General features: G+C 35.1%; 17 protein-coding genes, 3 long non-coding RNA genes and 1 pseudogene across 32 annotated transcripts; 13 read left to right on the forward strand and 8 right to left on the reverse strand.

Moving 5' to 3' along the window:
* The first annotated feature begins 71,970 nt into the window (after positions 1–71,970).
* On the forward strand, positions 71,971–74,711 carry LOC146722527 (uncharacterized). Its single transcript, XM_085484638.1, has 3 exons — positions 71,971–72,091; positions 72,702–73,071; positions 73,770–74,711. The coding sequence occupies exons 1-3, from the start codon at positions 72,029–72,031 to the stop codon at positions 73,880–73,882; spliced, it is 546 nt and encodes a 181-aa protein (XP_085340764.1). The 5' UTR covers positions 71,971–72,028; the 3' UTR covers positions 73,883–74,711.
* An 11,741-nt stretch (positions 74,712–86,452) lies between these two features.
* Positions 86,453–87,481, forward strand: LOC146722528 (histone-lysine N-methyltransferase SETMAR pseudogene; annotated as a pseudogene).
* A 3,977-nt stretch (positions 87,482–91,458) lies between these two features.
* On the forward strand, positions 91,459–112,618 carry cysu (peroxidase homolog). Of its 2 annotated transcripts, none has more exons than XM_029302422.2 (17): positions 91,459–91,678; positions 97,041–97,232; positions 101,530–101,609; positions 101,817–101,910; positions 102,055–102,246; positions 102,941–103,137; positions 104,528–104,780; positions 105,623–105,768; positions 107,497–107,738; positions 108,019–108,151; positions 108,325–108,452; positions 108,519–108,628; positions 109,008–109,100; positions 109,264–109,433; positions 109,564–109,672; positions 110,090–110,180; positions 112,272–112,618. In XM_029302422.2, the coding sequence occupies exons 1-17, from the start codon at positions 91,668–91,670 to the stop codon at positions 112,416–112,418; spliced, it is 2,388 nt and encodes a 795-aa protein (XP_029158255.1). In that variant the 5' UTR covers positions 91,459–91,667; the 3' UTR covers positions 112,419–112,618. The 2 variants fall into 2 exon arrangements, with proteins under 2 accessions (XP_029158255.1, XP_029158256.1); XM_029302423.2 differs by lacking the exon at positions 112,272–112,618 and adding an exon at positions 110,248–110,914.
* Positions 112,619–117,631: 5,013 nt separating this feature from the next.
* On the forward strand, positions 117,632–120,243 carry Eh (Eclosion hormone). 2 transcript variants are annotated; one of them, XM_029302424.2, is made up of 3 exons: positions 117,632–117,684; positions 119,722–119,814; positions 119,921–120,243. In XM_029302424.2, exons 2-3 carry the CDS (start codon positions 119,724–119,726, stop codon positions 120,085–120,087), a joined length of 258 nt encoding a protein of 85 aa, XP_029158257.1. In that variant the 5' UTR covers positions 117,632–117,684; positions 119,722–119,723; the 3' UTR covers positions 120,088–120,243. The 2 variants fall into 2 exon arrangements, with proteins under 2 accessions (XP_029158257.1, XP_085340763.1); XM_085484637.1 differs by lacking the exon at positions 117,632–117,684 and adding an exon at positions 118,147–118,203.
* A 2,402-nt stretch (positions 120,244–122,645) lies between these two features.
* Positions 122,646–132,315, reverse strand: Cep290 (Centrosomal protein 290kDa). Its single transcript, XM_029302367.2, has 23 exons — positions 132,043–132,315; positions 131,817–131,901; positions 131,693–131,739; positions 131,528–131,614; positions 131,317–131,452; positions 131,081–131,217; positions 130,759–131,000; positions 130,537–130,669; positions 129,874–130,064; positions 129,639–129,780; positions 129,243–129,483; positions 128,817–128,982; positions 127,347–128,687; positions 126,966–127,263; positions 125,559–126,676; positions 125,201–125,399; positions 124,907–125,118; positions 124,612–124,759; positions 124,140–124,538; positions 123,817–123,983; positions 123,521–123,725; positions 123,167–123,424; positions 122,646–123,089 (listed from the first exon to the last, which is right to left on the reverse strand). Exons 1-23 carry the CDS (start codon positions 132,220–132,222, stop codon positions 123,015–123,017), a joined length of 6,207 nt encoding a protein of 2,068 aa, XP_029158200.2. The 5' UTR covers positions 132,223–132,315; the 3' UTR covers positions 122,646–123,014.
* A 750-nt stretch (positions 132,316–133,065) lies between these two features.
* On the forward strand, positions 133,066–135,046 carry LOC114930566 (uncharacterized). Its single transcript, XM_029302376.2, has 6 exons — positions 133,066–133,218; positions 133,374–133,448; positions 134,219–134,334; positions 134,407–134,525; positions 134,619–134,797; positions 134,882–135,046. The coding sequence occupies exons 2-6, from the start codon at positions 133,407–133,409 to the stop codon at positions 134,939–134,941; spliced, it is 516 nt and encodes a 171-aa protein (XP_029158209.1). The 5' UTR covers positions 133,066–133,218; positions 133,374–133,406; the 3' UTR covers positions 134,942–135,046.
* A 558-nt stretch (positions 135,047–135,604) lies between these two features.
* Positions 135,605–138,121, reverse strand: LOC114930541 (multiple inositol polyphosphate phosphatase 1). The gene is given in 8 exon segments (XM_029302334.2): positions 135,605–135,925; positions 136,011–136,205; positions 136,487–136,596; positions 136,689–136,789; positions 136,905–137,049; positions 137,144–137,269; positions 137,341–137,651; positions 137,747–138,121. Coding segments are annotated over 8 exon segments (1,341 nt in total). The 5' UTR covers positions 137,925–138,121; the 3' UTR covers positions 135,605–135,750.
* A 78-nt stretch (positions 138,122–138,199) lies between these two features.
* On the forward strand, positions 138,200–140,569 carry mip40 (Myb-interacting protein 40). Its single transcript, XM_029302335.2, has 8 exons — positions 138,200–138,316; positions 138,405–138,474; positions 138,760–138,835; positions 138,960–139,101; positions 139,182–139,385; positions 139,633–139,816; positions 139,997–140,145; positions 140,231–140,569. The coding sequence occupies exons 3-8, from the start codon at positions 138,760–138,762 to the stop codon at positions 140,250–140,252; spliced, it is 777 nt and encodes a 258-aa protein (XP_029158168.1). The 5' UTR covers positions 138,200–138,316; positions 138,405–138,474; the 3' UTR covers positions 140,253–140,569.
* Positions 140,570–140,809: 240 nt separating this feature from the next.
* On the reverse strand, positions 140,810–146,842 carry LOC114930540 (ankyrin repeat domain-containing protein 13D). 2 transcript variants are annotated; one of them, XM_029302331.2, is made up of 14 exons: positions 146,609–146,842; positions 145,201–145,336; positions 144,956–145,080; positions 144,652–144,697; positions 144,313–144,456; positions 144,083–144,154; positions 143,562–143,742; positions 143,251–143,476; positions 143,027–143,155; positions 142,728–142,878; positions 142,470–142,631; positions 142,270–142,370; positions 142,054–142,142; positions 140,810–141,733 (listed from the first exon to the last, which is right to left on the reverse strand). In XM_029302331.2, exons 1-14 carry the CDS (start codon positions 146,705–146,707, stop codon positions 141,499–141,501), a joined length of 1,896 nt encoding a protein of 631 aa, XP_029158164.2. In that variant the 5' UTR covers positions 146,708–146,842; the 3' UTR covers positions 140,810–141,498. The 2 variants fall into 2 exon arrangements, with proteins under 2 accessions (XP_029158164.2, XP_029158166.2); XM_029302333.2 differs by lacking the exon at positions 144,083–144,154.
* A 965-nt stretch (positions 146,843–147,807) lies between these two features.
* ksr (kinase suppressor of ras) lies at positions 147,808–153,407 on the forward strand. 2 transcript variants are annotated; one of them, XM_029302292.2, is made up of 16 exons: positions 147,808–148,181; positions 148,736–148,867; positions 149,021–149,168; positions 149,251–149,511; positions 149,839–150,007; positions 150,140–150,339; positions 150,418–150,681; positions 150,838–150,947; positions 151,164–151,290; positions 151,377–151,570; positions 151,672–151,848; positions 151,939–152,124; positions 152,318–152,451; positions 152,569–152,706; positions 152,888–153,017; positions 153,143–153,407. In XM_029302292.2, the coding sequence occupies exons 1-16, from the start codon at positions 148,038–148,040 to the stop codon at positions 153,293–153,295; spliced, it is 2,667 nt and encodes an 888-aa protein (XP_029158125.2). In that variant the 5' UTR covers positions 147,808–148,037; the 3' UTR covers positions 153,296–153,407. The 2 variants fall into 2 exon arrangements, with proteins under 2 accessions (XP_029158125.2, XP_029158124.2); XM_029302291.2 differs by having other exon boundaries at positions 147,809–148,181; positions 151,359–151,570.
* Positions 152,393–157,013, reverse strand: LOC114930520 (lys-63-specific deubiquitinase BRCC36). Of its 3 annotated transcripts, XR_003819474.2 has the most exons (8): positions 156,802–157,013; positions 156,245–156,375; positions 155,947–156,151; positions 155,767–155,855; positions 155,383–155,487; positions 155,193–155,295; positions 154,829–155,034; positions 152,393–153,284 (listed from the first exon to the last, which is right to left on the reverse strand). XR_003819474.2 is itself a non-coding variant. In XM_029302297.2 (7 exons), the coding sequence occupies exons 2-7, from the start codon at positions 156,356–156,358 to the stop codon at positions 154,889–154,891; spliced, it is 762 nt and encodes a 253-aa protein (XP_029158130.1). In that variant the 5' UTR covers positions 156,359–156,375; positions 156,802–157,013; the 3' UTR covers positions 154,744–154,888. The 3 variants fall into 3 exon arrangements, 2 of the variants coding, with proteins under 2 accessions (XP_029158130.1, XP_085340786.1); XM_029302297.2 differs by lacking the exon at positions 152,393–153,284 and having other exon boundaries at positions 154,744–155,034; XM_085484660.1 differs by lacking the exons at positions 152,393–153,284; positions 156,802–157,013 and adding an exon at positions 156,656–156,704 and having other exon boundaries at positions 154,744–155,034.
* A 217-nt stretch (positions 157,014–157,230) lies between these two features.
* On the forward strand, positions 157,231–166,024 carry spin (lysolipid transporter protein spinster). Of its 3 annotated transcripts, XM_029302294.2 has the most exons (11): positions 157,231–157,577; positions 157,681–157,916; positions 158,058–158,254; positions 158,468–158,619; positions 158,692–158,895; positions 159,110–159,244; positions 159,355–159,616; positions 159,709–159,807; positions 159,890–160,100; positions 162,243–162,335; positions 164,357–164,421. In XM_029302294.2, the coding sequence occupies exons 2-10, from the start codon at positions 157,715–157,717 to the stop codon at positions 162,293–162,295; spliced, it is 1,515 nt and encodes a 504-aa protein (XP_029158127.1). In that variant the 5' UTR covers positions 157,231–157,577; positions 157,681–157,714; the 3' UTR covers positions 162,296–162,335; positions 164,357–164,421. The 3 variants fall into 3 exon arrangements, with proteins under 3 accessions (XP_029158127.1, XP_029158129.1, XP_029158126.1); XM_029302296.2 differs by lacking the exons at positions 162,243–162,335; positions 164,357–164,421 and adding an exon at positions 160,198–160,455 and having other exon boundaries at positions 157,232–157,577; XM_029302293.2 differs by lacking the exon at positions 162,243–162,335 and having other exon boundaries at positions 157,233–157,577; positions 164,357–166,024.
* A 35,826-nt stretch (positions 166,025–201,850) lies between these two features.
* Positions 201,851–795,376, reverse strand: MESR6 (misexpression suppressor of ras 6). The gene is made up of 8 exons (XM_029302390.2): positions 794,914–795,376; positions 793,803–793,948; positions 792,820–792,969; positions 474,366–474,492; positions 426,151–426,345; positions 320,654–320,769; positions 203,888–204,106; positions 201,851–202,058 (listed from the first exon to the last, which is right to left on the reverse strand). Exons 1-8 carry the CDS (start codon positions 794,974–794,976, stop codon positions 201,923–201,925), a joined length of 1,152 nt encoding a protein of 383 aa, XP_029158223.1. The 5' UTR covers positions 794,977–795,376; the 3' UTR covers positions 201,851–201,922.
* LOC114930576 (uncharacterized) lies at positions 358,026–420,127 on the forward strand. Its single transcript, XR_003819482.2, has 3 exons — positions 358,026–359,546; positions 368,003–368,082; positions 419,509–420,127. It is a non-coding gene; the product is annotated as an uncharacterized LOC114930576 (long non-coding RNA).
* LOC114930575 (uncharacterized) lies at positions 616,170–672,131 on the reverse strand. Of its 2 annotated transcripts, XR_014925116.1 has the most exons (4): positions 671,669–672,131; positions 670,818–670,944; positions 652,223–652,299; positions 616,170–617,223 (listed from the first exon to the last, which is right to left on the reverse strand). It is a non-coding gene; the product is annotated as an uncharacterized LOC114930575 (long non-coding RNA). The 2 variants fall into 2 exon arrangements; XR_003819480.2 differs by having other exon boundaries at positions 670,818–672,131.
* LOC146722529 (uncharacterized) lies at positions 628,568–630,613 on the forward strand. The gene is made up of 4 exons (XR_014925115.1): positions 628,568–629,049; positions 629,428–629,583; positions 629,711–630,045; positions 630,119–630,613. It is a non-coding gene; the product is annotated as an uncharacterized LOC146722529 (long non-coding RNA).
* Positions 795,377–795,930: 554 nt separating the features above from the next.
* On the reverse strand, positions 795,931–801,205 carry LOC114930543 (uncharacterized). Its single transcript, XM_029302336.2, has 7 exons — positions 801,098–801,205; positions 800,635–800,831; positions 800,375–800,548; positions 800,072–800,273; positions 799,605–799,800; positions 799,433–799,518; positions 795,931–799,347 (listed from the first exon to the last, which is right to left on the reverse strand). Exons 2-7 carry the CDS (start codon positions 800,819–800,821, stop codon positions 796,359–796,361), a joined length of 3,834 nt encoding a protein of 1,277 aa, XP_029158169.2. The 5' UTR covers positions 800,822–800,831; positions 801,098–801,205; the 3' UTR covers positions 795,931–796,358.
* A 175-nt stretch (positions 801,206–801,380) lies between these two features.
* LOC114930544 (uncharacterized) lies at positions 801,381–804,021 on the forward strand. The gene is made up of 7 exons (XM_029302337.2): positions 801,381–801,584; positions 801,700–801,825; positions 801,913–802,010; positions 802,120–802,291; positions 802,400–802,653; positions 802,737–803,277; positions 803,494–804,021. Exons 1-7 carry the CDS (start codon positions 801,521–801,523, stop codon positions 803,925–803,927), a joined length of 1,689 nt encoding a protein of 562 aa, XP_029158170.1. The 5' UTR covers positions 801,381–801,520; the 3' UTR covers positions 803,928–804,021.
* Positions 804,022–804,867: 846 nt separating this feature from the next.
* On the forward strand, positions 804,868–810,050 carry LOC114930563 (double-stranded RNA-specific editase 1). 4 transcript variants are annotated; one of them, XM_029302371.2, is made up of 8 exons: positions 804,868–805,142; positions 805,587–805,601; positions 805,678–805,727; positions 807,406–807,970; positions 808,604–808,773; positions 808,934–809,474; positions 809,551–809,648; positions 809,773–810,050. In XM_029302371.2, the coding sequence occupies exons 1-8, from the start codon at positions 805,109–805,111 to the stop codon at positions 809,797–809,799; spliced, it is 1,500 nt and encodes a 499-aa protein (XP_029158204.1). In that variant the 5' UTR covers positions 804,868–805,108; the 3' UTR covers positions 809,800–810,050. The 4 variants fall into 4 exon arrangements, with proteins under 4 accessions (XP_029158204.1, XP_029158206.1, XP_029158205.1 ...); XM_029302373.2 differs by having other exon boundaries at positions 804,869–805,142; positions 807,508–807,970; positions 809,773–810,042; XM_029302372.2 differs by lacking the exon at positions 805,587–805,601 and having other exon boundaries at positions 804,869–805,142; positions 809,773–810,042.
* Positions 810,051–811,484: 1,434 nt separating this feature from the next.
* LOC114930571 (intraflagellar transport protein 22 homolog) lies at positions 811,485–812,648 on the forward strand. The gene is made up of 4 exons (XM_029302385.2): positions 811,485–811,724; positions 811,856–812,025; positions 812,108–812,307; positions 812,420–812,648. Exons 1-4 carry the CDS (start codon positions 811,686–811,688, stop codon positions 812,581–812,583), a joined length of 573 nt encoding a protein of 190 aa, XP_029158218.1. The 5' UTR covers positions 811,485–811,685; the 3' UTR covers positions 812,584–812,648.
* On the reverse strand, positions 812,554–815,463 carry Ppat-Dpck (Bifunctional Phosphopantetheine adenylyltransferase - Dephospho-CoA kinase). Its single transcript, XM_029302384.2, has 5 exons — positions 814,343–815,463; positions 813,858–814,201; positions 813,458–813,712; positions 813,182–813,364; positions 812,554–812,995 (listed from the first exon to the last, which is right to left on the reverse strand). The coding sequence occupies exons 1-5, from the start codon at positions 814,944–814,946 to the stop codon at positions 812,795–812,797; spliced, it is 1,587 nt and encodes a 528-aa protein (XP_029158217.1). The 5' UTR covers positions 814,947–815,463; the 3' UTR covers positions 812,554–812,794.
* Between the last annotated feature and the right edge of the window lie 4,968 nt (positions 815,464–820,431).

The raw sequence follows: 820,431 nt of genomic DNA on the forward strand, positions 1-820,431 counted from the left end.
AATTTTCACGGGATATATATGTCGATTGCATATACATCGTGTGACTTTCGATATTATCGTTTGACATTTATATAAATATATGTGTAATGTATATGCAGAATTAATATTCAATATACCTTGCGCGAGAATATAAAGCGTCTTTATGTAAAATTCTTTGTACTTTGTACAACATTTCACGGATTTATTTATGCAGATTTTATTTTACTTGATAATTTCAAAATAATTTACGCTGCTCTTGTGATTAAATTATTAAATCGTTATTAAATTTCTAGGTAAAATAAAAATCTGTCAAAGTTTCTCGAACACTCGTCACTTTGTGCTTTAATAAGAAACGCGATTCACCGTGTAAGATCTTCCTTGATCGCAAAGAATCTCCGGAAGGACATCGAACGACCTCGGAAAATATCGGGATACCGTTCGATGACCTTCGACCGAACGGCGATCCAATAAATCCTTCGGCATCCGGCAAGTCGATCTCGATGATGTGATTGTTTCAACTTATAGTAAAATTGCTCGCCGATGTGCAAACATATAGTTGAAGCTCGACACATAAAAAAAGTTCGAGAAATCAATATTCCGAAAATTAAAATATCGGAGCAACATATCATTTTTCAGTGATACGCATCACTGAAAAAAAAAAAAAAATATAAAAATTCTTTTTTTTTAAATCAAAAATAAAGCGCAATTCCGATTGATTTTACGAACGGTTCTTGACAAGAATAACTCTCGTTCGTATATAAATAATTATTCATATAATAATGGCAGTAATGGTAGATATAAATCCAACAGAGAGATCAGAGATTGCTACGACATGCTTGTTGCTGTTTATAACGTATCAGCGATCGTTTGATCTTTGTTCAACCTCGAACTTTCCATCCGTGGGACTACGTTTTCGCGAGTGACACTCTCGCGAATGCAACTCTCGACGGAAGTTTCCCACGGGCCTATCTCGCTTGCGAAGGAAACGCCACGTGACCGACGTAACTTTACAACCGCTACACTTAATCTACGCTCGTCCCAAATTATTAACAATGTCATGCGAACGTAGTGCGTCATCCGGAACACCTGTACAAGCTAATTCGAAGCGCCAACATGTCACGCGACGCTTCGAAATCAATAGTGTAACATCAATTATCTGTATTAAAATCCTATTACGCCTGGTTAAATAATCGTCGAATAGCCTTCCTAACTCTATTATTCTGCAACAGTACAAAATTCGACCATCAAATTATCTCTTAGTCGAGTTAACGAATTAATGTCATGTATATATGAGAAAATTAGCAGACTGTTTTTTTTTTTTTTTTTTTTTTTTTTTTAATAAAATAATACTTTTTTAGAAAAATTATTACACGATGGAAAATAATAAAAATTCGAGACGCCCGGGGAGAATCTTGACGTTCTGATTCTTCTTAAAAAAATGAGAGGGGGGAATTCACACATCCGATTTAATATTCACACGTCCCCGTGTAATCAGCTGATTTTGCAAGTGGTATAAGGTTTTACAATTTCGAAGACAATATAAATGTCAAGGTGAGATATGACGCAGCTCGGAGTTGACGGGCGCATCAATTTTAACGAGAAATTTTCCAAGCCGGACTTATCGCGTACCGTTCTTAAACGACTGTGCGCAATAAAACGAAGACCTCGGAGAAGATATACCGGCAACGGGACCGAGAACGCATCGAGACATGCAACGTTACCGTCATCGTCATCCTTCTCCGAGTCGTACTCTCAATTCGGCATTAAACGCAGACCGCGAGAGATATAAGAGGAACGAGGACGAATAGATCCCTGTAACCGCGGGAGACGCGAACGCGTTCCCGTACAAATACGCGACCGGCATACTTATATCGCTGGTATATATACGCACATACGTACGTATGTAAGCGCGCGTTCTCTTACGAGCGAATGATGCATGCGTCACGTGCACACCAGGAAGAATCTCGCGCTGGACCGCGGCTATTTCAACTACTCGCTCCCTAGCCGACGAGACCTACGACGTGATGTACGTGTGGACACCCGGTACCTCTTGCCAACGGGATGTTTTAGAGGGTAAACAAAATCGAGGAACTTGTGATGCGAGAGAATCACGTAGTTCCATTAACTCGTTAAGAAACCATCCGTACCTTTAAATTATCCTTATACTAACTGTACCCCGACTCTTGTCTTAATACTGGAATATCATTGTCTCGGGACAATAGTTCACCAGCTTCTTTCTGCGTTAGAAATATGGTTGGAAATTTGCTTGAGAAAAATTAGTGAAATACAGACTTCATCTCTTAATTAGATTATGGAATATAACGTTACTTTTTCAGTGACTTATTCGCGATCAATCTTTCGCTATCTTGTTTTCTTATCTTTCTCGGATCATTTTTGAATCTTGAAACTTTGAGATATCTCAGTTCAGTAAAAACATCAACTCATGAACAAAAAAAGTTAGCTCAGGGAGAGTAAGAGAGTTCTATTTCTGTATGTAATTCGCGATTAATCAAATACGATTTCCACCAAATGGACTTTTAATAGCCGCGAGTTGTTTTTTTTTTCCTTTTTCATGGAGGATAACAAACTCGTGCCTCGAAGCAAAGTTCCGGTATGCAACCGGAGCGGATAAAGCCCAGCGGCGATGCAGGCTCTAATGCGGGCTCGACAACGTGTAACGCGTTGCTCGAAATCAGCCGCGTCCGCGACGAGACGCGCCGGCGTTTTCGAAGTTCGAAACCTCGCGCGTCACCTCGCGTCGAGCCGGGCCGGACTTTCACTTTGTTCTTTCTGGAAGTGCGCCGCCGTATCCGATTGTTCGGATTTCAATAACCCCGCGCTCACAAACGCGGCGGCTTGGCCGAAACGGTACACAGCCGGGATATACACACGCGCGCGCGCTCGCTCGCTCGAGAGTCGCGCGAAATGATGTAACCGCGTTCCACGCTCCGGCGTAGCTCGAGACAGGGGTGGTCAACGAGCCCCGAGTGATCGGCCGGATCTCTTATTGTTAGCGACGCTTTTAATCGATCTACCTACGCACTTGTCATCGCGCGATTATATATCCTTTGCAATATCTTTCTCGTTATTTCTCAATTATTTCTGATTTATTTCAATATTTCGCTGCACAGAAAAAAAACTGTAGCTGTAAATTTTAGCTGTCTCTATATTACAGATAAAAAATTTAATTATCGTGCCTTTAAAATTTTCATCACTAAAATTTAGTTGTGGAGGCTAATTTTTTTTCCGTGTGAGATATGCTGAATAATATTTTTAAATTTCAGTAAAAAGTAATAAACTATTCAATGTCATTAAATAAACATTAATATTATTTATATGGTTAAGAATAATAAAAATTTTCTACGTATTTTACGAAACATATTACACAGAGAAAATTTTCTCTTGGAATTAATTACCCTAAAATCAATTAAGGAAACTCTTATAAAACTCTTGCAATACCATTTTTTCCCATACGATTATCATGATTTTCAGACTAAATTTCAAGAGAAAATTCTCTCCGTGTACGTATCTATATATTCGCAATAAAAATATTCCACACACTATTACGTGAATCAATTATTAAATCGCTAGCATTATACAATCCTCGTCGTATATACAACAGTCGCGATGATTATTAGCCGCGCTTATCTAAGACAGGCGAGAAAAAGAAAGAGGGAGATGTCGCGTGTCGCGAAGCTGCGAAGGCGAGACGACGCATATCATATCTCGCGCCTTCCGTTCGTCGTAACGTTACAAACGACGCAGTAAGAGCATGGCGTAACGGGGAGAGAAGGCGCAAGACGAACGAAATATATCATTGGCAACTTTCTCGGTTCAGAACGAACCGTAATGCGCCGAATAGTCGTCGTCGTCATATCCGTCGAGTTACGACGATCGCGATAGCGTCGATGATAACTGATAACGTTATCCGTCAATATAGCATATATGCTGCATACCTTACGGAAAATCGAGACATCCGGCAAGGACGGCGAGTTCGACTTATGTGAGAAATTTAAAGAACGGCCGCGCATATACACGTGCAATGTGCGTTGCAGATGACATGTGTGGGGGAAGGCAGTGCATACGCATATACCTTTATCGGCTAGTGCAACCTTGACGATCGAGAGTGACGATATCTGCGCCGCGGATAATCCTGCTTTGCTCCTCTCCTCTCGTCTCCTTAATTCCCGCGTGTCCTTAAAACGCGACCTTTTTTCCATAAGAAACTTGATCGACGCACGTGCGCGCACGCGTATGTATGTGTACATGTACACGAAGAGAAGGGCGCCCACGCGTGTTACTCGCGTTGGATCGATTTCACAATTATTCGAAACGGAGAGACACTTGCGCGTGCGTTATATATTCCGCGTAATAATAATAGAATCTCTAAATTACTCTACACCGCCGATATTAATGCCATTAATATCCAATTGGCAATTAAATAATTAACTAAATGTCAACGAGACGCGTTATACACTCTTTGTCTCCCAAGTTATCGAATGTGACATATAACAGCTGATCGCCGTTATATTATTTAATCTCCTCAATCGCAGTATCGCTAATTCATTTATTATCGTCATTTGCGTTTGCGCTGTCAAAAAAAAAAATATATATATATAAGGTGTTTTTAAATTTTTTCTAGATTTTTTCACAGATATGAAATTCTCGATCCGTGAAAAAGTTTTCGAAAGCTACATTTTTCGATTTTTCATTCATCTTTAAAGGGGCTTTAACTCGGAGGGAAAGCATTTTTGGGCCCATGTTTATATAAGAGCTTTTTAACTCCTAGATTACACTCTCAAAATCTCTGACTGTTTTAGAAACACCCTGTATATACATTGTATATACATATGTATGAATGCGTTACATGACTCGAGAAGCTGCGGGAAGAAGATTCGGATACATCACGCGCGACAAAAAGGTATAGGTATGTATCAGCAGCCGTGGTCTGCTCGCACAGCCGGAGAAAACGTTGTCACGTGGCATCGCGTTTCGACCTGGGTTCTCCCCCCTTTATTCCGGAGAGGAGCCTGTGAGACTCGTTGAGGTCGAGGAATTTAATAACGGACGAGGTCGAGTTGCGCGCCAGCGCGCACACACCTCGGGAACGAGGGAGCCAGCGCTTCGAGTGTTGGTGACCGGCCGGAGGTTGCGCTCATTCATAGGAATTTTACAGGTTGTCAGGCAGGTTTGACCGGCCTTTGTCATGGGAGCAACGCGGAGGAGAGCCATCCGGCAGAGATATCCGTCTCTTCTCTCCGACTTTGGTGCGCGCGGCGACCGAATCACGGAATGAATTTAGACGTCGCGCGCATACATGCATATATATATATATATATATATATATATATGTATACCTAGCTATCTACCTGTGTGGTAGGTAGACCTCTGGTGCGACCTATGCGAGTTTCACCTCGCCGTTATTACGCCGATGTCGATCGATTCGCGACCGATCGGAGATTTTAACGTCACCTTTGTTGTGACATGCGAGAGTAGAGCGAAGCGCTAGCACTTGTGAAAGAGAGAGAGAAGAGAAGGGAAAGAAAGACACGGCCGACCACGAGGATCAAGCAAATCAAATAAGATAATCGCGCTCGGGCTTCGCGATGAAAATGGTATTATATCGAGAGATACGTTTTTTTTATATTAAATACAAAAATCTACTTCAATATAAAATGATAATAATATACAGAGAGAATTTACCCTGAAAATCGACGAGTTTCTCTGATTATAATATTTACCGTAATAAAAATATGTTCGATTAATTTTACTATGTGTACATATTAATATTTTTTATTGTAATAAATATTAATCAGAGAAACCCTTATAAAATTCTTCCAATACCATATTGTCTTACGGTTACCATGATTTTCAGGGTAAATTCTAATTGTAAGAGAAAATTCTCTTCGTGTATAGATATATTTATATAATATACATATATGTATATAGAATAGTATGCGTATATAGAAACAAATGTTTTTTTACTGAAAATACAAAATGTCGAGACTTCGTATATCGATACCGATTCGATGCAAAAAAATGTAGTGAAAAAAAAAAATCGATAGCATTGTTATCTTATCGTTAATATCCCACGCGGATGTAAGTTGCCACTCTGCTGTCCGATTTAACGACTGGAACCAGGAGGAATCTCTCCGTTTAGAAGCAATCATTGGATACGTGTGTAGCACGATATATTACATATGTGCAGTTCGTCAATTTTATTCGTGCGTGTATTCGCCGTGAGATCCGTGAATTTTCAAAACGAAATGCGGAAACTGACTGTTCGACTAAAAATATTCGGTGCTATATGGCGCGATAACCAGCGTGTAAGATAAACTGCGCATAAATTTTGAGGCGCGATACGGCAGGAATAATTTAGATAGCGTCGTTCGTCGCCGAATAATAACGCCGCGAAAAAATAATGCGGGAACAGATACATATCCGTCACTCCGAATATTGTCGCACGATATAAAAATTTGGTCAATTTTAAATTTTCGACGAATCTAAAGGTTTTTTTTTTTTAATTCAAAAGATTAAGTACCGAGAATGGATTTCTCGACACGTTTAATCTGTCTCTGCACACATGTCTAAAACCACGATTTCCTAATCTCTCTCTCTCCGATTTCATCATCGGTGCCGAATAAGCAAAGTCTCAGGCAATGATCGAATAGGTATCGACACCACGTGTACACGTGTGTGTATATGTGTGTGTACACACACACACATATATATATGTATATATATATATATATACATACGTCATATAGACGCACAATATCTCGCGGGCGTCTCGTGGAGGACTTGTGAACCGCTCTTTTATTCGGAGCGCAATTGAGTCGCACATACACACAGTTATATATATATATATATATATATATATACACACACATGCACACATACACGCGCAAAACGGCCTTTCGAAAGAGAGACAGAGAGAAAGAGAGAGAAGTAACGGTATACGATTATTACCGAGTCTATACTCACGAAACTGAAACATTCGCAGCGTTGGTTTATAGATACGTAGACTATAGGTATATATCGTTTTGACAGATCGCGGTGACAAATCGGCACCTTCCAACCGATTCGCCAAGTGAAACGGGACCGTATAACTCTTTCGACCGACGTATCTTCCGAATACTCGCAGAAAATTACATCAATTGCGATTATTATTGCGAATAAATGTTTTTTAAGGGGATAAAAGCGAATAAATCAGAGTATGACGAGAAGCTTAATAAGCTCCGAGAGATGGAAATCTTTGCTAATATAGGAAGGAATGCGCTACTTTCACGAATCGCGTGAAACTAGGGAAAGAAAGTCTATCTCGATAAACCCGCATATTGTATGTACATAAAGCAAATAAACAAGAAAAAAAGAAAAAAGAATCTCGCCTAAGGCAGAATGAGAGTTATTACTTTCGACATATACGTGCTTTTTCAATATATCTGGCGATTTCGTCTCCGCTGGGCAAATATATATATACCGTTTTCGTTCAGCTATCGCGCGAACCGTTGTATTGTTATCCTCATTGTATGATCGCGATATAGTCGATGACTGCGAGTAGCCGTGGAGCGAAAGGGGAAATGCTCTCAAACTGCGCGGAAAAAAAGAGAAATCGACGGCTAGATGAGAGATCGATGTCCTATAAAGAGAAATATCTGGCCGAGAGTTCGGTGCATGCGCGTTTTTCATACACGTCATTAATTCATCGTGTCGTTTATTTTTTATTTTCAGATTTTCAAGCGAAAAAGACTATATTTTTCTCCGTGTGTACATTATCGATTTAATATGTTCGGATAGAATTTCGATCGATCAATCCATAATGTTTGCGCGCCGCGTTCAAGTTCTCTCGTTCTTATCTCGTATTTAACACATTAAATGTGTTTAATATTTTACCGTGTGCTATTATCCTCGTAAGCTATTTTAATTGTTTCTAGGTGCACTTATATTAACAGTGAAATTTATTTGAAAAATTATTAAACTTGTGTCATCATCTAATAATGTAATGAATGTATTTATATGCATTTGTCAAGAATTTATCTCGCTTAATCACAATTAAAAGTAATGAATAATTAATACGAGAACGATGAATAAAAAATGCAATGTCTATTCGAACGCTATTAAAATCCAGCGATCAATTGAAACGATCGAGATCCATCGAAAGTGTGTCTCCTCTTCATCGAGCTTACAAAACCTGTTTCCGGCTGAATCGGTTTTATCGACATTCGAGAGTCGTGTAAAAATCTGCATGCGATAACGCGCACTTTTCGAATATAAAGGATCGCACGGAGGAGCATATAAGGTGTATTACGCTCTGTGTTTGGCATCGATCCTCTCTGAAAATCGCATGAATGAAATATACTCGTAATCTTCCGCGCCTTTATTCTTTCGCTCTCGCAACGCCCTCGGAACGCATTCCACGACGCCGCGCGCCGACGATCTGCATTCGCAGAAAAGGACGAGGCAGCCGAGGAAGCGAGCAAAACGAATTAGCATCCCGATCGTCCCGAGCTTCTCCATACGGCCGTTCTTCCCTTCACCCTCTCCCTCGACGCCCTCAGTCCCCACCCACTGTCCCTGCTGCTTCAGAGGAACGCACAGTTTCTTCTTATGTACACGTAAGAGAACGTGTACACCAGGCGTAGTCGCCCGGGCAATCACATAAATCACGTGATTTCGATGCCTCGTGAACGTGATTTCTATAGATGGTAATAATATGCCTCTTCTCGGGGGAAAAAGAGAGACAGAGAGAGATAGAGCGCTAAGGATTTAAGTGGGATGTTATTGATTTGGGAGATATCGAATTTGGTAGCGCACTATTGATTCTAGAGTCACACGCATATGTATTTCCAACAGTCCCGTGAAAATAGCAACATTCCCTAGCATGTTTAAGGGATGGTTGCATGTAGCTAACTAACAAGTAAGTCTATAGATACGACTATATAGTTAGAGCTTAGTCTCTGAAAACTACAGTTAGGTTCTCTACCTGGGATTATAATCTTAAGTAAAGACAACGAGTTACTACTGTGGTAATACTAGGGGGACCAACCTGGTCTATCAACTGATCTTAAAGTGATTATCAAAAGAGTTAACTTCAATTGATTTTTTCATTTGAAAAATTTTGTTTAATAAAAGTTTTGGCAGTTTTGTACATTTCTATTAGAAAAAGTGTGAGTTGTTAGAAATATTTTGCGCGGATGAGATATATCGTACATGGTTTTACTGGGAAATATTTGCGATCCGAAACGACTCTTGTGATGAGCGAGCAGTACGAATACGAATTCGACATGCGTGTGTTTCATTTTACGAGTGGATCAGCAAAATATGAAATAAACGTCGGTGAATACATATACTTGCGCTAAGAGGTACTTCTGTATAAATACGTTTTCGAATGCATATGTCATACCTATGAAAACTTGCTACACGTTCAAAAACAGTTGTAATTTTATATTCAAAATAATCTTTATATTCACAAGGATTGATGGTGTACGTGCGAGATTCTAAAATCTTTTTCCTTTTTTCATTTTTCGAGAGCTGAATTTTCCATTTGTCTATCTTGTGTATTTGCAGACTTCACCCACGCGCGAATTCACTCAGTATTTCAGGAAACGATATATCCTACGATATTTTTTCATTCAACCGTGATGTAAATCGCAGTTACATCTTTCGAGAGAATATTGGAGGAAATTTTATTTTAAAAAATATATCTATTTTATACATTTTTTTTACAGAATGTCTGCGACTAGAAAAATGTTTCGAGTTGTTCAATTAATTACGTATCAAATTCCTAACAAGAAATCTTTCGGATAATCAATAATTCACAGGCAGTATCACAGATACACGTGATAGTTAAATGTGCAAGCTAAAACTAGTATAAGCTACATTTACAACACGCCCATCGTGAATTTGCCTGTAAGCGTTGAGCACATATAGACGATAAGTTGGACGCAAGTTGGACTATAACGATTCTCTCTAGGAACACACTCGTACTTGGATAAATGCCCGACTGATATACACCGTTGATTCGAGTATGCGAACACAGCGAATGCGCCTTGACAACGGTCTATGTATACGAAAGCACCGAGATTCACGTTCGATGATCTCGCACGCGGCTGAGCATCGTCTTTCACACGGTGAAATATCGTAAATAATATATACACAAATTTATGTAATTTATAGCAATACATATGTAATCAATTTTCCTATTTTTCACAAAAATGTTCAAGCATCAATAGTATTCCGGCAACTGAAAATAAGAAAGTTCTCATCGAATAAGCTTCAGAAATGTATAAATAACTATAGGAGAATACTATACATGTTCTTTAATTCATTTTAAGTAAATTATACTTTCGTAGGAATTTCAATTGGCTAAAAATAAACAAAAATTACGCTCGTTTTCTTTCAACATTTTTTAAGGAAATAATCGATTCCGGGATTGACGAAGGCTGATGCCATTGAACTCTATAGTACGCAATGGGGGGAAACTCCGTATAAATAAATATATTTTTGTATACGTGACTTTGTACACACACTTGTTTGTGCATGTAAATTTTTTTTTTTTCTATACATTTTACATATACATAATATTTACTACGTGCTATTGAGTGCGCAAGCGTTGACGCGTGTAGTGGCGCGTCGCCGACAGGACAGGCGCGCTCGGCTCGCTCGGCCCGTTAGCCAGTGGTCTACGTGCGGTTTGTCCGTGCGCGGAGATCACGCTCCCCCGCGGGACGTGTAAGTGCTCCGAGTAGGTGTGAGAGCCGTGTAGGTGGCTCTCTCGCTTAGGCGGAGGTCGAGGAAGCGGGGTCGCTGACGTTCCCAGTCTGACGCCGGGGCGACCGATCTCCGACCGAACGCAGGAGAACCGCACGGCTACGTAAGCGGTGGTAAGGACGAGAGAGGAGAATATCGGGCGCGCGTCACCGACGCCGAGATTGCGAGAGATCCGGTCAAATTGCTGGTTCGTTTCGCGAACGTTTCCGCTCGAGCGAGTCGCCGACAGGTCTATTAAAGTCGCGTCGAACGACGTTGACGAAGAAGTTGCTAATATGCTAATGACACGCGTAATTTTTATCAAGCATAAGTGTTACCCCTCGTGGTACTCGTAATTTTATTAAACTGAGAAGAGAAAAAGATATGGAGGAGAACACTTAAATTTTCTCACGATTAGATTATCTACCCATAATTAGATTATACACGGAGAGAATTTTCTCTTGGAATTTACCTTGAAAATCATGGTAATCGTAGGATAGAAGATATTGAAAGAATTTTATAAGAGTTTCTCTGATTAATATTTACCACAATAAAAAATATTAATATGTACATAATAAATTTTGCTAAATAAAATTCTTTCAATACCATACTGCCCCACGATTACCATGAGATTTTCAGGATAAATTCTAGGAGTATGAATTCTCTCTGTGTATAAATTCATGAAAAACTTTTTCATCGCAGAAAATGATAAATCATTTTTTTAAATGAGATTGTACATAGAAGAGAAACATTAATCATATACCTAATCTATATTTCGTAGAATTTATACTTTTGCTGAGATGAGAGATAGACGATAATGATTTGAGAACTTTAATTGTGATACCATGTAGTGAGTCGCTGTTGATTAATACTATCGTGAAAAATAGATATATCGACAAAAAAAAAAGATGAGTTTTATTATATGATAGTATGGGACGTCACAAATAGTCAGATGCTTTATTTTAGGCGATGTTGTTTTTACTTGCAACTGGGCATGTAGCTTAAGCCGCGGCTGATCGGAATTACGAGAGAGAAGCCAGACCAGAGTTGTCGGGCGAGTATTAATAACATGAGGAGTGGGTACGTTGAAATATCGGTTGGTAGTTATTGTGAAATGTGTAATATTAACCCTTGAATAAGGGTATCCCTATATATATATATATATAGGGAAAATTTTTATAAAATTATAAAATTTTAATATAATTATGTATACATATAAAACTTTGTGTAAACACACGCGTATATATTAAGCCGATGCGCTTCGGATGAAATGTGCAAATTTTTTAATTTATCCGAAGTCATACATTTTTACGGAAAGAACTTTTCTCTTCAACATTTTCAGTAAAACTTAATGTTAGACTGTCGTAGTATCAACTATTGAAATATTAATGTTTAGAAAAACTTTTGAATCTTCTAAACATGGATTTTCATTGAAATTTTTTAATTATGACGTCTATCTTACATATGAAGTAATATATAATATATATGTGAGATAAGGTCATACATGTTAATTATAGTTAAGTATAGAGTATTACAAAATTTTCTGATCGCTGCTATTTTATCGGCATTGAGATTCGAATAATGGAAATATTAATTAAATGATATAGTATAATAATTTGTTGTATTAACAATTCAATAATGTTATGACTGGATGTTGCAACGCGCTTTCGCACTGTGGAAAAGATCGATGACGTGTCGATAGTAACGCCAAGGCGACCTGAGACCAAACGTAGCGAGTCACGTCAGAATGCAAGCAAGGAATTCGACCGTATGAAGGTAGGTACTTAGGTACGCAGCCATTACTCGCATTGCCAAACTGTAAGCAATTATGGATATATGGTGCATATTTGAACACGTGGTATTTGATATTGTAATAAGATATAATAATTGATCAATTGATGACACAATTTTTTGGCTATCGCGAAAGAGAGAATTTTTCTTTGCTTCATAATATATATTGAAATTTATATATTGATTTCAAAAAATTATTCACATCTATGAAAGTGTAAAATGTAAATATACATATTGAAATAAGTTTGAAATAAAATATGAATTTAATTTGCCAGGATGTTAAGGATCGAAGAGATTGCGACCATAATCCTTTATTTGGGTTTAGCTGCGTTATTATAACTGTCTTCAATTATACAGTTAAAATGAATGTCATGCGCGATGTGTGGGATACATTTCATCGTCGCAAAATAAAAATGAATTTTATTACCAAAGCGGCAACGGATATATCGGACGTGATTTTTTGCGAACTGTTACTCATTGCATAATTATCAGGGTATTCCCATAAAACCGAACGACTATCCGCGGCACAGGCCGTATAAGTGACCTACCTTACGTCGTTCTCTGCTGCAGTATCAGACTTGACGTCCCTCGTTAAACTACAGAGTACTGTACGAGCGAGACGCGAAGGAGACTGTCATTCTCATTCGCGATTTTCCTCGCGAGACCAACGCGCGTCTTCTGTACCCGGGGTACATCCTGCGAGAAAGAGAGAAAAAGAAAAATGGCTTGCGGACGTGAGGATTATTTGTAGAATCGTAAACGCGCTGCGTTCCCGCGACGTGTCGTCCGCGATGCCTCATCATCCATTCGTTGGGTACGAAGTGCGAGAGAGGCTCACGGCCGCTTCATCATACACGACTCCTCCGCACTCGGCACGCCGGGAATCCGCGGATATTACGGTGCGATATTTACCACCGCGTGAATGCCGAATAGCAGCATATATTATACGCGCGGCCCCGTAAGTGACGTTCCGCCAGGTAACCCTTCGCCTTAAGGTTCCTTGGATCCCGGTGTACATGCGCTCGCCTCTATCGCGGCTCGGTCTAGAAAACTATCGATAAGGAGTGCTGCTCAAGGATGGACGGAATGTGGCGAAACCCGTGTTTGCATACATAGAACACGTAGCGCGCATGAGAGAAGGAGGGAGAGAGAGAGAGAGAGAAATTCCGGAGCCGCGGCAATAGCTTGTTAAGTATACGATGAAACATGGCGGATGTGGGAATATTTTTTAGGGGTGCGGGGATCGAATAGAGGGATAGCTAAGCCTCATACTATATGATACAAGAAAGTACTTTTCCTTGCATATTTTTCAATATTTTGGTATACATTTATGGATATTGATAAATCGTGTCGAAATTTTGTTAGCAGTATCGCTACTTTTTTTGTGGCTGTTCTCTGGCGAATTTTGATATTAATACAAGCCATTTGAGAGACCTCGATGTATACAAAGGGGAGCGATATCTGGATTATACGCTTATAATACAATCGAATCCTGAACAATAGGCACACATGGAGCAAGTAGGAAGATGATTCATGATCGCAGAATCAACGCGGCCTTGACAGACGTTAGAGTGAAAACTAATCCACCGTCGAGATTTTCCCTTATATTATATTATAACACAATCATATATAATTAGGAAAGTTTAGGAAGCCTTTAATTTTATCAAATTTTCGTATCGACAAAATATATGTTACGTTTTGTATAACGCATAATATTTTTTATTAGATTTCCTAAATATTTATAATTACATAATGATAAAGAGAATGGATACAGCTTTTTAATTTTGCGATTACAAATGAAACTTGCAAATCTGACATAAAAATATTAAAAAAGTCAAATTATATTTTTTAAAAACATTTCCTCTCATCTCATTTATAGTTGCATCTCCCTTCTCTACGTTCTCCACCAAGATTCAATCGAAAGACATATTCTTATTCACATGCAATAATCGTACAAAGTTAGCTCTGGAATGTAATACACGTGGTATATATCGAGACAGATACAATCATCATATATATAATCGCGATTGACACGACAGCTTTTCAGGACTACGACGGTCATCGTCCAAGAGCTATCAATAAACACGAAGAGAGGGAAAGATTTTTCCGCTCGCATCTCTCGGCGTCTATCTCACACAACACTCGTAGGGACAACTCTTGACAGGTTTTCGGACAGATTTCTCCGCGCATCGGTATGTATATTGAGTGGACTTACGCGCTCGTTTGCAGGTATGCCAGGCATGTAACGTTCAAACGCCGATCGTTCGGACAAGACGAGTGGGAGGAAGGGCTCTCTCGCAGGTCGAAGAGAGAGAGAGAGAGAGAGAGGGTGAACGAGGTGGGAGAAACCGAGACACAAGGGGGTTACGAGAAGGAAGGAACGAGAGGAGAAGCAGAGAGGCCCTACTTCTCCGGTCCATGCCTTGAACCATGTACGTGTGTATGCATCGCATACGTGCGCTCGCACCCGCGCGAACATAAACGTATATCACGAGGTGCATCTGTACCCTGTGTCTGTGTGTACAAGGAAGGTAGACCCATACAGAAACGTTCCCGTATACGTATAGTTACGTGGCCCGGCTCTGACTGTCCCGTCTCGTACTCTGGCTTCACGACACTCTTTAAAACTCGACGTAGAGATACGGAGTGAGAAGAGACGGAACGGAGAGAACAGACGGGGTCGGGGAGGTAAGAGAGAGAGAGGAAAGGAGGACGAGAGGAAGAGAGAAGGATGAAGAGAAGGAGAGGAGATCGCGCGCGATGCATACGCTATACCTAGCCAAGGGAGAGACGATGCGATGGGAAGAACGGCGACCGGAGTCGGGACAAGAGAGACAGAAGGGAAGAAGGAAAGAATGCATTTGTGGATTGCTCGATAGAGTAGGTGGGCGGGTAAGAAGGCTAGGTCGCGTTGGTGGGAGCCTGCTCGCACACATTCATGCACACACACATATATATTCACACACACACAGAGAGACTGGACAACCTGAAGCGAACCAAGGAACGAATGCGGCGCAACGAGCAGCAATTCTGTAAGTGTGTGTGTGTGTGTCTACTTGTACATATTATAGAATACATCGTCGAGAGAGGAACTTACACCCCGCACGGAGACACGGTGGGAATTCGCTGCTCTCGCGCGTATGTTAAGTATGCTGGTGCGTATATGCATATATATATATATATATATATATATATATATATATATATGTATGCGTGCGTCTCGAGCACACACGTGTGAATATAAATATGTATATATATATATATACGTGGTGTATGGGGGAAGTCGAGAGATGGTCGGTCGGGTGCGCGTATACCGGTCCATCGGAGGCCAGAAAGCAGATCCTGCAAAATCATCCGCGGCTTCGTGTGCGCTCTCTAATGAAGATGTGGTAGGTGTATGAATAAGCGGTCGCTGCCAACGTGCGCGTACAGCTTTCGCTCCTTCTCTCTCTTTCCGCCTCGATCTCTCCCGATCTGTCAGATGAGAGACACTCGCGATTCCCTTTCCGCTCTCGGTGGTTTCGAGCGCGATCTTTCGATTCCTCGCTCGACGAACAATAATTGGGATTGTTATTTCACTTTTACCGACTTGACAATTTGCACTCGACTATTTTTCCTATTGGCGCGCAATCGCTTGTTTAATTCAATTTTCTATTTGACTTGAACTTTAGTCATTTATTTTTTTTTACCTCTGTTTGTTTACTATTATTTGTAATGGTGTTTTAGAGGATCCCACAGTTGCCTATAAATCTCTCTCTTTCTCTCTACCTTTGCTTCCCTTCACTCCCCCTCCCTTCCGATCTCTCGTCGTGCCTCTGAAAATCGCGGCGCAATGTCGGAGAACGGCAGGTGGCATGGTGAAGGGAAAATAATGCCGCGGTGAGAGATATCGCGGCTGCGAAATTCCTTTTGCTTTCTCCGCGGTGGCTTTAGCCTCGCGGTGGGTGTAACCGCCTCGTTTGTGTTTAGGTCGCGCATTTATTTCACGACGTGACGCTTTAATGGCGAACTCTGATTTCTCGCGGCGCACGCCGGCGAATCTCTCCCTCGCCCTTTCCTTAACGGGGACAATCGGATCGCCGATATTAACCGAGCGATACGACCACATATTTTTCCCAGATCTAACTTCAATTCAGGGTGCGATTCAGGGTTGCGCTGTTATACCGGTTTTGCAAATGTCCGCTCCGTTGGAGAGCAGAGGTTCTTCTAAATGACATATGTGTTCAAAGATATGCGAATAAATCGTATTTTTTTAAATATTAACATTTTCGCAAATTTTATCATACGCGATGGTCGAGCAAACTAAAATTTTTAATCGGTTACGAATCGTGCGTTGCGTTATTTCATTGCGACGTCTTACATTGTTATTCATAGATAGAAAAGTATCGAGATAATAAAATGAAACAAAATGCCCTAGAATAGTCGAAGAGATTTCTACATAACACGAAATATGACGCAAGAATTTGACCTAAAGAAATAACGATGAGCGCCAATCGATTAATGACGCGAATTTTCGAAACGACCAAACGAATTTTGACGCGACCGCGAGATTCGCTCGTGCATCGTTTCGCTCGCAACAGAGCCGCCGTTTTACAACCAACGTCGCGAAGAATGTTCGTCTCACGGTTGCGGACCAGAAGCAAAATGAACGCACACGCGGGGTCGACCCCCCCGAGATAGCACAATCTGGTTGTGTCTTTACTCCACGCGGGAATGTAAGGGGAAGAGAGAAGGAGAGGGAGAAAGAGGGAGGGAGGGCAGCTGGGTGGCGTAAGGTTCTCAGGTAGGAACATTTAGACGGACGTGCACACGTCGAGATTCGTGGCCGTTCGCCGATCGTTGACACGGAGGCCCGGAGTGCTCGACTGCATTATCGTTGGCGTGCGAACAGGTAACTTCGCGATCTCTCTTTTTCCTTTTTGTTCCCCTCTTTTCTCCCTCCTCTCTCTCTCTCTCTCTCTTTCTCTATCCTTTTCCCTCTTCACCCTCTCGTTTTCTGTTCGCGCGCGCGCGCGCGCATACGTGCGCAACTATTTTGTTACGCCTCGCTCGTCCATGCGCTCTGCGCAAATAGATGGCGAGACCCCTTATCTTCTATGATACGCGAATGGACAATAATCTATTTTTTTTTTTTTTTTGGTATAATGCTTGGCGAGATAATGCTTGAAGAATTTGATTGATGGATCGCAGTTTATTAATATTCTAGAATTTCTATACCGAACGTTCCGAATCGACCGCGCCATATTTACGCTATCGAATCGTCGTTCGTCTAAATGTTATTTTAGCGAGTGGTTGAAAAAGTCCGAAGTATCCAAAACAACGGGATTGCGTGATACAGATTCGAGTTTTTGATTGAGCTCAATTCCTTCGCAACATGTATATATGTATGTGTAGATGAGAGATGTGATTTAAAATAGTGCAAATTCAGCGTTGATCACGAAAATTATAAATTTCTGTCAATCTGATAATTCCTAAATTAATTTTATCGCAGTAGCCAACATTTATTTTCTCCTTTTATCAATTTTCCCATATTTATAATAAATGAACGAAACTGAAATCTTTCGCGAAACTGGGACAAAATGTACGAGAAAATTTAAACAATTTATATTTGTTTGCATATTTACGTTCTACGAATATTTTATTCCGCAAACTCGTTCGCGCGTTGTATTTGACAAATTATACGTATACATATCTATCTTATCTCCGTGCCATCGAATGTACTCTATAGAAGGAATGCGAAAAAAAAGTGTAGTCGATACGCAAATGAGCAAAGTAGAAAGTCAAAGCATGTAAAGCACGTAGGTATAGTACATACACGTCACTCGCGACACAAACGACCGCGATATACCGCGTTACATCATAGCATCTCTTTCCGCGCGTTGCGTTATGTATTACTGTCAAAGCGTCCGCGACGAGAGATTTCATGCCCAAACGCGTCATTCCCACGCGCCAGGGTGGATAATATCCCCGAGGGGGATGATGATGCGCGATCGCGAATTTTCGCGCGGTCGAGAAACCGATTCCGCGCGCGGTGCATCTGGGGGATCTGCCATCGATCTCGGCCGCAACTCTAGGCACGCTCTCCAAGTTTCTCCCCGTTCCATTTTCCCGGATGTCCTTTCACGCGGCCAGCCAGCCAGCCGGCTCATCGTCCTTCCAATCGGTCTAGAGCGGGCTAGAGCGCATTTCGAGGCTGTGTGCGCTATCGAGCGCGTGCGCTGGCTGCACCGATCCGATCCCGTCGAGCGGGAAGCGACGAGAGAGGCGGACGCCTCGTGTGGCACGGGCCACATTCGACGAGGGACGTCGAAACCGGAAGTGGTCCATCGAGAACGGGAGTTGCCTTGGCAACCACGATCTGCTTTAACCCCCGGTCGATCATCGGTCTTCCGCGTCGTTCAAAAGCGTTCTATTATTCGGAGCTCTTTTTCTCTCTCTTTCTCTCTTTCTCTCTCGCTTTTGCTCTTTCTAGTGCGCGTTTGAGGGTTTCGAAGGAGAGAAATATTTTTATAAATGTTGTAAGAATCTTAGTGCAAATTGTTCGAGAAAAACAAATTAACGAGGGTTGGATTGATGACATTGTATAGTATAAATACATTGTATGGTATACGAGTCGTTTGTTGATCCACACTTCATTAGGGTATAAGATTAACAGGGATGGTAAGATAATAAGTAACCAGGAAACACACAAGTTATAGACTGCGCGGTAAAATGTTAAAACCATTACAAAGAGCTAATTTATATCTCTGGTATGATTGGGAACGTTGTAAAACAAATGTAAACATTTGTTGGAAGCAAGAATTACGGTAACGAGACGAACATTACAGATAATTGCGAAAGCGAGATATAAAATAGGAGGAGAAATTATACGAGAGACATACATATATACATTTCTATATATAAAGAGACAGATTTGACAATCCGCTAAAGGCGTGTGTCAGTTTGCCACAAAATAGTCGGAACATTCACGTGGCTCCGGAAGAAAAACTGCAGATTGCATTTGTGCAGCGCTTATGTAAAAGCGAGTAAAACAAACTAAACGGAGATGCAAGTATAAAAAGGTATAATAATGAAAGAAACGCGAAGAGGAGGAGGGAGAAAAGTGGGGAGAGATGTGTGTGTGTGTGTATGTGCTATTCGTTCGTGATACTCGACGAGAGGACGATGCACATAGCCGAGTCGAGCAGTCACGAGGATGCACGAAGCTGTGCAACGGCGTCCCACAACGCGTCGTGTTACGTCGCCGCGCTGACAGGATCGTCGTAAACGCTCATTGAGCCCGAGTCGATGTCGAGTCGTACTTGATGATCGATACCTGTCGCCGAGACAGGACTAATTATTTTTCCAACGATAAGCTCATCGAAAATTCCGCCTCGTAAATTACGCAACTTTTTCACCTCTCCAATTATTTGTTCATTTATTTAAATTTCAAATTTTGATTCACGTTTCTCATTTTTGCGCACTTCTAAAAGGAATCTCTCCGAGAATCTCTTCTAGTCTCCCCGCTCCGAGAATACATAAAGGAAAGTTTCTTTCGGCTGTTACAGAAACACCGCACCCACACACGTAGAGATGCTGGGCGAACGAAGATTGTTGCATCGCGAAGAGACAGCGTATAATTCAGTCGAGCCCAACTATAACGGCTGAAGGAGAGAGAGAGAGAAAGAGATTCCGCCTAATTTCCTAGCGCACGGGCAACGCCATGGAAAGCGTTCTTCGGGTTCTCTCGCTCCACGCCTGCGCCAGGCGTGGATCAATCCGGCGGAGAACCTCGAACATTTTTTTTGTATTTCGCCTCTATCGAATTTCGAAGATTCGTCGGAGGAGAAATCGCACGCTTCACCAAACCCAACGTTCGACCTTCGAGACGCAAACTACTCCGCGTTGCATATATATAAGGCATATATTAAATTCCAAGAGCAAACTTTAAGACTCTCTCTCTATCTCTCTCTCATTTGTATATTCGGAGGATTTAATTGTGGATTTAAATTCGACTCGGTATATAATAATCGATTCACAAGAATCTCTCCGTCTGTCCTCTCGTGGCTGATTATCGCGGTTCCCAAGGGCGGCGATGTCTCGCAGTCCGACACTGTACGTGTGATGCGGCGTCTTGTATGTGTGCGCTGGTGTGTGGTACGAGTACCGTGTATTGTGCCCGATGTGTGGGTCGCTGTGTTATAGGAATGCTGTCGGCAGCCGGCAGCAGGGTCGCCCACTGTTACTCGCTCGGACTTGCTTTTGCTCGCCTCCTCCGGCCTTCCCGCTTCGCGTCTCGCCGCGCGCGACTCGCGTTCTCGCTCGATTCCGTTTTAAAACTATATTGGCGTGCCCCCTTTGTACTCCCGGGCGCACACACACACACACACACATATACTCTCTGGCGTGGTTCGCGAACACGCGCGCGCATATCGCATTACATATTTGTCCGCGAGAAGAGCGAAGAGGAATCGTCACGATTCGCGCCTCTCGCGATCAGCGACTTTCTAGACGACGATTTTTCTCACTCGTATTTCAGTACAGACGAATCGACGAGTTTCCCTCTTTCTGGAATGCGCGTTACGCGATTGGAGAGAAGCGGGATGAAATCTCGAATAAATGGCGTACGGTTGCACGTATCTCTTTCACATATTTACCTTTGTAATTTTTCAAAAACTGAAGCAGCTAGAAGAATGACTAACGATACTAAGAATTTTTTTTTATTTTCTTCCGATATTTTATTATTAATCGGATTAATTGAATTTAATTTGAAAAAAATTATAAGAAAATTCAGTTCATTAAAATATGCGAAATTGTATAATGGGAGACGTGTACTAGGAAGTGAATAAAAAATACACGTGTCGAAGATTGTTCATTATTCATGCGAACGCATGTTCAATCAGCCAGTGAAACAAGATAGTTTTAGATAGCGGGGTGTACAAGACGATTATACAAAAACAATATCATTAACTGCGATGATAGCCATAATTATTAGTTTTTTATATAATAATGACAAACAAATAAAAAAGTTACTGAGTCATACGTGACGCAAATTCTTGACCGATAAGATTTTTATACAAATTAATATTCGTTTTTACATATCGCTCATTTGCTGCAACAATGACTAACTCAAACATAAAAAAATTTTTAATATACGGAGAAAGATTGCTACATGTATTATTAATGTGCAACTATTAAAATCTTATTGGTCGAGATTCAAAACGTTACTCATATCTATATTAATCAAATATCTGTCTCTTTGCGAGGGGTTTATTGTCAAATATTTACTTGCCGTCACCTATCATGATTTGTTCACAAGCGAATCATGATTCGATAAAGAAAATATGAATTTTAACATGGAAGATTTTTAGAGTTAAATGAATTTTATTTGTCGGCTACTGCGTTTGTTTCGCGATAAATTAATAATTCGTTTCATTCTCTCTCCAAAATATTCAGAAAATTAAAATTTATTTAGTACATTATTAACTAAAAGAAATGCTCTTTAATAGGATTACTGTCAACTTATTGCAAGTATTTTAATTATAATATACGGGAAGAGCGCGTGCAGCAAAATTTTGACAGAATTATGGTTTTTGGGAGATAATATTTTAAATTTTTCTAAAGATATTATTAACGATACAAGCTGACAATATCCATTAGCAATGTAACGTTAATAAACAGCATGTTTCGAGCGTGTATATCTCTTATAGGCAGACGTATAAGGTGCAATACACCCGCATGAATCTCGCGTCTGGGGCTTCCTCTCCCTCCCCGAATTAAATAATAAAACCGGATATGTATGGGGACGCGGATATATATGTACATACGTGTATCGTGTTACTTATTTGTCCGGAAGAAGAGGAGACTCGTCTCGGCATTACTACCGGAGTGCCTTACGTGGAGATGCGCTGGTTTAGCCTGCGCGTTCGTTAAATTTTAAACAAAGAAAATACAAGCGACGCATGTTTTTTTCCGTTATGCCGTCTGGATGGTCCATTATTCCATTTACCTCATAATTGTTTGACAGACGTCTCATTTACGATTTGTGCATCAAATTGCGGTGCTTTCGATCTAGCTTCCGAAAATGTGTATCTTTTCAATTTCCTGTCAAGTTCCCGCTAAAGATTATGTAATATTAAAATTATCTATGTAATTTTCATCCGTTAAACATATAAGTATTTTTACAGATGTGGAAGGATATAAATATATAAATTAAAAAAAAATGGTAAAATATACAACTATAAAAGGTCAACGTAGAAGAGCCTAGTAGAAAATCCAACGAGCTCTTAAGTAGTACTAAGCAAGATACAAAAATATGTGTAGCATGAATCGATCGATGTTTTAAGAGCGAGCATCTCCTCTCATTCAATAGTTTTTAAATAAAGTCTTTGTGCTCCTACACGTCTGTTTGTTCGTTCCTCTGCCTCGAGCATCGGATTTAGGAAAGATGCGTTCGTTCCACGATGTCTCCCCCTTTTTGCCACTGCTGGCGCGGCTCGCATTATAAAATGTTGAAAAGAGGGCTCCTTTTCAGCGAGCTTGAATTTGAGAATGTGTTTCATTCACGGAACTCGATATCGTCGCGGACCTGCTACTTGGTAGAATCGAAAACTAAAGGCTATATACCGCGGTCGCCAATATCTCTCGGGAATTCCCAGGAAATGCCTGGGAATATTGTAGAAAAAGAGTCTGAGAGAAGAAGTTTTTGGTAAGGTCTTCGGTTCGGGATTAAAGCAGGTCTCTCTCTTTCTTCCCGGGCTCTTTCCACGAAACTCATCACTGTTCAACGGGCTTTATCCTGCCTCTTGTTTGCCTTTTCTTACCAACCGGCGCATCCCGGGGTCTCCGTCTTTCGCTCTCCCTCTCTTTCTCTCATCTCCCCCTTTTCCTTCTTTTTCTTTCCCTCTAGCTCTCTTCCTCGACCTCTGGTCGTCGTTATATTTTTCTCTCGCTTTCTCTTTCTTTCTATATATCCCTGACTATATCTCCCTGGTTCCCTCCACGAAACCTTTTGCCGAATGGCGTGCCTTACGGCAGGTCTCCTTCGGCCTGTCTGCCAGAGAGGAGCATTTTGGTCGTCGTAGTTGCTTCTCGATGGCGTGGCTGGCTGGGCGCGTTCTTGATAATCGGTCGAGTCCTACCGAAGAGATCTCCCGAGAGTATTCACCATCTGCCCCCCGCCACCGAAGCGTCGCGCTGGACCAAAATCTCGATGCCGACGCACACGCTGATTTCACTCTTCCCTTCCCTACTCAGAGGCTCCGATTGTTCGCGCGCGCGTGCCGGATACGAGATCTCGTCCTGGATTTACGAAATCGATTGCCGATTGTATAATCGCGATGCTAGATAACAAACAAAATCGCGCCAGCCAATTCGCGAACGTAACGTCACACTCTAATACTAGCTCAAAAATATAAAATAATTCTATATTTGTAAAATACAAATTATTTAAATTTATTTCAAGAACAATACGATATATCATAACTTCAATTATTATTCAATTTTTCGATCTACTATAATTGAAAAACGTTTCGAGATATCTTGTATTGATTATATATATATATATATATATATATATATATATATATATTAGCTCTATATTGTTAAGCGAATAAAAATGCAAGTAAGAGAGGAAGAGATTTGAATGATTCGAACGGAAAGCGTAAGAATCGAGGTATAATTGTGGATGAGCATGCGTTGTCCTGGCTCGAGCCGAAGGCCCAGCTTCTGAGTAACGGAATGTCACGAGACGTCCTCCACGTCTCAAGGCTGCGCAGGACAAAGTGTTACAGGGTAATACCGCGCGCTTGCGAGGATATCAGTTTCTAATTATTGCTCGAAGGTGCGTAGTAGATCGCTTCGTTATCGCAGAGGAGGGCGCGTCTCCTTCGCGAATGGGAAGGGGCGTCTCGTAGCCTTCGAAGCTCATGCATTTTAAATCGTTGCCTGTCGCGACGCAATTACGCTCGACAAATTATCGAAGTCACGTGGAGATAAAGCCTTATAGCTCAGACAAAATGACATTTTCATCGAACCTTCCACCGAACGAATTTTAATGGAAGATTTTTTTTCTTCGCGAATATACGTATACATTGGCCTACATTAAAGCGAACGATGTACAAACGCATGGATCTTCGGCGCGAGCCGAGTGAACGCAAGAATGATCCTTTGAGTGCGTCTGCACCGCGCGAAATAATGCAGTACAGTCGAGTGCATTAATTTGTCGATGCAAATGCACGGAACGAATACGACTGAATGCGCACTGTTAATGATATATTAATGACATATCATCACTATTAGATGGCTACCGTCTAAAGATTGAGGCTGCTTTACTTCGCAAAAACCTCGTTTATTTTATACAGCATTTCTGCTCGAAAAAATTGTTAACACTTAAAATGTGTTGAAAAAATCCAATCGTGTCTTATTTTCTCGCCACCTTTTGCCGCTTTATCGAATTGATTTTAAATTAATAATGGAATTTTTAAACGAATAAAAAATGGCGATAGTTTTAGAATACGAAATATATATATATATATATATATATATATATATATATAATTGATTTGATGCAAATAGATATGGAATATTGATACTTTGGTCTCTAATTTTCACTCGAGCGAGTAATTCGGTTTGGCAGTATTGCGTTAACGATTGATATCGTCTTTCTCGATTCTGAATAATTTGAGATCCAGAATTACATTTGGATAAGTGCACATGACTTATATCGATTTCACTACTATTTTTGCGGTCGTTTCGTGCGAAGAACGTTAAAGGGATTTATGTATATTAAAAAGAGTACGAATACGAAATTTGGTAGCGAGCGTATTTCAGTTCGCAGATGGAAACCCGTTCGATAAAACGTGCTCGCATTTGGAAATTGCATTACGTTGCCGAAATCAGCTCCATCGTTTGAAAGGTGGATTAAAATTCGTCCGAGCCATAAATCCAAGTGGGAAATCCCATAAATGTCGCGCGCGGTGGCGCGCGTGATCGATGAGTGCAACGATAGCAGATTTGACGTATAACTTCCAGTTAACTTTATATAATGTTGCTCAAATAAACCAGAAATCTTCTCAATGATTTCAATACGTAGTTAAAGCAAGAAGTTTGTATCATAAAAAGTTTGCGGGTATAGAATTGTGTTCGGTCAAACAGGGTGTATATTTCAAAGATGTTTCACACATCGCTTTTCTAAAATTATAACTTTATAATAAGAAAAAAATCTCAGAGAATTGTCTTGAATATTTAGCTGGGACGATTTTTAATTACGTATACGTATTTTATTCGTTTAATCTAAAAATGGAGAAAAAATGTCATCTTGACGAAATTTATCCGCAAACTTGGAAATTAGGAGGACGAGAGTTTTAATTACGACGAAAGATCTATTTCGAATGATTAATCGTAAGAGAATGATGCGTGGTGGATAAAACACAGGCCGCACGCTTTGCATATACGGTCCTGGACATCTGTCGCTCGTCGGTGCAGCTTGGCGCATGCGGTTACAGTTCGAACAGGAAAGAATGCAGTGCTTCCCGAAGCTAATAAAACAGGTCGCCCCGTAACTCAACCTCACGATATATACCCGGTCGTAGGTGCGCACATAGCGCGCGCTTTCAGAAACGTCCTCTATACACACACTCACCCCTTGTGCAAATGCATCAAGCGTAACCAACCTACAAGGGGTTTAACAGATCGTGTTAGTTAATCTCTTTCGGGCGCTGAGCTGCGATTAAACAATACACACTTCGCAATTTAATAATTTACTATTTTTTTCCGCGTAACTGCGATAACCGCGTAATTAATTGGATCGTATAATTATTAAAAATATTATACGTTATTAGTATTAGGATAATTCAGTGATGAGTATTATTAATGTTGCCGTAATATAAATTATTAAGATCTTATTAGCGACACGAAGATAAATCAATCGTTTATCCAAGAATTTAGAAAAACTATTAAACAAATGTATATAAAATTAAGAACGAATTTGTTATATTAAAAATTAGAAATATTGCACGCTTTAAAATATTAATAATTAATATCAATCAATTATATTCATTACATATAATATTATTTCAAGCTAAAAAATATAAGAGAGAAAAAAAGAATCATAATTAATTTTAAAAAATAATTCTTTCAATTTGTAGCTATATAATAATTAAAATTGAGGGTAAATCCCTAACACCACTCACAGAGGACATCCGAAGGACATCCAAAGAATATTTTACATTCTCTGGATATCCTCTAAACGTCTTTCGGAAATGTGTGCTTGGAGGTATATCCTTTATGAAAAAAACTTTATTATTTTATATATCGTATAAAATGCGCGAAGCCTATGCATAGAAATTATTTAAATTTTAAAGGGAGATATAGTCGTTTCACACAAACTGCTTGAAAAAAAAAAAAAAAAAATAGACTGCCACAAAACGGTTTGTCGAATTACATAAAGGTTTACCAAGCAGCTGAAAGCTTCCCTCCTTCGTAGAACCACCGGCGATAAGAGGACGCTCCTTTCGACAAGAAAGTCCGTCGACGGGGGCGCCCGTCAGCGAGTTAGTCGATGCGGCGACATCGATGTCGACGTGGGGGGGTTGGAGGATCGCGTGTCGGCGGTGTACCGTCGACGGCGGGAAAGGGTTGCGGGAGAGACTTCGGGGCGCACGTAAGAATCCACGCGACGCCATGCTCGTCGGGTGAGAGAGACTCGGAGGCACGGCACAAAGAGAAAGCGAGAGAGAGAGAGGGAGAGAGACAGACACGGTGGCGGAGCTGGTTGAGAGACGAAGAGAGAACGGATCAATACCGTGCGATACACGCCGAAGTAATTTCATTGTCCACTGTTAGCGGCGACTCACGTGTCGCGTGGCGGCGCGATGTTGGCGTGGCATGGCGTGGCGTGGCATGGCGTGGCGTGGCGTGGCGTGGTATGGTATGGTATGGTATGGTATGGTATGGTATGGCATGGCATGGCATGGTATGGTATGGTATGGCATAGTATGGCGTGGCGTGCGCGCGCGGTGGCCCTGCTCGCTCCATCTCCCTTCCTCTCGAGCCCTCTCGTCATCCGTCTCCTTCTGCGTGTATATATACATATATATATATATGTATATATATATATATATATATATATATATATATATGTTTGTATTTGTGTATGTATGTATGTGCCGCCTTTCTTTCGCGTTCTCCACCTCGACCGCTCTCGATCGCCCTCCGGCCCGCTTTTACGGCGGGGGAGAGGGGGAGGGGGTGAAAATAGAACCCTTATGGCGCGCGAGTGATAGCCCGTACGTCGCTACTAGCCGTATTGATCACCCTTCGCAATCAATGTTAACTACGTCGGGATCTGTGTGGTTGAGGAGTGTGATCCTGAAATTCGCGTGGCTTTGTTGGAAGAATAAACTATCGCGAGAAATTAAGTGTGTGTGTGTATCGAGAGAAATGAATATGTATGTGTAAACGCGTCAATTTTCAGATTCGCTCATTACATTTTCAGCTTTTTCCTAACATAGAAAATCCCAAGAATCTCGATGATTTAATTGTATCTCAATTAAGAATACATTTTTAGATTTAGATTTTTAAATTATTTATTGTTCTTTTATTTTTCCTTTTTTATTTTTTAGCTACTAATTATTTACTTCAAGAAATCATTATTTTAATTCTAATATTATTCCTCATCGAAACAATGCATCAGAAATAGAAAATGTGTAGAAATTTTTAGAATAAAAATTGAGAATATACGTTTAAATCTTTCCAAGTATAATTATGTTAGCATGTTGATAACAGATTCAAAATCAAAATCGATTAAGCTCTGGAGATAATAGATTTTTTAAGATAGCTGTTGCTTTGCTTTAAATCCCGTAAAATTGTCGGATGTTACGCAAAGATTGTAGAAAAAAACTGGACCAAAATTCAAACGTAGATAAAATTTAAAAAAAATAATAAAAATAAACAAAGTGATACGAGGCAGCTGCCAAAACTTTGTTTGCTCTAACAATAGAAAATTTCCAAATGGCCTTTGTTCGAAAGACATGTTTTTCTAATATGAGAAAATAACAGGCAAATTTTTCTCGTTCCGTTTGAAGATATGCCGCCTCTGATTTAGACATAAATATTTTCGTTATCCGATGATTGTGATTGACGAACGAGGTTTTATCACGACGAACCTTTGTCGGTTGTCTATACCAAAATTATATATAAACGACTTTGTTAACCCTAGCTAAGAATATCTGATGCACTGAGAAAGAATGTATTAAATTCGAACAAAGATTTATTTCAATACCGCATAATAAATTATTTACTTGAAACTAACAATAATTTATTTTGATGTGAAAAATATTTAATTGATATAAGAAAATCTTTTTCAAAATAGATAAATATTTATTTGTTTCAAATGAATGACTTATTAGGCGGTATTGAAATAAATATTTTTCTTCAACGTGCGAGACATCGAAACGCGGCGAACTCGAAAGTGCGAAACTTTAAATGGACGAGCTTCTCGCAGCGCAGAAATTAGCGCGAGCACCTATCGAAATTGCGTATCTATCACGGAGCACGAAAAGAACGGGGGTTCGACTTGGCGCAATTCTCGATCCATGAGAAAAAAGGTAGTGGACCGTAAAACACACCGCTTCCACTTTGTTGCGGGCGTTTGCTTGCATAGCGCGAGACTCTCCCGACACGAGGAGGCGACTCTCTCACGGGCGATCTTTCACTCTCGGACATTTAGAGCGTTGACTTTCTCCCGTATCGAAACTGTCGATCGTGCGAACCGTGCAGATATGACGAGCGGGGATGCCCACATCGCGCTACGATTTTTTTTCCCGCGATATTTTCGCAACAATGATATATATATAATCTCTCTCTGATACTCTCAAAATTGTATCACATACTTTTTTGATGTCTACTGTGATAAATGGTGACACCTTTTCTCATCTTCTAAAATTCATTTGCAAATAATTTATGGGTTTCTGTCTGAAATAAATTTAATTAAACTGCACTGTCTTATACGATTGCATTTTCAGAGGTAAAAGTATTTCTTAAAGATTATTATTATTTTTCTTAATTTTTCTTCTCAATTATCAAAGATATAATAGGTATATTAAATATCGACAAAATGTCGTTCAATGCGCAGATAATTATTTTTACGTCGTGACATTTGTACATGAAATTCCTGTATGTCGATGTTTAAAAACGAGGAGAGATGTTTTGCAAAAAAAATGGCGATTTCTGCTGACGAAACCTTCGCGATGACAACGGCACGCGATGATGACCTTGTGTTCACGCGGATTGATTATAATTCAACTCGGCAGCGTCGAATGCAATAACGCGGTGTCGCCGTCTTATCGAGACAGACCTTGATCGCTGCACAACACGTATAAATATTTTTCAGCTCGCGCGTTGAGCTTCTACGTCATGATTGAGGAAAACTTTCCTTGTGCCCGATTTGAGCGGTCGACTTTTACGGCGCGGGCCCTCTCTATAGCTTTCCTAAGGTGCATCTTCGACATTGCCGAGTGCGATAATAAAATTTACTTCAATTCTTCCAGCTGTCAGAAGAACGCTTCTTGTCATACAATTTTTAAATCTGTTAAATTATGAATTAATATCTGGGTACGAACATTTATATATGACCGTATAAAATTACAATGAATCTGAACGCGTATCGATAATCATATTTGTATCGAAAATCGAATCTTCTTATTACCTTACTCTCGCTCTACTGATGATTCAATCCGTTATTTAATTAAAAAAAAATTATTAACATTTTAGCGAATTAAATTCTCAAGAAATTTGCATCTCTTTTGCGCGCTGGATTTTTAGCACACATTTCTGAAACGTTCGCGAAATAATTACACGATCCTCCGAGCTGAAACATTTTTATAAACGTAATGTGATTTTGCATTCTACTGCCATCGAAGGCAATTTGCGTGTATTGCGTCGAATCTATATTGCATAATGGGGTCCAGTTTGTAATATCGAATTATCTTCGCACTGTGCTATGCGATGCCATGTTGGCTGGCGGCAATCATCGTGGATGGCGATCGATTTTCTCGTTACGAATAGCGACATGCATTGCGAAACTAACTCGCCGGTCAGAAGATTTTAATTATCCATACGTATAATATGTATAATTAAAATCTTCTCATCAGCGAGTTAGTTTCGCAATATATTATATATACCTATATATATATATGGACAATTAAAATATGGATAATCTGTACGTATATATACAGATGTCATTGTGCGCGCAAACATCGCATCGCGATTCGCCGTGACTGGAAAGTTTCGCGGCAATTACATCGAGCATGCCGAATGTTATTTCCGAACAAGCCGCGTGTGGGGACTTTGCGAGAGAGTCGGCCTCGGCTGTGGGATCGGTTATCGTGATCCTAGCCTAGGCTCTCGCATTAGTTGGACGGTAGTTCCTACATGGAAGTATGCATTTTCTACCACGCGCGCGTAACGGCCCTGTATGCGTGTGTGCACTTGCGCGGATGAAAATGTTCAAGCGCAGCCTCGCCGCTACATGTCGGAGCAAAGTCTTTTGCTAGCCGCTGGCCAGCAAACCGCGATGGTAGCAACCACCCAGCAACGGTCATTTATGTGTTAACGGCGTTGTACGCTTACGCACACACACACACACACGTCGCGAATGTGCATTCTGTATGCGCGCGCTAACAGCGAATCTTAAGATAGGGAGAGACGGACGACCGACACGACGTTGGGATCACGAAGAAAGAATCCCTTCGTTGGACACATCGCCGCACTGACTGAGTCATGACTCTGATGAGCTAATGACGAACATATGCGCGCTCGCGTACATTCGAGGAACGTAAATAAAGTCATCGGTATGTGGACGCGCGCGGTGCGATAGGAATGTTATCAATCGCAGACCCGTAGATTGTGTCGGAAAACATTTTTTTATAGCTTGAAAAAAAATATAGTTCAACCCCGTTAATCTATTTAATTTTATACGAATTTTCCGAAGCAGAGGAATCACGAATTTTCCTGAAACAAGAATCGATATCAGATTTCTCAAAGGATCGCAGCGAACTCGATGCGATAAACATGAAACACGATACGTGTTAATTATAAGAGCTAAAATTATGTAATTGGACGTAATTTGCTATGAAATTTCCTCGATATTATTTTTTCTTTTATTCCGTTATAGTTTTGTAAGAAAAATAAGCAGAAGACGAGATGAAGGGAAAAGTGTACCACTTAAAGATTGAGTTTCGAAATCACGTGGATGACGGAAAAGAACCTATATAAATGCCAATTAAATCGTCATTAGATTATCTCGACGTCGTTACATTACCCCTAATACCATCGTATATCTAATCTATCGTATTCGGAATATTATGAAATTGATACATTCCTTGCCTTCTCGCGGGTCGCATTTTATCGCTCACTGTCCAATTATATCCAGGCGATCGAGCCAATCCAGGATATTACGGCGAGAGCTATTCTCGCGTCTCGTGGATCAACTCGATCAGCTACTCCGGTTACAATAACTTCTCCCATCGATGACTCCCGCGCCTCGCGCAACTTCATTGTTATTCCGATAAACCGGCGTCCTTTCTCCTCGATCTCGCCTCTGGTCATTTTCATCTCTCACCCTCTCCGAGAGCGAGGGAGGGCAATGGAATTCGAGTCTGCGGATCTCGGAGAAGCATCCTACTTCTCCCACCTTCTCGGCTCTTCCTCTCGCAGCATCCAGCTCGTCCCCTGTCGCTTCCTCGCGTTTGCGCTCTCTCTCGCACACACACACACACACACACACTCTCTCTTTCCCTCTCGTGTCATGTTGTGAGGAATAGGATACAGAGAGGGGAGACGACCAGATAGAAACGCTATATTATTTAAATAGTGTGGCGACTACGGTGCGTGACCTTCTCGTCGACGTCGCGCCTGATTCCCCTCTTTAACCTCTTCGGTCCTTCTCGCTCTTTCCCTGAGAACGAGAGAGTAATCATCCATCTCGCTTTTCTCTCCCTCTTCCCGCTCGACACGAACCCCACTACAATGCCCGTGGCTCACCCCTGAGTTTGTTCGGTCCCCTCCAGGTCGGCGTCGAGCGCACGAGTGCATCCCTTCCAACCGGGTTCCCGTCGATCTCCCTCGCACTCGTCAGCCTTTGCCTCGAAAGACCGACGCCGGTTCGCTTCTCTCTCTCTCTCTTTCTCGGTCGCGCTGCGACGCGATGTTGCACGCTTGTGCACGATACAGGGTGGCTCGCAAGGACGAAGAATTAAACAAACTCCTTGAGGCGGTGACCTGCCGTCACCGCCGTTGGCTTATGTATGAATAAATACGTATGTGCGCGAGCGTGGTATAGGAGATCTATATAAGTCGCGAGACAACTGAGAGATCCAGAACGCGAAGACGCGATGCGCGGGAGGGAGAGATACTCTTTGTTTGAAAAACCGTTTCTCTCTCTATAAAAGAACCAGGGTTGCGGGATCAATGAGCGAATCTTTCCCTTTTATTAAATACGATTCTAATTTAAGAGAGGGTTACGAACACAATGCCATCGATGGTCGGAGTTGCCAATTGTTAAAATACATAACTTGTAGGCACCGTAATATTTCCTAATACATACCTAAATATTTTTCATTCTGCAGATATACGAAGCAGAAGGAAAACAGAGAAAGTGAAAGTTTTTAGATATTTCTTTTTTTAAAAAAGAGCACTTGTTCGAGTTATGCGAAATGAGCTTGGCCAACGCACAGGAGAAAAGCTATTACTTATAAACCCGAAGCATCTCTTAACGATCGGTTCTTACGATAAGTGAGCGTGAAGATTATAGCGGGCTTGAAGGCGCGCGTCCTTCCGGCCTTTCAAAATGCGTTCCCTTCCATTGCAGGCATTGCACGCACCGCAAACGCTTGGTGCATTCATCGTCAGATAGCAGCACGTTTCATCTCATTTATTCATTCAAAAGATTTCGCGGTATTTAATAATCAAAAAAACAGTAATATATATATTTACTATTTATTTATCTATACAACAGTTCATCTTGTATCGAGTTATTAATTTCATCAATGAGAGAACATATTTAACAATTCAAGAGATCTATGATTTGTATCGACACGAAAACAATTTGTCTATAACCCAATTTTCTAGCACGTAGTCTTCCAACTCGCTAATGTGTATTCTTGAATAATGAAGGGTTCAATAACATCTGAATTTTTCTCAACGTCTCACACGTATAAAACAATCATTACTTTTGGGAGACATCTTTAAAATTCGGTTCGGTGTTTGAGGGTAACGCGATAAACGGATTGCCATCGATTGGAACACCCGCTAGAGGGTTGAACGTATACGAGTGGAAGTGCTTGTAAAGTGTACTCTAGGTACTCGTGTTACCGTCTTCCTTCACCCCCGTCGTTTCCGCAGCCCATCCAGGTCGGACTCTCTTCCACCACTTCCTGCTCCGCGCGTTCTCTCTTTCCCTAAAACCATCTTTCGTCTGCTCGTATATAGAGTCAGCGCTCTATCAGCTTACTTCCTTTCGGAATGATACGCCGTTGTAGGGGTTCCGCGCTCCCCTTTCCGTCGAATCGTATCGCTCATGTATTCTCAGTATAATTGTACTCCCTTGCGTTCGCCACTCGATGATTTAACACCCCTTTGATCGTTTCTGTGACGGAGATCATTTTGGAAAAGAAGACCATTATAGCGACGATGAAAGGAAATTAGAATACGTTTATAAAAATAATCTTCCTAACTGGTACAATTAAACAAGTATACTGTCAATGCCTTTTTATCGACTATTCAATTGCATCGCTCCGGCGACCATAGAGAAACCATCAGCAGCGGCCGCTTCTCATCTCCAGCTATCTTAATTAATATCGTAATTAATTACTCTATGTCAGAAATGTTATTAGACGCGAGAGATCGCAACACATTGTACTGCCAACCGTAGAGATTATCATAATATACGCGTGCATTATACAGATCGATCCTATATATGTGCGTATATGTGTGTGTGTGTGTGTGTACGCGAGAGATACGTTTATACCAATTCCGGTAGCGAGCCGCCTGTCTTCCGCGTAACTTTGCGAAACTCGAGCAAAACTTCTCGGCGCAAACATCAAGTTATTTCCTGATACGCTCGGCGCCCGCGGCTTACCCCTTTCGTTTGTCCCTCGCACCCTATCTCTCTTTCTCTCTCTCTCCGCGACGCACCCCTTCTGCATCGGCGGATTACTCTCTCTCTCTCGGCCCGTCGCTCTTCTCACTCCTTCTCACCCTTTCCGATCCGGAGTAGTAATGCGCCGAAGCGGCGCTGTCGTCATCGCGTGTAGATGCCTTCCCCTACGCTCGCAGTATACAACGCTGCTGCGAGCGGAGCCTCCAACTGGCTTCGCCTCCTGTGCATCGCGTCGGTGGCAGGCGATAGCGGGTGGTGGCGGGCGTCGGCGTTGCCAAGTGTCCTCGACCATCTGCAACCTCTCTCTCTCTCTCTCTCTCTCTCCTCTCCTGTTTATTGGTTTAATATTCAATACGCCTCGCTAGTTCAATGTGTAACAGCGACAGAGCGAGAGAGAGAGAGAGGCACACGTCCGTGAACGTATGCATCGTGCATCAGTCTGCGCACGGTTGTTCCCCTCTTTCTGCCTCCCTTCTACTCCCCTCCGTATATACCTTTGTGCCCCCCTTTGTTCTCCCTCTTCCCCTATGGCCCTTCGGGATCCCCCTCTACTTGCCCTTCCGTAGGTCTCTCTCTCTCGCTTCACCCCTATATTTTTCTCTCCTTCTCTCACCTGGTCTACCGGCGCTTTGACGTCCTTTTCCTCGTCCTCTCCATCTCACCTTCGCGCGTTCCCTCGTAGATAATCGCGCAGCATCTTCTTTTCTCTCTTTCCGCTTTGCTTTTCTTTCATTCTTTACCCTCCCCTATTCTCGTCGTTCTCTCCCATCCTTCCGCGACGTATACAACGCTGTTGTTGTAGGTACGCGTGAACACGAACGTGTGTGTGTGTGTGTGTATATATATACATATATATGTATATATGCTGGGGGAACGCCAGCGCGCTGCTGGTCCCCCTCGGGGGTTAACTACGTATAGTCAACTAATAGAGTTTGTCGCGAGTCGACATGCGCCCTTCTTGGCCCAAGGTGTCGGCCTTGCCCCATATTTCTTCGAAACGGCTGGAGTGACGTTCGATATCTCGCAGACGTCGAGCAGCTATCGGCGTCGATACGCGCATAATCCGTCGTCGGCAGAGACTATATACGCACACGTACCGGATCGTCTAAGACTGTCCACGATCGAAAATGTATATATAACGTGATTCCTATACGCAGGTTTTACGAATGAATACGACGATGAAGAATCTCTGCGTGATATAAACATCACGGTATTCGCTACATTAATGATACTCCAACGTCGAATCGTTTATGTAAATAGTGATCTAATATCCGTATATTTATATATATATGTCGTAAGAGGGAGAGAGCGTTGTGCAATAATTATTTATCCCGCGCGGACGGATCGCTCTTTGGCGTTCTCTTTGGACAATAGATTTTTAATTACGCGCATCCGCGGTATAATTGCATGTATATGCGTTTTGAATAGCGAATGAATTTATTCGCCTCTCGCCTGTTATTTATCACCCGGGCACTCCGAATATGAAGAGAGCGTTTCGATAATGCAATTTCGTATGCCACGTACGTCGGCTATTTATGTTTTGCAAATAATGCCCAGGCATACACGAGAATCGCGGCCGCACTTGCGTACCTTCTCTATCGATTCTACCGGGCGAATTACGCGAAATAATGATGGTTGACGGTGATATACGTGTAACATTGATTTCTGCGTTACGTCAGACCGATGATGCCCGGTGCGTGAAGTGCTATTGATTCACCCTGCAGGCAGAATGGGTATCCATATTCGATTGTCGAGTGGGCATAGTGGTATCGTTTAGCGTCGGCTCTGACCCGGCATCGAGCTCAAATCTTGATTTATTTTCCGCGATGTTCGAATCGAGTTTCCACGATATATATCAATTTTCATCAAATTAATTCGTTTAGCCGGTAATATAGTTTTAAATGCAATTCTTTTACTCTTTACGTGCGCGCATGTATATAGTTTCTATCTTTAAAGAATTATTTTGGACAATTTGTTCAATTTCCGACTTGATAAATCAAACTTACTTTGCTGCGAGTACAAGAATTTTTATCAATTGTCTCACAAAAATTTTCAATTTTTATTTAAAAATTATTTGTAACTTCAATTTGTTTATTAATATATATATATATATATATATATATATATGTATATTATATGACGCAAGTCATAGTATAGAGTCGATTAAAAGCAATTTAACATGCAACATGGCGATGGTTAAATATAATTTATTCATTCAGTCTGCGCAACCAATAATAGGTCAAACTGAACATGACATAGTAATCAAATTTTAGTAGGATTAGTGATAAAATATATTCATTCAATCATTCAATAGATCTCTATATGTAGATCGCTAAAATGAGAAAAAAGAATAAAGAAGCCAAATAAAAAGAAATGTAAAAAAAAGAACACAAATATAAACAGCAAAAACAAATAAACCGATTCACAAAATATTCTGGTACTCTGTGGTATTCTATGTACCTGCGTGTGCTTGTATGTGCATGTAATGTACAATGTTTTTATAGAATCTAAATAATTTGTCAAATGACGTAACAAATTTTTTTAATATTAAATATTTCAAATCCTGCTAAAATATTATACAAAAAGAAACATTAATCATATTGCTTGAAAGAATACCAAAGAAATCAAAATATTTATTTTAGAAACAATTAAGTCGCTTGAAAGAATTTTCAATTTTTAATAGAGATATGTCGAGAAATTCTTTTACGACATAATACTGCGCAGATTGTGTGCGTGTGTCTGGAATATCCAACTGATGTGAGATGAATCAAGTCGTACTATTTTTAATTATTTTTGATGTTAAACACATTTTTTCTGATTGCACGATAATAATACAAAATCAGCATAAAGAGAAAATTCGGTACATAAAGATTATATAGATAAAGGATCAGATTGATCACTCTTAGGAATAGTTCAAACACTTCGCTAACGGGCTGTAGATCGGTTGGCAGTAGCGGCTAGTGACTGCTGCAACTACGAATAGTCGAGGCGGGAGCGATGACCAGATGTGCGGATAGCACACAGAACGGCATGGATAAGCCGACGAAGTGGTGTTGAGACGGCTAGTACATATTCGGTCGCTTGTCTATTATGTCCAGATTATGCTTCTCATTCCTTCCCTCTATTCTTTTCGGCATGTAAAGCCGTCCCCCAGCTGCCATCGTCGCACCGGCGACGCAACTTATTTCCGAAAATCGTCAGCAACCCATTTACCCCTTGGGGTGCTGCGAGAATTACCAAGGACAGTCGTTGAGCTGTCTCAAAGTATACGTGCTGTGTGAGAATGGTTATGCGAAACCATTTTAAACCTTTACCCTTAGGTAGACGATTTTAAAAGATTTGTCTCCAAGTCTCTCTCAATGAATTGGAATTTATTACCAGATTTATATAATCTCTTATAATATGTATTATAATATATAATATAGTATTTACTAAACACTTAACGCGCTTACGTTTGTTGTCAAGAGAGCAGTCAGTTGGTCATTAGTTTGCGAATATGTATATATAGAAGAAACGAATTTTGTCCATAGAATTTTTTTTGCTACAAAAATATATCTTTTAAAAGATATTATATTATATATATATATTATCATTTAAATATATATAATATATATCTTAATAAAATTTTGATAATAAGAAAAATATTTGTGCTGCTTAAGCTGACTTGTTCTGTTATATCAAATATAATGTTACAGAAAAACTTTTCTAATATATAGATTATAGATAAATAAAAGGAAAAAACAACGCAGTTATGCCATTAAAAAGAAATATAAAGAAATCGTTTCATATATTTATATCATAATTTTATAACTATTAATGATTTTGCGCCGCGATTGGACAATAGGAGCATTATCAATTCCTTTTATTTGTATAATTTCATCTCGAATTTGATGTGATCATCTCGATATTCTACTCGCGCACTATTTTAAAGCCATTACTACTTTTTAACAATGTATTAAGAAAATGCTCAAAGGTGACAGCATTCATTGGCAGCGGTTAGGGGAGAAAAGGTTCTCGCTGACTTATGTTGACAATGTGAACGACAAAGGTGGATATTTTAGTCATCTTTGCCGCCTTTAAGGGATTTATCCAAAGGTTTGTCAACAAAAAGTTGTTTGCAAAAACCTAAAAGGTCATCGAAGGAATGCATCTAGCTTTTCTTTGTCGTTCCACTAATTTAAAAACAAGGAAATACGACCGGATGTGACCGTAATAAATAATTTACTATTGAAAATACTGTAAAAGAAAACTAAACTTTCTTATTTAAGCATGTCAAAAAATAAGAAATATCTAAGTAAAAATCTTTAAGTTTCCTTTATAGATCACAAAAGAAATGCTTCCTTATTGTTGTCCAACGTATTGTTGGAATGTCGCAACCTTTGGATCAACAAAGACCTAACATTTGAACATTCAATAAGATTTAACATGAATATATATATATATATATATATATATATATATATATATATATATATATATGGTAACGAAAATATTTTGAAAATAAATGTTAATTTATTTTATACAAATTTTAATGGCATTTGTGAAAAGAAGCAAAGGCAAAAGATGACAAATTTAAATTTTCAGATAGCAAAGAAGTATAGCATTTAAATTTTCAGATAGCATAGAAGTAAATTTGTTAGAAATACAATAATGAATATATAAGGATATTTGTATACAGTCTCATAATCCACAAATGCACGGTTAAATTCAAAACGTACAAACGTTGATTTAAAAATTATTAACGGTGACAATCTAAACTTAACTTATTATCTCCATGTTTATAGTTTAAATTAAATATTCTGGAGTAATTAAGTTCATTAAATAATATGAGGTTAAAAGAATAATCAACTGTAGCAAAGCATTGTTATCAATATAACTTCATAATAAAAATAAGAATTTCATTAAAGAAAACATATATTTTTGCAAAAAAAAAATGCATAGAAAAACGAAAGAGGGAATTGAATACTAATTGGGTTCTGGCTTAATATTAGCGAATTTAAAATTTTCCAAAATACAAGTATTTTGAATTGCTTGAAGAATCAGAATGACTATTTTCACATATATCCTAACAAAACAACCTTCATTCATTTAACATATTTGTAGTTAGACGATTATTTGCAAAAGCTACATTTAAATATCGAAAATTTAAAGTTTATCATCACAAATGACGACTTCTTTGACGCACAATCTTACAAACGAAAAGTTAAAATTGAAAGAAGGCGTTCTCTTTCATAAAGTACCATGCGGTGGTGACTGATCACCCTGTGCGTACCGTTATGTCGACGCACGTCAAACTGGGATGTGTAACGCGAAAGTAAAGTGTAAACACCGTGTAATGTCGATCTTCTGGTCTCGAAAGGAGTCCGCGGTGAGCGCGAAACGGCGACGCGCGATCGAGCGGAATGCAGGAAGAGGAACAAACGGAACACTGCGGCACGGCATCGAGGAAGAAGAGAAGATGAGAGACGGAGAAAGAGAAAAAAGAGAGAGAGAGAGAGAGATTGCAGCGTGATTCGCGAAGCACGCCATCGATCGCGCTCGGAGAGCGCGCCGATACCTATATACGCGTGTTATATGCTCGGGGCCCAACGCGGGCGAGGAACTATCGTCGATACGTGCCTGTCAGTCGTTAACCGAATAAGGCTCAGGTGCCGAAGCGGTAATCTTCATCGGTGAGCCTTGCCGTCGTTTTGCCATGCTGTAAAGAGGGCCGTGCAGCTCGGCGGCCAACCGGGACCGGCGCAGTCATTGCCACAACGAGTAGAAAATATACTTTCAAGCCTAACGGGATAATGTCGCCATAGTGACCTGGCCGGCCTATTATCTTTTTCCGTGAACCATAATACAGCGGTAACATAGCGCATAGCATAACACGGTATTAGCATTACCTAGATAACTGGTTAATGAAGACGTCCCACCTCTCCGGATGTACACGGGCGTGCGTTTTCGCGAAATGCCTGTGGATTCATTTGCCTGGTTACAATTAATATTTTTTTTTAATCTCACATTTAGTATAAATTTGAACATTTTTCCTGAAAATTTTTGTGTTTATTATATGTAAATCTCTCATCTTTTGCTTGATCGTGTAATATTGACAATAAGATAATAATGATATTTATATGAATATTGCCATTTTCCTTTACAGGATTTTTAAAAATTATATATATAAACTTACAAATCTTTTTTTACATATAAAATTATATAGATACGTATCAAATATTGTATATAGAAGATTTTAATATTTTTATAGTGGATAGAAAAGAATGAGTTAATGCGTTTTTAAAGTAGCTGAATTTTAAATTAGAACTTTGTAAATATATCATATATTTATGTCAATGATTATTAAATGTAACAAAATTAATATTTATGAAAACTTGAAAATTGTTTGAAAAATTTTTATGGTATAGTATTTAGGTGCAGTGTCGCACAATCGTCTCAGTGAAAGGAATCGGTAAAAGTAGGCAAGTCTAATAAAAGAAAGCCTACTTTTACGAGCGAACTAAAGCTATTTGCATTTTCTATAGTATCGACTATTGTCTTTCATATATAGATTTATACTCATCTCATCACAAGCTTACAACTGTTAAATATTGCGCAGTTGCTTTTGCTTTGTACCAAAGAATTCCAAAATCCGATTATTATAGAACGATACGAAAATTTATTATAATTATACTAAACTTTACAATTACATAATGTAATATGTCGTTTAACTTGATCTGAAAAATTTTATATAATTAAAAATAATATTAATATAATTACATAAATTACCAATGGACTTGAATTAAGTTCGAGAAAAATGTTTCAATGCGACTTAAGCTTTCAAGTATATTTTTATAAATACTTAAATTTTTTATTTTATAAATAGAGATAAATTATTTTAATTATTTATCAATATTAATTATCTAAATTAGCCAATTATTTCCTGATATTTTTAAAACACTTTTTATTTACACGATCAAATCGTTAACTAAAAATAGAGATTTGTATTGAATCAAATTATAAAAATCGACAGTATAAAATGTTTCTAGATAATTATACTTTCTTTTTATATAAATTAGATTATATTTTCATACAAAACATAAAACGAAATAAATTTTCGTTTAGAAAAAATTTAATTGAAAATGAAGTAAAAAATCCACAACTAAAAGACTGCGTAAATTCGACACACCCCGTGTACACGAGCCGGATTTCACAAACGGTCCGTGACATATACATATATAGATCACTTCTTAGATCGGCGAAATTGTATCGATTGGAATGCGCACCTGAGAGAGAAAGAAAGAAAGAGAGATAGAGAGAGAGTGAGAGAGGGAAACAGAGATATAGCGAAAGAACGTGCAAGAAAACGGACATGCGCGACAAGTATCGCACGTGTAACGACGAGGGCACGCGAATGCCCTCGAATGTATGTATGCTGGTGAACGATGAACATATTTGCGTTATTATTAGGCGCGCGCCATAAGGCGTCACCCTCTCCGGTGTGTGCCGCACGCGCTTCTTTCTCTTTTTACTCCTGAAAGTTGTTTATAGCGCAAGGCCACGCGAGGCGACGCCTGCGAGCCTGCAACCTTCCTTCTCGACTTCCTGCGCACTTCCTCCTCTTGCATATATCGCGCATTAAATGCCCAATCGACGATGTCGCGGTCTCCTCGTGGTTCCGGTTCGCGGCGAAACGTGCTTCGCTTCACGAAGAACCAGGAATGTCTCGCCACCCCGGTTTGCTCCCGAGCAACAACCCTTTTACCCTTCGGTTACCCTTCCCTCTCCCCTCCCTGTGCGATGTTTCTATTAGACTTAATACTAAATTTAGTAGTAAACACGTGTTTCTCGTTAACTTCAACGGTTACGATGTGGGAAAAGATCCGTCGGCGATGTGAAAATAGTCATCGGATGTTCCTAAAGATATATACAGTGAATGTGTCGTCGTACATGACGATCGCGTTGATTTGTATTGTAATAATCTATTTTCTCCGTCGAACACGTTGAGCTAATTTAGTCTCATTATATAGCAATGATATTGTAAGACGTACATATGTGCAGACTTTTTAATGTATTATCGAAGATAAGTTCTCTATTTTTATATCGTTTAATCTTTACTCAACATTCAAATCTAACATGGTAATAAATTATTTAATTTTTGAAAAATTATCTATTAAAATTTAGAATAAATTTAAGAGAAATTATAATTATATATTTTACTCTTTCGCATTTTTTAAACTGACAATGAGAAACATAGATCAATAATACGATTTCCTTTTTATTTCAAAACTGGCTATTACTCTTTAATTGACCTTTATTTCAAACTAATCTATTAAAATCTTTAATGATTAAAGGTATGATTTTAATTTTTGCTAAAGGATGTAATAGCCTGTCGATATAAATACAAATAATTTTGATACATTTTATATATAGCTCTGAAGCTTTTATAGGTGCTAAATATATATAAAAGTAAAATATTTTCTAAATATTTTGAACAGTTATCGAAAAGATAAAAATAAAAAAATAAGAGATTATAATATATAATTAATTGTCATTCTAGATATTTAAAACGTCCTGGTTTCTTAGATCGATGCAAGAACATAGAACGGACGTTATTGTAATCGATATGAAAGCTATCATAGATTTTCACAAGAGAGAGAGTCGTTGTGCGATGTTTCATCTTCGCTGGCACGGATAGCGAATCCGGATGCTACGAAAATATTGTTTCTCTGCATTGATTGGCAATGCTAATCGGGAATCAAATATTTCACATACTTTCTAAAGCGAAATTTTGTACAGATGATAGCGATAAACAGAATTCCTTTTCTTTGTACGCTATTTATTTCATCTTACATAATTTAGTGTAAAGTTGTTGTATATATTGTATATATATATAAAATTAGCGTGAGAGAGAACGCGAAAATCTTCCACGTATCCGTGAAGCTATGCGTAAATACGGCCTCATTGGCGCCAAAATTAATTCTGGAAGGGATTTCGTTGATCACCGAAAATAAAGTGGATGCTCCTACGCAGGCGCATTGTGCGAACGCGATGTAAGGGAGGTAAAAATACATACATATACTCGGCTATATACACGTGGTAGAGAACGATGTCTCGATTCTTGTCCCATGATTATTCGCTTCCTTGGTTCCCCGAATTGAGCCGTCGCTCTCGAGGGGTGCATCTCTCATCCCTTGTGATGGTACACATACGAACTGCACCATTATATTCCCGCGATCGAACAGTGCTATGACTAATATGGGGGACGAGTAGTGAAACGAGGTCGCAGTTTCTCTTTACACATTTGATTATATCATCTTATATATTAATTATCTCGTCTAAGCTGCGAGATGTAACTGTTTTCATTTCTACACATATATAATCAACACACGTTTAAATGATGAAGTTATTCTCTTAACAAAAGTTTAATTGGACACAATCTTTGCCTATTTTTTTAATTACCTCTATCTTTCTAATTATTACTGCATTAAATTTCTGTAATATCCAATTGACAAGTAAATAAAAAATAAGATGGTTATTTATTTGTTCATATATAAATACTTTGATATAGGATAAAATTACACATAATGACTGAGAAATTATCTATTAGACATCGTTACTTTTGCACAAAAAAATTAACTATGCATACATTAAATTAAACGTTAAACATATTAAACGGAAAGGAGATTTTATAAATAAAAAGAATTACAAAAAAATTGTAAACGTGTTATCTATATTATTTTAAATTGGCATTTAAGAAAGATCTCCGGTTTGATAACGCATAATTAAACCCAGATTAATTATTAAGATATGTATAACCATTATCCTGAAATTATTCTAACGAAATTTATTGCGTCGTAATGAATAAATGTAGAGAGTAATCGGCGTGAAATCAATTAGCTTTATGAGTTTGCGTATTCGGAAGTGTAGCATCGTGATTGAGAGCAAGATCTATTTGTCGAGAGCCCGGCGTGATGTTTATAGATCAGGTTTCTCAGCTCGTGCGTCGGATGATGCAGGTTAATTTGACGATGAACACCTTCGTCGATGGCCGTGACGCGTTCGAATTAATACATCGTAATGAATAATTCATGCCGATCGTTGCTTATCGATCGGCGATAATGAAAAACCCGCCATGTCGGAGCATCGCGGCTCGTGCCGATCTCGTTTAATGTAAACGATTCTATACAAACGGAGGGGACGCCGGCACACACACATTAGAGAATCGAATAACTCGGTTAATCGAATGAATCGAACGAATTGATAACTATTATCCAATTATCGCGATAATTACCGGCGAGGCTTGATTGTTTGCTCCCAGCCATACGAGGCGAAGCAGCGAAATAAAAATTCCGTTCACACAAAAAAAGATACTTAATTTTATCAAATAAAGTGTAAAGTAAAAAATAAAAATATAGGTCTTCTGGAAAATACTTTTTTTACCGAAATTTTGAAAAAGGTCCTTCAAATATATATATATATATATATATATATATATATTGTCAATTTTATCAAATAAAATGTAAAGTAAAAAATAAAAATATAGGTCTTCTGGAAAATACTTTTTTTACCGAAATTTTGAAAAAGGTCCTTCATATATATATATATTGTCAAGCAAAAGCCAACAGATCTCGATGTATAAAACGAATAACACAAAAGTCGGCGTACGATTAATTGACGCAATAACCAATTGGTACACGATTGGTGAACATCGCAGATAGAAGTGACGGAACGATTGGCAGTGGAGCGCATAAGTCGGTCGTCGCATTATTAATTAAGATCCTCCTCGTAACCCGGATTCGCCGTATGTAAAAAGTTTAGGCGTAAAGTCGGGGGCACAGCCAGTGAAACGGTGGAAGGCGATTGAGTGAAAAAAAAGGGAAAAATGAAGATATGGGAGGAAGAGGGAGAGAGAGATTGGAAATCCACGCGGCTTGTATATGTATGTACGAGCGATGGGCCTCTCGGATGCACCGGCTTGCAGTTCCGCCACTGATTGGCACTGCGGCGGAGAATGGCTGTGTCACGTGTATATGTATATACGTGCGCATATATATTCGCGCGCAATGGTACGCGGGCACTCGAGCGCGTGTTGGTAAAGCTTGGCGATGTGCACACGCACATATATGCATACATACGTATATATGTATACGTAAGCGGTTTGGCAACACGGCCGGTGTAAAGCCCGTAACAGCCTGTTGGCCAACATCGCTCTGAGCATTGCGCATGCACATGCGCGTGCACGCCTTCGTGACACTTTAAATAAACCATGGTGGGATGTAAAAGGGGGGCACCGAACAAAAATGATAAACCGCTATAAAAATACCGATATAGACGAGATCGCGCTGGCGAGTGCGCGAGCGCGCGCGCGCGTGCGGATGTGAGCGCGCGCGCGAACGCGATGATTGGTCCAGCGGCCGTTTGTCCGTCGACGTATTTATGGACCGAGTACTAAGGGCGCAACACGATGTAGTCCCTTCGCGGAAAATCTGTGTCACCTATTTAATCAGCTCTTTCCCTCTTTCCACATCTCTTCCTCTACCGCGTATACCAATTAGATCTGCGATCATTTAGAAAGATAGATATGTATTTTCACTTTACACTTTATAATAACTGTGTATTTATCGGAATTTTCACAGACTTATTGCTGAAATGTCAGTGATTTTTATCGTTTATATTCACGCATCTGTATTAACAGAAATATTTCATATATCGTATGCTATATAGCGAATCGAGGGTAGCACGTGACCTCGTAAAGTCAAGCGACCTCTTCATAAGGCATAGGTTTGAGAGAATAATAGATTATTATCAGGCTTGTTTGGTCCATCTATTTACATAGCTTCAACTGGCAATCAAGGAATGATGAGTTAATTATGATTGTGTTTTTAATCTTAATTGTATATGGAAGAGTAAGAATAAACATGTTTGTTATATAGTTAGACGTGTATAATTTATATATTTTATTACTTTTTAACTTAAATAACAAATTCAGTCATCTAATTGCCATATAATGCTACCTCTGGTATTCTACCAGAAATACATCTCTCTTAGAAATGTTGCTGATGGATGTTACTTTACACTTTTAAACTGCATTAGCTATGCATATACGCGTAATATATAAAAAGCTCATAAGAGATAAATTAATAAAATTCAGGTTAGAAGAGAGACATGATATCAAATTGAAATTTCATGTTTTCGTAAGAGATTTATCAAGAAATCAACAATTAATGAATTCACTTATAATTGATGAATATATATAATTTTATATATAATTTTAACAGTTAAAAATCATGCGGTTTTAATATATCACATAAAATTAATTTTATCATTTGAATGATAAAATTGAATTGACCGAAACTAAATTTGATTGATAGTTTTCTGTTATACGTGTATGATAAAAAGAATGTTCATAGTTTTATCATGAGTTGAGAGAATTATTGTACAGCTACATTTATATAATGTTAAATAATGGGAATATGAGTTTGGAATAATTATTTGAGTAAGTGAGAATGAGGGAGATAGAGAGAAACAATTTTACGTAATAATTTTAGTCATTTAAAAAACTTCACACACACACAAGTTTAATAATATTTTTTTAATTATAAGTCTAACTAACCCAACGATTACGAGAATTATCAAGTATATAAGAATTTACAAACAAGATCAAATAAATTTGCATCTTTCTCGAAAGTCTGCAAATTAGAAATAGATAAACAACAAATGTGCCGTCATCGAGCAAAATGATAGATCGTATTTAGAAAGTACTCTAGCATACACGCATCACGCAATCGTATCAAATCTATGAAAGTCCACCTACATGTACCCTATGCACGTACTATTCGCAGTTTCACCTCAAGTAGTGAAACCTGAGATGTCCTCTCGTACTGCACTTATATATCATGATTAAATATGAAATGCATTTACAACCGGCTGTATATTCGATCCTCCCCTCAAAAATCACAATATTAATTAGTCTCGTAAGTATAGTCACTAAAAGTAATTTTATTCTGATATAATTGCTTCTTTAAATTAGAGAGAACTACTATTTGACAAATACTATTCCATTGCTTTTAGCCTGCTAAGAAGAGACTTAACTATTTAGGTTTTAGTTATTGTTAAGAGCGTTATATGTATTCTGTGTAAATAAAATTTGTATCAGAGAGAGATAAGATGGTCAATAAATGTCACATATTTGAATGAGTTTTCTTATTATTAAAAAAATGAATTTTTTAGTTTTTATTTATTTGATCATTGAAAATTTATTGTATTTTGTGTGCGTGTTTCTGTATACTTTACAGTTTAAATTATACCGATTGCATCATCTTATACAATTTTTTCTTGAGAGAATTCTATGTGAGAGAAAAAATATCTCTAATCAATTATTATCGTCACTTTCATACAAAATATCATATTGAAATGGAAATTTAAAATTTTTATATTTTATCTTGAGCTTCCGGGATGTATAAAAATATTCATTATTATTACGAAGTGATAGATTCTTTATAATTCTTTTGCACGATATAACTTAATTTTATTTAAATATAAATTTAACATATATAAGATAGGCAATAAGAGCCAAATCGCGGATGACAGTGCGTTATTCTAAACGAAACTAAATTTTTTTTCCCGTTAGAATTAAATACCTGTGCACAAGGCACCAAATTTTTACTTGGACGCGGCCAAGATATAAAATTGGAATAATCTCTACAAGAGATTTTTAATTCCATGTATCCTCTATTCCCCCTAAAGAAATAAAGTGCGAGAGAAAAATATAGATCCGAAAGTCGCAGAATCGGGAATCGAACCCGAGAAATAATTTTATTTATAAATTGTTAAGAAACTCTCACGATCGTATAAGGTATCAATTTATACGGAAACGTCTCATGGGAACTATTGGCATTTCTTCCGAACAAATATTTAATCATATAATTCTCCCAGATAGAAAATATTTTACAAAGAGTCAAGGGGTTGAAGGAGCTAATAACTACGTATGCGCATCGTTATTAAATATTGTTAGACAATTATTGATATTGTGTTTGAAGCACTTTACATATTATGTAACGTAGGATTATATTTCCTTCCTTTCCCCGTATATAAAAGCTTTGCAGGTAAACGCCGATTTGGGATGCAGACAAGCGGTGATTTACGTCAATGGATCAACACGCGGATCAGGTAGAACAGTTAGATCGTGTGATGAGTTGTTGTTTGCACAACGCGAATAATACAGCTAACTTTCACGCAAAAGTTAACCCAAGTTTTTCTGTCAGACATAAAATTTGTTATTGTCATTATTGTCTAATATTACAAAAACTCCCGTATTATCTTACATCCGCGATATCATATATATTACATCGCTGATTGCAATTAAATACATGAACTATATTCTCAATACATCAAATATATTCTTCGCTTTCTTTCGCTCTTTTTATATAGAATTTGTATCGACGTGCGCATATCGGACATACCTCCTCTATGTGTCAATGTTTGAGGACAGTGATATTTTCAGCAATTTGAAAGGTACGTTTTACGAACGAAGAAATGCACTTCGCGATTCTGCTTATAAACGATCGATTACAGCGGTGGTTATCGTGCCACATGTCGTCCTATTGCCACATACGCTCCACGTTCGCGCGGTTCTGTAATTTTCTAAAGCTATCGTGCGCGCGAGCGCGCGATGTTTGTTACGTGTATTAAATGTCGACGCAACCATCATGCAACGCTTGCGTCATTCTGGTAGAGACAAGCGATTGATTTAGATGCGTCGATGAGTCATCACACAGACAGACCATCAAAAGATATTCGCGTATCCCCGCAATCATACATGACAATTCACAATTTCCTGTATACGCAGTGTCATATAAAATGCGAAAAGTATTGGTAGAATGAATTTGTACAAAATCTATATAAAAATGTGAAAAAAAATGCTCGTATAAATATGTATATTTTCTTAATTTTGTAGCTTCGCATGTAGTGCATTAACCGGTAAAATGTTACGTCCGTCGAATATAATGAAAACGTGCGAGCGAGTTTTAACACGATCGACTGATTGATTGACTGTCAAAGATCTCGGTGTTGACATTCAAATGTCAGAGTTCAATATCATTTTTAATTCAAATTATTAATGCGAATCAGCGTATACACGGTTGCGATTGCGATAAATTTATTAGATATTCACTTCGATCATGTAATGGATTAATGATTTAGTAAAATATATATGATATAAAGCTTGATATGATGGAAATCATCTATATGTGCTGTGCAACTGATATTTTACGGCTTATATAGAAGACACACAAAATTAAATTGATTCATCACTAATTAAATAGCCGTGACAGTCTATTTTATGCGTTTAATATCGAATAAAAAATAGAGGGAATATATATGCGTGTATTTAAAATAATATTTCTTCCTAAGTCTATTAAAAATTATACTGGTTTCTATACTCGCGATATTCCGTATCCCTTAGATCGATTCGCGCGCGTAGGGCAGGAATTTCCGCGTTCGAAATTCGGCATTTGTTGCACGTTGCGGCAAATGTTGATACAATACGGAAGCAATTCTCGGCGATTTGCGTCAGCAGTGAAACAATAGATTCTGTAGCTGGCGTTTAAACAGCCGCGCGCGCCAGTATCGGTGATGTAAAGAGAGCGGGAGAGAAGGGGGCGAAGAGGGGGAGGTGAAGGGGGAGGGGTTGCGCTAGGGTGGATATTGGTTTGTTGTCATTATCCTGTAATACATTAATGACGCGTCAAGTCAGCGCATGACAACGCGGTCACCCTCTCTGGCGCAACGCAGCAGCTGAGGTCCATCCATAGTCCTCTCCCTCATCTCTCTCTCTCTCTCTCTCCGCTTTCCTCCGCTCACTCTATCTCAATCCTCTCTGGAATCACCATCTTCTTCCCTCCGTCGCTCTTACCCACGCGTCAGTCTCTTTCCGTTGCTCCCTATCTCCGTGCTACAACCCCTCCTCCCTTTTCCTCCCTGAACTCTCTGCCACTGGCTCCGAGCTCTGTGAGGAGATCAATAGAGATCCTGCACCCTGTACCTTCTCTGACGCGGTGGAGGAGGACAAAGGTACTCACCCTGATGTTCCACTCGCGTTGCTGCCTGCTCCCTACGATACGTACGTACATATGTGTATACGTACGTATGTGGAAGTGTAAGCGCCTCCGACGCAAATTTCGTACGAAAAATGAGAGGAAGTATATAGGAATGGTAGGTGTGTTATATATGTGAGAATTAAATTTTGCTTGAGCATGAAATTTAGACAGTTAACGTAACAGTAGTATCGACATTTGTCGCAACTATACGCTATCTTTTCAGTAGTATAAGTCGATTGTACGATAGCTTCATTTAAATTTATTAACGATATAAAAAATTGTTTACGATTTCCTTGTAATAAATATGATTCAATAATTTATGTGACTTTTACAGATTATTTTTTTATTGAAAAATAATTAAATTTGAGATATTAATTACAGCTAATTAAAGAAATTTAATATCTATGAAAAGCGTCTGTAGCAAAATTATTTTTGCAGAAAATTAATATAAATTTTTTCAAAAGAATAAAACCTTTTCAATATAAAATACAATTAAAGTTACACTTTGAATATGTATATAATGGTACATCGCGCGGTACACTATTGAAACTGGGCAATAATATTACAATAAAACAACATATATTTAATACAGTATAATAATACGCTGTTAATATTGATAAACTTCATTTGTCCTCGTTCAGAAATATTATATTATTCCAAATATAATTATTTTTTACTATTTGTGTATGTAAGGACTGAGATATATTACATGAGACGCGAAATAACAATAAATTTTCCTCGGTAATTTTAATACTCACGATTTTAAATAAATGATAAACGAATCCAACATTAAACTTTTTAATTTTTCGAGTTTTATCTTTTCCGTGATGAAAATAAAGAAGGACATTTTCTGGCACAATAAATTAAACACTAAAATGAGACTTTGTAATAATTTCATCAATATCTCGAATATACAACGAGGTACATCATGTATATGTAATTCTAAACTTCTAATTATATTGAAATTATAATGTGTTTTAGTCTATATTGGCATCGTGGGTAGGTGTAACAGGGGAATAATTGTTTAATATGCAATTGATAATATGATTTTATATTATTTAAGATATTCATTGCGTCAGATGGATTATATTTAAGTAAAATATTTTTGACTTCACATCGGTTTATTCGATATGTATACATATATTTCTTGTGCGATCTATCTATTTATTTTGTACAATTTTTTTAAACGCATTAATTGTTTCCTCTTTTCTCTCTAAACTATTGTATCTATTACTATAATTAGCAGTCTGTGTTATGAACGTTAGATATATCTTATTAATTTATTTATATTAGACGCGCGGCTCTGTAATTTGACAAATATATAAAATCGCGAATTTAAAAAAGTAGCCGCACCTGGGAGATTCTCTTGGCGAGTCTCCTCTCGTATTTTCTAATTGGATCGTTCGGGATTAGAATGCCGATCGCGAAAGCATGATACTCCGCGAGTAGAATTTTCCGTTGAAGGTTCCAGCTGGTAATCTGTCATGCGGAATTCATTAAGTGCTGCGACAAAGTTCGCCGCTCTCGGTTGGACGTCGATGGATGGACGAACACGATGATTCGACTTTCGATCCGTTTGCGCCCGCGGTGGGCCGCGGTTTTGTGGAGCACTCTGCGGAACAAACCGGTGCGACCGCGAATGCACTTTCTTCTCGCTCCCGCGTGTGCGGGCACGTGTGCGCACACAGATTCGGCGGTTTTAACAGACGCGCGGGCGCGCGCTCTCGCGTTGCGTTGCGTTAGCACGCTCTCACAAAATTTCACCCGCCGCGCCGCGGCACACGACCGCGGCACAATGTATATGTATGCCGCCTACTTATTGTCGGGCGCCGCACGCGAGAGAGACGCCCGAAGGACATCGATTATATCGAAGACGAGAGAAAAAAAGAAGTCTCAATTGTGTTACCGCGGAGAAAGTTATTCCCGTTTCTTTCTTCTACGTAAGACAACGCCCACGGTTTTCCGTTCGTATATAATCGACCGCGTTACGTAAAAATATATAAAGATGTATAATAGTTCTGTCATTCGCGATAGAGAGAAAGAGGGTGCTTTCTTTTTATTTGAATAATCATTTTATTAATCTTTGAGCTTGCTCATTTTTTCTCAGAACCAAAAGATTGAGAAGAAATATTTTATAATGCGACTACGATCTCTGTTTATCCTTATGCAAGTGGAATAATTCGAACGTGAATGGAAGAGAAAACGCATCTTAATTCAAGTTCAAAATAATCGAATGACAAAGTATAATATAAGTTTTTTTTATTTGAATAATCATTTTATTAATCTTCGAGCTTGGTCATTTTTTCTCAGAACCAAAAGATTGAGAAAAAATATTTTATAATGCGACTACGATCTCTGTTTATCCTTATGCAAGTGGAATAATTCGAACGTGAATGGAAGAGAAAACGCATCTTAATTCAAGTTCAAAATAATCGAATGACAAAGTATAATATAAGTTTTTTTTATTTGAATAATCATTTTATTAATCTTCGAGCTTGGTCATTTTTTCTCAGAACCAAAAGATTGAGAAAAAATATTTTATAATGCGACTACGATCTCTGTTTATCCTTATGCAAGTGGAATAATTCGAACGTGAATGGAAGAGAAAACGCATCTTAATTCAAGTTCAAAATAATCGAATGACAAAGTATAATATAAGTTTTTTTTATTTGAATAATCATTTTATTAATCTTCGAGCTTGATCATTTTTTCTCAGAACCAAAAGATTGAGAAGAAATATTTTATAATGCGACTACGATCCCTGTTTATTCTTATGCAAGTGGAATAATTCGAACGTGATATCTGAATGGAAGAGAAAACGCATCTTAATTCAAGTTCAAAGTAATCGAATGACAAAATATAAACGGCGTCGAATGGACAACGAAAGAGACGTAAGGGCACCTTTCGCTACCCTTATTATCGATGTTGCATTCCGTGTTCTCGAACTCCTCGCAGGAGGAGATCTCAGTTGATCGTGAAAACGGGTGACTTCTCACCGTGACGTTTACACATGGCGCGCCTATGCACGCCCGTTCTTGTCTTGTCCACCCGATTCCTCTGTCTCAACGGCCACCTGTTCCCCTTTCAGATGCCGGGCACAAATAAACCGAAAGAACCGCGACAATGTGGCGTGTGTGGCATCGGTGGCTGATGGTATGAAACGACGGCGATGTGTTGGTGTCGGTGGTGACTTGGGATATAAGGTGGTCATAATAGTCAGCGGCACCTGTCTCAACGAGTCAAGCATCTGAGATCGGAGCTGATGCAGCCGCTGAAGAAGAAGCGCGGAGAAAGAGCGGGAAAGAGAGACCCTCCAAAAAAATAAAGAAGAGGAACAAGAGCGTAGGAGGGATGAAGACGAGAGGGAGGGGATTGGTGAAAAAGAAGCGGAGAAGCAAAGGATGCGGAGCGAGAACAGAATGGAGGAGGGAAAGAAAGAGTCAAAACGAGAACAACGAGAACGACGTAGGTGAAACGAGTCAGGGAGAAAGGGGTGGAAGGGAGGGAGGGATGAGGATCTCCGAGGGCGAACGTGGCAGTCGCGTCGGTAGGGGAGATGATACGAGGAAGAAAGAGGGAGAGATAGCGGAGAGAGTCCTAGAGAGAGGAGAGATGTTCGAAAGAAGATAGAAAAAGAATATGCAGGAGGGAGAAAGAGAATACCGGTGCGAAGGAGCGTGCGCGTGCCACTGTTATATACCGGCACCTGCCACAAAACTTGGCTCTACCTTTTGGCACACACGCGCACCCACCATATCCGTTCTTCCTGCTACTCGCGCGCGTTTATCCAGCCTTCCTGCCCGGCGCCGAACATCTTGCCACAAATTGCGTAAAGCGCGTGCACGATTTTGAGTGGCGTGTTAGCGGATTCTAGGGACGATCCTCGAGATACGATTAACCATTCATTATGTCTACGGCGATGTTTTCGCAAGATTTGCTTTGCAGAGATGTAAGATATCGATACTAAGCTCGATTCGTTTCGCGGCAACTGGGATTTTGTTAATAAAAATCGTACTAGGGAAGATTATGTAAATCATATCAAAATCACAATTTTGATTAATCTTAATAATACAATATAATATAATAGATATCTAAACACTGCTTTACAAAATAAAAAAAAAAAAAAAACACTCCGTGCGCGCCTTTTATACAAAATTACATAACAAGTTCAAATTGATTAATATTTCTAAAATTATTACAAGTAATATAAAAATATTACTAATCTTAGCATATACAGCCAGAAGTCGAAAAATTTTATTCGAAAAAGCTCTTCGAACGTCAAGAAAAAAATATAGATAAAAAAAAAGATTCAATATATAAAAGCCTAATCTATTCGCTCGATATCCCGTCGATGTGTGGGTGCATAAAATACCGTTCTTCTTAATACAGCAGCGCTGTTGAAGAGCCCGCAGTAGTCAATGGACAACGTGTAAACCACGAAATAGCCAACAACAGGAGGACCGTTGCTGGAGAGCAGTGGCGTCGGCCGGGGGGGTTGCAGCGAGCGGAAATTTCAATTAACTTTATGGAGGCCGCGATGTAAATTGCGTAGGGGTCAACGGCGTGTCGGTAGGGGCCAGCAGGGTAGGAGCAAGGGTGCCGCTACTGCCGCTGCTGCTATCACCATTGGTGGAACAGGGGGTGACAGCTGTGTCGGTGGTAGTATCGGGGGTCGAGTGGTGGTGGTAGCGCGGCGGCGGTAGCGGTGGCAGTGGTGGTAATGCCGAGTTCAGGGGTGGTTTAGAGGTGTAGGTAGATACGGTCCACGGCCCCGTGGGCTTAGGGCGCAGGCAGAGGGTTGGATGGGTATTGATCAGCCGAGCGGCCAACAAGACGCCTTTGCAGGATATCTACTATAGCCGCCGCCGCCGCCACTACCACCATCGTCGCCGTCAACGTCCGTGTCACCCACACATCACGGACGCACCAGCACGCGCTACGGATGTCTACAATATATCTACTACCACACGAGCCAACATAAGCTAACACCATCATCCATAACGCCACCCGCACAGACTCGCTCGCTCCGCTACGTTTATTCCTCGACGCGGCGTAGGCGGAGAAGCGAACGGGGAGAGAGAGAGAGAGAGAGAAGCGAAGGGCGGATAGACGAGGATGACGAGATTGAGAGACTGGCGAGAGGAGAGAGAGAATCAGAGGAAAATTTCACGATGCTAGACGGCCGGCAAGACGCTACTGCAGAGTGGTACCAACACCGAGACACCGTTATCAACACCAGTGTCGAACGCGTTGTACGCACACTTGTAACCTCCACGGGCGTAAACTATCGTCGTTGTCTGTAACGTTACCCTATGCCGTCGAGACTTTCCACATGTATTTTGCGATAAATACAAGGAGACGCGAATGTCGGAGTGTTAGACGTTCGAGAGGAGGGTAGACAGAGTTTCTGCTATGCTAGACAATCAACAGACTTTGTCCTCGCAAAGATGTCAAATCACGTACGCCTTTCATCTAACATATGCACGTTTATATCAACAAATCCGCGATATATGTATATAATCACGATATGATAAAAATTATCATCATATATATATATATATATATATATAATATCCATGTCATTCGCAAATTTCCATATAAAATTTGAAAGATAAAAAGACGGTAAGAAAGAGAAGAATTTTCGAGGGAGAAAGAAAAGAATTACGTTGCTAATTAGACAACCAATGAGAGAATCCCCTTGCAGATTAGACATTATACGCATTAGAAGTATCAAGCACCCGCATCGGTTGACCATCGGGTATCCCGTTTTCTCGCTGGAACTGAGAAAGCGGAGAGGCAAAAGTATAGAGAGAGAGAGATAGAAGGGAGAAGAAGACCAGAGAATGTGAAGGGTGGATTTCGGAGGGTTGGTAAGAACGAGACGCAAGGAGTTTCTCGTTGACGCTACCAGCGCGGTCGACGAGACGCTTTCGTAGGATCCTGATTGTTTTCTACACTATCGCTATTTCTCTTTCTCTCTCTCCCATACACACACACACACACACACACTCACTCTGTCTCTCTTTCTCACCGCCGTATCAGAGACGTCGAAGACACGCATAGAATGCCAAACAGAGACGGAGCACGAGTAAGTGGATCGAGAGAGTGGAGTTTGCAGGGTTTGATGCGTGGGTGGTAGGGGATCGACGGGGGAGAAGGGGGAGGGGGAGGGAGAGACAGAGTTCACGTCGACAGAGCCACCGCGACATAGTGCCCCCGATTGCGATATATATCCACCCTCTTTTCAGCCAACCCTATGCTTCTACCACCCACGCGTTTCGAGCCTCCCCTCTCGTTTACCCTCCCGCGGCGGACCCACCCCTCACATCGACCCCCTACCTTCTGCCTCTTTCACTACAGCCATTCCTCTTCGCGGCCTCTCTCCGCCGCGCTTTCCATCTACGGAGTCTCAACCCCTCTTCTCGCCACCCTTCGCCACCATTGCGCTTTTGCCACCATTCCGCAATGCTCTCTCGGACTACGCGCTGGTGTGGGGGTTCGCGAACGCGAGAATCAGGCTGGTGGGCGACTCTCGGCACTACTTCTTCCACGAAGAAGTCTGTATATCGTACTACTACGGCAAGAGGAGTGCTTCTTTACGTCGTTTTTTTTCTCGAGGGTTGGTCGGTCGGCATTCGAAATCCCGCCGACGATTCGCGATGCGATGGATCGGCGCTCTTTCGCGTTGATACGCGCGCGGTTATCGATACATCGAAACTTTTTTTTGTTCCACACCTCCGCGAATCTCTTTCTAATCTTAAAAAAGAGTTTCCGAATATTCTTGGGAATTAATCACGCTTTACCATTTTTATGTAATTTCTTATATAAAATATTTGTTTCGTTTAAGTCGAATTATTTTTTTTTTTTTATTTGAGAAAGAAGAATTGCGTGCGATCATTTTAATATGATAAAAAAATTTTAATTTTTCTCTTTATCCGAAATTATCATATAAGAGAACAAATAGATTTTACATGAAATGTTTCTGTAAAATTCTACTCACTCCCCCCAAATATTCAATTCTTTTCAATGGTTTATTTAATAGAAGGTGCGAAGCCGCTGTTTAAGAAATCAATGACTCGATCTACTGGTATACTCCGCTTCTCGTCCGTTATCTCCGAACGACAAACCCGCTTCCTCCTTCGACACTTCATCGCAGCTGTGCTTGTACATGCATTAGAGCGTCGAGCAAATGCCGCGATAAAGGCGAAGAATTTCCGTAATCGGGGACTTTCTCGTTTCGGTTTCCCGAGAACGGGCGGCTGCGGGATCATCCTCCGCGACCCTTCTTTCTTTCTCGAGCACGTGTATTACACACATGTATACGTTTGTGTCGATAAAGCGGTAGCAATTGGCGGGTTTCACGAAGCATTCCCACCTGCCGTCATATCGCGCAGACGGACGCCGCTGCCTGTCCACGAAAAGACTCTCCTCTCCCGCGAGAAGGTGCACCGCGAGCGAGCAGAAGTCGAGCGCACCTTCGAGCAGCCTGTTGAAGGCACCTGTACACGCGCCACCGTGCGCGCAAGATGTCTCGTTGCCCGATCATCGCCGTCATATGTAACCGTGCCTCTCTCGCATTTCTCCCGGTGAAACGATTAATCGACACTGCCGACACCGTGAGTCTTATCGGGCGAGAAACGTCGTCGGCGTCTCGCGATTGCGGCGAACAAAGAGCGTCATTGTTTTCCATCCCCCGTAACAGATTCGGTTATCAATCGTATATATGTATGTTTGATCAGGTATTAAAACTGATTGGGAGACTAGAACAAAGCCTCCGTTTTATTAAGTATTTTTATTTAGATATATGAGATTTGCGGGGATTAGACAAATTATTTCTTGTATTTTGAATGTATATTTTTTTAAATAAATAATATATGTAAAAGTTTTTTGTAATTCTCTTCCGAGTAATCATCAATTTTTAATTGTTCGTGTACGCCCATATATTTAGATAAAACTCCTTAATAGCGCTATGACTATTGCTTACAAATGTACATAACAATATAAATTATGAAATCTTATACTTGAAATGACCGAATGAAATCGTATCATAGTTATCAAGGGGAGATTCGCCACGCCTGTTCCCAAAGTCTGTCTTTTCCTTTGGAGGAAGTCGTGAAACGAAGAGAATCGTAAAGCACGGATAGAAGTCGCATGAGGGAGAGGGAAGGAATAGAAGATGAGGGTGAGGTTCTAGAGAGCAAGCGAGCGAGGGCGAGATACTGCGGAGCGAATGACTGAGAGAGAGAGAGAGAGCGAGAAGCAGAGGGAAGAAGAGTGTGTATGTGTATGCATATATATGTGTGTTTGCGTGTGAGAGCAAAAGAGAGAGAGAGAGAGAGAGAGGGAAGGGAGGGAGGGAGAGAGAGATGAGGTCCGCCGCAAAATACAAGTTGGTAGGATATCGACCAGCCGGAAGTCTGAGTAGTTGTTGCCATGGAGACGCTCAAGTCAATTTGACCTGGGCCAACAGTCACCGGCATACTGATGCACGATATGCCATCCCATTATTCATATGGTTTTTACATGATAAAACATATTTTGCGGCGCGATTCTCCCCAACGGCATATATAGCGTTTCGCGGAAGCCTTGAAACTCCTGCCGCAAAATGCGGCGATCTTGGCACGAGAGCGGATAGAAATCCCCATCACTTAAAAGCTGCCCTTTAAAAAAAAAAAGGTATAAAGAAAAAAAAAAGAAATTGCCTTCACCTTTTTTTTAATTGTCATAATTGCGTACGTTCAAAGTAATACAATGTTTAACACATTTTTATAAATTCGCAGTTATAGCACGCAAAATTATCGATGTGCGATAAAAATAGAATTTTCTCAAATTAACATGACAACAACTATCCTTTCTTCCTCGGTGAAAGCTTCATCTTGCACGCAGTTCTTCTCTCTTGTACATGTCAGCAAAAGATATTACGCTACGATAGAATATTGATTCGATTATTAACAGCAATTTTAGAATGGTCGATATTCTCTCAAAATGATTCAAACTCCCGTGGTGTGCGTCGTTTTGAACGTATCGCATACCACGCGGCGCAAACGACGCTAAAGAAGCGAGGGAGGATGACCGATTGAACAAACTCTGCAGATTCGACGGAGGGTCGAAGCTACTGTCCGGAAATAGTCTTATAGCTCGATGGTAAGTGCGCTCCAAAAATAGCGAAATTCCGCGATCCTGGTTTTTCGTTTTTCAGTGTCTGGCTCGCGAGTAAGGTTGGCACGTCCTCCGAAAGATTTGACGAAAAAAATTCTTCTCTGTAAACGTGAATATAGACAAGCTCGCGCGATCTGAGATTTTTTTCTGTTTATAAACGCGATTTATAAGCCGCCATAAGAGGATCGAAAATATGTAGTAGACGAACAAATCGATCAGGAAACTTTCTTAGAATTTGCGGCATTAATGGACATCTATCAGACGCCGATTAAAGATCAGTTTCGTCCGAAATGGCATACGTGATGCCAAATTTAATCAACGATCCGATGATTTGACGCGGCATATACGTGGGACGTGTCGGTCGATCTCAATTTATTCTCCGCTGCGTTTGCCCGCCTACATCGTCCTGCGATTTCCGCTTTAAGGTAACACATCGAAGTTGACAACCTTTGAATATTATTAGTACCCTGAGTGAGTATTACAAGATACCGATGTCGGAACCGTTAGAGTGAAAAGCGGCGTGAGATCTCTATTTATGGAATCGAATTTTCTAAAGCATTCACATTCACGCACAATGTAAGTATATGAGAGAAATTAAAAAATTGCAAAATTTGTATTTTCTTAAAGATAGAAAGATGAGGAATTATTTTATAATTATTTTATATTGTTAAATTCTTCACATATCACACATATATGCTATCTGTAAATCAAGGATTTAACAAAATATATTTATATTTTGAAAAGTATCTTGAAGTTATCATTTCAAATAAAATGAGATAGCTATTAAGAAAATAACAGAAATTATATAAGAAAATATTTTATAATTCATTTTTGACTAGTTTCTTTTCTATACACAACTATATCCTAATAGCATATCAATACGTATTTAGGATTTTATTTCGAGAAAGGGGGCTAGAACTTTCTAAGTGATTACATTAAAACAAATTTACTTGACATTAAGCAATGGACTGTAGTTTTATTTGCTTAATAAAACTGTTCTACAAGTGCGAAAATGCTAACAACTTAGTCATTTGGAGCTCGGATTTCGGGAGAAAGAGGGAATTCTGAAATACGCCAGCCTGATAAATTAATTCGTGAATCCTAATTATAAAGAATTATTTTGAGGATTAAATTACAAGAATTAATTAAATAAATAAAATATCATTCTTTTTTTTTATTTAATACTTTTCTATAATTATATCCATATTGTTTTTTTTAATCCTGTAATATATATGTAATATATTCTAATACATCGTAATTGTTGTTAAATACCAAGATTGTCGCCGAATTAGAGCTGATAAGTAAAATTAAGATATATACCAAATAAAGCTCAATTCTGCTGCGGTGAGTTCATTCGATGATCTTGCTTGGTTAAATTAACCCCGCATTAATACGACATAGGAACCCCTCGAGCACTTCGCCTTCTCGCATGAACTGCTGGGTAATACGAATGTATAACTGACATCCATGATATAGATATGTGCATGCATGTGCGCGTGCGTCTACATGATCAATGTGTGATGAAGAGCGAATCCAGTATATACGAATGGTGATGTAGATTTGATCTCTATGTATATAAGTACGTATTTATGTGTATATTATGCACACGCATATGCATTTATACATAGTGCGCGATCGCGTCTTTGGTTATATTTATATTCAACTAGAATGCATGACACATAAGTCGAAAATAACTCATAGAACGTTCCATTAAACGAGCTACGTGATGAAGTGCTGTCAGATTCGCATAAAGCTTACCGCTATTTTGATTCGCGCGAACGTCAGAATTACTGAAGTTGAGTATGCTCGATTTTCGAAGGAAACATAATCATTATCAAATTATTATGTATAATAATTAAATAATAAAATATTTAATATTTAAGAGATAAAAAATTCTTCCTTAATTTTAGATGAAGAAAGTACATTTATATTTGCCTAGATATAATTTAAAATAATCGTGTCCATATTTATGTATATATGCACAGAAAAACAGAATAATTATATATGTATTTAAATCAATATATAATAGAAGATTTTAAGTAATTTTATACACGTGACCTAAATCTTCAAAATAACCCATATCTATTAAAATTTGTTTTGCTTGTTTTTACAACAATTGAAATCATAATTTTGATTAGAAGTAACCACACGAATTACAATTTGTCCTTTATATTTGATGTTCCTTTATATTTTGCGAAGGGAAAAGCACCTCCCTCTAGTCTTAACTTACTCATCACTGCTACGCATGTTCGAGAAAGTAATTTTCGTTTGAGCTATTCTATCACCCCTCGAACGAATGATTACATCATCCAAGAGGGAGGCATCGTTCTCGCACCCATCTAGCGATGGATTAACTTAATGCGCAATCGCGTCACTAAAATTCATAAACCGGATAGACTGTACAAGAAATATATATTTGCAAAATGGCTTACAGATTTAAATTTATTATTTTTCTTCTCAATATATAACATCTAAGACTAGCTTATAAAAAATTAAGTATACCATAAATTTTGACAAAAGTTCATGATTTAAATCAACACTTCTGTGTCGAATACAAATATTAGTTTTGATCTCTTTTTATTAAAAATGTTTAGAATTTATTTTCTTTAATACAATTCTAAAGTCGTTCTCGTAAAAATTAAATAATACAATTAAAATAATGAAAAAAATCAATTAAAGTTGTTTTAGACTTTTTTTTTTCAAAAAATATGATATTTAAAAGTTAAAGAAAAATTAAAGTAGGTATACTTGGCGTGTTATGACATTTTCTCTTAAATTTTAAAAAGCATGAAAGAGTGAGACAGATCTCGCAATGATATGTTTATGGCGATGAGAAATATTTGCATAACTAAAATATATATGATACGTATGTGCGTTGTGTAATCATCAATGTATTCATTTAGTTAAATAAAGAAAAATGTGTATGTATCATGAATATATTCTTCGCAGCTTTTACGCTAATAAAAAAAGTGAAATATCTTGAAGAAGATGACATCGCGCAGTACATGCACAAAGAGTAGATATAGAGCATTCTGCTGCTCTTTACTCAAGAAACTATTAGGTTACCGAATAATTCATACTGGGTCGCAACCCGCCAATCCGGTAGCGCGCAGCGTATACGACGACGACGCCGAATCCAAAGTTCGTGCAGGATGCAACGAAAGTGGAGAGGGGGATGGCGAGATAGAAGAGAGAAAGAGAGGACTAGGAGAATATAACAAAGAGTGGAAGGGAGAGCAAAACTGAGAGAGGGTATACTCTGTTGCCAATCTCACCCTGACACCCTATATCCTGTGGGGAGCATAGCCACTCCATAATCGTCTCTCTCTCCTTCTGCACGCTCTCGATACAGAGAAGGGTAAGAGAGAAAGAGAAAGAAGATAGGACCGAGAAAGACAGAAGGAACGAAAGAACGAGCCAGGAGTGAGAACGAAGGGTAAGCACCGAAGCAAATGGGCAAAAGTGAGATAGCTGATGTAAGAAGAAAAGAGAGAAATAAAATTAGGAGATAGACGCGAGTACCGCTGAGAGAGAACGCGACGAACAGCGAAGGGCGAGCTCTCACGAATGTACAAAAAGAAAAAGGAAAAAGAAAAACGAGAGAGAATGGATGGAAAAAAAAGGTAGTGCGATGCAAAAATTGGAACAGTTCAAACAGATGTGCAAGAAAGAAGGAGAGAGATAGGAATAAAATCGAATCTAGAAGTGAAAGGGACAAGATTAGCAGAGAGATAGAAAGGAGTATGAAGAAAGAAAAAATAGGCAGAGCGAGAGAGAGAGAGAGAGGATCGAGTATAAGGCTAGAGCTGTTGGCGTTCCGACCCATCCCCATTCCTGTCTCCACCCACCCTTCTGGAGCACCCTTTCGCCGCACTACCTCGCTTCGCCATGGCACAACCACCCACCTATCCAACCCACCGACCAACCATACCACACAGTAACACCCCAACCGACAGATCAATACCTACCAACTACCAAGCTGCTCCCAGATTATCATTCTATCCGACTACTTTGAACGGCCCCGAAAATTGAGTGACCACGCGCGTCAATCGAGGATTATACTTGATGCGCGTATAAACAACCTTCATGCGAATACTAAACGTTGTCTATGTGTAACAAACTATGCAGATTCATCGAGCGCGAGAGAACATCAGTCATCGTCGTGGACGTTCCACGAATTCGATGCTGGAAGAAGTTTGTAAAATGTTGTACAAATATTCTATGTCAATTATTAAGCTTAATAAAACATTTTCAACCCTGCATTCACACTTATTATAGTTGCAAAGTCGAATAATGTAGAATATCAAATTTAGTTTTTCGTAGAGAATTTTAATTTTCATTGAGTTCTTTTTTTCAGTGAAATTTTAATTCAACATTTGATTATGAAAATGTTTGACATAAAAAATTAGGACGAAATATTGTTTGATTATAGTTATTTCTCCGTTTAGAGAAAAATTTCATTTTAGATTCGTCAAATTATCTAGGATTCTAACACACTGCATAAAACCGAAATGTTTTTTTATAATATTCCATAATTAAAAAAATAATATATTTAGATAGCGAAAAATAAGAATATTTAAAATTTCACGCGATCAGGTTAATATAATAGTAGACTGTAAGTATGGCGATATAAAATTTTATTTATATATGAGTGTCATTATTGGTTCGCGATAAGAGTTTATGATGTATATACAAGAAGTCTCGGAAGTGACCTCAACTTCAAGCTGTGGAAAGTAGGTCGAATGTCCGAATAAGATTCTCCATTTACGAACCAGAAGGGGAGCGAACGTGCGATTCATCAACGGGAGCTCTTTATCCACTTTTTATCGGCGCGATGAAATTAATCGGATTCCCCGGTGTGAATCGCTTTGATGAAGTGCACTTTTGCGTTCTATGAACTACGTGATTTGGTTAAACAGCGGACGGACGGGGAATTATCGTGCTGGAAACGCTACGTGTCCTTTATTGCTTTTATTTCTTGCCGCTCGTTGTATCCATCCGTAATGAGCCGGCAATTTTTCAGAGTCGAACGACCTTATGATCGCATACGCGTTACGTCCAATTAAAGAGCAACAGGTGTCTCTGCTGATCATCCGATGTACTCCGCGTTAAAATAGTAGCGGTATGACGGCGCCGGAATATATTCATTCAGACATCGGAAAAAAGCGTGTCGGAATATTATCATGCGGAATTGGATCCGCCAATCTAAGCTACTGTTATCGAATATTCTGTGATTAATCTAGATTTGGAAAAACAATCGATCTGTCGAAAAATCAGTTTAGATATTTCAGTTATATTATAAGACAAATTTAAGTAATTTAAGTGAATAATGTATTTCATTACTTTGATTGGAGAGACGAGAAAAAGAGCATTATATGTATATAGATTTCAATTTCAAGTTCATAAATTTGCAAAACCTAATATACCTATATGGAATCCTTTTAAATTATAATTTTGATTAATTTGAGAAGAATATAATCTACATTAAATCAATTCTTTGATTGCGTCGAGTTTAATCTCGTTAAAGAAAGATAATCCGCATTTATCAATATCAAAATCGATAAATAAATATTTTTACGATTAAAATTTTTTACTTTATGTACTAAAAATAATATGTTATTTTGTCTGCAATCGATTTGTACTATTTCCGAATGCTATATTACATACAGTTCTCGATTGTTGAACTCCGGGAATAAAGTAATCTCGCTATCAGAGTATTCTGAGACGAATTCGTTATCGATCCTGGCTACAATATAAAAATCGCGTACACGCACAGTGCGTAGGAACGTTAAATTACTCCGACCTTAACCATTCTTAGCAAGGACGCTCACCGCGAGAAGCGCAATACGTCACCGACAGAGTCGGCCAACGTCACGGGGGCGCCTCGGATGACGTCAGTGGCATGCTAAATGAGATTAGGCTTCCAAGGGTTTATTTGCGGCCCACGTATTTTCCTTCCCTCGTGGCGTGAGGAAATGTCGTACAGTATGCAGGATGTATCTATGTACTTTCGCGGAATTGTGAGGGCGTGCATTATCATTTTGGCACGTATAAATACAATAAATGCTGCTCTTTCCGACTCAAAATCAAAATCAAATTTATTTTCGGATTTACATAATCCATATTTCATCCATTACATTAAAAAAACTTGGTTGATGTATAAAAATAATATAAGAAAAAAATGTATAGAAAAGAAAGTGGCGCGCAAAGATTCGCATTTAAGGCATAGTCTCACTTTTTAAGATTAACTCGACAAAAAAATATATAGTAATGCTGAAATTATATCGGACTGTAAAAGATTAAAGGAGAAATTAATATACCACGAGTTAGATATTTTATCATCGTAGTCTCACTATATTTATATACATGATGGAAGATGCGAAGGTCCAAAACAAAATATTAGACAAACAAAATAACTAGGGAGAAACGAAGAGAACGTAGAAAAAGAAATAATGGAAAGTTAACAAAGGATTGGCAGAAACTAGACAGGGGCACGAGAGAGGGAGAAGAGAAAAAAGAGAGATGCAGGTGAAAAAAAAAAAAAAAAAAAAAAAAAAAGAGACTACATCGTAAGGAGAAGAACTTAAGAACGACGAGGAGCAGAGGCCGAAGGATCAGAGAGACCGAGAAAGAACGAGATAAAGAGCGGCTTTGGGAAAGGGACGAAGATTTCCTGGCGGCAAAGCGCTCTTCGCGCCGTTGCAGGCGGCGGCATAAATCGGCCAAAGGGAAAAGTTTTTGGGCGCGGAGTTACATACCGGTCGGTATTCGCGCGCGTTCGCGCGCATGTGTACGTATATACACATATGTGTATGCGGTTTTATCTGACGGTACTCGGGGATGTTGCGGGTTGATTTATCGCCTGTCGTTGCCATGGAAACCTCGGCGTGACCGGCTTGCGCGACACCCTCATATCCGAGTCGACTCTGGTTTGCTCTATTCCCCGCCGTTCGCTCGCTCGTGCTTTCAGCCTCTCCTGCTCGCACCCCTGTTATATACGCATTACTCCATCTCTTGCTCTCCCTCGCTCTCCTTCTCATCCCCTTCACCATCTGGCTCTCTCTCTCTCTCTCCGCTACACTTTACCCTCCACCCTCTCTCTTTCTCTCTCTTCATAGTACATTTTCCATCTATGTTTCTCCTTACCATTCTATAATCTATCCTTCTTCGTCTCCATATCCTCTGTACGTTCTTTTGCCTCTCCAAACGAGTCTTTCTCTTCAATTCCTTCGTGTTTCATTCTTCTGTAAGGTCGTTTCATCTCGTTTTCTTTTCGCTTCTCCTCTATCTCACTATCTCTACTCTCGTTTATGCTGTTCCTCCTATGTTACGTCGTCTCTCACTCTCTCGTGTCCTCTAGACATCTTTCTCTCTTCTACCTTCGCTTCCGCTAGTTTCCTCTCTCGGTCAATCTCCCTAGGATCCGTTCATCTCTCTCCATCCCTCTGGACTTCTCCTCATTCATTCCCTCCCGTTCCCGCAATTCCTCTCGTCCCTCAGCAAGAACCAGTACCATCACACACCTACGCCACCACCCCATCACTTCCCCGATCGCCCTTTTCCACGCTTCTGATTGGGAGTGCGCCCTCAACTCTCTCTCTCTCTCTCTCCCTTTCTCTCATCCCGACTCGCTCCGTCCTTTTTCCCTCTTTCGCTGCTCCATCGCGTCTCTTCATCTATTCGCTTACCCTTCCTCGCTTCTTTCGCCCATTCCCATCTTTCCTTCGATATGCACCCTACGCCGCTATCACCCTCCGTAGCGAGACCGAAATTCCCTGGAGGAACGTCAAGGAGCCGAGTATCGGCGGAATCTTCCGCAAGGAACCGCGCATCTTCCATCGATGTCTTCAATCACACATTTACGAGCTACAATCTTTCTATTAAGTCTCTCGCGACTGACACATGTCTGTGGATGCGAATAATCGACGAGTCTCTTATGCTCGATTGTACGTGTTAATTTTTCAGTTTCAAGTGAATGACATAATAGTGCTGTTGGCATTACAATATTGCGTGATATTACGAAAATGTTCACATTTGTTTATATTATTTATTTTTTATTGCGGATTTTTTCCATTTTAAAAGAGTGAACAAAATCAAGTTTTTTAGATAGACATTTTTTCATGGATTATAAATCCTTTTTATCTTAAATATATTTTTTCTTTTTTTTTTCTCCAGTTGATTTATTTAGATTTTTATGCCTTATAAGACAACATATTTCGCGATATTATATTAATAATATACAGGTCAATTATTTATTTATATAATAAATAATATAGTTTTATTTCTCCTTCATTTTCAGAAACATCAGAGTTTATTTATTTTATATGCTCTTATAATTTTACTTTAATAAGTCGTATTTTGATTCATTAAACTAATTATCGATAGCAAGAAAGAAAAAGAGAGTTGTAGAGAATTGAAATAATTTTTTAATTATTTTAAAAACATAAGATAATGATATATGGAGCCCTCCCGATTTGTAATATATGTGAATACAATATAGAAATTTAAACCTAATCAAAATAATATATTTTTTGTACAATTTTATGTAAAAGCAACATTTTCTATTTTGTAAAATATTATATGGAACTACATTGATTGATTTTTACATTGTGCATTAAATATTTTATATAAAAGAAACAATAAGCAAAATACAATCAAATTGTATTTTATAACGTACCATCATTAATGGTTCAACTGAATCTACAGTCAAAATCTAATATCAAAAAAGATTCAAGACCCTTAAGGATAAGTAGACATTCAAATTCGCGGTGGTTGGTTTTTCGATTTATCGATCGCGCGAACAACGAAAGATTCATCTTTTAAATATCAAGCGACAGCCATCTGTGCATTATCCTCCCACGATTTCAGCACAAGCGAGTGCGTGACTGAAAGAGGATCGATTGGCATATGCAGACCAATTAGGGATTCAGCCGAGAATTACGAAAGTACCTTACACCATCGTTAAATTACTTTTCTTGAGAGAGACGAGTTTCATAACGAGATCCCAATTACTTTCGCGAATAATTCCGCGCTATTAGAAGCGCGGTCGATGATCGTGTAAAACGTTTAATCGAGCAATTGCGCGACATAGCACAAATTTCCGCTGCAACGATGGCCTCACGATTTTTTTCGGAATGCGATTTAAACGCCGAACAATAAGAGAGAGAGAGAAGGACGAGATTGCGGAATACGTGTATAAGAATATTGATGCCTTTCGTCATCGAATTTATCGCAAATGTCATCAAATCTAACTAATTTTATTTTGAATTAAAATCATTTTTGAATTTACATTTCAAAGTCGCAAATGTATCAAGATTTAAAAATGAACAGTGATGAGATAAATATGTGTGATGATAAACTCTTAGATATAATTTCGTTTATAATTTGATCAATATTTTGATTACATTTTTGCACGTTGTATAAACATCGAAAAAGCGTCTAACTTAATTAAGTTCAAGTACTTGGAAGTGTCGTATCTTTTGTAAATAAAGTGGAAATTACTATTGAGCGATTAGCCGATGGTAAGTTTGCCGAGGATGTTTTTGCATTATCGACGTTAGAATGAAAGTTTAAATGTTCTCTATCGAGATATATCGATTTATCGATATAATTTCAAAACTTATTCAAACATTTCGAGAGATGCTTTTTAGCGGATAGATTTCTTTTGGCTTTTTCCAGATGCTGCGAAAACGTAACGAATTGCGGATATTCTTTTTACTGCTGGCATTAACTAATTGAAATAGGAGGGTGGATCGAAAAAGATTTATACGAAGAAATATAAAAGCAAAAAAGAGTAAGCAAGAAAAAGGTGAGCAGGAGAAAAAGCGAGGCGCCCGGATTCTGGGACGCTCGTTGTCGGTCTCATTGTTATCGACCCGCTGGGATCTCTGGCATCATTGCTAACGTGATCACGTCGTAGCCATCACCTTCCTACCACACAAGCAGCACCTTCCTACCATGACGTAATTTCGTGCTCTGCTGCGAACTGTCATAACAGTCTCGAAATGCATTTCGGTTTAAAAGAGAATTTTTACTTTCAGAAAAATCATTAGAAAAAAAACCCTGATTGAAATTAGATGTTATTTCCTAACATACTGTATAAAAAGTATCTATTAAGTTCGGAAATTGTTCTTTAATTCACTTGCATCTCAAGACTTATATAAGCAGATAAATAAATTTAATTTAAAACGAAGGGCAGAACTTTTTTAAATTAAACACTCGATTATCTTAACTTAATGGTTTCAATCATTGCAATGTATTCTTTTGGTATTTCTTTCTAGATAGTTACAAAACAGTTATTTTTCAATATTATATAAAAAATATATATTTCCTTTTATTTAATTCAGCCTCATTTTTTATTTGCTGTTTCTTTAAAGTGTGTCATCATAATATCCTATTGTAATTTGAACAAGTTCCTATTTTTTTATTTGTGTAATAGTTTTTTTTACTTAATTAGATATTAATAACTTCCTATTTTGCATCCTAAATAACATTTTTATTTAGGCATTTTTTCAATAATGTACACTAGCTATATTTTATTGTATTTTGATAATCTTGTTTTAAAATAATAATAGCTTTTTCAATATTTTACTTAATATAAATATTTGAATAATAAAAAATCTAAAATTGTGAAATATTTAATTTCGCATACAAGTTTCATGTTTCTTATCGTTTCAGAATAAGCGGAAAAAAATTACATTATACTTGACCACGGGAAGAACGGGTTGCATATAAATAGGCTGCGCCTATAAAGATAAATACGCGATAGAGCAATAACTTTCTTGTGCTAATTTGACTAATCGGCAAGACGCGTGTTAGAACACTGAAGATAGTAGATAAAAATAGTTTTGACCTTTTCAATCTTTACAGCGATGTTCTTTTTTGCATTCTAGTCACGTATTGTAATTTTTTATGACGAGATGAAGGCCTGATAATATCACTAACATAGTCACTTTCGTAGTTTCGAGCGATTATGACTATTACACTTATAATGCTGCATATATGTATGCAGGATAATACTTTTCATTAATATATATTGCTTATATAATTAACGTTTTCTTTATAATTTCTAATCGTTTATAATTTCTATACGTTTTCATTTATAATTGCTATTATTTCAGAAAATTTAAAAAATGATCTTTTTCTCTGATATAATAACGTTTAGAATTTTATTAAAGACGTGTTTTGTGTAATAATATTAAAATCATTAGTAAAGTATATATGATAAAAATTTTATTAAATTATTTTGTATTTAATGTGATTTGCTTAGGAATCATTAAAAAAGAGATATCCTTACAAAATATCTTATTGTTAGTTCATAAAGCATGATAAAAAATGTATATGTATATGTATACATAAAGAGTAAGTATGTAAATGTAGATAATTTCTATGTACAGATCACTGTGTAATTGTATCAATAAATTCGAAAATACTGAATAAATATCAAATAAATATCAAGATAAGATATAAAACTGTACTTTCTTTGAAAAATATTTTGATTCATTTTGATTACGGAAAATGTATTAAAGAATTTTAAACTACAATAAATAATAACAATATTTTTAAAATAAATTGTCTAATTAGGAAATATTAACACAATATTATTTGTATAATAATTTTTTTTAGATAACGAAAAATTCTTATAGAAATTATTACAAATTCAAAATTCTTTTATGGAAATTTTATCATTACATATGATAGAAAATTTGATTTACTTGTATTCTAATTTGTTAATTTAATGGGTTGAATTAACTCTCTTTTCTCATTTAATATTAAAATATGATAAAATGCGTAAAGGGTAAAAAGATTAAAGAATATGCGAAAAAAGATTTAAGAGATTTAAAAGTGGAACATCTCTGATAATAAAACATATCTGCATGTCATGAATCGCATTGTAACGTCTTCAGAATATCTAATACATGAGATAAAATACGTAGGCAATCTGTGAAAAAAATCCCGAGAAGTGAGTAATATGTTTGTATGCAGCTTTTGTCACGTTTGCATTTTTAAAAATATGGATTCCTCGTCTATATAAATGAGCAGAAAATTTGCACGAGAGCATAACGCAATCTACGCAGTAAAGTGCGTTCGATTATATTAAAAAGTGTAATAAGTTCAAGTCTAGTACAAAAACATGTTACTTTTCAGTATTTGGGTGATTACTTTGTTGACTTTGTTTAGTACAATTTCAACGGAGGTAACGTAAATTTGCAATGTCTTAATTAATTTTAAGTATTTATACAGATATCAATAATACATTTGTGTATGTGTGTGTATATATAAAGACACGCGTATGTTTGTTAAATAATATATTTCAGAATTTAATTCAATAAGTAATAAGTATATTCAATATTTGTTATGCATTACAAATACTAGTTTATTGTAATAACTTATAATAATAAAGTTTAAATATTTTTCAAAAAAATAATTATTCATAAAATATAATAATTTGCATTATCATATTTTACTTTTTGTCAAATATTTCTTTGTAATTAGATATATTTTTGTATTATTAGTGTTAGAGATTCTTATTGATAAAATAAATGAGAGCTTATATTCAATATACAGTATAAATTTGGTCATACTTAAGATTATCAATTTAAAAAATTTGCCAACATAAATATCTGCAATCAATTAATTTATAAAAATTTAAATGAGAAAAACGTATTTTAAGTAATTTTACGATATTGTTCCTATAATTATTATGATTGATCAAATTAAAACACACACACACACAGACATTGTTAAATAAAATATATAATTTATTTATAAATACTGCATATATATGTATTGTATATATTATTTAGGACTCACTGAGGTATAATAAGTTACCTCATTATGCTTCAAATGATCGTGTTCACACTTTACGAACCGGAAGATTTGGCTTCAACTTTCTAGATTATTTACGTAAACAGATTTGTCAGTCATTTTGCACGGTTCCAGAAGCAAGAGAGAGATATCCATTGAGTGTCATATTTCTTCTAAAATGTCCCGAATTATTTTTCTCAAATTGTTCAAAAACTACAACACCGACACCAACACCAACTCCAATTACAACACCAACATCAACTCCAACTACAACACCAACATCAACTCCAACTACAACACCAACATCAACTCCAACTACAACACCAACATCAACTCCAACTACAACACCAACATCAACTCCCACCCCAGGTATTTAAAAATGTGTATTCTTGCGTGTTTGTCGTAAAAAAAGAAATACCTATCCTCATATATCCAATATATACATATAGATACAAATGGGATATAATGATTAAAACAATCATGAAAAAATTAAAAGTTATCTCTTATATTTTTAAGATCTGTTATATTCCATTTAAACCTATTAATTATTTATTAAATATTAGCACGATTTTTTAATAATTCTCTCTTTCTCTTTTTCTCCCTATTTATATATGTGTGTGTGTACATATATACAATATATATGTATATATACATTGTATATAATGTCTCTATCTAATAATAATATACTTAATAAATATGTCTAACAAGTGTATCTAACAATTTTAATGTTATATGCAGTACATCGTTTATACTACGTTATTGCAAAAGAATGGATATAATTACAGATTTCATTATATTTATGTGAACATTATACAATTGTGAATTTTTATAATGGATGATAACAATAAGCATTTATTAATATCAAGTAATTTAATGCTTTTATTAATTATAAAATAAATTATATGAAATCAAATTTGCAATACTTATACGATGCTTTATATAATAAAATTTAGCAAAATCAGAAATAAAATTGTTATATGTATTAATTAAATTAAAGAGAAGTGTTGATAAAATATTTAATTTTAAAAATTAAAATCTAAATTAATTGATGATATTTACGTTAACAGTGCAAACGACACCTACATCGACACCGTCACCTATGATGGGAACGCAGCCTGCAATAAATCCATCTAATGTGACTAACATGACTATACCGGGGACTAACATGACTTCGGGATAGATATAATAACGAAAGATAAATTTGATGCTATATTTAAATATATAGTATATATATAATACTAATTATAAAATATCATCTATCTACATAATATAATTAATAACAATGTATTAAATATTTGTTGCCGTAGAATTATTAATCGTTTCTCGAAAAGAAATATATATAGAATATTAAAATATTTTATGTAATTTATATATACATATATGTATATGTTATGTGTTGCATTTATCTAGAATTTAAATATTTGAAAAAAAATTTCAATCGTTTCTTTATCGTTTCTGCAATGTCTATATGGTTAACAACCATCGAAATTGTGTATTATTTGACTGTGTAAAAAAATATTTATTAGCCTATTTTCTATGATGATTAAACAATAAAATAATATAAAAATGCACAATTTATTGTGTATAAATACGTTCTTACTTTATACAATAGATGTCGTAGTATTATCTTTAGAGATTGTAAAAGATTTCTTCTGTGCATCAGCATAAGATCACTGTTATAGAACGTTGATAAAAATGATACTGACATTGTCGGCGTTATTGTTAATATTTCTTGCCGTTGATAATATTTAGCAAGTTTTTTGATTTAAAAAAATTAGTATTTTTACCTTTTAAGATATATGTACCTAAATTCATTTTGAATATTTAAATATAATATATTCGACATAAAATATATTTTTAATTAAGGGATATGTAACAAAGAATTTTAATAATAATATGTATGTATACACACACGGATGTATTTAAAAAACTTAACTTCAAATAATTTTAACAAATAATATTATTTTATGTATATGTATATGTACGTCTTCATCTGATTTTTCTATTTTTGAATTTACGCAAATATTGTAATAAAACTTTTGCAAATATTATCAACATCTTTTAGCATATTTTATCGTATTTTGTCATAATATTTTAAATTCAATATATAATATTATACTTAAAAATTGTATTTCTTTTACATTTAGATAATTATTATAAATTTTGCATAATATAAGATTTTATAATTTATATATTGTAAGCATTTCTTTTTTTATAAATTGGATTTAAATGCATTTTAATTTAGATCAATTATTCACAAATTAAAAATTATTAAATATCTTAAATCGTCATGATAAGGAAATTAAAATTTAATATGGTAATATCGGAAAAGGAAGAGCGAAAGTCATCAATGTAGAAAATAAGACCTTGCTCTCGTTGTGAAAGTAATGTCGAACCCTATTACGAGAAGCTTACGTCCTCTCACTTTCTGCGTGCACACACAATGAACTGTTGGCGAATTGCAACAAATGCAGTTTAATGCCATAAAAGGTAAGCCCTATTAACACATTACGTTAGTACAATGAAAACGTGTAATATTTTCACATTTCCATATCAAAGATACAACTCAAAAAGTTCTTGTTTTTTTTTATCGTCTAACGATACCTATAATATACACATATTTATTAAGGTGGGATAAGTTTATATTAGATACATATATAAGACTATTTATTTATTTACATATTTTTTCAAAGCAGCATTTTTATTAATAATTAAATCCACAATCTCCACTTGATTTTATTAATAATTAAATGTTTATGCATTTCTTTCACATAATTATTTTTTATTGACGCAGTAAAATCATTTAAGATCCTAGAATTTAACAAATTTAATTTTATTTTTAGGACCTAATGTGCTTCTATTAATCTATCAATTAATAAATTGATAGAAAATATATTAATAATATAATTAAAAATAATCATATTTGTCTCAATAAACAAAAGAATTCTTAATTTAATATATAAGTTCTTTATAATTATCTTATTAATTTTAATCTACGTATATATCCAATACTAATTATATATGAAAAATGTTCGCAAAATGCTGTGCTGTTGAAAAAAAATGAAAATAATACGTGTGTATAAGTTGCCTTATTTAATATAATATAAATATCATCTAATTTAAAATAATAAATTAAATTACGTGAGAAAAATAGAATTTTTATAAGATTTATTGCAGGCGCCAAAATGCCTTAAAACTTTGCAATTAATCAATCTTAGCTTATGCTATGAGTCACTAAGAAATGAGCTCTTAACATGCGGAGCAACTAGGATACAATAATGTGAGTTACAGACCAGTCTCGACTTGCGTGAATCATGACGGTCGGCATGCGAAAGAAATGGGAATACTGGGCTACAATAGAATACAATGGCAAAGTTTAACTGATATTGCCAGAAGAAGAAAAATATGATTATGTAACAATTATAAATTAAAATAATAATACTATAAAATGGAGCTCGTATAAATTAAAAAATAAATAACGATATAAATTAATAATGACGAATATTCTTAATATTTTGGTGCAAAAAAAAATGTTTTCACTAATTTGCTAATTTAGCAGACGACGGTGATATAGATCACACGTTAAAGCAAGATATTTTTATACGAATTAGTCGATCAGAGTTTACAATTATATATTTAAATTGAATAAAATACATATGGATTAGAATGATCTCGTTCGTCCTATCTAACGTCTCGGGATTACTGATCATTCTTTTACTATTGTCTGCATCACGTTTGGGGATTTACTTGAGACAAATAGTCTATTTAGATTCTTATCGATCAATACGTGCGGATAAATGTGTTCTGTTTCCTTTTCTTCAGCCGACACATACGAGAGAAAGCTTCAATGAAGAATTGCGTGTGAAAGCGTTCACGGTACAATTCGAAGGTAAGGCTGACTATGCAAGATTTCGTGAATGTACGAATTAAATAGTTGGATTAAATGTGTACATATTTGTTGCTCTATCAACCGACAGAGAAAAAAAATTTCTTGGTAGCCTCGTTAATAGATCAAATCACACGACAAACAAAACGTCGAGTGTAATAACATTTTAATTATAAACAAATCAATATAATATTAATGTAATTAAATTTTTTAATTAAATATTCTTTCTAAAAATTTTTTTAAATTGTGCACGTTTTATAATTAAAATATTGTGATAATCGAAGTATTGTGTCTATAGTTAGTATACTATCTAAAAATTAATAGTATTATTATTAATTTGAAAATATTTGTTATTCGTCATTTATAGATAAGATACATATATAGACAAAAATGCAAGATCGAGAGAAGACAGAGAGAAAAAGAATTGTTAGTCTCTTATTTTCCTTTTTTCTTCTCTCGTCTTTATTTATCCATCTACCTAACCACCTACTTAACTATCTTTTCTCTCTCCGGTCTGAACTAGATTAATTCGCATTCTACGATCTTCGCAATAGACACGCGCGCAATTCAGTTCAGCTGCATCTGAGTGTTAGGGAAAACACGATTCCTTCATAGAAGTGGGATCGCACATAAGTAACATCAAGATGCAAGATTGCACAGAGCGCATGCGACGATGGACGGAGCGAAAGTCGATGCATACGAGTCAGAATGCGGTTCTCGACGGCAGCTCGATCAGGGTCGGTCAGCCGACATATCCGTCGATCAGAAAGACTCGGATTAGATTGCACGAAATTAACGGGAATAAACGTCACGGAACGAGTCGCAATTTTTTATAATTTCACGAAAGAAAATTACTGCAAAATTGCAAAGACGTGTGACAACTCGTCGTTGTTCGATTGCAAAATTTATCGTCTGAGAACACCGATACTTCGCTATTCAAAACACATTGCGAGATAGGTAGGTGATTGATATGATATAATCCATGTTCAACTTTCCGACATCTTCTGCGATATAACGATGTATGATTAATTATGCTGCGTAATTAATCAATTATGCAATACCCGGCTGTAATACATCTTTAGTATTATTTTAAAAAGAAGATAAATATTTCACATGTTATTCTGTATGTTAGGTAATATCATCACGATTTATCATCGCGATATTATATTTCTATGAAACCGATCCGCGAAATTCTATGTTGATAATATACCTATTCAATATTTTACGCACTTATGATAAGATAACGCATTCCTAATATACAGAAATAAGATTTCACTAATAATTTAATTGATTGATTTTGAAGAGAAAGAAGAGCAAATATTGCAAGAAGACTGATTTATATGTTTCTTTGCCAGTTATATAGGTATATAAATCTATGTCATGGTTCAAGTCAATATCAAGAAAGAATGAAAGAATATTTCTAGATAGTTCACATAATTATTGCGAGAAACATTGAGAAAGTGTTAGATTGAGTATGAGGTAATTATTAATAAAAACGATTATAAAACAAGTGTGAGATTAAATCATGTAGACTTAACAGCCAGGGATAGTTCAATATGCGTTTGTGAGAAAAGAAAATAATAAGAAGATGCGTGCAACATATTCACTTTTATCTAATAATGCATCGCGTTTAAATGCATCGATTGATATTTCTAGCTTTCAATTAATTTCGATGCAGTTTTGATTTCTTTTCATCGCGCGAAATAAAGAAACATTCCACAGTGGCATTCGTAAAGAAATTCATACATAACATTACGTAATATAGTATATACCGCGTCTAATAATACGTATGCTCATTGGTTATATATTTCGTAAACATATGCGTTATATAAAATCGATTTCACGGACGAATCGTGGGAATAAAAGCTACTCATATAGAGTTGCCCCAACTATTTAAGCACACATTATGTACCATTGCGTAATGTGTTATGGCAGTATCCGAACATTGGAAATTCATCATAAAAAAGTGTGATAAAAGAAAAAAGGATTTGCAAAATTTTAGATCGATTAACCATTTTTTTAGATTAAGTTTTTTCTCTTAAAAAAATATCACGCAAATTTTCTATTACTTTTCTCTGATTTTCTCATGGAGATGTAAGAACAGATTATAATAGTGTAATATATCTTATGTCATTATTATGTCATTGCTTAAATTGTGCGAGTTTCTAAAAGGACTAGAGACGCTTTAACTCCTTTTTTCGTCGCTATACCTTCCCTTACGTTTCACCGTAAACCGTTTCACTTTTTCGCGTCTGCATACTTTCGAGACGTTATCTGCGGCTTTTGTCCCTATTATCATACGTTAGAAGTTACTGCTCTCGTATACGCAAGAGAGTAAACGCTGTAGGCGGCATTCCACTTTTCCAAGCATCGTTACATTATGCCCTCCTCCTTTCGCGAGCTTTACATAAATGTAATAGATGTACTTCTGTCTCTAGAAAGAGTCAACGTAATTATCTAACATCGCTAATTGCGTTCGAGAGCGCACAAGGGGATGATGTTCTCAATTTTTTGATACATTAAATTTTTAATCTGAGAAATATGTATGTATACATATGTGTGTGTGTCTGACGATTTCATTATAGTTGCATCTTTCTTAAGAAAAGTTAAATACAACTGCAATATAATATGGAAATATAATGTATAATTTGCAAATCAATACGATTTTACTTAACAATGCTATTTCTTCCAATATTACAATAAACTAATTTAATCGAGTAGATAACCGACTTTTTAAATAAACATTATATATTCGTTAGTTGTAAAAAATTTAATAGTCTATATTAGGGCAATGTTAATTTTAATATAGATGTTATTTAACAAAACAAGAAAGATAACACTCACTCATTTCGTAACATATTTAAATTGTTATTGAAATTTGAAAAATGAAAAAAGTCTCAAAGCGACATTGATAAAATAATGTGTCAAAATATTTTACTTTTTAAGATAAAAATTGAATTGTATTTAATCATTAAGTATATTTAAATTGATGTTTTTTCATTAGAAGTTTTTTTAAGAATTAGTTTTTTTCAATAAAAGAATTAAGATTTTAAATTTAGATATCTATAACTAGTTCTCACATCCGACATCATATATATATAAATCACATATTTCTTGTTGACGTATTTGATACTAACATTTTTATGACATAAAGGATATAAGAAATGGCGACAATAAAGCGTTAAATTATTTTTGCGACTAGATCTCCACGCTTCGCGTTACACTTCTACTTCTTTTATGACCGTAGAAAATTATGAGGAAACACTTTTGTTTTATTTCTTTCATTGCCACTTTCTTTACAGCTATCTCTCCAGTTAAAGATTAAGCAGGTTGCAGTCATATAATGTGTAAAAGTATACAAATATTACAAATCTAAGAAAATTAATTTAGCATATTATATGCTATTTAATAACCTATTATGTCATGATTAAGAGTAATTAATTCAACAAACTTTGAAAATAATCGATGTAAAAAAATCATAAATAATTTTTTTTTAATTTTATCTCACAAATTGTTTCACAAGCTTAAGAATATATGCCTTCTAAAAATTACGTCATACTCTTTACTGCAGTATTGCGTGTAATGTGTACACTTTATAGTCAATGACGACTATAAAGTATTCGATAATAAATTAAAAATCGCAAAAAGATGAGATATCGTAAGACTATAATGACTTGCAATCGTGATTGCGTCTGAATTTGCAATGATCTGACTCTGCATGGCTGGAAAGTAACACGCAGAATCCGGAGTCACGAAAGCAAGGTAAGAGTCATGGAAAGGGAGAATTATTATTCGGGTCACAATCGCGGGGAATGCCAAGGTTTCACCCTTTTCGCACTTACTCTGCCCGGAGGTTACCATTCTTTTCTTTTTTTACTAATAATAAGCATAACGTAAGTCTTTAATAATTATTTCGTATATGTAGGTAGATCGAATTTTCAATAATTTTGTAACTGCAATTGTGCAACATGTAGGCGTATTTCGAATAAGAACAGCTCACGGATATCGTACAAATTATCTTTTCAACGCGGTTGTATCTTAATGAATGTATTCTATATTAATGTATTTTTATGCTAATTATATATAAATTTTTCATTGCATAATAATCCGTAATTAAAAAAAGAAAAGAAGATATTAAAAGATATTCTCCGGGTCTATTAAATATTTATTTCTAAAAGTATGCTCATAAAATCAAATTAAAAATAAAGATTCATAGTATATTAAATAAAAGAAAAATATTTCAGAATTATTTTCTTATTAGATTATATGAAAAGCAATTTTACATATAAGATATGTGTAAAACCTATTATATTAACTTTATATATTGTTAGAAATACAAATTATAAATTATATATATATTAAGATAGTCTTTATATCTCTTTTATATATAAAACATAAATATTCTTTTACTCAATAACTGATATATGCCGGTTTAAAACTGACGTACAACACTCATGCTGAACATGAGAGCTGTTATAGCATAGTCGTCTGAATTAATTTAAGTGTGAGTGAGAGTTTCAAGAGAGCGAGAAAATTTCATCGCAAATTAAATCTGTCATTCTTTTTTGTCAAGCAGCATCGTTTTATAAGCGATAACATCTTAATTGCCCGCCCGCATTTTCTGTAATCGTCACGTGTTTTAATGAGCAATAAACACGAATATTTAACTTGTGCAAATGCATAACAATTTAAGATGAAATATTTGCCAAGATATTTATAATACACAATTTATGGTCACGCGAAACAGTTAAAGTTGCAAAGTTTTCTTTGATGCATTATGTATTATGTATAATTATGTCATCGAGAACGTACCTATTATGCATTGAGTATTCAATTAAATATTATACCCAAACAAAATTATAAATATCTTATTACTTAATTTATTGAATGTGCATACAGTTAAACGTACCTTTCTTGTAAATCAACGTATATGTATAGGAAAAAATATGATTAGATTAAATCGATTAAAATTAAAATATTTAATGCGTATCTTATAAGACTTTCTCTTATGTTACGTTAAAAGTAAGGAATTCCTATATCATTTTATATCATATTATTACCTATTATATCTAACATTATCTAAGTTATAACATCGAATATATATATGTATATATGTGTTTTAGACAATCGCATTTATGTATATCGTTCCTATAAGTGCAATAGACGTATATGCAAATCTAGTGCTCACTCGTGCGTAAGATTTGTTCAGCTGTATGTACGTATCTATGAACTATTTATTTATATAAGTACGCCTAATAGCCATGTTCGATTACGGTTAGAATATTTGCAACTCGACACTCGTATGAATTGTACGAGTCTTCAATCTCGTTTCTTCTTAAGATTTAAAACTATTAACGTTTATATTGAAACTATTAAAGAAGTATATTAATTTATTTTATTTCCTATATATTCTATCTAATTGCCAATAATAATGCCGACAATTTGCATTTGATTTGTTCTCACAGTCAATATATAACCATTACTAAATGAGCAAATAATAATTAAATTTTTTAGAGTAAAAAAGATTGACTATATATAATATATAATTAATATATTTTAATAATATATTAATCAAAATATCTTTTTCCATATATATATTTTCTACATATTATTTTTATTATTTTCTACATATTATTTTTATTATTTTCTACATATTATTTTTTTTTTTTTTTTTTACTAAATGCCCTATTTATAATAAAATAAAATAAAAAATAGTATATATACGTATATACATAACTTCATTCAAAAATAAATCCCAGTATAATTATTTTAATTTGTCTCAGTGATGAATAAAAATATTTAAAAATTAAATTTTTATTAGCCTCAAGTGTGAGTATATCTTGATATCACATCTTTGATTTCTGTCAATATCTACTTTGATCATTATGCTTGCGTTATATTATTGTCCCGGATTCAAGTACTCTCACCAACGAACATATTACCGTTCACGTACGTAACGATAATGCTTACACTGGTCAAACCTGTTTAAAAAAAATCACTGGGGGCAATTTCCGGCGCCGCCTTGACTGGCATCAAGGATATACATTTCACCAATCAGTTGGCCCACTGTCGAAAAATGAATTGATTGACGTGATTAACTTTGACGGATTCGAGAAAAGATGACGCAATATACGACAGCCGATATACTATGTACATATGTTATGTAATAGCTAAATAAGAATATAAATCAAATCAATAAGCGAGTAATTAAAAAATTAACAATTTTATATATCAATTCCAAAATCGTATATTTGTTTTGCAATTCTCATTTTTTGATTATATTAAATTTTATTTTTGTATAATCTTTCGTCAAAATATTATGTTTAAATATTGTAAATATTTATAACTTTAAATATTTAGAAATTTATATAGATTTAAAATTTAGAATTTTAAATATTGAGAGAGAGAGAGAGAAGCAGAGAGAAAAAATCTGATATATAGGCAACGTGATTTTTTATTAATAAGATATACGATTCACATACACATATATACCTAGTTGACCTAGTTTTGCAGTTTAATTTCTAATTGATACAAATTAATGCAGTATATTAATTTTAGCAAAATTTGCAAAAGTTTAGTAAGACTTTCAATATTTAATATTGAAACAATGTATTTTTATTATTTTATGTATTTCTTTATTAGTTTATATTTTGCACTTACATACACAAATCGTAACTATTTAGCAATAATAAACTTCATATATTCAGAGTATATATGTATATGCATAGTGTAACTTTCGCGACTCACTTCGAAATGATTGATCAAAATCAAATCGACGAAATATGGCCTCGGGCGACAATAACGTTACTCAATGATGAATAATTTATCGTTCTATGATTTTATTTGACGCGAGGATTGATAAAGACAGTACCGTTTATATGATCCTTCTTTATCGTCCTTTCTGTTTCATTTTGTTACAAGATTGTATAAATGATTGTATAAATACTGTATATATATAAATGATGAATGACATTTCAACAACTTCGCTTCTCATCATTTAATATATATATTAAACTATATTAAATACAAGTTAATATATATTTAATATATATTTTCATAGATAAATTCAAATATATTTTTATAACAATAATCAATAATTTAGAGAATTTATAATATCAGTTATGTAGCTATCGCATTTCTATATAATCATCTAAGTATTAGAAAGAGAAGTTTTATTTATATTTATTCATTTATATGTTTATTTTTATTTATTCAATGTTCATACATAAATCAATTCTTTATTTTTTCTTTAGATGCACATAAATGTAATAAGAACCTAATATTATATGTATATGTTTGTCATTATATTTTATTTATTTTTTATTAAATCTACATTTAAATATATTAATTTGTCCCGAAAAATGTTAATTGTAATTGCAAAACTCTATGTGCATACTATTAATATTTTCATAAATACTTTGTAACTGTTATAATATTTAATGATAGTAATTTTTGTACTACTAAAGAATTGTTAAAATGTAATCTCTCTTGTAACCCAATTTATCTCTCTAAAAAAACACATAAAAAAATATTTAATTTGAAAAATTGTAATAAAAATCTATTAGAATTCTCCAGTCAGAATTTATCGTTATGTCATTGCGTAAAACATTATATAAATTCAAATTAGTTTTTCATAATAATGTAGCAGTGTACATGGATAACGAAGACAACAAGGTGTGATAATTCAAAGAACTTTACGAAATAATGAGTGATGTTGAATATACTGAAGGCAGACTGCGTTGTCTCATTCTTCATATGCCATCAGTAGGATCTGTAACGTTTTCATATTGCCCGCAGATAAAACCGTAAAAATGAAGGCCAGAAAATTGCTCATACGGGCCAAGAGAACACCTGACGTGCCAAGTATTGCAAGTTGCTTGGTAACATGACCGAGAATTGTATGGAGTGTTCAAAGCAATTTTATTTCGTCTTCGTGAGATCATGAGTGAAATGTGTTTCGTGATTAATGTAGAAAGCGCTATTAAAAATGAGTGTAGTGATAATAAAACATCTTGTTTGTGAAAAAATGTGTTATTCTTGACACGATTTTTAAAGATATTATAATACTGACATAGTCATATAGTTTCAATGTATTTTTTTAAATTAAATAATTAAATAAAAAATACATTTACGCAAACAATTTTAAAGTGATATTACATTGAGATTCATAATATGCATTTAAGTATAAAATATCTTAATAATATAAATATTTTAAAAAATGTGTTATTGAAAGTATGCCAAAATAACAAAAAATTATATTGCAATTTCTATAGTTTCCAATTCTTAATTATTGTTAATTTATATAAATTATATTTATCTAGAGAATTAGAAATGTTCCCTTTAAAAGATCTCGAGTATATTTAAAAACATTTAAACATTCAAAATGACGCGAAATTTAAAACGTTAGCTTCAACAGTGATTGTCCACTCTACCATGACCTCGTGACATCTGAACCATTTGTCTGCTTTCCAGTGTGACAGAGAAAGTATGTTTTTTTAGTCACCGTCAGGCAGCAATGGCAGTTACATTCGAAGCAAAAGAGATTTTATAGTAATATTATAGTGATTTTATGATATTGCTGTCAATAAAAATTCTATTTGATTTTGTTGCTACACAAAAGAAAAATCTAGGGTACACGCACATAAAAATTTAAACAGTTATTATTTTTGGAAAAACAGTCACAAAATTATTTTTTTTTGTGAGTAACCTATATGATTACACACATCGAACAATTTATAGAAAAAATTTTTAACAATATCAATGTCTTGCATATTTAATACTGTCTGATGCACGCTATTTGTGTTACATTAATTTCTTCAATATTTTCTCTCCCTTCTCCGCATAATGCTTTTTAAAATATATAAAAGTCTCTTCGAAACAATAGTATTTAATATTAAATCTCTATATTACGCAAACATGAAATGCAATTATTATATAATAATCTTTAATTCTTTAAGATCAAGGAATGATGGCATGATTAACTGCCAATATATTTATTTATATGTCAAAATAATTTCGAAATAGAAACCAAGATCCATATAAAATGTTGATTGTGTGAAAAGAGGGTAAGACCACCCGAGAGCACATCATAACCCTGTGATCATGCAAATTCTCGCACACGCGCCCGCGCGTCAGGCGTTTAATCAAGTATAGGCTTTCTGTCATTTAAATTACAGACCATACCATATTTTAATCGGAAGAATATACATCAAGTGCTTAAGTTTTTGCGGCGATGATACGATTAACCTGGTTTTCGTCATAAAATAAAATATAGTAGAATAAAAAAGATAAAACTTTATTTAGTATCGAAGTACGAAAAAGAAATTATTCATAAAAAACGCGACACTATAATCACTGATGCAACATGCGCAAAACGCAAGTACTCTCATATATTTCGTTTGTATTATTTTTTTCATTATATTTGAAATGAGATCAAATTGTAAAAAAAATATGAAATAATATATAGAAAAAATATGAGATAAAATAAAGAGAAAATTTTTAATATTAAATATGTATCTAAATATTTTAATTTTTACTACTCTATTGAATACTATAATTATTGTATATATCTATCAAGTATATGTATTATGACCGAACAGAAGACAATGCAATTTGCAATAAACCTGTTTTTCGCATCCTTGAACTTAAGTGCGATTTTGTCACAAGTTTTTTTAATCTATTGGGTTGTTCAAAAAGTCATTGCGTTTTTTTCCAATAGATAGCGCTGTCCACATTTATTTGTATCTGAGCGTGCCATGAATGTCAAATGTTTATGCACATTTTGTTGTTGACACTTAACCTAAAAACCAAAAAAAAAGTTGACGCAATTTAGTCGAGTTTTGTGCTTGCAATTGTAGTTTAAACATGGAGAATTTTGAAGAGCATATTCGCCATATTTTGCTTTATTACTTTAAAAAAGGGAAGAAAGCAACTGAAGCAAGGGAAGAGTTGCGTCAAGTTTACGGCAGAAATGTCATTGAAAAACGTCAGTGCCAGAACTAGTTCGCCCAATTCCGTGGTGGTGATTTTTCGGTTAAAGACGCTCATCGCTCCGGTAGGCCTTCCGAGATTGACGACGATAAAATCAAGGCATTGGTGCAAGCAAATAAGCATTCAACGGTTCGGGAGCTTGCTACCGCTCTAAAAGTGTCCATTGGAAGTGTTCATGGACATTTGAAATCGCTTGGTTTCGTGAAGAAGCTCGATATTTGGGTACCGCATGAGTTGAAAGAAATTCATCTGACAAAGCGTATGAACGTCTGCGATCAACTCACCAAACGCGAAGAAAACGATCCGTTCTTGAAGCGTATGATCACGGGCGACGAAAAATGGATTGTCTACAACAATGTGAGCCGAAAAAGGAGTTGGAGTAAGCGAGATGAAGCACCGGAAAGGCAAGCAAAGGCGGACATCCACCAAAAGAAAGTGATGCTGTTAATCTGGTGGGATTGGAAGGGACCAGTCTTCTATGAGCTGCTTCCACAGAATAAAACGATCAATTCCGATGTCTACTGTGAGCAGCTACAGAAATTAAGTGATGCCATCGCACAGAAACGTCCCGAGCTGATCAATCGTAAGGGTGTGGTGTTTCACCACGACGATGCGAGACCACACACAAGTTTGGTCACTCGGCAAAAATTATTGCAGCTTGGTTGGGATGTGTTGCCACATCCACCATATAGCCCAGACCTTGCGCCATCAGACTTCCATCTATTTCGCTCCTTGCAAAACTCCTTGAACAGTAAAACGTTTGCTTCTGAAGACCTCATCAAACAGCACCTTGACAAGTTTCTCGCAGAGAAAGATAGGAAGTTTTATGAACGCGGTATTATGAAATTGCCCGAGAGATGGCAAAAGGTCATTGAACAAAACGGCCAATATATTATTGATTAATGTTCATTACGTATATTAAATAAACGCACCTGAAAATCAAATGAAAAAAACGCAATAACTTTTTGAACAACCCAATACTTTTCGTAACTATATTAGAGTACTCTTGTCAGAGAATCTGACATTTTCGCCAGGCTTCGATGTATATCGAAATACTGTTAATGATGTTACGTAAAAACAAGTTTGTCGAATTAAGGTAGCACACGTTAAACTTTACACCCCGTTTCACATTCATACATTATTCACGTGCGCGAAGGAAGTCAACGCACCATGTAAATTCTCTCGAAAAGGTGTGCGGCTCTCACTTATTATCCGCGGGAATACTACAGTTGCGTCAATCGTTTATTTGTTCTCTTTTCATTATAAAAGCATATGAATCTCTTAGTTTGACATATGATTTCGCCACGCAAACACGCTTGTTTGTTTAGATACGTCGTTCCTTCTTCTTACAATTAGAGCGTACCAATTACAGATTAAGATTTTTAATCCACTCAAGTGATTACGCGGCAGAGTAAATATTCATGGTAGAAGATCATTACGTAATTTGGAAACAAACGTACGAATGCATTTGCATACATCAGACAATTAATATGTGTATATAGAACGTTTTGCGAAATTGTGATAAATTAAAAAAATGTTTTTTGATCAATTTTGGGACAATTTTTCTTTTAATTAATATGTTAAATTGAGGCTTAATTACATAATAGATAGTAATATTGGAAGTTAAAAGTCCTTTAATTCAGTAAAGTTTCAGAGAAACAATTAAACTAGTTGTAAGAGTAATTTCAAATAAATTTTATGATTGAAAATATATGTCACATTTTTTATCAGAATTTATAGTTAAAAAACAGTTTTAATGACTAAATCTAATTTTACTTCTAATGAATTAGTTTTTTTTGCTTTATGAAAGAAATATTGAATATAGTCCATTTCTTGTTTATTATCGTATATTTATGTGTGCATATATGTGATAGAAAGGACGCGAGTTAACATTCTGGTTGAATTATTTATTCGCGGACGAGGTCACGGAGAAACGAGATATTAAATCGAGAAAAGGAAACTGCAATTCTCTCTATACAATTTTCTCGCGTATGCTATTAGAACAATTCAATTCTGTATATCAATTCAAGACTCAATTATATACAATTGGTCCCTTTGCACAATGTACAATTTATCGTATAAGCTTAATTAATAAGTGATATTATAGAATGTCTATTTCAAAATAAATCCTTGCTTTATTTACTGTATAAATTGCATAATGCGCGCGCATGTGTAAGTGTGTGTATGTAATATTTGCATTTCATTAACTTGTAAATTAACTCATAAAGAATTTGAAAAAAATATATAAATATAAACGTCCAATATATATAGCTATAGAACTTGTTATTTGCGTAGACATCGAATTAATTAAACTGTATTATTTACATATTTACATATCAAATTATTATTTTTGCACGATGGTATTTTCTTCAACAAAACATTATAAAAATTTAAATATTAAATTCTGTTATTTTTGTATTTTATTTGTATCTCTATATTATTATGTTATTTTAATGTTTATTTTCACTGAAAAGACTAATAATGCTATTTAAAAATGTTTTCTAACATTTTATATTTCTCGACAAGTGTAAAAAAAGTTATGCTCAAATGTTGATAATAATATAAAAATCAATTTAATTAATAATTTAATGCAACTGAGAAGAGCCCAATCATTTTTCAAAACTTGTTTACAATTTTAAATGCTGAGAAATGGGGATTTCATAATCTATTGTAAATATATGAAGTATCATGAACCGCCACATGTATGAAATCAATTTTTTTGCAATGAACGATATATCTATAGCCATACATACATGACGTCTCTTTATTATAGAATGAAGATAGATATGTCGCCTGGGGGAGTACGTTCTAAACATCTCTCTTTCGTAAGTCGTGGACTATCGTCCCGGAATGTGATCTATATACGATGGCAAAACTTTTGAGTTGAAAAGAAAAGTGAAAGGCAAATAAAAAATAGATCGATTGTTATATTTTATAGATATTTTATAAAGGGAAATATAAAACGTAAAGGATGCTATAATGAAATAATTGTCCATTAAGTATGAATCATTTTTTATATTAATTATATATATTACCAATTTAATCACATTAAACTGCCTTTTAATTTAAAAACTTATTATTGTTTGTGATATTAAATATAATTATTTAATTAATTGGAGTTTACTATTGTTAAAAATAATATTTTTATTTAATCAGAGTTAATCTAAACAACCGACATAAAAGATAAGTAAAAATCACGATTGATAACTGCTGTAGTGATATAACCATTAAGAAAAGTTTAATATTTTATATCTAAAAGTTTCAATAATTATATAGAGATATATTAATTCATAAACAAAGTTATTGTATATATATGTAAGTGTATTCAGCTTCTGTACATAATGCATTTTCAAATGTATTTTAGAATACATTAATTGATTTCGCGTTAGTTTCCACGTTCAATATACATGCATTAGCAATAAAATGCAAAGCGTGCAAATGAAGTAACTATAAATAATGTAAATTCTTGTCATCAAAGTTACTGTCACAGTTTCTTATGGTATTTTATAATTTCTGTGATTAACCATCGCAGAATAAAATTGATTCCAGGCCAGAGAAAATGTGCAATACTTTTCACTGTTGCGTTATCATGGTCTGCTGCTTGACAACCGAGCATTATCGACCATCGCAATCAGGAATTTATAAAAAAAAATAAAGCGCAACGAACTAATTACTGTGTGATATGAACGCGATGTGAATGAGATCTTATACCATAAATTATCGATTCCTCATGCATGCTCGGTCAATATCGGCCAAATATATGTATATTATACAAATCAATTATGCAATCAATTATAGTATCTAACAGAAATCTAGTACGACTTTCATAACTTATGTAATGTAATAGAACTAAATACTATGAATAACTTATTGCGTAACAAATGCAAAATGCAATTGAACCTTTTACGATTTCGTGCTGCGCATCTCGTATACAATTTTGTAAAGGAAATGTAGCATAAAGAGTACTGCAATGCGCATTCATGCGAGCTGCAGTGCTCAAATGATTTTACTCGAAAACGTATGCAAGTTGATTTGCATAACTGATAAACAAATTATAATCGTTTAAGCTTGAGAAAATTTATATTATCTAAATGTCGGGATAATGATAATGTACGATTTTTTTTTCGGACACCGAACAAATTTACGACACTTGTCTTTCGTATCCTGCAAATATTGATTCTCTTGCAAAAAAATCTCTGAGAGAGATCGCGTGCTGGAATGATCTTGCCGCGCCGTTGTTCCCTTTGAAAGCGAAATGTGACAAAGAGAAAGAGAGCATTCATTGTCGGATTTGCCGAGTGGCGAATTTTCGGCGCGTATTTCGGAGACCGGCGGGATGTCTCGAATCGAGGGCAACAAGCGTGCGGCTCGTTTAGAGAAAGGAAAGTAAGACATGGACGCGGGAGCTGCGCCTCCTCCTTCGTCTCCTTCTTCTTTGCGTCTGTCGCTAACTCTTCGTGGTTCTCGCTCACCTGGCGAGCACATAACGTAAGATAAGATAACTTTCCTCCACTTCGTTCTTTCTCTCTCTCTCTCTTGTCTCCTTTCAACTCTCCCTCTCCCGACTCCCTCCCCTTCTCGTTTCCTTTCCACAAGTCAGCACCATGCTTTTGGGGAGCTTTCCACCACCAGGACGGTGCACACTCTGCACCTCGATAAGGAACTGTGCGGCACGCATGGCAGGATACGATCACGAGTATCACGGTAGGTTGAGGTAGTCGATCAGTGTGAGCCGCTTTAAAACAACCACTCGGGAACGAAACTAAAAGTGGTGACCGATCGCCGCAAGCTGGACTATTCGGCAAGTAGAAGTGGTCGATCATTGTACGAACACGATCGAGGAATCGTCAAACGCGGTGATCATTTTTTTTTTTTTCTTTTTTTTTTTAATATCTCGAACGCGTGCATTCGCCGGCAGAAATACACAACATTACACTATTTCCGACTGTTCCTTCCCGTTTGTCGCGTGTGTTGAACAAGTGCATTCCAAAGATCGTATAAATCGACAATTTCAACCCGGACGCGGCAATTTCGTCGCCAATCGCAAACCGTCGTGGAAGTTCAGCAACGTGGAGCGCGCGGTGGTAGAATGCACGACGGGTAAGTATGATGTAATGGAATCGCGTATTATAAGGAATTCTATGCGTATCGCGCGCCAAAGTACCGTGGGACTCTTGCCAAGATAGAGCATCGCTCGGGAGAATTTTAAGACTCTCATTTACATTTTTTTTTCTCGATTTTGTAGTTACTGATAAGAAAGAAATTATGCAGATCTATAATTCATGGATTCTTGTATATGCAATTGTGATATTCTGTGATTGTTTTGAAGGAGTACTAAAATGTGATTTTAATTTAAATGTTTTAATAATTCAAATATGCGATAATTTTTAAAAGATACAATTATAATGCAATACTTGCAATTTTTATATAATGATATGTATTGTATATTACTATATAAGAATTGTTTGAGGTATCAATTTCTTCATTGCTATTGACTATGTATTATTAGTTTACAGATATAGATATTATTGCGTTCCTATCTCAATCTATTCGTATATGCGGTATCTTAATATTAACAGCTTTAAAATTAACTGGAATCTCTAGCAAGATTTATCTATATCCATTTGTCATACTTCACTAGTAAAAGTTGATTTGTGTCAGAGGTATTACAAGTAGATACTGAATCTTATATTCCTCAAACTAAAATAGAGGGAGAAAGCGCCACTTTGTGAATAATAAAGTTGACCGCAAAATTGAATACATTTTTTAATATAATAGATACAATTCTTATACTTTGTATTTAATATTTATATAATACGTGTAGCATACATATCTTATTGTAGCTAATTACTACATGTTTATGTTATATAAAAATTATGAAACATGTTTTAATTGCATACAGATATGTAACAGACATATGCGTTCTACTTTATTATTTCTTAAAATAAGTAGATCAAGAATATAATGTAACAGTTTCAATGTCACGAAAATTATACTATCAAAGTTAAGCATGACTAGTTTTTGTCTATATATCGTACTATGGAGCTAGTAATACAAAATATAATGTTTAATGAAATTAATTTTGATCTTTCTCAACATTCTTATACAAATTAAGTTTTTTCCCAGATGTGTTAAATGAACGATTAAATGAACGCAATTAAATGTCATTGATAAATATAAATTTCTCACACATTTGTATAGCTTTCCAAGATTAAAAAGACGCGTATGCGACGCTATAAATCTCTATAATCATTTTCTATCAGCTTTTCTAATCTCCTGAGCATCTTGAACGTGAGAAAGAGGAGTTTATGAAGTTCCTTGAGAAAAGCCTCGAAAAAAATGATCGCGAGTAATTATGAGAACTGGGTCGGGGTGTAAAAGAGGGCGACGTCTCGCAGGAGACGTGCACGTGACTCTTTTCATGTCTATCAGCATCGCGCGGATTGAATGCTACGAATAGTGAAAGGAGAATCCGCGTGATGCGCGGATCGAGAAAGCAATCCGCGCTTTATTTCGATCAACTTTATCTCAGTCGTCCATCACGCGCGCAACTTCCCTATCCCTAGGTAAACGCACGCGAGATGACACACACGAAACCAGAGTAGAACTTTGAACCGCACGATATGAAGATGAGATGAAATGTTTCGTAATTCAAAATCGTTCTTTTGCAAGCCTCGGGTATATATATATACTTTTACCCGCTTTCGAATCCTTTCACCAAGCTAGTAAATCATTTATGGTTTTTAATTGTCAAATAAAATACCGGTCTGTGTGGCGGCGATTCGCAGACATTCGGGACGGTCGATCACTGTCCGCCTACTTAATGGCAATTATTGTATCTAATCGAGATGCTGCAGCACGATGTTAAGCCGGTGCAATGATGGTAGCCGATTAACGAAGCGTATCGCGAAAGCTCTCATTATAATCTTTCAACAATTATTCCAATTTGTTAAGATAGACGCTAGCCAATTGCATAATATGGATCCTTGTAATTTGTTTGTATAATCAACATAATATCGCATATTTTTATCCGAAATTTCAGATTTATTCTTAAATTGCATCACTCATGAAAATTAATGAAACATTTTTATAATAATTTCCATTGCTTTTAAATAAGTCATACTTTGATTTAAATAAAATAAGGCGCGATAAAAATATGTTAATATATTTACATACTCTCTTTGAAAAAATCACGATTTTTTTCTCTCTATATATCTTTCTTCCTCTCTCTCTCTCTCTCTCTGCATTTTCCTAATGAACCGATTCACTTCATAATATATATGTTGCTGTATGCATATAAAATTAAATAAAAATAATACTTATGAGTTGGCTTATGACTTATGATGTTGAATAATTTGGAAGAATGACAATCAGTTCGACAATCGTGACTATAATTATGTTATAACATAAGACACACATACATATGCAAATAATTAAATTTAATTATTATTTGCTCATCTCTACTTATAGAATGAAGATCATTTATGCAATTAGTTAGAATATACTTATATAAATCAAAATATAAAGAAAAAATAAATGCATATTTTTGCATTTTTAATGCTATTGTATATTGTATTGTAATCTATCAGTATAGGAACGGAAAGTATTGCATAATAATGGGAAAAAACTTTCTTGCGACATTTTACGGCAGATCTTCTGACGAATTTTCACTTTTCGTGCACTTCCTGATCACTTTTTCGCACGATCGAATTTCACGCGATTAGATACGCGGAGTATCAATCCAAATTGACGTAATTCATCAGATAAAATCGTGGTTTTTATAAAAACCAATCAACAATATATAGCCATTTAATTAATGAACCATGATCCATTCAATGATCGCAAAAAAAGTAATTTCTCCTTTCGATTTCGTAAGATATTTACTTAGCATCATAAAATCAGTAGATAGTTTTAATTAATACTGAATTACGTGTCTGATAAAAAGAGAAATATATATCTTTTTTCATAAAATCACAATGTAGCAAGAGTATATAAAATATATATGACATTTTTTTTCATTTCTTTAGAGAGACAATTAAAAAAAGTGTGCTTAAATCAGCTTTAGATTAAACATTAATTTTATATCTAATTAAAATAAGAATTAGAATATCTTAATACATATTTATTTCAAAGTATTGCTGGTAATTATTGAGAAAAAAAACAAACTTCTAATAACATAAATTATTGTACCAAGCACAGTTTTACTAATTTAAATATGTAAGATATCTTAAAAAAAAATAATTATGCGATAATTTGCATATCAAAGATATTACCCTTAAAATCACAAGTAATTCTCATTAAAATCGATTAATTAATTGTTATAATTAAGATTACCGAATATATATGAGGACCAGTTTACCGGGTTATGTTGCTCACGACATACGAAATGTTCGAGATGACCAAGAAAAAAGATTTCATATCGCTTTAAGTGTTGATCGATTTTTATCTTTTTATTATGTGGAACGAAAGGTACTTTCATCACTAGCAAGCTACAAAGCGACCGCGAATACTCGTCAATCATTTCTAACTTCTAACATCTTCAATGTAAACCGCACATTAATGTAATTTCACGACAAACGGTGAATGGAGCACAGATGTACGACACTTAATAATCTTAAAATTATACTTAACTAAAAAGTTCAAGGTGAAATTTGATTCATGGAAACTTATATTAGCCTCTGTAGTATATATATATATATATATATATATATATATATATATATATCGTATTTTGTTATATATTTTAACATGTCTAAAAAAATTCCGAAATACATGATCATAATATATCTTAAAGAGTATGCAAATAGATATTTAATGGCGATTAATATTCAAAATCTAATTTAAATGCAAGAAATCATTGAACAATAAAATTAATAAAAAAATGTTTTCTTTGTAAAATTCGAAAATTAAGAATAATATTCATCACAATATTGTTAGAGCAGCACAACATTTGTAAATATTACATATACGAAATGTGTTCATTATCGTGCAATTGTATCAATTTCACGCTTACATATTATGTAAATGTGTTCCAGACGTGAGATTACAAAATATAGAAGTAACTCTTATGGAGAGAAAAGACGTCCGCGATACTTTTTCGAGTTAAAAGGAATAGTGATTATGGAAGAATTTCGACGTTTGTATCCCAGTTTCTCTGCTGCTCAGAATGCACCGAATGCAATATGCTTAAATAAGAACGCACGTACCGTGAAAGAGATATTATCAAGCTATTATGCCAGAAAATGTTCAAAGAGAATTCATTATGATGAACTATCAAAACATTTTGTGACTTCGCGACAGACTGATTCTACCGAAAAAAATTCATTTTTTCTTTTTATCATTTATTATTAATTCTTTATAGAATTTAAAATTATTAAATTCTTTCGCTATATCATTACCAATAAATAATCGTAACGACAGAATTGATTAATTTTTTTACGATTTTTTGTATTATTTTATTCTTTATTGTGTATGTATATCGCAGAATTAAACACTATCATCTAATCGAAATATTAATATGTAAAAAATTAAATTATTTTTACTTGTAAGTTTTCCAAGAATTCATACCCGGAAATTCTACACTTAATTTCATAAAATAGAATAAAATTAAAGAAAATTTTCACAATGTATAATATAATATTTTATATAACTGCTATGTATTGGAAATATAATATATTCGATCATATCTGACATTTGATAATCATATTTTCTTTATTGAGATTGCAATTCTATTGCGCTTGCAAGGCAACCTAATCTACTGCTTAAAAATCTAAATGGATATATATATAATATATATTAATCCGATATCAATCAAATCATTATTTCAATGAAATATTGGAGTTTACTTGCTTATATTGGTATTAGATATTCGAACTATGATCATAAAACCGAACTGAATGTGTATAATTAATAATGTTAATAACAATAAAGAAAGTAATATATTTTTTTCATTTTTTTCATATTTTTAATTTTTCTAAAAATGCATTGTTTATAACCTATCTTTTCTATTAAAATATGAAAGAGATATGGAATAGCAGATCTATTATAATACATATTTCATATGTATAATATTATACATTCACTTTGAAGTATGAATTATGCAGAAACTGTCAAGGCTTAATTAACTGCTTCAATTAAAATTTGCATTTGCAATGAAATATATGATTCTGTTCGGCAATTTTAGCTTCGTGTATTATTACGACAATTTTTCTAATCTTTTTATATGTTATGAGCGAAATACATAGAAGAAAGATAAAAAAATTCTACGTTGATTTACAAGCGCATTTCATTGTTTCAATATAATAGTACTGTCATCTTTCGAGTAGATTTTAGATCAACAAGATACGAAACAATTCGTGCATAAACGATTGTCGTGATTTAAGACAACATTGAGGGCGAGCGGCCTTTTGCACGATACTCTTTGACGTGAGAGAGATAATTGTTTGCGCGGGGAATGTTGCAGATTCGCGATAACATGGACGCGATCCGCGATAATCGGATCGCTGCTGCTGCTGTTGGAAACGGCATATTGCAACGGATTGCAATATCAGCCTTTCGACTCTTATGCAAACGGAGAAGAGTGCGCCTTGATCCTGGATGCTCGCGGTAGAACCAGCGTTTACGACTACACCTATAATTTACTTCGCGGATCGTTGTAAGTATTCCCATTAAGATCGAATATGAATCCGCGCGACGATAGCGATCTTAATTTAGCGAAAGCCAATGCGAAGGTAACACGACGTATTTCTCCGAAGTAACTGGAGTGAACTTTCGTAAAGTAACATCGCGCTACCTGTGAATTTTCGCGTCCTACTAATGTAAGTGAATTGTATTTTTACGGCCGATTAGCTGGTTTTATTGCTGTCTAGTGTCTATAACTATACAAGTATCAAGTTAATTAAGACAGCCTGTATACTTATCATTTCATCAATATGTATATAATTATTATGTATTATCAAAATTATATATGTAGTTCGCTGATTGATAATCATTTAAATGCAATAATGCTTTATTATTACATTGCGGTATGGAAAGAAAAATATTAACTATACCATAGATAAATTTTAGATATTTCTATATTATATATACTTGAAATTTAGGCATAATAACTAAATTTCAGATGTAATATAGAAACATCTAAAATTTAACTATGGTACTTCATATTTTTTGTCTGTGTGATTATGAAGGTATCAGAGAAGCAAATAAAAATTATATCTTATCAGTTCGATATCTATCCTGGATTATGAACTATAAAATGCATAATTAACATTATAAACCGTGTTTATCAATTTTATCGAAAAATTTACGTTTATATAATGAAATCTTCGACACATTCTAAACTTTAGAATTTAAAGGATTAGAGAAAGCGGGAACTTTAGCCGCCAGGACTTTCACTATCATCTTATTCCTACAGGACTGGTGAATTCCAATGCGTTCTTACCGGTTTTCTATTTAACATTTGTACATATGTACAGTACGTCCTACGCGAACTTCGAGAGGAAGATTGTACCACGTGTTTAATATATGACTAGATAAAGATTGCATCACGTGCATTTTCCAATTGAAATCTTGCTCCTCTTTTCAATCCATATTTTTTATGTTTATTATATAACAATTATAAATTCTGATAGATTTTATTTATACAGTAATTGTATTATATTAAACCCGTACTTTGTACTTCAAGCTAATAGTAAACGAAAAGTTTTTCACTTAAAAATTTTAAAAAGTACGTTAAAAAATTTATTAACTTGACTAAATTTGTCAACTAAATATTGTTTTGTTAATTAAATTTATAAAAATATTTAAATTAAATATAATATATAAAATCTAACAAAACATACATTTGACTTAAATACTAATATATGTTCAATTAACAAAATAGTAATTTAGTTTAGTCAAGTTAATAAATTTTTTTAGTGTAACTTTAAAAAAATTATAGATTAAATAATTTAAAAATAAGGTGACCTGACTGCTTAAAGTGTCAAAATAAATTGAATATTAAAATCAAAATTGGAAATGTCAATTGAGGTTAATTGGGGACCAACTGTAAAATAGGTTTTCCTTTGAACTTTTAAAAGCGGCCATTGCCATGCAGGTAAAGGATCGCGTTTATGGTATTGAATCGTAAACGCGTCATGTAACAAAAGTAACAGTTACGTGTCGTATAGTAAAGCCCGTTCTGTCCCATTCATCGATCGTGTAGAGAATTGTATTTATCGTATCGTGCCACAGTTATAATCTTTGCTTCCAGGTGCCTCGTGCGAACGAAACACGAAACCTGTGATTATCTGCCGTTTTTCGCGCCCGGTAATCGACGAGAGACGGCCGTATTTATCGTTTGCGTGTGCTCTCATGAAATCTTCATAAGAATCGAATTCGACCGCGGCGAGGTGCTGATTACGAAGGTTACAGTTGCGGTTACGGTTGCCAATTATTTACTGAACACAGTGAGAATTGAGGAAAAAAACTTAACAAGCGTCAAAATCGAGTCAACTTGCGTGTCTTGTTCTTGTTAGAAAAAAAATGCATTGTTGATGCATATAATTGGTTATAACGTGGCTTTCGTAATAACTAGAGATTCGATATATCTAAGTGTTCAGATACACGAGAATGCGAACGGCGGCAGTTATCAAATTCTAGACTATTCGTTTATACGATTAAGCTTGTACGCACAAGAATTTCACTGTTGCTAATTGAGCCTTCTCAAGGCTCGCAACTAATGAAATACAAGAGGGTCACGATAAAATCGCTTTAAACTGAATTGCCAAAGATCGTAGTAGCCGAAATAGTTTTGATAATGATGGCCTTATTATCGAGGAGAGTAATCAATTAGAATTACATGTCAAAGTATCTTATTACTGCTCTTAATTGCGCGCGCTTTTACATTCGAACAACTTGTATAAATTCAATTTATTTTATAATGTGAAACATTGAATACATTATTTATTTAAATATTATTATTCACGAAAATATTAAAAAGGATTAATTAAGATGTTAATTATTATCTGCTTTACGCAAAATATAAATAAATCTCAACTCAATTTGCCCAAATCTTTAAAAAGACAATAATTTCTCTTCCTTGAATAGAAAGAGAAATAATTTTCAATTTTCATTTATTCCTCGAAAGATTTAATAAAAAATGGATGCAACTATTTTTGCTTATCTGATAATCAAAATAAACAAAAAAAAACAAAGATTAATTTTTAAATTTATTTATAAGATTCTTTGAAAAAAGGAAAATACATATATTATTATAAATGTTGAAAAATAGAATTCAATAGATGCAGAAAAATTCATGTAATATATCGCACTCGTAGTCGTATGAATACATTAATATATAGCCAGCCAAATAGTTACTCAATAAAATGAGAAGTGAATATAGTCAGGCATTCGCGCGTACGCAAGTCGCGTGATCTGTGTCAATCGTTTAGGCGGCCGGTATACGACATTGTCGCTGTCCGATTAGCGATGTCACGCACCTGACTTGGACGAAGGCGCTCGGAATGTCAAGCAGGTGCCCGGGGACACGACATAACGAGAGAGACGCATGCAATTGCGCACGAAATGACACCGCTGAGATATCTGGAGATCGAAATTGCGCGTGCTGCCTGTCGACTGTGAAAGCGAGTCTTGTTTCGAAAAAGATTGCATTTAAAGAGCGCAAAAAGAGGTGGGAATTCAGATTCGATGCGCGAAATGATCCCGACTCGTAACCGTCAATCTCTGCGCTTGAAACGAACGTAAGAACGTGATCCGCGAAACGATCGCGGCGAGAGAATAAGGCGCGATTATTTTCGAGAGCCGTGGATACCTCGGTGTTGCTCGCGACAGCGAGTGATTATTAAACGTGGCATATTAAAGTACGAATGCTGCGAGCTGTAAAATGTAATTTATGTGTATATCGAGAGGGAGAAAAAGGAATTCCTCTCTCTCTCCTCGGTTCTCCCTTGGCTTGGCGTAATTCGCATTTATCACCAGGCGGCGAGAATGGGTTTATAGACGTTGCTCGGACCAGTTATGGTAAGTGCGTCGATGCACGGCATCATTACAGAATGTTTTCGTTATTATTATCGTCAGTTGCAGCATAACGGTTGAACCGCTCGACCGCAATTAGACACAAAAAACTGTCTTTCTCTCTTCGCCGCTCTCTCATTTTTACGCATCTTAAGTACTTTATAATTAGTAATACGCGCTGTTCGGATCGGATTTTCAGAGCATTTTGCCGATCTCTAGAATAAATTAGTCGGTATCAATGTTTTAAATAGATTAAGTTACAAGGTCCTTATGCTAAATACTATGTTCGGAGAACGTTTACGGAATTTAATTACGTACCTATACTTCAAAGTAATTGTATATCAGTAAAAAATGTCACGCACGTGTGCGATAGGTGATAAGCATTTTTAATATGTATTTATATTTATTTATTTTCCAACCATTTACTGTCGAACATTTTCTTAAAAAGATTAATTTGCATTCATATCTTAATAAAATATGTAGAAATTTTGAATTTGAAATTAGCAATTAAAATACAACTGTAATAAGCATATAGAGATGCAAGAATCGAAGGCGGAAGCTGTGCGGATAAAGAAACGCGCAAAATCGTTTTAATCAACCTTCGTCGGCAACGAAAGGCATGTCAATGCCAATACATTTCACGATGGAAACAGGATATGTGAAAGTCAATTCGCCCGCGCTCATAAAGACAGAGAGCACGTTCTAGGATAGTTTTGGCTTACCTTAATATGAAATATCTGCAGGCATATAGACGCTCGTCCGCAAATCTCGTGCAAGGCTTTCGAGAGTGTCGACTTCTCACGAAAGTAGGCTACAAACGCGTTAGGTAATTAACCCGATGATATGGAGAAAAAGGCGAAAAGGAGGTGGTCGCAAATAATACCCGCATTGAAAAAGAGCGAGCATGCGGTTTAACTTTCATCCTTGTTCTTTCGCAGCCCCACCGCGGGAGGAGTTCAAACCTGTATCACGTACGACGCCGTAAATCACGCTTACATCGAAGCGAGGAAGCGCATTAGTGAGTATATTAAGTTTTATTTGAAAAAATTAATTGCACGCTGTCTACATATATAAATTATCGTCGATAACTATCAATACAATATGTTCGCGAGTGTTGCTCGTATGATCGGTCGGATATAATAAATTCATTACGACATCGATCTCTTATGTCATTCATTTATTTCCTTACCTTGTTATGTCACTTATACGTAATCATCTCCCGTAGATGTCGCGAGACCAAAATCGGAGATGTGGCGACCTGAAGATCTGGCGACGATCGGCGAGCTGCTTCTCGATATTACCACGAATCTCGCGCAAACGTAAGTCTCCCTATGACGATAAGTCTATATCCAATGCTTATGCAACAAAATTTGCTTCCTCGCCCTTTCCTATTTCCCGGTCGTGTTTTCTTTCTCTTGTTCTCGTTTATATTTTTTTGATCTTTTTTAATCATCGGTATTTAGATATGGACTGACCTACGACGAGATAGACAAAAGTCTACCACTGATCGATACTTCGAAGACGCTTATCCAAGAGGTCTGTCCCGCTTTTCTCAGCAATGTGGAATGTAGGCCGGGCAAATATCGGCGATACGATGGCCTCTGCACGAATTTGCAGAATCCCACATGGGGAGCTACCTTGTCGCCTTTCACAAGGTAATTATGGTCTCTTTTTTAAGTACAAGGGGAATTACCGCTATAGAAATGTTATAACAATTTCTCACTCACCGATACCTGCGTAATAACGGAGTTGTAGTATACAGCATACAGCACATTGGATCTGAAAACAAAATATTCAAATTATGTATATATGTGTGAGTGTGCATAGAGTGTTTTGAAACTCTAGAAACGGTCAAATATTTTACAAACAATGCAGTTTAGAAAAAAATATTTTTATTTTGCATATACCTCACAGTTGCTCCGTTGTTGCCCGAGCCTCCCTGGGCCTCCTCCTCCTCTCTTGGTTCGTAGCACTCACGACACTCGTGAAAACACGAATAATTACGATCGCCCGACACTTTACGGCACTCCCGACGCGCGAAACTTTACACGGCACTCCCGACAAGACGCATATTTCGCGTACATTGCACAACGAGAGAAAACGATGAGAAAACTATAATCAAACGAAGCAACGATTTATTCGGCACTCGAGAATCTTGCGGTCAAACTCGCGCACAGCTTATCAGTAGTGCTGTCTGTAACAATTAAAAAATACATACATATATTAGAGAAATCTTATTATTTTTTGCATTAGAATATACATGATGTAAGAATTAAGTTTCTACGAAATCAGACTTCAGCTTCACATACACGATAAATTCAACGCCTCCTTTACTTCTTATTCTTGCAGATTGATTACTCCGCGTTTCGCAGATGGTTTATCAGCTCCAAGGATATCCGTGACGGGTCGTAATCTACCATTATCCCGAATCGTGTCGCGAACCATGCATCCGGACGAGGGTTATCACGATCATGCCGGCACGGTTATGGTGATCGCATGGGGGCAATTCATGGACCACGATTATACTTTAACCGGCACACCTCTAGGTATTTTGTTCATTAAATTTTTGATACATTTGCGACAGGTTCTTTTGTCGCAACAGTTGTTGATTTCGTACCGCGATTATTACATCTTCGTTTTCGTTAGAAATATGTTTTTCTTCCCGAAATGATTTGATTATATTAATGAGATGCGAAGCTATATATATAATCAAATAAATAAAAACTCGGAATTTTATATTTTATATAATTTGCAAAATATAATAAAAATTAAAAAATCAAGTTTTTTTAGATTATCTTTAGAAGCAATTCTAGGGTCAATACAACAAAAGAAAAAAATGAACTCGAAATTATACATATGTATATAGTATGTATTATTAATTAATATGATTATTAATTCATATATCTATAAATATATAAATTAAATAATACAATATAATTAATAATTTATCTAATTCTTTAAATAGATGAATAATAAATTATAAAACATTCAATCACATTAATGCCGTAAAAATTTTTCTCTGTGAAAAATTATCTTATAAATTTATCGACAAAATAGTTGAATTTTCAAATAAACATTTCTATTCTTTACTAATGTGAATGAAGAAATTATTAATCAATATATGAAATTTGTTACAATATATAATCTCGTTTCAATCATGATATAACGAATCTTATGTTAGAGAAAGCAACAATGAAATGTTTAATGACATTTTCGTCAGCTTGTGAGCTATCACGATTGAAGCCTGCCGATTCAATCATGCAACTAGAATAGAAATTAGAAAGCTAGCCTCGAATGAATAAACTGACTGCTCATATTGCGTCGAGCAACTGTATCGAGATATTTGATATATATATGTTCTCTCACGCGCATCTCTTAGGTCGTTTGCTCTCGCAGGCCCTTCTACATTTACCGTATATATCGAAAGGAGGGTAACTACGAGAGAAAGCGAACAATCATTGTCGGATAAACCACTCACGTGTCCGTCCATAACGTTTCCGAGCAGCAAAACTCGTTGGTTTGAGATCACATCGCCGCGAAATGCGTCAACCAGAATTGGCAAAACGCTGATTTGTAATTGCAGTCGCACTGAGAAATGAGTGCGACAATTTACGTCAACTATTAAATCGTTCTCGAGAAAAGAGAATAATTTGGAATGCAATTCTGTGTGTTATATCGCCCCTTCGGGCGATCCCACGCACATGTGTGTGCGTTTCCCGCAGAAAAAGATATAATTAATCGACAACGTCGATTTTTCCTTCGTCTAACACAATTGAGATTACGACAGAGAGAATAGTCGACATTTGTAGTGTGTTCCATTCAATCGAAAACTGATATTCCGTCGGTTCGCCGCATGCGGAATATGTATGAAGTGTGCGTAATAGGAACGCGCTATCGCTCTTTGCAATCATAATGTATCGATCATCGCGTTTGCAGACCCCTTGAACCGAAACGACCCGGAAGAATGCTGCGGCCGGCCGCCACACCTGAAGAATCCTTACTGCAACGAGATCCTCATACCAGAGGATGACTACTTCTACAGATTGTTTAACGTACAATGTATGGACTTCGTTCGCGCTTTTCCTGCCGTACGACCTGGCTGCCGTCTCGGTTCTCGAGTGCCTTTCAATCTTCTTACAGGTGTGCTGGATGGTAATACCGTTTATGGCATCACGGAAGCTTTCGCTAGGTAAATTGCAACGATTTTCTTTTTATTTCGAATACTAATAAAAAAGTAATTATTTCCAAGTATTTGTGCAATGAGAAACGCGCGCATGATCGATCCTATTTTCATCTAATTGTAAGACGAATATGAAAATTATAATTGCGCGAATTTTTATATATAACACGCGTATATACATATGAAGTAATTATACTGTATTTATGTAGAGAAATTGTGAGCATATTAATTTTAACAAAAATAACAAACCAAAATTAATTAAATAATAGTTATAGTATTTTATAATGATGTAAACATAACGACATGAGAAAATGTATAGAGAATAATCGCTAATTATTCTCTGGAGTAAGTAAATTTTTTGTGCGCATACATTTGGTGCGAAAAGCGGATTTTATTCTCTTTTAAACGATATAGACATGTTACATAATCGACGACAATAAATCAGCGTTGCGTTGTTCCTATTTTTTACAACATAGACACGTGCCTTCGCACGTTCGTCGGTTCTTCGCACTTTCTAGCATGTAATGGGATGCAATCTACAAATCTTGAAGTTGCTCAATCTTTGCTATCTTTTACGGTCCTTCATGACATCACATACATATACATATATACATATACAACACACGGTCTATTATGTATATTTCCTGTTTCTAATACGTATCTTTCTTTGTATCCAGATACATATAGGTATTGTATTATATTCAAATGCAAAGTTTTAAGAATGCGCTCGTTATACATTTTCATAAAAATTTCTGAAAAAAGGTTTATTTTATGGATTCTAAAGATTATTGCATAATAATCCTAAGAGAGAAAAAGAAATATTTATGTAATGTTTTTATTTTATTTTTTAGAAAACTTCGAACGGGTTATGGTGGATTACTACGAATGAATCCAGTTTTTTCAGAGTACGGTCTTAAAGATCTATTGCCGCTGAAATTGGATATACCGGATGAAGGATGCACTCGACCAAATCGATCGATGTATTGCTTCGAAGCCGGTAATTTATATTTTATATGCTTAAAAAATATGCAAAATCTAGTAAAAAATATTCTTAATCCACAGAGAGTATATTTTTCCATTCATATATATATATATATGTATATATATAAAAATCAAAGTTTTAATATAAAAATAACATAAATGTTTTAATATTGAGCACTAATGCATTCGAATTTTATCAAAAAATGTTTAAAATTTAAATGAATAACAATTAATAATATTTTAAAAAAACAATACAACTTGCAATTTATTGTTAATTATTTGGATGTTTTTATTATTAAAAATTGTCTTGCTTGTTCTACGAAAAAATTAATTTCAAATCTGTAATTATTTTTCAAGATATCTATGATGAAGAAAAAATATTCAATCGGTATGAAATGTCTCGTGTAATATCCTGTAATATTTCCTAGCATTTTTGCCCGTATAGTTGCTGCATGTACTTATGATATATTATGGATGATGGTCGTGACAAATCAATCGCTTCGTTATTGCTTTAGACTAGACCGGCACTTTCGCGAAGTAGTAAACGTAACTTTAAAATACAGCGTACAAACGCGCGGGGGCGAACTATCAGGTCAATTGTATTCATTTGAATTTAAAATGAGCGATACATGCAGTCGGCGTGAGTCGAATGTAACCGTGCTAATGTAACTATTCTAATTTCTGCGGATTTTTACGCGTCTGATGATACAAGACAATGGAGCAATAAGTCACGCTCGTTACTGCCTTCTCGCGCGGCGCCGCTTACTACCTATATGCTTTCTTGAGATGACCGTGATCGACGTCCGATCACCCTCATAATTTTGCCCGGCACCCACGTCTTTCTCTTTTCCTCGCGTTTACTCGCCCAGAAATTATTTTCCCACGTCAGTCCGTCGATTATCCGGGAAACTTCACCGCAATGTGCACGAGGAATCCGATCGAAGATTTGGTTAGACAAAACAATTCGATCGCGGCGATAATTGTATGCACTTATATCATACACTTCTATGCGGTCCTATAAATCATGCCTGGAGCCGGAATATAGACAGAAGCACTCTGAATCATAAATCTTCCTTTCGTATACATTCGCGTGTGAGCATTCGGCGAGGCATCTCACTCATATACCCTGTACTTACATTAATCGCGTGTTACGGAAATATCAATTGCTACACAAAATTGGCTGTTATTATTTCGGTTTTTGTTTCTTTTTCGGATAACGTGTAATTGACTTAATGCTCGTTTTAACTATCATCGGTAGGCATCGTACCTACATCGCATGATTATCAGTACGTCGAGCGATGTGGGTGAGAAAGAGAGTGGTTGCGATGCAAGGACATCGACTTCCATAAAGTAGAATATTAGAAAAAAAATAGTATAGTCTACGATATTTGTGAACTGCTTGAAAAGTCCGTTTATACAGCATGCATATAATAAAAAATTATTATGCTTGGAAAGTTTATCCTTCATAAATATCTCTTCAATTAGATCCGAACGAATTAAAGTTGATCGATATAATAGTTAATAGATTAATAAATTGTCTGCATCATAATTTATGTGTTTCTTACGCTATAGAATAGATTGTCGTCATAATGTAAAATGCATTATACAACGGAACGAAAGAATTATCTGATTCTTTGTGAAAGTATCGCGAGTTCCTTATCTTCGATCGTGCGTGAGAATTAATTACTTTTTTTAAATTCCAGACAAGATTAATAGTATCAGTCATCTCTGTCCTTACTTTCAGGCGAGATTCGTGTGAATGAACAGCTGGTACTTACTTGTATGCACACTTTAATGGCGCGAGAGCATAACCGGATTGCCAAAGCGTTGGCCATCGTAAATCCGCATTGGGACGATGAAACTCTCTTCCAGGAAGCCAGACGCATCGTCATCGCGGAAATTCAACACATCACTTATAACGAGTTCCTCCCGATATTACTCGGCAAAGATGTCATGGAGAAATTTGGACTTCTCCTCGAGAAAGATGTGAGTAGCACTGATGATTCTGAAATAAACAGAAAACATAAAACATGAATTATTTATAATTTATGCTGCCGCATATAAGTATAAAAATAATTTTACTTAGAGACTAAATAGATATTTATATAGTTGTCGTACAACTAAAAATTTCTAATAACCGATTGAAATTTAACGATATATAACATTTAACGACATGTGTCTCCTGTGTTTATTTTTTTCCGTTCGTCAGACAGTCATTAATAATCAATAATAACCATGTTGACGTTAAAGTATTAATTTTTCGTAGAATTACTGGGACGGATACGACCCGAATATAAATCCAGGCGTAATAGATGCTTTCGCCGCTGCTGCTTTTAGATTTGGTCACTCGTTATTGCCCACGGCTGTAGAACGATGGAGTAAAGCTCACAAATTTATTGGTAAGCGACATTGCACAACAAGATTACATTGCATACAAAGTATATCAGAACTTGTGTGTATGTTTCTTTTCATAAATATATCATCAATAAAATTAATAAGATAAATTTTACAGGAATTGTCTAATTATTTACGATTTTCCCTCAAACCTAATTATAAATATTTGTTTTGATAGCTTCAAAGAGATTGTCAGACTTGATAAGACGACCTTATGATCTGTACCGCGCCGGTGTGTTTGACGAATATTTCATGGGCTTGATGAACCAAGTTGCTCAGGCTATGGATGATTCCATAACACAAGAAGTAAGACAATGATTAAATCGATAAAATATATAATTATGCTATATTATATGACTTATTTTTTTACAGGTAACGAATCATCTGTTCAAAAAAATAGGGGCAAAATTCGGATTGGATCTGGTGTCTTTTAACATGCAACGTGGTCGTGAGTTTGGTATTCCAAGTTATATGGAATTCAGGTGAGCAGAATTATCACAGATTACCTTGTTTAACTAACTATAATTGCACATCCATGTTTTGCGCAGTTATAATCCTTTATACCTATAGTGAGTAATATAGTAAGTATTATAAAGAATAAATGCAATTGGAGAATAAAATTGAATGCTAATAAAATCGACGAAGAATAAGCCATGCAGAGCTATGTATATAAAATTAATTATTTCTTAATAATCGACAAAAATAGAAAAATTCAAAATTTTTAAGTATAATTTAAAAAAATATAATAAGCGTCAGTTAACGCTAATAAATACATGAAAATTAATTTTAAACAAATTATAAGAGATTATTTATTTGCATTTGAATAAGACATATAACCATTTCGTAATTTGATAATTCCAGAAAATACTGCGGCCTTCCGGAAGCGAACAGCTTCGAGGAATTGTTCGGTTCCATGCCGAACGAAACTGTCAGACGATATAGTACTATCTTCGAGTGAGTATAATATATCTGGTAAGCGCCAGCGGCGAAAACCTTCGGAAAGGCCGATCGATCAAATTTTGCATCTCATTATTCAGTTAGTGGACCGATCGTGCGGCGGTTCTAAATATAGCGTATTCAAAAGTAACGGCTTCATCTCGGCCGCGCTCCTTTTCAGACATCCTGCAGACGTCGATTTATGGTCGGGCGGCGTATCCGAAAGACCGCTTCCGGGTAGCATGCTCGGGCCAACCTTCGCCTGCCTGATTGCCACGCAGTTCAGTCATTCGCGTCGTGGCGACAGATTTTGGTACGAGCTGCCGAACCAGCCATCGTCCTTCACTCCCGGTGAGAAAGAACCCTTTCGAATCCGTGGGATTCGCGAGTCGCGCGATCCAAGGACTCGATTGATAATCGATCGAAATATAACGAAGTGATATTGTACCTTCTAAAACTGCGCTTGCTTTCACTTTTCTAGAACAACTCAACGAGATTCGAAAGTCAAAGCTCGCCAGAGTAATCTGTGACAATACCGATCTTATTGATACGATACAAATCTATCCGATGGTCTTACCCGATCATGAAATGTAAGTATGAACACGATTTATACATGATGAATAAACGATTTATTGAACATCGTTAAATATCATAATAATCGTAATAATTATTCCTTATAAAAATAATGAATAATAATGAATATTCTAATTGTATATAGCTGTGAAAAATATGGAAGCGAATAAAAATTATATTCGTAATCAAACATGCATATACATCAAACTTGAACTTTCATTCACTATAAAAAATCTATAAATGTCTATATATTATTTTTATTATATTATTATATTTTATTTATATTACTTATTTCATTTAATATACTAACGAATTAAAAATGTGTGTCTCTTGTTTAGTAAAAGTAATTATTTTTCTGTTCTAACGTGCTCGATTATAAAAGTTGATTTTTTAAATTAATTAAAAATCTAATTTTTACAATTTTGTCGCAATAGAAACCCTCGAGTCCCGTGTCGAAGCGGTATTCTACCCAGCATCGACTTCTCAAAATGGGCCGATTTCCCGACGAGTCACGCCACACAATACGTGAGTAATCTAGCAGACGAATACGGGCAGTTGGGGAAATAAGAAAGGGTCTGTTCCATCACTCTAGAAATAAACAGAGTGCCCTTAGACGAACACCACCACGTAATCAACCGAGTCACGAGCCAAGAAGCCCAACCCTTAGGCACTTTAACCCGAGATCACCCCGTAGACATGCACGTGTTGAAGTAGAGCAAACAATTCAATACATTAAGAATCCACGTTTAAGTCAAGAGACTCGATTCAACCATGTAGAACATAAAAGTGAAGAAGAAACATAGAGTTGATCAGTGTCGATCATATATTCAATTATCTTATTTATATATAAAATGATTCGGAATTTCGATTCATAAACCATGACTTGTGACACTCGATAATGGCTCATAAACGTCAATGCAATTATGTTATTACGATAGCAAGATCGATTTGATCAATACAGATTGATCAGTTAAAGATACCGCGTTAGTTAAAGATATCGACGCTGGACAAATTAAAGAATCCCTTTAGATTCCACAGTAATCTTTCTCGAAACAAAATGTACATATTGCTTCTCTTAATAGAAGTGCGTTCTATTTTATCTACATTGCCGTATAAAAAGAAACAAAAATTTCATATATATTCAGAAATTTACTTCAACTCTCTGAAACCGAATGTCATTTATGCATCAAGTTTTTGGTCTTTTCTGTGTAGAAAAATTATTTGTTACTGTGTAATATTAAAGTTTGAATAATACATATGATTACACAGATTTTAATATTATATAATTGAGAATTTTTCCTATAATTTCTATAAAATTGTCCATTATTATTTTATTTTATTTAATGTTATATTTATAATAAATATATAATGATTTTTACCTATGTCTACAAATATCGCATTTTATTTATACTACATGTGACAGATAACTTTGCTCAAATATTTAAATATTTGTCACAAAATTTGGCTATAATTTGTATTACGTTATATCACGTATATTGATCATTGCAGATTGCGTTTAATATATTTTATTATCAAAATTTTCTTAATATCAATAGATTTTCAAAATAATATATATTAAACTATTTTTTTCATTTGCCATAATTTTCTTTATTTTTTAAATAGTATTTCATGTCCGATTAAACATAATACTGTGTAACTACACATACATTACACACTTTGTATATAGTAAATTACAATTCAGTCGAATTATTTTTTGCACGTAACCGCCTATTACATTATCCTCTTTAATATCACGGATTACTATATAATATTTAACATATTACAGTGCTTAATATCTAGTCCTTTCAATACTACTGTGGAATAAATACATTTTGATTTTTCGATCAAAACATTAAAAAAATAATCTACGTCATATTTTCCGTCATATTATTTTTTAAAAAATAAATTAAAAATATATTGCTTAATATAAAAAAATTTTCCGAAAAAACTAAAACTTCTGGTTTTTTTAGTTTAATGCAAAGCGCGATCATTTGATTATGTTATGTATACTCGATTACGAATTACGAATTGCGAATAATGTATTTTTATAAGTTGAAATCTAAACTCTTCTTATCCGAAATATACTACACAATTTGTTATATGCGAAATTTGTAAGTGCCATCTTTTTAAATATAATACTTTAAACAATGTTTTTTATTATTCTGTTGTTTTATATATTTTGCATGTTTTTTATACGGTTTTCACATTGTCAATTAAGAAGAAACTCTAAATTATATACAGACATTATTTGTTGAAAATGCACAAATGCTGAAACTGATATAAAAGAAACGCTCGATTTTTAAAAATATTTTTTCACACTTTTTAATGCTATTAAAATTTCTCATATCGAGTTTATTTTCATTATTTGTTCACGGTTATCCCTTTGTTTTTTACATTGTCTTGTACACATCCCTATACATCGGTTCCCTAATATTCAATACCGAGTAAAGTATATCGTATGTGCTTGATTTTTTTTTAGAATCAGATAATCACGTTTGTTCCCAAAAATATGTGATAGAGTATAGAGTGTCATTTGAATTCCACTCCCTATTTCTCCGCCAACTGCCACATATGCACCACATTAGTATCTACCTACAATTACCTATTGTACTATAGCGATGGGTGGAGGAACAATTGCTTGACACATCGGGAGATTCGGTGAAACCGGCGATACCGCAGTACTACAACAAACAACAAGCTTATCGAATCTTCTATGAGAATATTAATGGCATTGCTTCATATCTGGGCTTCTCGAAAAAATAACCGCAGAGAACCGCAAGAAGATAAACGCCTGATCATAAAATATCCACCATCTTCATACTTCATACGACTCTAAGATGCTATTTAAAGTGCAACACACGAATGGAAATTACGGTTGATCTATACACGTGTGTATGTATAGCAAGATGTATATCGTGTAATGGCATACGTACGTATTTACGAAATATTTTTAATGCACTTAAAGAGACTTGATATTAAAAGAATTGCGATATTCTAGTAGAAATTTTTTTATCTTCTTTATAATAAAGTATAATAAAATATTTATATACTCATAATGTTAACTATATAATAATTGAAATAAAATTTCGCGCAATATTTATATTTATCGTGCTTCCATAACGATGACTGAGCTTCAATTAGTTATCAAACAATAAATTATTATTTTTCTATTATTATTTTCTATATTATCTTATTGCTTTATAATATATATTTAATAATAATAACTTATATTCAATAGTGATAATTTTTTAACGTAATTTATATATGTATTATATTTTTATATATAAAGCTCTTTTTTCATTCTCTTTTTCTCTCTTAAACGATTTTTTAAGATGGATTAATACATCATAAATATCAATTGCATCATATAAATGTATTTGCTTCAATATATTGAAGTGATATAAAATTTAATTTTTATTTGTCATTGATAAGCTCGCGAATAGAAATATATTAATAAAAATGTACATTATTTTATACAATGCTTAATTATTGTTTCAAGTATTATTGTAATGAGCAAGACTGTAAATACACAATGACTCGGAAATTTGCACGGTGTTGATATTTCTTATTGTTTCATACAAATTTAAATGAATCTATTTATCAAAATCGTGATTTTCTGGGCCACTGTAATAATGTAGGTATCATTTTGTATTTTGTACATAATTGCAATTAAGAAATAAAATCACTTTAATAAGAGTGCCATTTAAAATTTGTATGTATCTTTTTCTGTATTATCTTGGACATGCAAAGCAGAAATTGCACGTAAGTTGGTAGAAGTTGGAGGTTCATTACACGTTACATATTAAAGCCATCACATGCTTAGCGATCTATTGAAATCAATAGCATTGTATAATAACGGCACAGTGGTCTTATGTAATTTTTATTATATTTTATTATATTTTTATTCTATATTTTAACAGAATTATATAATAAAAATATGTATAAAATAAATATTTAAAAAATATATTGTCATCGAGAAACACGGTAATGTCTCGCACCAAATTCAAGTGCAGCAAAACGCACTGTGTATAAAACAAATAACGATAAAAATTAGCATTTATATGTAATTAAATGCATTTTTAATATTATAGTTATCTCGTCTAAAAATGATTTAGACAAACAATAATAATATCTTATTATTTATTATTTAAATATATATTGCATAAAATATGTAATATATAATTAAAACGCGTAATATATAATAGTAATAGTATTATTGTTTTAAATTCTAAGAATTTGTATTTTAAATATTGCTTTATTCATAATTATAGTATAATTTTAGAACTATAGTGCTTATCGCTGCTAATTATAATTCGGTTATTTTCAGGACGCCATAAAGAAAACTGCATCAGAAATTAAACCTGTATTGCAGCGATTATATATTAATTTTAATCATAAATCGAAAGATTCGCCCATGGGAAAACGTATAGCAAACAATTTAAAAAAGAAACCGAACAAGCTTTGGTGGATATATCCACGTCATGCTAAATGGGAAAAAAATGCACAGAGCTTAGAAATGCATAAAAAAATGTTACAGTTGCAAGACAAATCTTTAAATAAACAAATTATGTCGCCAAAGTCCTCTCCTATAAATGATCAAAATAAAAATATAAATATCTCGCCTGATATGGAGATTGTTAAAATTACAACGATTGTTGAGGCTATTCGACAAAAGCGGCGAAGAAGCGCACAAATATCAGAAACAATGAAAAATATAAAGAGAATGATTGGAAAGAAACGTTTAAAACGTTCGTCTCATAAATCGAGATACAGCTCGATGATAGCTACGGATTCAGGGCATGATCGAAAGAAAAAAACTTTCACTTCGAATAAACGAGCGCATTATCCAAAATCTCATTATCGGGATCAACAAAAAAAGTCTTTGCCAACGAGAAAACGTGCAATTGATCTTAAAGTACCGAACAATATCGCGATACCGAGTACTGTATTTTATAAACGTATTTGGGAATACATTAACGGTACTCGTCCTCATTCCGATATCATCAGCGACTACAGTTTTTTGAAAAATAATTCTGAAAATAATTCAACGTGCGCTAATAAAGATCAAATTATAACTTCACAGTCGCAGAAACTAAATTTACAAGTAACAACTCCTAAGATTAAACCGGAACAAGAGTTTTATAAACGTATCTGGAATATAATCAATGCAACTCAATCGATATATGGAAACACGAAAGCTCGTTCTAAACGAAATATCTCGAAAAGTAATACTCAATTATGCATGCAAGAAGGAAAGGTTAATCATACAGAAGATAAACAGCTGCAAGCGATAAATGATAAAGTGACACTTGAAACCGCGGAAACGACAAATTCGCGAAAAATATCTAATCCTTATATATCAGGCTTTACTAATAAAACTCAATGGCAACCTACAACTCCAATAGTGAACATGATAAAATTAAATAATGATCTGATCTCGTCGTCAAACGTAAATACTGCAAGCGCTTCCGAAGTAGATGACTTGAATAAATTTCCTGATAATGTCGAAACTAATATTGATTATTTGTCTTCTGATAATGCAACGGAACATGAAAAGCATAATAAATCACAAAAAGTCACAATTGAGCCAAGATTGCCATATTTTTCTAAAGAACAAGAAAATTCTACCGTTTCATCTTCACTAATCAAGCACACGATTGATAATACTTCGGAAAAGGAAGATCAAATAAAATATACAAATGATTATTCAATCAACACAACTCCGATTTATGATGCGGTAAATATTCCTTACGTAGAGGTACCAGATTATGCTGAGCAACAAGAAGAGAGTTTAGATAAAGACAATCAGAACTCAACTGCAGCAAATTATAAAGTATATGATGACAGCGATTATATTGATTTTAAAAGTACTTACAATCCTGTTGAAATCTCGTCGAAGTCGCCAAACGCTGAGATTAAAGTATTACAGAATATTCAAACCGAAAATAACGAACCGGAGATTTCATTAAATGTAAATACCTCGCATTCACGTTGCACAGAAAATAATAAAGATTCTATCGAATGTACTGATAAGTATGATGTTGAAGATACTAACAAGTATGATATTAAAGATACCGAATTAAGCAATAATACCGAAATTAGCGACGATGTTCAACATTCTAAAGAAGATTCCGTAGAATCTATGTTATCCAACGAACGTAAAAATTCTGCTACAGATTTTATTGATTTTGATATAAATGAATATAAAAAACCGTTTAATTTTGATGATTTTATTAAAAACGACCCTATATTTGAAAGTATACAAACTACTCATGGCAAGGAAAACAAGAAATACAAGCAAAAACCCGCAGATCGCAGCAAAGAATCTGAAGAGTTCGACATATATGCCACGGTTCCAAAAGAAAAATCATACAATTATTTCAGAAAGAACGGAAATTACGATGATGGAATCATTTTTGATGATAGAGATGAGGCAAAAAAGAATATTCACTCTTCGACGGAAGAGAAAGCGGAAGATAGTGACGTAATCAATGAAGATTATTATCATTATGACGATAAAGATTTCCTTAAGCATATTTTCGGAGAGAACAATGATAAAGAATCATCCGAATCGATCGACACGGAGAATGAATTTTTATCTCGTTATTTTACAAAGGATATTTTGGATCAATTGCGAGATAACTCAACAGCCGAAGAAGAGAGACAAAAAGAAGAATCGAGAAAAAGAGAAGAAGTGCATAAAACATTGTCAAAAATTTTGGATAAGAAGGACCGTTTCTCTAGATTAGATGAGAATCTCGACAAAATGATTGAAGAAGGTGAAACGGTGCCGATCAGATATAAAAATTTCTGGAGCTTAGAATATGAGTCGCCTCGTAAGAAAAATGAGACGAGTGAAGAAACAGAAACTTAGAAAACACAAATTATATAAAATCATGGTATCATAATATATTATGTTAAACCTACATCCCCTTGTTATTACATGTTTATGTTTTTCAGAATTAGATCAAATAAGCAATTGTCATTATTATGTTATGCAATTGGATCAATTAGCACAACAGTTATCTATTTTGTTATATTATTATAGTAATAAATATTGATTATAATGCACAATGTTACTAGAAATTAAATATAATTAATATACTCTGTAATAATACTTTTGATTTAGTAGTCATTTTAATTGCATGATTTATAAATAAATAAATATAACGAATTAAAAAAATATATAAATAAATATCCTTAAAACAGTAATAAAAATATATAAGGATGTATGTATAATATCTATATTTATATAAAGCTACATATATATTTAAAAGGCTATAAGACATTTATTTTTGTAAATGAAATACTTGTAATTCATATCATATATCCAAATGTAGCATGTGTCAAAATTTTATATGAAAATAATAATGAATTGTATTTTATATGAAAATAATAATAAATATAAGCTTCAAGAGCAAAGACAATATAAAAATATATATAAAAAGAGTAAAACATAGAATATATCGTATTCAATTACTATACAGAGAGAATTTTCTCTTAGAATTCATTCTGAAAATTATGGCAATCGTGGACAATATAGTATTCAAAAAATTTTATGAGTCTCTCTCTCTCTGATTAATATATTTACCACAATAAAATATAAAATGTGTTCGATTAATTTTACTATGTAGGTACATATTAATATTTTTTATTGTGTTGTAAATATTAATTAGAAAAACTCATAAAATTCTTCCAATACTATATCGTTTCACGATTATGATTTTCAGGGTAAATACTAGAAAAAAATGATCTCCGTGTAGAGCAATTATTTTAAAGCTGAAGAAGTAATGCATAACTTATTATGTGCAAAAGCACTAATAGAAATAAATAGATAACTTCGATGCACTGAGTGCAGGAAATTGAAGAAATCAAATTAAAGGAAGATAAGCAGCGGGGGTTTCCTTAACGCGAGGGTTGAATCCGGCGTTTGCGGATATATAAGACCGTCGAGTAGTCTGTTCAGTGTCATTCGTCGGCGTTTAACAATTCCAACAGTTTCGCCTTCTCAAGCTGCCGCATCGATCAGGTAAATAAATCGTACAAAGAATCTTATTTTCAAAAACGTTCCTCTCGAAATTCATAAACCTTTCTTTTTTTCACCTCGTGAAAATGCGCGCCTTTCCATCGAAAAATTCATTGATTCTTACACGTGCCTAAAAAGATCCGTTCAAACGTCGTTGATCGATCGATCACATTAATCGATCAACGTCATTGTTCGTGCAACATGCGTTAATGTTGGTATCGAATGCTGTCTCCGCGATCCTTGGTCTTGAATCTTTAAGTGCTTCCTGGACGGCGAGAAAGAGAAGAAACGGAGAGGGAGAAAGAGAGAGGAAGACGGTAAATCAAGATACCTTCCATCCATATTTATTATGTTTATGTGTTCACAATGTGGACGCTAAGACAAACGCGGAAGCGCGATTAACAGAGAAAGATTCCGGTTATAAACGACTGTGTTTATAAAAAAAAAATAGTGACGAGACGCATCTCTTCTCGTGTACAAGGCACGAGAAAAACCTAGCAAAGGATATTCGGCAACGCATCGGTTATTTTATATTTTAATCAAAGAAATAATTACATCATATCCGGTATTAGATTTTTCTTTTTCTTTTTTTTTTAGATATTTGTTGTTATCGAAATATTTCATCCGGGGTGATTGACGTTTCATAATGAATTAATACGAGTACAAGTGATTTTAATAAATTTTTTTATCAATTTTTTATCCATCTTTTTTCTTTTTTTTCTAAAAAAAGAGATACTTTTAACATCCGAGTTATCCCTGAAAGTTTATCAAGTTCAACCGCGGCCATCTCCCTCTCTGTCCTTCCTCTCAAGCGAGTGCTAATTGCAAACCGGAAATGCAAAACGACGGAAAGAACATTTTTCGTGTTGTCTCACTCTTTTCGAAGTATTTTTTCTTAAAATATGTATATCGGCTTTATAATATGGTTAATATAATTTCGGTTTTAAAATTTCGGTTTTAGAATTATTATATACATGATTAGATAACTTTTTGTGGAAGATTCGGTTAATACATTTTTTTTCGATATTTGGAAATATAAGCCTTAGTTATATATTATAATATTTCGAAAGGAACGAATAAGAAAATAGATAAATATATAAAAGATTAGCAATAAAAATATATAAAATATTAATCATATATTCTTTTTTTAAAAATTATTATATTTGTTGTTTCTATAAGAATAAAAAATAGATATCAAACTTATTAGACACACATGTTAGAGACACGAGAGAAATATTTCTAATTTTTTATGTATATATTGTATATATATATATATTAAAAAATTAGAGAGATATTTCTCCCATGTCTCTACCATGTGTGTTTAACTAATAATAAATTTGATGTCTATATTTTTTCATTATTGTAGAGAGAACAAATATAATAACTACATGATCCAGTAATCATGATCTAAATTATCAATTAAAGATTTATTTAGATTATATATTAACATTCAAATGGCATAAGGATAGCTTGAATAGAATTCAGAATGTAGTTTTAATTTCACATCGTATAATGTTGCAAGACATCATTTATATATGTTCACTGGCACTTTCTATTCCATTTGTTTTGTGTGTGTGTGTGTGTGTGTGTGTGTGTGTGTGTGCGCGCGCGCGCGCGCGTATGGTGTGTGCATAATATAAAATCTTTTATATTTTTATAAATTTTTATTATCTAACCATTAGATAAATTTTAATTGCAACATTAGCATTAACACATTGCATAAATTTATATTCAAAAGTGTAAACGATACATAAGCAATAATTTTGTATAAATTTTTAAAATAGAACCGTATCATGCAAAAATTGATATATCTAAATAAACTTTAATAAAAGAAAATCTGTAACTCTTTAGCTGTGATGCATAAAAAAATCTTTTCGATATTATAAATAAAATTTACTATTATTACGTCTCTATGCTGCCTAGATATTTTTTATTTTTTATTTATACTAATCAACATAAAATTTTATTTTCTTTCCTTGCAAAAATCTTTATGGTTAAAAATTAAGATATAAATCTTATGTATATTTATTTTTGTTTCAGTCATGAATTTAAATCGTGTCATTGCATTATTCGTCGTTGTTTTTGCCGTTTTTTGCTTCACGACATCTATGGCTGATGCCGAACGAAATATTGGTAAGTAAATCTGTAATAAATCTCTATAAAATTATATCATTATAAATTATTAATCAAAATCTTAGTTGACCGTAATATGCTCCTGTAATCAGTTTTGTACATACAGGTGTTTGTATTCGGAACTGTGCACAATGCAGGAAGATGTTTGGCTCATTCTTCATCGGCGAAAAGTGTGCTGACTTTTGTTTAAAATACAAGGGCAAACTAATTCCGGACTGCGAAGACGAGTTTTCAATTCGTCCCTTTTTGCAGGTGCCCGAGAACGATTATTAATCTACAGAATAAATCAAACTTCTTCCACTCTTTCTCATCTTTACGTCATTATAATAATAAACTTCGTAATTGCGCATCATAAAAAAATACAAATTTTAATGAAATAATTGTTGCTATAGATTATAACTTATTAAAATTTATTATAATCAATACTGTAACTGCAAATTTTTATTATTATTTCATGAAAAATATATCTTTTGAAAGATGTAACTTAAAAGTTTGAAGAGATTCTGAGGTAAAATCTTTCAACGCTCTATCACATATTACAAATTATTTAAAATTGCTGATAAACAAAAGAATTGTATGAAAATATCGATTAAATAATGTTTAATCAATTAACCCTAAATTAATAGTATTATATCAGCAATCGTTATTGTTATATAATTTTATGATATTATTTATTTACTAATATATATTTGTATAATATATATTAATATATATATATCAATATATATTAATATATATTTGTATAATATATCTATATTATTAATATATATATATATCAATATATATTAAATGTAAATATATTTTTTCTTAATCAGAGAGATATTAAATATGTAAGATATTAATTTAATATTATAAGTATATGTATACGGCACTTTATTATCTAAATGAAAGATTTACTGACTTATAAAATAACGAATTTGTTTAATAAATTATGCATAATATTACAAAAATGTACGGTTTTGATTTAAAAGGGAGACATAATTATGAAATCTGTCAATATTGATATCATCTCTCTATTCATCTAAATAAGTTAAAAATATTTCTCTGCATACAGTTAGATTCTTGAAATTAGTGCGTATAAATATACTTTGATATTTGATAATTTTAAAAAATATTTAATTATGTAGACGAAAAAATTAGTCTCACTTGCTTGAAAAATTGCAATTAATGTAAAAAAATAGTCTTATTTTTTCGTATCAAACGAGCCATAATTATTTGGCAGTGGCAGTATATTAAAAATAAATAAGAAAATATAATTTGAAAAAGCTTCAAACATATATATATATAAAGATAAAAAAGATAATTGTTTCAGATACATATATAGCAATGCACAGACATATATAAAAATTCTCATGTATTACACTGCTTGTAAAATTCAATATATATATAATTATATGTATGTGTGTGTAAAAATAACATTTTCAAAAATATTATTTTTAATCCTTTCCACTTGTATACTGTAAAAAATGATTGAATTAATAAATATTTATTTCAATACTGCCAAATAAATCACTTAATTGAAATAAATAAATATTTATTTGTTTTGAAAAGAATTTTCTTATATCAAATAAATATTTTTCATATCAAATATTATTAGTTTCAAATAAATGATTTATTTGGTAGTATTGAAATAAATACTTATTCGAATTCAATACATTTTTTTCAGTGTATGTACATACCCTTAATTTGCTAAATTGCCACTTTCGGAGATTCAAATTATGCCAAGTACAAAAGATTAATAATAAAAAATGCAAAAAATATAATGTCGACATCGTAACTTATTAAACAACAAGTATAGTCAACATACCTGGCACAATAATTGTGTATCAATCGCAGCGAATCAGTTTGGCGGGAAATATTGGCGGAAAAATGATGAAAAAAATTCGTTAGAAAATTCCCGCTTATTTCACTGCATATACACAGACATACACACACACACATACACACATACGCGGACCGAATAACCGACACGATACTTTTACCATTTTAGACAAACATATCCGACTCTTTATATGAGATATTCGGAATAATTTTTCATGCAGTCTGGCAAGAAAATAACGACGCGAAGTAAATATGAGGCAACTTGCATCTACAATCCAGACACACACACACGTATACATACGCGGTCGAATCACCGACACCGGAATCACGATATAATAGCGATCGTACGCGATACTTTTGCTATTCTAGACAAATATCCGACTTTTATAAGAGATATTCGTAATAGTTTTTCGTGCAGTGTGCCAGGAAAATTGCGATGCGAAGTAAATATGAGGGAACTTGCATCGCCAGGCCAGACACACACACACACACATACGCGGTGGACCGAATTGTCGACTGAAGTCACGATACAATACGAGCGACTATGAGCGATTCCGAGCGATGCTTTGTGCTTTAGGCAACCGTCTGCCACTTCATGAAAGACACTTGTAACAATTTTTCGTGCACGAGATTTTTAAACAGTATAAATTACCTGAGAAATACGGAGCGGTTTGAACGCGACTTCACCACACGTAGAGGAACTTTGGTTCGAGTTTCTCAAGCGATAGTATCGAAATATCGAAATATCGAAAGGCGGCACATTCAAAAGTAATTATTTAATTTCGAGAGAAAACTCGAAATTTATTTTGATATTAGAATGATGTATTAGAAATATTTGAAATAATAAATTAATTGTACTAATTAATTTCATATAATATATATATATAGTGTCTAATATTTTAAGTATTAAAACATGCGATAGAAAAATGCGAACAGCATAATTTTTATTTAGATATAAGATTGTAAGATTAAATCTCTCTTACGATCATTTTTTTCAACGAAATTTAGCTCATATTTATTGTAATAAAATCAAATCTTTTTAAAATGTCTTTGTTATATGAACGTAGAATATATCAAGAAAAATATTATGATAAGAAAAATTCAATTATTATTTTAAGAATTTATAAATAAAGAGAGAAGTGACGATATTTTTAAGACACTATGTTACATCGATAATTGTGATGAACATTGTGCACCTGCGTGTACAAAAATTGACATTTATATGAAATTATTATACAACAGGAATGGAGACAAGGCTTTATATAGTCCACAAATTCTTAATTATAGGACGTATATAAAATAAATATATTTATCTCAATATAAAAATGCTTTTTTTACCATAAATCCATAAACAGTTTACTCCCAAACATCTTATCATCTCATTCTGGTGTAGGTAAAGTCACATGATATTCTGGAATTGTTGATAGGCTTTGCTTTGATTCTAGTTGTTGTACCTAATAATAAAATTATATACACATAAGAATTTTTAATGTTATCTTTTAAATTATGCATTAATTATTTAAATTCTTACACGTTGCCGCAATGCCTTTTCATTGATGGCTGCTCGAGTCAATAACTGTTTCACTTTTTCTAAAAGTTCGGATTTATGTATTAATTGTTGCTTCAAGATATGAAAATCTCCATTATCATCATCCTTTTGAGCCTTTTCTAACATAGTTATTCTTTGTTCAGCTAATAATAAGTCTGACTCCAAACTTATCACACGTTTCTGAGATTCCTCATATTGATTTTGAAGTAAAATGTTTCCATCGATAGTATTTATCTTTCCCTGTATTAAAAATATAATAACATATATATATATATGCATATGTGTGTGCGTGTTACATAAAAAACATATATAATATCGAAGAATAGATTAATTTACTTGATTGGTTAAAAAATGATTTTTTTTAGAATTTAATTTTAGTCTTTTATTCTCTGCCTGAAGTTTCTCAATGATTCTCTTCAATGTAAAGATTGTTTTCTCCATTTCAAAGATAGATTTTTTGTTGTTCGTTTCTGGCAATTCTTTATCTGATGATCTAGGAGTAGAATCTGAAGATTTTTCTGCTTTTAATAACTTGATGTATCTGTAAAAATAAAAATGCAATAATATAAATCTTTTTTTATCGATATTTTCACAGTATATGATAATATAATATATATTATAATTAAACATACTTTTCCAAATGTTCGACTTTTTCTCGTAGTCTCGGAGTATTCGAATTTGCCTTTTCTAGTTCCAGTCGTAATTCGAAATTTTCACTTTCCAATTTAATATTCATCTTCTCAAGAATATCTTTAGTCATTTCTAATTTCTCCAATTGACTAATTACACATGTATTACCCTGTAATATAACATCTAATATCAATAAAAGTATTTAATATATACATATACATAACATATGTATAATAGAAATATATAATAATAAATCAGTATATAATATCAGTAAATATTTATTATATAATTTGCAAAGATTAAATAACTTGCAAAACATGCTAACCTGAGAAACTGCTTCCAGAGCCGCATTATGCCGTTTTAATTCTGTTATTTCTAGCATCAGATGTTCATTACTTTCTTTCTCTAAACGATCAGTTAATTCCTTAACACGTTCTCTTAATATTCGACATTCTTTCTCCAATTCTTTTTCTACTGCGTTAAGTTGGATAGTTGAAACAGGCCTTATTGATAAATTGCCGGATACGGTATCACTCTCAAGTTTAAGCTTGCTTCTCAAATGCCATTTTTCTCTTTCCATGCACGAAACGACAGATCGCAGCTTCTCGTAATTCGTAAGCAATTTTTCATATTCATTAGTCTTTTCTTTAAGTTTTTCTTTTAGCTTTTCTGCTGTTTGTTGCCACTTTTTTTGCTTTTCCCACAATGAAAGTTCCTCTGCAGTCTATTAAAAATAAATACATTAAGTACAGTATATTAGTAAAATAATGTTTTGTTATAGATCATCCTTTTTATACCTTAGCTTTTTTAATTTCTTGCGCCAGATATTCTCGATCTAATTGAGTCTTAGCTTTATGCAATTCTTCTTCTAGAGATGTTACTTTGCGCTCGAGTTGCGTTTCACGTTGTGATATTTTTTTCTCCTGAGTTTTTGTCGCCATATATCTGAAATAGATCAAATATCTTTAATTCAGATTTTTTTTCACAATTAATCAACTTAAAAAGTATCTTTAATTCATATCTTTTTCACAATCAATAAAATCAATTTAAAAAGAAATAAAAATTATCATACTTATAAATTAGCCAATTTACCTGCGACTGAGTTGTTGTTTTAAATCAGTTATTTCATACTTGTACGTTTTTTCCTTTTCCATTAGAGATTGAAGCTGCCGACGTAAAACATCTACTTGATTTTGTTGTTGCATTTGATCGCGATAACTTTGATGTGGCGTTTCATTTGCTTTTATATCTCGTACTGTCATTTGCTGAGCTCGATTTACAGACTCTATCAATTCAACTTCATTCTGTGGAACAGAAGAATCTTTTAAGAAATTGAACAATTATATACAATATTATTCAATAATAAATCTAACAAAATTACGACACCTGTAATTGTTGACACGCAAGAGTTAGTTCATATATTTTATCATCTTTTTCTTGTAGCTCCTTCATCAGGGAAATGTTTCCTTTTGTAAGTAACATACGATTTTCAGACAATTGTTGTCTAAGTGTGTCTGCTTCAGATTGCCACTTATTTGATTCGCTACGATAACTCTCCAATTCAGTTTTATGTTGTTGCTCCAATCTGCAAAAATATAAATTATTTATATCTCATAATAACCATTTTTTATGTTCTTTTTAATTTTACAAAATGTTAAGTTATTTATTTTCAATTTTGAGAAGTTGATTAAATTTGAGTGTAATATTGAGTGAGTATAATATTTTATATTATTGTGAAACAAACCTTTCTCTCATACGATCCATATGCTTCAATCTTTCTTCCGCTAATCGATGCCAACGTTCGCTTAATTCCTTGCTGATATTTAATTCTGCTTCGAGGGTAGATACCTTCTCACGTAGTCTTGCAATTTCTTCTTCTTGCGCGGCACTGTTTCTCGGTACTTTAGCTGCAATTTCATTGGATGTTTTCTCAAAAATATTTTTCACACTTATAAGTGGTTCTTCATTTTTTCTGCTCTCATTTTGCATAGCCAAAATACGATCGTGTAAACCTTTAATCTCTTCTTGAAAACGACTTGCTGCCCGACTATGTTCGTCTCTGTCTTCCTTCAACAAATTTTGATATCTCAAAATAGTCTCCTCCTTTTGATTAATTAATTTCTGCAAACTGTTTATCGTCGATTTCAAAGCCAATTTGTCGGTACAATCGATATTCGTGACATGCGGTTGGCTTACTAATTCATCGAGTACATTTTGTTTTTGAGCAAGATGTGAATCCTTTTCTTCGATCGCTTTGCTCAGAGTGTCCATTCTTGTTCGATACTGTAAATCTTTCTCCTCGATCGCTTTGTTCAGAGTGTCTATCGTTGTTTGATGTTGCAAATCCTTTTCCATTATTGTTTTATTCAGAGCTTCCACTTTCGCTTTATACTCCGTTAATTGTGTTTCACACTTGACAAGCATCACAGAGCGTTCTGATGCAAGTTTCAGCGCTTGATCCAATTTTTCATTAAGGATCGTCGAACTACCATTTTCCTCTGTATTATTTCCCGCTTCTCGGAATGTCTTTTTTATAGTTTCACTTGGTTCAATAGATTTTTGAATATCTTTAACCACTACATTTTCTTCAGTTGTATCTTGTACCTTTTGATCCAAGCAGCAAGTATAAGAATCCGTTTGAACACTGACCACTTGAGTTTCCGTTGCTGCTTGAATAGACTTTGCCTCAACATTCGGTATATTAATTTGAGGCTGATTATCTTTTTGTGGATACCAAGCTCTCTGAATATTTAACATGTCCTGTTCCATATTTGTTATTACTGATTCATATTCGTTGAATTTACTATTGGCAATTTGCAGTTCATGTTCCAAATAAGCTATTCTTCGTTTGTATTTAAAATCCTATAATTAGAAGAATATAATAATGTAATATACTTTTTATAATTACAAATTCAACTAGAAAATATAATGTTAAAGGTATTAAAGTCTATTTTATTATAATTCTTTAAATAAAATATTAAATTTAATTAATAATTTAAATGCATTAATGAAAGTTATAGAATAAAAGCTAGAATTAAAAATAAAAATTTTGTGCGCGTTGCGCTAGTTTAATATTATTTTACCAAATTTCATTACTATGATTAATTTTTATATTTATTTATTTTACAAATTATCATATAAAGACACTTACACTTAGAGTCTGTTGTGAAGATTCGGCAAAACGTTCCATTAAAGTTTGGACGCTGCCAGTGCCGATTTGTTGTTCTAATATATCTTTCAAACGTTCGATAATTGCAAGACGAGCAGATAAAAGTTGCTGTTCGTGTTTAACATCTTCATGACATTTTTTAGTTTCTTGCATTTCTGTATCCATATTTTGACGATCTATTTTCAATTTTGTAGCAAGTGTAATTACTTTTTCTAAAGTGCTTATAGAAGTTGATCCCACATATTGACATTGTAGAAAATATATAATATCTGTATAATACCTGTAACACACATATACATATAACAATGTATTATAATATAAGTTTCATATACAAAATAATATCTAAATGCAATTTGTTCATACTTGCAACGATTGTCACATTGTTTTCGATAATCTTCTACATAACTGCGCATCTCTTCATATTTTCTTCTTGAACTATCAAGTTCTTGTTGTATACAAGATAATTCGTTTTGCAATCGCGTTTTTTGCGTAGTTAGTTCCATTTCTAACATCTTTTTACTCGTAAGTTCGAAATCGAGTCTCGAAATAGTGGCCTTGTCTTCACTTACAGCCTGCAAATCTAATATTTGATGCCTAAGACTATCCAACTCTAGTGTTTGTAATGAATTCAACGAATATTGCAAACGAGCTTCATCTTCAGAAATGTGTAGCTTTTTTTTTAAACTTTCATTCTCTATAACAAGCTGCATTTTTTCCTTTTGTAATTCCTGTATGCGATTGTCATCCATTTGTGTAGTTTCTTGCAACACTATTTCCTTGGACAATTTTTTATGTATCTGAATCAATTTCTCTTGATTTTCAGAATTGAGAATAGAGAGTTGTTTAACATTATCTTCGCACTTTGCTAATTGCTTTTGTGATATTTCATATAATCTAACCATCTGATCAGCTCGTTGTTTTTCAATTAATTCCCTGGCTTCTACTTCTTTTAATTTTTGTTGCAAATTGTCGTCATTCTTGGAATTATCCATTTTTCGCAAATCTTCCACGAGTTGATACTTCTCTTGTTTTATTACTTCTATTTCAGCCTTCAAAGATGATATTTCGTTGGAATCATGAAATATTATTACATTTTCTAACAAAGTATGATGACGTATATTCAGTTCCTCATATTTCTCTTTCAATTCGTTATGCACAGTTATGCTCACAGAATTGCATAAATTACTCTGTAAGAGCGAAATTTCAGACAATAATGTTTTATTATATTTATTTGCATCAATTAGGGCTCTATTAAAATCATTCTCTTTTTTAATTATATCTTTTTGATATTCATATAATCTGTCAGTTTCCTTATTAAGTAACTTATTAAGACTTGCATTTTTTCTGTTCGTAATTATTATTTCATAAGCAGCATTCGCATATTCTTTCGTTTTTATTGCAAATTCTTTCCGAATTTCATCGTCTCCGTCTTCTATAATTTGCCAATTTTTCTTATAAACTTCTAATTGCTTTTTTAAACCATCTGTCTCATCTTTTAATTCATTACTCTCTTGAATCAACAAATCTTTCTGCGTTTCCCATTCCTCTGCCTCATTTTTATATGCCGTTTGCAAAGCTTTCATTTCTGCAAGACATGTCATTATCGCTTCATCTTCGCTATGTCTTTCGTACAACTTTTCAAAATCGATATTTTTAATTGCTGCTAAATCTTGTAATATTTTATCCTTCTTTTGCAATTCTTTTCTGTAAATTGAGCATTAAAGTATGGTTTATTAATTGTAATAAAGATAACATAAAATAATTAAATTGCTGACATATGTATATGTTGTGTATTCATATAATATTATTTAACAAATTTTAAAAATAAAATACCTCAGTAATCTAAGTTGCGATCTTAATTCGGTATTACTGCCTTGTGTAACGTTAAGATGTTCCTGTAATCTCATAGCTGGATGATACCAACCAGCTAAATGTCTAACATCCAAAGCTTCTAATAATCGTTCCAATGTACTAGATTGTATTTCCACTTCGCTCTTACCTAAGATACACAAAAAAATATATTATTTACTTATTTTAAAGAAATTATTAATATAGTAAAATTACAAAAGAATATATAGCAATGTTTATTATTTGCTCAAAACGAATAGAGAATGTGAGAAATTAAGTAAATTTAGTGGAGAATTTTATTTTATATATTAGATAGAAGAAAAAAGAAATCTAAAAAAAAATCTAAGGTGTCATAGAAATGGAAATGTGTGCAATACCAAAGTACCATTAAAGTTAGCGAAAACCATTCACCATCTTGATTGCGTATACTGTCCATAATCTCATGCATGCCCTTTCTAAGTGCCTCATTTTCTTCTATAATTATTTGAATATTTTGATTAACTTCGAAGGTATTAGTTTTAGAAGATACTTGCATATTTTCTGATTCCATCAATTTAGTTGAATGTAAAAACTGATTACTAGAATCATCTAAGTTATCTGAAATATCTAGTATCTTTTCAGACTTGCTCAATTTATATTTCAGCATTCTTATCTATAAAAAATAAAATAAATATTTAATAAATTTATAATAAATATTCTCTTAATATTAATAGATATAAAATGTTGCAAACATCATACGTGTTATGTGTGCTTGTGTGTGTGTGTGTACATTATATGTGTACATATATATTTTATAAATTATCTTACATCTGATTTTAATTCTAAATTTTCTTCTATTAGGTTTTTATTTTGTCGAATAAGTTGTTCCATTTTTCTTGATTCTTCTTTACGTTTTGCTACAACACTCTTAATCGATATTGATTCATCCTCTGGAATCCCTAACTTTTCTCTGTTATAAAAAAATAATGTTATTTTTTCATTTCTCAAAAATAATTTATTTTCTCATTTAACACGTGCTATAAACAAATTATAAAAACTTTACCTAAGAGTTAAGATCTCCATTTCTTGATACGAATTTAACATTTCTAATTTATTAACAACATTGGCTAAATCTTCAATATGTTCATTCTTATGTTTTATTTTGATTTTCAATTCATTAATTTCATTCAATGCTTTAGCTAAAGTTTGATTTCCATCTTGATAATTTTTTAAGGTAGATAATACCTCACACAGCTATATAAAAAAAATATTAAAAAAAGATAGTTATTATTTTTTTAGTATATATAATTCAATAAATAAATACAATATTTTAGAATTATTGCCACTTTTTGATTTGCAGATTCATTGATACATAACTAATTTGTAATTGAATTTTCTTTAACAAAAAGACAAAAATATTAATGTTTTGAAATTAAACGAAAAACTTAATAATTAAAAATATTTTTATTCGTTAAATTTTCTAAATGTAATCACATTTATTTATTAAGTATAAAATATTTCATACCAAAAAAACAAAAGTTGTAAAAAACGAAATAAAATTTTCATATTTTTACTTTGAAGAAAAATTAAGTCTGTAGATAAGATTTGCAATTAAAATTAATCTGATAAGATTTGTAATTAAAATTAATAAATGGTGGCAATAATTCTGTAGTAATCTATATAGAGTTCTTAACAAACTATAGATATAAAAATATGAATGTCTAACTTTACTACTCTGTGATTTGGCATCATCTTGTGCTTGAGATAATGCATTTTCCAAATTAGATATTTTTTCATTTGCAATTTGTATTTTTTTCAGTAAACTTTTTTGCTCTTTCCGTTTGACACTTTTTACCGACCTGTAAAATACATCATACTTGAAAACAATCACTAAAAATTATGTGAATTGTGCAATTACAAATATACATATATAGAAAATATTACTTACTCCTGAGCTTCCTGTGCTTTTAATTTTTCTATAAGTGCAGCACTCTCATTTATTTCAACAATTGCATCAGAAAGTTTAGTTTGCAATTCAACTATAATCGCATCCCGACGAGTTATTTCATCATTTAAATGAATAATCTGTGATTTGTTTTCTTCTTGGACTGACGTGACAGAATGCATTAAAGACTGTGATACATTTTCTTTCAAACGTGCAATTTCTATATCTTTTTCATCCAATATGCCCTTATAATATAAATAATTTATATGTATAAATACGCCTTCATTTGCTAATATAAATATTTGATTAAATTTATGTAAAATACCTTCCATTCAAATATTCTGGTGTCAATAGCCACTCCGAATTCATCTAACATTTTGTCTCTATCTATTTGTTGTGTTGTTATCTCTTCAATTTGAATAACCAAAGCTTCATTTTCTTGCTCCAATTTCTGAATCTTATCTGTAATAATATATTTATATAATATTTATATAATTTATAAAAATTTATAAATATATATATATATATAATATACAAAATCTATATTATTCGGATAAACACCTTTACATTCTGTAACTTTTACTTGAGTTGAATTAAGTTCTTGTGTCATTTCATTCATTTTCTCTGTCGCATCCTCCATTTCATCTTTCAATGTTGTTAATTGTCTTTTGAGAATTCCATTCTCCTTATCCAAACCCTAGAAAATCAGTAGTATTGAGTAAGTTTTACTTTTTTTTATTATATAATAAGAAAACTATTTTTTTATTGTTACCTCTAACTCAATCATAAGTGTCTTAACTTTTTCATTTGTATCTGTATATCTGGCTTGTGTATTTGGAGTAGGATATTCTCTTGTACCCTTTACATAAAATAAAATTGATTGTAATATAAAGTACAATATTTTATTAATGTTACAAATAATGAAAAAAAAACTTACTTTAGTAAAATCATCCCTATCTTGTTTTATTGCAGATACACCATGATCTGTCAAGAAAATTGTTATATAAATATGAGTAAATTAAAAATTGTACAAATGATCATATAAACACTCAACAAGCTACCTTTGTGTTTTCGTTTGGCTACCTCTGGACGTAATGAAGCTATCTTTTCTTTCAATTCACCGCATTCAAGAAGTAAGGCCTCGACCTAATATCAATAAAATTATCTTACATGCAATATATTATAAAGTGAGGCAAAAAGTTTATACTATATACATTTTTTCTTTTTAATATTAATAAGAAGAAATTAAAAATATTAAATATACATAATATGTAATAGTTTCTTTACATGATTGTCTTTATAAGTCAACATTTCCTGCGCTAATCTCACGAGCGTTCGCAGATTATACACGTCAGTAATCTCATTTACATCGCATCGGACCACTGCCGGGAAAAGATCCTCGATTTCATCATCAGTTAAAGACGAAGCATTTACAGATAATATTCGATCCCAGTCGGTGCGACCCATTTTTCGGAGTAATAATTAAACCGAAATAGAAAAGAAGCCGACAGAAATTGAATGTTTTTTTTCTCCGAAAAACTAAACACAACAAATCTTGTATGAACACCACGCCATCTATACACACGTTCACAAACTAAAATGATAACTTTTTTTCGACTATCGATATATCGATGTCACAAAATTTGCACATATATATCTCTTTCTACGAGTTTGCTTTTATTAATTTAATAATTAAATTAATAAAAGCAAACTTGTAGAAAGAGATATGTGAGATATTAGAGATAAGATAGATTATAAGATTATATAAGATTAAATAAAATATTATAATACATTAATATTAATATTCTAATAATAATATTATAATATTAATAATATTATTATTAATAAATATTCTTATTATAAATATAATTATATATATATATATTATATATTATTATTATAAATATTATTATTATTATTATTAATAATAATATTATTATTATTTATATTATAATATTAATTATAATATTAATATTAATATTATAATATTTTATTATAATATTTTATTATTATAAGATTATTAAGAAATATTATAATTTAATTTAATTTAATTTAATTTAATTCGCTTTTATCGAAATTTGTATAGGTTGCCGTCAGTGACAAATGTGTATAAATAATTGCAAGTGGAACACACAAGATGGCTGCAGCCAATCAGCGCGTCAATATTCTACAGAAGCTCACATCATCGACCAATCACAAGCTCGATCGAAGTCGCTCGAATTGTCCAAGCGACAAAAATTTGATTGGTTGATGGTGCCGGCTTCTGAGCTGAATTAACGCACTTAACTTCGTATAAACCTTGATTGGAATTTTTCTAAATTTTTTTCATTTTTTCTTCCCGCCAGTTTCGGTTTCGGTGTTTCCGGACCGAACAGCTGATTGTATCATAAACGTGATATTTCAAGCCGGATTAAGATCCATAATATATATCCAAGAGATATTCATGAAATAAGAGAGAAAAGAGTGTGTATACGTGTGTGAATTAATCAATTAGTTTGAAAGTTAATTGACATTTTATCTAAATATAGTATTCTAATCGTGATACTGTATATTATGAATAATATTTACATAAATAATAAGCTTTTCGTAGATTGAATAAATGTTATTTCTCATTTCAGATTCTTTCTCTTGGATTACTTACGGCCTGCAGAATGAAAACGGTTACTGGCGACGAAAAAACTACCGTTTCTGAGGTTAGTATATTCTTTTCTCACATACAAGAAATTCTTAAGAAATGCGATGCTAAAAATAAAGTTAAAATGATCTCTCTTTCTCTCTCTGTTTAACCGATAAGAAAAAAAATATATATAAATATATATATATATATTTTCTCTTTCAAGTAAAGGTAAATATAATTAGAAAGTCACAAACACATTTCTTGTTCAGTGAGACACAGTTTTTATGAATATTTATGAGATGATATCTCACAATTAGAAAGAGAGAATTTAGAATTTAAATTACATACATAACCTTGAAATAAGATTATTTGTTGTATCTCAATACAAGGTTGAAGATGTTATTTCACCAACCGGTGATCAAACTAGAAAAATCCTTATTTGTTGGACTATAGTTGTTTACATATGAAAATTGAATTTTGTTTTATTATTATTAGTTAATTATCAATGTCTATTTAACAATTTAATTTATTAATATGGAAAATTATTTTTTATGTCAATTTCAAAAATACATTTATGTTTAGACATAAAAGAAAACTTATATTTGATTATAAATCTATTATAAATTTTTTTTAATTATTACATGATTGCAATTAAATTTTGATATATGTACATATTGAATAATATATAAATTTATTAGAAAGTTATATATATGTTTATTATTGTGAGAAAAATAAAAAATAATAAAATCATAATTAAAAAATAAAAAGAGTTAAAATAGTATTAATGCATGTGTATAATATCTCTATAAATAAAATAAATTAGTAATTTTTTTTTTATTGGAACAGGATAAGATTAGAAAATCTTTACATGAATTGCAACCATCAGCCACTAACAAAGAAACATTAGTTGGTGCTGATAGGATGATCAAATCTCAACAATTGAAAAAAACAAAATCAAAAAGGTAAATTATTTTCATAAAGTTTATCACGAAAATATTATAAAAGAAATTGACTCCCTATATTATATATTTTAGGAATGTATCTCAAATAAAAGATGGTTCTAAACATAAAAATGTAAAAACCAAAGATATAGCTGTCCAAACTATACAAAAGGAGAAAGTACAGATTGAAGTTGAAGATTTAACATGCACAGGTATATTTAAAAAGTAGCATTTTTTATTCTTTGTACTTTTTAAAAAGCATGTAAAAAAATTAAATTTTCTTCTAAAATATTTTTTTTCATCAGATGCAGCTGGTCCGAGTGAAAATTATTGGCAAGTAATAGCTGAAAGGCGTCGAATAGCACTGAAAGATACTTTAGAAAAAAATGAGGAACTTGTACAATGTGTTAAAAAGTTAGAAGAAGAAAATCGTATCTATAAAGACATGTTAAATGAGACAAGGGCACTTGTTGAGGTGTTGCAGGTAATATCATCTTTATATTATAAATGGATACTGCATTTAGTATTAATATAATTACTATTTTAAAATTATTGTATTTTATTGCAGGAAATGATTGGAGATGACAGAAATGGCATAAATAATTCATTAGAAGATAGTACCCTTTAACATACATATCTATTTTTTAATAAAAAAATAAAAAAGAACAATGTAAAAAAAATTAATAAATTTCCATGTAAAATTTTTGCAAATATATGTTTTTATAAAATTTCATTTTTTATTTTAAGAAATCTCCCTTTGTAAGATATATATACATATATGTAAAATAGTTTTAAATAGATATCATTTAGTAAGAATTAAAATTTTTTACATTGTTCTTTTCTGATGACTTTATTGCTAGTGAAATTAATATAATCTCTAACATGTTTTTATTGCATTATAGTATAAAACTCATAAAAAGTATTATAATTTTTCAAACTTGTGTTATATATATGACTTGTCTAGAATACATAATTAAAAGCATTAATTAAACTCACAAAAATTATAAGAATTTTTAATTTCCGTACAAAATGATAAAAGTTTAAAAGTGTAGATTAAAATCGTTATTCATTCGCTATATATTCTATATTTACCTCTTACTGATTATTTTTATATATCAATAAGTATATTACCATGCTTAAAAAAATTACACATTTATAATAGAAACAAGTGTTACATTTAAATAAAGAAAAATTAATAAATTTGATTTAAAAAATCACTAACAATTAAATATTAATTTAATTGAAGGTTTCTCTTATAGATTTTCCTACATTTTAAGAAATAAATTGTGGATTAATTTCATAATATTTTTTATTCAGAATATTTATTTTTTGTAGCCAGAAAAATATTTTCTTTTTTACAATTACTTTTATATTTCGATTTGAATATAAGTAAATAAAAATATGTATATACCATCTGTTATATAAACATATTGCATTTTATGAATTATTTTTTGTTATATGACACATGATGTCAAATTGACATTCTTCGTCACGATCTGGATATGCTTCTTTCATAATAGATATTGGACATGGCATATTATGTGGACAACCTGACAAATATACTGGTCGTTCTTGAAGCATGAATAGAATACTAGGACCTTGGGTTTCACAACTGGAAAGTATAATTAAACAATTATAATTATGAAAATGTATAACACAATTTCCTAATTTTATATAATTTCAAAGTAGAAACATACTCGTATAAAACAAATGCCATGTTAGATGCAAATGTGTCAATAATACTGCTTCTCCAAGCTCTTTCATCTTTGTGCAGTATAAAAGAATCGTGCCTCAAAGGATGTGTGTCTTTGGCTACTCCAAGTAAAGCTAATAATTTGAGAATTGTTCCAGAATGTGTAAAATAAGCTGTTGTTGTTGCTTCTTCTTGAGGTCTATAAAATAAATAACATTTTTCTCTTTTAATATATTCTCATTTCAATGAAATTAAAATATATTTATTTGCAAAATTACAAAATTAAAACTACATAATTTCTGTTATATCTATTTAAACAAATCTTTTCTTTAATGATATTTTTTCAGATTCTAAAAATAAAAGGTTTACAAAAAAATATAAAACAAGACCCATGCTCTTTGTAAAATATAAAATGTTAAGATCTTACATCTTAGAGTGGATTTATTATTCATTCAATATAGTATATAAATTTATACATACCCAAAAAAATTAAACATATCTTTTAAGGCAGGGCATGCTTGCTCATAAGTTAATGGATAACCATATCCATCAACCCAATAAAGTTCTAGATCTTCTGCATATTCAAAGATCTGTAAAACAAATTTATAATTTGATGTGCAAGTGAATTTTTACATTTGATAATTTGGGATAATTTAGATTTTATTTGAATCTAAGATCTCACCTTGAAGTCATTCAATGAAAATATTTTACACCAAGGAGATACTGTACTCTGATTCCAAGCAGTTTCAAAGGCACATATACTATACATTAAATATGCAGTTTCTGGAAACATATATAATAATTATATTTAATACAATTAGTAATAAAATATTGACAGTATAACAATAAATAATATTTATATATATAATATGCATATATATTTGATAATAATGCTAACCGTAATCAATATTGTAGCCAATACGCGTTTTAATATTATTTAACATATTTTTAACAATTTTGCTATCCAAAAATTTCGTTTTTTCTAATCTTGCATCTGAATTCTTATCAACTTCTTGGCGCCAGCGAGGACAAGCCTTGTAAAACTAAAGAAACATATGTTAATATAATAATCTAAAGAGAGAGAAATAGAAGAAAAAAGTGATCATCTAAGTATTGAAAAATAATAGAGTAAATTACTCTTATGATCGGATCTCGATATACTGGTGCTGGAAGCCAAATATTTTTGCTATTACGCCAACCAAATAAACCAACAGCAAAGTGCTTTACACTCTCCTCTGTACGTTGAGTGGCAGTATATTTGAACTAAAATTCATAGTTGGTAATCAAAGAACACACATATGTAACAAATATATCAAATATTTTGCTATACATACTCTATAAGTTTGATTGTTAAAAGTTTCTGGCATCAGAGATGGAAATCTTGCCTGATATCTTTCTCCCAGATCAATCATTTCATTCTCTCCTTCTTCTGCTAATTTCATCATGTCCCTTTGAGCAAGTGGCAATTTCCATTTTTCAAATAAAGCTGCATTATCAGCTGATAGATTTGTTCTATTATTTTCATAATTTTTTAATATTATACTTTGTAGCTGTGGTAATTCATTTATCATACGAGGTACATCCTTCTTTCCTGGATAACGAGTCCCATGACGCAGAATTAACCAAATCTTTTTTTCCACACAATCTATAAAATAGATACCAATAAACACATCTATTAGTACAAGTTCAATCATAATAAATATATATAAAAAGTAACTGGCCATATATACTATAGGATACCTGTATATTGCAATGAAGAATCATCATAATTATCTACACATCTGTAAGGAGTTTTTGTTCCTAATTTACATTCATAAGTATCATTACGCTTGTTATTTGAATAATTATAGACATAAGAAGCCTTTGGATTCTATTTACAAAATTTAATAATCTTAATATTAAATAATTTCTTATACATTTTTTATTTTTTATACACTAATCAAATAACTTTTCTATAATAATCGAAGATATATATAGAAACATATTACGCATTTCTCGCGCACAAGCATCTTGCGCATATATGTATATATACAAATAATAAAAAAATTGTTTCTAACAAAGAGTTGTTTCCCACATTTTTCCATCAATGTTATTGTTCATGCCGAAACGTTTTCCATCTTTGAATCTAATGTATCGTCCTTCCGTAAGTGGCGTTGATTGTCGTATCGATTAGCAGAAGTAGAACGCACATCTATAGATATGACCAATCATAGACAGACTTTGTCATTAAATGAATAGTTCATAAACATTGGAGCAGAAATTGGAGTAGGTTAGAGACGCTTTGTAAAAAAGAAGAAAAAAATAGAATTGGTGAGAACTAAGAACTGGTTCAATTTTATTTCATATTTATTAATGCTCTCTTTTTATCCGATATTTTATATTATTTAATGTGTTACAGGTATACGAGAGAAAAATGTATCTCAATATCCTGATGACTCAGTTAAAAAGCTGATTGATTTAAGTATAATGTAAGTACAGCTTAATTGTGTTTTAATAATTATTCTATGTAGTTTGAATATTACATTAAAGAGTTCTTTTCTTGTTTATAATATATACAATATGATAATATATTTGGTATAATATAAATTTTATACTGATTAATTAACCACTAAAATAAATCACAGTGTTATACCAAAAATTATTTTAATAGCTCGTATTATATATTGCATTATGTTTAAATAAATTTGTATAAATAAATTAATTAATTAACATTAATATATTAACTTTAAATGTTGATGATACGTGATAATTAGATGGGGAAGAAAAGAAATATTCAACCCCCGCCAATAATGCCAGGGCGGATAAAAGTGGAAATAAAAGATGAAATAGGTAATATGCGAAAGTATGATAAAATAAGGAAAGTAATTTAATAAAAAAGAAGTACAAGCTATTAAAAATGAATAAATATTTGTGTTACTAAATTCTGAATGTATCTTTGATTATGTTTATATAGGAGATAGTGAGGTTTTGGTAGCAAGGGATCGTTTGAAAGGTGCTCTTCGAGAATTATTACAACATAGTGACACAGGTTCGTCAGCAGACTCAGGCGAAGAAAGTTCTGCTCAAGATTATAAACATTCTACAATGAGAAAGATGTAAGTTAGTTCACAGTATTTTATTGCATAAAATTATCTCTGTTTAAAATTATTAATTTTTTAATAATTACAATATGCAGGACGAAATCTATTAATCTCCAACAAGCGCGAAAAGTCAGACGTCGTCGACAGGTACAGGCTGATACAGCATTTCATCATACATATGTGATGAAACTATTTGATCGCAGTGTTGACTTAGCTCAATTTCGAGAGGATACACCACTCTATCCTATATGTCGTGCTTGGATGGCTAATCAACCAAGAAATCCTAATTTGGTCCCTAAGTAAGTAAAATTATAGGTATTGTTTTTATTTATATTTTATATTTGCTTATATTACATTCAAGTTTTGAGTAATATCTTATAAAATATATTATGACTCACATATTACATCTTTATTATAGCAATAGCAATAGCAATAGCAATAGCTAAATTATCACAAGAATATTCTTTCTTTTTCTCTTTTTCTTTTTGTATACATAACTCTATATTTTTTTACAAAAATAAAATATATATATTGATTTATATATAGAGTGCGTAGCCCAAGTCCAGAAATAGTTAATGAAGTTAACATAACAAATAATTTAATTGATGCTAATGGAGAGCTAAATGATGTCCATTATTTGCCAAATCCTTTACCTCGTGAGGAGGCTATACCAAGAAATCGCATTCCATCACCTATACTGGGAGCCAGGGATGATCTGAACTTAGATTATGTGAGTCAACAATTTTGATAAATGTATGAAATTAAAAGTTTTTTTTTAATATAAAGATAATATCACATAAATTGAATTTTTAAAAAAATGCAAAAAGTATATATATATATATATATATATGTATATCACATATATTCTATTATATACTTTAATGGATACAAATTGCAATTGTAACTGTAGGAAGGTCAAACTCTTAAATCACGGGAACAATTAATGAAAGAACATACTACACGGTGGAATGCTATTCGCAAAAAATGGCACCAGCAAGCGCATAAAAATGAACAACGTTATGTACAGAGTGCTACTATACTTGGCACCATATTTACAAAGTTTGTACAAATTTATTTGCTAATATAAAAAATCCGATTTTTCTTTGATAAATTATACTAATGTTATTAATTTTAAATGCTTTAGGGCGCAAGCAGAATTCGAATAGCAGAGATATGGCAGTCCAATGACTGCCAATTCTTGCATCACTGATAATTCCATTTCTGATCATTTTTATTACGTCATCAAGGAATAATTTCTTATTTTTTCTATATAATTTCATTGGTAAATGGATGCATAAAAAAATTGGGTAAATATATATTTATATATGTCTTATATGAATGCAGTTTTTATTTATAATGCCCAGAAAAAAGTAATCGTGTTTTAATAACATTACAAAAATAGCGAATTGTCTAGCTTGAATACAAGAGAACATTGTAAGACTTGTAACTTTATTATTTTAATAAAAGTAAATGCAATATATAATCAATTACTTTTCTTTGAATCACCATGTTTTATCAAGAGTCTATGACATACAAACACAATCTTCTAATAATGTATCAATCAAAAATAACATAAAAATAAAATTTACTTATTCCAAATACAAATAATATATTATTAATCTATGCTATGTATAAAATCTTGCATACTCTATTTTTGTATGAGACTTTGGAAGGGGATGAATATACATAATGATAAATGCTTATTATGTGTAATTCCTAATAGTTCATTATATATACCATTGTATTGAAATATTACATATAATTGTTATTGTAGATATGAAAAGGGATCTTTGTAAAAATGTTTGATTTGATTAGAGATGTTTTTTCTGTATTATCCTAATTGCAATTATTATTGTGCACTTGCAAATCCATAGAGATTTAAAACTGAGGAGAAAGGACACGAATAATTCTTGAAGGCTTGAGAATTACATGCTTTTTATTGTAGATATTAACAGTCGTAACTTACATTATTTACTTTCAGTTAATAGGATTTACACAAACATTGTTTGATTGTTTGTAAATTGTGACTGTATTTTTTTTTAAAGAGCAATTGTAATTTTCAAGACTTCCCTATATACTTACTGAATTATCTAGATTTTATCGAAGAGTTCATTTCGTTTTATATAAAAATGTAGCTAAGAAATAAATAACATAATTTAAATTATTCACTTGCTTAACTATTACTATATTATTTTCATCTTTTGACCTGCATCAACTATTATACTCCAATAACAAATGTTCGTCGTAAGCAACATTATTATTTCTTAATGCACTTTGCAATCTATGAAATGTATAGGAAATGATTTTTCATACAGTCTCCAGATGAGACTGGAAGATTTTTCACATTTCTGGAAGTATACTGTATTAAATTTGTTTTCATCACTATTGCACATGCACTTTGGAAGTTTGAGTTTATTTATCTGTCAAAGATAGTTCTAGCACTTGGCGAAACGTTTCTTCTTCTAACAACCGTCGTTGTTCTTCTTCTATTTGTTGTTGCTCGGAAAGTTTCAATGCTAGTCTCAACTGTTCTGCTGTGCCTTCAAGACAGTCACTATCTTCATTTTCATTTATACTCGCTGAATTCGTAGTACCTTCGGCAGATCCAGCTGTTTCTTGATATAACACCAAACTAGCCTGAATGGCCCTGATAAAAAAAATTAATTATTTAAACATAATTCATATTTTTATGGTGCAATTTGAAACAATTTTTTCAGGTTTTTAAAAATATTTTATAATGTAATTTAAAATATAATCAGAATGAGATTTATATTAGTTACAACAAATCTGTTGAACATTTTATCTGGAATTAATATTTACAATAAAATCACCTACCTGTCTGAACATTAATTGTGGCACGAAAATACATGCATAAAATTAATAATAAAATATATTTTCTCAATGGACACATTTACTAAAAACATAACACATCAATAACATACTCTTTAGTATGTATTTATTGCATACCTTTGAAGTTGCCTTTCTTCTTCTGTGATCATATTAGGTGTAGTTGGTCTAGATGGTTTTTGCGCTCTTAATGCTTCCCATATATCAACCTGTGTAAAATAATATTTTTCATGTAATAATAATAAACAAGGAATATTATAGATATAATATTATAGATATAAAATATAGGTACAAGAAAATTTTGAGAATTGTATAAAATAAACGTAAAAACAATACCTCATCACGTTCACTGCCAGCTTCTAGAAGACTTTGCTGAATAGCAAACTGCAACAAATCGTCTTCTTCTTCAATACTAAATTGTGTCCTGACTTCTGCACCTATATTCGAAAATAATATTAAAATAAAATATATAAAATGTATTAAACACAAAATTGATATATTGCATATAGAAGATAAGTATTAAACAAAAATTTTACCCAATTTCGCATATCCACTAGGTGCCTCAAAACAAACATCGTCGACTAAACAAGTTATACGATTAGTTTCTTGTATATGACCCACATTTGGTACTTCTTGATCCAAACCAAATATATTTCCAAATGTTATTCTTGCATTAAGAATGTGAAACAGTGGAATTTCTGAAAAAAAAATTTGATTATTAGTATATTTTATATACAACTATTATATGCAATTAATACTGTATATCTATCTGATATAATGAATCAAGATTTTACCAATTTTAACAGGAAAACCAGCTGGAAGTTGCATTTGAATAAAATCTTTCAATTTTGCAAAATGTGAACTAGATATAGCCATCAGATCTACAATTGGCATAATTTGTTCTTGAAGACTCAATGGATAATCTTCACTCAACCATAAAGTTGCCTAATTGAGAAAAGTTTAAATTAATATATAATCTTATCATATGACAAATTCATTAAACTAAATTAAAAACAATAATTTTTAATTAAAATATATTTTTAAATATATTTTTACCTAATAGATTTTCATAATAATTTTATATTAATAGTACCTTAAATTTTTGAATTTTTGTATTAACTTCTTTTGGTCGACCTATATCTCTCCCATTTAAATCAACATCTGGATCAAAGTATTCCTCAACAGTGATATTAGAGGGATTACCTACATTATTAAATTCTTCCTAAAATGTATAATTTGATTAGAATGTTTGTTTATATATATATATATATATATATAAAATTACTGAGTAAATATTATAATAGGAAAAAAGATTACACTGGTAGTGATAGTGCTGCAACTCTCTTGTTGTTGCTCTGCAATACCAAGAAATGATTGTAAAGGTGTCCTCGGTGCCCGAGCTCTTGCTTTATCTGCTTCAGATAAATGCTCCAATCGAGTTTTAGTTATTAATTCCACATTGCTCGCGCTAAAGACTTTACATTCGTGGCCATTAATTACTTCACTCTTATCAGAACGCCATCCCCAAAGACCTGCTTTATTGCTAATTTAACATAAATAATATTTTAAAAAATAAGATTGAAACATATATATATATCATATATATATTATTATAACAATAATTATACCGTTCAAAACTAATTTTATCCGTATCTATGTATGTCGTAACTATAGGATTAGTAAGCCGAGCTATGACGCCTTCTTCAGACGGTTCCATCAGTTGTATATTATCATCTCCTATAAGTTTCATATGTTCGACATAAACTTTTCTTGTTTCATGGTCTACTTCCATCATTGTTGCCCCATCATCTACAAAAATATCATACAAATTTCAATAAAATATTACATACGACATGAATAATTCATAATTATAATAAAATATTCAGTTTTTCAAAAAGAAAATTTATATTGCATATTGTACAAACATGTTTGATAAAAAAATATATCATCTTATATTATTTAATTGCCAATTATTAGATTATAATCAAAATATAAATAGGAACAAATAAGAAAAAAACACAAAAGAAATGAAAAGAATGATACAATATTCATATCTCTAAAAAAATATCTTATATTTATGCATCTTTGTTTTTATTTTTTTTTCTATCTAATTATACAATGCCTAAATTAAATGTTAGAATTGTATCACCTGTGTGATGACCACCCATACTGAACACATAACTGCGTTCACATCTAATTGCCATAGGTGGATTTGATGCAGCTTGCGTTAATACATAGAACTTAGTAACAAACAAACAAAATTGTGGCATTTCCGAAACATAATAATCAATCGCAATTTAAAAGAAAAAATAAAATTATAAAACAATCATGCACAGTTAACAATCTTACAATATCTATTAAAGCTATTGATATGCTTACTTTGTCCTTTGAAGACATAGCTACGATTGCCACGTTGCCAATTTGCATGATCAAAGCCTAACAAAGTAGTATCTATCCTCACATTACTACCTTGTTTGTAAACTTTATAGGTATCGCTTGGACACATCCGAGATGCAAGAGGAACTGGTCAACAAAAATAATGACAGTTAATCACATGTGTTATTAAAAAAAAACAAAAAAATTAAAATGTTTTGTTAAACTTATTAGTTGAATTCAAATTAACGTCTAGTAAGTAAATTAAATTAATTAATGATACAAAATAAATTTTGAAGATTACAATCACAAAAAATTAGTATCATTAAATTATTTGTTTCTCACCCCAACTTGTAAACTCCCACTTCATTTCTACATAAAAATCAGGTGCCTGAAAGCAATTTTTGTTATTAGGACTAATTAAATTAACAAGAATATATAAAAGAAAGTCAATATCATCAGTTCTCACATAATAATCCATATAAGAAACACATAAGTTAATATTAGCTAACAAAACTTAAAAAAAAAAAAAAAAAAATTCTTTAGTAAGTAGTCTTTCAGTTATAAAAGTCATATTTGTAAAAAATGAGTATATATTAAATCCCAATAATATATATTTTGTTATTAGTTAAATTACATGGTAACTGACCTGTTTAAGTTTGTGAAGTAACTCTGGTATACCAGCAACTCGATTACAATACCTTTGGTAATCTCTCCTAGCGAGCACCAATTGTAGCAATTCGGGATTTCCTGTACCCACTGCTTCTTGGACCACTGTTTTAAACCAAATTAAACTATTTATTTTTTGTATATATTTTCTGATTACAGTAAATATAAATTTATCAAAAATATAAATGTTCTATTAGAAGTAAATAAAATATAAAAGCAAATTACCACTCCATCCTTGAGTGTTCTCTGTATTAACATTGGCTTCATGCTGTAATAGAACTACAGCAGAATCTATATGATCTAAAGTTACTGCTAGCATCAGTGGTGTCCTTCCTCGATTGTCATGTTTTTCTCTATCGTGCTAGAAAACACCCACACACATGTAAATACTATATAAAGAATATTTCATATTATATCAATGTAATCAACAAAAAGAACAAATGAACATGTATTTTAATCATATGTATATATTTATCATATTATCTAAAATAATTATTACTATAATGATATTATAATAATCTCTAGGTTCTTTTATTGCATATTTGTCAATGTTATAAAAAATTAAAATAAGTATTATTACATATCTAAAATGTGTTATATTATAAAGTATAAAAGATTGTTTGATTGTGGTTCAGTAATGTAATATCAAGAGTCACAAGTCTCTACATATCTAAGGTTTCTCCTCTTTTTATGAAAGGCTTCAGACATTTTTTAAATATAAGATACTATACAGATTTAACTCAATTGTACAATCATACATTAGAAAAATATAATTATGAATTTCAAATTTAAAACATAATATATTGTACAAAGCATTATATAAATGCAATGCTTTGTCACATCATAAAATTGTAATTGATAAAGCTATCTCTACAAATATTATAAATGTAAGCATTTAATCTTATTTATCTTATCTATAGATATAATTAATTCACTTTATCTCGAAAAAACATATACTAGAAACGATTTTTATTTGTATTAACATTAATAATACTTTTTGTAACATGTAGTTATTATATTTGATTATGATATGATATTATTATAATATTTATGTATAAAAAGAAAAAAACATTAATTTCATCCTAATATATAAAAAAATAAGATGTATAGTTAGTATAATTATTATACAAGTGTCAGTATGCAGAGTAGAAAAAAAATAGTAATATAAAAAAATCTTCAATCCTCTGACATTAATATTATACTTCATAGAGAGCTATAATTATCGTGATCAGCTGACAGATTCACATAAAACCGTTATTTTTAAAGTGTTGTGACACATTTATCTAGATACATAATAAAAAGAATGCACTAAGTAAAGTACTTTGAAGTGATAAATATGTCGTCCAAATTGCCAAGAAATGAATATACACTAGTAATATGCATCTACGTTATCCATCTGCATCGAACAATTACGCAATTATCGTTTTACTGTATTAATTATGACGTGACAAATGCGTTATCATTTTGATAATCGAACTACTAATACGAAATACATACGCGAAAATAAAAATCACAGTCAGCAAATGTGATTAAATTATATCTCATTAATCGTCCGATCTTGCACGATTTACGAAGAATCTAATGTCAAATAAGAAAGAGTTTTAATTGAACGGCAAGAAGGCTTGATGCAAACCTGATTTGTGGCTAATTCCTTGTCGAGTTCTACATAGCTGTTATGCCAAACGAGCCAGTGTAGTGGATAATTCTTTCGTATAGTATCTACATTCACCATTTCTACAAGATCTAATTAACATTAACATACAACAACGTTTATTATAACAAACACCACGAGTCGAGCGTGCGAGGCGAAATTTTGACAGCGGAATACATGACATTAGGCGAAAGAAGTATCGGTCATTGAATAGGCGGTGTTTTGAAGAGAGACGTCAATATGTTATGTCAGAGAAACAATTCTGATAGTGAATTTCGATAGTTTAGAATCGACTTATAGGATTAGAGCAGCGCTCGATTGACCAATCAGAAAAGGAGTCTTTGCTCCAATTTTTCCGATTGGTGGATCCAATTCAACTCAACCTGGACGACTAGTTTACGAACGCAATCGAGTGGTGTTAAAGGATAATGCAACGAGCGGGAAAATTCAAATATTCAAATAATATTTATGGATCTTTGCTGTAAAATCTGACGATTAATGCGATCTAAGAATTGTTTTTTGTACTTTATTTTCTGCATTTAGGATTATGCATTAAGAAATATGCATGTTCAAAAGAACAGAAAAAGAATAATCATATAAGGTAAAATAAGAAAAATGTAATTTTTCTCTTCTAATCATTTTACGTGATATGTAAGAAATTGATAGCAGTATATTTCAATTGTAAACATTTTTCATCGTCTTTTTATTCGCAATTCCAATTTGTTGCAGACATTTTTATTTGCAAAATATATTTATTCATTTCTTATAAAAATGTCAGTCTACAAGATTTATACATAGCTACATTTTACAAAAAGCATCGCAAAATATATACATTACAATAAAAATTTATACTTATATGAATCTACCAAAAAAGTAGGATATTCGGATGCATACATATTTCATTTTTTTGGGGAACATGGAATTACACATGTAATTACACATACAATCATATGATAAAATTAAGTATCACATGTATACGCTTATGTACACGTATGTGTATGTATCGCAATAATGAGAAAAAAAATATTTTGCCCTCCTAGACGATAGTCAGGGGTTGGAGAGGGCGGGGAAAGAGGAGGAGAGAAGGACAGCAATTTACAACTTACAACATGAACTGAAAAAGACTGTCTTTACGAACACTTACTTGTGAAGTTACACGAATGAACGCGCCGAGCTCCCGGATCGCCGGGCAGCACCGATTGACGTCACCGATAGAGGCGACCAAGATGGTTGTCAATGTTGATAAGTGGTTTGGTTACACGGAGGCGCAGCAGTGTTAACGTCGCGTCCTGACTGCGGGGCCGTGCCTCTCGCGGCCGGCCAGTTATGCTCGTGAAATAAAAGCGAGGCCTCCGTCCTCCCCGGTGAGGATCCGCGCGGTTTTCGGAGTCGAGCGTTGCGCGTGCGAGGAATGGCGGACGGCGAGAAGGATATACGACGTTTCCTGGACGACAATCAGTCTATGATTGACGTCTACGTCGAACGACTCGAGGGCCTAAGGACCCAATGCTCCACCAGCGCGGAGCTCACCCAGCAGGAGATAAGGACGCTCGAGGTAAGAAGAGGACGAGGAGAAGCTCCTCCGGCGAGTTCGCCGACCTGGGGCCCGAAAATCGTAGGGCGCCAATGATCTTCGTCGCGGTGCCTCTCTGTTGCTTGTCAACAAATTGCAACTTGCACTAATCGCATACATATATCGTTTATAAGTACTTGGTGGATTTCTGCATCTTCGTCTTTTCCACGAAGAGTTTTCCCTGAAAATTTAATTTTACTTTATTTGCGCATTTTGCTCTACCTCAATTTTTGAGAATTGTTCGTTTGTTGTTTTTTGTAATCTACGATTGAGAAATTCGAAATTTTTTGGTCATGTGTCACTCTGATAGAAAGGCTGATAATATTATTAGAAAATTTACAATTTTTCTGGGATTACAATATCATAAGCTTTATAATAGTTTGAAAGTTTCTCTATAATATATATACGAAATTTAATTTAAATATTATAAATATTATAACTCTTTTTATATATTAATAATATATTTATAATCTATATATTATAGCTTCAACACAGAGAGAGAGTAAAATCTATCTATATTTAAATATTATTTATAGGGGAAATTAATAAAATTATACTCTGGACAACTTGTGAACAAGGCCAAATTGGCCGATTTGGCAGAGATGAGACAATATCCGTCATTACAACAATGGTTGCGGGTAGTTGGTCTCACCCATGAATCGATTCAGGTAATAATAAATACAGAAATATGAGCAGACTTTTTAAAATTTATTTGTTATACAGTTTAGAGTATGTGTGTGTGTGTGTGTGTGTAAAATTTACATATCTAAATTCTAAAATCAAGCCATAATTTTTTAAAAATGCTTTATTAATAATTTTAGATGGTTTGTAATAAAGCCAGTTCCCTTGAGGCTCTGAAAGAGAAATCTGAACGTGAATTAAGCAGCATGCTAGGTGAAAATAATGTGCGTCGTGAGGAGGAACATCGTAGGCTCTGCAGAGCATTACATAATTTACGACGATATATGGGTGAATAAAATTTGTTTTACAAAAAGAAAATTAAAAAAATGATTAGCATTATATATTTTATGTATTATGTTTTTTTTTTTAGATGTTCTTATAAGAGGAGAGAAGGAGAATAATGATATGAAATTATATTGGGATTCTTGGGATAGACATCATTTACGCACTGGAGCCTCTCCTAGGCCCATTCGATCTCGTACTACACGAAGTTCCGTTCCATCAGAAGAAAGCTTTCAGTATAATAATAACAATAATCTCAACAGCGCTACATTGGCACAAACTTCTTCTGTAATATCTTTGACGTCAACTAGTCCTCCTAGTACCCCTCTATTGCAAAGACAAAAATATGGTACGTAAAATGAAAAGATATACCTTTAAGTATATCTCTTATATTTTGTAATGTTCAGTTTAAAAAAAAATTATATTGGTCAGTTTTTAATATATGACATAAAATACTACTAAAAACATATATTTAATGTACATTTAGGCATCTGTGAAATACCTTACAATTTAAAGTTGAGCATTTAGAAAGTATTTGAATCATCCATATTTTGTTCGTTAATGTACTTCTACTAAATGTGGAAGGCATTCCTGACATTTAAATATACCTTAGCATTTATAATTTAAAATATAGGCAATTTATATCTACTGTACAATACATTTTTCTCAATTATAGGACATAAATTTCCAACAACTCCTCCTCCATGCAAGAAACATCAGATTGGTATACAAAGTAGTACATCACAACCTGAAGTGTTTCCATTAACTAAGTCAAAATCTCATGAATCACAATTAGCAAATCGTCTTGAGAATATACAGCTTGATAATGATGATACATCATCTAGGTAATATTTAGAATATTTTACTATACAATCTATTTTATTTTCATTTTATGATCAATTTTACAGATCTAATTTAATATCAAAAAAAAGTATTTTGTAGTTTAAATATTCTAATGTATTATTCTATACTTTCAGTTCTGGCAACGACTCTTCTGTAGGAAAAAAAAGTGATTCCACTATAAAAAGAAGAAACCGTCTATCAACAGAACCAAGTTCATGCTGTAGTACGACAGACTTTGTGAAAGCAGAGAGTTTCTTGCCAAACAGTAATAGTCCTATTAAATCTCCACCTTACACTAATGCAGAAAGTGATGATAACAGTTTTAAGGGAACAGGTATATATAAAAGAAAAACTATATCTTAATGTTATATACATGAAGTTAATGTAATATTTTCTATTGTGTTATCTTTAGTATCAAGTCTCCAAGTGCCAAAATCTCCACGTACTCCGACTGTGACTCGCACCATGGGTCATATAATTACTCATCGATTTGCCAAAACTTTAAACAGTGCACCTAGATGTGACTACTGCGAAAAATCGATGGGATGGACTTTTTATATGTTAAAATGCAGGGAGTGTAAATATAAGTGCCACAAAGAATGTGAATCCAAAGAACCCCCCTCGTGTGGCCTACCTCAGGAACTCTTTAACGAGTTTAAACGAACTGTACAAGATGGTATGTAGAAACTCTGCAACTTTCTTTAATAATTCTCATCATAAAAATTCCTATCTTCCTCTTTCATATTTTCTTCATACTTTTTGAAAAAAAAACCATATCTGATATATTAAACAATACATGATATATTAAAGTATGAAACATACATTCTTTTAGGTATGAATGTTTCTCCAATATTAAGCAAGCCTGGCATAACATCCCCGAATCACCATAGTTCAAATTTATTAAAAAAAGACCGAAGACGATCACATGTATATCCTTCTACGGTATATTATAATCTACATTTAATATTTCTTTTAATTTTCACAAAACATAAGTAAATTTATTATACATATATGTATATAAAAAATCATGTAAATGACATTTTATATTATATATATATATATAATGAATTAATTTTTATAATTTTTTAAAATATAAATAAAATAATAGAGATACAAAATATTTACTAAAAATTATATAAAATTACTTTTATTTATTAGAATGCAGATTCTAATAGTTCAAATACCTCGAGCTGTAACAGCTCAACGCCTTCTAGTCCAGCATTGCTACCTGCCAATATTAGCCAGACTTCACAGGCGCCTGTTAAACAACAGTTCCATTTTCCAGGTAAAGAAAAAGCATTTGTTATAGTTTATAACTTTATCAGATCGAACAATTATTTATTTCACTTGCAGATGTAACGATTGAAAAAGGAGTGATACACGAAACGCACAGATTCGAAGGTACAACTATGTCGAGTGATAGTGATAGAACAGTAAGTGTTTCCGGATCTGGTAGCGTCAGTACAGATTCCGAAAGGACACCAGTGAGAGTTGATTCTCAGGATTCTCAAGTTTCTGATAGCGAAATACCTGGGGATATAAATCGTTGGCCTCGACAGAATAGTGTATGCGTGTTATTCATTTAATTGAAAAAAGAATTTTAACAAAAATAAAATGTCTATTATAAATAAATTATTTTATAATTTATATATTTTTTAAATCGCAGTTGTCGATGCGAGAGTGGGACATTCCGTATGATGAATTAAAGATTGGAGAAGCAATTGGAACAGGAAGATTTGGTACAGTATATAGAGGCAATTGGTATGGAGATGTTGCAATTAAAGTCATAAATATGGATTATTATTTAGATGATGATAAGATATTAGAAGCATTCAAATTAGAGGTAAGAATATATATGAATATATATTTATAGTTACATTAACACATTCGGATTTTGATAATGATGAAAAATATTTTATTTTGATCATTATAGGTAGGCACATTCCGAAAAACACGACATGAAAATCTAGTTTTATTTATGGGAGCTTGTATGAAACCTCCTCGATTAGCTATAGTGACTAGTATGAGTAAAGGCATGACACTTTATACTCATATTCATTTACGGAAGGACAAATTTAATATGAATAAAACTACTATTATAGCTCAACAGATTTCTCAGGTACATATCATTTGTATAAGTATTTTTAGATCATTATATTTATTTATGTGCATATTATGCTAGCATTTGAATAAATATAATATTTAAAAAAATTAAAAATATATAAATATATATAAGTTTATACAAATATAATAAATGTTATTAAATTTGTTATTATGTATATAGTATATTCAAGCAATAACTTTTTTTATAGGGTATGGGATATCTTCATGCTCGTGGTATAGTACACAAGGATCTTAAGAGCAAAAATATATTTTTAGAAAATGGAAAAGTTGTAATAACAGACTTTGGTCTGTTCAGTGTTACAAAGTTGTGCTATGGAAATAGGTAAATTTATATTTTAAAATAAAATAAAATTTATTCTTGCTAGATAAGTTATATTGTTATGTTACTTTTTAAATACAAGTTTATTTCATTTCATATATACATGTATTATGTGTTTAGGAAAGGAAATGGATTGAATATACCACCTGGTTGGTTGTGTTACTTAGCACCTGAGATTGTTCGACGATTGAGACCACAACGGAATCGAGATCAGGAAGAGTTACCATTTACAGCTGCTTCTGATGTTTATGCATTTGGGTTAGTATATTTGTTTTATGAATATCATGAAACATAATATATTTAAATACTTATAATGAACTTTAACAATCTAGAAAAATATATCATAATGAATTGTATATTCCAAAAGTATAGCAAATGTGTAAATACAAAGCAATAATTGATGAAATTGTTTAATTTAAAAATATATTTTCTGATGTAGGACTGTCTGGTATGAGTTATTATGTGGTGAATGGCCATTTAAAGGTCAACCTCCCGAAGCTATTATTTGGCAAGTTGGGAAAGGAATGAAGCAACCTTTAGCAAATTTGCAAGCTTCTCGTGATGTAAAGGTATATATATGTGTCTTTAAAATGGGTATATCTATACACAATATAATTATATTTCATTATTTCCACAAATTCCATGTACTATTTACAAAAGTTGTAGAGACTTAATAATTTTTTTTTTTTTTTAGGACATTTTAATGCATTGTTGGTCATACCATGCAGAAAAACGTCCTGATTTTGCAAAGCTGTTAACTACACTCGAAAAGCTGCCTCGCAAAAGGTTAGCACGTAGTCCCTCTCATCCTATACATCTTTCTCGTTCTGCAGAATCTGTGTTTTGAACATTTAAGTCTATTTAAATACGCTGTTGTTCTTGTAGTGTAAATATAGAACTGAGCAATTATTGCCAGGTCTTTGTTCGTGAAGAGTAAAATAAAAGTCACTGAAAGGGTTTGCTCTTGTTTGTATTATTAATTTATTAAAATGTGCAATGAAAGAATATTGATGTTAAGAATTGAGATTGTTAATAAATCGTTGCAAATTAAATATGTATCTTTTATTGTGAATAGAATCATGATATTAAAAAAACAAGTCTAGAAATATATAAGTCTATACATATTTATTATATATATAATCTATACTTAGATGTATGTAAATGTATACATCTTTTAAAATTACAAAAAAATCTTTAAACTCGTAAACAAATACATACTTTTCAACAAATTTCTTTTATATGTAGTCTATGAAATAATTCTTCAGTGCACGTTTTAAGAAATATAAGTTTAACTTTTTTTAGATAATGTTGTAAATATATTTATTGAGAATATAGTGTAGGTTAATAAATAATTTATTTTAAATAAATTCTATATTATAAAATTATATAAAGAGGAAAGAGAGAATTGTCAAGTAAATGTGTCGTTAAATCCAGTTATTTATATATATAATAAAACAAAATAAATATAATTTTTCTCTCAAAATATAAAAAAAATAATATATAATTATGCAATATTATATTATTAAAGATATAATATACAAGGATTTCTTTCATATTTTAATTCATTTCAAAATATCTTTGCAGAAATTTTGGATATTAGTTTCTACAAATTATATGCATAAAAAGTAAATATTCTTAGTGTCCTATTTGTGCGTATGGATATAATATATAATTATGCAATATTATATTATTAAAGATATAATATACAAGGATTTCTTTCATATTTTAATTCATTTCAAAATATCTTTGCAGAAATTTTGGATATTAGTTTCTACAAATTATATGCATAAAAAGTAAATATTCTTAGTGTCCTATTTGTGCGTATGGATAATCGTGATAAGAGCAAACGTTATACTTTTCGCGTGATTTTTTTAATTTAAAAAAGTTTTTTACTATTATCTTAAAAAAAGCTATAAAATGGAAGATATATTTTATAATATAAATATATATTTATACTGTAAAATAATTCTTCCATTCTTCTTATAGCTTTATTCAGCTAAATGATAGCTGATATATTTTTAACAGTATGTATGTATATACATATATATATATATTGTAGATAATTTTACTTAAATAAAATGTTCTTTATTTATTATATCTTATAAACAATAAATTTTTATTCGTTTAAAATGAATGAACATAATAGGAACATAATAGGAATAAACATAATAGAAAATATATCTATTGTATATAACGAAATACTACTTTTAATAGTAACTTAAAATAAATTATATGTCTATATTGCCACAATTGCTTAATTCTATTTATATCAATGTAAAACTATTTAAATATATGTAATTTTAGTTTAGTAAATACTTTTATTTCAAATCTTATATTTTATATTACATGGTTTATCAAAGAATAGATTATTCATACTCACAAATAAATTGTAATTTATATCACGATTTAAATTGTCATACTTTCTCTTTCTCAAAAGTTTTTATCCATTACACATCTTCTGTAACTCCTGTAATTGTCTTTGAAGATGCATAGCACGCAATTTATTCAATGCTATTCTCTTTTCAAATGTTTGTACCAAAGGCTTCGTAATAATATCTGTTATGTGAATCAACGCACGTGTTCTGACTGTAAATGAAAATTGTTTATATTCCTCGATTTGTTATTTACTTTCATATTATCAAATATTAGACAAAAGCTGTTATTTAAATAAATTATTTTATTCTAATATATATTATCCTTTTTACTTTATACAATATATATACAATAAACAGAATGATACATACCAGCGTTATTATGAATGCTGGCAAGGATATCTGGATGATCTTTACAAGTTTCAGCCATATCTTCTTCTTCTTGTACCAAAATTTTTGACAGATCTGTCATTGTCTGCAATAGTATTAATTTTCAAGATAGCATATATATATTATAGTTTTTTTCAGCAAAAATAAAATTTTCTAATACAAAAAAGCTTACTCTCAAACATCTATCCGAAATATCTGGAGTATGTACAATTTCTAATGGTATTTCTGTGGCTTCACCATTATCTGATTGAAAGCAATTTAAAAATATCTCGTGTTCCTACAAAACACAAAATCATTCGTACATCATTTTTAATTTTATAATCTATCTATATGAACAATTTTTAATATTACACAGACCATTTGTCAATATGTGTGTATGTATATATATAAATTTAAAAATTACATATGATACCATCTGATTATATTTAATAATAATTGACTGTTAGATAAAATTAGATCAACTTCAACCAATATGGACCATTTTAGTGGTCCATATTGGTTTTATGTGTATTCTATGTATGTTGATGCAAATATTGCAAAAAAAATATATATATACCTTTGAGTCTTTGCCTTCTGAAAATACTGAAAATATTAAGCCTACAAAACTATGATCCATTGTTTGATAAGTAGCTTGAGTTCTCACATCTACAAAATAAAAATAATAAATGTAAGAATTTTTATATATAAAAAATTATATTAAATATTTTGAAAAAGAGAAAGTATTTTTAATACGCACCTACATGTGAAGGACAAACTGTAATATGTGGATGGGAATGATACCAGCCAAGAACACGCATAGGTCGATTTAATTCCACTGTTAATCGCTCAGCTTCGCTAGCAGCTTTCAGTAATTGTTCAGAAGAGATTTCTACCCTGTCTTTCTTTTTGTCTAAACGTCGTAAAATGATAACAGCTGATATTTTTGCTATTCCACATGCAAACTAAAAAATACGAGTGATTAATGTTCGATTTGTCTTATTAATTAAAAAGGAAAAGAAACATTAAATATATAAAATAATAAAGGTTTAACATACATTGCCGATAAGTAAACCCATCACTTCAAAGTTTTCTGTTGATAAAGCATGTTGTAAACACACCATATAGACATCTGTTTGCAGTTCCACTTTTTGCAACGGAGAGTTATCCATTGTTTATAAAGACAATCCTGTAAAAATAACAGATACAAATTATAATTATAAAATGTAACTATTGCATTTACACACATACATACTGTAAAAACATGTTTTATAAACACTTTATTAAATTCACAAGATCAAAACAAAAATATATTTTAAAATAATGACGCGAATGATAAATTAATGATTCCGAGTGTAGCGTCTGATTTTAAAATTATCCTCTTTTGTGCCAGAAAAATGTAATGTTACATATCTCACGTATGAAACATATACACAATTGATTTATTAAAAGATAACATATAACATAACCTCCATTTTGCATTGACGCCCACATATCGACTATTTATTCGATATTAGATTATTGAATATATATTTGATATACATATTTTGAGTCATTTCCTCTGCCTCTGAGCTAATTATTACTTCAAATATATTACGTATGTACATATACTTACTATTCACCGATGCTGTTTTTACAATACTTGACAATTCCGAACTCCGAACGGCTAAACGATGCGATGTTTCCTCCCCCTCTCTTACGTCACAAGAATCGTTTTCTCGATTCAATAATTTTTCAATCTATCTTTTGATTCGATTTTACACTAGTCAAATAAAAAATAATCGCGCGACTTATTTAACGTAACATGCTGTACTGAATCTCAATCAGCGAATCATAATTCATTTATTTATTTATTATAAATATTTATTAAAAATAAATATAATAGTAAAAATAATAATTCGCTAAAAGCGAATATAGCATATTTGAAAATCCGAATTTTTCCCTCCGTGCGTGACGTAGAATATATTTTATTTGATATATATATATATATATTATATATATATTCTGCTCCGCGAGGATGCAACGACAAGAAACTTTTGTTGACAAATCAATCATCTTATTAACTCCAAATTGATCTCATCTCTCGTTTAGGTCGCTAGACACAATAACGTAATAGTTATATCATATACGCCTGTCGCAATTTGCCGCAGCGGCGTGCGATGCATATTTTATACGCACACATGCACGCATACGTACACGCATAAAAGAAGAGGAATATTTAGCACGTATCCAGTGTATACGTGTCACGAGCGCCGCACACATATGTCAGAATTGTACTCTTCTGATTGCTTTCGATCCCACTTTGGAGTTCAATTAGAGGTGGTGTGATGCGCGTGGTGTGATGCTCAAAAGATGCCCGTGATCAGTTTTTTGTCATCCTACTGTAGCGAGGTAATTGTCATTCAATTATGCGAGGTTATGTCGGGTTACTGCGGGAGAGTCAGCTAAGTAATTAACAAACTTTCGAATTATCGTAAATTATTTTGTAACATAGATAACGACGGAAATGTCAAGGACTTTGTCGCGTCATGGTGGACGATAAAGCGTCGATTACTGCGGAAACCAAATACCGTGCGGTAGATGCAGATCGGGACGACAACTCCAGGGAGACGCGCGTAGAAGCAACGATGCCTTCGGAGTTGAGATCAGTCAGTGCGAGTGACTGGATCACAGTCGCCGTGCTATGTTTCGTGAATCTTATCAATTATATGGACCGTTTTACGGTCGCCGGTGAGTCTTATCTTACGAAAATATGATTGAGTTTGATAAGAGAAGAGATACTTGAGAAAAATTTGTTATTTAATGTAAAATAAATGTAAACGTGAATATAAATGTTGTTTTCTCAATGTATATATATTCACTTTTTTACAGGGGTACTGAAGGACGTCAAGAAGGACTTTGATATTGGTAACGATATGTCAGGACTGCTACAAACTGCATTTATCCTGAGCTATATGATATTTGCGCCATTGTTTGGATACCTGGGAGATCGCTATAGTAGAAAGTTAATTATGAGCGGTGGGGTATTCTTATGGTGCTTAACAACATTTATTGGTTCTTATATGAAGGTGAGGTACAATTTCTTCTATATAAAGTAAATCTTATATATAGAGAGAATAAAAATAAATTTATGTTCAAGAAATAATAAATGATGTGTAAAGTTTTATATACATTACAAATATATATGCACTTAACAGATTTAACTGCACAATAAAACCATATGAAGCGTATGTAATACTTGAAGTACATATAATATATATAATACTTTTATTTTATTTCAGACATTTGGATGGTTCCTATTTTTTAGAGCACTTGTTGGTATAGGAGAAGCGAGTTACTCTACAATTGCACCAACAATAATTAGTGATTTATTTGTGAAAGATGTACGTTCTAAAATGCTTGCCCTGTTTTACTTCGCTATTCCAGTTGGAAGGTACATTGATTATACATAATTAGAGAGTATATATACATTATGTAATATACTTATACATTTTTTTTATTCTAGTGGTTTGGGATATATCATAGGAGGTGAAACAGCTCGTATCGCTGGTAACTGGCAATGGGGATTACGCATTACTCCTATACTAGGTATTATAGCAATTCTACTGTTACTGACCGTAGTCAAAGATCCTATTAGAGGCGAAAGAGAAGGTGGCGTTCACTTGACGAGTACGACGTGGTCGCACGATATCAAGGAGCTATTAAAAAAGTAATTATTATATATTATTTTCATTATTAGACAATTATAATTATTTATTCTTTTTGTTTACTAATATTTTTTTTATTAAAAGCAATAATTTACATTGTTTAAATTGCTCTATTTATTATTCTATTATTTATTGTTCAAATAAAACAGAATATATTCTTATTTATACTAATTTACAGTTCATTATTTAATTATATTCACACATATATATTTTCAGTCCAAGCTTTATGCTGTCTACTGCAGGATTTACTTGTGTGGCGTTTGTCACTGGTGCTCTGGCATGGTGGGCGCCGACATATTTACAATTAGGTTTTAAAATACTTCCTTATGGAATCCATGTCGATTCAGAAGAGTAAGTTTCTTGTAATTTGCCATAATAATGTGCGTTTATTAAAAATTAATATTTAACATAAAAATATACATGTTTTAAGAATACTACATAAATATATCTTAATGTTTCAGAGTTGCATATAAGTTTGGATTAATTGGTATGGCATCTGGTTTAATAGGTGTACCATTAGGTTCTACCATAGCACAAAAATTACGAACCTATTGGCAACAAGCTGATCCTCTAATATGCGCCATAGGTCTTCTAATAAGTGCACCTTTATTATTCTTCGCTATGATTACTGCCAATACAAACTCCACTCTCTGTTACACATTAATATTCTTTGGTCAATTGTCATTAAATTTGAATTGGTCTATTGTAGCAGATATGTTATTGGTAAGAAAAAGAACTATAAAAGATAATTATATTTTTATGACTATATTTTAATATATAAAAATTTTTAATAATTTTTGTATTATATATTGCAGTATGTAGTAATTCCTACAAGAAGATCTACAGCAGAGGCATTCCAAATACTTATCGCACATGCTCTTGGAGATGCAGGCAGTCCCTATTTGATTGGATTAGTATGTAAAAATAATTTTATTATTAATATATAATTAAATTCATTAATAATATATAATAACTAATTGTTTATTTTTGTTTTAGATATCAGAAGGATTAAAGTCCACTCTCTTACCAGATTTAGCTATAGGAGGACACTCTGCCAATGACAATCAAAACACAATTGTCGAGTTTCGTAGCCTACAATATGCAATGTTTCTTACAATGTTTGTAGAAGTAATTGGTGCTCTGTTTTTCTTCCTGACAGCACTACACATACAAAAAGATAAAGCATTGGTCGATCTTGCTATTGCAGGTAAGTAGAGGGCTGTGACTAATAATAGTTAGGACAAAATTTATGTTTAAATAACGCACTTTGTTTTGCATGTTCCACAATAAAATTATTAATGCAGCTTGATATATGTTTGACATTTGACACACATACACACACTGTTGCTGTTATGAACGATATAAATGTCACTAAAAACTACTCTTTTTAAGTGCAGTTATTATGCAAAACAAGTTTTTCAAGGATATTTTTTAAGAGTATTTAATGCTAATTTATATAACACATGACTACTATTATTAAATAAAATATTGAAACAGTATTCACACATATAATTCACAATATAATTTGGTAAGTGGAATACACACAAAACATATATATATATATATATATGTACTTATATATATATATATATATATATATATTTGAAATATTGAGATATTGAGAAATCTAAGATGTATTATTTGTTGACATCATTATTACATAATGATGCTATATTCGTAAAATTTTTTTTAAAGATATATTCACATACATATATGACATACATAATATGTATATTACCCCTATAGTATATTCTGGTTGGAATGTGAAATAAAAATTTGCAATTCTACTAAAACATTCTATTTCTATACAGTACATGAATTGTTCTCAACTTTGGACTTACAAGCACAAGTTTTGGGATCAAAACGAAGGTAGTATGCAATTGCGATATCATTTAACACGTTAAGCGCCAAAAATTATTTATTTTATATTGAAATATATCAATATAATAAAAAATATAAAATTAATATTTAAAAAAATATATTTTGAGCATTTGAAAGATATATTTCGATTAAATATAAATAAAGTATATAAGATCAAGCAATATAAACAAAGTAGTTTAGAAAATTTTGTGGGGGTAATTTAAAAAATATTTTTTTATTCACATATTTTATTTTTATTTTATATAAATTTTTATCAATTAATGAAATGATTAAGTTAATATTAAATTAATTAATACTTATTTTTTTAGCAAAACTTATTAAATGTATAAATATTTTTGTATTGGTTTTAATTTTTCTAGAAACAATAATCTTTTCAACATGACTCTTTGTATCATTTCTTCTTAATTTTATATATATTTAATATCGTGGCGCTTAACTTGTTAAAATTCAAGATTCTTTATATTTTTTTTTTAATTTTGTGATCAATTGTATTCTACAGGCAATCATTAATCTTGAATCATTTATTACACACAGTTTTAAATCTTTATTTTATGTTCCACCAACATTTTTAGAATGGAGTAACATTTTTTACAATAGATTTATACATGAAATTTACTTTAATATTAGAAATGTGTTGTCTATGAAAGAAATTATTTAAACATGTTTTATAACGAATATCTCTATTTATATTTGTAATATTGATCTATTAAAAATGGTGCTTAACGTGTTAAGAAATGCAAAAGATATTAATAACAATTAATATTATAGCAAATATTTTTATATTAATATTTTAGCAAATAACATAACTATAATGTTTGCACGTGCGCGGTTGATACATGATATGTTTCGTAGATATTGCAATTCTTTCTATATTTTCTATTGATATTTTCATATGCATATAATTACATACATGAATTATTGCATTTATTCATATCTATAATAAATATCGTATTGCAATTGTCTTATTATATTAACAGTTACACTATAACTAATAATTATATTTTTTATTATTTTGTATTCATTTATTTTTGTATATATATTTTTTGATTTATATATGAATGATTGAAACATTCTACATCCCTTAGAAAATATAGCATGTACTTTACTCCTTAAGTTTTTTTTAATATAAAATATGTAAAAAGTTATATTTAATTTCCTAAAAAATACTTACATTTATAAAAATACATTTTGCATAAAATGTTTTAATTTTAAATCTGAAAGTATATTATGTGTTGAATTTTTTCTCATACTACAATCTTCACAATATAAAATTTGCATTTTGATATTTCAGTAATTATTAGTTATATATTGAATAATGGAAAATTTATCATTTTCATCATTATATTTTACTATTAAATGATTGAAACATTTTTCAGAAACGGGCTTTATTTATTGTAAACAGTACATGGTCTAGTATGGAATGTGCATGTAGTTATTTTTATATAACATACAAACATCTTTCTTGCAGACAAATATCTAGATACTAAGAATAATGGGCAAGCTGAATCAACGCATTTATAGATCATCACTGGGCCTCACCTGATAGTGTGCTGTGTATCTGGTATATAATTTATTTTCATGATTTCATTATCCTTTTTTTATTTAATTTGGTAATCAATTTAATCGAATCTGACTCTCTCTCTCTCTTTATATATATATAAATGAAACAGTTTTCTATTCTATTTTTTTACTATACTTGTATATATTTATGTTTATTTAAACAGTATTTAAAAAGACTCGATATTAAAAAAAGGATACTCAAAAATTTTTTTTTAATTATAAATTTGTTATAAAAACACAATCACAGTACATGAAAAGTGATGCTTAATACATATTATATAAGACGTACATGAGAGTTATATATATATGTATTATATTTTTATATATCATACAATCGAGAGTTGTGTTTATTTTTAATTCTTGAGAATTTAATTTGTGTGTTTGCAATGATAATATTAATAATTATTTATTAAATAATAAGGTTTGCGTTTATATATATATATATATATATATATATATATATATATATATATAAACTTATTAAATCCTCGAAAAGATTTTCAAAAATTGATTGATTCTATAACAAAATTTGCGTAATTTTTATTAAATAAATAGTTAAATTGATTATCAATTATATTTTCATTATTTTATATTTCTTAATGAGATTTACGAATCTCATATTTTTAGTTTAATCCTTTCAGTATTATTTTTTTTATGAATAATTGAAAATTGTTTCTAAAAAATATATTTTCTTTTCTTGTGATTTATTTCAGTAAGGATGCATGAGGATGAGGAGCTTTTAAATTTAGAAATATAAAGATTTTTTTTTACTTACATTATATTTGGTCTGGTTTTATATTTTACTTGTGGGGGAATGTCATAAAAATGGGAAAAATAATGCATTAAGTAATTTTAAATTTGGTTATATTTAAGGACTTTAAAGAATTACAAGAAAAAAATAAGAATAAATGTATTCTTTCAATAAGAAATTATAAGGAAAATGGACTTATAATATTCTTATCGAATTTGATATTTCTCTATTATTAGGTGGTTGATATTAACATTAAGATTCAACATACTTTCATAAATATGTATTATGGGGAATTAAAAATTATATTATGCAAATTGTGACTAAATTTAGTATGTACATTGAAGTGATGTGATATCTCATCCTTTGAACAGATGATGAAGCTTGCCTACATATTTATGTATGTAACGTATTTAGTTGTAAGACTTTATGTTGTGAATGTATGTGTGGATACGGAAGAATATTGCATGCATATTTAGAATATTAAAAAATTTGATATATTGCCATTAAAAAATAAGGAACACTAAAAAACATTAACACTTGGTTAATACAATCTAATTTATATTAATTGTTCTTTAGGTAGTCATATATATTTATACGTCTATATATTTATATTTCTGTCTATATAGTTTTGCTTTAGAAAATTTATATTTGCATAGAAGACTGAGTAGATGAAATTTCAAAATGCATTTTACACAATTTATGTTTTATATTGCACAATATTATTATCGCTATAATATTTTTAATTAATTTACAATAAATACATTTTAGCATTTTTTAAAATCATAATACCTGCTTTGACAAGCTTTTGGGATATTGTTTATTTATTGTCTTTCATGTATATGTGTTATCTTTTTATTAATGGATATATATATTTGTTGTATATGTGTGTTTTATCTTGTTTTACTACATTCTATAAATTTCATAAATTTTATTGTGTCCTTTAGACAGAAACATTTTTCTTCCATATAATGTTGTTTTTTAATGCTATTTGTTGATAAAATATATTGTGATTGGGGTAATATACTTTATATAGAAATTCATTAATTAAATACATCATAGAACAAATTTTTCTAAAGAAAAATGAGATTTTATTTGAAATGAGAATTGATTTTTAATAACATTATATATATTTAATATTGTAAATATATTTATAATTTACATATGTAAATTAGTTATTATTATTTATATTTGCCGAGATTTATCTGTGTGACTGGATCTATATATTAATATATAAAAGATATGTTAAAAAAGCTTTTTTATATTATTTTCAGGTGGAAGTATTTCAGACTCAGTATGTATTTGCAACGATGCAGTTGATAGTGAATTGCAAAATGATAGAAATACGATATTAGAATATAATAGGCATTACGAAGAACCGTCTTCTCATATATAAAGTTTTTATAGTCTTCATACTTTAGATAAGTTATGATTATTACGATTGTACAGTACGGATTTAACAAACATGTATACTGATTTGGTTTTATAAAAGAAAATGTGTCATATATTGACACAAAAATATATGTTCTGTATACAGAACGTATTTATATAAAGAAAATCTGCATATAACCATAACGAAGAATATCCTCAGAGAGGTAGTTGTGCAAGTCACCACTGTTAATAGTGTACAAAACAATTGATTCGAAAATAATGAAACACTTAGGATGTGGATAAAACGTCGCCTATATAAATTGTAAAATATTTTTAAATTATATTTTTATAATCGCTCATTGCAAATTCACATATGTAGCATATTATTGAAATCATAATATGTGCAAATTACATGAACGATAAGGCTGTATTAGTAAATCATTTGCATATGAGATGCATAAGTAATTTTCAGAGTAAATTGTCAGTAACATTCACACTGCTTCTGTATTAAGCTACTATAAAACTATTAAGAATTATATGATTCTTAACATCACATTATAACATCAGAAACTGTATTCTATAACATTAATTATATAAATATATATATATATATATATATATAAAATAATAATAATATGTATTAATTAAGTTTGCCGATGTGTAATTAAGTAAATGTAGATAGACATTTTGATAATTACAAGTATAAATATGACTGTATTTTCTCTCTAGAATTTTAAGATATTTTTCAATTTTTTTCTGGAAACTATATATCACAAATGCATATCATGCAATGGATTGAATTTAAAAAGTTAGTTATATAATGTTATTATTTCTATAGAATTAATATGCTCCTCTCTTCTTTATTTCAATGATATAAAAATATTAGTTTTTTGCACAATAAACTCTTTTAATATTTATCACTATACCATATACGTATGTAGATGAAGATTTTCTCTTTTTTAATATTTATAATATATTTTTTTCTAACCATATAATACTTATAACTCAAAAATATTAAAAACTTTTAAACAGCAATTTAATAATCTGTTATATGAAATGTATTTTAGAACAATATTAAAAGTTAAATATAAAGATATCTGTCTATAAAATATTTATCTTGTATTATTATATAATTATTATACAATTAAAAAATCTATAAGATCTGTACATTTACATAAAAAGAAAGTAAGCACAATATCATTGTAAAATTAATGAAATTAAGCAACATTATTAAATTGATTAGCTTCAAGTTAAAGAATTATAAAATTTATTATTCTTTATCAAAAAATAGAGATAAACCTGAGAAATTATATATTGTATGAGCTATAATATATGTATATTACGTATGAGTATGAGTATAAATAAATGCATTTGCACAAATATTTTAGCGCAACATGTACAAAAATTCTGCAATATGATATGAAATGATAAGTAGAAATGATAGATTATAAAATTAATCTATATTTAATTGTTTTTAGAAAGAAACTTCATTATACTACATTATGTATTATGCAAATAAATTTTTTTGTACATAATCCGTCTTCAGTAATATATTTTTTATTAAGCGATAATTTCTTTTTATTACAAATCTTTTTCGTCAAAATCAGGATTTCATAAAACAATTTTTTAATAAAATTTTTAAAATTTAATTTGTTTGCAGATTTTCTTTACAGATTAATAAAAAAATGTTTTCAATAATGTTTTTTGCTATATGAATATTTTTGTCTAATTTCATGAATATTTTGAGCATTTTCTTAAATCACCATGTATACGCAAAATACGTCGCAGCATCATGTAACACATATATACAGATCGCGATTGCGTTACAAATAAGCGAACGAAATTGGTATTTTTAATGGAAAGTCGAAGACAGGCTGAATAGAGTGAGTTATCGGAGAGGGAAGCGACACTCGGTTTTCTTTGATCAATAATGAAACTTCTCTTCACCATCCTCACTGTCTCTCTCCCCGTTTTCCTCCTCTCTTTCTTTTTCATTGTACCTTTTTTTTCCACGGGGGTCTCTCACTCGATTCCCCGCTTTCTCAACCCCCTGTACACTCTTACGCGGTCTCTTGTTCACCCCTTCCCAGCTTCATCTCGTTGCTCTGTCTTATCTTATACATTTTTAACCCTTACTTCGGCCCCCGCATAGACGAGGAGAAAAGCTCAAAGCGAGAGCCAAGTTTTAACAACCCTTAAGGTGTACCCCCAAGGCCGCTGATCCTCTTTCTTCTAGATAATCCACTCGGCGACCCGTTCGCGCGTAGGCCTCTATGCAAAAGGACTTGGAAGCCTGCATCTTTCAAAGAGTGGCTATGAATCCACGAGGAATTTGGGTCTTCCGTAAGAAACTTCCTCGGGAGTCAATAAGATAGTTAAGATTTCGTTTGGACGCGAGATTATCGAGAAGGAGAACAAATTAAATTAGAATTTGATCGAAAAAAAAATTTATTTGAGCAAGAGTCAATCTATTTCGTATTAAAAAACGTGATTTTGGTTCATTAATTTGGATCATTTCTATATCTCTGTTGCAGCTTCGGAATTTCATTAAGAAGAAATCGGTTTCACATTGATCAAAGACTCATTTTAATTTTGAAATTGAATGAAATAAAAATAGAACACTATGCCGATATTTAAAAATGACATAAGCTTGGTAATTTCTTTTAATGCTTTCTTGTAGAAATTCCTAATTATTACATATGTAATTAATTATAGCGATTTTGCAAACAATTCCATTTTAATGAAAATCGACAGATTGAACAATCAATACTTTCTTTAAAAAATAGTAAAATATCACAATATATATATTTGTATTATATATAACTTTTTCTTTTTTTATCGACTGCTCCATTTTTGAAAGGCTCATGACGAGCGAGGCTATCGAACAAGATCGACTTTTCGTCGTTCCTTCGCAGTTTTTCCGACCATTCCCGTGTCAAATAATGGGGACAGCGGAATATGAAGCAACACTGAGAGGGAGCACATCGGGGTGTAGCTGGTACAAAGAAAAGCGCGGAGCGTGGGATGAGAAGAGACCGTCGCGGTGTGGGATAATGCTTAACAAGCCGAGCCTTGAAAGGACGTCCGCCATTTTGAGTCAATACTTGAAAGTCTTTGCTCATTAAGAATATTTTACGTCTACCTTCTGCGCGCTACGCCGAACGACGTCGCCGCGCTGCCTCCCTTATAAACCCGATGCCATCTCCGCTCTTTCTTCCCACCCTCGCGTTCGGACTTTCTTTTTCTCCCTCGGCTTCAAGAGTTGTTCTCTTCCTCCTTCCTTTCCCTCTCATCTTCCAGCTTCGTCTTCTACAGAGGCGAACTGCACCCTCGAAGATGGAAGTTATTTACGCGGCACCGTAGCCAACCCTCAACCCCCAACGTTTCGATCTGGTCTTCCCTTTTGCCACGCTAACACGGTGCCCCCGCCTCATCGCCCTCGTCCTCATCGGGCACGCAGCATTTACTGGGCAAGGAAGGGTGGCCAGCGCCCAACCCCCGCGACGAGGGATGGAGAAATCTCCGACTTCGTCATGGGGCCCACCTTCGCGCGCCCTTCCAGCGCGGCGACGGGTAAACACCGTCCCATCTCTCGTGGCGTTTTTCCTAATTCCTACCCAATTTCGGTTTTAGCATTTCAATTTCTATCTCCTCCCCTTCCGCCAATTTCCCCTGCTCGCCGTGTCGGGATGACGGATTATCGTTGGACGAGCGAGGAAAGAATTCCGTGGGTGGAATAGATGAGCGAGAATGACGGATGGATGTTTATCACGAATGTAAACTAAGACAATATTATTGGGTTTGTTGAGGATGTACTGCACATATGTTATATAATGCTTGTCAATTTTTAGAAAAAAGATGTAGGTGAAACAATCATGGGAAGAGACGAACATTTATTTATAATGCGAGACATGTGTGAGGAAATATATACATTTTGTGCACAGAACAGGTTTGCGAGAATATTTGATAGATGTATATGTACGATCTGTCACAAACTCAGGACAAATGATTCGAATCAAAAATTATATTATTAATTTTATAAATATGATCAAGTATTCATATAGAGAAATATACAAATATAATTGCTGTCAGCATAAATCTTTAAATACAGATAAAGAGATACGATAATATATGAATTGTGCTAGCTAAATGGAATAATTATAAGACGCGAAATAAATTATACACATTTTAATTACCCGCATAACAGATTATCGTTTGATCGGAATAGAGCAGTTGTAATAATATTATAATTTATTTACGTTTGACAGGTATATTTCTTTGTAAAAAAATCATCATATCATTGTTACAAATATACATATCTCGCGTTTCGTATTCATACGTGTCAACTAATGCAGCATGTCCAGGACGAAATAATTTTCTCATTACAAAACGCTTCCGTTAGTTACGGGCAATGATTCATATTACGAAGCCGTGCCTCGCATTTTTAAATCGTCACGAGGTTTTTTTTCGATTTCGCTTTCCCGCGCCGGAAAAACAATGGACCGCGATGTTCCCGCGCGTGAAGACGGGGTCGGAAGGCAAAGGGGTGACTGCGAAAATAAATCAGGCGCGTACCGACGCGGCGACGTTTCTCGTTCAATTGTATCAACTTTAACCCCTTCATTGTCTCATTTTTTTCTCGGCCATCGTTCTGCTCTCGCGCCGTTTGACCGGATCCATTCGACCCTCTTTCGCTTCTTTCTCCGCAACGCTCGCAGCGAATCAGGTTCGAAGTCTAGCCCGTGCGAACAATCGGCGTGCACAAACGGAACGCTCGAAAGCGCATATAATAAGCCGTAAAGAGACAGAGCGAGAGAGGGAGAGAGAAGCGAAGAGGTAGGCAGAATGAAACAAAAACTGGTCTCGCTGTATAAAACAATAGGGGGTTCCTCCGACGGGGATGTGAGAACGAACGGAAGATCGGGAGAGAGTGACAGGGAAAGGGAATGTGCAAGCAGCGAGGAGAAGAGCCAAAAGCAACCCTATCGCGCGTGCTTCGGCGTGTGTGAAATTCAAGAACCTGTAGCGCCAAGAGAAGAACAAAACAGGCCGAGGTACCAGCTGTGCGGTGCATACGTTATTAATGCGCTCTGTCCTTCTTATATAGGTCCTTTCTTAGCTTCAACTGCAGTCTCTGAGTTAACTAACTTTGAGTTAAGAACAACCGGTGTGTTTCGGTAAATATATTCCAGAGAAATATATAATCTTGGGGTTTCTTCTTTCCTACAATCACGAATGCGTGGGGCTGATAGTGAGGTACTAAGTCAAATAACAAGTCACTCGCTCACCCCCTCATTACGTTTGATTGATGAAGGTAAATAAGCAATTTGTTACTTGAGATGTTTACCCACCTACATTAGAGTTTTGTGTAAACTTGACGTAAGGAATGACAAACTGTCTTTTTGAATAATTTCAAAGGGCTTTATTTAAAAAAAAAAAAATACATGTTAATGAATAATATACATATATTATTAAAATCTTTGAGATCAAATTTTTTGTATAATAATAATTCGACATAAATTTTTAATGAATAAAAAAATAGAAATTTTCATCTGCACAAGTTTACAGTGCTCAGCAGAGTTAATCAAATCGTCTTTCGACGAAGCTTCGTATATGTTGCGTGAATGTACATCACACATTGAAAGATCGTCATAACCGATGAGATCTTTGCATATACCAGCAGCTAAGAAAAAAAAAGGTCCTTTTTCTCAGCTCTGCATTTTCTCTCCACCGGTGCCTTCTTCCCCTCGTCCCTGCCCTCCGCGAAACAGGTTCCACTTCATTCGGGCCGCTTGTTATGTAACTTATTGTTTTCATTCGAACGCGAGAGAGCCGTCAGAAGTGGTCCTTCGGCAAGAAAAGAAAAACGAGTCCGCGAGCGTGTTCTCATAGGCGATGTCGCGATTATCATACGGACGTCGGTCTTATTGTGCGCCCGTTTCTTTCGCAGTTTCGTCGCGATGACGAGGATCTTTCTCCGATGAGGAACGAATTAAACCCTTCATCCCGCGACAGCGTGCGAGAGTTCGATGCAGGATTTTTTTTATGCAGAAAGATGCGATACTAAAGCGAGTTTCGGTACTATTTTTAATTATTGAGCATTGTGACATTTGCATATATGCATATTTATGTGAACGTGCTTTTGGTCCTAAATATTTTCAGAGAAAGACTGTCATCTATATTCGATTAAAATTTTTTAATATTGCTTTTTAATATCTTGTTAATTAAATTTTAAATCAAGACTTTGAAAAGATAAAGAATAAAGTGAATTTTTAAGTCAACATTAAAGGTTTATTATATATTGATTTGTACTCTCCATTAGCGTAAGTCGCGAAAGCCCTTTCATTTTCAATCTTTATCCGGAAACTATTGACAGTTCGATATATTATTGATAATATATAATATTATAATTATAAGAATAATATATTTAATATAATATAATAATAAATGATATAATTAAAAAATAATGGATTGAGTATTAAAAATCTTCATAATTAAATAATTTGTCACAAAGCAAAACTTGTTTGACGTTTTATCAAGTTTCACAAGTCGGAACTAAGCATGTTTTGTACATAATTACGCGAACGTCAGATATATATCCGAAAGCGGTCCATCATCTTCTCGCTTGCGGTACGGTGGCCATCGCGGCAGATGTCCAAACGCAACGAAAAAGGATTGTTTTTTTCGACCAAGTTTCCCTGGGCGCCGCCCAGGTGTCCATTGTGGGTCCGAGCAACAATTCTCAACCCTTAATCCTTAACCCTTTGACCGCGCGTATCCGCCGGTATAAGCGCCCATTTACCGATTCTGAAACAATGGTGACCGGACCGCACCCCGGATGCGCACGTTTATTAAGTAATGTCCCCCTCTGATTTGGCGCCCGGCAGCTGCCCGTGCAAAAAAGCCACTGTAGCTATTGTCTATCGTCTCTCTCCTGGATCGTTTCGTCTGGTCGGTTTCGTAACGACGACTTTGAACAATCATCGCCCAGAAAGAACGAAGAACTTGGGGCGATCTGTCATTACAGGTACTTTGGAACGTTATTGTTGCCAAACTTTTAACTCTTTATAAGTTTCTAACTTCATGCATGTGATGGTTCTTTTTTTCTGATTGATATTTTAAATGAAAAAGAAGACTGATGTATTCAATAAGATGAGGTACAGAAATAGAGTAGTAAAAAAAATAGATACAACTCGAATTATCACAAAAATTTACAAGTCTAAATCATGGATCTAATTGTGTAAACTCTCTCAATCATGTAAAATTTTTCCCTTCTAATTAAAATTCAATATTTTTTATTTTTAATTATGAATATCTTTTTAAATTGTCAGAAAGATTTTCCCTCTATTAATTAGGAATGACAGTGTAGAATTAATTCACACAAATAATACATCACTAAATAAATACAAATTCAGTTAACATTTTAACTCACACCCATGTCTTCTTTATATTTATCAACGTCCAATGGCTAATAAAATTGTTTAAATTAAAAATGTCATATATGAATTGTGAAATCGAGATCAAAGATAAACACGTTGCTCAGCTTTGTGCATTTTAATTCTGCAACATGCTTTTGTAGTCAAAATAATTCTATATTTTCTTACCGTATATAAAATTTTCGAGATATCAACTTGTTTTATTTAAAATTTTATTTTACTCCACCATCCACTAGATTATAAGTCACACTACACAGAGAAAATTTTCTCTTAGAATTTACTCTGAAAATCATGGTAATCGTGGTAATCATAGTAATCACAATAAAACTATTAATATCTATCACAATAAAATATAAAATATGTTTGATTAATTTTACTATGTGCGTATTCATATTTTTTATTGCGGTAAATATTAATTAGAAAAACTCTGATAAAATTCTTCCAATACCTATACCATATTGTCCCACGATTATCATGATTTACAGAGTGAATTGTAAGAGAACATTTTTTCTGAGTATAAGAATATAGTTATTATATATATATTTTTATATAAAAATTATATATTGTGTATATAACTTTTTTAGATAAAAAAATTGAATCGTATGTTAAATAGTTGAATCAAAAATGTTTCAAATCATTACTCACCAGTGCAATCCGTTGACTGAGTCCATGAACTGAATCCAGAAACTATTTGAAAGTCCAGTTCTTCTATGACGTCCAGGGGAAGTCCCAGTGGTGTTCTTAAGGGATCACGTGAAATCCGAGCGGGTCCACCCCACTACGTGGTCGACGAAAGGGTGGCCCTTGGAACGGGTCCTTCATTCACGCAATACGCAAGAGGCCAGTTTGAAAACGGCCGGCCATCAAATCTCCACGTTGCTTATTGCGTCTGCATTATTTTGATAATCGTGCAACTAGTGCGGCAAAACGCGGCGGAAGGAAACGCATCGCCACAATCGGTGAGATCGAGAAAAAGACACCGACTTTTACAGTCAAATCAATCAATGACTGTGCCATCATTTCTATCTGACAATTAAATTAATTAATAAATCTTTTCTTGTTTGTGATATAGTTACTAAAAAATTTTCACTTGTATTATAACGCATGTTAAATTAATGCATGTTTTAATTGGTTTTGAATTGATATTGTATAACAATAATCGTCAAACATAACGCGTGATTAATTTTGATTAATTTTATAATTTTCATAAACTAAATGTTTAAATAATTTAATAATAATTCCAAATAATTTCTGTATATATAATATAATATAATTTAATGTGTATGATATTGATATATAGATTTAATATATGTTTCCAATATTAATATGCAAGATTTGCGTGCGCGCGTTATTACTTAATTACATGAAAATATATATATATTAATAAATTAAAAATAATTTACTAAATAAACTTTAAGTATTTTTGTATATTTAAACACAAATGTTTTATAAGTCATTATTAATATATTAAAATATTTTAATCATTTTTATATTATTACTAAATAGTAATTAATTAAATACTAATTATAAAAATACTTAAAGAAGTTAATTATATATATATATGTAAATTGTTTATTCTTAAATTTTGTATAAATATATGTATAACTTAAGCATTTAGTTTCAATTTACAAATACACACTTTAAATTATTATTATTATTATTATTATGACAAAACAATATTTTTTTACCTCTTTCTCTTTGCTCTAAACTTTGAAAAAAATTATTCAAACAGATTATACATGTTTTTACAAGAATTTAATTTATTGTCACTTTATTCATCGCTTTATTCCACTCGATCGAGTTAGCTGTAATTCTCAGCTGCTCATCTGGAAATGATGTCATTAACCTCAGAAAGATCAATTAGTTACCAGTTAATTCTCATGAAATACGTCTTCAATCATTTCCTCGTCGATTGCTCGTGAAATTATTACGCATAACTCAACTATCGATTCACAATGATCAAGCAGATTTTATACTTCTCAACTTTTATAAAGTTGCATCTGGTTTTTGTTTGCGTGATTAATTAGGGAAAGATTGAAAGTCCCAAATAGCATAAGCTCTTAATATCTTAATAATTCTTTTCTTCAGTTAGCGAAAAAAAAGAAAGAAGAAAAAAGAAAAAAAGGAAAAGAGAGAAAGAGATTAAAATGATCTTTTTCAATTTCGGAAATATTACTATTATATTATAAAATATCCCATATAAAATTTAACTTTAAAATAAAATATTATTGATATCTAGTACGTATATTTATCAACACATTTACTGGAATTGTGAATGTTTCGCCGATGTAAATATTAAATTAATAATAATTTTTAACTAATTAGTGATGATATAAATAATTAATCAATTAAGGTTTTTTTATTTATAATTATTGAAAGATAAAAGATAATATTTTTAATTAAACCAAAGTTGAACAAAAGCGCTTGTAATTAAAATTGTCCACAAAAATTTTTTGACTTCCTTTCACGTTGTCATAAAAATGAAATAGATATTGATATTTAGTACATATATAAATTAAAAAGTTATGTTTACACGTTTAAGCGGGACTATTATTGTATGCTTACCTATCTTCAATTAATCTTTCCATTTTGTGGTTCATTGTGTAGTAAATCAAACGAGAATTTAAAAATTAATTTTGTTTTGCATTGTATTAATTTATATAATATATTTCATTGAAATGTATATATTTTAAATAAAAAGTTAATAAAAATGATAGAATAAAAAAATGAAATTTCGGAACTTGAAATGTTTTCAATAGACAATATAAAACAGACGAAGTAAAACGATGAGGGTATAATTGAAAAAATACTTTCCCGAGAATAATATTTCAATTACAAAATATAAATAATTAAAGTATTTCATGCAGGATTTCCCAGAAACCCTGTTTCAGATGAATTGTGCCACTCGGAGATAGAATGACTTTGCTCTTCGAAGCTAACATCCCTTAAGATTTAAGAAGAAGGTCGAAATCCTTGGAAATCGCGAGACTTACGATAGAAATAAAAGAGACGTCCAAGAAGGGAATTAATTGGTAACGACAATGCGGTTGCTTAAAATGTCGGCCGCGGAATTTTCCCCGTCCATTGCTCTCCCAACCACCCTTTCCTCCCCGATGCGGAACCCCGGGGGTCCGATGTGGAAGGAGGTAGATCCCACCCACCACCACCCATCCACCCCGGTTCGTACGTCGAAGGTACGGAGCCATTGATTTTGAATATGTAATCCGAGGCATTTTATTATTCCATCGTACTTGGCAGGGTGAGAGGTGGAGGTGTACGGGGGAGAAAAAGTAGTGGAACGGGGCGGTTCGACCTCCACCGCCATCGACCTTCGTCCCCATCGTCGGCAAGGGGGATGACGGTCGTGAGGGGGCGATTCGATTCTCTTTCTCTCTTTCTCGGTGGTGGTAGTAGAAGACTACTACCACCACCGTCGCCGGCCGGGTTCTTGACGCGTGATTGAATATTTTTTCGCTATGTGCGATTGGTTCGTCGTAATCGTGGCAGGCAGAATGGACGAGTTCGAAGGAAGTGGGGAGCGTAGAGAGGGTGGCCGGCGGCGGCGGTAGTGGTGGTTGCAGCCACCTGTCAAGCAAAAGAATCGCCATGGTAACCAGGCTCCGCCGCCATCGGCCGAAGGGGCTCGTTCGCCGGGGGTGGCGACCCGGACTCGTAGGGATGCCCGCAAGGCTCATATTGAATTTTAAGAAAGTTTCCATCAGTGGCGGAGAAACGAGCGGCTACACCCGGACACAAAGCGAGAAAAGGGGCGCGGAGGTTGCCCCAGCGAGCTCCCCGAGATTCTTGCAGCTTTGCGACAAAAATTTATTTGCGATGGAACTTTCGATGTAACGTTGCCGACGCCGACGTATCTTGCACGGCTTGCCCATGATATTATTTTTTAAGCATTTCTTCTGTTGATCAATCATCAACTCTGTTTTTCTATTCTAGAATTGCTGCGAAAACAGATTTGTTTTCTTTTAATTTAAAATCAAGTGTAAAAGATGTGAAAAGATCAAAATAATTAAAGATTATAATGTATTAGATAAACAAAAAATATTACGAATTTATTAATTATCCCTCTGAATGTATTTTGTGATATAAAAAATTATTATCTAAATATTTCCACTAAAATTTACGGAGAAAAACAGAAACTGTTCATATGTATCTTTCCATTATATGACCATGTCTTTCCATACGTAGTATATATCGTGTGTCCATATGGATATGTATATTATGAAAGCACGACTCGTGTTCTTTACATATATTCGGAAAAGTCTCCTTTTCCTCAAAACAATATTTTAAATTATTTCACAAATTAAGTGGGGTATATTTAAAAATGTATACTAAATCATTTGAAGATGACGCAATTTCCTCAATGATGATTTGCAAAACTGCAAGAAGCATTCATTAGAACGTGTTTGTAAGAACAACCAAGTCATGATGCGGTTACAACGATCCGCATTAGTCCGCATAATGAAGGAAATGAATAGGGGGTAACTGTGGGTCGCCGTCTAACTTTCTTTCCTCTAGAAATTTTCAAGAGGTTGAATCAGAGAGATTTGCTCATTCAAGAGTGAAAAACGATAAAACTTTATATGATGCTTTCAAAACTATTTTGTACTTTATATCCGCGTTATGTAGATTCAAATAGATTCAATAATATATGCACATATAGATATTTATAATCCACTGGACAATTTGGAATCTTAATCAGTGTCGTTCATGATATATGCGAATATATAAATTATTTATCGCTGATATTTTAATTAGCTTCTATATGAACGCAAAAAGAACCTATTTCTTCATTATATTTTTCTATCGAGTTTAAAAGATAGGAAACGTAAATAAGTTTATTTAGAAGCATATTAATTTTCAGAATATTATGTAGTAATTTGAATTAAAATTTTGTGTTAATATTTTTTTTATGAAATAAAAGCCGGACAAGAAAACGTCTCTATCTTTTTGTCATTTAACTGTATTTTTAATCATATTTCTTCATCTTCATATTTTTATCTTTTCTGTGAATTTTTAATTCTCATGTCATTATGTAATCTTGTTTTTTAGTAAAGAAATGTAAACATTTAAGACAAGTTAATCGAGCGTTTTCTATCGAGTTTAAAAGATAGGAAACGTAAATAAGTTTATTTAGAAGCATATTAATTTTCAGAATATTATGTAGTAATTTGAATTAAAATTTTGTGTTAATATATTTTTTTATGAAACAAAAGTCGGACAAGAAAACGTCTCTATCTTTTTGTCATTTAACTGTATTTTTAATCATATTTCTTCATCTTCATATTTTTATCTTTTCTGTGAATTTTTAATTCTCATGTCATTATGTAATCTTGTTTTCTAGTAAAGAAATGTATACATTTAAGACAAGTTAATCGAGCGTTTTCTATCGAGTTTAAAAGATAGGAAACGTAAATAAGTTTATTTAGAAGCATATTAATTTTCAGAATATTATGTAGTAATTTGAATTAAAATTTTGTGTTAATATATTTTTTTATGAAACAAAAGTCGGACAAGAAAACGTCTCTATCTTTTTGTCATTTAACTGTATTTTTAATCATATTTCTTCATCTTCATATTTTTATCTTTTCTGTGAATTTTTAATTCTCATGTCATTATGTAATCTTGTTTTCTAGTAAAGAAATGTATACATTTAAGACAAGTTAATCGAGCGTTTTCTATCGAGTTTAAAAGATAGGAAACGTAAATAAGTTTATTTAGAAGCATATTAATTTTCAGAATATTATGTAGTAATTTGAATTAAAATTTTGTGTTAATATATTTTTTTATGAAACAAAAGTCGGACAAGAAAACGTCTCTATCTTTTTGTCATTTAACTGTATTTTTAATCATATTTCTTCATCTTCATATTTTTATCTTTTCTGTGAATTTTTAATTCTCGTGTTATTATGTAATCTTGTTTTCTAGTAAAGAAACGTATACGTATTTAAGACAAGTTAATCGAGCGCGTCACGTCATGTGCGACGATGTCGCGATGGCAAAATTAATGGAGACAACAAGACTTTCTCCGTCTGCGGGATCTTCGCGGGGTTGAAAAACACGGCGTCTGAATTCGCCGGGCAAACCACGCGCGTGGGAAGAGGCCACAACCCCCGAAGAGCGAGAGCCAGAGGATGGAGAATAGCGGGAGGGATCGGAGGCCCTGTAATGATCTTACGGCCACGGTAACTTTTTTAATCAGCGCCCGGTTTAATTATACGGTCGATGAGGAGGTACTCGCGCACTCACCTTCCCGCCCTTCGTCGGCCGCTCTTCTCGGCTGCTTCAATCTACCCCGACTCGTTTCGAGGTTCACCCTCTCTTGTTCCTCTCGCCGAGCCCTCGACACGGCAGACCCGGTCAGTCGTCCTAACTAGGCACCGACTCGCAAACAAGATTTGACTTATTGCGCCCGAGCGATTTCTCCGGCTCTCTCGCAGACGATAGCTCGGAGAGAAATATTTCCCCGAGACGAGCCACCTCGGGAAATTTCGAAATCGCCCTTAATTGGGAGACCGCGCGGCTTCAAACCGATAGCGTGATCATCAGAGTGCAGGATCCGCGCCTCTCCATGGAATTTTCTGAAGAAGAAGTGCATTATCGCTAATTATAGCGAACGCATCCGAGAGCCCGATCTCTTTTCCTCTTATTCCTTATTCACGCGCGCCTCGAGAGAAATTCATTTTCAGAATTCATTCTCGATAATCATCCTATTTAATACGCTTCCGGTATGCAATGAGAATCTTTATTATTTTTTACGGAGTTCTGAACCCTTATCTACATATAATTATATACATGTATCATGGATTCAATGCATACGTCAGTCAATCAATCACATAGAATTCTGAAGGAATAAAACGATTAATTATTTTTATATTTTATTATATGTATTATATCAATAATATTATTATATATTATATATTAATTATATATTACCCTTACTGACAAATAGTGAATACGTTACATTAAAAGCAGAATAAAAATAATTAATTGTTCTAATATTTTATATTTATACAGAATTTTATGATGCTTCTTAATGGGCTTTTAAACACGTTAAGCATTCTCCTAAAATTGATAAGAATAGAATTGAACAAAAAATTTAAAATTGATAAAAACAAAATTAATATTTCTTATAGATTTTTCTTTCATGTTGAATAACACATTTTATCTAATATGTGATGAAATTATATAGATTCATACTACTTAAAATTCTCTCCACAAAAAAGAAAACTATTCGATTTGATTGACAATCGAAGTTTATAATAATATTATTCAACAAAAACAAAAAAATTCCCTTTTATAATATTTCTATTATATTAATAATAATGAAAAATAGATATCTTAAAAACAAATTTTTCTTTATAGAAAGATAGTTACTTTATTCTCAATACATATTAATATTTATAAATATTTTTAATATATTATTTTGTGTAAATAATATAACTCTTTTTATGTTTTCTTGTGTTAAGAAAGAGTTCTTATTTTTTTTCAAATAATAGATATAAAAATAAATGCAATAATGCTGGATATATTGTTAAAGTAGACATCCACAAATGTTTGTTAATTTTCAAGTAATAGAACAGCATTGTATAATTTATTGTATATTGAATTAGGGCGAGAAGGGTGGAGTTTAGAGGATGGTCCTTCGACCAAAAATGCAATTCGCATTTCTTGTTCGCGCAATGGCGTCTTTCGTATCTCTTTACAATACTCGTATTAAATATTACAACTGTTAGAACTTTTCTTATCTAATAGATGTTTAAATTCATAAACAATTAACGATTAAATATCTAAAAAATAATTGAAGATCATAAATTTTGAGAAAATATAGTTCTGTCTAAAGTTTTATTTCTCGTCTTCGTTTATTTCAATTCGTCGTGTATTAATTTAATAATAATTAACAATTAAATATTTAAAAAATAATTGAAGCTCATACATTTTGAGAAAATATAGTTCTGCCTAAAGTTTTATTTCTCGCCTTCGTTTATTTCAATTTGTTGTGTATTAATTTAAGACATCTTGTTTTGATGTACATAAAAATATCTTATCCTCTTATCTTCATATCGAATATTATTTTGATAAATATCTGCGTAAAATGTGATAAAAATATAAGATAAGATTACTGAGCTATCGTAATAAGATTATTTCTTTACGATATTTAAACTGCAATTTTATTATTTTAAATTTTAAATACTGATTGTGCAAAGGTAAAAATGACCTATCTTCAATGTATAAAGAAATTTATATTTCGCGAATAAAATTTCTAAATATAGCTAGTGAGTTCTAAACCCACGAGTATTTTAGGATATTAAAGCCTAAAGGTGAGATCATGACACGTGAAAAAGTTTTAGTTGTATAAGCAGAATCAATCAATCAATCATAGTGAAGGATTCTCACAACGTAGTGAGAATTTGACTGTGATTGAACGATTTGCCTACGATTACGACTACAATTTTTTCACGCGCAAAGGCCTTAAGAAATGACGTCTAAGATTATTGATTGTTGACGTTTCGAGTGTTGCACAACAATCATGGTAATCGATGTCTACCTGCAGTGATTTTTACCTGAACGCGTGTCACGTACCTGCCACGTGAGGGTCCAATCGAATCGATGGCGCGAGGATAATAGGGTATCAATACCTGTTGCTGTGAAAACGCTTTCGGTTACCTGTTTCAGTTGACCTATTTATATACCTATATATATATACCACACAAGCATTGAAACCCTCCCCAAAAGTCACCGTTGACATTTAGTTTGACATTTTAGCCTTACAATTAGTCCGCGTAAAATAACACCTCGAAATAATTCAACATTAATTTTGCTCCCGGAAATGATTTATATAAATAAGTTAACGCTTTATTAATTATCAATCTTTCCAGTTGTAATATAAATGGTTGCAAAAAATTTTTTTAATAACTGATTTTAAACAGGAATTTAAAAAATTAGATTTTACATATTGCAAACTTTTTGTAAAATTAATCTTTTAAGAAAGTTTAAGCTCTTGACAAAACATCGAATCTTTCTAGGATTCCAGGTTATATACGAAGCCTAAACTTAATACAACATACATATGTAAAAGCTTAGACTCTTTTATAAAATTTGGTCTATAAAAATTATACATATATGTATATCTCTCGTTCTCGTTCTATAAATGTAGGATTTTTAGATAACATATTTTTTAGTAAACTTTTATATAAGGATATAATTTTTTTACTTGACACATATTTATTATTATTAATCATAATAATAAATTCTCTAAAAAAAGTCTAGCATCAATTTTCTCTTAGCAAAAGCAGCTTTCGACATTTTTGAGCTTCGATTAGAAATCTTCAAAAACAAATACTTCAAATTAACAATAAGATTTATTATACGCTTTAAAAAGTCTTTGTTTTCCGAAAGCTCCTCATTCTCAATCACTTACGACAATTTTAAAATAAAGACAAAATAAATTATGTTTGAAATTTGTAGCGGAAGGATTTACGAGTCAAGCTGCACGTTGACAAATTTGTCAAAATTGTTACACATCAAAACTGATGTGGCCCGCTTATCGGGATCGTTAAAAGTACAGGCGAGTAACGGGCATGAAATGAAGTTTTAATGGCGTCGGGTTGGAACCAGCAACGTCGTATTTTGTTGCGTCTTTTTTGGGGGGGTGCAGGGTTGGGATGTAGGAGGGTCGATAAACGCCATCATCACTTTTTATTCCACGTCGATGGCGGCGATTCGAGCTTGCTTGGGAGATTCTGCTTTAAGAAAGTAAAATCGCGCTTCATCGGCTTTCCATTACTTTAGCTTCGCATCTGATGACACCGAGACAAGGACGAGGAGAGTTAATTACTGCGTAATTAACGTGTAAGATAATCTGGGACTTGCGTTTCACCCGAACAAGAGAACAAGGACTCGTAATTAGCGTCTCATCTGAATATCTTATGTCTTTGAGCGTGTCGAAAATATTTAATTTTCAAATGTAAAAGTATATTCTTTTACTAATTTATGTCAATTTAATATTGTTTTCAGCGCAATATTAATTCCTAGTAGTCGATTGTAATGTCAGTATAATTTAAAAATATCATCCAATTAAAACATAGTATACATAATATTTACAGTAACTATTTTACTTTCCGCAATTTTTTCACTTTATCGATACGATGCGTCGTATCAGATATAAAAAATAAATTTGAAAAATAGTTCCATATAACTTCATATAATTAAATAAAGCTTAGATGAACAATTTAATAAATTAATCACAGATTTAATAAGATGAAGTTAATTGTAACTTTTAAAATAACTTTCAAAATTAAAAAATTGCTCAACAATATGATGTAGTATAAAGTGTAAACAAGTAAACTTTTTGTTTAATATAGTCTCGGAAGTAAATCTTTTATATGAAAAATAAAAATTATTTATTTGTCATACATTTCTTATATTTTTATAAAATCTAAGTAAGATCTTTGATTTAGTTGAATTATTTTCAATAAAAAAAAGTTATTGCACAAATAGCATCCCTTATTCTTGTTACACCCTATATATTCTGCACATAGAAGTATTACCGACTACAAAAAAATAAATAGGTTTCAGGCACCCCTTAATAGAGGGTACGCGCATCGTTCATCCACGGATTGGATTCTGTGGACAACCCTTACGTTTACAGCTTCCCTTATTATCGGCTACGAAATACAGATATCTGTTTTGCCACCCCCAGTGATTCTCAAAGCTAACATATAATGTTCGCATTAAAAAATATCTCACGTTCTCGATTACGGTGCGTTAAGCCGTTTCTAGAGATTTATAAACGCGATAAAATAAGTCTCCGTGCCAATATGTAGCGGCAATGATCAAATTGCTGGAATAAATTAGAATTTAGTATCATGCCAGGCTGATTGCTTTCATATATTTCCCGTGAAAGGCGTTCAGGATATAAATGACCCTCCCACAAGTTATCTAATTCTAAGATACTTCAATATAATTGCAGTTTTAATATAAATTGCCTTTTACCGATTTATCTGATATTTATATAAAATAATTAAAATGTACACGATTTATATTTAGCATAATTTTTTAACTCTCGTTTTCTCTAACCCTTGAGTCACAAAACAATTTATGTCTTGTTAGATATAATGCATATATAAAAATATATTATATACAAATAAATATATGTTTATACATTTGAAAATATAAGTGAAAGATTTTGGTTTTTCGGCCACCAGATACTACAAAATAAGTGTAAAATTTTATTTTAATATTGATAAATAATTTGCATATTATAATTATTATATAATTGCTTTGTTTGAAAAAAAAAATTGTAGAATAATTTCCATGAATCACCGTAAAACGAATTGACGTTTAACATGGGACCACAAAGGGTTAACGAACTTTTGACCTCGTGAAAAGTGCTCTCAGAGAGCACACTCGAAATTTGCCGATCGACCTTGCAGAGGAGGAGCCGTCTCTGATGTATTCTCTCTGCTGTAAAAACAGTTATTATTTTTCCGACGATTGTTCGACGCCGGCAGATGTATACTGAAAGAATCTCTCCTCTCTCTCATTTTTGCCCGACACGGCCGTCTCTTTCTCCCGTATCGACGCGTATCCGATATTTGCATACGCGGGAACGAATCGCGCGGTCCGGGTACGGAAGACCGGCAGGTAGGAGACGACGTGCACCGGCGTGCCGTAGGGTGAAAATGAAGTGGCCCGGGCGCATTAATAACTGCACAAAAGGGGCCTCGAAGATCGAGGTGGGGCGCGCACGCTCTCGGGCCGCGATGCATAAATTAAGTCGAAACGAGTTTCGCGGGCCAACGGCTTCTCGTCGTGACGACGACCGACCGGACGCGCAGCTTGTGCCGTTTTGTTCTCTTCTACGACTCTCGCCGCGGAAACTTCCCTCCCAAAGACGTCGGTCGCGGATTAAGGTAATGCGAGTTTCGATCTAACATCTGTTATATGAACTTTCCTTTGTCGAATCAAAATCATCGAATTCCGTGCCGCGATGCTATAAATTTCAGTCAACGTGAGTCTTTTATCTTATATGATTTCACGTCTTTGTATGATTAAATAATAATAAGTAAGAATTCATCAGAATATCATGAAAAATTTATTTGCATACTATTTGTAAGTATTATTAAAATTATTATTAAACAAAATTGGGCAGAGACTTTTTGATAAAGTCGCTAATTGGCATTTGTGAAAATTTATCAATTTTCTTGTTGGTCATAAATAAACGCATATTGTCTCATAATGGAGAACAAATTAAAATTAAATAATTCTTTGTAATGTTAAATAAAAAAAATACATCTCTTTCTTTCTCTCTCTTTTTTTATATAATTTATAATTTAATGAGTATTTTATTATATTCCAATAATTGTACAGTTTCAAAAAAAAGAGCATCCTGTTTTTTGTTCGTTCAATAGAGTAAATGCTATTGAATTCTTGAGACATCGCGGTAGCTCATCTTGCGCTTTTCAGTCGACCTGCCTGCGCCACTCCAGACAGTTTTGTTCCTTTCTGCAGTACAGAAAGCAATTGTTTCATGTTAGCAGTCCGCCAGAGAGAGAGAGAGAGAAAGAACGAAGAACGAAGAATGGCCGTGGGGTGGATTGGGGACAGAAATTATAAATGCGCGACTGCCGGCGACACCCCATTACTCGGTTAGGGCCCTTCTTCCTTTCGACGCCATTGCATCGAGAATGCTCGTACGATAAAAAATAAAAGGTAACTGTTTTGTGCGAGAAGTTTTATTCAGCTGTATGCTGCCATAAATAAGCCATATTGCAATCTTGCTTAATCAATTTCGGAGATGTTAATTGTATATTTATTTCATTAATTTCTATTAAAGCCAATAAAACGCGAGAAGTTTACCAATATTTATATAAATTTTTATTTTTATTTATGCAGCCTTTCATTTAGCTAAGTTTTCTCGCAAAATTAGAGTAATCATCAGAAGCTGAGAAAAAGTTTTGAGAAAAAAAGAAAACACAGAATATTTTTATTATACTTTACTCGCGAACAACATTAAACATTTCTTTAAGACACACATTCAGAATCATTAGAAATATATATATATATAAATATCAAGTTATTGTAAAATATATTTAGCTTTTCATAATAAAATATCCATATTTTTATATTGGACTACCTTTTTAATTCGATTAATTCTTGTATAATCATTTAATACGCTTATAAACACGGCGTTTGCATAATGGCAAATGGTAAAATTTTCTGATACAAATTGCTTGTTCTTTTCATAACATTCACGAGCAAAAAAATGTTATTTTGGTAGCGCATGTAAAAGAGAGAAACCAGGGGGTTTTCCAGAGTTAATATGGTTCTGTTGAATTTATGCGCGTAGCTGGACACCAGCGTGTTCGCGCGTACAAGTTTATAGGGCGAAACTCGTGTTTTTTTTTTTTTATACTGTGTTCTCGTTTTTTCCACTCAATTCAGCCCCGTAAATCCGGGTCCATGTTGGTCTGGAGTTGAGCGCGCACTCCGATCGATCCAAGGCGTCGCGACGCCTACCTCTCTTTTCGGATTCTCGGCATATGTTTCTCTCTTCGAATCGACTAAGCCTATACCTTCTATCAGTTAGCTTTCAAATCGAGACGCGCAAATCTATAATTCCAGGCACAGAAAGATCAAACGTACGTACATGCGTAGGGTTGACTGTGCACACGACAACAAAAATTCCGATACAAAACTTATAATAATTCTTCCGATTGCTTATAGTATTGAATTTTTAAAAATAAATTTGTTCCCTTGTAAATAAAAATATATACTTCTCACGCAGATGCGTTATTTAATAATTGCACATTGCAAAATAAAGAATTCTATAAATAATGAAAAAAGTAATGCTTGATACCTTAATAATTGAATTTGCGTTTCGAAGAGAGGACATGTATGATTTATTTAACTTTATGGAAGTATCATTTTCTGAAACGGTTTTGCGTAATTTTGAAAAGTGGCACTCTCCTCTCTTTTCTTCCCTTATCTGACGGGTTCTCCCTACATTTCCCATATCGCGTTTCAAGACGCACGAAGGTGGAGGTCTGGTCTCGCGGAAAAGATGTTATTGATGACAGCGTTAATAATGGATCGGGTTCTCAGCCGATAGATATCATTAACGATCATCTGCCTGAGCTACAGCGGCTTCGATCAATCATACGAAATGCCGACGTCGTCGGCAGACACTTCTCCTCATGCACCCCCGACCGCTCGTGTTGTCGTTTCTTCTTTCGGTTCTCCCACCCCTGCAACGTCATCGTCTTCGAGTAATTCGTGCATGGGCTGGGATATCTTTTTTCCACCCGCCATCCTGGAGATTCGCCAAGATTCATTCATCACCGGCATCCGAGGGCGCGAACAGAACGTCGCAAAAACCAGCTCGCAGGAAGAGAAAAGAACTCGCGAGAAAGTGAGCCGAAGCGAATCAAGGTGGAGGATGATCGTTATCGCTAAAGAGCGAATGGGTATTTTCGAGAATTATATATATTTATATCAATTATATCATTATTATTAATATGATGTGAGATTTTAGAAAAAAGGACTGGGCAAAAATAAAAACTGAAATTATCGATATACAAACTTGCCATCATGTTTTGCGATTACCAATTGACATAATTTAAACAGCAATATCAGTAATATAAATGCACAAATTGCAATTTCATGAAAGAAATGATAAGTTAATTGTGGAAACTGGAAAACATGAAATTGCGTAAATACGTATAACTATGCATGTGTGCAAAGTAAAAATGCGATTTACATTTCGCGCAAGCTTTCGTCAGCAGAGGGCAAGCGTATAAAAGCTCGAAAGCTGGAAAAAGCTTTCGGTTCGGTGATGCCGGTAGGATAAAAGTTCCCACTATAGTTCCTCGTCCTCGCTTCTCCTCCATTCGTGTTGATTTTTCTCCCTTTTCGGATTTTCCCTCTTTCTTCACGTACGTCTCACCCTTTCGCTCTTTCGCTTTCTGCTTACCGTCGCGCGATGATAGGCAAAGACAAAGATCGAACGTTATTCTAATTTCATCTGTATATATTTTAATTTTTCTTGCTTACTTTTATGCGTAAAAGTAAACAAACACGTTACCTGCGCGAACGTTCTCCTGACGATGCAGTAAAGAATATATTTTCAAACAATTAATTTTGTTTTGTATTTTTTAAGAATATATATATATATTTTTTTAAAAAAGCTGCTTTCTCTCGGACTAAAATTCTGTGATATAAAAATTATTTATGATATAGTAAGATACGTATGTTGAAAGCATAGACATTTTCTTTTACATTTTTGTTATTTTTCAGGAGAGAAATAAATATATAGGTACATAATTTAATTATCTAATAATTTAACTAACTAAAAAATATATGTACAACTTGATTTGCAAATAAATGACAAAAATATTAACACAAAGTTTTGATAAGGACACAACTTTCAATTGTATAAAGAGCAAATCGTTCTGTTCGTGCGTCTCGTAATAATCTTGCGCGTGCAACTACTGTTCCGTAATGAATTTCATGTCAAAATTAATTTGAATTTACTTGCGAAATTGGTTATTATCAGTAAAATCAGTAATTAGGATATTTCACATTTCTGGCGAAACGTACGAGCGTAGTCATATACGCATACACGCACACGTATCTGTATCTTCTCTTTGGATACAATGTGTGCGCGTCAAGAATACACACTATTGATCGTGGGTGGATGCGAGAGAAAGAGAGGAAGGGGAAGGAAAAAAAAAGAGGGAGAAAAAGGACGTGGAAACGACGGAGAAGGGAGGAAAAGAGACAGCGAGCGCCAAGAAATACAAGGAACCAGACTGAAGAAGGAATTTTTCTCCTTCCCATATTTTTCATGTAGAGAATTATGCGATATTCTCTAATAAAGTTTAGCTATGTATCTTGTCTCTCTCACAAATAATCCTAATTGAAAGTTGTTTTTTTTTTTTCTCAACGTAATAATATCCCACCTCACATTTTCACTCTTTATATAAATTAATACGAGGTATGAGTCATAATTGAAATTATAATAATAAGCGTTTATGAAAATTTAATGATATAAAAAGTAAAAAATATATATATAGTTCCCAAAAAAGAAACAAATTAATTTATGCATCATATTAAATTTCTGGTCGTAATTAAAATAATATTGATTTCAACCGAATAATACTATTTCATCGCATCTGATTTATGGATCAAACATTGTATTTTACGATTTCAATACAATTAATTCTTCCTCAACGTATGTACATATATATATGATTATGAAACTATTAAGCTGTAGTGGGTAAAAACGTCGGCGGGATCCGGTTTGTTTACCGATCCTGGACATTGACAAAGTATCGATGATCTATAAATTTGCCTAAAAATCGAGTGCTATTATTACGCCGTGACGTCGGTGTCCCTTATACCGCACGCGTTCCCTTTGTACGAATATTAATGGCCATCGATACGTGTCACCGTCCGCATCGTTAAACACCTGCCCCACCTTGACGCGGGTAAGGTAGACTTATTTTCACGAAGGTACCGAACGTGGGAAAGCCTCGGCGTTTTCTTCGGTTGCCCCTTTCGTTTGCGCGCGCGAGGAAGACCGCATAAATCTGCATATATGCATTCGCCGAAGTAAAAACTTTGACGCCCCGCGTGCAGACACAAAGGCTGTTTTTCCTCGGGGAACTTTTCGAGGAGCATCGCTTCGGGGTTGAGACGGGAAGAAGTCGGCGACATCCGGCGGCTAGATAACTTTGTTTAGATTTTATATCCTAGGGTTACTATTGCCAGTTTTTTTTGCCATGTTTCTGTTATTTTTATTTCTATTGTTGTATCGTTGTTAAATGTGAAGTGCGCTAGGTGGTAAATTAAATAAAGTATACGTAAGCGTACGTACGTTTATTCAATTCTAAATTCGTTTGCAGCAATGTTTTGGACTGTCGTAGCTGTAGCAACTCGTGATTGTAAGTGTTGAGAAAGGCGATGATATTTTAATTAGAATTTTAATATCTTCCAAACGTGGACTGAATATGGGCCAAGGTATCGAACCTCGTTTTCCGACGCGGGAGCTTCTTTCAGAAGCAAGAGAGAGAGAGAGAGGACGAGCAACGGGGCAAAGGGAGGAGATTAAAGACGCCTACACCCACCTGTTGAGACGTTCTCATAATTAATTTCATTTCACACCGCCACGCGCTCGCCTTTCTCGGACAACGATGGAAAGAAGACTAAGAGACTGGGATGGGAAGTAAGGAGAAATTAGAAGAGTGCATATTCTTTCCGTAAGAATTTCTCTTGGAGAATTGCGGAGTAAGGCGGTACATTAATTTCAACAAGTTTCAAAAAGTTATAATATTTAAATAACAACTGTGCGTGTATGATAAGTTATTTAGAAAAACATATAACTTTAAATTGTATCATCGCATTATAAACTTGTTCGCTTATTAACATTTTTTTATGGCAATCTGCGGAAAATATATTATTATTATTATTTACTTATGCATGAAATACTCCAAGTCAATCCAAATCTTTTTTTGTAATTTTACATTTGCAAGCAATTATGAGAAATAGTATTATAAAATATATATATAGCCAAGTAACATTAGGTAACCGATAAAACCGATAGTTCCTTGAAAGTTTTCCGGGCACAAGAGCGCTGTATATCCCTTACATTTCTATATGTTCTTTACCTTAAAAACGTATCATCCGAAACTTGGTACGGGAAAGCTTTCAGATATTCTGGAATCGGTAGCCCTCCGGTTCGGCCGACGCATAGTTCGGCAATGCAAAAGGGGTCGCATAGTAAAACTTTCCTTCGCATCCATTCGGTCGCGTTTTAATCTTTCGCCGGGTTCGGAAACCCGCGGGGCCGTCTGTTCCTTCGGGTAGTTCCATTTCAATTTCATCCACTCCCTACCTCCTCCCAATTCGCCCGTATTCCAGAGCCACCCGCCCTCCGAAACTCTCGGAAGAAGCAAGGAGTTGGTATCTACATTATGCTGATACGAACCAACTACGTTTCATCCACCTCCCGATGTGAGGGGCACCCTTCTCGCCACCCTCCCGTGCGTTTCTCCCTCTTGACTTTTCATCCCTCGCGTTCGCGTCGCGCCGCTTCGTTCTTCTCTCTCACTTATGACGTCATGCATTGATGCAGGAGAGACGTGCGAGATAATGGAAGAGATTCTCGCGGAGAGAGCGCGTCGTTGTGCGAGGAAACGAACACAGTTCGCCGCGGTAAATGTTCTCGGGACCCACTGTTGCGAACCGGAGAGCTTTCTTTTTATGCAGAATATTCTCTCCAGAGACGATTCGTACTGAAGATTAATTCTTTATATATGGAAGATGCCAAATGAGCGTAAAATCACAAGTGGCTATAGAAATTAGCATGAAATTGAATGAAAGAAGTATTTATTTCGATAAAACACATATGCTCTACTATGACAATAAGATGAAAAATACATCTACAATCCCCTTCGTCCAACAAGTAGTAAAATAATATAAATAAAAATAACAAATTATGTATGTAAAAGATTGCAAAATATTTGTATATGCGTTACAAGTTAACAGCTCTTTAAAAATTAATATACATATAAAAGGCAATAATTAATATTTATTTGTGGAAAAAGATTTAGAACATAAAATATTAAACGTTTCGGTTGCCTTTTTTAACCTTCTTCAGCGCATCATTTAAAATTAGAGATTAATAGAAAAGATTGATTTCAGAGATGATATTCATAAAAAGGCAAAATAACAGTCTTAATTTAAAAACAGATATTGACGGCTTGCCAGTAATTTATGACGATATAATACATAGACTACCTAAGATATGAAAATTAAGAAACATAAACAACTAACTATTTTCTCCGTTGTGTGGTCGTCTCTCTGAGAGATAAAAATCATTCGTTATTGTAACCTCGAGCAATCAACATCTGAAAGCCTTCACGTCACGATATAATATCTTACTCGATTTAATTGTAAGTCTATTTTTATTAATTTACTTATCTTTCAATGTTGATTTTTCGTATACAATGATTTTATAGAAATATTAACAATTGCTGTTATCGAGATTCGCGACAATTACATAGAATGACGATTCGAGGAATAGAATATATAAAAATGCTCATGCTTTAAAAATGCGTTGATTTCGTTTTTTAAAAAAAATAGCTTGACATAGTTTTATGTGAATAACTGTGTTTCTATATAGTTTTATTATATTGACAGTTATGAATAATTGATTGTTAATTTCTATTAATCTTTAATTTTAAATGATGCGCTGAAGAAGGTTGAAAAAGGCAACCGAACCGTTTAATATTTTATGTTATAAATCTTTTCCCACAAATTAATATTAATGAAAGAACTTAATTAGCTCTTATTGTCTTTTATACCTATGTACATTACAAATGATACTTGTCAAGCGCGAGGATACATGCAACTGACAAGTACAATGGATGAATAATATGAAAGAATAAATCGGATAATTTATAAAAAATTCGTTTATCAATTTACCTGCACGTATTTAAAATTAGCGTTTAAATGTTAATCCAAAAATAATTATTCTTACGTAATAAAATATTTTCTTGAACAATATTGTAAACAAATAAATTGATCTATTTTACTTTTTTCAGCTTAAAGAGTCATCGTTATATGTATATTTGACAATTCGAATTTTCTGAAATAAGGTTGCTATTATATTTCGTTCCTTGCATTTTAACAAGCGCCTGAAATTTGAAAGCACGAGGAGAAAAAATTATGTAGAATAAATAGAATAAATATGCAACAGCAGGTACATATTTATTAGTGCGATATCCTTATTGTTGAATATAAATATACCGTAATTTTATATATAGTGATTTATACAGTAGTTTATTCCGTTATATATATATATATATATATATATATATATATATATATATATATATATATGTTTGATTTATATAATAAAAACCGCACTAAGGAAGAAATTGAACCACGCGGAAAATTGATACAACGGAAGCCATTGCGTCCTTTTTCCACGAGAATTCACACGAAATATCGATTCGCCGTTTCGGCATGAAGCGCATAAATAAACGTGCGTTTTATTGCTTACGTTGCTTCTACCTCGCCTCGGCGACACGATTTCACAATTTATGCCACGCTCTTGTAACACGCGGATTTATTCGAGAATATAATTTACGCAAGCTTCTCTGTAAAACACAACATACAAGAACGAATCAGAGAGTAAACACGCATATATCTCTCTTTTCTATAAATAAATTTTTATAAATAAAATACATGTGGCAGAATACTTATTACATTTGGAAAAATATTCTCCGTCATGTGAAAAAATGTAATATCTATATTAACATTTGCAAAATGTTTAAGCTTCTAGAAATAAACAAAATTGTTATTTTTATTTTGTATATTATGATATTCATCCTACACGTGTAATGAGCGCTTTAATTGCGTTATGTAATTTATCTAGCAAACACTATTTAGCAGGCTGAAAATTTTTAATTGATTAAAATTTAAAGATTGCATATTAAAAAAAAAAAGAGTAGCAACTTTTCTACGTGTCTTATCGAAATATATATTAAAATATCAATTAAAATCAAACTTTATACAAGAAATATTCATATAATGACGTGAACGCGACGTTCCACCCTAATAAAATGAACGTATATATATATATATATATAATGATTCGGGAGATGATTGAAATAGTCGAACGAATTGAACAGCAAAAACTTTCTGCATCATCGAGTGTAAAAAAATGACAAAGTGTAGCCGTCAACGTTGGGCGGAAAACGCGAAAAAGGGATTTTCCCGATTTTCCTGTTTCTCCACCCCCTCGTACGTCGGGAGAATTCACGCGATATCGATTCGCCGTGGCAGCATGGAGCATATAAATAAGAAGAGTTTTCCTGCGTGCACACGCGTCACTGCCCACGCCACGTCTTTGCAGCCCCTCCAGCCCATTTTTCCGGCGTTAACGTCACGAGAGGCTGGGCAGAGCGGGGGTTGTACGCGGCCGAGCGTACGCGAGGGATGGCAAAGAGGGGTGAACGAGAGGGGTTGATGCGAGGAGGGAGAGAGCAAGAGAGAGAGAAAGAGGGATGGAGATTATCCTGCGGGAGTATCTCGCTGGTGGGGGAAAACCTACTGCCAACGAACGAAACATCTCCCTCAAAAAGCGTCCTCTCCCTCTCTACATCTTCTATCCTCCGTGCACCATCGGTGCTTGGTCGGACACATCCCCGCACATCCACCTTTCGTATCGATTCACTCGCGATCTTACCACGAACGGCGTGGATGTGCTCTTTTATTCCGCGGAAAACGAAGAGTTCTGTAGCGGTAGAGTCGTAGGTGAAGCTACGGTTAAATGTCGCTTTGGAGATTTTTTTAACCCGGAATCAACTTGTCTGAGTTCGCGTTCGCCCGGCCGAATTAATAGCGAGAAAATAATCCATTAGAGATTCTCGTCGAGATAATCTCAGGGATCGGTAGAGAGACTTTGAATCTCATTTCGTAAGATAATAACGCGCTCAGGGTGAGAAAAATGCACTAAATCAATCAAATTTGCACAAACTGTTTCAACAATAATAAGAATAAATATGCGAGGGTTTATTTATTAATACCATTTATTAAATAATTATGCTTACTGATCATTATTTTTATTATTTTTTTATGCTCTTATGAAAAAATTAAGTGACACCAATTGGTTCGTATATGAACGAGTCAACGATAACGATAGTTTGCAAAATAATGTCATTTGTAAATCGTGTTTTAAACTTCATTTAAGAAAGTATAAATTGACAATTGTAATAACCATTAAGTAATTTTCACAGAAAAAAATTCCCTTGTTCCTTATCGTTTATTAAAGGTAATTACGGTCACCCTGTTGAACGGGGGTATTATATCTTTCTTACTGCTTTGATACCCTTTACTACTTTGATAGCTTTATTACTTCGCACCTATGCTAAGAGATAAGATCTGACACATTTCGTATTGCAGGCTAAAATAGTACTTCATCAGTCAACTTTTATATAATAATACAAAAAAATTGTTTATCGAAAAACTCCTTTCAATTTATACTTCTAATATTTATATTGCCATTGATACTACAAATAATATAATATTGGAATAATGTATATTAATATCGATAATATTATAGCAAATTGCAATATTATTGAATTAATTGTATAATTATTTAATTATGATAGTTTGTACAAAATTAGCAGTCAATCGTTGTATCTTCGAAAGAATAATCGCCAGCAAAGAATGAGCGAGTTCGAAATAATTTTACGATCCGATCCGACGATGTGGGAAAAAGGAAACGGAAAGGGTGGGAAGGGGTGGCATTCGCGTGGCCGGACGAAAGTTCGCCAGAGGAGGCATAATGTTCCCAATTAATCGGCAAACTCAAATTAAAACTTCGAGATTGCCGACGGTCACCAAATGCGACACTCGATTTCGTAACAATGCAAAGTTCGTCTCGTTCGAGGTATTCTATTCGCAAAGAGGGAGAGCGAGAGAGAGTAGTAAGAAATTATCGACTGTTTCCTTCACGGTGGTAAGTCGTGTAGTGCCGCTGTTTGCGGGAAGAGAAGAAAAAGAAGAAGAAGAAGACATCGTCTATTTCTGCTTCATCGTTTGTTCCCAACTTGAAAACTTTTCGTCTCATCAATTACGCCGGTCGTTAGAATCAGAAAGATTTAATCGAGCGAGGTACACACACACACATGTACTGATTTTCTATTTTGTCAAAATATATAAATGTTATTTCTTCTTAACATAAGATATCAGTATTTTATATTTTTTTTAATGTGTAAAAAATGGCTTGTATTTCATTACACACACACACACACATACATTAAAGAATTTCTGTAGACATATCTGGGAGCAACCTTAGCAAAGTAATTCAGGATAAATTAATGATTTCGCGCACGTGTGTTAATTAGTTTAAAAAGGAAAAATTTAATACCTACACAAATAACACTATATATATATACATGCAACTGTTAATAGTTTCTCTTAACGCGATGCGAGAAGACGAGGCGCTGCGGCGTGTCGACTTAACTCTAGCCAGCTGTGTTGAAAAAAAAAAGTAAACGATTACCTTTTAGCGGCAGATCCGCGGACCGAGTTTGTGTGTAATTTTCCGCAGGAAATTTACCGCGGTACATCATTACCTGCCGCAGTCCCTTCGTCGGTGTCTCCTCTATCACGTGGTTCGGGGGATCGCGCGCGCCCGGCTTCTGCCTTTCTCTCCCCATTTTTTCCACCCACCCCCTCCCCTCGCCACCCCCGCCGCCCTTCCGCACCCTCCTCCTCCTCTCGAGAAGCGAAAGAACGTCGTTAGTTCGCGTACCGTTGCCGGTTCTTGCCATCCCTCTATATAGACGACGCGAAAGCTAAAGGAGAAAGGGGTGGCTGACGGTGGGGGTCGGTTGCCGAGGGTCGTCGTCGACCTTCTCTCTCTTCCACCCCCTCAACTTCCCCGTTCGCCCCTCTCGCCCTTCTATCGCCGTTGCTTTCTCGCTTTCTCCCTCGTTCCCTCGCTGTCGCCTCTACCCTCGCCGCTAATATATGGGTGGATGGGGAAGGGGATGAGGGGGCTGAAACGCGAGAGAGAGAGAGAGAGAGAGAGGGTGGGATTGTATGTTTGAGATAAACCACCCTCCTCGTCGCCGACGCGCTGCCACGTGTGCGCCGACCATTTTGCTGAAACATAATGTAACTCGGAACGATGTTAAAATATGGCGCGGCCTTGGAATTACACGCGTCCCCGCGTGTATTAGAAGCGCGGACCGCTCTCTCTTTTTTTTTTTTTTTTTTTTTTTTTACCTCCCCGTCTCTCACCCTTCTTCTCGCCTCCGCGTCTCCTCTTATCGGGAATGAATTCTGGCAGTTTCGCCGGGCGCGATTGAATACCATGAGTAGCGTGACGGCTAAAATAAAGAAGAAAATAAAAAAAAAAATAAAAAAAAAAAAATGAAAAATAAAGAAAGAAAAAAAAAGGAAACGACGCGGTGGCAGTTCACGACTTTTTTTCCGCTCCGATGCGCGACACGCGGAATTCGCCGGTGTTCCCGAGAAGCGACTTTGTGTCATTGTAAAATAAAGCTATACACGCGAGCTAACGTCACACAACGACAGGCCGCGATAAAGTGAGCGATTGTATCCCGTTCCTGCACACTGTCCTTCTCGTCACGTGTTATCCAACAAACATGCACACAAACAGCTTATAAAGGATTTATGAAAAGATATATTGTACCGACTATTCCGAGTTAGACGTACAGATTATTTTGAAGAATAAATACTATACTTTTGGTAAAATATAAAAACGAATCGCATAATTAAAACAAGGTTTGAAGGTTGATTGACACTTACTTCACTTAGGCTAAGTTATTGTATAATATAAAAAGTAAAAAAAATATATATATAACTTTAATTGTTAAAAATTAATAAATGGATCAAGTTTTTCGTCGGTACAATTTTGTACTTTTTAAAAATATTTTCTTAGCTTCGATTTTCTCTTACTCATCTAAATGTATCACGCGCACAGTCTATTTTTCATATATCTCTAAAATTCAAATTATTTTCAAACCCATTCGACCAACCATACACATAATGATCTCAATAACAAGTAATTGAGATTATTATCTTTTCTGCCTCAGGTAGCACCAAAATTCGCTGGAAAATGCCGCACGTTTGCGATTGAATATTTATAACAGACCGCGTTATATTCGTCATATCGAATCCTTAGCCAGGCAACTCGTTGTGGGGAAACTCTATTATAACGTCGTCTTTATTTATGTGTTATTAAAACTTATGGTATAACTTGCGCTTCCTTTCTTAATCTGTGTCCACGAAGAGACTGTCACGACGCCTCGCGTTGTTTCGCGCACATCGCGAGAGAATCTTCCGCTACAAAAATTAATTTACATACGTATTTGCATTGTCGCGTAAAAAGTTTCTTGGAAATTTGTAGAACGATGTGCGATTCAATTTGATCTCATTTCTTATTCTAAGAGATATCTGTTTGTATTATTTTTCTTATATTTATTTAATGAAAAAATAATGCAATAATGAAAATAAAATATTGATTGTGCATGGTATTTGTATTCTTGCAACTCACATCTCTTATAAAAAATCCTTTATTGCATCCTTTATTGCATATATTATAAATATATGTATGTAAGTATGTATGTATTATAATATATGTAGTTTTTTATATAGTTGTATTATATTTTTAAATTTATTGGGACATGAAAAAAATGTTCACTCAATTTTGAAATATTAAGACACGAAACGCTTAAATGCTTGACATATTACTTGATTTAGCTCATTGTACTAATACAAAATAATCATATCGCGTAGTGTCAAATTAATTAATCTTTCTCCAATTTTTCATCGATATCATATACATTTTGTTTTGAATAATATATCATAACACTTGGTTTGCAACTCACGCGTAGATTAGTTATTTTCACATCTATACATTCAAAAGGTCCATCTGTCACTGATGAATTTTTAGCCGAGAAACGTTTCGAGCAAAATGCAATTAAAAAAGTTTATGACGCGACGAGGGCTACTTTTTTTTTCCTCGCACACCACTTTCACATCGGAACACGACGAGAGATGCACGAAGCGGTCACTCGGTTTGCGAGCTACTGACCACTCGCAGTTGCATCCGCTGCACGAGATGCATTCACACACACACACACACATACGCATCCACACACCGGACCATCTCGTCGCACACTAACACCAACGAGCACGCGAAATTTCCCCACCGACGGGACGAACGCATTTTCGCAATTGGATGTTCGAATCCGGTCGGCCCACCTTCGACCACGTGCGAAGTTTTTGCCCTCGGAACTTCCTTTCTCTCGATCGAACGTTGCAAAAATTATAGAACATACGATGCGATTGCGCGACAGAAATATCATCTAAAGTGTTATAAAAAATGCAGGCAACTTGGAGATTTTCGATAAAACCGATTCATTATAAAAGTTGTTCTATCACCGATGTTAGAAAAAGATTAAAGTCGGTTTAAAGTGTCGCTTTTAACGTAAACAGTGTGGCCGGGTCTCTCTCACACATGATTAATTGCTGTTTTATTTTTATCATACTTACAATCATGCTGCAACTTGCGATAATTTGAACTTGGTTCTTTACGAAACACAAGTACTTTGTGTGTGACTTGGTTTGTACTTTTATAACTTCATGTCACGATGTCTTTATGTATGATGTTTCAAGAGATGTTTCGCCCGCAATTATCGCTCTTTCATGCACAAACTTTGCACGAGCAATTTGTCAATTTTTTTAAAAGAACTCGTGTACGAAGATGACGCTGATAATTATTAAAACACCCTACATTGGTCAAACTATGCAGTGTAACTACAGGAATATAACCAAGTCACACATAATGCTACGTAATGTGTATAAAAATGTCATAATTGAAGTTAAACTCTACTATGAAAGATAATGGAAAAAAATTAATAATTTTTGCTAGTCCTCTTTTTTAGCTTTGTATGTCGCAGAATAAATGTACTGATGATATAGGCTTGCTACCTCTCTCGCGTCGCGTATTTTTTGTTTCATCCGAAACGTAGAGTAGTTTCATAACGACTAGTGGACCTCTCTCACCCTTTGCCTTGTTCTCCGAATAAATTCTCTCTCTCTCTAGCCCCACCTTCCGCCCCATGAATCTCTCAAGGCTCGAACAAAGGACCCAAATAAATACAAATAGCGCTTTCGAACAATGGCCACCGATGCAGGCCTCCGCCTATATGGCGTTGTCTATGCGGCCCTCTCGTCTCATTCCTTCTTTCGTCTCGTTCGCCGTGCACGTTTGTACAATTGTGTCGAGAGAAACAGAGAAAGAGCGAGATTTTTCGGGGACAAGCTATGTATGTGCAAAACGGTGGATCGGGCACGATGGGTCTCCGCGCCATAATTGGCTTTGCCACGGCGAATCGGCCTCTCGCATTATGTCGCCGCGCGCATTAGCATACTCGCTTGAAGATCTCTTTCGTTACGCGCATAATTCCATAGGTAAGCCGCTCGAAGAGACGCTCGCGCTGATACTACTTCCATTTCGCGATTAAAATCCGGATGTCACCGAGATTTTTTAAATGACATTACCGATTGCTTAATATGCGCAGCTCGCTTCACTTCTTCGCGACAATTCGCAAGTTTCTTTTATCTTGGGTACTATTCGTGAAATCGATATAGGCACAAAAGTAGCATCTCAAATGCAAATTAATAATGAAATAATAAAATTTATAAAATAATAATAATAATAATAATAATCAATAATAAATTAATACGTGTGTGTGTGTGTGTGTGTGTGTGTGTGTGTGTGTGTGTGTGTATTAATTTCATTTTGTATTAATTTATTTTGCAAAGAGCCTATCAAGCAAATTTCACTGTGCTTTTGTTTTTTTCTGTGCAATTTTTTTTATTCTTTTATGCAGATCAGATACGGGTATGGGATTACAGTTCCAGGGACGGCTGCACTTTTGCCAGTCAGGGCTGGTTTTGAATAATTCCCTTAGAACCCACTGACACGGTGTCACCTGGATGAATGAAATGCGAACGACCGTGAGAGAGAAGAGAAAATTGTGAATTATAAAGAGTCTGCGTGATAAAAAACAATATTTACATTCGCAGTACTGTAATTCGGAATGGCAAAAATATTAATAAAAATTTCTAACTAAAATTTATTCCATTATCACTGGTTAAAAATTCAGTTTGTACTAAAACTAAATTTTTCAATCAACATAAGATATTTAGTCATAGTAAATTGTACAATGCTATCAATTGAAAGATTGTTTCGTAAGTAATTTTATTTCTCAATCTCATAAATTTACTCAAAATAAAAATCTATATCTCAACTTTCAACTCTCGATATTTTCCAAGTAATAAATTCTCCTAAGAAAATATATCTTGTCTTTTTCAATCAAATAAGCGTAGCACGATAATAGAAATTCATATTCCTTGAAGAAAACATTTCTTCTAAAGTAGCACATTTAAAAAAGTCACAAAATTGGCGCTTTTATATTATATCTTTTTCTCGTATAAGATCCACCATCCGAGATGATCGTATGTCCGCGAGAAAAAGTGCAAGATGCAAGGGAGTAAATAAGCGAAGGTGTTACATTACGTGACGAAGAGTCCCGTTGTAAAATTTCCGGACGGGACGGTAGGTCGCACCCGGTTTTTAATTCGAGGTCAATGGCGCTCGAGGGAGACTTAAAACTCGGGTTAACGACGGGTCTGTTGACCCCCAAGATTTTTTTGCCTTGGATGAAATCGGACCACCCTGTCATTAGCATACAAAAGTCGAGGCCGAGCCGGCGCAGCGCGGCGGTTAACGACAATCATTACTCGGGAGGTTAGTGACTCGTAAACTCTCTCTTTCTCCTCTCTTCTTGCGGTTATCCCTTAACGTTCGCCCCTTAGTCGCGCGACCACACTTCCGCATTCGCCTTCCTCGTTTAATGTTTGTTCCGGCGTTACCGTTCGACGTCAGGCAAAAAGACGAAAACCGTCGAAATACGAAGCGTATACGAAATGTTTGCAAATTTTTCACGCACTTATTAGATTAAAAAAAGAAGTAGAGAGAGAAAAGATTTGTGTAAGTAAAGCACGGTTCCTGTAATTTAACGCCTCTGTGATTTAAAGTATTGTAAAATCCTCTTTTCCAGAGTATGTACAATATGTTTTATTCTTTTATTCGAAGATATATTGTATAAAGCCATGGGATATATGCATTTGACCGCAAAATAGGATGTCATGGATGCTAACGAAATTTCCCTGAATTTGTAAATTGCAAATTTGACGATTATATGATTAAAAAAAATGATAAAGCAAATAGCTAAAAAGTATTAACTGAGAAGTTATTAAAATCCTTTTTTATTAATACTTTCAACTTAATATCTTGATATACATATATAGGTATGTATGTTATTCTTCATAGAATTATTATGAAGAAATTAGTTAATAATAAAGTAAAAATAAAACATCACTACTTAAAAAATTATAAACACGCATATAAATGGCAGTTACATATTTCTAACGATATTCACTGATACCTATTAAAATCGTATGTTTGATAAAGATCCAGACCGAGTAGGCTGTACAGAGGGAATGCTCGCGTCTTCCGTTTCCGTCAATCATTTCAAATTAGCGTGCGCAAAAAACACATCTATCCCGAATTCGTTATGTCCTGTCCACAATAGACAGGTCTTGCGAGCCGTCTCGCCAGGAAACGCCATCGTCGTGGGAGAAGGAAGACGTTAAGGTTTTTTTTTTGGTACTCCCGCGTTTTTGTCTTCGTCGGCAGTTGAAAGGGTTGCGCGGAAACGTCGGAGAGGAAGGTAGGGACGAGAGGGAGAGCGAGAGATAAAGTGAGAGAAGAGGGACCGAGACGAGACGGAAGCTGTTGAGACGTGTGGGAAACTGGCCCAAGGTATGCAAATCCGGGACTGGTGCTACGAGGATCGACAAGGATCGAGAGGGGACACTTTGCCCCCGTTGCAAAAAAAAAGCGACAACCTTCGCATATCGGCATTGTATTCGCGTCCCACCAGTGGACCAGTGGCACCGATCCTATGTAAATCGCCGATCAAAGACTCGCCACGTCCCTTCTTCGTGTCGATCTTCAGATCTTCGAGAGATTCACGCGAGAGACGCGCTTCGAATAATACGAGCCGTCTGAAATGTCGTGGTTGCTACGAGAAACGAATGTGCGATCGCGCAAGAAAACCTCGAATATCGGTCTATAGATTAAATATTGAAATTTTTCTATTCATTGAATAGTAAATGACATTATCTGTCTTGATTTATTTATAATCATTAATATTAACTTGTTATTAAATTCTTATAAAAAATTGTGATAAGCATATTCAGATTAAGATATACAGATTTGATACACGTTTATACTTAATTGTAACTGGATAAAATATCCCCCACATGTTGATATGAATATATATTTTTATTTGAAAAATTGAAATTTCAAAGCAATAGCATATAAGTTCTTTTCAGGACTTACTGTTGTTCTTCATCTTGTTGATATATCAATTTAACATCTATTTCCGGGCCCAGTCGTTCGCGAAGTTGATCGAGAACGTCAACTTGAATTTGATCGACGTTTTCGAGAGGAGTATAATCATCTTCGCTAGATCTGCAAGACAAGAAATATTATCAAGTTATTTAAGGCTACAGCTAAGAATAATAACTTGTTAGACTTTTAGAAAGACTTAAAAGATTGGACTTTTAGAAGATTTAAAATATCTTATCACTTATGTGATAATATGCCATTATTCCGAATCTTTTAATTTTAAGAAGCTTTATTATAACTTTTCCTTTTCGTACATTTTGAGAAAAAAATCGTCCTCTTACATAGCTATTCTCGTTATTATTTTTTTCTATGATCATCAATTCTTTTACTTTCATCAGTTTCACTTTCCTAGTGATTCAATATTTCTTTTGTTTTCTCGTCCTCGTCAATTTTTGTCTCTTAATCGCCGTTTGGCAAACTACGAGAGAAACTGCAAACTGTCCAGAGGCGATATCCGGCGGCGTTACCGCGTCTCCCCCGGAAACTAATGTGCTGAAATGAGGGTTGGGGACAGCAAGGGGTGGCAATACGTCGAATGGGGTAGAATCGATTTTTTTTAGTCTCTGCCGGAAGTTTCAGCAGAATCTCCGTGCATTTATCACGAGATGGCGCCAAGTTACCACTTACAAGATTATTTCTCTCTCAAAGTTTGTTACTACTTTTATATACATATATGGAATTAAGTATATATATTATATAACAATAAAAAAATGTTTTACGATAAAATATTATCTTTAATATTTTTTTTTTGTATTTCACGCGAGCAAGACATTTCCGTTAAACCTTGAAAATGAAATTCTAAAACAGCCGTCCAATAAACTTAGTACAAATAGTTATATAAGTTTCTGCTCCTTAATTTATTTAAACGTATATTCTCTCATATCAATGTTTATATGATTTTTGTCGTATGACGAGGCAGTTTTCATTGTCCATTTATATTTATTTATCATCATACAGTTAATGCATTCATGAGTACTGTACTGATATACCTATGTCGTAATCTGTAATCACTAACATGTATTTTTAAAATAATATTTAGACATATTAGCCGGTCTTCATAAATATCAAATATTGTATATTACTATTCTTATACAAATAAGTCCGTGTTTAAGGATTCTATTTACAACCAAATTATACTGAATTATTCAATTATTTTAATTTCAAGAGAAATATCGTCGTGCTAACTCGCCTTAATTTTTAGAAGATGACGAAACAAAATAGAGAGACAAAAAAATACACAACATCTATTTCAGGAAATCAAAAGCAGGGACATCTAGTTATGATACGTGAAAGTTGGATGGTTTGATTTTATGCACCCCTATGTGGAACCCATCTGGAAGGTGGGGCTTAACGGTATACCCATGATCCTAAACCCACCCCTTGGACAGCCCCGCTATGTCGCTTCTGTAAGCCGCCCTTCTTCTCTATTTCGTGCCCTCCCAGCATCTTCTTCCGCGCCATCTGCGGTATTGCGGGCTTCGGTTTCACGCGTGTAAAAGCAAGACAATACAATTTCAACCGTTGAAACCGTACATTAAAATCAATTTGTACGAGTCGAGCATTTAATCGTCAGTACGCGCATGAACGTCACCTACTGCGATTAACACAGACCTTCCATCCTTTTAAAGATGCTGTGCAATCCTCTCACAACAATTCTTGCACGTGCAATTATAATTACCAATACATCGCTAATTCGTATCATTATGAGGTCATATTTTCAGTAAAATATGATGCAACATCTGAGACATTAACACGATTTTATTAATTTTAATAACAGTAATTTTTTAATATAAATCAAAATATTACATTCAAGAAACAAAATTTTATAAATCAGCTATAAATATACTCATATAAAAAAAGAAATTTTGTAATTGTTCGATGAAGTGACTTACCTAGCTATGGTGACGATTGTTGGAGACGTGGGAAGAGCCGTCAAAAATAGTCTGAATGTTCCATTAATCAAGCGATCGAGATCGTTGGGTTCTGTTACGTGCTCGGGTAGAGTAGTATCATCTATAGTGCAACCTGCATTGTACACTAGCATCCAATCGATCTCAGAATCTCTATAGGCGCTCGTTACTTCTTGAAAAAGTCGATCCACGGCTTCGTATCTGAAATTGTAAAACATTTACATGACTCGTGAGGATAGCTCGCTAGAAATTGTAATCGCGAATCTTACAATTAGAAAAAAAACATGATATGGAAAGCCTCCTTTTCTAAGGAGAATTTAATTAAATAAATACGCATAATATATAAAAAAATATTACAAATATATCATATAAGAATGTATTGTATAAAAGTATTTATATAATATTTCGTACGTATTTTGCTTTTTTCTTTATTCTTTGTGCCATTCGTTTGTGAAAGTAACACGTCGCGAGCGGACTTGGCAGTTGCGGGCTCGACGGCGAAAGCAACACGCCGCAAGCAGACTTGGCTATGCGCTCGACATTTTAAAAAATGTCAAAATATGCAATCTCTGTGGTAACAGTGTTTCAGCATATTGTTGCAAACTCAAAAGAAGTGTATTATTGATTTATTCCGTTCTTTAAAAATAATGATAAATATCTAATAACGAATAAAATTACTCGTTAACTCTCCCAATATACAAACTATCAAATTGCACATTAATTTTTGATTAATGGCATTTCGTATCCTTATCGAGACTCATATCGAGATAATCAATTGCGGAAAGAAGCAATAATAAATTTCGATATTTCTGAATAACCATAACATGTCTTTTTAATAGCGAATATATTTACAAGATGTGTATGTGTGTGTTTTGTCAAGCTAATTAGTCATTTGATTAAATATTGATTGTGTAATTATTGCAATTGCAATAGAGGCCAATGAGACTTATTAAAATTATTATAGAATATTAAGCATTAAAAAAACTTTCTCAACGATAAAGACGTGTTTGAAAAAAGTGATTACACAGATAATTTATAAACTTCATCATAAACGCGCGCGCGCAAGGAAGGGCTAAGGAAGGGCTAGACGGAGGACAAAGGTGAACGATGAAAAGTTTATAATGCTTCAACGATAGCACGTGGCTGCAAAAGTTGAGGTATTTCCCGAAGGCACGCGACGAAAGTTAACACGGCCACAAGAACGGTTCCGGGTGCCCGTAATTTGTACTTCTCCGTTCCTCTCTACGAGCGCTCTTTATCTCCCTCCCTCCATGACTCCCTTATACCGCCCTCTGCTTTTACTCTTATCTGATCACAAGTTTTCCTCGTTTTCTGCAGCTGCAATTCCTGACGCGGCACGATCGAACGATATCTCCGTTGACAAGCAGGGGCCGATCATCTGTTTTTTATTTAGATTACCGATAATGATATCATTGGGGATGACGGTACGGGAATCGCGATGGCGAGCTCACATCGTAAACCTGTCTCGTGGTGGGACAGTTTGATCACACTGCAAAAAACCGGCGTAGATCTTACCATAATTATCATTAGTATTTCGTAGATATATATATATATATACCGAGAACCTTACAAAGATATCGCGATGGAGCGGCAGAAAAAAAGGTTGAAATGAAACTTGGTTCGCTTTATTCAATGTTAATTCAAATATCATGGGGTATTTGATAATAAATTCAAGAGTTGTGCAAATATATGTATTCGAAATTATGTTCGTTAAAAGATTTTCTACGAACATTATTTACTACAAATTAGGAAATAGAGAGAAGGAGAAATTAATAAATATATAGTCACGTTTATCGATGCAGACTTTGATAAGAACAGATCTCAAGGTTCTTTACAAGATAGTATACTATAAAGCGCTCTACCATCGACATAAATTAGACGATGCATGCACCAGAAGGCTAGGGGACACCTCCGGTATTAATAACGGAAACACACGCAGGTCCTCCACGCCGTATCATTTCACCACTAATGCATGGCTGAGCGCATAATTTTCGAATTAAGTTAAGCGGTCTCGGGTTAGGTGATCACGGTAACCGAACGTCCGTCCATAATGGGCGTAATTGCTGAGAGAGAAGATGTGTTCTTGCCTTTTTAGTTTCTCTTTATATACGAACCAGTAGAACCAGGTGCGTGCTGGCTAGCAAGCAAGCGGCTCGTCTCAGTCGCTAACGCGTCAACTGTTTATAAGAGGAGGCCATCGTCGGCCTTTCTCGCCCACTTTTTCCTCGCTGAATATTAATTATTCTCCTGAAAGTCGCACCTGCCCTATAGCCGCCTCCAGGTCAGGCACACGTGAGCCCGCTTCTTCATATCTATCACAGCTCGTGATTCTCACCGCAGATTATCCTGACAGTTGGTTATAATGCTGGTAACGATCGATCTCGAAAAAGCACGGACGGTTTTGCGTCTTTGCGTGAGCAACTACGCGAATAATACTGCGAATGATACAGAGAGAAAACCATGTCTCCTAAACATGATTAGCTCAAAATATAGATATTGTAATAAGAATAATAAACTGTTATTATTTCATCATATTTAAAATAAAATGCAATATGCATTTTTATATAACAATTTTATGATATTGTAATTAATGTATATATTTATGTCTGTCCACGCAAAAGAGAATTTTTTGTGGACATCCTGTTTACTTGATATATTTTTGGAATATTATAAAAATATTGAGAGAAGACGTTCCTTTTCTTTTATTTTTTCTTTTTATATGTGTAACGGAATAAAATTCTTCGCGCTTAATATTTAGAATCTTAGAGATAAGTTTATAAAAATCTAGTACAAATTATTTAAGGGATACATAAATACAACTGCAATATAAAATGAGAATATCGCTCGTTATTATAAATGTAATAATATGTGGATAAAATTGAGTATATTATTAATCATATTTTTTGTTACACAAACAACGTTTTAGCAACTAAAACATTTCATTAAAACCTTGAAAGGGATGAAGTATGATCGATGATGTTTAGGCATCGTTGATAGATATAATTACAGATGAGTTATTGCACTCATCACAGGAATATATTATAACGACGCATGTTTCGTAAACATTCAATCTCGAGAAGCGATTTTTCAGATCGCATCGTTAGTGCGATCCATTAAGAATCTCGAGGTTTGCGAGAAATTACTAGGTTCACATAGCCCTATGATTTCCTTCGCGTAATTCAAATTTAATATCCGTAATTTAAGATGCTCGAAAGCTGCAGGTAATCATAAAATTTCGATGTTTAAATGCCAGGTGTATATTACATCAGAAACTTGTTAATAATATCGATAATGCATTAATCGTAAAAAATACTTTTATGTAACTGGTTTTAATGGAGCTTATTATGCGTGCGCATGCGTAGACTTGATAAATAAATTTTCTTTTAATACATTTTGAAGCAGGCCTAATTAAAAATATTTTATATAAGAATGTATGCACAAAATAGTCTTTAAGGTAATGGCTAATGATTTATTTAATTTTAATTAAATTTTATTTTAATAGAAACTTATTTTAAATGTTTCTATCGAAGCACTTAACATTAAAACTAAAAAATTGTGACAAATAATAATTGTGATTACAATATTGTCATTCATCACAAAAACAACTTTTTACGCGTTGTTATTGGATATTTTGAAATCTCGCTGAGAATGAGAGAATGAAAATAACCAAAAAATCCGTATGTGATAGTTTATGATTTGTTAGGTCGAAGGAAATATTTTATCTTTCGTCTTTTATTACTGACGATTATTTCTGGACAAAACAATCGTAGCGGCAGGATATTATCTACGTGCTGTCACGGCTACAATTATATACGGCTGCAAAAACGATCGCGAGAACTCTTTGTGGACTCTTTTTTTTTTTCTACCTATTTCAGGAAGCAGATGTCACGAGAGACTAGTGCCAACGCATACCACCTCTATCTCTACGATTCATATTTTTCGACATGTGACCGACCAGTTTTGTTATTTTCCACCACTCCTCTCTCTTTTTTTTTACACAACCTACGTCCTCGTATAATGAGAGCAAAAGGAATACGAGCAAGAAAAAACGAGAGAGAAAGAGAGAGACGGAAGGAAGAAGAGAGACAAGAGTAACGAGGAAGAGGAAGTGAGATACTACTGGTCCACACTGTCCCGACGAATGAGTTAACGGACAATGGCGGTCCACGTTGAAAAAATAAAGGAAAGAGGGACGTCGAACGAAGGGAAGGGGCCCTCATTACGAAGGGCGCCCCCGGTGTGTTTGTCGATAAGGGGGCCTATATGCAAATGGCCGTCCGTCACCGGGCGCGACGGGAAGAAAAAGTTTCCCTCTCTCACCCTGTCTCTTTCTCTCTTCTTCTCTCTATCTGCGCCGATACTACTTTTCTCGGTGCAGGAATAATGCCCTCCGACAATACGCTAAAGCAGAAACGGAGTAGGGAGGGTATAATGTATCGTAATCAGATGATCAATTATTAAGAGCGCGGCAAAAAAACAACGAGGGTTGACGTACGAGCGACAGGACAGGAACGTATCCGGATGCAAGGGATCCTTCGTCCTTTTTCTACTTCTGCGATCCATCTCGGGATCTCCGAGGCGACTGATACTCGATACGCGTTTTAAGCTTGCATTAGAATACTGCGGGTTCACGTGTCCTCTTATCGCGAGAAGCGCATCATTATACAATTTAATACCTGCATACGTTATTAAGAATGCTTTTATAATAATGTTCGCTTCAAATGATCATCGAATTCACATATATCTCAGACAACAAATGTAGAATAACAACGATGCTCATTTAAAAAATTGTAAAAAAAAAGTAATAACCCTAAAATTGATCCTTCGCAAGAAACGTATCGCTTTCTTCGAGGTCGACCTTTCCTCTGACCTGATGTAACCGAACTTGTTTTACACGAATGTTTGCTGAGCGTTAAGAAAATACATCGATATCGAGTTACCGATCTATAATGGATATAGACTATAGACCCAGCTGCGTTCACGCGTGTGATCGAAGGCAAACGTTCATTATGCGTGACCCAAAAAATTTCCGTTATCTATTACCATATGCTCTGAGATGATAATGAAGTGAAAACTGCTTGCAGTTGGGTATTAAATGTCAGCAATCTATATCATTTTTCTTTGGCCAGAATATATAATTTCAATTAAACTATGGATATCAAATTCAATAAGTAATTGTTGTAATTAATCGATATTTAAAATAACATTATAAAATGTAATATATATGAAAATATATGAAATATATATGTATATATAATAAAAATATATTTGAAAGACTATGTACACATTTTATTTAATTATTGTATATTTGAAAGAATTAATTGAATGAATCAATGAAACAAAAATTTTTCGATTTAAAGATTAATTTTACAATGTATGTATTTCATAGTAATAATATAGAGTAGAAAAGATTCGAAAGAAATTACTTATCGTATCATATCATAACAAGAGAATATATTATATATTGATATTTCATATATTATATATTGATACCAAAAGTGATTTTTTAGTCGAAAGAGATCTAATAGAGCATAAGAAAGTAATAACATCATTTTGAGTGATTCTTAAATCAAAATCTAAAGTTATACAAATTGCTGTTCTGCAATTAACAGTACCCATTACTGAAAGCTTTCATCGAGTTGTTGATGTCATGCGGATACCTGTCATGTGACACGTGCCATTCGGAACACGATAATTTGGCGCATACTCGCAGGTAGAATGGGATGTGCTTGGGGCCGCAGCAGGTACACGTCTACATCGAGAAACGATCCTAAGGGGCCGCCCCATACCACCAATCAATAGATGATATTCATCCCCATCGAACGGTTCGGATGTATTGTCGATACTGGATGCATTCAACTGCACTGTGGGACAGGCAGGTTGCACTGTTGCCACCGATGTGTCGCGGCAGAAGTTGAAAAGACCATTGACATTGTGTCAAGCACAGGTCAATCTTTTTTACTACGATTTGTCTTGCACGGAATTTGTTCGCAAAAATTCATTTCGACAGAAAGAGAAAGAGAAAAAGAGAGCGCGTCCGATATATTTTTTGATAGACTGTATTTTAAAGTAAAAAAAAAAATTGGTATAATTGCTGATAAATTTTCTACAATGTAAAGAAGCGCGATATACTTGCAAAATATAATTACATAAATATCCACGTTTCAATATATCAATCACTTATTAGTGAGTCTATATTACTTATTTTCTTCTTTATAAATCTTAATCTGGTTCGATTAAAAAATTTAATTTAATTTAAATAATGCAGTTTCTATTGAAAGATTGTACGCAAAATCTCCAAAGGGTTGAGAGTTATATAGAAGCTCAATTCCTTCGTGAATTATTGACTCGTTTGTGCGAACAGCCGGGGATTTTGTAACGGTATTCCACCAGCAGAACCCTTTCTCCGCAAAGACTTCTAATTAATTAACGGTCGAATTCGCGTACAATTGCGAATGCGTGCGAAGCCAAAGTCGACGGTATTGTAACACGTTGGGGCGCGACAGTAGAAAGAAGAGAAAGGAAATAAGACGATGGGGGTCGGTTTCAACGCGCGGCGCGTCACGCTGCGCGAAAATTTGCATACGCGTTCCGGACTTAATTAGGTTATGCGTCGAAACCGGGTCGAAGTTCACACACTTCATTAGAAATTCCGGTAGTCCGTTTTGTTCTGATGTATCCTATTCTATCCGCCGTTTTACTTCCCAGGTTACGCCCCTCTTCCGTATATGTTTTTCTTGCCGTCATTTTTTGCATGTCTATTTTATACTTTGATTTAGCTTCGCGAGTTTCTTTAATCGGTTAAGAATAATTATTTTCAATAGATTATTATTAATGAAAAAAATTATTTGACATTTGTTCGTAATTAGTTATTACGATTGTAATAATTATATTGTTAAAAAGGATTAATTAATTAATTTTAAAAAATGTTATTAAAAAAAGAGAAAATTAAGATTGTTAGTAAAGAAAAAAATAGCTATGTAAAGAAACTTTTTAATTATTTATTGGCTTCTTAAAATCATATCAAATGCTGTTGATCGCATCTAAATATTCGTAAAGATTACAAGTTGAAATATGACACACCGGATAAAATATCCGCGAGATATATTTCAGCTACCATTACAGATTTACATGAAAACAGCCCTTTCTAATTATAAAACTTGCGTATTACTCAGGCAAGGGGAGCAATGTTGCTCTCGGAAAAGTAAAATGATCAAGTTAGCCTCACTCTATATGGGGCCTCTATGCAAATTAAACCCTGCTGCTGTATCAGCATCAGCTGTCTTAAAAGAAACTTGCGACGTCGGCTGGAACAGGAAGCAAAAGGTCTCACGCTGTCTGATTAATTCACTTTCGTTAATAGAGATATTTATTACTTATTCACGTCTTTCTTAATGTTGTTAAAGTTATAAATGAGTTTCTCGCACTTTATCTCTGTTATTTTACAGAGAATACACCAAATATATGATTTCTTATTAATGATCTAATGCATATTTTATTTTAATAATCTAATATATAAAGTTATAAAATATAACTATTCAATACAAATTATTGATAAAAAAAGTAAAAATCTTTTCGTAACTTTTCTCTCTTCAAGTTAAATATAAAAAGATTTAATGCTGTGAAAATCAAAATCAAAGTTGTGCAACAATAATTTTTTCGGAATATATTAAAAAAAAAAATACAAATTATTTTGAACGCATTAGTCATTAAAATCGAGATTGAAATAATACTGAAGCATATATGTACAATTTCTTCATATTTTGAATTTAATAAGCTTAAAGGAATATAGAATACCCACGAAACGACTAAATAGACAAAAGTTTTAATTGGTCTATCGGGAAGTCTTCATCTCCAAATTAACGATTAGCGCGATGGCGTGGGCTCTTCGATCAGCGGCTCGCCTCGTAATTGCGTACAATCAGCGGTTTCTAGAGGAACGAACGGCTTAACGAACCTCCCTTTTGTCGCTCTGTGCGCGCTCGATTATGATTCGAGAGTCAGACAGGCCGTAATAACAGTTTTAAAAAACTCTTGAATATTACTCGCCATATCGGCATAAACCTCTACCTACAGGCCGTGATTCGTGCAAATCGCGATTTAATAGTGTCAAGGAGCGACGGCGGGAGGTCGGGCGCGTTTTGCTCCTCCAGGAATTTTATCGGGAACCGTAATCCCGGTGGGGTGATGGTACGGGGTGGCAGAGTCCTTTAATAACGTAATTAGCCCGGAGGATCTAGAATTTCTGTGGCGGATCGGGAATAAATTAATGCAATTATCCTTGTGCTCTGCAATGGCCGTGACTTGACGGAAAGGGTGGAGGTGGAGACTTCCTCGCTCTTTCGCCTCTTTTCTTTCGCGATACGGTTTTGTCTCCAACAATCGTCCTGGATATTTATACTCATTCTTACTCGTTCTTTCTCTTTTTCTCTAAAATCCTTTATGTCGTGCTCATATATATATATTTTTTACTTTATTCGAGAATAAAACGGCAATAAACGTTCAAGTTATTTTTTCATTTATTCCATATCGATTTTACAAGTGTGCTTCATCAAATATCTTTGAAAGAAAAATGTGAAATATGTTACTGTCCTTCGAGGGGCAAATGATATAACTAACACAGATTTCTTCCCAACATTTTCGCCCCAGAACAGTTGCACAGTATTCCAATGCTCGGCGGGTGGTTGCTTTAATATGCTAAATATCCCTGTCGTTTTCTTCCCCTTCAAGGTGAGCGAAGGTTCGCAAATACACGATGAGCAATTACTCATCTTTGGTTCTTATTAAGAAAAATTAATGCCGCGCATATTGGATCCCGTGTGTGGACCACGAAAGCTTTTATATCTAGCGAGTGTCAGCCCCCGGTAGCGACGTGACTTCGCACGAATTATCGAGCCCGTATATCAAGAAAGAATTCTCGCGCGTGTGTGCATACGTGTTACAAAAAAAGAAATAAGGAGGGATCCGGATATTGTCGCTCAAAGGGTCTCATCTTCCGCCGTGCTTTCGTAAAAGTATATCGTTTGAATTCTCAGGCACGATCGCGAGTAAGTATGCAAATGAAATAAGAAGCGAACCAGAACCGTAACTGAATGACATCGGGGCCTTCGTATGTATGTATATTGCTCTCAAATTTTTTATCGTATTCTTATTTGAACTACGTTTATGGTTGTACATTATTCGTGTGTTCGATCAAATTAATATAATATTTTTTTATTAATATTGTTATTAGTGATATATAAAAAAGTAAAATAAAATAATATTAAGTACATCCAATCTAGTGTTATTGTTGATATATTAGTAACTCTTCCGGCTACAATTTTTTCATACTTCAACATTTTTTAAAATTATAAATTTGGTACAATAATTTAATTTTCATACTACTTTACTGCATGGAATAATGAGGATTGCGTAAATAAGATTTCCGGACGTTATTCTTAGTTACCCCCGTAATCACGGTCCTGAAGGAGACGCGTCCCGATGGTAGTCGTATACAAGGGGCCCATTACACGAGCCAGCCGGAACAGGAAAAAAACGACACATTGTGATGTGATGTATGCACGAGGGGTCGTGTCGTAGAATTAGAACAAAGCGTCGCGATAAAAACTGGGCATGAATCCAGGCCCCGGGAAGGAGGTAGCGAAGGGGAAGAAGCGGGCCAGTGGGGGCCTCATGCTTTCGAACCTGCTGTACTTTCAGTTCGACACGCGTATTCGAACCGCGTTTCCGCTCGTTCTTTCGCTCTGCTCTCCGTGACATTAGTTCGCAAATTTAATTTTGATAATTATTACGATATAAATAGTATAGAAAAAGACTAAATTGCAAAGTGTTCGAGTGCCGAGAATATTATTCTGAAGATAATTATTCATTATTCATGCGTGTAACATTTTTTACTGATAAAAAAAAGCATAAAATAAAATTTTTTATGGTTTTATCGAATAATATCGATAATCTCGAATAATTGTAACAGTTATAAGTATAATCTGCATAAAAATATCTTTATGAATTCTTAAAAAATTTTGGATTATTGATTATTAATTATTTAATTTTAATAATGTGTGCATATTAATCATGTATTCTTTGCTATAGATAAAATTTATATATTCAAATATTTAATAACTTTTAAAAAGTATCAACATTAAGGTGCATTAAAAGCACATTTATAATTCAATACTCTTGGTGATATTATGTAAAAATTATTAACAATATGTATATTTTTGATACATATTAAAATAAATATATAACCGCATCACATTATTTGATGAATTTTTGAAAATGTAAAATGAATCAAATATATTTTTCAAAAGATTTATTAGTTTTATAAAATATATAATGCAGAGCGTGTTATATAATTAAAATTTCCTATTCAGCTGTATTTGACATGCAAAATTATCCATATGCTTTTTGAAGCTAACGTTGATAATTTGAAATAAACGTGGGAAATATTCGTGCGCGTTTTACTTCTTCGTGAAATTATTTTCACGTCTTGTTCAAGTTGGGATATCGAGCGAATACTACCAGGATACAGACTTGTGCGTATCCACCTGGATACGGAAAGAAGAAGGAAATCCCCTACGAGAATATCTCGAGACAGAGGAGTGAGGGTGGCCGCGTATGGATTCGCTCTGGGCTGTTCCAAGGGTGAAGTTAGGACGGTTTGGAAATGATGAAAAAGCTTCTTGCGTCACTGTCAGCCGCCGCCGGTCCGTATTACCTCCCTATCTCCATCCCACATCCCGGGACTTGGAGTCCCGTTCTCTCTCTCTCTATCCATCTTAATATTATTATTTCATTCCGCGCGAGCTCGGTTTTTAGGGCATCCTCGTCTCTCTCTCTCGCTCCCTTTTGCTCTCTTACTTCTCGACGACCTAATCGTACGATCCGCGCTCGCAAGAGTTCGATCTCCCTGTTTCCTCCCTTGTGAAAACCACCACCTTCCCCGTCCCGATCCACCCGCCTCCGTCACCCTCCACCTTCCGGGGCACCATCACTTACGGATCAATAGGGTATGGAAGATAAACGCACCTAGAGGGGATCTATGGGGTGGAGAGAACGCGTCAGCGCGGGTGGGACAACGGAAAGGGGAAAAAGAAGGGCAAAATGGTACCCATGCGGAGGTCCCGTGTCAACGAGATACGGGGAATTTTTTTGCTGAAAAGCGAGACGCTATTTTTCGAAAAATCGCTCGAGAATACACGAAATAATTCATTAACGGAATTTGCGATGGAATATAATTATGTGAATACATTTTTTTGTAATATATCATTTTGAAGTAATAAAATTAAACTCGAATATTGGCGTTGACAAAAAAAAAATATATACATATTTCATATACAAATATGTTTTTAAAAAGACTCGCGACATAATTTAGGCATCTCGTGTAGTGGTTTATACCTGTTCAATTGTTGTTTGGGAAGTAAAATAATTATTAAAATTATTATTTAGGAAACACGAGCGAAACATTTCAATAATAAATAATGCAATAGAATCCGCTAAGTATAGGTATTACACAAAAATTCGTGAGGCTTTCTGTAATTTAAAATTTTATTTTCACAGAAACGAGATGAATTTGACCGGCGTTAGAGAGAGAAGAAATTTATATAAACCGTAGAATTTAAATCATTCGGAATTCGGTGGGCATAAGCCTGTAAGTAATAACCTGTCGTGTTGCAAATCTTGCAATCTGCCGCGGCATTATTGAAAGTATCTCGCACGGTAACGAAGAGGAGGCGTTATTCAACGTCATTTCTTTTATCGATAAACGAGATGAAGCCCGAGTTCTCTCCTCGAAGGAGGAAATCGTTAGGAGAGCGACATGCAAATTCGTTCGAAACTTTCGCCCACCTCCGGCTCTAGTACCCTCTAGGCGAGAAAAGCGGGACACGGAGGGATGCAGACGCGACTCTCGAAGAAGACGAAGAACCGGTGAAGAAAGAGGAACAAGAGATGGAAGAAGACGGGTGTTTTCTGTTCCTGGCTCGTGGCGATTTATGCGCCCGAAATCGCGCGGCCCCGCTGGAAATGAAACGTCGCGAGGAAAAAGGGTAGAAAGGCGGATGGGGTGCGAGAGAGAGACGGAACGCTCGGATGGCGAAGGCACGTGAAGGTGAGCGAGCGGATGGATTTTCTACGTGAGGTGCTTTCGCATGACCTCGTTGTCGCGAGAAAAATCGAGGATACGGCTAGAATACCCGGAGAGTTCGGATGAATGCCGAAGCGAAGATCGGAGCAGGTTCTGAATTCCTTAATCAGGCATAAGCCACAGTACGTAACAGCATCGTATCTCTTTTTTTTATATCGCACGGATACAAATTAACAATTGTCAAATTAGAAAAATAAAAGGCAGATATATATAAATATTTGTTTACAATTATATTTACTATAATAAAAAATATAAAGAGTATATTATTCTCTTTAGTTTGATTAGCTTTCGTGAATTTGTTGCAAACATTACTTAGCTAGAAACTATTACACGTGCAAACTTTTTCAATTTTTTACTCGATGTGTAAGAGAGAATTACACGTATAAAGTGTAGCCACGCCTTTTATTACCTTATCTTCCGGAGGTTATCTCGAAACCAGGCGGACCTTTCCATAAACGTGCCAATAACTTGGCTACAATTTCGCCGATAAATGTATCGGGGTTGCGGTTTCGATCTTTCGATGTGGTGGCCAGCGCACGAGTCATTTTTCAAGCCGCGTGAATTTTTATCGCGCCGCGACGCATCCGGCCGATAGATTCTAAACGGGCGCGAAGAAATATTGTCGTAAAAAAGGACTGCAAAATAAAATGAAAGCGAAGCACGCAACACCGCGGTTCGCCCCAATCGCTATACATCGCGCTACGTCTATTGTCTCTCTTCGTACCACTTCTTGTCCTCCTCGCCACCTCTCTTTAATCGGCCGCGTGCCGCTCTAGCGAAGGGGCGGTATGGCAATATGCGAAACGAGCCAAGCCCGTTTAATATCGCAGATCGAGGCACAAATGAATATTCATTAAACACATTTTTCCGATTTTAATTACATCCCCTAAGCGGATCTGGCTCAAGCTTACGCAGCACTTCTCTCGCTCTCCTCTCCGCTTTCCCGCCTTTCTCCTGTCACTTTCTCTTTTCCTCGCTTAGTTCGCTTCGCTACCCTCTCCCGCGAAACCTCACCGTTTCTTCTCTCTTTCCCTCTCCGAGATCCGCACGCTTTTTAATGAAATCCCCATGGTATAGGAGCAACGAACGCCATTATTAATATCACCGGTCTATCTTTGAGCGCAATAAAGAATTACTTTGTTATTAATTCCAATGTCCGGCCCCTTCGGCTTCTCTTCCGCAACATTCGCGTCCCTGTCGCATAAAATTGCCGTATGACGTTGTATAGCGTGTTGAGATATTCTTGTTTAACTTCGACGAGACTCGCCCGATGATACGACGCCGTTGAAATTTAATTTAGGCACACGACGACGTTTTTCTGCTCGCGATGTCGCGCACGCGCTCGTTTCAAGTTTAATTTTGCTTCGGATTTCAGTGTACCACTATTGGAAGACACATGGTGAGATGCGGCAATGTTTGCAATATAGGATTGTATATTATACATACAGAGTGTTGAGACAATATTGTAAATAAATCTATAAACTTTATGTTAAGTCTGCTAAATGAAAAATTTAAGAAATCAGTAAGAATTATAATTGACATAAACTACAAATGTGCTTTTCTAAAATTACAATAAACTCCATTTTCAAATAATATAGTGACGAATCAATTATAAATTGATTACGATTTGGAATATTAGGAGCAAGTTAAACTTGTTTTCTTTCAGTTTTTTCAAAAAGAAATGTCGTCGAAAAGTTTATAGATCATAGACACTGTGTTTGAAATGAGAGAACTCTGCGAGAGCTAACAGAGAATTCGTAATTAATTCATCAAAATGTGCACAATTCGCGACATACATTCTTAAATCTTGGTAAGCGTGAGCAGTACGGTTCAAAGCGTCTCGTTAAACAGCCATACAGACCTCTTTCAACCCCCGCATGTTTTTTTCGCTCTTTTTCTCTTTCTCCTCCCAGCTCCAGACACCCCCGAATTTTTCTTTGTGCCTTGCCTTCCCCCCCATGTGTCCTCACCCTCGCCGCGAATCGCGCACACATGACGCGATGGCGAACGAACGACGCATGCGCCCTGCAAGATATTTTTTTCTTCTTTCACGGCATCCCCACCCCCATTCCGCCTCTTGTAAGGCGAGGGGTGGCTTGGTGGTCGAGAGTACGGGTCGACGAAGTAAGGGTGTTGCCACGGGCAACGCTAACGAGCTCCATGAGCGTCGTCAGATAGAGCAACACACCACCATGGTATCCTCGTGCCACCCCTCACTTACCCCCGTACACCCCCGCGGCTCCTACGACGCTACGACGACAAACCTCATAGAAAGTTGGTTATGCATAAATACGGTCGCTTATGTGGTTGTCAACGGTTCTAAGGTCAGAAATGGGACGTTGAAGATTAATCAAATGCGCATTTTCGCGAAAATTTCAAAAGATTCTTTTCTACTAGTTTATCTAAATAGAGGATTTTTCTTATTTCTCATTTTCACTTTTATTTCAATAAGCTTTAAAATCTTATTGAAATAAAAATATATTTTTTTATGTGCATATATCACCCGCAATGTACTAATTTAGTAATTTTTGAACAATGAGTGATATAATTACGAGCAATATACCATACATGCCATTGTAAATTTTTAAAACATTTATTGCGTAGAAATCAAATTAAAAGTGAAAAAACACCATTTTTTATCAATTGTATTCAAATTAATTGCATTCGTTTATATGTAGCGAAAACAAAATTTTAAAAATTCTTTTTTCACACATAATCACCTTTCAATAATTTTGAAATTTACACAAGTATTTTTATCTGAATATTCAAAATGTCTCTATTAATATACAACGATGAAATGAAATTTCAAGATAAGAATATTTATAGCCAATTCTGTTTAATTGTTCAGCTAAACATTATGAAACAATATACATTTTTAGTTTACTATCGAATAATAAATTTAAAAATGAATTTATATAAAGCATAGATTTATAAAGTAATTTCACAAAGGATTAAAAAAATTTTGTTAATGCTATTTAAATACATTTTCATTTTTTGTAACGTTCATAAGATGTTCATTCAAGATAAGTAGGATAAAATTAGAATTGCAAAGATATAAGATAATTCTTCGAAAGATTAATTTGATATTAAGGGAACGAATTTTATTTTCGGGAGGATTGTTAGGACGAGGATCACGCGGTTAGGGATGAATCAGTGAGGGTTTGTCGACCACGACGGACCGCGGGAGGGTTGCTGTCAGGGTGGGGAGGCAATTACGTAATCAAGTAATTAGTCCCTGACCTGAGATAACAGGTTTCCTCGTAGTATTCAACTGTCCTGATTTTCTCCGTAACCTTCTTCGAGTTCCTTCACCTTCGTGTATATATATATATATATATATATATATATATATATATATATATATATATATTTTTTTTTTTAACAATATTTATTTAGCAACTTTTATTGCATTACTTAATCATTATAAAATGTTAAAAGTGTATACATGAAAATATTTACACATATATAAAATATTAAATTTATATTCACATTATTATATTGACGAATTATTATTAAAATGCTAATTCAGTATCTTTTAAAATGTATTTGGCGTGTTTTCTAGATATAAATTTTTTCGTGCCATATGCAGACAATATCGCGGACGTTTTTCACTCAGTGAAAATTTACGAGGGTGAGGGTAGCATTATGGGTGGCGAACTGACGTCGATGGAAGGCAGTCAGAGAAGACCGAGTAAACCTTACTTATTGCTATATTTTAATATAACGATGGTATAAGAACGTTCCACCTCCTGCCGTAACATTTATTTCGATGCCATCCTCTCTCGTCTCTGTAATCCCTTTGCGGTTTCGCATTAATATTCCACGAGCAATGTACAAGCCGCCATATGTATTAGTGCACGCTCGTGATATATGAAACATCTGCGAGATCAATTTTATTCCAAGTGCTCATAAGAATCATTAAACATGTGAATGAAAAGATATTACATTCTTTATCATATTATATTCTTCATTTCGTGCATACTTAATATTTAAATTATTCCTATATTTTTTAATGTTGCAAAAAAAAAAAAAACAGTATAAATCTGCTACATATATAAATATGTTATTGATGGTGTGCAATTATATATGTTGAAGAGAGCAAGTCTTATACGTGAGAGAAAGAGAGAAATATAAATTAAAAAACATATATTTTATAAAACTCCAGAATGTTAATGCTTATGTTCCATTTGTTTATATTTTATTAAATACGTTACTTTTTCTATAAAATATCTTATACTGTTCGCGACACGAGGATCCAAGAATAATATCACAATCTACAAGAGCGCGGAGTTGCGAAGAATGATCAACGAAACGTGAAATGAGTCACAGGCGTCGAGTTGTTCGCTCACGATTATTGTTCATAGCACAAAGAACGCTCTTTTTTATTTCTTTCTACTTCTTCCCTCCCTTTTCTTTTTCTATATCAGTCGGTCCCTCTCACCACCCTCATCTTGATAGATAATGCCAGCTTGGATATAATGATGACTCCGCGCAAGAGGTACAATACGATATTTTCTTTTGCTAAATTATCAGCGCGCTACTTTTCCCAGCTTCTGCCGCTTCGCTCCACTTAAGAAACTAGCGGCTACCTCCCTTTATTTCTTTCCCACGACTGCCGTATCTTTCCTCGCATTTATCGTACTGTTGTTAAATATCCGTTAACGATATAGATATCGTTACGCATTCTAATGAGTTTAAATTAAATTTGTTGAGGAATACTTTGAAATCGTTAGTAAACGAAGGGTTATAATTTTTTTTAATTTCCTGTAATTATTTGATTATTATAGATACGCATATATAATTTCGTTCAAAAATAAAAAAATACTCATCGTCTGCAAAATTCCAAGCGCAAGAAAATGCCTTCGCAGAAAAATATGCTCGGTGGCGTTCACAATCATGATAGGATCAATGACGGGAATTCTGATGGCCGAACGCTAACGCGCTTCGGGACGATAAGGAAATTCCCATCGCCGTAATATTCACCAGATCTCGGTTTATTTTCGCAGGCGGGCGACGGTTGAAGCAATTCGCGCGTAAGCTGGAGACACAAACAATCTGGCGCGCTCGCGGATGATAAATGTTTTCGTTTCGCGGCATCGCTGAAGTGTAGTGCTTTTAAATCCAATTCCCATAATGCTCGCCGCTTCCGTCCCTTCGTCCAAGCCATCCCGATTCTCGTCATTCCTTGTCTAACCAATGAGGTGAATTGGGAGAGAGGTGGCTGGGAAGAGGGAGGATGCGAGATTCGCCGCAAGCGCGTCCAAACAAACCCAGACCAAGGGATTTCAAGTGCCTCACGTTCTGAGGGATTTCGTAAGCGCGCGCGCATCGTTGTCTCATTTCCCCAGCGCGCAAAGTCCTTTTCCCGAAAAAAAGACGCTGAGATTGCACGCGTATGCAAAACGAGGGCCCTCTTTCAGTCGCGCCGTACCGGCGATTGAAACGCGCCGGAATACTCTTCCGATCTTGCAAAAGCACCGGAGTGATATTGGGGCTCCTCACCTCCAAATGGATGAGTCCTTTTATTATTGAGCGGGAGGATCAGAAAGAGAGATATTTACATTTTATATGAATATTTGATGAATATTTTTCAAAAGTAAGGGCATAATTATTCTTGATTTCATATTATTAAATCGTTACAATAATACTTTAATTTTTCTATGCATTGTAATAAAAGTGTGATAAGATAAATTCTGTATACTATGACACATTAATATATTTTATATATTAATATATTAATCCATCTTTTACCAAAAAAATAGAATATTTTTATAATATGACTAATAAGGTTTGTAAAAATTATTGTCAGCAATTGTTGTATGCATTATTTAATGCAGTGACGTTATATCAAATATTTATTGTTTCATCATTAATTATTTACAATATCACACTAATTTTTTTGATATAAATTTTGATAAGGATTCGAAAAATGTCTTCGTATGTACCATTAATGTAAACCTCTAGTGTAGATACGCACTCGCGAGAGAACGCGCGCGCATATACAAAAAAGTCATGCCGCGAAATAATCCCCTATGCCGGCTTATTGATCAGATCACAAGTCGTTGGAACACGCTACCCAATTCCGCCCACCGCCCTTCAGAAACGGGGCATTTTTATTCGTGCAGTCGCACCCTCATCGCTCCTTCCATCTCGCCTAACCTCGTCGCACTACCCTCCCCCATGGCACCCCTCGCGGGTACATCGGGGTGGCAAAGTCGCGAGAGCGCCATTTTTTATTTCACCTACGTCGAGAAATAATAGCATGTGAAATCATTAATAAAAATGTTGATTTTTACGAGGATTAAAGAGAAAGAGAGAAAGAGAGAGAGAAGCATTATGATCATTTCCATGTGGCTGCAATTATTTTCTCAATAAAAGTCAAGAAATAAAAATGTATACATGTATATTATCTTTGAAAGATTAGTGATCACGTGGCGATGCGATAAATTTGATAGAAATTAGCTATAAATTATGATTATATCTGATTAGTTTTATATATTTCTTGCTCAGTTTTCGTTCATTATTTGAAGCCAAGATAAATTTGAGAAGAGACAATAATACTTGATAAAATAAATATAAATTTGACATTCTAATATTATATATAATATTTAATTTTTTTTCTATAACTATACATATAATTCTATTCAATTATAAAAACGTGAACTTTACTAATGAACAAATAATAATAAGATGACTTTATATTTTAATTTAAATAGTTGCGCGTGTTTAAAATTTCGCGAATCATGATTTTTATTATAAGATCAATTGCAAGATTTCTGCCATTTTGTCATGTATATTTACAACATATATATCTGCTCCATGCTTTTCTCTCCTCCTATTCAAGCAGTTCTTGGTCCCCGCTCAAGGATGGATTCCGCCGCTGCATCGAAGAAAGAGGACTTTCAGTGTTTCGCTGAAAGGAGGCTGAAACGAGGAACGAAGGAGGACGGAGAATAGCTAGTGGGGACTGGTTAAATAAGGAACAGAAATAAATAGGAAGGGAAGAAAAGAGCTCGTTAGGGGGTCTCCGCGAGTTTCCGAGTACCCAACTACCTAACCAAACCACCCTCCTGTTTTCCGTCCCGCTCTCCTCTTTCTGTACTTTCTTCTTCAGATTCGTCTCTATTCGTTTCGTGCACATACAGCGCCATGCTTCTGCATCGCGACTTTCCGATATATCTTACAACATGTCTGCTTACTCGTGGCAGAATTGATTAAAGCAGTCGGAACATGATGATAGGTTAATCTGTGCTCTTTCATTATGCAAAATGAATTAGAAGTCGCGTTTCTTTGAATTATAGATTGAGCATATATATAAGCCAATCGTCAATATTGAGATAATGCTAATTTTGATGTTATTAAAACAAAAAAAAAGAATTTCATGTTTTTAATATATTAGAAATACAAAATTCTTCTATTTTTATAAATAGATAACAAAAGTTTATATTCCTATCTATTTAATATGGTAAAATATATTTAATATAGTAAAATTTTATAATTCAAATATAGTTTTAAACATTCTATTTAAATTACTATTAAAATATTAATTTATTTTGAAATTATATAAAAAAAATAAAAAAAGAATTATATTTTAGAATATATTTCTTACAACTCTGCATTATATGATACAGCTAGTTTGTTCGCATAAATGTTGACAGTTTACATATTGCCATTAACTATTGCGTTAAAGATGCAAGTAGACCGCTATTGAGAGCAAAATCTCTTTCGTAGTATGTCCTTTCACACAACTGTCAAAATAGCGACACGGTAATCGCTAGTGGCTGTGTCAAATATTAACGGGTTAATTTCTCGCAAGATAGTCAGTCCATCCTCGTGGCTAAAGGGCGGCCAACCCTTTCATCAAGGAAGGAAGGAAGGAAGGAAGGAAGGAAGCAAGATCGTCGCTCCCGATGAAGGGTCGGCTAGATTCCGTCGAGGGCTTTCGCTGGCGAGTTTAATGGGGTTTTGTTGGTCGCGCTGGTCTCCGGTTCAAGCCAAGCAGATGGACGAGGAGGATGAGGACTGAGGAGAGGGAAGGAGGCGTTTTAGCGAGTTACGAGCAATTGCCCACCGCCATTCTGCGCCATCGCTTCGTTCTTTAACCGGCCCTCTCTGTGCCCATCACTAGAACCCCTTTCTACCTCCTTGCACGAAGGGTAAAAGCTTGATAGGAACCAGGAAAATTGCGTGATTAACCGAAACCGTCTCCCAGTCTCATTAACACGCTTCTGCGACCGCGAGAATCGGCCTATCTTCGAGTTATGTGGCTTATACCGTTCTAAAAGATCACGGGAGATTTCTTTCGATAGGTCTCTCTTTCCCTCCACGCCCTCAAGAAAAGTTGAAACTGATCCGTTTGGTTCGTAAAATCGTACAATCGTCGTCGGTGGATCGTGTTCTTAATTTTATTGTCGACGATATAATTTACCGGTAGACCACTAAAGATTGTTGTGGAATTAAGGAATTGGTCGATTATTGTAACCATATAATGACGGAGCGACGTGTAAATAGTGCGGTTTATTGATTGAATTACTGGTTGAATGTACATAATATTTTAAATATTCTTTCGTGATTATGTAAAGTTTTTGATGAGTATAAAATCAAGATTTAGAAAATAAGATCATTATATGTTTCAATAATTTAATTTGTCAACATCTATTTATTTCTTAAATTGCTTATATTTATATAATTCAAAACCTATAATATATGGTTGCAAGAAACGCTAATTGTTGAATTTTTCGAACAGTATAAAATTAGCAATAATATATGTATAACAGAAATGTGATGTATTTCATTGTTTAGAAATAAAACCGACAAGAGCAACATCAAAAGTATTTTCTTATGAAAAATAAGTATTATATTTTGTTTTTAACCGAAAATGATTATTTAAAGACAAAAGTATCGATTGCATTTGTCTTTCGCTTTCTTCCCTCTTTCTGTTTAAATTAGACGAGGATCGAATTATCTGGCAGTCCTGAAATTACACGAGCAGAATCAACGTAAGCAGCAAAACGATAGATGAGGCTTAATATGGATAATCCGCTATTGATTGACTCAATTAAAGGCGTCCGAACAAATCTAGAGAACGAATCAAGAGAATGAATTTTTGCTTCCTTGTGTTTAGAAACGAAAAAAGTTTTCAAGTTGTTTGTACTGTGCATATCTTCGTATCCTTTTATATTTTTATAATTTATCATTTTACATTTTTATATTTTATATGCGTGTTTCTATTAAATAAATGTAATTATGGAAATAAATACTAAAATAATAAACAAAAATGGGGTTTATATCAAGACAGTATAATTAATTTTCATGTCAGCGAAATAAAGTTATCCATTTTATATGCAGTGTCTATAGTAGGTATATGTCTACATACGTCTATGTATTCAACACTTTTACGAGATTTAATAAAAGTTGAAGCAGAATCTCTAATCAAATCTGCTTTACATTTTTAGTCACTATGAGAGGGAAAATTTTTTAGAGAAATGTTATTGTAACAAGTATTCAATAAATAATTATTTTTTTAAATATCACGAAAAAGAGAGAATAATACATTTTGAAAACTATTAAACTAATGAGTAGATATATGTCATATACAATAAATAAGTTAGGCTTATGTTTTGCATTCGGTAATACATAAATGTAGCAAAAAAGAAGATTTCAAATATTAATAAGATATTAAAAAATAGAGAAAATTGTAATATTTTGTTTTTAAGCCACTTTTGTAATTATGACTTAATGAATAAATATAATAGATATATGTATACATATACATAAATGTAATAAATATTTAGATATTTATGAAATTTATATTATTTTATAAATTTATATAAAAATATAATTGCTCTCTTTGAGTATTGGAAAGAATTGTCAAAATAAAATCTTTTCAGTCTTTTTTCAAGATTAAAATAAAAAATAATTTAGTACTTACTTGTGAGAGATGCGCAACGATGTAATATACAACATTGTTTTATAAAACATAGACATTCAAATTATATGAGCTAATATTCAAAATAAATGATATTTTAAGATGTAATTATTACGTGCAATCGAATTTTTCATTGCTTTCATTGCTTTAAAATCAATATTTTATCAAGAATTAAATATTTAACAAAGAAAAAATATTTTATTGAATATAATTTTATAACAAAATTGTAATTCTTATTAAATAATTACATAATTATTAATTTTGAAAAATGTTGATGTATCTATATGTGTAATTATTATGTGCATATATTAAATATTTCAAATGTTTTGAAATAAAATCTATGATATTTTATGTGTGTGCATTTTATATTACACAATATTACAGAACGATAGTATAGAGACTTCATAAGAAACAAATTTTACAAGTAACCTATAATCAATAATTTATTAATGTCTAACCTCAATTGCCCCTTTGAATTTTCTCCTCCTCTCTTGTTCCTCTTTCGCTCTCTCCTTCATAGCGTAAACACAACATTCACTCGCGAAAATATGATTAATTACTCGCGCATTGACTAACAAGCTATGACGATCGCGGCACTTTGTACGACACTCCCGTTAATCGCGACATTTTATTATAAACATTCTGTTAGGAAAATACCGCGAAAACTATTAACATTCGCACGACGACGTTCGAGTCTGACACAAATCGATTCTCACGAATGAAGTTCGATTCTCGACAGTCGAAAATTGCACGCGATTACGCGCCACATTCACGGCGGTCTCGTTAACCTGAATTTGCTACTAATTTAACAGATAAAATATATGCTATTTTAAAATATACTTTTACACACTCTTATTCCGTATTCTCGATTCGAAAATATAGACAAGCTATATTAAAGTAGATAAGAAATTGCAAACGCGACATGCGAAATACATTCGGCTGTAGTTAATAAAATAATTATTATCAAAAACATCAAAGCGAAGTGAGACAAATAATTTGTGATTCTTTCGATAGATTCGTACGACTTTTAATACCGCTAATTGTAATAATCTATTATAGCAATGAATAAATGATCGTCTCTTTCGTACTTGTCGCGATCGTATTTCAAAAGATAATACATACATACGTGTGTGCGGATCGACTCACATTACTACCTGCTCGCTCGAATCGCGTTGTGCGAATGTCGCATACATAAACAATAGCGCGCACTATATAAACGCACCGAATAAATACCATGACGTAACGCAATAGGCATTGCCACCACAAAATATTTGACATACTACTGAATAAATGTATATAAAATATTATCTTTCTGTTCTACGTTATACTATTTTTATTCGATTTTATTAGGTTTATTAACCAAAAAATTATTAAGAAATTACTTCTAAATCGATAGAAAAAAATCAAAGCGCATGTTAATATACATGAAAATTTAAACGTATTTAAAGAACTAATTATTATTTTTATAAATATTGCAATAAAAAATAATTTATAATTATAATTAATTATTTTTCGCAATTAATGACATGTACCAACATTGTTATTCAAAGAAGGCATATTGAAGTAGAAATCTAAGTGATAGAAATTAAAAAAATTATCGCGTTTAATTAATTACATGCGATAATTGCGTGTACGATAATTATTTCCATAAATTTGCTTCGATATAAAAATGTACAATTTCATCTCACATTTAAAATCTTCCGCCAATTTACATGTATGTACGTACTCATTTTTGTATTGAGAATGCGCAATAATACATACATACATGTGAATATAGCATCAAAAGCACGCGTACTTTAAAACAACGAAAAGAGTATTAAACCACTTATTAATTGTTAATTTATTAATTCAAGCGAAAGATATAAAGTATTTTCGCGTGAACTGATTTTATAGTATGTCACAAATATTTCGTTGCGAGGCAATAAAGTGACAATAATGAGTGATAAACGTGGCAATAAAGTGATAAACACGATAGTTCGGCGCGTGTTTTGCGAAGTATGTTTTGAACGCGCTGTGTTTACGCGCGCGCGCGCTCGCTGGGTCATTCGCTCAGTGGGCGTCGAGCGGGAGGCAGCGACGCGAGACGCTCCGTGTACCATTGTATTATCTCTCGAGATAATAGCGGAATACGATCGCGCAAGAAGTATTAGGATGCTAAACGCGATCCTCTCTGCGATTAGCAATCTATTATATATCTGCGCGATTGAGACATTCTTGCTATTATCTTGCTTTGAGCCATTAATTCACGTAGTATCGCAAGATGTATCAGGTGCGTAAAATTTATTGATATTATTTTCCAATTGTTCGATCAATGAAACGAGTATGCGACTAAAGAACAGATCTATTACGCGTTTCAATTAATACACGTACTTAATATATTAAAATTAGAATCGTACATAACTCTTAATATATTAGTTTATTTGAGTTTCAACATTTCATGGCAGTATCACTGAACGTTGGATAAGGATGACGATATGGTTGGCATTACTACTAGTGTGAATTCCGCGACATAACTCGCGTAATGAAATTGCCGCGTAATTCAGAGCGTCAAGCGTCATAATCTCGACACGTTACCAGTTTTCGCATTGTTTTCCCGTCATAGTACATGCGTATAATAAAGTGCGCATCGTGATTAACGTCGGGAGTGCCGTACAAAGTTAATCGTATTTTGTTAATTAGTGCGCGCGCGATCGCAATTAACTGTTTTCGCGATTGAGTGTCGTGGCATGTGTGGAATCCCAAACGACGAACAAGAGAGGAGGACGAGGCTCGGGGAGGCATCGGGCGACGACGGAGCAGCCACAGGGTACTGCAACTTGTTTCATTTATTTATCTTTATTACTTGTAAAATTAATTTCTTCATTGTCTTCGTGTACTTATGAAAAGAAAGATATTTCATTATAAAGAATAATATAATGCATAGAAAATATTTTAAATTTTATTTATATTTCAAAATGTACTTAAAATTATTAATAAAATATTTATAATTTATATATATATATATATATATATATATATAAATTATATTTCAACATTTTATTTAAAATAAATTATTTAAATTATTTTTATCGATTATTTTTAAAAATTAGATTTTTATTTATCATATTTTCTAAGAATTTATATTTGACGCATTTTAATTGCACTTAATAATTTTTTCTTGCAATAATAATTATATATTGTAGAACATTGCATTATTTACATTTATAATTTGGATGTTATTTTACAGATCAACTTTGTGTATTAACTTTGCTGTTGCACATCGTACCGGTGAGTCTTATTTTTTATCTTGAAGAAACTCTGTTGTTGCACATCTAACCGGTGAGTCTGATTTTTTATTTTCACGAAACAAAAGATTTGTGAAAATATTATATAACAATATATAAAAATTTAAATTTGCAATTATAACAAAAATGCAAATATGATAACTTATGAAGACTCTTCCATGATATATGCAAAAATTAAATAGTATAGGTACTTAGAATCACAATTTGAAAGAAATCGCAGTACTTCTAAATTATCGTTTACATACAATAATTAAAAATTCTTGGCGATTGTCTCCACGTTTGTATAAAAACATACTGGATACTATAAAAAATGTGTAAAAACATATTACTATAAAAAAGTAGAATGTTAAAATAAATAAGAAATTAATTCAGTCCGAATATTCGAGCGCAATTCTATACATACTTGAAAATTCATCATTTTTTTATTTTATCCAAAAATACATGTTAAAAAATTTGTTTTATATTAATTATTAAAAAACACGAAATTAAATGTGTATTTATGTATATGTATTTGCCTTTTGTGTAATAGTAGGTAATATAATCAAGTAATATAATCCAACTTACATACGGGTGCATTAATTAAAAGGCACTTTAGAAGATATCCTATTATATTGCAAACTATTTTAATTGTCTCTCAAATGTCATGGTGTACACAAACTAAGGTTTTTTTAAATTCATCTTTTTGTGTACACAAAATTATATTCTGATATGTCACTGAGAGCAAATACGAATATCAAATTTCGTTGGGAAATCGTACATTATTATAGACGGAAGTATTCAGAATTTTTTTAGAAAGATATATTTGTTTTATCAATCAAAAAATATATATATATTTTTATCAATAATTTCTTATTAAATATATTATATATTATACATAATTATATATCAATATCTATAACTCTTTTCTAAATAATGTTTTTAATATAATTATAACATTTTATATAATTATAATTATAGCATTTTATATAATTATTTTTTATTGCGTATTAGTTGTTTTCTGTTATTTAAAAATGTTAATGCTAAAAAATTCTCTTTTCTTAACATTTACGAGAATTTTTATCGACATTTCTATTGATAATATGCGATCTATCGGATCAATACATTGGGATAATTGGTAACTACTATCAGATCTAATAATGAGGTAAGTGATACTGTTAATTCGATATCTCATTTCGATAATTGAGACTGGTCCGAGTTTACTTTTAAGCGAACGAGTCGCCCATTCTTTTTGAAATGAAGTCGTTAATTAGGTTGTCCTTCATTGTAAGACTTGACTCGATATCTCAGCGATCGATTATATTCTCTTGAAAGAAAGTGCTTAAAGACTGTCCTCATTATTTCTCATACTAATAATTGAGGTTGATCAAATATATATTCATTTGCTTGTACATTAAATCGAAACTCATCTATCATTTTCCCTCGATTCTATATTGTAATTCGATATTGTACCTTCAGTACAATTTGACAATAAAAAACTTTTTTTAATTATAAAAAATAAAGTTTGAAATATAATCTGCATATAATTTCGTTTAATTTTCAAATAAAAAGACAATTTTATTATTGTCTCCAAAAACTTATATTTATTGTATTGTATTTATGTAGATTATATAAAATTTATGAATTTTAAATATTCTTTCACTTTTTAATAGTGTAGCAAATTCAACGAAATATTTTATTGAAAACAAATAAATATAATATATATTTAGAGTAATAATCTCTACGATATATATTAATATAATATAATTAATAAATGTAATATTTTATTTTTTAACGTCTAAAACGACAAGAGTTTTTTAAAATTGTAAAATAAAAATAAAATGTTTTCTCTGTTATTTTTATCATGGCAATTATCATGTCATTTTTATTATTGTTTAAAAATTTACTCTGAATCTTGGGAAAATGAAATTAATTACATGAAAAAATAAATTTTTGGGGGCATCAAAGTTAATTCACTGATCAAAGGAATCAATCATGTGGTTACAAAGTCGCATGAAAGTCTTCATATATCGCCTGTCAATATATAAAGAAAGATAAGAGCCAAGAGAAAGGATAGGTAAAGGGGCTATAGAGAACACGAGGATGGGAAAAATAACCAAGTCTTCTAGCGTGATATGAACCATAAACCAAGGCAATCTGCCGGAATCCTGAAGAGCGACTGGCGATGTTTCAAGACCGGCTTGAGAGCAAGCCGTCTGGAAGATCGTCTAGCAAAAGGGTCAAACGCAAAGACTGACGCCCATATACACACGTCTACACGTCCGCATTAGACATCCGCCAATCTAGCTAGGCTTCAAATACGAATACATGAATTAGATTCACGCATACACTCGCATACACCCGACAGACGTCGATCAACCGTGAGAACATGCTTTGATAGAGTCTGAATTCCTCGCGCTTAATTGATCCGGGAGTCAATTTGGGCCCTAGAAAAAGAACAGGAAGTTTCCTGTATCCATAGCTCCTTCCGTTCCCAACGATCGAGATCGATCTCTCGTCGACGGCAGGTAGAAATGCAAACGTGAGTCAAGGTCGCGGATGCACTTAATAGGAGTTCTTGGGCATTTATATCGTACTAGTTCACGCCAGCGATTTTTTATTTTAACATTTTTTAAAAGAGAAAATAGCGAGAAAAATAGAACAATATTAACGTTTTAAAAAATCCGTCATAGAAAATTTTTAAAAAATTAACAAATTATAATTAATAAAACACTCGAGAATAATTATCTACGTGTATAAAATTTTGATGCCAAAAAGTGTAGATTTATTTATAATATTTTTTCGTAAAACTGATATCTTTATAATAAATATCGGAGAATATTAGTTCGATCAATAACTTAGAAAGAAATATTAATATTCTGTTTTTTTTCATGACAAATTATTTAATATACACATGCACAAAGAGAACTTTTTCTTGGAATTTACCTTGAAAATCATGATAATCGTAGGACAATATAGTATATTGGAAGAATTTTATAAGAGTTTCTCTGATTAATATTTACCACAATAAAAAAATATTAAAATCTACTACAATAAGATATTTAAAAATATATTCGATTAATTTTATTATGTAGTAAAGTTAAATTAATCAATTTTATATCTTATTGTAGAAATTAATATTTTTTTATTGTGGTAAATATTAATCAGAGATACTTTTATAAAATTCTTTCAATATTGTTCTATGATTACCATGAGTGTCCGAGTCAATTCTAAAAGAAAATTCTCTGTGTGTAGATCGACAATATTAAAATTGTATTAATTCATAGCAAAATTAACGATTATAAAAACTTTAAAAAATATATTAATGTTACGTGAACGCATAACAAATAATATTAGAATGTGTATGTAGATAATTTATCAAAAATATGAAAAGACAAGAAAATTTCCATCTGAGAAAATGAGGAAAAAACCTCTGTTTCTGTATTCTCTTCTACAAAAATTGTGATTCACAGCCGGGATAGATAAAATGCCAAGGTCCCTGTTGCTCGGTCATAATTTGCAAAGATATCGCGCGAACATCGCCGCCCATCACTAAAGTTCCCATCTCGAAAAACGAACGAGTAGAGCAGGAAAAAGATGTCCTACCGCGGGCATCGGAGAACGAACGGACAGGAGCGAGCCCGGTGTCGGTCGGGCGATCCGCCTGCGGGCAGCATGTGGACAAGGCAGCAGCAGCAGCAGCAGGTGATCCCGGTATAATGGTACGTGTGCACGGGCACTGCATGTGTGCGATGCACCCACGTGTCGCACCGTGCCCGGTGTATCGCGTTCGTAGTCGATAGTCGGTCATCCGGTGCGCCACATTGCGACGGACGAGACCGAAGAGAGGCGGATAAGAATGATGAGCGATCTCGTTCTCCGATGCCCGGCGTGATCCCTCAAAGACAACCCACATTTGCATACGTCTGCTTTCGGAACGAAACGTGTGCATCTCGAAGTAGACGGTCTTGTAGTTGCTTACCGCCGTGAGCGACATTTGTATACTTGCGAAAGACGCGTAACGCGGCATATCAACTATTCATTTTTTTAATCGTTTCCATTCAAATTGTTTCCATTCTTTTGATCAACGTTTCATGGAATTTCTTGCAAGATACTTTGAACGTAATTTTGACGGGACAAATTTTCTAAAAAATATCTAAAATCTCAAAATATCAAAAAAATAGAGTGCTTACTATAAGTAAATACATATAATAATATGAATTAATATTTAAAATTGTTTGAACATTTTCGAAAACCTCTTCTAAGGAGCATGAAAGATGAATAATTGGCTGTATCGACTTTCGATTTATCAAAAGGTACGCACAAACATGGATCGTCTTTCTGTCTCGTCTCACGATAGAACTGGTACACAATCAAGACAAGCGGACAGTATTTACAAAGTGTCGCGCCACTGACGAGCTAATGGCTCGAAGACATTAAGTTAATTGCTCGGCACGTCGTACCTGTGTACTCGCATTTGCGTGCGCGACGAGCCCATCTTTCTTTAGCTATCTGCTTTCCACCCTCTTGTGTTCCCTACCCCTTGCCGCCGTCACGTAATGTTCACCGTAATGGAAGTATCGTAAAGGACACGAGTGCCCCCCGTCGAGTGATATTCCCGCAGCAAGGGTCTCATCTTTGTCGCCCAGTTGTCCGATCCATTAAAATAAAAGTCCGCGAACATACTATAGACAGGCTGTTACACCTTACGAATTTAAAGCAATTAAATTAATTAATCAAAGATATCTTTAGAATAATATCATTTCTTTTAAATTAAAATATCAAATTTAAAAATTAAATACAGCAAATAATAATATAAACACACGCACAAAACATTATATAGTGTTTAGGAGTGTTTAGGATTATTACAAACAATTGCATTTTATTATAATGAGACATTAAATTACGTATAAAATATATCGATGACGTTAATACTCTCAAGTATTAGTTTCACAAAATCTTAGAACACAAAATGACAAAAATAAATTTGGTTAAATCTGTGAATAGACACGCGCATGTTTACTTTTAAGAAATACGAATCTTTATTAGTAATCGACGATCTGTCTCGCCATCTTAAAAGTTTTCTCCAACCCGATAATATCGTTCGAGCTATATGCTACATGCCAATAGCAAACATTCTAAACTCGCAAAATAGGAAATATGTAAATAGGATGTCTAGTATAATTTTAGTATGCGCCATCGCGCTTGCCCGCGCTCGCCCCTTTACGCGTAAAAGGAAAAACAACCCCGCCGTAGTTGGAGGGGTATTACGGCACCTCCGTCGCTGATTTTTCCTGCCCGTCGAACCGTCTACGTGTATTTACATAAAATGGCGAGTCGTCGGAATTTTTAAATCAAATTCCTTATCGAACAAGCACGAGCTCGTGCAAAAGGGGAGGGATGACGGGGTGGGTCGGCGGTGCGAGAAAGGTGAGTCTCTATCTACCACCAGCGAGATAACGAGCCCGTTCCTTTTCCACGATCCTCTGCACCCCGGGGTACTCGTAACCCCCGCCGGAGCTCTTCTCTCTCTTTCTCGCTTTCTGTCTCGCAGTCAATTCCTTCTTCGCTTCCGCTCGCTCTCTATTCCTCTTTTACTTCGTGACTTTCCAAGCCGTGACCCAATGCGGGAAATGAGAAAATGATAAGAAAATATACCCTTGGAAGCTAGGTAAGAGGAGACTCGGAGGTGTGAACGAATGGAGTCACGTGACGATTTAGAAAGAAATATAATATTGAATATTTTTATATAAGTTTCACCAAAAATTAATATTTTATTTTACAATATTTATATAATATTAATTATACACTTTTTATTTTTTTATTTCTTTTTTAATCCTTTTTAAATTATATATTTGCAAATAATTAGATATGTAAGTCTTCAAAATTTCAAAACTATTTGATTTATTCAGTATTATTAAGACGGATTTGTCACTATATAGTCATTAAATCTAACATCATATATTAACGTGACGTTTTATATGGTCTATCTTAGAGACGAGCAGAAAAAAGAAGCTAGTATTAGATGATCAAATGATGTTTTAGAGGGCGCGTGTGGAATTATTACTTTCGTATAATTCCCTTATTACAATTCCACTGCGTATAAGCTTGCCGCAATATCTTGCGCGATACGCATCAAAGTATTCGTCGAGATGAGCACAAAGGCGGAGCGGAAGATCGTGGATGTGCGCGAGCGAAAGAGACCAAGAAATCGGGGATGGAGGAAAAGGAGGGGCCATCGAGGACATAAATCTTCGAAGCTTCCTCCTTATCAAAGGTACTCCACCGGGAAATGGCGGCAATCTTCTAGGTTCTCGTTCTTGAAATAAAGAAGCCAATCGCAAAGCTGATGTGGCTATAGTACTGATCCAGAATACGAAATAAATTTATTTTTTAATTTATCGTGGAATACAATGTTCTGCGTGTATTCTTGTACTTTCATATCGTGAAGTCTTATCCGATTAGTAGTATACATACATATATAACCGACATTTTTCGAATCAAAGTTATATCAAGCTGGTAATTATAGCAATTGTAAATTAGATTATATTTTTATAAAACATCTATAAATGGCATCTAAATTATCTATAGCATTAAAATATCAAAGTTTTATTTTATACTGAATATTTTAGTAGTAAAGAAATTAATTTTATCGTCCAATTCTACAGTAATGAAGTACCGTGGAATTGGACGATAAAATCAATTTTTTATATTTTGTAGAAAATAAAAATTTGGTATATATAATCAATGAGAGAAAGAAATAATAGATCAATCGCGTAAAAAATGTAGGTGATTTATGAATATTATTACAAATATTACGTACTTTCCATTTTACTGTACACTATACGTAGTAGATAATTCCACAGAAATACAATAGCATTTTTATTGGTGAACACGTTAATCGATTAAACGCGGTGAATCTTCTCCCCGCGGCAACAGTCACCATCGCATAATGCATTTCCGCACGTACAGGGCATAGTCGTTATCTTAGTAGTCGGTCTCTCCTTCAAGAGCTGTCAGGCAGGAAGAAAAGAGAGAGATAGAGAAAGAGAAAGAGAGATCGCCCTCAAGCCGAGGAAAATACGAGTGCTATCGAGAGGAGAGAGAAAGAGACGGGAAAGGTAAATGGGAGAGACCTGGCGAGAGAAGAGAAGAGAAGAGGACCCTTGGCTTTCGCGAGTATTATCTTGTCAGCGCGGATAACGACACCTCGGCGTCGTACCTACGGCCCTCCATCAATTATAAATCCCACCCACCAATCGCGATATCCCGATCCCACGGTCGCAACCGCGGATCGAGACGTCTCATTATTTCGCTAGTCGGACATCGCGGTTTCGTCGAGCCATCTCAAGGAGGAAAGAAGAGGGACTGGTTTAAGAGAGGGAATATTTCAAATACGAGGCAGTGCAGACAGCGAATATTCTGCTTTAATGACAAGATTTGTGTACAAATTTTAATCAAAGTAAACATATGTATTGCACATTGCGTAGAAAAGAAATAGGATGAATATTTTAGAACATTATGGAATAAGAATTTTTTACAGATTTGTTTTTAATTTAGAATCAAAGATTTTTTAAAATAAATTTAATGCAAACTTATACTCAAAACTATTAATCGACATAAAATGATTCATAATTATTAAATATTGAAAACTGATATTAGTTCATTCAATGAGTGCTTATATAGAACAATTATAATTATACGCATAGTATTTAATACGGTTGAATTGCATTTAAATATATTTTAAAATAATAGCTAAAATAGAAATATTATTATTTTAAAATATATTTAAATGTAATTCAATTTTATGTTATCTAAACCTAATCACCTAATCCTATCTAAATTTTTTATTTTAAACGATATATCTAGTATTATACTTTTACAGCATCTTACTAGAATTAGGAAATAAAACAAAAAAAAAACGTGAGTTAATGCGGAAAGGGGGTAAATATCAAGCTCCGTTATTAGAGTCCAACAAGTCCCTCATTAAGAAACTCCAGATGAATGGTTTGATCGAAGCCTGCGAAACTATTATGTCCCGCTGTTCCCGTAAAGAATTCTTCGATTTCCTCGATCTCGTTCTTTTCCAACGAGATTGCAGCAGTCTACCCCCGATGGACAAAAGGTGTTTCGTTGTAATGAAGGGTTCGAAACGGCCTAATAAAAAGCGGATGCCATTACGCCTCTTGTCCTCGGCTTTTTGCTCGCCGGGCCTGATATGTTTTCTTGCCGGGGCCCAGCAGCGGAAGCTACCTTCGTGATGATCATGGCGATATCTCGATCTTGTCCCTAATGACGCTTAGTAATAATGCCTTGGAATAATACTGTCGACGAAAAAACCGCTCATATTTCAGGATATCGCTGACGTTAAATTATATGTGGGTAGAATGAGATGATCGAGGAGTGTTACACCGATTAGAGAAACAATATAATGTTTGCTAAAACGGAAGAAGATGAATAAATTGCGAATAACGATAACACTCAGTTCATGACTTCTATTTATTATCGTATTATAGACTGATTATAATTTATTGAATTACTATCCTTTAGAAATCTAATAATGAACTTATAATTGTAGATGTAAAGAAAAGTTGAGTATATCTAATAATGTATATATTACATTATTATAATATTAAGAGGTACGCAATATAGACTTTTTTTAAATAAAGAGAAAATACAGGGAAAGAAATAATAATTAAAAAAAATGTAATGTACTTTATTAAAGATGTTCACTTTTTTAATAAGATAAACATGATACTTTGATATCGTACTTATAAAAATATCACTAAATCTAAATAAAGTTCACGAATTATTTAAGTTGTAAATTTTTTCATGGCGTGCAAAAAATAAAAATCAAAAGCTTAAAATACTCTCCTATTAAAATAAATTACATCAATTAAATTTTCTTGTCATAAAAACTTAGTTTGAAGGTAGTAACATAATGTGATCGTACAATTCCCGAAGGGTACCTACTACAAGGAATAAGCATTATGTGACCTGTTTAACCCTTTCACCAATGTAAGCCTGAAAATCATTGATGAAAATCTGGTTGCATGATCTCAGGCGTTTCCAAAGTAACTTTTTTAACATAGTATACTTTAAACATAATACTTTTAAAAAAATATTATTTGTTTTATAGTAATATAACTTATTTAATTCATAAAAATAAAATATATGCAATTTATCATGCAAAGAAATTAAAATTAATTTCATGAAATATGTTTATATATACATATATATACATTTGTCATATGATATTAAAATTTGTTAAAGTTATATTTCTATCTATTTATTAGTTTCTAATTGTAAGTAATATTTTTTCAGTCAACTTTGTGAATGTTATTTAAATATAAATGGAATATTCATAGACACTTCTAGTGTCATGTTTCTTTAAAGTATCATGCTTTAAAAGACTTAAAAAATATTAATTTTTTTTAAAGATACTAAAATAACAATAATAATGTACTTTGCTCAACGTGCGCGCGCCGCATATGTCTTTATATTGCACATAATTATATATTTTCAGATGTGAATTAATTTACTCAATAAAAATTATTTTTTCTATATAATTAAGTTCATTAATTATTATATAAAAAAATTTATTTTTTTTATATATAGTATATTAATTTTCATTTAAAAATATAATTATGTATATGGCGTAAAGACATGCGGCGTGCACGCGTTAAGCAAAGCATCTAATTAAATAATTAATTTATAAAATTAACTAATTAACAGTAAAATGAAATAATAAATAATAAAAGAATTACAAATTTAATAAAACATCTTTTGGCATACAGAAAGAAAAGAAGGATCTTAGAAAGTAAAGCTTTACGTGACAGTACCAACCCTGTCCGAGCACGTCGCTGTCTTCGAAAAAAAAGTTACCCCTTAGAAAGAATTCTACCACATCGATGTGCTAGAGGGGTTGAAAAGGGTGGACTGCTTTATCGACCCTTGCGATTCACAATTCGTTCAATTCTTTATGTTTCTATCACTAGATTGTTCTGCAGTCGTCATTATTTTTATAAAGTTTACCTTTATCAAAATTTTTATCAAGTTTTTATATAATTACAATAGCTTCCATAAACGTTGGCGGGTAAAATAAAATATAAAATATATACATTATAAATTGCGTCAAGATATTAACAAAGAATATTTTAAAATGCTTATGCATTAATATAAATAATATAAACAGTAAAATATTAATATATATACCTCTATTTTTTAGTTACTCTATTAAAACAAAATTATAAGTTTATTTGATTTTAGACGATAGATTTTGATGTATGAAGTTTTAGAAATATAAATAAAAAAATTTTATTTTATTTTAAATTTTTGTAATCTTCTCAAATTTTTATTCTAATAGAGTTTCCTTTCTCTCTTTGAATTATATTTAAATATTGAAAATAAAAAAATTGCGGAAATATATATATATATATATATATATAACTCGCGTTTAAATTTTCGTTTCAAAGATATTATTTATACATTTCATATGATATGTTTTTGACACTTGACGCATTTTGTATAAAAGAATCGCGTGTAATATTATTTAATATGATTCTTGTTATAAATATTGCCACAATATTTCATTTTTATATTTTCTTCAGTCACTTACAAGATATATTTTAAATCTTAAAGATTAGAAAAAATGGTATATCTTAAAGATTGTAAAAAATTGTTCAATATCATTTAATACAAATTATGAGTGACATGTCTTATCGTATATTTTTGAAAGATATTTCTAAATTAATATTACGACACGCGATTCAATCTCCTTCTCTTTCTTTCTCTTTCACTATTGATATGTATTTTCGGACTATACTCGCGATACACGCACGATATTAGAGATATACGCGTACGTGTCCCTGCGAGCATTCAGGACCAACATATCGCAGCGGAAATATCTCGACCGTGTAATAAAGCACAGAGAAAAATGTCGAAACTCGAAACCGAGACGAAGCGCGAGGTGCATAATGTACGGGTATCATACGTCACAATCAACTGCACGCGGCGCTAAACGCTTATTTCTCCGATGGCGCTGCCACGCTATGAAATTACACCAACTTGACTTACGTTCGTGAACGACAATCTGACGTAGTCTAAACTCGGTTTCGCGCCCGGGAAAAATAATTTTCCCGTATACCTCTAACGGGGGTGTTGTACCGACGTCAGTTACAGTCCGGAATTTTCGGAATTTATTGGTAATGGCCAAAATCTTGAGCCGAACTAAAGAGAGTGCTATATACGAGAGGGACTTTGAATTATTGACTTTTACTACTTGTTTTGTTTTCAACATTCTATATCGCTACTGTAAAAATGTATGATAACATCTTTCATTAATACGTAATGATTTAATTATAAAAATTAGTAATATTTAGCTAAAAATGTTTTTCTCAATATCACATTGTTAGATTGTAATAATGAAATATCAACAAAAAGATGCAAATACTGGTTATACTTTTTAATTTAATAATCTTTAGTTAGTATAGATTTTTTAGTGAACTCTGAGGAGTACTGTCATGTTAACTCGCTTTCATTAAATTTTATCTATGAATATTTTCCCTGAAAACTCTTGAATCTTTATGTATTAAATTAATAGTTTAAATTTTTCTTCTCGCAAAAATCAATAATATATACATACGTGGTACTTTTATAAACTTTATTATACGTATAATTATTGTATTATTGGACATCCGTATTTTACTTTGAATACTTATTCGTAGAGAACAAATACATAATGTGTGTTGAATTAGAAATTGTTACATGTCGAAGAATTACTCCGATATTTCCTCCTCTCTGATCTCGACGAAATTCGGAATTCGCAATTTTCAGTGTACGGGTAGAATTACGTACGCATACACGCGCGTTCCTCTGTAACCACACGCACAAGCGGACTCGATAATGTCCTTTGATATTGTCCTTGAGAAATCCAGCAGGGAATATCGATATTCCACGGGTGTACCGTACGAAATTTCAAGCATGGCCAGGCCGTTTGATGACAAGCGCACCCTCACACGCAGGGGGAGGAAACCGAAATGCGTCCACCCTGTCCATCAAAGGGGGATGTGAATTCGACCAATTGATGGGTTTGGAGAGAGAGAGCCAGCGTCGATCAATCGACAAACTCCACGCTCAAAGCTAGTGGCCATTCCTACTCCACTGACCCTATTTGTTCGCTGTTCGTTGATAGATTTCATTTTTTTTCCTCTTATACATACACTACTTCGGATATGTGTTGAAATTCATACGTTCCTTATATTACGTTATTCTTCATTATAAAGACTGCGTAATCACATTTGATTCTAAATTATGCTTTTAATTCGACACATACATATCTGGAAATAAGTATTTTATTTATCTTAATTATTTTTTCTCATTTTCTCTCTTTTTTTGCTCTTTCAAAAATACAAATAAAGAAAGTTTTGTGCATAATATAATAAATAATTTTGGAAATAAAAAAAAGTTTAATAATTAAAATATGTGATATAATAAAAGGCCAACTTAACGAGCTTATATGCTAATTAATTGAAAAATTTATTTATTAATTTACGTCATACTATACAAAAGTTAAGATAAACGTTTCGACTGTACGACAGTCTTTCTCAATATCCTAATAATATGTTAAAAAATTAATTTAGTCATTTCGACATCATAAATGACTAAATTAATTTTTTAACATATTATTAGGATATTGAGAAAGACTGTCGTACAGTCGAAACGTTTATCTTAACTTTTGTATAGTATGACGTAAATTAATAAATAAATTTTTCAATTAATTAGCATATAAGCTCGTTAAGTTGGCCTTTTATTATATCACATATTTTAATTGTATACGAGCCGAAGTTTAATTTATATAATATATATATTTAATAATTAAGATATTCGCAATGAGTTAAATCAGAAGAGATTATAAATATTTACAAAATTGTCGTGCATAATCATCTTTGACGTTTATTTCGTCAGAATTATTATATTTTTTAATAATTTTTAATTCGAAAAATCACAAGTATCTTTGGATTAAAATGTTTCTTGTTCGAATCCCAATAAAAAAATTATTTATATGATTAGATACATCATATAAGTAATTTGTATATGCATTTACATATGCATTTAAAGAGATAGCCATATCACAAATCCTCTAAAAAAATAAGAAAAAATAAATTTGCAAAGAAAAGAATAATGGAACCATTCCAGTCGAAAATATGCGTTTGATAACCGGGCGAGACAGATAACACGCGCGGTTGACGAGCCCTTGGCAGAACTTGCATGCGGATAAGTTTGCCTTTCCGCATCGAGAAATTGGTGAAACGAGGCGGCCGCAAATCCGATCGGACAGCGGAATCGCAGGTACCAGACTGGGTTACGTCCGTCTGATCTGCCAAGCGCGGCAACCCTATCCGACCTCAGTTTCGCTCCTGTAACGTTTAAAATCTTACCTGACACATAACGTCTCTCTCTCTCTTTTCCCCCTTTTTCGCTTCTCTCTTTCTCTCTCGATCCTTCCTATATTTCGTGAACAGGATCACGTCGTATCACAATGCAAAACACTGCTTTTATTCCTCCTTCCGCGAATATAATACGGATCTGACGTGGTTAAGCTTAGATGCGCGGTCAGCTATTTTTTATATCGATTCGTGCGTGAGTTATTAGCATATGGCATAGTATATACATATACGATAGGCCTGACAGATAATGACGCTTCGATGATTTTTGAATGCATTAATGCAGCCGGAAATCAGATTACGTAACGTTTCTTTCCTATTCGCATACTAACAATAAGTACATTGTTTAGCTGCGCGGTTTCGGCGTATATCAACAAACATTCATTTTATATTCCTTCATATAAATATTAAATAGAAATAATTTTCATATGAATAAAACTTTTCAAATATTCTCTGCAGATATATATTCAAGAATAAAAGTATTCCTATTTTGAAATGTGACAAGATCGTGCTGTCGTTCATATAATTGACCAATTATTACACATTTTTATTATGTTAACATTTACTAGAAAAAATATAATATATATATTAAAGAGTCAAGATTTTCCAATAATATATCATTAATATTTTTATAATTATTTTATAAGAATTTAGATTTGCAATGTTCATATTTTTTTCATATACGAATAGCACGCGATAACACATAATATAAATAAATATAACGATTTGGCCATATTCTTTCGAGGAAATAAGAAATACCGGTATGTGATGTGGAATGAAAAAGACAACGTTGAGTCAGAACGAGATTTTTACGAACTAAAGTCTTCTCCGCGTTGAGAAATGTGTCTTACCGCGGCGCACCTCATTCTCGGTTCGAGAGAATCAGAGCTCGTACCCGCACAATGTCCCACCCTCAAGGAAATAAATCTTCGGCCCCGGGCTGTGCATCACTGGTTGGCAAGCAATTTGGGGCCCGGCGATAACTCATACGAACATCGATAGTACGCCCTTTTATCTACATATATATAATGTAAGAGGGGCTTTCTCGCACATGTATGTCTAAGAACTCGCATACATAAAATATAAAAAAATACTACCTTATATACACACATATCTACATGTTTCTGTCATGCGTATAAGCATGCACATAGTTTCGACTGTAAATTGAAATGATTAGAACTAATTGAAAACAAAAATATTTAATATGTTGGTTTTTATATAAATATATAATTGACAAATTTTTTGTAATTCTTTGCAATTATTTTCGCATACAATTTTTTTTATTGGAGAATATAGTGTCTTACAAATATTTTACATTAGAATTATATAATACAACATACGGGTTCTTGGTTTATTATTTTTAATATTTTTATATATTTTATGCAATTTCATATTTTTATTATGTAAAAACATATAATAAAAAAGATGAATACTTTTGGATTTAATCATTGTAAAAATATTATGTCAATTATTAAGAGATGATATAAATATTATATAAGTCAATTTATAAATTAACCATAGCAGTAGTTAAAAACTCATAATAAAAAAGTCAAGTGCTCTCAACGATTTACGAATTGAAAAATGAGTAAAATCTCTCTATCTTTATAGTAAATTCCAATTTCAAGAGACTAGATTTTCGTGGCGCGTTACATAAGCGAATCCTTAGGTCGTCTATCGATAGTACATGGGTAGTAGTCGTACGTCTTTGCATATAATTAGAAGAGCATTGAATCGACCCTCGTTGAACGCCTTTTCATCGTGAAAAAGCAGGATGGGACAAGGGAGGGGTAAGACTGCTCGCATCCGAGTCGAAGGGTCTCCTGTTTTTTTGTCCTGTCAGTACGAAAAAAAAGGTTTTCTCCTCTCCAGGAGAGAAAGGGGTTAAGGGCTCCTTCCGCGATCGGCAGGTACATGACGGTGACGTGTTCTAGGGCATATGCATATGTGCTTCACTAGGAAGAGGGTCGATCAAATTAAACCAGTGCCGTATGAAATTGATCGTTGTTAGTATTCCTCAAAGGCTCGTTTGCTTTCACATAAGTATTATTTTAATGGAAACAGAAATTCTCTCTCATAGATATGCTAACGTGTGATTGAATTTGTGTAAAATGTGTATGCTGTTTTAAATTCATTTTATTACACAATTAAGTTCTGCTTATATTATTAGAAATTATTTCGCTTAATTCTATTATATTATATAATAATTATACATAAAATTCTATATATAATTCAGAATTTACATTCGAGTCTGCAATTAACTGATTAAAATTTTTAAAAGATTTGCAGAAGGAAACTATAAGTTTATAAAATTGTCCTCTATAAGATGAAAAAAATGGTTATACTTTTTTAAGAGTCAATATCATGTTGCAAAAGGCGAAGGCTATTTATATTACGGTCCTGCCGAGGCACCAACCCTTTTCGGCCTTGGGCCCCGCTTCCTTCCTTAAAAATCATTCGCATAAATTATGCATGCAGGTAGTCCGTATTGTACGGTCGCTCACCTCAGCAGGGCCCGATGATAAATTATCGCACATTGAGAATTTCCGAGCTAACGAGGGTTGGAAATTTGAATATCCTTCCGCGCGCGTCTTTCATTCTCACGGCTCTCACCCTCTCCGTCGCTCTTCTCGCGCCTCTCTGGCGGGCTTTCGGCGATCTGTACCTACCTGAGGACTGCGCGTATACAATAAGTCCGTGATTTGATTTATCGAACGATTTCTCTCGCGTATGCAAAAGTTCGCGTGTATAGAAGTACGTTATTATGTTTGATTCGCGGGATATCCTAGAAGCGATGAATCGGTGACACACCGTCGATTGTCCAATAATTCGAAGCATTTAAAGCTAAGCGATTCGTTTTTCTGTAAATTTTACTTAACACCATAAACTCATCAAACTTATCAATGTAACGATTATATTTGGAAATGAATAAAATGTCAGCAATAATTTTAGGCATAGTAATATAAATATAAATTTTGACTTTATTCTTATCCATATCAGATGCAGCAAATTGCATTGTCTTGAAACAATTAGCAGTTAATTAATCGAACTATTATAAAGTGTTTGCGTATAAATATCATTCTTCAGCTGCATTTACACGAAAATGCGCGGCATTGCGCTCATCGCAGTCGAGTAAGGAGTTAATCGCACACTTGTTAAAACTGTCCGCAATTACCGGCGATTACATTAAGTATAGGGAGAGACGGCGGATCGCGCAATTTCGCGGCGCTGATAATCGATCCACTTTTTTATGGCGAGAAAATTACGCGCTCCTGATTCCCCACGCGGCGTGCGCGAGCTTTGAGGGTCACCGAACCGAACCGCCCATCGGCGAAAAGTGCACCCTTACAAACAATCGCAGGGCCGGGCAGTGCGATTCATGATGGCCGCCAACGAAAGCCGGGACCCAGTGCCCCTATCGTGGACGAAAAAAAAAAAAAATATAATGAGCTTCCCCTCCCTATCAACTGGGCTCTCGTTACGGAACTTTGTAGGTACTGCGGTAAATGGATAGTCGAAAAGATTGACGAGGACAGAGGTAGGGTGAATGAGCGAGACGGAAGAACACCCCACACGAGTGATTTGCATACACGGTCAGCCGGCTTTACGGTGTGACTCAGTTTTCGTCAGCGTGGGGTTAGCTTGAATCGTCTCTCCGCTTTAATGAAATACCGCGATCGAATCGTCGACCGACGTTTTTTTTTTTTTGCTATCGCAAAAGCAAAAGCTAGTGTTGTGAAAATGTACGATGGACCACGCATGTACTAGTGACCATTTCACTCGGATGCAATCGTTGCTTCCGAGATGCACCGGATTAATGATGTTTAGTGATGTATTTGATTATCTTTTCTTACCCTATAGCGAGAATGTGATATGGCGATTCATAAAAAATAATTTTGTTTCTGTTCAAAAAGAATTTTATACTTCTAAAGTATCGCAATATATTTTATAATAGACTAATGAAATAGATCTTTACAATAATAAATTTACCAAACGATAAACTATAGATCTCTTTTACGATCACAATGTGACAGCATGAATCACAGGTTTTTGCACAGAGAATTATTTTAGATGTTATTAAAAGATGTTATGGATCAAGAAAAGAATGAAGCAATTATTACGTTTATACATTTACAAATTCTTTATTTGCAATAAGTTAATTTTATTAACCATAAAAATATTAATTTTGAAGTGTATGAGATGATTATATTTAATTAAAATTTAGATAAAGGATACATGTAATGAAAGAGAACTATTGCATTTATAATCACAATTTTCTATTTCTTTCTACAAAAAATTAACATTTCTGAGTTGAACACATTTCTTTTTTTATTTTTAAATAACAGAAATCATATATACAATCAAAATGAATTTCAAATTATTTTCACCACTGTTTAGATGATAAAACTAATAAAATGAGAGAATTGTCATATTTATATTTTTTACTTGTAATAAAAAATCAATATGTTCTCTTAATATGAGAAATGTAACATTTTAAATTGTAAAAATGTTTTAAACTGTGCTTGAAATGTTTGATATTTTAAATACCAATATGACAAAAAACTGTTCATGAATATGTAACATATTTGTTTCGTAAATTCGCGTTGTGAATATTTTCATTCTTGGGAGAAATAAATAAATCACAGTTTTAGAATCTAAAAAATAAAATTATTACAATGAATGTAATAAATTGCTTCATTATAGCATTTACACTTTTTTCTATCAGTAAGTTTTTATTTGTCACAATATTATCAAAATTTTAATTTTCTTCACAGAATGATAGTTTCTTGTTGTTATTCACGCGATTGATTATATGCAAAAGTATATTACTTAATCGCATAAAATATTAGATCAAGAAATAATAAATAAATATGTGATTATTGATCGTTGCGTCTTAACCGCCATTGCAAAACTGTTCACTCCTTTAGTCAAAATTTTGCCTAAAATATCGTCTAGGTGCACACCTTCATTATCAATAATGAACACTTCACAAGAGATGTTAATTGAGTCTTACACGCCTCACAATATGCTCGCGCCAACACTTTCATCTTTCAAGTCTCGCAATCAAATTCCTCTGCGAAGCTTCTCGTTTTACACGATGAGACTTAACGGCGTGTTATTAATTACTGATACGAGTTAAACGAAGGAGAGTCAGCTCGACTGGATGGAGTCGTCGAGAGGTGGCCATGTTGACGCCTGCGTACGGCCACGTCGTGGCATCTAGGGGGTGTGCTTTGCGCCGGAAGGAAAAGTATTGACTGAGAAAAAGTAACGAATCGATTCGGCTTTTGCACAAATTTTCTGACATATGCGACTTCTATAAAATAGTCGAAAAGGCATTATCTCATTCTCCTCATTCGTTATCTACTTAAATCATTTTCACGTTTAATATTTTGCGAGAACAAAGATATGAACAACTTTTTTTACATTACGAAATTTTATATAATTGTTAAACGATCAATTGACAGATTAAGTAATTTTCATATATCTCAATGCACATACCTGTTTTAAATATCAAATTCAATCAAAAAGTGATGAATACTATTTATAGAATATTGATCATTATAATTATCAATTAATTATAAAATTAACATTTTAAATATTTCTCTTTTTAAGAAATTCTCAAATAAATAATCAAAAATAAATTAGATGACTAATTCGAATAAAAATAAATTGATATGTATTCTAAAGAAAAATATTTTCCTTATTATTTATGAGATCTTATAAGAAATATTATATATTCTTCTTTATAATTTACACTAAAACAGAGAAAGAGAGATAAGAATATTTCCTATTGATTTATAATTATATAAAAAATCAGACATAAAAAAATCAATTTCAAAGGTTAAAGTGTTTTTTGCACATATATATATATATATATATATATATATATATATATATATATATACATATTACAAAAAACTTAAATCTTTGAAATTAATTTTTTATGTTTGATTCTCTATACATATAATTATATAAATCAATAACATATATATGTTACTCTGCGTTATACAACTATATATTCGTATGCGTGTGTTGGCATTCTATTATACAAGTTGCATATATCTAGCTGCGCATATATGTATAGGCAGTTGGGACGCAGACGCCGGCGTCGCGACGTTCGACGGTACAGTTCCCGTCGGACGGTCCTTGGAGATGGCAGGATTCGGTCCTGGATTCTCTCCCAGTCCTTTCTGCGCACTCGTCTTCGCACGTAGTCCATCCTTCCTCCCTTTCGTCTTAAGATCAAAGGAAACGAACGAGATCGGGTGAATGCGTAAAGATACTGCGAATACGTTTCCGCTTAGGCACAATACAAATTAAATCGCGTACATTACTGATATTAAAAAGTTTTATTCGGCGTAGATCCGAAGTGAAGTGTTTTTCGGTTTTTCGAGTGAGCTAACATTTTAACACATGATTTACATTTCAGAGAATAAGATTTAAAATTAATTTTACAAAGCGCGCGCAAAATTTCTCGTTTGATCGATGTAGTTATATTGGTTACTTTGTAAAATCATGTCCTAATGTCAAAAGTATATTTAATCGAATTTGATGTTCAGCTTAGGAAAATATTATAGCAATTCCAAATTTATGTGACTTGCAACACGTGAAATTGTTTGAAATAAACTTTACGCATTTTAAGAGATGAAAACATTAATCAGTATCTTAATAACAAAAAAAGTTGAAATCTTTTTGTTTAATATAATTGCAGGAAAAAACAAATTGTACTTTTAAAATAAAAGGATTGTATTCTGAAATTTTGACAGCGACCCTTCTCGCAGAAAAGAGTAACGATAAAAGAGTGATATACTAAAGAATTCCTTAAAATATTTGACACTTTGCACTCGAAATACATTGTCACACATACGATTAATTTCCTCGAAACTTCTCGTACTTTTGCGGTGTAAACTATTTGTTCGTCGCGAAAAAATCGAGATCACGAAGCGTCTTCGTAGACAGCTAGCAGCTGATTGTTTCCTCTGGCGATGGCGGGCCTTCGTTTCGATTTAATTACGTCAGCGCCATCCCCTCTCGCGCGCGCGACCCTCTCCACATTCTTAATCACCACCCCACTCGTCTCTACTCTCCTCTTCCCTCTATTCTACCTTCATTCATTTTCACTTTCGCTTTCCTCTTCTGCCTACACATTCATGAAACGATTTCCTCCTTCCTTTCTGTTCTGACGGACTGAGTTTGTGCGCGTAATTCATTTGTACACATTAACTTGTGAAATTTTATCATAATTTACGATTGAATAATTTTGCGTCTTTCTCTTACTATTTCTCGTCGCGTGAAAGATTCGATATATTCTCTCAGCGAAGAAAGGGCAACACGCGATGACATTTATGAGTAAGTATTTTTGTATATATTGTCATTTTTTGTATGCACGTATTTCGTGTTAGATTTATGAATATCTATGTCTTTCTCAGATATATAAACCTATGTCTCTATACTAACATGAAGATTAAATATTAAGTATATGAATATCTATTAAATATATTTTTATAACTTCTAAATATATTTCTCTCTCTCTCTTAGAATGAATTAATTAGAAAAGTTAGAAGCCTATATTCAAGTTTTATCCGCGATAACAAAATGCCGACAGAAAACAGGAATAAATGTTATATTTTAACGTTACTAATGAATACGATTTTCTGTGGGCGAAGCGAAAGATGAGATCAAGAAATTGGTAAACGCATTATGGGAAACTCTAGACGAGAACGAAACATCATTTAGAAATCGATGGATTAAGTGAGAATGTTATAAAAAAATTAGATTAACAGATTTATATACTGCATAATTAAATGCATTTTAATGCAACAAAAAATTCTGATATACAAAGATATTGAAAATATGCAAAGAAAAAAGTTTGTTCTTGTGAACGCTATTTTTTTCTTTGAATATTTTGACGTTTTATCAAAGAAAAATTCTAAGATATATGTTTTTCATAATGTATTTAAACCTTTTTAATATAAATTAATTAACTGTATATATGTATATGTATATAAAATCGTATATATATAAACTTTTAATTTCCACACAAATATTTCCACTTCTTTCTCGAATCTAATTTCTTTTCTTACAATTAGTTTTATTTCTATTGATTATATCTAATCTTCAGTACCAATATAATCGATTTAATTAACGCGTTAGAGATCACCAACAGTTCTTTTTTTTTACACCAATAAAACACCAATCGCGTTTTCTTGTTACTTGATTACGCAGATCTTTATTTTCTGCGCATAAAAAGACACCCGAATTCTATTTCTTATAGCTTTCGAACTTTCTTCATCGAGATTTCGTGTTAAACTGACACGTTTCCGGTGACAGGAATCCGCGAGGCTGTTTTACCGTCTAGCAAAGTCAGAGGGTGGGGAGACAGACACCGGTTGCACTCATCAACCCCTCTCTATCGTTCTTTCTTTAACCCTTTTTGCCCCACCAGTCTCCTTCTTTGTGCTTTCTGCATATATAATTACGATCCCATGTCAGACAACTTTGAACAAGACCATTTTGCCTGGTACCAAAGAAAACTAGAAATCCGAAAACGTATGTCACATTTTTAATAGAAATCTGAATACACATTATATATATTATAATAAAACACTAACTTCATTTATTCTATTATGAGAAAAATATTTACATACAATTAAAGCACATTTATTCACTTTTAAATAAACATTCACAGATATGATAAACATATATAATTTAAAATTAAATAAAATATAATTTTGCAAAGATGCAATTGCTATAAAAATATCAAGATATTTATAAAAATATAATCTTTATTTATATATCGCTGTTTAATATTTTATGTTTAAAATTATTACTTCATTTTCATGTACGTATATATATATATTAACTGATAGAAGTATTTGTCTCGAAAAATTAAACAAACGCAAATATTATATCTGTGTGTACAACAGAAAGAGTCGTGAAAAGTCTGTCTTTGAGGCTCATACTTGCGAGAAAAGCAGGATAAGATAAAATATAGTTTCTTTCGTCCCGAATTGGCCGACGATCCTTGTCTGACTAGAACGATCCCCCTTCCCTCCCGTCATTTTTAACCCTTTTTCCTCCCTGGGAGGCGGGCGGATTCACCCATGCGGGCACCCCGTTGTCGTCCTCTTTGTATACCCGCTGGAATAATGAATTATATTTTTCTGTTCCAGCCAAGCATAGATTATAATATTTTTTACTATCTATACATAAAAAACGAGAGAGAGAGAGAGAGAGAGAGAGAGAGCTTCGAATCCGTTGGTACAACCTATAAACCATCATCTCTTTTCCTTTCTCTTTCGCGAGCTCTGTGTCTATCCTCTCACGTTCAAAAAGGGGGACAATGAAAAAAGGGGTAAAAAAAGGGTTCTGGTGCGATCTTCACATAAATAATCAGGGCGGCTCTTCTTTTTCCCTCTCTCTATCTCTCTCTCTGTCTTTCTACCTGGATGAGCTTTGCATACACGCTAACTAACTAACTCCAGCCTGCCAACCGTCACGTAGACCGAAAAGAAGTACAGTGCCGCGACATATGCAGTGGGTTGACCCTATTTGTGTTTAATGACCCGCTGATACGCCACTCTTTTTCGTCTTTTCGTTTAGCGCGCACATTGTGTTATTACTTTGATTTTTGTAATTTTTTTGCGATAAACATATTATTCCTAACTCTCTAAAGCACCAAGATTTAATTACAAAATTATTTGTACATTCTAAGAATTTACCGTGATAATAAATTTATATATATTACTATAAATAAAATATTCCATAAGTATACTTTCTTATATTTTACATCTTAATTATTTTCGATTTACAATTCAAATTGTTACAACATATACTGATATAAATAATTATTAAATAATGCATGTTATTATATAATATAAATTTTTGTATGTATACGAAAATATTTAACAATACTAAATAACTGATATAAGAAGGATTAAAGCTGAACTCGAGCTTCGCGCCATTTATTAACGGAGACTGCTTTACTTCTGTTAAACATAAAATAAATAAATCGATGGAATAATTGGCGTATATGATATATATCGTATTCAAGCGGGTTTATCGCAAAATTTAGCGGACGATTCTTAACAGCCGTGCACCGAGTTCGGCGGTAAGACTAGATAAATGTACGAGGCTGTAAACTCTTTTTTCAAAAGAGGCACTCTGGCTCGTATCCCGTTCCACACATGGCGCCGCCAACCCCTTCCGCCGGTATTTCGGTCTCCGTCTGTGGCAAGTCGGGGCAATGTTTTAGATCTTATCCCCGAAATTATACGTCTGTCTGCTCCTGGCCCTCAGGACGTTGGCACGCGGTATCAAACGCTAATCGCATGCCGCGCTCATCCCTCCTACATTAGGTACCCACCACCCCCACCTCTTCCTGTCTGGCCCGCTTTACATCCTCTCTGTCCTTCCGTCTTCTATCCCGCAGGATAACGACGACGTTCATTCTTTAAACACGAGAAGCGGGGAATAAAAGACCAAGACATTCTCTCGATGCGTCGCCAAGTTTGAAAAATCGCGATATATATTTTCCTCAAATAACGATTCATGTAAATTACATTAACGATTATAAGAGACAATGTATTGTGGAAAGCTTTTAATTGTTTAAAAGCGACTCAAATTTATGATTTATATATGTATGTATTTTATACAAAATTGCTCGAATCAAATCTTTAGAGACCGTAGAGCTCGCAGAGTATTAAAAATTAAAATATAATGCAATGTATTTGTTTAACTTATCAAAAGCTTATCTGTCACTTTGACAAATTGAACGATTTATTTGTATAATAAGCTACCAAAATGTCAGATTAAACTGAGTTTTCGAGATGCGCAAGCGCGGCTATCGCGCAGGACTAAACTCACAACCCTATCTTCTAGCTATGTTATTATGCAACAAGTTGTTTCGTTCATCTTTTCCATCTCTCCTTCTTTGATCACCCGTTAGTTATTAAAGACGCTTTTAGACGAGTGAGTTTTAATCTAATTATATGCATACTCTCTTCTAAAAATATCGGAAATGGCCGTTTCACTTCCCTTTATGCTACTCTTCGTTGACGCCGTAACATTTTTGCCCCGGATGAACGCGCGCGTTTCCTTGCTTTTTCACGAATCATATAACGCTTTTATGAAGCATATAACGCGTGTATCTGCGCGCCGCCATTGTACGACGCGAAAAAGGAATTGTGAAGAGGAGAGGAGAGATCGATAATCGAAATTTATTGCACCGTTATGCGCGCGTCACGGTGCTTAGTTTTGGCAAAATAACGCGCGGTATCATCCTCTCTCTTGAAAAAAAAAACCCACGGTTGAAACCCCGTAAAATGCATACGATTACCCTTGAGTTGTGTCGAGAATGTATATCCTGATCCTTGGGGTCGAAAGGGTTAGGCGCGATGCTACGATCACTCATAAATCAAGATTTACCCCTGTCATACCTACTCTTAATCGAGCGTGCAATTTCAAGTCCAGGTCGAATACCGAACTCAGACTGGAAATAATGGCTATTCACATTTATAAAATGCATATAAAAAATGTCTAACTATTTAAAAAGAATTTAAATATAATTTTAAAATTAAGCGGTTCTTCTTGAAAATATCTTAAATGCTTCTTATATCTCACACATATAATAATGACATATATTATTTGCAAATTACATTATTTAGAATTAAGACAAATTGAATACAAATACACAATCGATCTTGAAATCAATCGGTTAAGAAGAATAAATAATGAAACGAAAAATTCGCAAAAATCCTTTTCAATTATCAAGCGTGCCTAGTTACCTGCCAGTTGAAGTAGTGCAAATATTTAACAACCGGGGAGAACAACCCTTTTCGTCTACAACGCATGTGGAAAACGTGTTTGATTAGTTGACTCGATGATTCGATTGCGATTCGAGATCTTGTAATATTTTATTTTCATGATTATAATAATATTTCGCAATATTTGTATTAATATCGTGGAACGAAAACAAAAAATATATAAGAAAAAAGAAATACATTCACTATTAACTTCAAATTACAGATCAATTTAGCCGCGCGACCTAAAATATCAACTTAAAAAAAGTAAGATTGTCGCATCAACAAGTGTTTATTAATATCTGTCACGCTTTGCTTTCTCAAGTATAAAACAAGTAAGATAATTTGATTGCTTGAAATATATGATTGCTATATATAAAACTATTCGATGCAACGTAACGTTGCGTCTCGTCTCGTCGAAGCTGAGATGCCAGTTAATGATGATTTCATCCGCGTTCACGTGGTCGTATATACACATACCTTATTACAGGTGCACGAGAGCCGTAATGCGGGGGATTATTACACCGATACATCGCCGGTGCATCGGTGTAACCGAGAGTCACATTCGCGCGTTCTGCGGAGAAAGGGAGGAAAAGGAAAGGAACGGAACGCGAGGGAGGGATACGTCTTCGTGCACGTATAAAGCTCTCGCGAGTGTATATATTACGTACGTTGTTCAATTTCACGACGTCTCGCTTCAATTCAGACACGACGGATTTTCCACCATTACCCGACCATATTTCTCTCTCTCTCACCCTGTCCCTCCACGTTCATTTTACCGTCTTCTTTCCTCTTCTCTTTCTCTCTTTCTTCCTCTTTTCCGGTTTCAGGGACGGCGCACCACTTTGTGAACCAAGACAAATTGGAAATATCTTGTCGCGGTACTGGATTCGACTCGGCGGAATATATTGGGCGACAACGGTATATCCGGTCGTACCGACTCGTTATTAAATATCCGCTTCTCCGTACACATACACGTTGACTACCTATGCTGCGCCTATACATTCGTTTCCTCGTGTCGGTTATCAAATAGTTCGCGGTAATACGAACAGGATATTGTAATGAAGTAATCGTGTACGAGCATGTAATAGCTTGCAATTTCTGAAACAATTCGAGTTTATCACAATGATGAGGTAACGAAAACTTTATCTACTAGTCGTATATATCGATTAACGCAAAATTTAAATTAATAAACTTAAGTAATTAATGTGCCGATTAAACGACAGTTACAGTATCAATAACCGTTAAACTTATGTCAGTGTGAAATTCTGATTATAAATCTCTTCAGCGTTTTGTCATCTTCTTTGTACTTCCCGAACAAGAATTTCGCAGTTGCCGATTATTAGATAATCGCGTATCACTCTTTTTGACACACATACAGAGGAAATAATAAGTATCATTACGGGATAATACGTCCAGGGGCTTAAAGATGCGTTTAGGCGCATATTGGCCGGATTAAAGAGCGAAAGATCGCGATGCTTTTCGAGCGCATTAAGGGAAGGGTTTCGTTCGTAGAGCTGCGAGAAAGACAGCGGCCATTAATAATCCGCGTCCAATATAATGCCGCATTAGAAAGACTAGTGCTGCCTGGTCCGGAATAAGTCCCGTGAAAAGATCCCGAGGGGTGCCGCGAGTATCACCACAAAAATGTTTGTAACCATCGAAACAGCAGGTAGACGGGTCGCGCGGGTCAACGCGTGTATTAAACGCATAGGGTGAATTTCCAAAGAGTGTTTCTTTTTTTTTTTTTTTTTTTACGCAAACTTTTACGTAAAAGTCTTTTTCATCGAAGACCCGTTTAAAGCCCGTAACACGAGTCACAGGTGCTACAAGTTACTGATGTTAGAAAATTTGAATCTTTATTTGATTTCGAAAATTTATTTTATTTTAAAGATTAAAAAATTTGTTATTATAATGAATGATTTTTTATAAATATAAATATCGGTCTTCGAATGAAATATCAAGGGTAGAATAAAGTAAAAAAAAGTTATATTTATTCTGGGGAAATTACACGATTTTAATGTAAAATCAATTTTAAAAACAACATACGATAAAAATCGTTTGTCATTGCAAACTAAAAGAGTCTGTTTCTCCGGTTCGTTTCCAGCCGATTTTACATATCAAATCGTGTCTCGTACCGGGTTGGAGGACCCAGGTAAACGGGACCATCCCACGGAAGGGGTTACGTAACCCCAGAATGAGTACAATGCATGAGAAATAAGAGAGACTGGCGCGCGGGTCAAGAGAAGAGGATGAGAAAGCTACCTACTGAACTGTCGGCACAATGACACCAAATAGGCGGTTGATTGCACAATACTCCGATGTTTATCGACCCATCATCGATATACGTGCCTCTTTCGCACGCACGTACAACCGGGGTACACGTGTGCACGCGCATAAGTGTCTACGTGTGTGTATATGCGGAGTCAACAACCGAACGTTACGCCCAATTTAAGACAGCGAATACAGGACCGTTCGATGCGCATTAAAAGGCGAGAGAATGCGATCGAGCTATCGAGGATTTTATTCGATCGTCGAGCGAGTCGCGCCGATGATAATCCGCAAGGTCGGCGATTTCATTGATAGAATCAATGACGTAGAAGCAAGAATCTGTTTCAGACGTTTAGCAGAATAAAAATAAATTTTTACGATTAGATCATTAATTGCCGATATCTCGAAAAATTATGTAACGTTGAGAGTGCGATACTTGATAAATCAAAAAAGGAAAAAAAGAGTAGTTAGATATAAAGTAATTACATATAAAAGAGAGTTATAATTTAGCGCAATAATCATAATGGATTTCTTTTAATACCGTAGTAATAAAAAATTTAAAGCACAGTTTAATTGCACCGCAAATGCTTGTTTTAAGTTTTAAGAGAGATAAAAGAAGTGGTAAATTAAGTTTTAAGCTGTTTGAAGTTTGGAATCAACGACTTAAGCTTCTTTAGGCGAGGGCTACTTTTAAGAGAGTTTATACTTACAATATATTGTATAATATAAAAAGACATTTAAGATGCTTTTCCCGTTTTGCATAATTATTCCGCGATACATATAACCAGTACGAAATTTGCACATAAAAAACCGGGAACTACAATATATAAGATGAAGAAAATAAAATGATGACGTCATATATTAACTTGTATCAAAATTTTATTCCAATTATTACGAGCTATCTTATCGGGAATGATTTCGAAGACGATAACATCAATCCAATCGTTCTCGTCAAATTAAAATCAGTGTGGAAATCGGCGAGCAATAGGCCGTGTTCGCTAAACGTCGCGTTGGATAAAAGCAAGGAGAGAAGGAACGCGGGAGGAACGAGCGAGAGAGCGACGTAGAACGGAAGAAAGAGTGCGCCATGAAGGGAGATCTCACAAGGGGGTTTTAGGGATTGGTTGAGGGTGGTGTGAGTATGTGGGGGCTGAAAGGCGTTGCCTGGCAACCACCCCCGGCTCTTCGTAATGGCCGCCACACACGTCACACACATACTCCCCCTTCGTCCTTCGTCGCGTCCTTCTCTCTCTTTCCCATCTTTCCTGCACCCTACTTGTCCTCCTTCTTCTTCCTCTTCTTCTTCTCACCGCGTCGGGGGTGCACCCTCCATACCCTCCCCCTGCGCATAATACATATCCTGCACCCTATACCAGCCGCGTGCGGGGTAAATTCTTAAATTTTGCCCGAATTGAAAATTTCCATATCTTATTCCCGCGGCGGCGCGAAGCCGCTCTAGCGCTGCTAGCTGCAGCAGCCAGTCGTCGCCCTCGTCGTTCTCGTCATGCGACAGCTGCAATCGAATCGAAAAATTTCCCAAAGCGATACCTTTCCATCCCGCATTCCCCCGCATTGTTAGTCGATCGGAGACAACAACGCGAAATTTCGGTTTCCGGCGAATTAAACGACGTACGCGCCGAAAGATTTGATCCGATATTCCCAACTGTGGGGAAAAAATTGAATTTATTAAAATATAGATGGTATTATTCTTCTCTCTCATGCAAAATCGAAAGAAGCGTCGCGTTCTGCGCGACTTCGACTAACATCGCAGCGTTACTTACAAACTAATTTGCATACGATATTTTCTTTCTCTCTCAGTCTCATTAAAAGTCAAGTTTACGTAGTAGAAAAAAAAAAAATATGCAAGAAGCTAACAAAAATATTAATTCTCCATCGAAAAGCTACCTTTACGTATTGCAGCGAAACAGACAATTTCCGACGAAGAATTCCCGCCAATATCACGCGGAGCTGGTAGCGTAACACCCGGAAGCAGGAAGCAGAGGGTCGCGAGTCCTTTAATCGGATGTCGGGGCACGTGTTTCGCGGTGGCAATGCTCGCAGCTGCCAGGACACTTATGCAAATCGTGCCTCGAGCCGGCTGAGCTTTCGGCTTTATGCACTCCGTTTTAGTTGGCGAATTTGCATCGGTTGAATCGACTCCCTTTCTCTCTCTCTCCTCTTTCCTCCAACCCATCTTCTCTTTCTCTTTTTAGTCGCGGATATATACCTGGCGAGTATACGCGAGTGCGACTGCACGTACGTATGTATATCGGGCTGCCACGTAACGCACGACAATATCGGCCAATTTGCATACGAGAGGCGCCCCTATAGGCCATTTCAAAGCTCCGTATGGAACATTAGCGTCCGCGACGTCGACGGGTCTTCTTTGAGTCGCATTTCTTTGCGTTTCGTGCTTTGAAAAGATGTACTAAATATAGGTTACTCTCCGAATATTGTTGCATTGCGTATTGCATTAATATGGAATTGATATTTTCAAAGCTGTCGCCCCAATTGTGGATATAATTGTGGTAATTTATTCGTTTTTATTCGCACAATTTTATTTTACATAAAAAATGATATTGCTATAGAAAGTTAAAGAATCAAATCCAATATCGCGAAAGAAAATGACTTGTTATCGTATAAGTATTTCAACATTTGATAGTAAAATGGTAGAATAATGTTACGATGAGGCAATAAAACTGAGAAAGCCAAGGTACCGTACGGGAGATTTATGAAACATTCTGTAGGATAGTGTTGATGATAAAAAAGAATAACCAATCCGCGTATGACTGGAATGGAAAATATTATTATGCATATACATCTGGTATTATATGCGTATTGTATATGCACACATGCGCACGAGTTACACGCGCATGACGCATATGTGCCGTATTATTGTATTACCAGATATGGCTGCTGCAGTGATTCACAAGTAATTGTACACGCAATTTGTACGTTTATATGCTTATTTATTTGCAAATTTAAATCGCTTTCGTATCAAATTTAGCGATTATTTATTTATTTAAAATGTAATCGCGCGCTATAAAAATTGTGTTGGTATATCGTTTGTGAAAATATATATCCAAGATAGATGCGCGATAATGTAGATATGTAAATGCCGTATAAAGAAATTTCAAAATTCTCTACGTTTAGGAAGAGCGCCAAGATAGAATTCCAAATAGGTAAACAAGAGCAGCTATTATTCTAAACGAGCGCATTGAAATCATGATACCTAAAACGCATCCGCGATCAAGAAAAAGGGTAACCAATCCGCGTATGCTATAGGAATGAAATAATATTGTTATGCAAATATATCCGACGATGTATATATATAGTAGCCGCGCAGTGATTTACATACACGCATGGACAGAAATGGAGATATAGAGAAGCAGAAAGAGAGAGAAATATATATGTGTGCTGCTTTACATCTACCTGATTATTCGTTCGAGGTCTGGGGGAGGAAGAGGGGTTGCCCGATGGCAAGAGGGTGCGCGAGTACGAAGAAACGAGGGATAAGAGCAGGCATAGATCGCGGCGTCGGGGATACGTACATATTTGCAAATACATTTAGCCCCGGATCTACAAGGCTGGAAAGTTAAAAGGGCAAACGACGCGCGCTCGATACCCCGTCCGAATCCGCTGAACCGCAGTCAATTTAATGATTTCGTCCTACTCTTACCGCGCTCCTTCTTTCTTGCTCGTTCAACGATCTCCGAAGAAGATAAGATATGTGGGTAAACCCGGAGGCACATGGGGAAGAAAATGTTCTTCGCCCGGTGATAGTGTATATATACTTCGAGGATGGACGCTCCAGTACTCGGATGACATTCGCCAAGTTGCAGGGAATATTTCATGATGAGATGTATAGAGTGTACGTATATCGTTAAAGCTCTATAGTTCAAAGATTTTACAGAATTTGGAAACGATGAAATTGTGAGGTTCTAACTACTTCGTGGTAAGATTGTATTAAAGTTTTAGAATTAAGAACTCTGATTTTGATTCAATGTATATTATAATATATCATAATATACATTGAATTAAAATTAGTTGAGTTCATATTTATATAATAATTTTGGCGCACTATAATTAATAGAAGTACATTGACAGACGATATATTAACTGTGATATTAAAAATGTATGAAATGAAATATATATCAAAAATTAGAATTTCTCAAATGCACAAAAAAAACTCGGTTATCTAAATATAAATTTTTTTACTTAAGTATTTAAATATTTAAGTAGAAAAAATTGACATATATTCTCTCTCTTTCTCAATTACTTGAAAAGACATATAGAACATATTTAAATATAAAATTATTTTCCAAATTCGCAAAAAATATTTTCTACAAATAAAAGAATACAAGTCTTCTCTTTTTGAACGAGAACATTTTTTTAAGTCTTCTTCTTTTGAATGAGAATATAGCCAATGAGGCACGATGCAGGTAATCGCGAAATATTATAGAAGGGGTTGTGCGATCCCGCGGTAGGTTTAGAACGCTGTGGTGAAAATCAGAGGGTTAGTTTCTTATAGGATATGGTACAGAATACATGGAATGTGTAATAGTGAAACGTATCATAGTGGTCGTCGATAGCGATCCTATATTCTGAGCGTATACGATATAATCAGTAGTGAAATGAATAAATATATTATAAGTGATATATTAGTGTTCTCACAGTAATTAGTTTTTTTTACGATATTTGTGCATACTGAAAATATTATGAATTATTGATTACAAATTGATTTAACATCATTTACTCCGTGTCAATATTGATAAATGTTTCAAATCTCTCAGAATCACCTTCTTTTTGATATATTAATCCAAAATTTATTTTTGAAATTATATATTAATAAATTTACTTAATTTATTTTTGGGGGGATAATAAATAGTTGCAGTCTTCTGCTTGGAAAATTATTTCAATGTACCTATTACAAACGTAACATTTGTTTGTCATTACATTAAATTGGTTCTCTTCTTTCGATAATATTTGAATTTAACAACGGGCGACAATGATATACGTATATAAAAATTATTTAATATATCCTATCTTTTCTAATAATGCATGAAGATATTATTTAATTCAACGAAAAAAGAATGTGCCTTTTCGTCCCGGCTAAGTACATTAGTTATTTGTTATCGCTAACGAATCTAAGACCGTTCATCTCCGTTTATTCGCAGGTAGTGCCTGAAATCTGACGCGCGGGTAAGTGACATGTTCCATTCGCAATCGAAGCCTCGGCGTCAGAATTCGCGCTCCCGTCGCGTCAGACGGCGATTTTCGAAGCCGGGCTTAGTAACCGGGCACGTACCGAACGCCTCTGCAACTTCTGGCAGATACAAATCCTCCTGACGTTATTTGCAGTACCGCGCGGCGGCGTTAACCCCGAGCGTGTGCACTCGACAAATCTCGATATGGAAAATCCGCGAAACGTATAAATGTAGCTGTCAGTCGCAGCCTGCACCCTAACACCTTTATCCTTCCCCGTCGAGGGCGGGAGAGGATGTTCTTGACGGTAGTAATGTCAATTCTTCACACACGCGCGTATAACCGAGAAAGCACACCTCGGTGTGCGAAATATAGGTACGCGCTTTTCGTTTATTTTATTATCGTTCTAATGTATCATCGACAAAGTAAATATCGGCTGCGTTTTTGAGCATCCTATCTTGCCACTTAATGTACAATTGAAGCAATGAAAAGAAAAATGCGAAAAATTTTATACTTATACGACATTCATTTTATATTTTTATATATAAGATTATTATATCTTTTGCAGTTACATGTCTGCATCATAAAGTTAATTTTTAATATTGTATAATAGCACATTATAATTTCGTGCTTTATATTCTGAAAAATTTTACCATTTCTTATAAAAATTGGATAATTTATATAATTTACTTTTGTGATGGTTCATATTTATACAGAATGCGAGTCTCTCTTTTCGGCATAAAATCTAACAGTCGTAATTTTTCGCTACATTTGCTGGTAAACTTTACTCCGCCTAATTCCAAATTTTCTCCTTCAGCGACTCAAACACAAATTACCACTTTTTTATATTTCTTCCACCACTATTCATACTTCATTATTCATAAATTTTAATCCTTTTGAGTTACGATGAAAAATATGCTATTTTTAATCAACATAAATACTCTCATTTCTTTACACAACGTGTATAGTTAAATATACACAGCAAAGTAATCCGTGTTCCGGACTTATACCTATTTGCTTGTTTCATATCTTTCCCGAAATTCAGCTTTAAAAAATTATATGTTTTATAAATATTTTTTTAACTTCCTCAATCTCGTTTTAGTATTAGATAAATATCTGCAGAAGTGTTTGGAAAATATTATCCGATTATTAATTATTTTTAGAATTAACGAGAGAAAAATGTTACATTAACTTTTATGTCAAAAAGAGAAATAGCGTGTAGTCTATAGTGATACGGTCAATATATACGAGTACTTTATCGAGTGGCTAAAAATACGGATTCTTCCTTATCGAAACACCGAGTAGCACATAGCGTTTGATATATTCCGCGCAGCCTCCTGGATCCTTTTTATTGTGCGCGCTTTAACCCCACTTCCGGGCCTGTATCGCGTGTCTATTTCGTCGTGTCGACAGAAGAATTTTCTAGAAAAAGCTTGCGACTTTCCAGGAGCGGCATCGAGATATGAAAATTCCTGACATCCTATATTCGGGCCTTGGTTGGTCGGTCGTTTTCCTCTCTCGTCGTGAGCACACTCCCCCCTGGGGCCGTCGCTCTGATAGGGTTGCCACTGGCTTTTCCATATCCGCGTGCGCGCACACACTCACTGACGCACATCCTAGCTACCCTTATTACATATTTTTGCATATCATATCGCTGTTCTCGGGGCCACACCTTCTCGTGAAAAGAGGAGACAGAAATCGCTGATGCGCTAGCGCGCGAACGATCGCGAGAACGAATGCGACGACACGAAGATTCGATATGATGGAGAAACTAAATATTATTGTATTACAAGATTAAGAGGCAAATAATACAATGCAAATATTTTTTAATTCATCTATTAAAAAAAAATATATAAATAAAATAAGTAATAACATTTTTCGAAATAGAATTAAATTGGTTGGTTTTATTTTCGAAATATTTCTCTTCTGATATAACTAGCATTACATTTATTATTTTAATTATTTGATTTAGAAATTAAACTTTATATATTAGAAATAAAAACAAATAGTTATCTATATGTATAAAATGGCGTTGATTTGTTTACGAAATTAATTTATATATATTATTATCAAAATTACTCTTCTTTTTGATTGTCATTTTAGTTGACGATTCACGGATGTTGCTTCAGAAAACATGATTTTCAATGCAAGCGTTATACATGCGGGATACATATATCGTGACAAAATATTTTTCACCATAATCACTTAAGTAATGTAAGCAGCTGTCACAAGACGACATAAGCTTCTTCTCACTATATACTTCATTTCTGAATGGCAGCGTAGTCTGCGCAATGAATAATAATATTATTGTACAATCTACCATCATCATTTATATCTATTTACTATATTATATACAAAATTTTTTTTTAAATCGGTTATCATATACAAAAATTATTTAATTGATATTTTTATTTTTATCAAACATATCGCAAATTATTTCATAATATCATGTATTTTAATTTCTGCGAAAATATTGCTTATTCACCATCGCAGACAATGGTTCTTAAAAAACGTATGAGATATTTGGGAAAATTTCGGAAAATACGAGAAAGTGAAGAATAAAATTGTCATATTTTATATTTGAATGAAGGACACTCATACCTAGCATATTTGCAAGTACGTATTATCTACCTTAGGGGCATATGATATTTATATTATTAAACATTGCAACGCACGGTTCATGCATACATTCCAAATCCTCTTTTTTACTCGTCTTCTTGCCCACCACTTTAAGTTCTATATATTAGAAATATTCTGCTACATAGCATGTTCTCTATTCGAGCACATTCTTTTATGGCCATAAAACATATAATTTCATTTCAGAGACGATAAACGGCAAGAATGTTTTAATGAACGGAATAATCTTATTTTATATATATATACATATATATTATAAATATATATATATATAAATTATTACATGAAGTTTTCGAATAAGAACTTAATTCGTGAAAATTTCGATTTCTGTGAAAATAATTATGATATATTAAAGTATATTTAAGTTATGCTTTTCTAATCGATATATTTTTATACATTATATATTATATATTATGGCTTATATGAATATTTATAAATGCGTATAAATATTTATAAATATCCATATGAGATCTTTGTTATATTTTAAATAATTTTATTCTCTGTGTCAATTAATCCGGATTTTCATATTTATCCCTGATTTTAAAAAAAGACAGCGCACTTGAGGTATAATGCATGCACGTGCTTTTGTCGTAAACTGGGACTACTCTAAAACACGAAGTATTGATATTCTTATGAAAACCTTGCGAATGTGGATATTCATTCATACGTTCTCGTATTCACTATTGCCACCCTGTCTACACCAGTGCGCTATTCACTCGAGACGTTTCGCGGGATCGAGCCGTGGTTCTTCTCGTCTCTTCTTCCTTTCGCTCTTTTATTCTATCTGCCTTCTACAGGGCACCATAGGGGGCGAAGATAGGAGAAGAACCTCCCGGTAGCTGGGTGCAAGGGTAGTTTCCGGAATCCAACGGAGATAGTTTTTTCCTTTCGTCTGCCCGCAGAAAATGGGAGAGCCGGAGGACGATACGAGAGTGTCTTATATGCGGGTACAACGGCCTCTTATATGAAATACTTATACTCGAGGATATTCAGCAAGCTTATATTTGACTCGCATGCAAATCTTCTCCATACTTGATTTCTCGTGGATGCGACGCTCCGAGGTATGATGGCTCGTTTTATGCTGCAGCCGTTTCTTTTTCTTTTTTTTTCCAACTTTATCCTTTTTCCCCCGTCGACTTTTATTCGTTAAGTTCGGCCATCATATTTTGAATGTTTTAGAAATAAACTCGCGGTGACTTTAATAATTGATATTTTATTCAATGTTAGCCATTAGGGAGGGAGGATAATGTAAATTATCTACTGATCTTATAGTAAAACTATTATGTCACATTTTTACATTTGAGCAAACATGTAATAAATTTAATAAATTAAATTTTGAATATAATTATTTTTGTAATATGTATATTTTCTAAAAGTATGAAAAAGATATATATAGAGAGATAGAGCCTAAGAGTTCGTAAAGGTTATATTATATAAAAAGTGTTATATTATATATAATGATGTTAAAATAGAAGAAAAGTTGGAAATTAATCTGAATATCGAGGTGATTGGAATATCGTGCAATATTGCGAATGTTGGAACATCGCGAGAACAGAATGGAACGCATCGAAGCCGGGACAATTTTCGTGGAGAAAATACGCGACGACCTTCTCGACCACGGGAATAATATAATCTCGCTATTTTACTTCAAGCCACTGTGCGCGCCGTGGAAACGCAACGAAACGCGGTAGAGCGAGAACTATAGGACGAGCTCGTGAAAGAGTATGGAACTAAGAGGGGTGGTTGCATCTGTAACTTACTACCCGGAGGGTGCACGCAGAGGACGAAGAACGGTGGCGAATGGGACAGGATGGTCTGGCTTAAAGCGCCAAGACACACTGTCTAGCTGCGAAATTGTTTGGCGAAATACGCCGAGACTTTGTCACTTCTTTCGGGGTACATTTTCACCCGGCCCCCGTGCATCGTTGCGAGCTAACACATCCTTATTTTGCACGCGCGCATTCGAGCCGGAATAACTCCGTTGGAAAAACAAAGGTTTCATTCACTCCTCGCGTGTGAAAATATTCCGCGGGATATATCCTGAGGGTCGGTAAATAATTTTTATTCTCCGTTCCTTTTCCCTTCGAGGACTGTCTTATCAGCGAGATATTGAATTGAATTATTATGCTGTGTTAGCGACTCCGTGATCCGTGTAACGCTCAAATTGCAAAGACGGCGGCATTTATAACACATCTTTAAAACAAAATTCTTTCATTATATTTATACTTGAAGAATTTTGTTTTAAAGATGTGTTATAAATGCCGCCGTCTTTGCAATTTTAGCGTTATACGGATAATATATATATATTAGGGTGGTCGTTATATAGGTTTTTTCAAAATTTTAATGTTGGGTGGTCGTAAATCAGCTCTAAATGTAGAAAAAAAAATCTCTAATTTTTTCAGATTTTTATTTTGAGTCCTGAGTCTCCCTGTTGGCATGTAATTTTATTAATAATTTTATTAATACCACAGTTCTGCAGCTGCTTGTGTCATCAATTTTTGTTGTAAATAGTTTGAAATTTTAGTTAAAAAAAGTTGAAACTATTTGAAAATACCAAAAATATAGTATAAAATAATATAAAATAGTTAAATAATATAAATAGCGGAATAGCCCATATAATATTTATGACTATCTTTTATAAAAAATTAAATAATTTTGTTCACTACTTTTGCAGCTGACTCCATCTAGAACTGAAGTAAATTAAGTATTTTTTCAAATTATAAAAAATATAATATAAATAATATTTAAATAACATATAAATGAATAAATAAATGAACTGATAGAAGAATATAACATAACACGTGTAAACAGGAAGACTCAAGGCTGAAAATAAAAATCTGAAAAAATTAGAGAATTATTTTTTCTACATTTGGAGCTGATTTATGACCACCCAACATGATGTTCAATTTAACGACCACCCTAATATATATATATATATATATATATATATATATATATATGTATATATATAAAAATATGAATATTTGCTTTAAAAAAAATATTCAAAGACATTAAAAATGATTTCAAAGCATAATCGCATCAGCAATAATTTGAAAGAAAGATTCGAAGGATGCAATATGGAGCTCACATTTTTCTTCGTTGGCGTTCGTTTACTCAACGCTCGTGCAAACCCTCGTGTATATACATATGCGCGATATGGCGAAGGCGGGTGTTACGAGGACAGGATCCCGAGGGAGACGCCTCGAAAGATAGGCAGTCCGGTGCCTGCGAAATATGTGTATGCCTCCAAGGATCCTACCTCGATCTTACCAGAGTCGAAGACGCGGCAGAAAGTCACTCTGCATATCGCGGCAACTTCGTCTTACTTCTTTCCTCTTACAATTCTTTTTCCGGACAGAAATAACAAGAAAGCTTACGTAGAAGCCTTTAGTTATGAAACTTTTCACGGTTAAAATAAAATATACGAAAGCTATTAAGTTAGATAATCATTTAATTAAATATGTGAATTGTCATTTATTTTATACTACGTATAAATTTCGATCATACACAAAATAAATTATGTGCATTTTTTAAATGCAAGATTAATTTTTTATTGTGCCAAAAAAGCACTCGTTCGTATTAATAATTAATTTGTAGTGAAATATCTTGTTAAAAGTTTTAAACACATAAGCTGGAAAATTAGCGGCAAATTGTGTACAAATAAATATATAATAATATTTAAACAAAAATTGTAGGAGTAAAGGTTTCTTTATGCAGTGAACAATAATTTTTACGCTCTTCAAGTTATTGAATATATATATAATTTAGCTAATAGCTTAAGTTTATCATTTTCAAATCAAGGTTTCACATTTGAATCAAAATTTCTCAAGTTGCGTTTAAATTACATAAACAAAAAATGAAAAATTAACGTAATCCAATGAGTAACGCCACCGCCACTCATGCACATAACGGGTTCTCTACTTTGCCCATTACGACTCGACGAAGTCCCTCTGAAATAACATCGCGCCGAGGAAAATCCTGACCTACCTTAAGAAGTTTCGCAAAGTACTCCGCAGTAACTTTCACTCTCGTTGAATGAACTTACCTGGATCTTAACGCTCGAAGTAACAAGGAACACTTTTCCTTCTCCTGTGCATGCGAAGCCAAGAAAAATAAATATGCGGCAAAGAGAGGGAGAATAACTTTCTTATATAAATTTAACGTAGCAACAAGAACCGCGGTTGCTGTCTCTATAATATAATGTAAACTTTATGTAAAAAAATGGAAAAAAATTCTTTCTTCATAAAATATTATTTTATATTTGATATATATGATTATGATGCTTATGCTTCCTGATTTTTCTTTCTTCTCTTTCTATTTCTTTTGCTCTGTCTTATAAATAAAAATAAATCTATTCAATTAGTCTATTCGAAATATAACTTCATTCTATGTGACGAATTTCATTTAACGATGAGAGAAAAAAAGTAAAGTAACTTACTAATTTTATTGAAAATATTAATATTATTTTTATTTAGTGTAAAGAAATGCACACGTACCTATACCAAATTAAATATTTTATTTCTTTTAGTAGAGTTTAATTCTTATCTTAAATCTTATAATTATTTCGTGCATGTGTAGAATCATATAGTAGATTATTATTAATAATTTCGAAATAATATTAGTATATAAATTAACGATAAGTTGTTTACAATTTTCATATAGAAGATTATTGGCTAAGATTCAACGATGCGAAATGGCTAATCTGTGTTCACCTTAGACTCTTGGGACTCCGAGTATCGCATCTATCGATTTTGCGTTTCCAGTAATTTTACGTTTCCAAGGAGTCGAGGCCGGAGAATACGGGAGACCGTATATAGTCGTATGTATGTATATCTACGCATATAAGCATACAAGCATATATACGCCTATATGCTCCGCATGTCCCCTGTACGAGCACGTGTCCTATTGGGGGTAAAAAGAGGGCGACGTTGCGACGCCATGACGGATGCGTATAACCGTAACGGGAAAAAAGATGGAGAACGTCTATATTGTCACTATTTTCCATCGACATATAATTAAAAAAAAATGATATGAAAAAAGAAAATATATATATATATATATATAATTATAATAAAAAAATTTGTTAACACACTAAAAAATTGTTTTCGCGGCTAGTAATTATTTCGCTATAAAATGACATTATTACGTAAAGAGAGCAATTTTTCTCTAAGCAAAAAAGTCGCGTCCCGAAATTATTTAAGAATGATTATGATAAGAATGGAGGAAAATGACAATGTCGGATCCGCGAAAGATGCTTAGGAGCGTAGATTGAAACACATAAATGATGATGCCTGATATTAGGCAGACGCAGGACATGCTATCCTACCAAAGTCGCGTAGCGACGAGAAAGGGGCAAGGACGAAGCGAAACGGGCGGGTGGTGGGAGCGAAGGGTGGTTGGTTGGCAAGGATATAAGATAAGGATATACGTGTGCATCGCATCCAGGATCCTTGATCCTTTATCCCAAGAGAGCGCCGTGCTGGAGATGGAGCTTTTCGAGTCCGCCTTTCAACCGAGACTATGCGTACAGGTCGTTTCAAGATCGGAAAATAACACAGTATCATATAAATTTTTGATAATATTTCGCCAAAATTCATTCGATTGTTGTATATATCAATACGCATAAAACAAAAATAAAAATAAAAATTTTTGGAAGATTTATGCAGATTTTAACGTGCTTCGAATTATATAAATCTCGTTCAAACATCAAGTTTGAAGGATGCGCGAATATCCTTCGGAAGATATCGAAAATTTCTGAAACGTCTTGTATAAGGTCGGCAATGCAGACTCGCGCTCCAGCATGATGCGAGATAGACCGTAAAAGATTACTGCGACATACAGCGTGCTGCTTTCTCCTTCTTTCTACGCGCCATCCTACGAAGAGCCACACGGTGCCACCTATCCACCCTCTGCGATCCCATCCTACGTTTTTCTCTCTCGACGCATCCCAATCTCCCATATCATATTATTCGCAGCGAATCCCGTTTTACATTTGCCTTCCCTACCGGAGCCTTCTTTTTGACATCAAACTGATTATTATGCGCGTATTGTGTTGAGACTCTATGGGTGTCGATGTCAGCGAAATGTTGCAGTATACATATATAGGACATTGACGCGTGCTTTTCGCGTCTTGAATGTCACGAAGAATTCGACGATGTGTAAAAAGCTATAAATGTACAAGCAAACATACAACACGAACAACAGCAGACAAATATAAACCAAAGTCTCTCTCTCTCTCTCTCTATATATATATATATATATATATATATATATATATATAATAAAATGCAAATCCTTACATATCTATTTAAAGAAATAATTAAGTCGCTTAATTTAAAAAAACAATGTATACTATATACATATATCTACCTACACATTAGTTTGTATCAGTATCTCATTGAAATTCATAACATGTCAAAATCTAGTTTACATCATTTTCAAAATACTAGCAGTCGATGTAAAATTTACGATGTAGTTGTGAAATAATTCATTAAAAGAAATCCATTGAAAGAGAATACATTATATCACGCAGTAAATAAATACAATGACTTAAGGGAGCATGATAAAAGAATGCACAAATTTAAAAAATATATCTCTATAACTTTTTCTTACAAAAGTTTTGTGAAGACTTTCATCATTATAGATGCTTTACTTTCACATACGATGTTTCTGCAAAATGCAACCTCTCTAGCACGCAAGAAGCTAGCTGGGTGCATCTTCGTCGAGAACTCTTGTTCTCTTGAAACTTGAGGAGAATCAGCCAGAACTTCACATTTCTTTCTCTCTCTCTTTAGCTCTCATTTTGTCGTCCGTTCTATTCTCCGTTCTTTCCTCTCTCGTGTTTCATAGATAAGAAGGAAAGAGGAACTAGTGCCTGCGACGCGAAGAGTCGCAATAGGATTTCGCGTATTTCGTCAGACGTCAGGACCATTACCGAGTACGGAAACAGAAGAGAGGAGAAACCGAAGCGCATCAGACGCTGAACTGAAGTAGAAGCCGAAGGAAAAGAAATCGGACGAAAAGAGAAATTGGAAAAAGATGAAGAGAGGTAAAAGGAGGGCGAGTGACGCGAGATTGTTATTTTCAAAATTGATACGCGACAGCGCGGAGGGTTAGACGGATGGTTTTGCGAGGGTGGCTTCGCGAGGGCTACGCGGGAGATGATTGTGTCACAGAAATGGTATCGAGTCCCCGTCATTGCAGCATGTGTCGGATATATGCGGCTTCTTTCTGAAGAATAGAGACTTGTGTCGACTAATAATAAAACTCGAGTGCAAAATTAGGTCGACAATAATGATGATAATTCGAAATGAATTATTATGTAAAAAATAAGAGGATAAAAAAACAGGATAAATATAATAAAGCCAAAATCAAAATTCTACACACAGAAACTAATATTATCCATTAAGAAATTCTAATGTATTTTTAATGCTACAATTCGTAGATTAATATTAACTGTTCGTTTTCCTAAGTAATATAATTAATATGATAGTTTTAATTTTAATTTTTAATTTTAACTCGTGAGCTGACATTTATTTTTATTCAAGTACTGTGTAATATATCAATATCTTGGATATACTTGTTATATATGTATAAGGATATGTTGTATACGTTTAACTTATTATGGGAAGCTCATCTATTGGTGACTAACGCAATTCCTTTCTCGAGAATAAGATCAATATCCTGCAAAGTCGGCTGAATGGACAGTTCAATTAAACTTTCTTTTGAGCCCATCCAATGGATCATCACTGTAAAGTAGGTAAACTCACCGTTGAAAAGGTCACATAACAACTGTCTGTCTGAGCGAGCTATACGATTCAAAAGATCGTATCGGAAAATCTGAACATAATATGACTTCCTTCTGATGCCTCACATTAGCTTTACCTCGTCTGAGATGTTTTGTAACAGTTCATTCCGCTATGTATATTGAGTCTTATAAAAGTACTAAGAAATCGGTAAGACATGAAGTTTTTCAATACGAATGTTATATATTTCCATATATAAAATTAATGACAAGAGATTATGTAGATTATAACATTTTATAAGATAGTAAAATAAATAAAAAAAAGTACGTTTCTTCAGTAAATATGTAATAATGCCGTCGTGGCACACAGTTTAAAAATTTCTTATTCATCAAGAAATTTCAGCACATGTTCGAAAACAATAATTTTCTTCATAGCTTTGTAAAATATTAACTCTTCAAAAAAAAAAAAAAAATAGTACAGATACAAAGCAGCAAAGTAGGTACAATGGAACAAGATCCACAATATTCTCAAGTTCTTAAACTACATCATACTCGGTCTGTCCGCGAGCCAAAAGTACATCGAGCATTTAATTGCCATGAATAATGAATTCCGACGAGCGGCTTTCGACGACGATGTCTAGATAGAAAAAGAGAGAGGGAGAGAGAGAGAGAAAAAGACGTAGAGGGGCTGGTCGTTTTAGTTGAGGGTAAAGGCGAGGTGGGGGAGGTGTGGGGGCGAGAAGCGCAACAGGTTCCACTTAATTATTGAACACTATAACCGGCTGGCTCAGCCGTCACCGCCGTTTTTACGCCCCTCACGGCGAGCCGTAATCAACCACCTGCCCGCTATTACGAGTAGGTTGAAGTCGATCGTTTTGGTGGAAGCGCCGCGATTTTTTTTTTCGCGTCTCGGCGAACGGGATTTTTCACTCCGTTCGTGAGCATGGTACATTTGTGTTTTGGAGTATCGTGGCGTTGTTCGAATAATCTATCGCATTCTCGTTTTCGGAAACCACGCGTATCTTTGTCTGACACGCGAGAAATATTTCTTCATGTAGAATTTCGTAGTGTGGTTTATTTTTCGTCCGTAAAATAACAAGCAATGCGCAATAACGTGGTGCACCATGTAAGACGCGCGAAGCGCGCCGAATTCTTTATCCGACGAGGAGTATATTTCGTTTTGGTGCACGTCTCGCATCTCGTTGGCAGCACTGCATGCGGCAGTACGGGAAATGGGCTCAGAGACGCTGAGACGGTATTGATTTTCTATCCGACGTATGAGAGATGCGTGTTTCGGATGGTCTTCTTACTCTTTGTTTTCCCCATTCTCGTCTATTTAGCGTCAGAGCGCCTGCCGCCCTCGGCAAAACGTACTTTAATAAAAGATTCCGTTCTGTCGCTTTGAAAAAACATTGCGCGCGAGCCGACGAACGTCTTGTAAAAAGTGAAGCGTTAAATGTATCTACGTCGTAGAACGACGATCGGCTATTTTTATATTCCGCATTGTAGCTCGGATCGATTATCATTGTCTTTGTTACAATATATGTATATTTAGGAAGTGTAAGGTTTTCCCCAAATATTCTAAAGCCATTATATATCCCCAAAATATCTTTATTCATTTATAATTTAGACGATTCTCTAGACACATAACGAGAAATTAACAGAATACTAATTTCTATCTTAGAAGTTGTCAGATAAAGTAATTTTAAAGAAAATATAAGATTATATGTCTGATTTGAAAAACGACGATTTATTTTTAAAAAATAGACTGGTCGTCTTTAATCGAACATTTTATATGTTAATTAAAATTGAATTTAATCAAATAATAAAGTTATATGTATTAAGAAATAAAAATATGAGAATTAATTGTACACGACTCGTGCTCCGACTCGGTGTTTTGACACGGTGATTTTATTGAAGGTATAGTCACTGCATTTTTGTAATGTCAGAGAGAGGGATGACTTATCGCGCGCCGGTTGGCGTATAGGCACGTAAAGGCAACGGCGCCTCTCGCGAGGAATGAATTTTTCTTCTCGCGTAGGTTTTTGTTCATCCCCCGGGAGGGAGGTGGGAAGAGAAGTTTCATCCCTCTCTTTCTCTCTCTCTCTCGCAGAAACGTCTGACGTTGACGAAACGCTATTTGGAAACAACTATCGAGAAACTCGCGATATGAGTAAATACAGCGGTTGCCGCGGGCAACGTCTCACCCTAACACAGGCGTCACACGCGTTATTCACACGCATGTATGTACATACGTACGAGTGTGTAATCGCAGGTGCTACTATGTATATGCATACATCGTCTCTCTACATGCATGAGAACGTCTTCCGGTCCCGCGTTCGATGCAGAGAAGAACGAGGAGGAAAGGAGACGAAAGGAAGGAAATGCGGTTCAACCGCTGACTGAACTTGACAGATTCGAGAAAAGTTGGGAAAGTGCGGTGGCCTGCTCGCGAATCGCTTTAGAGCATCAAATAAAAAAGAAGAGATTTGCGGAGACATGTTGGCGCGCGTAAGAGTGCGATGAAGAAGTATATAAAACTATTAGAAGATAGACTGACGGAAAAGACGGAAAGAAATCTGGATATTGCAAATCTTTCGATTTTCATAAAAAAAAAAAAAAAAAAACATTAATTATAATTATTGAGAGCATATAAGTTCTATATAAATTACATGAAAATCTAGTAATATAGAGACGATAAAAAATATATAAGCAATAATTTTTAGAAAGAATTCTTTTCAGACAATTGATCTTGAATCTTTGACAAATGCAAGAATTGTTCTTCGTTCGTTACATTATCGAAGGATAATGAATGTTTTCTGCAACGATAAATATGCGCCGCGTCTAAATTCTCACGCTCATTATTTTTTCGCAATATTGGGGCATGTTGTTGATTCAAACTATTATTATCATTATAATCGTGGCGATTTTGCGACTGCATCTGCTCGCGGCGACGCGAAAGATTGCGGCACGACATCGTTTTCGCTTCAGGTTTTACCGCGCCAGTAGTGCATTTCGGCGACAAGCGAGCCGGGAAACGACGAAAGAAGGCCACGCGGCGACGAGATATCTCCGGGCAAAGCTCGCGAAATTAGCGAGATTTACACGGAACATAAACGCCGCGAGGGTGTCGTAAAAGTTTTCAGATGCGAGCTCTTCACACGGCATCTCGTGCGTACGTGTGAGAACGTCCGACGAGTTCTTAAACTCACCCTCGCCGTATGTATGGGGTGGTGAGGAGGAAGGGCGACATTCTTCGAGTTCTACGATTCGATGTGGCCGCGTCTCTCTCTCTCTCTCTCCTCACATCCTTCCTATCTATCGTTTTCCGCGCGAACCATAGGTATCGCTGCCAGAACGGTAACGGCACCATAAAAATTCCGAATCGCTGCTACCGCCGAAGTTTCGTCGTTCCTTATAGGGAGGGCAGGTCGGGATAAGAAAAGGGCAAACTGGCGGACCATATCCATATCTTCGCCTTCGATCGCTCGATCGGCTATTGATTCCTATTCGCGCTAGATGTGCGCCGAGAATACGCCTTGTGATAACAGAATGCACTTGAGTGTAAACTTCACGTATGTAATATTATGATAGTTTGTATGTACCTCTGATTAAAAAATAACTCGATAAAAGTTCGTTTTTTTTTTTAAAGTGAGATATGCTCTCCTACTGAATCATCTTTAGAATCGAAGAATGGAAAACATCAATGTAAAAATATTAAATTAAAAATACGTAAAATTATTAGTTAAAAATATTAAGAATTTTGTTCAGGAACGCATACGTTTATACCCTTTATAACTCGCATACATATATTAATTTAAGATGACGTATTATGTTTACGTTAGTACACGGAGATAATTTGCTATTAGAATTTACCCTGAAAATTAAGGTTATCGGAGAACAATTTAGTATTGAAAAATGTTATAAAAATTTCTTTGATTAATATCTTTTTATTCTTTTACTCTTATAAAATTCTTCCAACACCATATTGTCCCTCGATTACAATTTTTAAGGTAAATTCTAAGAGAAAATTCTCTCTGTGTATTATCTCTATGACTTACGATTGATTATACCAATGCAAGCAAATTATAATTATGTAATGCAAAAAAGATGCAATTTCGCAATTTGATAAAGAAGTCAAATTTTTGGGAGAGACGTCGACGCTCGTTTATGAGACACGAGGCGATGATTCGCAACAAGCTGCTCGCGCTATATCGAGCCATTTATTCATGCTCTATCTACATCCACGACGTGCTCGGGGCTGCGCGATGAAACACGGCTGCCTCGTTCCCGAAATGGCACTTCGCGAAAACGAATTTTCTGGCTTCCGCAATCTCCGATCACGCTGCGCGCTCGAGGAACACTGCAGGCGATAGAGACTGCGGCGCAAGACGTTGTTTCGACATAACGAAGGACTCTCTCGCAACTTTTGCGAAATACAAAGTACGACAGTAAAGCGGTTACAAAAGCCATCCGCGTCGAAACTCTGAAAGTGAGCAGCTGCGCATTCTTTGTCATCTTATTCGATTTAAAGAGAACTTTTGATTTGCGAGAAGCTACGTATCAAATAACAGTCCCTTTGCGGAAACATCACGTTCCGAATATAGAGATATATCTAAAATCTCGCATCATAATTGATCCTGTTTATCGTTTAGCTTTCAGAAATAAAAAAGAAGATGTTCAGGATTTTTTTCGAATTTTTAAAAAAATTACAAAAGAGAGAATGTCAAAGTAATCTGAAAATTTAATAAAACAATAGATATTGTATAAAGCCTAAATAATAATTGACATTTCATTGTTATTGGTGACGAAATTTTTATATTCGCATAACCGAAAAATTATCTAAATTGACAAAATAAATTTCTTTGATGATTTAATAAGATTTTCTTAAATACTTGATGAAAAAAGTTAATACATACGTATTAATCTAAATTGTTTCGAAGAAAATATTTGAACGGAAGTTTCTTAAAAGTTGTGTTTCGAGGGTAATTTCTGGTTTTTCTAAAAAAATTTAAAAAAGATAAAGATATCTCTCTCTCTCTATTTTCTTTTTCTTTCACTCTCATATTTTTCGTAAAGATCGCCAATGTCTTCCGTCATTTACACCATGTCGGCTTATCGTTTGTCGACCAGGTCGTCTTTAAAGATCTAACGCGCGGAACGTCATCAGAAAGGATAGGGAAGGCAGAGGTTGATACGGGATGATGCCTCTCCTTTGCGACACGAAGATTATCAATATCCAAACACCGTATCTCTCGAAGGCGCGTATATACATGTATATATTTTGTACACGTATGGAAAAGAACGTATCTATGAACGTGTAAACGCTCTGCGCTGGTTCGCACAAAAACACTTTGTCCCCCTTTCTTCTCCCTCTTTCCACGGATTATACGCCCACTGGTCCTATGCATGCTATACAACGTTCTCAACCCCTTTTCATCCCTTTCTGTACCAAGCAAAACTATTTCGCGGTTCGGTTTTTAAAAACGCGTCTGTCCTCGCGCAGCAAAAGCCATTATCAGACATGTAACAAATCAATCTGAATCGTTCGTTGTTCGCTGTAAACGCTGTGATGTCAAAAATACAAAAAAATATTGATTAATTGTAGTCATTGAATCATCTACCTGAATTATAATTTTAATACCAGAAATGCTTATATCTATGTTGTGTAAGTCTCATTCTGAAAAAATGTAGTCGCTAATTTTTGAAAATGAGTTATGTGACTGGAAGATACATACATACCTGCGTGATTTTTATCTAATAAGAAAAATTATTACTTCCTCAAACTTTTCTACACGCTACACAGTTCCATTTTTAGAAAGATATGACATTAGGCCGAGAATGGGATTAAACTATCCGATTATTCCCCAGACCCGTTTCTCCGGGCGAAGAGATAAGACAGCGACTCCGCGAGAAAGGCGGGCAAGTTTGGCGCGTTTAGACTTGGGGAGACCCGGGGGTTGACGGCGGGGGTTGGCTGTGGATGCGAGATGGTCGCTCGAAGACAGCCCCGATAATAAATCATAGGATGATACATTCTATCGTTCCATCGCCGAGCGTTCGTTCCTCCTCAAAACCAGATCCCGGAGAGAAAGCTCGAGCTTTCTCGAAAGAGATCACCTCTGCTGCCGGGAGAGAGCTTGCCTCGTCCTTGCGAAGGAGGCAATCTATCACCCTTGCTACCCGTCCCCCGCGACTCACCTTCTTTCTCTCTCGCATACCCGACCCTCCATCTCCCTCGCCGCAAACCATCCCACACATCCACTTATACTCCTGAACCAGCCACCGCTTTCATCCTCGTCCGTTCGTTCTTCCTCTTCACGACGTTGCCGCAGATAGCGCCGATCTCGCGCGCGGTAAACTTTATTTTTCCACGACATTTTTCCCTCGACGTTGTGCCGCGCCGCTTCGCATCGACCCCTTGCCGTGCCCCCTTTCCACCCCCTCCCTCGCCATAGTTTATCGATATTTGAGAAATTATAGACTGAATTTTATGGTTATCTCGCAACTGTGCTCGTTCCCTTGGATATTTTTAAGAAAGTCATGAGAATTTTTTTATTACGTATACACAATTTTTAAAATAGAAAGATAGACCAGCAGATTTGATTATCAAGTATACGCTTGTCACGGCGAAAATATGTCTCGTTGTTAAAAGTGTTTTACATTTTCGATAAAACTAGCAGTTGTATAATGATGAAAATCTAAGGCATCGTTAGGAAATTTTATTACAAGTACAGAAGAAATAATTTTAAATATTTAAAAAACATTTTATATTTTTAAATCATATTTTTTTGTGTGATTATATGTTTATTAAATATGTTTCGATCACTGACAATTTGAGAACTTTTTACATGTTCTATACAAAAACTGATGTAGAAATCTTTCAGAACAATACCGCAAATGCTTGCAATTATTATAATTGCCATCTTTATATAAAAATCAGTTTGTGAATGCAAGTAATTGGGGCTTGGAATATCTTTATTGACATAACTTGCAACATTAAGTATGCAGAATTTATAAATATTTTGATAAATATTATATAAGCTACTTAATAAAATATATAAAAAAAATTTCCAGCAGAAATAAATGTATTAGTTAAATAAGTTATCATATTTCAACGTTTAACATTTTTCATACAATGTATAATCATACACACACAAGCATATCTCTACTATTAATAAAGTTTAAAAGAGGGAAAATTTATAATGTATTTTAAATTCTTAAAAAATTATAAAAAATTATAAATCGGAAATATTGAATCTCCCAATAATCTCGATATTTATATTTATACATATATAAAATATTGTTGGCAAATATAATCATATAGAAACAGGTGAGAAAATTCATTCAATATCTCACACGAATATAAAGTTTTCAAGGAGAAACAAGAAAGCAAAAGAACAGAGAGGAAGGAGATAGGGAAAAGAAAAAAAAACATTTAAAAAACGCTGAATCAGGCAGCGAAACTGAGAGTCTAGTTACTGGCGAAATTTATGACCGGCTTTTAGCTGCTGAAATTGATTCGTTGAGTAAACTGATACGTAATGGAGTCTTTTACATTTCTCGTTTTGTCGCTTGCTTCCTCTATGCGAAACTACGTTGCGTGATACTTCCTTTTTTTAACTCAAAGATATTCTCTATCGTTTTATATAATTCCAATCACATATTTATTATAACATCTAATGTATTTAATAAAATCAGATCCTACGATTATGTATTTGTACGGGCCGTGACATTTCAAATATCGATCATATGGTATTAAAAAAATTTTTACGATAACTAAAAATGATGACAAAGATTTATTTATTACAGAGCCTTGTTAAAACTCTTATATTTGATACACGCTGGCTTAAAAAATGCGTTTGTTTACCAACATTAATATATATAACAGAGAAAAGTATAGAATCGAAAGGATCTGAATAGCTCAGCTGGAAGAGCAGTCGCCCGGCAAGCGAAAGGTCTCGGGTTCGATTCCCGATTCAGCGATTTTCGGATCTATATTTTTCTCTTGCATTCATTTATTTATTTTCCGTAGGGGGGTTAAAAGGGGTATTGAAATTAAATCTCAAAATATAAGATTATTTCATATTTAAAATCTTGGCCGTGTCCAAGTAAAAATTTGGTGCCTTGTGCACCGGTATTTAATTCTAACGAAAAATTATTTAGTTTCGTTAGGATAACGCATTTGTCATCCGCGATTTGGCTCTTGTTGCCCGTCTTATACGTTAAATTTATATTTATATTACAGAGCCTTGTTAAAACTCTTATATTTGATACACGCTGGCTTAAAAAATGCGTTTGTTTACCAACATTAATATATATAACAGAGAAAAGTATAGAATCGAAAGGATCTGAATAGCTCAGCTGGAAGAGCAGTCGCCCGGCAAGCGAAAGGTCTCGGGTTCGATTCCCGATTCAGCGATTTTCGGATCTATATTTTTCTCTTGCATTCATTTATTTATTTTCCGTAGGGGGGTTAAAAGGGGTATTGAAATTAAATCTCAAAATATGAGATTATTTCATATTTAAAATCTTGGCCGTGTCCAAGTAAAAATTTGGTGCCTTGTGCACCGGTATTTAATTCTAACGAAAAATTATTTAGTTTCGTTAGGATAACGCATTTGTCATCCGCGATTTGGCTCTTGTTGCCCGTCTTATACGTTAAATTTATATTTATATTACAGAGCCTTGTTAAAACTCTTATATTTGATACACGCTGGCTTAAAAAATGCGTTTGTTTACCAACATTAATATATATAACAGAGAAAAGTATAGAATCGAAAGGATCTGAATAGCTCAGCTGGAAGAGCAGTCGCCCGGCAAGCGAAAGGTCTCGGGTTCGATTCCCGATTCAGCGATTTTCGGATCTATATTTTTCTCTTGCATTCATTTATTTATTTTCCGTAGGGGGGTTAAAAGGGGTATTGAAATTAAATCTCAAAATATGAGATTATTTCATATTTAAAATCTTGGCCGTGTCCAAGTAAAAATTTGGTGCCTTGTGCACCGGTATTTAATTCTAACGAAAAATTATTTAGTTTCGTTAGGATAACGCATTTGTCATCCGCGATTTGGCTCTTGTTGCCCGTCTTATACGTTAAATTTATAAAGATTTATTTATTAAAAAAAAATGCAAATCTCAAAGAAATGTTGTTTTTTATTAGTAAGTAGTTTCTTAAAAATTGAAATTATATCAGTAGAAAATTGCACGTCTTCAATATCGATATTTACGACATAGACGTCACAATGCTTTCTGTTTAGAGGCTTAATATTCTTCCGGATATAAAACGATTTCAAGAACTACATCCAGTGCCAAACTCCGCTCGTTGCCGCCAATATAGAATCATAAAATCATTCGCTTCAATAAAACTTTTTTTTTTTTCGAACTGCGCGCGATCTCGACGAAGGTGTATAACCAATAATACTCGTTCGAGCGCGTTTTTTTGATTATTGCGAGCGTCGTAACAAACGCGACCTCGCCTTCTTTCTCGGAGGGTTATGGGCTTCCGGTTGGCTGAGTTCAATATTTTTTACTCAGTCAAACCCGAGCTCGCGTCCGCGTTTTCTCTCTTTCTCTTCCCTTCTCTCTGTGTTCGACACGAGGCAAAGCAACGGCCGCTCTTTCATGTCGTCGATTTTCCGACAGACTGCCCATGAGACCGCGCAGCATATTTTTGCGTCGCCTAATAATTTCATAAAACGCTGCGCTTTCGGAAACGCTATCAACATTCCGACAGCTTGCTCGCGCGATTAGGATGCAACGTGTTCAAGCTGTTGGGGATGGTGGCGAATCTTATGGGGTTGGATTTTGTATCTGGGGAGAAAGCTGCTGCTGCTGCTGCTCTTTCGTCCTCGATGTGAAGCGTCGCTCTTTTTAAGCATGGCGTCTTTGAAGTATCATCCGACAAATTTAAGCCGCTTCTTCTTGGTCAGATAAAGCCGCGCTTTGGAAAATCTTACGGGTGAATGATTTGCGCCGCTCGAATCTCTTTGGTAGCGGGAGAATACGTTGATCATTATGACAATGCTGAGATTGCTAAATCAAATTCAATCATTTTCAATCAATGTGAAATTTTTCGAGTTTGCACCACGTTTAAACGTTGGAATAAAAGACTTTGACAGAATTTCAGTGACGCGATGTTAGAAAATCGAGTTCTAAAAAAATTGTCGAATTAAAAAAAATTGTCTTATTGCATCGTTTATGAAGAAAATTGCACAATAAAATCTTTCTTCATTAAATGACGGAAAATAGTATTAGAGAGAAGAAAGTTGGCAATTTGTGAAACAAAATCCTCCACTCAAGCGAAAATTGTAAGTTTCCAACTATAAAAATTAGCCGAGTCGAATTAAAAAGACCTCGGATAATTCGAGAGACACGATATTGAAGAATCGAAAGATTTGATTAAAGCACGACGTTAATCTCGGGGGAATCCGTCAATATTGCATATTGCAACGGTACTCATCGGACGTATCTCACGGAAGTTGGCCGTCGTGAAATAATAGAGAGTGAGCAATGTTACCGCGCGCCGACGTGTCTACGACAGATCGCGAAGTCCCGTCGGGTGCCTCCTCATCCTGCGCACGTTAGGAATAATAGAATTTTGATCGAATACAAACAATCGAGCGAGCGGCAACAGGAAAAAGGCGCTCATGGGAATATGGAAGAGGCTCTCTGTAAACCGCCCGTCCAATCATCGTGTCGTTCTGTTCGCGTATATTCCCTTCTACCTCAGAGGTATCTCTCTCTCTCTCTCTCTCTCTCTCTCTTTCTCTCTTCTCTCTCGCGACTTTCCTTCGTCTCTTTTTTTTCCCCTCGCAAGAGCGTCTCCATTCCTTTCTACCCCAGTGATCCTTCGTTCCTCGAAGGATCTACCGGTGTACTCCACCTACGTCGACGAGACGATATATTCCGCCCTGTCCTTTACGGTGTACACGAATTCTGACGTATACATATATACATATATCTATACCTATACGTACGTAGACGCACATCGGCCCGATGGCGGCGGCATCGCCGATGTTGCCGAGGAGGACACGTACGTTTACTGACTGACGTTTCTCTTATTTGATCGTTGATTGTCATGCTAAAGCCCGCACATCCTATTGATTGGGGGTCCTTTCATTCCACCCACTCGTTCTCGGCGCGCGCGTGTGTCTTCCCGATCTAGAAACACCACGGGAAAATATACATATACACACGCGCGGGTGGTCTGGCTGTGTGTTCGGGTTCACCGTCGAAGCGTAGGGAAAGGGATGAGAAGAATGCCGGGACAAATTTAGGGATCGTTCGAATGGAGATGCCGTGTCGATGTTACTCGCATTTGCATTCCCGACTTTCGATACAAAAGCTTTGTTCCTCCAACTCCTACATATATATATATATATACATATCTTTCTCTCTTTCTCTCGACTCAGTCTCACTTCCCTCTTGTTTTGGGGGGAGCTTTTCGTGACGTCCATTTCAACCGACGATTGGAATTCGTTCGTGAAACCTTTCGCAATCATATCTCACGAGCCTCCTCGATCATCGTGAGAATAGCGTGCGCACTATAACGAATGCGAAAAAAATTGTCCCACTATCGTGTCGCGTTACAAGCCGCCTGAACAACAATTTCGAGAGAATGCATTCGAACACGAATATATGAGATTCCAGGAAATTCCTCCTTTCCGTAATTCCTTATCGATTCTACACGTATATAACTCCGTTGCGGTGGAATAATTGTTTTTATACATTGTCGAAGGAGAGTTCTATAAACGTAATATACGATAGTATTTTTGTATGAATTTTCATCTGTACGAAAAGTACATTAAAACTCGCGAGCTTTTTAGTTCGGGATCTGGTAAACCGGGTCAGCGAGATTAGTCGATGGATCTGAAATGCGAGGTGATCTCCAGGGTAGCGGGAGAGCCTAGGTAGGAGAGAACGAAGATGGAAGAGAGCGAAAGCGGAGAACGGGTGAACCCGGAGTGATATGTACGGGCGTCGGTATGCGGGGTGAATATTTCACGAGGAAAATTCAGTTACGACTCGAAGATTCTCAGGACACGTAGAGCCCGACCGTCACGGCGGAGCATTTCGGAGTATTTCAGACTTAGTTAGAACGTTTGCGTTCCTATTTAACGTCTGATGCCTGCGAATCCCGCGGCGAATCTTCCTTTTTAGTTTTTGTTGGCGCACATACCGCATTCTCATCCAAGACAATCAAAGCGGGAGCATTTGACGTTGCGCGCGGAGTTTCATGCATCTCTCTAAATGAGCTTTTAGTTGATTGCGAGTAAATAAAATTGCAAACCTCTCGTATCGAAGTATGTTACTGACTTATTAACTTCGTAGTTACATGTACGTGTTACGTACATCTTTAAGATTCTTATATCTCGCTAATGTAGAATAAATGACACAAATGATTCTGTGTGAAATCGAAGAATGTTGCCCGATAAAATTCTGCTGAAAAATTAGAGATTTTATTCCGGATCTACCGCGGTATTACAGAATGTATGCTTATTTCACCGGGCTTCCAGCATAAATATCGATCAAGAGTTCCTAGCTCAACGTCATCGTTCGCGAGACATCGCTCTCGGTGCGCCCTCTGGGATAAAAATTCCTGCTTCTTCTCTTCCACACATCCCGTGCTAGGAGTCTTTCGAGCCGGTACCACAGAATCGAATTCTTTGCCTCGTACGTAGGGTATGCGAAAGAAGGAGGAATCGGGTGGGAGGTGGGTTGCCGAAGGGTGGAATGGAAAGAGGGTTGGAAGCTGAGTCGACGTCTTTCAGTCGATATAACCATGGAGAGTGCACGGGTACGGAACGAGTAAGAAAGAGAAACAGGGGAAGGGTACGAAGAAAGGCAGGAGAAGAGGACAGGAACGACTAGAAAGAGGCGCGGGATACGAGATTTCGTATGCCTGCCTGTCCGACCGTCTGAACCTGAGGGCACATCAGCAGCCGCCAACCTCGAAGAAGAACTTGGCAGAGAGACGAATACCTCTGCGGGAGAAACGACGCGACGGCGGGAAAGGAAGGGGATAGTACGAATAGTAGGATAGGATAGGTAATCTAATAGAAGGTGGGTGGTGGTTGGGAGGATGGCTGAGTCGACGTCATTGGCAGAAGGCTGTCGACTCGGTTGCGAGCAGTTTAAGGTCGAATACGGGAAAAAGCGGAATCCTCCAGGGTAGAGCTGGTTACGTCGCACAGACACGCGTAACCTATATACACGCAAGCATAAAATGCACGTCCTTCCTTCTTCAAATCGTGAATCCTCGATCATTTTTTTTTTTTTTTTTTTCGTGTTAACGTTATTAGCATGCGTCGTATCATCGTATCTTTTGTGATTCGAGGATGGTAAAATATAACATATCTGCATGTAAGAAAAGTTTTGAAACGAATCGAATGAAAAATGTTATTACTCTCTGAAAAAAAAAAAAAAAAAAAAAAAACGTCGAGATCATCGAGCATAAAAGACACGAGATATTCCAATATTAATGTTATACTATACTTGGTATTTTATATACGATTATATTTAAAAAATAATATAACTCGATATTATCCTTCTCCAAATTCGTCCAGGAAAATATTCCAGATTTTGGATATGTAATAAGAAAGAATTAGATTTCGATCGCGACAAATAATAAATTGATAGTTATGCTTTTCCAAGAAGCATCTGAAATATTCCGACCGATATCAAAAATGCAGGCGAGCGTTTTTGAAATTTCCATATTTCCGCCCGTACTTCAAATACCAGTATCTCGGCGTATACACATCGGGGGAGAGTGCGTGCACGTATACGCGCAGAATATAGAAAGCGATTTGTTGGCGGAGAACGTCAGAGCGGGAGAAAGGAAGAGGAGGAACGTACGAGCTTCGCGTCACCGGCGCACCCTTAGACTCCATCCTATTCCGCGATTCTACTCACTCATTCCACTCCGCTCGCCCCCTCCCCCTCCCCTCCCCCTGGGAGACTTCTATTCCTCCCTTCGCATCTCGACACTGACGTCCCGACATCCACAGCCCTCGCGCCCCTATCTTCCTTCATCCCCCTCTTCTCTCTCCACGCTTTCGCGCCATCCAGTTTTCTCTTTCTCTCTTTCCTCGTGCTTGCTCGAACTACCCTCTGGTTCCTCTCTTCAGGTCGTCGCAGCAATACCCTCTCCCGGGCCGCCCGTTCTGTCCCCTCTTCGTCACCCTCTCCGCGACAGCCACGAGAGCACATAGCCTCGTTCGTATATCCAGTGTTGTAGATACGTCGCAGTACTGTCTGAAGAACCGCGCCAGCAGATACGCGCAGGTGTATAGACAGATGCGCGTCGACGGCGACGTCAGATTTTCGCTCGTGTATATATATATATATATAGTTTTTGGGGATTCGATTTATAATGTTTCGGTCATAATCGAACGGTGACCTAATTATTAATGTCGCGTATAAAGATGTAATAAAGGTTGCATAATTGTACGTTTTCTAGGAGATTATTAATATAGTTCTTGAAACTATTATATTAAAGAATAAAAGAATTGATATTTAACAAAATGTTGTATAGGGAACTTATTTTAAATTATTATATATATATATATATATGATGTTAATTAATTATTTCTAATTGTTTCGTCATTTTCGCATCAAAACGTCGCAATTTGGAAACAAATGAAAAAATGAATCGGTAGATGGAAATAAACTCAAACAATTCAGCGGCGCAATTCAATTTTCAAGTGCAAACTTAAAAATAAAAACATATTTTACAAATTAGAGAAAAATATCGCTTGGAAATATTTTCCATATTGTATATGAAATGCTGTTATGATATAGAACTCGGGATTATATATTTTTTTTTTTTTTTTTTTCATTGCAGCAATAAAACATTTTTAGATTTCAATGTTAAAATTATTTCGTTATTTTGTGTTTTTAGCGTACTCTATAAAATCATTTTTAATTAACAAAAATTATTAAGCTATAGATCATTTCTCTTTTTCATCTAAAGAGACGTCTATTAAACAAAATAATTTATTAATATTATTGCATGTACAGGGGAATTGGTGACAAATTAAATGCATAGTACGATTATTGTAAAATATCTGTCTTCTCGTCCATGATTTCGTGTACATCAGTCTTAAGCAAATTCCGCTCCGTATGCGTATATATGTATGCTCTATATCCGTAATGTTTACCACCCTCTCTCTCATTTAAGGGTGCACACGGAGTCAAGGTCACGAGAAGATGTGAATGAAGGAGAGAGGAAGGTAGGCGTATATAAACGGAGAGTAAGCGAGCGAAACCGAGCGAGAATGAGATAGGAGAGATGGGAAAAGCGAGAGAGAAAATAGGGCCGTGTAAGGAAGATGAGACCAGAGAAAGAGAGAGATAGAGAAAAGAGGGAGGTGCTTCCCCCTTATAATTAATGTGTAAGGGTAGGTCGTGGTATGCGCGCTTCTGCCTTGCTTCCAAGGGAATTAAATTACATCAGCTGATTCGAGAGAGAGAGAGAGAGAGAGAAGGAGAAAGTGAGCGGAGAGCTATTCCCACGACTGTTCCGAACTTCTTTTCAAGCCCTCAACTTCTTTTCTTTCTCTGCTACTTGGATCAGTGATACCCAACCACTTGTTAAGTGACTTTTTAACACGCCATTCGTGAGATCGAATTTGTTACAAACAAAATCAGTGACAATTTTCAAACTTTACTGAAATTAAAACAAACTTTATACAATTTTATGATATCGCAATCCCAATATTTAATTAATCAGCATTATTTATTATAGTCATAACTTGACAATCTATTATCTTATTCCACAAATAATAAGATGCAATTTAATTCGACCAAAAACTGGCTATTCATTTATTGAAAATAAGCACACACTATACGTTTCGACCCACATTGTGGTCCTTTTCAAGTGTTGTTCTTATTCAGCAATTACATTAAAAACACTTGAAAAGGATCACAATGTGGGTCGAAACGTAGTGTGGTACTTATTTTCAATAAATAAATAGCCAGTTTTTGGTCGAATTAAATTGCATCTTATTGTTTGTGGAAAAAATTTATCACTGGCGATCAACAATTAATTGTGAAGATTTATTATCTTATTTACCCACACGATTTTGTATGTTACATAATTTCTTTGCCAAAGGTTGTCTTCGGTCAAAAATAAAGGTGCGAATGAAATAATTAAAATTCCGACAATAATCATTTCGCAATCGAACTCCACGCATCGGCAAATCGCGTCTAATCACGATCGAGGCTTATGTGGATCATTTGCTCCACCCTCGCGCATATATGTTGCTCTTCAGGGATTCTTCCGCGATCAAGAGGATCTTCTCGCAGACCGAGACACTCGTCTCCCAACGTCGGAGGGTGGTTCGGGAGAAAAACGCGCTACGGGTAGGACGCACGTTGGTAACAATGTCGGATAAGGAATAAAGCTCGAAAGAGCCGCGCAGGAAAGAGAACGGAGGATGGGTGAGTATAACGTCGGAGAAGAGGCGGTTGAGAGAGGGTAGCGAGGACGGAGAAAAGCCGTTGGAAGAGACGTAGGACGCCGGTGGAAGGCAGAAGGGTGTGGTAAAGCGGGAGATGTACGGAAAATAGAAAGAATTCAGATCACGGGATATGTCGAGGGGGGGAGGGGGAGGGATTGGTAGAGGCGTAGGTGAACGACGAGGTTGGTTCTGCCCAAAGAGTAACCGAGAACGCGTTACGAAGAAGAGCGAGAGAGAGAGAATCTCCAGAACGAGAATGGAATCAATACGTGGAGGCAAGTGTGTGCCTCTGGCCCCACATGCGTGTTTCCATGCCTGGGGAGGCCAAACACGCGAGTTTCTACGAAGGGGGTGTCCCGCACCCTTCCTTGGTCCAACCCTCGGAGCCACGCGGGTGTGTCCCCCCTCTTTGGATGTGTACGTAACATCCGGCTATGTGAAACGTTACTGGAATTCTTCGTAGGTGTCTTTGAAGCCATGGCTTTGAAGCTATAGAATCGGCGAAAATGAATTTGTCGCGAAAATCGCAATTTCGATCGCTAAAATAGTATAGCAATGTCGCACGAGGCGCGAATTAAAAGGTCAAAAATGTGTTTAATATTTTTCAAGAAATTGGAACGTTCTCTTTTAATGTTTTCGATATATATTTAAATAAAGAAGGAATATATTATAAATATTAATTGTCGATTGTGGTTCCAGTTTTAAATTATTGAGAATATATTATTGAACGAGAAACATTTTTTTAATATTCATGGAAATAAATAATATTTCAGCTGAATATTATATACTGTGCTTAGAGTGATACACTTATCTATCTCAAAACATAAATCGAATCCCCACGCCAAATGGAAAAATCCTCGTGCGAATTCTATCTGGAAATCCACATGGAGCGCGAAAGTGAGTAGACGGAGATTTCGAGAGAAATGTAACTCAATACGTTGCTAATACTACAAAAATATCTTTAGGTGGTGCTTTCAAACGAACAACATACTTATACGTGATCAAGAGATATAAAAAAAAAATGTCATGTCAAACAAAGGTATTAAACAGTATCGAATAGAGAATCGTTTGAAGAAAAATTGGACAAGTCGAGAAATAATATTACATCATTACAATTCATATACATATAATATAACTTTATCTAATAACAACAGTGAGCTCGTTTGCATGTTTTTTGACATATTCAAAAGTTACCATCTCAGTTAAAAAATGGTTAGCCGATCAAAAACAATATCTAATTTTAATAAATGATATAAGCGTCACCCAATATAAATTAAATGACTCATCAAACCAAAGATTTTATTACAAAATAGACTCTAATGCGTAATATTTCTTAATTTTATTTTTTATATATTTACTGAAGAAGGCTGAGGTAACAGCCGAAACGTTTATTTTTGATTAATATCATTGTATATACTAACAAATAAAGTAATTATGTGTTGACATTACATCTCTAACTAATTTAATATGCTCGTTATGGTTGGCCCTGTCTTTCTAAATCTTATTTTTATAATATAGCTAAGGTGATAAATCTCGCGGTGCGAAGTCTTAATATCGAGCGATGAAAAAAACAATCTAAGGGATGACAAAGCGAGAATAGGCTGTTTCTGGAATAGAGAACCAAATTGATTGATGTTGCAAGTCTTAGCGAAGGACAGAGTGCCTTGGATGTTGTACAAGGACTATCGAAAGCTCTTTGCCTGTATCCCTCGTCCTTCCAATAAAAATGAAACTCTCATCACGTATGATCGATTCTCGTCTGCCTCGAAAGGGCCGTACCATTATTTTCCTCCTACTACAGCGATCCTACCTATCACACGAAGACGCGATAGAACGCGTACAAGCAGGTTTATCGCGGCGGTCGGGGGTATCAAGAGGGAACGTTCCTCACTTTGTCAATTCTCAACGGAGTTGGGTTGCTACATATCTGCGCGTTGCTTTGACGCGGATAATGTCTGCAATCTTATTCGTGTTTTTCGTTCGCAATTTCAGCGCCAACATTCATCGCAATTAATCCATACGATCGGATATTTTATTAAATCAAGAAATTGTCTCTCGAGAGATTTATTAATTATTAATATTTATTGATTATTTATAAAACGAGATATGTGTCGTATTTCATAAACAAGAATTTCCATAAATCGAGAGAGAAATGAAATGATATATCGTATCGGTGTTATTATTCCAAGATATTACGTGTGATAGTTTTCATATTATAAAGTTTATTTTTACGGAAAATTTTTTACACAAGAATCGCACGATTATTAATCGATATACTGTATTTTTTCTTACCATTCTTATTTTAATGCGTCGAACGGAACGCTAAATTTTGCTTTGCAATCCGGATTATAATGGATGCGCGCGAGCGAAATTTGTCCATTGATAATTTATATCTGCCGACAATTTGTAAAAAAGATGTTCCACGATGTTAGATAACGGGAATCGAGTTTAATTTCATTCCGATCGCATCTCACAAAGCCGTGCGGTATTTACGAGTGTACGCGCGGCGCCTCTCGATAATTCCACTTGCCAACTCAGCCTGTACGAATACAGGATCGATGAAAATGTTCCTGCATTTAAAACAGTGCATCCGCAAATACAATCAAAGTGAGAGTCAACAATGCTTGGAATAAACCTGACTAATATCAGAGATCTTTTCGCAAAGGAGTGACAAAAAACATGTGTATTATATGTAGGTATACTGTTGTGTACCTATCATTTGTATACGTTCTAAACAATATTTGATTTACCTATAATCATATTATAGATCATGTTTTAAATATTTAGTTAACTATTTAGTTGACTATTTTTTTTATTAATTTTCAGTCATCACTATTTTTTTAATATTTTGTAATATTTTTATATAATACTATATTTCTAACAAGAGCAAATGAAAATCTTTTTTGGAAAATTCGTATCATCTCTCGATCACGTAGGCCACAAGGATAGTTCCCCATCGTCTTTTCGTTAGCAAATCACGGTCAGAAGATTCGCGCGCGAAAACGCGCGTAGATTTCCGATCGCATTAGACGAAGGATAGAATAGAAGTGGAGAAGAGACTCCCCCATGAACATCCCTTGGCAAGGAAGCATGGGGTTGCTATGGCGACCGCTTCGAATTCCATAGACACACGTAACTCCCTCCAGACCCCGCCATATGAGAAGCGTTGCACGCGTCCTACGCGATCCTGATTGGGCGTTATTTTTTTCCGATAAGGGACACACATGTCTCCTACGAAATATTTTTTGAACATGGCCGTATGCGTGGGCGAACGCCGATGTGTGCGTGCAAAGGGTAACTCGAGGGTAAAGAGCCTCTCTCCTTCATGTCACGTGTAACCACAGTTCGTTTATGATCCTCTATAATATTCTATCATATTTTTCGATTTCCAGGAAAAAGTAAAATTACCTACAAGAATACGATGTATGGTTTCCGCGAGTGCAAGTGTATAAGTATCTATAATTGTGCAAATGATTGATCAATGCTATATTATTCGCGTATCTTATTAAATTTTAAAATCTAGTGAATTGTTTGTGCGAGCCAATTATTATCATATTTTAATTATCGCAAATTAATTCAGGGAATGAGGGATTGTAAAATGTATATACGAGTCACTGGATGGTAAGTGTTTAAATAAAATTAATTTATTTGATTTTCACTCTGAAATTCAATTTTTAAACAAAGACAAAGCCATTTAAAGCCAGACATATATTAATTATTATATTTCGAGATATTCCACGTGTGCGAAATATATGAAGCTTCAATGTACATATAAAACGTGAAATATTAAACGTGTATATGATAAACGTAGGAATAACATTTTAAAATACGTTGTGTATTCACGATTGGATAAATATGATAGATACACGGTGGGATAACATGTCGTTTGGGCTTATGTTAATTTTGTCACTCTCAGGGGAAGTGGTACCTTTATGTTTGTGAGACCAGACGCCCTTAAACTCGACAAGAAAGGGCTTCGATTTGTGTAAACGGATAAGTATCTTTCTAAGGCTTGACAATTTTCCAAAATAATCTGATCGGAAATAAAATCTCATTTCATAAAATAAACTCATTTTCGATAAACAATAACGAATTTTAATATCTTCGAGAGACAAAATAATTTATGTATATCGATATACGGAACATCGAATAATTTTTTTTTATATTACGCATACTCTTTCTAACAATTTTTAACACATTATACTTAATCATTATCAATTAAATTATTATTTATAACTTATGTTAAACGATAGAAATATGATTATATAAATAAAAGTTAGGATTTCTATTTTAGTTTCGTAATAGTTATGATTGTGCAATTTATTCCTGAGAAAAAATTAAAAAATTAATTTTATTGACGTAAAATGTGAGCCGAAGCTTCTCGGATATCCGAAGCGCGGCAGACAAATTACGGAAACCAGCCCGCGGCGGAATGGAATTAATTTTGCCAGCCCATCAATGTCGATTGATTGATCGACGGTGCTCACACATTTTCCCCTCCTTGACGATGACAAGGAGCTGGTCGTCAGCTGGGAAGAGCCCGATTCTCGCGCGAAAGGTGGCGACGCCTCCGGTCCATTTCGCATCCTGTCACTCGCGAATTCTGCGGATGCCGAAGGCACCCTCGCACCCGCAGGGCGTGTTTATTTGGCCGGAAGTCCGTTCATAAATCTGGCTGTTTTCGAGCCTCAAGCTGTGAAATATGATAATAGATGTGAGAGCGATGGAGAACCGCCGCGTAAGCGAAGATAAATTCTAGCGGAAGAAAAGAACGCGCGGACAGCCAGAGAGACTTCTACCTTTTGGCGATACAAAATTCGCAAAAGTAACCACCGCGATAACACCTTCCTTCCTCCTCCTCCCTCTCTCACCCCTCCTTTTTTCTCCATACATCTGGTATAACATCCAGTATCTCGCGAGTTTTTCCCTGGAAAAGTTTGCGGATTACTCATGCGGAGACTGCGATGCGTTGTGCCGGATAGTGAACTCGCGGTGATGAATATGTTTCGCGGTTTGTCGCGAGTATGTCTTTTTTTTGCATCCAATTTTTTCGAACTCTTTTTTAAATAACTATTGACTTCGATAGGGCGACCGATTCTCGTTTCACTTTATTGAACTCGGACAAACTTTTCTCTTAATATAATTTTTGTATCACATGTTTTTTCATTCCTCTATTTACTCTACCAATTTTTAATGTTATATTTATAATCGACAAAAAATCACTTTACATTAATCCCTATCGTTTTACTGACACCAATATTCATTCGTAGTTTAAAACAGTTACAAAAGTCCTTTATATTTAATTACTAAAACTATGCTACCTTCTCAAATTTGATTTCGCATATACAGTTATTGACCAAGTTGTCTTTCTTGTCTCTCATTTAAGAGAGCCAGGCACTAAGTAGAAGTTGAGTTAAGGTAGGTCGTTGCTCGTTACCTCGCTTAACCAAGTTCCTTCGTTCGCTCCATCCCTTCTTTTTCTCGTTCACCCAAATGACGGGCACGCGCTTCTCCTTTCGCGTCCTGTCCCGCGCGCCATTCCTTCCGCAATCTTCTTAAGACTTTAGGGCGAGCATGAGGGAAGGTGAAGCCAGCAGATGGGGTAGAGTATTAATAAAAACTCGCATCGCATCTTATCATCCCTCGAGCGAGCCCTCTCGACCGCCGTGTGAGAAACGCTTACCGCGCGCGCCGCCGCCACTTTCCCTCTTTATCTCTGTCACTCCTTTCCTTAAGGAGAATATTGTTTAACCCCCGAATAACTCTCCCGCTTGTGATTTACGCGCGACGTCCTTCATTTATTTACTTATTAAATTCGTGTCATTCCCCGCGCGTTCCTTGTCTCTCTATGTAAGATGTATGTAATGGAAATATGTTTACCCCATTATCTTCTTTGACGCAGTGTCACTTAAATATCGTTGATCGAATAATGATACATTTATATAATTACGATTTACATTTAATAATAAAAATAACAAGTAATCGTATTTTGGAAATTAAAATCTTGCTTTAATCGAAATCGAAAGAAATCTTTATCTTATATAAGTCTTAATGATAAAAAGAATTGTTAGTTTCTTCGAATGATAAAATTTTATTCCTCCGGGGAGAGAAGAAATTAGAATATTTTTATAATAAATATTTTTTGTAATAATTTTCGTACTATTTATGTAGAGAATGTTTTTAATGTTTAAAATCATAATACCGTGAAATGACAATTAAATTGAAATGATAAAAACTAAAAAAAGAATCAAACTATAATAAGATATAATTCATAGAAAATGCAGCTAATTCTCCGATTTCAAATCTTCCTTCTTGAATTGTGTATTTCATCTATCGACAAATATGTTAATTAATCAAATCCATCCATCTAACATGAAATCGCAGTGTTCGTTGTCGCTAACGGATTCCTCTGAAAATCATGTGACAAAATTTCAGTATCGGTCGTTTTATCCTACGGATAAGATAACGATATCGGCGTAACACCACTCGTCGTAGGGGTGGCTTTCGTGGCGCACGTGCATCTCAACTTTAACGGACTTCCATTAAGGGAAAATTCTCGCCGGAAGCGGGAGGCGGTTTAAGCCGAGAGGGCTGGATGAAACCGCGCGGGTGACGGCAGTACTAAAGAAGTGGCGATAAAGATGAAGAGTGTGCGAGCAAGAGAAAGAGAGAGAGAGAGAGAGAGAGAGAGCAATGTGGTGGAGTGAGATGGTCGGCGGGAACGGAGAAAGTGGATAATGGAATTTCGAGAGCGAGAGTCGAGGACAAAATGGCTGGCACGCTTGCTGCCTCCAGAGCAAGCCGCTTGGAGGGTGGTGCGACTGCACTCGGGAAAGGGTGGTAGGTTAATTAATTCCGGGGCATAAATTCACCCTTCCGTCTCTCTCTCTCTCTCTCTTCTTCTCTTAAGCAGACTGCGAGCTGTCGTATTGCATAGAGAGAACGGTATGGCTTCATAAACTATTATCAAGAGCAAGGTCGCGCTTAAACTGTGCCATCCTGTACGGTTTAAAGGGACCACGCCAGGATGCTTAATAAAGACGCTGTGTTGAAAGAAAGAATAGAGCACCAAGGGTGCGCATGTATGTGTTTATACAATTTCAACGATTTTCTTGAAATGTATGAAAAATTTGGACGTTTATGGATGCAGACTTGATATGATATTTTTATACATACCTAATGAAAAAATTTCGTATATATTTCATAAAAGTAATTGAAAAATTATATACAGGATAAAATCACGTGATATGCATTATACGATAAAAATATTCTTAATACACGTACATGGAAATATATTAAACACTGAAAAATTCGCTTACAAATATTCTAATAATATATTTTTGTGTGTTAAGAACTTTTTTTGTTTGCCTATAAATATATGTAAAATTGAAACATCATTGTTTCAGTGTAGCAAAATAGATAATTTTATAACAAATCCATAAGTCAAAGTCTTATTAATATAACATTAATATTTTTTATTAGCTTAATTAAAAATGATAGGAGAATGCAACAATAAAACAATATTGTCGCTAATTATGATTTGTTCTAACAAGCGATAAATATTCCGCGCTATTCAGACAAGCCAATTTCTTTCGTGGACCATTACGTCTTTGCATACTGCATTTGCTATGTAAATGTATACGGGCATTCATCAGAGGCAATTGTGTGACGCGTCGCCACGGTGCTCCGCACGCGAGAAAGTATTTTCCTTTCAGAAACTTGAGAGGTACGCACGCGGAATTATCGTTGCATGCTTGTGTTCGCGAAATACTCGCAATTTTCGATGGTGTGGGGCACCATATGCTATCGTCGTGGCACTAGCTCGCCACGGCGATGATTGAATGCGTAATCTGCGAGTAAAATTCTTCGCGTTTTGGCGGGAAAGTTGGCGGAGGAAATTCGTTTCACGTGTGAAAAACGCTAAACTATGTTTGCGGCAAACGTGAAAACGCGACGCGTATCTCGCTTATTTTGGACGAGGACGTAAATATTCCAAAAACTGACATCTTATATAAACGATGCGAATATGTCTGTATAAAATACGTCTGTAGAAAAACATAAGATAAAACGAATATTTAGTTGAATTTTTAATTGAAGTTTATAATTGCATGCCTAAATATACTGTGATTATTATTAGATCTGCAAATGACCTCATCTTCCAAAAATTTGTCAATAGAAAAATGTTTTAAATTAACTATTATAATATATTAATACAGTGACAGCTACATCTAAATGTTGGTAAATTAAAATTGTTTAAATAAATTTTAAACATTGTTTAGAATTCTTGATATTAAGTGTTTTAATTGAGTGATTTGTGATATTTCGATAACGACCGATTTCATGAGTCGAACATTCCCGACATTCTCAGCATCTGTCGTAAAAATTCTGTCTCGGCGGAATCTTTTCCAGTTGCCCACAATAACGTCGAGAAGCGTGAAACCGTTACACGCGCGTTAGACTCCCATAATGGACGCGATTTGCATAGGGGACCTCCGCTCATTATTCAAATCGAATTATGTCGGCCGATTGACACGTTCTCAGGTGGTGGCTTTTCAAATTCCCAAGTCGGTCGCCACAACGGGGGTTCCTAGTGTGCGCGAAATGTCGTGAGAGAGGGACGAATTTGCATACGGAATTGAACTCTTCCATTCTGGCACTACGACCCCACCGGGAGATTCGCGCGTTTGAAAAACATCGACCGAGCGAAAGAGGTAAGGGAGGTCACAGGGCATGTCTCGAATTCGGAAATTTCGTGAATTAATTAGTCTCGTGTGGTGCCCTCCTCTATTGAGAAAAGAAAATAAACCGACATAATTCCCTACATATAAATCTCTCCTTGCTGTTAAGTAGTTATACTTTTTTGACTAAATAAAATAAGTTTAATGGTGCCAAACAAATATTTCTGACTTCAAACATACAATGATAATTTAGTCAATTGCGACGAATAATAAGCTATAAATAAACTATAAATAAATATTTGTTGCATCATAGATAAAATAGACGCGATAAAAAAATTAATTATGTCAGCAAAATTTTTGAGAGATTCTACGTATATGAGCGTGTACGAGTAATTTAAATTTGATGCGTGACAGATATAATCGACGGATTCTTTTAATCGTTTTATATTACGGTACGGATCAAGAAATATGCACGAACGATAGACATGTTGACATATGCATACATTAGAACATCTGCTGGTTCGTAATGCGTGGTAGATGGGCCCTAAAAGGGCCGTGTAATGGCTGGGTGGTACCTTGGAAATATTGCGAACTGAGTTATACGTAGTACGTTACCCGGAAGTACTTTAAAGTCACGGATGAAATAATGTAAGTAGGAAATTTATTTCGTTGTTGAGAAAATGACATTTATGGTAATGCAATAAAAATTAGCAGAACGGGATAAACATATTTAATGGCTTATAAAATTTACAAGATAATAGTTGTTTACAATCTACAACTTTTTAAGAAATAAAACCGTGCAATGTATACTTGAGAAAAGAAAGAGAAATGAAGAAGAGAGGGAGTCTTTTGTTCTACTTTTAAAAGAGAATATAAGTACGATCGTATTTCTGCGAGTACGAAATATTTCATATAAAATATTGTGAAAAATTTATGTACACTATTCGATTCAATGGAAATAGTCGAAGGTACATTGTTTCAATGATTTATTTAATAGATATTATTTTTCTATGTAATGCAAGATGAAAATAATCTTGTTTTCTTGGTTTAAAATAAAATAGATATAATGTACCTTCTATTGTCATATCACATATATAGCATTACAAAATAATATTTGTAAAATTAATTAAGACATAAGGTATCTCTGAAATAAGATTTAATTTTAACAATCAAAAAATGCAACAATAATGCACAGTCTTGTAACGTTTTAACGAAACGGAAGAGAGACTGTGACAGTTAAACTCTTACACAAAAGAGGCGGTAAATAGTTTCTATAAATTAACTTTATTGGATAACTCTGTTGATAATACTCCGACTCGACGAAGAGATCGATGATTTCTCTTGTTGCGATTTCTTTTTGCTATTTTCCTTATCGAAATGCGAGAAATCAGAACGCAAGGAGTCGAAATAAATTTATTCCTCGTGGAACAAAATCCTCAAATTTACTGCTTCGATTTTACTGGTCCTCGTGAAATCCCCCGGTAAACGAGATTCGATGCGACCATGTTTCGATGAGATCGATAGTCTCTCCTTTGCTGAAGGTATAAGTGCTCGTGCGCCCGTAAGCATGCAACTGGATCTACATCCGTGTATAAGGATTCTTTACCCTTGAATGTGAATGCTGCCATCTTACAAAGCTGCAGCGGTATTATCATGTTACATGCTCTATTTATATTTGTTTCAAAATAAGCTTACACGTCCGTAAAGCGCGATAAGAATTTTAATGTTTAATGCCAAAATTTTTGCGAAAGAAAAGCTATGAATATAATTATCTAATCATGCATAATATGTATAATCAATTCAATATTGATGTGATTAAACGATTATACGCCACAATTATTTTTATGGCGTATAATTTTTTCTTCAAGAATTTGTAAACTAGTATATTTCAAACTTTGATCTTTATTTCAAATTTTCAATGAATAATTATATTAATTGTTAAATTATCAAGCCACTAGAATATTTATTTCTACTAAAATATGTATATATTTTTTTTTTCGAAAAATGCAATCCGTTTAATCTACGATTCAATAAACCCAGACATGAGAGCTTACCATAATATCGCTCTCGAGCACACGCGTTGCCTTCGTGCACGCGAAGGGGTTTTCGACGTTGTGTTCCGCTCGATGTCCCCCGCGCGGTCTCGCTGAAAATTGAAAAACTCGAGAAAAATCAGGCGCAATCCCGGACGCGCAAGCCGTTCTCCGGGGACAGCGGGTACAACGGAATCTGGACGAATCCGATTGAATTGTAGGTTGTTGCATACACACGGCTGAAACGCGCACAACAAACTCGGTTAGCCTCGAGTTACGAGGAATTTCAGTTCTCTCTGTATTCACGTCTCCTTCTCATACCTGTCTGCAGGCTACGCGAGAGAAGGTAGATGAATATACTCGGGTAGGTCGGAGGGGCTGTTAAATCGTGCGGTAAATTCGCTTGCATTTCACTCTCTGGCGAAGGAGTTCCGAGTAATACGTCGTCGTCATGGAGGGCGTAAGACGAACTCGAAGCTATTGGAACCGGGTCGAATCGAAGGTCTTGTCGGGGCTGCAAGGCGAAGAGGGGAAGGGTGGTTGGAAGTCTGATCAGTTTATAAGCGCACATTGAGTTATTGGTAGCTCATCTGCCTCGTCGATATCCGACTGGATGGCTCCTCCTCTTCTTTTTCCACACGCAGAGAAAAACCGTCTGTGCACTTTAGCGAGAGCTTCGCGAAATATTTCGTTCTTATACTCGTCCGAAGGCATGGCGCGCGTGTATCCCGACGATATATTGGGAGAAAAATACACGACGTAATGTGTAAAAGTAATAAGACTCTTCAATCCAGAAACATCCATTTTTATATATAAACATTGATGGTGAATTGATTTGGAAAATTCATTGCACATTTATACAAAAATATATACTCAATATACCAGAAATTTGATGAAATATATATTTCAACGCTAGACATAAAATAACAATTAACATATCTCGTTTATAAAAAAAACTTGAAATCGATATATGGCATATATATATATATATATATATATATATATATATATGCGCGGTTTTCTTTGATTTAATGGGAAATATACGTTTGTTTCCGCTTGGAGCTGATTGCATATATATCGGCAATTATCAGATAATTCTTAACGCGTTGCATGTAATTTATCGCGCGCACGTTGCATTGACAGGCGACAGAAAATAGGAAAAAAGAGCGCGTATGCATTGAAAACAAAACACGCCGAGCAATAGCAACCGCATCAATCGTGAACGCGACTCGACAATCACATTTATAAGAATGATCGTCGCGCGAAATAGAACTTTTCTCGCGTCAGGCGAGCGCACGACTCGTTTGACGGTTCGCGTTATTAATGGATCGAGCGGGACTAGATTTTTGCAGACTTACTATGCATGTATAGATCGCCGTTTCTAAGAAACGGACGGGTTTCATCCGTAGAAACTGATGACGATCGCGACTTTAACAGATTAGACAACTTGTTGGAAGATATAGACGCGCTATGAATATATTCACCGCAATAGAAAGTTTCGATTATAAAGCGTGGAACTTTAAACCGGTCGTGACTAGTGGCTTCAGCGAAAACTAGACGTTCGCCAAAGTGAGATTATTTGTCGGAGATTACACCAAAGATAAGAATAAACGTTCGGATTACTGTTATGTATAAAATAAAAAAAAAAGATGGGGTATTAACAGCAAGCGAATCGAGAGAAACGATAAATTTGTTGCTAAAAATATCGTAGATATGCAGCCTGATTTCCGATATGAATATGTATACGGTATCATTTTACGATAAATATGCGCAGCAACGTATAATCCATCCGGTAAAGAGTTCAGACTGAGATAAGAGTGAAATTTATTGCTTATGACTGGTCATTAGCTTTTTTCCTCACGTATGTAGGTATGCGACACACGTTCGTGGATAATAGTTTCTTCTGTAAGAATTTCGTCCATTTCACGCACGACAAAAATAATTTTTAACTAACCGATTTTGCATTAAAAAAAAAAAAAAAGAAATGATATCGAACGACATTCATTCAATACGATAATCAATTTTGAACGATCGGAAGATAGATCGATGTATCCTGAAATTGAGGGTACGACAATTGATGTATCGCAGGCATGTCGTGGATAAAAGAATTGCGGCCAAGTCTAAACGTTCGCTCATCCCGATATCGCGAACAACACGCGAGGGGATGAACGACTGGAAGACGATCCTCGAAGTACTTCACCGAGATTGTAAGAAAAGTGGAGGTGGATAAGGCCCGGAGAAATCGAGGGAGGGACAGGAGAGACAAGAAGAAAGAATTGCCAGTTTGTCGGCTGCCGGAGTTATGTGAATGCAACGACGTAAATACGCGCCTTTGCCGTTCCTCGATGCAACGCTTGCCGAAGGGTGGATGCGGGCGGAAAGATTTCGCAGACAAGTCGAGAGAAGGCCAGATAAAGAGCACCCGAGATCTTCGTACGTAGATACACGCCGGTCGCGACACAAAGGGCGGCGGTTAGGAGAGATAGTCGTAAACAACTGTCGAACACAATCTCCTAATGCACGCCTCTCTTTTGGCACACGAGACACCCTTTCGAGCTCGAGCGATCCCCTTCCTTTCTCCAGTGTTTCATCGCACATCGCTCGGTAATAGGAAGTTATATCCGCGGGATTCGCGACGACCGGAGGCGCCGAACCTATCACCGTCGCGCTCTCGTGCTTTTTTGCCCGAGACTACGAGAATTCTCCTCGTAAATGGGGATCTGTCCTTCTGACGTCTGTATTGGAATTCATGGCTGTCTAGGTCCGCTGTATCGGCTTGTAACTTTGACATCGAGCGAGTTATTTCCGCGAGCGCGACTCTCTTCTTCCGAGCCTTTTTTCGAACCGGTGACTCGTAAGAGGAACGCGACTAAGGTTTCGTATTTACGGCCGTCTATTTCTTCAGTCACGGTTTTAATCAAACTTAAGTGCGATTAGGATAATCTGCGTAAAATGTCTTTCTAACAAGAATTTCCTATCGATAAGTGAAATTAAATTACAACGCGAATTGCTTGGATGCGACTGGTTGCTTTCGAAATATTTCATCCGTCGACGCGCATAAACGTGCAAAATCAGATTTCATATCATTTGTTAACTTTTTAGAACGAGAAAATATATGACTCTATATCCCGCTATGATATACCATTGAGTTCCCCCGGCTTTATCAATTCAACTAATTTTCGCGCGTTCGATATTCCCCATTCATTAATTTAATCGCGAAATTTATTTCTCACATTATTCACATAATTTATTGAACGCAATCTAATTATCGTATGCAATTCTTCGTGTTATGATAATCGTCGCGTATCATTTTAATAATATAAACTTGTATATTAATTTACGCGCGATAAGATAAAACTCGCATGGTGTGTCGCGCATTCGTTAAATATGTATGTATATTCATAACCATATCAGATATATTGATGATCGTATTTTTCCATATCCCATAATAAATTGCACTCGTGACATTACTCTTCCGTTTCGCTCGAGCGAGCACTCCTGATTGTGCAACCGTTTCTGCTATTTAAATGGATTTAATTTGTCATGATCGGCTTAGAATTAAACTTCGTTCTATTTTCAAGTACACTTGAAACTACCGTTTCGCGAACGTCTGGAGAACCTAATATCGCGTCCCGCGTTCCGCGTAGTAAGTGCGCGATTACGCCGAGAAGAAAAATCTGTTGAAATATATGCAGAAAATAACAAATAATAACGGCACTTTTTTTCCCTCTCTTATCAGACACATACAAATTGGATTTATCCCCCTTTTCGTCGAGTAGTAGTTTTAGGAGAGCAGTAGGCACTTATTAGTTAATAATGTCGAACATTCTTATATATATAAAGCGGTACTTTATATCAAATGTTTTAACTAACGTAATTGAATGCTGTTAAATGTGTAAGATGTTAGAAATATTATAATTGATAATACATATTACATTTAATAATTTTATATTATTTCTTGAAATTATTTTAAATAATATATGCAAGTTAAACTGTAGACAAAATTATATGTTAATGATATAAGATTAATAAAGAAATCACAATCGTTAGAAAAATTAATGAACGATATATAAATGCAACGATAAGAGAATTACATAAATATCGTGTGGATTATCACACAAATAACATATTATATCAATGTCTATATTATAGTCGTGTAATAAGTGCAGGGTTATCAACAAAATATAAAAAGAAGTACATATGCATTCATATACATAATTGAAGCACTTAATAAATATTTACGGAAGCAGAAAAACATTCTTAAATTTGAACTGCGGAAATTTGGAGTGACATTCGATTAATTAGAAACCAGCTCTGAGCACTCTATTCTGCATCGCTCTTACGAATGCAAATTGCACAGATCGAGACGCATGTAGTAATGCGTCTTGTAACATCATGCTGTTAGTAATCTAGTATATGTCGACCAACGAGAAATATTGAGAAAAATCGATAGAAATGCGACGGAGCCTCATGAAATACGGAATCAGAATAACAAGAATAAGTAAGGCGTTAAACTACCTCATGAACAGCTTTGAATTTCCTAGCAATTGGTGCATATATTATTTACAAATGACATAATATTTTGCTGCTTCTGTCAGCTTGGGAGGTCTTAATGCATGGATAATATGTAACCATATTTGCCGACACTCTTTCATTATCCGCTTCAAAGTGGCTATAATGTCATATAGAATGATTAAGCAAATTAATTTAGATGTATAATAGAACACCGCATATATATTTTAACACAAGTTTCTTTGAGGCAAATGTGTGCTGTAGTGTTTTCCAATTAAAAGTAAATAAATGATAAAAATATCAACTGCAATATTTTACAAGTATATACATACATATGTATATACATTTACGTATCTTTTATATACTTTTATACTATAAGTTACTTTTTTGCATATAATGGACAATTTATTATCTCTATAAAATTTGGTAATATCTAACATTTATAGCAATAAAGCTTTAGAATATATCGTGCAGATAAATACTATACACTTTAATACAAACATATAAATAATTCTACAATTTTACAATATATTTTATAACTCACAAGAACGCGCAGAAAATGTTAATTATTCAATTGTTGAAATTTTCAAAATAATTTTTTATGAAATTAATATAATATATGTATACATATAAAAAATAAAATATCATATTATATAATAATTAAATATAATAAAATTATATTCAAAAAATTAAAATATTTTTTTCAATCTTGCATAGAATATTACAATAAAAATAATAACGATAAAATTAATGAAGTCGTCAGTGATGAGTAAAACCGTACAAATAATTTTTAATAAATTAAATATAAAAACATGTTCTTTGTTAAATTCAACAAATGTAAGAATAGTTCAGAGATTAATTTATTCGAAAGCAAAGCATAATTCAAGGCGAAGTAAATCTCTCATTTTGACATGGATTCTGTACGGCATCCTCTTAATTGAAATGATATCAGGGAACATGTTCTCATAATTAATGCAGTTTTGCTTTGAACATACTGCGTATATATGTGACAGTATATACACTAATGTCATTTACAGTCTTACGCGGCTGGTAATCAGGAAACATTTGCATAGCGAATTCTGCGTATGGAATTGATTCAATTAAATTGAAGAATTAATTGAAGATAAAATAGATAAGCCAGGACAAGTAAGCAAGAAAAGGGGAGACAGAAACAGAATGACGATATAAGAACGATCCAATATCTACAATTTATCAGATTAAGATGATTTATAATTCACTCGAGAGACCGAAAGACATCTTCGATGTCGAATGAAGAGCTTTGCAGATTGAAAACCGTTTCGGTAGCGAAATAATGAGTTTACATTCAGAACCATATGGTTTCATAAATTTTCATAAATTTCAAATTTCTTTATAAAGTTCATTAAAATTTATTGTTATTTGGGCGAGCGTGTGTAGCTTAGTTCGTTAATTATTGCTCTATCAATATCGCGAATCGGGAGAGGATCGTTAAGACGGAATAGTTAATAGGTGTTATAATTATATTGTCTTTTACTGCGATTATTCGGATTATTAAATACAGACTTTTACTCTCCACCGAGGAAAACCGTGTATCGCGAGCGCGAGTCAAAATCTATCTGCCCTTCGAGGCCGCGTATCGTCTTGCTTCTCTCGATTTTTCCACGACCTTATTTTTATTTTTAGGTGATTAGTCTATCTATTATTTTGAAGACTTTCGCTTTTTATTCTATTCGGAAATCATAATCTACCTTCGTCATGCTAGACGCTTATTTATTTATTTATTATTTTGTGTCACCGGTCGCGATATCCTTAACACTCGTCGCTTGTCATATATTTTTATTTCGTGTACATTTTTTATTTTTTATATATTTTAATATTCTTGTGGCATTTATCGCCACAGTACCCCCCTTCTAGTGGTTTTCTAATTTTTACCGCGTGTTGATGCACAATTATTTAATCACCGCCTATTCGTCGATTCGAGTCGTCATTAGTCACCGCGTCAATGTAAAATCTCGCGTGGAGAGATAATAAAAAAATAAATAAATAAATAACAATATAAATTAAAAAATTTTGTCCGACACGCCGCGTTACATCGCATATCGGTCCGGAAATCGGACCCTTCGACCGCTCCTTGTTCGTGTCTCTCGTCCTTCCTTTGCTGGCTGCGCCTTATTCGACTGCTCCGGGTCCAGTCTCATTTCTTTGTCTCCAGGAGTCCTTGCCGTCGGCGACGTTTCGTTAGCCTGTTTTTCTGAAATCAAATATGCTGGTTTTAAACGGTCGATGGATATTGTTTGCTCTTTGCCGTGCATGCGCACGACAAAGGTTTTTTCGCCGCGTCGAACCACCGTGTAGGGCCCATCGTATGGCATCTGCAACTGTATTTTCGGCCCGTCGTGCCGAACAAACACGCTCTCCGTGGTTCCCAGCTGCTTGAATACGAACGGGCGTCGTTCTCCGTGCTGCGTGATCTCGATCGGCCGGACCTCCTCGAAATGACGTCGCAACTCCTTCACGAAATTGCTGGCGTCTCTCTCCTCGCCGGGCTGCTTATTCAAAAATTGTCCTGGCAGTCTGAGCGTCTCTCCATATACCAGCTCGGCCGCCGTCGCCTTCAGATCGTCCTTCCACGCCGCTCTTATGCCCATCAGAACCGTCGGCAGCACATCCGTCCACCGGTCCCTCTGATGGCACTTGATCGATGCCTTCAATTGCCGATGCCATCGTTCTATCATGCCGTTGGCTTGGGGGTGATAGGCCGTCGTCCTCAGGTGGTTAGATCCTAGCAATCCGCTCAACTCCTTGAAGAGATGCGCCTCGAATTGCCGTCCCTGGTCGGTTGTTATTCTCAACGGCACGCCGAATCTGCTTATCCAGCCGTGGTAGAACGTCCCTGCGACTGTCTCTGCTTCCTGGTTCTCCATAGGAAACGCCTCCGGCCAGCGCGTGAATCGGTCGATGCAGGTCAAACAATATTTGTTTCCGTCCGATATCGGCATATTAATAATGTCCATGTGCACATGCTCAAATCTTCGACTCGGTAACTCAAAAATGCCTCTCGGTGATTTTACGTGGCGTGTAATTTTCGCTCGCTGGCACTCGATGCATGCACGTGCCCATGTGTTGCAATCCTTTTTTATAGACGGCCAGACGTAACGTTGTGTCACCATCTTCACCGTCGCTCGTATCCCCGGGTGTGCCAGTCCGTGTAGTAAATTGAATGCGGCCCTCCGAAAAGGCCTTGTCAGAAATGGTCTCGGAATCTTCGTTGTTGTATCGCACAATACTGTCGTGCCTGCGCCTGGAATCTCTATTTTTTCCAATCTTAATCCGCTCGTGCCCTCGATGTACTCGTTGCACTCCGCATCGTCCTCCTGCGATCTCGCGAGTGCCTCGTAGTCCAGCGGTGTTTTCACTTCCTCGATGCGCGATAGCGTGTCCGCCACCACGTTCTCTTCTCCTCTCAAGTGTCGTACGTCCGTCGTAAATTGCCCGACAAAATCAAGATGCCGAAATTGTCGCGGCGTGCATTTTTCCGGTTTTCTCTGAAATGCATACGTGAGAGGTTTGTGGTCCGTGTAAATTGTGAAGGTCCGTGCCTCGACCATGTGGCGGAAATATTTTATTGCCAAGTAGATCGCCAAAAGCTCCCGATCAAACGCGCTGTACTTGGCTTCCGTCGGGCTTAATTTTTTCGAAAAGAAGCCCAGCGGTTCCCAATCCTTTTCCGCTCGCTGCTGTAGTACGGCCCCCACGCTGCTGTCCGATGCGTCCGTAAATAGGGCGAGCTCCGCGTTCACCTTCGGGTGCGATATCAAGGTAGCTCGCATCAGGCTACTTTTCACGTCCTTGAAAGCCTGTCTTGCTGCCGGCGTCCACTTGACGAGCGCTTTTCCTCTGACATCGCCATGAAGTAATTCATTTAATGGCGCCTGAATTTCCGCGGCTCTTGGCAGACATCTCCTGTAGAAGTTGATCATGCCAAGATACCGCCTCAGCTCCTTCGCTGTCCTCGGCTCCTGGAACTCCTCGATCGCCCGTACGCGCGCCGGCAATGGTCGCGTGCCGTGTCCGCTCACCTCGTATCCGAGGAATTCGACTTCCACTTGTCCGAACACGCACTTTCCCGGATTAATTACGACGCCGTATGTCTGAAGACGCTCAAACAATATTTTCAGATGTTCGCTGTGCTCTTCGGCCGTCGTTGACGCGATCAGTATGTCGTCAATGTACGCGTAGCAAAAGTCAAGTCCTCGTAGGACCTCGTCGATAAACAGCTGGAAAGTCTGAGCCGCGTTCCTTAATCCGAACGACATAAACGGGAACTCAAACATGCCGAACGGCGTAGTGATCGCGGTCTTCGGAATATCGCTTTCCGCCACCGGTATCTGGTGGTACACGCGCACTAGGTCGATCGTCGAGAACACCCGCTTGTCTCTAAGCTCCATCGCGAAGTCCTGAATGTGCCGGACCGGGTACCGATCCGGGATCGTCCGCGCATTCAACGAGCGATAGTCACCGCACGGTCGCCACTCTTCACCTTTCTTCGGCACCATATGCAGCGGGGACGCCCAACTACTTTTCGACGGTCTCACGATCCCGAGCTCCATCATTTTTTCGAATTCTTTACGCGCTGCGGTCAATTTATCCGGCGCAAGTCTCCGCGGTCTGCACACTACCGGCGGCCCCGGGGTCGTTTCAATAAAATGTTTCGTGTTATGTCGCACCTCTTTCGGGCGTCCGTCAGGTCGTACGATGTCCGGATAACGCGTCAAAAGTCTGTGATACGGCGTCACTCCCGTCACTGTTCGGACACTCGGTATTCCGCACTGCGCGCTACGTCCCCCGGCTACGAGTCCCGTCGCCTGATCGACTAGCCGACGATTCCGCAAGTCCACCAGGAGTCCGTAATACGATAGAAAGTCCGCGCCGATAATCGGTCTCGACACATCTGCGAGTACGAATCGCCACGTGAAATTTCTCCGTAGTCCGAGATTTAAAGTTAAAGTCTCGGTTCCGTACGTATGGATCACCGTTCCATTCGCTGCGGATAATTCGTACGTCGATTGTTGCCGCGGCCCACGCACCATCCTGCGAGGAAATACGCACAGGTCTGCGCCCGTATCCACGAGGAAGTCAATTCGCGTGTCGCGGTCAGCAACGAATAGACGGCGCGAATCCTGGCCTTGATCACCGGCCGTCATCAGTGTCGGGCCATCGCGTTTCCCTGCGGCTGTCCGGCACACGGGGGTTCACATCTTCGCGCGTCCGGTCCGAATCTCCAGTGGAAGTAGCATAAATTGTTCGACGCGTGACCACGGACACGAGAGCGCGATCGCGAACGCTCCCGCCTGCGACGACCACCGCCGTCGCTCCGGCGAGGTTCTCGCTCTCCTAGTGCCTCGATGCATTTTCGTAAGCCGGTCATTTGCTCAGCGAACTCCTGCTGCATGGCCATACGCATTTGCGTCATTTGGACGTTGATTCTCGCTTCCAACGCAGCTATGCCATTTACTTCGGCACCCGCGAATGCCGTCGGCCGAGCCGCTTCCGCGACGTGCACCGCGGGCGCTCTCGTTGCCTCCACGATCGCGTCCGCCATATCCGCGAGAGTTTCCAGCGTATCTCCTACGCGCGTTACGAGATGCGGCTGCAAATAAACGGGCAGTCGACTTAACCAAATGGTTCGCAGGACTTCATCCCCGACAACATTACCGGCGAGACCTCGAAGATGCCGCAAAAACTGTGACGGTTTGCGGTCGCCTATCTCCTCATGCTCCAGGAGCCGACGCGTCTTGTGCTCCTGCGACAAGCTCAATCTCTTTATCAGCTCGCATCTTAAAGTTTCGTACGCGCGTTCCGCTGGCGGGTTCATTATAATATCGCGTACTTCCATCGCGTGTCGTGGACCGATCGCCGTCAATACGTAACCGAACTTGGTCGCGTCCGTAATAATTCCAGCGGCCTGGAAGCTCCGATCTATGATGTTGAACCATAATTCCGGATCTCCGGAAGTAAATTCTGGCATTCTCATGCCTACGCGATTTACCTCGGCGCCCGCCATGAACAGGCAAGGTCGTTCTGCTCCTTGTTGCGACGTCCCTGGCACAGGCAGTGCATCTCGTCTCGGCTGCTCGATTTGTATCAGCGGAGAGGCAGCTCCATCGTCGCGTGTCAGCACCATTCCGTCACTTTTTAAAAAATTCACTTCAAGATCTGTATCACGATTCGCGGCAATGTCAATGTCCACAGCACTTCGCGTCACCCAGATCACGTCGGGGTCACCACTTTGGGCGAGCGTGTGTAGCTTAGTTCGTTAATTATTGCTCTATCAATATCGCGAATCGGGAGAGGATCGTTAAGACGGAATAGTTAATAGGTGTTATAATTATATTGTCTTTTACTGCGATTATTCGGATTATTAAATACAGACTTTTACTCTCCACCGAGGAAAACCGTGTATCGCGAGCGCGAGTCAAAATCTATCTGCCCTTCGAGGCCGCGTATCGTCTTGCTTCTCTCGATTTTTCCACGACCTTATTTTTATTTTTAGGTGATTAGTCTATCTATTATTTTGAAGACTTTCGCTTTTTATTCTATTCAGAAATCATAATCTACCTTCGTCATGCTAGACGCTTATTTATTTATTTATTATTTTGTGTCACCGGTCGCGATATCCTTAACACTCGTCGCTTGTCATATATTTTTATCTCGTGTACATTTTTTATTTTTTATATATTTTAATATTCTTGTGGCATTTATCGCCACAGTTATAAATATTATATTTATTTAAAATTAGAGCTATTTCTTTTTCCACTTAATATTCTTTTACTCGTATTCATATTATCACAATCATATAATCAATATAAGATATTAATGAAAAAATTATTTTAAATTAAAAATTATTTAAAATAATTTAATAATATATATAATTTGCAAAAAGTATTAGCAGATAATAAATAAATACACAATACAAGCTATACATGCATAAAAGAGTCTTTATCATGTAAAATAATTAATTAATTCTGTTTTTGAAATAATATAAGGACATTCTGCAACAACTTTTATTTGAATAAAAATGCTTGTGCATTTTTCTAATTTATAAGAATTTTCACGGTGTGAAATGTTGTCAATCCATATTGACATGCTTTAATAAATGCTATATCGATTGGCATTTGATGTCCTTAGATACGAGAAACGAAAGAAAAATATTTCTTCCGTTATGTCGATGGCCAATCATCCGGAATGACTTTGCATGGTACTGATACTGATCCTATCGTGGATCAATTATTATGGTAACATCGGCATGTGCCTGGATGTATCTTTCGAGAAGACAAACACGCCTTGGATCGTTCATGCATTCGAAATCCATTCGTTCCTACTGCACATCTGCCGATCGGTCCGAGTAATGTTTTTGTGTAATTTTAATCGAATGATCTCGTACAGGACGCGGCTGGCGCATAAAGGGCCGGCGATTATAATCGGTTGAAATTGCGTTACATTTTGATTCCGAGAGTGCAGTCTGTACTTACGCCATTTTCATATATTAGCGGTAATCGAATCGTTATTTTGACATGATGCAGATGCTGCAATATGCTCGCAGTTCGTAAACATGAACGTGCACGTACATCCCTCGTATTTTATGGCTATCGTACCAATCCTTATATCGTCGTATTCATTTATCCAAATATTAATTCGAGCAAATACGTTAGGATTGATTAGGATGCGTGCACTTTTAACGAAGCAAAGTAATCATTACGATTTTGATAACAATAAAGCATTAGAGTTATATCAATAAATATAATGGAAATATATTTTTAATATATAAATATACACAATAAATATAATAGAAATATATTTTTAAGATATAAATATACACGCGTGCTACTTTTCTCATTAAATATGAAATCATAAATTTTAATTTTCAATCAATAATGTAGTTGTACGTTTAGTTTTAAAATATTTTCAGTGAACTGAAAATATCTTTTATTCGAGAATGCAATTTTAATAATGAATAGTGACTGATTTAATACAAGAAGTATGCAATTATAATTAAATTAAATTATATATTAAAATGAAAAATATAAAATTACCTTTAATTATTGTAAAAGCTCGTAATTGTATTTAAAATTATATTAAAAATATAACTCAGTCTCATTTAATATTATTTAAATGAAAAGCAATGCGTATAATGAATATCATTAATTAATCCGTATGTATATAGTATATGCCCACACGTAGACATAATAATTGCATAACTGATATTTTGTTGATTCAGGAACGGAATTTTCGAAAAGGTCTTCCGATATTGCGAGATATGTAGGCGTGCACCTGCAACATCGGTATATCTGATTTACGAGCGAAAAAGTTAATTGTTCAAATTGAAAGCGACGTGGAAGTTGGAAGCGAACCGAAACGTATTATTAAATTAATCGCTGTCATGTAATCGCGAAGTTAATTAATACGGTCGAAACTGATACATCGCGTTGGAGTCGATAAAATCTTTCCTCTAATTTTTCGCCATACGGGAACCATTTGTTTCCTAGTTATTCAACGATGAAAATCAAACAAATTAATTAAAAACTTTAAATAGGTTGTATTAGCAATATTAATATTTATCATATCTGAATATGATACATACTGCAATTTCTTCGATTTGAGATTTCTACAAATTAATTGCAATATCCTAATATCACTAATATTATGAAACATGCAAAAGAGAGAAAGCTTTCGATATACGATTTCATTTTTTTAAGAATCATTATTATTTAATATAACGCAATTTCTGTTAATAGAGATTTTGGAAAACCCCCTTAATTCATAATCTACTTTTACTTTATTATTTGCAATCTCGAATGTTCGGAAAAACATGTGTAGGTTTAAAGCTGTTATATCAAGACCACTTTGTAAGTAGTTAGATATAATTTGTATTCTGTTTCGACATCACAGTTTTTTATACTTTTATTATCAAGGAGCAATTATATACGGTATGAAAATTGATCCGAAGTGATTTTCTGATATTATTGCTACGAGTATATTTCGCGGAACTTGCTCAATTAACGTTAGTCATATATCGACGACCGCGACATTACGAGCAAATTTACATTTCTGTTGATCACAAGTCGACGGAATTCGGCTCACAGGTATTTAACGGAATCCTCGGGAAGGCACTCTTCGTGCGTGTCCTCCATCTGTCGAAGAGGCAGAAATACCTCGGTGCCTCTCATCTCGATGCATGTAACGCGCCGAGGAGAATATAATGTGTTGTTTACGCGGTTGCCATCGCATGCTAACGCAACCCATTCTCATTAGAAACTCGCAAAACCCGGGGACGTTCCTTGTGGCGAGGATGGAGAAAGGTCCGACGTAAGATCTAGGAATGAGAAGGCGAAGGTAGAAACCAGTTTCCTGGGCGTTACTCCTTCGAGCAAAGAGGAGTACCTTCTTTCCAATATGAAAACCCACGTCACGGACAAATAGATACTGCTACAACTTGCGACCCTTTCATATCGGTCGCTTCGTGCACAATCGTAAAAGAAAATGCGTCAGCACGTGCACGGTTTCCTATTTCACAAGCATTTTTAGAATAAATCATAGAGTTGTTTACTATTTCTGATTATCGTCGAGATTAACGCCTCGCTTCGGCGAAACCATATTACACGCTAATTACATTTGTGCCTGTCTGTTTAAACTATAAATCTGTAGATTAGAAAATATTTAACAAATTTGCATATATCTTCATTTGCGTTTGAAAAATCAAAAAGTCAACAATTAGAATTTACATTTTATACTATTTTGGATATAGAAAATAATTCGCTGTTGATATTTTTATCATAACTCCCCATATTTTTATTTCTCTGCCAAAACTTATTTGATAAAAATAATAATGAAAATATCTGTAAAATTTTAGAGCTTACAGTGATATTTGGGTAACAATAATTTATATTTTTTCTGCGAATTTGTATTTTATTATTTGTAATTTTATCGTTTAAAAAAGGAATCACCGAAGAATATAGATAGAGGGAGAGAGAGAAATCAGGTAGTCAAATATATTACGGGGTCGAGTATGATTTGTGGCGTAAGGGTCGATAAGCGGCGAATAATAGCGCACGCGAGATGCAGATTTATTAGAAACTGTTGAAAGCCATCGATCTCGCACTCGGCCGCGCATTACGCCATAAGGGATAAACCGAAGTATAATAAGAGCCCGACGGGGAAAAGGTCAGTTCTCCTCAAGCGATGTTTACCGGGTCCGCTATATGCGCGTGCAGTTCTCCGTAGCGGCAATCCGATGTCCCTATCTCTCTTCTTCGACGTTTTGCATCGTAAAAGAAAGCAGAGGGACGGGAAGGAACGTAACAGGCGCCAGGTTCATTAACCCGTCGTATGGACATCGTTGCAAGAAATGCAATTCGCCAGCTGACGATACGCTTAACTGCAACGAATTAACCATGATGCAGGATGTACCGGATAAGAGGATGGGAGGAGAATCTCTAATGCCGGGGAAACGCGCCCGATAGAGACGGCTAATACGAGGGGGAGTAGATGCAGACACCACGGCGCTTACGATTTTTTAATTTCTAATTATTGCGTAATGACCCTGCACTCCGACCTCCGACACCGGCGTGCAGACCTTATGTCTCGATGGAACGGCTAAGACGGCTTTAGTTATGGGTTGCGATAATTGCCAATTTCCATAGGTTCTCCTTCTAGTTTCCGATAGAGCTCACATGTGTCGGTCGATTCCGATAGACTACGCTCACAATAAGAACTACTCGATGCGTAAGACGCTAATCTCTTATAAAAATCTATTACCCCGTTGTACATATGATACGCGTCATTCGCTCTTTCCAAATATGCGCGAGTAATTAATTTGATTAAATGATATAAAACTATGAAGTCACCAGATGATAATTAAAAAATGGTAATAATTCAATCGACTAATTCTGGCAAATAAGTAAATTTATTATAGGCGTCTGATGGGCGTGAGAGAGAGAAATAGAATGTTTCTCTCACCGTTTCGATTAGGATATCGTGTTTCAAGGAATAGGCCAAAGGTTTAATTTATTCCAACGTTAAATGATAGTATGTATATGTATAATGTGCAATTGTGAATATTACACGTCTTCACGTCGACAATTCTTCAGAGTCGTATCTTGCCGTTTTCGCCGTCGTTCGATGTTTCGAGGAAGAGAGATATGATCTGTTCTGTTCGGTTCTCTATTGTCTCTCGATTCCCAAAAAGTCGGCATATTTATACCCGGTGTTAAAACCTTCCCTACCCGAAACATCGGACCAATCAGAATTACCTTTGTTCATCGCGCAGAGATGTGTTTTCGGTTTTCTCGACAAACAAAGGATCGCTTAGAACGCTTTCAATAATAAATATTACAAATAAATAAGTACCCGGCACGAGGTCGACAAACAAAACACGTAAATCAGCTAATCTCATCGTCGGTTAACGTCTTTATAAAAAATGCCCACATTATTGAATTTTTACAACGTTTCGGCCCTTGTCAAGTGCTATGTTCTTAAATCAAAGTAAATCACAACTTTTTTTAAAAAACAAAAATTCGATCTTAGAATATGACATCATATAATAACATGATAGTATATGATGTCATATTCTAAGATCGAATTTTTGTTTTTTAAAAAAGTTGTGATTTACTTTAATTTAAGAACATAGCACTTGATAAGGGCCGAAACGTTGTGAAAATTCAATAAATTTACTTATTTGCCAGAATTGGTCGATTGAATTATTACCATTTTTTTAATTTGATTAAAATTGAAACACACAACTGAAGAAGTGAGAGAAATAGACATAGAAGAATAATTTTGGAATTTTGCGAAGGATTATTATTTTGCTACTTCGATAGTCGCGCACTTTTCGCGTGAAATTTTCTACTGGCTCTCGAGTGAAAAATCGCCGTTGTGGAGATACCCTTAAACCTGGTCCATCTGCGCTACGGCACAGATCATAGAGAATGCAGCTCGTGCAGCCAATATCCACTTTGTAATCTGTGCACAGACGCTTCCTACACGGATGCACGCGGAGAATCGCAGGTAGGATAGGTACAGGCAGGTATGGGTACGCGAGCAGGATAGGTGGATTCCTAGGTATGCGCATCTCTTTTGGCCGCGTTGCACATGCAAGCCGGGTATCTGATTCCCCGACGGAAGTCCCGTTCTTGCTCAATAACGCAGACGATCTGCCGGGAATAATGATTGTTTCACGGGCAACGGATTTGTACGTACAATACAACGGACGAGAGAGAGAGAGAGAGAGAGAGAGAGAGGCATCTCCCGTCAGTCTGTGTGTATATTCGCTAAAATTAATCTCCCAGGTAAAGAACGGTAACACACACGCTCATTTCCTCCGCGATGGAAATCGTTTTCACCTCAAAGGACTTCGGCGCGAGGAAATGGAATTTGATTTTTATCACACCGCGGCAAACTATGGTCCCGCAATAACATCGCACCTAATGCTAAGCCTCAGCGGATGTGAATAAATTCTACTGCGGTCTGTCGGGTCGCTTTGTATACTAGAACGATCAACGATAAAGAGCGATACGGATTCTTAATTAGGAGTTAATTGTCGGTTATATTGCAGCTGGAATCCGTTACATTCGCGTCTTACACCTGTGTGTACTCGCGTATCTCCAATGTGTGAGAAAGATGAGAAAATTGCATAATCATATTACGAGAATTGGAAAGAGAATGGAAGAATGCGAGTGAAAATTGAATAACGGAGATGAGTAAAAAAAACACATGTATATATATATGCACATCATTCCGGATATTCCAAATTATGCATATATGCATGTGTCTTTTCATGCACGTGTTACTTTTCAAGTGTTTATAACCAACGATGTGTGAAAATCATTAATATAAATACTTTTCGATGGAGAAAGATATTATGTACATTATGCAATTTTCCTATATCTGTTTTTCTACTCAAAATAAATCAGCATTTTTCGTCGAAGATAAAACAATCGCTTCGATCGTTTATGAACTTTAGCGATTAATATACATACGTCGGCATAACACGTGTAAGATTTGTGCCACGTCGGCGCGCGAAATAAAATACTCGGAATAAAATGATAACGATATGATATCTGTAAACATGTGTAATGAAGAGGAGCATCGAACTTTGACGCCAATGTGTATTACGTCAAGGGTAGTTCATCAAGATCAATTCTAGATCACAAAGGAATAATTCCGTCGGCAATCACCTGCTCCATGTGCGCAGTTATACCCGACGACAGGTATTGCACCTGTAATACACCTGCATCCGATTCGGAAGGAATTTATCGCTCCGCGCCGATTATCTGCATTGTCGGATATTGCGATGCAAGATTTATTATCAAAATACGAATTGGCACATTTAAGATAATCAATCACGTATTTAATACAATTTTCATATCGCGTGTTGTTCGCCAATATTATTATACTCTTTCTGAAAACTGTGATTAATTTTTGAATTAATAATAATTATTATTTGATTATATATTAGGATTACTATCAATTTGATATCATTTAGACGAGATAACAAAGATGCTGTAAATATATAGAAATGGGCATCTCTAAAAAAACTGACAGAGAAAATGACGGAAATAAGACCAGACAAAATTCTCACGAACTGGTGGTTTATCAGCTAATTATCGATCATTATACCATGAATAAAGTGAAATTTATGATGACCACGGTTAATTCACCGGTGGCCAAAAATAGGAAAAGTGAACAGGAAATGAGGGCGAGTTCAATTTAATGTACCCGGAGTTTCGTTTAATTGTTATTTACGCCAAACGATCACGCGATTGTCGAGAGAAAGGAAAGAGACGCCATTTGTTCGGCGATAAGTGCGAAAGGGGCAAACTAAGGCAGAGAACGTAAAGACGTACGGCTGATCTAGAGGACTATAATCCGCGACAATTATCACCGCATCGAGATATGGCTTCAAGTCACGCAGGTTTCTATATTTATCGCCTCGTCTAATATTAAAGCGCACGTATAAAAAAAAGAGAAAAATTTCATTTTTTTTTTTTTTTCATAATAAAATCGTCGTGAAAATCAACGATAATAAATGATTAATTTGCGCTCTTATATACAGTCGCGATAAGTCAAACCGATACACTTTCTACGAATTTTTACAGACTGGGAAAATAAATACTTATCTATAATATTCATTTAATAGCCATTAATTAAAGAAAGTTTCATAGTATAATTAAATATTATTTTTCAAAAAATATATCTCTATTCTACAAATACTATATATTTCATAATCTACAAATCGTTTTTTGCCACCTGCGTTAAATTTCTCTTTCGAACTTTGTTTTGCCTGTTTATACAGTATATCTACTAATAAAATTCCGAATACACAGAAAATTATACGAAAAGAAATCGAGACATCCATAAAGTCGCGTAAGCAAGTTCGTACCCGTAAAACGGAAACACAGTATCGACTTTACGACACGCATCGTAGAGCCACTCAACCCGTTAAAAGAACATCGTCATGCACTTCGGCAGGCTAAATTCGAAACGGTCTGTACGTTACGGAGATATGCATTTATACCGCATCTATGCGTCTGGCGCGCACACCGCGCGTTCGACACGCCGTACGTTATGCACCTTGCGCACTCTCTTCTCAGGGGCCTCTCCCTCGCGCATCGCTCTTTCAGACGGAATGCCGGAAGTTTCGATATTTTTATCCAGGAGGCGTAAAAGCCGCGACTACAATCCGCCATGCAATAAAATCGGCGACAAGCCGTGAATTCGTGACACGACGCTCATAAAGGGATTTATGCGAACATTCGAGCGAGAACGAGATATAGGGGAATGGACTGGAGAGAGAAAAAGAGACGAGACAACGTGGCTGACGTCGAAAACGTTATCAATGACGAGGACGTTTACGCATACGCGTGCATTTAAATTGCATGACCCGGCGAAGAATTTTTATTGCATACTTGTGTTGCAAAAGTCAACGGTTACTGGGCAAAATAATTTATTCGAGAAGATATTTATATCTTTCAAAATAGCTGAGTCAACAGAGAATCGGAGAATTTTGTCGTGTAGATAATCGTGTAAAGATATTACTATCGTAATGCTTAAGTGTTTAGAGATTTCTATGAAATGCATTTTGTATTTTACACATATTTATACATTTTTGAGATCGTTTTAAAAATCTGCTGCACGCAGATAAAACACACGTGTATTTACGTTTTCGAGACTTATACTGGCAGCGAAGAATTCATATAGAATTTTAATATATATAATAAATTAAATAATCTAAAAAAAAATGCGATGTGCAAAAATGCATTTTCATATAAATGCATTTATTGCATTATATCTTATTGTAAATTCCAGTTTGACAGCTTTATAACTCTATTGTTCTTATCATACAATCTTGCAGATTATAAGCGGTATTGTGTGAGTAAAGACATTCCAGGCGATATATAGTAATAAACCTATTTGTAGTTATAACTTTCGCATGACACAGAAATAATCAAGCCAGATTAAGTCAATATGTATGTTTAAGGAGAATTTCCACTGTGTAATAAAGACACAATACAAATTGCAAATAATATAGTATATTTTATATCAATTTAGAATCTTTTATTTTTACTAAAGTAATTTAACTGCACTCGTACATATAAATAAATCAAATTTTGATGATTTAATTTGAATTTTATTGTAATTAATTTAACGACATCTGTACATGATTTAAATTGAAATAAGTGGAATGTTGTAATCAAAATGTGGAAACCCTGCTTAAAACATCTGTACAGCTACGTTACGAAATATGAGGAAGCGAAATATTAGAATTAACATGATAGGAATCATATAATTTGAATCGCGATTTTTTAAATGACTTTTTACCGTCAACAGCTTTATCAACGATCTACATTTGACGTAAATGTCAGACACGTTTAAATCTCCTGTACTTTCAATCTCCAGATTATCAATTGCATTTCGCGCATAATAGAGATTATACCGTTGCCGGAAATAGATTTATGATATCTTTTATAACAGAGATGAGTCTGCCTTGATAGCGATACATGAGCGCAATTAATTGATATTAAATAAAGCAGGTGATAATATCAGCAATTTTGGATTTAACTTGTTATATATAATCTCGAAATATTATAATTATAAAATAATTATTTTTTCTCGAGTATTATTGAGAATTATATCGTAAACATCGATTTTAAAATTAAAAATATATTATGTTAATAATTATACTTTTTATAAATTTTTGTTTGTAATAATATTTACAAGTCTATCAGCATAAAATGAAAGATTAATGTTTAAATTGTTAAAATAATTAAAGATTGCTCTAAAAAGTGTTTAAATGCTTCTTATTATAATTATTTTATTTTATAATAATTTTTAACTGGTCATATTTGATAGTAAAATATTTATCAAAATATTTCACTACAAAATTATCGTAAAATAAAATAATTATACATAATTATTATATAATAATAAGCATTATAAAGTATTAATTTAACAAAAATTTAATGATCGATGTTATTTAAGTTATCAATATATTATACAATTAACAATAAGAGATATATACATATATATAAATTTTCCATTTATATTATATGAAAAATATCATGCAAACTCACCGTGATGTCTTCGAGCCGTCGTAATCTTTTAGGGAACGATGTTCTTCTAAATAGCCGAAAAGATTCTTCAATTCAGAGAGTTGCTGGTTTCTTTCTATCATGGAGTCTTTCAGAATCTGAAACATATAGAAATACATACATGTATATATGTGTACATGTCCACAGAAAAATTGCAAATCCACACATATGACGCTACAATTTCTATATAAATAAGTACTTATAAATATAAATTTATTTAAATTTTATCTTTTTTATAACTATGCAATAATATATTCTCAAAACGATACATTTCTTTGCATATCAAGTGCGTATCAATTTAAAAGTAAATAATATATAATCACAGTTATATATGCATTAAAATTATTCTGTATATATTGCTTGAAATATAAAATTTCAAAATTAAACAATTATTTCAAATAATAATAAATTATTTCCAATTCTGCCACTAATGTTCTATTATTATATTTAAATGCATTATCACAGGCATAAAAAATATTTTATTATAGCTGCGGAGAAATATTCAAATATTTTTTGTTCGCATTTAGGATTTAAACTATGGTTTAAAGTTGAAAGAATTAACAAAAAAATATCATACAGTTTCATTTAAAAAGAGAATTGCATTCATTCAACTTTAATCGTGCCAATCTTGTCCTCCACTGTTCACGGTATAGAGCAAAACTAAAATACAAAAAAAAAAATAAAATAAAATAAAGAAAGACCAGAGAGCGAGAGATAGAAGAAGGAGGAGGTGAGTCGAGTAGCGTGGATGAATAAAAAAAAAAGGAAAAAATCGGAACCACCGCGCTCCTCCTTGAAAATAAAATCGGTTTTCCGATAACTGGTTATTTGCTCGCACAAGTGGCTCGCTGACTGGGCGAGCACGTCGGAAGCGGTTTTCGCGTGTAATATTATCGAGTTATCGGTAGGATAGGAGAGCATTGATCGTGCCGGGTAGAGGCCGGGGGAAATGGACGAACGCGAAGAAAGAGATCGGAAGAGGGTGCCTGCGGGGTAGAAGAGGGAGGGGGAGGGAAAGATCGGTGAATAGAATAGCATGAGGAGAGAGATGTGCAGAGGGTAGACGAACGTGCATTGCACGAGTACAATATATCCGCGTGATTACAATATGTCGGGGGGCTCGAGAGACCAATATCAACCTGAAGTCGGCTCAGCCAATGCTGATAATCCCTATTGTTGATGCCTCCACTCGACTGCCTCTCGCGAATGGATACATCTTGTTTCAAAATTTCGAATGGCTCCAGCGTAGCGAAATACATCGACGGAGGTGAATGCTGGCGCGATAGAAAATTCCTTCTGAAGTACCTCCGTAATTTCGGCAAGGATTTGAAAATTACTGAAACACACGATGTGAAGTTTCCTCGATTTCGAGTGAGTTGCGAGGAATGCGTCGGAAATTTTAACGAGAGAATCTATCTTTTCCGTTTTTGACCTCGGAGGTTTCCATACAGTTTTCAAGAACGTCTCCGAGGAAAATTCTCGTTGGAATTTCTCGACTAGTAATAAGAAGTATGCCAACTACGTTCAATTCAATTCAATGTTATCTGTTGCCAACCATTTTGAATTTCAAAAACTTGTATCTTCATCACATTAAATGTAAAATTTTTATAAGAGAAATTAAAGACTTCTTTTCTCAGCATAAAGATATATTTTGTTATATTTATCAAAAAATGCGTTATGACTTATTTTATTAGAAGATGAAAGAAGATATTAGGTTTCCACAAATTGTCAACATTTTACTATTAAACGTAAGACGCTTGAAACATAATAAATATATTCGCTTTTATCGTCGACTCGAAGTTTAACTTGAAAATAAATTGAAAATTATGTGCATTGCTCGTTCGATCCATTATCGGACCAGCGGTTTCTGCGCTCAAAACCGCATTAGAAGAGAGGTCGACATGGCGGATACGTGGACGGCGAAAGAAACGAAACCTGTCCTCATCGTTTATGCTCGATGTCGGCAGGCTAGGCCGCCTTTCACACATCCCACACGAAAGACGACGACGAAGCTCAGTTCTCTTTCAAAACAATTACACATTCTTCCCTACCAGAGTTCTCCCACGTTCTATCGTCTTGTCGCAATATTGTCCGTAGTGCGCTTTGCCGATGATGGATCATGGCAAATGCGCGCGATTTACTTGAAGAATTAGCATAAAGAAAATGTCGCCACAGGTGTATTCTCATTTGTCGTGGCTGATTTATCGTCCTCGATCGCCGACGATTACCGTACTTGTAAGAGTCATCGCGAATGTCAGCAAGACAGTCTCTCTCTAGAGAAATTAGTACTACATTACGTTCACTCTGATTATATAAACTTATACTTGCACAAATATATATTACTGTGCCTTAATTACAAATTGCTTGGAAAATTCTTGATATTAATTATATTCATTTATAATTTCAGAATTGCTGAAGAAAAGCTCATCCGTCTACAGATTCGTAAGTTTTATGTGCTTTTTAATGCATGCATCCTTGCACTGTTGCAATTTTTTAAAAACAATGTTATTTTATACATAGTATTATATTTACAGTAATTATTTTTGTATACCTACTTTATTCCTGTTAAAGGATTGTCCGAATATAATATTACACTTTACCAAATTAATAATAAAATTACAAAGATATAATACATATATGTATATATGTAAATTTTTTGGTATAATTTAACAATTTTTTTATTATGCGAATTTCTTTCAAATAATTACAAAAATTAGTAGAAGAATAAATTCGTAAAAAATCGAAAAAATAAATTAGTAGAAGACTGAAAATAAGTAGCTTAGGCCATCAAAATTGTTTTTTCGTTGCACCACTCTCTTACCTATGCTGTCATATACCTCATTCACCTAGAAGCAGCCATCTCGATTTACGATCCCTCCGCTCTCATCTTCGTGCACAGAAGAGCGCACGACAGGTTTCCCATCTCGCGCCTCCACGGAAAACATTCCGCATTCCGATAAAAATGATGGACGATGCAATTTGAGCGCCTTTCTTGCGCCAGAGGAATTAAAAGGCTTCATCGTAACTCGCGACGTGTTTGATACGATAAAATAAAAAAAGAACTTAAAAATGATTTAATGAATTGAGTGGTATTGATAACAGCGACAAGAAAAATTTGACCTTATTATTAATAGCAATCGATCAACGATAACGAGAACAAGTTTTAAAGCTGTTTAAAGACACAGCACCCATGTGTTTGTATATCCAAGAAAAAAGGAACTGTACGGTTCGTAAGAACGTGGAAGGACATTAACTTTTTGGACTTTAATAATTATATATTTATCACATCATAAACGCAGAATAAATGGAATTCAAGTAATTATTATTACTACAGATATTGTAACTAAAATGTGAGATTTTACTCAAAGATATCTTCGCCTTCCGTTCTAACCGTTTAATCCAAAGCTATCGCTTAAACGTGTACATCCCCGATCTCGCGATAAACGATCGATTTAATCGACTCGGAGTGTGTAGTAACTCGAAGGTAAAAGAAAAACTTATACACCCGGATACAACACGCACTCTCGTAATATCGATCTAAATGCGATGTGTGAAAAATATATTCGGGGCCGGTTTTAAAACAACAAGTGCACCGTGCCCTGTTTGCATCGTTATAATTAATATCGATATTTAATTTCGAGACTTCTTTGGATCGTTATAACAGCAATTATTTCCATTTCATCGAATTCGAGCGCGCGATGCCAATCGTGTGTGATGCTTATCGGCGAATATACGGCCTGATAAGACGGTGCATCTGACTTTGTAATCGTTCCTTGCGAAAGAGGCGTGTTCAATTTAAATGCGGCGACAGAGGCTACAATATTAATTAACGGGACGAGAGCAGATACGTGTACACGTGCACGCAGTCCGAATTGCAATTTTAATTCTCTACTACTTATATCATTGCCGTATAGAGGCTGCATATTTCGTGCTGTCATTCGGTAAATTACGTGCATTTCTTTAGCAAAAAAAAAAATTATCGCAATTTCGAAACGAAACTACGCCAATACGCGTAAAAAGGGTTATATTCTTGGACGATTTCGGTGAAATTGTCTTCATATTCACTTTATCTCGAGTATTATTCGCATCATAGAGAAGTTTATCTCGCTTCGAAACGTACTTGCTATTTCGATGAAAGATATATTGATCGTGTTTATCGAAGCTCGCGATTATTTTTAAAATATAAACGTATGCAATAATTTGATTTAACATCTAGACAGAATAAACTATGCTATACTTGATTTCTCAAATATTCAACATTTTTATAATTATATAAAATTATTTATATATCATTATTCTGTCTTTTTTTATATTTTCGAATTTATTCGATTTCTTGTAAAATAGCTAAAAATATATATTTTTGTATATTACTCCAAAATTAAATTAATCTCTGACTGCTATCAGAGTTTCGAAATTTTTCGAATAAAAATGCAAAAATGTCATTATATGTTAGCAAAGTCCGAAATTTCTGATTTAATTTCGACTTATTCCCGCTGGTATTCCCACGATTCTTATCCCTCACGAATTTTTGACGCCCCATCGACCTTATCCACACGCTGTCTTAGTGTCGTTTAAATTTTACAACAGAGTAATATGTACCTGTCCGGACTGCAGCGGAAACTGCCTGAGATTTCTTGAATACGTATTCGTATTTCTGTGCCCGCAGTATGCACGTAGGCGCCAAAGTGGATGCGCGCATAAATTCGCTCGCGGTACGTTAAAAGATGTGAAGTGATTTCGAGCGTGCGCCGCATAACAGGGCGAGAAAAAGGTACGCGTCTTCGCGGAGTTACATCCGAGTAAACGCGCGCACGCGAGGCCCCGTGTCTCTCTTTCCTCTCTCGTCTATATATATGTATATGTATATCGTAAAATATACTTAGGCAAATATTGAAACTAAATATACACACACACTCACGTGATCATATATACTTCATCCCTTCCCACCCTCGGGTTACGCACCGCGAAACGTTAATAACGAGTTGTTATAGCGATAATAAGTATTTCCGATAAATTTAACTATGTCCTCTTATTTAAACGGCGACGGTATTGTGTTCTCTCCTTATGTTCTACGTGCCTTTTTTTCCGCAGACACACGTACTGCGTAAATTACAGCCTGCCGAACGCTCGCGATACGAAAAGTGACACGAAGAAATTGGTGGCATTGTAACGTTTACTCTCGCTCTAAGCAGCCGGTTATTTCCAAAAGTATACCCGGCGCGCATAGCAATTGCCGAGTTGTGACGGTACGTTGCCCAACGAAAACAGCGGTTCGGCTAAATCTTACCCGTGTCCATTGTTGAGTTAACAGTAATTGCAGTTTACGGAAACGCAACAACTCCCCGCGTGCGGCTACCGGCGACGTATAAAGTAATTACCGCGATTCGCTGTTATGATTTTCGTGGGGAACGAATACCTCCGAAGTACGGGTCTTCCGAGCGGCCATTCATGTCCGACTTCCGTTCGTATAGCGTGTTCGGGGTGTATCAATCTACCAAATAAATTTCACAATATTGCCACTTAAGCTCTTTCGCTCGTCTTTCGCCCTTTTCCGTCACACTTAATACAAGCGTGTGTGACTGAAACTTCCTTTTATTTTCATTCTAAAGAACTCGAGACTCTGACGACACTCGGAATTTAAAACATTTTCAGCTAATATATACTTTTATATAAATTCGTGGTCATATATATATATATATATATATTTATACAAAACAATATAGAATAATACATATATCATTTTTTCATATTTATGAGAATGTAGGAATTTAGAATTTTTGTACACAGATCAAATAAATTCTGTTACATATTTTATTCCATATATAAAAAATAGAAAAAATATAAAGTCGAAAATATTATGTCAAAATAATTATGTGCTGACTGCAGTACGTGTAAGAATATTGTTTGAACTACTTAATTATAGAAAAATTTAGACTGATTAGAACGAGGCGGATCCTAAAATGTCCGAGTTAAAATTCGCCTGTGTTAGATGTACGGGCACCTCTTGAAAGCCGAGTGAGATTGATGGGTCATTTCCGATAATTATTGTCGATCCGCAGCGCGATGCGGGGGATATCCTAATACCGCCTTCCCTCGGCCGTATTGGCCATTAGCATAATCACATTATGTGAGTGCATTCTGAGCGCGTGTAGGTCGATCACGAGTGGGATAAATAGACGGGTTGCGTGCGAATAAGCTGCCTTGGAATTTCATCTTACGGCGTCGAGCGAGGGAGATGCAGAATGAAACACGGGAAGAACGTGATTATTTCTACCGTTTTCCCATTCCCGTCGCGTATAAGGGCGTCGCCCTAAAATTTGTTATTATAAATTTAAACGCGAACACAGCCACGCAGAGGAATTAATATGCTAATGTAATGTTCATTAATTATCCCAGACTTCCGTATAACCGTTAAATCGCTGTCTTCAAGCCTTTACATATACGATACAAATACATTATATATGATACGAACACATTACGTAGTCTGGAAAGTGCAGATGAACTTTTTTTTAATCCTTTGCGTAATAAGAAGTTACTTGGTTAGTTTAACAAATTACAAGGCTTTTAACGATAATCTATATTCAATGGTAATGATCGCCACATAAATATTATCCAACTACTATTCTCATCTCGTAATTATGTTCTATAAATGTAAATGCAAATTACGAAGCGCATAAAAACTAGTATTCGCGTCGTCGTATGTATACGCAAGATTTTTAATCTTCAATGGAAAATAATCTTATATTACGGCGGTTAATAAAGAGCAATTAATAACAAGAGAATCTCAGGTTATACGCAACAACAATTATCCGTATGTTCGCTCATAAACGCGTTATTTCTTGTCCAATCCTTCCGGGCACTAAAAAATTAGGCAAGGCATCTCTCTCTCTTTCGCGGAGAAAGTCGGCGTTTAACAAGGGCTTTGAAAATCGCGCGCGGATAAAAGGTTAACCGCGATAGAGAGGGATGAAGGATAAAGCGGGGAAAGGATCGTTACAGCTCATTAGCCTTATCGCCCTGTCCATCGCTTAACCTCGCGCCTTTTTGCACCACGATATAAGACAAGCGAAGCGTCCGCGCTTCTCCTCGCGCGGGAGATAGATCGCGGAATTTTAATAGAACGTCAATTTAACGACATCGATGTTGTGACGATTTCGTGACGACGAAGAGAAAAAAAAATCCAATCAGGTAACAAAGACGCGTTTTGTACACGCTCGCTCCTGTCTGACGTAAGACAATAAATTCCGCAAACGAGGGCTCGATCGAAAGGTCGATCGGGAAAGACGGGAACGGCCACGGATATTCTCCTCGTGATTTATGCACCTACGAAAGATCGTGAAGATCGTCGTGACTGATTCGAAAGACAAGTGGAATAAATGCCAGGATACCAGGATCAAGTTCCACGGAAATCTGTATCGACGTTTCCCCACGTTTCTCTCGCCGGAGATTCGCCCTCTCTTTCTTTATCCGTTCGCTTCCATTCGTATCCTGGCGGGAGATTAATTTGCGACTGAGTTTCATCATTATTCCGTATGAGTAACACCGTATATAATTCGTATTTTCACGCATTTTTCTCGTAAATATTTTTCGAAAATTATGATATATGAAAGCAATACTGGATGAGTAGATAAAGCTAAAGAAGCGTACGAAATCGATACACCATATATCTATATATATTAGAGGTTTAATGAATAAAAAATGTACCAAATGTTATAATTTTTATATAATTTTGTAAAATGTTAGATTACGCGTAGTAATACGCAATCAATATCGTGGGATATTCTTTTTATATTTATGTCACGCATTCTAAAGAAGAGATTGAAACCCCAATAATGTTTCGATGAATTCAGATTTCCATGACATAGGCACACGAAAATAATCTCTCCATATTTATTCGCGGCGATGGAAACGTGACAATCGAAACGTAAGGTACATTTTTTTGTGTCTGTGGCGTGAAAAATTAAATTTATCGAAGTTATATCAAATTCAATTTAGCATAACCTCTGACGAGACACTACGGAATTTCAATATTTAAATATTTCACGTCATATATTTCGCGCCGTTTTAAGCAATATTAACAAGTGTGAAACAGAAACAATTATTATTAATTGGATAAAACGGTGTCAATTTATTTTACGAAACCAATAATCAAGCAACGTTGCACAAGTATGAAATTATGCTGGAACCACGCATACGTCACCTTTCGAGATGTTATGAAAATACATGATATTGCACTTATTTTCCAACAGTTTATTGAGAGCGAGAGAGAGAAAGAGAGAAAGATTTACTCACCAGCGTGAATAAGTGTTTACTCAGCTCTCACAATTTCAAACGATTGCTCCTCTCTCTGCGGTCTCTCCCTATCTCTCTAATAGATATCAGAGTCGAATTCACTCGAAGAGTTTCACACACTCTCGAATATCGTTAGTTAAATCTATTTTCGTCCTGCGTGGGTGTCGCCGGTATTCCGATCTACGTTTCCACGTGGGCTTCGGTTAAGTAACCATCGTCTCTCATGTGCAATTGTCATGATTATTTGACTCCAATCCCGTACGGCAATCATTTTTCGAACGAAAGCCATTTTCTTGCATTGTGCTTGGCATAATATTTGTATATCGCAATCTCCTAGTTGGATATTCCTTCGCGCAACTCTCCTATTTCTGCCTTTCCCGTACCATAAACTCGTTCCGTACGTTTCTCTTTAATGTAACGTCGTACTCCGACTCTAAAAACAGACGACGCGACGCAACGATGACGTTTGTCGCGGAATATATTTATGCAATTTCACCGATATATTGGCCTCTATTTACGAGCCGACATACAAGTCCTCGTAATAATGGACATACGATATATTACAGAGAACATTTCTTATTTCAAACAGTATTTCCTTAATAGAAACCACATTCTTGGCAAGACTCACTTGAGTTATCAATCTTTCTGCTATCAGTTCAAATATAAAATTCTAAATATGAATTCTATATATATCGTATACTTCGATATATATATATATATATATATATATATATATATATATATATAGGTATACGTTATTATATTTTTATAAAGATATTTGTTCACATATTATATCGATTAATCTTTACAATTAGCTCAAATGTTATCTACTTTATTTAAACTGACGTTACCGTTTCCAAAACAAATCGCGAAAAAATATTACAATTTTCATCAGCTTCTTTACCTCGGATATTTGCGAATTCGAGGATGCTATATGCAAGTTGCACATACACACAAACAGAGAAAAGTCGGCTTACGACGCTCCCACGGGTTCCCAGGACGAAGATGAAAGAAGAGCGCTGATACCGCGTGCAGGAGAAGGCAATCATCTCTCGCGAAGGAGACTGCAGAAAGAGAGAGCCTTGGCGTGTAGCCTCAAGACGCAGCTACAGCCGGATGATTCGATTTGATGGCATTAATCAGCGACGATCTGGCGCGGATTAAAGTCGCGCCTTCGAGCGGTATAACGTTTCAATTTACCGCACGAGCATTCGGAAAGGTACGCGGGTCGAACGGCTAATACCGTCGACCATCTATAATTTAGTCACCTTCATTTGTACTCGCAAGTGAATCGCGCCGGTTCGATGTGAATAGCGCCGGTGTCGTTTATTACCTGAATTCCGAGAGCGCTTTGCAAATTATTAAGTTAGGGATAGCTATACGGATTTTTTTTTACTCTAATCAAGTTCACTTTGTCCCAAGATATAACGGTTAACTATCATATACGTATATTAAAGAGAACGAGAGAGGAAGAGGAGAACTAGACAAGTGATCAAATTTCATTTAATTAGGTATTTAAAGATTATTAATTCAAGAGAAATACAATTTCTGTAGTTTACTTTAAAAATTATATATTAATGTATATAATGCGCTATTTTTTCATACAATTATAATTATTATATATTTCAACGAAAAAACTTATGATTGATTTTTTTGATAATATAGATCATTTATGATAATTCTCTTATTTCCTACATGACTAATTTTTACTCAAATCTCGTTACTTGATACACAATAAAAATTATAACCGCATCAGTTTTATTTTACGCGATATTATCGTAATCATTTTCATTAAAACTTTAATATCTAACTAGTTTATATCAAAGCGGATTAAGAATGATCGATAAGAGCATTGTGAAATGGATCATTCTCCACGCCGGGTGTTTCATCGATCGACGATAGGTGTACTTGAATGTATTCCATTCGTCGTTTTTATGCGCTTCATTAAGGTGAGATATTGCAAGCAATCGCACGTGTAATATGTGGCATAGTAAATTATAAACCGGCTATTGCCTCACTAACACAAATGAAAGTTTCGTATTGGGGGCGCGAAAATGACGGCTTTTTCCAATGGAGTTGATGTAATTTCTAATTAGTAATTAGTGATCTCGCCATATGTGTAAATAACAAATGGCGCAATCATCATTACGTTTGAGTATTGCATCACGCGAATCGTTGGTTTTACCTTCGGTTACTCTAACAAATGCTTTGCTTGCATTATGAAAGATCAATTACTCAATATCGACTTTTGCCATAAAGAAATTTCAAGGTAATTCTTCTCGTTTCATTAGAATTATGAATATTAAAAAATAAAAATAATCTACTTATAATTAATAAATATAACTAATTTTATACAAAAAAATTGCACAGAAAATTTAGATATATTAGAGTAATTGGTTTCAAAATAATTTTCGTAAAACAAACGGAGAATGTGTACTTTCGAGTTCCGTTTCTTTTGTGACATACGACTTTCTTCGCAAGACTTTCCAATTTTACGCGCGACAGTCTGTTCATGCAGCTGCTAAAGGTGTTAATGAACTTCTTTTGTTCTCGAATTTCTTATTAACACCTCGATCGTTCTTCGACGACGCATGATAGAATCGTTACTCATCAAAATTCGGACGCAGCTGTGCAGAGGCATCATCGGCGAAGCTTCCGCCTTTTCTCTCTTCGGTCCTCTCTTTTTCATCCCTCCTGCACTTCTCGTTCGCGCGCCAATTCATCAGTATCCATCGATCCGTCGATGTCGCGTAATCGCGTCGTGCAACTCGGTAGACGAGGCATAAAAGGAGACCGCGTGTTTAATGCACGCTGAAATTTTCTTTTTTTCTACTGCGCGACTTGTCTGATCCACCTTCTCGTCGCGCGCGTCAGACAAAATGAAGAAAACGTAGAAAAACTTTTCCCGATGAAACTTGAACCTGAAGATTCCTCCCTTCCCTGCCCTCTCCGATATCCGTCTTCTCTGATCTTCAGGAACGCGGTTAATACCCGGATAATCTGTGCGCTTGTTCTCATAACGAGCCTGACCGAGCGGAGTCGCGAGAGATTATTCAAATTAGACGCAACGAACCGTTCCGCGTACAGCTTTCGAGAAAATTATTTTCGATCGCTATTCTCACGATGAAGGAAAAGTGGAGTTCAGATATAATTACTAGTATAGGAATGATAGATGTAATCGATAATATCGATGATATTGGAACATGTTGACATGGAAGAGCGTCGAGAATCAGGTTTGTTTTAGCGAATCAAGAGGATGGGATTTTGATATAACGTTGATTATGTAATTACAGACGATACGATCATCCATACGCCTTTATCAAGCAATATATATACATATATTTAAAAAATTATAGATAAAAATAATGTTAAACGTGTGTGTTTCTTAAACGAATATGTATGGGTGAATTAGAGCATAAACTATCGATTTCGAAGAACGAGTTGACTCACTATTTATGATTAGAACCTGTCAACTAACTGAACGCGTATCCTTGCAGTATTTGTTTTTTTCCGCACTCGGTAATGGTTGCTTTTAATTGCATATATTAGCATCACCCTGTGATAGGAAAGAGAAAACTTAAGTATACGAGCAAAAGTTAAAGATACGTATTCTCTTCACACGCAGTTCTTTTGTTCTATGTAATTTCAGTGATAATAAAATGTTGCCTGTTATTATAAGTATAAAATATGAATATTTATAATTTGCAATTAATCTCAATATAAATGAGTCAATAAAAATTCTGTTTGCAAATCACGGATAGAAAATATACGACAATAAATGCTATTTATTATGATTTATGAAAAATTATATCTATAATATTTATACGACTTGTATTATCTATTATTATCTAAACGACTATTTTCTACATTTTAATATCTGATGGAATACAAGAGTATTATAACCCGTAATCAACAAGTTTCTTTAAGCCTTGAATTTATTAGCTAGCTATTTATAGGCAGCGTTAGTTCATGATGGATATTGGTGAGCGCCATAATCATAAATTGCATCGTAATTATTCATTAATTGTTTCCTTCAGCTTCCTCCATAACGATGCATATTTAACGTTGTTATAAAGGAAGATTTATGTTTTGAAATTATGTATACGATCAATAGCGCAAATTAGAGGAATACGCATGATCGATTTCCATCGTTTATATTAGGATTATTCGCGCATTATCGCTTTTGCATTTGTAAACGTTAATTATCTTTTATGAGTCTGTTGTTGTTACATTATCTTTTTAATAAGTACGTAAAATAAGTAAATGTATTAAATAAAAGGCAATATCAATTATCTTTTGTATACAATTCTTTGGATATATTTAATATATACGCACGAGTAAATTATTTAATAATTTCAGACAACTGCAAAACTATTTTAATTTAAAAAGTCCCATTTGTTACTTGACTTTACAATTTATTTTTTATTGTACATGACATAACATTTATTTACAAAGATCTGCACAAAATTTAAGTATTGTTCTATTACGAAGGATCTATATACATATATGTACACTTATTTTGAGAAAATATTCAAAATTAATAGTAAAATTACTTAAATAAAAAATAATGTCCTAGTTTTTGTTTTTATACTTTTTAGAAAAAACATAAAATATAAATAATTTTATATAAACTGCGCATATATTAGATTTAATTAGTTAATAACATCTTAAACTAACTGTGATATTGTCTTTGTCAGATGTAAAACGTCAATAGTACACGGCACGCAGCTTTTGTTTTAGCACATATCGCAATATTGTCGACATAACGGTATTAAAGTCTTAAGATACGCTTAAGGTTTTAACTTTGGGTCACCTTACGATGCGCCATTGTGTTATTAATAATCACACATAGGCGCGTTTACCGTTCTCTTGCGTGGCGGAAGCCTGGGATTTCTGCGATTATCGTCGGTATAAGCTCTTCCTCATTTTCAATTACACGGGGGTGTGGAGAGAGAGAGAGCTCGTGATGCTATTTCGTTCCATTTTCCCCCGCTCTTACCTACCAGCAATTAATACTTTATAAATCAATTTTGATCCAGTGCAGGCACGGCGCGATTCGATTAGGCTCGCCTTTAACCAACGCGCCGCGATTACGCGGACCACGACCGCTCCTCCGGGGGTGGAAGCCCTCCTTTCGGTGTAATAATAGCCCGAGAACCGAGGATAATTGCTACTCTTCCTGCGAGTAGAAATGGCCATTCTCACTCAAGATAATCGATCACAGTCGCACGATTAATAAGCGATAAAGTCGCTGAACTCTGCCCTTCGCCGCCCACCACTTTCCTCTCTCTTTCTCTTGCCATTCTTTTTTCTCTTTTCATTCTTTTTTCACTCCAATCACCGTGATTCAGAAAAATTCCAAGAGTGCAAGATACTCGTGCATTTTTTAAGACAGCGGGAAAATTCGCCGAACACGTGTTTACCGCAAATTATTACACGCAAAAAATGTTGGATTTTACAGTGTTTAAAATACAGAGAGAGAATTGTTAACTTAATAAATGTTTCGTATATATCACAGACGATTCAATAATAACAGATTACTTTATTAAAAATATATCAAGAGCATATGTCGTGTCAAAGCAACGATGAATCGGTTGAATGGATGTATTAATTTATATTTATATGCACGTTATAGTTTAATTAATAGTCCATCGTAGGAATTTCTTATTGTTCTAAAGATTAATATAATCACAAATTTCATTTTAGATTACGTTTTTTTGTTATTTCTTTGATATGAAATAATTGATGATTGATGAAAGATTTAAACAGGTTTAACATACGTTTAAGATATTTTATATGATACATATAGTATTCATATTAGATATTCTATAAGAAAAACAAAAATATAAAAACAAAAAACGAAATATCTTCAAATACTTATCTTTCTATAGAAAACACCTATGAATAAAGCTTGTTTTCACGATTTCAGTTTGTAGTTTTTGCAAAAAGATCTTGTCGTGAAGAATAAAATTATTTATTTTATTTATCTGAGAAAGTTGAAATTTCTGCGTTATATTAATGGATAAAATATATCTTTTTTATATTAATATATATATGTATATAGTATATGTTAAAATAAATTCAAAAAATCTTCTACCCATTAACCATCTATCGATGTTCTCTCTTTTCTTCATAATTAACATTTTTTTTTAAAGAAATTACTTTGATTTTTGGTTGTGTTACATTTTCTGGTTTACTTTATATATATATATATATATATATATATATATATATATATTGTATATGCACTTAATTAAGTGCGGCAACTTTTAAAGTACTGTCGCGCGCGCGAGTCCAAAGGGTATAATTATACTTATATTAGTAATGAGGACCAGTTTTTCTCGGACGGCTAATCGATCACTGTCGTCCCATTAATAACCTGTAATATCGTTAAGTCCTCTGTTCGGCGTGAATGCACTCGCGACGTGCGCGTAATCAGTGTTGTATTACGCACCCCCCTTCGTTTATGAGCGCATACGAACGCTGATCGGTGGCAAGAACCCGGTTGCAGGTAAAATTAACGACGTTGATTTGCAGACTCGCAAGTGTGTTTTATAATACGCGATGTCGTGCATCATGACGAAGATATGCATGATAGTACTTAGTGTTGCGAAAACATCAACTTCTGCATGCTGATAATCGATTGTAAACAATATGGTATGATGATGAGACAGAATCATTTGCTGCTATTTAATTTTATTCGATAGGTATTATGAATGATTCAGCTCAGAAAAGCAATAATATCGTACATCTTCTCGTAAATAATTGTTATATGAAGTAAAAGGTTGTTCAGTAATAAATATGTACGTATCTTATTTGAAAATCGAGATATTTCAGATTGAATTATATATTATTTCATAAAAATTTGAATGTCATATACAATTTATATCTAATATTAAAATAATTCAAGGATTTATTTACTTGAACATATTTTAATATTACAAAATATATCGAGTGAAATAAAGTATATTAATTTAAACATTTAGGATTATACACAAAATTTTTCTATTATACACACTGTATATCATATGCAAATAAAATAAAAAAAAAACATGGTGTTAAACGTATTTAATTATCTTTATAATTGATTATATTCTGTCAGAATGAAGGAAAAGTGTATACAATTTATGCACATTATTACACTCTACATACGTAAATTCTTATATATGTTTTAGTGTGGTAGACTTGAAATAGTAGCAAGAAACTTATATTACGTTTGGAAAGAACATGTTCTCTCTGACAACGAGTGGATAAAATATAAAACGATTGCTACTGATGAGCGACAAAAATTATACCAAAGCGCATGTGCAGTAATGCGATACACGAGCGCATCGACAATGTAACGCTGTGCAGCATAAAATGTTATACGAGACGTTATTCCGGGAATTTAATCGCGCACATATGTACAAGTCGGTGGTACAAGAATATTAAATTAACCAATGATAATTTACAATTGTAAAAACTGGAATAATTACCATAGATTCTTTATTACAATGTGAATGGGACAAGAGAATCACTGTTTCAGCTAATGCATATTGCATTGATGACAAATTCATTCTGAAACTTTTTCTGATCTTATATTGTAATTTATATTTACACAAGTATTTAGATAATTAAAAAAATATATATATATATTTTTCTAATTCTCTAGATATTTTAGATATACATACCAACATATTTTTACAGAATTATAAAGTAAGAAATAAAAGCACACAAAAATACATGATATACTTATGCGTGCATAAATTTTTCTGAGAAAAGATGCAATATTTTTTGGAAAGATTATACATATACACGAAGTAACAGGAGATCTGATTAGTAAGCAGAGAATCTTGTATGCAACTTATTGTTAGTGCGAAATTCGAGTCTTCGCGTTAATCAACTTTGCTGTCATATTAATGCGCACACTTTTCCTATGGAAAACGTTGTTTTATCAATTATGACAGACGAATAAAATATATTCAACCTTTCTTGCATACGAAAATATTAGTTTATTTTTATTCAGTGCAAAACAATATTCATATATGATAAAGATAATTAAAAATTTCTAGAAATTGTTTAACGCGATACTTTAATAAAAAAACAAAAAAAAACGTAAAAATTATGATGACGACTATTTCTCGTTGCTTCGATTTTTCTATGTCAAGCCGCAATGTTTATCCATTGATGCTTATCGGCGATTCCCAGAAATTTCGGAACGATACATCGTTCAAAGTATTCATTAGACCTTAGCGAACGATAAGACGCGAACGGTAGCGCACAAGTCCCAGCTGCGGCGAGTGGATTTGCAACGATAACGAGGGGATGCTCGGAAGTGCCGATGCATTCCGCGATACGTACACGACGAAGAAACAGCGAGGAAGAGACGAGGCCGGAGAGGAAAAAAGAAAGAAAAGGGAAGGAGAAGATATAGAGAGGCGCGAAGAAAGAGAGAGAGAGAGAGAGAAGAGAGCGAGATGAAAGAGGGCGCTGGGAAAAGGGAGAGAGAGAAAATCCCTTGTATGCATTCGTGTAACACTTTACCATGAAGCGATTGCACAAGTGGGAACGCGACCCCCATAAACCACCGTCGACCCCGCTTCTTCTACGGTGTGAGAGAAGAGAGTGCTCCTTATTACCGTCGGCTTGGCGAGAAAATCAAGAAGCCACGGGCATGTCGGCATCGACGTACCTTTTCTCCAGCCGGAGATTTGATAAATCTTTGAAAAAAATCACGAGGGCAACGATGACTAAGATACTTTTTAAAGAGTAGTAAAACATCGTATTTAAATGCGTTCCTAATTGAAACGAAATTTGCAACACATTCATACATGAATATTTTATCCAAAAACATGTGTTTTTTTAATAACCAAAATTGAAAAAAAATGACAAGATTAAAAAAAATAAAATTTTAAGAAGACAGAATATTGAAAAAATAAGTAATGCATGAAAAACGACAATAAAATGCCAGAGATATAAAGGAAGTTAAAAATTAGATTAAAATATCTAGTAATGTATATAATAGCAAAATCGCATCCATTGACATAAAAGAGAGGTTGAAAGGCTGTGTGATAGATTTAGATTTTAAAATCAAGATATCAAGCTGCGCAAAACGTGTCTAGATACTATAAAGTGATATCTGAGACGTGACTGCCGCTCCTAGAGATGATGAATGAGACCATTACATTGGTGTGTCAAATATCTCCCATAATTAAAAATTGTGCCAAAGCCGTATATCAAATTTAGTTTTGTTTTAACGACACGTTGCAGCTGATATCGATATTAATCTTTGTGTGAACACACCTAATTTTCATAGTGCAGGGAATAAAACTCGGCTGTATATGTAAATGTCGATCATGGATTAGTATTATTGGTTATCTCTTCAAATAGATACTATTCTTTTAATGTTTTCTACTTGTAATGCTATTAAAAATGTCATTCTATTAGAAAATTTCGTAAAAGATTGAATAAATAATTCTTACATGTTAAAATGTTATTTATCTTTAGCATCAATCGCATTGATGTCCTTATCTCGATTTCTTGCTATGCAATTAATAATTCCGTCGTCGCACAAGAGTACATGCTTTCATGTCTACAAGTAAAGAAATTTGAAAGAAATATTTAATTGTTTGTTCTCTTTCTCTAATGCCGCGATGAAATGAGGCGTGGTTATGAAAGGATTTATATCGCAACGATATCGATCCGCATTTTCAATAAATCGCGATACTATCTGTAGACCAGCGCTGAAACTTCTAGTAGTAGTTAAACGAAACATTCAATGCATTCGCATAATGGTGTCATTTATCGTCTCACGCCCCATACAATCTCTTCGCTTTCGACGATTTATCAATTCTATATTCGACTGTATCGATGTATGTATGTATATGGATGTCGGTTATGGAATATTTTGATAAGAGACTCGATGCATAGAATTTCACATGTATAATTAAAACTGTTTATCACACAAGTTAAACATTTTTAATAAAAGAGTATTAATTGCTGCAAATTTAAAATATCAAAAAACTTGGTAAAATTTTAATTTATTTTAACAATTTGACCAAAGTACATGTAAATACAAAACGACAAAATTTGACATGTACCTATATAATACATATACATGTAATAGGTAATAAAATAAGAGGATAATATAATCAATATCATTAACGGTAGCAACTTAATCTTATTCAATAATTAGTCACGATATATCTATGTAAGAAATAAAATGTGTCGAATATACTTTTAGTGTATTGCGCGATATAATTGAATCGAGATCAATAGATTAACTACAATTTTAACTTAATCCTAAAAAGAGAGGAGAAACATTTTCGCAATTTTAGATTAAACATTTAGGCAACTATAAATTGAATATTTAATAATTACGTACGCAATTAAAAAAAAAACGGAATTTTAATTGCGACAGCGCGGGATGGTTCCCGTTACTGTAAAAGATTAATTCTTTGCTATATCCAATAACGGTCAAGCAAATCTATCAACGACCGTGCGCAACATTGGCCTTTGACGACCGCACAAGTATCGCAATTAAATCTGCCTCACGGTCTGCCAGGTTGATGTAGCGCTTTGCGCACATGCGTCAGTCCTACACTACCGTCATTATGATTGTTGCCATTGCACGCCAGTCGTATCGGCGCGTGAAAAAGAAAAAACCAAAAAAGAGAATCTTCTCGCGCGCGAAGGTAAGATCCTTATTGCGCGCGCGTGCAATGATTACGCTGCGAGCGCGTGGACAGCTCGCAGCCTGACGTCAACGAGCATTACGACACGCTGAAATTATGCTGAGAGATCGCTGATTTCTGCCGCGCGTGCATAAACTTATCCGCGATTTATCCCACACGTCGACGAATGTGCGCGCGCTTAGTGACTTCATCGGCTTTTCCATTATTATTTCATTATTTTCGAGGCCCCGAGACGCGACCTACACGCGTGTTTACACGGTAGTAGACGGTAGTGAATGCATATATATTTCTACGTATATATTCGCGGGGCATCATTAGCCGTCAACGTGCCAAGATGGAACATCGTCCGAAAGACAGATGCAGCCATTGTGATGCAAATCAAGCTTTATCGTAACATTTCGCACTGCTACCACGCGATATCGCATTGCAACACACCGACGGGGCCATTAAATACTTGTTGGGTAGCGCGCCTTATTCGCGTCCGACCTTTCCATGTTCGAGTGTCGTGTGAAACGCGCGAGCCTGATCGTTTCCTGAAATTATGTATGAGCAACTTGAATTGGGTCGGCAATGATAATTAAAACGTGCCACCGGTTTGTAAGAAACGGCTGTATAACTTTAATACCGTTCTTCAGAAATTTCTTTATCGAATTCTTGAGCGGAAATTATACAAGATTTTATTTTGAAAGCAAACTATGCAAATAAATTTATCGAATTAATTTACAATACAATTTTTGTAGAAATTCTTCTCTCATACAAATTCAAAATAATTTTATGATATATATATTTTTATACATATATTGTACATCAATATTTTCATAATTTTGTAAAATAATTTTAAGATGCAAATTTCTCTGCGTATATGATGATTTAAACAAATTTTTAATATGTATAAATATCATACTTTTTGTTAAATATATTATTTTGTATATCATTGTGTCTTATATTCATTATATTCATATATTATTATGAACCATATCGCGAGCAAATAGGTCTGCAATAGCGAACATGTTAATTAGTTTCAATACCGAAACAGTTATTACATAATACTCATAAGGCGCGGTTCATTGACATATAAAGCATGCAATTAGCGCCTACATCTGTTATAATCATTACGTATAAGAAGCGATAATTAACACTCGGCGATTGACAAATTGATCATCGCTATTCGCGATCACTCGCTCGATGATTAATCGTCCCACTGATTTTTCAGGGATGCTGAGCAGAAACGAATCGTTTCATTGAACGCTCGCGGCTTTATAATCGAGGGCTTTATAATCTTCTTACCGTATGCATTCATTACTTTCATTTTCATTTTCAACGTGCTAAACGTAACTTCATAATGTATGACAGATATCCATTTATTATATTGCATGTATAGCGGAAAGAATTGTATCTAATGAACAGGTAATTTCAAAATTAATTTTTATCTCCAGCATAGAAATGTTAGAGAAAATTAAGGATAATACGAATTAAAGTTTAAATTTCAAATGAAATCCAACATCAAGATTAAGATAGAAATCTGCATCAATATAAAAGCCTTCTATCGTTTGATCTGTTCAAGTCGCAACATCCGTTTAGCAGAGAATTGCAGTTTCTTTATCTTTCATCGAAACAAGAACATGAATTGCAACATTGCTGAAAAAGGTGTACAGATAGTAAATACGCATTAGAGCTCGTTTTAATCAGTCAACATGATGTCAGATACGCGATTGTTCAAAGATCCACTGGTTTATCACCAGAAAATCATGTATGAATCTCACGAGCAATTTATGTTATCGTTATAAGTAGATACCTAATTTAGCCCATCCGCAAATATATACATATATATCGTGAGAATTCTGCAAGTATATATAAAAATACACATAAAATTTCAAAATTCGATAAAAATAGATACATATCGACTCCGGAAATTCGCCATCGCATATTAAATAAATCCCATAAGTCGTAATAAATGATCTTTGTGTGCTATATAAGTATTCTAACATTGCGGCAATTCAATATATCGAATGTTAACACATCCATTAAAGTCCTCAAGAGACATTTTCTCTTTCTAAAAGAAATAAAAAAAATATTATTTAACAAAAATGTCGCTCAGTCGGCGAAGCGGCTGTTCACTACATGTAGTAAATCGTGTTCGGGTGCAAAAAGCGTACGATCGAAAATGATTGTCCGACCATTTATTGAATGGTCGTTATAAAACGTTTGCACCGCGTGCACGTTCGCATTGTAGGATGCGTTTCGATGAACACTTTCATGTTTTTTTTCTGGATTTGATCCTTCCTACACGCAGACCGACATCGTCTCCTCGTGTCGCCAATAATATAAATCCGTTACCTGGCCGCTTGTTACATGTATATACACGCGCATTCATCAGGCTTTCGTCGATAAGAAACGCGCGTCTCTCGGTTCTTATTCTCCCGGTCGCTTATTAATATCGACTTGAATCATGCTCGCTATTTTGCGCGCGGGAACAGATGGAGATATTTAAATGTCAATATTTCTGTTGGATACACCGGCTGCTTTTTTACGATCGGTCGTTAGAATCGATGTAACGTAGGTACCGCGTGTATATCCGGCGTTTACATTTTACAACTTCTTCTTTTTTTCTCTTTTCGAGTGTTTTCTTACCGCGTGCACTGAAACGCCTCGATATTTTTTTTCTACCGTATTCATAAACGCCGATATGTAGGATTACATGTTCATTTACTCAAAGTGAGATCTCATTTTGCTACGAAAGAGAAGAACGAAAAAAGCTAGAGAGAGAAAAATGACACATTTTGATTTCGTTTGATGTAACTAGAGATCTGTGTTACTTCAAGCAATATGAAAAGTTTATCTTCATAGTCTGATTTTTTAATTTAAACATTGCGATTTTCTCTAGATTATACGCCAGAGCTAAAGTATATTATGAATCCATTTTTATCAAATATACTTTTATATGATCGATACATTAAATATTTGAGGCTTTTTAAAATTTTGTAGAATATAAGTTTTATGTATAATATTGATAATAATACTAAAATAATATAAAAATAAAATATAATAAATGTATAATATTAAATAGTTATTATGTCAAAATTTCACATTATTGAATATCTATCGTATATTGCACATTCTTGTTGCATTTTGCGGATATGTCCGAATATAATAAAAAAGATCTACTTAAATTTTAAATTCTTTCTTCTGCATAATTTCAATTTTGGTATTAAACACTTTAAATCTAAGATACAGATACACAATATAAAAAATTAACAATATGCTTATAATTGGAAAGGAGGGACTGCTTTAAAATAAGATTAAATAAAAAAGATTAAAAAAAATAACTACTAAATGTGATAAATAAAAGATTAATAAATCCATAATATATAATAGATACATTCGCGGCTAGAAATTATGACGTATGCCTAATCAAAGTCTTCTTTAAAGATATTTTTTTAGACAAAAATAAAACATGCCTTGTGATAATCAGAAAAATCAAACGTCATAATTATTCGTTCTTTTAATGTTTGAAAAGAAATTTTTTGAAAACCGCATAATGGCCTCTATGTCGCTCGTATCCAGTAGCAACAAAGTCGGCGAGCGAGGTCAGTGGGGCTGTAATTTATGGCCGTCAGGATATCGGCAATGCCGAGTGGCTCTTTGTGGGTTTTATGACTCACGGGATTGCCGGGGGGAGGCTTCTTCTTCTTCGAACCGATGGTCCGTGTGGTTTCTCAATGACCCGCCCTCGGTATTCAAAAAATTTTGACGACCCGCACGAAATTGTGACGTCCTCGTAAATACGCGTTACTATCTCTCGTGTGAACTTTCTTCTCCGTTTCTTTCTTTATGGCACTATGGCATGTGCAAGACCTGACATTTTCGTAATAACCGTTTTTACACTCAAGACATTCAGATATTACTCTGTAAGACGTCCAATAAAGTGATATGTCAATAAGCGTTTACATACAAAAATGCATTACAAGTTCTGTACTTTCTCTTGATTATGCACGCAAGAGATGTGAGAAATATTTAAAAGTTTTCTCTTACAAAAAATTAAATAATACGGATCTTTATTTCTCATCTTTCCAAATTTTAATAATAATTAATTTCATAATCAAGGAAAATGGGAGAATATTATTCGTAAAGAAAATACAATTTGAATATTTAATATAAAAATTTTTAATTTTTTACTTTAATATTAAAATAATAAACATGTTATTTGTTAGTTTATTTCGTAATATCTATAATTCGTAAATCGTAATAACTATAATTTCAGAAAGATATTTGCGGATATTTCATACGAAGGCATCATAAACATTTTTTCAAAAATATTAAAATTATTACTGCTGCGCATATAAGCGCTTTTAAATCTTACGTAAAATTAATATTTTCATAAAATGGAATCATGTGTATACAAAAAATCGATACGGTGCGGTGTAAAATAAGCACCTGCAAATAATTATTATATAGGCAATTAAGTTTTGCAGACTTTTTTGCATTTTACCACTTCGAAGTCGATCATGTTGCGAATTCCTTTCCGCATTCGTGATAAACGCGCGAATAAATTAAGATAGGTTACCCGTCGAACATCTGGGATCGTAACACCTTTATCGACATAAAAGGATTCGTAGAAGTACACGAGAGAGTACGATTACGCCTTTATTGCTCATTACTGACGGCATTACTCATTAACGCTCTAGTACGCATTATTGCACGCCGTACGCTTCTCTCGGCAGCGCAGCAATGTACTGATACAATGCCACGAGTGATTATGCAACCGTAGCTTTGTAATATTTTTCCGCGATGGCCTGAGCACACCATTGCATTCAAGAAAGACTGTAATTCACCGAATAGAAAAGCAATTTGCAGAAGACCTCGATGCTAATCGGCGAAACTCACCGACGGGCGTACTCTCTCGCGCATTTTTTTTCAAGGATCGCGTAGACTGAAACACTGCGAGTTTTACACGGCTCGCTAATTACAGGAAGGCGATCCCGTCTGGCTTGAAAAGGTCACGAAGTGCTGAGAACTATTATCACCAAGTTTAGTCTTGCCGATTAAATTCGAAGAATGTGTTTGCGCGTTCTCAAGACAGTGTCTGTGAAATCGTGCTTGATAAAAGAATCTCATTATTCTTCAGAAAAACATTTCTTTAAACATTCACAAAAGTTAATTTTTAAAATAAAAAAAGACTTGTATCCGTATCATTTATCCCCATTATTTTCCAAGTTATTAATGTATAAAAATTAAAAGAAATAAAGTACTTATTATTTTGAGTACTTATATTATTTTATTATTTTAAGAGAAATAAAGCACTTATACTTAGTATTTTAATTTAAACAAAAAATATTTCTTCTATTTGTTTGACGAGTGTAATACGAAAAAGCGCTATAAAAAGGATAAAAAGAGCTGTTTGACGCATCGTGTTGTATCACATTGCGAATAATAGCCGGAGTCAATGACAGTGCACGTGTATATATGTGTATATTTTTTCCTGTAACTCAATAATTAGTCAAATTACATTAAAGGGTGATGAGAAAGCAATCCTATAAGACTCACAAACGTGTATAAGCACAGTGCATCGGTATGTAATGCGACCTTTCGTACTCCATTGTCAATTTATACGCTTTATATCGTTAACATGCCTATCTTTAATTAATTCCAAATAGCTTAAGAGTTCTTGCGCTTTCGTTCATGGGTAATGTACTATGGCATCGAATTCGTGTATCTGCGTTACACAGAATCATCAACATTTGCACGCTAATTCAACTCACAAGGTATGTGCATTCTTTTATAAAGGATGTTGGAATATTCTTTTATAAAAGTTTAAATACATCATTTCACATATAAATGATAAATAGAAAAATTTAAATCTATTTTCAAGTCAATAACTATAAATACTATAAAAATTGTCAATGACAATATCAATATTATATGTAAAATATAATATATAATATTGATATATGAAAAATTGATGTATGAATATATCCTTGTGTGTAGCTAACAAAAAATTAAATATTTCGATATATATCTGCAAAATAATATTGTATACTTTCCGTTAGAGTTGTAATAATCATTTTTCTAACAATGCAAAAAAAGGAAATATATAACTATATCACACTTCTTGTATTTTTAAGATATGCGATGATATCAGGATGTCAATTTCTAATTATTAATTCTGAACTTTTTCGCTAAACGTTAAAAGCTAAAAGTTTTGTTGTAGCATAAACTCTGTACGCGCGTGTTTATGTTAATTATGAGAAAGTTTTTTTTCCATGAAACATTCATTCAATCGTTAGAAAACACTGAATGAATAAAATTTCATCTCACCGTAGACTTTTGCGCGATGCTTCTGTCTAGCGATTTGCGATTTATACGATATAACGCGAGTATGTTGCATTACTTAATTTGGTCGGTATTCAGAGCAGAACGTGAATCAGAGTTTATATTCCCGCACGTTTTTCACTCATTTATATAAGAACTCCTCCACACGTCGCGTTATCTCAGGATTAGATCTAAATTGTTGTAAGGAACCACCGGAAGACGCCGGAATTACTCGCAATTATAACAACCACAAAAGTTTCAATTTCTCCCATGCGACGCGATCCAATGCGATTGCAATGCGATATAGAACCCTGATTGTTTCTCGGAATAATGTGGTCGTAAGAATTTAATCGGTATTAACTATATAATGTAGATCGGTATCATGTAGAAATTAACTACAATTACTGTTTAATTAATTAATTACGGCAGTCTAGTTTCATTATATGAAGTATATAAAAACCTATGTAATTAATGCTCTTATTTGGTCTCGGCATTGTTTACATATAGAACACATCCGCTACATATAGTAATTAAATACATTTACAGCATACAAACGTCTCACATAAATGCGAAATACCATGGCAATTCAATGCTGTTTTATTAAAAATACGTTAATAATCTCGTTATGGCTTACTCCATTAGAGCATGCTAAAATTCGCATGCTCCAATTATTATTACTCACCTCAATAATGGCATGTGTAGTCGTCAAAACAAGCCAATATATTTCAAAGGAAGTATTTCCGAGAATTCTTGCGCTTTAATTTACGATACCGAATTCTTCGACGCTTGTTACGAATTGCTCATTCTCGTTTAGTTTTTTTTTTTTAAGAGAACAAGGGAGAAAAGTGGGGTCTGTGCAAACTCGCAACATCCTTCTTTTTCACGCCGCAAACTTTGTGCAGCGCCGCACACATTGAGATGTAATGGAATTTGTTAGGAATTTAATTTCCCACTGCAACATTTCCGGGATGCTCACCAGCGTTATCGCTTCGAGAATAGCAGAAATCGTTAATAATATTTGCTAAATAGATCACGATCTGTGTCAATAGAAATATATGTACATATGCATCGATTTATTTCAATTAGAAAAAACATCTTGTTTCTAAAACATCTGACAAAAGACTAGAATTAATTATTCATTAATATATAAGATTAATTTAAGAGTGTAATTTCTTAATTTATATTTAATTAAAAGATCATTCCGTAAAAAAGAGAGAAAACAAAGAAAAAAAAATCGGCAGGTGCTTGCTTTTCTTAATTTCGGCTTAATTTTACATTCTCTTCAAATTTTTCTTGAGCGTCACCGAGAGACTCAGAACTTTGCATTTAATTGAATTAAAACAAATAAGTCCCAATTCTAGGATGTTTATGTATTACATGTGCCAGCTGGTGTTTCCACCGCTCCTGTCTCGCACTCTTCTTCTTTGCTTCTAACTTTATTTTATCTTTTTTCCCTCAGCTATTTTTTGTTGATCCACCTGTGCGACATATTAGAAGAGACGGTACAATTGAAAGAAATACAGACAGATGGAAGCGGCACAAGGGTGACGAAGAGTTTTGTTATGTCTGGAATGCATTTCCACCCTCAACTTTTGCAGCGCGCGAGCGCGTTGCGTTACGCCTTAAAAGAACATATGTGGCATAATATAAGCGCGAGATATGTATATGCTATATGTATGTGTGTCTTTCTTCCCATCCCTCCGTTCTAAGACCGTTCGCCGTATGTGGATGACTTCGAGATTCCAGGAGGAAAAAAAGGAAGGAATAAATTATTTAAACAGTGATGGGAGAGAGAGCGGAGGTGAAGGGAGAGGAGAGAGTGCAGTTAGCTTTAAAACCAGCGGGAGCCCAGCTGGATTTCTGGAATGTTTATCCCGTGTCATGATGTTTCCACGATGTCTCCACACACAGCATCCGCTCTTTTCTATCTTATATATTACGCATTCCTAATGTATAAGTTTATAATCGATTTGACGTGCCAAAACTTTTTCAAAATTTGTTTATATAGTCATTTAAATAGTTATAAATTTTTTGATAGATTTATTTACCTAATGTGTGCAATTAAATTTTTTATATCATACGCGTGTAAAAAATGATTAATATAAGTCTAGGTGAATTAAAAGAGGATTGATATCAACTTGATAGGTTAAAAAATTAAAAAATTGAAAAAAAAAGAGAATAAACTATTTCTCCTTTTTTCATGAAAATAAAAATAAATTGTCAGCATTATATTTTTGACACCCGTTAAATAGCAGGTATCTATGCGTTACAGGCGGTATCCACCTGCCAGACTTGAACGGGTAACCCTATTCCTTCGATATCTGGAATCTACAACCCTCTCCCTAGACGAGGGAATGCTCTCTATTTTTGGGGCCCGGCCCCTAGAGAAAGGGAGCCCCTTGTAAAATAAAGTTTATGCGTCTTACTAACTACGAATTCACGGCGAGTTAAGCCTCTTAAATCTCGGGCAGCGTTGGTCGTGCTACATCGTTGCACCTTCTTTCACTCGACGATTCTCTCTATAAAGATCAGAGATTTAAAGTTATTTCTCAGAAACGAGATAAGATTCACATCGAATAATACTGAATTTTAAATAAGTCTTTACGCGCGTGGAATTAATATCGTTGTAACAACAACGATTAACGTCTGAAAAATTATTATAAAAATGTTGTGTATTATAAGTTTTTTAAAATTATTTTTCTTTTTCATATATAATATAATTAATAGATAATAAAGAAAATATAAATTGTCCCATACATTATTTCTTCTGATTTGATCAAATTTTTAAAGAAATTTCTTTCATCAAACTACTTCTCTTATTGTTAATATAGATTGTGTGCACTCTAAGATATACATATATTGTACAAATAAAAATTATATGAATTTTTTGATTAAATCAATTTCGCAAAAAATTATGTTATAACACTGATTTATCGATAAGCAAAAATTTGTTTATCAATACGTATTTTATTTTAATTGTATTATCGCGGGCAGGCAAGAGAACAAACAGGAAGAGTATGCCTCGAGCCGATAAAGTGTCGGATCGTTTTCCGGTCGTTGAAGAGCTCTTCCGTCATCCCGAAATCGCCGATCGTCTGCCAGGCGCTGCTGTTAACCGGGCTTTTACGATCTTAACCGAAAGTACGAAGGGAAAAGGGAGGGAACAAGAAGGCGTACGTATAAGAGGACATTTCCGTGCTGTTGTTTGTATGCCGTTTGCGATAGCGATTCGTATACGGTAACGACTCCTTCGTGTTTCCGGTATGTGTGTTTTGCCATCTTCCTTTCGCTTCCATTCGCCGCGATATCGTTCTACGGCAGTAGTGTTTTTCGTGTCTGCATCTTAACTTGAGAGTTTTTCCATTTCATTGGGTAGCTATATAGCCGCTCGCGGATTTTTACGATATTGATTGCTTATTATAGCTTGTTGACAAAAGAAAGTCAGACACCGCTCAAAAACTTTAATTATGTTATGAGTCTTGCGAGAGTCCGAAAAATATATATTTCTCTTGAAATATTTATCTTGAAGATAATAAATCAGTTTCAAAGAAATTATTTAGAATATTTTAGACGAATTTTTGATAATTTCAAAACTTATTTTTCTCCTTTTCTCACTTTGCCTAATTCGATAACTTATCAAATAAAGAACGGCATAGTAATGTTTGATTTTCTTATAATTTTTGGATTGCAATTGTATCTATCGTATTTGTTCAAAAAAATTCATATGTATTAATAGATTTGCTAAATTTATAGAAAAAGGAAATAACGATGTACGACGCGTCATCGCAATAAAAATGCAATGCGCCGAAAAAGTTAACACTGCACTTTCAGATCGCGTTTCTAAACAAGGGGTTTATCTCCAGCATTACATTTACAAGCAATAAAACTCGGATGTCTCTGTTGGATACCTCGCGTCTTCTCGGATCCTTTTGGAGGTTTTCCGCGCACGGCATCAAAAACGTCCGGTTCTCCATCTATTTACACTTTATCTGTTGCACCGTGATGCAACGCATTAAAGAGGCCGTAGCGGTAAAACCAACTCTGAAGAGCCTTAGAGACGAGATAAGTTTCCTAAAGGCCGGTTTTGACGCGTCGCTCCATTCCCGAGTAGCGTGTATCGGATCGAAAGGAGATTTTTTTCCCTTTATGAGTGTATCCCCTTATGTGTATGTGAGCGTGTGGGGGCGAAAGAAAAAACCTACGAGGAACCCAGTGACTCGGAGTTCAGGTCAGTTTTATGCCAGTGTCATGCGTTACGCCGTTCGTGGAGCTACACACGTGTGTGACTAGAAGCATGATGTTAGAATATTATTTTTTTTTCTCCGATTGTGTGCAATCTTGGAAAAGTGTGATGCTGAGTTGAGTGGAAGAAATCATTGGGTGTGTATATTCATATGCAAACTAGTATAGAGTCGAATGTATTAATTATAATTTTTTTCAATATTTTAATTTTATTCAACAATATGTACCTATATTGTTTAAAAATTTTGATAATTATGACTTTATTAATATTTCTATAAAGATCATAAAATCACATATTTTAAGAATTGTACTACTTATTTATTTAAAATCATATCTAAATGCTTTAAGAAGCCAAGACTAAAATTTTACTTATTTTGCTTGATAAATATTAATAATAAGTTGGATATTTAAAGATATATCCGTACATATTTTCCATAGAAAATATTTTACGGGAAAGGTATATAAATATTTTATAGATATTTTGCATGCTAGATGATAGAGATAAAGATCGTTTAGTTACGTTGTACAGTGCTCTAATGACGTTATCTCTATAGAAGTACCTAGGAAACACTAATGATTAATTCGCGTTTCTGAATCCTAAGATGAATAGATACAACGTATATTCTCAGTGGGCAATTAAAGCCTCTGTTAGAGCATAGCCATGCGGCGCTCAGCAATTCATGTGTGGTAATCATCGCCATTATCTACCAATAACATGCAATTAGACAAGTACTTGATTACAAGACGTAACTTGGCAGGAGACAAATGTACCTACGCACGCTGTCTGTTACACAATTTATATACATTCCCGTTGTGCAAGCACGATGTGTGGGATGCACACAAGATATAGTTGCATTAAACGTTTCTTAATTCCATATTGCAGGTTATACTCAAGTAAAAAAAATTGCCGATAAATATGTAAAATATATATATAATAAAGTTTGATGGATTTTAAGTGTTCTCTTCATATAAAATATATATTTCTTTCTCTCTATAAAGATTAATTTTTTAAATATTCAAACACATCAATCCATAAAAATTAAATATGTAAATTAAGAGTTTAACAAGGCTCTGTAATATTAAATTTGGCTCTTATTGCCTGTTTATACACTTTAGATTTATATTAAATATGTAAAATTTAAAGTAAAAAAATCGTAAGTTCTCTTGGTTCCAATGTATTAATTATATATAATGTTTGCAGAAAGGGAATGTATATAAATTGTGTAACAGACAGTGCGCGAAGTATTTCGAAGTGTCTCGACAAATTAAAAAAACAAGTTCTAATATATTAATTATCTAAAAATCTTAATATTTTGATTTACATATTTAACTGTATATTATTATGAAACGGACTGAAATTTTTTGCACCTATGAAAGATCATTGCTTATTTTGACTCCCGTAAGCCAATCCTCTAAAAAAAAATAATAGCACAATATGCCACAAATAGGATCGGTTCCACAAAACTGACTTCTCGATAAGGTCTGTTATACACGAAGCAGGTTTCAGGTAGGCAGGTTAAACTGAAGAGCGGTCCTATGCACACACTTTGAAACCGAACCGTAGTGTGGCGATAAATGCCACAAGCATATAAAATATATACAGAATAAAAATTAAAAATTACAAGCGACGTGTGTTAGGGATATCGCGACCGGTGACATAAAACAATAAATAAATAAACGAGCGACTAACATGACTAATGTAAATGTCGATGTCCGAACATAACAAAAAGTGAGAGTACTTCAAAATAAAAAAAGTCTAATCACCTAAAAATAATAAATAAGGTCGAGGAAGGAGAGAAAGAAGGCAATGCGCGGCCTCGAGGAGACAGAGAGAATTTGGCTCGCGTTCGCGTAACACACTTTGTTTCCTGAAAAGATAAAGTTTGTATCAGGTTCTTTGTTAAACGAATAAACGAAGTAAAATATATTACACTATATGAACCCCAAATTAATATTCCGGATAAATTTCCTCTCCTGGTCCGCGACAACGGCGAAATATAATTGACGGACAAGAACGCGCCTAAAGTAGAAAGTTTAGAAGAATTCGCGCGAGCGATAATACAAGTGTAAAAATTCTCGGTGGGAAAAAATACTCTAAATCCCATAATGCAAGAGAGTGTCCATCTGTTATAGGTACAAGATAGGCGTCATTCGATTATTTATCGTCAGATAATTGTACTTGTTAATTCATCAAGTGTGACTTCGAAACACAAAATTTCCCAATCATCAAAGTAATATAAAAAAATAAAAAAAGTTTTGAATAAGAATAAACATTGTAATACAAATGTCAATTTTTAGAGATATTTCTCGTTGAAAAATTTCAAGAATTGAAAACGTTTTACGTTCAAATTCGCAGGGAAGAAATTGTTAGTCGTAATGATAGTTAAAGTCAATCTCACTAAAAAAAAGTATGCAACAATTCAATTAACCGACAATTACCTTTGTCCATATCTCCTTTAAAGGTATATACAATTTCCGATTGGATACATAGCGTACCCGTTGCATTTTTTTCTTCCGCGGTGTTAATAGAACCTCATTCTTTCGGTGCGCGTATCCATTAGCGGCCCCGACGGCGCATTTTATTGACTTTTGTGAAATACTCAGTGAGTGAGCTAAAGATAAAGGAAATCGTAAAATCTGCTTTTGCAACGTGAAACCGCGCGTTCGTCTCGATATGAATACCTAATTCACGTTGCTTGTGGGACCCCCGATTGACCTTTCTGTATGTCGGCGAATAACAGCCGTTCGCGAAGAAACGTAAGAATCATGGACGTACGCCGTAGGTGGCGAAATAGTCATCGGACATCATACCAGGGATTATTTATCGCTTTAAGCGGTCGTAAACTACGTTTCGTTGTCTAACGTCCAGTATACAACTGTCCTATTTCGCGCTACGTAATAACGCCTACGTGCGCATGTGCAACGTAATGCAGTTGTGATCAGCGCACAAATCGCTGGATACTGCTAGAATTATTGTTTGGTATAAGTTAACTGTGTTATGTACACAATACTATTTTTTAAATAATGTACTCACATGGTAAAATTAAAATGTATAAAATAATTGTTTTGTCGTTAACGCGTTTGGTGAATGGATTGATTATCGAGCCATGAATAATATTCAATATTTTCGTATATTGCGAATATTATTGTTGTTTATTGTTCATTCAAAATATTTACATATCGAGTCAGAAAACCCATTAAAAACGTGATGTTTTTGTATGCACATTCGTTACACGTATGAGTAAAAAAATATTATTATTTAATAGTTGCACTATGCTGTTTATGATATCTACTGTACAATTTAATTCTGTCACATGTAAATCGTTACGAACATTTTTCTATATTTTTCTGATAATAAACATATAAGATTTCTCGCGGGCGAATATACAATAACATCTAAAATTATCGCTCGAGAATTGTCGCGTGAATTAAAATACAAAATAAATAAGATTAGATTAGCTGTAAAATGGATCGCCAATAAAAAGGGGTTAACAGCCCCTTCCATCTCACAGCATCTTCATCGCGCAATGACGTAGCTATTAGAGGGATTGATACGCTTAGCTTGTTTAAGCGAAATCAATTACGGCCGCCGACAGGCCTACTGGCATAATCTGTCGGTTGTTAGGTACGCGCCGCCTGTGCGACGTCATCTCGGTAGGGTGCCATCGCCCGGTGGGCTTCCAGGTATTGCGAAACGCCGTCGGCGTCCAATCAGAGCCGAGGATCGTACTCACTTAAGCTCATGTCATTCGATTGAATTAATCTCCCGGACTCTTGCTTACCACGGAGACGCAATCCGTTATCCCTAATCCGAAGCGTTTAGAAAAAAAAAGAAAAAAAAACCACCGAGTCACTCGCTGATATTGGCATTTTCCTCGCTATTCTCTGTGTAAACGCGTGAGCAAAGTGATTTGAAATACTTTCACCGGGTATTTTAGTAGATTGGTCTCGATTAATCGATATTTAAGACTCAACGAATGTAATTACCAATAGTGATATTTATATTGTACATACACGACTAGGAAATGAAGTGAATAATTGATCTGAATTCAATTAATAATAGTTAACAGCAGTTACTTAAGCACATAAAGAGTACCTACATTCTTAATTAGTGACGTAGAAGAAATCTATTTAAATAAGTTACATTCTGCAGTTAGAATAACATAGATTTAAATAGATTTTTTATAATATAAAAATTTCAATTTACTTCCAACTTGTCGGGAATGTACGAAGAACACGCGAAACCTTTTATACAAATTTCGATGCTGAAGAGCATCGTTGAGATATATTTGGACATACCTGCGATGCGTACGCAAAGGGTAGCGTCCAGAAGCAGCAAGGGTGTAATAAAAATGCAGATGTGGCTGATATTGTAGAGATCGATCGGAGCAACTCGACCATTCCGCGGCAATTGATCGGTTTCCTGTGCACTTAGCTGCACGAGTTTGCACAAATTGCATCGACACGCGCCATCGCGGAGAATCCCCCCGTTTGCACCTAATTTCGAATTAATCGGCTGGAAATATCCGCCACATGAAGGTATCTGTTTTGCCGACTTTACGTAGGAAGGGGTGAGAGGAAGTACCGACATGGCTTATCGGCCCCTTCCGGCAAGGTCGTCTTATATCGATTTAATGGCATCGCGTGCTTAAATTCGCGTCTCTATCTATTTTTAACTAAAGTTGAAAACATAGATGTGTAAAAAAAACATCTACGCGATCGAGAACAATTCCTGCGATGAAATTTATAATAGAAGAACGATAATTCTGAATGATAGTTCAGAAGCTCAAGCTTTTTTCTTATAAATACATGTATATTATTTTTTAATCATAATAATAAATTATGATTATCGCGTCTTATTTTAAACAGTGTTATATACAATAAACTTTGTCGATTTTTGCCTGCTAATATTTTACATATGAATTTTAAATTGTTTGATCCAGAAATTTTGCTTTTAAAATAAGAATATTTTATTTCAATCACTTCTCCCTAATTTTCTTGCAAAAATTTAAGATTATAAGTATTAATATAAATATTTTAATTTATTTAATCATATATATATATATAGAAAGAATGTTTTTCATATATTAAAAAAGAATAATAAAGAAATTCAAAAAGTACTAGAGAAAAATAGTAAAGGGGTAGTTTTATCTCTCGATACTCACTACCAGATGTCGGGAGCGTTTAGTCCATGTAACGTGATAAAAAGTAGTAAAAGGCGCGTATCGATACCACGTCTGGCAGGAAACTTCTTTAACAACATATGCAGACGTGTCTTTCAATTATTATGTGAATAAATAATCAATGCATATAAATGAGACTTTCATAAGTATCTATCTTATATCTAACAATTAATTAAAATTTTTAATTTTATCTCCAACATATACATATTTAAATTTACAATTTATATTATGTGCACTTGCTTAGTATATATTTCTGAAATTATTTCCTGGCATAAATCCAGAACTGTGCAGATATTTAATTAAAATTGCAACACACGTTCCTTTGATAAACCTAGTATCGGACATTGAAAAATTAAAGCTACATAGAAATTAACAACAAAATTCATAAAAAAAAAAAAAATTCCCTCTTTTCACGTACACACTTATGTGTAGTGTTGCATATCCGCCAGAACCTGTTCTCGCAAAAGATTGAATGCATATTCCGTTAGACGACGTGCACGTAGGCTGGCGCCAGCTATCGAGAAGCATCACAAGCGCATTGCCGCCTCTCACTGGGTGACAAACTTATATTTGGCGGAAAATCTTGCGTGGCGGAAAAGCGTCGTGGCGGAGATCGGAAAAAGAGGGGTGAACGACGGAGCGAGGGAGGGTTTCTATGGGAGAGGGAAACGTTAGGGGAGCGCCGCCAAAAGAGGGTGGAGTTTCGCCGCGCAACGTGTTTGCATCGTCGAAGAAGTAGGAAAAACGTAGCCGCGCGTGCTCGCTTGATTTTTTCTTCCTCACGTCCTGTCGCTGTCTCGCTCGTTCGACGGGGGATGCTAGGCGTGGTTTAAAAAAGATTTAGCAGCTCGTGAGAGGGGAAGGTGGAGCGAGCGTAGCGCGGAATTCCGCAATATCGCGAACTGCGACGTCGCGCGAAAAGCCGTCGACCCCGGTGGGGATGAAAAGAGGAGAATTCGTCGCCGCGACGGTTTTGGTGGGACACGCGACGACGGCGAAACGATACACCGCTTCGGCCAGAGCGATCGAGCTCGACAAGAGCCAGTTCAACGCGCACCAATCCTCTCTCAAGATATTTTCTCGTGTTCGACTTACGTGTCATTCCTTTCCACGCATACTCCGAACGAGAGAATGTACAAAAATCTCGCTCTAAGGACAACACGCCGAATGATCATCCCCGAAGGGGTTGTTCGACGTTACCACATTATTAATATGTACATTTTTATAATTAAGATTGTCGAACCTCGGTCAGTTTCTCGCGGTACGAGATGCGGCAGATATATGCATTTGAAAGATGGCATGAAACATTTTTAAATTACAACAAAGAGAAAGAAAAAAATGTGCGTGACGGTGCAAAGTGTTTTGGAAGTGTCCGTCGAATGGAAATTCAAGTGCTCAAAAATTGATGTAGTTGATTCTGTGCGCAGGAGAGATTGTCAGGGAAAATTTGAATATGTGCACAGAGTTCTTTGGTTCGTATGTCAGATAAAACGTGCTTGCAAGCAAATTGAAACTACGTCCGATATATGGTATATCGATACAATAATAACTTTAATAATAAAATAATGTAAAAGTAATATAAAGAGATAACGAAAAATTAATTTTAATTCAAAGAATATTTTATAGCAGCATCGTCTGAGCATCATCCAGCATATTTTCTTATGTAAAAATACTTTTCACGGTCAGTGTTTAATACTTGATAGGATCAGACTATATGCGGATCTTAAAGGGAAACGTCCAATAAAGTCTTCCATGAAACGAAGCCATTCGAGCTAAAGTCTAAGAGCTAATGCTGAAGTAAGCAAAGCGCGTGCATATTCTATATATGTAACATTGAAAAATAATTCATTTTCATAACTGTCATTTCTCTTGCTACGACGCCTTTCGTAATTTATTATTAACGCATAGTTGAAAGCTCACCGAGCTAACCGAACTATAAGTAAATTGTGTGACAAACACTTAGCGTTAATGACACGCGATAAGATAGTTTTTCAGTATTACTTAGCTTAATGCGTCAACTGTCTAAGTTTTCACTCGGCAAATCGATCTGTTTCTCTCATACTAAGCTAAATAAATAATAAAAGGATATACCTGTTGCAAGTGTATAGAGTGTAATAAAATTGACAAAGCCATAAAATAGATAATATTAAAATCGTGCGTGGGAGGTGCGTTATACAGTATAAATTCTTTCGCAAAGCTTTTACAATCCTTAAGAGTTTGATTGTGTAAAAAAAAAAATAACAAAATAATACATTTGGTTATCTTCACACTAGCGGATCTGCCTATATTCACAAAGTCGTAGAGCGCGTAACGCATGCTGGCGACGTCGGAGCCTTCTGTTCCCCACTCTTCGAATTCGATCTATCCTCCCCACCGTCATACACATTCGATTTCCCTACCGACAGTATTGCAACGTACCGGATGCGACAAAGATGGAAAGATTCGCGTGTAGCCCAGCTCGAGCAAAACGGAACACGTGCCGTTACAGTGGGGGCGGAGGAGGAGCGAGGATAACACGAAGGTAGAAGGGATATATCTATACCGCGACGAGAGGGGTATACCAGCCGGCTGCTCTCACCCTCGCATTTACCACACCCCTTCTACCAACCAGTGGTGCGCGTTTTCTCCCACATAGCGGGCGCTAACCGACGGGATCTTTGTTGCCCGCCACGCTCGAGTGGTGTTTCGGTCGTGAGTTTGGACGCTGGTGCCGCGCGACGGCGATCGCGAGAACTTCCAAGGTCGTGGAAGGGTGGTGGAAGGGTTGAATGGTGGGACAGAGCGACGCCGAGAGAGGAAACGAGCCAAGAGGAAGGGTGGACGAAAGGGAGCCTCGGTGGGGCTGAATCCGGAGAACGTATCCGACGAGGATGGGGACACGCTGGCTCTCTCAGGACGCGCAGAACATCAGAGTGGGTCGAAAAGGCCTCTTTCTCTCTCCCTCCTTCTCTCCTACCACCTAGTGCTCCGTCCCTGTCCCTTTCCCAGCATTTTTCTCACTTCCACATACTCCTCGTGGAGAGGCAGAGGAACAGAGCCCCCGATGGCGGGGCGAGAACCGGCTTACTACGCGACGAAACGCTACCACGACGCTCAGTCTTCAGCGATCACACCGCCAGGCAGTAATGGACCTTCCTGAGCCTAGCCTCTTCGTCTACGATCTATCTTTTTTCCTGCTTACGGGGTGACGACAATAAACAGAGATCTCGAATTAGAAAACAATTATTCCACTTCTTGGTTGAATTCAACGATTCGGAGCGGGATTCGACTTCGAAGAGCTTCGGCTACTGATGTCAACGAGAACTTGAGAGAGATTGTTAACAGTTTCGGTGCACAGTGTTGAGAAGGGAGTTCAAGTCCGAATCCAGTCTTTCGAACGACTTGTAAATTGTCTTTCGCGAGCAATTACTCGTTGTACCGGAGTGAAGAAAAAGAAATTTCATTGAAAGCTGATTAATGAATCGGAGTCGACAGATGTTTACCGACATCTATCAGAAGGAAGCTCGTTATTGTACGAAACTTTGGAAAATGAAACTTCGCGAGAGTATCTTCGGTTATAAAGAGATTAAGAAAGAATTGGAAAAATTATTCAACGCTTGAAGATGATATGAAAAAAAAAAAAAAAAATGTCCACGTGAGAAAAAGCAATCGCCCTCACAAGACAGGTGCAATAATACGAAAGTGCAATCGCATAATTGTAAGCGAATGACACAAAAGTTTGTGCTGCACCGTGTTAAACCACGTGATATACTAAATCCCACGAGTCATCTTCATTTCCATTCACGAGCGTAAATTTCGCGATCTGGATGGTGTATAAAATCGAGATCAAATAATCTTCCAAATTTTCAAGTACACTGCCTATGAAGATCACAAGAACGTTAAAGGTGCAACGTAACAGTGATAACACTGCGAAATTCGTGGTATCGTGTTAACGTTGTCCAATAACGATAACAAAGAAGAGAACTGCAATGAGGCGCTGCAAGTGCGGGAAAAGTGTAAATAATGTAAAAGTGGTAAAAGTGGAGTAAAACTGCACTACTACATGCTTTCGCATAAGTTCCGAATGTAATATATCCACTAGTCGTATATTGACGAACTCGTTACGTGGACGTGTAATCCGCCGACGGCACTTATGATCCGAGATATTCAATGCGATCAGATAAAGACAAGTGAGAGGTAAGAAAATATCTTGTGAATAATCATTTTGAATAAATTTCACATTTATTAAAGCTATTATTTTATTGCCGAAAATTTAATTGCACAAAAAAAAAACGAAAATTCTATTTTCCCTATGAAAAGAAGTATCGGAGTTATTTATATCGTGACAGGATTTAAAGGCTAAAGTAATATTTCTTTTTCTATTTTTAGACAATGTTCTTACTGCAGTTAAACTGATAAACTTCGAATACGTTTTGCTTTAACATGTATAAATATCGCAATAATATACTGAGGTCTTTAAAAGTGACTTAGAGAATTTTTAATTTATTAAAATATTGCTTTACACCTTGATAATTGAATGTTTTTACATGTATGCAGTAATTTAGTATTTTCAGTATCTTTTCAATACTCGAACATTTTTATATTGCCATATTTCATATTTTAAATAAACGCGCTTTTCCGCAATATTTAAAAAGTGAACAAGATTGTTTGGTTAAAAAATTTAAAATAAAAAATTGTTATTTATTTTTATATATTGTTGCAGTGATAAATATTGATGATATAGAATCCGTAAATGATACATTCTTCTATCAGCGTTTAACACTTCAATATACCCGATACTAAAAAAAAAAATTTTTTTTAAATTCACCTAGTGCTATTTCTTTTAATAGAAAAAAAAAACGTAATCGCATTTATATGATAGCATAAACGTTCGTGTATTCATTATTCGGTATTGTTCACATTCACTTCATGAAAGGTATAGGGATTTCCTAAAAGATTATAGTATCTCGCCGAGAGTGAGTTTCGCAAACAATTTTCAAGTGATCATCGTTACTGGAATAGATCCACCTGTTAGACAAACAAGTGGACCACGAATGTCCTTCGCTTTAGTGTGCTTTGAGGGTCCACCTGTGGAACACGTGAAGGTTTTCGTAGATCGGATGTTGACCTGCTAGTTCGGAAAATTTGTCAAATCTGCGGAAAGAAAGGGCACGTGCCACGTTTCGCAGGTAGCAGCACCCCGGGGTTGCATTGTATGTAACGTCAATCTGAGAGTCGTGCCGCTCTTTTGAGGATCTTAATCCCACATTTAAGAGAATCCGAAAGTCTCGGATTGAACTTGCCGAAGTGCGAAGAAAAGAAGACTTATAGGCGCTTTTCGACAGTTTCACGCACAGTAGCAATATAATTACTTCGGTCTTTACAGCCTTTTGAAATTCAACACCACATTATTATGCTTTTTGAAGATATATTTGACTGAGAAAACATAAGTATTTCTCTTTTTTCGCAGAATATTTACTCCAAAAAATGTAAATAAAAGTAACTAAAAGTTAAAATACTCCAATTTTTGAACATTTCATATTTCTTCGACTTTATGATTATAATACATCATATTTCATATTGACGAACCTTTAATAAACCTTTCCAAAATTTAACTTCAAAATTATATAATTCTGCGTGTACTTGGTTCATATTGTTCTCATTTTTTATTTTCAAATGTCGCACAAGTAATCACGTTACTCCCTTCATAAAAAATGATACAAAATCTTCGCTCTAATATGATTTTAATTCATACTATAAATTATTCTAATAATTACTATTTTATGAATATCAGATTATAATGAAGTACTCATATGCTGAAGAGAGAAAAAAATAAATAGAAATCGGTCACACGCGAAATATATTTTTCAACATCAAATCGGACATTTTTTATAAGGATATATAAACGCGCGTTTTCTAAGGATAACCAACGAAGAAACACTGAGATAGAAAACGAGGAAAGATATGGACGGGATCACGAGATCTCGATTGAATGACGTATCAAGGAGAATATTAATCGCACGCGATCGAGTCGTTAGAGACGGATATTGCGATAATATTTCATAGCGAGACTAAAGCTCCCTTATTGCGCAAGATCAAGTAAACGGACGTACATCCGCGGATATGTATTCTTTTTTTTTATTGGCAGAAACCCAAGATCTCTGTAAATCATTGTTAATCCTTTTCGATTTCGCACAATAGTCGCATATTTTCTTAATAAAATATTATATATAGGAAATGCGCGATGCATCGAAAATAAATTTGTTGTCGAGAAAGATTAACAAAATGTCAACTTCTTCGCAATAGAAAGGACTCACTGTGTTAGAGATTTGTAGAAGCGGTCGTCTCTCACTCTGATTGTGAGCCGTCGGGTACTCGCCGCGCTTAGTCACTTCATTTCTCGAAGGCGCAATTAGCGCTGCGCAATTGAAATTACACGGTACTTCGCACGGATCACTTTTTCTCGACGAAATTTTAATTAAAAATTTAGATTCATTCATTTCGACTCAATATGAAGGAAAGATGTTTCGCGCAATGGAATATGACGAGACTAATCTCCCCCCAAGAGATGAGACGTCATCGCTGCTACGTTAAATATTTTTTCAGACAATTTTCGAGATTTCGCGGACAATGTATCCTACCAAAAACAAAGGTTTAATCTGAAAGAGACAATCCTGAGTTAGAGATAGTCCTCTTTGGTCGCTCGAAAACGAAGCTGTCTATATATAAACTGCGGTTTGGTACATACCCTCGGGGCCCTCCCCCTTTTTTGGGTCTTATAGAGGCCATTATCCGATCGTGGAATTTGAGATCTGGCCCTTTCAGCCGCGCGTCAAATTATCCTTGAGCACAATGTGCCCGTTGATTGATATCTTCAGTCGTTGCTCCTGCAACGTGGCTCGTCTCGTTCTTTTTCTCGTACTCTGTCTTTCTCTCCCTCGCTCGCTCCCTTGCCTTCCCTTCTTCTCTATCATCCAACATTCTTTTTCTTCTCTCTCTCTCTCTTAGGACCTTCTCACGTAGCGGACCTGTACAAAGACGGGCCCGAATGCTTCTACTCTCTCGCGGGCTCACACAGCCCTTCCACTTGATTTATTCTAAACCCCTGTGTGCTCGCGCTCTCTCTATCTCCCCGATACCGACTTCAAACTCGTTCCTGCCGTCGAGAAAAAATGATGTTACGAAACTGGAGAGCGCTCTTCGCTAGTATTGTGGTCCCCGCATTGTATAAAATTCTGTCTCGATGAAGATCGCTATTGTAAAACGCATCGACGAGAGTCGCGCTCTCTTCTCAAATTTATTTAACGCATATTTCACTTCGCGACCGGTATCGAGAGAATTATTTCGCGGCTATGTTTCACCGCAAACGATTGTTCCTCGTGGCGTGATTCATCGTGACGCGATGGCTGCCGTCGATGTACAAAACCAACTATTTATCCATTTATATATAATATTCTCCAGTCATCTGAAGGAAACATCTGAGTTTCACATAAATAAATTCGTTAATTATTGAAATAAATACCGGATGTGACTATATTTTCTTTCTTGTGTACGCACACGTTTTCCGTGTGATAATAGCGGAAGTAGAAATAGCTTGAAGATAATCGCTCGCGCGCGATGTACGTTCTCGGCTACACGATTTTCCTAATCTAAACTTCGTGAGTTAGGAATCAGCGATGGAAGAAACGAGATATCCGTATCGGTTGCAGCTGTCGGTGAAATGTCACGTCGTTCCTGCCATGCCACGAAAGCGACACTTTAATCACCGGCAATTACGCATGGCCGAATTAGGTAATTACCTTACGTGCTCGCGCGAGCGCACGGAGACGAGGGAGGGGGAGGAGAAGGAAACCCGTTTACATCGTTACTTAGTCCGTTTTAGCTCGAGTTAGTGTAATTAGCGCAAGATAGGGTGTACGCTAGCGCATTATGCGCCGAGTTCGCTTCGAAAACTCGTGTCTTGCCGTTACCCCCATTTCGCTTTCCCGCAACCATTTCGGCTTACATAATGTCGGTCGGTCGTTTTCAAACTTTCCCGTCATTAGCCGTCTCTATCTTTACGCGTCGCTCCGCGAAAAGTGCGATTTCTCGCCGAGAACGATTTTGCGTTACGCGGGATTGCGTGTTACAGAAAGTTATAGATGGAGCAAAATCAACGATGATGATGAATGATGTATCGCATGTGAATTTAATGTCGAATGCGATAGATGATTTATCATGTAAATTGTATCTCAGTTGGAACAAAATACGGCTATTGCTACGCTAAAATCCATGTTTCGAAATTTGATAATTTATGCATAATGTTGATCTTGAGAATAAATTAGCCAAGATTTTGTACCATGTTTTATTAAATGTAAGATGATTATTTGAACAATATTAAAAATAAAAAGTGAGAATATTCAAACAAAATTATATAATTTGTCACCTATCATCTAATTATTGTTACGAGATTTTTTTATTTTTCCGAAATTAGTTTTCTAAGACCATTATCTATGAAATCACTTTGTACATATATATCGGAAAATCTGGTACAAAAAGTTTGGTATATATATTTAGAAAATTAAATTCTCTCACAAATCGAGACAGACACAAACGGGAAGGACTTTGCGAACGATGATTCTGCGAATACGTTCTCTCTTTCGCGCAGCAATCTGTAACCAATGAAGAATTCTCCGAAGAAACCTCCCATCCATATTTTTTTTCATCCGTATGTGTACTCGATGATTCATGCATTCACTTTTACGGGCGCGCATCGACGTATTCCTATTGCATTTCGAACAGTCGAACGAGCGCCGAACGACCGGAAGAGAGTTTTCCGCGTCGCCGCTGCTAAAGGCGGGTTCAGAGAGGATTTTCCTCGCTTTTCCACTGGCTGCTAGAGTAACGAGGTTACGCCTTAAGTATTTGCTCGTCGATTTCACGACGATGGGGTCCTGCCACCACCGACGCCTGTCGTCCACCACCCTTTCACCTCCCCATCTACTGATTCGTCACGCGACTTCTTTTGCCATAGCATCTATATTTCGCGAGCTCGAAAATCCATCTTCTTTAAAAATGTTTTACGTGACTCTTCTGTGTTTTGTGTTAAAATCGATATCCATCTTCCATTAAATTTAACAAGTTTAATGTCGAGGCGATCTATAATAATCTTTTGAACACGTTTCTGTATTTTGTATATAATGTATTATACATTATACATATGATGTTTATGTATATTCGTATACTTTTTCCATGTTATTTGCAAATATCTGACCGTATGTAGAACATAAGTTTGGTAGTCGTGCATTAAAAATATTTTAGATTAAGTAATTGTACAAGAAAATTATAGGAACTAATTAAAATTCTAAGAAATATATTTTTAATCGAAATATAAATTTCAATTTGTTCATTTTTTAAATATCAAGTATTTCATTTAATATCGAATTATTAGAATAAGAACAAACATTTGTTAATTTAAAGATAAAAAAATATCGCACAGTTTGGAAAAACTATTTCTCATTTTATTTTTGCGGTTGTAGAATCGAATATTAGAATAAACTCGTTGACGTGCACGATAATTTCCTTTTATGATCTTGGTTTTTTTGGCATATCTATTACAGTTGAACCTCTCCTATATTCCAAGATAGCAACGTCAGTTAGCTAGGAGAGCAGTGTTATTCGCTTGAACACTTGTTGGTATTTTACATAACCATCGTTACGTTGTATCATCGTTATGTTACATAAAACGCGAGTCAATGTTAGTTATTAAACTTAGTAGTGATGTTGTTCAACTGACTATAACATTTCAACATTCGTGTGGAATCTTCATTTCACTAAAAATAACGCGCGAGTAAATTTAGCAAAAACGTTCCGAAATAAATCAAGCTGCGAAAACAAGCAAAAAAATATACGCAAAAGTTTATTAAACCGTTTGTCCCTCTAGATCTTATAAATCTAAGAAAAACACGATGCAGTTTTCTCGTTGCAAATTTTGACTTATATATTTCGGTAGTTTTCTCTGAGAGAGAATTTGTTAAATGTTACAACACGGTTCCGATCGCGCTGCGCTTCATGGGAGAAAGAATCGATAGTCGAAGGTATTGATCCCTTACAGGTGTGTTAGAGGTGTTATCTATTCTACCGTCTCTCCTTTTTTTACTCTTCGATTTTTCAGGTATATATACCTAGCTAGTTCGATACCTTCAGGAGGGTGCATACGATCCTGCTTCAGGTCATGCGTAGCGTATAAATATTGTGCACAAATAAGGACGGGCCGCGCTTATTTATAGGAATTTTATGAAAATCGCGTCTATACCAAAGAGGGTGACAACGAGGATGCAAAAGAGCTCGGATAACCATCTGGGTTCGCACGGTTAAACTTTCTCTGATGAAAACTACGCATACGAGAAAAATTTCACCAAAGCATTAATTTTACATATCGAAAGTATGCATATCTATACATTTTTTTGCTGTTTAAAATTTTCGTAAACTCTCGTCCTTCATAAATAAAAGTATTCTCTTATCTCATCTGTATATAAAGATTTTTAAAAATTCCATAAACGATAAAACAAATATCACAATATACCAATAAGACTCGTTTGTAGCGTATTTTATAGTGTTTTATATTCGCAAATATATTTTATCAATAATGTGTAATGAAAATTGCGTTAAATATAAATATAAAATATTTTAATAATCTTTCGAAAATAGATACTGTCAAGAATTTCATGAGAAACTACGACGGTCTTTTTATGTTAATAGATGAAAAAAATCCCCTCTCGAAAGTTTTTCTCTCATAGGGTTCCTAAAGAATATTAATAGGTTCCACGTCCCCATCACCCTACTGCACCGAATTTTCGTGTTAAAGGGTTAAGAACTACCCTGAGCCATCACTGTGTGACTTCTGTTCTAGGTAGCGGCAAATCTTTTGGCATAAGCTTATTTAATGTTAATATATCGGTAGAATAATATATGATGCTGCAGCCTAGCGATTAATTTTAAACGAGGCGATGACAGATGCAAAGTAACGTTATAGAAAAATACCTTGCTTTTCGTGATAAATGTGCAGACATGCAGAAAATATATTTTAATAGGTTTCAATTATTTATCTCAATGTTTATGACATAAATGATGCAGATGATGAATTTATTAAATGAAATAATGGCGCAAACAAAAGCAAAATTCGCGCGAGATCATGCAAAATTGATAACGGAGCAAAATATTCTCGTGTGCAAGAAGGAAATTAATAAATATCGAAAATCAATGAGACGAAATTCGGTACGGTCATTGGATTCCGAAGAAGATATTATTACACGGAATAATCTGTAGTTGGTGCTTTCTCTCGCGCCTTTTCTCTTCGTTTTGCCTCCTTCGGTTGATGCGATTTATAATGAACACCCCGCTTGCCGCGATGCTCGATCGCCTAACCTCGAAGACGTTTTGCCGGTTTAAAAATTAAAAAAAAATAAAAAAGAGAGAAAAGACGCGCGATGCACAACAATAATATGAGAAGGGAAGGAAGGGCAGGCAACGGGAATACATAATGCGCTAAGGAAGAAGGTGGGGCGCGTCATGGACCAAGCATGAAATTGAGTTTTGAAATCGACTTTCGACAAAAAAAAGCATATTATCAGATATCTCGTGGGATAAAGATAGATTTTATGTGCAAACTTTTCAGTCAATACTGTGATCGTGTCAAACGAGAATGTCTAAACAAGGATTTCATATATGTAGGTTTATGTATATATGTATTTTCGCGTTTTAAACAATTTTTTAAAAAATTTCAACAAACACAACTTATAATTATTCACATCAGGTTATATCTGATTTATAGATTAATTTTGTGAAAGATCAAATATCAATGATATCGGCAGTGAATGCTTGAAAAACATGCGACGCGTGTGGATTTTATAACTGTAACGATACGCGCGATACACTTGGTTCCCTTCCTTACTGAATTATTCATTCGTTTGTAGGTACATAAATGTGCTTGTACTCGCACGTCACACAATCTCTCGTGAAATAAGTAGCATTAACAACGCATTCATTATACTAATTACTATTCTAAAGTACTGTCATACGTTGAAACCATGCGTATTATCCCTTTGCCTTAAAAAAAAGGTTCGAATTAATACCCGCGCGGACAGCCTAAGAGAGAGAAAGAGAAAGAGAGGGTGTAGGGCGACTCGGAGGGAGGGATCATGAAAAGTCACATGTAAAAGTTATTGTCAAAATAAAAGTTAAACTAATTTCGATCGAAACCAATTTTGAAGAATTAGATTAAAATAACGCGAACACTATACCATGTTTCAATTATTTTAAATTTTAATTTAAATCGTTCTCTTTAGACAATCTCCAATAATTTCGCTTTTTTATTTTTATTTTGTCCTATTAATTATTACAATTTTATACATGATTAAAATGTGTTAATTGCACAGTTATCGAAAAAATTACATACCTCTATAAAATAAAAGAAAAATCATGATAAAGTATGTCAGTTATAGTTTGTCATTCAATTATTCCTTGACATATACAAAAAACTATAGATACACTTGTCCAACTTTTGATATAGTTCAGACGTATTTTATTATTAAATCGCGAAACTTTAAAATCTACTTCACATCGAAATGACATGACTGTCCGGATATTAATCTACTATTCTCTTCTTGTTCTAGATTCAAAGCCAGGAAAGAAGATTGCAACTACTCACAACCAGTGGCAGCGATCGGTAAGATGCTTGGAGGATCGTTAAGCCGTAAGCAATATAACGCAATATAACCTGTTTTAAGAAAACGTAATAAAAAAACTTTATGATAAATATACCGTTTCGCGTGCAACAGTTGATACTTTTATAAAAACATATGGCGCGCATTCGTAGAAAATTATTCGACTATTTCTTGTTAGGTTTTCTTCGATACAAATCTTTTCTCTGTCTTCACAAAATGTTCAATTGATCCGATCCACAAGTCTCATTTGATCTCACTCTATACGCAATTATCAAACATCAATAGAGAAAGTCGCACATTATTGTTGGAGATTAGGAAACGTTCTGCTAGAAAATGTGTCATCAAGACTAAATCGCGCGGTCGACTCGAATCGAAGAAGCCGGGCCGACAAGACGATACGGCCCTGCCCTCGGTGGGCAGATAGGGTATAATCATACCAAGTTTCGTATCTCGAGGGGGCCACGGGAAGATGGTCCAACATCTGCCGCTGCAGGGAATCTCTGCCCACATGCTGGCCGAGCCGCGCGCACGCACGCACACACGTGCGTGCGTAGATACACGTGTATATACGCGTGTACGTGACGCACACGCACGTATCTACACCGGCAAAAAAAAGTGACGTTGGTACATGACGGTGGGACGTCATGTAAATTCATTCGAAACACATGGCAGGGCTCGGCGCGGCGTTTCTCTTGTGCGCAAAGAGTTTCAGAAGAGAAATCTCTGAAGAGAGCGCGCGCGTGAGAGAGGACGAGTGGAAAAACAAACGATAACTTCGACTTTAACTTTGCGTGCCCCCTTTGTACCGTCGCGTCGGTGTTAACGTCGTTGCGCGTTTGAGAGTCGGATAAATTCTCGGATTTGCTTTTGTCTTCGAGAAGCTGTTTCCTCGCCGAGAGATGTAAAGTGTGGTATTTTAGTTGGTCGCGAACTGTTTTGCGTGAAACGGAACGTTTCATGAAAACTCTGTCAGAATTGATTTGAACAGTAGAGCTGATGATATCACTAACTAATCATAACACTCCACGTTTCTACATACGCGTTTGTCGGTCACGTAATTAACGAAGAATTATTATGCAGATCTTATTATACAGATGATCAAACATTATTATAATTTGAATATTGTCTATCATATTAATATGATAGAAAATATTGGCTTTATTAAACGACGATTTGTTATACTTTATCCCAATTATGTTAATTAGATTACGTGTTATTTTAATAAATATGTTCATCTGCTATAATGCATATGTATATAAGGCATGCTTTTATTATCTTCTGTATCGTGTGAGAGAATACATTAATTGGATAAAATATAATTTAAATTTCTCGATAAATATAGCCTCATATTATCATCATATGCTTCTGTTACATTCTTCATTATGAAGAAAGAATTAAATAACATAAATTTCAATTTTTAATCATTTTTATTCTGCTAAAAAGTATATGACCTTTTTTTTACATTGCATTTCTCACACGGTATATATTAATGGTGCTATATAAATGATCGTTGAAAAGAGGGAAATAAGCCAGAAGAAAGAAAGAGGCATAAAACTCCGCGCGCAGCATTGCAAGAGTGCTACTAATTAGAGTCATCAAGCCAGTTGAACAATTATGATTAACTGTATACAATGCCTAAATGCTCACACCAACCGTCATGTTTACGAGTCGCCGAGTTCGTTCTATTTCACTTATACCTACTTCTAGTATCATTTTTATTAGAGGAAGAAAATGATACTTGCGATCAATCACGGACATATTATCTCCGACGCATATTACAATATATTAAAAAAAACATTTTGGCAATAAAATTTTAATGATTTAGGAAATATTTTAACATTAGAATCAATTAGAAATAATTGTGTAAAAGATAATTAATTGGAGAAATGAGAAGGTGCAAAGAGCACAAAAAGAAAAAATACTGGTGATCGGAGCGATTTCTAAGAGAAGACGATTCACTGACATCCTCCTTTTTCGAGAGAAAGGAACGTCTTTGTTATATATTCGGGAAACCGGAAGATAAAGAGTGGCAAGAGTCTTTTAAACGAGAGTCAATTTCGAAACGCTTGTGTAGAAAGAGAGAAAGCGAAAGTAAATGATGTGGCACAGTAAAGATAACGATTTAGGTTTGACTTTATCGCCGGGAAGCTAGGGCCAATGACTCGATGAACTCACCTCAAGTCTCGACACTACTCAATTTATAAGCGCTATGCGTGGTGCCTTGAATACCAAAGTGTATCATCAGTTTTTCTGACGCGAAACAATAACTAATAATTAAATTAACGCTGTGCATAATTACGTAGATATAAATTATGTTCGTTTTCTTGGACCCAGGATAATTTTAGGTATTATCATGCCCATATAAAATAGATTGCACTGCGTGAAATAAAACTAATTACGATTAATTTATTTGAAAAATAAAATTATTGTAATATTGAGTATAATGATTTCGGTAATTTTTATACAAATTTATATAATTCTATATGATTGTCTAATGTTTTCCAATATTTAATATATAATATTATAAGAATTTTCTATTTTCTTCTCTTTCTACAAATTTTTATAAGAAAATAATGTCTCGTTATAGAAGATCTCATTAAAAAAAAATTCAAAGATATCATTATTTAAATATAATTATTTCTATTATTACCAGGATATTGTGTGAATTATAAATTGCTAATATTGCTAACATATGTTAATTACCAATACAACGATATATACAACATGATCAATTTTGAACTTGGTTAGTTTTTAACGAGGAGTGAAATTGATTCGCATGATACGCTGAAAATAAAATTGGCTATTTCTATATATAAAAAAACAAATGTAGATAATAAAGGTAACAAGTTCAATAAAAATTTTTACGGTGCATTTTTTGAGGGGAAAAAATTCTAAAGCTTGTACGACTATGTCAACTACACAGACGAAACAGGCCGTATTTCTCCGTGAAATTTAACGAACCCTCTTGCAATGGGACACCATTAAAAAAAATTCTTGAGCCTCATGTCGCAGAACGCACGCAATGGTGATGAACGTCACGAGTGAGAGAGAGAGAGAGAGAAGGAAAAGGACGGATATAAAGAGAAAAACAAGAAGAAAGAGCGACGACATCGCGAGGCGTTTCACGCGAACTTATGCAAATGCAGCGCAACGCGCAGTTAAGTAATGTTTATGGCTATATACATAAACATTATTATTTATAATTTCGGCATTCCGGTAGAACCGCGGATAACATTATCAGATAAGGGACAACAATAAGTATTGGCGTGGGGATTTCGGACAGATAGCACTGTGATGTCGTAATATAAACTGGAGTGACCTCTGACTTTCGATAAATATTTCTCGACGATTTATAAATTCCACATAAATATGTGATAAAATGTTCAATATATGGTATATATTTTTCAAGACTAAATAAAAATTCCGATATAAAGTAATTAAATATAAATTGGAATTTATATTAAGATTTAGAAGAGGGATTTTCGTAATGCATATAGGAACACGATATACGTGAATTTGTTTTCTAATTATAATTATGCATCTTGCAAAATTCAGTCGCTATTACGATCGAGTTTCTATCGAACAATCGACGTTTGCCGATTTTTCGACAAAGTAAAAAAGAGCTTATCGCGCACGTACGTAGACTAGGTAGTTTTAATTATTTAAGCTGACATCGAGTGCACTCTCGCCGAAAAAGTTTGTGCCGCGGTGGAAACTCGAAAGTGCATTTCGTGCACGTAACGAACTTAAATGGTCAGAGCGTGCACACCGGTTGCCCCGCGACCATTATCAGATCAATAATTGCGAAGGAGAGAACTAAACTTCTCGAACTTTGAACTGTTTCTAGTAAATTCATACTGCCACCCGGGCTCCAACTTCTCTTCGTAAACCGATAAAAGATATCGATGATCTTTGAGACAGTTATTAATGGCCTGATAAAGTTGAATAAATAATAAAAATATAACTGTAAAAATCTAATTTCAGATTCTCAGAATCCCTCTTTTTCTTTATCAATTTTTTATTCATAGTATATAGATAAAATATTACATAAAATTAAATGACAAATCAAGAATCATATAGATACGAGATAAGAATGATATAAATAGATATAAATTATATAAAATTTAAACGTTCGAATAATAAAACAGATAAAAATGAGAAACGCAAGATTTTAATTAAAATGAAGATATCTAGTAAATAAGTATCATGTGCATCAGAAATCACCGCACGTGCTTCTAATTTTGCGTGACTATATTCTACGCACAATAATCGTTTAGGTATATTAGGCCAATGCAATCTTGGCTGACACACAACTGTTGCGGTGCATAATTATTATTCGCCACACGTTATGGTATGTTCCAAACCGCAAGGCGGCACGGTGTCTAGAATCGATATTCTCAGGTTAACCATATACTCACACGTATAAGGGATAGAGGGGCTCATGTCGTTGATCGTCACGTCGTCCAATTAAGGTCTTGAGGTCGTTAACGAGCAAAATAATTAGTACAACGATGGCGAGGACAACGGTTCGTTAGCCTATCTTCCTTTTTTAAAACCACGTTACCATCGCGCTACATCTGGCAAGACGCAAAAAGCGCCAGACGTATCCTTTAAAAGTGATGGCGAGAGAGGCACATCGTGAATTAATATATACGTCTAACGAAAGATTCACATGCCGAATATCTGCAAAATCATTACGCGCTTGCGAGAAATCGAGATTCTGTATTCGCAAAAAGAGCCAATTTTTTCAAAGCAATTCATTTTCGGAATTTTTCTTTTTTTATTATTGAATTACCCGTGATTAGAAGCACGTCTCGTTTCCTTTGCAAAAACACAAGAAGTTTTCGCTGCGAATCATTCGAGAAGGAAGCTTATACGTCACGTTTAACCGATTGTCATCGTGTTTCGCTATTGGCCCGTCTATCGCTGATAGTAATTGGATTCGATCGGAAAATTCCATCCGTCCGTGGGAGCTTTGGGAGTTAAAGCGCGGCGTTAACGAAACTTTAACGTCGAGTTAACGACGCGACACGCTGAGCCGGTAACCCATAAATGCGCGGATGCCAGGGGGTTAAAAGCGAGAGGGAGAGAACCGCGAGAGGGACGAAAATGCGAGAGAGGGAAGGGAGAAATCTGTGAGCGCCACCCTTTCGTATGCAAATCCCGGGACACCTGGAGCCAAAGGCCGCATGCAAATCGGCGCTCGGGCCATCTGATCGAAACAGAGAACCTCCGCCTCTCTGAACCGGTCCGTGTTTTTTGCGAGCCCCGAAAATCGCGCGTCTCTGCCATATTTTTTTTCACCATGGTAGAATCTCGTCGCTAAAAAATTTCGGCGATCTTGTTATACCGTAAAATAAAGGATTATATCGAGGCTCGCGAATTTATATATTTATCTACAAAAAACAAATATATATATATATATATATGTATGTATTAACGTTTGTTATTTATTTCCCTTTTCCATTGTCTTCATTAGAGACAAAAGTTAACCGATAACAAATCAATAATATAACGCAAAATGTTCTCTCTTTCTCTCTCGATTTTTGTTCCAACCCCGTTACAGATTTCTTATACAGACAAAATTACCATTTGTCCGCGATCACGAGTCCGTTCATCAATCAAGGCGAGGATCACGAATCGGAGCACGATAAGTACATAATAACCGATATATATCTAAAATGACTCGTTATTACGTGGGACGGCCGATCTAAAAAAATTGGTACGCTTCATTAACCGCGAAAAAAATGGTTAATGTATGATTGTCCGGCGAGCATGACACTCCGGCATGGCGATCTCATAAAGCGCGATCGCTCCGAGCCATTTGATTAATATCGAGCGATTGAGGCTACCGCCCGTGAATACCGCCCGTTGAAAATGATACCAACGATGACGCATCGGCGCTCGTTTTTCCATTGATTTATTCCCGCTTGCAAAAAGCAAGCGAGAGATAGAGAATCGCATTTATCGCGACGTGATTATCTGCGCCAGTAGCAACGGCACGCCGTGGAATACGCCGCGCCCCTGTCGTAATCATTAATTATCGCGCAGATAAATCGATTGCGCGCGCGTCCCTGCGCGCGACACGAGTAACGCCGGTTCGATACGCGCAGCCAGGTATACCTATGTACAAAATCGAGCGGCGGCGTAAGGAGAGGTGTAAACTGGCGAACCGATAACGTGGAAAAAAAAAAAATAATAATAATAATAATAATCGCGCGCGACGATAACGCCGACGAAAATATTATTGTTTGCCCGCGCCACATTCCTCATGGATGCGTTTCGTCGCTTAAAAAAGAGAGCTCGATAACACCGTCGTATTTTATCATTGTGTGCGACAGCATCTCGATGGAGTAAACATTCGAGAGAGTGCAATATCGTGAAATATTTTAAATATTTTATATTATATCGTATTAATTATAGTACGTCTTCTTATACGTGTGTGGACGCGTCCAGGATAAATTATTCCATTTGCGCGGAGATACGCGATAACCGAGAACTTTTTTTTTTTCCTCCGACACACGCAATGCACATTATTCATTCCAATTTACGCAGGCTGTACTTTGCCTAAAGGATCATATATCCGTTTTTATATTCCTAGTTTATTCCTAGTAGCCGAGGAGGCGTTGTATGTACCTGCAGTAGTAACGGTTCTCGTTATCGTATGAGAGACGGTTTCTAGTTATTAGTTATTTCCCCCGCGACAGAGAACTCGTCGCGGTATAATACGGGGCTATCTTTAATAGTCGACGATGCTTTTAACACCATTCCGAGTATAACCTGATCCTAAGGCTTTAGACGCCAACGTCGACGGTGTGCAAAATAATTGCAGCCTTATCACCGCGCGCTTATCCTTAACCCGTCCTGAAATAGCCGGCAAAACCGCGATTCGCGAAGCAAGACGAACGCGCGAAACGCGCTTGTATCGGCCAGTCAGATCATTATCGGCCCCGACGTGTTGTCAGACCTCGCCTCCTTCGTTTTTTATCTCTCTCTCTCCCTCATTTGCCTTCCGCGATGCGCCTAATCGCACGATCTAAAGTCGCGGTGTTGCAGTATCCGCGGCTGACTACCGCGAAGACGTCATTTCGATGCATCCGCGGATATGCATACGCGGTAGAAATAACAAACTTGGACTTCCGCGCTTTTGTAACACACAATTTTTGCTTATCACATGAATATTCGTTCTTTTTACATTAAATCAGAAAATTACGGATGACGTTGCTAAGTTAATAATGCATTTCGTATTTAAGTATTTCTTTCTACACGCAAAAAAAATTATAAGAGATATAATTTATTTTTACATGTGAAGAATCACTTCTTGAAATCAAAAATAATTTTTATATACAATGATATTGAAGTATAATAGTCTTTTATCGAGATCATTAAATATAATAAAAAAATAGATGAATATATTATTTTACTTATTTAAAAAACACATGTTTAAATATACATGCTGTTATTTTTTGTCAAAGCTATATAACTGATAGAAAAATATTTTTTGATTCAATATCAATATTGCAATTTTATCAATCTTGGGTAAATGGATTTAACCATGTAGCCTGTATTTGTACATATACATACCTAATATATTGAAACGAATTAGAGATTTAATAAAATTAAAATCAAATTGAGATCTCAACATGTCATTGCTCGAACATAAAATTCTTTATCACAAAAATAATATTTTTTTAAAGTGAATTAATCCCAGATATTAAAAAGACTTCATATTTATATTTGCATTTTTCAATAGAAAAGAATATATTTCATAAATCGAATAGAAACTATAAACGACTCGAAACTTAGTTTTCTCTGTGTACATATATCATCACCATCCAGGAAAATTTGATCCTGTATTTGCCGAACAATTTATCGATCATTTAGGAGCGGAGAAACTGTAAGAAACAAAAAGAAATCCGCGCTGATCCTTCGGTGACAAAAAGAGATGTCACGCTGCACAATGCAACCCTTTTTTCTCCCTCCTTTCTCAGACCCTCCCCTCCTCATCATTCAATCTGCCCGGTATCCTCTCCGATATCATTGCGCCTACCGAGAGCCCCTAGAGCGCCCGTGCGTGTCGGACGTACGCATGCACGCACGGCAACGATGAAGACGGACCGTCGCGTCGCGCCGGTCGGCCATCTTGGCTGATGTCATCTCGTGTGCCGAGCACGCAACCGCGAAATCCTCGTTGCCGACTTCCTCGTTGCGATAGTGTGCTTTACTTTTCACTTTTTTTATTTTTTATTTTTATTTTTTTCAATCTTTCTCTCTCTCTTATTTTATTCTCTTCTCCCTCATCTATCTTCCGTCGACTGCGCTTCCTCCGCAGCGAGTCCGATCTCCTCTTTTCTCCCTTTCCTCATCATGTACACGCATCGTCGACGACAGTCCTGTGCAGACGTTCGCATTTCGGTTACGAAACGAAGCGAGACACCCTCCACCACTCGCGACGTACATGTAAAATGGCGGAATTTAATGGAAAGGCGCCCATTCGCGCTATTCGTTGCTCAGTATGAGGAGAGGCGGTTCACCGATCCTTATCGCTCTTTTCTTCCATTATTGTAGAGAAACTGTGGAAGAAATTTTTAGCCTATCGAGACGGTAAAAAAATCGCAAAGAATTTATAGCTTGTGTTGCGCGCGATTTTACTATCGATAGCGGAAGAGAAATGTTATCGATCGGTTGTAAATTATCTCGTAGATCTTGCTCCTGACGAGAATTTATTTAGTTGACTTCAAGATATGTGATTGACAATTTTTTCTGAGACGCTGTCGCAGATCATGTCAACCGGAGCATCGGAACTTCCTGGTTTTAGTGAGTGAAATATCGCGCGTTCAATTTCGTGACACTTGGATGTTCCTTATACAACTACGTGGATGTATTTTTATTCCTGTGGTACATTTATTTAAATAAGTTCAGAAAAAAAATTAATTACGTCAACTTAAATCAAATTAAATTAAAGTCGGATGCAACAAGTATTTTAATTTTAATTTTGTTTGCAGTAAAAGTAAAATTACCATTATTAAAAGAATTAGAGAACATGATATTAAGATATCACGTTTAAAACAGATGTTTTCGTGTTTTCTAAAATTTGTAATTCATATTTCCTAATACACGATTTAAAAAATTCCTGAAATATCAAACTATGTATTTCAACCCTTATAGTCGGCTCATTGATTATTAACTAATGGGGTAAGTTATCGATTACCTCGGCGGAATGTCAAATTAATGTGGGGATATAAAACCCACGATGACATTCATTACGCAGTATACAGGCGCACGACTGCCTCGTATGTATTATTTCTTTAACTATAACATATGTTTCCCTGAGAACCTATAATAATCGTCGCTTGCCGACGGACCGTTAAAGACATTAATCGGCTATCAAGTTAGAAGAAAGGCACATGTCCGCCAGCTTTTTCGAACCGAGCTTAAATTGACATCGCGATGGCGCATCGCGACAGACGAACGTTTAAATTTTTCAAGAGTACAAGTATTTCCCGCTAATGATGATCGTTTGACATATCAAGTCGATATTACACGAGGCTGTCATTTAAATTCGGTTCATTACACTATATATACGTTGCATGTTATAGGAAGAAATTTGCCAGAAAGTCTCCGGATTAACTAGTGTATGGTAGTAGATGTTTATAATATGAGGTGTTAAATCGAGCTGTCTTTATGGATCCAATAAAATGCGATACTCGTATTTCGTCGATCTTTGTATGAAGAAACCTGTTCGTAAGATCGGGGTCAGGTTGTAAAAATAGATCTGATACGAGGACACGAGATAGGGGACACGCGGGAAACCATCGCTTATACATTATTTCCAAAAATATGAATATAATTTATTACGTCCGGTGCTTTTTATGTCAACATCTCGTCTCGCGTTGATTTCGCTTGAAAACCTGCTCCGTCGGAAAAAAAGATGACAAACGAGATCGATACCCAGTCGAGTTACTAATCGAATCTGCGCGCTTCTTTATTTATTTGGTTTTTTTTTTTAAATCAACTCATTCAATTAATCAGCCATTCCACGCACACGAAAAAAAAATTTATGCGAGATCGCACAAGCATCTCTCTTGAAATAATCGTACAATTCCGTTGAAATCTTATAAGTTTTTGCCAAGAATATAAAATTTTCATTTTAAAACAAATCATGTTTATGAATTTTAAATAATCTTCTGAATTTCGAAACACACTATAAAATTACAATAAACTTTTCCGTATTTTTTCATTGAAATTATGCGATTAAAAATGTACATGTATCATTCTCGCACAATAAATTCAGATTCCAACTTTCCGGAATATTTAGTTATTTTTAACGAATCCTCCGTTTTACGAGGACGAATTAGGCTCGCAAAGACTCGAGCAAAATTAACGATTTGTATGTGCCATCCGAGTTATGATCATCGTCGTGTCGCGCCCTATACTAGGGGAATTACCCGTGACGGTTACTCTCGTCCGCTTTACTGCCTACCGTGGCACACAGCTCTCACTGTAATATGCTAATAGATAGCTCTCCCCGCGCGCGTAACGACGGATCGTCGTATCATGTTTACGAGGTGAGCCGACCCCGAGGTTTTCCCTCGTGTCCCCACACACGATGAGAGGAGAGAACCTTATGAGGATCGTCGAGAGAGTCATTCCCGCCGTGGTATTCGTTGCGCTCGCAACGTAATTGCCGGGCGGCATCGGTTAAAGATTGTCGTGCAAACCGGCAAAGTTTCCCGAAGGGGGAGAAATAGGGGTAAACGGAATCGGAAGGATGATAAAATTATCGGTTTCCCGCAACCGCAAGTTTCCGTCGATTTTTACGTTTCGCAGACCTTAGATTTTACGCGAGCGAATGATGTACATATCAATCATGTCAATTGAACTACCTCTATTAGCACCGAGGAAGGGTTTATAGATTGCACAGCCGCGTTCTTTTTACCCGCTAATTTGATATATTGTATCGTGTCTTTTATGCGTGTAACGTGCAATCCGTTGGCGTATATACGAGGGTCAAACGCCTCTGCTAAAAAATACAATGCGCGATTTAAATTATTAATTTATCATCTGGACATGAACGATAAGCAGGTATATGTATGTATCGCGAGCAACGGTGGGAGGTCGTGGATTACGCTCCACCGCGTCAAGCAGCGTCGGAAAACGAAGCAAAAATTAATTAAACCGGGCGCGATAGTGGGCTTTTATCTGCAGGGCGCATCGGCTGCGACGATAATTAAAACCGCGAACGGTCCGAAAAAATTTTTAATCAGCAGCACCGGCGAGTAGTAGCTCGTCCGGCGAGTAGTAGCTCGTCCGTCGAGCTATTCGTGTTGATTCGGCATATAGGTGAATTTTGATTTGGCGCCTCGCAAAGAACGGAAAAAAAAAAAAAAAAAAAAATCTCTATAGGGAGAGAAAAAATAAAAAAAATGAAAAAAACCCGCTGTTTGTGCACGTATTGGAGCTAAACGGGGTTGGCTCGCTTCCGCACCCGATTGTCGGGCCCGAACGATTGACTGTGAGAGATCGGGTTTGGGGGGTTGTTGTAGTACGCGGGCGTGGTGCGCGCGATAAAAATGGCGCACGCTCGACGCAGCGAGGGTGATTCCCTCCCCCTCCCCTTTTATTCCCGGCATAAATGCCGCGTGTGTGATGCACCCCCAACAGACCGCCCCAGACTACTCTGTCGAAAAAAAAACACTGTTTCCCCCTCCCTACAATCTATCTCTCTCTCTCTCTCTCTTTTCGCCATCCCTTCATTCAGCTGCAGCCACCCTCGCGTTTGAACCATCTATCCATGATTGGGAGGCATGAGCCTGTTTAACCCTCGAGCGGCTTATTATGCGGCAGTCGTATGAACGGGCGGATGGATAGATGGATGGCACGAGAATGGTTTCGGGATCGAAAGAGGCCGGGTCGACGACAGATTGAAGGATTTTGGAGGGTTTCGGCGGTTTCTCGTGTCGTGTCGTGTCGTGATGCGCGAAGAGAAGAGGTTTCCTTCTTTGTGAGTTCAAGTGGACGGAGCGAGCGTTAAAGGCGCGGACGTGAAAGACCTGTTTTATGTTGTAAATTGTCGTGGGTGACGAAAGATTCGATTAAAGTTCTCAAACTTGCCGATGACAGGATTTCTGTGCCCGTGATAGCGCGGCGGTAGCCAATCTGCTAATCACGCGATAATTGACCGTCAAAAATATTTTTTTTTATTTTTATATTTACTGATACATATGATTAAAATAATTTGATAAATATCTAGTCTCTCCAAACCTCTAGAGAATTATTATTTATTCGAACAATTTTTATCTATGATTCGAGAACTGATATCGTATGGTATGGTATACTAATGATATAGTAGACTAACTGATATGAGTAATTTATAGGGTGACAGCGCAAGATGAGTTATAGTGTTCCTCGACAGCTTGTCATAACATTAATGCCACAATGGTGTTACGGAGAGGGAGTAAATACCAAAAAGTAATCAATAATTAAGTAACATTATCCGGAAGCCTAACTATATTTGTCATATTAAGGGGTTGGCGTATAAAAAGCACTTATTAGGTTTCACTTAAAATATAAAATATTTTTCTTTGAACGCCTTGAAAAGCTTATTTTCAACGATATTATTCGCTTGTAATTATATCAGGTAATTATATATTTATAAATATTATATATATATCAACAATAATTTTATATATATATATATACAATTATATTAAACTTTTGTTGGAATCATAATCTATGTTTTCCTTAATTAATGAACATTGTGTGGATTGTATCGTTCGGATATCTCGAGCAGCCCGTATGATATTCTGATAGCATTGTAAAAAAACAGAAAAATGAACGAGTATACATAAAAAAACAAGACCAGAGTGGTGAAGCGACGGATAAAATCATCCCCTACAATCCCATTTCCGAGTGTAATAAACCAGACGATTGCTGGAGAACGCTGCCGAGCAATAAACCGATTCGAATGGACGTTTCGACGTGTATACTGGGCCGATATCGTATTCGAAATCCCATAGAATGTCCGATCGCTTCACGCATCCATCAGTCGATGCATCGAGAGCATACATGCACCTTCAAAGAATTGCATTATTTTTGTTGGGATAGCTAATCTAATCACTTTATTTAAAAAAACACTTATATATACATATAGAAAATATTATATCCAGAAAACTTTTTCATCTCCGCAGATACATTTGATATTTTTTCATTAATAAATAAAACAATTTCTTTGAAAAAAATTATAGTTTTATTAAAAAATGTATATATAGACGATAGGAATATGCATTACGTATCTCAACCAATATTTTGCTTTAGATGGGTAATTTTATCGAAATATAAAGATATGTTCCTATGCCGTGAATTATAAATACACTGATAGAAAAAAGCTTGGCTGCACGAACGTATCCCTTTAGCGCAGAAGGGATATATATTCCCTACACAGGGCGTAGCTTTAAGTATCGAGACGAAGTGATATTCTGCCGGACTGACCGATGCACAGTACGTGCCTGCAATGTAGAAAGGGTCAGGTTCACGCACGAGAAAACCGATTATCCATTGCACCATGCAACGGTCGTATAGATAACTCTATCCTAATGTGTAATAAGGAAACGTGATACGTGAGTTGCACGCATTAGAAGGAAGAAAGAATGGCGGGCTAATTGTTGAGATAATAACGAAGGAGAGTGATTTCTGTTCGAACGTAATTGATGTTTGTTATTAGTTTAAACTCTTCGATACACACACACATATATATATATATATAAATTATTATATATACATATATATATAGTTATACGAGCTATAAGGAACAATTTCTAAATTTCTGGATAACACGAGAGCCACAAATATTGATTTTATAGAGCAATCTTTTAAGTGAAAAAAAGTAGAAAAGTTTTATCAATTACGACATCTTGTTAATAATTTTTTTGTAAAAGAATACATCAAAGAAATTGTTTTATCACGTTTCAGAAATACATCCTCTACTAAATTGGAGAGAAATTTTTCCCAGCTAAAAATATTTCTCGTAAAACTTATCCAAGATATTAGGTACGCTTCAGCGTTATGCAAACTTTGTTAAACGCTTTACGAGAGCGTAACTATAGCGATTTAATACAAAGCATGATTCGTTCGATCAAATGTTCAATTTTGCAAAGATCGAATATCGAAAAAAGGATCTCTCTCTCTCGTTAAAAAAACCGTGTTATCCTTTAACTTTCCAAACGGTGTGTCGCTCATAAACTCAAAACCGTCCCGTCAGCCTTGTCCCTGGGAATCTCCGTGCAATGACTATCGCTATACAATATTCATGTTGCCGTGCCAAGTCTCTCGCAATAACTTAGTTATCTCACGATGATTGTGACTCAAATATGCGCATGCGGAATATTAATGACCGTCGGGAAACGACGCGTGCGCGCGCGAGAAGACGCGACACCGCTTGATGCAGGCGCGCGAGAGAAACCGCGAGAGCATCCGCTACAATTCTGCGTTTACGCAGCCACCGGAGGCTGCTGGACACAGCTGCACGAAGGGAGGAAGGGATGGGTGTAATGGCGACGTGCAACAACATTGTCGATAGTTATTGCTTTGTTATTGGGCCGTGCAACGCGATGCAACGCGACGCGACGCGACGCGTCCGCTCCACCGAGCGATGCGGCGCCGAATATATTGTGCGGAGGTCGTTTTATTGGAAATTTCCCGCGGCCCACTTCGGGATTTCCGCAATTTTTCCGTTCGCGTGGCAGACGTGACGACGCGGCGCTTTTTCACATTCGCTTTCTACCGACGCGCATTTTTGCGCTTTTTTGTGTAATTCCTTTTTGTATTTTTTTTCGCACGAGCGACATCGTGTAAAATTCGAGGCTTCCGAGTAAATCCGAGTTTATTATTAAATCAAAGCTCGTAACGCGATGCGCGCGTTGCTTTTTTTGTTTTTTTTCCGCTTTTTTCGCAGTTTCTGGGTCACTAGAAAAAGAAAGAGAGAAAGAAGCAGAGAGAGAGATTTCCAAGTATATACCATGTCTTTCAGATATTTAAAACGTGAATTAAATAAATAATTTTTTCTTCGAAATATCGGGGAAAAGGACTTGTTAAAACGATAATGTAAGTTGAAAGATTTTTTAATTTTTTCTGACATTGATTTAATTCGCGTATTATATCCGTAGCATGCTCAAATATCGCATAACTTGGCATCTCAGACCAATCGCCTTGCATATCTATTGGTCAACAGCGAAGAATCGTTTCAATTTTATATTTTAATATTTAACTAACTTTGTATTTTTAACATCTAACTTTATATTTTAATATTTAATTTTTATGTATTGATAAAGACTGTAGTGCAGTCGAAACGTTTACAATTTATATCGATTCTGTAACGGAATGTTAATTTAATGATTTAACTATTAATATAAAAAAAATTTTTTACATCTTATTTATTTGCTCGTTTAGTTGGCCTACTATATATGATTGTTTAATTTTGTTTAATTTTTTCTTATTTAGAAGATTTACTAGATATTTCAACGCAAGAAAATTTAAAACTGTTTTATATCAACACAAAATAATGGTATTAAATTGTCATAAAAATTTGATATAATTTTGTAAGTCGAAATTTATGGTACATTTGATCAAAAAGTTGAATATAGGTACTACAAGGTCTACACTGACAATTTCCTTCATTTTGGGAAGAACGTTCGATCGAATCGGATCCAATCACGAGCGGGGAGATGTACGGCTGCACGCGACTTAATTGATTTGATTTCGAAGGGTTTTCGTCCCAATTTTGACGCGTACTTCCCTGTACTTTAAACTTCGAGTGGTGTTCCCTCTTCCACTCTGCTTGATTTGCCTTTATGATTTTCCGAAAAGGTCGTCCGGAGGTTCTACATATACACGTCTCTATATAAGTTACGCATTTCGTCATTATGTTCGTCCATTGTGACTAGTAGCTTTCCATCTTGTTTCTCTACGTGCAATTGGCGATTATTTGAAAGAACAAATAATTTATCATTTTATGTAGAAAGAAAATTTTTTCTTTCCGATAAAAAAGAAACTTGATTTCTTCTTTTCTCAATAACAGAATTTATAAAAATATTAGCTTTACTGATAAAATTATAATCATAGAAAAAACGAGAGAGAACTAGATTTTAATATCTAAAATTGTAATGTTTCTGTCATCATCAAGCTTGGTATTTTTATTCGAATAAATTTTCATTTTTATTCGGATACGTGACTTTTATTCGAATTTAAATATTTTTATTTCGATAGAGCACGGTCCCTCTTCGTTAATGATTTTGTGCAGGTTTAATCGCGAAAGGATGAGTTGTCGTAGCAGGAAACCGCAGTTGCTCATGATGATTCCACGTTTCGTCACACGTTCGTTGCAAAATCTAATTTAGAGCGCGGATACCGCACGATAGTCGATCTGGCGTCTGTACTCGAGGCAAATTACGAGCGTGCAGCCGATTTCATCAACGTTCGCGCGAGGATATCATCGATCTTTTCGCCTATTACGGGGCTAACCGAAGCTAGCTCACCATTGCCCGGAAACCACAAGCGCGAACGATGATTCAGTGACTCTGTCATATGCTCGTTACAAAATCTAATTTAAAATTGAGATGATGCGCAAAAGATTAGGGCGTGGAAAGCTCTATCGTGTCGCAAGAAACGGCCAGCAATTATACTAGCTCCGCAAATTATAATCGATGATTTCAGAAGCCATAATACTTGATTCTACATGTTAAATATACTTTTAGAATCATTCAAATTGCTTATTTTTTATTCGATGAAATCACGGTTTATTCATGCTTTGTTAGTTTTAATGATGGCGTAAATTCATATGTATTACTTCAAAGATACAATTAATTTTCATGTACTTTTCTACCATGGAGTATATTAAATTACTCTTAATCTGAACACAAAAAATATAAAAAAAGAAATATTCAGCTTATTAAAAATTAAAAATATCATGTAAAGAATATTAAAAGTTAGGAATTACATATATGCATAGGATAGATGTATCTACAATTTAATAATTTTTTATTTAAGTTAAATATTGAGAAATATATCTTGCGTTATCATTTTCCTAATTTATATTGCTAGCATGTAATGTGAAATTAATACTCGTAGTACATCTTACAAGTATATTTCAAGAGAATAATTCTCCATTCATAAAGCATAAATCATGCGACGATACTCTTATTTAAAATTGCTCTATGTCATATAATATAAATTAGAAAAAAAACTAAACTGACATACCCGACTGAAAAAAATTCAAGCAGAAAATATTAATGACAATGAACGCGGCAACATCCAATTTGACAACCGCACGACTTCATTTCCCGCGCGTCCTCGAAAACACGAAGGAAGCCCTTCTCTCTCTCTCTCTCTCTCGCGCGCGTTCCCTTTCAATGCGATGCCTATCCACCTACGACCACGTAGGCGTTTTTATGCGAACATTCCCGCGCCCTAGCTCTCGTCTCCTTTTCGAGCCCGAGTATTAAAGTTCTGTTTTACGTGCCATCGCGGCAATGACGAATCCCGTTCTTCTTTGTACTCTTCTCTCGCTCAGCCAAGTTAATGGCCGAAGCTTCCGCGAACTTTCATAATTTCGAGGGAGAGAAATCCCTTTCCGGGAGGCGCGTTTCGGAATCTCACTTTTCTTTCCGCCGGAGCTCTTCTCGAGAAGTTTGATTGCTACAACGCGCCGCGATGTGTCGGGAAGATGCGAGCGTTCGGCTTATACGCGGGAAATAAACGATTCCGAGTGATGAACGATTTATATAGCTAAGAAGAGTTACGTTTTATACGAGCAGCTGCTCTCTTTCTTGCTTATTATAAGCGCACATTTGTGCGTGCGGAAGATAGCGAAAAAGTCACATCGCATTACATAAAAATTTAAAGGTCTGACAAATTCCGGATTATCGAATAAAATAATTAAATCCAGAAATTTGCTAAAGAGTAGATATTAATTAAATACTTCGCAAAAACGAAACGCATGTGAGCTGTATGCACGTTAATGTTGATATCACTTTATTCACGTCGATCAATTCATGCATCCGGCGTGAATTTATTTACGCAGGAGATCGGCATCTCGTCCATCCTCTTTCTCCCCTATACGTCCCGGTAAAGGCACATTTTGCGCTAACCGTTTGCCGCGCGCGATATTGTAACAACAAGCAATTTCGTTCGTCGCTGAACGGACGGGGCACCTTGCTATTCACCTTGAAACCGGTCCAATGGTGCCTCACTTCGGTTCGAGCCGATCGCATCGAATCTCCACGTTCGATCTCTCGTTCATCCGCAAACGAGTTCCACCTCGCGCGCGCAGAGGTACGAGGAGAATGATTCGCGAGTACCGATGTTTACTCTCGTCGTGCAGTCATCTTCTAAATTGCGACGCGTTTACGACTGCGTGTCGACGAGAGATCAATGCGGTGGCAAAAAAAGGATTATTGCTCTCCGCGTTCCAAAGTGCTCTGGCGAGATATATATAGAGGACAGTTAATATACCCGTCTTTTATACTCGGTAATTAGATGCATATAGAGGAATAGCATTTATCGAATATTCTGTACTTCATCTCACGGGAGATATACACTATGTATAATAGCAATTCATTATTCTGATTTTAACGATCATTGATATGCAATTGTGTGTCGGTGGCTTGTATAGACTCTTGTGTAATTAATTACTCGCAGATGTTTGATCTATAGAGAATAATTATTTTTATCTATGGCGAAATCGTATATTCAGCAACCCACATTCGTTCCATAGACCGTTGTCGTAATTTCTATGAGGAGTCCTTATGTGGTATCGTTAATTACTACAAGTAAAAAATAGGAAACAAATTTCATTCGCGCGTTTGACTATCGCTTAAGAATATTCGGTCTTTTTAAAATGCGCCACCCTTGGTGTTCTTGATCGAAAATTCGAATACATGCTGCGGGAATATAAAAGGAGGAAGAACCGCCGAGATCGAGAGAGAAAAAGAGAGAGAGATCGCTCGACAGTGATATGTAATGTAGCTGGCATGACAAGGCGAGAGCAATTAGATGTCGCCGGATGCAGCTGCAGGCGCGATTGCGTCATCATAGTTACTTTGCAACCTTGATCTCTCTCTCGGAGGGGTCTCTTCATCGACTCCCTTCCCCTTCCTTCTTCTCTCTTTTTGCACAGTGTCTCGCTACCACCTTCGCTTCTCCTCGTTTCTTTCGAAACTCCTGCGTCGCCTCTTATTTAGTAACGATGACCGTCGTTGTCACCGGACAACGTTTGCATTCTGCACTTGCACCGCGATAACTTCCGCGCCTTTTTACGATCTGCGAAAGGCGTAACGTTTTACGGCCACGCATGTATGTGTAAGCTTGTGCGAAAGCGTACAAAGTGCCTAGACTAATTCTGCGAATATTATTTCTTCCACAGCCTAATAAAAAAAACCCGTGTCCCGCCGCTTAGAATTTTATGATAATGTGTGTTGGACGTTTTATCATATGTATATGCCGAAAGTCATTTATCGATCGATTGGCTCCCAAAGATGCGTCTTATTAAAAGGGCTTATCTCGTGGTTAAAATGTGATTTTTCGAGGGCGGTTGCATTTTGTGATGATTTTATTTGATTGACGAGATGTCAGAAATTTAATAATAGTTATTGAAATAAAACTAACGGATTAAAATAACAAAAATTGTCAATAAACTATTGTTTATAACAGCTTTTGCCACTTGCAGGCTACAGTTGCTTGCGGTGTATAAAGACGCGTGACAAAACCATCATTATAAGCATCATAATCCTTGCAAAGAATAGGACTTATTGAATTATGTGCCACAGTTTGAACTCTATATGCATTTGCATTAAAAGTAAATTAACAATTTAATCATAATTAATGAAGCTGACTTTAGAACAGCTTTTGCGGCTCACTCTTTGAAGATTTTTTTTGTAATTTTTATGCAGCAATTAAAAAAAGCACGAAACCATTTTTTGCTATTTTAATGAATTCGTGACGTAATTCTTACGAAAAATTAAATTGACTTATTGACTATAATTTAAGCTCATTATCTTTGTATGTTAATTGTTTGAGAATATATGTTTATATATCAGCGGAATTTATTGTTGTGACCAAAGAAAGATTATCATATTCACATATTTAAATAACATTTCAAGAAATCGTATTGTATATGAATTTGTAGAAACTAACATTACGTAATATTACTTTTTTAATACATATCAGATCAAACACATAATAGATAAAAGAAAAAAATATAAAAACATGAGACATTCTCTTGAGCAACTTATTGTTAGTGAGAAGCTAGCTATTTCGTCAATTCAGTCGGAATCGGTTCAAATTAGAGTCAAAGTGGTCACGAACATGGATGCGGGCGCGTAAAATATCTCTTAAGAGGGAAAAAAAGTTCCCACGAATTAAGACAACCACGATAGAGAAGCCTAGTTTTCATGTGCAACGAAGCTCCATTCTAAATTCAATTCACACATGGTTAAACAAGCGTCACGTTTCTCTTTTTCTTCGCGCAGTCGTAGTGTTATTGTCATTGACTGAACCATGATGGCAAATCCTTTTAAAGTCGTCACCTTTTAGAGAAACATCATTGTTATTGCTCTTTTTTTAAACAGCATACGGGAAAGGAATCACAAAATAATGATGAGACAGTATTAGTCTTCAATTATTCCAGTAATAGCATTAACTAATTTCTCATTTTGCTTACAATAAAAACTTTCAGAAACTGGTGTGCTTATATATGTTGACATTATAAAAATTCTTTACGTCATAAAATTACCGGTTCAATATACATACAATAGGCGATAAGCGATAGATTAAAAAAATGAAAAAATAACGTACTAATAAAACACTCGCGCTGCTATTTTTCACAATAACGAACCCGTTCGATACTGTCAATAACTTTAACTGCAAAATTTACCTCTCGTCATATGTCAAACGAATTTCAAGCAGGCGTCAAAGATTGAATATCGACTTTTGTGACTCGGGGTCACACGATCTATTGCCTCGTACACGTTTGCGCATGTATCGCACACTCTGTTTGGCCCGATTGGTTCAACGGAAAGCCGATGCCGCCAGCTACTCTGAATAATTAAACTAGCTCCCTGATGCGTGATCTGATTGGTTTCACGCATGGAAATTCCCTGCGTGCTCGCGTTTTGCGACAAAAAAATACTCTCCATGTTTAGTTCAATCTGTATGCGGCGTTTGCGTGACATTTGCGATATCAAATTTAATTCCGTCACTATTCTCACATGCGATTGATGAAAAAAAAAAAAAAAAAAAAAAAAAAAAATTAATAAATATATCGCAAAATTTAATCAACTCAATGCTTTATATACATATACATATATCCAAATATTCAATTATTACGGATTGCATTCATCTGAAAATACGGCGAGTCTGTAGATAAATTCCTTTTACGTCGAAAGAATAATGTTAAATTTTCATTTCTATGGTTTGAGCGATTGAGAAATGATACCACGACATTTGATTAAATAGAAGAGATATGTAAAGATTAATGGTGAGGGTTTCCCACAGAAGAATGTCAGCAAGCGTAGGAGAGAATCTTTTGATATTCACTATATCATTATACTATATTATGCGTCCTAATCAGCAGATCGATTGAGAAAACACGCTATTCGTGTGAGCACAACACGATGACCGAATAAGTGTTTCACGCAAATAAAGACCTCGCAGTAATGATATCATTCGACTGACTCAACAGCGGTCACATTGACCAGGCTAACGCATTTAACTACGAGCAAATGGCAATCGATACTATTAATCGGCCGATAATCAAATCAGTCACAATTGACTTGGTTCTCCTTTGAACGTCGGATCAATGCCGCGATTAGATACTTTTCTCTTTCCACGTTTTGCGTTAGTTTATGCGAAAATTCATCGCAAGTCGGAGCAACCTTTGGCAAACAAAGTTGCAACCTCTGGCAAACAAAGTCGCTATGTAGTTTTGGATCACGTAGCTTTAGACTGATTTGCTCGTCCATCTTTAGACTGATCGAAATAAACAACTCGAACAAATTGAGACAGAATGTTTGATCGGTTACAGATCAGATCTTAGGATAGGCATAGAACTCGAAATTTATAAGTGTTTAGTTATCCTTTAGATAAGACTCTGTATTTTTGAAAATGTAAATCGTGACGATTAAGCATATGCTAGCTTAAGATTTTTTGATATTTTTTTATAAGCGTTTAAATAAAGATTCGTATATTAATAGAGTTCCAACAATACGGTCTAAAGATCATCTAAAACTTATTTGATGAAAAATGAATATATTTCTTCTAATGATCCAATCACGTCCAGGCTTATTAATTATCGAATTGATAAAGTCGATTCGCGTTTGCTATCAGATCACGCGAGAAGAAATTCCGCCCGTTCCTCGTCTCTCTTTGTGACGGACAATCCGCAGGAAAAATCAATCGTAACTAGTTATGCATTACGTGTTCATAATAATTACGTCGTGCGATTCACGGACACGAACGCGGTTGTAATTGGAGCGTTCCTCTCGCTTTCTCTCTCTCTCTCTCTTTCCTCCAACACTCCTTTCCGAGCGCTGCACAACCCGTCATCGTCTTCCTCTTCGTCTTCTTCCGCGGCAGCAGTATGGCATCGTGTCATTTCTTACCACCAGGGGCGTCCATGTTGCTGGTAGACTTGGAAGGAAGTAGAGGGGAAAATGTGCAGGGCCGTGTGTGTCCTCGGTGCGTGCGTGTTCTCGACTCGATGCCCCTCCGAGACTCTTCAGTTCTTCGCGGACCTTCGTACGGATAGGTTTCACGGGACCGAGCTTTCCATTTCGAGCATCGATCGTCGATCATTCGCGAGAGATTGGATTTCGATTTCGTTTCGATCGAACGGAGTACAGCGTCGATCATCGCGAGACTTGTCGTCGACGGATCTTCCTGATTTTAAATTAAAAGTTCGAGATATTGTTCGAGATCTTGACTCGAATGACTTGGTGATTAATCGGCAACGTGGCAGTGCTTGTCGAGAATTCACGTGATCGCGCAGCCGTCTCATTGAATTCATCTTCGGAGTATTTTATATTTAATGCGACGCGGTACGGAGGAAGCTCCTATATGTGTTCAAATTTGTTAAATTCGTCTGATCCGACATTGCTTATTGTAATAAAAGTACTTTGTTCAATCAAGTTAAAACTGCATTTGTGACTCCTCGGACTTAATCCAGCTAATTATTTTAAACTATCGCGGGGTCCGTGCGGAAATCAAAAACACGCGGATAAATGTGAAAAGATAATGCATCGATTGTTCGATCGACGTTGCTATCGTTTGAAATAGTACTAGTGAAGGAGTCTGTCAATAAATCGTGATAGTGGGTACTTTATTTGCATTCACGTAATATGAACTTTACACTATATAACTTTACTGTAAGAGTCTGCGTTTTTTAATCCTTTTTAATTATAAAAAATTTATAACAAATATTTTTTATATTACGATACACCATTGTATTATTTTAAATTTATTTTAGTGTATATTTTCTCGTTATCATATTTTTCCAATTATTTTACAACACCATGTAAATTTTGCGTCCACCATTTCTTAATCTAAGCGAATATTTTATATATTAGGATTTATTTTAAATTACTAAACTTAAAGATTATTGCAACTTGTTTTCCTAAGGACACACATATCAAGGTACGTATTCTCTTCAGGAATATATGAATAAAAGTGTTTGTAAAGTGGATTGAAACATTACTTTGAAGCTCATGATGAAGAACAGTCACTCATGGGCAGAAACACTAATGAAGGATGAAGAAAGAAGAAATCACAGTATCTAAATGAATATGGTAGAGATCCAGCAGCGAGGTATAGAGTTCCTACGTAGTGTTCAGAAAGTAGGAACTTCATACCGTGCTCTTGGACTTGCCGAAAGATCGTCGACCGATGATACTCCACGTGTTTCACGTCGATAATAGAACTCGAGACACATGCAAACGCAATGTATAAGGAGAGGAACTGATCGGTGAGAGAAACGAACGTGATTAATGTACGATGTAGACGAACAAAATCTGCGCCCTAATCGGATGACGAATGCTAAATGCAAACTATGTAAGTCATGGGGTATAATTAAGTTGAAAGAGACGAGAGAAGAGAGGACTTTTTTTTTATACAAATATAGATAACCCTAAGATATCGCGAGAGACTAGAAGAGACAACAACAGACAGAGACTTCACATTTCGCAATATTTTATCACGATTATACCGAGAACTATTTACATGATCGTTACTTAGAAACTTTTATGTTGATAAACATAAATATATGCAGCTTAAAAAACTTTATTGCTTCTCAACTTTGTAAATGTATTAATTTTTTTCGCGTTTGCTAATGGCTTTATAATAGCTACTTATTTAATTATATGTATTTTTTATTATTTATGTATTCAGACTTTTGCGCATTTTAATACTGCACAATAATACATTATATATGCACTTTTTGTGCAAAATATAATAATATAACTTTCAGTTTAGATCGTACATTAAATGATCTATATATTGAACAAATATGTAAATCACATTCAGCGTTAGAGAAGAATATAAATATAGACACATCAAAATTCTTTTCAATTTTTATAATTCACCATTTTGCAAACGTCACGTTAAAAAATGTATATAATATGCCATTATAGCAATTATACGACTAATAATAGGTTCTTTTTAAGCGATCAATTAGTTTCACAATTGGTGCGATCAAGAAAACATTTTGCGCCAATGACACTGTAATAACGTTATTTACTTTAAAATAATTTCGAAATAGATAATTATGCTTGCTTTTCTTGTCTCTATTTTTAAACTCTTATCGTCGTGATAACAATAAATAATAAAGTAAAATAAAAGTAATCGCATAGGATTAAGCAAAACTTAACCATTAGCAGAATGCTCTATATATATTAAGTAAAATCAATATTTAAAAATGTTATGTTTTTTTTTGTAAAATACAATAAGATGACCGTTTGAATCTTATTCGAATTGACAGATTAATATCGCCGATTTATTCATAGATATTAGAATAGTGTGCAAGATCACTCGTGAAGGAGACGCATCTCGGAACAGCCAGATTCCATCTACCCCCTTGTGATTAATAATTAGCGCTTAATTATCGATTCGTCGCGACATGCCGGACGAATCTGCGAGGCTCGTGAACCCGCGCGCGGCCTCTGTTTACGCGGCGTAAAATCGCCGGATTCGGCCGAGCTCGCCGAGCTCGAACATATTCGGGTCGTCCCGCGTTATTACGAGGGGCTTCCACGAGGCGCATTTTATATTTTAATTGACGCAATCGACCGGTTTTGAAGCGCGCGCTTTTTTCTCGTATCTTTACGCGAACGAATCGCGACATGCCTACAGACACGGCTGATAAAATCGTAAGATAACGGCCGGGAATAAACATATATTTATCCCTGCGAGTGGGAAGTGTGTGTGAGAGAGAAAGAGAGAGAGAGAGAGAGAGAGAGAGAGAGAGAGAGAGAGAGGAAGAAGGGTTTGAAAAAAACCGGCTATGGGCGTTTGCATGGAAATTAGTGGCGCGCGATCGAGCTACGTTCGATTTTGACGTTTATTAACTTGGACATCGTTCAAGCGATAACACGTCGGTGAGTGCTTTACGGCGGGCAAAAGTAAATCCGCTCGCGCGGATTTCCAACGCCGACCGATCGGAGTTAATTTTCCGCGATGGAGTATGACGAAAATAGATTTGCCGCCGAGACCGGACCTCGTCTTACGCATTCGTGCGCGAGAGAGAATGTTCTTGCATTGTGCCCCATATCGAACTTGCTGGTGCCCCGAGTTTGTGCAAACACGTACGATAGATATCGGGAAATTACTTCTCTCTTGTACACCGAACGTATAATCGATGTATGTACATGATGATAATGGCAGCGCCACAAAAATACTAGCGATTACGTATATGTGTAGTAAATAAGATTATGTACTGCGTATTTCAGGATCGTGCTTATAAATCGACGAGAAACCGACCGATAAGGAACTAAGTTGTAAATTTAAATGATACTATCGTATTTCTGAATTTTTCGTCGCTCGATGGAGCCTTATCTATCTATAAATAAATAAGAAACTGCAAAAATTTGATGTACTCGAGATTTTGGAAAACAACTAACTAGATATGCGAGCTGCACACAAGCAGAAAAAGAAACTTCAGATAATATTATTATATTCCAGATAATATAAATTGATATTTATAAAAGTCAAGCAGCAATAATGTGCAATCTTGGAATAATAACATCGAAGTAATTTCACTAAAATTTTCTTTTTAATCAAACGTATTTAAGATATGCAATAGAGTATTAATATAAAAATCTAGTTTTAAAAATAAATCATGACTTAATTTAGAAAAAATAAAAAAGGCATAATTGTTTAGATAACTTATATATTTATTAAATATATATATGTGAATAGTTATTGGTATTTTTGTAAGTCATCTAGGATGCAGAAAATCTGCTCAATGAGATATTCTAAATAATATAACAAATATTTTAGCAGAAAACACGTGGAAATAATATGGTTCATAAATAATTTAAGGAACTGCAGATCGTTAAATCTCGCCAAGTATTTTATGTATAATTGTAATTCTAAAATTTTTAATATTATATATTATACAAAAAATTTAGTCGATATCGTAAAGCCACACAGAATAAGATGCGTACTATTATTTAATTATAAGTAAATTTATCGCAATTCTTTGGATACCATTTTCGTGTCAAATAACATTACGCTAACGAAGCTTTTTGACGTAAATAACTTCGAACCATTATTGGAGGTAAATAGGTTCACCAGACCATATGTGGCTAACAGTTCTATAATTAAAGCATACCACGTTGAGAGCATATACACGTATTGAAACTGTAATATACACATTCCATAGTCCTGTACTATCATTATCCATTATTAACACCTAACCGTCTGCAATGCGTATACTTGGGGCATTCGAGAGGTTGAAAAAGATATATATATATATATATATATATATATATATATATATATATATATAAATTAATTAATGAAAGGCTCGTATAATTTAACAAAATTAAACAAATCATATATAGTAGGCCAACTGAACGAGCAAATAAATAAGATGTAAAAATTTTTATTATTAGTTAAATAATTAAATTAACATTCCGTTACAGAATCGATATAAATTGTAAACGTTTCGACTGCACTACAGTCTTTATTATTGATACGGAATGTTAATTTAATTATTTAACTATTAATAAAAATTTTTACACCTTATTTATTTGCTCGTTCAGTTGGCCTACTATATATGATTTGTTTAATTTTATATATATATATATATTGTTTAATCACCACCTCTTGATTTATAAAAAAATATACATATACTTCATGATATATAAAATGTTAATGTATTTCATACTCTATTTAAGATAAATGCAAAATTTATTTTTATAAAAAAAGTTTTTAATTTATGAAATTGTATTAAATTTATCAAAGAATATCCTAAGAAACAGGATATTTTATGTTAGACGAAAAGACAATTCCATCGATTTGTTTTCTGCGAGGTCGAGATTGTCTCGTCTGCCTAATATATCTTCTTCAGGGGGTTGTTCTATAGGGGTTCTCGTCGACAGGTTCGACCCGATATTGGTCCCGATCGATGTTTGCATGTGGTGACAGGATTATGTTTGAGTCACCGAATCAGTGCCACGGCCATTTGTCACCTCGAGATTAAATAGAGAACCAACTGCCTTCGAGAAACGAGATAGGGCCCGGACATAAGGGTGACTACTAGATATAATTCTGCCTCAAACCCACCCCCGAGAACGCCTTTCACCTTTCACCGAGATAAGATATTCTATGACGCAAGCTATTTTGTTATCGAATTAACATCACACTACAGCTGACTATTTTCAATGCAAAGTTATTAACATTTATTAACTTCCATGAAAATTAAAAAAATATTTATATGGTTTTAGACTCAGAATTTAGATTCAGAATTAAATATTAAAAATTAAATAAAATGTAGCGTTCATTAACCATTTACATTAAAAAAAATTCTAAATTGATTAAGAAATCTATGGTAGAAAAAAAATGTGATTTTTACGCTATCAAGTTTGTAAAATATGATAATATTATGGACAATATACTTATATGAGAATATTAATTAAAAATGTCTTTAAATATTAATGAAGATAAAAAATATACTAGCGAGTGAAAAGATTGACGAATTTTTTTAAACAAATATAAAAAATTTTACAGAACAGAATTTTGAATTCGACTGAAAACTTTCAGCTTTACATGTGCGAAATGAAATCGCCAACAGGCTTGAGATAACCGAGGCACACACTCGAAAGGCCCTAGCTTATCTTGAATGATAAAGGGCCAACTGGTTCTCGCGCGCGTTCTTGTTCTCGTTTTTCAATACTTTTTGGTCGGTTAACATCTCACGATATATTGCCTGATGCAAGAGTATACCCGCCGATCTTTCGAACATGCGGTATTCTTTTTATCATTATAAAAAAATGCGATAGCATTTTATCTAAATAACGTCGGCTTTTGAAATCTAACACTACATAGATATATTGCGTAACTGTTACATCAGAATTATCAACTAATACCACGTACATATCTCCATCTTTTTATTCGATTAACTTAATATGAATATTAATCGTCACAGAACAGAACCTGCTGAACCTTGACTGTCGTTTATACTGATCAATTTCTAATAAGGTCAAATGTCGAATACAAAGTGATGCATGTTCTCTTTAATAAAAAAAACTTGATTGCAATTTCTATTAATAGTAATTACTGTTAATAAAATTATTTTCATGAAAATTTTCTGTATTTTTGTTTTCAAATTATTATGCATTATTCTATATTTTTTAAATAATATTTCTTTGATATTATTATTCGCTCTTAGCATAATATAATGTATTTATATTATCTGACAATCAATTGACATATATAAAAATCCATTAATATTTTCTTTTTTTCACCGTTAATATAAAATATTTCGTTGAATGAAGTTTGACCATTTCTCCGCGAAATTTTTCGAAGCAAGCAAATGTGCCATTTTTTACACAAACTTGGCATTTGAAGCCGAACCAGGCATTTAGAAAGATGCAAAGCGCAGCCACGCAGCATCTGCCCGGTTTTCCACGCGGCGCGTATGCACATACGTGGACAGCCCTGACAAAAATCACGCACATGAAGGTGGGGTGCATAAATTATGGCGCCCGCCATGTTTGTCCCGTGGCGTGCCGATTGGACGAGCGAAAAAACAGGAATCCATCCCCCGTTTAAGTGCTCCCACACACGCTTGCGATTCACCCCATCGGCGAAACAGCCCGTTCCGAAATACGCCATTTCTCTTGGATGATTTGGAAATCTAGTGATAAAAGTTTTAGAGGGAAAACTTCTTTGCAAGATTCATACCACTTATAGGAAATTGATCATCTTTTTCCTTAATATGTTACGCATCTATTATTTGTTAGAAAAAATACGAATACTGTATGATTGCTTTATTAATTAGTATTTAAAAATTTTTAGACATTGTAAAAATAGTTGTTCAAATATATTTCAAATTTATTGTAAGCTATTATATTATTATGAGATATTTGTTATGAGAGAGAAAAATATAAACGTTTGTATATGCAGTACGTACTGCTCAAATAATATATATATTTGTTTTAATTGGCTTTGAAGTTTTATCATGCTATATTATCTTAAGAAAAAATTAATAACTAGATAATGAGCAAAGAAAACTTAATTGCACTATAATTATTTTTTAATTTACTCATAATGCATTTTTTCTTTTACATAAATGCATTAAACGTTCATTAAAAAGGTGATGAGATTTGATTCATAGATGTAGAAAGAATAAAAAATTATTGGCATTCAGTAAAATTGAAGTATAGGGTTTGACTACGGTTTCTGCAGGAGTTTACACCTGGCGTCGTTGCGCATTCAGCGCAAATTGCATTTCATTGTACTATACAAAGGTAACACATTGCTTACAACTTCGTACATTGAACTGCACTAAACGTATGACGTATGACGGAAATTTTCATATAAAGTGTTCACAAGTCGAAATATGAGAAAGTGCTTATCGACTATAATTCAAAATAAAATAATTGTTTTAATGTTTATGTGTAAAATAAAATTTGTTAAAAATAGAATATTAAGAAACTGATTTTAGGCTTTATTAGCACTTATTAAATCCGCGTATAAAAATTAATAAAACTAATATTAATAAATATTCTTGTCACACATTCAATTTTTCCTTTATTATGCATAAATACCAATTAATACGCATTTTGCACATGCTCATAAATGTGTATCATAATGATTAAAATTACTAAAAGCAAGAATATTGTATTTTAGAAAACAATTCAATTATTACTTTTATGATCGTAATTACCTCCATTGCGAAAATTGTACGTACTTATTAGTAAAGTACGAACAGATATCATATTGATATCAATTTGAAATATGCCGCTGAAGATTTCTATCTGTGCTATTAGCAATATCGCGTAGCTTATCGCTATCGAGAAGAGATTTATATCTTAATTGACCTACTGATTATCTAATATCTATCTTTCCATTAGATACTTGCGATCCGATCTAAAGAGTCATGCAGGTAAAGTCACTTAATATCAAAAGCAAAGCGACTACGTGCAAGTGGATACATGTTTACCGGAATCTTCGTAAAAGTAAATACGTGTCTCTCTCACTCTCTTTCGCAAAGTCAGCAACGCGCATTTGCATAAAAGATACTATAGCGACGTTATCGCGTCAGAGTGTTCGTGCATACAGTACGGATAAGCTGTTCCCCTCGCAGGAAGTCAGCAACTGCGGTCGCGTCGCGCTAATGGAAATCGTAAACATTAATTAGCAGAGAACCCGCGGTCCACGCAACTAGAGAGAGAAATGGGATTCGATTCTACTGTAGTAACATTCGACAACTGAAAGGCTTCTCGGTCTCTCGCGAGCGGGCGTTCCCTTTCCACCCTTCGGCTTGCCTTTTGCAATATGCAAACTCCGAATACGATTAGGATATATCAGCGATCAAGTTCCGTTCCAGTGTTGTTTCGCGTATGGTGCATTGATGGATGATTCGGTAGCTTTGATCAATAAGCCCATTATATCGAGCGAAGCCGGTCGGTCGCGTGCATAATAATTCGCGGTGCGTTCTATTCCATTGGCGATGCGTAAATATAACTTCAATTAATTGGCCCTGCAACTTCATCAATGTGTGAATTGCGAATTATTAATAACATCTAAAGCGACACAATGCAGCCGGTCTTTGTATTATCAAAAGTCATTTCGTTAACGTAAAAGTATGCGCGATGCTTAATTTAATTATCTTATATGCAACAAAAAGTCGTCTCTCCCTCTCTGCTCTCTCTTTCTCTTTTGTTTATATGTATATATAATAAACATAAAAATATTTTATTTTTGTAATACAATGAGCTATTTCGATGCAACAAGAACGCCGGCCTTGTTTCGCCGCTCGTTTCGACATGTTTCCGGTAACATCCTGCTATCTTCCATGCGTGTTTGTCGGCTTGTCGGGTTTGACCATTCGCTTACATTGTCAGCACCTTTTTTTATGCGATTGTCTGCGCCGTTACTCGATAAACTATCGTCGTTTACGCCCTCCAAGCGATTGCTTCCCGCTCAGATTCGATATGAGGCCTAACCACGAAACTTTAAAAACCTGGATGAACAAGCGACTACAAAACTTTTGTTTAAACAATATTTCATTCATCATTTAATATGAATATAAATAATCTATGCAAAGATTACAAAAACTATTCCTATTTATGTTTATAATTTTAAAAAATGCATAAGATATTTTATATCGCATCAAATTTTGCATTCTTATAAGTCTTCTATACTATATTTTCTAAAAAATAAATTAATGAACGAGTAGACAAAAAATAATATAATCAATAGATCACCAAGATTTTTAATTCCGCATTTCTTGATTTCAAGATCCAAAGAATTTCAAAATTTCTTGTAAAATTCCTATTATTTTCCTAGTATTTTCAAATTTTGCATTCTTATAAGTCTTCTATACTATAGTTTTCTAAAAAATAAATTAATGAACGAATAGACAAAAAATAATATAATCAATAGATCACCAAGATTTTTAATTCCGCATTTCCTGATTTCAAGATCCAAAGAATTTCAAGATTTCTTGTAAAATTCCTATTATTTTCCTAGTATTTTCATAAAAGATATAGTAACTGTTTTCGTGTTGTGTACAATATCTCTATTGCATCTTCGTCAATGATTTTCATTCTTATGCCTCTTAACGCATTCGATATACCACGCTTACGCGATCGGCGCTACAGGTGCAGATGGCGACGTAGCTATCGAGAGGCGATCGAGAGGATCGAAAGCGAGCGGAACAAGGTCCCCTTGATTCAGCGATCCATGAAGCCTCCGGACGCGAGAGGCGTTGTAAATCTCTGTCATGCTCCATAAATCCCACCCTCGATATTGCTCTGCCCGAGGTTATACAAGTATACGTATACGTGTATTACTCCTTTTCCGGCGTTACCATCACTCGAACATGGATTAAAAAAAAAATGAAAAATTGAAAAAAAAGGAAAACATCGACCAAGAAAGAGGAAAGATAAGGAAGTTCAGCGCACTACACTGCTCGGCATTTTCGATCTCTTAACAGACATGCTTCATAAATTCGCTCATAGCGCAAGTTTTTTTTTTATCGTGAAGAATCTACACGATCTGCACCGGAAATCGATATAAAATTTGACTGATTGCATGGATGTTTTCTGTGCAACACCTCCGGAGTGAACCCTATCTCAATCTAAGGCCGGAAATGAAAGAAAAGATAATATACTCGTACTACACATAGATAAACTTGGTATATTATCTTCAAACAGTGTAAATAAAACGATAGACTATGTAATATTTACGTAGCGCATATAATACTGTTTTAGACTCGTAGATAAACGTGCAAATCATAACGAAGTAAGACATTTTTAAATAACTTTTGGAAAGTACTAATAATGTTCAATAATATTATATTTGGACAATATATGCACTTGTTTGCTTAAGTTGTTAAATTCGTTTATAAATTTCTCCAGAGTTTATTTTGATTATATATGTATAATATATCGTAAAAATAATGCCAAGACAAAACAATTATATATATAAACATTGTAAGTCAGTTACGTATCAATTAATAAATTAATTGAATCACAAAAATGTAATTATAATTTTGAATTAGTAATAATACATAGTAATATATATATTGTACATTTTATTTTTATTCATATTTGTTATTATAATTGATTTAAATTTTCATAAAAAAAACATTTAAAATAAGTATGCGAAGTAGTTTGCAACCGTTTACTGTGATCGATGCGTCTACATAAATCAATATTCCTAATTGCATTAACATTGTTATAATACACGTCTTTGTGATAAAACGTAGAAATTCTATCTATTTATACGATAAGTTTAAATAATATAGAATGTTATGAAAAACGTAAAACGCGCGACAATCTTTCGGCGAAAAATGAGAATAAATTTGTAGCAAAGTTAGATAATGCGAGACCAAATCGAAAGATTGTTTCTTTCTCGAGATTTAATATGTTGATTTGTTTATGAATTCTTGAAAGTAATAGTTGCTAATAGTACGGTAGACGAAATCGCGGTTTTTGACCGCGTGCGGAAGCTAATTATCTTATAGTTATCCGAACGGATGTAACTGCACAGTCGCCTGCGCTCAACAGAGAATTCAAACAATAATCTTGAAAAAGTATATACTGAATGCAAACTAAAAATTTATAATATTAACATTGAAGAAAAAATTTTAATATAAAAACTGCTATTTTTTAATTTTTCTATAAATTATATTATGTAAGTTTAAAATGTCAGCTCTAAGAAAGCAAAATTGTAATGTCATATAACATTTCTATTTCTTCTTAATATATTGTAAGCTCACATTTATTGTTCGTTCATCTATTTAAAGTTTTATTTATAACAAAGGAAACATATTCAGGGAACATAAAAGTGCTTAGATTTTTTTCGACTAATACCACAAGGATTCAATTCTTTGATATGTGAGTTTGATCGACGTCCACTCAGAAAGTCCAAACAGAAACAAACAGATAAACTACGAAATCGATCACATCGCCTATTTTCCGTTATGACATTCTGATGATGTTCTTGTATGCCTTTATTAAAAAATATTATTTCGTTAAATACGTGTATGTTGATCTACCTTTTTCTTTCTTATCGTTTGAATAAAATGTTATTCTTATATCTTTACTTCCTTAAGAATCTTTGCTTGCAATAATTCTTTGAATTAATGATTTTACTTCTTATTTAGAAATAAAAAAATATTTTTGATCACACAAGAGCAACAGCAAAGTATTTACGTATTAAAAAAAGTTGTGTGTCATGAATTACATTACAGCATGCAAAATTATAAAGAGATTTTTTAATATTCGCGAAAAGTCATCCAAATGAAAATAAAATTCTACGGTTCGTTAGTTTTCATGGCATTTACAATTAATGGGAAAATGTTCATAGGTACCGTACATAGGTAATGGAAAAAATCGCGCGTACCACCGACAACGCATGTGATTGTAGTTAATGGGAATATCCCGAGGCACTTCGATTTCCAGTATTAATTGGGAAAGCTATAGCTGCATTTCCACGTATTATCCAGTAAAAAAACGCCCCTTTTACGGAATTTTTTTCTCACCATTAGCTTGAAGCTAATTACACCTTTAGTCGACGAACAAAATTGCGTTTCGTATAAATTAAAATGGCTGCGTGTGGTCGCGACGGCAAGATATATTTTTCGAACGTAATAAAGAGAAATAATAAAGCGCCGATCCTGGTTTAATAACTGCGTAAAAATAATAGTCGTCAGGCACCGATGTATTTGTTTCATTAATACGAATAAAAGCGAAAAACCGACACGCGTCTTCCGCTCATATAACGAAATAAATTTTCAAAAATGACAATTTTGTAATCGTAATGACAGTTTTGTCGCTTTAATAAATAAATGGCGTATAAAGCCAATGCTGCGTATTAATACGTTGAAACGGCATTAATAAATCTGCATGCGCATACGCAAGCAAGCCAACTTTCTGGTTTTATCAGTAAAATTAATGATTGTTTGAAAAACGGTAACTTATCATTGCTGCAACGATACACAAACGTATCACTAAATCACTAATTTATGATAAAAAGGCGATTTCGTTGATAAAGAATACATTTATTAACGCTAATAATTAATTTGTTAATTAATTATGTAAAAATTCTCGTATAAATTAGTCTCCCTAACAGAAAAAGCTACAAAGATAATATCTTTATATATTTTTAAACAAAAATATTTTATTCTATAGCAAAAATAAATTATTCAACTATAAAAAAAATTCACAAATATTAATTTTATATGCATGTTTAGTAATAATTATCAACTTTTTATTGTAATTAATAAATATAAAATACAAAAAGATTTTCAAATGTAATGCAATCATTATATATTTCAAATGATCTCTTTATATCTCTTTCAATCTGACATTGCAATACATTACATTACAAAATATTTGACGATAATGTCGATAATTTCAATTTTTGTTCAATCAATAATCTATAAAATAATAAAAATATCAATACTTCTATTATAAATATTGATAATTCTGTCATGTTTTCAAAAATGATTTTTTCACGCATAATAGGTAAATGTATTCTTTTATTTGTTTTCTTTTTCGAATAAAATTATGTACATTCCAATTACGCCATGTTGTTCCAATACATTTGCCGAGCATAAAAATGCAATGTGCCGAGCATAAAAATCAACATTGAAAATAGACATAACCTGCCTGTTATTCTGTTAAGTATTTATCTAGTTTCTCTTTACCTTCTCGCCGTAGATTAATCGTGTACATTCACCAACGAACGACTCAACTCGTCCGCCACTTACCGGCACCATCAGCCGCGCGATTGCGGTGTGGACTCGATTTCCCGATCTCTGGCTAATATTTATTTTATAAACTCCGAGATTATGCTCGCGCGCGCAGGATGAAGCACATCGTTCGATTAGCTTCTTTATGCTCGCCCACCGAAATAATTGCTTATATCAACGAAACCGCTCATCCAGCCGAGGCAATTATCGTTGAACGGCTGATAAACTTTAACGTATGCTCGGACATATCGGCAGATCGTTAGAAATGATCAACGATTCGCGTATAATATCTACCAGTTAGAACAGTTCGAGTGCCATTACAAGTGCGAGTATGTGGGTGTGTTCGCGAGTATCCTTTATTTTTTTGTGCTCCTTCACGATCAATTAAAATTGAAAATTATATTTATATGTCGAGTAAACGCAACGACACCTGCGCAAATCTACATACCGGATCGACGACTGTATCGTATCTAGGCTTGTCTTTGCAGACTAATACCTAAACGCACGCATGTACGACGAGGCACGCGATGTTCGAGATATCACTTTCAAATCGATCGACCTTGCATCACTATCAGCACCTTCTCGAAATATCTCAGACGCTAAGATCTTCAAATCGTATCGATTTCTAAAATGTATATCGACAAGATTATTTCATATTCGCCTCATATTTGTATAATTAGAAATTAAACTTGTAGAAAAATCTGTAATTATCCACATACATCGTAAAATGCAAAAATTATTTATATATAATAGTGAATTTATTGAAAGAGACAGAGATTAGTTTTCAAAGATTCAGTCTTGCTTAATAATCCTTCTATATCACTATCATTAGATCACGATTAATAATAATACTTAAAATAATTGAATATGAGTCAACGCAATTAATAATAATAAAGCGAAGACTGAGAAAGAGAGAAACGCGCGACGTTTCCTTTAGAACTGAAACGAAACGCGTGGACAAGTTCGTTCGCCCACATAAGCGTCTATCAATAGCTTCTTTCGTCAGGTCCATCATGTAATCGTAGATCATTACGAGTTGTGAATTATACGAACACACACATACATTGGAAAATCGAGTGTCAGCATAAAATCACACTTACGGAATCGACATCGACGGCGAAAGAAATGATATCATCGATGATGATTTAGCGATGTAAATTATGTTTTTTCATGTAATACATTTATGCGATATATGTATATATATTTCTTTCGTTGCACATCATATGCCATTTTTGTTGATATCCAGAAATTGTAATGAAAAAGCAAAAATTAATTCGCGATAATGCATTTGTTTTGAATTACTTGTATGTATAATTTAAATATATTTTGTCGAATTTTCATTAAGCCAACATTTGATTTGCAGATTGCACAATATTTATCGCATAATTTTAATTTGCAATATTTAATATTTTAATATTCAAATTTTCCTACTTCTCCGATTTTTGCAACATTTCGAAATCTGCCAATAGAAAATATTTTTAAAGAGAATAATATTATATTATCGAGATTCCGAGGTAATATTATTCTGAACTCTCCTGGAATTTTATGTTTTCTTCAAGAACCAGTTTTTTTTTAAAAAATGATTACATTGCATTGCAATCAAAAGTCAGAATATGTGTAAGCCGTCGTTTATAAAAACACTTTGATGATGAAGAAATTATTGTGACATGAAATCTGTATAAATATAACATCAACGATATGCATGTTCTTTTTCAAAGTGATTTGCTACGTATTTATCGAGCTTAACATATCGGCATTTTTTTTATATCTATAATGATGCTCAATAGTTGATCTTATACATACTTATCAATTATTTATGATCTATTCATTTCTAAAATAATTAACCAACGCTTAAATATCAATCTAGTCGTTTACTATGTATCTTAAGCCATGATATGAATCACCTATAAGATAATATCTATTGTTCTCTTATAATATTTATGTTCAGAAGTAAGTTGACCCCAGGTCAAGAACTTTATTATTTGTTCAAAGAGAATGAAGAAGTAGGTCAATAATTTGAAATTCTATAATTTTTGAGTTAATCCGGCACGGGGCAGCACGCACTGAACCTACACGCCGCGCTTCAAGCGTTCGATTATCGAATCGATCGGGGATGAACTGCCTCGTCATCGAACCTGGTCATTCGCTCCTTGCACGGCTTTGCGATTAGTCACATGTGGGTTTTCCGTCGCGATTCTAATTGTTCGTAGTTCGTTTGATTAATAAAAAAAATAATCAGATTGATATTCTGCTGTGATTCAGTGATAAGTGAGATGTGAAATACGTTCACTTTGACATTCGCTAATTAACGGTAGCAACAAGGTGCGCCGTTATATACGCGACATAAAATTTGCGCTCAAAACATTGTTAACGAAGCGGAATTCAGTGATTTGGGACCAGAATTCACGCAATGGTGAAATATCAAGGTGCCGAAGTCCGATTGTTTCCACGAACGTAATAATTGTATACATGAGGCTCGCGCGTGTTCGCTTGGCACGCGTAGATCACGTGAGTTGGAGCGCGCAGATCACGTGATCAGTCATCTGGGACTGATACCTGATGTCGTGATTGTGTTTGCGTTCCTTTTTTTTCATCCCTTCGAGCCCGTGGTGCTCAACGCACTGTAACATTTATGTGATCAGTGATTCTTCATGTTAATTGAAACATTTCGGTTCGCGATTTAATATCGCATTCGCCGCAATCGGCAACGTGTACGAAATCTTAATATGAGATTTCGAACGATTCGATACACGAGTTTCGAGCGTGTTCATCGTAACTAGCAATTGTTATGCAACAAATAGTTTTTCGGTGGTGTCCATGCAACACATGCTAGATACCATATAGTGAGACATTTCGGACTGCTTAACAACCACGTCGTACGTGTTTTCGCGGTGACTATTTTATTCGTTAATAGATAAAGATTTTATGTAAAGGTTTCAAATTAATTTGCGTTTATGTACATTGTGACTCTCGGACAAATTTAGTTAATAAATGGATTGTTTTTATGTAATTTGTGCATATAATTCCGTATTCTGGTTCTCGATTCGGCACGTGGCTTAAATCGTTACCCATCCTGCGCACCAATCGGAGCGCGTCCACCCTCCTTAAGATACAGTCCACTTTGAATCTTCCTGTGCAATCTATACACGAGACGGATATCGACGATCGGATTTACAACCCGATTGTCAGGATCCGTAGCTTCGTGCGTGAGCGTTCAACGTCAGCAATCGAGCGTACGCGCAAACATTTTTTGGTCCTTCGAGCCGGATAGGAGAGTAATGACGAATCGAGAACACTGAATTAAGGACACCAGTGATATTTAAGTGCAGCGTGATTCGAGATACAGTCAGTCAAGTAATCGCGTTTAAGTAGACAATCGTGTTAGTGACATATTCATAAACAACTATAGTGTCAAAATGGAAGACGCTCTTGCAAATCAGCAAACTATCTTCCACTCAATTGCTCGAGCTCTCGACAATTTCAAAAAGATTGGTCGTTCTAATTTGACGGCCGCAAAGGTTCGTTCACGGATTGCGACTTTACAAGCTCAATGGACTCAAGGTGTGCACAATCACACCATTCTGCTTCAACTTGTTCCAGAGGATGATCAAGGGTCAATTAATTATTTCAAGAAGAATCAATTCGACCTTCACGAAGATCTCTATCAATCAGCCCTGGATCATATGAACGAATGTCTAGAAGACCTGGTTCCTGTCGTAAGTCGAGATACATCCCTCGAAACTTCTTTTGCGCAAATGGACGCATCGTCATTCTCGTTAAAGCATCTCCCTCCTATTAAATTACCGCCTTTTTCTGGAAAAAACGAGGATTGGGAGACCTTTCGCGACCGTTTTCAGTCGTTGATTATAGATAACAAAGAATTGTCAAATTTCACTCGTATGCATTTTTTGATCTCTAGTTTGACAGGTCCGGCCCGCGATGCGATATCCGGAATCAAAGTAACCGCCGAAAATTTTAAGGTCGCGTGGAAAGCGTTAACCACGCGTTTCGAGAACAAACGACGGTTGATCGAAGTACATGTGTCGACCTTATATCATCTTCCAAAGATGACTCGCGAATCAGCGTCAGAACTTCACGAGTTGCGAGATAAAACGGAACAAGCGTTAGCGACATTGAAACGTCTTGATCGTACAGCAGAGGATATTGTAAGCGATATATTAGTATACTTCATTTCACAAAAGTTTGATTCTGCTACGCGTCGAGCGTGGAAATTGAAGAGTAGCGATAACGAAAATCCTCCAACGTACAAAGACTTGATACGTTTCATATCTTCGCGCGCTATAGCACTTGAGGAACTCCATCCTCACGAACACGATAAAACGAAGTCACATTCGAGAGTGACAAGCGCCACCGCAACTGCGTCAGTTAATTTGTCATGTCCAATTTGTAAACAATCTCACTTTCTCTCTAAGTGTCAACAATTTCTTTCAATGAGCACGGATCAACGACGCGAATTGATAAAGAAACTTAAGCGATGTTTCAATTGCTTAAGCGATAAGCACGTAGCACTTAATTGTCAGAGTAAATTCACGTGTCGCAAATGTAGCAAGCGGCATCACACAATGATCCACGTTGACTCGGGCTCATTGCAACAAACAACGAGCATTCCTGCGTCATCGAGTTCGCAGAATGTTACTAATATATCAAATGTCACAGCGCTTTCAGCGGTCACGTTAACTACATCACCGACTCCTGTGGTGTTGTCTACGGCAACGGTGAAAATACATTCACTTTCTGGACGTTCCTTAACTGTCAGAGCCTTACTTGACGGTGGTTCAGAACTCACATTTCTTACGGAACGCGTAGCGCAAATTTTACGCTTACCTCGTATGCAAACATTTACTTCAACTTCGGGGATTAGCTGTGCAGATACCGGTACATGCCGATCTGCCGCGTTAATTAATATTTCGCCTCGCGATAAACCTGAGCCAACCTTCACCACGGTAGCTTACATCATGAGAGCATTGACGAAGTATGCTCCCAGACACGCTTCGTCATTACGTGACTGGAAACACATCTCCAACTTGACCTTAGCGGATGACGATCCGACTGGATCAACTCCTATTGACCTCATTATTGGAGCTGATTTGTATAGCAAGGTTCTTGTCAATATACGCAATGGACCCATAGGTCAACCAGACGCTATACAATCGCATTTCGGGTGGATTCTATCTGGACCTACGTCAATCCCTAATCATGTCATACAAAACACCCATGTAGTCGGCTCTACTTTGGTTTCATCGCATGTCGGAGCCCAACCTCAAGGCTCACCATTACCCAGTTCACAACAAAGGTATCATGCAGTTGCTCACTGCTGCTCCTTGGAACGGCAATTATGTAAGTTTTGGGAGGTTGAAGAAACTCCTCAACATGTTCATGCGTCCATAGAAGATAAACAATGCGAGGATCACTTTCAACGCACGCATACTAGAACAGCAGATGGCAGATATGTCGTGCGACTCCCTTTTAAAGAGGGCCCGCCTATTAAAATAGGCGACTCTCGCAGCATAGCTGAACGCCGACTTTCGTCGCTAATTCGTAAATTTGCTCGTCAACCCACACTGGCACAAGAATATTTGGACTTCATGCGCGAATATGAGCAATTAAATCATATGAAGCAAGTCGCTCCTTTGCATTCAAATAATGTTCAAGCGACCTATATACCTCATCATCCAGTCATCAAGGAGACAAGTTCGACAACCCGTTTAAGAGTCGTGTTCGACGCCTCCTGCCTCACATCCAATGGAACGTCTCTCAACTTTCACATGTACACCGGCCCAAAATTGCAGTCCGATCTACAAGCAGTTATATTGCGCTGGAGGCAATATAAATATGTATATTCTGCGGACATCGCTAAAATGTATCGCCAAATATTCATCGATCCTAGAGATAGAGACTACCAACGGATACTGTGGGTCGACCACAACTCAACTATACAGGAATATCAACTCCTTACCGTTACTTACGGCACTGCGTCAGCACCGTTTCTTGCTCTTCGAGTAATCCAACAATTGAACTGTGACGAGGGAGATTCATTTCCGTTAGCCTCTCCCATCCTAAGAGAAAACATCTACGTCGATGATGTATTATTTGGTGCAGACGATATCACACTGTTAAAGCAAGCTCGCACTCAACTTTGTAATTTGCTGAACCGTGGTGGTTTCGATCTCCGGAAATGGGCCAGTAACCACTCAGAATTGCTTTCAGATATTCAGCCTGACAATCATGGATTGGCTTACGCAAAAAATTTGGAGACTGATGACAGTCTAAAAATCCTCGGTATTGTCTGGAACCCGAAACATGACTGCTTTCAGTTTCAAATTACATTATCTGAAACTGTTCCTAACACCAAACGAGCAATTCTATCAACAATAGCAAGATTATTCGACCCGCTCGGGTGGGTCACACCTGCGATTTTAAAGGCGAAAACTCTCATGCAGCAATTATGGCGACACCGTATCGGATGGGACGACATTATTCCGGACGAAATCTTATCATCCTGGAAGTCTATCTACGAGTCATTACCCTATCTACGAAAAATTCAACTGAGTCGCTGGACAGGTTTTGAGTCCGGAACGGCAACTGTGGAATTACACGGGTTCGCGGACGCATCCACAATCGCTTACGCAGCAGTGGTGTTTTTACGCGTGACATCCTCCTCTGGGAAAATTACGGTCTCGCTCATTGCTGGGCGATCTAAAGTCGCGTCTCTTAAACCAATGACGGTTCCTCGCCTCGAACTTTCTGCTGCCGTTCTGCTAGTTCGCTTGATTGACTTTATCAAGCAGTCACTTCATTTAAGCGACATTGCGATTCATTGTTGGACAGACTCTACTGTAGTTCTCGCATGGCTCAAGAAGCACCCCTCAAATTGGAAAACTTTCGTAGCTCATAGAGTAGCCGAAATTCAGACACGATTACCAACCGGTAGTTGGCATCACGTAAACACCAGTGAAAACCCCGCAGACTGTGCTTCGCGCGGATTACTCGGCCGAGATTTGATATCCATCAACCTATGGTGGCATGGGCCGTCATGGTTGCATCTTCATTCTGATGAGTGGCCTCATCAAATTCTATCAGAGCACCACGAAACTCAGTTGGAACTGAAGGCATGTGAAGCTCATCAAAACAGTACTCGTGAAGACTGGAGTCTTGCTGCACGGTATTCATGGTGGCCAAAATTGATACGCGTCACTGCATATATATACCGATTCATAAACAAATGTCAACGGAAGCACGCGGCAGATCACAAAGATCACGTCCGGTCCCACGCCATTACAGCATTTGAGTACATGCAGTCTCGTAACTTTTGGTTGCATATGATTCAAGCAGAAGTGTTCAAGCAAGAACTTTACTTACTCAAGTCAAACAAGAGGTTATCAAGAAACAGCGCTCTGATATCATTAAATCCATTCCTAGACGCAAATGGTCTACTCCGCGTTGGCGGAAGATTGGAGCATTCTCATCTACCATTTCAATCCAAACATCCAGTTCTACTAGCTGATCATCCAATTACTACAATGCTCATTCGCTACACGCACATAGCCTCGCTGCACGCCGGTCTTCAGTCTACCCTGTCTAAAATTCGCCAAGAATTTTGGATTATAAAATCTAGGCCTTTAGTTAAATCAGTTATCTACAGGTGCGTTCGATGCACGCGAGAAAGAGCTCAGGTAGCCAATCAGTTAATGGGTCAACTCCCATCAACTCGAGTCTCAACGCCAACGAGGGCGTTTTTGCACAGCGGCATCGATTATGCCGGTCCAGTGCTCATTCGAGCCTCTGCTGGTCGAGGAATCACCTCACGAAAGGCTTACATAGCCGTTTTCATATGTTTGGCAACTCGGGCCATTCATCTCGAGTTGGTCAGCGATTATTCAACGCCAGCATTTTTGAACGCATTTCAACGATTTTGCGCCAGACGAGGCTTGCCAGCAGTTATGTATTCGGATAACGGTACAACATTCACAGGAGCCGATAAAGAGCTATCCCGCGCGTATCGGGATGCTCAACGCAATACGGATTTTCTCAATTTAATCGCAACAGATAGGATCACTTGGAGTTTCATCCCGCCTCATGCTCCTCATTTTGGAGGACTATGGGAGGCAGGAGTGAAGAGTGTCAAACACCACCTTCGTCGAATTGTAAGCTCACACGCATTGACATTTGAGGAGTTCACGACAGTGTTGTGCAAAATTGAGGCTATCCTCAACTCAAGGCCGCTTTCTCCACTCAATGATACTCCAGATGACTACGAGTTCCTGACCCCAGGTCACCTTTTGATTGGGACTGCCATTACTACGAATCCGGAACCTTCCGTTCTACAATTGAACGAAAACAGATTGTCGCGATGGCAATTACTCAGACAGATTACGGAGCGTTTTTGGAAGCAGTGGCAGTCAGATTATGTCAATACTCTTCAACAAAGATCAAAGTGGCGTCGAGAAACGCCTCCGATTCAGGTTGGCTCAATGGTTTTGATTCAAAACCCCCTTCTCCCACCGTGTAAATGGGAATTAGGGCGAGTTATTCATTGTCATCCGGGCTCTGACGGGTTAACTCGAGTCGTCTCAGTTAAAACAGCGACGTCCGAATACAAGCGACCAGTAACTAAATTGTGCCTACTACCTATCGATATTAACTTAATCGATCAACTGTCGGAACGTAAGACAGGTACTGCGGAAAACCCAACTCCATAATGCGCATGCAACGTCTCAATCGTTCGCATAATTAGGACAAGTCAAGTCCTTCGTAGTTAGTTAAGGCGGGCGGCGCTCAATATCCTTGACTACTCAAGACCACTCGCGTCGCGTTAATGTAAGTTTAGTAAGAATCTATGTCTTAATATTGTTATTCAATCATGTAAGCAACCAAATGCCTGTTATTGTTCAATATGTAATCACTGAATCTCACTCGAAAAATCATTAAGCGATTAACGTTTTATTTTTTCTTTTTTTTTTTTTCTTTATGTAACAAAAAAAAAAAAACCCAAACCTGGGGTAAGTCCTTTAGTTACTGTAAGACATTTCGAAATCTTTATTTCGAGGCGGGCGGTATGTTCAGAAGTAAGTTGACCCCAGGTCAAGAACTTTATTATTTGTTCAAAGAGAATGAAGAAGTAGGTCAATAATTTGAAATTCTATAATTTTTGAGTTAATCCGGCACGGGGCAGCACGCACTGAACCTACACGCCGCGCTTCAAGCGTTCGATTATCGAATCGATCGGGGATGAACTGCCTCGTCATCGAACCTGGGCATTCGCTCCTTGCACGGCGTTGCGATTAGTCACATGTGGGTTTTCCGTCGCGATTCTAATTGTTCGTAGTTCGTTTGATTAATAAAAAAAATAATCAGATTGATATTCTGCTGTGGTTCAGTGATAAGTGAGATGTGAAATACGTTCACTTTGACATTCGCTAATTAACGGTAGCAACAAGGTGCGCCGTTATATACGCGACATAAAATTTGCGCTCAAAACGTTGTTAACGAAGCGGAATTCAGTGATTTGGGACCAGAATTCACGCAATGGTGAAATATCAAGGTGCCGAAGTCCGATTGTTTCCACGAACGTAATAATTGTATACATGAGGCTCGCGCGTGTTCGCTTGGCACGCGTAGATCACGTGAGTTGGAGCGCGCAGATCACGTGATCAGTCATCTGGGACTGATACCTGATGTCGTGATTGTGTTTGCGTTCCTTTTTTTTCATCCCTTCGAGCCCGTGGTGCTCAACGCACTGTAACATTTATGTGATCAGTGATTCTTCATGTTAATTGAAACATTTCGGTTCGCGATTTAATATCGCATTCGCCGCAATCGGCAACGTGTACGAAATCTTAATATGAGATTTCGAACGATTCGATACACGAGTTTCGAGCGTGTTCATCGTAACTAGCAATTGTTATGCAACAAATAGTTTTTCGGTGGTGTCCATGCAACACATGCTAGATACCATATAGTGAGACATTTCGGACTGCTTAACAACCACGTCGTACGTGTTTTCGCGGTGACTATTTTATTCGTTAATAGATAAAGATTTTATGTAAAGGTTTCAAATTAATTTGCGTTTATGTACATTGTGACTCTCGGACAAATTTAGTTAATAAATGGATTGTTTTTATGTAATTTGTGCATATAATTCCGTATTCTGGTTCTCGATTCGGCACGTGGCTTAAATCGTTACCCATCCTGCGCACCAATCGGAGCGCGTCCACCCTCCTTAAGATACAGTCCACTTTGAATCTTCCTGTGCAATCTATACACGAGACGGATATCGACGATCGGATTTACAACCCGATTGTCAGGATCCGTAGCTTCGTGCGTGAGCGTTCAACGTCAGCAATCGAGCGTACGCGCAAACAATTTATAATATAAATATTGACAATCATAAATATACAAATAAGTAGTCACGTGAGAAAACTAAGCGCATACATAAATATTTGACTTCGATATTAAATAAGATTATTTGAAAAAATATAATACAAATTGAAAATTCATATAATCATGTTATATCTAAATTATATCATGTTATATCATGTTTTATCTAAACTATACATTCTGATTCTAAAGTATAAAATTCATCTTGAATTTTTTATTTAATAAGATAAAAATAGAACACGAAATAGAGAGATAATTATATTTGATGTATAATAAATCTCTCTAATATATTTGAAATTTAAATATTTTTCGATCATTAGGATAATTTATGAACTGAATAAAAATAATATATTCGTACGTAGAAATACAAGGTAATAAAATAAAACGAGATATGCATCTGCAAGCTAATCTGCAGTACTTTGAACTGCCTTTAATCCTCATTGTTAGCTCAACGACCTCGTAAACCGTATTTTTCCCTCTTCGAAATGCGGTTTGAAAAGTAACGAATAAAACTTTTAACCACGGAAAAAAAATTCGGCAAAACTTCACATTTCCGTCCATAAAAGGTCATTGACTGCCATTGTCACGAACAATACAGTACGCATGGCGTTTTCGTTGCAACGGCGACGGGTTCATTGCGCTCTTGCATTCTATGTTGCATACCACCTGTAGGGAAGTCATGCGCTTATGCATCGAGCATATCGCGGAACCATGTGCTCTGACAATTGACGGTGTTTTCGCGGGAGCATCAATTACGCGACTATACCGGGACTAGACCGAGGGCTGAGCGAGAGAGGTACGACGTGTTTGTATGACCGCGTGCGTGTGTATGCATGCGTATACCCGGTGATCGAAATCAACCGTGCTCGAAGCTTACGACATACGGTCCCTCGGAGTCATTGACACCGAGAATCGCTATGGAGTTCAATTGGATGCCCCTGTGATTTTAGACTCGCCGCTGATTTACGGATTGCGCCGAGAGAAAGGCGATTCGCGTCGCATTCGGATTCGCAACGGAAGATGCGAACTGTGTGCGTCTTCGAGATTATTCGAGATGTATTCAAACGTGCCTCAGGCGTCCTATAATGTTAATTAAATTCTTCTATACTATTAAAATTAGGAACAAACTGTTTACTGTTCGATCAAATTCTTCATGCAACATGATACAATTTCGGATATCTTGAGTCGATAGTTTAATTTTAATATTATGTTTATTAATCCCACTTATAGTATCAAAATAAATACTTCTGTGCGCAAAAAAAATTATATAATTATTACAACTTTTTAAGTATCTAAATTTCATAAAAAATTTTCAATTTTTTCGATTTTGCAGCTGAAATAACTATCAACATATACATTTTGCTGGAGAATAACTTTCAAATTAAAAATGAGGAGAAAAATCTATTAAAAAATAATTTTAATTAAATTAATTAAAATTATTAGAAAAAGAATATTCCACAATAACTTTTTCAAACGTTACCTTCTATTAAAATGTTAAATAAAAAAGCAGTTAAATATTTACTGAATTAATCGAAAATTCTTAAACCAGCTTTATGCTATTTGGATCTGCTTATTAAGATCATTCCTTCTTAGTCAATAACTCAACATTACGTACAATCCGTAATGCACGTAATCACTGATTACATAAAATGATTGCACTTACACGATAATCTCATTCATCGCAGAACCACTCTTCCGTGCAACATCTGCTATCGATAATGGGTTGACTATTAAACACAACTATCCGCAATCAATAAGGAATTCGCATTACGCATCGCGGCAACCAAGATCCCCGACGACTTGTGCCGCAATCAAGACTCTTTTCATAGATACTCGTCAGTCTTTGAACCGACAAACAGAACGATCTTCTCTATTCCTATCTATGACCGTCGCTCAACGTCATTAGTGATCATTTAACGAAAGTTTAAGTATTTGTTTTTTCCGCTTATTTTTTAATCAATTTAGGTCTTCAAACCACAAGATGAAATTGTTTATATGAATCGTCTTTAAAGCGATGGCAGTTTTCTATTTAAAAGAAAATTCAATTATAGAATAACTCGTGATAAAATAATGATTACATATAAAATGTAAAAAAGTGTCACAACATACACAAGCATACTATAATTTACTGAAATTAATATAAATTATACGTTTAAATTTGTGTCGACGAAACCTAATGTTAGATTGCATATCTTCCATATAATCGCGAAAATAAGCAACAATAATATACAATTTGCGTTATTTATATCTACATCTAAAATACCGAACAATACATCACTCTCTTTTGATTTCGACTATCATAGATTCTCGAGAGAGAGAGATTCGTTACTTTGTTAGAGTTTTGGCAAGTGTCTCGCTATCGCAAATAATCACTGTCGTTAAAATGTCACTCGATGTCATGGCATATCGCTCTAGATCGCTCTAGAACGACAAGATCGATAGCACACAGATTTATATACATACACATTTTCATCGTGTTTAAGCTTCCGATGCGCGCCACAAGTGCTATTTATAGATAAATATATAGGTACTTGCCTATACATTTCCCATGATAACTGTGTATGTGACATACACAGTTATCATGGGAAATGTGATATGCAGCTGTGATGTTACTTTTTGTTTCTTGTAAGACGTCAGTTTGATCAACGAGAGTCGGAAAAATCGTGCCGTCGTACACGCAAACGCTGCATGGCGATGTTTCCAGAGACACAACATCTCATACGAGAGATAGACAAATTTGATAACGTGTGAAAAAAAGAGACATCGCATTATTATATGTGCTCTGAGTTCGCATTACGCAAGTGTCATTCCTCTAAATAACGCGAGCAAGTTCTAATTAAAGTTTAATAGAATAAAAAAATGAATCGTAAAATATTCAATCACATATTTTTATCATGTGCTGAAAAAGTGTCACATATATTAATCTTTAAAATACTTATTTAATTCTTATTTTTTATTTAATTTTTTTCTAGTAATTATTTCTTAGTATTTTTTTCTATAAACTTTATAAAGTTAATTATTACATATATAAAGCATAGATATAATTTTGTATTGAATTTTTCAACAATAATATTAAAGTAAGATATATTGGGTGATGATTGTTATATTTTAGGTAATTGTATGGATAATAAACAAAGTTGTGCTGTCAATCGAATATAGCGAATCGGTATTGTCTTGGTAATGACCAGTTGACATCCACGTGCGCATTTTTACGCATCGCCGCGAAGTTTCGAGGCATCATATGGTGTTTAATGCGTGACGCGTCAATACATATCGTTATCTAACATGTGCGCGACACTATTGCACTCGCTACCGAAATACGCGTGCGCATGTATGTACGTGCCGGTAAGAAACGGATACGGCGCTTCCACGTGGAGGGCAATGAGCTTTATGCTGAATAGTGCAAACACGCCACGACCACATGCGTCCATTGCGCGTTTTTTACGCCTTTTTAAAGTAATGACTACTGTCATTTCAACAATTGTTCGACGAAAGGCCAATAACCTTCGTCATGTTTATGATGGATACTAAATATGGCCATTGACGTCTTCAGGAATTTCTCGCTGGTTCACATCCATTGTAGTTTATTGACCGCATATCATTTTGATATTCGAAATAATCGATTATATAAGACATGTGTTTGTAAAACTTTCAATGAAAAAAAGAGATAAAGATGCTAGTATAGTGTGTTATATAATTTTGAAATTATAATTAAATTTTATAATTAAAATATACCAGAAATTAATGTTAACGATTTTAACTTTCGTACGAAAAAACTGAATATATATTAAAAGTATAAAATATGTATTTAAAGTTGCTCGTGAAATCGATATCTTTAAAGCAAATATGACTCATATCAGCAACGCAAAGAAATATCTATGATGACGACTATCTAAATTCCTACATGTACATTGCTTATCATAAACACGAAATTTTTAATAAAATTTGATAAGGAAGAAAAATATATATTCAATAGTAATAAACGAAGTCAACAAACTACAATTTAATTGTGACACTTTGCGCGCGTTAGAAGTCTAATGTAGAGTGAAACGATCTGATAAGCTAGCTGTGACGATCTGAGATCGTAACTACTCTTCGACCCTATTAAGAAGCAAGACTCCCCCAAACCAACCCTCTTTATCCCACTATCCCCCCGAGGAGTTTGCGCGTGACCGTTTAACGATCCACGGCCATCTTGGACGCACGGCGTCGGCGTCGCTCGTCACGTCATCCAACGGGATTGCGGCCTCTCCGGAAACTGCGAAGGAAGGCCTTCGTTCTTATCACCTACGATAGATGGCGATGTTGGTTCTTATCCGGTTTTCTAGATGTGTGCCAAGTGTAAAATAAACCTTCTCAAACCCTCCCAAACACTAACATTTATAGAATTCTAACTATATCTTATAGTCAGATTAGCGATGATCAGCTCCCTTTCAGAGAGAGAGAGAGAGAGAGAGAGAGTGACAGATATTATGTTTTATATATTTTTTATTTGTTTATTGATATATATTTATGCAAGAAATTACTGCAATTATTTCCCCCAAAAAAACTAGCAAACTACTATCAAATATGAATCATCTGCATTCATTCTTATTTTCTCAATATTTCAAATTGATATCCCTTTAAATAAACTTAAATAGTCTTTAATAGTTTTTTAAGCGCATGATAGTCAAGCAAAAATTTTATATTCAAGACCAGTAAACAAATTTATAATTTGTTGTAATGTATGTAAGTCATAAAGCTAAACAGTCTATATTAATTTTTTATTCCCACGTAAAAATCATAAACTTTTTCTTTGCATTTGTATTTAAACAATCAATCATATATGCACAAATAAAATTTTGAGTCTGTATTTAGAAATTATAATATATATGTGTGTGTGTGTATATCACAAATTAAACAACTATTGATATTTTTTATAGAAAGCACCTTGCACAATTTTTAATAGGATATTGCACATACAGCCGAATTATAAAGTTGTAATAAACGTGAAGTATTTTGGTTAATCAAAGATTACACGTGGAACGGAGGTATAACATTATTAAAGAGATCTCGGAGCGATCTTAACGGCGTACTGTAATTTCAGCGATTCATTATCGTCCGTTGGATGCGAATGAAAGAGAGAGGGCGGAAGAAAGGAAAAGAGATTCACGGCTGTTATACGGAGCGCATAAACGGCCCGGCGCGAGAAACATAAAGGGCGCCTTCTTGCGTTTATCGATCTAATTGTCGGAGAACTTAATTGCGGGGGATGAGAAACGACCTTGAGGAGGGTCGTCGCCGTTAGCACCACCTCCGCCGCCTCAGAGACCGAAGTTCAAGCATCCTGGGACTTCCGTGAGAGAAGGTAATTACGAAAGTGACCTGCCCCAACGAAATTTGCCTCCTTCCAACCAAAGACCGAGCGACTTGTTAATGAAGAAACCTTGCACGTGTTTTGGTCCACGTGGAGTGAACATTCTTGTACATCGATAAATCAGTATCAATATGCGGAAATTAATCAGTTTTACAACGTACTTTAATAAATTGTTAAATTAAAAAATAGAATATTTATCACAAAATTGATCATTTTGGAACGTTTTCTCTTGTTGTTCATTTTAGGTACTTCATAATAACGAAAAATTGAATATTAGAGAAAGTATGAAAGAAATTAATTTAAAAAATTTTTATACAGAATCTTTTAGTTAAACGCAACAAGTCATTTAATTACCGTGTCATGAACTAATTAAAAATATTATCTAATGTGACTTCATATATAAAATTGAAATATTGTATATATTAAAATAAACTTAATAATATACTGTTGTAAATTTAATTTTGTAATGTTCCCTTATTGTTAAAATATATGCACGTATTGAGCTATACATATATATTTTGTTAATCTAAATCATTAATTAAGAAAGATTATTTCGAAGAAATAATACTATATTAGCGTCTCTCAATGTTAAATCAATTAAAAAAATACTGTAACATATAAACACATTAAATAGTAATGTTCAGGATATTAATACGAAATATCGACGTAGCTAAGAGATGTATATTATGGCGACAGAAAGTACCGAGGTTAGTAAGAACGAATAAGAAATAAGAACGGTTTCGATTCAAAAAGTCAGAGCAACTGCAGACGCGTCAAGAAAGAGAAATCTCTCAGCTCGTAACCGGTATGTCTCCTTTGATGGGAAATCCGTGAAAAGTCGAGATTGAATTATCCTACCGTCGTCGCAGGACTAGAGACGGAGAGAGAAGAGCAAAATGAAAAAAAAAAAAAAAAAAAAAAAAAAAAACCTGCAGACGGATACGGAAAGGGATGACGCGAGGGTGGGCGGAGAAGAAGAAGCGAGAAAGAGCGAAAGACTCGCACACGAGAGAGGGAGGGAAAATGGGAGAAAATAAAATATACCCCGGCCATTGGCGCGACTTCGTTTCGTACATTTTATTTGAGCCAATTGGATTTATTTATGCGGGTGGTCTAGGGGGTTGGGAGCTGCGCGAGAGGGTGTACGAGACGGAATAGCGCGAGGCTGGTAAAGGAGTTTCCCTCTTTTCCCACCTCACCCCCTCACCCCCACCACGCCCTTTCGCTGTCCGGGACTCCACACTTTATTGTATATTTAATTCCTCGTTGTTTATCTCCGTCCCGTTCTCGTATCTCGTGCAGGTTTAAACAGATATTTCAGCGGCAGAAAGCTGTTGTGAAAGCAAAAGAGACGGTGGGAAAACGTGCAAAAAAAGGAAAGAGTAAGAGAAAAAAATGATCATAAAATCTTGCCGAAGATGGCATTATTGCTCTTTGAATTCCGCTTCTGCCAAAGTTTGTATTTTCAAGATATTACAAAATTCGCACTATCGAACGCTAAACAAGATCGACTGATCAATATTTTAAAATATCGCGATTATTTAATAATAAATGCGTTTCAAATTCTGAACTATTGCTATAGACATATATATATAGACGGATAGAAAAACCAGTATTTATACTCTCTGCCAGCAATGTGCAAATTCTTTGGAAATGTAATGGATATGCTATAAAAATGTATATATGTAAAAATATTTGTATAAAAATCAAATCTATATCTCTTAAAGTTATATACATATGTATCAATCAACATTTTAATAACATTGCTCCTATACCTGTTGGTTACGGTACATAGGCATATATGTATATATTGGTAAACCATGTATTATTCTATCAGAGTATTCTGTGGTTACTCTACTCAAACAACAAGATCAATCCAATAAATTCTGTTGAAATTGGTAGAACCATTTGGATACAAATGCCGGTAGAATAGCTCGCTTCCGCTTTTGAAACCACGAATGCCAATTTAGCTCGAATCAACCTCACGCGTTGTTAAACAATATACATTTTTACTTGATTATATAACTTGCAATACAAATTGCATGTTGTAGAAATTTACAGTCGAAAAATTTTACATAAAAAAGCTGTAAATGTCAAAGTATCTTGAATATAATTTCATTCTACGTATGCGTATAGAATCGAAGCTTTTTGAAAGTATTAATAATCTTGACACGTATACCGAGTCCAACAGCTATACAGTTCGAATAATATCGTATTTACGAGTTGTTTATCTGACATTTCCAATAATACTTGGACTTGCGCGTTTTTACTACTTCGTCCTCGTTCGCAAAAGACGTTTGACGATAGTCTGCAGTTTCTAAGAAAGAAACGAATGCGCCGCAAAGACGATCAGAAGTTATACCGGAATAGTGGGGGAACTGGCTTACTTCCGGTTCGCCTATTCGCGCCACCATCCGGCACGAGCTGCATTCTCACGCTCATCTACATACTCGGTCGTACATCAATATTCGGAGCGGCCGGGAAACGGGCTTCGCTTTGCATACTGGACCCCCCGCTCGTGTCATTTCATCTTTCGTAGGGATCCCAGTGGGACATCGCGTGGCAGATCCTGAGAAAGGAGTCGCGCACAAAATACACCCCACGGACCGCCGCCCAAGTCTTCGTACGTGCCGATGAATTCACGAAGGAAACGCGAATCGGCGCTTTCGAGAATCGTAACGCGAAGCAATTCCGTAAAACTATGATATAATATCAAATGAGACACGAATTTCGTCACATTTTTAACTGTTATAGATTTACGTCTGAAAAATGAATCGTGTATAACAATTTATATTTCCCTATTGTACATTTTTTTTTTTTTTTTTATTTCATTTGATTATATATTTTTAATTAAAAGCGATTTATTAAAAATTCTATAGATTAAGAAATTAGTTCTAAAAGAATAATAAATAAATTATTATTAAGTATCGTCCCTATCGTCCCTTATCGTCTTTTCTAGACCAAATCGATATCGATCATCGGATTAAAATATGCATTTTAATAGATGCAATTGTAGACACAACATGCGGTTGCTTTCTCGCAAGGGACCGACTCTACCATTCTTCCTCGTAATTATTATGCTTTACAAAGGATCGCGAACGGTGGCGCGAGCGGTGAATGTGTACGAGCCTGGAAGATGGAATGTGGGTTGCGTAATTTAAATAATTCAGGAATGACCCTGACCCCGGATAGGCTACAGGGTGACCTGCAGCCGGCGATTACAATCACAATGCATCGCCGAGTTCTCAGGGTAAGACAGGTAGCGCCGTCTGACCCGCATATATTAAATCAAAATTATTGGCTCTTCGAGTCTGATATATACATTGTATATATGTGTACGCATACATACATATATATATATAAATGTATTTATTAATTTTTTGGATGCTTTTAAAATTCAAGTCTTTTTTCCAATTTTATATGATTGAGAAGACAGAGAAAGATAAAAATAGAGAAATAATAAAAAGAAAAAGAAAAAAAAGTGAACATCTAAATTCTTCAAAATTAAATTCGAGACAACAATGGTCGCATGACCAGTCGCATCGCATTATCATCCTACTGAAGGCAGAAACTGGACTTATCCGCCATGGTACACATAGATTGAGAAGCATCGAATATTTAACCGGCACGCATTTAAATGGCCCGATTCGCAACATTAACATAACGGTAGGTAATTCCAGATGTCAAAGCTTGACACTGCGTTTTACGTTCAAGGGTACGCATCTCGCCGAGATCCCACGGTAAGAAGTTAGACTGTTCGGTCTTGAAATCAGCGATTTCGAATATAGGATAGCCGATGCTTTTTAAATGATATGCAGGATGCACGGCGCACGAAACTCCGTGAGAAATTGCGGATAATCTGCTCGCCGGATCAAAGCCTTTTCGACAATTGGAGATATGCAAAATAGGATTCATTCAATATAAGCAGAAGCCGTTTCACTGTTGCATAGATCAATTGTAAGTTGCATTTCGAAAGACGCAATGCAAAGCGTTATGCAAATAATATAAAAAGAAAACAAACTCTTGTGTGAAAGGCTGTCGGTAAACTCAATTCATTTCAGTAAGCCTTGTTACTTTAATTAAATAATTGTTACGAATTTTTTCTGTCAATATTAAAGCAAAATATAGATTTAAAAAAGCATATGCGGCAAGATTAAAAGAAATGTCTTTGTCAAATCGTTGTTAAAATATTTTTTTTTACTTATTTAAATAATAAAACATATTTAAATAATAAATATTGAAAAATCTATATTTATCTCCTCAACGTCAATATCGCGCACAGCCTTTATGAGCAATCTAAGATCGTAAAATAAGATGAACTAGATATTTTGATCAATAATTCTCTTCATAAATGTTAAAAATGTTCAGTGGCAATTATTTCTTAATAATATCTAATAAAATTGTTTCAATTTGAAAATTAAGATTAAATTTTTTAAATATAATGATAAATAATACATCGCAAGTTGCGACATATATTGTATGAAAATTAATTAAAAGCATATCGTCATGTTAATTAGTCCGGAGAGATCATCTTGTCAAACGACGCGACGCATAATAATACAATAACAACACGCGATCGAGATTTATTGACGAATAACGTGGTCGGGGCAAAATTAGCGTTTTCGATGCTCGGAACTAAACGACCGAAGGGTTGTAAGCTGGTATGCAGATGAGCCGACATGGTCGACCCCGGAGGCGGATGTTGGCAGTCTGCAGTTACGTAGACAATAGGCCAGTACCATTATGTCCATCGAATCCTAAAACCCTATAGAGTCGTTCTTCTCTGTCTACAGGTATTATCCCGCTAGTGGCAGGCCACATTGTGTAACCAGCCTACCACGGGACCTCGGGCATTGTCGGTCCACCTAATTATTCGCAAATCTTCCGCTCATTGCCGGTAACTCGTCCTCTCCCATTCCTCCCACTCTCTAATTCGCGAAATTCCATCGCTTCTCTAAAGCTGCTGCGTTCGGTCGTCATGATTTACGCGATCCCTCGTTTTCCCCTTCCTTTTCTCGTTTCACGTTAGCTTTTCGCGATATCGAATATTTCATGATTGATATAATATTCTCGCGTATTTAATAATATAGGATTATTCCTACAGAATATAGCACGGAACCTACTTACATCGGTGTTAGGATTCGTTATGAGTGTGTATACGACGTGACATTTATTCAGAATTAATTCAATCTTAAATAAATACGTGCATCACTTACCTCAAATTAGCTTCTGAGGGAGAAATTGTATTTTTCTACAATTTTCTTAAAAATTGCCCTATTTTGCAAATTATTTCAATTATACTACTACATAGAGCAAACATCTTTGATTAGAACATCTTTGATTTAAATTCAATTTATATAGATTTACCTAAATTATTTACATCGTGTTTTACTAGTTGAATAATATATAAACTTCTATTTCTCTCTCTCCTATGATCTTTCTCGAAGATTAAAAAAATATGTTAATTATTTTTTGCAAGATTGAACAAACATTTTTATAAACAAATTACTATTTGCCGCGATATTTTGTAATTGTTAATCAGTTGAATTTTGTGAACAGCTAATCTCACAGATTCATCTATATTTACTTAATTATGACATGACAGTTTATGATAACTAACATCATGCGTTAAATGTATTAATAAATTCTCTCGGTCAAATGGAAACGTTAATTGCATCACTATTTTGAGTGCAACAGTATGCCATTTGAATCCATAAATAAATTGAACAAGCAAGTTTGACTGCAAGATACGTACATATATTTATACGTATTATATATATATATACAGGGTTTGTCCGGAAAGTAATGCGTCGCATTTTTTTAAAAAAGAATTTATTGATCGCATAGGTAAAACAACTTAAAATTGTTCGAAGTATGACCCTTCTGCGTCAATACATTTTTGCCAACGCGATTTCCATGCGTCATAAGATTTCTGGAACTCCTTGACTGGGATGCTGTTCAGGGAGGCCGTCGAAGTAGCTTGTACGTTGTCAACCGACTCGAGCTGTTGTCCTTTGAGCTCCCTTTTCAGCCGAGGAAATAAAAAAAAGTCCGCCGGGGCCAAACTTTCTTGAGCATTTCAAAAGTTTCCAGCGGCGTCTTGTCCAGCTTCACGCAAAACTTTATCGCATAGCGTTGCTCTATCGTTCTCTCCATCACAAGTTCGACGCGACCACTAAGCAGAGGTTCACAGAATAAGCCGTCCTAACCCTCCAAGCGCATGGAAACAATTGAGCGACCTACCGTTGGAAAGCTAAGGGTACCCCCCTTCCTCCCCAACCGGTCCCATCGCTCTGCGATGTATAGTCGCGTCACAAAAAATGCGACGCATTACTTTCCGGACAAACCCTGTATACTAAATATATGACTCACCTCAGGATCATTTGATTCTGCTCTCTTATATGTAAACAATGGAGCCAACTTATCGTAGAGGTTTACACGTTCATGAAGATCTTTGAAGGGGTTTTTAGTGCTGAAGAAGTCGAGATCGATGTCCAAGATATATGGAGTGTCCTTTTCAGGTAGATATTGACGTAACATCGAGCTGACGGCAATAAAGTCATCTTTCTGGAACATAAATATTAGACAAATCGTATTATAATATATGTCAACTTGTCATGTGCGCTCTTTTTAAAAATACCTTCTTAAAAATATCTTCTTAATATTATAATTCTTAAGAGGTTCCTGAATCAAATTTTCGCAAATTAATAATTGTTCTAATAAATGGGTTCGCATAATTTTTCCGTGAATCTACAAAATATTTACATATTAAACATTTTATATAACTAACTGCCGCGTGGGAGAAAGAAACGAAAGAGGGAGAGGATATGCAGTTTTACAATTAAACATTAAAAAAGTGTTGTTCAACGTTGATGAACGCTCTATTTGGATTATTTGTGACTGAAAGCGAGGTTATTCACTGGAAGATATCGCGTGATGAAACATGAGCATTCAGATCTGCGAATTAGCGACGCTATATTACTCAATCCTTTTTTGACGCTGCGCGCTGACATCGCTGGCGAAAAACGTTGACGATAATTACCAATAAAATGATCGATTGCCGAACGTTATATCGAAACTCACGGCCTGTTCGGTCCAATTTCCAAACAGGATTTCACCGACCATAGGAATATACGAGACGCTCGACGACGTGCGCAACCGCTCGTATGAACCGGATATTGTTCATAGCGGGGCAAAACGTGATGCTGCCCGCGTATAGAGGGTTTTTTGTGACGCACAAAAAACAATGACTGCACTCGAATTAATTCTGTTAGAATTGATACTCGGCCCCGGCACTGGGATCGCAATTTGCATGCGTTCACAACAATGAAATACAACGGTGCACGCGGGGTGAGCTGTAATACTATCGCGAGGAAGAGGTGGGGAAAAAAGGGGAGAGAAACGGTAGGAGGAGAAAAGCAAAGCCAACAATCACCCTGAGCAGTGACTCTCAAAGCTTTTAACGGTTTCGATGCAACAAGGCCATTTTTTTTCGGAAGAATATTTTTCAATCGAATTGAGTGAACGCCAAAAGCATCAATTTTTTTTGAAGTAGAAAAAAGACAATGCATGCTTTTAGAAAGAGATATTTTAACAAAAAGATTTAACAAAATAATTACATCTTATAACGATATATATTTTCAGCATATATGTAGAATCCTACAAGTTTATCTATAAACGAAAATGAGATCTCATAAAGGATCTTTAATATTTTATTCTTTAGAAAACTAGAGAAAATCCTGCAAAATTTATATGCTATATAATGTCAATAAGAAATTAAAAAATAAAAGTATTTTATCATAAAACGTTTCTCTAATTCTGAGAAGAATCCATTAGGCTATCAAAGTTTTGGCTGCAATGAATATACAGATAAGAGTATTTTTTTCACTAAATATTATAAATATAAGTGGCTCGAACCACGAATAATTATGTAGCTCGAATGCAGCTGCGGAATTTTCTGAAGCGTTGCGATTAATTTTTTATGCTCTCAATCTGTCACGTCGGTTGATAAGAGAGCGTGCGTTTTGCGCAACCTTCGCATCACGCTCTGCAGATGTTCGGTCTTGATTTAATACGATCTCTGAACCAGATTGCTGCGGATCTACAATCCAGTAGATGATGATGTCAACGAAAACAAAAGCTTATTAATACGTTCTTGATTAGAATCTTCTTGGAAGAAATATTTTTTCTCTAAACTAACAAACTTATGGAGAATGTGTATTTATTTGTTAAATATTACATCAATTTTTTAGGTGAAATTATTTTGCACGGTTATTTATAGAATTTAACAATATAATTTCGCGTTTAAACTCTATAAATTTAAATACATGTCTAACACATATTTATAAATAACTTTATGCAAAATATATTTTAATGAATTTATGAATATGTAAAAAAGCTTTATCGCATTTTTCCAAAAAAAAAAAAGATATATATTCTGCAATTATATTTTTGCAAATGTCACGAAACTGCTTGAAATATTACAAGTCGCAGTAAGTTACATAATCGCAGAAAGTTATCTGCGATTTATGCTTGAACAATTTTTTAATTGTATTCTTATCTCGAGACAAGCGAGGCTTATAAAGCGAAACTTATATGCACAAAGACATGCAATATTTAAGTCGAATGATTCACAAGGAAATGTTGAGTAATTCTTCGGACGAATCACCTTGTAAATTATATTGAGTGAAACAAAAGAAAGGCCGAATTGCTACAAACTGTATATGATAGCAATAAATAATTATATTTATTTTCGATAATTATATATCAAAGAAATTTTTTCTTGCATCATGTCGTTTTCCAGTAATGTCTAATAGTTTTTCCTCTACACTTGACTAATGCCTCGCGGGCAAGCATTAACATTTAAAAGCTTCCTTCATGCAGTTTTACATTACACACGATGTGCCTGACATGCGAACGACGTGCGTTAAGAACTTTCCATGCGATATTGTGATTAATATTTTCAAACGAAATGTTATTACGCTACACGTATCTTTTATTCGCAGTAGAGTGGCTCTAAGTATCTAACTGCAATTGAATAATAATTTATTCAGTTAAGTATTTTCCTTGTCAACATTACTTTTTTGCGATCATCTTTCGATTTTTTAATTTCCAAGATTCCACAACATCGTATTAATTCATTATTTTTTTCATATGCCTTTTTTATTATGCACAAAGCAGCATGATAAATATTCCACGTATTGTCGATTATAATATAGAAAAGCGCGCAAAGCGAAATGTCATTGCCGGCTAAATTTGAATTGCGAAAGTCGGACGTTGCACCCGGGCGTAAGTGCAAACGCGATAATATGTCGACTTCGATTTCGGCAGATATTTTCGTCCATGCAAATGTGTCGGAATTAGAACACGGTAATGCTTTTACATATGCGAATATCAAATAAAAAAAATTGAATATCAAATAAAAGATGCTTAAATATTTAAATATTTAATATCTTGATTTCATCTCAGAATTTTTATATTAGATAATTTTATTAATATTACTAGAATCCATCTAAAAAATGTACTGTAATTTTTAATATTAATAAAACAATTTAAACAAAACTAATTATATTAATCTTTAATGCTAAAACAATTTTCTCATTTTAGACTCAGATAATTCGTCAACCGTGTATTTCGTCTCTGAAATGTTTAGAATTTCTCAAAGTTGGTAATATACCAAAAATTGCTTTATAAAATTAATATAAAATTCCGCGCTGTATATTTCATCATCTCTCTTACATGTTAAATCTCATACATTTGAAATGAGAAAAAAAAAGTATTTGTGTCTGAAACATTTTACATATACTTTCCTAATAATACAAATTCTAACAAGCGCGTTTGAAAGGATATAGTTAGTCGTGGGATCTGCATCCTAACAAATGAATATGCTCGAACAGCAAACGAGTCTCGTGAGTAGCACGTGGCCGCTCGCAAAAGGCCTACGTCTCCATGTGTGCGTGTCATGCGGCAGAGTTCGTCGGTTACACCATCGTCGCGGCCGCAATTAAGGCGAGCAGTGCCACATGCAAATGGTCGCATTGTCTTGACCCAAAGTGGCGCGATCTCGGTCGGCTCATTGTGCTTTCACGGACAGCTTGCACGACAGGGAAGGAGAAAAGAGAGGAGAAGATAGATAGAGAGAGAGAGAGTCGCAAAAATCGTAGCCCGCTCATTTGCACCGGCTGCACAATACACGCGCCTTGGACGGAAACGCGAACGATTTTCCATTAAATGGCTCTGCCTCCGAGAGATTTGGATAATTGCACCGAATAACTCAAGAGTTAATCGAGAGCCCGTGCAGATGTAAATCGAGCCTGATGTAAGACGACCGAAAAATGTTCTAATTACGGTTACTGACTTATTTTATATACGATACTTTCCGAGTTAATGAATTTCCACTGCATTTAATGGATCGTAAAAATTAGAGTACTATAGTTTCTCGAACTAGAAAATCGTTTGTATTTATCGGACTATAGAAAGAATAAAAGAAAGTTTTTTATTTTAGTTTTCTAAATTAGCAATATTAAAATTCATTAGCTTTTTCTAATTGCATTCATTTTTTTATTATAAAATTAGAAAATTGCATGAATTGCATAATTTCAACTAATGAAACATGTATGATGTTAATCTAGCATTATAAGAAAATATAACAATACACAATGACATGTAAATAAGACGTTAATCATGAACATTTTATATAGGTATAATTTTGAACAGATGTTTTCTATCATTATATAGTAATATGATTACATATGTATTCAATTGCAAATTTAATAGTTACTTTAAATAAAAAATGAGATGTTGAAATGGTGTGTTCCAATTCTGTATATAATTATGCCTATCAATCCATTCTTCAACAATCTCATTATCTTTTAACATAATCGGAAAAACAAGATTGAGCTCTACACATCAAAACAAAATAGCATCTATAATGACGCTACATCTCTGTTCTATTCTTCCATCCGATATGCAATCACTCGCGAGCAATGTAATGAATGCGCATATAGCGAAGATATTACGCAAGCAACTGAAGTAAATATCCAAGATTCGATGCAAAAGTCATGTTTTTCATGACGTTTTCCGCCCCGTGGCTCATCAGAGACACGTGCGCGCCGATAAAATTAATTAATGCACGTTACGCAACGCGTGGGCGGTGTTCCTACGCTCGTTCCCGTAGAATCAGCAGGATTTCCGAACCAGAGTGTCTAGTAAATTTTGAAAATAAAATTTAAGAACATTTCCAGGACATTTCAAAGAAATTTGCACGATTTCCCAATAGTATTATAAAAATGTACAAGAAATTAAGAACTTTATTTTCTTTATCAAGTCGATATAAGAAAATTAATATATGCATTAAAATCTATAAATAAAAAATATATTGTATTATTTACAAAGTAAGATACAATATTTTATCTCGAATAGTCTCAACTGCTCTTTTAACTGAATGTTTCGAAGTAGCGAAAAAATCGAGAATCAACGAAAAATTGAAGTATACATTTCCAGAACGTTTAAAGAACAAACAAAATTCCAGAACATTTCAAGAACTAAAAGAATTTAAGGAACGGCTAGACACCCTGCGAACGCTGTCGCGTCTTCGATTTAGCTTCGTCTCGTAATCGCGCGCGCACAAAAATCCGTGGTACCTACATCCGCGCGACGCGCAATCAACGACATATTTCGGCGTGAGCCCGAGATACCATCCGCGCGTTAGGTCGTTATTACCGGGTGTCGATCCCGATGCATTGTTCTTGCACAGGGCGGATTAGTCTCACGGAACCCCGGGAACGACAGCGTTCGGGGCAGTGTTAATTAAAACGATACCCCCTGTCGCGTCGCGTCGGCACGCGCGGGAATTTGATCTCGCGCATACGTCAAACCTTTTCGTTCTCCCTCTTCTATTTAGGCGAACCGCCCTCTCGTACACATCAAGCGCGTTTGCCGTTTTACGTGTAAATTAATCTTCCGCTACTACATTTAAATCACAACATGTGGTTAAATCGAAACTTCATCAGTCAGGACAAAAGTGTAGATCGTTTGTCAGGTAGAATTGCAATACTATTCTGTCTATCGTTTATCGATTTTTCCATTAATTATGTTAAACAAAATTTATTATTAGGTTAATTATAGTTGCAGTAATTACAAACGCTAATTGGTACGTTCTACTTTTTATCATTCAAAAGTCGCTGCTATGATAATTTTCCACAGAATGTAAAAAATCTTGTTTGTGAAAAATAATTTTATGTTATTATTATTTGCTCGCTGTATTTTATTTGAATGATAATGCATGCTAAATAAAAATTTCTATATTAAAAACTTTCACGTATTATTTTGCAATCATTAAAGATAATGTATCTTTTTCATTTGGATATATTTACATATTGTTATGTCCGTGTCCCGCCCGGTTTGACGATACATCCCTGTATTATACGATCGTCAGGATTTTCTATTAGGATCTTCTATCAGGGTCTTCTATCAGGGTCTTCTATCAGGATCTTCTATCGTCGCTAAGAAGCTGTTTATGTCTATCGATGCGTTTTGTTCTGGTCTAGCGGTGAGGACGTATCCTCTGACAGCTGATCGGCGGATATATTTGCATTAGGATTAATGCACGTAATATTATATTGTATCGCTACGGTTTATTGGCTTCTAATATTAAAGTTTATTGCTTTACTACGCGAGTGTATTCATTTCCGGCGTGTGAGCGTTTGAGTGCGCGCGACATTTCTTCGAGATAAAAGAAGGGTGGTCGCGGACGTAACAATATATTTGCATATACAATCAATCATAAATCAATGCACAAGAGAGCACCAATCAATTAATCAATCCACAGTCCGCGGACTGAAATCCTAAAAACACCATGCAAATGAGAATATGAACGCTTCCTTGATTCGCTCATCATCTCGATTATAATTACGACAAGTGGAGAGCAGACGTCAATTAAATTTGTAGAATGTAGGTACACAGGAGAGCGTTCGCGCGCGCAAATGAAACAAACCAGGGACGAGAGGACTCGATATAAGACTCCGAAAGAGCATTCCTGTACCCGATCGGCCTCCTACGTCAGGTCAGGCGACGATGTATCTTCCTACCTATACGTATATGCCGTACGGACGCTGTCAGTGTTCGTAAAGATGTCAAGTCTACCCTCTCTTCGATCAATGTCGCACGGCACGTTCGACCAACGTCGAGAAGTCGGCGAGCGAGAGTCGTCACGACGAGTCAGCACGTTTTGTAGGAGGGCTTCGCAGAGAGACGACCGCCTTAGTGCTCAGTATGCAAGCTCGGTGGTGGCCGCATCCGGTAGGTATGCGCTCGCGCGCGTAACCTCGGAAACTCACGTTGCATTATGTATCTGTCTGTCGATACCGGCCACCATACGCGTGAGCGCGATGATAAGAATAGAATAATAGAATTTTCGATGAATCTCTTTCTCTCTTGGGTCGCGCCGCGTAGAAAAGACGCTATTGCAAAAGGAAGAAAATATCATTAAAATATGGCACTCCTTTTCTCTCTGATCTCTATCTCTTTCTCTCTCTTTCTTTCTCTTTGATGAGCCATGCTAAGCCGCACTCTCCCCATCGCGTCTCTCGTGTGTCTCATCGAGAGATATCGCTTCGTACGTCTTTCTTGTCGGTATCGACGCTGAAGTGCCGTTAAAGTGCTACCGCGTTAGGGTCTTGTCGAAAAAAGAACCCGTCGCGTTCCATCTTCTTGCGGAGACACACAACTTCCTTGGGAAGCAAGCGGGTTCGCGTGCGCAACGGAGGCCTCTTCTTAGGAAAGAAAAGGGCTGAGATATTTCTTGATAAATAGAAATATCATAATATAATCGTAAATAATAATCACTATACTGTGTATATAATTGCGTTACAAAGATAATAGACAATATTTTTAGGAAAATTAGAAATGCGAGCCACAAGCTACAATGAAATTAGGCGAATTTCGCAAGAGATATCTTCATAAATTGCGAGTACAGCTGATAAATAAAATAGTGTCAATTATATATTTTTTCTCTGATATTTTCAATCCAACCGACTGCAGAATCCTAATTATTTTTCAGCGAATCCAGATTTTATATTTTGGAATATTTACTGTTTTATTTCAGTTTTCATATCACAGTTTATTACATTTGATTATACCTCGTTTTTTTCCTGAACACATATGCATATAAGAAATAAAGCAGGGTCATGGTGAGACTCACAATTTCGATCCCGCTATATCATTTGTCTCATCGCATTTCTCCGCTTCCGCAACGATACCGATGTCGACGTCGCCATAACGCGACCTCGTCGAAATAAATTACGCGAGATAAGTCTCGCTCCCATATTTGCGTGCTACTGGACTATACTATCTTAACGCTGCCGCGATCCTACGGCTGGTAATTGTCGGCCAATTACCGTGGTGCTGACGTATTTAGTCGCATGCGAAAAGAGCCGTCCATTGTTTGCTTCCCTGGTCTCGGTACCCGCGTTCCTAATTATGTATAATATCCGTCGGGAAAACGCGGGCGATACATCCGCGCGCCTCGTCCCATTGTTCGCGCGAGCAATCGACGCCTTTCCCTAGGTGGAACTGTGAAAAGGCATCGGAAAATCTAGGAAACGACCGCCTGTTAAGATGCAATTGTCTACGTAATCGTCTAATCAGTGATGCCATGTATGAACGTTGATAATATATTAATAATAATGCGAGTTTTCCACGCATCCTTCCATGAAACTCGATGCATTAACACAGTTCTCTTTATCTATTATTATATCAACGTGTGCATTTTATTTTTAATATATCCTGAATACATTTAAATATATCCTAGATACATTTGAATGTATTCTGAATAATTAATATTTTTTTAATATATTAAACAGAAGTTTATATGCGTAATTAATTTTTTAACAATTCACGTATGTAAATTAAAATCACGTGTATCTTTGCATATGTTTACAACCTACGCGGTATAGAACATATAATAACTTGTTATTGAATATCTCCGAGTAATAGCAGAAAAAGTGTCAAATTAATTATATGTTCTTGACTCAATTGAAATGTACAAGTCATGACAACAAGTGATATATGGTAGAGAAAAATTGATAGAAAAAGAATGAACGTGATATAATAATGTAGGCGGTGAAGACATAATTTGTTCTTGCACGAATATTTTCATTTATTATATAATATAAGATCATTATTCATTCATTCATTATATTATTTGTATACCGCGATTGTACTTAAAAAATAATAGGCGTGTACTGAATTATTTTGCTCGTCATCTCTTTTCCTATAACTCGTCGTAATTTTTTTCCTCGCGCTCAGCCGTATTCTAAACATAACGAGAGACGCAAATACCCTGATGCAAATTATGCTGGTCTGACCTTTAATTCTCTAATCAATGACTCTTGCCGCGCCACGCCGCGCCGTGCTAAAGCACTGTAACACTTTTGCGAACACCTGTAGCGCTTCCAGTTAAGCAAACTTACGACTACCTGTTATTAGCAGGTTGTGCGCATGCAGTAGATAGAGGATAGACAACATTGTCTTGCTTCGTGGCATAATTAACTCTCGTGGTATTAATTAGTGGCGGCGGTGCGCCGTGATGCGGCTTATCCTGTCCACCCAGTCGCGAGCTATTTCTTACGCTTCCCTCGTTTTTACGTGACTTGCATCACGAAGAGACACGAGACAATCACGATATACGTTTGTGTTACACTAGTTATCGCGATAATTCCACAAATTTCTACAACCGTTGGTCATCTCAACAAACACGACAACTCTAACGGCAATTGAAATAATGATCTTCGTACTGTTGCATCGAAAATAGTTCACTGTATTTATTCCTTCATTATTTTTCATACTTTGTTTAATTTAATATATATTAAATATCAATTTATTTTTCGAAGTACAGATAAATACGTTTAAAAAAATAACAATTAAATCTAATGAAATTCTTACACAAATGCATAGCTAAGAATATTATTTCTTTCATTCGTTTGTTTAAAAAAAACTTAAAAGATTTGAAACATATTATGGCTTGTTCAATAATCTATGAAATGTGTCCAGTTTTTCAGAATTATTAGCCCAGCTAATTTTCTTTGCAGATACTTGTAAGTTCTTGTTTTCTTTACTACACAACATGTGCTTTGGTGAAATCTTTTTTTTTTATTTTTTACGAATGAAAGAATGTTAGAGATAGTCGGACGTAAGAAGAATTCAAGTAGTATGTACGAGTCTTAGATGCCACAAAATTCTGACCGCAGGCCGCATACAACACAGTCGGCAGAACACATGCCTCGAGAAAGAGAAAAAAAAGAAATAAAGAGGAAGAAAGAGAGAGAGAGAGAGAGAGAAAGCAAAAGAGAGAGTTCACAGTGGACCGCGCGGAAGACGAAGAGAAGAGTAAAGAGAGCAAAAGGAGGAACTCGATCGCGGCTGCAAGATGCTGGCGATAGCGCGTATAAAAGATGTATCTACATTTAGTTCGGACAGGCACCACTTTATTCGTTCGCCGAGCGCTAACAAGTGTTTTCCATCGGCCGAAGCGGTAAAGCTTTAAGGATCCGCAGAGTGCAACCGGTCTGCCACGGAGTCGCGCTACTTGCTTGGTAGTTCTCGACATCGCGAAATGCGGTAAATCTCACCGCGTGAACAACGCGCGACTGTCAATCGAGGCCAAGCTTTTGATTTACTTCACACATCCGCTGGGGATATGCGACCGGATGTTTTCTGTAACCAGTACACTTCTTCATCCACTTTGCGATCCGACGTGTGTTATGCAATGTGTAGGCATGTGCATATGCGATGCGGGTGCAACAAACTATTTTAAACATATCTCTTTGTATACTGCGTCTCGATATTTGTTAACAAGAAAAATAGAAAGTTTCTTATGAGATTTTATCAATTTCTAAATATTACACAATTCGCAATATTATTTGAAATAATCTATTACTTCTGTGTGTTAAAGATATTTTATATAAAATTTATCGTCAGGGTGTCCAGCAGACTCAATGAAAAAAATTCCCTGACTTTTCAGATTTTCCAAGACCAGAAATTAATTTTTTTCCTGACTTTTTAGTATGATTTTTTCTAAATATATAATTTGCATATCTCTATATGATAAATCAATTAAATGTTAAATCATGAAATCCTTGAGATATTTTTATCAACAATGTTCGGAAGTTAAAACAAAAATTTAAATTAATTATACAATCTGCATTATATTCGATAATCGAAACAAACATGTTACTATAAACTATTTAAATAATTACCTCTTTTATTTATATTGTATCAAATTTTTAGTTTCATCTCTATCAAACATATTGAAATAAAATAACACGACAATAAAAATATAAATTAACGAACACGCTGTATATGAATCAATTTTTAACACAGAAAATTATCATGCTGGAAGTCAAGAAAAAATTTGCATTTATTTAATAAAAAATTTCAAATTATTGAGACAAATGTAGAATGTGAAAAAATCCAGATAAATAGTAATATTTCCTGATTTCCCTGACAATTCCAGATTTGTAAAATTCCCTGACAATGCCCGGTTTTCCAGATTTCCCTGACCGCTAGACACCCTGATTGTTCATTAATTATTTCATTAACCACTTAAATACTAATAAGCCCTCTCTCTATCTCTATCGATTAATGCACGTAATGTTATTTATTATCGAAATATAATTACGATATAAATGTGAACACGAATATTATAATTAAACCTTCACACATATAAATAATTTAATTACGAGTATTACATGTCATAGATTTGTAAAATATATAAGTTAAATATAGGTTTGTCATGTCTCAAATATCTTATAATCTCTACACGCTTAGAGTGTGGTCTTCGAACGAGGAAATAGAAGCAGAATAAGAAACCGCAAAAAAAATGTAGGAACAGTATTTTATCCTTTATAGATGTCGACTCGTGTGCAAGAAGCGTTCAGCCTCACGAAGTCGAGAACTTCTGGCTTTGATGGGGGTTACAACATCGACTTCGAGCTCTCGAGAATCACGATTCGGTGACGTGTGGCCAGTCTGTTATCCGGATCCCGTCGTGAACGGGTGCATATAAACGTAAAGTTTACCGTCAAGGAGGATTAGAGCATGGCGAGCGTATAAACGAACGTTTATCCAAGAAAGTAGATTATACTTAACGAGTAAAGAATTAACCAGAGAAATATATGTATAATTGCGACTATCTTTCAGTTCATTGAATTTTTTTTCAGAAACGCTCGTCTGTTTCTATCGCATATTTACTTACATATTTAGAAATACAATTTTTTATCATGATTAATTTTATATCCATATCGTTGTTTTCATTGGTTCATCTAATTGATGTTGTCCAAATAGTAGTACGCGATTTTTAATTCAAATCTAAAAATCTTTGTACATCAGCGTATAACCGGGAACTATATTCTTAAATAATAAAATTTATATGTATTTTCGAAAATTTCCTGCATACGTATATTATAAAAATACGATAAATCCGAACACGATTCCATATCGTATTACACGTTTAGCTCGCTGTATCGTGATACTAGTGTCGCGCATAAGCACATACCAAGCTAAAATATATGAGAGGGAAGAGGATCGAGGGGCGTTCTGGATTAAGGTGGCACGAGCGAATCCATGGAAGTGGTCTACCGCTTCCTGGTAGCCCCGATAGTGCTTAATCGACGAGTTTGCGGGAAACGCGGTCTCTTGCAAACTCGGAGAGCAACAATACGAGAGTAAGTCTTTAGATCGTAAACAACCCTCGGCCGAGAGTATCGGAATCTAGCTCGTTGGAATCTCGTGTGAATCGAAAGCGTGCGCTGGCAATCGAGAAATCGAATAAAATTGTCGCAATCGCGACCCTACCTATATTTCTCGCGCATATCGCAATAATTTTTAATTATTCGAACTACTTTTCATAGATAGGCTGTGCAGTAATTTAAAAGCTATGACGCGGAGACTGAGATAATTTCGTAATAAAATTTTGACGTCTACGCATGTGCTTTTTTTTAGAAAATTACTTATATCACATGAATAAAATACCCCATTTTATCCTAACCACACGTGTTAAGGCACAGAAATGAGACGAGAGAAATTACACGAGATATTTGAAATATTTGTTATTTATATCAAAGATATATGAATGTTTTTAATGTTCTTTTACACAATTTCAATTCGCGCGATAATTTCGTTCCAAGGAGTGGTCACACATCGAGTTCGCTCTAAATCACGCGTATTGCACCGTTACGCTGGTGTTCGCAATTAAAATAAAAATAAAATAAAACTGAAATCGCGATATAATCATAAGTCTCGACTGTAAAAATCCGCAGAAACAAATATCTATATATTAGACGCATAACAGTAACTTACTACAGCGTTTTCGCCTGCGTAGTTTGTTTTGCAACAAGTGGTATCGTAAATATGATGATTGACCGCGCGTTTATGACTTTATAATTCCGTCACCAATGGTTTACACGCGCCGAGATCTCTCTTTCTCTCTCTCTCTTACTTGGCATTTATTCTCCGTTTATTAATTTACGAGATATCCAAGAGCAAAAGCGCCACGTGGATTATTTTTTGCGCTAGACAGCAATTTTCCAAGCGAGAGGGACGGCCGATGATCGGCCTCAGATGCATAAACGATACACAAAGCGGAGAGAGGCAGGTCCGTGATTTCTTCGATAACGAGTATCGACTCCGAGAGGTCTTTAACGGTGTTACGCGGTCTTAATGTCGTGGCATCGCGAGACGTGAGCCGCGATAGTGCGCGGGCGCTGTTTAATTAATGATAATAACTTCGTCTAACAAGAGCCTCAGCCTCGCCGGCGCGGCGATGTTCCTCTTCATTGTCTTTTCGTGATGCGACGACCCGACGACGCTCGTTCCCGCGTCTCTTCTCTCTTTCTCTCTCTCTCTCTCTCGAGGAAGCGAGTCCTCGTCGTCGTATCGTTACGGTTATATAAATCCCTTCTGGTTTCTTATTTTTGCTCTGGGTAAGGATCACGGAGATCGACATCGTGAAACGTTCCGGTCGCCCGCGAATCTAACCGATCCCTATGGATATTGCGCTACCGTGACTTATGCTGCTGGCGATATAGAGTTGTTTCTGATTTTTTTTTTTTCATGGACTTCCTTTGTTGCAGCCTCAATAGAATGTTCGCTACGCGAGCTCAATGGCGATGAACTTCCTTATTATGTTGTTTTAAGCCTCATAAACTTCAAAAAGTGGGCGCGATTTAAAAGCGAAAAGACGTTTCTCATTTACTCTTAATTCATTTCTAAAGTTTACGCATTAAATAATATATCAAGTGTATATTTTATTTTAAACGAAAAATGTACAAGTATAGTATTTGCAAAAAAATGTTACACATTGGAGGAATAATTTTAGTTATCGTATTATAACAATTAGAAAACATCAAATACAATTGTATGAATATATGATGTGTAGTATGAATCGATTCTTAAATTAGAAAACTCCCTTATTTTTGTTTTTTATATTTCCATCGATTTCAATTTATCTTATTAATTTTTATCAGTGATAACAAAAAGTTAATTTTATGCCTATACTTTTTTTATAGTATAAATTACATTTAACAATGTAACTATGTGTGATTATTATATAATATTAATATAAATAATTCTTATTTTGACATTTCAATTAAAATAATCTCAGATTATTCTTACGATATTCTACTGCTCGTTATCCCCTAGAAATATATGTTTCCATATACCTAGTCATTCGACTGAATTGAAATATTATATAATAAATAGCAGACGGTGCAAATTTAATGGAGAAATGCATAGCAAAGATACTTAAGGAATTAAGTAACGCTTGTCTGAGAAACGCGTCGGATTCGATGCATTCCTGGCGCGATTGTAGCATAAAGAAAAGAAGCTGCAATCTCGGAGGAATCAAAAAGCTCGCGCTCCGCGCATATCACAAGCATCCCCGTATATTTTACTTCAATAGCGAACGGGTCTTCGTTAGGGAATGCCAAGACGCCGCATTTTAGTCGGCCGCAGATCTTTTAGACTCACTGACTCTGTATGCAACTGCAGGAGGACGATGCAGCGCGCGCCGGCAAACATAACGCGGCGCAAAATCGGCGCGCGCACATATCTTACCCTCTCGCGCGCGTCGCAGATACGATGGTGCTAATTGCAATTTATGTCTCATTGCAGTCGTCGTCGGTGCGCCGCGACAAAGGGAGCTACGCCGCAGGCGGCCGTTTCCTGCGTTCTAAAGCGCTTCAAGAGGGAACTGCGTGTGCTACCATCGTTCGCGACGGAAAATACCACTAATGCTTCTCGTCGACGTCGACGTCTCCGCGAATCGCGGCGCATCGCTTTGACTGACTCGCGAAGCTTTAGTTTCGAATCTGCTGTCGAAATAAAATATTTAAAGTAAAATATTAAATATGATATTTAAATAAATATATATATATATATATATATATATATATATATATATATATGCATGTTTGCATATATTTTCTAGACATGTGACAACACTGATATTGTTAGCGTTTTAATTAATTTTAAAAACAACAAGCTTTAACAATGTTCTGTTACTTTATCAAAGTGACATACAGAGAATTTTGGAAATATTCAAAGCGAGATATGTCGACAAAAAATGTTAGATATATATAATGGCATGTCATTTTTTAAATTTACTTTGATAGTAGATTTAAATTGAAAATTTAATTAAAATTAAATGATTCATATAAAGCAGTGCTCGGAATTAGTTGCTCTTTTCGAGCCGATTTTGCGAGCGACGGGGCGGGTTCCCCCACTACCGTCGAGACTCGACGGCGGAGTCGTCGTCACTCCGGGCAACGCTATATCTCAGGAGCGTCGCTAAACATATTAAGTGGTGCCTTCCGCCAAATCGTCATTATTATTACATTATTTATATTTTTGTTAAATAATAACTGAATATTAACATTTTTATTATTAATGTAATTATAAATGTAATCTATATTGTTCATAGATTCATGTATATATATTGTATACGTATATATGTTATAGATTACATTTATAATTATATTAATAATAGAAATAATATAAATATTAAAAATAATATTTAATAATTATAATCTTACACAACAATAGTTTTCTACATCACCCGTGAGGTACTATTGCAGATGCGTTTTTTTCATAGTGGTTTCCCCAGTAGGCCTATTCCACTGAAAATAATAAAAAGTGCGGTGGCTTGGCAGAAAAACAATATTATGAGAAAATAGAAAGAAAATAATTAAAAAATAAGAATTTTATTTAGATTTTCTGGGTCGTTTACACGATTCTACTAGAGATGAGATATCTACAAAAATTTTAGAAGAATTAATTCGCATCAGCGAGGATAATGATGCGTCGCTTAAGAAGGAACGTTTTTCAGTTTTAATTATTTTCATTTTGGAAAAAGAACATTCGCATAAATATGTGGACCCAAACATGGAGAAAATTCGAAGACCGAAATTTCTAAGATGTGGATAATATGACACATCTAATAATTTGAAGAATTCGATTCCTTTTTCTATAATCGCGCCTTTAAAGAAAGATCACACTGCAAATCGCAAAGTTCTGCCTGAAATTCTAGGCTTTGTTCCTCGATTTGCACTGTGAGAGAGGATTCTCGAAAAGTATTAAATCTTTTCGTAGCATTTCAAGATCTCTGAAACGCGTATCAAATTGATCGATTAAGGATTCGATAATATACATGTGGTTTAAAAAATTACAATTTTTGCCGTGTTCTTCAAAGAGAATCTGGCATGAAGGGAAAAAATGCAAATTATTATTTTGTAAATGATTTTTAAATAATAGTAGTTTCCTGCGAAAAGAATCGACATGACTAACTAATTGTGAAATAATTTGATCGGTCTTTTGCAGCTTTAAATTTAAAATATTCAAGTAGTTTGTCATGTCGGTTATTAGAGCAAGTTTGCAAAGCGAGTTACAATCTTCAAAAAAAAATTTAAATTCTTTATATTTTGCTGAACATTGTTCTTGTAAAAAAAGGAAGATCTCTTTTCTCAATGCAAAGAACTTTTCTAAACATTTTCCTGCACTAAGCCACCGAACTTCGCAATGCAGAGGCACATCTGTATATGTTGCGTTATGTTCCTCGAGAAAGAGTTGAAATTTCCGATGAGATAGGAATTTATGACCGCCTTTAATTGTATTAACAATTTTTGTGACGGTTTGCATGACATTGCATAATTTCACAACTTTCCCACATAACGCTTCTTGATGTATAATACAATGTATAACAGGGATATTTAAATTTTGCTGCTTTAATTGACCGAAGAATCCATTTTTGGAACCTATCATTGCTTTTGCGCCATCCGTTACGATAGCTGAACATTTAGAAAAATCTATATTAAATTTCTCAAGGGTTTGGCTAACAGCTTTGAAAATATCAACGCCTGTCGTTCTATTATGTAATGAGATAAAATCTAAGAGCTCCTCGACACATGAAAAATCGTTTTGCACGACTCGAACAAAAATGCTCAATTGACTTATATGCCGATTATCGGTACTCTCATCAAGGCATAATGAAAAATAGCAACAAGATTTTAATAAAAATTTTAATTTTTGCTCTAAAAAAGAAGCTATATCTTTTACGCGGGATTTTACTGTTTTATCACTTAAAGGAATGGCAGCAGCTTCCTCAAGAGTCAAAGAATTTCCAAACGACTCTACTGCTGCGATGAGGCATTCCATTATAAATTTTCCTTCGCTAAACGATTTCGAATTTTTTGCGATTAAATTTGAAATCGCATACGACGCTGTCACAGCTTTTACTAAAGATGTAGTATTTTCCGTATAATCCTTGGAACTACAACCTTCTTGATAAACTAATTTTAAACCTTCAATTAAATTATGTTTCTTCTCGTCCACATATTGCGAATATTCATTAAAGTGTTTAACTTTGTAATGTCTCTGAAGATTAAATTTTTTTATAATATTTGGTTGATAACCACACAGAAGATAGGTGGTTTTATTACAAATGGAAGCGAAAAACATTTCCTTCCATGTCTTATCAAAATTTTGCACATACCTTTGCTGACTTTGCTCCATTCTTGTAATAAAAATTGTCGAGGCCCAGAAAAAATCCAGAGGAAATCTTGTCTTTTAAATCGCCCTTTAAATGTGACGTCCACGGAAGCGTCTCGCAGAGTGAGACTCGCTGATTGTCGAAAAACAAATAAAGACAAACAATTATCTCTTTATTTGTATTCATCTGCGTAAATGATATAGCTTCTTTTTTAGAGCAAAAATTAAAATTTTTATTAAAATCTTGTTGCTATTTTTCATTATGCCTTGATGAGAGCACCGATAATCGGCATATAAGTCAATTGAGCATTTTTGTTCGAGTCGTGCAAAACGATTTTTCATGTGTCGAGGAGCTCTTAGATTTTATCTCATTACATAATAGAACGACAGGCGTTGATATTTTCAAAGCTGTTAGCCAAACCCTTGAGAAATTTAATATAGATTTTTCTAAATGTTCAGCTATCGTAATGGATGGCGCAAAAGCAATGATAGGTTCCAAAAATGGATTCTTCGGCCAATTAAAGCAGCGAAATTTAAATATCCCTGTTATACATTGTATTATACATCAAGAAGCGTTATGTGGGAAAGTTGTGAAATTATGCAATGCCATGCAAACCGTCACAAAAATTGTTAATACAATTAAAGGCGGTCATAAATTCCTATCTCATCGGAAATTTCAACTCTTTCTCGAGGAACATAACGCAACATATACAGATGCGCCTCTGCATTGCGAAGTTCGGTGGCTTAGTGCAGGAAAATGTTTAGAAAAGTTCTTTGCATTGAGAAAAGAGATCTTCCTTTTCTTACAAGAACAATGTTCAGCAAAATATGAAGAATTTAAATTTTTTTTCGAAGACTCGCTTTGCGAACTTGCTCTAATAACCGACATGACAAACTACTTGAATATTTTAAATTTAAAGCTGCAAAAGACCGATCAAATTATTTCACAATTAGTTAGTCATGTCGATTCTTTTCGCAGGAAACTGCTATTATTTAAAAATCATTTACAAAATAATATTGCATTTTTTCCCTTCATGCCAGATTCTCTTTGAAGACCACATAACTATTATCGAATCCTTAATCGATCAATTTGATACGCGTTTCAGAGATCTTGAAATGCTACGAAAAGATTTAATACTTTTCGAGAATCCTCTCACAGTGCAAATCGAGGAACAAAGCCTAGAATTTCAGGCAGAACTTTGCGATTTGCAGTGTGATCTTTCTTTAAAGGCGCGATTATAGAAAAAGGAATCGAATTCTTCAAATTATTAGATGTGTCATATTATCCACATCTTAGAAATTTCGGTCTTCGAATTTTCTCCATGTTTGGGTCCACATATTTATGCGAATGTTCTTTTTCCAAAATGAAAATAATTAAAACTGAAAAACGTTCCTCCTTAAGCGACGCATCATTATCCTCACTGATGCGAATTAATTCTTCTAAAATTTTTGTGGATATCATCCCTAGTAGAATCGTATAAACGACCCAGAAAATCTAAATAAAGTTCTTATTTTTTAATTATTTTCTTTCTATTTTCTCATAATATTGTTTTTCTGCCAAGCCACCGCACTTTTTATTATTTTCAGTGGAATAGGCCTACTGGGGAAACCACTATGAAAAAAACGCATCTGCAATAGTACCTCACGGGTGATGTGGAAAACTATTGTTGTGTAAGATTATAATTATTAAATATTATTTTTAATATTTATATTATTTCTATTATTAATATAATTATAAATGTAATCTATAACATATATACGTATACAATATATATACATGTATCTATGAACAATATAGATTACATTTATAATTACATTAATAATAAAAATGTTAATATTCAGTTATTATTTAACAAAAATATAAATAATGTAATAATAATGACGATTTGGCGGAAGGCACAACTTAATATGTTTAGCGACGCTCCTGAGATATAGCGTTGCCCGGAGTGACGACGACTCCGCCGTCGAGTTTCGACGGTAGTGGGGGAACCCGCCCCGTCGCTCGCGAAATCGGCTCGAAAAGAGCAACTAATTCCGAGCACTGATATAAAGGATTTCCTTATACACTTTCAGTTTAATGTGCGCGATATTTTTTTCATTTTGAATATAAAAATTATTAGTACCCTCAGTATCGAATTGAACAATATTTTTTTTTATCTTGTTATCGGACATCCATACAGTACCGAGAGAAAGCGTAATAATGCGCATAATTCTAGGAAATATCTTGTGCAACACACATCATGCATAACTTAAAAGAAATCTCGAAATTATACTATTATTTTCATACTATCTACTATTCGAATACCGTTGTTCGGCACAAAATTGCCGTCATAGCGGAGTAATAGTAACGCCTGGTGCACGGTGCCTGTCTTAAAAATACTTAATCGCTCGACAGTCGTGATTCGGAAAGGTGAGCAGAGGCGTGAACAAGGTGCAAGCACCGATCGTTTAAGATTCAATGATCCCTCGGCACGCTATCGATATGCACGCTTCATATCGTCCTATTCCCTTGGATTCGTAAACGTATAATGTGATGAACAATGAATATGAAAACACACGTGGTACATAAATCGCGGATTATGTGTCGTACTTTATGTTGATTATGCGTCCATCAGTAAACCATCCCTTTCTTCCAATTTTCTTTTTTCGCTCGTTATTACAATTATTAATCATTATTATTAACTATTAATAAACGACTCATTATTACACTATTCCTGTATTGTTTTTTTTTCATATTATTCGATTGTAATCTTTTTTAAGATTTAAATCGAATCTTGAATGCATTATTTTATAATTTTATTGTAAGTTTATTCAATAATTTACTGTACGTAAAATAACTTGAAAATATTAATGTATACTAGTCTCTCCGATTCTATAGTTTCTTTAAGCACATCGCTCTTTAATAAATACAATTTTTTTACAAACATTAATAAAAAAGATGTGTGTACTGAGATTAGAGTTAAATATAAATAATAAATCTCGTAAAATTTTAATGTTGTAATATTACATTTAAATAAACTTTATTTTTCTTATTAAATAGTATAAAAATTGATTTGTAAATCTACCGAGAAAATGAATATAAAGATATCGTTAATTCTATAATGTCACATATACAAAATGTTGAAAAAATATAATAAGAGTGAAAAAGAGAAAACAATATAAATAACAGATGAAAAAAGATAAAACAAAATGTTATTTAATTTTATCAATAAATAAAGTTTTGCCTCGTAATACAAATCCGATCGTATACTTCTTATTAAATTCGCGACAAATTGAATTTTCCTGTTAGCCTCACGTTCCTCGTAGGCGCCGCGGAAAACTTTGTCCTCTATAAAGTCCCTGAGTTTTTCTCCGCAAAAGAAAGTTCCGCAACGTCTCACGTCAGCGTTGAACTTGGTAATAAAATAATTATTTTCAAACGACCTCAAACTTCGATCGCCATGACCTATTCTCTCTCAGAGATTTCATAATATTATCAAATATAAGGATAAAGATAAAAAAAAACTGGGAAAAACGTATTTATCTACCTATTATATAAACATTTTTTAGAGTCATGATCGTAATATTTTTTTGCACAATTTTTCGTAATTGAATGAAGTAATTTTTAAAAACAAATGCGATAAATTAATGACGTAACAATATTCAGCAATATGGAAAACGTATTCTTACAAATTGTTATGAAATTTTGCACTTTTGGCATTCATCCAGTCGCTCGATTGGCCGAGAAGAGCCGCACGTGTACGCAGGAGGCATGCATGGCGCAGCTGGTTTGTACGCAAGCTTGCACCGTAGTCAGAGCATATTTATGGATTAGCATACAATGGTGGTGTTTATTAAAAATTCTTCGAAGGTTTCCCACCTTTGACGCCCTCTCCGCGTTTCTTCACCGCTCTCGAGAAGGATAATGCTCTTTTCCTTCGGGAGCTTTGCGTATCTTCTCAAAATAATTTTTGAGGAAGTCGCGAAAACTACTTACATTTGACTTATTGTTAGATTATTTTATTCTGTTCATCTTAAGACAAAACAATTTAAATCATATGCAAAAATAATATAGAATAATATCTTTTCTCGCTTTTTTATTTCTTATGAATATTTCTGATAGAAATAATTATGTAATTTCTATGGTTACAAAAACATTTAATAAAAAAAATAAGAAACGTAAATTTGCTTTTATAAATACGATATATACATTAATATTTATAATAAATATAATGTATTTTGCAAAATTATAATATTTTAATTATTTTTATAGAAACTATATTTCTTTCAATTCATAAATAATCAGCTTTCAGTAGACCTACTTCAAATTTGTATCATATAATATCTCTCTTATTATTTTCTTTCGACTAATAATTTTTAATTAAAAATGTATAGAACAAGTTTATAATTTTATTACAGAAAATCATTTATTAGATCGCGAGAAAAAGTATTTTTAGCGAAACTGCTTCGCTAGACCGAGAATCCGTTATGCATTATTCGATTCGTAGATTTCCACGAATCAACACTTAAGAGAAGAGCGTGGCGAGCCGCCGAAGAACGGCATAAAAAAGGTCGGCTTCATCGGAAGCGGTCTGCAAGAAGGAACGTTACGGTATTCCGAGACGAGATCTCGAAGAAAAGGGAACCTATTGGGCCAGCCAGTCGTCTTGAATGCTTGTTTTGGTCAACGGGGGTTCATTCTCATGCAACTTTAGCCACGGGACTTACTTGGAAGCATACTGTACGTGTAACCATGTCCTAACCGGTACTAGAAAACAAGCAAAGGAAGTCCCAGTCTTCCTCTCATTACGGCTCTGTCTTTATTCTGCATTTACAATTTCTTTCAATTTTAGTACCGACTCGAAATTTTTAAATGTTACAATGATATAAAAAAAAGCAACCAATTTTTCAAAAATGTATTAAATTATATAGAATATAATACGCATATACGTGTAAGAAAAATAATTTTTTCATAGCAACATAAATGATTTTTATAGTTTTCTATCAGAAATTTTGTTATTTCAAATTGTTAATTTTTTATCTTTTTTTCTTAATCAAATATTAGCTTTCAAACGATGATATCGCTGTAGATTTATTGCGGGTATTAGATTAATGGTTTTATGAAGCATGTATTTATAGCTAAACGGCGTAGAAATATAATAGTATTAAAGACTTATTTCAACTTACAAAAGGTTTTACATCATATATCTCATATTTCAATCCTCTTATTTGCTTCAAGAATGATGTCTATACATCTACAAATTTTTTCTTTTACTATTATTTTACCATTACTTTAATTTTCCATACATAGAATCTTTTGCGAATAAAAGTCAGGTTTTTTTTTATTTTGTGACCTCTTTAACTCCCAAGTAGATTAAAAGCAGCGCTACTAAGCGGTAATTAATTAATGGTACAAAACCAACGTTTTCAATAAAAAGAGAAGCGAGTTTGTGTGTAAGAAGTGATCAAACGATCGTCTCCGCTCGGCTAATAAGGATTGAAATTTTCTTCCGCGCGGTCAACCACGCCTCTTTCTCATGACATTAGGGTCGTCCGGGAACCATAAGGTGACGCCAAAGTGGAACGTTGATAGATAGCCTCTCGACATCGTGCTCCGCGGTCGAACGTATATACAGGGTCGCGCGCGCGATTCGCTCATTAATTATTACATAAATACGTATGGATTAATAATTACACGCATTAATGACGGCATCCGTGGATACAAAACGCCGCGTGGGTAGCCGTACAACGTTGACGACTATACGGCGAATGTCGCTGTGTAACGGGTGTTTGAAATGTCAGCCACGCTCCACAACGAAATTACGTGCCGAGCACTTTTTTTCAACTTTCAAAACCGCTCGTTGCCCGTACATGGCGCTTTTAAGGTCATCGGGGCAATTATATCGGCCAGTAATCACAAGCGCGCTAGGCAACAGCCATTAAGCCCGATGCGCATCGGTGTTCTCGTTAATAAGTACACGATCTAATTACTCGCGGATGATAATCTTCGATATACAGCGATTCCCTTAAGGCGTGATTAATACGCGTGTTTACGGAAATGAAAATTTTGTCGAGTACAACGTTACGTCGATACCGATAATCGATTTTATTTTCTATTATGCGCTCGAAGATATACATGAATAGATAAGATGCATTATCGTTGTTTCGAATTAGAATACAAATATATAAACTAATGCAAAAAATAGAATTAAGAACTTTTGATAAAAATAAGAATGTTTTTAAGGATCAAGTGATATAAATGCAATTATCGATAATACGATATAAATAATATATATATATATATATATATATATATATATATATATATATATATTGTTGCGTCCTCGGGACGCCTCTCGCTCAGTCACTCACACACAGTCACTCTCACTCGCGCGCGAAATAAAGACACTCGCATGATAGGGAAATGAACTTTAATATGAGGAACCAATACACGAAACCAATGAAATATAACAAATAGTGCATTCGTAATGCAAAGAAGCTCCGGTCTCGGAAAACGTCCGCACGATGCGACCGCTAGACCAAAACTGTCATGTCTCCCGAAAACAGAAGAAGACCCTTAGTTGTTTAACAACAACTCCCTTGACGACGATCTCCCGGAAGCGTAAAGAGTTGATCCCGCGAAAAGTATCACCCGATACAAAGATGTAGATCCAGGGGCGTAACACGGGGGCGCAACAATATATATATATATGTATATATAGACACACAGATTCCTTTTTATTGAAAATGTACCATTAATTAATTACCGTTGTGCTTCTCTTAATCTAACAATAAGATACTTAGAGAAATTAAAAAACTCACAAAATAAAAAACTGACTTATTCTCGAAAGATTGTATGTAAAATACAATGATACAAAAAACTATAAAATTACTATTAAACAAGAATCAACTTAGCGTACTTCCTGTTAAAATATGCATGAGATATGAAACGTTAGTTCCGTCATTAATTTATACAATTCGTGCAACACTTGTTTTCGTAAAAATTTTCTATACTTCTATGTCTGTAATCTACACTTTTCTCAGATACATTCTCCCTTATTTTTCTCGATATAACAACAAAAATTTTGTTTCTCAAAGTACTGTAATCGTTTTAAGACGCACCTCGCTCGCGCTCGTCAGCCTTAAGGCAGCAAGCCAACGCGTCGATGGAATGCAGAGGCGAAATTAGTATCGCTGTCGTCATAAGTACTCTCTCGCCACTTACAAGCTGCGATACTTTTTTTGCTTTACTCTTGTTCCCTTACATATCGTTCGAGAGAGACAGTATCAGTACTTGCGATCATTTTAAACGATCAGAAAACGCGACACCGTTGGAATGCTGAATGATTGATTAAAGGACTGTCTTGCTAAAATCGTTAAAACATTTCTCAATCTTTCTTTAAACATTTCTCGATCTTTAAGTCAATATATATTTTTTTTTTTTTGGTATAATCTTTAACACATATTTTAAATATTTTTGATAATTGTTTCGTTCAATAAAATTATAAAGAAACTGAAATTAATGTTTCGAGATCAGCTGTATTTGAATAAAATTGTATTGATGAAAATCGCTTATATTTTCAATGTTAAAAAAAAATGATCCGGAAGAAACGTGAGAGGGAAAGAAGAAAACACGAAAGCATTTCAGACATAGGCGTTTAAGGGTTAATGCGATAAGTGTATAACCGTCTTTTATAGCTCTCCCGCTGCTTAAACGAAAGCTATTGACGGCCCGATTCAGGTTACAAAACCCATCGTAGTAGGGCCCGTTGTATTGCGTGAAGTTTCAGAAGCGCAAAACGCATTTGTCGATTTGCACCGAGGATGCGTCAATATTGACATTGCTCTTGGGAAATATGTTCTCCACGGGCGGTTTGTGTCTCGGATTCTGTAGGACCACCGCCGACGGTGCGAGCGAGACAAGCGGCAAAGAGAGCGAGAGAGAAAAGGATAAGAGAGGCAATACACATAGAGAAACGCGTTTCTCCGCGTATCCACGTTACGAGTATCGCAGACGCGCTATTAAAGTGCAGAACAAATAGGAGAACTCTTCGATGGCACGGCGAGAGGACACGCGACGTTACGCACCTTCATGGGCGCGTGCACGCTAAACGGTTCCTTTGAGAGTACGAGATCTCGCAATTACACCGTGTTATGTCAATTCGTTATTCGATTGTCTGTATCGCCGCCGCAAGCGAATAGTCGATGATAGCGAACTCTTCCATCAACAAATACTTTGACCGAAACGCACATATAATCAGCATTAGTGACGCAAATATATGTTTTGTATTTTCTCCTACGCTACTTCACCGCATATGTATTAGGTAAATGTATGTTTTGTAAATTAGTATATCAAATTTTGTGTCGAATAATTTGGTTTACATATATTTTAATTAATTTAATGACGCTTCTTTTATCAACTTTTACATATATTTTTTATATGTGTTATTGTATTATAATTATCCATTTAATTTTTATTCTGCGTACTAATTAAATATAATTGAACCGATCAAGTTTTATGTCAAAATCTGGTAGTCAAATGACAGTTGTATTGTAAACAATTTTGCTCTCATTTATTTCATTTATGAGATAGATGATTCTTGACATTTTTTGAAAAATAGATTTCCTTCAAACCATAATCTCAAGTTTAATAAAGTATGTAAAGGATAATAATAAATATAAAAAATAGTGTTTGAAGAAAATCTATTTTTCAAAAAACGTCAAAAATCATCGATCTATTAAATGAAACCGAATGAAACAAATAGAGGCAAAATTATTTACAATACAACTGACATTTGACTATCAGATTTTGACGCAAAACTTAACCGGTCCAATTACTTAATTAGTACGCAGAACATAAATATATTTATTATATTTTGCTAATACATATTTTACGTTCTTATTTCTTTATTAAAAGTTAAAAATAGGCTTATAAAATATTGCGGCAATATTTAGGTCAATGGTGATTATTGTTTATTTATTCGATCGTACGGAGGAGCTTCTGAAATCTTCGATATCTGCTGAAGCCCATCGGCGCCGACGCGTATTTTTCAGATTTTTATCGCAAAATCGGCAGTCTCGCGGATCCTACGAGCACGTATAGCGTCACGGCGTACCCGGGGCCATGGAGAGAAATTTCTTTGCGTCGTTGCCCATTATCGTATCGGGTATCGACCGCACGCCGCAATTTCTGCTCACCGGGTCACGTTCAGCCGCGAAATCGGTATGCGGAAGAGAAAATATCGATGATTATCACGACGGTTGCCGTCGGATGGGTCTCGACGCGAAACTAAGCTCGACGCAGGACATAACGGTGCAGATATTGTCGGGGCCATTGCAGCTTCCTACGAACACCCTGCAGTAAAGAGACGACGCTGCAGGAGACCCGACAACTTCGACGAACAACTAAATCCGCGCATCGCGCACGCGTGATTAATATCCGCTGGTTAGCATCTTATATGCGCTTCTCTCGCACAAACCGTCGGGACGAGAAATCGTTCTGAAGTGCCGTGTGTATAGGTCAAGTTGTTTAAAGACTTTGTAATTGAATGTTAAGGAAAATATTATGAAATTATCGAGAGGATCTCCTGTCTAGGCGATTGCTATAACGCAAATATTATCGCTTGCTTGCTACGAATACTCGTTTTTGGCAGACCAGTACATGTTACACATGCAAATTAAATTCAAAGGTTAATATCAAGGTAGTGTAATATTTAGCATTGTAAAATATACATTATATTTATCACTACGTAAATAAATAATTATCGTGCGATACAAGTAAATCACTATATTGTTTTGCTAATTTGAAGAATCTAATTAATCGACAGATTTCTAAATAGCTTTGGTCGAGCTCTTACTAGTGAAAAAAAAAATATATATATAATATAAAATCATCTCAATTTAATTCTTTCGTAAGATATCATTTTTCAACATACTCCACTAAGATAAAATGAATAAACCGATTACATGCTGAGTTCACAGAAAGATATAGAAGACATCGGACCGCTAGTGTCTCCGCATAAACCGTCTTGCCAATTTCCGCTCGACGAAGAAATGTACAAACGAATTATCGCTGTTCTCGTGAAGATGGTTATGCTTCGGCATTCCATCGCGTTCGCTACATCAAGCGAACCCGCGTTCCCGCCGTTCGTTCACGTCGTTGCCGCAGACTTCATCGTCGTGGCAAAAAGGATCGAAACAACCTGGCCAGACTCTGATTAAAGAAAGAGCTAATTAATGATTAGCGCGTCGCATCGAAAATAGCGGCCGTTTCTTCTTCGTCGAGGTGTGCTGGCAAGAGGAAAAGAAAGACAAGAGCCGCAGAATTCTATATTTTATAATATATAATAAATAGATTTTTCTATTCTAATAAGTTCCTTATTTATCGTCAAAGAGAAATGCATTATATTCTGATTAAACTCGTGCATATAGAAATTATATCTAAAATTCAATTTAATTCAAACGTAAATAAAATTACGACGTTATTAATAAATCAAATATTTTATTTCAAGATTAAATTGTCAAAAAACACCATTTAATTTTATTTTTACTAAGGATTGATTGTGATATATCATTAAAAAATATATTAAAAAAATGTTGTAAAATATCTAAATATAACAGATTGAATATCATGTCGTCCCCTCCCATTCCAATATTTTGTGTACGTACATCCATACATTCGAATGAGTGCGCTGCATCGCATGCATTCCATGAGAAAAATTAATGGGCTAATTACGGATTCGCGAGTGTGCAGGAAGAAGGCGTGATTTTTTGCATGCGGGTCCGTACACATGTCCTTATATTTGTGGGCCACCCAAATTTACATCGGACGTATCAACAATCTTGTGGCTCCAGCATAAATTATTGAGCGATCACTGCCGTGTAATTAATTGACCGATCGTCCTCCTTCGTGACAGCAGATGTGAAAAATGCGATGCGGCCAGTGCATAACTTTATCGTACGCGACATTTCTTAGGAGAAATAAAAAAATCGATAATTCATTTCTGCATCGACATATGACAGATAATTATAATTGCGTGTAAAAAAAAAAAAAGAATATAAATGCAATAACACGTGAATAACTTGACTTAATAGTATTGAGGGTGCATTAGAATATTAATAGTTTTCCTTTTTAAATTAATTTGTACAAATTAAGATTTTTTTTCTCTCTCAAATGCTAATAATAAAAAAAATCTGTTAAATATATATTGTGATAAAAACTAATAACTATCTTAATATTGTTAATTACTAATTATTTATGTTAATTTTATATTTGCATGATAAAATAAATAATTTAGTAAAATTCTAACCATATAAATAAATAATATATTTGGTTTCTCTCATTTGTTATGTAATCATTTGGGACGATCCTAGAATTTCTTCACACATTCCGGACCGAAATATGTACACAAGTAGAGCGAATGTATATGCAATGTACTGCAAGTGTAGCTAAAAATACCAGACATCTCGCGGATGTGCAATATCTGTCATCCATCGCGCTTAAAAAAAACGTCCGGTTTTAGAGGAACGAAGGAAACGCCGTGTGTCTTTGCGGATATCAGTCCATGCTATAAAGTCGTTTCACAATTACACGACGCTTGACAGGTGTACAGTGCAATGCGAAACGCTGAAAGGTTTGCGCGAGGCAAGAAGCGATTGCGGAGAGAAACGGAAAAAAAGAAAAGAACCACGAATAGATGTACGATTGTGAGCCGAAGAAAGACAGAGAGATTGAATGGATAAATGAGAGACGGCGGGTGCGAGAAGAGAACGAACGAGCGAGCGAGCGCGAATAAACGAGCGTGTAGATAAGAAGATGAAGACGAGCAAAAATCTCGTCAGGGAAGGAAAGAGAGAAGAACGAAGGGCGAAAGCGAGGAATCACTTGGAAAGAGAAAAGAGCGAGAGGAAACAGCGCGAAAACAAGACATGGCGCGGCAAAAGTGAAAGACACAGTAGGAGACAAAGAGTGATGAAGGACGATACGAGTGAGCGAACAGGACAGAAATCATACAGAAGAGCGATTAGAAAGAGATTGAAGAAAAGGAGATAGAAGGAGAAAAATATACATGGAATGAGGGGAAGAAAGAGAAAGAGAGAGAGAAACAGAGATCGGGTCACCGACCCGTACGGAAATAGGATCGAAACCTTAGGTAAACGTAACTTTTCCTCCGGGCCGAGTTCAGGCCGTTCGGCGCGTTTGGAAATCCGCCAAAGAAATCCAGGAACGCCGTATGCCGCGCCGTGGCGATTTCCCCCGCGGCTCGCCACGACGTGCCGTGCTTCTCGATCCATTAGCGCGAATTGCGGCGCCGGCTAAGGTAATTGGACAGCTTCGAGGAATAATAATAAGCGATATGTATCACGGGGTGAGCCCGCCCGACCGAGCGAGCGAACGTATGCAACTACGAGGCCCGGAGATGAGGATCTGATTGGCGCGGCATAATCGACTTTATGCGCTATAGTGCAACGCTGATTGCAAACAGGATCGAATGTGCGTTGGCGTACGCGTGCAAGAAGCGCGACAAGGTACCGAAGAAAGGTGGAGTCGAGAGCAGTTGTCGATAACTCGGTTTGTAATATAGCAGTCAAAGTATAAATCGGGAAGGAGGGATAATTGGAGATTTTAGTGTACAAGATCGAATAAGTGGTCAAGATTAGCGAAACATTATCTGTGAAAAAGGTATTGCTTATTTCATATTAAATATTCGAAGCTTTTATAAACATTTAAAAATTCTCTTGCTACATCTATACTCTCAAATTCATTCTCATTTCTTATCTAAGAACTTTCGATTATTATAATAATAAAAAAGTTAAAGATAAATTTTAATCATATTAATATAAATATTAATTCTCTTATGTAACTCTCAGAATTATAATTTTGATTCAGTTCACGTATATATAATTTTATTCATTTATAATTACATATACTACTAAAAAAAATATCTTAAAATATTAAAACATAAATTGTATAGTTTGCTAAAATCTTAAATATACTGTCCATTATATTACACACAGAAATCGTATACTAAATAAAATATCTTTATATGTCACTAATACTTTCTTTTCTATTATACAAATACGAGGATAAATCCAATACTAAAATATTATTTTTACGCTTAGTTCAAGAGACACGACTTTCTCAGGTCGTGAAAAAAATTACTCGCAGTATACACGGATATAACGGTGTACTCTATAAGAATGCGGAAAAACTGGCGGCACGATAGTCGCGAGCTTTGTTAACAGGATTTTCTTGCACGCGTGCATTTGCATAAAGGCATCCGCGAAATCATGCCGAAAGAGCGCGCGATACCACGCGGAGCGTGGTAAAGCACCAAGAAAGTTGCACGGTAGCTTATCGCTTAGCTGGTATCTCGTTGTAAGGAGAGATGCTCGCCGGGTAATCTACATCGTGCAGGAAGAGATCGCAAGCCGACCGGGTCTCGGTGTGTAGTACAGAAGTAGAAAGTCTTTCTCTCGTACGATGACCCCCGCCACCTTCGGTCCAGGAAGAGCCCGTGCTCTCCCAGGGCAGAAAGAATACCGCCAGTTTTCTCATGTAATATAGAAACGAAGGAGCCACTGTGCTTTTCAAAGAGAGAATGACATTCCTATACTCATAGATAAACGACGATTAGAAAGAAAGTCCCTACATTTCTTCCGAGACACTATGGGATCCTATATTTGTTTAAGAGACCAAATGTATGAACGAGAAATTGATTTGATTTGGATCTCATTTATTTTGGAGATTTTATTTTCATGTACATACTATGACTCTGTGATGTTAAATTTATATAGAAATGAAGGAGCCAGTGTGCTTTTCAAAGGGAGAATGACATTGCTACTCATAGATAAACGACGAATAGAAAGAAAGTCCCTACATTTCTTCCGAGACACTGGGACCCTGTATTTGTTTAAGAGACCAAATGTATGAACGAGAAATTGATTTGATTTGGATCTCATTTATTTTGGAGATTTATTTTCATATACATACTAAGTATGACTCCGTAATGTTAAATTGAAGCATGCAAATTTGAGAGAGAACGAGAGATTTTCTCATTTACAGTAATGTTAAATTGCTAAGTATTATGTTAAATTATAAGTGAATATACATAATCTCGAATTTATTAAAGAAGCATCGATGAGATATGTTATATTAATTCTCGATGATGAATCCATTTGAATATGAATACGTAAAGAAATGTCATATCTCTGCATTCGCAGTAAATAATAACATTATCTTCGCTCGTCAAATATAATAAGAAAAATTATCGGCGATTTGCGAGATATAAATATTATAAAAAAAAAAAAAAAAAAAAAAGATATTTCTCAGACATGTCCGGTACCTGCGCGTACCTGCCACCGAATACCGGTCAAACGACATCGGCAGTGGGAGAAAAACAAACTCCCCGAGTCAGATGATCAATCGCCGTAGCGTCAATCGCCCGAGCCATCGATCATCCGTGACCTCGCGTCATCCTCGTTGCTGTCGGGAGAGAGATCCGCGCACTCTCTTCCGGTACCGGTATACATCGCCGGCGAACGGATCTCCGATCGGGAGAGACGCGTCGGCTTCGCGTACAGCGATGCATCGTGCCGAGGAGAAAACGTGGATCGTGAGTTTCGTTAGACCAGACTTAACGCTATACTTTAATGGAGCCGTTAGTTAAGTTTAACTACCGCCTTCTCTCTCTCTCAAGGCGCGCCAGCTGGCTCTTGGATCGGATAAGAACCGGGAACCTCCTCCGTCTAGCCTCCTAAAACGGGGCGGATCTCATCGAAGCGACATGCACGGTGCTACTTTTAAACGGTTTCCGCGAGACACGGTTTATGTAAGAATGAATTAGAAAGAGCAAAGGGAGGGATAAGTTGCGCGCACGTGATTCGCAAGAATGGATGCGCGCTCGATTAACTTGACACGGGTGTTGCGATATATCGCTATTAATTCGCTATGAAATAACTACACACCGGGGATAACTAACGCTCGCTCTTTCAGCGCTGGAAATAGAAAGCGTTCCGAAGCTGCTAATTGTGCGTTACGCAATTCGATTTAAAAGTACCGTGAAATTCTAACAGAAACGCGTAATCGGCAGAGATAGCCGTCGGATAGCGGATAAAAAAAAAATAATTTCCTCGACAGGAGACAGGAAGTTCGATCAATCAGCAAACGTCAGCGTGCACCGCGCCGTTACTAGGATCCCGTGATACGAAACGGGGTTTGATATAGTGGAAGGAAGGTGGTGCAATGTCTTGCAGCTGACCTACTTCGCCGGAGCATGCTGTGTGGTATATATCGGTGAAGAAACGACGGAATGCTACCAATGCTATACAGGGACTTTCACTCGGAAGGCTCGTTCCTGGGACACAACCGGGACCGCTATGGCGATCGATTGTTTTCGAAAGGTCGCCGCCCGGTCCTCCATTAGCGAGTTTCCATCAGGTTCCTCTTTCATAATAATGAAAAAGGTCACGCCGCCTTTCACGATTTCGGACACTATATGGCGAGTAATAAACTCATACGCAATATTTGAATAATTTATTTAGACTATTTCAATTTAACCGGACATTTTTTTGTGTATCGAGAGGAAATTAGAGATATCTTTAATGTCTAAGATGTGAAGAAAAAAATCTTTCGCAATATAAAAATTCATCGTTTAGATAACTTCTCCAATAAAAAATTCTGTTTATTTTATCTGAGCTCAAATGTCATTTTGCTTGTAATATAATAAAAAATTTTTATTACGCCTATTAAAAAATATTACATCTTTATTCGACGAAATTTAAATATCATTCTCAATTTATTAACAATCAATAAATTTATTAAGTTGCTTTTCTTTTGCTTTATGACTTTGATTGAAGCAAGTTTTGTTTACTTGATACTAAGGATACCTGATACTCCTTTCCAAATGTTAACAAGTGTCTTTTCTCTTTTTTTTCTTTTTACTATTTTATTGATCATAAATTTAAGAATTAATCAACGATGAAAAGAGAAAGGGGTAAGACAATTTATATCCTTTCTTTCTTACAATTCTTAGGCGGAATTGTCTTTCGTGCCGGTTATCGGTGCGTCAAATCGAAAGATAGACGCTATTCTCTTTTCGATGCGAATATAATTATTTAATAACTCATTGTTACTGGGCTAAGGAATGATTCGAGCGAGCCTCAGGCCTTCTCTCGATGGTGCTCATCGAGCGTGAAGCGATCCGAAGATGAGCCATGGCGGTGCCAGCCATTTTCTGCTTCTTCTACTTATAAGAGGAATAAAGATTTTATCGTGTACGAACGCGGTGGAAAAAAAAACGATTTTATGCGTACACCGACAAACGAACAATGAACCGCTTACTAATTATCCGCATGGTGTTGCACGGAGAATAGAAATATTCCAGTGCTAGGAATTTTCCATCCTTTGATATCTGTGCGTGCTATGAAAAGCAGTATACTAGTGGTATATATACATATGTATTACGTAAATAAAAAAAAAGTGTTTATGCACTTGAATAATCTATCATGCAGAAAATATATCGAAAATAATTAAATATGATTTCTAAAAGATTGAATATAAATTAGATATAAATAACGCGAGAAAATGTTAAGATAAAGTGCTGAATATTGTAAAATAAATCAAAAATACATTTTTTTTAACCATACAACATTTATAAGCAATTTTTACACCAAGATAAAATATTTTATATATATTTTTAAGTATTTTGGGGATTAATACAAAAAAATGTTTAATTTTTCTATCTTTCTTTCAATATATCTTGAAGTGTCTTTTTTTCCTTTTTTGATCTTTAAAATATAAAAAAGATACATTTTATTTCTTCCATTAAAGAATACGTAATATATAATGTATATAACGACCCATTCGAATAATAAGATCAATATTTAAATAAATATACAAAAAATTAACTGCAATACTCGATTAACACTATTTCGTAATATGTTGAAGTATAAATCGTGGACCGACGAGGAAACGAGACATATCGCAGTACTATTATCTGTGAGGTTCGATAATTTTACTAGTGTTTAGCACACAATGCACGTTTTGTCCTTTATAAATTGAAACGATTCTCGTGATACGTAATAATTCTTTTCTCAGTTCTCTTAGATTTTCTTTGATATTGTCAAACGATGGTTCGTGTAACAATAATGCGAGGAAGGTTATACATTAGAAGTATTCTTACAAGGACAATACAAATACAATAGCCTCAATTAAATATTTAAATCTGAAAATCCGAGAGAGAAATTATTCAACGCTTCGTATTTTCAATTGAAATTAATATCCTACATCCACGTTATATCAAACATTCAAAGAAAAGATTTAATAATATAAAGAAAAGATATTTTAAAATTATAATCAAATATATCTCAAAATTATAATCAAATTTTTGAGAAAAATTTTCATTAAATAATAATTCATTATAAAGCTAGACTTATTTTCTTATAATTGTATTATAGATGTGTACGAATGTGAATTATAAAATTCTCTTCTCAAATCTCAACAAAAAATTAATGAAATTATATACTTGACAATATAGATATATATTTCAACTTTTGATTCGCAATAGACGTAATCCAGTTGACTATACTTAGTTTATCATTATTCGAGAATTACAAAAATATTATTCTTTCAAAGTAAATTAGTCTGTTGACGAGAAGATATACTTCAGAATTATTACTTGTGCAAATAGTCATCGTACTAAACTACATTATGTCCCCAGCAAACATAAAGTAACAATGACATAACATCAATGTTATAATTTTCCACTCAATACTATAACTGTTACGTACAAGCCATGTTATATTGCGGTTATATTATTGAGTGGGAAATTATAACACTGATGTCATTTAAAATTCATCGAAAAGAATTTTTTGTAAATGTCAGTCGGAATAGTGCGGTTCGCGGAATCGCATTTAAAAATTACATTCTTAGGTCTATTCCTGTTAGCGAAAAATTGCCCAACGGCCCGTTTTAGCCACGAGTTTCGCGTCGTTTAACTGAATTATCACTACTATTATGGAACTACTACTGGCAGTGTAAAATGCAGATATGGGTTGCGGCATATAAAGTATAAACCATAGAAGAGTTTAAACAGTACTGCTGACGTGTGATTGTGGCGGTCTGTACCGTTATCGACACCGCCATATGCACCGTCGGAGGAATTATGTGCAAATCTCGTCGGCCACGGAATGTCATTAAATTCGTCACGTAGTGCCGAATGGCGAAGTTGCTTGCCACATTAACAGAAGATTCAATCGCGGTGACCAAATGTTATTTCCGAGCGCTGGCCTTATGGCCGCTATATCTTCATTATAGTAAATAATGTGTAACCCCCTTCCGTCTCCCCTCCTCTCTCTTTCGTGACTTGCTGGGATAATTCAATACAATATACATCAGAGTAAGTGTAAAGTACCGTGATTTTACATTTTGTCTAAATGTCGTAGATAGAAGCGAAATAATACTCTATACTTATTACAGAAATGTCATTATTAGGTAAATTATTTTTTATATGCTTCTTAAAACATGACTCACGATATTATATTTTTAATCTTTGATTTAATCTTCGAATTCAAGCATCTAACAATAAATCTTAATTAAAGATGACAGCCCGTAATGTCTGTAATTTGCTAAAAATGTTTATTTGTCACCTTTCGAAAATTATATTTAATTTTAAATGCGGATTAGACAATAAGAAAAACAAGCAGAATTAAACGTGATAAATAATTTTTTTTAACTCGAACAAAAAATTTTGTATTGCAATAATTTAACAATTATTCCCTAAGATAACTAATCTCTCATAAATATTGTTAAGTGTATAATTTCTATAAATAATTATCAGAATGTATAATTTTGCCTCTTAGAAATCTGTTTCTTATCAGTTTCTTGTTAATAATGATCTACATTCCCAGAGAAAGAGAGAGACTCGTCGGTGCTGAGTCGCGCAAAAGTTTGATTCGAGGTGATATTCGATAGCATTAACATAACTTTGCAATTAAAATGTAAATGAATAACAAGATATTTCAAAAAATGTACGTATAAATGGTAAAAGCCAAAGTAACATTACTTTGCATTATTGTGCTGTATATACCATATTAATTTACGCAAATATTACAGAACATGTCTTGCTTGTGTCCACATGTTAATCTTAACTGATCGAATAAATTAACGCATATATTATTTAAATAATCATTGATTTGAGCAGTTTAGTATCATCCCATTCAATTTTTAACAAGTTTGCCAATTGACTTTATAACTTGATTTCCAGTATCATCTAATAGAAAATTCATCAAAAATTTAAATTCATTAAAAATTTCTATTATATAAAAATGCTTGTTATATACTTGCTAAGAAATCTGCTTTTTATACTTATTATATATTTAACAAAATTATAAATATTTTTTATAAAGCACTATTTTAGATTTATAAATATGTTTTTTTATCTCGTCAAACTCATTATATTTTTACTACAAAAAATGCATGTCAAATTAATGCAATAATAAGACGATGAAAATAATGATGACTGCATATATATAATATATTCTTATATTTTCAAAGTAAAAATTTTTTGAAGTTTATTTGATTATCTACTTATATTGTTTATCATATTAAAACCAGTACAATCTCCAATTGCAATTTTGCTAACTTTGATTATTTAATCCGATGCAACCTACATCCTTAAGACTCTTCATATCGCTATCTTATATATGGATGTGATAGCAGAGTGTACGCATAACTATGTAAAATATTTAAATGAAGTCAGCAGTGACCATTTATACTTATCGGTTACAACAGGTATTCTCGTGCGACAGTGTCGCGTATCCGTATATTATAGGCGCAAAATTAAACGCCACGCAGAAATATATCCCTCCTGCTGGCATCCTGATCGAGAGTGCATTGATAAGCATTTACGGGTAGTCAAATATTTCCTGTTTACTCCGATATGTCGGTTTGGATTTGGTCACGGAAAGCTGATCTTGCCGTAGCAACAAAGTGGTCGGCGTTTTTTCGCTGCGTCGCGTCGGGTCATATCGCATCGTCGCGACTATTTACACACGCGAGACATTTCACGCGTCCATCTTAAGCGCGCTTGTCGATGCTAATGCAAAATCTCAGCTTAAAGATAATATTTTCGATTTTCGCCGCCGTTTTATTCTTTGCATGAGAGCATTTATCATAAACAATCTGCGCATGCCACACGCATGAATCTCCCGGCTCTCGGTTTACTAACTTCCATACGATTTTTTCGTTTCGTAACAATAAATCAATTTAAATCTTATATATGTAGTGATAATACTTTTTATTAGATATTAGTAAAAAATAAGAAATAGGGCTTTACGTTCTCCGTTTTGTTTTTTCCTCTTTCTCTTTTTCCCTTCTCTTATGCATCACAATAATATTTTTAAATCAAAGAATTTATTATAATTTTAATATATAAATTGTAAAGTAAAAAAATGTCTTTTATTAATTAGTATATGTACTTTTTATTAAATTGTTATTAAATTGTATATGTATGTTAATATAAGAGAAGTCGTGCAAAGTTTTAAAAACTTTTCCCATTTCTTCGACTACAAATGAAAAATTATTTAAGAACAAAATAATCATCCAAGAACTAGGATTTCTTGTATAATGCGAAATCTTCCAACCGACTAAACGTAAGATATAGATTAATTTTCTCTTTGCTATCACTTAAAGCATAATTTTAAACCAATTAATATTCATGTATAATGAGCAGGATACGCGAAGCGAGTACTAAATCAGTCAAGCCTGGAAATTTTCTCAACTACTTATTCATACCGATATTCATATCGATTAATTCTCACATGCTCGCGGCTGCGGAAAGGCGAGCGCGTCGAACGTTTCTTCGCGCGCGAGAAAAATTCTCCCCCGGATACCGTAAATTCTCCCGAAAAACGCGCCGAGGCGAACGCTATAGCCGCGTGTAAATCGCAGACAGGCGGCATTAAGTACAAGCACTTGGTAGCGCGATTTTGATTTACGGCTAATTGCTCGGTATTTTTCCAGACTTCCTAACGCGCTTTGCATCTCATGAATGATAAAGTCATTTTCTCGCGCCGGCCGACACCGGGGAACCGAGAGCGCGTTAAATTCGCGGAGGCGAAAGGGTGGAAAATATGTCACGCCGCCTCCCGCACATCCGCGTTTCTCGCCGGTGTGCGTGCAATTCCCGCCACGTGTGCGTGCACTCGCTCGCTCGCTCGTTTTCACATTCGCGTGAAAGCCGCACGCCACGCCACGAACGAAACGATACTGTTAGCACCCACTTCGGGAAATTTCCGCTCGTTAGAGAGCGTCGAAAGGAACCAATCTTTCATAGGTTTTTCGCGAGAATTATGAGAGTACACCCGGTATAACTGCCCCACATGATATATTAATTCATTTGCATTCGCTCTCGTAATCCATGAGCGTACAGCATTTGCCGAGTTCCCTTTCTTAAATGTCGGCCTTTCTCTTGCGCTGGCCATAACTGTGATATAAAATCGCTTTATCAAATAATTATTATGAAATCATATTGTGAATAATGAGACTGTTGATAAAAATAAGATAAATACCATTCTTTCTTTCTTATGTTTTAACAAGATGAAATTACTTATAAATGACATGTGCTATCTTCATTTCCTAAGATATGTATACTCATGGAAAAATAATATATTTATATTATTATTTGATGATTAGTGAAAAATATCAATTATTTTAAAAAAATTTTATTTATGTGAATATATGTTTTCTATTTTTTCTAGTTATTTAAAATAATTTTTAATAATAAAAGCATCAATATTTCGCGCGGTAGAATAAAAACAAAAATATAAAATAAGAACATAAAAATAAAGAAGAAATATTAACATACAAATATCAAAGAAAAGAAATTAAGAAAAATTATATATACGAGGTAAGTAAATTGTTGACATTTACGATATTTTTTCCACGCGTGTTACGTATAAAATATAAAAATACGGATAAAAATACAGACATATTTGTGTTAAGGGAAGAGAAGCAAGATAAACAAGACGGTATGCTATGAAGAAACGGTAAAACAAGAACGAAACTAAAACCGCAAATGGATCTCTCTGTTGTAACAATATACCGCAGGGCGCCTTTGTTAAGGCGTCGTATTTTCGTTCATGTGAGTGCCATATGTTGTCGTTTATAGCTCTTTAAGTCCACCGAAGGGTAATAACGATAAAGCACCGACTACATCCGTGAATTTTTCACCGTACCGTGCTTTCTCTTACGTTCTCCAATATGATAACATATTATCGAAGCAAAACAGCAAAGTAAGATTAAGCGATTGAACTAGAAATTGTAAAAAAAAATTATAAAATTAAATGTGTATCTAAAAAAGAAATTATTAGGAGCTTTATAAATACGCCTTCTAATCTCATTATTGCCAAATAACTGCAATAAACATTACATTTCGAGAATATGTTTTTATTTTAAAATAATCTTTCCAAAATTATGTACCTTAACACATTCTAGCGTTTATGAGATTATATAATATTATTAATATTGAAAAAAGAAAAAACTAATAATCGCGTCCATCATAAAAGATGCAATAATATTTCATGCGTAACCTCAATTCAGACGACGTCAACATCATTTTACATACAATGTGTTTCATATAAATCGCTCACCGCAATCGTCTAAATTGCGAGTCTTATTTTCTCGGCTTGCATTATCTCGCGAAATCATTATCTCGCAGACCGCAGTTTAAACGAGCGTCTACTAGAGCATAATCGCATCCGTTTCCCATGAAGCCTTGAAAGGACTTTTGCATCGAGAATAATTTGTTTACCAAATCTGCGGTCTCTATGTACATGCGCGATACCGAAAGAAAAAAAGAGAGAAGAGAAGAAACACGGAGAGGAGCCGAGAAGGGAGCCACGAACGTTTATCGCGGTTCACCGCGACGATTTATCGACGTCGCCGTTGCTATCTCGTCCGCCTCGATTTGAACTTTGACCCGAGTTGAACGGCGAACACGAAATCGTGAAACGCCTTCTACGAGATGACGATGACGACGACGACGACGACGGGCGCTGCGTAGTTTCCGGACGAGAAACTTACTTGAACGGTTACGTTTAATGCACGTGCGTAATGGTTATCGGTAGGTATGTGTCTACGTATATTACATTGATAACGAGAATTTCAGTTGATACGAGAAGGGTTTGTAGAAAGGAGAGAGACGAACTTTATCGATAAGCGACAGAGAGCATAATTCTTGGGAGCTTAACTTGCTCATCTCCTATAGAGTTTCAACCTATAATCTCTAGTTCAGACTATGATCTCTAGTTTCCGCAGGGATAATATAAACTGAGTCTCTCCCTCCCTTTAAATATCGTCGAAACTATAGTAGATGTAATCGGGTCATCTAGTTCGCAGATCTTATCCATTATAAATTACCTCTTAACTGGTGAGACAACATGATATTGTATATAAAATGCTTTTTACAATTCTTCAGAGATTCAAGAATCATGGAGATTATTTTTTAACTATATATTAATACGATATTTTTCTGTCAAGAAATAATTCACTAGTATCAAATCACAATATATCAATTTTAAAATATCAAGTCTTATCAAGTCATAAAATTTTCAGATTTAAAAATTCTTAAATTTTCAAATCTAGTATAAGATGTGCATTAGAAAATTTATCTAACAATCTGTTTATTATTTAAAATAAATGATGTGCAATGTATTGAATTGTGATCGAATCTCTCGTTATTTATTAACGATGCTCGCACAATCGTAAATATAGTGATTACGATGTTGCAGTTCCATAAGGATAAATATGAAAAAACTATTAAAAATGAAAGCACGAAATTATTGTGTGATGCTCAGCAAATATTAAATTGATCTTTGCGATATCGGTCTTGGGTAACGATCGCGTAACCAACTGCGATCTTTCACCATACCGTCGAGAGATTATCGTCATCAGTGTCGAAAACACGCCTACATCTTGTCATTTATTAGGTCTTCTGCGTCGACGGCAGTTACCACTGCATGTTGATGTAATCGAATTGGCAGTCATGATGAATCGCTCAAAATGTCACTGACAAATACGCTGGCAGCGCAGGAACGCAATTCGCATCGCTGTCACGTCTATTGTCGCAGATTGCTTAGCTAAGTTGTGAATAAATTCCAACGAGAGCTATCTTGCTCTCATCGAGAAAAGAAGTCGATCGTGAATGCCACAAAGATGCACGACATAACTCATTCGTTATACGAATGCAGAAAAGGGAGCTTTCGATTATTAATGAAAAAAATATTTTATGTGTAGGCTAATAATTATATATAAAATCAAAATTATTTGTATATTGTATATCAATTTTAGGTTAATGCAGTTTAAAATTAAAAAAATTTAATTATTATTAATGTAACCATGAGAGAATGTAGATATATTGTATCTTTTATTCAATATGTCTATATTCTCTCATGGTTACATTAATAATTTTTAAAATTTATTATTCATTTTTCGTTACGTTAGTTATTTAATGACAAATGCGAATGCACGTGTGTTGCGAAACATGATTACCCAGACATATAAATAAATGTAAAGAAAATTCGAAGACTTATAATTTGATATCAAGCAAGTTAATGTATAGAAAAGAAGTTATCATGTTTCCCGTTATGTTATTAGAATATTTGTCTAAGAAAACGCCCGTATCTCCGAAAAAATATTTTGTACACGTTATACCACGTCGCGCAATATCTAAATTAATACGTTGACGTTAAGACATTAAACGAATGTCAAAACTCGGCTTGAGAGACAAAATCAAGATTGACGTGTGGATCGCCAAGAGGTATTTCTCAGTTATGACGTTTACAGATCAGATTTATAATTATAACAAAACGAAAATACATATGCTACTGGGCAAGTGGCAATTTATGTTATCGGCAAATAACAAGTTGTTATTTTTACTTATCTTACTAACTCTTAAGACATAGGTAACACGTTTAATTTAATTTTTGAATATATTATAAAGATTTGATAAAATTTATAAATAATTACCAATTAATGATTGATTGATATAAATTTGATGTTGTAAATTTAGGAAATGTTTTATCTTGTTTCTTTATACATTTTCTAAAACAAAGCGACGTTTTTCATTGTTTTTTCATTAAAATAAATTAGTTTAAAACATCAATAAGAGACACTATATGTTGAGCAAGAATATAGAAATAAACGCAAGGGATCTTGAGACAGTGATCAGTGAAAAGCGCATCGAAAACACGCGGAACTTTATACGCTGAATTTTATTTACATATTTATTTATGACACCGTCCAGTCGATACTCTTTTATAAATAGAAACGGGCGGCTCGATAGAAAGTTTCAACCGGTTCTCAGGAAACAGCGCATATTAAGCAGAGAAATTTGTTTTTGCCTGCTGAAAGAAAGACAGGTTATTACCGGACGTATATACGAGGCGAAAATACAAGATTCAAATTGATTTACGATATATAGACGACTGCCATTCGACCCGAACCTGACCATCCTTCGGCCGCACGACGTGATTCGGTATCCGTCCATTCAATAACGCGGCCTAAAATCTGCTGACAGTGATGCTGACCTATGATTCCTCGAGAACGAGAACGTATATATAGTAACCGAATACCTGCCTAGCAGTCGGACTCATTCATGCTCATTATCCCGACACTTAACTTGAGACTTGCGTGGAATCGCGTGATAGATGCAGAGATATCTGCAACAGGCACTGTCTGCGTAATGAGAGCGAGGAAAAAAGCGGTACGATAGATAACAACAGATTATTATACCTCTGTTTCTCTGTCGCCGTATTTGTGGCACAAACAAGCACGCGCTATTATTATGACTTTGGGGATACAAAACAGTAGTCGAACGGTATACGTCGCGCGACATGATTTCATTTCACGACTCATTACGAAAAGTATCCGACAAGAATATCATAACTTTTTAATGACTGTTGCACTAGAGACATATATTACTAGCACATTTTCTTGAATGATATTGCCGATGCTACATAAAAAACGAAAAATGAGAGAACTTGATAACATATAGATAATAGGCGAATAAACATAAAATATTTATCAAGATAGATTACTTATTTTTAAATAGAATTTTATTTTCTAAAAAAATCATATTAATTATGACCCTAGAATCAGCTTGATGATACGATTATCGAAATATTACTATATAAAATTCCAATTTTTTTATATTTATAAAACTGCTAATATGAATAAAATAAAATATATTTTTAATAAATCTATTGTTCACAAAAAATTGAAAATTAAGTATTAAAAAGCTAATTTTGAATTTTATATAAATATGTATAAATGAAAAAATATAAAGAGAAAACGATAAAGTTTATGAATCTTAAATTTTCAATTATGTACAAAGATTATAACTTAATACAAATCTCGCACATAATATGTATTTGGCGGAAAGAAAAATATGTATATTTTTTTCTTGCGGATGAATAGTAAATGTTAGAAACATTGTCTGTGGAAGTAAATATTTTATTTCACCCGGCACAAAATATGTGTAATGGGGTCCGTTTATGGACGAAAGAATCGATACGTGCACGCACGCAGGTGTACGCGTAAACGTAAATGCTCAAAGTCTTTAGCCATGAAGTTTCTTTTCTGTACGCGGTTCTCTCATCGTCCAAACATGTCCTGATGTGAGTGTCGACCCCGTGGTTACCGAGAAACCATTGAAATACCGTGAACGTCGCTAGAAAGCTATCTATGGTGTGGCCGGTTGAACGCGCTTTTTAGGAGTGGAAAGAATTGACGGCAAACCCAGATTGGGAAAGTTGAGTCGAATCTTTAAAAGCGAAGAAGGTAAAGCCCGCACTTGCTCCATTGACCTGTTTCGCTATTGAAACACGCTAAACTACGTGGGTCGTTTCTAAAAAATCACTACCATCGAATACGAAAGGCAAGTTATCACGCAAATAGTGTTTTATTTAAATGTTATAAACTCGCGACGCATAAAAACTGTCCAGGTTGCAAAAAACAAATTTTTTTTAACTGAAATTACCAGAGGTAATTTTTTTTCACTACCAGCAAACTAAAATGACTTGCTAAATAACTGCTTTGACTTGTAAATGACTACGCCAAATGTTAATGTCAATATCGTGAATCAACTTTGTGATGTGTAGTAAGTGATTGAAAGATACAGGATACAAATTAAAGTAGGTCAAGAGAGAAATTTAATATCATGGCTGACTATAATAATAGCAATAATGCTATTCAATGATATCGTTATAGATAACGTCCCTTATTCTCTTTCGGACTCAACTAAATTATATTATTGCAATTATGATCGTTCCGTAATGAAATAATAGGCAATTCTCGTATCGCTCGCAGAGAAGGTACTTAAATTGTTGCTCATTTTTTTGTCTTTGATTGAGCTATGGCGAATTTCACGTTGCATAGACCTCGCGGATTAATTTTCAACATGTAAGATAATATTAGACGGTCGCGGCACGGAGAGCGTGCACGAGTAATTTTGCGCAACTTTTCTGCGGCCAGCATTCGCGCAACCACCGCCGTTAATAAGGTGTTAGTCTGGCTGGCACATGATCGAGAAACACGGGGCACAGGATAGGACATTGCAACAAAGCAACGGTGACGAGTACAGACGAGCCATATCCGGGACGTCGACCAATAAAATTAATCGCTTTTGCCACATCGCCTGAATAATTTATGCTCGCTGCTGTATTTAGGAATTGACCGACCATCTTTTTGCGATAAGTGCAAAGCGAAGTTTGATTGATAGATCGTTTATAAAAATAGACATTTATTCGAACCCGAAGTAATAAAACGCGAATTTAGTAATATTTCTTCGGCAAAATCTCTTTTGAACTACTTTTTTAAATATTAACATCGCGAATGTGCATCTTATTATCGTGTGATATACGCATATTTTTTCACACAAAGCACATAAATATACATTAATACATTGTAAAAACTATGTATAAAAGAGATTTTATATTAGAATATTTATTTTGTTTAATACTATTTCAATATTATACAAAATTTTAGATATATAAAAACGCATCGAATAAATGTTCATTTTTCTTATTATTTTTTATATGTATATATTTATTAGAATTTTATTAAATTTTTTAATGCCATTATTTCGATATTGAACGAATTTTTAGATTTAAAAACACGTCGGATAAAAATGCTCATTGTTCTTACTACCTGAACAATTTTAATTCTTTCAGTTTTATAGTACATTGTCTTCAAAATTATTGATTTAATTGAAATGCCACGTAACGATGTAACGCATCGCAACAGTGTTTTACGAATTGTGTCCCGAATGTGACTTTCTTCAATTTCGAATATACGATGCATGAAAGTGGTTGACTCGTAAAACTGTCGACGTGTCAATTGGCAGTTTCTTTCGTGTTGTGTCCCGATGGCCGCGCAACAATGTTGCCCCCAGATGCGGCATGCATTATTCAATGTACCCGGAAGGCCATTGCGGGGTCTGCCGAAGTCGACTCTCCTCCACTGTGCTACTTGTATTTAGCCGCCACTGCTTTCTACATACTTCTCGGTAAAGTTCACAGAAATGCGCTAATGGCGCTTAAACCGAAAGACCAAATGAATGGGAAGAGATATACCTCTCACACCTTCTAGATAGTCATGTTAATATAATACCGAGCATTGATGCCCCGCGTAAAAATATAAATTGCAAATTATGAAAAAGATAGAAGAGAAAAGTTGAACATCTTTAAAGCAGTTTGCAAAATATTTAATACGTTCGCGCTAACTCGATCTTCAGCCAATTCATTCGAATTATGTAAATTAAGTGTACTACAGTATTACGTAAACGAAATACCACACCGGCCATTAAGGATGCATTGCAAAATTTATGAGAATAAAAGGCGTACGCGCTGATTTTTCGCCGTTTATTGGGAGTGTCGCTGATATATATAAAACGGCACGGTAGCTATTAGAAGTAGGATGTAACCGTTCAAGAGCGAGTGTTTAGTCGGGCCCTCATAAATCACGCAAGGACGACAAGCAATTATAATAACTGTACCCGGGTATAAACGCGTAAATAAAATACCAAGCCCTTCGGCCAGGTAATGAGGCATACGAAGCTGGATGCGAACCAGTTCCAAGACTCGTTATCGCGGCAGAATAAACAACGAGGGAACACGTTCTCGAGGAAGTTTGTCTCGATTATCAATGTTTCAGGTGCCTCGACGCGCGCCACAATAATAACAAGACCGTACAAACGAAAATAAAATTTATTATTACGATAAATCATTTTCTACGATCGTGTCTAAACAGCAAGTGTACTGTCGTATCATATAATTTTTTGGTTATTCTTTCTATTATTTTTCCGACTGTTTATATTATACTCTTACGTTATGCTACAATACACTCTCTATTATGTAACGCTATTTATTCATGGAGAATATTAGATGTCTATTTAAATAGACGTCTGGTTATGAAGCAAGACACATACACTTGAAATGTAGAGAGTTTGATCGCGCACTGTCTCCACGTAGTCATCTTTCGCGCAAAAATATTCCGAGAGAAATCTTCAAAGTCTCAAGGTCACGGGATTTCATCGACCATGGAATTCGAGCCGAGAGTTTCAGATTTCAGCGGAACGAACTTGAATTGTGTACAAAAGAGTAGAAAAACCATGAACACGGATGTGAAAAGAGAATGCGGATGAAAAAGAGAGAGAGACCGAAAAAATATACATGGTGCCGTTTGCCATAACCTTTTATCAGTTATCTAATTAGCCGTTGCATTTAATTAGCGACCCGAGGAGAGGACCCACGAGATAGCCCTAGCGGTGCGAGACTAGGGTCCCGCATAGCTATACGTAATTTTAATCCGCGCCCACGTCAGATAAGAAAGGTCGACGGATGGTCTGGCATCTGCGTGCGCTTCGCAATTAGCTGTGTTTTTATTTATTCAGCTATCTGCCGTTTATTGAGCCACGCGAGAGGTATGAAACCGTTCGATCGGTCGGCAAGAATTTTAAGGGTCTTTAAGCATATGCTGTTACGCTGATTATAAAAGTACGAATCGAGAAAAAAATAGAGAATATTACGTGGACAGTCTCTCAAATCGTAATACTTGTATAACTATATAAATTCAATTAAGTAACGATTTTAACACTGACAGCATCGTAAGATATCCTTTATATTATTTTTATAATCGTCTTAAAAATAAGCTTAATTGATTTGAAAAGAAACACTATATACATACTTATATTGCCGTTCGTTTTATTTTTCCTGAATAATAAAACATTTTTGGAAACAAAAACATTGATCAGCCTAATGTCTTTATTCTTTTCTATCAAATAATTTTACGAAAATTTTATTCGACCCTACAAAAAAACTTTTTATATTTAAATGTGTATATAGTTTTGCGCAATAACACTGGACTAACTCGTAAAGCATATGCAAAAACGAGCAATCAAAAAAATAATATACATCGTGTAAAAATCGCACAATATACTTCATTTTGTAAATTGTGCACACAACTGATCCTGCATAAAGAGAAATAATATTTGTTTACTGTTGAACCCTACCTTTGCCGAATCTTCGATGAAAACTCCGATGGTTATCACGTGCAGAGTAACCTCGCGAGTATTTTCAAGTTCTTCTGGTGTTGCATATAAACCCTCGCTAAGAAAGTACGGTTCAGGGCAAGTCAATCTGTAAAAAAAAGTAAGTAAATTATAGTAATTTTTGCTAGTTGTAAATTTGTTAAATATTTAAGAGTTAAATTTGATGAAACATTATGTATTCAGTTATAAGTTATAATAAAACGTGTTTATTCTTTAAAAATATCTGTTAATAGCAAAATACTGCTATCTCATTGTAAATGCTTTAGAAAAACAAATCTTGTATAATTCTTTAGAATAATTTTTAAATTTATCCAAATTGGTAAGGAATTTTGTATTGGATCTATTTCAAATCTATTTAAACTCCTTTTAATTATTTGTTAATAGCAATTCATCACATACACATTCATCAACATGATTATTATGCTTAATTTTATTTCTAAAATGTTCTGAATGCATATCGAATTATACATGCAGAAACATGAGAAAATTGTTAGCGACAAATTATTTATGAATTTTCCATTAATAAAAGCAATAAATTTGGAATTGAAACAATAAAATTAGCATTTAATTGCATGTATATCTAAATTTAATTTTTTGTGATGTCAGATTAATGGATGAAATTCACTAACAATGAGCGTAAATATCACATTGTTTTGTTCAAAAATTGATTATACATTATGTTGAGATTTGTACTCGTGATCATCCAAGAATTGTTTCTTTTAATTATTAATTTATTTTTAATTAACTTTTAATTTAAATTAGAAAAAATCTGAATTAAAAATAAAATTATATTATTATTCAATATTTATATATATTCATGAATGACTTGCGCATATATATATATGTACAGTACTCTCCATAAGTTTGGAAACACCTTACATTTTACAGTTAAAAAATTGCATGGCAGCGATCTGTTATAAATAAAAATATTTAAATATTTTATGTTTATTTTTTTATTTATTTCTGCTTCTTCTATCTTCTGCTATCTTCTGCTATCTTATTTGACAGATATGTCAAAAGGATCCTCTTAATTTAAGAGAAAAATTCTCTAAAGAAATATTCTTTAATTAGATATTCGTAACATGCAAGAATATAAACTTAATGAAATGTTTTTCATCAGTATATTATTTGAAATATTATTAATCGATAACAAAAAACAGTCTTATAAATGAACATTTGTTATTTATTGCATACAGTACCCTTCACAAGTTTGGAAACACTTTACATTTTACAGTTAAACAATCGCACAACAAAAATGTTATTTAAGTATTTTACGATTTATTGATATAAAAAATCTACACAGATCGCTACCATACGATTGTTTAACTATAAAATGTAAGGTGTTTCCAAACTTATGGAGGGTACTGTATATTAAATATCTATAATATATTTCAAAACGCGCGCGGCGCAGTTCGTTTGCTTGCCTTTCAACAATTACACGAATAGAAAATTTATCTCGCGGACATTTCAAATAAATGGATCGCATCGCGATAAATCAGCAAATTTTGCGATATTTTTCTTCTTTGCGTATTTTGCGGGATATTAATCTTTACGCGGACTACTTTTTCCTCGCCATGTGCTTGTGGCGACGAATACGCTGCTCCCGGGGGTCACGGCAAGTATAATAAATATGTTCCTTCCTCGTCTTTCGACGGTTGAAGAGAAAAAGGAGAGATTTACGGAACAGGCGAGAAAAATCGAGCAGTTTGAACGGCCTCAAGATTGCGTGGCCGGGCAACATCAATTTCGAGGGTGATTCCCGGCGCTGTCGGAAGAGCCCCGAAAATTTCGAATGCCCGCGTAATCGAGGAGCCTCCTCAAGTCGAGTGTATAAAGGTGCTCTTACTCGAGGATATACCACCACCGTTGCCTCCTTTTCTCGCTGTCCTCCTCTTTTATTCCGCCTCTTCCTTTTCCTCGCTTTCTTGTTCCTCGCCGTCCCTCTTTCGATAGTCGTTTTTTCTATCGTCCGCGATAATGATACCCACACGCTCTCGCTCGGTAATAATATTAATGGCTTCGTGTACTCGGAGACCATTGGAGGCCCGGCAAAAGGAACATCGTGGGGACCCCTTACGCGGAGAGGTTCGTCGTAAGAAGCGGTCTCACCGGGTATTATACAGAGAAAGCATGGGGATTCGCGCAAGTAAACTCGTGAACTCGCTTTTCGTTCATTCATAAGACTTGTATTGCCATTTCGAATAAAGCTGATGAGAATTGATAATTGGATAATTGTGGATAAAGATTCCGCAAATTGCTATGATACGATCATTAATTATTTTAGCATCATTTCGATATTATCGTATTATTTAGATTTTTATAAAATATTCACTTTTCAGAGGACACCAATGCAATTTTACGTAATTTTTTTTTTAAATCATAAAACAATGCAGAGAAATAATAGATAAAAACAATGAAATCGTAAAGATTTATAGTTCCGTTAAAATAATTATTTTTAAAAAACTTGAAATTTTAATGCATATATAAAATTAATAATACATTTTTATCACCTATTGTATATATGATTACATTTGAGAGAAAATGATTCAAAAAAGCTAATTGAGAAATAAATAGTTAAGAAATCTTTCCTAATTTTAGTATATTTTATTTCTTTTTAATATTTTTTATTTATTTTAAAACTTTAATAACTTAAATATGTATAATATATATTAAATTTATTATCAAGATTGAAAATCGTATGTCAAATTAAAGTTAATGTATGTGAATTATAATAAACATAACAATTTATAATGTAACATTTCAACACATATTTTAGCATGAAGATATACCAACCAACAGATAATAACTAATGTTGCGGACATAATTTTTTATTTTTTTTTGGTTCGACAAATGTAATAAAACAAGAAAATAAATCTATTTCTGAAACCGGTATCACGTTAAAAAATTAAATAGTGACATCTACGGTTCTGCATAATTAGCGATTTATTTCGATTAGTTCGCGACTGGCTGCTGACACAGTCGGCACATACTAAGTGCGTATCATAATCATATATATGTCTGTAATCCAGACCCGTCAATCTTTAAATGGATCGATCGCCCACATATCCTTAGCAAAATAAACGCAACATGTAAGAATATTCCTTGCACTTTCACGATATCAAAAGGAAAAATTTAAGGCAATTTGGAAGTCAAAAATTAGCAAACTCTTCCTTCTCAATAAATGTACAGAAAATAATATATAGTTTCTCTGAATTTGCGCACATTATTTTGATTATTTAAAAAAACAAATAATTTTATTAATAATGACAATAATAAAATATTATTATGATATATAAGTATATGAAAAATAATATTTTGAACAATGCTCTTTTTATATTACAGCTATTTTGTAAAATTCGCAAGATTTGCCTCTCGTTCTCGCATTAAACTTTCAATTTATTTCAATTTAATATAACGCATCAAAGTTTAGTTTGTTTATATAATAATGCTGTTTGAAAATTGTCTCCTCAAAACAAGATTCGATCTCAACGATTACTGAAAGTATACACAACTCAGTACGTTAACGACCTTACCGCGAAATAGTCGTTAAATATTATATTTTCCATGAATCAACCATTCACGAGTCTCGTCATTAAAGTGCCATTTACTGGTAGAAAATCGTGAAACGCCTACGATGTCGTGAGCCATTTCGTTTTCGTAGCCTTTCAGATCTTTTACGCTTCACGAATTTCAAAAGTAACGCTCAAGTATGCGGTGGAAAATTGTGCAATGTCAATCATAAATATCGTATAATAAAATAATAATTCTAATAAATGCAATAAACATTATTTTTAATATATTATTAAATAATTATGTAGTACGAGCGTCTCACGTTAGAATCTGTTTAATATGTTATGTATTTACATAGTTTAAGTTAAAAATTTTCTGAATGAATATTTTCTGAATCTATATTCTAGATCTTTATTAACGTTTAGAAAAAAGTCTATAATTTTTAACAAAAGTTATGTAGAACTCTGTCAAAGCTTTTGGTTTTTGTGTGTATAAAAAAGTGTTATGATTAAGTTATTCGAAAAATTGACAATATTTCAAAGCAAAATTATCAAAAAATTATTTTTATTATCTTTAATTTTATCATCACTATTGTGCAATGTCAATCATAAATACCGTATAATAACATAATAATAATTCTAATAAATGCAACAATAAAAATTATTTTTTAATATATTATTTACTTCAAAGCAAAATAAATTATCAAAAAATTATTTTATTATCATTAATTTTATTATCGTTATAGTAATGTCAATCATAAATATCACAAAATAAAATAATATATCTATTAAATGCAACACACAATATAATAATAAAAATTATTTTTAATATATTATTGAATAATTACGTAGCATTGCACGCTAGGATTTGTAATGCATTTATATATTACAAATTTTTATATTTAAAAAATTGAGTATTTTTCGTATCTATGCTCTAGATCTTCTTTAATATTTAAAGAAAGATTAATCTTTTACAGAAATTATGGAAATCTATCAAAGTTCTAGTGTAAAATGTCATGATTATTATTCAAAGAAATAGTATCTATGCTCTAGATCTTCTTTAATATTTAAAGAAAGATTAATCTTTTACAGAAATTATGGAAATCTATCAAAGTTTTAGTGTAAAATGTCATGATTATTATTCAAAGAAATAGCTATTTTAAAACAAAATAAAATGATTATCAAAAATTTATTTTATTGTCATTATTAATCAAATTATTTGTTTCTCGAATAATCAAAATAATGCACGAATATTTCGAGACATGTAGAACGACACATCAAGAATTATATGCCGAGACATTTTTGACACCATATGTAAACACAAAACAAAAAAATTGTGACAATTAAATTCAAAGATCATATAATTATAGTATTAATATTAGTTTCGATTTTATTTCGCTATCGATAGCGAATATATAAGCATATAGATTGTATAGATAGACGCACTATGCGCGCTCGCCCGAAGCAAGACATCAACTTTAATAAAAGAGGACAAGAGAGATGCTTTCTCCTTGTCCTTGATTCTCTCCCCACCACTCCGATAAGGAGAGCATCTTTCTATTACCCTCACTTACTAATGTTGACCGTGTTGACGCGAAAGAGGGCGCGCAGTCAATCTATCTATGTATACGAGTCTATGAATAGAAATTTTTACAATGCTCGTCAATGTTCGCATCATGACAAGCGATATACCATGACCAATCGACTCACCTCTTTTCCTTAAGACCGAATAAGGCCCCGTACTTTGCCACGAAAATTCTCTTTGTTGACAGAACGCGATTAACCTCGCGGATATCCAAATGCACGTATTTTTTCTCACTGTCACTATTATCATATACACTCGATTTAGCGGACAACGAGAACGTCGCGATGTCGACTATAAAACGAGACGAACTTCACTCCGCCACAAATTAATGTTTCCTCGATATCTTTCGATGCCAAGGACACCGTTCGAGTACTGATTCCCCAGGGAACGCGATTTCGCGAAGGTCACTCGACGCATCCCGAGACGATTCGCAGGTCATTAGAATTTATTCGGCACTCCCGATTCACTCCCGACACTCCCGGACACTTGTTCGCACGCGACTACACTCGGGGCGAAGGCAGAGAGTGGGAGGGGGAAGGCGTGAAGGACGCCTCGGAAAACAACAGTCGGTCCGCCATATTGAGAAAAGTTCACGCGAGAAAAAATACGCGGACGAGATTGTTTCTCACGATTATAACGTTGTCGCGACGACTCCTGGATATATTCCCCGACGTTCCCGACGCCGGGGAGTATTCGGGGCACATCTCGGACGAGTAAATATCGCGAATGTCTTGTATTCGAGCTCCCTTTTGTCCGGGGGCCCAGTCTCCTTCCTTCCGCGTAAAACTTCGGAGCGCTGATTTCGCGAATACTCGGTCCCGGGGATCGATCTATACACGGAGAGGATCGTCCTGGACTAGATTCGGCACTCTCGACACTCGTTGCACGCGAATCTCGCCCCGGGACGGGTAAAAGAATCACGGAAGTGCGAGACGAGACTTCTCCGCCCACACGGTGGCACGCCGCGATCGCAACTGAAGCGAGCCTAGGAAACTCGATCACGTGACCGCTCAAAAACGCGCCAAAAACGCGCTGCACGGATTGTGAGCGGGAATCTCTCGAAGGGCGCGTAGACATTTCCACGTCTAGAATAAATATAATATAGGTCGAAAAGTCACGTTATAACGGAGATATGAATTTACTTGACTCAAGTTGTGAAAAATGTTTTTTTTTTCGCGATTCGATTGCGTGAAATAGAGATTGTCAAAATTGACGTGTTTTGAACGCGGTCTACTTGGCGCCACGAAGCGCCTTGAAGTCAATCGCGACGTGAAAGTCAAGGATAATTCTTTCTCCTGATTGGTTAATTGTGGATTGTGGACTCTCCCGCGCATTTTTAACGCCAAGACAGTCTTCGCGTCCGCTGACCGGTGTGTATCGAGAGATTTATTGTGTGTAATTCGTGCGTTTATATGCAGGAGGAATTCTTCGAGACGATTTTCGCCGATAAATTCGTAAGTAATGTATGCAAATCTTGTTTAATATACGAACGGAAAAGGAATTATCTTATATTTGAGCATGTATTCGCGAGAGGTTAACGTATGTGAATATTTATATATGTATGCTACAGATATTTTCTATTCAAAAAAGGATAAAATGTTTCTTGTATTTTACTCAAAATGGGGAATGGATAAAAAAGTGTGTCGGAATTCTTCTAGTTTAGTTTTATAGAAGGCTAGCAGAGAGTAAAGGAAAATTTTGTTTGTTTATAGGAGTGTGGACATCGTGCGTGTATGTGTGTTTATGTCAACTACAGGCTGCTTCATCGAATACAACATGTATGTATTGAAGTATGTAAATTAGACTGCAAAACCGTATATTAGACAAAAAATTAAAAAATCAGCGTACTTATAGCGGATTAAATTAAAATATTTTTGAATCACAATATTATCTTTTATCGTATGTACAATAAGTGAAATATACATATGTATATTCACACATACGTTACATACGTAACACAAGTTTAAAATTTTTTGAAATAATATTGCGTGCTATGCATATATTTCATAGAAAATATAATTGAATTTAATCAAAAAATTTATGAATAATAATGTGTTAGACTGTCGAAAATACCAGCATCTTGATATACTTAAAATATTCTATCATGATTTTTATAATAAAAAATTTTTTATATAATATACATATATAATGATGATTAATTTATAATAATTATAAAAAATATCCATTTCTATTTCCCCATATTTTTTACCTCGTCAATATCATTTTGTTAGAATGTGTTCAATCTATTTTACGCACGCATGTAAGAATCAATTTGCCAAATGGGTAGAAGGTAGTAATAATAATGCAAAAACCTGATGCGAAAAGAGATAAGCCTTTCAAAAAAGGATAGAATAAATGGTAAGCGAAAATTGGTCATGCTATGTGTACCGAAAAGAAAAAAAGAACGATAAAACAGAGGGGGAACAAAGTAGATCTATTGCCGCACCCCGATTTCACGCATGCAATGAGTCGTGTAGATGAAAACGACGACATTTCTGACATCGAGCACGCAAATGCACGAAATCATTTTCTCGATAACCCTTCATTGAAACTAATTTATAGATCTTTCTCATGTGATTCTAATTAATAACACGAAGCATAACTGTTGTCCATTTGTTTTTCAATTATCTGTGAATTTGCAAATCACATTTTTATAACGTTTTATGATAAAACTTATATACTTTTCTATTTATAAAATAAAAGATTAAATTTTTTGATATATGTTTGACAGAAGATAGAAATTATTTTACTGATTTCTTCAAAATTCATATATTTTATATCTTTTGTACTAAAAAAACATTTATTAACTTGACTAAATTTGTCAACTAAATATTGTTTTGTTAATTGAATATATAAAAATATTTAAATTAAATATAACATATTAAATTCAACAAAACTTATATTTGACTTATTACTTGACTATAGATATAATATTTAATTTAGTTGAAAGGTTTAATCAAGTTAACAAATTTTTTTCCAATGTGTACCATAAAATTTGAATGTATTTTAAAAAATTGTCACTCTCGTTTCGCCTTTATAAATATAATTTGCGTTTTAACATAATGATTTTTCATGCATGCGTCATTGCGCTGCAACAAATATATTATTTTATATTTATAAATACAAATGTTCATAAATTATTATTTTGTGTGTTAAAAATGTTATATTTTAATATACATAATCCTATAAAATAATATATTCACAAACACGAAAATACAACGCTTATATTGTATATGTTATTATATTACTATGTTTAAGGAAGGTAAGTTACTTAAAACTTTAATTTTAATAAAATACTGTTTTTCATTGTTTCCTAGAGGTACGTAGTAAAATATAGTACGTAATTGCAATAAATATTGCAGTGTTACATATTGCATTTTAATAATAATTAAAGAGAAATAAATACTATCGCTTTATGAAAACATATTTCAATTATTTCGTTAGAAATAATTTATAATTTTGCATATAATCATTGTCTTTAAACACGATTATACATAAACAAGATAAAAGTGATATTTCTTTCAAGCAGATTTAATTTCTAATTACATCAAATTACATAAAATATATATATAGTTACAAGTTTTAAAGAAATTAATAAAGTCTCTATATTGAATATTAGCATATTTTCCAGAAATACACGTTTTTTTCATATAATTATTATAAAATTTAAAAATCAATTTTGACAAATATTTTGGTAGGTTGAAATTAACTTTTAAATAAATTATAAATTTAAGAAAGTGAATTTTTTATGCAATAACAGAAAAATAAATTTAATTTTTATTTTAACTGTTCGTGTTTATTCTCTCGCATCGAGTTTCATCATATTCTAACTCGAGCGAGCATACAGGCGGATGCGTTTTTTCATGTCTCCCCTTATTTCACAAATCACATCTGGTTAAGCTTCTAGGATCATATATCACAAAATTATTGCGAAAGTTTCCGTATCAATTTCTCGGCGATATACGATTTCCTTGTCTATGTTACTGTTACGTATAAACGACACATCACTGTCGCAGGCCGCTCGATAATCCCAGCAATCAACTCACAGATCGGCCCTTACTTATGAGTAAGGTCAATTCATTTCGTACCTGTTAAGCTTATTTAGCAGAACGGAGAATCGGACAGGGTTTATACCGGTTGTAAATGTATGAAAATCGTTGAACGCTTTAACTACGCCCAGGAAACGTAATCGGTCGCGAATTATAATAAGGTAATACTGATAAATATCCGCGATCTCTCTCTGACAGATCCGTTGCCGTATCGCGATGAATATTCAGCTATACGATGTTGTTTTCTTTCACGCGGCATATATATACGCGACGATATGGCGTGATGCATCCTGCTGCATCTCGAGAAGTGTCCTTGAGGATGAGGGTGTGTACTTGTATAAGAAGCTGGTTACATTAGTTGTACACGCCTCGAGTATCTACCGGGTGGTCCCCGAGATGGACGCGTAAAGCGAAATGTCAATTTCTCGATCTTCCACGAACAATCGATCAATTTCAAGTTGCATCATTGGCCGACGATTGCGTATACGTGGATGCATCGTCGGAATGAGCCGAGCGCGAGCAGCCGGGAACGCAGATAATTTGCCTCCCTGATACCGTTCGTTACGCCGTAACCTGATTAATGATAATGCGAGGCTAAAAGTGGGAATCATTTTTCTTACCTCGCGCATTCGTCGATCGGAGATCAAAGGATGCGTAACGGGAATATAATTTCGGCGCGCACGACGTCGGCAGCAACTGCTGTGCGGAGATTTTGTATCGCGATAAGCGCTTATTTAGTTCGACCGCGCAGTTCCCGTCGTTGGTATCATTAATTGTTATTTAAGAGAGCCAGAAGTCTTACCGCGCCAAGTCTCGTTTGATATAATACTCGATCGTTGTATAATTATCGAGACGAGATTGGAGATTGAGAAGCGTTCGCTTGATTCGTTTAGACCGCCGCGCTATCATCTCCATCTTCGCAGAGATATGTTTCTTATATAGCTATACAATGTATTAGATGCAATTATCCGCACGCAGATTACAGCGCGGTAATTTCAGAACTTCTGCCCAACTATCGACATTAACACGCTGCTATTGCTAATTAAATTTTGTCCATAAACCTGTGTTATCCTAATGATCCTTAAAATGGAACCGCTCGCGTTATTATCAATTTTATTGCTATATATGTATGAACACTATCTGTATTAGGAGTGAACATACGATCACGTTTCACTCACCGCGTTATTTTATTTGTAATTATGTGTGATACCATTTCAATGTATCTCACCTTATTTCGCAACACCCTATACACAAGATAGAGTACGTTCGTCTTTCTATACGTAGTGGTTTCACATAATAATATAAATTGGTTAATTAAACAAGCGCGTTGCGAGTTCGCTTGACTCGATAATATAATCAATAGAATTAATCGGGCAATAAAAATGCACATTTTATGGCGACTATTCGCCAATGAGCGGTGTCCTTCTATTCACAATCATTCGCGTAATCTCGAACTATTTCGCTCGCATGTTTACCCTCTTATATGCAATTAGACAACTCCAACGACAAAAAACGATATCTTATTTCGTTTCGATGTGGTAAATATTGAAAAGGATTTCACACGATAATCGATACGCTTTGACATGCAAACACACATTCACTATATATACTATTCATATAATTTTCAAGAATTCTCGAGTAAAAGTGATTGTATATGTAGTATTGAACTATCACATGGGAAAATGTATAAACAAATGACTAGTTACAATCTTAATTTAAAACTGTGCCCAACCTATAATTTCTAATATTTGATTCTACTCTAGAAAATCATGTGCTTGCCATAAATCTATTTTTTATTTCATTACACAATTTCAATATTCAAATGAAATATCAGAAACTGTGTTAAATGTTGAACTGCAATCTTAACTCAAAACTGTGTTCAACCTAACATTTCTAATATTTAACTTTGCTCTAAAAAATTACGTGCTTGCCATACATTTACCTTTTTATTTCATTACACAATTTCATTATTCAAATGAAATATCAGAAATTGTGTTAAATAAAACATTTACGCATCGAATTGAGAATTGCTTTTTGTGTGCTTATTACTATAACATATCATTATTGAATATTAATATCTTCATCACCTATCAATAAAACAACTTACTTATGTATCAATATATAGGTATTATACAAGACTTTCGATATGTTCAGCATAATAACATTGCAATTTCAAGATGATAGTATAAGACAATTTATTTCAACGAAATGATCGAATAAAAAATTTAATGCGAACAATAGGTATTAAAAATCATATCACATATATGCAAGACTGAGAAAGAAGTTGTAACACGATTTTTAAAAAATGTTCGTGCCGGATGGAGCAAATGTCGATATATACCTGGGGCATTTATCTGACAATAAAGTGGACCTAATGTCAAAGCTGATCTCGGACACGGCCTTAGTCAGATCGCTGTAGTTTATGGCATATCGCTCGGTTGAACAAGAATTACCATTGCACGCGTAATGCTTTTGTCGGCATATTATCTCTAGTCGCCTTCTGACATAATAAATTTGTTTTTTTTTATTTTGTTATTGCACATGTGATAATAAAAGGTTTCCAGTAAAAAAATGCGAAAGTGTAAATGTTAATTATATTATAGATAAAAAAAAAGAAGTTTACTCAAGAAAATCAGAGCTCGATTAAAACATTTTCTTTTGTATATATTTAATAAAATTCGATCGTCAGTACAAGTACTAAGAAATTTGTAACTTGTAGATGTAGATAATTTTTACTCTAGAAAGCAGCTTTCATAAATATATTAAATAGTTTTATATCAGTTTTTGACAAGTTTTTGGAACGACATATTTTTGCAACATTGAAAATTTTTATAAAAAGCATTTACAATTTTTGCTTAATAAATCTAATTTGTTTTTTTTTTTTCGCAAATATAAAAGGTCATATATAAGCTAAATAAAGATCACGTATATATACCTATATAATAGAGTTCTTAAAAGTTTAAAAGTATTAAGATAATATCGTAGAAATAAATTGCTTCAATATAAGTAAACGTTTCATGTTTCATACAATCGCATTATGTCGTTCGATATATGAAATGTAGTTTCGATCTAAAATAACGTCGCTATCGCTGCGGTGACACATTCTGAAAACTATTCCAGCAGGGCGGAGCAAAGGTCGTGGTATCCCTGGGGCATTTATTTAACGATATTGCCACGGTCTGAGCTAATGTCAAAGTCGATGCCGTGCCCAGGTCTACTTGGAACGTCGTGCGGCACGTATTATGCTGCCTAGCCGAACGTGAATTACCGTTGCACGCGAGAATTATCGCTTCCTTGGCTTTTAACGAGAGAAATTTACACAATCATTATTGTCCTCGAGGAAGGGATGACAAATTCGTGCGATAACTTAGCGGCGCCGTGGCCACGATATATACCTATATTGCGAAATCGCGATTGCCCGATAAATTTATCATTACGAGTGAAAGTCTCCGAGTATCGAGTAATGCAAATTTTGGTAAAGCTCGAAGCAAAAGCGTTGCGCGCATCCGTAATAAACGAACATTTTTTAAAATACATTTTAGAAAATCTAGCTTTTTTATGCAATGCATAAACGCGATAAGGAGATAGAAAAATGTAAATTTTAGAACACAATAATAATAATAATAATAATAATAATAATAAAAAATAAAAATATCTTGACGCGATAAAAATGATTGTAATCATATATATCATAATTATGCAATGTTGTGCGCGCGATCATCAAGCGTGTAACACCCTCAAGCATTATCATCTCCTTACCGCATAGTGTTCTTGATTACGGACGATATATGCTTGAAACGTCGCAATCCAACTTCGTGCACCTAATAGGCATCCTATTAGCCGTAGGTGCACTCGAGGCGAGAATTTTTCTAAGACCGCGAGTCTCTAATGCGATTCCGCTCTAATAGAATAATTCCCCAGCGCATTAGTCAGGCCTCGACTCTAATCGTGATTGCAGAATTTATGCCGGAGCGTGTATTAGAGAAAGAGAGAGAGAGAGAAAGGGATAAGAAAAGAGCAGAGGACGTGCGGAGAGCGGGTATGATAATAATTGAATTAAGTGAATGTCGCTTAATGATACTCATTACATTACCAGGCCGATTACCGAAGCGATCGTGATCATACAGAGAGCGCATTACGGAATGCCAGAGAAGTAGATCTCTCGAGTAATATAGTCTCGCATCGTTAATGTCAGTTTTATCTCGATGTATCGCACGTATCATCGAAGATTATACGTAGTCGATCTAAACCTGCGAGATATAATTCGCTCGTTTAGTGATAAGTACGTGGCAGATAAGCCGTTCTACTGCAATGGAACCGGCGGCGGGTGTCTACATCAAAGAGATCTAAGCGCTACTACATATAATACGATCTCGGGATGAAGCGATAAAAAAAGTAATCGTTTATCGCGAGATGCAATTGCACATAATAACTTCTTCTACCTCCTACCCGATATTCTTGCGAGCGAATTCGCCTTGGTTCTCCGATACTTGTGTTTTTTTTTTTTCGTATTTTTAATATCCTTTTCTCTACGTCGCTCTCCATCCTCCCCAGAGTCCACGCAACGCTATTTATCCGCTATTAAGGGAGAGAACCGTGCTCGCATAACCGCGAGAATATCTCGTGGCTGTCGGCGCGCGAGGGATAGAAGAATTTACGAAGCAAAAGCGGTATACAAGCGCCAGCACGGAGGCAACAGTTCATTGCGTCCGGAATCCACGTCGTCGTAATCCACGCAAACGAGAGACCGGGCGCGAATGAAAGATCCGGAAGCCGAAGAGACCAGACTGGAGAAAGAAGGTGGGCGATATCGTTTCTTCTTCATCAGGGAAAAGAGAAGAGAAGCGCGCGCACCCGGCAGGAAACGGACGCACGAATTAATAATGGCTACTTGTGTTCCTCCTCGATTTCTCTCTCTCTCTCTCTCTCCCTCGTCGGCATCAGCAGCCGTTTTGCGCGACCCGGTACGAAAGGCAGGGTTCGGGCACATGTAGTTTTCTGCATCGCCCCGCAGCGCGGCCGCTTAATGGCCACGGTAATGCAACGTGATTGCCCGTTTCACGGAGCATTACGTGGAAAAACACACGTTGCGATGGGCGAGACTCACGCAAATGACACACGTACGTGCACGAGTTAAGCTACGGGCCGCCGCGTCGGGACCGAGGCAGCCTTGCTCGTCTAACGTGAGACCTGGGGACCAGGAGATGGAAAACAAGCGAGTATGGAAAAGAACGTTGGAAACGAGTAGGGCAGCTGGGAATTAGATCTCGTTTGTGAAAACTACAACCTCGGGAGAAACGATTATATGCTTTGAATATGTCGACATAAAAACCGTCTTTTCACGGTGTATATACTAATTTTCTTGTAATCAATCAGTCGGGAGTCATTAACGTATACGATTCGTGGAAAATATCCCGCAGTTTTACGAACTTTGTAGGTATGTCAGAAGACGAAGGGAATGTAGTATGTCCAAGTTATCGCTCTTTCTTCGATTCATCATTTCGCGCTTGAATCATTTTTTTTTTTTTTTTTAATATAAATATATCATGATTATATATATTCGGCATTTATTAATTTCCAGTATATTTTAATAGAATTTTAAGATAATTACAAAAAAATATATAGTTGAGTTTAAAAATTGAAGAAAGCGTGAGAGAGAATCCAACACACTTGAAATTACACACGCGAAAAAAGTCAATAATAAAAAATTTATAATTGTAAAAGTGATAATTTCTAAAACATTCTTTACATTCCGCCAACTATTATTTATCACTCAACAACATCGAACGTTAAAAAGCTTTGACAACGGAATTGAATTACATATGAACAAATTATCAATCTCTTCCGGAATTCTTCACGAATTTCCCTCCCACAAGTATCCACACCTCTGAAGAATCAAAAGGGAGAGACGGAGCAACGTGACGTAGCGTCGAGAAAATTACGGTAATCACATGGTGGATGTGCGAGATACCTGGAAGAACACAACATTGTTGTGAGAGAAGGAAATATTCCCGGTTGAGGCCGAGGAGGAGCAAGAGAAGAAGATGAAAGAGGTGAGAGAAAACGAAAGGGAAAGAAACTTCAAGAAAGCATGCCGACGTCGAGCGAAAAGGAACGAAGAAAAGTTCGGCCTTGGGGCGAACAACCAAAGGTGGGAGGAAGAGACACGAAGAGATACAAAGTACATACAAGTGCACGGAAGAGGTTGACGGTGAAGGGGCAAGGGAGGAAACGGAAATCATAGGAATTATCGTGTCGCTGCCATACGAACGGATAATCCCGCGCTAATAGCGAACATTTCCTCCGTCAGTAAACGTCGTGATATCGTAAACGTAAACAGAGCAGCGGCAGCCAGTCGTAACTCTCCCGCTCGTTAGACGACGGCATGTCATGCCAGAGGCGTTCTGCGCATTTAAATGCTGTTAATGATGTTTTCGTACCAGAAGGCACCATCTCATGGTAGCAGTCTTACCATGGTGCACCGTTGCAGTCGTTAGCGAATCGGTCATTCGTTCGCTGTCCGGGCATCAGAATCGGCCGATGTATCGGTTGCGTTCGTTCTTTCAAATTAATCTTCGTGAAAGCTCAATAAATGCGTGATGATTCATGGGATTGTACGAAAGTATTATATAGTGCTTTTCGATTAATCGATATTAATTCTGCACAAAGCTGACATATTTCCGAAATTAATTTCTCTTAAAATAAAAATAATGTAGGCACGTATCCTTCATGTTCTTAATAGGAAGAATAATTCGACTAGATTCATAGACTTCAAAATCTAGAAATAATAATTGCGCGATTTGACAAAGAACATCTCGATATCGTATGTAGGTATTTGAATTTCAAATAATGATGTTCAATAAAATCGAATATCAGTTTGGCTCTTGCGCGATGTAATGATAATGTCTCATGTTTAATGATTGCCGATGGCACGCGGTGAAATATATGGCTTAAAATTCTTAATAATGACGCGGCAAGATTTCATGTTATATGGTATACATATATATATATACATGGGGATTAGAAATTTATATAATGCCTTCGCCACGCGAAGCGATCGATGTAATTGAAGTAATTGATCGCGGTCCACGTCTCGTCCACATTCGTACTCACGTGTAAACGGGGCGTGCCCCTTCGGCACTTATATCATTAACTTAAAAATCTGCGTACCCCGGGGCAATTGCGTATATACGTTTTGCCATGTATAATTCAAGACCGTACACGAGCTATGGGATATTATCATAACTATCTATTTTGAGAAATGGAAAATTGCGGCAGTCATCTATTACTTAATCAAATTTAAAACTTGCAACTATATAATGTGATGTTTCTTGCGACATTTACGACCAGATAAAACATCAAAAAATTCAAGCTAAAGGTCAGAAAAATGTGTGTCGAGAAACGTGAAAAAAATCTTGATCTGTCAAACGTATTTTAAATATCTTTCTCGTATTGTATGAATGTAAAAATAATTCTCTGTGTATACTTTCTAGAGAAGATCGACTCATGGTTGTTTTGCTAATTTTCCAGCGTTTGATTTCTTCCTCGGTATACACAATCTGTTTATCATAATGTTTCCGCGTTCTGTTGCGTCTGAAAACTTATTTTCGAAGACAATCTCATGATAGATGATTGTATTAATTTGCGAATGCTATAACATATGCACGTGAGAAAGATGAGAAAAAGGAATTAGAAAATACATACGAGAAAATTCGAGATATTGAAGTCGAAATTGCTGACGTATCCCAGCTTTTATTCACTGACTCAGCCTAGCCCTGCACCTTCCGTGCTATCTGTTCACCTTACGCTCTTCCTCCTCTTTCTGTTCCTAGGTTGTTTGTGCCGTTCATCTCACATCTGGCAGGATATTGCGATAAAAGAATTATTTCTTCTTGGCCGCGTGAGAATATCTCTCTCGTTGTGTATACCATATATACGTGAAAGAAAATTCTGTCATATTAAACTGACTTGTCGCGTCAGTTGCGCAAACTTCTCGTTTTACTTTTGACGTTTATACAAGACTGGTATCGCAAGATTCCCTCTCTCTCTCTCTTTCTCTCATCTCTACCGACATTTGATAATATAATTATTACAGTAATTTGTCTCTCAATAATTGTAAGTTAAGTCATTCTATCGGAATATTTTACTTTAATAATATGTTTTATACTTTCACATCATTTACACATCATGCACGTCAATTCTGGTTAAAGTAGTTTTAAAAAACACCAAATTAATGGCTTGTAATAACTAACGTACGATGCAATAGGTATCTGCGAATCATCGATCGTAAACGTTCATTTTTCAATTGATAGCTCTTATACGCAAACGTTTCTCTCGAAAAAACCGTACGTTCGAAATTCACGAGCGTGGTATCAATCAAACCAAGTATCGGTAGCAGCGTTTGAAGGTGACGTCGGGAATGCGATTATCAGCTATGATATGAAAGATGCGAAAACGGAACTTGGAGCGTACACACGTTAGAGAGGAAAGACCGAGCCGGAGGCAAGGATAAGTAGGAGGAAGGCAAAGGATCCGCACCGTAGGACTATAAAAGGCTTAATCCTGGTGGCGGGAGGGAGTTATATACGCTCTCGGGAGGAATGCAGATAGAATTGCGGTGGTTTATAGATGCCGTGCCCTTGGGTATATTGCAATGCGGTTAGCGTCCACATCCTCCTCGCGCGCGTTTCTCCTTCATCCTGTATCGCCTGCCATCTCTCTTCAGAGTTGATCCTCCTTCTCTTCCTCTTTCTCTCTGCCTCCTCTGCCTTATCCTTCTTCCTCCTCTTCGTGGGGCGCGCCGACAATGTGACATGCAATATGGTAATCACCATGGAACGCTCCGAGCTCTACGTGGATGCTGGACGTCGTGGCGCAGCCTCTGAATAGACTTCCCGGGCCTACGGGAAAGGAAGTACGACAGGCCAACGACACGCGCATCCCCGGGTCTATCGAGGCCCGACGTGTGCATAACCGCGTCGCACGCGGCGCATGAATCATCGCGATATTCTTTCGCGCTCGGTGAATCCTCGAGTTTAGGGATATCCGGCGGAAAAACGACAGACTCGATTCAGACTGCTCAAACTGTCGGAATTTTATCATTAGCTAGCCAAAGTAGCTTGTGACATGTTTAGGCACCTTCCACAGGGAGAGCTGAAGTTTAAAATCATTACGTCCTTATCGCACACTAGACCGAGACACTTTCTCCTCGTTTAAAATGCATTATATTTCGTGATCATGTGCAGATAAGTAGCGATAATTGAGAATTTTTATGATAATGTTTTAACATATTTCATGTTTATCATTGATATCGTGCACCATTTATTATTTCCAATTGCGCGTGATAATGATAGTATCCTAATAGATACAATAAAATAAAATAAAATTGAAGTCAAATAAACTAATGAATAATTTGACAAACGTGAATTTTTAATATACATATATTTGATTTTTCTTATTGCGCCAATTTGTAAATCTACATATTTGAATAGTAAACGGAGAAATATCAAGTCAATAATTTATAAACTTATTTTGCATAATTTGTTTTATTTGTCTTTCAACGCGAACCTTGGATGATAAAGAAAGTAACTGCGCTGTGTCTTGTAACGCATCGTTACAGCTACACGTGGTGAAGTTTAAATAAATGACTGAAGTTGGGGACGCATATATTAGCCTAATGCTGAGTGTTTACTTCGAAAAACGAAGTACGAGAAGAGATTACATGTGTTCTCTTCTCACATACCAACAGTACTTCACATTTTTTATGTACACTCGATACGTACAAACTGAATAGATTACAGTACATTTCTACATCGTCATACGTCATTTATTTATGTTGTCGACCAACTATTAATATTAAAAGATTTTGGCTAAAAAACGCGATAAAAAATAATTAATAATTATTCAAAGTAAAGATACGTTGAATCACACTTATTGAAAATAAAAGAGAGAAAGAGAGAGAGAGAGAAAAAGAAACTCATAATTCATTAATATAACAAAAAAATCTTTAAACATATAAGTATCACTGGTATGGCATCTTTTTGCCATCTGTATGCAACTGGCTCTAGATATCTTTTAAATTAATACCTTCTCTTTTATATCTAATAATAACATAAGATTAATATACTTGATATATAATTCATTAATGTAACAAAAAATTTTTGAACATATATCATTGGTATGGCATCTTTTTGCTATCCGTATGCAACTGGCTTTAGATATCTTTCAAATTAATACCTTCTCTTTTATATCTAATAATAACATAAGATTAATATAGTTGATATGTATATACATATATTTTATGATTCTCTTTTACTTTAAAATATTATGATATTTTACCATCAGTGGTATGTCATATATAATGAGATTTAATTGTAGGAAATCATTTATCAACGATAAAATTTTAATAATATATTATAATGACAAATTTTTATTCAACATTTATACTCGACATTTTACTTTTTCTATTTTGTTATATAAATTGTAATAATTTATTTTGACGTTGAGAATATATAACTATTCCAAGATTTTAAATTAAACATTAATTGTATATTAACTACATCCTTCGCCTTGAAAGCATACGAGATGATATTTATGTGTAACTCAAGATAATGTTTACGTGTAAGTCAAGAACGCGATCATTAATTCGATGTAAATGCTTATAATCTGCTTAGGTGTAAGAAATATGAGATGCATAACTCCAATCGTGCGTATTTATAGTTCCCATATGTTGATAGTTGAGACACACGTGATCAATGAATCACCGGCATTTTTTTCATATGCCGATGAGTTGCTCAACTCTTTCAACAAAAGAACCTGAAATAAAGATACATTTGTTTTAAAGAAAATTAATCTCGCGATGCGTTTGTGCGCAATTTTTGTTCGTTTCAATAACCGTAAAAAAAGGAAATATTTAAAAGAAAAGAATAACGGAAAATAGAGATAATAATAATTTACATTATTGTTTAATTACTTAATGTACATTCGTTTTCTTACGATTATAAAAGATAATGCAGTTTCAAAATAATTGAAATTATAGTTGCAGGCTGTACTTCAAATTATTTGTTAATTTATTTTATAATTAGTAATTTATTATTTTAATTAAATGTATTTCGAACCGTATTATAATATAGAAAGTTATGTGGAAAATAATAAAATGATACTAAATGTTATAAAATTTATGTTTGCATGAATTTGCTTCTCTTCTCAGCTCATAGTTTGGATTAGATGTCTCAGATGCACGAAGTTCTCGAGGTCTTCATGCTTCCGGGAGTTATTATTTCCGACAATGGGACAATTCCTGAATAGATGCAGCAAACAAGCACGCAAACAGCTAACAATATACGATCTTACATTTCGTAATTCTTTGTAACTCCATTATTGTGGTATACGACACATGATGAACGGACATTGCTCTTTGTGTAAATTTAGAAATGATAAATTTTATAAAAATGTGTGATCACAGTATTGCAATATTTATTTTCTTCATAATTTTCTTGTTATAATTTATATTAATTCTTATATATATTTAAAATCACAAATATTATTTTAGAAGATTAAAAAAATAATTTTATTTTAAAACATTAATTGTAAATTTATTACTTAATAGAACAGCACAACAATTAATTTTTTTAAAGACAATTTATATGTTTAAATTACAAATTATATTACTTCGTTCGGGTGATCTTTCGGAAAGAATTTTTTACGTGCTTTGCTCCATAAATATATGTTATATGGTTATTTATATACTTAGAATAACACGTCACGAATAAATTCCACGATATTGCACTACGAGACATCGCCTTGTCTTGTATCACGCCACGGCATTTAGATCGAAAGTCTATCGAGTGATCTCGTATCAAAAGATTAATTTACCCATTAGCAGTGAATAATAACCGTTATTAGCTATGCACGATGCACTTGCTTACGTTCAACAAATAGCCGTTAATAATGATAATAATAGTACTAACAGCGCATCCCCGCCGTGAGATCTTGCAGAAATATTTGCAGAACCTGTTCATTGGAGGAAATCTTTTCTCTCGTTGAGATTTCGTTGATGAACAGTTCGACGAGTGAAATATAACTATTCCAGTATTTTAATTCACACCCGAGAAAATATACGTGGGAGAGATTGATCAAATGTTGCATTACATAAATATTACATCGAAGCTTCTATTTCGTCTGAAATTTACTACAGATACCATCAAGATTAATAACTCGGTTGCAAGCTCGTGATTCGTTATCTGTTTTACAGTTATATAATGTGTATACCAATCAAATAAAGTATTATCAAGAGTCTATTCCTATTATTACGCGCGCGATTCGCATGACTCGTACGATCACGAAGAAAATCAAGGAATTAATGAGTTAATAAATTAATTTCGCATTAATATATTGTAATACATTCGAGTGTGAATATGAATGCCCTAAGAGGAAGGAAACATTGCGGTCATTAAAGTGAAGCGGGTAACCTTCCTTTCACGGAAATTCTTGCAGAATGATTCAATCACATCTTTTATATACGAGCAAAATTAAAAGATGACGAAAGAATGAATATAAAATCAGAATATTATATCGCGATGTAAACCAGAAGAAAATCAGTATGTAAAAGATAAAAAAAATTTCGCTCAAGTGTTTTAAATAAACCAAATATCATAAGAATGCGAAGAATAACGAATATGCGATGACTTTTAGCGGGATTAAACTAAAAATACCTAAGTATATTCACAGAGATATAAAAAATAGCGAACGATGACCGCATCGCGATATTTCATGATCCCTTTTTTTTACTTTTAATATATAATTGCGATCGATCAGATCTGTAAAAATTCAAGTCCGACATCAAGTGGGAAGCTATGCATTTTTGAATCATCACCTGGAGAGATTCAAGGTTATATTAATGATACGATAACTTCAACACTGCGAATACATTTATTGATTTAGTATTGTTACAAGTACATATGCAGTATAATGTACAATCAAAATAAAAACGAAAGTATATTGTTATTTGCCGAAAACTAATCACACAATGTGGTCTCGTTACATATCAAGATATTCATTTATGTATCAGCAGATTTATCATGCAGAAACGTATTGATGTCGCGCCAAATACATGAAATAAAAGATTTTAGTATTATAAAAAAAATGAAAAAAATAAGAAGCGCAAATAGTCTATTTATATATTTAAATCAGACTAAAAAGAGCGTTTCTTGTTAAACATGATACTTCTATCCAGACGAAGCGTTAACCATTCCATTAAAAGGTCTTGCATACCATCACCGAGCAGCCAAGATAATCGTGCTTCAGAACGAACAAGATGGAAGGTGCAAGAATTAATGATTGCTGTGAAGATCGTGATGGAAGATGCAAGAATTAATGGTTGCAGTCATGGCTCTTAGGTTCGATGTTTTCATTATATCCCCGAACGGTGCAACAGATTGCGGATTTAGAAATAGCGAAACATCATGATCGCGAGCTTGTTATTTTTACAAAATCTATTTTCACGATATGATAGTGTGAATATGATTAATATTTAATCCCATAAAATCAAAATAACTTGATCAATATGTTTCTATGTTAATATATATTTTATTCATTAATAATATTGACGCGATATCTAAAGCAATGAAATGAGAGATAGATAAGTAAATACTTCTCTCTCAGTAGCTTTTCATACAAATAAAGCTTTTTTTCTGAAGCTTCTCTTTCTCCCAATCTTTCTCTTTCTCTTTCTTTTATCATTAAATATCACAAATTATTAGACTAGCCATGTAATTTTAGTAAACACAAAACAATTAACAAACTCAAGAAGATCATGCATTTTACTTTATACATATTTCATTTTAAGATATTGATCGATATTTTCATCCTCACATCACATAAGTTATCATAGCCGACTTGCATTGCAACATTTCACATCTGTGTACATTAATTGAAAACTAATTAATCTCGACAGAAGTCGATGTTGAAAATAAGTTTCCATAATACAGACAAATGTGACACGTTATTTATACACTCCGATGTCTCCTTGAAAAATTTTTTTTATTTAGAATATATAATACGGTGATCTACACTGGATATCGAGACTATGATTCAGATGTAACATTTTTAAATGGACAAAGAAACGGAAATGTTCCAAAGAGCGACTTTGACATCGTCGCACAAGTAACAAATTTTGGAGATTACGGGATATTTTGCGAATAAGGTTCTGGGAGAGAGAATCGCGATGAGGAAGCGTGACTATTCTCACGCTGCGGCAAGAGGTTGTGGAACAACGCGCGCACTTGCGTACGTATACGTCTACGAAATGTGTGCGTATACGTGTCTGCGTGGTATGGAACTATGCAACGACTACAGGTTCTGGACTCTCGAGAGTCGACTAATGAACACAAAACATGTCAACAGCCGTGGGAAGTCGGTAGAGTGAGCGCCGAGCTTCTCGTTCGGTCGATGTTTGCGCTCTATCGAGGAAGTCAGGGAGTCTCAGACCATTTACCAGAAAGACCGCTATGCACGAATATCCACTTTTGTTAACAGTTGTGCGTTAGCAGTTGGCCCATCGAGAAAAAAATTGCAAACGAAAATAGCGCATTTTATTTTTTTCCTTTTGAAAACTTATTTTCATCTTATTGCTAAGATGTTGAAAAAAAGAAATAATCCGAAATAATTATTTATATTTATTTTCGATTATTATAATGCACCGGTGAATATCGTTTAATATTATTTAATATGTACGCAAGTGTACGAAAAAAGTCTCTTTTCTTGTTATATTTATCGAATACGAGTAAACTTTTCGTGTATGAGAAAAGTTTACTGTATTGAGATCTTGTTTACTTAAACTTAAAACAATAAAATAAAGTATATACATATACATACATATATATATATATATATATATATATAATATGACATCTAAATAAAATATATACATAATAAATAAATTACATACATATATATAATATATATTATATATAAATACAATATATACAAATAATATCTTTTGAAATTCTGAAATATTCACGAAAGCAATATGTATGTACGTACGTGTTTGTGTATCAGGAAAAAACATATTTCAGCTTGAAAATATTTCCGATAATTAATCCAGCTCTCGCTTTTAGTTCGAGACAAGATACTCCTATGACGCGCTCGCTGAAAATCCGTCTCTCTCTCGGCATTTGCGCAACGGTTGATGCAGGAAATGTCTGCCAGTAATTCACAGTCCTTTGTCATGTCGCGCGTTATTGTTGGCTCGAGCCTCACCCGGCGACGAGAATCATTCGTGAGCAACCACCATCTAGCCGCGCCGGCCGTGGCTAGCTTTAACAGTGTGTTCACCTCGTGGTTTATTTGCCGATGTAATTGCCATCGGGCGCGCCATTCTCCACACCTGGTGGAGTGGCCCATACCTTTGGTAGTCGCGGTCGGACTCTCGCACACCGAAGCTTCTGCCTATGTATATACGAGAGAGAAAGAGAGAGAGAGAGAGAGAGAGAGAGAGAGAGAGACCACGTACAGTACACGTAAGTGTGCACTCGAGTAGAGCCGCTGTGGTATCCGCTAAGCTGTAGAGATCCATGTTCATGTTTCACATGTGATCGTGCACGCGCGAATCCGAGAAACGATGACATCTAGCTCATACGTTCAACGGATGCCTGCAGATGCGAAATTATCGCGGACGTGTCCGGAATATGAATCTGACTTAATGGAACATGATAAACTGATCGGGATGATCGATAGATAAAACGATTCTTAGCGCACAAATATTCATACTAGTCCATACATTTTTTTATATTTTTAAATGTAACCGTGTAAAAATCTCATTTAAAAAAAGAATTATATTTGTCACTAATTGTAAGTCGACATTTTTACAAGAATCATATTTTAATTATACTAAGACTTCTACATATGTTTTCAAAATAATTACCAATTAAGCACTTTAATTGATTCTCAAATATTTTCATTAGCATATATTATATTATACATTCACTAATATAAAGAAAATATAATTCTAAACATGAGAATTGAATACGCCTTATATGCTTATGCTAATGTGTCTACTCATACGTATACTTGACTATACAGATATAGTCGTTAAAAGCGAATGTATACGTAAAAGAGGTTCGCGGAGTCACGCGCGCGCGAAATCTCTTCGGACATACGAGGGCTTCCACGTGCATACGCTGCCGACTTCCGGGTCGTCGGTCGAAGTAACCTGGACACAGCGAAGAACTCCCTGAAGAAACCGGCATAAAAAGATTAGAGAATGCGACGAAGGAGGTATGTGGGAAAACATGAACATAATGAGCAACCGGTGACGTACGTCACCGTCCATTGCCGGGTGGAAGAACAATGGCATACACTCGCGGCCTCTTCTAAGGAAACAATTTAAGCAACGACCGGGGGGAATCGCACGGTAATCCCTCAGCTTCCGCATCCTTGGACTTCCAGTCCCCATCTCCCTCTGTGACTGGCTTTTACAGAGTCGCTAATTTACATAAATGTATTTTTGCGATCAAATCTTTCATAATTCCTTAACTTTTTTAATCTTGTGAACAATATATTCCATAAATATTTTTAACTTACACATCTACATTTTATTTGAAATTATCTTTTCTCGCCATTTTTTTTTTGCTGTTTAAGTTAATAAATTACAATTAGAAGCGCAGAGTCCCTCATTAAAAAGCATAAAATGTCAAATATTAAATCATTCGTTTCTAATTAAATCTCTTGACAGAAATTACTGAAAACGCGATAACAATATTTTTTTATAATGCTACAGCTGTGAAGTTATAATCTTGTGAAGCAATAATTAATTTAAATATCCAATAAATCTCGAGATATAACTTTACTGTTATAAATATCGGCGAAGATGCTTTCCATCGTCAAGTTAAGCAAAGTTTGAAGGAGAAAGAGAGATAATTCTATATTCTTATGAAATATATCGATATAAATCGGTGTCACAGAGGCTATAGATGCCGCCAATGAAACGATCGTCAAGAATGCTTCTACGAATGGTTTTGTTGGTTCGAGAAGCTTCATAAAACCTTCCTGATTATCCCGCAGATCAAAATGACCGGCGGTACTTGGAGGATCGTAACGATCGCCTGGATCATGCTCCCTGTGCTTGGGTAGATGCAAGAATACCCGGGCAAAAGGTAACTGATTGCTTTTGCCTCGTGGAAAGGACCTAACGGGAAGAATCATCTGCCCTGCACTAAGAACCCGAGAAGTAGGAGAGTATATCCTTAACGAGAAAAAATATACTATATTGTACAATGTATTGCACAACAAGAAGGACCCGTACATTACTGTGAAGGATATCAATTTGAAAGCTTCGCATATAACTCATTATGAAATTACTTCTATGGTCCGTGACTAATTCTACAAAGTTTCCGAAGAATTTTTTTAGGCTTCATTTTTTTATCAGTCTCATACAGCGATTAAAATAGAAACAAGAATATATATATATTTCGACCTAGTGTGTCGCGATAAAGCCACTGGAAAACGAAAATAGTTATAGTTTCGCGATCAGTTTTCCGAATTGGATCTTCACGCCTTAAAGTCACATAGCGGTCTTGCCTAGGTAGAGCTTTTATACAGTGACAGGGAACACTGTATAACGCCTTCACACATCTAGTCATCTACTTTTGGAGCATATTCGGGACGTGTGTAGAACTTCGAATACAACTTGAGGCGTTTATGACGCCGAGTATGCATACGTGCCAGCCGCTATTGCAGGCTTACAGAGGGTTGCACCCGCATATGCAGCATGTGGCAAGCCATGCTTTTCTACACACACACACACACACACACATACACATTTACAATCACGAACGTAAGCGCGTGTCCTGAGTGCAGTCGATGTTATTAACGTTGGCCGCGCGGTGCATTGCAACACACACCCAGGTGTGTTTTGCAATGCGCTTCGATAACCGATACGCCGTTTGAGTTCCTATCAGGGTGTCTAAGACTGCATACAAGAGCGCATTCAACGACCGTGTAAACACGCGTGAGACTCTTCTCTACCTCCAGTATCTTCTCTTATCTGCTACTCGACGTCGCGGCCGTATTACGCCGCGAGTGTGTTTCTTAATGCGTTCTCCTCGTGGAAAAGAGAATAGCGCGAGAAAGTACGGTTTACCACAAAATTTACTCATATATTCATAAGAATGTGAAGCTAGGATAACACTCTATGCACAAATTGACAGAAAATATGTAATTAAAATCATTTCTAATCAGCGATCTCATCTAAAAAACGTAAAAAAATATACGTTATTGAATTGTATAAACATAAATTGTTATAGATTAACTTGTAATCCAATTTTTCGTAAATTTCGTCATCACAAAACGAGAAATTTAAATATTTTAAATTAAATTTAATAATTAAATTTTTTTTAATAACTTTCTGCATAATCTATTCTGTCTATTTTGACAATAATATATAAGATATTTTAGGAAGCTTTAGATATCAAAAAGCACAAATTTCTCACTTGTTACAATTTTATAAAAATTGACATTTTGTTACGTATAAAATATACACGCTAGTTGATTGCATCGATTTATGATAGGAATATATAAGTTTATTCTACTCTGTTGCAAATTGCAAAATCTCATTTTACCACGTTCAATGATGTTTGACTAACCTATCACGTTAAGTTAAGTTGAAGGATTAATGACGAAAGTCGGTGACGAGTGACTGACATCCCGTAATTCCATATGAAATAACAAACGCGTTACGTGTGGAAAACAAACAACTCGTTGTTTCGATTAAGCAGCACATGTTATCGTACGATCACGATATCTCTGAGTTCAAGACTTTGCCTCGGAGTTATATTATATTAAGAGTTAAGTCACGGTGTACTATTAAATTATGAATTAAAATAATTGCAGCTTTGCGTTCGCCGTTAACGGATATCTTCGCGATATCAAACGTGCGTACAGCATCGGCGCTGGTTTTAAAGAGCTGCAGGCCGGATTCTACAAGCTTAACTTGACGAGGCTATTTACGCATTTAAAATTAAAAATAAAAATTTCTAATGATAAACTCGATGACGCCAAAGTGTAATCATACAATGTGTTCATATATCACGTATATTCTTAATTTTTTCCAACTCGAAGATTTTTCTTCTTATAGACTTCACAACAAAATGACGAAGAATAAAAGAAAAAATTTATGCATGTATACAGGATGAGCCATATAATATGTTACAAGCTATTTTCTCAACAAATATTAAAAGAAAATATTAACAAGAAAATACATTTCGTTTCTTTTTTTAAAGTTAAAGACAAATAGAATACAACTTCAGAAAATAGAAATTATCATTTTTTAAAGTAAAAATTTTTTTTCTTATATTAATTTTCTTTATTATTCTGCATCTAACAGCATTAAGAGATCGTAAAAAATGTGAATGATTTATGGAATATTTTATCTATGATAGAAGTAGAGAGAAAACAAAACTGAAAATGTAAATAAAACTATTAATCAATAGGACAAATTTTCGATTACTATAAATTATATCAACTTTGTGTCTCTTCGACGCTACAATCACACAATTAAGCGCGAAATAACACAACATTTCTGTTTTCAATATTAATCAATGCTGGCAACTTCGTTTAAATCAACAGAGTAACACTACGGGTTTTATAATGGACAATTATTGGACAAGACAATAATTTATACTCGTAGACAGCATATAGAATGAGGCAAGAGTATCTTCGGTATAATTAAAGCCTAACTGCGCGGCAATCGAAAGGTATGATAGTAAATAGATGCGGCTCTATGCGCTAAGCGGGCTAATGAGACCGCGGTGTCGCAAATATTTAAGGAAAAAGTATTGGTGGTTAACCTTTTCGACCGATAAATTGAATTCCCATTAACGCTGATTACACGCGCGACCGCAGTCGGTCTGTCTTTTAATATAATTCGCAAAGACACGCGCGTCTCCTCCTCTGCACACGCGCGATACTATCTTTATCAGAAAGGCATAAATTCTCGCTGTTATCTTGATCCGCGTTCATTACACTTGTTGATGCCGATAAAGTCATTAGGAGATACTTAATAAACAGGCGGAATCGTCCCTGAATAAATTTCATCTGTGTTCCGCAATTTTTGTACACATGTTATGAATACACATATGTTTTTAATCTCTTTCTCTCTCCTCTTTTCTTACAATTTATTATAGATATCAAAATAACAAGAAAAAATACGCCTGTATAGTTTTTGAAGCGAATGAGATATGAATAATCTTCTAAATTATCAATTTTCTTAATTAATTAAGTTATTAATTTTGCACTCAATGTATATACGTATAGAAGTAGGATAAGCATTTTTTCTTCATCTTTCATTACATTTTATTGCATTTTATTTTTATAAACGAAAATAAAAATATCTTTAAAATGGACATAAAATAAATATAAAACACATGTTTCTAATAATAGCATGTGTCGAATAACACTTCATATCGACTATCAATTCATATCGAGCGATATACTTTATTTATGGATTACTATTTTACTTTTACTAATTGATCTTTGATAAACCTATTTGATATTTACCGAGTATTTGTTATATCAAGCTAACGATATTCTATATCAATATATATAACTATCTGGCATTTGTTATGTCATTATTGTCATTGTCATGATTAGAATTTTACATACTTAAAAAAAAAACTTTTTAAGAATTAAGCATTGTTAAGAATCCCGATCTAACTATGATAATAGTTACAATAAACTTGAAAATTCGATAATTTTATAATTTTACTTGCCTGTTATATTTCTTTTAAATCTAAAACTTTTCTGCTTTTTCCTATATTATTTAATTCAAAGCATTGACGAGATCACTCGATTAGTTGAGTATCTTTTAAAAGCAGTATTTCTCTCTTGTCCAGAAATTTATAGCTGTTCTAATAAGATACAGAATCATGATGTTGGGAGTCGTTCGAAGTACATGTAGGTATAATTTCTCATGTATATGTATATGCTCGTAACGAAACTATTTAGGATTCTTCACTAGCCTTATTTTATCTCTTCCTTCTTTTCTCCTTCTCTTTCTATACCATTTTCTCTCTGCCCTGTTGTCTTTTCTCGTTGGGTTCCGCCTCATCTACAGTTGCTATGCGTTATGCATTATATAGGGTCATGATGTATCGAGGAACAAAGAGGAATGAATAAAATCTCATCTGCTTATACCGGTAGTCTCTCTCTTCTTCTATCGTAGATATCGCTCTCATGTATTTTCATTCGACCTTAGCGTTTAGAAGAAATAAAAAAAGAAGAAAGGAACGGATGCAGAGAAGATTCGAGAAGATGAGAAGGTTCGAGATGCTGAGAAAAAGTCGGAGAACTCAAGAAGACGAAGGGATCTTAGACACATCTCTATGAGCCTCTCTTAATAAGGATGTTCTGTTATCATTGATACAAATCACGTATATCTTACTGACAATAAGTCTAGACACACAACCGAAATTAGATATTCTTTGATGACATGGTTTATATCGTTATGTAACCATACGACTGTATCTTTTTCGATACAACAAAACAACAATAGACACATATATTTATATACAATTTAAAAATAAAAGCAAATTTTTTAAACCAATAGTCATTTTGAATTATGGTAAATTAAAGAAATGAATTGAAATGTATGGATTATCAAAATAATTAAATCATCATTATAATCTAACATAAAGAGAAAAACGAGTGAAAAAGAGAGAGAAAGAAATGAAGCAAAAAATTATAAAAAGACTAAAATGATGATACAAACTGCGTGCACATCCTTATTTTAGAAGAACAATAATAGGCGCGATTTTACACAACGCAATAAATGCGAAGCGGCACGCGAAAGGCAAAGATAGACAAGCATGCGCGTCAATTGTACCCTCTTCATTGCGATCATATAGGCTCGTTATAACTGATTTATGTTTAATATAATTGCGCCAGCATTCTCCGAACTTGTCCGACGTACCAAAAAGTGCCGGATGATGAATGATAGTCGATGTTGCCCGCCTGTTTGGCCGCGGAGGACGAGGAGATGACGATGAAGAATAGAAAGGACGAGAACGAGGAGGCTCTTATCGCTTTCGAACATATAGCTCAGAATATTTGAGAGAAAGTTCACTTTAGTGGGAAAAAAAATTTCGAAGCTTTACGGAGAGAAACGTATTTCAAGACTGTCGCGAACGAAAATGTAATCTCAATAAATCAGTCGGTATGATATATCACACAGTTGAGATTATAATGAATTAAACACATACGCATGCAAAACATACATGTATTTTGAAATACAGTAAGATCGTTGACCAAATCGATTCGTATCGGCTTATAAAAATCCTACGACGGAAGCATGAATTATTGAGATGTAAATTTATTACACTATATTCTTTTGCTGCGCTCATCTCGATTATACATATGTTATTTTAGACTTTTTTATTCGAATGTACGGAAGCCTTCCAGAGTTGTTTAATTTAGTTTCTGACGCGATAAACACGCTGTGAGATATAATAATAATAATAATAATAAATACTCGTTTTCTACCTCTTGTTCACTTATTTTTGTTACATATTTTTTATCTCTTTAAATTGTTTGTTCTTAAAGGACAATATGAGTCGGAACATAATTGTGCTTTAACGCTCTGTTCTTACTGGTATTCGCATCTCTTCTGTGCAATCTGCCACACGTATACACAACTTCAGATGTACCTGATAACACGCGCTTTATTGAACGAGATACATTGTCATTCGGATGCATTGCAATAAAAATCTAATAATTCAAATGAAGTTGAATTGCATAATGCCAGACACACAAATAGAAGTATATGATGCATATGAATGCATTTAGCTACAATGCAATTAAACAAGTTTTTAATCTCTTTCAGTATATCTCATACTACCTTTTATAATATAATCGTATTTGTCTGTTGTAAAAGAAATAATAATATTTTATCATTTTTAACAATTGATTTAAAAACTTATGTTACAAAATAATTGATAACACAATATGATAGGCAATAATTTTTATATCTTTCATTAATTTTAAACAAAAATTATTTTTATTATCTTATGCATTTTTATGCTCTTGTGTGTATACATTTTACGGTCGTCTGGTCAACACGATAAGAGCAGATTATTAAGGTTACATGTAAAAATAGAGATAAAAAATAGTACGTCGTTTAATGCAATCAGTCATTGACGCCTCAAATCCAAAGATACGCAAACGCGAACAAAATATATTAAATAAAATGGATAAGATTAAAAAATCATAGCGACGATAACCATACGTTGTCACATATTTTCTTGATATAAATTTTAAAAAATTCATCGAAGAATTTGACACTACATCACGTAACGTCTTAATATCACGTAGGTTTCTATTTTTCATAACTTCAATAGGTTTTGACTTCGTGAGCCACGTACGATAGACGGTAATTGGAAATCGACGTTGGTCCAGGTTCAGACGATCGCAGTACATCCTGATTAAGCCTATCATAGGTATTACGACTGATTGTGAGCACAATAGTGGTAATATCTCCTGATTTAGTGACGGGCGCGGCTAGATAGCCAAGGCGAGTGTGTTCCATTACCGGACTCCGTGTCCTCTCCATTCTCCTCTCTACTCTCTCCTCTCTCTTCCTTTCTCTCCCTCTCTCTCTCTCTCGATAACTCCTTCGATCTGTCAGAATAGCAAGCACCGCATAGGTAAAGAGCGAAATGCATCTCGTAATAAAATGCAGATATAACATGAATATCCCATAAATAACACCGTTCACCAGCAAATTGGAAAAGAATCTGACCTTATCTGTAGCGACAAGGACGTACATGTGTTGTCGCACGTTCGAGCGATGCGGCCTATCGGCTAAATCTTGAAATGATTACGGTATCCCTCGCAATTCATCCGATACGTATATAGGAAAAGTACAAGTCGAAGACGATTTTACGATCGGCTTCACACGATCGAGTGTCAGCTTTTCTGCACTATACTATTAGCCGACTATAAATAGAAATCGTAATAAGAGAAGAAAGAAAAGATACATTGTCTGCGATTGTTAATTAGAAGCTATTAGATATACATTGTTGATAGTAGACAATACTAACACACGAGTTTATATTATGCAATGAATGAAAACGCTTTTCAAGTTGTAAGAAAGATCTCTGTTGCTTTGTCTGAAATTTACTGTATTATTATCCACAATAGCTGTTTATATCAGATATAGTCTTTCTTTATATATTCTAATTTTAAGATAAAAGAAAAGATATATACCATGCCTATAGTTACATCAAATCTGTATTCAAAGCTAATTTTACATTTTATATTATTCTCTATTAATTATGACAAGAAAATATAAAAGATAACATTTTAATGTGAGAAATGAATAACAAGTGTTATGGGATACTTATGAAAACAGTTTTACATTTATGTATTGTTACACATGTAAATTACATCACAGCCGTCCGTTGCAAGCCTGCACAATATCAATGAAATTATTGAGATCTGGTTCTCGTATCCTGCATTTCTTTACATTGCACCTCCAGGTGTTTTATGAGCAACGCGTGGGTGTTCGATGAATTTTCGGTAGCTCGTAGCTTTCGTGAGCTACCGAATACGAATTTAAGCGCCTGCAGAGTATAAGCGAAGTAGCTGCCAACCGCGACATAAATAACTTTCGATAAGCTTGGTTGGATAGACTTCCGTTAACAGACTCTTCTGTATTCTATATAAGCAGTGGTATTATTAACATTTTGCAGCAATCAAGAATTTTTATATTTTTATTTGCCAATATTAATCAAGAAAACTAATAGTTTTCAAGAATGAAAATTGAATATATATTATATATAATATAGTTTAATTAATTTTAAGTATGTGTATATATGTATATATGTATATAATTTTAATATTTCGTTGATCAATTTGACAGATTATTACATAATGCAACATCTGATATTTTTTTTAGATAAGGTAAAGCTATCAGAAAGAGAATGTTCTTAAAGATACATGCTTATTAGATTTCTTAATTATTCGACAAAGGTTAACTATCAATAATAAATCATTACATGAGAATCATTGATCTAGTATTAAAAATAAATTAAATGAAGAAACCGCAGATTTTAAAATATAAAGTTTTTCTTTGTGTATTAGTATTTAAAAAATTTCTATTAAATGAATATATTTTATAGATGATATCAAAATTCAATTTAGAAGATTGTGACAGTAATAGCTTTAATTCGACGTCAAACGTCAAATGTCAAACGTCATACTAATGACAACGCCTTCAGTGTGGTACTTGTAGTTACTAGTTACACCAATGCATTATCGATATCTGTGTGGCGAAATAATTTTCACACACGCTGGTATTCGCCGATACGACCTCTGAATACTGGCAGTACCTTATTTGTAAATGTCAATTTGCAAATTGTTCGCATGCGTATTTTATGCCCGCTTGATCTTCGCGTCGAAGTATTTATCAGATAGGTAAAGGGATTTACACAGGTAAATCTTACACGCATTTAATTACCTGACATGAGCTCGCGAACATCAACTCGCGAATTCGAAGTTTATCCTGATAAAATACCCGACTTGTTACAACTCAAGACATTTCAACATGTGGCAATTAGACACGTCTGTAAAATTTTTTTGTCTAAGATATTCTAATGCCATTTCCCAATTCGCTTTGCTAAAGAGTGATTATAAGTAATAATTTTCAAACCTGTAATCAGACTACGTCAAATAAATTTAGTTTTTCTTATAAATATCCAATAAATATTATATATCTATGCCGCGTCTATTTATTACGTGCAAGAATATATATTGTACATTTTTTTCAAATTTCGTATATTAATGGCAATTCTCTATACATATATTTGTAGGCACATAATTTATTCACGTGGGCGCAGACACGAGAGATTGGATGTAAATCCAAGACATAAATCAGTGTCGAAAGGTCGATCAATTTTCTATGTCAACCTACACGTTCGTTATGAAATATGTACACTGTAACGATATTTACTCGTATCAAAACGTTTCTGTAGCGTTTACTTCCGCCACTTCGTAGACATTATATGTGAGCCTGAAGAAACAATTGCTTTCCCAAAAGTATTATTGAAATACGATACACACGACATTCGCAGTTAGTACGTGACGTCGATAGTTTATGTTCGTAAGACGAACAATTTATGGGGCATAGTATTGACGCTAGCCTGCGATGTTGAAACACATGATGATGGGAACGCAGTTAATTTGTGTCATCGGCTAAGAAGAAAAGTCAACTCACCGTTAATTGCTTGTAGGATTATGCCTAAGACGTTGCTAATAGAAATATATTAATGTAACGTCGCAGCATCTTTTTTATAGCACTTTATTTGTAAATGTCAGATAGATTATTAGCGTATATTTATTCCGCATGTATCAAATCCGGTTCGTTAATCCGTTTAATGAAGAAGTCTTTTCGCGATCGTTATTTTACATTATTTATATTTAACAATAAATTTTTCTTTTTCAAGACAAAAGCCAATTGATACAAAGCCTAACTGATTCTAATTCGTAAATCATTTCCGTGAGAAAATTTTTGTCGCATAAATTACCCTGTCCTTTCTATAAGTATAATTTGAACAAAAACAAAAGAGTTGTTACATTTTTATAAAATAATTCTCTTATATTTTTTTAAATCTTATAAATAATAACTATCACACATGTAGTCATTTTTTAAGTCGACATAATTATTTCGGAATATCATGAGAAATGTTTAATAAAAATATCGAAATATAAATCACGCACTGATGTTACAAAATATGCCATATATAATTGATTTAAATTACTGAACGATTGATGATTTACATTTATCATATACATATCTATTTTGATAACGTGATCCGTGGTTTGCAGAAAATGTTTGCAACGTTCGAAAGTTGGAAGGCAAATAAATCATTAATGAGGTCTCTTTTCGTTGAACGTTGGTGCGAATGTCCAGGTTTCATGGACGTTTCGTAGTCGAGTTTGCCTCGCATGCAATATTGCCCGTGTAAACGCAATCACGAAATTTGCTTCAATAACAGTATTCGACAGAGCGAACGCGTATTGGTGCAACGGATGGCTCGTTAATGGCAAAACGTTATTTTATCAGTGACGTTGTTTGTTTAACGTGCACGGATATAGTGATCGTATTATTCCGTTTCACAGAAAACCAATCGTATGTATCTTTGCGATATTTTATTTGATTGCATGTGTGTGTGTATTCGTTTATTTGTACAATCATATTAAAAAGGAAGGTTGAGAGGCAGATGATAAATAATAAATAATATCATCGTCGCATTATAAAACGCGACAGTAACAAGAATATTACGATTATATTTTAATGACGTAATGATATATGAATGTACACGAAATACAAAAAAGGGACAGAAAAATATATTTGTGAAAGTTATGGAGAAAAATAATGAAAAAGGGACGATTATATATGTAATAGTATAATCATATTATTTAATATCATATTATAACATATGTACAGTGCATCTTTATATGTAGACTTATTTTTAATAATTTATTGTGCAATTATCTTCCTAATCAGCTGCGATATCAATAGCTTTAATCGACAAATTTCCCATAATAGAACGTTGAAGAAAACGCAGTACACATTGTCAATGTTTATCATAACTTTGAACATATTACCCAATATGTCGTCATTTATAGCTATTAACCACACCCATAATAATGTTGATGGACAGGCCTATTTTTCTCTATAGTTCCGAGGCGATTAATTCGGCACAATACGAAGGATGCAAAAACTCGAAAGCCTGTCATTGTCTGGCGCCGCTCGGTCTTGCACTAATTGACCATATTATGGAAAATAGGAGGGTCAAATACCCATGCGACCCGTGATGTCATCGTCATGTTGCAGAACTACGAGTTCTGCTGACGGATAGCTTGAACATGGAAAAGAACATCGTTAAAGTCGGTTCTTTCAAGAATTTATTACATTTGTTTACATAGACTCCACGTTCTGTAAAAATGACATATAGATCATAAAATAAGATTTAATGCATGTCGGAGGCAAGGGTCATCGGTAATCGGTACCAGGCGATGTAATAGACAACACTAGTCACAAAAGCAATAAACATTTATTGTTTATGACGAAGAAAAAGAATATAAATTTGTTAATCGGCTTACAAGAAAATATCGTATATATCATTTTCCGTCAAATTAAAAATCTTTGTTATTTATAAGGTAACATTTTTTACGCTTTTCTCCAGCGGGGAGAGAATATTTTATTATTCGTTAAAACGTACTAAGAAATTATGTTTCGAAAGACTTCAACTCACTCACTGAAAAATTAATTTAAACTGTCCCGAGAAGATTAAAAAAATAGCAGGAAATATATATATATATATATATATATATATATCTGATGAGCAAAATTATATGATAATTGTAAAACATGTAGAGAGCAATGTTCAGAGAAATATTCTATTTCGTGATACATTTCATCTCGTTAACATAAACTAAATTGTACAATTGATGATAAAGTGCTCATTTATGTATTTCATTTAATGGCAATTTCCCCCAAAAAGGATCGGCCAAATTGGCACCGATGAATCTCGATAATATCAGCATTTCGTGATAGAAATCTATTCCGACAAATCGAGCAGTTATAAGTACGGATCATAAATCCGTGGCTCCAAAAACTGAAGAAAACCGAGCGGGCCACTTAGCTTGCGATCAAACTATCGGCGATCAACTATGTGCGAATGTGCATTCTTTCCGCAATTTCCCTCAATTCCTTTGTACGACCGGATCAACGCCGATTACACTATACGATCGTCGATGAGGGAAAGGAGACAGAGAGAGAGGTGGGGTAATAAAGTTCCTGATTCCATGGATTTATGGGCACGATTTCAGATTCAAAATAATTGATAGAAGGAAACCGCAATGAAACGAAACGGAATGGAATATCGGACGGGGCTCGTTCAACTCGGAAAGAGAGAAAGGGAGGGAGGATGAGGTGAAGAGGGAAAAGGGTGCTCGATTAGTTCCCGCCTTGCCCCGGCTGCGATTTATTGCCTGAAACCGTCAGTCGGATCGTTTATGAGGCCGTATCCGAATATTCTGAGCGTCGCCGGTTACCGATTTTCAACAAACGATAATTGCCGGTTATGCTTGTGATTACGGTACGTTGTCTCCACATGTGCGCAGCTTCCGTTTCAATGACTGTTATAGCACAGTCGTATGTACCGTTAATTTCCTGTGGGGCTTGGCTAGATCCACAGAATTGTACGCATTTCATACGAGTGCGTGTGCATTTCTTATAATATCAAAAATATCACATTTATGTCGTATATTAAAAAATTATACAAAGTATATGAATCGAGATAATATAGCGTTCTAAATTATAAATCATGATTGAACACCTTTCTCTTTATCTGAATATTTTATTGTTCTAATAATAGAGAATGTTGAATGTACTTATAATTACATTAATTATAAAACCATTCTGTTTCATCAGAGAGTATTATTATCATATCTCTTTCTCTCTCTTTCTTTCCCATACGGCTGGACACACAATGTAATATAAATATTATAGCTATTGTTAGAAATTTAATGACATTTATATTACTATAACGTATTTGCAATGTTACTTGAAATGACTTTATTTGTCATGCTATAAATAGAATATAGAATTCGATTTATAGTTACGATTTCTGTTCTCCAACAGTTGACAGATCGATGGCAGCCAAGTGCGAGCAAATCGTTCCGGAAGGTTTCACTATAGGAAGGCTTCACCAGCAAGATTTGACCACGAAGCATCCGCAAGCTGATACTCGGTAACCACCTGGTTCTCGGCACGTAGTAATCCTAACCCCCAGCAATTTCTTATTGAATAATGAAAAAAATGTCTGCTCTCGAACGGATTCACATGGAATCATGCACACGTATATAATGCTAGCTTATACATTTGCCACGTATAAGAGAACATCCGCGTGTACATCTCCGCGACGGTACGTGTGAGTAGCTCGATGATATGCATTCTCCAGATGTAGGAGAACAGACGGAGATTGCGTGCGGTTTCGCGTGGATCGTCCACTGATTGACATGAGCCAAGACCGCAAAAATCAACGCGACCAAACGCAACTTCGGTATACTCGAGTTGGACCGCAGCTATTTCATGCGCCTTACTCTGTTAAAGAATCACCTTAAAGATACAATATTGCCAAGTCAAATCGGGATGTATTGCGATGTCTTATTTGCGAATGCTATCGTTCTCCGTCGAGATTATTATTATTAAAATCGAGCACAATTTCGCCCTCATTACGTACGTTATTGTATTGACTCTATAATAGACATGTCTCAACATTTTAAAAATTATATGTGTTTCCACATATAGAAGGTTGTATATAAAAATGCATCTAATTTTTAAAATCTTGATATATGTCTATATTATAAATTATGTTTGAAAAAGCATTTTGTCTTTTTTATAAGTCATTCAAATATCGTAATATAATAAAATACAATTTGTCAGCCAAAAAATAGCAGATTTATTATATACTTGCTCTTGTATAATTACATTAATAAAAATTATAATTAGCATTAGCGTATTATTATTAAATTATTATTCTTTGTTTAACATAAAATAATCTATTAAAAAGCAACTAAGAAATCATTTATGAACAAAAGCCCTATTCTGTGTAAAAATTTTAATTTTTTTAAAAAATATTCGCAATGTTCTTTTATCGAAAAAAATTGTCGCGAAAGAAGCTAATAAAAAACCTTGTCCTCATCATCCGTAATTGTTCCAGGTGATGTGAACGTACCCTTATCTTCCTCCCGCTACATTGCTTGCGGCCATCCATTCGTGCAATCGGACTGCAGCAGCCTTGAAGTTTGCAGTCTGACGAATCAAGGTCGCTACTTACAGCGGCTTACACAAGAGAATACAATCACTTTTGAATTAAACACGCCTGTACGCCTGTGATGTAGGTACGTATACATATATAAAGTAAGTAGAAAAAAGTTCCATATAAGAGGAAAGCGCAAAAAATCAGCCAATAAACCCGACAATAAATCGCTGCTTCGCCATCCTGCAAGTTGCATAACTTGATTGCATCGAAAAATGCAATTTTTAAGCTGTGGTAAATAATCTATCAAATCCGTTGTGTTACTCTACCGTATATGATATAAAGTTGCAACGTTCTTCGAGAGCGCGCATCTTAAAATATATAAAAGACGAAAAAGTGTCTTTCTTTCACAGGATATTTTATATTTTATAGTTTAAAAAATATTTTTGTATTAAATTTCATATTAAAAAAATTTTTTTCTATAGTATTTTGGCTATTAATATTTTAAGTTTTAATATTCAGCTTACATAAAAAGTGAGAAGCATTTTACATTATTTTCTTCTGGTATGCAAGCTCTTTTGAGAAATAAAATTTGATTTTATCAGAAGTTAAACAGATAGTCACACGGTATACAAGTGAACGAGCAATAATTATCTCTTATCATTTGCGCATGTGTCTCGATGGTTTAATAGCTCATGTGTGAAATTTGTCACTGATATTGTTTACATGGACAAAACATGCGTTTGCATACCGTACCTTTATCCGGTGCTTTCGATAAATTGTCATGATTGAATCACGACATATCTCTCTTCAATAAAGACATTTACCTATCTGTATATCTATTTATGCGTCCAATTTGCATAGTTATATACAAAAAAAAGAAAATAACTATGTTCATGCAGGCGGAAGTCTTCAACATTATGCATGCATCGTGCATCCATTTTTCGTCGGCATGACAGATGCAAGATATCTCTCAATAACTTAAAATCGCTGACTCTTTCAATATAATCTTCAGCCTGACAATGTCATTACAATGCATGTGCTGTGAAAATTGACTAAAAAAAAAAATCGAATTTGAGCCGATCTATTCCCCGATCGGAGATAAAATTGTACGGTTTCCCGGATTTTGTCAATCATATTCCATTTTTTTTCAACTGAAAAGGAAAGCAATAGGCGCGCGCGACATTGCACAACTCTCCAATATCTCGTTATCAGAGATATGAATAATTAGCCGCGAGATAAAATGTGCTCGTGCACACGTGCGTAAATACGATAACGCCATTCTCGTTTTTCAGAAGATACTTCTGAGCACGCCTTGATTGTTCAACGACATGTCGAGCCTCTCTCTCTCTCTCGTGCTTTTCCCGCCGCGGTGCGTGTATGCATGTGCGTGCGTCTCTACTCGTGCATTGTGTTAATATCTCGTTGTCAGCAGCGACTAGCAGCGGGGTTAGACTGATATACTGCCGACACACCCGTCACATTGCGATACGAGAGATATGGCCCGGCAAGGACTGTGTGCCTATAAACTATACGCGCGGGTTGAGTGTACGCGAATTCGCACACACATACATACATGCATGCACGAATTTATATATATATATATATATATATATATATATATATATATATAAGCAAATAAAGCGCGCGGCACAATGCACTACTGGAAATACGTACATGTACGTAGCATAGGCCAAAGCCACACACACATGCATGCATAGACAATCAGTACGAGATGAAACGCACAGATATATTTGTTTTCCGCATGAATATGGAAGGCAAAATGTTAATTAAAATCTCTCGCGTTCTCAATATCAGAGAGTATCAGACAACGGATATTTATTTTCCTGGACAGAAAAGTAAGTATGTGCGAGAGGGAAAGAAAGTGAAATAAATTTTCCCCCATTTTTTTCACATTTTGATAATATCGAATTACGAAAGATCGATCGATCGTAAATCGTTCCGATCGCAATAGCACGATAAGCGACTTAATTATCTTTCACTTTGCAATTTCTGTTCTACATGGCACGTACATGCATTTATATACACAGGTAAGGTAGGATTTCGGTTTCCCTTTCGTCGGACGATAAGCTATCGGGGAAATCAGTGCGCGACGTGTTTATCGAAGAGCAAATCGGAAGAGCGTGCTTACGAGAGTTCGCCAGCACGTCGCGTCGCGTCAGAGGAATCGGTTTGGCGAGGGTGGGTTCGCGCGCGAGAGACAAGCTGTTAATTATTAAGAAAATCAATAGCGCGCCTGTTTGTGCGATCCGGCGCGAAGGAAGGCGCGCGGCGCACGAAAAAGGAAAGGTACATATAGAGCCGAGTGCAAAAGGGCCGAGAGTGGATGAACGTGACGTGAGCGCAATCAATCATTCGAGGGATTTACGGGCCGCGAAGAATGAAGAGGCGAGAGTGAGCGTATACGTAATATACGCGCCGGTCGGGCTGTTAAGAAATTTTCGATGATGAAACACTCGTGCGAGAGGAAACGGATCACAGAGTAGGCATTTAGATGATTCAAGGAGATTAGTGGATATATATATATATATATATATATGTATAAAATGTTTGCGTATAAGTCGGTCAGCTCTCGTTAGAGAGAAGACGCGTATACTTATATATCTTCGCGCGCTCTCTCTCTTTCTCTCAATAGACTAACAAAGCCCCTAACGCTGATAAACCGGCGAGGATTAAGATAATTGCTCGCCCAGTTCGCTCTTGGAAAGACGGTGGATAAATAGTGGAGATGAATATTTAACAAAGTCCGATGTGTGAGCACGTGGGCGAATCAAAAAAGGAAATCTTTACGTCCAGCTCTATCGTTTTATGCGTTTAAAATGTAGTTATCGAAAGGTTTCTTTATGATCAATTTATATTGGCGTATAACAATAACATCGAACACCGCTTCATGCATCGCAGTCTATTGTTACATTCCGCAGATTATAGATACACATTGTTGGTTGTTGGAATTTATTAGCTGTAATTATATTTCATGCTACATGTACCTCCTGGTCGTAAATATTACACATCTCCCATTATGACTTTACATAAAATTGATTCTTGCTTATTCGCACACGCGCATGCACAATGAAGTATAATAATGTCAAAAAAATATTTTTTTAAAGATAATTATTAATTGATTGGTAATAAAGTGAAACGCGTCAGCGCGAACGTTCACTTTTCACTCTTGTAATAGCCTTCTCCTGGCATACTAACATGCTGGAAGATGTAAACGCGACCGACGCAACACTTAACATTATACGATCTTATACGCCTGTTCTTACTTTTGTTAGCGTAGGTGGCAGTCACGTTTCAACAGTGCGGCACCGTTTGTTTTTACAAACGAAAGACGTAATCATAATGGGCGACTTCCACCTTTGGTCAGCTTCTACCTTGGCCGAATTCCATCGAACGCCTACTTCCTGCCGAGCCTCTGAATACAATCTACCGCTGCACTCTGCGTGCCACGATTTTCCCTCTTCATCCTCTCGTGCTTTGTCCCGCTTTGTCACGCTGGGTCCCCTTTTCTCTCATCGTCGTCTCGCTCTCGTCGTCGTTACGATTTTCTCCTGCGGTTGTAAATTTATAAAGTCGACCGCGTAACCGCCGGTTCTTTTGTCAGTCTCGTCGTCAAGAGTAGCTCTTTTAACATCCTTTCGTGTTTCGAACATGAGCGAAACAAGCTATGTCCGTTTTCTTGTACTCCAGGCAATATTCTTATCGCGACAATGACAGACGCGACGTTTAAATGATAAGGTAAACGCACTATCGTTTCATGACTCTTAAACGCAACTCACTTACTTGAGATTTATCTTGGATTTTTGCAGAATTTTGTTCGTCAAATTTATATCCGTCGCAATCTAAATTTTATATATGCATTGATTAAAAATTTTTATAATTTTTCAAGTACAATAGAAGAAATACAAGTATTAATTTCTTAGAACCATCCAGAATTATCCGGCGCATTATATTCATTCTTTATTTGTGACACGTCTTCGAGGATCATATTTTTCGAGAGTTAATATATAAAATAAAAATATTGCGCGGACATGGATGTCTAGGATTGAAATCGCTTTCGTTTAGAAAAGAGCCGGGAAGGAAGAAGACGAGGAAGAAACAGACTGAAGAGGAAGTGGAGGCTGTCGAGAAACGTTTCTTCCCACGACGTGGCCCCAGACATTTGGTCCAATAATAACACTAATTTCGTCTACCGAGGAAACCTATTGTCCAACCGATGCGTCTACAGCGGATGCAGCCCTTTTATATTGTACGTAACATACGAGAAGATGCACGCGTGTGAAGGGATGTGTGAAACACATCGGTTCCACGGACTTCACCTGTTTCGACAGTAGATTCGTTACATTATAAAAAGTCCAACTTCCTCCTTGATACTGCAACGTCTGGTCGAGCGAAACAGGCTCCGATCGAACAGCTCGGTTAAAAGGTTCTTTAATTTCAAATATAAAAAACGATTGCCTGTCTGACTGTTAGATAATCCTTCCTAATTAATACAACAGTTTGTATAATTATTCATTATAATAATTAATGGCTATATGGCATCTAACTTTAATATAATTGCAAAATATAAAATAATTTCTATTTTAATTTAGATAATTATGATTATTGTGATAATTATTATTATTATTCCCTCATAATTTTATTAATTTAATTATTATACATAAAACATATACAATAGACACCTGTATGCATATAGTATAATTTAGAATGTAATTGTGTGCCTTAATTAAATTTGAAATTTTATATATATAATAAACTAAACACATACGAAAGAGACTTAATATAACGCAACATCTAAGGGGATTTCATAATAGATAATGCTATTGTCCGGATTTTACACGTCCACTTTAATTATGCTCGTTGACGAGATTCCGACGTCGCACGGTGTTCGTGCCGGAAGTCATATCCCTCTTGTACGTATCCATAGTAGAAAACTGGCTAACATTTCACATCGTGTCCGAAACAGTGGAATGCACTTTCAGTCAGTGGCAGTGCATTTTCTAGCCCGGACGGTTACACTAGTCGCACACAAATGACTTATGTCTGACGTCAGTTTGCCAACCAAGTCAAATAATTAAACATGTTTTATAAATCGCATACACGATCGATATAACCTGTTTACACGTTACAGATGCATTATTAAATATATATATATATATATATATATTTTTTTAAATAATGCTGACAAATATTTACCGATAAAAAAATGTTAATAATTAATTTGTTTTAATTGTTTAATAGAAATTTTAATGTATATACATATTGAATATAACAATCTTTGACTTGATAAAAAATTGTTTCGCATTCGCAGAAATTCGTGTATAAGAAAGTTTTCTCACGAAATCCCGAAACATTTTTATAAATTGGTCTTGAGGCGGTTCCTGTCGCAATAATTCTGCTTTATCTCGTACACGGTGCATTCCCTTATCGTATTGTAGTACCACGAATGTACCAATGGTAGTAAAGAAACTGATAAAATCTAGGCCATTAGTACCTTTTTTCCTGGTCATTGTGTATCTTCTACTCTACGCTACGATCCAGCTAGACGCTTGATGGTACGCGCATGTCTGTGTGTGTATATTCCACATCGTCTTTTCCCTCGCTGTTCATTTACTGCTTCCGGCCGTCACCTTCGTGCCTCTCGTTTTACGACTTCTCGCGAAACGTTCGGCGCACTTTGCCCGTCTGGCATAAAGTATTCCTTTCGGTGGTTACACATCTCGCGCGCGGGAAGAAACATTTCATTATTATCTGCCTTTTTTTTTCATACCCGCGACCGCGAGATACCGCGCAAGGGTCTGTCTCCAGTCGCCGCTTTCTGCGAGACGTCGCTTTTGTACGCGAGAAAGCATCTCTCTATAATTCTCTCTTTCTTTCCTCGCATGTTCTCCTTTCCTCGTCGTTTCATGCCGCGGCGATCACTCTGCCAATTTATTTGCTGTAACTACCGCGGCGGGGTAATCACTCATTCAATTACTATCCCCCATCGGCTTTATAATTTTTCCTGGAAGACGTATCAACGTTCTCGTTCTTTGAAACACGAAGACCAAGTCGCCGAGAAGGTTTCGCGTCTCCGAGATTTCATCTTCCGCCTAAGATTCATCACGCTTGCTTTCGCTGCGAACGATATTCCGTGAACATTATCGCGATCATATTCTTCGTACATATATATATATGCATGTTTGACTTTATATACACTATATTGAAGAATCGTGTTTTACCCTTAATAACGTAGATGCACTTTAATAACGCGAGGACTTGTCTAAATGCAAAGAAATGGGCGGGAAATAACCTTTTGCTGGAAAATAAAGTCATGGGAAAAGAAATTGATCGAATCGCTGTTATAAATCGTGTTACAATGTAATGATAATCTCACGGGTTTGCCCTTCTCCCCCTTTTGTTTCTTTGTTTATCATTACTTGGCGCAATCTCTACGTCGCATTATCTTAGATCTCCGATCCCGATGCAGCTAATAAATACAACTCTGACGTTCGGCGTTCACTGTCATTCTCCTGAGTAATTTCTTCCTGTTGATCGTAGATAGGGAAGCGATCGGCTCATACGAGAAACCAGCAGGTTGCTTAGCCGTGTTTTGACCGGGTTGATAGTCACAGATAAGTGAGTTAGAATGAGACGTTACAATGATATCGCTCGAAGCTATGAAATGAGCTATGAATGCGCCTATTATGACTAATATATCTCTTGTTGGACACACGAAACATCTCGTAATTGGTTATCAATATATGTAATCGGTATTATTACGTCTATAAAAAGGATACTTTTTTGTTCTATCAATTTTCGAATTTTCTTGCAATTATGTTTCTATCTTTTGATCTTTTAATATTCGAAAAACAAGTGTACGCCAATTTATTCAAAGCACTCTTATTATTGGAATAAACATTAAAATATGTCGGAATAAATAAATACCTAAAATAACATACAAAGAAATTTTGGTATTACAATGTAAAAAGAGATTACAATGAGAGATTATGAAAACGGATCAACTTTATTAATATGTGAAAAATGAGATAGCAATCAGACAAAGCTAATACAATATGTACAAGTGGATAATTATTTTGGTCATTTTATAAAAAAAAAAAAAAAAAAAAAACCGGCGGATCTCACGAGAATCTTATTTTCAAGTTAAAAAAACATAACGAGAGGCACGAGAAAGAAAAATCGCAAGATAGATTAAATGCGGAGATGTGCATGCATACGAGTATTTTCGTGCACAACGTGCGCTTTCGCGCATTTGTCATGCCGTGGTAGTTACGCTCGCGCCTTCGCAAGCCCGGGCATGACGAAGATGAGCGCGACGGTCATAGATCACTCGTGTGCACTTAATAGCATCAAGATTCCCGGCAAACTCGGCAAATTTCAATTTCGCGATACACTTTCGCGCAGGGTGCTGTCAACGTATTTCCATCTCGCGTGCGCTCGCGCGCACATATAAGCATGTATCACCGCATGCTTTTTCGCCCAGATATCATCAAACGACGCATCAGCGGCGTCGTAGCGATACGTAAATTACAGGTTCATTCCGAGCAGGTCGGTCATGCTATCGGAAGTAGAATTGGCTTACGTCGCGCGTCCTGGTCCCGCGATACCCTGTCCTCTCCTTCAAGAGCGTTCACGCATTAATGTCGTGGCACACGCACGCATATACTAGATCCTAGCGGGCAGCTCGTCCATTTCCTGCTAATTAAATTAGCGTATCGGCCAGCCACCGTCCAATGTCGTGAGCGACCCGGGAGCCGTGTTTCTCTCTCTCTCTCTCTCTCTGTGAGTTTAACGACCCCGTCCTTCTGCCTCCGCTTCCCTCTTCGTCTTCATCAGTCGACGCCGCCAATTCCCAGGAGTCTCGTATCGGCCACGATCGTTGTTCTCATTAGGATAAAACATACGAGTTGAGGTGGTTAACCGAATTACCGGCCACGTTACCGCGAAAACGTCCTAGACTTCCGAACGCGATGCATCGACGCGAATTTCAATCGTCGAAGAATGAATGCACCGCTTCCTCGCGAAGATGCATTTTTTTTTATACAAAAATATATACAACGATATTATATTTCTATATACTAAAATTCCTCTTTATCTCTCGGTCTGCACGTATTGATTATTTAAATATATTAACGGCAAATTTATCACACATTACTAAAAGTTTGTATTACCTGAAATACCTTCAAATTTTTCCGAGAGGAATTAATTGATAATATATGAATATTTTCCATGTATGAAAAAGCTTGTATGAAATTTATATAAAACGACATTCATTACATATTTTCATTCGTAAAAATTCATAAATCCGTTATGTTATAATAGGAATTTTATTTAATGATGGCATGTACATACATATACATACATGTAAGGTTGCGGTAGAGACTAGAATCAATTGCGATCATATATTGCATTAATCCGGTCAATACATTCAGCCGTGCATTAAGCCTCCTGCCTGATGCGCATTATGATGATGTAATGTCGATATCGCCTCTCTCTCTCTTTCTCTCTATTCCAACAGGAGATTGTGCGCAACACACACACACACACACACACATACACACAACCACTCGGAGCATCTGTTCGCAAAATTTCCATCGCGCAATTGCGCCGACACGATACGCGCCTCTCTCGATTCTTCTCGCTCTCACAGTCCGCGCGGTTAAGACCCGTATATAACTGATCAAAGCGCCAAAATCCTCTCGATCCTCTTTGGGATCACTCGCGGAACGTGGACTCGCCAAAGTGGTCATTAGCGCCGGCATATCGATGAATGTGCGATTATGCGCGCGATCGGAATCTCGCGCGGCGCGAGTCTCATCGCTCAGCGAGAGAGAGAGAGGCAGAGAGATATGCGCCTCTCTCGTCTAATTGCTAATCGGAGGGTATAAACGAACGGATGAACGTGCCGAGGGATAAACGTCTGCCTAAGGGCCGAACAATCTGAATGCGATTGTTTCCAGGAAGGCGGCTCGTCGTTGTTGTTGTACGTAATTATGGCCGCGGCGAGACACGAGGTATACGGTAATGAGGAAATGATTAAAATAATCAGCATGGAGATACATTAAAACATTAGGGGGTTGCTGGTTGTTACAGCGCGAAATGAAACGGGCAACACATGCGGACGCTATGAAATGCGGAACCGGATGGATTCGTGCGGTTTTCTCCGTCCGTACTATGCTAATCATTTCTTCGCGCAGCTTCTCCAGCTGGATCCCGGCGCGTGATTCGAGCGCTTGAAACAAAAAAAAAAAAATAGTCGACGCATAGCTGATTATTTTTTTCGACGCACAGGCCCCACATTGGGTATTGATTCAGATGCGGCCGACCGTTTCACATAAACCCGGAGCGTTACGAAATTTGATATTCATTGAGAATTTCAATATTCATCGAGCGTAAAATGCATAGTAAGATAGCTTGTTCATGTTGCATGTAAAACAGTATTCCTGTAGAATTGTAATTTGATAGCGTAAAAAATAAATTATATGAATATGTAATTTATTTGAATGAAGCAAACAAACAAGTGTCGAGAGATATTGTTTAAAAATACTTTGTTCTTATATATATTCAATGATTATTTTCGTAAATGATTTTCAATAACGCTCTATCTAAATTGTGATTACAGTTCACGCAGTCTCAAGTGGAACGATATTATCCAAGGTCACGATCAACACTTCAGCTACAAAACGGCGTCGCTACGTGTGTGTATAATGACATTTTGTCAATTACACCGGAAGTTACCAACTAGGGAAAGCTCGTCGCATCAGTGGAATGTAATGGGACGAAGCGAGGCAGTGATATTTATATATGGCAACACAAGGTAAGCGAATACGCATCTTGATTTCGACATAAGGCAGACCGTTTCAACACATTTGCATCATCTTCCAAGCGTTACTTTCATAAAGACGTGATTTGTTCTGCTCTACATTTTCGTAACTAATATCGATGTACACTTCAAAAATAGAGATCGTGTCATTAGGTATTTCTAAAAGATACGGAACAGTGGATATGCAAATTTTTCCATCGCTAATTCGTCCATTTTTTTCACGCAGCAATTTGTTTTGGACTCGCCGCGCATGGTTGCAACCTACAATTAAGTTTTCTGTACGTTTGCTGCCCGTGCAATTAGAGGCACCGCTTTAGAAATCTCTCTTCCGGGGCTGCTCGAAGACAGATTTATTTTAAAATTCGTAGTAGTTTATTAATATTATTCCAATTTACCAGTCGTGCTACAAATTAATTATACACGTGTAAGCATATACGAACAATACGAATGGCCACAAATTACTGGGTAATTAGTGATGATACTTATATATACCGAGCACGTGCTCTCGGTATATAAGACGATGTGAGAGATTGCGCTGTCGAATCGACATTAATAAGAACTCGCGAATAAAGTTCGTGAGTTCGTGAATCATCATATACGAGCGCACACGTACATACATATGTATTTCACGCTCGCGATGCATGCATTTTCCTGTAGATTACCAGAAATTTATGAGATCGAAGGCAAGTAAGTCGTCGAAACTTACTGCACGAGATTTATGAGATTTTCTCTTTCTCTCTCTCTCTCTCTTTCTTTCTCTCGTTCGCTCTCAGCTGCTGCAACGACTCAACGTAATGCATGCATGCATCCACCGTAGATGACGCACGTCCTCCTCCTTCCAGATTTCACTCGCCTCTTTCACGTTTGTATGCAATGAGGCTTGCGTAAATGTCGATGCCTATTGTGCGTCGATAAGATTAGTTAACTACAGCGAGTACACTTGTCACAGACGCCGACGAGGAGATTGAAACGAAAATTCCAAGCTACGATCGAGCAGTCAAAGGACTTCTCTATGTATGAATTGTAAAAGCGAGAGGTTGGTCTCGGCGATAATACTCGACAAAATTGATCGAGCATTCTTTCGAATGTGAAACGACAGAAGGTGAGCAATGTATAGGCGATGTGTGAAAAATGTGTGACCGCATCAATGCAATACAGAAAATATATTCACGTCGGCCTTGATGGAGTTTCCTATCGGAAAGCACCGCGGCAGAATGACACAATAAATGTCATCTGTTTCTCGCTCTTTTATCTCTCCTCCTTCCAGTTCCTGTTGGAATCATTCTTTTCTGTTCATTGTCTCGCGTCACTCCTTTCCCAGCAGGAACGAGAGGCGAATAGTTCGCGCCCACAGATGGGATACCAACATCGCATAGATGTAATATATGTATTAACCGCAGGCACACACTAGAGCGCCGATCGTGAATTATTGATGGCTTTATCCCGAGACTCTCCTGATGGCACCAGGTGGCCAAGTTTTGCCTTGTTCTCCGAACGAAGGAGAATCGAAGTGAGAATAACTCGCTCTAGCAGATCGGACGGGAGAAGGACAGCGTAGAGTTTAGTTTACGGCGTGGCGATGTTTGACTAATGCTTCGCGATTTCGGCTTTTGTTATTGGCCCCAGCTCGCCCGCTGCGACGATTCCTGAAGGGGAGAGATTGGTTAACCGACCCTCGAATTTTCGACTCTTCCGTAACCGCGCGATCCGCCGAGATTTCGCTGGATTTTCAATGTGAACGATATCTAATAAAGGCTACCGGTAAACATTTCCATCATGCGACTGCACCCGATCCTTTCCGCAAGTAGCAAGATGAAAATGGTAAGTAATGACAAATAATATAAAATATAATAATTTATATATATATATATATATATATATATATATATATAATTATATATGTATAATAATATTTATAATATAATATATACTATTATTTTTTAAATATATTTAACAATCATACTACATATTTGTGGTACGAATGATAGTATTATAGTTTCTTGTAACGCACTATTGACATTCAACGCGTTACTCGTTTCGTCCGGCGTTATTGGGGTGGAATAATTACGATGATAATATCGCAGCGCTTCCCCGTGTGTCACGTTGCCTCTAAAACTCGCGCTTAAAAATGCAACTAAAAGTGCATTATTCTCGAATGCAAAATAAATTATTCCGTTGTGGCGAAAACTGTCATATCGCAAGTTTTGCCATTGCCATTATATATATTGCGCTGCATTGTTAATTACAAGCGATGTACGATAAATAATACATGCGCTAATGCTTGCACATATGACGGGAATTAAAATTAAACGTATCATAGTAATGAGCTTATGTAAATTTTATTTCAAGCAAAATATTTTATGGCATTTTATTTACACGGTGCATTGAACATCTGTGTGCTGAACATCCACTATTAACGGATCACAATCAATCTCGAGGGCAAACGATCGTTTATTATTATTACAAATATATCAACGACGTAGATTGCTGCTAAATCATATTGTATTGTAGATATTGATATTCGTAAGTCATAATTCATGATTCGTATTCGTGGCATGTTTCTGATATGTCACACACATGGCTATTTTTTTATATATAATATATTATTCAGTGTTCTCTTCTCTAAAATTTTTTTCTCGATAATAAAATTGGATTACATCAGCATAATATACATATAACATGAAATAATATATACAATATAATAGCATACATTATACACTGTTTATGCTGTGATAAAATTCTTTCGTTCGGACAAGAAAAATCAGACTAAGAATTGAAACTGATAGAATTATGATATTTAAGAACTATATATTTTAAACATGTATATATATAAAATATATGACATATAAAAAAGACAAATACTTCATATATGTCATTACAATAAATTACGCTCTCGATAATTTAACATTCTCGTGCATTATTCTTCTTTTTTTTTTCTTTTTACAATCTGTGACTATAAGACATCTCACATTCTTCTTATCGATACTTCATTGCTCGCAACGAACGCTGAGCATCCTTATAATGAGGCAAGAAGAATCCGTGGGTCGTAACGCGCGATGTGTAAGCATTATCGAAAAAGAAGAAGGGAAAAAAGGTCCGGAGCGAGAAAGGAGGAAAGAGAAAAGAGTCTGGACGTAGCTATGCAAGAAGCGAAGGAGAAAGAAACGGCGACTGGATGGACAATCGCCGGATGCCGAAGCCGCGCGCAAAGGCAGGCCGGCGGCAGGCGCAGGTGTGCGCGACTATATATGGCAAGTATCGGCGACACACGGCGGTATTAACGTGCCACGATATCGATATCGTTATAATATGCAAATGCGCGTGTCCGCGGCGGTGGGATATTTACGCAGCGATATATGTTGTTCTGGGTCATGGAAGCGCGCTCGTAAAGGAGATCATCGTGAGCTGTCATCGCGATAAAAAGATCTATTTAGCGGCGAATTGTCTCTCTCTCTCTCTCTTTCTCTCTTCGTCTCTTTTTCTTCTGTAATGAGAGCGGTATATTTCATGTTTTAATTTATTTCCCCTTATTGCGTGTAGCAGAGAGAAAGGGAGAGAAAAAGAGAGCTCTGAAATTTGAATTTTATCAATTGACAATACATTTCGATTTAATTATCCATTATATCGTGAAATGCAATCTGCGTTGGGCGCATGTAGAAAATTATTACATCGAATATATAATTTGATACGATCTTCTAATTTTTAAATATCGTATGGTTTGTTTTTTTTCTTTTTTTCCAATTTATATACATATATACATATATATATACCGATTAACGTTTTTTTAACCAGAAGAAACGGCTTTTCATATACAAGTTCTTTGGTATAATTTAATTTTTACTTTTCACCTCATGATGATAATTAGCCGCGCATCTCTTTAAGCAGATCCAATGAGAGAGAGAGAGATGAGAAGAGACAGCGCGACTAATTACTCGCGGATACATAGCAGAGTAGAGAGAAAGAGGGAGATGAGCAACAAGGTGGATGGCAACGTTTTCGAATGCGCATTTATGAGATAATACCCTGCGCAGGTGTATTGTACGGTAGATTATTAACGTGGAAATTTCGTTCGTACCACCGCTCATTGCAGCCTATGTCTACAGGTGTATGAGAGGGCTTTCGAGACAACACCTCGGTGCTAATTAGCGCCACCAATTAGCGAACAGCAGAGGGTTCCCTCTCCCTCTCTCACTCCATCCTCATTTATCGATCCGACTACCAAACGACTAGCTGCTCTTTTTAACCCGACGGTCATTTTTATTTTGTAGATTTTAAAGAGAGAGAGGTGGGAAAAAAGAGAGAAAAAGAATCCAGTTTCTTTACTAATACGATGAGAAAAATCAGGGGAAAAGTCTAGTATTGCACCGACGACATGGTTGGTCACGCACATTGCAATACCTTCGTGCGAATATAAAAAGAGCTGTCATATAATTATATACTTTAAATCATCTCTCTCATATATTATTCTTGTAATATAGATACAATAATAAATATATGCAGGAGGAACGAATTAAATTTAATTAACTAACGTATATATATAACGTAAAATGTAATAATTAACGAAATAAAAATACATACACAATCGTGCAATAGCGCAATATTATAATGCATGGACGGGTTTGCAGCTCGATCGATTAAAAACGGTACGAGAGAAGGAGGGAGAAGTAATGGGGGATGATGTTACGCATAGACGCGGACGAAACCGGAATGATGAAAACCGTGCGCGAGATTCTTGGGATGCATTTAAAACGTAATTTTCATAAAGCATGCCCGGCATAATTATGCCATTAGGACCTCTTTAGAGACCGTTTAAAGTCATAATCACTCAACGAGACCGTTCCCCGGTTCGCTTCCTCTTGGCTCGTTCCATCATCGCGTCACTCCTAAAGCCCTCGTGAGTTTCCTTGTCCCCTTCGTTCCCCATCCACCATCCTTCGTCGGCACCTATTCTTGGATGTGCAGACAGCGATAACTTTGGCAGGAATCTTTGCACGATAATAGAACAAACGTAAATCATTGAACAATAGCGAAGTAGGCAGCGGTCTTACTCTCCTTGCTCCTTTATCTTTGTCATGCGCGAGAGCCGAACACGAATACATGACGTAAATCAAACACCGAGATATCATAGGGTACCATTGAGAGAAAGACACATTCTCCAGGACAGATATGTGTTATTCCGCTCTTGGCTGGAATCGTGAAATCGATTTCAAAATTGCGAGGAAGGACCTTGACAGATTGGAGAATATTAATAATATAAATTAAGAGAGATAGAAAGAAAAATTTTATTAGAGAGAGAGAGAGAGAGATCATTATATTACATGAATTAAATTTATATGGTCGGAGCTTTTATCTTTATAATACAAAATTTTGTTTGCAATAAGGATATTAAATCATGGATTAAGCGTAGAAAGGAGATTTTTGCTTTCAAAAATTAAAAAAATGTGCACTAGTATAAAATAAATAGAATGTATCCAAAGATTTAATCAAAATAAAGGGTACGTATTGATTTTCAGTCGATTTCACGAGTACATTTTTTAACGAGAATTTTAATTCCGCGGACATAAAAATGATAACCATGAACCATTAGTGAAAAACTCCTCTTTTTCATTGTGGTATAACGTAAAAAGGATTTTTGAAGAGAGAGAGCGAGAGATATGTCGTGGATATGTGAAAAGCATGTTTTAATTACGCATAATTTATGTCTCACGCATTTTTTCTTCTTCGCACGTGATAAGCTTTATATTTAGATTTATCAACACAAAACATTTTTCTTTTTTATTTATTGCGTAATCATAAATTAATATTTTTACACGATAGTTTAGACTGTTATACATATATTAAAATATCATTATTAATAGAACTCGTTAAAATTATAGTAGAAGGAAATTTTATGCAAATACGCGTAAGAGTGTCAATTATTTATTTTCCACAAAATTTCTCGACTTTGATCAAACATTTATTTCGCATAAATTCGCGAGGTTGATAAAATAACGTAACAATTAACCAATATATTCGTTTCTAACGTGATCACACGGCGCGACGGGCAAATGTATTTACATGCTTAGTGGTAAACCAAATGTCCTTCGCATAACTTCGTGATCATCGTAGATTATGATGGATCACTGGCGAGTGATGCACACGCGCGAGTTACGGTTCGTTATAATTTCTCGCGGCGTTTTATGCGCTGGCAGAAACATCGCGAGGATAATCAGTGGAAGAAATGGTATGCGCGGCGTATGTACGGGCAAGTAATAATAAGAGATCAGCATCGGAGGATCGTATTCTGCCAGGAAGCTGCTAATGCCAATCGCCGACACGATCTACGAATGCCAGCGGCGTCGTACATATCCTCTAACGATCTTTCAGATTTTATCTCGCACGTCTTGTATCGCTATCACAGAGATGATGTCATTCGCGAATAGAAACGCGTCTCTTTCTCTCTGTGCAAGGAGGAAATAGTTTGCTATTTTATAAATAAATAATTCCTAAAGTAATCTTCGACGTGGTAATCAAATACGATTTCGCGTTAGACTTATTAGAAATTGTTTAATTATACCGTCGAATGTATTTCATTATTTATTAACAAATTCTGAAATTTTGAGCATTTTATGTTTTAGAATATTTTTTCATTAGTATTATTAAATTCTGCACAACAAAAAAATCATGTTATATTTTGCTCATACTTATTCTTTTGACGAGTTCTTCTTTTAATTTTGGATGCGTTATAATTGATGATTCTAATATGCAAAGTTCAATGTATTAGTATAATTGCTTCGATAATTTTTGTTATTTTTATTTATTTTTTATTTGATTTCTTCTATTTTATTTGAAAGAAAGAGATTTCTTTACCCTCTAGATCACTCTGCTGCATTGTCGCATATATTCTGTCTTTTTCTACTTTCCTTTGTCCTAGCGCAGTGAATTTTGATGACCGCAGTGTACTTTGGTATAATCCAGCTTACCTTGCCTCACAAGAATATACGTGTAGTTTATTTTAGCTTATTTTGTACTTTACACCAGCTCATTCTATTTCTTCGTAGAGCACTCTCTGATATTCAGGTACCTATATAAGTAAAGAGCGCAATGTGAGAATGTGAAGAATTCAGAACTTTAATGGATCACCATCACTGTTAGCATCTCTATATACGACTTCCTAGTGAAATAAATTAAAAATTATTAGCAAATTTCTTCCCCAACGTGTCTGTCCCGCAATAAAGATTGCGAATCTTTAACGAGATGTAAGATAATCAAGGATCATACGGGGTACCTATACTTTAAACCTTATCTGATATCTCGCATTGTGTAGCCGTACTCACGATAACCCCACGATAGCGCCCCGAATATACGAAGCATATCTATCCTGCTGATTTTTACAGGAAATGCGATCCATAATTCTGAGTAATAAAGATCTCGTGCTCCTATCTGATAGCCGAGAGAGAGAGAGAAAGAGAGAGAGAGACGCAACCATCTCTCTTTCGTCCAAATCTCTCCTTTTCTCTCACTGTTTCCGCTTTTTACGAAGACAACCAGGTTCCTGCTCCGGCACCTTATATAACAATGTTGCGTGCCACTCTGGTATCAAATGCGCGCGGTTTGAACACTGAAAGCTCACAGCAATCGCCAATGAGATCTCTGACAATCGGTGACTTTGTGCATGGCAATTCATTGTATCTTATCTGATATTCCACCGTACTTTAGAGTATCGCAAGTATTTTACACATGCGCCCGCGCACAGATAAGCTCTCTCTTACCTTCGTCTTCCGCACACGGAAGTACGCGAACGTATTTTTGCATCGGATATATATGTAGCGCGACACTTGGGGTAATAAAATATATAGATGTTTACTACATTCCATGTGAAGATTTTTTAATTTAAATTATAAATTCCGAATGTGTATAGAATCTCAACGTGTATAGATTTTATACAAAATACCACAAAACAGACGTATGATTTTTTTGCAAAAAAATAATTAGCACAATATGACAAATATTCAGATAAAAAAAAACCTTAAATTATTATTATTCAATCTTTTTATATAGAATTTTAATTAATTTTATTTTCTATGAATTAGACAATATTGATGAGTATTTAAAAATAGGATTATTAATTACATATATAAGATTAATTTTTTTATATAAAATGTCATGCGTACACACACATATACACATTACTGCACTAAAAATTACATATACATAAAATATTATATTTATATGAATACTTTTGTCATTTTTTTAATGTGTCACATTGTGATAAAATATAAAATGAATGTAGCCATTTAATATTTTCCACACATTCTTTCAGAGCTCTCAGCCAAATGAGGTATAAATATATATCCTACATAACAAACGTTATTTCACGGAACACTTTGTGTCTGGAGGCAGCTGCTTATTACAGTCTTAAATACATAAATATCGATACATATAGATATTACTAAATGTATAATTGCGAAACATATAATTATTTAACGGCATCGTTAAATAAATCTGTTCGGGTATACATACATATTCATATGCATTCGTGCGCGACAATTTCGATCACACCGTAATATAATATGGACCAGCTAGCGTTAATTAGAAACGTTACCGGTCGCGCTACCATTAAATTCCATTTTCGCAGTAATCTCTTTCGGTCTCGTAACCGACGTAATGCCCCCGCGCACCGGCTAATTTACCAGGCAGGATATCCTGTCGATCGGCATCCGGCGGTCATTGGATCGGCCGATCGGCCAATCTTCGGCAGAAATCAAATGACGAGGCGAAAGCAGCCTGCCAACCAGCGAGCTAGTCAGCCAACCAGGTAGCCTCGATGCCATAAAACACGTCGTGCTAATTAACGATTAGCCATGACCAGGATTCCTGGTAGCTGATATAACTAGCAACGACGCGACTCGTGTACGCCTCCTACACGTCGGCTCACGAATTAAACCGGGAATCAGTGCGTGGTGATTAGACAGACCGTCGATGAGACCAATGCCAGCGATCGCACGAACCGTAACCGTGGAAGAGAGGACAAGACTGCCTGTTTTTTCCCTCTCTTTTTTCGCGCGCTGAACCACACACACAGTGTTTACATACACACTCTATTAAAACTATTCATTCGGTAAGTAATTTTTAATTCGATCTAGGAATGTTAGTTTGCGGTATACTCGAGCTCTGGAGGCAGTCCGCGACAAAATTAATGATCCTCCGTAATGAATATTTTCGCTCGTTTAAACGTGACTTTTAAGGTAAATAAAAGCCGGCTGTTTGTTTGCTTTTTGCAGAAGGCGATTCTTGTCCGGCATTACCGGTTAACGTCACGATTCGTTATAGTCGCTCGACCGTTAATGAACGGCACGACAGCGCCGATCGTCATCGCGCCTTCCAATAAGAGAGGATTAGACGCGCTCGGGCGAGCGATCCTCCGAAGATGCATTTGCATCTTTATTAGGATGTGAAGTACCTACATCGCATTAATTACCTTAAGAATCTCCTGCCCCCTCCTCTTTACCCCTCTTCTTCGCGCATTACAGAATTCGTTCATTATTCGCGCGCAAGACGCATTTTGCGGCTCGCAATCTACCAATAATTATGACTCACCGTACCATTCCATCGTGATTCATAAGCGGCATTCAATTAGCGTTGCTCGAAGATTACAGGTCTCGGCAAGTCGTGTGTAAATCCCTCTGGGCTGTTTCCTAACCGGCCGGAGCTCTGCGTGATTTATCCGCAGCTAGGCGAAATTTTGCGGTCGCCCTGTGCAAAACTCGCAAAAACGGCCATTAGCCGGATAAATATCGCACGCACGGCGCGAATTGATAGTTGTCTTTCTGGATAATAAAGACGAAAGGCGCGATTTTTTTTTCTTAGCACCGAACGCGGTATCGCGTGTGTATCGCTTACGCTACATATACGTAAATTAAGCTGTTTGTATTCAACCGTAGACGTAGGTTATAAGTGGGCGTTTAATAATCGACCGCTATCACCACATAGTACACGTACGATACAAAGTAATTTCGTATCATTGAAAAGTGAACGTTTGCTATTGTTTAACATTCCCGCCAAGCTGACTCCGTAGCGCGGACTTTTTTGCCGCCATTATAAGTTATAGGTTTACTAGCGATGTTATGACAATGTTTAAACTGAACATATCATTATAATATATATTACGTGAATAAGTATATGTAAATTATATAGATTTAAGAATGAACAATCTTTATCTATGCAATGCATCTATGCAACTATTTTAGATTGCAATGCGAAAAACAGGGTAGTGAAACGGAATGCTTCGTGATAAAATTTACTTCTGCACAAATGACTTTAAAAACATAGCAATAATGATAAATATAAATTATAAATGGCTTGACATTATCGGTAAGATATGCGAAAGTTGCGCTCAATTTTATATTAACAGAGATAATTTAGAATATAAGATATATGTTGATCTAAAAAAAATAGGAAAAGATAGTTACCTTCAACAAGTATTAAATTATATATCTCCTTGCTACGTCAACATTTTATGCCAAAAATATCTGCTGCACCTACACCATGCTGGTACCAATTGTAAGAGCAAACGTGGCTGGTAGTCCTGTTTTGACAGATCATAATTTATCGCGCGCTCGTAAAACTGATTCTACGAGCTCCTTTACCTCTTCTTCCGAGAGAATGACTTTAACTCATTGGGTAACGCGAATGTACAAAATGTGTACTCATCAATTACAATAAGTTATTGTAACTAATCTTTCTTCATATAAATTTTTCAATCATGAACCGCTAAACAGAGATATTATTCTGTAAGACACATATACAAAGAGGTAAAAAAGTTCAAAGACGACAGTTTAAAAACATACACGTCTATTCTTTAAAAAAGTTAAATTGTCAATAGGACATAGAACGAGCACAAATGAGATTTTTAAACATACGTCTCATTGCACAATTATTAATTTACAAAAATCTCTTAAAATTAAAAAAGTTAATTAATAGAATAGCGACTACCATTTTTTTTATAAGTGTGTAAAAATAAATCGATGCATATTATTGTTTTTCATACTTCGTCTATAAAGCATCCAATTAAAAATATTTGAGAAACATTTTCTTTTTTTAATTTCCATAAAAGATACGTGATTTTTGGAATAATAAATTCAATAGAATGACGGATTTTTGCAGACGCAACCATAAATTGTTCGCCAATACCAGGCATTAGACGCGGCGCATCTGCTGTCGGGCTATTTGGCTTCGAAAGCAGCTCACAGAGCTGAGGTCTTGAGCTTTTACGACTTGTCCGTCACCATAGGCCGACGTTTTTAATGATATATCTGCATTACGTGTGGCCTAAGCGGACAGACGTGGCCGTTCCGGCGCACTAAATTTTTACGTTTCAATTATATGGTCCGGCGCAGACCCCTGAAATCCTTAAGCTGCTTGTCGGAACTCATCGCAGTACCTATCTCTTGTGTGCGCGTGTAGCACGAACGAACGAACGAAAAGGTCCGGAGAGTGCGAAACCATTTTTTCCGCCACGCTCTTCCTTCTCCTCGCTCCTGGTTCGTCTTCTTCTTCTTTTTCTTCTTCCTCCTCTTTCTATCTTACTCTTTCTCTCTATGTGGTGCTACTACCATTTTTTAAGAACGCCTCTGCGAGAAGCAGACCCGACTGTGGTCTCGCTGGCGATGTAAATTTTTACGTTGTAATTATACGGCACGTACGTCTCTGGAATTCGTAAGGGCGCTGTCTGGACTTGAGATGGATGGTCTCGGTTTTTGCGCCACGGTGAACGACCAGCACCGATGTGGCGTCTGGAGTGCAAACTAACTCCATCGGACGATGCCTCGTGCATGTCCGCGAAAAATTTTTCAGCCAACGTAACGGATGCTTACATTTAGGTCGACGGGCATATATATAATAAACTCCATGCCGAAGCGTCATTAGACGTAAAATCTGCTTGTTTGTGCGCGCTGCAGAAACGAGGTATAATTTTGCCGTTTTATAGTCGGAAAGAAAACATCTGATCAGGCGTAGAATATCTACAATTTTTTTTATGTAAGTACTGTTATACTTATTTTATTTCTTATTTACTAAGTATTTATCAGAATTAATATTTGTAAAAATTAATAAATTATATATACATATTTTTTCTTTTTAAGATAGAACCAGAACCATATTATCGTCCGTAAAAATCAATTTTTATCAACGACAGGCGAGGAGATTATATTGACATAAGTGACGTACAAAAAACAGAATATATGAAATTACAAATTTAAGATCATGTATTTTACATGTTACATTTCACCCACATCAAATAGATAAATAGCTAGGAAAAAAGAGAGAAATGTGTGAAAATCTGGTACATATCAAAGGCAAGCGATTATATTTTTTTTTAAAACGTTGGTGGTCCTAGCTTGCAAAGTAACACTTTCACGTCGTAGCGCTAGTTCTTTCGGATTTTCGAGAGATAGTTTCTCCGGCGACGATGGATATTTACGGGCGTTTAGAAATCCTGGGTGTGGTTCACCGCACATATAAACAGCGCGACCAGGCCGGGACGAGCGACCCACAGTGTAAAATACGTGGGACATTACTTACTAGCGAAGTATCGAAGCTGACTTTGTAAGAACCAAACGTCGTCGTAAACGTACATCTCGCACCGGGGATTAAATGTCATTCAAATAAATTTGCACACCAAGATATATATATATACACGGATAAAATTGGATTTCTATGCATTATACATAGATTAAATAATTTTAAATAAAATTATTAAGTGAAAAAATGATGCAGATATAATGTAATATCATATATCTTTTAAACGTATTTTATATATTATTTTACATACATTTATATTTTATTATACATTATTATTATTATATATATAATATATTATTTATATTTTATTTTATATATTATAAGATTGTAATTTTTTTATGATATCACATAAATGACAAGTGCAGAATGTTTCATGAATAAATACGCAATCAGACATCAGCATAATACTAAAGTGGTTATTGTATAGACATTCAATAGACATTCATGAATTTCATTACGGAAAAGTCATTTAGAAAGGATCGATCTTCTAGATCGTATAATTAGTGATTTACACCTAACTCATGGATGTGTAGAATTATTTACGACAAATTATTCAACATAAAATTACAATTTATCGCATAAAATGTTCACATTAGAACATAATAGCACAATATATAATCAAGGATATTATCTTTCACAAAAAATAATTATAATTTTACTATCACTGTATTCATGCTATCGGTATTTGACTGTGCATTATTGATTCATATAAATTTTTTTTTCCTGTTAGAGCCGTGTACACATAGAATATATTTTTCATCGCAAAAAAACTGGAATTGTCACAACCAGAATGTATAATTTAGATTTATTCAACAGGTATAGAGAAGCCTATATACAACGACTATATATAATCATTAGATCGCTTCATGTCAATCCAGATTCTCGATCAAATAACAACGAATCGTTATTGCCCTTCATGAAATTCAATAACCTTTGATAGTAATGCTTTTCGATAAATGATTACATACAGGTTTCTTCTAACAAGAAGGCTTTTAGTATTCCGCAAACGAGAGAAGGAAGTTGGTCAAGAGGACAAGCTAGTAAATCGAACGAGCTGATTAATTGAGCTATATACGCACTTATTACAGGTTCTTGAATACGTATATACATACATATATTTGATTTCGAATGCGCGTTTGTTTTTCTTTTATTCAAAATCATTATATGAATTATATTATCATCAATCCATATTCGATATTGAAAATATACAACCTTGAACACAAAACACGAGAGAGAGAGAGAGAGAGAGAAAGAAAGATGCTGCATGTCCACGCTCTCTTCCTGCGTACTCAATTTACATTTCGTCAACGCAGGCTATCGTTAGGCAGATGCGAGCACAAATTGGACGCTCCGTGTCCCCTTCATGCGGATCACCTGCTACCTACTTACGTGCAATTACGACCGATTTCATCGGACCTTGAAAAGTGTCGCGAGATCATGGCAATCCGTATGCCGTTCACGTGTAGCGTGTAGATCGCGATCGGCGATGATGCAGATCCTATATCCAGATGTCGGCGATTTATCCAAAACTCTTGCGCCTGCGGTGAAAATTCATAATCGAGATATCGATCTGACTGATCGACACTATGATAAAAAGACGCGTGCGGAACATTCATTTTTATTATTCAGACCAAATCAAAATTTGACATCTTTTTGTGACCGCGGATACATATATATTTACCAAATTTTTCGATAATAATAACCGAAATGTATAATGCATATCGCAATTTATAATATTTGATGTAAGATGCGCAAAAAAAATATCACATGAATAATTTTTTATATTAATCTAGACATTTAAATCTGTGCATAACCAAACTGATAAAAAATTTTAAATAACAGAACGTATTAATCCGTACGAATCAATTTGTACCCAATCGCAGCGACAAGTGTTTATTGGTATGGTAAAATTAGATTTTACGCAGATATGTGTCATAAAGCATATTTTTAACTCTACCGGAAATCTCGTAAGAGAGAGTCGGTGACCGCGCATACATTGCGTGTGTGTCGCAGTATATGCAATAGTAATGAATATTGTTAAACGGAAGCGCGTCACGTTGTATCGCGCGGTCGGATGGCGATATAAATTTCTCTTTATGACCGATTAGCATTTTAGAATGAACGAAGGTGATAGAGAGAGGCACTGTAATTCACTAAAAATTCCGGCATCAACACTGATTAGCATAAAAGAGGTTCGGCGGATCGCGCGTACTCGATTTAATATCAACGATCTCTGAGATAACCCTAAAAGCGGAACTTAAAAAGTGACGATAATGCCCCATTGGATGGTAAGTAAAACCGCCACGTAAAATAATAATTTACGATATACCCACACGGACGATATATCGCTTAAAATGTCGAAAAAGCAATGAAACCAGCTTGACCACATTTACATTATTTGCTCATAAATGCGCTAAAAAAATCGATTTAAAGTAAAAGTAATGACATAATTTGTGTGTCTATGTAGGATCGAGAAAGTAAAAAATAATATTATATTTCTATAGTTGGAAAAATAATTATTTATAATATTCCTTGTTTTCTTTTATATATCTTACATATCAGAAACCTTTGATGTGCAGAATCTTGCGACTATCCTCATTGTGTAATCGATTATAATTGCGTGACAGAGATTTTGTATTTCTTAATAACATGACACTTATTTCTTAGCCAAGTTATATTATTACAAGTCGAAAGCCATCATACATTTCGTCTCATAATTTTATAATTAATATTTTACAAGTACTACCCTGGTAGTTCATTCCTAATTCATTCGCAAACACTTAAGAATGCGTCAAGTGCGTCGCTTCTACATGGCCATTAACTTGGAAGACACTTCATACTGATATTTTCGCTCGCTAGTTGCTTCTGACAATACAAACATTTAAAAAAAGTGAAAGTAGAAATTGAAATTAAAAGCAATAAGAGGCAGAATTATACATGCAAAACAAATAAAATAATTTTAAAACTTCTACTATACATAATTATAGATAAAAATATTACTATTACATAGATTAATTTCTATTTATATAATTGATAATTTGCACATGATAAAAAAACATCGCGTGATTCTAATTCTTGACACTCAATGAGCTTTACGAACGCGTCTTATCCGAAGTTAATATTGCCTCGTGTGTATGTGTGTGCATGTATGTATGTATGTATGTGTGAGTGTGTGTAATTAGTGTTAAAATTAAGATCCCCGAGAATTGTCGCAACATGTAGTACCTTTGCAACTGCAAGATGCAACATCCTCGAGGAGACAGGGACGATGAGTGGATTTCTGAAGTGGCTTCCTGGGATTAGTCTCCTTCGTCTCCTAGGTGCTGGATACGAACATCTCGTCTATGAGCATCTAAGCATACACCAGGCAACAATAGCGGATTCCAAGTGGCTCTTGAAGCGGCTCTAATAATTTATATGCTTAAAAGGCCCTGACTGCCTACGTGAAACGTTGATGCCATGAGACAAGGAGAGGTTATACGAAGAGCGAGTCGTGCTCAAGGGTAGCTCGGCTCCGAGATCCGTAGACGAGGACCCTTCAGCAAGGAGAATTGCTACCGCCGCTGCTGCTGCTACTGCCGCTGTTGCTGGCGCCTAGACTCCTGTCTCCTGTCATTGAACGAACCAAGCAATAATCTGCTTACGGTATATTTGATATATGTATGTCGTTTTCTTTCAATATGTCTCTTCTTTCTATTTATCGTTTTTAACGTTCGATATAAATATGATTTTAGGAAAATGATACATCGATATATATACGTATCTTTTTTTCGATATGTTATGAAGTGCTAATGTGTGTTTAAAAGTTTTCTGAGAATTACATCATTCTCTCAAAAAAAATCATGGAAGATATATACAAATTCGAAACATCTCACATTATTTAAAATGCAATGTTCTCAATAATCACGATGACAACTTGCCCAAACATTTGTATGAACGTCATAAGATATGCAAAATTATCATTACTAGATTAATAATCAACGATATAGTATTTTAAAAAATAGCAATTTTATACAAACTGAATACAAATCTGAAATTATAAATTCAATAAATGTTGAAGAATGTCGTCGTTAAAACATTGATGATCTCAAGACACTCAGCTCATATATTCTCGCACAAATGACTTCAACAGTGTATTCTAACACCTACTGACGTATTAGAGATTTGACGCATTAGAGGAGCGCAAAAAACGTTCCTTCGCCCGCGCAGCAATTTACGCCTTATGACTCGTATTATGTGCGCCGCAGTCAAATCTCCTCTCGTGAGACAAAAACCGGCTGACGTTCACGAAGCTCCTCTCGTTACATCGAACAATCTTCTCGTACATTCATAACGTGATGTTTTGCACACGGTCCAAATTACATCGAGATTTCTCTCGGGTTCGAAAAGAAGCGAAATCAACGGATAGTGCAAAGTAATTTCTGCAAAAAGCTATCGTGTGATGATAAGAACAAAGCTTAAGAGCAAAGGAAAAAACTTGTATTTTTTGTCGTAAAATTTTTTATTACATATTACCAGCTTAACAATGAGGGAGAGAGAGAGAGTTTATTTTTATTTATAATCCATTTATTCCATCTGATAATAATGTATATAAAAAAAGTATTTTATCGTTGTAGTCAGCTTTCTCAATCGTACATATGCGTTGTTGATAATAAAATTTCAAATTAGATAAAATTCTTATTTTTATTAATTTATCATAATTAGAGCATGAATATACATATTCATAAATTAACATTACATATCTTCAAACGTGTTATAGCAAATGCGTCTAAATTGAGCGACACTTACGAGTTGAGAATCACTGAACTACGAGCAATGACCCATTGGAGAACACGACGAAAACATCGGGTTTCCAGCGAGTGGATTAATAATCGGACGGCACTGGTTCGTTCAAAATATTGCCTGGGCACCCTTCCTTTGCCCTTCGACCCCCTACGTCTCATTTTTTTATTATACCATGAACCATTTGTCTTAATACAGATTCATCTCGTTGCACGCATCACCAGAAAAAACATAACTCTACATATTTGCTAAAAAACTTGCAAATCCACATAATGTGATTTCTCTAAACAAGATATATCTACATAGATAAATATTTTTTTTTAGATTTTACACTTTTTCCAAACAATTTTAAAAACACATGCTATATTTTTAATTTACTAAAACAAATTTCTGAAATCTTCAATAACGATACTTTTTTCTTTGCAAAAATATTTTGGCGAAATATTTTCTCTGAAATGTTTTTCCGATATTATAATAATTTCTTTTTCAGAGGAAAAGAAGGTAAATTTTGCTTGCTGCAAATTATGTTTACTGATTTTCTATTATTTTTTTTCTCGCAAACAAATCATTGTAAAGTACAACGATCGACAAACATTCATGTGTAAAGAAAAAAAGCGCGCTTACGCCGGGTGATAGGGGCTATTGACCAATAATATCAAGAACCGAACGAAAAAGTGGTCAAACAAACAAAAACCGCGAATGAAATTCCACACTCGAGCGGGAGCAAAAATTTCGCAATTTACCGAAACGAAACAAAATCGCTCTCCCGGTTTCATATAGTTCCGTAATCGTTTTTGACCTCTTTTCATATTCGTTATGTCGCCATCGATTTCACGAATTCCGGCGATTTTGGCGTTTTTCGAACGCGCCATTCACGCCGCGGAGAGTGAGTGCCGTTTGTATATATGCGGCGGGAATTTAATTCGAACCGTTGTCCGAGGAGGGTTATATAAGCAAACAGAGAATGGTTGTTATTGTTTGCAGGCGGGATGAAAAGAGGAGATGGACGGGAATGGCCGGGACAGCTGTGAACGTGCGTATATATACGCGTCGTGTCCGTGACTGACTCCAGAGACCGTATTTCTGGAGCAAAAAACGAGAGAGAGAGAGAGCGCTCCGGAGAAGGAGTGCGCTCGGTCTCTCCGAACGCGAGTTTCTTAACCCTGACGGTGCGATGCAGCCTCCGCTGAGAGTCGAGAGAGCCAGCCGGTACAATGACAGCTTTCAGAGAACTGACTCGCGGCGATTCTCTCGAAGGAAGGGACGAAGAAGAGGAGAGATCGCGCTGATCTCGCGCTCATTAATCGCCCGACAACGCTTCGCGGCGGATCGTTTTATTTCGTTCATGGTAACGAGAATCAATGATGACGCAGCTTCAGCTATGATAGTAATTCGTCTTGACCTAAACTCTCTTTCCGATGAATAAGACAAAAAAAAAACGTGACACGCGAAATTAACAACTTCATCCGCGATTGAACGGACGTTACGCGTTCCTGGTCCAGCCTATCGGACATGATATAACGAGACAGGGTGTAAATTGCGAATCTAATACTACTACACGATGCTACAGTTTTACGGTTACGGATTTTCACCCTCTGGCGAAGAAGCGAGATCGCGCGATAATGTTTCATTCGACAAGAATGCTACTAATTACGGGGATATGAGGTATATATCAATTTGAATACTAATTCACTTTTTATACATACATATATTCTTATTTTGCAATTATGACATATCTCTTCGTGATCTTATTTTTAATATCCGCGATATTCAAAGGTTGTAATTGTATGTTATATTTTCCTATGTGTTATTTTAAGTTGAAAAAAATTGTTAACAGTAAAATAATAATTAAAAAATAACACACGTTTCCAGTTCACCAAACTAAAGTAATCGATGTCTGGAGACAATATCCAGTTATGCGCGCAGCGGGAAATATTCGAGACTTGAGTACGAATGTCGGCGTTTGGAGAGATTAATCACTTGCAAGACCGTGGCATACGTTATGCTCATTTACGACTAACACATCGGCCAGACAAATAATGGCAAATAGAAAAGCGAGAGAGAGGGAGAGAGCATGTGAGTAAATAATACGTTAACAGCATGGATGTTATTAAAGTCCACGTGGAGCTTCCTATTTTGAAAATTTCAGTAGATATAATTATTTCAACGACATTAAATAAATAATAAAGGTAAATATAAAGCTTAATAATATATATACAATAATGCATTGCGTTTAAAAAAGTAGAAAATAAAAATATAAATATATAAAACATTTTTAAATGTTTGCCGAGAAAACACTTACATTATTTCTCTTAATTGTAATTCATACTTTTTCACACACAACAAATATTTTATTCAATTTTTATTCATATAAGCGTGCGTATAATAATTCGCATGCGAAAGCACGAATGCAATGTAGACTGCCATTCGTATATGAGAATTAAATATCAGTGACCTCGTATTATTTTTTACCATGAGAATGAAGATTATTTCATTATTATTCACCAATGTACCATTTCACTGCCGCGCGTTCCGCATTACGCTCGATTGATTTAAAATCGAAATTGTGCGATGTGATCCCGCGCGTTGTAAAGATGCGCACAAAAAACGCGGCACAAAAAGCGGCACCTAAAGAAAGAGCGCCTCCGCGAAATCTGCATATCACAGGCACGACTATTTCGGATTAAAAAGTACCGCATTTTTTGCCAGTTTTTTTGTCATCGCGTCGCTATTATTATTTTCAATTTCTCCGACTATGTCAGGGGTGCATGTATATATATACGGAACATCGTAGAACGTCCCCTTTCCTCGCTTCATCGCATAGAAAGGGTGCGCCTTCAGCGCTCGGTGAGAGAGACGGAGATGAAATGAAAGAAAAAAAATATATGTATAGGTGGTAGTATATCGAAATCTCTCGTATTCTCCGCGCTCGTCTGAATGCAAAGCGACGGATGTACTACGTGCGCTTGCACATTTTTTACCCTCTCCTTCGGAGGCCTCCCCCGAAACTTTTTCCTCGATTCTATCTCGCGGCTACCGCGTGACAGGATTGTTGAAATGGCCCGAGTATTGTTCAGCGCGTCTCGTGGTGTCACAAGGACAAGAGAGGGTGCCGGCTGCGGCGCAACTACTGTCCGATTCCGACATGTGGCAAATGAAAGGAGCCGAGCGGCGAAGAATGAAAAACGAATTGATTTTCGTGCGCGAGAGTCCCCGTATTGTTTTCATGCGGAACCCTTCGACGCGTATGCTCGCGCGTGTCGAACGCATATTAATCCGAATTGCTTTCTACGAGATTCCAACTAGTTTTTTTTATTATCATCGAGGAAAAGTGAATATGAAAAAATACGTACGATGAAGAAATACATATTTTGATATATTCTGGAGTTTTATATTAATTATTATTTATCATTTGTATCACAGACTCAACATCTGGAGGTTGCTTTAAATAAATGTGTACTTTCAAACTTGAATAAATTGTGAAATGTATATGCGGAACATTTCACAAAAATTTCATATGAGTACGTATAAATAACATATCAAGTTTCAAAAAGATGATTCGCGTGAAAATACTTTAATTCAGACACTTTGTGCAAGCAAGCTTTTAATTAATTCAATTTAGTTGTATCAAACGTAGCAGACGTTGAAAAACATTATTTGTCGACAACATTGTTGATGACAAGCGATCTTCTCTCTTTTGCGTCTGATATAGATACGTGATGTAAATGAATAATAAAAATTGTCCAAGACAGCTGTGCATGTTCTCACTATCGCGTGCAAGTTGCTTCATCCTTTTACGTCTCTGCTAGGTCTTTACATTCATTGATCCTTTATACGAGCATATAGCCCGGAGCTGCCTCACGATGACTAGGTGTCCCATATCTCGGCCGAGTAGTAATCGAATAAAATTCCTGTTATGATCCGCGAGTAGAGCGCGGAAAGTCCTCGCGATTACACCGTTGAGGTATCCCGTCTTGCGTAGCGAGATAAACGCGAAGGTGATTTCATTCCGACTGCGGAACGCCGATAAAAGGCCTTCCTCTCTCGCCGCAGGTGCAGAAGGATAATAAGCATCCGCCGCTCTCGCGGGGATCTCTCACGCCTTGAAGAAAGATTTTTTCTCGTACTTTATGCCAACGATTCGAACTTTCTCTCCAAATTGCACGACACCAAAACGCGGGTATCGCGCAAAATGTATATGGATGCATTTTATTTGTTCAATTTCTTCGCGATGCACCCCAGTCTCTCTTTTTCTCTTTCCTGCGTGATTCTCAGCAGGAAATTCTCTTAATTTTTAACGCGCGGAGATCGACGTAAGCGAATAAACCGTATCAGACCATGTCGGGCGATATCCAAGCCGTATCTGTGTTATAAATCGCGGGAGAATGATTTCTGTTGCCGCATTGCAGAACAATTCTCTCGCGCGAACGTGACATTCACATCCTGATGGTTTAAGGGCGAAGTGAACGGTGAGAAGAATCTGTTCGACAATCTCCGAACACTGTCTGTGCACGGTCTTATACATTTGCTATGAAATACTTTCGAAACTTTATTATTATTATAAAGAAATGTAAAAAGAAGACACGACGAGATAATCTTGGACGCTTCACGGGTTTTCATTATATTTCTTTTTTAAAAAGCATGGTGACAAAAATATATAATTAATCAGTGACGTCAAATATCATTCAGTGCTCCTGTCAAAAATTAAAATTAAAATTATTGTTTTTTTAATTTATTGTAATTTGCAAAGAAGTTATCAATTATTCGATTTTTAATTCTTATAAGGAACGTAGAGAAAAAAATAAAGAAATATATGTAGAGAAAGAGAGAAATATCGTACAAAATAAATACGAAATGCAAGCACTAGAGATACTGTCAAAGTGGAAGACACTTTGAGACCAAACCAGAGAAAAATCCCTGCGACATACATCGCGTATTTCCTTCCTAATTATAGGTACTCATTTTGTGCGAGAATACGCTCGTCTTTCGAGACGTCCGGATTTTTGCAACAGTTTATCTCCGGACGAACGATGGGGCGTATATTTATATACCACGGCCGATGCGTATATTTATATGGGCGCGTCAGTATTTCCGGAAAAGCCTAATGATCGCCCTCCAAGAGAAGAGTTATCCCGCGAAAAGTTATTCTGCGTTTCCTTTTGCAGAGGGAGAAAGAGAAAGAAACAGCAACTTTGTACAAGCGTGCGCGCGGATCCGCTTAAATAGTCGGGCAAGATGCTCGTCGTAAATCTAAACGATCGTTAATTCGTATACGTTATGACCCTGGCAGCGCGGTCGCGCCTTTACGGTATCAGACGCGCAATAATTTCGCCAATATTGTAGTGCGGTAAATACGTCACGACGTTTATCGCTCTGCGAAATACTCCGGAATGTGGCGGCGCGAAAAATTTCGCCGGTCGTACACTTCGAAATTCATCAGCGAAGAGAATTTCGAATGCGCATGAAGACGAAATCATCTCGAAAATAAGTATATTATTTGTTTCTATATAAATCGTCCAGGAAATTGCCGGGAAATTTTAATTTGTCTCTATATATTTTAACATTCATGCGAATGTAAAACGAGTCCTTCCACATGTTTCTTATATGAATGCTTGATTACAAAATTCATAATTTAGAACTAGAAATTCAGAAGACAATATATACGTAAAATGGATATATTAAGGCAGGCATCAATCTTATCAAACGTGCACGAAGCTAGATTTGCACGCGAGAGCTGTATAGATGATGATGAAAATAGGATTGCAAGGACATAAATCATTAGCTGGATAAATAAAGTTGTATGGCTTTGTAAATTCCTCGTCAACACTCTCTCTCTTTCTCTTGCGAACCTTGAGAAATTCAACCTTTTGTTCAATTATGCATAAAAGATATGTGTTAAAAGGCGGTTAGTACGAACGTGAAGCAACGGAATGATATTTTATAGCTGTGTTTAGTTGTTGCATTGAATGTCATATAATCTTTAATAATGCATAGAATATATAATTGTGGCGTAATTAAAGAACGTTTGCTCTCTCGATGCTTATATATACGTCGTTAAGGATCGGCTTGATTTTTTTTGCATAAACCTTCATGTGTAAGAATAATTTATTTTTAGTATAAATATAAATTTTTCTAAGTGAGAAAAAGAAAACTTGAGATTTTTCTCCATACTTTCATGATATGGTTTATAATTTCCGTAATCGCGTGATAAATTATATTATAAAATATTCATAAAAAAAATTAACCTTTCTCTGAAAATGCATTTTATAAAGCTGTCAACATAAAATTGTATATTGCTCTCTTATATGTTTATCTCTATTATAAGTTTGATATTTCCTACTTCATTTATATTCTTTTATATCACAAGAGATTTGTATAAAAATTACTTAATTTGACAAGCGTTGCATTGATAAATTTAATTATATTCAAAGAGAGTCATCAAGCATCTAATCACACAAATTATAAATTATATCAATTACCAATTTTTAAATACCAGATGTATATTAGTAAATTATCCAATAGCGAATTGTTTTTCAGATGCAAGTTTTTTCTTTTTTTTTTTTTTTTTTCTAGATGAAGGACATTCAATATCTGGCATTTAATAACGGAAATACGTCGCGTTCGCACACTCGGCTCGGCTCGGCTCGGCGCATCTCGTCGTCGGCTGCAGTTGCAGCGCGGTGCAACGCTATACGCGACGCGGCGATGTAATAACTGCGAAACGGGCGCCGCGGTGCCGATTACGCCGAAATTGCCTGCAAACATTTAATATCGGTCGCGTCGGCACGATCGCGGTGAAAGCACGTCAACTCGCGGCTTACGAAAATTGACGATCCTGGAAGCGACACAGTGACAGAGGATCGACGTGCAACGCTCGTTCGACGATCTCCCCTTTCTCTCTCTCTCTCTCTCTCTGGGTCGCGTAACACATACGTATACGTATATTGTACACACGCACGCGAAACGCGCTACGAAGCGGCGCGTGTATATATATGTCTATGTATACGTATACGCAAGAGAAGAGAGAACGGGATGACGAAGGGGGAGAGGAGGAGGGCAGCGCGGCGTAATCACCGATGATTGCCCTTTATTACGCCACGGTCAAAGCACGGCCCGGAATCCGGTCCACTCGCCCGGCTCGGGCGAGGAACGATGATTCGTCCGCGCGCGATGCGCTGGACCAAGCGCGGGCACTCTCTCGGTTGCCTGCGACGAGAGGAAGCCGAGCGAGCGAACATGCGCCTCGCCAAAATCGGCCGGGGACACGCGAACCACTCGTTCAGCCCGCGATTACGCGATCGATCGCTTCGAGGAAGCGGGCGTTTCTCGAGGCGCGAGATAAACGACTACCTCGTTATGCCCGCCGGAAACGGCGGGTAATTAGCCCGGTAATGAAGCGTGTCAATGTACGCGACCGTGTCGTTGATTACGTTTCTCATCCGCGGATGTTTTTCAAGCGAGTAATCCCGGGAGAGAGTCGCACAACTCCTCGTATTTACGGTGATTACGTAGCGAGTATGACTCTGTCCATCTTCGCGCCCAGTCTTTATACAGTGTATTAGACAAACACGTTTGAAAGGATACGGATACTGATGCATATTTTTATTTTTTTTTTTTTTTTAATGAGAATAATACAAGCGAAATGTAAGCGACACACTCTTGGGGCGCAGATATACAGCGCATTATTCCCTTTTTAGTTGTCTTTCGTACCGTGAGGTTTGACAACCCTATGTTTTTCAGAAATAATGTGCAAGGGCGTGATTTTTCGTGATGCCAAGCATCCATGGATTAAGACGGAGCTCTCATCGAGAGAACTCGAGGGAACTCGCCGCGTATGTACGAGGGAGTGCTGCGCGATTTCGTCGGCTAAAACGCGTGCCCGACGAAATCGACGTGATGCACGCGAACGCCTCGTCGAGAGAGCCTTGGGTTATGCGCGTTCTTACGAATTGCATCAGGAAACGCGAGATTCATCATTCTACCGAATATTTTAAAGAGTTTGTATTATATTACGTTTCTTTCCACGATTAAATACGTGGGAAAAATACTAAAAAATTTTCGAATATTTTATTTTCGCTCGCACGTGAACCAAGTTGGATCCTAATTATCAATCTCCTGAATTTCAATTATTTCCATGTAAATATTAGATAATATATTTTATATATAATAATCTAAATGATTTTAGGTATATAATAAAATAAAAAAATTATATATTTTTTCATTAAAAAAATACGTATTATATACGTAAATTTGGAGGAAAGTCACGGATTTGAAAGCGGTTTCGATTTGGTCAAATAATAGCACGTTGTTTCATATTGTTTGCAACGCTAGCGGAATTCTTCTCTACAAACGGAAATCACGTTTCGCGCAAGGATATCAATGATACTTACGCCTTGAAACATGAGAGACGGCAATCCGCGCTTCTGGAACGACTCTCGTTGTCAGAATGAATCATTCGCGTGAGGAGAGAGAGACGGAGAAGTGGAAAATAGCCGAAGTTATGGCAACGATATCACGGTCCTTGCACGAAAACGGCCTGGAGACTTGCCAGCCAAGTCCATCTGTGTACGATTTCACTTGTTGCAATGGTGCCATCGGGGGAAGCATATCCACATATACGCGCTCGACACTCCAATGGTAGCGCGTCTCCAATTCGCGTGCTATTCATTTTCGAGCTCCATTCCAGGTACGTCAGAGCAAGGGATCGAGCAATTATTCCGTCATTCGCAATAGGAGAAATTCAGATTTAATTACAATTTTAACGAGCCACGGTTGGAATTTGTATTTTAAACGCATGTGTTCCTAAAAATATATCTATTTAAACCTGTTTGAATTATTTATTCATAAAGCAACGTTTTCCATTTGATAAATCAAGCCACAAATTAAAAATTTAAATTACTCTTTACCGTAAATGATATTAAATATTAATACCTAGACAACGCGCAATTAATTATACGAATATATGCTACATCGTAAAGGGCGTTATGATAAAAGGCAAGATGCAGCAAGAGAGGGAACTGGTGGTTTATAACGATCGGAGATCAAAGAGGAACAGGATTCTGTTATCAGGATTACTTTATCAATCGCTCGTCTGAGATGGGAATGCACCAGACGTGGACAGGAGCTGGTAATGAGAGAAGAGCAAGAGAGAGAGAGCCTGCATTTCTCTCTGGTCGGTGCGGAATATAATCGAAAGAGGAAGAGTCGCCGGGAAGTCGGATAAAGAGGAAGAGAAAGAGAGAAAGAGTGAAGAGAGGAGCGTATCGAAAGAGAAAGAAAGAGAGAGAGAGAGAGAGAGAGAGAGAGAGAGAGAGAGAGAGAGATTGAGGGCGAAGAAGAGAACAGAGACGAACGGTGAGGCATGCCTAGCCCGCCTTGTGCTCGCTACTCTCCTGAGTCAGGTTCAACGACACGCCTCGCCTTCTTCGTAGTAAACAACCTGGCGTAGACTCACCCGTTGCCTTCTAGCACAAGCACAGTGGTTCCCAAACAATTCCTCCCGCTAAATCCACGGATGACGGAGAGATATGTTTGAAAAAAAAAGGAAAAACGAGTAATTCTTTTATATTTTTATTGGATCCAGATGCGGAATGTCTCGCAGCATATGTTACCTCAAGCGATCTTGGCGTTAATCGATATATATATATATATATATATATATATATATATATATATATATATTCCTGTGTTTCGAAGAAAATAAAATTAGAGCAGAGTAAGATTAGATACGCCAAGTAAACTGACAAGAAAGATTTCGCGATAATCATTAACATGTATCTGAATTGATTATATTTAATTTCGAGGCACATTATATGGGAGTGAATCAGCGCGTACCGGCTAATTTACAATAACATCAGATTAGAAATAATTATAATATAGATAGAATAATCTCGAAAAGATATTTAAAGTACGTGAGAATCTTGAAGAGGGATAAATGCGAGGAATAACAAGCATGTATTCTGCGTTGTGAAATTTTGCATACTCGGACTCCGTAATAAACGATGAGACGCCTATGTCGGGCAAGACGCGGCCTTTGCCTCGATATCGTCGCAGGAAACACCCTTTTCAACTTCTCGCTACTCGGTCATCTCAGCAACGTATAAGAGATACAAACAGAGTCATCCCAATCTTGTCCATGCTAATGACTTCTTCCTCTAATTGACTGGTCGTGCGCCTGTGACACGATACAACTTATCATGCTCTCGCGAGTTCTTCGCGTTGCATGCAAAGCATGCGTTTCCTTTGACGAAGTTGAACGCGCACGCTCGAAAACAGGTATATACACGCGGAAGACCCGGACTCGAGCATCCATCACTAGAGAATTAAGTCGACATCGAGACATTGATTGTATCTCTTATCGAAACTTTATATTTCGGATTAAGGGGAATGTACAAAAGCGGATACCTCGCACAGATGTCAACGAGACTCGTCGGAAATATGCGTACAGAGGTGGAAGGGAAGTTGTATGTCACACACAGAACAAGAGAACGACGAGATCATAATGACTAAATTGCGAACTTCCAGTGCGCGTGCACTTTCGCGCCGGCGCTTTCATGATAGGTCGCCGTTTTCGAGGCAAGCGAGAAAATCTTCTCGCGCTCTCGTGATGCGGTCCATGTCAAGATTCCGTCCGTTTGTTATGCCAACCTGTTAGCGCTGACCGTTCCATGTGCGATTCCGCGACGGTTGTATACGCAAAGATCCCTCGTGGATGATGCACGCCCCAGAACGGACGTATCGCGTGTACGTATATACCCTCGCAAGATATAATGTTAACGTCTAGCAACGCTAATTGTAACGCTTGTACGCGCCGCGCGAATACGATGCAACGAAATGTCTCAACGAATCATGTGCAGGTAGATATTATGCATAACTCGGAAATATCTGGGAAAAAAAGTTAAACTATTTTTTTTCCGCGCGAAAAAAGCTGTCCAGTCTCTTATGTGTCTGTTTTACAAATATCTTCCTCTAAAAAGACTTGTTTTTCTTGTAGACTTATTAAATATTAATATATAGAATATGTTGCATGTAAGATGTGTTTGTAAATTAGTCTCTTTTTACAGAAATTTTATTTTGTTATATACGTTTAACTTTATTTTGCTGGTTTTTTTATAGGTCAATGTTTTATTTAAATCTTAGGTTTTTTATAACAAAATTAAATTAGAAAGATCTTGATATACATTGTGTACATCATATTAAATATAATATATACATACACGATCTTTATTATACTATAGCTTTTTATGCAGAAAATATAAATTGTGATACTTATAGATGATAATATAGTGTATAATTACTATAATTATTCGAAACCTACACATAAATTAATTTATGTGATTTTTTAAAAGATGTAAGTAAATATAAATTGTGTAGAATAAAAGAGAAAAATATGACATGAAACGCAATAATTACTTTAATTAGAGACCTTATATTTCATGGAACATAGTATAATGATACTGCTATGACTTATCTATTATGTATATTCGTGAATAAAATTCAACGACCATTAAGACAGAGTTTCACTCGCAACTGTGAATTAGCTAAAAAACACAATCAAAGAGATTCATGCTCTAATTTCAAAAATATTTCACTCTAAATTAGAGTCTCTAATTGTGAGCATAATTACAGATCGTGTACAAGCGGCTTTCCTAACAAGGTTCATTCGCGGAATCCATCGCGATGTTGAAAAGTTATTTCTCACAGCGGCGGACTTCTGGTACGAGATGACGACGAAAGCGCGGCCCGTATGATTCTGGGGGTCGATTGTGTGAACTTAATTAGAATTTATGGAGAGCACGAGCCAGTGACCAACACAACGCGCTGCGACAAACACAACGATATCATTTATGCAGGAGCGACATACCGCAGAGTGCAATTAATATAAATGATGGATTATTACCCGGGCTCTCTCGAGTACGCCGGATGCGTATTCGCATATCCTATGGAATATATAAATGAACGCGTCTGCTTAACCAAAATAATGTTTTTTAAAAATTAATTATTTTTGTGAATGCGTCGAAAATCTAGAAAGAAATTAATAGATGGAATTTACGATCAACTCGCTTTCAGGAACTAAAATGTACGCAATATGCTGTGTCTATTGTGAAATTTTTTAATGGTACTTGAATATATTAAAGATTATTAGGTATAGTGATGATGACAAAATTATTCGTGAAAGTATATACATGTATTAAATAAACGATGATAATATTAATTTGTAAATAATAACTAAAAACTATTGAAATTTGAATGATATATTTTTCTTACTATATATACACTCGTGGATTGATAAAAAATTATAAACTTAAGTGATAATGCATTAATAATAATTATATTCTTTTCCTTTCAGTAACAGAGAAAATGTTATATTAATAAAGAGAAAGAGTTAGGGACCTAAAATTGTGCAGAGTATTCAAGTTTTCTTTAATTCAACTTGCACATCTGCGCCTATTAAAATTATATTAAAATTACATGGCAATTTTCAATATAAAATTTCTGCAATTAAATAATATCAAAAGACAATCAGAACTATGTCCAGTCTTTTTTTAATAAATAATTGTCATATCAACCAATAAATATCTTAATGACCCGTCAAATTATTTCAAAATAATTTGTATTTGTAATAGCTGTCATTCGCACATGACGTTATAGTATTTAACAAATGACATCTGCCATACGAGATGGTCCCGCGATCATCATCGACAGATCCGTTTCTAATTAACTAAAGAAAGACGATTGCTGCTCCATGATTTGTTGGGATTTATAGAGGCTCGCGCTGTCGTAATTTACCGCGTCGTTGACTTTCTCGATTCGGAATCAGGACGATCGATGTTCCTCGATCGACGATATTCTTCTGTAAACCTGCGGCGCGGCATCGATATACGCGAGATGTATCTTGTATGAGCGGTACATCTCTGTGCAAAGACGTGCGAGTGTCTACCCTATATACGTGTCCTTCGACGTTCCTGGTTCTCTGGCTCTTCAGTCTGGAGAACCTTGCGCGTTCCGGTAAAGCAATTAATAATTGATAACGTGTTATGAGTCGGCGTGGGAAACATGCTTCGAACAGTTCTAGACAGCAGACGCTGAGAATAATTCATATCTCGCACACCGTCTCTAACTTCTGTGTCCTTTCTTCTCTTTCCTCCCTCTCTTCCTTTCTTTCATCAAGCTTTCATTGCTCTTTTTCTTAATAAATGCTCGGATCTATAATCGGATGAAGAACTATAGACGAAGTTCCTTCCAGTACTCTTACAAATTGTGACACATCTAGGAGGAAGAAATAATGTCCAGAAAAATGGAAAACAAGGGATATGAGATAAATCGAATTGTCTTAAACTCAGATGTAAGAAGAATAATAGATTATAGTCGGATTTGTGTGATATATTGAGTAGTTGAATATTAGTGTTTTTTATATTTCTTGATATCATTTCGAAAAACGTGTATTCGTAAATATTGTACTTCGGGATTAACAGCTAGCAGAAGCATGAAGAAAATATAAAGTTGAAGAAACAATTTTCAAATACTTATGGGGATAACTATTTCATGCATATTAACTTTAATGGACAAAACTGGGTTTAATTTATCTTTTTATTGTAAAAAGAGATTTCGCGCAATAAGAGCATATAAAAATAGGTGACAAAAGCGGCAGAAACGATAACACAAATGAACGGTCGCCGAACCTTTCAAGAACATTTGAGAGCGACGAAGTAGAGTTAATGCGGTCGCGCTGTCTAGCGGAGCGATTTAATTAAGAGAACGTTAATTAATTAATACGAGGAGACAGACAAGCACGGAGTTTGTTCAAACTGGAGTCTACTCGAATATTGTCTGTCTGCAGGAACAAAAAGCGGAGAATGATATAGTCTGGAGGCTTTACTCTTGCAAATTATAAAACACGTGCTTGTATTTAATATATAAAATATGCAGCTAAGTAAGACAATCTTTTTATAAAAACTAGAATGTTACAAAACGCGCGTTACATATTTTCTTACGCTATATATTTTTTAAATAAATTATAAAAATATATAAATATTAATAATATAAAATTTAAATTTATTTTTAAAATTTATATATTTAAAAAATTTTTTTAATTAAATTAAAATCATGAAAATTATGAACTATTAAAATTAAAATTAATTTTAGGAGAAATAATTTAATTTGTTTTTTTTTTAGAGAAATTTTTTAAGAAATTAATAAGCCCAACAAATGAATCATATATATACATTCTTTTTTCAAAAGAACTCAATTTCAAAAAATTTTTGATAAATTCGAATTACGTGTCGCTCGATGAGAAATATCGAAAGAAAAAATTCATTTGGCATCACAACGAACACAGGGCTGAGCTTCATCTGCAATTACGCGAATTAATTTTAGCAGTTTTAATCCCTCTTCATGAAGTTGCCCACGCGCTTAATCTCCGGCCGGGTAGAGCGCGCCGCATCGCGAAGGCCTTTTGCACTTTTTCTGTCTGCGGAAAAATAACACGACCGGAAGAGACTGCGGCAGCCATGAATACGTGACCGCTGCAGTATTCGGCTTAGGAGGGAACGGAAACGAAAGTTTCAGGGACGCACGACGAATTTTTCGACACATTACTTGCATGATTTTTATTGATGGCGGCAAAATGGTATCTTTTTCAGATACATTAATTAATTTCGTCGTTGATTCATGACAAAATACTATTTTGTATGTGCGCATATATTATTCTTACTTCCTTCTAAAATATTTTAATTTATTAAAATTATCACTTTACATTAAGAGAATTTTATTTAGTTTAATTCATGTATTGCAACGTTAGTTTAAGCAACGTTAATTTAACAAATATTTTGATATGTTGTTTTATTTCGATGATAGCAACGCATGCAAGTTTATATTCTTAACAGTAATATTAAAAAATATCGTTCATCATAAAAACATTCTTATTAATATTATAAATAGAAATATACAATTTCTCTATCTCTCATATCTCCTCTTATTATTTCGATGAGATTTCGATGAGAATGAATTCCATTCATTCCAAAAGGAATCTTAAAACATGATAAAAGCCCTCGGCCATTAATATGTCGAAGTATCCGTTTTTAATATTACATGATCACTAAGCATGTACACGCGGTGCGGCTCTTTTATTAATTAATAATTTTTACATCGAACCCCATTTTACCCATCCTCTCGCATTATCTTTTATATCTACCTAGACATTCGTTCACCTTTTTGCTTCGTCAGAAAGGATCTCATTTTCTGCGTAGGTTCTCAATCCTTTCCTATAACTCTCTTTCTCTCTCCCTCTCTCTCATCATCATTAATTGCAATTAATCCATTTAGCCATTACAGGCTTTTACGCGCCGAAATCTTTCCGTCATTTGATTTAAGTATGGAGTTCGGTTGATTTCATAGTGTCGAGGCAGCTTTTTGTCGACGAGAGACGAGTCGAGGAAGGAGGATACCGGGCGTCGAACGAACCGAAATCCTTTTTGCACCACTTTCCTGCCGTTATTAATTATCGCCGAGTCATTATTAAAAGACCCCCGTCATTTCTACAGAGAGAGCTTTTTATGGTTCATTAAAAGGTATGTACCCATCGTGTACCTGCGAAAAACTCGACTTATCGCGTCCGCTCGCGTCCCGATCGGCGAAGAAGAAGGCGCAACGCGCGTTGCGCGATCCTATCTCTTCTCTCAACCTCCTTCTGCCGTCCCTCATTTTCTTCCTTCGGAGTTATTACCGGGACCCGTGCGCGCGTGTCCGTTTAAACGGCAGAAGGATAACGGTATATCACGCCCAGGCACGTCCTCCCGTCCTTGTACCTCACGCCTACACGTGTACGTACCCTCACTCTCCAATTCGTATCGCCATTTCCGCACGGAGGATGATTGTGCGGATTAGCGACGTGGAAATGCTGTCTAGAAAAGCGCGTCTACAGCCGGCGATTCAACAAGACTCCGAGATTCCGTGCGACTGGACCAAGTGTCATTTACCATCTAATTCGCTCATTTGCCGCAAATGATATTGCTAGTATGAAAGAGTTGGCTTTAAAGAAAATCATTGAAAAATATATAAATGCTAAATTGTTTTTTTTTTTTTTTTTTATATATATAGATAATAATTTTGTTACGTTGTTGAATATATCCCGAGAGAATTGAATTTTAGTTCGATATCTAACGGACACGGTTCTCCAAAAATATACGCATTTTTTGACAACGGAGTAATTATAAGAAGAGCTTAGTCTGCACAAAATAAGAAGAGAAGGTGTACGAGAAAGGAAGGCTCCGGGTGATTACCATTGGGCGCGAGCAGCTTGCCCAGAAAGAGAGGGAAGGCGCAATGATGCCGAGACACGAGAACTGGAATGATGAATTGCAAGGCGCGGCAATGAATCAGAGCCCAGCGACAGGCGGTGCACCTACCAACAATGCAGGCCCGTTCTTAGGGGCCCACCAAGGCTGACGACAAACACCTTTCCCTGCAACCGCGCTAAACACTCTACCTAAACAATCGCGTGTATTTATCTCACCTTTAGATCCTCTTTGTTTTTACGAAATTTGCCGCTCCAAAAAAATCCAAATACAATTTTTATCTTTTTATCATAACATGTAAATTTCTGTCTCTCTTTGTTTTAACAAATTTCTCATTTGTGTAAAATCAAATTATTTATAATTGCAAACTATGGACCCTATTGAGCAATTGTTTTATGTCTATACCAAATATCATCGACATTTTTGTCTGTAGAAAGGTAATTATTATGCAAGAAATTCTCCATGATTGTATTTTTGCAAATCGTCACCAAACATATTTCTTATCTTTATAAGTATGCTTTATTACAGCCTATAAAATTATATTCTTCATGAGTCATCTATGTGCATTTTATAAGTGTAAAAGAAGCACCTAATTCCTTTCAAAAAATTAAATAAACATTTATACATTTTTTTACCTCCATCCTTATTTCATTTTTGAAACGCTTAAAAAGGCATTTTTTCAATTGGAGGATATTAAATATACCGGAACGCTTATATACGTTGCCCTCGAGGCATATGATAATAATGTCTCGATAACTCTAGAGAAAATCAAGCGTCAAGAATTAATATACAAACTTGTTTTATAATCCAATCGATTCTCTGTATTTAGAGTAGTAAAAGCATACGGATTTTAAATAAATTTCAAACTTGAAAATTTACAAATATTCTAGATAATGACAAGTGATATATTTCGATACATATCACACAAGACTAATAAAAAATATAGACTAATTCACTTTTAAAATGTTTCTCTCTTTTTAAAATTTATATTTAGCACAACAAAAAATTGAGAACTTCCTAGATTTTCAGAAGGAAGCGATCAGAATTTTTTGCTTGGCATAGCTTTAGAAATTATTGCCGTTGCCGGTATCCTTAGCCATTGAATAGCGAGTGTCAACAGGATGATGCAGTCACTTAAAAATGCGGCCTTCGCGCTGCAACTGCGTCATACATCGAACGACTACGCCAACGCAAACGACACGAGGGCCGATAGAATCTTGTATTAGAAACTCGATGATTCCTCTGGTTTCTAAAACACATGTTTCGGCACTACTGCAATTCATCATTCTCTCAAAAGTTTCGAGTGCTTCCAGGCACAATTTGCGTGGAAGCTGATGTGAGATAATAAATAAGAAACTGATCACGCGTGTGAACCAAAGAATCGATGGACCACAACAAATCAATTCAGAATCATTCTTCAATGATTGATTATTCGCAGCAATAGCAAAAAATATTTGAAAAATTCGGAAAGATAAAAATAGGAGAATATTAATATCTATTTATGAAAAACCGAGTTGAAAACTCCAAGAGAAAACGCTCGCGAGGTTCGACCGCGTTCAAGGTGGTTGGATAGGCCTCCGGGGATCGCAAAAGTCGAAAAAAGGCCGAGGAGGGTTGGCGTACTGCCACGAGGGAAACGTAAACTGATCGCGCAATCTGCTGGTGCACGCGGCAGAGTCAACTCAGGCCACGAAGAATTTCAATCAGCAATAATACCGCGCGCGCTCTCTTCATCCTCTCTCTCCTCTTCGGCTTCTCTCCTGCGCCGCAGCCGCGTGTCCTCCCATCTCCCTCTCTGCCTCTTTTCTCTCTCTCTCTCTCTCTGTTCATGCCGGTTACAAATGGCGTCATTATTTCTTAATAATTCGAGATACCGAGCGCGGCGTATCTATTGTCCAGCGTGGGCGGCACGCGCTGGTCGCATCTGACGGTCAACACTTGTCAGACCACCACGTGGTCACTTCTTTTTTTTCTATCTCTCTCTCTCTCTCTCTCTCTCTCTCTCTCTCTCTCTTCTTCCTCGCGATACGCGCCGGTCTATCGGCGCGTATTTATTAGCACCTCGTGGCAACGCGAGAGGAGTCTCGCGCACCTCTCCACCGTCCACGAGCAGGTAAAGATGAGCGATTTATGCCGCGGTGTGCACCGAGCGCGAGCGACGGCGATACCATCTCATAACCGCTTCCGTGTACCCGGTAATTGAAGTTCGACGTTTTCGGCAGACAGGGCGGGCGCGCGAACGGTTCTTCGATACGCGCAGCTCGAGATAAGAAACGGGCGCATCGCCGATACGGCAGACAAGATTTGTTGGCATGAAAAAGATGCTGCCGCTCCTCTTCTCGGCTCGAAGCATTATATACGTACTCTCTTTTCTTTTCCTCTTCCTCTTCTTTTTACTTCATTTCGGATTCCGCGCGTTGCCGCTGCAACGATTACGTCAAGGTGCAACACGCGGGATCGAGGTTGTATACCTGCATGTATCGAATCGGGGAGATCGATCGGTTGAACGATTCGCGATGCAAATGAAACGAGATCGATTCTAACGTAGGGAGATTAGTTACGCGTTAATTAATGCCACGGTATTATGAAGTCGGATCTCACAGAAGTAAAATCGTTGTTGCCAGTTTTTAATCTTCAACTTTAATCACTTGTAAAGTACCGAAAAATGTAGAACGATCGGCATCTATTCGCAACGCATCTCAATTTTCAATCTCATTTTCGCGCACTTAGTCATCTCAGACGTACCTAATTCTAAGTTGAGGTCTAAGTGTACGTAAAAGAGGAGGACAGGCTTGTCATATGGCGAGTGCGATAATGACGGGATGAAATAGGCAAAGTCACCAGGTAAGTCCGTAGTAAAGGGCGGAAAGATGCGCCGGATACCTACGAGAAAGACCTTCTACACCAGAGGTCACGTGGGCGTATCGAACCAGAGATTAACTACCTCTCGTCTTTTCCGCGGATTCGCAGCTGTTGTACCACCTGCCGTATCCGCCCTTTTCGCGCCGTTTAATGCCACCTACGTGAAGCACCGCCGTCGTCGAGATGTACCGCCGTCGTAATGTTAATTGCAGGCCGGACGGTAGCCACGTGATATAGCGGCAAACGAGCCGTACGTGAACGCAGTAATTCATCGCGGGATGGACGTTCGCACAAGGTGCGAAATATTGTGTGCCGAGTCGCGTGGAAATTGCTTCCGTTACTTATGTTGCCTCAAGTGCGGCCGCAATACACCTTTTGTAAACACCTAAATCAGGGTCGCACGAGTATCGGGACTACATTCGATGGAAATCAAAATTAATTTTACGATAGTTTTCCACAGAAAGAAATATTGTTCGTTTCATCCAAGTATTTGTTCATAAAAAATTCACTATTGGCAAAATTTTGAAGTTGTCAGTTCTAATTACAAAAAGATTTCTTTTTAATTAAATTAATTTATAAAATTGTATTTTCTAATTTCATTTTTTTATCGCATTGTTATATTTAATACGAATCGCAAATATGAGCATGATATAATATTAAGCGTGTAAAATTTACTCACGTATCTTTTTTATTCTAAATAAATTCAGGTATTCGCCTGGTACATTCGATTACTTATTCCAGGAAGACAAAATATAAGCATAACTTAAAACGAGATGCGTAACGCATATGGTTTCAACGTACGTAAACAAGTAATATTGATAGACGAAGAGAACAAGGAAGAAATGCAGGAAATCATGTTCCGTTAAAACGTTTGCATGATTTTAGCTTGACAGCCTACACATTTATTCGTTGCTTTCGAAATAGGAAAAAGTTTAGCATAGTTTAAGACCGAATAATGCATGCCGATTTCGCCGATGTGTATTATGGCGAATGATGAAGGAATGATGGGAGGGAAGAAACGAAAGCAATGGAGTAAACGGCAAGAAATGCTCTCAGAAGCAAGCAAAGACGATTGCCATGTGGTAAAGCCAGGCAAGGAAGGCCAGTTCTCACCATGGATGGAGAAAGATATAAATCCACGATTTTACAACTTTTTAGACTAACGTTTATAGTTATGGGTCCCAGCTGCATCCCGTTGGATCAATGATTAGTATCGATCGGACTGCAACAAGAATCCTTTCCTCCGCCTGGCACCTATTACTCACTTAGCGTCTCGCGTGAGTAAATTTTACCAGGAATTTGCCGATTTTTCATATTATTATCGGTAGAGAATATTGCGCCTTTCTCAGAAATATGCTGACAATTCTGAATTACCATTAAACGCATGGAAATTTCCATCGTTCCCATCATAAATAATTAAATATAATTAAATTCGAGACGTAAAAAAAAATGTAAAGTAGATCGTTGCGCATTTAATTTTTTTATATCAAATCGCGATATTCCAATGGCATTCCTAATTAATTAATTAAGAAATACGATAGTTAGAGTCAAAGCTGCAGAGGGTATCGCGAAATCCCGATCGAGAATGGCCGACAAGACCAGTACGATTGTTGAGAAAACATACATCCGTCGCGATTCCCGACTGGTTATCTACATTTCTTATCACGAGCGTTGCTAGAGGAGAACGCTCGATCGTTTTCCAACATGCCGCGCTCAAAGTACCGATCGTAACCGCGTCGATATCGCGCGGCCCATAAATTCCAAATTCCCCTTTTTCTTTTCCCTCAGGAATCCTCTCGTTTCGTTCGGTCACCCCTTGACCTCTCCGCGGCTCGATCGATCGATCGATCGAGCCTCGCGACAAGAAAGCGACGACGAATAAAGTCGCTCGTGCGTTCTCTCGAAGGTCTCTCGTTCTCGAGCTCGCGCGATTCGCTCGAAGCAAATCGATTGTGCGTTCCCTATACCTTCTTCCTGCTTTCGCCGCTTGCGAACACGATCTCGACCTGGCAGTGACTTAAGAGACGCGTTCACAAAACGACTTCCCGTGCGATAGCTTCCAGGAAACTCGGGATGACAGCGCGCGTTATCCCCAAGCGTTGCAACAATATGTTTGAAACCGACATTTGAGTGATTTAAGTTGTCAGCTTAAGTTTCTCAAGTAAATTTGCGCGTCAGAGCAGATGGACCAGCGCAAGTTGACGAACAAACTTTCCGCGGCAAAAACGGAACAGTGCTACAACTGTCTGCAGATATATAGGAAATCAACGCGAGTAACGTTGGAGATGTTACAGGACATACATATTGTTATTCTATATACCTATATATATATATATTTTATTAGAGATACAAAAATTATATATAGACAAAAATTTTGAAATATTCATGTATTAATTAATTTAAGAATAGATATTTAATTTTTCCTTATTTTGAAATTCAAATCAATGATAATCGAGCTATTTTTTAGATTCTTTTATAGTTTCATAGGAAAATATATATATATATATATACAATAGAAGCAAAATTTCCGTTGCGTAAAAATAACTCAGAACAAAGTCTCATGTATGTAAAAATTGTAATTGCATTCACTTTTATCCATGAGTCACGCGTCACTCCAACACCCACCGGTTCATTTAACATTAGCGCGCGCGCTTGCAACGTGCATGCCTTTACGCAACTTCGTAGACGTCTAATCGATTCAATCATCATCTTCGAAGACGCGATCCGTTACGGATAGGGGAGAGACGCGGAAACGCGAAGAGATCGAGCGCGGAGCTGAAGGATCTAGAAAGAGAGTGGCGAAACACTTCCTTCCTCGGCTCGGTAACGACGATGCGGACGCGAATCATTAATCCTCGCATGCCCTCGTGTACCTTGTACCTACCTGTGATTACATTTTTTTTTTAATATCCTATCTATCTCCCCCGTTCTCTCCCGACGATGCGCTCTTTTTCCCCTCGACGCGATCGCTCGTTCTGCGTCTTGCGAGAGAAGGGTGGCTACGAGCTAAAGGAACACAACGCCTACGCTTTGCTTGGCGAGTCGCGTTCCCACACGCGAGGCGTGAATCGCCGGATATATGTGCGCTTTCGACGTACGTTATCTTGTACGTGGTATCCGACGGCTTCGCGGGAGAAAATCGGCGCAAGGACCGTATATCGGCGATGCTATCGAAACCGCATAGCGGGTTTTACAGGCCTCGTGTCCGTAACTTTGTTTCTACACGATTCTAGCTACGCAATAATATATATGTATATATTCTCGGTTGCGTACATGTATAGAAAATAGTTTTTAAAAATTAGAAAAGTTATTTTTAATTAATAGATATTCATAATACATATAATTTTTACAAAATTGTAAATTTTGGTCGATTTTTCAATTGACATTTTTGAATCACTTTATACAAAAAATTATCCACATCCTAAAACAATTATGAGTTTCAATCAAGTTTTCACCACGGGCTATTAACGTCGCAAGATATTTTAGTGATCAATGGAACGATAATTTCTGAACGTTAATAGCAGTCAAGATACATTAAAACCGTCGTCGTTTCTCCGTGGATCCTGTCATCGTCTCTTTCCGATGCTCTTATGCGCATCAGAGGGAAAAGTATATTCGCCACAAAAGGCAAAATATGTTGCGCGCGGCGATGCATCATTTTCAATAAACCCCATAATTACACCGGGTATCGATGTAAACACGTACGTCATCCACGTCCCCTCTCTTTCTCTCTGTTCTGCCGGCGTAGAAACGTGAAAGGTGCCAATTTCGCAGCCCGACGAGAGTCGTGTGCACGCGTATTATTTGCGTACGCATTTGCGTCCACCTCGAGTTTACGTCGCAGCCGTAGAATATACGTACGTACATATATATATATATATATATATATATATATATATATATACGCAAGTGTATACAAGCGCTTAAGAGTGACAGCGCAAAGGTTTCCCCTCGGAGCGATCGCGCAGCTCCGTTTGAGCTTTCGATCGACGAGAGAGGCCCCCAAGCCCGTGAATTCCGTCGTGACGTGAATCACGTGTTTATTGTGCACGGCTTCGCTTCGGCGAGGTACATACATAAGTAATATGCTCCCTACACCTATACGTGACTCGTATGAGCACCGAAGTCGCGGATTGACTGAACCTACGTTATGACGGCAATAACTTCAGACATGATTGCCGGGATGGATAAATATCGTATCGTTGATACACAGTCTCTCTCTCTCTCTCTCTCTCTCTCTCTCTCTCTCTCTCTCTCTCTCTCTCTCTCTCTCTCTTTCACGAGGTGGAAAAACGTTTCGTGTGATCAGCAAAATCGGAAATATCGCAAGGTGATCCGCTACAGCTTGCAATCACGACGTCAGCCTGATGAAACGGTTTCGCAAACTACTGTTTCATATTGTTTTTACGTGTTTGAAGAATAACTGGAAAATTAGAGCGCCTTTTTGTCGTTTGATATATCGTTGATTGATAAATATTCAATGTACACTCACTCCAAAAAAGGCGTTTACTTAAAATTTGGAAAAAAATCTCCAAATTTCACGTAATGATAATTTTGTAAATAATAATTTCTGTCTAGAAAGGTTTTTAAAAAAATGAAAATAAAGCTTAGAATCTCTAGTTTAAGAATCTATTTATTTCAATGTTGCGAGATAAATTTATTAAAAATAGCGGATGACAAAACGAGAACATACAAAATTGAAAAATAATGGTCCAAATTTGCTAAGGCACATGGCGTGAGTCAAATGTCGCAACTCAATGGGACAAACAGGATATGATAGTACAGAGTTTTCTCTTTAAAATGCTTTTTTATTTATCTCGATACGATTATTTTTCGCAGAGTTATTCGCATTTAAAGTAAAAAGCAGCTTTTTCATTCAAATGTGAATATCTTGGCGAAAAATCATCGTATCGAGATGAATAAAAAAGAATTTTAAAGAGAAGACTCTATACTATCATATACTTTTTATCCCACTGAGTTGCAACATTTGACTCACGTCATATGCCTTGGCAAACTCGGACCATTATTTTTAAATTTGACACGCTCTCATTTCGTCATCCACCATTTTTAATAAATTTATCTCACAACATTGAAATAAATAGGCTTTTAAAGTCGAGATTCCAGGCTTTATTTTCGTTTTTTAGAAACCTTTCTATCTTTATTATTTAAGAAATTATCGTCATTTTAAATTTGGCGATTTTTTCCAAATTTTAAGTGTACCGCTTTTTTGGAGTGTATGTATATAGAAAATCTCTCTAGAACGATGCATTAATTAATCACCATCGCCAGAAATATTTTTGGTGCATGTAATACACCATACAATAGAGATATATCGACAAACGTGAAATAGTTATACATATATGCTCGACGTGCGCAGAATGAATCCGCAAAGGCAGCGAGCGCTAACGAGGATTGAAGAAGCCTCGCGACGAACGATTTCCCATTTCCATAAATTATGCCGGCTAAGTATAACGGATATATAATGCTCTCATTAACAAGTGAGCGCAGCATCTCTCTCTCTCTCTCTCTCTCTCGGGATAGATAGACTCTCGCGAGAGTTTCTGTGCCCGCTGAATAAGCTCGTTTGTTCGATAAACAGCGCGATCCCGGCAGCTCCGCGAGCGTTTGATCAACGCCCAGCCGTCTTATTAATTAAAAGCGGCCGAGTATCACTTCGTTAGGGAGTATCTGATGCGTCATAAAGGCGCGCACGTATACGAGAGGGAAGAACAGAAAAGAAAGAAAAAGGGAAAAAGGAGGAGAGTGTTGTGTAGGAGCCTCGTAAGAAGGACACGATGATGCAAATAGCCATGGAGACTGGCTCGTTAACGCCCGGAGTTATGGCCTGTCTACACCAAAGGAGAAGCTCCTCGCAAGGTGCGCGAGGATAAACCTCCGGCTGTGTAATTTGCGAAAATACTAATTACGCGCGTGCTTCGAGTCGTTCTCGCACTTTGCGCTAATCCGCACAAAAATGTTGGCGACACTTGGCGCGTATATATATTGTTACCCCTGTCGATGCCGAGGAGGCCGTTCGTAAAATATCGCTCGTAAAAGCTTAAGGGAAGAAATCGAAAGCGACGGCTAAAAAGAAAAAAAACCAAGAAAAATCACAATGAAAAATGACTTGGACTGGACGTACGTATATGTTCTTATCCCGGCGAGAATTTTCGTCGGCTTCAGGATTCGCGATCGTTATCCGTCGCGGTGGATGATCGAGGGTCGATCGGCGGTATGTCGAGTGTGATAAGCCTTAACGCGCCAGAAAAAAACGTGCGTTTTTCTCGGGGATTTCCAGTCGTTCGCACGTCGAACGGTTCGCGATGGGACGGAGAGGGACACGTGTAAGAAAACCACGCGCAATGTCGCTTTTACGAGTGAGCTCAAGAACATATCTCGCGCTAGCGCGACGACGCATATTCGCGGTTGCAGCGGTCTGCTATGGTCGATACCTTCGAGTATATGCATATCCACGTACGGGATGCGCATTCTTCGTGTAAGCATAACGACGAACGACATAGCGATGTGTGTACTTACCTCTCGTTCCGTTCTTCGTACGATCGACGCGCAGGATGTGTTACCTTTAATGATAAAGCCGTTGTTATACCTGCTGCGCGGCTCTCTCTCTTTCTGTCTCTTTTTTTTTAATGCCGCATATGTTAGACCGCGGTGTATTAGCATATCTCCGATGTGTACCTCAGTGCTATTCCCGATGCGAATACGTTTGAATGTAGCTTAAAGGCATACCGAGGCCGTCGAGTATGCCCCGTGCTAATAATACAGAATCGAATGCATCGGAAATGTCAAACGGGAGAAGCATGTAGCGATAGCATGCGGTGAAGCGTAAAATATGAAGGTATAAAGTTAATAGCCATCAATGCCTTCGCCATGTCATGCAATCCTGTCAATAACAGTGAATTTACTTTTAATCATTCATAGAAAAAATATTGTTTTTTATTTAAAAAAATCAATGTCAATGTTAATTTACCAATGAAAAAATAACTTTGTAACGTTTATTTATATGTTATCAGTGGAACTCAAAACACACACACGCACACATATTTATCCATGTACATACAATTAATATAATGACAATTAAAAATATAAATGTCTTATATTTAAAGAAACTTTTATATATTACTTTTATATATTTAAATGCATATATCTTTTCTAAGAATAACTTTTCAAGCGTGGAATCTTTATGATTAATTAACAAATATCAATCTTTAGAGTATGATATTCGTTTCATATATCTTAATAAATTAATTATGCATAAAAATGGATATATCTCTCTTCAAGTCAATTCAAACGATTGAGTGCATTCAGTGAATTCAAGAAATAATTTACGCAACTCAGTTATCTTGCTTATGTCAAATCGTCCACCAGATTGTAATTTGTAGCCTATGAAATCGAATTGACATAAGATGTTACAATATCATATCTCTCCTAAGTTATACATATACATATAAGAGTAACAATTTAACGTTTGCAGAATATATTACATAAACTCACGTAAATCTCTTCATATACACGATCGCAAGGTCTGATATAATTATTTCAGACAAACGTGCATATTACATATATATCTTTCATAAATGCAAGTAAGATAATAATTTGACGCATCTATCAAAGAGGCTCGAGACCGATAAGAGAAATTAGGATGAGCAATCGATATTCAGGTTCGATTTCCGGCGCTCGTACTTGTTGCTCTGCTATCCATAAGATACACGTCTCGTGTATGCAGCTGATAGCTGGCATTAGTACGTGACGATTATTTCTGTATGCTCCGGTAACGATTTCCTACGAACGGAATGCAAATCTCGAGCGCGCGATACCTACGATGAATTAATATTAACGACGATATCATTTTCGCACCTTTAGACACGATTCTACTTGCTATTAGACAATCTAATCCAGCTTCGCGTCGCTATATAACCTTTTGGGATCACGCGTCCGCTGTCGTCTACGTCTCCGAGACGCGGAGAGCGTGTTCTGAGAATAAATTAGCAATTTGTCTGCTAATCCGTTAGTATATACTATGTGTGCTCACGGGTGACTGCATTATCCTTATCGGATCTAATGTACTCGATGAAATAGCGTAGTGTTTGCAGAGTATGTAGAAAGAAATCATGGTGTCAAGATATGCCAGTTTTATCGAAACATTTACATGTCTGATATACCTGTATGTACTTTGGTTAAAGATTGCCTCTCTCTCTCTCTCTCTCTCTCTCTCTCTCTCTCTCTTTCTTTCTCTACTGTTTCTACTATATTATGCATGTCAATTCTTCGTATACTTCAGAAATTTATAGTTGAGCTTTCTAGAAAATGTGCATTGGTTGTGTGCATTATAAATAACAGCATTTTTTAATTTAATATTAAATATTTCGTAGATCTATATAAGTAAACATTTTATTAAAATAAAATTTTTTTAAATTAGAGCGTTCTATTTATTTATGACTTTATAATAAGTTAAATTTCTATTTAAATATTCCAACAAGTTTTCAAGTTAATATATTTATTAAAATATTTTAGTCTTATAATATTTATTATTTTAAAATATAGAATATTTCGTTATAAAGTTATCAATTATGTTGAAATAGTTCAACTTTATTTCATACTATATTCATATTCACAAAGTATATCGAAAATAATCTTTAAAATTTTTTAAAGAATATCTTGCAATAATTTTTCTTTATTTTATCGACTCACTAGATATTGTAATTATAATTGTGTATTTAGGATTACAAACAATTAACTTATTTTAAGAGATGCAAATTATAAAATAATCAATTAGAGAACTCTCTTTACTCAAGCAGATATTTATCACACTCTTGAATTAAAATCTGTCAGGTCCAAAACTTATAATCTCAAAATCCTTCTATTAGAAAGCACTAGCAAAACTTGAAAAGTTTATCACACTTGAACTTAAACAAAACTTTGCTTATATCCGATGTGACACTAAAGAGTGATTGCAATCCGTAAAACTATCGTGCGAAAAATCGCCACATTCTCAGAGCATTAAAGTATTCTTGTATACAAGGCGATCCATCATCCATGAACGTCATTGTATGTTAATACAACATATACATGTAGATTGTTAATTCACTTTACAAATAAAAATTAGTTGCTGCTTTAAAAAATATTGTCTCCAGCATAAACGAAATTTTGCGACGACTTTTTCCGGGTGATAATTTAACTCGCAGTTTTCAAAAATAAATGTAAATAACTTTCAAGTGTCGTTTTACAAATTTTGTCAAAATGGAAATATTTAATAAAACGTTTCTTCTATCAAGATACTTTAAAATAAAAAGTTGAAGCGCAAAGTATAAAGTCTTTTATTTAGTCAATTTGCAATCTAATATAGCGATTTTTTCCAACTCAATTTTTGTAAGATTTGTAAAATTTAGTTTCCTCAAAAAATTGAAATCAAATTAATATTTTATGAATAATCAAAACATATATGTTCTGCAATTCATATATAATAATTTATTCAGTCTTTATATATGTTACATATTTTTGTATTTTTATAATTATAAAAACTGATGAGTATTGCGGACAACTATTGCAAAGATTTCCATAATGCATGAAATTATCTTGCCGACTATAAAATTAAGTATACATATACTGACCCAAGACATCAATTTGGCAAGTCATAAAAGTCATTTGTGTGCATTACTGTTAGCGCAAAGATGAGTAATATTACGTACATTCTTTACAGCAAATACACGTGTAAGAGTATTATTATCTTGTATAAATCACAGAAAGACGCTTAGAGACGAGATGCAACCGTAGACTGACGCAAGCGCGGTGATATTTCAGCTGTCGCATGTAATTTTCATCCAATAGATACGGTTTCTTTCGAAACCTATATTAATTTAGTTCGGTGTCCTATTTTATTCAAGAGTCGAGCGAAATTCGAGCAAAAATGGGTCATCGAAGAGCGAGGAAAAATACAGCTTCAATATCGGGTGTCATACGTCAAAGCGTCTCGATGTACGAATATATATCGGGATGAATACTATGTCGTTTTCTCTGGTACAACGTCGATGCAAAGCAAGCTGCAAAATTTACATCGCGAGATCTGTGTATTTTAACGTATATCCACGCAGGCATCTGACTTGTAACCAGGCTTTCACGCACTTCGCGAAGCTCTAAAATACTTCCCATCACGCATATTTATTTTCAATCGAAATATTCAAATAATATAAATTTTTAAAATGAACTAGCGACTCGTTATTTTAGAGACTCCGAGCGAACGCAAACGGGCAAAAGAGTGTTGAGTCGTTTTGAACAATATATGTCTCAGCTGTGTTGTAATTTAAGTTAATTGTAAATGCGCGCGATGCAAACCAAAGCAAATATCAGGCAGCAAGTATTAAGCGACGAGGATTTCGTTATATTAAAGAATCTCCGTATGTTATCTAATAAGTTGGTAACTTTACGTGTAGCATTTTTGTTACATCCTACAACTTGCATGCTTATAAGCTATAAGAACTGCGCGTGTTTGCGGAAAAGGAACTAACGAAAGGGGAAAAAATCTTCCGTAAACGGAAAACTTAGCTATTGGAGATTTTATTTATAGCCTATATTATATTCTGCAAGCATGCGCGCATTTCTTGTTAAGTTCTTTGACTCTATAGAACACGCGTAAATCGTTGCGTGCACGGATGAAATTATAATAATCGTAGTAGAGGAGAGAAACTGCACCAGACACGAATATCATAATCCACGGACCAGAGTATCATAATTATCATATAATATCTGTAATGATCGTTTCTGTATAATATTTGTTAATTGGTAAATTATCTCAAGAAAACCTCGTGTATATATATTATGGACTTATAATTATAATTAGTCGTGACGTTTCATTTCGCTTCATTATCCATGTATACAAGTAAAATTAAAATAATGATATGGAATAAAACTTATTTGTCAAACAAAAAGAACATAAACTTATCATTTTGAATTTCTAGAAAAAATTATATTAGGCTTATATCTGGTTCACTTCTGATGAATCTTATATAATTAAACAAAAATTTAATCCACTGTATTTATTAGCGAATAAATAATAATCGTGCAAACTTGGATTTCGAATGTAAATAAGATAGAGATTGGCGTACATGTAAATATATAATGAGAGCATGTATGAAAAGCAAAAAATGTTTTCAACGATATTCTCGTTATTTTCTTGCAGAACAGTTCGAGGAAACGAACCGGGTAGGATGCTAATTAGCGACTAAGAATTACAATGAATGGGTGAACGTCTAGTGCAAATTGCACCAGGCGGTCTAGAATCCAGCGACATTAAATCGAAGATATAATCGAAAGCGAGAAAAATATCGCGTCTCAAAAAATATCATGATTTCTCCGAGAGAGAGAGAGAGAGAGAGAGAGAGAGAGAGAGAGAGAGAGAGAGAGAGAGAGCATTTAATAAGAATCTCAGTAATTGAGTGCGGCATTTTACAAGAGTCGAGAAAAATTTAACAAACAATTTGCCTCTTTGTTAAACGAAAATTTTTCTTTTCAAGACAAGCACATGTATCTTTTTAGGCGAGAATGAAAATTGTACGTATAATCGATACAATGTAAAATAAACCAAATATTGACAGCTAAACTAATACAAACATCACAATTTTGTGCAAAATTATTTATAATAATAAAAGTTTTCTTACAAAAACAAACATAAAGAAAACGTCAATCACGACTTTCGTGAATATTATTAAAATTTTATTTTTCGATCTTACACCAATTTTTATAGAATTGCAAACTTTTTCTGTGTTCATATAATCACATGATGTAAATTTAAAATTCACTGCGAGAGAATTATTATTAAGAAAATTACGTATATGTTTCGAGCAATTATCAATATCGTGCGGATGGTTTAAAATTCGCGGCGACATCGTCGCCTTCTATAAGGAAATGTTCCACGATTTATTTTACATGCCTGGTTAAGAACAAACTTATTTTATAGTGACTGCGTCATCAAACGACAGCCTCTCGATCGGCAGCCGGAAGATGCGTGGATCCGTGGAATCGGACATTAACAGGATCCTCATAAACAGGCTTGGAGTTTTATTTCGATATACGAGTGGGTTTTACGATTCTACGTCTCTTCGGATTTCTGACATTCCTACGATAGTGGGACTAGAATATTTTCTATTGCCGCGTCGTTATCGGTATCGTGATCTTTAAACTGAGAATTTAAATTCACAATTTACCGTGTTCTTTATCGGGTGCACTGACAGATTATTACTGATCCATCGATCGGCGCTACACGCAGCAAGGATTTAATGATCTATAAAAGATCAACTTAGGACTGCCTTTAATTCTATACAACAGGAATCATCGTGTTGATCTACCAAAAATCCGGGGTTCATTTATTGGCAGCAAATTTGTTCATTTTCTCATAAAAATTCCTTGCAAATATGCATAACGCGCCCGAAATAATAAAATAAAATACAACAGTAGCAATAATTTAAAAAGTGAAATGCGAGCGATAATGCTTTTACAGAAAAATCTCTCATCTATAATTAAGATAGGCAATCATATGTGTTAATAATTTTATAAAATTTTATTATTATTAATAATAATGCGTTTTTTGTATCATACAAATTCAGTTGTAAATTATAAAAATAGGAAGGAAAAACTAAAAATAAATTTAAATTTAACGTATAAGACGGGCAACAAGAGCCAAATCGCGGATGACAATGCATTATCCTAACGAAACTAAATAATTTTTCGTTAGAATTAAATAGTATTTAAGAATTAAATAGTATTTAATTCTAACGAAAAATTATTTAGTTTCGTTAGGATAACGCATTGTCATCCGCGATTTGGCTCTTGTTGCCCGTCTTATACGTTAAATTTATATTTATATTACAGAGCCTTGTTAAAACTCTTATAAAAATAAATTGTCATAATAAACTATTTTGAACTTTTCTTCATTTAAAAAAATGATGTGTATAGATATATAAGGAAATATTAACATAAAGATAATTAGATATAAAGGCATTCAAATAATTTTTCATCAATCTTCTCGATTATCGCAGAAAGCTATTAGTACATGCATATTAATTGCTCTATTCATCCGGCTACTTTATTTCATTTGTGCAATTAAACGCATACATATATGTATATATTATTCGTAAATTGCTTTGTGCTTATTTTCATTTCTTTTTAAATAGAACGCATGTCTCTCGCGCTTCGAAGAGAAACCTTATTGACGCGGAGACCAGGCTGAAGATTCTTAAGCATCAATAATATTATTTCGCGAAGGAGATTCTTGAACATCAATAATATTATTCCGAAATGTTTCGCGCGTTTGCCTCTTTGCGGTTGCTAGCGTTAAAGAGTCTAAGATACGCTTTGCCCTTTGGCCCCTTGAACGTGAATAGCCTTCCGACATATTTCCAATTAACAAGCAATCAGCAAGAGCGCCATTTCGAGAGGCACAAACAATTCCTTATAAAACATTCCGACATACGGCATGGAGGAGCAGATGGGCGAGATCGGGATAGGTCGGCCATCGATTAAATAAAAATGTTGCGCGGCGAATTTTTGTTTCTCGCAAAGCGAAGGAAATATATTTACAAAGCTGCACACACTTTCATCAGCTTCATGTCTAATATAGCGCTGCATCTTGCACTTTGCCACCGCTACCGTGTGACTTGTCAATGCATTTTCAATCGGTAAATGTTAACCGCGCACATTTCTAATGCATCTTCAATTAGCTGGCAAATAAGGCGCGCGTAACGAATTACACCGGCTAAATTTTCTCGTACACATAGTTATGAAGTCTTTCAGACACGGAGTAAAACAGAGCCGGTGTGTTCGACATCAGCGTGCTTTAATTAAAATACCGAGGAATTTTTAAATGCCGTCGAATATTATTATCGCGCGCAAGGAAAAGTGAAAGCTGAATATATATATATATATATATATATATATATATATATATATATATATACGAAAGACTGAAAATGACGGAAGCATGATCTGTCATGAAATTGATATGCAACTAATATTAAATTTTTATTCGGGACATAGTAATTAATTTTACATAATTTAAAATATCTCGTTTCCAGATATGTAACTTGCGATATAAAAAAAATAAAGGTCCCTATATTAATAGTATCAACATTTTATATCGTACAACAAACGCACATATATAACGATCAATCGTATATGATTACCGTGAAATAGTCGGCTGTATTAACTTATTACAGTTTACGAGGCAAGGCACGGGGCGCTTTTACTTGACACAAGGAGGGCACACGTGTCCTCGGCGAAGCGTGAAAGATTGGATGCGCCCACGAAAACAGAAGCAGAAGGCTGAAAGTCGTTGAAAGGTGGAAGGTCGCGCGCCCAGGTTTTTTCGGGTTTCTGGTGGTGGCGAAAATTAGATTTTCTCTCGCCGCGCGGCGGACAGCCCGGAGAATGACTAACGTCCGCCAGACACCTTAATCAAGATACCATCGTTGTTCCCTCTGTCTATCTCTCTCTCTTCGGGAACGAACTCCATTAACATATTTCACTCTTTAATTCGTGCGCACCGCTGGCTGATGGTGCACCGCGCGTTTCACGGGGCATTAGCAACAAGACGAAGAGGATCCGAGGATCTTTATTTGTACGGCATCGTTCGCCGAAGTTGGCCAGTTTGTAGATTCAGCGTCGTTACTTTGAGAAATACTTTGTTTGCGAAATTGCGCAAGCGTCGACACCCGCGCTCTTAACCCCGCGATATCTAGCATACCGTGGCTTGTGTGTATGTGTATTTTCGGAGCCGTTTGAAGCGAATAATACTTTCGCAATGTGCGACCGCAAACGTCAGAATGTTTCGTGTAAACAGAACGGCGAATGGTTATACGATGAATTAGTTTATACCGAGTAAAGAAGGTCTATGTGCTATTCGTGGAAAATCTAAAATTTTTTTGTAAGGTTGCACACGGTTTGAAATTATTATAATAAGTTAATATGTATTTTACATCAGTATTGTTGTAAAGTATTTTATGAATGACAGAATTCGATTTTGCAGCTATAAAAAATTAATGAACCCTTAATATGTATATCTTAAAATATAGGGAAATATATTTACATATCGTCAGTTATATCGAGATCTGAATAAGAATAAAAAGGAGCAGGGATGAAATAGAATATCAAAATGACAAGAATATCTCCCACTTATACGAGTTGTTGAATGACTTGGATTATTCCCGTTTTGGAATATAGTGTCATAAATTGCATATTCAGAATATATCATCTGATATTATCGTGCCTTAGATTTATTCTTACTCTACCTACGTACATGAATGACGGCTTGATATCAGTGGAATTAACGTTCAGCATGTCCGCTTTTAATATCGCTCATATAGATTTTAAATCAGTGTCCCCGTAAGACTTCAACAAAGACTGTTACGAAGGAGGCGGCGATTATCGAGTTACTTTATTCGCCGTACGATCGTGATAACGGCACGAAACTTTTATGAAGTTGCTCAACCGCACAAGAATTTCTGGATATCACGCAGGTTGACACGCCGTCTCGACTAGAACCCCGAAGGAGAAGGTCGGGGGTAGACGTCAGATCGTATTTGAATAGGGACTATAAAAAGTAGATACGCCCACGAAATGTATATTGAGTACGCGAGTACGAAAGTAACCCTGCGAAACGCTTGCCAAATCGCCGGTTCTTGATAGAGTTACGAGGTCGTCGCGGCCTCTTCCTGGGTCTCTCTCGTCTCACGTGTGGAAAGGTCGGTATAACGTAAATCTGACGTTAACATGCCGTACTTTACTGCTGCCAGTTTCACTGCTGGCAGAAGTAATGGGCGACACAACGTCAGCAGCAACAGCGCGAGCACGACTAATTGTAAGAAGAAATAACCGTACATTGATGCTCGTCGACTAGGTTTAATCACTTTTCATGTTTCATGTATCAGTGCGCGCGAAGATATATCTCGTTCGGGTCTGGTGATGGTGCAAATCTTCGCCAAACAATGTTTCAAAATATGTATATACAAACATAATGTGAAAAATAAATATACATAAATGTATTTTTTTATGTCAAACTGTCATTTAATCAATTAAATGTTGAATGTCGAATGTATCGCTTAATTGGAATTAAATTGAAATAGTCGATTTTAAGTATTAAATAGTAAACCGTTCAAAATAAGCAGATTTTTAATAAGATAAAATTATATTATTAGTTATATTTTTTAATGTAAACTGATAAAGCACATCATATTTCGTTAAAAATAGATTATAAACTTTTCGATTATTTCAAATATTAAAAAATGATAGGATAATTAACGAAAAGAAATAACCATACATTGATGCTCATCGACTGGATCAATCATTTTTTATGTTTCATGTATCAGTGCACGCGAAGATATTTCGTTCAGGTCTGGTGATGGTGCAAATGTTCGCCAAACAATGTTTCAAAATATATACAAACATAACGTGGAAAATAAATATACATAAAACAAATATATAAATGTACAACGTATTTTTTTATGCCAAACTGTCATTTGATAAATTAAATATTGAATGTTGCATGTATTTAATTGGAATTAGATTGAAATAGTCGATTTTAAGTAAATACTGAACTGTACAAAATAAGCCAATTTTTAATAAGATAAAATTATATTATTAATTATATGTTTTTTTTATGTAAACTGATAAAACACATTATATTTCATTATAAATGAACTATATACTTTTCGATTATTTCAAGTTCTAACAAATAATAGGATAATTAAATGAAAAATAAAATTATTTTACACGATCAAAAATTTTTCAAATAGTTCTATAATAGCTCTTCTAATCATGTATTAATATAATCTCAAATGATTCATTATAATGCACTATTCTTGCATTGGCAACTCACTCCGATTATCCATGAAGTTCATTACACAGTTATATCACTAATGAGAGAGAACCAGCTGGATCATCATTCGTTAGATCTGATATAGCACTCATGAAAAAGACTACGCCGATAAATCTGTACAATGTATATGTGTTCTTATCTCGGTAATTGCACAGTGTAGTTTAGCTTGGTACTGTTAATCATCCTACGTTTCCATTAAAATTCCTCGAGCGCCTCGGTTCGAAATAACGCTACAACGCGCGCACCTTAAATTTTTTGGCAGTAGTTGCATTATGGAATGCGCCTTGTATTCTTGAACGAAAAGGTCTTCGATATAGTAGTTTATTCGATGAATGCAGCATGCGATCACAATTGGCACATTGCCAAAAATCTCTTTGAATGCGTTTATCCACCAAGAGCGGTTATTAATACGAAAAAATTTTATTTTGAACATCTAAAATTTCAATGAGATTCTAAGTAAAAATTACTATTTGTGAAAAAAATTACGAGCTTGGAATATAAGTTTCTTTAAAAAATATAAATGAAAAACCCAAATTGAAAAATATTGGTTAAAACTTCGTTCGTGAAGATGGGAAAATAATTAGAAATGTGTAATCAAAATAGTTGCAATCAGAACTGTAAATCGCATCTCTCAATCCTGAAAAAGTCGAGGTAGCAGTTAAACCGTGATTTATGAGCAGATATTAAGTACGCATCAAATTAGCTGATGGCGCTGCCAACACATACACACGGCCTGTCATCATCATCTTCGTCAATGTCAAATTTTGTTTCGTTTTACGATGAGGCGGACGTCTTCGACTAAGAAAGTGTTGAAGTTTGCGTAAAGAGAGAAGATTGAAATTCTAAAGCAACCAAAACAGCAGTAATTCAATTTCCTCATCGAATCTAAGTGTATATACATACATCGATAATTAGAATTTCTTGTGATCTTTTTAACTATCTGTCTTAAACAGAGAAGAATAAGGCGACAAGAGACATTATTGAAAGAACTCGTAATTTCTCGAATAGTCGCTAATTAACAAGAAACTATAATCGGATCTATTATGCTTGCAAATATATGTATATGTCTGATCTTCGTCTCTTTATGCCAAAGGCAAAAGAATTGGTCTTCTCTCAAATTAATTCCTTCAGTTTTAAACAGCTGTATATGAATAATTAAAGATAAATATAATAAAAGATTTTAGAATATAGAGTTCATTGTTAATGAATATTTTGTCAATTAAAATTTTTGTATATAAATGTAAAATATAATGTAATCAATATATTTGCAACACATATTACGGAATTATTATTGTTACGCGTATTAAAATTTTATAAAAACTTATAAAGATTAACAGATTTGGAAAATGCAATGCATTGAAAATTTATTTTTCAATTCAAGTTAATTTCAATCTCGTGACTACTTTTTTCTGTTTATCAAATTATCGTTTATTTAAATATTTTAAATAACTCATTATTATTTTCATCAATATATCGTAATGTGTACTTTCACGATTCTGTCAATATTCCGTCATTGAAATTCCGGAACGGAAGTAAATTCAAATTCTTACAATTCAATCATATTAGTACATTCATATTCATCGATTATTACGACGCGTAACAATTGACAAAGAATGTTCTGTTTATTTGCAATTGATGACGTGCTCGGAATTTTTGAACTGCACTAACAGTTTTGTTATCCAAAACTGGCTAATCAACAGACGCTATTGTCGTCTGATTTGCCATTATTCAAATTTTTTTAGTAAATTACATTTCATTTAATATATAATTAGATTTTATTTTAATTGGATGTCTTTATAGTTATAACTAGTTTTTATCTTCTTTCAATTATTATAAATTAATTTACAGTAAAACAAATTGAAAAGCCAATTGCTTTCTTTATTTTCTAAAAACTGGTTTTTTCAATCAAGTGCTTATTCTTTAAGAGATAAAAGATTAGCGTGCCGTCCGAGTGAAAAAAAAGCCATTGCCATTATTAATTAAGAAATTAATAAGCCACGGTCTCTTGAAAATGCACGAACACCTCTATATCCAAATTGCTCGAGGCTAAAGTCTCTTTCTATTGCAGGACATGTCTGAGTAGCGTATCTAATGCGAATTAAGTACATTCATTTGTTGAGAATTCTTTTCTGTCTTCATGGTTTGCCGTCTCGGTATATTTTCTTTTGACCCGAATAATCTTCCTAAAAATTTCTACAGCTTTTTTCACATTATGATTTCACACTAAATATAAAGTATAAAAATATCTTATGAGCACAACTTTTAAATATAAATTTAACGTAATTACATGTTATGGTTTTCCGATTATGAATAAATTATTTTGTTTATAGTATCATTAAAATTTTTTTAAATGCTGCAATAATAAGACGCACATATCGTGTCAACAATCGCAAAAAATTAACGTGATTTGCATTAAAATAATATTATGCATATTTATACTAAATGTCAAAAAATTATTTTTCTTATAATTATATTTTTTGTATTTATATGGAATGTAAAATAGAAGTGTTTATTGGTGATACGTTGATTAGTTCGAGCACTTGTAAAGACAAAGTAAGCATTTCAGAAATAATATTGATTAAAACGGTAGCGCGGCATTTCTCGAGGATCCTAATGGATATATTGAACAGAATTACAAGAGTAAACACTTATAAGAGTGATGCACAGGGAAAGGCACTGTCGTATTAACTTTACACTAGTGTGCCATTACTCATACTGGAAGACGGATGTACAAATGCGTGTCTTAATGACTGCTATGAGTATTCATGATGCAGACTTCACAATTATGTTTATGACAATCAAATATGAATCGCGGAATCGCGAAATTATCATAAGAAACTAACTGTAGATAAGAATTAAATTTGAAAATAAATAAGGATATATATAAAATACCTCTGCACAATCAAAATAAAAAAATCACTTTAATGAAAATCAAACTTGTTCTTCTCATTAGCCGCGAATACTTCAAAGAAACATTAAAAAAGCAATTCAAAGTGTCATACAAAATAATTGAAATAATATAAACAGTACGTATTCAAATCTTTAAATTATTTATATAATTAGGATATATGGACACATACACAAATATAGATATCAATTTATAAATTTCGCCAGACAGTTTAATGTGTCAAGAAAATTCCGAAGAATAAAAATTTTATGATGTGTCGCCGCCTGAATAAAATTATCGTTATGAAAGGTAAATTATTTTATAAAATATGTTTAGCACGGCATTTAGATTTAATATCGAAGATATAAAATTTAGTTTCTCTTTCATTCTTACATGTATATATAGTTATCTTATTTATTACCGCAGGTAGTCGCGCATTCCTCGACACGCACAGCTTCCAGGATCGCGTGACATCAGTTACACCATATTTCAAATAACATGACTTTCGCGGTTAATTGCGGCTTACTACACCGGCGCAATGTGCTAATGATCTCTGGTAGCTGTACTGCAGCGATCGTTACTCCCAAATACCTCGGATCACTTTTGACATCAAGCGTCGAGCCGGGAAAGATTGCGTGATTCGCGAGCATAAGGGATATATGGTCTATCAACGTGTTGTTACATCAACGCTCGACATGAACGGCCCTCAGCTGTATTCACACGAGCAGCGTCGCATCGAGATGATGACCGATCGCGTGTATAGCTTATGTAGCTTAGAATCGTGCAACTATGAAGCTGAGCGGTGTAGCCGGAAGTCTTAATCGTAAGGTTTCCAGTAGAGCGAGCAATTATAAGCGCGGTGGAAATAATTATTAACGCCGACATCGACGCACAAATGCATCATTTAATAATCAAATCGTATATTATTAGATGTAGTGTACGTAGGGTATGTGAGAGATTTTTGCATATCTGACACTTCTTGCATTTCTCCAGGACTTTGAAATAAGATTAGACAGAATCAATATTATGAAATTGTTTTATTTTTCCCTAGATTTACGTTCAATTTATTGATGTTTAAAATCACGTATAATTAAAATTCTTAAACGAAAAAGAAGATTAAAATCCATAATATCGCAACAATTTCGTACGGCAGATGAATGTAAGCTAGTCACGCCACGTCCATTACGTCAATCTTCCCGCCGTATCAGCAATTGTATTCAACATTTTTCCATACAAAGGAATCGAGTTGTCGATCTTTTATCGATAAAATATGCAAAAAGGACAAACAAACATCTTTCTCACGGGATCGATGTCGCGTATACGGCGGAGTAGCGAAAATTACTTTTCGAAGCTGCTTCTTAGAATGTTATCTCGATCGAGAGAACGCTGGCGCCGAGTCACTGTCTCCTCTTTTTCTCTTTCATCCGCAGTGCTCTCGTATCCGAGCCGAAGAAGCGCGGCGCTCGTCGTCGTCATGTTGTCGTTCGAATGTCACAACAACACGCATTCGTCGCATATAATTGCTCCCACCGCGCATTGTTTCGCCTTTCTGGCCCTCTGTCCCTCGCGAGCTTCTCTGTCATCATGGCTGTAGTTGGAGAACGCCTGGCTGGCCATGTATATTTTCGGATCGCCTATTTATACGCCCGAGAAGACTGTCGGTCTTCTGGTAGATGCCACGGGTCAGAGGACACACCCCGTACAATGTTCGGCGGGCAAATAGTATAGTTGCGCGTGCGAGACATGTTCGGTGTGTGGTCCCGATTATAATAACTATACATATTGCGTTGGAATATGGTCAGGACGCTTTTTTTTATAAGACGAGCAGAAGGGTACCGATATCTCGCGTTAACGACGTCGAAAGTAAAGAAGGGCGAGATGATTACAACGCGATATATACCACCAGATTTATCCGCAGCGCGTACAATTAAGGAGACACGCGGGAAGAAGAATGTCTATGGAGCCGGAAAACAGTCTCTCTCTCTCTCTCTCTCTTTCTTCTGGTCCCTCATCTTGTGTCGAAAGATTCCTAACAACCCTGTTTCGCCGCGCAAACGTTAACGACTTTGTGGAGAATTTATGATTATGTAGAAAAGCGCGCGTCTCGTGCGGCTTTTCGAGACCGCAGCCCCGGGAAACTGGCTACTGTCGTTTGTCGAAGCCGCTTATTACTCGTTTCGCCAACCCGGACTCTAGGAATAGCCTTAATGGTATAGAGCGTGTGTATATGCGCGTGAAGAATCTCGATATTTTATGGCGGCGATTATCGTTTAGCTTGTCCGTCGCGGCCAAATCGCGCTACCGCGAGAGCGTGGTCTCTTATTTTCATCATTAGGCTGTGACTAATCTACCATATTACCGTGACGAGACCCGCGCCCGAAAGGCATTTTACCCAGAATCTCCGCGCCGTGCCAGAATCTCCAAAAGTTCTCGCTACATGTGTGACGGGATGTGAGAAAAGCCATAATGATATCGCGCAATCGAATTTAAATGACTGATGTGAAATCAATTTCTTTTAAATGTGTTATTTTAATACGAGTACATGCTATATGACAATTTAAAAAATATAAAGTCAATGTAATTTTTTATATTAAATATTAATTTTTTTACATAGATACTAATTATTTTGTTTTATTCTATTAATTGCAAGAATTTTTCTTGGTGAAAAAATTCAATATTCACGATAATTTCCAGCTCTTTCATAGTCAGACTACAAAGTAATCCTTCTTAAAATAAAATCATAGAACAATTCCTTTCGCATTATAGAAAGAATAGGCTCCTTTTCATTTTTTGCATTAGTTTTCTCTAAAATGTACGAGTAGACTTACATAATTTTTCTCTATAGCTTTGTCTCGTAACATGATAATAAATATCTCAACAAAATGTATACAATTTACAATGATATTAGTGAAAAAAATTTGAAAACACTGATTGTGTGAGTGTCTTTTGGAACTTTGTATAGTAATTAGACATATCTCAAAGAAGCAACGACGCGTAAAAGAAAAAGACGCGCACGAGAACGTTGAATGCCAAACGCTCATATTTTATACAGTATGAGTTTTGGGAATGTAAAGAAGATGAAAAAAAGGAGAGCAGGGTGCTCCGTAACTTAATGGATGCCAGATAGAATAATGAGTGTGCGAAGTTTTCTGAATCACCGACGCGTATCTTCAATTCATCACATAAACGAGGATCTTTATCACGCGGAAGAATGTAAACACGAGATGTCTTAGCACACGGGGACCAATCGTCATTCTCGATTAATTTCATCGTACTCTCTTCCATAAGCCGCTATCCACTTTGTACCGCGATAATCATGATAATTGCAAGAAGCTATTTCTTTGCGATGACGGGATATATTAATCATTTGTCTCTGCGTTCTTTTTTTTCAATATCATTACAGTGAAATTATAATACTATCTGATTTGATTTAATATTATAATTAATATCAATATTAATTAATATTATAATTAATATTATTTGATATCTGAGGACGTTTTTGATTAAACAGGCATATCGTTGACATGGACAAGAGGTAAGCATTTTCCTTTTGAATAAACACTGAAATCTATTTGCATATTTAATATAAAAAGAAAAATAAAAAAAAATAAATCTTAAAAAATCAAGAAAGAACAAAACATTAGAAATAAAAAAAATTTTAATCCTGTCCCCTACTGGAAAAAATCCTGCGAACGCCCATGATCGTTGACACGCAAAATTATTGCATTTTCCAAAGAAAAGCATATTTCTTGGACTTACTTAACACTCGACGCAGAGATCTGTAAACGCCAAAAAGTTCTATGAATAACGAGATACATGCCTTTTGGTTTCAATCAATAACGAAAACGAGTCGCGAAACGTCCGTCAACGCCGCTCGTCGTCAGGATCGTCGTGTGCAAGCGAAAAAATAATCCGTCTGCTCGTTTGCGTCACTCATCCTACCCTAGCATCCGTGTGATATAAACTGGGATATCAAAAGCGAGGAGAGTCGCGAGAGAATAAACGCGATCGACACGTTCGTTTGGTTTATTATCTTATTACGTTTCGCACGATGGTTTGTGTGCACGCGCACAGAATATATGTTGTCGCGAATGCAAGCTGCATGGTGCGACTAATTACGGGTCAGCCTCACCAAGAAGGACGCAGCGGGAGAGAGAGAGAGGAAGAAAGCGTCTCTTTGGGAGCAACGGGACATGGGATATTTCTGATCTATCAGTCAAGCAATCAGTTCGTCTTTTCTTTATTGGAAGATACAAAGTAGCGCGTTGAAAGGCTAACTAATATCGAAGGATGTAGATATGATATCGAAATTGCTCAGCTACGACATTCATTTTGCTACATCAAACTATTCGAGACAACTATCGAGGAATTAATAAGTGACTCCCAAGAGATGCTTGCCAGCGCAAGCATAATTACGTTCCGATTATAGCAAGATATGCGCACAAATATACAGATGATTGGTGACTACCTGCGCGACCGGGTTGATATTTCCAATTAAAATTTTCTTGGCAGCAGCGCTAAGCTAGCGCGGCGATTTTACGCTCGCTGAACAGAATTGGATATATTGTTTTCAACGGACATTTTGCACGATACGTATATTAAGCGAGATTGCTAATCACATGTTATTCGATAGCTATATCGCGATAACGTATCATTATCCTGATACGGTTAAATATCATTAATCGTTATTGATGTCTGCGACATTGATAAACATCCGCTTTATTTACGCAAAACTATGTCTTTCTACCTCACGTGGCTTCCCGGAAGCTTAAACTCGAACGTGGCAAGCGTAGCAAAACGCAGCCGCGTTACCAGAATTAGCCTTGCCGGACAGGTCTTGGGTGCCAAAATAATTTCCTCTCCTCTCTACGCGTCCTCTCGACTGTGCGGCCGAACTTGTGGGCTTCGGACTTGTCGTCGAAATTGTATTCCTATCGTATCTGTCAATCTGACATATGTCCTGACGATGTCAAGGTCGTGGAATAAAAATACCGGGCAAAGAGGCGCGTTACAAAAAAATATAAATGAATAACAGGCTTCCTATCTGTCTAAGACAGTTTTCTGTTTCTTTTTTCCCCTAGGAATATCCAGCCTCCGAAGCTGACAATTCAAACTATCTGAATCGCAGTATCTCGCGAGCGAAAGTAAAACACATGTCGACCCAATCAACCGGAACCGGCTGTAACGCGATACCATGCAGCATTTCTGTGCTTTAACGGCTATTGAAAAGCCTACCCTGTCTATTTTCTCACTTCTTTGAAGAGTGCCGTAATGGCCGGCCTGTCTTTCCCGGTTGACATTCTAATGCCGCGCAAATAAATTGGATTGGCATCTCAGATAGTTGGGATTGGCCTGGCTCCAGAGTCGAATGCCTTGATTAATACACCGGTAATTAGTTACCGCTGCAACCGCGAGTTACAGATATTATTATGCTAATTACGCCGGCGACGTTGAGTAATAGGCTGCACGTGAAGCAACGGACATGAAGCGAGCGGCCCACGTTCTCGCCATTTGCGGTACCAACCGTTCCGTCGAACCTTTGGAAGCGAACAGACGACCTTGAAAAATATCGAACGTACGCGCAAAAGTGAAAGGATTCCGCTGATCGTTTTTTTTTCCTCTTTCTTTTCTTTTTTTTCATTTTTTTATTTTACGAGCTCCTTGTATGCAAATTGCAGTATTTGCCAAGGAATGTCACGCGCGCGCGCGCGAATACGCGTTTGTTTAGTACAATTATATGTGCGATCGCTGATGAGAATGGCTGGGAGATATTACCGGCTCAAAGCCTGTTATAAACGCTTTTATTGCCCCGTCGCTGCCGGTAAAGCGTTAACTATTAATAATCTACTTGCGTCATTGTTCGTAAATTATACAATAAGATATTCCCTGGTGTTACTTCGATCTCCGAGATACACATTGCATCGTCAAACGACGGTTCTTAACACGTTTAAAGCGCACGCCAGTAATTACTTTGGCGATTTTTTTAATGATGTTGAAGAGAGTTGAAATTCAAGCATACAATCTCGCGTAAAGGTAGATAAATATAAAAAAGGAATTTCTTTACGAATCGAGCGCTAGTATGACAGCTTTGCGAGTAAAGTTAGACATTTATAATCTACATTATTTTTTATGACAGAATAATATCGACAAGTTGAATTCCATATATAATTGTTTATTAAAATATCTATAAAATGCAGCAAACGTACACGTTATTCTACTGTGTATTAAAAGAGAAATATACAAAATTTTTCGGGAAAAGAAATCAAGTTTAAAACAATTATCCAGATCAGACGGAATGGACGAAGAACGATATGTACGAAACACTTGAAGGAAATAAAGAGAGAAGGCGAAGGGAAACGGCCACAAAAATGATTCGACTCCGAGCGACCGGAGGCTCTCGAACTTCTTACACGAGTTCCCGCCAGTATTTACGATCGTGTCGACGAGACGCTTGTTGAGCGGAGAAGACCCGCGCCGATTCGAGAACAAGAGATCCCCGATTCCGTGATGCGAGCGGAGATCAAGATGCGGCCAGAAACGATCGACGCGTCCGATCGAATCCCGCGGGCCGAAATTCTCCCGATCGTAACCGCAGAATCGAATTCCGCCGCCGTCGAGGCTCCGCGACATCGACTGCCAATTTTCGACCGCAGACCGGAGCTGCGCTTCTTCTGCATCGGTCCAGCAAGTACGTTTTATTCACGATTGAATTCCGCGACCGTTAAAGATGTCACACAAATATCGTACTTTGTGTTAATTCACGCCGAATAAGCGTGTGAATCGATATCAAAATTCATATAATCCTTACAATTAATGGCATGAGAATTTATAAAAACCTATATTAATATGTCTTTATTAACTCGTGTATTTATTATCAAAAATATTCTTGTAATATTAATAGCTGCTTATTGTATTTTACAAAAAAAAAAAAAAAGAAATTTATTTTATATTTAATTATCATATTTAATCTAGTATATCATAAAAATATATATATACTGCAATAGTATATGTTGAAAAACACACACACATACTCTGCATCATTTTTTTTATATATTATGCAAATTATTTTGTTTTTTTACTTGATCGCATAATTATGCATCAAAATTTTTCATGTCTCAACAAAGGATGATCGAGTATAAATCAAACCCATTCACACAATGAAATTGATCTCATGAAGTTTTTATGGTGGTAATTGACTTTTAATCGGTTCCAATAAAAGGCTATGAAGGTACGTTCCGCGAGAATGAAGCGATAAAGTGGGCCGACACCCATTCCGGGTCAACATCTTCGTCATTATCGTCATCGGCACTATACCACTGCTCACCATCTCATCATTATTATCATTATTTTCGTCATTATCCCCATCATCATCATTACCGTTATCAATTGATGTATTATCCGCTGTTGCGAGATATCTTTTCTTGTCGATAAATCGCAGTGCGATAATTAAACGACATGACCAAGAAAAATCGGAGCATTAATTTGTTAGTGACAAAATATTCTGATCCCGTCTCATTGGAAAATATACGATAGCATTCTATGTTTATCGTACCTTTACATAAAATTAAATATATATATATATATATATATATATATATATGTATAAATATAAATAAACCCGTATGTATATAAGCCTTCACCATTTTATATAAAATAATAACGAGCACAAAATATTACTGTGGTAGACAAGAATGAAAATGATGAAACATTTCTTGTATCCGCAAGGTGGAATCCAAGATAGAAATTTCGTAAAAGTATCCACACATGTACACGTATATACTTGTTTATGTTCACACTATATCTGATTCTCTCATCTCTGAAACGATGAAAGTTAATTCGCAATCCAAATTTTTCAACTAGATAATCCTCGGTATCTCTCTACGGAGCGAGCAATCGCTTTCTGGCGTCATTGAGTCAACAGAAGCAGAAGGAAATCGACGAACGGCTTATACGATGATACGCGTAGATATCCAGATCCTCAGACTCGTGTTCCGGGAGTATGGAAGACGGTGCGGATGCCATGTTTCTCTCAACAATCAGAAACCTGTTTCCAGAGTGAAACCTCTCCGGCTCTGAAACCTCTTTACTGTTCATTCCTTCTTTTCTTCCTCATCCTCGTCGTCTTCCTTTTCCTCTCGCTCTCGCCCTTTTCGCCCCACCCCTTTCTCCAGATGAGGTTAGATGAGGATCGCCCCGCGTTCATCAATCATCCATTGAAACGTAACCCGTGGCGTTCTATAATTAACGACCTCGCTACAAACTTCGAAGAGGTCCCACGCCCAAACGTAACCCGGTCCGTTAAATGTATCCTCCGCTTTGAGATACGCGCCAGATTGACGCGAAACCGAAGACCAGATTCTCTTACCCCCGGATCTTTTTTTTTTTTATCTGTCGCGAGGGCTTCGCCGTGATACGTTTACACATTGCACTTTGATTCTCGAGTGCAGCTGATGCAAACATCAAAAGATTTATATACGTTTGTCGCTCGAGAACGAAACCTTAAAAAGCGACGCTATTTATAAGCTTTAAAAACACCACGCATTTGTAACTGTAAAAAAAAAAACATGACGAATTGTGAAAATTATTTGCGTCTCTTGCACGATAGAAATTCACATTAGGAAATTTTAACATCGTAAATTTTGATGGTAATTAAAAAAAAAGATTATTGGATATTTTATATATATTGTAGTTGCGCAAAATTCTCATATATAATTCGATAGAAAGTTACAATGAGATATATTAAGTAACGTAACTACACACGTTCTCAAACTATCTATCTCGTCCGTGTCATTACGCATCCATGAGGTTCACCACCGCTAGTTATATTATGCAAATAATATTTCATCAGCTATAGACGCAAATGAAATTGCCATTTATAATAACCGTTTCGCGTAGCAATCCGCCGAAGCTACGTAACGCGTCTCTCTCTCTCTCTCTCTCATATACATTCGCTCATGGAGGATATATCGGTCGTGATAAACTTTATCGTCTGATGGTTTAATGTTATCTTCTCCGGACTTGGCGTAGTATTATTCACATAGCGGGTGGATCAAAGTGTTACCCGATCGAATTATGTGAAAGATACTCCGGGATTAGATACGAATACGCTCTCCCAAACAAATCAAAGCTACTTCCGTATTCGGCTAACTATGAGAATCGCTAATTTCTAATTTGAAACGATCGCTACGACGTGATTAAAGTGATAATATATGTGACTGGACCAGCCAGTGCAGTTAGATGTATCCGATACTATGCCGGAATGTGAAGATTCGTGCTGTGAGAGAATTGAATTCTATTCTTTTAAATTGCAACAACGTCGCTTCTGAAAGTCGCTGCAAGGAAATTAAAGAGAAGATTTACAAACGTGCTAGTCGACGAGACACGATAAAATGGCATCGTGTGGCAACCAAATTTTTTGATTATAAAATCGAAATGGCTACGTAATTATTGGAATGAATACAAGAAATAGAAATAAGCACATGGTTTTATGTATTGTAATAAAGCAATAGTATAAATTTTGATTATAGAGCTTCTTAAATTACACATTCTTGTTTATATGAAATCGATGAAATTATATATATATACATATACATATGATTGATTGTGCGTAAAAATTGTAAGAATTTTAATAGAATATTTTATAATTGTAAGAATTTTAATAGAACTCTCGATTTGAAATCTCTCTGTCGAATTACCAAATCACCGCGGTGAAACTGATTAACGATCGTGAGCTCATTCCGGATTTAATCGTATTAGTTGGGAAATCCGCAGTAACAGATTGACCACGAGGTCTATGCACTTTCGAAACGCGTTATCCAATCGTCTTCGCGGCCCTTTCCCTATAATCCGTTAATCATTATCATCGTACATGGAACTACGAGACAAGAGGCGGGATATATTATGAAACCGGTAACCGGGTAATTTCATGAAAACTGGTCGGACGGGTTAAAAACCGGCCCGGTTGACGATCTCGGGTTAAACAGGCGCCAAACTGGATCTTGTTATTTCTCGGAAAACGAAATCTCATCAGTAGTGAATTAAAAATTTCGTAACGCTTACCACACCCAGACGTAAAAATGTATATACACTTTTTGTATACACACTCTTTATCCAAATACATAATGATTAAAAAAAATCATAACTCTAACTTGTAACTCTATCTATAGATAGTAAATTAATTTTATTCGAAATAATAATATGAAATATTAATAGATTTTGTTTTAATTTATAATTACATAAAAAATAAAAATTGATACTTGGTAGAATAAAATTTATTAATTAAGAAAACATGTATATTATATTATATGACCACACAGAATTTAGCAGAGATTGAATAGTTAATCACTGACAAATCTGTATAATCTGTGCAATGTCACAAAACATATACGTATATTATTCTGGATTTATATCCGTTAGGCAAAATAAATAATCGCTGCTTAATACAGGACATTTTTCGCTGTGTTGTGAATACAAGAAGAACGCGAGGGAGAAAAAAAGGAGCGTAGGGAAAAGACGATTCGCTTTGCGAATCTTCTAAAGAGGTCGTGAAAATCGAGCGGGTGGATAAACGCGGCATTGTGTGCTCGCCTCATTGACTGACCGATATTTGGCCAGAGTCACTCTAAAAGTACGGATTAAGGCTCCGGCAGGATGGACCGAAGGGTATACCAGAGTAGATTACTAAGCGGAGAGGCTAAGCGTGACGCAGGTAATCGAAGGGGAATCGCCGGAAAGAAATAAAGAACAGAGAGAGGATGGTTCCGTCCCTCCTTCCCACACTTCAGAAACGGACGAAAGCCTGCAATAGTACAGCGGAGAGTTAAGAGGGCCTAGTAGAAAGCATCGATCGTTCTGTTTGAGACCGCCGTTATATCTGGAAGCGGGAGTACATTCTAATTCGATAGGTCTAGACATAAATCTATAGGGTGTTCTTTTGCTGCGAATATTTATCTCTACACTTGTGATATCAGTTATCAATCATTTTAGCATTTGGCATTCCTTTATCTATTATATTTATTTTGCAATTGCATGTGTACGCACAATTAAAACATTTTGATGAACAATTACACGCTTGAACAATTTATACCTTGTCGAGTTTTCAATTGTTGTCAATAAAATTCTTGATATTTTCTTTTAATTTCAGGGAAATGTATTTTCGTTTTAAACAAGAATTGTAATTTATAAAACTAAAGAAAAAACATTGAAAAAATAAGTGTAACTCAATATTGATTTTACGCGACTAATTAAAATGACAATTACAGCGGCAAATGATGGCAAGACATAATATATATATATAACTGAAATGATAATTACCATTTAAGCACATTACTAAATGATTGTAGCTAACTAGTACGGAGTGAAGAGATACACCCTATATGTCATAAGGATATAGGCATCAAAGGAATCAATGCCCCCAGGTATTACGCCATAAATCGGCTATGAGATGTTTGAAGGAACGATTGTTTCGGATCGATTCTTCTTCAGAGTTTCGAGTGTCGAAATGAAACTCTCGATGTCTGATCGACTCCACCATGAAGCATCACCTAACCGCTCCTTTCAAACTACTCTACAATAGCATAATAGAAGCTATTCATGTTGAAACGACCGTTCGCTATTCTTGTACGATTTTACCTTAAGTCTTCTTCTTTCGGATTTGAATACTTTATATGCGCACTCGATTATTTCTCGCAACAATTATATATTTTTAAATATATATATGTATAGGAATAATTAATCGTATAATCGAACTTATTATAAAATAAAGTGAAAAACAAAATTCTATGAATTATTTAATAGATAAAATATTTATATGACAATATGAAAAAATTATATATACTTTCCTTGCAAAAATTAATAATTAATTAAATGATAAAAATTATCGATAAGAGTTTAAAAAAGTTATTAATCATCTTTGTTTTATGAACATATATCTATGTATTGTTTTTCGATAAATACAAATCTGTGGTGCTAAAAAGAGATTTATAATATAAAAAAAATCACGATAAAAAATATCTCTTATTTCCCCTATGTCTCATAATCCGAGCAAATTGTATGGATGTATGAATAAATCCAAATATGAAGGTGAAACAATGGTTGGACAATTATACGAAGAATAGACATATTAATCAAAGCATTATTCGCGTTATACAATAATACCGAGCCATCTACGTGCATGGATATCAGAGAAAACAAATGGCAATGAAACGTAGATAAAATTAACAAACGCGAATATCTATCGACGTTCCCGATTTCGTTTAATTTTAAACACGCTACAAATGAATAATGCGCGCCGCGAAAATCGTCAATGGGTAACGCGGCTTGCAAATCCTCTTAAAATGCATTATATAAATCGAAACCCATTTTCCAGACAAAACATATTTTTCGAGCGCAGCTATTCAAACGGCTCTCTCTCCCTCTGTCTTTTTTCCTCTCTCCTTCTCTCTCTCTCTCTCTCTCTCTCTCTCTGAATCATTTATACATATATTCATCGTTCACAAACAACACCGCAGTCCTGTGTACCCGCAAATATCCCTTTCACATCGAACACGATATAAACAGGTAGACAGGGTTGTAGAAAAAGGATAGAAGGGGAAAAGAAGAGAACGATCCAACAGTCACCGACCCTTTCTGATCGATTAATATCACTGCAATAAACGTCATTGCGTATCGAAAAAGGGTGGCTTGCCCCATGGCAGTCCTTGTGTGTCGAAAAATACGTGTGTCGAAGAATACCTCTCTATTTTACAAAACACGCAATAGCACACGTAACCCTTTAGTCATGCAGCTCTGACTGCGCTTTTCTTCTGTAATGGAAAAAGCTAACCGATAGTGGATTCATCTATTACATCGTCATTCGTCAGCAAATCGAGGCGAATAACTGTGTAATTGCGTCCCTTTCACGTAATTATAATAACGATAAAATAAAAATATATGAACGATTTCACATTAGATGCAATTAAAAATGTTGATTTTTATACAAATTACTCTTTGTTCCTAGATCTACGTTCTTACACATCTATTAATCAATTTTGTTTCAACAATTACTACACGAAATGTCTAAGTTTCTCGAGTCTTCGACACTTGATACCGATCTTCTAGCCGATCAAAATCTCATCCGTACTGTTTTCTCGTCAATCACACGCAAAACACACATAGTGGATTCATCTATTACATCGTCATTCGTCAGCAAATCGAGGCGAATAACTGTGTAATTGCGTCCCTTTCACGTAATTATAATAACGATAAAATAAAAATATATGAACGGTTTCACATTAGATGCAATTAAAAATGTTGATTTTTATACAAATTACTCTTTCTTCCTAGATCTACGTTCTTACACATCTATTAATCAATTTTGTTTCAACAATTACTACACGAAATGTCTAAGTTTCTCGAGTCTTCGACACTTGATACCGATCTTCTAGCCGATCAAAATCTCATCCGTACTGTTTTCTCCTCAATCACACGCAAAACACACATACGTGCAATCGGAACATTCACGCACGTCGCTCGCGTGGAGATGTAAAGCGCTCCACTGGGTATCGATGGCGTATCGATGGATTTTCATTGTGATCAGTCCAAAGGGGGCAAACTCGAGGGGGAGCTCGAACGGGTCTGATAGAGAACGCGACGTAGAGCAGGTAACACGTCGCCGAGGTTGGATTGTGCCCCGACAGCGATTGATACGATTCGAGACGAAATCTCGCGGTCCATTGTCGGTTTTGCTTTTTGCCGCCTCTTATATGCCGCGACTTCGATTGTATGTATATCCGCCGGCCGCATTCATCCACGAGTGGAAAGGCGATTTCTCATCCGCGTAACGGGGTAACGGAGTACAATGCAGCCGGCGAAATAATAAAGGGCTCGGCGCTGGAGGAAGGAAAACGGCGAAAAATGAAAACTGCGAGACGCGAATATAATAAATCAGCAAGGACGCAGTTTTCTTTTTTTTTTTTCCTATGTACATGCGTGAAATCTCTCGTTAAACGCAACGCAAAGCTGCAACTCGCTTCTTGAAAAATGGAGATTTCCTTTTTATTACCGACATTCGATTGCAGTTAATACATCCCTTGATATAATAGATTGCGGAGTCTAACATTCGCATCGAGAGATTCCCGTTTCTCGTAAATAACTAACAAGCGAGTATATACGTAAGAGTGAAAACTGCAAAATTGATAAATTATTCTACATTAATATGCCTCCGCAAAAATATTGAAAACCGCGAAAGAGGCATTCTAGGATATATATAAAACATTGAATAACACGTTTGATTATACTCTCTCTACTTTCGCCATGTAAAGGGTAAGATTGATGTTATTAACCTACGACATGTGCATTAAATTTTCCTCCGAGTTATTATAAATTGTCTTTACAATTTCGACACAAATGATGCGTTTCTATTCGCTCGACATGTGAAAGTATTGCGCGATCAGTAATGACATTTTGTAATCGATCAAATTAGCGTATGTTCTTGCTTATTGCGGCTCCGGGCATTTGTGCCGTGTCAAATTAAAAGTTGACGCGTTAATAAACGAGATTGCAATATTTCTTATCTTTTGGAATAATCAAATGACTTCAGCCGATTAATGATGCCAGACTCGGTTATTTTTTCCATTTGATGCAGACGCTATTGACAATCAATAACGGCATTTCGACATTATTCAAATCGCCTCAGTCTTCGACTGCTTGCCAGTTTGGCGAATTAGAAAGTGGTATTAATGATGCCGTTTGACTGCAAGACACGGCCACTTAATCATTTCAAAGTGTCACAGAGTCATGCTGTTAAATATATATCGGAAAAACAAATAAACTGCAAACGTGTTTTTCATGATCAATAGTGACACAATTAAGAAGAAAACTTAAATTATGTAAAACAGTGTGTTATATTTTTTTCTCTAAAGATCGATCGATACACATAAAATTCTATCTCGATATTAAACATCTGACATTTCACATTATAATTTGTTTTGATTTCTGAAAATTGATTCAAGCACTCAAGCACATATAGTAAATATAAAAATATTCTGAGAATTATATATATATATAAATTGCTAATTGACTATATCAATTTTAATGAAACCTATTAAAAAAACATAAAATTCAATTTCACATTTCACAACACTTAATTATATAGACTCCTTCTTTTCATTTGATAGTTTGAACGTAGTGTACAGAAATAACACCCACAATATATATATGTATAAAATAAATTAAACAGTAATACATAATTATAATTCGTAGGACGAGATTTGACAGCAGGGTAACATTTCAGGGTAGGAGATTGAATCGTTATCGAGCGGCCAATGTACACGCCAATGTTGGCATCGGGATGACCCCTGGTCCTCATCATGATTCCCCTCCCTCCCTCCCTCCCCTCTCTCTCTCTCTCTCACTCTCTCGCGCTCTGTCTATCGCTATCTTAGTCTCGCTCGTGGTTCATCGTCAAACGATCCGTCGATCGAGGCAATTAATGCGGCTGGCTTTGATTATCCCTACCGCTGATACAGCCAGTGATTTCGCATGGTCGTGCAAATAAAGCAGTTTATTTATACGCGTGTGCAATTAAGTTGGACATACACCGCATGCATCCGCGTATCTAGATGAAACGGTCAAGTGTATCAGGCGCAGTTACTTATACACATCTGGAAATGCAGACTAACTACTGCGATAACGTTAACAACGGTGCACGATGAGCTACCGGCAGCGCTTCTTTAAATTCGATCTCTGCCCTCTAGTCTCTTATCTTCAACGAATTTGCAAGCGGCATGATAAAGTCTTTATGGCGACGTTAACGTAAACACGTTACTCGCTCTGTCTTCGGCAATTAATTTTTTAATTAACCAGAAGATATAAAATGATAATCGATTCAATCCGTAAAATGTGCACGCGCTGTAAACATCTCGTGTCCAAATAAAAAAAAAGATTTTACGAAGTAGCGTTTTACGAACTGTTTATCTTTTATACTTATTCATTGTGTTGCACGCACGTACAAATAATCGTCAATATATAAGGTTTACAATCGATTAGAATTTCAATCGCGATTCACATCTAAGTCGGGAATAATTGTTAGGAACACAAAAACACAAGAATTACATAATATAAAAAAATATTATATATCAAGATTTAGTTTTCCAATTATAATTTCTTAATATCATTTCTCATAATTGATCAATGATTTCTAATATAGAATTAAATAAAATTTTTATTTGTCAGAAATAAACTTAAGCGACAAGAATGTTTAACAAATAGACAATAATATCTAATCAGACTCGGAATAGCAGAGTAGCGAATTCACCGAAATATATATAATTATTTAATGAGAGCAGAAGCTTTCACATCACATAAAGCTCTAGCTTGTGGATATTCTATTTCTGATCGGCGCTTCTATCTATCATACATGCACTACAAGTCTAACATTTGCTCATTAGGGGAACATTGATGCACCGATTTATCTCGCTGAAATATTATATTTATCATGATTTGACACACATGTTATATAGCTCGAGCATTGCAAGATGTATCTCTCGAACTGTCTCTGAGGTATTCTGGAAATATTCTCGTCATTTAATTGCCTTAGGCGGCGCCGATATAGCTTCATTAGTAAGTCTTAGCCTTACACATCCTTACGGAACGCCCTTCATAGTCACCTTCGTGACTGCACTAATAAGTGCGCGCGATGGCGTTGATAATCGCCATCGCGTTAATTAACACGCGAGAGCGAGAATTATCTCCTCGCGAAACGACAATCTGCCAGCGAGATAGCGCACTAGAGACTTTGGAGGAAAAGATCGAGAGATCGCTGAAATATCGGCATGAAATCGCAATAGCAGCGAAACCGGGTCCTGATATGCCGTGCTTGATGTTCTCTTCTTGCGTTTAATGCGCGTATAATGTGTGTACGACGCGTTTACTATACCTCTTTCTCCTTTTCTCTGAGCCGATAGCGCGGAGGTGCCTACAGACTCTCACCGCCGAATGTTAAGTAGCGTTTATAAATGCATAATTACAGTGATTAAAACTGAAAGGACCATAGACGCCGCCGGCACGTTTCAATTAACGACCAGGTGTTAATGATTATTATTCTCACCTGCGTGACACGCTCGCACCTCGTATGGTCCCTATGATCGAATCGATAGAACCTTTTGATTGTTTTTTTTTTTTTTTTTATGAAAATATCAATGAATACGTATGCCTTGCAGCGATCTGAGAAATTGAAATGATCAAATAGCGCGATTATTAATTAATTTTGAACGTGTAAGTAAAATTGCTAAAAGATTTTATTTTCAATCTTTATGAAATTCTGTGTTGCACAAGCACTTTAACAAATATTTAGCGTTATAAAAATTGTATCAAATTATTAATATCTTACAAATAAGTGATCTTATGAAAATGTGAGACTCTAAATGTGCATAAAATTAAGTAAATTAAATTTGGTAATATTTTATAGACAATTTTTCTACATAGAAAAAAAGAGCATAATATAGTACGTACAAAAAGTGCAAGAAAAAAATTTCAATGCATGCCTGACAATGGACAAGTTATCGAAACAGCGTGACCCCCATGAGACCCCTTCGATTCGATCTCTTCGAAAGCGATGGTGCCCAAATATAATGCGGGATGGCATGAAACTCCCTCGCTTCAATGACACCGACCGATATCGAATTTCGGGTCGCGCGAGATCGGCGGTCGAAGAAGAACGGGAGGAAGTCGCGCAAAGGCACGCACCGCGCGCGCGTGTGGTCCATCAATCATGTTGTTCCCGGCGACAGGTGGACACTGGGGTCGATGGAGACCCCACATAATTGGGAGAATAGTGCCGGTTTGCTGGTCGACCGGGCACACGGTCATTTATCTTGTCGCGATCGAGTGCCTATCGACGGTTCGGCCCGATTCGAGTTAACGCCCGTGAAATCGCGTGTCGCCCGTTTGGGAAAATCAGCCTCGTTCGATCTCTCGAAGCTGCTGCATACAGAGCGCTGGTGCCCGCTGATCGATACCGCGTCGCCGCGCCGTTTTCCTGTCGCAGTTACGTTCGTGTGTATCTCGTAATTGGAAACAAATACAGATATCATTCAAATCAGGTTCGCGCGCGTGGATATTCATGCGAAATATTTATTTACGAAATACCGGAGTTTTAGCTTTTCATTTTCTTCTTCCTCAGACCTACTCGCAATCTTCTACGGATTTTACGCTCTTCATGATTTGTCATCACTTCTGATAAGTATTATAGAGATAAAAATAAAATTGGATAGATAAAAATGGATGGATAACGAGAGTATTCGCCGGATTATTCTCTAAAAACTCTTTGAATAAGCAAATCTAAATGAGTAATAGATGAAAAACGAGTTTTTATATTTTGTGTATAAATTAAATTAAATTTTTTGTCATAAAAAATGATTAAGTAATCTCCCAATGATAGACTATGTTTTGGGGGGATTACGGGATGCAACAAGAGACCATAATAGCGGTTTTCGAGAAAGACGAGATCCGTATACCCGTCACGTAATTCAACACCCAAGATATCGTCCTATGTTCTTTACGTCTAATCATCTTTTTTTCGTTCCGATCTTCTTTTACTGTCGTCGTCGCCGTCGACAAGGCCTCCCCTAGACGGCATCTAGTGTCACCGACGAAAAAAAATGCACTCGTCGGATGGATCCCGTCCTACGCGCTACTGCTCCCAAAAATACTCCTTCAGTTCGGTCTGGCACATTACGGTGCACTTTCCCTTTCATTTTTTTTTTTTTTTTGGTGAAATCTTGGTTGTTCGCGATATTTGACGCCCGAAGTATCGCGGATATTTTTACCCTTCACGTATAAAGGATGTACGATGTAAAATCGTATTCGAGTGAGACAATATCGATTATAAATATAATTATAAGGACTTACTATTTTTTTAAGAACAAGACTGTCCAATGTTAAAAATCTCAAGTTTCCGAAAAAAGCAAGAAAGAGTGTCTTCAACCATTATTAGAAGCATAGTTTGTTATGTATTCAGTTGAATGTGTATGGTAATAAATTTGATTGAAAGTAATAACCACAAAAATATGTAATGTCACATAATTCCATCATATAATATAAAAGCCATCTGTATTTTGTATGCTCGTAATAAATATATATAGCTATCGGTAACATTTTTCTTGCTCTGAGAAACTAATTTCTAATAAATTCGTCAATTGACAGTAATGACAGATCCATATTCTGATTAGTATCAAATTAGTGTGTTCCGAAAGACAGAAAAGGAAACCAGAGAGAGAATATGCTAAAATTCAATTGAGAGCGGCGAAAGCGATGCCGTCAAAGGAAATCGGAACAACTGACATCTAGATACGATCGTTCAACTGGCTATATTATCTGCATTTGAATCTCAAATCGCTTCTAGGTATCAGAAATCGTGAAGGAGAACGTTGAAAACCTTCGAGCGAGCGCTCCGAGGGCTACAACCAACAGGTAAAGTGGCATGTCACGACGAATACAGCTACTTTTCCAGATCTTCAGTCTCTCTTCCCTCGCAAGATTGTTTCGATCACGAGAATATTGAAGTACCACGAGATCGTATTTGAGTATTCTGATTCCATCAATGTCGTAACGTTCGTCGAATTTTTTATGCCTTCATTGACCTGAGAGTCTTTTCAATCTTTAGAGTATTTGTCATGTCTATATTCGATCAGATGATGGATAATTGATCGTACTCATTTCGTCGCACGTAATAAAATTCGTAACGATTAATAGTCTAAAAATAATCGTCTTCTCCATATGTATAACATAATTAATTGGCAAATTATTTAAATTTAAACATAGTCAATTTGTATACGTGTCAAAGAGAAAACTATTCGTCCTCTCAATTCAACAAATTCTTTTATATTTGGAAATATATATTAATCGTATTCCCTGACACATATAATGCCATAAATTATTTTATTTTACTGAGTCGTCAGAGAAGACAAAACCGTGTTCACTTGACGTTGTTCAGAATTGCTTTGCTACAGGATCGTGAACGAGAGAGATTTCTCGGTGTCTTTGAACGCCGATGACCCTGTGTCTTTTACATATTCATATCCCATCGTCGAATCTCGATCGGCAATGACGATAAAGCAATTTAACGTCGTCCTCCGGTTGCATCGCTGCGTTTCCACTCGCTGAAGCAATCTTTCTTACCACTTTTTTAATAGACCTCCGTCTACAGTCTCGTTGTGTCGCCGACCAGGATACAGAATTGTGCGCGAAATAAAAAATTACGAAAGAGAGAGAAAGAGATTTATCTTTGGCGTAGCTGTGACTCATTTCCATAGATCTCTTTAGACTGTCCAAGGACTCTGGACATTTCGTGTATCCTCTTCGTTAGACGAGCTATATTTATCCACGTGTGACTACGGATGAAATCTTCAACCGCGGAATAAGATGTTTTTTTAAGCCGGAGAGCTGACCGAAAAGAATTCTAATCGATTCTGACGCAATCTGAATACAAAGTGATTTTTTAAATATATGGGATATCTAATTGCATCGAAGACGAAAAATCTTAATTATATTAGAATTGATATATGTATGTGTATCATCTTGCAAAATTCTAGAAGTTGAGAAAGAATACGATTATTTGTTTAAAATATATATACCATAAGATATATTCAATCTTCCATACACTTATAAATCATTTATATCGTATATAAGTGTCTTTAAAAAAATTCGCAACTAATAAAGAAATTCTACTGCATCATTTTACTTAAAGCGAAAAGAGCAAATTATATTATAAAAATCTGTCATTACACCCGTGATATAGATATGTATATCTGCGTAAAAATTTTTTTTCCTTTTGTACGAGATTCTCTTCAGAGACAGCCTGCAATAATTTTAATCTTTGTCCATCGTCGTAATAGTGGTGTTCCAAGTTCTCCATCTGTCAGGACGACAAGCACTCCTAATTTCGGCAAGGGGAAAGATTCCCTTCTTCGTATCCATTTCAAAGGACAATGGTCCAGCAGTGTCTTTGTGCGATTCGCAATGGAGTGCTCGGATTGCCGTTGATTACTGACAAATAGCACCGTGGCCGGAGAGCAACGCCAAGAAAGATGGAAACAAATTTGAAGAAAGGCAGAACGAAAAGGATCACTATCAATCACGAAGACAATGAAAAGTACGTGGCAGATTCCATTCACAGATTGTCATACGAAGCTTGTATAGGTGGTTCGCGTTAACAAGTGCTTGCGTTTTACACATCAACTCTATGCTATAACAAAGCTTCAGGTATATCTTCGCTATCAATCGATAACGTTCAATTGGCCAAGTTATTTAAAACTTGTTGCCCGATATATCCCAAGAGAAGTTACACGTAAAAGTTAGCGACAAGTTTGACTGAAATATAATAAATTCCATCGTATATAATGAGTCTATTTAAAATGAAAATATTTAAATGTAATCATTGATTAATTCAATATAGAATGCTGTAGTCTCATAAAATATAAATAAATGTCTCTTTCAGCGTTAATAGGTTTAAAACTACATCAATAGATTTGAATTAGAGCAGCAAAAGTATATCGCTGCAGGCCATCTGCTGCGCAAACTTTTTAGATTTATTTGAAATCGCATCATCAGCTAGACAACGGAATCTAATATGTTCTACTAGATTTTCACGGTGATGCGATGGGCTCATGTTCACGGCTCATGTTCCTGAATATTATTTTACCTGAAAATGAATGGAAACGAATTTGATATCCTGAGGTGACTTGGTTTCCGGTTACATATTCTGATCTTGCCGAGATGTCGAAAGTATAACTTTGTGGATTAAGATCGTGAATTAATAATTACTTTTTACAATGGAATATTTTAAAAATTGATTAAGAAATCGTAAATCGCGTTTTTGAATTATTTTATATAAATTATTATTTGCATTATTACAAGAGAGAAAAAATAATATCCACAATTAAATTGTTTTCGTATTTTATGTTAGTTCATTACTTTTTATATTTTTATGTCAATTCAACTAAATAAATATGTATAAAATTAAATTTTACTTTATTTTTATAATTTGTTATAAATTAAATGTAAATTCCTAAATTAATGTAAAATTAAATTACACGATTTAAATACGAGAAAGAGAGAAGAGAAATTTACAATGTAAAAATTAAAATATATAAATTCTTGTGTGATATAAAATAATTTCTTTTCGTCAGGAATATAGATATTTAATATACTGTACTAAAATTCTTAAAATGCAATGTAATCATGTAACAATTTTTGTTCGCCAGCAAAGAAACGTCGCGTATTTTATTTCGGGCGTATATACTTTCACTCTTTTCTTTAGCATGGTCACCTCCTTCACATTTAAATAGCGGTTCACACTGGTCGGAGGAGCCGCAAAAGTCCACTTAGTGGTTCCGCACGAACAGGTCCCACACAAAATAAGAGGGCCCTACAATTGTCCACTTTCCGACATTCATTCGCCATCATTGCTCGTGATATCATCGTTTTCCATATAATGAGAATCTCTTTTTCGTAATGAGAATCTTCTTTCCACTTTTCATTTTTCCACATTTATTTTTCTGCAGAAAAGTTCCTTATAACATTACATCATTAATCATTCACGCTATAAATTATTTTCTTTTTATGCAACGACAATCATGTATTTGAATTTTGATAAATAACGAAATAAAGAAAAAATAATTATATATATATACATCATATTCTTGTTTAAATATAATTGTTTAATTCCTTCTTATTTTTGTACTTTGTGAAAAAAAAATATATATATTTTTTTTCTTGCGTACATAAAATATAAATTGTTGCGAGTGCTTATTATAAATACGTAAATATTTGTGCATAGGCAGCACATTGATACAAAAGATTTGCATCGTAGTCAGCGAAGAAGAAGAAATCCTCGCTATAAATATTAAAAGACGAATTCTTAGAAGAATAATACGGGGCAAAACATCCGCGCTGGATTTACGAGGCATTCCTCTTGCGCCGCGGCTGCATTTATCCGCCTTTTTCGACTCTACAGTAAAGTACGGTCATTACCACTTGTACTTTTGTTGCTCTCACCGCGCACATTTCAGCCTCTTCGGTAACTTCATCCTCAACGACCACGATGGAGGAGAGGTAGGAGAGAGGCAACAGAGAGCAGTCTGTGCATTTTAATTGTTTGCTATGCAGACAACTGCCGTTCCAAGCCTTACGGTTTACATTCTAAATCTGACCGTTTGGCCCTTTTGGACGATTCCGCCGAGATGCATTTCGGAGCCCTAGAATTAGCGTGGCGTGGGGCCCGCGATAGATTGCAGGGTTGCAAACGCGAAGACGACCGACGGAAGAAACGAAGAAGAAGAATGACCACGGAACACTCAAGTGTGGGAACGGCGAAGATTGGCTCACATGAAGCGTGACTAGTAGTGCTGGCAAGATTGAGCGATGAACATTCCTTCTCTTGCATTTTTACATATCAAATATATTTATACAAATTATAGGAGGCTCATTAATGTTTGAGAAATAACTTGTTTGTCAATTTGAATGATTGATTTGATCCGCTTGGCGTTAAAAAGGAAATTTGTAATGCTAAAATCAAACGTTTATCTCTATTTTTTATTTCTATACGATGTCTAGAACTGTCAGGTGATTTAAATGGACATTAAGGTCAAAAGACTCGTGGGACCATTACATTAGTCTAACACGAAGGAAGATTTGAGTTACAGATTGTTGACGAGAGCAGCACAGGCATGAGAAACAGTAGCAGCTGTTTGTTACGTGTCCACGAGTAAATTATCACATTTCTAACCATGTAAAATCGATCTTTAAACACTGTGTAATACTGTGTTGCTGATGCAGCCACCGCTTCCTTGCGGTATGGACGAGATATGAACGCACGCGGCACTTTTGGTTTACATAATGCGAAAGTGTTCTGAAAAAAAATGTAACAGGAACGGTCAGTTATTATTTAAATTTCAGTCACACAAACTGACCCAGTTCCGGTGGGAGCCGGTTGAAAGAAGGGCTGCGAAAAATTCCCATCGCGAAGGCCGCGGCGACGCAAGAATGGCGGTTTCACTTCGTCTCGTGCAATTGCGTGTCGTGCCGGCTGAATGAAAACCTGTCGACGATGAAAGAGGTATCGATGGTCAGCCCACACGCTGACAAGCGGCGGCTTCTTCGCAGTTATATAATTTGCGCGCATCGCGAGAAACGAACGGTACTTATACAGTACCGCAGACTGTGGTCGGTATCAAAAGTCGGTCGAAAGCGAAATTCCGGTTTCAAGTGTAAAATCCTGTTGCAACGCGACACATGTCGGAGAGATTTATCCGACGTGAACAACGACACAATGTCGTTAATTCTCCATTTTCCCCATTAATATAGTGACATGCAACTATATGCGAAATCTCTAACTTATTCATGCTAGAAATAGTTACCATAAAGACTGGAACTAATATTAAGATCGTTGCTTCAGAGGTTCCATTTTGTATATCAAAAATATATTCTCATTGAATCGATTATCTAGATTGAATGAATAAAAAAATTCACAATAAAAAAAACGAGAATGATATTTTGTTAATATTCGGTATCAATTCAACGAGCAAAGCTTAAAAATGGGCGACTAAACGAGGCGATCGTGAAAACACGCACGATAATAGACTGCGTACAGATTACACGCTGTTATAGATTACGCTCGGGAACCCGCGTTTCACGGAAAATCGTTCGATAATAACGTGTCGATAACGCGAGCGTCGCAATTTCGTGCGCGCGGATTCAAATTTGCACTTGTGACAAATGACCGCGCGAGTCCCGAGAGGGAGTGATAAATCTCAAGTAGAATCGTCGCGGTCGACGTGCATGAGCAGGCAACCGGTTCAGGTGAGTCCGGATCATGATGATGTAAGTTTCACCGCGATCGCGGAAGATCGATCGATATCGCCTGATAAATCCCATTATTAATGCGCGAGCGTATAGTAAGAACTTGATAAATTGCTGGCACTGGGTACACGTTTAGTAGTGACGATACCTACGCCCTTAACACAAAACGACCCCTTCAAAGGCCGCAGGGCGATTTATTTGCCGGTTTGCCGCGATCATCTCGTCGTATTTACACACGTACGTGTACACGCGCTGTCCTCTTTCGTTATCGGAGAAATCGATAACATATCCGTGGAGGCTCGATAATGGGATAAATTGCGGTCGCCAGGCTCTTTTTTGCAAGCAAATTGCAGGATGGGGCAATCGCAGAAATTAATTTAGAAAATATAAGTTTATAAAAAATGTGTACAGGAAGAAAAAAAAGATAAAATGTAATAAAATAAAAAAATTAAATGCAATAGTACACAAATTAATATTTTGAAAAAATTCTCTTTTTAATACATTTAATGGCTTTCTTTATTACATGTAATATTTCTGAGTAAAAATTTGTACTAAATTATATGCCTGCAGACAGACTATGGAAAATGGAAGTTATCAAACTCTTGATCTTTTAAGATCACCTTGTAGCACAAGTCATTCTACCTCAAATATCCAGCAATCATCGTATTCACACATAATGGAACGGCTGCGCAACTAATTTCTGTACATCTCTGATAATACTCCGGCATTGCCGCAAATAATTCGTGAGCTGGCAAATAAGAGGGAATCGCGAGACAATCGCCCCGATATTTACACGGTTATAATTGACTCTTCCGTGCACGCGACGCTTTGTGGCTCACTTTAAAGCCGTCCAAGACCGCCTTATTCGTTTCAGAAACAAAGTGGCCTGCATTTCTGGAACGTCTATCGCTACGAAGGATCGCAATGAGAGACACGTATGCACATATGTATCTCCAATCGCCGCGCTGCGCCATCATTGTGGCGTGATAGTAGCTGTTATTTCACGGCGCGGACTCCACGCTGCAGCCGGCTGCAGGTGCAGCTACCTCTTCACACTCGATCCTTAGACATTTCGGTGTACATTGTGATCGAGTGATATAATAAAGCCCGTGGGAAACGGATAACGGGGCCACCTGACGCAACGCTTGCAAGGATATATATTTATAGCGCATGTGTGTGTTAAAAAATATATATATATAAACGTCTTGTATCTGGTACAAAAAGAGGTTGCGAGTCTTGCATTCAAGATATAAAAGAGAAAAGGGGAGAAAAGAAGAATTGATTCCGACTTATAGATTGCTACGTCAATAACATATGTAACTTTTTTCTTTTTCCCAACATAACAGCAAATATATTCAAATGAAGATTCAAGTATTAAGCGCGAAAATAAGAATTTTAAAGGAATGATGTATGTTTGTAATTGAAAATTAAAAGCGTGCGTTAATAACCATATAATATAATCATCATTTGCATTGTTACAGTTACATTCATCAACTCGACAATGGGCGATGCATAGAAATAGATAATGCATACCAGATGATAGACAGATTATTAGTTACCAGATGACAGTCTATGAGTCAGTAACAATTAGAGATGTCATTAACGTTGAGAAACCTCCATACAATATGTGGAATTAAAGTATCATAGGGGCTGACGGGTTACCGAAGATTACAGTGTACAACGAAGCATTAAGGCAAACCCTTTCCGTGTATTCAATTCAGTATGCCATTTTTGAACTTGTAAATTAATAGTGCCGTCGTCACTAGACAGACAACGAGGAAAAAAAGAAAATATTACGAGGACGTATAACGAAAACGGCGCAGCTGCAAGTTATCAGTAAACGAGATGTGTGTGCATAATGATAAATCATCACGCATTGTATAATCTACACATTTGAAATAAGAAAATTATTTTTATACGCATATTTATAATGTTAAAAAGCTTTTTGAAACTTCTTGGAAATCACGAATCTGGATTTTTTCAAATAAAAAATCAATGTAATAAAAGTGTTTGTTTCTCTTCATCTTCCTGACAATGAGTCGTACAATACATGAAATGACATTCAATAAAAAAAGTATAAAAGTAATATATATTTCCTATTTTTTATATTCATATAATATCTTATATAAAATGTATATAGTTCTCTTTTTTATTTTTAGAATTTTCTCATTTTTTAATAACAGCGCATCGGCTGTTTTAACACAATTATCACTATTGGTTCTCACTTATTTCTTATTTAATAATAAAGGGGATAATTGGCGACCTCACGCAACGCTGTAATTTAAGAGAAAAAAATTGCGAAAGAGAGAACGATTATTGACGGCGTGAATTTTTAGCTTCACCTACGCGGTTGAATCACGAGAGCGTCACGCGCGAAACACGCATACACTTTCTGGGTGTATCTACAACGTTGGAAACCCTACGAGGTATTCGAATTGTCGGTTCTCAACGGGACATCGAGGCCGGTACCCTGCAGGGCACGGCGTGGTGCCACGGCACTATCATCCTGAGCTTTCACCGGCGTCATCATCATCGTCATCTGGCGGCTCTTATTCTTCCGGTCTCTGGACTTAATGGACGGATCTGTCATAACCCGTTTCAGCACCTTCGTCAGTGTCGACAATGAGTCGCAATAATGACTTGCAATCTACCGCCAAGATCATAGGCGGTGATTTCGCGGAAATAAAATCGCTAATATCGCGGAGCATTCGGGACAGAGATTAAAGTCTCAATGAAGATCCCGGCAGAGAGCCATCCGATTTTTGCCGATTGCATCCTTTCATACTTGATTTCGGCTGCACTGACTCGACCTCATCGAATCGAAGAGAAACGATTAATTCAAGTCTCATTCAATACATAATTTATTTACTGTCTAATTTCAGAAAATCGAGAGAGTGAATGAAAAGATTGGCAATATTAGCGAGACATTCAACAGCTTCACCGTCAGATTGACTTTCGGTATAGTAATATAACGCGGTATCATATTTTTCATCCACGCAGCGACTTTCACAACTTTGCTTCATATGCTCTCGCAGTCGCGCGAATCGATTTCACGACAAATTACAACCGCAAACGAGCGTGCAATAGATTCACGACTGCGACACGCGTGTGTGAGAGAAGAAGAACCGCGGCACGCTCGGGCTAGCCGTCCCACGATTTCTCACAATCAAACGATCCTCTTTCCGCCGCTTTGAAACGCCCCGACGCACCTTCTTGGATTAAACATCGCCCATCGCCGACGATTAATAGCCGTCACGTCGCGTTTCGCTTAACGCCGCACATTCACGGGGCGACCTGGGCACGCACGTGTGCATGCGTGCACACGCGTTCACCGGGGCCCGATGTTGTTTCCCCACTTCGCGAGAAATGGTCCCCGGGTTGCGACACAATGCCCGACAATTCCTGCAAGTAAACGCGTTTACATATGCATACAAAAGCCGCAGTTTCCGCGCGAATGGCGGCCACAAGCTGCGCTTCGACTCGCGAAAAGAAAATATCGTCGCGGAACGACGCCAGAATACGACGCCGACGACGAAAACGACGACGACCACTACGACTTGCACACGTGCATCCATAGAAATGTCGTCGGAAACCGGCGCGGCGTTCATTTACGTAGCCGACTCGGATTAATGGTTCCCTCTCGGATCTCCCCTCCGAAAGAGATGCTGTGCAAGAGACACGTAATCGAAACTCTCGTTCGATTCCTGAGTGGGCGAGGACAATTTGCGACTGCGCAATACGTCTCTTAATGAGCGCGAGATTTATCTGGTATTTGTATCCGCATTTGCAAGAAGGATGTATGTTCCAGCTGATTGACTCGATGAAGTGTCAATTATGAAAGTAAACTGATGTTAAGACATTCTTAAAAAAAGATATAAATACATGTCTATTTTTATAATATACAGCTATAGTTAGATAAAAATATCCTTGGTGCTATTTTTAGATTAAAGTCTAAAGTTTATAAAGATCTCATGCAACTCGGGATATGACGCGACGATTGCAAAGTGCAATAATTATTCAAAAATATTATTCAACTAAAGATAGCTTTTAGAATCATTTCTCATATTTTCTTCATCCCTAATAAGTATATGATATGATTAATTATTACTGTTTTAACATTAAAATGTAAATAATATATCAAAATGCCATAAATATATATATATATATATATATATTTATGGCATTTTGATATATATATGTATGAATGTATATAAGACACGATTATGTCTCTATCTAAAGAAAATGATGAAATTTAATTTATTATTGTATTAATCATCGAAATGACGAGAAAAGAGATATAATTAACTTGTAACGCTTTAATAGCTGCACTAATGACAGATCTGCAATTAATGGAATCTTCTCAAGAAGATTCCTGAGTTCTGTATCACTTACTCGCGTAGAATTTCAAGCGAATGGCTTTCTTTAATCTCTATAACTATGGGGAAAGTTTTCTTTGCATCCCTCCAAGTTCAAAATAAGCATCTTTTAGAACAGACGGATTATTCATACCAACAAACAGTTCGTTGTTCCGATGATGGCGATCATTTCGCATTCGCGCCGCGCAATAACAATTCAATAATGATATCGCGAGGTTAAACTTATCACGCTCAGCGTTTCATATCAAAAATTCCCTGTGACTTTTATTATTTGAACGAAGCATATGATGATTTAATTATTTATCATTAGATTTATTCGCCATTAATTTCGCGATGATATTTATTTAGCATCGTTCATCAAATCAAGTGAATGAACCCAAAGAGCAATACACTTTTTCATAATTAAATTTCAAATATCGATTATAATACTTAAATACAAATTAAATTAATTATTTGAACCATTTTAAATAAAAACAATCTCAAAAGTATATCGTTATTAAATTAACGGTTTCCGTGACATATTCGCGAGACATTCGATTCCCGGAACCTTTTTACATTAATGTGACATTGTAACACCGTGGTTAAAACGATGATGGCGAATAAAGTACGTTACTTAACGATCCTCGTTTATACGATTTCCGTAGGATTTAAATAAGATCAGAAATTTATATCGCGACGCGCGCGTGTGTCGTACTATTAAAACGACATAATTTATATCCGCGCGGATTAATAGCTACCATAATTCCAAAGCCGAAATGTACCGAGGGTCGTAAGTCACCGCAAGACCACTCGGCACCATTCGCGGTTCCCCGATCGCGGTGAGCACAGCTCGCTGCGCCGAATAAGATACGTTATTTAATGGTCGCCGTATTTGTACTGGTGTGCACACTCGGAAACGGGGCAAGAAGAAGCGCCGTTTGGTACTTCGCTCGGGACACGGGACCAGGAGCGAAATGAACGAAGCCATCCTTCGCGTCTGAATTAATGGCTCTCATAGCTCTGCACGAGCCATAAGTAATACTATTAACTCGCGGAATATCTCCGCGTAATCGCGTATCGCGCGTCCATGATTATATCACTCGCGATGTCGCATGGGATATACACGTCAGATGTTGCGAGACGTTAAGTCACCGCGTTTTCATTTATAGAGAGCGAGGAACAATCGGTGTTGGCCGCGTTTACTGCAACGATGAAATACAGGAGTCTCGGAGAAGGCGCTTAATGGAAGCCTTTATTACGCGATAAATATACGTTTATATATCGATACACGGTGCAATATAATATATAGTATAATCTCGGAAATTTTCAATGCAGCATTCTAAATCACTCTCTTATTTTCAGAAGAATTTTATGCGCGAGAAATTCATTTCACTATAATACTAAAAATAGTGTCATGTTTCCATTGAACGTTAGACTAGTAATAAAAGAGACGACGACATATATGTATATTTCTCTCGTAAAGGTCTCTCGAAAAATAGATTTGAAAAATTGACGAGATAAATGTGACTCGAGCTGTCATCGTCGAGAAGAATCGATCCTTCGGTGACATAAATGTGCACCTCGTGTTCTAGGATATCAATTACACTCTCGTCGTATATATATATAGCCCTCGGCGCGAAAATGTCATTAGAATCAATAACAGCAACCCCCTCCCTTCTTTCTACTCAATTCGCATACGCACAATTCCACCCTCGTCGTCTTCCGATCGACCAACTTTTCCCGATGGCGCTATCATTCTAGGGAGTATTGTGTTCCGCTTCCTTGCGCCACCGAACTTTTCCCACCCTTGTCCTTAGCCTCGATTGCCGAAAGGCACGAGGGACGCGCCCGAATATTCAATAATTCACCAATTTCACGAACATGAGCACGCGTGCTCGATTAAGACGTCTGAAAAATTCGGACAACGGGAAGTCTTCGCTGGCCGATCCTTTATCATTTTCTGGCAGATAAAATAGTTCACTTTGTGCGTGAAAACTGTATCTAAATAAATTTGCAAAGTCCCTAGAGATGGGTAATCCTATGAAAGAATTTTATAAAAGAATCCGATAATTATACATAAAAGATCCTGCACATAATATGACAAATATTTTAATTAAATTCACGCAGCAGACTTAGTCATAATATTCTAGATATTTTCAATCTGTTCAATATATCCGGATTTTTATATATCATCATCGTAGTGCTGCGGGCGATATTATCCGCAGCGTGACTCGTATCATCGATATCAACGAGAACGAGTTTTCATTTTTCTCCATTTTTCGTCGGGAGCGAGGTAATATTTTCGTTACGAGCCTCGGGACTTCCTAGTCCCGTCAAGTTACTGGAAGGACACGGCAAATCCCGCGGCATCGCCCGGGATCAGAAAGGGTGGTGGAAAGAGGAATTGGAGACGTATATACGGCGACGGAAATATATATATATATATATATATATATACACGTGGCCTAGAGGGTTCAAGGATGTGCGACGTTGTCTTCCGCAGGGGGTGGATTTGCCTTGGAGGAATCCGCGGTCTTCACAGAGGGAGGGAACCATCCCGTTAAGCCACCATGATTCCACGAGATAAACCCCCATATTATGTCGCGTGGGATTATGCGGAAAACCAGCCACGAGACGCGGCGACCCGTTATCTTTGTGTGCGAGACTCGCGGGGTGTATTATATATATATATATATATATGTTATGTATATATATACGCGATACAATTCTGTAGGTGTATAAAGATTTTACGGGCGCGCCACGTCTCACAGAGAGATCGTGTCTTCTCGAGAAAAAAAATTTCCCCTCGCTTCACTGGCTTCTACAAGAAGAAAATTAAGAAAGCTTAGGATAAGAAAGGGTGCGTACGCTTGCGCACGTACGCACCCTTTTATTATTTTCCCGCTGACGGCTTCGTGACAAACGAGCCAAGACATATTTGTGCTATGAAAATATAATCTCGTCAAGAGACTATGCGAAATATTGCGTTCGCATTGATATATGTCTGCACTGGTTAAACTAAATTAATCATTATGCATTCGATATAGGCACCCTGCATCGCGATTTCTATTAGGAAAAAAAAAATTAATTTTTCACGAATTTTCCAAATGTTTAATTATCTCGAGTTTCAAAAATTCTCGCATCACGCCTAGGTTTTTAATATCCGAAGGCAAGATTCGCGCGGGATCGTTACGAAAGCATCACTTCCGCCGATGACCGAGCATGAATGGTCCGTTTATCGGTCGGGGAAAAAATCCGCTATAAAAAGACCCGAGTATACAAGCCGTATTTAAGGGATTTTAAGGAACCGCGACGAGTTTTCGTCGGTGCCTTCGGGGCCTGGGACGCATTTTTAATTAAGCCGTAAATCGAAGTGCCGCGGTCCGCCTTTATTGCGGGCCTAAACTATATCGGTCGCGCGCTCTTAAAAAGGTGCAACACGAGACAAAATCGACTTGCGTCGCGCGCGTAGAACCTCTCACTGGGAGGCGATCCTTTTTATCTCGAACCACCCTCGGAAAGACACGCGCGATGTTCTGCATCGTTCGTCGTAATGATCGGCCCCGCTGCCAGGAATGTCGTAAAACAGAGTCAAGGTGGTCCGCAGGGATGATTCGAGCGTCCGTTCCCTTTTTTCCTTATTCTCTCTCTCTCTCTCTCTCTCTCTCTCTCTCTCTCTCTCTCGTCTATATAAGTCAACGCTCTTAAACCTTAATGTCCCGGATTTCATTGCCTTTTATTCTCACGCGAGCGCGATCGTTAACGCAAAGGTTCGAGGAGACACATGGAATTCGCGGAGTGCACGTGACAGAACGCGCTTATGGATCTCTCGATTATCGGCGAGCCTACATATCTACCTCTTTCTTTCCTTCTGCTGATACCTTCTTAAATATGCAATTTATTGTCTTATTTCTTAGATATATTTTTTTACTTTCTACACTACAAATTTAGAGATGCAATAAAGATTTTCGTTAAAAAAAAAGAAAAACTGAGAGCGACACTCTTTTGATGCATAATTATGTAGATTAGAAGCGTTACAAATAGTGAGCCGAAACGACGATAGAAAAAACATATCGAAGAAAATGTCTAGCAATTTTGAGCGAAACGTTTGGGGTCTGCGTTTGTTAATGCAACTCAGGAATAAAGCGGCAACAAAAGACGAATGCCCTATCACTGTTGAGTCATACTCGCACCTCCGTTAGCCACTTCGGAAAGAACAACAGGCGAGAACAACGCCAACGCGAAGAGCTCAAAGGAGAAAACGGAACGACGTATAAATACAGGCGAGAGAAGACGGCGAGAGAGGGCGAGAAGGACGCATAGATACAGGTCGCATCCGTTGCAGCTCGTCGCCTTCCACTTCCATTTGAATAAAAGCAACGATAAGCACATCCTTAGAGTCGCTCGCAGTTTCTGAATTGTTTCCGCTTCTTAAACCCCCGACAAATTTATTATAATAACTACCCTTAAAGCCGGCGGATCTCTCTCGCAGTTTGCCCTCTTCGTCTCTTCCACCCGTTGCCACCGTCTTCGGGTTCCGCAGTCGTTTCTTCGTCCCTTTCTCTCGCGCTCTTTCTCTCTCTCTCTCTTTCTTTCGCTTCCTATCCACCACCTCTCACGCTGCTTCTTGGCCTGCGCACCAGACGCTTCCACCCCACTGTCTACCCTGAAAGTGAATGCGCCTCTGTTGTTCATACCCGTACCTCTCCTCGTTGCCCTCTCCCATGCCACCGCCTTCGGTTTTCTCTCGCGAGGAAGAACTCCCTTTTCTCCGGGTAGTCGCCGGGCGAAAGGAAGGATCGCTCCCGCGAATAATGTGTTTCTCTTTTACCACGTGGCGAGGAAGCCCTGGGATAAGGGAGACCGAAGAAGGAGCATCAGTTGCAATATTCTCTCAGCGCGCGAACAACGTCAAGTTTTCTGAATATTTCGAGCCGGTTTTTACGGTCCAGCGCGCGGCAGTTAATCATTTTACGATAATTATACGCTTTAAAACCAGGGAGTTGGATAATTCTCTTCTTATTAATCCGGCAGACTCAACTTGATACTCGCGGTTTATACAAATATATTTATAGTGTACGCTACATTTAATTTTATATATACAAAACATTATATTAATTAGAAAAAATATATACCTCACATTTTATGCGCATATTGCATGAATTAAAACAGCTAGTTATTAATTATATGCATAAATGTAGATTTAAAGAAAAATCTGCATGACATTATAGCAAATAAACAGAGCGCATAAGAATATGTGCGCAAAATGTTTACGAATTAATTAATAGTATATTGTGTATCAAGTGCGGAAAGTTGACAATTGGTCACGAGTGAACAATTGTCAATCCGCACGTGATACACATACTATTTTGTATTACAAGTGCAGGCAAAGTGGCTTTGTGCTCGTTTTCTGTGCGCGAGGTGGCCGATCGCACGCCGCCATCTTGCGGCGGCGTGAGAAATCGGCCGCTTTCCGCACAGAAAACACGTACACAAAGTGCCACTTTGCCTGCACGTGTAATACAAAATAATATTAATGAAAATTTGAGTAAACTGCAGAGACCCAAAAAATCACGATTAGTTGCAACTATCGAATATATACCATCGAAACAATTATAGTACTACACTCCCATTGTCAAACGAGGGCTGTCGTCCGTAGGAAGTTCTATTCTAAGACGATCGCCGCCTTAACAAAGAAATCGGTGTTTCTCATCGAAGGAACCGCCATCGCGACCTAAGCAGACGTGTATATAGAATGTGCACGCGGTTCACTCTTAATATTACCCGCGGTAACAGCCGTGTTATGGTATTTTTTTCGCCCCACGGCCGCTGAGAGCAACATCGCAGGAATTATACGCGGCAGGTAGAAGACGACGGACAAAGTGGAAGACAACGAAGAAGAAGGGAGAAAGAGAGGAGAGAAGAAAGACCCTGAAGCGGGTGGTTGTCTTCGTCTCGGCATGGTATTTACGACGTCATTTCCTCGCTGACTGTCAATAATTTCCCTGGGGGATGCGCGGAAGACACTATTTGCCTCCGCCGCGCGTCTTTGGACGCAGCTAACCGTCATCTTTCTGTATCCACCTATCTCAGCCCGCGCCACTTTTTTCATCTCCCTCCCGTTTTTTGAATTGAAAAGACGTCGAGAACGAAGCCAGCCGAAAAGTAATATCGTAGAGATGGGAGAAACGTGTGTACACGGCTCGATGGAGCTCGAGATTGATTATGCGCTTTCGATAATTCACTTCTATGCGCATGATTTATATACATATGTGCTGATTTTACCTCAAGTCAGTTTCGACATTTAAATGTCGAAGCGTACGAGCGAGAATTACAGGCACTCATTACTTCGATCGATCTAACCTTTCGAATTAATGACAGCCTTGTTAATTCCAGATTTAATTATCCATCTTGCGACAGCTGCTTTCTGTTAAATAATACGCGTGTAAAAGCGCGAAAAATCATACGGTGGTAATTATAATTAATACACACGCACAGATAAGTATCTTATATGTCATATATTTGCCTATTTCTCTCAATCATTGAATAATTATATGTGCCTGGAGCAACAGGACGGGGAGGAAAATATCTTCAAGTATATTGTATTTTGCTTAGGGAACGTGGATATTAACATAAGATAAGAATGACATTAGCTTAAAGGATAGTTTTAATAAAAATATTTAGTTATGTATCGCAATATTGCAATAATAACAAAATCATCGAATAAAAAAAGCACGCGTATGCATTCCATTGGCCTATTATTTATACTTTGTTTCTCGCCATAATTTTTTCTCAAAAAAAAAATAAGAAGATAAAAATCAATAAATAAAGAGACCTATAATCGTGATTGATACGATAAATCATGTTGCCGATGAAAAACGCACGTTTTTTTCAAACATTTATAATTATATGATAATTATATACTTAACTTATATATCGATCAGCCTGCGCGCTACTAGTTATTATGCCGTTCGTCCCTTTAAAAACAGTTAAACGCGAGGAGACTGCGGCTTCAAGAACCAAGGCAGCGCTGCCTAATGAAGCATCTCCTTTAACTAATTTACAATCAGCGTTTTCCTCCCAGGCCGGTCGAGACGTGGACGGGCGCGAAAGAGAGAAGCGGAGCTGAGAAGGACAAGGGCATCCAAGTTCCGTATACTTTCTCCGTCCCCGAGATTATCGCCGCCTTTTCTCACGACCCACTCTTTAATTTTCGCCATCGATACCGTAGCATCCGCTTTAACTCATTAGACTCAATCAATTATACGGGCGTACGATTACTGTAGTCGCCTCTTTCCCTTTCTCATTCTCACTCTCACTCTGTTTCTTCCCATCCGCCGTCCCTCCCGTGTCGTCCTGTTCAACAACCCCGTCTTAATCCCTCGACCGAGACCCCGAGTGGTATCCCGGGATACTAGGGTTTACCAAGGTAAACCTCTTAGCGCTCCGATGCCACGGGAAGTCAAGGTCGTAAGACACGTGACGCGTCGCGATCCACGAAGAACCTGGCGAACGATATTGGCCGAATCCTGCATAGTTCTAAACACACCTACCTGCAACAAAAAAAAAGAATATCTACATTAATACAGTTCATAAAAACAAGAGTGTTTGTTTTTAACGTCATATTATAACAATGTACATTCTATGCTTGATGTGTATAAAAATTCTACAGATTCTACGCCAAATATCCTGTAGATTCCATTAATGTTTTTTTTTTAATAACAATCAAATATTCTTTTTAAGTTATAATCAATAATCAATACTCCAGTTGAATTGTAAAAAAAAATTAATTGAAGACACTGATTTCTTCAGCAAGGCCAAAACAACGAGAAGCAAAAGCAGGCTACAGCTCGCTCTATAACAAGCAGCCTGGCTTTGTTATCCCAATTTAATGCACACGCGGACATATCTGAAAAGGCGTTACAGCAGGGTGGCCCATTTGTTCTCTACATGTCCAGGGCCGTAATGTCATACGATAAGGCGCGGATCGCCATAGTGTGTTAGCCGGCAGTTAAAGCCCTATCGCTGTACATCTCGTGTTATTCGTCAAGGCGTGACGAGTGGGTGGAATTTTTATGTCTTCGAACTGGCAACGTTTCTCTCTCTCTCTTTCGCTTCCAAAATCGCTTAAATAAAACTCGATAAGTTAACGTCGAAACACGTCGCTATAGCCGTCCATTACGATTAACTTGATGAATCGGGCACTCGAACACACTATTGCGATGAGCGCCGACGAGCTATATTTAATGCAAACAAATTAATTTAATGGTTATCGATTTCACATGTGGCTGCTATAACAGCGGTAATAACAGCGTAATATATATGTATGCTCTTTGCTCGGCGAATTAAGAGAATTTATTAATAGAACGAATCATACAAATGTATACTAACAAATTCGATTTTTCGTACATTAGAATTTTATATTTTTTATATTATAGATATAAGTAAAAATTCAGAATTGAAAAATATATACCGGTGCATTGCATCAGTCAAATTCATTTACACACATTTATTAAAACGTTATATTTTATATTTTAATTAAAGTTAAATAATTCTAGCTTAAATTGTAAATTTGTCCTAAACAATATTTTCCGATTTAATTTTAAAAAATTAATCTGAAATAATAAAACGTAATCATTATGACGTAAATAATATCGAATTCTGCGTCAATTTATAATACATTCCAAGTGTATTTAAATAAACATATTTATACGCAAAATGTATATATATATATATTATATTATATTATATTAATACAATAAATTGAATTTGATTATTATCGATTATTAATTCTTTTCTTACGTTTTGACTGAAATAAATCTTTTATAAACAAAGTTAGATAATTGTATCGATGTCACTGTGTCTATCAAATACTACCAATATGAGACTTGAAAAATTTAGAAAAAGTGCATGGAGAAATCATGCTAAGGAAAGAGGCGTGGTAGAAGAAGAATGTCGATTCGTGATATTATGCAGGACAGAGTGACAGGAAACGGTGTAACATCAGCCGTAGGCTCCATGTACGAGGGTGGAATATGCTTAACGTTAATTTGTACGATAAAAGAATTATTGATTTTTACTTAGGCGGCCCAGTCAGGGGTGTGAGAGGGAGAAAGAGAATGCACGGATAGGGGAACCTTGCTTTAAAGTGGAGGTACTAATGAGACGCTTTTAAACGCATCGTTATGCTATCTCACGACTGGAACCTAAAGTTAAAGATATCAGTCGCTTTATATACACGCACGCGAGGAGCATTTGTCACTTAACATCGCAAAATATTTTTAACAAACATAAATATGTTCTATAAAAAAAATATACACATATCTTAGGATTATATCTCCAAAAAATGTATCCCTATATTAATTTGAAGAAAACCGAAACATTTATATATTCTCAACAAAATATTTAGCGCATTGTAGTTTTTGTCTTCTTAAATAAATGATGTGAAAAAAAATATTCCTCTTATTTTTCAAAAACATATACATAACATCGTTTTCTCGATTGTAGATTATTGGACTTGAAAACTTTACTTATATATATATATAGTCTAGCGCGATATTAATTAACGTGATCGGCCCGAGCAAGTTCTGTTCGGCTGTCAAGTTTTTACATGCTCATGTAAAAAATCGCGTATACATTATGTGCATGCGAACCGTCGCGGCTTTGCCGCGTCTGAAAATTTGGAGTAATAGGAAAACTCCTGAGCGGAAAAGAAGTTCAATCTAGCCATGGCGAGGGAGAAGCTTGGAAAAGCTCTTTGGGCTCCTTTGATTCCAACTCGACCCCTACCACCTTCTAAATCTTTTCCCCTCCTTCTTTACCCCAACCTCCGTCTCTCTCAACCACCGTCGCCTACGACTCCATAACGTTTTTCACGATAGGAAGAAGCTTCCAAAAGTTGCTTTGCCAAGTTGCCCTGCGGCTGTGCATCGGGCCAGTCTCTAAAAATCTGACTTTCTTCCTCGCTTTCTTTAACCACCGTTGCGGATAACCGTCTACGGTCGGGATGGATGTTCTATCTATATTTACTGTAGGGAAATGATGAAAGAAAAAAGTGATGGAAAGAGTCCGGCGTATTCACATTTTAGCGATCGTCGAAAAGCAGAGATAAAGAGAAGAGTTGCACATTTAAGGGTTTGCAGTGAAATTATGTTTTCCATCTAACTGAGATACGATTCTTTCTCTCGAATGTGTTTGCATTAATTAAAATTATAAACAAATGTTAAAAAAGTGACGTGAAAAAACAAAGCGCATTTATAAAGAAATGATATGTAATCCTGATGAGAAGATTAAGAAAATATTTTATCGATTTGCAATAATTTCATGTCATAATAGAGTCTCGCATTATTTTATTCGAAAGCTGTACAATTATATCATTCTGTTCTTTTAAAGATTCAATCTAAATTTTACTAAATTGATAATTATATATTTTCACCTTTCAAGAAAATTCATCCATTTAAAAAATCATTCCACGACTAGATACATATTTCTTACATCTCAACGATTCTTTCCACGGTTAATCATTAAGAAACACACTCAGCTTGACGAAAATCGCATATATCGAAAGGCATCGAATGATCGCGAGTATAAGGAAAGAAATAATGAAAGCCCACGTCGGAGGAAAGTGCTCTCTGTATTAACAACACAAGGCTCTCTCTCGAGCGACACGAAGGTGCGAAGAGGGAAAATATAGTGCTTCCATATCCGTGCGCGGCTGTCTATCGATTCTCAACGAGTATAAAGTACTGCGATTCCGCCCGTCGCCGAGTCGACGGAATAAATTTGCGCTCGCCCGGGTAAAACGGGGTGAGAGAGCCCGCGGAGTGCAGGCGGGCGAACGAATCGGGTAAAAGGGAGGGTGCGATGTCGGAGTCGCAGGACACCCGGCAGGCGCGGGCGGGAAAAAAAAGGAGAAGGAAGAGTGGTACGCGAGAGGAAATGGAAGAGGCGTCGGAAAAGCCGGAGCGCGCAACTCCAGACTGCGATGGGAATTTTCGAAACTACCTCGACCTCCTCCGCGCACGCCATTTCCTCAGTCTCGCACTTTTCCGCCCCTTATATTCGCGTTCTCTCCTACCTTTCTCTCTCTCTCTCTTGCTCCGCGATCGAGTATCAACCAGTCAGCGAGGGAAACGCGTGCGTGTACAAGCGTTTGTGTAGGTTTCACGTAATGAGAAATCTGGCATGCACCTCAAAGTTGCTTAGCTAGACGGGCTTTTAAAACCCAGAGTTACAAGTTGCTTGATCTTTATCGCGCGAAAAGTCGCTTCAATCCGGTTTAATACTAATGTTGGATAAGTATAGAGCCGAAAGCCGGTTATATTCGACCCACGATCCCGATAATAATCGGTTACTTGACACAAAATTTCATCGCGCGTATAATTAAGATATTAATCAAATTATCAGATAATTAAAATATTTGTATTGTATACCTTGTTATAGCAGATAATGAGAGAGAGAGAGAGAGAGAGAAATAATAGACAGAAAATATAAATGATTATATAATTGCAAAATAATTTAATTAAACATATCGTTTTCTTCACAATTTTTGTTTTGTACCATCTCTTTCGATATGCTTCAACATCGAGCGATGAAATATTCTTATAGAGATCGTCGCGCCCAGAATCATGTACGATGTTATTCGCAAAAGATCCTTTTGTTCTTAAATCACCCCTTTCCTTAAATCACCCCGTCGTCGTTTTGCGGCGGCGAAAGCAAGCAGTCTCCTTCCTTCCCAGGAAGGGAAAACTTCCCTTTGGCGGTTGGATCGTTACGGCAGCTGATTGGCGGGAATCTTGTTAAAGGTTTGGTTTGAATAATCGCCACTCGATTCCGTCGATTTTCATGACTCGCGTAATGACGCGTAGAAATCCGCCGTCACCCTTCTGCCCTTTCACGGACAATAATTTCAAGAGTCGATTTCTTGCACGCCGTAAGCATCCCCCTCAACGCGATCGTTCCTCGTTATAAAGAAATTCAATTTTATGTTACATATTCCTGAACGCGCGCGATTCACCGGTAGTATCGAGGTCAATTTATGATCCTGTCCGATCTCGCAAAACTCGATCCCGTTATCTTTGCATTTATATACAACATCTTCATTCATGCGGAATAGAAATAAAATGTTTTGCTGTACATGAACAAATCATATTTTTAATATATCAAATTTATATTTATATACAGGGTGTCCGGTAACTAACGGATCAATGATTAAGGGCGGATTCTCTGGCCAATTTGGAGACGATTTTTCCTTAGCAAAAATGTTGAGAAGTCAATAATTTTCGAGTTATGAGCGATTGATAAAAATGGGTTTTTTGAAAACTAAACGTTTTGGAGCAAAATTTTAATTTGAGACTTAGTTATCGACATTTTCGCTGAAGAAAAATCGTTCCCAAATTGACCAAAGAATCCATTTGTAATCGTTGGTCCGTTAGTTACCCTGTAAGATGCATCGTAAAAAGAAAACAAATAAATTATTTCCTCCATAAGTGTGATTTTAATAGCCAGAATCGACTGGAAATTTCATTCAATTTTTGCCGTCGTTTCAATTCGCTGAAAATCCGCGGCAAAATCTTCAATCTCAAAATTCTGCCGCGCGCAAAGTGTTCGCACAGACTCAAGTCGCAGAAGTTTCCCTTAAAAGGCACGATCGCGATGACAAGGGACACCACGACTGATCCGTCTTCCTGGATGTCGCGTGAATAATTTAGGGCGTATTCGTGCACCTAAACCCCGGGATTACTTAAATTTTCAGGAGAGTATTCCATCTCTCTCTTTCACCGACGCGGCGCGAGAAAAGTTACAAATATGTTTACGCGACTCTCCGCAGGTGCGGCGGTTTACACGATTATCCATATCCCTTTTCGGCGCGTCGCGCGACGAAGGGCAATTCCGGAGGACGAAAGGGCGGAAAGGGGGTGGCGAGAACGGGGATGGAGAGAACGAATAAAACGCGTATCGGAGGTACACGAAAGCGCGCCGCGGCAGATCAATCTTCCTCCCATTCTCTCTCTCTCTCTCTCTCAGCTGGATCCTCCTCACCTCCACCTTTCGGCTCCAGTCATCCACCTTCTTTTCCCTACGTAGACATAATCCCCCCCAAACTCTCCGAGTTCCTTTTTCCCTCCCTTTTCCCTCGCGTGCACACGTGCGTGATACGCACGCGTGTGCCTGGAAGAAGAAAAGCGTGTATATATCCTGGGAAGAGTTCCTCCTACCGGGCTCGCGATAGAAACCACCTTCCGGATTTATCGGGCGTGGGCTATGCCATTATTTCAGGGATTACTTCCGACGTTACCTGAAATTTTTCACTGCCTCGTACTACGTCTTTTCTATTCCGACTCGGAAGGGAAAACGCGGAATTCGCTACACGAGGGAGAAACGGCGGAATGGAAATTCCAGATCAGCCGAAGGTGGAGGTGAAATTTCGATCTCGAGGTAGGATCCTAATCGGCTTTGCTTCCGTGTCACTCTCTTCCTTCCTCTCTAGCTCTTTCTTCCTCCGTCTATCTCGACGAGACCTTCGCCGGCCACCCTTCTCAATCGTTGTCCTCCTGAGCGTGAGCATACGAAATTGAACGAGCATCTTTAACGAGCGGCGTGCACCGGCTCGATAAGGATGTTTGAGCGGCAGGCAATGCGGGACCTCATTTCCCTGTGCAAGCAAGAAATTTTATACTTATTGAAGCCCGTGTTACACACGCTCTTGTTCTTATTCCGTCTCGTTAAGTTATCCTTCGTATCTGTCAAAATCCACGTAGCGTTACCATGTGATTTTGTTGATCGCTCGCAGTTCAAAAGTCAATTGCCGCAATTCTTGGAGAACTCAATAGCGTTGTGCCTCTCTTGCCAAGGCTGGGTTTCACACAATTAAACTTAACTGTATATCGTTTATTAGATGATATAATGTAGCTTTATACTTTAAACGTAATTTTAGAAAAATAAATCGAGTATATATCTTGTCAGTTTTGTTTCACAAGTGTGGGAAAAATCAATGTTTCTTTTAAATGTGTTTGAAACGTTTCTGAAATAAATTTTTTGAAATACTAGATTATTCATTTTTTTATTTAGATATTTCGTTATTTGACATGTATCATATAATCTAAAACATGCATGTAATTTAGCTTTTTCGATATTTATCTACAAATCTCTCGGTCATAAATCCTGCCTTAGCAATAAATTTTTTCTCTCATTCTTTTCCATTTTTACGAATTTCAAATAAAAATTGCGATGGATTCCACAATTATTTAACTCTGTCTCATCAAGTATATTTCCAGAATTGAATTCTCTATGCGCGAGATCCATCATCCATCGAACGAAATGAACAGCGTAAAATGACTTATACAGCCTCGCGAAAGACGAAACGTTAAGTCTAAGCTACTGGAAACTTCATGAAGCTCCTAAAGGAAAAAAGGAAGGAATATTCTATACTCAGCGTATAAGTAGACGGTATTTCGGGCCCGAGGCACGTCGGTGGGTCGGCAGGCGTGGTCGTGAGACTCCTTCGATATTTCTGGAGCCAGCCGAAGGAAAAAGGAGTCACGGGCGTGGAAGAGAGAGAGGGAAGCTCTCTCGGTGTTACCAGGGGGGGTGAAAAGGGGGAGAGGGAGGGCGAAAGTGGCGCGGCGTTCTAATGCGATTCCGATATCGGCCCGGACATCTCGCGAGCCGACTATACCTCCACCCCAGGATCTCATCCTACGATGTGGACGAGCACGTCAGGATGGGTGGATCGCGGAGAGGCAAAAGGGGTCCCGCTAAGGGCGGGGTGGCTCGTAGAATGGGCCGATATGTATGCCGTGAGCGCACCACCGACCGGGGCCGCCATCTTGGAATCGATGTCGATCAAGCGGAAGGAAGGAACTTCTGCGCAGCTCGGGGGCGGCCGAGGTGTACCCTACCCTGGCTATGTGTGTGCGCGCCTCCACATACCACCCCATTCTTCCCCTCTGCTTCCCCGTGTGCCATCTCATGCTGCCTCCGCAGTTGACCCACCCTCTGGATGTACCTCGTATGCGCGAGAGAGAGAGCGGATGCAGAAGCAAACGTATAAATCGCGGATTTCTTCGTCGTCGAAAATGGCGTCTCCGATATCACTCAAGATTTTGCTCTTATCGCGTCAAAATTAAATGACGTTTTGCTATTCTATTCCTTCGATATATTTTTTTTTTCACATTTTGCAATATTGTTGGAAAACTATAAACGAATTATCGCTGTTTTGAAATAACTTGGTGTATTCATGTATATTTCAAATACGTGTATATTCGCATCCGTGATAGATATTAAACAACATGACTTTATTGATAAAACGTGTATTGTATATCGATCGCGCTTACCATCTGATCCACTCTAATGAGATACAAACAAGCCGACGCTCAAGCTTGATGAGGGAACGTTGACCCACTTTATCGGGATATAGATACCGATGCGAAATCCCGTTATTTATAATAATATACAATATAATATGGTACACTCGAGCGTAAATCAGGTATAAGTCGGTGTTAGCTTAGGGAGAAAAGATGAAACATTCGAGATATCCTAGCCAAGATATTCTCTCCATTTCCAGAGATATCGCCGGTATTGTCGCGAAATTATCCTCGTGGAATGCGATAGAGAGACGACGCGACATAGTCACCGAAGAATTCGAGAGGATGTGGGGGACCAGATAGGACGGTTGATTTATGGGATTATAGGTATAAATGTGCCGGCGAAAATGGCGTCTCTCTGCAAATCGATCGTAAAAAGGATGTCGCACCGGAGGCGTACAATAGCCAGCATCTCGTTCGTTAACTCCGCGGAAATAAATAAAAGCACGAACTCGGGAGGGCGATATATCGATATATTCGCGAGAGAGAGAGAGAGACTCGCACTCTTTCATAATCCATAAAGAATCGAGGCCTCTTCGATGATTTATGGATTATGGCGCTGGAGCACGCGAGAGCGTGGAACTCTGCGAAAAAGAGACGAATGCCGAGGCAGCCCGTCTTTTCATCGTCCTTGACGTTTCAATGAAACGGATAGAGAAGTGGGCGCTCAAAATGCTGCCCGTGAGAATTTACGACTTATCGATCCGACATCGCGAACGATCACTCGCCCGAGTCTTCTCAAGATAAATGAATGGAAATTTGTGGCACCGAGAAAACGATTACCGTGAAAATCAAAAACAACCCGCCATAATATAATTTGTAACGGCTCTTTAGAAGATTTTAATCAACAAATAAAAGGCAATAAGAGCTAGATAAGTTCTATAATAGAAATATATTTGTGAAAAGATTTATAACATAAATTATAAATTATTATCTTTTCACAAATATATTTCTATTATAGAACTTATCTAGCTCTTATTGCCTTTTATTTGTTGATTAAAACCCGCCATAAATTTCAGGTGGCGAAACAAATTAAATGTGTATTAGATAAATTAAAGAAATCCTCAAAAAAAGATTGAAATTATAAGAGAAAGTACAATATAATAATAGAAACTAATAACAAAATGAAATAATTTTGAACGTCATATTAAATTTCTTTTCTCATTTATTATAATTTTAACTCATAAAAATAATGACTACGATCGTCGATATTCACCGATTTGGAAAAGCAAAAGTGATAGCAAATTACAATGTAAATCGCGAGAGAATTTCGAATTCGCGTGAAACAATTGACACTTAGAAACAGGGCTTAAGGGCAAATGCGGTCAGTGTGCCTCTATGGACTGAGAAATACGAGGAGTTGAATGGCTCGTGACCTTGGCCCCGAGGCTGTTAGCCTGGGGTTGGTAAGGTAATTAAATGCCATGGATGGGGTTGGTTGCTATAACCGGTAGGATAGAACGAAGGGTATCCAGGGGGGATGAGACTAATTGCCGATGCAAGGAAAACCATCCCTCGCCGTGCCACCGGAGGATCTTTCAAGGTGCTCATCCTTCCGATTATACCGTCGTTTTATTAACGATTTCTTTGGCGTTATCGTCACGTTTAGTTAGCTGTCTCGAACTTTTCAATGCAAATATTATGCGCTTTTATTCTATATATTAATTCTCTGTCTATTATCTATTATCTCAATTTATTTGTTCCGGATAATTATAAAATTAATTATGCTACTGTAAATTTTACTTTAATATGTATAAAACCGATGAATCTTAGTTTTCTAAAAACAAAAATATTTATTTGTCTGCATCATAAAAATAAAATGCGCTTTTTCTAATTCACAAAAAATATTATGCTGAAATATTAGAAATTACATATTTAAAAGTTGTTATAAATTAAATAGAAAAGTTTTCAAAATACCTAATTAATTTAGTTTAATAAATTTATTAAATAATGTTCTATCTTGTTCATGTCTTTACACGAATAGACCGATTACGACAACGCCGAGGAAATCATTAATAAAACGACGGTATCGTCTAATAAAATCATTTATAATATTTTTAATAATTATGCACAAAAAAAAATAATTATATACAAAAAAGCGACCGCAATAATAATTCGTCAAATTAATAATGCTTAAATGATATAAGAATAAAAGTTTTTAGAACGCGGAAGGTCATTGCATTCGTAGAAAACTTTCCTAATTCTCGTCGTGCCATGTTCAATTCGCATGCAAATAGAGCTCTCGTAATTTGAGAATGATAGTAAGATAAAGTTTTGCACGACGGGGAACCACTGTCCCGGAAGTAGCCCAGTTACAAATTAGCATCCAAGGATTGCCCTTGGCGTTACTCCTGTCTCTCTTCCTCCCGTTTCGGTCTCTTCCAGTCTTGCTTCCTATATCTCTCTCGCTTCCTAACGCCGTTGTCGGCACTCTTCTTTCTTTCTAGGTTATTAAAGGAAGCCGCCTTCGGGGTCAAGTCGGGTTAGGTCAGGGCGGCAGGGAATAATGAGCGAGGAAAAGTTAAACGAGAGTATTTTTTACCGAGAGGAAAATTACGCTGGCCTTCCCTGGTCGTAGTAAAGATGGTGCAAGGAGGACAAGCCATTACAACGGTGAGAGTGAGAGAGAGAGAGAGAAAGATGATGGGGGAAAGAAGGGGTGGCGGGGAGCGAGAAGTGAACGAGAAATTCAGGGGTAGGAGATCTCGGGGTGGTACAAGGGGGTGTCTTCCATTCATTACCGCCGGTTACCCCGTAATGGAATCTTCGTGTCCTCATCTCTCCACTGTCCTTCCTCAGCGCCACGCTGCGCCGCGGTAATTTCTGTTTTGCGAACAAGAAGTCGTTTGTACACGCGGCAAAGCGAGACGTCTGCCGTCATTCAGAAACACCACCGTTGACTTGTACGCGCGTTATTGCAAACTCGCATTTATCCTGCTTTTTTTCTTAACGCGTCGGCATTTTTTATTGTCGCGTAAAGTCCCCATCTTTTACACGTGCAATTCCCATATGGAATATCTTGTGAAGATATCTCATGAGATATGTCAAATTGAAACAATATCTAACCGAGACTATCTTCTAATTCAGATCAGTATATGTGTAAAAAGCGCTCCGAAAGATTCTCTTTCAACTATTTATGAAAAGATGTTTATTTGTATTATAGGAAAATTGCATTTTAATGTACAGATAGTTTCTGTTGTAAATATTTGACGAAGAGAGAGAGAGAAAATAATAAAAATGAATTAAAACAAAATAATATCTATCTTCTAACTGATCAGTATATGTGTAAAAAGCGCTCCAAAAGATTCTTTTTTAACTATTTATGAAAAGATGTTTATTTGTATTATAGGAAAATTGCATTTTAATGTACAGATAGTTTCTGTTGTAAATATTTGACAAAAAGAAGAGAGAGAGAGAGAAAAAATAATAAAAATAAATTAAAACAAAATAATACACTCTATATAATAAGCTGTGATATATTAATAGATGAATATATGAAATTCCAGGCTTATTCTGTGTACATAGTCAAGAGACACGGTAGTGTCTCGCGACCAGTTAAGGACGTAGCCGAGACACCGTGTATCTTAACGCGAGTCGGACATTTGAGTCTTTATAATATTTCGAATTCTCAATAACGGCTGAAGCAATCGAGTTTATACTAGACTTAATCGATAGATTGAGTTTGAATTATATAATAAAAGTGTCTTTATTTCTGCTCTACGTGATTTGTAAGCAGAGATATAAAAATGCAAAGTCGAAATATGAAAAATTTCTTTTAAGAAACGTCCCCGTCATCATTGTCATCATCGACCACGCAAACATAGTAGTATCGTGCTACACGTATTCACACGTATACAACACATGCGCACACATATATCACACGTACACAACACATAAATAGATGCATGTATTGGAAATGTCCATCTCGCACGTTTTACAACAGACGGCGATAGTTGCCCTCCGCTATATTGACAGCGTGCGGGGTTAGATATTTTCAATCAATCAACGTGCGGGGTTAGATATTTTCAATTTCAATTTTTACATTCAATTTTAATGTTATTATTTGCAAATTTATGGTCATAATATTTCAATAATATTTCAATTATATAAATGCCTATGTATGAGTATGCATATATTTTTAATAATAGTTGCCCTCCGCTATATTGACAGCGTGCGGGGTTAGATATTTTCAATTTCAATTTTTACATTCAATTTTAATGTTATTATTTGCAAATTTATTGTCATAATAATTTATGTGCAAGTTTACAGTCTGTGATACAAAATCAGATATTTTGCTATTATTTCAATAATATTTCAATTATATAAATGCCCATGTATGAGTATGCATATATTTTTAATAATTTTCTTAATTAGCTTCTATATTTTTTTCAGTTGTACATCAAGCAGGTAGCATTATCAGCTCACTTGTGAGCATGGGTTGGGCAATGGCTAGTTATCATCGCAGCATTCGATTAGCTTAACAAGATAAATCTAATATCAGTGCTATAGGAACTATTTTACAATTTTTCTGGCATTTTCTTATTGCAGGTACATATATATCCAATAATTAATATACAAAATTAAATATTATTCATCACACACTTTGTATCAAAATAATATATTTTTTAAAATTTATTTTAAATTTATTTAATCATTTTTATCATTGTGATTGTAGTGGCAAGGATCTTATTGCTCAGTGTCATTGCAAGCATCTGGCCTGTATATACCATAATATATTGTGTAATACATTGGCTAAGTATGACAATATAGATTTTGATAGATTCCCATGGAATATTGGAATTTTGTCGGACTTACAGTCATCCACCACATATGCAGCCTACAATTAAAGAACGCATTTATTCCATATGATTTGCTTCTGTTATTGGAATATTTAAAATAAAAATTTTATTAATAAATTTCGATGAAATAATTTATAAGAGGTTGAAGAAACTATGAAACAAATTCAGTCTCATAAAAGGGTAGTTGGAACAATAGTGGTGAATGCAGAAGGTATTACATGAGATCATTGACATGATTTACTTGTAGTTGTAAACAAAAATTTATAAAATTATATTTGTTTTAGGTATTCCTATAAAGTCAACATTAGATAATACGACAACAGTTCAATACGCAGGTTTGATAAGTCAATTGTCAGATAGAGCTCGTTCTGTCGTACGTGACTTGAATCCAACAAATGATTTAACTTTCTTGCGCATACGTAGCAAAAAACATAAAATTATGATGGCACCAGATAAAGAATTCATATTAATAGTAGTACAAAATCCAGTTGATTGATATTTAAAAGAAACAAAAATATATTTCAAAGTTAAGATTTATTTTTTTGGTTGTTAATTTAATCTGTATGCTACATTGGATGTTAATATCTATTCAATTAAATAAAAAAAAAATAAAAGAATAAAGCTTAAAAATTATACAAAATGCAGTATTTAATTACTAATTTAACAAATTATGAACTTTTAGAGTTTTTAAATAGTGCTTTCTTCTTTGGTAACAATATTATATTTTTAAGTTTGATAATTATGAAAATATGTATATATAGTAATTCATGGCATGTTTATTTTTGTATTTAATACAATTATAAATGTACATTTCTCATCAATAAAATATCACAGTATCTTTTTTATAATTTAATTTTAATATTGAGATTGTTTTTATTCAGTGGAAAAAAAAATGTGTAGTTGGTCCCTATTAATTATACATACATATAAGAGTGCCGCACAAATAATTCTATGCAGTCTTTTTAAGATAATATAAAAATACTTATAAATATAATCAATTAAAATACATATAATCAAAATTGTATGTATTAAAATTCAATAGCATATAAAAAAGATTTTTTAAAATTATATATATATAATAAAAATCCAACATTTTATATATATATTTATATATATATATATATATATATATATATATAAATATATATTTATTTATTGTATATCATAAATATATATTTATTTATTTATATTTACCTATCTTTTTTTTATATATATGATAGAAATACAATGTATGAGTTATTTTATTTTGCAAAATTTTTGAAAGTTAAACTATTAATTACAATGAAATTATTTCATATAATACCGAGATTCTTTTCATAATAAAGATTAAGAGAGAGTTAGATTTTATCATAAGATTTATAAAAGTCATAAGATAAGGTTAATTGCATATTGTATAGTTTATCTCTCATTTTTTAAAGTAAATAAATATCAAAGTTACATTGCTTGAACTGGTGCGTTTGAAGTATGTTGTCTTTTTGAGGGATGCAAGACAATATAGTACAAAAGCATTGCTGTAATTCCCAAGAAAAAGGAAATTATACAAATAATAAAGATTATATTAAAGTACTAAGCCTCTTTAACTGCAGGAGGACAAGCATATTGCCATAATAAATTTGCTGCAATATTTTCAAAAAAGCAGATAACATAGAAAGATAGATGTTTTCAAAATGTTTTGCTATCTACAGCATTGAGATATATAAAAATGTGCACTATGCCAATAACGGAAGCAAATAATATGGAATAAATGCGTTCTTTAATTGTAGGCTGCATATGTGGTGGATGACTGCAAGTCCGACAAAATTCCAATATTCCATGGGAATCTATCAAAATCCATATTGTCATACTTAGCCAATGTATTACACAATATATTATGGTATATACAGGCCAGATGCTTGCAATGACACTGAGCAATAAAATCCTTGCCACTACAATCACAATGATAAAAATGATTAAATAAATTTAAAATAAATTTTTAAAAATATATTATTTTGATACAAATTGTGTGATAAATAATATTTAATTTTGTATATTAATTATTGGATATATATGTACCTAAAATAAGAAAATGCCAGAAAAATTGAATTTGCTTATTTATTTAAAGATACTTATCATATACAAAAATGAATGATATAATCTCTAAAAACTCACCTTTAAAAAAAGGTAAAAAAAGGCGACCAGTTAAGGGCACGCCATTAACAAAAATTATCCATTGCAAACCCATGTACAATAGAATTGTATGAAAAATTATCGACTATAAACCCATGTACAATCGTAACAAAAGTAATGAAATAAAAAAAAAATTGCGCCAAGTGAAAGTAGAAACTTGTACCAGTGGAAAATTAAAGTTGCAGACATATATAGAGTCGTATAATGAATCAATAAAAATTTAAATTTGCAAATGTAGAATTGTACCATAAAAAAACTTATCTTTTAAAAAAAAAGATAAACAAGATGCCAAGTCCATGCGCCATGTGAAAAAGTGTTAAACAAAAAAGTATTTTTAAGTAAAAAAATCTATCAATTGACAAAAATTTATGTTCTAAAATTAATATCTCTACAAAAAGTAATGTCCAATTATTGCGCGAATAAATAAACATTTTTATAAAAAATTAAAATTTAAAAACTTATGCAAATTTAAAATTAATATAAAATAAAAAGAAATAAAAAAATTTTAGTTAAAAAAACTGGGCGCGCTGCAATGAGTTTAAAAGTAACAATTTAATTTTAATATCATTAGAATATTATTTAGCAGCGCGCCCAGTTTTTTTAACTAAAATTTTTTTATTTCTTTTTATTTTATATTAATTTTAAATTTGCATAAGTTTTTAAATTTTAATTTTTTATAAAAATGTTTATTTATTCGCGCAATAATTGGACATTACTTTTTGTAGAGATATTAATTTTAGAACATAAATTTTTGTCAATTGATAGATTTTTTTACTTAAAAATACTTTTTTGTTTAACACTTTTTCACATGGCGCATGGACTTGGCATCTTGTTTATCTTTTTTTTTAAAAGATAAGTTTTTTTATGGTACAATTCTACATTTGCAAATTTAAATTTTTATTGATTCATTATACGACTCTATATATGTCTGCAACTTTAATTTTCCACTGGTACAAGTTTCTACTTTCACTTAGCGCAATTTTTTTTTTATTTCATTACTTTTGTTACGATTGTACATGGGTTTATAATCGATAATTTTTCATACAATTCTATTGTACATGGGTTTGCAATGGATAATTTTTGTTAATGGCGTGCCCTTAACTGGTCGCCTTTTTTTACCTTTTTTTAAAGGTGAGTTTTTAGAGATTGAAAATACAATAGTTTATTCCCTAATAAATTTATGTGCGATTAGTTTCACAGTGCAATTATAATAATGTCATTTACAATCGACAAAAATTCAGATGCGAGTAACGCGAAAAACGGTCGCGCACCGTTCAAGTCTCATGCCCTTCGATATACCAGGGATATCAAATTATTCTGCATAAAGGGTGACACAGGTCGACGGTAATAAACTGACTCGAGAAATAATGGCATAACGAGCGTAAAGTGGGGTCCGCTATCGTGCAGCCGGCGGCCAAAGAAGCGGAAGGGGTTGAAGAACCCAGGTAGGCCCATTATCCCCGTAGCGCATCCGTGTACACAACAGGGTGTCTATAAATGTTTCAGGGACTTTCGTTTCTCGCGCCGGTAATTTATTCAGAAAGTCAGTCGCCACCTGAGTAACATGAGAACACTCGGGATGCATCTGCATGCAGATGTCGCGCCCAGTTGGCACCCGAGAGCTATCGATCGTGCTCCTCTATCTACTTTTTCTTTTCTTTTCTTTTTTTTTTTCTGTTCCACGTTAACCGTCTACTTCTTTATTCGATTGATTCGTACCGTATTTAATTACATTCAGCTTCTCGAAAATGCGACAGAACCTCTCGCTGTTCGATAACCTTCGGGTAAAATCTGTTCATAGAAGTAACTGTAGAAATTTTGAAGAACATTTATTCGGGTTTAAAAATTAAAATGTTTGAACGATATTTTACATTACATTTCACAAAATATAGAAACCGTATGAAAGATTACTGATAGTAGAGCGAAGAATTAATGATAGAACGTATTAAGAAATTTGTATTACTTAATAAATAAAATGGCCGTATGAAATTTTACAAAATACGAAATATATATGAGATATTACTAGTAATAACCGAAGAGCCATGCACTCAACAATTCTATATATTTTAACACGGTCACGTTACATCGTCGGATTTATCTGAAATCTGACGTTCCATTACGCGAATTGCAATTCTTCTTCGTTTTCTGTGGCGCGCGTAAAGTAATCTTTTAAAATTTGAATATGTCACGTGACTAACGTTTTCCAAGAATTTCTCTCGTCTCGAGGGTAAAAAGATTAGGTTTCTTTGGGATGGATAGGTTGCCTGGTGTCCGCGAGATAGGGACATGGGAAAGCACTCCTCCTTTTCGTATGTAGATTTCAATGGAATATGCCCGGGGGATCTCGAGAGCAAAGGGAGCGAAAGGGTTGAGAGAGAGGTTAGATACGGATAAGGGTTAAGATATACGCGTGGGAAGACTGCCGTCTTAAATTCTCGAGTCATGCCACGTGTCTGTTTTAATACGGAACAGTTTTTGTTATAGGAATTTTTCTTACTCGAAAAAATGGTAACAGCTGTTATAACTGTCAAGTTGATTCATGCAAATATTTTTCTGTCCTCCGAGAGACCTAATTTTAATCGTCCAATCTTTAATACACATTTTATTAAATTTTTAGAATATATTTTTAAACATCAATAAAAAAAAAAAGAAAACAATAAATCATGTTCAAAAATGAATTTTTTTTAGCAAGTAAATTTTTATAAAATGTGTATAGTTTTAATTAAGTTTTATATTTTTTATTTCTCTGATCATTTTTGTTATTTCAACTTGTTTCATATTAACGCAGTTTTTATATATATGAATTATTGTACAGAGTTCCTCTAAACTATATTATGTTTACTTTAAGACTTTACAAAAAAAACTGTATAAACGGAATTGTATGTGTTTAGCAAAAATTTGTCAGAAACTAAAAACTAGTTATAAACCTCCCTTGAAGAATAAAATAAGATATTAATTTTCGCGAATAAAAAACTTATTATCAGTACGTCTCTATTATAAAGATTCACTTGTGACAATTTACAGAAAAACAATTTTACACATTTATCAAAAATATTAAAAAAAATATCACAGAGAGAATGAAAAAAAGTCATATTGATCAATTTAATTGAATGCACATGAATTTTTAGAGAAGAAAAATAAACAGACACGTAAAACTGATCTTCGACTTGGCCCGATTTATCTCGACCTTATTTAAAGGGATCGTTGCAGAAGAGTCATTATCTTGGGGGAACTCTCGCTTCTAACCTCGCGTTGGTTCACGTTCAATAAATTGTCGATGGTGTAACGTAATAGCGGGGGATTAGTGAACGCCCTCTCATCCTTGCTCAGCATCTCGTAGGTCAGCCTTTAATAATCACTATTTCTTCCGAACCTCGGTCGCTCAACCCTATCGTATCGGAACTATTGGAATGGTCAGCGCAATGCGAGATTCATTAGGCTACTTTGTTGCTCTTGAAAATACAGAGTACAAAATTTATATGTCAAATAAAATTAATTATAACTCCTCCCTGTGTTTTCATATCTATTTAAAAAGAAAATTTCATCTAACGAAAACAAGCCTTAATAACTTCGATGTCCGACACAGCAAAATATTATTTATCGATAAACAGGCAAACATAAAATTTAAAATAAAATTTAATAAATATTATAATAAATAATCTGTGTCAATAATTCCGTTCAAAATAATTTCTATAAATAAAATAAACGTAGTAATAATAATAATAATAAAATATTTGCTTAATATATAAATATATGTAAATATTTTGCAAATTACATATATAAATATATTTTATTTTATATATATAATTTCCATATGTCTGAATAATTCGCTTATTTTTTAATCAATATTAATACGATATATATATTCGCGTGATATATTTTCCAAATTTGATATTCAAATTAAGTACTTCTTTCATCAATATATTTTTGATTAAAAACGTAAGAGTCAGATACATCGTCGAGGCAGAAAATTGAAGCGTACGAAAATTTCATCATCGCATGACTATCTCTCTCCTCACGAGAGCTAGTCGGATTCGATGAGAGCAAGGGCAAGAGGGTTCGTGCACCGCTGACTGCACAGCAGCTCTTCTCATGATCCCTTCACAGAGGCGGAAGAGGAAGCGAAAGAGAAGCGCGAGAGAGAAGGGAAGTACATGGAAGGAAAGAAAGAAGGATAGGCGCCCTTGAGAGGTGAGTCCCGGGATCGGGCCTGTGTGTGCGGGCCAAGCGTGAAGAAAGAAAGAAGCTGGCGTAGAGAAGAGGGAATGATGAAAAGAGCGATGGGAGATTGGAGAGGCGGCTGGCTGACTGGGTGGCTAGCCGGCATAGGTGGTAGTAGTGGTGATAGTAGCTCTCGGAGGAAAAAAGAAGAAGAGAAAGAGGCGGTGGTGGTGGTGGAGGTTGAGAAGACGGCGGTGGCGGAGGTAGAGGAGGTAGAGGAGGCGACTGTACTAAGAAAAGCCGACACACGGGGTGGCTGGGAGCAGTGCAGATCAATGCCAGCCAGCCAGCCAGCCAGCCAGCCAGCCAGCCGACCCAACCCTTCCGAGTCTACTGCTCTTCAGTTCCCTAACCCTTTACCCCGTTTTTCCACCCCGACTTCGGCGGACTCACCCGGAGATAAAACACGAACGGCTCCACGAACCACCCCTACACACCCTGCAGCCCGTGTCGCCCTGTCCGTTTTCCTTCTCTTTCTTTTCCTGCACCTCCCTCTTTCTGCTCGCCGTTTCTGCCTCGCAGCCACTCTCTCGATTTATCTTTCCCTCTTTCGAAGCTCTCTTTCGTCTCTGGCATATACCTATAGTCACCATGTGGCTATACTGGGGAGAGAGAGAGAGAGAGAGGGATGCACATCGGCGTAAACGCACTCGAGACGGAATTGCTCTGCAGACTTTGCCTTCCCTTTGACGCTTCGAACGCCGTGCATTTCAACGAGCTGCCTTCCTCCCGATTTGTTCCGGGGAAATGATTTTTTCGAGGCAACAGCACTGCCTATACCCAGCGTTATCGCGAAGTCAGAGAGAAACTCTTTTTTCAACTGTGAATCATTTGATAGTGGGAGACGTATTTAACAGAAACTAACGTCTTACATAAAAATAAAATTTAAACAATTATTAAATTCGTGTATATTAATACACTAATATCACGATTATTTTGGAATAATTCTTGTATATTGCAGAAAAGAAATTAAAATTTTTTACAAAAATAAAAAATAATAATGCCTCTCGTCTGTTAATTATAATCTTTTTTTATATTCAAAAATTATAGTAATTTAATAATAATAAGATGTGAATTAATTAAATTTAATAAAAATCAAATATAACAATAAAATGTGAAGAAAATAAAAAATGTGATATTGACGTAACAAAACGTCGTCAATTAAGAAAAAAAAAAAAAGAAGTTGAAAAGTATCTATCGACGCCGTAGCACAGACCGATAGAGTTACGTTAATGTCGCGCCAGCACGGTTACACGAAGATAGTCATCCAAGACTAGCAATTTTTCAAAGGAAGCCTCTCACGACACCGTCAACCAGCTAGCTTATTGCGATCATGGATCAATTTTCAATCTTTTCAGAGATCCTCCCTGTTGGCAGGATCAGCCTCGCCGTAGAAGGAGACCAAGACAACTACCGGAGTGAAACGCCTTTCGCAATCTGCCAGGAGTTACTTTCATGTTGCTACAGAGTGGCGGTGGCGCGGTCGCATATAAAACGAATTAATCTCGTTAGGGGGAGCGTCTGCCTTCGTCCTTCCGGCTTTCAGAAGCTTCCACCCTCCAGCAGCTTGGCTCGCTCGTTCGCCTCTGCTCTCGGCTCCGCTTGGCGGCAAATCCGCGCAGGCGACTTTGCTCCTCTTTTATCTTAATTCGTCGTCTAAATGAGAACGAAGTCGCGGTTATCGCGGTTTCAAGAAAAAGGGACTCCTTGAATTGGCGCGCCGGTGCTCTTTATAAATCCTCTTGAGCGACCAAGTGACTGAGCGCGATTTTACTCGCGGCCGCGTTCGCGTTTCTTGCTCGTTACTGTCGAAAAGTAACTTGTACCTCGGATCGCGACTCGAACTTGCCAAGACGAACCAATAGGCTACTTATATTTACTTTTATTGGCAGAATGGTAAATTTATTTCAAACAAATAAAGCAATTGATTTCGACGATTTATTCGTCATCAAGAAATGAGATTTTTTCTGAATAATAATAAACATGTGCGAAAGAGAAATAATAATGTATTAATTATTAAACAATTCTTATTTTTCTACGTGACAAGATTGTCGTTTATTCTCGGTAATAAGATTGACTAACAATATAAGTTTCTATTTTAATTGATAAATGCATTAAGTGATTTATCGATTTAATCGTTCGTGCTTTAAACGCTAGCTTAATTGAATACGATGAAGACGAAAAGCGTCTTACTTTGAGGAAAGAAACGCGAACGACACTCGCAATTTCCAATGCAACAATATGAGAAGCGATCTCTCGCCAAGAATGGGTGGGAGAGAATCTGAAAGATGCCAGGAACGGAAGTTTCAACTACATTTCTCTATCTCCATCCCTCGACAACGGCGCGGAGAGGTTGCGTGGAAATGAAAAATAGCAAACGAAATGAAAAACTTGAGAATGCCGGGTAAAGCGCCGTAGGTGGGTGTATACCTGAGTTCAAGGAGAGAAGTACGAAAGACACACACGAGCATGATATTTGACGGCGGGTGTGTGAGTGGTTATCGCGCCGGTGGTGCGTGGGTGTGTGTTCCCGTAAGGGTGGCAAGCCATTTCGACGCGCATGCGCCCACGTGGGCGTCAATACGAGCTGTACACGCTACCCTTTCTCTATCCTTTGTTACACACGTACATACACACACACACACATGCGCGCGCGCGCGCGCGCTCGCGCGTTGCTTCCACATACACGCCTACGTGTATTTGCACACGTGTATCTTGGGACGAGAAAGCATTTCGCTTTTGTAATGTTGGTTGGTCGAGATGCGCGTTTTGATGGTTGAATAAATGCGCCGCATCCCGGAGATATTTTGCCAAAATTGCGCGATATGCATACAAGGTCCACCGTACATCACATAATTTATTCGCCATCATATTATTTCGAATATTCAAAATGCATTTTTTTTTTGTGAATTTGGATAAAATTGATAAAGGATTAACATGTTTTTATTTGTACGATTGTAAAAGATACGTATAAATGTGACTTTTACACCTTTATTGAGATAATTATGTTCCATACATTTATTGGCAATCAAAGCGAGACAATATACTTTATTACACCCATGCCCCTAGGCTGCTATGAAAATAAATAACGTTGTCATAATTACATGTAGTAAAATACAGTAAAATATAATAATTTAGTACATACCGTTCTCAAATAAATAAACGAGATATGTCGCGATAATAATTAAATCCAATTAATGTCTACTTTTCCAATATCATTCTTGCCTTTATCAATTTCGCCCTTCCGACAAAATATCTAAATAAAAAAAAACATTAAAATACAAATTAAAAAATATATGTTATTGTTTTAAAAATAATAAAATGTAATAAAAATAACAAAAACGGGAATTGTTAGTGGAAATATGTATATATATATGTGTGTATACAATATTTTTGAATTTTTCATATGAAGTCGTTTTACATTTGTGTTACATTTTCCAAACCAATGGAAATGTTTTCCCGTCCTAGAGCACCCTCGTCTTTCTTGGTAGGCTCCTTTCCGAGGTAACACGCGGGGCACAAACATATTAATGCCATAACCATCCAATCTAGTCGACGTACCGTCACCTTAAATATAAATGGGCGACGTGAACACAGGCAGGACGCCCCACTTTCGTATTCATGCGAAAGTTTCCTGGTCGTCTCGTTAACTTTACATGGGACTATATGGACGTTTCCAGATTCGGCTGTGATGTGTGTGTGTGTGTGTGTGTATGTGTGTATGTACACAGGCACACGTGATAAGGTCACCAACACCGATTTGCCAGTGTTCGTGCTCTCACGCATACATCGATGGACTATCTAACTTCGAGAATAATTCGACTTACTGCACAAACGAATTGTCGGAGTACCGAAGATCGCGTAGTAAAACAATAATCCGATCTGCTCTTCCGACGATCGTAAATTTCGTTTTACGGATGATCAAAAATACAGTGCGCGATCTTATACTTTTGTTTTGCATTATAAGTCGGTTCTAAGTAGCACCGATATAAGACGAGCAAGTTAAATGTTTGGAAAGAGAGTATTTAAGGTCAACGGAGAGACTCTTCTCTAAAGATAAATCGAAGAGTGATTTAAACGGGATAATAATCCCAGTCTGATAAAAGAACAAGACGAGAGAAGACGATCTAGATAAATGAAAGCGATTGAATTTTGTCCGCCGAGCAAATCCCGACAAAGCAATTATATTGCTCTGCCTGCGATAAGCATCTTGCATTTTCACGTTTTTTTGCCAGCGCCATTAAACGCACTCATAATCTTTCGATCGTACAACCCGGATGTTTTAAACAAACCCTTCCCGATGACCCTTCGATTAGTTGCAGCGACCCTAAACGGCTAAGCGATCGGCATCACCTACCATTCGATGTTCAATGAATCGGAACCTTTGTTGCATCCGCGTGACATATGTTTGGCGAGCGTGAAAATGCTTCTATGCACTCGCAATCCTTAATAAAGTGCATGCACAAACGCGCATATATATATATGTACTATGATGTAAAATGCACAATTAATCGAGGAAATAATATTTTAATGAATTTTTATTATTATAAAAATTAAGCTAAATATTATTATATATAGATATTTAATTTTTGCATAGCAATTAATTTTTACAAACTATAAATCCAGTTAATATAATTTTACAAATCGCATAGAGTTTTAAACTCTTCGTAATCAAAGTATGCATATAACGAGATCTGTAATCTTTTAAGTAGAGAGCATATAACTTAGAATTTCTGTCGTAATAACAATTTTCGAAGCGAATCGTATAAGTAAGAGACGAGGCAATACATTTTCTATAAATGGAAAAACAAGATAGTATACGCGGCTGTAGATTTCGTTCAACGCGCGTATATATTTTCCTTTCATACGATCTCATTTCACGAACGAGGAAAACGACTATACGACACCATCATTCTCTTTCCGCGTCGTTCTTTTTCCCACTTGTATTTCCATTGGTTTCTCGTCGACGAGAAAAGATCTTACTGGCCGTGGAACAATGGACGGTAGGTGTATTTTTATCCGGACATTAACATAAGCCGATTGTGTCTTTCCTCTTTTATACAGACCGCGCGTGAAGAGATCGAAATAAAGATGGAAAAAAATCGTCTACTTACGATTCGAAAACGCGACATTCGTGTTTTCTTTCATAAATTTGCAAACAATATAATGGAACAAAATCATATAATTAGTTATTTAAAATTATATTATATTCATTTGTAAATCTTGCAATTATACATTGATAAATATCTCATAAATATGAGTGATTTTTTTATTGGTTTTAAAAAAAATGTTGATGTATTGTAAAATATAAATTAATTTTGCAAATCATAATTCAATCATTGAATAATCATATAAATATGATATATGAAAGATAATCATGGTCATAACCTAAGTCTTTTATTACGTTGTCTAAAAATCCAAACTCATAAAGTTGCTCAGTAATAATCAATAATTACTTCATTTGGTCTAGACTCATAAATTGATACATATATATAGAGAGAGATCATTATATAGAGATATTTCTGGAAGATACTTTCTTAGAGAAACGGATGTTCTGATCGCGTTGCGACGTTTATTCTCCACCACTGTGTACCTGAAACTAATTTCTGAAATCTTTATCGTCCAACGTCTCGTCATTTTATCGGGTGAGCGTATACAAAAATAAGAGCAAAAGAAGAGCGGATGCGGCGGCGCTACCAGGGAACTTTTTAAGCAAATTAATCAATATCAACGAGGACGGAAGAGTTTACGGCGAGAGTCGCGGGATGAGAGAGAGAGAGAGAGAGAAAGCGAGAGGAAAAAAAAGATTTCACCGGGAAGCATCCGGGCGGACCTCGCTAATTTCTTTAAAGTAGTTTGCCAATTTATTATTTTCCAATTTTCTCTGCGAAAACTTCCGCCCCGCGCGCACGTACGACGTTTACAAGCCTCACCGTTGTTTTGCTTTTCGTTTTTTTTTTTTTTGTTCTTCACGCTCGCTGCCTCGAAACTGAATTCGGCCAGCAATCAACCCCGACCACATCCGTTAAAAAATTGCTGTTTGTTTCACTTTCGCAAAATTGCTTTCGTCGTGTCAATATGGACAACACACATTTTAATTTCCAACCATCAATTCCACTGTAAATTAACAGAACAGAGTAAAATATATGTCCACAAAAAATTTTTGCGTTTTTTCTTGAACTTACAAACATTTATGTTTTTAATAAATTTATTTGTTAAATAAATGCATTCAATTTGCAAAAGAGTATTAAGTTTTAATGTGCAATTTTCTGGAGCATCAATATTAAAACTTGTTCATTATATTTAAATGATGTATAAATCACTGATATTATCAACACGAGAAAGGATTATTCTTAACGGTGTCTCTCACTCTCTATCTCTCATCTTAGACTATATTTCGAAATATGTATTATACTTTCAATAGAAAAAAAAAATACAAATCGTCAGATTTTTTCATCGACAAACGATCATAACACTCGATTTTGAAATTCCTCTCTTTGACGTTCGCGATTTCACGAGGTACACGAAAGTTCTGCCGTAGTCCGGCGGGTTTTTGCCCGCTAACGATCGACAATGTTTAAGCACGGCGAAAGCCAACAGGATCGCGCAGACGAAGCAAGTTTAGCCTAACAAGGGGTTCCCCGGAAGAGCAGGCACCGGATGAGGTATGTAAATCTCGTTCCGCCGAGGTCGTGCCGCGCCGATTCTCCCCTTCCTCCTTCCTGCACGAACATCCATCCCTGAGTCAGATTCTTTCGCGGTCCACAGTGGCAGGGTAGATTTTAACCCTTTTCCAGTTATCGATTTTCAGCTCGAGACGGATGAGAGAGCGCCCGGCTAGGTGCCTTCGGCCACTTTACGTCATACTCGATTCCACTCGATTACTCCGACAAGAGAACTATCTCCTCGTCGCATTTAGTCGCACTTTTCTTCTCCCACTTCTTATATTTTCGCCCCGAAAATATTAAATTTGTACATCCTAATATTGCTTCAGAAACACAATAAATGGTGAATAATTAAGCAGCTCCAGAATTTACAATCTAAGTTACAGTAGTTTTGTGATAAATAAAAATGCGTATTACGCTTACTCCTAATATTCCAACAATGATATATGTAGTACTCTTTTAATTTTCTACTATAGTAATCGAGGATTATTTTTTTTTTCTCATAAATGATCTTAGAAGCGTTTGCGTTGAAGAATCGCCTTTATAAATAACGCCGCAACAAATACCGATAACTTTGGGGGATACTTTAGCAGGGGGACATGAAACTTTACGGAGCATCATCGAGTACCATCCTTATAGCAGCCTCCCCTTCGAAGAAGGCATACTTTATCTTTCAGCGATAAAGCGCTCCGCTTTAGACGATCGTGCGCCCGCTTCAGTATCGAAGAGGTTTTGATTGATTACCAGGGTGGAGTCTAACACACAAGGGTGGCTGACTTGCGCAGACTACACACTTGGTGTTCCAGACGTATGCGTGCCGATGTCCGCGAAGAAAGAGGAGACTGGCTTCTTTCGAGCTCGCGGGAGACAACGAGAAGGGATGATCCGGGATAAGATGGTGAGGGAGCAGCGATACCCAGGGGTGGTAGAGGGTAGGACAGAGTATCGGGAACGCGTGCGTGTTCTCGTATGTGCCATTAGATACGTATCCGTGCGGAAGCCATACGGACGTGTGTGTGTGTGTGTGGGTGCGCGTGTGGGCGCCCTTACACGCGACAGGCAGGCACGTATTTATCAAGGGGGTGCACGAGGGTCCACAGACCAATCGGAAGCAAGCGTTCTTTATCCACCCGAGTATCTTGGACGCATGCCTCACGTACGAGGCGTGGTTTGGGGCCACCCTTGTTCGAATGCTTTTTTTTCCGGTCGTTGCATTTTCTGTATGCTCGCGGCACATACGCATATACATACATATATATGTATGCGTACCGCCATGTCTTGAAAATGCCTGATTATCCCGCGCTGTCATATCTTCGCTGATTTTTCCGATGCAATTGAATCGAGATTTTTCTCCGCAAAAGGAGCGATAGCTGAAGGTGAATAAAGAGGATCTCTCGTGATTTAATTCTTGGCCAGGGAATAATGATGTACGAAGAAAATCGAGGAAAAAAAATCGGATTTGCGATTTAATGGAAAATTATCACGAATAATAATTACATTAGTCATAATTGTGACACTGCGCGTCCGAACGGATCTCTTGGTATTCTATAATGATCCTCTGCACATTTGCACGAATGAAATTCTAATGCATATTCTAATGCATATCGTCGTAACGAAGGTATTGCAGAAAGAATGAGATAAGTAACTCACTGGCGGACTGACAGTTAACGCACTCCAGCACATACTTCATACTCGCGTAGTATTTACACAGGTGTTCAGGTACGATAGCGTACACCGCGTTTTGCAACTGACATCCACGATCTAATGCGTTTCTAGGATTTCAAGGACGCTCATCAGACTTTGTAAACAGATGCAAATCCAAATCAGTTATGAAATAGAGATATCACGCACTGATGCAATTAACCGCGAACTACCTATGGTACATATTACGCGGGAGAGAACATACAGATTATTATTTTGCGATCGTTTTAACAAAAAAAAAATAAATAAATAAAAATAAAAAAAATAGTAATCGCAAGATTGCGGACTAAAATTTATAGCGCAATTAGTTTCCACGCAAAAGTCATGCGATCGTCATGAATATTTCTCGCTCGCGGTAATATTGCGGTAGATGATTGCGCGGGACATGCATGATGGCGAAGGTGAGGACGCCGCGCGTAAGGAAGCCGCGCTGGAGATATATTCCAAAATTTCCATGAAATTTCTCGACGGTAGCGGCAGCGCGTATATACACACGTTGCACGATAATGCATGCTCGTATGCTGATAGACACGTGGGTGGAAGAGAAGGAGAAGAGGCGCCTCGCGCGGACCCGGTGCACGTCGGAAGAGAGAAAGAGAGAGAGAGAGAGAGAGATCTCATTATGCATTCCTTTCACAGGCGGCCGTCATTATTTTACATATTGCAGGAGGAGGCGTACCGCGACTGCCTTTGCCAATTTTTCCAGCACGGCAAAAAGGAACGGCCGGCAATTTGGCCCTGCCCGGCCATACGTGTGCGCGTGTGTATACGGTCACCTTAACATTGTTGTTGCAATTTAATGCGTTTCATCGGGAAGCAGGGGTGGGAGGGAGAGGGAGGATACCGCGCTTTGAAGATACGAGCTCGCGACCCTCGCGTATATAGTGTCGATACAGAAACACAACAGCGCCCCAAGTTCTTTCGAATTTATGATGCTCGGGAAACATTTATTTTTCCGCCGTACAACGGCGCCGCGGAAACGCGTAATAGAATTTGTAAGCGAATATATATATACATATATATATATATATATATATATCGATGTCCCTCTTCCTCTTCCGTGACAGGCATATCGCGCTGAAATATTTTCCAGTCGAAGAGCCGGATGATTAAAAGCTCGCGCGCCAGATTGATGTCTACTATGCCGGAGGACAAATTCTACACTGCGGGATAGCCGTCTTAACGAAATACATCCTATTTACGTCCGATGAAAAGTTACGGAGCGTATATAGCGTGTTATCAACGAACATTCCGAGCAATCTTGACGCCCGAAAAGACGATGGGGCATAGTGATTTCCATCGGCTTGTCGGAATTATTAAATTGTACGGGGATTGACGTCGTGCACGATGCAGTGTTGCATAGTGATCCCGTGCACAATTATCCATCCTGCACCCTGAATCGGCGGCTTCTCCTTCTCATGATGCGTGATGTTGCGGCAAATAAAACACGCGCGCTCGCGGGCACAGATATCGCGCGACGTTATATTAAGAAACGATGTTACTAGGCACCGAGATATGAGAGAGAGAGAGAGAGAGGGAAAATTCCGAAAAAGAAAGAAGAAGGGTAGCAATCACTTTCGTACTATGAACACCGCGTGTCTGTCTACGTTTGAACCGACAGGTGTACATGAAATGGCCACCCAACAGTATCGCATGAGGTTAATGATCTTCATTTGTGAGGGAGAACCGCAGTTCCAGGTAAAGAGCCCGACACGAAGCACGCTCGACACGAAGAAGTCGTGTTCCGTAAAACCAAGGAACATCTAAATGCAGCAGGCTCTCAAGAATTCCACTTCGTGCGATTCACGCAACGTTTAATTCGGATGTCGCGTCTCAATTACGTCTGATATACGTCAGATCTATTAAATGAAAACAATAGTTCGTGAGATTCAACGCTTTCTCGCGTTGTGCTGGTTCTTCGAGAAAAAAATCGTCACGATTTTTCAAACATTTTGTCGCTCGATTTTCTCTTGACGAGATACTTGAAATATCTTCATTCAGAAGACAGAAGCTAAAAAACAAATTTCTTAATTGAAAAAAAAAAAAAAAACATTTTTATTCCGAAGATAATGTGGCGCACTAGCTAAATTTCCTTGAAACATTCCAGGGACAGTGCAATCGGAAGCTAAATCAACGTGGTCTTCTTATTTCCGAATAACCAACTCCGAAGAGGAGCGGCGTAAGTGACGCAGCCACCTGTACGTAAGGCAGATGAATCTCGCGGCGGCTTTCAAGGTAGGAAGAGAAGAGGTAGGTTGTAACAGGCCGGCCTATATGTATGGTAATATCGACAGGGAGGTCTCCGCGATCCAATACCCAGCTTTCTCTCTCTTTCTCGTGCGCGTATTATGCAGTGGCAGCGAAAAAAGAAGCGCCACGTAGAAAGAAGAGAGAGAGAGAGGAAAGGAAGATGGAGAACGGATCGGCGCAACATCGGCGACGACTATCCGCGCCAGCAAGAAAGAGACAATCCAGAGGGACGCGCATACGCCCTGTACCCAACCCGTTTCTTTCCCAGTTCCGTTCTTCTCTCCGACGTCATCGAACTCCGCGGGAAGTTATGCCGCGAGAGAGGGCCACCGAGAGACGCGGATCGGGAAGAAAGAGGGAACGAGAGAGAGAAGCGTCTCTCGTTCTCCTCTGGAAAAGCATAGAGGAGAGTAGTGAGTCGGCGTCGCCCGGGCAACGGCTCTGCCACCTTATTGGATATGTTGAGCAATTTATTTTATTTTTCCCTATTCCTTGCGGGAGGGGAGTGCGCGGGAGGAAGAGAGCGAACGAGCGAGTAGAGGAAAGAGGATGCCGAAGGAGAGGCAGAGGCGCACCCTCTTCCACTTACCTGCTACCCTCCGCACACGTCGACGCCATTTTCCAATATCGCGTCAAGCGAGCGCTCCCGTTCTCGTTCAACCCCTACCCATCTTTCTCTCGTTTCGTCTCGCTCCTTCGTTCTTTTCTCGTGAAGGAAGAGAAAATGGAAGCGAGAGGCACGAGAGAAACGAGAAAAAGGGAAGAAAGGAGTCTATGGTGGGCGACGCGGAGGAGGAGAACGGTTAGCTTCGGCTGCAACGAGAGAACCGAGCAAGGTTGAGTGAGAACCGTACGTTCCTCCACCCGTAAATTGGCAATATTCATGCCGAGCCGCGTACACGGCTTTCGTGCCGGAGAGGAACAAGGACGAAGAACATTGGGTCGCGAGAGAAGCTGGTTGAACCGAAGACACCCCTTATCCCGCGAGAACCTAGACAATTCGTTGGTTCATTTTGTGGGGAGGTTACGCGAATTCGAAGAATTTCAGGGTGTGCGAGGAAAACGTCGAGAAGTAAACCCGCTTGATCGAATTGATCTTGTAAGAGCGCGCGCTACTTCTTCGCATTTCTTCCCGATCGATCACAAATTAATACATTTATTATGTCTATGTGTCATAAGTAGCGGTTTCTTCTCCTTTCGATTAAAGTTTGTTGTTGGCAATTTGGAAAATTTGATTGAAGTTATCTTTGTCCACAACTTTGATCAAAATTTGCTGAAACGAAAGTTACCGTGTTTCAAAAAATTATAATTATATTCCAAGTTTCATCAATTATCATTACAATGTAATATATAATCAAGTGTATCTCTGGAAAATATATGTAAGAATGCTCATTTCTCCACTTAATTAATAAAACATATGTTCAATCGCACGTGTCTTATCAATACAATGATATTTCAGCAGCGCGCCGGATAGCGGCAAATGGCAAGAACAAAGTTTGTTCGTACTTGCTTTGGTAAACCTTCAATTAATGTAAACTTCTGTCGGTAAAAATCGTTTTAAAATTACTTCGCACTCCCGGGCATGGCGCAGCCACGTCATCCCCCTCACGGCATCCTCTATATGCCCTTCTTCTTTCAGCTGAGCCCCGAGAGCGAGGAAAAGGAGAGACGGGGATGGGAGTGGGAAGGGAGAGGGTGGCTTTAGAAGTTTGAGTGATATTCCAACTTTTAAAATATGTCAAATTATTTTCCTTTCAGAAGAGCTGTCGTCTAAATACATTTCCATCTTTTTCGATGTATTTAAATACACGGGACTCAATCTACAACACAAATATATAAGGCTTTCGACGCGTGATTGGTACCTATGTATATATAAAAGACGACACACTCGCCTACGTTCGATTTCTCGAGATGAGACAGAATGAAATCTCGATTTTAAATGTCGCCTTTAAATGTATATAATATTCGAAACATAAAGCCCCGAAAAAATTATATTGGTGATAGATAAATTAGATCAATGTGAGAAAATGATCGTGCGAGAGATAAAAAGTTGAAATCTCCGCAACTGACGGGAAATAAGTGAAACATTTTCTAAAATTCACAGAGTCCCTTTTTTCCAAGGAGAGTACTTTTTCATTAAAATTCCAGACAGCACGTAAGAGCATCTTTCTAGCTGTATCATTTGATTTGTCGCGCGCGACAAAGAGAGAGAACACATGGATCGACGAAAGGCGCAATTTTCGCTCGCAACGCCAATTCACCCTGGAGGACAGATGCGGAGGAATTTTCCTTTATTTCGAAAGCCCTTATACGCGTTTATAGGCTAGGCGCGTAAAGCACGTCGACCGGGCGGCGCAAATAAGTAAAGAGGCGGACTGTGCACCTATGTAGATAAGTATGTACCTATCCACGCAATTACATTACACACAAAACGTCGACGACAACTCTTTGTGCCGGCTGGATATCAAAGCTCGAATACTGCCAGCTGAGGTCCTTCCCTCCCTCTTCATCCCTCTTTCTGCCACCCTTCTTCTTCTATATAGCTATATAGCGAAGCAATAGAGTTCTTTGCCTTTCCGTCACTCTATATCCGGCACTCCATTTCGCGACGCGGTTCTTCCGTCTCGGGCAAAAGTAGCCTCCTTCTCATTCATCCGCCGTTTTCCTTCACCTTTTCGCGTCCTCCTACGCGCATCTTCTTCATCCTCGACTTCGCCTCCCTCTCTAGTTCTCTATCTCGCGCGCGCGCTTCTATCCTTCCGCTCTTCTTCGCCCGGGGAAAATAATTTCTTTCATCGCTATCCCTCTTCTTCGATTTCTCTTTATGTACCAGACAATAGAATGTTCCTTTCTCGGAGCACGCGGGCATGCTGATTCGACGAACGACAATAAATCGTCTGCGAAAGACGACGATTTCGACTGACATGATTATTTATTTGTTCGCGCGTATGCTATTTCTCTCGCTATAACATATATTTCCTTAAAAAAAAAAAAAGTTCTTTATATTTCGATCCGGAATATAGCAATTACGAAGGGTGAGGGACAAATTAAAGGGTATATAACTTAAATATGCGCGTCAAAGCTTGAGGTCGTCGACCCTAATTCTCGACAACGTTCCGGAACTTGGAAATCTCGTACCGAATCAATTTGAATTAAGGAGTCCAAGAGAGAGAAGAACGGAAATGGCAACCCATAACGGCACTGGAACCTATGCATGCGAGAAGCAGTTAGCTTTATTGCAGCGCGCGGGAGTTTTTAATATCGCTTTGGCGCGGACGCGTCTGCCAGCTGACAAAAGGAGAAAAAAAGGAGGCGTTAATGGAGAACGTTTTCGCTCTAACGACCGTGGAGAAAAGGAAGGGGGTGGGAACGGGCCAAGACTACGGGACATCAGCCGGGACTGCGTAAAAGGGTGGACGCTGGCGCCTGTCCGCTGCCCACCAGACATGCTCGCCAGACCGTATGGTTTTTATGCGAGGAGAAACGGAAAAAGAGAGGATACGCTAAGAATGCAGAAAATTTTCTCGTTCCAGGGAAGTTGGCGAAGACGCGAGCTTTAATCCGCTCAGATCAGTCTTAAGACCGTTAGCGAATCGTTGCCACCATTTGTTCCTCTATATCCCGCCTCGAATTTTGGATTTTAGAATAACAGATATCTTTCTCTCTGCACCTTCTTCCTTTTCAAATTATATAATTCAGCAGAACATATAGTGAGATTGGAAAATTTTTCATTCCTTACGGAAATGTATTAAACAATTTTAAACAATGTAGACATTTTACTTAGTTAACTCTTCTACTAATTACGAGATTTAAATTAGTATATGAAAGAAAATTTCTATTTAATTATATTTTAAAAACTTGTACGAATTAAACAAAAAATTAATTAAAATTTAGATATAATCTCACTGAAAGCTTCACAATAACTGCAAAACGTTTTAAGTAAGACCAAAGTTCAGATTGTACCAATTAATCCAATTAAGTTTTATTTTTATGGTAAACATATATTTTAAAGCATTTCAAATAACGGGAATTAAATGCATATCCTATATATGCGAGATCGGAAATATATATTTGTTTGATCTTAAAATCCTCCGGCTTTCACCCTCTTAAAATAAGAACGAGGGAGAAAAATTCTTAGTAGAAGAGAGAAGGGGCTTGAGCGGCTGACGGTTTTCGAATCCAATCCTGCTATGCAGATTAATGAAAGTATTCATGGAACTTAGGCCGCTCTTGTTAACTTCTATTTTTTTTTTTTTTTTTTTTTTGCGTCTTCCAAAATCCCCTCTCGGTTTGATCTGTCGATACTGTCAACAAAATCGTCTATATCGTATCTAACTGTACTTTGACAGAACGTCCGATTTTGTCGAACTCTCGACTCACAATCGATTATAAAAAATTATGCATAGTTATATAAATAGATATAAATAGATATGCAAGTTTAGCCCGCAGTGACGTAAATAATAGCTACCGCGCCTACGATTTCCTCGAACCGTTTAGATTCTCGGCTAACTATGCGGGAAATACCTGCTAGCAATTAGTCAGTACGCTAATGTCTTCTAGTTACTTCGACCGCGCAAGAAATTGGCGGTAGAGTAGCGGCATTGTCGAGGAACAAGTAGAGAAGAACGCAGCGTTAATGGGTCTAACGTTGTCACTAGCATTATATACGATAATGAAATATGTTTTTTATACGCTTCACTATTCTTGCGACCGATTTAAAACTAGTAGACGAATAAAGCTGAACGGAAAAAATTTTAATTAATTTCTCTCGAATATTGAAGAATTTTTTATACATGTAATATCTGTCGCGCTGAATTATAATTCCTTTAATATGTTCGACATGTTCGAGATATTCTTAAAAAAGAAAGAGAGAAAAATGAATTCAAATCTCATAAAATGCTGCATAAGCTACAATAAGTTAATTCCAAAATTTTTGACGTCACCGGAAAGAAATTATTTGAAAATATTTCAACGATATTAAAATACAACAGTATGCATTGCTTTCAATTCGCACGCTCAGCTTATACATTCAATTAAAATTCCCTAAACACCCAGCACACATTTGCGATAGCACACCTCGAATTTACTCGTCAGATATGCTTCGTACTCTTTGCTTCGGTCTTCGTTTACATCTCGTTATACGTGCTAGGGAATATTTATTTACACCCTTTCCCCGCCGCAGCATGCTTCTCATACTGCGAGTTTCTCGAAATTATCATTGCTGGCTTGTACCTTCGTATATCCAACATTAGGGTATACCAGAGACGAAAGAGATGCCTCTTACCTTCGTTATCTACATAGACCGCAAAGCATCGAATGAAATTTTCACCTTCGTATGCCGACGCGCGGAAAATAAAGTGAGAAAAAAAAAGGATAAAAACTTACTTCCACGCTGACTTCTTATTGCCGTTCCTGCGATTGCGATCGGCTATTTTACAGCAAACAAAATCATTGCCTCTTACCTACAACATAAAAAGAAAATATACGTTACATTATAATCTATTGCTCTTTTTCTCTACTTACAAAAATGTTTTTCAACTATTTTCTAATCTTAAACTGTATAAACAAATATATTTATACATACATTCGTAAATTTAAACAAATATTTTAAATAATATTTAAATATAAGAAATCTTAATTTATACCGTAGCTAAGTAATTCTTTGAACCGTATTTATTTTTTTTTTTTAATTTATAACCGAGCACTAAAATTGAATCTATGTTATTAATTAATATGGTGATACAATCAATACATGTATGTGTTAATATATATGAATTTCTATCTCTTTTAAAATTCTATTGACTTTTATTAATGCAAATAGTATTTCTCATTAAAAAATTATGCAGAATTTAGAATGTCCATAAGTACATGCCTATGCATTCCATATTGCTTGCAACAGTGTTTCTATGATTTGCTTATTGTAAAAAAAAAAAAAAAAACATGACAACCAATAATTACAGAAACCCATAAAGCAATTAGCGTTTTGCGTATTACATGTTTGATCGATAACGACCAAATATCTTTTTACAACATGCAATCCCGATAATTAACAAGTGCATAATTGTTATTATCAAAAACGGAGACCAATAATGACATATCAAATAAGCAATAAAAAAAAGCAAGAAGGGAAATATACTAAACTCTTTTTTTTTTCTATTCAATAATCACTAGAATGTTCACAATAAGTCTCTGCAATAAGAATAATTAATAGTAGGATATTTAATGTTTTATTTATATACATCATATGTATGATGTAAGAAATAAAGTGCAGATTAAAAACAGATATATAATAAAGTTGGTACAAACCAAAGTTAAAGTAAACTGACGATTTATTAACTAGAAAAGCCACATATCTATTTAAGTTTAAAGCTTTCGCGATGCTAGTGGAGCGATAATTATATTACAAATAAATTATTTCAACATTATAATCTCGATCTCTCACAAGAATCTTAGTATAGACAATTTATACGATATTTCGTAGTATATTTTTGCATATAAAAAGAAATTCTTATTCAGTTCAATATTGTCGATCTGCTAGCACCTATCAACCGAAAGTATCAAAACGCGTTCCGCTAAGTATTAAAACATTATTCGTGAACATTATTCGCGTTGCCGCAGAAACTTCCTCTTAACGTTTCGCGGTAGATAAAATGACTACCACGGGCAACTCCTTAAAGGAAACAGTCGAGCCATCCGTTACGGGAAAAAGCATTCGCGACTCTGCTGATACGTACAAGTAGGCGAGTGGAAGGACAGACTTATTTACCGCCGCGGCGCAGAAGGAGAGAGAAAGAGGGCCATTTGTATTCATATGAAAATATTATCTCGCCGCGCGTCGCGCCTCTTCGGGATCGCTATTCGGTTTGCATAGATACTTATGCATGAAGGCAACATCACTCGGCATTGTTATGCAACCCGATGTAGATCCTCAATATAGATCCACGCTCGAGGTTTCATTCCGATTTGAAGAGCTCCGTACTCCTTCGGAGCATTCAGGCACACGCATACATACATACATATTCACACACACACACACACACATTCTTACACGAGACGGAACTACTATATCGAACTCGTCTCCCTTCATCCCCCTCTTGATCGTATTACCGGCTGTCAAAACGCTAAGATTACTGCTTCTTCATCGCAGATATTGAATTTTAAATGTCTGGCATATGGATCTGTTAACTGTTGCTATATTTCATTTCTTTCGCGTTTTGCGCAAATAAAAGTTTTTGCACTAAATTATCTAAATATTCTCGCATAATAATTTTGTTAGAAAAATAATATTACTCTGATTAATATAAAATAAATATAATTTTTCACATTTTCTCCAATTTATATTCTACATATATAAATTGTAAAATATATTTAGTTTGTAACAATTGTGTAATTTTACATACTGTCGCCTGAAAAATTATGACAAGTACGTGCGTTGTGAATTAAGTCCTTGAAAATCTCTACTATGTATTTCGTCTTGAAAGATTTATAATATGTGCGAGAAGCACAATCTGCGCCAACTTCTGTAGCTAACCAGTTCTTCTTGCTAAGTTTATGATCGTATATTTTGCTGTCAAGATGTAAGAGTCCGATTGCTATCTCGTGTGCTCTACGTAAATAACGTTAAATCTTAAAATTTTTTAACATTGGATAATCTTAGATCTGAATTTTTCAGTTAAAAGAAATATTAAGAAATATATCGAAATTCTAAGAATCGTACAGGAAGAAGATCAAAACGAGAAAGAGAGGAAAATGAAAAAAGTAAAAAATTGAAAAGAGAATATTATTGAAAAAGTGCAAAGTTGTAATGTGAAATCCAATTTATAATTATTGAAAAAAGAAAGTGCTATAATTGCTGTAGAATTCGCATTAACAACATCAACTAAATCGACTATTCGCATCTTACTCCCTTACTTCGTAGATTGCATTATAAATCACGAACCTATCTGCGAGCCCACTTATAATCGAAGGAATTTCTATTATCCGAAGGTATAAAGTATATTAAACGCAATGTCTAATATACTTTGTAATATGCTCGAGAGAGCTTCGTCTGACGAATTCTAAACACACACCATTGAATAAAAAATTCTTACAATGCATTTGTATATTTTTTTACATTTCTTCTATTACAACATATGCCAAAATGGCATATGACAAAAGCAACAAGCTGAAAATGAGATAAGAGATTCGATAACTATTCGTATGTAATATCGTCTAAAATAAATTGTAATATTCGCGGTAATTAATATGCAACTGTGCCCAAGATGCAGCAGCCGTCGCAGTAAGATTAATCATATATAAAGTTCTCCCGATGCTTTCAATGGGGGTATAACCGGTTTCGCTAACCGAGTTGCACGACGACAAAGCAACCCACGCCGAAGATAAAGTGAATACGGAGTGCATATCATAAACATATACTTACATCTCCGCACACATTACCACTGTTTGCACTTCATCGCCCTATACGTTATTATCCAACTTATCTTGTTATAAAGTACATAATCGGGGACGCTTGAGAAATAATCGAGCTTTATAAAACACCGTGACGAACATCCGTCTAACCGAAAAACCTAATTCCTAGTTTCTAAATGCAGAGACAATATTTTAAGCATATACGATCATCGTAGGACATGTGAAAATGCAAACGAATAATTAATATTTTTTGAGAAAAATTGTATACGTCGTGAAATAATACACACGACTATTTCTCCTTTAAAAACCCAACATCACAATATTGTTATTGAACTTATATCGCAATCTACAAGAGCGCGAAGTTAGTCGACCTCGGGATATGCCCGGGTACACCGAGACGTACGAGACGAAATTGGATATCAATTATCCCGGGATGATTATAACGTAAGCCGGGTGGGTCTTGGGCGAGCAAACAAACCGTTAGGATCGTCGGTAATTGGGTGGAAATTATTGCGTTCTCTCTCTACGTATTCGGCTCTTTATCGCTCGCGCTGTTTCGCGCTATCCACCTTCTCTGTCTCTCTCGCTTGTTTAGCAAGACGACGACGACGGCGACGGTGCGGCTATAATTTTCTCTTAGGAAGTAAATTTCATTAATGTAGCTGGCCTAACCGCCGAGAGAGGAGATCCCCTACGCGATAACGATGCCGAAACCGGCTAGAGGCGATTGGCCGGCATATCGACCGGTCATGTAATAAAAACTAGTAGCCATCGACCAATTTTTCTCTTCGCGCAATTTCTTTCACGCTTCCTTCTCTCACATTTTACTGCATGCTCAGTGTAATAATGTCAGCTGACGACGCTAGACGTTCGAATGACAATCGTTACAAATAATTGGCGAATTTACTTATGCAAGCACGAATATTTCGATGAACAATTCAGGCGTGCGTTGGTAAACAGAGAGCTATATATATAAGCGAATGCCCAAAAGTGGGAGAAGGCACAGGTGTGTGCGAGAGACGGCAACATTTATTGGACCCTCGCATGCCAGTAAGCAATCAATAATTACGCGGAGCTGGATTAATGTACAGACTGCGACGAAAGCATTCGCCGATGACCGCGTATTAACCGAGATTTTCATGCAAAACGAATGAAAAAAAAACGCGCCATTTGATATTCTTCAAGATTAAAGTACCTTTCTCAAGGTTAATCGCGCTCCACCAGAGAAATGCATGCGCGATAAGCCGTATCGTGACCGGAGTCATTTTTTTTTTAAACTACAATTCAACCAACAATTCAACTCTAGACCACTGTGTTCGATAATAGCCGTTTACTGCGCAGCGCAACAATTTATTTGTCGTGGGGCGAACTATATTCTATTTTTATTGCTTTAATAACGTATGCGCGATTCGTGCTCCTACGTCAGAATATTATTGTACCGTTATATACAAGAATGCTGAGAATAAAAATGACCACTAAATTATTCAAATCTGTCAAACTTCATTCAATAGAATCAATGAGACATCTGTTATCGAAAATTTATTTTCACGGGAGAGATCGACGATAATTAATGTAAAGTGAAATGACTGCCATTATAAACTCAGGGTTCTTAAGAAATGCAGGATGCCTTTTCTGGATTCTCGCAAAGAATCTTCTTCTTCTTCTTGCGGTCCGTTTTAAAGCGTCCGTCCCATTGAACGTCGTCAAGAACTTATAACAATTCGCAATTGTGAAACTCCTTCCAAAAAAAATTATCAGTAATATAACTATCTTTTAACCAATTATATTTCACAATAATAATTGAAAACAACAATAAAAAATGAAAAACGAGACTAAAATACATGACTACTCTCTAAAAAAAAAAACAAAAATAATAATTCCTGACGTGGTAATCATAGCGTAAATTTGCGAATTAATGCACTGAAAAATGTCAGAGAAGAGAAAATCTATAAAAACATATATACGATATATAGGACGCGTATGTTTATCAAGGATGAAATAAAGACAAATGATCGACATCGGAAAGAGAAAGAGGCGACGTAATAAAAACGACCAGTAGGAAACAGCATCCGGGACAATGTTAAAAATAAGAGCTTGCACGGTACTATTCATTAGATATTCACGCCATATTAAATATGTAATGGCAAGATAAATTGTCTGCTTATATGTGATTATGCCAATTATCGGAGATACTAAGTGTCCGCATTCGTTTACGTTGAATGGCGCTCTGCGTATTTTCCGCACTTTGACGCTGCACCCGACAACGTTTTCAAACCGGTAAACCGCGTATTCGAGGTAATTTCCCGCTTGCACGGGATATATCTGAAAAAGGACGTACGGTTATACGAGAAGGAAATTCTGGAAAAATGTAGACGCGTTATTATTAGACGCGTAATGATTAAATTATTGCGTATCCGATCTGTGAGAGAGTCGCTCTCGCATGAATTGCACGCTCTCGGCTCGCACTCTGAAAACCGCAAAGCACCGGTAACGAAGCTGTAACAAACACCCACCGGCGAAATTTCGCCAATCCTGGTTGAACAAGCGCAAACTTTAGCTATGCTCGCGAAGATAACCAAGCGGTTACATGTTACTGCAAATTACAGCTAAAGATTAAATTATAGATCGCATGGGTGGAGTAGAATGTCTATTGCATGTACCGTTTGACATGTTAATACGCACGTATATATTTATTTAAATGGTACAAGGATAATATATCGAATTGTGTTGATAAAATTACAACGAATTATTCAAAGTTGGTGTAAGAAATTGACATCGTAATACCTTTATATTATAAATAAATGAAATTCTCCCGGTCCATTATTAATTTGTCAAATGTGTCACACGACGTTCGTAATAAAATATGTCAAATATTGCAAATTAGTAATGTGATATAAGTCCACCTGCATTTAACGATTAATTAAAAAAATAGAAGAAATAAAATAAAGAATATAACTTGTAATTGATCAGTCAATCTATGCCTTTCCATTTTTAATAAGCATCATTCTCTCTATGAAATACATACATATACATACTGCTTGTTAACTTTGAGATACGTCAATTCCCAAAAAGAGAAGATATTAAAATTGATAATATTTTATCGAAAATTTTTATTCTGGCTTCACATTTCATTATTTATGTATTTCGAAATAAACGATAAGTATGATATCTCGTTAATACGAGATAAACTGAGATCCTTCTTCGTCGCCGCTCCGATGCATGCAAAGGAACAAGCAGACAGTTTCATGGCAAAAGGGGAGGACACGCCTTCGTCGCCTTTAATGGAATAGCAAATAGTGGCCAGGAAATTTGCGCTTACAAGGCGTCTTCGAGCGCAAGATACAAAAGCACGCAGGAAATTCTAAGCAAAATGGCCGTGTAAGATCCGTTGATTCAATAGAAACTATTTGCGCTGCCATTAGACTGTCCAATGCCGGCGCTATTGCCTGTATACACAAGAGATGGCGACAAAAAAATGCACATAATGACTTGACACTATCGCGACAAAATCTCGAATTTATCTGTTGCAGCAAATCTTGCATTGCTTGAAAGAAAATAATGTTAATATATGTGTAGAATTTCATTTATACTATTTCATTTCTACCTGTCAAAAAAGCCTGACAATATCAATAATATTCAAATTTATGATATAATATTTCAGTATGATAAAAAATATATGTATGTACAATTTTTTTCTAAATTATAATCAACTCTATAATAGATAAAGATCTGTGCAGAAAATACTCGGTAATAAAATTAATCGCGGTTTATTTCGTTCGAATGTAAAAGCGTTCCATTCAAGCGTAATTATACAATTTCGGATGAATTAACGTTCACGGCATCGTTGCACCGGATCATCTAATTTCCGGTTTCCATCTTGGTGACGTCTGCGGCGTCCAAAATTACGTTCCTCTCAAAGACGACGGTGTATGCTAGCCATATCTGTGCGCATATTGTCTCCCACCCACACTATGAAGCACAATTTCCGTTCTACTTCCGGAAATGGGTCCATTGTCCGATGTAATCGGAAGACAACAATATCGCGGTCGATGTATCTATCTATCTCTCCCTCCTCTCTCTCTCTCTCTCCCTCTCTGTTTCTATGCACAGATTTACCAATGCAAATACGTATTTGTGCACATATGTATATGTGATATCGAGCTACCAGCGTAGACATATATATCTATACTGAAACATACTACACGGACATAACGTGCTCATTTCAGGTTAATCAAAAACTGCTAAATGATGTATGTTATTTTAAATAGGGAAATTAAATCAAAATAAAAATAACAATTTATCTGATTATTTAAATATATTCTATCTTTATAATATATGTTAACTCTCATTAAAAATATATATATTGTCAGTGCAGCTTGTAATTTCCTACACACATGCGGTATAATATATGAGAATGTGTAATTTTATAAAAAATTGCATTTTAGTGTACAGAAATAATAAAACCACGTGTTTTATGAGACGTGCGGCCGCTGTAATCAAAACTCATATTAATCATTTAACTGTCGACTATTATGTGACATCATGCGACAAACAATTTATCAGCGGACAATTTGTTCGGTCAATTGTATCGAAATATCTTCAAACGGAACTTCACTTGCGTTATGAAAGCGTATAATGGATAATCAAAGCGTAATTCGCGAGTCGTATTTCCTCTACGTAATTAATGCTCGTTTTACACTCCCGCTAATGAGGAAAATAATCGAGACTATATATACTAATGAGACGCTTCGTATAAATACGCAGACGTATTCATGTCTAGGAACGATGCGATCTGAATCCTCCGTATTTAGGATCTGCCTAGAGCGCACACGTGTTTAGACGTATACGAGGCGATTGCGCGTATCACACACACAAAACATAGTGTATCAGTTCCTGGATACATGTGAACGTGTCGTCAAGCGCGTGCAGCTTGATGCATGTGAATGCATATCCGGATCATGAGTAAATTAGTGTGAGAATTAGTGTGAGAATTAGTGTGAGAATTAATGCGCTATGCGCATGAACATACGTGACAGAGACGCGTACTGCTTGTTGCATAACATTAACCCCCATGTGTATTCCCGCCTTGTAAATTCGCTGTAACGATTGCGGTGGCTACATGCACTAATGGAGGCACAGAGTACGGTAATAGAGAGAATTATACAGATAGGTTAATGAATTGAGGAAGATAAGCGCTATTACCCTGTGTACAATGCGCGACTCTGATAGGAACCATTGTTGTATGTGAAATAAGATCCGCCGTGAATTATTCACGGTGTTCGAATAAAAGGGTGGTCAAGAGCGAGCGTGATGCGTCGAGGAAATAGGGACGAGAATGTTTATTTACAAGAATTGTAAAATCGGTTCTTTTTTTCACATCCGTTCGCTCCCGCATTGCAAATTCGCGTGATTCGCGCATGGACTTAATTACATGCAGCGTATATATCGTATATATTAGCGGGCAATATTATTTTCAATTATACTTATGCAAAAATACGCGCACGCACGCGCGAATAATGATATATTTAATTTAAAATATTTAAACATAGATAAATACAAAAATTAGATATGAAAAAGAAACAAAATAAATAGAGACAACTACGAGCTATAAGTCTTTTAAGTGTACGAATAATATATTTAACATGAAATTTATTAGATTCGTAAGTGTATCAAACATCGCAAAAAACTGCATAAATAATGCATTCGTGAGTCCAAGCAAAGAGACACGCCTTGTAGTTAATAATTGTCCTAATTTTCCCAAACTAAGATTATATAAGAATAGACACGTATTGATTACGTGACACGAAAAAGATTCCAAGCTATGTACTCGAGAAGAGAACTCGATAAATTATACGTCTGCAAATTATTTCACATTCTTCTTAAATTTCAGCATTTTTTCATAAGAAGATTAATGATTAATCTAATGAAATTGATCATAGTATCGAAATATATCTCGAAAACGTGTGATTTAAGGCGATCCATCCGTATAGCCGTGTAACGCAATATACCGATACCTATTGCTATATGCATATGAGGCGTAAAGGGATGTACTAGACGAAGCTAACACGTAATACATATGTATGCATATATCGCGTATGTACGTGTAAGCGTAATTATACATACAAGAATACACACATACACGAGAAAGGCAAGTCACGGTCGCACCTGCTCGCCGTACTGACAGTAGGCGCGTCCTATTGGACAACGCACCGGTCGAACAGACGGATGGACAGACGCGCATATACCGGTTATTGTCCTGTCCCAGGAAGAAGCAGAGAGTGCGCTATCAGCTTCGTTAGCACTCGATTCCTATCGAAGGATGTTTCCTACACAATCTCCATCACTTGTCCATCATATTTCTCTTCTTCCCTCCTTCCTTCCCGCCCTCTTTTTTCCTACCCCTGTTTTACTCTTCAGTCAACTACTTGCGAAACGTCACGTCGCATCGCGGCCTGTCTGTTCATCGCGTAAGCAAATATGAGGGAAAAAACACACCGGTCATTATGATGGAGAAAAATTTTCCGCAAATCGAAATCAATGCAAAAATAATTCAGTTTATAATGTAATATCTAACAGTAGATATACATATAAATATCTCTCTTTTTGCCAATTTATATTTCTGTATTAATAAAAAAATCAAAGTATACTTTTTATGACGAGATATTTCGGGTACAAGATTAAAATGTAATGCAATAATATATACACACAATTGAAATTCAATTATATTATTGCCCGCTAAGAAATTTAAAATTTTGGCAATTCACAAAATCTGAAAAAAAATATAATATTCCCCTGTACGCTATGCACTAATATGCCATAATAAAATTTCATTATTCCAGTGAACGTCGATAAAATGTAATTTTCACATGTAATAAAATCTAATTAAATGCCTGGCTAATACCTGTCCCTATATGGATAATCCAGTACCGATAACGAAATTTCAATACATCAGTAAATCCAATTTCGAAATTTAAGGTAATCAACTCCAGCGAAGTTGTAATATTTCATTGTATAAAAAATATCGGACAACCTCTTTTTATATAATTTTGAAATCGTATTTTGAGAAATAAAATTATCAAACATTTGAAAAAAAAATCGCCTATTATAGGCGAAAAAATGTATCGCGATGAAAAAGGATACGAAATCTTATAATTCCTAAATTCGTCAATGTTCAGATTTAATTAAAATAATAATCTAAAAAATATATATATAGAATCATTTTTGCTCGCATCGAAATGTTTCATAATAAAAAGTATAATTTGATTTTTTATTAATACAGAAATATAAAATATATTCACGTTAAAATCGCAAATAAAAACCAGATGGGTGCAACATATTATAATGTATCGCGCCACATGATACTTTTGTAATAATTGATTATAATTTATAATAATTGTTGAATATATATTGCAAAAAATACCTTATTAAGAACTCACGGTTGCGTGAGAATTACCATAATCTATATGTTGTCTTTTTTTCGATAACAGCTTTGCTAGATAAGCAAGCGAACGGCTATATAAATTGCGATCGTGAAGGTGCATCTCGCGGCAAAAGACAACTGGCCTCGTAAAGTGTCGTTACGGAAGATACCGCGGCAGATGGCCAGGCCTGCGACTTTACAAACGTGTACGCAAAGAGTTCATACGCGAATACCAGTTTCAAATGTATGACGATTAACATTTCCAAGTCTGGGCGCGCGCAAACATCTAAAGATACATTTTACGTCGAAGAGACTGCAGTCTCGTGATAAACTATGACTCTCGATGCAGTGTGCGATTTGCCCATTCTCCGCTTAATTTATCATTTAATCGGCTGCGCGGTATTAAACAGGCTTATTTGCCATGCTTTAATGAAACTGTGTGCAAGATTATGACAGCCAGGCTTTACACTGTTAATGGTATATTTACCTCGTGAAACTTATGCTTCCCCTATACTTTGTAAATTAAAAGCCATCCGAGTAAAAGGAACACATGGCGGATATTCACACTTAATTAATAATTATCGCACTTCTGAAGTCGCATACAACTTCAACGAGAGGTGAAATAAATAATTTTAAATGTATAAAACTTTCAAGTTTTCAATTATAAAACTTGTACAATTAAAATATTAAATAATTAATATTAAAATGATCATATTATACTCTCGTTGCAGACTTTAGAAAGTGCTATATCGTGTTTCGCGTTCATATATGCTTTTCTGAACGACTTAAGTCGGTTAAACGCACGCTAGGTCCTAGCGAATCATCAAAATGATGGATCTATCCACATTATCTTCAATCTGCCAGATGGAGAATCACTCGTTAGCCGCTCGTTGTTTGCAATTAGGGATCCCTCATAAAAAGATTTTGACGTGGTAATTATCACCTCGGTTAGAGCCACCTTGTGCAACCGTTGCGCATAGACGTGATCAGTTTGCGGCTGCACCGAATCGGTATATACTTGCCTACTTCATAAGCTGCCACAAATTACAGTTTTTGGGATGGAACGGTGGCTCGACTTTGCATAAAAAATTATACGGTCATTCGAACCGAGAAGTGCTTCCATCCTATTTGACTTAAAACCACTACACGCGTGATTCTACGCGCATGAGAAAAGAAAAAGAATACGCACAGTCGGGCCGAACGATCCATTCGCTCGGGCCGCTCGTTAAGAGATGGGAGAAACGATATATAGCTCACGGTGATGGGCACGACTAATTATTTCCACGGTTTATCTTCCGGCTTTTCTACACCAGCATAGCCATATTTTTATTTTATATCTCGACGCATCGTTCGAATAAATTCTTATTCCCTAACAACGCCTGCTGTGAGAATTTCATGGATAAAATACTTTTTTTATAATGCGACTATAAATTTAATTTCTAAAATATGATCAACGTCAAATGTATGTATATTGAGGAGTTTCATTGTTCTGTTTTCTTTTTTAATTAAAAATTTATAAATACTAATAAAATGAGAACACTTTCAAAAATGTTACTAATTTACATAAGATTCTTTTCTTTTATTTTATCTATTTAGTGTAAATATTTTTAAAGTGGAGAGAAAATATATACAACAAAATAATGAGAGATTAAAATTATAAGATATCTTCGCACAAAGATAATTTTATTTATAAAATTATAATTATTTATATTCAAGCGTTTTCTTTTCGAAAACTATTGCCGATAAACAAAGCTGATATTACGAAGATGTATTACGTATATTATTTCTATTTCTAAAAATATTACGTTTAAATGCTACTGAATAAATATCCGTTCTCTGTAGAAATGTATATTTACCGAAACTATTTGTATAAGATATATGTGTTTTGCTTACCAAGAATTCGGACAAGTTCAAATTAGAATGCATTTTCCGTCGTCATGTGTCTACTTTGTACAAAATCCATTATCTCGCGACACAAAATGTACGATGAATACTCTCGGTATAACCGCGTTTTGAGAAATGACAATATGACTGGCTTCATACTGAGTGGTCTCCTCATATAAATCGTCGCATAGTGTGTGACGGATGTTCCCGTTTCCTCATCTTTCCATCATTTAAACCGAGAGGCGGCGGCAAGTCTACCACGATGCAATAAATACAAACGAACGATACCGGAGATTATGCGTGCATCTGCGACCAGCAATTTGGTCGCGACGTACCGACTTTGATCTATTTTGGGTGTCGAGCTTCGACCACACCGAAGACCTCGAGCGACCCATCTGCAAAATATGCAGAAACACTTCGATTCCACGTAGATCAATTTTTAGTCACGTATATGAGTCATTATTGCGTCTTCTAATTCCGGTTTGGCAACGGAGCAAAGTTATTATTTTATACATGCATGCGTACGTGTCAACAGATGGAAAATGTCAATGTAAGTTTATATGTTATTTTTCCAACTTTTAATTAAATATAAAATAATGTCGAAAAAAAACGCATATACTAATTTTTCGCGAAGAATATTGCAACAAAAAATAACAAATAAATTACCATTAATTTTTATAAGCAAAATCTTTTACTATAGATTTAATTAAACATTCATTATTTTACAATCATATTATACCATATGTATATGTAAATTTTATTAAAATAGAATTGTTTGTGCTTATATGTTTCGATAATTAATTCGTGAATGTAATTATCACCTTATTCCGCTATCTTCCTTTATTGCTTATAGAAAGGAGGAAAAGAAGAAATAAATGAGATAAAAATACGTGAATAAATGGCAATGTGCGGATGCAGCTGCTTTATCACCCTGCTTCGCGCATAATATACTTACCATACATGCGTTTCTTTTCTCCGCACTGTAATGGCGCATGTACACGAAACGATTAATGGCAGTGAAACGACTTTATTACAACAGGCAGCACTTCGAGGTGGCCCACCGGTAAATGACGTCCGCGAATGCCTAATTAATATCTAGGTCACAAGACGGAGGAGTGGCTTTAATTACCCGTGGCTACTGGCGGGCCAATGATAAATAAGCGTCTTATTCTGTATGCCAAACCTCATGAGGCTCGAGCCTCAAAACGCGCCCTTTATTCAAGTCCGTTCAAGCCGAGGCACTTTGCCAAGAAATGCCTCGAAAGAAAAATAGATAAATAAGGTACTGATGTCTTGATAAATGCAGTCTATTTCGCACAAAACAGAATCGTTGAATACTACTGCAAAATAAAATCCAGACGAGAAATATGAATTTAAGAAATTTATGTTTTAGAAACAAATTCGAATTTCACCCCAAAAGCTACATGATAAATATTAAAACTGGAATAAAAGTAATTTAAATATTATAGGGATTTATTTATAAAGAGAATTGTTCGATCATTATTTATAAAATCACATTCTAATATTAAAAAAAGTGATTTGAAAGAGTAATTTTCTTTTCTTCAAGTATATAATAAATGTTTTGCACAAAACATAATATCATTTCACAAAAATAATGCCATTCAAGATATTGGATATGGAGGAACGCGAAATTATTTGGAAGAAGAGAAAGCGATCGTACGAGCCAAGAAAAGCAACGAGTCGCAAGATGGGAGGTTTGGAAATCAAGACTTGATGGATGCGACTTCGGGGGTGGATGTGGGAGTGGCAAGAGGGTGCGCGGGTAACGCGCCTTAAATCTGACTCGTGGAATTCTCTGATACGTGGCTGCGTTCCTGGCGTTCCTATACGCTCACACGTACGAAAAAACCCTCAGCAAAATATTCTTTCTCGACCAACCACCATGTAGCTCCTCAGACATGCGTGCTATCAAACTACATGCATGCCGATACACTGCTGCAATACGGTGCAGTAAACATATTTCAGCTCGATATATCAATAAGGTTTGGAAATGTCACCTTACATCGTTTTTCATACAAGAGCGTATATCGCATACTCTAAAATTATAACTTGCGCATTAAACATGTACTAAATAATTTTCATTTTTTTTTTATATAAATGCATTGTTATACTCATACATGTAATAGACTGTATACTAATACAATATGCTTGTTGTGATTACAATCAATTACTCATATGGTGTAATTAATAACTCAGTTCTCTTGGATAATCTGAATTGAAATGGAAAACATAGAAAGGAGTATTAGAAACTCGGAATAAAAAATTGCAATCTTCTTACATACGAATGTTAGACTTTTGAGGCATTCTGAGGCTGCACTAATGCTACAGCTATTCCTCGAAACTTTCGAAATAAGATGACGCCCGGAACCCAACCTGGGAGAGTAAATCGAGGCGTATGCTAAAATGAGACTATACAAAGTACCATTTCATAAATCTTACCCGGCAAAGCGTGCGTCGCGAGAAAAAGGTCGAGAAGGGAAAGAAAGCTGTTGATAGATGAGGAATACTCTTGATAAAAGAGGGACCGGCAAGGAGTGCCGCGAGACAGGGGGTCGAGCATTATTTCGGAACTGCTGCATGATATTATAAACCAGGCACCGACACATTAAAAGTTTACGTTAGCCGGTAGGTATATACGCTCTGAACGAAGCGTTTAGACCATATTGTTTCTCTTGCACAACGAATGCATGAAATATCATCTCATAAATAACTTTATCTCCCTCTACAAATTCTTTTAGGGGGAGTATAGAACCTTTTCCATTTTCATTTAAATTTTACATAAGAAACTACTATGTGCATTTAATAACAATTATAGAATTTTTATTTAATTTCTCTTACTTTTGATTAGTTATTTTGCAAGAATTTTTAATTCTGTTATTTATTAAAATATGAAAATTAATTTTTTTTTTGCTTCTGTAACTGTATTATAATTTGCGACGTATTTGTATATTAAAAAAGGACAAAGAAAAATTATTTATAAGATAATATCACGGATTTGCTGTGCAAGAGAAACAATATGGTCTAAACGCTTCGTTCACAGCGTACCTACCTACTGGTTAATGTAAACTTTTAATACTCGACTGTGAAGGAATTGCTCCGCCGTCGCTCGTGTATAAGCAGCGTGCGTTGACTGGGTATTGCGAGGAGGGTAAAACAGCGGAAGAAAAAGGGATAAGGGAACAATATATATCAGGAGAAGTTGGCAGAAGGGCGAAGGCTTCTGCAAGAAAGTGGCGAGCTTCGTCAGCCCCGTTTCTTTTTTACTCCGAAGCCAAGGAGAATCCCGAATAATCCGCCTGCAAGGATTATCCCATCCCTCGTTGATGCCCCTGTTTCATATAACTTCGAATAATCGTGAACTCTCCGTCACGTCGAAATAATTCGATCTCACCTTAAAACAAATTTTTGCTTGTCTTGCCAAGACATGATTCTCCCGCACAATTTTTCATTTATAAATCGAATTTTTCGAGAGGAAACATTTAGAGAAAACGTCTTTACGATTTCATCCAATAAGTTATATATAAACTTGAGATAAACAATACATATACCTGACAAATAACGTCTTAAATTTACAAGAAGAAAAAAAATCATACCAATACACAAGTTATTATTTTTTTTTTTTTTGCGATATCTCATGATATATATAGTTAAAAAAAATATGTACAATTTTAACGAGGAATATAACTGACATTGTTTTCCCAGTCGGGTATTAAAATTGCAAAATGATAAAAATATAAAACATGAATTGTGCCGTTTTTAATCCAGTCTTCTCTTTCATTATTACGTCCTGTCTCATTCGCGTTCACAGACATCAATTAGTCAACGTCGTTTTGCAGGAAGTCTCAGTGTCGCCACTGCCCGGAAGACCAGCAACCCGTCTTGACCACCGATATTCAGCGACCATCAATTAGACGCCGGAGGATAGGAGAAGAAACAGGCATTACGTATCGCGGAAAGTATACGCGCGCCTCGTATACGATAAATTTATCCGGGCGACGTTAACAAATGGCAGGGTGGTTAATGGCGGATAGACGGCACTAACGTGCGGACCGATGCCGCAATAATATACAGGCAATAATCGTGCGGCGAATGCACGGCAATAATTATGAAACGACCGTTACCAATCTGATGCAAGATCTGAAATAATCGTTGCATTAGATCGAACGAAGACGCAGAATATGGCGCGATGTTGTTTTACGGTGTGAAACGTAAATCTTTTGATTTACCTCATCCTATCTCGTGCCGTTCTCTTTCATTATTCAAGGATCAGGCGGGATTATCATGTTAAAATAAGTATAAATAGAACGGGGTGTATAAAACGCATCTTCGCGTCTTAGCAAAAGTGATTGTCGAAGAAAAATCTATAGATTATTATTAAGTCAAAAAAATGCTGTATTACATAAACTCGTATAAATTATTTGCTTCATAAATAGATACGAAGAATATAAAAGCAAGAGACGCTTATTTAAATACCTCTTTATTATTTTACAACTACAATCAGAAATATTGTCGATTAATAGACGTTGCTAAAGACGATTATAAAAAGTATACGATTAAATCGTAACAATTCTATTGAGAACTGATTAACCTCGGGCGTCACTCGACGAGTCTTGCTTAAGTTAATCGAAATCTTGACGCGGTCGATTTTTTCGTCGACCCGCTTAAGATCATCTTTCAGACGGCGAGAGAAGCAACCCTGACGCGTTCCTTCTGTCCCATTCTCATGCCGACACTCCCTTTATCGATCCAGCCTTTCCCTCACTCCTGTCCCTCTGATCTCGCTCTCATTCTTCTTCTCCCCTTTCTTTTTCTCTCTCTCTCTCTCTCTCTTTCTCACCCCACCGTCTCCCTTCAGCGCCTAGTTACCCCCGGGGAAACCCTAGAGAATCGCTTTCGTTCCCCGCTGTCCTCCTCCTTCGACGCCGACCGCTACCACCCGCGTCTACAAACTCGACCAACCAGGAAGCACGTATCTGCCCTTTCGAATTATCCGGCTGGCTTGCCGCCCTTTGTTGCACGCGGAATTTCGTTTAATTAAAATGAGACTACGGAGACTGCTTCGTCTCCGCGGCACGAAGACCTTGGATCTTAATAAGAACTTCGATCGTGAGATGTACTGTCAGAGAGAGAGAGAGAGAGAGAGTGAACATTAGGTATATTTTTGTGAGATCTTTGAAACATTTTGAATTTATACAGCGGAAAATAGGCAACGAGAGCAAACATCTTAATGGGAAATTGATGACGTAGAAGCGATGTATACATCTAATTTTGTGATAAATGAGTGTTTTGCATTTTAAATTTCTTTTATGTTTTTCTAAACGAGAATGCATAATGTCATACGCGCAAAAGATCACAGACTTTATTCACGATATTCGATATTAAATGAAATACTGATTTATTTTCAATAATGCGTCGCATAATGCAGATATGGCATACAGATATTTGTAATATTATCGTAAAAAATATATATATCTCGATTGACAATAACTGTACATAATACACAAACAGCTTAATAGGAATGCATCGCACAAACATGGCGGAATAGGAGATCGCGAGAGAAGTTTACAGATGTCGGTAGCGAATAATCAAACACATTTAACGTAAAACAAAATGCAATGCGCATCCGGAATGCAAAATTCACGAATAATTGTATGATAAACGATAAAATCAAGAGACAGATATGCAGAATTAAAAAAAGTACAGAAATAAATATCATAAAATTAAATAACAAAAAAAAAATAAGACTCCTCTCTCGACCGTACTGGCAAATATATTATTTATTAAATCACAACGTTTCGATCCTTCTTTGAGTCCTTATCAAGTGATTTGTGAAAATAAAAATCAAAATAAAAATTATAATTTTATTTTTATTTTCACAAATCACTTGATAAGGACTCAAAGAAGGGTTGAAAAGTTTATGATTTAATAAATAATTATAAAAAATAAAAATAATATTAATAAATAATTTATATTATGAATAAAAATTTTTAATTATTCTTACATCTAAATCATTTCGGCTCGTATATTTGGCCTACTTTTCATGTTTTATTAATTTTTAATAAATAATATTTGCCAGTACGGTCGAGAGAAGAGTCTTACCTTTTTTTTTAAATTCTGTCTGGCGATTCTCAAATATCTACGTTTTTTTTAAATAACAAATTTGCTAAAGCCTGCATTCACAATAGACGCGCTTAATTATTTTCGGCTACGTAACCGACACATTGAAATTATCATGCTAATTCTTACTGTTTATGATGAGAGTCTTCGTTCGGTTACACATAAATTAGCGTAGATTGCAATCTAGGAAGGCATAAAATAGTAAAATCGCGATCCACATGGGAAAAAATGCGTAGTTCGAGGCGGAGCTAAACCACTGGAAAAAGCAGTCTACATTTAATCACGTTATATCGAGATGAAGATTAATTAACACCATGTTAAACGCTCTCTTCGCTACTACAATTTCCTCTGACAGATTGTACTCGCGTGCTTCTCTCTCTCTCCCTCTCTTTCTCGCATAATGTTTTAAATTGTACTTGAATATCATAAAAATATTCTAACATTAATATAAATTATTATAATCGTATAATTATTATTATCGCATAATGTAATGAGTTACTTCATAATTAATTAACAAGAAACATATCTGGGGTATAGAATAACTGCGGATCTCAGTGAAAAAAAAATGAATGACGTAAATATAAACGACACGCCCGTTATTCACCGTTATAAAAGATGGAATATCATAAAAATATTCTAACATTAATATAAATTATTATAATCGTATAATTATTATTATCGCATAATATAATGAGTTACTTCATAATTAATTAACAAGAAACATATCTGGGGAATAAAAAATAACTACGGATCTCAGTGAAAAGATGAACGACAATAAATATAAACGACACGCCCGTTATTCACCATTATAAAAGAAATGGAAAATATCAGCATTTCCGAAAAATCTATTTCGCATCCCGCTGCGAGCCTCGCCGAAACGAATTTGAATACGAAAGAAGAGCCGCCGCAAGAACGCCGACTGCATCGTCAACGAACGAGAGAGGACCGTTACTCTCTCTCTCTCCTTGCACGATACGTACGTGCACTTTCGGTATGAAACAAAGACGAAAGAGAATCCCATCCTTCACTGTCATGGCCAGTATCATCGCAAAGATACTTTCACACTTCACCGTCGCCGCGAAAGGATCGCGCTGAACGACGACACGGAGATGGCGATTGCGGCCCTTCCGCGAGAGCGAGGCGATTGGTCCATCGACTCACGGACTCACACTGCTCACTCGTTACGTGACCGCGTCTCTCACCCTTAAGCTGATCCAATCGGTTGCGTTATTACCGGGTGCCGAGATTCGAGACGATCCCAGATCGAGCCGCGCTCGTCAAACAACAGAGAGAGCCCTGTCGTTGGAATATGTACGAAGGGCGGCAGGACAGAATAGAATAGAAGAGAAGAGAAGAGAATAGAAGAGAAGAGAAGACGAGAGAGAAGAGACAGGGAGAGAGAGGATTGCGAGGCGTCGCGGCGCTGGTCGGCACTAGACTTGGCGTCGGTTCGTTCGTTAGCTGGACCCTCTTGCTCGCCCGTATTAATTTGCTTCCTCCTCCCCTCGGCCATCCCCCCCGTTGCTCGGGAAAAGGGGGGTTCGGGTCGCCCCCGGTCTCTCTTAGCTGCCGCCGCTGCTACGAGACGCCAGAGAGACGGCGCATGCGGACTCTGCTAATCACCCTCATCGTCCTCTACGCTCCTACTAGAAGAAATCCCTTCTCCCTCGCCACGGTGATCAACGTGCGAGTGCCATCGGGAAATTAATCGACAACTCGCCACGGTATTCCTAACTACTTTGACTTTGTTTCTCGCGACCGTGACCTTCTCCGACAGACGCGCAGCACAAAGGGATCTTTAAAGGTATATCCGTCGATAGTCGAATTTCGTTTCGCAAGACTTTTTTTATGTCATTTCGCGGAAATTTATGAAAGCTGTTATAGAGTGATGAGCGATTTGTACAGAATTTTGAGTTCGTAATTATTCTTATTCTCTCTCTCTCTTTATTAAAATTAATTCAAGTCATCGTTTTCCATTAATAACGTATATTGAAACATTATTTCACTTTATCGAATAATTTATAGGATCGTGTCACCGAACGGAGGGTTCGTAACAAGACGAAACTGCTTCTGCGAAAGATGGTAATGAGGACGATAGTGAACGAGGTATTGGAAAATCGTGTGAAGGGCTGGGACAACGTAGGTAGATAGGTAACCGGTTAGTCAATGATGCAGGGTGAGAGGAGGTCAGCAATTTTTCGCCTCATTGCTCATAGAAAGGAAACGCTTTATCGTACGCCCTTTCCCTCTTCTCTCTCTCGTCAAAGCATCCACGAACTTACGAGCATTGACTGCGGGGTGGACTTAGCGTCAGCTCGTCGTGGATGTTGATCAGATAGCACTTTTCTACCGGACCAATTTTCCGGGGCTGAACTTATCGACGTTATTTCGCCCGTGGTTCGTGTGACATAAATCCTCCGTGGAGAGAAAGAGCCGACATTTCTCGCGAACAAATGATCGAAGTCACAATGTGACACTTTGGATTGTTTTTTCGAAAGACTTTTCTCTTCAAAAAAATATATAATTATTCGAATAATCATGTTTGAATTCTTAGATGTATATAAATTCTCATAAATATCAGAGAAAATCCGTATAACGTAGAGCATTTTTTACTTAATCCGTATTCCATTTTACTGTTTTAATATATACTTAATTAGATTCATTAATGATAACGTGTTTTTACGTCTCTGCGAATTTGATTTTACAGATATCGGCAGAGAGGTTCACGGTTTAAAAAATGAGGGAAAAGAAAGAAAATGAAGAAATCCTATACGAGACGACCTATCTGATTCGAACTCAAAAAAAATCTAAGGACCGAAGATACAGCATAATCGCGAGTATAAAACAACGAAACGCTTAGCAGAGTAACATCCTGGCGGGAGCGTCATTACCGTATTGATCGTGGAGGTGATTTCTCTCGCTCTTTTCCTCCTGTTGTATCCCTCTCCGCTTCCCGGGGAGGATCAGAGTCGAGGGGTGGGAGTGAATCAGGGAGGCGCGCATTATCATGGAGAGGGTTGAAAGTAGGACAACGAATTTCTCGATATGATCATTCTCAAATCAGAGTTTGAACAAGGCGGAGGAATTGCAAAAATAGGAGCAAGGAACTTTTATCGAAAACTACGTGTTAGAAATTTTTAATTAGTTATTAATAGTTTCCCCCGCAATTTGTCTAACCACTCAAAATATATCTTGAAACTTAAATATAAAATATCATGTGCGACTTAATTTTCCAGATATTTTTATTAATTAGGTTTAATTTTTATAAAATATTTTTCTCTTTGTACTAACAATATTTTCTTAAATATATTCCATCGCTCTTTCAATTTTTTTTTTTAAATATTTTAAAAGCATAAAATATTTCACAAATCAATATAGCACTCTATTCCATTCATTGCAAAAAAATTACTGAAATTATATCTCGATTTTTTTCTCTCAGGTTACAGAACTTTAAAAAGGCCATTGAACTTTAAAAAGGAATTCGGTCGTTATCGCGGACGGTTATGCGAGTTCTTGCACTGATTCGAGGAGATGACATTGACCTCGACGGTGACGTCAGGCAAAGTTCGAAGATCCTTCCTTCTCCTCTTACCATTCCTCACTGATGGTCCAGTACCCGTTGCAGGACCGGTTTGGTAAGCGTCAACCGATCGTATGGACAAAAAACAGCTGAATCACCATGACTCTGATCCTTCAACTCGAAGCTCGAGATACAGGCGACTCTACTGATATGTCGAAAATTCAAAGTTGAATATCTTTTTAAAAAATTGAACAAAAAAACGTAGGCGAAAAAAATTATTACCATCTTAAACTATATATAGCGGCAAGTAAAGATGTATTAATATCCCAGAGAAACCTTCAAACGCGGATTTACTATCAAATTATTGCGGCTATCAAATCACATTGTAGCTCCTTCAAAGCCACAGATGTAGATCATTATTTAATTTAATTAATAAATTAAAATTTATTTAATATATAAATTTATCTCAAATAACTATAATGATGAAAGTATTGAGAGAAGAAATTGAAAAACATTTTAATATGTTTCAATAGCACTATTGGCAGCGACTATATGTAATGTTATAAAATATATTATTTAATATTTTCTTTAAAACAACACATTTACAACAATTAGAGCAATTTGTGACAATTACTGGATCTGTAATAATAAATGTGCTATATGCTATAACGACCCGTGAGCGATACGACTCTTTAACACGCAATCGCAGCAGTTAAATGAAAGTCTGACAGTAAGAGATATACTCACACTCAAATATACAAATATTTGTTTCGATATAGATTGAAACAAATTGAGCTTGTTGAGTTTATTATAAATGAATAATATATATATTTGTCAACTCAATTTTTAAAAAAATATACAATAATATGCCGTTATAAAAAGTTATATACTGTGATAAAAGTTAAATGATGATGGAAATCTAGCAGTAAGAGAAATATTCACTCGAATGTACCATACAAATATTTATTTCAATACAAATTGAAACAAATTGAATTTTTGTTGGGCCACTCATAGGCCACTAAATTTTTATTCTGCTTGTACGCACATTCACACACAAGATATTGTAATCATACTGCAAAGATGCAGCTTGTTATTTATGTAATAATTATTTCCTAGAATTTAATAATAATTCATTAAAATTAACATAAATATGTCGAAGATAATTGATTATTATTTCTCTTTCTCTCTTTTTTCCTCTGTATAAATATAATAAAATATTTAATTTTTGAATAGCTGTTTTTGTCATTTAATATAAAAGAAGAATGTTTTTATAATAATTGATTATTTTACAAACGCTGAAACTAATGATTGTCATAAGAAGCCATCATTAAATAATAAATCACGGAATTAGTATTTCAAAAAAATTTATAAATTAATATATAGTCTAAATTCGTTTACTGTATAATTACTTATAATTGTTCGGTCGATTAATTCTCTCTTACGTATCCGCATGATTAGGCATATGCATGCACACACGCAGACACACATGCAAGAACTCGATTGTATTGTACGCGACACGAATGTGATTCACGTAACCTACTGCTTTACAACCCGTTTGATACAATCCTTATGCTGACATTATATCTTATCGGCGAGAAATGTAAATAAAGCACATCAAAGAGAAGTCATTTTTCTTCTCACAATCAGTTTTCTTTTGCATTAAACTTAGTTTTGTGTGCAAAGTAATGCCTATAATAAACTGAAAACTTTCTTTTACATTTTTTTCCTCGTCGTTTTATAACTTACAAATATCACTTTAACGAATTAAAAATAGATTCTAATAACTTCCATTTTAATAACTGTCACTCTATTAAATTTGAAAAATAATAGAGATAAACTTTCTGTTAATTACTGTCACAAATTTTTTAATTATGCGATTTCTGTAAGCGATGTAATTATCTATTAATTGATATAATCATTCCGTAAGTCTCGACGAATTTCTTATCAAATGGATAGTCAGTATTGATAAAAAAAATTTCAATGATATATGCGACAATATAACCGAATGACTACCACAAAATGTGTACTGAGTGCTTCTAAACGTCGTGAAGTAAATGGACCCATGGGATATCATTGAATCCATGGAAAAGCATCGAAGTGGACCAGCAAGTGTCTACTTTGGAAGATTGCTTCGATATGTATGTACTTTGAACTAAGTACTCGTTCAAATGCCAATACAAAATTTTGATGATCTTTAAAATGTTCACTTACATCAATTCGCCAAAATAGTCTCTGTGTACAATAAAAAAATAAAAAGTTTTAAAAAAATTAAATTTTATATAAATTATTTTTTTTTAATATTTATATATAAATTTAAAAGTTATTTTTATAAAAAAGATTGTGTATGTAAAAAAAATTTGACATCCCATAAATTCCCCAAGCAAGTGTTTAGAAACAAAACGTTAAAAAAAGTAAGAGATAAATTTTCTAATAAATTCATTATATATTATCTCTTTTCCTAGTAACAGATAGATTTATGTTGAAAATACAACCATCTGTATTTTCTTATTGGAATGATTGTTAACGTCTCTATTCTAATAACGTGGCCAAGATATAATCATCAATGCACAAAGTACTAAAAAAATCTTATGAAAGAATATTTTGCTAATAGCATAGTTTGCTTAATGTACAGTCATAGAAAAGCATCCTTCGGTATGCCATCACGTGAACGAATGATTGAGACGTACTCCAGCAATGGACTCGTATGGTGCATACAAGGGGGCTCCTTGTTATCGAGTCTCGCGGTTGTGAGTTGCACGCTTCATAATCTTTCACGACGTAGACAAAAAGCCAGTCGCTGTTTAAGCTAGCTCGAAAAGAAACGCGCTTATATGTATATATACATATGACATTTTTCCTCATACGTCTTACTTATCGGCTTTATGCCTTCACATTCTGCACTTATGGATTGATGCATCTTGCGATGAAATATATACGCAGACGTAATTACATGATGCCATCATAAATATTCGGTCTGACTTCGGCTTATTTGCGCGAAGATACGCATTCTCAGCAGGGAGTAACGCAAGAAAAGATATCAAAGAAGTTATGTTTCACTGAACGTAAAGTAAGATATATCCTAAATAATAAAAAAATTCTAGATTTATAAAAATGCAATAATCAATATTAAAACAAAATTTCTCGAATTGACTTTCCTTAAAAAAAAAAAAAAAAAAAAAATTTCGTATAGATATTAATTAAAAATAATCTCTATTTTACATACTCCACAAAATAATGACATAATGCAGAGATATATGCACAGATATATCGCACAGATATATGCTCTTATATATTTCGGTGAAATACGAAGGTGAAAGGTAGTGCATAATGATGCTGAAGATTTCCATGAACTGGAGTTCTATGTTATCTTGGATGCTGGCCTGGGGCCATCGCCTCGATCTTGCATGATAAATTACACGCATACGCACGTGTGTATTTATGGCATCGCTTTTAATGCGCGTCACCAATTATATACATTCACGTAAGAAAAGTCACAGTACGAAGATTTCGACGATTAAGAAAGAACGTATAATGCAGCAATTTGTTATTCCCATCCATATAATCCATCATGATAATTGAATAATACGTACATCACAGCGTATGTACAAGACTTCTTCTTTTAATAAAGATTAAAAATTGAGAAAAATATAAAAGAGAGTAAAGTCTAAAAATAATTATTCTAACTCTTGTCGCTACTGTGCTCCGATTTTTCCCAACAAATAATCCACGGATCTGATTCATGTTTCACTTTATAATCAAAGAAACTGGAACTATGCGAACACACCAAAGTCTAAGATGCATAATCTCTCTAGATACACGTACGGATTAAACTTTTTTTTTTATTGATCATGCAGCTACGAATACCACGTGGATCAGGTTGCAAACGTACGCCTACGCGTTCTACACGTTTCGCTTGGAGCACGCTTTGCTGTCACGCGTACAAAAGGTTGAAAGCTCGTTGTCTCGAGTTGACACGTACGTAGGCAGTAATGCCGGATGGTTGAAAAAACGGTAAATCGCGCGTGTATCGCATTGCATTCACTCTCGAGACGATATAAATTCTGAGATATTAAACAGGAATAACTTTCGCCTTTGAAAATTCACGTTTCGCCGGCACCCAACCATAGCTGAATATTGCGCTACCGGCTTTACGTGTGTATTAATATATAAATTCAATATGTAATTGTCAGAGACATTTTTTATTTCTACGATTTTACAAATCGGTGTAATAAATAAATGACGAGAAAAAAATTAATCTGGCTATCTAGCTGATACTCATTATTCAATAAAACTATATTTTTTAAGTTTGTTGAATGTAACGTGTTACAATCACGTGCTTAAAATATCGTCCCGGGTCTTTACTCCTCCGAAATGCTAAGCTAACGGTGAAAATGAAATCTCCTAAAAAGATAAAAGCAAATAGAACAAGATACATTCTCATTTCTATCTATGGATTATCATCTACGCTCGAGACCACGCGCGGCGTTTCTATCCGAGAGGCAGGACTTTCTGATTATGCCATCGTTCGACTTTCGTTCTCGCGTAAGCATGAATATTAACGATACTCTTATCCGAGGTAGATCGCGCGCGCGCGCTTGTACTTGGCGAATTTATATCGGTGTTACGCAAAAGCTCGCTCTTTCTCTTTCTCTCTATCTCTCTCTTTCTCTGCAAAACCGCAGGCTGTAAACGCGGAATATTGCCCGACACATCGTACGAGGATCGAAAATGTTTCCCCGCGAGCTCCAGCCGCGATAACTCGGGTGGTTTACGCACCGTGTCGCGGTCCGTTTCGTCGCAACGCGGTACAAAGTAGCGGAGCACCCGTATTTAACGTACATGAACCACATTTTGCGGAACGAAGAGAGAGAAGGAAGTAACGCGGTATATATTCCCGTAAGACGCGGAAGAATATCGCGAAAGAGAGTGGGCGCGGAGGACGTGAGTTTTGCAACGTCAGATATATACCGCGGCATTCTATCACGAGCACAAGACGCCGGTCTCCTCAAATAGTTGCGTCAATCATGCACTTATTATGTAATAAATTGTGCAATAGTTTTACTCACTCCCCTCTTTCTTTTTCCCTTCTCCATCTCTTAGATGCTCTTGATGCAATTTCTGGATGAGCGATAGTATAAATCCGCACTCTATGATTTCGCAGATCTTGCAATTAATTTTCCCTTTTAATTGTCTCCATTTACAATATATGTATTTGATTAAAATAGGTTATCTAATTAAATAGCACGAGCGATATTAGCATTAATTAAATTGTGAATTAAAATAGTAATGTATATACGCCTCTCAAATTATCTTAATTAGATTGTAATTAAATATCTATCGCTGAAATTAATCGCAGAGAGAATTGTCTTCGATAACAACCGATAAATAACGAGAAATAAGATAGAATTAGAATAACAATTAACTAACAAAGCTAAATGTATGAATAATTATTAATCTATCGCGTGACGCATAAAATTACGTCGTGTCGCATAAAATATGATGGATGTAACAGTGTATATTCGGAGAAACATTTCACTAGGTACGCAAGAACCGTGTTCTTTGGCTGTTGCGGTTTATTATTTATCACTCGCTCCCCTTCTCGTTTTCTCGTCTACGAGTTTACATCTTCATAATTCATGCATTCCTTCTAATGAAGATTTAATTTCGTCTGGTTACCACGATTCTCTACCCTCACGAGTTTCGCTCCTCGTTGTATATTTTCCGTTTTCCTCCTCTGTCTATTTCCCTTCCGAATGCGGTCTTCCAGAAGGTTAATATACTCCATTATCCCGAATCATTTTACTAATAACTCACTTCCCGCCAAAATGCTTGCGCAGCATCTGCGAGTCCAGGTTATTTGCTTAGGAGCACCCTGAGAATAATCCAAGTATATTTACGACGATCGATAAGCGATAAGCCACTGTGCGACGACTAACCGAAATGGATAACACGGGGACACTTTATTCACTGAAGTAGGAACGGAGGGCAACAAGAAAGCTTCTCATAACTTGTTTCGGTTTCCAATTAAGAGAAGTAAATCTCCTTTAATGTCCTAATACGATTATACTCGTAATTAATGTGACTTATAAATATCGTAGCGTCCATTTTAAGCAGACTAATATATATAAATTCAATAAATACAATATTGTAATCTATACTCGTCAAGTCTCTTTGACAGTTGACTCGTGAATTAAAATTTATCGATATTCATTGCTTTATCAAATCTGTGTTAATGATGTAATTATGATTTCGTGAATCGCGCGATTGCAATATAATTTTTACCAGTTTCTACGGATAAAATAATCATAATATTACAAGTGTATCAAGATTCGTGAAATCAATTAATTGTATAATATTATTCTTAATAATTCTCGAAATGATAATTTTAATTTCTCTCTTAGCAGAACCGTTACTATGCATAATCACTGTCTTCTCATTGCTTCCGGGATGTATGTATGCATTCGTTATCACTTTGCACGTTCCGTGCATCGTACCCGGAACGCTGAGAAAGAATATGAGCAAACTTAAAGCCAGCGTCAGCGCAACGACGAGCCGGAGAAGACGAGGTTCGCGAAGCTCCGAGGAAACTGATCGAGCACTCGATCCTGGCATCCCATTGCGACCCACCTGGGCAACCTGAGAAGGGAACTGGGGAACCCGCCTTTAGGGTTAACGAGCCCCTGCGAGAACGCCACCAGTGGAACCTGCGCCTTTTGTAACCCGAAGTGACGCCGAGATCCCATTGACGGGGCCCTATGTGCTTCCAATCGGTGATCTATGGATCCCTACTCGACCTCTGATCCTCGTGCGGCTCGTAATCGTATATTTCATTGGCGGCTCAAAGAGTGGCTCTTTCTGTTTGCCTGAAGGCTCTCTCGATTGTCGTCCCGACGCGTATTGTGCGCGATTTCATTGAAAGAGAGAAAGAGAAAAAAGACGGAGTCTAAAGAGAGGCGACTTTAAAAGTTAACGCGTCCTCTACTCGAAGATGCGTGTTCCCCGAACGCATGCACGTACATACCTGCGCCTAAAAGCATAATCCGAAAGCATAATCGACATTTTAGCCCGGGCCGCCTTCCTCGCACGCCCTCGTACAAGGTGGATCGACGAGAGATTGGATTTATATGGGCGATGTTTGCTTTGCGGTGTAAAAAGGGTCCGATTCAATGTTCGATGATCGATCGTACGATATCGAAAGATGAACGGATGGTAGACACGCGCGGTGTAATGTTACATTATGATTTCCCCCAATCGATGATCTTATAAGTAAAGAAGATTTTCAAAGGGATTAATTGTAATCGTGATAATAAATGTTTTTGTTTGAAATCTCGAAAAATACATAATTAAAAACATATATTTTTTATTTAGAAAAATTTTAATTTTATTCATTGATGATTATACTGTTATATTTATTTCTTTCTCCCTTTTCGTGTCATTAATTTTTTTCTTAAAAAGTATGCATATTTTTAAGTTTGTCGTAAAAATTATAATTTCATGATAAAGAATACATATATACCAATTTCGATATTCTATCGAAAGTCAAGAGAAAGAGAGAAGTTTATTTGACATGGCAGCAGCATCGAGTGGACCATTCGACCCAAACTGAAGACTAACGAACTGTGACGTCAACGATATTGCTCGACAACCGGAAGTAGAATTTTCTACATATCCTAACGCCCGGCATTGTCTGTAACGCCGTTGCGCTTCAGGTAGGCGCAACCCACTTCCCAACATTGTCCCTAACATGTACCAGGCTGTCACGCGCATAATGCCGCGAGTTTAGCATTTATATCTCATGGACCAGGTACGTATGTTCTCGCATAATTAGCGGCAGTCCTTATGCGCACCACCGTGACATCGGCGCGGAAAAAAAGAAACGGTCGGAACGCAATCCCCGTGGGCCGAGAGAGAGATGCTGGAGAGAGGGTAGCACGGCTGCACGATCATTTTTTCCTACTGTTTCTCGTCACCGCCTTTTAACCCAAGCCGAGAGACGCGTCCCGTGGGCCTCAAAAATTCCCACATACCCCTCCGAAACGATTTGCATGCCGACGAAAATATCGACGCGTTGTTGCTTCGCATGCAGGCGATGCGCCGAGTTTTTTTTTTTTTCTCAGGCTCATCCCGAGGGAAGATTATGTGTGCATCTGGGACGCAAACGCGACTCGAGACGCGTCATTTGCATTTCGTGCATTTTCGAATTCGAATCAGAAAACCCCACTTCCCAACTTCGCAATGCAATCGAGCGTTATTTTTACACAGAGAGAATTTTCTCTTAGAATTTACTTGAAAATCATGGTAATTTTACTATGTACATAATTAATTTTTACTCAAATTTACTATGTACATATTAATATTTTTTGTGGTAAATATTAATCAGAGAAACTCTTATAAGATTCTTCCAATACCATATTGTCGCGCGATTACCATGATTTTCAGGGTAAATTTTAAGAGAAAATTCTCTCCGTGTACTCGATACGAGAAACGTGTGATGGAAAGAAAAATCAAGTAAATCGCGAATAATTAGCGGATACGCTCGTTAACGAGTGTAATGTAATAGCAATTCGTCGAATCTAGAAAAGTGCCTCGGAATAAGTATTATCTAGCTCGATTCTTCGATTGAGTCCTGCATTCCGCAGCAATCGTAAGTATAGCGCCCGTGTTTCTTAGCTAATAATATAAAAATATTTTTTTATATTTTTTTTTTAGAATGTTATACTAACGAAGGAGAAGACGGGATTATGGCAGAAATTACCCTCCTAAGTATACACTCCATCTTTCAGCATGTCCGACGCATATCATATATGCGCCGCTACAGAACAAGCCGGCACGAGTGATATTATTTTCTCGTTTCGTAACGTAAGCAATATCGAGGTAATGAAGTCACGACATCTGCATATCGTTTGCTCTCTGCTCGGTCATCTTCTCTCATCAAATGATTTTTTCCGAGATATTTTATCGGCACGACAAACACGCGAGCGCCATGCACAGAATTGAATCGGTATATAATTGCGAAATATAAATACGGTTATTTTCTCAGAGAAATGAATCGATGTGTAGCGACTCTCAGATTAAAAAAAAAACTATTTCATGCCGCGTTCGATGTAAATGTCATACGTTTCTACAGCAACATTCATTTTATTTAAATTTACACGCGCAAAAAAGAAGAGATATCGCGAGTATAATTTTTATTGTATATACAATATAAAATTGTAAATAACAAGAAAATATCAGCATGATAGAATATAGTATATGTATATAAAAAAATATTATTTATATAAATATTCATATATATCATAATTTATATAAAAATACTAATCTTAAAAATACTTTCAAAATCAAGAGTTTGAAAAGTGCCAAATATAGTAGATATTGCAAACAATGCATAATAATATTATACCTACAAAAGAAAACTTTTGATACACATATATATGTATTACAATAAAATATTAAAATTTATATAAACATAAATATCTCCAAATATTTATTTAATTTCTTAATATGTTATGCAATACGTGAAGACAGATTTACGAAATTGTTGACGCTCTTCAAAAGGGCTTATCTCCATACGCGAGAATGCGATGAGGAATAAAAATTGAAGTTGGCTTCCTGACCGAACGGATTATTGAAAAATTTGGGGTGAAGTGGCGTTTTTAAGGACCTCTTGAGAGGAGTCCTTGCTAGTGGTATGCCTTCCTTTCACATGCTAACTCTCCTCAATAGTCCAGCCGGTGATACGAAAAGGCAGAGAGGGAGAACACTTTTCAGATTTAAATCAGAAAGACCGCGTGTACATATGTATGTATCTCTTACCGCGCGACCAATTTGCATTACAGTGTGACAAAATGCACATGTACGTGTGTGCGTGTAACGTACACATTCGAATCAAAACACGCGGCATGCTCTTTGTCAAACGAACGAACATACCTGCAAACTCGAGAATAAAGCGCGAAAAGATGCCGTGTGAACAAATTAATGCAGGACTTGCACCGGCTCTCTCTCTCTCTCTCTCTCTCTCTCTCTCCTAATAATATCCTAAGATATCGTTTTAATATCATCAATAATGAAGAAATATTAATTACCAATATTTACGAAAACATGTAAGAATTAATAGAATCGCAATGCAATTAAATAATGTAAATTTCGATTTATTGTTTATTATAATCGATACAATCAGTTATATAAGGTGGTAACTTTTTTTCGCTCGATTTAATTATGTAAACTGAATCGGATAGTGCAATTTTAATTATTTTTATTCGCGTGCGACAAACGTATTAAGTTCAGTACACACGCAGCGAGGTGCTGTCGCACCTGCCGATGCAATAAGTTGTTCTTGCATCCAGGTTGATATCGAATTAAAGAAATTCATTAACTAACGGCTGTGTATACATGCGACAAAGAAGATTACCGTTACTCAGGGCCTCGTGAAAAAAAAACTGTGAAATTATGACTTACAATATGCGAAATAACAGCTTGTTCCATAAATAATGTTCATTTTATTCATGATTATTAAATATCCGGCACTAATATAAGTCCGCCGGCTTCTTTGCCCTTGAAACCAGCTCTTAATATTTCGAATGGTATTGCATAATGACTTATTCTTTATCTTACGATCTGTAAAAAATCAACGAAATATCTAATATAATTACAACTTGTACATTTTAATGTCCCCTTCTTAAAATATTACCATTCAAACTATATATTGAGTCACACTTTTTGTGAAATCCGTATAAACACGGAAGATATGTTTTTTTAAATAATATTTCGTATACTGTATCTCTTCACAAGCAAATATGCAGCATTAGTACCAATTAATTATTGCAACTTTGGCAATTGATCTATTAATGAGAACCAATAATATCTGTACAAAAATTTCTATAAAAAATCTTTCCTGAATAATATAAATATTTATATAAGTGTGCTTTATATAAATTAAAAATATTGCTTAAATTAATAATAAGTCATTAATATAATTGTGGACTCTCTCTCTCTCTTACATATTTTTTAATACAATTTCTATTTCACGTAATTTCAAAAAATAAGACAGCTTTCTCACTTTTTTTAAACTTATTTTTGCATAACAATTATAACACAAATATATATAATAAAAATTATAAATTCAATTTAAAATTATTGAATATAAATCGATACTATTATACAACAATAAAGAGAAAATATTTATATATAAAATATAATAATATTATTAATATTAATATCATTAATATTAAAATATATAATATTATTTAAATATTTTTATATATTTTATAATCCGCTCGCTTATTAAGTCAATGTAGAGTAGCATCAACTAGGAACTGTCGGATGGTGAATTAGTCTGTTCCATGCCTCGGAATTATCATATCACACTGTAATTTTATGAAGAAATAAATTATGATTGCAATTCTCTTGACGTTACGCATCCAGACGCACGGAAAGACATCGATCAACCGCCCAGATAGCAAACTTGTTCGCGTATCGTGTGCGTATGCACATCCCGTATTGAGATCACACCCCGCAGCTATTATTCCGAAAACGGTCCCGAGATGTTCCACGTCTCGGCATCGCGCAACACGTTCGATCACATTACTCGCGATGCGCGCAAACACGCTCGGAGTCATCAATCGTCCCCATTCTAATTATGACATCTCGATGCAGTTTGGTTGACAATGTAATCTTTATTATGGCGCCGAATAAGGCCGCAATAACGTATTATTTAACGCATTTTTCATGATGAGGCAGATGGGGAGAAGCATGACCCGCTACCGGGGATGAAGAAGGCAGAAGAGAAAAGAAGAAGAAGAGACGCGTCATGAGGAGTGCCAGACTAAATTACCCGGACGTGCTCGCGCAGATAAGGCTCCCTGTGTACGCGCATAATGCGGTACGTAATGTGCAGTCCACAGGCAACCACCATCCACCACCTCTTCTGTTCCTCCTGCTTCGTCGTCGTCGTCGTCGCGCCTGAAGGAAGAAGAGGCAGAGGAGGAGGAATTGGAACCTATGTATCCCCACGTATGCAGTCTGTGTGTTCAGAGGCTGGGCACACATTGACCGATACGTACCGCCGGTAGCAAGATAAACAGTTCTCTTCTCGTTTACTTTCTCGCGCGGCCTTTCTTCCGCTCTCACTTTGTCTCTCTTTGTTCCTCATCCCCTTTTGACTTTTGTCTCTCTCTCTCTCTCTCTCTCTCTTTCTTTCTGTTTATCCTCTCTGAACTCTTGAGCCTAGCGTTAAGTCGTCCGTGACCCAGGCACACAAAATTTACAATGACACGTCGACTGTGTGAGACACTTATAAAATTTCGTGACATAATAAACACGTTCTATGATGTACGAGATAGTCTGATTAAATTATTGGTTTGATTGTTACGGGAAGGAACGATTAAAATTATTTTTAAAAAGAAAGCTGTTTTATTTTCTAAAGTGAAATAGAAATTGTGTTAGAAAAAATATTAAAGTCTATAATTTTTATTATTAATTCAAGTAATCTTTTCAATTCACGTAAAGCACAATTTGACTTATGACTTGACTATGAATTCTTAGTGCTCCGCTATATTTTGTAAAATCAATTATGGCTAAAGATGTGTTGATATAGAAAGCAATGTTTAAATAGAAAATAATTGTTATATTTAAATTGAATCAGAAAATTATTTTTAAAAAATTGTCACTGCATTTTTAATCCAATATAATCCCAATGTGTGATTCGGTATCCATTCAAAAAAATTCGAAATTTTTACCTAGTCCGATTAGAATAAAATACGCATACATTTCTCTCCCAAATTTTATTTAAAAAAAATAATATTATCTCCCTCTCTGTTAAAATTTATCCATTATTTATAATTTCCTTATTTTTTTTTCCATATCTTTTTCATTTTCAAAATACAAATACGAAATAATATAACATTTATAATAATGCTGTTTTCATATAATTTGATATTTTAACTTTATACATCACAATAAATTATTTTATTAATTTATTTCGAGAAGTGTAATCTAAAAGAATTTATCCCGATGTGCGCATTAATATACCCACACATATTAATATATATATATTTTTGATAAATACAAAAGATTACTATACATTCCTCGTAAAAAGAAGGTAAAGGATAAGAAAACGAGCTCGAATCGCTCGAGGCACGGAAACGAAATCATGCAATTGCTGTCGAACAGACTACGAAATAATAAAGCTCCACCATGTCCCCGGTGACTTTAATCACTCGCCCGAGGTGACCACCGCGACGAGATCCCTATAATTCTTCACAAAAACTCGACAAACTATCTTCGTTCCCTTTCGTAAAAGCTGCATTTTTCGGCCGTTCGTCGGTGGCAACTCCGATGCAGGCGTATCGAAGATCGATCGTTGCGGAAGCACCCTTAGGGCGGTCAGTACTACCTCACTATCCGCTTAAAAGGCCGGGGCTGCCGCTCAAGCGCCCTCGAGGCATCGGATGATCTTATTCGCGTGTCATGCGAATTTATATCGAAGCTCACACGCGCGGTGCAATTTTCACAGATTGAGATCGGGCCTCTTTATAACAGAGACCGATTTCGCGATTAATATGTGGCGGTATTCGATTCGAATATTTTAATAAGAAATTACATTTATTTCAGCAACGCGTAATCATATGGGCGCCCCAATGTAATTACGAGTAATATTAGTAATTATACCGAATGTCATATTTATTATTAAATTGCTGCACTCTAACGCAAATTTTATTTGTCCCATTACTCTCGCGTAACTGTATTCTGTCAAGTTTTTTTTCTTTGTGATAAACTTCATATAGAGAGATGTAACACACAATTGAGATTGTATATATATTATAAAATACAAAATACAAATCTTAAATGTCCATTGATAATAGACTGAACCAGTCAATTATGCAAATGGAATAGAAAATGTTTAGAAAACATCGAGCTGTAACAGATTCTTCAAAAAGACAGGTTTCTTATTTAATATTCATCAATCAATAAGAGCTTAAGTTGCGCAACTATATATATGCATGTATATATTCTACAATTCTATGTTATGTATATTATATGTAGAATTTTCCATCTTCAAAGAATTTTATATTCTGTTTGCATAATTAATATAAATTATTCAATTTATTATTTCAACACTTGACAGCTATAATACTTTATATACGTATAATTTTAATTTTTAAATCTCTCTATGAAATTTATCATCATGAGAAAGAAACATTGTCAGAATACCGTGGACTTTGTAAAAAAAAAAAAAAAAAAAAAATTACATATACAATCCGGCAGGTGGTGCATTCAACGAATGTAACTGTACTATGATACTCGTGAAACTTTGTGCTTGCATCTTGCAACCCTGGGAAATATCGGAGCAACTCGAAATTGTGATATACTCGCGACAAGCAACCAATTTAATCACGATGTAAACGCAATTCGTCATAGACCGCTCGACTGACCTTTTCATACATGTCCATTACTCGGCTCTATGACGGTGGCTATGAAAGACACGTCGCTTTTTCATTCGGGCGCGAGAGACGGAGGAAGGATAGAGCGAAAGAGAGAGGACGGGATCGTGCGGTGCCGCAAATTACATTGTGAAGTGCCATTAACGGCGATGTAATAGCCACAATAGACGAGCCTGCAGCAGCAGGGTTTACATACGCGAGCGTTTACATACGCGCGCACGGTTGTCTGCTGTACAATAAAATGCGTGAAAAGACTTGCAGGCGTATGTGAGATCGCGCGGGTATCTCCGACGGATACCAAATGTTACTGAAGCTTAAGAAAAAAAACAAAAAAAGGAAAAAAAAAATCAAAGAACAAGTCTCCCTTTCTTCTTACTCCTATTCATGATAACCGATAATTTCCTCGTCTATGCGTCGACGTAAGTCGCGCCATTGTAATTAAATGATGGGGACACGTTTATAGGCGCGAAGACACGCTTATTATAAATTAAATAAAGGTATATGTGCACGTGAAACCGTTGGCATACGGACCGTATTAAAGACTATGGGCCAAAGAGAGACAGGCTTAGCCTTGGCATTCACTTAAATGGGATATGTTGCGGTAGCAAAAAGAAAAAAGAACCTTGTACAATGTAATGGCAACGTGTCACATCTCTATTAATGCGATCTCCGCCTATGCTTACTTGCACTTTTCACGATGACCTTTGTGCTTGTGATTCACGTTGCGTACATCTGACCGATGATTGTTTCATCGACCGATCGATGACTAAATAAGACGGTGTGGATGAAAGGGCGAGAGAACAAAGGAACCGTATTATTAACCTTGTAAAATCTTGCATTATCTCTATAGACAAAGTTTCGTTCTCATTCTGTGATATGCAATGGGTATAGTTAGAGATACTATTGTTCTTATTTAAGAGCGGTGTGACATGTACAAAATTGAAAATTTACACATCTCTTTATTGTGAAATAAATTCTCTCTAAAAAATTAAGTTGATTTCTTTGTACTAATATTACTAATCTTAAAATGTATAAATAAATATACTATTAAATTTTCAAAATATACACTATTAGACATTAGATTTAACTGTGATTTTTTAAATGTGCATATTGCTCTGCGATAAATATATAGTGTAATCTTAATATAAATTAAGAGTAGATTTTATTTGAATTTTATATATTTTCTTTTAATTTCTTTTTTTTTAATTTATATTACTCAAATGTATGTGTTAATATAAATCATAAATATATTTCCAATTAAAACATGTGTTTACATATTTTGCTTTAAAATTATGATTGCATATCGTGAAAATTTTAATGTAAATTTGAATGGTGCACAATTTAAAAATTATGTAGAAAGTGCACATACAGATGGAAATGAAGATTCCTGCTAAGACATCCTCTTCCTAATTAAATATACGTAAAATTTTAAATAAAAAAAATTAACAATAAGTCATCAATCACATTTTTATATAAATTAAATTTATCATATATCTGCACTTTACATAAACTTTTTTAACTATTAAGTACGATTTTTTAAATAAAGACTGGACCATCAACATCCTGTGCCAGGACCAGGATGCAGGATAATTACAAGTACAAAATTTTGTCACAGAGGGAACCACCTACTAAGCCTTTCGTGATGGAGTCAGCGCCGAATAACAAGAAAGGGAAGTGGTGAAAGCTCGAATTCTCGTCTCTTTCAACCTCTGACGATAAAGTAGTCATTTTCTAAATCGAACTACGATCACATTATAATATAAAAAAGTTATTTAATTTTAAAAAAATCAAGCAATTTGTAATATTTACTTACAATGTAGAATTCCATTCACTCTCGCGCTAGCATTCATTACTCAGAATTCATAAATTTCACGAGTTTATTATATGATCAAGTAAAAATGCCTATTTACGAGAAAACATAAATCTCTGAGTAATTTTGAATAATTTATAAATATCAAAAGTTCTTATAATAAGCAAAATATTTATCTCTTTACATTTTCATTATAAAAATGACATATAAAATAATTAATAAATGGAAGAACACGTCTACTAACTCATACCTTTTAACACTATTAATTGCCAATAAATGTAATCAACATTCGAATTATAAATAATTTAATTTCAAAACAATAGACTAGATATAATTAAATTTACGAAATTGTTTTCATAAGATATAAAGAGTTATAAGTTGCATGTGCATACGAAGAGTTCACCGCGATGTTTTCTCGACGCGTGCATTCTCGATGCATTCGCGAGCGTAAAGAAGGGAAGCGTATAATTAGGGCTCGCCGTAGTAAAACTGACAAGTACACGTCAATTAGTGCAACGGTAACCCGACGCCCCGGTCGCCAACCCATCGCAAAGAGACAATTCCAAAAAAAAAAAAAAGATTTGTTGCCGCCGACACACCACAAATTTTATTCTTTTCTTTGTAACAGATTATTAACGATTTAACATGAAACTGATGTTCGCGAAATGATGGATAAAAAATTTAGAGAAAATGTAAGACAGTTATCTTGAGAATATCTGATATTAAAAATCTTTTTCGTAAAAGATTATAATATTATTTGAAGATTTAAAAATGTCTATTGAAATATTTCCAATATTATCATTTATATAATTTTCATTGTAAGAAGAGATCATTTTCATTCTTATGTAATAGCAGTAACAAACTGTCTACATAATAAAATTGTCTATAAAATCGATCTTTAAAAATATCTTTGATATACTGATTAAATCTCAATATTATACTACTATAAAGTACTATTTTTTTTTAAAGTTTCACAATCAATAAAACATTGATAATAAAATAATTTTTTTGTAACACATACAATATAAATAATTGGAAAATAATATAAAAATATTTTTACTCGTTACATAAGAACAAGATATCTTATCTTCTTATTTCACTCGATCGTTTACGAGAGATTATGAGATCTTATGAGAGATTTGTAATTTCAAACATTAATGCACTGTATCGAATGTATGGATGATTATAACGAAACAATTTCATGTAATTCTTCGATCGTACAATTACGATATCACACACATGTGTACAATATCTGCTGTACAAAACAGTAAGATGTTTTTTATGGTATTTTATCGATACTTAACACACGTTTTACAACTATGCGCGCCTTTCCATGGATAAAATTGCAGGCAAGTCAATCTCTAATGTACACCAGTGTTTAGTGCGATGAGCATTGCATCATTGCAGCACGAATTCAAGATTATCGGTAGAAAACAAATTGCGAGATTTTCATTTCTACTTCGAGACAACGACGACGTTGTAACCTATGACTCACTATTGACACTATATGCATTCATTTACTACGTCACTACATATGTAGCACGAAAAATTCAATATGATTAATAATAACGCGAGCGTCGATGTGTAAATCTAATTGAAATAAATCATGACGATATCACCGAAATTAATCTTTCGTAAGAGGCAAAAGAACGAATCTTGATATATGTATGTATGTAAAAGAGAACAAAGTGCATTTATCATAGAGCGACACATAAAGTGAAATTTCGTAGCGTAATCGCGTATGTGATATATCAAGAAAAGAACAATATAGCAAGAAATAATTTTGATATCACTGTTATATGTTTGCTAAATAAGAATAGCATAATATTCTGATAAATCGTGATGAAGTGTTTAGCGTGAAAGTAAAACAAGACAACTTTTGTACTCTCTAAAAAATTCACAAAATTGATTAATAAAATCATGTGCCTTTGAAATATATTTGATTACGTCAGTTATAATAACGGAGTTATATAAACTCGCTATAGATTTTCGTAATATATATTACAATAAAGATTAATATCTACAAAGTTTCATGTATCTTTCGTGTAATTTTCACACGTAGGAAAATGGCGGTTTACATCACCGACGCACGCACAGTCGAGTAATGTTAACGCGCAAGTGTGATTATGAGGGAGAGTAAGATAGATTTTTTCCACCTGCAAAAGAATACACCGGACAATGTAAATTACACCGCGGTAACAAAAGTGCAGGCAACGGAGAAGCGATTAAGTAATTTTAGCGGGCGGTAACCCTGCGGGACACACACAACGAACAATCACTATAAGGAACGTGACACAGCTGTCACTTGTGTCATTTACATATTTTTACATACGTTATGAGAATGTACCAGTCACATTATTGCAATGTGCTTCTTTGTAACGTAAGCAAGAGAACTGTATTGTTATCGTCACCATCCTGCATTATTTTAGTGTCATTTATTTGTTATTCGCGTAACATGAAATACGTAAACGATAACTCGATGTGTAGTCTTTATTTCAAAGAAATTTCACGAAAAACATTGCGATTATTACTATCTTCCCACTACGTTTTAATACTTATCTATTATTTGATATTTACATTTTTAGAATATTTCTGTCATAATATCGTAAGATACAAACGTCTTTAATAATTGACATAATTTTTTTTTAAATAATTGTCGCAATTTTAATACGCAATTTCAATCGATTATTCCAACAAATTAGCAGCGAAACTGATTTCCAACATAACACAATAATGTTCGCGTTTATCGTATCATCAGTCGTTCACCTGGACGAGTATTCGTGCGTATTATTGCGTACCATACTTAGGCAGCTTGATGTAATTGTAATCACGCTAATGCATCTTGTTGTAGCACGTCCCGACACGATGCAACCATAGCATTGCAGCCATATCGTCTACGGTACGTGCACTGGATGACAACGAGACGCTTTCGAGATCGTTTCACGCGATAATGATAGCGTGCTGCACATGCACTCGTACAATAGATGAATGTGCAAGAGTGATCAATAGGTCAATGCGCAAGAGAAGATTAACTATTCCCTCTTTTTATGCGTTTAACGATGCGTTCGCGTTCGGCGATTTATTCTTGGACACATCTGATATATAATGCACACAATGTAAATCATCGGGGATATAGATGCATCATATAATGCACATTGTGTATAATATTTATCTTACGCAAATTTCATATTTAATCTTTCTTTTGCAACAGTCAAGATTAGTTTTTTATGTTACTTTAAGTAGTCATTCACACTCTCCAAATATTTCGTGTTATTAAAACAGAATTGAACGGACCAATTATTAAAGATTGATATCCTATTTGGACGACGTAATGATAGAAATAAATATTAATATAAGTGTTATGTGGCGAACTGATAAACGCAACATCGATGAATGATACATCGCAATTATTACTGATGAAAAAAAATGAAGAACTCCTCTATATAATTTCGCGAATTCGTATATCTTCGTGCGCTCGGCACACATATATATCTTCGGATAAACGTAATGATTCAGTAAGGTTCGTAAACTCCAATCAACATCTGTCAACGTTACGTTCAAGCGCAATGCGATCGGCAAGGATTCCGTGATAGAACGTATAATTTTACTTTTAATCATTATCGCGCGTAACGAGGCGCGTCAAGTTTAGGTACGCAATAATAGCGCCGCAATAGCGCGGTTCAAGCGGAGTACTTCGTAATCATCATCATCATCATCATCATCATCATCATTATCATCATCATCATCATCATCACCACCACCATCGGCCAACTTATTATTATCGTTATCCTCGCGCTTCCTATACCAGTACGGATAGCCAGAAGAAAGATTAAAGCAGGAATACACACAATGCTGCAATAAGCAAAGTGTTGCAAAAATCGCTTTAAAATACCAAGACGCGAGATAGCGGCAGGTTTTTGTAGCACGCGCGCGCCTCGAAATAGCGCATTGCATACAGGCGCCATAATCGCTGTCTCGCTGTTGGCTTATGTCTTATTGTCTTTCATTGAACAAAGGCAGAAATTAATAATCACAAGACAGAACAATGCACGTGACCCGTCTTGTGCATCCGCGATGCATAACGAAACACGCGGAGCTAAACCAGGAATAACAATGCTGAATCAGACGTTGTATCATCGCGCGCGTCATTTTCAATCTCTTTGTTATGATTACGATTATTTCTTTATCGCATTTCATATCGAAAAAGATAGGAACAAAAATGATAGAGAAAAGCATATCATTATAATATGTCTTCTTCTCGTTAATTATGAAGCAAAGTTTATCAATTTAATTGACAGCAAATCAATCCGATTAGAATTTCTTAAAAAGTATTTTGCATATCGAGAGAGAGAGAGAGAGTCTATGCATATATAAATTTATTCTGTAGAGAGAAAGAAAGAGTGGAAGAAACAGATTGAAAAATCACTGTAACATGTCATTATCTTCTCTTATCATATCGAAAGGCAGAGGAGCATGTTTAAAAAAATGATACAATGCATTTAACACGTTGTCCAGCTGCGCCATGATTCATGAAATAATAGCACCGAGATATACGCGACATCACGTACGAGATGATCATCGCGATCAGATCAGCTCGCGCTCGTTGACGTTCTCATTATCATTATCATTCTCACGCCCTGCTTGGCGGCAAAAGCCCGAGGAAAATCGTGAATAGTACGAGCAAGCGCGAATGAAGTCATCTTTGCTAATGCAGAGATGCTTATCCCGGCAACAGGCTTCTTTAAGCTTCGCTCAATCCATTAAACTGAATTACCTGGCGCATCCACGCGCGGATAGTGCTAGTCGATGAAAAGCTGGACGAAAAAGCTATAGAGAAGGAAAAAATTCAACCCCCACTGTCTCGACGAGATTTCAAAATCATCTCTCTCGCAAAGAATTAGATTATATAAAATTTGAATTTGCAACGCGAAATAAGACATGTCAAAAATATAGACGTATGACAGATATGTACCTATGGATAATTAAAATTAATAAAAACGCTTGACAAGAAAAATTGTTATTAAAAACAACACGAAAGACAAACATGAGATTACACTCCGATGCTTAACAAGGATCGCGTCGATCGATCGCTAATATTACGAGCGTGTTCGCTGAAACTAATATAATATATCGCAGCTAATAAGAACATTTGCCACGGTCATTATTAATCATAAACGCGCAGCATCAATTTGCGCAATTTTTCTACCTACGCGATCGACGAATTTAACGCAGGACGTATCCGTCTTATATACCCTACGTAATAACCGCGAAAGGATGGTAGGTATATCAAAATCCCGATGCGGGATTTTTCTCTTCCCGACGTCCAGGTCAATGATGCGCACGCATTTTTATCTCTTGCGGCTAGTTATGGGCCCCGACTGGGATATAATAGCAGTTTTAACTACATTCACACAGTGGCGTAATTTATTGCGCCATTATACTCAGCTAAAGAGCTGCTTGTTGCGAACGACGACGGGCCGCGGTGAGGCGCGTGCATGCGGACATGATTTAAGGTAAGGAGAATGACTACCGTGTCGCTATTATGGCTCATAAGCCCGATCGAGGCGAGTTTCAATCGACGTTCTCCGGATCGCGGACGCCTCGTTTATTCGCGTTCGTTCACAATGAAGGAAAGGCCGGCGCGCCGACACGATCAAACTTTCATTACGCACAACGCGAGAAAGTATATGTATATAGATACGCGCAAGCATACGAAGCCGACGTGATTTAGTGGTTAATAAAATTCTGACGCAGCATAATTTATAACAAACAATATACACAGAGTGTTTCAAGCTCAAATCTCTTCTGCTAGACTTTCAATATTATGTATATGTATATTCGAACGATTCCCAAGTGGAAAACATCATGTGAGCACACATTGCACTTCATTGTTGTATAATTTACGTTTCTTTGTATTAAAAATATTAGAAGAATTTGAAAGAATGAAAGAATCTATAATTTTGTTATTTATAACATTAAAAAATCTGTCTCAATATCTATAGATTGAAATTCATTGAATGGGACATTCCAAAATGTCGAGCAGGCTTCCCATAGAGAAATATATGCACGCATGTGTGTAATATACATCATCAGCTTCCACCCTCACCCCTTATTGTATATCTCAGTTATTTATGTAGAATTATATTTCGGGACAAGATATATGAATTTCGGTCAAACGACGGAGCGACAGAGTAGTAGCGAAATTGTAGCAATTTACGAGGATTTACGGACGTTTTATGGATCTCTGACTCCGATGCCGCCAGATTTCGCGCGTCGCGCCTATATTTAAGATATTCTCGAAGGGCGAAAATTTCGAAATGTGCGTGATTACTTGATGCGCCTTCAAAACAACCTGCGCAAAATAACAGCTTGCCTGTCCGCGAATTAATGCGCGCGCGATAGGCGCAATCCCGGAAAGATTTCGCGATATTATCATACCTGGAGGTTGTTGGTGCACGACGAATCGTCTCGTCAGCAGTGTGCGGCCACTTTTCACATTGAACGGTACTTAAAGACCTGCGCTTATCGTTAAGTGTACAGGTTGCTCTTGAGTCTACACTTATCTCGCTATGTTTCTCCACTCTTTCTCTCTCTCTCTCTCTCTCCTTTCCCTTCTTTGTCTATCTCTTTCTTTTTCTATAGCTATTTTTCTAATTTTATCTCATACAGCATGGTGTACGCAAGTAATCCGCGACAAGAGAGCGTGGGAGTCGAGAAAACGCGTTTCCTTGGCGCGTTCCATTTGCGTAAGCTCGTAAACCTCACGCTCGCGACACTTATTAATTCAACAGACTTAGCGTGAGCCTATAATAATGATCCGCATAAACTAAATCTGTTATCGGTAATCCGGGTGTTTTACAAATAAATCTCTTCTCTTCGGTCGCGCACGCGTTTCTGTAATATCTTAACATCGCGATATCGCGCATCTGCCGCATATATGTATTATATGTATATCATAAAGCTAATGCAAAAGAAAAAAATGTATCCATAACGTTAATAAAAAATGCATCTTTATATATTGTATCAAATTATATTTTGTGGCATTTTTTTAAAACTAACAATAATAAGACAAAAATTTTCGGAGAATAAGAGGAAGAGATTATTCTTTTAGAATTAATTTAAAGAAATCTAATAATATTTCTAAAATTTCGATATTAATATTTTAGAAATATTTATTCAAAAACTATTGCTATTATAACTGAAATTTTGTGTGTGCACATATGAGATAATAATAATAGTAATAATGAAATTATTGGATATAAGTCATTAAGATGGTATCATAACACTGATTTATTGACAATACGCGGGATAATTGAAAATCTATCTATCAAATGTTAAATATTTTCCTTTGGTCAGATAATGAGACATAATAGAGAGACGTAACAGAGAACGTAGTTAAATATCGATGTAACCATAGATACAGCCATAATAATACTATCATGATAGACGTATTATTGTGAAGCAATACAGATAAAAGACTCAGCACTTTTCATGACACAAAGTATTGATTCTAATCAACGCTTTCATAAAGATATGAAAATGTGATATGAATAAACATCGTCCACAATCATCAATCATTAAACATCCTTTATAAACCAAAAATGATTACAAACGGAATAAGTAAGTATTATAAAAATCTTTCAATAAAAAGATTATTTATTTCGTAATATTTAACATTTGTGAATATTATAGCATTCATGATTTTTAATTAATCTTGTCAACTCATTATTTGTGAAATGTAGATTACAAGCTAATTAGAAAAATATAATTTAATTTTATCTTTTTCTCGTTTTCTTTGATGAATGAATTTTTTTCTCGCATAAATCTTTTGTAATTATTACTCTGCAATTCACTGATATAAAAAATTATATCAGATCCACTAAAGCAAATATTAAAACACAAAAATTTTACGCAAAAGATTTTTCAATTAATCATAAAATATGTATACACAATATATATGCAGATTCATCATATGTAAGCAAACTTCAGTAAGGAAGTGTGTACAACACTTTCATTTGAGCAATATTTATTATGATCAACGATTATGAATCAATGAAAAATTTAATTCATAAATTGGACTATATATATCTGAGTCAATTCCCAGAATAAAATTTTACAAGGCGATAAACGAGATTGAAGGATGACGTCGTCGTGGCGTCGTAGCATAACAATAATGGTTAACAATATGTGAAAATGGCTGCGAATGAGCTTCCGCCAAGGCTGTAAACGCGCCGGTGTAAGTTTTCAAGGTTTGCCTCAGTTAGAGTTCCATGAATAGCAAGAGTAATTATTATTAAGAAATAAATATTTACAGTGAGAAACTGCTTTAAAATGCGTACTAGAAGGAAACTGTTTGTTATAATTATAATTATAAGATAAGAGTCGAGAGAATGGAGTAAGACTTGCACAAGGTTATATATAAGTATTTTTTTTTGTACGTAACAGGATTTGTTACACACATTTGTAAAAAATATATCCGACTTGTAATTATGCTGGAGATAACCGTGGGAAAATCTTATAAAGTGACAAATTGCATACTACGTAAATTATTACCATTTTTTCTCTCCCGAGTATCTCGTATATACGATAGAACAAGGACAGTTGCAATTAACGTTTAATCTTTCTTCATATTAAAACAAAAATCGTATGAAATATATAACACATTTATAATTTCAATAAAATTATATGTAGAGTTGACAGAGATGATAAATGCATATATCAAACTTGACCCTGTCTTCACTTATGAGAATATTAAAGCAAATTCCTATTATGCTACATAAACATTAAGTTAACGCATAATGATCATCTGATTTATAAGAACAGTTATTTAAACCAGCGTAAAGCAATGACATTACGTGTGTCAGAACTTGTTATTATAGTGCAGCACATTATTTGCCGTAAAGAAATTATAAATCACTTTGCGGAATACACACGCGCAAAGTTTACAACCTCGCTAGGAGGCACCTATTTCTATTGAAATGCGTGAGAAAAATGCGTGCAAAAACAACTGCCCGATTTTACATGGGATAATCTTAGTCGCAATCAGCGAGACTGAATATTCAGACGATTATCGCGCGATTGCTCCGGTTCAAAGTTTCAATTACGAACGATTTATCTTCGCTCGTCTGTGTTACCCGTAATCAAGGAAACATCACTCCAAGAGACAGATTTCAGACCAGTTACGGTGAGAGAAATTGTGGCAAATAAGCGTGGACATACACGGCGGAAGTGACGGCCCTTCTGTAAGATAATGCAACAGCCATGCTATATCTTATCAAAGATTGAAATTATGTTTTAAAAAAAGCATAAACTTACATCATTCTGTAAATTCACACGCGGCAAATCTAATAGACATAATTAAATATTGAACGCACACAAGTTCGGATAACAGTAATAACTTTTTATTTCGAAGCAATTTTAATGATTAAATAAATCATAATAAACGCGAGATGTAACAAGATTTGTTTAATGATTGTCAAAAATGACTTTTAACAAATTATTTTTGTTCTAGTTTTGTTAACCGCAAAACATCTTGGCAAAAGTAAAGAAAAGAAATTAGCAACCCCAGGTCATTTACATGACACAGTATGGTTATTCACGTATAGTCATTAAAATAATGAGCCAAGTCATTTCCTGTAATGATATCGGTAATACCACCCTGGTTTGCATGACGTGTACAAACTCTAAAAAAGAGGGTGCTGATAAAGATCGTTGAATCTTTGAACGACAAGCTCGAGTGCGGCAACTTTGACAATTCTCTGTCAATCAACGACATCCGCTCTTGCATTATTTATTAAGCATATAACTTCCGTTACACTTACTTTTTTCAAGTATTTATTCTAAGATATACCGATATTCCCTTCTTAAAGTCAAAAATTTCGAAATAAAAAAATCAAATTATAAGTGTTGAAATAATATTGATATAATTTAGAAATTGTTTCAGAAGACTCTCCTCTCTAGTCACATAAATATCGAAGTATTAAAAATATTTCTACGTTATAACGGAATAAAAATCGTCATACCTTTTTTAAAATGCATTTAGCTTACTTCTTCATCGTGCCTTGAACGTATCGGAATTGATGACCGTATCGGCTTATTAATTTCACGAGCTTGTTAATAAGTGCGGCCCCTATGCCAGGTGCGATACGTATCGATATCGCAAATTTGAGAGACATGTCTACAGAACTGTGTCTACAGTTCATTATCGGAACATCTGACAATGAGACCAAGTATTCGCACGTATATACTCGGTCCGCGCATGAGAAATACAGGGGTCCGGGGCCGCTTTTCGATGCTCGGAGCTACTTTCGAAAAAAACGTGACCGCCATCAACAAGCGGAGACCGACACCGTCATTATCTTCCTTCCTTCCAATTATCGAGCACCTTCGTGTCAATGTGCACGCTTATTCCACGAGCTCACGAGTACGCGCAAACGGCGCCTTAATCTTCGCGCGACGATCTCGTCGGCCGGTAAAACGTCACGCCTGCTCGATCGCAATTTTCGATCGCGCCTATATGTCGCCATGTGTCCAGGGTATATACATGTACATGTACGCGTACGTATATACGTAACGGTGCATCTGCGCGGCCCGCGAATTCCAAATTTACAAATCGAATAATAAACAGAAGTTCTTAAGAACGTCATTCAGGCGGGTTAAGTGCAAGTTATGGGACATTCGAACCAATTAGCAAGCGGTAGATTACTGTTTCTTCGATCTTCGTGCAGCTTTGTATCGCAAAAATACTTCGCTGCCTATTTAAAATCGCGACTAACGAGAAATATCATTACGAGCATCAAATCACTTCTTCATTTCTGCTTCGACAAATGCATTCTAATCGCCCGATTAAGTAAACGATATCAGATAATTTGGGACGGAGATAGATAAATAGCACAAGATATTAACCTTTGAAGTTATTAAAAATATTACAGATAGCATCGATACAATTTTACATTCTGCTTTACATCTTCATTTACGTACTCTTCATAATTATCGCATATAAGTACGATATTCGTATATAAAAATCATGTATTAACTTATACAATATTACGTTGCACACGATGCACTTATTTTTCCTCCTCCACTTCATAAATTAAATGTCGCGTCGCCAATCGGCGAGATACTCTCGTTCCCATAATTATCCTGGTCCGCGTAGATCGATAACTGCATCTCGTTAAACGCGATGACGCGACGAAGGAGCGAAATCTTCGCGGACGGTTTACGATTCTGCGCGTTTATTCGCACGTCGAGAGAGGCGTCGTAATTGGGTCGTCCCGGCGTTTAGCCAACGATTATGAATATCGGGGGCCTCGTAAATAATTCCGTGCCGGCGCGGGTGATCGAAGAAGCGCCCGTAACTTCTTCGATGCACGCACACGCACCTGTACCGATCCATCAAGCACTTTGCCGATAGTCCCGCGATAGGACACGCTCGGACACGGACGTGCCGGCAACGAGTGCATGCCTGCGGGTATATCGGAATTTATTGCTTTAATTACGTCCAAGCAACGATCTGTATCGTTCGATACATTATGACGAAACGGAACGGCCGGCCCTCATCTGCTGCCTCTGTTGGCGAAAAGTCTCGCTGACGCAAACTCGCTTCCATAAATATCTCGCGGAATTAATAAGGAGAAAGAGAGATTTTTGATTTAATGTGTTTCGTAAAAATCTAATTTTTTATGTTTTATGTTTAATTGATTATAGATACATTTATCTCTCTGCATCGATGATCTTTTATTTTCTTTCATCAACAGTTATTTGTTGACGATATATTTAGGATATATTTATGTATTTATATGGAAAATTATATATACATAATATATGCATAGATAAATATAAAAATGTTTAATTTTTTTAACATGGTATTTGTGTATTGCAATCTATTATCTACTCAAAATATCGTTACTCGTTAAGATAAATAAAAGTAAAATGACTATATACGATAATATAAGAATGTTTGCTAAATCAGCGTATGCAAATGGAAAAATTAACACATAAATATGGTTTTCATAAACTGTTTCAAGATATGTAAAACTTGTCGTTCGCAATAAATAGTAAAATCGTGCATAATTAACTACGTGACGCTATTTACTTAAGCTCCTTTTTTTCTTTTTCTCTTTTATTAATCGAACTTATTGAACAGATTTCTCCATTTAGATCTCTATTAATTTAGATCTCTATTACTGTCAGCAACTATTTAATACATATTAATAAAAAAGTTGCATCTGGAAAATGTAGAAAGTTGTCTGCATGCATCGTAAATTGCATTAGCATTCGATACTAAAGTACCTCAGTTGTACTCTCTACCTCAGTTGTGCTTCTTGCACTTGATTCCATAAAGGAGTGCGAAAGGTTTTCTGAAAGGGAAAAAGTATCCCCTACTTCCTCTCTCTCTTTCTCAGCCATCTTGCAGCTGCCGCATGTGATCCGCCGTTTTATGCGGTAACACGTCATAGTTTAAGCCTTAACGAGACGCACCTTGTATTACCAAGCGTATTGAAACATCAAAAAAACAATATCATACGAATCGCCCTGAATTTATGTGTGCACACCTGTTTTCTTGGTGTTATCAGATTTTTCAATTAAAGAAAAGTTGAGTTGTGTATAAAACGGCAGATGATATCAAATAGCATATATATACGAAAAAATTTGACATAAAGTTAAAAGAATCGTTCAAATTAATAACAATCAACAATAACGCAATTATTGGATTAAATGGTACCAGTTTTGTGGAATGTCTACTGTCCGAAATTATTGTTGCTCAATTCTAATTCTCCCTCTTCATTATAATAAAATAAAAATAGATAAAAAAGAATAAAAAAAATTTAATACGTAAAATGAAGGCTATTGGTTATACGTAAATGCTTAAAATGTATAATTGTATTTTTAAATGTTTATCACTTTGAGATAGATAAATTTGACAGACCAATCAATACGTTCAATAATATCGACTGATCTAGAAATGCTTGAATCCTATTAAAATGCAAAATTATGCACGTGAAACGTTAATCATGCAATCTACTCAGGTCGCTTTCACGATAACTGTACCACTGCGAAATCTCGAAACGGAAGTAAAGACTCCTTTGCATTCATACCATCTATTGTCCGGTACTGCATAGAATGATGCATTCTAACGGACCAATGATTCCCCATCAACGCGTTTCACCACGCATTCCATGCATCGCGATCGAATTCAAAAGACTTGCCGCCACAATAGACGGAGACCGTTAGTGGAATCATAGTATAATTAAAATCACCGACATCATTAATTAATTCTTAAAGTATGTTTTGTAAAAAAATGAATTTATTATTTATTAGATTATTAACGTATGTAACTATTAAACAATAAATTGCCGACGTAAATCTTGCACTTTTTGCAATGACGTTAATTTATTTCTATACATATTTTGAAACGATCAAATAAACATTAAATTAATATTAGCGACACTATACACTTTAACAATCCTAAGGATTATATTCCCAGCTATGAACAAGAACAGCATTTTCCACCGCCTAACTTCATTTTAATCATATCCAACAAGAAAATCACTTTACAGATTTCTGACATACATACATATATTCCACGTATTTTAATCTCAAAGAAACATCATGAGAAATTCCTACTTGTTCTGTAAATAAACATGTAAAAAATTCTTTTATAGTTTGCATTAAAATAGAAAAATATTATCAATAAGTTTATTATAAATCACTACTATAAATCAATAATCATATTTTTGCTACGAAAATATTATATGTTGATAAAAACGGTCTCGCAAATAATAATTAAACTTATTCGCAAAAATTCTCATCTTTACTATAAATGTGTGTAATTAGATTTTCTTAGACATTTCAGTGTATAAAAAAATTAAAGAAATTTAAATTCAAAGCATCTGTCCTTAAAATAGTTTTTAATTCTAACATTTTACAATCAAAATTACTGATTATTTTATAAACGCGATTAAAATAATAAATTCGATGAATATAATAATATGGACACGTAATACAAATTTCTAGGATAATCACGTGCGGTAATCTTCATCTTGTCGATTTTTCTTAGTCTTTTCTTATCTTTGTCCAAGAACCAGGATATAGATATAGTGAAATATTATCTTTCGACTTAGAGTATGGAAATTTTCAATAATAAAGCAAACAACCGTGCGCGCGGCACAATCAACCATGGCGACAAAACATGACGAAGCCCTGCTCTATTGCAGAAAATTTTATTAACGAACCGATGTCCTGGAAGACAAAGCCGCGCGATGCAACGTGTGTCGCAGTGCGTAAATCAACGGCGTCGGCTCGATCATTAAGTCTCTCTCTTTTCTCTGGGCACCAGGGCTGCATCTCCACGACTGGGTCGGCCAGCCAGCAGCATCATAATGCATCACCTCGTATTGTTTTCTTTGCACGTAAGCAAGTTGCATGCGATCAATTTTTCTGCACGCGCGTTTACTTCTTTTTCGAAAGATGGAAAATCCTCGAAAGCCTCTTTCACCTTTCATTATATCTTCCCCGATCGCTTTTAATCATTTAAATCAAAACTTTCTTCTAAGGGCGACATAACGATTGCTAATCGGAGGGAAAAAAGAATGAAATAATCGGTTGAAGAGCGTATACATACAGGATTAACCCTCGCCTCGATTCGCAAGTTGTTGCATTTATGCACGAATTTATGTACGAATATTCGGCTGACAAAGTAAGGCCATTTATTTGAAATCTCTTGCAGCATCTCGAAATTAATTCCGATTATATGATCGTTGAGAGATTGATTTCCCGCCCGATATATACATGAAATAAAACTCGAGTATCGGAATCTAGGTGGATTAAGCGATTTTTTTATTACCGATAAATATCTCGACAAGCAAATATCCTTGGTGTAAGTATGCTATCCCGATTACGATTCGAGCACATTAATTCCCTCGGAATCGGAACTCGCACTTTCACGTATAATTAGAATCGCACACAGCCTATATAAGAATACCAAACGAGCGAGAGGCTGCGAATAATTCGCAAGTAATTTCTCATTCCGTTTAATTTTCTGATCCCTCCAACCGGCTCGGCTTCGCCCATCCCGTTTCTCTCGCGATCGGCACACGCTAAATATCCATTTGAGTATATCTCGTACCGTACACGCACGCCCCTAATTATCTCTCCGAGAGAGACCTCGCGCGGATTCCTTATGTCTCTCTTTTGCAGAAGTAAGTCGGAGCCTTAAATTCCCATCGGAATTCCAGACGGTAGATCCGCTCTGATCGCAATGAAAAAAAAAAGAGCACAATTCAATAGACGCTATCTGGGATAACAATGACCTGTCGGTCGGACAGGATTCCCGATCACATTTCGGTAGCCCTGTACGCCACCTCGGATGGGTTCACTACTTCCTCTATATCCCGCGAGGATCCTCTCGCGATCCCGGCTCCTCGGCAACGATAATTACGTATAATTAGCGAGGCGGCGTACCTACCCGCGGCGATACGCGGTTTCGCGTGTAGTCATTACGCGTTGCACGCTCTTATGCGTACGACTATATTTCTTGCGTACTGACAGCACCGAGACTGCCCACTGCGGCGGGACCCCTATAGCACCGCTACACCGAGAGATTCCTAGAGGTGCACTGACATTCCTATCGCGGATCCTCGATTTTCATTCGGATATTTGCACAGCGAGTCGTCCGGAGTTCTCGACAATTTTGTGAACCAAGCGATTTCTCGAAAATGAGAAAAAAGTGTCAGTTTATATCAAGAAAGAAATGTGTACATTCTTCTATTAAACGAAAAATGTGTGTCTTAAGAATTAAAATTTTCCAAGAGTGCATTTTTATCTTTTACAATGAGCTTTTTCATTTGATTCAAAATGAAACTCGAATATATATCTATGAAAATTTTCTAATGTCAAAGAAAAGATGTAAGTGATAACAATGATTATTATTAGCGCGCAAGTTTAGGAAAATTAAAATGTTTTCCGCGTAAAGTGATTTAAATTCTTTAGAAATTAAAGAAATCCATAAACTACATCCCTTAATTTTCCCTCCGACGTATGAATTCACCTCCGACATCGCAATAACGGGATTGTTACACAAGCTTATTTCTAATCATCTTCGATCTCCGTCTACCTTCCGGCCATACATAGATCGAAGATCACGCGGCTATAATTAATTACACATGTCTCTGCGTTGGAAAGAGATTATTCATAGCTCGACAATATGTTTGCGCGTACGTTTGCGTCAAGTGAAAGCATCGTACGTTTGAGATAAAATGATCCCATCTTATTTCATAAAAAAAATATATGCTACACACTTGCGTGTTAAGATAATCTTTTAGCTTAAGTACACTCTCGATACGCGAGAAAAGTCCAAACACCCTATTATAAACCCAATAAAATATATTTATCTTTTATTTATGTATCTCACGCATGGTTGTATCTAACGCATGGTTATAGATAAGGTGTATAAGTTTTATATAAATATTATATTCTATGAGAAAAAGAGAGAAGAGTTACGATATGTCGCAGATACTAAGAGAATTTAAATGACAGGCCTAATATATGTATCTACGTTCAAAGAAAGATTTTTCACGTAAAATTCCTTTGATCATGCGAGTTATTCGAGATTTGCGAACTATCAATGTCAACCCCGATCTTAGTTCCCTCAATATAAGTGTCATATCCTTCACTTTTCGCGTTCGTTTAAGCATGGGTATCACTTTGGTTACGGTATAATTTATAACTCGACAAGGCATTCTGTATATTTGCATTGCAGAAAATATACAGAATCTTGACACGCGAACTTTCGCTCTCTCATCTCTCGGACACGAGTTCAGTCAGGGTTATTGAACAGGCGCGCAATTTTCTTTCTTCGCTCGTGAAAACGTTAAATTATATTCCTGCGACACAACAGACGTTTGTCAGAGTCTCTTTACAAATTTACAACAACAGGTAGCGACATTTTTCTGTCAAAAATCATTGCGGTGAAAAACCCGTCTCATTATCATATGAATGATCCATCTATCTTATAGTTTATGTTTACCGAAATCGTCAAAAGTCGCGGAAGCGTGAAATTTCTTTACACATCCTCTATCATTAAATCACATGTATGTCTTGTACGGAAAATAAGGAACATGATTAATGTCACTATATCGACTATAAAGTCGAATTTTAATCACAATCGACGAGCACAGCACAAGTTTAATATGTGAAGAAATGATTACTTAAAGAATAATAAATGACCATAAAATATTCGCAATGGAGATTTACTCAGCTGTCAATATTCTGCTTATTATATTTCAACAAGATGACGTTATTCTTATTAAAATAGTATTTGTTCTCTATAAAATCATTAATAAATGGAAAAGTGAATACATATATCTAAATATTACAAACAATATAGTAATTACGCAGTAAAATTTTTTTGAAATAATTTTAAATAATTTTCTCTCATTTTATGCAATATGTCGCTAATTTATACCATTAAGAAATGCGTCATAATATGTAATATAAAATTAAAAATTCTATACAATCCTATCACTAGTATATAATGATCCATGTACCTACACTAGATATAAACAATATTAAATACGCGTTGATAATGAAATATATATGAAATAAGAATCTAATATTCCACTAATCTAAAAGCCATTCCATTTCAACAAGACTCGCAACTGATTGTGAAAACTCCAAACTGATCTATCAGTCAACACTGTCTCTAAGGCATACAATTCAAACGCAGTGACATTTTGCAGACTTAAGAGAGGCAGTAATATAGAGACTTTCGCGGCGAGTGAGCGAAACTAAAGAGACGTAAATCTTCGGCGCGAGTCGACCAATACGTTTATTTTCCCTATTCGTTGGTCCGTCTAATAAAAGGCTAACAGCAATTATGGCGTTTATTGCACGCCTGTAATCCGGTCGCAGCGTGAGTTCGTTTAAAATGAAATCTTGTAACAGTGAAGTGCAAACGCATTAAGTCGGCATGTTCTCAGGAGTGTTGTCATCGCGAAAAATAATTTATCTTTTGGATATTTGCGGTATCACAATAAGAAACGATTTTTCATATTTGTTGTGTATGCTCTGTTATATGTTTTATTTAAGAATAAAATATGAAACAGAAGAGAGAAAGAGAAAAATATTATCATAAATGTTTTTCAATGTTTTCAATTTGTAATAATTTATCAAAATATTGTATGAGTAAATTATCACAATATAAATAAATTATTTTTGGAAATAATTCATGTATATGTATATTGTAATTGTTAAACTGAAATTTTTAATATTCAAACTAATGATAAAATTTAATATATATATGTGTTTGTGTCAACATTATGATATCCTTTTACAAGAACATTATTTTACCATATGTGAGAGTACAAATGTACAATAAAACTATCTATATATGATGCACTTTTTTGTTCGATAGACCTTTCGCTTGGGCTGCTAATACGTAATATTTCACAATAATAAATCGCAATCAACCACCAAATCGCACTGAGATAATCGATCGTTCACGCAACACGACGTCGATCACCATGTGTCTTGTAGAAAGGAGAAATCGAAGTAATCAAGATAAATAACGATGGTATAAATGAACAGTCAAAAGGCGATCAAATTCAAAAAGCAGTGTGAAAGTCGCATTTAAAATAAGTCAAATTTAATGTTGACGGAGAAAGATATTTGAGGAGAAATTTGAATTTCTCCGAGGAATTTCTATTTTATGAAAATTATTCAAATTTAGAATATTTTTCATGAAAAAGTTTGCAATTTGCAAAAAATATCATGTAAAATATTCTTTTTCGAATACTTCGTAAATATTTTATAATTTTTATTTTTTAAGACCAAAAACCGTACATATTTTAAACTTCTATATATTGTTAGGACAATTCGAATAACTATCACCAGATAATTTTCAAAATTAAACTTTCAGAAATGATCGTATTTCTAATTAAAATATTCTTCGTTTAATGAAGAAATTCTGATGTTCTTCATCAAATGAATTTCTAATGTTGGAGACAAAATTCATCTGCTAATACTAATCACGTTCGTGCTAATTGACGTTAATACTATTCTTAATTTGGCTATCTGCGTCTCCAATTTTATCGCAATGCACCGTTATTAGACCGCAACGCCTGTCACAGCCCTCGACTGCGAAATAGAGAATTAACTGACAGATTCCGTATTCGCGGCGTGCTTTCTGCACCATTGATCGCTGGACAGATTCCAACATAAAAACAGGTCGAAGGCGGCGTTTTCAAGTGTCTCATAGCTTGTAACACATACAACTCGTTGGAATGTGCGCAATGTTTCTCTGATAAAGATCTCGTATAGTTGGCTGAGCCTTAATCTTCATTGAAATAATTTATTTATAATTTCAACGTAGAGCATTGATCAATTCAACGAAATGTAAACAACCCTATCAATGTCAATTTTCAAGCCGAAATACATCAAAAGGTATCTAACAACTCTGATAATTAAAATGACTACCTATTGCTAAGCTAAGCTAAAGGCATTAAGAGCTTATCCGGCTTGAATTCTTCTAGCACCGAGTCTGATATCATGTTACACGCTGAAGTGAGAAGTAATGATGCAACTTAGGCGATAACGCGATACGTAGATGACATACACGGCAGTAGATAATCATAGGGGTTCCGTCTCTCTTTCCTCTGATTAAAAAAAAATCGCGCGTTTAAAAGCTACCTTTGACGCGTCAGCAATACCTCACGACGATTATTTCTCTTAATCGTCCCGCGCGATGAAACCTACGTAGTAATTTTAGCATCAAGTTTCAGGATATAAGCGAACGCTGCAACGCGCGTTTCCTTCTCGATTCTCGATTTTCTCGAAGGGTGGAGGCTGCAGCGCGGCATCGAAATAGATTCCCCGTCGTGAAACGAAATGACAGCGTGTCCGCGCGCGGATTAATCACCCGGTGATAATTAATTTCGTTCGCGCCGTAACCTACCTCTGTACACCCGGTTTCTGGCGCAAAAATCCCACGTTCTCTCCTAGAGAACATAAGTTAACCCGAAGTAACAGGTAACTGCCTCCGCCGCCTGTCTTCGTATTCTACCTTTAAGATATAGATACAGGAAGGGTCGGGCAGGAAACGCGGATGCAAGAGAGAAGGTGCAATCAATTTCTCTCTGGAATAAATCAGGTAAAACGAAAACAGCGGGCTTGATTACAATGCATTCGCGACGCGTCGTTAATTAATAAGATTGATTAATAAAAAAAAATATATATTTCTGACGAGACTCTGATGACGGAATTCTTTGACATACGAACGAATAGCGACAGTTTATTATCCCAATAATTATTTGCACACGTTATTTTTGCGCACCTACATTGAAAATATTTGTTAATATTGAATTACTAAACCTTTCAACTAAATTACTATTTTGTTAATTGAACATATATTAGTGATTTGAGTCAAATATACTTTGTATATTACCAAATATATTTTGTTAGGTTTAATATGTTATATTCAATTTATAAATATTTTTATTTATTCAATTAACATAATATTTAGTTGAAAGATTTAGTCAAGTTAGCAAATTTATTTTTAAATATAATATCGAAATAATATTTGGCAGATAATTATCGTAATAACGGAATACAAGCATATACAGTACAATTGCTAGAATTTCTCGTGCGTCAAATGAATATTGTAACACTTATGATTAGAAATAAGATGTTAGATGACGTGACGTAACAAGGTTATTCTAGTTATACTTTGCAATGCTTTATTTTCGTTGCAAGAATGCAAGAGCTATCCTGCACATGATTTATACGATATTGCACTAGCTAAGCGATATATCGGATCGTAGTCTGAAAGATTACTTTCCTGACGGAGATAACGGCACTATTACTGTAAATAACTTTTACCGTTATTGTCATATTTTTTTCGATCTATACGGAACGACGTGCTATGCTAATCGCTAATCCATTCGTGTTACAACCCTATTACTGCGCATACTGCGAGACGGACGGTGCATGTAGATAAAGATATATCGATTTCACGAGAAAGAGCAAATTGTATTGCATCACTGTATAATTTACAGCAGACTACGACGATAATAACGACAATCGCTATTATATTTATATCCATCGGATATATGATAATCGCAAATAGCATCGCAGGTGTTTCGCCGCTCGTATAATAATATTATCTTTGTTGGCGCGGCGATAAAACAAAAAGGAACTTTTATGAGACGATTTAATATCTTCTCGCAGAACGCCCGTGTATCCTATGTATAACGAGACAATCAAATCTCCACTAAGTTGATCCACTTCGTTTTTAATAGCGTCCAAATTTCATAATATTATTTCATGATATTATAATCGTGTGTAATAAACCTCGCAAATGAACGTTGCTGTAATTGGTAATTTTTCTTTCACCAAGAAATATTTTATAGATATATTTTCGGAAATATAATTAATACAATTAATAGAATAATAAATCTACTTTATATTATATTTTAAACTCTTCTCTTTCATCTTTAACATTTTCAGAATTGATATTTGCTGAGTCAAATTTATTAGATTGTAATATTTTTCAACTTTTCAAACATTAATTATAATTAAATCTTTGTAAAAAATCTAAAATAGAGTAAGATTTATTTTTTTAAATTATCTAAAGAGAATAAAATGTATTTTTCATTATTAATTAAAAAACTCACAAATGCTTAAAATCTTTAATTCTTTAATTTTAGAATTGAACAATTATTAATTGATCAATATTTTGAGATTTATTCAAATCTGTGATCAAAATGTAAATAAAATACAAAAGTTTAAATGTGCAATATTAATTCTCTATCAATATAAAAAAAAATGAGTTGTGCCACATTTGGATGTTACGAACATTATTCGTACTAAGAAAATCTAAAGTCGCCGAATGGAATAATACGGTCGATCGATAAGATTCATTTGACAGTCAAACTATATCCCATTTGCAAACCCCGCTCCGTCAGCTCGGCGAGAAATTAATGCAAGACGCTTGCAATTTTACTTATGTGAAATTCCACGTTGCAGCTTCGTTGCCGCGACGGTTACGAATGAACGGGACATTAAGACGAACGTTAACGAGCGGCGGTATCGCTAAATAATGAAATCGCGCAGCTGTAAAATAATTTATTTATTATTCGATCGTGAGAGCGCAGATGAATTCTCGTCTCGCCGCGATTGAAAAGTCGCGGAGTCGGAACGTCGAGCCGAAAAAATCCGCGATGTTTGTGCGGTCGCGCGTGTGAATTTGCGCATGCACGTATTTACGTCCGGAAAAATTACGCGAAAAGGGCACAAGGTAATTTTACTTATGTACGAAACGCAATAGACGAGAGTAGCCGACAACACTGACATTACTTTACGAAAGAAAGAGAAGTGCGAGTCTTTTAAAATGTCCATCTTATCTCATCATATTTTCTATTTCCATTCTGACAAAAATAATTCTAAAATATGTCACTTTGAATTTTAACAATAGTAATGTAAAATATCGGCAAATCTAATTATATCACCGTCTCTAAGTTTTTAAAAGTTAACGACTAAGTTAAAATACATAAGAAAGTTGTTTGGAATATATTTTTATATAAACTGCTCGTGCAATATGAGATAATATAATGCAACACAGCAGAGAAGAGGGAATTCTAAGATCTTTTAGGTATGATTAATTTTATTGTTAATAAAACGCGATTTTTTCTGTTACGAAATATCTCACGTATCGTTTTCTTCTGTTCATACTTTTATAGGACGCAAAAAAATTCAAATTTATGACACATTGCGAGAGACGTGCAATCTCAAACATTCGTCGGTGTTTAAAATTTACTACCTTGCATAAAAGGTAGGTATAACAATAACTGATAACAGAAACAGTTCTTATAGAATTTCCAAGTGTTTTGATGTTAAACGACTCTGCAGACGATTTATGGGACACGCTTACGCCCATGGTTTCCTAAGCAAGTGAAATTAAAATGTGAAAAAATAACCGAGACGAAACGATAACACTTGAGTTAAAATAACACGCTAAAGAGGCCATTTTAAATTATACACGCTACATTGAAGACTTTGTAATTACAGCAGTAAACTTCAAAATCACCTATCTAATTCGCATTGCGCTCGAGAAATCAGGACAATTATTCCTTACTAAATAACGTCTATTAATTTCTCCGTAATATTGCCACAGATTTCCTTTTTTCAAATAGTGAATATGTATAAGAGAAAGAGAGAGAGAGAGAGAGAGAGAGAGAGAGAGAGAGAGAAAGACAAGAAAAGCGAATAAACATAAATTATAAACTATCACTCTTGATTTTTTACAGATTTTTGTATTACAGCTATATGAATATGTAATTTATCTAGTATAACTATATGTATATAATTCTCCTTAAATTGCAATACCTAATTTATAATACCTAATAAATATAATACAGTCTTCCTGCATGCACAACGGCCGACATACAGTAATGCACCAAACGTTACAAGCGCAAGAAATAAAATTTGCAATAATGCGTCGCGATAAATTACGCGACTGTGAAATTATCATCTATACCGCTTCTGACTATATTAGTAGTTGCATCCGCCATAATTATAGGTAACGAGGTCGATAATTCTGGTTAGAACGGTGATTCATTATGTCCGGCCGATGCGTTACGATATTTTATTTCATGGGAATTTTTCCCGCCACGGCAGAATGTTCAATAACAACTTATGTCCTCGTTTTATGGACATATTAGAAACCGGAAATCAATTTATCCACGAATGACTTCTTACGTGAAAGGCCATTTCCCGTTTCTCAAATATTATGACTTGTCATAATATTATAGCTAACGTTCTTAAGAGAAGAATTTACAGCACAGGTAACAATTCACTTTTGAAATATTAATATTGAATTTTATTAGATATATAAATTGGTTTCAATAATTCTTAGTTTTCAACATTTTAATAGCTCATCAATTTCTGAGTAAATAAATATTAATAATTGTATAAATTATAAGTTCTGCATATAGAAATTGAATTTAGTTTAAGAGAGAAAAGATTTTGCAGTTGCCAAAATAAAATACTTGAATGCAGTGCTGTGTTCTATAATTTAATAAATTATTGAGAATCCATTAAAAATATTCATTAAAAGAATTTTCTCTTTCTCATCCTGTTCGTTACTTAATATTAATGTATACAGTTAATAGATGTCGCGAAAATTGTATGATCTATATAAGAGCATTACTTTTAGCATATTATGATTGATCGTATTTAATTTTCCTAAAGAAATTAATAGCATTGCAAGTTGGATAACTCTCACAACGTTGTGCAGTTTCTTTTCTGCAAGAACTAGTTGACGCACATAGTAAAACCGGTGTCTATATAAAATTCAAAGATTCGCAGATGCATTCTGCACGTGCATATATATATATATAATATATAGATAACTACAAGCAAAAATATATCATGACGCACGCACACGTGCGACACGTCACGCTTCGTACGCGCTGTCAATTCAAAGCTTGTTATTCGATTCGCTGCTCGATAAAACATGCCAAAGATTTTTCCTTCAAAAATGATATATGCGATATCGTGACATTTCCGCGCGTAAAAATCGTATTTCTATAACAAGATGTTCTGGAGTCGCGTTCTACAGCCGCAGTCCTTCTCATTAAATTGTTCTTATTAAAAATATAATTTAGAAAAACCAAAATACTCGAAAAAATATTCAATAAAATTAAAACGTAAAAAGATTGAAAACCATAAAAGTTCTGAAGACTTTTCTCATCTAGAAATTTGTTTTCCAAAAATATAACATTTTGTATTTTCTCGAACTAAAAATTTCATGTAGACTATGATCTATTTGGCTTGAATTTTCTTTTTTAACTTAAATCTTGTAATTTAAACTTTCTGATCAATATCTTTCCTATAGCACTGGGTTTGTCATTTTACGAGTCATTTATATAATTGAATCGCTTATCTAATTTAAGATTATAATAAATTCACAACTACGTTCAATAATAATTGGCAATAAAGTAGCAGCACTTCCGCATGCTTTCATAAATATATCAACTCTCTCGCCCCCTCTCACTCTCTCTTTCTGCTAATGACTAAAATTTGCATTCTATTCAAACTAACATGACGAAGCCCTTGGCGAAATTCAAGAATTGTGACTACCTTTAACCGAGACTCCACGAAGTCACAATCTACAGTATGTATGTGCATATGTAGTGCACTTTATACCATAAAGAAAATAATATCGTACCTACATCATATTATATAGTAATATTGTCATTCAAAGACGTTTAAAAGACAATCTGTTGAATCGCACGCGTTATATCATTTGGAAAAAATATTTAAATATTAAATTATCATCAATTAAACGTAAATTAGTCCTAAGTCTTATCATGCGCAAATTGGTAATCATCTTTGCATCTTTCAAGAATGCGTTTCTTCAAAAAAACCGAACCACTATCTCAATAGTATGCTTCGCCGCACACAGTTAAAGATTCCCATGACTGTATCTTAGCAATACTAACTTAAGAAAATCTTGCATAACCGTTATAAATCGCCTAAGCATAAAATCATTACGTTCCAACTAAAGCTCATTTTCGCGACAACTTTAAAGTTGATTTCGTAATAATACTTTCCTTTTTCTCTTATACATATTTCTACATATATTAATGTGTTGTGTGTATCTTTAAATCATTATAAATTTATAATAATTTACCGCTATTTTTTTGCATGTATGATCTAAAACCAATCTGAAAGCATTTATCAAGAATATTTTCTAGATTCTACATCTCTCAAAGTGACATATAAATTCGACTGTTTGTGAGTGTTGTGATTGTTTTATCTGATCTTCAGCATGATTTTATATAAGACATGTACTTAAAACGGTAATAGTATTTACGACTTGAAATCCCTTTCCCTCCCGTCTATTGCCCTGTCGGACGTAGAGTTTGTGTGGTTTCATGTCTCTTCCGCTATGCTCCGTCGCATGTAACGGTTGAACATTTATCTTCTTTTTGCTATAGCGTGAAAAGTGACAGCAACCGAGCTGCAGCAGCATCGCCATCAAAGAACGAGGACGTTCCGCACATCGCTGTCGCTGTGATATTTCGGTTATTAATTTTTACGAGGGCCCACAAGTGCCACGAAAGATATGTCCCTTTGATCGCGAATGACAGCCAACGATGCCAGTCGGTGAGACAATTCGAATATAGTAGTATAAAATAAAATAGATCGGACAGATGCAGAATTAACTTCCGGATTAATTTAATAATATTATATTTATAAACGCGCGCATGCCAAATTTTTTTAAATATCTTTATCTTCAATTAAAGAAAGAGAAAAAAGAAGATTACTGATATAATCATAAAATTATAAATAAGTTTTTATAATATTCTTCTGAAAAAGATATGCAACATATTTCGTCGTTAGTAATAAACTTCTCTAAACGTAATAAATTTATCTAAAGCGTCCAATATGTTTTATATGTTCTATTTTGTGTGATATGTATTTTCTCCGCAGAAAATTTTTGATACGCAAAAAATTATTTATTTTGTAAAAATAATTTTCATTATTATAGTAATTAAACCACCATTCTACATTAAAATATCTACGCTTGCCGATGTTGTAATGGGATATTACGTGATCTATATACTACGGATCCGATTGCTTCGTCGTTGCAACCCGATTACACTTTTTGCTGCAAGTGGCAGCAAAGAGAATATGAACTGCCTAGCCATTACGTGCGACAAAGCACAACGTTACAAGAGTGGCTATTTCGCAAAAACTCAGTCACTGTGTACGTAAGAGCATGAAGGAAAATAAATAAAGATGAATGCGCTGTTTTAACACGTTTCTTGCCGCGCAGTATCGCGCGATCTTACTGCAATCATTAAGTTGTGAAAATTCCACAGCAGAGTTAAAAAAAATTAATGATAATTGAAATAATCCTGAGCAAAAACACACAATATCATAATCTTGTACAACAGTTATTAATTGTTGGCATTATTGTGAAATACGGTATGTATAAACGACATCTTCTATAAAATTGTCGCAAAAAAATTTGACATAGAAATTAATTACCGATAAAAAAAATTAATACAATAACGCGGTATAAAATAATACAAACACAATTTTTAATAACACCAATTTTTATATGTTTTATATTTATATATTAAATAAAATATATTAATAAATGTAAATGGATATTTTAAATGTATTGCAGAAGGATATTAATCATCTTTCGGTTGCGTCATAAAAGAAATAAAAAATAAGAGCGCCAGCAGCTGCGAAACCATTAGCGGTTCCGCCCGTAACGTTTCCTATTTTCGTGATAATTATTCTAAACTAATTACATGTCACGTGTACCACAGATTTCTACTCGCGCTAATCACACAATCACGTCTCATCATTAATAATCTTGGAGAGCTTTCCAATGAAATGTCACAAAATAAATAGTTTTAAATTATAGTAGAAGCATTATGCATTTATATACGACTGCAACAAGATTGTAATTAAAATTATGATATTGTTGTATTATTCTTTTCGATGAATTAATGGACAATGCAATTTAGCAACAATCTTTTACGCTAAGATTACCTATATCTTAAGTTTCATTTTTTTAACATAATACTAGCTCTACTGTTTTATTATAATAAACGTCAAACCACGTAACGCCCACAGTTAATCTTCTTCGTGCTGCAACTGCCAACGATAAAAGATACCGACTGAAGCAGCAGTGACCTACAATTTTCTTTACATTGTAGAGAAAGCTCTACAGGCTTCGGTTATTAAGTTTTATGGCCTACATAAATATAAAAGAGATAAGAAAGCAATATCTGCTTCGAAAACTTTGGAAGTAACGATCCCTTTCAAAAAATCAATTTTCACGAAAAATTATTTAAATTCAGTAAATAAAATACAATTTTTTAAATTATTACAATTCGTATATATAGATATATAAATATGTATGTCGCGTTAAATTATATATTGTGAAACTGCTATCAATGTTAATAAAAACAAAGATATACTGCAACATAAATTGATGAATAAAGAATGAATCAACCAAATAATATTCACGGAATTTAACAGATTTTATCAGAAATAATTTTCAAATGTATATTTATATTTATTAATTTTTTCAGAATAATAAACATAAAAACTTGCAGATTCCTTCCTTTCTACAAAATAATTATTTATTAGATTTGATTCCTGCAATGTTCGCATACATATATTAAAATGTATTTAAGATAAGTCCATTTCCGATTATATTACATTAATTTTATTAACAACTCTAATTAACAACTTGCCATTAATATTCAAGATTACAACATACATACCTTAATAAATATTAAATACGCATATATTATATTATGGCAATGCAGATTATTATAATTATTTTATATGAGAGAGCTGCTCATTGCATATACCACAAAATATTCTTGAAAAATACTTTTTATTCGCGATAAAATCATTCAAATATTTTAGAGATATTTTACTAAATAAATTATATGAAAATTATTTCATCAAAGTTTTGCCAACAAAAATCATTCTCGATTTAATTTTGCGACAATGTATGATGTTTTTGCTCTTAGCAAAACCGTTTCATATAAATTTCAACGGCATCTGATCCAGACTGCGTGTTAGGTGGAAAAAAACTCGGTCTATTAAATCAAGAAGGGTCTGATAGATCAACTATATATCTAAAAGCGATCTAAAAACCGAAAGAGTACGCCTGGAACGTTCCATTATTAATTTTCATGATACCCGTCACGTGAAACAGCCGTAAAAGCGGCCGACCTAGCAGACCCGTTCGATCGCAAGCGGCGCTTTTCGCGAGGAATCGACGCGATCTAATGAATAATACAGCAAAGTCGCCTCGGTTTTGCGCCCATATTTTTCTACGTCGTCTCACAATCTTTTCGCATAAAGCGACGACTAGTCGATCTGATCCGCCTTATAACACACCGAGAAACATTTCGCTGATCGTGACGTTGAGAATTGATAATACACTTCACACGCACCTGCCTGATTTAAATGACTCGATATATTAACGCACTTGTGGCAATGCATAATTCGCGTTACTCTCCCTATTTTCTCGTTCTTCGTCGAAACGTCGAAAAATATTCTACGAACGGAAGGATCCGATTATTGCTTCATTAATTTTCTCCCTCCCTTCCTCGCGTCGGCTTAAAACAACTCTGCGTCATTCCCGGAACATTCCGCCCTAATCGTTCAGAAAATCGCGAACGCGGCGCGAGTCGTGAAGGAACAGTTCGCCCGAGGTCCGTAATTAACTCTACAATCGGAATACTCCGGATAATATCCGACGCGCGCATTTAAACGCGCAATTAGAATTAATGAGAGCTTTCCGAGCGGAAGAGTATCTCGGGAAAGTATAAATTCCACGCACTGAATTGCTAAGCGCAGTGCGTGTGCGTGTCGCGGCGAGATTTGGCATGCGGCCCGCGTACATACCGTGCTATGCGCGGTGCGCTATCGGAATTCCAGAGCTGTCTCGCCAATATAACCCGATCCGACTACCGACTGCCGTACTTTTCAACCCGCTAAAAAGAGCAATCGGCTGGTTTGATAAGTCGTACCCGATTAACGCTCGAATCGATTACCCGTGCGATTCGTATATACGATTCTGCATTCCAAAAATACCGAGTACCATCAGAATAAAATTCAGTAAAAGATTATCGCGATAATCTAAACAAAAATAACTTCCAACAGAAACGTTATTCGTTCACATAATGTCAACAGTCAAGATAATGATAAATAATTTTAATAATGATAAATAATTTTTGTAATAATTTTAATTTAATTATATATATGTATATATATTAAAAAATAATTTTAAAAATATATGTATATTATTAATAATAAAATTTTAGATACTTTTTAAGGAGATACAGATATGTAGAAATATCCCTTATTTTATGTAAGAAAAACAATTGCACTAGAATCGTGCTTTATCCCATCGCTACTTTATAGCGTACAATAGCAATTTGATTGCAGTTATCAAGAAACTTAGCTCCAATCGGAAACCCGTTAATTATACTTACGAGCAGCACTTTTTTCCTTCTTTTTCCTTGTCCGCGATTGTGTTCATTGTTATCGTTATCGCAGCTGGCGTGCAATATTTTTCGCTCCTTTATAAAGAACGACTACTTATAGAATTTCTCGCATTCATGCTGGGCTGTTATTTATTATCATGACCACATTTTCTCCGTTAATTATTTAAGTAAAACGCAGAGGTTAATTTATTTAATAAGCGTTTAATTGACTAAATATCCTTAATATCAAATAATAATTAAATAAGAATTAAATAACGTCTAGTTGTTATATACTTTTTATGACTTCAAACTGAGAGTTTTAATATAATAAATTTTAATTATTTTGAACTAAAAAAAACTTTAACCATTACTACTACAAATTAGTGAAAATAACAATACCCTGCATATCTTTTATAATATTTTATTTTAGTTATTGCAAAAATATATGTATGTAATTATAAAAACATTAATTATAAAAGAAATATTTCTTTGTATATGAAAAACAGAGTATGCATATATGATAAGATATTTGTATTATTAAAATAGTATTTAAATATATAATATCACGCAAGTATATAATATCACATTATAATCAACAAGACCATGAAAGATTTTCTCAGATTAAAATTAAAAAATATATAAGCAATGCTGTAATTATGACAAAAATTGAAATTTATGAAAATTTATGAAAATTTGAAAATGAATCTAGCGAGAACCGGTTGTTAGCTTAATGATTAGTTAAAAACGCATGAAAATAAGATAAAAAAGATAATATAACGCATCTAATAACACTTAATGACACGATAAATGCTCCTTGCAGGTGATCGCGTGTTAACTTTGCCCCAAATATATTATGATCGCACAATTTCAGAATAGAAATAAATATTGATCTAAATATGTATATTTGATCGAACGCAAAATATTTCTTATTAATAATCTCGCAACATGTAAAAATCCGATTATACATTTACTTATTAAAAATATATGATATTCTAAATAATTTTTCAATATAATATTTTTTTCAGTTTGTTGTACGATATTTGCAAGAAAAATTCAAAAGAGAAAAATTACAAAGATTATTTTTTTCCACGAAATTGACGTTTCATTATCAACTTAATCATTTCGGAAAAAATCTACGAACAAATATCAGCTATTAAATGAAATCAATGTTTGACGAAAGTGTCATCGACGAAAATAATCGGATGCGGCAATTGAACGAGGCAACTGTAATCGACCGTCGATCACATATGCATATTCATTTTTGCATGTACATGTACATGCAGCGGAAGCTCTTAACAATTCATGTTAGTCAGCCGGTGGGTTCTCTTATGATTTCATCGATAACCTCGTTATGGCATTTTCCGACGATCAGCTGTCTTATCGAATTGGATATCTTTCAGTCACTCCTACACCTGGCGATCAGCCATGTAGATCATTATATTGCGAAACGAGAAAACGAGAACGTGACTTTAAAATTGCATACGCACGATAAACGTTTACAATCGAAGTTTTCTCTTTTTCAGCACTCCATTTAATTTCACAAGCATAGTCTAATTCACAAATACAGTTGTGTCACCAAATTTGTAACATCGTAAATTAATCTATCACAAGAAGATAATTTTAATCAAACATCATAAATCGATTGAAATATTTTGTTTAATAAGTACGCGAGCTATCATTAATTATTAAAATTATTAATGAATTCAATGTTATCACACATTAATCAGGTGGCAATAAGCCTCTTTGAAATTTTTCGTCCTCACAAGAATCTACCCTAACTTTCCTAATTTTTATAGTAAATTACCTTTTCTCTATTATAAAGATTTTAGAAAGTGTCAGAGATTGAGAGAGAATCGAAAGAGTGATCGAGGTTTTAATTTCGCTTTACGTATATATCTAGTTATTCTAGCAAATCTGTTTAAAATTAATCAATTAAAGTTTTGCTGCAAAAATGTTCCAAATTTTAAAGAAACAATTTTAAGAGATCACTAAATTTACTGCAGTTTTTTTATGAAGAACAAGATTTTTATATAACCACAATAGAAATTCTTTTGATTAAAAAAGACAAATAAATTCATATTTGAAAGAATATTATTATTATTGCATGAATATTCGAAATGGTATAGATTTATAATCGACGATTTATAATTGATGAATCTCATGTCATTTTGATGATCGCAATTACGAACAGGATTCATGAAAGAATGAAATTTGTTTGACCACAATTATAGCCAGATCCTCGAATGCCATTCGTATTTAATTGCATCGATTAAAACCATTATGCGCGTTGTACCGACGTTATCACTCGATTAAAGAAAATGAGCGAAAATGAGAATCCTGATCGCGCGACCGATCGTTCATTAATATCTCACTGGTATGGTTTAATTAATCGTAATATTCACTCACTGGTATGGTTTAATTATAAGCTCCTCACGCCTACTTACGATTTAAATTTATATTTAATTAATCGTGTTGCGCTATGCGCAATACACGTTCCTATTTTCTACATAGCAAAACGATCTCTATATAAATAAAAGAACCGATACTGTCGCGCATACCTAGTTAATAGATATTGGTGTCTTCGGTATTAAAAATGAAAATGCTGATGTCGCTATAAATATGACACTATAAATAGGACGCAATATAATACGGGCGAATAGTTGCACAGATAACGATCAAGTTATCGAACCGACAAAAAAGCGGTATAAAATCCAGAGCCGCGCGATTATTCGTGCGCGGAAAGATAACGAAATTTGCACAAAGGCACTGGGGATAAAGATAGCGGGTAAACATATATTTGTACTTTTTTTCTTTTACGTCTCGTCAGTAATCGTAAAGTAAATTTTAACGAGCCACAGAATCTGACCGATAATCTAACCAAGAATATTATTCACGCGCGCATGTATGTGTTCATCCGCCTTAATTTCAACCACCTTATTCGCAAAAAATGCTCGCTTTATAAAATTCACGTTTCAGAAAATTCTTCGCGTAAAGACCGGAAAAAATATCGCGACTCGTGGAATTAATAGAAGAAACCACAGACAATTACTTCCAATTAACGAACTCTTTCTCTCTCCTGAACCGTGGGCGTAGGCCTCTAAAGTGTAACAATTACGTACCGTTTTTCGCGAATGTTGTTAGGAAATAAATTCTCCATGGTGAAACTTTGCGCGTGCAAGACGCGCCTGTAAGACTCACAATCAGCGACCGTAGTTGGTATAAAACTCACGCTACCAAAGGGAACAATGGGACCGGCTAGAAATCGCTCATTGTGCCCGCGAACCGGCAAAAATAATCGTGAAAGACCGCGAGGACGGACAATGAACGGGACCCATATTGCCCGGCTGCCACTCATCAAACGGTTTCCTGGTCTCAAACGCTCGTCGTCCGTTTTGCATTTGTGTTCTCGTGCCCGTGCCATTCTTCCTTTCTGACCCGAGTTCCCGCCACTCGGATTCTCTTTCGCGAATAAAAAATTGTTTCACCGAGTTATACCATGAAAAGAACACGATAGATGTTGCTACATCATTTATAACAATTTTTATGTTCACACGAGAACAAAAGGGAGTCTCAAAAAATGTTTAAAAAATGAAGATAAAATCTTTTCCTTGCGAAATCATTTTTCTCCTTGCGCGGAAAATTATGCTCGCATATAACTCCTGATAGCATTGTCATAAATATTGTTTTCGTACAAAAATCACTTATCCCAGAGTTGACTTAATAAGTAAAACTTACATTACGTCGCAATTATAGAGCGAACAGATGTACAATAGCAAGGAAAGTTTTGCGAAGAACTTCCGTTATCCAATTAAGGAAGGTATCATAAAGTAGAAAGCAATGTGTGCATGCTTCACCGCAATTATTGTAACAACGATCTGCACTCTTTGTTAGCTAATTTATATCTTCAATAGAAGAAAGCCGGCACGTCGGACTATCAAGACAATATAAAGTCGGTATAATTCATGAAAACAATAATAATCTAGGCCACAATAAAGAACCGAAAATTAAATCGCACGCGTATATTCTGCATTTCACAAATTAAACGTCAATCAATTTAACAGTATTATAAGAGCTGTTGAGATACCAAAAATCCCATAAGACGAGGTGCTTATTTTATCTATTTATGGGGAACGAGTTTTATTAGCTTCATAAAAAAAACATCATCCGTCGACCAGAAGTTGATCGAGAAAAAAACAGAATAGGAATCTATGCGATGTGGAAGGAATTTGCAAGGAAAGAGACATCGCTTCCACGAGAAGGACCAGAAGGATTTTAATGCGCAAACGATTCCTTAACGGTAAGCGCCGCTGTGATTTTTACGAGCGGTCAAGCCTCCGCGTAGGATCTAATGAGGTGAAATCACTATCGGTATAATTCGCCGAACGCTGAATACTAATTACATATATACACGGCCGTTATTAAATAATTGTCCACGTTGAGGGGACGTTCAGAGAGACGCCGAGGAACGCTTTTACGACGCTCGTATGTCATCCGAAGCATGCGAATAAACACGGAGAGGCAAAGGAACACCAGTGAAGGACTGTCAATTTTCATGGCGTAAAAGGAAAAAAGGAAAAAAAAAACGTCTGTCGTTCGTAAAAGGAACGACAGACATCCGCGGGACTTTAATGTCTCTATGTTTCCCACGAAGTTAATATATCGTATACATATATGTGTGTGTATGCGCAATTAATATCGGAAGTCTTATATTAGAAAGCGGGATTAGTATTTATTAAACGATCAAGGGTCAACAAGCGCGAAAATTTTGCGTATCTGTATGTGTGTGAAATCTCTGCTCGCACGTTTTATCTGTTCGTGAATTGAAAAAAATGGTAAAAGATCCGATTTGCATCGCTCTCGCTCGTGTTTCGCGTAATGATCGTTAATGTTTCTCGGTAATATATCGGTTTTCAATAATAACGCTCCTTCCCTACGCAATCTTTTTCGCTTTGGATTATGTCGACGAACGGTTGGAACAAAAGAAATACTGTACACGTCAAACGAAACGATTTCCCGCGTTTGCGCGCCTACTTCACGGCTGTAACGTTATCAGATCTCTGGCGCTCGTTTACGCCGGTTCAAAGACCTATTTAGCATTTTCCTACGCGATTTAACAACGCCCTACTCTTTTTACGCCACCGTGAGAATAATTCCCTATCGCGAGGCACTTAACATCGCGACGAAAAAATAAGCACGCAGCCTCCGCAGTCTAGAATCGATCGTATTTATCTTACTCCAATATTTACTCGTAATTCGTCGATCGAATAAGAATTTTATCTTGGTTACGTAATTTTTTGCGATTGTCTTAAAATTCTCAACAACGTCGTGTACTCCACAGGATTATAATAATTATGAATAACGCGGATTAATTTTACGAAGAGATAACTGCAAAGTCGATACGATATCGTCAATGAGATTTTCTTTCTCTACAAGATTTATTTATATTTAAAAAATATAAATAAAATTTTAATATATAAAATAATATCACACTTCAATTTTTTTCCTTCTTGCTTGATAATGTACAATATATACTAACTTTTCATTAAGAAATTCCTGCAAAAAAAAGTTGTAGCAGATTAATGAAGGAATTTTTATTTGTTATTTATGCGACACTCAATTCAATTCATTAGAAATTTTAATTTTTACGACGTATGCCACGCATAAATAAAGTATTAAATAAGTTATCAATATTAAATTAAACGTTAATAAGTTTAATAAGTTAGACTATAAAAAGCACATTCTTTATCCATCGCCGTTGCAAAAATTCATGGAAAGGCAAAAAATCTTAATTGCTGCAATTAGAATCGAAACATGTATCTAATTTAGTTCACTATAGAAACTAGGAAAAATAATTTTTAAGATCAGAATAAAAAAAGAGCGGAGACATGTAGCTTTAACTATATATTGTCAATAACACACAAGTGAATGAAAATTCGCAAACAATAGATACTCGTTAGCGGAATAAATTTATGTGTATACATCCCAAACTTTTTTATATAATAGATATTAATGAACGGACGACCGCGCGCTACTAGAGTCGTTCGTGAATTCAGAATTTGACGGTGAAATTAGTAATGATAATTCATCGGATAGAGAGACGGTCATTGTTCGTATACCAACGGTTTAGGTTTCGGTTCTATTTCATCTAATTTGATTTTATTCAAAAACCGGCCATACACGGTCAACCTTCGCACTAGGAACTCGTTTCCCACATTTTATTCCTCGCGAGCTTCGTGTTTAAATCCCGAAAAAAATTCCCATGAAGGGCTCAATTCACAGTCAACTTTTTCAAACACTAATTTTGCATCGCGTTTTATTTGCTCGAGAACGTCATCGAATAAAAAAATGTGGAATATACTCTTTATATACAATACATATACGTGTTATAATATTCTACCTCTTAATGATTTTCTTAAATGTCTCCTATCCCTTTATATTCTATATGGGGATTTGAAAAATGAAAATGCTGCAAATGTAGTATATTACACATTTTTCATGAATAAATTAATCAAGATACTAATCATATGGCGCCAATCTCTTACAATTAGTCATAAGCCAACTAAATAAAAGACAATTTTTCTATGCATTAAAAGTCAGCACGAATGTCGATATTTCTTAGATCGATTTTTCTTGACATATAAATGACACTCGGACTATAATGTTTAATTAATTAATTGTATGATTCGTCAATCACACTTATTCGAGATTAGAAAATCACAATTTAAACAATATGGTAGGCAATCAACGAAACAACGAAAACGTCAGTGAGATTTTTCACGTGAATTTCATGCAAACAAAACTGAGGAATACCGATTCTTATATCTGTCGTAAAAGTGCATGTCAGATATATGTATTATCTCGTCGTTCGATTCTGGATATATATACGGAAAGGCGGTGCATATCTCGTGCCAGTTCAAGGAATAACTCACACGGCGCGAATGGTGAGCGGGAGAGCGAGAAAAAAAAGGAAGAAAAGATCGACGAGCCTAGAGCGCAATTAGCGAGAAAATGAACGGCCGTCGTGGCGAAAGCGGTTAAATCAATCTGGACGTTTACGAGCGGCGAGATTACGCGCGGTCAGAAAATTCCCGACTCGGTCACCTGCGTCCGAAACGGCTGCAACACAACCGCGATCGTTAGAGATTTCGCAAAAGGTTGAGGGATCTCTCTCTCTCGTTTCTGATGCCGAGCGATGTGAATAAGAATAATAATGGCGTGAATTGGGGGATAGTTTTATATTACAGAAAGACCGATCAGAATATCGCGAACATTTTTACATATTTTATGGCAAAAAGGTATATTTTTTTCTTGTGCCTGTCTTATTCGTTCTATATTTTATATAATTACCCATCAAGGTAAAAAAAATTGTCGTAAGAGAGGAGTAGTATAAAATAAATAAGTGATCATTATGAAAGGATGAGAGCCTATTATCTGTTTATATGTCTCTAGAAATATGGTACAAATTTTTATACGTTTTAAGTGAGATAAATGAAATTAATGTAATAATGGTTTCACAAATAAAATTTATAATTTTATTAAATAGAAAGAGAAAAAGAATAGAAATATGTTTTTGTTAATTTTGTTAGTCTGCAGAGATTTAATATATAATATACTTTTTCAAAGCTTGAATTTTTACTAGCCATATTAAATTACGATTGTCAGAAGAGCAAAGAAAAATCATGTAAATTTTTTTCTTGCACTATAAATCGAAATAAATTAATCTTTTTTATATGACTCGCGTTCAATAGTATATTAGTGATATATCGAGAACTCTCTTTTTCATTATATTAGCATAATTCAAACAATAAATATCCTACAGTTTTAGCAAAACTAAACTTTGTGATAATTTGTCAAAAATCAAAATTCATAGTATTAATTAACTGATCCACTAAAATAAAAAAAAAAACAATCATAGATTTTTTTCGAAAAAAGAATTCTTTGGCAACGCGAAATCTTCCCAAATGTTGACATATAATTTTGATTCATTACTTCTAAACATCAATAATAGATTATGCTTGAAAGAAATTCTCAACATTATTGCAATCGCGTTTTGCCGAGAACTCTAGCAGGCACATTTCTAAAGGCTACGACCGCGAGATCAGCCGGTGACTTTTCACTGACGTCGGCGATCTAACCGAAAGAGAGAGATTAGAAATCGCCGACGAGAGACCGCAGCGACGCGTCCGAGAGATGCATAGAGTCGCGGTCCACCGTTGCAACAAATCTCGAAGAGATCCCCTTATCTCCGCGTTGCTCGCGAATCTTCCCAACATTTCCGCTCGCAGGAACACATCAGCTGGCCGCGGCGAGTCTCATGCGAGCGGTACCGTATACGTGTTTAAGTGCGTCCGCGTATATACTGAGCTGAAATGCGGAGCCACGTCGATCGTAAAGGGACCCCATAAGAACCGGAACGGAGTTTACAGCCAACAATAATTTTCTCAGTCGATGCGGAATAATATCATAAACGGTCTCTTTTCACGTTTTACGATAATTCTCGAGGCGTTATACCTCGACCGACCGCCGTTACGCACATTCGCGATATACGCACGCAGGTTACGGATCGTAATAATATATCCTCACATATGTTCCTCAAGATATTTCCAAGTTCCGGTGATACTTAGGCGAAGATTCATGTGCAGCTGCACGAGAATCCGGCTTTTAGCCGGTGGCTGTGTTTAAAAAAAATTCGCTACTCTTCATAAATTCTATCCTGTCAAATCCTTTCTTAATTAACTATAGAAAAATTCCTGCGTTTTAGTTAGACTAGAAAAGAGAGTCACTAGAATTTCTTTCTCCAGTGAGATAATAAATAGAGTTAAAAACTATAAGAAAAGAGAGTTGTTAATTGAAAGTTACATCAAACTTTGGTGCACTATATGCAAAATTAACAAGCATAAATGTATATTCTTTTTTTCTTACTAATTAAATTTATTTTTGTTTAAAGTATACGTATATATGTGATTTTATTTTTTTTATTATTCAAAATTATTAAAATATAATAATTTGAATAAAAACTTACTTAATAATTATCTTACTTAAAATGAAGATTTGTAATATGTATATTTTTAAGAAACAAGACGAGATAAAGTAATAATCATGAATAATACACTGATATCCTATATAATTCGAAACCTCACACCACTAGCCAAATGCATATTTTAAAATTATCGGATTACTAATCCGAATGAACTAGTTCTCGTATTTTAGCCATTAAAGTTAAATATTGTAATTTACCTAGTTATACTATAAATATCATACTTTACACGTATCAGAGAAGATTTATTTGGATGTTCTGCTAATGCGAAATGACAATGTGCATTTCATATTATTCATATACTGTTAATATTTTTTATACTTAAATCGATAAACATGGTTTCTACAATTCGCCAAAACGGTTTCAAAAACAATATCTAATTTATGCCATTGTGATTCTAGAATGACAAATGACTGAAGATAATATTTGGCTTTAAGAAACGCGAATCAAGATTTCGCGAGATATTTGTATGATATAGATATTAATAGATACTATTCCTATATCATTCGTCAGTGTGTCATATCCCGTTGTAAATTTGCTAATTTTATCTATCTGAATTAGAATTCGTTCCTTATCCATTTAATGTAATCAAAATTAAACAAAATTGTCAATTACGCATTATTAAAATAGCCGAATCGCGGCCAGAATTAACAATTGAAATCAGATGAAATTTCCATGTTGAAGGAAATATGTTTGCTTAATGAGAAAAAAATTATATGCAATTATTAGCAAATTATTAGCATATGAGTGTCGATGTAGACACGTTATATTTATAAATATATAACTTGTATATTTAATTAAAGCTTTGAACGCAAATCCTGTATGCATATATTCACTTATATTAATGTTATGCGCAATCTGTGCTATTCATTATCATATTAAAGCATTATAAGAAAATCATAAGAATCATCATCATAAGAAAATCTTACGCCAATTAAATATAATACATAAAAACTATTATTACCATTATATCAATCAGTTGAAATTATACATGTCACATGATAAGCAAATTACATTGAATAACAACGTTTTTCAATCGATTATATATTCCAAGAAGGACTAAACATGTATCCAAAATTGTATTTATCATATTCAAAAGCAATTAATATATACGAGAATATAAAAACTATTTGATTAAAATCTATATATATATACGTACGTAGCATGGTCGATGAAGCTTGTCTGTTCTGCAACTTATCTTGCATATGCATACTTCGAACCTGGATAATATATATGCGCATATGCACGGATATAAAACGTCTCGTATGTAATCAAGGATTAGGAGCGATTTTATAGCGGTGCGGCGATTTAATATCGCATCTCGAAAAGAGTTTGTGCGCGCTAAGCGGGAACATTAGCGCTCATTAGATCGGTCAGGCGTGAGCAAAGCGAAAGCCAGGCTCGTAATCGCACGGGCATTAATCTTTCGTACGATACGTTAATTATAAAAGGAACGACACGACGCATGGTTTATCGAGTGACAGATTGCGCGTTATATGCGAAGCGCGTAAAAATCTGACCCGTGAAAACCTTTCGCGCGGTTTAACTTGCGGTTTAATAAACCTACGCGCCGCGCAGTAATCCCAGAAAATTGAGGTGTTGTATCGACAGTGGGACAATTTATTGCTAATTATTTCTATCCCCGCCGTTGTGCGGGAGATCGCCGGCGTAATGAAGTGATTTATGGCTATAATCCGTCATCGCCGCGCCGATCCATACGCACGTAATTGAAGGTATATAAGTGGGATGAAGATGTTGCTGGAACTAATTAATAATAAGGGAGTCTCCGTGTTAAACACGTGCCAAGAACAAATTGGTCGTGCACGACCTGTTGGCCCGCGCTGAGGAATCCAATTAGTGGGAAAATTCACGACGGACAACGCGCTTCGCTATATAATCGCAGAAAAGAAACTCAGATGTATAAACGCGATTTAATACACGAGAGAAAAATGCAACATGGAGGTAAGAGGATCGAATAGAGACGAGAAGTAGCGGCCGTTATAGTAAAAAATTAATGCGGCCGCAATAATGAAGTGATTGGGAATTAATCTCTTCAAACGATATTTCTTGCATTTCAATATTCATTTTAAAAAATCACATTTATAAATTAAAATGATTAAAAGTGTAAATAAAATTCGAAGATATTTTTATACTGCTCTCTCGCTCATATATAGAAACGTAAAGTTAATCTAGAGGCTAAATGTTGTATATAATTTAATAATTTTTTGTTTTATTTTGGTAACATAATTTTAATCATTGTGATGAATATATGTCATTGTAATTGACATATGTATTTAATTTTTCTAGCCTTTACTTTTTTCACACACATTATTGAAAACGACAAAATTGAACTGTATCAGTCGCATCTTGATTGCTTTTTCTCACATTGCCTCAGTTCTGTACGGATAATAATATGTTTTCAAATTTTTCTTGTAACATGAGAAATTCTCCCAGACGCATAAACGAAACAGCATTAATCTGGCGTCATATATCACCACGTAGTTGGCGTTTCCCTTCCTACAACCAGATCGTTTATTACATTGAACGAAGCGGATAGAAAAAGTGGACCGAGCGGAAAGAAAGCGGCCGGAGTTTCCGTAATAAACTTTAAGCTTGACAAATAAATGAATGGAAAGACGTTTACGCTCCATTTCATTCTTATTCGGAAATGAAACTATTCTTTCTGCTTGAAGCAAAATTATTGTGCGTTGAGAGATTTTCTCCCATTACGTTAACAAATATGTTGGCTTTTCACTTTGAGTGAAATGCAAAACATCCTAACCGAATCCGCGTATGTTCGTTTTTGTATATCTCATATTTGATAAATATAGAAATTAAAATCACAACTGAGAATATGAATTTTAATAAATTCGAACTTATTCAGAACGTGCGTTTCATATATTTTCATCTCGATTTTCATATACCTTTAGATATCGTTAGAAAAGATCATCTTGTGATTTATTGTGACTAACTCGAATGTCTGACGAGCAAAGGATATACGTTTTCAAGAGATTTCGAAATTCAATTTACGTGTCAAACGAAACTTCGTGACTTACCGTGATTCATTGTTGAAGTACATATTTCATACTGACGTATATAGTCAAGTATTTCATCACGTAGACCATCGTACAATACTAATGAAAATAAGCCAAAAAAAGAAGAAAAAAAGAAAAGAGCGCAAAAATTCGCAAATGGACGAGAGTTATAACCATTGGGGTCGAAAGCAGAGGTATCTCTAGACGATCTTGCAAGAGAGTAGCTGTTTCAGAGAACAATAATTTGTCAGGACGCGATTGGCCGAAGAATTTCGCTCTTTGTCCAATTTATTGCTGCTAATAATTTATACTGCCGTGAGAAACCGTATTTCCCGAGTATTTATCATAAAAAATTGCTTTCCTCAGGTCTATACTTTGTAATTGTCGATATAATATGTCACATAAAGAAATAATGAGCGTATCAAGTAAGCATCGAAAGAAATTAAATATAAATTTATTCTTTTATCAAAAAATCTCGTAGTTCTCGTATAGAGTGTGCCTCGTGTTTCATTATCGACCTTTAATAATTTTATACCATTTGAATAAGAAGACAGACGAAAAATGTATATTTTTAAAAATGTTGAAACGCGTTAAACACAATAACATTTATTGTTAAATATTCTCCGTCTCCGCCTAGGTATTACTCGCTATAAAATAATTTACACAGATATTTACATGGCGTGACAAGGTGCGATTGCATAAAATTCCACGCGTACGAACACCGCACCGCGAGGAATCGTAAACATTCTCCTAAGCCCGACGTTTCATTCTTATCTGCGGACGTATCGAGAAGGTGACGCGTTGCGAATGGCGAATGAGGAAAAGTCTCTCCCAGCGCGATCGGTTTACCGCCGTCGGATGACAAGATAACCATAGTGAGAGAGAATTCCTCAAGGTCGACGAATTCCACGGATAGCGATCGGTGGAGCGTGCATATCGGTGCTAAATATTTAGACCGGATACTGGATGTCTCCGCGCTGCATATGTCTGGTCGAGATGGTGTCAGATTGAAAGGTTTGCATAAAGTATTACAAACGTCATGTATGTGATGTATGAGACAAACGCGCCGACATAATTTCATCGGTCGATGCATTAAGCTCGGATTCTGATAAGTGACGTTACGATATAATGATATTCCGTTTTTTTTTCCACACGCTAAAAAAATTATTTTTTTTTTACACAGAATATTTTACCAACCTAAAAATGTGCTTCGTTATTTGATTGATTACGTCTACTAACATTTAACGAATTTATATTGATGTTTTCTTACAGATATTTTTCAGATTTATCATGTTTTCATCAAGAACACTCGATCTTTTTTATCAAATATACTATAATTCAAAAAATATAATGATTTATCTTTACATTCAGAAAACTACATTTAATAAATTAAATGTTATTATATTATATTTATGTTGTTGCCATCACAAGTAGATAAGTTAATGTATAATATATATATAAAATAAAATAAAATAAAAATCATTGCAATGTTTAAAGAATTTATAGATAAAACGAAATGGGAAAAATAAAAATATCTGACATATTTTAGCAAACATTAAACATTAAAATGGATAAAATGTAACGTGGCATTTCACATAATTGTTATGTAGAAAAATAATTCTCGATTTTGATGCAATATATTATAATATAGCTCAATGGTAGCGCGTATATTTATCGCCTGACAGAATCCTGTGTAAAGCGCACAAATCGCAAAACAAAACCGAGCGATGGAAAATCGATTTGCTTGTAGTGAAACATTTCTTCCGACGCGAATAACATTCTCATTTATCACACCTAATGTCGTATGTGTCCGTAACATGGGCGACGATATCCCGGAAAGAAGACGCGGCTGATTTACATTTTGATTGCAAAAACCGAATCGAGTGATTCATTCGCGTCTTTAGCCTGATCGCTTTCGAAGGATCGTATGTTTAGATACGCCGATAAAATGATTTACAAAGTGGACTGGAAAGTGAGTTTCGACCAATCGCGCAGTTGCCAACAAAAATGAACGTGCCGATAGCTCTTAATTGCTTCATTAATTTGGAAAATGCTAATTGCGAATGTTACGTATATTCGTACAGCCTGTATATTTTTATAAATATAAATATCATTTTATTTTATCTTTTTTAATGCTCTTTTTCTCTCTCACGCAAAATGGGTATCGCATAATTGTATCTAAAAACAGATGCTTTACAATGGAAAAAATGTGGTTTAAAAATTAAAAACTTATAAATTAATTTATAAGGTCGTAGATTTTGTATATATGGCAACAGAATATTCAGAGACATATTAGTTGTTCCGTGCATTTGCAGCATATATATGTATATATATATGTACTTACATTTACAGCATACTTTTATCAGCATGCATAAACTTATATCCGCAGCATACTTATATCAGCATATATATTATAAAAAATATGAAAACCTATTTGTGAAATTTTTGAAAAAATTGATGCTTTTTCCGATAAGCAATAGCAATCGATTAGCAATAATTAATAATGATTAATTATGTGCTTCGTTTTCTGATTTTTATTTCAAAAATAATTTTATCTAATGTTACCGCGTTCTTCCTAGTGTGTTTTTATTTTATTTTATTATTAATTCAAAAATAGAATAAAAATGCGCAGAAAAAATTTAAATGGAAAACATACCGATAATTAATTTTTCAGTCCGTTGACAACAAGCGAATCCGCAGTATGCGAGTTTTGAATCTTGCTTTCTGATCTCGCCAGAGAAGCATATGCGACATACAAACGATAGATTAAACACTCACCTGCAACAAAAAAAAACAAATTACGATTATTTACAATGCATGTGTGATCTCAAAATGTACATATCTCTTTATATCGAGTAATTGCATTTAATAAGATTCTCAATTAATCAACTCATTTTAAGGCGTTATAAATATCGATTCATTTGCATGCAAATTACTGCATTGTGCATATTGTATAATTTTCATGAGCAGTTATTTCTATGCAATTACTGTGCGCTAATATATGAATACGATAAAGTTGCAGAAAAAGGTAGAAAAAGTTAAATAAATAAATAATAGTATATTTTGTAATATCATATCTTTTAAAATATATAATGTATCCAAAAATCCAAATGTTTCCCACACACAAAGATTGCAACAATAATAGAATGTTTTGGCCAGACAGGAAACGACGCGTAAAAAAAATACTACAACGCATTTACACGCACATTTACGATCACAAAACACTTTAACAAATGTCGTTCCGATCTTCTCGGCCCGGTAACTCTCTTGCAAAACACCTAATTAAAATTTAATTCACGCGGATTGTTTCGAGATTACTTTTTCAGCTGTTGCAGGTGTGGACCATAAAAAAATAAAAAAGAAAAATATGCAAACGCGACGATGCACAGGATAAATTTATAAAAAGCTTCCTCCAATAAATCGAGACAATCGAGGGAAGTGCGGCATTTATTAATTACAAATTCGGTAATTGCAGCAAAAATGGCCGACTGGGCGTGGCATCAATCGATGAGGCATCGCCTCGAAAAAAATCCATCCCCGTACATTTCCCCGACACCCCACGCGACACGACTAGAATTTCCTGTGCTGCGAAACATGCGCACAAAAAAGTGCATATACATATGCTCAGAAATTGTAAAAATATATTACTTGAAATAATATTATAAATACGAACTTTTAAACGTCATACAATTATTTATCATCGATGAGGAAGTGCTATGGACACTTCAATTAATGTTAATCATGATTTAACTTAGACTATCTACCTTTTTAAAAACAATATCTATCAGAAAAATCGCTCAATAATAAAAAAAAAAATTATTTTGATATATTTATTGACACTATAAATATCCCCGATAATCGATATGTAATATCGCTTTAAAATCTGGTCTGCATATACTCGACAAAAAGTTATAAGCTTTAAGTGAATTTAAATGTATCAGTTGACTTAAATGAATATGATTATCCGCGTAAAATATTCGTGACGATACTCATATTGAAATCTTAATTTTTTTATGCAATACGACGAACGAGTCGCTAAGTACAATATTACAAAAGGTAAGTTTGATTATATATGGAAAATCACAACTTTATATTTACAAGATATCGAGTTCCATTAGCTGATATCTTTCAGCATACATAAAACGGCTGATTTAATTGGCATGCAAATATGATAATTTTTTAATAAACTTTAAGACACCATTTTAAGCGCACAAGAATAGCTAGTAATCTCTGTCTCGCCAAACGTAAATAATATTTAGCTTATAACTCAATTATTTCGTCCACTTGTTAAAATCCTTGATAAAAGAACAATTAAATCAATTACGGACATTATTTTGGCGCACTCTTAGATGATAATTTTCCTCGATATTCATATATTGTTCATATATTGAAATCCTTTAAAATTGTTTTTTAAATTTGCCAAAATCAAGCATTTTTTATCGATGATAAATTGTAGATAAAATAATTTTGCTTTCTAATCTATATTCATTGTATTTTTATACTTTTAATTGTTCCAACCAAAAGTTGTCGAAATTAAAACACAGTGTTAAATATGAATACAAAACTACAAGTTGTATGTAGAAATCTGCTTAGAAAATTATTAAATAAGCACATTTCGCAAAGTTAAGATTGAAATAATCCGATCTTGTGTAAACGGCGAATTTTCTGAAAACAACACGATATCCGTGTATTATAAGAAAACTCAGCAGTATTCTCGCTCGCGGACTATCGCACAATTTCTTCCGATCTGATCGCGTCCGAGGGAACTCTCGCGCACAGACAGCACTTACGGCATCGCCTGCGAGAAAAGAGGGATTCACGCCATGAAATCGCGGATTACCGAGATCGCATAGCGGCGCATTGCCACAACAGAAAATACGAGAGTCTAACGATGATTTACAGCCGGCTTAAGTATCAATGCCAATGGTGTGTCTCGGTAAAAAACGGCAATTTCCGCAATACGCCGTCCTGTATATAAGGCTGTCGCGCACACTCGGGAGGAAAAAATCTCTCCCTCTGCGCGATTTCGCGGCGGTTCCGCGTGCGGCACGCGTAAATATATTTATACTCGAAAGGTGCGTTTATCTCTCTCGGAGCATCTGTGCGCCTATAACGGGACGCTGTGTCGGGCACGCAACGTGCATACCGCGCGAAACTCGCATCTACGCGGCTAAATTATTTTACAGCTCGTAAAGCTCGGAGCAAAGAATACATTGGCGCTAACGAGAGAGCCGCGTCTATCAAGATAATAAGGATTACGATCTCCGTCGAGATTGTAATGCATACTCCTTGAGCGCATGAAGGCGCGGCGTAACTCCGCGACCTGGTAATGAGAGAGCGCCAAGACGCAGTCATCGGAAAAGATTAGTCTACATTGGTCTTGTTACAGTTTTCCCTTTTTTTTCCCGCGGCCAGCTGCTATCTTTCTAACTAAGCGATTGTTCCGCGCGATGGGAAACTGCGAGTCTTTTCCAAGAGAAAAATAATGATCCGGTAATTCCTTTTTTCTTTCACCCCTGCATTCAATCTATGGACTCGTTCAGTAATTAAGAGCCTAATTATATATCCTCTTTATCTTAATTTATACTAAATATTCTGTTATGATTTATAGTAAGATAAATAAATCCCTTTCAGAATTCACACTTGTTTCATTTACAGTAAAGTGTAATTAAAAAAAATCGTCTTATTTCTTATCAAAAAAGATAGCTTAATAGCTGCATTAATAATGCAGTTAGGGTGAATTTTGTTTCGACCGCTAGGAACGCGTGAAAAAAACGTGAATCGGAAAAGCTCGTCTACAAATCCCGTCGCAATTTGAATCAGATAAATGAATACACGCGTCGCTTCCTCCCTGTGCGTCAACAATAACCGTGCGTCGTCTCATTATGCGCCACGATGTGCCAAACGAGGCGCGCTCGTATCAATCTGATACATCCTAATGCACTTACGTGAAACCTATGATTAAGTCAGGAATCGGATATCAACGCAACGCGCAGGAGAAACAAAGGACACACCGGTACATGGTAGGTGCCGCACACGTACTCGCACGTCCCCGACATCGTCATCGATCATCCGACGTCACGGTAGGGTGCGTTTCACTGTAGCTATATCAACGGGGGATCGCAATGGTTCTTTCATATTTTTTTTTTGCCAGAGAGCTATAACCGTACTCTCCCCACCTTCTGTGCACGTATATACGCCTGCCCTCCCGAATCCTTGTTCGTCCCTCTCGCAACCCAATTTCCGGTCGCGGCGGCTTCCGGTTGGAGGGTTGAGCGCATCACGCTAGCGGCCTACACTTCCGGCTGGTCGGGACAGAACGAGGTTGTCATGGAGACCCATGGTTAGGGCTACACCCTTGGACACACCCCCGACAACATGGCCGATCTTACCCTTCTCTCCTTCTATCTTTGCCCCTTCCGACAAGGGCGTCTCGCTCGAGGATTTCGCAAAGACTGTATACCCCGACACGGAGGGAAGCCCCATGGGCCTCCGGCTGTATATTGTGAAAGGATCCACTCGACCCTCCGAGTGCCACTCATCCTCCACCACAATGTGAAATGTGTGTGGCACTCGTGACGCGTGTCGGTGTGCGACATGCGCGCATACGTAGACGCCAGAACTCCCGATACGCGATTCCCTTTGTGATCGACGCGGATTGCACGTGCGGTTGCGCGCACAGGATATTGGATTAAACTCGGTGATATATATTCGAGGACGAATAATACGCGAGGCGAACGTAATCTCGAAACGCGTGACTTTCAACGCGAAAATTCCGTTAATCATCCTGATGAATTCTATCATTGTTCGTCGTCGCTGCCGCGTCTCCTCCTTTGAGTACAAGCGATACATCCAAAATTCTCGCTAATTGAATCCCCCGCCGAGAAATTCATTATTACTCTTATCTATCCTTCACTTCATTAATTATTGTTCCGTGCTTACGAAAAATATCATCGTTGTTTCATTTTTATTGCTATGAAAGAAATAATAATTATCATTACTTTTTTATAATAATTTTAGATTTTAGTAATCCTCAGATTTCACACATTTTTGCTTTTATACTTGGAGAATAAAAAAATAATGTATGTTCTTGTGAAACTGTGGCTCTATTTTATACAGACAAACTTTATTCAAAACTTGTTTTATTTCGTTTAGTTCAAATATATTTTCAAAATATATTGACGCCTGTTTTTGCATATATCCTGCGTTGCAATCAGCCTGCAATAGTATATAAGAGATTCATCCCTTGGTTGGCTTAATTCGTGCATAGAGAAAAAAAGAGAAAGAGGCACAGAAACCCGCATCGATCTGTTCAAATCCCCATAGAAATTAACTCGAGAACACTCGACTACCCCTTTTGCCGAGGCAACCGTTTCAGACACAAGTACTCGTTAGAGTTCTTATTAGAGCATTAATTAGCGATAATCGAAGATTCTACTGATGCGAAACGCAAAAATTCATCCGGCGTGCAAACTGCACGAGAGTATAATTTTTTTAAGAGGCAAGAGAGAGAACGAAAAACAAATACCAAGAACGTCAATGAAACCATTCTTTCGAGTCGCGCATGAACAAAGAATAATGCATACTTAATTATCTTTGTAGACTCGACTGAAAATTTTATCATCGCCACTGCTTACTTTTATCCGCGCTAATGAATGTATCTCGGGACTCTCGATGTAATTTTAAAAGCAAAAAATGTGATGAAAATTTGATTGTCAGAGAATTCGTTCGAATATGAAAAAATCAACGATTTCAAATATATCTAGAAATCCGACATTGATAATAATTAAATACTTCAAATTATGTTATTTATTAACATATGTTTTATGTTCTCTCTGACTTTTCTAGATAATGTAATACATAAGTAGTGAAAGTATATAGAATAAAATTATAGAATATATGTACAATGTAACGCCAATTATTTCTGTGAATTCTGAAAATTCAATTTTCGAATTAGCGAGTGTCTCGCAAGGTTTAATTTCACACCGTAGACCTTACTTAATTGTAGTTATCATATCCTGCTAGACTGATACAAATATTGCTACAGTACATAGCAATTATATGTTACGGTCACGCAAACGATATATCAATTGTGTATATAGTAAATTCACGTTCGTGAATTCCATTCACGAAACATTCGTGATCTGCACAATTTTAATTGCATTCATCCGCTTAGTTGGATATGTAAGTTGTCATTAAGCAATTTAATATTTAATTTTGTATTCCATTTATACTCCACGTTTAATTATTTAATTAAAGTATTACATATACGTAATTTAATTTCCAAGTGCAAACTTTTAAGACTACCCTTGTTCTTTATAATTATCCTTGTTTTTTTTAATTTTATCATCCTAGAAAATATATTTGTGTATGATATAAAAAATAATACCTATTAAATTCATTTTTATACAAAACAACATTAAAACTCAAAGTGTTACTAATCTGAACAATTAATTAAATAAAAAATAAACTATATTAAACATTATAAAAGAATTTAAAAAAATTGTAATAATAATTTACCAACAATTCTAATATACCTGTATGCATTATATGTCACAAGGCATTTTTATTTCAAATCCTTTGCACGGCATTTCAATTTCTAGTTGCAAGAAACTTCATATTGAAAAAGAAGACTTATTCGACTGTGTTTGCGCACGGGGAAAATGGCGACGACATCAAAATTCCAAGCAGTCGGGGCGAGAGGAAGGGAGAAGTCGGCATCTTCAACCCTAAAATCCCAGTCGCAATCCCGAGTCGCGGCACCCTTCAAACTCATCAAGCCGCGACGCGCCCTCGAAGGTCTCGAGTGCTGGTATCGTCGTCGTCGCCGAAGCCGTCAGCCGGCGTCTCGCATCGAGCTAGCCGTGTCGCGCAACGAAGGCGCGAGAAAGGCGACAAAAGGTCGCCGTCGAGGTATGCTCGAGAGATCTCCGATATAGCTCGAGCCGCGACGGCGAAGAAGAAGAAAAAGAAAAAGGGTGGTGACGAAATAGGGACCGAGCGAAATTCGGGCGTCGCGTCGCTCTCAAGTGGAGGAGACGCCCGGGGGATCATAAAAAAATCCATATCGACGGCGCCCAGGGGCGGAGCCAGGTGCGAGACTGTGTTGGAGGGTGCCGACGGACTCCCTTTTAAAGCGACGCACGAGGGCGCAAATGATAATTCGTCGGCATGGCAACGCCCGTCCTATCGCCCGTCTCGATGCTCTCTGTGGATATTCTCGTTCCTTTCTCTCTGTTCACCCTCCTCCGGTTTCCTCGCTAAACCCCTTTCAAACGAACGACTTCGTCAGACCCCGGCCGAACGAATGGCGCTCCATGAAACCGTGTCTCTTTCCTTTTGAAGATCTCGAGCCGGGGTGCACTTGCCGTCCTTGACGCTGACAGGAAAAATTCCGGGAACACGAGGGTAGTTAGGTGGCGGCAGAATGGAAACGCATTAGGAAAGCTTGGCTTGGTCTGTTGCTACGGTAACAGTCGGAGGCTCGGTGAGGAGGACCGGGTCGATCCTGCCCTCGCCTCGGTGACAAGCAGAATAACCTTGAAATGTGCCTGCCTTTCGGATAGCTTCGCGAAACGATAAAGATGTGAGAGAAAATCGTGCGGCGCGAAGAACGCATAATCTGAATATGAATGCACTTGAAAACTTGTTACTGAGACCAATTGTTAAATACGTTTCCGCTAAAAATTAATAATATTCGTGTTTCGTTGCAAACAGTTTTTTTTGTATAATCATTTTCGATCTTTTACGATAGTTTTTAATATTTTTTTTTAAGTTTATAGCTTATTAAAAAGATTATATTTTAATTGCTTTAAAAAGCCTACTTTTGGCCGAAATAAAGAAATTTAAAGAGCAAAGATATCATCTTTTCTAAATAAAAAAGAATAGGAATAATTATATAATAATTATAGAAAAATTCTCCTAATAACTCGTATGAATAAACTGCGAGTGATTGACGTATGCAAATAAAAACAGTGAATAAAAGATATCGGCCCTTCTTAATTAAAAAGAAAAAGAGAATGATTAATTACACAGAGGTTCGGAAAGAAAGATCATAATTAAAATAAATAGCCACTGCAATAAATTGGTAGAGAAAAATCGTGCAACAAAAATTTAAACTTTCAATTTAAACTTTCAATTTGAAAAAAATCTTCACTGCTGTATTAAATATAATAAAGAAAAAGAGAAGATACGTTTCTGCACATGTAAAAAAAAAGCAAAAGTGATAAAGAGGAAGACATCTCCCAGAATGAACATTCTCATCAAAATTCCCATAATGATAATAACCTGGCTTATGAACGATGTAGATGATCACGAGACTGACGCGACATTTGATAGCTAATTTGTCGCGATCACCGGATCTCGATTAGTATGCAAGTTCCGCTGCCTGCTGTCTCTTACGCGGCGACAGGTAAATGCAGCTTGCACGCACGACATATATGTATATATGTGTATGTGTATATATATATATATACGCGCGTACAGAACATAATTATTTTTAATTAAACGCGTGTATCTTCTCTGTTCCTAGCATCGATAACTTTGTGTGATATATCTAATTTCCTCCTAAATGACATGTCTTCAATCTGTCTGTATCTTATATAAAGCGTTACTTAACAAACGGAATATACTTATCGTTCTTGATAACTATATATATGACATTTCTCGCCAAACTTAATGTTTGCATAAATTAAATGTTGCTTACGAATGCTCATTTTTTCAAGCAACATGAATGTTTTCTGAGTATTATGATTACAGACATCCATGATATTATCTTAATTAATAATATAGTAATATATAGATGTGTCTGTGATTATGATGTAGAATATTTCTATTAGCGCTTTGAGAAATTTGCATATTGCTGATGCTTCTGATAAAACTAGTAATTTTTTAATAATGTTTCATATTATATATATATTTTTTATATAAATGTAGATACTTACAAACACATATAATGTCAAAAGCAAAATGACATAAGTCACTATTTTAACTTATATTTTTTTTACATATATATAGTATACATATTAAGAGAGAGTTCTGTGTCCCTTTCTTATCTTTATGTAAAACTTTAAATAAGTAAAACATAATAAATCAACATTACGAAGTCATTAATAAATAAAATTGTGCGCTATATTTTGTTATAAAAATATATGAAAAAAATTTTTTTGTATTTTATTAATTAAATGTACATATTTATTTTTTATAAAGATGCAAAATAAGTAATATAGAAATATGAAATATATAAGGAGAAAAGGAAAAATATATATGTGTATGTCATTAGGAAAAATGAAAGAAACTATGTCCTTCGCGAATTAATTGATAGATATAACTCAATTAAGACGTCAACAATATGCAATCAGGACATCTCTTCGTAATTAACATAATTAATTTCGACGAGAAATATGACGAGTTATGCGACATCCTAGCTGGCATTCAACGACATGCTTGTGACAATTGTAAAGACATAACTGCGACAATTAAGACTATTAAATTTGTTAACATACAGCTGTTTAACAAAAATTAAAAAAAAAATATTTATTAATTTATATATTAATTAGATATTATTTTTCTCATAAATATATACGCATAGAGTCTTATAATCTGATCGATGAATTTATATTCGAGCAAAAAAAACATGCTAGCATGTCAAAAAGCAACTTCGAAGTCGAGTTATCGACTTGCCCCAACGTCGACATAAGTGTTATAAAGTAGGTAAGATATCTTTACTACCGCGTGCAGTGTGCAAATCCCGAAGTTACTGGACGTATTTATGGATGAGAATTCTGTTATCCTAACTTATCGGCCTTATAAGTTTAGATACGTTAATTAACCGGTGGCCTGGACATGTTTTTGCCCTTTGGTATAAGTCACGTGAATTTGCCTGCTCGCCGAGATAAAAATTAATTACGACATAATAACATTGAAAAAAAATGAAGCTCATCAATGCAACGATAACTAAACAATCAACCGACTTTTTTCTTGAATATTTATGGGTTGTAGGTTCCTATCAGAAAGTCAATGCTTTAAATCGACTTAATATCGCATTAATTATGTTTAATAAAATAACTGCAAATTTATAAGATGATTGAAAGTTTTTGCAGTAGGCTTCTATGATTTAGCACGGATCATAAACTTGGGAACGATGTTACTTAAATTAATTAAATATAAAAACAGTAATAAGGAAATCCTTAATCGGGCGATCGCTATCAGCCTATGGCCGGTGTGTTTGATTTATGCTTGCTTTATTTTATTTTTATAACGGAAGAATTTATTTTATGTGCATAACAGATACTATATAAATCAAAAATATTGTCATTTTCTCTTCCTCATCTCTCAAACTGTATCGTTAATGATGTATCAATAATAATATAATACTATGTAATCAATGAAAATGTACAATTATTTTCATTGAGTGCATATTTAGGTATATTCGAGTATATATATATTATTGTAAACGCAAACGAAATGCATTTAAAGTTATAGAATAGATAATTTTCAGATAATTATATTATAATTGAGAAACATAAATATTTTGTACTTTATATATAAGTTATTTGAAAAAAAATGGCTGTCCTTTATCTAATATTGACTCAAAAAACTATCAAAATTGTGCAAGCTGTTCTTTTTTTTCTAATTTATATATTATAAGAAAAATGTGTTCGTCGATGAAATGCATGTATCGTTATTCATTAGCGTAATTAATATCTTTAAAAAAATATTAATTCTTTTATCTTCAAATATGTACAAATTAAAAGTCCAACCAAAAGAGATTGTGTTGTATATTATAGAGTAAAAAACTGACACACGAAAAATGATGCAATATATTAAAGTGTGTATGCGGCCTCCATGATGCTCGATAATTTCATGACTCGCATAATGAGAAGTTGCGATCCGATAGTGATCTTGTAGCATTAACGAATCGCATAAAAAAAATTTGCGTCGCTTTATTATTATTATTTTCCGCTCCTATACACTGTACTGGTAACATCATTAATTTTTACCGCTGTGTTACGTGTCTGACAAGTCTTACCAAAGTAGAAATTTAATCATTTTCACTTAATGTTTCCATTTAGTCATTTAATACGTCTGACATTCCTCGATCAAGATTCTTTTCACGGAGAAAATAGATAAGTTATATCAGTGCTATTCTAACATTTCCGCCATTTCCAACTACATGCTATGAAGAAGTGGAGATAAAGTTTTATAGAAAGGGTGAGCATCATATCGAAAAAATGCACTTTCAATCAATGCAAAGAATAGATAAAACTTATTACGCACACATTTCAAAAAGTTAAATTGATTTTAAAAATAAAAATAAAGCTAATATATGTCTTATATTCTCAAAAGCAGATGCTGATTTTGCGATATATCTAAATAACAGCATGCATAACATTCTATCTTAATACGTGTGCATATATTCATTTTTTAAAATTGTTTGTAATTTTTTTAAAATATTTATAATGCCAAGATTCAAATATGATATATTAATAAAAAAAACAAAAAAAACAAAAGCAAGCAGATGACTTTTTGATAGAAGCAGGTTCGAGCAATTCCTAAATTGATATTTCTCTCTGGGAGGAGGGAGAAAGGGGTGCTTTCGCCCAAGCTATTGTCTAGATCCTACCGGCTTTAGGGTGGAAATTTGAAATTTTCATTTCATTTCCGCGAACGTGAAATTTCGCCCTTGAATCCGCTCTTCCGAATCGCACGAGCTAGCCGGCCGTAATCGAATCGAGCAGTATCGCGGCCACTCCCAGCAGATTACGTGAGCGAGACAGCCGCATGCATCTCGAATCCGCTGATGTATTACGTGTACCTGTACGTACACCTACATATATATGAACAGGCACTGGACCAGTCAAGCCGGTCTGCCGCTCGGTTCCTGGTTCCTGGTTTCCGGTTCCTGTAGCCCTCGCACGCCCTCCGTGCAAAACTTTCAAGGCAATCCTCTTCCAATCCGAAGCGGTATGCGGCTCCGGTCAATCCACCGCAATTCCGCACAGAGAGGAATTTCCAATAAAAACTACAGTTTTTTTGCAAAATCGACGAGTACTCGGAAACACGTATATTGTAAAATGACAAAAAAATATGTGCAATTTTAATTAAGAGTATACCCGAATCAAAGAGTTAATATCTACATATGTCAATTTGAGATTTATTAATAAGAAGAACAACAACAAAAGACAGAAAAAGCCAATCTCGTTAATATGTACGAAATGATCAAGAGATTGGATTTTCTTACGCTCGAAAAAGACACGGTCGTACAAGATGATACACTATTTACTTCGATCGGCGGATGTTTCGCGCTGTTTCAAAAAAAAAGAAAAAGCGGAAAAACCTGTCGTGCCACTCGAACCCGGAAAGAAAAAAAGAGAAGCGCGTAGCCGTACGGCCGATGTCGTTACCGAACGGAAATGAGGAACGATTCGAGAATCGTCCAGACCAAGATTGCGGAATACATCTAACGAGAAGGAGAGGCGGCCGATGATTGCGTATGTCCGATGATGGATCGCGCGTAACTCCGTCAGCGATTACATGCAAAAGAGGGCGAGGAAAATTCTCCCTCTGTCATTCAGTTTCCGGGATCTAGACTACCGATTTGCACTACACACCTACGGTTCTCGTAATGATATCGATAACGACGTCGGGTATGCATCTAAAAAGCGCGCCAGCCAGCATGGAGAACACGTCCAACGTGTGCAGGGCGTAGGCCAGCTGTTGATTACACTCATCGGACGATTGATCGGTTCTCTCGGGAAGTTGTATGGCAAATGGAGGCATGGCCACGCCACGAAGAGCTCTCAAGGGCCACCTACCGCTCGACGTAATAATATCGACAGCGATCGGCGGCAGCGTAAATAAGCAAATATAAACTACGCTTGCCACTATGAAAACTAGAATCGTAGGAAAAAGTGTTATTCAAACTAATAGTGACATCAGCGGCGTAGCCGATTTCATCTTGATCAAGGAATGTCAGTCGCATTGAATTTATCGGAGCAACAGCAGTGAATGTCACAACTTTCGTCAAATTTTATTTCTTATTATTTTATTAACCAATTTTATTATTCGAGAAATATCGGGAAAAAATTGTATATAATGAATATTTCCTATAATATTTGATAAATGTCATACTATATATGTAAATAATATTTAACTCTTTTATTAAATATTTATGAGTTCTTTATCATATATGATCAAATTAAAAAATATTGAGAAATGGTACCAAAATGCAAGCAAAGAAATTATCTTGCCCAAAAGCCAGCTTCATACATACACACAAATATTTATCTATTTTTTAAATATTTTTAACACAAGCATATGTTATATAGCTCTAACCAAAATAAAAAAAAAAAGAATTACATTAATTATTCGGGATTTAAGAATAAAAATCTTATGTTGCCTATATATCAAATGTAACTAAAGACCGACGGACTTATATATTTTAGGCCTATAACATATTTAATCATTTTCATTCGAAAATATTGCCAATTAAAACATAATTTATCCAAATAACGTAATTTTATATTTACTGATTTAATGTTTAATATTTAAATTAAGAATATAGTTTTATATTAAACTGACAATTTTTTTACATGTAACTAATTATAAAATAATTATCTTTCTCTTTCTCTGTGGATTACACAATTTTACTGATAAACAGTAAATATATATTAATAATTGCGTCAAATAAAATTCAAATATAAAAAAAATATCATTTCTTGAACGAAACTTATATCATAAAGTATCAATAGGGAAAGTTAATCGATATTTTATCATAAGAAATAATAATCACGTGTCTTTAGTTAATCACATTCGCTATATACACATATAATACTCAAATATATATTCATGACAACACTATATACATATTAATAAGCACTTAAACTATCTATACGAAATGTTAAACACATGATTGATTTCACGTATCGTATTGACGTAAATATAAGTTGCTGTATACACGTAACTTTGTATCAAATATTTAATAAACTACGAATTGCATATTTTTTATTAAAGATGGGCAAACAAATTGTCGGAGATAGATATGGGACGTTTGGCTTATGTCTAATTTCATTTCAACAAACAAGTCGATTATCTATTATACTATATTGCGAACAACGAGAGCTAGCCGGTAAGTTTTTTTTACTAAATCAGGTTATTATCTAATATAAGAATTATCGCGATCCATTATGTGATCTTACACGAGAGCAATTTTATCGGGAGAATGTAGGACATGTTTTTAAAAAATACAAGAATCAAAAAACAAGTAATAACTTTTCAAGGAATGAATATCTGATATTTGATATTTGTCATAAAAATAAAAATAATTTTCGTCGCGTTGACAGTCGCGTTATTGTCTTGCAAAGTTAACTATCGCGTCTGTTACGTGAGAAGTTACACATTGAGAAAGATAGGAGCAAAATTAAATTAATTAGCAGGAACAGAATTAAATTAATTAGTAAGCCACGATATATCATTAAATTGCATGTTGCCGCATTGCGGCGATATCGATGTATCTCTATATTTCACGACGGACAACAGCAGGTACCAACATCTACGGCCGAAATCAAAATCGGGCCCTCTCATTATAAAGTAGCCCTACTTATCTCGATTACGCGATTCTTTTTTTTTTTTTAACCAGATACTAACCGAACGTTTGGTATGCATAAATCGAATTAGAGTGCACCTTGCGACTCGAGGATCTCTGCTCGTCGGCTTTTCGCACCGATGTACTTAATTGACGACATAGATTAATAATCGCTGCTGTTCAATCTCTCTTTTGAGATTATCGATTTATGATTAAATCCATTCCAGTGACACATATATCTTATGTGTAATATCTTTCAGCAAGACAAATTCATATAATGTGAGTTGATTTTTAATAATACAAGCAATCTCGGTGTTCTAATTTTTCTTAATTATTCAATTATTTTTTGTTCAATAATTTTACTTAAAATTGCGTGAAATGATTGAAATATGGAAATCTCTCTCTCACTAAAATAACAATTAAATAACAGTCCGTCAGAATGATGAGTTGCATCGTATTTTGCAATCGCGTAAACGCGATATGCCCTCGTATGGAGGAAAAACTCTTGTTCTACTTTATGTTACATTAAGCGGATAAAATCACGAGCACGTAGCGATTTCTCTCAACTGGAAATATTCCTCGACTAGAAGTTCTAAGAGAGCCGAGTCTTCGACTAAATACTCGACGAAGGACTCGGTTAAAGAATGCAACAATGTCGACCGGATGGTTCGCACGTGACAGCAGCCTAGCGATCCGAATAAGGAAGTTTCTTAACGGCACGTACGTGTCGACATACACTCACGTATAGTCTGTGCCGCTGGATATGTCAGAGTACTCACGTGTACGATATCCGACTCGAATACACCTAGCCCTCTCGATTCAAATTTTATAAAATACCCCGTATTTTGATGTAAATTTAGTTATTAAATCAAAAGTAAAATGGCAATTATAATTCCTCTTAGACATAATTTTCGCTTGCATATTTTTCAACATTTTTCAGATGTATCGCATTTTTATATATGTCTTGTTATTCAATAAATATTATTGAATTTTTTATTTCAAAGATTAAAAGATATAATCGTAAGACAAATATAGTCTCAGATATTGTAAAAGTATACAAGCAAAAACAATGATATGAGAAAAGATAAAAAAATATGAGTTATAAATCTCAACGACAAAGATCGCGTCAAAATTAATTAAGATAAAAATTTTCTGTCAACAATACCATAAGATAGATGTAAAGCAATTCTTCAAAGTGCATTTTTTTATAGCATACTTAATATATAGAGTGATGTAAACCATAAATAATGAATAATTACCTCCCCTATTTCTGCGTATTTAAACCTATCAACATATAGAATGAGAAACGAGCGCATAGGAGCATCGCTAGTTTTCATATTCATCATGAACCGCGTTGCGGATAAGGCACACTCGGCAGTTTCTCAGAATATTCATTTCTATTAAAGATTCTTGTTAGCGTGCAAGAAAAACACGCGCATCGCACACGAGCACGCGCGAGACGAGAGAACGATTCGAATGAATTAGGGATTCATCTGCAATTACAGTGGAAGGTTGATGAAGCAACAACAGTGCATAAAGCTCATTAAGATCGCGCTGCGTTATTATCGACATTGATTGCGAATGTGTAACTCAGTCGCCGCCTGCGGAACCCTAAGAAGCGCGCTTAATTGTAAATGAAGCGAGCCGCAATTTACCATGTTTAATTGAAAACACGCTCAACAAGCAGCACTGATTACTTTCTTAGTCGAATGATTAATGCGAGGATTCTGATCGATCCAACCGTACCGGGTCGAACTGCAAGGATTAGAGTTATATAGACTAGAGCATTCAAATGTATCTTTAACCAGCTTCCCTGATTATCATCATACGTTATCACAGAATTTAGAATGGTGGCGTGAAAGTATGGTTATATATATATGTCATTAAATTCCACAGATTTAAATATATAAGTGAGCCTAACTTACATTAAAATTCATCTTCTTGGCATACTTAAATGTTATTTCCTGTATCGCTGTTGTAAATTGATACCTAGAAAATATACGAGAGAATAATATTTTATTTTAATTAACTTCGCTGTGTAATTAATCACCTGCTATAGAATTATCGATATTTTTTTCAAGTATAGTTTCTTTTTTCCTAACCACTTGTGTCGTTCATCTGTCATTGAAACCTACAATTAATAAAATCATATATTTCAAAGTACAGGTATAATACGGAAAATGAATCCTACTGTCGCAAGTCAAGTCCGTCCGTTCGACGATACGTGACTTTCATATTTCAGAGCGGCTTGTTACATCTAACACGACTGAGCGAAGAAAAACTCGCGGTAATCCAATCGTAACCTGCGGAGAAACGGAATAATTGAAACGCCCGAGTACGTCGATAACTCGATAAAAATAAATCACCACAGGGCCCGTCGCGCGACTTTCGCATGCCTTCGATGAATCAATAATTAGGCGAAGATGATAGCGCCGCGTTTGATAGTTCCCGAGCACCTATAAAAAGACGTCCGTCGCCGAGGAAACTGGTTCCCAGACGGGATTGCGATCCGCAATCCGCGTATGAACGAACGCAAGTACTACTTCTTGATTTCTTTCGCGAAACAAGGAGCGAAGTCGAACGCCAACTCCTGCACACGTATAAAATCAAACACGACACGACACGTGCATTGTAATTTGTTCCAACATAATGCTCGGCCCATTTGAAGCATGATGGCGATTTCGTGACACGCGGGCGTTGTTGGAAACAAAAACGAGAAGGGAGAAAAAGTAATCCGACCAATGTGTTTGCGTATGAATTATAACAATTCCAGAAGTGTAGGATAGAATCTTTGAAAGTCTGTACAGTCGTGTCGATAAATATCAATATGCGATAACTAGAATAAACTCTCCTCATAAATATGTACAAAAAAATTAATCCTCTAAAATTTCTGGTAAGAATCTTTATAAACATAAACGCACATTATAAATTTTTTGTATCATTATCATTGCGACATCTAACTTTTTTCGCAATGCACATTCACCAAGTATAATTGATTCTTAAATTAAATAAATTCTTAGCTTGTGGTATAGCATTCTCGATTACACTCTCAATTGAGTTATGTACAATCATAAACTTCACCATAACATGGATCGACGGTATAAATTTTCTCTTCGCAAGGTAATAACATTTTATTAATACCAAGCTGTAACTTTCAACCGCTACAGCTTTGTGATGCTAAAGAAGAATTACATTCTCTTCCGATGTCAATTACAATAGGGGAGTCATTACAAAACGAAACAATAGAATAATCATGTGAAAAAAAGTATGTGCAATAAAAGTTATATTATATTCTCAAATAAAAGTGTTATGTAAACGAAGGAGAGAACAGCGAAGTTTTTACAAATGGTAAATGCGAACCTTGTTAAATTTTATTGGCGTTACTGAGCCAGTATATTTGGAATAAGAAGTGTCCAATTCCATTAGAGAGACAAGAGTGCTCCTTTCCTTATCGGAGGAAGAGAACAAAAAAGTTAACGCGGTCAGAAAAAGCGTAGAAAGAGATTCAGGAATGGAATGCACTCCCTACTTGTACCGATCCAATTATTTTCAAGTTTCAATCGAATGTTCTCGAAAATATAGGATGTATTTGGTAATTGGTGACACACTCGAGAAAATACTGATTCCTCGTTATCATATATTTCATAAATCTATACAGCAATAAATTTTGTTACCCGTAAACAAATTCATTTTTTATTGGTTACAAATAGCTTTTGCACGTAAATTCACTATATTTATAATTGGAAATGTAATTTGATTGCACGAAAACATTGAAGTAATTGAAATTATCTTTAGAAAAAGAGAAAGGAAAAAGATATGTTTACGTTTACAACCTTTATCTGACTGTGATATGAAAATTAATTATCATAATCATTAATTTTACATCACTAATTGTTCTGTGCCAACAAAATTGCGTAAAAGAGCGCAAAATGATTAATGTAGAGGAAAAAGAAAATAATAAATGCAATATATTAAAAATAAGCATGAAAAATTTTCACATATCTTATCTCGTTACAAGATAAAAGATGTTTTACTAAAAAATGTATATATAAAATATACATGCGACATATTAATATAAACAATTAGCTTTGCAAAAATTAAAGCAGAATTAAATAATAGTGATCTAAGCGATTGCATAAATGAATAATTTCTCGTTTTTATTTAAAATCAAAATAAAGCTAAAATGTTATACTTCTGTGCAATACTTGATGATTAAATGCTATTTTATTCCCGGGAAAAAAAGGCCAGATGTGTAAGATGCGAGAACAATAATGCTGTTCTGAATATTCATATTGGAAACTGTAGATTGTGGCAATGATTTACGGTTCCACTCTGCGGAGTTTCGCTTGAATTTGATCTTAAGAAAAAATAAATGAAACGAATGTACGCAAAACAGCGTGTTCGTGAAATGGACCGGATGATGAGGCCATTAAACCGCAATTAGGAAGCTTCGTCCTTTATTACGGGGTCTGATGATCGTCCGATACGTCGACCTGTTCTGTATGATTCACGTACCGCGAAACAAACAGGAAGCAATGTGTCGCAGACCGAAGGTTGGCGCAGACTTGACGTAGATATCATCTCGACTTTCGCGTCTAAAACTTCTGAGGCGCGTCAGTATAGTTGCATACTGTTTTCGCGAATAAGATATCCGAATTTATCAACGTCCAAAAATGGATGCATAAATTAAAACGGAAAAACAGCGACTGCCAGCTGTTATTTTTCAAGGTAGACATAAATATGCAAATGATAGAGGACATATGCGATGAACGAAAGTATAATAATTGTCTCTTTACATCTCTTGCGCGAATAAAAATTAGATAAGTCACACTTAAATCCAGAAATAATATAAAATCATAAATATATACATATATAAAGGACTATTTAAAAAATTGAAAATTAAAACATGTTTTCTAAGAGAATATAATTTCTACAAAATCTAAGAAAATATAATCCACAAAATCTTCAAAAGACATTTTACATCTAAGCTAAATCAAAAAACTCATATATGTAAATATATATATATGTATTGCATATTTTATAACTGCATACGTAACAAAGCTATATATAGAGAGATTGTAAAATTGGAGTAACGGCGTGAAAACGCTATACACAATAACATATCAATATAAACCATGTAAAATGCTATTTAAGAATCAAAGAAGGATTATTGTCTTTTACCACAAATATGTAAATACGTCACTAAACTATCGTTCATCGCATCAATTTCTAATTATTATTCGCTCGCAATTTTCGATATGGATTTTATTTTTATGGACATCATGTAAGTATATGTCATGTAAGTATACGCGTTATTATCTGTACGAAACGTGACAGAAAACGTCGTCAACAATCAGAATAGTTCGCTGATGAAATCCACAGTCCATAAAAAATGTCGCGTCTCGACATTTTACACATTCTACATGTGGAAATTCAATAAAGTCGCGACATTTTCTGTACATCATTTGTCGCGCGTAAGAGTAATTTTCGCGGTAAGTCAAAAGCTCCGTTAATTGGTGACGTAATGACGTCTTTCCTAATTAAGCTGCACGGATGAAGACGCACGAAAGAGAGACGGCTCAACTTCCTTTTCAATCCTCTCTCCCGCATATCACTCTCCTTAAATCACGCGGATCCATTATCGTTATTAACGTTAACACGAGCGTTTAACTACCGCGTCGCTTTCCGTTTGTCGCTTTTGTGAGGACATCATAGAAGGATCCGCCGTGGTTTTAATATCAGGAAAACTCTCGTGGGAGAAAAGAGAAGAAAGAAAAGGGTAGCGAGCAGGAACGAAGAGAAAAATGTACGCTCATCGCGAATTGCGCCTCTGAAAGCGTGCAAGTAAAGGAAAAAAAAAGGAAAACGTATAAGAGACACAGAAAAAAAGTTCGCCAGTTTTGAACTGTCGGAAGGGAAGCGTTAAAAAGTGTCGGCATTTTTTCGCTGAACGCCTTCATGATGACACGAACGCTTTCCATTAGCACGTTCTTTCCTAGCTTAATGCAGCTCGTTTTTTACATACATATAGACTGCATCATAATTGCGAATAATCTTTATCCGCGTAATTGATTTTATGACCTGTCTACTAAGAGATTATATATTAAATAAAGACGATAAAATATTAAAATAGATATTAAAAATATTTCTTTAAAGCATATTGATATAAACTATAAACCATTATATTGTTTTACTCAAAATCTTCAATAATCCATCAATTTATTTAAAAAAAATTAAAAATGTTTCTTTTCATTTTATTTTTTTTAAATTTGAATTTCTAATTTTAGTAGAGCATAATATTACGTTTGACAACTATCGATACGATTAAAACATAAGTAGCATTCATGTCCTAAAATATTTATTTATATATCGAAATAGATGGTAGATGATAGAAGTAGCAGGGAAGCTGGCTCGTAGCAATTTTTTCTGTTTTCTTTGACTTTGCGCACTCACACTTTAGTCGTTAAGAGAGGTTAGTTATACCGGTTGTGAGTTCACGAATAAATGAAGACCGGTTTCGTCCCATTGAACCAATCTTCAGCACGTCCGGGGACCAAGTTACGTACCGCGAAAAAGAGTACAGGCTTCGGTAAAAATTCATCACGGTAAAATAATATCCAAATTTGCTCTCTACCTAGTTAAATAATCAAAACTTCTTAGCTAAAGTTTAATCGTATAAAATATAAAATTTTAAAAAATGTGTCCAACGTATAAGATGTTTAATATACGAAAAGAATGAAGCTAGCAAGCCTTAATTATAACAGAGAGTATTTCTCAATGAAAAAAGTCGTTCTCTAAACAATCACGGCTGATTTACATGGCAATATGATATTTTTCTTGCCACAAAATTATCATGGCGTGTGAAATGAAAACAAAAAATGCTGACGTGAAATAACGTGTTTCCTTGCATGGGAACACTCGGCCGTTCGAGAGTTCATCAACGGGAGAGTACGAAGGAGCCTAGCAAAAGCGAACACCTGGTATCGTATCAAATATCGCGGTCACGTATGCGGCAACCAAGTTTTCGGCTGTTTGTCGTATAATCGCGAAACTTACGATTATCGCCACCGGTAGAATATACCGAGGAGGGAACGACCGGACGCTAATGGCAACGTACGCTGAATCTGGTCCAAAGACCAACCGATACGACGTCCGACGAGAGAGAGAGAGAGAGAGAGAGAGAGAGCTCGTAAATTCAATTAGTCCGCGAATATCTTGAGGAGAACCGCAACCGGGCAGCCGCGATCATCTTTCTCTACTTCTCTCCCACGCGACTCCTTCTTCTCCTTTCAATCTCATCCCCTTTTTCGCCTACTTTTGTTCTTTGTTTCCTGGCACTTCCTTTTTGGTCGCCTCCACCGCGCCTTCTCCTTTTATTCCTATATACACTCGGATAGACATCCACCCTTCATTCTCTGCGCTATCCATTCTTCATCGCTCCGTAAGGACATGCCACCTGAACCGTTCGAGGAAGATACGAATGAAAATTTACGATCATTGTTGTCGTTAATAAATTCAATTACACGCGGTTTTTAGATATGTGTAATTTGATTCATTTTGAATCTACGACCCCGCGATATCGATGGCGACTGTTGAAAAATATTACATTAGAAAAGCATTCGTCGAAACGTGTTTTGTATACCTCCAGATATCTCGTTTGCAACGAAATGCGAAGCTGAATAGCGAATTGAAGTTATAAAGACCGTTTGAGGCTGGAAATTGTTAGAATTATATAGTAGGGAGTAACGTTCGCGCTAGGCAATTTCGATAATACGAGGCCAGCGGCGAAGCCGAAGCACCGTGATTTCTGGATGCGGGAGCCGGTAGATGCCTCCCAGCTAAAAGAATAAGAAGGTTAAAGTGCCAAAGGAACGCGGTACCGTAGCAAATAGTTAATTCGTACTCTGCGGAGAACTCCTCTCGCCACACAGGTCGAACTCGTCGGCGAGGTGTGTTTCGACATCGTATAGAAATCCGTATTTCTCTCTCGCGCGATTCGCTTCGAAAGGGGACTTTCGGGTGCCGCTATTAACATTCATTTCAACGACGTTTCTATCGCAAATGCGATCGGAGAGAAGCGCAACCGAAGGCCCAGCATTGAGAATTCATCTTGTATACTGGGTGATTCAAAACAACCTGATGTCCTAGAAATATCATATTCCTGAACGAATCCTGAGACGATTTTTCCTCAACGAAAAAGTCGAAACATCGATAATTTTCAAGTTATAAGCGTTTGAAAATAAGAGGCTTTTCGCAAACTAAACCTTGTGGAAAAAATAAAATATTAACAAAATCACATTCTTTTATTAATTTTATGTAGAGTTTGCTTTAATAGAATTTTAATTTAAGGCTTCATTATGGAGATACATGATGGTAAAAATTGGGAACATGCAAAAAAATGATGGCCTCTCTCGACATTTTCGCTGAAGAAAAATTGTCTTAGAATTCGTTCAGAAATATAATATTTCCAGGACATCAGGTTGTTTTGAATCACTCTGTATATCGCGTTTGCTTCGTCGCAGCTTCTTAATATCCGCGCAATAAGATCGAATGGACCGAAAAAAATTAATCTATTTGCGCGTTCACATGTGTGTTAAATGAGTCCTGATAAATGAGTTAATAAACAATTTATTTAAATATGTAATAAATGCTCTACCGAGTCCGATTTCCTCGAAGAATTATGGAAAAGACAATCAAATATAATATTATATATAAAAGAAAATAATCAACATCAAATTGAGAAAAAGTTAAGATTTTAGGTAGTTAAATTTATAAGTTTCTTCGGATAAACTTTACTTTTACATGATAATGGTAACGTTGCAATTTATTAAATCAAAAACTATTTTTAGCTAATAATTTTCTGACTACTAAAAATAATTATCAACTGTATCGCTGAAAAATATTCTGGTCATATATTATGTTACAATTATTTCGTAATTATAATTATCAGTAAATGTTATTCGAAATTGTGAAATTATAATATACATACTTGTAAATACATCATTTTATAAATTGATATTAGAAATGATAACTATTTATCAAAAGACATACACACGTACAGAATCATCTCAACTAATTATTATTGAAGCATAATTATCGATCTTATAAAAATGTCGTGGTATCGTTTTACCACCTGTAATTACTTTGCTCGGTTCTATACGTGCAAACCGAAGGTGTACCCATCCCGAAACGAGTTTGCGGATTGATGTTTTACCTCAACTACTGGCCGGGAAAAAAACGCGACGAGCAACCGATAGCAGCCAACCGGAAGTGAATACACAGTGTACTCATCCGGCCGACACTCGGCATCGCGTTGCACAGCGAAAAACCTGTACGCGATATAAAAACACAAGATCAACAACACGCAAAAAACTCGAGATCGAATTCCTTTGAGAAATGCGCGTAAAAGAGTTATCATGCACTTCTTTGGGGGGCAAAGAAGCCTTTTCTCTAAGGTGGCGATTTTTATCAATTATGTACCGAAATAAATACGTCTATCAACTAGAAGCTTTAAACACGCGTTTACGAAATTGATTGAACTAATTTTGTTAATTACCGCGAAAAGGTTTTTCTTTCAAAATCATATAGGAATGAATTATTATAAAGATAGAACATCGAATGCGAAAACGTATTGACCGCTTTCATCGCGAGATTCGTAAAATAAACGATTCCTCAAGGTGCAAAGAGAATAGTGATAAGATGCCTTGATATAAATATGGTAACAGCGGATATTTGCAATCGGATATATGTAATCCGCCCGTCACATTCCTGATTATTTTTTTTTCAAATACCCATTAATCAACTTTTTTTCAGATAATTACGTTATTTTATTACACCGGTTTGCATTTAACAGATAAGTCTACAATTAATTGCAGAAGAAACGTTATCGGGAGGACGCCCAGCACGATTCTCGCCATTAAGTCGTACATCCTTTTAGCGGCGCATTAAAAATTCAACGATCATTAATATTTCCTCGCGTTTTATCTCCCAGCACTGTCCTCCGAATGATAACACCTCCACCCGTGAACGCCGGTATATAATTATTATCTGTATATATACACGGCGCCATTTTCATAATTGAACATTTTTACGTAAGGCTGCAGACGAGGGAAAAAAAAGGTCAGAATATATAATAAAACTCCTTGCATTAAACCTACTCGCGAGCGGCTATTCCGTGCGCCATTTCTGGCTCGAGTTATCTGCATATAACAACAAGCATATCATTTAGCTGCCTACGCTAAGAATTTTGCAACCGTGCACGAACCTCATTTTATATACGATTTCCTGTTGTTTCCATCAATGTTATATTCCCGCATTGCTACCCTTCCTTGCAGCGTGATAATTGCTGTAGATCTCGATGAAGATCACCGGCATCTACCTATATACATGTGATACGGGATTAAAACTTAAATTGTACGATCCAGCATATCGTCATAAAGTTTGATCGAACAGATGCGCTTCGCGGTAATTTTGTCTTGCATGATTGCGATATCCGATAATTATATCTGCTTCGTCAACAGGATACAAAAATTTATAAATACGGGATAACGAGTGCTATACATTTCTACACTGAAAAAAAATTTGTTAACTTCACTAAACCTTTCAACTAAATATTTTGTTACATTTAATTTAAATATTTTTATATATGTTTAAATAAAATAATATTTAGCAAGGCTTAGTCAAGTTAACAAATTTATTTCAGTATTAGACTCACAAAAATAATTTTATTTCATTAAGCAAAATGATTAACAATAAATTAAAAAGACTTTAATATAAATACAAAATCCAATGAAAGGGTTAATAAAAATTAGACGCAAATATATGGCGCAGCAAACTTATTTTTAAATTCCTAATTATTTTGGAAAATAAAATAATTAGAAAAAAATTTTTTAACAAGTTCATTCGTCTCATCAGCCCTTTTTCATATCTGATTTCACATTTACAAAATTAAATTAAATTGTCTAAATTCCCTAGAAAAAAATTGTCATATGATTATTGATGTTAAACATGGAGGAACAAATCACAAGAAAATTAGAAACATATATTTTCGCAAAGTCTTCTTATAAACCTTTCGCGAAGATGATAAAATAATCTCTCGCTCAGCCCGGACTAAGAATAACGAAGAAAACCGCCTAGCCACGAGATGCACGTTATTCTCCCGCGATACGAATCTGCCATTTTCTCATGAAGCAGACAAACACGTCTCTATATTACAACCGCGACTCCACCCACGATTCTCTCTCTCTCTCTCTCTCTTTCTCGTACGTAACATCGATTGCAAAATTCACGACGATGCCTTACGTAACGCGCGCGGTGTCTCTCGTACGCACTATTGTTCTCTCGTCCGGGGCCCCCATTGTCGCCTCGTATGAAGAGACAGGCCGCATAGAGGTAAATAAAGAGATCGAGCGCGCGGTTTCGAATTATGCGTCGTGTAAAACGCATTTACACGCGGTCGCTCGTAAATACAGGCGCGCGTCCCACGAGCTTCTAAGCTCGCGACGATTAATATCCTCGGCGTGATGTGTGTTGTGTGTGTTACGTACACGCATAGACGATTTCGTAAATCGTCGTGTAAATGGAACACGCGAGGCCGGCTGGGTCATACCACTCGTCGCACCTCCGTGCAAATTAAATCAACGTGCCTATTAAAATGAAGTTTATGGCAAATGTTTAGAAAGTAGCTGTGGGATATATATATATGTGTCTGTGTATATATTATATACAACGCGTTGATGAAACGCATGCATTATTAACGATTTAGCCATTGCGCGCCTCGCGCAAAAAGCTTGCAACATGTATCGACGACTTTTTTGACGAATGCATAAATATGTTCGACCGCATATTTGCAAAATTAGCATATCCCTGAGAGATCGACGGATATATTTGAATTTCTGTAAAAAGTTTCTCGATATTGTATATATGTGTTGCTTGAGAGAATTTTCTCTTAGAATTTACCCTGAAAATTATGGTAATCGTGGGACATTTATAAGAGTTTCTCCGATTAATATTTACGACAATAAAAAATATTAATATATATACATAGCAAAATTAATCAAATGTATATTATATTTTTTATTGTGGTAAATATTAATCAGAGAAACACTCTTATAAAATTCTTCCAATACTGTATTGTCCCACGATGCATGATTTTTAGGATAAATTCTAAGAGAAAATTCTCTCTGTGTACCAACTATTTTTCATCATTTGAAGGCTTTTCCCTCCTAAACGATGATTTTAAACAAAAAAATTATCAATCTTTTAATTATATGATATGGAAATCAATTTTTCACTGAGAATTTGTGAAATTATCTAATTTATTTTTCTCTAACTAAAATTTTCACAATCTCGATGAACTTGTCGCATATCCTCTTTCTAGCTAAATATTTCTTTGCTAATTGGGCATATCTCTGTTTTGAAAAAAAATTACATTTTTTTCCTATCGTTTTCTTTCTGTTTTGATTGCACAACTCCCACTTTTCACCCTGAAGCGAAAGGTCGAAGATACTAAGCGAGACAGAAAACCGGTCAGGCGCAATAAAGCTCGTGTTTTAATTCCGCGGCACAGCCACTCTCTGCCGCATAAGTGAATTTAAAAATCGCGGCTCATATACCTGCATTTACTGCGTAATAAAACGGTGTGTGCGGCACACCGGGCCTCTAATAGCGCGCGTCCGCCGACCGAAGTTTCCGAGCGCGTAACGACGCCACTTTAACGTCGACGTTTAGGGCTAGCGATCGTGAAACACCCCAATCTAGAGACTGTAGGAAATCCATTAAAGAATATTTATTAGAGCCACCGGCTAGATAAATTGCCATTTTCCGGAACACTTTCCGTCCCTGCACTATATTTCTCCCCCGTAAATCCTTTCCTTCGATTTACGATGATCGACTATATATGTCTAGTAATGTATGTTGTTCATTACGATAATAATGGATGTAATTAACGAAGTTGTGTAAACGTTAGTTTTATCTCCGGATTTAATAAAACATTTTTTATATCGTAAAACACACGACAAACAGATTTTTTTATATTTAATGCGATGAAACTGTTCGACTAATTAGAATGATTCTACGATACTTAAAACTTGCAATACTATATTTTCAATTTCTTCCGCAACGCACATTTTACTACGTTATGTATATGTCATTAAAATACGATAATATAGTTTATATAAAACACTAGTAGGTATCTACATAAATATATCGTAAGTTTATAATATTCCATTAAATGCGCAGTCATACAACCATTTATTATCCTATATTTTCAAGAAGTTGCATCATAATCTTATATTCTGCTACATCCTTTAAATAATAATCTTTATTTAATGTACTTTTAATTACAAATATTATATAGACATTTACATATCTAAAATAGAGAAAATCGATTGATTATAATTAATCTAATAAAAGGAAGATGAAAACGGATCACCTGACAAAGAAGTTTCAAAACTATAAAGTGAGAACACTTTATGTCTATATTTTAAAAAATCAAACGAGAAGTCAAATTTTGAAAATATAAGAAAATTGGGACTTTTAAAAGACAGATTTTTCTACAAAATTATTTCGATGGGCAAATCTTTCGCACAGTCATACAAATGAGAAAGCGACGTATACATATAATTTTCACATAATAGTATTTAAGAACAATGTGCCTTTCTTCTAATTATATAATTTCTATTCAAGTTTTTGCGTCCCTTTGACAATAGCTGATATACATAATTGGTGGAGCCGTAGGCGAAAGATATATTCTGAAGAGAGAAAAAGAGAGATAAAAGGGGAGGAGAGAAAGTGCAAACCTATCCGTTAATTTAATAAAATATAATCGTATATTGTGCATAATATTAGGCTTCTCCTCAGTCGCGCTTGAAAATTCGCCAGCGGTTGAATTCTTATCTCCTTTATCAGTTTCGACATAGTGTTTAACGATCGGCGCGTCGACGTCGATATGATCATCCGATATATCAGAAAATAGAGACCTGTCAGGGGCAGGTGTACGAAGTAAAGGACATCATAATCTGAGATCTCCGTGTCTTATCGTCCTCGACGCCGCGACCACAGTCATCAGACCGAGACAACGAGCGACAGTTTCGTCCGATCTCGATACGTCGTTCCAGCTTGTGTAGACAATGAATAGGACGCGAAAAGGTGACCGAAAAGGTGGATCACGATGAGGACGGACGAAAAAAAAATTGTATCATCGTAATTAATCTCGTATCTCATATACGCGTGTGATAATGGATCTAGACAGCTACTACCTGCGACGATCCCATACCAGATTCATTTTGTCGACAGTGCTATCATGCTGGTTAACGACGCGACATAGCTAAAAGAGAATGACGGGTGTTGGTAATACGTTCGACGATGCCGCCTATATCGCACATCGTAAAATTTATCTGGCCCGATAAAGTAGCCACATAAAAAAGATGATACGTAAATTGGAAATTTTTTTATATATTTAAAAGATAGTGGAATTCTAATTTTAATATATTATATTCTTCATTAGCATTATCATAATTATTGTTTCATTAGATGTACATCCAGATATTATCCGGTACACATATTATATATACATTAACGCGAATAACATATTCTATTACTGCGCGATAATTATCATATTTTATATAATAGACATATTATACATAGTGATTATACGTATAATTGAATTATATAATGTATGGAATAATATTTGGAAGATGATTATGAATATATAAATATCACATTAAAACTGCACACTTTATACAAAATGAATCTTATTCCGATATAAATATACAAATATGTTGTAAGAGAATTCAAAAGACAAAATGCATTTTTTTACGTGAAATTTTAGAACAAAATTAAAGAAAAGAGCAAAAAGAGAATATACAGAGAAATAATCTTGCAATAATTTTATATCAAAAAAGTTGGTATAAAAAAAATCTTATTTATTAAAGAATATATTATTTTGGATAAAAATCAGCCTAACATGGTGGCACGCCCGCTGAGAAAAGATTGAGAATCAGAAAGGAAGAAAGGCGTGTTGGGGAATAACCTAAAAAATGGGAGGAAGCCATAAAATTGTGATATACGATGGATTCTACTAGTCGATACCAGCCATATCCGGTGCACAGGAAAATAAAAGAATGCAAACGTCGGTCGCGCGGTCGAGGATCTATCTGGTCAATGCCATTGTGCCGTCGCATTCACCGGATTCACGACACTTCCGGTCAGCAATACTACGCCGTTTATCGTTTAATTAGGGGCCAGAACACTTGGGTATGTAAGTTATTCCCTTTGTTTTGTAAGATAACACAACTGTGTAGTGCCGTTTCTTTTTTCTCCTTTCTCATGGGCCGTACAATCTGTTTAACGACCGCGATGATGGTTGAGATTCTCGAAAAATATCGTTTCCTTGCGCATCCTACTAATCCTATTCATCTCATTGTCAGTTTAGCGGAAAAATAGATTTCTTTGATTACAAATCGCGTGATCCCTCCCATTTTAAGTTACAGATCGAATAATGACTATACAGTATCATGGATAATATCGGTTATCATCCCTTATAGAAATTTGTCACTAGTAACGCCAATTTATCACTTATTTTGAGTACTTAATCACTTATTTCGAGCACTTAAATTATTGTATATCAGTATTTTAAGTACTCGAAATAAATGATTAATTGGCGTTACTAGTGATAAATTTCTACAAGGGATGCTATTGTTAGTAACAGTTATATTGTTAGTAAAGTAGCCAGTATCAATTTCGCTATATTTGGTATTCTTAAACAAATTTTGAAATTTAATTAATTGTGTAATTATATAATAATATTTTTATCTTTTATGTGTTATTTTTGGAAAAGAAATATATAGCAAATATATTGCTCTAATATTTTGAAAATTTTTTAAAATTTTTATGAACAATAAAAATATATATTTATAAAAATTTAATCTCCGCTTTGCATGCAGAAATCTTGAATTAATTAAAAAACATAGTATATATGTAAATATAAATTTAACATATATAAGATAGGCAATAAGAGCCAAATCGCGGATGACAGTGCGTTATTCTAAACGAAACTAAATTTTTTCGTTAGAATTAAATACCTGTGCACAAGGCACCAAATTTTTACTTGGACACGGCCAAGATATAAAATTGGAATAATCTCTACAAGAGATTTTTAATTCCATGTATCCCCTATTCCCCCGAAAGAAATAAAGTGCGAGAGAAAAATATAGATCCGAAAGTCGCAGAATCGGGAATCGAACCCGAGACCTTTCGCTTGCCGGGCGACTGCTCTTCCAACTGAGCTATTCAGATCCTTTCGATTCTATACTTTTCTCTGTTATATATATTAATGTTGGTAAATAAACGCCTTTAAGCCAGCGTGTATAAATTAAGAGTTTAACTAGGCTCTGTAATATATAAATATAAATTTAACATATATAAGATAGGCAATAAGAGCCAAATCGCGGATGACAGTGCGTTATTCTAAACGAAACTAAATTTTTTCGTTAGAATTAAATACCTGTGCACAAGGCACCAAATTTTTACTTGGACACGGCCAAGATATAAAATTGGAATAATCTCTACAAGAGATTTTTAATTCCATGTATCCCCTATTCCCCCGAAAGAAATAAAGTGCGAGAGAAAAATATAGATCCGAAAGTCGCAGAATCGGGAATCGAACCCGAGACCTTTCGCTTGCCGGGCGACTGCTCTTCCAACTGAGCTATTCAGATCCTTTCGATTCTATACTTTTCTCTGTTATATATATTAATGTTGGTAAATAAACGCCTTTAAGCCAGCGTGTATAAATTAAGAGTTTAACTAGGCTCTGTAATATATAAATATAAATTTAACATATATAAGATAGGCAATAAGAGCCAAATCGCGGATGACAGTGCGTTATTCTAAACGAAACTAAATTTTTTCGTTAGAATTAAATACCTGTGCACAAGGCACCAAATTTTTACTTGGACACGGCCAAGATATAAAATTGGAATAATCTCTACAAGAGATTTTTAATTCCATGTATCCCCTATTCCCCCGAAAGAAATAAAGTGCGAGAGAAAAATATAGATCCGAAAGTCGCAGAATCGGGAATCGAACCCGAGACCTTTCGCTTGCCGGGCGACTGCTCTTCCAACTGAGCTATTCAGATCCTTTCGATTCTATACTTTTCTCTGTTATATATATTAATGTTGGTAAATAAACGCCTTTAAGCCAGCGTGTATAAATTAAGAGTTTAACTAGGCTCTGTAATATATAAATATAAATTTAACATATATAAGATAGGCAATAAGAGCCAAATCGCGGATGACAGTGCGTTATTCTAAACGAAACTAAATTTTTTCGTTAGAATTAAATACCTGTGCACAAGGCACCAAATTTTTACTTGGACACGGCCAAGATATAAAATTGGAATAATCTCTACAAGAGATTTTTAATTCCATGTATCCCCTATTCCCCCGAAAGAAATAAAGTGCGAGAGAAAAATATAGATCCGAAAGTCGCAGAATCGGGAATCGAACCCGAGACCTTTCGCTTGCCGGGCGACTGCTCTTCCAACTGAGCTATTCAGATCCTTTCGATTCTATACTTTTCTCTGTTATATATATTAATGTTGGTAAATAAACGCCTTTAAGCCAGCGTGTATAAATTAAGAGTTTAACTAGGCTCTGTAATATATAAATATAAATTTAACATATATAAGATAGGCAATAAGAGCCAAATCGCGGATGACAGTGCGTTATTCTAAACGAAACTAAATTTTTTCGTTAGAATTAAATACCTGTGCACAAGGCACCAAATTTTTACTTGGACACGGCCAAGATATAAAATTGGAATAATCTCTACAAGAGATTTTTAATTCCATGTATCCCCTATTCCCCCGAAAGAAATAAAGTGCGAGAGAAAAATATAGATCCGAAAGTCGCAGAATCGGGAATCGAACCCGAGGCCTTTCGCTTGCCGGGCGACTGCTCTTCCAACTGAGCTATTCAGATCCTTTTGATTCTATACTTTTCTCTGTTATATATATTAATGTTGGTAAATAAACGCCTTTAAGCCAGCGTGTATAAATTAAGAGTTTAACTAGGCTCTGTAATATATAAATATAAATTTAACATATATAAGATAGGCAATAAGAGCCAAATCGCGGATGACAGTGCGTTATTCTAAACGAAACTAAATTTTTTCGTTAGAATTAAATACCTGTGCACAAGGCACCAAATTTTTACTTGGACACGGCCAAGATATAAAATTGGAATAATCTCTACAAGAGATTTTTAATTCCATGTATCCCCTATTCCCCCGAAAGAAATAAAGTGCGAGAGAAAAATATAGATCCGAAAGTCGCAGAATCGGGAATCGAACCCGAGACCTTTCGCTTGCCGGGCGACTGCTCTTCCAACTGAGCTATTCAGATCCTTTCGATTCTATACTTTTCTCTGTTATATATATTAATGTTGGTAAATAAACGCCTTTAAGCCAGCGTGTATAAATTAAGAGTTTAACTAGGCTCTGTAATATATAAATATAAATTTAACATATATAAGATAGGCAATAAGAGCCAAATCGCGGATGACAGTGCGTTATTCTAAACGAAACTAAATTTTTTCGTTAGAATTAAATACCTGTGCACAAGGCACCAAATTTTTACTTGGACACGGCCAAGATATAAAATTGGAATAATCTCTACAAGAGATTTTTAATTCCATGTATCCCCTATTCCCCCGAAAGAAATAAAGTGCGAGAGAAAAATATAGATCCGAAAGTCGCAGAATCGGGAATCGAAAGCAAGCGAAAGGTCTCGGGTTCGATTCCCGATTCTGCGACTTTCGGATCTATATTTTTCTCTCGCACTTTATTTCTTTCGGGGGAATAGGGGATACATGGAATTAAAAATCTCTTGTAGAGATTATTCCAATTTTATATCTTGGCCGTGTCCAAGTAAAAATTTGGTGCCTTGTGCACAGGTATTTAATTCTAACGAAAAAATTTAGTTTCGTTTAGAATAACGCACTGTCATCCGCGATTTGGCTCTTATTGCCTATCTTATATATGTTAAATTTATATTTATATATTACAGAGCCTAGTTAAACTCTTAATTTATACACGCTGGCTTAAAGGCGTTTATTTACCAACATTAATATATATAACAGAGAAAAGTATAGAATCGAAAGGATCTGAATAGCTCAGTTGGAAGAGCAGTCGCCCGGCAAGCGAAAGGTCTCGGGTTCGATTCCCGATTCTGCGACTTTCGGATCTATATTTTTCTCTCGCACTTTATTTCTTTCGGGGGAATAGGGGATACATGGAATTAAAAATCTCTTGTAGAGATTATTCCAATTTTATATCTTGGCCGTGTCCAAGTAAAAATTTGGTGCCTTGTGCACAGGTATTTAATTCTAACGAAAAAATTTAGTTTCGTTTAGAATAACGCACTGTCATCCGCGATTTGGCTCTTATTGCCTATCTTATATATGTTAAATTTATATTTATATATTACAGAGCCTAGTTAAACTCTTAATTTATACACGCTGGCTTAAAGGCGTTTATTTACCAACATTAATATATATAACAGAGAAAAGTATAGAATCGAAAGGATCTGAATAGCTCAGTTGGAAGAGCAGTCGCCCGGCAAGCGAAAGGTCTCGGGTTCGATTCCCGATTCTGCGACTTTCGGATCTATATTTTTCTCTCGCACTTTATTTCTTTCGGGGGAATAGGGGATACATGTAATTAAAAATCTCTTGTAGAGATTATTCCAATTTTATATCTTGGCCGTGTCCAAGTAAAAATTTGGTGCCTTGTGCACAGGTATTTAATTCTAACGAAAAAATTTAGTTTCGTTTAGAATAACGCACTGTCATCCGCGATTTGGCTCTTATTGCCTATCTTATATATGTTAAATTTATATTTATATATTACAGAGCCTAGTTAAACTCTTAATTTATACACGCTGGCTTAAAGGCGTTTATTTACCAACATTAATATATATAACAGAGAAAAGTATAGAATCGAAAGGATCTGAATAGCTCAGTTGGAAGAGCAGTCGCCCGGCAAGCGAAAGGTCTCGGGTTCGATTCCCGATTCTGCGACTTTCGGATCTATATTTTTCTCTCGCACTTTATTTCTTTCGGGGGAATAGGGGATACATGGAATTAAAAATCTCTTGTAGAGATTATTCCAATTTTATATCTTGGCCGTGTCCAAGTAAAAATTTGGTGCCTTGTGCACAGGTATTTAATTCTAACGAAAAAATTTAGTTTCGTTTAGAATAACGCACTGTCATCCGCGATTTGGCTCTTATTGCCTATCTTATATATGTTAAATTTATATTTATATATTACAGAGCCTAGTTAAACTCTTAATTTATACACGCTGGCTTAAAGGCGTTTATTTACCAACATTAATATATATAACAGAGAAAAGTATAGAATCGAAAGGATCTGAATAGCTCAGTTGGAAGAGCAGTCGCCCGGCAAGCGAAAGGTCTCGGGTTCGATTCCCGATTCTGCGACTTTCGGATCTATATTTTTCTCTCGCACTTTATTTCTTTCGGGGGAATAGGGGATACATGGAATTAAAAATCTCTTGTAGAGATTATTCCAATTTTATATCTTGGCCGTGTCCAAGTAAAAATTTGGTGCCTTGTGCACAGGTATTTAATTCTAACGAAAAAATTTAGTTTCGTTTAGAATAACGCACTGTCATCCGCGATTTGGCTCTTATTGCCTATCTTATATATGTTAAATTTATATTTATATATTACAGAGCCTAGTTAAACTCTTAATTTATACACGCTGGCTTAAAGGCGTTTATTTACCAACATTAATATATATAACAGAGAAAAGTATAGAATCGAAAGGATCTGAATAGCTCAGTTGGAAGAGCAGTCGCCCGGCAAGCGAAAGGTCTCGGGTTCGATTCCCGATTCTGCGACTTTCGGATCTATATTTTTCTCTCGCACTTTATTTCTTTCGGGGGAATAGGGGATACATGGAATTAAAAATCTCTTGTAGAGATTATTCCAATTTTATATCTTGGCCGTGTCCAAGTAAAAATTTGGTGCCTTGTGCACAGGTATTTAATTCTAACGAAAAAATTTAGTTTCGTTTAGAATAACGCACTGTCATCCGCGATTTGGCTCTTATTGCCTATCTTATATATGTTAAATTTATATTTATATATTACAGAGCCTAGTTAAACTCTTAATTTATACACGCTGGCTTAAAGGCGTTTATTTACCAACATTAATATATATAACAGAGAAAAGTATAGAATCGAAAGGATCTGAATAGCTCAGTTGGAAGAGCAGTCGCCCGGCAAGCGAAAGGTCTCGGGTTCGATTCCCGATTCTGCGACTTTCGGATCTATATTTTTCTCTCGCACTTTATTTCTTTCGGGGGAATAGGGGATACATGGAATTAAAAATCTCTTGTAGAGATTATTCCAATTTTATATCTTGGCCGTGTCCAAGTAAAAATTTGGTGCCTTGTGCACAGGTATTTAATTCTAACGAAAAAATTTAGTTTCGTTTAGAATAACGCACTGTCATCCGCGATTTGGCTCTTATTGCCTATCTTATATATGTTAAATTTATATTTATATATTACAGAGCCTAGTTAAACTCTTAATTTATACACGCTGGCTTAAAGGCGTTTATTTACCAACATTAATATATATAACAGAGAAAAGTATAGAATCGAAAGGATCTGAATAGCTCAGTTGGAAGAGCAGTCGCCCGGCAAGCGAAAGGTCTCGGGTTCGATTCCCGATTCTGCGACTTTCGGATCTATATTTTTCTCTCGCACTTTATTTCTTTCGGGGGAATAGGGGATACATGGAATTAAAAATCTCTTGTAGAGATTATTCCAATTTTATATCTTGGCCGTGTCCAAGTAAAAATTTGGTGCCTTGTGCACAGGTATTTAATTCTAACGAAAAAATTTAGTTTCGTTTAGAATAACGCACTGTCATCCGCGATTTGGCTCTTATTGCCTATCTTATATATGTTAAATTTATATTTATATATTACAGAGCCTAGTTAAACTCTTAATTTATACACGCTGGCTTAAAGGCGTTTATTTACCAACATTAATATATATAACAGAGAAAAGTATAGAATCGAAAGGATCTGAATAGCTCAGTTGGAAGAGCAGTCGCCCGGCAAGCGAAAGGTCTCGGGTTCGATTCCCGATTCTGCGACTTTCGGATCTATATTTTTCTCTCGCACTTTATTTCTTTCGGGGGAATAGGGGATACATGGAATTAAAAATCTCTTGTAGAGATTATTCCAATTTTATATCTTGGCCGTGTCCAAGTAAAAATTTGGTGCCTTGTGCACAGGTATTTAATTCTAACGAAAAAATTTAGTTTCGTTTAGAATAACGCACTGTCATCCGCGATTTGGCTCTTATTGCCTATCTTATATATGTTAAATTTATATTTATATATTACAGAGCCTAGTTAAACTCTTAATAGTATATATGTTTATTTCTTTTTAATTATAAAGAAGTGCATATAAATGTAGAAACGAATACGAAAGATAAATAGTATATTAATTATCTGTTAATAAAGAGAGTATAACTACTTTTCAAAGAATAGCTAACGTGTAAATTAATGTCGAACAAACAGCTACATCACTTTTAGTTGTGTGAAACACGATCTGCTTTCATTGATAAGAATGACGAATGCTTCATCTCTCCGGACAATCTCGAAGATAATTGGCAGACGAAAACGTCTAATCGAGATATTTAATTGCAGGGTTCCCCTGATTAAGCGTCTTATTCATATTTGCTTCTTTTTTTATCGCGTCACAAACCTTTCTTTCGTTTCTGCACTTCATAGCTGCGAACTTCGGTCTTAATTAGCTTCGTAATCAGTTAATTGTGATTAAAGAACATATGCAGCAACAGCGATATTCTTAAAAATAAGATAATTGAAACATTCTTTTTCCGTATAATTATGACCATTCTTAATTAATTTGCAATTTCAGACCAGAGCATAACTTTTATTATTACTATAATTTTGATATTTTTTCATCCTGCAGACAATGAATAATATTCGTTACTTCAAATAAATTTTAGCAATACTTAATTGAAAAATAAAATTTTTATTCTTTTACATTCAATGCATATATGCCAAAGACTTAAAATTATGTGTATATATATATATATATATATATATATATATATATATAATTAAATTGAGTTAAAATTATATACGTAAAATTAAAATTTATATAGTATATGTATACACATTAAATTATTTAATTATTTTTAAAAAAGTTGATAAACGCGCGGATAATACATTGTAAATTTTTTTTATTATACAGTAATCAAAGATTTAGATATTATAATAGTAACGTTGAGGTTTATGATAAATTACCTCATTATTTTTTTTTTTTTTACGAAAAAAGTTCTAAACAAATATTGTTAGAGTTTAACTGTAATTGATTTATCGATTCTTAAAAGCAAGGATTGTCTCAAACATCGTGCAGAAACTGCGGTTTGAAGCCGAACATAATAAATTATGCATCGCTCGTCCTTTTGACATTTTAAAAGTCGACGACGAGCATTGTCTCCGATAGCCATTGGAAGCGTATTTACAACCATTGTCGACGAGTAAGCGCACAACTGTTCGTTTCCAATAATAAATAGCTTTCTATTTAGTACGAACCTCCATTCGATAAATTTGTCCTACATCGTTTTTTCTTCAGAAATTAATCGCGCGATATAAGTATAGATTAAAAAAAAAACAAAATTAATTATAAAGAAGTACTTACATGCAAATGTAAAGAAGAATACGAAAGATCTATAGTATTAATTATCGTATCCAAGTACGAACCTCGATTCGATAAATTTGTCCTACATTGTTTTTTTCTTCAGAAATTAATCGCGCGATATAAGTATAGATTAAAAAAAAACAAAATTAAATAAATATAATTTTAAAAATAATATAAAACATAGAAAATAGTTTTTGCGGATTACCCATGTATGTTGTATGCTGTTTCTCTTTGTGCGTGCAATTAATTGGCTCGCATGTGTCACGCTTATGTATACATATAATTCTCATGATATCACATATACTTGATAGCGATACTCCTTTTTATATATAGACAAACTGTGTGTATCGCATTAAATGAAAGAACTATTATTAGAACTATTATATATAAATTAATTCTTACATTATATTAAAACAGTATATATTGTATATCATTTAAATGATTTGTATTGAAGATATAGTTATCCTCATAAACGCATGATGAAAATGATGATAGAAACATATTAAATAAATATCCGTTTAATTTATATAGACGCATTCAATTATTTGCATTATACAAATTAGTATAATACAGTTAAACATACATAGGAATTTCTATGCAATCAGTTTAGAGGAGACAGGTGAAATCATTGACAGGTGTCTGTATTTTTTATCCATATTTGCGACATTAGTTGAGATATGATTGTTAGCTAATTATTTTTCTTTCTCTCTCTATCTCTCTTTTTCTCTCTCTAGCCACAATTGAACTAATCATAAGATTCAATATACATTAAATACTTTGATAATATATCAAATAAAAATTCTGTTAAAGTAAAATTTATTTTTATGTATAAAATAAATTAAAGAATTCATATTTCGCGTATCCATATGTCGGAGTTAAACGGCGACAATTTTTTTTAAGTTCTATCAAATATTATAGGTGTAATTATGGAAGAGAAACTAACGATAGCGGAGTGATTGGATGCAAACTATGATGGATTTATATTATTTATCGATATGCAAGAAACAATTAACAACGTTTAGCATTAATGATCTCCAAGACAATTAATTAATATATTATACATATGTAAACTGTTTTTTCTCAACGATATCGTGACAGATAAGAATTGCGATAACTGTTAATTTCGTCAAAATTCAAATGTCGTCTGTCCACGACGATACCAAAATGAATATCTAATTACGCTTATAATGGCATCATCATCTGCCGTTTAGTAGGATGTCATACAGATAACACCATCCGCCCATATGTAAATGCCACCTGTAACGTTGTTATTTGAAGTGTATTAATTTATCATTACGATAAATACATTCTGATTAAATGAGCACATTATGTATAATTATGACAAAATTATAACAGCTAAATAAAATCGAATATCTGATTTAGTAAATTTTTAATTTTGCTTTCTTAAATAATTTTTTTACACAAATTTCGATTTCAAAAATTATGATATGTAGATTATTCTCTTCGCGTCTGAATTAAACCATTTCTGAAGTAATCATATTAGCTATCTTATAAATTAAACATTTATAAGGATCGATATAATTGTAAATACTCAAGGATTGCAGTATAATAGGGTTGCGTAAAAAACAGAAAAAAGTTTAAATTCTCGCAATTACCTGACAATTAGCAATAATGGCATAAGAATATATACATAACTGATTGCAATCAGACATGAAAATAAGTAAAAAAATTTTTTTCAACATCTTTTTTTTTTAGTTTTATCTCTAGTAATTTCTTAAAACAAGCTTTATGAACGGCTCAGCTGTATTTAGTGTGTCAATCTTATCGCAATGTTTTCTGCTTGCCACCGGTTCGCCTGTACATTGAGAATAACCGACAGGTGGTACCTATCAAAGACTCAAAAAAGGAGAATTAAATATTATCATGACTCTTTCTTGTCATTATGTCATCCGTAGAGACATAAAGACAACTCCGAACATCTCATGAAATCAATTATACCCTTTAAAATTCTAAGTTCTCTCACATTTGCCAAAATAAAAATATTGCGCCGAATATCAGTATGGTTGGTGATCTTTCAGTCTTATTATGTTGCATTCTAACGCACTTGATATAATTAATTCAATATGTTGTACGAATTACAAATAATTCAGAAGAAAAAGAAGGAGAAAAAAAGAATTTCTCCAAGCAGAAGATCATATTATATCTAATAGTTTAATTAATAAATTTATTTAAGTCAAATATATTATATTATTGCAATTGATTTTTGTGATATTGCTATTGTATGTCTCTAATTTACGAAATAGTCATTAATTTAATTATTAAGATTATCGCAGTTCTTATTTATTGCGTTATCGTTGAGGAAAAACGGTTTATACATATATATGTATAATATAATTAAATTATACAGTTAATATAATTTCACAAACTTAGCAATATGGAATTTCATATTTAAAGATTTTAATTGCATATATAATTTAATCACAGTTTGCGCGATAAGCTATGCGCGAGATAGCATAATTAATTATGTTTTAGTAGAAACATTTTTATATTCTGCCAAGCAATTTTGACTAAATCATATATAAAATTCTACGATTATCTAAATGTACAACTCGTAGCATGATGATGATTAATCTATTGATATACATATAATTGCACATATTCAATTGATGATTCACGGTGTGCTCGTGCACTATCTAACCTTCCTGGAATTCTCAAGCGGGCAGTATTATATGCTTAGAGAAACTCGGGCGGCAGAGCGGAATGACGATCAATTACCGCGAATTTTCTTTAATTAATTGCACGCCACGCTGGCCAGACCGTCGCGTGTTCGAGAGGCACCACGATAAATACCGAGCGATTCGTGAAAGGCCATAATCGATTCGTCACCGTCCGAGAATCATACAGGAGTTTCTTCTGCTCGATTCTATAATCGCATCTCGATACGGTAGTCCGAGGGCGAAAAAAACGCTGATGTGCTCAAAAAATATATCCCGTATTCAAACGATTATACGATTTATCCAACCCATGAGAAAAAAAATCATGTTTTTATTTTGATTACTGTAATAGCAACTTCTGGCGATTTTCTTCTCATACAGAAAACAGATAGCGATGATCCTTTAGAGAATCATGTAAACAAGAACAGGCAATTTGAAAAGATTCTTGGAGACTGTGAGAGTAGTAAGAGCCGCCTGTGATTTAATTTAACGCTCGCTGATAGTACAATGACAAATTTACCATGTACTACTAGAGTACGAAGAAGAAGAGTGCACAGAAGGCGCGCAATCGGTAAGCAAAGAATCATTTATTATCGAGAAACACAAGGTTCACAAGGTTAATCGAATACTCGTGTCGCGGACGGTTTAGCGTCCTGGTGCTAACCATTACAGACGTTTAGTCATCCTCTCGTTTCGCAATACGTACGCAAGTCGAGGGTATATAGGACCAAGTCAACGTGAATAACCAACGATCGCGCCTCCGCCTACGAGATAAGGCGGATTGTTTGTCAAAGCCTTGCCGATTCGTCTTGCCGTGCCAACTTCAACAGACGTATATTGTCGCCTCGCCCACGTGCATATGAACGAGATTTCCTCTCCACACCATGTGTCATCGCTTGCTTCCTCGCAAGGATGCATTCATTTATTCTATGTACAGCTGTTTGAAATGCGAGGAAAGTATATTCTGCATAATGACAAACGCATAATAATATGGTGCGCGTAGAATTTATTATGATACACTTTGGATTTCTTTTTCAAGTACATATATAACATTTTTTTAATCAGCTGCAAAATTTTCTTTGGAAAGATATCTATCAATTTCAAAACAAAATTTTGCTAATTTAAGAAATATTACTCTCTAAATTTCTTGAAATGGAATCTCATTCTTTTGGAGTAAGATTTCACTCCAAAAAGTGTTTGAAAACAAAATCGAAATATGTATCTTATAGTAAACTTTTTTAACCATATACAAAGAAATACGATTGAGTCTAGTAGTTGATGTAATCTGTGTGAGCTATTTCCGTTGATAAAAAAGAATTAGAACGTACCCACGGCTTATTAAGTTTTTACAGAGATCGCCAGTAGTAAAAGTCCTCGCATGCTCGTTGTAAAGAAACCAAACGTAATATCTCTCAAGTAGGTTACTATGAAGTTTATTTACGTAACACATTACACGAGGAGTGTTATATCCGCATGTTGCAAATTTAATGTGCCATTCGCGCGAATGCGAGACATTACGACTTTACTGAAATATTAAAGCCTATTTACATCTCTATGATAATTATCATTCGGGCAAACAATATCAAGCAGTTATTAAACTGCTTGACAATTAATATTTTATCTTTTTTATATGCTTAATATATATGTATATGGTATTTATGTTTTATTTATCATTATTTTAAAAATAGATAACATTACTATCTAATATGAAATTACGTGCAAAATATTTATTTTAAAGATATATTTACTGTACGTTGTACTCAGATGCAATTACAGATACCGAGAGAAAAAAAATAAATATAAAATAAAATTTACTTATAAAACGTGAAATAATTTATATTTATATATATATATATATATATATATATGTCCGGAAAGTAATGCGTCGCATTTTTTTGTGACGCGACTATACATCGCAGAGCGATGGGACCGGTTGGGGAGGAAGGGGGGTACCCTTAGCTTTCCAACGGTAGGTCGCTCAATTGTTTCCATGCGCTTGGAGGGTTAGGACGGCTTATTCTGTGAACCTCTGCTTAGTGGTCGCGTCGAACTTGTGATGGAGAGAACGATAGAGCAACGCTATGCGATAAAGTTTTGCGTGAAGCTGGACAAGACGCCGCTGGAAACTTTTGAAATGCTCAAGAAAGTTTGGCCCCGGCGGACTTTTTTTTATTTCCTCGGCTGAAAAGGGAGCTCAAAGGACAACAGCTCGAGTCGGTTGACAACGTACAAGCTACTTCGACGGCCTCCCTGAACAGCATCCCAGTCAAGGAGTTCCAGAAATCTTATGACGCATGGAAATCGCGTTGGCAAAAATGTATTGACGCAGAAGGGTCATACTTCGAACAATTTTAAGTTGTTTTACCTATGCGATCAATAAATTCTTTTTTAAAAAAATGCGACGCATTACTTTCCGGACAATATATGAGGCATTCTCTGTCAAATCAGCCACCCCCCTGCGCATCTCAATTTTTGACGTAAATCACTTTACTAGGGCTCAAAATTTTCGTTGAAATGTCTATTTTTCGATGCTGTCTGGCAAAAAGGTCTATTTTTAGCGCCGCAAGACGGCGGCGCCATAATATGAACCGAAACGAGCAAAAGTCATGAAAACGATGGAAAATCTCGCTACAAATTTTGAGGTTTTCAATCTTTCACCTTTAAAACTTAAAAACTCAGTAAATTTATGAACCTTTACTACAAAACCCGTATTCTTCGCCACAAGTCTCGGACCCAATAACCCGAACAAAAATTTCTCACCCCAGTTTCTCATGATCCAATACATCATGAGTTCCATAGACGCATTAATGCGTTTGTACTAATCGAATCAAGTATCTATCGTTACTGTCGGCATTAGCATTTTGCACATCATGTAGCTCCGAAAAGGACTGATTGTGTATTGGTATTATTATATGTAATTGCGTCTGCATATTTTACTCTACTTTCGATATGCCTCCCATATTACTCCACCTTCTTCACTGGAGTACCTTTTAATTATCACCGTATTGTCAGACCCAACTTAAAAATCCATGACTCTAGAGAATTTTTGTTACCGGACGAACACCCTCGAATCTCTTATTCAACTTCCTCTTGATCTTCTCATGATACGTTTTATCAAAATAAAAGGTGTTTATCATCTTGAAATGGTTCTTCGCCCAGTTGTAAAGTGCTCGAGCTGTCAAGATTGCATCCTGCGGCTTAGTAGTAAGATTCGCCCTATAAGCCTCCCTTTTAAACAATTACAATGAATATAAAATTTACGATCGCAATCCATAATCTCGTAGGCGAGTCTCACTGAAGCTAATTGAACTGATTATTCATTTTCAATTAAATATCATGCGGTCTTCATGATCTATTTAACATTTTCAGGAAACTGTTAGTTAGAATCGTGACATCGAGAGACAGTAGCATCGATCCCCCTTCGTTAACTTTTAGCATAAATTACAAACTTCTAACCGCGAGATGCACGATGGTATATAAGTTCCGTCGCGAAAGAATAGTGAAGACGTACGGTGTCACTTTCCTTGTTATTATAAACGTTGCTTTGAGTTACAGGAAATTATGCACTAGCCACAGATGCGAGCCGTCAGCTGAGCTGTCAGCCGCTAATGGCAACATCATACATTCTAAATGACGTAGCGCTGCGCTGTAATTATTATTAATAGTAGCTCGTATATTCTGCAAACAGAAGTAGAGATCGCTTTAAAATGCGCACGCCTAGAACTAATTTTGTGCCACGCATATTGTTAGTGCAGTCGAGTAATTGTATGGAGTAAAAGATTTGTATTTATGAACAGGTTCCCAGGTGGAAATGCAAATCGTGATATGGTTGTTAAGTTTCATACTATGAATCAGAACAGAATGCAGCTTTTAATTAAATTTTTGCATTAAAAAATTTACATTCTAAAAAATTAGCACTTTCAAATAATATTAAAATATAATTATAATATCAATATTTATTATAATAATAATAAAACAATATTATTGTTATAATTTAACATAATATATTTATTATTGTAAATAATATATATTTATATATCATTAACAGCTAATAGCTATTAAAAAGAAAGACGAGAAGTTTAATAATTTAATTTACTTGCGAGTTAAGCAGAGATAACTTCACCGACTGTGATATTTAATTTGCATGTACTTAATTTTTTTTTGTTTAAAAATTCCATTTCGAATTTGTATATTGAGAAACGTCATGTATCCTAACAAGAACAAACAGAAAAAACAATTGGTCCGAGCGATATAAATCTCGTACTCTGAAAACTAGTGTGACTCTAATGTCGCAGAAAATTATATGTTTCTGAAATTATGAGGTTGTGGAAGAATGAAACCGCATAAATCGGCTATGCATTATCATATGTCTCACTTTCGTCGTGAAGAAATAAAATTTTCAAAGAAATAAAATTTTAATAAAGAAATCCTAACAAATGCTAAAAAATGTAATCATTCTCCTTTTTTTCATCATAGAAAATGTGTAAGGATATGTAAGAATGCATTTAAAGATAGTGTCGAAAAATATTCATCAATTAGTTTTACTAAAAATTTTAAAGAAATTCCTAGATAACAAAGAACATTTTTAAATAATAATTTTTTGATGGAAAAAACAATTTAAACAATTATCTTTTAATATATATATATATATATATATATATATATATATATATATATATGTTATAAGTATATAATTTTTATGGCAAAACATCTGTATATAATATGTACCTCTAGAATATATGTGTAAATATATATACTTATATTCTAGAGATAAATATTGCGGATGTTTTAATATAAAAATTATATGCTTATATAATTTTCGTATATTATATTTTCAAACATTTAGAGAAAGACTTGAGCACTTACGAGACTCGTTTCGAAATTCAGGTCGCACATTGCGCTTTCCCCCTCCCGAGACTCTATATCAGGTTGCATCAGGAAGAATTCAAGATTTACAGCATGACTTAATACATTCGCAACGAAAGGGTTATCGTAAATAAATCAGTAACATAAAATTTATTAGTGAGATTAGAAAAAACCGGCAATATCATTTATTATCGAATGTGATATCATCGCCGGAATATTTGGCCGCAAAACATCGAAAAAAAGGGACTGTGTTATATATATACCATCTATTACAAAAACAGTTTAATAAATAAATGACTTAGGAGTGAATACGTAGGAGATATATTGATAAACGACAAGGATAGGTAAATATTTTTAAAAATTAATTATATCATGTATAATAAAATTCATAAACGACGTGCATAAAATTATATACAGTGCAGCATAATTATAATTGATTATATAGAATATGCTAAATACTATATGTGCGTATGTGTGTGCAATCGCGTGATATTATCCCATCGAAATAATTGCAGAAAAACTCTTTAATACATAATAAGATGATTAATAGGAAGAGAAAAAGAGAGAGAGAGAGAGGAAGAAGGGAGTAACGAAGTTACGCGCGCAAATAAGCTGAACGCGATATATTGCGAAAGCACAATTGCATATTTATCTCGCTCGCTGAATATCATCGGATCCGATCCACAAAAGTACGATCATCGAGCCTCGGGGTCGATCTTATCTTGCGCCACCGTGGCATCGGCTGCCTACGCACGAACGTCCCCGCGTGACGGACATCTGAATGTGCATGAGCGCAGCTGCGCTTCACGCGCGGGACACCCACCGGCAATTATGCACGCGTTTGTAACACGTAAGGGCGAAAAAGAAATCGCTCACTCGCGTGAAAGAGAGAGAGAGAGAGAGAGAAAGTGTACGCGGAAACGCACGTACGTGAATACGTAGGAGAAACGATCCGGCGTAAAGTCTCTCGACTATTTGTCAACAGCTGAGAGACGGTTGCTGCTGATTATCGCGACTTCTCTCTCGTCGCCGCGAACGCAAAAGTAAAAAGAGCCACTGCTCTCTCTTCCTCTCTTTTTGCACATCATGAATTATATAGGTACAAATTGTCGCGGTGAGATCAAAAACCACGACGTACGTTCGGTGCTCCGATTCTAAAAGGTCAGTCAGATAATCAGCTGTTGTGTGCAATTTCGCTGCGGATGCAGTCCTACGAAAAATGTATATATCTACACTGAAAAAAGTTGTTAACTTGACTAAACCTTGCAACTAAATATTATTTTGTTAATTAAAAATATAAAAATATTTAAATTAAATCTAACAAAACATATATTTAAGTACTAATATATGTTTAATAATAAAATAGTGGTTTAGCTAAAAGATTTTGTCAAGTTAACAATTTTTTTTCAGTGTAGAATGAAGCATCAGAAGAAAAGCGTAGGCTTTATGATATTGCGCGTGCGGGTGACAGGCTAAAGATTTTTTTCAGCGAGTAAGAAAAATAGAGAAAGTCGCCAACTCGTCCCAGCAAGTCGCGCGAAGTTCGTAAAGATATTAACCTTATGCGCTTCCGCGATGTTGACATCGTCGCGACTACGTCGAAGCCTTTAACGAGTGATTGTTCACGCAGATATACGATATTGCAAATTGTCTCGAGAAGGTATTTTACTCCGGGCGTAAATAACAGTTAGTTTCTTTAACCGCCTAATAATAATGTCAGAATGAGAAGTTTTTTTTCCTAGATCCTGGTCACGGTGGAAAGGAATTTAAAGATTGTTTATCGCGGTGCGTTGTCCATATACAGAGAGAAAATCTCCGCCACGACTGACAGCGACTGCGCGCATATTATCACGCCTCATTGATGAAATAATAGAAACAAAACCGGATATACGCCTCACGCGCGAACGTGTATCTAATCTGAACTCGCGATCGCGAGTGACGGTGACGCGGTATAATAAGCTTGATAATTCTTCTATAACGTGACTATATGGGGGGAAAGTGGCGACAAAAATAGGGCTGTTCGTTCCGTTTATAAAAGTCACATGCCACCGAATGCCGCGCATTCTCGGCTTCTACCTCTCGCGGTATGCGTGCAGTGGGAAGATATTTTTCTTGCGGTTAAGGCTAAAATAGTTCCAGTTCTCTTCATAGGTATGCCGACCCGTTCGGTATCAGCAGCCTTGCAAGGCTGCTGTGACAAAGAGATCAAGCTTAAAATCCGGCAGTAAACCCGTTGCCGACGTGACGTTATTTCTCTCCACGAATCGGCCAGGGAGAGAAACCGGCTCACATTTCCCGATTTTTACACTTGTGCCTCCTGGTGGAGAATTTTCACGCGACACCGCGCATAATAACTCAACGACGTCAGAGAAAAAAAAACGAAAGATATATATATATACGGGATATACGTTGCTTGCGAAAATACTGGCGCGATTAATGCATCATCTCGCTGTTTAGATTTTTTTCGCTAAAATAGGCAAAAGACGTACTGGAACATATTTTACCCGATACTAGAAGTTATTAAATTACGTAGACAAAATAAAAAATCGAATTTGCGAAATGTGTAAAATTTATTTGAGAGAATGCTCGCTCGTTTTAATTCGTTTTAATAGCGATTAAGAATTTTATTATATGCATATATATTTATTAGAGCCAATCTGGAGATTCATGTTTATGTAAACGATGTCTAAATATCGTCAACAAATATATGATATTATTACATTAGTTTCATGTACACATTTGCATAGAATTTCATGTAATAATTTATCTTATGATGAAAGCGAAAATAATTCATTGAATATCGTTGAGGTGGGTGGATGAGAAATTGTCTCAAGCAAACGACTTCCCACATCTTTCTTTATATATTTTCTCAATTTTTACGCGTTATTAATACCCATCATTTTTTCAGATCGACCTAATTTTTAAATAGAGAAAATAAATAAAAATATAGCCAATAAAATGGAATAGTTTTCTGCCTATTATTTACTTATATTACATTGACGTAATATTCAATTTAATATGTGCATATGGTCTTAAATTTTTACTTGTTATGACAGATGTATCAACAAACAAAATTTTGAGAACGATACGTACATTTGCATGTTTTATAACGGTTTAACTAGCCATTAGTTTTCGCAATCTAGATTCGCGTTCTTCTTAAGCACGTCGTCTTGCAGATTAATATCAATATGTGACTCGGAAGGCATTAAATAAGAAAATTTGCAATGTGGTAAGCTTGTCAAGTGCATTATATGCATATACCTCTTATATTTTATAACGATAAATCCTACACTTATGCAGCCGCGACATTATCGGAGCAATGTGTATACAAGTTAGTACTGCGTTCATTCGCGAGACAGATGCACGCACTTTCCATCAGTCATGATCACGATCCTCATCGCCATCATCATCATAATCCAGATCAAGCCTTTGGGCAACAAACCTATCTTCATTTAAGAATCTAAAAACGCAGCGGGTGAACGTGTACGCGATACTAAGAATTCATTGCAATGCATATAAGGAATACGAGTTTTGCATAGCCTTTGGCAAAGCACTATATTATAGTTACAGCATACTTGTGACATAAGCTAATTCATTTATTCATATATGGTTTATGTCAGAAAAAGTAAATAAATATTATAAAAATTATTATTGAATATTATATTAAAATTTATTTATCAATATTCGTTTTAATAAATATTACAATAATTATTAAAATGTAATCAATGATTAATAATACCTATCCAATAATACGTATATAATTTAATGTTACTATTTGCCACCGGTAATTAATTAATATTTAATTGGACCGTTAAAAAAATTTAACGAAGAAAAAAGTCTACTTTAACGAAAATTAAAATATCTTGATAAAGACATCTTACTTTATAAATCATTTGTTGAAAGAGTGAACTGAACATAATTAGTAAGACGTTTTAACATGTTCCCTATACGCATACAAATATCATTATACTAAAAGGAGTATGTATACCGTAGAAAAAGCTGCGCGTATATATTTTGATAATCATTATTATGCTCCCACAAGCATGTCATTTTCTCTTTCTTCGCCGACTCGCGCAATGCTACAACCAATGATGACCAAGACGTCTCTTGTACATTACTTTCCATATTAGAGATAATTGCTCGGCATCATGCATACGGGAATTTCGCATAAGGCGTATGGTAACTGCCGGCATCTGCTTTAAATTTGAAAGAACTTTGTGCGATTCTTTAAGCAAGTACGATTGCGATGTACGTTCTGCCTTTTGCTCGCTTCGCATATCTTCGCGTACATACACGATGAGTGTATGCCTTCATTACAGACATTACCTTCCTTAAACGAACAAAGTTCTCTATAGTTCTATAAATACTCGCTTGCAAAAAATATTAATTTCCCTCTTAGTGGTCATGATATGAAAATAATTTTAGAAAAAATTACTTTTTCATATATTTGCAATTAAGTAGAAAATTTTCTATCAACTTGATATATTGTATAACAAAAATCTACAGTTAAATTTTGGAATGTAAAGGAATTTGAAAATAAGTGTGATTGAACAAATGTCGGTAAAAAATAAAAAGACGAAAAAATATACTGTAATCATTATCGATGCATGAATAAAAATAAGTCTAAAATAATTTTATTTCTCTATTGCACCAGCAAGAATTCTATGCGTAGTTTAACATAATTAGAAATGTTGCAAGATTTACGAGATAATCTCCGGAGGCTGTATTCAGCGCTATGAGAAGTGTAGTGTAATAATTAAACTCAGATGACAAATAGAGGTACGAGTAGTAACAAACTACATAACTTATCGATAGCGTAATGAATCGACACTATCCTATTGCAGAATTATAATTTAAACATTTTTTAATTAACTGTAAATATATAAGCGCCTGCCTGGACCTAATGATCTAAATTTTGATTAATCCTGCTCTAAATAATGTTAAGTAATTACAGTTATACTTTTCATTCACGGATTCTCATACACAAAGCAATTTTTTTAAAGTAACTTGTTCATAAAATCGTTTAAACACAAAACTAATTAAAAAATTAAATATATAATTTTTTTAAACATTATCTATTACGTCTGTTCCGTGATTTTTATTTTTATTTTTCTCCTACCTTTAAATATTACACATGCATGCAATGCTGTGATAAAGTATGTTTAGGAGATAACTAATTAAATTAGTTAACCGCTCAATTGATATAAATAGAAAAAACTTTACTTCAGAACTTTACAGAAAGAAGTATAAATTCTTTCGATACTATTGTACCTAAAATTATATGTGTTACTTTATATAATAATGAATTCAATTAGCAATGAATGTACTAATTAGTGCATTAAATGCACGCTAATTACATTTTACGTAACTGACTCGCGAGCCGCCAAAGCAATTGAGAAATGTTACCATAGGATATATTTAATGGTCTACTGACATAAGAGGAATCGTCTTAACGAATCAATCGGCGATGGAAGAGGACAAAAAGGTGGACGAAAAGAATAAGAAGATCGAGATCGAGAACTCGATCTTCGCGGGGTCGATGCTAATTTCTAGGGTCGAGTCGTGCGCCGGCCACGTTCGCAATTGGTCTTTACGCGAGCGGCGGTCCCTTTTTGTTCTTTTAGCAGAGAATAACCGCCGATATATGTGGAGCAACCTGACGACAATCGTGATATGTCAGCCGGCACCCACGCTCCTGCGACTTGTGCCACCCTTCGCCGTTAAACCTTCTCGGCCCTGACCTGTCCTGTCGTCGCTTCGAGCCCTCTCTAAACTTACATCTCATTATATTTTCCATTTCACCTCACGATACTCAGATTGAATCACAAATCGGGATTCTCATCTATCGAATCTTAATAAAGTCATTTTGCGCTAGGAATGAGACAGCTTTCGATACTTGATTTTCTGCTAGTATAAATATATGTTTGCGTAATAAATTATATATAAAAATGTAATTTGAATTCAATACAAATTTTATAAATTATCAAATAAAATATATGCAAAGAATCCATACAACGTCATATCTTCCCTCTCAAATACCAAAGAATAAATTTAAAAAATGCTGTTTATTTCAGGATATCAATAGTACGAATAGTATTTGATTATGAGAAGTTTAAAAAATTTTAAAGGATTTTTTGGCAATTTAATAATTAATAAAAAAATTAATAAAAATCTTATACAGATAAAGTAAAATTGTATAATGCTACAGAAAAATATGTAAAATATGTATATATTTATTCAGATTAAATACAACAGAATTATAGCTAAAATATCTTTAAAAAGATTGATTAAAAAGATTTGATACCGACTTCAAAAAATGATAAGATGAAAGAAGATTCTGTTTGCCTATAACGCTGACCTTTTACTATCGTTGATACCATTCTTGCAATGTGACACTATTGTTATTCAAATTGCCCCTACTCTTTCGCAGAAAAGAAGGCGTGATGGCTGACGATTGCATTCGCCATCCACTACGATTTCTCCCACTAAACAACTACACTCTGTCCACCTACTCTGATGCCAGTTGGATCAGGTCTTCTTGAAAAATGTACCATCGCCGACCATTGGATGCAATGGAAATCAAGGCTACCGATTGGACGGCCTCTAATACTCGCTTAGGAATATTGTGACCTTGTGCAACAAATGCAACGCATGTCAAGATGCAGATTAATGTAATCTCCATCAGCTGTAACGTTATCAAGCCCAGATCGACGACGACGTCATCGCCTTCGAGTTCGCTCCATGCGAAGGATTTATGTTAATTCTAAGGTAACCTTCACTGAAATTAACTATTTTGCGTAACGCTTAAAGATTCTTACAAATCGAGAGTCTACGATGCAATCAATTCTTGTCCGGATCTTAAAAACACACAACCTGCCTATATTAAAATTCACACATGTTTTCCTTGCAGTAAGATAATAATAATAATAAATATCACTTTAAATAACGAAGTAATAAAAAATCAATCATATTCTAAAATAATGTTGAAGAATGTTTAAAAGATAAAATTTATTTAACAACCATCTCACCACAATCATTTTGCAGTATTTTTAAATATTTTCTCTAATGAATGTATTTCCACATATTTTTCAAATTTAAATAATATAAAATTAATTCAACCAATCTCAGTTTTATCATTAAGAATACAATCAATTAAGAATTATACTTACAAGTTTTTTTTTAAATAAATCAATTTTGATTTAAAATAATTCATTTAACTAAGCTGCAATAATTTATATTTGTCAAATCTAGTGATGATAAAAATATATTCAGTCTATCCATCTTAGTATTTATAGTATAAATGTTGAGAATATAAAACATGCTTTTATCCATATAATTAGTCAATGTAATATATAATTGAATTGTGTATCAATGCATGAAAACAAAATTTAACACGCAGCACACAAATATAATACTAACAGTAAGAGAACGAAAATCTCGATAAGAAAAAATTGTATTAGGAACTCCAGTAAACATTTTACTATACTTTGTTTGTACATCATGAAGCAATATTATATCATTACTATCATACTTCAATTGTAAGATAAAACATCCTATTTGATAGGTGTCGCTTTCATTGCGATCAAATCAGTGTTATTTGAGGTACGAGGAAGTATTATGGCTTGAGCGCCGACGGACACGATAGAAACGAGCAGGATTGATGAGGAGAAAGGTGGATGGTCGTTAAACTAATATAAAGAAAGAAATGAATAAGAGACAACCGCGAAAAAGGTCGGCAAGAATGTTGGTTAATTTATAGCCAAGTCCAATCCATGTCGGAATTTGCACGTGCATTATACTTCCCTACATGTACCAAGACGCGTTTAATTATTAATATTCTTTAAATGTAGATGCAGAATTTAACGTCAGTATATCTTACGTAATATTACATTGCGAACGTGAATTGCCGCAAATATTATATAAAAAAATAATCAATTAATAGCGAATTCGCATAATTGGTTTTCCTTGACGATATGTCATACATTCATTATAATAAAATATTAATTGAATGTGTCGCTAAAAACTATAATTTTGATTTTTAAATGCATATTTTTATCTTATATTAATATAATACATTTTATTATATTACATTTTATTATTGCAAACGGATATATTTTCTCTTCTTTGTACGGAGTAAAAACATTTTAACGTGTGTGTTAACGTATAATATTAATGTTTTATATTAAGAAAATAAGCTTCCATTTTAATACACAAGAAGGTATCTTAAACAATAATATTTATTTTGATTTATTATTGATTAGTGTTTGTAAATGAAATAAATATCCATGAATCGCATTTAGCACCAAAAAAATAGAAATATTATTGCATTTTACTAAATAACTTATATACTGTTCAGGTTATCAGACAAAAGTTTTTACATTAGCAGTATTCAAAGTACGCAAATGATATTTTAACTATAGTAGAAACAGAAAATGCTTAAAACAGTTTATTTTTTATATGTAAAATAATAATAAAATAAAATTTTTAATCTAAAATAATAAAATGTAATAATAAAATATAAAATATATATATGCATGTATATATATTTTTCTTAAGTATATCTAGATATTACTTATATTTTTTTATTATATATACAATAAAATATGTATGTATAATATAGATATATTTATAAGAAAAATATAATATACTTTAATAAAAATAATTACATCGCATTTTTCCATTTATACGTGCATTTTAAAGATATATATTTATAATTTATAATTTTGATATTTACAAAAAAAAAGAAAAAATAGACTAACAATAAGCAAGTAAAACAATAGAGTGCGATATTCACAATCCTATAATATTTTACCCACCCTATATAATATTTTAGCTACGCTATTCTACATAAAGCTGGACAGCTTTCTTCTTACTCGACACTCGCATATAAGTAGGCGATTCTAGTGCCGCTTCGTGCAAAGAGCCACAAAACGTGAAACAGAGCGCAAAAAGAGCAATCCACGAGGTGGATGAGAAGGAAGCCTTCCATAAGGAAGCCGAGTTTACGAGATGATTGTCCTACGGGACCTATTCATTCAACATGGAATCTCCAGGCGGATCTCTATTGTAGATTATTGCGCTATTGTCCATTGTCGCGCAATCCGCCACAACTGGCCTTTTTAGATCTCTTTGACGCAAGCGGAAAAAAAATCGGTAAAAATGAAAACGGCGGCATTAGATTATAGTGTTTCTCAAAATAGTTTGGTTTATGAATAATGCAAAATGTCTTTCCACAATGCATTAAGCAATGATATACGTATAGTAGAAAGTATGGAGAATCAATAATATGCTAAAATACATACGTGAATACAAGAAACTGATCTATATAACATCTTTATTTATTTATGGATTCATTATTGTGTTGTGTCAATCCAAAATGCATTAAGAGGATAACGATCAAAAATAAATTCAAAATTTGAAATAAAAATCAATTAATTTATGGTTTACTTTCTAAGCAATCTGCAAAACTTGTATTAATATAATTTAGCATGTTATTATCTCAAAGTCAAGTTAATGCAGCTTCTTGCAGTTAAATGTATCAATATTGGACAACAGAACTACGCACTAATTATATAAAAAAATAGCCACCATTAAAATCGACCAAAAGTAATATAATTTATAGTGCATGGTCCTTTACTTGAACAACAATTAAATGCATGCATGTTTAAAACATACGAATTTGAATATAAAAACCTTTTTCAAGCAAATATCAAAAAAAAAAAAAATATCATGATCAATATCTCTTTTTTATATTATTAAAAAAAGACTTTTATGGTATTAAAAAAATACTGAAAATTCGTAGATTAATAAAATTTTAAACTGTAAAAATGTCAAAACTCAATCTCGTTTTATATACGGATAAAGCCCTTAATTATTTCATTGCAATTAATTTTCAATTCAAGGTCGACGAGGGTGATAAAATTAACGACAATTAGTGACAATTAACAGTATCACGTGGCTCCTATCTTAGACGATCGAAAGAAGAAAGCGCGTGCAGCTTGCACGCAACGCGGATACGGATAAGAAAGTTTAACATAGCTTCGGGACAAACATCGATGGAAATCGAATGATGCGGAACAGGCACCTGCGTGGGTACAGGCAATTACGTATGAATAACTTCGACGAAAAAGTGGCCGATGCGATCGCACACCTCTGATCTTATCGACACGGTGTCGCACGCATTGCCGAAGGTCCTAGGCCCGGTATGACGATGCACAATTATCAATAATTGAGAAATTTTTTTCGCGAGTGTAATTCAATATAACGAGCCGGCGCGCTCATTAATTTGATATTACAAGCACTGTGTCCCCGAACTCCCGTTATTATATTGCCGCACAAGACCCCATTAACCTCTTTTCGCGACATACAATTTATGACTTTTTTTAAGTTGCGCCACAAATTTTGGATACGAGTGTTTGGGCCAGATGCGCTTTTTTCAAGATGCTGACCCAAATTACTCAATATGTATAAACAAAAAATGTATCATCTCATTAATTATTTCTCATTAATTAATCACATTAATTAAATAAGCAAAAGTTGATTAATAGCAAAAATAATTACGAATAAATAAAATATCTATGTACGTATACATATATAATATTTATCAGATTAAAGCAATTATGCACGGTTATTAATATTTACATAAGCTGATGTAATAAAACTTGACTCTCTTATTTTATTAAAAACAAATTCACATTTCTGTGTGATTCCAAATCAAATCATTCCATAATTAAAATCTTAGGCAATTTTCTCCAAAAGAGAAATAATTTTTATTTAATAGAAAAATTAACATTTTTTTTGTTTATACATATTTATAATTTTAAATGAGTTTTAAGAATATTAAAAAGTATAAATGCTTAAAAAAGAATACTTACATCTTGTATATGAAGTAATACAAATAATATTACTCCAATCTTTCTTCGACAAAATGATATTTATGTTAATTCATGTCATAATAATTAAGATTCAATAAAGAATCAAGAAACAAAATTGTGTTATCATATAATTAATCAATATATATCAATATATATGTATATATATTGTGTAAAAGGTGCAAATTAGAATAAAAAGTATATCCACACAGAGTAAGATTATCGTTTCAAAAAAATTGCAAATAATTATTATTAATTTGAACGTAGACTGTTAACGTTCTATAATGTGCAAATAGATTCATATGTATAAATATGTATATTCATATGTATAAACTTCAATATCAGGCAATATAAAATATCAATCATTATAATGAGCATCAAACGTAAAATACGGACACTCAGAAATTATCAAAAATATCGCATAACCATATAGTAAGATCAATGAAAATATAATTTAAAGCAGATTATAGCAATGTAAACCACATGCTACTCTCATAGCATACAGACATGTACATATTATGTATATCCCCACAGTAATTTTCGAGAAACATAATTCAGGTCCTGACGGACCACTGAAGGCACGAGTGCCGGTTTCTCGCGGCATATATCGCCGCGGCTTCCTTTCTCTGCTACTTTAGTCCTTTTTTCTTTCTGCTCGTTCGTTCTCTCGACTCGTCAACCCTCCGGTCGCATACCATCTCTTAACCATGTGAGAAATGACTTTCATGAAGCTGAATGCCGCAGCAAATGTCGCGATAATTGAACCTTATAACATTTTATCTTTGCTGCCGTACGATAGTACTGTCGATAATTAAGTCTCTAATGTTTAATTCTGGAAAATTTTATTTATAAGGAAATATCAACAGTGAAACATGATCCATACACTTCAAAAAGTATTAAAATAGTTCAATTTAAAAGAAATAATAAAATAGCTCGACAATTATGTATTTCATATTCTTTTGATATTTTCTAAAAAAATTGGAAGGAAATACCAACAGTGAAACATGATCCATGCACTTCAAAAAGTATTAAAATAGCTCAATTTAAAAGAAATAATAAAATAGCTCGACAATTGTGTATTTGTGTGATATTCTTTTGATATTTTCTAAAAGATAATCGATAAAATTATCTATAAATTTATAATACAAATTTAAATATTTTAAATAATTATAAATTATTATATAATATGATATAAATTATTATGTCAAATATTTTATCTATATTCTAATATTTGTTCATATATTCATTTATATCTATTTCGGAATTGTTCAAGTTTAATTTGCATTACTCTCAATAATATTCAGTTTTGAAGGAATAAATATAAATAAAGGAATGTAAATAAATAAATATAAAATAGCTTTGATTTCACAAAAATTGTACATATGTTTAGATAATTAGAATATAAAAAGGATTGCGAAAATCGAGAGAACAAAAGACGAAAGTGATATTTCAACTGAGTGATTCACAAAGGGCGAATCAAAAAATTAATTACACTTGCCTTATCAAGCCGCTATCCTTATGCTTGCCGATAAGAAACATCAGCACGCCATCCGTCATCTGATTAGCCCACGGTGGTTTCACCCAGATCAGATTCTTGAGATGACCCGCGTACACTGCTGGCAAAATCCAATTCTCGATGCTGATCGCACTGAAAAAGTATAAGAAACAAATATTTTTAATAATTACGGTTAAAATTACTTTAAAATGTTTATAGAATAAACAGCATGTTTTTTTCATGCAATACATTCGCGTGATTTTAATACAGCGTTTCTTACATATATTTTTACATAAAACGCAATATGAAAGAATTTTCTCACGTCTCATACAATTACAATGACATTTACCTGTTACACTGCAATATTAATATATTTACTGAAGCAATTAATTTAATTGCCCCCTAAAATTAACGTCCGATTGCGACACGAGTATAAATTCAAACTAATACGTTTAGTTATGATATTCTTCCCAGTGGTACAAACAGTTAAATATACTCACATGTTGGTACCACTAAATTTTTAAATAAAAATATATTTGCACAGAGAAATTAACCAATCACATTCAATATGTTAAGGACACCATATTGCTTTGTACTAGTCGAGTAATTTTTATGCATATACATGCTCATCTATATAAATTTTTAGGTCAACGACCATCTTTAACAAATAAATAAATAAATAAATAAATATATATATATATATACCCAGATAACCACAGTAATTATTATGACATTATTTTGATGGCAAATGATGCATTTTGACATCAAAATGATGTCATAATAATTACTGTGGCTATCTGGGTATATATCTCCCTCTCTCTCTCTCTCTCTCACTTCAATATTGATGTACATATTATGTTGCATTTAATTGAGAAAATCAATTTCCTCTCATTATCCTACCTTGACACACATATTTTCTACAAAACTGAATCATATATTACGCTCGATTATTCCAAAAAGATAGAATTATTATATATTATACGTACTCGAACAATTGATTCTTATCCCAGACCGTATCGGCCGGCATCTCTTTAGGTATCAGCATATCAGGATGCGAGTCCAGATGTATGAAAGTGTTGTTCTCGAAGGGCAGGTGCTTTGACCCCAGACACCGGTACACGAACGGCAAAACCTGATGATATAAACACAGCACATACAGAAAATATTCATTCAGAAACTAGTAGCACTCGCGTTCGCGCGCGTCCGAAAAATAAACAATTTGGCGGGCAACTAGCGGGTAATGGCGGCGTGATATCGATAGCCCTATCGTTTGAAGTTCGCTCGATAATCGATTCTCGACTCGAGTCGATACGCTGTTCCAGCCAAGTTCAAGAATCCATTTGAGATAAATCGATTTCAATCAGTCTTATTTATGTTATCTACTTGTATTTACAATGTATAATACCTGTTCACGAATACATTTATAAATAAAAGAGCTCGTTTATAAATAAATTTGATTTCTATGTTGATCTCTCGTGAAAAACATAAAAAGGATAAATATATTATTTTATTATCGAGATTTTATAACTTCTCACACTTTTTGAATATAAAATCGTATGAAAATTATGTAAATATGACGAAAATATCGATCAATCTTTTTAGACAGATAGAAATATAAACGTAACCTAGATTTAATATGACACAATAATATATGCATAGATATATAGATATAAAATGTTTTGCTTCATTAGTTTATTATAACTATATAGTTATTAGATAGCACTGTTTTATTTTTCGGACACAGTCCGTATATATGTACTTACGTGGTATTTAAAATTTTGCATAATACTACTACGAATTTCCGAGCGCGCGTACTAACGCGCGAACGCCGCGACGTCACTGCGCAGACGCGAAGTCACGTGACATTACGCGGGCGCAGTCTCAACACGCGCGTTTCACTTGACACTTCTGAACGCGACAGATGCTATCGCTTCAAACGCTTCAATGGAACACGGGATCCAAATGGGACCCGTCGAGAATCATGCTACTAACCTTCGGGGTATTTGTAGTGTCAATTTGAATGCGGCTCTAAATACGTAAACATGCGAGGATGACATGCGAGGTGGGATGCGCCAGCTGTTTCGAGGGTATACCTACCTCGTCGTGATCCTCGACCACGTAGATCGGCGTCCTCTTGAAGTACTTGCGTGCGAACGACATATTTCGCGGTCGCGGAATACGGCGACTTGACGGACGAGTTTGCGACGAGAATATATTAATTACGTTGGACGAAGGAATTACGACGAGACGCGGGGCGATTAAACGGATCGATTTTCTAATTAACAGCCGACACACGACGAAAACGAACGCGGACACTCGAATCGCGGACACACACCGGGAACTGCTTCGCGCGAAAACACGTGTCGCCGACTGAAGTTTGCGCTTGGTCTTTTAGGCGCGCGTCTCAAACGATTATTTCGCGAATAAAGGGACAGGGGCACCGGACAAGGGTTTACTCCAAATTTCTCACGAGACGAGTTTCGTAAGGTGGTTCTCTTTTTTTTTCTCTCTCTCTCTCGTGTCTAGCCTGGTCCCCCTCTTCTCCCCAAGTATGAGGACGCCTTGGAAACCTGATCCTTTCAACTCATAGCCGGCATACGGCGAATGAATGTCCTAGAGTATCATTTGACAGCTTGAATAAATTTATCCTTGACGAATCACTAGATGATATTTTTAGACATATGACATTCAACTTATTATTAATTTTTTAATAAATTTTATTTTTAATTTCTATATATATACACACAGATGCACATATTGTATTTTTATATTTTATTTTTCAGAGGAGAAATATATTTATATTTAGAAAAAAAAGAATTGGAAATATTAAAATCGAGTATTTATTTGACCAAAAATATAAAATCCGAAAAATAAAGTTTCTTTATCCTAATCTATCTATAAATGTCATCTTTATATTATACAAATACATATATATATATATATATATATATATATATATATATATATATAACTGTCAAGATTAACATTTCTGATTAACGCATTCAGCTATTAATATAATAATCAGCTATTATAAAACAACATTCATACATAAAAAAATATTTATACAGGATAAAAAAATTATCTTTTGAATTATTCAATATATAACTCCAAAAATATGTATCGCACACATATATTTACATGCATGTTAACAAATATTACTATCAATTCTTAGAAAAATAACGTGTTAAATTATCCTTATTGCTAGCTGACTGACATATATTCGGTCGATAAGACTATACACGACTCGATCGCAAAAGATCAATCCAATTGCATAATCATTAGGTAGCGTCGCAAATCGAATAGAAGAAAAGGTTACCTCCGACACACAGTTTACATTTCACATGATGCGTATAAAGTATCAGCGATGCGTGACCTTTCGATCGATTCACATGTCATTCTTTGCCGTTGCAACTTGATCATAAATACATTCATGAGAAAAGATTACCTAACAAAAATTTTCCCCATGGTGTTGATATTTTTTGTTTCCACAAACTCACAGAATTCCTTATCATATTTTTTTATTTAATTAATACTGCCTATAATTATTGATCATATGAAATCCAATTCTCGAGCATTTGTGACTTATAAATCTGTAAATGCAACTGATCGGTTTGCTTTCGCAATGATAATAGAAAACTCTCAATATCCATTTCATGCGAGTAAACATCATTTGTTAAATTATCATTTGGCCTATAATTCTGTGAATATTGAGAAGTTCCTCTTGTGTTCACAGTTGTATGTCTTATACAAGCAGTAGCTGAATTACCTACATTCTTTGGATTATTTTTACGAAACTTTAAATGTTTACTAAGTTTGCTATATGAATTATTCGTATTATTATAGAGGACATTATTTGTTTGTGGAGGTACATATCTAGTTTGAAAATTCTGAACTTCCTTGCTACACGTAGTATCCTTTTCACTGGTTTGTCTATGACTACTACTGAATGCCATTTCCTGTTGTTTGTTGAATATAAATTTACTACTTGACTGTTCAATATTTTCATCGAATGATACAGCTGAGCTGCTTGAAGTACTACACATATATTGATTATCATCTTCATTCGTTGACTTATCTGCTTGAGGCAACAGTTCCTTATCATCTTTAAAATCTTCATTCTTTTCTTCTGATTCTTTTCTTCTTGCAAGAGTTTCTTCATTTCCATTAGAAATTGTATTAGTATATTTTTTATCTTGTATTTCGTGCTTAGTTTGATTGACAGTTATATCTTTATTAGACTTAACTTCTTGTATCTCTTCTAATCTTTTTGAATTATTCTTATTTATTATATGTATTTTTGGAGAATCTACTTCAGCAGTTTTCTGATGTTGCATTGTATTATCTTGATTTTCTAAAGAAACTGACTTCTGAGGCACTTCTACGCACTCTGTCAAGTCATTTTTTTCTGAAGAAACCTGCTTTTCAAATTGTTCATGTTCCATTAACATACCATTTCTTTCCAAAGAATCCGACTTTTTAGACAATTGTAAATGGTTCTTCAATTTATCATTTTCTAAATCTCTTTTTGCTGCTTCCTCAATGAGAAATGTCTTCATATCCAAAAATGATAAATTTTGATCTTTTATTTTCTTTATCAAATCACACTTTTCAGTTTCACTCAAAAATGCTATGTAATCTATTATTTCTAATATTTTTTTATTGGGATTATCATGTGTATTAAAATACTGTAATGCCTTGCGATATTCTTCAATCTCGAAATTTGACATCATTAAATTTGGCATATATTCATCACTATTTATAGGATAAGGAAAATATACATCAAATTTAGTTTTTACTGTGCAGAAGCGACTTCTAAATTCTTCTATTTCTTTATACATAGCTAATAAATTATTTGGATTATTTGTCGAATATATATAAGTATCGTCTATTTCTTTCTCATTACGTAATTGTGGAAAGACACATAAGAAAGCCCGTTTCTGTATATTAAGGAAAGTTTTTAAAGCAGAATAATGTTCTTCGTATACTAACTTATGAACAGAATCCGTCATATCTTCATATATATTATGTAATGAACTAATTTCGAGATCAAGTAATTTTTTCCAATTGGAAGCTATTTTCAAAAAAGATTCTTCATCATTTGTACAACTATTACTGTCATTAATTTCTTTAAAATATATTAATAAATAATCATTTAATTTTTTCCATATTTGATTATCTTCGCTAATATCCAATTCGCTTATAGATAATTGCAAATTGTGGATTAAAGTAGAATCTTCCATAGAACATGTATCCTGAGAAAGATTTGTAAATAATTTTTCGTTATTAACCATTTTATTTTCTTCTTTTTCATTCACATCATTTTCTTCTTCTTTTTCATTGGTTGCTGGAGCCTTCATATATTGGATAATATTTTCAATGTCAACACTTCCTTGTTTATAATTCTCTATATTTGATACATCTATTTCAAATACGACATTTTCATTTAATTTTTCCATAAGGGAAGGATTATCTGAATCAAGAGTTATTTTGAACTTATGTACATTCTTTGATCTAGATAAGTCTCCATTTGATAAATCTTTATGCTCTTCTGGAATTTCAACTCCATTAAATTTTGCAACTGACATCTCTTTTTGCTTTTCAGACTGCTGGAGTTTGTTTCTTCCTTGAATTCTTTCTTGAATATAATGTTCAAATAATGAACTAATTTTTATTTTCTCTTTAATTAAATGAATTCTTCTTGACTTCATATTTAAATTATTAGATGCAACTTCATGTTTCTTGTTTTTTGGTGAAATATTGGTATTAGATTTTTCATGTTTTCTACTAATATTTGCAATATTATTCTCTGGTGATGATGTATCATTGAGTGTAGTGTCACACTCTGATGAGCCATTTTTACATTCCTCACTTTTCAGAATAATATTTGCAACATTATTTTCTAATGATGACTTATCACTGACTGCTGCATCCATGGATGAGATACTTTCACATTTTTTATTTTGTTTATCAGTAGAAGTACTTGTAATATTATTTTCTGACAATGTATCATTGACTGATGAAGCTAATAAGCTCGCTGATGTAGATATCATTATAGGTATGCCATTTTCAGATTTTAAAAATGTTCGATCAATGTTTACATTGCTTGTCTCAGACTTTGCATAAACTTTCTCAAACTTTGTAATATCGTCAGCCCAAACATCTTCTGCATAATTAGAATTGAGTTTAAGCAGATAGAAGTTTGATCCACCAACTGAAGTTAACAATTCTCTAAATGACGGAAGTTCGTTTTCAGAAATAATAGTGATAGCAATTCCTCGAGATCCATAACGACCAGCTCTGCCAATCCTATGTAAATACGTCGCCGGATTCTTCGGTACATCAAAATTTATAACCATGTTAATATTTTCTACATCTATACCCCTTGCAGTTAAATCCGTGGACAACATAATTCTACATTCACAGTTTCTTAACTTTTCAATTGTCTCCAATCTTTTAGCCATTTCTTGATTTCCAATAATATATAAGGATGAGAAACCCTTAGAATTAATTTTATTGCTTACTGATTGAGTTCTACAAAAATAGTACAAATTAGAAGAAAAAATAACTATCATATATTAAAAAATTAAATAATTATTAAAAATTACTTTATACATACCGTGATTGATAATTCATAAAGACTATACTTTGCTTAAATGAAATCTTTGTAAAAATTTTCACTAGCTCATCCACTTTTATTTGTACCTGAAAATATAACAGACAATATATAGAAAATCCATTTGTTAATGAAATAAAAGTTACATGTTCAAATCTTATAATAAAGCAAAAACCTGTTTCATAGCATTGAGATGTGCAGGAACCACGGCCACAAATTGTTTGACACCAATCAAAATTGCTGCATCAAGATCTGGCGATGTTAACACTGAAGAAGACATGTATGTTTGTAAAAATGTTTCTAAATCTTCAGGATAAGTAGCACTCGAGGCTACAACTTGCTTTTTGTATGGTAGTTTAGAAAATATGTAACTATAAGAAAAAATTAATATTATTGTAATTTTAGTAATCTAAATTACTAATAATGAATTTAGCTAAAATGCATTAATACAAATTAAAATCTAATATGTACCAACCAAGATATAAAAACAATCATTTTATTTGAGAAAATGCGCAACATAGATATTCTGTTGCACATATAGCTTTCATATCTCAATTTATTACAATGATCTTTAATGCACAAATTTATAGCACTCAAAAAATGCACAACTTTATATAAGTTTAATTTAAATTTAATACTAACTTGATATCTGTTTGAAAATTAATTTCCATTAATTTGTCTGCTTCATCAAGTACAAATAATCTGATTTTTGACACTTTAAGAAATCCCTTTTCAATTAAGTGCCTAATTCTGCCTGGAGCACCAACAGCTATATGGCATTTGATTAGCTTTTTCTTATCTTCTTCTATCGATATGCCACCCACAAAATATTGAACCTTTAATCCTAATAATAACAGTAATAATTAATAACAAATATATAATTGAAAAGATGAAAATCATTTCTCTACAAACAAATAAAGCATCAATTACAAAAATTAAATATACCTTTTATTTTTGAACCTATTGTTTGAAGAACCTGAGATATTTGAATAGAAATCTCCCTGGTAGGTGCTATTATTAAAACTTGTGGAGATAATATTTCAATATCTAATGTTTCAAGAGCAATTACCCCAAATACTATAGTTTTTCCAGTTCCTGATTTTGCACGTACTATCAAATCTGTAAACCATCAATTATATTTTTAGTATATAACTGTCAATCTATCTCTACATTATTAAATATATATATATATATATTGTTAGTACCAAATCCACAACGGCCTAGTGGAATAGCTTTCAACTGAATGGGAGATGGTCGCTGAAAGCCAGCAGCTGTTAATCCAACCAAAATATCTTCGTGAAGACCCATTTGAAAAAATGTAACATCTTCTTGTATCTTTACATCTTTCGTTCGTGATATCTTGTTCAAATCATGTGCAATATGTTGAGCCATTCTTTTCTACCTAAATATGTAAGTCCATGTAAATAAAAATTGCATATATCAAAAATATATAATATTGCATCAATAAACAAAATATGAGCAAGAGCAACTTTTCATAAACTTATTAAATTTAATTATGTTATTTCTGCATTGATAATTGATAAAATTCTTCTAGAAAGAGAACTTTAATAAAAAGGTTAATAACGTAAAAAAAACATAACACAAACAAATTTAACTAAACATATTTAAAGTATCTAACCAATTATTAATAATAATACAAATTTGGACCTGTTTGTTTCAATTTCTTTCTTGTAACACTCTTTATGCCGTCTTCTATAATTTTGAAATCACATAAGTTGCATGCATTTTCAGAAAGCACAACAGCTAATTGAAATGATTGATCGCTCTGTTCTAAAAAATATTCACACCAATCACAGGTAACTATTTGGACCTTTTTTAATATTTAAACCAATCACAAGTAACTATTTGGACTATTATTTCACTGTTCTGTTTTCTGAACACACAGGCATTTTTAGCGGCGCATTTTGCAACTATATATAACTTACCCATAGGATAAAGTAGAGAACTGTCAGTTTTTTGATCAAGACGCTTTTTGGACTACTGGATGCGTACAACATAAATAATACTGTTTTGCAAAATTTTATAATCAATAAAAGTGTATTATTCAATTGTTGTTAAAAAAAAGCAAAAATGGGGCGTCGTTCAATTAACACCACAAAGAGTGGGAAATACATGAATCCCACTGATCAAGCACGTTAGTATCTGAGAATATAACCAACTATCTCTCAAAGAGCATCTCTTCAACAGTTAAAAAGATATATATGTATATAAAATGTGAAATATTATATTTAACTGTTTTTTTATTACAGGAAAGGAAGCACGTAAAAAGGAATTAAAAAAGAATAAAAAACAACGACAACTAGTAAGAGCTGCTGTTTTAAAAGGCAAAGATCCAGCACAGATTATCGAAGAAATGGAGAAGATTGATCAGATGGGTTAGTGGAAAATTATTTTTCCATGGATATGTTTCGATTTCCAAACAATATTATATACTTAATATATTTCTATTTTTTTTTTTCTAGAATACAATGTAATGCAACCACCTCCTTTGAATGAAAAAGTATTGAAGGATAAACGAAAAAAACTTAAGGAGACTTTAGATCGTGTCTTAAAAATGTATGTAAGTAACATTGTAAATTTTCTTCAATAGAGTATTGGTAAGCTTATAACAAAAATTGACAATTGATTTGTTTATTGCAATATAACTAATTTGTCACTTTCTTTTTTAGGCAAAAGATGATCAAGAAAAATGGGCAGAATTGAAGGAACAATTGATACAATATGAACGTAGAAGGATAGACTTGGTGTCTTATTTTGAAGCTGTACGACATGCGCAGCAAGTACAAGTTGATGAAATTCCTTTGCCATCAGCTGCTAATGATATATCTAGGATGTATCCAGGTAAATATATGTTATTCTAAAATATATAATTATAAAACCAAAATGCAAATTTTTTTTCTATAATATAATTTTCTTTTATTTTTCTAACTAATACTAATATTTCTACAGGATCTTTGACATCACAGATCCCATTACCAGATATGCCACAGCCACCTGCACATATGTATCCACCTCATCCTCATTATATATCACAACATCATCCTTTAATGAATATTCCAATACCACCAAGCATCTTAAAAAAGACCAGCGCATATGCAGCTTCTCCATCTGTGCCTACATTGGCACCTAATAAGGAGCCACCTGGTGTGCCACCATTTCCACCTCCCGAACTGTCAAGTGACGATGAAGATATGATTGAACATGTACTTAAATTGAATATTATCTGAATCAACATCAAATTATAAATATAACATATAAGTAATATTAATATTTTTGTGATTAACAGAGTAAAGATCCACCATCAAAATCGAGAACGATACGATTTGCTGATGACAAGGAGGACAAACAAGAGTTAGAAAATAAAGAGAAAGATGTGGAGAAAGAGAAGGAAATGGATAGAGACATGGCGAAAGTCAAGCCAACTACGTTGCAGCAGAAAATGTTGGCAATGGCTGGACAAGATATCGATCAGTTTATGCGAGAAATGGAAGTTGTTCATAAAAAGAGAGAGACTGAGCGTGCTCAGGATCTTAATGCACGATTGTCATTATTGGAAGCTGAAAACGAATCTAATGCTAAATCTAACAATAATAAATCTAATAATAAAGGAGACGACGAAGAGTTGGAACCGCCCGGAGCATCGGATCATCTCTCTGGTCATGGACAACACACGTCTCATCCGTCTCATACGCAGCATACGCAGCAACATGCAATGCCACCGATGGGCATACCACCTCCACCCTTACTTTATCGGCCACCTCCACCGCCTTTACATCTCAGAATGCCGCCGCCGCCACCGCCTCGTATTGGACTCCGTTTACCACCTGGTTAAAATTCTTTCCAATATTTTTTACCTTATATCTTTAAAATTTTTAATATTTATATATTAATATAAATAATAATATAATTATCTATATAAATATAAATTATATATAATTATATATGTATATAAAATCGATTCAATAAGCTTCACAATCATGTGTTTATCAATGAATATATTTGTATATGGAAGAAGTTATATTATATAAATAATTGTTTTACAGGTCCTCCGCCTGGAATGCCAAGAATATTGAGACCCGGACCTCCTAGCATACCTAGAATGCCGCCACCTCAAATGCAAATGTCGAATATGTCGAATATTACGAATGCTCAGATGCAAACGCAATCTGGAACGACTGCACAGCCAAAGACGCCCAATGTTCTTTCTGCTGCACCACAATTAATTAATAGAAAAGACAAAGACGGAAAAAGTAATACCACTATTGAAGCAAAACCACAAATTAGGAATCTAGCTGCTGATGTTACAAGATTTTTACCAACATCTTTGCGAGTTAAAAGAGATGAAAAGAAAAAATTCAGCAGTATTCCCAGAATTACAGAAAGATTACCAGAAACTCAACCACTTAGAGCAACACAACCTAAGACAAAAGATGACGCGTATATGCAGTTTATGCAAGAAATGGAAGGATTACTTTGAAAATTAGTGAAACAATTTACTTTATTCAATTTTATTTAATTGGAGCAATTACTATAAACATTTGTACAATATACAAGCACCATTGAAAACATAACATTCTTGTTATCATTTAATATTTGTGGATGTTTTTAAATATATAAATAAAGATAAAAAAAATATTGAAAGTTTTGAAAAAGTAACATTAAATCAAACTGAATATATTTTAATAAGTAATCATGATAAATAAATATAATAGTAATAAATTTTTATAATTTTTTGAGTTTATTTTTAACTTGTTTTATTTAATAAAAATGTAAGAATATTTAAAATTATAAGTCAGTCTGCTGAATAAATATGCTAACAATTTCTTTATGTAAAGTTTTGTCTAGTTGATTTAAAATTTTAAATTATTATTATTCTCTTAATTTTTTAATTGATCTCGAGAGAAAAATTCTAAATGCAACAAGAAAATTATAAAAATGCTTCAGTCTACATTATATATATATATATATATATATATATATATATATATATACATATATATAAGATAAAAATTAATTGTGAATTATAGTAGCAATCTGTATATGTAAAATAAATTCAAGTATATGCAAGTAAATTATTTTAAATTTTAAATTGTAAAATATATTTTTTTTATATTAAATTAATATATTTCACATTTTTATAAAGAATATTCAATTATTACATATTTACACAAATTTGTTAAATGTAAATCGTCACTTTTCTTTTGCCATTTGTTTTTTTTTTAATGTTATAAAATTTTATAATATATATTATAATTTTATAACAATTTTCCTGTACTGTACAATTTAATTGTAAGAAATAGATTGCACGAACTTTGAAATGTTTCTTGCAATCTCGAGAGCTCTCGAAATATCTTTAAATATCCCGCGCATCGGGCGGCCGCAACATGGCGCACTTGTCATTTCCGATATTCTACGTACGTCATTTCCTTTTTCTTCATGCTACGAATAAGCATAGCGGAAGAATCGAGCAATATCGCATTACCGAAAATTCTCGTGTAGGAACAGTGACAAGTTTCGATCTGTAGTCGTATTAATTCCTACATCTTTTTACAAGTGGTCCTTTTATCGTAAAACGGATCTCTCTGACAGAACAAACGCTCTTACACGTTTGTTAAATCGAAGTTTTAACCAAGGACAATCCGTAGCTAGAGCTTCAAGATGTACACACGAAGCAGGCAATCCTACGGCAATGGTAAAGCATCGTATATTTATTATATAAATGTTTCTTGACTTGCGTATCTTATCGCATCATCGATAACGCGCGGAAAGTATAACGAATAAAGAATAATTTCTCGCGCGAAAAAATCAATAACCTGTATACCGGTTAATGAAGAATGGCGAGTATTGCGTCATTCATGCTCTCTCTATCTCTCCCTTCCTTCCCTTCCTCTCTTTGTTCATCATCAACACGTTGCATGACAACGCTATTTATGAATTATAATTAATAAGCGATATTTGAGCCTCTCAACATATGATTGGTATTAAAAATAAAAAAGTCAAAATATATCAGTTTAGCTTTTGTGAATAATTTATCAATGTACTGAGAGAAATTTATAGTAGTAACAAGCTATCTGGTGTATTTTTTTTAATTTAAAAAAAATTTTTATTTATATTTATTTATTTTTTTTTTTTACAGTAAAAGCTAAAAAGAGTAAGATCCTCGCTCGCAACAATAATCACATGTTATATTTTCTTATGAGGTATTAATAAATAATTCTGTGTTGCAGCACGGAATGCAAATAATCCTCAAAGTCAAGGATCCTATACACCTATGTCTGTAAGTTTTCTCTTTTTTATATCTATAATAATATCTTATATCTATAATATCTATAAGGTCTATTGTTTTACACATATATTAATGATATATTAATATACACTATATATCATACATAGATATATAAAAGTAAACAAAGTAGAGCTATGCAAGGTGCAATAAAGATATTATTATGCAAGATGTATTATAAAAATATTAGTATAAAACACATGTATACATGAATATATAATAGTTAAGATTATTGAATGCAATAATTTTAACTTAAAAGTATTTTTATTTGTATGAAAATATAGTCTTGCACACATTCTCTTGAAGAAAATAGAGGGAGATAGTTGCATAGATATTATTTTATATTAAGAGATTTTTTAAAATTATATTTAAATAAAATTATACAAATACTTTAACAATTCTAGGAAGGAGATATAGAAAAGGGATTGAGAACATTATTAATTTATTCTTATATATGACATATGTGCTTAATTGACTTCATAGGTTGCCTGAAAAATTTTTTTTCCTTTTTTTTTCCTTTTTTTTTCCTGTCTTTCCTATTTGCATAATACTGTAATACAATACTACAATTCTGTTTTTAATATATTGTTCAATATTTTATATTTGATATTTACATATGCACATATATATATTAAAAATATTTATTATAATTTTAATATCTTATTCATTTTTTTACTTTATATTATATATAATAATATAGTACTTTATATCATTTTATAATTAATATAAATTTTAGAGCTTTGATAAAGAAATGATCAAATATAAAATTAATTTTTGCTGGTATAAATCTTACGTTTAGATTAATGCTATAATATGTTACAATATATATATATATATATATAATATGCAGTTTTAAATAATATATAATTTAAAAAATATTAATTATACATAAGATATTGATTAATATCATAATGCTAATTAAATATATAATTTGCTAGTTTTTTATAATTATAATCCAAATATATGAATTCCATTGCTGTACAGCAAGATTGAGTCACTTGCACGTACTAATTAGTGGTTCCTACTTTCCCCTCCCCTGCAACGCAGGTACTAGTAGCTATACAACAGTACCTAGGAGGTGCATTCGACCAGGGACTAGGTCGTCAGTTACCCACATAGCATACCCTACCGTAGGTCGTTTTCTTGGTAGTTCGTGCTGAACTCGTGTCTAAGCAAATTTGATCATTGTAGGGATGCTATATCATAAGAATTCTACTTACTGCATGATTAATCTTTAATTTCGGTTCCAGGATATTTTATTTAAGCCGACTAAGAAATTAAATTTTAGTATTTTAAATATTTACATTAATTTATAATATAATTTTATAATATTAGCGATTTTATAATCTCTTCACTTTTCAAAATGTATTTTAATTTGAATACAGTAAAAAAGCATTATTTGTGTCGAGTTTTTTTTTTCTATAAGAGAGTTTTATTATAATACTAATTACTGAAATACTATTTATTAGTATGTAACATGTATACATTTTTAATTTGACAAAAACTTAGCTCAGTCATGAGTAAAGAGACGTTGGCCACAGTAAAGGTAACATGGTTGGTATGAGCTATGAGGGTAGCATTTAATTTTTCTATAGCACACGATTGCTAGACCTTGGTGGGGTAGCACAACCGTAGTGGTTCCTTGTTTAGCGCGACCCACCCTATGTTTTAGTCTAATACACAAGGAAGTTACCAAACATCGCAATCTACGTCCATTCTACAAAGCGATTGCAAACAAGGCAACATACAAAACTCACAAGGCTTCAAATCACAGTCGCAGCAGCAGCAGCAACAACAACAACAACAGCAGCAGCAGCAGCAACAATCGCCGCAAATGTCAGCAGCCACAGCAACACGATCTTCATCGATGGCACCTACGCAACAAATGAAATCGCAAATGCAACAGCAAGGACAGCAGCAAATGTTACAACAGCAGCACCAGCAGTCACCGTCGCAACAACAACCTCAACAACTTATGCAGCAGCAGCAGCAGGCACCTACTCCAGTTCCACGATTGAAACCAATCTTAAAACAAAGTATAGCAAGTGTGCCACCAGTTACACCTGCCCTACAAATTACATCTGTGACTTCCCAGCCTTGTGTGCCTCCTGTAGTATCTACTCCAACTTCTACAAATAACAATTCTGATGGTAATAATGATAGTACAAAAACAGAGGATACAGATGATATTGAAATGCAAGATGCTCAACCAAGATGGCGGAGAAAAATTCCTGGATGTAAATACTTACAAATTAATTATAAATTAATTAAAGAAATATACACAATTGTGTATATTTATATATATTCAAATTATAATTATGTGTGTGTGTGTGTGTGTGTGTGTGTGTGTGTGTGTGTGGGTGTGGGTGTGGGTGTGTGTGTGTGTGTGTGTGTGTGTGTGTATAAATTTTAATTTGAATATTAAATATATTTTTATAATATAAAAACATATCAAAGATTTGATCGTGTCATAATATCTGAATTTTAAATTTTTAATCAAATTTTAATAATTTTTTAAATAATTACATGTTATAGCTCATGTAGATATCTTCAATACATAATCAAGTCATGTTTTAAAAATATTTAAAACATCTGTCCAAATTGAGAGTGTAAATAACTCAGAAAATTACAAAAATTATAATGTTAAACACATTTATTGTTTATACTATAATATAAAATTCAATTTTGCTTTTATGATGACATTTCACTGCGCAAATTTGAAGATTCAGGAATGTCAAGTGCTCTGACACTATATCATTGAGCATTGATTCTCCTGTAATCAATGTGAATATTTATACTGACATATATAATAAACCTTAATTATTTGTATCATTACATTTATATATCTAATATAACCATTTTTTGTTTAGTTAAGGTAAATAAAAAATTGAAACGTCTTCGTATGAACCAGCGTCTAAGAAAAACTTTGCAGCCTAAAAATGCAATCATGGTTTTAAACGAAATGAAAGCCGGAGTTCAATTTACATTCCCTGAAACTCAAAGTCACATGACAAACTCACTTTATCTTGTTCATGCTGAGGTAACACTATAAGAGTTTTCACACACACTATGCTATTATTTTGTCTCTTATTAACTTTCTATTATAATTTTTGCAATGCATATTATTTAACATTTAATATACAATACTGGTATCCATGTCTCTTTCAAATGCATTAATAATATAATTTATATTATTACAGCTTGATGGTAAAACTTACGTTGGACAAGGATTGTCTAAACCACTTGCTCGTCAAAATGCAGCCGAGAATGCATTAAAAGCTTTATTACTTGAAAAGATGACGGCAGCATCTATGAAAGCACGTATAGATGCTGAATCAGATGGGCAAGTTAATTTATCTGATGGAGCAGTAAAGGAAGATAGTAATGAAGACAGTATTGCTATGGACACTAGTACTAATGAAGACGAAATTCCATGGAGTTCACTGGCCAGTTTTGCACTTTATAAACTTTTCCTTGAATGGCATAATCAAGGAACATCAGTTCCAGTTCCACGACCTGGTTTGCCAGTTACAAAAGGAGCTAAAAAAGATAATCCTAATACACCTAAAGCTCCCATTCAAAAGGAACTTCCACCTAATCCTGTGAATATACATCCAGTTATGTTATTGAATCAAATGAAGCCTGGACTAACATATGCAGAGCTCAGTCGTGTTGGTAATCCACCAAATACAATGTTCACTCTAGCTGTTGAAATCGATGGATGTGAATATTCAGGAACAGGTATATATAGGCTTTAAAACAATTATTGCAAGATATTTTTGTTATTATTAATGAATAAATAATTTTTGTTTTATAGCTAAAAACAAAAAGGATGCCAAAAAGGCAGCAGCTAAGGCGGCTCTGTTAGCATTATACAATTTATCCTATCCTGAAGATTTTAAACAGGAAAATATGGTAATAAATGTTTAAAGTACATGAAGTCTCATTTATACACTTACTGTGTATAAAATCTTAAAATTTTTTCAAATAAAATTTTTTTTTCCAACAAATAAAATTAATTTTTATTTACAAATTATAGATAATTACATCTGATAAAGATCTGTAGTGCATACACTGATGTCCATATTATTTTTACATATTAACAACCTTGTATTGTTCGTATAATTCTTGCAATTTATCTTTACACTATCATTATATAATTTCTATTACATGTCAAAATGTAGATATAGACTAAGTTACACAATTCGAATAATTTATGTATATGCAATTATTTTACAATTTTTCGAATATTCTGTATTAATATAAATTATTTTTAATGACATTCTAGAATTAAAAAAAAATAAGTTCACATAATTACGTAAGAAAATTAATTTATAGTATATAGAAACTATATTCAATTTTCTTTTTTATTGCTTTTTTTCTATCTATTGTAAAAGTAATATGACCCATTCGAATTGCATAACTTATTTTGTATATTGATTATATATATGATATTAATACAATATAAATATTCACATTTTGTCTCTTTATAATTGAGAATTTTATAGGTGAGCTTATTTAGCTCATTCATGCTCACACCTCACTTTTAAAATATTTAATTACAATCAAGTAAAACCTATTTACTTAACCTACATCCAACATATTATCATAAATATATATATATATATATATATATATATATATATATATATATATAGATTACATAAAAGAACAAAATATCATTTTCTTGAATGTCATATATATGTGACATATTAAATATATATTTTCTACTATAATAGAATATATATATATATATATATATATATATATATATAATATATATATAAATTACATAAAAGAACAAAATATCATTTTCTTGAATGTCATATGTATATGACATATTAAATATATATTTTCTACTATAATAGAATCTGGATATCATATATTTATTATTTTTCTTTCTATTTATCAAAAAAGCAAGAAATAATTTTATAATTATGACTTACATTTTTTGTGTTTCTTTTATGATTAATTAAAAGTGCTTACATTTTTGTTGCACTAGTTCTTTCAGAAAAGCAACTTAAAACGAGAAATAATGAATATTGCTTTTATTCAAAATTATTAATACTTTAATTATTATATTTCATTATACAAAAGCAGTTTAGAATGACAAGCCGAACACAAATCCATATTTGAAATATTCTTTAATATGTATATTTCAAAAGATTAAATATATTCTTATTTAAAATTTCAAGAATTTCATCAAACAATTTACTTCACAATATAGCAAAAAATAAATTTTACAATATAATAATTCATAGAAATCAACTTGAAATTTTTATTATAATCATATGTTGACTGTAATAATAATATTGGTGACAATTGATTACCATATTGCATAGTACTAAGTATATTGTTAAAGACAATATTGTAATGAATGTAATGAATATATTCAATTAATGTATTCAATAAAATTATCAATCTTTACAAAATGTATAACATGTTTATTTTGTATATATGTTTTATAACATACTTGTATATATTTTCTAGCGAGATAAAATATGTATATATTACAAAATATTATAAAAAATAAGTAAACAATTTAGATTTTTAAGAATACGATTTTCTTTTACTACAATTTTGATTAATGTCACATTTACTACAATTTTAATGTAATGATATATTACAAATATATATTTTAAATTATATCAGGTAAGAACAAATTGATCTATATTATACAAGTTATATATATTTTTTATTTTTTGTTTATTTTGTGCATATATAAAATATCTCAAGCTATTTTATTAGTGAATTTTATAATCGAAATATATTTTGAAATCTATTTTGATCATGTATATTTGTAATTATTTATTTAGATTTAGATTGATTATATTTGTATCAAGTAATGGTTACTATAGCAACAATTGCCAAACAATAATGTGTTCTATATTGTTGTGTATGTTTACATTAAGTTCATAATACAAGTATTCCTGCAACAGGCATTATTAAATAATGCATACATTAAAATTGATAATGATAGGACCAACTAAGGTAAAAGATAATTCTTCATTAATTGAAAATTCATGATAAGAATTGAGAAAGAATATACACATAAAATGTTTTATATAGTAATACAAGTGAAACAATGGTCACAGATATATATTCATTCATTTATTTATTAGAGCGGGAAGACTACGATAGCGAATTTTTTAGCAGATGCTACAGAAATTCCATATGATTATCGTCCAACTCAAGGTGTACGAATACTAGAGTTTGAAGTGAATGACATTGAAATAAACGATGAACACGTCTCAAGGGACATCGAGCTGTGGGATTGTAGTGGAGATTATAAGTATAGTGAAAAATAGCATGTATTTTCGCAAAATTAAATTTTAAATGAAAGAAAGACGGGATATTTTAAATATATTTCACAGATTTAAAAGCTGCTGGCCAGCTATACGTAAAGGCGTGCATGGTGTAATACTTGTATATAGTGCAAAAATACAGGATTCTTCAACACAGTTGAAAGAATTTTATGATTATTTCATAAATCGAGCGAAACTGGGTCCAAACAATTGTGTAATATTCTTTTTTAATCCTGATAATACTGCATCAAGTGCATCAAAAATTATTTGTAAGTATATTAATAATATATATATAAACACAATTATGAATCAAATTGTTTTAATGTTACAAATATATAAAATAACGCATATTATTAATTTTTATATTTTATATAATTAAAGCATCTAGCTTCTCTAATGTCTCTCATGTCAAGTGTAATGTGGATGATGATGGGGATAAACTAAAAGATGATTTTCGATTATTCTTAAATACCTTAATGACAAAACTGCAAGAAAACAAAGAAGAAAAATTAATATTGAATGACAATATATTATTCTCTAAATAATATATATTTATTTTTATAGTAATTATGTATAAATAATGAAAAACATTCTTTTTTTATTATTAATATTTACTTCTGTATTGCCGACAATTTACCCAGTCACCAATATTTTTTCGTATTATATTTTTACAAAGTGTATCACAGAATAATGATTAAATATTATTTACAAATAAAAGTTACATTTTTCCATGATTATAAGAAAATTTATTAAGATTTATTTTATTTCTTTGGCTAAAGCTGCTGTTAATTCTTTCCAAGCTTTTTCTACTTGTTCTAGTGTAATTTCATGAGACCATAAAGTACATATGACAACATTAGCTTCTTTAACTTGCTCTGTATTACTCGGTTGTATTTCAATTCTTGACTTTGCTGCTTCCTCAGATAATTCATTTCTATTCATTATTCGTTTGATAGCCTGTAAGTACATTGAAATAAACTGATAAAGAAAAATTAACGTTATATAAATAACTATTACAAATATGCAAACATAACAGAAGTTTAAAAAATATATAAAATATAGATATTTGTATATAATACACATATATATTATGTATTAAATATAATATAAGCAAACAATTTTATTTGCCAGATAAAAACCAACTTCATTTTGTGGAATGATACAAGTCCAAATTTCATGGCATACATTCTGCCATTTAGCTTGAATTAAAACAGCTGCTTCCATTACAATGATATTATAACCCTTTGAATAAAGAATATCTATTTGTTTTTTAGCTTCTTGCAGAATTAAAGGCCAGATTAATTTATTTAAGTTTTCCAGTTGTTCCTAAAATATGTGATTCGTTAGATAAAATAATATATATTAATAGACCTAAAATATATGAAATATTATATACAGATACACACAATATATATATACCTTATTATTAAAAACTATGTCACCAAGTTTTTTTCTATTTATAAATCCATCTGAATTGAGAATGGAAGAACCAAAATGATCAAGTATTGCACGAAAACAATCTTTTCCAGGTAAATATAGATCGTGAGCCAGTTTATCACAATTTACAAGGCCAGCGCCGAGTTTTTCCAACTTTTCAGCAACTGAAGATTTTCCGCTTGCAATACCACCCGTTAAACCAATAATATATGGTTTTAAAGGCTTATCATTTATCCTCTATAATGTAAAAAATAAAAAATTATTAATTAATTTATAGATTGAAATATGCAAATTGAGGAATCTGAGAATCTCGGAAAATCTGTAATTATAATTTAATGATTTATTATTATATTGTATTGTAAATATTTTGTAGAAAACCTACAGGAGCTTGAAGTCTTGTGCCAAGTAATCGTATCCTGTGATTACTAGAACTAATTTTTGATTCTTCAATATCATTATAGCATTCATCCAATGCTAATTCTACTGTATAAATATCTAGTTTGCTTAAATTTTTTTGCAAACGTAATTCATTGACTTTGTCACCTCCACGTTTTGTTTCCTCACTCACAACTATCATCTCAAGTGTTGGGTCTTCTTTAGTAGGTCCATACATATCATTGATAGGAACAACATTGTGCATTATTGATGGATCTACATCTTCTAAAAATTCTTTAATTCCAGTTATCCTTTGTGTACACGGTTGTATAAGTTCCCACAATAATTTGCCTGAAAATATTATACATTTTTATAATTATCCAAAAACACTTGATTAAATCATCTTCTTTATCTAAAGTTCAAAGATATTACTGTCCTGAAATATTAAATCAAATCACATTACATAATACAAGTTACAAGAAAAGTCATTACCAGAAAGCATATTAGTGTCTGTTACACCAACAGTAAGTTTTTCTGTACAACGTAAAGCAGCTTCGCTTAATAAGATCTTATGACCATTGTGCAATCGATCAAACGTGCCACCCAGCACTACATTTTTGTAAGTTTTTACATTCTGTATAGCATGTTCCGCATCATTATGATCGTTTTGCTCTTGATCGTTACAAGTAACAAAGCTGTAATCCATCGATGCATTAGCTAAACAATCCTGTATGAATGTATCTGCCTCTTTCTTACTGTAGGTTTGATCGAAGATCACTATTTCCACTGGTTTCTTAGTATTTATGATGGATTTACCAGGGTGTTTCATGTTAGTAAGTAGAACACGAATGTCAAGTCGAGAGGCAATTGTGGAAGTGTTTACATATATGTCTGTGATATTTTTAGAATACTGCAGGCCTCTCTGTTGCGATATCGCGATATTATAATTTCCTGGTGTAAAAATATTTTTCTCTGGAAGATACTGAATGTACAGTGTTTTCAAAACATGCTTCTTAATCACAGGCAATAATTTCCTCACTCTCGCAGGATTTGTCAAAATTAATAAACCAGTATTTGCCATGTCAGAAGAGTACATTAAAACTGCTTCTACTTTTAGAACGCACCTCTTTAATTTACAATTAAAATATTATCAGACTTTGAACCAGGAGGTTCAGAAAATTATGCAACTAATCAGCTAATTTTTCGAACTTGATTTTTAAGTTTTAAGAATTCTTTTTATTTAATTTTATGTCGTTGTACGTAGTAGCAATTAATTAAATGAAATTACACACATTTTCCACATATAAAACACTATTTATTATAAACTATTAAACCACTAAAAGTCAGAAAACAATAATAAACCTTATCGTCTCGAACAAGTTATTACATGTTTCTTATTCCAATGTCCAAATATTTATTTCAAAATAAACAAAAAATTTTAGAAAAATATCTCTGTTACAATAAAATAAAAACAAAAATGTATTTTATAAGTGCCGCGTCATCAGCTGTAAAGAATAACAAATATATATAGCACTAGCACAGATTAATAGACAGATCGCCAAAGGCCTGCCTAAAGAAGAGACCGCCATCTTCGTGCGATAGACTTTGCCCCTTACCGACACACTTTGCCCCTGGTTCGAGTCCGTGCTAAATTCGTAGACTTGAACCAAAAGACTTTGCCCCTGGTTCGAGTCCGTGCTAAATTTCGTAGACTCGACCAAAAGACTTTGCCTCTGGTGCAAGTCCAGGCTAAATTCGTTTGACATTACCAACAGACTTTGCCCCTGGTGCGAATCCAGGCTAATTGATCATGAGACCAATTTGAGAGATTTGGCCCCCGTTGTGTGTGTGTGTGTGTGTGTGTGTGTGAGAGAGAGAGAGAGAGAGAGAGAGAGAGAGAGAGAGAATATTTTACATATATGCATATATATATAAAATTTATTAAATATAAAAAATATATTTTTTACACATAAAATGTTTTTTTATTGAAATAATCACGATTTTAAATGTGATATAACACAGTGTTCAAAAATTTTTTAATTAAATTTTTTAATTAAATTTTATTAAAGAAAATTACTTGAAATTTTTTACATTAAGAATTTAAAGGCTCCTTATTCTCTTGTAGAAATTTATCACTACGCCAATTAAGGGTCGGCAGTACACCCAGGCAAACTCCGAATTGATATTGGAGACCTCGTGCGGTGACAACGCGAAACTCCGGTTTCAGTGTTGCCAACGCCGAGAAACCAATTCTCGGGTTTTATGTAGTGGTGTATGTCTGTACACGTACATACACCACTGCATCGCTCACGCGGACGCACGTAAGAGAGACAAGGACCGATAATCACGTGTTCTCCTTGTTCCTCTACCGTGCCGGTATACGCGAGATGCCGCCTAAAAATGCTTTCTGGCCTTCCGTAGCAGAAAGCAGTAACGTAGCAAGACTAATAAGCACCCATTTTTGTAAATTTTATATATGCTTATGCACATATGTGGATATATTATTTATATATAAATATATATATATAAAATATACTAATTTACTCTCAATTATATATGCTACTGTTATTATTTATCATTAGACAATTATAAAACAGAGGTTAGAGATTTGGTCTGACTACACTGGCCTCAAATTAAAGTTGTATATATATTTATTTTAACGTTTCGACCATACGGGATGTGGTCCTTTTCAAAAATACAGATTGGAATATCAGAGAGTTACAGCATTTTGTCTTTAAAATTTAAGCGCAAATTATGATTCGGAGAGATTTAACTTGTCAAATAATAAAATATAAAATAAATTATAAAACATATACATATATAATTTGTAGTGCTATATATATATATGTTTTATAATTGTCTAATGATAAATAATAACAGTAGCATAATTGAAAGTAAATTAGTCTACAATGTTAGACACGGGTACTTATTAGATTTGATAATTTATTGCTTATACTTTTTCGAGAGACAAGAATAAGAGAACGAATATAAATTATTATTAGCTTGTATAGCAATCATAGATTGACGAATATGCGTTGGTTATTCTTGATTTCTTTTCTATTATTGATGTTATTGTATAATTTGCTCCATAAATACTTATAACATAAAAGAACTTATGTCGAGTAATATTGATCAATGCAAAGGATGTTCAGTATGTATCACCCAGTAAATTATTAGAGTTCAAATATATCAATATCAATTTTTTAATAATATATTGGAATACAGAGAAATGATAAAAAAATATATTTCGGCAATAAACATTTTATAAATATATTGAAAATATTTTTACTACACGCGCGCGTGCGCACACACACACACACACACACCCACATACACACTATATAAATGCAAAATAATACAGAAAATAAATTTTTAATAAAAATCAACATACCAGCTATTTGTGTGTGTATATGTAGCTGCAAGCATGCAACGGATTTATTACTTGATAAATTTATTTACGGATTTATTTTGCATTTATATATATATATATATATATATATATATATATATATATATAGTGTATGTAATTGTAAAAATGATTAAAATATTTTCAATATTTAAAAATTTTCAAGTTTATCGCCTTATATTTCTATAATTTTTCTATATTCTAATATATTATAAAAAAATTGATATTGATATATTTGAACTCAAGTTTTTTACGTGATTGAATATTATTGCATTGAGCCATCATACGTTACTCGTAAGTTCTTTTACGTTATAATAGTATTTATGTAGCAGAGAGAAAGAGATAAGAGAGAGATTATACAATATAACTTCAATAATCGAAAAAAATCACGATAACGCTATTGTCATATCTATGTGTGTGCATATATATAAACTTATATATTATATATTTTATAAATAAGTAAAATATTATGCAGACAATGTATACAATATAAAATGTTCAGTTTGTGCTATGCTTCAATCAATAACACTGGTCAACAAAAAATGACTTTTTTTAGGTTCGAAGATTTCCAAAGCGTATTTTTGTAGATTTTTTTCATGCCGATTACAAATTCGGCCGCAAAAATTGCGTATCACGTCACGTTTTTTAGATATCTTGATCTAAAGATGCAAAAAAGGGCATTTTAGATACTTTTCCGTAAAATATATAGCTTTAAATTGGGATGTGATAAAAAGTGCTACGACGACTCAAAATAAAACTTCTTGTAGTTTATGTAAAAAATATATAAAAGGTCGAACCTATAAACAGTTTATTGAAAAAACTAAATTAAAAAATTGAAAATATTTTTCGCACGTTTCCTTATACTACTAATACAAAGTCTTTAGAGGTTCGATAGAATGGTTCACTTTTTTCACAGATATTAATGTAAAAATTTCTTCACTGATAAATAATGAATGTAAAATCAGATTTTTAAAATTAAGAAAGGCGGATTACAATTTTAAAGATTAAAGATTAATTAATTTAAAGATTATAAATTGAAAAAGAATATTTAAAAAAATATTCTTTTTATCTATTAATCTTAAAAAAATATTTTTTAATATTTTTATATATTAAAATATACTACCTATATATATTATTATATACAAATAATTGTTGATTATTATATTGCATTATTAATTAATTGAAGTTAGAGCAACATGGCAGCAGCGTTTTTTTTTACGTGGGGGAAACCTTCAAAAGGCACCCCGGTTTTCTGGGGTAGTGTGAGATTCTTACTCACTAAAACCCCCACTATGCATACGTTACATGCTGCAATATGGCGTTGATTCAATGGTATCCACGCCTCTTTATTGAAAGTGATCCGCCCTTCAGACGTCTCCAAATCTATCTGCAACAAGCAACTCTATAGATAATATCAATATAATTATAGTAAAAGAAATAATTCATTATAAAATCTGAAAGGAAAACAATGTCAATTATATAATATTAAAATATCAATTACTTATAATAACATCATAATTTTTTGCGCTTATTGGAAACACAACAATAGAAGCGCTACAACATATTGTTACATATTCTTATCCCGAAAATCGTTATATATAAATATTTAATACAAAATATTGTAAAAAATATTTAATATAAATATAAAAAATAATATAAATAATAAGAAATGTTAATAAAAGAATAATATATGCAATTTTTTCCAATTAAATTAAACATTTATGAATTATATATTTGATTGTATTATTTTTGAGATATTTTCTATTTTAAAGTTTTTAATGTAGTACAATTACTTTGGAATAAAGATATATAATAATATGTATACAATGTACAGTAAACAATAGCAAAGCAATGTACATATAAATATATATACATACATTTAAATATCTAATCTTTTCTATAATTTGAAGTTAATAAAAATTTTAATATATGTAATTGCTATTGTTTCTGAACATATTTAATAAACAACACAAATTAATAATTCGAGTGGATCGCAATTTAAACTAAGTTAAATAAATATCTTTTATTTTATCCATGTTTATTTATTTAATGTATATAAAATATAATAAATATAAATGTGTGTGTGTGTGTGTGTGTGTGTGTATACAAAAATGTTGATTATCTCACATTATGTGTTTCAAATTATTATGATTTATTAAATATTTGTAAATAAATCTATATAAATTTTTAATATAAATAATTAAATATTTATGTACAAATAAAATATTTATAAATATTATTTTATTTGTACATAAATATTTAATTATTTATATAGATTTATTTACAAATATATAAATCATAATAATTTGAAACACATTATGTGAAATAATCTACATTTTTGTAAACACACACACACACCCACACACACATATGTAAAAGAACAAGAATAGCAATAATTCTTGCCTAACATTATCTTTCAATTATCGTTTCGTGTACGCAATATATGTATTTCGCATTATGCATCTGTAACAAATTATATCGAATGATTTATTATTTGCATATTAATTTGCATATTATCTACCCAGACAGCACCAAGTCTAAAATTGACGCATAAGATAGCATTAAGAAATCTTTAAGACAACTATCTTATGATATGATATCAAAAAGACATCTTAAAGATATCTTACGCGCCAATTTTGGACTTGGTGTTGTTTGGGTATATACAATAAATAAAATATGTACACAAATAAAATAATATTTGCATAAATATTATTTTATTTGTACATATTTTATTTACATAGATTATATGCAAATATTGAAATAAATCATTCGATAATTTATTACACATTTATTTATTATATAGATTTATATAGATTATATGCAAATATTTAAATAAATCATTCGATTATTTGTTACAGATGCATAATGTGAAATATATATTGCGTACACGAAACGATAATTGGAAGATAATGTTAGGCAAGAATTATTGCTATTCTTATTGTTCTTTTACATATAATATACATATACAGAGAAACAATGATAATACGAAAACCGGTTCTTGCTGATATCTCCCAATAATCGCATTCGTTCAACGCATTAGTGTTTGTGTCTACATGGATGTTACTACATATGCGATGTAAGAGAGACAAAGACAGAATGATAGTCTCTCCTTGTCAAGCTGTTAGCTGTCAGTATGTTACCACGGAAATTTCCCCTGCTCCTTATGAATCTAGTG

The sequence above is a fragment of the Nylanderia fulva genome, unplaced genomic scaffold, assembly GCF_048542155.1.
Source record: "Nylanderia fulva isolate GAGA-0341 unplaced genomic scaffold, ASM4854215v1 Scaffold30, whole genome shotgun sequence".
NCBI classification, from domain to species: domain Eukaryota; kingdom Metazoa; phylum Arthropoda; class Insecta; order Hymenoptera; family Formicidae; genus Nylanderia; species Nylanderia fulva.

Bases quoted from the DNA above. Each gene is read 5' to 3' on its own strand.
- LOC146722527 (XM_085484638.1), top strand. From the start codon at position 72,029: ATGTTACTTTTCAGTATTTGGGTGATTACTTTGTTGACTTTGTTTAGT. The intron at 72,092-72,701 runs GTAACGTAAATT...TATATTATTTAG, and splicing joins TTAGTACAATTTCAACGGAG to GACTCACTGAGGTATAATAA. The intron at 73,072-73,769 runs GTATTTAAAAAT...TTACGTTAACAG, and splicing joins AACATCAACTCCCACCCCAG to TGCAAACGACACCTACATCG.
- cysu (XM_029302422.2), top strand. The intron at 101,911-102,054 runs GTAAGTCTCCCT...ATCGGTATTTAG, and splicing joins ACCACGAATCTCGCGCAAAC to ATATGGACTGACCTACGACG. The intron at 109,434-109,563 runs GTGAGAAAGAAC...TCACTTTTCTAG, and splicing joins GCCATCGTCCTTCACTCCCG to AACAACTCAACGAGATTCGA.
- Eh (XM_029302424.2), top strand. From the start codon at position 119,724: ATGAATTTAAATCGTGTCATTGCATTATTCGTCGTTGTTTTTGCCGTT. The intron at 119,815-119,920 runs GTAAGTAAATCT...TTGTACATACAG, and splicing joins TGATGCCGAACGAAATATTG to GTGTTTGTATTCGGAACTGT.
- Cep290 (XM_029302367.2), bottom strand. From the start codon at position 132,222: ATGGGTCGCACCGACTGGGATCGAATATTATCTGTAAATGCTTCGTCT. The intron at 128,688-128,816 runs GTATTTTATTTT...CTCAATTTACAG, and splicing joins TCGCAACTTAGATTACTGAG to AAAAGAATTGCAAAAGAAGG. The intron at 127,264-127,346 runs GTATGAACAAAT...TGTGTGTTACAG, and splicing joins CAATGTGACAATCGTTGCAA to GTATTATACAGATATTATAT.
- LOC114930566 (XM_029302376.2), top strand. From the start codon at position 133,407: ATGAAAACGGTTACTGGCGACGAAAAAACTACCGTTTCTGAG. The intron at 133,449-134,218 runs GTTAGTATATTC...TTATTGGAACAG, and splicing joins AAAAAACTACCGTTTCTGAG to GATAAGATTAGAAAATCTTT. The intron at 134,798-134,881 runs GTAATATCATCT...ATTTTATTGCAG, and splicing joins CACTTGTTGAGGTGTTGCAG to GAAATGATTGGAGATGACAG.
- mip40 (XM_029302335.2), top strand. From the start codon at position 138,760: ATGGGGAAGAAAAGAAATATTCAACCCCCGCCAATAATGCCAGGGCGG. The intron at 139,386-139,632 runs GTAAGTAAAATT...ATTTATATATAG, and splicing joins AATCCTAATTTGGTCCCTAA to AGTGCGTAGCCCAAGTCCAG. The intron at 139,817-139,996 runs GTGAGTCAACAA...TTGTAACTGTAG, and splicing joins ATGATCTGAACTTAGATTAT to GAAGGTCAAACTCTTAAATC.
- LOC114930540 (XM_029302331.2), bottom strand. From the start codon at position 146,707: ATGGTGAATGTAGATACTATACGAAAGAATTATCCACTACACTGGCTC. The intron at 143,743-144,082 runs GTGATACAATTC...ATATTTTTGTAG, and splicing joins TATGGGTGGTCATCACACAG to ATGATGGGGCAACAATGATG. The intron at 141,734-142,053 runs GTATGCAATAAA...TTTTTTTATCAG, and splicing joins GAAGAAAGGCAACTTCAAAG to GGCCATTCAGGCTAGTTTGG.
- ksr (XM_029302291.2), top strand. From the start codon at position 148,038: ATGGCGGACGGCGAGAAGGATATACGACGTTTCCTGGACGACAATCAG. The intron at 150,682-150,837 runs GTATGTAGAAAC...ACATTCTTTTAG, and splicing joins TAAACGAACTGTACAAGATG to GTATGAATGTTTCTCCAATA. The intron at 153,018-153,142 runs GTATATATATGT...TTTTTTTTTTAG, and splicing joins AAGCTTCTCGTGATGTAAAG to GACATTTTAATGCATTGTTG.
- LOC114930520 (XM_029302297.2), bottom strand. From the start codon at position 156,358: ATGGATAACTCTCCGTTGCAAAAAGTGGAACTGCAAACAGATGTCTAT. The intron at 155,856-155,946 runs GTGCGTATTAAA...TTTATTTTGTAG, and splicing joins AGTTTGTCCTTCACATGTAG to ATGTGAGAACTCAAGCTACT. The intron at 155,488-155,766 runs GTATATATATAT...TGTGTTTTGTAG, and splicing joins CAGAAGGCAAAGACTCAAAG to GAACACGAGATATTTTTAAA.
- spin (XM_029302293.2), top strand. From the start codon at position 157,715: ATGGTGGACGATAAAGCGTCGATTACTGCGGAAACCAAATACCGTGCG. The intron at 158,896-159,109 runs GTAATTATTATA...ATATATTTTCAG, and splicing joins ATCAAGGAGCTATTAAAAAA to TCCAAGCTTTATGCTGTCTA. The intron at 160,101-164,356 runs GTAAGTAGAGGG...TATTATTTTCAG, and splicing joins GGTCGATCTTGCTATTGCAG to GTGGAAGTATTTCAGACTCA.
- MESR6 (XM_029302390.2), bottom strand. From the start codon at position 794,976: ATGTCGTTCGCACGCAAGTACTTCAAGAGGACGCCGATCTACGTGGTC. The intron at 792,970-793,802 runs GTACGTATAATA...ATACTTTTTCAG, and splicing joins GATAAGAATCAATTGTTCGA to TGCGATCAGCATCGAGAATT. The intron at 426,346-474,365 runs GTAGGGTTCAAC...TTTATGTTCCAG, and splicing joins TCATCGAAGATTCGGCAAAG to AAAGATGACTTTATTGCCGT.
- LOC114930543 (XM_029302336.2), bottom strand. From the start codon at position 800,821: ATGGCTCAACATATTGCACATGATTTGAACAAGATATCACGAACGAAA. The intron at 800,274-800,374 runs GTATATTTAATT...TGTTATTATTAG, and splicing joins AATAGGTTCAAAAATAAAAG to GATTAAAGGTTCAATATTTT. The intron at 799,519-799,604 runs GTTTTTGCTTTA...TTATATTTTCAG, and splicing joins ATCTCAATGCTATGAAACAG to GTACAAATAAAAGTGGATGA.
- LOC114930544 (XM_029302337.2), top strand. From the start codon at position 801,521: ATGGGGCGTCGTTCAATTAACACCACAAAGAGTGGGAAATACATGAAT. The intron at 801,826-801,912 runs GTTAGTGGAAAA...TTTTTTTTCTAG, and splicing joins GGAGAAGATTGATCAGATGG to AATACAATGTAATGCAACCA. The intron at 802,654-802,736 runs GTACTTAAATTG...TGTGATTAACAG, and splicing joins ATGAAGATATGATTGAACAT to AGTAAAGATCCACCATCAAA.
- LOC114930563 (XM_029302371.2), top strand. From the start codon at position 805,109: ATGTACACACGAAGCAGGCAATCCTACGGCAATG. The intron at 807,971-808,603 runs GTAAATACTTAC...TTTTTTGTTTAG, and splicing joins GCGGAGAAAAATTCCTGGAT to TTAAGGTAAATAAAAAATTG. The intron at 809,649-809,772 runs GTAATAAATGTT...TACAAATTATAG, and splicing joins ATTTTAAACAGGAAAATATG to ATAATTACATCTGATAAAGA.
- LOC114930571 (XM_029302385.2), top strand. From the start codon at position 811,686: ATGCATACATTAAAATTGATAATGATAGGACCAACTAAG. The intron at 811,725-811,855 runs GTAAAAGATAAT...TTTATTTATTAG, and splicing joins TAATGATAGGACCAACTAAG to AGCGGGAAGACTACGATAGC. The intron at 812,026-812,107 runs GTATAGTGAAAA...TATATTTCACAG, and splicing joins GATTGTAGTGGAGATTATAA to ATTTAAAAGCTGCTGGCCAG.
- Ppat-Dpck (XM_029302384.2), bottom strand. From the start codon at position 814,946: ATGTACTCTTCTGACATGGCAAATACTGGTTTATTAATTTTGACAAAT. The intron at 813,713-813,857 runs GTAGGTTTTCTA...TTTACATTATAG, and splicing joins GCACAAGACTTCAAGCTCCT to AGGATAAATGATAAGCCTTT. The intron at 813,365-813,457 runs GTATATATATAT...CACATATTTTAG, and splicing joins ACATAGTTTTTAATAATAAG to GAACAACTGGAAAACTTAAA.